The sequence below is a fragment of the Myodes glareolus genome, chromosome 5 (genome assembly GCF_982192425.1).
Source record: "Myodes glareolus chromosome 5, mMyoGla1.1, whole genome shotgun sequence".
Classification (NCBI taxonomy): Eukaryota; Metazoa; Chordata; class Mammalia; order Rodentia; family Cricetidae; genus Myodes; species Myodes glareolus.
Window position 1 is genome coordinate 27,476,228 of NC_142030.1, and position 1,153,433 is coordinate 28,629,660.

Below are 1,153,433 nucleotides of genomic sequence, written 5' to 3' on the forward strand. Positions count from 1 at the left end.
TTCTGAGGCTCTAACTTGGGCTGTCAGGCTTGCACAGTGAGTGCCTTTCCCCACTAAGCCATCTTACTGGTCCTCCCATGACGTTTTATAGACCCCCAATCTGGGGCTGGAGAGATGGCTGCTCTTCCAGAGGTCCTGAGTTAAACACAACCATCTAGAATAGGATCTGATGTCTGCATGCAGGCACACATGCTGATCACTCATACACATAAATTATAAATAACTTTTTTAAATTTAAAAATAATCACCAATTTCTTTATGTCCTTGTAGTCCCATGCTTATACTTCTGGCTTCAAACTACTTCTGATATTTAACATAGCTAACCGTATTTTGTATGAGAGCCAGGACCATGGTCTATAAACACCACATTCCATAGCTCCAAGTGGACTTCTCATCTTCTAGAAGGTAATCAAAGGAGGGAATGAATGAATGAATGAATGAATAGCATTCTGGCATGGGGACTTTAAAAATGGCATTAAGAAAATTCTCTCTTTGTGCCATCGGTAAGTTTTTTAAAAAAATCATAGTTTAGCCCATGTAATCCACATTGTGTATATTTTAGCATTTTCTATAATGAAAGTGAAACCCATATGCCTAGCCCTGGAACACAGCCTTTCTGTGCAAAATGAGGATGGCATTCGGAAAACAAAGGCAACCCCTGTGATCCAGGTCTGCAGGCCTTGCACAGCTGTGGGCCAGGCCCTGGGAGATCCGAGTGTGAGGTGTATCTAGACTACATGGCCCCTGCCTGCAGTCGGAGGCTTCCTAGGAGCTTTTCCAGCTTGCATTTCCTGCAAACACACTGGGCTGCTCCAATTTTGTTAGTGTGATTGCTGAAAATGGAGTGGTCTATTAAAAAGTAATGGTCACCGGCTGATGGCTTTGCTTCTTGCGGCGTTAGTGTCACGGTGATGGATTAGCAGGCACTCCAAAGAGGAAAGGCATGCTCCCACAAATATTTTGTGTGAACATAAATTTGCTTGCAAACGTTACTCATTTTCCTTTTATTCTTTTATTTATTATCTTTCAACAATTGCTATGCATTTTTCAGGACACATGTGTCTTTCCCTGGAAGCTGGCTCCAAGTGATTCAGGCCCTCCGCGTTGGCGTCTACCCTGCTTACAGAATTTGACTTCTGCTTCTGAGCAGGTTGTCTGAGGGGAATACAAGGCAGGAGCCACACACAGGGTGGAGCACCCTCACTGGGCTAAGGATCCCTTCTTTTGATACAGAGGTGGAGGAGGGGTGGTGTGATGAGGATGGGATATGTACCCATATTATGCACCCTGGGGAAGTGTTCTACCACAGAACCACATCCCAGCGGGGATCTCTTCTTAGCTGAAAGTCAAGTCAGCTAAGTGATTTGAAAACTACCTTTCTCCATTTCTTCTTTCATTAAAAAAATTCAATAACTGCTTCTTATGTTGCCACCTGGCGTCTAAAAGCACCAAACCAAGCCATAATTTTCTCCGTTTTGGCTAGACTCCACCACCATAGTTGTTAAACTATGACATGATTCTAGAGGGTGGGACCTGAAAATCTTTTTACTAGTGTCATTCCATGAACCACTTTAACAATGTATCTAATGGAGGTGTGCTTTTCTGGGTGGGAGGGAGGTTACAGCAGGACCATTATCCAATAGGCCTGCAGACTTGAAAGACGCAGTTTTGAGAGGGTGGGATGCTCCCCGAAAAGGAGTCAAGAGGAGCTATCCAGAAACTCTTTGGAGTCCAGACATTGATGTAAGGAAGAGATTCACATTGGTGACCACCCTTCCCTCCATGTGTGGACCCCTGATTCCACTAAGGCCCTGTTCTAGGGGTACTCAGCTGTTGGTTTTGCTGCACCTGGTATTCTGTTGACAGCTGCTCTCTGATTTTCCTTGGGGAATGGTCTGCTCATTGTTCTTAGATTTAGGCCTGGATGACATTGACTTGACGTCCAACCTCAGGAATGAGTGGCACAGGCCTAGCAAGAAAAGTGCCATCCTTTCCCAAAACCGAGACCAGTTTAGAAAAGTGTCAACAGATGGCTCTGCCACAAGATGCTTGGCTATGTGGCATTATGAATTTCTTCTTCTTTAAACAGCATATTTTCTTGCTTGCACCTTGTAAAAGTCTCCCCCATTCATTATACTTAATATGTGTCTCTTTTTGTGGTTGTCCTTCAATGTTAGAGATTTTTTTTTTTGAGTTAACATACACATATCAGAAGCCTGGGGGAGGCATAAAGATAGTTAATTTAGCTGGGTAAAGAATTCATGGTCTTAACGTAATTCTCAGGGAAACATAAAGGCAAGTCTTCTAGTTTAGATAGGAAATGTCCCCATGTGGTGATATGTTCAGTGCTTGGTCCCCAGCTGGCAGTGTTACTTCGGGAGGTTCTGGAAACTTCAAGAGGTAGGATCTAGTTAGAATAAGTAAGTTGTTGGGGCCTTTGAAGGTTATAGCGGGTCCCTAGTTACTTCTCCACTGTCTCCTTCTCTTCCTCCTTCCCTGTCTCCTTCTCTTCCTCCTCCTCTTTATCCTCCTTTTCCTCTCCTCCTCCTCACCCACTCCACTGTTTCCCATCTACCATGAAGTAAACAACCTCCTCCACCCCACTCTCCCACCACCCACTGCTGTGATGATGACGAAATCCTCCAAATCTATGAACCAAAGTAGATTTTTCTTCCCTTCAATGCTGTCTTATACTCGGGGTTGCTACCCTGACCATAAACAACCTGGGGAGGAACGGGTTTATTTCAGCTGATGACTCTCAAGTCACTCTCTATTAGAGGAGCCTGGAGGCCGGAACTGATGCAGAGGCCTTGTAGGGTTGCTGCTTACAGCACTGCTCCCTCTGACTTTCTTAGATTACGTTGTTATAGCACCCAGGACCACCATCTCAGGGATGGCACTGTCCACAGTGGGCTGGACTTTCCAATGTCAATCATCAGTCAAGAAAATGCCCCACAGGCTTGCCCACAGGCTACTCTAGTGGGGTTATTTTCTCAACTGCAGGCCTCTTCTAAAGGACTCTCCAGCTTGTTCCAGGTTAACATAAACCTAGCTGTTTCCTCAGGCATTTGGTCACATCAAGGAGTAACTAATATAGCTGGGTACTTCTGGTGGTTGAGTATTCTGATAGAAATTAATATAAGATCTAAATTAATAGAAGAAATATATAATATATGCATTTATATAAGAAATATGAATTAATATAAGAAGTGAGACTTGGAAACTAGAGTCCAATGAAGTGTTTCCCCCAGGTCTGGTTAGCCCAAAGTGCCAGTAGCTAGACACGTTTTCTGTTACCTCTTGTTTGTGATCATGGGCCTCCCGCCAAGGGAGCGCTGTCTTTCACATTGTAACTTCTGGTGTGATAAAGCTCACTGAAGTTAGGCTTCTCAGGAGCTACATTAAGCTTGTATTCCTTCAGGCCAGAGAGGTGATGGTGATGTCAGCTCCAGGTTGAGAGCATCGAAAGACAAGGCGATTTTCTTGAATCAGGACTTTGAAAGCAAAAGTAAGGAGATCCAGATCAGTCCACCATGGGCTATTCACCTGTGTATGTGAGCCTCCCCGTCGGTCGGCACCCATCCTTGCTGTGGCTCTGATATCTGCGTGTGACCATTTGATGTTAAAATACGAGTCTGTTGCTCTGTTTAGAGGAGCTGGCTTATTGCAGCGAGCTTTTGTATTGTTTGTGAATAGTTCTTTTAATTTTTAGGAAACACTATGAAAAGGCTAACAGTTTAAGTCTGAATCTTAAGTCAGGTGGACAATGATTGGGAGAGGAGGAGGAGGGTGGGGCTGTCAGTGAATGTTACAGAGTGTAAGAGAAAAGACTTGTCAAAATGAAAGATCACTTGAACCTGACAGAGATTCTTCTTTAAACAAAGAACGACAAAAATGCATTTTGGAAGTAGTTGGGAGAAGTTTGAATGTGGTTTAGGCATTAGTTAATATTGAGAAATTATTCTTACTTTCTCCCCCACCAGGTGTAAAATACAGATTGATGGGTCTATAATATGCCGTTATCTTTTAGGATGTATGTTGAAGTACTTATAACAAAGTGTCACAATGTTGAATTTGATATTTGTATATTTAACGTTTGTTTGCTGTTTGCTTGTTGTCTTGGTTTTTGAGACAGCGTCACTCTATAACCCAGGTGAGTCTCAAACTTGGGATCCACTTGCCTCAGAATCCTGAAGACTGGGATTATAGGCAGTAGCTAATTTTATTTCTGCTTTGAAGATATGAAATGTAGAGGGCTAAAGAGATGGCCCAGTAGTTACGAACACCGTTGCTTTTCCTGAGCACCAGGGTTTGGGTCTCAGCATCCACATGCGAGTTCACAACTGTCAGTAATACCAGTTCTAGGAAATCTGACCTTTATAGGCATTAGGGATTTTTTGTTTTTTGGGTTTTTTTTTTTGACACAAGCTAGAGCTATTTGAGAGGAGGAATTATAATTGAGAAAATGCTGGCATTTGATTGGCTTGTAGGTAAGCCGGTGGAACATTTTCTGTCTTCCTTTCTTTCTCTTCCCTCTCTCTCCTCCCCTTCCTTTCTTCCTTCCTTCCTTCCTTCCTTCCTTCCTTCCTTCCTTCCTTCCTTCCTCCCTCCCTCCCTTCCTTCCTTCCTTCCTTCCTTTCTGTTAATGGAATTATTAAAATTTACAAAAATATTTTAAGTTACATGTGCTCATTGGAAAATAAATGATACTGGCCTTGCACAGTTATCAATCCCTCCCCTGCTCTGTAATTCACCTTGTAATCCCACTGATCTGAAGCAGCAAGTAGTTTTTACATATTCATTTTTATTTAAAACTTTATTCTGGTACCGCTTATTTTTACGGAAAATAGACTCTTACTTAGTGATTGATGTGGGAGGGTCTAGCCCGTCGTGGGAGGCTCTAGCCCCTTGTGGGAGGTGTCACCCCTGGACAGTAGGTTCCGGGCTGTATAAGAAAGCAAACTAAGAGATCTTTGAGAAGAAAGCCAGCAAGCAGCACCCTCCATTTTCTCTGCTTCCGTTCCTGCCTCCAGGTTCCTGCCTGACTCCTCAGATGGCCAACTGTGATGTGGAGTTTTGAGATGAAATAAACCCTTCCCCCCCACCCCAGCTTGTTTTCAGTCATGGTGTTTTATCACAGTCATAGAAGACAAACTAAGAGGGGATGTAAGTGGTACACAGACAAACACGCAGGCAAAACACAACAAATGTGCAGTCTGGCAACACCTTTAAGTCCGGGTGGTGGTTAAGCACAATTCAGCAAACAAGTCTTTCTATTTGTGTTTGAAGCATTTTACAATACAGAGAAATTTTCTAAGGACAGATAAATTGGCAGTAAATACCTTCTCTCCATCATCTATTTTTAGGAACCATCACAGGCCCCATCTTTAATGAATATTATAGAAGAAAACTCCAAATATAACTTAGGTAGATTTAAATGAGCTTTCAAAATATTCCCTGCTATTGAAATATGAAATTATGCAACATTTATAACTAAAAAGCTCACAAGGCTCCCTTAATTCATCCCTGTTCTGTGGGTGGGACAAAGGAATAATAAAACTGTTGCCTGGTGAAGGAATAAAATTTTGACTCATAACTTGAGTTCCATGAAAATTATTTAAAGTACTTTGTAAGTGTAATAGGCGCTCCAGAAACAGTTCTCATTTACATTAAAGAACTTCCTATGCATGAGAAGCAAGTGATATATGTTCGCCCTGGAAAACAGACGTCTGTTAAAGCGGCTCTCACTGCGCCACTCGCATCATTGATATGTTGGTATTTTTGGTTCATACTTTCTTTGAGCAAAAGGATATATCTGGCCCACATCTTCTTCGCTTTCTTAGGCCACCAATGCATATGAATATGAAGCCAGAAATAGGTAAAGTCACCACACCTATGCGTGGGATCCACTTATGCCAAAACAAGTTTACTCCAGTAGTAAAGCTTTATGTATTTGTTAATGTATTGTATTTTTTTGTTGTTGTTATTTTTTGAGACCGGGTTTTTCTATGTAACATCTCTAGCTGTCCTGGAACTAGCTCTTGCAGTCCAGGCTGTCCTCAAACTCACAGAGATCCACCTGCCTCTGCCTCCTGAGTGCTAGGGTTTAAAGGAGTGTGCCACCACCGCCCAGCTGTTAATTTATTGTATTTTAAAAATAAGCTTGTAGTAATTATTTTTAAAATTATGTATCTATTCAAATTTTATTTGTATGTGTGTGGACTTGCATGAGTTTATGGGAATTATAAAGCGTTGTGAGCTGCCTTGGTGTGGTGGGAACTGAACCCCATCCTCTACAAGAACAGTAAGTACCCCTCACTGTGGAGTCATCTGCCTGAGCTCCCGCTTTTATTGAAATGGGGTTTTACTATATAGTCTAGGCTGGCCTGGAATCTTCTAAGTAGAATAGGTTGGCCTGGACCTCACAGATCCATCCACTTCTGCCCACAGAGTGCTGAGATTAAAGGTGTGCACCACCATGCCCAGAAGGCATTCTAAGGTGGAGAGGTCATTAGCCCTTTGTCTGAGAGATGAGTCGACCAGTTGTCATTTTAGGAGGCTTTGCGACTTTACTACTATAATTGTCTGCATCTATGAATACTTTATAGAGCTGCACATTATTATGTTGTAAAATGGTAATTTTCACAAAGCATGACAGTCCATTTATTGATATTTCTTAAAGATAATATTAATATTACTGGGCAGAGTTATTGTAGAAAGAAATCAAAAAGTTCTAAATGTTTGGAAATTGAGGCATGTATTAGTTAAGGGTATCTAGAAGAGCAGAACCAATGGGATCTGTGTGTATGTGGTACGTGTGTGTAGTGCACACGTGTGTGTGTGTGTGTGTGTGTGTGAGAGAGAGAGAGAGAGAGAGAGAGAGAGAGAGAGAGAGAGAGAGGTTTTTTAAAATTCAACTTACATTAAATAGTAGCCACAGCTGATTCACATCTGAGAGGCTGAGAATCAGTCCACAAGTCTTGTTACCTCTGCAGTCCCAATCTGGTGTCCAAAACCTGGAATGTTTTTGTGGAGTACTTGGTCCTCGGTTCAAGATGGAAGCCTAGAAACATAGGTTCTGATAGCAGAGAAGCTAAGAGCAACATGGCAAATGAGTTCAAAGTCAAGAAGGAAGACCAGGAGGGCAAAAGGCAAACCTTTGTCCTTGGGCCTGTAGACCGAGGTTTCTGTCCTGCCCAGTCCTGCAGACGTTCAGTCCCAAAGAAACACACAGAGGCATATATTAATTATAAACTGTTTGACCTGTTAGCTCAGGCTTACTATTAACTAGCCCTATGAACTTAAATTAGCCCATAATTCTCACCTATGTTTAGCCATGTGGCTTGGGATCTTTTCCCAGTGAGGCATTCTCATCTTGCTTCCTCTGTGTCTGGCTATGGACTGCATCCCTGCCTTTCCTCTTCCCAGAATTCTCCTAAGCTGGCTGCTCCACCTGTACTTCCTGCCTGGATACTGGCCAGTCCACATTTTATTAAACCAATATGTGTGACAAATCTTTACAGATTTGTCTTTTTCTTATGTACAAGAAAATTCTCCCCGAGCATCTGCCATGCCCTTTTTGTCTGGATTGCTGGCAGATGCAGTTTTCCCGTAGCAGTTAAGGTCGTCATGACAATTCTAAAAGAGCTCCCTTCTCAGGTGACCTTAATTTGTGGCAGGTCACCATTAAACCCAACATAATAAGGCACCATTTGCAAATAATATAATGCTTAAATGGTTATGTTCTTTTCTGAGGTTTGACCATGTGTTTAAACATCACCTAAAACAAACTCGAGAGGGCTTCTATGAGCCAGACAGTGTCCTTGCTATAGTCAGCCACCCACCATCCCTGACTGGGAAGGCATTGTCTGCGGCCACAGACTAGTTTTTGAACTTGACATATCTGGTGATTTATAGGATATATTTTTCTGCTCTACCTTGGTATTTTCATGCTGTTTAACTCTTTAGTGGGGAGTTAGGTTTTGTTATACAACTACAACGCTGTTTGTTTATTCAAAGGCTTGCTAATGGATGCTTGGGTGGTTCTCTATTAGAGAGAAGGAATTTTTATGGGTCTGGGTATATAGTCCAGGCTGCCCCTGAACTTCTGAGTGCTGGAATGTTAGGCATGTACCAAGTGGTGCCCTCCTTCTCTCCTCCCCATATATTTATATGTACATTATCTATGAAACAATGCACATATACAGTTTTGTATATTCTATAGGCTTCTCTGTGTACACAACCATGTAATTTACAAATAACGCTGTCCTTCTTCCTTCCAAGTCTAACCACATTGAATGAAATCGCTAGTATAGTTTTAAATTGAAGTGGTAGGAATCAGCCTCCATGTTATTCCCAGTAACAGGGAAAACATTAGCTATTTTATCTTTACTACACTGATCTCTGCAAGGGTTGGGATAGGTGATTTCCACCACACTGAAGAGGTTTCCTTTTATTATTAGTTTTTAAATTATTTTTTAAAACTATTGAATTTGTATTAAAATTTGTCAGTTTTATTTTGCAGGTGTTAAAAGGATCATACTTTCCTTCTCTTCTTTCTCCTTGGCAATGTGATAAATTTTGTCTTAATTTTTAAAATGATAAAATTGTGTTCTTATTATTTTCAAAAGATAAAATCATTCTTTCTCATTGTAATTTCCATTTGCACAAATGGATGATTTCGACTTTCTGGCATTTTGTTAGGAATTTTTTAATTCAGGTTCACAAGGGATAGTGATGTGTAGTCTCCCTTCCTGTAATGGTTCTATCAAATGAGTTAATACTTCTCTGTTTTCTCAAAGTATATTTGGAATTATTTTTTCTTGTCTTTGAAAAAATATCATGTAAAACTATGTAACTATATGCTGTGGAATAATCCTTCTGTACACTGTGAAGATGGGTTGTTCTCATTGTAAATAAAATGCTTATTGACTGATGGCTAGGCAGGATTTTGGGGCAGAGATAATTCTGGGGAGAAGGGTGGAGTCAGAGGAGACACCATGAGATGCAGAGCGAGCAGGATGGGAAGAATATCCATGAGGTAAACAAGCAACAGGGCAGCACATAGAATAATAGAAATAGTAATTAAGTTATAAGAGGTAACCAAAAATGAGCCTAGGCTATTGGCTAAGCATTTATAATCAACGTTAATTCTCTGTGTGGTGATTTAAGGAGAAGCTTGTGGAACAGAAGTGATCAGCCATCTAGATGAAAAAGTCCACCTACAACTACATAAATATGTAAAGCTAGCTTCTTATTTTTATTAAAAATTCAATTTGTTATATCGATATTGGGATTTTTATATTTTCTCTTTCTTCTTGTGTCAGCTTTATATGAGACTGATTTTCAGGAAATTTGTTCATTTAATTTAGGTGGTTGACTTTTCTAGCATGAAAAATCATTTTCTCTTCACTGTCAAAAATGCTGTGAGCTCCATAGATGTTATCTCATTTCCCTCATCCCTCCGTTGACCTCACTCTAGACCTAGGAGTAGTTCTCTTGGAGACATCAGATGGTCAGTTACTTTTCCTCTGTCCCCATCTATGATGCAGGTTTCTTCCCTGCCTGCTCCTCTGTCAGAGTTTTAGAGGCAATTCAACTTGTCTTTGTGTGTGAGGTGATGTCAGTCATGAATAGCTTTCTATGAATGAACAGAAGTGGAGGGCGATTGTCACTAGACCTGTCACTCTCTGTTAGCCACACTCTGTATAATTTAAGCTTCCCTGTGAAGTGTAATTTTTAAGTGGCAGTGAGACAGATCTTTCCCATTCCAACTTTTAGTTTTTCCATTCAAAACAATTTATTTAAAATAGTACTTATCAATATGTGTGGGGTACAGTGTGATATGATGATTCAATTCATGCATACCATATGTAATGATTAAATTAGGGTAATTAGCAAGTCTATCCTCTCCAACATCTATTACTTTTTTTTGTGCTAGGGAGCTTTCCTTTCCTAGTTCTTTAAAAACCAAAATATATAGAGCTAGGGAGTGGGCCCAGTGGATAATGTCCTTACCGTGCAATTGTAAGGATTGAATCCATGAAAGCTGGGTGTGCTAACACATATCTATAGCCCCATTCATTCTATGTGGAGATGGGTGACAGAGCATGGAGAAGCTTGCAGACTATCCTGGTGCATGCAGTAATAACAACAGGAACTCTTTGTCTCAAAGGAGGTCAAAGGAGAGATTTGACAGGCAAGGCTGTCCTCTAACTTACAGGCACATGTTGTGGGAACTCCTTCAGCCAATAGCCTTTAAGATAGCATTCCACTTTGGGCGTGGTCTCATGTACTACAAATGTAGATGAAAAGGATGTTATGGCTTCTTGGCTGCTAGATTCAGTTCCAGTTCCCACTGTACACAGAAGACTGCAGATCTTTCTGTGAGTTTATCCCCAGACAAATAAAGCTTAGTTATACTCCATTCCAGGCTATTGTAGTACTCTTGAACTCTTTTGTACACACACACCACCACCACCACCACCACCAAACATACATGTGTATACTTACATACAAGAGCACATACTCATGCATACACATCCAAAGCATTTAATCTTCTTTCTTTTGTTTCTGGGGTATTTCCAGTCTATCTATCTATCTATCTATCTATCTATCTATCTATCTATCTATCTATCTATCTATCTATCTATCTATCTACTTAATTATTACTGTGTGTTGGTGCCCATAGAGACCAGCAGAGGGAGCCAGATCCCTAGGAGCTAAAGTTATAGCAGGATGTGATCTGTCTGATGTGGATGCTGGGATCCGAACTTGGGTCCCTTGGAAAAGTGTCATCCCCTGCCTATCCCACACCTGCCATCTCAGCCCAGCCTTTATTTTAATTAATGACATTTGCAGCGATTTAAGCTGCTCTTTTTCTAATTTGGAGCCATATGTCTGTTCACTGACTGAGATTCAGCCATTTTTACTGATTCTGAACATTTAAGGTCATAATTTCCCTCTAACCCCCTTAGCCTTAACTGCACTCTAGCCTTCTAGTCTAGCTCCAAAATACTTCAATTTCCCCCCAAACCTGTAATTTATGCTTGGGTTTCTTCTTCTTTCTTAAGTTTCTTTATTGTTTTTCATTGAGCTATACATTTCTCCATTCCCCTTCCTTCCTCCCTTCTCCCCTTCCACCCTCCCCTTGCCCACCCATGCTCCCAATTTACTCAGGAGATCTTGGCTTTTTCTCTTTCCTAGGCAGATCCATGTATTTCTCTCTTAGCGTCCTCTTTGTTGTGTGTTTTCGCTGGGGTTGTGAACTGTAGACTGGTTATTCTTTGATTTATGTCTAAATGCCACTTGTGAGTACTTATGATATCTGTCTTTCTGAGTCTGAGTTACCTCACTCAGTATGATTTTGTCTAGTTTCATCTATTTGCCTGAAAATTTCAAGATGCCATTAATTTTTACTGCTGTATAATACTCCATTGTGTAAATGTACCACATTTTTCTTATCCATTCTTCAGTTGAGGGGCATCTAGGCTGTTTCCAGGTTCCGGCTATAACAAACAATGCTGCTATGAACATAGAAGAGCGAAAGTCCTTACAGAATGATTGAGCATCCTTTGGGAATATGTCTAAGAGTGGTATTGCTGGATCTTGAGGTAGATTGATTTCTAATTTTCTAAGAAATTGCCATATTGATTTCCAAAGTGGCTATGCAAGTTGGCACTCCTACCAGCAATGGAGGGGTGTTCCCCTTACTCCAGATCCTCTCCAGCATAAGCTGTCATCAGTGTTTTTAATTTTGGCTATTCTGAACTGTGTAAGATGGTATCTTAGAGGTTTTTTTTTATTTTATTGACCTATACATTTTTCTTTTCTCCCCTCCCTGCATCTCCCTCTCCCCTTTAGCCCTTTCCCATGGTCCCCATGCTCCCAATTAACGTAGGAAATCTTGTCTTTTGCTACTTCCCATGTATATTAGATCTATGTATTTCTCTCTTAGGGTCTTCATTGTTGTCTAGGTTCTTTGGAATTGTGATTTGTAGGTTGGTTTTCTTTGCTTTATGTTTAAAAACCACTTATGAGTGAGTAGATATGATAATTGTCTTTCTGGGTCTGGGTTACTTCACTCAATGTGATATTTTCTAGATCCATCCATTTGCCTGCAAATTTCAAGATGTCATTATTTTTTTCTGCTGTGTAGTACTCCATTGTGTAAATGTACATTTTCCTTATCCATTCTTCAGTTGAGGGGCATTAGGTTGTTTCTGGGTTATGGTTATGTCAAACAACGCTGTTCTGAACATAGTTGAGCACATATCCTTGTGGCACGATTGACCATCCTTTGGATATATACACAAAAGTGGTATTGCTGGGTCTTGAGGAAGGTTGCTTCCTAATTTTCTGAGAAATCGCCACACTGACATCCAAAGGGCTGTACCAGCTTGCATTCCCACCAGCAATGCAGGAGTGTTCCCTTTACCCTACAACCTCTCCAGCATAAGTTGTCATCAGTGTTTTTGATCTTGGTCATTTTTAGAGGTGTAAGATGGAATCTCAGAGTTGTCTTGATTTGCATTTTTCTGATGGCTAAAGATGTTGAGCATTTCCTTAAGTGTCTTTTGGTCACCTTAGATTCCTCTGTTGAGAGTTCTCTGTTTAGATTTGTACCCCAATTTTTTTTATTGGATTATTTGCTCTTTTGATGATTAGTTTCTTGAGTTCTTTGTATGTTTTGGAGATCAGTCCTCTGTCAGATGTGGGGTTGGTGAAGATCTTTTCCCTTTTCAAAGACTGCCATGTTGTCTTGTTGATCATGTTCTTTGCCTTATAGAAGCTTCTCAGTTTCAGGAGGTCCCATTTAGTAATTGTTGCTCTCAGTGTGTGTGCTATGGGTTTCTTCTTTTACCAAAGAGTTAGTCAAGAGTCTTACATTTTTAGGGAGAAGAACATCTTATATTTCTTAATTTTTTATGATCATGGAATGTTTGTTCATTCATTGTGTATGCACATGCGAGTGTGTGCATGTATGCACGAGTGTGTATGCATGTGTATGTGCATATATGTGTGTGTAGATCAGAGGACAACTTGAGGGGTCAGTTCTCTCCTTCCTCAGTATAGATCCCATGCATGGATCTCAGGTCATCAAGCTAGTGGTAAAGTGCTGACTCATTTCCATGGTTCTACTATTTATTCTTTGGTTAATTCATACAAACATAAGAAATGAATATATGTTCTGGATTTGGGAAATAGAATGCTAAAAGTATATCAATCATCGCTGTCTATTAATTTTTCTATCTGGAACTTGTTTGTTCTTTCATTTCTGGTGCACCAGTCTGTCACTGTAACATTGTATGCCTGTTTCTCCTAATTTCTGTTTATGTCAATTAATTTTTAGTATTTTATAAATATATAGTTACATTCTTATTGTAGCTGATTCATTTAATTTTAATTTTTATTTTATTTTTTGTTTTTTGAGACAGGGTTTCTCTGTGTAACAGTCCTGGTTCTCCTGGAATTCACTCTGTAGAACAGGCTGGTCTTGAACTCACAGAGATCCACCTGCATCCAGCTCCTGAGTGATGGGATTAAAGGCATGTGCCACCACCTCCTGGCTCCATTTTAGTTTTTAAGTACTTTTTCTTGCTTTAAAAAATACTTTTTTGTTAAAAATGTATTATAAATTTTAAAAATTACTTTTCTTTGTTCTTGTTTTCATTTACTTGGCTTTCTTCTATCTCTTCTTTACCAAAAAGGAAAAAATAAAAACTGAATGACTTTGTTTAAAGTACGCCGCTGCAATAGAAAGTAAATTAGGCTTACTTTTTGGTATCTAAATTGAAATTCTTGAAACTCAGCAAACTTAAATTTTGTTTTGTCTTTTGATATTTTAAAAGACTAAGCCCATGTGGTATATATTCAATATAAATATTTATGTCCTCTATGCACTCCATTTTTTTAGATTTATTTATTTTGTATATATAAATGTTTTGCCTGAATGTATGTATGTGCACCATATGGGTGCTTGGTGCCCACAGAGGTCAGAAGAGGGCATCAGACCCCCTGACTGTGAGGGTCTGTGTGGATGTGGGCATAGAACCTGGTCCTCCACAACTGCAATAAGTGTTCTAAAGTGATGAGCCACTTCTCTAACCCCATGCACATTATTTAGGTATTTTTCTGTTAACTACTCAAGCCTTTATTTCCCTGAGTATATCTACATAATCATATTTGATAAAAGATCATTTTTTCCTGCTCTTTTTTTCTCTTCTGTTTTCCATCTCTTACATAACTCGGAGTAATAATGTTATCTTATTTCTTAGCCATTAGTGATACTGTTAAATATGTCTATAGATGTATGATTTATAAGCTTCCAAACTTTTCTTTTTCCTGAAACACGTTCACTCTTGCTGGCTAGCCTTGAACTTGCTACCTCAGGTTGTTCTCAGACCCTTATTCTTTCTGTCTCAGGCGCCCATGCTAGGATTACAGGTGGGCTCTCCCTCACCTGGCCAAGACTGATTACCTTAAAGTGTTGTATTTTGGTTTCCTGTTTTGCAGGTGAAAGTCAACCCCTTGCTTCTACATTCCTTTTTCTTGGCCTTTTCATACTCCGGGTGCCTTCCTACTAAACTGTCAGGAAAAACAATATTGACATTCTGCTGTATTTTCATCATCCATGTTGTGTAGACTTCGTTGCACAGTTACATATATTCAGCATTTACCTCCTGTTATTTTACCATGGTTTCTCCAGGTCTCAGCTGTTGATAGCTTCCCTCAAGATCTCACGTAGAAGACTGTTCTCTGAGACTTTCACTAGCCACTAGTCTTGTATGAAACTTTTACACCAGAAAGCTTTGTTGGATCTGAAATAGTTGCCCACACATTGCCCCTTAAGGATCCCATGGGAACTACTTTATAATTTGGCCTTCAAGATACTTGATGCCATCCTGATCTGCCCCATTTGATAAACAACCTCACATTTTTGCTCAATTTGTTCCAGGATACGTCTCAGAGCTAACCAACCATTTGGGACAGCCCTTTCCTAAGGTATAAGGTATCATTTCTATATGTCCATCTGAGTTTCATGTTCCCATGAACTTTTCTTCAATTATATCTTAAATATTTTCTCTGCTCATTTCCTTGGTTTTCTTCTTTGAAGAGCATAGCTGTGGATATTTGGGTCACCTTGACCTGTCATCAGTATCTAGCTAGTACTTTAACCCTTTCTTTCTTTCCATCTTTTCATAATTTCTATTCTTTGCCTCTTAACTTTACTTTCTCCAGATCCTTTCCTCTCCTGTCTCTTTTAACTTTATTTCTTTAGACGTTTGATTTTATAAAAACTAAAACATTTTCTCCTAATTCTTTCTTAAAATCTGAAAGCTATGTTTCAACCCCCTCCCCCATCATTTAATTATGCTTAACCTGAGTTTCTTGAATTTTTACACTGTGATCTTCCATTGCTGAGGTACCTGCTTTTTATGTGAGCATTGGTGCTGTAGATCATCATGGAGTGTGCTGGTAGTCTTCTGTCAGCGTGACACAGAAACTAGAGTCAGCAAAACAGAGGGAGCCTCAACTGAGAAAATGCCTCTATAAGATCTGACTGTAGGCAAGCCTGTAGGGCATTTTCTTAATTAATGATGGGTGGGGGAGGGCCCAGCCCATTGTGGCCCTGGGCTGGTGGTGGTTCTAGTTGTCTAAGGAAGCAGGCTAAGCAGGTCATGAGAAGCAAGCCAGTAAGCATCACCACTCCGTGGCCTCTGTATTGGTTCCTGCCTCTGGGTTCCTGTCCTGTTTGAGTTCCTGTCCTGGCTCCCTTGGATAATGAACAGTGATGTGGAAATACAAGCTAAATAAACTTTTTCTTCTCGATTTTCTTTTGGGCATGGTGTTTCATTACAGCAATAGCAATGCTAAGACACCGTTTTTAACTCCTTGAAAGCAAAATTTATGTGTTTCTGTCTGTCTCTGGTGTTCTTTCTTTAGGAATATTCTGTACACTTGGATAAGTTTTACTTTTCTTTTTACATTTTTAAATAAACTCTTCTTACTCATCCTCTAACTCCTTATTCTCCTTCCTTTTCTTTTTCCCTTTCCTTCTCCTTGCTTCTTCTTGCTGGATTTCTAAATCACCATTTGAAGGAAGTCTGGGTATAAAGGTAGATTCCTTTCTAGTCCACTTCCCAAGCCATACATTTTCTTCTTTTCTGTTGTCAGGACATCATATCACTAAGTTTTGTCCATTATGGCCTCTTACACAGTAGCATTTTCTTTCTCTAGGGGCTCACTTAGTGCTGTAGGGCTCCTGGCTGCAACCTTATTGGACTTTGCCCTGGATACACAGTGACCACAGCAGGTGGGGCATCAGCTGTGGGGAGAGGCCTTGCATTCAGGGCAGCAGTGATTTCTGGAGAGCACCCCACCCTCCATCTTCTCATCATTCTGCAGTTTTTGCATCATGTACCCTTCCGGCAGCCTTTACCTGGATTTGTAGTCTGGAGATTATGGCTACTTTCAACAAAAATAGACTTTGTGCATCTTTAAACTCATGGTGTTTTGAAGAAAGGGGGAAGGCTGACTTGAAAGAGCTGTGTTCGTTTGTTTGAAAAGTCTGTGTTCTCTGTGGATACTCAGCCTCCTTAGAGTCAGACATTCTGACAATAGCAAATGCAGAACAGTTTGTTATCATGAGTACAGCTTTGGGCTCTCAGGTTTCATCATAAATATGTATATAAAGCTTGGGAAATTAAGTTATAAACACATATACAATAAACCTTGATAATTTAAAAAAATGAAAATGAATGTTATAGATTTGCCAAGTATTCGTACTTGAACTAGAATATAGGGGGAGGTAAGTAGCAAATCTGAAAGTCCTCCTTCATGGTGACAAGTCCAAAGAGACCAGCAACCAGAGCATGAGAGAATGAAGCTACTGAGCCCACTGCCTCCAGGATAGCTCTCTGGGCACCCTACACATGCCACACAGAGGGCATTATACAATGATCTAGGTTCTCTGGCCTGTAGCTCCATGGAAAGAGGCTTGCCCATCCTACCTAAAGCTCTGAGTTCAATCCCTACCACCGCAATACAAATACAGCAAACCGAAGCAAAATGCTCAAGTTGGTTGATTAAATAATAAAATGTTGAAGTATAAAAGCCATAATGTAGTCACACACATACACACACACACACACACACACACACACACACACACACACACACACAAAATCCAACAACAACACCTGAAAGCAAAAACTGTTAACAGTCTTTCTGTTTGAATGTCAGGGAAATTTCCTCTCCTCTTTTACTTCTCCGAAGTGGTTGATGCCTTAAAAGTGACGTGCACATGCTGCTTCTACAATATAAAAGAAATGGTTTCATAAAACAGAGAGAACCTGTAGTAACTCCTTTAACAATAAAGACGTTTGAGGCATTTTCTCGTTTCTGTGCCTATACTGGGGAATGTAATTTTGAAGCATTGCCTTGCTAGTGTATAACTATATGATATATTTAAGTGTTTTGTTAATGTGAGCTTCGGTAGTTAAGGTAGTATCCTAGTTGGCTCTGTGGCTGTGGTAAAACACTGGTCAGAAGCAGCTGACGAAGGAAACAGTTTCTTTCATCTTACAACTCATAGTCCATCATTGAGGGAAGTCAGAACAGGAACTTGGGGCAAGAGTTTGAAGCAGAAGCTGAAGGAGAGGTCATGGGGGGATCAGCACTGTTTATCTTGACTTGCTGTCCATGGCTTTCCTATACAGCCCAGGACCACCGCCCAGGAGTGGGACTGTTGACGGTGGAATGAACCCTCCTACATCAATCATGAAGCAAGAAAATGTCCTCACAGAATTACCCACAGGCCAGTATCATGGAGAAAATGTCCTCAATTGAGGTTCCCCCTTTTCAGGTGACTCTAGATTGTACCAAGTTGACAAACACTAACCTGGACATGTAGCTTTAGCATGAGCTAAGATGTTCTTTCCTTTTTCTTTCTGGTGCTGGGGAGGGAAACCCAGGTCCTTGTGCACGGCAGGCAAGTGCTCCATCGCTGAGTCGCATCCCTAGCTCTAATATCAAGTTTAATGGCAGCATAATTTTACACGAATCAACCGTAATTAGTCTAACCGACAACCCATTTTCAGACAGTTCCATGGTGTCTTATTCGAGCACAGACAATATTGTGATGAATGTTCTCACAGCAGAATGTTGTTGTCTTCACAATTACTTCACTAAGTTCTTAAAAGGATTTACAAAATTTCTATTAAATGAGATTGCTGCTTTAATTCATGCAATAAAGCACACATCTGTCCAACGTTTTCTAATTAGTTCAGGTGAGTCTGGATAAGAAGCCTTACTCTTTAACTCCAAGTCATACCCCTCAACTACATAACTACTCAAGACCTCTGTAGACGAAATGGCTGTGCTTATTTGCTCGCTAAGAAGATTTGAATAATTAGGCTATGACAGGGGTCCACTCCAAACTAGCTCTTATAACAGGAAGTGCACTGATACCAAATCGTCAGAATTTAACGGCCACACGATGAGGCCTCTATACTTCTTGATGACCTCCTCTCTGCACCACAGAGGTTCTGTTCAGTTTTCTTTGCCAGTTCTACTCTCTGCCAGACTAGTGATAGCGGGAACTTAGACAACAGCTAGCTTGGGCCGATGAGATGGCTCAGTCGGTTAAGGTGCTTGCTGCCAAGCCTGACCCCCTGAGTTTGATTCCTGGGGTCCACATGGCACAAGCACCTGCAAGTTGTCCTCTGACCTTCATATTTAGGCTGTGGCACACGCATGGCTCCTCATCACCACCCTCCTCTGAACAAATCAACAAATTATGAAATAAGTAAATGTCATGAAAAGGGACTACGTCTCTTTTGGAACCTGTGTATGTTTTAATAGATCATTTATCAATGTCAGAGTATCTTCCAAAGGGTCCCCCATTGAATGTGTGAAGGCTTCTAGAAGGTATTGGAGAATCTGACCCAACATAGGGAGCTGAAGGTGGATAATTCCAAAATGGATTTCAAACAGACATATATATATATATATATATATATATATATATATATATATATATATATGCATGTGTGTGTATGTGTGTGTATAGTATTTGAACTTATTGATTTTCTTATAGATTCAATTATTTCATGCACAATTTTAAATACTTTGCTTATCTTTATTGTACAAGTAATGTAGCAGAGACATTCACTTTTTCAATTATTGATATTCTTGGATTTTTAAGTCCTTAATCTTTCCTTTCAAAAACTATCTTTGCAAAATGTTTTCATGAGTCGCCAATTGGAAAGCAGCATCGCCATGAAATTCAGTGTTAAAAACGGTTGTTATCAGTGAAAACACCACAATTCATGCATTCTAGGGGCTCCAGGGGGGCTCCCTGGCAGCACTGCCCAACCTATGGGAGCTCAGCTGTTTCACAGGTGTCTAACCCTAGACATGGCACCGGCTCTACGTGCTCCTTGTTATGATTCAAACAATTCCTATGGAATAGAAGCAAAAAGTTAAAAAAAAATTTCCTTTGTTTTGTACCTGTTTTTGTCAGGAGAAATCTCTGTTACCGATGTATGTAACTTCCTGGCCTGCCCAGTGTCCCCAGTTCCTTTCCTAGTGGCTGTGACCAAGTAGTAACAGAAGGGATGGAAGGTTTATTCAGGGGACACAGTCTTTCTTGGCGGAGGAGCCACAGTGATCAGCTCAGTCCCTGGTGGCAGAAACATGGGACCAGTGCTTGTTCTGTGGCAAGAAAGCAGGCAGCTGAGCTGTAAGCCAAGAGTAGACATAGCCCTCTAAAGATGTCCCCCCTTCCTACTGTCTCAGAGTTCCACAACATTCCAAGACAGCATCACCAGCTGAGGACCAAGCATGCAAACTCATGACCTACAAACTCCAGCAAATTCAGAAGATATGAAGAAAAATGTTTACCCACGTCTCCACGGCTTTAATACGACACAGACAGGTACACGGTGCACGCACTGTGTTGTGACCTGCTTTTCTCCCGGCATGTTCATTATTTGCAGCTTGCCACATAGGTGTATCAGTACATAGGATTTGCTTTACCTTTTCTTTAAAAAGTATGAGTTAGTTGTTCATATCAGTGAGGTGTGGAGACCGAATCCAGAGCCTCGTGTATTCTAGCAAGTGCTTTATCAATAAAGTGTACTGCTTTATTTTATTTTGAGGCAGAGTCACATTAAATTGCTCCAGTCTGGTCTTGACCCTCCTGCCTCCATCTCTGGAGGAATAGATCCATGTGTGTGCCCTATGCCTGACTGACCTTCCCTTTTCTAAGTGACTATATGAAATTCCATTACGTGATAAACTGTGATTTTTTTTTAAACCAATTCCTATTTGATTGATAGACATTTGGAAACCTTGCAGTTTCTCAAAAATATTTTAAAGGAAACAGGTCTTACCCCAGAAAGATACTCCTGCTCCCAAGAGGCAGCTTGTCCTCTATGGAAATAAGTGACTTTCTAGTCACACAATTGGAAGATGTGTGATGCGTGAATGCTCCCTCCTCTTCTCCCCTCAGCCTGGTGAGAACCAGAACAGCAGAATCAGCACGTGTTCCACAGTTCACGTAGGGCTTCCTGTTTCACAGGAGAATCTCCTGACTGGCCTCACTGCGCAAGCCAATGTGTCTGGATGAAGGTGAGGCACCTGAGCCCCAGCGACAAAGGGGCAGTTGAAGTCAGTTTGCTGGGAGTCCCTCAACTGAGTGCTAGTCCTGCCCTACTCTAGGACACATTGCCTTTTACAGACTAGAAAAAATACAATGCCATGGTTTCCATACATACACATACAAAGCCACACACATGCAAGCAACATCGTATTAGATGCTATTATACACAATCGTGTACACGCACAGGCACAGACTCCCACACAGAATCATTTTGTTAATAAAGATTAAAGGCTCACTAGGTGCTTGTTTTCATGCTGGGAGAGGGGCTAAGGTGGGTAGGGAAAGGATCAGAGGACCACATAGCCCTTAAGCTCAGTCCCTAGCCAGCTGGCTCCACTCTCAGTGGCTGGCATCCATTGGCTTGGGAGAGCTGCTCCATGCCAAATGATTCCTCCAGCTTCCTCCACCAAGGATGGCCCTTTGCTCTTTCCCATGATAATCTTCTCAGAGTTGGGACAGCTGCTAAATAGAAGGGCCACATCTGGCATAGAGCAAGCTCCCCGGCCCCTCGTGGCCATTTCCTGTGCTGGGGGCTCAAGGGCCTGCTTCTTCCAGGTCAGTGGAAGGCTTAACATTGGAAAGGATCATTTCATCCAGTTGAATTCAGCTCAAGGTTGCCTAAATATCTGCTTCATGTAGGAGCTTCGACACAGTGGACTCAGGCTGTTTCTGGGGATGTGCTTTCCTGGGGCTGTATTTCAGACACAGGCCAACTGCTCCTGAAAGCAGAGTACTTTCTGGCTCATTGAGGTCTCCTCAGCATGTCTGCACATCAGGCTAGAAACAGCACATGGAGGAAGGCTCCAAAGGTGGCCAACAGCTTTCTTCCCATAGCTTAAAAGTCAGTGTTTGATGCGTGTTTTTTTTTTTTTGAGACATCCTTGGCTCCTTCTTATACATCTCCCTCCAGAATTGGGACTGAGGACCAGTTCAGGAAAACAGTTTCCCTACTCCTCTCCATCTGGGCAAGCCTAGTGCTGTTTGCTAGGCACTGGGTCTTGGTGATGAAGATGCTGCAGTCTAGGGAGCATAGGTAAGCCTTTAGGAGAACGGGATTCCAGCCACATAGCAAATGTGTGTTGTATCTCATAATGCTGAACATCCTACATAGCCACTTGCAGTCATAAATGGGAGAAGGTAACACACAGGGGGTGTCAATCAATCAACCAATCACTGAGTAGTGATAACTGTTAGGAAGAGAAACAAAGGAAGGTAAAGTCTCCAAGATGTGCATACTGTTTTTATGGAGACTTTTGAAGCCGCTCTCCACAATGGCTTTTTAACAGAGACTCAGGTTAGTGAGAAGCAACCTCGGGCCAATCTGGAGGAAGAGGAATCTGGCAGATGACATCATATATGCAAAGGCCTCAGAAGAAAATAAACTTGCTTTTCATTGGAACTCCAGATGGACTGGTTGGATCACATCGAGCAAGGGACAAATGGCTGGAGAGGAAGTACGGTGAGGAGCCAAGGACCATGGGTACATTTTGATTTCATGTGGAAGTCATATCAGGAATTTGAACTTGTGATCTGATTTTTCTTTTCCAAAGACGTAGTGTTTGTAGGTGCAAAAGGATAAGAGATTAAGAAATAGTTGCAGGCGTTTAAAGCTCAATGGTGCTTAATCTTATAATATTGAAAAAGTTAATTAAAACAATGTTATTATAGTAAAAATAAGAGTCATTTTAGTGTGTAAATCTTGGGCAAGATTGGATGCAAGATATAATGGCCATTCCACGTTTGTGCCTGTGTGCACTAACCAGAAATAGCAAATGCAAACCTGCACCAGTGGGCTGTAATAGTGCTTCAGAATGAGGACACTTGGTTGCTGCTGAGGAAGTGAGGTTCTTTTGTTGTTGTTGGTTTTTATGAAAACAAACAAACAAACAGAAATCCACTCACCAAACAAAAATCTCTTGGTATGGATTAGAAGCACGTTCTTTCATTTACACAGCTGTGGCATTCAGTTCTTAAAAACCATGCATAGCTCCTCTACACAAAATAGATTTAAGTTCTGCATTCTGGTAGGTCTAAGAATAATTATTCCCTCCTTGAGTGTCCAGTGGGACATTTGAAAACCTTTATGGGACAAGAAAACTTTTGTGTGTCTGTTCTGTTACTTACTAAATGCCCCCACAACCTCATAGGACAAACAAAGGAGCCTTATTTGCTCAAAGCTCTTGGGTGGGGTGGGGTGGTGCAAGGGCTCCTCTTAGGACAAGTGCTTCTGCAGGATCTTCCTGGATCTTGTCTTACACTAGCAACACGGGAGCCTTTTAAAGCATCCCCTTCTGGCTCAGTGTTTACTGCCCTGCCCAGCTCACCAGTAGCTCATTGGTTCAGGACAAAGCCCACACTCCTCCCCAGCAGGACTGCTGTTCTGGTCAGCAAGCGACAGTCTCATTTGGTGGGACTCTGCTACAGCTGAGAGCTGGGTGTTGAAGAGTCTGCTTCTGACTGTGAATAGCAGGATCCAAACCCGCAATCTTACATTTGACACAGCAGAAGGTGCTGTGGCTGTTCAGAGCACCCTGGGCTGAAAGCAGGTGATTCTTGCTTAATTGGCTGTGGTCGTTGGGCCAGTCACTAAGCCCTTCTTGGCCTTATCATGCCCCTCTGTTAAATAAGAGCACACACTTAGGCCTTTCTTGCAATGATGAAAAGGAACAAAATACTTGAGTGTCAGGTTCACAAATTCTTACAACACTTTGAGCTCTGGGCATAGTAATGTCAGCTACTTTAAATCGTTTTTGAGCTAGTAGGAAATAGTATATCCATCTTCAGGGTAAGTGAACCTATTCTGCCTACGATTGTTCCGTTTAATAGTTACTAATTCTCAATATCCTTTCCCTGGGTTAAGACACTCTCATTGCTGTAAAACAACCGTGGAGTCCACCAGTTCCAGGTGGAAGTGCACCATGACTTAATCACCAAACATGATTTTGGTGCCCTTAGGTAACTACAGTTAATGGCACACGATAACCAGGGCATAACATGTACTTTTCCATCATATATACTATTGTGGATCTTCTGTCAAAGTGTCTAGTTACATATTTCTTAGTATTGCTTTTGGAGAAAGGTCTGGTCCTCCTGGGTGTATACATCCCAGGAGGGCAGGTTGCCTGAATGGCTCACCGCCCCCAACCCCAGCATGTCCTACTGTGCTCATCTTGTCCAAGATGTTTGACCACTACTGACTGGATAAATGAGAGTAGGAAAGGCTTTTTAGCATACAGCCACCATAGAGGGGGCAATGACACCTCATGAATCAGGGCTAGTATGTGCCCACGCATTCATTAATTCAAGCATCCATTTAGAAAACTATCGCATTCTGGCAAGAAAATTAATTTTATCTCAGCCCCCCAATCTGAGTGTCAAAACCCATACAGACCACTTGCCCTGGGGTCAGGCTGCGCTTGGTTCTGTTTGGGAAAGGCTGACACGTTTTCATAGGCGGGAGGTGTGCACAGAAGCGGAGAACTCATTATAACCAGTTAGTCATCCGTAGAGACACTGCCCGTGGGCGGGGTGCACTTGGCGCTCTCCTGGTGGGCCTGTTCCTGATGCTGTTTCCCTGGATAGGTGTATGACTGACCTTTCGCCCAGAGCTGGGGTCTGCCGGTACCCAGAAAAAGGCCCGGTAAAAGTCTCTCACAGTCAGCTCAGTAATCCAAACATCCACTGCCAAGATAACTTTTCCGGAGACTTGCCTGATACCACCCAGTGGAAGCCAGAGTCCACCTTCTCTCAGTTCCCTGCTACCCAGGGGTGCGGGAAGACAGGGGAAAATGTATAAAGTCCCGGTGGCAGAAAAACATGCACATAAGTAGAACCCAGGCAGCGGGAGCACTAGGAGACAAGGCGAGGTCAGGAGCTTAGAGCTGGCCACGGCCACCCGAGTTGCGCTCCGCCAGGCGAAGATGACTCAGCCTCACTCTGGTCTTTACCGCCAGCCCGCGCGAGGGCTCCACAAAGTTCCCAGCCACACCCTAGAGCTTGTAGGAGGATGAGGGACAAGGCTTTTCCAAGGGTTGGGGCCGCGGCGAAAGGGGAGACCTGAGGTTTCCCCTGTGGGCATCCAGAATGCGCTTTGCCTGAGCTCAGCTGCCTCCTCCCTGGCTGGGGCTGGTGTTGGGAGACTCCGGGCTCAGAACAGTCTTTCCCACCCCCACCAGCCCCAGAATGAAGGATATTTGCCGGTTAGGATAGACTCGGCGTGTGTTTCCTCCCTCTCCCGCCCCGACATCTCTATCCCCGGGTGCACAGCGTAGCGCTGCGCACCCCGGGCCTGCCTCAGTATGCTCTAAGCACCCGGGCTCGTGGTCCCGAGCGCCAGAGGTGGCTGTGTGGCCACCCGATGCCCAAGCCCAGCACTCACGCGCCCGCCCCGAGACTGCAGCGCCACCCTCCGCTCTTTCCACTAGTCACCGCGGCCCTGGAGTACTGACGGGCGGCCACGCCGCGGTGCACTCCCCAAACCCCGACCCCGGTGTCCCATCCCCAGCCCGCTCTCCACCGCAGTCCGAGTGGGTCCGCCGCCGACGCCTGCGGTCCGCTTCCTGACTTCTGCCCCTTCCTCGGGAAGCGCGAAGGGCGTGGGGAGGGGGTCGTGCCACCTCTAGGCTCCGCAGTCCTCCACCCCACCGCCCCGACCCTCCCGGGGGACTCCCGACCACAGCAACCACTGGCAAAGTGTGGAGCATCAGGGCCCTCGGGCTCGCTCCCGAGCCCCCACCCTCACTCCGCTCCAGTCGCCGAGGCCTGGGGACCGTCCGGGGCCACCCCAGAGTCGCACCGGTGGCGGCTGACTGCGGAGTTGTAAAGAACTCAGCGGCCGCAGTGGGCCGGGCCGGGCTAGGCACGAGCCGCGGCGGCCAAGGACACTGGAGTTTGCCAGTCACCGCCCGCGAGGTGCCTCCCGCCCTCCCGCCGCGGCTGGCCGGACTCCCCGGGGCCGCCGAGGCGGGGCCGGGCAGCCGCCGCGGCAAGAGGCGCGTCTCGCTCCCTCCTCCCGCGCCCGCCTCCTCCCCAGCGCTCCCTCCCGCCTCCTCCCCGCCTTCTTTCCCTCCCTCACCCCCCTGCTCCTTTTTTCCCTGCTCCCCAAGTGAGCCCGGCGCGCGAGAAGCAGGCGGGGCGGCGCGCGGCGAGGCAGGCAGCCCAGCGCGCTCGCCCACCGCCCGCCCGGCGCAGCTCTTCGCTGCCGCTCTTGTCACCGCCGCCGCCGCCGCTGCCGCCGGCGTGTCGGAAGGAGCCCAGGATGGCCCGGCTGGGCTCACAGCGCTGCGCGTCCCGGGGGGCCTCGGCGCTCCTAGCCGCGGCGCTTTTCTACGCGGTGCTGGGGGATGTGGTGCGCTCGGAGCAGCAGATCCCGCTCTCCGTGTAAGTGCCTGGTGCTGGGACTCCCAGGGAGGGGCTGCCGGCGCCCGAGAGACCCGGGGCGCCCAAGTTTGGGTGCCTGCAGGTGCCGCTAGGCAGAACCCGCGGCGGGTGCGGGCCTCGCCTCTTGCACCTGCCTCCCAACATAGGCACCAAACCGCGAGACTGGGGTGGGACCTTCTCGCCCCTTCCCTGGGGTTGTAGAGTAAGACCTGAAGAGGTTCACCTAAAGTGACAGCGCCAAGTTTAGAGCCTGTTTACCCACTGCAACTTCGACGGGCTGTTTAATGGTCCCCCTTTCTGTTACCTTGCCATTCCACTTTTCCGGGAAGCGGGGGATGGGTGGATTTCTTCAAAGTAGTATTTGCTAGGTGATGCTCGTTTTAGGTGTTTGAACAACCGGGCAATTGTTTCCATGAAAGCCCGTGGTCTTTTTTGGAGAGCCAGGGAGACTTTACACATTCTGAACTCCAACGACCCCCGACCTCCTCCCGCACTGTGCTCTGCAGTTTGGTGCTGGTAGTTTGTAAGAAAGTGCTTTTTCTCTCTTTATTTCCGTTTTTCTTTAATGTTCTGTCGTCCTGCTCCTTCAGCCACAGTCCGGGGTGTGCGTGTGTGGCGGTGACATGGTGTTACATTTCTTCCCCTGCCCTTTCTCCCTGTAGGGTGAAGCTGTGGGCCTCCGCTTTTGGTGGGGAGATAAAATCCATCGCTGCCAAGTACTCGGGTTCCCAGCTTCTGCAAAAGGTAAGGTTTCTGTGGTGACAGACAGCGATGATTTTTCTAGCACAGAAAATGGAGGCATATTTAGTTTTTTTTTTTTTTCCAAACAAACGTGAGCCCAGGGCTGCTTCAGTCATTAAGTAGTGTCTGATCTCCAGGTCTTGGCATTGTACTGTGCAGTGACTTCTCCCTACCAACCGGTTATTTTTAGATGACACTTGATTCTAAACACAAAGAAAAGCAGGATATTCACTCGCACTGTCCTGGCTGCGGCTGGGAAACTGTGTTTTCATGGCTCTCTTCTCAGTTGTCGGGATTGCTGTCTCAGTGCGAGAGCAGATGCTTCCCTGGCCCAAAGATGCTAACTTCTTGCAAGGGGCAGAATCGGTGCCTGTTTTCCGAGCCTCCTCTTTGCACAGGAGTCGTGGGGTTCCGTGTATCAGAGAGATACCAGCAGCATTGTTTGTCATCCCCGCGGTTGTACAATCCCATTATTCCCCAATCATCTAGACCCGGGGCTGGGGTGCATTACATCATTACAGATAAGGAGAATGAATGTGGTTATCTTTCCACTCAGCCGCACTGCCGGGTAATAAGCCAGGAGAGCGGTCCACAAACTTAAGACATTGGTTTGCGTCCATATCATTCTGTGGCGTAATGAGAATGGAGAATTGATTATTAGGCTTTATCAGAAGCGGCATCAATTTTAATTCAAATAGGCAGCCTGATGCTCAAAATTACACTGCGAGATATATGGCCCTCTTTTCTCCCCTTTAAGATAAAGAATGAATGAATGGGTGGGTGGGTTTGTGGGGGGTGGAGATCAGAGTGGGTGAAGAGAATTCCAAGTTAGCAAATTAAGCAAATAAATCCAGATATCCTCTTGACAATAGAAAATAAGATTGGCCTTTAGGGGACTATTCTCTGAGAATGGGTATAAACAGCTTACACTGTTAAGTTAACTTTTAAAGCATTTTAAAATGTGTTTTTTGGGCCAATGTACCATATGTGTTGAGCATGCTGCCTGGTAACCAAGTCCATATTTTATTTATGGCATTCCATTTCAGAGAGTAGCATCTCGGGGCATTAAATGAAACCGTTTGTCACATGAAATTCAAATATTGTAATAAAGCATCACCCAACAATGGATGGCAAGGTATACCAGCTGGGAAAAAAAATGCCAGGCACTAGGTTCCTTGAAACCGTGGGGAAGACTGTTCACCTTAAGATTGGGAAGAAGTTCGCTGGATTTTAATCAGTTGATAAAACTTGCTGCATTCATCTGCCTATATAGAAGACAGTGGCCCTCTGTGTTTAGGAATGGCCTTTTCCCCTGATCTTCTTTTAACTTGGTTCAGCTTTGCCCGTACTCTGGCTTTTTGCCTGCTTGTCAGATGTTTTATGTGACAAGCCCCGGACTGTGACATAGCCTGTGTATTTTGTCTTTGCCTTGAAAGGAGCGAGCATATTGTGTAACTTTAAGGATCTATTTCCCATCTGCATGTCATCGTCGATGTAGCAACTCCAAAAGACCCCCCCTTTTGGGGTCTTGGCTGTACTTATATAGCTTCTAGCTCACATTTCAGGGAGCACATGAAATACATTTTTTCCTTCTCTTGAAAGTTAGAAAGCGCACACACTGCACAGAAGTCTATCAGCCCTATTACTGACCATCGCATAATAGCAAATCGGAAATGACTGAGATTCTTCTCTCACCTTTTCATCAGCATAGTTTCTGATCCTGAATTCGCCAGCCTTGGCCTGCCTTCCTCAAGTCCACAGCTTGACAATTGTGTGATTACTTCCAGCTGTTTAAGGCTTTGTTGCCTTTCCTTGGTGCAGCCTGGCGTTTGGTAACCACCTTGAGCGGAAGGTGAAGTCAGGCTTTCCCTTAGGGTCCAGGGTGGGGTATCTGCTCTAGAACTGGGGTTTGTAATCTTTCATGACAGGGTGGTGAAATACCCCAGCTTTGGGTTGCTGGGTAAAGACTTTTATGAATGTTTAGAAGGATGTGTTAGATGATTTGGGGGAGCATTTGGCAGAAATCTTTGCGCCATATTGATCTCCCAAATATGACTGCTTTCTTTAAAATGGTGAAGAACATTGGTTTAGAGAGTTGAGCGTGAATGGGAAGAGAATCTGAGAGGCTCTGAGTGTGGGGGACGGAACACCCCTGGAAAAGCAAGGATGCTGTCATCCTCTTGGTTATTTTCAAGTTTCTTGCCATTTACATTAGGAATTATTTCTCTAAATCAAAACAGCATGCATCTGTCCATCACTTTGCTGTATTTTAACAATTGAGGTACCTGGAAAATGAGTTAGAAAACTCAATTGGAAAATGCATTAATGCTGCCTTAAGGGAAATCACAGGTGACAAAACTGGATTGCATAATAGACTATAATTTTCCTTGTGAGGTTTGGACACTTATAGTTTATTCTCAGTTTAGAGAAATTACTGTATGCCATAATATGATTTTTTTTTGTATTTGTGTAGTTTTCTAACTGGCATCTCATGTTCTGAATCAAAGTCGCATGTTCATTTTCCTTTTATTTTTTGGTCTAGGGCTTAAACTTTCCAAAGTAATTATGGTGAATATAAATTAAATAAGAATTGGCCATCCACTTTGAGGTGTTTGGAGACTGGGAGATCTGCCATTTTGGCAACATGCTTTGTTAGGTAATGTGACCTGCAGTGGACTCTAAACACTGCCATGCAATGCTGCCCTTCAACTCCACCTAACATGGTTCCTGGGGTTGGTGCCCTGGCTTTCCTTGCCACAGGTTAAGATACTACAGCGGGTGACTTATGTAGACTTGCCCCCTTGGCTTCTTCTTTTGGTCTTTGTTAGACATGGGAATGACACACTGTTCATTTCACTTGCAGAGAACGATCATTTTTGATCTTATAATGCATGGCGAACCGGATATTTCTTTAAGGTTGTGTGTTTTCACTGTGGAGTGGAAGCTGGTGAGGGGGCAGTGGCTCCCCAGCAGTTCAGTGGTTGTTAGAGGGCTTCTGAAGGCAGGCTCTGGTGTGCTCTCCCGTCTACCTGTCAGCGGCCTCCTCCACTGGCAGATACTGCAGGCGTTTCCATTCTCTTCAGCTTTTAATTAACTTCCTATTTGACATATTCATGCCAGCGTTCAGCTGCCCCATCCTGCTTCATTTTCCCCAAAGTACGTGCTTTGTTTGGGTTCTTTGGGGGAGGTATTGTTTCGTCACCTCTCTATTCTGGGATTCAGTGAGAAGTGTTCACATGGGGGTCTGAGGACCTGCCTGTTAAACCCAAAGACACAACACCTTTAACATTTGCAATAAAAGTCATTAAACCCTCATGATTTTCATCCCCCATCTCCTCAGGGAGATCTCCACTGAAGCCGAATTTCTCATTCTGTTTAGACCTGCATTCCGGGGATGGATGTCCCTGGGAATAATGGGTTCTGGTGATGTTTTCCAGACTTGTGATGATAAGCACAGCTTATATGTGCTTTGGCCATTAACATCAACAAAGAGGCCACAGTTACCTAGGACACCTCCTGCAGGGCTTGCCACGCCATTCAGTTCTTGAAATGTGCAAGCAGGCTTTTGTGTTATCAACTATTTATTGAGATGGGCTTTAATACATAAACTTGATGTCTCTCTCCACAGGACAGAGTCAGCAAAGTCAAAAGGCCGATTCCTTTAGCCATTTTCACAATTAGGACTTTTCATCACTGTGGAAATCAATGGACTTTTAAATAATTAACAAAGAACATTGTGGATTACAAACCGGGGAGGGGGGTGGTTTGTTCGAACTGGGGGTGTCTGTGCTGTCCTGTCCCCTGGGGAATCACAGCCCTCCAAATCATGAAGGGGCTCTGGCTTTAGAATAAAGAGGAGATGCACATTTAGCCTGCGTTGCTGGTGGCTCATTCCCAGCATTACTGCGGATGCGTCGACTCTCTTCTCTTAGATTACCTGTTAAAGTCTCGGCACATCTGAAATGACAGTTCCGGTCCTTCTGGTTAACGGCTGGTCTCATTAGCCCTGCCACCAAGATACACATTTGATAGGCGTTGGTGCTCAGTGCCCACATGGTCACTTGCTAAGTTTTTGTATAGACCTCTTCGGTTTAATGTTTTTCTTTATTTCTGCTCCTAAAGATTTCTCCTCTGTCAGAAATGCTCTGCTTTCTTTCTTTGACTAGGAACCGCTGCGGCCTGCGTTACTAAGATTTGCATATGGTTATTAAAATTAAGGGGCTGAAAATATGAATGAAATTCTCATTGGAGGCGAACTTCAGGTTTCCATTCTGCTGCAGTTATGAGTTTTGATCCATGAGTATGATGATTTCTTTCTGGTATTAAAAAATAACTACATTTATTTGAATGCCAGTTTGATTTTAGGCAGACGCGTGAATGTCAAACTGTCTACCAGTTACGAAACGACTCGGGCATGGGACAGCACAGTTAGTGATTCCAGTTTGTGATGAAGACCTCACCGTGCTGTAGGATCAACAGAAACATAAGACCCGCGAACTCATCTTCCCTGTGCACTTAAGGCCATTGCTATTGTGTTCATTTTCTTTCCTCGGTTTGAAGCTCATATCCATGGGAGAACAAATTTGGGAATCTCAGACTTTGGTTTTGATTGATCTCCATTGGTGTGTGGGGCTCCCACATAAGGCAGCCGATAAATGACTGGGTGTGCTGAGCTTGCTAAAATGAGTGCACATCTCCTGTGAACAGTCCTTTGTCTCAGGCCTGTCATTAATCCAGATTAGCCATCATCGAAGCCAACAAACAGGCCTTTTTTTTATCCACACACACAGGGTCTGTCAGGGTCACCCACCTTCTCTAACAGCAGCACCAGAGGAAACGGCTCTGGAGTTGAGACTGTAGGGTCTCCGAGGCGTGGAATGTTAATGGTGTAAGATGCTTAAGATGCTGGGATCTGACAGACAGGTTTCGTTGTGGCTGAGACCATGGGAGAAATTAAGTGTTTGCTATAAAGCGTCAGTCTATGAATTACTATATGAGACTTTACCTTCTTTTAATGCCATTTTTATAGATGAAGACTTAATGGCCCATATTTCATCTCAAATGACGGCAGTGAACTCTTGAGTACTGTCCACAGAGAGAGATGTTCCTGAACCCTGGTAGACATGGTGACCCTAGTAGAACCTTCTCTGTTCTCCCCAGTCCGTTAAACAGACTGTACCCTTTCCTTCAAAGAAAGGAGAGAGGCAGCGAGGAAGAGGAGCAGCTGCATCGCGGGACTTCCCCTGCATGGTTAGCCATGAGCAGTCTGGAATAGACTCACACCATCCTTTCTGCCCTCAGTGCCTTGGGTTCTTGTGAAGCTGATGCGTGGTGGGGCAGTCTGCATGCCGAGCCAGCAGAAAACGATTGTACAAATCAACTCTGAAGAACACAGAGTGTTTCTGAACCATGACAGGTTTTTGTTTGCTTTGAGCAGCACTTACGGGGTAGTTGTTGGCCATTGAAACACAGTATTGCGTTCGTAATTTGTATTAAATGTGTATCTTACATAGCGTCTCAGTTGCCTCAGATCAGGAGAATGAAAACAACTCAGAAACTAAATTGTGTGTTTCAAGGCCACATTGGAAAGGAAAACATTACCTCTTGACAAGGAATGGATGGCCGTGGCTTTCCTTTGTCTACCTCAAAGCATTTATCATGACACCTGTTATTGGAAGATGGTACCCTCTCAAGGTTAGAAGAGCTGTTATGTATGTAAATGACCCGGACTGGGAAGTTAAGCAGAGCTGTAAATGCTGCAAGTTCATGGTTATGCATTTTAGGGTGAGCAGCTGCTAGTCAGTGTAGGGGGTTGCAACCGTCATTACCATAGCACTTACTAAGCTCCTGCCCGCATCTGCATCTGTGCCAGTGAGGTAGATGCTGCTCACCACAGAGTGTACCTGATGCCGCCTGCAGGTGGAGAGGACCTCAGCATCTTGGGTTGCTAGAATGGCTCACCGAACAGAAAACTAGGGTGCTGGTATAGTAACCATGGTTCTTCAGCCATGGAATTGGCTAGCATGTAGAATGGTGTATGCATCTGGAATGTGAGGAACTGCAAAGAACAGGAACAGCTGCATAATCTTCAGGGCCTGTTGGTTGGTAGCAAAATGCAGAAAGCAGAATGTTAAACCAAGTCTGAGGTCCTCTGATCCTTGGCTAAGCCCTCTGTGGGACAAGATGTCTTCATTTCAGCTTGCTGGTTTTCCTCCCAGGCTTCTCATCCTTGCTCATCCTTTGTTATGGAGACCCTGGAGTATTTGCAGAGATACAGGGCCTTAGAGATGTGCTGTTAAAAGAAAGGCCGCCAGTCTAGGGGTTTTGTCTGCTTATCTTCTCTGTCATTTCTTGAGTAGCCTTGGGCAGCTCACTTAATCTACTAGGAGAAGCAGGGAGCAGGGAACATTCACTTAGCAGTCTCTCTCTTCCAGGTGTTGTGATAATCACTTTAGGGCCATTCCATTAAACCCTTCCAACCAGTACAGCACTGGGGAGACAGAGGCAGGAGAATTGTGAGTTTGAGGCCAGTCTGGCATATATAACAAAGCCCTGTCACAAAAACACCAAGGACAGACCTCTTATTAAGCTAATAGGGCAGGGGTTACTGTTCAGCCCATTCCCAGATCACCAGCTGAAACTTGCGAAAAGTTAAGCAGCCCCTCCAAGTGGCTGAGGTAGGCATCTGGAGTCTGCACATCTAGTCACATATTTGATGTGATCTTTTAAAACCCAAGTTGCTCTTTGGGGGAAAAAAAGTTAATAATACCTGAATTTCTCGAGCACGGGGTGCTTGGGAGATGAAATGAGGTAACATCTGGGAAATTACTTCAAAAATAATTAAAGCCAGGATAACAGCTTGGAGGACAGTCTTGGAGTCATAAGAACTTAGATCTGAGTTCCTTATCTCCCTTTCCTATGTGGGTCACCTTGTGTTACAGCACTTTTAAACCTATACCTTAAAGGGGATAAACGGGAAAGGAGGCCAGTACTGCCCATGGAATCAAATATGCAGAGTGTTTAGCCCAATGCCTGGCGCATCAAAAGATCCTGGCAATGACTCCTTGTGGCATTATGGGTTACATCATGCATATGCAAGCTCTTCAGGTCATCTTTGCTAGACCCCTGTGGGGCCCCTTCCTTTAAATACCTGTAGGTATTTAATATTCTGTAGTGAATAGGTGCATGGGCTAGTAACTGAGGCCCTTGTAAGAAGGCAGTCCACGTGGTAGCTGACCGGGAACCAAGTGCTATAGAGCAGATGTAGCTGCTACAGTACAGTTCCTGTCAGGGTGGATGTCACGTCAATGTACCGAGCTAGCTTTCTTCTTCCTAGACAGAGAACCTGTCGTCCATGTTTGCCTTCTGCCTCCCTCACCTTCCTTCCTGGGCAGTGGGTCAGGCTGAAAAAGTGGCTGCTTGTACCCCCACAGCATCCCCACAGGAGAGGCTCCTAAGCCACAGGAAGACCCCATTGCATGAGCAATTTACCTTGCTACAGTATGTGTGCAAGCAGCCATAGTGGATACCACTTAACTCTAGTGTCCTCTTGGACAGCCTGCCAGGCACTTCCTCCTGGGACAATGCTTCCTGCTGGTCTTTGGAAAGTTCAGACTTCTCCCAGGGGCTTCCTACAGATTGTACTGGACACCAACAGTGGGCAAGGAGGGGTGTAGAGAGACGAAACAGTGTGTGTGGGGATAGCCATCTGTCACCCCCACAGGAGGCAAGGGCACCTGGTGTTCCTTGGCTCTTCCCGCTGGCCCTGTCCTCTCCAGAACTTGCTTGGCAGCCCGGCTGTTGTGTTTTGGCCTTGAGCATCTGCAGTTCTGTGCTGTGTCCTTAAAGAGGTTGAACGAGTACATCTCGCCACCCCAGCGCTTACAGTGCCTCGAAGTCTTGGAGGTGGGACTTGCTCTAGTAACTGAGTATCATTTTAAACAGTTGATGCATAGAGCTATTGGAAGCAGTGGCAGGGTTAGCAAAGAGTCAGCAATGAAAGAAAATCTTCATTTGGGCCAGTTGGCAGAAAGTGCTCAAGAACCATTTGTTTCCGTGAATGTCACAGAGTTGTAGAGTCTGACTGGTCCCCGGACTTCTGGAAATCCCCCAAGGTTCTAATCAGCCCAGGTATACAAGAATATGCTCACTGGGGTAGGGAAGAAGAAAACGGACTCTTTTGTTGTCTTTGAGTGTTTGGTGTGAGCCGAGAACTTCCTGCTGGTGTCCTTTTGTGTCTCCCCACCACACTGAGGTGACCCATGTTATCTGCCTCCCTCAGGTCTCTGCCTCCCATGTTGCCCATCCCGCCTGAGCACAGCTGGAGTCAAATCTGTGGGGTCCTGAGGACAGGGAGAGCTTGTGGACTGGAACTGTTCTGGCTGTTTAGGCCATTCATCTCTGCTCAACCCTCTACGATTGTCTAGTGTGTGTGATTTATTTTCCTAAAACTTGGGGTCATGGGTTCAAAAGGAATGAAGGGAACAATTGACTTGTGGAACCACCAAATCTGGATCCAAATCTTCCAAATCTGGACCCACCCATGCCCACAGCATGACTTTGAATTTCCTTTATAGTGTCCCTAATGTCCCCCTTTCTGCCTTCCTTCCCTTTCCCCTCCCTTTCTCCCCCTTCTCCCTGTCTTCTTCACCACTCTTCCCTTTCAATTTTTTTTTTTTTGGATTTTGAGACATGGTCTCACAGCAGCCCAGGACAGACTGGATTTTCTCTTTCCCCAGTATCCTGAGCGCTGGAACTCCAGGTGTGCCACCATACTGGGATAATTTTCTGACAGCTACTAATTCTTGACTCTCAGGAGGGGACGGATAACTGTATCTGGATTTAGCGAGCTCAGGACAACCGAGAAGCTTTTTGTTTGTCTGTTTGCTTTTGTACTTGTTTTAGGGGTGAATTGTGCCTTGCTAACAGGAACTTACCCATCCTAGGTCTTGATTTGCATACCATAAAACAGTACAGATAGGGATGGAGGATTTTGCTCAGAGACTAAGAGTGCTTGCAGAGGGCTGGAGTTGCTTCCCCAACACCCATGTCTGGTATCTTAAAGCAGTTTCAGGTTGGGGGCTCTGTGTCGGATTCTTGCCTCCTGGGGCACCCACACACAGGTGCTCATACTCACCCCCCCATTTAAAAAGTGGCACAAATAATGCAAGTGTCTGTGACATTGGCCTCTGAGGATGATGGGATTGTGTGACCCCTATCAAGTGTGAAGATGAACATGTGACCCTGGAAAGCCTTTGTGTTCTTGCTACTCTATCATGTTTACGGTCCTGCTTCATTGTTAGTGAAGAACAAAATACAGGCCTGAGATTATTGATAACCTTAAGTCAATATGTATCATGCACATTAATGGGCAAAGGCATGGTTACAAAGAGAGGCGTTTATTATATATGCTCAGGCAGTGATATTTTTGTTTTCTTGCCTAAACTCTCCCAGTCTTGTCCCTTGCATGGTAAAGGTGGGCAGCTGTGGAGTTAAAAGTTGGTTCTTGCTGTGACATTGTGCAGTAATTCTCGAAGCAAAGGTGCAAGTTAAACATAGAAGGCAAGCGTATTGCTCTTTGCGCCTGGACCATCTACAGTCCCTTTCCCATTGTATTTTGTTGAGGCAGAGGTGGAAAAGCATATAAAGAACAAGAGATGTGGATGCAGGTAGCTTTCGACCACAAGTCATAACAAATGGCTTTGCACTCTGTCTCCCATGGCTTCTTATTATTGGTGGGCTTTCTTTTAGAGCAGTATGAATGTGCCATATGCAAACAGTCCAAGGGGCGTAGACTTTTTGTCTCTCCAGAAATAAGTGCAACTCTTTTGGCTTCTAGGACAGTGATGCTAAAGTTTTAATATTCTTTCTTAGCTTTAGTCCAGGCCTTGGGTGGGGATGCTGCCGACTTTTGGTTTCACAGAGTTGCACACTGATTCAGATGGCATAGTTCAAGCCAGTCAGTAAAAGTCAACAGATGCAGGACTTCTGTGTTTGTGTGTAGCTGTCTTTGATAGTTATGTAGCCTTCCTTCCTTCCCTCCCTTTCTCCCTCCCTCCCTCCCTTCCTCCCTTCCTCCTCTTTCTTTCTCTCTCTCTTTCTTCTCTCTCCCCCTTTTCCTTCCTTCCTCCCTCCCTTCCTCTTCTCTTTCTTTCTCTCTCTCTCTCTCTCTCTCTCTCTCTCTCTCTCTCTCTCTCTCCTCTCCCCCCTCTCTCTTCTCTCTCCCCTCTCTCTTCCTTTCCTTTCCTTTCCTTTCCTTTCCTTTCCTTTCCTTTCCTTCCCTTCCCTTCCCTTCCCTTCCCTTCCCTTCCCTTCCCTTCCCTTCCCTTCCCTTCCCTTCCCTTCCCTTCCCTTCCCTTCCCTTCCCTTTCCTTTCCTTTCTGTAATACTGGTAATTTAAAAACCCAAAGTTTTGTTCCCACATTTAAATTCTGCCGGCTATCAAGAGTCCCGTCACCCTGAAAGATGTAATCCTCTCCACAGATTGTCCACAGCTCACAGATCTTTTGAAAACTACAGAGAGTAAACATTACCCAGAACAGGAATGTCAGAGTTATGGAGCCATAGCTGGATTTTCTACTTGAGTAGCAAAGCTTTGCATTTTTTTCTCTTTCTAGAAATAAATGCCTTAAGACTGGTAGGAAATATAGAGAGACTTAGAAAGAAATCAGAGGATTGACTTACAAATCTGCTCTTAGGGGAAGTGCTTGGTCTTGGGAACAGACATCTGTGCAGAGCCGAAAGTCTCTGTCACCCAGTCAGGTTGAGGCCTAGACTGTAGGTAGGTGCTTCAGAGATTCAGGGCCCTTTAGTAAGCTGCTGAACCCCACTGTTCCTATCTAGCAAATAATCTTAGAGGTACCAGCTTCTAGGGTAGAGTCTAGGTGGAGGGCCAAGTGCAAAGATGCACACAGGATGCTCAGAAATAAGTATTTCTGAAGAAGTGTTCACAAATGGTGGGCCGTTGTAATGCTGTTTCCACCATTATTACAATTCCTGGGGCATACTATTCCACACACTGGGAAGCGCTGTCTGTGCAGAGGCCAGCTGATGTCCAAGTGTCAGGGGCATTGTTTGCAGACCTTCTGCAAGCTGCTTGTCTTTGATCCCTACCAGGGAGTCTTGGGAGGCAGTGATAATGATAAGATTGGCACCTCGTTTGTAGTTTGGGCTTTGTGTTTTATCTATTAAAACAGAATTACTCTTGAGGTCTAACATATCGCTGCTAAAGATGTGGAAACAGAGACAGACCATGTAGCTGTGCTTAATAGCTAGGCTGTGGCCCTTGGTGACAGATTCTCAACTCCAGCTCCTAGAGTAGGGTGGGGGGACAAGAGGCTCTGGGTGTTTCCTAGGGCCAGCCATTGGTCCCTTGCTTAGGTCTTTGTATATACTTGGTTCAGAAAGGAATTTGTTCCAGCTTCTTCCCATGCGCCATCCATGGGCCTCTACCTTTCTGTGGTTCCTCTTTTTGCTGTGACAGAAAGATGCCGTTTGTCTTTTGGTTTCCTCTGAGGGGTCAGCCCTCCCCTCATTAGGTTTGATGTCTGAAAATCTCATTGGATTTGGTGAACTTCCCCTTTGTGCATTATCCCAAGGGGATGTTGGGTGGTAACATAGAATAGCCAGTGTGGGCTCTGGGGCCCTGGGACCAGACAGATCTGGCTTTGAAATCCAGCCTGGCCTTTCTTAGTTTTGCACTGAGGACATAGGTTCCTTTTCTATGAAATGAAGTCATGGTAGGCTTAAATACAGAGTCACACAATAGTGGTCACATAGAGCTGGGTGCCTGGGAAGTATCTAGTCAATTTTTGATCCTTGGTTAATGGGTTAGTATTATTCTGGTCTCATTATTTGTCTTTATTTCCTGGATGTTTGTTGTGTTGGTGCCTATTTTGGTTTCTTTTCTCTCTTTTCTCTCTGTGAAATGATTGTTTATTTTATTTTTCCCACAACTAGCAGCTACCTCGAAGGCCATGGCCCTTTGACCCCCAGGGTCAGTCTCATTTTGTGTGGGATGAGTCTAACAAATTCTTCCATGCCTCTGGCAGGTCTGGGGATGAGTGATATCAGGAGTCCCTTGTCTGCCGTGTGGCAGTAGGTACGGTACAGTGAGCAGGAATTTGATTCCTCCAGGACAACCTTGTTCTTTCTGGCCTGGAAAGGGTCTGCCTTTGGCACCTGGCATAGAACTGCCTTTGGAGCGGGACTCAGCATTTTTCCTATGGCATTCACCAGTGTTCAGATGAACAAAAGAAGTAATACTTGCCCAGCCTCTTTCTTGTCCTTGCAGGCTAATGATGCATTGAATGCTGCTGGCCACAGGCAAAGGATGAAGGACTCGGCCCCTTTCTCTGTTTACTGCCCAATGCCCAGTTTCTGAGCACCAGTGTCAGGCTGTTAGATGTCCCAAAATTTGGGGATCGATCTGGAGACAGTCTCTGGCTCTGAAGCCCTGTGGGCAGGTCCTTCACCCCTTAGCCCTCTGAGTGCCCGCAGGCACTGACGGCTAGAGAGCAGAGTTCACCATCTCCATTTGTCCCAGCCACATGAACCCCTCCTTGCCTCTGGGGAGCATCTCTGCCCATCTGCATCAGTATCCGCAGCTCAAGGAGTCTCTTTTGGACGCATCCAGCCGTGCTGAGGGGTCCCAGCGCCTCTGCAGTGCAGGGTCTGGCAGCTGCAGCAGGAGCACCGCAGTGCCGGGCGGGTGCACGAGGAGCACCAAGCGAGACTGATGGGGCCGCAACAGCCGCCACCATCAACCTGGGGGAGGCGACTTGGGCAAAGGCAATTAGGAAGCCGCTGCAGCTAATTCCATAAAGTGCTCGGATGCCACATTCCCAGTGACATTAGGGAGAAATGTGAATTTTAATTCCTTTCCCCATTCACCTTCACAGGGCAGCAAACTTCGCCTTTTTATTTATTTATTTTTCTGAAGGTCCTTCTATCTTCAACTTGTGTGCAGAACACGACCTGGACTTATTAGGGAGGGGTTCCCTTTAATCTCTATGTTGTCTGTTGTTTACATTATGACACTGGATTCCTTAGTTGTGTGTTGCAGGATGTCTGGAGGTACACTCTGCAGCTTCTGACACATGCAGACTAAACAGAGCCCAGCTTCCAGGTTCACAGTGGATTGCATGCAGTTAGCAAGGGCTGGTCCTAGCGCCTTTATGCAAAGAGAGAACCTTGGGAGGAAGAGCCCTGGAGCCACCTTTGGCTATTTTTATTGGCATGTATGTCCTGCAGGTTGTATTGTCTGTGCGCCCAACTCATTTGAGAACCCTCACTGAGTGCAGACCGTCTGAAGCACTGCAAGCATTAGCCCTGAAAGACACAGGCATTTCTCTGGGGCGTGGGAATGAGATGACATGTATTTGGTGGGAAGCAAATTTTCTAAAAACAAATTTCTCTCCAGCCTCCACTTCCCAGATATCAGACCTGACCGGGTGTTGTGTTCAGAGACTTTGGGAAGGGCTCTTCTATCCAGATTCTCTCAGACACGGGACTTCTCTGTGGAGACCTTGGTCTCTGAGCACTCCCGTGTCAGTGGCCAGGAGGATCAGATGCCCACATTTTACCTTCCAGCTGAGCCTTGCCTCTTCACTGAGAAGGAAGGGAGGAGACTTTGGAGTGGCGACATGTGTCAGGAGCTAGCCCTTCTAGCCGTAAGTGCGTAGGAGTCAGGAAAAGACCCTGAGCCTCACCGGAAACCAGGAATGGCCCCCACACAGAAGCTGGGTCCTGACTGCCAAGCCGGTACCTTTGCCCAGATGTCAGGACACCCAGGCTATGAAGGGAAGAAGGGACGGACTCTTTGGCTCGTCCATAGACTTTGTGGGTGACATGGAGAGGTAGTCCTGTCCTATAGTCCTGAGCCCTGACAGGCCCTTCCAACCACCCTGGACTGCCTTTACTGGAAACTTCATTTGCTTTTGCAAAAGGAGATACTTGCAACCTATGCTCAAGTAAGGTATATATATTTTAAGACAGGGCTTCTCTTTGTATCTCTGGCTGTCCTGAAACTCACTCTGTAGACCAGGCTGGCCTCTGCCTAGGGAGTGCTGGGATTAAAGGCGTGCTCCACCACCGCCCAGCTTAGTGAAGTCACATTTATTTTTTATACCAGCGTTTCACCTGGAAAGATTGTTCCCTAGTGAATCTCTAGCAGCCAATTTTGCCTCACTGGGTCACCAGGAGAATTTTCAGTAATAAGTGAGGATGGGAGGAGACAGCATTTTCCCCAAATGTTGACTCAGCATGCAAAACCCATCCTGAGAGCCAAGGCCTCCACCTTCTCCTTGCTTTCAAGCCAAGTCCAGATGGGCTAGACTGCCATGACTTGAGCAGACCTGTAGCTGTCTTCACAGGCTCTCACACACATTTGCTCTTGGTGAAAAGCTGGGCATGGTTTCTTCCTTCCTGCATCCACACACATCCACTGAGTAGCCAATGAGACTTGCAGAGCTGGGGCAGGCTTCTAGGATCTCTCTACTTCTGGGGCCGCCTTTCAGGTCCTCACCCCGAATGCTTTGGTGACAGTGCACTGCTCGCATTTCCCAAATGCATCTGGCCGTGTCACACCTCCGTGACTCTGACTGTGCCACGCCCCACTCCACGGCTGACCTTGTTGCCCCCGTCTGGCTGCTCAGCCCCATCTCGCTGGATCTGGTGTTGGATGCAGTGCACCACGTGGGATCTTGTTAAAATGCATTGTTTCAAGGTCTTACACTAAGATATTCTGACACAGTAAACACAGCCAGGACCCAGAAATCTGCACACAGGACTGCCTCAGGGATTTGGTAGACCTTGGACCATGATTTGAGAAATGGGGTGTACATTTGATTCTGGGAAGGCTCTGGCTTCTCCTAAGAGAACTCCTTCCCTTCTTTACGGCCTGTGCCACGTTTGTTTGCTGAGTTACCTCTGTGTGGAGTCTGCCCTGGGCTAGAGGCTATGGCCACTCTATTCCAGAGTGGGAGGAACTCTAGGCTGGCATGGGGATTTGTCCTTTCTCAGAATGGACGGCACAAATAGAGGTATTCCTCTGCAGTAGAAATGCAGACTTTGAAACAAGCCATTTCATCTCGTAAGTCTGAAGGCAGCCAGGTGAATAACTGATTGTTGAAGCGGTTTATTTCGAAATCACTGAGTGCGGTTGAAGTAGCCACTCTCCAATTTGTGGGATGGAGAGAAATTTGTTGACCTATCACTGATGGCATTTCTGCTTCCCTAATAGGTTACAGGGACCTGTGGTTTCCAGCCCTTTAACAGAAAATTGTTTGGTGAGCATCGGCAGGAAAGGTGCCGTCTGCTTTCAATAAAAGGTCTCTCCTCATCCTTGTGCAAGGATTGCTCCCTCAGGGGCCTGATGGGTACAGACTGCAGTTTCCCCAAGACAGTGCCTTTCAGGCTCCTAAAACGAGCCACGTGCCCAGCTAGTGAGGCACAGCACCTTGCTCCTCCCACAGCCTCAGAAGTGAAACTCATTCGCCAACTGTCGTTTAGTCTTATTCTCTGGAATATAGTTTGCTATCGTCACTGTTATTGTTATTATTGTTACTGAGATAGGACCTCCCTCTATAGGCCGAAACTTGCCCTGAACTCTCGGTCCACAGCCTTCTGGGTTCTGTGATTGTCAATACTCACAACCGTGACTGATGAGTCTAGCATCGTGTTTTCTGTTCTGTTCTGTTTTATTCTATTCAACTTGGCTCTGTTCTGATGTGTTACATTGCTCTACCCCTATTCTGCTCTGACCACCCTGAAAGGCCAATTGTGCCCAATAAATTGATTCTGTGACTCAGTGTATACGAAACATTTAGAGATTACACTTAGAGCATGTGTAAATGATAGGCGAGTTCAGTGCGATTCTCGGACCAAAGCTGAGCATTGTTCGACAACGGCAGCAGCAATGATGGGTACGCTGACAGTCACAATGTTTGCACTTGTTTACTGTCCTGATAGTTCCGTGAGTTGGTCCTCTCAGAACTGTCTAGATGGATGTGAGTTCAGAGTGATCCCGTGCCGTTGACAGAGCGGTAAAGCTGGCCAGCGATAACACTGATTGCTGCAGGACTGTGTGGATGCTGAGGCCTCCTCCTAACTTTGCAGTCTTAGGATGGTGTTTCCTATTCAGCAGAAGCTGCACGGAAGTTTTAGTTCTCTTCTTATGTGCAGTATGGCACTCTCGATGCTCCCAGACAGACTTGTGACCATGCGGGCACACAGTTGGCACTCTACACTGGGACAGCTTCTTAAGCCCCGGGCTGCAGCCTCACAGGAGGGGGTGTAACTGAATATGGGGGCTGGGAAAAATCTGGCAACAGCAAAAGGTTTGTGACCAAAAATACGTTCAAAGCCAAGACTTAGTAAATGCGAGTTGATTCTGATGGTCCTCTCTTGGGCTGCATGTGTGGCTTTATTTCATCCTTGGTTCCTTGGTTCCTGACACACAGTGTACATTTTGCAGTGTACCTGGTACCACACCGATGGTCCCAGTGAATGCTGTGTGAAACACCTTGGCTCAGACTGGGGTCGTTCCATGTCACCACTGCCGTGTTTTTAGTGTACATACCAAGTCTTCTGTTCCTACAGAAACCTAACGGTTTAATTAGGGAAAACATGACCTTTAATGTTTTCTGACCATAACCCCCTGATCATAGCCTTACATAATCTGATACTTACATAATCTGATATGTAAGTATCAGAATAGTATTTCTGCCTCCTTGAACTTTGAATTATATTGTGTTAGAGTGCTTGACTTCAAAAATAGCTGTTTGAGTTGTGGATGAGTTTCGTAAGAGAAACAAATGATTCTATGACTTTTTGGTTTAGGATTAGGGAAAAATTTCTAAAATGGTTGTAAACACAACGTCTATAATTTTAAATTGTATATTTGTATGATGTAGAGTTCTCAGTAATCGTAATTATAAAATGAAAATATTGATCAGTGCTGGGAAATGAGCAAGATGCTGTGTGTCCTGTGTTATCAGATATTCAACCAAGATTTAATTTTTCTGTAAAAATAAATAAGCATGTCTATCTTAAGTAAATGGCAAAATTGTATGTGTAGCAAATAATTGTTTTAAAAATAAATTTCCTTATGATTTGTTCCCAGTGACTGATTTGTATACCTGTTTTATATCGCTGGGGTGCCTTGCTCTGGAGTGGACTGTGTTAATGAGTTAGTTGTACTCTGCCATAGTGTTAGGTATACTAAATACTTGCAACTTACAGCATGTCTCTTGGGTACCACCCTATTGGAAGTGGAGAAGAACCTATATTTTTAACCATGCTGGCATTTGCTTTCCCTCACTGCTGTTAGTCACCTTAGTGGGTGCCAACCTCTGTAATGTGGTAGGCCCAGTCAGGGGCAATATGGAGACTAGAATGTTTCCAAATCGTTTCCAATGACCGGAAACAACGGGGAAGAGTTGTTAGAAGATGGGAGGAAAAGTGGAAGAGCGGACTTTGGGAGGCTCAGACTGGGCAGTGGTCTTAGGAACGTGTAGAATGTTGCTTTGAGCTTACATAATCTACACAGTGATTTGGCCCCGGTATCGTCCTGCCTGTGGCCTCCTCACAGCATCCACCACACTCGGGCTTTTTATTTTACTCCTGGGGCAGTTACTGGTTTGCTCACCTTCGGTATCAGCTGTCTTTCTGAAGTCAGGAGCCATGCCTTGCTTTCCTCGGTGCACCCGGACATGGTAGTGCCTCCCAACAGGTGATTAGGTGTGCACAGGATTCTTCCAGTAGCCTTACAGGAAGCCCCTGAATTGTGTTCCATCCTTATGCTGTGTGTCAGAAGCCAAGATCTTGAAATTAGGAGGGAAGGGACCTCTTAGAGAGCTGTACCCCGGATGCAAATGTGATAGTTATGGTCACATTTAATTTGCTTGTCTAAAGATTAACTTTATCGTCTACCCTTTCCTGGGACTCTCTTCTTGTCCCTCAGATACTGTTTTCTCCTTCTTTTAGTTGTTTGGCCTGGGGCTGCTAGGTGAAATCTCTGTACAGGGGAGTGCAGATCCCTGGTCTACGGCTCTGAGATCGAGGACTTGGGCCACCTTGATGCTTTCCTTGGGTCTGCACATGACAGAGCTTGCTGAGAGCTCTGGGCTCCAGAGGGCAGGAGGTCAGACCTTTCTGTTTAGAGGTCATCGAGAGGTCAGTGGTCCATCCCTTATTCCACTCCTCCAAGCGTCCACCCTCCCCGCTAATGTCTTTTGCCTCTCCCCGCTCCACACCTGGCATCGGCAGAAGGAGAAGATGTGGAGTTGCCTCTGGCTCTACCTAGCTTTGTCGTCTGGCAGCAGACTCGCCAGGGAGGACTTAGCTGAATGGCCAAGCGAGTGTTCGAGCAGTCCCAGCAGGAAGGGAGGCAGAAGTGTTATTCAATTTTAGTAAAGAATTCTCCATTTCTGCTAACACCCTCCCCCAGGAATCCTTGTACCACAGCCTCGTTCTGTGTATGAGAATGGAATCATCCCTGAGTGTAAAAGGCAGGAATAAAGGGACTGGGATATTTGACATATGATGAAGTTCTGTGATATTTTAGACAGTGAGTAAATTGGTATTTATATAACCTGGTATATTCATTTCTCCTGATCCACCCTTCCTTGAATGTTGACTTAATAACATGCTTGACTAAATGACGTTAATTGCTTTAAGCTGCCAAATTAAAAAAAAAAATCCAGTCTAGATTCAACAAGTATGCTGTAGTTACAGCCCAGCTAGAGCTGGGAACGGAGGGCCGTGCTCTGTGTGGCTCGGGAGAGGGGAGATGTGCATCTCAGAAGCCATGTCTCAGTGGGCCCTTCACCAGCAATGGAGCAGAAGCAGCAGGTTCCTGAGGCTAGAAGCTAGCCATGGGTTCAAATCCTGTCTGTGCCGTAGGCAGGACGTGGTCCAGCATCATTTCTTAGCTCTCTTTTTAACTCCTCTTGAAATGACCTCTAAGTCATTGCACTGTTGTGAATGCAAATTAGATCATGAGGGCCAAGATTTCGCTCAGGGTCTGGAAGTCCCAGGAATTCAGCAATGGGCAGCGACCGTTATTCTAGTTTTTGTTCTCTCTGAGTCAGTCACATACCTACTCTCCACGGTCACGTGCATTGTTTCGTCCCCAGACTATCTCAAGAATGTCTGGTTTCCAGACAGGACCTTTGTCTAGCTTGGTTATTGCTCTACCAGTTTTGGCTTTGACAGCCGTCACTGTCCATAAATATTTGTGGGGAACAAATGAACTTTATAGGCTGAGATCAATAAGATCATAAGGGAAAGATAGATTCTCACTGGGTCCACCCTGTCCTCAACTGTGACTGCTGGCTAGTGGGGGTTCATTAGCTGAACATCTAAGAGAAGCGTCCTCTGTTCATAGTGTTGCACAGGTGAATTCGTGTGTGTGTGTGTGTGTGTGTGTGTGTGAGGTGTGTGTATGTGTGGGGCATGTGTGTATGTGGGGTGTGTATGTGGTATGTGGTGTGTGTGTGTGCATGTTTGTGTGTGTGTGTGTGTGTGTAGGATGTGTGTATGGGGTGTATGTGTGTGCGTGTGTGCGCGTGTGCACCAAAAGAAGATGTGTCATATTAGTTACGACTTCACGGTTGTTTAGAAACTAATTTGATCGCTTCTTTTCCTTGGGTGAAATGTTATGCTGGTATCCACTCCTTTTTATTTTCTTTTGAGACAGGGTTTCTTTGTAGTTTTGGAGCCTGTCCTGGAACTAGCTCTTGTAGACCAGGCTGGCCTCGAACTCACAGAGATCCGCCTGTCTCTGCCTCCCAAGTGCTAGGAGTCAAAGCATGCGCCACCACCGCCCAGCCGGTAACCACTCTTTCTTTGGGGAAGGGCTCCCGTATTTGTGATATGACTGTGAAGTTGAAGTAATCCATAACTACCAAAGCTCCATATGAGTTTTTTTTTTTTCTGGGACGGGCGATGGGGAAACCATTTCCATGTGTGTGCTCCCTGTACACAGTGGTGAGTTCAGCTGCCTTAGCTATTCCTGAGACCACTGCATCCTCATTGCTGTGGCTCGTGACCCTGCACTGTTTGTCCTCTTTCTCAGATCCCATTGGCGGGCCGAAGGAGGGGGAGGGGCAGGATTGGAGTATGAAGAGAAGCCTGTCCCGTGCACTGTAGAACATCCTCGGATCCAGCCCCCAAACAGTGCAGTATCAGTCTGAGAGCTGATGGCTGTTAGTACGTTCCTGCTTATGGAGCAGCTTTTGGTCCAGGATGTCAAAATACACCAATAACACATTCTCTCTCTAGTTCTCATTTTCATTTATAGGTAGAAGGCGGAGGGCACCTCCAGGGGGACTTTGTTGCCTTGGATCACGATTGGTCCTTGGACAGAGCATGGGAAAACAGTCTGCACTTGATGGTCCATCCATCATTCCACAAGCAGTTTTCTTCTTTTTCTTTTTCTTTTTTTTTCCTTTTCTTTTTCTTTTTCTTTTTCTTTTTTTACATCCTGGTCCTCTGTCTCTGGAATCATGTGTTGTAAGGACAAACAGTGGAAGACAGAGCTCGCTCACCCTCATGACTGTTGCAGCCTAGTGCCGGAATCAGGAGTTTCTCAAATGGTTAGACTAGTGTGTGTAGGTGCCTCTCGATGCGGGAGAGAATTCGGACAGCGTGTGACCTGAAGACCTGCTCTAGTCTGGAGTCAAAGGAGGCTTTCCTAACAAGATGGCATTTCCTGGAGACTGGAGGGGAAGGTAGGAAGTAACATGGGAGAGAGGTGGGCCAGGAGGCCATGTACTGTTTGTGATGCTTCCTCGCCCGTGATGGTCCAGCCTTGCCTTCAGAGATGTTCTTGGCCTTTGTGTCAGCTGCCCTTGAGCCCCAGGGACTCACCCTGTACAGTTTCTCCTTCGACGTCTCTTCTCCCTACAGTCCCAATCTCTTGCCCTGGTCCCTGTCAGCCTGCTGACTTCTGCATCCTCAGCACAGTTCTTGAGTTTGGTATGTGAGTTCCCACTCTGCAAGGGCGCTGTGCTGGATTCCCAGTTGCTTCTGCCGTTCTCCATCTGTCTCACCCTCTGTGCCTTTCACCCTTACTCAGGTCGTTATAGTTGACCTGGCATTTAGTTCACGGGTGGGTGGCACATGGGTGACATGTAGTGGGTGATTCTCTGATCTCCACAGACTCTTTGAGGCCTTTTCTTGTTCTCATCCTCCTTGTGGCTCCCTAGTACAAGACTTGATGGTGATGATGAAGATAATGGTGACGAAGATGATGGCGATGGTTCTCCTGACAACACACTGCTGTTCACTGGATATTCACCCAGATCTGGATGGACAGCATCTAAAATACTCAGTGTGCAGTCACTCTGCCTTCAGAACAGCTCTGTAATTGAAAACAAAGATAGCCAATATGGCACTTAGAGACAGGTCCTGGAACCATCTAGGTTCAAGCACTCACTTGTCTGCTCACAGACTGTGCAGACTTAAGCAGGCTGTTCAACTTTGCCGTAGTTTACTTTGATAAGGGAAAAATAAAATCTACTCATTGGCACTGTTATTAGTATTAAACGAAGTCATAGATATCATGTTTAGTGTAGAATTAAATAGCGAAGGCTCAGTAATGGCAAGTGCTATTTGAAATTATTTTCACTATTTATTCCCAGCCTTTAGACAGTAGGGCGATAGGGATTTGGATGATTTTGAGACGCTACTCTTCATTCAAATTATGCTTTAAAAATTCTACAAATGGGTCGTATCAGTTTTAGCTACCTTTTATCTGTTTCAGAAAAAAGATCTTAGCCCATCCTTCTTCGTTGTTCTTATCCGCGTGTAAGATCTTCATAGTTAGAGCTTTTCATACCGGGCTTGTACTGTTTTTTGAGATTGGCTTTAAAAAGATAAACGATGATGTAATAGTTTGCTAGGAGAGAGCAAGCTGCCTGCTTCAGCTCCCCAGTGCCCTCATTGCAGCAGTCAAATAAATTAGGGGTAACAGTAATAACAGGAATTAACAGCAGCTAATTAAAATAAGGTAATTATGCCATGATGCCGAGACTCTGGAGGAAATGCAGATCTTTACCGATGTAAGCTTGAGCTATTCACATTGGGGCTGGGCTGTTGCCTTCGCTCTTGGAAACACTCTGACCGCCCGTTCTTGGACGTTTGGGACCTAGTGGCTCTCAAGGTGCAAGCTGCTTAGTGGTGGCTTGAAAACAGGAGGGGTGGACACCGTGAAGGATTGCCTCTTTCCTTTAAGGCCATGTAATACTATGGAAACATTTAAGAAAGAAGTGGAGTGACTCCCAGCTCTCTGCCAGTGAGTTAGTCGCAAGCCGCAAAGCCTGACTTTGCCTTGTATGTCCCCATTTCCTTAGGGATCAAGGCTTGGGGCTTGGGTTCCAAGTTGAGGCTTCTCTAAATAGGATCTTACTTTGTCCATCTATATTCTTCAGGACCAGGGCAAGGCACAGCGCTGAGGGAGTGTCGAGGTGCTCACGGTCAAATGTTGACAGGCTGCTGTGGATGGGAAGACCCCTGCTTTGCACTGTGGAAGAGCTTCTCAGTTTTCCCTGGAGGTGGAGGTTAGGGCTTTTCAGTTCTCTTCAGCTTGGTCTAATCCCGCTAGCTTGTTCCCACTTTTAAAAATCTCTATTATTCTATATATCTGGAGTTTCTATTGTTACTATTTAAATTGACACATTTTCTTGATCTTTGGTAGGGATGGGATAGTCTTCCCAGCCAGCCCACAGCCCTGCAGTCTGGATGCCTGCTCTTGCTTGACTGGGAGCCGGCCATAAAACACACCCAGTACTACTTCTACCCTTGTGACTTCTTTGACAGTGCTGGTCCTGAATATAAATAAGTTATGAATTTGTTAGTTTGCTTTTTATTGGTTTGTGTCCTCCACTGTACTGTAGGTGACCTTGGCCTCTAGTTCTTGAGCTTGAGGCCTGGGGCAAAGCCCAGCCTGGTGCCTCCCGAGATGATGGATGAAGCCAAGGCTCCCTGGAATGACTCCTCTACCTTTCCCACCGCCGTGAGAACTGTAGGTGAGTGGTTAGCTCACCATCCACACAGGACCAGAGGCAAGGCTGCAGCTTCTATGACCACACCCTTCCCTCTACCCTTCCTCCCTCCCCTCTCTCTTTGAGATGGTCAAGGCCGCTGGAGAATGTGGTCTTTAATAATCATTCCCATCCTGTGTTCTGACTCAGGAGCTTAAGGGACCAGAGTCCCTTTCATGAGTGACAGCAACATCACAGTACCCTTCATGCATCCAGGGACTCCATGGCAGTGACCGTGGAATGTGGGAGTCTGTCTTTAGGCAAGTTACAGAAACCGGGTCGGGAGATGCTGTTTGCCTCCGCTTGGGAGATGCTGTTTGCCTCCGCTTGGAACGGAGGTCGAAGAGATCTTGAAATGTAAGGAGGGCTCTTTGTAAGCTGTGTGTGGGGACCAAGACATCCAGACTCTATAGGTCCACTGTCTTCTAAGGTCTCATGTGACCATTGCTGTGGTGGCAGCCTTCAGAAACCTCAGATATGCCCCGTATCCTTGCCTTCTCTGCAAGCCGAGTGGAGCAGGTCCCATCACTTGGATGGCTTTCATATCCCGCCCTGGGTCAAGCAGCTGGGATCCAGAGAGCAGGTGATCAACTGTGCAAGTGCCTAACAGGACCCACTCTTGAGTCTCACCCCTTGGTTACCCTTAGGTGACTCATGCCCAAGACTGGCAGGCTCACTTTGGCCTCGTTTCTCTCTCCAGGCCTGCTACTATTCTGTTATGTAAATCTCTTCTAATTGAAGGAAACATTCAGTGGAAGCAGTTTTTAGCCTGGCAAGGAGACTTCCCCTTTGTCCTGCTGAGGAGGAATTAAGGATCCCACTGTCTATTTGCAGGGAGTCCCTGTGGAGTAGCCCTGGAGACTGAGCCCGGTTTCTCTGCAGAGAATTTACAAGTCCCTAGGAAGCCTGGCCTCACCTCTCCTTTGACCATCCTGGGGTCGCTGTGACTTGTATCTTCCCTTCTGAGTTGAGTCTGGAGCTTAGATTATATCATTCAAGCCTTACTACACCCTTCCAAGTGTGATTTCATTATTCCTGCCCTACACCTGTGGTGCAGTCTGGGTCCCATAGTCTTGTCAGTGAGCCCTGGAGAGGAGGTGGCAGCGGAAGAAGGCATTTAATTAGCTTGAACCTGAAGAGAGAGACATCGTACTCATGACAACAGCATAGGACGGCTGAGCCCATAATTACTCAGCACAGCGTGGACTCACATGCGTTTTATGTAATTCTTCCAAGGAGAGGACCATAGGCTGGTTGTTGGAGGTACTGGGCTTTTCCTTCTGGCTCCCAAAGGAATGAAGGCAGATTCATCTCTACTTCAGACTCTGTTTGGGAAAGGGCATAGTACTAGAGTCAAGTGACCTGCAGGAGGGCATCCTCTGTGGTGTGCTTCTGCTGGGGAGATAGGCCCATTGCTCAGCCCTGCAGAGAACCTACCAGAAGGGATGTGGTTGGTTCTGGAAGCGGTGGGGCAGCTGGTATCACCAAGGGCTCTGTTGGTTTCTAAATAAGCAATCAAGTGCTTGTTTGGGAGCCTTGGGACACGCCATTAAGAGGGAATACAAACTCAAGTGCCTCTCCAAAGAAGGCCAGTTGTCCTTGGGCCCCTTAAGGCACCCCATTTCTGCTGCCACCCTCTCGCTTTCCTTGGTACCAATACTCAGTGACTGGCATGCGCTGCTCTGGGGACCAGGAACATGTCCAACCCGCAGGGTCTTGCTGAAGTACCCATGCTTAAAGACAGTCAGGAGGGGATGCTGAGGGATTCATTTGGGGGAGTCCCAGTGACAGGGCCCCCCTTTCCCAGCCTTGCTTTAGCCCAGTGTTTTCCTGCTTGCCATTGCCACCGTTCGTCACAGGGTGGCAGCAAGAGTCAGATACGGAACCCACAGTTTACTCTACCACAGCTGTGGACAGAGCCAGGCTGGATGTCCTGGCCCCTCCTGGAGCTGGCGTGGACATCCCAAGCGATGCCACCATCAAAGCTTAGGGTCACATGTAGTCCTTTTTTGTCTGCATTGTCGGTTCAGAGAAGAGGGAGATTTCCCAGTCATGAATAATGCTAATTACAGGCCTTGACTTCTAATTAGCCTTTTCTGCTAAACCCATACTTCTGCAAAAGTACTCAAAGAGATAGAAAGCAAATAGCCGAGGAAGGGCTGGGGAGGCTTCAGTCCCAAGTTCCCAGCGCATACTCTACTGACTTTGGCACTCAGGCATGTGGCTCTGTTCTTCAGGGCTTTGGTGTCCCCATCTGTAAAATGGGAAGATCATTACCATCCTTGGCATGGGCTGTTGTCAGAGGTGTGTGGCACATGCATTTAAAGCCATCAAGTTAGCATGAAGAGGAGCCTTTAGCTTTGCTCCACCACAGCTGTGGACAGAGCCAGCCTGAGTGCTGCAGCCCGTCCTGGAACTGGAGTGCACATTCCCAGCGAGGCAACTGACAAAGCTCGGGGTTATATGGAGCCTTTTCTCCTCTGCATTGCAGGGGTTTGAAGAGGGAACTTTCTCATTAGCGCTCCCGATTCTCTCCAAGTCAGTGTTCAGTGTGCCTGAAATTAGCAGAAGAAAGAAATCAGAAGAGCCCTTGCTTGGAGCATTTCCCATATAGCTCTTGGAAAGGAGGGACAGAAGCAATTCCCTTCCCCATCCTTCTCTGCTATTGGCAGCACTCTCTTCTAGGAGACGAGGGCACGGCCCTGCTGTGTCTGACTTCCCATACCTGTGATGGGATTTCTCTGGGTCTTTTCTCCTCCTTTGTAAAATGGGGACTATCATGTGAGTTTTTTATTAGTATGGGCTGGGTCTTCCTTATCTAAAACTCTTGGGAACAAAAGTGTTTCAGATTTTGGGAAATTTTCATAGTTTTTGCATATGAAATATGCATAGTAAATATGAAAGACATTTAAATCTGAACTTTCCGATCATCATCATTGTGTTTACAAAGGTTCAGAATTTGGAGCGTTTCCGATTGGGGAGTTTTGTCTTGGAAATGCCCAACCGGTCAAGGTTAAGCCGGGGAGCAGGGTGAATGCTCTCTCTGTGTTTGCTTGTCCTGTCTTGTTTGATCTTGAGAGTCCATGGGGTCTTTTCCCATGTGTTCAGAACTCATCACGATCAAATTACGTCTGACTTTGCTGGCTTCCATCATGGCCCAGAGGTGTTCACTGGGCAACATCGTCTCAGATGTTGCTTTCATTCTTGATGTCCTCATGTGTGTCTCACATGGTACTGGTACAAAGAGAGCAAGTGGTAGTTCTTCTATGGAGGGCTCATGGTACAGAGGAATGGGTGGACTTCAGGAGGGAAGAGAGAAAGGCACTTGGTTAATTCTTCCTGAGAGACCTTGGAGTGCATGAGACCCCCCCCCGCCCCCCACCCCCCCGCCACACCATCAAAGGGAAGAACCTTGAATATGGCAGGAGCTTGAAATGGCTCATTAGAAGCAGGATGCTGCCAGGCCTGGGGTACTCTATACATTTTACAGGGGCAAGGTGGGAAGGTGGGGAGGCTGGAGTGGACAGAGGTAGCAGATCACAGGGAGATCTGATGCCATGCTAAGGGGTAAACTTTCACCCTAGGGTGGATGGAGATGAGAACAGGATCTGACCAGTTTTTGTTTTAAGAAGACAACTGGAGCAACAGCCAATGTAGGTCATGGAAAGAATGGGGAGAGCCCATGGGGGTGGGGAGTCCTGAGGAAAGGTTTCACAATGGGACAATGAAAATGGGCACCCATATGATTCTGGGAATCTGAAGGAACAAAGACGGACTTATTATTTCTGTAGTAACAGGTTGGTTCTCTTTGTTTTGTCCTCCCGGCTGGTATGGCAAGGGAATCCTTGTGCACACACATGTATATGTAAGGAACTTGTGCACACACATGTGTAACTAGGGAACTTGTGCTCACATGTGTCTCTAGGGAGCTTGTGCACACACATGTGTAACTAGGGAACTTGTGCACACACATGTGTATGTAGGAAACTTGTGCACACACATGTGTAACTAGGGAACTTGTGCACACACATGTGTCTCTAGGGAGCTTGTGCACACACATGTGTAACTAGGGAACTTGTGCACACACATGTGTATGTAGGAAACTTGTGCACACACATGTTTAACTAGGGAAGTTGTGCACACACATGTATGTTGGGAACTCGTGCACACACATGTGTATGTAGAGAACTCGTAAACAAACATGTGTATCTCCACTTGCATTTCTGTGTTGTGTCCACCATGAGCCATCTCTTGACTATCTTTGACCACGAGGCTATACACAATAACAGTGCCATCTACTTTCTGGAAGGCCACTAGGAAGGGTCATCCAGGTTCTGGAAGAAGACTTAGTGTGTTTGGACAGGGAGTTTGAGGATCAGGGGTAACAGTGTGAGGTGTGTGAAGGGAGGAGACACATCTCTTGGGCCCACATGACCTCCTAATCCCCTTAGGGAAGTCATGGCTAGAGGATAGCTGGAGGAGACCTCCCAGCACTTGGGACCCAAGCGGGATCCCAACAAAGACCCCAGGAAGGGGGGCAGCTGGTCAACTTGCCCCATTTGCACACCTCATAGACCCATTGGGGCTCTGGGGTTGGCAGGAACTGCAGTTTTAGGGATAGGCTGTGTCTGGACCTGGAATCGGTGCTGAATTTCATCTTAGAGTAGCCAAGAAGGTGCTCCCAAAGGAATCTGCCCGTGCGTCTCTCTCAGATGGAGAAACACGCAACTACCCAGGGATGGAAGCAGATTTAACCTTCTCTGGGGAAGTGTAAGTATCTGCTTCCTTTCTCAGAGGTGAGCGAAGGAAACCGTGCTTCTAGTGATGTACAGGAAGAAAAACCAAAGCCAAGAGCCAGGAGAACCCTGTAGAAGGAGCTGGCCCCCTGGGGGTCAAATTTGTAACTTTGCAGCTTTGTTCTTTCAGCTTCTGTTTTATGTGTTCATGGGATAAGCTTCAGGGAAATCCTTTGACGATTCTGAAGGAGAAATATAATGATTGTGAAAAGCAGACAAGGATCATTTCATTCCGGCGACGGGAGGAAATTAGGAGTGCATAAAAACCCAAACGTCCTTCCTTAGCCCTCTCCTGTTTCCGAGAATGCAGGCTGGTGCTGGACAGGCCGGGGCACCCTTGCGCCTTCCTGCTGTAGCACAGGGTGCCCATGACGTCTAAGCTGAGAGCCTTCTGAGGACTCGCCTAATAACCAGGGGCACAATAAGTTCTCAATAAATGGTAACATAATGATCATTTCAATCACTGTCTTTAGTTCAGTTTAATTCCGTTATGTGGTAGAGCCATAGACAAGCTATTTGTAAGGATAAGTCATATATTCAAACAAAAATACTACAGAAGGATAAGCAAAGTGATAATTATAATTCAGTTAGGACAATTGGGAAGTATTATATAAGGAGAGGACCCTTAAAGTGGATATGGATCTGATGCTTAATACACAATAGGTGCATGAATGGACAGATGGGTGAATAACTACATAGGTGGATAGATTTAACAGATGGATGAACAGAAGGACGGATAGACAGATAGTTGAGTGAATGGATGGATGGATGAATGTGTGGCTAGCTGAGAAGGCGTGTGCTGGATAAGTGAATGATTAGGATGGAAGAGTGGCTGGGTCGTTGGCTAATAGATGGGTAGATGGGTGGGTACATAAATGAGTAGGACTGTGGGTGGTGGAAGGAGGGAGACAAAGGAGAAGAGAAAGTAATCATATTTTCTGAACACTAATATATGCTTTTAAAACTTTATGTTCTGGTCTCAGGTACCTTGGGACTCTTGGCTATTTCTCTGCTCTCTTGGCCACATTATAGACTTCTTGCTTCATCAGTACTGTGGCATTGAGAGAGGTCACCAGGGGAAACGTGGCCCCATTACAAGGAGTTCTTTCTTGGATCAGTTCTTAGACAATGGGCCACCAGTGGATGAGCTAGAATTTGCTTTCCTCTCACACCTGAAAGCTTGTTCTTCTGTTGCCTATGGCATATTCCTCTCCTTCCACCACTGGGCAGCCAGGGTGCTGTGCAGCCTATGATGCTCGCCTTCTGCCTGTACCTAACTCCTGCCTTAAAAGAAACCTTCCTCCCCTGAGGATTATGCACAGTTTCCTCCTGGGACTGCTAGTGTATTCTCTGGTCAAGCTTCTCTGAGCTGTAGCTGTTAGCGACCAGGTTTCCATGCTGCCTTCTCTCGAGTTTCCGCTGCAACTCTGAGTGGTTGAATTAGAGACGTGTCTGTGCCACACTGTGACCCTGCATGACTCATCTGCACCTCCCTCAGGTTCCTCAGGATATGACACATGTTTGACTATGTCCTCAGGCCTCTCTCAATGATGAGAATCCTCATGCGTTCATATCCCTTAAGATGCTATTCAATTTGGAGAAGGTAAAATAGGACAGTCACATTCTGAGGTCTCATCCTGCCATGACTAGCCACTTCTCTGGGGCTTTAAAGGGACATATGTCTTGATTGCTTTGTCCCCTGAGAAGGAACTTTGTCTAAGTGAGACCTGGTGTTATGTAAACTTGACACGAGCTGGAGTCATCAGAGAGGAGGGAGCCTCAGTTGAGAAAATGCCTTCATAAGATCCCTTATTTTCTTAAATAATGATTGATGGGGGAAGGCCCAGCCCATGGTGGGTGGAGCCATCCCTGGGCTGGTGGTCGTGAGTTCTATAAGAAAGCAGGATGAATAAGTCATGGAGAGAAAGCCAGTAAGCATCATGCCTTCATGGCTCCGGCATCAGTTTCTGCCTCCTGGTTCCAGCCCTTATTGAGTTCCTGCCCTTACTGCTTTTATGAATTGTTATGTGGATCTGTGAGCGAAGTAAACCCTTTCCTCCCCAAGTTGTTTGTGGTGGTGTCTCATCACAGCAGTAGTAACCCTGATTAGGACACTTGGATAGGTAACACTAGTGATGTAGGCAGGAATAGGACCTTGTAATGACGGTATCTTACTCTTTTGCTACATGAGTTCTTTGTATCATGTACATGGGTCGCAGGTCCACTTAGACCAAAGTTTCTGGTTGGGGGAGAATGCAGATGTGTTCTTTTGTGTGATTTACCCATAGACCGGGCAGGGCAAGTGCTATCAGGTCACAGAGGTACTGGCAAATACATGATCATGGGGCTGAGTGTCCACATCTGTATGCAGAGGATGCTGGTCCTTTTTGAGGAGTTGTGTAAGATGTTATTAGGAAGCTCTGACCAAAAGAGCAGGTCAACATCCAGGACTTGAATGAGTCCTATAATTGAAGACAGAGAAAGGAGAAATGTGTGCATGTTTATTCTGTAATCCAGCATGTTATTTGGGAAGTGGATGGCCTCTGGGTTATGGAGTTATAATTCAGTTATTTAATCGATCAGCATTTAGTGGGTGTCCACTGTGTGTGGGGACTATGCCCATGCTGGTGCTGCTTCCAAATGGTAAACAAAGCAAACATTTCCTCAATGGATTCAGTTGGGACAGGGTCCTAGAAAGGCAGGTGCTGAGGAAACAATAGTCAATGAAGAGAAGCTGTGGGAGTTTGAAAGAAAATATCCCCCAAGGGGAATGGCGCTTTTAGGAGGTGTGGACTTGTTGAAGTAGGTGTAGTCTTGTGGAGGAAACTCACGGTGGAGTGGGGCTTTAAGGTCTCTTAGATGCTCAAGTCGTGCACAGTGAAACAGTTCATTTCCTGCTGCCTTTGGATCAAGACGTAGGATTCTCAGCTCCAGCACCATGTCTGCCTGCATGCGACTGTAATCATAGCTGTCAAGCTCCCCGCCATGTTGATAATGGACTAAACCTCTGAAACTGTAAGCTGCCGCCTTAGTTAAATGTTTTCCTTTATACGAGTTGCAAGAGTCAAGGTGTCTTTTCATAGCAATGGAAACCCTAACGGAGACAGAAAACTTAAAGGGATGGGCATGGAGCCCATGTCTGGAACTTTTTAAAGTGACCCACAGAAAGAAATCGATTTGTCCAGCAAACCCAGAAGTGTGCACAGCTGTCGTTTGCTCCAATATATACACTGCACTGAGAAATTTTAATTCTTCTTATTTTGTTGTAAAGAAGTTCCAGGCCACTGAATTAATTTTATTGTTTACTGTCGGTTTGCCACTGCCGCCTGAAAAACTTCTGCTCAACCACACTTAACCTTTCCTTCTGGGACTTGACTGGTGCACGTCTCCCAATAAAGTGCAAAGCAATAGAAAAATCTCTTAAAGCCTCCCTTTGGGCTGCATGGGCATTCAGCCAGTGTTGAATGAGAGGCTAAGGAATCAAATCCTGAATTCTAGACCCAGTCCTGGCTTTAAAAGTATAAAATATGGGTATTTGTACTAGTACATACATGGGCACACATATGAACACATACCTACATATGTATGTTCTTTTTTAATACTGTGCTGTAAATGAATAGAATTCACTTAATCTGACCAGCTGCTTTTGAATGCTATGTCTCAGTCTAATTATTATTTTCTTATATTCAAATTCAGTGTTTGCTAAGCAACTGAGACATCTGTCATATGAAGGGCATTAATTTAAACATTTAGACATAGCAATTCATTTAATGTCCACAGTAGCCTTATTAGGGATGTCCTACTACCTCCACCTTACAGACAAGAAGCAAGGCTTGTGGAGGTCGGATAATATGCCCAAGATTAAATGGCAGGCTCATATTTGAACCCAAGGCTCCAAGATATGAGGACCATGTTTTAAAATGGTGTAATTTCCTAGTCCTGGTGGCTCCGGGAGGGAAGAGAGTAAGGATTCATCCTGGCCCCATTGCCTTGCAATACTTTCTGTGCCAGGGAAGTTGGGAAATAAAGGGGAACTTGTGGGTATTTGTTTGGTCAAAGATAGCCCCAAATACAACATAGGAGGTCTTTCTTTTCTCTCCCAAGAATTGAAACAAGTTGTAAGGAGGTTAGCCGGGCCTAACGGTCTGAGTCTATGACTGGGTGTTGGGTCTGTTCGCATCATCTCTCATTCCCAGCCTCTAGGAAACTCTGCTTCAGTGGGTTTCAGCACCCTAGCGGTGACTATGAGGCCACTAAAGATTTGCTTATTCCAGAGCAGAGAGATTTCCTAGAGCAAATCTCCAGTCTGAGCACATTTAGTTGTGGGACAGAACTTCCAAACTTGCCCTTATTTTACTTTTAGAACACAAAGACTCTCGCTTTCATCGTTAAACAAAGAATCTTCACTTTTTTTTCAAGATTTTTATTTATTATGTATACAATACAGTGTTCTGCCTCCATATATGACTTCATGCCAGAAGAGGGCACCAGATCTCATTGTAGATGGTTGTGAGCCACCGTGTGGTTGCTGGGAATTGAACTCAGGACCTTTGGAAGAGCAGTCAGCATCCTTAACCTCTGAGCCATTTAATGTGGTCTTGACCTTGCCAGCTGAGGGATTGCCAAACACGGGATTCTGTGAAAGCATATGCTGATATTAGTTTATATCCTTTTAAAGAGATGTGGAGTGCTTGATATGTGCGTTTATGTTGCAGTGGCTGGAAAAAGTGCTATGAATACGGGAAACGCAGTCCCTGAATCACCTTCATCGGGTTCCCAGGGGCAGATTCTGAGTTGTGACCGGAGGACAATGACGATCTTTCAAACTGGGGAAGTGGAGATGTAAATCAAAGACGGGAAGACAAAGGTGCAGCACCAACTCTTGGCTACTGTGGCCAGCTAGAGTGTAATCTTCTGGGGAGCTCTGGGAGCCAGTATAGTACACACAGCATGGGATTATCCTGCCCAAGGGGCAGAAGATTGGGGAAGTGATGCCTCTTAGTCTCTAGCTGAGGGCTATCCCTCAGAAGGCCTGGATGACTGTAAGATATCCACTATATCAAATGACTGGGCTCTTTGACTCCATCAGCGTAGACTACCCAACTCCATTGCTTCCTCTCATACTGGGGTCTCTCATTCTGCACCAGAGCTGACCTTCCTGGCAGAAGAGATTATGTTTGACTTCTGAGACTTGATTTCCATCTAGTGTCATGGCTCTTTTGCTGTGGGGAATTCACTCTCCACATCATGAGGAGCACACGTGGAGGAGAGCTGAAGGCTCTGAACAACAACCAGTACTGACTTGCTAGCTGCACGAGTGAGACCCTTTGGAAGCTAATCTTCCAACCTTGGTTAGTCCATACAGGTTGCACCCCAGCAGAGATCTGAGACCAGCTACATGGGAGACTCCAGATGAGAAGAGCCTGGCAGAGCCTTTCCCCAGCTCTTCTTCCACTGAATCCACATGAGATAATCATTACTGAATCCACATGAGATAATCATTACTGGTTAAGCTACTAGAAACACATGACTCAGACGCTCACTGTTAATAACTGCCACCTTAAATATCATAGCTAGGATGGCTTCAGTATTAGAATCTTTTATTCTTCAAGTGGTCAAAGCTAGAAGTCCAGGTTCAGGCAGTTCTTGTAATGTTTCTGATGAGGGGATTCTCTGTGGTTTGTAGAAAGCCCCCATCCTTGTTCTGTGTTCTCACCTGCCCCCACTCTGTGCCCGTGTGTGTGTGTGTGATCTGTGTATCTACAAATGGGGGGAGAGGAGAGATAGATTGTCATAGTTGCCTCTTACTCTTCTTTAAAGCCACCAATACTATTGGAGGAGGGTCTATCCTTGTGACCCTATTAAACCTAATGCTCTTGCTAACCTTGGTCATACTATTGTATCGGGGGATGGAACGTCAACCTGTGAGCTCAGAGAGAAGACAGTTCCCTCCGTAGCATTCACAACAATCTATCACAACAATCTATGACTTTGCAAGCCAACATCTGTCCCTAGCGCCTGTCTTCAAGTGAGGCTGACATCCCAAACAAAGGTGAGACTTTGCTAGGCACACAAAGGAAGGTGTGGGGAGAAACTGGCAGTGCAGGGCTTCTTTTCAGCTAGCAGCTCTCTTGTAATCATCGCGTTCAGGAGTTCTTAGGGAGGGGAAGAAGCAACATACAATTTTAAAAGGAGCCTCACTATTTCAGAAGGAAATTGCAACCCGGGGTGGGAGGCACAGCAGCTTCCTGGTGCTAGAAACATTGAAGATTGCTCTCCGCCGTGTTGCCAGTAATATCTGGCCTCTGCTCCTCTGTGATTCTCTGGCAGGTGCCGTGGTGGTATTAGGAACCCCCTGGTTCTATGTTTTGGGGGCCCTTTATCTGGACTCTGTAAGGGTGCATTTTCCAGCAGCAGCAGTGAAGTCACCCTGGGTGCAGCCAGATCCCCATACCTGTTAATTTTCTTCCTTTTGTGAGCTCTTTCATTTCAGATGCCTTCTGTAGAAATGTCCCAGACTGACGCGGAAATGTTTCCACTATTGATTCTCTTTGAACAATATATAAGAGTTCCACACTTGTCAGAAAATAGGTGGATGAAGGAGCCCACCAGGAGCGTCGGAGTGGCCTGCTCTGTGTGTGTGTGTGTGTGTGTGTGTGTGTGTGTGTGTGTGTGTGCTGTCTGCTTCCACCCTGGGCCCCAGCCACAGTAGCACACACTCTTCCCCATGAAATAAATAGATTTCCCTTTTTATTAAAAACTCATCTCTCCATTACCATGAATATTCTAAATGCTGATGGGGCTCTTAGAAGTAGATGTGTCCCACCACCCCACAGGCACTGGGTCTCCAGAGTTGACTTTGCTTTATCTGTGACTAGCTTCCCAAGTGACCTCAACCCATACCTGTTCCTGTGTTGTCCACGTTAGAGTCAGGCAGCATTTCCTTAAGGAGATGGTTTTCATGGGTTTTGCCCAGCAACTGCTTCTCGTTCCCATGTGGCTTGGCACTCCTGTCAGACACTTCCTTTCGCACGTATGGGTGCACCAATAGTGGCGTTTGCAGATACCTCATTTGTCTTATTTCTGGGTCCACTGACACTTCAGCCTTCTCCTGCTGAAGTGACCACATGACTTCCTCTGTCTAGTAGAATATGGGTGAAGGGGACATGTGTCACCACTGGGAAGCAGTTTGCTGTGTGTCGTGGGTCAGACACACTGTGTCGTAGTTGCCATATTTTTAGGTGCCATATCACCTGACCCTCTTCAGGTTCCCCATGTTTCCCATATCATTTATCTCCTGTTGGGATCCTGATTGATTCAGCCATCACAAAAGTGGTTCATAATCATTTAAGATAATTTGTAAAATGGGAAATGTAGAAAGAAAACAGAAACCGCACAAACGAAATGTTGTTGTGGGCCCTTTCGAAATTCAGTTGCAATCAGTTTTTATGCACAATGCTAAATTTTGTCCCCCGAATGCTCTGCCATTTATGGTTGGGTGATGTTGTCTTTATGAGTGGGCTTTTCAGGGACTTGTAGTATGGATGGATTTTAACTTTAAATTTTGACTTTTTAAAAAAAAATTTAACTGTTTTTGTGAATGTCACAATACTTCCATTCTGCAGTACTGGAGTATATCTTGTAGTTGGAGGAAGGGGTAAGGAAAATGAAATGCACAGGGGGTTCCATTTGGTGCCTGCAGTCCTGGGCTTGCTCTGGGGTTGGCATAAAAACAAATGCAGCAGGGCGGTTCGAGTCCCATGGACTCAGTGCAGATCAGCGTTCAGTCCTTGTCAATCCTCTTGAAACCAAGTTGGTTCTGGTGCCACAAATCGGCTCCTCCCACATCGTATTTGACTAATAGAATCTACCTGTTTGATAAAACAGTTTTCACATGGCCTGGGGAGTTGGCTGAGTATGCATCGTGTGAAAGTGTAAAGACCTGGGTTTAGACACTCGGAACCTATACCAGGCAGGGAGCAGTAGAGCTTGCTTGTAATCCCAGCTCTTCTGTGGTGAACTTGCAGGGGGAGGCCTGAGACCCTCCAGAAGCTTGCAGCCCAGGTAGCCTGGTATATGCAGCAGCAGGTAAAAAAGAGACCTGGTCTCCGTCAAGAATGAAAGTGAAGATTGACCTCATGACCTCTATACATCCTCCATGGCGCATATGTCTACACACACACACACACACACACACACACACACACACACACATACACACTGTTCTTTGGAGAAGACATTAGCTTCTACAGTGTAGGGGAGAAAATACTTCGTGGCAAAGAACACAGAATTAGCAGTAGAAAAGAAATCACGGTGCATTATTTAATCTGAAAGTTTAAAGGACCAGTTACATAACAAACATGCCAAAAGAATATAAAATTCAGGCAGTAAACATGAAATGATTATTGTTTTAATTAGCTGCCTAGCACACTCTGTAATCTCATTCCTTTCTCTGATTTTGGCGGAGTGCTTGTTGACCGGCTCTCCTAGGATGGCGATTTTGTAGTATCATTTTCTGCAGAAAGAATAAAGAGATGAATCATTTCTTCCTGGCAGTGATTCCCACAGGACTTCCACAGGGGTGCACACTGGGGGCCTTTAGAATTCTGGTGCTTGGTGTGCCCTCCCCCCACTGCACACTGTCAGTCAGGGTGGCTGGAACCCTGGCATCAGTACTTTGTGAAGGCGTTGGCGAGAACTACAGCATCAGAACAGATGCTGGGAGCTAGACTACATAATGTCAGAACGGATGCTAGAGCTAGACTGACATAGTGTCAGAATGGATGCTGGACATAGTGTCAGAACGACTGACATAGTGCCAGAATGGATGCTGGAGATAGACTGACATAGTGTCAGAACGGATGCTGGAGCTAGACTGACATAGTGTCAGAATGGATGCTGGAGCTAGACTGACATAGTGTCAGAACGACTGACATAGTGTCAGAACGGATGCTGGAGCTAGACTGACATTGTTCTTCTCATTCACCACTTGTTACCAGGATCATCTTTCAGGTTCATTGTCAAATCTGGGGAAATTAAATTCATCAGATTTCTGTCATGCCTGAACCATAAGACTTGAGGGCACTGTATGTTTCCTGTCCAGTTACTACTCTTAAATTTTCTTTGAAGACACTTACTAGCCCATTCATAACTGGTATCCCCCTTTATTTGGGCATTTTGTGAGTTTTATGCTGTTTTTCACTGAGATCAGTGTTATGTGTCAAAGAAATCAGAAATTAAATGGTCTGAAGTAATGAGATGGAGAGAGGCCCTGCTGCCAGAGGAGGGTGAGGCAAAGGTCGGTTCAACAGCTAAGTCCTGTGTAGATATCTGTGCTGGGGGATTGCTGTGGGAAGTGTCACTAGAAAAGGAGGCTAGCAGAGGGGACAAATGCTGGAGGGTGGGCGCTCTGCCCTTAAGATAAAAGATGGCACCGTGCAGCCTTAAGGCTGTTCCCTCCAGCTCTGCACGTATTGATAACCAGCAATGGCCGTAGATGACTTCCTGCCCATTTGTAGCTCTCTACATTCGTGCTGTCCAATGTAACTAACTACCTCTCCATCAGATCCTCGCAATGGTCCCAAATGGCCACATGAGTGCCACCTGCTGGGAGGAAGGAGGTAAAAGGAGACAAATGGGGTAAGAACGCTGTCCTCATGATGAAGTTAACATAGCACATGCTCTCTTACTTTGTGAATCATTCAAAATCAGATGCATGTGAACACATACCATGTTCTCTTGGGTGTAGCTCTAGGAGTATGGAGGCAAGAATCTTGAGTCTCTTTAGTCTCAGAGTTAACCTACCTTTACTTCTGTATATGAATTGAGTATGTTTGCCAGCAACATGAAAGTTTTAGAGGAAATAAATGAGATAAAGCTTCAGCCTGTCTTTGCTAGGGTTTCTATTGCTGTGAAGAGACACCATAACCATGGCAACTCTTATAAAGAGATAAAACATTTGATTGGGGTGGCTTACATTTTAAGAGGTTTAGTCTGTTATCATCATGGTGTGGCATGGTGCAGGCTGACATACTGCTGGAAAAGTAGATGAGAGGCCTACACCTTGACTTGTAAACAACAAGAAGTGGTCTGAGATACGGCACCTTGAGCATATATGAGACTTCAAAGCCCACCTCCACAGTGACATATTTCCTCCAACAAGACCACACCTCCTAATAGTGCCACTCCCTTTGGGGGCCATTTTGTTTCAAACCACCACACAGCCCAAGAACCTTAGAAAATTCTTTCAGATTTTATGCCTTTGCTTCCGTTTCACCCTAATGGAATGACTGTTCCTTTTTGACATAGCAGCTTCACAGACTGTCCTGAATCATGATGTACAAAAAAGGCCTTTTAGTTTCTACTGCATACTTGACAAGCGACTCCTTTAGGGATTGCAGCAGGGGTTGAGCTGAAGCCAGCTCGGAGAGGTTGTCAGTGTCTCCTCGTTTCCTAATCATAAGGTAGTGGCAAGCCTTCCTTGGAGAGTGACCACTGATCTTTACACCTCTCCAGCTAGAAATATAGAGAGTCTTCATCTCACAGTCTGGTTCACATTCATTTTATGGTCACTCAAGAGTTATTTGGAGCCCCCAGAAATCAGGTCATGGGCAGTGCTCATCTTAAGAATTGTTGGAGTCGAGGTAACATGAGGAATGCAGCCTGGGCCTGGAGGTGAGGGCTATGGGTGAGAGCCAGTGTCTCCCTCAATGATATTCACTGAGGTTCTGCTAAGCGCCAGGTTTGGGTCACATGGCGGAGATAGAATTGTTATAGTTACTATGTCCTAGTAGCAACACCTTCTCCCAAACTCCCTGGCAACTCAGGGATCCTGGAGTGAGGGATTTGGACATGGATAGGTGGCCTCTGTACATCAGGAAAGATGGACACTTGGGATAACTGATGCTTGGGGTTGGAATTTTTGGGAAGCAGATTGACTTCCATGAATGTGGGGATCTTAGCTGGACCGTTGGGTGAAACCCCACAGGTGACCGATCATGTGGTCTTTCTGTTTGGGCTTGTTTGTAATGGGGCAGTTGAGTTTCAAGAACAAAGACTCATGGAGACAAAGATAGAGTCCATGGCACTTGAGGACCTGACTTCATTCGTCATCACTTACAACATATTGGTTGGTCTGTCCATAGGGAAGAAGAGAGAGTGGTGAGATTTTCAAAAGGATTTGTAGCTGGGAAGCACCACTGCAGCCAGATTGAGAAGTTTCTCAAAGGGTTCCATGCTGTGCCTTCATAGACTTTGTAGTCTAGTAGGGAATACAACCATGCCTTTAATTAATCAGCAAATATCTATTGAACACGTGATAGATGATATGCCAAGTTCTGTCTTAAAGATTTGGAGATAACAAAAGGTAGGAATTTTCCCTAACTCTGAGGCTTACCCATTGGTGGCAAAAATGATGAAAAAGTACAATAAATAATGACATACAATGCAGTGTTAGGGGCTCATTAAGTGATGTTATGAAAAATACATGAGGTAAAGAAGTAGAGAATGTTATTTATGATAGGCATGTTGGAGAACATCTCACTGGATACAGTCTAGGCAAAGGCGAGGACAAATGGAAGGCCCAGAGACAAATGTTCCTTGCATGATTGAGAAGTGATCAGAAAACCGGGGTAAGCAGAGGACAATGAAGAGAGTGCGGAAATGAAGCTGGAGGAGCAGCAAGGAGCAGAAGGATTGATACAGGGCTACGTAGGTGCTGGTGATGATGATGTATTTGATGTGATGCGTGACGGGGGCTGGTAATAGTTGCTAGGTGTGATCTTCACCCTGCACAGGCAACCTGATGGAATCTTAAATCCCTTAGGAGACAAACCTCTGAGTCTATATGAAGAGATTTCCAGAGAAATTTAACTGGGGTAGGAAGCTCTAGCCTGGATGTAGATTATGGCATCTGTGGCCTGGGGTCTGGACTTCATTTAAGAGACAGGAGAACTGAACAGGGGTGTTCACTTGTTCTGGTTCTTGACTGGGGATGTAGTATGTCCAGCTACCTCGTTCCTAGGACCTTGCCTTCCCTGCCACAAGAGACTGTGAAACTGGCCCCCAACAAACCCTTCTTTCCTTAAGTTACTTTTCAGGTATTTTGACACAGCAAGAAGAAAGGAATCTCCACAGATAGAGACCCAGTCTCCGTGGCCTGCAACACTGGTCACGGGGAGTCCTGTGATGAAAGCCTCGTAGGAACCTTAGGGAGTGGCTGCAGCCTACTCCAAAGGTAATGATCTAACTCACAAGATAATGGCCTCCGTGAGTCGGTGGTGACTCCGCTCCATATCCCCTCAGGATTTGAGCCAAAGTCTTCCTTCTTCCTTGAGAAATTGCTGTCTAGGTGAGAAGAGAGAGAGGCAAGAGTGGAGTCTGTGGTCACTCATGGAGAGCACATGTGTGCGCTTAAAGGATCTAGCCAAAGCTCTTGTCACTGGGCTGGAAGAGATAATCCCAGCAAACCCCTATGACTGTGTATGTGTGCGAGAGAGACAGAAACAGAGACAGAGACAGACAGACAGAGAGAGAGACAGAGAGAGAGACAGAGACAGAGAGAGAGAGAGACAGAGAGAGAGAGAGAGAGAGAGAGAGAGAGAGCGAGAGCGCACATACCTACAAGCCATAGGAAACTTCTGAGTGTGGAATGGCATGATATAATTTGCTCTTTCTCCCGACATTGCAGCTTCAGGGGCAGTTGGGAGGCAAGGGCTATGGTGTCTTTTGCGCGACGGTCAAGCAGGTACTTTCAGGGTGAGGGGGTGTCAGTATTCTAAGCCTCTAGCATGTCAGGCACAGAGTCAGCTACTGCAATATGAGAAAATGCGCCTAGAGTTGCGCCTAGCAGAAAGAGGTTGTCTAACCCAGTAGACAGGCCAGACTGGGTGTCAGGCAGGATTTCACTAGGTGAAGGGGGACGGGAAGGGGAGAGGACACTCAAGACAGAGTGGTTTACACTTGCGATGGATCTCAGTGGGAAATAGATAACAAACTGTTTTTTTTCTGGGCTTTGGGAAGAGGAGCACTTTGTGTTTGGAGATGGAGTCTCCATTGCTCAGGCTGGCTTCCAGTGAAGTTCCTGCCTTAGTCTTCCAAATAGCTGGGTCTCTCCAGGTACCAGTTTACAACTATGGGGAGGGGAAATCACCTGCTCCCTACTGTCCACCATCCCTCTGGGGGGGATGCACAGTACTCCTGAATGACATTGATCCTCCTGAGGGCTAACTTCAGGCGTGCCACCCCCAAGCCTTTCTGACAGAATTATATCTTGTTTCGTGTGTTGTTTGGTGCAATATAAAATGCAAAGACTCAGCTCATGACTTAAGCATCTTAGGGGCTCAAGATTCTGTATTACCCACTTCTCATCTCGCTCTTTCCCCCATCCTTGTGGAACAGAAAAGGACAGTCAGAAAATCTAGGCCTCATTCCCAACTTTGTTTCCTTGGCTGAGCAACCTTGGGCAAGATGCTAAACTTCTCTGAATTCTTTTTTCTTTTCTGTCAAGACAAATGAATGAGATCAGCCTCTCTCTCTCTCTCTCTCTCTCTCTCTCTCTCTCTCTCTCTCTCTCTCTCTCTCTCTCCGTGTATGTGTGTGTGTGGTCACGTGTCTGCATCTATGGCTCTCCATCTTTCTTTTGGAGACAAGGTTTCCCATCAAACCCCGAGCTCACTCCGAGCTAGGCTGGGCAGCAAGATTGAAGAACCACCTGTTTCACCCCTTCTTCCTGGTGCTAGGGTTAGAGATAGGCACCACTGCCCTGGGTGTTGGGGTTCTGAACTCAGGTTCACATTGCAAACATTATTGACTCAACCGTTTACCTAGTCTGAGATTTCTCTGTTAAAACAGACTTTCATGGGCTCTGGGGAAGGGAAAATTCCCTATGTGAATCTGTCCACACTAAATACCACCCTGGCCCAGGTGTCACAACTCAAAAAAAAAAATACTCCCGTGTCCATGAGAGTTGGTGATGGCAAGACCTGGCAGGGTACCGCGGAACAGCTCAGCTTGCCCTCTACTCACAGTGTGGAGATCTGTGTCAGGCCCAGAGTGGGAAGAGCTCTGCAGAACTGAGCAAGGAGCGGGACTCGGAGACCGTGCACCTGCACTTCTCCTCCCTAGGGCATTTCTTGGCTCTGCCTATGGAGGGGGAAAGGGCTCAAACACACAAAGAAATAAAGATGATTCTGGGCCCAGATTCTTTTTTGTCCCCTGATCATGTTCTTGGCACTGATAGATAAACCCCCTTGGGGTGGCAAAAAGAAATGTGACCACGTGGTCATTAAAAATACATCTGACCTCCAGTAGTGTGACTTGAGGTGGGTGACCCAGAAAAAGGAGTCATGGAGGAGGGCCCTTGAGCATTCAAGGGAGCTCAGACCTGGGCTGATAGCCGGCAAGCTACTGAAATCCATATTGCCTTGTATGCTGAGAAGGCAAGAGATGGGCAGGGACCTAGTTCTCCTCTGACATGTGCTCTGCCTCCCTGGGGAGCTGGCCACCTTTCCTTCAGCATGGCGCAACATTTAGAGAGGAGACCCCAGGCTGCCAGGCTGGGAATTGGAATGTTGGCCGCCCTTGCTTCTCCAGGCGATGTTGTGGTCCTGAGGACCCACGCAGCTTTAATCCATCATGTCCCCGCTCGCTTAGTCTCCCAAGGTCAGCGGCTCTAAATTATAACGCTGCTTGCTCCACACCGCTAGTCTTAAGCAAGCCTCATATTGCAGGTTATTAGCTGTTCACCTTGGCGCCCGGTGAGCAGGCACAAAAATCACTCCACAGTCCAGGCCCTGTATTCGCTGAGCATGTGGGAGGATAATAGAGTGCCATTCGCCTCAAGATATGGGAGTTCATTGTCCCTTTAATTTTATCTCTCAATATTCCAATTAAATTATTTAAATTTAGTAGTTGGGGGAAGGCCCTTTTTCCTTCATTCTTTTATTGCCAGCGTCTTAGTTAAAAATCTGTTAGTGGTGTCACCATCTTGGTGGTGCTTAATTTATAGAAATGACCTTTTTGGTGTGTGTAGGCGGTATGTGTGCATGTTTGTTTGTAGATTGATAAGTGCGCATGTGTGTGTTTGTGTGTGGTGTGTCATGCACGTAGATGTATGCCTGGGGTTGACATCCAGTACCTTCCTTGGTGACTTTTCACTTTATTTATTGAGGCCTTTTTTTTTCTGGTTATAGAAGTCAGATTATAGTGGATCTATATAGTTGGTTTGCCCTGGTGATCGCCCCTGTCTGCCTCCCCAGTGCTGGGACTAAAAGTGGTTGCCATGCCTGCATAGCTTTTTGTGTACGCACTAGAGGTCCGAACCCCATACTTCATGCTTACACACTAAGCACTTTGTTTATTCGTTCCCATTCAGCATGCCCCTTCAGCGGTCTGATTTTACAACTAAGCATCCCATTCGCGGAGGCCTTCCTGGAAACTCTGTTTCACTACAGCTGTTAGTTTCTAACATGTTGATTTCATGCATGCAGACAATGGCTTCTGGTCATATTCACCACCATTCCTCCTGCTAATCCTTCTCTGATTGACCCCCCCAGCTTGCTTTGTTCCCCACTTTAATAACTCCCTGAGTTCAGTTTGTGCTGCTTGTGTGTGTATGGGTGTAGGCCTGCTCTCGCCTTCCCCCGGTCAACTGTCACTTGCTCCTCATGAGCCCCTCCTTACTCCATGCTGGATGTTGACTGACCCAATCTTCTGAAGGTCTTGTGTGGACAAGGACTGCTACAGCAAGCATGTTACCCCCGAACCAACTTCCTGCCCCTAGAAGATCAATTTTGATGTATTTGCTGCACAATTTTCTGAACCTCTGGGTCATTTCCAGAGTTTTATGTGACTTTCCGCTATGGCATCCTGCCGCGTTTGTATCTCGAGTGCAGATATGGAAATGGCTGACTTAATGGTATGAAGAAGGATGGCATCTTTATTTATATTTGACTGACAGTTGACTTTTGGATAATTTCTCCTAACAAAAATACCCTGATTAAACTTAGTATTTTAGGGGAATTTTTTTATGAGCTTTGATATTACCTGAATTAAAATTTAATTGAGTTTTTTTTTTTTTAAAAAAACCCAGTAGCATTGTTTTGGGGAAAGGGATTCTGATGTAGTCTTCAGATGTTGGAGACAGTTTCATTCCTTAAGCAGAGTGAGAATTTCTGCTGCTTCCGTGGGCTGGTTCCCATTTAATCGCCCCTGCCTTGCATTCTTTGGTTCTATTTTAACTTGCTTACGGAGTGAGCGGCGGGTGCCCTTAGAGTATTTTCGCTCATTCTTGGTTTTGGTTGGTCCTTCTCCCACACCTTCCTTTATCACCGTTTCCTCTCATCCTCACTTAGATCTTTCTATCCTCAGTATTTACCCCCTCCTTTCCTATCACATGTGTTCTGTTACCCTCCCGTGTAGCACAAATTCTAATTGGTCTTAATAAATAAAACCTGGAGTCTGATATTAGGGGGTGAAAGCCGAGAGATCAGAGAAGCAGTGTGGCCAGCCACTAGAGAGCCCTTTTACCTCTACCAATGTCAGACTGAAGGGGTGATCTCCTGTGGGCCAAATGGGCTCCAACAATCTCCTCAGACTGCATCCTTAGACTGCAGGAGAGGCGATCAAACTGCACCTGTCTTCACCAAACCTCCACTGAGCTCCTGTCTCCTCCGGCCTTATATTCCTCTCTCCGCCCAGCCATATCACTCCTGTCTTCACCTCCTTAGTGCTGGGATTAAAGGTGTGTGCACCCAAGTGCTGGGATCACCTCTGTGTGAGCTCTGTTTCTCTTTTAGACAGATTCAATCTCATGTAGCCCAAGGGGCCTTGAACTAACAGAGATCCCTCTGCCTCTGTCTCCTGAGTCCTGGGATTAAAGGTGTGTACCACCATTGTCTGTCTGGTCTGCTCTGCACTCTGATCTTCAGGCAAGCTTTATTTGTTAAAACACAAACAAAATTTCACTCCACTCCCATTGCTCCCTCTTAAGTCCTCGTTTTCCTCTCTCCTGCATCTTCTATATGCACTCACTCCACAGAAATACACACGTTCAGAAATGAGAAGCCGGGATCTACATGGGAGATAGAACACGGCATGCTTGGCTTTATTTTAGTTGAGTTATTCCAGCATGCGGTCATGTCTTACACTAGGTCGTAAGCCCTTCCCAGATGTTTAGAGATCCCCAGACCCAGCACAACACATTGCACAAAAGGCTCATTAAGTAGAGCAATGCATGCTTTCCCTGGTCTGTCATGGCCAGATGACCACCAAACTGGTTAATATAGTCCAAGCCTTCTACTGTCTTCTTTCGAGACCCCATCTCTCGGTGGGCTCTTTAGAATCTGCCATCTTTGTCACTACTGCACTGCCTGTGGAAGTGTGCGACAATGGAGCTCAAACCTGGGGGCAGTGTGTTCAAGTTGGCTGGCTCCAGGGCATGTTGGTGAGGTCAGGAATGATCTCATTTGGATCAGAGGGCTCTTGATGTAGTGTGGAGCCAACTTTTTGATGGCCTAGAGGTCACGTTGTTGAGCTTCTCTGTTCACTCGGGGTTGGAGGAATGGGCAAGAGCTGCCTTGTGTGGGTGAGTTCCTCATCCCTAGAGAAGCTCACTTGCTGTGATTGTTGCAGGAAGCCTCATCTCAATGCAGTCTTTGGCACAGAGGCTCCTAAAGGGCCCCTTAGCTAGTGAATGCCTCCTACAAATCTTGCCTGACTGTGGAATGGGCTGGGCTTGGGCTCACAGTGTATTCTTTGGTTAAACTTTTCTTTCCCCATAAATGGTAGGCCCTACTTTTCGTAGGTTCCTGTTCTTCTATGTGTTTTGTGTTTTCTCATTTTTGTTACAAGATCTTTCCTATTCTGTTTCTCACTTCCTTTTCTTTCTTATGTTTTGCTTGTTAGCGAGTCCTTCAGTTAAACAAATTTTCAACTGTTATAATTCACTCATATGTCGGTCCTTGCCTTCCATCTTATTTGAGGCAGGATCTCTTTGTGTGTTTGTTTTTCTGCTGTGCGCCCAGGTTAGCTGGTCCACAAGCTCCCAGGGATTCTCCTGTTCTACTGCCCATCTCTCCATAGGGATTACAGATATATGCATTATTTGCTTTATGTGGGTCGGGAGGATTTGAACTTAGGTCCTCATGCTTGCTCAGCGAGCACTGTATATACCAAACCACCTTCCCAGTCCCTATGGGCGACTCATGGGATAGAAGGACAAGCAAGTTCATGAAAAAGAAATGAGCAATGAGGTCAGTGGAGGCTTCTGCACAGAATCTGGGACTCTGACGCTTCTCCATCAACACTGAGGAAGGAGCAAGCCTGTAGTTTCCATTTGCTTGTGCTAACGTTATTTCGTATCTGTGTCATGTGATAGTAGGCAGTGTTTTGTTAATTCATGCAAACATATCCTTTAGATTTTCTCCTAGACTGGGTGCAGCCAGTCTAGCAATGATGTTGAGTAGGTTGATGTGCTTTGGGGTGAGGGCTGTTGCAGTTTTAAGTGGAGTGCCCCGTTTTGTGGTACAAGGATGCTTACCTCCCACAATGCTGAAGTGTTGAAGAGCCCTATTAGAAAACTTGACTTAATTCTGTTTTCTGTCTAGGAGAGGCTCCAGGAACACTTGTCAGGGTCCACAGTCTGCTCAACACAGTGCAGCCTGTACAACTCTGGCTGGCCCAGGAGCCTGTGAAAAGGAAGGCTCTACTTTTAGAACAGGTTTGCTGATCTTCTGGAGTTTGTTTATGCAAATGAATTCACAGATTGTTCCAAGTGAAAAATGGCTGGAAGAATTTTATTTTTTTCAGGTGGCCTGGGCTAGCCCTGTGCTCCCTGAATCCAGATCTCAATGGGAGCAGAATTGCAAGGCCTTATTGCTTTTAATGTTCAGTGTCGGGACAGTGGATGTCATAGTGCACCCAAGGGTGATTCCCTATTTTGGCCTGAGATCCCCTAAGCTTCCCTGTTTCGCCCTTTTTAGTTTAGTATCTATGACTTGGGGCCAAGATGTGACTCACTTCATAGTTCAGTCTGTGTTACGTGGCTTCCAATACTGTGACACCGCAATGTTTCTGGTTGGTTCGGGTAGGAAACATCAAAACTGGGTGCAGTGGCGCTGCTTTTCACAGGTGACCCTAGTTGCAGGCTGTCAGCCCCGAGAGGCATTCGTCTCATACAAAACCAGAGACTCAAAAATCAAAGGAAAACAGCTCTCTGAGCCTCCATGAAAGTATGGAGGCTGAAAGAGATTCAGCATCTGCCCCAGAGCCTGCAAATAAAAGCCTGTGAGGCTTGGGACAGTTTTTAGGACTCCAAGCCTAAAACCAAAAGGTTTTGATTATTTCGGGTATAGAATTTGTTGTTGGGCTTTAAAACAACATATTGTCTCAAGGTTCACGGAGACATATGAGGAACGACTCGGATCATATGAGGAACGACTCAGTCCATATGAGACATGGACTCTCATGTCTGGTCCAGTTTTACGTGTTTTCCAATTTTTTATTGCTCTGGTACTCTGGATCCAGACCCTTGCCCAAATGGATCTTATAGTTTAATGGGAAAAATAGAAAATAAACCTCTTTTTAAAAACTAGTGACAGAGCCAGCGCAGTCTGTGAAAAGTGTCTGCTGTGCAGCATGGGGACCTGAATTTGAACATCCGCCACTCACGTCAAAGCCAGTGTGGCAGCTTGGCCTGGGGTTCGCTCTACAGCCAGCCAATCGATGAGTTGAGCTCTGGGCGCAGTGAGATGTCCTGCCTCACAAAGTAAGATGACACGCAGTAGGGGGAGACACGTGATGTTGACACACACCTCTGCGTACACATGTGCAGGTGTACCTTCCCATGGCGACAAAGGGATGGGGAATCGTGGGGCAGGGGTGACAAGTGGGGGGAATTTATTATGTCACTGAGAAAGGGGGAGAAATGTCTGAGCAGAAGTCATTTGCATCAAGGCCTGAAGGATGAGGCGGTCTTTTCCAGTAAAGGATGGAGGGCCGTGGACGCTGTGGTGAGAGGCCAGTTCAAAGGCCTGGTTAGGGAAACCAGGAACATTTCCCCGGATCCATCAGCTTTGAGGTAAGAGATTTCTATTTCTGACCAAGCAGGGGTAGGAAGCTGCCCATTTCTACTGAAAAGTCAGCCTTTGCATCAAATTCAAACAGTTAAAGGTAAAAGTATTTGGACAAATCTTCATGGGTATGTTTTAAACCCCCTAAGATATAGTTTTGGAGGCACAGGTATCTCTGCTTCGAACCTCTTCTGTGATCATGATTTGACGAGAGAAGGCTTAGAGACCTCCCTCCTCTCTACTTCCCCCTCCCCTTTCCCTTTCTCTTTCTTCCCTCTCTCCCCCCTCCCATTTCATCAGTATCAGTCAAGGTTGAACCAGTTAGTTAATCTTCCTCCTATTGGAATCAGTTCCATTCAGTAGAAGCTTTCTGTATGAAGTCTAACAAACATGTATCTTTTAAAACTTCTACTCTGAGCTGAGCGGTGGTGCACGCCTTTAATCCCAGCACTCGGGAGGCAGAGGCAGGCAAATCTCTGTGAGTTCGAGGCCAGCCTGGTCTATGAGAGCTAGTTTCAGGACAGGTTCCAAAGCCACAGAGAAACCCTGTCTCGAAAAACCAAAAAAAAAAAATTTTTTTTTTTTTTTGTTGGAGAATCCAAATTTTCATAATACTTGAACTCAACTGGGAAGATGAGTAGATTTTCTCATTTGTTGTATCAATAGATTCTAGGCTTTCTCTAGTCCTGCGTCATACAGAACAGGTATATATATTCATTATTATGAGCACATTAGGTTGAGTATCTGGAGCTATTCTGTATTGATAGAAAGAAGCAAGACTGTGAATTGTTGGCATTGTGACCAGGGGAAGGGTGTCCCTGTGAATCTCATAAACCTGTAATCCCGAGGAGTTTCCATTTTAGGACATTTATGGAGTAGTTTTTTCCAAGTCTTTGTTTTCATTCAGTTTAATAAATGTTTAATAATATAAATATGTTTTTTTGGTCTGGTATATGTATGTGTGTGTGCCAGTAAACATACATATGTATACAAGTGCATGGAAAATCCAGAGGTCAATATTGGATGTCTTTTATGATTGATCTCCACCTTATTTTATGAGGCAGGGTCTCTCTTGAGCCTAGAGCTCATTGATTCAGCTAGGTTGGCTGATAAACAAATTTCAGGGATATGCTGTCTCTACCCTATCCTAGTGCTGTGGTTGTAGATGGGCACCACCATTCCTGGATTTTACATGGGTACTGCAGATCCAAACGCATGAAATTATGTTTGCATGACAGACACTTTACCTACTGATCCATCTCTCCAGCCTTTTTTGTTTCAATGTGAAGATGACAACCATCCCCTAGGGACAGCTGGCAGGTCAGCAGAGTTATTTAGTCAGGATGTGGCTAGAATCTCTGATTTTTGTCACAGGCCTTCATTACCTGGCTTAACCAGTGCCATGCTGTTAAGTGCTCCAGAGAAGCCACAGAGGGACATTAGCTAATCTGTTTGGAAGCTCTGTGGTTCTAGGTATGCCTCACATATTGTGGCTGGTTTCTTGGGTGGCAGGACTGACTCCAGAAGTGGCAAGATTCAATTCAGGATGCATTCAGAGATGTGAGAGCCATGATCAGAAAGCTCTTTACAGTGATGGAGGAAGGGGAGTTATTCACAAAGTTCTGCATTCCAGTTAGGAAATATTTTCTGTTAGCCATGGAAGAAATGCAATTAAGAAATATAATTTAATTGGAGAAGTACAGATATTCTGGAGACTTAGAAGCACAAATGGCAAGATCAGGTGGTATTTGAGAATTCCCTCTAGACTTTCTAGAATCCCTTCTAGGAGAGCCACAAGCCACCAGGCATAACTGAGGAGCAGAGTCCCCCTTCACTCCCAAATGCTGTCCTATGACAGGCGGTATGCTTCCTCCATGGCCTGGCTTCCTACAGAACTTCCAAATTGTTTGAGTGTAAGATCCTTCACCCCCTCCCCCGCCTGTGTTCTCTTTATCCCCTCTACCCATCTTACTACCTCTTTAGTCTTTTTGCCTTCTTCACTTCTGGCTTTGGCATCTTTCCTCCCTTACCAGGGCTTGAGGAAACTACTCACTACCCATTTCCTTGCTGTCTGCCATCTGACCTCTGGCCGTCTCCTGTAAGTGGCCAGCCAATAAGAAAGTCCTGATATGTTTGGTGAAAGCTGGCCTATCCGGCATTCTGTTTGCCAAGCTCACTTACACAGTCCACAGTCGGTCTTCCAAGTGCCTCTCTTCAGGCATCTACAGCCGCCATTCTCACCTTCCGAGAGCAGCGACGCTCTTGACTCCAAGTTGCCAGTGTAAACGCTAAGAGAAAGTGTTTATTTGATTTGGCAGAAAATGTATTATTCCTTCTAGACACATGTGCTTGTTTTCTGTTGAGCCTCAGACTTAGAAGCTTTGGCAAATTCTGGTCACTATGCATAGCATTGCTGCAAGCTACATGTGACATAAGTCGGGGCCTCCCCACCCCTGGAAACAGAAAATCTCTCTTTCTAGCCTTTGTACACTTAAGGGTAGGCTCCCCTTCTGAATGGCTTATTCCATGCTGGGGTGTTGATGAAAACTAAATCGGACAAAGTTTTGACTCACAAGAGAGCGTGGTATCTGATACTGATTTGCTACTGAGAAAAATGAGGTTTCTGTTGGGTTCTCATTAATAACATCGTTTTTTAAATGGACTCAGAAAGAAGCTTGAGGACCGTTATTTGAGAGAAATACAACAGGACAGGCAAGAAGGGAAGTCATGTCCTTCCAGGAAGAAGGTGGGGAAAAGCTCGTGTCTTTAACTTTGCCGTGGGGGTTAGAGAAACAGGGAGAAAGTTCAATGTGAGGGAAGGAGTGTGGGGCCATAGAGCCAAGTTAAGAGGGTACCCACCCCATTCTGGGTTCTTATGTCCCAAGGAAAGGATTGCACTAGGGATGGGTGCAAGTTTAGGTTTAGGAATAGAGCTTGCTAAGAAAGGAAAGGAGCTCCCAAGAATGAGAGTGCGCTGGGGGCAGAGCCACAGAGAGCTGGCCCATGTGGCCCATGAGCCTTCTAGGACATTGACATCATGCCTGCCTCCCCCAAGTTTGTATACCACAGGGTTAGACTCGCATCCACATCTGCACACCAGAATAAATTCAAGTCTTCCTTCGTTTCTCTTCATGTTAATCTTGATGTTTCAGTTCAGTTCCTGCTCTTCTGCCACAGGGATATGGCAGCTGACCATCCAATCCATGTATTTTGTCGTTCTGGAATAAAAATATGTGAATTAAGGTAGACACTTGAAATGGTTACTTTGATCATTTCAGCGTAGATGAAGGTCAGTTTCATATACTTGGACCTAGTAATAGTGAGCAAATAGGAGAAGAAGTGGACTTTGTCTGAAATGCTCCTCCACCTTCATCAGCCACATGTTTTCATTCCCTAAAGATGCACTTGCTGAGCATCCTGTGCTGGCATTTTGGTAGACAATAGGGTAACAAGAGAAATAGAGGGTGGTTCCTGTCCCCTCACCAAGAAGAACAGCCTTCTACCAACTCCAGCGTCAGTGTCAGGGTCTCTGAGGAAGCCTCTTGTGGTGCTGAGGGCAGGGTGGGGAGAGCAGCTCTTCCAGATTGTCTAGGCCTGCTCTAGTTCCAACACTGAAAGTCCTGGGTCAAACGGGACTGGTTCAACCTCGGACACAGGGACAAGAAAGGTGACGCCGTGGGTCAGGGCTATGGAAGAAGCCCTCTCCTCCCGCTGCCTTGGAAGAGGTGGGAAACCATTATCCAGAGGAAAGCGTGGCAGTCTCAGAACCCAGAAAGCAGTTCAATCTGTTTAACTAGAATTTCTTCAACTCTTTTGACTTTGGAAGTCTTTCTATGAGTACATCTTTGGGTCCTCTCTTCTTTGCCCTTTGGCAAAAAAAAAATTGCATCCTTCTCTATCCCAAAGTGCACATTATTACCTTACATTATTAGTCAGATCCATAATTCAGGCAACAATTAGTATTAAAATAGCCCCTTGCAAGTAAGTTTAATAATAATGCAGTTGGGGGATCAAAAGGTTTCTAGAAGGGTTGCTAATGTTCTGCGGGGAGTCATGAGTTACTCCGAGCCCATCTTTCTCAGACGGACGCGCAAGCAGGCTGGATGCTCACCTCTTTCTGAAAGCGCAGATTCTTACTGAAGTCTGAACCAAGTTGTTATGGAAACAGACATGGTCTGCCCCATCTTAGAACTGCAACTCTCTTATAATTACAGAGCATGGCTGAACGAACTTGAGTGGAAACGGAGCATCTGTGCAAAGCTCCTGTACGCTAGAAGACTAAAGAGGGGGTGTTTGACCTTTGCCCTTTCCTACCCAGAAACGATTCATCTGTAAAGAACCCGGGAAGCTCAAGTTGTATATCTTCCTTTATTATTATTGTTTAGAAAGTTCATCTTTAAATATTATGGCAATTAGCTAGCTCAAACTTTTCTCCTGATATGGGATCATCAGAACCATAACATGATGAACTTAAATCTTTTTCGAAGACCCCCAGTTTTCCTTGGGTGTGGAGGTGGGTAGTAGTGATTGGTTGGTGACTGCCAAGTTGCTGTTCTGTTTCTCTTCAGTCCCACTCACTGGCTGAGTTCTGCACTACGTCTCAGACTTCACCAGAGAGAGAGGTCTCACCTATGGGTCGCGACCCATCTGGAAGTCAAATAACCCTTCACAGTGTCACCTAAGACCTTCAGAAAACACAGATATTCACATTACAATTCATAACAGCAGCAAAATTACAGTCATGAAGTAGCAACAAAAATAGTTTTATGGTTGGGTCACCACACCATGAGGAACTATGTGAAAGGGTAACAGCGTTCGGAAGAGCAGGAACCACTGCCCTAGAGGTCAGATTCGAAACTCTTCCAGGTGCAAATAAGTTCAGCAACGTGGTTTCCCTTGCCTTCCTCAAGTGCCAGCATAGCATACTGTTAATTTCTCATAGCTAAGTTTTCAGTGCTTTGACGATGCTTTGGATATGGAAGGATCAGGTTGGATATGGAAGGATCATGGTAAGCATCAGAGAGTGGGCTGTTATATACCTTCCGACACACCGAGTGTGGTCCCTTTGTCCTGACTCTGTACTTCCAGCCCACGGTAAGCTTTTCTGCTACCCTCGTTCTGAGTGGTCTGTGTAGTTTCAGAGTTTCTTTTTATGTGTTTAAGGGAGACAGTTCACTGGCCCACTGCCATGCCTGTCCTGATGAATGCTGCCATCAGCACCTGTCTCTGCTCATGTCCTTGAAGCTTTTCTCTCTGTCACAGCGATTCCTTGCTATTACCTTATTTTCTGATTTCTTTTGTAGAGCAATGATGGTGGCCGATTTGTGCATTTCATTTTATAATGTTTTAATTCAGCCATGTTCCTGCTGCAGCATGTGCTGGGAGCACAGCAGCGTGCTCCTGCTTGCTTCCTCTGGGTCCGCCTTCTCACCTTGCTTCCCCAATGAGTTGGGCCTGTCTGTTGCGGTCATCATCTTGGGCAGCCTGTGAAGTTGCAGTCACAGCACTGCTAACAAACATGAGAACGCTTCCGTGTGACGTGTCTGTGTTTACTTCCCAGACTTCTTCTGTTCCTTCATTACTGAGCAATTTAAGGCTTCCCCTTGTTAAGGGGCCTTTAGAATTATTTTTGTTAGAACAACCTGAATTTTCTGTTTCTTAAACATGAAGATTTGTGCTTTGTTTTTCACATGTATTATTTTGCCTTCTTCTTTTTAAAGAACTTGCTTCTTTTAAAAAGATTCACTTTGTAATGTCTGTGTTTCTGTGTGTGCTTGAGTGTATAGATGCACACATGCTTGTGGGTACCTGTGGGTGTGGGAACCAAAAGAGGGTGTCAAATTTCCCATCCCGAAGTTACAGGTGATTTTGAGGACTGAACATGGTGCTGGGGGCTGAATTCAGATCCTCTGCAAGAGTAGTAGCAAGTGATCCGCCAACCATTAAGTGAGAACTTGCTTTTTAAATATAATCTTAATCTTCAGCCAAAAAGCATTTGCCCATGTTTTCGGCAGATGGCATGAGTCATTCTATAGTAGACTTCTCCTCAACGTTCTCTTAAAAGGCCTTGCTGTTTCCTTGGGTGGGGCAGAATACTCTGGAGGTGTTTGTGGTGCTGTTTCAACCAGCCAAGTAGAGCCATGTAGAGGACGCGGCTGGGTGACTTGGAGCCACTAGTGTCTTCTCTGTCACTCGGGATGTGGACTTGGTTGCATGAGATACATGTGATGTGTTGAGTACAGGCCTCCCAAAGAGTGAGTCTCCCACGCGGCAGCTATTACTACCACATTACTGAGAAACAGATGGGTAATCCATTTCTATGTGTTCCACAGTGGGATTCTCTTCCCAAATGCTCCACCTCTTTCACTTATGTAAACAGGAATTCCATCTATCTGAATATAGCAGTTCTCTTGAACCCAGTCTGGTTTTGACTCGAAGTGTAATGAGTTCATATCATTTCAGCCTGCAAATCCAGGGTCTTTACCTGTGGTCCTCTATTTTGGGTCTCAGACCAATACTAGGTCACCTCTGGGTTGCTAAGTCACACCGTGCTCCTGGAAGCAGCAGGCAGGGCCAGGTTGCTGCCCTTAAGTTTAGGTGTCAATCCTGCTGAACGTTCAGGCTGCCTAGTATTTTGGTGTGGGGTAGATGGCGTTAGAAAACTTCCGGCTCTAGAGAATTATTCTAGCCCTACACTTGACTCTCCTATTGCAAAGTTTTATGTGTATTTTAGCAAGCATCTTTGCTTTTTAAAGTGTGTGTGTGTGTGTGTGTGTGTGTGCATTTGCGTGTGCAAATGTGTGAATGAATATGTGTGTCTGGCAGCCAGAAAGACAGTCATGGGTGTCAGTCCCCAGGAAACCCCTACCTCTTACTAGAGACAGTGTCTCTAATGATGTGACTGGTCTAGCTGGCCAGCAAGACCCACTGTTTCTTTATCTCTGACCCTTCAGTATGAGGATTACAGACCCACACTGCCACATTTGAATTTTTAATGTGCATTTTATGGATCCAAACTCAGGTTCTTGTGTTGGTGAAGTGAGCAGTTGGCCAGCTGAGCCATCCCCCAGCCCTATCTTTGTTTTCTATGATGGAAGCTATACGATGTGGTAGAAATTCTGTTTTAAAAGTCAAAGTGCTAAAGAGCACGCTTGTGGTAGTTATGGAATATTCTATTTGTGGTCCGTAAGATGCTGTTGAGACCATGTTTTCTTAATTTTGCGGGTTTACTGCGTTGTCTCATTCTTACTTCTCTCTCTTCAATTCACCTTTAGCTTCAAAAAAAATGTTGTCGCATGTATACTTTCGGAGCAGTCCATACCCTCAAATTCAAGTTTCCCCCTCCAAAAACGGTAGAAAATTAGGTGATGGAGTTTTTTCCTTTCTTCTTCTTCTTTTTTTTTTTAAAGGATTACCTCACTTAAAATTATTACCTTATTTCCACTGATCTGTCATCTGTTTCCATGGAAATAGAATTAGAAGATGGTTTCTGATGATCATTTTCAAGGCTGGCTCCTGACTCCCACTCCAGTTACCATAGAGATAGAAGCAAAATTGGGGAAGGTAAGGTAAAACGGAGGCCATGGAGTAGTAAGCAGGGAATCTGCCCTGCCCGGGCTATATCTGCTCCCTTCTCTGGGGTTGCTCTGTGGCCAGGCTAGTCATAGATTCTTGGAGGCACTGACGTTGAGAGGCTCAGCACTTCCCACGCATCCTTGTCTTCTAGAATCAGCCTCAGTGCTTCTGGATCCCTACCCTGGCCTCTTTTGTGAATTCTCTCCGAAACCATGGAGACAATCAGGTATTGATTACTTGGCGATTGTGGTATCTCTGCTTCAGGGGCGGGCAGGAGAGAAGGCATCGTTCGTCTGCCAGGAGCTCAGCCTTCCTGTGGCTTCACACTGGCAAGAGCGTTCAGATTTCCTGTGTCTTTAGTGAGAACACACACACACACACACACACACACACACACACACACACACAAAGAGGCCAGGTTGAGTGGCACTATCAACAGCTACACTGCACTTTGCCATTTCTGAGGGATGTCTTGTTGTTTGCCTGGAAAGCACACATTTCGCCTTACGCTTTTTCTAAAACCCAGTCAGTCTGCATCTTCCATGGAACAGTTGGTCAGAAGTCAGCTAGTTGATGCCATTACCAGAAATAATCTGTCAAAATAATAAAAAATGTGTTTTGAGGAAAGTGCTTGGAAATAAATAAGAATAAAATGGGGTGTTGGAGTGGGGTTTTCTTCTTCTGGACCCAGATCTTTTGGACAAGCAGAGCTCTGGACCCTCCCCAATGAGGCCCCAGTCAACTGGTTGTTTCCAGATTCTCTACATGGCCTCTGTGTGGAGGATGCTTGACCGGAAGGGTCTGAAGCTTCATTTGCAAAATTCACGTTCTTGAGACTTCATCCAATTACTGGTTGGTTGATGGAACCAGGCACCTCCAGTGACCACTCCGTTGACCCTTTGGGGAGAGAAGGATGTCTGTCCTTAAAACTCTGCCTTGAAAGACTATTCGGAGTTGACCCTAAGGAGATCTTCTGACCCTCTTCAGAGGATTGACATCTTTTACATTTTGCAAAAATCACAAACTAGGGTTGAGACCCAGTCATACTGCTGTGAGGGTTTACCTGTTTCAGCCAAAGTAGAAATGTCGCTGCTTTGCCTGTGAGTTCCTGACATGCAGAAAGATCTGGAACGCTGAGGCTTCCAGAAGTCTTGCTTTCATTTTACGCTTTGGAAGAGTCCCTTCTGTAGAATCCTGCCACGACTCTTAGACGCCTGTCCTTTGTGCTTCTCCTCTGACCCAGGCAGACTCTTGGGTCTTCAAGGTGCCTGGCTGTGACATTCTGCAATAGTTGTTTATTCCTTTCTCAACCTCTTGCCTGGGGATGAAGAAACCCACATCAGAGGAATTTTACTGGTATCCTCTGTCGTGTATTGTATCCTAGTGTCCCCTGCTACCACCCGTACTTTAAAGACTGGTACCCAGGGGTGATGCTATTTTGAGGTGGGCTCTTTGGGAGAGGATGAGGTCATGAGGAGAGAGGCATCCAGATTAGCATCCTTCTCAGGAGAGGGATCTCGAAGACACGGCGAGAACGGCTGCATTCCAGGGAAAAAGCATGTAAGCAATGGAATCCCTTGGCACCGTGACCATGGACTTCCAGTCTTCAGGTCTGACAGAAGCAAATGCTGCTGTTAGCACATCGGTCTAAGGTGTTTTGCTTTAGTGGCAGGAGCAGACACTTTGCTGGTGTTTGTTCTTCAGCACAGTCTCTGAACCTCTGCAGAACTGGGCCCCCTGTATCTGTGCCTTGGAATCTCTTAAGTCATGTTCCCACCAGCCCACAACTCCTAGTTTGGTATTTTTTTTTATTTTTATACCTTTTGCCTTTTTTTTTCCTTCGAGAAGGAGAGAGAGGGAGGGGGAGAGAGACAGACAGGCACAGAGAATGAGTGTGTGTGTTTGTGGGTGTGCACGCATGTGCACAAACGCACATCTACACACATGCATGTGTATGTTGAGGCCAGAGGTGAATGTCAGAAATCTTTCCTCAATTACTATCCACCTTATATTTTGAGATATGTTCTCTCATTTAAACTGGAGCTCAGGCATAAGGCTAGGTTGACTGGCCATGAAGCTCCAGGGATCCACCTGTCTCTGCACGCCCCCTTCCTAGCACTGGGTTTGCAGGCATGTCTTAGGGATCTGAATTCAGGTCTTCATGTTTATGTAGCAAGCACTTTATCAATGAGACATGTTTGACAGGAATTGCCTGACCAAGGCAATGAACATGTCGACATTCCTGTTGCTTTTCACAGAAGGGAAACCGAGAGATAAATGAGCATACTACTGAAGTCTGGGTCCCACCAGCTTTCCCACAGTTCACTGAGGCCATACCTGCCAGGCTGGGATCAGAGCGTGAGTCTTCCTGCTGCCAGCTGCCTTGGTCATTGCCCATAGCTCCTCTTATGGTGTAGTTGTTTTTGCAAGCCAGGTGCCTCCTCCTTAATTGAAGTCTTTCAAGAACCATACCTGCTGTTCAGGCTGCTCCCTGGCTATTCTAGACTCCGCTTGGTCAGTGGCTCTGGAGCAGGATCATTCCATGCTTCCCTCACCCAGCCAGGACGACCAGGAAAGCCAAGACTGAACTTCCCACTTCATGTCCAGAAGGAGCCCTGTAAATGCGTGTGGACGGAGAGCATCTCATGGATGCTCTTTGTTAGGCACCAGCCAAATAAGGCATGGCCCAGACACGTAGCACACGCAGCAGGAGCCTGCCAGGCCAGGCCTGTCCTGTGTTCTGTCCCAGTGCAAACGGCTGACATGTACAGCTTCCACCCTTCACTTACTGAAGAAACAGGTTTTGCTTGTAGGACTGTAAATCAAGCTGTCAGGTGGAGCACGGCGGTTTTATTTATTACATAAGGAGGTACTTTATAATGAAATTGAACTGTGTTGATAAATAGATATCGGACACCAATTATGTTGCTGCTATTAATCAAGATATTCATATTTAGCAGTCATTGCAACCACAAAGGGTTGTGAAAGTAAATAAACTTCCTTCAAGACAAATTCTCCTATTCAGTGATTGCCTTCCCATTAGGAACCATGGCTATTTACAAACGAGACTTTAAAAGTTAGCAATAAGCTTACATTTAGGTAATGGTTCTGGTTAGGCATAACCAGAAAGGTTATGAAAAGAGGCATTTCTATTACTTCCAGTTAGTTCCAAATCACTTCTTAGTTTTAAGATGTATGCACCTCTTGAAGTCTACCCTGACCTAATCCTCCACTAAATAATTTAAAGAAGCCTCTCTGTCATAAGCTCAGAGAGTGGCAAGACCTCTATGATTCTTCATGCAGAGACTGCGTTAGGATCGGAACCTATCACTGACACCCTCCAAAGGAGATTTGTCATCAACTTGCTTTGAAACAGTTCTGTGAACTAGCCTGAGTCACACGTCCATTTTACTGGGACCTGTTAACACAGAGTTCAGAACTGAATCCTGTTTTGTCCAGTGTTCAAGTGCTAGGAGTCCCCATGGCCTGATCCTGAGCGAGAAACGAAAGCATGGACAACCTGGAAACTGAGTCTGGCTTGTGTTTAGGCCATCAGAACTTGCTTTTCTTTAAAACACATACTTTTCAGACCATATTATATGGAATTATGTTCTCTAAAAATAAAGTAAATAGAATGAAATATTTAAAATTGTATTGCAATGATTCAAAGCAAATACTTAAATTTGGAGGCTGATTTTAATGCTTTTTATTATCTGGTGTGCTTGAAATGTCAATAATCACACTCTCCTGGGGATGTAGTTGCAGGGAACGGTATTTATCAAAGTTAGGCTTCAGATTGCCTCAGACTGGAGTAGTAAAGTGATGGTAATGCAAATGCTCGTGTTTTCCAAGCTAAGACTGATGGAAAATGAGGGCGTTTTGGGTAAGCACCCAGCGGTACAACCTCGTTCAGAGCCACTGGGAGCTCATCAGCATTCAGCGCCCCTATCAGAATGGAAGCATCTATTTGCTTTAAATGAGATTTTGCTTGATTGCTATTTTTATTTTGGAAATCCAATTTTAGCTTTTTGTCTCACATAATAATGAGTTTTTTGATAAATATTGTCACCCTTTATTATAAGTGTAAAGGAGAGGTAACAAATGGCATTCTGTGATGAGATAGTGTAATAAATAAAAATCAAATGTTAGGAGCCCACTCGTCATTGGTGTGAATAAATGCATCCCTCCAGCTGCACAGCGGGGAGGGAAGGGGGATTGTACGTTTGAGGACATTTCAGGCTCTCTTTGAAAATCTAGAGAGTGACTTTATATTCCTTCTGGTAATTCACTTGTGAAGACAAAACTGAGGTCTCGAACAATGTTCCTACATTATTTGATTTAGAGGAACTGTGTAGTTAACTTTTAAAATCATGTATGTGGGGTTTTTGTGTGTGTGTGTCTGTGCATGTGTGTGTGTGTTCTCATAGGTGCATGCACACCTGTGTACTCATGTGTGTGCAAGTGAGAAATTGACATCAAGTGCCTTCTTCCATTGCATTAATTTATCCACTAAGCCTCCTCTCTAACTAGAGCTCTCCAGACTTGACTGGTCTAGCTAGTCAGCTTGCTCTGAGAAGGCTCTGTCTCTGCCTCCTGTGTGCTGGGATTATAGGACAGCTATCATGCTCACTTGCCCCCCCTTTTAATGTGGGTGTTAGGGATCCAAATGCTGGTTTTCATTCCTTCATATAAATGCTTTGTTCACAGGGCCATCTTCCCAGCCCTGCAGAGATAACTTTACTAGTTAATTCTGGTTGCGCTTTCCGAGGTAGTGAGGGTTTTCCCCATGCTGCAGTGGGCACTGTGGAAGTGGGCCCTTGACAGTTAATTCCTTGCATGGATTTCCACTGAGCTGGGAGAATAGCCTTTCCTGGCATGGAACAGAAAGTAAGTCCTAGAAGGGCCGTATAACTCAAGTAACAGTTTGAAAATAATCAGAGCAGGGAATGGAAGCTGAGACTGAAGCTCAGCTAATGAGCCCAGGAAAGAATCTGTGAAACACTGGGTGGGAATCTTCTTTGTGTGTTCATTTCACAGCACTCTGACATATCTCCCCAAATTACAACTTCATCTCCGTTTAAAAGATGTAATCCACATATTATCAAGGGAAATTACCAAAGTTCCATGTTTTGCCTCTGAGGTTGACCTTGTCCCCCCCAAAATACTTTTTTTTAATACCAGAGATACAATTTATGTAACCCCAACAAGATTGAAATTAAAAACTATCACAGGTACTAGTATGTAAGAAGGTAGCATTGCGTTGGGAGAACCAGGGATTTAAAAACATTTTTTGGTTATTCAGAAAACATATTGAAAAAGAACCAAGGGGAACATGTGATGGCTTAGTGTTAGCGCTGAGGACAACAGGCAGCTTAGGGGCCACAGTGGCTCTTCTCTTATTATTTGGGAGGAGAATATAGGAAGTGAGTCACCTGCTTTGTCCCTTGACTGGATCTGTGCGTAGATCCCGTCCTTGGACCCATGAACAAGCACTCTGTGCTACACACAGGCTCTTACTAGGCTTGATGGCATTGAGTCCATCTTGGCAAACAGAATCCTGGAGTTAACACATTTTTATGGTTCACATTTCTTCCCATTTCAGAGTAGCAACTGAGCAAAGGAGGAGGGCTTTCTCTGGGACTGGGGTTCTAGGGCTTCATGGAGCACGTAGCTGAACACCGCAGAGTTTGTCTCTGTCAGCAACATTCTGAGGCGAGACACCCAATCACCTCTAGTCCTGCTGAGGGTTGCGGAGTTGCTGATGTCAGCTTAGGTAGAGAACAGAGAATGGAGAGGCCTCATCCCCCAAGGTGCCAGGGCTGAGTCCCAGGGTACTGAAGCAGAGAGTGTGCATGCTTCCGGTAGATGCTGTTGTTTAACATGGCACATTTCCATTAGCTGGAAGTACTGAGACTGCCAGTTTGGAAGGTGCAATCATGGGACAACCTACTTTAGAACCACAAGGTCACACCTGCCGTATTTTCCAGATTTTAGTTCTTTGTGGCACAGATTCCAGACATTTCCATGCTGGGTCTTATCCTAAAGTATAAGCTCTATGAAGCACAGAAGCACATACATTGGAGTCAAATGACCTTTTCACAGTAGGGCTTCCCACTCCCTCACATGTACAAAAAGGGGTTTTTGAAGGAGCCACACTAGAGAATTCCTACCTTTTAGATAACTCCCTGCCATGAAAGTTGTGGTTTCACATACTAACAGCTCTGAGAAGTCTGAAAAAGCAATCTATTAAATTTTACCCTGGCATTTCCCAAACTTCTGCAACACCCCAAAATTTAATTTGTCCGTAACATACTTCTAGAAATGGAGCTTTGGAACTGTAAAGGTCAATGACATGTCCTAAAATGGCAAGTCTGTCTTTATTCATGAGTATGCTTTTCTCTACATCTGCCTAAACCAGGGATTAGCAAACATTTTCTGTGAAGGACCAGGAAATAAATATTTTGGGTTTTATGAGTCAAAGGGTCTTGGCTCCAATTACTCAATTCTGTAGTGAGATAACAACTATGGAAAATACAGACACATGGACATGGCTGTGTTCTGATAAAACTTTATTTACAAACACAAATGTTAAAAGAGCAGGTTTGTTTCGCAGTTCAGAGTTTGAGAATCCCTTGTTGGATGCCTGATCTTCTGGTTAATCTGTTGCATTTTCCATGATGTTCCTTCTTCCTCTAATCCCCCTGCACAAACTCAGTAGCTCCTGATACTCTGTCTGTGGCTCAAGTATCCCTTCTCTCCCGGCTGTATTAGGTTGCCAGGAGCACTTAGAATGCTGCTGGCTCTTTTCAGATCTCTGTGGCATCTTCTGTCATAATACAAACTAACTGGATTTCTATCACTCATTTCCTTCCCTTGCTCAGCCTGTCTTTGAGCTGTGTCTCAAGACCATGAGGGCACTGTACCTGGCATGAGGCAGTGCTCATTGGGAGCTGGTTGAATGAATGTGCCTTCTTGATGCCTTGCTACTGTAGCATCTCGTTTTGTTTGGGTAAACTCTCAGCGTTAACAGTGAGTACAGCAGGAGGATGCGCTCTTTGCACATTGCAATTTCAAGCGTCCCCAAGGACACAGGTAATTTGGATGAATCTGGTTGTGAATTCCTCACCCTCCCAAGACATGCTTCTCTGGTGAAGAAAGGAAGGAAGCAGGCTGCTGTGCACTGCTTTAAATTAGTCTGTGGAGCAGAAAGGCTGAGTGGGGATCATAATTTAGGGGGCAATGGGGAGGTATTTGAAAGATCTGAAGGCATATTTTTTCTTTTTTCTATATGTGTTAAAGAATGAGTAATGTGGTCTTTTTTCTCTTTTTATCCAGGCCTTAAAATATTTTTCTAGTAATTTCTCTTCATATTACATGACTGCTGTAATTACATCTCCAGTTTTAAGATAATAGAACTGCATTTTTAATGTGTTCTCTCCCGTGTCTGGATTTATGATCTCTCTCCTTCCCTCTGCCTTCGGAGGGAAGAAAGTTAACTAAGTCAATATTAAAATAAAGTAGTGGAATTAAAAGGGAATGGGCCTTTAAAATTGAAGATCCAACCCAAATGCTCACTTTCAGCTGCCCTCATTTTTCAGGCCCAGAGGTGCCTGTGCCTACCTGCCTCCTTGGAGAAGGGTCCTGGCCACCAAATATGATGAGAGTCCTGCCCTGAGCCTAGTGAGGAGGGAAAAGAAGACAAAGGCTGGCTCAGTGCTCTGTAACGCCTGCCCTGCTTTTCTCTAGCAAGGGCACTGTGGTCACCCTTTCTACACCCTGCTAGGAGTAACTTGTCAGCAAGCAGATGCTCTTCTCCTGCAGTCCCAGGAGAACTTCAGGGTGCAATGGCTCTCCAAGGTCTGGTTTAGAGAGTATATTCCATCTCCACAGCACTGCTTATGGGGGAGGTGACCTTGGGCAAGTGACTTGACATCTTAGACTCCCACCTCCAATGACTCCACCTATTTCTGGAGATGATCAGAGCTGACCCAGTTGGCTCTCTAAGTTGTCTTCGAGATTGGGAAAGCAAACATCACTCTGTCCGTTGAATATCGAATGCCACCCTGCCTACCTCTTGCGTTGCTTTTGTAAGAGCTGGATAGAAGGGACGTCAGACATTTTAAAGCTTCGGCAATGGAAATTATTGAGCAGTACGTTTGTGTTCTTAATTTTGGTTTCCATAGAATTAAGCTCCTTTCCTGAAGGAGGTCCTATCAGGATCAAGAAAGCGGACACACACAAGCCCTCCACTTAAAGGCTGGAGTGTGTGGGGGCAGTGGGAGAAGGCATAGCTAGTTGTCTGTCTAGAACGAAGATGAGACAGCCAGGAAGGGCTTCTTAGGAGAGGCAATGTTTAAGGATGCCCTGATATTCACCACATAGGGCTCCAGACACCCAAACAGACATACTTGAAGTCCCCCAAAGACACAGCATTAGACATGTGCTCCCCCAACTAGTCATTCAGAAGAAAACTCAAAGGGGTGCCTATATTGGTGCGATAGAGTCTCTTGTATATAGAAGTCCTTGTTGTAGGTTGTTAAGCACCCGGTCATGGTGGTGCTGGTTTTATCTCCCTTATCACTGCATGCATATACTTGATCAAACTGCAAAAGACGAAATGAGCTGAACAGCAGGAGACGATGTGCAAGAATGACCTCGGAGGAACACCAGGGCGGAGAACAGCTGTTGTTCAGCACCAAGGACAGCAGCAAGGCCATGTCCAGGTCTGCTGAATCCTTTGATGGTTAGAGAGATTCAAACTGCGCAGAAAGGCATCTTAGGGTAGAGGCTCTCTGTACCATTCCTCAGGAATGTCACTGACCAGGCGACAGTAGCCTATGATGTTAGTGTCAACACTCCTTGGAGTTGAGATCAGACTACAGGAGTTTTACTGCCGTTTGAGGCAAATGGGAGGTCATGCTTGCTGGGCTTCCTGTTAGATAGTTGGTTCAGTGTTATGATTTTTCTCCCTGTTCTGTTGTGAGGATGGTTTATGACTTTTCTGGGTCACTGATAATGGCATAAGGCCCTTTCTGTAAATACCCACAGACCCCAGACTTTCAAAATAGCTGGTTAATTATTTCTCAATAAACTCTCATTAGTGATGGTATTAGCAGCCAAATTTTGTAGAATGTCACTTATTTTGTACTTGGCAGGCCACTCTGACACAATTTGTAGTGTTTGTATCCCCGCTTCCAGCAACTCAGTTGGATTCAGTCTTTGACCAACTCTAATAAGCAAGCAGAATGTTGTCCACCCTTCCCACAATGCTTCAGCCCAAGTCAGAAGTGAAGTACTGGTGTTTGAACCTTGGATGAGATTCTTTGTGAGTGTATGTATGTGTGTGTGTGTGTCTGTATATACTTATTTATATGTATATATAATTTTTATAAGCTTAACTTCTGTTACAAATGAAATAAGGGCTTACATTTATGGAAGGAATTCTTAGAATTATGGATCATAAATCCTGACCTTTCTGTCTCTACTTAGTCAGAGTACTGACTGGTTCACCTCTGTGTTGGACTCAATTTCCCAAGGGGACCTAATGGTAAGTTCTGTTTGTTTTGTGTAGTCACAGCCAGGAGATTAAGGAAGTTCTTTACATGAGACCAGATCTCTGGTGAGGTGTGTCTTGGGTTTTGACATGTTTTGTGCATTAAAATATGGATATTCTAAAACAAATTAACAAGGTTAGAAGATCCTGCTCTGAGACCTTTGTGAGTTGCAATGCTGACACAACCAAGACAAGCTTCCTGGGAGTGTGGTCTGCGTAGTCACACAGGATCCATCCTCAGAAGGACCTGATTTGCATCCATTTAAAGTTATCAATCCTTTTAGAATTGGCTTAGAATTGTCACATTGCCCTTACTTCTGCAAATCATGTAGCCATCCTTGGGGAAAGACCTAGCATGTGAAGACAATAGCAAGCAGAGTGTAAGGCCTTTGTAGGGATTTAAGGGATTCTGAGTCCACTGAAGTACTGAGGAAGTGCACATTTTCTGCTCACTAATCAAGGTTGCATAATTTCCCCCTCTATTTGTTTATTTGAGCATCCAGTTAGAGATAGTGGTGATCTTCTGGATCCTTCAGCAATCTTATTCCTTGTGTGTCCCAGATGTTCAACCCGTCCTTTATCTGGATCCCAGGTTGGCAAAGAGGGTCTCAGCTCTCAACTAGGTGAGTGTCCTGTGTGAGGTAGCTTGTATACCACAGACTGTATTTGTCATAGGTTTGGAGGCCTGGGGTCTGGCTGTGGTATCGTGTTGTAGAAGGGTCAAGCCAATGCTCTGCAGCCTTTTTTATAAGGGCAATATTTAATTCCTGAGGGCTCTGCCATCATGGCAGACTAAACTTTCAATGGCTCCACCTATTATTATGCATCACCTTGGGGATAAGGATTTCACTATATCAATTATGGGGAGATAATGGGGCATAGCAATTCAGACCATAGCCCCGGGTTTCTTTACAGGTAAAGTTATCTTCAAGGTGACAGGAAGGTAAAATGTTGAGAAAGAGTAATATTTCTTCAACTTTGTGTCCTACCCAGAAGGGAAAGAGGTAGAGGGAGGATAGAAGCTTTGGATTTACTGGTGATAGTTAATGAGGAATGCTTAGGTTATTGGCATGTCCTTCTGTCACCCACACAAATGTAACTTTCTTCTTTCCCCAAATCTATGGACTTAAAACCTCACATCACTGTGACCTTTGATTTTTAGCAGGGACAGTTTCAGGATACATTGCAACCTTTGGTATCTTCCTGTGACGAGAGATGTCATTAAATTAATGATTTTAAAATGAGTATTGTTTGTCTTCTAGATACACTTAATGACCTCATGTTCTTTTCCAATATCATCAGCCCCATTGCCATCATCATAATACTCAGTGTTTCCACTTATAACCACGATGAGCCATCCGAACTGTTAAGTGGACCTTGTAGTCTGCTATCCTGGGAATGCCTTGGAAGGTGAGAACTGTTCCTTGTATTCTCACCTTGGATTGACCCAGCATGTGGAGCTAGGCAATACTTTTTCATAGTGTCAGGCAAGGCAAGTAGCAGATGCAGCTTGCATGAGCATCCTGGCCTGAGATCATTCAGTTTGGGAGTGGGCAGAGCTGGGCTTAAGTGCCCCAGCCCATTTGAGTTGGGGCCAGTTACATAACTGCTCCAAACCTTTGCTTCCTAGTGAAACTCATTGTTGTAAAGATTAGAAGGGGGCGTCACTGGAGCCCAGCCCCGTCTTGGAGAGAGTAGTTCCCCGAGAGTTAGCTCTGTGATGACACCACAGTGGACTTGGAAGTGGGACACTCAAGGATGCATCAGCTTAGGGTGGAGTTGTAGAGGTCTGGATCCTTCTGGGATCTACCTGGAGCCTTCTAGCACATCCGTATCCTCTCGCAAGGTTTTCTTTAGTATGCCTGTGGCATGATGATGATAAACCTGGGGCACAGTGATTTTCCTTTTCTTCTCCCAAATCCTGTCAGTTAGAAGCATCAAGTAATTCAAGAGTGGGTGGCCCCTCTTCTTCCCACTTCCAGAAAGTTCCTTTAAAGACTTCTTGTGGGTGCAGGGGGAAGACTTTCTTTTTAACACAACTGATATGTTTTGACAATCATGCATCTCCCTGGTGGTGAATATGCCAGGAGGAAACACTCAGTTACTGGTGGTGTTCATTGCTTCTTCTGCCGGTGTCGACACTAGGAATCCTGTATGTTGCACGCGGCCAATGACTTGAGATTGAGGCAGAGAAGAGTATGAACTAGACTTTGTTCTTTGGTGGTTTGTGGAAACCACAGTGATGTCTGGACAGATTCCACAGTGTTTAATAGCTAGAAACATAAATGCAGCACCCGTAGGGAGCAATGATTTTGAGTACTGGAGCTTCAGGTCTCACCGGTGACCAGGATCTTAGGTAAATGATTTCTCTAAGTCTGTCACCCATCCCAGTGTGATGTTTAAGGTTGATTGTCAACTTGACAGAATATAGCATCCTCTATGAAACATACCTCTGGGTATGTCTGTGAGGGATTATTTGGACTAGGCTGACTGCGGCAAGACCCATCCTAACTGCAGTGGGAACCAGAAGGAGAAGTGGAGCTGGACCCTAGGATTCAGTGCTCTCTGTTCGTGACCAGCTGCCCAGGACCCTAGCATTCATTGCTCTCTACTTATGATTCAGTGTGGCCAGCTGCCTCAAGATCCTATTTCTGTGAGTTTCCTAACTGACAGATTGTCCCTTAGACCTGCGAGCTGAAGACCTTTCCTTTTCTTCCTTCTCTCTTGTTGGGCATTTTGTTACAGCAGCAAAGACAAGTAATGAATACCCTCGGTGAATGAGGAATGAACAGAAACGATGGGAGGCAGCCTCAATTCGCTTATGCTTTCTCTGTGCATGTGTGTGCATGCATGTGTGTGTGTGTGTGTGTGTGTGTGTGTGTGTGTGTGTGTGTACCTGCATGCCTAGTGTTCTGTCACATGCCTTGGCACTGCCATAGCTGGTACAAACAACGACGCCTTTAACTGAGTAGCTGCTGTGGAGTTGGCACCACTGCTCAGCTCTCAGAGAGTCAGGTTGTCACAGGTGACCCACCATAGGGAGTAGGAGTGTATGAATGTCAGGCAATGACGCAGAGATTTGTCAGAGCCTTTTAACTCCACAGCTATTCCTCACTGCCTCTCCCAGTTTTGGGAATGAGCTAGTGTTTCTTCAGCATGGAGCACTGGCCAGATCCTCTGTTATACACGTCAATCTGAGTTCCCATGCCAGTCCTCTGGAGAGGGCCTTGAAAGTTTATGGTTATTGATCTCCATTTTGCCAGTAATGGTACAAATCTCCAATCAGTGAAATTATACTCCACAGTCCTGCGGTGAGGCAGAGCTTGCTTTCACTCTAGGCCAGGATCCTGCTCGTCTCGTCCTCAGTCTCCATGGTCACAGCCCTGGCTGTCAGGTGAAGGGGTCCCTGCTGCTGGTTTGTGTGGTCAGAAGCTGTGCAGCCCCCCAGTGAGAGGCAATAAGCTGCACAGGCTTTGCTTACCTTCCCAGGAATCGCCTGTTGTAGCCAATACCTTTTCCATGGGCTCTACTTTCTCTGGGATTAACAAGACCTTCTCCATGTCCTCGTTAGGAGCATGAGACAATCTAGCCATGCAATACTTGCCAGGCACTCACCTGAAATATTTTCTAAGAGTATTTAATTTCAACTGCACAACGGCTCTAAGTAAGTATAGCTCCAGATGAGGAGCCTGAATCCCTAGCCTGATGTGTGACCCCTACTAGACTACTGGGTAGTTATTTAACTTGAACTACTTGCCTCCGAGCTCCCCTGAGGACCACTAGACAATGCAACTCTCAGGAAGGTCCCTGACATGAGCAGACATGTTGCAGAACCTGTTCTGTTCAAGGCTGAATCAGAGTTTAGTGTTGCGCCCTGGCACTTAGCACCCCAGCTGGGCTCTAATTCGATGCCCCACTTAGGGACTAGGTGTCAATGGGATGTAGGGGATGACTTCTCTATGTCTTAGTTCCCCACATTATTAGGATGCTGGGTATTTCCAAGGTAGCTCCCAGTCTGTAGATTTGCATTTGAGGAGACCTGAGGGTGGGACCCAATTCTAATAACTCAAGCCAAACCCACACCATTTCCATCCCACTCCTTTCTCACCTTCACCTCTGTCCCTTTCTCTCCTTATAGCCACTATGTGGGCGGGCCTGTATCTGTCCATTTGTGCTGCCACAACAAAATACAAGATTGATGTGGGGTTCCCCTCTGAATGCTGTGAATATCATTGGTTAATAAAGAAACTGCCTTGGCCTGATAGGGTAGAACTTAGGTAGGCGGGGAAAACTAAACTGAATGCTGGGAAAAAGAAGGGTGGAGTCAGAGAGAAGCCATGGAGTTGCCAGAGTCAAACATGCCCAAATTTTGCTGGTGAGCCACTGTCATGTGGCGATACACAGATGAATAGAAATGGGTTAAATTAATATGTAAGAGATTAGCCAATAAGAAGCTAGAGCTAATGGGCCAAGCAGTGATTTAATTAATATAGTTTCTGTGTGATTATTTTGGGTGTAAGCTAGCCTGTTGTCCAGGAACCAACAAGTGGCCATCCTCCAACACAAGGTGCTGAGTAACTTGTAGAGAATTGTATTGCTCACTGTTCTGGGGACCAAGAAGCCAGTGCCTTAATCCTATCATCAGGGCTTCACCATCATGACTTACCTCTTAAAGACCCCACTCCTCAGAGTCATCTACCACCTTGGCCATTATGTTTTAGCACCTAGACTTTCAGGGATACATTCTGACCATAGGCATCCTCTTCTCACTTGGACATTTGACGAGCAAGGCTACTGAATCAATTTCCTAAAAGACCTGCATTTTCCTGGCTGTACCATCTCTGATCCATTTCTTATATGGCTATCAGGTTGATGATCTAACAAAGTACATCTGATCAGGTTACCCCTTGTTCCAATGAGGATGCCTTGCCACTGACTGAAGGCTACTCTTCAACCTTAGTTGGCATTAGAGTCAGTTAGGAAAGGTTACCTAGTATGCACATGCTAGTGTCCCAACAGAACACCGTACAGATTCAGCTCTGGTTCTATAGCATGCCTCCTGAGTCCTGCTGATTTCTGCCTCTGGTGTTCCGAGTCCAATGACTGTTCTGATCTCTTCTTCCCACTCTATGTGCTCCTTTCTTTTTGACTTCTTTGTACTAAGTTTTAGCTCTGACAGACAGGCACAGGGATGTTATTGTAGACACAACCATTGTATAGTCCGGGCTTCAGTGCTTGTGGTTAGACTTTTAGAAACATGACGGTATTTGCTGCTTACAGCTCTGTGAAGTTGCTCTGCCCATTGTCCCCACATTTGTGGACAGTGAGGGTAAGGAGTTCAGAGCCACTTTCCCAAGGGACTAGAGTTAGTGAGTAGAGAGCTCCTCTGGGATGACCTCTATCGGTCCTGGTGTCAGGAGGAAAGGGGTTGGTGGTGATGCCCCTCACATCTGTGTGGACCTGACTTGACTTGTCATGGTTGGGGACACCGATGGCATTGGGGATACAGGTGTTCTTCAGTATTCCCATGGGTCCTGCTTCTGGGGAGTCCTACCCATGCTGTGAACATCAGATGCCATACTGGAACTCTAGGCAGGTGAAAAATCTGCGGATCGTCACCTAAGCCTAGATTCTAATTTAAACATGCATTTGTGTTTCGTGATTTTAGTAAGCACGGGGTTTTCCAGGAGCAGATTTGCCATAAATCAAGTTATTTAGTGTTGTGTAGGAGTGACGACATCACTGAAGGCAGCATTCATAACCGTGAGGACACACTATATGCTTTTGTACGTACTTCTTTTGTGGAAATAAAAGTTGTATTTCACTGTGAAGTATTTTCAACTTTTCAAAACTTTATTATGGCACACGCATGCTGATGTGTATGCATGCACGTGTTTGGGTACAGACCAGAAGTTGCTCTCAGATGTCTTCTTCCTTTGCTTTCTTCCAAATTTTCATATTTCTTCGAAATATAAATTTTGAGACATGGTCTCTTGCCGTTCAGGTTTGGCTAGGCTAACTGGCTAGAGAGTTGTGGGAATTCACCTGTCTCTGTCTGCCTCAACGGTAGGATTACATGGGAAAACCTCCCTGCAGAGAGAGATTGGGGATTCAGTCTTAGGTCCTTATGTTTTCACAGCAAGTGCCCTGACCTAGTGAGCCCCTGGCCAGCCCTCACTATGTTTTTGGTGTAGTCATGCTTATGCATCGGCTTGCTGAAATACATATGGCTTCATTATAAACCGTTTGCCTTCAGCTCCCTTTTACATTATAGGCTGGGTCTACTATATTTTTTTCCCATGTGGATTTATCTGACTTTCATTTCAGAATAGGAAGGAAGACATTATTAAACGGCAATTTAAAAGGTGGTCTCAATTCTGACTTGGATTAAGAACAAGGCTGTAGAAAATTCTTCAGGGCTGGGAGGGTACTGAGCTCTTGAGAGGGACATCTGAAGGGTGAGTGTTCCCAGGAAACTTGTGAAATGAAACGTGAGTGTGAACTGCCTCTGCTAGACCCCAGCTTGCCTCCTGCCCACACGCCTCAGCCTTCCCAGTTCTCTTTGAGATGTTAATTTGTTGCTATGAAAATTATCTTGTCACTGACGAACGGAATCTGGAGGAATCAGCTCCTCTTATGAAGTGGTTCCTATGGTATCTGCAGGGCTTTGTCAGTTTGCAAGTTATGAATATTTATGTCTGGAGAAAAATTCTCATCTAAATTGCATTTTCTATAATTTCCCACTTAATTTCACCTAGAAAATAATGACATTTCCATCCTTTGCCTAGGTGAACGTCTTTGGAGATGGCAATTTTTGCGCATAGGTTCAAGGGGCAGTGGAATTTACTGAATCCCAACACAGATGCTCTCACGCTGCCCTGCAATTGCATCTATATAAAATGATGCATGTGCCCGATACATTATCGACTAGAGATAAATGTCATATGTGATTATGGTAAATTAGACCTTTTGCATTATTTATGAGGCTCCAATGTAAAATGTGTTTCCCCTTTCCCAGTGAATGTTTGTATGAAAGCCATAATAGGACCTGTTAGTAAACAGTTTCAGCATCTATTACGTGATGGGTTTCCTTTTCAAATGTGTTCTAGTCTGTGCTTACTTTTATCCATCTGTGAGTTTTATAGATAGAAAAGTTGATCTGCCAAAGACATTATGGGAAGTGGGTGAGGGCCTGTGAAGAGCCTGGGGAAGTTGAGGCTGGTTGGGTCTGGAGTCTGCCGATCCCTGCCATATTTACGTATTGTCTGTAGGAAAAGACACCAGCTCCAGGACACCCTCATCTTCTCTGTCCCTGGAAGCTATGGAAGGCCTGGCTGCAGTGTCCCTCACCTGCCACACTTTCTCCATATTGAGAATTTCCAGGAATTTTTACTTGTATTTCCCTGGTGCTGTGCTCCAACTCTGCTTGTATTGACCTCTCAGAGGGAATCAGGGGTTTGATGAATTTGTTCCCTGAGCCACATCCTTGATTTTTCATAGAGACAGCCTCTCGTATCTTCTTTAGAATTGCTCCCATGTGCGAGGCTCTATTCCACAAGGTGCCTGCCATAAGCCACTGTCCCAGGGGCTGTTATAGGCCACTGGGGACCTAATGGGACATAGATGTGTCCATACCCCTTCTGCCATTCTTGTTGCCCTGAGCATTCTTTGATCAGCTATCTCCTAAATTCCTCCTTTCTCCTTTCCTATCTCCAACCTCAAGCTGAAAGTTTATAGCCTTTGGGGTTCAAGGGTAGCCTTGGTCCCAGTTTTCCCCATGTGGTAGCAGCTTTAAGCGTGGCTGTGCTTAGGGAAGCAGTAGTATGTGGCTCTGAATACAGGCCTGATGGAGGCTGGAATAGCATGCGTGCAGTTCCAGGGCAAGAGTCATAGGCCAAGCGGCTCTGCTTTCTTGATACATTTTTTTTTTAACCTAAAATATCTAAAAGCCTATGTCTCTTCGTTCCCTGTGTATGACAAGATAGAACAAGTGACCCACTGTGTCTGTGCGCTCTGTCTTTGTCAGACCTAAAAGTCCCTGTCTCCACAGACTCCTTGTGACTCTGCTAATACAAAGACAAGAAAGAAGCCCGATGCAGCCAACCGCTGACCCAGAAGGCCTGGCCCAGTTGCCAGCTTCGTCTTCCTGGGGCACTTTAGTGCCCTGACCCTTTTTCATAATAGTCTACTAGGGACAATGACTTGAACCTCTGCCTTCCTGTGGTCCTTGGTATTTCGGAAAACTGGCTGAAAGCTCTGGCCAGGCTATCTCAATGGCAGACTGGAGGCCAGCCTCACAGTGGGGTTCACTTTGTTAATTTATGTCATTCGCTACTTTTTTTCTGCTTCAGTTCCAGTATGTTTAGACAATGAAATTAAACTGACCCATTTCTAGCACATCGAACAGCTTTGTTCTTCGGCTTTGGCTCTGAGCCTCCTGCAGAATTGTTTAAAGGGAAGACGTGCAGCTCCGGAACGCAGTGGAATTCAAGGTTGCCTGCCTGTCAGCTCCAGGCAGCTCTGCTGCCTGTCAGGCCACGGGTGGTGTCAGCTCTCGGGGTGTACCTTGTGGCTTTGTGCACAGCCTCAGGCTTTGGCCTGGGCCTTCCTGCAGCTCGACCCTGGGTGCAAAAGTCTGGCTGGCAGGGCTGTGCACTAAAGCCTTTGTTCCTTGGCTGACTTTCCTGTGATGAGTGGAGGTGGCTGCCAAGAATCGTGAAGTGTCTTGTGGGATGGAAAGCTATTGAGTTTGCTTTCCCTACTCTTCTGGCTTTGTTTCTCATCTTTCCCCTTGACTCCTCTCATCCTAAAGCCATTGGCGCTATGCTTTGATGTAAGCATCTTTAGTTAGCTTTAAACACATGCTAGCATGCCTACATTCTGTAATGGTCAGCCCCCAGACACCTCTGCTTCCATCAGTGACCCCATCACTACCCCATACCAGCACCATTTTGCTTGCTAGGTTTTCTGGAAGTAATTTCCAGGTACTATTTTGTGTCATCTCTCAATATTTCAGGGTACATCACTAAAAGAGGATGGGTCTTTGTTGTGTTCTCTGTTCTTTTGGGAAGGAATCTTAGGGGAGAACATCCTAGAATCTTGGATCTTTAGAGACTCCTGTGGGTCACTAAAAATGGCATTTCTCAAAAGTGCTATTATATGGGGGTGGTAAAGGTGGTATGTAATATTTAAAAATATTATTTTATATTTGTTTTTCTGAATGAATTCTATTTTATGGCAACTAATATTTATTTCTATTAAAATATCAACATCAGCTAAGAAAGTGAACCAATTTAAAAACATTATGCAAAAATAAAATAGAAAGGGGTCAGGAAACCATGATCTGAGGGTCAGATATTGACACTGTCTCTTTTATTGTCAATAAAGTTTTGTTAGAACACAGCCTTTCATTTGTTTATATGTTGTCCATGGCTGATTTGAGAACAAAGAGTGTCTGCTGTACATAGCTGGAGTGGTTTACTTTCTGGACTTTGGAAGGAAAATGCTTGGCCACTCAGGGCGAAAGGATGTGGAGCAAGTTTCGTGACCTTGGTACATTGATGGCTGCTGTTTGGAAAATCCAGTGAGACCTACTTCCTGCTTTGTAGCTGATGTCGCTAAGAGATGGGGAAAGGGGACAAGATGGAATAGGGACATTTCCAGAGCCCCCAACCCTGGATTTTTTTTTCCACCCTAATTCCCTACCCTATGCCTTGTGTTGATATCTTTACATAATTCAGATGGAGTTTACACCTCATATGTGACAGTTTTCCTCCCAGAGCAGAAGTAATTTGTAATTTTCACACAAAAATGTTTTGTATGATGGCCAGCCCCATAAATGATTATGCTGACTAATAGAAGCACCGTTCAAGAGAAATAAGAAAGAAACGTGTAAAGCTGAGTAATTTACCTCCAGATGAGAACGACTGAGTGTCTTGTAGCGGAATGCTGGGCTGACTTTACTCTGTGATAGCATCGGTGGGTATCCAGCTGGGAGGAAGGCACTGGAGAAAAATAAAATGCAAACCATTTCTCCCATAGACTAGTGATTTTCTCATTTCAGTATCTACCCCTGATGTAATTGTTAGAGTGCGAGCCGCGGCTCACAGAGGACTCTCACCGAATGTTCTGGTCTCTCACACTGTCACTTGATTACTTAGTATTGGAGAGCTAAGAGAGTCTAGTGACCCATAGGCTTTTCCAGCTTCCCCCATTTCCCTTGCATCCGAGGCAGGCATTTGTTGAAATAGAATGCTTTTGGGTGAGGTTGAGAATTTAAGATGAAAATTTCTTGTGGCCGTGGAATTTTAGGTTTGGTGTAACACTTTGTGGAAGCTGCTCCTGGGGCTTCTTGGCCCTGCACCAGCTTGTCCAATAGCCCCTGGGTCACATGCAGCAATGGAATATTTGACGTGTGGCTGCTGTGGGCGGAGGTGCCTTGCAAACATGAAGGGGAGGGGAGGGTTTGAATTCATGGCACAATTAAAAGAATTTGGAATATTTCTTAATGTAAAAATGTTGATTGCATGTTGAGCTATTTTTAGGTATGTTGGATTAAATGAAATAAACCATTGAAATTATTTACATCTATTTACTTTTTACTCTTCTTGGTGGTTACCAGCAAGGTTAAGATTTATATGTGGCATTAGTGTTGTTATATTTGACAAGTATTGAATGTTAAGAAGAGAATAGGAATTTTTTTATTATTGGGGCAGGGGCGGAGAATCTTGACTCATTGTGTATTGAAGAATGACGGTGTCATATTTAAAGCTACAATGACCAAAGGCAGTCGACACCAAGAGTGACAGAAGAGGGGAAGGGGCAGTCAGTGTGACCCCGCAGCGTTTGTGTAGATATGAAAATGACGGAAGTCACTTTGCGTGAAATGGCAGGTTGTTCAGTAAATAGCCTACACCTCACTAACTGCCAAGAGGGTCAGATTTGAGGCTCATTTTAAACCAAGTTCCAGATAGGCTAAGAAATATGGGGAATGAAGCCACTGAAAGAAATGATAGCCTCATCTAGGTGAGGATGCATTTGATCTGCAAAACAAAACAGCTGGAAGAAACTAAAGGGGGAGAGACTGAGTTGGCAACAGAAAAATCAAACCATTCCTTAAAAGGAACTTGATGGAATTAAATGTTGACCAAGTCAGGCATAAAAAACAGAGAGCCCACCTCAGCAATTCCTGACACCTAGACGGAATAAGATAAATGACGTTTAATGTACTTCAGATGTCTGTAAAGGCATATGGCCTTGTGCCTGCCGATCTCCTGTTCATTAATAGCTTTGTCAGATTTAACAAATTGAACTATGGGTACCCAGTTAAAATTTGAGCTTCATTTAAACAACAAATTGTATTTAGTATAAATGTATACCATGTAATACTTTTACTAAAGAGTAATTTATTTGAGATTAATGAGATGCTTTGTTATCCTTGGCCACCCTGGGCCTGGAAACCCCAGTCCCCTTAATACAGGAGAAAGGGGCTGAGTGGTCATGCACACAGCATGCTTGAGAAGCGTGGGTCCGGTTGCCCTGAAAACAGGATGTTAATTACTTGTCCCCACTGAGGTGTGCACTTCATGTGGCTTCTGGATCATGGGCTCTGTGCGTCACACCCTAGGATTCTACAACATCTGCTGGGTCTCAAATGTTGCAGTCACTCAGCAGACTGGAAGGTAGCTCCAATTCCAGTTAGCGGCCCTTCCTGCTACTTTCGAGCATGCACGACCCGTTTGTGGTGGCTCCTCTTCCCTGTTCCTGATAGATGATTCACTGACGGGGAGAGCTAGAGGTCATATCGTTATAGTTACGGTATTTTCCACTGATTGCTCTCCAATGAGTCTCCAGTTGGGTGAGAAATTTCCTGGTCCAATAGATGTAGGCGTGCTGGGCTCCATGCACAGTGTGCTTAGGTAGAAGTTGGGGAGTCTCCTTAGGGGAAAACCCAGCAGATTCCAGGCAGATTCCCAGGGGTCACTGATATGATTTTTGAGGCCTGTCAGTGCAGCTCAGCAGAACACGGAGCAGAGGAGAGCCACAGTGGGAACATCTTAGTAATCCTCAAAGCATGGCCTCGGTATGATTGTGTACGGTAATGTCAGAATAACCTTGAACTCAGCTGATGATGTTCCCCTAATTAAACCCTCCTGAGATGACCACCTAACACACAGAGAAAATGGCTACACCACACACCTCTGCACCCTCAGTACCTGAATCAGCAAGGCCTAGAGTCTTGACTGTTTCTTTTTTCTTTTTTGTCCTTTTCTTTGTGTGTGTGTGTTCATATATGTGTGTTTATGTGTTCATGTGTATGTGTTTATGTGTGTGTGTTTGTGTGCATGTATATATGTTTCTCTCTCTCTCTCTCTCTCTCTCTCTCTTTCTCTCTCTCTCTCTCTCTCTCTGTGTGTATGTGTTTATGCATGTGTGTTCCCATTTGTGCCAGGGCCAAACCACGCAGCTTGGCCTGGTCTCACATCTGCAGTCTCTCTGCCTCACTGATGTTCTGCACACCCAACCCAGCTCTTCTCCACAAATGAATGTGGACTTGTGAGTATTCAGACGAGCAGAACAGTGCAAAAGCAGAACTTGTAAGAGGCAAAACTAAAATCTCATCCCCCACAGGCACCCACAGCTAAATTAGCCGCATCAACTTTGAACCTTCCACTGCATAATTGATTATGGGTTTTGTTTGTTTCTTATGAAAGTAATACAACAAGACATTAGGCAACAAAGCTTGGAATTCAGTTATTCTTCAATTTCAGACAAACAACAAAAATTATTTATCTGTTTCGTGTGGGGGACGGAAGTCCACATAGCTATGACAGGATGTGAATGCTGGAGGACAGCTTGTGGGAGTTGATTCTTTTCCTCCACTGTGTGGACTCCATTGTCTGACAAGCCTATCATGGCTCCGCTCTATAGAAGCCCTCTGTGTTGGGCCCTGCTGTGTTTGCGGGTTGGGCTGTTTCTCATAGACACACATCTGTGAAGTAGCCAAGTCTGTTGGGGAGAAACCTTTGTGGCTGAAATAAACAGACCCCAAGTTTTGAGGATTCACCATAACACAGGTTTTTTTCTTAGTTGAGATTACCTGAAGGGATTTTCTTGCAAAGGGTGGCTGACTTGAGGAACTAGGCGTTTCTCCCGGAAGTCCAATGGTCTTCTCAGGAATCCTGCAGCCTCTGGCAGTTCTTATCCTCTAGTCAGCCATGAAAATACTGTCCAGAAAAGTGCATTAGAGGAGCCAGGCCTGCATATTCTTCTACTTCTGCTTCTATCCACTGGCAAGGACCTGGTCACGTGGACCTAACTTCACCTTCAGGAATGCTGGGAAATGGAGTCTTCTTGGGATTCCAGGAAGAAGATTGAATGTGGTTTTAGAATAATAAGCCTCTAGGCAGTAACTTTCACAAGTACTGATGTCTGTTTATTGCTCACTATATGGATATCAACAAACTGTTTACACACAGCCCCTGCAATCCTAGGAAACCCATCATCTTCTTATGGCAGTTTGCAAACCTCTCTTGTTCAGTTTGCAAACCTTTCTGTCCGCACAGTGTTTCCTGTTTACACAGTGTTTCCTGTTTGCGCAGTGTTTCTTGTTCACACAGTGTTTCCTGCTCACGCAGTGTTTCCTGTTCACGCAGTGTTTCCTGCTCACACAGTGTTTCCTGTTCACACAGTGTTTCCTGTTTGCGCAGTGTTTCCTGTTCACGCAGTGTTTTCCTGTACTATGTCTGAGGTTTGGAGCAGTGCATTCCCGTCCACTTCTGCTGGAGATGTTTGTGAGATGGGGCACCTTCACCAGAATGGCATGGGGGCTGAAGTCGTGGAGGGGAATGGAGGACCTCCCATTGCTGTAACTTCATCCCAGGAGTTGAAAGTGGCTGCCCCTTAACAGAGAGTGTTTAGACGGAATGACTTTGGATTAGCTGCCCCAGCACGTCTATTCTAAGTGATCTTCAGCCTAGCTGCCTGAGTGACTGTGAATCTTACCTCTTTCATTCCTGTCACTTGAGCCCATTCACAGTCTGTGTGGATGTCGGAACTGCTCAGTGCTGATGATCTGATTCATGATACCACTATTCTGAAGGTTTTATTATTTTTTTTCTGAACATTTTGGGTAGTGAGTGGGCCCTGGTCCTTCTTTGGTCATTTACCAACTGTCCTTGAAACTGTGGGACTTCTTCAAACTCTCATTAGGAAAGCTGCTTCCCTAATAAGCCCTGGATGAGTGACTCTGGAGAGCCTGCAATTCTGACCAAGCACCTCCCCACCTTCTCTCTACAGGTAGTGAGTTTCTAGAGCTAGTCCCATCATGGTCTTGCTGGTGATGGCCCCCTGCCACTTACGGGTATCTCTGTTCCTGGCTTTCTCTTACTTCCTCCGTTTTGGATGAGTATATTCAGTGCTGATCTCTCTTTCTATATATATATGTTATCTTAGAGCACCCCTGGCTTAATGCAATTATTGTGCCTAATTATCTCAGTTTATTTGCCATGGGAAATGCGATAAGGAGAGGGGTTTCAATGTCTGTTTGTTCTTGCATGGAGGACTCACATAGTTTTTTAAAGAATTTCACAGCCATCAAAAATAATTGGAGCTAAAGAGATGTCTCAGTGGCTAAGAATACTGTCTGCTCTTCCAGAGGACCCAGGTTTGATTCCCAGCACCTACATGGCTGCTTACAACTCTCTAACTCCAGTGCCAGGGGTACACAGAAACATACACGGCAAAATACCCATGCACATAAACTAACTAACTAATTAGAGAAAAGGAGATAATTGAAGTGTCTTGAGACTGTAGAAGGCCGAGATTGGCAGATATACATATTGAGAAGTCATAGAAATGACTTGTATTTTCTGAGACAGGATCTGCTTATTTAGCTGAGATGGTGTGCAGCCCAGGAACTTAGGCTGACCTTGAACGCCTGCCTCATCTTCCCAAGTGCTAGGATTATAGGCGTGCACCATCATGTCTTGCTTAAAAGAGTCTCGGAGCAAGTTCATGTGTCCATGCCTTGTCCCCCTTCAGCTTCTTGGACTTGCCCCTAGTGACCTTGGGGGGTGGTGAAGTTCTGACTAGGGCTGAGTCTTTGGGGTCTGAGACAACTTTCCACAGAAAGTTTCCATTTGAATGTAATTATTCCCGAAGCTTTTCTGCACCGAGTAAGGCTGAAAGGAGTTCACCCATTAAATTACATTTTCAGAGCGCCATTCCAACATATGCTCCTGTACAACTTTATTTAAAGACAGCAGGATGTGAACAGCTTTTAACTGGTGCAAAAAAGACAGGGCCCTCAGTGGTGATGTAGACTCTCTCATCTTGCTGTCTGCGCCAAGAACAAAGGTTTTTCTTTTTCTTTTAAAACCCTGATTCGGGCTGTTCCCTTGGATTGTATTAATGGAACATAACCTTAATTGACTCTTCCAGATACTTCTCCAAAGCTCTTACTAAATATTTTCCATCTTAAGCTTGTGCAAAAAAAAAAAAAGAGTATCTCTGTTTTTTTTCTGTACAACTTTTCTGTGCTTGTTTTTCCTGTCACATAATCAAATATTTAAGCAATTTTTTTAAAATCAAAATGCCTCTTAGGGAGAACGTCACATGTGGGTCTCTTTTACTTTATGAAGATTTCTGAAGACCAGATTGAGATGGGTTTAGCAGGTTTTGCTGAGCATCTACTATATGTGATGTGCTTTAGGTCCCCGGGGAGGCCTCAGTGAGAAAGAGATCCATGTGCAAGTGAAGCGTGTGTGCTAGTGGGAAAGAGGCAGCCGGATGCAGATGTGCATTATAAATGAGAAAATTAAGAATGGTTTTCCAAGGGGAGAGAGATAGAGACAAGTTGTATATGTAGGTACCTGGGATGGATTAGCCCAGAGGCGGCACCTGTTTCCAGACTGTCAGCCATCTGCTTGAAGAAAAAATCTTAATTTTTAAATTAAAAGTGTGTGTGTGTGTGTGTGTGTGTGTGTGTGCATGCATGTGTGCGTGTGTGTGCATATACACACAACTATTACTTCTCGTGTTTTCTTAAGGGTAGAGTCCTACATGAGAATGAAGGCTGTACATGTGGATAATTTTGATTAGGTCCACTAAAGTGACCCTCAGGGGCTGCACCAAGTTTCACTCCCAGGCGTGAGCAATGCCAACCATCTCCACTTTTGTCAGCATGGGATGAGAGAGCAAACATATCCTCCGGGCTGCCAGCCTCTCCGTGTCCTTCCAGAGGAGCAGGTTCAGATTTCTCGGGACTTTACCCTTCCTGATACTCCTCTCTGCCCTACCTACATGTATTTCTCTCACTTGTCCATAGAACTCAGTTTTTTTTTTTTTAAGAGTCCACATCACACAAGTCTCAGGCTTGCTGCATGGCCTGGGCTGGCCTAGAACTTGGGATTCTCCTGCAGCATCTCCCTGAGAGTTACAGACATGCAGCCTATGCAGCCAGCTGAGGCCCATTCATTTTAAGTAGACTGAATAGTTCCCTCCTTCTCTCTACTTGTTTTGTAATTGCTGTCTCAGTTAACACTGACTCTGTAGTTTCAGTTTCTTCTGCTGTTAGCTTCTTTATCAAAGTAGAGAGTCATCTATGAATTAATGCCTACTTAGTAAGAGGGAGACTTATCTAAGGATATGTAGGAATTACCTTATTAAAAACATACTTACAAAGCACAGTTCATTTTATTCTTCCTTTGGATTCCAATGTTTTAGATGTGCAGGTATTAGATGTTGTAAAGCACGGAGGGCAAGTTGTACAATGGAACAAAGATACACTCAAAATCAGACCCATTCATCTGGCAGGTAAGACATGGAGACGTCTCTCAAAGCTCCGACTTTTCTTCTGCTCTCTCTCACCAAGAAGCCTCCAGAGCCCTTGAGGAATCTCACCTTACAGGTTTAGGAAATGGGGTAAAATCTCTTCCAGTAGAGAAGAGATAGAGAAATCCAGCTGAGTCTGTCTTGTACTAGATGGTTACAGAAGGTAAGGAGGACCAATGCTGGGCTCCAGACTTTCCCCAGGATGAAGATACTGACATCCCTCCGCCTTTTAGGATGCTCCAGAGGGATGCTATAAACGGGGCCTGCCAGACTCAGTAGGCCTCCGGATTAGCCTTTGTTGTCTTTGTTAGGTGTTAGCACTCATGTATCCACAGCTTTTTACAAATAGCCTCTAATCTGTGCACACGATGTGGGCTTCTGAGTTGATGATCCAAGGTCAGAATATACACTGTCAGTTGTTTATTCTGCTTCAGTGCTTGGGAACAGTGCCCAGAGCTAACAAATGTTTCCACACATGGTGCTTGGTCACCGAAACTGGGTCAGACTTGCTTCCTTTAGGAAATGTCCAGGTCTAACTTCCTGGAAACCTGATTTTTCACCCCTTTGAAAGGTTGTTAATGGGATAATTTAAGTAGAAATAATAAAATCGCTCCTCTTCAGGCTCGCTATGTTTTTATTAATTAGGGCATTTTTATAATGTTAATGCAGCTATTTCCTAGCACAGGTTTGGGCCATTAAAGACCTCCTTTTCTCTGCCAGTCCTCCAGATGGGCAGGAACAGAGCTCTCTTCCCTGATCCCCTGGCACAGGGCATTGTCCCCGTTAATGGACATCTTCCTCAGAGTCTGTCTGAAGCAGCACCAGAACCCCCTCTTTCTTCCCTTGCCTGCATTCCTTTCTCTGCACCACTTGAAGATGTTGACTGAGAGGTTGACTTCTTCATGGCCTTCTGACTTCAATTTGCTCACGGCAGGGATGGGATGTGAAGCCCCTAGTCTTCAGGTATGTCACATGTGATATACTAAAGCAGCGTACAGTTGCCACATTTCCTGCTGATAATGGGAAAAAAAACTAGGTTTGAGGGCTGATGGTATTGGCATATTGACATCAGGATAGACAAAAAACTGACAGTTAATAGGTTTGTTTATCATAGTATCAGCTTGCCTTTCTAGGATGGTGGAGTAAAGCACATATATGCACACACATGTGCAGATACCCAACCACACACTGTACACACATGTATGAACATATGCATACTCAGAACACACACACACACACATACACACTCCATGAACACACACACACACACACACACACACACACACACACACACACACACACAAGATCACCAGCAGCAATCAGGCTTGTATATGATAATTCTCATGAGAAAATGACCTTGTTCTAGAAGACATTAGCTGATACAATTAGTGTATTACAGGGATCACTTCTCATGTCTCAAACACCCAGCATTTCCATTCTGTCAGCTGCAAGTATTTCTGTATATCACATTATTAATATTTTCTAGAATTTTCTCTTAATTTGTAAACATACAGAGGAGCCTCCAAAAATGACCTTTGCCCCAAGTCATCACAGGGGACAGGCAGGGGCTCCTCTTCCTGGTCTCAAGAGCTGGTGAAGGCTCAGCAGGTTATCACCAGAAGCCCTCAGGAGAACGGGGTGGGTCTTACCTCCTGTGGCCTCATCATGAATGAGCCAGTTCCCCACATGACTCCTGCATTAGAGATGAACTGAGAGTGTGGCTGTGTTTCTGCTAATTCCTACAGCTCCCAACATGGTGCTGATGTTGCATGCCATTGTGCAAACAGCTGCTCTGGGGCAGCTGTGAAGCAGCCGAGTGTGCTCTATGTCACTGTCTGGAGGTGACACCACCACCTACTAAAAAAGTGGCAATGCTTGTGTACTTTCTCTCTTCCTTTCTATTTCTTTTTTGAAATAGACTTTTAAAAGATACAATACGTTCTGATTATGGATCCCCTCCCCCAACTCTTCCCAGACCTTCTCCATCTCCCCTTGCACTTAAACTCAAGTTCTTTTTTTCTCGATCTCATTAGAAAATAGGCATCTAAAAATAGTAACAAAATAAAAATAAGATAATAACAAACAATCCAGAATAGGATAAAACAAACAGAAAAGGAAAGAGCCAAAGAAAAAAGCACAAGAAACACACGACCAAGACACACGTTTGTGCATACAGAATCTCACAAAACACAACATCAGAAATTATAATATACACAAAAGACCTGTAAGGGGAAAAGAGGCCCTTCACAAATGCCACTGAGTTTGATTTGTGTTGGTTCTCTATGCTGGGCAGGGTTTGTATACCCAGTGAGACTCCAATGGAGAAAACCAATGTTTCTTTTGTGAGTGGTTATCAATTAGAGGTAGCGTGTGGATGAGGGTTTGTATTCACTTCCCTCAGTGCTGGGACCCCATCTGGCCCAGACCTGTGCATGCTGCCACAGTCTGTGTGAGTTCATTTGTGCATTGGTCCTGCTGTATTTATAAGGCCTTGTTTCCTTGGTGTCCTCCATCCTTTCTGGCTCTTATACTCTCTCCACCTTCTCTTCCGCAAGGTTCCCTGGAGTCATTTGGAGATGTTCCACGGGACTGGGTGTTCCAAGATCTCTCACTCTGCACGTTGTCCAGTCGTGGGTCTCCGTGTTTGTTCCCATGTACTGAAGGATGGAAGTTTCTGTGATGATGACTGAGAAGACATCAATCTATGGATATAGCAGGATGTCACTAGGAGTCACTTTATGACTAGGTTCCCTTAGCAGAACAGTAGCATTTGGTTTATCTCTCATGATCCTGAACCAATGGTGTGTTAGCGACTGACCGAGAAACTGTCACCATGTTTCTCATCATTTAGTCCTTAGAGATGAAAGCCAACAAGGGCCAGAGTTCCACTCCCAGGTGTCAGTCATCTTTAGGCTGGAGTTCCCACCATGTGCTAGAAGAAGTATTGCATAAGACAGACTCAAACATGACCCAAGTTGAGCATCCCCAAACTGAGAATTCAAAGCTTCATGCATCAAAATTTGAAAATATTAGAGAACCATATCATGAAAAGGTTTCATCTGTGAAATAAGTAAAGGCATCATGAATGGTTAGCTGCCGTCATGTGGATGTGGTGCACGTGAAACAAAATTAAGTTGAGTCCTATCCCCGGTGTGTCTCTGTATGTCTGCAGACATTACCACATTTGAAACTATCCTGAACTCAAAACACTTCTGATCTCAGGCATTCGAGAGTAAGGACCATGTAACTTGTCCTCTAGAGGAGGAGAGAGGCAGATGTGACCTCTGCTCAGTCACCAGCCTTGTTGCTCTTGCCCAAGTGCCTGGCTACATCATCCATTCCTTTTCCCTGACTACCCACACTGCATTTTCCATCCATCCTCTCTGACTGTCTGTGCTGCTTCCTCCATCCCTCACCAATGGTCCACACTGCACCTCCTCCACCTGTCTATTCTGTATCCTCCATCCCCCACCAATAGTCCACACTGCACCTTCTCCACCTGTCTATTCTGTATCCTCCATCCCCCACCAATGGTCCACACTGCACCTCCTCCACCTGTCTATTCTGTATCCTCCATCCCCCACCAATGGTCCACACTGCACCTCCTCCACCTGTCTATTCTGTATCCTCCATCCCCCACCAGTGGTCCACACTGCACCTCCTCCAACTGTCCATGCTTCTTCCTCCATCCCCCAGCTGCTTACACTGTATCCTCTAACCTACACACTGACCCACTGACTACCTACTCTGCCTCTCCCCTGACTCCATGTCCTCTCCCTTCCCTGACTGCCCACATAGACTCATCCATCTCTGTACTCTCTCTACTAATGTCTGTTCTTTAGAAGAACAGTCACACGAGCCCAAAACCACCTACTCCTTACTTCAGTGTTCGCTCCCCAGCCTCAGTGAGGGATAATTGGGAGAAACGGCATGTATTTATGGTATACTATGTGGTGCTTTGATTGCTGTATGCATACGTCGTGAAATTGTTAAATCAGGCTAATTAGCATACCCAGCACCTCACACACTTAACATTCTTTGTGGTGAGAACATTTGGGTCTCCTTACAGCAGCTGTCAAGTGTACGATATGGCGTTATTAACTACAGTCACTATGCCTATGCCATTCCTGGTTTTTAACATAGGGTTTTACTGTGTAGCCTTGGAACTTACTACAAAGATCAGGCTTTCCACCAACTCATGGATAGCTGCCTGCCTCTGACACCACACCTAGCCCATACCGGAATGTATTGATCCCAATTGAAACCTATGCTCTTGAGCAACAACTCCATGAAAACATCTTTGGCTGGGCATGGTGGCACATGCCTTTAATCCGGCACCCACAGGATACATCATGAGACTCCGCCTTAACCAAACAGTGCATATGCAGCCTTGATCTTAGGATTCTGGAAGCCAGAACTTATCTCCTGTTATCTGGGTTTGCTAGGCATTGCCTAGAAGACAGGCTAGGAGCAATATACATCCTTCTCTTTTTCTTGTGTTACTCAGTCTCAATGCTTAGACCAGAGCTCCCACATGTAATTTCTGAACCCACTGACTCATAAACTCACTCGAGGATCTAAGGCTGAAAATTCTATTTCCTCAGGTCTCAGCTGACCGAAGAGAAATAAGGAAAAGCAGGGAGGCGCTCACACATGCAAGTCTATCCCATTCAGCAGAGAAGCTTTTATCATGAGCTTGCTCTTCTTTTCTTACTTTAAGGATCCTTTACTTTAAGAAATGGGCATGGAGCTGGCTCAGTGAGCAAAGTACTTACTGAACAAACACAAGAATCTGAATTCAGATCTCCAGCATCCACAGAAAAGTTGGGTGTGCCTGTAAAATCAACCCTTCAAGAGAGAGGCAGGCAGTTGTTGGGGACTTGTTGCCAACCAGTCTAACTGAAATGGTGTACTCTGGACTCATGGATACTGTCTCAGAAAAGGCAGAGAGCAATAAAGGAAGACACTGGCAACTGATGTTCACCTCTGCATGTGCACAGCTGAGCACCCAAACCAGCAAGCATACACAGACACACACACACACACACACACACACACACACACACACACACACACACATCAGTCATGGCACTAAACAATATATGTGTGTACTTACAAAAAAATATTCCCTTTTTAATATCCTTGATTAAACGAAAACCCAGCATTCAGAGTCCTCCCCCTTCTGCCCTGGTTTTCGTAAGTTGTTAGTGCCTTTGAGAAATGAGCCCTCTGTTCTTTCATGTCCACCTGTGCCCACACACCTGTGCTGTCAGGTGCATGGGCAGGTGGATAAGAGAATGAGTCATTCATTGTGAAGGCTATCTTGTGTATGGAGGAAGTGGGTGCTTTGACAAATGATGTTCATCTATATATTGGGAATGGGCATTTTTAATGTCACTCTTGTTGCAGTAATACACTTGTTGTCATAGTATCACATTTCAATGATTATTAAAAAATCCATGCCTGGATGGATATTCTAAGTATATGTATGCTTAATAGAACAGTAGACAAAATTAATATTCGTATGATTGCTTTGCTTTAAAGTTTGTGTGGCTGGAGTACCAAACAGTCGTTCCTCCAAGTGCACGTGGGCTGTGCGAACACTGAGGCGCTAAGCCTGCAATAGAACTTCTGGATTAATATCAACATTTTAAACTAATTAGATGAAGCAAAAGCATTTCAAAGAAAGCATAATGGCTTCTCACACTCCAGCTGGAAGGTGGCACAGCATAATTGTCTGGTTAGAAAAGCTTTTTAACAGTTGCGATTTTAACTGAACACATTTGAAGGAAACCCAAGAATAATGCATTAACTATTTTGCTTTTGTCAATAAAGTAAGACCAGGTGGAAGGCAGTGGTACCCAGCCAGGCCTTAAAATCATCGTAGTGAGGCGTCAAGACATCATCCATTTAGTTAGCATCCTTCTGTGCACCTGCTGTACTCTTTTGTGTGTCACAGAGGATAAGTCCGAGGAGGGTCTCTAGTTTTCCAGAATTCTCTATGGTGGAGGGAGACACATATGAAGTACATCGCAGCAGGGAGTTTTAGGTAGAGACCAGAGGTACGGGAAGGAGGGAGAAGACAGGAAATGTTCCTGCATGTGGTTTTACAGGCTGGGGGGAACATTCTGAAGGGGTAAAGAAAGAGGAGCCAGTCTCTTTTGGAGGAGTAAGGCCTGGCCAGGAGCCACCGGAGGGCTTCTCAGGGGGGTTCAGAGCAGAGGGCCTCCATGTCTCTCTTGGCAGACATCAGTCTCTCCAGAACTGCCTGCTCCTGGCTCTGGGTTGGGGAATGAAATGAACACTGGAATAGGCTAGCTTAGTGGTTCTCAACCTATCAAATTCTGTGACTCTTTAACACAGTTCCTCATGTGGTGACCCAACCATACAATTATTTCATTGCTGCTTCATAACTATGGTCTTTCTACTTCTCCGAATCGCAATGTAAATATCTGGTATTTCTCCTAGTCCCAGGCTACCCCAGTAAAAGGGTTATTTGACCCCCGAAGTGGTCATGACCCCCAGGTTGAGAACCATTGGGCTACCTCCTTCTTGCCTTTGTTCTGTTTCTGTTGCAGTGATAAAACGTCCTGGCAGAAGCTCCTTAGAGGACAGATGTTAATTTGGTTCATGATTCCAGGCTGTCATCTGTCACTGCAGGGATCAAGGTAGCCGGAGTGTAAAATAGCCAGGCCCAGAGTCAAGAGCAGAGAGAGGATGGGTGCCTCCATGTAAAAGGAACGGCAGGCTGCATCCTGCCACTTGCCCAGCTAGCTTTACCCGAAATAATTACATGGAAACTGTATTCATTTAAACACTGCCTGGCCCATTATCTGTAGCCTCTTTCACATCTTGATTAACCCATTTCTATTAATGTGTGTAGCACCACGAGGTGGTGGCTTACCAGGAAGGATCTTAACCTGCATCCATCTTGGAGAGGAGAGCTATAGCATCTGCCTCACTGCCTTCTTCCTCCCAGCATTCTGTTCTGTCTACTCCACCCACCTATGTTCTGACCTATCAGGCCAAGCAGTTTCTTTATTAATTAACCAATGAAAGCAACAGAAATACAGAAGACCCACCTACATCACCTCCATGTTTGTGCTCACCTCACTTTCCCCGTGGTCATGTGTACAGGACCCAAACCCAGGAGCTCTTGTCTCCACTTTCAGGGTGGGTCTTCCCACATCACTTCACCAACTAATACATTCAAGTCAGTTCCCTACAGACACAACCGTGAGTTAATCTGATCTAGAAAAACCACCCAGTGAGCCTTTCTTCCCATGTGAGTCTAGACTGGGTCTAGTTGGCAATTAAAGCTGACTGTCCCAGGGCCTTCAGGGATCAATAGTTAAGGTTTCAGAGACAAAATGGTGGTCCTGGATGACCGACACAGGACTCTCAATGTTAGAAGCAAAGCGGCACAGGGATGGAGAAGAGGATGTCAATCAGAAGGACGGGTCAGGGTGACCTGACTCCCAACCCAAGGCTGGGAAAGAGATTGGGGTATCCTTTGTAGGTAGCTTCTGGCTGGAGAGTGGCCCTTGACATGTTAGACTTGTGGCTTCTACTATGGATCAACATTTATGGTTTATGATGCTGAGCTACTTGTTTGTGCCATTTGTGAGAGCAGCCACAGGAAACTAATCCAGCTAATGCCTAGAGAGGAGAGGATAGAGTGATGTGCTTCAGTTCCTCCCAAGCCTGGGTGTGGTGATGGAGACACCCATCTTATTTCCTGGGACAGTCTGTGCATGGCCTCTATTTTAATGGTTGAGCCAAGCTCAGCCGACATCAGAGCCGTCCCTCCTACTGCTCCATGGTCATCCCTTGTAGGAAGGTGGCCATGGACAGCTAGAACTGGTTGATACAAACCCCAGCTCTCACCTCAAAGGGTGTAACAGTTTATTCTAGAGCCACTATTACTTCAGACTCCAATAGCCAAGAACCACAAATTCATGTGACCCCCAAATGCTTTATTCCAACATGGAAAATGGTCTCATGAAGTTTGTAGCTACAGAACACAAGAAAGTAATCAAGCAAGGCATTTTTTAAAATACGTAGACAGAAACCTCAGGTGTGGGGGGTTGTTGCAGCAGAGGACCTCTGGTGTGGGTTTCAAATGCTGTCTGACGATATTCTTGGCTTTTGGGTCCTGGAAGCTAGGAATCTGTTTCCACCTCCCAGGAAGGTCCTCACGACCGTCACGAGGATGGTAGAGCAAGCCAATGAATGGATGTTGGAGTCTGAAGATGGTCCAAGATAATTTGCCTTGGAACCTGCAATATTTATACAATCACCAAGTTTCAGGCACCCTTGTGACTTGTAATGTCTTTAGCATGGGTCTCTTTCCTGGGAACTTCAGTTTATGTTATCATCTTGGACTGGCACATATTTTGTGTGGTTGTGTTTTTCCTTAGCTTATATTTCCCATCCATCGAGGGCCGGGTGGGGAGTAACCGATAGAGTCAAAATATCTGATTTTTTCAGATAAACATGAAAAGTGATTATTACTATTTTTTAAAGAGTCTTGCTATGCAGCCCAGCTTTCCTTGAACTTAAGATTCTTCTGTCTTAGCCACAGAGATTACAGATGAGCACCGCACCAGGTTGATGGTTCCCCCCCCCCACACACATGAAACTTTCTGATATTGAAAGGAGGTTCAAGTTCTTTAATATCCAGGTTTTATTTGACCTAGGGTGAGGTAAAGGGCTCTGCTTTATAATTTTGTATTTCTTGTATTTTCTTCAGGGTCTAGTTATCTTGGTGTTAGCATAGTAATTTCCGCATCCATTTTAATGTAGTCGGTGCATTCATTTTCTATTGTCAATTAAACAAATACCACAAACCCATGGCTTAAAGCATCACATATTTAATTATTTTATATTTCAAGAAGTAAGCTAAAAGCAATTTTAAGAAATTGTCTTTTTGTGTATACGCTGTGTATATGTGCGTGTGTGCCTAGACATTCAGAAGCCAGAAGTTGATGTGGGGTGTCCTTTCTTGTAATGCCTGCTCTATGGGATGGTACGCAAGTTGGGAACCAGGCTGGAGACTTAAAAACACAGGCACACAGACAGACAGAGACGCGGGGACACGGGCCATCCTTGATACAAGAATGCCAAGAATGCCCACTTTATTGTGTTCAGGGGCAGCTTATATAGTGCTCTGGCCACGCCCCAGCTCTCGGGATTTTTCAGCTGCAGCCACCAGAACCCACTCCCCTGTCTCGTGCTCAGGGCAGCTGCAAACACAGGAAAACAAGTTGTTTTGCCCAGAGCAGCTACAAGTAAGTTGTTTACAGGAAATCCAGGGTCTGGGGGTCCACAGCCCCCAACACTTCCTCTCTGATTCTTCACCTAATTTTGTGAGGCCACTGGCTGTACTGGCTGGCCAATGAGACACAAGGAACCTTCCTGTTTGTATCACCAGCACTAGGGTTACAGATATGTGTCACTGTGCATGCCATACCCGCTGGCACGATCCCTAATTAGCCATCTCCCCGTGCCATCACCAAAATTGTGGATAAAGACTAAAATCTAGGTCTCCACAGAGCTGCATAGCTTCTGAGGGCTTCAGGGGGACCTTCCCTGCCCCCACTCTAGCCTCTGGAGGCTGACCTTTGCTCATGGCCGTTCCCCCACAGCACCTCCTTACCTGCTTTTTTGTTTTTTTTTTTTTAATTTTTGTTGTTATTTGTTTGTCTTGTAATTCACATCTCTTTCTTTCTTTTTTCTTCCCCATCTCCCTTATGAGACCTTTGTGACTCTAGAAATCTGACCCAGATAATCAAAGACAGCCTCCTACCTCAGGGTCCTTATGCTGAGTTAATGAAGCCTGTTCATTTTGTTTGGGAGGAAGCTCCACCCCAAGGCCCCTCCCTGGAATTGCCCAGGTTGCCTCAGTCCAGACTCTGCCCCTGAAAAGCTCACCATAGGTGGCTCCACCCCCAGAGGGCATTAAAACGCTCCCGCCTCATGGCTTTCCCTCCTGGTCTTCTCAACTTTCCTGGGGCCGCCCAGGAGTGCTTTGCTCAGAATAAACCTGGATTTATTCATTTGGTTTGATTGGCTTATTACATCAGTGACGGCAGATTCCTAATAACCAGGGATTCAACTTAACATGTTTTTGTTTTCGTTTGCATGTTGATAAGTTTTGAGTCCCCAGTTATTGGATATCCACTGCTGCTGATGTAATAAGCCAATCAAACCAAATTAATAAATCAGGTTTAATGAGCAGAGCAAAGCACTCCAGAGTGACTCTCACGAGGGCGGGAGAGGAATCACATGACAAATATGGCTACCTGGTCTTAAGTAGCCTATAGGCATCGTCTTGAGCAGCCTGAAGCAGGGCCTGATTTTGGCGGGCTTTCTCAGGGGAGGCGTTTGAAGAGGGCAACTCCAGGGAAGCGGCCACTGCTTGGTGCACTGATGGCGGGGTTTGGAGTGGGAGGAGTGAGACCTGAGTGTATAATGGGACCCCAAGCCGGAGATTCCAAACATTCCAACCTTTTTGGGTACATATGGACCTAAACACATGTGAGGTGATATATTCATGGTTCCGGGCAGTAGGACAGGCATTTTTGGGGGTGGAGGAGAGGGGTCATGCTTACTGTAGTCACGGGGTCTTATCCACCTATTGGTTTCCTTGTCCTTCTTTGTCTTCTTCCTACACATTCTGGTCTGTGCTGGAGGTGGCTCTTGCCGTCCCAAGAACTGCCCATGGATATGTTTTCCCTCTGCCATGTTTGGTAACTACCCCTCTGGAGTTTGCCATTGGTCAGAATGAGTGCTTTTACAGTGAATGTAAGCAAGTGCCCACTTCAGGGCGCCTTAAACAGTGCCTTTCCTAGAGATAGGATATTAACTCCCAGCATGCCTTTGACTTCCATTTGGATATCCTCTCCATTAGCCCAGGGACTGTCATGTCACCTTTAGGGACTTGGATAGAGATGCCTCAGAAGCATTGTGGGGTCTTGGTATGGAGATGGCAACTAACAGCCACCTAAACTCCGTTGGCTTGGGTAATGAGTCACATGCTCTTGTCTCTCCTGTCCTTCCGAGGAAGCCGGATTTTTGTCTCATCTTTCCAGACATACATCACATTATTCCCTTTTATGAGTAAAGGAAACGGCAAGTCAGCTTTGAAATGACAACCTCTGACCTCTGTAAGTGTCTGCACTTATTTCTTATGCATCATACTGTTATGTGACCCTCAGAATTTCCCTTGGTATTCTCACACTGACGAGCATGCATTGTAGATTTGTCTGACAGCTGTGGTTTTATTGAAAACTTGGCAATGGCGGTCATTAATAATCCCCAGAGCCTGGGAAAATTGAGCATATTTTGAGGCCCACTAAGAAGGTGTCAGTAATTAATAATTCTTCTTAATAAAGGGCTATCTTTTCCTGGCTGCCTGAAAGTTTCTGATAGAATAAACGCGCTGTTCAAACTTTCAAGACCCTTTCTGTGCTCGAAGTTGCATTGTATTAGCAGCGCCTCCCGAATCTCTGTGAGCCTTCCTTCTCTTCCCGGAGTTGCAAGGACTCTTGATTAGGAACTCCTCCATACGGCAGGCTGTCTACAGTATGGGGAGGACTGTGGTTTTCGTTACCCTCTACGTCAACATCTGGTTAATTGTCTCTGGGGACTGCTGTGACTTGTCTTCTGGCTCCATTCCATCAGTCTGCTCTGAAAGAACCCGTATTTGCAGTACACAGATATGGAGGGCTTTAGAGACATAATTACGCTTATCAGGCAAATGTTCAATCAAGCTTTCTTAATTAGGTGTGTGATTGTTATCTAATATCCCCTGCATAGAGAAAGCCTATAAAAATTATCCTTAGAAAAAAAAAGACAACGATTAACCAAAATATGTCTAAATTTACAAAGAATATTTGTGTAAGATTTCAAGAATAGCAGCTTGTAGCATGAAGCCATGTTTGGATGTGGCATTGGGGATTGGAAGGGTTGTCATGTAAGAGGACAGGGCTCAGGGTGGTAGCATGTGCATGCCGGTTTCAGAGCCCTTCCACTTTCCTGCAGCCGCTTCCAGGCTGAGCTGCTGGAGGCTCTGCAATCTCCACATGCCACCTGCTCTGTGCAAGGCACCTGCTCCAGCCTCAGGTCGCAGCCTCCCAAGGGTCCTGTCCTAGGGAGTTTGGCTGCCCACGCAGCTCAGCTGGCTTCTGTGTCTCTGTGTCTAACTGTAGCCTCAGCTGCCACCTCTCCTGTGTTCTCCCCCAAGGTCAGAGACTGAGATCGTTCTCTTCGGTAATAATGTTGGGTCCAGCACAGTGCTCCAGCAATAGCGGTGCCTTGCGGAGAGCTTATGGGGTGAATGGCAGAGTGTGCCTGTGTGCTAGTGATCAGAGTGAGTGGACTGGGCACAGAGGGAGCAGAGAAGGGAGGTGAGCAAGGGTTTGTGTAAGGTCAGCTAACGGGTCTCACATCTGCTCCCTGTCAAGCGCCAGGTGAAGCACATTCTAGTGCATCCCCTCATTGCGTTTTCACACCCACCCTGGTCAAGTCTGAGAAGATAATGAAATTCTCTTCAGCTCGGGCGCTGGTGATATCAGCACTGGCCACGTTACAGGTATTTTACTGAAAGCTAGAGAGGTGGGCATCAAGACCACAGTGCGGAACCTAAAATGTGCAGATGATGGGGGCGACAGGCGGAACGGAGACTGACCAGCCACAGCTGAAAGCTGTCTTCTGTTTCAGGCGCTCAGCGTGGTTTATGGCTGTCGTGTATCCCCTAGATCTTTCAAGTTGGCCAACTCCCTCTTTCCCATAATGTTTCCTCTGAACTGGGGGAATTTGCCTAAAGTCAGAACTGCTTGGGTTCATTTGAAAATTGAAAATTCACATGTTAAATGAAAGCTAATTTAAATTGAAATATATATAATTATGTCAGTTGTTGGGTTAGCATCGTACACTGGGGCTCTTATATTTGTGGGTTTGACTGGAGAGGTGGTTTGAAGGCTGTGCTGTTGACATATCCAGCAATGGATGGTTCTGGAAGAAACATTTTGTCCTACGAATTGATTCACTTACACCCCTCGAGTTTCACTTAATCTTTCACAGCTTACTCAGAATAAATACTGTGCCATGTCTTGTAAAATGGAGAAAACTGGCGATCACACAAATCACATTCCTTCTTTTTTTTTTTTTTGAAATTTTAATTGCATCATTTTCCTCCTTCAATTTCTGCCTTCTAGTCTCTTCCATGTACCCTCCTTGCTTGCCTTCAAATTTATGGCTTCTTTTTCTTGTTGTTTTGCTGATGTGCACACATATACACACAGAGACACAGACAGTCACAGACATATACATAGAGACACAGATACATACATATCACACGGACATACACATAGAGACACAGATACATACATATCACACAGACATACACAGACACACACATACAGGCACACATGCACACATATTGCACTTACAGACATATACCACACACAGACATATACCACGCAAAGGCACACACCACACATACACACACACACATATAACACACACACCACACACACGGACACAGGCAGACACACAGACACAGACATACTACACCGACATACACAGACCCTCAGACACAGACATGACACCCAGACATACAGACATACATACACAGGCACATGTACACCACAGACACACACTCAGACCTTTGTGTTACAGTTATCTGAGAGTTGCATTGAGAACCCCAACAGACAACCTCGCCATTCTGATTTTCACCAGTTACACACTGTGGAGTACTTAGGCTTTAAAAAACAATCTTCATGCCAGGCCTTGGTGGTGTTTGCCTTTAATCCCAGCACTTGGGAGGCAGAGGCAGGTGGGTCTTTGTGAGTTCAAGGCCAGCCTGTTCTACAGAGCAAGTTCCAGGACAGCTAGGGCTACACAGAGAAATTGTCTCAAAAAAAAAAAAAAAACCAAAACCAAAACCCAAAACAGGCTCTTTGCTACATTTCTAATTATGTAGTTTCCCTGGCCTTCTCTGCTTGAAGGTCTCAGTGTCCCTTTGTTAACCCTTGCATTTGGTAGAGAGTTTGTTCTCTAGAGGTTCTTGGAAAGACACTAGCAGATTCCTAGTTATCTTTCAGCTGTGGACAGCTTACCTGCCAGCTGAGGACTGCAGATGTACCTATTTTGTTGACATTTTCAACAAGTCCTGTGGTCTTTTGCTCTTCATTGTTTAAATCTGTGCTCCTTCAAATTATCATATCCCTAGATAAATCTTAGAGGTTTTTGTTTTTCTATATTGAGGTTTTAGACAATCAGTTATGAATTGTCTGGGTCTGGTTTTCTTTGGATTTACCCAGTTTCTGAGCTCCTAAGTTCTTGAATCTGTAGACTATGTCCCTCATCACATGGCACAACCATTGTTTCTTGTGTTAGCTTTTAGTCACTGATCAATTCAACATGAGAAACAGAGTCTTTGGGCTCACAGTTTTAAAGGTTGCAGTCCATAGTTGCTAAACTTCATTGCATCGGGCAAGCCGGTTCATCATGGCAGGCATTCAGGGTGGAGCAAAACCACTTGCCTTACTGTGTGGGGCATGTGCCATGCTTTGTGCAACCCCATGGGAGGCCTGCCCCCTTCTGAATGGAGATGGGGGAGAGGTTAATGGGGAGGAGGGTAGATGCCAGTTGGGGACAGAACCAGAGGAGAGGAGGGAGGGGAAGTTATGGTCAGAATGTAAAATAAATGAAAAACGCTAATAAAACGAAATAAAATAAAAATGTTTGCCTCATGGCCAGGAGCCAAGGAGAAAGAGACGATATAGGGAGGTTCACAATCCCCTCAAGGCATGCCTTAGTGACCAAAAGATCTCACGAGGGCCCACTTTTTAAGGCTTCTGCCATCAAGTCTAATACACAGGGCTTTGGGTGACTTTCAAGATCCAAACTATAGCACCCCATTCCAGGTCCCCAAAGGTTCATAGCCATTTGACAGAGCAAAATGCATCCAGTCCATTTCCAAATTTTCTCAATGTCTTAACTCTTTCTGCTTGTGCTTACGTGTAGAGTATCCTCCAGAACTCACGACAAAGTCTTAAATGCAAGCCTCTATAATATTCAAAAGGATAAATTACATGTTTCCAGGGTACATGGTTATGTTACTAGAGGGAAGAATAGAAGAAGTAGGGGGGATTAGAGGAAAGCCAGACTAATACACCGAAGGGGAAATATTATAGCTGTGTGTCCAGCATCTGGGGCACATTGTGTGGGTATGAACTCCCAGTGATTTGGGTAGACCAATCATAAAGATTTACTGTTGAGTCCCATACTGGCGTTCCCTTTGGCTGGATTCTCATACTGTCTTCAGTTTGCATGTGTAGATCCTTGCCTTGTTGACCTCTATATATTCCTAGTGTAGTGGTTTTCATCTTGACTTTGGGGGTCACATATCATATATCCTGCATATCAGATAGCTACATCATGATTCATAACAATAGCAAAATTACAGTTATGCAGTGGAAACCAAAAAGTTTTATAGTTGGGGGTCATCACAAGATGAGGAACTGTACTAGAGGGTCAGGTCACAGCATTAGGAAGGTTGAGAACCAGTGCTCTAGGGTTTCTGTTTAAACCTTTGCTTTGCTCTCGTAACTCTGCACATTGCCTCACCAGGGATTACTTTCAGGAATTCTGAACCCATAACAGATTGACTGACCTTTCAGGCTTTCTTTTTGAAAGCTTGGCAGAAGCCTCCTGTAACATTTGCATCCAACATGTGTTCATAACAGCATTGTGTTGATGAGGCAAAGGGAAGCTGTGAGCACGCACTGTACCTGGACCAGGTGAACCACAGCTGCAGCAGCCTCTGGATGTCCTGTGGGCTGAATGGGGGTAAGCAAATACCTAGACATTTTCAGGTACACAGGACACCCTAAATACCTTTCTTGAAAATATTCACACAAATTTAGATCTCTAGACTTTTTGAATCTGTGATCGGTGGGGTGGCCTCCCAGATTCCTCAAATGACCTTGAGATGTCTTTATTGCTGGCCCAATGCTTGGCTCTTTTAATTCTTACTAATCAGTATTTCTCTCTCAGCTATATCTGTACACATATTCCTTTTCTCACCAACCTGTGAGGTTTTAAAATCTGTCCTGATTGTCTTTGTAAATTTGGCTAAACGCAGCTTGTAATTCCCCTGTCACAGTCTGAGCACTTCAGTGCCTCGAAATCTCCTCTTCCAGATAAATTAGTCTATCATGTTTAAGTTTAGCTTCCTACAAAGAACCAGAGCATGAAAGAGCACAAATAGGATCCATGAGGTAGCTCAGGTGGCAACTGCCAAGTCTCATGATCTGAGTTCAATCCTTGTGACCATGTGGTGGAGGGAGAGAACACACATGCATACATACATAAGTAAGTGCATGTAATGAAAGGGAAGGAAAATATATCCAGGTTCATTGCTGTGGTCTGATGTGATAGCTTTAGTCTAATTCACTAATTCATTTTCATTGGAAGCAACAGCAGGTCCTTCCCTGTTTGTCTCTTTTCTAGATTTATTGTGTCCTGAGCTCTCTCCAGAACTGAATTGTTCTTCAAACTACTCTTACGGTATGCTTGGCCTTTTGTAGTTTATCCCTTAAACATTTCCAAACTCCTCCTTGAAACCAATCCCAAACTTCCTGCATACTACAAGTGTGTGATAGCAGCGAGGGCTGCCCCGTTCTTGACAGCCACTCCGTGTTCCAGCTCCATCATTTGAACAGATACCCCGTGTGGTATCTGTTAGTTTTAAAGGTTTCAGCCTGTGTTTGGCTGGCACTGTTGCTCTGAGGAAAGTAACACATTATGGTGGGGAAGCACAGTGGAGTAAGCCTGCTCATCCCATGCCTGGGAGCAAAGGAACAGGGAAGAGATTGACATCCCACAGTGTCCTTTGGGGCATTACCTTAAGGGCTGAAACCCTTTAGAGTGTTACTTTTAATGCTTCCCCCAGCTACCAGCTGTGACTGAGGACCAGGAAACATTTATACAACAGATCTATCTACCTACTCTCTGTCTGTCTGTCTGTCTGTCTGTCTGTCTGTCTATCTATCTATCTATCCATCTATCTATCTCTATTTATTAGTTTTTTTGAGACAAGGTTCTCTGTCTGTCCTGGAACTTACTCTGTAGACCAGGCTGGCTTCGAACTCATGGAGATCCACCTCTGCATCCAGAGTGCTGGGATTATTAAAGGTGTGTACTACCATTGGCAGGCTTTTTAAAAAATTTATTGACAGGGTCTTGCTGTATAGCAAAGACTGGCTCAAACACATTATTCTCCAATCTCAGGCTCAGGGGTACTTTTCGGGTGTGTACCACCACACCCTGCTGACTAGATTTTTCAGTCTGCCAATACATGGTACTTTTGTGTAATTTTCCATGTTTGGTTTATTAATAGCCTTTAAAAGCATATATAATCTGTAAATAAACACATCTGTTATTTTGTAAACATCACTATTTGTTTCTCGATTCTAGAACATCCGGTTGGCTTCTAATAGAGAACAACCAAGACACTGGTAAAATTTCTTGGATATGTTATTTATGTGATGACTTCTGAACTGCCTCATTTTTTCCTCTCTACTTATTTTTTTAAACTTTTAAACGTTCTTTTTATTTATTCTTTGTGTCTTTCACATCATTCATCTCCATCCCATCCATTTTCCATCTCTCTGGATCAACCTTCTGCCCTTGCATTGTTCCCCCCTCCCCCCGCCAGATAAAATTTAAGAGAAAAAAGAAAATAGAAAAGAAAAATGGGGGGAGATCTTGTCATGGAAGCTGCAATGTGACCCAGTGAGCCATGCAGTAAACCCTTTTGTCCATGTGTCTTTACTTGCAAGTGTTCATTGCAAAGTCATTGGTCTGGTTTGAGGCCTCTGATTTCTGCTACATTATTGCTGCTGGGCCCTCACTGGGACTCCTTTTGATTACCTGCTATTGCCCTGTGTTGTGGAAATCCTGCAGCCTCTTCATGTGCTACTGCAGGTCACAGATGGGATGGACATTGGAGTGGGCCAAGCCATAACCTGATTCTGGACCTGGGTAGTCGCAGGGTTGGCCGACCCACCAGCTCTCCCTTGTCCTCGCCACCAGGGTGAGCTCTTCTGCATTTTCTTGGTGAGTTCACACTTTGCAGCAATGAGCAAGGGGAGGGGCCAGTTCTCCTGTTTTGGCGTCCTCAGGCTCAGCTCTCCTTAGGCTACATCTTCAGGGCCAGCTCTACTGTGCTGCCCAGGCATGGTGTAGGGACCTCTCTCCCAAGTGCTGCAACAGATGAGAGCCAGGGCTAGCTCTCCAGCTCGTGGGACCTCAGGGCCAGCTCTCATGCCGGCTTTAGGCATTGGTGGGTGTGGAGGGACCACACATGGCTCTCCCACCCATATCACCATGTAACAGATGAGTAATGGGGACAGCTCTCTCATGTCTGCAACTTCAGGGCTGACTCACCCACGCCTCCACCAATATGATTGACTCTACTGTGCTGCCCAGGTGAGATGTAGGGCCTGCTCTCCTGAGCGTTGCAGCTGGTGGCAGGCAGGGGCAGCGCTCCTGCCCTTCTGACCCCGGGGCCAGCTCTTCCACCTGCCTCAAGTGTTGATGGGAGGTATTTTTTCTATTGACCCAATGTTATGTATTATTGATCATGGGTTGTGTGAATATGGACATTTGGATTGTGTTTCCCCCCACCCCCCACCCCTTTGGTTATGTGCAGATATCCTTGTCAATGTCAGACTGAGTAGCAGACATTGGATATTTTGGATATGAAAATGTGCAAAGGCTCCGATGCAGCTCTCCAGGGACAGCCTTTAGCTTCTTTCTAGACGTCTACCCTCAAGGGTCAGAGAGCAAATGGATGGTGACATGGCCAGTTTCTGGATAGCTGGTCCATATCTGGTTTTCCTTACTCCTGGAGGAGGCCTGGAATCTTCACTAGGGCTTATCTCACCAGTCAACAGTAGACCTAGCTTTTCTTCTTCCTTCTTTCCCTTCTTCCCTCATTCCTGCCCTCTTTATCTTCTTCTCTGCCTCCTCCCCTCTTCCTTCTACCTTTCTCCCTTTCCCCTCCTTACCTTCTCCTCTTCTTCCTCTTCTTTCTCCCCCCCATTCCCTTTGCCATCCACATGCAAGGTAAGCATGATTCTGTCAAGGCAAACCTGGAGCCTGTTTTGTTTTTTATTTCTCCTCTTGAGGACCACTTTCGGTGGCCCTTGGCTCTTCTCTGCCCAGAATTCTTATCAAGGAATTTTCAAACCAGAATGACACAGAGGACTCAGGCTGTCAACTCCCTGGTCTGTGGTTCGTTCTTTGTAGGCTAGAGTCTTGGCTCTGGCTCCTGGTTGCCACGATCCTGGCTGCCATGATAGTTTTGAAGTCTAATTTCCACAGATTCAAGCCCCTACACCTTTATCCATACTGAGAGTTGTGTTTAGCTGCTGAGTTACCTAGAGCCATGATAGAGAGGTCAATGGCTGTTGCATTTGCCTCAGTTTGTATTCTTTCTAGAAATTTGTCCCTTACCTTTGGCTGTTTTGATAGATGTATGTTTTTCTAATAAATGCTGTTTATACTCTATCTAGCTTTCCTAACTGTTCTTAGCAAGGGTGAGTATCTGCTGTGGCTACTCCCCTATGGCAGGAATCACAATTCAGGAGTGACTTTTCTCCTTTGTTGGAGGAAGCCTAATCTGCTAGGGAGCTCCGAAGTCAAGTTGAAGATGCAGCTCATTCCCTGTATGCTGACACACCTGCAGGACCGTTGTGGAGACTTTAGAGCATGGTGTTGTATGGAATCAGAGAGTAGCTCAAGGAGGGGGTGCACAGATGGGACTCATTTCACTGGACCAGCCATGTGCCGCTGTGCATTTCATGGGACCAGCCATGTGCTGTTGTGCATTTTACAGGACTAGCCATGTGCTGCTGTGCATTTTACAGGACTAGCCATGTGCTGCTGTGCATTTTACAGGACTAGCCATGTGCTGCTGTGCATTTTACAGGACCAGCCATGTGCTGCTGTGCATTTTACAGGACCAGCCATGTGCTGCTGTGCATTTTACAGGACCAGCCATGTGTTGCTGTGCATTTTACAGGACCAGCCATGTGCTGCTGTGCATTTTACAGGACCAGCCATGTGCTGCTGTGCATTTTACAGGACTAGCCATGTGCTGCTGTGCATTTTACAGGACCAGCCATGTGCTGCTGTGCATTTTACAGGACTAGCCATGTGCTGCTGTGCATTTTACAGGACCAGCCATGTGCTGCTGTGCATTTTACAGGACCAGCCATGTGCTGCTGTGCATTTTACAGGACCAGCCATGTGCTGCTGTGCATTTTACAGGACCAGCCATGTGCTGCTGTGCATTTTACAGGACCAGCCATGTGCTGCTGTGCATTTTACAGGACCAGCCATGTGCTGCTGTGCATTTTACAGGACCAGCCATGTGCTGCTGTGCATTTTACAGGACCAGCCATGTGCTGCTGTGCATTTTACAGGACCAGCCATGTGCTGCTGTGCATTTTACAGGACCAGCCATGTGCTGCTGTGCATTTTACAGGACCAGCCATGTGTTGCTGTGCATTTTACAGGACCAGCCATGTGCTGCTGTGCATTTTACAGGACCAGCCATGTGCTGCTGTGCATTTTACAGGACCAGCCATGTGCTGCTGTGCATTTTACAGGACCAGCCATGTGCTGCTGTGCATTTTACAGGACCAGCCATGTGCTGCTGTGCATTTTACAGGACCAGTCATGTGCTGCTGTGCATTTTACAGGACCAGCCATGTGCTGCTGTGCATTTTACAGGACCAGCCATGTGCTGCTGTGCAGCAGCAGCTTTGCTCTTTCTTGTCTCTAGGGTTCCATGGTGTTTGCTGTTGGGTTCTTTTTTTGTGCTCTTCCTGGAAATTGATTGTCACAGACCCCTGTGAGTTCCTCTTGTGTTCTCAGCTTGCATCATTTGACAATCCAATGACCTGGGGACAGGTTTGCAATTGTTTAAAGGAGCAGACCGTCAGAGCCAGAGGCAATGCATATCTGCAGTGAAACTGTATCTACTGGGCATGACAGTGCTGCTGCACACATGTGAGCTCACAGTGCATTTGCAACACCTGCATAAGACCAAGCCAGCCCAAATCCCAAATCCCAGCATGGATGGGAGGGGATCATGAAGTCCCAACTGAGAAACTCTTAGCGACTGATGGCTTCTGGGGTATGGACAGTAAGTTTTCTTCAGGGATGTGGCCCCTGAAAAGTTACCTGTGCTCCAATAGATGGTTCTATATCCATGCACACACAGGCAGCACTAAGTGGACTCAGTGTGTTTTAAAAGAAGAGCACTTGAAATTGGGAGGGAAATGTGATAATAGGTGGGCGGGGGGGGAGGAGGGTGCTGGTGGAGAAATGGGAGCGGTGGTGGGAAATAGGGATACATTTGACCAAATGATTATAAGCATGTATGGAATTCTCAATAAAAAAATAGTTCCAAGAGAAATGAAAAGGTAAAACTATTTTTATTGATCTTCAGGAGACTGCAGAGTGGAGGACTTTTGTAAGGGAACAAAGCAAAGCCAAGCTCTTGGGCACCTACACAGGGACCTTGAGTATTGCTTCCCAGCAAGCTCTGCAGCGTTCTGCTGGGCCACCTGAGCTCAGATGGGACAGGACTGGCTCTTGGTTTGATTTTGTCGCAGGAAATCCGTATATTATAATTTACATGCTGATTGTGACCCTGGCATAGTGTATTCAGCAAACTTGAGGCCTCCAACTCTGAAAAATAGACAGACAAGCAGGGTTAATGTGGCTAGGTGACACCAGGTGGCCTTTTTAAAGGCTACTTGTCTGCCTCCTCTCCCAGATCCATGGTTAGAAATTGGGGCTCTCAAAGCTGCCAGGGTGCAAACAGGTCTGATTAGAGATCAGGAAACTTAGGCTGCCTGTTCAAAGATCTATGTCCTCAACCTGAGTAGTCCCCTGCCTCCCACACTCTGCCCCAGTTTGGATTCCTCAGCTGGGTGGTGGAGCAGAGACCTGGGTCCGATCTTGGCTCTGCTTCTTTACTGGGTGTGTCCTCATGGGAGGATCTAACATCTCAGATTGGATTTCATTGTTTACTGGGTGTGTCCTTGTGGGAGGATCTAACATTTCAGATTGGATTTCATCGTTTACTGGGTGTGTCCTTGTGGGAGGATCTAACGTCTTAGATTGGATTTCATCGTTTTGTGAAGGGAATCACACCTGCCCGACACTGAGAAATGCGTTTAAGGAGAATGAATAAGCAAGTTATGTATTTACTCTGGCCTGGCCCAGTGGAGGGAACAGGGAGGTGGCCACAGAGCCATAGTCTTTTAGTGACTCCTTTAGGAAGTTCACAGGGTTCTAGTCACCTTTATTTTGTACAGGAAATTCAGACATTGGCAGGAGAATCATGAAGGCAAAGGCTTGCGACCTTTGCCTGCAGCTTCCCCAGGCTTCCCATCACTGCACTTTGCAGGGGATGCTTTCGGCCAGGGTGCCTGCGGTGGTAGATGGGTAATGTCCTCCCAAGTAGACCCAGAGCTGGCAGCATCACCTTGTCCCTTGGGAGCACACAGACGAGGCTGTCCTGTGTGCAGGTTGGGATTTCCCAGGTGACTTTGAACTTGTGCTCCGTGTTAATGTGAACCCAGCTTTCTGACTATGTCTATCCACTGAGGGCTTACATTGGTCTTCGTGAAAGACTTGGGGGCTTCCAGAGGTGATTTGGACCAGCAGCTGTGCATGCCTTGAAAGTCTCCTGGGCCTGGGTGCCTCCGCTCTGTGTGAGCATCTTTCTGTGATGTTGGATGAAGTACTGAGGATGAAGGCAAGCCTTCTCAACACCAGTGGTGGCACTGGCTCCAGTCTGGGGAGACTTGACTCTTTCCTGTTTGGGGCATTTATTCTATGACAGAAATCGTCTTTCCAAGACTGAAGGACTTATAGTTAGTTTCCTTGCAGAATTTGAAAGATTTTGATCAGTTAAGGATATCTGAAACCTCATAGAGTTTACTGTGTAACCTCATAGTCTTCTGTTTGTCTGTGTATATTATATATACACATGTGTGCACTTAATAGATTCGTGTGTATGAAGGACAGAGTCTGATGCCACCTTTTGTTTTAAGAAATTGTCTCTTAGCAGTTCAGTTTCACTGACTAACCACCTCCAGCTCCCTGGCACTGAGAATATAGTTTCGTACTTGGTGCCATAGCTGATTTTGTATTGTGGGTGCTGGGGATTCGAACTTAGGACCTCGTGCCTGCACAGCAAGTACTTTAACCACTGAGGCACCCCCATTACTATTTTTATACTGCTTTGCTCGTACAGTAATTATTCCGTTTTGGAGATACCAGCTCCCCGTTGTGTATTTGTGACTCTGAGCAACTTTTAACGTAACAATCCACATTTACTGTGCTGGGGCACACACACACACACACACACACACACACACACACACACACTATCTTGTTTAATGTAACAATCCACATTTACTGTGCTGGGACACACACATACACACTATCTTGTTTAATGTAACAATCCACATTTACTGTGCTGGGACACACACACACACACACACACACACACACACACACACACACTATCTTGTTTAGAACAGAAAGTGAAGTTTTAGTGATTTGGATGTAGATTAAAGTGGCTTCCCTTTCCTATCATCTTGACTCTAACTTACGATGCTGCTAAGTGATGCAGAGGGATGGCTTAGTCCCAGCAAGAAAGAGGATGGGATGCTTGTAAAGGTATGTTTAATTTTAAGTAAAAAGGAAAGATAAAAGGTATTCAACTCCTTCAGAGTGCTGATTATAATTCTGCTTTTTTTCCTTTCCTTTTTATCCTATACCGTGGTTTAAGTCTCTTAAAATGGTTAGTCTCTGGTGCTAAAAACAGGCATGAACTGAGAAGGCCATACAGCTTTATCATAGGGAAAATTGCTAGATTTTATTTTCTTTCCTTCAGTCTTATTGGTGGGGTATTTATTTCCTGGCGTCTCGGGGCTTCTTAAAAGATTAAGATCTGAGAGTGTGAAATTCTCTTTCCTGGTTTGCCTACACTACACTTATCCAAGAAAACGTTTCCCAAATCTCATCTGAATTATTTAAAGCAATATATATTTAAATCTGTAAATTTTGAGGGTTATTAATTTCTGAAAGGACATAATCATTTTTGCAGATCATTTTGAAGAGTGTCAACTATGACTTTTGCACGAGAGGCTCATGTTAGCAAAGAAATTCCAAGGCAGAGCCGTGCACAGGGGCTTCTGAGGGCAAACTGGACTCTGGGAGACAGCTTGCCAGTGTTGAGCTTCATTGAGCATGTTATAATCATAGCTCAAGAGACGCAACCCGGATGTACGAGAAACTGTGTAGGCCACATGTCCCTCCACAGGCTTGCAAAATTCCTTCTTTCTTGCCAAAGAAACCTAGATCAGACATTTTTATTCCAACAGGTATTTTATATAGGAATGCACAGATAAATCCCTTTGCCAAAGTAAAGTGCTGTCAATGCCAATGTATTTTGCTGAGCTGCAATCTTTCTCTCCCGCTTAACAAGACCAAATGCATGGAGACTCATGAAAATAAATCCCACATTTTCAAGCTTATTTTTAGTCACAGAAGGTGAAATCTGTTGCCAGAAGAGACCCAGATCTGGTAAATGTGATAGATGGTGATGGGCACGTGTGGTGACTTGGATGAACTTCATTACCCGGTTCTGCTTGGATGTGCCAGCTACAGCCTATAGTTTACAAACACACACACACACACACACACACACACACACACACACACATTTATATTTGTGTATTTGTATGTATGTGTATGCATACACACATGTATGTATGAATGAATCCACCAGGCCAAGGCTCAGTGGTCAGCAGTTTGACATGATGCCTTACTGTTCATCATAGTGACAGGACGGGAGCAATACCTGAGGGCTGGATTGAGGGTCCCTAGGAAATGAGCAGCTCCAGTGTCTTAGCTGTCAAGTATGGGGTGTGTGTAAGCATGTCTGTTTGATGAGCTCTGATGCTATCCTAAGAATAATTTACATAGGAGTCAGACAACCTGCCCATAGTCCTCACTGCCAGTTAACCAGAGGGAAACATGGGTTCTCCATGTTGCTATCCAACTTATAGGGTAAATATGGCGAGCCTTTTCGATTTATAAGTGTTTAACTTCTTGGTAGTGTCATAGTGATATGTATTCAATAGAAACTGTACTTAAATTTTTGAATCCTTAACTGATTTTGGACTGGCAGTATGTGGCATAAAACTCTGTTCTTAGCAGCAGTGGGCACAACTCCTAGTCTGCCCCATGGTCACCAGGGAAACAGCGGATGCTCAATAAGGAACCATGGGGCTAAGCTGGACTGTTTGGAAAGCACTTTCTCAGTTGATAGGTTTATCTTGATGTGGCCCCTTGAAGTCAAAGAGCATCCGTATAGGTAACTGGTGACGAATTATTCTCTAAGACGACTTCTGGACATCACTAGACTGCTGTGTTGGTCAATATCCCACAGCACTACTGTTTTACACTCAAGATACTTTCACCCAGCACAGTCGTGTGTGTATTTCTAGTGTTCACTTATAAAGCTTGTTGAATGACTAAAATGACTTTTTATAGACAGTACACTGAGTGACATCTGATCTTCTCAAGGCCTTGGTCATACGTTTCGTGTGTGTGTAGTTGTATTGGTCATATTCTGTTCCACCAAGGCAGGCAAATTTTCAGCATCTAGCAGATGTGGTAAGAAGATGACGTGATCCAAGGCCAGGAGGGAAGATCACATAAACTCAGGCAGTAGTACCAAGGCTCTTGCATCAGATGGGACTCCTTATTCTTGTGCCATCTGAGGCCTCTTTCTTGTGGTTTGGCTCAGCCTCCAATGCTTGGGTCCACTGGTTCACTATCAAGTATAGGTATATTTCACCTGCATGATCTTCTTGGTGGCCCCGGGGGGGGGGTGGCTTCAGCTATAAGCACAGGTGATCCTTTATTTATTACTTACATATAGTACATATGTCGGTGTTGTGTGTCCCAGGAAGGAAGAGCTCATCTACAGTAGTTAGTAGGTGAAGTGGGTGGATTCTAGTCTCCTGTCAGGACAGTCACTGGGTCTCTGAGAACTTGAGCATTTCAGACTCTGGCAGGGTGTTAACCCACGTGACTTGGTTCACAGGACTATCAGGAACATTGAATGTGCTAGCGAGGAGCCAGGCATGGTGGTGTATGCCTTTAATCCTAGTACTCGGGAGGCAGAGGCAGGCCAGCCTGGTCTACAGAGTGAGTTCCAGGAGAGCCAAGACTACACAGAAAATCCCTGTCTTGAAAAATCAACCAACTAACCAACCAAACAAATAAATACAAAAGAGTTAGTAGCTGTGATAATGTGACTGCTAGTTTCTCACAAATTAACCCACTTACTAAGAGGCATTAGGAGCCAGGCCCTAAGAATGTGTACATAATCTTACTTATAAATAATACATTGTGAGGTTTTTTTACATTGTGTATTTGCATATATGTGTTTGAATGCACATGTCTGTGTATGGGCAGAGGAGGAAGACATCAGGTATGATGTACCACTCTGCCTTTTTCCCTTATGACAGGGGAACTCACTGAACCTTGTAGCTGAAGGTTTCTCGCCTGTCTGCCAGTTCCCAAATAACCACTCTGAGCCATAATATTAGTTACTAACTGTTTTGCCTGTTAGCTCAGGTTTATTATTAACTAACTCTTACAACTTAAATTAACCCATTTCTATTATTTTATATTTTATCACAGGGTTCATGGCTTGTTACATCACATCTTGCTTCTCTGGCAGCTGCTTGCATCTCCCTATCTCTGCCTTCTTTTCCCTCTATCTCTGTTTGGATTTCCCACCTATATTATGCCCTGCCAATAGGCCAAAGCAAATTATTTATTAACCATTGAATAAGACATATTCACAGCATACAGAGGGTCATCCCACATTAGGACCTAGAGCTAGGATGGTAGCCAGTAAACCCCAGTGACCTCCTCTCTCTTTTTCCCCATTGAATTGGGGTTAGAGGCACACATGCAAGAACACTTGCTCTTTTTAATAATGTGGGTGCTGGGATTCATCCTTACTGCCATGCTCACTTAGACCACATTTCTCAATCCCAGCACACTCTGGGGTCCATTCTTTTCCATCATTCATGTGTTTTTTGTAAGCTCTTTTGTGGCACTGGAGAACTTGGGCTGCGAACCTGCTGATGTAGAATATAGGTATTTTTGTTTATGATAGCAGAGAGGCAGTAACAAAGTGACAGGCTTCAAATGATATGATTCAGACACAAAGTCATTGTGGTTTGAAGGAGAATGTTGTCCTCTCAGGACCCCGTAGGTCCAGATGTTTTAATACTTGGTTTCTAGTTTGTGGTTCTGTTAGGGTAGGTTGAAGATTGTGTGGCCTTGCTGGAGGAAGCTTGTCATGGGGTGTGCTTTGAATTTTAAAAGCCATGCACCATTTCACGTTTTCTCTCCTGCTTTTGGTTTAAGATATGATGAGATCTCAGTTTGCTTCTCTGACCACAATGGCTGCCTTCTGCTATACTTCCCAGCCCTGATGATTATAGATTCTTATCCCTCTGGAACCCTAAGTCTAAATAAACCCTGTCTTCTGTAAGTTGTTTTGGTCATGATGTTTTATCGAAGCATAGAAATGTAACTAATATAGCCATGTTGTAAACGACGCACCTATTTTTTGCAGACATTCACACCTTTACCTGACTTGGAATCTGATCCTCATAATAAAACGTTATACTGTTAAGATAAGTCTACCCCACTCCTGCTCCTGAGGAATTCTGTCTACCAAAGAGACAGACAGATAAATAGCTATATTCAACATTGTGCCTGTTGGCACATTGCTGGAAAGTGAATTCAGTCTGAGGAAATGGAGGGTGGCAGAGAAAATGGAGGCATGTGCAGAGTTGGCCCCTCTGATAGGGGGCATCTGACTGATACCCCCTCTTCTTAACCTCTCTTCTCTCCTCAGTACTTATTACCACCTAATATTCTTCTGTCTTTTCCATTATCAACTATGAAAGAAGAAATTTACCCTGTTAGTGTTTAGCCTTGCATCCCTAGGGAGTGGTCCAGCCTAGTGCAGAACAAACTGAATGAGTGATAGATGGTGATATTATGTGAGAGGCACATGCATGTGAAGTGATTGGCCAGACAATGGTGAGCATCACATATTTTGATGTCTGTAGCTCTGTCTACTTATGGAAACCGATCCAATGATATCACACTGGCAAAGCAACATCGTGACTCTTAGATCCATTTTCTGGAGCAATGTAGGAATAGTTATTCTTCGGTAGAGAAAAATTTGGAGGTGGGTGTTGGGCATTTCTGTGCTGTCCGGGCTATCATTGAACTGGTTTCAGTTTTCCAAGTGACTATGTCTTGTGTTGGCACACATTTATATAGCATGGGGAAAATTAACAGTATGGACATGGCCGGCTACCTGATCATCTCATCCAAGATTGATTAGATTGGGAGCAGGAGATCCTGAATTTCTTTCAAAAAGAAGTTAGAGATCACTAAATATAAATAATTGAAGGTCTGCTGACTCATCATATAGCTTTTGTTTAGCCCGTTTGTAGAACTGCACCAGACAAGAATTGAATCTATCTAGAAGGCAACGGATGGTCTGGCTATTGGCAAATAAAACTAAGCAGGGTTTCAGGAGCATTTAAAAAATACTAACTCTCCCTGGTTCTGGTTTCTAATACCATTTCTCAATAATAAAAAAAGGGACCAGGGTTATATGGAGAAATTGTTGATCCTAGGCCTGGAGTAGGGAATTTATTAGTTGAGCTTTGAGCGTTTGTAGTACCATAAAGTCAGGAAGTGCTCAGCAAACAAACAATAAAAACATAACCCTGGGTATATGCCAGAGAGATACAGGAATCAGTCCTAGAAGCTCCCAGTGGCCGAAGCTCGAACAATCCAAGCAGCATATTTCTTTAATGTAGCATTAGATTGTAACCCAAAGCATAAAACAAACAGTGATGGCTTGTGGTAGTCAGAGAGAGGAGACAGAGCTCCCCATAGCAGGACTCTAAAGAATTCATACAGCTCTTCCGTCCTTCCATGAGGGAATGTAGCTCTACTCAGGTGTGGGCTGCACATGTGACTTCCCTGCAAAGTCCACACATGGGGTGGCAGGGAAAAAGTGGGCAGGCCTGCTTTTTGTCCTGCCTGGCTCCAGCATGGCTAGCTTAGCCCCGGAAATAATAAAATACAAATTGTATTCATTTAAACACTGCCTGACCCATTATCTCTAGAGAGTTAGTTACTGGCTAACTCTCACATCTTGATTAACCCATTTCTAATAATCTGTGTAGCACCATGAGGTGGTGGCTTACCAGGAAAGATTCAGCATGTCTGACCTGGTGGCTGGCTCCATGGCGTCTGCCTCATTGCCCTCTTCCCAGCATTCTATTCTGTTTACTCCGCCTACCTAATTTTCTGTCCTATCAAAGGACCAAGGCAGTCTCTTTATTAACCAATGAAAATAACACATAGACAGAAGGCCCACCTACATCAGAAAACCAACAGCCATATGGCAAGGGAGCTGAAGATCAGCATCTCAGGTGACCTGGTCAGTTTCCACAGGGATGTCATGTTAGCACTATACACCCTTGAGAAGGTGTGGTGAAATTGGCTCTTTGCCTATGTGGTCTTTCTCTCCCAAACCCAGCGCCCCAGTGTAATCACAAGAAGAGCCCCAAACCAAACCCCAGCTGAGAATAGCCTCTAGTATACTTCTGCAGCACCTCTAAACTGTACTCATCAGAAGGAAAAACATGCCACAGGACTCATTGATGTAGGAATTCCTATTGCCTGCCAGTAGCCTTTAAGTTACCTGTCACTCGGGTGTGGTCTCTAGTTATACTATATGCCAATGTAAAGCGCGGGTCTGGCCTCTTTTCCACTTGTGGGATTCAGTTGTTGTTCCCCGTTCCAGCAGAGGACAGTGATCTGAGTCAACCCCTAAAGAAATAACCCTCTGTTATTCTCAATTCTGAGCTAGTGTAGGGTTTCTTTTAAGAGTCCTTCTTCACTCATGATAGACAAGAGGAGCCTAAGGCCATATTATGGTCACACACAGTGTCATATCCTAGATGGAGCCTTGGTGCAGGGAAAGGACATGGGAAAGACTGCCGTCATCTGAATGACTGATTCTGAGTGCTGACTATGAGCGTAACCATCTTAGTTCACTTTCTATGACAAATGACCAAGCTAACGTAAGAGCATGGCAAGAGGGGAAACTGGGCACAGGTGGGAATTGTGTTCTTCTCAGCAATAGTTCTAAAGCCTGTCTGGGAGAGGAATCACGCTAAATACCTACTGGGTTATTGCCCCTCTGGAGGGGACAACAGGATGCCAAGACAACGTGCTAATATGTATCCCCCTCATTTAAGCGCTAACCAGACCTGACCCTGTTTAGCTTTTGCTAAATGCATTTGGTATGCTATGATGCCAGACTTTGGCGACATATGTTGTTGTGGATGGAGGTTGAAAGGTGGTTTAAAGAGGTAGTTCAATCAAAACCCTTTGCATGTGTGACATTGAGAATTTTCTTGCCAAGATCACTGATAACTTTTTAAATAATGCAAAAACTCATTCAAAATACCAAAATCCCACACATAAAAATACATGGACCAAACCAAACGCAGTGGTTACAGCATTGTCTCGGTTCAAGTCCAGTCCTGGGACATCCAAGCCATGGAGATTTTATACATGTGGCTATACTCGGCCTCTTAGCTTCCCATCTATAAAGTGAACGTCATGGTATGCTGTGCTACTGACATCCTGAAGGATAAGCAGGACGTGACACTAGATGCAAGGCACTGAGCACAGGACTTGGTACTCGGTAGCTCTGCCCTAGACGGTGGCATTGGTTGCTGATGAGAACCTTCCTGTTTTAACGTGTGAAGTCCTCCTGTGGACACAGGCCTCAGGTTCTGCTTTTAGTGAGTAGGCAATGCCGTAGCTGTTTGATTTCAAGGCTGAGAGGACATTCTTCTAGGTCATACGTGTTCTTGACACTGCCAGGGTCACATGGAAAGATGAAATGTGTTAAGGAACTGTGTTTCATGTGACCATCTCTCTCAAGCTGCTCATTTCCCCAGGAGAAGAAGCGTGGTGTGGAGGAGTTTTTAGGGTTTGTTCTAGAGCAGGGCAGGGGCTTAGAGAGCAGAAAGGAGTTCAAAGAGGATGGAGACAAGGTGTTCACATCCCTAAGCCCCCGGGATATACCCCAGGATGGACGCCCACGTGGCTTACGTAAGAAGACTTCATCTTTTGACTCCTGCTTATCTAAGTTGCCATGCATTTTGGATTTACTTGAACAAATATGAGTCAAAAGCATTTTTTTTAGAGATTTACATGATAAAGATTGATCCTTACTCAAGCAGCTAGATCTTTGGAACCTGACTTTTATGAGGTAGGATACCAGAAGACCTGCAGAGACCTCCTTATAGTGCTCAACGTTTTAATTGCCCTTTTCCTGCCTCCAGTAATTGCTGCTTGGCATTATTTATCCTACTAAAAAAATCTAAGCGTTTCTGCTTTCAGCCTGTGCTTCAGCTAAGTCAACACCTGGCCTTATTCCGTTCCCATCTACGTTTCCCAGTTCTTTCTCTTTTCAATCGCAGGATCTCCCCACCAGCTACTGGAGTCCAAGTTTTTATTTTTAATTTTTGAGATATTCATTTATTGTTTGTGCTGTGTGTGTGTGTGTGTGTGTGTGCGTGTGTGTGTGTGTGTGTGTGTGTGTGTGTGTGTGCATATGCACGTGTGGGTGTGCTTTCTGAAGTCAGTGACATGCAGAGGGGCCTGTCTCTCGGGTGAATGGCGTTATGTGCCCATTTCTCTCATTTCTTGCCTGTGTTCACTCTGTGGCTTCTAGCAGGGAGGGACTGTGGACTGTCTGTCCCCTGCTGGGTCCCCAGGGCCCAGAAGTATCTCAGCACCAATGTGTACAGTCAACACAGGGATGGCCCTCATTGGTGTCCAGCATGCCCTTACTCTCTGGCTGTGCTTCAGAACTTTCTTCCCATCTTCTGAGATCCACAAAGACATAACCTGAGAGAGGACAGTGACAAGGAGCATCAGGGCAGACTTGGGAAACCCGTCTCTCAACCTCCAGGACCCAGACACCCCCTACAGCCCAGCAGCTTCAGACCATGGGGCTGACTGTGTAAATGAAGACCTGGATCCCAGGAGTGAAAGCCTGGCCTTCCTGTCCGTGCCAGCCCCACCCTGTTCCTGAACATTCTCTAGAGAAATGTTGGTGGAGGCAATGCTGTGACTAAGTTCAGCAGAGTCAGGGCCACCTCCACAGCCTCTGTTCCTGGAGCCCAGAAGCAGGCCTGGAATCTTTCTTGAGGGGGAGCCTGACCCTGTGAAGGAGCAGAGCAGGACCACCCTTTCCCTAGAATCGTTAAGTCATGTACCCAATGTTACGTGGCATGTCAGGTGTCCATTCTATAAGTCCCCTGTCTTGAGACAGGGTCTCTTAATGAGCCTGGAGCTGGGCTGGCAACAAGCAAACCCAGTGATCCCCCCGCCTCTGCCCCACTCCAATGCCTGGGTTAGAAGCATACTTGGCTTTTTATAAGGGCTCTAGGGATATGAATTTAGTTTCTCATGCTTATATAGTAAGTGTCCTTACCTCGAGAGCCATCTCCTCAGTTTTGAGCATAAGTGATAAGAATAAGTAGGAACCAGACTGTGTGTAAGTAGATAGATTTAAAAGCACACCGAAGTAAGACGAGCTCGCCACTGCAGGGCTTTCCCAATCCCTGGCTTTGCTGCCCTGCATCAGATCTTCAACAGTGGCAGTGGTGTGGCTCATCTCCAAGCTCCTGTGACCCTCTCTGGAGCCTGGTGCACAGGGATTAGTGTGCCAGGCATCATGTCGGCTACTTTTCTACTCGCTGTGACAGAATACCTGGCAGACAGAACCCAAGGGGGGAAGGGTTTCTGGTTGTGGCTTCTGTAGGATTTCAGGCTCATCCTAACGGGAAGGCACACGGAGAAGCTCCATGTTGATGGGAGCGCCAGGCTTCAGCTTGTTCACTTTGTGGCAGATCAGAATGCAAAGTACACAGGCTGGATCCAGGGGTGGGTAGCCTTTAAAGGCCAGCTCCTAATGCCTGTCTCCTGCCTGCCAAGCCCCACTTCCTAAAGGCTCCCTAAGCTGCACAAGCTGCAAAGCAAGCTGGCTGGGAGCACCCAGGAGACAGGCCATAAAGGGAACATCCTTGAAAAGCCCTGTTCTCTTTGGCTTTCCAGTCTCTTTACATGTACCGTAGTACTTTTCCTGTGTTTGCAGGAAAATCAACACTTTATTAAAATGTCCTTCCATATAGCTCCTCATGCCTGTAAATATGTATATATTTAAAAAGCAGAAAGGCTAAAACTCGGTAGAACTCTGCATTTTATTTCATCCTGTAATCTTCTGTATTGGCAGCAAGTTATTAGTGAGTTGTCAATCACCTTTGCAAATTAAAAAAGGCAGAAGTAAATTGCAACTGAACCCGGAGGTGGAGTAAATCACATCAAATGATTATGCAGAAAAACAAAATCCAATTTGGACTCTGTAATTGCTTTCTTTCCGCAGGCCCACTGTGTGGGCCTGTTTTCGTAGGAAGACTCCGGAGGTGAATGCACTTGCTAGGATGTTTTCCCTCCCAGCATCACAGCATCACAGCATCACAGCATTGAGGATTAGGAAGCCGGTCTCGTTCTGGTATCATCAGTTTTCGTACAGGCCGGTAATGTGAAAAGTGGGTACAGGTAAGCAAAGGCGTCCTGGTTTTCCTGAGAAGACACAGCAACATAGAAGGTCATTTGTAATTCCAGTCTAAATAGTGCAGGGACTTCACAAATGCTGCTGAAAAGGTGACTGACTTGAGGCGGGTACCCCCGTGAAGCAGGTACCCCCGTGAGGCAGGCACCCCCTGCGAGGAAGACACCCCCGTGAAACAGGCACCCTCGTGAGGTAGGTACCCCCGTGAGGCAGGCACTCCTGTGGCACATTTGCCTCTTTGACATAGTTAGGCTGCCACTGTTGTGCAGTTAAGTCACCCCCTATGGTGCAGTTAGCCCCATGGCCCAGTTACCTAGGTAGTGAAGTTGCCCTGGTGGCCTAGTTTCCTCTGTGGCCCAGTTTCTTCTGTGGAACCTTTTAGCTCTGGAGACGGTCACTCACATCAACTCTCCACCCTGTCATTTGAGGACATCGGTTTGCACTGATGTGGTATTCACCAAAACCATAAACCATAGCACTAATAAACTCATCTGAAGCATTCAGATCACTTCCCATTATATTATTACCTTCAAATAAAGCAGCAGATGTGTTTATTGTCATAAAATGAAAACAGTCTGTGCACGTGATACCCATAAACCATCAGTTAGCTGTCATCTTTTTCCACTGCTTGTCAGAATATTGCTATCGTGTGCATAAGAAGGTGTGAGCATTTAGTCCTGTGACTAGGCTGTAGGACACCAACCGGCATTGTCTAACAATGACAAGGGCAGCGAAACCAAGACTCTGAGGTAGCCCTTGACTTGGAGTCTAGTTAAGACCTCCCATGGGTTCTTGAATAGCAAGAGAAATTTGGAGGTATGACTTTTAAGATTCTTTGCATTGGCTATCACAGATAACGAAAGAGAAAAATCAGTTTTTCTGTTGTAACCAACGTGCCAAAGAAACGGTGGTGAGCAGTGAGCCTACCTCTGCCTGCTGCTGGTTGTATGGTTCCTGTACCAGGTGCGAGATAGGCTGTGGCCAACTTCAGTGCCAAGGCACTTCCTCTGTCTAGTGAAGTTCACACACCAGAGTTGCTCCTCAGAAGAACGAAGGGCCAACTTGAATTTGGGGCAAATTTAATGGTTTCTCATATTAGCCATCACTGAAGTGGATGGGCTACAATAGAGGAAGACTACAGTATCTACCATGAGATCTCTGACAGTAAGCTCTGACATCTCTTCTAGGTGCTGGTCTGGAAACCTGGTAAAGTGTCAGTAAATACTAGCTCCTGCGGGCATCCCCACAAACAATGTCTGTGAGATTGAAGTTTGCAGAGTAGAGAATGGGTTCTTATAAATAATTTAACTTGGGCCAGCAAGATGATGCAGTGGGTAAGGGTACTTGCTGCCAAGACTGGATGACCTGAGTTCAATTCCCAGACCTACCTGATGGACTGTGAGAACTGGCTTCCAGGGGCTATTGCTGCCTGATACGGATGTACTCTGGGGCCGGTGCAAAACTGCCTCTCCTACAGCGCACAAATAAATGGAATAAAAATTAAATAAAGAAGAATTTAACTTCTAATTTAAAAATATAAACCATCCTTCGCTTTACCATTTATGCCAACATTCCCTGGGTGGTCTAAGATGTTAAAAGGGGCTTTTTAGAGAACAGAATTTGCAGTATTTAATCCTTATGTTTAAATAAGGATAGGAGAAAATAATTGGCTGCTGGGTTTCCTTCTTTCTAAGTGAAAATAAAACTCAGGCAGGAGCCACAGAATGGTTTGGCAGGTCCTGTTGGTTGGTTGTTGGGAGATGGGGCGGGAGAGGGGGCAGTGACCCAGAAATTTGGGGTGAAAGATCAATGGTGCTGAGTCAGCTTGTTTTGTTCCAACCTGCCCAAGAGAGCAGTAATTACCAGGTATATTAATACTTGTCAGGGAAGGTTACTAGAACCCTCTGCGACTTCAGCGCAGTCAAAACGGAAGGAATCACGGTGGAGGGTTTGCCTTGGGAGAGGTGCCGCTCAAAACACTTGGCTGGCATAGAGGGAGACAGACTCAGCACCTGGCCACCCTTCCCACCTGGAAACAGTGAGTAGGTGGGGAGTTGGAGGACTCACCTGTCTCACAATTCATGGTGGGACCCTCTGAATTGATTTCAGGCTCTCTTTGTACAACCACTACGGTTGTACAAAGAGGTGAATCCTGAGAAAGGTGGGAGGTGAAAACCCAGAGGACAAGGGAGTAGATACCTTAGGAGCCTGTGCCAGTGAATTCACATAAGGTTAAACTATATACGTCCCTGGGTGGGCACTTGAGCTTTTATTCTTTCTAAAAGGTTGTATATTTATGTGTGTATGTATGTGGGCGTGCACATGCCATGACTTGTGGTGGCAGTCAGTGGGCATCTTGTGGGAGTCAGTTTTCTCCCTCGGATTTGTTGGTCATGGGGCTCGAGCTCAGGCTGACAGATCTGGCAGCACGTACCTTTCCTGGCTGAGCCATCTTTCCAAATGGACTCTATAGTTAAGGGATGGACATCTTTGGGCTACTCTGTGTCTTTGCTTTTGTTCGCCGCCACACGGTGTCTGAGAGAAAGGTAGACATTCCTATGTGATGTCTCAGTGACTTGCTCGGGGTTGTTGGTGAGGTCATTGTGCCTGATGGCTGCTGCTTGCTAGGTATCACTGAGAACACTTCCCTTACGAATGTGTCAGTGAAGAGGGCAGCTGGCATGCTGGGGCTGGACACTCTGTTCGGGTGGAGCCTTCATTTGCTTCTAGAGTCCGCCATTCACCACTCCCAGGACAAAGGCCTTTGGAGACCTGTGACAGGAAGAAGTGTCCTGCTATGCGTGTCTCAGCAGATAGGCTTTCAGAAGACCAGGGTGGACGACCTTGACTTGGGACATACATGCTTGCTCCCATGGCTAGTGTCACACATGGAACACGGGGGAAGGTGACTGGTTATTGCAGGGAATGCCTATCACAGTGAGTTACCAGAGTGGAATGCTAAGAGCTTGTGTTTGGGGTCATAATGCCCTGAGCTTCAAATGCCAAGTAGATGGTGGTGACAGCAGATGGACAATTTCACTGTCTGTTTCCTGTGCGAACATGGACACGTTATTTCAATGTCCTCCGCCCTGTTCTGTCATGTGGCATTTGATAAGAGTATCACACAGTGGGTTGCTGTGAGGCTTAGGTAAGGGAATTCAGGATGTTAAAACTCCAATCTGCTCCGCATTTCGTAAGCGTAGCTGCATATAGGTCTCCCTGTCATTATACTGTGCCTTGAACGATGATGTATGATGTAAGAACATGGTAAGCATGCAACATGCTTCCAAATTATTTTCAGGTTTTTTTTTTTTGCCAAAGTTATCAACTCCTTTCCACATGGAGACTGGAGGAAAACTGTAGTGGAAATTCTAATTGGTCTTAGTAATAAAAACCTGGAGTCAGATATTATGGTAAACACTGAAAGGTCAGAGAAGTAAAAGAGCCAGCCACTAGAGAGACCTTTTTACCTTTACCAAATCCTCAAACCAAAGTGGGCAAGATCCTGTCTCCATGAATCCTCAGACTCAGTGCTCTGAGCTCTTTTCTCCTCCCGCCTTATATCCCTCTCCCTGCTCAGGTATCACTCCTGTCTCTGCCTCTCTAATGCTGGGATTAAAGATGTGAGCTCTGTTTCTCTTTTAGACTGATTCAGTCTCATGTAGCCCAAGGTGGCCTTGAACTCACAGAGATCCTTCTGCCTCTGTCTCCTGATTAAAAGTGTGTGCCACCACAGCCTGGCCTCTATGACTAATTAGTGTGTCTAACTCTGCACTCCAATCTTCAGGTAAGCTTTATTTGTTAGAGCACAAAGGCAATATCACCATGGGAAACATGCAGGCTTGTATTTTATTCATGTTGCTTTTCATTGTAGCTCAAATGGAGACATTTTCTTTGGTGTACTTTTTATTATTTTTTTGTTTTTCAGCATGGGGTGTATGCATATGCCCATATGTGTGGTCACACAGGCGTGTTTGCATGAATGTGTGCTCATGCATGTGGAGGTCTGAAATGAAATTTTGGAGTCTTTCTTGATCCTTCTTACCTCATGCTTTGAGGTTGGGTCTCTCAAAGACCTTGTGAGTATGACTCGCTAAGCTAGATTTAGACCTAGAATGGATGCTTTGCCTTCTGTCACATGTAAGTTTATGGTATGCATGTGTGTTGGTGCAGATGTGTGTGGTATGTGTGTGAGAGAGGGTGGAGTGGGAGGGCCCAAGGTTAGACATAAAGAGTTTGCTTTGATTGCGTTCTACCTTATCCATTTAGGCCGGATCCCTCAGCTGAACTCAGAGCTCACAGATATGGCTAGCTAGCCAGCTTACTCTGACACCCTTGCCTCTGTCTTTTCAGTATAGGAATTAATCAAGGGGAGTTGCAACACCCACGTGGCATATACACAGGTTGTGGGGATCTGAACTCCTGGCTTCAAGCTTGTATGGCAGATATTTTAAGCCCCGGACCATTTTTCCAGCTCCAAGAACGGACATTTTAAACTAAGGTTACTGTGTGACAACTCATGACAGGAAATCTTTATCAATAAGCCTGATTGCTTTGGAACACAAATTTTATTTTTGGTTTAAATTTATTTGTATCTGCCTCCCTGCCCACTAGACCATCAGCATAATGCAGGGATATCTTCTCTTGCCTGTTTAATTGATTGCTTGCTATTACGGCTTGAATATGAAGCGCCCCTCCAAAGGCATCGCATGCTGAGGGCTTGATCTCTGCTCAGAGTGCTGTCAGTAAGTGACTGGACCATGAGGACCCTCCCCTGCACTCTGGACTCATAGCTGCCTGCACTATTAGGACAGTCAGGTCCCAGAAGTTAGGACTCTGAAGGGTGTTTCTTTGACAGACACGCCACCCCTCCCTAGTCTTTGTTTTCTGGCTGCTGTGGGATGGGCAGCTTTGCCCTCCCATGCCTTCATCACGGTGCTCTGTCTCTGCACATTGAGCTGTCTGTTCCTTCAAGTGTTTGTCCCTCCGTACTTTGTCACAGTGCGAGATGGCTGATACAGGTGGCCTTGTACGTTTCCTTGCAGTGTATGCTCCATGTGCTTCCCCAGACGCTGTACTTCACGTTGCTTCTTTCCTTTTCCTGTGATAAGTTGTCTTTAATCCATAGTTTCCTTTTTATCCTTATGTTCCCTCCCTCAACTTCTAATCTTTCTGCTAGAAAGCAGGCTATCTCTCATATAGAGTTCCCTGTAGCTTGTGTCTTGTTCGCTCACGGCAGTGCCCACCCGCTCTCTGACCCAAGAATGTTTCTGTGTGTCTGCAGTGATGACCCAGAGGCTTGGCTAAGTTCAGGTTGAATCCCTGGTATCTCTCTGGCACTGGCATCGCGTTCTTCTACGTGAGGCTCACGGGACCCATGGTTCTCCCTCTCTGTTCCCTTGGTGCTTGGCTGTTCAGTGTGTAGGCGTGTTAATTTGCTGCAGTGACCAAGTGCTGATTTCCTGACCATATCATTGAGCTTGTGGCGGACTTTTCAAAAGAGATGTTGCCTTCATTTCTTCTTGGGGTTTTTAATTCAGTTTGGTTCATAAATTATGGACAAGATAAGTCTCTGATTTAAAAGACAATTTTATGGTGTAATTTATTTACTTGTGTGTGGTATGGAGTTTGTGTGGTATGGAGTGTGTGTGTGTGTAGAATATGTGCATGTCATGCCACACACATGGGGTCAGAGGACAACGCAGGCATTGGTTCTCTCCTTCACAGTGTGCTCCTTGGTTATCAGGCTTGGTGGCAAGTGCTTTCACCCAGAGCCACCTCCCTGCCCCTGTCACTATTTGTTGTTGTTGTTGTTCCTGTTTTGCCTTTTTTCAATGGATTCAAGGTAGTGAATCTTTCCCTTACATCTTTTGGAAGACATGATGGAGACCGTTTATTTCCTGTACTCTGATAAACAAATAGATTTACCCATGGTTTGCAGGTCACATTTAATTGGCATTATCTTCTTCGTTGATGCTTACATCTTGAGCCTTCAAGTTGGTGCCATGTGACCTGGTGTCTCTGATAGCTTGCCTGCTGCATGATGTGGCAATATTGCTCAGGTTTGTTTTGCATACTTACTGTCTTAGACCTAGAAGCAGCCACTTCACTACAGCACTGCGATTTTTTTTTAGTGGGCTGTCTATCTGTGAGATGCACCCCCCAACACACACCCCAGACCACAGTCTGGGAGCTAAGGGTGTCCCATGTTCCTCCTTAGCAATTGTTTCTAGTATTCCTTAGGAAAAACTATTAGAAGCCGGTTAGACTGTCCTCATATGTTCATTCTCTCACTCTGCATTTGAATAATGCTTTAGGGTTTCCACTTATCATTTAACACACACACACACACACACACACAAACACAATCATACCTTCTTTTGCACCAACCTCTCATATAACCCCAGTGGGGGGAAACTTGGTTCTAAGTGTACATGTATGATAGAAATCACATACTAATTATTTGTCTGAACAGATTTTGTATAGAATACATCCCAGGATGGTGCAGTCACCACGAAGATGATTATATAGAACCCTTTTGTGTTTGTCTTTCCTGTTCACACCATGTCTACATTTTTGAGAACATTTAACCTCTTCCCCACTCATAATTTTCCTCCATCTTAATTTTGAAATATCTATATTTGTGTTACTCACCACCAGTCTGAGCCTGTGCTCTTTGGTGTTCTGACAGCCTGAGGCTTCTGCCCTAGTAAGTTTCTCAGAAATGACTCAAGGGCACAAACAGTATTCTCTGATGGCTTACGTGTTGCTGTGTCCTTTATGCTTGAAGGTAATTAAAACCCTCAACCCATCATATCTTCTTACTTTGTTTCCTTTCCTCTTTCTCCCCTCCTCTCCTGCTATCATAGATTATTGTATTTTTCATGTCTTCTTCTTTAATGGTGGTTATAATGTGTTTCCTGTGTTCTCACTTTGTCTTTTATGGTCAGAATCTCAGAGAATGTGTTCATTCTCTTTAAGAGCTAGAAGTAGATATTTGTGTAGAAGGAGTGCTGCAACCTTTGCAGAAGCAGGGGCCGTGTTTCTTTGATGCTACATGGATACTGCAGGAAGGGGAGCTCCGAATTTAGAAATAGTGCTTGAACCCACACAGCCTGCTGAAAGTTCTGGAAAATTAATTTTATGTGAAAATGAGCCACAGAAAGATGATGGAAATAAAATCCCAGGGAAAGACAAAATGTACTACTGAGAATAAACCTGAACAATATATCTACAGAGAGCACACCAGAAACATGCACTCAATATATGACAGGTACACCTACCTAATGGACAAGGACCAAGAATCCATTAGGAAACAAATCCAGGATTGGAGTGAGTGTATGACATACACCTAAAGAAAAATCTTGGCAATCGGGAACCGAGAGCTTAAAAATATAAAAAAGAAATTTAGCGATGATGATTGAGCTAGAAAGGACATGCATAACAAACACAAAAGATAACTTCTTAAATGAGGCAGTAGATGAAAATTAAGAACATTTTAGATAGAAAAAAATGCAACAACATATTGTAGACAGGAAAAAGAGATTCAGCACATGACTAATAGCAGCTCCTGTTTAAAGAACACCAAACCAAGGACCAAAGCTTTATGTTTCTCTATAATTCAAGAAAAAGTTCTTGGCATGAAAATGACTTGAATCTCTATGTTGGGAACCCACAATGAGAAAGTGGCCATGACACCAACATCCGAGACAAACTGATGACATGTTAGCTGTCCACTGTCCATGTCTGACATGTTTAGTGCATAGCAGGTACTCAATTGCTGTCTGCAGGTATTAAAGCTTGATGAGTAAATAAAAGATCCCCAAGAAAGTTTAGAAATTGTAATGATTTTATTTTCCTTATTTATAACTTTTTATACATTACCCATAACTGTTATAAAGCTGCTGCCGAATGAATGTCCCTCCACACAATCCACAGCCTGAAGTCTGCAGTGGTTTGTGAACCATCTCCCCACATGCTCATGCAGGGAACATTTGGTGTTCAGCTAGTAGGGGCTCTTTCGGGAGCTGGTAGAGACTGTAGGTGGTTAAGACCTAGTTGGAAGATGTTGGCCACTGGGGAACAGTCTTTGAGGTTGTCATTGTTCCCTTTCTACCTCTGGTTCTGTTTCCTGTCTCCTATGAGCCTATCAGGTCTTCTCATGGACTCCAGGTGCCATGGTATTCTACCCAAGCTTCGGAGGCCGAGCAACTGTTGCCTGAAGTCCCTGAAATCCTGGGTCCAAACCAGTCTTTCTTCCCTTAAGTTATTTTTGTCATAATGAAAAAAAATCACTCCTGTAAAACTGTAGTCACCAGTGTATCTGTATTCAGAGATGAGACCTTTAAGAAGGAAACAAACTCATAGTAGTGGGATCCTAATTCTCTAGGACTGGTGTCCTATATAAGTTGAACAGACATCAAGGATGTGTCATAGGTACACACAGGAAAGTGCATGGGAGGACACCGGGAGAAGGGGACCCTCTATCAGCATGTAAGAGAGGCCTTAGTAGGTATCAGCTCTGAGAGTACCTGACAGTGAACTTCCAGGAGGTGTGACAATCAGAGCAGACAGTCTCTAGGAAGACATGGTGATGGTGGAGGTGGCATAAGGGCCTGAAAGCAGCAGTAGTTGGCAGGTTTCACATACAGATCTTCTGAGCCATGGGCTGGGCGGGGAGAGACCTAGAGCACTCTGGGTAAAGGATGCAGGTCAGAGTAGACAGGGAGAAAGGAAACTCAGCCTCCGAAGGAGTCCATTGACTTTCGGTGCCTACATGGCACTAACCATGTCCAGTATTTTGGGAGGGGGGATCTGGTGGATTTGGGGTACAGGAGGACAGTAAGAAGGCAGCAAAGAGTCTTGTGCAGGAGTTCAGGAAGGGGACCTAGACTCAGCTGCACTGCCTGAGGCAGGAGAAGCAGAGTCAGTGTGGTTTTAGGTGCAGGGCTTCTTTAACTCTCTGTCATCAGTCAGCATGCTTGTATTTAAGCTAAATGATCGCACAGTCAGCTGCACAGTTGTGTTACCACAAAGCCACAGGCTGTTTAGAATGGAGTAAAGCAATCAATCCAGAGTTCTCTGGAATAAAACAATAATCCACGTTCTTTGCAGAAACATGCTTCTTGTTAATGGCATCTGTTTTTTCCCCCCAGAATCTGCAATGTAGGTATCAAGAATGAGTGGGACTGTTCTGAACCCAGATGTAGCACAAATAATAAAAACCCAGAGATAGAAAAGCAAAGCAGCCAAGCCACTAGGGAGCTCTTACCTCTATGAAATCTTCAGACTGAAAGAGAGAGAGTTCCTGTCTCATCCCATTTTATATTCTTCTCTAGTGCTGGGATTAAAGGCGTGAACCATCACCCCCTGGCCTCTGTGGCTAACTAGTGTGGCTGCTTGGATTAAAGGTGTGTGCCACCACTGCCTGGTCTGTGTGACTGACTCTTGTGGCTTCTTTGTGTTCTGGTCTTCAGGCAAGCTTTATTTATTAAAATACAAATGAAATATCACTAAATTTCCCCTTTTTGTCTAAAATAAAAAAGGTTATAACTAATATAACAAAAACTGTATACAATAGTACAATAACTATATATAATATATACAGGCATTAAATACATCAACAATGTCTAGTCTATTTGCATTTGACAAATTTAGATAAAATATTCCATATCTACCCTATCTTGGTGAGTCCAGAGTCTTGTACCTAATTTACTTTCTATCATAACTTGCTTTCTGTCAGATAAACAAGTAAAACTATAACTATTACTATCTAGTCTTCAACTCCCTCAGAGACTCAAGAAGGAAATGATATTAACTGAATAAACAGGAAGTGCAAGCAAGTGACTCCCAAACAATGTGAGTAATGACAGAAACAGCTGACTTCCTGGGCAGTCACCCAAAGTTTCTCTGCAACATTGGAACAGCCATCTTCGACCTACAAACCTAGCATATCTGACAGACTTTTATGTGAAGCAGGATATTCTAAAAGGCTGTCCCTCCTTGTCTTGACAATGTTTGGCAGTCACTTTCTTTTGTGTCCATAATTGGATCTGTTTCTGCACCAATCTTGTGTGGCCCAGGGTGGCCTTGAACTCACAGAGATCCACCTGCCTCCATCTCCTGAGTCCTGGGATTAAAGGTGAGTGCCACCACTCCTTGGTCGCTAGTGGCTTAGGTTAGTACTTTAACCCTCAGGTAAGCTTTGTTTATTAAAATGCAATTAAAGACAATGTCCAATTAAGACAGCATACTGTCAGCAGTCAAGGCAAGGACATTTTCTTGCCCAGTGGCTTACTTTTGCCACATAGAAATTAAACTCCATGTGGAGTTTCCTTAATGCCCATTATCTTCTCTGAAGTAGATTGGTGCTGCCAGGAGCAGACATGTCTCATTGTCACAAAAAGGAAGAACCTAGGATATTAAAACATGTTAAATGCCATATTCTCGTTTTTTCATAGATCTCTGAAGTGTTTGAAGATGACCTGTCTAAAATATATCTTTGTTTGACCTTGAAAACAAACCTAATATGACTACAGGTTTGATTACAATAGGTGATTAACTACTAATCTGCGTTTCCTTATTATCCTAAGCAGTTGATAATAATAATGTTGAAGGACTAGAGATTTACATTACACTGTTAAATGAGCTGTATAGGTACAATACCTCGAAGAAGAATAGAAATGTATATACAGTATGTTCTAATAAAATTAATCTCAAATTTGTATCAATATATACAATTTATATACAATATAAAAATCCAATCCAATGTAGAACATTTAAAACAAGTAGTTGCTTTTTAAAATAGAGTCAATAGCTTTTATCTTATCATATCTATATCCTCCCTTTTTCCTTTTCAAAGTAGATTCAATAATCTACCCTTTTATACAAGCAGATCTCACAGAGGTCTTTGTCTTTCCCTCTGTAGAGAGGTTCCATCTTGCCTGGCTCTTAGGGTCATTTCAGAAATGGAGTCTTGCCTTCCTTCCTCTACAAAGTTTGTTCAACATGCACTCCAATCTGTGAAACATGAAATCCAACCTGTGTCTTTTCTTTCAATAGTAAATAAATACTCTGATTAGGGTAACTGAGTATAAACCTGAAAGGGGACAGAAGCAGCATTAAAGTGACCTGCTTCCAAGGTACTAGTTAGTGAAATGTCACAATGATATTGTAATATAATGGCATTACAAGACAGAGCCATGGTGAGACACTCAAAGACCTGCTGAGTTCTAGTGGGCCTGGTGTTTTACTGTCCCAGCCCTCCTGCTGATACCGCTCCATTCTCCTATTTATGCATTTATGTAATTTTTATTCATATGGTAATCTCTTTAGAAATCCTCCTTAATTGGGCTTCTAAGATACTATTGTATAAAGTACCAGGATCCTAGAGTCTTCCTCTTCCATCCACTACCCATTCTATTTATATATCTTTTTTTTATACCCTTAAAGGGAAATCTTTGTTTTCTTGTAGGATGGTCTGATGATAGCTTTAGATTTTTATTTGTTTGTTTGGGTGTTGGTATATGCAACTGCATGTTTGTGTATGAATAGATACATATGTACATGTGCGTGCATTTGTGTAGGGGTTGCAGTGGGTGTCATTCCTTTTTCTATTTTGAGGCAGGGTCCCTTGCTGGGCCTTGGAGCTTGCTGATAAAACAGGCTGGCTTTCTACTGAGCCCTGGGAACCTGTCTGTCTCTGCTGCCCCTGAACTGGGGTTACACTGCCGTGCCTGTGGAATATAGAGATCTGACTCATCTCTTCATTCTCATAAGGCAAGCACTTTACCGATAGTAATCTCTACACCCCAGATTCACGCCAAGTTTCTTGAGCCTCAGTTCACACCAACTTATTTAGACTACAAGAACAACTTACATTCCCGTGGGTATGCAACAGACAATTCGCCGATGCTGTCACCTGTGCTCATTACAGAAACGGGCTACAAGTCAGGAGGTAGCCTGTGTCTCGTGTCTTTGGTCAGGGACAGCTAGCTCATGTCTCAGATCTCTCATTTCTCTCCCCACTCCACTGTCATCTCCCTTCATTTCAGAACTACTGTTTGAGCTTCTGTAAAGACTTTAACTGACAAGTCACTATGCCACTAGGATTTTGTCGTAATTCCTTGAAGCTGGACTTGGCATACTTCCCGTTGTCTGTCCTGTGGTTGGCCCCTCCCTGCAGTGTGCTCTCTGCAGTGTTATCACTGGGAACCTGCAGTCAACTGTCACTCCCCGCTTCTTCTCTAATCTCACCCCAACTCATCCCTGTATCAGTGCCTAGTGATAGCGTGCTTTCTTTGTGCCCTGCATCCTTGACTTGCTCTTGATGAAGGGTGTCGTGAGACAGGCGTTGAAGTGGAGAAGTGTGGTGGTACCAGGACTGGAAGAGGAAAAGAGGACTTGGTTGCCAGGAAGCCTAGACACCTCCCTCTTGGTCTTTTTCCTCATCCCCACATGCAGATATACTTTTTAGTCTTTTAAGATCGGGATTTGATCTACAGTGTCACCACAGTTTTCTGTGCCCATATTATCAACGCAAGACTCTGGAATACGACCTGTAATATTTAAAGTTCAAACTCATCCCAGGTTTGGCTAGCTCATCCAGGCACTGTCAGCTACGCATCTTCATGTTGAAGGATGGTAATAACACTGTGTTTCTAATGTGTTTGTTTGCTCGCTCAATGAGCCTTTGGGTGTTAAATTCTTTGGAGAGCAAGAGGTTGTGACTGGGTTTCTTCCTGTTATGTATGTTTTAATTTGGAGGAAGTGTTTGTGGGGTTGTATGGCCTGGATATATTTGGACGATGCACTGGGCAGCAAAATGAGATTAGATGGGGACTGAATAAAGACAGAAGGCCAAACTGTCTAATCCAGAGAGTCAGCATAAAAATTACATAAAAATCTCACTTAAAGCCTTACTCCAGGTAGTAACTTTTCACTGAGCTCCTGGATTAGGTCTAAGATGGACCCAGAAGTGTGGATTTTTCCATTTCCTTAGACTAGACGGGAGACTCTCCCCTAAGAAAGAATCCTGTCCACAGTGCGTGGATTGCTTGCTCCCTGTGCCTGCTCCCTGGAGGTCATTTTCTATCTTCCGAGAGTTTATTGTCTCACAATTCACAATCTCTTGCCTCTGCTCCACTCTTTTCCATTTCTTCTTCTTGGGGGAAATGACCCAGAGAACAGTGTGGACCCAGATTCCAACGAACTATTACCATTATATTTTGTAACAATGAAAATGTATTCGATAGGACTGCAGTGATGTATCTATAAAATTACAGTGTCTGGGAGCCTATCTGTGATTGTATGCGTGATCTAAGTGCATTGATCTGCAAAGTTAGGGCCTCATTCAGATTGATCGTTCTGAGCTTCGGTTTGCCTATATCAAACTGAAGTTGATAGCAGTATGTTTATGACGTTGTTAAGATTGAGTGCTAAATAACTGAAAACAACATTTCGAATGTGTTACGTGAGAACAAGCATTGCTATATCGTATGGCTGTTACTGTTGTTGTAGACATATTTGAATTAAGGTAGGTTCTTTGCAGCTTCCTCATCAGAAATGCTCCTTCTCTGGAATTCATAGAAATCAACGAGGAAAACCAGAAATGTGGTGTTCAAAAGCAGTTTGTGTGTGTGTGTGTGTGTGTGTGTGTGTGTGTGTGTGTAAAGGGATTGATCTGAGTTCTGCAGTAAAGATCCCTATCTACCGTGGAGAACTTGTCTTTGGGATCTCTCTTGAAGGGTATTAGCAGGATTATCTCTCTGCCCTCTGGGTCCAGCTCAAAGGCACCGCTGAATGGAAGCACCAAAACCCTCTCAGTCGAGTGTGGTCAGCCTCCCTGATTTCACCATCAGTGGAGAGAATATTTGGTTTCAGAGGGAGGAGGGGCAGCTGGAGCTTTCCCATGCTTAATGACCATGTACAGCCTATTGCATGTGTTTTCTCTTGTGTTAAAACTCTCTCAGCCCAGATTCTTCCCTTTAAAAATAGAGCCATGTTTGATTTAATGGTAAAGTTTATAGAGCTGAGGAGAGTTAAGAGTCATTCTGGCATTAAAACCCACTAAGCCTTTACATAAATATATTGTTGTCATCTTGAAATTTTCCAAACCAAACACAGCCTTCACTTGGGCATCTGGCAGAGCTTTGACATATAAAAGGAGGGGAACTATGGGTCCTTTAAGTTCCTCCTAATGCTGTGACCACTCTTTAAATTCACAAGAAGCTCAGAAAGCTGCAACATCAGGACACACACTGGCAGAAGGCCACGTGAGCATTAATTACCTTGCTACTTGAAATAACGTACCAGTAACAGGCGAGTCACATTGAAACCTGGCATTTTAATGCCTCCTCTCCTCGAGGCTTACAGGACCCTCCCGGGTGGACCATCTTTTGCAACAATTCCTAGGCCACCTTTCCCGAGGCAGCGTTTCTGGCAGGTGCCTCTTTGGAAGCCTCTCACCACTTTTTCATTACCTGTAGTGAAGTATAGTTCTTGGGGTTCCATATTCTAGTCTCTTATCAGGCTGCTCTAGCAAGCTCTTCCCTAGCCTTTTCATACTGGGTGCTCCCATAGGCTGTGTCCCCTGCTCTGAGACTCTTTCCCCATCAACAGAGCCAAGTATTTTGGATTTCTCTTAAGTCATCCTTCATGTATCCCATGAAAGCCTTTTCTAAACACATTGCCCTAAGAATTAATTGTTTTGCCCTCATATGTTGAAGTAGAAATGGATACATAGAGTTTACAAGATCCGTTAAATGTCTCAGTATAAATGATTCATGAAATAACGAAAAAAATCAAAGGCTTTGAGAAGACTCACCATTGGACCACATCCTGAAAGAAGATTCAATGGATGAAATCTTAGAAATGGAAGACCCTCAGATTTGAGATTGCCAGCGTCTCCTCTGATGGGCCCGCAATTGTGCCACTAGCGAAGTCTGGTTGAAATTGTTAAGTCAATTCTTGTTACAAGCCAGGATACCACAGCCAGCTAAGGAAAGGGGCACCTGCTGAACAATGGGGCAGCTTTTGGGGTCCTCCTGTGCCCTATGGCAGCTTCCCTGGACGCAACAATGTTTGAGTATAAATCAGAAGACACTGAAGACAAGGAAAGGCTTACTTCTCAGAGCACCCAGAATGCTCTGGATGTGCTAGAATGTGGGTAATAACAACAGGAACATGCATGTGTGCACGCACACACACACACACACTCACACAAATTTCTCTTTGATGATGTTGTGTTCTCTCTTGATGCTGTCAACATTGAAAATGTTTTTTTTTTCCTGTCAGGAACCTTTGTTAAGAGCAACCTACACAAAATCTGCTCTCTTTGTCCCAATCCCTGTTTCTCTGTGTAGGAAAATGCTACTGAGAAACTCATAATAATAGAAAATTATGGAAGGCAATTTGTAGTTTTCCATATCATCCTTTCCATTCTGGAGGGCTCATTCTGGCATTTTGTCAATTTGTGTGTGCCCCTCTCTTCCTCCCGTTGGACTGACTTTCAGGCTAGAGTAAGCAGGGTCTAGTTATGACTACTGAAGCAGAAATGCAGATCCAATGAGTGATTATTAAGAACTTTCTGGAATATTAGCTGTTTCACTTGCTGCAGTGACGAGTGATGGAATAGTCCATTAGACATTTCTGTTCCCAGCAACTCCTGAGAATTGATTCCAATCTGAAGCAGCCAACCACTTTGATCAATACCATAATTACTCTTATTGATGGATTGTTTTACAATGGTAGCCATCAAGGCAGCCCGTCAGCTCAGGAGGCACCAGAACTGTCCCCTGCAAGCTGTAATGTACCGCAAATATCTGATTCAAATCAACTTACTATTGAGGCCAGGATGACAAGCGTGAAATTAATTGTTCCACTCCATGTAAGACCTGCATTCTTCTTTTGAGAGAGTAATTGGTTGCTGTATGTAGCATGGGAGCTGGGGGAGCGTTGCCTCTCTGTGATGTTTGTGGACTTATTTTCCCTCTCCTCTTTGAGGTATCAGCAATGTTGTTTGGCTGCAGTTTCTGCTGTTGATTTTGACTCTGTCTTGTCGTCGCAGAAAGAATAGTTGCCTTATAGAAAGGTTGACTGCAGTTGCTGCAAACTTCTTTTTCTAAAGCTTATTCATAAAAGAAGGGAGGTTGTAATTTCATAAAGCAAACTCCTCTAGATGTAAAGACACAAATTAATCGTAACACATTAAGAGTGTGTGACTTCACAATAGAAAAGTCATCATTAAAAACCCATGAAGATAGGCATCTGAGTTAAGTGACATCATAGATACAATGCATTTAATGGACATGTACAAAATATTCCATTTAAACTATTCAGAATACACAATAAAAGTCATAAAATCATTGGGACACATCTAGAAAACTTACATTCTACTAAATTGGAAAATATGGAATTAGTAGATGAATTTCTAGACACACATGGCCCAGCAAAGCTCAAATAAATTCATATAAATTGGTTAAAAAGGTCTATGACAAGTTTGAAGTTAAAGGAATAATAAAAAAAATCCAAGCTAAAAAATATTTAGGCACAGATTGATTCATTGATGAATCCCATGTGACCTTTAAAGAAAAAGCACCAAATTCTTCTCAAAGTTTATATAGAATGAAGAAGGGCATACTAAAAAGCTCTCCCTTGAAACCCTTTTACTCTGATACCAAAACTAGATAGAGGCCCATAAACAAAATTTACAAATTATAGATCAATCTCCCTGATAAACATATAGATGTTTATTTGTATGTTAAAAAAATCCAACAAAATACTTACAAAGAGAGTTCAGAAACGCATCAAAAAGGTCATCCACCATGGTCAAGTTGACTTCCTTTCAGCAGTTCATGAGTTATTCTGCAAATGCAAATCAATAAATGCAATACATCACACAGATGAACTACTGGGCAGAAATCACATTATCTCAACAGATGCAAAAAAGGCTTCCAGCAACTTTTGACATGATTTCATAATAAAAATCCCTGGATAAAATAGAACATGTTTTCAGAGTATTATATTCCATGACCATCATGGTGGGAACATGGCAGCAGGCGAGTAGGGATGGTACTGGAGCAGTATCTTACAGCTCAGATCTTGATCCACAAGTGGTAGGCAGAGAGCTATGTTGGGAAGACACGTCTTTTGAAATCTAAAAGTCCTCTCCTAGTGATACACCTCCAAAAACTCACATCTCCCAATTCTTCCCAAATGGTTCCACTGATTGGGGAATAAGTGTTCAAATATATGAGCCTCTGGGGACCATCCTTATTCAGGCCACCACAGGTGGCCACTCTTTCTCCTCTCATTCATGGTAGTGTTTGAAGTCTTAGATAGAGGAATCAAGTGAAGGAAATAAAAGGGATATAATTAGAAAAGAAAAGTCAAAGTATTCTTAGTTGCAGATAACACGGTTCTATACATAAGAGACCTGAAAGACTCTGTTGGAAACTCTTAGATCTGATAAGTACTTCCAGCAAAGTGGCAGGATACAAAATTAACATGCAAAAATCAGAAGCATTTATATATCTAAACAATAAACATCCTGAGGAAAGAAAATCAGTAAAACATTCCCCATTGCAGCTGCCAAAAGAGAAAGAAAGAAAACCTAATCAAGAAAATGGAAAACCTCTGTAATGAAAACTCCAAGTAAAGAAATTAAAGATATAAAAGATGGAAGGACAACCCATGTTCATGGATTGGAAGAATTAATACTGTAAAAATGACTGTACTACCAAAAGCAAACAAAAGATTCAATGAAATCCCCATCACAATTTTCAATAACGTTCTTCCAAGAAATAGAAAAAAAATCTTAATTTTACATTTAAGCCACAAAGACCCTGGGTAGTCAAATCAATCCTTAGTTAAAAAGAATGATCTGGAAGGTATGATCATATTTGATTACAGAGCCACGGCCACAAAGCTAGCATGTAATGTTGACACTAAACCAGACATATATATCAATGGAAAAGAGTAGGAAACCAAGATAAAACCCCCATAATTGTAGCCACCTGTTTTTTTTTTCAAAGATGCCAAATATACCCAATGGAAAGAAGATAGCGTCTTCAACAAATGGTACTCAGAACCTGAATATCCATATGCAGAAGAATGAAAATAGATAATTATCTCTCACTGTGTACAAGAATCAACTCCAAATGTATTGAAGACCTTAATGTAAGACCTGGACCTTAAATTATTAAAGAAAGAGCAGGAAAAACATTACAAGATGTCTCTCTCTCTCTCTCTCTCTGTGTGTGTGTGTATATATATATATATATATATATATATATATATATATATATATAGGCAAAGACTTCTTGACTCTGCTTGCTTAGGAAGTATTGTCAGCAATTGGCAAGGGGTATCTTGTGAAATTAAAAGAAAATAACCAGAGAAGACAATTATTGGATGAATAAACAGCCCACAGAATGGTAGAAAGTCTTTGCCAGCTAAATATCTTATAGAGAAATCATTTATAGAATATATCAAGAACTAAAAAATAATCTAAACAATTGAAACTCAAATAGTCTAATCAATAATAACAAAATGAATATGATTCTGAAAAGATATGTAAATGGTCTATAAACATTTGGCCAAATATTCCATTCCACTACCTGTGAGAGAAAAAAAACATTAAAACTGCGTTAAAATTTTGTCTCATCTCAGTCAAAAGGAAGGTCACTCAGACGACAAATAACGATGAATTCTGGTGAGGATGTGTGCAAAGTGAACCATTATACCCTGATGGTGGGAATGTAAGCTTGCCTAGCCCTTCTGGAAATCAGCATGACCTTTCTCAAAGAATAAACACTCTGTATGATTCAACTATAACACTCACGGACAGTAAAGGACTCCAGGTAAACACATCATTTGCATATTAGCATTTTCTTCTGCAGTGGTCTTAATAATTATGCTATGATATAAGTCTATGTGTTTACCAACAGAGGACTGGATGAAGAAAATATGTATACACAGACAAACACACACACGGACACACGGACACACGGACACACAGACACACACACACACACACACACACACACACACACACACACACGGTCTTAGTTTGCCTTCAATTTCCATGGTAAAACACCATGACCAAAAACCACTTGGAGAGAAAAGGGTTTAATTCAGTTTATAACTTGTAGCCCATCTTGGAGGGAAGTCAGGGGAGGGACCTAAGGCAACAACTGAAGCAGAGCCATGGAGAATGCTGCTTACTAGCTTGTTCTCTGTGGCTTACTCAGCCTGATTTCTTATTCAACCCATGCCCACCAGCCCAGGGTAGCATCACCCACTGTGGACTGGGCCCTCTCACCTCAGTTCATCAAGAAAATGCCCACAGACTTGCCTGCAGGCCAATCTGATGGAGGCATTTTCTGAACTGATGTTCCTTCTTCCCAGATAGGCGTGTGGCAAGTTGACCAAAACCAAGCAGTATATAGAGAGAATGAATTTTTAGGCCGTAAAGAATCTAAGTTATGTTGTTTCCAGAAAATAAATGAAATAGGAGATAATCAGATAATACCAATTAAGCCAGCTTCGGAAAGACAAATATTACATGCTTTCTGTAATTATTGGTTCCTAGATGTTGTATAACCACTTCTATATGACGTGACTAAAGGGTCTTGTTAGAAAAATGAAAGCCAGTATCCCTCAAAACTGTCTCAGTGAATATAAAATCAGTGAAGAAAACTCAGACAGTGGCGGTGGGTTGTGCTTCACTAGCTGCTGTTAGCTAACACACACCTGAGATCCTCTGAGGGTCCTCTAAACCCAGTGGCACTCAGAAGCCTGTTAAGGGGAAACTCCTGGTGTAGCCAAAGGGAAAATCAAGAAAGACTCCTGAGATAGTTGTGGGGTGGTGGTGGTCCCAGCTGTTGATTGCTGGCCAGTCCACCCTCAGGAACCTCTTGTGCACGGTGCTGTAGGACATCAACAAATTGGCCATACGTGGGAGAGGTGCTGCAGAGTATTGCTGTTGGGAAATTAGTCACACAAGTGTACAGCTGGGGCCAGGAGTCCAGAGGCTGTAGAGACAGAGGTCATCAAATACTGTAACTGCCATACCCCGAAGGCCTTCTGAAGTCCTTGTTGGATGGAGATTCTCCTATGGGTGGGGATAAGTTGGAAGTTAGCAAGGGGGCTCTTTTAGGCATGACGCTATATTTAACTGAATCCTGTCCCACTTATTTTGTGTCATTGTGACTGAATGTTTGACATACAATGCTTAGCAGGAGGAATTATTTTGGCTCATGGTTTCAGCGCACTCAGTCATGATTTCTTGATCATGTGTGCTTTGGCAGAACAGCATGGTCTCAGGAGTATGCAGTAGAGACACTTTTTAGAATAGAGGAGGCAGGAAGTGAAAGGGAATACAGGAAGAGTCTATGTCAAGTTATATTCCTCACAGACCCCACCTTAGTGACCTACATCTTCCAACTTGGCTCCACTCTCTGCCTCTTTACCATTCCCCAGTAATGCCATCATATTAATGATCTCATAAAAGTATATAATCCACTCATTAGGTCAGAGCTCTCGTGATATAATAGTCTCTGGAAATTCCACCATAGATACCCCCCCCACATACAAAGGAATCTGTTTTCCTAATCCATGTGTTTCTCAGTCCAACCAAATCAAAAGGAAAACGAGCTGTCACGGCTGCTATGAGAACTGATTCTGGAAAGGGGGATTCTGTAGACTGAGCACTTGCTGTGTGTGAGCAGTTTAGGCCCTATTGTACCCCAAGTACATGAGATGCTAGGTCTCGAAGGTTACATTCTTGTGCAAAGCTTGGGAAGACAGACAGCAACTGTATCCCCAAATATATGAGATAATGTCAGATAATACTGGGAAGGAGGCAGAGAGCAACATTCTTGGCTGACACTAGACAATAAAAGGCAAGAGAAAATTAAGCTAGGTGTCCTGGTTGGCCTTAATCGTCACCTTGACACAGTCTAGAATCATCTGAGGGAAGAAGCCTCAACTGAGGAATTGCTTCAACCGCATTGGTCTGTAGTCATGTTCATGGGTGTTGTTTTGATTATTAGTTGATGTGGGAGGTCAGGCCCACTGTGGAAGGCACTGTTCTTAGGTAGGTTGTCCTGGGCTGTAAAAGAAAGCTATATAAGCATGCTAAGCAGTGCAACTCCATGATTTCTGCCTCTGAGTCTCTCCCTTGAAGGCCCTCAATAACAGACTATGACCTGGAAGTAAAAAATCGAACAGAACTTTCCTTTCCATAAGTTTCTTTTGGCCAGAGTATTTTATCAGAGCAAGGGAGAGGACTTTTGACTCCACCATAGCTCACAGAGCTGAAGCTGCCTGAAACCTTGAACATAGTTTGTCTCTGAGATATTTAAGCAGCAGAATTTTCCTTTTGCACTCTGGATGAGGGGGTGGTTTCCCTGCGATCAGCGTTCACAGCAGGGTAGGAGCCAGACCGAAGGGTTCCTATTTTCACTCAGTCGTGTAAATGTTTGAAAGTATTGACCATACACTTTATAACTCCTGGGGAGATCAGAAGTGATAAATAATAAATAACATACAATTCAAGATCAGGGGAGCTGGGGGAAGCCCTGGACGATGCTGGCTGGCATGGGAGACTCTACATTGCTCATCAGACATGATTAGATACAGCAAGGAGCTTCATTCTCACACAGATATAACAGTAGCCTGATGGCTGGCCATGCTTTCCCACTTCTTCTCCTCAGGTTTGATGCTGGGACTATTTGAGCTCCCCCTTTCATAGACCATCCTGGCTCGAATCTGGACTTGACCACTGAAGGTCTCACCTCCCTGTGGACACATAGTTGCGCCCCCCCCCCATTGTAGGCCAACTAGAAACTTCCCTTCAGGGGCTGGAGAGAAAGATACACTTCCTATCAGGATGCCTTTGCAACATGCATATATCTGGTCCCTGCAAAGGCTTGCTTGTGGCTTTTAAAGGGCAGAACAGAGCTGGGATGAGATGAGAGAGGCTGTCAGAGCAAGTACAGATCCGGTCCACAGCTGGAAGGTCCTGGTCCTCTTGAGTGCCTGTCTAAACAAGAAAATAGTGATATTCAGAAAGTACCCTTTCGAAAGAAAAACCTGAAGCATCTTTCTTTTCATGAAAAGAAAGTCTTTTCACTAGTGAGACTTCATGTCTGTTGTCTGGTAACACAGAGCAATGGGAAATTTCGTCATCAGCTATAGCGAAAGCGATTTTCCTAAGGTGACATGATGAGGTGGGGCCCATACACCTAGCCTCTGAACTGGTGTGGCCCTGCTGTGCAGCCACGTGACCAAAAGAGTCCCCTCAAGCAACTTTTATGATGACAGCATCATAAATATACATCACAAAGGCTTTATGTGAAGGAAACACACACAATTAAAAGTCCATCCGGGGAAAACAGAAGCGTGCCGGTGCATTTGTGTAAATGCAGAATCGGGACTTCTCAGACATCCACAGCTGCTGCCGCCAAACCAGGCTTTCCAGCCACTCCGCTTTTGCAGCGCTCAGGGATTTTCGCTTGGTTGCGAGACCAGCTGCTCTGTTCCTCTCGGTAATGTATGGGTAGAGACGTCTTGATTAAGCATGCCTCCTCGTTCTCCTCCTTGGAAATGTGGAATCTTCAGCTTCGCAACTTCTAAGAACCGAACCAAGTCCTGTTTGGGGTGTGTTAACGTTGAGTCAGCTTTTCCCTCAGTCATTCGAGGAAGGACGTGACAAACCTGTCTTCTTGGTGAGCAGACTCCACTTTCCTGTTCAGTGCAGCAGTGCGTCTCCTTGCAACCCTTATCTCTGAGGTTTTTTTTCTCTTTCTGGGAACAGGCCCCTGGATTGAGCACCTCAAATCCTTGACATCCTTGGGATGTGTCTTGGGGTTCACACATCCTCTCTTTCTCTTTGGCTTGGAGCAAGGCTGCAGTCATGTGGGTTCACCTTTTCTCTCTTGAACATGCCGCCTCTTGCCTCAGGACCCAGACTGCCATGCTGCTTCTGCATTCCGTGCTCATCCTTAACTTCGTCATACACCTGGCTCAGCAGTAAAACCTCAGCGAGAGTCATCGCGAGAGCTAGCCCCAGCTAGGCTGTCCCAGTCAGTCCTCTCGCGAGAGCTAGCCCCAGCCAGGCTGTCCCAGTCAGTCCTCTGCTCACCGAGATCAGGTCATGTACTCTTGCTTTGTTTCTATACAGTTATAAGTTCCCGAAATTGGAACTCATTGATTGCTGTCTCCTGCTTTGTCCTATAGGCTGTGGCATCAAAAAAGTGACAGTGTTGCCTGTCATTTTCCCTGTTGTGTCCTTGATGCTTCCAGCCTGGCACATAGTAGGTCTCAGTAGGAGTTCCAAAGAACAAATGGCTCCATGCCTACCCATTGATTCACACAGGGACCTCACCTAAGAGAGCTCAGCACTTGATCTCAGCATCTCCCCTCAGCTTCTGTTAGCCAGGAAGGAAAGGTAGAATAGGATACTCAAATTTATGTGGACCTTTTGATTCTCTAATTTGCCCACTTAAATGTGCATGTGTGTGAATGCATGTTCTCGTGTGTGTGTGTGTGTGTGTGTGTGTGTATGTTGTGTACTTTTAGCTGCCAGTAATACTCAAGCCCATATTCCTTTGGATCTGGAGTGGGGTTTTATTCAGGGACAACTTGATTCCTTCCTGTTACATGTACCACGAGACCTAGCTGGATTGTAGCGGTGTCTGCATATCTTATCTTCTTCTTCTGCTGCTAGGCTTGTCTCTTGGTCCCACAATTGCTTCATTTATGCACATTTTCCCAGCCTGTGAATGCTTCCTGAGCGGTGGGTGCCCAAGTCCTGAGTGCTCACCATGAGAATCATGAAGTAGGAGATGCTGGCTAAAGTTCCTTATTCTGTCTGAATTGGACACCGGACTTGGCAACTTCAGCAGCTCCTTGAATGGATGAAATTGTTTTGTCATGGATGGAAGGACATTATGATGCCTGTTTCGGGTGCTGTTCTAAGGAGGATGAAGAAATGTAAAGGCTGGTTTCCCTTCACACAGGCAGCCAAGGGGAGAAAGACGTCAGCTTCTAGTGTCAGAGACACCATGTCTCACATTCCGCCCTACTCTACATGAGATGTGGGAAGGGGGGGTTTAGTGCTTTAACCTGAAATGTTAAATCCTGGATCATGGAGGATGCACCGTTCTTAGGTTTCCTCCATAGGCACTGCAGGAAATCCCTCCACGGAACTTGTTAAGGTGGCTCTGCAGCAGCCCTGTGAAGCCCCTGTGGCTATCCTGGGGAAGGGGGTGTGTGGAAGCAAGTGGCACTGGGGATCTTGGGGGGAAGCATGAGTTTCAATTATTTGCTACTGCTCTCTAAGGAACTCTTCATATTTCACTCTATGTGTTCCCAGAACCCATGACAGGCTGCATAATTGCTGGACCGACATAAATCTATAGCGAGGATGGATAGATTTTGCTGACGTGTTTGCTTCGGCTGCAAGACTTGGTAGAACACGTTGGCATATCATCTCACAGGCTCAGGCTCTGGTGGGGAGCAGGGGAGCAAAGCTGTTGTGACTTCAAGGTCACGATGTAAGATGGGGTGTCATAGTAAATGAAGCACTATTTACAGACTGTTACCTAAAATGGTGAAAGTTGGGAGGATGTGAGAAATGGCCCCATTATAGACACAGCAAGTGCCCTCTGCTTGGGAGTACATCTGTGGCATGAACACCCTGGCCAAAACCCTGACTAGCAAGAGGTCGAGAGGTAACTGTATCCAGGCTTTTAGGAGAGATAATGAAAGAATAAAAGGAGAATCTTTATTGAACTGCTTCAAAGGTTTTAGTCTTAGAACATCCACCCATTCAGTTTACAGGCAGCTGTGTGCATGCTAATTAACATGGTGCTGGAATAGGGACACCAGGGGAGGGAAAGGCAGGCAGTTTTCTTGCCAGCAGGACCTGTGCCCCATTGGAAAAGTTACTGTGCAATCGCACAATTGCAGATGCTTCTTAACTTGTGCTGGGATGTGTCCTGATGCCACACCACTGTATGCTGAAAATGCGGGTTGGATTTTTTTGGCTATACCTAACCTCTGGGGCACCCCATCTTAGCAACACAACTTTCTGCACCTCACGGTTTGCCTGACCGATGCAACTTCAGCTCGCTGCTGTTGTCTAGCACTGGGTGGAAGTATCATATCTCATATGGCTGACCTAAGAAAAGACCCGAGTTCACAGTTAGAGAAGCATGCTTTCCAATGAATGCATGTGGCTTTTTCACAGTTTAAAGTAGAAACTTTGAAAGATGAAGGCCATGTGCAATGATAGTTCCCTGCCTCAGCAGCTCCAAGATAAATCACCCATTCCTCTGGCACTAAAGACAATGACCATTTTTCCTGTGTGCCTGAGATATGCACATGTGTACATGATGGGAGGAAGGAATTCCATGTGTGTGCATGAAGGCCAGAGGAGAACATCAGATGTCCTCCTTGATCACCCGCCACCTTATTCCTTTGAGGCAGGGTCTCTCACTTAACCTGGAACTGGGTTGTTAGCCAGCAAATCCCAGTGGTCTCCCTGGTTTTGTGCCTTACAGTACTGGGATTATATATGCACAAAAGGCCAGTAGTGGCTTTTTGCTTGGTTGCTAGAGATTTAAATTCAGATCCTGTATGGCTATTACTTGCTGAGCCAGCTCTCCATCCAAGATTTTTTTTTCTCATTTCATATTTGATTTCCAGTAGACATTGTAAAGATTTGCTAAATTTTAGTTGTAATTAAACGGCTCAGTAATCAACTTGCTTCATAATTAAAACATTACAGATAAAACCTAAGTTTTCCCAGCCCTCTATCCAGGTTATAGATAGATTTATACTTTCCCAGGGAAATTTTGCTATACTCATGTGTGTGTATGTGTGTGTGTGTGTGTGTGTGTGTGTGTACTTGTGCGAGAAAAGTGCCTACTGTAGTTCTAACACATGCGGTACATGCTGGGCAAATGCCTTTTGTGGCTTTCTTATTTTACCCAGGAGTCCACTTGTATTAATTCATTTTCACACCCGTGAAGGTGGCTGGCAGTATTAACCACTGATAAAAGTTCTGCTTATCCATAACATTGTCTGGACTCTTAGAAGGTAGCGTCTTTCTTACCGACTAAGTAAGCATAGTTGATGAAACTAGCTCAAATTTGCTGAGTGCCTGCTGTTTGCCAGGCTTTGGTTCTGAGTCTTTCATGTGGATTTTTCCATTTGATCCTAAGAATGTCTCAGGTGGGTGGGTTCACATTTAAGCATAATTTTACAGATGAGACCAATTGAGGCACGGAGAGGTAAAGGGATCTACTCCAGGTCACACAGGGAGGAGTCATATGAGATCTGAAGCCCAGTAGTGCCATATACAGCCCAGGATTGACTGGCTCTCCTGACCGCCTGTGATTTCTCGAATATCAGATGTCAAATTCATCCTATAGGTCTGAGGGCGACTGGATGGGGCCTGAATCTGTGCATTTATTATTAGTTCCTTGATACCCATTGTACAGCCTGGGTGTGCTATGGTCTTCCTAGTCCCCAGCAGTGAGTAGTGAGGTAGATACAGACCACAGAGGGCAGTTCTGAGTGATCCCCTACAGAAGGCATGCATGTCCGTACCTGGCAGAGCGGGAATCTTGTGTTTTATTGCTTGGCACGTAGTGTTTGTTAAACTGCATGAATAATGTGTCCCTTGGCAGAGTTATAGGAGGCTCCATGTTCTGTTGTGGCACTGTGGTCTGCGGTCTGTGTTGTGTCTGCACAGAAGGAAACCACCCCATGGCATGTCCTGAATGCTGGAGTATTATGCCTACTTGCTGCCCAGTCACAATATGGCAGATTTGCTATTCATCCGGTTCAATCAGCATTAGCATAATAGGCTGCGGTGCCCACCCAGATGTAGTGGGTGGTGTCCCTGGTTGATTGCAACGATTGCAGCCTAGTGTTTGAGGAAGCCGTTCTCTCTCACTTCCTGTCCTGGGATTACTTCTATGGATTGATTTTTTTTTCCTGTTCTTGTGTTTAAAATAAAATGAAGTACTAGAAAGGTTCTCTTATATTTAATGTGTGTGTGATGATGAAAGATAATCACAGCGCCTGTGATTTTGTTCTTTGAAAATCAGGAGAACAGTTAAGGACAGAGGAAGTGAAAGTCAGATGGCTTTAAACTAGAGGATTCCTTAGTTGTCCCGAATGCTCAGATGAAGGCGTGGGTTCAGCTTTTCTTCTCGTCTTTCATCTTAGAACTGGAAAAGGCTTAATATCTCATCTTTTCCTTTTCTGTGCCTGTTGTACGTATGGTGCTTGTATGTCGTTGTATGGGCACATGTCTTGTGTGTATTTGGGTATTTGTATGCTCATGTATGTGCATATGTGGAAGTCAGAGGTCCATGTCAAGTATCTATCTTGATTGGTCTCCACCTAACTTTCTGAGGCGTGTCTCCCTCATGGGAGCTCATGGATTGACTAGAAGGGCTGGCCAGCGAGGTGCAGGGTCTGCTTGCCTCTAATTCTGGGGGTTCTGAAGAGGTTCTCATGCATGAGCCATTGAGCCATCTCCCCAGCCCCTTTCATCTTTTTTGTTCCTTTTTTTTTTTTTAAAAAAATGAATACCAGCTATTAAATGAAAGGGAAACCCATGGAGGTAATTTGATCAAAGTTCTTGTTCCAGTTTTCTATTTCCAGTGGACTCCTAGCTGAGCTCAGACTTAAATTCATGGACACAGCTCTGCTTTTCAGGCGTAGGGTAGATTCTTCCTTAGTCTCTGGGAGGAGACCTTGCGAAGTTTCAGATTCATGGGTAGTGTGTATAGATACAATCTTTTATTTTCATTGTTACTATTTTAAAATGTTATCTTTTTAATTGTTTATGAGGGTGCAGTATGTGTACATGAATACAGTCCCTTTTGAGACCCAGGAGGCTCTCAGATTCCTTGGAGCTGGAGGACAGGTAGTCGCGATTCTCCCGTCATCAGCCCAGAACCAAACTCAAGCTTTCTGCAAAAGCAGTGTGTTTTTAACCTCCACGCCACCTCTCCATCTCTTATTGCTTGGGAATCATGCATGCCTATAATGTGTGTCTGTCAAATCCACCTCCCATTGACCCTTCCCAACCTGCCCTGTCCTCTCCACCATCTCTCCCCCTCCCATCTTCATGTGTTCTTTTTCTGAAGCTTACTGAATCCACCTAGTGCTGCCTTTATCTGCATGGGAATGAGACATTGGCCACAGTATGGGTAGCCTCTCAAGGGCCACATCTCCGAAGAAAACTAACTTTCCACCTCTACCAGCAACCAGTTAGCAATAGCTCCTCAGGAGTGGAACATCCTAAACCCCTTCCATCCATGCTGGGAGTTTCCCTGCCTTGCTCTTGTGCATGAAATCAGATCCACTGTGAGTTTATCTAACGGCCTTGTCATGTCCAGCAAATACCGCTCCATTGTAGATGCCCACCGGTTTTGGCTCTTACAGTTTTCTGTTTCCTCGTCTGTGATCTCTCACCCTAGTGGGAGGAGATGTGCTGTAGATCTCCCATTTAGAGCTGAGTCGTCCATAGTCACTTGTTCTCTCTATGTTGACCAGTTTGGGTTCTCTGTATTAATTACCGTCTACCTCAGAAAGAAGTTTCTCTAATGAGGGTTGAGATATGCATCCATCAGTGAATCTAAAGATGAGAATTCGAGGGCAGTTGATTGATGCATCCACTTAGAGGATAGTAGTATTAGATTCTCTTCTAGGAGCCATGACCTAGCCAGACAGGGGCGGTTGAACCAGGTAGTAGTACCAGGCCTGATTTCTATCTTTTGAAGCAGGCTTTAAATCCAACCAGACTCACGCCACTATTGTGACTAGTCGAAACACCTTACTAGCTCAGTTGTCACTGTAGCTCTCAGGGTTCATACCTGAGTTGTGATTACTTTTCTCCCTCCATAGCATGCATAGAGCATTCCAGAACTTCCAGGTCAGTATCTGATTGCTTGTTCCTTGTTCTCCAACTCAAGTGTGTGGTGATTTCAGCAATAGGGTCTTAGCATCAAGTTCTGGAGTCTCACCAAAAGTAGTGGCAATGTTCTGTCAAGTTTAGAGGAGGGCATAAGTCCTATGTACCCCACTAATCAGCAGCTTGGAAAGCATACCTAGAGCTGAGCCTCTTATTGAGAGCCTATAGTGTCTTGCAGAGACATTGTCTTCCTATTATAGGGCAACTTCATTCAAGCTCCACCCGTATAAAATGTAGGGAGCTTTTCAATAGTACTTTCCTGTATGGTGTTTTCAAAGGTTTTTGTGGTTTGTTATCTCTCCCCATACTCCTTCCTCTAGTCTGTCCCCATTTAACCCTTTCTATTCCATTATTCCTCATCATACCTCCTGAGTACTCTCTCCCTTGCTTTGAATTCTCTCATTCGGATCCAGGTCCCTTCCTAGTCTCTTGAGTTCTATGGATACTCCAATATCGTCCTTCGGCATCAGAGAAACTCAAAGGAATACAACTTTGAGAGTCATCTTACTCCACTCAGAATCGCTAAAATTTAAAGAAGTAATGACAGCAAATGCTGGCAGGGGTGTTGGGATGCCAACTGGCGCAGCCGCTTTGGAAATCAGTGTGGTTGTTGCTTGCAGAGCTAGAAGTAGCTTTATCATACAAGCCAACTGTGTTCCCAAAAGACTCGATGTCCTCCACAGACACACGGCTCCTCCGTGTTCACTGCTGCTCTATTCATCACAGCCAGGAAATAGAAAGAGCCCAAAGGTCCATCAGCTGGTCCACGAGTACTGAAGATGTGGTATGTACACATGGAGGCACATTATTCAGCCTTAAAGAAAAATTAAAATGTGAAACTCATTGGTAGATGAGCGGAGGTGGGAACACTCATTCTGAATGAGATAACCCAGACCCAGAAAGACAAGTTTGCTTTCTCTCATGCATAGGTGCCAGCTTTATTGCTCTTAAAATAGAATGAATGATGTCCGTTTTGAATCAGAAAGAATTTAGTCACTATTTTAACCACTGCTCCTTGGGTACCCAAAATTGGATATGAATCCAAGACCATTACTAAAGGCCAAGTCTATGGTGGAAGGGTAGCTATTCCCTGGCTGTTTCAAGCTTGTCTTGTGCCATGTTTTTGAGAGTGAAACATGGAAAATGAAGTACCTATAATGTCTTGGTGTCAGTGGGACAGTATATTCTAAATGGTTTTTTTTCCAGAACTCAGTGCTCTGAGTTATGTTTTTCATCCTAAACACATAATTTTCAGAGGTTTTCAACCCATCTATATAACGATTTTTGGGCTTAAGCTAATGGCACAAAAAGATTGCAGCCTGGGAGCAAGTAATGTTTGGGGGATGTTTTTATAATGGTTAAAATATAAATCCCCACTGCTGCTCCGGGTTAGAAATGATAAAATAAAAGGAAGGGAAAGGCAAGAAGTTAATGGTCTGAAACCTAGGGCTGGTATGTGCTCATGTTCAGAATCAGATCCGTGTGTTGACTTTGGCAGCAGGGAAATAATATTCTGAGCCATGGCACAGAACCTTGAAAAAGAGACTTTAAGAAAATGCTCGTTTGCTCAATTTTTAGTGGAAAAGAACCCCCTACCCCTGTGTAAGGACCCCTTGTCTGGCTTGGCTGTGCGATCTACACATAGTGGCTGTGCAGGGCCATTGTAGCTGTGCTGTTGAAGTGGCTGGTGACTGCCTCTGGTGAGCTGTCCTCGCCTGCTGGGCATTGCACTGAGCAAGTGTCAACTGACCCAGTGAATCAAGGGTATCTATGTGTGTATTCATTTCCCATCTTTGTCATGGCATTCCTGAGGAAAGCAATGCAAAGAGAAAGGATTGCTTGGGTTTCTGAGGTTGCGCTCTGAGGCTGACTCCAATGCTTTGGGCTCATGGAGAGGCAGAATATTATGTTGGAAGGGCTAGGTGGGGCGGAGCTACTCACCTCAAAGCTGGGGTTGTGGGAACATAGACAGATGGTGGGAGGGTAGGTATCAATTAAGGAAGGGGCTCTGCAAAAGATACAACCTGCAAGAACACCTTTGCTGGTGGTCTAACCAGGCCTCATCTTCTAGTAGACTATCTAGCTATGAACTTATCAATGGGATAATCCACTTATGAAATTAATACTTCATGATCTAGTAACCTCTCAATGACACTACCAGTTTGTGGCCAAGCTGTCAACATGAGCCTTCAGGGAGCATGTGAGATAGAGTAGAACATTCTTCCCCTCTGCCCTCTTGTTCCTCCCCTAGTATCACATGTCCATCTCCAAACATAAAACATATGTCAGCCCCCTCCAAAGAATCTCCAGTATCGTAACAACCTCAGCCTTTGTCAAAAGTCCATGTCCAAAATCTCCCCTGAGACCCTGAGAATATACCCCTCTAAGCGAAACCCACTTCATACTCTGAGCATATGATGATGGGACAGAATGTGTATTTCCTATCCCAAAGCAAGGATGGGGCATGCTAAGGAGAAATGAGATCAAAGCCAATGAAGAGCCCTAACTGTCTGATGTTCAGTGCCCCTCCCAGGCACACAGTGGTGGAATATGAATTTCCAGAAGGTTTGGATAGTCCTGTGCAAAGACTTCGTTCCTTGTATCTCCTGAGAGTTCTCTCCAGGGCTCACTCTGGAAGCCTGAGATTCTCCTCAGCAGATAGCCGTGTTCTTGGATTGTCTCCCTTCCCAGGTTCTCAACGATTCTCTGATTTCACACTCATGATTTTGGGTAGCACCCTCTGAGGGGCACCCTGCATGCAATCCAAACCGGTTCCTGCATGCTACCTGTCTTCCTAGACTTTCAACCTTGGATGGAGCCTCCACAACCCTGAAAGTCTTCTATTCTGCATGTGTACAAAACCAAAACGACAGGGACAATGACGAGGTCTGCCAAGGGCACCAGCTCCCCCACCCCTCTAACACACAAGCCTCCAAGGATCATTTAAGATACAAACCATACTAGGCATGGTGGCATATTTTTTTGATATCAGCACTTGGGAGGCAGAGGCCAGCGGGTCTCTGTAGGTTCCAGACCACCCTGGTCTACATAGTAAGTTCCAGGTCAGCAAGGACCACAGAGAGGGACCCTGTCTCAAATATCAATAAACAAACAAATAAATTGATAATAAAGTACAAGCCATAGTATTTATTGTTACTATTTTAGTAAGGTGACTGAGGTCTGAAGAAGCTAGAGGACTTCTCCAAGGTCACCAAGCTGCTGAGTGGCATTGCAGGGACTTGGCTCCAAGTCTTCTTTCTATAGCCTGACTATGCGAAACACGTTGAAAGAGTCATTCTGAAGGCAGTGGTTTGAAACCATCATGGCATTGCAGCTTCGTTAAGGACCCAGCAGACACAGAGGCCTGTACAGTGGGTGTAGCCCTTTAGTAATTTTGGGTGTAGAAGACCCTGATGTGGAGATGCCGGTTTCTAAGCTTAGGTTGATTCTTAAGCTTTGGTTCCTCTGAACAAGGACAACCGTAGCGCTTTGTGCAGCTAGAGCAGAGTCTGGGGTTCAGATGAGGGCTGGGAGTGCAGGATCAGAAAGAGAGGCACCAAGTAGAGTTAAATTCCATACTGGAGCCTCCTTAGTCTCAGGGCACGCTTCGCCTTCTAGCGTAGGCTAGAAAGTAGCAGAAATTAGCGTACAACCATTTAGCAGAAACCCAGCGACTTAAAACAGCACCTCTTATCTCATAACTCTGTACATCAGAAGTCCAGGCTGTCACAACCCCACTCCGATCTCATTGTCTCACGAGATGACCGGGCCTGTTTCTTCACCGGTCCCAGAAGCTACTTGCTTTCCCTTGTCACTCAGCTCTCTCGTCTTCAAAGCCAGACCGTGTCCCTTGTGAGTCTTTCCCATCTGCACATCTCTGGCTTTCCCTACTTGTCTCAGGTGAGAGAAAGTTCTATGCTGTTTTTTTCTTTTTCTTTTCAGACAGGGTTTCTCTGTATAGCCCTGGCTGTCCTAGAACTTGCTCTGTAGACCAGGCTGGCCTTGAACTCAGAGATCCATCTGCCTCTGCCTCCTGAGTGCTGGGACCATCTGGCAGAAATGATCTGCTTTTAAGTTCCGTATATTGCTTTATATAAAGTCAGGGACAGGAAGAGACTGAGAGACACTTGAGGGCAGCATCTCATTTGCATTTGTAGAAGTAATTATTTCCAGGTGACAGCTGGTGGCGACAGAATGACAGAATGACCATGAGCTGAAGGAGAGCAATGGGGGTTCAAGTCTGGGCTTTGGGAGCCATGTCTTGGGATCTTTAGGCGTGTTTTTCTGTAATTTGATTTCATCACCTGTAAAATGAACCTTCTGTATTCTTTGGGTCATATTGCCTCCCTTTCTCCCTGCTTGCATGTTGTTATTCAGACTTCTCCTGGCAAGCTTTGCTAATCAACCATCCACTCTTCCCCACTGTGCCTGGATGACATCCTAGAATTCTTTTGACATGGCCCTCCTGGAAGTCACTACCAGTCCAGTGGAGTTGGCACTGGAGGTGAAGTTCGGGTCTCATCTCAGCACTTGGAGGTTTCATTCCATCCCCAGATGCCACAATTCTCTCAAATGAGAAATTAGCACCTCCCCTGGCCGCGTTGCTGACAGCGGAGAAGAGCCAGTTGGTCTTTGCTTGGCTTGTCATGCAGACATCTGGGGAGCAGACTCAGTTTTCAAGCCACAAATTGAGGTGTGTGGACAAAGTCACTCTCTTTTCCTCTGATTGAACTTAATTCCCAGTTTGAGCCCTTGGCCCATATAAGTTGAAACAGAATGTAGCAGGGTGTGATGCTCCCAATGCCCCTCCTTGGGTTAATCTATACTCCAGAGCCCCAAGCTGAGTGGAGGCTTGCTGTTAAGAGGCCCCTGATGCTCGCTATGACCTGTCTATGAAGTCACCTTTGGCGAGAGCCACGTTTGCAGTTGTCTCTGGATTCATTAAAGAAAAGACAGGCTGTGCCCATTATACATTTGCCTGCCCTAACGCTCACTAGCACACGGTTACTGTCTTGTGTAGGTCTGGGCTTGGTCACTCTTCAGGCCATCTTCCACCGACACAGTAATCAGGGCCTGTGTGTCCTTCTTGTAGAAGCTTCTAGTCACACAGTCAGGAAGAAAAGAAATGGATGGCTGTGGAAAAACCTGAGTGTGTGTTTGGGATAAGACTCCTGCCTTCCCATACGACCAGTCACAGCTGGCCATGGTGCTGCACCCGCCCCTGGGGAGGCTGAAACTGTTTGTGTACCGAGTGACGCCCCAGTGCTCTCTCTGCAAGCGCTGCCGTTTGCTGTTATGGTTGTTGATTTGTTTTTAGCTGTGTTGCATTTGCTTATCCTTCTGGGCAAGACAGGAGCCAGTTACTCGTCCTCTGTGCTCTGCTCATGCTGCCCTAGACAGGGAGAAAAAAAAATCTTGCCTTCCAGTTTAGGATCTGGCAAGCCACAAGGTTGTCTGGGGACTCTTGAATGTATCCACACCAACAGAGCAATTTTATCCTTTTCTCTTTATCTTTTATGTAACTATTAAAAATGCCATACACTGCTAACTTACAAGGAACAGAAATTAAATTATTGTGCTTGCGGAAGCTGGGAAATTCCACATCCAGGTTTCAGCCCTGTTATCTGATGAGGGCTGCTTTCTGATCTAAAGTGGTACCTCACACAGTAGGAGGCAGGGAGGTAAGGAAGCCTTCCCTTTAAAGTCCAGACCTTTTATGAGGATGCTGTTGCCATTTCTAAAACAGAGTCCTCACCACCTGAGCCCTTCTCAGAGTCCCCCATCTTAAAAATGTCGCTACACTGGGAATCGTGTTTCTACATGAGCTTTGGGAGGGTTGTATTTGAAGTTTAGCTCCTTCTAGAAGCTGGTATGGAAGATTGTCTATTCTGGCTTCCTACTAACTTTGGGAATGAATGGGATGTCTGCCTGCTTTCTGTCTGTTAGTCTGTTTGTTGTTGCTCTCCAAAGCTTGTTGTTCTTTTTCTATCTCTGGATTTGGCCGGGGAAGAGTGACAAAGGGTTAGAGTGTTTCTTTCCAATGCCACCTTTTAGGGACTCTGTGGATCTGTGAATTAACTGACATCATCCCTGTGAAGTCATTGCTGTGACCAATCACCTGACACCCTGACACAAATGACTTCATGGTGAAAGTTTTATTTGGGCTGAACATTCTAGAGGGTTCAGATCATGTCATTTTGGACAGTGTGTTTGGGCAGATCACCATGGTGGCAGGGGCATGAGGCAGAAGAGAGACTCCTTGTGGCATATAGGACACAGAGAGACAGTATACCCCCCAAAGACCCATTCCTAGCAATGTACTTCTAGCTAGGTCCCAGAACCTTCCAAAACAGTGCCACTCACTAGGCACCAAGCTTCCAACCCATCTTAATAATCTGGTTTTTCCTTTCCCCCTGCGTTCTCTTCAGCCTTTTTGTTTTGAGTAGGCTGAGTCTAATCACAGAGGCTGGTGTGCAGGGTGCATGGGAAGTCGTTCTGATTCTCTGGCCTCACTTGTTCCAGGCTAGATTTATCCCCTGAACACTACGCTAGAGGGACTTAAAAGCCAAGCTGTGAGCTTCCTTATTTTGCGTCCTACTATCATCAATGAGAACTGTCAGCTGCTTCTCCCGGGGAGCAGATTAGAAAGTCACTTGGCTTCATCTCCGTGTTGAGTGCTTATCCCGACACATCGCGACAAGCGTGGCAGAAAGGGAGCAGACTGTGTGGTTCTGCAGGTCTGATCCAAGCATACCCTCTGGTAAGAAGGCCTGTGGGGTGTGTGCCAGCCTCAGACAATTCTCTCCTTTGACCCAGCTGTTCTTGGTGACTGGAAGGAAGCGTTTGGTTTCATCTCCTTACTCTTGGCTGCTCAGGCTGTCTTCTGCTTTTGATTGTTCAGAGTGGGGAGGAGACATTGTCTTCTCTTCTGCTTTCTCTGTCTCATCAATCATCCAGATAAACAACAACATTTTCTGTTTCTTTGGTGCCCTGCTGTATTTGTGGTTCTCAGAGAGTCCCGGCTGCCTCGTCTCCCAATCACCTTTCCCTTGGAGTCCGATTCATGCTCTCACACCGGTATCTAGCCTGAATCAGTTGCCAGGTATTTCTTCCACTAAAGGATTTGAAGCCATTGTGATCAGGGTTATCTTTGTTGTAAAGCCCAGGAGCACTGCATCTGTGCTGAGCTGGATTTGCCTGTAGATTATCCAGAGCATTTAAGTTTTACGGTCTAAAATGCCTGTAGTTCTCATCCCAAGGCTAGGAATTCTCAGGCTAGTGCGTGCTATGGCTGAGAGTGTTAGTTACGATTCTACTACTGCAGCAAATACCTGATGTGATCAACTACAAAGAGTAAAGATTTAATTTGGTGCACAGTATCAGAGATGATTAGGCATCGTGGGATAGCCATGGCGCTTTGGGACCCGTGGAAAGAGGACAGACAGTATGGTGGGAGCCCCTGTCAGAAGAGAATTCACTTTCTGCCTGGGAAGGAAGAAGAGGGGACAGGAAACCACCAGGGTTCCACAGTCCCCTTCAAGGGCTTCTCAATGACCTGAAGACCTCCCCCAAGGCCATACCTCCAACAATTTCACCAACTCCCATGACACCACACTGAATTCCAAACCTTTACCACTTGGGCCATTGGAATATACTTAAGATCCAAATGAAAACATTCTGTGCCAGACAGACCCCCACAGTTCTAGCTCATCTCTGATAAGACTTGAGGTGGACTCAAACATGAGCCTTGGAAAAACTTCAAATGACAAGTTATACGCTTCCAAGATATAATGGTGTACATTCAAGGTGACACTTCCTGCTGCAGAGGAAGTAATGGAGTGATATTACGATTAGCAAGGGAAGGTTGTGACCCAGAAGATCAGTGGGTAACGGCATTCACCACCAAGTTTGATCCCAAAGACCCACATTATAGAAAGACCCGACTTCCATGGGTTTTCCTTTGTACACACACATTATATACACATGCATGGTGACATCCATACACTATAATATGCATTATAAAGATGTGCAGCACTCTACACACAAAAATTAGGAAATCTCAATGGTATCACTATGAATCTAAACCCTTAAGGTTTATGCGCCTGCAGAAACAGAGCGCGTGGACACTGCTGAAGTCTGTGACCAATGCCAGCTGAACTCAGGCCCCTTTGAAAGGCTGCATTGACTGCTCGGTCCATGACTACAGTGATATCCCCAGGGAGTCCCGAGTGAGTAGGGACCCTAGGGTTCTCTTCAAAAGACTATTCCACAGGAAGACTTTGAAATAAATTTGTACTCATACCTGTGAGCTTGTGATGGAGAGGAAAGGTAGCCCTTGACACATCATTCCTTTGTTACAAGGCCCTTGGCTTCATCTTAAGGGTGCCAACCACAGTGTCCTCCTTGGTTGGAGTCTTTTGGGAAGACCTTTACGCATGCTCCTTTTCTAGTTAAATTACACACCCCTAAATCTTTCCACTCTGCTACTTTTTATCTCCAGTTCTCACTGTAAATTTGGCTGAAGCAGCAAGTAATAACCATGCTGCAGAGAGGGCACTGTTACCGTGAAGCTGTCTCCACCATGTAAAGTCGTCCATCACTGTTAAGCTCAGCCTCCCACAGTCTCAGAATGTGGAGAACATACATCCAGATTCTTTGTTATGGTGGCCCCTGTTCAGTTCCAATAGAGTCTTCTTCACTATCCTTTTCCTATCAACACTCTGATGTCTTCTGCAACTCAACTATGACTCTGCACTACGCTCTGCTTTCAGAATTCTTTCTAGGTGCGCCCTAGATAGTTTCCCCGAATTCACCCTGTAAACCCATTCAAGCGGCCTCTCCACCTCCCCTCAGGCATAAGAATTGCTCTGCTTCTCAGCACTCATTTTCTGTTAGATGGCTTCTGTTGCTGTATCAAGCATCCTGGATATCCAAATTATAAAAAGGAAAAGTTTATTTTGGCTCACCATTTTGGAAGTTTTAGTCCATAGTCACTTGGCTTTGGAGCCTTTGTCAAGCTAATACATAATGGCAGGAATGTGTGATGGACCCAAAGCACTCAGCTCATAGCTAGGACACAAGGGAGGAGGAGTTGGGATTCTGAAACATCCTTCAAAGACGTATTCATTGACCAGAAGGCCTCCCTAGAGGTCTCAGGTTTTAAGGTTACCAGTATCTCTAAATAGTGCCAGTTGGGGAAACTGAGCTTTTATTACATGGACCCTTGAGTTTAGCTCTGATCCGGAGTTCCAGCCCTGCAAGCCATAGAAAGTGTCTCCTGGGCAAGCATGGAGATGCAGCTCTCTTCCTGGGTGCAGCTCTCCAACTCCTGCCCCTGAAACTTCACTTGATAAATCTACTGAGCTTTAAGGTCACGGCAATGGACCCTATCCAGGCAGACAGTTAGCAGATTATAACTTATGGGGAAAGACACATTCAAGTATTTGAAATGAGTTAGAAGTATTTGAAAACTAGCTATAATTAAGTGCAGTTATCAATATGTTAAAACACCTCAATTTTATGTATGTGTGTATATACAAATATATCATAAATAGCTAGAACAGCAGAATTTCATTTCAAAATTGCCATGAAAATAACTGTTATTTAGAATGAAGGCGGCAACCAAATACAGTAGTAAGAGATGATTTCTGTTTGTGTGAGCCGTACAGGGTCTTTTCATGCTACTTGAATTGGTTTACTTGTAACATGCTGGACATTGTGGTGATTGCCATGTAATCCCAGCACATGAAGGACTGAGGCAGGGCAGGAAGATTGCCAAAAGTTCAAGGCCAGCTTGATCCATGTAGTGGGTTTCAAGCTGGTCAGGATTATATATAGAGACCCTGTCTTAAAATACCAAATAAGCAAACAAACGAAAGAAAGACATTCAAAAACAAACAAACAAAAACAAAAAAAAGAAAGAAAGACACTCAAAGAAGCAAAAATAAAATTCAATGAAATCATGAAATTCACATATAATTTAGTGGAAATCAAGACTTGATTGTTTTCACTTGTCCTGAAGCCCTGTTTAAGACTGCTTACCTGAATAGGTAGACCAGCTGTCCTTCGTTTCTCCTTGTTCTCCCATGTAAGCCACAGCTTAATGGCTCCTTAGCTGATGTCTGGTCAAGGGGTGCAATGACCACAAGACCCTTCCTGAGAAGGTAGGCATGATGTTAAGGAAGAGGAAGAGTTGGTGGTGAAAAATCACAGAGGATGAGCCACAGACAGCCCTGGTGATTATTGTAGATTGTTGTTTTGAGGGAAAAGGAAGTATTAGGACAATTAAAACAAAGCCACAGGACTTATGGGTGAAAAAAAATGGGGAGGCAGGATGTTGAAAATTTTTTTCTTTGTGTATTTCTGACAGTGATTGACATAAAGCTATAATTTGCTGATTTTCTTTTGAGCACACTGGTCTTTAAGCCTGTCTCTAGACTAGGGTCAGAACAACATGGCCACACTTGACAGGCTTGCTCTCTGATGCTTACGTTGTGATATTTTTAATACACAATATTTTAACTCCCCAGTTTCAAGTTGGGGATTTAACTTTTTTATTGATGCTAAATTACCTGTGACTCTTGTCGCAGAGACATCAGATAAAGATGAAGACCTGGTTACAGCCCTGCCTTGGCACTGTGGCCTGAAGGTCCTGGTCTAGGGAGGGATCCCCATGCTGTCCTCAAGACTCTGATGCTGCTGTTTTGAAAACCTTCTCTTTCCTGTTTAAAAACCCACTGTTATCAACAGCCCAGCCATCCCAATTGATGAGAATCAGTTTAGCATTCCTCCTTGTACATGGATCCTGGGAAGGGATCTAATTCTGTGCTATAAATGGACTTGTTTCCTCCTTCCCCAAAGCTCTAGCCCTCCTCTGGGAGCCTTCAGCGATGAGGAGATTGGCTGTGTCACTTTGACGACTCACTTAATTTCCAGTCTGTGCACAAGTGGAATGCACAGGTCTGAGGTGAGGTGAAGTCCTCAGTAGCTGAAACACCCGGTCATTTCACTGATACCTCTTGGCTGTCAGTGGCAGGCAGGTGGGTACAGTGGCCTTCCCTGTGTGTGCAGGGGTGTGGACCACACTGCAGGTGGTTGCCATGGCCTTGCCTGTGTGTGCAGGGGTGTGATGGCCTTCTCTGTATGTGCATGAGTGTGGCCCATACTGGAAGATCTTCCTACTCTGCATACCTAATAGTGCTGGATGATTTCCCCAGGGACCTGGGATTTATTAAGCCTTGGAATTGGGAAAAGCTCTAACTGCTCTGCGCCCTGTCCAGCCATGACCTTGGCTGTGCTGAGACTGCAATTTGTGAGTGGAGCTCTCGCATAGCAATTGGGTTCTCCACAACTTTCTCCTCTGCCCCCTGACTGCAGTAGGAGAGCACTGGGTAGCATAGAAGGCCTCCCTCACCACAGAAGAAACTTCACTCAGTTCTAACAACTTGAACTCTTTTGGGTTCTAGCGTCTTGAAGCTGTCTGGGTCTTCCTTTCTCATTCTGAGGCATGAGGGTTAATGCTTTGAGTGGATGCTTTTATCTAGTGACCAGTGGGCTGTGGTGGTGGCCTGGGTGTGTGGGGGGACATCGTTAGTTGTGGCTTTGGCCCAGCCCCCACAGCATGATTTTTATATGAAGCAAAGGTTCATATAAACATTTGGACCTACATTTTAGGTCCAAATGAGGTGGAGTTTTTGTATGTTTGTTTTGAGAGAATATCCTGATTTTTAAATTTTTTTTGAGGGGGGACTCTTGATATGTAGCTCTGACTGGCCTGGAATTAGCTGTATGAACACATCAGGCCTCAGGCTTGTGGTGATGCTCTTGCCTCCGCCTCTCAAGTGCTGAAGCAACAGGCGTGTACTCCTGTGTCCAACATGCACATTAAAGTAACTCTTTGTTATATATTTATTTAAAGACTGTTTTGTATTTTAAAAATCCATATACAAAGCATTAGATATCATATGTCATTTTCAAACAGTGTATTTTAGTAGAGACTTCTTCCTTGACGACTCCACGACTCCTTCTGCTACCGTCTGCTACCTGTAAGGTCCCGCCACGCCACCCTTGTAAACTACCCTACAGCCTCTGTCTCTTTCGTGTCCCATGGGCTAGTAGTACTCGCTGCATAGTGTTTCTGGGAAGATTTCTTATTGCAAAGGCAGTCACAGGCTTGTCCAACCTTTTGATACTGAGAAAAGACGCCATCACTTATCATGCCTGGGCCTGAGAGACATGTTGTTGATCTCAAAAATGCAAAAACAGAAAGAGTTTGCAGCATTTTTAAGTAATTGATGATGTTGTGTTCGGTAGGCTGCACCTATAGCTACCCCCAGCACACTGCCGATTGGACATGTCTGGGTGGAACCAGTGAGGAGAATTGTTAATCAGTCAATACATAATTTATCGAACACTTGAGTGGTGTTCATCGGAGATAAACATTCGAGAATTCTTGTGTTCATGACTGAGTCTGGTGAATAAACGAAGGGTTGCAGGGGGGGACATTCTGGTGAGCACCACACTGAGGGAATTGGGGTAATGGGGTAGGCCCCACACAGGAGGTAACCTCAGAGCTAAGTGAATGCCCTGTAGCGATATGGCCCTGCCTTCCAGGCAGCTGCTCATGGGTCTCAGCCTTAACAACTGACTCCTTCCTCTGTCTCTGTCTTTCCTTCTCCTGCCCCTGCCGGCACCCTGAGCCTCATTCTCTCCCTGCTGCTCACCCTCGTCTGTCTTTGCTGGCTGCTCTGCAGCCCTTGTGTCTCAGCCCGAGCCCCTTTCTCTGGAAAGACCCTGAGACCCTCACACTGAGATGAATATCATTCTCTGAAACTAGCCTCACGGCCCCACCCCTTTTCTTAAGACGTGCCTGAGCATCCATTTCTTGACTTCTTCCTTCTTAAGACTTGAAAGACCAAAGGTCAGGGCCAAGGTTGTCATGCTCAGTCCTCTGTCTTCTGCATGCACTACGATGACGGGTTCAGTAGGTTTTAACTGAGTGGGAGCTTATGGAGATGAACATTGAATGAGTCTGGCTCCTACACTACATGGAACTGAGGTTCCGTTGGCTACCTGAAGCTTGATGGTGTGCGAAGGTCATTCATTCGCCCTGTTGGCTGTGTGGTGATATAAATGAAAACACTGCAAAGAACCCTAATCCTGCCCCTGCTTGGTTGAAACAAGAAGACATTGTATTATAGGTCGAGTGACACACATTCTTCCCACTTACATCCAGGCAGCCAGACCCCACGAGACTTCCTGCCTGCCTGGATTGGAGCAGGTGAGCGATGTGTGTGAGAAGCGTGGTACTCTTGCCTTCCGTCTCCCAGTGCCACCGTGGTCCATGAACGTGGGGAGAGCAGGCTCTCAGGAGAGGAGGCTGATCCCAGAGCCTGCTCAGATGTGGCAGCGCTGTAATGAGGCAATCCTTCATTCTTCAAACTGCTGAGCAAGAGCAGCTCACATAGACGTGTGCCTGTGGCGGTCACGTGGGAGCCTTGCACACCTCAGAGGACTCGTGGCAGGTCCAGTCCATGCACCAATGTTTTATTGATGGCTGCACCGCTGCACAGATTGTCAGTGAGGAGAAATGAGGGATATGGTGTCGTGTAGATGGGGAAGGGGGACACCACGCCCAAATCCACCGTGATTCCTAGAGAGTGGCTGGTCAGTCCCGGAATTCTTATGAGACCCTTTGATGGGAGCTGTATGCCACTGCTCCGAAGTGAGTTACATATAGCCAGCAGCATGGCGGGGAGGCTCCCTTCTCCGTGTTATGTGCATTAGTCGTTGCTGACTGTCTTTTAGTTTTACAATATTCAAAAGAAAAGGATTACCAGAGTGGCCTCAGAGCATCAAAGCACGACTAATAAAAGCCTGGGTGACAGAAGCTACTTAATGACACATGAAGCCTTTTATTGCATACGAAAAAGCGTGACATAAAATGGCCTACACAAAATAATTCTGATTTTTTAAAAATGTGATGTTCAATTTAGTACAAAGAAATGCCAACTACACACCCAGATCTTACACTCAGGCTTTTTGTTGCTATTAGGAGTGGTGATGTGCTGGAATTACTAGTGCATTTGTCATTTCCAATATCTGCAATGCTTTTGTGATGGATATTAGCTTTTTGCACTAAATAATAGGAGAGTTAGGCTTTGGAGTTGTGTAAATACAAACTGTTGCTCTCACTATATTTTTAAAGATTCAGTTGGTATAGCCCTCTGGATAGTAGACACTGGGAAAGGGGCAAGGCATGAAGTGGGCACAGCAGTGGTACCAGCATAGACCGGGAGAATAGTGTGGGGATCGTTCCAGGCCTCTGAGGCCCTCACAGCAGCTGTGGAGTCAAAGAATGGAAGTCTAGAGACTTCATGTTGATGTCATGGACATTTCTAGAAATCTGGAATGGGCCAGGTGGTGGATCTGGTGAGCCTTGCTTCTCTGTGGTTTTACAGTAACCAGTCCTTGTGTTCTGCCCTGGGTGTGCGGCTTTCACTCCCAGTGTAATGAGACACGGGGCATTTACTATGGAGTGTGTTATAAATGGTGCTAAGTGTTATAATACAGCGGAGTGAAAGTAAAAGACACCACCTGTCTAGGAATGAGCTCTCCGAAGACGAGAGGAGTGCAGACTTCAAGTTTTAGAGGTTTTCAGTCATTCACCGTGGTTGTTGTTGCCTGGATTGCAAACCTCAGCCAGGTATAATAGCCAACATTGTTTGTGCTTGTTCCCAAAGGCCGTTATCAAACAGATCACAGGAAGCAACATGCTTGAGAAACAGGCCTTTATTTCTGAAAGTAAATTTACTTTTTGATGAAGCAGTTTTGTGTCAAAAATTGTGGCTTAAATGACAGTAAAGTCGTCTTTACTTTAAAAGGGGTGGGAGGAAAGAAAGAAGCTGATTTGGGCTTGGAGCTGGTATGACTTAGGAATGTGATTATAATTATAGCCTGTGCATTCTGTAATTTGAGGGAGATGCAGTCCTGTCCAAAAGGACCTAATAGGGAAGGTGGAGAGGTTTCAAAAGAAATGCCTGACCATAATCCTGGCTGGAGCGCTCACTGTTCCAGGGTCGAGCATCCCTCTTCTCTAGAGACAGAATTCTTTGTTTACACAACAAGGGCTAGGCTGTGAGGGTGCTCACCCCACAGCTGACTGATTTTGGTGCTGGTCAGTATTTTTCATCACAGAATAGTAACTGAAAAGTAGTGCGATTTGGGACTCTTTACTCTGATCATTGAACAGGAGAAAGAGACACTTGACAGGTAAATGTTTTGAGATTCATTATGAACAACAAAAATAGATTCAGTTCCTTGGGTGCATATGGTGAAAGAAAGAGATGTCTTTTGTGGCTTCTGTGTAGCTAACCACATGGCTTTATGGGTAAGGGATGGCCAGAGTCACCAGAGAGCAAGTGTGTGTGGGTTGATTCCTCCAGAGGGAACTTGCCTCTGATGACTTATTCCCATCGTCCCATCCTACCCTGCGCAAGCTGAATGTGACAGCGCTGCTTTGATTTCGTGACCTGAGGAGTCTGTCTATATATGTTTATATCCGACTGTATTACCAGAGGAAGGGATGTTTGAAAAATTTTGGTTTTGTTTTCCATATAATACATTTTGATCATATTCTTTCCACTCCCTAACTACTCCCTGATCCCCTCTACCATCTACCCACACAACTTCATATTATCTTTGTATGTAAAAAATAATTTAAAAGAACAACAAAAATACAATCAGGCAAACTAAAAACAAAAGAAAATCAATAAGACAAAAAAGTAATAAAAAGTATGCATGTGCGTGGACACACACAGAAAACAAAATACCCTCCTCCCCCCATGTAAAAGGAGCTGCGGGCTGCATTCCTGCCTGATTCCCGGCTAGCTTACCCCCAAAATAATTACATGGAAACTGTATTCTTTTAAACGCTGCTTGGCCCATTAGTTTCAGCCTCTTATTGGCTAACTCTCACATCTTGATTAAGCCATTTCTAATAATCTGTGTAGCACCACTAGGTGGTGGCTTACTGGGAGGATTCTAACCTGCAGCTGTCTGGGACAGGAGAGTCATGGTGACTGCCTCATTGCCTTCTTCCCAGCATTCTGTTCTGTCTACTCCACCCACCTAAGCTGCTGTCCTATCAAAAGCCAAGGCAGTTTCTTTATTAACCAATGAAAGTAACACATAGACAGTTAACCCAGATGTCTGAGTTCTACATCTAGAACAGGTTCAAGACTGCTGCCTGAGATGATCAGGACTCACAGGATACTCCAGTCAGGACTTGATTATAGCTCTAAATTTTCTTTAGGTCCCCATAAGATCATCAGCGCCCCCAACCAGCAGGAAGTAGCCTGAAATACTATGCCCACATTCCCAACAAATGGACTATGGGTATTTTCCTTTGTTTTTCTCTTTTAAAAAAAGAGGGAAATGGTGCAGGAGAATTGTCTGTATTCTGTCAATCATGTATTTTAATAAAATGCTGATTGGCCTGGCAGGAAGTATAGGCGGGTCAAACAGACAGGAAGTAGAGGTGGGGCAATGACAATAGGAGAAGGCTAGGGGTGAGGAAGTTTCCTCTGCCATTCCTGCCCAGACCAGCAAAGAAGCAACATGTGAGCTGACAGCTGATAAAGGTACCAAGCCATATGGCTAATGTAGATAAGGATAATGGGGTAACATAAGTTATAAGAGCTAATAAGTAGCCTGACCTAATGGGCCAATCAGTTTATAACCTAATGTAGACTATGTGTGATTTTCTTTGTTGCTTGCCAGCTGTGGGGTACTGGGAGGGACAGATACCCCAAGCAAGCCGGCCCTCATGTTACACCCCCCCACAAAACCTCAAAACAAAAATCAAACAAAAAAGATACCCATGGAGTTTGTTTTGTGCTGGCCAGCTACTCCTGAGCATGCAGCCTGGCCTGGGCTGTGGTGGCTATCTGTGGAAACATTCCTTTGGAGAGCACTGGCTGTCCTTTCCCTAGCAAGTATCAATTGTGAATAGCATCTTGGTTAGGGTGGGATTTTGTGCTCACTTGTTCTTCTCTGTGCTGGGATTTGCCCAGTTTGAACCTGGGCAGATCTTGTTTGTGCTGTCACAGGCTCTGTGAGTTAACCTGTGTATCAGTTCTGTTGTGTTGGGAACTCCTGGAGTCATGAGGTTTATGTTCACGCTGATGCCTGCTATAGGAGAGTCTCTTTTAAACTGTTAGCATCTCTGTGATTACCCACACCAGTGTTAGGGTTTTGTTTTTGTTTTTTGTTTTCATGTTTGTTGGTGGATATATACAATATATGTGAGCTTCTCTACAGGGAAAGTTGGATGAGGGGTGTGGGGGAAACCCTATTTGTTTTGTAACTTTTATATAAACATACAATTATTTCTCAATGGATCAATTGAAATGATAGTTTTCTTAAGATTCCTTCATTTTAAAGATGGTATATGACGTATTCTGAGCAGTAGACATCAATATCTTGGTAGACAAAGTGAAATGTAATAATAACATGTAAAAAATAAGATGTGAAATGAGTTTGGTCAGAAGAGAGCACTTTCAGTCTTAGTGCTTCCCACAGAATCAGTCATCACATGGCTGCTAGCCTTGATTTTTCTGAAATAAGAGCCAGAGGAGGATTTTCTCTGTGGCCCTGTGTGTAAGAGAGGGCGATGTTCTGACAACACAACAGCAGTTGTGTTGTTAGGATACAGTGTATCGGCCACCATCGTCATTGTTTTCAATTGTTTCCTTGTTAGGTAGCCAACACTGTCCTAGCGCTGACTGCCTGCCCTCCTGGGGTCCAGTCTCTTGAGTGATGGATTATAGCAGTTACTACTAGTATTCTTGAAAATACTAGATCATAAAGGGAAAAACAGATCATAAAGGAGTATATGGGGAAAATGTGATAAGATCTAGTGAGACCTATCTGAAAAAGTAAACTGAAATAAAACAATGTATTAGCCTATATGCTTAAAGAAAAATTCTAATTGGTTTGAGATCTGTAAATGATCTTTGCTTATATTTTATTTCTGCCAATCTCCTGCTTTACTAGCAACTAGTATTGCTTGTTTAAAAAGGAAAAAATGCCATTGTCCTCGCCAATACCACACAAATCTAAAAGCAGCTACAGGTGTGTTTAATGTCCTGTTTCTCAGATTGGGAAGGAAGATGATGGATCCACATGGAAGCCCTGTCTCAATGCTGCTCCTAAAGTTCACTGTTGTGGTTCTTCTCTCTAGAAACACACTATCCATTTGTCTGCTCCTTTCATTTCCGTTCTTCTAAAACTCAAATCACAGTTCAGAACTTCGGATCACTTTTTTTTTTTTTGCCATTGATGCTTTATGGCTTGGCATTATTTGGGTGTGTAATTTCAAAGCCATGGCAAACAGTAATTCCTGTACCCGTGTAAGTGTGCCATTGCCCACTGCACAGACAGATCTATGGGGTAGCAGTCGATTTGCTCATCCCTGTGTCTCCCTGTGTATATTGCCTACTTGATATGGCTTAGTGCTCGGTTTCTAAAATTTCCAAAATCACAAGCTGTGCACTGTTCCTAAAGCATAGGTGGACTGGTGGAGATAGTCACTCAAGGGAAGGAGACTGAAGGACGTACTTACAAAATAGTGTTCTAGGAAGGAACTATGCAATCTCTCTTTCATGCCTTTGTCCGTCCATCCATCCGTCCGTCTATCCATCCATCCACCCATCCATCCATCCATCCATCCATCCATCCATCCATCCATCATCACTGTGAAGCTCCTGTTAGGAACAGAATATTGTGCTAGAAGCAGAGCAACATGAGACATCGAACAAAGACTGAACACTCAGGTAATTAGTGAAGCAAAGTAACTGTATGTCTTGAAATGAAAGCTTTTAAAAAAAGAACTGATTTAAAGGGGAAACCATGAATAGACCTTATATACATAGTCAGTTTAGTAGGAGAAGGAATGGTCTTTTGACAGTTACTGGTTTAGCTGGAAAGCCACATGGAGGAAAATCCGAGCCTCACACAGTGTGCAAAAATGAACTCTCAACCCTAAATGTTACTTCTAAGGCTACATGCACCAGTTAACAGCAGAAAGCTCATAGAAAAAATGCATGGATTTGAATCTTTCTGGCCTTAACCATGGCAATAGAGTCTTAGACATGAGAACAAAAGCATGAAAAAGAAAGCAGGAAAGAGTTAATCTATTTGTCGTCACCAATATTAAAACCTTTCATTGCTGTAAAAACTGCTATCAAAAGAAAAAGGAAAGAGGTCTAGAGAGATGCTCAATGGGTAAGGGCACTAGTTGCTCTTGCAGAGGACATGGGTTGAGTACCAGCACCCACATGGTGGTTCACAATTGTCTGTGACTCCAGTTCTAGAGAATCTGGTGCCCTCCTCTGGACTCCATAGGCACCAGGCTTTCATTGAGTGCACAGACACACAGGCAGGCAAAAAACAAACTAACAAACAAAACAAAACAAAAATCCCCCCCAAAAAAACCAACACACACACACACAATCAAACTAATAAAATAATAGCAAAAAGAAGCCTTATAAGACAGGAAAAGGTAAAAATCACATTTATATACATAAATACAATAAATGGCTTATATCTAGACTATATGCAAATTCTTTCAACCAAATAATAAAAAGACAAAATTAAAATTGGGTGAAGGATCAGAATGAACATTTTCCCAAAGAATATAAATGGCTAGTAAACACATAAAAGGATTCTTCGGTTCATTTGATCTCAAGAAAATATAAATCAAAATCACATTGAGAACTGCAAGATTGCTCAGTGCGTAAAGGTGCTTGCTGCCAAGGCTGACAACATCCATGAGTCCCACATGATTGAAAGAGCAAACCAACCTAACCCTTTTCCCTCTGCCCTCCACTTCTCTTTGTGTACACAGTCTCTCCCCTTCCCTCTTTTCCTCCTTTCCTCCCTCCCCCACTCCACACCCTTAAATAAATGTAGTTTTCAAAATCATACGGAGATATGCCACCTCACACTCAAAGAATAATTATAAACAAAAAGCTAGATAACAAATGTTGAGAAAGAGAGGAGAAATTAGAAGCCTCATACTTTACTAGCACGAATATAAATGCTAAATTGCTAAGGTAAACAGTTGGGTAAAACACCAGTCAGGGCAGCAGAGCTGTGTATCGACTACGTAAAGAAACATTAAAACCCAGGAACGAGAAGACAAGCAACCCAGGTTGCTTCTTCATCACTGCTGGGTTGACTACTGAGAGTGACGACCAAAGAGAGAGAGAGGTTTGTGCTTCTTTGTTGTCTTGTGTTTTTGATTGTGATCCCAGAGGATTGGAGTCCATCACAGTGGAGGGGGACCTTATAACAGGCAGGGACTGCAGTATGGCTGGAACAGGAGTCTGGCTGATGACAGTGTATGGCACTCAGGAAATAGATAGAGACCAGTGCATGGGATCAGGCTATAAACCCTCAGGTCCCATCCCCAGTGATACACTTCCTTTAAGAAGACTCCACCTCCTAAAGGTTCCATCACTTCCATCAAACACTTGGGCGTATGGGGAACATTTCACATTCAAACCCAGCAGTTAAGTTGGATGACCTATGAACAGACATCTTAGCAGAAATGTATAAATGTATAAATATTCAAGAAAATGTGCTAAACACCATTACTCATCAAGAAAACACATGACAGTAACACAGGGGATATTACTATAAATCTATGAAAATGTCAAATATTCAGAACCCCAGATATTGGATGTTGAGGGAGTCTGCAGAGGAAACAGGACAATCGAGTGTTGCTGTGAAATTATGTTACCACTTTGAGAAATAGTCTGACAGTATCTTTGAAGTTGAATGCATATCCAAGCATTTCTAGCCATTCCCGTTCTAAGCATGTATTCAAAACAAAGGCAAGTTCCGAGCACTGAACTGTCTGTGTCTGAGTCATTGTATTAGTTGATTTTAACAGTCTAAAACTAAGAGCAGCTCAACTCCCTCTCAATAGGTCAAACAATGGTACACCCATGTATTGAACTGCTACTTAGCAATATAAAGGAACATGTTATTGGCATGTGCAGAAACATGGCTGATTCACATGCACCACACCAAGGAAAATGAGCCGGACTTAAAATTTCATGCATTATGTTTTATGTATATGGCATCGTGGAGTGGGTAATCACTAGAGTCTGTGGACAGATTGCCTGTACAAATGTATGCCCTGTGATGTATGCCCTGGGTTAGGGAGGAGAAGGTGCATTTAAAGAGTACTTATGAAACCATTCAAGGGTCCAAGGGCTCTGATGGGAACCATGGTAACCTTAGGGGAGCATGATGGTCAGGGTTACTCTTCTCCAGGCTAGGGAGGTCATCAGGACGTGTGGAAAAGCAGAGTAGATCTCACTTGCAGGGGACAGCTCCGTGAGGGGGACCTTGGGGTGGGAAGCTTTCACCTGCAGAGGCTGCAGTATCCCTCCTAGAACTCAAGAAATGACTGGGCTTTGATCTTGATGGTTGGGGCTCAGCAGAACGAGAGCGTGAGAGCAGGGTGGGTATTGACGGCACAGTGGAGGAAATGTGGGTCTGTGGTTGAGGAGGTCTCCTGGACTGGCCTCAGTAAGGCGAGCACTTTAGGGTAGCTTTGCCAGTGAGCACCCAGGCAGGCGGCGCTGAGATGTTTAGCTGTTGGGTTGAGGGTGTGAACTGGACTTGTGGGTCAGAATGGACAGACGTCAACAGATCGCGGTGAATTCCGGAGAAGCTACTCTGGTCTGCTCCAGTTTCCTTGGCTTTCTGCCTCTCGCATCTCTTTGTTATTCACTGTCACCGATGCCCCCGTGCAGGGTTTCCGTGGGGAGATACAGTTAGGTGGGCTGCTGTCTCGTTTCTTGCCGTTGGTCCCCCATACAAACCCTCATTCTCTTGGGGAGGGCATTTTACTGCCATAAGATGGATGGCTTTGGCCACGAGCAGTTCTGCATCTCCCAGGGTAACATTTGTCTTTATTTTAAACCACGAGCACAGCCTTTAAGTGAGGACAGGGATCTGTGCACACTCTTCTCCAACGTGTTTTCCAATTGCTCGCATTATCCTCTAATGATGGGATGTGTGCACGAGATGATGCAGAGGCCTCTGGACTGCACAGCAGTCATTAGCTCCCCTCAAAAATGAAAAGAGAGGCTGCCATTTGAATAATGATCCCTGGCTGTTTTCTTTGTTCACGGGCCATTTCCTTAATTAGGTTTCAAGCTTCATCTCTCTTGTTTTTAACTAAAAAGCCAACACACACATACACACACACACACACACACACACACACACACACACACACACACAGAGAGAGAGAGAGAGAGAGAGAGAGAGAGAGAGAGAGAGAGAGAGAGAACTGTATTGTGGAGGAAAAGTGAAGAGGAATGTATTCCTTGTAAAGTAAGGGGCACACAAGTAGAATGGGAACGTAGTGGATACCCTAGAGGTGTCTTGGATGGATCTGACGTTTTTGGAGGGACCTTTCTACAGACTGGGGAGGGATACCTCCTCCATTTCCCAAATAGAATTTGTTTTATTTGTATGTATGTGTGGGTACGCTGTGTATGCACATTCTTACTTGTGTGTAGGTGCTTGTACAAGCGTGTGAATGTTATTGCACATAACTGTGCAGGCCCGAGACCGACACTGGGAGACTCTGGCGCACTTTCTGCACTATTGATTATGGCAGGGTCTCCCAGTTAAGCCCAGAGCTCACCTCTTTGGCTAACCTGGCCAGCTTGCTTTGACAATTCTGTTCCCACCTATCCATAGTTGGGATTACAGACAAGCCACCACGGGTTGGCTTTTATGTGGGTGCTGGGAGTCCACTCTCTGCTTCTCATGCTTGCGTGGGAAGTGCTTTGTCCACTCCCCCGAGGTGTCTCTCCATCTCCAATTTCCCCCATTGCAGATTTGTTGTTTTAAATTATTATTGAGGTGCCAGAATCCGTCTCTAGGGCCAATCTTTCCTCCAACCCACCTTGAATGGCCGTGGTCGCTTGTCTTTCACACATGCATCATTATGATTTGGACAGCCTGTGTTTGAATTTTGCTCCCTTACGGCCCACTGTGGATTTGGGATTCTATGTGACCATGCTGGCCTATGATAAACTGAAGGTGACAATAGTGCCTCCTTCCCCGGATTGTGGGGTTAAACCACTTTGTTTTACGAGGAGCCCTTGGATCAGTGCTCAGGCAGGGCGGATGCTCAGTGAGCTCAAGGCTCTGCCGAGCTGCCATTACCGCTTGTGTTATTGGTCCCTGCGGGGAAGGCTAAGGCTGTGCAGTATTGTGATTTCATAACCCAGGCTGAGGTGAAGGGAAGCCAGTAGGCCTATTGGAGCCATAAATTTCTGAGAACGCTGACAGCCTCATTTATTTTCCCCAGAATATCATGTTTTCTCACCTGTTGTTTTTAACGTGGGAGCAATCTGAGATGCTGAGGATGGTGTCAGAGTGGGAGTCAGCCAAGGGTGGCGAGAATCAACTCCGAGTACAGACTAAGGCCTTGGTTCACAGGCAGCCACTTTTTCAAATGGGGTGTTCTGTATAATACTCAATGTTGGATTTATTTTTTATTTTTTGAGACAGGGTCTTATAATACAGTCTTGCCTGACTTGGAATTTGCTGTATAGACCAAGATGACTTCAAACTTGCAGTAATTCTCCTGCCTCCCAAATACTGGTATTACTGACACGAATCATTCTGTTTGTCTTCTGAAGCCAGATGTTAATAATTTTTTAAAAAGTAGACAAGTCACAGCACTGCTCACCACCTAGGCAGCAACCAGTGTTTATTTCTTCAATAAATTGTGCTTTCCCCCACATGTCCAGATGCCCCTGTAGTACAGATACAGAGATGAGACCCACCGACCTCTCTCTTTAAATCAAGTTGTGGTTTATGGATCAATAGCCTTGATATCACTTAGGAGCTAGAGGTACCAAGTCTTTAGCCTCAGCCAGGACTGACCAGAACCTGCTCCAGAGCAGTGCTCCTCATTCCTCTGCAGACCATGCCAGGCTCTGTGATGATTCACTGCCAGTGCTGGACCAGTATCACTAAGAGTGAGGACCAGTGAGGTTGGTCCAAGACTCATCCCACGGAATTGAGAGGATTTCCTATAGTCGGTGGTCCTTGGCATGTTATTAATTAGCAATGGAGAGCTGGCTAGGGAGAGGGAGGCAGACACAAACTTCTAAGAGAAAAGATTTGGTGAAAAAAAAAAGATCAAGTCCCAAACAAAACAAATCAAACAGAAACAAAAAACAAAGTAGCAAAATCATTTGACCTGCCCTGACTTCTGTCCCTGGGTATTGAGGTGTCCTGATTTCAACATTCACGCCTGTGCGGGAATTCTGGCAGACATCAACCACCTTTTCAATGGGTTTACTCAACTTTAGGTTTGTTTCTTGGGTATAATAATAATGGGTTTGGCGTCTGAGCCTGACTGGATGCTATGCCACTTCTAAGAGCCCCTGCGGTCTGTAGCAGCCTCGGTGGGTCTTCCTGTTAGTCTGTGACAGGGGATTTTGCTTCTTCTCTAGCTGGTTGGGGAAGTTTGGTTTGTCTGTAGAATCGTGGGATTCATACTTGCTCTCCTTCAAATATGTGGCCACATCCTTAATAAAAATCAGTGCCTTACAACTAAGCTAAAATGTGAGCACAGGCTCACACCTGCTTCTGAATTAGGACTGGGCAGTAGCCTTGAGACCTGGGAGAACTCCAGTGTCCCTCTGTGATCCCTGCCCTCTTAGGTTTACAAGGATGGTGTTTGCTTATTATGTAGTTAAGGATAACTTAGAACTTCTGATCCTCCTGTCCCCACCTTGGAAGTGCTGGGGTTATTTATGTGTGCCGCCACACCAGCTTTATCTGATGCTTGGGTCTAACCCAGGGTCTTGTGTGTGCTAGGTGAGCCCTCTGCCAACAGAGCTCTGTCCTTTCCACTTTCTGCTTCTGTGCTTTCAGGTTTCTTTTTTCTATTGCTCGCCCCCCCCCCTATTTTTCCAGTTAATCCTTTGTAGTCCACCACGGTGTTTAAGGAAAGGGAGATTGATGACAGGAAGCACCATGGTAAGAAGGAAATGGGAAGGCTAGGGAAGCACCCGAACCAGAACCTGCAGAGCATAACGCAAATGCAGTCAAAAGCAGATGAATGCAGGGCTTGTTTATTAAGGGCAATTCACCTTGAATTCAGAAAAAGGAACTTTTTCAAAAAACGGATTAGTGACAAGATTTGCAACGAGTCCCCCAGGGACAGAGGATTAACAAAAGGAGACATTATAGAATGAGATTGAAGTGAATTAACTAATCGATTTTCTGTGAGGGTTAGAAGACATGGGATTTATTTGGAAGATAAATATTTGGTAATTGAAACCTGCAAGTGTTTTGCTGCTTCTTTCCTGATGCTGTTTTTCCATCACGGGGAGGATCTTAGGGCTGATGAACGTGGTGTGGAGTAGACCCCACACAAAGGCTCCTATCCCCTCCCTTTTCCCTTTCAATGCAGTTCTTTATACTGTAGTAATTTGAAATATCTCTCTCTAATCAAAGGTGTTAGTTTAAAACTTAAGAAAAATAATTTGCAGCCAGTGCTCAGATTCTTTTTTTTTTTTTTTTTTTTTTTTGTTCAACAGGGAAGTTCTTTCTTTCAATAGAAGCCTTGGCTAGTTCTTTGCTTCACCCTTACTCTCCTGCACTTCCTCTGGGTCCCTGAGATGCGTCTTGGGACCTTGTTCGTTGACAGTGGAACATGGCAGATTACCTGATGGATGTGTTATAGGATGTGATGCCCTGTCCGTGGCAGAGCCCTCGAAGTGGGATAGCTTCTCTAAAATGGCCTTGCCTGCATTTCCAGATCTGACCCTTCTCAAGGATGTTGGGTTGGGTTGTTTGACTCATTAACTTACAGAGGTTTAATGCTTTTCCTGACGATCTCTATGATTTCTTTGCCTTTGGGATATAAGAGTGCTGCTTAAAGGAGAAGGGTGGGGTTGTCAGTCCCTGGTGTGACTCTCGACTCTCTCTTATTCAAGCCTCCTCCCCCTACTTTCCCTTCTTTCCTTCCATTCGTATCGTAAATGAATGTCTAATTATATTTGGTTTTCAATTGTTCTGCTTTCAGGAATAAATAAGGCCTAAAATATCATTGTTACCAGTTCCTCCTTTTCTTCTTCCTCTTCCTCCTCCTCCTCTTCCTTGTCCTCCTTCTCTCTTTCTCTCTCTCTCTCTCTCCCTCTCTCTGCACGCACATGTGCATGTGTGTGTTTGTAGGCACAGACATAACCACATATGGTGGTCAGAAGACAACCACAGATACTGATCCTCGGCCTTCTTCTTCCTTTTATTTCAGATAGGATCTTTCATTGGCCTAGAATTTTGTCACATAGGCCTAGCTAACCCTCCCACCAGCTTCCAGAGATCTGCCCATCTTCTCTCCCATCTCACAGGTGTTTACTGGCCCAGCTGTGTATTCCAGCCTAACTCAACTCCTCACAGTTGGAAGGGAAGTTTTACCTGTTGAGTCAAACCCCTAGACCCCAACTCCTATTTTTGAATCTGATGGTTGAATGGGTTCCTTTAAAATGAGTTAAACTGGGCTTTTAGGAGCTAGCTTGCTTACTTAGGCTATGGACTGAGTTCAAGGTCAGCCTGGGTTACTTAGCAAGACTTTATCTCAAAATAAAAACTGGATAGGGGATATAGTAATAGTTTAAGCGGTATAGTACCTGCTTAGGGTGCGTAACGCTCTAGATTTTTCTCTTTTTACGTTGCAATCATTTAGTAAAATGTTAGAAAATGAAAAATTTTTTTTAATATAAGAAGTTAGTATTATTAAAATTGCAAAGGTTATTTGTATTTATTATCAGTTATTATTATTACCAATAGTAGTATTATTATCATTATTATTATTTCCAAATCAAATTTTGTCTATTTATGCATTAAAATAGTCCTTCTAGTTTTCTTTGTTGCCAGGATTCAGTTCATCTTGCTCTATGATACAGAACATGCACACATGGAAACACATACATGTGCACGCGCGCGCGCACACACACACACTCAATTCTTTGTGGGCTACAGGGGAAATAGAGTTGATGTCACTTGGTGATGTATTGCTTTTATATCAACACGTATCTGGACAAGATGAATCATGGCTTGCATAGGCATATGTCTCCCACCTGGACCATTGTTCAAGCATCATCACATCAATTTGAGGTACGGTGCAGAATATGCAGTGTAGCGGAAGAAAGCTCTTCTCTGAATAGAACCGCAAGAGCCATTAAAGAAAGACAGAGACAGCACCAAATGGTCCTTAGTTCTCTGTGTGGCTTCCTGATTTAGCCCCAACTAGTTTGCATGATTTTTTTTTAAATACCAAGCCTAGATTTACTGAAATCCTTACTCTTGTATTAAACTTCCTAAGAAAGCTGAACATTTGAGCAATACATTTTTCCTCTTCCTGGTAACTCCTTGCAGTTGAGGCTTCTATAGCCTTGTGATCTTTCTGCTGGGTATAATTCTTTCAACTCTCAGGTGCAGTAAAATTGAGACGTGGCCTCAGGGGCTGCCACTTCTCTGGGGGAGCACAGGAGAGGGAGGTTTGGAAATGATTCGGATGGTCTAGCAACCTGCTTTAAAACCATCTTTTTTTCTGTGGTGTGGACTTTCCACTTTGTTTTTTTTGAGTATTTGCAGGTGACGTTTTAGCTGAATGAATTTCTTAGTACATGACTTGGTGCCCACAGAATCACTCAGGAAGGCCTCAGAAGAAAACGGAGGCACGTACGGTGGATCATGTGTGGGTATCTGTGTATGATTGTGCCTGCCGTGGTACACATATGGAGGTCAGAGAATGTTTTGACAGTTGGTTTTCTCGTTCTGCCATCTGGGTCTTAGGGATCAAACGCAGGCGGTTGGCCTTGGCAGCAAGCGCTTCACTCCTGAGCCATCTTGCCCTTCCTCTAATTATTGATCTGCTTATATTTTCTGCAGCATTCACTGGGGGTCTCCCCCCAGCTGAGTACATTTTTTCAGCATGTCCACACGTATCTCCACACAGCCTGCGACCTACTGGAATGCTCAAAACAGGACTACTTCTCCCAAATTCCAACTGAATATGGGGAGCCTTGAACAAACCTCCATTCCCACCAGCTAGGGGATGAGTGGCAGACCAAAGAAACAATTGTATCCAAGTGGCTTGGTGAGCCAGGGTTAACTGGATCGGTTCCTCACCCATGGGAGCTTGGGCGACCCAATGGCAAGTTCCTCACAGAAAAACAGGGAACGCCCTGGGCGATAACTCCTGGAAGTTGGTGTCCCAGAGATCCCTGTGCAGCTTACAGGTGCCTGTGCTGGAGAGCCCCTCTTCCCCAGCCAGTCTCTGCCCTTGATATTACTTTAGGGCTGGACCTGGTGGATCTGATAACTTTCTGAACTGCTTGAGGATTATGTTTTTGGCTTCTTCAATCTTATGAGTCATGCCCCTCTTAAAGTCGGTAGTAGATCCGTACCAGGGGGAGACTATGCTCAGGCCCAGTAACGGATGGATTATGACATCAGCCTCTCCCAATGGCCTGTCCCTTTTGGCCTCCTCTCCCTCCCTTTTCTCCTCCATCCAGCTATGCAGTCCGTTCCCTGGGCTGTGGCATCCCTTCTGCGGTCCTCCCGCCTTGCTCCCTGCTCTGTTATGGTTGCTTTTGTCTGTTTCTGTTTTCTCTGTGATCCTCCCGGTGCGTAGCACAGACACACGGACTGCTGCTCCTTGCAGGATTTCCCTGCCCTTTCCTCCTCTGCCTCTTGACCCACCCTGGAGTCTCTGCAGTGACAGCAGTGCCTCCGAGAAAGCCCTGGTCTCCCCTGTCAATGTCACAGCTAGGGCAATTTGACAGTAGATACCATGACATGTGTGTTCTATACTTTTAGATTGATGTGTGCCATCCGGCCCTTACTAGGTATTTAGTAGATGTTTGTTGAGTAGGAAGATAGGAGGCGTCTGCCCAGTGGCTCTACTGACCTTGCAAATGTGTGGTTTAAAGAGACGATTCTCTTTGACTTCAGGTGAAAGTGTTGCTTGGCTTTGTTCATTGGGAAGGAACTAAGTCAGAAGAGTTCCTTGTTCTACCAAATGAGTGCACGCTGGAAACTGGGACCATTTTGAAAGTGCAGATTCCACAGCAGAACGTGTTCCCATCTAAGTGTGGACCGTACAGCTAGCCTTAGGAAATTTCAAAGCATGCCTCTGAAACCCAACCCAGGATGTTCACCCAGAGAGGCCTGGTCTTCTCACCTGTCATGAGTGCTGTCAGTCTAGAGCTGTCCAGAGAAGGCAGCGGTGTGAGTCCTGGCTCACAGGCTATGCATGGCTATTGTTGGCTGCTATCATGGTAGATTGCGGGATTACTTGGGTGTGCATGCTGTGACTTCCCAGTCTCAGTCCTAGGAATCCTCCTCCTCTCCCCCTGTTAATCAGCCCTCATTGTTACAACCCATCTGAAGGGCAGTTTAGGCTACAAATCCCAGACCTATACAGCCTGCTTGTTTCTGGGGGTCCCCTGTGTCCTTTCCCCAGCAGTTTGCACCTGCTCTGTGCTGGCCGCCTTCTGACTGTAAAGAGAGAGATGGCAGCTGCCTCTGTGGTGGGGTCTACTGCTTCCCTGAAGCCAAGTGCCGCAGCAGAGGCCAATGGCAGGCGTAGGCTGTCGAGGGCTGAGGGGATGGTGGCTGCCTCAGTTCCTGTAGTAATCAGTGCACACTGGAGATGGATCATTGGCAGTCTGAGGCTCCAGGTTTGAAGATGACCAGTGACAAGTCAAGGTGGGAAGGATTCTAGAATACATGTCACGTGGATATCTATGGGGTGAAAAACTGGACATATTTTTAGCCTGAGAAAAAGATGACCCAAGTGGCAAATGTTACCGAGTACCTGTTCAACCTTTTGACGCATAGAAATTCACAGAATGTCCTCAGCAATCCTGTCTATGATGATGGTTATAATTATCATTCCCACTTTACAGATGGAGGAGCTGACTCAGAGGCTGCCTGGGTCACTGTCTCCAAGAACCCACTGAGAGCCGCTGAGACAACTGAGGTCCCGTGCAGAACCTCTGTGCCCTAGGTCCCGATGGAGGAGGCCTTCACCTTCCTCGTGAACTACTTACTCCAAGGCAGAATGAGAGCTGTGATGAGTGGGTCTGCACCACAGCAGTAGATAGGCAGCGAATGCAGCAGGACTCAGAAAGTCCATGCTTCCATGCTAGGACTGCCCAGCAAGGGAGAGTGTCTTCAATAGGTGGCAAAAACACCTCTCCGTGCAAGAGCTCAGAGCCTCACTTCCTTAATCAATGTACTTTGGGCAGAGCTTTGGTTTTGTGGGGGACAGTGCTGCCTTGTGAACAAACTTTGCATTCTTTGCATTTCTTATGGAAATTCATCCTCTGTCCTGGGGTCTTTCCTGTTCTTGGTTTATCTGAATAGATGAGTCTATGCTGTAGGTAACTGCCCTGCATCATGGAGAATGTTTAGTGGCACCTCTGACCCCTACCTCTAGATGGGCAAGTGTTTCCTCAGCTCCTCACTTCTGAAAACCCAACATGTCCCTTGCAGCATGATGTGATCTCTGGCTGAGAACAGTAGCTTTTAATGTCTCTTCCCTCTTTCTTAGGAAGCCTGCAGTGTGTTGCCTTGACCATTCTTGTTCCTAGAGTCTCAGTGGTTTGGGGTGAGGGATCTTGGGCTGTCAGGACTCAGACATTCTCCATCTTCATTTTGGTGGGTAAGAGGGTGAAGATTTTTGTTCCTTAACTTCCGTAGGGTGCTCTCTCTCTCTCTCTCTCTCTCTCTCTCTCTCTCTCCTCTCTCTCCTCTCTCTCTCTCTCTCTCTCTCTCTCTCTCTCTCTCTCTCACACACACACACCATTTACATATATGTAAACTTATAGTTAAAAATAACATTTTAAAGTGTTACAAACTAAGGGATAGGGTTTGGGAAACAGGAATAAAGCTTTTTCTTTCCTTTCTCCTCTGTTTGCTTTTTTTCCCCCCCACGTCTTTATTCTCCCTATAATGAGAATGGTTTTTCTATATAATATAAGGGGAAATGCCCTCATTTTACCTTCAAAGATCTTAGGAAGATTCTTAGGGGAGGTCAAGATGGGTCCCCTGAGCCAGTTTGTCTGCATGTAATGCCTTCCCACACCTTCTATTTATCTCTCTCTCTCTCAGACTTTACTTTTCCCAGTTTAAAAACGATGCTCACACAATGAATTTAGAAAACAACAAAAAAAAGTGTCAAAATTCTGCTGTATCCCCAGCCTCACCACAAACAGAACTTCACTGTGTCCTCAAGTTTTATCTTTTTACATGGCTTTAATTTTTAGCACAATCTGCTTGTGAAATGCGTATTTTAGTGCAATTTTATATCACCACTTCTGTGATAGCACATGCTGTATAGACATTGGTTGAGGCACTTTTTTTTTCTGTTTTGATGCAGTAAGTGGTAATCTGGGACAAAGGCCAGGGTTGTTTGATGAGCTGTTAAATTAACGTCTCCTGCATACACCTGAGTCTGTCATACTCCTCTTAGTGCATTTATTACATTTTATATCAGTTATTAGTACATTTCTTTGAATTTTACACTTTATGTATTTTTAATCACACAAATAATGAATGAATGTGTGCTTTTCATGAAGAATTTGAATAACCCAGTGTTATGTAGAGAAAAATTATAGTTCTATTAATTCTACCCTATGCCTCTGGACCGAGATAAAATATTTCCAGCTTAATGTTTTCTGTTCTCTGATTAGAGAAATCATTGTTTATTGTCCGAACAGCCAGGAAAAATCATATGTTCCAATAGGCACTTTCGCTGTTGGCAAAAGCACCTGGAAACAGAATTACATATTTTAGGAAATGGCTTGAGACTAGTACATATGTTTACTGCACGGAAACCTAAGATCACGCTGTGAATACATGTTAGTGTTCAGACATTGTGAGCTGTGGACATAGCTCAGTTGATAGGGGCTTGCCTAGCATGCACAAGTCCTGGCCTCAATCCCCAGAAGCACATAGACTCAGTGGGGCGGTACAGCTCCATAATCTTAGCACTTGGAAGATGGAGACAGCAGTAAAGCGGGAAATCTGGGGACTGTTTTACCTTTTATTAAATCAAATCTATGCACAACGATTATAAGACAGAAGGAGAAATCCTGGTCACATCTCCAACTGCTCCACCATCCTACCATGGAACCAGCTCCTTACTGCTGTGAGGTTACCTCTTTTCCCAAAGGACCAAAGGGAACTCTGAGTCATATAGCTCTGCCTGTTTCACACAGTCCCAGAGAAAGCATGCTGCCCTCCATTCTCCGTTCCTGTCTAGAGAAGATGGTGCCCATAGAGTTTAGTCACCCAATACCATTGGCTTATCAGAACAAATTTCCACAATACGGGAGGAGTTCAATATTATTGGCAGCTATTTAGTGAATGTGAGAATAGCTGTCACAAAAAAGACATTGCGTATGACCTAGTGACAAGGACTGGCAGAGGCAAAGTGGCATTGTGTGTCCCCTGCTGCATGTTTTAGTGCAATTATCTTCCTGTGTGTTTGGTCCTGAGTTTATTGACTACATTAGCCATTGGCATTTGTCTCCTCAAAGCTGCCCATCTTGAAGGCAGAACACAACATAATGATAAGGACTATATGAATGATTTGACTACTCTGTGTTGCCGAATATTTGTTTAACCCTGTAAGGATGTGCTGCATCTGTTTAATTATGTAAAGATGTGTTGCTGTTTTCCCTTGCCTGCCTAAGACATCGAATTGCTCTAATAAAAAGCTGAATGGCCAATTACAAAGAAGGAGGTAAGGGCCGGACTTTGGAGCAGGAATACTAAGTAGAAGGAGGCATTTGGGTTCAAGGGAGAAAGAAAAAGAGATGCCAGGGACCCAGCCAGAGACAGAGGAAGCAGGAAAGTAGGACATGCAGAATGAAAGGAAGGTAAAAAGCCTTTGGCAAAGCTTAGATGAACAGGAACAGGTTAAAATAAAGGAGCCTGTGTGAGAAGCCTAAGCTAAGGCCGGGCATTCATAATAGAAGTCTCTGTGTCTTTATTTGGGAGCTGGTTGTCAGGCCATAGAAAATGCCAACCACAGGTCTGCTCACAGTTTCCTGAAAAACTCGGCAGCACAGTGACTTTATGTGTGAGCACGAGAAAAGGGGAGAAAAAGGTGAGTTTGCCTGCATCCTTCAAACTGCTGCAGAAATCTATATCTTAAGAGCAGTGTGGTGGGTGAAGAGTGGCAGCTTGTAAACCCAGCACTAGGGAGATGGAGGCATGAGGCTCAAGGTTTAGGAATTCCAGGCTAGCCTGAGCTACAATACCAAGTTCTATCAAAAACGAAAAAGGAAAAAGAAAGAATAATGTAAAAGAATAATGTGTGGGCACCTCTTAATTTATTCACCTCTTCGTCTTTTAGGCCTTGATTCCATAACTAACAGCCTCAAGTATGAGGAGTCAAGACCTTGTGCCATACCCGAGGGTCTGAATTTCCTTACATTGTGATGAATAAGGAGGAAGATCTGTAGAGAGATTCACATTTGACCATTTTGTACATTTTTTTCCTCTGAGGAGACATATAAAAAAATTAACCCCAGGAGAAATGTAGCAAGAGACCAAAAAGGATTTTACCCATGTCCAGCTTGGTAAACTCTTGAGTTTATTGTGATTACTTACAAGAGCATAGATGACTGGAGACAGCTGAACCAGCGGAGAGTCCCTTGGGTGATATCTGGTTAATTATACCATGGGAGAGGAGAGTCCAAATGAAGGTCCATGAAGACTTTCTGATTCTCATAACCCCCTCCCTTTCTCCATGAAGAAAAATGAGTAGGCTAGATAGCATGAAAGTTTCATGCAGGCCATCAAAGCTGCAGTGTTTCAAGATGGCCTTGATCATGTCCAACCTGGAGGACACAGCTACACTACAGAATCCTCAAGTATTTAAAGAGCTAAATTATGTGTTTTTACATAAATATACAAGTCTAGAAGAATGGATCACTGTGGCATGTCTCTCTCTTACCCAAAAACACAAAGGTCTCAAGAGACGGAGAACTTTCCAGTATCAAGATGTGGTGGAATCTTTTGTTTGTTACCAACCCCAGACTTGTTAGTTTCTCGTTTGTCAATATATGGTTAGTCTGGTCTCCCTGATAGCGATTACTCTGAAAATTTCAAAGCTATCAGGAAAAACTTCTGTGGGCTGGATTTAGTTAGCTAAATCTACCAGAAAATCTATTGGTTCTGAACTTGATGTTATTTTTAGAGGGCTCATATGATTTTGCATCTTAGCAGAGGGGAGGCTTTGATATAGTGACCTCATTTGGAGGCTCTGATATAGTGACCTAATTTAGAGGCTATTTCTATGGGCAAAATCAGAGGGTCTTGGAAGACCAGTAGACTCCTATAGGCAATGGAAGGTAAGATGTTTACTTTTTTGTGTGATTTTCTTTTTATTTGTGTGTGTGTGTGTGTGTGTGTGTGTGTGAGAGAGAGAGAGAGAGAGAGAGAGAGAGAGAGAGAAAGAGAGAGAGAGACAGAGACAGAGAGAGAGAGAAAGAGACAGAGAGAGAGACTGTGTGAGTTGTGAGTATGTGTGTAAGTTGTATATGTGTGGCTGTCAGATCTTCTGCAAGAGCAACAAGCTCTAACTGCTGAGTCATCCAGCCTGGGAAGAGATATTTTACACTTAATAGAAGACAAAAGACTGAGAAGTGATGCAAGGTGTTTTAATGAAGAAGGCTGGACCATTTTTCCTGGCCTCTGGTATCAGCCATAGGGAATTGCATCTCAGAATGTCCCCATTGTTTGTACAGAGGATGCTTTCCCCATGAGACAGGAAGCTCAGGCATCAACGTTTCCCTCCAGCAGGAGGGAGGTAAGGAAGTCAGTTTGTTAAGCATGATGGCTCTCCATAGTCATGGTAGAACCCGATGATCCAGCTGTGCTCTACGCTGTTTGTTTCTTAGACTGGGTTCGGAAGCGACAGAGTTAAAGGCTCTTTCAGATGCAAGGTCTTGCCATCCATTCTGGGTTTTGGCTCTGTAACTACAGAAACCACTGGAGCAGCTGCAAGCAGCGTTAGCTCTCTGCTCGTTACAGATCTTGCAGGCTCATTCATTGATTGCCTTCGATTGCCAGCACATCTTGGATATAGAATTAAAAAGACTTTAGTTAAGCCAATTAACTTTTGTGGCTCCTGAGCAGCTAATATGGTGTGTGAGAGAAGGTCAGTGATGTTACTCAAATAGCAGTTTTATTTGTGCTGGGATTAAGGAAACCAGGCAAAAGGTCCAAGAATATTTTATAATGTGTTTCTTCTGGGTTGTAGTCACTTGGCCTTTCCATCCGAGTATGACCTTAATTACACATACAAGTGATTGGGTCACATTTTCCTTTCTGGAGACTGAGACTTGATTGCGTCCCCTCTCAAGTGTCTAGCGGGCAAATTGTCCCCCGCGAAGTTTTAGCATGCGATTTCATCTCGCTGTCGGTTACCAAGCTTTAAACTTGGAGTGTGAGGGTAAAGGCCTGGGCTTTGGCGCCTCACTGCCCACCCTCAAATCCGGGATTGCCCTGTGCTTTTAATGCCCATTGCTCTCCTCAGACCCTGCAACCGCTCCAAGCTGGGGCTTCCATGACTAAGGCCTTGATGTGTCTGTCCAGTTGAGTTGTGTGGCTGCTCTGTTGCCCATGGAAGGTAAGCAGAATTGAAGTATTGCTTCCAGGCTCAGCAGTTCAAGAAGTAGGTGTGTCTTCCTTGACCCCCTTCCTCATACCTACTGACTGAATTCAGAAGAATGCAAGCCAGAGAGAGATGAGTGGAGCTTTGAGTGGGCCGGAGGTGGGGGGTCAGGGACCCCTGAATCACCACATGGAAAACGGTCTGCTCATCAAGAAATGGCTCTGTGAGTAAGAAATAGCCCACTATTGTGTTAGGTCTTTGAGATTTTGGGCATATTGATGTAGCTTATGACCCCTTAATAAAGCAGTTGATAAGAGGCCTTGCCGTCTCGGGCAGGGGTCTTGACCATCGTATGCCTCAGGTCCCTAACCTGTGAAACGAGGGAATTCCCTGATAATACAAACACTCAGTAAGCACAGGCTGTTCTTACCAATAAGGAATTGTCTCTGTTGGTCACTCTGGGTTTCGGGGAGTGAGAAGGATGCATGGCTTTCTACTGGGACATCAGAAAACATGTAACCGAGGAACGTAGTCTGCAGACAGAATTCACAACAAGCAGTGCAGGCTGAGTCAAGAGGTGTTTGATATTCTTGCCTTGGCTGTAGTTAATTGTGGATGGGCATAGAGAAGTTTGTTTGCTGACATACGCAGGCCTGCAGTCATTTGGTTTGCGGGGTTGTGGGGAGTCTGTGTCTCGAAGACTCTCCTTTGAGACAATCTTTGGGTACCCATGCGGTAGTTTAGAAAATCCTCAGGAATCACGGATTAAAAATCAAGCAGCAAGTGTGTTGGAGAGAAGGTTCAGGGGTCAAAAGTGCTTGCTGCTCCTGTGCAGGACTCAAGGTCAGTTCCTGGGTTCTAGGTCAGGTCGCTCATAACTGCCTGTAACTCCAGCTCCAGGAGATATGGTGCCTTCTTCTGGATTTCAGGGGCACTCACATGTGTGTGTATGTGTTCACATATATGCATACATATTTACTGAGGGCATCTTTATGGCCTTGTAGGTGGCTACCCCCCATCATAGTGAGCACCGTATTATATTAGCACACCAGGCAGTAATGGTTCACTCTAGCCATTTGCCTCTGAGTTAGTGTCCTTGTATAAAATAATGTCACATACTCACCCAATTTTATCATCACTGAGCTCGAATTTATCACTGGCAATTGTCCAGTTGACTATGTTGAACAGTAAAACCTTATGTGACTTTCAGGATGGAAATATATGGGACAGTAGGCAGGCTGAGGAGAGATAGCCATCTTTTAATTCAGGAGCTGTCAATCTGAATGCACTAGGTATCTGTCAGAGACCACCCAGTGTGGAGTGTGCTGCCCAGGGGCTCCTTGATTTAGTAGTCTCTCCAAGCAGCTAGCTGGGACTATGTACTCCAGAGACTCTGGGTTGGGACCTGCAGGATTCTTGGGGTTGTTCCTCCCTGCTCTAAGGCACAGTGATTTTTGGTACAGTTGTTCTGACTGAGGAAATTGCACCCTTCCGGGATTTACCTCAAACTTCACACATTTAGAAAAAGACAACACAAATAGTATTTTGACCTTGGTAACAATATCTTTGGTCAGACTCGTATAAAGCACGATGATTTATGCAACATGACACTCTCCACGTTCAGAAGAAAAGTGTTGTTCTGTGACTGAGAACTCCGTGAAGCCTGTTAGTTCTGTTGTGCTCAGAGTTAAGAACTGTTCCTAACGTCAGCTTAAAAGATTTGCAAGTGTATTTACTTGGATACATAATAGCTCTGAAGTGTCGTGTGTTGAAGTGACACTCTGTATGCAATAATTGAGTTGAGAGGAATGCTAAGTGCATTTATGTCATAATAAGAAAATAAAACTTCCTATAAGCAGAGACCTAAAAATTGTAGATGATTAGTTTTTATTGCAACACCGCTAGTGACAAATCTGGAACTGTCACCTACATTCCAAACATATAGACTGCTAGCAACCTGTTTCCATCAGAAGTGCTGGATCCACAAAGACAGGCTGGGAGCACTCAAGGGTTTGGGAATGTACTTGAAAAAGGCCACTGTCGGGAGTCACATTAGGGGTTAGTTGGTCTGATGGGTTGAAGGTTACTTCTTGTTAAGATGAGAGGAGAGAATGACCTCTTATTTAGAAGTTAGGACAATTGTTGGGAGGCTGGCAGAGAGCAGGAAGCTTGTCACATAGATAGAAGATTGTGCTGTCCAGACCTGAACTGTATACACCTGTCTGGAGAGTCCCTGGTCTCAGCCCCTGACAGACTAGGCAGTTGGTGCACAATGGTGGTCCTCCTCATTTGATCCCTAACCACCCGCAGCGGGCTTGCACCCTTTGAATCAGCTGGAAGTTTTGCCACACAGTTGACAGAGACTCTTGTCTTCCTGACCTGTCATGGTTGGCTGTCTTCACTCGGAGTCACACAGTGGACAAAGCAGGAAGTAACTGCATCACTTTGTCCTAATGGAGGGACATAAATCTGCTTACATGCCACCGAAGATACCACCTCTTTCATTCCCTTCCTCTTGTTCCCTTGTCCATTAAACCTTTGTTAAAGATGTCCTTCTATTTCTCAATTATCTTATGGTGTCTTATTACATTAGTAGGGTCCTTCATAGACTGCTTCTCCCTAGTGGTAGGGATCTACACACTATGTCATCAGCCCCTTTTCTAGGAACTCTGTCTCATCTGTCATTTTCCAGTCTTCCCAGAGACCCTCTTTTCTACCTGATAACTGTGAAGACCAGTCATTGCTGCTTAGGGCTAGAACACTTCTCCACATCTGGAAGAGTACATCTCTGTACTGTGAGAAGGAGTGTCCTCAGGAGGGGCCACATAGAGAATGACTGTGTCAGATGTGGGGTGCATAACTATATTTTAACTTATGCTTATCACTGAATCCCAAACAATCCTTGTATCCCAGAGTAACTACATGTATTTATCCTTCTATATCTTCTGTAGGCCTGGATTTGTGGATAGATATTATTTAAATTTGACTTTTTCATGGAATATTTTGTTTTCTCCACGTGTGATGGTTGACAGTCTTGCTGGGTATAATAGTCTGGGCTGGCATCTGTGGTCTTTTAGAGTCTGCAGGACATCTGTGTAGGCCTTTCTGGCTTTTAGAGTCTCCATTTAGAGGTGGGATGTAATTCTTATAGGTCTGCCTTTATATGTTGGCCGTTTTCCTTTGTGGCTTTTAATATTTTTTCTTTGTTCTGTATGTTTAGTATGTGTTGTGCTTTGATTATTATGTGGTGAGGGGACTTCCTTTTCTGTTCCAGACTGTTTGGTACCTGTAAGCTTCTTGTACCTTTATAGGCATCGGCCTTCTTTGGGTTAAGGAAATTTTCTTCTATGGTTTTGTAAAAAAAAAAAATATTTTCCATGCTTTTGAGCTGGGATTCTTCTCCTTTTACTATTCCTATTATTCTCCAGTTTGTTTGTTTGTTTTTTTCATAGTGTCTTAGATTTCCTGGATGTTTTGTGTTAGGAACTTTTTAGAATTAATATTTTCTTTGACTGATAGATCAGTGTCCTCTGTTGTGTCTTCAACACCTAAGGTTCTCTCCTCTATCTCTTGTATTCTGTTGGTGATGTTTGTGTCTGTAGCTCCTGTGTGCTTACCTAAATTTTACATCTCCAGGATTTCATCAGTTTATGTTCTCTTTATTGCTTCTATTTCTGTCTTCAGTTCTTGAACAGTTTTATTCATTTCCTTCTCTTGTTTGTTTTTTCTTGACTTTCTTTATGGAATTTATTCATTTCTTCCAATTTTTTGTCTTTTCCTCAATTTATTTATGGGATTTATTTATTTCCTCCAATTGCTTGTTTGTGTTTTTCTTAATTTATTTAAGGAATTTATTTGTTTTCCCGTTAAGGACCTGTATCATCTTCATAAACTTGGTTTTAAGGTTATTTTCTTGTGTTCTTTCAGCTATGTTGGACAATTCAGGACTTTCTGTAGTAGAAGAACTGGGCTCTGATGGCGATAATTTGCCATGGCTTTTGTTAACTGCGTTCTTTTGTATTTTTTTTTTTATTGAGCTCTACATTTTTCTCTGTTCCCATCCCTGCCTTTTCCCTCGTTGACTGTGTTCTTACACTGGAGTCTTGGCATCTGGGTTTGGGATAATTATTGATTTAGGTACAGATTTCTGAGTTTGTCTTTGTTGGATGGGTGTTTTCTTTTTTCCTGTAGCATGATTAATAAAAACTCAGAGACAGATACTGGGGTTCAACCTGAAGACCAGAAAAACAAAGCACCAGTCACTGGCTCTTACCTCGACCTCAGTCCAAAAATGGTGATCCTGCCTCCAGGAATCTTAGAATAGGACTGAGCCTGAGAGCTGTCTCTTCCTGTCTTATAATACTCTCTAGTTCTTAGATTAAGGACGCGCACCACTACTGTCTGGTTTCTGTGGCAAGCTAATGTGGCTACTAGGATTAAAGTTGTATGTCGTTGCTGCCTGGTCTGTAAGGCTGGCCAGTGTGGCTGTTTTACTTTTCTGATCTTCAGAAAACCTTTATTTATTAAAATACAAATGAAATGCCACTACATTTTCCCTTGGCTTCTGTTTTTTTTCTGGGTCATCTAGCCTGAGTGGCCTGTGTTTTAGGAGGCTGCTTGTTTGTTCCTGGCCACCCAGATTCCCAAAATAATCACACAGAAACCATATTATTTGCAATACTGATTAACCAATAGCTTAAACGTATTTCTGGCTAACTTATACCTTAAATTAACCCATCTCCATTAATCTGTATATCACCATGAGGCTGTGGCTTACTAGATAAAGTTCTGGCATCTGTCTCAGGCAGAGCTACATGGCTTCTCCTTGACTCCACCTTCTTTCTCCCAACATTCAGTTTAGTTTTCCCTGCCTAGCTCTGTTCTTCTAAACCACTGGCCAAAACAGCTTATTTATTAACCAATGATATTTACAGCATACAGAGGGTACTCCTACATCAGGCCTGCAGTTTTGGTGACCGTGAGCAGGGTCCAGCAGGGTGCCTTTGCTGGGGTCCTGGCAGCCTGTGTGACCTCTGGGGTTCTGGGTACCAGTGTGGCCTCTGGTAAATCAGGAATTTCTGCTGGAATTTTGGGCAAGGATATGATGTTGAGAAGCGGGTTGTTTCAGGAAAGCTTGGAGGGCTCCAAAGAAGTGCTGGCAGTCTACAGGCAAAAGTGTGGGAATTACCTGGGATTCTGGATACCAGTATGGCCTCTGGTAAAACAGGGGCCAACTGTAACATGACGGCCGGCTTGTTGGGGTATTTGTCCCGCCCAGTACCCCACAGCCGGCAAGTCACAAGAAAATTACACACAAGACTTCATAATATTATAAACTGATTGGCCCATTAGGTCAGGCTTCTTATTAGTTCTTCCAGCCAACTAAATGCATTTGTCAATAAGCTCTCTCTGTCCCAAACCTGCATTCTGGTCTATGGTGAGAATTTGTGAATATTTGTGTGATGAGCAAAAATAGCAATAACTTCAGTTTAAGTGCCTTGTGTCTGGTGATTGTTAGTATAGTGATGACGTAAAAGATGGGTTTAATGAAGTTCTGTCTTGCATTCTATTTGTTTTTGTAACTCAATAGAATGAAAATAACATAAAAAGTTGAACCCAAATGTAGGGTTGCGATACTCTTTCAACGTGAATAATTTGAAAGGTTCAGGGCTTAGACTTTTTCTATATCATTGTAGTATGTATTTTTCTAGTCACTATGACAAAGTGACCAAAGAGCCACTCAAGGGAAGTAACAGTTACTTTTGGCTCATGATTTTAATGGATATCTACCATTTTGGTGGGAAGGTGTGATGGAGTGTACGGCTGGTGGGAGCTTACAGTGTGCTTGTTTACACATGGAGAACCAGAAAACAGAGAGGACCGGGTACAAGGTACTAGGATGATCCCACTTCAGTGTCCTTCATTCTCCAGCTAAGCCTCTTGGTCCCAAAGGTTCCACAAGCTCTCAAAACAGTGCCATGAGCTGGAGACCAAGAGTTCAAACACGTGACCATGTGGCCAGGGTTGGGGGTGGGAGCCTCTTACACATTCAGTCCATAGCAGTTGCTTTCTCAGAGACAGGAATTATCAGGGCGTCTGGGTTTGGGGTGTCTAAGAAGCAGGAGAACTGCTCTTGAGTTCCATATTTGGTGACAAGCTCCTCATGTCTCTCTTTGGGGTGGGGCAATGTCTTATGGTTCCATCTTCTCCCCTGAACCTTCTGTCAATCCTTGTGCGGTGATTTTCAGGAAGCCTGCTGCATATAGACAACTTTAGCTTTGAGGAGAAAATTCAGCTAGTGTTCTGTGTTCTAATGCAGCTCTTCTTTGACCATTGCCACTCTCGACATCTCCCACCTCTTCATTGGTTTCTGATTTTGAACACACTTAGAGCCCTCCTTTATGATCAGCATTTTTCCTAATCATCTGTGATTGGTCAGAAGTCTCCTGACTTGAGTCCCACTCCCTCTGGGGCAGCTCAGGGTCTGGGGGAGGCAGTTCCAGGTGATTCACTTCTAGATATGCAGTTATCATGTAGGGGGCAAAATGACCCAAATGTATGAGCAGCATTAAGTGTCCTGACAGTGAAATAGTGCTTTTCTTTTGCTGGTGTTTGTGTGAAATGAGCTGGCAAAATGGATGCTGCAGAAATAATGCATTTCTATGTCTTCCTTCTCAAGTGATAAATGTTCTCAGCTCACCAAGGGATTTCTTGCCAAGTGCTGATTCTGCTAACAGAAGGAGTGAGAAAACTCATACGTTCTCATGTGACAGAGGAAGGCAAAGTTTCTTGGGTTTGCCTTTCTTCTGTGACACAAATGCTCCGAGACAATCTTTGTAGGTCTGTGTTCTACTTAGACTCTTGGCTAAAGGCACATGTAGGCTGTGGTGCTGGCATCTCAGCTCCAGTGGAGAGACAGGAACAGCAGAAAGGGGATTGTGAGCATCATCAAATACCCTGCTGGAATATGACTGTTACAACAGGGACTTTGTTTTGGAACCAGGCTTGAAACTAAGCACTAGAGTATGCTGGAAAAGCTGTACTAAGGAGGAAGAACAAGGGACCACTGGGAGTTGAGGTGATTCTTTGTGAGTGGACATCATACTGGGGACCTTTGCAGCTGCTCTCCCAGTGAGTCTACAGGGCAGCAGCTCCCGCAGTGAGTCTGCAGCACAGCTGCTCCCACAGTGAGTCTACAGGGCAGATGCTCTCCCTGTGAGTCTACAGGACAGGTGCTCTCTCAGTGAGTCTACAAAACAGTACTGTAGGTTTGGCATCATTATCCTTGGTGTTCTGAATAAAGAAACTGGGGCTTGGGTGGTTAACTGGCTTGAAACAACATGGCCTCCATTCCTAACTTCTTCTGTCAGCCTCCTTGATGTACCTGGGGAAACCATCTCTGGATTCTGCACTTTAGCCAGGATTTTATTCTCCACCCTATTTTATTCACTGAGGTTTTGTTTTCCCCCACTTCTGATCACTTCTGTCCTTTCCCCAAGACCTTTGGGGGCCCCGGATGTCCTGACTACAATGTCCCCAGCTGTCATCATGTCATTATGCATTCCTCTTTAGGATGTTGCCCAGCTGTGACATGAAACAAGGAGAGTTTGTTGAGCCACATGCAACCTCGTATTCTAGACCTCCCTAGGCTGTGCTTTCATACACTCTACCCTGACTGTCTCCCCACTTTCTTAGTCTAATCACCATTCAAGGGTCTTACAAGATGGGGGTCACTACTTTCGGTTCTTTTCACCCCATTGCTCCTTTACCCATGAACCCCACAGCATGTGCCGACCCCGAACTGAGGCTTCCTCAGGGTTTGCTCCACTCACCATCGTGGCTATGGTGTCTGGGGTCCAGCCTGGCTTCCCAGAGACACAGAGCATAGCCTGTGGATCAAATAAATGGAGCATTAGAGACAGGAGCAGAATCATGATGGCTCCAGTCAGGTTATGGGAGAGCAGCTGTGCCTTTCATGTGTGTCATTCTTTCGTGTCTTCCTGTTGTGTGACCACGGGAGCATTCTCATACCTTCCTACTGATTCCTTCCTACAGCGGGAGGATGACTGATAGACCTGAAGCGGATGTCATCGTGTGCTGTCCCTGACGCCATGCTTGCACAGCTGGGTGGGAGATTGCTGGGGAGGGGTCGAAGCTTTTACTAAAATTGCTCTTGCAGAACAGGAGGGGGGCTATAGCCACAAGTGACAACAATAGACAAAGTCTCTCATAAAGGCTCCAGCACACTTTGCAAGGTGGTTTCTCCTCTCCCTCCAGGTATTTGGACTAGCAAGAGCTGTGTGTGCTACTGTGTTCCCCTTTGTAGGCCCCGAGAAGGGTGGCTGCCACTGATGGCACCTCCTTTGTGCCTATCACATGGTGCTGCTTTGGGGTGGCTAGCACTATTGCCGAACAGCTGTCCCCAGTTCTTGATATTTGACTCTTCTTAGAGTCTAAGCTGCTGTTGGCACCAAAATCAACGAGACAGGTGATGATGGGTTTGCAATGACTTCAAAAGAAGTCAGAAGATATTCGGCCTGTCAATCTGTTGTCTCTCTATCCTGGAAAAGTTCAAAAGTCTGAGCAATTAGATGTCAGGCCTTTTTAGGTTTAAAGCCTCTCTCCAAACCTGTGGCTTTCACCAGCTAAGTAAGGCCCTCCTTGCCCCAGCTCCCTAGTGCAGCACACCGAACCTCAGAAGAGTCATGAAGATAACCCAGGGAGATACAGGAACCATGTTCAATGCAGGCTTGAACTGACTGAGTAGATTCTATTGTTATGGGTTACCTTTAGGGATTCTGATTGGGGCTCAGATTCCCCCTTTATTAAACTTGCTCATGAAAATCTTTTAGGCTGTTTGGATCATGGAAAGGTATTTTTCCCCCTTCAACTTCAGTAAATAGTTTTGCTGGGTATAGTAGTCTAGATTGACAACCATGGTCTTTTTGTACTTGCAATGTATTGGTGCTGGCTCTTCTAGTTTCAGAGTTTCCATTTAAAGATTGGGTGCAATTCTGATAGGATTTCCTTTATATGTGACTTTCCTTTTGCAGCTTTCAATACTTTTTCTTTTTGTACATTTAGTGTTTGACTATGATATCAACTTGAGAGTGGAGGACCATGAGAGGGATTTTAGGGAGGTCAGCTGGGAGGCTCTGTAGTGGAGGAGAGGGATGGGGAAGTGGTGTTTTGTTTCAATTAGAAACATTTAAAATAAATAAAACAAGTTCTAAATAGAACTATACATTTCATGTTTAATTTATGAAATTGTAAACTCACCATAAAATTTAGAAAAATGTAGGTTAAAAAAGGGAATAGAGAAAAAGCATTGTTTGTGGTTGCATAGGCTGCTTTGAACACAGTAGATGTTTGGTTTTTTTTTTTAGCTGTGTAATGCACATTGCTGGTCAGTGGTTGTGTTATATTGCAACACACTATATGCATTTTTCCTTCATTCCTTGATACAGTTTGGCGTGGATATGTAGGATTCATGAAGTTACTAGGGTCAGACTGATCTCCTCTGTAGGTTCCTTCCTAAGGCTTTTGTTGTATGCTACTGCTGTAGGTCACTACAGGATTGTTGCTGATTCTAGACAATCCCTGGATTCCATTCCCTTTCCTTCCAAATCTTCTGATTCCAGTAACATGAAACATTTCCTGGCAAGACCAAAGCTTTCACCTGCCCTGATTCCAGTAGGCACTGTCATCCCAAGATGGCAGGATGGCTTCCTCAGGGTGGCAAGAGAGTAGTGTCCATTTGGTCCATTAACAAAGAGCATCTGATGATAAGTGTCTGCAGAGAGGGCAGGCAGGGAGGGAGGAAGGAAACAGTGAACTGATGGATGTATCTGAGATCTGGATCTTGGCTTACACATGTTGCGTTGAGATTAGGGACTGTAACGGGTACAGGTTGTGCTAGGAGGTCAGCAGTTCAGCAGCTCCTGCTCACTGGGAAGGTTCAGGGGAGAGATGCTGGGCGACCTTACTGGAAAGTTAAGAGTTAAGTCACTTCTCTTCCTGATCATGCTAAGACCAGAATACTAGGGCCAGGTCAGATGAGGATTCACTGAAGGCAGAAATACATTTCGCCCTTTCTATGAACACAAGGGTGATGTCGGTCTTGTTAAATTTTTGTATTTTCAGTACTTAATTAGCCTCAGGCATAAAACCTGGCCCCTGCTGTGAATTTTGGAGCACATCTGGCAAGCAGAGGAAAACCCCTGGATCGCTTTTGAACTTGGTAGAAGTTTCCAGTGATTGTCACTGGAGTTTTATTGAGATAGCAGAGGATACTGGTACCCAGGGTTGGGTTCACCTGGGCTCCATATTCCAGAAGAGGGCATCTCACTTGCCACAGGTGGGAAATATCACCATTAGAGAGCCGAAGGACAGCACGCCTACCTCTCTGCCTGCATCTCATTTTCCATCACCTTGCAGTATAGCATCACCATTGTCGTCATCATCTTCATCATCATCGCCATCACCATGACTACCATTATCATCTCCTGTCTATTCGGCATCAACCTTTATTCCGAGAATCTCTATGTGTATGAGTTGTGGGTGGATCAGTAACATTAGAGCCTGGCCCTGCCTTCTGGGCTACCTCAGCTACAGTACTGGGGGAGATATGTCTAGCCACTTCTGACTGGGTTGTGAGTGCTGGGATGTCAGTGCAGCATTGTGGGGGACCATAATAGCTTTGATAGGAAGGAGGAACAGGACACTAGGAGGAGAAGGAATAATGGTTTCCTGATTCGAGAGAGAGGACCCCAAGAGTGCCCAATGAAATCTTTAAGTATGCTCTCGGGTGGCAGGGAGAAGGATGAACCTCTAACTCTTGGGACATCACAGACGCTTGCATACCCAGCAGCTCAATGTGTCCAGTGACTATCATAGCAGACCTTTATCTTTCTTTTACGTTCAGGTGACTAGAAAAAGCGTTTATATCTCAGGATCAACATTTTTCCCGCTGATCCTGGTGTTTGGGTCAGAGGTTCCAATGTCCTCTGATGACTGATAACTTGTTATCTGTGTCTCCTTTTACCCTCATCTTCTGCTAGTATCTGGTAGTGGGCATTGCTGTTGGACTAAGAGTGGAATTTGCTGCTTTTAGAACCTGAGGTCAGATGTTGCTGCCTCACTGCGGCCTATTAGGGGTTTCCATTAAGTCTTTGGAGTCTGGAAAAATCCTTCCCTACCCTCACTCCTCTCCTTGGGCTCTCTGCCTTTGTTCTCAAGCCAGAAGTGTTTTTCTTTTTGGATTTTTTGCCAGGGGTTCAACCTGCACATCTGAGGCCAGAGCCCTACCACTGGAGTGACACTCCCATCCTCCCAAGTTTTCCTTTGAGAGCCCTATTGTATTGCCTCAGAGAGCTTACAAATCAGAGCTGGAAATGGTTGTGTTTGGAGTGACACATGGCCACATACTATATCTCTAGCTGAACCTTGGGTGGAAGGCTGGCCTCTGCTGGCCAGGGCGAACGATGCCTCTTCCCAGCTCCCGCATTTGAAGGCAGAGGTGGAGGAATGCGAGGGAATGGATATTTATACCTTGGGAATTATCCTGCTGTGTCCTCACACTTCTTCCTTAAAATAACTCCTGTGACACCCCAGAGCCAAGCTGCGGCAGGAACCCCTGTTTTCCTCAGTCAAAGCTTGAGGCGCGCTTCAAGTAAAGCAAGATAAAGTCCCCACACCTTCCGTGCCTCAGCCTTTTTATAAGGACATACGCATCATGACGTTGTTTTCACAGTGACGTAAAACTCTTGTGAGCTTGTGCTGGCAGTCTCAGTAAGAAACATTTCCATTCAGTCGGAACAAAACTGAGTCCTTATTCAAACCAGCTTTATTTTAGGATCCCTTTCTGTTCCTGCAAACCACTAACGGTCCACCAGAGCTTCTGATCATGTGGATTGTATCAACTGATACTTTTCATATTAGATTTGATGACTAAGAAATTTAAAGAGAAACTAATTTAAAAGATAAAGATGTGTTATGTAAGTAATTTGTTTCATGAACTATAGCTGGTATGCACTTTTTCCTTTATTTGGCAAATTTCTTCAATGTTCGACGTAAGCAGAGGCAGCGGATGCTTACCCAGGTGTCTGCACCAGTCTGTTGCAGTTTGTTGATATCCACAACTTAAGCCAGCTTAGTTTAGATAAGCTGTAGGAAAAAGGACTCCATGGACCCCTGTGAGTGACTGAGGAGCATTCAGCAGTCTCTGCACCACTTTTAGAATTGCTGCTTTAAACAAATTAGTTATTGCAGTATTGAATTATTTCCTAAATTAGTGAGTGGTCAGTGCATAAAATTATAGATTTCATCGTGACATTTTCTGGTATGTGTGTACTCATATGTGTGCCCATGTTTTTAATATACTTTATTGTTTTAAGTTGAACTATACATTTTCCCCACTCTTCTTCCTGCCACCCTTCTCCCCTTCCACCCTTCCCCTGCCCCTCACGCTTCCAATTTACTCAGGAGATCTTGTCTTTTTCTCCTTCCTAGGTGGTTCCATGTATTTCTCTCTTAGGGTCTTCTTTGTTGTCTAGGTTCTCTTGGGTTGTGGACTGTAGACTGGTTATTCTTTATGTCTAAAAGCCACTTATGTGTGAGTACATATAATATTTGTCTTTCTGGGTCTGAACGACATCACTCAGTATGTTTTTTCTAGTTCTGTCCACTTGCATGCAAATTTAAAAATGTCATTAATTTTTTTTTACCACTGTGTAGTGCTCCATTGTGTTAATGTACTATATTTTTTTATCCATTCATCAGATGAGGAACATCTAGGTTGTTTCCAGGTTCTGGCTATTACGAATAATGCTGCTGTCCTTGTCGTATGATTGAACATCCTTTGGGTATATGCCCAAGAATGGTATTGCTGAGTCTTGAAGTCTTGAGGTAGATTGTTTCCTGAGAAACAATTTCTGAGAAATCGCCATACTGATTTCCAAAGCAGCTGTACAAGTTTGCACTCCCACCTGCAATGGGGAAATGTTCCCCTTGCTCCACATCTTCTCCAACATAAGTTGTCATCAGTGTTTGTGATCTTGGCCTTTCTGACTGGTGTAAGATGGTAGCTCAGAGTAGTTTTGATTAGCATTTCTCTGATGGCTAAGGATATTGTGCATGTCCTTAAGTATCTTCCGGACATTTGAGATTCTTCTGTTGAGAATTCTCTATTTAGTTCTTTACCCCATTTTTTTTATTGAATTATTTGTTCTTATGATGTCTAGTTTCCTGAGTTCTTTGTATATTTTGGAGATCAGTCCACTATTCTTTTCCATTCAGGAAACCGTAGCCACCTTCTACCTTGGTTTCTTTTCCTACTTTTCCTTTCCTTCTTCTTTAAGGCAAGGTCTCTCACTGACCCGGGGCTTGCATGATAGTTTAGCCTAGCTGACCAGTCAGCCTCAGGCATTCGTCTGTCTTCCTCTCCCAAATGGTGAGATTACAAGTGCGTGCCACCCTGCCTGGTAGTAGTGGTGGGATTAAAGTGTGTGCCACCCTGACTGGTGGTAGTGGTGGAATTACAAGTGTGTGCCACCCTGTCTGATAATAGTGGTGGCAATGGGGGTAGCTGTTGCTGCTGCTCTTCTTCCTCTTCCTTTCCTTCCTTCTTCCCTCTTCCTCTCTCTTCTTTATCATTATTATTCATCTGAGTTCTGGAGAGGGAACTCAAATTCTTGTGCTTGCATAGCAAGTACTTTTCTGACTGAGCTATCTCCTTAGCTGCATTGTGATATTTTCTTGTGATATTATAGTTTGATGGTATTCATCCTACCGCTCTCTATTGTTCCCCTCTCCCTCCTGTTAATCTCTCTCCTCTTGCCACATGTCTCTTTCTGCTTTCATGTTCCAAAAGAAAGAAATAAAACAAAACAAACTACAGGCTCCACATTGAGAGAAAATATGTATTAGTGCATGGACCCAGGGCCATGCATATGCTAAGCAGGCATCCAGTCACTGAGCTCCACCCCAGGCCAGTACCAGGCTTTCTGAGCTCCACCCCAGGCCAGTACCAGGCTTTCTGAGCTCCAAAGCAGGCCAGCACCAGGCTTTCTGAGCTCCTCCCTAGGCCAGCAGGCCAGCACTAAGCTGAGCACATCTTATTTTGCTTAACACGATGGTCTGGTCTCCCGTGTATAATGAATTCTTATAGAAAAGACCGTCTTCAATTGAGAAGATGATGAAATCGAGTCCAATCAGCACCCTAGGGCATTCCTTAGATGTGACCAAATCTGATTAGCCAAAGTTGATTAGTTTCTTTCCTGGGTGCTGCTTCAGTTTCCAGTCAGAGCCAATGTACTGAGATTTCTAATTGGTCTTAATAATAAAAACCCATAGTCAGATATTAGAGGGTAAAAGCTGCAAGATCAGAGAGGCAGAGCAGACAGCCACTAGTTATGTCTATGAAATTCTCCGACTAAATGGGGTATCCTGTCTTTTGGGCTTCTGTCTCCTCCCACTTCTTATTCTTCTCCTCCCAGCCATATCCTTTCCTGTCTCCACCTCCCTAGAGCCAGGATTAAAGATACTTGATTCCCAAGTACTGTGATTAAAGGTGTGAGCCACCACTGCCTGGCTGTTTCTCTTTGAGACTGGATCAATCTCCTGTAGCCCAGGGTAGCCTTGAACTCATAGAAATCCATCTGCCTCTGCCTCCCTGATGCTGGGGATAAACGGTGTATGCCACCACTGAATGGCCTCTATGGCTAAGTAGTGGCTAGTCTGCCCTCTGATCTTCAGGCAAACTTTGTTATGGCACAAACAAAATATCACCACAGCCGGATTCAATTTTCATGTTTCTCTCTGCTTGATTTAGTAGTTGTGAAATGTATCCTACCGTCTCCAACCCCAACAGACATGGTGTTGATAAAGTTTTATTTCTGTATCCATCAGGGGAAATCATGCGCGTAGTCCCTTAGAGTCAATTATCTCTAATGCTGCCCCTCTTGTTGCAGAAATACAAGGAGTATGAGAAGGATGTTGCCATTGAAGAAATTGATGGTCTCCAACTGGTGAAAAAGCTGGCTAAGAACATGGAGGAAATGTTTCACAAGAAGTCAGAGGCAGTGAGGGTAAGTCTTCCAGGGTCTGCACTATGTTGTCCAAAGACCACAGACAGACAGCCTTTGAGGACTGTTACTGATGAACCGAAACTTGCAAAGTTTGCCCATTGCGTGGATGCTCTTATTTGCTCTCATTTCTTCATTCTGGTGACCACGAAAAGCAGTTCTGTATTGCACTCTTCAATACTCTGAGACCCGTCTTTATCTTTGGATGTGAGACCTTCAGCACAGGGGCCGCAAAGGATGGGTTCCCAACTCTGATGTGCTCACTAACTTCTCAGGGTTACCCAGGGGTACACTGTGGGTCACTGGACAGAGAGAGATAAAGCAGTGTTAGAAAAATGATTGCCACGGTGTGAAGCTGAATGAATACCTTGGTGGGCCAGATGAAGTCTGGAAGAAGTTGGATATTCTCCGGGCTTTATTGGACCCTTACTGAGATTACAATGTTTATATTGATCCAAGTAGCTCACTGAAATTTAATATCAGCCATATGAAGGGAATTGCAGCATATATGGTTTTTGTTGTTGTTTTTATTGCTAAGTTAACTTCCTACTTTATTTTTCACTGTTGACCAATCAGGGCATCTTAGGTTCATTTTTGGGGTGTGTGACTAATGTGGTATTCTATATTAAAGCCATATTGATATAAGGTTGCAAGGAAAGCTGCTACCCAATGGGTCTTTCATTCCTGTGTCTACTTTGCTTGATTTTTCAGTTTTAATGATCTCCAGTAGCATTTTGTTAGAAACGATCACTCCTTACTTTTGCTTTCCTCATGCTGCATTACCAAACCACATTTTCCCAAAGTATTTCTGCCCAAAGTGGATAATCTCACATTTCTGTCTATTAACAATTTTATTTGTTTTGGGTCTTTGTATGAACATGAGTGAGCTTGGCCTGGGTATAAAACCTTCCTTGTCACTTACTAGGCTCTGCTCTTTGGCCAGGAAGTCATTATGAGCCTTAATGTCTCATCTGCAGAATAGGCCACCCTCACGCCTGAGGAGGAACATGACAAAGCTTGCTCTTGGTGCAGACCCTGTGGGGAGAGGTGCTTAGGAAATGGAAACCAGTGCTGTGAGCCAGCTCATTGATAAAGCCTCGACGGGAGATTCTTTTATATGCAACAAACATGGTGTACCAGTAGTACCATGGAAGCTGCATGGTGGCCTTTGACCTGTCTTATGTCCCCGCATTGAAACATCTGAGAGGAGTCTTACAATGAAGAGTGGGCCCAAGGTCATGCTTGCTAAGCATGCCACGCACCACTGAGTTACATCCCCAGGCCAGTTTTCGTCTTTCTGAGTATGGCTCATTTTTTCCCTAATGGGTATGGCAGCTTGGTAGCCATTCAGACGTCAGAAGCAGAACCCTGAAGTAAGAATACTAATTAAGGGCTGGAGAGATGGCTTGGGAGTTAAGAGTATTTGCTCCTCTTGTGGAGGACCTGGGTGTGGTTCTGAACATCCAGAAGATAGCTCAAAACAGCCTGTACCTTCATTTCCAGAGGATCCCACACTTTCTTCTGAACTTTGCAGGCGTTGTATAGGCATGGTGCACACACATACATGTAAGTAAAACACAAAAACACACAAACACAATTAATATTTTAAAAGATTAATAATTTTAAACCATTATGATGAGTTCTTGTTTAGAAAATGGATGTTTCTTGGGTAGAACTTTTAGAATGTGTTGGAAAAAAAGAACAAAGCAGGGTCTATCAGATGCTTTTGTCGTTGCTCTGATCAAGTAGCAAATGAATCTTGAAGGAAGGGCTTGCTTTGACTCCCAGTTTGGAGGGCCCAGTCCAGTATAGTGGAGAGATCTGGTAGCAGTTGTGTGGGGTAGCTAGTCAATGGGCACCTGCAGTCAGGAAGGAGAGAACGGGTCGGGGAGGGGATTGCTGGTGCTCAATTTGCTGCTTTGTTTTTATTCAGTCTAGGACTGTAGCCCAGACAATGGTGTCACCTAGACGTGGAGGGGGCCCAGAGAATGGTGTCACCTAGACGTGGAGGGGACCCAGAGAATGGTGTCACCTAGACGTGGAGGGTACCATCCCACTTCAGTAAATCAGTCCTGAAATCTCGTCCCCAACAAGCCCAGATGTTTGTCATTTAGATGATTCTAGATTCTGTCAAGCTGAGAACCAAGATTGTCTGTCACGCATAGAGAAAGTGTCATCTGGAATTGTGACCATACGACAGAAAACTATGATTTTGCCTTCTGTGCTTTCCCTATAGTCTACTTCCTTTGTCTATTCTGTTTATGTGCTTGTATTTTCTTTTCTAATTTGAAAATTAAGGCACCTGTTCTCCTTATAATCCAGCTTCTTTTATCCTTTCTTTCAACTGTTCCTTGGTAATTTCTCATGTAATTGTGTTTTGTGATTTCCTTAGGTAACTGACATGTTTATTAATTGATTCCGCTGCTTCTGCTTCTACCTATTTGTACATTTAAGTTGTTTGCAAGTTTTGAAATCAATATTACTCCAGTGAATTTTCATGCATATCAATAATAAATCAAGCAGTCTAGTGGTGGGCATCCCTTTAAGGATTTTGGCAATACTCACGTGTCTTGTCTTTACCATAGCCCGTGATGGAGGTTTTCTTGCCATCTGCAGTTCACAAAGGGGAGATGAAGAGGTAGATGCTACGTGTTCTCTACAGTTACATTGAGTTTGGGGCTCCAGATCAACAGAGCCCACATTCCTCATCACCTCCATATACCTGGTGTCCTAGACAACACACTGTATTCGTAATAGGAAGCTCCAAACCCGAAGGCATCTAAAATGTTCTGAACCTACTTTAAAGTTATTTGTGCTTAAGTTTTTTTTCTTTTTTTTTTTAAGGTTATGTTAGTTCACAACTCCTCCAAGCGGTGTATGAGTACTGTTTTCCTGAGTCATCCTTGCATACATTCATATAAATACTCATAATATATTTTCATTATATATGTTATTGTTTTTATTTTATCATTTTACTTTTTAATATTCCAGTTTTATAGTCTATGTATGTGTGTATGTATGTTTGTGGGGGAACACATGTGGCACCGCGTTCACGTGGAGGTTAGAGGTCAACTTGCAGCACTCAGCTCTTTCTTGGGTCCTAGGGATCAAATTCAATGGCCAGGCCTGACAACAAGTGCCTTTATCTGCTGAGCTATCTTTCCCAAAGGTTGTTTCTGTTTTTGTCATTTGGTTATGATTATATTTTTGAGGCTAGGTCTCTCTGTGCAGTCCAGACTCCCCCCCAAGGCCTTGAACTCAAGTGATGCCCTGCCCCAGGCTCCCAAGTTCCGGGATCACAAGTGTGTTGGGAGCTATTGTTTTCAGACGTGTTACTTTTGTTTATGCTGCATTTGTTAAGCTCTGTGGAGCTGTGTTACTGTGCGTATCTAAAACACCTGATGTCCTAGTAAAGAACTGAACAGCCAATAGCAAGGCAGGAACAAGGATAGGCGGGGCTGTCAGACAAAGAGTATAATTCGTAGACATGTCTGGGAGGAAAGAGAACAAGGTGCAAGAGAACAAGGAGAAGAGGGCATCGGGGCCAGCGACCCAGCCCTACAACCAGTCACGGAGTAAGAAGAAAAGAAAGGTATACAGAAATAGAAAGATAAAAGCCCCGAGGCAAAAGGTAGCCAGGATAATTTAAGTTAAGAAAATCTGGCAAGAAACAAGCCAAGCTAAGGCTGGTTATTCATAACTAAGAATAAGCCTCCATGTGTGTTTTACTGGGGAGCTGGGTAATAGGGCCCCCCTAAATAGCCAGAACAGTAAAACAATGCAACACAGGCGTGTAACCACACCCGGCTCTGTTTTCAACTCTAGTCACAGCGTTATCAGTCCAAGTGAGGAAAAAACTGTTTTCTCTTGCATCTCTAGGCACATCACAGAGTTTTAGGGAAGAAAAGAATATAAATAGCCATTCTTTCTGTTTGTGCCCTTGATAGACAGGAGAGGCCTAGTGTTCGTTGGGGTACTTGAGGGCCTGCACACGTAGGGTGCTCCCTGGTGGAAGCACCATATCCAGGACTTTACCCTTTGCAGTGCATGCGGCCTGGGCTGTAGATATACTAACTGGGATTTCTGTCCTGCTCCAAGGTGGGAAGCTGGGGAGGACAGCTGAGCAGTCCCCATGGATAGCTTTTCCTCGCATACCTCCCTGGAGCCATGCAGAGTATATGCTTATGGGTTAACTGAGCGCAGGATGCACCTGGCCAGGTGCCAGGAGGTGATGTCGTTTAGGTATGATAACCAGGAGTTATCATTGTCCTAGAAATGAGCAAGAGAGGGAACTGTGTAAGGTCACTTGCCTAGGTCACACTTCAGGGAGCAGAGAGTTTAGGTTTTGCATCTTCAAAGAAAGAGTACAGCTGTGTTGCACGTCCCTGCCTAATCTAATAGCTGACAAACAGCACTGTGTGTATGCACACACCTCTGGGTAAGGCTCCTCCGTCCTCTGAGCATGTGACAGAAGGAGTTCTGGTGCTGCCGGAAGCACCAGGGTGGGGACAGGAAGAAGCAGGAACTTTTTTCAGCCTCTCGGCATTGTCTATTTTGAAACAATTTTGCCTTAAATTAGTGACATAAAAAATATTTGATATGGCTGATGCTGTTTCTTTGAGAAGAAAAAAGAAATTACCCTGATTGAATAGAAGTATTCTCAGGATGCGGTCAGCCAGCACACTCTGAAATGTGCATTTCTGTATTTTAAAATACACATGCAGACCCAGTGTGAACAGACTGGATGTTGCTGCATCTTGGGAATCGCACCCAACCTTCTGCGGTTCTTCTCACCCCTAGGCCTTTTATTTTTATTGTGCTACTGACCCAGGACAGCTTGCCGCCCAGGAAGTGGTTTCCCACTAACTTTTAGCTTCCTGTGGTTTTATCTGGAGATTGGTCCAGACCCCCTTGTGATCCATGCACCCCGGTTGGCAGAAGTTACAAGTCAAGGAAATCATGACTGGGATTCTTCATATTGTAATGACACCTTGCGTCCCCAGCAGGAAGCTTCCTCTTGGGGTCTAAGCATTGGAGGAGCCAAAGACCTCGTATTGGAGGCACCCTTTCCAGTACATCACTGGTGTGATCGAATCTGAAAGGAGTATGTCCCTTTCCTAGGAATCTCACCAGGTGGCACAAATCGAATTGGTCTTATAAAAAAAAAATACCCAGAGTCAGGTATTAGGGGGTGAAAGCTAAAAGATCAGAGAACCAGAGCAGCCAGCCACTAGAGTTCTTACCTCTATCAACCCTTCAGAGTGAAAGGGGCAAGATCCTGTCTCCACAAACCCTCAGACTGAACGTTCTCTGTTCCTGCTTCCTCCTGCCTTATATTCCTCTCTCCTCCGAGCCATATCAGTACTGTCTCCACCTCCCTAGTGATGGAATTAAAGGCTTGGACCTAAGTGTTGGGATCACCTTTGTGTGAGCTCTGTTTCTCTTTTAGACCGAGTCAATCTCGTGTAGTCTTGGGTAGCCTTGAAATCACAGAGACCCATCTGCCACTGCCTCCTTTGTGCAGGGATGCAAGGTGTGTGCCATCACGGCCTGGCTCTATGGCTAACTAGTGTAACTAGGTTGGCACTGTGTTCTTCAGGCAAGCTTTGTTACAGCACAAACAAAATGGAACCAGAGACAGTGGGCCAGTAACAGAACAGGTGTTAGGATTGTCATTTACCCCAATGCCCCTGCCACACTTCTAGTAATTTGCATCAACTCAGAGTCCTGGGGTCCTCCATTCATGCTTCATGTTGCCCTATGCTAATTGTTCCCATGCCATTCGTCATTATGATTTAAGAGCACATACAAGGAAAACCTTGCTTGCAAACAATGCGGAATATTAAAACTACCACTGACACGTGGAGTACCTTAAACTGTCTGTAGCGGTAGACTGCCTTTGGCCTTTGTAGGTAGATTCCATGAGCCCTGGGGAGACTGGACTCCAGTAACCCAGTCCTTTAACACACACACCGCCTGTCATCTCCGGGCTGTTGAACAATGTTGTTCTTTTTCTATGTTTCCCTGGCTTGATTTCATCAATCCCCTCCATCACTTTGCCCAGTGATTAGCTGAATCAGAGTGATTTTATCATGCTCGGGCCCGATTTGAATTCTTTTCCACTGTGCAATTATCCTATCATAGAAAGTCCTATTTTTCTGCCAGTCAGATGTCTGAGGTAAATGTGAAACCTAAAGTGGCCTGCCCATTAAATAACCTCTGTCATACGGCTGGTAATGGACTACACGCAACTTTGTTTTTTTTGGACTGGCAAATTATAAATAACCTTAGCCTCCATAATTGCCATTAACATAATGGTGCCATCACCATGACAGCTTTTCTTAACTCTATTTTCTAGCACATTTTAATGCCATGGGTAGTTTGAATAATTTTTGTAAATCCACTCAAAGGTTAGCTCCGGGTTGTTTGAAGGAACAAGGCTGCCTCTTGCTTTTGTGCATAGAAGTTACATGCAAGTTGTTATTTCTTCATTTTTCTATTCAGATATGTATATATACACTCCCCAGCCCTCAGTGGATGCTGCTGAGTGGCTTATATCAAGTTTCTGCTTCCTTTAAATGGTCAAGAAGTGGAATCAATTTGCTTTTAGTTCATCAGCATCTCAAGGAGTCTTTCCAAATGCTGGGTTTAGCAGAAATAAATGCACCTGTCTCCAGCAAGTGACACACTCCCACTGGGCCATTCTAAGTGACACCTGTACTGCTTGTCTATGACAGAAGTCAGAACTTATTTGAGATATTTACAGAAGGCAAATTTGGCATGGCTCTTCTAGCTGCTGAGCAGCTCATGGGGAAAAAGTACCCTGTTTTGAGGGGAGGAAGAAAGCAATGGATAAGCTTTCATCTGCTCTTGGTTATGTGGGCAGGTAACCCCCAGCCTTCGTCTTTCAGATCCTGCCCTTCACTGGGAGCAACCAAAACTGTCAATCACCTAGAGGCATCTGTTCTAGCTCCAGGGAACTCTGAGTAGGCAGAGCCACTGTGGATCATTTGTGATTCTTAGGCACACCCTCATTTCTGAAATGAGGCATCTGCAGAGCGGCTTTTCCCCTGGGTCATGCGGAGACACTCTGCCTTCACCTTCTAGATCTGGGCTGACTTGCAGCCCTCTCCCCACATTTTCTCAGAGGTTCTGGTTTCTACAAATGGTGGGGTTGACTTTATTATTCTTCCTATAGAGTTTAGACACCCAGAAACTTAACCACATCCCTGGGAGAGGGTGTGGATGTGGGAAAATGTAGTGCCCGTTTGGTAGACCGTAGAATCAGAACCTAAGGATTTTACTTATTATTGAGATAATCTGAAACACCTGACAGTGAATGCCAATGAAGACTGACAAGAGACATAGAAAGCAAGTTTCAACTATACTCGTGGCATGAAGAGTTTGTTGTTTTCAAACCTTTGGAGGGGATATTTAATAAATTCCCCAAACCACTCAGTAGTTCTTTGCCGCAAATAAACCTAATCCTCTTGCTTTCTGATTTCCATTGGTAAAATGAGAAATTGGACACTTGAAAGGTGTTTTGCTTAAAAACATACACGCTCTTCTTGGAAGAACTAAAGGAGACTAGACTTTGTGTTCAGGTCTCCTTCCTCCAGCTTCCCGCTGTTCATTGCGGAACTGACTCCTATTATAGCTGTGCGGTGGAAAGTAATTGCTCTTGTACAGTAATTCAATTTCAATGCATTCACGCGTCAGTTCCCTGATAGGAGCTTATCCGGAGAAGCCTCGGACCTGAAAGCTTTTTATCTAGAAATTCCACATGCCATGAGTCGCCTTTCCTAGGTAACAGATATCAGTATTTTCATTTAATAAACATTTACCTTCTCAGAAAAATAGATTTCTTTCCCTTCCAGAAGAGATTTGCACCAGTCTTCCAAGAAGCCAGAGGGTACTATTAAAGGAACTTTCTTTAGCCATTTCCTGACTGACGTGTGACTACATAGGTATGATTTTAAAACGCATCTACACTGCTATGTAAATATACACACCGCAGCACACAGGAGGCTGAAGATAGCTAAGGCAGACTCTAACAGCAGCAGGAGCCAGGAGTGGTTCATTTCTATGGGCTAGAATGAATACTTCTGACTTCAGAGCTCATCCTTGTAGATGCTGAGAACTGTGGATAAGATACGGGTTCCAAAAGCTATCCATTAAGTTAGGAATGAAATGTACAAGTTTGTTGATAATTTCTAAATTGTTTCAGTAGAAGGTCATACATTTTAAAATACATGAGTAGTACAGACTGGACTCATTTGGTAAAAGGGAGGGAGGGAAAGAAGGAAGGAAAGAAAGGAAGGAGGGAAGAAGGGAAGGAGGGAAGAAGGGAAGGAGGGAAGGAGAGATGGAGAGGAGAGAAGGAGGGAAGGTAACACAAAGTTGGGTGCCTGGGGAAATAAGTTGTGTCTAGGATCAGTTGGGGCAGGGAATGAATGTAATCAAAGCACATACAAAATTCTCAAACTGGTAATAAAAGTTAAATTTTGAAATTAGTAAATTGAAAAGCACAGGAAGGGAAATGTTGATAAACATTCCTGATTCCCCATTGTAGATGCCGAGTCCCCAGAATCAGGACTCGTCAGATACCACTGCAGCACTGTCAGGCCCCACCAATGGATGTAGCTGAACTTTCGCTAATATTATGTGAGCACTGTTTGTTTGTTTATTTATTTATTTATTTAAGACCAGGTTTCTCTGTAGTTTTGGAGCCTATCCTGGAACTAGCTCTAGTAAACCAGGCTGGCCTCAAACTCACAAATATCTGCCTTCCTCTGCCTCCCAAGTGCTGGGATTAAAGGTGTGCACCACCACTGCCCAGTCACTCTTGTTTATTTTATTTTATTTTTTTATTGATATTTATTGAGCTCTACATTTTCCTCTTCTCCCCTCCCTGCCTTTCCCCTTCCCCCTTTAATGCTCCCCCAAAGTTCCCATGCTCCCAATTTACTTAGGAGATCTTGTCTTTTTATACTTTCTACTTCCCATGTAGATTAGATCTATGTAAGTCTCTCTTAGTGTCTGCATTGTTGTCTAAGTTCTCTGGGATTGTGGATTGTAGGCTGGCTTTCTTTGCTTTATCTTTTAAAACCACTTATGAGTGAGTACATGTGATAATTGTCTTTCTGTGTCTGGGTTACCTCACTCAAAATAATGTTTTCTAGCTCCATCCATTTTCCTGCAAAATTCAAGCTGTCATTGTTTTTTTCTGCTGTGTAGTAGTCCATTGTGTAAATGTACCACATTTTCCTTATCCATTCTTCAATAGAGAGGTATTTAGGGTATGTCCAGGCTCTGGCTATGACAGACAATGCTGCTATGAACATATATGCTTAGCTCATATGCTAAGGACATATGAGCACATGTCCTTCTGGCACGATTGAGCATCCTTTGGATATATACCCAAAAGTAGTATTACTGGGACTTGAGAAAGGTTGTTTCCTAATTTTCTGAGAATTTGCCACACTGACATCCAAAGGGATTGTACCAGCTTGCATTCTCATCAGCAGTGCTGAAGTGTTCCCCTTTCCCCACAACCTCTCCAGCATAAGTTGTCATCAGTGTTTTTGATCTTGACCATTCTTACAGGTGTAAGATGGAATCTCAGAGTTGTTTTGATTTGCATTTCTCTGATGACTAAGGATGTTGAACATTTCCTTAAGTGTCTTTTAGCCATTTTAGATTCCTCTGTTGAGAGTTCTCGGTTTAGGTCTTTATTCCATTTTTTTAATTGGATTATGTGTTCTTTTGGTGTCCAATTTCTTGAGTTTTTGTATGTTTTGGAGATCATACCTCTGTCTGATGTGGGGTTAGTGAAGGTCTTTTCCCATTCTATAAGCTGTCGTTTTGTCTTGTTGACTGTGTCCTTTGCTTTACAGAAGCCTTTCAGATTCAGGAGATCCCATTTATTAATTGTTTCTCTCAGTGTCTGTGCTACTGGGATTATATTTAGGAAGTAGTCTCCTGTGCCAATGCATTCATGTGTACTTCCCACTTTCTCTTCTATAAGGTTCAGTGTGGCTGGCTTTATGTTGAGGTCTTTGATCCATTTGGACTTGAATTTTGTGCATGGTAATGGATATGAGTCTATTTTCATTCTTTTACATGTTGATATCCAGTTATGCCAGCACCACTTGTTAAATATGCTTTCTTTTTTCCATTTAATGTTCTTTGCTTCCTTGTCAAAAATCAGTTGTTCGAAGATGTGTGGATTAATATCCGGGTCTTCTATTCGGTTCCATTGATCCTCCTGTCTGTTCTTATGCCAGTATGAGCTGTCAGTACTTCCGCTCTGTAGTAGAGTTTGAAGTCAGGGATTGTGATGCCTCCAGAAGTTCTTTTATTGCCCTAGATTGTTTTGGCTATTCTTCTTCTTCTTCTTCTTCTTCTTCTTCTTCTTCTTCTTCTTCTTCTTCTTCTTCTTCTTCTTCTTCTTCTTTTTTTTTTTGCTTTTCTTTGCTTTTCCATATGAAGCTGAGTACCATTCTTTCAAGGTCTTTGAAGAATTTTGATGGGCATTGCGTTGAATCTGTCCATTGCTTTTGGTGAGATTGCCATTTTTACTATGTTAATTCTGCCTACCCAAGAGCATGGGAGATCTTTCCACTTTCTGGTGTCTTCTTCAATTTCTTTCTTCAAAGATTTAAAGTTTTTATCATACACGTCTTCCATGTGTTTGGTTAGAGTTACTCTGAGATATTTTATGCTGTTTGTGGCTATTATGAAGGGTGATGTTTCTCTGATTTCTTTCCCAGCCCTTTTATCATCTGTGTACAGGAGGGATACTGATTTTTTTTTGAGTTAATCTTGTATCCTGCTACATTGCTAAAAGTGTTTATGAGTTGTAAAACTTTCTTGATAGAATTTTTGGGACCACTTCTGTAAACTACATCATCGGCAAACAGTGAGAGTTTGACTTCTTTTCCAATTTGTATCCCCTTGATCTCCCTTTGGTGTCTTATTGCTCTAGCTAGGACCTCAAGAACTATGTTGAATAGATATGGAAAGAATGGACAACCTTGTCTTATTCCTAATTTCAGTGGAATCACTGGGAGTTTCTATTTAGTTTGATGTTGGCTATTGGCTTGCTGTATATTGCCTTAATTATGTTTAGGTATGTTCCTTGTATCCCTGCTCTCTCCAAGACCTTTGTCATGAAGGGATGTTGTATTTATTCAAAAGCTTTTTCGGCATCTAATGAGATGATCATGTGGTTTTTATTTTTCAGCTTGTTTATATGGTGGATTATGTTGACAGATTTTCATATGGTGAACTATCCCTGCTTCTCTGGGATGAAGCTTACTTGATCATGGTGGATGATGGTTCTGATGTGTTCTTGGATTCAATTTGCCAGTATTTTACTTGGTATTTTTGCATCAATGTTCATGAGTGAGATTGATCTGTAACTTCTTTCTTAGTAATGTCTTTCTGTGGTTTGGGTATTAGGGTAATTGTAGCATCATAAAAAGAGTTTGGCAATGTTCCTTCTGTTTTTATTGTGTGGAATAATTTAGGAGTATTGGTAGTAGTTGTTCTTTGAAAGTCCTGTAGAATTCTGAGCTGAAATCATCTCGTCCTGGACTTTTTTTTGTTGAGAGACTTTTGATGACTGTTTCTATTTCTTTAGCAGTTATAGGTCTGTTTAATTTGCTTATCTGGTCTTGATTTAATTTTGGTAAGTGATATTTATCCAGAATGTTGTCCATTTCCTTTAAGTTTTCCAATTTTGTGGAGTACATGCTTTCAAATATGGCCTGATGATTTTCTATATTTCCTCCATGTCTCTTGTTATGTCCCCCTTTTCATTTCTGATTGTGTTAATTTGGATATTCTCTCTCTGCCTTTTTGTTAGTTTGGATAAAGGTTTGTCTATTTTGTTGATTTTTCTCAAAGAACCAACTCTTTGTCTCATTGATTCTTTGTATTGTTTCCTTTGTTTCTATTTTGTTCATTTCAGCTCTCACTTTGATCATTTCCTGCCCACTAGTTTTCTTAGGTGAGTTTGCTTCTTTTTGTTCTAAAGTTTTCAAATGTTCTATTAATTCGCTAGTGTGGGATTTATCCAGCTTCTTTATGTAGGCCCTTAGTGCTGTGAACTAGTCTCTTAACACTGCTTTCATTGTGCTCCATAAATTTGGGTATGTTGTGTGATCATTTTCATTGAATTTTAGAAATTCTTTAATTTTTGAGAAGGTTCCATGAGGTGCTGAGAAGAAGGTATATTCTTTTCTGTTTGGATGGAATATTCTATAGATGTCTGTTAAGTCCATTTAAATCATGACATCTGTTAATTCTCTTATTTCTCTGTTCATTTTTTTATCTGATTGACCTGTCCAGTGGTGAGAGGAGAGTGTTGAAGTCTCCCACTATTAGTGTGCGGGGTTTAATGTATGATTTAAGCTTTAGAAGTATTTCTTTTAATATGAGGGTGCCCTTGTATTTGGGGCATAGATGTTCAGTATTGAAATTTCCTCTTGATGGGTTTTTCCTGTGACTAATATAAAATGACTTCCTTTGTCTCTTTTGACTGATTTTAGCTTGAAGTCTATTTTGTTAGATATTAGGGTAGCTACACCTGCTTGTTTCTTAAGTCCATTTGATTGGTATATTTTTTTCCCAACCTTTTACTCTGAGACAATGTCTGTTTTTGAGGTTGAGATATATTTCTTGTATTCAGAAGAAGGATGGATTCTGTTTTTGTATCCAATCTGTTAGCCTGTGCCTTTTTATAGGTGAGTTGAGTCCATTTACACTAAGGGATATTAATGACCAGTGGTTGCTATTTCCTGTTAATTTAGTTTTCAGTGTTGGTGATTTTAATTTGTGCGGTTTTTTTTCTTCTTTGGGATTTGCAGTAATGAGATCATCAATTGTCTGTGTTTTTGTTGATGTAACCATCTTCCTCAGGTTGGAGTTTTCCTTCTAGTATTTTGTGTAGAGCTGGGTTTGTGTATAGGTATTGATGAAATCTAGATTTGTCATGGAATATCTTATTTTGTCCTTCTATGGTGATTGACAGTTTTCCTGGGCATAGTAGTCTGTCCTGGCATCCGTGGCCTCTTAATGTCTGCATAACACTTGACCATGACCTTCTAACTTTTATTGTCTCCACTGAGAAGTCAGGTGTAATTCTGATAGGTCTACCTTTATATATTACTTGGCCTTTTTTCTTTGTAGCTCTTAATATTCTTTCTTTACTCTGTATATTTAGTGTTTTGATTATTATGTGGTGAGAGGACTTTTTTTGGATCTAATCTATTTGGTGTTCTGTATCTTCGTAGGCATATTTTTCTTTAGGTAGGGAAAACTTTCTTCTATGATTTGTTAAATAAATTTTCCGTGCCTTTGAGTTGAACTTCTTTTCCTTCTTCTATGCCTATTATTGTAACATTTGGCCTTTTAATGGTGTCCCATATTTCCTGGATATTTTGGGTTAAGCTTTTGTTAGATTTAATGTTTTCTTTAATTGATGAGTCTATTTCCTCTATTGTATCTTTAGTGCTTGAGATTCTCTTTTCCATCTCTTGTATTCTGCTGTTCATTGTTGCATTGTGGTTCCTGATCTTTTTCTCATGATTTATGTTTCTATAATTCCTTTGGCTTGTGTTTTCTTTATTGTTCCTATTTCAGTTTTCAAGTCCTGAATAGTTCCTTTTATATATTTGATTTCTTTTTCTTGGTTTTCTTTAAGTGATTTGCTGATATCTTCCAATTTTTTGTTTGTCTTTTCTTAGATTTATTTAAGGGAATTTCTCATTTCATCTTTAAGAATTTCAAACATTTTCTTGAAGTTATTTTTTAGGTCATTTTCTTCTGGTTTATCCATATTTTGTTGCTCAGGTCTTGCTGTTGTAGAGTCTTTAGATTTTACTGGTATTGTGTTGCACTTTGTGGTGTATCATATGATCTTACCTTTTCTATTCTTCTTTTCCTCTACTAGGTGTGGTTGGGGCTGTCTGAGATTCTGATGAATAATCTTCTAGGTGCCAGTGAATCCAAAGCTCAGATGGTTGTTTCTTGTGGTATAGTCAGTGTCACAGTTCTAGTTACCCCTTGGTTACTCAGTGTTCCTGGAGATAGCTCAGCGCTCCTGTGCCTTGCTCTGCTCACTTGCACTTTGCTGTTTCAAGCCTACTTTGGCCTAGGTTGCTGACTTTGCCCTGTTTCTGTAAATCCTGGTCTGGATCTCCTCCTGCAGAAGTCCCTGTCTTGGAGTTGAACCTGTTCTGGTGGAGAGCGCTGACTCTGGATCTAGTCGCTGGCTCAATCCTGATCCACCAGTGTCCCTGACTGGGTTGGCTCCCAGGACTGGATTTGCTCCTGGCTTCTGCTCCTGGTGGAGCTTGTTTGCTCTCTGTCCAAGGTAGCTGGTTCTGTTCCACTCCAGTTCTGGTGGATATAGTTGACCCTGGGTCAGGTCGTTGGCTCAATCCTGGCCCGTCAGTGTCCTGGGACTGAGTTGGTTTCTGAGACTGGATTTTTTCCTGGTTTCTGCTCCTGGTGGAGCTTGTTTCCTCAGGTCCTCTCTGTCCTAGGTAGCTCCACTTGTTTATTTTATAAGACAACTGTAAGCCAATTTTAATTGAATCCTTCCAGGGCAGATTTTATAATGTGGACATTCCACATAATATATGCATAAGTGTAATGTACAGAAACATATACACCGATAAGCCGATTTGCTATGAATTTCATGTTAAAGCTTAGTCATAACACACGGCAAAATTTAAATGAGTGTATATTTAAATTAGTAACAGTGTAAAATAGATTAAGACCACTAGTCTGTCTGATTAAACTCTAAAACCTTTTATTGTTGCTGTTGACATTTTTACTTAGATTTTTAAAATGTGTCTTGTTGCTGTACATGGTGGCACATGCCTTTACTCTCAGCACTTGGGAGGCAGATTTCTGTGAAGAGCAGAGAAAGTCCCAAGTGAATGGGTTAGCAGTTTTAACAGGTCTGTTTTAGACTGACAGCTCCTGAATAGTGACACAGAAACTTTTTATTAATTATGAAAGCTTGGCCTCAGCTTAGGCGTGCGCCCAACTAGCTCTTAAAACTTAAATTAACCCATTTATAATAGTCTACATTCGGCCATGTTACTCATTACCCCTCCTTAGTGCTGTATGCCCAACTTCCTCTGAGTTTGGGCTCAGAATTCCTATCTCTCCCTGGAAGTCCCGCCTACCCTCTTCTGCCTAGCTATTTGCTGCTCAGCTCTTTATTAAGCCAATCAGAAGGTGCCTAAGGCAGGTAAAGAAGGACAGAGACACATCTTCACACAATCTACAAAAAAATATTATCCCAACAGGCAGTGGTGACATCCTGAGTGAAGACCTATTATTGATAATGACCAGTGCTTCAGATCCATGGGAATTAGGAAAGTCTTCCTGCGGCCCATGTGCTGGTGTTGACAGAGTGCACAGGAAATATCTACCACACCTTCTTCTCTTGGATATCAAAGGCCTGAGTCTGCTCTTCAACAGACATCTATTTAAAAAGTGAATTGCCTCTCCCAGCTGTGCTGCTACTCTAGGATGTGAGTAGTGAATGCCCATCTGCCAAACCAAGAGCAGCCTTCCCCATCCCAACTTTGCTGTATGTGCCTCTGCAATTCCTTCATCTTCTTCTCATTTCAGTCCGGTTTCCAGGACCAAGCCCTTCCTAGATGCAGTAGGTCTCTGTGAGTTCTGGGCAAGCCTGGTATACACAGTGTTTTTCAGGCCAGGCAGGGCTGTATAATGAGACTCTGTATCAAAATAGATAGGTAAATAAATGAGCAAGTAAATAAATAAATTTTTCTTGATAATTAGCTTGTAAGATTGTCTTTTAGACAAAATGGGCTTGAGATAACAACTTTACTGATTTTCTTACATGAAACGGGGAAAGCAAATCTAAACCCAGACAACTAGTTGAAAGAAAGAAGTCTGAATATTGTAGTCTCAAACAAGAATGTTAGATCAGACACAGATGAAAAGACCAGCATATTTATAGTATATAAATGTAGTATATAGTATATAATTTATAAGAAAGCAGACTGCTGTCAGTAAAAACAAGGCAAACAATTTGCATATCTTTGTCTTTGAGATGTAAAGAGTGACCCAGTGAATGACAAAAAGATCCAAAGGTAAAACTACTTATTCAGATTAGATTAAATTCTTCCCTAATTTTAAAAGCAAGGCTGCATGAGAGAGGGACACCTTTAGAACTTAAAGTTTCTAATAAAAGCCAGAAAATCTTGTTAGTAGAGTCCTCTGACATTCCTTAGAAAATCCCAGGGAGGGAACTTCAAACACAGCTTTCTGCTCAGTTTCTGCCCAGTGAGTTTAGATAGTACCAGGATTATGTCTCCCACTAGGGCCTGTCTTAAAAGAGGCAATAGCCATTGTTTCTTTGGAAACAATTTACTTCACTTGGGGTTTCTGGAAAAGAGAGTAGATGGAAAGAATGATAGACAAGGAGGAAGAAGCCAGGTCAGAGGATAGGAGAGACTAAGAGGTGAGGACATTTGTTTAAGTTTAGTAAAAATTCCCGTGCTTGGGAGGCAGAAAAGGAAGGATCACTGGCGCTCACCGACCAGCTGGTCTAACCTAATTGCTGAGGTCTAGGTCAACAAGAGGCTCTATCCCAAAGAAAATGAATGCTGTTCTTGAGGGCCACTCCTGAGATTGTCTCTAGCCTACACACACACACACACACACACACACACACACACACACACACACACATCCATTCATAAAAGGAAACAAAGAATTTGAGAATGTCAAATAGTCCTTATTTTAAAAGCACTAGAATGTTCTGTTAATATAACTATCAAATATAAAAATAGCTGAAATACTAAACGGTACTTTTCCCCATATTATATCCCTCTATTTTGAATTTCTCTCTCCCGTTTTCACATTTCTTTTTATTCTCTGAGAATGCCAACCTTCTGTGCTAACTGACAGGAATGGTGTTTTGTGTCAGGTTTATCTACTGCTGTGGGTACAGGTTCCTTGACCCCACCACAAGGTTAGTTCCTCCCATTGTATCTTGGGATTTGAGACATAGAGTGACTATTTTATGTCTGTCTTTGTGGCTGAGTCAGAAGTTTCCATGTAACCCAAGAACAGTCTTTGTTGTCTTGAAGCTCTCTGTGAGACAGTTGAACTCTCCAGAGGCTTTTCTTTGTCTCCTCTCCTATCTTGAGCTGGAGGGACAAAGGCACCTTTTTGTCGGTGTTTGGATGATCAGGTACTTGTTCAATTTTTACACTAAAAATGAGCAAGATGTAACATGGAAGACACAGAAAACATGATTATCTATTTGAGGAAAGGCAAGAGAAATGACTCGGTGTTCTAAGACACATACTCTGACTGGGTATTCCAAAACCACTACCATTCTCTGGGGAAAAAAATCAGAAAATAACCAACAGCCATCCCAGAATAAAACAACTGACCATGGTACAATGCAAATGGGCCCCAGAAAGAGCTCATCAAAACCCACACAAGGAAGCAGGGGTGCTTAAGGCACAGAAGCCTGGCTGGTCCTTGTCACTACTCTTACTCTTGCTTTTCTCTATTGTATTGTCCAAGGCTTGTCCTTGGATCTCCATGTTGAATGCAAAAGTCTTGACATAAAGAACAGTTATTAACTCAGAAGGAATAAGAGCTCATTTATGAATGATGTTGAGTGATGGTGGTCCAGGAACATGGATTTAGGTTGCTCCAAATAATATACTCAAGCACAGAAGCGGTTACGTGACTGCTTATTGTCACAGAAGAAAGAAAGTTACTAAATAATGAATTTACCTGGTGCATTTATGGTAGCATCAGGCAGGTGGGCCCTGTCCGGGCGATGGAGCTCTACCGTAAGGCTCAAATACTCTTGTCTGCCGGCATTCCTAGCTTTGGGCTTGACGGAAGGTAGAGATCAGTTAAGTTGCACCTTCCAAAGGGTTTACCTGCTAGTTGAAAGGCTGTGGAGACAGACAGTAGGTAGGTGACGTAGCTTTTAAGGGGATTAGAGATAGTCTAAGGGGATTGTGGCTCTGGATCTGGGTTGTTTCACAAACACGAAGTCATCTTCACAGTCCCGAAGCTTGAAGCTGTCAGTCTCGTAGAAACTTTATCGTATGTGTAGGCTTTTTTGCCCACCTGGGATTTTCTGTTTCCAATGTGTTTAACGCCAAGTGGTTGGAAGCCAGCACTTAAGAACAATATATATTGTAAACATTTTTACATGATGATAAATGTAGGTTTCTCTTAGCTTTCATAACTGTAGAGTAATGCACTTCCTGGTGTTATAGCCAAGCAGTTCTCTAGATGAAGACTGAGGTCAAGTGTAGTCATTTTACTCGTATTAGTAATAACATAGTATCTGCTCCTGTAAAGAAATTTGGCCATGGACTTGATGCAAAGTCAAAGCTTTGGGCCTGTGTTGTGGGGTTGCTGCTGTAAGGTTCGTGAGACAGTTTTTGCTCTATCCTCCATCAGTGGCAATTAGTAGTCTTTTGGCCTTTGTCATCCTATAGGCAAGAAGTGATGATTCATGCCCTCTGTGTCTTTTCCTAAGTGTTGGTAGGATCTCTTCTGGCTTCCTATTGGGGTGTGAAACAAATTACATCAAATCAGAGAGTACTGGCTTGAGTGTGTCCCGGGCTCAGGCATAGCCTCACCCTCTAACAGGGAGGTCTGATTGGTATGTTTGGGGATCCTCCCCTTCTTTTTGTCTTCCTAGGTTTTGTTGTACTAGGTTTCCTGTGTGTGGGGTGCCAGCTGTTTGCATGAGTTCTGGGAACCCCAGCTTCTGAGTACTGTCATAATCCCAGTGTTTCAGACCCGTGTCCTGGAGGAGGAAGCTCCTGTCCCAGCAGCCCCTTCCTGTGAAAAACTCCCCTCTCTGTTCTGTGTCTTTGGGGCATGTAGACTGAACCCCCGGCTCACCTTGGCCCACTCTTCCTGAAGGTGTGGTAGATGGTCATTAACAATCTTTATGCCTGCTTATTGGCTGCTTTTTTCTTCACCATTTTTTGCTGATTACCTGTTACTCATGTTAATGCTGCTGTGTCTTTCCTCAATGCAAGCTTACCTGGTGCTGAGCGCTTCGTCAGGACCTACAGAGTGCTCACCAAAGTTTTGCTAATTGACTCCCAGATTCTCTCTGGGGTCAAGATTAACTATAACCTGAGTGATAGCTCTCTCTTTTGGCCAGAAAAATCTGGAGTAAAGAGAAATACTTTAGCTGGACTGCAGAAAAGCCTTGGGACCTTCATGACCCTTTGCTTCGTGAACGAGCCACCTGCACACCACCCATACCAAACTGTGACCTGCTTAAACTAGCTAGGAACATGGCCCAGGCTCCCCCAATTGGGCCTCTCCTGAAGTAGGTGAGTGGAAGGGGCAGAGGTCAGGAAAGGTCTACCGCTCTGATGTTAAAGATTTCCATAGAGAGAGCTGAGGAAAATAGCTTTTCTCTTTCTCTCTCTCTCTCCTTCTCTCCCTCCCTCCTTCCTTTCTCCCTTTCTTTCCTCTCTCCCTTCCTCCTTCCCTCCCTTCCTTACTTCCCTCTTCCTTCCTTTTACCCTCTTTCCTTCTTTCTTTCCCTCTTTTTTTCCTACACCCTCCCTCTCACACATACACGAGAAGAGAGAGAGAGAGAGAGAGAGAGAGAGAGAGAGAGAGAGAGAGACCAAGAGCTGTAGGAGGAAGTCTTGGGAGGACTTCACTCAACAGAGGAGCTCACGTGTGCCTCCAGATGCGTCCCCAGATGTTCCTCCCTGTGCCTATCCAGGGCCATGGGCTGGATGGTGGAATCTGGCTGGATACCCATGAGTTTGTGGTCACTTCTTCACATGCAGCAGGTGCTGGACATGGATGGCTCACTATCTGTGAAGTACAACAAGCTGGCCTCTAAGCCTGTGGAAGAGGTTTTCTTAAACTTGGTGGCTGCTCCTGAGAGGTCAGAGAGGGGACTTTTATTTTTTTTTATTTTTTTTATAATTTTTTTTATTAAATTATAAAAGTTTCCATTTCAGCCCCTCCTCCCAACACCCTCCCACTCCCCCCACTCCCTCTCCTCCTCCCTCTCCATCCCCTAAAGCAGTCAGGGTTTCCTGCCCTATGGGAAGTTCAAGTTCCTCCCCCCTCCCTCCAGGTCCACGGAAGGTGAGAGTCCAAACAGACTGGAGCGCCAAAATCCAGTATATGCAGAGGAAGCAAGTCCCAGTGTCATTGTCAATGGCTTTTCAAAAAGGCTCCAGGCCAGCCACATTTAGAGAATCTGGTTGGATCACGTCCTCGTTCAGTCCCAGTCCAACAGGCCTTGGTGAACTCTCATTATATCAGTCCCCTTGTATCAGTGGGTGCTCGCATCCCTCGCAGTCCTGATTACTTTTTTTATTTTCTTCATCCTTCTGTTCCTCATTTGGACCGTGGAGTACTCAGTTCGGTGTTCCAATATGGGTCTCCATCTGTATCGCCATCCAACGTCGGATGAAGGTTTCCTCTGCCCTTGCCTTCTTTGCTCACGACTTTTAGAGCAGTTGCACCAGTTCCTGCAAACATTCCCGTCTGGTCCCGGCAGTGGAGTAGCTGAATCGGAGCAACATCTAAAGTCCCTGCTCTAAGTCACTTCCATGCCATGGTCGCCATCATCGCCATCGTCAGGCTGTGTGGAGAGTTCCAAGTGTTCCAAGTGTTCTGCTCCAGCACTAATTGTTCAGTCCCCTACAGGAACCAAGAGGTTGTCGGGGAAGCAACCACGACACCATGTTCCCTTTGTACCCATGACCTTGAGACAGGAGTTTCCTGAGTGTCCAAATTGGCCATGCTGATGGGGTGAGCACCCCGTGCTGGAGAAACCTTTGCTCCACGAGTGAGTGAGGGTGAAGAGCTACAGCATTTCCCTTGAGTCCTTAGCCATTCTCTCTGCCCTGGAGGATCTGCTGCTCCTGGGTACCACCTGTGGAGTTTACATTTGGTTTCTGTTCTGGAAAAAAGGAAAGGGGGAAAGAAAAAAAGTTAAAATCTGAGTTCATAGCAAAATGCCATTTAAAGTCCTACTTCCCACATTTTTGTTTCGTGTTTTCTCCATTCACAATATCTGTTGTGAAAGCTTCCCAGTGACGTTGCTTGAGACCAAGTGGTCCAAGGAGAGAAAAATCCCAGAATAGAAGATTGTGGCCATGGATTGCCAACGCCATATGAAATTACGACAGTGTTTTCTGCCTTTAGCCAAAGAGCACTTCCTCCAGCAAGTTTCGAGAGAGACTGTGTAATAACCCTATGCATGCTCCTGGGCCATCTGGTTCCTTGTGTTTAGGACCTCGGGGCTGTTCTGAGGGTGGAGTGTGTGCTTAGGGCTTCAACTCAACCTGCGCAGGTGGGCTGGGCTGGCAGGGGAAGGCAGGGCCACACAAAGAGGCCCGCTCCCATTTGCTGTTCTCAAAGGATAATGTTGTTCCAACACACTGGGCTAGGTAGGAAATAATGTCACTTAATTTATACCCAGCCGCAGCGAAAGAAATCTTAAAAGGTTTGTGGGTGGTAGGAAATTACAGTGAATTACTGACATGTCACCATCAAAAGATTCAAATGACAAAATAAAACCATAATAATTGTGGTAATAATAATAACAATAATAAAAGACCACTGGTTCTGACTGTATAAATTACTAACAACAAATCACAGTTTCCAGCCACATTTCGAGTGTGTATCCACTTTGTGCAGCTGGGGATTGTTGGTGGCATTGGTAGCAGCTTTTTGGTCGTTACTCAGTTTCCCCTACGGAGAACAGGAACAGCTGAGCCGGCAAACAGTGAAATTATTTACGCTTTCTAAATTAGGTTAGGAGGGGAAAATGAAAAGGTAGTTAGGGATTCATTGGTGTTTCATTTACGCGGCATTCAGCAGGCAGATGACAGCCCTCGCTAGCAATCAGAGTCTTTGTTCACAATCAGCTAGGAGGTCGTTCGCTGCACATCCCTGGTTCGCTAGCTGCTTGAATAGAAGACGTGTACTGCTTTGTACCGTCAGGAACAAGTGTGGAGAGATTTCTTTATATGCTTCTTAATTGATTTTTTTCTTTCTGCATCAGTTGGTGCGGATCATCAACTCCTGGGTGTACTCTGCACACAGTGACTCTCCGTCACTGTATCAGGTTCAAAAGGGACAGGTCCGAGAGCCTTCCGGAAGCCTAGTGTGGAGGTGAGATGAGGATCTAGGTCATCATGGGAGTTGCTCGTGACCTCCCACACCAGCCAATGAGATGTCTTCTCACCCACGAGCAGGGGCTGAAGTGTGTCCCTCGTGATTGTGCAGATAGTGATCTCAGCATATCTGCCCAGAAGTGAGTGGACGCAGGGCTCCTGCAGAAGGCTGGGAAGCTTTAAAAAAAAAGCAGGGCATGCAAGGATCCTTGTGGCCTCCCTTAGACTGCTGTTGCACCCTAGTCTCCTTAGTCATGGTCTAGGGAGGGGACACACAACTTGTGCTTCAGAGAGGGAAATCAGCATCGGCCTCTTGTTCGGTTGTGATCGGGATAACTCTGGGCTAGGAGAGACCCAGCCTTTGCTTGGCAAAGGTGAATTTGCGGTGGAGAGTAGATTTGGTGGCCATTGCCCTGGATCTACTCTTGTGTGTGTGAGTGTCTGTATGTACAAAGTCATGTGATGGTGAGCCAGTTCATACTCATGGGAATGCTTTAGCAGAGAGGGATAGAGAAAGGTGAAACTTTGTCAGAATTCTATGCCTGTGATCTGGCTTGTACAGGCTTTAGGGTAAGAAGGAATTATATATAAAACTAGAAAAGAGAGGTTATTTTTATGTAGCTATTGAAGTAGTGATATAGATCTGTTTTTATTGTTACAGGAAGCTACTTCATATGATAAAAAAGATCTTGTCAAAAAAGCAAAGTGCCTAGTGGCCTAAAAAATTTTGTATTTATATAAAGAAATTTGAAAGAATAAATTCCTAAAGTGTACAGTTGCTCAAAAGAAAAACATGAAGTAATATAAAAGTCCTCAGATTTAAAGCTTGAGCAATGGAGAGGTGTGGTCATCCGGGGCTCTGTTAACATAGATAGGGCTGCAGTCGGAATGGACTTCCTAGTCTATCGATGTGCGCTCAGCTCCCAGGCACAGCAATCCCTACATCAGTCAGAAATGGCTCCAACCTCATCCAGGGAGCACAGACTCTTAAGCAGATGAAGTCTGAACACGTCTCTGCAGGACACGTGACAGCGCTGGTAATTAGCACGCGTGCTGTGTGGAAGCTAGCTGGAGGCTTCCTTCCGGTTGTCGTGGTAGATACCAACATTGGTGATATCCTGCTAGTGCTTCTGTGGCTGCATCCGCATGAAATGTCCCCATCGGCTCTTGTGTCCAAACACTTGACCCCCAACTGTTCAGGACCATTGTGGAACCATTAGGAAGTGGAGCCGTGCTGGAGGAAATAGGTGACATTGCACTAGTTCTGAGGTTTTACTTCCTCTCCCCACTTCCTGTGTACTTTTTACATCTCGACTGTAGACACAATGTGGCCAGGCAGCCGCTGGCTCTGCCACCATGCCCTCCCTGCTGTGACAGACTGTGTCTCCTGGAACCCTATTCCAGAAGAAAGGCCCTCTTGCCTTGAAGTGCAGATTTTGTCACAGCGGTGAGGAGACAAAAGACTAGCACCCCTTCTCATTTGCTAAGCTGTGTGCTGTGCCGCACACACACCATGCCGCTTAAGTGATGCACCTCTGTGACATGAGATTAACTGGGACCCGGGGAGGACGATGCCAGGATCTCAGGCAGTACCGTAGTTGAAGGCGATACGGGGTTTCTCTTGCTCCATCACCCCAGCTCAGACTTGTCTCCAGATTTTCTTCACCTTGAATAGTTCAGCCATCCAGCCCTTGTTGAGGCTCTCAGCTGCCGAAAGTCTCCCAGTCTCCAAGAAGTCCTGATCTAATGAAAATCATTACCAGTCTGATCTCATTGGTAGAATCAGAAGCAAAATAAAACAAGCAATAACCAAAGCGTGAGATCGACACTGTCCTGCCCTGCTGGCGCAGGAGAATGATCACTGAGGCCATATCTCTAGGTGGAGGAGGAGAGAAACAATGCTCAGGGGGCTGCATTTGAATATGCAGCACTTATCTTGCTGTGCAGGCAACTTATAGAACAAAATAATTAATCAAACTTCGTTCTCGGAAAAGAGCATTAAGGCTTCATCAACAACAACACAGAAACCTTGCCGTGACAGGAACGCAACAATAAAGGAGTTATTTTAGCAGAATTAACAGGAAGAAATTAGACCCACATATCCTTCCTTTTTATCCCAGCGTGGTGCATTTACATATTTTGAAATTTCACATTTGCATAGTCAATGACTTTAAATTAGACTCTCACATCTCCTCCCTGATGTTTGTCATGTGTATAACTTGTCTTAATAACTGAGTAGTTAGAATTTAAAATAACAGTTATTTAATCATTGCCCCCACCCTCCCCCCAACACAGTACCTTGTTATTCTTGCGTTCTTTTAAGCAGCTTCGCTGAGATGTGCTTCACATATGATTGAGACCCATGTGTACCTACTTAGGCTGCTCTGAAACAGATTGGATACATGTGTGAGGCAAGCTCAGGCACTCTGATTTATCTGCCAGCTGCAGCTGTGAATGGAACGGTTGCGGAACCCTTTGAGCTAATGCCCATCGCGAGTCGGATGAAGTGTACATTTCTTTAAGAATGCTTGTCATCTCAAGAAGAAGGAATGCAAACTCAAGAATGGAGATGAAGCTTATCATTTGTCCCCTCGTTCTGGTCTATGCTGCCTTTCATCTGTCCATCCCCTGCATGGAGGTGCGCAGTGCTCACCCACCTGGGACCACCTTTCCTGGTCCACATCACCCACTGGGCAGGCTGTGTGATATGCCATCCTGGAGCTCAGGTTACCCACTGTTAGGTCCTTTGGGGAGTTAGAGGAGGAGAGACTTATCTTTCCAGCTGGTGCCTAAGTAGAGTGAGTTGGAGAGCAAAGATGACCGAACACCTTCTAGACTGGCATTATGGCTCAGGGCAGAAGATGCGGCAGGAGAGGGATGGAGAGTGGAGGATAGTAAGAAGTTGAGAAACGAAGTAGTTGGTGGTGAGGTTGGCATCTAGCAAAACTAGGGCTCCTTGTTGTGAAGTTTGCAAGGGAGAACTCATGAGGACAGAAGTGGCTCATTGCTATATTTATTTGAATGCTCCCTCAAACACCCTTTCCCATGCCCAGTACACCACAACCCTAACTTGGTGGACAGCATGTGTTCTTGGACAGGTCTCGGCTCCCTTGTGGTTGGCCATCTCTCCTTCCCACCTCACTGATGTACTCTTAGGGCAGAGAACAGAGCTGTGTACCATCCGTCAGGTGTGGAGCTCTCCCCGTGCTTGGAAGCAATGCTTGTGGCATGCAGCTCAGTTAGCAGATGTGCCGGTGCAAGACTGTCCTATTTTGGGAACTCTGCCACCCAACAAGGGCAATCGGTGGGTGGAAGGAACATAGTAGGGGGTCACCCCAAGAGGGACAGTCACCTGTTAATCCTGCAGCCCCATATTGCACTGGGCCGCAATGCTGAAAGCAATTATGAAGAGAAAGCCTGTAATTTGCTGACTTTCAGTAATAGCTTCTTAAAGCAGGTACTCTCAGTGCATCTCAGCAATTCTAGCAATTTAAAGTCTGGTCTTCAGAAGGACGTTCTCTGATGGAAGCAGGACCACAGAGCATTTGCCTACAGTGTATGTTCTGCATCTTGGACTTTAAACTGGACAGATAGCCAGGAAGCCCCTGGCACACTGACTCATTGCTTCTTTGGGGAACAGTGTGTGTGACGGCTTGGTAACTTGGGGGGCTGAGGATAGCTGCCATTCTTGTGAAACCTGTAAAAATGGACATCCTGGCATGTGACCAGGTCCCATTAAAGATAGTGGAAGCAGTAGGTCAGTGTTTGAGTCCAGGCTATGTCCTTTCTGTTTGAGATAGAAACAGCCACGCAGGTGACCTCAGGACCAATGTGGGAGCCAATAAAGAAGCATGGTGCAGCCTGAGCTTGACATCTTGGCTGTGAGAAGACGTGGTGAGTGTGAGAGTCATCAGCAATGTGAACGCGGAGCATCACAGGCCAGAGGGGCCTGGCTCTGGTCCCATCTCACTCGTTTAATAGAGAAAACGTCTAGTCTGACCCACTTGAACTTCCTACCCTCCAGTATTGTCAACTGTGATGCAGGTTACAATGCCTAGCCAGTACGAGAACCCTTCTATATGAAGCTCTTTAGCTCAGTGTCTGTATTGTGTGGTGCTCCAAGCAAAACAGCTGCCCTTTCGCCAAGTCAGCTCTGCTTGCTTGCAAAGGGCATCATTCTGGGCTCTCTGGGTACGGACATTCCCATAGAGAAGGAAGGACTGGGAGGGGAGGGCCAGTGAACTCTCGCCTAAGTATCCAGCCCCATCTGGCAGCCATTTGTATGCAATCTATCCTAATTGCATATGGCCTCAGTAGTTGCTGGGAGACATGGCAGTGGTTCTCAGTCTGTGGGCTGACCCCTTTGATATACCTCTATCTCCAAAAATATCTACGTTACAATTCACAACAGTAGCAAAATTACACTTACAAAGTAGCCACAAAAATAGCTATGGTTGGGGGTCACTACAACATAGGGAACTGTATTAAAGTGTCTCAGCATTAGGAAGGTTGAGAACCACTGGTCTAGAGTAAGAAGCCTGGGAAAGTTCGTGGAAATGAATTTTGTCTATGGGGCTTTGGGAAGGCCATCATGCGCTCTGGGTAAAGACTTTCCAGTGTGTCTACTCTCTGGTCACCCATGCCCTGTAAGTAAGCCTAATCACCACATTTGTTCTAAGAGTGAGCACTGGTGGACTTCAGCGTTGGTTTGTTATTGGGATCTTATGCGAGAGGGATTGTTTGTGTGTCTTCCAGGGAAGGAAATTCTATTTTATTTTTTTAATGTGTGTGGTTGACTACAGTCTATAACAACATGGAACATGAAGACCTAGAAGAGAGAAATTTGAAGACTGCAAATCAAGGTAGGAGAGGGAAATGGTGACTATCCTTTTGTGACCAGTGAGTAGGGCTGCATAGATGTTTCTTCTTGTTGGACATGACCATTGCTGGCTTGAAGCTGAGAAACTCTGATCACCCATAGGAAAACCTAATGAGAATGGGCACATTAGCATTCATCTCCCTGGTCAAGTTGAACTCATCAAAATGTTTCCATGAGCTCCTCAGTGCAGACTCCTTCCTTCTCTGACATCCAGTTTAGGATAGGAGGGAAACAGTAGACTAGGGGAGGACCATTCATCATTTAGATGCCAGGAAGTTGTTCTGTAGTCATCCCAATAGCATAGCTGTCTATGACTCACACATGCTCTTGTAAGGAGCCTCCTCAACACTCATTCGTTTACCAGGTTTCATTTGAATGAAATCCTTTCTTGGATCTATCAGTGCCCTGCCTGTATGGAATGAACCTCTTTACATCTCCCGAGAAGGTCATTACAGTTACACTGTGTGTATGTGTATGTTGAATTATCACTGTACCCCATTCATATGTTCAGTTCCATGGCATATATTATTTTAGGGAGGTCCCTTAAAGGAAACTTTCATCTCCTCAAGATCCCAGGTGGAGAGACCCCACGTACCGTCTTCTACTTACAAGGAAGCCTCCTGCTTGGCACAAGTTGGCTTCCCCAGCAGCCTGTCAGCAAGCATTGTTCCCAGGAAGAATGGTGGGCCAGTAGTCCAAGTGGAACATGTCTTTGTTTTCTGATGCCTGGCATTGCCAGATCTCTCATTGTCGTTGTCGTTGCTTGTCTGAGGAAGGTGGGAACAGGAAATCCAACACAGGGTTTAAATAAGGAAGTTCACCTGAACTCAGTAGCCTGGCCTTTCAGCTCAGCAAAAGATTGACAGAGTGGACAGGCAGTAGGCCAGGCTTTAGTGTACTGAAGCTTGCGTGGATCCCAGGGCTGGCTTCCTGCCCAGTGATTTTAACAGTTACAGATCCATTGTAAACTGCACTCAGTCCTAAGTAATTATCCATGTTCTTTAGAGCAACTTCCCAAAAGTTATGTGAGGTACTTTTAAGAACTGCAGCGAATGAGCAGGAGCAAGGAGGCTGCTTGCACTGACATGACTCGGGACGGTGATCGGAGATTCTTTAGAACCTGCCCTGGGGGAATATGATGGATTTGACCATGGGAAGTGGTGAATGACCCATGTCGATCTTCAATAAAATGATACAACAAAATGAAAAGCATTTAAAACATCCATGCATTTTGTCCATGCCTAGTTAGGGACATCTGTCAAGTCCGTCTGTTAGGCTACATGACAGGAAGAGAGGAGAAAGGAGTTTGTGAGGGGCAGGTCTGCAGGGGGAAATGCCTTGCAACAGAGGGGCCCAGGGTGATTATATGTTTTGAATATGAGTTAAATCATCTTTCTGTGTAAGCAGACAGAGTGAGAGACAGATGACAGACAGATGGCTACCCCAGGCGGGCTGCTGTGGTGCAAGATGCTGATGATACAGCACCATTGAAACCTTGTCCTTGGAACAGAGGAAGACTATCGCTTATAATTAGTGTTCTTGCTTTCTTTGTACTTGGCTTTTTCTTGTGCTCTATTCTCACTGAGCACACTCTTAGCTTTTGTCAACCCTTAGGAGGTTAGTAGTTGTTCTTGCTTGCTTTGTGTTGCTAGAACTTAATGCATGAGGCTGCATAGTTTGTACAAGACAGACATTTGTTCTTTCGTAGGTCTGAAGATCAGGAGTTCCAAAATCGAGGTCCTGGCAGATGGCAAGGGTCTCTTTTACTGTCCCTTCTTTGCAGAACTTGAAAGTCCCCTTATTAAGTGCCTTCCTAAGAACACCAATTCCATGTGCCAGGGAGGAGCCCACAGCACCTAGATGCCTGTTAAGACCCCACAACTCAATGTGATTTATGTTGATAGTACTCTATTGCAGAGGGGGCACATCAGTCTGTTGCAGCTGTTGTATTACTTCTCTTCACGGCAGAAGAAGGATGTTCAGGATCATGGAGGGAGAGCATGGTAGCACAGATGCATACAGTCTGATCCAAAAGCCCGCATCTGCTCTGTACTTGCCCTTTTATCTTAAGGATGTATTTAAAATGGGTGCACTTGCAGCAACACCCAGGCTAAAGTTTGAATTGCTTGAGTCCTATTCTCCCTATTGGAGCTGAAAATGGAGTTGTTCTGCAACAGTTGAAGGTCCTATTGGGACACCAAGTTGTTGGGAAAAGGAGCGGCAGGCTGTGTTCCTGCCAGGCTCCCGCACAGCTAACTTTACACCCGAAATAACAACACACAAATTGTATTCTTTTAAACACTGCCTGACCCTTATCTCCAGCCTCTTATTGGCTAACTCTCACATCTTGGTTAGCCCATTTCTAATAATGTGTGTAACACCACGAGGTGGTGGCCTACCGGGAAAGATTCAGCATGTCTGACCTGGCGGCTGCCTGCATGGCGTCTGCCTCACTGCCTTCTTCCCAGCATTCTGTTCTGTCTACTCCACCCACCTATGTTCTGACCTATCAAGCAAAGGCAGTTTCTTTATTAACCAATGAAAGTAACACATAGACAGATGACCCTCCTACATCACCAAGTCGGCTCTTTCTTAGCAAAGGATAGTTTCTTAATGCAGCCATTAGCCAGTCCTGTACTTGAGTTAATGCCCCCAAAGTGAATGGTTTAGTATTCTTTGCTGCTTGGGTCTTTGGTCGTGTTATCTCAGTCATATTATCTTCTTCTGTTCCTTAATACACTGACTGTTCAAATGGCCTCTTATACATAGCATCTGGATGATGAGCTGCTCTCATACTCAGGAGCCTACAGGAAGACCCCAGGCTAGGCAAGATGGCCAAATCACTAGGGTGCTCTATGTTGATTTAATTGTCCACACTAAATCAAGATATGGACTCCTTCCTTCTTTAAGATCTGGGGTTGGAGGGCATGGCTCAGTGGGCCGAGTGCTTGCTGTGCAAATATGAGGACCTGAGTTCAAAACCCCAGTCTCCCGGGAAAACTAAGCATGATAACATGGGTCTGTAACCTGAGTGCTGACAAGCAGATCCTGGGGAATCCTGGCTGGATGCTCATCTAGTCAAAACAATGAGGTCCAGGTTCAGTGGGAGGCACTGACTCAAAAGCTAAGCTAGAGAGGCAGTGAAGGATGATGTCATCCAGTGTCCACACATAGCAACACAAGTGTGTACACACACACACACACACACACACACGACATATCTGCCCCCTTTCCTTGAAAATGTCTGGGTACCTTTCATGTCTTTTCCGGCCGAGTGGCTGCTGCCGGAGCTGTGCCGGTGCTCCCAGTAAATAGTAACGACAACAGAAAGTGATGGGAGAAGTGACCAGCTCAGAACCCGCGCTGTAACTCGGCATTCAGTCATGAGTCTGCTTTATTCTGGAGGCTAAATTACAGCAATCACAGGTGCATAAAGGCGCCGTGGCAAGAAAACACTCAGGAACAGTGTTTTTCTCCTGCAGCTCGGGTGATGGGTCCCAGGAATAAAACTGACTTGTTTGCTTTGGACCAGAAAGAAAGACAAGACCTCTAACCTGCTGGTGGTGTGTGTGTGCCTTTTCATTTATGAACTAAGCATGTTGTGAGCATGTGGCTATTGACATAGAAAAGACAGCAAACTTGAACATGTCCAGCCATGTTCTTTCTTTATCTTCTCTCCTCTTCATAGTATCAGCCCGATGTATGTGTGTATATATATGTGTGTGTTTGTATATGTATGTACATATGTGTGTGTTTGTATATGCATGTATATATGTGTGTGTTTGTATATGCATGCATATATGTGTGTGTACTTGTGCTTTGGTGAACTATGAGAATAAGGATATCTAGCTTATTTTTTACCAATTTATAGACAACGTCTTTTTCTTTTTTCTTTTTTTACAGTTGTTTCCTGTCAGGGTGTGCCTGTGCATGCATGTACATACTTTAGCACATGAGTGAAAGTCAGAGGAAAACTTTCAGGAGTTGATTCTCTCTTTCCATGTGGATTTGGCACATTGAGCTTGGCTCTTTAGGCTTGGAGCTGGCACCTGTACAAGCTGAGCCATCATGCGGCCGCTAGCCTGTGTCTCTGACATTCCCCAACATGGCAGCCGGCATCTCTGACAATCCCCAACATGCAAGCCGGCATGCCATATCAAGAGTTTATGTATTGCAGTCACCTGAATTAAGTGAGGAAGACAGATCTAGGACTCCCCTGGATCCAGGTTCAAGTTCTGACTCATGTGACTAAAGGAAGGCCAACCATAAAAACGAACTCTTTGCCTGACCTTTTCTTGGGGGCATGTGGGATGTATGACCTCTAATGTGTGTCCTAGTTCTGGATACATACAAGATATTTATTAATTGTTGTTTCTAGTGATCACTCAGTACCACAGCCGTTGTGATCTTCATCTCCACAGACATACCAGTTTCTCCACAGCCCTGTTACTCTCACTGACTTTGGCATCTTTCAGTCTTTGGAGTTTCTTTGTAGCAGTAAATGGTATGGACTCAGGAAGCTATTTTTAATTACAGGTGCCTCATCACTCCCATCATTTCTCATTTTCTTTAATGAAATCAAAAGTCATTGGTAGATCCCCTGTGTGATTCTGGCCCTTCCTGACTATCCAGCTCTGCCCCTGGGAGTCCCCACAGGGACCTCAACTGGACTACCATCCAGTTCCTTAGACATTTTTACTCCATGTCTATACTTATAGAGCACTCTCTGAATAGAATCCTGTTGGCCAGATTCTGATGATTCTACTTATGCACAATTTACCCAGACTCTCCTTTGGACAGTCTTGTCTGTCTTGCCTAAGAGGGAAACCCTCCTACCTTACCTCAAGATGCTACCTCTACCCCCCCCCCTTATCGCCCACACCCTTGACTGTTATTTTCTCTCATGTTGTCCTGTTTATATGTTTTCTTCATGAAATTCATCTGTGTATGTCTCAGTATTCTTTTGCTATGGAGAGACACCATTACCAAGGCAATTCTTACAATGGAAAGCATTTAGTTGGAAGCTTGGTTATAGTGACAGAGGCTTAGTCCATTATCAGTGGAGAGCATGGTAGCATAGGGGTAGGCATGGTGCTGGAGAAGGACCCTCAGGCAAACAGGCAGAGAGGTGGGTGGACACTGGGCCTGGCATGGGCTTTTGAAACCTCAAAGCCCACCCACAGTGACACAACTCCTCCAACAAGGCCACACCTCTTAATCCTTCCCTAATAGTTCAGCAGTTGGGGACTGAGCATGTAAATATATGAGCCTATGCAAACCACTTTGATGCAAACCACTGTGTGTGACATCACCCCTTTTTCCTGATAGTCACCTTTTTTTGCTACAGCAAATTAAGCAGGGTGAATGAACTTATAAACATAAAAGGGTTGCTTTGGCTCATAGTTTTGGCATTTTCAGTTCATGGTTGACTGACGCTTTGCACTTGGGAGGCTTGTAGCAAAGAAAGGCCATTCACCTCATGACTGGGATAGAAGAGAAGAAGAAAAATGACATTCAACAGAGTCTTCAATGGCACACTCAGAAAGATCTAAAGATTGAGTCTTTTAACACTGTGCCTTTGGGGGATGTTCAATAGGGGAACAGAACTTAGAGAGTGAATATATATTATAATTTATTATATCATTACATAGAAATATATATATATATATATATATGTGGACATATATGGATTTATTAGAATGGCTCACAGACTGTGGTCCTGCTAGTCCGAGAGTAGCTGTTTACTAGTGACAATCCAAGAATCCAGTAGTTGTTCAGTCCATGAAGCTGGATGTCTCAGTTGGTCTTGAAGAGATACCAGAGTCATGAAGTAGTCGTCTCTACTGTCAGCAAAGGAGTTTGACACGATAGAGCAAGAGCAGGGGACAGAGAGCAAGCTTTCTTCCATGTCAGGTGTGACCCAGGTGAGACGTGGATCTTCCCACCTCCAAAGATCCAAGTTAAAAGTGAATCTTCCCACTTTAGATGATTTAATTGTGGGAAAAAAAATCCCTCATAGGTGTGCCACCTGCTTGGTTTTTAGTTACTCCTAGATGCAGTCACGTCGGCAACCCAGAATAACCATCATGAGTGGCCTCACAGTGCTTGGTTACAGCACCTTCTATGCATCCGGCCTTCATTTTCTCTCTCATTATGAACTGAGTCCCGAGAAGACAAAGACTGTCCTGTATGTCTTGATCACCAAGGACAGCGCCTCACACAGGATAAGTGCTCAGTAAGACAGACTTCTAGTGAGCCCGAGGGTCGCTCAGAAGAGTTCACTTACAGAAAGATTGGAAACCTACGTAATTTAAATCATTCTTGCCAGTTCTAAGAATTTTAAAATCCAAGTCCATGGCATAGTTCTTTGCAAGTTGGCTGTGGAATATACTCTACAAGTTAGAGTTAACCCCCCACCCCCAATATAACAGTAGTGTGTTTTCAGTTTCAGGGTGGCAAGTGACAAGTCATAAAATTCCTCCGAATCCTAATTGTCTTGTGGCTTTAAGGGGTATCATTTTGTGTCATAATGTGTGACTACTTAGGGGGTAATCTTGATTTTTATACTCATTTATTTAGTGATGGCAGACAGTTGTTTGAGAAAAAAAGACTTCTCCAAAGATTACGAGTTGGAGCGGTCAGCTCATTTGTGATGTTGACAAGGGAGAAAGGAAGGCATCTATGCAGGGGAGAAATCTTCCAGGAAACCTGCTGTAGGCATGTTAGCACCGTGTTTTTAAAAGATATTTACAGCGTTGCTTCTAATGTTATTCAGGTATGTATAATATTAAAATTTTTCTCTACCAATACTTTATTATAAAAATGTTCAAATGTACATATAGCAAAGTTAAGACAAACATGCCTCTTCATGTGCTTTTCTGAAATCTGTCTTTCGCTCTAGCCGTCCATGAATACATCTTACTTTTGGTGTATTTATGAGTAGATTTCCGACTTGTCAATAGCATTTTGAGGGGAGACAGGATCTTGCTATGTTACCTAGGTTGTCCCCAAAGTACTGGCTTTAAGAAATCCATTTCACCAGTCTCCCAAGTATCTTGGATTATAGGTATGCCCTACCATACCTGTCTGCTGAGAGTACTTGTGACAATTTATTTGGCTTTGAAAAAGAAACAAATTATTTTTAAAATATTAGGTCATATTTGAAAACAATCAGTCTGAAGTAGGGCAAATAGCACTCTTACTCAGAAGACGATTGCAAAAGAATTGGAAGAAAGCCCCCTGAGATGCTTTAGTGCTGCATAGAATTCCATTGCCTAGGCGTGCCGTAGTTTGTCTGCCAATCAGCTGATGAACCCTCAGTCATAAAGGGTTCCATGGGGAAACATGATGTTCTCTAAGCAGAGTCTTGTTTGAATCTCTGTTCCCCCCATCTACACAGCAACTGTTCCTTCACTTCCTGATTCTTTTCCTAAAGATCTGTCCCTTTATGACTTCTTATCTCCAAAATGTGGGCAGTCTGCAAAATAGGTCACCACACTCTTTGCCATAGGGAAGAAGGCCCAAGTGTCTCTGGCTCCATCATCTCCCTGACCTTGCCCCTGGCCTCCTCTGCCCTACCAATTCTTCTCTGTCCTCCCTCTGACTGTTTGTGCCTTCTGTCCTCTCCTGGACCACGTGTTTCCTAGATAGACATGCAATATGCCCTGGACTTGGTTTTCATTTCTGCTTAAATGTCAGTTCTCAGAGACTTTTTTTCTGTGACCTAAGTGTCACCTGTGGTCATTTGGGCCATGTGATTTATCACATTCCTCTTATTGCATAAGCATCTGAGTCATGCCTCTGTTTGTTACTACTAAAGAAATGCAGAAGAAGGTGTGGTGGTCCTTGAAGCTGCCAGCTCCAGAGCTCATTCACTCCATTGCCCACACTTCCTAAGCAGTCAGATTCCATCCATGGCTGACCAGCTTCACAACAGAGTCCCCCTGGGAAGATTTCCTGATATGGTGGTCCCCAGGTTCTGCACTGTAGTGCTCATCCATTCTCAGCTTGATGGAGATGTCACTGGAGGCCATGCACAGATACAATACAGTCTGGTGGTGTAGTGTAGACATGTAGAGGGGGCCTGGAAGGTTGCCTCTCCTTGACACCAGATACCCACAGATAGAGGGATTTGTATATGGAAAGGAAAGCCTAGGGAGATCTTGGCATTTACTTGTCTGAGTGCCAAAGTCTCTTTACTCAAAGTCCCGAGTGGCTGGTAAGAATTAGTAGTATCTTCTCCCATTAATCCTGCTCAGAACTTAGAACCTGCTCTATCCAGCCGCTGTCCGCGAACTCACAATCCTTTATCATGTTTTAGCAGCTGGGGGATGCTTACACAGCTCATGTAATTAACAATATTTTCAAACTTGACTCTCTTGCCAGCGTGGCACTTTTTACTTTTTACTTTATTTTCTTTGATGTTCTAAGTACCATAGGGGTCAATAGGGAGAGTCAATCATTGTCATGATAACAGAATAATAAATGGCAAATTTAGGAATTTCCAATGACCAGGCATGGTTCTAATCTCATTATACATATGAGTTTATTTAATCTTCACAGTGATATTAAGGGACAGATAGTGCTATTTCCCTGCTTTGCTGAAGAGAAAACTAACACCCAGAACTAAGTTACTTGCCAAAGACCACACAGCTGGCAAAGAGGCTAGCCTGGAATGCGGCCCATCAACATAGAGATAATATTTACTTTAATAATATGTAAAAATAATACAGATGTGGTATAATGTGATAGAGTCATCTTTATACATATGAGAATGCTTATGCTGGAGTGTCCTAACTGGAATTTCCCAAGCTGCTAATCTCTGAGCCATCACTGAATGATGCTCTGTATGTGGCAGGCATTTAAAGATGGGTAAGACAGCTGCAGAATTAGAGGTTATTGTCTTGAACGAATGATGAAATCCACACACATGGCTGCCTTAGGAGGGGACAGGACCAACTATTGTTATCCAGATATTAAATTCTATTCGAGTTGGTGGGAATGGTGGTCTCTGTGCAGGGAGGTTCAGAAGGCAGCTGATTGGCACTTCGGCAAGCTGGAGGCGTCGGGTGGGTACCACTCCAGGCACAGTATGATCAGGGCTCCTTTCTGAGCTCAGTTGATGCTTCAGACCTTGGAGCCTCATGTTTCCTCCAGTACTTAGATTACAAATCAGTGATAAGAATGGTGCTGGACACATGACTGACTAGATGAATGTCTGCAGACACTCCCTGGACACTCACAGTCAAGGAGACAATGCAGAAGGTGAGCCAGGGCTGATCTGATGTCAAAGTGAAGATGGGCCTGCGAGGACAGTGGCCCTGTTAGAGTCTCAGCAGGTGCCTTTCTCAAGCAGGAGCCATGCTCAACAGAGGCTCTGTGTGTGACCCTACAGAGCAGCCACAGCTGGGCTGGGCCCTTCCTTTCCATCTCAACCTTCCAGCCTTCACAAAAATGCCACGCAGTGTAGCACACTCCCTGCCCAGAGGGTCCCCCTTGGGTGCTGCAGTGGAAGCCCTAATTTAGTGTGTGAAAAAATTTTACCCCCAGCCCCTGGAAAATGTGTCTAGCCTAGAAAGGAGTTCCCCTGAAGGAGGTCCGAAGAGCTGTATAAGAAGTCTGGAACCAGCCTACTGATTGGTGAAGCACGGTAGAAGACCACAGGAAGGTTCTGTGCAGTGTAGGGAAAGCACCTTGGGGCACATGGCAAATGTAAGGGCAGGAAGCGTGGGAGATTTGGTTATCTCACTCTGCCAGGGCTCATCTAAAATGTTGTTAGTACACAACAGCTGCACAACCTCCTGTGTGCTTTTAGTCGTCTCTAGATTACTTGTAACCCATAAGAAAATCTAAACAAATCTCAACCTGTGGGTTATAACCCCTTTGGGGGAGGTCAGATGGCTGTTTTACTGGGGGTCACATATCAGATATCCTGCATATGTGATATTAACATTGCAATTTATAATAGTAGCAAAATTACAGTTATGACGTAGCAATGAACTAATTTAATGGTTGGGGAATCATCACAAAATGAAACCGTATGGAAGGGCTCCAGCATTAGGAAGGTTGTTAGGGTCACTGTTATATTTACATGATTGAAAAGAAAAACTACGCTGGGGTCCTGCAGGTAAGTACTTGCCACAGGAGCATGAGGTACTGCGTTTGAGTCTCTGGAACCAGTGTTGAGCCAAGAATAGTAGTATGCACCTATAATCCCAGTGCTTTTGCAGGGAGAGTGGAGGTAGAGAAGTTTCCTGGGAGCTCACTGGCCAGGCAGTGTGGCGAACACAGCAGTGGATTACAACGAGATGCTGTCTCAAGCAAGGTGGAAGATGAGAACCCAAACCCAAAGTTGTCCTTGTTTTCTGATCTCTGTGTGCATTTCACCCATCACATCATTCGGGGGTGGGGGGAGAAGATGGAGGAAGGGAGGGAGGGAGGAGAGATCTGACTAAGTGCTATGATATATACCTAGAATCCCAGAATTTGGAAAGGAAAGAAGATCATTGACTTAGTCAGGGTTTCTGTTGCTTCAATGAAACACCATGACCGACAAGCAAGTTGGATAGGAAAAGGTATATTTGGCTCACACTTCCACACTGTCATGGAAAGAAGTCAGCACAGGATCTCACACAGGGCAGGAACGCAGAGGCAGGAGCTGATGCAGAGTCCATGGAAGGAGCTGCTTACTGGTTTTCTTCACATGACTTGCTCAGCCTGTTTTCTTTCTTTTCCTTTTTTTTTTTTGTTGTTGTTTTTTTTTGTTTTGTTTTTGAGACAGGGTTTCTCTGTAGCTTTGGAGCCTGTCCTGGAACTAGCTTTTGTAGACCAGGCTAGCGTCAAACTCACAGAGAGCCTCCTGCCTCTGCCTCCCAAGTGCTGGGATTAAAGGCATGCACTACCACCCATTTTAGCCCACTTTCTTATAAAATCCAGGACCACCAGGCTAGGGGTGACACCCCCACAATGGGCTAGGTGCTCCCCCATTGATCACTAATTAAGAAAATGCCTCCCAGGCCTGCATATAACCTGATCTCATGGAGAAATTTTCTTAGTTGAGGTTCCCTCCTCTCAGATGAGTCTAGCCTGTGTCAAGTGGACATAACTACCCAGCACATACGTGTACACACACACACACACACACACACACACACACACACATTCACACATAGACGTAGACATACATATAACTAGACACAATTAAGGATGCGCACATTTTCTCCAAATATTTTTTGGTCTACAGTTGTTTGAATTCATGGGTCTGTAATCCATGAATACCATGGCTATGGGGTAGTATCTGTATTGATGCCATTTAGTGGGATTCTTTTGTCTGAAAGACCCATGACCCGGGGTTCACTCTAACATTTTAACTGTGAGATAAAATATTTTTAATTGACAGAATCTCCCTACTGAAGTAAAAATGAGTAATTTCCTAGTAATTTTCTTGCTGATACTCTGATATCTACATATTATGTTTCAGTTAGAGAATACTTGATACTGTGAACTCTTAGAGACATCTCCTTCTTTTTAAATGGAAATTCAAGGCACATCATCAGGCAGTCTCTTGTTTGCAGAGGAAATGCCTCTATTTCTTTGCCCATAATTCAAGAGTTTCTCATTGTGAGGATTATTGTGAATTGCACTAAACTTATATGCTCTTCTTTTTCTGCTGAGGATAGACTCTCGGGCAGGAAACACCTGCCTGCAAAGGCTGCTTCTTCTCTCAGCATCCTGTAGTAGAACTGAGAAACTCCTGATCTGCCCAGGGACAGGGAGGAAGTGGGTGCCCGTGACAGGCAAGCTGGCAGAGCATCCCCCAAGAGAAGTGTTCCTAGGACAGACATGCCGAGTTTCTGAGCTGCTCTAGTCTTTGCACCACTGGGCTCTTTGGTCACCCTGCAGGGTTCCCGAGGAGGAACTGGAGAGGAGGGCATAGAACAAAGCAATAGGCTCCCTCAATCCTCCCCACAGCCCAGCCTGCTGGGACTGGGGCCGGAATCTATCTGCCTGGCCTGCACCCATTCGTTCTGAATGTTGAGCTTTCTCATTAGGAAGCTCTCATTAGGAGACCTTCCTAAGAGGCAGCTCCTTTTAGGAATTCAGAAGCAAAGACAACACGGAGCCCATTTGCAGCGCCAGCCCCATCTGTCGCTCCTTCTTGCCTTGGCCCTCAATGTCTCCCCAGACTCAGCACTAAGCTGTTTGTACATCATCTTCCCAGCTTTGCTCCATATATCACTTCAGTCCTTGATTTCCTTGTTATTCTCCTCGTTATCCATGCAATCACCAATGAGATACCTCTTTCCATTTTAATTAGGTTTAAGTTCCTAAGTCCACAAACCTTCCAGCAAAACCACACGACCCAAGCATCCTGAAAATCTGCTGTTCCTATTGGGTTTTGGTATGTTAGGGGATGTCCTGTCCTTCCCTCACCCTGTCCAGCTGTGACTTCTTCAGATTCTCACCTTAGAGTCCAAGCTCGGTGATCTTACCATTGTCAACATCAAAGGCTTCTGTATTAACTTCTGTCTAGAGCAGTTGCCTGCTTTTTGCCAGGCAGACATAGACTATTTAATACATTCATTCTTTGGACAAAGAACCTGTGATTTAGGCATTGACTGTGCAGCCACTATTTCATGTGTTGGTGGTTGGATCCATCCAAGATTTGTGTCCCCATTCTTTTCCAATCACATGCTGATCCTTTCTTGAGCTTCTATTGTGAGGACATAAAAAGAAACACCTTTGACAGGGAAGTGAGGTTCTCTGCATTTTAAATCAAAGGTTGATAAGTTCATTGAAATCTCTTTCTGGAGGCTCTAACCGTGTCTAGCTTCACAATGAGACTCTGATTCTTGATGGCATTTGTTTAAGCAGATGCTTACATAAGTCAGTGTTCTCTTATTTGAGGATCATCATTTATTCATCTACTTTTTATTACTCAACCCTTTATTAAGCACCCACTGTAGTTTGGTTCTGTAGGAGGCTGCTCATGAGATAGAGGTTCATGGAAAAAACATAGCCTTTCTCTCAGTGAGCTGAATGTGTGGGTGCCAGCAGCTCAGGAAGATCACAGGTACCTTAAAACAGCCGTCACAGGCTCTACTGTAGAGGTAGACACTGCTTTGGATTCTTCTCAGCTAACTACAACCTCATCCGTGGCCTCACACTTTATGCGTGCTCTATAGAAATGCTTAGACGTTCTAGAGTGATTGGCCCACCAATTCTGTTACCATCCCCAGTGTTTGGCATTTTCTTAGTCACATTCCAGGCAAAGGTTCCACAGGAGTGAGATTTTCAGATAGTCAAAAGCATCAGCCTGTTAAAATGTTTGATTTTATAGGACACATGTCTTCCATGTATTTTCTACCTATCTGCCTACATGGTTAGTATTCTAGTTTAGTACTTCCTTCGAGGCCTGTCTTATGGCATTTAATATGGCATTTGTGATACAGTTATGTCAATAGTGCAATGCAGAAGTTGTTTGCTACTGGGTCAAACATTTCCAGACAGTTGTGGATTTTGAACCCCTGGTCTTTAAATTTTCTGTCTCTATTTTTCTTGTCACACTTGCTTTGTCATTATTTAAAAGTTCCCCACTTTGGAATACCTCAGGATGTGGGGAACATACACATAGGATTGTCAGAATTGTGTTTCAGTCTTAGCTTCAGCTGCATGTTCGAAGGTTCTAGATAACTACTGATGGTTATGATTTAATCACTTTAGAAGGTGATCTATCTTCACAGTTTGCAGGGCTCCATGTTCCGTGCCATAGGAAGAGACTTATGGAGCTTGCTAAGACAACCCTCTTTAGACTCACTGCCCTCAGCAAGCATGTTGCAGTTCTTTGCCAAGATAGTTTGTAGAACTTCTGCGTAGCTCCTTGGCAACTATTCTGTTCAAGGTCCTGCCTGCTGTCTGATAACTTCACTAAAGCATACACCAAGTTCAGGCCTGTCATCCCTCACTCTGCTATCTGAGGGTAATCTCTACTCAGAGATCTCCAGAGTGGGTCCAGGTTCCTCATGCGGTTGAGCCATCTTGAATCCTTCCTTTGCTGTTTCTTTCCCCGATGACTTCTCACTCTGAATTTCAGCTAAGTCTCCTTCCTGGACATCCCAGCCTGTGGTACTCTGCATTGCTGATCCTCATGCTTGTCTCGATTTCTCCAGTTGATGACAGTCCTTTGTGACCCAGACATTCCTGTTTGTCCTTGTAACCCAGCAGTGGTGCATCGCAGTTCCAGCTCTACCTGTGCCTTCATCACACGTGAGACTTTATTCCCATGAACCGTGACCGAGTCATTTGTAGTTCATTGTAAGAAGTAGCACCTGTTTCATGGGATTCTTCTGAGGATGGAATCCTGATCCGGCCAGAATTGAAGACAATGGTTTCATGTTTGCAGTTGCATTACCATTACTGCATTACCATTACTATGTGTGCTCTGAGACATCCAATACTCATGAAAGTCAACTGAATCTGAGCTAGTTGGCCTGAGCCAACCACACAAAGCTGAGTAAGCTGAGGCAAACTTACAGAACTGCCTGTAAATAAGCCTGTATGTAGAAATGTCACAAACAGAAAAGCAATGGCTACTATGGCTTTTAAACCCTCTTCCCAGCTAAACATGACAATTTCAGGTCATTAAGGTAGCAGTGGCACCCGTACTGGATGTCATGTGACTCTAATAGCTTGGTAAGAAGCTATTAGAAATAGCTGTTTAGAAATCCCCGTATGTCCTTAGTATGCCATCTAGTTAGAAGACAATGTGCTTATTTTCATGCAAATGCCAGAAGCAGTCTCATAGAAATTTTGAATATTGACCTTGGTAGTAATTCTGACTGGATTCTGGTCACTATATTTGGTGGTTTTCTAGGAACCTAAGATAAGCTGGGTAGTGAACATTCATGCAGAGTGTTTCTTCCAAGTCAGAAATAATTGGGATGTAGAGAGAAGAGTTTTTCTATACCGCAGAAGATTGAAAGAAACACAACGATGAAATGAGAAATTTCTGGAAGGGTTGGTGACTCCTCTTGCTCTGGGACCAGTGACTGAGTGAAAATTCTTTGTACCAGAGTGGCAGATATTTGGATTTCAGTCTGTCCTCTGACTTCCAGCTTTGACTATGAGAATAGCTTCTCATTCCTCAGGTGGGCTGCTTCTGAGCTATGCATGGGAGCCTTGGCTCTGGAGCGAGGTTATGGGATGATGTGCAAGGCATGTTGGCATGGCATGATGTGCATGGCATGTTAGTGTGGGATGATGTGGTATGACATGTGGGTGTGAGATGATGTGCATAGCATGTTGGTGTAGGATGATGTGCATGGCATGTTGGTGTGGGATGATGTGGTAAAGCATGTTGGTATGGCATGATGTGCATGGCATGTTGGTGTGGGACGATGTGCATGGCATGTTAATGTGAGATGATGTGCATAGCATGTTGATATGGCATGGTATGCATGGCATGATGTGCATGGCATGTTGGCAAGAATCTGGCCCTCTTCTCCCTTCCCCTCCCAGTCCTCCTCTGATGTGCTGGAGCCCAGAGTCATGGATGTCAACACTAGCCTCAACTCCAACTCTAGATCCTGAGATGACCTTGTGCAAACATCGTCTGTCTTTGCCAGTAGACTGCAGGGAGGGCAGAAGATCGTGGGGATGAGATTCCAGGGATCTTGGCCAAGCTGCCTCCCCACCGGCTTCGGCTTCTTGCCATCCTGTTCTGGTATGGAAGTTGGGCCAAGTGCTCTTGCTGCAGGAGAGGTGGGGAGCCCCAGGAAAGGCCCCCAGGGTAGTAACGAGTCCTGGACCAAAGCAAGCCATTCTTCCATCCAGAGTCCTCCTGCCAGGACGGCTTTTTATCCTGTTTGCCCAAGATTCTCATTACCTTCTAATTGCCTTCCTTGTGTAGCTTTGGCTGCTATTTTCTTTCCCCTTTGGTGTTTACCCTGTCAAATATTTAAGGGCAGTTATCATGTCTCCTTAGCCAAGCTACACACATTCAAGGCCTTTTCATCTTTCCTCATAAATCTCGGCCTCACAGCCCTCAACACCTACCCATACATGCTGTGCACTGTTTGCTTTGGATCCGGTCTTGGAAGCACAAGAATTTTTCTCTTTAAAATTATTGGCACCAGTGTGCACTCTGTAAGTCTGCTGCAGACATACTCGCAGGGGGAGTTAGGGAGACATGATTCAGCTCACTATGGTTTTAAGTACAGCCCAGGGCCTTTTAGCCCCCCCCCCCCCCGATGATATCTCTTTAAAATTGAATTTGAGGCATGGGCAAAAGTCAACAATGACTAGTGTTTCCATTACTTTAAAGCTTATAAAGTATGAAGGGTGTTTTTGAAGGCTTAAAAAAAGCAAGTATAATAATAAAAGAGAAAAGACAAATGGTACTGCGGTGAACTGCAAGGCACACGGAGTTCGAGTGGTTTCCGTCCCCCGTCCCCTTGTGAATGTCCTTGAGTCTCATTATTGTGATCCTGAGGATTTTCCAGAAATGCTTTGATTCTTTAGCTGAATCCATTTCACTATTGAGAATTCAACCAGAAGAAAATAAATAGATAAAAGTATTTAAATATTACCTTGACTCCTACTTGTTATTCTACTTGGTGGCTAAGTGCTCAAGCTAAGGATTGACTTTGTTGGAATGTGTGGACTACCACGGTCTCAGGTGTCTCTCCTGGAGTTTGAATAGGGTTCTAGCACTCACTGAAGTATATCTTTTGTGCAATACCATTTCTGAAACTGGGCCAATGACTGCATTTTTTTCTCAACAGGAAGAAAAATTAAAAGTCACTTGTAACACCAGAGGGGGAAATGAGTGTCAGATTTACTGAGTGATGTTATTTTAGATTTTATGCCTTCAACAATATACTCATTGAGAGCCTTTTGTGCCGTTTACCCATCCATTCTTCCTTCTGGGCACTGGAGGTAGCTTAGTGAACATGGTTCATAGGTATGTATATAAGTGAGTGCAGATGTTCATGTATGTGTGTGCAAGTGTAAGTGAGTGTGTGTGAGAGTACATGTTTGTGTGAGTGCAGGTGTGTGTATGCATGTGTGTGAGTGCGAATGTGCATGTGTGTGTGTGTGTGTGTGAGTATGTGTGTATGTGAGTGCATGCTTGTGTGAGTGCTGGTGTGATGTGTGTGTGAGTGTATGTGTGTGTGTGTGTGTGTGTGTGAATGCATGCTTGTGTGAGTGCAGGTGTGCATATGCATGTGTTTGAGTGCCGATGTGCATGTGTGTATGTGTGTATGAGTGCATGCCTGTGTGAGTGCAGGTGTATATATGCATGTGTTTGAGTGCAGATGTGCATGTGTGTATGTGTGTGTGTGAGTACATGCTTGTGTGAGTGCAGGTGCGTGTGCACGTGTGTGAGTGCAGATGTGCATGTATGTGAGTGCATGTGTGTGTATGTGTGTATGATGTGTGTGTGTGTGTGTGTGTGTGTGTGTGTGTGTTTATGTCTAGAAGGACAGTAAGTACACTTCAGAAAATAAGATATGAGAGAATGATTGGGTGGTAGCTTCTTGCATGGGTAAGCTGTGACTGTCTCTTTAAAGGTGTGATCATTTGACACTGTTTATGCCAGGTGGGGTTGAGGAAGTGGACAGGGCTCAGTATTTATAGTTTTGAGGATGATAGTGAGGATTCAGGTAAGTAGAGGCCTTTGATTATTCTAAGAAATAAAAGATGTGAACCAATTTTGCTAGGGTCACAATGGCTGCTCTTTGGAGACTGGACTGATGGGTCTAGCAGTAGGGCTCTCGTATCCATCCTTGAGGACACCCTGGAATGGACTTTTATCAATGGAGTTGGAGATGGGTAGGGGGGTAGAGTTGGGGTACGTTTGAAGTTAGATTCCTCAGGAATCGCTTCTAGATTGGCTATGAAAGAGTGTGTATGGAAAGTTGAGGGAAAGACCGAAGTAAATATTAATCTCTAGGTCTCCCCCGTAGCCTCTATTTCTTCTCAGAAATATTTATATTTAAGATGCCTATGACAAGTGCAAGTGAATACAAGATTCCCTTGGCTCTGCGGGGCTAAGCACAGAGCACACATGAGATAAGAGATAGAGATTTGGGCGAGTCGCCATGCTGTTAGGAACAGTCTAGAGACAGCAGAGAGGGCCCAGGTGAACAAAATATCCTGTTTGTCTCATGTCCTTCCATTAGCCTGGAGTGCACAGATAGCTAGACTGCACCGCCCCATCCTCCTTGTCTGCTCTGAAGACTGGGGGCAGGAGCCATGAGGTTGCTAAGTGTTTAGATGTTGGGACATTTAAGAGTCTCCAAAGGCTGCTTAGATGAAACACAACCTAGTTTGAGTTCCTTACCAGTCTCAGAGGCCCCTGCTACCATGCTCAGGGATGAGGCTCCCTGGTGCCTAGATCTGGAAGCCAGCTTCAACAGCCCAGGGAAGTTTCCACACCCAGAGAGAGAGCCTGTGGGAGGTACCTGAGCAGAGCTGAGGACTGCTGTTCTTCAAGCTCGTCTCCTTTTCCTTTTGGTCACCCCTGCTTGTGTGAGCTGCCCCTCTCCATCTCTGCACTGCTGCCAGTAAATCAGAAACTGTTCAGCCTCCCTGCTGAGAAATTCCCAAGCCCCATGCCAACACAAGGGTTCGGGTCACTGCAAAGACACTGCTGAGTCAGGTGTTTGTACCTAATGAATCTTTATTGGCTCCGAGGTCTAACCTTGACACAACATTCTGAGTTACACCTTGGCAGTGGCTCTCAGGTGCTGCGCTCCTGTCCCCATAAAGCCCTTTGTAGCTAATGGGAGTTGGCTTGGAGGGAGGCAAGGAGCAGGAAACCTATGAGCAGGAAGAAACAGAGGGTGGGAGGGCAGCTTTAAATCTGAGTGTTTAGTGTTAAATATTAGTAAATATCCCGTAAGAAATTGTGAACACATTTGTTAGTGCAATCTATTGAAAATGGGCCATTATAGCTCTATGTAGTCTATACAGAAGTATTCATTTCAAAAGCCTGAATTCCCACATCATATGTGCTTGTTAAAATCCCTTTCAGGGGCGAGCAACATTCTTATTCTGAAACCTCAACCAGAGCTCCCATGCGTTAGTTCCCATGTCACTTCCCTCCTTGGGCTTCTGGCAGGGCAGATTCTTCCTGGCAGCTTTGCAAGACCACATTTGAAGAACGATGTGGGTCTTTGTTTTATTATGCTAGCTCTAAATACAGGACATTTTCTCTGTAAGTTGCTATGAGGATCTTTGGTTCTTCTTGATACGAGGAGACCTGAATGTCAGCATCCAGAGTCAGGTTGCTCTGTCAGCCCCACAGTGCTGGGACCATGTGTTTTATTCACCACTCTGCCTTTGGTACCAAGTTGCTGCCTCCTGTAGAGATGCCTCTTAGTGAGCATTTATTAGGTGAGCGAGTCAGTGAGCACCCTGAGCCCTGCAGAAACTTAGAGGAAAGTAACTGTCATCATGTGTATGTAGGCGTGTTAGAGTCAGATGTTGCCACAATAACTGTCATACATTGGAGTAATAATCAATTGTCAGCTTTTACTAACCAGATGTTGGTGATGTCACAAAATGGTACAGGCATTACAGGAGACAAATGGCCATTTTTAACCAAGTGACACCTATTCTTACCCTGTAGCTCAGCAATTGAGCTCCTTGCTGTGTATATAATGAAATTAGAAACTTATATTCTAAACATGGATGCAGTTGTTTATAGTGTTCATCTTCTCAAAAGCCAAACTATCTTGGAGCAACCAAGAGGAATAGATGCATGAATGGAATATGACCCAGTTACAGATAGAAGCAAGCTGTCAAACCTGGAAGACACAAAGGAAACTTAAGTGCCTACCACAACTAAAAGAAGCAAATTTGAAAGGGCGATGTGCTGTAAGAGTTCAGCCATATGCCCTTATGGAAAAGACAGTCATGGAGACAGTAAGAAAGATTGCTTCTCCTAAGAGTTTGAGGGGGGGTGAATGGCAATGCTGAAGGGCCCTTGCAGCTTCTGTTTAATACTGTAATACTTGCCATCATACATCCCCAAATCCAGAGGGCACGTACCACCAGAGTGACCCTATGGAGACTGATAACATATGTCCCACTAACTAACACACGGATCATGCCAACACAGCATGTTAGTAAGAGGGGGTTGTGGGGAAGAGGTAGAGGTGAGGCAATATAACAGGTTTTTTTTGTTCTCTTTTTTCTATTCCTCTTCAGATTTCCTGTTAAAACTGCTTCAAGAGATAAGAGACAACAAAGACTAAGTAATTCCTGAAATAACATAAGGACATGGTTACAAGGAAGGGAGTGTATGTGCCTTTGTGCTATTAGATTTACTTTAAAAAGTATCATTTTGATCCCAATGCAGGATTCACTGGGTTTCTTTGTGAAGCCAAATGTGTGGTCTCATTTAAGTAAAGGAAACATCCCCCCCCCCCGCCCACTGCATGGAAGACTAGCTGCGACATTCATTTGGCATTAGCATTCAGAGTTAGAGTGAGTCTCTTGGGCAGGCCACTCAATATCTCCATGTCCTAGGTTCATCATCTGCAAAATTAGGATGATAATGCCTGAGGATGCTTACAATCAGAAGCCTGTGGAAGGATGAGAGGGGCGTCTCATGGCCCTTGAACAATCTGCCTGAAATGAGAGCGGAGCCGCTGGCTCTCATGCCCTATCTGAAAATCATCATGCTGTTCCTTCCAGCTCCCTCCTTCTGTGAGTCCTACTCTGGTACTTGGCATGGGAAATTGTCTATGGATCAACAGCATGGCAAATTGCATATCAACAAAAAGTAAGCTAGAAAAACAAGATCGGGCTATTAAAGGTCAAACGAACAGGAATAAGTCTGGAGAATAAGACAGTACATTTGGATAGTAGTCATACTTAGTTTCTACCGAATGTGTGCTGTCATGGGTTTCTTCTTTATGGTTCTTTCTTTCCATTTGTATTCTCCCCCACATACTTGTCAGAGGCTGCTCGCTCGTTTCCCGGCCGCCCAAAATAATCACACAGAAAGTATATTATTTGTAAATACTGTTTGGCCAATAGCCTAAGCATATTTCTAGCTAACTCTAACATCTTAAATTAACCCATTTCTATTATTTTGTATTTTACCATGAGACTTGTGGCTTACCAGCAAGATGGCTAGATGGTGTCTCGGTGTCTCTGCCTTCTTTCTCCCAGCATTCAGTTTAGTTTTCCCACCTAGTTCTAGTCTGCTAAGCCACTGGCCGAAACAGCTTTATTCCTTAACCAATAAAAGCAACACATATACAGAAGGACTTCCCACACCAGGATCCCTAGTAAATAATCTGCTGGAGAGATGAAGCAGCAGCTAACTTGAGCATTATAGGAAAAATCACCTCTTAGGACTGTACTCATCTGCCTTTGTAAGAAGTGGGGTCAGGGTCTGTTATTCTGTCCAAGATTAAGATTTCAAATGGGAAGGATTTTGTTGCTCACTATTAGGTTAGGATTAATCAAACTTGTATGGGATGTTTGTTACAGGGAGCCCACCAGGGATGACCACTCACAGTTTATAGCCAATGAGAAGTCTTTATTCCAGCCGGCTGGGCTGCACTCAGGGCTTTAGTACTGAAGTGTAGCTGTGAGTGCTCAGAACCTGTGATTTTCTTCCTTGGCAGCTGCAGGAGGCCTTTACAGAGTGGGCAGTTTCAACAGAAGCGAAGATGAGTTAGCTGGAACATCTTGACCTCAGGCTCCTCGACCAGAGCTTGGTAATTTCTTGTGGGATTCTCCGTCAAGGAGATCAGATTGGTTAAACCTGAAATGATCTCAGCAGGAATGCAGGGTGGAGGAACCGCTGGACTGCTTTGCTCTGTCTCACACCTACTTGCATTACCATGTCTAAACACACAGGCCTGAAAGCTCCGCTCTCAGGAGACGCTGACGCATTAATTGTTGATCCACCCCAGCAGTGCGACTTTGAGAGCAGCATGTGTTCTGTTGAAGAGGCGACATCCCTGATATGCTGGTGGCATTGTGTCCTTTGAGGAAGTGAGACGGTCTGTGTACTAGGAGGAAGAAGGAAGTGGGAGTCTTGGAGACCTTGTCTCTAGCTCCAGAGGGTAGTTTGTGTATGTTAAGGAGGGGATCCTGTGGCAGAATTCTTCAAGGTGTTTCTCCCAAAAACATAGCTTCTGAGTGATTCTCTGTGGACACATGTGTGTCATAGTCAGGCATGTTTGACAGTGATTCTTGCATCTCCTTCGTGGTTGCTTTTTTGCTTTGACAATCCATGCAGTCATCAATGCTGGGCAGTATGCTATGCAGCTGCTCTTTGTCAACTTTGGATTGGGCATTTCCCAAAAACACATTCTCTGTAGACAATGGAGTCTTGTATATGAAAATTGTTATCTGAGCTGGAACATCTCCTTGAAGTGGATTTGGAGGTGCCCCTTCCAGACCAGCGGGGTTATCTCCACTTAGACAGGGAAGTCATGTGCTCAGTGTACTCTCATGGAGATGCAGTGCACAGAGAGGAGGATGCACACAGTTAAGGGATGCGAAGCCATCATATGTACCAAGGGTTGTGTCAACACATGGTTGGGCCTCTGCCATCATGTTTTCAGAGACAAAGAACAACATACATGAGCCACACGTGAATTTAAGTACCACCAACTACAGCATGAGCAAGAAAACATAGCAAAACACACCTCTGTCCATTTATTTACATGCTTTTGTTGAAATAACACTACAGGGTTGTGCTGTGTCAATAACCAGGAAGGTATGGCTCACAAGGCCAAAAATATTTCCCATTTGCCCAGTCCTTAGGGGAAAATTGCCTGGTTCTTAGTCTAGTTAGTTGGTTAGATTGGCTTCAATCGGGATAAGATATACGATTGCTCTGTGTTTTTCTGTTACAGCTTTATTTATTTATTTATTGCAAGCCAATAAATAAAAAGATACACATAGAAAAATCTCATATACCAATTGTTAGAAGTAGCACTGGCTTGAATATTTTTAATAAATATGACCGAGACTGGGATTGGCATCTGCTCTTTCAGGTCTCAACCCCTAGAAAAGAAAAAACAAAAAACTTGCCTTCATTCCTGGGGATGGGGGGAAGCTTACCCCATGGTGAGACCCAGCCTGTAAGGGAATCTGGGAATCACTTGCATATTGAAAGTCCTGCAAGCTCTCAGTCATTGCCTTTGGCATGGCCGTGGGCTGTGTCACAACCCCATGGAGGCCAGGCTGCTGTTCCTGGTTTGGATTTGATTTCCTCTGCACACTGTTGATATTGGCAGGCATTTTCGGTTCCCTGCCCTGGAAAGTAACTTTGTACACATATTTCTCAGGGTGCATGTATTTACACACCGTCTATAATACAGGATCTTGTGAGAGAGTATGTGATTGCCTCACAGCATAGACTGGAGCCCGTTCGGCTCCATCATTCCCAGAAGATGGATTTGTACATTCCATTGAAGACTCATGCTGTCTTGCTCCAGCAGGTGCTTTATTTGGTTTTTCTCTCTCTTATCCACATGGGCCCTAAACATTAAAAAATGTATTTTTCAGGTGAAGGGTGTCAATATATTTTAAAATCTAAGAAATTTAGTAAAAATAGTTTAAAGAAGATATGAACAGATTACCAGTATTTGATTTATCTGTCATATCAGGTAATTTTTTAAATCCATATTTTCAAATAATTGCATGACCATGTCATGTTTGTTAGCTGTGAGACATACATAGGACAAATTTGATCAGACTTTTGAATATTTGTCTTTAATGTGTCAAGCCTGAAAATAGTTATAACCAAGTGCCCCAAGGCCTGTGTGTACCTGACAAATCAAGACCTTCACGAGCCCCAGTAGATGTCACCTTGTCCTTTTTAGAGCTTATGGAGAATCTGTCTTCCAGGCCTGGCAGGTTGGCAAGTTTCTTTTGGGGGTGTGTCACCAACCCCACTGGGACCATCAATGGCGGTGCAGCTCCCAGTCCTAAGGAAAGGGCCTGTGGCTTCTCACCTTCTGCTTCTTTAACTCTGGGATTCCTCTCAGCACTCTGGTGTCTCTGTGCCATTGTGGATTTGACTGCCGTCCCTCACCCGGGATCACAAGTCCTTACTTAAAATAACCCACAAGACTGACCAATGTGTGCCAGCTCCGATTCTCAATCCTCGGATGTGAGCGTGTGCCTCAGGATCCAGGTCTACCAGACATCTCTTCTGAAGGATATTACTGTTAGGACAATATGGAACCTGGGAGCTCCCCATGGCTTTTAGAGAGGAGGCCATGTGGGCTGGACTGATGGGGTTGGATATGTTTTAAACTATTCTATGTGTAGATCTCAAGAGGAAACATTAACATTCTCTACATGGATGGTGTGTTGATTAGCTTCCTAAAAAAAAAAAATAATTAGCGAAGGCCCTTTTGACACTCTGCAGTTCAATCACTGCCTGGAACTTGGGCTTGTTTTCATTAAGAAGAATATATCAAAACAACAGGACACACAATTTTATCTTCCGAAAAGAATCTCTTCCTTCAGAATAGAAAGACCTCAAGCAGTATCTAATTATTTCTGTGCCTTTTAATTTGATAGCTTGAGGAATGTTTTGTGGTCTTTAAGAACGTCTATGGAAATTTCCTGTCCCTGCCACAGATCAAATTGTTTAAATGATGGACGGTGATTTTATATTGAGCCGGGATAATAGCGTCTCATTTACTGCTCCTTAAGTGGTTTTTACCCTCCTTTTAACACATGTAGGTCAAGTTACTCCTTCAGACAAAAGAAAAGCATGAATAAGAAGGGATTGCAAGTGGAAGGAAGCCAGCTATGCAGCAGCTTTAGACTCTGAAAGTGAGACTGTTGCCGTTCTCAATACTGACTGTTTCCCCTTGGTGGTGGTGACTCCGCAGCTGTTTAGCACAATCTCGATCACAACATATGGACCAACTTGTTCTAAACTAAGTGTGAGGCAGTGGAATGAGAGAGGGGGTGAATGAAAAGTAGCATTTTTGACATCAATGAATCACCAGCCAGCAAGCAAATAATCCCAGTGAGCCATTTGAAGCATTGTCTTGGGCCAATATTGAGCCTCTGCAAGACAGACTCAGGTTTCCTTCTGTCTACTATGCCATGCATAGCCCTCCTTTTTTGTAATCAGTTGAAGATGAATTTTATGCTCTTTCTGTCAAGTAGGAGAAAATTGAGAAAAAAAAGTACCTAGGCTGGCAGCAGTTGCTGAATTTTGTGATCTCAAATTGAGAATTCCATGTTTCACCAGGCTGTTTAATCACCAACTCATGCTGGTCCTCTGATGAGTCCATAGGTGGGTCCCTTCTCCCTTGAGGGAAATGAGCGCCACCTCCATGGCCCCCAAGACCATGTGTCATTTTTGCTGAATATTCAGTCAACAGACACCTGGACTCAAAGGCAATCGAGCAAGTTGCACACCTCATAAGGCTTCTGTGATAAATCGACTTCATTGTCAACGTGACACCATCTAGAATCGCCTTGCAGGGTAGCAGCTATGAGGGGCTGCTTAGAAGAGGTTGACCTGTGTCTGCTGTGTCTGAGGCGTGTCTGCCGTGGGGTGGTGCTCTTGATTGTACTGGTAGATGTCAAAAGGCCCAGCCTGAGAGCAGGTGGTGCCATGGCCTGAGTTGGTGTCCTGGACTGTAAAAGAGGAGAAAGGTGATAAGCTGAACCCTGGCAGGTGTGAATACTGCTGTCTCTCCTCTTGCCTGTGGGTGCGACATTGGCTTCCCCGCTCCAATGCACTGGAACCTGGACTCGTAAGTGGAATAAACCCTTTCTTCCTTGAAATGGCTCTTGTCAGACGCTTACTTCGCAGCAGCAAGAAATGAAACTCTGACAGCGTCCGCCCAATAGATGTGCCTGTGACTCTCTAAACCACCAGACAGAAGGTGTGGAGAAGAACGAGGAATGAGCAGATAAAGAAAGTTCAACAAGTGCGTGGAATGCATGGGGGAGACGGGAATCAGTGTTCCTTTGTAAAACATTCTCCATTTTCTTCTTTCCTCTCCCTTTCTCTCACCACCCCTCACCACCCCAGAACAAAGGTAATCCAGGGAAAGCTGGGAAGGGAGGTTTACTGTTAAACATGTAGCAATAAGCATGGAGTTCTCACTTAAGCCTAAGGCCTTCTGGGATAGAATCAAGGAAGGTTCTGATGTTTGTTTATATCCAACACAGATGAAGCAAGTCAATGCATATTGATGCAGAATTGTCAAATTTTCAATGACTGACATCTGGGACCTCCAAATAGGGGTCTTTGAGGGTGATCATAGAGAATTGCACAAGATAGTAACTGTTTTTGATATCGAAAGAAGAGAAGGCGCTTTCTATTTAGGATAGACCGAGTCTAGACCTGTCTCAACCTGTGAGTCATGACCCCTTTGGGGGTTGAATGACCCTTTCACAGGGGTCTCATATCAGATATTTATGTCATGATTCATAACAGTAGCAAAAGTACAGTTATGAAGTAGCAATGAAAATTTGGTGGTTGGGGGTCACTACAACACGAGGATCCGTATTAAAGGGTCACAATGTTAGCAAGTTTGAGAAACATTATTTTAGACCGAATCCCCATTTGCAGAAGAAATGTTTGCTTGTTGGGTTGACAATGGTCATTCAATGATGATGGCCTAGGACTGGCTTTTCTCATTTGTACTTTATGTAGAAAACCTCTTGGAGTGAAGGATGAGTTCAGGCTTCCTATTGAGAATGAACAGTCCTAGGGCCAGAAAATAATTTACTCGGAAAATTTGAAAGCAAAGATAAAATACATTGCTCATTCCGGTTGCAACATGCTTAAAACCATCTGAATGTAAAGACTGGGGGTTTACATTGGGTTCACGGGGGGCCAGCCCCACATATGTGCCAGATTGTCGTTTTGAAATGGCATCAGTGCTTTGTGCCTAGACTTTACACTACTAAAAAACTGGGGTGGGGGGAGCAAGGGACAGAGGGTGGGGGTGGGGGAGAAGGGAGCAGAACACTTTGAGAAAGGCTCGTGAGTTTCACATGAAAATCCATCATCAGCTTGTGTTCTGCCAGTAAGATTCCTGGATCTTGGCAGCAGGTTTTTCTTTTTCTTTTAAGATTCCTGGATCTTGGCAGCAGGTTTTTCTTTTTCTTTTTTTTTTAAACTTTTTTTTCTCTTTTCCCTTCCCCCCCTAGATGCCTCTTGCGGCGAATGTGTGCATGGTCTAGGTGCGCTCATGTCATCTCTCAGGATCCTGTAGTTGGGTTTGGGATTTTTCCTAAGAGGCTAGGGCTACCGTTAGAGACCCACACCCTCACACGAGAAGGATGTTGTATATCCAGAGCAGGGAAGCAGGAGGCAGGCGAGCACACTTTGCAAGCAAATGCTGTGGCTTGCATCCAGGCACCTGCCAGGTGGAAGTTGTTAGGAATGATAAAATGGCTATGAACTTAAGACTCCATCCATCCCCAACTGCTCGCATTTGGTAATCTGCCATGTCTAATTATCTTAGTATCACCTTACCCTTTCCGGCAATTTTCTGTGCCAACAGCTGTCCGCTCACATTGCCTAAAGGTTTTTTATTTTTTTTTTGAATTTTAATGTTAGGGTTAACCAGTGTTTCTACACTAGCATCTACAATTTCTTCAGTGTATGTATTTGCTTATTCCCCCACCAAGGGAGACATTTCTTTAAAACTGATCAAGTCCCCAAAAGGCAGACCATTCCTATGAATGCCCCTATTAGATACTCAGACTGCTCTGGGCTTCTATACTCAAATTCTCTCATCTCACTGTCTCTGGGGATGCTGTTGGATTCCCTTTGTGGCCTCCCTGGGAACCAACATGCAGAGAGAAGTGGGCAAAAGAGTATTGTTTTGATCCTCCAGCATTTAATCAGAATCAGCAGCCACCAAATGTCTCCATGTTGTAATAAGTGTGGGACTACAGGAACTGTGTGTTGGGAAAACGCATCAGGGATTAAGGTGTGAGGAGCATAGGCCTTGGGGACCTGGCAGAGCTCTGGCCTCCAGCTAAACCACGAACCTCACCTGGTGCCCATCAGAGAACATCTCACGTTTGGGTATTCATTTTCTAAGCCTTGTTGAATGGCCTTGGCACATTAATGTATCTTAATTGGGTAAGAAAGTAGCCTCAACTTCTTCTGTTTCCAGAGTTCCTGCACTGGTTCCCGTCAGCCACCTTGAACTTTCCGATACTCCTTTGCTCTATCCTGGGCTCTGACTTCCTAAAAGCTTACATATCCTTTCCTGACTTAAGAGTTTTGGATCCGTCCACTTATATTGCTCAGCATCTACCTAGTGAGCTATATTGCAGGTGTTGTTCACTAAATTCACACAGAGACCTGGTGAAGCGCATAGACAAAGTAGGTTGCCTTCGTGAGACCCTTGAAATGAGGATTATTATACAAGAAGCAAGATTTTTTCTTTTGGCTTTGTTTATTAATAGTTATTGCTTTAATGTTCACCGTTATGACATCTGAGTGAGGTAGGGTGTGCATTACTTCGAGTAGTGGTACAGTCTTCAAAGCGAGGAACTCCAACTCCTTAGTTAATGCTCAATTATTCTATTGAGAGAAAGAATTGAATAAATCAGAAAACACAGAGACCAAGAGGGAGAAAAGCCCCAGTTATATCACTGTTCTCTGATCCATATAAACTTTAATTTTCAGCATAGAATCACCATAGATTTTGTAATTGGTAAATTGTATGTGTCCTATAGAGGCAAGTACTTGGGTTCCTAATAACTTCCTTCTTGCTGTGTTAACTGTGTAACTTATAATTCCTCCAAAGACTGACAGCGTAGTTAAGATATATACAAGTACATACAGTCTGTCACTCTCTCGTTTCTGAGCTTTGCATTGTTCTGCTATAAAACATATAATTTAATACGTTTTAATACGTTTAATAACCTAATTTAATAACACAAAACTTTCCATTTTGTTAGTCCTAAAGAATTGGGCTAACCTCATTCTCCTAGGTGGATGTGATCAGAGCTGAAGGGGATACTCAGAAAATACATGACATTTAGTAGTGTATACACCACTGTAGGTGACACGGGGCTGAGGAAGTAAGCAAGTTGAACACCAGTTAAGCAAGAAACACATGAACACACACAAAAACACACACAGACACACATACACAGACACATAAAGACACACAGATATACTGACACACAGTCAGACACACACACAGATATACACACAAACACATTGACACACACTCTGACACACACAGACACACAGACACACACACACACACACACACACACACACTCACAGGTTAATGCCTTTCTCCACCCTGGATTAGTTTCCCTCTAGTAGTTTTTTTAACTTAAGTTATTGTTCAGCTTGTCACTGATAGTCTAACCTCCTGCCCCAAGCTGTCCCCAGTCCTCCTCTTTGGTCTTGTTCTTCTTCCCACCATGGTGAACCTCATTCCCAAAGTACACCAAGGCCTCTCCATGCCTGGATATTGCCCTTTCTTTGCACCTGCCTAAGTTCTGGGCGACTTTGGAAAGTCAGTTCCAACCCTATCTCCTATGTGAACTTTTTCCTGGCCCCAGGAGTTGAAATCCCCTGTCATTCCACTCTTGAACCCGTTAATAGAGCCTCTTCCCTGAAATCTGCCTAGGAGAATCAGGCACGGTTGTCTATTGTGGTTACATATGACCGTCAGTTTCTTGAGGGAGGCAATTGTTATCTTTATCCTAGCTCCTTTGGAGCCTGACCACCTTTTTTTTTTAAATTTTTTTACATAGTAGATGCTTAGTAAATATGTGATGGACGATCAGTTTCATTCCTCTATGACCAGCTGTTCTTAATTGTAGACTTTTTCCTTGACATAACACATATGCAAGGGAAAACCTTAGGGAATAAAAGTAGGGCATAAATAAATAATAACGGTTTTTGGAAGCTTTCTAAAATGCTATTGTAAATCTTGTATACCTCCGTCCATCTGCTGTGTACTTACCCATGAAGTGGGAACATTTTCAATTAGTGCTGCCTTAGGTTTGACCTAGAATTCTGCCAGGTACTCTCGTTCTTGGAGTCTGGGAATTACATATTCACAACCTAACACGTTTGTTCTCATTTCACATGTGTGTGCATGTTTGCATGTGTGTGGGCACATGTATAGGGATTTGCATGCACATGAGTACATGTGCATGTAGAGGCCCAATACTGAGATCAGAACTCCTTCTTGATCACTTTTCCTCCTTATTTTGTGAGGCAGGGTCTCTCAATCAAACCCAGAGCTCAGTTTCAATGTGACTAGCCTTGTTAGTCAGATTTTTCTAGGGAATCCAACTTCTTAGACTGTATTAATTGGCAGGCTACCCACCACACCCACCTATTGTGTAATCACAGTGAGGTCAATAAAACCGATATATTAAGGGTTTGCAATGGAAAGGGATGAACTCACAAATGCAGAGAAAGGGCAGAAGCCGTAGCTGATCCCGCACTGTCTCTCTGCCGCCCTGGGTCTCCGCTCATGCTAAGTGAGAGCCAAAGCACGGGAGTGAGCACTCTTTCCCTTGCAGCTTATCAGTGGGCATGGAGCACCTTAGACCACACCCAAAAGCTAATTGGCTGAATGGATTCCTACAACGAGTCCCCCTTTAATCTAAATAAAAGAGATCTTTTAAAAAAAAAACCTTATTGTTTTTAATTGAGCTATACATTTTCCCACTCCCCTTCCTTCTAAATCTTTTACAAAGGTTTAGAATATACCATATACAATAAGAGTACATATCAATGGACGCACAGTACCTCAGATCACACACACAGGGCTGGTCCCCCAAAAGCTAACTGATTGATTGGACTCCCCCAACACCATCCAATGTTTATGTGGGTTCTGGAGATTTGAACTCTGACCTTCATGCTTGTGTGGCAGGCACTAAACCACACAGTCCTCTCTCCAGCCATAATAACATTCCTAGGGGCCATTTAAAAATATCTAACTTACTTGTTTCCTAATAATATTGGTTACTGTTCCTTGTCGGTTACTGAAAAGGACAGTATTTTGGCTACTTCATCTAAAATAGGCTATGGATATAAAGATGCATAAAAATACTAGTTAGAAACCAGGTTGATTTGTATGTCTTTTAAAGGAGATTTGAATCACTCCATAGGCTTGCCCAGCCTCACGGTGGATGGAGACCACTCCCTCATAGATGGTGATCAGCACCATAGTGGGTGCATTATGAAGGTCAAGGGTACTTGTTTGATTGTCAGCCACCATGGGGTCTTTGAGGAACAGCAAACACAAAAACATAACAAATGGCTTCCATGTCCTTACAACCAGACTTCCATATCTGTGGCTTCTATCAACTACAGGTTAGAATAATCTCAAAATTTTGGTCTCTCGTTCAGTGTGTACATGCTTTCTTGCCATTGTTTCACAAGCAATACAGTGCAGCAATTAAATGCATAGCATTTACAATGTATTAGGTTTCACATGCAATCTTGAGATGATTTGTGTATGCAGGAATGAGTGTATGCTGGATGCAAAACTTGTAGCAATTTATATAAGATATGAACAGCTGCAGTGTGGATTTTACTTGGAGGCGAGTTTCTTGAGCCAGTCATCCTCGGATACTTTTAAAAAATGATTGTGTGTATGCGTGTATGCAGGTGTGTCTCCCTGTGTGTCCATGTGTCTGTGGACATGAGAGCAGGTGCCATCAGAGGCCTGAAGAGAGTATCAGATCCCCTGTGTGCGGGAGTTCTGGGTAGTTATGAGTCAGCTGATGTGGGTGCTGGGGATTAACGTGGGTCCTTAGGGAAGAGTCGTATGCACTGTTGACCACTGAGCCACCTCTCCATCTTTTTCCTGCCCAGAAACTTTGCATTAGCAATTTTATTGAACTAGAATTCAGTACTGTACACTTCTTTAGATTATGTAGTTCAGAGTTTTCTAGTATATTCACAGTTTGGCAAACCTTACCTCAGTCAGTGGTTGAACACTTCTCATCAGCCCCCGAAGAAAACCAGTACCCCTAAACACCTTCAATCGAACCATTGCCGTTAGCAGTGGGCGTCTCCAAACCCACTGCTATCCTGTGTATTTCCTTTTGTATTTGTGATTCATGGTTTTTGAGCAAGGCTCTTTTGCTTGACATACTATTCCCAAGGTTCAGAAAGGTTGACTTACCCCTTTACTGCTGTGCCTTGCTTTTTTAAATTGCTAAATAACTGTCCATTGTATGGATATACCACATTGTATTACCCCTCATCAGTCCACCGACATTTAGGCTACTTATTTCCTCCCATTTTGCTATAATGACTAATCATGCTGCAACATCAATACTGTCTTCCGGGTGTGACGCCAGTTACTCTCTTGAACTCTTAGCAATGTCAGTTCTCTCAAGAGATTCAGACAAGACTGGGTCTATCATGTTCTGTCATGCAGGGGCAGGAGGATCTCACAGGAGAACATATGAGGCACAAGAGCACCCTCCAGGGACATATAAGGGGGAGCAGTTGCTGAGAGTGTGGGGGGTATTTTCTTTGGTGGTGTAGGTGTACTTAAGTTGCTTGTACCCTTATCAGTAACCCCAGCTAACCGCATCAACACATCAGGTTAGCCTTGGGTAGAATCATTTCTTTGGCCTATTGTTGGTGCCTGGGATGAAAAAATATTTGTTCACGAGTCCTCAGAAGAAAGCTTCCACAGTAGCCCCTGTGAATACTTTTGTCCACATTTTAGCATAAATAAGGATTTTCATTGTTCTTGAGTATATACTTAGGAGTGGAATTGTCAGGTCATGTGTTTAACTTTCTGGGGTCTTCCCAAAGCCATTGCAGCATTTTAAATTGCTAGAAACATGTTCCCTGTGAGAAGACTGTATTGCATTTTATATAAATGACCCCTATTTGAAAACTACTGCATTCATTAATATTTTCAGCATTTTCCCATTGATCCTGCAGTGGCTTGACTATGATATCATCAACACACGATTCTCCCTTTGTGAGCACAGAACCCAGGGATTTAGCAGATTGTACCTGTGCCACTGTTACGTGGCAATGGGTGGATGTGTATCTGCACCTTTCTGGGAACCCTAGTCCACACACCATCACCATTCATTCCCTCTGTCATTGCTCACTTAATTGTGATGTATTATTCCAAACTGAAGCTGCGCCAGTGTGGTAGGAAAACTTTGTGCCCAGCAAATGCAGAGTTGAGAAACATTTTAGTTTATTTATTTATTTGAAGTGTGGGAAGCTTCACAGCTCTGTTGTCCTCAGCACTGAAATCTAAAACACTCCAAAAACTGAGTTTTTTTTTTCCTGAACTGTATTTAGTGGAAAAACCTGGCCTGAGTTGATGTATGAATACATTTACCATTCTATCTTGTTAGTGTAAACAAGCGTATCTGCTGTCGAGATATTACTATGTAGACCAGTAAGATGACTTAGTAGATAAAGGCCCTTGGCTGCCAAGTCTGATGGTCTGAGTTCAGTCCTCAAGACTCTCATGGTAGAAGAAAAAATGGACTTGAGAAAGTTGTTGTCTGAGCATTCCACGTACACTATGGCATATGCACGTGTGCTGACGTACTAGCAAATGAATGTAAGTCACATATGCATAAATAAGTAAACAGAAAAGAAATAATAGCTGGGGAAAATGGCGGAGTCGGGTTTGACAGCAGTTCCGTCCTGTGAAAGCCTCCCTGGGATGAGCAGTGATGACCATGTTGTGTAAGAACTCCCTTCAGCTTTCTAAACATCAACAGTCCTGAGCTGGGGTTGCACGTCCAGCTCCAAGAGAGGTGACCCAAAGTCTAGTTGGAGTAGGCAGTACCTCAGAACCTCTGTGCCAGTTGTTCCCCTTCTAGAAAACTCTGTGTGGGTGTCTGCTGAGTCCCTCCATGTTGTTCTGGTGTTGGCTTTTCAGGGACCCCTTCCCAGCCACTCAGAATATCCGGGTCCCCTGCCACTCTCTGCTGTGTCACCCAGCTCGATCTCCTCCGTGGTGCTCACATCACCTGCTGCGACGTGAGGAATCTGCTTTCCTCTTTGCATCTGTGACTCTTTCAGCTGGAGAGCCTGGAGTGCTCCTCCACTCCCCAGATACATAGCGGCTGTGTGGGGGCCGTGAATCCTGCCCCTGCCCTGGCTTCCTGATGTGTGCAGCTGACCCTACTTGGCTCCCACTTGACGTCCTGACTGCTGAGGGGCCATCTCTATCAGGTTTCTTCCAGCACATCAGAAACAAGGCGTGTGGTCTTGCCTCTTGTGTCAGCCTCCTATCCCAGGAGACAGAAAGCTCTTCCAGTTGTCTGTAGGCCCAGAGAGGGTGGGGCATTTGGCCCCATGAGATATCAACAGTCAGGGCTGTTGATTGCCTTCTGCCTCTGCAAAGATTAATTTTTATCCGTGTTCTTCAGTGAGGAAGAAAGCTGACAGAACACCAGGCCCATGCGCCTACTTGTTGCAGATAGAGGAGTGTTATTTTCCTACAATCTGGCTCTTTGTCCCTCGGCTCACAGTAGCTTCGGATGACTAATGTTTATGATAGCAGGACTCCAATCAAGCTTTCCTGGCTTCAGATGAGTTGGTGTATAAGTGGATACGTCTTTGTGTATGGGCCAGCTGACGCAACAGCCAGTAGCGCTGCCTTCGTAGTCTTCCATCCAAGCAGAGGACAACCATATGGGTGCAGGCAAGTTTCCCAGCAGTTTAAGCAAGGGAGAACTCCCCAGTTCCATTCTTGGTCCCACAGCTCCCTTGCAGCATAGGGTAGAATCTGGTTTTCATCTGTGCTTGGGAACATGGTAGCTCACCAGGGGTTCATGGGAAGGTTGAATTTCTCCAAGGTGTCAGGCATAGACGAGGCCTGGCTTTTGCTCATCCCAGCTTCTAGGTCTCCTCCGGTAACTTTACACTCCTCTATAATGTTGTAAGGAGACCACTTGTTTCCTGGCCACCTGACAGGTCAGACCCAAAATAATCACACAGAAGCTATATTATTTAAATCACTGCTTGGCTCATTAGCTCTAGCTTCTTATTGGCTAACTCTTATATCTTAATTTAACCCATTTCTAGTAGTAATCTGTGTATCACCACAAGGCTGTGGCTTACTGGATAAAGTTCCAGCATCTCTGTCCAGCAGAGTTACATGGCTTCTCCCTGACTTTGCCTCCTTTCTCCCAGCATTCAGTTTAGTTTTCCCCGCCTTCCTAAGTTCTGCCCTATCAACAGGTCCAGGCAGTGTCTTTATTCACCAAAGGTATTCACATCATACAGAGGGACTCTCACATCACTATAATGTTTAAGAACCATGGAAGTCTGAATATATTACATATATTTAACTCAAACTAGGTGAATTACTAATTAATAGTTCTAATTAATAATACTAATTAATAATTAATAATATTCACCTGTTTTGGGCTCACTAAGTGAGGGTTTTGGACTTAGCATTTCTATTTCCTACAGAAATTGCACCATGATGCAATTTGCTGTGCCAAAATTCAGATTCCCTTTTCCATGATCACAGGAAGTTGCAGAATTGGAAGCTGCAGAGTGTGATCAAGACGGAAGAAATGTCAGAAGCATGCGTAGTATGCAAATGAAGTCTCTGTAGGCAATCGGGGAATTTAAGTTTGTAGTTTTGGTTTACATTGGTATAAACTAGACTTCATTTTTCTTCATTAGTTCTGTCTTTTCTTCATTAAAAAAATCTTCAAATCTTTTATTATTACTATATTTTCAAATATCTGCTTATTTCTTTGTCATTATGGAATAAAGTTTAATTAATAGTTGACACAGGAGAAAGAAGTTAAGCTGAGAAAGTGAAGTCTAAGAATAACTTTCTGTAAAAGTTCCAGCCTGGCATGTAATTCCAGTTCATTACCTGTGCGTTAACAGAGGGAGAGACAGCTCTTCCCGTAAGCTGCCTTCTTATCCTTGGAAATTTAAAAATGCAAAATTTGCTTCCCGAGGGTAAAGATGTCATTTCTTGACTACAAAAGGAGCGTGGGAGAATTAAAAGGGGAAAATAACAAAAGGTGAATTTAGGAACATGCACTTCATTGAGCCAGGCCCTTGCTTGGCACAACTCCCCAAGGGCAGGTGCACCAATTACACATGACTGCTGTGCCGTTCACACTGGCTTCCTGGCTACCAACGGTGTCGAGCTAGACAGTGTTGGGTGGGGTCGAGACGCTTGGCCTCAGGATTTCATTCCTGCTATGGGGGGAGAATGACTTTCTACCGAGGTTCCCAAACTTACCAGTATGCTATTAAATGAAACAAGCAATAATGGAAATTATTCAGGCACCATGGTCCTGAAGATAAACTCTTTTTCTTTATTCCTTCTTGATTTCACTTGTAGTGAGTTCACCTTTATGTGTGTGTGGCTAGCTTTATCTTTGGAGGATAAAAGCCAACTTGGTACAGCACCCTACAGGAGAGAAGGGGCTCCAGTCATCTCTCAAGGTCCTTGACTTTCATAAGATGAAGAAACGATCAAGCTAGGTGCAAAATTGTGCTTTTAAAAATACATTCTTAACTAGCAAGTTTGTAATTTAAAAAAATAATGCCTACACAATAATGTTGAACTCTTCACAAGAAAATAAAGGCTACCGTGAAAAGAAATTGTGTGCATGCATGTGTAACAATAATAAGAAAAGAAAAAGAGGCCATGATTTGAGAGGGAGAGGGTACATAAAGAAGCAGTATGGGAGGAGTTGGAGGAAGGGGGAAATGATGTAATTATATTTCAATTTTTTAAAATTTCAAAAAATATCACATATACACTCAGACACTGACATTCACGCACACACTCACATTCATGTACACATACATGCATACACACATACATGCATACACACAAACAAGCACACGCACACACACACACACACACACACACACACACACACACACACACACACACACATTTCTGGTGTCCTGTGGCTGGGAAGCCCAGAAATGGGAGGGTGCATTAAGTCTTTTCCTTGCTGTGCTGTGGCATTGCTGTGAGAGCCATCATCTTTTGGGAGTGATGTGGAAAGGTAACCTTAAGGCTCTCTGAGTGGAAGCCTGAGCCCAATAGCTTTGTGATCCCAGGGAAAAATCTGAAGTTACCTGGGCTGGGTCTTCATGGAGCATTCCAGGGTATCTTTGCCCCACCTAGAACCCTCCCTGCCATCCCTTCCTCCCATGGGCCCTGGTTTGTTCCTCTCCTCCTTTCTCATATGCATTTCATTTTTCCCTTTCATTCCTTCATTTTTCCCTTCTACCTCTTTCTTTCTCTCTTTTTTTTCTACTTCCTTCTCTCTTCTCTCTGTCCACTCTACCCTCCCTTGTTCTACAATGTTGTATTAATGACTTTCCTCATCACTGGACAAAATGCTGTTTGAAAGCAAGGAAGGAAGGTGGGTCTTTTCGGCTCACAGTTTCGGGGTGTGGTCCCCCACAATGCAATTTTGGCGGCGGCAGCAGGAGGCCCCTGGCCACTTTCATCTGCAGTCGGGACAAAGATGGTGACAGTGCAGCTCGCTGCTAGCCTTCTCTTTTCCGTGCGGCCTAGGACCTAAACCCATAGTGTTAAGTTGGGGTCTTCCTACCCTAGTTGACATAATATAGTGACTCCCTTATAGAGCTGTGCAGATGTTTGTTTTCCATGGTGATTATAAATCCAAGCAAGTTGGCTAGCGTGATTCATCATCACAAGTGTGGATTTCGTCACCTCACTGCCACCGCTTTGTCCTCAGTAGCGTCATACTTCCCCACTGCCTTCGCCCGTCTTCTGAACTCATTGACTCCTGCTCTATTCCCTGCCAGTGGGTGATTGGAAGAGAAACCTTTCCTCTATTTCAGCCGGCAGGGATTTCACACATGAAGAAGTCTCTGATATAGTTGGTGGAACTGAGGGAGCAAAGACCAGGGACGTGGCTGCCTCATTTAGGGGCTCAGGAAGTACTGGTACTAGAATCACAGAGAGCCATTGCCCATGGTCTCAGCTGTCTGCAGAAGGACACCTAGATGGGTGACATTGACAAAAGATGTCCTCCTTCTGCCATTGTAGGGTATTTAACAGGCCCTCTCCAGGAGAAGCTGACTTTTCTTTTTTCCAGTATCCAAATCTGTCAGGAACCTAAGCTGGAGCTCTGCTGGCCAGGGAGGGGTGTGGCTTGTGTTTAGGTCATGGTGAAAGCCAAGGGCCATGACCAGGTCACAGAGTGGAGCAAATGTAACGGACTTTATGTCAAAACGACCCCTTTTTCTTTGTTTCACTACTGATCCCTTTGAGTTTCTATCCCAGCATTGCTACCATGTGAGTTTAAAAGAGTAATTCAAGTTTGGATCTTATCGTTTGGGTTTAAGCCCAGTGTACCTCCTACTGTACAGAGCTGTGGCGGTCTACGTGACTGAATTCAGGGTCCCCTGGAAGACTTACCTTCAGGTATGTCTGTGAGGACATTTCTAAAGATGCTCCCTAGGGGAGACCTAGGGTGTGTGGTTGGCACCAGGTCATGTGCTGAACTCCACGAACAAATAAGAATGGGAAAAAGGAGGAAGCCAGCTGAGCATCCGCGTTCATCTTTCCCCGTTTTCCTGTCTGCAGGGGCCTCATGTTTCTCCTGCCATGCCTCTGAAACCACGATGAACTGTCCGCCTGTGCCCCCAACTCAGAGCCAAGACAAACCCGTCCTTCTTTAAAGTCTTTTGTCATGGGCACTACCCAGGCACCTTCAGCATCTTCAGCCCCATTCTCTGCCCTTGCTCCTTGCTCCTCTCTTGCTGTCTTGGTGCCTTGCTCCTTTCCTGCCTGCTCCCCCTCCAGGACCCCTCCCCACAGCTCAGCAGTTAGGGATCCTCGGCCACTGCCCATCACTTGTCCTGGTCCTTTCATGTTGGCTCACCATCACATCTTTGAAGACACATCCTGTACCATGAGCCATGCCCTGCAGAGTTGCCTGCTTTCCGCTGTGGATCTCTTAGAAAGGTAACCTTTTTGCACTTGGTTTTCCCTGTGTGTGAACTTGAGATGATCTATGTGTTTTCCTTCAGGGGACAGTGAACAGACGTACCTGGAGCACTTGACTGGGGTTCTGAGGGCAGTTTGGTGCATATGTCAGGAAATGTGGAGCTCTGTGTTGGTCAACTGTTGGCACGCTGTGTGGCCCTCCTGTTCACACCGCACTGGCTATGCTTTTTTTTCCTGTTGTCACTGTGAATGCGCCATCACCATCAGTCACCACCGCCATCACTACCATCATTTTCTTGGTCGTTAACAGTATCAACAACAGCAGAAAAAGCTAGCATAAGTGGGCATTTACTATCTGATAATAACCTTGGCCCAGAATACTGTCACAGCCTAGATTCAAATTCCCGTTTTGTGACCCCAGAGCCAGCTTTTGAGGTCAAGACAACATGCTTCTCTCCACAAACTGAAATTGTTCTTGTAAACATTTGGAAGGAGAAAGCAAAGGGGGAATTTTGAACAGCTTTTCCCCCATCCCAGACTGAATTCAATCCGCCTTGAGAAGGCGAAGTCTTCTGAGTCATTGTGGATGTTGTTGCGGCGAAAGGACCCATTGACTTCCTAACCTTAGGTGGTTCTAGTGGCTCAGGGCTGCCTGCCACACATGCTGGGCATCCATCAAAGGAACTTGCTTTGTCCAACAGCTTAATCCCCATGTTCCTGTCACGGGGAGGATATCAGTCAGACCTTTCAATCTATTCCATTTTCAGCCTCACTGGTCACAGATTTTCCCAGTGGAGCTGAAAAAGGGAGTGGAGGGCTCTTAAACGCAGCATAGAAGGAGCAGGTGCACAGCCTTGTGTTTCTGAGTATGAACTTTGGAGTCCTTTCCCTGGCAATAGGATTAGCTTTCATGTAACCTCAAAGTAACTGTGAACTTGAGGCCCTCCTCCAAGTTCTGTCTGAGAGCCAGCCGTGGGAGGCGCCGACACGCCATCGAGCTGTTTGCTGCCGGGAAATCTTGTTTCTTCTGAACCCTGTCTTCTCGTGCCTGTGTGGAATCCTTGAAGCATATTCTGTTCATATTTCCCTCATGTGTACACACCCGCACTGCTGTGCAGCATGAACATGGTCTCGTGCCAGCTTATCAGAGAAACGCAAAGCCATGCGGATTCATCCAGTGCCAAACAGCACATGAGCAGGAAGCCTGGATTCAGACCCTTGTCCTTGGATTTCGAGGCCAGTTTTTAAAAATGGTCCAGAAGCTGCCAAGATCTGTTTCTTGAGGTCCCACGCAGTGATTGATGAGGTTCTGGTTATCTGATGGGTTCTTAAGAAATACTTGTTTATGAACTGTACTTGCCCCTTGTTACCTTGGCTGTGATTCATCTGATCGTGGGAGAGATGCTCCCTTCTCCCTTGTTGGTTGGGCACTAGCTTCAGTGCTCTGCTGTTGGGGTTCTAATCATCACCCCAAGGAAGCCTAGGGAGGGTTGTAATGAAGAGTAGAACGGGATTTTATCCACCAATGTCAGGTCACAGGAAAAAACCCTTTCTTCTCGTTGTGGAAACAAATGGCTGTTCATCAGACCATGTTCTCATCTACCCTTGCCTACCCTCGTGGGAAGGTCCAGATAGTTCTGGTGTATTGGATGTGGTGCATGTATACCTGAACCCCAGATCTTTGGCAGTGGGAGACAGAAGGATCATTGGAGTTTACAGGCCACTAGCCTGACTCCACGTTCACTGTGAGATTCAATCTCAACAGAATGAGATGGAAAAGTAATCCAAAAGGATGACCCCACCTAGGACCCTGGGCGATAGAGGAGAGGGGGGCGCTCTTGACTTGCCCTGTAATCAGACTTATGATTATCTTAAATATCACCATAGATAGAGCTTTCATCCAGCAACTGATAGAGGCAGAGGCAGATACCCTCACTGGAGCACTGGACTGAGCTCCCAAAGTCCAGTTGAACAGTGGGAGAAGTGAGAATATGAGAAAAGATGTTAAGATCATGATGGGTTCATCTACTAAAACAGTTGCCTGAGCTAATGGGAACTCACCAACTCCAGCCGGACTGAGAAGGAACAAACATACGACCAAACTAGTTCCTCTGAATGTGGTTGACAGTTGCATGGCTGGGACAGACTGAGGGGCCACTACAGTGGCACCAGGAATTATCCCTACTGCATGTACTGGCTTTTTAGGATCCTATTCTTTTTGGATGTATACCTTGCTCAGCCTAGATATAGTAGGGAGGGCCTTGCACCTTCCACAAGGCAATGTGCCTTACCCTCTCTGAGGATTAGAGGGGGGTGGGGTGGGAAGGTATGTAGAGGGTATGGGAAGAGGGGAGGGAGTGGGAACTTGGACTGGTATTTTTTTTAAAAAAAATCTAATAAATTAAAAAAAGGAATGAGCTGGAAAGTGATGAGGCAGAGCACCCAGCATTCTCCTCTGGCCTCTGAACATACATATGCAGGCTCATATTTCTTCATATACATGTACGCATATGCCACACACATGTACCATGCTCACATACATACACACAGAGTTTGTTATCCACAAAGAAAATGCCCCAGTCATCTCAGCCAAAGGGCCCAGAGTGGACTTGTCTAGTTTTCCATCTAAATAGCCTTAATGTTGATGGGCAAGCCTAAGACACATCCAGGGGCCCAGTAGAAAGTCATTCTTTAAATACTGAATCCTTTGGGAAAAGGGTCTTGGGCTAGTGCTTAATACTGTCTTTCCTTCCCACCTTCCCCAGGCCCCTTGGTTCTTTGAGCACAGCTGGGCTGTCCCCATCTTTCAGAGCTTAGCAAATGCCACACTTGAGCAAATGCAGCCTGGCATGTTGAATGAAATGGTCTTAGTTTAGAAATTGACCATGTTGATAACAGGTTATTAATTTAATCAGCCTCAAGTTGATAACAGGTACCTCCTGTGGAAACAAAGATAATTTGCTATTGATTGTGATCCTGTCTCCTGATGGAAACCCTGGGCTTATTGTGTCCTGTAAAAAGCCCTTCCACAGCCTTCCACAGTGGGAAGCAGGCAGGAAGTGGGAGGTATGATGGCAGGGAGGATCACTGCACGGGACACACTGGAGAGGTGTGTCTGGCCCATTGTTCTGGTACCCGCTTCCTCTGGAAACCTTATAGATGAGCCTTTTAAATCCACTTTGAAATGTTTGCCGTTTGTGGAGCAGAAGCGAGCTCTGTGGCTTTCAGGCAGAAGGTCATTTTATACAAAACGTTCATTCGTGTGCAACAAAGCTTATTCCTTCTACAGGAACAAAGGAGATAATGAAGCCTTCTTCCAAGCTGTTTTTCTCCGAAGAGCAATCTTCCTGACAGTTAGTGATTTCTCCTTGCCTCTTCTATTGGAATTGAAAAGTAAAAACATTTGTATCAATAAAGATTACAGAATATGATTAGGCCCCCAGATATGATTTTAACTGTAGCCACAGCATAGTGGTGGGAAGCATGAAGCCCTGACTGGCGTCTGCTTCTTGCCTTTGTCAATCTTTCTAGATTCATCCCTTTGTTGTTTAGCCAAATACGCAGTCTTTGTTTGGATTTTGACTAATATATGTTTCCAAAATACTGACTTACCCTCAAAGTCCTGTCATCTTAGACATTGCCTTGGTATCTATCTTTCTTCTGAATGCTTCCAGTTCTTAAGAGCTTGGATCTTGCTGTTTCTGGCACATGTCCTTGCCTTCCTGGTAACATTCTTCACCCTTTATCTGTAAAGAGCCATTTCCCCTTGTGCCCCTTCTGTGAACCTAGAGTGCTAAGAAGTGCCTTTCAAGACCTGTGGGCAAGGATTTCAGCATCAGCAGGAATGAAAATGTAAATTTTCATTGAAAAATTAGCATTTTTCAATGTAATGGTCTCTCTCTCTCTCTCTCTCTCTCTCTCTCTCTCTCTCTCTCTCTGTGTGTGTTTGTGTGGTATGTTGTGTGTCATATATGTTGTTTGTGTTTGGTACACGCACATGAGTGTTCAGGTATGGACACCAGTTCATGCTTATTCAGAAGCCAGAGCAGGGCCATCGCGTGTCTTTCTGTAGCAGGCTCTGCCTGATTTCCTTGAGTAAGGTCTCTCCCTGAACTAGAAGCCCACTGTTTAGGCTTCGCTGGTCAGACAATGAGCTCCTACAATCTGCCTGTCTCTGCTTTCTAGTGCTGGGGCTATATATATGCACAGATATGCCTGGATTTTTATGTGCGTGCTGGGGATTTCAACTCAGGGCCTCAGGCTTGCTGAGCAAGTGATCTTCCCATCTGAGCTGTCTCCTCAACTTGTGATTCTTAAATGGATTATGACTCTTGATGTAAGATAGAAGTGTTTCGTACATCTCAGGATAAATCAATCTCATTGTGTTTGGGTTCCCAAAAATGACTTCTGATGTACTTACAACCCTTAAGGAAGATAGAGAAATGTCATTTTATTTCTGGGATCTATTGGCTTTGAAGTACATGACTGTGAGAAACCTGGATCTCCACAGTCCTCAAACTAGGAGCCATTCCCACGTCGCGTTCAAAACCCTCCCTTTTCCCACATTGCTGGCAGTCTTGGTTCTGAGTGCACAGTGAGAACCACGGCTGTAATTCTTCAAACCCTAGCACCTAACACAAGATTCACAGGATCTAGGGGAAGAAGAAAATGAACCGTGCCATTCTAGATACAGCGGTGCCTGGGATTGCTGCCTTGATGACTCCATGTTTTCCCCCTGTAAATCGAGCTTGTGTTGCTCCGACAGAATCGACACCTGGCCTCAGTGTTAATGACAGCTCCCGGGCTGTGTCTGCACCAGTCATCTCTGAACCCAAATCCAGGCTAACTGTTATAGGTTTTTCTTCTGAGTCACTGTAGTTGAATTCCAACCTTATTTGAGGAAGGATTCATTTTTTATATGGAATTAGAGCCTTCATATAAGTATGAAATGTATCATTGTGAAATGTTAAACAAAACCCACTAAATATATGAACTGTTTTGAAATCTTTGTTAAAATCAAGCATCACATTATAGCAGCTTTTACAGCACAGGGCTTTTAGCTTTAACAGGGGGAATAAAAATAGTTCTTTGCCGTTCCATATGGTTTTTATATGACTGTTTTGCTTTAAGGGTTTTCATCTGTAATTGTCTCTCCCCAACTCTGGGGATTTTCAGGAACGTTTATTTTTTTTTCATTTGTACACAATTTGTTCCTGCTGGTCCCATCAGCGGGAGTCCGTAGGAAAGTCCTTTGGAGTTAGCAGCAAGGTTCCATCACCTTTCCTATCTCTCCCGGGACATCCTGTACTTTCTTTTCATCCCTTCTTAAGTCAAAATAACCAGGAACAAAAGAAAAAAAATAGAACAACAAACAGCAAAAACCCATTTTCTTCTTATCCGATTTCCCCTGTGACTTGTCTGCCCTGCCTTCTGGACCGTCGTGGAAAGGTTGGGCTCTGTGAGGTCGTTACCTCTGGCCTTGATGTAAGTGGTTGGGTAGGAAATGGGAGCTGGTGCTTTCTGTGGTGTTGTAGAGATGCACACACACGTGGTCCTTGTCACAAGAAGTGAGATGTGATGTCCAATGAAATGCTTTAAAAATGCTTTAATGTCCCCATTGTCCCCTTGGCAGCTTTGCCTTCATTGCAGCTATAAATACTGTCCACGGCCCATGGCCTCTGGTGTTTCTTATTTATAAAGATGGCTCTTGTTTGTATTTGTTCCACTAAAATGAAAGAGTTATGTAGAAATATAAAAAGAGTGCAAGGTGGCTTGCCTCAGGAATTACCGCCTTTCAGCCGGCAGGTGCTTTGTCTGGGAACTAGGGTGCACACCCGGCTACATTGTTGCCGGTTTTTTTAGAGAGCAGAGAGCTGCTTTGTCTTCGAGGAGGGAAAGGGAAAGTTGTGGCCGCCACTTCTGTTTTCTTTACCTCAAAGCTCAGGCTGGAGTCTTCAAAGCCTTTTTAAAACTTCCAGCATTCAATTTTAATTAAAAACCACATTCAATTCTATAATCCTATCTGCCAATTCAAAGGGGAAATTCACATAAGAGAAAATTAACTTATTATTATTAAAAGTACACTGCCTTTCTAATGGATATAATAGAGAAGCTGCTCTCCCCAGGCTCTGTGGCCATTCCTTATTTAAGAATATTAGCAAATTTAATAGATTTTTTTTTTCTTCCCTGTAAGTGATAATCAAACTTACTTTTTAAACTCATCTCATTTGACTTGGGTGATAAGGATATTTGCTCAGGAGAGAGATGCTATAGGCTGTTGCCCTCCGTGGCTACATACCAGAACTTGAAGTCAAATGGTCTCAACTGTGTTAGGTAAAGATTAATTTCTTTTTATTTTATTAACAATAAGAACTTCTTTACCTCGGGCTCAATTTCCATAAACTATTGGCACACAATACCCTCCGTGAATGCCATTTTATACTGGAAGGGTCGCATGCCCTCTCTTCTTCCTCCAAGTTTTCAGGATGCTGGTTCTCATGACTCTTGGGAGCAGCATTGGAGTCTGTTCTTGCGGTCTGGTTCCTCTATATTCCCCCAGAAAATGTAAGTCTGCTTTCGTTAGCCCCAGCAGGCAGGCGGGATAGTCCTGCATCTGGCGTGGGGCAGGAGCATCCTTCAGTTCTGCCTTGTCCTAAGTCACTTGCCATGAGGTGAGTGACAGGCAGCTACTGTTTGACCCTCTTCTCTCGAGTAGTATTCCCTAAACTCCTTCCGAGACAATGATGGGAAAATACCTCTGAGGATTAAGTTTTGTAGAGGCACATGACAATTTAACTTGAAAATGAATGGGAAAGCTTTGATCAGAAGAATTAGATTCTCAACACCTCTCTGCTGTCAGCACTGAATGCATGTTCTTGCTCTTTTCAGCAGTAATACAGCAGGGTCCAGTTGTTTCTCTGGGGTGTTGCCTGCTGTGTCGGAGCCTTGAATGGCAGTGTTTCTCGCTGAAATACATTTTATGTTATGCTCTACATGAACACTAAAAACTATGGATACATATGTATCATATACATGCCATGCATGTATACATGGACAGATTATGTTAGACATGAAATATATACAGTCTATGTTATGTAACATAGGAATTAATGTTATATGGGATGCATATGCATGATCCACTTATGCATACTGGTACATTCATGCTATATGTGAAATATTCTTCATGTAGTCTTTCAGTTTATACATTTCCATCTTGTTTTCTTATTTGTCCATCATAAACTACTTTATTGTTTTATTCTGTTCCAATTCATTGCTTGTTTCAGTATTACCTTACAGTTATTGTGAAGTTTTATTTTGTCAGGTTTTTTTTTTTTTGATCATTTAGATGTTCCAATGATTTCTCCCCTGGGCTCTCCGTGCGCTTAGATGCCATTAAACATCTCTTAAAGGTGTTTAAGTAAACAAGTGCTCAAAATGCGTGAGTGGTTTTGTTAATGTAAGTGTAAAGTCCTGCATGATATCTACATGTGAATCTCTTCATGGAACTGATTCCCTGCTACATGCTTAGCAATTCCAAGTCTGTTACAAAGATGAAAAGAATAAGCTCTCCTAGGCATAGCCCTCTTCTCTTATTCCTGCCGCTCATCTGTCACAGTGCATGAAGATACATTTACAGATTGCACACTGTGATCCCAGGAGCTGGCAAGCTACTCCGACTGGGACACTTCTGGGAAGATTACCATCCAGCCAAACCTCAGGGCAGTGTGCCCAGGCGCTGCTCATTCTTCCTTCCATCCTATGTCTCTCTTCTCTAAAGATGTTCATGTCTTACAGTGAAAATACACATGTACCCAGAGAGATGAATGAGACCTGAGAAATCTTTCGGGTTTCTCGAGACCCCCAGGGTGAGGCAGAATGTGAAATGGGTGCTGTTTTCAGTCTGTGGTGCCCAGATTCCAGCAACAGCAGTGGCACCTGGAGAGGGCTCCTGTTCAACACATGACTGCCCACTCAGAGCATCTGTTTGGGTGGGTCCTGGGTAGGATCTTGAATTTTTCAATTCTAACAAGTTCCCTTGTGAGACCAAAGTGGGCTCTCTACATGGCTGTGGTTTTCTGGGGTTTGAGTATTAATTTAGTCTCAGTGAGTGCCTTATTGAGTTGCTTATTATCAAAAGAGCATTGGAATATTATAAAATGGAAATAACTATCTCCTGGTAATGATGTATCAGAACTGAAGCAGAAAGAATTGGAATTCAATGATTAAAGGTAATTAAAATAAGAATTCTTTCCCAAACCCATGAGAATTGGGTCCATAAAAACTCAATAAATCTTGATGAAGGACCCTTGCTACCTAAGTTATACAATTTCTAGATAAATTTTGGATCCTCATTGGGAATCAAGTGCCAGGGTCTGTATGCATGTGTGTTTATTTTAGGAGACATAATTAGATAATGGAGGCAGAAACTAAACTTTGACTGTGATGGAATGTCCTTCTATTTCCTGGAGGCAGTAATGTCTACCAATGAGGTGAGCCATCCTTTTCAGATGGGAAATTGCCCTAGTCTTCCCATACTGTGTGTGGAGTCTAGGCCATTCTCCTGATTCTGATTATTGCTTTATGTTTTCCAGCGGCTTGTGGAGGCTGCAGAAGAGGCACACCTGAAACATGAATTTGATGCTGACTTGCAGGTAACTGACTTTTACTTTGAGTTAAATTGTTGGTGTGTTTCAGTGACTAGAGAGGAATGCTTTGGGAGGATGGTACCAGGTCGGCACAGATTGCTTCCTTCTTGTTGGGCAAGGGTAGCAATCATCGATTTTGTTCTCCCGGTGGCAATTATAGCAGATGATGTCACACACATGTATACCAGATTTCGGTAAAATTTTCCTGATGTGGGGGATGAGTTATATTAGTAAATTAATGGTAATTGTTAGGGTTCACAATGGTAAAGTGATAGAATGGTGGATATCCAAAGCCATATTTCCCAGCTGGAGTTTGGGTTATGAGTGACTGGAAGCCATGTCATGATGGATTTGTCCTTGAATCGGTTGTTAAAGATAAGAATCTTATGCTATGACATTAAGTCATTCATATTTATTGTAGTAGAACTTGCACTCGTGGCAGACTGATTGGAAAGGATTTAGGTCTTCATAAAATAAATATATTAGCAAAGACAAAAAGTGAGCAGAAAGAAAAATCCATCTTTTGTGTCTCTTGAAGGTACTTACCTGAACTGGTTTTGTACCTTTACTTCACTACAAAAAAAAAAAAAAAACAGAAGGAGAAGTCTTACTTTTTACATCTGCTCTTTGCTAAAAAACAAATCTCTCTGAGTGGTGTGTGTCCCCAATCAGGAATTTAGTGTTTATTTTGCAGTATTTTCATTTATATGGAAAATATAAAGAGAAACACAAATCTTAAAGTCCTAAAAATGGTATCTCTAAAGTAGCGTTGGTTTGTGTCTCTTTCTCCAGGCTGCGCTAAAATGGGGGAAATCCGTGCATGGGTAACAAAGGGATTATTTGCAAGTGACCATCAAGGGTTAAGATGCACTTGTGCCATGAACTTCAGGCCTGTGGAAGCTGCAGGAAGAAGAGAGTTCCAGACCCCAGAGGGAATGCCTACAGGGAGATGGCATCTGCTCGAACAGTACAGTTAGTCACAGCGAGCAGACAAAGGTGAACTCCGGGGGCAAACAAACCCCTACGGGTTTACTGCGCTTTCTTCTTGTCCCATGTTGAAGACTGTAGGTTAGTGTTCAGATTCCCGAGTCATTAACCTGGTAGGAGAAGGTTGAAGATGGGTCCAGAGGGGCTAGCAGAAAATATCTAGGGCGTGAGCCGGTCGTCACTGTTAGCTACACACAGAACCTAAAAAAGCAGGCAGAAATGTAGACAAGTGTAGGGAACTCCAGGGGGTGGTGTGGAGAAGCAGCAGGAACAGTTGCCAACACTGGGGAAAGAATGGGAAGTTGGCACCTTTTTCTGTACAAAATTGCAAGAGAAAGGGCAGAGTCTAGCAAAAGGACTTTGCGTATAGCAATGAGCACCTTACATGGTAGATTTATGAAGATCTAGGGCCACCCACCGGTTACTCCTGTCTGCAGCAACCCTGACTTCAGAGGAATAGAGGTCCTAAAGTAGGCTGGAGGGATTAATGACAGCACCAGGAGGCACATTCCTGAGTGTGAAGATGCCAGCAAGAGCCTGTGGACTGCATGGCCCGTGGAGGGCTGCTGCCTTCCTGTTGGAGTCCTGGTGCCTTTTCAGAGAGTTTCAGTTGGAAATAACAGAACCTTGGGTCAACTTAAATCTGTGTATAGCGATTTAGGGAAGCATCTGGGGCTGCTGTGATGGTTCCGTGGGTAAAGGTGATGCCACCAAGTCTGATCGCTTGAGCTTTATCTCCAGATCCCAGGTGACAGAAAGAGGGAATCAGTTCCTTCAGGTTGTCCTCTGAGCTCCACGTACACCCTATGGCATTTATGTGACTCCAACCCTACCCTCAAAATAAAGAACGAAATCTAATACATTTCTTTCCAAAAGAAAGTAAAATAACCCAGTGGTATGCTCAAATAAATGCACAGGTGTGTAATTAGATACATCTTTAAGAATGGAGTAAAGTCTCTCACAGTAAAAGTTAACTAATACATAAGGATGTAGCACAAATTCTAATTGGTCTTAAAAACAAAAACCCAGAGTCAGTATTAGGGGGTGAAAGCAGAAAGATCAGAGCAGCCAGCCCTTAGCTCTGAAAGTCTTCCGACTGAATGGGGTATCCTGTCTCTCTACAAGTCCTCAGACTGGATGTTTAGAGTTCCTTTCTCCTCCTGCCTATTGTTCTCCCTCTACCCAGCCATATCCCTTCCTGACTCCACCTCTCTGGTGCTGGGATTAAAGGTATGTGACTCCCAAATACTGGAATTAAAGGTGTGTGCCCCCACTGCCTGGCCTCTATGCTAACTAGTGGCTAGCTCCACACTCTGGTCTTCGGGCAAGCTTTATTGTTTCAGCACAAACAAAACATCGCCACATAGAGAGGAAATAATGGAGATAAAGAACAATTGCTTAAGACAGGGGTCTTCAATGGCTGCTAAACTGGTGGGCAAGCCTTGAGGAAGAGCAAGGCATTAACAGTGGTGGTATTTAATGATGCTGGGGAATACGGCACCTGTACTATATAGAAGCCTGCTCCAGATGTGGCGACCCAGAAAGAGTCCATTATCAGGCATGTGATGACTCTCTAGTGATTCGGGTCACATGTTTTCCAGATGTTATCCAGAACAAAAGCCTTAGCACCAGGTAACTATAGACTGTGGGGCACGGTGCAGATTTACTCTCTGGACTTCTCTTTAAAAAGTGACAAGTTCAAAAAAGAAAACTTTGAGGGTTTTTTTTTTCCAAGTTAGTAGAGATTGAGGATCCGGGACAATAGATTGGATGTGTGATTCAGAACTGAGTGCTGCGCTAGAGAGATTTGAATGCAGGCTGTGTATTGGCTAGTAATAATATGTTACTGTTGACTGGTCTGGGCTTTGTGTGACCCCTTTGCCATAGCTCTGCTTTTTCCTGGAGTGAGATTTGGACTCACGAGTAGGGGTGTGTTTGCAGTTGGAAATCAGAGCTGTTTGGGAAAATCTGGCATGCTCGTCTCTGATGTTTACATTCAGAGTTTTATTCTGAAGTCTGTTCTCAATGAAGCTGAGGTGGGCGGGTGCTGTGGAGAGGTCAGCAGGATTGCTTGCAGGGTTTGTAGATTCTTCAGCAGCAGCGCTTAGGGTGTTCAGGGAGATGCTGAGTGAGGGGTGCTCTTTTGTAGTGTTTGAAGCTATTGTTACCTTCCCAGACTTTTCTGGGTTCCTATGGCAGCTGTAAAATGACATTCTGCAGAGGGACAGCTGACTCTTCTGGTCAAGTGTCGTACCCCCTGAACACAAATGAAGCATGGGGATCTCTCAACAAACAACCAAAAGACACCACGAAAACCAGCCCCTCCTTTCTGTTCTGTGAGATGTCCTGCGTGGCCTCTTCCTTCACCTTTTCTTTGTGTGAGGGGAGAAACTAGGAGAGGGCACCACTGTCACCTGAACATGAGAAGATGTTGCAATAATCTTCTGGTATTATGGAATGCCATTTGCTATCCAGACCTCAGACCTTGTTGAAATCTCAGGGGCAGAGCAAACCAGGTGCTCTTTGATTGAAGCCTGTAAAACAGAAGCCTTTGATAGCTGGGATGCTCCGGAGCATCTGTCTGCTCAGAAGAAAGCTTCAAAGCTGCTGAAAATCTGATGCTATTGAGTGAGAGTCTGTTAACAGCTGGGTGTCAGCCGGTGGCTATTGCGAGGTAGCAGGCTTGAGCACCGGCTTAGAGTTTATTGCTCTGATGGTCCATTAGAGCTGAGCAATTGTTAATCTGGGCACTGCTGACCTTTCTGTGACCCTGCCAGAGGATTGTTTTTATAACAAACAAAAACAAAAAAAACATTTTTTTATTTTTATTTATTTTTGTTTTTACAAAAAATCAAAAATAAAACACTCAAACCTCTGCTACCATCTGCTCACCGTGTTGTACCACCAGGAAGGACCTTGTACCTCTAGTGCCAGAGAGAAGTCCATTTTCATTTAGGAAGAAATAATAACTGGTTTTGTGACATTTCCTAAACCGCAAAGTTTCACATTTCAGAGTTCTTAGCTTCCTTATTCCCCTGTAGGAAAAGAGGTGATATTTATGCCCCGGACTCATTGTAGATAGCAGCTTTGTGACTGTGCTCATTCCAAACTGTAAAAGTGAAAAGAATATTATTTGCTGGTAGACTCATTAGGAGCTAGCCCTGCCCGAATATCTTTATTATGAGGGTTCTGTGGGCCCTCTGTAAGGGGCCCAGCTGAGAAGCTCTATTGTTAGCATTTAAAAACTATGTTGAGGTTTGAAACAAAAATACAGACTCTATTGTATGTGTGAACCACCTAACGTACACAGCTCTCTTGAGGATGTATATCTGCCTGGCCTTTGTGGAATGGGTAACCTTTCTATGGCCACAAATTTTGCCCTTTGGCTTGTTCCTGTGTATGGATGCCTGTGGGTTCTAGATTTCTCTCTTCTTTGTCTAGTTTTTATTCCTCCAAGTCTCCATGAGTAACAATTGGTAATAACTGATGTGCAGAGGCTCTTCAGCCATGACATCTTCTTTTTACAATTTTTATTTCAGTTTTGTTTTCTTTTAACTTTCTTTTTATTTATTCTAGGTGTCTTTCACATCATGCGTCTTGATCCCATTCATTTCCTATCCCTGCATATCTGCCCTCTGTCCTTGCAGACCCCGCCCCCTCCCCTGGGATAAAATTTAAGAGAAAGAAGAAAACAGAAAGGAAAAGAGGGGTGTGTCTGTGAAATCTCTTCATGGAAGCTGTAGTGTGGCATAGTGAGCCATGCAGTAAACCCTTTTGTCCATGTGTCTTTACTTGCAAGTGTTCATTGCGAAGAGTCATTGGTCTGGTTCCAGGCCACTGGTTTCTACTCTACTACTGATGCTGGGACTTCTCTTGGTTATTTGCTGTTGTTCTGTGCCGTGGAGATCCTGCAGCTCTGGGTCTGCAGGATCCATCCCTTGACATGGTCCAGCAGACCTACAGATGGGGTGGATGTTGGGGTGGGCCAACCTACAGCCTGGTTTTGGGTATGGGTAGTTTCAGGGTTGGTAGGCCTGCCAGCTCTCCCTTGTCTTCATCTCTAGCGTTGCCTTGGTGAGTTCAATCTTTGCAGCAATGAGCAAGGGGAGGGGCCAGCTGACCTGCTTTCATGACCTCAGGGTTGGATCTCCCACATCTGTACCATCAGGGCCAGCTCTCCAGTGTTGCCCAGGCATGGCATAGGGGCCATTCTGCCGAGTGCCACAGCAGATGTGGGGCAGGGCCAGCTTTCCTGCTCTTAGAATCACAGGGCCAGCTCTCCCACCTGCCTCCAATGTTGACGGGCAGGGGAGGGGGCATCTCTTTCCTACCCATGTTGCCACATGAGAGGTGAGTAATGGGGACAGCTCTCCCATGCTCACAACTTTGGGGCTAACTCACCCATACCTCTGCCAACAGGATTAGCTCTGTCGTGCTGCCCAGGTGAGAGGCAAGGCCTGTTTTCCCAAGTATTGCGGCTGGTAACAGGCAGGAGGGGCAGCTCTTCTGCCTTGATAGGTGGTGGTGGTGGGTTTACAAAATTTTGTGTTGTGATTAATATAGGATTTTTGTCAAAAGATTGGTAATTATGGTGAAAACAGAGATTTTTCACAAACCAAGTTGAATGCCAATTATCACACATGTTTTACTATGATCATTCTCACAATTTTGATGTCAAAACTTCCTTATGTGTAGAGGAAGGGTAGAAGGCCCTAGCCTCAGCCACTCAGCCTACTGAAACACTGATAATTTCTCAGAAAAATTGATCCACATACCTAATAAACTCAGACAGAATGTTTCCTCCCTTCCTCTCTTTCTTATTACCTCTCTCTCTGTCTCTCTGCCCTCTGCTCTCCGCTCAATTCTTCTAGAAGTTTTTCCCTTGGTGGTGAAGGAGAAGGGGAAAAAAAAGCTTTTTGATGGTTTACTCAAAACCTGCTTATCTTTGAACCACAAACATATTTTCTCTGAAAGCTGTCTCAAATAAGTGCCAATTGCACAGAAATGGTGCATGGAGGAGAGAAATGTGATTTTGAATTGTGAATCTTGCAGCAGCTTTTTCTATTACAAAGTTTCCTATAATAAGTTTTCTTTGTTGTTTTGTAAGTAATAAGGAGAAAATGCCCTGTGACATCCAGAGGGCTTACAGGCGTGAGGATGGACAGAGACAAAGCCGGGATGCTGTAGCATGTCTGCAATGTGCCCTGCTCCTGCTCACTCTACTGCAAGTACCCGTCTTGTGAACACACTGGCCTGATTTCAAAATGGGGGCCAATAGTCTGTGATGTGTAGGAATCACTGAGGTCAGATGATTGTTGGTAGCACTTAGATCTGCTTCCTCAACCTGCTCACTACTGCTGTTCCCATGGGAGCTGTGTGTAACCATGGGGAGAGGCAGCATGGGAGCCCAGCAGTTGTTTGAGACACGCTACCACCACCCACTGAGGAAAGTCTGAGTAGCAGGACTTTCCCACATCCCTACCAAGATAGCAAATTCCTGCTGGACCTTGAGGCTCCTGCCCTGAGAAAAACTGTGAGTCGCGAAGGAGAGCTAAGGAAGGGGTTAGCAGCAGTACAACTCGAATGGAGGAAGTAGCTACCCTCTTGCCAACATGAGCTCATTCTTCCCCCTTTCCGACTGTGTACGCTGCGGCGCTCATGGTAGTGGGAGGAGGTACACAACTGGAAGAGCAAGGACGATCCAAGGGCAGAAAGGAAGGGCCTTTCTCATAGAGGTAACCAGTTGCTTTCTATGAAGAAAACAGGAAAAAGAGAGGTAAAAACTGTAGAACGTAGAGAAAAAAATTTCACACTCTGCATTAAAATAAATCTGTTATTTCCTTATCGAACCTATTGTCGGGCTTTTGTTTTTTTATTTCGATCGGCTTGGCAGAGGATCATGGGTAGGTGTCAGCCTTCTGGGACTGTGCATTTGGCATTCCATGGCCAGGACTCACCGGTGTCATTCATCATAGGAGTGTTATGTACATAATTTCCAAGGAATCTCTAAGTATGAGCACTTTATTCAACATAGCCATTTCTCAGTGGTTTCCCATGCCCCTTATGCAATGGCACACTCTTGATTTTGTGCCTTCTCACCTGGGACGAGGCCAATCCCGTGACACTGAACTTTGTGTTAATCAGTTCTTTCGCAGTCATGGTATTGGCTCCTGCCACCAACTGCTGGCCATCTGTGAGTGAGAGAAGCCACAGTGGTTGGCACTTCTGCTTGTTCCCATGGAGATAGCCTGGGCTAGCAGCCTGGAGGTTTGGTGGCCCTAATCCCGGCCGGACTGGGATGCATTAGATGGCTTGCTCCTTTGTAAAGGATGTAGTTAATGTCCCATTGCTGTGTCTAAGTGCTCCTCCCTCTCACAGGTGCCAGCCTCCACCATGTGGCCAGGGGTTGCATCGTGCTGTGGGGCGTGGCCATAAACTAGGCTGACGGTTGCTGTCTTTGTTCCTATGGAACGCACCACCTGTGAGAAAGACAACTGCCAAGACATGGCAGCATAAACAATCATTAGATTTTAATCATGGTACATGACAGGAGGGAACTATAAGGTGTTGTGACGGTGTCTGACAAGGCAGCCTCCCGTGATGTGCAAAGACCTCGGGACAAATCACCTGAGGTGGTGCATTTGTAGGAAGCAGAGATTCTGGGCTGGACACACAGCTAGAAGCATCTGTCTAAACACAATGAATGAAACCCGTGACTCTCTAGATGCAAAACCAGATTTACTTTATCTCCATTCTAGAAAGTAATCTTTTCCACCTCCGAGTTCTTTTTAGCAACACTTACAGGAAACCAGTGATTTGGACTAAGCCCCTACCACAGACTCAAAATTGAGCAGGCCAAACCAAAATTGACTTACTCAAGCTAAAGCCGCACAGTTAAAGTGAGGCTTTAAGGACAGATACAACCTAAGCAGACCAGTTTGTCCCTGAAAATGGGAGATTCTGGTCTATTTAGGGAGCACAGTAAATGCCGACTGCTTTAATCTTTACAGGAAAGACCCTGGTTTAGGTTAAGGGAGTTTTACAAACTAAGAGGTGATGTTCACACTCCAGGAAAGTCTGTATTAGTCAAGACTTTCAAGAGTCATTTTGACTAGTGGCCAGTGTAGTGTGGGCAGGAGCTGTCCGGCTTACACACAATGAGAGCTTACTTAGAGGTTTGGTTGTTCTCTGGATTTATTCGTTCCTTTATCCTCACTCACCATGGTTCACTGAGCACCTCTTATAGTCCAGACTTTGTGCTAAGTTCAGATGGAAGGATCCTAGCATAGCAGGCGACAGAGCCAGTATTTCAGCCTTGACCGACAGCAGATTACGTAAACTATCAGACTACAACTGGACAAATACTATTTAAAAAAATATTTGTAACTCCTTCGTTAGTCTCTCGGTACAGTTCACGCACACTACTGTACCGTAAGTGAGCCAGGCAAGGGCCTGGAGATTAAAAGAACACAGAAGAGACCTGGGTCATTCAAGAGGAGATCAGCGAATGCCGAATGCCGTTTGTTCAAACTTGGGAGAAACTTTTAATACCTAGCTGCTGCACAATGGAATACCCCCCAGGCAGGTTGGAAATTACCATGCCCAAGTAGAATCAACAATGCCCTATAGCTAATCACCAGGCGGGGCAGAGGGAGCACAGGAACAAACAAGATGTTTTAGCTGGCTGACCAGAAACTGTCCTCAAGATGAAACCCGGGAGCAGGGGTAGACCCATGGGCCTTACATATGTTGTATGTGCTTGTGTGTGTATGTGTTTTAACATGTGTGAAGGCAGGTGTGTGAGCCACAGTGTGCGTGAGGTCAGGAGATACCCTTGGGTGTTGGTTCAGAGCTACCTTGTTTGAGAGAGCGTCTATCTGTTGCTTTTCTCTGCTTCGTACTGCAGGCTAGCTGACTGGTGAGGTTGTGGGATCTCTTTGTCTGCACTTTCCATCTGGAAGTGGGTGGATTGGGGTTACAGACAAGCACTCTGTGCCCAGCTTTCCATGGGCTTCTTGTAGTCAGGCTCATATCTTCCCCAAAATGAGACAAGTGCCGAATCCTCAGAACCTGCTCCACAGCCCAGAATGCTGCTTTGGGTCATGTGAAATCTGGATGTTGAGCAAGGAAAAGGTCCTAAAACCTGGTAAGGTAGACTTAATCAGCAGTTTCTTCTGCCTTCTTTCCCTTCTCCCTCCATGGGAAACCATTGTTCCAAGTTATGACATCATAGATTAATTTGGGGTTTCCTTAAGCTTTATAAAAGGTGAAAAATAAACCTGGCAGTGGTGGCACACACCTTTAATCCCAGCACTCAGGAGGCAGAGGCAGGCGGATCTCTGTGAGTTAGAGGCCAGCCTGATCTACAAGAGCTAGTTCCAGGACAGGCTCCAAAGAAAGATACAGAGAAAAACACTATCTTGAACCAAAACAACAACAACAACAAAAAACGGTGAAAAATGATACACTTTGAGGTCTAGCTTTCTTCTTTAAACACAAGTCTATGATTTATCCAGTGTGACTTTAATTTCTTCTTTCCTAATAGAAATATTGCCTAATAATATTTATGATGATGATGATGAGAGAAATAAATTTTCTCTTGAATGGAACCACACTGCATTCCCTGTTTCCATTTTCATGTATTTATTTTCATTAGTTTTCAGTTTGAACTGTTTTCTAATGTTAGCATCCTTTGACTTGTGCTGTTGCATGCTCAGGTGTGACATGTTCAGGCATGACTGTAGATTGGCATGTTTCTCCTTCAGTGCTGGTGGACTCCTGTTCGTTAATCTGGACACTCTCTTATTACACATTTAAGAACTGTCATGTCATCTTGGGTGTTGAGTCTTTTGCTATTATTAAATATCCTTACTTCTTTCAGTGTTCTGGGTCATAGTACATATCCAATCCTTCCTGTACTATAACCCATGTGTTACATTCCACAAGGATCCCTGTATCATGGGGTAGAGTGTAACATGAGGGCTGGCTTGTTGGGGTTTCTGTCCTGCCCCGTACCCCACAGCCAACAAGCCCCTAAGAAAATCACACAGAGATATCCGTAAGTTATAAAACTGATTGGCCCATTAGCCCAGTCTTTTTATTAGCTCTTGTAGCTTATATTAACCCATTATTCTTACATATGTTAGCCACATGGCTCAGTACCTTTCTAAGCCAGACAGGTTACATCTTGCTTCTTGGTGGTCTGGGCAGAACTGGCAAAGGAGCTTCCTTCTTCCCAGAATACTCCTGTTATCATCACCCCGCCTCTACTTCCTGTCTGATTGACCTACCTATACTCCCTGCCTGGCCAATCAACATTTATTTAAAACATGATTGACAGAATACAGGCAAATTTCCCACACCAGTAGAGTCTTGCTTTCTTTTCCATCTGTGATACTTTGGATTATAGTCAGGTAATTTAGTTCAATGGTATCTGATAAAAATATTTTGGTGTAATTTTACTTGCTTCTGCTGGTTTTTTTTTCTCCCCCACTTTTTCTTGTCTTTATTGAATATATGTTAGTGTACGATTTAATTTATGTTTTGGTTTTTAATCATCCTTAATAAAACTTTCAGTTGTTGCCTTGGGGATTACAGTGCACTCCTTATGTGGAGCGTGTGTCTACAGTTGATTTGGAATGCAAAGCCCCACTGCCCCTGAGATGACAGCCTCTCTAACAACTTGCTCTTCCCCACCACTCTTTGCTGTGGAACCATCAGTCTACTTTATTTCCATGTATTGCGAATCCATAAGAAATGTGTTTTGTGTTTGTTGTACTTTGCTTTATAGATTGGTCAAGTCCAGAGTGGACCGTGTATCTTAGATTGACTCTCAACTCACGACTTCCACCTCCTGAGTGCCAGGGTTTTAGGTGCTTGCCACCACATACAACAATAAGGGGTTTTGTTTGTTGATTTTTCAAACTGCTGTCTGCTTAAGAACTTAACATAAGTTCTTAAGTTAGGGTTAGGGTAACATAAGAAGTGAAGATAACCATCCATTTTGGTTTGTTTATGTTTATGCTTTTATATCCTAACCAAAGTTTAGGATATAAACTCCTCCCTCCCTTCCCCTTGCACTCCCACCCCCATTCACTCCTTCTCTTCTGATAGCCCATGAGTATCAGCTAGCCATGGTATATCAAGCTGCAGTGAGACTACACACCTCCTCTTCTATTAAATCTGGATGGGGCAAACTGGTAGAAGGAATGGGTTCCAAAAAGCAGTTAACAGAGTCAGAGACAGCCCCTGCTCCCACTGATACGAGTCTCACAAGGAGACCAAGCTACGCAACTGTAACATATACAGAGGGCCTATGCCAGTCCCATGCAGGCTCCCTGGTTGGTGGTTTAGTCTCTGTGAGCTCCTTTGAGCCCAGGACAGTTGGTTGGTTCTGTAGGTTTTCTTGTGGTGTCCTTGACCCCACTAGGTCCTACAATCCTTCCTCCTCCTCTTCCTCAGGATTCTCTGAGCTCCATCTACGTTTGGTTGTGGGTCTGCATCTGTTCTATCAGCTGCTGGGTGAAGCATCTCTGATGACACCTGGGCTAGGTGTCATATAGGTGTCATATAGGTGTCATATAGGTCTATGAGTATATTAGAATATTGTTGGAAATCATTTCATTAATTTTTTGTAGTTCATTTTAACACACTTAATTGCTGTCCCTTCCATTTTTTATTTCTTCTTCTACATTTTGTTTCCACTTCTTTTACTTGAAAACCTCTTTATGTTTTTTTTTCAATGTAGATCTGTCTGCCAGTGATGACTTAATTTTTGTTAATCTCATGGTACCTTCTTTTACTTGCATTTTGAAGGGTTATCTTAGTGGGTGTGAGCCACATTGACAGCTCCAGCTTTCCTGGAGCTCTTTAAAAGAGAATTCTGTTCTCTGGTGGGTGACACTGATGCTGACAGGACACTGGTTAGCATCTGTATCTTGTTCCTTTGTATGCACTATGTCATCTTTTACTACTGCTTTTAATTTCCAGTGTATGACACAGTGTGATTGACAGGTCAAGTGTGATTTCCAGGGTATGACACAGTGTGATTGACAGGTCAAGGGTGATTTCCAAGATATGACACAGTGTGATTGACAGGTCAAGGGTGATTTCCAAGATAAGACACAGTGTGATTGACAGGTCAAGGGTGATTTCCAGTGTAAGACACAGTGTGATCGACAGGACAAGGGTGATTCCCAGTGTATGACACAATGTGATTGACAGGTCAAGGGTGTTTTCCAGTGTATGACACAGTGTAATTGACTGGTCAAGGATGCTCTTAGTTATATATTTTCTTCACCTGTATATTTTAGATGTTTGCTAAGATTCTTTATATTATGACAGATTTTAACGTATGTTTCCTTATAATTTTACCTGGTCCATTCTCATTTTGTTTTCTTCTAGAACTTAAAAGAAATTGCTTGATATTATTCCCATGGCTTTTTGACTTTTTGAGGTTGATTTCCACCTGTATTTTATTCACGTTTGTTAACTCTCTGTCCTCTTCATTCTTCCATTAAAGTTGTCAAAGGTGTATTTTGTTCCAAGTATTTTTCATTCCAAGAATTTTATAAAATGCTTTTTTTGTTTCATTTTCACTTCTTTGCTGAACTCCCCCATCTATGTCTTTGTATCATCATTTTCTTTTAAATCTTTGTATATATCACCTGTAGACGCTTTAAATCCCACATTTGCTAATTACACCATCTGGGTCATTCATTTTGAGTGATTTTTCCCCCTTATTCACATTTCCCCTATTTGCACATTTAGTGTCTTTGCTGCTTACTAGACGTTGTGGTAGCATCACTGTTTGACTTTTATGTTTTCTTATTGTAACTTAGGATAATTTCAGTCATGGAGTATGTGTCCCCCCAAAAGCCCCAAATGAATTGAATCAGTTACATTTGAATCAGTTACATTTGTGGTAGGAGAGTCACTAAAGAGATGAGGCAGGAATGGTAAGCCCTGCACATCAGGGCGGCCTTCCCGTGACCAGTCTTCTGCACCCCATGTGGCTATGTAACCGGTTTGAGAAAACCGACTTCTTTGTTCCATAAGAATTACAAAGACTGTCTTCCATCCAAAGGAAAGACAAAATGTCTTTTTGCTACAGGCTCAAGATGTAAACATTGTCTATGACAAGCTTATAATTTCTGCAGTTCTATGGTACTAGCACTAGCCTCTATTTCCATCTTGATGGAAGTGTTAATATGAACAAATTTAAGAACATGTGCAGTTTTCATGGAATGACCTCTGACCTAGTGTTGTTCAAAGAGCCGTTTGATTTTGTAGTCTAGGGGAAAGGAGAAGGAATTGTTTGTCCATTCCAGGATTATTTTTTATTTAAATCTGTGTACTGATTCCTTGTTAGTGACCCTCTTAGGTTTTCCTTTGCTGCTATTACTTCACAAGCATTGGCTCTTATGTCGCTGAAGCATCGAGAATGAGCAACCCAGCAGATGCACTGCTCACTTCTGTCCTGTTACACCACTTTTTTAGCACCATGGGCCTGCGTCCTTTGGTTCATGGATAACGGGGTTAAGTCTGAGTCATTTCTGTAGGAAGTGCTGCCTCTTACTAACGTCATCACTTCTTTTGAAATCCTATACCCCATGGTTTTTTTCTCAGTTCGCCTCCTCGATCTCGTGATATTTATTTTAAAGAAATGTTGGTTTAAGACACACTTGTCTTAAGTATGTTTTAAACAAACGAATATCACCAATGTAAAGTTTATTAAATGTCCAAATAAGCAAATGTGTTTTTCCAACTGTGGTTTTCTTTTATGGTGTATTTATCATGCTTTAGATATCAGCCAGTTCAGGAAGGGAATAATTGGGTCTTTGTCTAATCATGTGAGAAAAATAGGCTGTGATTCTGCTAATCACAAGCCAGAGTCTCATAGCAGGTTTCCAGAAGCATCACTGTCTTATTAGGAGGATTGAGAGTAGAAGGCCCTGGCAGCCCCCAGGCACTGTTTCCATGTTGTTCACCAGAGAAGCCTTTGGAGGCTGTGCGAGTGCCGCCCAGTCGCTCCTTGGTGGTCTAGAGATTTGCCAGTAATTTGCCAATGTCTGTGGACTTTTCTAAGTAAGAGTGAAAGCTATTTGTTTTATGATTGTAGGGTTGGGAGTGTGAGGGTAGGCTGGGCTGCAGCATGTGTGGAGAAGTCGGATGGCAGATTGTATGAGTCCATTTTCCTTTTCCACGATGGATTCTGAGGGTCCAACTCAGGGGGTCAGGTTTGCACAGAAAATGCTTTTGCCCTCCAGGCCATCCCACCTGCCCTAAAGGAAATCTTAGCTCTGCTACTCATCCGGAAAGTAGACAGTTCAGAAAGTGTCCGGCCTCTGTAGAGTCTCTTGGTATGGCAAGAGCCTCTACATAGCTGGACAAGTTCACACCTCATCCCCACTTGGTTCATAAGGCAGAGTACCATCTTCTATGTGATTCAGAGCGTGGTAGATAACCCTGCTTTACTCAAATTAAAAATTCTTTGAATGACTATCAATTTTAGAATGTGTCCCTTTGCTGGCTAGTACTCACGTAGTCCAGCAGTCGTGCTGAGTATGAAGGACAACGGCAGCAGAAACCTCAAGTACAGGCGGAGTCATTCCTGCTCCACAGACTTCATTTCTCTGCTTCGTTTCTCTGCAGTTCTATGAGGTAGGTGCTGTTAGGAGCCCTACTTCACACAGGGAAAAACTGCTGATTGACAGGACCAAGATTATGCAAGATCGGTGGGAGGAGCCAGAATTCACAACACGTATCAAACTCTAAAGACTAATAAGCTATGTTGCTTCATAGAACTAGTGTTATAACATGGATCTTAATTTTCATAAGACATATCTTACAAGGAAATAAATTTAAGATGACACTTTCCATGGGTTGTGTGAAAGAGCTTTCAAATGATCCAAAAAGACTTTTCTAGAATGGTCCTGTCTCATTTCATCTCATAGAGCTGAAGATAGTATTTTTGTTGTTCCTTTCCAGTCTCCTCCAACAAAAGCATCAGCTCTAACAGAGTGGGCCCTGCAGGCTAATCACATACCCACATGCACTAGCATCAGTTGCACCCTGCAGTGGAACACAAGTCATGTCTGTCTCAGAGCTGTGAACTGTTACGTAGTTGATGAAGCTGTCGTCCTTTTCCATTAGACAAGGTTGATTCTTCCTTGAAATGAATACTATTTATTAGAGACTGTGAGGTTCAAACACATCCCTGTACTCTTATGTTTTAGTGGCAACCTTTTAATGAAGCCATTGGCCTTTATTTTTACTTGTGAAAAATACATGAATTTATTCATTTTTCTCACGCAAATGCTATTTACCTATCACTTAATATAGTTACAAATAGGTGACTATAATTATGAGCAAGGTAAATGTATTGAATGGGTATTATAGTTAATGTGTGTTTCTCAGGTTACTGCAGTAACTGGCTTGCATTGAATGGCTATTGCAGCTAATGTGTGTTTTTAGGTTACTGTGGTAAAGAGTTATGTGCTTCTAGAGAGAACACCTTAAAACTGGAAAGGAAAATAATTGCAGGATAAATGTGCTGCCGCGACTCAGGCTTCTGATGCCATGTAGGAGCCCACTGCCATGCTCAGCACTGAACCTGTGGTCTGCGGTCTCTTCCACACGAATACCCAGAGGGAGACAGCCAGTTTCATTGGATGGGTTTTTCACAGCTAAACATCCATAGTTTGAGGTCCTGTCTGCATCTCTGTGTGGTCTACAAAGTGTACTTCTAGTCCAAGTATCCCCTGAGAGTTCTTTTCAAAGCTGCCCATTACAGAAAGTTCTCTGACATGTTTCTTGTCCCTGACAAAATAAAACCACAAACACTGAAGGTGTAGCCTATAGCAGTCTTTTTTATTCTGTAGCCATTAATGAAAGAGAAAAGCAATTGTGTGACTTGGGGTCTTTGCATTACCAGCCAAAGGCTGTGATGTGATGTTTTGTTTATCAACCATGTGATTTTACACAAGCCCTATGTCCCTTTACACTTCATGTTGTCCTTAATAGAGAAGGGTTGGTACTAGTTTAATTTTCTTTTCTGATCTAGAATTAAATATTTAAGGTTGTAACTGTGTGTGTGTGTAGAAAAGATAGCAATTATTTTTCTTTAAGGTCTGTGTTCATTCCATTAGGGCTTCTAGTAACTTCTTTAGACACAGCATTATGCTCGAGGAAAACAACATTTGAGAATATACTGTTTTCAGCACTATCACAAGAAGACACAAGCTTCCTACTTTACAATCCCAAATGGGAAAATTCCAGGAAAAATTACTTGATTAGATCATACACATATCCTTATAAATACATTTGTTTTAGGATTAATGATTCTTTTGTGCAACATAAAAAAATATTTTGGGGGTAATTTCAAGAACTTCACTGTGTAACTAAATGGTGTGTTTGACTGAAACCTTAATTTTCTGTATGGCTAAAGACATTCAAAATCAAATTAACCTTTGTTTCGACTTGTGTGAAAGTGATTATGTCATGAATACCAATGTATTCATAATATGTCTCTGCTCTGCAAAGGTTTCAGGTGGCTGGGATTATCCAATCACCGTGAAATTTTAATTTTATTCTATTGTTGTAGAATTTAAAGCCCTTTGTCATCTCGCTCCAGTAGAGAGCAGGAATAGTTAGGAGGCCATGACAGCTTCAGAGCAGCATTTTCTGAAAGACGCCTAAAGGAACAAGGACTTGGAAACAGCTTGTTAGAATGCTTCTTAGTTATGAGGAAGTAAAAAGGAAGCTTCCTAACTGCTGCATGCCTGTCAGCATGCTGGGTGTGGTGGACAGCTGTAGTCGGGAAGTCTTTTAAGGACAGAAAATCCTGGCTTATATCTCTTCAACAATAAGGGCCGGGTCTTGGGTCTTGGGCTCTTGAACTCCTGGTGTCTCAAACTCTGGGAGTAGTGTCACAGTACTCTCTGCAACTTCTGAAGTTCTGTGAGGCAACTGGTCCTTAAGAAAGCATCTAGCGCATCCTGTGCTACAGCACATAATCCTAGAGTGATGAACATGGAGCATCCCCAGCTACATCACATAGTCCTAGAGTGATGACCATGGAGCATCCTATGTTATAGCTCATAGTCCTAGAGGAATGACCATGGCTATCGTGATGATGCTTTTGACCAGTACCCTTGAAATGCAAAGATGTGGATTAAAGTTTAATTTCATATTTGTCTTTAGACAGCCATGTCTGTTAGAGGAGGACCACATTCGTTTTGGTTTCATCTTCAGAATTTAGGCATTCAGCTGGTACTCAATAACTATTTGAAGAAGAACCAAATGATTGAAGAACTATAGGACGGTTCTGAGTGACATACTTGCTCGGAAAAGAGTTAAAGGCACTGATCACCAATTAGACAGAATGGTAATAGTGGAGTAGAATTGGCTGTGACTTTCCCAGCAGAAGGACAATTTAAGCTTAGAACCTGAGTCCTATTTAAGCCCTTTGAGTCCCTGGTGGGCCACACGAATGGGTCCTTATATCCGCAGAAGGGCTGTGGACTCTTCTGGGTATTCAAGAAGCTCCTATCTTAGAGAATACAGAGAGAAAAAGGCATGGAACTATTTGCCCCCACAGTAACCATCTGGTTTGGGAGCATAAGGCTAGCAAGTTGTTTGAGTTTGTTTGCTTGTTTTAAACAAAAAAAAATCCTCCTTCCCTCTCTCCCTCCCTCCCTCCCTCCCTCCCTCTCTCTCTCCCTCCCTCCCTCCCTCCCTCTCTCCCTCCCTCCCTCCCTCCCTCTCTCTCTCCCTCCCTCCCTCTCTCTCTCTCCCTCCCTCCCTCCCTTCTTCCCTTCCTCCCTTCCTTAGCTTGTGATCCCTTAGCTACATCTCACAAATGCTAGGGATACAGGCGTGCATCACTAAGCATGTACAGTTTTGAGGATTGAACCTAGGGCTCTACTCATGTCAAATGAGAACTCTGCCAGCTGGGCTGTCCTCCCAGCTACTATGTAGACTTTACTACTAAAATTTTTTTCTAATGTTTATTGGTGTTTTGCCTGCATCTACATCCTTGTACCACATGCATGCCATAGCTGTGGAGGCCAGGAGAGGGTCCTGGATCTCCTGGCACTGTAGTTACTGGCAGTGGTTAACTGTGATGTAGGTGCTGGGAATAGAACCTGGGTCCTCTAGAAGAGCAACTAGTGCTGTTAACTACTGAGTTATCTTTCCAGCTCCAAGGATCCATAGTACATATCAGGGGGAAAATACACCAAGAGAACTCACCTAAGACACATTTTATAACACTTTTCTAGTTTCATTACTGCCTTTAAGAGAAAAAAAATCTCTTGAAACCTCCTAGAGTATTTTGTCTTCATTATTAAATACCAGTCATTGATTATATTCTACACTTCCAAAATTTTCAGGGACCTTTTGAATTCCGAGTGACATTTAGCCACAGGGCAGGCAGTCTGGAAACATGCTGTCCAGCTGAAATTTCCAGGAGTGCCTTTAAGCCCTTAGAATCATCATAGCAGGCATAGATGTCTGGGCCTGGGGCTGTATTTATCCTGTCTTCAAAAGTAGCATCATCTGTCTGCTTAGCATCAGACACAGTCTCCTTGGTATGGATCCTCCTACAGGACTTGCCAGTCTTAGCAGCCCTAGCCTAACTGTGTTGTGACCCTGAAGCTCAGCCACAACCCCAGCAGATTTACATCCAGTTCCCAAAGATGACTCAGATTCTAATTGGGGTAGCTATAGTTCATATTGTCAGATGAATGGTGTTTGTGGGGTTGGGCGAATTTAATCCTCATGGGAATGGGGTAGTAGGTACTGTCATGGCCACTACATCGTGAATGGTGAAACTATCACCTAGAGAAACTAAGTTCCCTAAATCCCTCAGGAGGAAGTAGCAGAGAACAATCAGAAATGCTGATCCTTTTTATCCCAGGAAAGGTATTTGATCAAGGCCTTCTAGTAAGCAGCCTTGGCTCATGAGTATTACTTGCCAGGCCAGCCTCTTGTCTGACGGTAGTGGGTGACTGGACAGTGCAATCAATTCAGAAGACAGAGGTATCTAAGGCAGAGGTCATGAGAGGTGGAGGAATGGTGGGGGTTTTGTCTTCTTGTTCTATTTGACTTTGGCAGTGTCCCCTGTCGTGCTTGACGCTTTTGCTCCATGGTCCCTGAAGTCAGTCTTTGCAGTACACAGCACACTCCTTTCTGAAGGCTCTACTGTCAGTTCAGACAAGCGGCACTCCAGTGCAAATAAGGGTGCAAATACTTGGTCTTAGGTTAAGGACAGCATAAGTGTGGTTGATGGTGTATTTGTTTCAAAGGCATTAAGTTTGTCTTGCTCTGGAGGGTCATTGCTTTGTAAGTGAATATCTTTATCGGTGCAGTGGTTTTTTTTTCTTTTTTCTTTTTTTTTTCTTTTTTTTTTTTTTTTACTTTGGCTTGAGGGAGAAAAAAACCCTCTACAATATTGCCTGAGACTCCTGACCTCCTGACAGCAGACAGAAACAAATAACAAAACACCCTGTTCTTTTTGCTTCTTCCATCTGCCCTTTGACTAAAGACTGGAGAGGCAAAGCAGGGCAGGTGACATTAGCTGACCTAGAAGGCCTGGTGGGGGGCAGCTAAGAGTGTTTGCTAATGGGATTTGTGCTGTTGACGCATCTACATTCTAGGTGACAGAAACCAGATTGGATATTGGAAAAGTCCACTTGGATTACATGATGAGGGGTCAACGGATGGGGAGGCATTTGGTGTAGACTGGGCTGATTTTCTTCCCTGGGAGAAGGAACCCATTCTTCTTGCTTCAGTGTTATCTTGTGGAGGGTTGGGAACCAGAGCATGAGGGTGATAAGGATTTCATGGATACATACAAGAGGAGAATCAAGCCACTAAACAGCATAGTGCCTTCAGCCACTTCCAAGCCCAGAATGGTGAGATATTTACGAAGAATAAATACTAGACCTTGTGGAGAGTAATATGTGCAGAAAACAGCGAGGAAGAGCACTGTCCTTACCTGGATTTCTCACAATGGACTGGTGGCCCATTTGTGCCACCGGGGCCCTTGAGGGTGGCACCTCTTAGTTTGTCCATTCTCTTGGTTTTATAATTCACTTATCACTTTAAAAGATTAGAATGCCTTGTGCTCACTATTTCATATGGCAGAGAAGACACGCTTTTAATTTATTCTTTGCTTCTAATTATATGTGTGCATGTCAGGGTTCACTGACTGTAGAGAGAGACAGCCCTGCTTTTGTAAGGCAGTTAATGAACCTGGTAGCGGTTATTGTCAGCAATCCCTCAGGGCTCTGCTGGGCTTCATACATCATCCTCTTGGTGGTTTCAGGACCTATTGTGCTGGGACAATGTCAGATTTCCAAAGGGAAACAGGAGACAGGAGCACGGGAGCTTAGTCTCTGTAGCATCCAGATGAGCGATGTTACTAACTGGTTCTGAGTTTGTCTAGGTCCTTGGCACAAGAGACTTCTGGACAGAGTGTTTATGTTTTGGAGATATTGAATTCTTTTAGCAATATAGGCACCAAAATCCTAGAATTGATGGTGCACAAGGACTTTGCTCTCCATATTGTCACAGTAGAATTGGAGGTCTACTATAGGAAAGCTGTTTCCATCTGATAAAAAAAATGAAATTCACCTCTGGATGGAGACTTGCCAGTATCTCCTCCCTTCAGATTTAAACCAGTTGAGCTGGTCAATCAACAGGTGAAAGGGACATCCCCTACAACAGGCCAATTTGCCATCAACCATGCTAAAGGGACGAGTGGAATGATTGTTCCTTAAATGAAATAATGTACTTTTCCTTCCTCAAAGCCCTGCTTTCTGTGCCGTCCCTATGGATGGAGCCAAATCAGAAAGACAGAACTCGCTCTTTCCCTCTCTTCTGTCTTACTCGGATGTTGACCAGCACCTAAAGGAGATTTCTCGGGTTCTTTGGGCTTCTTAAACCCCTTCTTTGAAGCTCTCTTCCCACGTGGCTGCCTGTCTGCTGGATGGCTGCTTACACGTGACCTGAATGTCTCGCTCTCCTCTTTATTTCCCTTCTTCTGGCAGCTTCGGGGGGAGGGGACCATAGCTTGACTACCCAGTGTCGTAAATTCTAGTGAAAATATCCTGGAATTTTCTTCTGAGTTTTTCCTTAAATTCTTTTATTAAGAAGACTGTGAACTCCATGAGGGTCTCTGATTTCTTTAGGAACAATACCATTAAAAACAGCAAACTATGGATTTTAAAGAATTAGCCAACTGCATTGGAGCAGCAGCAAATGGCTAATGGCAGCAATCAGTTGACAAAACTGGGATTGTGTGGACAAAGATTTGCCCTAAGCCACATTGAGAAAAATCAGTGGTCTCTCTAGTAATCAGGAAACGGTCCATGAAGGCAGAAAAGTGCCATTTGGTAATCAGTTGAGAAAATGGTGATGAAGGTGTTGGTGATGATTGTAATGATGGCTGTTGATATCTGATGCCAGCAAGGGACCAGGGAGGCAGCAGACATGTTGGAGTAAGGCAGCCCACTCACATGAACACTGTCATGGATACACCAGGATGCAGTATTGCTAGATTTAGCAAAAGTCAAACACGACAGGTCTGCATGTGTGGGAATCTCTAAGGAGAAGAAGCTTAATATAATGCAAGTTAAGAAGGAGAATGATTCTCTATGCTTGCTGTGAATATTTTTATAACTGTCTATTATTATTGAAGGACAAAGAATGTTGGCAACATCTGGAGATGGCCTGGGGTTAGCAGGGGGGTCAAAGGGGGTAGGTGTTTCATCTGGGGTGTCTAGATGTTCTAGATGGAAATTACTTTGGGTAATCGAATTGAAGGATAAAAAGTCTTTTAAGAGCAGAAGGAAGGCATGCATTAGGGGTAATTATTCAGTAGCATCTGCAGATTGCAGTGGCCTTGGACAGAAGCTGGAGATCAGGGAGATGACAGCTGGGCCTGCAACTCCTCCTTTCTTCAGCCTCAGGGTTCTGGAGAAGATCAAGGGAGGCCCTGTGGATCCTCAGCCCGAGCACCATGCCTGAAATCAAGCTGACATCGGCCGTGTGCTGCCTTGGCATCGTGTGTGGAGACTGCGGGTGCGCCTTGCGCCCGTAGGCTACAGATGTCCAGAATAAAACTTCCTCAGCTCCTTTCTGCTCAGAGGCGCCTCCCGCCATGTGTGGAGGCACACCTAGGTGCTGGCTTTAAATTGGCCCTGCTCGATTTCCTATACCGGGGCTCCCTTAGTCAGCATAGAGCAAGGCTTCCGGGATGTCTCTGCTACAGCTTTTGTCTGTGCACAGAAACACTAGGCCCCTCTCTCTCGTGTTAGTGACCGTGTGGTCGCACACACCCTATATTTAGAGGGGCCCATGTTTGGTTTGATGTTTTGTCTTTGCCATCTTGAAACTCTTTGTGATATCTGAACAAGGGACCATAACGTTGATATAATTAACATAGGGTAGAAAGACCCTTGGGGCTGCCCTTGGCCTAGCACCAAGGTGAGTCTAGAATCATTTCCTCATTCTGACAGGAGGGAAATATTTGGCTCAGGCTTTTAGAAAACACAGAGCGCTTTGATGCTGAAATGACAAGAACATTCCCAACCTGACTGACTTCCTAGTGGCTCAGAAGGACCAAAATGCCCGCGTTTTGTCCTGAGGGCAGCGACTGTTGTCTCTGGTGTTGAACTGAGCTTCTCCTAGCGCTTACCCTGCCGGACTCACCTGTCTGGAGGAGGCTTTATGATGGGGCTGCTGGTTGGCTTCTCCCTGAACCCTGGAGGCCACCCTTCAGCACCCTGGAGATGGAGCTAGTGCTGGGGAGGTAGTTTCTATTCCACTGTGGTCCACATTTCCCCACATGCCTGTTCTTGCTGTTCCTTCTCCACATCTCTGTATCCGACACCCTAGTGTCCCGCATCCCTCATTTCATAGTGTCCTTGCATCCGTGAACTTCACTCTTCTTATCTGCAGGTTAAGGGAACTTCAAACACTGCCTTTAGCATGGTTTAAGCACTTTGTCAACCCTGCTCTGGAGTTTTCCATTGGCTTCCTATTATCTCCCCACTCAGTTTGACCTGACCTGAACAGATCAGAAGGTGCCAGAAAGGGACTGCTTTGTCTTGACTCTTGGGGGAGTCTCAGCACACTCCCACTGTAGCTCCAAGCACCTCTGAGGCATGAGGCCCAGAGAGAAACCCGTCTGCGAGCCGCTCTGGCAACGTTATTAGCCAGAATTATGAAGCCGTGGGGAGACCTGCTCCAGAGCGTCACTATGACTCTGGTTCATTGCTATAAGCTCACATGGCTCAAGAACAGATGGGTCCCTTGGTACCCAGATTTCTTCAGGACGGTTCTCAGCTCTGGAACACCTACCTTACAGGTACACTAGAAGTTGGTAGGTTTAGATGCAGTGTTATATCTCTGGGTCTGTGTGTGTATCTTCCCTAACTTGGCAGGGAAGTGCTGATCTGTGACGTGTATGAAAGAGAAGAGGTGAGAAGGCCTTTTGCTGGGTCAGCTCGCTACCTGGGGGAAGCTAGTGGATCATGATTTATTCACACATACAGTCACAGGATGTCTGCAACATTTGCTCCAGGTGTCAACTTCATGTTTAACACACATCTGTTTCTTTTAGAATGGCCTACAGTCGCAAGCGTTTTTCATAGCTTCAAGCCATTTTGGAGTGCCCATCTTCTCATATGCAGTACAAACTGCTTTTGAGAGCTGCTACAATATTAGCTTTTTCATGCCTTTCGGTGGGTTGGAATATTTGGGGATTAATGACACAGCGCTTTTGTTTCTCACACTAAATGCAACATTTACTCCCTTAAATATTTTGAATATTGAAAATAATTTCTTTAGTGACATTAATTATGAGGCACTTCCCCACTGAGCCATCCTTGCCTGGTGATAGTAATGATAGCGTTTGGGTGTTGCTGACTGACTCTGTCATTAACCCATCATAAACCCAGCCCCGCTTAGCATGCAGGAGCTACCCCAGTTGAGGAGGAAATCTGTGTGTTCCACCAATAGAGGAGAGAGGCTGTGCCTCTCCTGGAGGAGCGGGTGAATTTGTCAGCTGTCAAATCTGACTCTTAATAGATCTCTGTGTAAAATGCCTCCTTTGATTTTTTTTCTTTCCATTTTACAAAATAATTTGTAACCACGGTTGGTGGTGATATCTGTTTGCAAATTTTATTCTTTGATTTCTCCCCATTCTGTTAAGTCAGAAAACCCTTTCAAGACTGCAGGGCGGACCACTCTGCAGCTTCTGATTCATGTACTTGCTTGTTCTCATCTCCTTTTCCTTGGCTTTTGGCTTTTCTTTTGCCTTGTCCTTTCTCCCCCTGGCCCTTCTTCTCACCTTATCTTTCTTTCCTTTTCATTCTGCGTCCTCTTTGCCACATGTTTTTGGAATGTGGAGAGAATGCCGACCTCAGTGCCTGTTGCACTGGGCAAAGATGGCATGAGAGTAGTTCCTACTTGGTCAGCTGGCATGGGGAGTGCTAGAAAGCCCTGTGTGTGCCTGTGCCAGCACATGCCTGCTGCCTAACAAACTTGTTCAGAAATGAGAGGACAGCTTTTAAACTGGCAAACATTTTGGATATGCCTCTTTGAGTCCCCCATGCAGAAAACAGCTATGCACTTGGTGAAGAGGAACAAAGGGGCTCCGAGATTATTTTAGGATACTATTAAAAGTAAAAGAGAGGACTGGAGAGATGCACTTTCTGCTCTTGACGAGGTTCTGGGTTCCCAGCACTCACGTGATGGCTCAGGACCATTTGTAACCCCAGCTCCAGGCACACATGGGGTTCACATACATACATGAGGGCAAAACAGTCATACACATAGAGGCAAATAAATAAAACAAAAAATACGATGATATGGAATTCTTTTTCAAACAGTAAAGGAGGTGGCCTTTATGGTGGCCTTTGGTCACAACCAGTTTTCTTAGTTAGCAAAGAGGGCCACCAGGTAAAACAGAGAACAAATCATTGCATTTGAAATGTAAATCTTAAATAATTTTTAATAGTCATTTATTATGTATCTATTGTATTATTTATATGGGGGATATATGCATGCCAGTAGCACGTATGTGTTTGTCACAGGACACCTTTTAAGAGTTGGTTCAGTCATTCCACCATGTGCATCCTGGGATTCAACTCAAGTTATCAGGCTTGATGGTGAGCGCTCTTATCCACTGAGCCATTTTATAGTCCTGAAATTTAAATTCAACGTGCATGCTATGCCTTTATTTCCTGAATCCGGCAACCCCATTTGTGTGTATAGTCAGGTATATGGGATGCATTGCCTTGCTATCAGGAAGCTCAGCCACCAGAAAAGACTCAAGGTTACTGACTTCAGGAGCTAGTCTGGTTATTCAATAGGTCTCAACCGCCCAAGGGGTGTGTGTGGGAGACGTGGCTTCAGCACTCAACAGTGGAAGACATTCACCAGTTTAGCCATACCGCCATGGTCAGACAGCTAAGATTTGTGGGGGACCTCAAGCCGTCAGTCTGCAAAGCCCTTGTTCACCTTCCCATGCTCTCTGGCCTCCTGCGTGGCACTGTGGCCCCGTATGGCTTCTCCTGAAGGTCTGCAGAGCACAAGCAGCCAGCCATGCTAAGAGTCCTCGGCCGCACTTCCCGCCTGCTGGATGGTCCAGACGGCAGGAGGCAACCAGCTGTTTTTACTGTATCCAGCCCAAAACATGTCACGCAGAAAAAATGTCAAGTCGTTTTGAAAAATGTCTGAGGTATAATGTGCTTGACAGGAGTGAAATAGCATTGGCCATAGTCACGTAATTTACTACCTCAGTGTTTGTTTACTGTGCAGCCCTTTCTTCTTGCGCTGGAATTAAATCAACCCAAGCAACAATGCGGCTTTATATAACCCAGGTCTCAGTGCCGACAACACTTCTGCTTTCCCAGGTCCCTCCTGAGGGTGATCTTTGCCAGGTTGACTAAGCAACTTAACGGTTTCTTTCATATCCGCATCTTCAGACTAAACTCGAGCAGACTTATTAAATTAAACTAAATGGAGGTCACCTAGTTTTCTTCTGCAAGCAATAAATGTTAAGATAGGGTGAGACACTGAGGTCGGGGATCTAATTTGAGTTTCAGCTGCAACCTGACACCATACCCCTGAGTTCCACTAGATGGCGCTGATGATTCACACCAGTGTAGTTGAGGGTTTTTTTTTTTTTCTTTTTTTCTTTTTTTCTTTTTTCTTTTTTTTTTTCTTTTTTTAACTACTAAAAAAATTTAGGCTATTACTACATACTCCTTCCTTTTACCATCTAATTTTTAATATCTTTTTTTGTTATTCAAATGAACATTATTTCACTTCCCCAAGACCTTTGTGCCTTTGTTAAATTTGTAAACATAAATAAATAAAACAAGGAGGATAATGAAGTCTGTCTTATTTTAACCATGGGTCTCTTTGTTGTTTTGTTCCTTGACTTTTTTAGGGTGAAACTCCTTGGGCTTTGTTTCCTTGATGCAGTTGGTTAGTCTGTCTTCACGAAATGTCTGTAATTACTAAAGGTACTTTAGATTTCCTTCATCTAGTGTAGCTGATTTGCCTCTCCCAAATTTACGCCCCGTTTTCTTTGAGAAAGGAAAAATCTGTCCTTAACATTTGAGTTTTGAGGGTTTTCCCCCCAACAGTGGGGATCGGATGCCTGCTAGGATCCTAGCCATCCTGACTTAGACTCCCACTGGCGGGATGTTCTTGGGTACGAGGGGTGGTTCCGTGTGGGTTTGCGGGATATGTCTTCTTTCGTATACAGAATAAATTCTGGGCCAGGCACAAAGACTGGCAGCTGTTCCAGATTTCCACCCCTAATGAGCTACATTTTCCCCTAGAGCACGGCTAATATGGGATGGGACCCTCCGATGTTAAAAGGAATGTTAAAAGGGAGTAAGGTTAGCTTTAATCAAGTTTAAAAAAATCCTGAAACTAATTTCCAGCCAAGCTTAAGACCCATGGAAAGTTCTCTTGTAAATATTACAATGGCAACAGTTTCCTTCCTCTCTTTCTTTCTTTCTTTCTTTCTTTCTTTCTTTCTTTCTTTCTTTCTTTCTTTCTTTCTTTTTTATGACTTTTGGTTCTCAAAGAGCATACTACCTGATTGTCTGGGAGTGTGAGCCTGTGGAGGCAGAACCTGTGTGCTAGGCCTGGAATTTACAGTAGATTGTGTCTCCGTGGGAGAGCCCTGCATGGAAGTGCCTCTGTGAAAGAGGCGTTCGAAGCTGCCCCGCTGCAATGAGATTTAACTGAGAAGAGAAGAGACACGGTTTCCCGGGGGGCTTCTAACCACATTGGTGCTGTATCACCAACTGGATACCAAATGGCAGTTTGCCAAACCCCATTCCCCCATTACATTGGCACCCTGAAATACGAACTCCTTAAGATGGGAAATAGTCTTAAGCAATGCACCTGGATATTTCTATAGCACTCCTTTGAGATAATGGTTAAGTAGTCATTGGTGGATTTCAGTGCATTGCAAAAACAGTCAACAGCCATGAAATAAAGTGTAATCATGAGAAGATTAGATTCTGCCATTGTTAAAAAGATAAGGCCCAAGATCCCTGATTACATCCTGTCATTCTGCCTAGAGTATCGCAGTCTGAATGATCCCCAGGGGTCTGCTTGACAGTTCTGAGGGTGGAGACATTAGAGTAGGAAAACACAAAACTCTTCCTGATTGTCTCCACTGTATGAATTAATCATATTTAATACTAAATATACCGCAGCTGGGCAACAACTTCCTGTGTCAATCGCGGGGAAATGTGAAGATTTCCAAGTCTCAAGCAAATTTGACCAGGAACTTATATATTCAAGTTTGTGACAATTTGCTGGTTATCTCTGGTGATATAGAGTATTCTCTGTAGATTTACCCAGATGCACTGTATGTACATATGTACATATGTACGTGTGCATGTGTGTGTGTGTGTGTGTGGTAATGTTCAGAAAAATGACCAGTACTTTATTTCCCTTTCAATAGGAGGGTTGGAAGTATTGGTGTTTGTCAGGAATGCAACTTTGGGATTGTTTGGAGTTCTCTGCAGAGATTGGGCAGTCGAGAGGGTTCAGCAGATAGAGACGCTTGCTGCCTCGCCTGACTAGACCTCTGGGACCCACGCGGTAGAAGCAGGGACCTGATTCCTGCGAGCTGTCTTTTGACCTGAACACGTGTGCCCCAGCACTAGTTCCACGAGACACACACATGCACACACGACAGTAAATGAATAAGTGTAATGGAATTAAGCTAAGAACGAGAGAGCCACAGTGGGTTATTTGGCTTTTGTGATTTGGGATTCTTTGTCGTCAGAGCTGACATTTGAAATGTAAAAGAAACTGCCTTTGATTAGCATTCACAGAAGAACACAGCCAGGACTTGGTTTAGTTCTAGATAGGGTTTGGTTTCTTAGGGGAATTGAATATCCTGAGTCCCTCAGCTATATGCAAGTCTGCTCTGTAGTTAGCCTCCAAACCAGTTTCGCTTGTGTTAGCTGCAGACCTGTGCTGATATTGGCTAGGCCTGCACTGGCAGCCTTATGTTTATGGAGATATGTCAGTGCAAGTTCCTGGTCTTTATTTGATTATCAGTATGCAAATTGGCTTGATGACTACTTCGTTAATCTGATAAGTAATATATTTCTTTAAAACTTAGAGAGCTCTGAAAATACAGCTTAATGTGTATAGCTATATCAAAATACAAATTTATAGCATTGTCAGAATAGGAACTTGGAAAACATATTGATAAAGTTGCTTGTTTAAACCTATTAACTCCCTATAGGGGCTTCTTAGATAAAACATCTGTAAGAATCTGTCTGTGTTTGTTAACATGGGAAGTGGCCCCAAACAAAATGATGATGGGAGAATGTCCCCTTTTCATACATGTGTATGTTCATGTATGTATTTCTAAATATTAAATCATCAGCCCTGCAGGACCAGGACTGTTGAGAACCTTATTCTTCTCTGTACTATCTAATCTTTATGGAGAAATTAGATTGTGTCTGTTACCAGGGAAAACGAGGAAGCGCGTTGCCATTTCAGCCAGGAAAGGCCGTGTTATTTCATCTCTCCATTCGTTCGTGTTTTCAGAGTTCTCATCAGACTACAACCAGCCCGGGAATGGATTTCTCAGAGGAGATACCATTTTACAAAATATTATAATTAGTTTTCAAGAAGAAAACTATGAGCTGGAGTCTGGCTTGGAGATTAAGAGCGCTTGCTGCATGTATACGCAAGGACCTGAGTTCAAATGTCAGCACCCATGATAAAAACACGGCTGTGCACGAACCTGTAATTTTATCACAAAGTGATCAGGACTGCTGGGGCTCACTGACTGGCAATATCTTCAGGTTTAGTGGGAGACCTTGTCTTGAAGAAATAAGGCAGAGGGGTAGAGCAAGATACACTAGGATCTCCTCTGATATCCAGGTATGCGCGTGACACACACACGCACGCACGCGCGCTCACGCACGCACACAAACCATGCTCTTTCTCTGAACACGCATTTTCTCTGTAAACAAAAGCGCCCCACTGTAGGTGATGTCCTTCCCACCAGCAGACCTCATGGATGTGCTGCTCCCTACTCAGCTTGCTTCCCAGTCCAAGGCTTTCCTGAACAGTCCAACTGTGTGGGGGAACGGAGAGTGCAGAAACCGCCTTCCGCTGCTGCTGTTTATAAATGCTTTCGCTCTTCTAAATCACTTCAGGCATTATTTTAAGAAAAGTTGCCTGGATTCAATTTATTTTAATTAAAATACAAAGTAAGAAGAAAGGGAAGAGTAACACTTCGGGGAGGCGGCCTCCCCGCCACGTCTACATCGTGTTGCCTGACACTGTTCCTTACTTGAGTGAAAACTGAGATTACCAGAGCTTACTTGATGACATGGCCTTTTGGATCATGCCTTTTGCCTGGGTTAAAATGATTAAGTCGTGGAATTTCATTTTTTATGTAATGTCTTAAATTTGAGTAAACTTACATATTTTAATCAGAAGATTATGATGCTGATTTTTTTTTTTTGGCACAAAACAGAAGAACAAAACATGAAGCTACCTGTGAACTGGATGACAAAGTGACCCCCATCAGGCTCCCCTTGAGACTGGGGGTTGAGGAGAACCCATGCAGCATAATAATAATGGGACCGTATTATTGTTTATTGCTGGTAACGTTGAGGCTCAATGTCCTCGCTCGGAGTCAGCAATCTTTCCAGGAATCCAGAGGTCATCTGTTACCTTCTCTGTTGCTTTAACTCTGGGTCTAGGTTGTACTTGCAACTAAATGGACACTCATTAAATATTGGTAAATGGGAATGTTCTGAAAATGGTAAAATCGTCCTTACCAGATAGTTCCATTGGGAGTCAAGTTTAATTGTTTTTGTTTGTTTTGTTTTGTTTTGCCAAAATTCCTTTGGTGTTTATAAGATTAAAGTTTTGGTTGGACAACATAATGTCCCCTCTTTGAGATACACCAGGATACTCCTGGTGTTTCTAATTCTCAACAGGTCCTCCCTTTTCTAGTGACAGCACCTTAAACACCATACACAGATGAGTCAGGACAAGTTTGAATGATAGAAAGAAGACACATGGCCCAGAGACCACTGGACGGGAAAAACAACATGGCTACCGGTTCCTGGGTTTTCTCATTACTTCTCATTCATCACAAAGTTCAGAAGTCTCCCTGCTGGTGCTCCAGCAGACACAGATTGCTAGAAAAGCCTGTTACCCCTAGAGAAAGGACTATGAAGAGGTTGCCTAATTAGAGAAAACTTTTTCAGCCTTGTGTACCCTCCAGCATTAATGAAAAACTAATCTCCCAGCCTGTCGTGGATTCAGGGAGCTAAGCACAGACTAGATCTGTGGGGGAATATTATTTTAAGGTGTGTGACTTTTGTTTATGCTGCATTTGTTTAACTCTGTGAAGCTGTGATTCTTTGCCTGTCTAAAACACCTGATGGTCTAATAAAGAGCTGAACAGCCAATAGTGAGACAGGGGCAAGGACAGGCGGGGCTGGCAGGCAGGGAGGATAAATAGAAGGAAAAATCTTGATGAGGAGAAGGAGCAAGAAACAAGAGAACAGGGGAGGAGGGTGGCAGGGGCCAGCCATGGAGTGAGAGTGAAAATAAAAGATACAGAAGTGAGAAAAGGAAAAAGCTCAGACGCAACAAGAATCAAGCCAAACTAAGGTCAGGCATTAAGAAGTAAGAATAAGTCTCGGTGTGTGATTTATTTGGGAGTTGAGTAGTGGACTCCCCCCAAAGCCAAAAAGAGTAAAATCCAACAACCAACAACACAGATCTTCTGCCCCACAACTTTGATTTCCCCCAATCAGTGGCATCACAACAGAACTGTGCCCAAAGCTAATCTTGCATTGCCTGCCTCCCTGAACCAGGTGCATTCTCATCCTCCCTTCAGGCAGTATTAGTATGGGCCAAGGGGATTCCACCTTCCACCTCCTGCTTGGTGGGATCAGGCAGCACTCCTTTCTTTGTGCTTTGTCTCTTCACAGTACAGTCAGTGGGACTCTGCAGTGAAGTGAGCCTCCACCCTGCCAGCATCACCATCACCATCACCATCACCATCACCAGCAGCAGCAGCAGCAGCAGGAGCAGCGAGACAGAACAAGACTGTACCAGTTGAGAGTGTTTTCTCCTACCGTAGTGCCAGGCTGAGCTCTTGAATTTAACTGCCATCCATAGGTTGAGCAGAGGCATGCAGGGGTGAGGGACTGGCAACATCCTCACTAGACCTTCAATCTATCCAGTGGTAATGAGGCTAAAGGATATACCACATGAAGCATAAGCATGATGTTTGCCTCTCGCCTCATGCCCCTACCCTGGTGTCAGTGCCATCTTAGCAGGTTTCACTGACACTGGTTAGTGCTGTCAAGTTTGGGGATTTAAGATATTTCTAGTGGAGCACATTGCCCAGGGGCAATTTTTCCTCTTTGTCCTGATTTATGCAAAATTGAATCCTGCTGGTCATACAGCTCTTGCCCCTACCCCCAAATTTATTCTCCATCTTAAATTAGTTCACAGAAGTTGTGAACATGTATTCCTGCACAAACGTGCACAGGCAGGTACACACAGCACCACACTTGTATAGAGTTATATACTACATACATGTGAACATATACTACATACATGTGGACATGTATGCCTACACAAACATGCACAGGCAGGTACACACAACGCCACACTTGTATAGAGTTATATATTACATACATGTGAACATATACTACATACATGTGGACATGTATGCCTACACAAACATGCACAGGCAGGTACACAAGACACCACACTCATATAAAGTTATATACTACTTGATTGACTGACTAGACATTTCCTGAGACATCCTTAAGTAATGAAGGGATAGAAAAGGTATGTCTTGGTCTCAGGAAATTTATTCCGACAGAATTCTCATAAATCAGACAGCAGGAATAGGTCGATGCCATTAGCCAGTTACCACTTCCATATAATTGGCTACCCGAGTGGAAGGCCTTCAAGTGAGACTCTTCTCAAACAGGGGTGGGAGGATCTAGGGGTGAGAGGATGAGGGTAGAAGGATGGGAGTGGGGAGCAGGATGGGGAGGTGGGAGATTGAGGTAGATTTTTCTCTCCTATGAATGGATGCCATCCGGGTTGGTATCAGGCATTTGTTTCAGAGAGGGCGTGTTTTAAATTCCATGAATGCTGTACATGTTGCCTCCTCACCTCCTCTCTAAAGCAATTAGAGATTTTAGGTCCCATCATGCTAGTGACTCAGTAACCCCAGACCCACAGTAGGAAACCCCCAAGTCAGGTTGTATAATACTGCTGAGTGACTTATAGTGTTGATCGTGTGACACATTTGAGTGGGTCTCCTGCCTGTCATGGTTAATTTTCATTATCCATGTGATTGATTTGTAATCACCTAGGAGACACGGTGACAAGTACAGTGATTCCTTCAGGGCTGAATGAAGGGAAAACAAAGACATTTTCTGATTATGAGGACTTGCTGCTACCTGATCTACCTTCGAAAGAGATTAAGTGAGCAGAAAGTTCATCTCTGAGCAGAAAGGAAATAACAGCAAAGAAAGGCTTGGAAAGCCATAAAAGCGAGAACAAACAGAATGGATATGAATAAGAGTTCTCTTCCTGCAGCAGGCAGGAGCTGGTACAGAGGGGCACCGTCAAACATTAGGCAGAGTGAGAGTCTAAATAGAAGGTCTCCATTGGGTTCCCCCTCCCACCAGATCAGGGAACCCTGCAGAAGAGAGGGTGGAAAGATCGTAGGAGTTAGAGGGGATGGAGGGCACTGGGAGAATGTGACCCACCAAATCAACTAAACAGAGCTTGTATGGGCTCACAGAGACTGAAGCAGAAGCCCTGGGCCTTCATGGGGCTACACCAGGTCCTCTGCTTGTATGTTAGCTTGGTGTTTCTGTGGAAGCCTATATGAAAGACATGGAAGAAGGAAGCTTGCTATCTGCCTGCTTTTATCACTCTTGCAACAAATCCACCCCTCAACTGGCCCTAAAGCCTACTTCTTTGAGATTCTGAGCTCTACTGAAGATCAGCTAGACATCTAGTCACAGGAACCGAACTATGCAAAAACTACTGAACAGCGTGGACCTTTTGTTGCAGAACAGCTGCAGTTGGACAATTAGGACAACAGCCAGAAAGCCATTCTAATAAATTATATATATATATATATATATATATATAGAGAGAGAGAGAGAGAGAGAGAGACAGAGAGAGAGAGAATTTATAGAATATATATATTCTATAAATTCTGTTACCCTAGAGAACCCTGATGAATACACATACGCATTTAACTTGCTGATTATATTTCATACTGGATTATTGATACCATTGATAGTGTTTGAGATTTGAATCATGGTTAATACATTTTCCTAAATTTTGTGACATTCAACTCGTGTAAGTTTTGTTAAAGGAATTATAAGAACATAACTCAAGCGTTAATGACTTCATAAAATATGATTTAGTAAATCATGTTACTATTTTGATATAAACCTACATATATAAATATATATACATATATGCATCCAAATATATAGACATATATATGTATTTCCCAGAAGTAATAAGATAAATGTTAATCTGTAGAAAATTTAAAGCCAAAGGCATCAGACATGTATTTTCAGGCCCGAAGAAATATTGTCAAACATGAATTACAACTTTATGACATTACTTGTGTACTTTTGCCTATGAAGAACTATCCTATTTTTTAAATGTTCCCTTTATGTGTGATCTGAGGAGGTGATTCTCTCATTCAGGGCACCCCAATTATCGTTTTAGATTTCTGATCTTTAGAAAATACTTGTTATTAATGTGGATAGTGGTCCTTCAGTAAGTCTGGGAGCTGTCTTACTTTCTTTTTAGAAAATGAGTTAGTTGGGGCTGGCAATACAACTTAGCAGCTAAGTGTACTTGTTGCTCTCGTAGAGGACCCATGTTCTATTCCAGCACGCTTAAGGTTCTCATAACTATATGTACTTCCAGCTCGAGGAAGTCTGATGTCCTCTTCTGTCCTCACTGGGCAACAGGCACACATGTAGTACACATACACACATTCAGTTAAACATTCATACACATAAAATAAAAAATAAAAAAATTTCAAATTATGAGTTGTTCCCACCAAAATCTTTTCTGACTTTTTAAAGTAAGTGGATTCTTCATAAAGAACAGATAATTGACTTGGGTTCAAATGTTCTAACAGGTTTCATTCTTCATAAATATGTAACTGCAAGCTAACAACTAACACGTTCATGTGATCAGAGCTGGAGACAGTCACAAAATTACTCTGTCTGTGTTCACATGGTTCTGGAAAGACACCTTTTCAGATCAAATTTAGTGGATACATACCACGTTTTCATTATCTCTTCATCTACTATGACCATCTAGGCTGAATCAATTTCCTTCCTTCTGTGAACAGAGCAACAATAAACATGGCTGTACAATATCTTTGTGGTAGGACGAGAGTCTTCTGTATATATGAATAAGGTCTTATACCAAGACTTCAAGGTATGGCAATGATATGGGGAAACCTGTTTAATTAAAAATGACCCTTTCTATAGCTAATTCAGACTAATCTACACTTCTAGCTAATGTTTTGGAGTTGTTATATAACAGTAAAAATACATTGGCATTGTAGTCACTAACAGTCCATCAACACTTGTTCACCAAAATCTCACAACTAACCAAGCTGACAAACAGATATCCAGAGCATGAAAAATATTAAACTAAAATATTTCAAGTAAAAATTTGGATACTAATTAAAATAAATTAATTAATAAATGAAATTAGCATAATGTGTGTCCCCCCATAATGATTTCCTAGAAAAACGATTGTCTTTTCCTTGATTTTCAAGTACATTATTGGTAAAATTGCTAGATCCTAATGCCCCATTTTCTGTTCTCTTCCTGATAGTCATTTTTCTAGACTTTAGCAATTATAAAATATGCATAATGAATATACTTGCTGGAGGCGCCTTAAGTATTTGTGTATTTGTTTCTTAATTTTTCTAATTAAAACAAGCCCCCTTGGGTATTTTACCCTACATTGTTTTCTTGGCTTGTTCCGGCCCATCTGTTAAGTCAAATTCTTGCAAACTTCAACAGTGGAGATAGGTTTTCTCAACAGCAGACTCCGGGTGAGTCAGGGTTCTTTTTTTCTCTCCCTCACAATAGGCTGCTGTCTGAAGGGTTCAGACCCCACCAGTCATTCCTCCCTGCCCACATGATGTTCCCGACATCATGCCCTGATTTCTAAGTGTCCCTGGTTACCTAAGAATCCCTTTCCTTAAGGATGTCTAGGGTGGTAAGCCGTCACTCCTGGCTGGGGGAGGACAGACAGTAGAGGTACAGTCAGCTCTCAGTGGGGTGGGAGACGGCACGGACACAGAAGTGTACGTACGCAGTGTTCATGTGACCCCGTGTAGAGTTGTTTCACAGAAAAATATTAATGGTAAACGGAATCTGTCTGTTTTAAATAGTAGTGGTTGAATAACTACAAAATATGTCAGAGGAAGAGGAAAATACTGTTGGTTACCTAGGAAGGACTTCAGAGAGGTGACGTCACCTGTCTCCACAGCTGGAGTCTGTGCCTGAGCAGCCATCGCTGCATCTGGGTACCTCCTCCCATGTTTTTTTTTTTTTCTTTTTAAATTCAACTTCCTTGTGGGTTACTTTCTAAGCACATAGAGCATCACTTATAAGGAATATGTAAAATAATTTGGAAGGGGTTGTAAATTCTAGTCTGTGTCACAGTTTGTCTTACAGTGGACGACTTTCCTTTCCTCCATACACATAAAAGCCAGCGTGATTTCTACAGACAGTCATCTGTTTGAAAGCCCCCACCCCAGAAGACACTGCCCTGGATGACCCTTGCAGCATTTCCAGAGCAACTCTCCCAAGAGATGGAAAAGCTCTTTGAGAAATCAAAGTATAATTAATGCACATTTCTTTGCTTAAAAGAAAGACAGAATTGGATTATTATTAAATGCATGGAAGGTGACCCGTCTTTTGTAGCAAGGGCGCTTAGATGGCTAAATTATGATAAAGGGACCATTGTGTTTGTCAGTCATTATCACTCTAAATTTGCATAAAAGTAATCATAGCAGTGAGAGACATTAAGTGCATTAATTATCCATTAAAGGGGTAATTTAACAATCATTAAGTGAGCACTAATAGATTGGTGATCATCTTTGCAAATGATGTATTTGATCTAAGCTTTATATAACAACAGAAAGATTAATCTGCCATCTTTACTTTAGCACATTCTATGTTTTGCTTCCATTTCCTAGCAGCTTCTGCTAAGAATTGAATAGTGGGGTGGCTAGCCTGCATTGCGTGCCTGTCCTGTGACTGGACTCTGCTGTGTGCTCCATCCTGATTTTACATAGCATGCCTGTCTGTCCTGTGACCGGACTCTGTCCCGTGTGCCCCGCCCTGATTCTACAGCACCGGGTACAACAATCTAGTCTGGTCTCCTCTTGTTTGGGTTTGAAATGTCTTTGTTTCTTTTGCGATTATCCAGAGCTGCTTTTGTGAAAGTACCCCAAGCGAGCTTGTAGGAGGGCTCTTGACTTTTCCCATTAGGCTAGAGCTTGACCTTGCTGGAAGCCAAGGTCAGAACAATGAAGCCTCGGTGTGGGGTGGGGAGCGAGGAGTTGTTAGCAGTCTCTCTCCTTCCCTTTAGCATCTGCCGCTTCCCTTCCAGCTTCTGTGCTGCAGAGCAGCTTTCTCTGCTTTCCTGGGAATGCGGCCCCTTCTGGAAGGCCTCAAATGCCAATGCCACATTCCCCAGAAAGGGAAAGGTGGCTGTGATTTCACTGTGCACCACTCTCATTGACCAGGCCAAGGCTTGTGTGCCCTGCAATGAGGCAGTGACACAGAAGGTCAGGGGCTGGTAATTACCTAAGGTTCAATCCTGGGCTGTGCATTATTATATGTCAGGCTGGACACGCAAACTCAGGTCCTTGTGCTTGCATGGCGAGTGCTCTAACTACGAGACCATCCTGCTGAATTCCCTATGCTCACCCTCTGCTTGCCTCTGTTAGTAGAGTACTGCGAAGATCTGTTTCCTTTGCTTGAATAAACTGAGGTTGTTGATATGGACTTAGGTAATGAGGTGAGGATGGCTGGCTCTGGAGCAAAGCTCAGGTGCCCATGCTAGCTTCCCTACCCTTGCTCCCTTCTCGTGACTTCTCTTCTTTCCTTGCCTCTCCAAATATCCCTGTGGTTGTTCTGATCAATGCGGCACTAGCAGAAGCTCCTGGAGAAGGCTTTTCTGCACCGAATATAGATACTACACTTGGGGATACAGCAGCCACTATGTTATCATGAAGATATTTAGATCAAGCATAGAAAACTAGGAAGTTGGGAGAAGACCGTATTGTACCTCTATGAGATATGAGGTACTTCATTATTGCACTTAGCCCTTGAGTGGCCTTTGAATGATGTCCACATGTGGATATTGTGTGTGTGTGTGTGTGTGTGTGTGTGTATCAGAGTGATATGATATGATGTGTGTATAGTGTATGTGCACATTTGTGGATGTAGGTATGCACCTGTGACCATGCTTGCATGTCCTGCTCTATCATTTTCTGTGTTACTCCCTTGACATGTGGTTCCTTATTGAACCCAGAACTAGGCTGGCAGCCAGCAAGTCCTAGCGATTCTCAGAACTGTGGCTACGGCTGCACATTTAGCCATGCTCGGTTTTCTGTGTGAGTGCTGAGCTATGAACTCAGGTCTTCACGCTTGCTCCCGAATACTCTTACTCTCTGAACAAGTTCTGGGGCCACCTTTCTATCATTATTTGTGAAGAAGAATGAAACTCTTGGCTGTTTAAAGAATATCAGAATGCCCTTTCTGCCCCTTGCACTTGCGTGCACTATTAGTGGGCTGTCACCCACACCCTTCATCTGCAGATTGACGTCCACACTGCTTGCTTCATGGCACTGAGTGGATAAAACCCGTTTACTCATCCCCTTATCCATCTTTCACGAATCCCTTCAACCATCCTATTTACCCATTCAGTGTTATGAAGGGGGAAGCATTGATCTAGGTCCTCTGAGAAATGGGTTCCTACTTCTCTGTTTCCAGTCAGTTCATGAGCTTCTCTCCGACGGGTAGCTGTTTGGAGGCTGTGAAGCCTGTTCCATTTGATAGCTTCTTGAGAATTTGGGTGGAGTCCATCTCTCCTTATCCAGTCTTGCCTAGAGAAACAGGTATTAATCCCTACCACCAGGAAAAGATCTTGCGAGCTAGATCCTAATAGTACGCCATGTATCAAGTGCCTGGTGCACAGGAGATGCTCAACTAAAGTAGAGAAGGTGGCAAAGGAGATGTTTTAGTTACCTTTTGTTGCTGTGATGGACAAAAGGCCACTTTTAGGAGAAATAGTTTAATTTGGCTCGTGGTTCCAGAGGAGATCCACTCCATTGTGGCACGCAAGATACAGCAACAGGAGTGTGAGTCTGTCAGTTGCCTTTCCTTTACACTGAGGAAGAAGGGGGGGTGAGGGAGAGAGAGAGACGGAGAGAAGAGAGAGAGGATAAGAAGTGGTTCAGGTTTTAAACCTCAAAACCTGCATCCCATGAGGCTGCATCAGTGAGACTCTGTCCTGGACGTTAACCTTCCTAAGCAGCACCACTAACTGGAGATGTTCATATTCAGAAGCCTATGGGGGGCACTTCTCAGTCAGACCACAACAGGAGACCAAGACTGCAGGATTGCCTTCCGTAAAGCTCTCTACACTGGGAGAGGAGCTAAATACAGACTGAATGTCACAAGACCGCACGGTCCACCGGAAACATCTGGGGAAATCGGACAAGGCTAGTTCCTCAAGACGGTCAGTTTCCCGCCTTCTGCACCTGTTCAGTGTTGTCGCTCAGGACATCTTTATCTGTGTATGATGGGACAATGATGGGGTCAGGTGCAACAGAGAGTCACTGTCCACTTTGGGAATCATCTTATATTGCAGTGAATTTGTTTTGAAGCTCATGATTGACAGGCTAGAGTCGGTATATTAGGTTTCCATGTAAAGTAAGCACATCCTATCACTACCTGTTAAATCTGCTTTTAAATGTGTGTGTGTGTGTGTGTGTGTGTGTGTGTGTGTGTGTGTGCATTTGCATGTCTATGGAGGTCAAAGGACAACCTTGAGTATTGTTTCTTGGGTGCCACCCGCTTTCTGAGCAGGATCTCCTACTGGTCTGGAAATCACCATGTAAACTACTCTGACTTTGAGCCCCAGGGATCCACCTGTCTCTGTCTCCTCCTCGGTGCACTACTGTCTGGCTTGGTGTTGGGGATCAAACATAGGTCCTCATGTTTTCATGCAAGCACTTTAACCCCTAACTTCCCAGCCCATAGCTGTTAATTATCTAAAGCTTTTTTGATAAGGAGAGTAAGGAAATGAGAAATGGGAAGGGTTGCCTGCCCCCACCCCACACCTGACACGTCTGCCCAGCATCTCTCTGGAGGAGCAGAGCTGGCTTCTTGGCCAGGTATTCTGTTTCCCATTTGCAGACATGCTGGCAGGGTTTTGGGTGTCCTTCCTGCATAGGTCAGCTACGCATTGTGTTGAGCCTTCATGAGCATCTCCTACCATGTCTTGTCTTTAGTACAGGCACATAGAGAATGTTGGGAAGGGAAAAGGCTTTCTTGTTTCCTCCTTTCATCTTGTTCGTGAGTCACAGATCAAAGTGACCACGAAGTCATCTTTGCTTCCTGGAGCCCCTTTGAAAACAAACTAGCAGAGGAGCAGGATAAAGTTTTGGTTTGATTGACTGCAATTCTCTTTACTTCCGGATCTTCTTGTCTTGACATCCATCATTCCCAGTGCACTGGGTGATTCCTAGTTGATCCCAGCAAGTCAAGTACAGAGTGGCCATCTGGGCCACATTCATTACAAGGTAATGAACAGGGTAATTCTCTTCCCTTACCCATTCCCTTCTTATCTTGAACACTAGCAAATGGGCTTCCTGGGCTGAAAATACCACCCAAGGTTCCCAACTTTCTCTTGGCTCCAGGGATGCTGATCCAAACCTGGCCCATCAGACTTTTCCCTGACTTTTCTTGGGGCAGAATGCCAGACACTGCTTCTCTGGTGCATTCCTCACTGCGCCATTGAACAACTCCTGCCCCTTAGAAAGCCATAGGGACTATAGGCTCCTTCTCTCTGCAGTTTGGACCCCTAGCCTTGTTGCTGATACAGAGAGTTCGTTAGCATTTGCTTTTTAAATCCCCTGTTGGTTTAAGTTGCTACAATCATTGCCTTTGCTTTCTACCAAAGGAAACCCAGTGAGCCATTTTATAGACGGGCCAATTCCTTTGTGTACATTTTTGTCTCATTTTGTACATGGAAGTCTTCTTTCTGATCTGGTGAACAAGCCAAGGAGCCCAAGTGATGCCAATCAGGCGTTTACAGCAGCAAACCCTTTCTCTCCAGGAGATGTCAGCTGCCTAGAGTGCCAGCTCTGGTAGGCTTTCAACTCATGATGGTTCCGTCTGACTTTTGAAACGTTCAGAACTGTTTCTGAATGAAGTATCGTACCTACGATCCACTCGTTACTCAGTGCAACTGAGATTGGGGTTTTCGTATGATCAACTCTCATGTTCCTTTTACAAGTGCTTTGGAAATGAGTGGTTTCCTGCATGAAGAGTCCACCCCTCTGCATGTCGATTGCATCCAGGTCATCCTCTTCCCAGCCTGTGAACAGAGCCCAAGGCTCCTCTAAAGGCACCAGGGTTAGCGGATGTTAGTGTCAAACTGTGCCTGGCAGCTAGCAGACACAACTCAGCTTGGTCCTAGAGATAAGTGGTAGTGATTCTAAGATACAGGTCACGGTATAATGATAGGGAATAGGACTGAAACCAACATGTCCCCTCCAGTGTGGGTCCTCGCTGTCCTGTTCTTTCACTGCTGGGTGGGCAATGGTAGGTTCACTAGTGTTAGAGCCAATGGCCTTGATTTTGATGTGAACGTTCCTATTAAAAAAATGTTGGCAGCTGATTAAAATTCAAAGCACTGTGAAGGCAGATCTTACTACACTCTACCTAATACACCAAATAAAACTTGCTGGCAGCTTGAACTCAGCCTGGTCACGAGAAGTCTTGAGTGCCGTGTGCCCAGGAGACCATGTCTGAGTTCTATAATTTATTATGATGATGATGGTCTTTTCAAGGCAAAAATCTCACTCTTCAACCTGTGCTAGCCTAAAGTTCATTGGGTCGTACCATACTGATTTCAAACTCATGGTAATCTTCCTGCTTCCACATCTTCTTGGATTAGTCACAAGCCACCGTACTGGCTTAAGTTGAACACGTTCATGAGAGGAAAGCAACTGGCAGCAACACCACATGAACTAAACATTATTTGTGTGTATATTTAGCTAATTCATGCACACGTGCATTTATACACGCCCATCTGCTATGCATAGGAAGTAACAATCCGCATTGTTACTGCCCACAACTACAGTTTGGAAAGGAAGACGTAAGGAATTTCTAGGTGGTTCCAACTTGTGCATCTCCTTTCTGTAGTGCATTAAGATTTTAGGCAGAGCCATTTCTCACTTAGGAGCTAGGGAATAACAAATGGGAGACCCCCGAAATGGGATAAGGGAAGGGGACAGTGGTGGTGTCTATTTGTGTGAATCCCACCATCTGCCCCTTGCTCCATGGTGGTGTTTTCCGGGCCCCTCATCTGTGCCCTTAGAGCTCCCATTATCAGACTCCGTCATATTCTGTGTTATTCAGTCCCATACCCCCCAAAAAACTAAGGACAAATATAACAAACAAGATCACTACCCTAAACTTAATGATGTCACTTTTACCTCCAAGTAGGTATGTGATGTTTAATATTCGTGTGTCTGTACATGTCTGTGTCCATACCTGAATGTGCAGGAGCTGGATGCTGATGTTGGAGAGATGTCTTTGGTTACTTTTCCAAATTAGTTTTTGACATAGGGTCTCTCATTGAAATTGAAGTTTACCAGTTTGTTAGCTTGGCAGGCCAACTAACTCCAGGGTTTCTCCTGTTTCTGCCTCTCTAGCGCTGGGCTTACAAGCAAATGCTGGCTTGTCTGGCTTTTTGTGTGAGTGTTGAGGTCTGAACTCAGGTCCTCAGACCTGTAGGACATCACTTTACTGTCTAATCCATCTTCCCAGCACCTTACTTTGCCTTCTCAGTGCACACCTCTGCAGTGTCTCCTTAAAAAAAGTCTACCCCTTTTCCAGATTGTATTGTAGTCCCCACGACAAGACTCTGTACTGTTGATACTGAAAGATGTGTTAAGCCCCCTCAGGAGTCACTTTATGACTTGCTTGCCCTCCCCATAGTACTGATTGCTTGGACTGAGGTACCCTCACGGCCCCTCCAAAGGGACAGGGCTGCTGAGTCTCAGATTCTCTGACCCTCCACGAGAGGATTTCCACAGTCAGAATCCCTCCAGGTCAGCTCTGGGAAGAAGACAGGAGGAATGCTTGTGAAGCCAGTCGTTGACATCTCAGCTATTTCCCCACGAGCCAGCAAGACCGTCCTTATTTTGAAATGCCTTTAGAGCGCCGTCAGTCCCCTTTGATCTGTGTTACACAACTGTTCTGCGCGCTAATCTGTTCCAATTGAAAGTAGATGAAAACCACCACATGAATGGCATCTGCTGGGGTTTGCTTTTCTAAAACAATACATTTTAAGGAAAGTCAATCCAAGAAATTGTATGGTGATGGGTGAATGTATTAATGATGATTATTTTACTCAGGTGATTAAAATGGGAAAAGTATGAAAAAGCAAAAAAAGAAAGAAAGAAAGAAAGGAAGGAAGAAAGAAAGGAAGAAAGAAAGAAAGAAAGAGAGAGAGAAAGAGAAATCTTGGAGCAGCAAGTTATCTGAAGAGAATGTCAATAATTTTAAGGCTATTTTGGGTCTTGTTCAAATCAAAGAACCTCAAATGGCTGTGAGAAGAAGTTTCCAGAAAATGAACTATTTCTAGTGTTTTGGTTTTTTTGTCAGTCAAATGTCATATACACAAGTATTGGGAGCCAGACCGCAGGGTTTGGTCTCATGTGGTGTAAAGGGGCCTCTGTGGCCTGGGAGCCATACAGACTTTTTGCTTATTTAGCTTCTTGTTGGCCCTGAGTGAAGGCAGGAGGACACCCATCTGTTGTTGGTGCAGATGTGTAGCAAAGACAAACGAAGCCACAGTTCCAAGTTACACGTCAGGGCAAGTGTAGGCCAGAAAGGCTGACCTCCTTGATCTTTAGAAAGTGATGCTTTGAGGTAATGGGAGAATGATCTATGCACTCATTGTCCTATAATGACCCACACTGCAATATGGACACAGCTTTCCCATAATGACCCACCCTACTGAGAATCAATCCTTGGCTCCTTCAGATGGCACTTTCGATCATTCCAGAATGGTTACTTACCATCTTGGTCTTGGTAATAGAGCCCAGGCCTATTCTCCTGGGAGAAGATTCAAGAAGTAATCAGTCTTCACTGAATTTAAGAATGGAAAAGACCTTGTAGATATTAATATTAGTGTTGGCTCTATGTGACAGAAAATTCAATACAAAGTGACTTAGTTCCAAGGGAGCATGGGGAAGGGTGCTCAGGAAGAAGCCTGGCTTCAGCAGAGGATGAACATGGGGCTCAGAGGAAGCCATGAGAACACCAGGACCTCACGGTGCTTCTCAATGTGGACCAAAGATAATGGCTCTCCAGGGAACTTCCTGGCTGCCAGCACCATATTGGGATAGCTGAGGCTTCCAGCCTCGTGGACTAAGGAGCTACTGTCCTCAGCCTGTCTGGTCTAAAGACACTATTGTTGGACCATCAAGACTGTATTGTGTATTGCCAATCTAATATGTCTCCTTATTATTTATTTATTAATATTTTCATCTTATTGGTTCTAACCTTCTAGAGAACCTGATGGAAGGCTTGGATCAGAAGCCTCCTCTGGAGCTGCAGAGCTCCCACAGGGTTGTATTCTGGACGAGTTGGTCTAGATCATTTGAACAAGGATATCATGGTAGGGGTACCCGTACTTCCTCTCACTTTTCTTCTATCTTGTCCACCCACTACATCTCCAAATAAAAGTAGGAGATTGCTGAAAGGGCCATGCCTACACTTGTTACTTTTAGAGATGGACCCCAGGCCTGCCATGTGGAATGAAGAGTCCACAGTCCACCTGTGTTTTTTGTGGAACTCCTCAATCATCTACGACCAACAGCTCAGCCTGACACCTCTGGCTTGTTTGGGAATTTGGCAAATTCAGTTGTTCATACTGTCCGGAGCCTGGGGCTTTGCTAGGAATGTCACTTCTGCATGTCTCCTCGTTCCTGTGAGCTTATTGTTCTTGCTATGCTGCTGGTTGCGGCAGGACATAGTTTACCCTGTGGTCAGTCCACCTCAGTTGTTTTGTGAGTTCTTACCTCTCAGTCTGCCTTAAGATGATGCAGATGGTGAGTACAGCAGCCATATGAGCTTTATTGTTCGTTTCTTTAGAGTGCTCAGGTAGCAATGCGTACCCTCCTGAATTAGCTTTGCTGGTCTCTGAAGCTGTAGCTCTGCCCTCATTATACCTTCATATTATCCTGCCTCTGTCCTCTTTATTTGGGGTAAGTGAGTCAGCTGATAAATTAGTAAGAAAAAAAAATCTTACTAATCTTCCAGGAATGTCCAGGGGACCCAGACAGTTAGATGTAAAAGGTGTTCATAGATTTCTCTATTGTTAGTGTCTCCTTGGATGATTGGATAGTTTCCTGGGTCATGTGCCAGACCTCTTCACTTGACTTTTCACACTGCTGTACTCTGGATATTTGTCCACAGGACATTTGATTTCTCTATCCTTCCCTCCCCGCCTTTCCCTCCCTTCCTCCCCATCTTTCTCTTCCTCCCTTCTTCTATATATGTGACCTAAAGTTTCCCCAAGTGCTAGCTCATTTGCTCTTTAATGAATCTAGTCTCTATTCATCGATCATCCCATCTATCTTCCTTCTTTTCTTTTTCCCTTTACTTCCCCTCTCTCCTGCCCCCTCCATTCCTTCCATTTTATTATGAGTAACGAGAAAAAAGGAAGATGTAATGTCTGAACATTGCTTTGGCATCGTCTTTAATAGTTGTTGCTGGCCCTGCTCCTTTCACGCCTCCTAGGATTTCCCCATGCCTAGTCTCCAAAACTTTCCCTTTCTGTTCCTCCACCTCAAGGCACTGATACATTGTAAAACCTTTGCTCCAACAGCGCTTCCTCCAACAGCGTGTCCCTTCCTGCTGCAAAATCACTCGGTAGCAAGGGCCCTTGATACAAAGTACCATGCACTGGTGGTTTAAAACAACAGAAATTTGTTATTTCATGGTTTTGCACAGCATCCCAGGCTGCAATTGAGATGTCATCAAGGCCGTATTCCCTGTGACCCCCTACAGAAGAGCAGTCTTCCTGCTTCTGATTTCTGCTTGGTTGTTGGCAGTTCCTGCTGGATCCTGGTTTATAGCTGCATAACATTTACTTTCTGCCTCTGCACGTGGTCCTCTTCCTTCTGTTTCTATGTGTCCACATCTTCTTTACTTGTAAGAACAACATTCTTGTTGGACTTAGGGTTTGTTATACTCCAGTGTGACTGTATAGTAATTATAGTTGTAAAAAACAATATCTAAAGTTTTAAAATTAGAATTTTAAAATAAAGGGTGATGGTGGCACATACCTTTAATCCCATCACTCAGGAAGCAGAGACAAGCTGATCTCTGTGAGATCGAGGCCAGCCTGGCTTACAAAGTGAGTTTCAGGACAACCAGAGCCGTAACAGAGAAACTCAATCTTGAAAAATCAACAATAAATAAATAATCCAAAATGTCTAAAAATGGTAAAAAATTATATAATTCAACATATTTTTGAGGAGTATGCATTTTAGTCTGTAACATATCCCTTTCAAAGTTTTTAGTTTCCATATTACAGGTGACAAGAAGCATAGTTAAAATTAACTCAAGATTAATGAGTACATTCATGACATGGTCAAAGGGTGGTAGCGATTGTAGACTTAGCCTAGAAGTGCCTGGCTCTTGTTTTCTGTCTCCTATTTGCCCCATTTCTTTCATGCTCTGTATTATCTAGTTAATTATGTAAGTAATTCATATACACCTAGCAGTCTGAACCAGTTCCTCACCTATGCATCTTATATAGAAAGCATATCTGTTGTCATAGTATTAGGCTCAAGTCCTGGGCCTTACTGATTCTATTTCAGCACTCCGGGAGTACCTGTTCCAGATAGTTCCAGCAGTTCCAGTCACTACCAGTCTCCACTGTTGGGAAGATGGCTTTATGTGTGGTTCCCATGTGAGTGGTATGCTCACGGTTGGATCCACATGTGCAAGGGTTACCCAACTATATGCTTAGTCATTATAGAAATTAGATTCTTTCAGGAAGGCCAGGGGAAGCTCTACTATACAGGCCAGCATGCACAGAGGGCCATGGGGTATGAACATGGAGGGAAGGGATTAATAGTGAGTACCGGGATTTGCCGTGAATCTGGATAAGCAGTTATGTGAGACACCCTTAGTTTCTTCTTCCGTAAATTGTTGTTTTGTAAGGTATGCTACTGAAACATGTTTTGGAAGTCTTGGTGAGCTGTGTTTCATACAAGTAATATCCACCAATTTTAAGTGCGATTTGATGGGTTTTGACAGAGGCATTTGGTTCCGCAACCACCAACAGGATTATTGTCCAGAACATTTCCTTTGCCTCCCAAAGTACTTTTGCGTCCCTTTGTGGCCAGTTTCCTCATGCCAAGCCCTCACTCCTGGCAGCCACTGACTTGCTTTGTATTTTTGTAGCTTTATACAAACTATTGTTTGCGAAACTCTATTATAATATTTGTGATTAAAGTTTTGGGGATAGTGTCAATGACTCACAACATGTTCTGAGTAAATAGTAGGCTTTCTTATGACTATGATGGCCTTGGGAAAGCTTGTGCCTTGGCAGCTGTCTCTTATATGTGGCCCCTTCCCCCTTCAAAGTCATCATTAGGATTGGGTCGCTTGACTTACCCTTTTCCACTGTCCTGGGAAAATACTCTGTTTTCAGAGGTCCCTTCATTGAGTCAGACCCTCACCTCTGTCTTTTTTGTATTGTTTTGTTTTATTTGTTTGTTTGTTTGGTTGGTTGGTTGGTTGGTTTGTCGAGATAGGGTTTCTCTGTAGCTTTGGAGCCTGTCCTAGAACTAACTTTTGCAGACCAGACTGGCCTTACACTCACAGAGATCTGCCTGCCTTTGCCTCCCGAGTGCTAGGATTAAAGGCATGTGCCACCACTTCCCAGCTTTGAGGCAGGGTTTCTCTGTAGCTTTTTGGAGCCTGTCCTGGAACTCGATCTGTAGACCAAGGTGGCCTCAGACTCACAGAGATCCACCTGCCTCTGCCTCTACCTCCTGAGTGCTGGCTTTAAATGGCATGAACCACCACCACTCAGCCACACCTCAGTCGTTTAGTCAACCAAGTTAAGACTTTACCTCTATCTACAAACGTTATAAAAATTGAAGCAAGGAGAAAATTGAAGATACAATATATTGAAAAGAAATCCCAAATTGATTGATTTTTTAAAATAGCATTAATATCAGGATTGTTTCTTTTTTTTTCTCAAAGTTTATTAAAATACAAACGTCTCCATTTCCGCCCCTCCTCCCAACACCCTCCCACTCTGAATGACATCATTGTTATGCTGGTTACACCATTCACTGTTATGAAGGAGACTATAGACTAACAGAGGAAAGAAAAATAAAACAGTAATTATGATGATTACTTGTTGCTTTAAAATTGTTGCTTTAAAAAATTTTTTTTGGAAGAAAAGAAAATTTACCAATCCAAGCCAGCTTTTTTTCTCTTGATGGCTGGCGCTGTTCAGTAACATTACAAATGTTATTCATATATAATGTTTATTTCTTTGGTGGACCTAGGCAACAAATCTATTTTTTAAAGAAAAAATTATGTGGCCATGTGGAAAAGTTTAAAAGAAGAAGGTTAGTATGACTGATATAGAATCACTGTGAAGCAGTGGCCCATCTCATTGTAATGTGATTTCTGGGCTGTGTTGAGTTTCATTAGTTGCCCATCATAATCGTAATTATAGCTAGAAAAGTGGGTGTTCTTTAAACACTAGAGACAGCTGGTGGGAATTCTGTAGGCAATCCAGGGCTGAAAGGCTCGCTCCATCACCATCGTGTGGTGTTATCTTTGGTTGAGAAGCAAGGGTCATTTCTAAAGGAAAGTTCATGCATGAGTCCTGCTGTACTCTGCTCAACTGTGGCTTGTAGCCCATTTGCTGCAAATATCACGGAGTCCTTGGTACTGAAGAGCAACTGTAATTAACTTCTAAATTTAAAAGCAAATATTTTTCATGCATGGCCTTTGAGTGGCAGAATGAGGGCAGGATTTTCTGTGTGCTAGATGAGCAGCCGTAAGGCCCTTCCCAAGCCAAAGGCTGCCATTGTTGATCTGCCTCCAGAAAATGAAATTCAAAGCAGAGAAGTGAATGGTGTCTGAATAAGGCTCTAACCCATCAGGGTTGGCAGGAGGCTCCAACAGTGCGGGGCTTTTGACAACCCCTGAGGGCTCCTTTTGTGCGAAGTGTGTGTCCCTGGCTGTGGAAAGACTTGCTTAACTATCAGCACCGCCTGAGAACATGCAGCCTGTTTAAAGGGACCAGGAGAGGCTCAGTGACCGAGGAGGTGTTGTTTGGAGTCAGCTTTCCTGGATCTCCATTGAGTCTTTGCTAGAATGAGACGCAGGCGGGTGTGGTGAGACTGAGCAATTTCCCTGACTCCCTGGCCCACTGTTTTCATCTGCAGAACTGGGGATCAGAGTGATAGTACCCCTGAGGTCTTTGGATGTAGGTGAGAAGTAATGCATACAAGTGCTTCAGTGGGGAAACCTGTCATGGAAGGACTTAGCCACATGCCAACTAAAGTTACAACTGATGGAGGAAGAAGGAAAGGCTAAGACATATGAAGGAGAGAGGAGGAGCAGGGCCTTGACAAAGACCAATAATCCCAGCTAACTGGAAGATCAAGTCAGGATTATCCAAAGTTCAGGTGTATTTGGGCTGCAGAATGGGTTCAGAGTCAGCCTGGTCAACGTAGTCAACATATTAACTACAAAAGTTTAGAGATATGGCTCAGTGATAGAGCACTTGCTTAGCGTGAGTAAGACCCTGGATTCAGTTCCCATTTGTACATATACCACCACCACCACCACCACCACCACCACCACCACCACCACCACCACCATCACCCCACTTCCTCCCCACCACCACCAAAGGGGGATATCTGGGTAGAAGCTGGATAGTCTAATCCATAGAATTCTATTCATTAGAAGATTAATTTAAGTCTAAATTGAATTTCTTCATTGAGTGAGAGAGAGAGAGAGAGAGAGAGAGAGAGAAGTTATGTGTATCCACATGGGTGCCTATGATGTATTTATGTGTGTACAGGTGTGTGAATGTGCTGAGTCATACATGTAGAGGTCAGAAGGACAGCCAGGTGTTCTCACTGTATACTTGGTCTCAGGCAGGGCCTCTGACATTTGCTCCTGTGCTCTGTGTCAGGCTAGCTGGCTCCTGGCCTCGCAGGAATCTCTGGCTCTGACCCCCCTCTTACAGTAGGATTACAGATGCATGCTTGCTCCACACTTGGCTTTAAAAGAGTTCCAGGATTTGAACGAAGTCCTCTGAGTCCTCATTGCTTCATTCTTCCATATGGGGTTGGGCTTCTGAATGAATACTCTACTTCATCCATTCCTTTGAGATGCTGAGTTTCCCTATCTTGTGGTTGAAGATGTGGGGGAGGAGCAAGGGAAGCTTCCAGACTGTCCTGCAATACCATGGCAGTCCTAGCAGATCCCAAGGAGTCCTTTCTAGCCATCCGTCTTTTTATTGGCAGATTTAATCCAAACTGATGAAGTTGGTGTATGTACTTTTAGGAAAATGTGTGTGATGGAGCAAGTTGAGGGTAGCTGCAGTCCTCCCAGGTGGAGACTGTCTTGAAGGAGCCTGAGATGAAGACCAGGAAGGTGCATTTCTCCCCACATGAGCTCTGCTGCTGAATCTTAGACTGTTGCAGTCATCTCCTCTCTCCAGAGAAACAAACTTCTCAACTTCTCACTGTTTGGCAAGGAGTCCCCATTTAATCTAGGACAGAAACCCTCCAGGGTTTGCTAGTGATCTGCTTTTTGGGCAGGAAAATAATCGACTTACCTTCCCAAGCACCACTGCAATGGCGTGGAACATCTCTCTTGCAATGAGGGGAGAATGAGAATAAAGGTTTATTTTAATAGCTTTCAGTTTGTGGTACTGAAGCTCATTCACTTAGAACAAATAAAGAAATTCTTTCAATTGAATAGATGATGCCAATATGCTTGTGTTTTCTTTGGACTCTGTGCAGTGTCGCGGGAGAGCTGTTAGTCCCCCAACATCGACTACTACTCTCTACCTGTCACTTGTCTCCTGGCCAGTCTTGCTGAGAATCAAACCAATGAGAAAGGACTTCTTTGTTTATATAAATAAACTCTTTTCTTAGATTTGTTTTTGCCACCAGATTTACTGAAGCATGATTGACACATGAAAATTGTAGATATTTAAAGTGTACAGTATAATATTTTGACATACATAAGCACTGTGAAATGATTATCACAATTACACCACTCAATGTGTCCATCAGTTCACGGTTCCTGCTCGTATGTGTGTCACAAAGACACTTGTTATCTTTTCTCTCTGCTGGCTTCAAGTGAATAATATCTGTTATTTTGACCGAACCCCTGCTACACAAATAGGTCTCTGTCAGTTACTCGTTTTGTAACTGCAAGTCAATTACTTTTGATCAACCTCTGCCCTTTTCTCTTAGCCCAGCTTCTGGAAACCACAATTCTATCTCTGTTCCTCTTTGTGAGACCCTGTGTTCAATTCCACATACAAATGAGATCATGTAGCATCTGGTTTATTTCAATCAGCACAATGCCCTCCAGGTTCGCTTTCCTTAAGTGATAGGATTTCCCTCTTCTGAGAGTTGAGTTATTTCACTGAAAAAAATTACTTCATTATCTATTCACCTGGTCAAAAAAAAAAGCCACACTATTTCCACACGCTGGCTATTGTGAGCAATGCTACAGTGATCATGCTGGCATGGATATGCCATTTAGATGTCTGTCCAGAGGAGTGAGATTCCTGGGTGACATGGCAGTTCCCATTTTAATTGTTGAGCCATTGCCACATGGCTTTCAATTGTGTCTGTCCTGATTCAGCTTCCTACCAACTGTGCGCAGGGCTTCTCGCTGTATAACTTCGCTTCTATTGATGCTCCTTGTGAGGTCCTATGTCAGTTTGGTTTTAATTTGCAGTGCCCTTGCCATTACTGATGCTGAACACACTTTCATATACTTGCTGTTTGTTTGAACATCTTTAGTTCCTTTTCCCATTTTTATGGCGTGGGAGAATTGTCTGTATTCTGTCAATCATGTTTTAAATAAACACTAATTGGCCAGGCAGGAAGTATAGGTAGGTCAACCAGACAGGAAGTAGAGGTGGGGTGATGAGAACAGACGTATTCTGGGAAGCAGGAAACTCCCTCTTCACTCCTGCACAGACCACTGATGAGGCAGGATGTAATCTGCCTGGCTGTGAAAGGTATGGAGCCATGTGGCTAACATAGATGAGAATAATGGGTTAATATAAGCTACAAGAGATAATAAGAAGATTGAGCTAATGGGCCAATCAGTTTATAACCTAATGCAGACTCTGTGTGATTTTCTTTGGGGATTGCCAGCTGTGGGGTATCAGGCGGAACAGATACTCCAACAAGCCGGCCCTTCATGTTACATTTTTACATCAGGTTGTTGTCTTGCTATTGAGTTACGGATTCTTTGTGTATTTTGGACGTTAACCACTTACTGAATAGATGGCAAACAGGGAGCTTAGTGGTGAAGGGGGTCACAAACATTTAGAATTTTAGGGATTTTTTTTATTCTCTTAAAACTGTAAGTAGGTGTTTTTGTGGCAACATGGATATCTCATTCAGCACTGCTTACGAAGAGGCTGTATACAGCATGGTGGCCCAGCATCCAGACATCCTCTTCAGTAGCAGAGAGGGAAGGTAAGGTCTATGGCGATGGTCTACAGCTACCAGCCTAGGGCTTTGCTCTTATTAGTTATTATGGGGACATTTGTTGACCAGAAAATATTTTGAAGATAAATTTGACTTTCATAAAGGACACCGATATCTACCACTCATGAGATGTTAGCTCTCATGTAGTAGGCGCCCAGCAGACTACGTACATCTTACAGGAAAAGAGCTAGCCTGAAATTTTAAGATGAGAACCATTACATGAGTCAGTGCTGAACAAGTCTGTTGAGATACATTAGCCTGCAGCAGAGCAGGAATTTCAAGCCAGACTCCAGCGCCTATGTGACTTTGCACTACACCAGACTACCTCCCTTACAATGTATTTAAGATGTATTAAGACTAGGGTGAGATGGCTCAGGTGTTAAGCCTGAAGACCTGCGTTTGGACTCCGGTACCGTCATGGTAGCATGAGAGAAGCAGCTCCCCCGGGTTGTCTTATGACACACAGATACACACACTAAATTAATTAAATGTAATCATATAAAAACAACAGAAGGCATAGTCTCTTTTTCACTTCTTTCTTTCCCATGTTTCTCCTTACTGAGAAGCACCCTCTGTTACACAACACAGAAGGCTGTGGCTCCTCCCTGGCCTGACCCATCCTGTGGTCCCCCCACCGGTGGGTACAGGGCTGGAGCAGCTCATCTCACAGTTGCCCTTCTCATGTGCCATCTCTTCAGGGGTGGCACATTCCAGGTGGCACATTCCACGGGATATTAAACAAGCTGGCATGGAGCTATTCTTCCTTCAAGCAACCATCCTGACAACCTCAGAGAGGAAGTCTATAGTCAGTATTGAAATGCCTCCACTGGATTTGGACTTCATGCTCAACTCCTTTTAAACTCAGGGCAAGCAGCTGTGATTATCTATAAGTTAATACTATGGTTCACTTCTACTATATTTTAATGATTTCTTTCTATTTTATAGCCTGGGATATAGGTCTGCCCATTTCCCATTTCTGATACAAAGTTCTCTTTTTCTTAAAAAAAAATGCATTTAAATCTTAAAGTTACATCATAATGGAAAAATTAATGAGCAGAGCAGGTACTCTAATGAGCAGAACTTGTCCATAGTACAAGAAAGACTCGCATTTGGGAAACCCTAACTGTAGGTCTTTCTGGAACTTTTAATTGTGTTTTAATTTGCTTTTTAAAAACCAATAACTTACTGAACAATGCCATAGCTCTCAGTTTCCTTCTCCTCAAGACGTCAGAACCCCAAAGGCAAAGGAACGAGTATTAATCTATATGCCGGCAGGGCCAATGGGGCTGTCACTGAGAGACTCTGTTAAAGAACAAGTTCCAGAGAAAGCAAAGACCTCAGGACCACTGTTACTAGCATGGTCAAGCGCACAGTAGCAAACTATTGAATGTGTTTAAAGGTCTTATAGTCATCTGTGCTCAACAGGCTGCTGTTAGCCACGCCCAGGCCCAGCGCGCAAGGGAGCAGCTCTGGGGAGATCTTGTGGCCCCAGGGGGAAGGGGGGAAGAGAGGAAGGTGTACCTGGATGAAGGCTGGGATGGGATTCAGGGAGAGCTCCGCAGGGTGGAGCCACCACTGCAGGGTGACCAGAAAGTCGAGGGGCTGTGTGTGTATTCTTGAAGGAAAATATGAACTCGTACTTATGCATACCACAATGATACAGATGGTATTCAATGTCTGAAAAGCCTGGGGACACACTCCTGAGTCTGAAATCTATAGACAGGTGAGGAAGCCCATAAGGTCTGGTGGAGACAGTTTGCTTCAAGCTTGAGAAATCTGGGTGTAGAATGTTGAAGACTCACTCAGGTAATAGAAAATAATCATTAGAAGAAATCAAGCATCCTGACTCATGATGCTAAGACATGTGTCTCTGTGATGACCCCAGATGTTTTTGAGCCAGGACTCAACAGGTTCTGGGCAAGATGATGTTTCCATTGGGAGGTTGAGCAAGGTGTATAGATGCTTACTTCTGGGTGGTCTCCAAGACTCGATTGCCTGTAGGTGGACAGTAAAACTTCCATGTTTCCTGGAAGGGAACCTAGAGACCAAACCTGAAAGAGTGGTCTTCAGCTCACCCGCCTTTGGATAATGAAAACTTATCCAAAATGAATGAGACGTCACACCAGCATTTTATTTCCAAAGCATTGGGGGACCTACCAGCTTCATCCCAAATCTTCCCTCCTTTCTGATGTTTCCTTTACACAACCAAAGTAGAATTGTGTTTCTAGCTCGCTCCTGGGATGCGTGCAGAATTTGTTGGAAACCTCAAGCAGATGGAGAAGTTGTGTGATCTCCATTACCACCCTCTGGAAAGCCTGTGGCTAATATTCCACCATGGCCCTGGAACCTCGGGTGGCTTCTTGGTGACCTGTCTTCTGTGGCTTCCTGGGGAGAGATCAAAGACTTGGAAACAGCCCAAGCATGTCAGAAGCTTGGTTGGTCCTGTGCTTGGCGCCTCTGCAGTGATGTGTTCTTGCAAGCCCAGCCTTTATATCTTTTTCCAGAAATTGTACATGGCACATCCGTGCTCCAGCGTGGTTGAAAAGCTGAGTTATTCTCAGTTTATTCCGCCCCTGACTACAGGCAACTCTATCTCTAGATGAGCTTTTGGAATTCCATTTGCTTAGGCCTTATGAAGTGAATAAATTTGAATTAATGTGTAGCTTTTTGGGAGGAGGCAGTTATCCTTTGAGGGGTAAAGCCATGTCTCTGTTAATTTATAATGCATTCAAACATCTTCAACACCATGTTGCTGTCTTGGCTCTTTCAGTTTATAAAAAATTTTTATTAAGTGATGCATATCATATATATATATATATATATATATTTCTAAAGTTAGTTTCTTTTCTTGAACAGCTCTCCCTCTCTCTCTCTCTCTCTCTCTCTCTCTCTCTCTCCCCCCCTTTCTCTCTCTCTCTCTCTCTCTCTCTCTCTCTCTCTCTCTCTCTCTCTCTGTGTGTGTGTGTGTGTGTGTGTGTGTGTGTGCACATGTATTCCTTTGGGTTGAGCTTAGAAGATAAACAGTTTCTCTTTGTGAGGTAACTCTTGGAAGAAATACGTATCAATAACAGTGTAGAGAAGAACTCGAAACCCACAAACTGCATCTGCTGTATCGACAACTCTCTAGTGGTGTTTCTTCCTCACAATTAGAGCAGAATCAAGATGTCATGAGTGAGACCGATACTGTAGACGCAATTCTCACTTGGGAAGAAGGAGTGAGAACTGTGAAATTCTCGGTACATTAAAAATTTTATTATTGGATTTTTATCTCTAAATAATGTTGAATGGAGCTGTGTCTAAACTCATGAATGTTAATATGGTAGAGCTTCCACTTCCGTGACACTTAGCTATTCTGCTCTTTATTACCCCTATAGGCACTGATGCTTTGACAATTGGAGCTTTTAAACTAATGGAGGGCTTTTCACCAACTAGAAAGCCGTCATTACTAGCAAGCAGGGAGTGCTGAATGGGAACTGGGAGGGTTTGAACCAATCTCAGAACACATCCTTTTACAAAGACTAATACCCGTAATTTCTGTTTACTTTCAATTTTCTCAGATTTGAATAAATTAGGGCAGATATTTATACCATTCGTCTTCTTTCATGTTTTTAGCCGGCTCCCAGAGCATTGCTCAAGCTAACTCTGTACCCTCCAAAGATGAACACACACACACACACACATATCGCACACACACCCCACAACACCCTCCACACAACACACACATATCACACTCCCCACAACACCCACACACACACATATCACACACACACACACCACAACACCCCACACACACCACACACACACACACATATCACACACATATATCACACACCCCACAACACCCATATACACACCACACACATCACACACACACATATAACACACACACACCACAACACCCCCCACACCACACACACATCCCACAACACCACCCACACCACACACACATACACACACACACACACACACAGACTCATGCGTGTGTGCACACAAATTGTCTTCCTGGTAATGTACTGTGGTCCTGTAATACTGTAGTACTTCATAATAGTTCCCTGCCTATGCATGACTGAGAGACTCAGGTGCCTTTCATATTATAAATATTGCATCAGGGATGGAGAAAAGCCAGTATGGGGACTCATACCTCTCAAGAAGGAATGATACACACGGTATTTGTACTCACAATTCATTGGTCAAGCCATTCACTTGGCCCTTATCAGCTGCAAGGAATGCTGGGAAATGTAGTTGAATTTATAGAAACCCAAGCAAGCTCTCCCCTTCCCACCATCTTGACATAACACAGGTAGCACACACTGACAGAGATAGAGTGGATGACTGGTGGGTCCTTCTAAACAACCTTGGATTCAGAGAATACCATAGCTATTTGAAATGTATAAAGGAGAGGTTGAAAACAGTATAGGAAATATTAATGCTGAGGGGCTTTTGTGTGTATCTGCACCATTATCCAAGCTTTAAGAGCCTGCTGTGCATCTGCATCTGTATCACACACACACACACACACACACACACACACACACACACACACACACACGAGTCCTGGTGTACATAGCCTGGTATATTCTGTCTTGTGTGTCTTAAGACATGTAAAGCAAACAGCACTGCTTCAGATTGGGTGGATACACTTCTGAGCCTCCCAGAGTACTCTGCAAGAACAGATCTTGTTAAGGCCTCCACGTTTTCTCTCCCAGGCAGAGCAGTTGCCTGGGTCATACCGTTCCCTTCCTTCTGAGATTCCTCTCAAAGCAGTGTTCTGGCACTTGGCGAGGGTGGGGGAGGTGGGGGCTAACCTTCTTATATTCGCTCTTGTTATAGCGGTTACTTTTTAAAAAGTAGGTAGGCTAACATATGAATTTAAAACAATAACCAGAAAAATAAATAGTGCAGGCTAAGAGAAGACATCAGCTTGAGTGATCTACTACCTTATTTTTGAGAAGTATTGCCAAATTCTCTCAGTGAATCTGAATCTTATCAATTAACCCAGATTGTCTGGCCAGTGAGCTCTGGGAATCTGCTTGGGTCTGTCCCTGTATTAGATTCCGGACCTGCATCGCTGTATTCGGGTTTTAGGTGAGTAGGTCGAGGGTCTGAGCTCAGATCCTCATACTTGTAGCAGGCACTTTGCTCTCTGAGCCATTTGCCTCAGCCCCTTTAGCATAACTTTAAATACTCTCAACATTGTTGGGACGACACAGAACTTATTATGTGCGGAAAATGAAGTAATGCTCTTCTAGGTTTGGGGAATTTCGGGATAGTCTTTGCCAGTTAGTTTTCTGCTACTGTAATGAAATACCCAAGCACATGAATTGAAAAGCGGAAAGATTGATTTTGGTTCTCAGTTTGAAGGTTCCACTCCATGGTTGATGAGTCTCACTGCTTTTGAGCCCATGGTGAAGCAGAATATGATGGTAGGAACATGTGCAGAAGCTTCTGATGTCATGGTAACAGGAAAGAAAGAGAAAGAACCACCCACTATCCCTCTCAAGTGCGTGTCCCAGCCAACCAGTTTCCTCCTGTGATAGTGCCATGGTTTGGAGACCTAGCCTTTAACATTCCAGTCTTTGGGGTGCAATTCCCTAAACCGTAGCATCTGGTATGTCTAGAACGCTTGTTTGATTACCCCCACGTCCATCACCCCTTTCGTAACCAGTGATGCCCACTGATAGTGTGGTGCCTCACTGTAAGTATTAGTGGGCATCACATCTGCTGAACTTCTGCTTGTTTTTTAAATCCAAGAGGAAGTTCTGTGTTTAATACAGTAATTAGTGATTTTTTTTTAAAAAAAGACATTGGTATAATTTGTTACCTTAGCAACTGCAGACAGCACCATATCCTTCTGTGATGTGTGTCCTGTGGCCTTGATTGTCTCTTTCTCTAATTAACATCTTGTGAGAAACATAAAGTAAATCACCAGAGCAACTGGACCACAAGGATATTAGGCACTAGAATACTCTAAATTGCAGTAATCATCTTGATAATGAGGCCACATATTCCGTGTCTATCTTTTAATTGCTTCTTAACTCTTCTGAGGGGGAATAACAAAGTTAGCGTGATACGGGAACAAGGGCTGATTTATTTCTTAAATTACATTTTGTGAAGAAATATTTTTTTAATATATTGGAAATTGTGTGAACACTTTGAAGAACAACTTCACTAGATAATTTTAAGTACAGGTCGATATTATTAACATGCAACACTGAAGTCACAGATTTGTTTTATAGTTAGGGCTCTCAATTATGCATAGCACCTTATTGCCAAAGCCCAGGAACCCTTGCTCTTCCACAACTTGCTACTCATTATAGATTCAAATCTATAGAGACACCAAGGAAGTCTATTTTCGGGACACCACAGCGGCCCATTGTAGGATAATTAGTTGTGTGTACTGGTTTACTGACTCGTGCCCAGAGGCTGTGTGCTGACACACAGATGTTCATGTTCTGGAACACAGGTCATGCAGCAGTGAGTTTTTTTCCTATTGATGATTTTATGTTAGAAGACCCTTAGTATGGGCCAGTGAGAGGGCTCACAGACTGACCACTTGAGTTCAGTCCCAGAGAGCCAAACGGAAATAACTGGCTCCCACAATTTGTTCCCTAACCTCCACATGGTAGTGAGTATACTCTTGAGCTCACTCACTTGTGAGCTCTCTCTTGCACACACACACACACATCACACACATATGTTTTACAAACATATGTAATAAAAATGCAGTCTTTATAATACAGTTAGTAGACATCTTTTGGGCCTGTAGCCAGCTGAACTATGATATAACACTCCCACAGGAGCCCCTTCTATTAGATTGTGGGCTCCAAGGTCATCTAAGTATAACTTGACTCTGTCATCCAACCCTCTCCATCTAACCCCTACCCTCTTAGGTTTACAGAATTGAGTAAAAATGTGGTAATAAGAAGACAGTCTCATTACGGAGAGGTATAAACTTAGGACCATCCTGGGCCTTTTTCCCCCTTTTCTCTATGATGGTTCTGAAAAGGGGGAAGTCCTCTTGCGTTAAAGGCCCAAAACAGCAGTGGGGCGTCTTGGCCTTTGAGTAATGAATGTGGGGAAGCCAGTCTCCTATTATTCAGAGCGTTCCCTGGAAAAGGATTTCATAGGTCAGTCTGAGTCATATGCTCCTCCTTCAAGTATGGCTGACAGGTACCCTTGATTAAAACCTAGAGGGTATTAGGTGCCTCTTACTGAAACCAGGGCAGAGAAATGTTGTGCAGACCAAAGCAACAGTCTCACATCGGCCTGAGCAGGATTTTCTTGGTTAATGTCAATTATTTTATTTCCCCTAAATCTTGATATAGATAATTAGGTATGGATTTGCTTTTCAGATCAGAAGAAAAATTATTCGCTTACAAACACAGGTGCAGCATATCTCATAGTTGCATCTGTGTGGAGCCCTTCATGGATCCTTCTGCTGAGATAGGTGCTGTAAAGATGGATGGGCCAAAACTGTATGTGTGTGTATGTGTGTGTGTGTTAACTGTCTGCCCATTGCCCTTCATGTTCATGTGCTCACTCACATGTGAGCCTGTGAAAGACAAAGGTCGCTGTTTTGTGACCGCAGAGCAGAAGAAGCCCCCGGAGGATTGTATACAGAGCTAGCCACTTACTCAGTCTTCTTTGATGTCAGTTTGCTAAGATGAGAAAGGGAGACCCAGATGGGTGCTGAGGGTTCAGATGAGAGAGATGGTGCTGACCTAGGACTTGTCTTGCAGGATAGTGAATCTATATGGTCACTCTGACTGGGTGTAGGATTATGTAAGTGATAACTGAGACACATCTCAGGAAGCATTAATGACAAGACATGGGAATTTGTTTCAAATATGGTTATGACTTTCTTCAAATGTGGCTAGCACCATTCCATGAGCAAGGCAACCCAGTCATAAAAGTGGGGGAAAGAGAAAGCCAGTGTGACTCTGGCATCCCCTCTCCCTGCTTCCTGCCTGCCATGAAGAAGCACTTCTGCCAAGCCTTTGCCAAGTGCCTAGGGCTGATCCACCAAGAACTGAACTATCTAAAACCATGAAACAGAATAAGTCTTCCTTAATTGTCAGGCCCCCCCTTTTTTTTTCACTGCGATGCAAAGGCCCTGATATCTACCTTGCCTTTTCAAACCTCCCTTTTCCCTCTGCCCATCTCTCAGTTCTTCTGCCATAATGATTATGTTACCTGTGTAAGCCAGAGTAGTTAGAAGCCTAGGAAACTTGCAGTATGCGACCACACTTAAGCCACACTAAAGGCATCTATATTTTATATATCTATGTATTTGAACCCTATACCATGATCTAGGTATAGGATGTGTACCTTTTATTCCCCCTCCATTGACTCTTCAAGTCAACTCCACCGTAACAGGGGTGGTTGGGAACTCATTTGAGAGACAGGGTAGAAGAGGTTCCGGCATAGCAACAGAGCTGGGATTTGAATCCAGCGCATTGGAGTAAAACCCTCCACCCCGAGGCTGTCAAGATTGAGTGCTAAGTGGCTGGCAGATGGCATCCGCACAGGGTCTGTCTAAGCAGCTCGGTCATTAATAGACGCAAGTGGCTCTCGGGCTGCAGATCCCAGATAGCAGAAGAGGGATATTCATTATCTCCTTCCTAAAGGAACTCTGACACTAGGGGAAATGTAAGTGAGTTAATGTAATGTTAATACTCAGAAATATCCTGGAACAGATCATTTACAAATCAATTTTCACCCATGAAGAGAAAATGAGATTATTGAGCAGCAACCAAATGGCTCTAGACGTCTGAGAGGGGCTGGAGTGAGTAGTGGGCTCTGTCACTTATGCACAGGGGACGCATGCCTGGAGAGCTGGATGTTTGCTCGCCTCATTTGGGACTAATCTTCCTATTAATTTTTATTTTCTAATCTAAGTTGTAAAAGGCTGGCTATCATCCCAGAGCAAGAAAGGGTTGGAAAACAAGCTTGAGAGGGGAGAACCCAAACACATGGAGAGCTTGTTGTTGGCACGGTGCCCACTGCTCCTGTACGTTTTATCCCTTCCTAGTGTGTCTTTAGAAAGATCTGAAGGAATGCCACCCCCTCAACTCAATAGAAAATAAAACTGAGTTCGAGTATCTCAGGATGACTTAGGAAGCCAGCATGGTACTGCCCTGTACACTCAGCTTTCAAGCTCTGGTTCTTATGGCCTGATAGGCTGGGTCTAGCATCTTAAATGTTTTGCAGTGTGAAATCCACATTCAAGGAAGCTCTACATGGGAATCAGACAGCTCAAGGGTTTCTCCCTATTCCGCTGGAAATACTAAAATGTCGTCCTTCTGGACTGTCTGTTGGTCATGTCTGCTAAGGCCTTTGGGTAATGGGTTTTGTAGTAGAGATATCGAAGGAGGACTTTGGGGAAGGGCAGATGCCTCAGACATCCAGGGATCTACAATGTCAACAGGTCCTAATGAGATCAGCTTTCATAGTACATCCTTCAGGGATGTCCAGTATTGGCAATACCATAAAAGAAAGAAAAAAATACAGATTGTCCCTTGAGGGGTAGGGCTTCAAGAAGAATAGGAGAGTCTGTACCTTGCAGGTGGGGTGGAACTTGTTACCATGGATATCTTTTTGTTGACTTGTTACCTGTCCTAGTTCAGCTTGGCACACAGAAATGGAGGCATTCACAGTTCTCCATCTTACAGATGGGAAAACTGAAGCAAACACAGGCAAGGCATAAACTAAATTATTCTATACATTAATACCCTATTATTGCATGTGTCTGTCTGTCTCTGTACTTTCCCTGAAGATAGCTGGCTCACAGTCACTTACTGAAAGCATTCTTGACTGTGTCCAGGGTCTCTCCTACAGGCTAAGTTTCATGAGTTGCACAAATCAGGTTCAGGGGTGAGTCAGTGTGGAGTGATGTACAGGCCTGCTCTCTGGGAGGTTCCAGGGGATTGTGTCTGTGGCATGCCCACTTAGGAAGCAACCAAAGGCAGAATGGAATCACCAGGGGAAACTGTGTCCAGCACACACTTGCCACCTACAAAGCAAGTCCTTGAGTGGTGTCTTGAGGCTCTTCTGTTTTGTGACTTATCCAGCAGGAAGAAGCAGAACCACCCCTCCCGCCCCAAAGCACCATGGCTCAGCCTGTGCTGCATACTGGGTTGCATGGGAGGATGGAACGAATCCCCGCGCTTGGGCCCTGTCCAGGGACGCAGTTTAATTGCACTCGGTTCTACCAGTGTGGAGCTGTACTGCCTTGGGATATCTTGCTGGGGGAGAGTAGGTTCCTGTTACGCAGAAAGAACAAAGGAAGAATCTAGAAAGGCTGTAAGAAAATGAAGGCTTTCAGGCTGTCTTCTGCCAGCTGCCTACTTCTGTGAATAAAGTTTTATCGGAACCCACTCACATCCCATTGTTTATACCTTGCACTTGACTGCCTTCACTAAAATAGCCAAATTGTATGTTGCAATGTAGACTGTCTGGTCTGCAAAACCTAAAATATTTACACTCTAGATTGCCAGTCCCTAAACTAGGGTTCAAGGCTGTGGGTGGCAGGAAAGGGCTGGGCCGTATTTCAGAGGAGGGACTGAGTTTCTTTGGTGGAGATGCTGTCTCAAAAGCTTCGGTTGGCCACAGCCTTCCCATCAGGCAGGGCACACAAACAGAGCCTAATGCTCCACTATTGAGACGTGTAGCACCCCTAACTGGGCCTGGACAACACCCAGTGAGAACCGAAAGCAGCTATGGTCTGTGTCAACAACAGAGAAGAGGACCTCTATAGGTCAGTGGGATGGGTAACAGAACCTCAGTGTTCTTCACCGATGGTGACAGTGCACAGCATTGGTCCTGGTCACTTCTGCAGTCACCTCGTCCCTCTTCTCTGATAACCACTCCAGTGTCCACAATAGTGGCAGATGCCATGAAGTGAGATAAATTGGCCACCATGCTTTCCCCATCTTCAGCCCACACGGGTCCATTGGAAGCTTCCCTGGCATCAGGGAGATGCACAAAACTGACCACAGAGCAATGTTCGTGGACTCCAGGAGAGGCCTGCTACCGACGTGGATGCTGAGACTGTTATCTGGTCTATCAGCCACCAAGTTAGCAGTGATGTCACCATGCTGGGAATGGGAATGCCATTGTATATGACACAGATACAACTCTTGCAGTGTAGAACTGTTCCCATGAGGATTTGCATACCAATTAAAAGATAGTATTTACACGCACACACACACACACACACACACACACACACATACATTCTGTCAGACAAATTTGGAGAATGTTCCACATGACATCCCACCCAATTCCAACCCACTTTAATGTATGCATTGTTCATTCTCAAAGTGAGTTGAAGTGAGAAACCTTGTAATGAATGGCCCTGGCTAAGCTCAGTGAGGGGCCAGAGAAATGGCTCCCTGAGTAAATGTGTCTGCCACCACTGGTGATGACCTGACACAAACAGTGGTTTTCAACCTTCAACTGCTGTGACACTTGAATATGACATTTATCATAATTGTGGTGACCCCAACCATACAATTATTTTTGTTGCTACTTCATAACTGTAATTTTGCTACTGTTATGAATCATAATGTAAGAAGTTTTGGAGACAGAGGTTTGTCAAAGGTGTTGCAACCCACAGGTTGAGAACCACTGTGCTAGCAGGAGAGAACAGATTCTTGCAAGCTGACCTCTGACCTCCACACTTATAGTGTGGCACATGTGCATTCATGTCCATATGCAAATAAATATAATAAAAATTAAATTTAGTGAGCTACAAAGCAAAACCAAAAACACTTGTAAATGGACTAGAAATTAGAAAGAAGGAGGGGCTTTTAAAAGGGTGGGAGGGCTTTGTGAAGAGAATGCATTGTATGTGTATATGAAATGGTCAAAGAAAAATCTTCATAAAAATAAAATTAAAAATTAAGAAAAATCTACACCATTTTAATTTTATTTCTCATTGTATATATGATAGCTACATGCAGGTGGATATACCACAGCATGCATGCAGAGGTCAGAGGGCAACTCTATTAAATTGGGTCTTTCCTTTATTTACATATTTTCCAGGGATTGAACTCAGGTCTGCAGCTTGCATGGCAAGCACCTTTTCTCTCCTAAGCCGTCTCACCAGCTCTCTTTGCGATGTTACTTAACCTTGGCTTTCCATGTATTTTCCAGACTTTGTTCATTAGACTAAAGGTCCCTCGTCAGTACTCTGCAGCGTGGTTCACAGGTTTCAGATCCACCTTGGAAAATACCAGGATGCAGCCTTTAAGTCTTGTCCCTGAGATGAGCAAGATGAGCCCCCAGGACATCCTTTGAGGCCTCTTATTTCTAGTCACTTTGAGTATCATTTTCTGTTTGTTGCTTGGTTGATTGGTTAGGTGTACAAGGAATTGAACACAGAACCTCACACATGCTCCATGCTCTGTCACTGAGCTACATCCCCAGACCTTTCTTTGTTCCTCATTTTGAGACAAAGTTATCTGACTTTGAATTTGCTCTGTAACCCAACGAGGCCTTGGTTTTGTAATCCCCCTGCATTAGTCTTCATCCACCACAAGGCCCTGCTTGTATATAAATTTTTGAGGTGTTTTATGATGTGTGCACGTTAGCATAATATTTAGATAGTAGCACAAATTGACTTCAAAACCAATATATATGTTGGAGATGCTGCTCAAAACCCTCCAAAAGGAAAGGATGTTTTCATATCAAAAATAAAATCTAGAAAATGAGGGATGGAGAGATGGCTTAGCCAATAAAGATTAGGCTCACAATCAAAAATGTCCAGGTTCTTCATCTAACATCTGGGATTCTCTGCCCTGGCCTCTTCAACCTTCTCTGAGCTCTCACCTCTCTGCCCACACATCAGCTAGCCTGAGAGACTGTGTGTCTACATCCCTCCATATGGGTTTCCAAGCCTAATCATTTCTGTCTCTCCTCCACATAGCCCAGGCCTCCAGTTTCTTAAACCCTGTTCCCAGACACCTTTGAAGATCTCCATTACCCAAGGATTCTGTGCTATTTTATTTATGTCTCTCCCAAGCCTCACAGTACTCCAGCGTTGGACTGGCCAACTACACAATGAAGCTCACATCTTCTGCTCCATTATGTAAACTAGAGCTAAATCAGGTTTTAATGGATCAATTTGTTGTGTATGAAGTACTGAAGGAAAACCTCCGAAGCCCGAGATGTTTGCTGCCTAACTGTTGCCAGAAAAGCCTGGCTGTCCTGCCCTATAGAAGAACTTAAGATACTCCCTTAGAGGGGCACCTTGGTTGTTTCCATGTTCTGGCTATTACAAATAGTGCAGCTATGAACATAGTTGAATAAATACTTTTGTAGTATGATAGGGCATCTCTTGTGTATATTCCCAAGAGTGGAATTGCAGGGTCCGGAGGGAGGTTGACTCCCAGTTTCCTGAGAAACCGCCACACTGATTTCCACAGTGGCTGCACAAGTTTGCATTCCCACCAACAATGGATGAGTGTTCCCCTCACTCCACATCCTCTCCAGCATAGGCTATTGTTGGTGTTTTTGACTTTAGCTATTCTGACAGGTGTAAGATGGTACCTCAAAGTGATTTTGATTTGCATTTCCCTGATCGCTAAGGAGGTTGAGCATGACCTTAAGTGTCGTCTGGCCATTCGAAGTTCATCTGTTGTGAATTCTCTGTTCAGTTCAGTACCCCATTTTTTAATTGGGTTAATTAGAGTTTTAGTGTCTAGTTTCTTGAGTTCTTTGTATATTTTGGAGATCAGACCTTTGTCTGATGAGGGGTTGGTGAAGATCTTCTCCCAGTCAGAAGGCAGCCTTTTTGTCTTACTGACAGTCCAAACGAGAAGCAGAAGGAAAGAGAACGTGAGCAAGGAAGGCAAGATCAGAGGGAACCTTCATCCGACGATGGATGGCGATACAGACGGGAGACCCACATTGGAGTACCGGACTGAGTCCCCCAAGATCCAAATGAGGAGCAGAAGGAGGAAGAACATGAAAAAGGCAATCAGGACCGCGAGGGGTGCGATCACCCACTGATACAAGGGGACTGATCTAATGAGAGTTCACCAAGGCCAGTTGACTGGGACTGAGCGAGCACGTGATCCAGCCAGATTCTCTGAATGTTGCCGGATTCTCTGAATGTGGCTGGCCCGGAGTCTTTCTGAAAAGCCATTGACAATGACACTGGGACTTGTTTCCTCTGCATATACTGGATTTTGGGGATCCAGTCTGTTTGGATGCTCACCTTTCTGGACCTGGAGGGAGGGGGGAGGAGCTTGAACTACTCACAGGGCAGGAGACCCTGACTGCTCTTGGGGATGGAGAGGGGGGAGGGGAGGGAGTGGGGGGAGTGGGAGGAGGTTTGGAGGAGGGGCGGAAATGGAGACTTTTGTATTTTAATAAACTTTGAGGAAAAAAAAAAAGATACTCCCTTAGAGAACCACCACATCCTTCATCCTCTGACCAGGGCAAGCTCTCAGAGCAATACTCTTGTCACTTTAGGTCTTGTATTTTGCATGCTACATTTGGTCTCCTGTATCCATAGCCTTTGGGCTCCTGCCACATCTAGTAGGTCATCCAGCATACTCACTAAAGACACTAGGTGTGGGAGGAAAAGTTAACAGTGTTAAGGTAATGTGGACTAAGCATGTGATTTTCTCAATCACATGATAAGAGTTGAGCCTGGTGATGGCAGCAATGTCTTCTGAAGCCCGAGGAATTGTAATTTTATGATTGTTATTGTTTTATATGTGTTTATGTGCATGAGCATAGAGGTCAGAAGACAGCTTGCAGAAGCTGGTTCTCTCCTTCTACCACGTAGGTCCTAAGGGTTGAAATCAGTCCATCAGGCTTGACTGCACGTGGTGTCCCACCTCCCTGAGGAATATTGCTCCTTGCTTATGATAAGGCAGACTTTTCCAGATCGGTACAGATGGACACATGGACTCAGGCAGGACAAACCGAACACAATTGTCCTTGATAAAAGATGGGTCCACCCTGAGGAGAATGTTGCTCCGTTTCCATCCTTACTTCATTTGTGTCCTGAGTCCTAACCAGTTGCATGGACGTTTAGAAGCTGCCTACATGATATGTGAGCCACAGCTGCGCTGTGATTTGGGGAGCCGGCCACGGTTTTGTTTTGTGAGTGGAGCTCTCAGTCCCATGGGAGCAGGGAGATGAAAGTTTGAGCTTGAGAAAGTCTGGCAGTCTGTGCTGCCCTTGGGAGATGCTTACAAAACAGAGTCCTCCCTCATAAGCAGCCCTCGTGATCCTGGTGATCAAGGTTTTTGTTTCAGGGGAAAGATTCAGCTACTTTTGTTTATGGTGCTTATCAAGAAAATGATGCTTTTATAAAACAGAGTGGGGGGGTTGTTCATTTAAATTCTGAATCTATAACATTCATGAACTGGGGTCTAGGAAGGGGCTCATTGGATAAAATGCTTGCCATGTGCTTACATGAGGACCAGGATTCAAGTTCCCAGCATGCATGGAAAAGTCAGGCAGATGGGAAGCATGCCTGTAATCCTAGCACTCTCGAGACCGAGAAAGGGAGGGAGGGTTCTTCGGGCAGTCCAGCTTGCTAGACTAAAAGGCACGAGCTTTGGTTAATTGACAGATCTAGCTTTAGTAAATAAGGTAGACAAAGATCAAGGAATACACTAGATGACTGGCCTCCAACTAAATGTATAAGCATGTGCACTCACACCATGTATGCCCACACATGTGATTATGCATACGTACACCATACATATACATGTAAAAATAGGTAAAAGTAAAGTTCATGAATTGGTAATATTAAAAATAACTAAAATATTTAATGGCTATATTTTTGAGACATAAATTCCTATTTAGTAAAACAGTTGTTTTATTTTATTTTAAATATTCAAGTCAGTGAATACTGAGAAATGAATACATCTGTGTGGCCCACACTACACTACACGGGAAGTTTCTCAATACCCCAACCCTGCCTCAAAATTGTAGAGTCACCTTGCCCTCTCCATAACTCACAATAAATGGAATCTCACATGTGTGCCCACAATGCACCCGACCTTCTTTTCATGTTTTCAGTGGATCAGTAATTTGCTCTCAAATGGTAACCCATTGTATGAAGATATCAAAGACTCATTTATCCCAGCATCTCTTGGGATATTTGGGTTATTTCTATTTTGGGGCTGCTATGAAAGGGACTTTTGTGAGCATTCACATAAGTATTTTCTTGTGGGCGTAGGTATGTTCTCATTTCCCTAACGGCAGGGACTGCTGGGTCGTAGGGTGGGATATGTTTTACTTTGTGAGAAAGCACAAAATATTTTTCTAAAATATTCATGGCATTTTATATTTTCCCAAGCAACTGTATGAGATTTCTGGTTACTGAGTATCAGAGCAACCTTTAATGTCAGAGTTTTATTTTAGCTTTCCCTTGGGTGTGAAACGGTGTGTGTTCGAGGTTTTATTTCTCACTTCCCCAATGGCTAATGATGTCGAACATATTTTAGTCTGCACAGTGGCTGTTTATACACCTTCTTTTGGAACATGTGACCATATTGTGAGTGGAATTTAAGTGAGTCACTTGCGTTCAGATTGTTGGGGAAAGCCACTGGCAGGCTTTCTGCACATGATTGCTTTTCCTTAGCAGTGACTTCCCTGTTTATTTCATCATGAGGAATTCAATTTTGAGAAATGTTTGAATTTTTATAAAATCCCCCAAACTGTTTTTTGATTAGTACTTCTATATCCAAGAAACTAATACCTAACAAAAGACATAGATTTACAATTAAGTCTATTTATTTTTTTGTATTTTTTTTAAAAGAAAGCAAACTATCTTTTTTTCATTGTGCATACAAATCCAGTTTCCACTCCTTCTTCTCCTCCCATTCCCTTCACCTTTCCTCCAATCCCAACCCCCATCCACTTCTCAGAGAAGGTAAAGCACGTTGTATGGGGGAAGGACGAAGGCCCTCCCTTCTGTTTATAGGCTGAGCAAGGTATCCCTCCAAAGTGATGCTCTAAAGAGGGCTCCAAAAGTTCAGTACAAGCAGTAGGGATAAATGCTGCTGCCACTGCCAGTCGCCCTGCAGTCTGCCCCAGCCATACAACTGTCACCCACATTCAAAGGGTCTAGCTTTGTCTTATGCTGGTTGCTTCCTTGTCCAGCTGTAAATGGTGAGCTCCCCTTAGCTCAGGTAAACTATTTCAGTGCGTGTCCCCATCTTGGTCTTAACCTCTTTGCTCATATTCTCACTCCTCCCACTCTTCAACTGGACTTTGAGAGGTCCTGCTGCTGGTCTCTACCTCTGTTTCCATCAGTTGGTGGATAAAAGTTCTGTGGTGATATTTAAGATATTCACCAATCTGACTACAGGACAAGACCAGTTCTGGCACCCTCTCCACTATTGCTTAGGGTCTTAGCTAGGGTCATCTTTGTGGAGTCCTGGGAATTTCTCTAGTACCAGGTTTCTTACTAGTCCTATAATGGTTTCCTCAATCAATTAATCTCTTCCCTTGCTCTTCATCTCTGTCCTTTCTCCGTCTCGAATATCCTATTCCCTCAAGTTCTCCTCCCTCATCCCCTCTCCTTCTCTTCTACACTCCCTTCTCCATCCATCCCCATGCTCCCAATTTTGTCAGGAGATCTTGTCTATTTCCCTTTTCAAGGGGGATCTATATATGTTTTTCTTAGGGTTCGCCTTGTTACTAAGCTTCTCTAGGGCCATATTATCCTTTGCTTTACAGCTAGTATCCACTCATGAGTGAGTACATACCATGTTCATCCTTCTGGGTCTGAGTTACCTTTCTCAGGATGTTTTTTCTAGTGCCATCCATTAGTCATCAGGGAAATGCAAATCAAAATGACTCTGAGATACCACCTCACACCAGTAAGAATGGCTAAGATAAAAATACCAATAATAGTTTATTCTGGAGAGAATATGGAACACTCATCCATTGTTGGTGAGAATGCAAACTTGTACAGCCACTCTGGAAATCAGTATGGTAATTTCTCAGAAAATTGCGACTATACACGTTCCTATTCCTTGTTTGTTTTTTTAAACCACATTCAACTTAAATTTGTAAGCTACTTTAGGACATGTTTTATCTTCAACTTACAAAGACTAAAATGTTTTATAGCAATTTTCTCTGTGCTCAGATAAAGGTTTTTTTCAAGTCTATTGAATAACTTTGGCAAATATTTCGTTAACACTATGACACCCATGCAAATGCAGCAAAGACTTTGAACTCTTTTCTTGAGCAGGGGGGCGTCACAAAAGCAGGAGGCAGCACACTATGAGTGCGCAGGTCTGCCTGGAGGTTCTAACCCTCATGTCTGAGTCACTGACCTCTAATACCGTCTGACTTTCTCTTCCAGTATGAATACTTCAATGCCGTGCTGATCAACGAAAGGGACAAAGATGGGAACTTCTTGGAATTGGGGAAAGAATTCATCCTAGCCCCCAATGACCACTTTAATAATTTGCCTGTGAACATCAGTCTGAGTGATGTCCAGGTGCCAACGAACATGTACAACAAAGGTAAGACTCCTTGCTACTGCTCCTATTAGAGGGCAGAGAGGAACACACACTGAGTATACCAACTATTGCGGGCATCCTCTGGGTGGGGCAAACATGAAACTGTCTACCTGGATGCTCTCTTCTTCATATTAATGTGCAGTGCAGCTACCAGCAAGGCCTTTTCTGTAAGTTTCTTTGGCTCCGCCTGCCTTGCAGTCTCTGTTACAACTGGTTAACTTCTGTGTTAGTTGGAAGCTTGCCTGCTTCATTTATCACTTTTATCTGAGAGATTACCCCACCTTATTAGGCATGATTACTATCCCAGTTTGTCCCTTCATTTTCCTGCTGTCCTTCCTTGATGGTATTTAAGGATTGGGGAGCTTCTGTGGTGGCTGAGGGGTAAGCTGTGTGCTGTCCTCCTCCCTTCCAACATAGAGAAGTATGGACATAACAAAGCTCCATGTGTCCAGGTCCAGGCTTGACTCCCTCAAATGCATTCTTCATGTGGACACTGAGGTTATTTTCCCAACATCCCTGTCTGCTCACCTGAGTTGGAAATCCAGTGGCCAAGGATTGAGCACTGGCATCCAATGGCACTGGCTAATCTCCTCATTATACCTGCTTCCAGTGATGACTCCTCCCCTTGAGATCACAGTTCCTCCCCTCTCTGATGGAAATAATGATTGTGTACGAGTTGTATATGAGTTGACACACATATACAACTCCAGCACTTTGGAGGGAAAAGAAGCATGAATATTTATTTCCTCGTCTAAGTCAACCTGGGCTACATAGTCAGAGGGTATAGGATGATATAGGTGTAGCTCTAAGCACTAAACTGTCAATATGGGGGAAATCACAAGCATATTAGCTTCTGAATTGCTCTGAATCACCAGTTAAAGTACATTTTTCTTGTGACTGGACATTTACTGGTTCCCTTTCATGGTTTGCCTATTACTTGCCCTTCAGAGTCTGGGGAAGCAGTTTCCCTTGCATTAATTATTCTGACAGTTATTAGGGATCCCATAGTGAGCCAAACATAGCCACCTTCTTCAGAGAAATTGTCGTCTGCTAGTGAGATAACTGGAAGACTGGGCACCAACACTATAACCGTATCTCTGCAAAGTCATAGGACAGCAAAGACCAGGGAATAGCTTTTCTTTCTCAATCCCCCTTTGAAAAGCGATAGCAATCTATACTGGCTTCAAAGAACTTGGGGTTGGGCCATCTCTGGGATCCTTAGGGCCCAAATGGAGGGCTTGGCATTCAGCATTGCCCAATGGAAGTTAGACCAGGATAGTAGTAATAGCTGATGAAGACTTAAATTAAACTGCCTTTTTGTGTAGTGTAGCTAGCAGGAAAAGCCATTTCTAGCGTTAAATGTGTTCTGAACAGAAGATGAAAAATGAACATGATTTTATAGAGTAATTTCAGACATGAAACAATCCCAAATGGTCTTTTAAAACATGACAGTGACTTCAAGGTTGCTTGAACCCTTAGCACCATGATAGAGATTTAATTGCATCCTAGGATTTAAAGGCCTAATTGTACCTTCTGATGGTAGTAGTGCAGAAGGGCTCACATTGTCATCGGTCACACAGACTTTACAATAGCCTCATGAAGACTGCTAGGCAGAATCCTAACAGTCTGAGAGTTTGCGCTACAGGAGTTAAATAATTAGATTTAAGTCATCCTCGGCAGTTCTCATGGGATCTGCCTGTCATCTCCTACCCAGGTTCATCTGTCACCCCGCCAGGCTGTGGAAAGTGAACCAGGGTCAGTTAGGGGCTATATCTTGTCTCAGCCAGGCAGGGAGTAACTGTCCATAGGAGAGAGAGAGGGACTTAAAGAAAATTCTTGACTCTACTCTAACTCAAACCAGCCTCCCAAAGTCTCTTTCAAGCTGCAGAAATATATTTCATGTTTAGAAGGCCTCCCGCTTAGATCTGGTTACTGATGGCATGTACTCAGAACACAGGCTCTGAGCTTGGTCACTGGCTCTCACGTCCCTGGGGTGGAATCTTGCCTTTGGCAAAGGGAACCAGCACATGGTTCTTCTCGTCCAGCAGGCTGGACCTGTGAGCACACAGCACTGTTTGTTTGATGCTCCCTAGTTGCTGCTGTGTGCTTGCTTCACTGCTGGGCAGAATTTCCTGCTATAGATGAAAGTGGTGGATAACTCCAAAATGTCTCCCTTCTGCTTTCTGCTTCCTTAGCAACCAGGCCAGTGATTCTCCCTGTGGTTGCCACTCTGTGGTTGCCATTCTCTGAGGTATAGAAGACACTACACTTTCACCAGTGGTGACGGGTGTGCAAGTCCCACAGAGACTCAAAAGAGCTGGATTTTCTGGGCTCTTAAGACAAGCCTTTGAGTATTCTTAGGCTTCAGATATGGTAGAGTCATTACTAACTATTCTTAGCAGATCACTAGGGGTAGTGAGTCTGATTCTTGGAGACAGGAACATCTAGTCCCTTAGAGCTGTGTCTTCCAGAAGTGAAGCACAGGATAGAAGCTTCTGCGCAGCTGCCAGCGATCTGGCAGGGGATTGGAAAACCCTGCACTCTTTGTTGAGTACCCTATAGGCAGGTCCAACCTTTGACATTACAACACCATGTAATTTACAAAACTCACATCCAAGAAATCCACAGGTGAGTTATAAAAACAAACACAAATTAATTTCATAGGGTTTCACTAAGGTTTTGATTTTGCATTGAGCTACATTCATAGGTATCTTGAAGTGCATGAGGACCAAGGGATCATCAGTAGGGCACACTTTAAGAAGGTGAAAGCATACAAGATTTATAAGCACATGCCACATATAGATGGAGACATACCTGTACATATTAGACATTATGTGAGGGGCGCTATATACATATGTGCTTGCTCCAGTATGTGTGTGGAAGAAGATGCCCTGTTCTCCAGATTAACTCCATGGTTTCCATTTATCTCCTCTGTTTGCCCAGTGATAGCTCCTCCACCTCTTCCTCGTGCCTTTCTCTTCCTTTCAGTGCTCACCATTAATTCCTACAACCCTTCCCTTTCCTATCTCTGCTTCTTCAGTGCCCCATCCTTTAAAATCAGCTCCAGCATAGACTTCTTCGTTCCTCCAGACCTTGGTAGTGTGCATGCCTCTCTGAGCTTGCCTATGTCCTGGGCCTGTGTTTCTTCTGTGCCTTCATTCTTTCTTTGGACTCCTCTGAGGGCAGGGAAGAGTCACCTAGTGCCCCTTTGTCTTGACCCCCCCATGCAGGTTATTTACTGATGTCTGCTATCCTAGTCAGCCAGAATTATGACATTCCATGTTTTTTGTAAGCAAGAGAGACATACTCTGGCTGATTCAAGAAGAAAAGATATTGGGTGGTTTACAAACTTTCTGCAAAAGAAAGAAGGCTTAGAATAAGGTTGTGTGGAGTGGGGGCTGCAAGGGGCTGGAGCTAGCTTCAGAACTGCCTGCTGAGAATCTCATGTCTCCATGACTAACCCCACCACCACATCCATGACTGTATACAAGTGTGTGTCCCATTTTCTTCGACCATGAGTTTGAGTGGATAATGAATGCCATGCCTGAGAAGGCTTTGTTAAAAAAAGCATAGGTAATGCTGTCTGGCACATGGTGCCCATGTAGTATAAAGACTGTTATTTAAATGTACATGTCCTTTAAAGTTCATAGTTAACACACATGGTGAGTGGCATTAGGAAGTGCGTCTTTTGGGAGGTACTGAGGAGCTAAACTCTGACAATGGGGTGTAGTCCAAAGCTTTTCTGTTGTTCCACCCAATCCTGCTGCCACTTATAAAATAATCATGCAGAGACTTAATATTATAATTGTTTGGCTGATGGCTCAGGCTTATTACTGGCTAGCTCTTACATTTAAATTAACCCATTTCTATTCATCTATGTATCACCATGTGGCCCATAGTTCACCATAGATGCTATGACATCTTTCTCCTCTGGAAGTTGCTGGTATCTCCCTTGACCCTGCCTTCTTTTTCCCTGTAACTCTGCTTTGATTTCCCACCTAGCCGTAGTCTGCCCTACCATAGGCCAAAGCAGCTTTATTCATCAACCAACAAAAGCAGCACGTATTTGCAGCATGCGTAAGGACACCCCACATCACTGAAGGAGTTTTGGTTAGTGGGGCTGGGGTGCTGAGCATGAGGGGTTGGACTCTTACAGATTCTGGTATAGTTCAAGACCTGAACCGTGGAGTCTCAGAAGTCTAGTCAGGCATGGGAGGATGGGAGAGCCATCAGACGCTCATGGAAGCCAGAAGGCTAGTTGACAACTTGGCCAGGAATAATTATATCATGTACCCTGGGATATATTCACCCTGAAGAAGACTGAGAAGGAAGAAGAGTCTGGGCCTTGCTTGGAGAAAATCAAGGGAAAGGGATATGCATGGTCCAGGACTAGAAGGCAATGGTGGGAAACCTAGGGCCTGGAGTCCCAGAGTTGCAAGTGCTATCTAGAACTTGTAAAAGAAGGAGCCTGATACATTGCCCTGGATATGGTACACAGACGACAGATTCCTGCTGCAAGGAACAAATGAGTGAAGGCTACAACCGAAAACACAGTTGCACTTAATCTATGCCTGGAAGAAGCGAAGGCTCAGGAACTGCCTGGTTTTGCTTCTTCCTCTCATTGCTCAGTCATGGAGGGGGATGGCAGGATATACTACCCCAGCTGAGTTGATGGGAAGGTGTGAATTGCAGAATGTAGCCTAGGATAGTCCTTTATGTGCTAGACTTTCCAGAATAATACCAGTTGACCAAGTGTGGGCCATCAGACTATGCTGTGCTTGGAGGCCCTGCAAAATGAAAAAAGAAGCTTCCCGAAGACCCAGCACCGATGTTGCAGAGTCAGAGGAACTGGCTTGTTTGCTACAGTGCAGCAGGTTCTTCTAGACAGCGCAGAGGCAGAACCAAGATCTAATGAGGCAGACTCCGTTCTTCTGCTCAGAAGACAAGTGTGAGCTGTAGGACAGGCTGCGTCTCTGGTTTTACATCTGTCAGATGTCTCAACCTATTTTTCAAATGTTGAGTTTGATAAAATGCAAAATGCATTTTGCCAAGCACTTTCCCCCTTAATTACATGTGTATATCTTGAAGAAAATTTAATCCATATGTTTCTGATTTGTTTACACAGAAATCATTAAAATGTTGTTTACGAAGAACCATTTGATGTGCAAGAAGCCTTCACAAACCCTTTAAAAAGCTGTTTAAAGTTCCTTGCTCTTTTTGCATGGGTGGGGGCAACATAGGAGGAAAGGGGGTTGCGGAACACCAGGGCTGACCTGGTAACATTAGAAATGAATTCCAACTCTAATGGTTTGTTTTCTCCTTGGGATTCTGAACCAAAGCCAGTGGAGGCTTGGCTCCTGCGTTCCTGCCTGTCTACTGGCCCCTCTAGTATGTAAGTGAGGTCTATTGAATAGAATCCAGGGTCCAGATCAGAGAACAAAGCAGAGCAAAGCTTCAGTTCCAGAGAAAAACACCCAAGATGCCCATCTCCCCAGCCTGGTAGCTGCTTGATTACTGCAGTCCTCACCAAAGCCCCAGAACTACCTCTGACAAACCCTGTGGCATGACCGGAGGGGTCAAAGTCAATTGACAATTCCTTTATACTTCCCAATGAATATGCATCAACACAGACATTGGCCAGCATGTGTGCACACATGCACATTCACGTTTATATTTTCTTGGAAGTGGTATTAATGGAAGAAGGGTTTCATAGGGCCTTTTGTGCCTCTCAACACTACAGGTTTGTATTTGGCATAGAGATTGTTGTGCATGAGTCAATAGAAGGATGAATGGATGGGTAGATGGATGGATGGATGGATGGATGGATGTCATGTAACTTCCCTCAGAGGTACATGGTCCCTACTGCTTCTTGCTATCCATGTGTGGTCAGTCTATGAACATGACCCCTCCCAGTGTCCCAGTGACAGCAATTCCTTAGGTTATAAAAGCTGCAGTGGGGATTGCCATCCTCCAAGGAAATCTCTCCATCTCCTCTGTCTAGCACTGAGTTCAAGGAACTGCATGAGGCAAAAATCGATGGGTTTACTCTAGCTGGCAGTTACTACAGGTAGAGAAGAGTTTATGTCCTTATCCAAGTCTTCTGTGACACCGTTCCTATGTCCCTGGGATACTTCTGCTCCAGCCACTGCCCTCTGGTGCTGTAGGAGGCTTGGGATAATGGTGGAACTGGATAAGTACTATTCATGAGCAGTAAGCAGCTTGGAGGACTGAGGAAAAGCTCTCAGCCTCTGAGGCTCTGTTTCCTCCGCTAGAAGGCTGAAGTTATTTGTAGTATTAAAGTAGGTGGGATTATAGCATCCAGCAAGTGTCTGGCACAGACGTGCCTGCTGCTTCGTTTGTCTGTCTTAGATTTATTCTTTTTGCCTTCTATGAATAGTAACTTCATTTCATTTTTAATTAGCTTTTTTATACAATATGTTTTGAACATGTTTCCCCTTCCCAAATCATATACATCTTCCTACTGACCCAACTTTATGTTCTCTTTCTTCTCTTTTGAAACAGAACAAAAACCAAGAAACAAAAATAAAAATCAAAACAGATAAAGCCCAGTAAGACCTAAAAGAAAAAAGCCAAAATTACAAAATAAATCAAAAGGTTCACAAAAATCCTGTTGAGTACATTTTGTGCTGGCCAACTCCTTCTGGACATGGGGCCTGCCTCCAGTGTGGTTCATACAGCCGGTGACACTCCATTGGAGAAAACTGATTTTCCCTTTGTGAGTGGAAATCAATTACAGATAATGTCTAGGTTAGAGGTAGGGCCAAATGTCTTCTCCCTCCTCTCAGTGCTGAAATCCTGTATAGCTTGAACCAGTGCTTGTGTGTGCTTCCATGGACTCTGTGAGTTCATACGTGCACTAGTCCTGTTGTATGTGGGATGTATGTTACATGACCTTGGAGCCATCCATCATATTTGGCTCTTACAACCTTTCCACCTCTCCTTCCCTGTAGATCCCTGAGCACTGGTGGTGGTGATGGAGGACAGGGTAGTGAAGACATCCCATTTAGGAATGAATGTTCAAAATATCCCGATCTCTGTGTATTGTCCAGTTGTGGGTCTCTGTGTTTGTTCCCATCTACTGCAAGACGTTTTTCTAATGTGAGTTGAGTCGGCACTGATCTATGGTTATAGCGGTGTGTTTTTAGGAGTCAATTTATTGTGATATTCCTTTAGCAGAATAGTAGTATTAGGTGTTCCCCCAGTGCCAAGGCTTATCCAGTCCCAGGTTCTTGGCCTCTTTAGCAGTGTCAGGGATTGGGTTCCATCTCATTGGTTGGGCCTTAAATTCAATAAAAAAAAATGATTGGTTGTTCCATGACATTTGTGCAACTATTGTGCCAGTTTATCTTGCAGGCAGGTCACTGCTGTAGGTCAAAGGGTTTGTAAGAGGTGGATATATCGATGATTACAATCAAGTACCATGAATGCTAGTCAGTGGAAAGAATTCTCTTCAACTTTACTTTTCAACCTAGGCTGCAGACAGCTGCCGATGGCAATGCTCCCATATTGCCCTGTGCAAACCTGAAGAGAATGCTCACCTCCAGCACAGATGTCCCTTCCTAGCATCACTGCTGAAAGGCTAAAGCACAGTAGTAATTGTGAATCCAGATCGCTGCCGTTTTTAACAGGGTACCTTGCCTACTTTTGTCTTGGTTATGCTAGACTCCAGGACTCCAGTTTTCCTGCCTTCAGGTCTGAATTGTCTCGGTTGCTTTCCTCCTCCTCTATCTTCTGGACAGAACTATTCTTTCCTAAGAGCCCAACTTCAGAGTTGCTTCTTTGGCTATGACTCTCGCCTCCTCCCCAGAGCTATTCTCTGGACCCTCTTGTATGTCTCTCAAGAGTTCTGATTCTTTTACCTTTTCTGTTCATTATATAATTTTCAGCTTTTTTTTTTCTACTTGAGTATCATTTCTTGAACTTGAACTTGGAGCTGTCCCTCCATCTCTTTGGGGATGTGTCAGAGGACCCAGATGACTGGTACTTGCCACAGAAATCACTGAATCCTCCAGGGAGCAGTCCTCTGGCCCCTTTGCCTGCTTGTTGGTCCTTTGTGATGTCTGTGTGAGAGTTTTACTTTTCTTTGTTTTGGAAGCTAGTGGTCTGAAAGTGTGGTCCTCGTGCGGTACTGTTCTCTGGGTTGTTTAATTCTTCGTTTTTAATCTCCCCACTTTGAGCAATATGGAAATCAAATGGAGTCTTGCTGCTGGATGGAAGCCAGGCCTAGGCTGGAGAAACTCTATAAGAGGAAGGTTAGGGCAGGAAAGAATCTTGGCCACACAGCGATTGACAAAGTTTTCTTCCAGTTCCCCTGTCCTGGTTCTGACATTTATGAAACATGACAATAACTGTAGAGAGTCCAAGTGCGTAATTGATTTATTTCACTTCTTAAAAATTGACTTAAAATGTGAGTCATTCCTAGACAGCCTCACTTGCCATTTGGACTGTTTTGAATGACAGAGGAGAAGAGGAAGCGCCTTTAACATCCTAGAAATGACCACAGTGGGTGCTGCCGCTGGGGTGACAGGCGGGAAAGCAGATTCAGGATGCTCTCCCTGGTTCAGTTTAACTTGTTACCCACGTTATTCATGTGCCTGTAAAAGAGGAACTGCCTTGCTGAGGAAACACAGGTTGGCCTCTGAGATTTAACAAGCAATATGGAGACTCCAGGCTATCTGGGTATCGGTGTCCTGAGTGTTTAACCCTGGGGCTTGCTCACAGCCTGTGAACTGTGTGTTATGCCCTTCCCTGGGACTCAGTGTGCCATTCTCACAGAGGTGAAGACCTGACTCTTCTTGCCTGTGCATGCAGTAGGCATTGCAATTGCACCCAGCTCTGGGAGTGGCTGTGAGGGTGAAATGAAGCAGCGTGTCTCCGTTGTGTTTCATGGCACTCAGTGAGCAGAAAGCAGTGTGAGGACAGCCTTGCAGGTGTTAGAGGCTGAGCTGCCCCTTCCTCAGGTGGCCTTGTCCCCATCTGCACATGTGCCCTGCACTCACGCATTGTCCTTGGACTCAGAGAGGCTCTTTGTGTGGGAGTTGACATGGCATTCATTGATGTCATTGTCAATTGCACGGTGCATGGCTTGACATAGTAATGATCATTATTTTCTTGTTTGGGGCTCAGGGCTCTCTCGCAGGGGCCTGGGGATCCGAACTGTTGTGTGGCACTGGCCTTGGCAGAGACACGAAGGAAGTCTTTTCTAATATTCTGCTGGTCTTCACAACCAAAATGCAGTGTTTACCAACAAGAATGTCCTAGTAGACATGGTCACTGTTAATTTTCTTCCTCTAGGTAGCACATGGTGTTTATTGTGTGCCAGACAAATGATTTAATGCACTGTCATCTTACACATAACTCAGGGATGTTGGAACTATAGTCTTGGTTTCCAGGTGAGAAAACTGAGGTTAAGAGGCTGGCTTAGAGTCACTCAGTAAAGTGGACAAGTCATATGAACCCAGCATGGTGATTCCAGACTCCCCTAGGCACACAGCTTCTCTGTCCTGTGCCCTGTCTGCCACCATTTCTATTACCTTAAAACTCTGCCTGAGTGTTCAGCAAGCTGTGTCCTGTGTGTTTTCATGCACACTTCATATGTGCAGAAAATTTAAGTCTCTGTTTTGTCAAATTGTGCTATTTTCTTCCCAGCATGTGAAAATCCATCCGGAATGAAAAGTTCCCTTATTTTACATAAACACTTCTAATCTCCTCCCTTCATCAAATCCTGTTACAGCAGAAAATGTTCTAAAAAAAGTCAAACAAATTCTGCATCCCAGTACCTATAAGTACCAACTATTCATACATGCTGGAGACGAGACACCTCCACATTTAGTCCTGCAAATCTCCACATCCAAATCTCCACACAGGAGATGAGTGAGGAAGGAAGGAATGGTTTACAATGCAGAAAAGGCACTTTGCATAGCCAGAACACACACTGCCCTGTGCTTAGGAGGTGCTGCAGTTTGAATGTGAAATGCCCTGCATAGGAGTATGTGTTTGAGCATTTGGTGCCCAGTTATTGGAGCTGTTTGGGGAGACTGTGGAGCCACTGGGTGTGAATGTTAGTGGTCATCCACAGAGCTGAAAGAATAGGGATAGAAGGTTATATAGGTCGGCTGTACTTATGGCCCAGAATCTCTGTCTCCTGCTACAACAAGAGGTAAAGATTCTTAGCTGAACACCCCTTGTCTCTGTGTCTGCCATGACTTTTCCTCCAGGATGAACTGCGCTCTCCTTCACATAGCCTGGTTCTCTCCCTTCGATTGCTTTATCCAGATATCTTACCATAGCAACAACGTATCTACTACAGAAAACTTATCCTGAAAAGTGGAGTCATTATTGTGATGAACCTGATCATGTGATTCAGAGGCCTTCAGAATTGGCTTGCAAGAGGAATGTGGAAGAGTTTGGCGGTATAAGCTAGAGAATCCCTAGAATACTGTAGGCAGAACATAATGGACCATTCTGGTAGGATTCTGTGAAACCAGAATACTAATAGAAATACAGACAAAAGGATTTTAGGAAGAAAGGAAGGGTGTGTCATTATAAAGGTAAAAGTCATTCATGCTACATTCTGGCAAAGTATATGGCTATGTTCTATCTGTGTCCTGTGTCCTGAAAATTAGGAGTATAATTTTTTTTTTAAAAAAAAGTGACTGATTTGTTTAGCAAAGTAAGTTTTAAGGAAGAATAACATTTAGGCTGTGGCATGGTTACTGTTTACTGGCTTCAAGCTGATTTATACCAAGTATAAATGAAACATTAAAATGTACAAAGTAGGCAATTTGTCAGGAAAGGAAAACGAGTGAGTTTACTTTTGCAACAAAGTATCTGAAGACAACATGTCTGGGGACAAAGTTGAACAGTCAGGCAATAAACACAACCAAAGGGACTCTATGGACTTTGCCCGCCACAGCAACAGCAGTAGAGAAGGTACTGAGAACTCACTCACCATGAGCTTCCAAGAACAACAGTGAAGACTCGTCTGAAAATAAAAAGTCTTTTCAAAGGATACTGCTTAAAAAATGAGTACCTGACTGGGCAGTGGCTGTGCTGTGCGCACCTTTAATCCCAGCACTCAGGAGGCAGAGGCAGGCAGATAAATGTGAGTTCAAGGCCAGCCTGGTCTACAGAGTGAGTTCTAGGACTGCTAAGGTTGTACTGAGAAACCCTATCTCAGAAAAACCTAAACAAACAAACAAACAAACAAACAAATGAGTGCCTGATGAGGAACTGCCACAGCAGAGGTAGCTTGCCTCAATGGTATTTCCTAAGGGCATGTTCTCCAAGGATCAGCCCTTCAGGAAGGTGAAGGACTCTGTCACTTCAGTGAAAGGGGGCAGCAGAACTGGATGTCATCATCCATATAGTGCTGGTTTTACTAGCAGATAGAATGCAAGAGTCACAGTACAGTGGGGGCTTGTACCAAGGCTGAATCTGGGCAATGTGTAGTAGGATTGGTTGTCTGCATGGATCTTCTGAATAGACGTGTATAAGTATTTCCCAGGTTGCTTTAGCTAGGTCGTCTATCAAAAGGATGAATAGAAGATGTTGACGGGAACACACAGAAGCAGCAGCACAGTAAGATCCTTATCAGCACATGTGAACATGAATGACCGAAGCGGTTGTCTTTGTAGAGCATTTCTGAGGAAAATTAACAATGCTCACTTGCTATTTTTTGTCCTTCTGTTCCTTTTCTACGAACAAGTATTGATTTTTAGTAGCTGAGAGGAAAAGAGCAAATGATCTTTTAAGTATAGTCATTTTGAAGAAACATGTCTACATAAAAATCAAATACTCGTGTGGTGTACTGTGGTCAGTCTTCGAATGGAAGTTCTTCCTGCATCCGGTGAGAATGACAGGGGATGGATCCGTTTGAACCCATCTGTCCAGTAAAGCGCTGATGGCAGAGCCGGGATGGATGCAACCTTTGCAGACTGTATGATGTGTCATGTTGCGGTGGCGACAGTCATTTAGGACAAACCATGCTGACCTGGAAACAGGACACGTTTCTCTAAATGACTATGGTATGTCTGCTGAGAGCGTCATGAGCATTGCTGTCTTTCCTCAACGTTGAAGGATATTTTATATTTGCAATATAAATAATAGGTCAAGAATTCCAAGGTCAGACTGGAAACCCAAACAGGTCTCTGGGCTGTGGTTTCCTGTCCTTAGTCTTGTCTGTGTATCTCTGCACACTGAGTCAGAAGACTTACTAGTAGACCTTTTAAATGCAGCTCCTAGGCTTTCATGAATCTTTGAAAGTAAGAGAGGCCCAGGTGGAGACCGATGACTAGTGTGGCCAGTGATGTGCACAGGCCAGTCCTTCTGTCTTACTTCACCATCTTGGGCACCATCCTGGAGCCTATGATGCATCAAAGACATGCGTTACAGAAAGTCTGGGTCAGAGCTCCCTGTAGACTGGGGAGTTCCTGGCAGCATCACAGGGAGGTCTTGAGAGCAGGATACCCAGTCTCGCCATATCTTCAACACGGTATTTGAATATTTATGCCTTCGATTGCTAATGTAGCAGCCCCAGTGGTCTGACCCAGTTCTCCTGCTATCTCTTGCCACAGGATGTAGACATCCCTGTTTTCGAATAACTAAAGGGCTGTTGTCTTTGGTCTTTATTCTGAAGTTGAAATTTATTTTTTATATATCTGATCTTGGTCCTTTTTCCTCCCCTTCATTTCATGGCTATAAGACAGCTCCTGATGGGTCCTGCCTCGACAGCTCTGCTTTGCTGCTTCACGTTTAGAAAATCGTGTGTGCGAAGACGCCGCAGACTGTCATTTTAACCTTCAGCAACGGATTAACCACATCTTCAGAGAGCAAGAAAGTGCTGGAGAATAACTGAAGACACATAATGTCTTCTACCATGGTGAAATCCAGACTAGAACAGTCCTGGCTTATATCTGGCCTCTCCCATTAGTGCCTTGGAGCTGTTGACCCCCAGGACATTTTTTTCTCTTGTGTCAACTTTATCTAAGCATGTGAGCTAGCTCTAAGGACCTCCAGCCAGATCTAACCTTCAGCAGACTTCCTGGGGCACACTCTAGGGGAAGTAGTAGATCAAAGTGCCTCAGGAACCTGAATCAAGAGCCAATGAGGAAAGTTATTTGGAGCCTCAAGCCAATGACTTACTGGGGTTCCTGTGATGTGCCAGCCTTAGTGAGACAGTGAGAGGCCCCTTCCACCAGAGTGGGAATCTGGAGAAGGCTAGGCCAGGCTAGACCCAGCTTCTCCATGTTCTTACAGAAGTAGTAGTGACAACTTGCTTTGTTACAAACCAGGCTGCACAGAATGGTCACAAGCTGTTGTTCCTGCACCATTTTGCCTGGTTCCCTTAGATATCAAGAAAAAAAATTCACCGTGCTCTTCATCCTTTCTAGAAAAACCATAATTGCTTAAGTTGATAAACAAAGTAATGGGTTTCCTTATGATGTATTCACATATCCATGTCATTTACTTTGCTCACTTTCCCCTAACTCTAACCCACTCCTGCTCCTACTCGCTCCCCTTCCTCCTGCTGGTCCCTTTCCTTCCACCAAGCCATCTCCCTTACGCACTCCTTGATACGGATATAAATAGTTAAATATGGACTCTTCACATGAGAGGTACCATGATAGTTTGGATTTTTCACCTTCTTAACTCTCTCTTGTTCCTCACTCTCCCTTTTCCTTAAGCCCCACCCTCCCCCCAACATTGTTTCCTTCTACTTGGTGTCACATGTATTTCTAAAAATATAGATTTTTGCATATGAGAGACAGCATGCAACATTTGTCTCTGAGTCTGGGTCACTTAGCTTACCAGGACTGCCTTCACTTCCCTCCATCTTACCTTGTAAATTTCCCTTTGCCCATCTGCCTTAGGATCACTTCCACCCGTTACTCACTGGGAGTATGTCCCCTTCATGACATCTCTGTGGGTAACAAAGGGATTAGCTTTATGAGGTTTAATCTCTTATTTGCTAGTTTGTTTCTGTTATGGATTAAGGTATAACTGCCCCAGAGATGCATGTGTTGAATCTGAGTCTCAGCATATAACCATAGGCAGAGGCAAGATCTTTAAAAGTGTGATTAAAATGAGGCCCTTTAATATGGGACTGTAATCCAATATGGCCAACTTTTATGAAACAGGGGCAAGGTACTGAAAGGAAGAACACTTAAACACAGACTCAGTTCTACAGAGCAACCAGAAACCAGCCCTGCCAGAACCTGGGCTTTCTGTCTCCATAACAATGAAAAAAACCATTTCTTTAGTTTAAGCCATCTGGTGCTTGGTGTTTTGTTATGACAACCCAAGTTTCTTCTTCCAAAGAGGATGTGAGGCAGGTCTTCCTATGGTCCATAGCTGTCATACTCTGAGTGTGAATCCAGAACCTTCACCTGTTAACATGGCTGCTTTCAGTGACCAGCAGGTGCTACAGCCAGGGCTGGCCTCTGTTAGGAAGTGTCAGTGGGGCATCAAGAGACCTCTGCAGTGCCCTGTATCAATCCTGGCCCATTCCACGATAAGGCCTTTAAGGATACCACCACGCCCACTGTAAACCTTGACTGTTGCTTAGGTGTTATACCGTAGGTTTCCTTCAGCTGCCGGTGAATGTAGCTAACAGCATCCTCAGTAGTGGCTAAGCATGCGTCTCCTTCCATAACGGATTCTGGCCCTCCCGGAGTTTCACAGTGGGTTCAGGCCTTGGCTTTAATCCTTTGTCATATCAAAGAAGCATGACCTCATATTCCTGCAGATTCCGGCGCAGCTAAGTCCATGTACCTCCAGATCTGATAGGGGAGCCATCCAGTCCTGCTCCCCCCACCTTAGATAGCCCAGTCTTTCCAATTCCAGTTGCTCCTTTTCCTGATAAATAATTTGGTTGTAGTAAGCCAAAAGCACACCTTTGGTTTGTGCCAAGGAGAGTCTTATCTTCTGTTTCCAGGCCAGTGGCATACATTTCTGTATCATGGCTGACTAACTTAGTAAGAATCGTTTCTGAGATGCTGTCTCTGGAGGGATATGGCTGACATCAGTATGAACATTAGAAATCCAAGTCAAATGTCCTGGTGGCCATGAATGGAGCCTGAGGTTGGATTTCAAACGGGTAGTAACTGTTACCTTGGCTGATGAGAAGTCCAGTTTTTTGCCAGCCCTGAATGGCTTAAGCCAAGGCTACCTAGGCCAGTGCAGTATCATCCAAGAAGTGTGACAGAGAGTGCCCAAGAGCATTTAGCATGGTTTGTGTGTCTGCATTAAAAATGCAAGCGCAGAGGCCGATTGCAGCCCTCTGAAAACAGAAATAACTTCCTGCAAGGAGGATGCTTTGTTGGCGATGTTTCTCATATCCTAATACACAGACCTTTAGGGGACTGAAATTCATTACTTGGGCAACAACTGACATCCCCTGCCGTGTGTGTGTGTGTGTGTGTGTGTGTGTGTGTGTGTGTGTGTGTGTGCCATAGCATTTCTGTAGATGTCAGAGAACAACCTTGTGCGTTGGTCTGAGGCCAGGTCCCTTCTTTGTTGCTTGCTGCTGCTTATGTCTGGCAAACTGGCCTGAGAGCTTCTGGGGTTTCTTCTGTTTCTGCCTCACATTCTCATAGGCATGCATGGAGTGAAGTTGGGTGCTATCATGCCTAGACTTTGGTGGGTTCCAGGGACTTAAACCCGGGTCCTCACGCTTGTTCAGCATGTACCTTACCCATGGAGCCATCACTCCAGCCCAAGATCTGACTCTTGCATGTGCTTTTACCAGTCTCTTTTATATCATACCATATAAGGAGAGGCAGAGGAGCTGCACTGGCCTATCTCATCCTGACATCCACAGGTCCAGCGTCGGGTCTAGCAGTGGGAAGCTTTCTTAAGAGTTCAGTCTTAGAAACTGAGTCAGATCCTTGGCAGGGAGAGCCCAGCACCCTGTGCTTCCATCTTGCAGGTACGCCTGATACATTGTAGTGTCTGAAAAACCATACTTTAAAGCCGTGCCTTCTAAAAGGTGACTTCCAAGAAGCATTTAGATGAACAATCAGGTGGTATCTCCCGTGGTCTCTCACCCATTTGGTGTTGCTATCTTACTTCTGGTGTCCTGAAAGTTCCATTCTGTAGAAACAGGGGGTTTTCATTATAACAATATTCATGTTTAACCTTTGGACCTTGTGGAACTTTATGGCTAAAATATGACTTCTCTATTTCTCTGCCCTGCCACCTCTTTTATTTTCTGTGGGCTCCTAAGCTATTACATTCTTCCTTAGTTTTTATTTCCAATAATGTCTATTATTGGGCCAAAAGAATATTTATAAATTATAAAAAATATATGGTTATTATTTGGATCACTGAATGTCTACTGGAAAAATGTATATAGCATGACAGGCTGTGTCCTGAGCTGCTGATGTGACCTGAGCCAGGTTTCCCATCAGCCCACTGATACGCTAAAGGCAGAAGCCACATGGTAGACAGGTCACCTGTCAGGATGCTAAATAATGTCCCGTGTGCCCAGGGTCTCTGCTGGCCAATTTGTCAGTGTCAGCCCTGATCCGTTCTCATCTGGAGAACAGATGAAATGGCCACCGGGTCTCAAAATAAAAGGGGCTAAAAGGTTACTGGATGGAAAATGAGAACCTTTGCGTCCTAAGGGACCTTCTGCTGCTTTCTTGGTTCCTCTGCTGAAAGCTATTCACACCTGAGTGTTTGTGGCCATCATGCATGCTGTCGAGAACTGCAGGCTTCCTTGCAAGTCACTCTGGTGCAAACAGCATACGCTGTAAAACACCCATCATGGGGCTGGGGGCTCAGGAGTTAAGAGAATGTACTAGTCTTGCAGGGAATGCAAGTTTGGGTCTTAGCAGCCTTGCTGAGAAGTGCACAGGCTCCCGTAACTCCAGCTCACCTCTGCTTCCACTGACAGCTGCACTCACACGTCCCCCACCGCATGCCATGCACTCACATACATACTAATTTCAAATCATTTTAAGACTCTTTTTTAAAAAAGAAAATGAAGCATTTGCCTCTGCCACTGACCCCATGTGACTAATGAGTGTGACTGTGACCTGGGTGTGGACATGCTGCACACACCAAGGGCGTCACAGTTGTGGTGAGTGGGCTGGCACCCTGGCGGGACATCTGCTCTTTTCACACCTGGCTCTTTCTGTGATCTGTGTTCTCTATTGTGAATCTTTTTTTTTCTTAAAATATACTCTTATGGGTGTATTTGGTATATCCATGATCTATTGAGCCACTTTCTGTATGTTTATACGCAGAGAGGTACCCACAGGCATAGTCACAGGCATGACAACTGGGAGCCACCTCAGGGGCTTATCTATGTTCTTCTGATGGAAACCCTGTCAGAAAGCATCTATGCCAGACCTAGAGAGAGGGAAGGTTCCATCAATCCCAAGGTCACTCACTCTGGCGCTTGCTTTTTTGCCGCTTGGTGAGCCAGTTTTTGGTGGATGACTGGTGCGCAGGTTGCACCTAAACCAAGGCTAGCTAGCCCTAAAACATTGAACGTGAATGGGCCAGCAAAGAACCCTTGGGAGCAAGGTGAGATGCAGATCCTGGGCATTGTGTTTCCTCTGTCTCTTTTAGTCTCTTCTCACCAACAGACGGGCTGAAGGTTTTTTGGTTATTTCTGTCATTGTCACTGTTACTAGAACTATGGCTGTACATAAGTCTTCACAGGTGCCCAGAACTCCTGAGAACCCATCTCTTTCCTATGGCCTGTGAAGGCCGCTCACTGCAGTGGGTGGGGCAGCAATGCAGGTGCCCAGAAGACAGAGCTGTAGAAACAAATGCTCAACAGGCTCCCAGGACTCCCTCAGTGCCAGTGACCCTCCCCTAATCTGTCAGCTGCGTTGTTATTAACATTTGGATGTGAAGAGGCTGCAGGGAGAGATGAAGAGAAAGAGGGAGGAAGGGAGCCAAGCAGAGACAGACACAGAGACACTGAAAGCAGAACCCTGTGGCATGTTGTGTTAGCTTACGGCAAAGCAGCTGGAGAGAGATGAAAGGCAGAAAGAAAGCAAGGCTTAGTCTGACCTTAGATGGGAGCATGTTTATTTATCGTGAGGAGCGTTTGCTACTCACATGTGTGAATGACCAATGCCTACAGAAGAAGCTAGGATGCAAGCCCCTCGGGGGGCAGTGATGACATTGTACCATAGTCACTGTCTTTTCCCACCTACGTGGTTTTGTGACAGTCCTTTGCCCCCCTGAGAGTTGAACCCTGGGCACAATCTAGCCTCTGGTCTCAGACTTGCTGTATAACCTGCCTGGGCCTTTCCCATTCTTAAAGAACCTGCCAGTCTTGTGACAGTTCACCTGGTGAGCCGTTCCCTGGCACCTTGGGTTGTCTTGTGACAGTTCACCTGGTGAGCCGTTCCCTGGCACCTTGGGTTGCCTGTTTGAAGGCAATAGTTGTCATCTTAAATGGCATAGACACTAATCCTATCTCGCTAATGCATTTTAAACAACTCTAGGTACACATATGTTCGGGGGACCCTGAGCAGGCCATTGTGTTCCATGAGTTTGCTTTGCTCAACTGAACTCTTGTTCCTCCAGGATGCCCTTCTGGCCTTCTTTCACCTTGAAAGCTCACTAGCATGTGCTCTGAGGCTAAGGAAGAGAGCCCTTGGCCCTGTCCCTGCCTCTTCCACTGTGCTTCCTGATGGCCAAGGGGAGGAAGGAGAGGCCATGCAGAGTTCCCTGCTGTCCATCCTCTGCAACGAGAAAGTCTCCTTTCACCTCCTTGGACTTCACCATTTCTCTGAGGAATCCCGTCCTCTTCTTAAATAAAAAAGTGTCTATTGCCTTCGACTAATATTCAAAAAAGCATAGAATTATTGGTGTGTTCCAACTGGTTCCTTCCAAAGCACATTGTGTGTGTGTGTGTGTGTATGTGTGTGTGTATGAATTATGGCAAGGTGTCTCTGGTCAAGTCAGAAAATTTACAATGTGTTGGGCTTCTAGTTTAGAGAGCACTTTCCTGGTCTAGCAGAGAAGAGCAGGACATCTGAGGACCAGCACTGCACACCTCTGGTGAATGGCTCTACAGCCATGCTGAATGAAGGGATTACCACACATTTTACCTGGAAGGAGAAAAAGGGCCGAACCTTGTTTGCCTGGGTGGCAGCAAATGACTGGCAGCCTTGCCTGTAGCTGGTGTTTCTCCCCCAGTCAGTGTTTGGTATGAGCAGGCACTTCTAAGAGACCCGCATCTCCTCCTCTGATCAGGTGACAGCAGGCGGTGGAGGATGGTGCTATCCAGGTCATCTTTTGCCCTTGTCCTGTGAGGCAGAGCTAGGGTCTTGGCAGTACCCTATTCTCAAAACATCATATTCAGAAGCAGCTCTCATGCTCTGGTCAGTTGACTGATTACTGCTAAGTTTTCAAATGGAATACAAAGAAAGCACAGCGGCTGTGGAGCTGCTGCTGAGTGGCTATGTTTTCATTACACAAGCCCCTAATGTGAAACCAGCTTTACTTCACCACCGTCTTCCCGGACGCGCTGTGGCAGTTTTGAGTTTGAGGCTATTTTCACATTTACAATGGCCATTCCTCATCTGTTTGTGCTATGCTGCATTAAGGGAATGTGAAGAATTGTCTAACGTAGTCATTTTGAAACGATGGAACTGGAGGGCATTTGTAGTGGGCTGAGTAATGTTCCCTACGAGGTCCCTCTGTGTTCAGGATCTCAGGCTGTTAGTGCTTTTGCCTACTCAGACTGACAAAAGATACCAGAGACAGGGTGGCTTAAATATCAGAAGTCTGTTCTCAGAGTTCTAGAATCTGGAAGTTCAGGGTCAGTATGATAGCAGGGCAGGTTCTGGGGAGGGTTATCACTGTGACGGGTGACTGTTTCTGTTTTATTTATTTTTTGCCATGATTACAGGTAACAGGAAACACAAAGGAACCAAATTTTCAGGTATTTTCTTATGAGGCCACTAATCCCATAATAATCTGATCACATCTCAGCTCCAAATACATTGGTATTTAGGATGTTAGCATATGGATCTGGGATGTACAAACATACATCCCATAAGTGACCTAACTCTGCAATAGGGTTTTACAGATGGAGCCATTTAAAAAGTTTGAAAGGACATCTTAATTGGATTGTGGCTAGCCCCTAAATCAAATGACAAGTGTTGTTTTAAGATAAAAGAAAGATACATAGGGACAGAAGATAACCATATGATGGTGGAGGTCTCTAGAAACTCAAGAACACCAAGAGTTCAAGCAACCATGAGAGACAAGAAGAAAGGCTTGCCAAGCCTTCTGGCTCAGAGACTTCAGGACAAACAGCGGTTCTGGTTTTGTGGGTTTAAGTGTCAACTGGAGACACCCTAGAATAAACTGGGAAGAAAGCCTTAATGAGGAATTGCTTAGATCAGGATGGCTTGAAGGCATGTCTGTGGAAGACTTTCCAGTTTATTAAGTGATGCTGGGAGACCCCACCTCTTTTAGGAAGCACCATTCCTTAGACAGGGGATCCTACATAATGCAAGAAGAAAAGGCAAGCAAGGAAGGAAAATGCCGGCTTGCATGTATTTATGTTTCTCTGCTCTTGACTCTGTGTGATGTGACTAACTGCTGGAGTTCCTGCCTTGATTTCCCTTTAGTGATGAGTGGTAGCCTGGAATTATAAATCAAATGAACCCTTTCCCCACTACGTTGCTTTTTATTATTGTTTAAGAATAGTATACATTCACATAATGCATTTTGATCAAATTGACTCCCAACTCTTTCCCTTCAATTCATCCCCTATCTTCCCTCCCAAGACAAGAATACTACTAATTTCCTCATCCTTCCCCCTCCCTGCTCTCTTCCCTATGACTCTACTTATTGCAGTACCATCTTCTGGAGTAGGGCTAGCTCCAGATTCCTGAGGAAAACTAAATCTTCTTCACCCGCATTGGGCATTAACTGCCAATAGCCCTTCAGCTAGTGGTGGAACTTAATGAGCCTCCACTCCATCCATGCTGGTTTTGTTGTTGTTGTTTGTTTTTGTTTTTGTCTGACTTGATGCGACCGGTTTTGTGTAAACAATCACAGCCACCACAAGGTTGATGTGGGATTCCCCTCTGTATGCTGTGTATACCATTGGTTAATAAAGAAACTGTCTTGGCCTGTGATAGGGCAAAAGAATAGAGCTAGGTGGGGGAAACTAAACTGAATGCTGGGAGAAGGAAGGTGGAGTTTAGAGAAGCCGTGTAACTCTGCAAGAGACAGATGTTGGAACCTTGCCGGTAGGCCACGAACCTTGTGACAAAATATAAAATAATGGAGATGGGTTAATACTAGATGTAAGAGCTAGCTAGCAATATACTTAAGTAATGGGCCAAGCAGTGATTTAATTAATACAGTTTCTGTGTGGTTATTTGGGGGCTGAGCTGCCGGGAAGCAAACAAGCAGCCTTCTACAGCACAAGGTCCCATATGCAGCAGCAGTGTCGTGTCCAGGATGCCTTACTACAGTAACAGGAGGCCACATTGGAAACAAGAATGGACACAGGGGTCTCAAATCTACCTTCAAGATCCTGACGCGAGGTTTCTGTTTAGAGAGTGAGAGGTGTGCATAGCCAAACTGTCCTGGTGGAGCCATGGTGTCAGTCTCTCCCACAAGGTGATATGATAAGTTACCAGACTGTGTCTAATATGTACCTGGGAGACAAGCTCCCCTCTACTGGTTCCAGGCTCCTGCCTTTCCTATCTCCTCATATGAGACTCTAGGAGAAGTCTTAGTTTCTTGGGGTCCATTGTCTCAATAGTCTGTTAGCCAGCAGAGGACAGGGAGGGGCACCAGCATTCCTTCAGAATGCCTTCCTGCTCGCCAGGACAGTTCTAACACTTGTCAATTCCATTAGCGTGATTTAAATTTCTTTTCCAATCTTTTTATTTCTCTAAGATAAGGAGACTATTTTTGCTAATTAAAATAAGTCGTTGTGAGGGAAAGATTGAAACTTATTTTCGAGGTCACTCCTGCCCCCTGTTCTCCGCCAGTTGAGCTTAGTTGTGGCTGAGCTGAAGGAAACTGACTGCAGACATCTCCCATTTCACTCCTCCTCAGAAGGCTCACGGTTTGGCCTCAGTCGGTGCTCTTGAAGGTGGCTGGTGAGACAGTGTAGCGCGTGTTTTGGTGGTCTCGTCAGTTTGAAGTCACAAGCTCAGGATTAGTGCTTGACTCAAGACTTCAAAAAGGCTTCTTTTTGAAACGCTGTCTACATTTTGTTTATCAAAAGATCCTTGGCACAATTAAGTGGATCGGATCATTTGTATTTGTGGGCCTTAACATAGTCATCCCAAGATGCCTCTGGGCAGCTGCCATCTATTTCTGTATCGTTTTTTTCCCTAATAGTTTTGGAGATATTTTCAACATTTGGACTTTTTTTTAGCTTTAATGACAATATCTGGAGAAAGCTCAGGATTTGTGAAGCTCCTAACTTCTACGCTGCTCACCTCTAATCACCCGCTGTTTTCAAGGCACAAAGGGTCCTTTCCCATCCTTCCGGTTCCCTTTCTTCTTTAACAAGCTTGAGTTACTCAAGATTAGATGGTGCCTCTGGTATGATTTTTACTGATCCCGTATGTTAATTAACTGTGTCCTATGCATAATTCGGTTAAAAGAAATAAGATCTCTCCGTACATGTGGTAAATGAATAATAGTACATTTCAGAGAAGAAGTATCTATTATGAAGATGTTTAGTCTTAAGTAGTTTTCCCTTTGTGAAGGGCTGCTTTCAAGCGGCATTGTTCTCCTGTCTTTTACCCTCTGTCCTGTAGCTCTCTCTTCCTCCTGCTTATTGACATTACAGGACCAAGTTACTCTCTTTTATTTTGTCCTTTATTCCTTAACCTGATGTCATCACGGATGGTTCTTACTTTAGGATGTCCTTTGAGTAACATAGCTCCATTTCTTATGTAAAGTCAGTATGTTCTTTTGAAAAAACAAAACACCCCCCGAAAAAGAAGAAATCAACCCAAGATGTATTTACTATTTTCATTTTATATGTGTGAGTGTGGTGTTTCTATGTATCTGTATGTATGTCAAGTGCTATGTGTGTGCCTGGTGACCTCAGAAGACAGAAGAAGGAGTCAGATCCCCTAGCATTGGAGTTGCCCCAGTTGTGAACGGTCAGTTGGGTGCTGGGAATCATGCCTGGGGGTCCTGGGGTGAGCAGCCAGCGTCATTCATCACCGAGGCATCTGTCTAGCCCCCTTGATCCTTTTTAAGGATGTTAAGCACATTTAGTCTACAAATAAGCTTCAACCTCAGCAAGTCTATTATTTTCCAATACGGGGAAATACACTGAAATAGCAACAAGTATAAATCTGCCCCTTAAGTGGCATGCAAAAATAAAGCGATACTATTCAAAAATAACCATATCAAAGAGCAAAATCCTAGAGGGGTAAATTAAAAGGCTGCATTGGTTTCTAGATGCATCCATGGTGTCTCTTATTTCTAGTTAGTGTTTATGATAAAATTATCCATCACATCTGTCGGGGCTCGAAAATACTGGCCTGGGTTTCATTTACATTGTATTTCCAGCAGTTTGAATAATGTTCCAAACTAATCACATTGATTAAATAGACCAACAATGTGACTTAAATGTTTTCACATCTGTATTGCTCAAAAATCTTTCTGAATTAGTACATTTCTACAGATTCAAAAATAAAAAAGCTTGCCCCAAATTTTAGGAATGTATTGGGAAGCCTTGACTAGAGAGCACACTCTTGTGGAAACGGTGCCAGCTAGAATGCACAAATAGCTCTACCCTTGAAGAATTGGGGAACTTGACTGCCATTTTAGAAGGTCCTGCTTTTTTTGAAGCTGGCTTCTTCCTGTCTTGGAGCTGTCCTGTTAAATATGTATGGCCTGATGAGTTTTATTTTCACAGAAATATTATCTTCTTCTTTTCCTTGTTACTTGGAACATATAATCTGCTAGACCGCAGCATTATAGCCCACCAGGTGCTTCTTCCTTTCCTCTTTGATTTGTTTTGTTCTGCATCACAAGAGAGAGCTATATTTTGCATTAAATTTTTCTGATGACTGTTATAAAAGTCTTTCTGTCTACCATATATTTTGATAATGTTTCATCCTTCCTTCCTCCCTCCCTCTCTCCCTTCCTTCCATTCCTATTTTCCTTTTTTTCCGTGTTTTCAATGGTTCTGGGGGTGGAACCCAAGGCCTTGGACATTGCAGCTAAATTTTTTACCTCTGCACTGTAGAGCCAACCCTTTCTCCCACTGCTGGCACAGTAATAAGGTGTGAGCTCCTCCCTTCAGTGATGCTGATATTTGCCCCTTCTTAAACTAAATTAGTGGTAAGGTGAAGTCTTGGGTAACCTGGATTTTCTGACATCTGAGATTATTCTTTGGTGGGTGTTAGTGACCAATATCAGAATCTTGGAGGTGCTTATAGCTCCTTCTTCCTGCAAGAAGCATTCTGAATTGCTATAGGAAATCATCCTTCATATCTGCTGGGCTTGTGTTAGGTTTGAGTTCAGATTTAAGCTGATTAGCACACCTCATCAAGTCCTTTCTAACTGGTTTGGGACTGGGTAGATGATAACAAAAGTCAAAGGCAGGGAGGAGGCATCTGCAGATCCCATATTTTGCCTCTGTGTAGGACGAGGCAAAAAATGCAAGGTTTGCGAGTCCTGCAGTAATGCTGTGGCCCTGTAGGAGTAAAGATTGGAGATGGGAGCCAAGGGCTATGGGGTGTGAGGGAGGACCCAAGTATGAAGTCAGCTTATAGAATAAAGAATAGAAAGATAGAAAGCAGTGTGTGTGTGTGTGTGTGTGTGTGTGTGTGTGAAGCAATAGGCAATCTTTTTAGTTGTTTGAACCAATAATTTTTGAACATGTCTTAAGAAGTTTATTAAATTGGAAAGAATCCCAATTTGAAGAAATGGTGAATACATTATGAATTAACATAATCACAAGAGACACTAACTTGAGCATTATCTGCTTTAGCAACTTGGTAAGTTAATTAATGTTGCCTTTCTTTTCTTATGAGCAAAGTGACCTGGCTGATATCTGGGGCATGCTTAAGACCCAGAGCTGGTAAAATAGCTTGGACAGTTTCAAAAGGCCATGGTCTTAGTTGTGAAGATTAGTCAAGTGTTAAAAAGATCTCTCTCTCTCTCTCTCTCTCTCTCTCTCTCTCTCTCTCTCACACACACACACACACACACACACCCCTTTTACTTTAATCCTTCCTGATTAGGTAGCTGAGTGCACATCATAATCACACTGGAGGTGCTGCACACACACCCGTCCACATGTGCACATTTCCATTGTCCATAGAACAGAGAAGGTCATAAAAGAGTACCTGTCGTCTGGGTTTGCCCCGGAAAGGTGGGTTACATTTACACTAGCTTTTGTGTTATTAATAATTAGCATCCTTATTATGATTTGAATGTGAAGTACCCTCCTAAAAGACTCACATGTTGTTCAGTGATGAAGTGTCTGTGAGATGGGTGAGCCATAAGGGTTCTCCTGTCATTGATGGCTGAATCCTGATGAGGTCACTTTTGAATGACACTGGCAATTGCTAGGACTACTGGAGGTGAGGGCTGAAGGGGATGGGTCATCAGTGAAGCACTTTGAATTGCTTATCTCTGGGTTCTTCTTTTGAGCTTCCTGGCTACCCTGCTGTGAGCAGCCTTTCTCTGCTCTGTATTCACACTGCTGTGATGTTCTGCTTCATTTCAAGCCCAACGCAATGGATATAGTCAGAATCCAGGAGCGAAAATACATAATTCCTTTTTATTCAGGTTTTTTCCCCCTCCGTTATGTTTCCATTACCTCCAAAACTTTGAGTAGCATACCCTGTTTTCTTCCCAGTGACCTGTTTTGGATGAAAAGTTACGCAGTCCTCCTGATTGTAAATCCATTAATGGAATTAAACTTGTGAGTGAACATCTTTATGTCAAGAGAAGCTGACTGTCAGGTCTCTGTCACTCAGGAGTTAGGTGTTAGTTGTATATGCCCTAGGGAGAGTCTATAAATACAATCACTTGGTTTCATTTAATTTTGCTCAATGCCATTGTTCTGCAAGCTAAAACTACTGCTGATAAAAGCACGTGTAGGGTTGCTGAGGTCCAGGGAAAGACAGCTGGAGTCTGCTTGTTAATAGTCCTTGGCCGCATTACTGGAAGTTGGCATCACTCCTGGCATACATCATGGCCCTTGGCAGTGTTCACACTTCCAGTGGTACAGTTCAAAAGGTTTATGGCCTGTAGATCCTCACGTGAAATCGAGTACCAGAAACAAGCACTTACAATGCTCTACTCATGTGCACCCAGACCCCTGCTGCCAGGTCCATAAAACCTCCTTGGCACGAAGTTGGCTGCCTTCCCAGGGCTTCAAGGAGCATGTATTTCCTGGGATGCACTCACAGAAGACCCCATCTACTCAGAACTCTTTCTGGGTGTTTCCAAGCCTACCCCTTTCCCAGCTTACCCACACCCACAGGGACAGAGCTGGAAATGCCCACTGTAGTGGATGGTCTGCTCATCACCTTATTCTTCAATGGCTTGTCACTTTCAGACCAGGAAGACAGAGAGGCTGGACTTACAGTTTGTAAAAGAAAAGACTACATCTTCCTTGTTCAAATAATCTGTTTGTGTGTCTTCTGCTGTCCCACGTATTGGTCTGGATGCTGGCGGGGCTTATCAAGGAGGGATGCTTGGAGAAGTCAGAAATATGGAAATTACATTTTTCCAGCTCCATCTATTTTTGAAGCACTGGTGACTTCATGCCCCATAGCCTGGTCTTGTGATCACCTGAGGGCTGTCTGAGTGTTTAGGCTATTGCTATTGAGACAGCTGGGAAGACAGCGCTACAGAATCCGATTTTCTCTATGCAGGAGTTAAACAACCAGCATGTACTCCTTTTTTCCTGTCCACGAGTCTTAGGGTTGCTGTTGTTGTGATGAAACACCATGACCAACAGCAAACTGGGAAGGGGAGGGTTTATTAGACTTACATACCCCGAGTCACAGTCCATTGAGGGAAAACAAGACAGGAACCTAGGGCCCAATGCAGAGACTATAGAAGAATTCTGCTTACTGACCTGCTCTTCATGGCTTTCTCAGCCTAATTTCTCAGAGAACAAAGGACCACCAGGCCAGTGAGGGCCCCACCTACAACGGGCTGGACCCTCCAGCGTCAATCACTGATTAAGAAAATTCACTGCAGACTTGTCTGCCTACAGCCTCATGGTATGGAGGCACTTTCTCAGCTGGAGTTCCCCTCCCCTCAGATGACTCCAGCTTGTGTCAAGTTGACAGTGCTAGCCAACATAACCTCGTTCTCTATCCCTACAAAAGTCAGAATCAGAGCATGTGTTTTCCCCACAGTATACAGTCTCATGTCAGGGGAGGCAGAGTCAGTTTTAGGTCTCCGGGTGTTGAACTCAAACACCAGACTTAAATTTGGTCCAATTTCCTTTTGAAATGTCCACAGTGCACCCACGTCCTGCCTGTGATGTCTGGGTCCCCAGGAGCCGTCAGGATGTTGTGCAGTTCAGTTGCTCGGTTCCCGCTGCTGTTGTCTGCTCCCTGATTCTGCAGCTCAGTACCACCTGCATTTGGCCAGCCTGCAGCGCTATGTCTTTGCACCAGCAATATCCCTGACAGCTCCTTAATTGCTACACGCATTTGTGCAGCTCCCTGGCAATTATGTTTCAGACCCTGTCAGGGTACCTGCTAGCCTCAGGGCTGTGTTTATAGTAAATATCAATAAAGAGCTGATAACATCAGTTTGGATGGCAGGCTCTCAGAAACACATTTTCCTGGGAGCCAGGACGGTCTGGAAGGTGGAAGGAAGGTTTGAGTTTCATTCTTTCTTCTAAAGGTTAAATGAAACAAGAGCAGAATTTCTGGACAGATATCATGAATTGGTTCTTCCTAAACGATTACAGCCATGTAAACGGGACGTTGTCCTAAACAGCACGTGATCTGCCAGAGCAGCTGTTCTTCCCGCAGTAGCTTCTTTTATGTGTCTTCTCCCCCATATGGAGCATAGGGTGGATGAGCTTTCAGATACCACGGTTTTATGTGCTTGTTGATGGGACAGTCACAAAAGAGGAGGGCAGAGGTTGAGGACTAGGTGTTCTTGAGGCTTCACTCTGTGCTGTATGTCACACACCCTGCATGGTTCTCTCCAAATCAGAATCCATGTCCCACAGGATGATTTGATCCTACTAGGAACTGTGATGTAATGGAGATCATGCATGTAGGGCAGTTGGTACCATGTGAGCATTGTGCAGTATTCACCCAGAGAGCCTCCATGAATGCGCTCAGCACCCAGACTTTGCATTCTGGGACTCCCTTAACTAATCATTCCTGTTTCTAGGTACCAGAAAAATGGAATTCTGTCCTCTGGAAGTCCCCAGAAGAGTGGCCTGGGTGCAGTCCTAGGACAGTGACAAGGGAAGAGTCATGTTTACTGTTCACATCAATGACTGAGTAAATTGGGAGCTTGGATGTAGTGAGGAGCTGCGGGCAGGCCTGCTTTTCATCCTGCCCAGCTCCCGCACGACTAGCTTAGCCCCAGAAATAATAACACATAAGTTGTATTCATTTAAATACTGCCTGGCCCATTATGTCTAGAGAGTTAGTTACTGGCTAACTCTCACATCTTGATTAACCCATTTCTAATAATCTGTATAGCACCATGAGGTGTGGCTTACCGGGAAAGATTCAGCATGTCTGACCTGGTGGCTGACTCCATGGCTTCTGCCTCATAGCCCTCTTCCCAGCATTCTGTTCTGTTTTCTCCGCCTACCTAATTTTCTGTCCTATCAAGGGGCCAAGGCAGTCTCTTTATTGACCGATGAAAATAACACAATAGACAGATAACCCTCCTCCATCACTTGGGGACCATGGGAAAGGGCTGAAGAGGAGGGGAGAGGAAAGGAGGGGAGCAGAGAAAAATGTACAGCTCAGTAAAATCAATAAAAAAGGCTGCAGGAGCCTGATACTCCCCTCAACGCCTTCTACTACCCACTTGACCATTGCCTGACGGCAGCCTAGAATGTCTGCCCAATATTGTAGGAGTCTCTAGTACTATTAAGATAAGACCTGACTGCAGATCCCAAGCTCCAAGACCCTGCTTCAGTCCCTGCTTCCCCATTTCCCATTCTGGCTTCCTTTTGATTCCTGAATTCCAAACTTATCAATGTGCTTTGGCTCTGAGAGTCCACACCACACCCTTTCTTCTACTCTAGGCCCTCACCATGCAGATCCCAATCTCCCCGCTTGACTATGTAATTCATTGAATTCAAGACCACATCTGGTTTTCTCTCATCACTTTATCCCCAAGACCTGGTACATGGTGACACACAATGGATCTCCAGAAAAAATATTTTCTGAGTTAATAAACAAATGTGTATTCTATTTAGTACAGTCATTAAAGGTTTGTCAGAATATAGCAAACTATGATTTGTGCCCTTCTGGTAAGGTTACCAAAGTAATGTGTTAGCTTCTTGTAACTGTGTCAAAAGCCTTAGACCAACAATTTACAAACAGCAAAGAGTTGTTTTGATTGGGTTTATGAGGTTTAGTCCATGCCCAGCTGTGCTCCATAGCTTTCAGACCCGTGGCAAGGCAGAGCATCAAGGGAGAAGAGCGTGGCAAAGGAAAGAGCCTGTTGCCTCATGCAGCCAAGAAGCAGAGAGAAACAAGAAGGGGCTGGTGGCAAGAAATGCTTTCCCACACAAACATGACACTGGTGGCCCACTCCATCCATCAAGGTCGCTTATCTAAAAGTTCCACGCATTTCCTGAAAGTGCACCAAGTCTCAAGTTCTTCTGAGACAAAAGAATAGCTATTAACTGTAAGTCACTGGGGGAAAAAGTTATCTGAGACTCAAGAAAGACTGTTAATTGTAAGCCACTTAAAAACAAACAAACAAAATCTAGGTTGTCAACTATATATAAATATATATATATATGTATATATACACACACACACACACACACACACACACACATATATATATATATATATATATATATATATATATTAGCCAAGAGCAAACATTTTCATTCTAAGTGGGATGGACAAGGACTTAGATAGAAGAGGGGGGACCCCAGTAACACTGAAACCCAGCAGAACCATCATTTAATCCTGTAATCCTGTTGCTCCATGTCTGGCATCCTGGACATGTGGTAGCGTGCTAAGAGCAGCCAAGGGAAGGCACAGCTCTGCCGATGGCTTTCCTGGCTACAGATCGTATGGCCTCTCCCCTGGGATACCTCTGCTAACTGATTGTGGCTTTGCTTGGCAGGCATTTTACATTCCTGGCATCTTCAACTTCCTGGATTTGTCATTGCCTCTTTGACTTCATCTCCACAGCTCCTTCTCTTGGGTATTGCTTGGAAGGTCCATGAGCTTGTAGCACATTTCCTAGCTTCCCGGACTTTCCTTTGAAAACCAGATAGAAACATCTATGACCCCGTAAATCTCGCCTTCTGCTTGTCTGTCTACAAAACCAACATCACACAGGTGGTGTCAAGGTGTGCTGCCAGCTCATAAAGTGGCCAGCCTCCCCCAGGCCACAGAATCCTCTGTGTACCTAAATGACTGACTTCTGGGAGCACGTCTGTGTATGTCCCTCAAGTGGTACAAAAAAGAGAACTCTTTCCATAATAATCTTTTCCCATGAAAAATAATCTTAATGCAAGTTTACATGTTGCAATGGAACCTCTAATGGATGATTTCTGAGGTGATGTCAAGGCATTTCAGTACAAAGAATTTTGCTTCTTTTCAGTGGTACTATCTCTTTAACAATCACACCTTCGTAATTTTAAATGCTTTTTTTTTCTGCCAAATTTCATGAGTTTTTTTTTAAAGCTCTATCATTTACTCTTTGTGCTAAATACGCACTGGAAGTATGTCTAAAAGCATCCAGAAATAACCATGCCGTAGACTGCTTTGGAATTGTTTCTGTGAGATTAATTTTACCTCAGTTTTTAAATTCATCTTCTTGAAAAGTCTCAAGACATTGACAGTATATATAGAGATTCTTTGTACGAAATAAGGCATAAGGCCCTGGTCCTTCCTATTCCCTGTAGAATCCTAATTGCCATCTGAAAGACAGCTTTTTCGTGATAGGGTCTCCTGCAGCCCATACTGGGGTCTAACTGGATATATAGCTGAGGATGGCTTCAAATACTCAACCCCTTGCTCTCATTTGCCAAATATTTGAATTCCAGACAATTTCATTGTGTCTGGCCATGAGTACATTCTTTATTGTCCTATTTCTATAAACATTCTAGCCTCCTGAACTCCACAATACTTATCCATTAAGTCATCCAAGATTTCTCTACCTTCCTTCTCCAAACTTTTCCCAAGTCCCACAATTCAGAACTTCTGTACCACATGGTTATCTAGTTACAGTGAAGGTTCAGCTTCTCCAGTGCCAGTTTTCTGTGTTATTTAGATGTCATATTGTTGCAGCAAAATAGTTGATATAAGTACCTTCTTGGAACAATTACTCTGTAGAGGTCTGATCCCATGGCCAACTGGACACATTGTTCTGGGTCCCAGGTGGGGCTGCACACTGTGACGAGAATCATGGTGGGATAAACAATATTTCCATCATGGCATACAGAAAAAAAACAGAGAGGTAAGAAAAACCAACCAATGAAATAGGTTTCATACTTCTGGCAGTCTATTATATGTAGCTAGTCTCTGAGCAAACATTGAGAGAAGAAATTAGCATCTTTTCGTTTTGCTAGAGGTTCAAAGTAACTTATTAGGAACATGTCCCACACAACATGCTGAATTTTTACTTAGTGAATACCAACCTGACTACAATGTATCAAATACCACTTTAAAATTCAAAAACATTTAAAATGTGCTCATCTGGTGAACATGTCCAACCTTTGGATATGGGGACATGAAATCGTCATCCATAAAGTTCCCACTACAGTGTGTGTGTGTGTGTGTGTGTGTGTGTGTGTGTGTGTGTGTGTGTGTGTGTGTGCGCGCGCACACACACACGCGGGTGTGTTTCTTAGTTAGGGATTCTATTGCTGTGAAGAGACACCATGACCACAGCAACTCTTATAAAGGAAAACATTTAATTGGGACTGACTAACAGTTTCAGAGGTTTAGTCCACTATTATCTTGGTGTGACATGGCAGCAAACTGGCAGACATGGTGCTGGAGAAGCTGAGAGTTCTGTATCTTGATCCACGGGCATCAGAAGGAGACTATGCCACGCTGGGCATAGCTTGAGTATATGAGACCTAAAAGCATGCTCTCATCGTGACACAGTTTCTCCAACAAGGCTATGCCTCCTAATAGTGTCATTCATTATGGGCCAAGCATTCAAACACAAGAATCTATGGGAGGTATTCCTGTTCAAACCACCACAGTCTCTCTCTCTCCTTCTCCCCCATCTATATATAGTGATATATAGATTGTAATTCTGTTGTCTGAGGTTTCTGTCCTGCCCAAATCCCACAGTTAAGTCCCAAAGAAATCACACAGAGGTCTACATTATAAACTGACTGGCCTAGTAGCTCAGACTTCTTATTAACTCTTATAACTTACATTAGCCCATTATTCTTGTCTATGTTATCCACATGGCGGTACAGTCACATCTTGCTTCTTCTATGACTATGTCACAACTGTGGACTAAGCTTCTCTCTTTCTGGAATTCTTGTTGCCCTGCCTATACTTCCTACCTGGTCATCCTGCCTGTATTTCCTACCTGGTCATCCTGCCTAAACTTCCTGCCTGGCTACTGGCCAATCAGTTTATAACTAATGTAGACCTCTGTGTGATTTCTTTGGTACTTAATGACTGTGGGAACTGGGCAGGACAGAGACCGCAGACAACATATATTGTATATGTTGTAATATATATTTTAATGTTTGAAGTATGTTTACAATTTTGTGTTGGGTGCATTGATAGCTATCCTTGGCTATTTGTAAACCACTGGTAACGGTTGGACATAGCTGTATTTCTAGGGCTCTTTAGCTGAGGTTTTATTGCAATGTTCTGTAGGCAGACTCCAACTCTTGAATGCTGAGGTGATGAACTGGCCTTACATCCCATACTGTACAAGAAACTGAGCTGGACATACTGGGGGACTCTTGAAGAGAAGCTTGGTATTGGTCCCCAGCCCCGTCTACTTTGTCTGGCCAGTAGACTTCAACTAATCTATGTTTTTCCCCAATAATAAGTACAAAGATTCCATGTCAGAGTCCCAGGGAAGACTGACTGGTTATCTTCATAGGGATTACCTGCTTCAATTATCTGTTGACAGCCGAGGCTGAGAAACCTGTTCCAAACAACATGTTACCTGGTCTGTGAGATACACACATTAAGTCATAGGTCATATAAGTGCCATAGGTCATATAAATGGAGGCCATGATCATTAATGGTATCTTCCATTATCTAGCCATTTGTACAAGGAGCTAACGTTGCTAACCTCTGCCTTTAGTGATGGAATACTTTAAGACAGTGACCTTTATGGCCATGGAAGCCATTTTCTTCCAAAATAGGGTTGGGAGAGGAGTCTGTCAGTGTGTAAAGGGCTGCACTGTTTGTGGTATGTTGTAATTGTGCCATAAATATTATTATCATGACCATTTCATCATTTTGATTACTAGCATTCTTTTCTCCCACAAAGACTTAGGAGTATCTTATTCTCAGAACATATGAAGAGGAAAATGTATGTAAGGTTTTACACACATCTTAAAATGAGTTACAGGAGTGTTGTACATGACTATCCTCCAAGACAAATACTTACCAACCAGCTTGGCGAGATCAACTATGTGAGGTTGCAGGATATCAACCAAGCTGGGCATGTTGACTGTTGACTTCCCCTCAAAGAACAGACATGGTCAGGAGACTCTTACCTGAGTGTCTGGCTACCTGGCACCACCTGTTGTTAGTGACTTGACCCTAATGGCTGTGTTTTTAGGGCGGGGATGGAGTATAGAGGCCAGGGATACTCAGGAGCCATCTATGTGGCTGTGGGAAGGCCATCATCTCTGATGGATAGAGACTTTCTAGGGTAGCCTTTAAAGGGCTACACCTATACCCCACAAATAACCTCTCACCTAGGTTCTGTAAAGAAGGCCAATAACCCCATTGGTTTCCCAGAATGAACTTTGGTGGAATCAGGCCTCTTCCTCCCATCTGCCCCTGGGAAGGAATCTTAGCAGCAGGAGAAAGGCATAAGGCTAATGGATAAAATGTAAATGCATTGGGGAATTCATCCCCCAAACTTACGCTGAGACCACATACAAAGAGACTCTAGAGCGTCCTTGGGAATTTGCCAAGTTATTGCTTCACAACGTCATTCAACATGGGATCATGGATCCTTCTTATTCTTCTGGCCCCAGGACCACCAGAAGTTGACTCCATCTTTGTGAAAAGTAACCTATATTTAGTGAGATGACAAATAAGCCTGCTTTGTAGCTCAGGCCACATGCAATAGTATGCTCTGTGGCCTCGGTGTGATGGGTAACTAGCATCAGACTCACTCTTATTTAGTCCAGGATCTAGTGAGGATGATTAAGGGAGATGCCACTTATTTGCTCAAACAGAGGCATGAAAATCTCCATCCATTCTAAAGGTGGTCCAGCCCCGACCCTGGAGAGCAGCTCCATAGGCTCAGTTCCCTGCCTCCTCATTCTGCTGTAATTGCATATCTAGGAGGTACAGAATTTTTAAGAATTTTATTTATGCAAGTATGAGATACTATCTGTCACCAAGTCCAAGGTGCACTACACCTCCCTGAAAAGCAGCCCTGCACCAACCTTGCAGGTTCTATGTACAGACTCTTCTTCCAACGATGGTTTTGGAAAAGAACAATTTCTTTGTAATTCTGTATCCATCTATGTTCACTCAGATTCCCTAGGAATGGACCCAGATTTTGTGGTAGGAAATGACAAGTTAAAATAATTCAGTTCTGCTAATTTCTAGTAGAATGAAGGGGTATTGAGAGGAGAAAATCAAGCGTGTGCCAGACGACGGCAGCCTGGAGTGGAAATTCAGGCACTGAGATAGCCATGAAGATTCTGATTGCTCATTCTGGGAAGAGGAAGCAGCTATGCTCGCTATGGATTTCAGAAATAAATCTGATTTGGGACCATGAATCTAGGCAGGATGAGCCTTGGCTCGGTGCAGGCAGGGGCATTATCGGTTAGAGAATGTGTACTTGGCTGGGAACGTCACAGTTCTGCTAAAATCTTTTGCTGAGCCTGCCCATCCCCCAGCCTCAGCTAATCCTCCCCTCACAGACCCCAGAAGCTCCCTTTTCCCTGCTATACCTGGTTTTTTTTCAGATCACTGTTTTAGAACTCTTTCTGTCTACTGCCCTCTTGCTGAAGGGATGCTTAGTAGCCTCCTTGGTTTGCAGGCGTCACCTCCCTGAGGTCCCCCTCCTTCCTTCCCATCCAGAGTAACTTTACAAGGCCCATTTCTCTTTTAAGTTCCCTTTGTTGCCTCCTCATGAGACAGAACTGTCTGGATTCCTGTCACTACTAGCCAAATCCTGGATGGCACCTCCAGGGAAGGAATGTTTGCTTTGGCTTGTGTTCAAGAGGTTCCCGTCTATGCTTGATGGCTCTGTTGTTGTGAGGCTATGGCTAAGCAGAGTGTCATGGCCAGGGAGGCAAAAGGGGATGAAGCTGCCCACGTCATAGCAGTCAGAGAGCAATGAAGGAGTCAAGCAGGAGCTTGGGCAAGGCACAGCCCTCGGCGATAAGCCCCCACTACTTACTTCCTCCACCTGGACCCCATGTCCCCAAGTCTTCAAAACCACTCAGAGAATGCCATCAGATGGGAACTCGGTGTTCAGCAAATGGACCTGTGTGGGATACTTCATATCCAAACCATTATAAAATCCCTATAATGTAAGTGATTGAGAAATACATGTCGTATAAATAAAAAAGAATAATCCAAGTGCTTTGCCTTGAGAATTTAAGGAAGAGACTGATCCAGCCTTACCCACCTATGTAGTTTGTGGATAGCTGAACTGAAGTGTAGGGTTGCAGAGTCACCACAGTCCTGGGATAGTTAGTGCAGCAGCGAAGGATGCACCGTTCGCTCTGCTCCTGAGATCAATGCATTCAGAAAGAGCTGCTCCCTTCTCTCTTCCCGAAATGAAGGTACCTGCCCCTGCCACTTAGGGATGTGAAGTCACAAGGCCCAGGCTCTTAGCTAGCACACGTCAAGTGTGAGCTCAGTGTTGGAACTCCACTCCAGAGCCCGAGCATCGGGTTGTTGGGCTGCTTTACAGCGGTGTTGCCCAGCAACTTAGACAAAGAGAAAGGAAGAATGCTCATCCTCGGGATGTGTTCATGTGTTTCCTAATGGACAAGATGAGAGGCAGCCTCTGTTTATGATGTGTTCATAGCCCATCTGCTGCACTAAGTACTTGGTTAGACTTGGAACTGAAAGGCCTTTTGTTGTTGGGATGTCTGATGTGTTATAAATACAAGCCAAGGGTATGGAAGATTCTCTTTAGAAGCTAAGCCTAGATGTACCACAAAGGTGGAAGCATTCTCTCCAGACATTGCCTAGTGTCTGTTCTGGTAAAAGCTGAACATTCTTGACATTTTAGGGGTGACTGTATCTCAGCAGAGAGGCAGAACTGGTGCTATTTCTGGACTGTATAAGGAGAGTCATGCACAAAAAGGCTGTGGAGAGTGGACAGCAACAGTGGCAAGAATGACCTTGCCATATGGAAACGTTACATTACATGGAAAATACTGGTTTTGGTGCGTGTGCTTGACATTTAAGAAAATGACTTTCGGACTAAGGAGATGGCTTAGCTGGTTAATCACTTACCATGAATGCGTGAGGACTAGAGTTCAAATCCCCAGTGCCCAGGCAAATGTTGAGTGGGCATATGGGCCTGCCTGTAATTCTAGCACTCAGCCAGGATTCTCAGAACAGGGTGGCCAGTGGAGCTGGTCAAGTTGGTGAGCTCTGCTTTCAACCGAAATAGGCTGCCTCCATGAATACAAAAGAGAGTGATCAAGAAAAACACCCAACATCAACCTCTTGCTCCCACATGCATGAATACATATGTGCACAGCAGCACATAAATGTGTACCCACAATCATATATGCACATGCATACCACACACAGACACATGTCAAAGGTATTTTTTTAAAGATACATGTTAGTGCAATGTGGGCAGGACTCATCAACTTTGTTCATACAAATAACTTGACCTGAAAATTAGAATTGTTGCTGCAGAAGCACAGAGCGGGGCCTTTAAAGGGGCTCTATTACAAAAAGTCCTGTGCTTCCTCAACTCAGACCTTAAAAATAATATACACAGGTGCTGGAGAGATGGTTCAGTGGTTAAGAGCACTGACTGCTCTTCCACAGGATCTGGGTTCAATTCCCCAAATCCACATCGTAGCTCACAATCATCAGTAATTCCAATTTCAGGGGATCCAACACCCTTTTCTGACTGTGTCAAATACATATTTGATGCAAGACCTACCTGGAAACAAATACTCATACATATAAAAATATATGCAAAACATGAAATAGGAGTATATTTTAGAGAATATTTCAGAGTATGGATACCATGTGAATAGTGGCCTCCAAATCGTCTGAGCCTTAGCTTCCCATTTCTGTAGATATGACCATATAAGGTCTGGACTTGATGTCCACATATGTCCTTATGAGCGAAAGAATCGGGTATTTGGTACAAAGACTCAGAAGGGTGGTCCATATCATGCGGAGTCTGCAAGCCAAGGAATGCCAAGTTATCACAGAGCACAAGGAGGTTAGGAGAAAGACAAGGAGAGTCTTCCTCACAGGCTCCCAAAGATGTCAGCCCTGACACACCTTGGCTTTGGATTTTGGCTTCCAGAATCCTAAAAGAATAAATTCTATTGTTAGGGCCACCAGGCCTAGAGTCATTCATTAGAGCAGGTGGCAGGTATGGTGTCTAAGACCCCTAAGATGACGAGAGGGGAAGGTCCTAAATGAGGCAAAGGGACTGTAGAAACATCTGGAAACCAAACCCAAACAAGGAAATGCTTAGCTTATTGCATGAGAGAATGGTGAGAATTTTACAAATGATCACAAGACAGTCAAGACCTCAGCTCCCAGAGAAGGACTAAGCGGATAGAGTACTAGTACAATGTAACATGAGGGCTGGCTTGCTTGTTGGGGTTTCTGTCCTGCCTGGGTACCCCACAGACAGCAAGCCCCAAATAAAATCACACAGAGTCTACATTAGGTTATAAACTGATTGGCCCATTAGGTCAGGCTACTTATTAGTTCTTATGACTTATCTTAACCCATTATTCTGATCTATGTTAGCCATATGGCTTGGTACCTTTTTCAGCTGTCAGCTCACATGTTGCTTCTTCGGTGATCTGGGCAGGAATGGCGGAGGGAGCTTCCTCCTCCCTAGCCTTCTCCTATTCTCATTGCCCCACCTCTACTTCCTGTCTGGTTGACCCTCCTCTACTTTCTGCCTGTCCAATCAGTGTTTTATTAAAATACAGGATTGACAGAATACAGATAGTTCTCCTGCACCAGTACAAACCCAGAATGACAGCGGCTTCTTCCTCAGTGGCTAATGGAAGGGCCCCCCTGAGGAAGGGTGGTTGGGCAACCTTGACTTATTCTTGAGTTGTTGACTTATGCCGTAGGCCACTGATGATGAGAAACCGTCTTTAACCAAGGTGTGTGTGTGTGTGTGTGTGTGTGTGTGTGTGTGTGTGTGTGTTCTGTCTTAGATATTTGAATACCTTATTCAAATGCCATGTCTGTCTCTTTGCTGACTATAGTGATAGACAGCTCTTCAAGGCTTTCCCATCTATTAAGATTGCTCATGACAGAAGCCTCTGGATTCCATACATTCAGTATAATGGTTTCATATCCCAAGGGATCACACGGATGCATATTAATCCAGCCCCTGTTTTGAGCAGGTCCTATTTACTAGTTCCACTTTACTATGCCCTTGGAAGTCAAATCTCCCTCTTCTTACAGAACCACTTCAGAGCAAGATTTTGTGTCCAAATTTAGTGTCCAGGAGATTACCTTGGTATTGCTGACAGTGCTCATTGGTGGACATCCTGGAATTCCAGGACCACCTAGAAGGATGGGAGACCCTTCTCTGTCCACAAAGGAATCATAATTATACAATCAAGCCAGTCCCAAAGCACACATGGTCCAACTGAAAATCACTGAGTTCTGCAACATGTTGAGACGATGAGTTAGTAAAATAGATTGTCTTTTTTTTTTTTTTTTTTTTTTGCTTCTGACTGTGGTAAGGTTTTTTCATGATTCTGATATAATTAAGTCCATCGATGGAGGTGAAAGCCGTGGGTTTTTTGGAGTTGTTATTGTATTTGCATATTTGTGGGCTCACATAAGTGGCTTTTGCAGCCAAGAGTGAGTCACAGTAATTACTATCAAGCTTGGGCAGGAATAATAAATGGGTTTGTTCTCCAGGATTGCAAGGATAAAACCTTTCTCCAAAGTATTCTGTGGTATAAGATTGAATCAGTCATGTTCACACTCCCAGACTGTGATGTGGTTGATACAGTGGCAGGGGTCACAACATGTCCTTTTGAGACAAAAGTCCGAGTCCCAATGGTCTACATGATCTGAAAGATGGCAAGGTGGAGGTGAAGCAGTCAGGCCAGACCCAGGCCCACCAGCTCATAAGCTGCCAATTGCAGCCTCTGTCTGTCTAGGAAACACATGAAGGGTGGCCAACTGAGGAAGGACAGCCAGCTGTGGGCAGGCATGGAAGGAGCTCGGGTAGTGTTCTAGTTTGATAAAATACCCTGATAAAAATTTATGGGAAAGATTTCTTTCAGCTCAAAATTTCAGGTAACATTCCTTCTTAGCAGGGAGCTCAAGGGGGTAGAACTTAAAGCAATCAGCCATTTCATAGTAACACACAGAGAGAGAAAATGAATTCATGCAAGCCTATAACTCAGCATACTTTATCTGCTCTTAAAAAGCATAGGACTCAAACCCAAGGGTTGGTTCCACCCAATGTTGGCTGGGTCTTCCCATATCAATGAATTTAACCAGACAGCCCCCCAGGCCAATCTGAACTATCCAGTCCCTCACTGAGACTCTTTTCAGGATATTCTAGTGTATCAACTTGGCGATTAAAAATAAACATCTTATGTCCCATGGGCCAATAATCATCTTCCTTTCCAGTGTAGTTCATTGGTAGTTGTATTTTTAGAATGATTTATTTTTCACTGGCATACTAAGCAACTTAAGGCCAGTATAACAAAACCTGTCTTTATCATCCCCACCTGTAGAGTACCAGGAGGCATTGGAATAGGCACACTACTATGTGGTTGCTGTGACTCAGCGGTCCAGAGGAGACCCTAGGTCAGTGGAATAGCTCTGCGGGTGCTTTCTACTGTTGTATTCCACATCCAGGCTACAACATCAGCCCGTCCCACCCGGCTTATCTATCTGTGCTTGGAGGGAAGCATGAGGAGGAAGGAATGGCAGGAGAGAGTCTGGAGGGCACCACGATGAATCCAGAATCTGCCCTGCTTTTGTTTCTCATAGGCTTTGTATAGCCCAATCCAAAGGACAGGGAAGACAAAAGACTTCTTTACTGTGATACAAGGAACAGAGTAATCACCTTCTCCATACCCAAAGCATCAAGTAACCACACCTAGATCAAAGCATCCTTTTAGTTGTAGCACCTGGGTCAAACCTCTAGCCAATAACCTGTAAGAAGCAAGAGTAGGCCTGAACTCTCTGACTCCACATTTGTGGCCTCCCACGTTCTACCATTAGCTGTTTCCTGAAGGTTTGTTGAGCTTTTCAAGTGGGCCACTAGCGTGGGCCTTATTATTACTGTTCACCTATAATGCAAGCACAGGCTAGAGGTTTGCCTCTCGGCAGCCCATGCAGTTTTAGAAAAGGCCCCTCTTCCTGCCCTAGTTCCAGTCTCTGTGTGGCTTGGTGTCATTTGCGTTCCTGCCTGGAGGGCTGTTGCAGGGGACAGAAAAAAGTGACCCCATGCTATCCCATGGAAGGGAGCAGGGAGTGAGCTCTTCTCTATTTCTCCCAGTCTATAAGTTCATCATGTTGCTACTTTACCTCCTCATATCCAGGCTAAATAGTAGTTCCTTTTAGAACTGGTTGTGTGAGTGTTGTCTCATCCCGAAACATTGTCTTCAGGGGAAAAGAGAAATGGGGAAAAAGTAGGCAGTCACAAAGCACCTCCGTGATCCACCTTCTTTAGTCAGTAGGTAAAAATTTCCTGATTTTTCTTTCTTTTCCTCTCTTGTCATCCTTTAAATATATAAAGAAAATACAAAGAATTAATATGGACTTTCAATGGGAGGAAAAGCAATTGATTTGCTAATGGAACGCTAGGACAGAAAAGTAATAGTCTATTTTAGAAAGAGTCTTACTATGGAGCTCAGTCTGTTTGGATCACCAAGAATGGCCTTGAACTTTGACCTTCTTGCTCCTGCCTCCTAAATTTCATGGATGCCACAGTGTCCAGATCGTGTAGTTTCTGTAGAACAGCCTTTGTTTTATCCCTCATTTGTCCGCCCATCCACTTGGCAAGCCATCTCTCCACCCATTTGTCAGTGCAGATTTCTATCCAGTCACGTGAATATCCACAGGGCAGAGGGTAAATGACAAGATCTTCCTGCACAGGGCTCACTCTCTGCTTAGTGGAAGGGGAGAGCTTGTGAGGTAATCCCAGCTGGAGCAGGGCCCTGTTGGCTGAGGGGATTAGTAAGAGAAAGCATATCTTCCTTACAAATGCTAGATTCCAGAAATCAGGAAGCAGATGCTAAGAGAACTGTGTTCTCTGTCAAATTAAGTATTACTAATGCCATGCCGTTTGAGTAAGATACACTAATGGAGGCTCCTGGGCGGCACAGGGAGCCGACAGGAACACCATCCCGAGTGTCTGGAATCTCTGCCTCTCAGCATCTCAGACTCACTGATGTGAGTGAGCCCGGAAGTGTGCTACCTGTGATCGGGCTCCCTCTGCTTCCTAATGTTGCTCTGTTCTGTTGGTTTTCAGATCCTGCGATTGTCAATGGAGTTTATTGGTCTGAATCCCTAAACAAAGTTTTTGTAGATAACTTTGACCGGGACCCATCTCTGATCTGGCAGTACTTTGGAAGTGCAAAGGGATTTTTCAGGCAATACCCAGGTAAGTGTGCCTAAGTTCACTACCCTGATTTCCGTGAATGATCTGATGATTCCCTTTAGTTTCCCAATTAATAGTTTTCTCCCTTCCCTTGGAAGAAAGTGAAGAATTAGATCCTGTTATTAGCATACAGAATAGGAGCAAAAAGGAGAAACCTGTGTGTATGTACACACGCACTCGCGCGCAGACACACACACACACACACACACACACACACACCGCATTGATAACAGAAACTGTGTGGCTTTAGCATCTTTCTCTATAAATTAATTCGTAGAGCAAACAAAGCACTGGGCCATGAGTCGTACCATATTTCATCATCTCAGACAAGAGCTTGGTTTCTTATTATTCCACTGTTGTTGATTATTGTATGATCATTATTGTCAGAGGAAATAGATCAAGTCATGGGGGCAAAAGTAAATTTTGACTAAAAGGCGTAAGAAATATAGAACGTGAACTTAGGTTCTCTGACTCCAAAGGTGGCTCATCTTGGAGTCAGAGGTTGAAAAAGTCAAAGCATGGCAGATGGTGACACCCCTCTAGAGAGGCCCCCCAACAACTCCCCCAGGTCAGCATGTTTCTGCCATTTGTTCATCATTCCCATGGAACAGGTGTTCCATCTGGAGCCTTCCTGAGCCTCTGCCTTGCAATAGGGTTTTAATTCTAGCTTGGCTTAAATTTTAATTAAAAAGGGAAGTTTTAATTTTGCTTACAAGTTGTGAAAACAGGACTTGAGGCTGCAATTGTTCCAGTGTCACAGCTGTAGAAATTAACTAGCTCAACCTAAAAGGAGGGGGAACATGCATGCTCACGTGCGCGCACACAAACACACTGCACAGTCTTGGAGCAATTAAGCGGAGGCTTTCATTAAGTAAGGCTAGGCACCTGATGTCTTTAGACGTTACCACACCAACACCATCAGCTTCCACCTCCAGGAGTGTTTGCCCTGCACACAGCATCTGTGGCCTGAGACTTTCCTGACAGGGCATCTGCCTTACCAGATTATTCAATGGTTCCCAAGGGTCCTGTTCCGCAGGGTACACATGCTTCCTCATGGAGCTCACAGCCATTTAAGCAATAATGTATCCTATTACAGATAATGTTATAATAAACAGTGGACCATTAAAGTTTGTAATGTCACCAAATTGCAGTCTGTGTTGATGTGCTCAGCGGAGCAACTTCGATGCACATTGTTAAGGCTGGAACATGTGGGGCAAGCCAGCCCGCCTAGCAGTCACCTGGATAGCTGGCCTTCTGACCATGTGGCATTGGGATGTGGGTGGAAAAGTTAAGCAGGAGCCACAATCATCGGGTGTCTTCACCAACAAGAGATCCTTAAAGTAGAGTTGCAAAGATGTTGGAAAGCAAGGGGAGTCACCATAAAGGGCTCATGAGATTGGGAGATTTATTAGTAGATGAAGTCAGTTTAGTCAAAATGCTAGCACTTCTCTTGTGGTAGTTTTGGCACAATTTTAACCCCATAGAATATCTGTATCTCTTCTGCCTTAGTTAATGGATACAGTCTTCTGAAGACATTTGGTTGCCCTGAATGATGTCATGTGGCCACTTGACTCTGGAATTGGTTCCAGACAGAGCTCATCTCTTGCCTCCTGCTCACACAGTAAGGAGAAGCATGAAATGGGCATTTTACCATGGATTTTGTCATATTAGGATACTTCTGTCTGCTTTCACTGTATTGTAAAAGCGCCAGTTGGTACCAATATACCTGACCTTAGGTGGATAACTCTTCTTCATCCTCACAAGTGTATCCAAAGTCCTAGGTTTATCATAAACCGTGAGTGAGGACTTGCAAATCAGAAGGCAGGCTAGCTAGCAGAGGTCAAATTTCCCAGTTTGACTTTGAGAAGCTCTCTCTTGTGAAGAAAACCTTGATCAGAAGTTTGGGTTACAAATGGCATAGACCCAGCAAAGCCAAGCTCCAGCAACGAAGTCATGTTTAAGCTCCTAACACCTGAAGTCACGTGTGCTGTTCTAGAGAACTGGTGAGTTCCATCCAGCACTTAGTCAGATCCTTGTTTCTCTGGCACGTGATCGGCTTTAAACCGAGGATCATTGTCTTCCATCTTGCAGGATTTTTCTCAGTGAGGATCGTGGGGGTGTAGTGGGCATGCACTCCAGTAGTTTGGATAAAAGTGCCTCGAACTGTGCGTGTCTGGAACGCAGGACTGCTAAGCCTCTCTCGGGTAGTACTTGGTTAAAGCAGCCTTGAGTCAAGCAGCATCTCAAGCTTAGTGCATCTTTTACCTGTTGGCCACCACCGGGCATCTGCCTGCCCTGGCACCTGTAATTTCTTTCTGAGTGTCTGTCCCTCCATAGAGACTCCTTGGGTGATTCTAGTTTGGGTCAAGTTGACCTGCACAGGTCAACCTATTCTGTATGTACTTCTGTGCTGGTATTGTATTTTCCTGCTAGTTTCCCAGCAGGCTGATCTGATAGGGACTTATAGAAAAACACCGCTGTCAAGGGCGCCTGTGGGGATGCAGAAGTTACAGCCCACCTGCAGTGCTCCCATTTCACATCCACCCCGTCCCTTCTTAGAAGTTTTGTGACAGCGCACCACAGTAAGGGTGTCATTAGAAGAAGCCTGACAGAGCCTTAGAGTTCTGGTGGATGACACATGGTGTCTATAAATACACATGGGCACTAACGACACACGTGATGAATGCAGGGAGCATGCACTGGGTCAGCACATTTATATATATGCTAAGTTATATATATGATAAGTTTGGATAATTATGGCCCCTTATTGTGCCCTTTAGAGTAGGCCCCAGTGCTGGTACCAGGAGGGCAGAACACAGTATCACTGTGGGACACACGGTGCCCTCTCCAGGCTATCTGTGTGGTGCTTTGTGCACATTCTCTGATCCCAGTCAGTTATTACCATGGCAGGACCAAGAATGCTGGCTGTCGTGAGTTGAGAAAGAAAAAGAAGCAGTCAGTTCTGTGCTCCAAATCAGGAAATTCAGTCGTGAAAATAACTTTTCTGTCTTTTTTTTTTTCTTTTTCAAAATCTGTTTGAAGTCCTCTAGCTGTGAGCAGGACTGCTGGCCAAGAATGGCGAGGCCCTAACTTGTTTTAAAGCAATCATTCTTTTATTTTTAAATGAATGAGGAGTAATACATTTATTTGTTTATTACATGTGTGTGTGTGTGAATGTGGCTTTGTATGCATGAATACATGTGTGGACATGTCACCGTGTGTGTAAGTCAGAGGACAGCTGCTTTTTTCCTGCTATCATGTGGGCTTGGGGATTAAACACACATTGTCAAGCTTTGCAGGAAATACTTTTGCCTGCTGAGCCATCTTATTGGCCCTGAAACAAAATACCATTCTTAAACTAATCAGATGTACAAGGAGAATGCCACCCTTGGTTCTCAAACTATGAGAATGGGAATGACTATGGGGAAAAAACTGCTTTGGCTTCCAGGCCTAGATTCAAACTTTATTTTGCAGAATAATTAGGGTCGTTTTATTTGAGCACGGAAAGGCATGCCAAACGTCTGAGTTTTAAGACAGGAGCTGGGAGGAAACAACTGTGAGGTGGGACCATCAGATCACATGGTTTCTTCCCAGCCCAGGCGATAGACATGACCTCACTGGGGTCTGGGGATGAGGCCAGATACTGCCTAGAGACCTTTGAATGATGCCAGCAGCTTCAGCACCTTGCTGGGCTGTGAGAAATGGTCTCTGCTGTCTTTATCCAAAGCTGTGAATAGAGCTAGAGTCATATCCCATCTCCATGGGCAGCATGTTGCTGAGTCTGTCTCCATTCACTGTCTGAGCAGGAAGGGCTAAGGCCCTGCTTGCTGTAAGGTTAGCACCTGAGGGAGCTTTACAGAGCTGGGTGAATGGCTGATGAGGAGCTCCCGGGCTGTGATTTTTTTTCACCCCATCTATTTGGTCAGCAAAGCAGAGCAGCCTTAAAGTACTGCAGATAACCATTTGAAGTCTCAGGGTTTCTCAACACCCCCATTTTTCTTCTAGGGATTAAATGGGAACCAGATGAGAATGGCGTCATTGCCTTTGACTGCAGGAACAGGAAATGGTAGGCAGCGCTTCAACCTCTTAGTCAATTTTGAGAGAAAATTTCGAGAGGCCACAATTCATGTTTACTTAATTTTCCGTCCACTTAGGTATATCCAGGCAGCAACTTCTCCCAAAGATGTTGTCATTTTAGTGGATGTCAGTGGCAGCATGAAGGGACTCCGCCTGACCATCGCCAAGCAAACAGTCTCCTCGATCCTGGACACTCTGGGCGACGATGACTTCTTCAACATCATCACCGTGAGTCTGCCTGTTCTGCGCTGTCTTTGCGCTTTGGGTCATTTGCACTGTTGCTGTTGGATGTGCACGGGCTGGGGACCCGAGGATGAAGGTTGGTTATGGCCACATGCAATTCACTGAATCAGGGACAGTAGAGGGTATCCTAGGGAGACTGAGAATGCTATGGAGTTCATTGCTTCTTTGAGGTTAGCGAACAGCATCTCCAGCCCTTTTGGGGGATCTCTGGGGAAGAGATGTAGAAAGGATGTTCCAAGGGCTGCCAGAATTTTTCATGTGGTATTGAACTTGAAGCCAGGTCAATCCCCGGTCCATGATGGTAACATCAGGAAGATGAGATACTGAAAGATGGGGAGTAGTGTGCCCTTCATAGATACAACATCTTTCCTCCCCAACACTCCGGGAGGTAGGCCAGCTTGGGCATATTCTCCAAGGGAAGAGCCGAGGAAAAGCATCAGTGAAATGTCTGGGGTCCCAAGACATGGCAGGCCAGAGTCAGCCATGGCTGGGCAGTGGCACAGACACAAAGAGAGATGTATTCCTCTGTAGTTGTAGTTATTCTTGTTCTTCACCGTTCTTTGATATGATTGTCATCATGTACCTTATGCCCCTTCCCTTTCAAAGACCTCCCTCTCTTTTCCAAGATTTCAGTCACCAGGGACTTCGCCCCTCTGTCATGATCAGCTAGGCATTTGGATGTGGTGCACAGGTGTGCTTTGCCATATTCATCTGTTTGGGACATCCTATGTTCTGTGTCGCAGGTGACAGGGGAGGTAGTGTGGCAAGAAACGTGGAGTTTGGGCATTGGCGTTTGAATGCAGCCCTGGGGTGTGTGCCTTCCCATACCTGTGGATGGACTGTGATGTCATCAAGTCCTGTGTTAGGGCAGCCGTCTGAAGACGCAGATCACCAACTTCTGCTCTCTAGGTCAAGGTGCAAGTGCTTCAGTAGCAAGGGTGTTGCTTGGGTCCTCTTCTGACATTTTCTGATGAGACCTCCAGATGCAAAGGCTGAACCACAAAGCGAAGGAAGCGACAGTAAAGCTGCAGGCCTTGAAAAGCCATTGAGCTGTGCCAGCAAGGTGTTTCAGAAAGAAAAGGTGCTTGCTTCCCAGCCACGAGTCAATCCCCAGGACTCATAAACTAACAACACAACACCACCTGTTCTTTTCCATGACACAAGCATGTGTGTGTGTGCATACTCACGTGTGTGTATGCATACCCATGTACACACACATGCATATGCCTAATAAGTGTAGTAAAATTTTAAAGCTCGGAAGAGCAATTGGAAAAGAAGGAAACTATTACCTTACTGGGGTGCAGAAAGTGATGTATGCCCAGTCCCTTGGTTAATGCCTGACAAACAGCAGGAGTTTAAGGGATGAATAATACAGCCTACATCAGTGCTTCTCAACCTGTGGGTCTTGATGCCTTTGGGAATTCAAAGATCCTTTCACAGGGGTTGCCCAAACCACCAGAAAACACAGATATCTGCACTAGGATTTATACCAATCGCAAAATTACCGTTATGAAGTAGCAGCGAAAGTAATTCTATGGTTGGGGGTCACCACAGCATGAGGAACTGTATCAAAGGGTCGCAGCATTAGGAAGGATGAGAACCACTAGTCTCTAGAGTACCCACTGTGTGAAGCCCACACACACAGAACCTCAGTAACTCACTGTGTTGGCCTTTCATCTCAGCCTTGTGCACATGGCGTGAAGGCAGAGGCAGAGAGCAGCATACATCACTGCCTCAAACTGACAGGTGGAAGGAGGCCCACAGCGAAACCTTGCTGACTTGCCTGCTCTAGCTCTCTTGTGCAGAAGCGGAGAGAATATGACTCCTCCCTTCGGCTATCTCACCATGTAGACATTGAATTCAGGGCCTTGCGCTTTGCAGTGAGGTTTCAGATCAAGAGTACATTGGCTTTCTAATCAGGATTTCCCCTAGTTGCCAGCCTCCATGTGACTATGTAAATGTGGTCGGAGGCTCACATATCCTGGAGCATTTACAGATAAGTCGCAGCAAATTCGAGACTATCTCTCCTATTAATCTTTAATTATGTCTCGCAGAAGTATCAGAAATCCACAGAAGAAGAGGAGCTAACTAATTACATCCTACATCCTTTATCTGTCAGAATTTATTGTTCGGTTAACACGACCCATCACGTGGAATAATCTGTGTAAGTTCATTAAGATATCCAGCGTCAACGCAATAATGAGGAGAGGGTGATTAAGTTAATTAAAAGGAGACAGCCAGCTATTATGGAATAGATGAGGGAAAATATTTTTTCTTTACCCTGAATCATCTCCTTATAGAATAAATCCCATTGGCAGTTAATATTAACTATCGCCTTGCATCTGTCCCTTAGTTTCCAACATGAATTCAGACTATGTGCAGTTATTGTGACGATGAAGATCTCTGGATAGCTTTACTTGACCCCTTATGATCGTGATCTCCTTGTGTGTGTAAGTGAATGGATGGGATTTAGTAGTGAATTCACATAGGAAGGCAATGAATTAATCCTAACTTTCTATGGTGATTGCCTTTGAATGAATAAAACCTGTAAATTTCTTTGAACAATTCAGATGGTTCATTCTTCTTCCATCTGATACAATTATTTCAATTTTGTCTATATATCCATTCACATTCTTCAAAATTACATTACATTTTAGTATGTGTGTATCTCTGGATGTCAGAGGGAAGCCTTCAGGAATCTGTGCTTTCCTTTTAGTCTCTGGGTCCTGGGGACTGAACTCAGTCTGTAAGCTCCGCAGTAAGTGCCTTTACACACTGAGCTGTCCAACTGACCTAAACCTATATAATTTTTTCACAAATAGAATCATATTCTACAGAATACCTACTAATTTGTCTCTATGTCTGATTTTAATTAAATGTATTTGTCACATATAGTTGACATTAGAAGTTTACCCAAGCCTCTTGATGGCTGTAGATGTATGTTACTATTGTACTGTGAGGCCCTCTCATCTATTTGAGAGTGTTCCAGCAGATGAGCTAGCTCTCAATGACCTGGGAACACACTGAAGATACTGTGTGCACGCATGTGAGGTGGGGCGTGCATTTGATTGAGAATATATAGATGAAATTGCTACACCAGCAAGTATTGCATTAGTCCTACCACAGTATCCACCAAGTAGTATGTAAGTTCGCATCTTCTGGATGGCTGGAGGCCAGAGCTGCAGATTCAGAGGGAGTCAGCTGTCACTTGCATTCCCTTGAGTTGTGTCTTCTGGTACTCAGTGCATCACACGCTAGTTTTGCTTTAGGAACTCTTATTTCCCTGCAGCATTTCCTCCCGCTCCCACCTTGCATAGTGTCTCCATAGTATGGTATGGCTTTTCCCCAAGTCTTTTGAGAATGGCTACTGGCTTGAACTAGTGGTGACAGGTGCATACATGAAGGTGGTTGCTTGTCTATGCACAATGCCCTGCCTGTATGAGTGCATGGTTCTTGCAGAATTGCGCTGCCTGAGAGGACATTCCTGTGGCGGCCTTTGCTGTATGGCCAGCCTTCTTTTCCTCACCAGGTAGATGTTTGAGGAAGCATCTTAGAGAGGGAAAGTCAAGAATCCATGCCTTACTTTCAGTCCTGGAAGTCTTCCTGCACTGTAGGGTTTTGTTTAGGCAAATCTAATTTATCCTTGTCTTTGATTTCAATGTCATGATGCAGGAAGGCAGGGGACATTCAAATAGTAGGAAAGATATTTCATGGCCATTTGAATGATTGCATTTCATTAAATTCATTGTCAAGTATATCCTATGAATTATATCAAAAAACTCACGATCTGGGTCTTTCCAGAGAATAAATATGAATGGATGAATACTGTTTTATCTTTGATGGGCAGGATATTGAAAAATATATCCAGAGATAATGAATTAGCTGCTGGAATTTGTAAAGAACAGGGGGAATAGAGGGGTTTGTGCAGTTGGAGTTAGAATTTGAGGCTAAATTGTGACTTGAAGAGCATATTTTTCCTCATTGACTTGGAAGTCTCTCTCCAAGCCATGCATTGAATGAACAGCATTATCATAAAAATGAGGGTGTTAATTCCATCTGCTACTGGAAGTTGAGAAATGGATTTTACAGAAGCCTAGGTCAGGCATTAAGTGAACACCACATTAACTGGGCTGACATTGTGAAATCAATTTAAAGGCCTCCTGCAGTCAGGACTGTGCAAATGGTGTGGAGGAGAGGCTCATTTGTGAGTTCACCCTAGACAATTCTGGTGCTCTGCTTGTGATTCACCGTTGTTGTTGTTTTTCTGAGAACTAACTCTTCCAAACTCTTGTGCCATGGCTCCCCTGTACAAAGCAATCATCACTGTCATGAGGCATGGGTTGCTGTTCACTTTCTTTGCTGGTTAGTGCTGGACTGCTAATTTCAGCCAGTTTTTCTAATTTCAGAAGATACTTTGGTAAGCTGGAAGATACCTTGCCTTGGTGAAAATATTGTGGTTTCCTCTGCTTCCTTCCATACTTGCTACATTGTCATCTTAAAGGTCATTTAATTAAAGATACAGCTGCGAGACTATTAACTTATTTAATTGAGTCTCCTTTGTATCAGCCTCCTAAAATGGAGCAATGGGGCTTCCTCCATTGCTTCCATGAGCAAGCCAGCTTATGGACTTTTAATATTATGGGCTGTTGATAGAACTCCAGAGTCTCTAGGACATGCCTATTTATTCCTTTATTGCTTGCTTATCAATGTGTTGTTTGGAAATGGATAAAGATTCTATGTTTTAGTTTTAAACTTTAGTTTTTCCTTATGTCATTGGTGAGTTTCTCTGCACTTTTGCTTTTTTGCCCTTTTATTATTGTGGTCAGCAGGTCTAATAAACATAGCTGTGTGCTCGGTGTTAAGTGCTAGGCTGTTGTAGAAGACAGTCATCTGCCTCATGACCCCCAAGATTCTGTGTATGACTGTCTGGTGGGGAAGCCCAGGAATAGACACTCATGGTACAATGAGGCCAGCACCTTGTGGGAGAGAGCCTGGCAAGGACAGGGCTAGAGCATACAAACCATGGGAGATTTTGTGACAGTGTCTTAGAAGGTGATGGCTAGGCCAGTATCTGAAGGATATAGACTGTAGGCCTAAGTCATGAGTTGGTTCAGGGATGGTAGGGGGAAGGAGTTTACTGAGAAGGCAAGCGCCGTTTTTAGGTTGTGAGTCTCTCTCCTCTCTCTCTCTCTCTCTCTCTCTCTCTCTCTCTCTCTCTCACACACACACACACACACACACACACACACACGCACACACACACTTCAGGAGAGAATTGATTGTGTATGGAACTGATTGGGATGGGGGAGGACATGGGGGAAACTGGAGAAAGTATCGGACTGCATTGAGAGCATCAGAGCATATCGTACAAGTCCAGTCAGCTATGTACATGACATCAGATGGAGTCTCAGTTTCCAGGGTGATATGGGGTGACCTACCTGGAAGCCTCTCCCCTCTTACTGGGTCTTCTCTCATCCCAGTGTCTAGGCAACTGATAGTCTGTCCCATCAAATCTTAAGGATGTAGTGTTCTCTTCCATCAAGATGGGCTTCTGATATGAAGCCCAGGTATATTAGTGTCATCTTAGAACCTCATCATCATCAGGTACCTGTCTGAGCATCATCTAGAATCTCATCATCATTAGGTACCTCAGCATCATCTAGAATCTCATTATCATTAGGTACCTGAGCATCATCTAGAACCCAAAGACAAGGTGGGCACTGACCAGCCCTCAGGCTGTGCTGTGCACAAGCAGACAGACGTTATGATTCCTACTACATGGCCATCTCCTTATTCTCAGCTTCTCCCCAAGAGTATTCCGGTCCTTCAAGGATTGAGGTTCAAGCTTGACTTTCCTAATAGCCTTCTTTCTGAAAATTGTGCTGTGCCCATGGATGAGGAGAGATGGGAAATGCTTACAGAGACTGAACAGCAGGACGGAGAAGACACATGGTGATATGCTTGTTGTTACTTGCCCTCACATTTGATGGTTGATTGAGAGAGGGACATAGTCCTTCAACAAGAGATTGGAGTGTTAAGACATAATCTTCTGAAGATCACGGCAGCCCGGTTTGGGTTCAGAGGAACCCATTCATTGTGAGAGATAAGCACTTTTCATCATGAAAAAGAAAAGCAGAGATATGAATATGTTCATTTATAATGGAAAGGCAAGAAAAGTTGTTTGTGGTCCCTCGGTGCTGATGGCCATGAACACACTGAGCCAGTGCTCACATGTCTGGCACGGAGTAGACTAAGAGCTAACATTCAGTGAGCAAACGGGGAATGAAGAGTTCTGTGGTAGACACCTCCTGGGAAGGATCTGGAAATGTCTCATCTTCTAGAGACCTGGGTCCCTGTGAGAGCTCAGAGCATGGTGTGGAGTGTGAAGTAGAACCCCAGGTTTCTGTCTCTGGCATTTAGTTGGTCATTTGTGCCCAGTGAAGCAGCACTTTGTCTCCCACAAATGTATATACAATGTTCTTCAGAGGAAACCAAGAGGTCGTGGCCCCTGCTCCCAAGAGCAGTCCTGTCCTACTACCAGCTCCTCTCCATTTGTCTATGCCATCTGTCAGTCTGTCACTGTGTCTACTGTGTACATGTTACATTCCCATACCTCCCTCCTTCCTCTCTTCTACACTAGCGTGCATATTTGGTGGCCTGCCTCTTCTTCCTTCATGCCAGGACCTTGAGCATGCTCATTCGTCATCACAGTGAGTCTCTGGCAGGGACAGTGACTCCAGATTTCTCCAAACCCTGTGGCTGATGGAGCTGCAAAGGCTTGGCCAAGTGACCCTGCTTGTATGTAGCAAAACCGGGGACTATTTGTGTGAACTCCAAAAGGAAGATGACCACATCTTCAGTATAAACTGATGTGACCATCTAGCACTATTGATTCAAAAAGCAGAAATCCAGGGAATACTGGAGTTGGGAAAGCAGCTCAGTCAGTAGAGCACTTGCCATTCAAGTATAAAGCTCTGATTTTAGGTCCCCAAGATGTGATACCTAGGCACATAGCTTCCAAGTGTCTGTAATGTTGGTGCTACTAGAGGGAGGGAGAGAGACAGGCAGATCCCTAGAGTTCATTGGCCAGTCAGTCTATCCAATCAATGATCTCCAAGTTCAGTAAGAGACTCTGCCTCAATAAATAAGGTGAATAGGGATAGAGAAAGATACCTAATTTTGACTTCTGGCCTCTGCATGCATGCACACACTTGTGCCCACATACACACATGTACACCTCCACAAGAACATATCCTTATACATTCCTTACATGTACACGCATACAGAATACAAACAGCAAAGACATCCAGGGAGCATCTATAAACATGTACCAGCTGAAAGGTGTCCAAATGGGGAGCCACTGGAGCTTAAGAAATGCATTCATGTGCAGGACACCCTTTGCAGTCAGTCCCTTGGGAGTTTGAGGAGCTTGTGTGGCCAGTGAGCTTTCTTGATTGAGCTGCTAGACTTGTACCACGTCTCTCCTCACATGGCCACCTCCGCTCCTCACAGTGATACAGACCAGATTGCTGGGTCAGCTCAGTCCTGATATTGTCAGGGGAAATTAAGAAACTGCAGGCTTGGATGCTGCCACTAACAAGCTGGCTGGGATTCAGAAGAGCAGATTCCTCTACTCTGGGTGTGCAGCGACAGTGAGCCTGGTTCTCATTACTGCGCATGTACCTCCATGATGAGGACAAAGTTTCCCATCTTCTTTGCTTTACAGCCCCTCCTGAGCCCCTCCCTCAGCATGTCCTAGATGCTGTATTAGCAAAGAACATTCACTGTGATATGTCACCTCCCTACATGTCCACAGGTCCACTTCAGTGGTTACCATACTCTGGGTAGGTATGAGAACATGGGGTCAGTGAGGCTTAGCCCCGTGGTGTACATAGCAGCACAGGACTTGGTGCCAGCTGTCCTAGTGATAATTTTGGACTCTACAACCAGAGGAGTTCGCCTTTGAAAGTGTGTGTTAGGAAGAGTATTGGTGAAACTTTTTTTAAAAATCACCTGGCAAATGCAGGAATAAGAGCAAGAACAAGAGTAGGGAGATGTCTCAATGGGTAACATGCTTGTCCTGCAAGCCCCAGGACCTAAGTGCAGATTCTGGGAATCTATGTAAAGCCAGGCATGGCAGCACACATCTGTTTTTCCAGTGCTCCATGGAAAGATGGATGATACCAGAGAATCTCCACAAACTCCTGGGCCAGCTAACATGACATGTGCAGTGGTGAATGACAGGATCTCAGTCTCCATAAAAAAGTAAAGACCAACATGTAAGGTTGTTGTCTGATATCTACATATGACTATGACATGCATGTACACCTGTACCATCACACACACACACACACACACACACACACACACACACACACACACGTTATATATACATTATTTTAAAAAGCAAAAATCAAACTGGGACCTGAAGAGGTTCTGAGTTGCAGAATAGCTGAATTGAGGTTCAAAGGTTGGCTTGATGTGTATGCAGCTAATAACATGATGGAAGGGCCCAGCGGGAGAGCAGATGAAGTCTTGGTCCTGTGGTCCAGAGGGCATCAGTGGTAGACCCATGCTAGCCCCATATTTTTGTTTTCTCTTCCTTTGCCTGTGCTTTTTGTGTCACCTCATGATTGTGAAGTTGCCCCTGGACAATGGCACCCCAAGGAAGAAGGAAGAGATAGGTAAACACAGGTGAATTTTCTTTCAAGAACAGGAGAAAGGTTGAAGAAAATACACTAGAAACTTCCTTTTTGTCCCATTGGCGGCTCATGGTTCACTAACCCTGGCAGCAAAGAGGCTCTGGAAGCAAGCATCTAGTAGAGTAGAGCATCTAGTAGACCATAGCATCTAGTAGAGCAGAGCATCTAGTAGATCAGAGCATCTAGTAGAGCATCTAGTAGAGCAGAGCATCTACTAGAGCAGAGCATCTAGTAGAGCAGAGCATCTAGTAGAGCATCATCTAGTAGAGTAAAGCATCTAGTAGACCATAGCATCTAGTAGAGCAGAGCATCTAGTAGAGCATCTAGTAGAGTAGAGCATCTAGTAGAGCAGAGCATCTAGTAGAGCAGAGCATCTAGTAGAGCATCACTGCTACCTGTGATTATCTAAGACCACTTACACAGCAAGGATATTGCTGCGCTGAACCAAGCTGATCATCAGCAAGGGAGGTAAGGGAGAAGGGAATGGCTGCCTCTCCAGCAGCCACTTTCTCCAAAGTGCAGGAGAATCCTGAAGACACCCTTATGTGGACCTGTGTAGGTCTTTCCTGAATTCAGAGGTGACTTCCCATCTGGGAATGAAATGTCACACCCTGTTCCTCAGCAACTAACTTCAGCATAGCAAACATCTATTTTTTAAAATTTCTATTTAACATAACAAAACTATGCACAATCTACATGCAGCTCTAAGAATCATTTCAAAATGAACACATTTGTTTATTATAGCTGACCATTTCCAGAAATAGAACATTACCACAAACCCCCTGAAATCTAGCAGAACCGGTCCCTCTCACTACCCGCTTTAACAAAAACATCCACCACCCTGAGAAGAGCTGTCCGGCAAAGAAAAATAGGTCCTCGGTTAGATCCCCACACTTGGTGGTAGGGAGTGGGGATGAGACAGACCCACATTTTCTCAGTACTTCAGAGGACAAATGAAAATTTCCAGATGCATTTGCAAGACCAGAAGCAGAGGCCTAAGGGGGCAAAGGTGAGCCTGAAGGAAAGTGAAGGGGCCTTAGGGTGCAGAGGATGTTGAATTCTGAAACAACGTGGCTGAGAGGTCAGACATCTGGACGGGAGCCTGGGCGCTGCTCCCTACTTAGACACTGAGGTCACTGATGTCTTTGGCAGTTTGATTTCCCCAGGCTCCCTGTCTATGAGGATGATCACAGAAGTACTTGAGGCTGAGTCAAACTACAAGTGAAGCTTATCTTGAATGTGAATGAAGGGAGGGCTCTTGAACAATTAACTGTCTGGAGCAGCACCACCCTGCCCCACCCCTGAGGCAGCTTCTCTGTGTACTGTGCTGATGCATCCACCCTCTGGTATAGCAGCTGCAGGTACAGCCCTGCAGATATCCAGAGGGAGTGTCCCATGCTAGCCGGTTTTTCACTCTATGATTTGCTTGGTCTTCCCATGGTGCTCGCTGATCACAGTCTTAAAAGTCACATCCTCAGCCAGATTGTGTTCTAGAGCGCATGTGAGAGATGTGTCTAGTCTCTTCCCTCGGAAGCTCTGGTTTTATTTGGCTGTTAAATTGGAAAGGCTATAGGGCTTTTACTGTTGAAATGGATTGGGGCGCCTACTGTGGATTTAGTTCAGGGCAACAATACGTGTGCTGTACAGTTGGTCTTGGCCAATCACAGTATCAGGTGATCAGGGGCACAGCTAAATATGGGGTTTCCCAGTGAGCTGGGGGCTCCTGCAGAAGGAAACGAGACATTGTATAGAGTATGCAGAAAAGAGCATTGGCTGAGTTCTTCTCCTGCACCCGAGGCTCCTTCCCAGTGGGTATGGGACTGAACCAACCCAGAGGATGAGTCTGGGTGTCAGCCAGGGAAAGCAGCAGCCAGGCGGAGGAGCTCTTGGTACGGTTCTCAGTGGCGGAGGTCAAAAGAGAGGATGAGACCTGGGAGGAATGAACAGAGAAGGATGGCTGACAGAGCATGCCTTCGCTGTGGACTGATGAAGACATTTGAGGGGTCAGCCAGTCTAAACGTCCAGAGCATCACAGCCCTTGGAAGGGTCATATGCAGAGGACAAAAATATAGGGCCACACATTCTGGATTGCTGGGGACCCAAAGTGTTGAGGAAGACAGGTATTGAAAAAGTCATATAGATGGTATCACTATATAACAGGAGTATCACCAACACCCCCCTACATACAAGCACCCCTTTCCAGGGTTACTGAGACTCTCAAAACCACTTCTGTCCTCCGTTATGTCCCCTCCTGTGTGTGGCCAACACAGGTATCTCTTAGTTCTGTGAGGCTGAGGCTGGAGCTGAATCTGTACCACGTGATCTATCTGCTCCATCATGCCTGTACGACTGCTGTCTGCCCAGTCACTGTTGAAGCATGAATGGTTAGCAGTAGGAGTCATGCCAGGCTCTAGCATGGACTCTTCAGATTTCTCTCAACAAGTTTATCTTTAGCACTTGGTTTTCTGAGTGACTGGAGTCTGTTGTGATGCTGACGACTTCCTGTGTGACCAGGAAAGAAAAATAGGTCCTTTGACTGTTGACTAGTCCCCTTTGACTGTTGACTAGTCCCCTTTGACTGTTGACTAGTCCCCTTTGACTGTTGACTAGTACCCTTTGACTGTTGACTAGTACCTTTTGGGCTCTTCATTCATTGTTTTTTTTCTGGTTGTTTCTACCCTTTGCAGTATAACGAGGAGCTTCACTACGTGGAACCTTGTCTGAATGGAACCCTGGTGCAAGCAGACAGGACCAACAAGGAGGTAGGAGCAACCACTGGGCAGGAACACCAGGATCTGGGCATACCACTGCTCTGTTATTGGGATTATTCATAGCTGTTCTATCTAATTTATTGTTAAAATCTCATTGAATACAATATGTATTCACTGTGGCCATTGAAGTGCACTTCAGGTTGTGGACTGTTTACTAAGAAGCACATATAAAATCTTGACAGTAAAATAATTATACTTTAATCAGCTACCTGCTACTTTTGAATCTATTAGATTGGCTTTGTTTTCCTCTCACCAGAAGCAGATCTTGTATGTGCTCAATGTCTCTGTTGGTACCACAGGGAGTATATGGTTTTTAAGGAGATCTCAAGAAAAATTGAATCCACTTCTTATTTCTCTTTTCTTACTTGGTATGATGTATCGAAGCATCATTGTGGTATCCTTTGAAATAATGTGTAAGCTTCACAAGAGAGGGCTGGGCTGTGGACTGTCATATCCTAAATGTCCCAAGAGTGGCTCCTCCCATAAGTACTGTGGAATACAATAAGAATGTGTTGAAGGAAACCCTTGGGAAATGTGATGGAGGTTCTACACAATTTTAAGTTCTCTAGAAAATTTCCTATAGCAGAATTCTATGATGCTCTACCATTTTCCCTTGTGCAACTTTTTGATTTGCCAATCCAGCAACCACACCTCCACCATTCCTCTAGCAAACAAGTCAGGATGAACCTGAAGGAAGTTCAGGAGAAGGGGAACTGACCAGAGACTTTCAGACTTGACAATATAGAGGTGATTTTCATCTGGTTTCCTTATTGAGCATTATTATTCCAAAATCGAACATTCCAGGCTCTCATTCAGATCAGCAATAGGGGTAGGGCAGAAAACAGCACAAACAAGGAAAAATAAAAATAGTAGCAGCTACCAAACTTTCTAGAAACTCCAGTCCCTTCTGGTGACAAGACCACCAAGAGCTTTGTCACAGCACACCTGCCCTACTCCAGCCAAGCTGAAAGTCATTCCTTCTCTTAAAGACAAAAAAGATTAACAGGATCTAGAGACACATAAAAAATACATAATGTCCAGAATACAAAAAAAAAAACCCAATCTACAACAGACAAACAAAAATCCCAGCAAATTCCTATGTCATCTCAAGAACCAAAAAGCCACAACATGGATAAGAGACGATGATCAGCAGAAGCATGTGGTGGCACAATTCAGATGTTGGAATTGCAAAGACGCTTCTACTAACAGTTGGGACTTTTCCTGGAAGAAGTTAGAATATCTACGCAAAGAAGGAGAACTATGACATAGAACCCCCTGGGTCTGGGGAGAGAAATGTGTAATCACAGGCCAAAGATGAGAAGATAATAGCTTTGTATTTGACTGGAAAAAAACATTTGACAAAAACCAAGACCCATTCAAGTTTTTTTTTTAAATAATGTCTTAGTAAAGTGAGATGAACTATAATTTTGTCATGTTTAAAAGGCTGTTCATAAAAAACTCAGCTAACAATGACCTTGGTAAAAGTTTGACAGTTTGACTTTGTTTAAAACTGTATTTGGTATGTAGAATTGTTTTGTCTGCATGTATTTCTGCACACCACACAAGTGTCTTGAGGTCCACAGAGGCCAGATGAGGATATCAAATCTCCTGGAGCAAGAGTTATAGATGGCTTTGAGTATCTGAACTGAATCCAGGTCCTCTAGAAAAGCAGCCAGTGCACACAATTCCCAGAACTGAAGTTAGAGTTGAAAAGCCGTTGTGTACTTTATAATGTCAGTACTGGGGTACCAGAAACAGGCAGAGCCCTGGGACTCACTGATCACACAACCTAACTTACTTGGTAAGTTTCAGACCAAGAAATCACTCAGTCTCCCCCACCACACTCTCTCTCTCAAAAGAAAAAAAAAGAGAGAGGAAGGAAGGAAGAAAGAAAGGAAGGAAGGAAGGAAGGAAGGAAGGAAGGAAGGAAGGAAGGAAGAAGTAAGAAGGAGAGAAAGAAAAAAGTGAACAGTACTTGAGAAATGACAACTAAGACAGTACTCTGGTCTCTGCATGCATGTATATATATAATACATACATACATATATATATATATATATATATATATATATATATATATATATATGCAAACACCTGTGCAACTACATGTACACAAATATGCAAATACAAATATAAACCAAAAAAGGTTTAGGGAGAATAAATTAGGATCAAACAAGCTACCCCATATAAGGACACTATTTAAGAGAAGCAAGAGTTGGCATTGGTGGGAAGAAGCATAGACACAGAAATGCATGGAACAGATGAGGGAATGACTTATGAGGGAACAGGCCTGAGTCAGCAACCTCTGCAGGAGCAGATTCAGGACAGAGACCTCCTGGGAGCAGACCCGAACCAGGGACATCTGCAGGAGCTGGCTCGAACCAGTGACCTCTATGGGAGCAGGTCTGAGGCAGCAACCTCTGTGAGACCAGGCCCCAGCCAGGGGCATTCATGGAAGCAGGTAAGAGTGACCTCCAAGGGAGCAGGCCTGAGCTAATGTCAAGTCAGTGACTTCCAAGGGAACATACCGGAGCAAGGAACATCTGCAGGAGCAGGCCTAAGCCAGCAACCTCTGAAGGAGCAGGTACAAGGGAGTGCCCTCTGAGGGAATAGACCAGAACCAGCGACCTCCATGGAATCAGGCCTGAACAACCTCTGGGATTCCAGAGTGGCCTCTGAGAGTACAGAGCAACCTTCCTGAATGCTGAATGACCTCTGTGGTAACAGGAACTCTGGTCCTGACTACACCACGAGGATCAATCATCTGAGTCTTGGATACACTACCACCTGGAAGAGTAATTACCAGCCCCAACTACACCAGTCAGAGGAAAAGATGGATAGACAAGGTAAGAACACACTCAACACCACAAAGAGCAAGACAACACCAACGAAATCCAGTGACTCTACAACATCAAGACTTGAACACTCCAATACAGATAAAGCAGAAGAAAATGACATTAAAAATAACTTTAGAAGAATGATTGAGGCATTTAAAGAGGTAATGAAAAATTCTCTCAAAGAAATGGAAGAAAAGACAAACAAAAATTGGAAGAAATCAACAATTTCCTTGAAGGATCCAAGGAAAAACATCAAAGACCAAACCTAAGACTAATAGGAATAGAAGAAGGAAAACTCCAACTCAAAGCACAGAAAATATATTCAACAAAGCCATAGAAGAAAACTTTCCCAATCTAAAAAAGGACATGCCTTTGAAGATACAAGATGCTCACAGAATACCAAATAGACTGGGTCAAAAAAATTACTCACTCCACATAGTAATCAAAACACAAAACATACAGAATAAGGAAAGAATATTAAGAGCTGCAACAGAAAAGGGCCAAGTGACATATAAAGGTAGACCTATCAAAATTATACCTGACTCTCAGTGGAAACAATGAAAGTCAGAAGGTCCTGGTCAAGCTTTATACAGTCATTAAGAAACCATGGGTGCCAGCCCAGACTACTATACCCAGCAAAACTTGCAATCACTATAAATGGACAAAACAAGATATTCCATGATAGAATTAGACTTAACCAATACCTAGCCACAAACCCATCCCTACACAAAGTACTGGAAAGAAAACTGCAACCCAAGGAAGTTGGTTATATCCACAAAGACACAGACAATAGATGATCTCACAGCAGCAAATCCCAAAGAAGAAAAAAAACACATACAATAACATCACCAACAATGAAAACTAAAATAACAGGAAGTAGCAATCACTGGTCATTAATATCCCTTAATATAAATGGACTCAACTCACCTATAAAAAGACATAGGCTACACAAAAACAGAATCTATCCTTCTGTCACATGCAAGAAACACACCTCAACCCCAAAGACAGACATCACCTCAGAGTAAAGGATTGAGAAAAAATTTTCCAATAAAATGATCCTAAGAAACAAACTGTTGTAGCTATCCTAATATCTAACAAAAGAGACTTCAAACTAAAATCAGTCAAAAGAGACAACGAAGGACATTTCATATTTGTCACAGGAAAAATCTATCAAGAAGAAATCTCAATACTGAACATTTATGCCCCAAATACCAGGGAACCCTCATATGAAAAGAAACACCACTAAGGTTTAAATCACACATTAAACCCCCCACACTAATAGTGGGAGATTTCAGCACCCCACTCTCACCACTGGACAGGTCTGCCTGACAGAAACTTAACAGAGAAATAAGGGAACTAACAGATGTTATGACTCAAATGGACTTAACAGACATCCATAGAATATTCCATCCAAACATAAAAGAATATACCTTCCTCTCAGAACTCATGAAACCATCTCAAAAATTGACCACATACTAGGTAATAAAGCAAACCTCAACAGATACAAAAAATTGGAATAACTCCCTTATGGAATCACCAAGGCTTAAAATTAGAATTCAACAGTGACACTAAATTCAGAAAGCCCACAAACACATAGAAATTAAACAATGTTTACCTGAATTATCAATAGGTCAAGGAAGAAACTAAGGATTTCATAATATTCAATGAAAATGACCACACAACATGTACAATTTATGGGACACAATGAAGGCAGTGTTAAGTGTGTTAAGTATTTTTTTCAACCAACAAACCTCTCTGCTGATGCAATAATCCTAGTCAGACCAAAGGTTTAATGGATGCCAACACCCCTGGGTGGCTCCCTGGGAAAACACAGAGAGGGGAAAAGGAGAATGGAAATGACCATGGGAAACTGGGAGACCACATGTTCATTCTCGGGGGGGGGCAGTTTAAATAGCCTGTGGGAGTGATCTTTACCCTCCCTGGGGAGGGGTCATCATTTGGCGGGCTTTCTCGGAGGTGGAGTCTGGACTGAGACAACTCCCAGGGAAAGGAGCTTATGCCAGGAACTGGGGTGAAGCCCCCAGCTAAACATTCCAGACATTTTTTGGAAGGATGTTAGGGGCTGAGGTGACACTTTTAACTAAACATTTTTTAGAATCCTTGTATGCCAGAGGGCTGGGGTGAAGTTGCCAACCAAACAAAGAGGAAAGTTCATAGCACTAAATGCTTACATAAAGAAGCTAGAAAAATTCCACACTAGTGAGTTAACACAACACCTGAAAACTCTAGAATAAAAAGAAGCAAACTCACAGAGAAGGACTACACCACAGGGAATAACCTAATTGAAAGCTAAAGTCAACAAAATAGAAACAAAACAACACAAAGAATCAATGAGACAAAGAGATGGTTCTTCGAGAAAATCAACAAAATAGACAAGCCTTTATCCAAACTAACCAAAAGGCAGAGAGAATATCCAAATTAACAAAATCAGAAATGAAAAGGTGGACATGACAACAGACATGGAGGAAATCCAGAGAATCATCAGGTCATACTTTGAAAACCTATACTCCACAAAATTGGAAAACTTAAAGAAAATGGACAACTTTCTGGATAAATATTACTTACCAAAATTAAATCAAGATCAGATAAGCAAATTAAATAGACATATATCTGCCAAAGAAATAGAAACAGTAATCAAAAGTCTCCCAGCCAAAAATATTCTGGGACCAGTTGGTTTCAGCACAGAATTTTACAAGATTCTCAAAGAAGAACTAACACTGATACTCCTCAAATTGTTCCACACAATAGAAACAGAGGGAACATTGACAAACTCTTTTTATGAGGCTACAATTTTACCCTGATACCCAAACCACACAAAGATATTACTAAGAAAGAGAATTAAAGACCAATGCCTCTCATGAACATTGATACAAAAATGCTCAATAAAATTCTGGCAAACCCAATCCAAGAACACATCAGAAAAATTATCTACCATTACCAAGTATGCTTCATCCTAGAGTTCAACATATGAAAATCTGTCAATGTAATCCACTAAATAAACAAATTGAATAAATAGACCACATAATCATCTCATTAGATGTCAAAAACTTCGAAAAAATAAAACATCCCTTCATGATAAAGATCATGGAGAGAGCAGGGATTTAAGAAACATACATAAACATAATAAAGGCAATATATAGCAAGCCAACAGCCAACATCAAACTAAGTGGAGAGAAACTCAAAGCGATCCCACTAAAATTAGGAACAAGAGAAGATTGTTCACTCTCTCCATATCTATATATAGTTCTTGGGGTTCTTGCTAGAGCAATAAGACAGCAAAAGGAGATCAAGGGGTACAAACTGGAAAAAAAACAAGTCAAATTCTCACTATTTGCTGATATGATAGTTTACATAAGTGACTGCAAAAATTCTACCAAGGAACTTCTACAACTCATAAACACCTTCAGTAATATAGCAAGATACAAGATTAACTCAACAATCAGTAGCCCTCTTTTATACATATGAGAAAGAAATTAGAGAAACATCACCCTTTTCAATAGCCACAAATAACAAAGTATCTTGGAGTAAGTCCAACCAAACAAGTGGAAGACCTGTATGACAAGAACTTTAAAACTCCGAAGAAGTAAATTGAAGAAGACAATAGAAAATGGAAAGATCTCTCATGTTCTTGGGTAGGTAGAATTAACATATTTAAAATGCAATCTTGACAAAAACAGTCTACAGATTTAAGTCAATACCCATCAAAATTCCAGCAAAATTCTTCACAGACCTCCAAAGAACAATACTCAACTTCACATGGAATACTAGACCCTCACTCTCATACCTGATGGCTGGAGTCAGATTCTCTTCCTGGCTGTGTCCCGGTGTGGTGCTTCTTATGTGACCCTATCGTGAGGGATGGAAACAGAGTGACCAGACAGCAGACAATCCAGCTATGATTGAGAGATAGGTCTGTGTTTGGCAGATTTGCCCATTTCCATAGGGAAAACACTATGCCCCAAGGTTAGGACTAAGGGGTACGTGGTTCCTAGAAGTGGGAATGCGCCACCAAATGCACAAGGCTTGTTAAAGGATTCTGTCTAGGATTTTTGTTTGTTGTTTGTTCTTGTTATTTCAATAGAAGATCTGAAAAGCTTTGACAATAAAAGCTTTGGATTCTTGATGGTCTTACCCTGTTTATTATCATATATTATACAAAATCGTGAAAATATAGAACATTGAAATATAATCAAGGTAAGCAAAATATGACGCGGTGAAACTGGTTGGTTTCAATTGGCATTTCTCTATCGTTATTTTTGCTCCAATGTTTTTATGGTAGCTTTGAACTTCTCCACATTCTTCTCAGAATGGGAATGGAGCATTGTAACCTGCCATGTCACTGTGTAAAACTGGCAACGTAAGCATCAGAGGCAGTTAATTGATGTGGACCAGCATGGTCGGATGCTTTGGAGAACACGTGCTCTAGGGACAGAATGACATCCGAGACTACTCCCCTACCTCCCCTCACTTTTCATCATAGAACTTTTCTTTGTGGGCATGAAGAGCTTCCCCGAGGTCACATTTGGGATTCTGATGCCCTGTATCCTCAATCCAGGGGCCTGGAAAGCCGAGCACAATCATTTAAATCAAAACAGCATTCGATAAAATTACTTTTAAAAAATGAGAAAAAGAATGTGGTGATCTTAGTGTGTCTTAAAACAAGCAAGATGAGAATGGAAATGTTGGTTGGCTTTGATCAAAACTGGCTTCCCATGATTTTTGCATAAAATAAATAGACGACAGCTCAACATCCCTGGACAGGGGTCTGGAGGTTCTCTTAAGTGGTCGGGTTTGTCTTCTGAAGGTGTGGTTTTCTGTCTGGAGAACATTTGGCTTTGCTGTTTTATATTCTAAATAACTGACTGGTGTTTCCTTTAAAGAAAAAGAAACCATGACAAATTGGGTGAGTCTGGCGTTCAAATATAGAATTCAAACAAGGAAATTCACATTGTAATCTGCTTCAGACCTTCTGAACCATTCATCAGACCTTGAAATGAACCTCCCGTGGTCTCTGCGGGGAGCAGAGGGAGGACAGGAGGGAGGAAGGAGGGTGATATGGTTTTTCTCTGGTTTTATAATGAAGATGTCCTGAAATCCACAAAATTTCATGGTTCTGTTTAAGATTCATTTGTGAATTGGCTGTTGCAGAATCAGCTGATCTTAGAGACCCATGTGACTCCCATCTTCTTTGGCAGCTCGTCTCTTTCCTGACATCAGGAGACACCAGAGCTCCTTGAACTAATAAAAGGACCCAACAGAGTTCCACTGGGCTGTTTCTTTCAGTCCAAGCTTGGTTGAAGGGGACAGCCAGCATGGTAAAATTCCCAACCTCCCATGGCCTTAGGAATAAGCAGTATGTAGTCTATCAGTGTTGTGAGGGTGAGGGGCTTATGCATAAGTAGCTTTTCTGCATATACATAATAATTATATATATATATATACATATAATATAAATATAATATTCTGCACAAATACAAAAGGAGGCAAAGTTTGTTTAGGGAACAAACGATAATTCACTTTTATTAAATTAAAAACCAGTAAAAAGAATAGGAATTACATTACTTTTAAACATTGTAAGTACCTAGAGATAAATAATAGAAAAAATTAGGAACAATTTTATACAATTGTCTAGAAATTCTACATCTGATCACTTAGTATTCTATGTATATAATTTAATAAAAGTAGCTGCAAACAAGAATGAAGTACACATACATACAATACACATACACACAGAGAGAGGGGGTTAGGGGAGGAAGGACATAAGTGAGAATGACAGTATATAGCTAACAGCTGACTACTGTTCTGACATGGGCGTTCCCGTTTTGTTTGCTTTAAACTGCAAGGAAGGGAGGGACAGAAGGAAGAGAGGGAAGGAAGAGAAAGCATTATCAGAGCATCTTTCCACTGAGGACAGTATGATTTTGAAATTGGAAGTAAAGTATTTTAAAAGTACTTTCACAGCACTGAACGTCATAAAAGATTTAAAATAAACTGTTTTGTGGAATGGCAAATATTAGCCCATTCATTGCCTTGCAGTTCAAAGGGCAATTTCTAATTTCTAGATGGACTTGTTCTACTGGGGCAGTTTTTGCTTGCCAAGGTCAAATGTTGTAGCCACATAGTGTTAAATCCACATTATCCTGTTACCTGAAATTACTTAAGAACTGTGGAACAAATGATACACAGTCCATAAGTCCTAGGTCCAATGAGGCCCCCTTCAGAGTAGCTACAGAAGCTTCTCTGGGGAATGTTTCTGTGAGAGATTATCCTGGAAGGTCTTCAAATATTACCTGTTATTTTTAATATATAATTATCTGTTTATATGCATTTAATACATTCACTCATTTAGAATTACTTGAATTGCTTTTGGGAGACAACCTATGTTAGGCTGTGTGTCAGCTTCTAGTATATGACAGTTTGTGTCATTTCTACTTCAATGTACTAGAATGAATGTTTATTCTTGGTATGAGTCTAGACCAGATGCCAAAAAATTTGCTAAAGGCTGCATGGTAAATATTTTAGTCGGGGGGTGGGGGGTGATAGAGTCTCTGCTACAATGACTGGAATTTATGATCATAGCACAACAACAGTAGACATAGATAGTATATAATGGTCCCGGCTGTGTTTCAATAAAACTTTATTTACAAGGATGGTCCATAGGCAAACATGGCCCATGGATGATAGTTCTCCCATCAATGGAGTGAACTGTAAATGATACTAGAAGAAGATGGGTATTACTAAATGCAGATTTTGCATAACTCACAGTCGACCCTTTCTGCATGGAGTTCATGGAAGCCAGTAGCTTTCTTTGAATTCAAGCCCTAGCAGTGAGGGCTTAGGGAGGATATCCACCTTAGATGGACTTTCTACCTTAAATAAACCCACCAGTTAATTGATTTCTTAATTTTGCTGTTCATCTGTATTTAGCTGGAAGTAAAAAAACATAAGGATATGCTTTGCACATAGAAATAGGTATATTAAATAATAGTATTTGGAACAATATGGATACAGTGCTTTAGGGGTTAGAAAACATGTGTGATTCTCGTGATTGCCATCACTGTTATTACCAACATATCTGGGCAACTCACCAGAGAGGTGATGGAAACATGAAGATGCTGGATGACGTGTGCAGCTACACACAGTGTAAATACAGAACCACACCAGTTGCATCCATCGTAAGAAGCCTGACATTATCTACCCATTGCCTTGCTGAGCAGGTACAGTTAACTTTCCTACACGATTCAATATTATTTTATTCTGCTAAAGTCTTGCCTTACAGAGAAGTAAAGCCCAGTTCTGAATTATGGGTAAACAATATGACATGTTTAGACATGGTTGATGAGTGGTGTTAAGTAAGATATTCTTATAACTCTACGGCATCCACTTTTGTAAACAGGGGCTGCACGTTGGTTTCACAGCCGCCCAGACCCAAATAATCACACAGAAACTATATTAATTACAACACCGTTTGGCTAACAGCTTAGACACATTCCTAACTAGTTCTTACATCTTAAATTAACCCATTTCTATTAATCTGTGTATCACCACAAGTCTGTGACCTACTGGCAAGGTTCCAGTGTCCTACTCTTTCTGCCACTACATGGCATTCCCTTGTCTCTGCCTACTCTCTATATCTCCGTTCAGATTTCCCACCTGGCTTTGCTCTGCTAAGCCATTGGCCAAAACAGCTTTATTTATTAATCAATAAAAGCCACATGTATACAGAAAAAGCATCCCACATCTCACCTTAGTAAGAAAGGGCACAACTGTGTGAGCATGAAGAAGGATGTGACATTTGCTCATTACTTCCACCCGTGTGGGGTTTTCTAAAAGAATCTCAATCTCTCTCTCTCTCTCTCTCTCTCTCTCTCTCTCTCTCTCTCTCTCTCTCTCTCTCTCTCTCCCTCTCTCCTATGTGTGTGTGTGGTCTCTTTGTCTATCTGTATGTCTTATTGCTACCTGGCTGTGAACTGCCAGAATTTCTAGCCAAGAAGAGACTATGACACTGTGGGTCCTACTCTTCATAAACAGTTTTGTCTGGTCTCCATACTTCCAGGGATGATGATCTGATTTGAACTGTGGCGGCCGCTTTCCTGGGTTCTACCTTGACACCCTATCAAACAAACAAGCTGCATGTCACTGTTTCAAATTCTCCAGAGCTTTGAGGGAGAATTCATGAAACTGATTAGACCCTGAGGCCCTAGTGAGCAATTCCGATCAGCGCGCACGTGCTGAGGAAGAGTCCCAAAGTCCTCTGCCGTTCTCCACATTGTTCCCTGGAGACAGGGTCTCGTTGACCCTGGAGCTCCCAATGCTTTCTGGCTAGGCTGGCATCCCATCCAGCAAGCTCCAGAAATCCTTTGCTTCCACTTCTTATGCCAACACTGGAGTTGCTGACTCACATGGCCATGCCCAGCTTTTATGTGTGAACTAAAGATCCACACGCAGGACCTCACACTTCACAGTTACAGTCTTAGTCACAGAGTCGTCCTACAGCAGTCTTTGGATAGTCTGTGTGTGTCTGTGCATGTGAATTGTGGATGCCCACAGCAGGCAAAAGAATGCCTGGAATCTCTGAGAGCTAGAATGATAGGCAGTTGCTAGCAGCCTAATGTGGGTGCTGGGAACGGAACTCTGTTCTTAGGGAAGAACAGCATGTTTTCCTAAACCTTGGGTATTTTTAATGGGATCATCCATCTACTGGGCTGGAAGGAGCTGTAATTTCACAAGTATTTACCTAATACTATCAGGGATTTGGCTTTAGAATGAAGCCCAGTCTCACGTGGATGTCCTTGGCCAACAGTAAACAAAGCATTCTCCAGGTAAACACACACACATTGTATGCTGCACGTAGCCCTGGCTGAGGATCATACTGGAGACGTGTTCACTAAATGCTGTTACTGTAGAGGAAAGCTCTGGGACTCACAGTCAGTATCTACGATCTGAAGAAACATGTCTCACGTCAAAACTCAGGTTAGTTTTATGGCAAGTATTACTGATGGGAAGGCATGAAAGCACAGCAACCAGAGCATCTGACCACATATCTTAAAATCCATGCTGTGGGTTAAATCAACACCCCAAATTAGTACAGCTCTACCTGCCCCGACTGTTGTATCGGAAACTGACAGGGGAACTGGAGTACGCTAAAATAAAGCAATACAGGCCTCCCACCCGCTCAGCCTAGGGGTGCGACTTCACCCTTTTCAAAGCCTTCCTGTTTCTCCCCTACCCATTTGCTCATCACATCCTGTAAGGCTGGAGGCCAAGCTCCAGGCCTCACTTTGTATTAGACAAACTGAATCCAGGGTGCCGTGCTCAGGATAAAAAATGAAAACCAACAACAAAAACAACCATTAGAAGGACACACATGAACTTAACACCTCTGCAGATCACAGAGTGGTCAGCCATTCCACGCAGGTGCAGCCTGAGTGTTGCGCATTCACAATCTGCGGTCGACTGTGCTGCGTCTTCTGTTAAGAGAGCTGCAGGTGTTCCCGGCCTCCGCTTTCCTTCCTGCATGCTTCACGTGAACAAGTTAATGAGTTAATAATGAGAAGCTTAACAATTTGGCAGGCAGACCAGCGCGTCTTCTTCCATGCTCGGATTCCCCCATCAACACTGCAAAGCAGCCCTGTGGCCTGTCTTCTAGCTTTAATTATTCTACGGGATTAAACCTGTTGGCGAATCTGGTTGAAATGAGCTATGAAAATCACTGAAGGTCTTAGGCAGGCGTGATTTCGCTCTCTGCTTTTCTGCAGGCCCGAGTCTAGGTGCCAACTCATAGGAACCTTAGTCGCCTCCCCCATCACATGGCAGAGTTGAAGTGGTGGGTGGGAGAGCTGCCGTGTCTCTGCCTAGGCTGGGATCACTGAGCCTGGGGAGGACCCACATGCCAGACCCAGATCCTGTGCTCTGCAGGCCAGCATCCCTGGCAGCCTCAGTCAGCTGGCCTTGGCACAGCCCCCAGATGGTCAGTGATTTAGTCTCTTCAAACTTGTTAGGATTGGCAGTTTATGCCTAAGGCATTTCCTAGAGTGGGGCCTGTTGCCTTGGCACAGAGAGGCCAATGTGTTGTGTAGGCTATCATGTCTGGGGGATGGGACAGTGAGACAAATTTCTCACTCGGGTAGAAGTCTGGAAATAATAGAAACAGCTCTAAAGGCATCTGTGCATGGTACAGAGGATCTTTCCTATCTTTCCAGAGGGAAGATGTTCTTTTGTTGTGAATCTGTAAACTATTTGCCTGGAGTTGAGCAGCTTTCTTGGTTATTTGCTTCCAAATCTCACTGGGTTGAGCTGGATTAACCTCATTTAACAGCCAGCTGGGTCTTGAAGGGAACATCCAGCCTGGATCAGCATGTAATATTTGGAGCTGAGTTCTCATTAGCATTCCACTAAGGGGGCAGAAGCCTGTAGCCTGGCTTTTCCTCAAGGACCAGTGTGGGATCTCTACACTGCCGAGTGAAGAAGATAACGTGGCACGCTGTGATGTGCCCAGGGAGCCTCTGACTGTTCTTGCTTTTGCATTTTCTTTCTCAGCAGTGTCCCAAGCCTCTTGCTCTCTGCTTCCTTATGTGTGTCTGTAAGGAGCTGCAGGTCAAAGCAGCGGCTCTTACATGGAGCATTTTGCACCGGGAAGCTCCGAGTGACATCTAGAGCATCTCAGACATTGCTCCTTCTGAGCCTGTACTTGATCACCATGTCCAGAGAATTCATTTTCACGTTGCATACTTGTTGCCAATGAAATCAAGTGCTTTGTTGGACTGTGTTTTATTTGATGTCCATATCACGTGATTGGATTTTTACAAGGTGTCCTTGGCAGCTGAGATCTCAAGCCTCACGTTTTCCTTGCAGGCGTATCATGAGGGGTGCAGCATGCTCTCATTTGACTGTTTGTGTAATGGCTTTTGGCATAAATTTTGGTTTTCAGACTCCCATTCTCATCATCACAGTCTAGGATGGTGATGGCGAGACTGCAGTAGCAGCCAGACAGACACAGCGGTAGCTCAGAGGGCTTCAAAGGGAGGCAGCAAAGCCAAAGGGGGCCTGTGCATTGTTTCTCGGCTCCTACCTAAGTGAGCTGTTTTGTTTCACTGTCCCACTTCCAGGACGTGATAGGTGCCTCTCACACTGAGGTCTCAGTGCCAGACAGTGGTCCATACTTAGGAAACATCTTCACCATCATCTACCAACGAAGCCCAAATGGTCCAGGGCCTGAGATTCCCACTGTAAAATGAACAACATCTTATAAACTAGGGAACCTTTAAGCTTGGAGCCACTGGGCACTTTTAGCAAGCTTCCCAGGGATTCAGTGGCAGTCTGCTCCCAGCATTCCATTTGACATCACCACTCACAGTCCCAGCATCCTTCAGTTCTGGCAGCTCCATTTGCATCTGACTGAACATAGACACCATATGAGCGTGCTGCCCTGGCCTTTTAGGACCACTCTCCATCAAAGTCCCAAGAACTAGAATCAGGTGACTGACTCCTTTGAGAGTTTGAAGTAATGCTTTTATGGTCAGGAGTTGTCTTCTAAATGTGTTCCCTTACCCTGATCTCTCACACAAGCTAATTTTAAAATTACTACGTCAAGTGAACTGTGGATGACTCTTTTGCCAGGTGCTGGTTGAAAAGAAATTCTGCTCTCTGATGTCATGACCCTGGAAACCAAAGCCAGGCATCCATAAACACCGGTGAACATTTGAGTAGAGACAGAGACCAAAACTCTGACTGGAGACCGCCCTTTTCTTACCACGCCTGTCCTTAGGTCGCCTAACTTAAGCCTCTGCACCCGTCAGGGTGGTTTTCAGTACTGCCACAGTCTGGTTATAGTTAATCCCTACCAAGGCTCATGCCGAGGCCGAAGTCCCACTGTGGAGGCTGGGACGGAAGAGGACTTAATGTCTTTCCAGCAGTTCTGGGTGGACATACAAGAACAGTTTACTTTTGTGAGCCAGTTTGACACACTGAGCTGCCCACCTTTCGCCTGTCTGCTTGCTTTTGTTTCTTGCTGCTTCACATAGATAAATCTGGATCCTCTGATGCCAGGAACTGAGCAGACAGCATCCATACTCTAGGACTTCAAGAACCGTGAGACAAAATAAGCCTCTTTCCTTTATAAATTACACATGAATGAGTGTTTTACTCGCGCAACAGAACATGGTCTAGGTATTAAACAGAGCAGCGGGGCTTCTGGTTTATTGAGTTTAAAGATGTTGAAGATGTCAGGAGAGCATTAGTTAAGAGTAGGACTCTTCAGAGCACGGGACAAAGGTGACCACACAGGTTCCATGACCAAGAAAGCTGACTCCATATTCACAGTCAGTTTTTATTAGCTCCAATAATAAATATTCCCCTTTCCACCTATCTAGTGGGAGCCTTCTAAAAGTATTGAACTGATCCCACTAAGGGCAAGAGCCCTCACTACAACAGGACATTTTCCAGTGACATGGGCTGAGTTTTTGGTTTTAGGGTGCCTCCTCTGCTTCTTTTTAAAGGCAATTCTTGTTTTCTTCCCATGTTGTGAAAGTTTTTCTTGCTACAAGTGGAGGCTGCTCCTTCTTAGCTCAGAGACCTGGATTGGAAACTCAGACACACCTTCCTCACAGGCTGGGAGTTCAAACTGCCCTTGCAGAAGCACATGTCTGCTGGTATCTGGGCGTTTCCTCTGAAGGTAGAGGCTTTGGTGGCTCTGGTGTCATGATCGATGAGTGTGTGGAAAGAAGTGGTAGGGGTGGGGCTGTGAGCTTCCACCTGCTCTACTGTAATTGCTCAGTCAGTTTCATTTGAAATGCATGCAAACACAATGAGGGAGATAGCCTGGAAGGTGGCCTGTCTGCCTGCCTAGCTCTTAGGGCTCCTTTTGGGTGGCTCTAAGGGAGAAAAAGTATTGTATTTGCCTCCTTCTGGGTGGAACTGGTGAACTCTCCCAAGTATTTCCTCTCCAATAAACTGTTCTTTGTTCTATTCACCACCATTGCCAGGCTGTTTCCACCCCACCTATCTGATCCTTTACTTTGTTTTTTTAATGGCTAGCTCCTCTCAATTTCCCTTTGAGGTCTTTTTAGTTCCCAGAAAATATCCAGAATCTTCATTCCTCTATGCTGATCCTCGGCATCAGCCTCAGCTTATATAGACAAGTGTATCTCTTCTTCCCTTTGTGGTGGTCGTCAGCATCAGCATCAGCCTCAGCTTATATAGACAAGTGTATCTCTTCTTCCCTTTGTGGTGGTCGTCAGCATCAGCATCAGCACCAGCTTATATAGACAAGTGTATCTCTTCTTCCCTTTATGGTGGTCGTCAGCATCAGCATCAGCACCAACCTCTAGAAGACAAGTGTGCCTCTTCTTACCTCTGTGCTGATCATCAGCATCCACATCAGCTTCTGACTACAAGTGCATCTCTTCTTTCTTCTGTGCTGCTGTCATAATCCGCATCGGCATCAGCTTCTGGAAGACAAGTGCATCTCTTTCTCCCTCTCTGCTGATCCTCAGCATCGTCCTCAGCTTATGAAGACAAACACGTCTCTTCTTCCCTCTATGCTGGTTCTCAGCATCAGCCTCAGATTATGAAGAAAAGTATGCCTCTTCTCCCACCGTCCCACTGCCCAAAGCCCAGGGGACAGGTATCTAATAATGACTTTGGGGCTAAGATTCCAAAATATGAAACCCTACCAGAAATAAGGACATCTTGGTAGCAAGGCTTCACCACAGCAGTGATGATTTTTTTTTTTTTTGAGACAGAGTTTACTCTGTGCAACAGCCCTAGCTGTCCTGGAACTAACTTTAGTAGACAAGACTGGCCTCAAACTCACAGAGATCCGCCTGCCTCTGCCTCCTGGGTGCTGGGATTAAAGGTGTGCACCACCACCACCCGACTGTGATGATTTTTTAATGATACTTTTACATTAAGAAAAATCTCATTCAAAATATGAATAAACAAAGGAAGAGAATTACAAGTTGCGTGTATCGCTGCTATCAAAAATAGGCAAAAGCATGTTTTTGTGTTATTCCAGAAGGCTATCAAATGTTTTTTCTTAAAGCACATTTTATTTAAGTATCTCTTAAAACCAAGAGTAAGTTGAAATCACCTTTATAGGCATATGTAAGTTCTTCTGCTATATTTAATACGACTACATAACATTCCATCCTTCTTATTGTTCAATATATAGCCTGCTTTTTATTTTTGTTAACATTATAAATAGTGTTATGGTAGACGTGGTTCATATAAACATTTGGATATTTGCGTGACTGATTCTTGGGGGGTAAAACCATGCAATTGAAATTGGGCCAAATAATATTTAACTTTTGCACACATGTAAGCCTTTATATGCTCACTAATTTTAAAAACCTAGTTTAAGAGGTATTTATCTGCCTCAGGCTGGGCACTATTGGGGTTTTGAGAGTATGAATGTCAGCAAGGCTGACAAAGGCCTTTTTGTATGTGTGTGATGGCATCATGCTGGGTGACAAAGGCCAGTCTCAAAAGGTGGCACTTGCATGGTTCCAGTCATATTATATGCTCAAAATTAGATGCCAGTGATGAAGGTCGGACAGATGGCTTAGGAGCTAAGAGCACTTGCAGGACTAAATTTAATTCCTAGCAGTCACACTGGGTAGCTCACAACCACCTGTAACTACAGCTCAGGGGATATCATGCCCTCTTCTGGCTTCTGTGTGTGCCGCACACATTTGTGCATACACTGCCACACACACATAAATAAATCTTAAAAGAATATTTCAGCGATAGAGGAGGATCAGTGGTCTCCAGAGCTTAACTGTGGAGCGCAGCTGTGGTACAGATGGTCAACAAGAGGGCTTTAGTCCTTCAGTTAGGAAACGGTTTCCTAACAGTGATTTCATGGGTCTGTTCATATAATAACATTTTATAAAATCATATGCATGCACAAAACGATTATGAAAGCTGATGGAATTCAGTGAGGGCTGCAGTCTACTTCTCAGTGCTGTGCCTTTGTCAGTTTCCTGGCTTAAATCGTTGTTCTTTGGTGAAGATATTATCACTGGGGGAAGTTAGGGTGAGAGCTCTGTATCCTCTTGTCATCTTCCCCTCAGTGCAGCCTTACTTTACAAGAATGACGTTCAAGAAAGTACCACCATGAACCCATTGCCCATGCCAGTCAGGCTGGGAATCACAGTGGGTTTTGATTGCTCTGCCTGGGAGCTTCCTTCTCCCTCCTCTGTTTTCTTCTTAGGGACTGAAGTAGGAGGATTACCCCTGAAAACCTGCAGACCTATAAGGTGTGTTCCCGACAGCTCCCTCGGGAGGAGGATTACTTTTCTCTAGATGAGCCAGTGTTTCTTGGTCTAATGCCTCTGTGCTAGTCACATACGGGGCCTTTTCCTCCAAGGATGAGTGGCCACACCTTCCCGTGGACTCTCATTCCTTTGGCCCTCACTTTACTGGTTGAGAGATACTCATCATCCTAGTCCAGGTAGAACCAGCAGCTCCAGGACCCTGAAGCACAGGGGAACTGTCGAGCCAGGGGAGAGGGGCAGGGAATGAGTGACTTCCACATTAAAGGACCTACCTTAGCATTCTCATTTATTATCTCTGTGAAAGGTACCACCCATGTCAGGGAGTGAGCGCATGTCATGAGGCTTCTCTGAAAGATGAAAATAATGAAAGGAACTTTTTCTTTTTAAAGTTCCTTTAGCTTCAGTTAAGAAGCAATGAGGAAGGAGTTAATTCTGCTCTCCCTGAATTTCTTCCCCTCTTCTCTGGGGAAGAGGCAGAGGTGTGACTTGCCAGCTGATTGGATCCCTCCTCCACACCTGTGTGTTGCTGGGGTAGCCACTCTGTGTTCAGAGGAAGGACCCGACTATCCAGGGTAGCTGGTATCACAAGGATAGGTATTGGTGAATTTCTGGGAATGGACCATCTTCTGTCTAGATGCAGAAAGATCTACATGGGCAACTCCCAAGAGGGATAAAGAAAAGGGCACAAGTTTGCCTCTAGCGTGGAAACCCAAACTACAGACTCAGTACAGTGAAGACTGAAGGACCACGACGAGGCCCTAAGAGAACACAGCATGTGATAGTTTTACATTCCCGCTGGCCAGGTCGACTGAAGAATTGCAAGGAGACATTTTACTTCAGAAAAAATACTGGAATATTTAGAAGATTGTATCTTTAACTATCCATTGGGGAGCCTGAAAAAGAAAACGTTATTGATGAGTCTCATTGTAGTTCTGTCTTAGAGTGGTTTTTTTTTTTTCAGTTTCATCTTCTTGCTAGTGATTGAATCTTTATTTTCTCAGTGGGAGCATGCAAGTTGTCTTCAGAGTTCCTGATGCCTGTGCCTTCATATCCTGGGGTGGAAAAATCTATCCTTCTAGTACCTTTGGATCGAAGCTGACTTCTCTTTGATGGAGCCAGCCTTGGGTCTCTGCTACCCTCTTCCTTGATGTTTTGTGTTTCTGTTTGTTCCTGTGGCTCACCTGCTGAGACCTCCGTGACCAGAAGGTCACCAGCCCCTAAACCTGCCATTCCTTCTCAGCTCTGAGGTTTGAGATCTTTTAATCTTCACACAGCCATTCTTACTAGCCATCTGCTGAATGACAGCTCCAAGTGCCTAAACATTCCTACTTAAAGGGCTGCCTTTCTCCCACACCCATGGCACACAGTGTCCTCCCTTTCTGGAGTCTGCAATCAAATTCACTTCTATATGCCATTCTCTCCTAACCTGGGGTTTTGGTATGTCTATTTCTCTACCTACAATACTCATGGTCTGACTAGTAGCATTCTTGCTTCCAGAATCACATTTGCATCAAATCAAGGCCCTTATAAGGTTGATGAAGGATGAGCTTGAACCTTCCGAGATGTCAGGCAGACATGAAGGGCAAGGCCTGCTGCTTCACACACCCACTGCCATCCTATATTGGCACACAAAGCAGGTGCCCTGTCAAGAAGCATCTGGGCTGTGGCTTTCTATAGTGTTATTTTGTTTGTAATGTAACAATAAGGCTTGCCTGAACATCAGAGTGTGGAGCTAGCCACTAGTTAGCCATAGAGGTTAGGCAGTGATGGTATACACCTTTAATCCTAGCACTTGGGAGACAGCTGCAGATGGATCTCTGTGAGTTCAAGACTACCCTGGGCTGCACAGGATTGAATCTGTCTAAAAAAAACAGAGCTCACACAAAGCTGATCCCAGCACTTGGGATCCCATGCCTTTTATCCCAGCAATAAGGAGGCAGAGACAGGAGTGATGGCGGGGAGGAGAGAGGAATGTAAGGCAGGAGGGGACAGGAGCTCAGGGGCAGTCTGAGAATGCAGTCTGGGGATTTGTAGAGACAGGATCAGTCCTTCAGTCTGAGCACTCTCTAGTGACTGATCTGCTTCTCTGATCTTTCAGTTTTCATTCCCAATATCTGTCTCCACATTTTTATTATTAAGACAATTAGAATTCATGCTACCACTTTCCTCTCAGCATCTGGACCCTGCTGTGGCCTTCCATGAAGCATGGCAGCAGGTCTTCTCAGACTCTGTGGTGGGCTGTGTGAGGTGACTAATGTGTCTTCTCTGGGACAGCAGGGACTGAAGCCACGGTGGGAGCGCTGGTTCACCTGAGAGCTTCCCAGCTGAGGCACTCCTGTACTGAGCTGATGGTCACCCATCTTCTTACTGAAATAATTAGCGTTTCCGCAATAGTAACAGAGCTGTAGCTCATGTGAGGAGCCTGTTTTGAAATGGCACATGTTGTTCATGTCCAAGAGATCCATCTCGTGTCTAATTTGGCACTGGCTTTAAACAGCTGCTGCCTTTAGACACTTCAATCTGTTATCCACAATAGGAAGGAGACCCGGGAAGTGTCCAGGGCAGATCCATCAGAATTCGTGCCGCCCCTAACTTACAAACAGCTGAGCTACCTCCCTCCTGCCAGCTTTCTCAGACCATTCCATTTTCATTTTTAGAAACACCTTGTCTCCACTTTCCCCAGAGGAATCAATGGTAGCCTGAGTTACTAAAGTCCGGGTTTGGAGGTGGCCATGCCACAGATGTGTGCCTTTCTACTGTAAACTCTACTGACTATTCCTGGCCCTGTATCCCTGAGCCATGTGGCCAAATATCTACAGAATTCAGCCAAGAAATTTCTCAAGCTAAATGGGTGCCTAAGAGAATCAGCCTGGGGTTGATGTTGGGGCAGGTGTGCATATGGCAGGACAGAGAGCCCCCTTTTACAGTAAATAGCCTAGTCATAACTACATCCAACTAGAAGATAGCTGTGGGAATCTGGTAGATGGGCTTCATTTGGACTATGGAGCCCTGTGAGAGCTTACATGGAAATTTCACAGTGAGACAGCCGTGATGGCTGGTCTAGACCAATTGCCTATTGGCAGGACTGTCAAAAGCCACCTTCCTGCTAGAAGGAAAATTGGGTCACACCTGTTACTGGGACTAAAGCTTGGAAGGCCTCTACAGGACTCTTATAATGGCTATTGTTGATTGATGACTTCATGACGTCTGGAATGAACTAAAATCCAGGCAGCTGGGAACACCCATGAGGTATTATTTTTCTTAATTAAATAATTTGAAATGGGAAAATCCACTTTGACTGCAGAACTTTCGAGGTGGGAGGATCTGCCTTCAATCTAGACCATACCTTCTGCTGGCAGCCAATATGAAGGACATGGTGAAGGAAGCTTTCGCTATTTGCTTGCTCTCGCTCTTGCTATAAGTCCCTTCCCTAACTGGCAGTGGAGTCTACTTCTTTGGGATTCCAGCACACACTGAAGAACAGCTGAGACATCCAGCCTATTGGACGGCACAGCTACTGGATTCCTGAACCTTCTGATGGTAGACAGCCATTGTTGGGATAGACTATAAGCCATTCTAATGAATCTCCTTTGTATGTACACACACACACACACACACACACACACACACACACAGAGTACATGGTGTTTTTCTAGAGACCTAAGCTCACATAGCACTCTCAGAACATCTGGATTCTATTCTGTCAAAACATATATCTGTCACTTGTATCAGCAGTGGGGGATAGAGACGTATCTCCACACTGCTTCATTCAGTTGCCTGACAAGGTCTCCTGCTCTTTTAGGGACTTCAGCTTGGGCTAGACTTGAAATTTCTGGCATTAAAGCATAAATGAATTTCAGGACTAGCCCATATGAAGCAGAGTTGGAGTTTTATTAAAGATATTCTAATATAAACTTTAAGTATGGGGGTGCTCAGAAAGATATACACAAGTGCAGGTAGAGGCTTCCCAAGGGAGAATAGCAGTTTTCTTATGAGGCATGTCTACCTCCCTGGTGTGGCCAAAGCACATCTTAAAGGTTGCTAAGAAACCTTTCACCTGATTTCTTCTCTCTCTGTTTAAGTGAGATGATAGAGCAGCTTCAAAGGTACCATGGATGGGATTATAATCTGTTAAGAAATAAATAGAAACAAGGGTTTCTAGGATCACACAGAAGTATAACACATCTTTTCCCTGGTAATCGGGTTTCCTGCTAAAACTCCTAGAAGATTGTGTGTCCGTAGCCTGGATGGGAGGAAGGCTGTACACACTTAAGATTGTTCTCTCACCCTTGCTGCAGAGAACCTGAGGATACACTCTGTACGTCCTTATGCTTACTCTGCTTTTATTCTCTACCTCACCTTGAGCCACCCAGCTGTCACTGTGTGTGGTCACTACTAGAGCCAAACACACTGAGGGACAGTTGTGTCTATGTCAACTTGACACACAAGCTAGAGTCATCTGAAAGGAGGAAACCTTCATTGAGAAAATGCCTGCGTAAGATGGGGAGGGCCTAGCCCATTGTGGGTGTGGCCACTTCTGGGCTGGTGGTTGTGAGTTCTATAAGAAAGCAGACTGAGCAAGTCATAGGGAACAAGTCTGTAAGCAGCACTCCTCCATGGCCTTTCTGTCAAGTCCTGTCTCCAGGATCCTTCCCGTGTTTGAGTTCCTGTTCTGATTTCCTTCAATAATGAACAATATTGTGGAAGTGTAAGTCAAATAAACCCTTTCTTCCCCAGCTTGCATTTTGATCATGGTATTTCATCACAACAATAGCAACCTTAACTAAAACAAGTTGATACCGGCATAGTGGGGTATGGCTGTGACAGACCTGACCATGTTTTGGGGAGGAATGTGGAAAGACGTTGGAACTTTGAGTTAGAAGAACCACTGAGTGTTGAGAGCTCAGCTGAATGTTCTGTCAGAGCTTGGATGATAAGAATGTTGAGCACAATGGAGAAGATGAAGGCCTGGCCTTTGAAGTTTCAGAGGGAAGTTTAAATATCAGGGCCATTTACTATTTTCAATTAACAGTCTGTCATTCTAGTCACCTGAGGAGTAAGTCACAATTAACAAGAGACCACAAAAGACACGTCAGCACCACTGAAGTGAAAACTTGCATTACTAGGGCAATGAATCCTGGTCAGCTGAAGCTAAGAAATTAGCAGCGACTAAGACAAGACCAGTATCATTGAGGCAGAACTTTCTAGGAAGTGTTTTCTCAGGGTCAGTACACACAAGCTGCGTTCCAGCAGGGGTCAAGGTTGTACCTCGTGCTGGCATCTGAACTCACCCAGGTGGAGCTGGTTTTGAAGACATGAAGGGGTCATGCAGGATGGCCGAGGCTTGACATTGTGAGAGGCCAGGAGAGGCCAGTGGTAAAAGGGCAGCCTAGTGGTAGTTGAAGACCCAGGACTGAGGGCTCATGCCGAGAAGCTGAGGCTTGGCACCATGAGGAGAGCCTATGAGAGGTTAGTGGTGAAACTTTGGCCTAAATGTAGCAAGGGACCCCATGGATGACCACCAAGCCCAGCAGCAGCCGTGGAGCGGAGCCAACCAGAGCCTAGAAGACCAGCAGTGTGTGCTGTCGTGAGCAAGCTCTCAAACGACCAAGGCCCTTTTGGAGGAAGCAAGAAGCCTGTGAATGAATGCCAGATATTTGGACTTTGAGTTATTTATACTGTTGGAGTTGGATTTTGCTTGGTTGAGATTGTGATTATGCCTTGGTTCTTCCCTCTGGACGAAGGTATTTAATGTAACTTTGATTTACAGGAGCCCATGGCTGAAATACTTGGAACTTAAAAAAGAAATTGTAGGTTTAGAGAGATTGGATATTTTAAAGAGATTGAAATTTTAATGTGTTTGAATTTGTAAAGACTGTGGGACTTTTAAAGTTATTTATGTTTTTAATGTTAAGATCCTGGAGATGAATCAGAAAGAAAACGTGGGGCTTAATAGTGCTGTGTTTGTCGAGTTCACAAGGGATCAGTTTGCTGGCTAGTCTTAGGTCAGCTTGACACTTAAACGAGTCATTTGAAAGGAGGGAACCTTAACTGAGAAAATGCCTCCATAAGAACCATCTGTAAGGCATTTTATTAATTACTTATTGATGGGGAGGGCCCAGTCCATTATGGGTGTGGCCACTTCTGGGTTGGTGGCTCTGGGTTGTCTACAAAAGCAGGCCGAGCAAGCCAGTAACCATGGCCACTGCATCAGCATCTGCCTCTAGGTTCCTGCCCTGTCTGAGTTCCTGGCCTGACTTCAGGGATGATCAGCAGTGTGGAAGCACAAGCCAAACAAAGCCTTTCTCTCAGCAGCTTGCTCTTTGGTCATGGTGTTTCATTGCAGCAATGGAAACCCTAACTAAAGAAGACACTTCCCAAATTACTTCTGGTCATGGATCTAGCAATAGAAGCCCTAAGTAAGACACATGGACAGGGAAGCGTAGGCATCCTGGTTCCACAGAGAGATTTATCAATATGATTCTACCAAATGAAACACAGGTAGAGGGAGAGCCCACTGCACCAGGGACCTCCATGGGCCGGGCTGTGGTGGCTGTGTGAAGGAGATAAGCAGACTCCCTGGTTCCTGCTGGCACTGAGCAGGAGGAGCGGTGGCAGGTTTATCTCCCCAGGCAGTAAGCTGCACTAATTGCTTTGGAAGCAAGGCCTTTTCCTGGGCAGCAGCATATGCCACATGAATTGCCTGAAGCAAAGATAAAAAGCCACCTTATTCTTCCTTTATTGAAGTTTAATAATACGGGAGGGCTGTCACTACTTCCCACAAACTGTTTAATTTAGAAAAGGCATAGGGACTGGCTACCTTCTGGCCACATCTGTTGCTCAGTTCCCAGCCCAGCAATTTGGAACCTTCTATTCTTCTGTAGCTAGGCTCCCAAGGACCCTTGGGGATTAATGGATCAGTGAAATTAGCCATGTTTGTATTCATCTAAACCAGCCTGGCCCTTGAAGGGCAAGATGTTATTTTCCAAGGTGTGTTGGATGACAGAGCTGCAAAGGAGACAGTTGGTATGGAAAGCATCTGAAGTATAAAGTTTCCGGGGGATGGGTGAGGATGTGCACATGTGTGCATTTGTGTGTGTGTGAGTGTGTGCATGCATGCATATGTGTGTGTTTATTTGCTTGCCACCTTATTTTTAAGATAGGGTCTCTCACTAAACCAGTAGCTCACCAAGTGACTAGACTAGCTGGCCAATGAGCTCCCGAAAGCCTCCTGTTTCCACGTATCTGTATTCCAGCTGAACTCAAGTCCTCTTGCTTAAGATGTAGTTCGTTTAACAACTAAGCCACCTCCATAGCCACCAGCTTTCTGATTTTCTTTTTAAATTTAAATATTGATAATAGTCCTCCCCATGCCATCCATTCTTCCTCCATTTGTGCAAGAGTTGAAAGATTTTAAAGAAGCCCACAATCCACTCCCTCAGAAGAGCTTGTGTGTGGAAGAAAGCCTGTGGCTGTGATGTGGTGGTGAGATCAGCTGGAGGACATGAAAATTGGCGTGCAGTGTCCTTAGGAGGAAAGTGGTCCCTGGGCCTGGGCAGAACTCCCCTCTCCCGGACCCCAGCTCCCTCGCCTCTTCTTTGTTTGAACATCTCAGCACGGGCACTGAATGGGCTCCTAGGACTGTCATTCTGGTGCTCATGGATGAGCACCCTCTCTCAGTGACTGCAGACCTGTTGTCCTGTGATGTGACTGTTATTTCCTGTCACAAGCTATGAAACAGGAAGGGACTCTGAAATGAAGAGGGTTTCACATTGTTTTCTTGGCCCACAATTCTCTTCAGGTGCGTCTCTCAACAGCCCATACCTCTGAGTGCAAAGAGGAAAAAGAAGGCTAAGAAAAGAAAGATGTCTTAAAGGAGAGGCAAAATGGGGACAGGAGGGGACAGACATGTCTTCCTGTATTCCTGAATCCTGGTGGACTCTGTTCTATCCACCATCCAGGCAGTTACCATGACCATTCCACAGATGGCAAGATTGAGGCTTCATGGTCCCTGTTACAGCAAGAACAAGAGTATTCATTGTGTTTCTGTTTGTCAATATTCAGGGGCTGAACCTCAGTTATGTTAGTACGTAAGATGGCATTTAATATAGCCATGGTACCAAAACAGTGTTAAGTCACTGGTAAACACTAAAGATCCGCTGGGCATAGAGTGCTTTGATGTGTTCTGTCTGGCACAGACACTTGGTAAGTAGCAAGTTCAGGGACAGTGATTAAGAAGAAGGGTGGGCCTGGGCAGTGCTGGCATTAATTCCAGCAGTCAGGAGGCAGAAGCTAGTGATCCTCTGTGAGTCTGAGGCCAGCCTGGTCTACAGTGTGAGTACCAGGACAGCCAGGGCTGTAGTGCAGAGAAACTCTGTCATGAAAAACCAAAAGAGAGAAGGGGAGGCTAGGGGATAACTCCATAATGTGCTTTCTTGCAAGCATGAGAACCTAAGTTCAGTTACCCCAAAAATCCATGTCAAAAAGGCTGGCGCGTAGGTACATGGTTGGAGTCCTAGTGTTGAGGAGGTAGGGATCGGTGAAACCCTGCACAGGTCAGCGAGCCTTGCCTTCTTAGCAGGTTCCAGGCTAGTTCCATGATGTCTGAGAAGCCAAGGAGAAACAGCACCTGAGGAGTGAGAGCTGGAATTGTCCTCTGACTCCATGTGGATGTGCACACATGCACACTGATGCTCATGTGTGCATGCATGCACGCACATACTTAAAGGAAGGGGAAGCACGAGAGGACAGCTGTGGTACACAGAGATCCTCTCACTTCAGATGCCCAAACCCAACTCAAACTGGATGAGCACAGAAGCAAGTACGCTGGCTTACTCATGGGGAAAGACCGTGCGTGTCTGTGTTGCGTGGTCTAGCCCTGCTGGCACGACCCAGTCTCACTGCCCTTGTCTTAGTTAGGATTTCTATTGTTAAGATTTTATCGCAGCAACAGAAATGAAACTAGGTATTCTTCAAATCATGTGTATTTTGTTAGTATAAGAGAGTCAGAAGAAAGAAAAAGGGTCTTGGGTCCCTGCGGTGGTTTGAAAGAAAATGCCCCCCACCCATAGGTTCAGGAAATGGCACATTAGGAGCTGTGGTCTTGTTGGAGTGGGTGTGGCCTTTGGAGGAAGTGTGTCACTGTGGAGGTGGGCTTTGGGGTCTCATATGCTCAAGTCATGCCCAGTGTGCAGTCTCCTTAATGCCACCTGAGGTATCAAGATGTAGAACTCTCAGTTCCTTCTCCAGCACCAGGTCTGCCTGTGTGCTGCCGTGATGATAATGGACTAAAGCTCTGAAACTGTAAGCCATCCCAGTTAAAGGTTTTCCTTTATAAGAGTTGTCGTGGTCATGGTGTCTCCTCACAGCAATGGAAACCCTAACTAAGACAGTCTCTATCTGTATCTTCTAGAGGTCTCTTGATTTACTAAATTGACTTACAGGATAGAGTTTGAGCGATTTAACAATAGCTGTTTTCATACTGCAGAGGCTGAGCACCAGGGAGATACTCATCCCATGAGTCTAAGTAGCTGGACAGTCGCAGTCTATCACTGAAGGCTTAGAGGAGCCTTATAGAACCACTGGGCTTCAGTATGTTGGAAGCCCGGGAACTTGGTGTACTGGGAAAGGCCCTAAGAAGGTAAGCAGGCAGGAAGCAAGGCTTTCCCTTCAGATCTCCTTTCATTACCTGAGCTGCCCCCAGAAGTTGCCACCCACCACTTGGGATGGGTCCTCCCATTTCAAATAACTAGATCAAGAGAGTCACTCCCAAGTATGCCCAGTGGCCTGTCTCTTAGTTGATTCCACATCCGCTCAACTTGACAACCAAGATTATCCATCACACCACATTAGGCCTCAGGTTCCCCATTTGTCATTGGTATGATGAGCCGGAATGGTCGCTCTGACTCTTGTGTCGTCAGCTTGGCACTGTTGGGTGGCACCCTCTGTAGTGATGGCAGCGTTCTTACATGCACACTGACAATGAGGTAGTAGTCACACAGGGGCTAATGGGCACCTAAACATGGCTGGAGCTGTAGAGGAGCATGGCTTTTAAGGGAGGGTAAGTTTATTTCTGCTTAAACATCAGTATCTAGAGGTCAGCCATGGCTACCAAACTGGCTAGAGCAGTGATTAGTGGACATTACAAGCTGGGAAATAGTATCCTGGAAAACTTCTCTGTATGGAGATAGAGCTGGACTGAGAGGAAAATGCAGCTCTGAGACCAGGGGGTTGTTTACCTTATCAGTAGGAAAGAAGGGTACACTTTGGAATGAGGAAGGAGAGAAGAAAGAGAAACCAAGGACTCCTCTAGCTATGACACTATTTGGAAGTGCTCTCTTTGGGGAATTATTTTTTTACCTGATGTATGAATTATAATTGGAACAGGAAAAACAAAGCAAAATCAACTGACCTTGTCACAAAGAGCAGTGAGCCAATCCGGCACGTTTTGTTCCATTTGATTCTCCATGTCCAACAATCAAAGGAACCCTTGCCCAAAGCAGCAGGTGACACCTAGCCACACATGGATTAAAAGAACGGTAGCTAAGCAGTACAAACCTGAGAGCCACAGAGCGTGGGACAAGGTTATGATACCAGATGGGCTTGTAATGCAGAACCCAGCTTACAGTGATTCTGCCCTGGGGCCAGTTAGGGACTAAGTTCTTTGTAAAGAATGAAGGGGTGTAGCACAATGGGTGAGTGCTGGCCTAGCATGTGCAAGGATCCATCTTTAGTACCAACCACTAAGACAAACAAAATCCAAGTCCAGACTCGAGCACGCTGTGTGATCCATGAGCCATGTCCTCGTGCGTCATACTTCTTTACAGGGCTTCATAGCTACTGTCTTATGAGGCTGAGGTTAGATTTCTACAGAATCATAAGAAACAGAGGAGAGTTCGGGTTGCTACCAGGGAGGCCCAACTTGCTACACATTAGAGATACTGGAAAGAGGGAACCCCGCCTGAGAAAATGGTTGTTAGACTGGCCTGTAGACAAGTCTGTGGGGAGTTAATGATTGATGTGGGAGAGCCCTGCCCACTATGCGTGGTTCTGCCCCTAGGTGGTCCTGAAACAAGAAAGTGGTTGAACAATCCATAGGAACAATACACTAAGCGCCTTTCTTCTGGGATCTCTGCCTCAGTTCCTGCCTCTAGGACCCCGCTTTGAGCCTCCGTCCTTCCTTCTCTCAGTGATGGAGTTTGACCTGGGGGTTTTAGGATGAAATTAAGCCCTTTCTCTCTGGAGTTGTTTTTGGTGTGTCCTTTATCATTGTCACAGAGAGGCCAACTAGGGCACAAAGGAATCCCTGTGGACTGGTCTGAGAAGCAAATGGCCTGAGAAAGCCTCTTAAGATACAAAGAGGGTGACATCCATACTGAGCCTCCCGAAGCAGTGCGGAGAGTGGTGGCAGAGCTGGGGATGAGCTGGTAGCAGGTTCCATGATGCGGGGAGGCATGCAGAGTCCTAACGGATTTTATGCTTTGTCCTTTCAGCACTTCAGGGAGCATTTGGACAAGCTTTTCGCCAAAGGAATCGGAATGCTGGACATCGCTCTGAACGAAGCCTTCAACATACTCAGTGATGTAAGGACCTCTTTGACCTACCTTGCTCAGGCTTAGGACAATAGATGGGGTTTGTAGAAAATCTCGGTCAGGGTTATTTTCAATCCTGAGGTGCTCTGAGAGCAACAGGAGCAAACCAGAATGGCACCTACGTCTGGATCAGGGTGTCAGCTCTGCAGGGCAGGCTATTGTCATTCTGCACATGAGCAAATGAAGGGTCTGGGTGATGAGTCGCTTGGTAATGCACAGCATGTGGGTGGTAGATAATTAGTCTGGATTCTAGGCCTGGGCTTTGCTTGATTTTACTTTGCCACTCAGTAAAATCCCAGTCTAGATTTGGGGTTTTTATACCCCCAAAGGTACACTGACTCTTGGGTCAAAGGTTGGAATAACACCTAGAGATTCTTTCATCAATGACATTTCGCACAAAGAAAGCCACTGTGGTTTCAATCCTGAGCCAGTGTCTTTTCCTCTTGCCGTGGTACAAAAATATGGAACGAAGTGGCTAGCCATTTTCTCCAGTATAAACCCAAAGCCAGCCTCTCTTGCCTCATTTTCAGAATCTGTAAGCTACAGGTGATTAACATATATACAAGAGTTCATGCATTCAGTAAAGTGTTGGTCTAGCACACACAAAGTCCTGGGTTTACACGCTAGCAATATGTAAAAGTAATATGTAAATTGTGTATGGTGGCATACACCCATAATCTTAGCAGTTGGGAGATGGAGGCAGTTGGGATCAGAAGTTCAAAATCATCTTCAGCTACACAGTGAGCTCCTGGAGTCAGTCTCCTTCCTCCCCACCCCCCTCTCCTTCCCTCTCTTTCCTTCCTCCCCTCCCCCACCTCTCTCCTTGCCCCCTTCTCTCTTACACAGACACACAGGCACACACAGACACACACACACACACACACACACACACACACACACACACACAGTTCATGGGTTAGAGAGTACACCTTAGTTAATTGCATATTAATAGCTTAGAAACCCCCTGACCTGGGCAGAGGGTCAGCTGCTTCTTCACATTGGTTTGGACCCAGGCAGGTGACTTTTCAAACCCCAGAGCTGTCAGTCCCAGCAGTCCCGAGTTATCAGTCTCTAAGAAGTGATGCTGAAAGACTTGTCCTAATTTGGAAGCTCCGTCTTTTTATCTCAAGAACTACTCTGAGCTCAGCCTCTTGTTGGAAGTCTTCCCCACGGCTCATCCTTGCTTCCCTGCTCTTGGTGGTAGAGGAGCGAGTTAGGGGACTAATTGCTTTGTGGTCCTCTGGAGTCAGGCTGACTGAGCAGGGAGAACCTCTGTGTGGTACTGAATAAGGGTTTCTCAGCTCCGCTCTTCTTATCTATGAAGGCAAACATGTGACTTTTCCTGGAGACACATAAGGAAATGGCTGTTTACCCTAAATAGGGTGTGCACAGACCAGAGAAAGGATTCTATCCAGGTCCAACATGGTAAACAATTTCCTGCTGGAGTTATTTCCAGCTGCACATGCAATTCCAAGGGCAGTTTCCTACCAAGGAGCCCCATCCCCACCTGGGTGACAGCTCTCGAGAACTATGCCTCCAGTGAGATCCCATTACCTTTACCAGACTTGGCCATCCCTGCATTGTCCTGCTTCTTTCATGGCTAGGACTCCAGGTCAAGATACGCTATGGGTTACTGCAGCGGCTTCCCCATGGCAGATGGGAGAGTCACACTGGGAGGAAGAGAGGCACTCTAGGAAAGAGTGAGACATATACGGCTAAGAATCCAAATGAGATCCCTTTTTAACGCCAGAGATGCACCTGAGATGATTGCAGTTGATAAAACAAAAACATAAGAGAAGTTAGGGTGTTTATGCTGTAAACAAACGCTTATAGAATTGTTTGTGGAATTTCCAGAAAGTGTCCTGGATAGGAATAAGGTCATACTGCACTTGCCTATAAGCCTAGGCATTGTTCGTTGCTGTTTTAGTTTCCTTATTAGAAAATATTTTCATATAAAATACATAATGCCTCCCTACCAGCACCTTTATAGCAAGTCTTACCAACCATGCTGGAATTCCTGATCCTCAGCAGGTGAAGGCTTTGACTAAACTTTAGTCTCGGGGATCCCTTCTTCCACACCCCTGTCGGGTCTGGTGCTAACCCAGACCCTCAATTATTTCTCTAAACCAGACCCCAATATAAACTATCTCTCTCTGAACCAGCGTGGAGGAGATGGGAATAAAGACATGACTCACATGGTTTCATCGGGAGGGAGATTCCCAGAGATCCCTCATGATATCTTGAGTTCACATCCTAAAGAATTCCCTCCGCTTATTCTCTAAACAGTCTTTATACCAAAACTTAACTGAGGGTGAAATACATTAGCATTCTGTCTCCTAGGTAACCATTAAGTGGCCTTTTGTCATGTCCACAACTACCTGTCTGCTCTGTATGCTATTACAAAGAAAGGGACAAAATATCTTGACCTTTTGTTAGGTTAGGGACAGCCTGCCTGGCAGGATACGTGACCCATCTCAGGTGTGGCCTATGGCTTGGTGGCTTGCCATGCCATATAGAATATGGGCCTACACACCCTGAACTCCAAGTCTTTCTATCCTGCCTCAAAACAGCTCTAGCTTTTTCTCAGAGACAGCCTCGCCCCTCGCATGGCCTCCCATCCATCCCCTCTCCCGTTTCTTTCCCTGGAACATTTGTTTTAATTGTTTTCCCTACTTGTCCCCTTCATTCATCAGTTTTGGCTTCAAACGTTCCTGAGCCAGTGATACAGCCAGATAAATGCTGAGCTACCAAAATCTTCAACAGAGGGTGGTGTGCCAGCTGGGGAGCTACCCTCATCCTGGATATTGGCAATGTACTCACACATATTTGTTCTTCACTTCAAAACTTAAATATATTTTTGCAAGAAGGGCCACTGCATTTATATATTTTAAATGCTAGAAGAAGTCTGTAGGGTAGAGAAATGTGTTGCTTATTTTGGTACTTAGATGTCTGGGCTCACATAATACTTTATATCATATCATAAACTTAATATTAACATCTTGTAGTCGAGGTCCACTAAACATATGTTTGGGCATAACACCTTTTATATTCTCCAAAATATTGTGTGCACGGTGCCAGAGACCACTAACATCCAGATGAAATGCCAATATGTGTGCCTTTAACCCTGCTCAAATCTTTGTTAGTAATTCTTTTATCACAAGTATGTGAGTATGAATGTATGTGTGTGTAATTGTGGAGGCCAGCGTAAGCTTGTCTGTTCCCTCTTTCACCATGTGAATTTGGGAGATTGAACTAAGGTGATCAGACTTGGTGACAAGTAAGTACCTTTTACCCACTGAGCCATCCTATTGGCTCCCCTTATCTTAAACAGTGAAACCTTCTACCGATCCATATGCCTATAGAAACCCTATAGAGTCTGGCCAGTCAGACTCCAAATGGATTGCTCATCAATCCTGGAGAGTGGGAAACAGCTCCAGTGGAGGCTGCCAAATGCCCATGCTGGACCTTGGCTAGCAGCTGGCACCGTATTTGTCTGAGTACACATTCATCTAATAGAGAAACATTTCTCCCCATCTCTCTCCTTTGGGCTTTTCAACAGCTAAATTCTTATACAAACACAGAGATGGTTAATCTTCCATGAAAATGAGGCTTTATCTATTTTCCACTTCATCCATGTGGCCTTTAAGTGATAGAATTCTCTTCCTATGTGTTATGTCTGACTTTGCAAGCGTCTCTAAAATTAAAAAGCTTTTACACACACACACACACACACACACACACAGAGAGAGAGAGAGAGAGAGAGAGAGAGAGAGAGAGAGAGAGAGAGGAGAGAGACTTATCCACATACACATTAAGACTGACTGGGTGGAGCTTAGAATGGCTCAGAGGTTGCAATAATTAAATGGAATTTATTCTGTCGTGCAATTACCAACATTTCAGTTTTGGTATTTTCTCAGATAACTTAAAGGCTTGTGATCATTGATACTCATGGCTTTGAAAAGAGCATTGAAATAAACTTCTAAGCCCTCTCCAGTTTTTGATCTCTCCTCCATTCATTAGACTCCATAAAGAACACAGAACCGGTTTGCCACAGTAGTTAGCATCTACCTTGTCATGTGACAACTGCAATTATCTTTTTTGGCAATGAATGTGATCTTTGCAGTGATTACCTTTTAAAAATTTTTCTTAGCCAATTAAATAAAATTCAGTGACATTTCAAAGACTGTTAATCACAACCAAATGCTCGAAATGTCAGGATGCATTGAAAGTTTCGCTGCTAACTGATGAATCAGGGAGCTAATTGTGGTTCATCACCAGGCCCTTGTCAGTGCTATTATTGTGGAAAACACTTTCCTCAGGCTCCCTAGTCAATGAAAAAAAATGTTCTAGACAAATATGAAGAGAAGAGATATTACTCATCAAAGCATTTGAATTCAAATGCAGTCCTCAAAATCCTCCAACTCTGCATTGCTTCAGATGATATGCAAGGGTGCCCTGCCTGAGAGGAAAGGGTTGGCTTTATAATGAATAGCTCCTGGGGGGTCCTGACTTCCAAGCCACAGTACTCAGAAACCTTCTTTTCCCTCCCTTTCTTTCTTTTTATTGGGAATGTTTCTTCCAGAATGCTTTTGAATGAGTCTCATGATTAGTCCCAGTCCCTGGTCCCTGAAGTCTCTATGACCTGAAGCAGGAATGGCTTTTATTTGGAGACTTGCTATGGGCTTTTTAAAGACTGGAAGGACTGTGTAGAATATGGCCTCCTTACCCATTTCCCCAGCAACCTGTCCAGGAGACCATGATAGGAGGTTTTGTTTTCTTACTGAAGTAAGGAAGAAAGACAATACCCTGAAAGAATCTTAGTGGTGTCTCAGTTACTTCCTCACAGACTGGGAGGTTGTAAGGAGCCCCACTGGTTGACCAATGGTGAGAGCCTGGTGCAGATAATGGCATCATAGCAGGAGTGTATGTAAGAATGAGAGGTCTTTGTCTTGGATCAGGAAGCCAGAGATACTGAAGGCCATGCTCACTCTTATTACTTGCTTTCTCAAGAACTGTCTTGGTCTCTTTGGAGGGCAGGTATCTCAGGGATAAAGGGACCTTCCACTTGGCAATGCCTCTCACATATCTGTACCACTTGTCCACATAGCTACATAAGAGGTTACACCCCCAAAACAAGGACAATTGGAGGACATTCTGAGATCATGACAGTCACTAGCTGCTCAGGAACTTCCCTATCCTTACTGAAAACCTAGAGTATAGACTGAAAACGGAGACTGCTTGTTCATTTCTCAGCTGCCCAGACCAAAATAATGACCCAGAAACTGTATTAATTACAACACTGTTCAGCCAGTGATTCTAGCATATTCCCAGCTACCTCTCACATCTTAAATTAACCCATTTCTAATAATCTGTCAATTACCATGAGAATGTGGCCTATCGGTAAGGTTCTGGCTGGTGGCTAGTGTCTTTCTCCTTTGGCAGCTGCATGGTCTCTCTCTGACTCCACTTTCTTTCTCCCAGCATTCAGTTTAGTGTTCCCATCTAGCTCTATTCTCCCCTGTTATAGGTCCAAGCAGCTTCTTTATTCATTACCCAATAAAAGCAACACATATACAGAAGGACTTCCCATATAACAAATTGTGCCAGTGCAGATGGTAGCTGGGGCTGGCCTGCCTGTGGTCAGGTATCAGCTGTTGGACCGTAGTCATTTCTCCTTTGGCTAATGTCTCTGAGCCTCAACCTTCCTGTCTATGAAAGGAAGGAAGGAAGATAAGCATAGTTTCAACCTCCAAGACCAATAAAGATTTGGTAGGTTTAAGCTTCTATCCTAGCACACAATAAACATTTAACCTCTGTTATAACAACCATGTAAGGATGTTATTCCCATGTTACAAATGTAGAAATGGATGCTCTGGAAAAGGAACATCTCAGGCATGCATCTGGATCTAGATTAGAATTGAGGACTTTACAGTGTATCATGACTTTCCATGTGTGGTGATTGGCTTGCTCTATCCTAAAAAAGTCTCAGAGTAATTCCATCGATTGATCAATCCATCCATCCATACATCCATACATACATCTATTCAATTATTTATGGCAAACATATCAGACTTTTAATTACATAAAGACTAGGAATTAATATCTTCAATTTGAATGTCTTATTTGTTCCCTTGGCCACAATGGAGCAACCAGCAAGGCTAAGAGTATCCTTCAATCTCTCCCAGTGCTGTGGCCAATACATTTAACACACTCTTTTCTGAGGTGCCCTTCTTCCTCTAGGGAAAGGCTAACAAAGTGCTTTTCCACTGAGCCTCAATTCAGTCTCTATCCCTTCACACACCCACTCACCCCCAAGATGGGTTTTGTCGTTGCTATAAAGATAGGATCTTAACAAAGAAAGAAAAAGAAAGGGAAAAAAATCACATTCTTTGTGAAGTCTTCCTTGAGAACAGTTCATAAAACTCACTTCCTGACTCCCTTCTCTGCTTCCTCCTTTTTAGAATCATCATCATCAGGCATATGGCATAGTTTTTCTATGTCTTTTCAAAGAGAATACAAAATTAAGGGAAGGAAGTGATCTGGGCATATTTCATCCCCAGCAACACTCACTCATGTTAGCAAGTGAATAAAGAGTGGATTATAGTAGAGGGAGCATTTTCTTCTGAAGGTTAAAAACCTGTTCTGTATGTCAGTGCCTCAGCAGTGTTATATAATTATGGGGTGTTTAAAGACTTGGCGCTATTTTGACTTGCATCATTAATAACGTTCGTTACAGATTTTTTTTCTTTGCCTCCTCTTCGTAGTAAGGGTACACAACTCTGGTAATTATGACTGCTCACTTGCAGCTACTACCCAGAAAAGCGTGGAGTTGTGTGTGTGTGTGTGTGTGTGTGTGTGTGTGTGAGAGAGAGAGAGAGAGAGAGAGAGAGAGAGAGAGAGAGAGAAAGAGAGAGAGAGAGAGAGAGAGCCTGTGTGTGGTGTGGCCTGACACATTTACAACAAGAAGTGCTCTACCACCAAGCCAGGCACCCAAACCCCAGCCCCCGTTATTTGATTTTTGTTTTGTTTTATTTGTTTGTTTTGGGAATGGAGACTTAACCCAGGCTTGCCTGGAAACACAGACCGGGATGACCTTAAACTTGCAGCAATCCTGCTGCCCTTCAGTTTCCCTAGTGCTGGAATTTCAAGCATATTCCCCATCCCTAGCTAAGAGTAGAAGCTGCAGTTGGCATCTGCCCACTTACAAGTGCAATCTGGGGTTTTCGCCATGCCACACATGCTAGCAAGCGATTACAAATCCTTTACACTAAAACATGCATTTTAAGTTCAGTGTTCAAAATGAGTACTTAACCTTGGGGTGTGACTTATCATTTTCCTAGCATCTGTCTTGTCTGAAACTTGTTTTGATTTTAACATATAAATGTTCTGTACCTACTCGACTCCCTCAGATCAGCCTCATTAAGATTTTGACAGCTATGTTGCCTCTCTCAGAGCTCTCTGCCCTTACAGTGTACTCTGTGAGCGCCTTTGCCAACTCCCCAGTGCCTTGTGTTCAGCGATGAAGGTAGAACTTGCAGGTAGGAAAACTTAGGTAGCTTGCAGGCATGTGTTTTAGAACCCCCTCCAAACACAAACACATGCGCACACACAAGCGTGTGCGTACACACACACACACACACACACACACAAATAAATAAATAAAACATACTGCCTTGGTCTACAGTAGTTCCAACTTCTGCAGTTAGTTGCTGTTAGTTTGAACCCATGCACAGAGCTTCTCCTGTGGGTTGTATTGGTAGCATGCAATGAGCTCTTGGATTTCGAGGACCACATGCCATGGAGGTCTTGTGCATACACAGACTCTCTGACATGTGTCTTATTTTAAACATTTCTTTCCACAGTTCAACCACACAGGACAAGGAAGCATCTGCAGTCAGGCCATCATGCTCATAACTGATGGGGCCGTGGACACCTACGATACCATCTTTGCAAAATACAACTGGCCAGACCGAAAGGTGAGTTGGTGATTATGCCGTCTGTGTAGTGGTAGCCATGATCAGTCTTTATTGCAACCGCCAATCATCCTCAGATAAGTGTCCCGTGTAGATTTTAATGACCTATGGCTTCCCAGTCTATGTTTGTGGGTTATCCAGAATCAAATACCATGACTTTGGTAGTCGTGAAATGGAAGTGTTTTTGAGAGAAGGAAGGCACCTGTGAAGATGTGTTTACTGTGTTGTGTGAAAGAATTCCTTGTGGCGTACCTCCTGTTGTTATGCGGCTTTTCTCTTTAATTTGTTTTCCTTGAAGCCAGAGCTACCTGGTAGGTCCTGAATTTGTAAAATGTTAAGATTCAGAGACCTTGAAGCCATCTCTTCAATTATGCATGCTTCTGTAGGACTTCCTTGGGCCAGCTCTACCTAGAATCTTCTCTCTATTCTTGGACCCAGTTCTGTGTGCTCATCAGTTTGTCTGTCCTCTGTTCTAATTATTTCTTAGTCCCAGGTGAAATCAATACAATGCTTTTTAACCTTTGAACCATACACTAGAGCATCAATGACTGACATTAATATTTTTGAGGAACCTAATCCAGAGGTTCCTGAAAGCTGGTAGCTAGTCTGAGTTCTCAGAAAAAAAAATTGGGGGACCCTATCCTGCACTCAGATCTCTGGAAATATGTCTTCATAACCTGCATATTTAAACAAGGTCCACTAGCAGGCTCGTGTCAATGAAGTGGCGGGTGGGAACCACTGTGTCACTTTACAGGATAGGATTTTAGCCGAGGACAAAGTCGTGTAGAGCAGGCCTCACTGGGTGTCTTCTTGTTCCGTGCATGATCTTGACTGTATAGAAGCATGAGACCATCCAGACCATGTCAATCTTCCTTTCTCTGTTTTGTCTCTTTGATTTATGAGACATGAATGAACTGAACACACTGTCAAAAAGAAACAGAAGGTAGCCATTGCCAACTGCCCTATCCAGGGTGCATGTACATTACAGGACTATGACGGGGAAAGTCATTCCATGTCACGTTTGTCATTCATGACCTGTATAGGTCTCTGATACACACAGGATCTTACCTTAGCAATAAATCTGGTGATTAAAGCTGCACGTGTTCTGTACAATATAGTTCCCGAAGGGACCAACTGGTGCCTAACCTTGGGAATAACCACCACCTCTGAAGGGAGAGAGACACTGACTGTGCTTGGTTTACTGAGAATATCTAGAACTCTGCACCATGAGTCTGAGTGTGACCAGTGAGAGACACTGGGCTTAGAACTTAACCCTCAAATGAGAGGGAAGGTTCCCTCTTGGACTTAACACAAGATTTTAGATGCTAGAATCTAAGATTTAATTGGGGCGATGGTTTTCAGGCAGAGGCCATGTTCATTCCTAATGAGTATGTAGACTGTGAAGGAGAAGGGTGATGACATTCTGAGCTTCTGCAGTACACAGTACAGTATGTGTCTGAATTAACAGCTTTGTTCATGTCTCATAAACTAACAGGGCTCAGTGACAGAGAGTGCCAGGTGAGAGACCTGTTATGAGATAATCATTTTATACACTGGGATGATGTGTTGCTGTTTTATCTTGCCTGCCTAGGACCATTCTAGGTTTAATGATTGGTTTAATAAAAAGCTGAATGGCCAATAGCTAGGCAGAAGAGGCTAGGTGGGGCTTCCAAAATAGATAGGAACTCTGGAAAGAAGAGAGGTGGACTTCAGCAGGCAGAGTCCGGGAAAGTGGGATGTACTATGCTGAAGAGAGGTAATGAGTCACATGGCAGACATAGATGAATACAAACTGCTTCATTTACGTTATAAGAGCTAGTTGGGAACAATCCTAAGCTAAGGTCAAGCTTTCGTAATTAATAATAAGTTCCCATGTCATGGCTTGGTAGCTGACAGTCCAAAGAAAAGTCTGATTACGGAGGCCAGCACTAGAAAGGGAGACTAGGGCCCTGGATATTTTACAAGAGAAACAAAGTTCACAAGTGGCCTGACATCACACAGCATACTGAAGGAAAAGAAGAAAGTGATGGGCCCTTGAGAGGCATTTATGGATTCTATCCATTGTGTGTGGCATGTGCTGTGCTCTATAAATCTCTTCCATTGGAGGTTGTGAAGTGAAAGCAGCTACCCAGAATTATTGGTACTGAGACATTCTGACCTTGCTCATAGGGAGAGACAGTGGCAAAGCCCTAAGTCTTTGGATGAAGTACAGATTTTAGCGTGCCTTCCTTTCCCCCATGAGCAGTGCTGACTGTTGGGCTGGCATATTCCTGATGCTCTGGAGCAAGGGTCCTGTAAATGAATGTCAAGCAGAAGCAGAAAGGACTTCTGTAGTCAGAGGGTCTTTTATTATTAGAAATTACTAGTGTACCCCTCCCTGCCCTTCAAGCCCGTTGTGGAGTTTCACGACATTCACATCTTCATGCATTCTCTGTTTTTATGAACTTCCTCATGAGGGTAGAGGTGATAAATTTGCCTAGCTCCCTGGCACGATTTAGCACCTCAGTAAAGTGAGATGGCACGGAAGGTCTAAGCAGTCATCTTTCTCCATTATTCTGAACACTAGCGATTTAGTGAAGGGTTGTGTCTGACACGCAGTAATTGGCAATCTTCAAGACTATTAAAACAGAAAGCGCCATCAAGAGAGAGAAAAAAATGGTTCACAGAATGGAACACAATTCCTATAAAACAGTGGTTTTCAGAAGTAAGCAAGACTCAGCGCTGCAGTGAGGGCTGGTTCCCACACAGGGCCTGTGTGGGGCTTCTGAACTCACTATGGGGGTGGAATCTGAGAGTAAGCACTCCTAGTATTTCTCTGCCTGAAGTTGATGCTCTTGACGGGAGCCTCACACAGAAGAAATAGTTGAAGGAGTTGGGTCTTCACCATTCCTGTTCTCCTCTTTACCTACGCAAGGGCCTGATTCCTTGGTCCAGTCCAATATACAGAGTGTTTCTTGCCCTAGACCCTGGAAAACTGTCCATCACTGACCAACACATACAAGGCTGAGCTCTAAACTCCATACTCCCTAGGACTTAAGGGCATAGAAGTCCAGTCTTAAGTTGCTTCTGTTGGTGTCTTTAACCATTATTTTTTGGTGAGTATATAAAGACAGGTTCCCTATTTTGAACAATCCTGCCAGCTTGCATCATATTGCAGCCTGGCAAAAGGTCTGACAAAGAGAACCTTAGGTAACTTTCTGTCTCCCACCTCTTTAGGGCTTATGTGCCGTGTGATCACTTCACCTTCCAGTGGGTAGTGTCGGTGACCTGTTTCTAACCAGTAGAATTTCCTAGTGGTGAGGGGTGTTTTTGTCCCATTCCAATTAATTGAGCTGATCAAATGAGACTTTATCCTGGATGGGGCTTGTTTAATCGAAAACCCTCGAAGAAGGGCAGAGACCAGAGATTCTCGTTGCTGGTGTGATGAAGTAGATGGCTACTTGAGAATCCCAAGCAGATGGATCAATTGATACCTTTTAGACACAAGGGGCCTCCAACTAACCCCCCAAAGAAAGCTGGGCTCTCAGTTTTTCAGACACAGGAAAAGGAATCTCCTTCAATAGTGTGAGTAACCTTGGCAGTGAACTCTTAGCAGGCCAGGCGTTGGGATGAAAAGTCAGTCCATTCTCCACCTCACCTACAGCCTTCGAAAACAGTGCCAGCAAGCACTCTGATTTTAGTAATTTGTTATACAGCAATAGAAAAACCAATATATAGGAAGCAAGGAGAAGGGGGAAAGGAAGGAAAAACACTTACCAGAGCTATGCTGCAAAACAACCCATATCTATTGTCATAAAATAGCAATTCATTATTTCATGTAATTCTATGGGTTTCCTAACTTACAATGCTTGTCCTACACATGGTGTCAGGGAGGTCAATAGCAAAGCCGCACTTGACCGGAGCTTGGCAGGTGTCCTCCAAGGCCTCCCTATATGGTATCTAATCTTTGAGGGTAGCTCTGGGTCCACTCCTCAGTACATCACCTGTACTTCTGGGTTTCAAGAAAGAGAAGGCAGAAGAAATGGGGGAAAAGACTGGGGGAGCACTTGTGATGGTCACATCTAAACACTGTTTAGTATCTACCTAGGCCCTCCTTGCTTAAGACAGCTGCGTAATGAAACATCTCTGAGGACATTGCTAGAGAGAATGCGTTCTTGGAGACTGACCAGGAAGCTCTGAAGGCAGCCTTGTTATTGCCTATGCAATGTGTCCCCTGCCAGCACTTATTTCCGAGAGTGGAAGTGAGGAGCTCTTTAGTCATTCATGAGACACCATTTACTTTTGCTTAATACTCTCTGGTTAGTGGCTTAACACCAGCTCCAACGGATTTGGAATAAAACATGAACTCTGTAACATCAGAGGTGCTTGTTCCAGGGTCTGCTCTAAATCAATGCTGTGTACATTAAAGTAGGAAAATGCCTGGCTCTTCCACCATTGCATGGCTGCTTGTCTAACTTAAAGTTATAGAATTATTTATTGTCACTTGTTAGTCCCCTGAAGTATAAAACATGGAGGGATCCTGCTTGGACCAGTAGAAAGTGATTAATTAAATGACACGCAGAAGGGATTGGCAGCCTCTCCCCCGCAAGCTTCGTTTGGCTTAATATCTGCTCTGGCAGGCTATAGTCTATGGATAACTTGCGTTTTTTTTTTAATTAAAATAAACAAGCAAAAAGGACAAGTAGCAACAATGGGTTGAGGAGATGGCTCAGCAGAAAAAGAGTTTTTGCTCTATGAGCATGAGGTCCTGAGTTCAAATCTCTAGCACCTGCTTTGAAAACAAAACAAAAACCAGGCAGGCTGCATCAGCTGGTCATGCCAGCAAAGATTGGAGAATCTCTGAGGAATAAGGCAGGATGCCTGATCTCTTCCTTTGGTTTCCATGTGCAAATGCACACATGTATGCACAATACAAAACTCACAAACACACACTCACACACATAGATATACACAGAAAGGAATAAAACTTAAGTAAAAGCAAAAATACTCCATGATGAAAGGCATAGGAAGGCCAAGTTTTGCAGTCAGTAGGCAGGGATATTTTAGTGTGTGCACGCCCAGTGCTTTCATAGTGCTTAAGGCTGATGCCCTGGTTTGCTTGTGACAGAGACTGACTGGCCCACGGAACCTGAAATAGCTATTCCATGGTGCCTTAGGACTGTGTGCCCATGCCTGCTTTAAACAGTCTTTGGGGAAATTAGAGAAGTGTTGTGTAGTTGTGCACCATTGAGATGCCTCTGCATGGTGTGTTACCCTGGATACTGCTGAGAATGGCAGTGGAGGTCTGCCCTCTCCCAGGCTGCTTCTTGAATGATCTATACAGCCGCAGTATGCTTTTCTGTGCTGGAGACCTTGCCCGAGAATGCTCAGGGCCTTCCTGCTTTTTAGCGGTGAGATGGGTCCCCATCCTCATGATTCCTTCAGTGCTGCTTCATACCCAGGCTACCATGCTTGGGATAGGAATGTGGGGTGGGGGGGAGTCTGCAGGCCTTGAGCTAGAACCAGGACCTGAAAGGTTGAGACTTATAACCATTACACATGATGGTCTTGGAGTTTGACGGGTGGATACATGGCAGGAGACCATGGCTCTCAGGTCAGTGGAGTGATGGAAAGAATAGGTTATAAAGAATCAGATTCCCTCTTTGGCAAGATTCAGAAGACTAGGTATTCCCTTGTTGATTTGGATTGCATTAAAATGCCATGGTCCGAGTGTTTTATTGACAGTGACTTATAGCTCACAATCTAGGAGCCTGGAAGTTCACGACCCGGGGCCAGCATGTGTGGGAAGAACTGGGTTCCAGTCTGGAAGGCTGCCATCTTGAATCCTCACATGGCAGAGGGCAGCATGAGGAGAATAATGAGCTCTCTCACGGCTGTGCCTGGGCATTCCGCCCTTCATTCATGGCTGTGCCTGGGCGTTCCGCCCTACACTCATGTGCTGTGCCCAGGCATTCCACCCTACACTTGGGCGTTCAGCCCTACACTCATGGATGTGCCTGGATGTTCTGCCCTACACTTGTGGATGTGCCTAGGCATTCCACCCTACACTCATGGCTGTGCCTGGGTATTCCGTCCTACACTCATGACTGTGTCTGGGCATTTTACACTATACTCACGGCTGTGCCTAGGCATTCTGCCCTACATTCATGGCTATGCCTGGGCATTCTACCCTACACTCACGGCTGTGCCTAGGTGTTCTGCCCTACACTCACGACTGTGTCTGGGCATTCTACCCTACACTCACGGCTGTGCCTGGGTATTCCACCCTACACCCATGGCTGTGCCCGGGCGTTCTGCCCTACACTCACGGCTGTGTCTGGGCATTCTACCCTACACTCACGGCTGTGCCTGGGCTTTCCACCCTACACATTTCCCATCCTACCCATCTCCTCACGCGCCTCATGCTGTAGACGGGGATTGCTCTTTCATTTCCCAGCTGCCCCTCCTGGTTGCCCAGACCTGAATAATCACACAGAAACTATATTAATTACAACACTATTTGACCATGGTTCAGGTGTATTTCTAGATAGTTCTTACATCTTAAATTAACCCACTTCCATTAATCAATATATTGCCACAAGGCTGTTACTTACCAGTCATGTTCCGGCATCTTTTCCCTTCTGCAGCTACATGATGTCTCCTTGACTCTGCCTACTCTTGCTCTCTATCTCTGTTTGGATCTCCCACCTGGCTTAACTCTGCTAAGTCATTGGCCGAAACAACTTTATTCATCAACCAATAAAAGCAACACATATTCAGAAGGACATCCCCCATCATCATATCATGAGACCATTAGTTTGGATTTCAGTACAGGGACTGAAGACATTCAAAAAGCTTTTAGCTCTCCCTGGACTTCAATAGAACAACATTGCTCTAAATCCAGCAGTTTTCAACCTGAGGGCTGTGACTCCCTTGGGGGCTGCATGTCAGATATCCTGTGTATAAGATATTTACATCACAATTTATAACAGTGGCAAAACTATAGCTATGAAGTGGCAACAAAATAATTTTGCATTTGGGGGTCACCAAAACATGGGGAACTGTATTAAAGGGTCACAACATTAGGAAGGTTGAGAACCACTGCTTAATCCATGTTACCAGGGAAGGACCAGTCTACCCAGAAGCCGACAAACTTCATGGTGCCCTTTAGGGGGTTAATATTTTACTTGGAACAGTTAAATAACGGATTACCTATTAACTTACTCTTGGTGTGGACAGAAGAACAACACAGTGCCTGTGGTGGTGTGGATAATGAAGCTAGCTGTAAAGCATGAACTGACTTGTGGAACCTATTCTCTATGGAGAGACACCTTGCTCAGCCTAGACACGGGGTGGGAGGGCTTGGTCCTGCCTCAGTGAGGTGATAGGTCAGACTCAGTCGACTTCCCAGGGGAGGCCTTAGAAAAGCAGGAGGAGAAGAGGGAGAGGAAACATCTAACACACAGGCACTGTGTTCCTCTTCTACCCACACCAAGAATAGGTTAATAGGTAATCTTTTATTTAACTTTAGGAGTATAATATTAACCCCTAAAGGGCAACATGAAGTTTGCGAGTGTGTGTGTGTGTGTGTGTGTGTGTGTGTGTGTGTGTGTGTGTAATGTGGATAATGACCCATCTTTTTCTCTTGGATGTCACTAAGAGGTCCATCTTCACAGGGCTCTATGTGAAGCAACAGAAGTTGTTCTTGAATTCTCTATTTACTTCCTCTCCATCCATCCCCCTGAACTCGAGTTTCCTTCAATAAATAATGAGCTTTAAATTGATCTCTTGTGTTCTTAAATCATAAGATGACACTGATACCTGAGGCAAATTTTTATTGAGTGTCAAGTGTCAGTTAGTGTTCTAAGCCTTTCGCGTGCCATGCTGTGAGATGGGGACTCTACTATTATGTCCCCCCCCTTTGCAGTGAAAACTTAGGCACCAATAGCAGTTGATGGAGTTAGTTAGTATCCTGGGGCTTAGGGTCCTTGGATGGTCCTCAGTGACCTGGTGGAGTCCACAGGGCAGAAGCCAAAACCAGTTTTAGATGGGGTAAAGGGAAAGCTGTGATCCGAGGAGCACCCCAGGGCATGCCGTCCAAGCACTGTAGACGTGCCGTGCCCTTGAAGGCACCAAGATTAAAACTGATCCTCCTAGATCTCTAAAGAACTGCATGGGGCCTTGTCCAGGCAGGCCTTCCTTTGCTTTAGTCTGCCTTGTCCTTACGGTGTTCAGGTGTTCAGGATGGTCAGAGGCTTAGGTCTGCCTCCGTGCCCCTGAGGAGTTTTGTAGAAGCTCAGCGTCCCTGCACCTCATCTTTCAATGAAGCCTGCATCGCTGAAGGGGGGTGGGGCTTAGCTTCTGAGTGAAGACAGAGTTGGTTTTTTATTTTTATTATTTTTTTTTGAGATTATAATATAATTACATCATTTCCTTCTTCCATGTGCTCTATTTAAACCCTCCCATATGCCCTCTTTGCTCTTTTGCAGAAAATCATGGACTCTTTTTGTCATTAGTTATTAACGTGTGTTCCTACACACACAAGCGCAATCTCCCTGTCTATGTAATGTTACTATACACATAAGTGCAACCTGTCCTGTCTGTGTGATGTTACTATACACATAGTGTAAACTGCCCCGTCTGTGTGATGTTACTACACACATAAGTGCAACCTGTCTGTCTATGTAATGTTACTACACACATAAGCACACCCTGCCCTGTCTGTGTAATGTTACTATACATAATAAGCACACCCTGTCCCGTCTGTGTGATGCTATTGTCTGATGTGCAGGGCTGACCATTTATAGTGGTTAACCAATTGTTGTGTTCCCCTCTGGGACAGACTTTGTCTTCCGCTCTCAGCATTCCTTAGTTGCCTGGAGTTCTTGTTAGGATTGACACCTTCATCATCATTAGCGTGTCTATTGTTATTCTTTTTTAAACATGAGAATATTTATTTATTATGTATACAGTGTTCCTCCCACATGTGTGCCTGCAGGCCAGAAGAGGGCACCAGATCTCAGTACAGATGGTTGTGAACCACCATGCAGTTGCTAGGAATTGAGCTCAGGACCTCTGGGAGAGCCGTCTCTCCAGCCCCATCTGTTGCTGTTCTTGTTCAGATTATTTTTATGAAGTCTTGTTGGTGAGACTTTATGGGAGTAACCTCTGATATTCTTCAGAGACACAAATCGCACAAGAAACTTTGTGTTCCTTTGGAACTTACAATCTTGTGGAGTGTGTGTGTGTGTGTGTATGTGTGTGTGTGTGTAGTATCTGTTTTGAGACACAGGTTTCTCTGTGTAGCTCTGCCTGTCCTGGAACCAGCTCTGTAAATCAGGCTGGTCTTGAACTCACAGAGATCCTCCTGCCTCTTCCTCCCAAGTTTGGAATTAAAGGTGTGCGCCACCACCGGGTGGCCTTAAACTCTTTTGCCTCCTCTTCCTCAATGAACCCTGAGCACTGGGTGTGGGAAATGTTGCAGATGTATCTATTGGGACTGGGTTCCACAACTCCACATGGCTTGTGATTTTCTGTATTTGTCTTCATCTGTTGCGAAGCTTCTTTGATGCGGGTGAAGACTACACTTATCTGTGGGTATACGGACAAGTATTTAGAAGGTAGTTAGGGGTGATACTGGTTTAGTGAAGTGACAATTGTAGGTTCTTCTTCAAGATCCACTTTACTAGCCAAGAAGTTGGTTAGGTTTCTGTTACCAGGCATGATCCCCTCTGTGGAGTGGATATTAAGTCCAATTAGAGAGCTGTTGGTTTCCTCCAAAGGGCTAATTCTTTTAGGAACTCAGTTTTCCAATAATTGAGAGCCACTTGGAAAGAATTTTTTTATTCTATCTTTTTCTTCCTAAATTCCAGTATTCTAGTACTCCCATGTATGGCTTTTCACCTTCCTTTGAGCAGGTGGAAAGGAGACAGGCTTTTTCCAAGATCATGAGCAACCCAGTGATAAGTACATCCATATGTGTGTGTGTGTGTGTGTGTGTGTGTGTGTATGTGAAAATAGTCCTCATGACCACCCCTACACTGTCTGTATCTGTTTCCATAGAACCAGATTGCTATGTGACATAGGGGAGTTGGGGACTGCTGCAGAAGCAATATTTGAAAGAAAGTATCAGGCAGTTCATCATGGGGTAACTGTTTACAGGGTATTCTAAGAGAGCTCAGAAGTATGGGGTTGCTATAAACCTACAAAGGAATCACAGAAAACTGAAGCAGATCACAAATAACACTTGAAATACGATACACTGAGGCTGGAGAGATGGCTCAGCGGTTAAGAGCCCGGACTTCTCTTCCAAAGGTCCTGAGTTCACCTCCCAGCAACCACATGGTGGCTCACAACCATCCAAGGTGAGATCTGGTGCCCTCTTCCAGCCTGCAGGCATATAGAATACTGTACACATAATTAATTAACCTTTAAAAAAAGAAAATAATTTTTAAAAAAGAAATATGATATATTTTCTGAATGAGACAAACATCGCTCCGAGATGAAGAACAGCATGGTGGTCATTCTTGTAGATGGGCCAGGAAGGGAAGCCTCTAGATAACTTAAAGCAACCATGGAGTTGGGCATGTGAGAGAATTCACCAAGGGATGCATGGCTGGGGCTGGGAAGCACAGGGACTGGGTCATGTGACAGGCTGGCAGGGCTGCAGAGCTTGGCACCTCTGCGCTTGATGGGCACAAGAAGCTGGGATCCTTCCTTGATACAAGATTGACAGGGGCTCTGGAGGGTTTTGTGTATGGAATGTACATGAGCTTATTGTTTTGAGCAACTAAGACAAAGACTAGGCTAACATGCAGTGTAGGAGTTGATCTTCATGGCCAGGGTTCATCAACTTTAGTGGATGGCAGGAGTCTAGGGGATAGACCCTGTTCCCCACAAGTGCTTCAGAAGACTGCTATTTCTCACTGGTGTGTTGTGGCAGGGCTTTGTTGAGAGGATCCTTTCTTTACCCCTCCCCCCACGCTCTTCCACTCATTCCTGGACTGCAGGCACCCTGTAGCCTAGGAGTTTAGGGTGAGTGCGTGTCTCTGCTGTATTCTTTCAAAGGTGATAAATCCTACCGCTGTCTTGAAAAGGTCGTAAGGACATTCATTACTCGCGGTCAGTCAGCCGAGTAACAGGGAAGGCGTTTGTCGCCACCATAGTGAGAGCGCACGTCGTCCTTCCTCAGAGCTGAAGGCAGGCCGGGGTGCTTCATTGTCTCCCAGGTTAATTTTGATTCCTTCTGCTGGCATCAGACATCTTGTGGCTCCAGCAAGAAGAACATGACAAGTCGTGTTAGGAAGGACACACACTGAGGAGTGTCTGTGTCCAGTTGTTGAAAGAATCCCGGGCTCCCGGCAACTGTGTGCCCCTTTTCAGCGGCCTCAGCTGCTGCATCCCTTCCAGGGCTTGTTGGCCTTGGCTTTCAGCCAGGTGCGCTGTCTTCAGAAAGCATATGAGGGATGGTGTATATTCCCACCAGGTGACTCCACCGTCTTGCAGTGAGGGACTATCTGAGAGCCTTCACCCACTGTGCTAGGCAAGCCTTAACTCTTCTGCTTACTGTAGCTTATTGTGCAATGTTCTGCCCTGCCCTGTGGGAAGCTCTCTTATTGCAAGTCCTTATTATTTTTTTAATTTTTTTTTAAATAAGGTCTCACTATGTAGTTCTATCCAGCCTGGAACTCAGATTGAAAGTGTTGTTTAATAGGTGAAAAAAATTGCGCCAGATCCCAGAGTATGGACTGATTGTCGTAGGATTTTACCCTCTCATATTAGACAGTAACCCATGACCTTCGCCCTGTCACTGGGGATCAATGCTTGGAGTCACCAAGGCATTGATCAATGGGGAGCTTGTGAGAATGGTTGCTGGCCTCCCCTGCCTGCAGGCAGAGCCCAACAATCTGATTGCTATTTATCTGTGTGTTAGCCATAAATTGAGAGGGAAGAGAATATTAGTGATGCTGCCATGACTCAAGGAAGAGCCTCTGTCCAGTCTGGAAACATGAGAAACATCACCTGGACCAGTTGTATCTGCTGCAGAAAGAACCTAGGGGACAGGGTCTCCGAGCTCTGGCGAGGGCTCAGAGGAAGGACGTGTGAGGCTAGGTTGCAGTGTTTCGGGAGTGAGTGAGTGAAGTGTTTGGGGTTGATTGTGCCAGTGTTGGGAAATCCACTAACTATTGCTGGGGTAATAATTGTCCCCAGCCAGGGGATGCAGTGTTGCTGGGGAGGAAGGCATTGGGAGCAAGAGCCAGTGTTGTTTCCTTTCTCTTGCTGTGATAAACACAGGGACCAAAACAGCTTAGGAGAGGAAAAGATTTAATTGTCTTAGACATCCAGGTTATAGTCCATCATTGAGAGAAATTGTCTTACCAAGGGTTTCTATTGATGTGAAAAAACACCATGACCACAACAACTATTATAAGGAAAACATTTAACTGGGGTGGCTCACTTATACTTTAGAGGTCCAGTCCTTTATCATCATGGCAGGGGGCATGGCAGCACACAGGCAGACCTGGCTGTAGGCTGAGAGTCCCACATCTTGCAGGCAACAGGAAGTTGACAGAGACTCTGAGTGGTATCCTGAACATAGGAAACCTCAAAGCCTACCCCTGCAGTGACACACTTCCTCCAATAAAGCCATATCCACTCCAACAAAGTCACACCTCCTAATATTGTCACTCCCTATGAGAAATTATGGGAACCAATTGCATTCAAACTACCACAAATATCAGGGAAGGCCTCTTGCTGTTCGGTACAGTGCTCTTTCAGATTCACCTCAATGCCAAGAAGTACAACAGGAGCCATGGAGGAGGATGCTTGCTATCTGACTTGCAGATTGGCTTATGTTCAGCTAGTTTTTATATCCAGCCCTTGACCACCTGCCTGAGGATGGTGCCATCTATGTAGGCTGGACCTTCCTGTGTTAACTGACATCCAAGACAATACCCCACAGACCTGCCAACAGGCCACTGCCGTCTGGACAATCTCTCAGTTTAGGTTTTCTTCTCAAGTGACTCTAAACTGTGCCCAATTAGCAGTTAAGGCTGGCTGGGACCGCCAGAAAGAAGCGGACAGAAGGATAACTCCCTCTCCTTCCTGCCCTGGTCTAGCCTGCCTTTGCTGCCTGGCCTGGAATAGCAGACAAAGTAAACATCTGGTCTGTAGAGAGCTAACCCCAGCCTTTAAAGTCCTGCCTCTTTGGTACTGAGATACTTTCCTTTATTAGCCTGTATACCCAATGATAATCAAAATATGCCAAGTAAGTTCTGCATTCTTTGCGTACCAATGGCATCTTCTTATTTCCAAGGTATTTTTTCTCTTTATTTCGGTTGGACTATAGAGTGAGGGACTTGGGTGGAATGGGGACAGGGAAATACTACCTATTGGAATAAGGTGGTGTCTGGGTGCTCACATTTTCTACACCTGGAAATCGACCCGTACTGTGCAGTTCTGTCAATAGTGAGAGCGCGTGGACTCTGGACTGACAGTTAGGGAGCCTGCATGATACTGACCTAGACCCTCTGCTTGTGTGTGACAGTGTGTCGCTCGAGCTTGTAAGGTTCCTAGAGGGAGATCAGGTCATGTACCTGGCACCTAGCTGACTTTTGGGAACTTGTTCTCCTGCCTTTCTGTTGTGGGGGAAGAGCTTGGACCCACCTCAACTTGATATGCTATAGGAACTGGTCCCTGGACCAATGAGATGGAGGAGGAGTGGATAGGGAGGGGAGTAGATGGGAGGGGGAGGAGAGATGGGAGGAGAGGTGGGAGAGAAAACTGTGGTCAGTATGTAGAATAAATGAAAAAAGTTAATTAAATAAAATAAAATTGTTAAAAAAGAATTAAACAGGATAGTGTGCAAAAACCTAGAAAGGGGGGTTTCTACTAACCTATGTCTCCTTCAGCTAGGTAGCTGGAAACTGCCAAAGCTCCCAAGGTGTGTTGACAAAGCACTACCTTGTGTGTTCATTGTCTCAGTCATGAGCAATTATCACCTTCCTCATAGAACCAGGTGAGGAGGAACAGGACCGAAGGGAGGGTGAAGTCCTCATCCACCATCCTGCTGGTGGTGATATACCTGGTGTGAGGAAGGAATGGCCATACGCCCAGTGCCTAGTTAATCAGATCTCCCTCCACTTGCCGTTCATACCTGCACTAAGTTACAACCAAATTCCCATCCCCTCTGGGTTTCCGGTCCATGTACTTTGCTGGGGGAAGCATTCCTTATGACCTGTTCTCTATGGATTAGCCAGAGAGACATTTTCTTTTAAAAATGTCCAGTTTTAGGTAAAATTGGTGTACACAGCACATAGCTAGTATGTACAATTGGCATATCTGGAGATTTTTATCTACTCACCTTGACCACAGTCTAGGCAAAACCCAAACATACATGTCACTCCGGAACTTTCATGGCACATCCCATGTCACCAGATGTGTACAATACCAGTGTCCAGCAGCTCTCTGGAACTCAGCCAGTGTGTGTGTGTGTGTGTGTGTGTGTATGTGTGTATGTGTGTGTGTGTATGTGTGTGTGTATGTGTGTGTATGTGTGTGTGTATGTGTGTATGTGTGTGTGTATGTGTGTGTGTATGTGTGTGTGTATGTGTGTGTTTGTATGTGTGTGTATGTGTGTGTATGTGTGTATGTGTGTATGTGTGTATGTGTGTGTATGTGTGTGTGTATATGTGTATGTGTGTGTATGTGTGTGTGTATGTGTGTGTATGTGTGTATGTGTGTATGTGTGTGTGTATGTGTGTGTATATGTGTGTGTGTATGTGTGTGTATGTGTGTGTATGTGTGTGTGTATGTGTGTGTATGTGTGTGTATGTGTATATGTGTATGTGTGTGTATGTGTGTGTATGTGTGTGTATGTGTGTGTATGTGTGTGTATGTGTGTGTGTATGTGTGTGTATGTGTGTGTATGTGTGTGTATGTGTGTGTATGTGTTTGTATGTGTGTGTGTATGTGTGTGTGTATGTGTGTGTGTATGTGTGTGTGTATCTGTGTGTGTATTTGTATATGTGTGTGTGTATGTGTGTGTGTATATGTGTGTGTGTATGTGTGTGTGTGTGTGTATGTGTGTGTGTATGTGTGGAGGTAAAATGACAACTATTGGGAGTTGGTTCTCTCTTTCCGATTTGTGGGTTCTGAGGATTGAACTTGGGTCATCAGCTTTGGTAGTAAGCCCTCTTACCGGCTAAGCCACCTTGCCAGCCTGGAGTACTACCTCATAGGATTCTTCCAACAGCTCCTCCATCCCCCTCAACTCACATCTTCCCAGGAGTATGTCCTGTTCTGCAGCCTCTGAGACCCCTGATACCTTGACTCTTGTAGTCGGACCATGTGAGCGGAAATATGTAGTGTTTGTACTTCTGTGATTGGTTTAATTAGCCTGGTTTCTCCAGGGTCCATCTGTATTGTAGAAAATGAGGTAGACTCCTCTTTACATGCATGCTACATCCTCTTTCCCCATCCCTTTCCACGTGAGTGTTGGTTGTTCTCATATTCTAGTCACTGCGAATGGAGCAGTGATGTACATGGGAGGACGTCAATCATTTAGAAATCCCGATCTCCGTTCTGTTGCTTCTATTCCCAGAAATGGGATTGTGGTCCATGGGTGGTTTTGTTTTAATTTTTAAATAACCTCCATACTATTTTCCTTAAGGAATATCCCAGTTTACAGCCCATCACTGTATAGAGCTTCCCTTTCTTGCCAGATTTTATTATGTTTCCCCATAACAAGGATGATGGGGATTTCCTTAATTCCCATTTCCCCTGAAGCCTGCAGCATTGAGCATGGTTTCAGACACCTGCTGGCTGTTCGTATGTCTCCTCTGGGAAAATGGCTATACAAGTCCTTTGTTCCTTTTTTTAATCAGGTTGTTTTTGTGCTTTTATTTTACTATTGAGTTTATAGCGTTCCTTATTATTTTGGGAATTAACCCTTTATCCGATGTGGAGTCTGGATGTGATTTTTATATGATTTGAATTTGTCTTGGACACGATGACAAAGTATGACCAGCAAAACAACAACAACAAAACTAGAGAAGAGGGACTCCACCAAACTAAACAGTGTCTGCGCAGGAAATGATCAGTATGATGAAAAGTCAGCCCACAGGATGGGGAGAGCTTTTGGAAACTAGAAACAGATGATCTTGATCTTTCCTCGGACTTCCATTGCTGCCTCACTCTGGTCCATGAAGACCTGATTCCAGTCCCCATGGATGCTGCCCCTCATGCCTCGTACTCTCTGGTCCCCTCTGCTGCTGGCTACGTTGGGACATTTGTACCCCGTTCCCCCTGCTGGGCCTTGGCCTCCAGCTTCTGCGCTGACTGGCACTTCAAGTTTTCATGGTTTGTCTGAGATGTCTTCTACATCTCAATGTTCATATTGACTGCCTGCCTGAGGTTACTCTAGCCTTCATTGTGGCTTTTCCTTTTATGGGTCCCGCTTTTCATTTTGTAACTGTTAGGTAAGGCCTTAGGAGGTGACTCGTGTTTGTCATTCCCATGAGAAGCAGAATGCTATGAAAGCAGAGCATGTCTGTTTTGTTCACCATGTGAACAGCATGTTGCTTGACAGGCTCCGTCTGTCCAGGAGCATCCCTGAATGCTGGTCAACCACGTGCAGTGCCCCGTGCAAGCATTACTTTGTTGCTCCTGGAAGGATTTTTAAGATATAGACACTGAAAATGCACTGCTTTGTAGCTAAAGGAACAAAGTTATGCAAGAACCAACAACCGGGCAAATGTCAGAACTGGCCTGCAAAGCCCACATCTGTAGCCTAATCCCCAGCACCTCCCGCTGTCCTGAGACTCCTGGGTGGACAAAGAGCATAGCCTGCCTAGAACTTTGCTTTTGAGCTCTCTTGTGAGGTAGGGGTGGGGGACTTAGAAAGTATCCAGGGACTCAATAAGAGTCTCAAACTGTCTTTAGTTCCAGATGGCAGTGAACCAACTTTTGAGGAAGACTGCTGTGGTCAGAGAGCATGACCTTCCGTAGGAACATCTTTCTTCAGCACCTTCAACTTCTCCATTGCACTAACTGCAGTGGTGACTACTGACCAGCACCGTTATCTCTGATGTACTTATTTTCTCCAGGAGACACAACAGTTTCTGGTTTTTTGGTTTTTATTTGTTTGCTTTTGTTGTTGTTGTTTTTGTTTTTTTTCTTCTAAGCTTAGAACCTGGTAGAATGCCCAATACACAGTAGGTGCTTGATAAACATTTGTGGATGGAAGGAAGAGTAGGTGGATTTAGGTCAAGGCAAGTTTTCCACCTCTCCCTATGTGCTGCTTATTAATGCTGTGTACACCAGAGGGATGATTTACTTTTAAAACTTGATCCCAGCAGCCCAATAGGAAGGATTCTGAGTCCCTAAACCTGGCATAAGCCTTTCACAGTACAGGGTTTTAATCCCAGACGAGGCATTATTTGCTTACTTAGCTTCTCTCTCTGTCTCTGTCTCTGTCTCTCTCTGTCTCTCTGTCTCTGTCTCTGTCTGTCTGTCTCTCTCTCTCTCTCTCTCTCTGTTTTTTTTTTGGGGGGGCGAGGGGGTAGACAGATCACTTTTCTTTTCTCATAAATGAAGCTCGTTTTTGCAGTAGATTTTTCGGAAGTCTGATAACCTCTATAAGCCAAACCATGCATTCTGTCTTCCTACACCCAAGCATTAACCATAAGCCTTCTGATGCCAGATGATTTTGGCCACCAACTTCTTGTCCACCCAAATACCCTTGTGTTGTCTATGAACAGTGGGAAGAAAATACACTTCTGTGAGTGTGTGGGATACTACAGCCCAGCACTTCAAGCCTGATCCCTCTCAGACCCTCCTTGGAGCCCAGAGCCTCTCACAAGAGCCTCCCCACCCCTTCCCAGGATCTTCAATTTGAGTTTGGTGCATTATTCTCTCTTCTACAAAGTGAAAAAAGGGTTTGTTCTAGTCTCTTTGTTCCTCAGGGATTCCTCTGGAGGAGAGGAAACAGCTGAGGGTGGTGGCTAACAGGGCCTCTTTGGGGGACTTGCATGAGCTGTATGCTAACTATCAGGCATGAATTCTGTGGCCTGACATGCCTTGTTGGAAGGCAGAGAGGCCCATGTGGAAATCGGTACTGGAATGTGAACTGAAAGTGAGATGTAGAGAGGGGATTAGTTCAATGGCCAGGAAGCCTCCTGGGGCCCCTGCAGAGCTCTGGAGCAGATTTCCCAAGTGCCCTCTGCTGTGGGGAAGGAGGACCAGGCTGGGGGCAGGCATGTGGAGCCAGTGGCTTCAGAAGCCTGGATTTGAGGGACTTTCAACTCTTGCCTCTATGAATTTGACCCCCACAACCCATGGAAATTCTGCAGCTTTTAAGATTTGGATTACTTCAGTTTTGCTTTCATGTGACTTATTCTGTACCTCAGTGGGATAGGATAAGATGTGATGGTTTTCGAATTTCAAAGGAGGCCGGTCCAGTTCAGGACTCCAAAGGGGAGGATGTGAGCAGGAGCCAAGCAGCACTTACTGAAATGTGTTTCCTCTGCACAGTCATTATCTTCGCCTTCCAAAGCGCCACTCCTTCCTCTCCTCTCAGTGTAGGAAGCAGCCCTTTTTGGAACTCTTCTTATTAGATGAAAGTTCAGTCTCCCTTGAAAAATAATTTTAAAAAAGTACATGGAACATTTAACAGCTCACTTCCGGACATGAGGAAAGCACCGGTCTGTGTTGCTTCCCTCTTAAAGACAGCACCCCTGAAGATGCTGTCACTGCCTCAGATGGGCCAGTGGAGGCCAAGAGCCAATACTCCCAGTACTGGTGTAGTCGGGATGCTGATGTGGTGTCAAGACAGTCCCAGGACAAAGGCCGTTCAGCTTCCATCCATGTTTTATAGATCAAAGTTCTGAACTGTGTGTTTTCAGAGGCTTGCTTATCTCCATCTTCATTTTCAGTAAAGCTCTCCCTGAGCACACCTTCTCCTTTTAGCATATGCTTTCATCATATCTGCCGCCTTCCCTGGGGACAATTAGGAGCTGGTGTCCTTGGTGGAATGTACAAATGTACTCCAAAGACCCAGGAAAGAGTACTGATTTCTCAGTCTTGCTGTAAAATAGGAAACTTCATAGAAGAACCAAGAACTAGAAAGGCTTATATTTGAAAGCGCAGAAAAGCCGAGCTTGTTGATAAATGTCACCTTATACTGTGTAATCTCAAACCAGTTGCTCAAGCTTTCTGACTTTGGAATCTTCAAAACAGCTTCGCTAATGCCTTATCCCTCTTTGGTGCAAGGATCGACACCAGCATATGCGGGACACACCTTTAATTCCCATACACAGGAGGCAGAGGAAGGCAGATCCCTGTAAGTTTGAGGCCAGCCTGATCTATAGAGAGAGTTCTAGGATAGACAACAAAGAAACAAAAGCAACAACAACAAAACTGTGCAGACTTTAGCACTTGGAACCAGGAGGGAGAATAGGAGAGGAATTGTGAGGAAAGCGATGAATGAGGCAGGACCCCCGAAGACCTCCACGGAATCTGAGGGTGGAGAAAGTAGAAGTGTTTAAGAGAAGCTCTTGAGAACTTTCTGGAAGAATCCTTTTCTTCCCTTGCTGTGGTTTAGTCTAAATTTAAAAATTTGCAGCCAAGCAGTCTCTGTTCTTCCATGGCATTTGGGACCTCCCCCTGAGCAAGAATCTCTGCAGGCCTTGGCAGCTGTAAGCCACAGGGTGTGTATGGGATGGGGGAGAGTTCTGTCTTAGAGACAGAGTGGAACTTGTTAGCATCTTCAGTCTCCTCTGGGATGTGAGGGAACTGTGTGAGCCAAGGTGTCTACCTCTTGCATCCCTGGACCTCTCCGAGCTATCTACTATGGCACTGGGGCTTGGCCTTCAAGGCACCAAGACTTTGATCAACCTGTGATGGAAGGTTTGTATGAAACCCTTCCCCGGCTTTCCTTTTTAAACCCAAATGGGATCTGGAATTGATCCCAGATAAGACATCTGCCTCTTAATTTCACTTCAGAGGGGCAGGATGACAGGAGAGGCGATGAAGACAACTAAATGCATTTATGATTTATGCCCCCTGTGATAAATCAATGGGTGATTTCTCCCCAAAATGTGGTCACTGTTGGATAACTCATACCAGCTGACACATGTGTGAGATGCATGAGGTGCAGAGACTGAGCCCCTTCCTCCCCATGTGCACACCAGCCCTGGGACCAACACCCCAAGGATGGAGTCCGGTGTGTGAGGGGGGAAGGCATTTGTCTATAACTGGGAGGATGGCCACGTCACCACCACTCTCCCCTCATTGCATCTGTTTTGTGGTTGATGATATCAGCCGAAGAAGCTTGTCTTTGCTTGTCCCCAGCTTGCGTTGACCTTTTTGTCTGTGCAGATGTTAATCTTTCCATTCGTTGGAAATGACTTGAGATGGTTCAGTTATCATCACAATCCTTCTGAACAATCAAGGAGAAGAAAGTTCGCTTCTCTTTTTCATGAATACTGGCTGGCTCTCCAGGATGGAATCCTGCATAGAAAAAAGATTTCACCCCAGGGGCCAACTGAAGGCCTGAGAAGAGAAGTTCTGGAGTGCTTCCTGGTAAAGGTCCTGAAGAGGGGCCAGGGAGGAGAGTCCACCCCTCTCCCCATCAAGAAGCCCTGGGGCCACAAGTAGGCCCATCCTTTCCCCCAGGACTTTTTCACAACCCAAGAGCTCCAATCAAGGTGTGGTTGAAGAACTTTCACAACTCGGAAGGTCAGATCTACATGTCCAACATAGTCTCCCTGACATTTGAAGTCTCCAAAACTCTGGTGGTTTGTGCTGTTTGTTCCCCCCTCAAGTATGGAACCCTAAATTAAAAGGAGTTTGATAGATTCCCCTTAAAAGGCAAACATGTATGCTCACATAATTTGCTGGTGTCTTAAGAAAGTCTCGTTGCGCCTCTGGAATATTTGGGGTGATTGGCGTGCCTATGTCATCTGGATTCCTTGCTTCCTTGCCTCAGGAGTAAATTTTCTCTTGCAAGTTTCCAGCACTCACAGCTGCCTACTTGTGCCTTGCATTCTCCTCTCTGGTTGACAGATACCTTTGCTCTGTAATGATAGTCTGTCTTGACACAGTGAGAAGTTCTTGAAAAGCCCAAAAGCTAGTTCCTGGGTCCAGAGTGGGAGGGGAGGCTTCTTGGTGACAGAAAAGTCAGAAAGCAATGAGGTGGAGGAAACTTCTAGACCAGCTGTTAGGAGGCAGAAGGAGTCTTGGACAATTGGTAGGCAGGGGTAGGAGTGGTGGCGTGGCTTAGGACTCCAGGAGCTTCTACCATAAGCTCTGTTGCTGGGCCAGGTAGCCCTGTTCCATCCAGGCAACCTAGAGGGAGGTTAGGGATGTCTCTTCTGGTCCCCCACACTACCAATATTTCTGTGAGAAATAATGTACCCAAGGCTACACTACTCTAGGACAACAGGGGCATCTAATAATATGCCAGGGTGATCTAAGATGCCTTTTCTCTAGAGATGCCTCAAGGGGAAGATGTGTCCTCCACTGTTAGATGAGCTGCTGGTGCTAACCGGAAAGCATCACCGTGGAAACGACCTAGCCTGTTTGTTCCCCTTCAAGTATGGAATTGTAGATTAAAAGGGAGTTTGGTAGATGCTGCTTAATGCCAAAATGAAATGCTCACATACTTTGCTGTATATTACATAATTAGGTGACTTTTCAGAGGAGTTCTAATTATGCCTGTAGAGTAAGTTCAAGGTAATGAAATGCATTCAACTCTCCGGTGCTCCGTCTGTCCTTTAGCACTGAGCTCCAAGTCAGTCCTTTGGGGCTTGCCTCCTCACTCAACAAGAAAAGTTTTCTTTGCAGTTACAGACCTTGGGAATGAAACACCAAGTTATTTTTATGAGGCACTTTCCTTTAATTCCAAGAAATTCCATTTTCCTTAGCTTCAGATATTTTTTAAATGGCCAGGCATAAAGTAGCTCTACTAATCCCAGCATGCAATGATTTCCCCCAAAGGACTTATACTTATACTACCGCAAGGACAGCCAGGAATGGGAGTAGATGACAGAAGCCAGGGGGCACTAGTCCACTGGACTTGGACTGCTAAGCTTAAGCAGTAGTCATCGGTGGGGTTGGATAGGTGGCTGGGTGAATGGGTTTCCGGGAAAGTCAGGGCACAGTTGCAGGGAGAAGACCATGGACATTTGGATGGAAGGGTGAATAAGGAGAGAGAGCAGCATGCATATGGAATGTTAAATCTATCCCATGGAAATCTGCCTCTGGGTACAGAACTGTAGTTCACCACTAGGTAAAAAGGTTTCCTTATTTTATGTTTAATCTTGAGGCAAACTCAAGATCTTTTAAATTCTCAATAGACAGCGTCAGTGGATTGCATTAATAATGCAGGAGAAGCTGACATTGAGGAAATCAGAGATAATGTACGTAAAAACTAGGTAAGCGAGCAGAAAAATAAAAAGCATTCTTTATAAGTAAGTCCTTGGTAACCAGACAAAGTTAGAACAAAATTGTGCTTAAACGTTCCTTTGAAGTAGATTTTTCCATAATGCATTAGTGAGTGGAAACTGGGCCAAGAAGATGCCATTTGGAGAAAGATTCAAGGGGTGTTTCTGACTTGGTTTCTACATGTACCTTTGCAGAGGCTGTGTGTGGAACTGCTCCATCACGTGGTGACATCGCAGGGAAGAATGCTCAGGTGTCTTCTCACCTTCCTCCCTTCACATGCGGGTCCCTGTGTCTGTTCTGACGGCCGCAGATAGTAATGTCAGTTTTGTTCTGAGGTCCCTTCTGTCCAGACGTGTGCCACCAGACAAATACAGAAAGGACTTGGAGGATGGGAAACTAAATTTTCCTAGAATAGAAAGAAGGTCAGTCTTATTTTTGAATCATGTGATTCAGGGATTACCTAGCAGTGTGAGGGAAACCCAGAACTGTGTTATCCCCAACAGTGTCTGAACACCTAGTGTCATTAGACACCTCTATCTGGCTCCGAGTCAGCCGAATCTGCCCATGTGGTTTGAGGTGAAGGCTACAACCAGGAGCAGACCTAGAACCAGATTTTATTCCCATCAGAAAAGCTATTCCTGGGACTAGCGAGATGGCTCACCGGCTAAAGAATTTGCTGTTGGAGAACGAGGGTCGTAGTTGGATGGCACATACTTGTAAAACACTGAGCGTTGTGGTGTGCACTTGCAACCTCAGCATGAGGTGTGGCTGTGGGTGGAGACAGGTGGATTTCTGGAAACCACTGGCCAGTCAATCTAGAAAAATCAGTGAGCTTCAGGTTCCATGAGAGGCCCAGCCTCACACCATAAGGTTGAGGAATACCCGATGTTGAATTCCAGACGCCATGCATGGTATACACACCTGCATACACATGCCCACATGTGAATACATACACATAGACCACATGGTCCACATGCACAGAGAACTGCTTGTGAACTGTGTTACTCCAGAGGCTAATTCACTCCTGGTTTTAGTAGAGGCTGCTCTAGCTAAATCCACAGGTCTGGGTCCAGTAGAGCTTAGCTCTTCCTCTACTTTCTGACTACTATAACATATATGATGCATGGACACAGCTTTAGACAGCCTTATAACATTCATTCATAAGTTATTCACATAAAAGACCCTTCTTTAAATGAATTCTTTTCAAACATGAAGGTCGAACCCTTGAATCGTAGGATTTGATATTTCTATAAAAAAGCGAAAGATAGGGATTGGATTCTTAAGACTGGATTATGACATCTGCCAGTCAGTTTTGATCTTAGCTAGTTGGAAGCATCAGTAATGCTCACCCATAGTAGAAGGTAGGAGGGATCAGTAAGAGGGGTCAGTGCCAGTGGCACCTGCAGGGACTTTCTACTTGACATTTTAACTGAGCCTGTTTCATTTTTTGTGACTCCTTCCTCTACCTTCATACCTAATGGGACATCGGATCACCTCATGGATCATTTTACTTGGTTTAAACATAGATACAACAGTCCGGTTTGGTAAAAACAATATATGTATTTGAACCACAGATTTAAAGAGAAAATAAAGCAGATTTGCTATAAAGAAACCATTTCCTTACTCAAAATCTCAGAGGATTCTTTAATTTGGTTGTGTTTAAGGAACACTTTGATTTTAAGATCAAATATCAATAGACCTCATGAAATATTGATGATTTAAAAAGTCAAGTCCTCTAAACACAGGAGAGAATAGCTGAAATATCAATAACAAATCAGATCTGATAGGAGAGGCAAAGGGAACAGTACATCAAAGTCCCTTTCTGCTTTCCATATGGACCTGTGTATGTGTGGCCAAGGCCAAATGACCCTGACCTTCATTCTTCTTCTGTAGTTTCTCAAGTGCATGCACCCTGGAAGATTCTAGGCTCTGCCACCAGGAACCCTGCTAGGATGTTGGGTCTGATGCTCTGAGAATCCAAGACCGGCATAGTTAATGTGAGCAGAGGCTCCACCGTTGGGCGTGGAGACATCCTTGGCCTTTCTCTGTGTTTAATTACAGTGACAGTGTTTTAGGCAGTATTGACACAGGCTTATTGCTCAGGTGTGGAATGCACCCTGAGCTCAGTCTTGACATTTGCTTTGCAGCGAATGGGGGGTTCTCAGTCTCTTAAACTAAAAACAAATTCTTTCTTCTGGTGTTTGCAATGTAAGTCTCTTGGCTAGCCTGCCAAGAGGGCTGTAGTGGTGAAAATGGGTTTATCGTTTATCGTTTCAGCCCTTAGCACAAGGAGTGAGAACCTTAGAAGAAGACTCAGGCAACTATCTGGGGAGACAAGAGGACTTTAGGCATAGAAACAGTAGATGTGAGTCAGGGGTGCAGGGAATAGAAGCCAAGCTCACAGGTTAGGAAGCAGAAGGTTGCCACCACTGACAGCTGCCTGACGGTGAGACCAGGTTCTGATCAGAAGGAAAAATACACTTTCATTTTGCGAAGCTGGGCTAAAAGGTGGTCATGGTATTGTCTAAAACATTCAGATGCCCACACCACAGCAGCTGCCCAAAGAGCACAAGAGCAGCTGACTGGCTTCACTGGGCAATTTGCATGTCTGCATGAAAGTTGAATGGAATTTAGCCTGAAGATTAAGGTGACAAAGAGGAAAACGGTTACCCTCCCTTTTCACTGGGTTCCAGTGCCCATTAAACATCTACAGGCCCAAGTGAACCAGGAGGATTTATTTATGTTTCTCTTGGCAACACAGCAGATGAGAAAGCCCTCAGTCCTGAGCTCTTCCCAGTAGTTCCAGAGAGCCGGCAAGGCACTGTAAGGTGCATGCAGCCTCTGGCAGAGAAGACACTTCCGCTACTTTGTTAAACCAGATTCTTTCCCAATCACAGGCTCTCTCCTTGAAGCATTTGCTTAAGCCTCTCTGTCTCTTGCAAGGAGACAAGCACAGGAACAATTTCCGGTATCAACACAGGCATTCCCTGCCCTCAGCGCAGCCTAACTCGCATGCCTTGGTCAGGCTTCGCATGGCACACTGCTGCTTCCTCCTGAGCACTGAGTCTGAATGTTTGGCCTTGGTTAAGCCACACGCTCCTCAAGGATTGGAACAGAATGAGTTCTGGAGGATGTCACTAGGCACAGGCACCCGGGGCTCCATGCTCAGAAAATCCCCGAGTCTGTCTGAATGTCCTGCCTTTTCATTGCGAAATCGTTCCTTTCACTATTCTGCTTTGCACCAGACTCTGCACACCACCACTCCGTGAGTCCTTGGCTGTGCTGCGCCTGCTCCTGCTAGTTCTCTAACACATGCTACGCCTGGGAGAGAGTGTGGAAATGAATACAAGGATGTCAGAAGCTGATCTCATGGGTGCTAATGCCTAATCTCACGTCAGGATGCTGTGTATTCTCCTGGTCACTCACTCCTTCATCTCATTTCTTTCGTGACGTTTGACAAATGAAGCCAAAACCGAATTAAAGTGATACACATACTTTAAGGAAAGGAAATGACTGCAAACTACGGGAAATATAAAAGAGCATGGACCAGTCTGCTCTTCATTTTTTTAATCTATATTTAGAATCAAAAGGGCAAAGAGAGCACAAATATGATAATTGTTTTGAAGCCCCTAGGCTGGGGAAAACACTCTTCCAGGAGGAGTTGAAGCCAGTAACAGGGGATCTGAATGAAATCTAAGCATACTCTTTCCCATGTTCATTCAGGACCAAGAGACACTGGGGCAGCAAAACATTCACTTAGATTTGTCTGTCTCACAGCTGGGGAGTCCTTGCCCCCACCTGCACCTGTACCCCAGAAAGCATGGTCGTGAGACTATGATGTACTTCACAAGCCTTGGAGGTTGTATGCAGTGTGCCAATACATTTTCTGTCACTTGTCTGAGTTGGACATCTCCTCCTGCGGTTCTTCCATGCCTACCGCAAAGGTGACTGCCAGGGATTCTGAAGATGGCAGGATTTTCCAGGCTATGTTGGCATAAGCTGTTAATAAATGAGGTGCACAGAAGTGTGATGGTGAGACATTTCCTCCTGGAGTTCATAGGCCTTCCAGAACATTCATGTCTCATTACAGCTTGTACAGCAGTTTATGCCCTAATAAATCAGAGAAGCTTTGCAGAGATGGGATGGATTACCATGAATCTTCCTGTTGGCATTTTCCCTTTGCAGGCACAAATGATGGAGCAAAGCCGCCCCATCTGGCTGCTCTGTAAGAGAACTCACAGCGGTAAGCTGTTTTCTCAGCCATCCCAGGGGTCACTGGAGGTAGCAGGAGTGAGGGCACAGCGAGGGCTGTGAGTGACAGTGTGGAATGAAGCCATTTACAGACCTTTATCGCTGTGATTATAGACATTAGCTGGGTTGTCAGGGTCCTGTTCTCCCTTCCTGGGATGGGTCAGTCTTCCCTGATCTCTCACATTTAATTTGCAGACCTGTTGGCTGTCTTGCAAGCTGTGCAGGCAGACACACCTTGATCCTCCCTCTACATGCTGTTCTGCGGGCTGGCGAGGCTTGCTCTAAGCTGAGCGCAGTGGCCAGGAGAGTAAGGGGGAATGCACATATGCAGCCCTGGGGGAGCACGTGGGCGAGCATCCTCCCTCATGCTGTTCTTCACCTGTGCAAAGGGAACTGTGATAAATAAAAGACGGTAAATATGGAAATTATTCACGAGACGATGTTGGCCAGAAATGGATTACTTTGGCCAGGAAGTCAACCCTTCCCTAGTAGAAGCTTGGTGGTCTTTAAAATAAAATAAAATAAAATAAAGATTGAAGAAAGACACGAATCACATAAAATATAGCACCTAGAGATAAATTGGGAAATTGTGTCTTGATGGTTACATAGTTTCACAGGAGGGCCCATCCCCCATTCTAGAAGCAAACATCTTGTTTTTGTTGTTGTTATCGTTTTGTTTCGTTTTAATGGAGTAGCTGGGGTCTTCATTGGAGAAAACGTTGTATCCAGTCAAGTCTAAGATGTTGTCTTTGACTTTCCCCCTTTTCCCCACTTACTGGTCCATGCTCTTGGCCTTGTGAGTGCTCTGGGGAGCTCTGGAGGCTTCTGGGATGCTATGTCACAGTCACAGGCACAGAGAGACTTTGGGGGCTCTGGGGCAGTGGAGCGCATCTGCCTGAGACCATTTCTTTTCTGTAAGGTTTTGTCTGGCGCTTCCTCAATAATCACTTTGCCACAACGAAGGCGAGGAGAGAGCAATTGAGGGAGGGTGTGATTTATCAAAAGTGACAAGGAAAACCTTCCCCAGCCCTCAGCTCCCTTCCTATTTCCATAATGCCTTTCCTTTCCCCTTGTCCCCAGTAGATGGCCAGCTGAGGTCAGGACGCTATAGGAGTACAGCTGCCCCTGCAGGCAGGCATAGGAGACCCTTCGGCTTTCTCCCAGCATCAGGAGCCAAAATCTGCAGGGGAGGGGCTGAAGTCACCTCATGATTGAAGCAATCATGGAAATGGAGCCAAGTGCTGCTTGCAGAATGGGAGTTGCCAAGATCCAGTACCCCAAGACTCAGAGAGACAATAAAATCCAGAAGGACTTAGTCATGGGGCACCATTGGATCTGCCTCGCTTGCCCCTGCTGTAATGGGAAAGTCAGTGAGACTTGATGGGGTCGCCAAGGGACAGGAACATGTTCACCAGGTGATTGTGCTCTGCCAAGGGAAATTTGAGCCTGGCGCTCTTGCCTTGTCCTAAATGATGGGAATCCCCCGCGGGGTCCTTTGGTTGTAGGGCAGAGTGTTTGAGTATCAGGAGACCTCATTTGGTACAGGATGTTGAGCACATGGCTGCTTTTCTAAGGTTTCCATGGAAGCTGGCTGAGCCAATGAAGGTAATTAGTACCTGGGAGGAGCCATGGGAGCCAGTCAATGCTGCCTTTATTGGTTGGAGTGACTTAATTAAGCTGGCTGCTCTGCAGTTCTTGGGAAGAGTGTGTACAGAGAAGCAGAGATGCTGTGTCCCTGGGGCAAGGGCCAAATGAGAAAGCAACCCATGGTTCAGGGCCCTGTGTGTGTGTTCTCACTCTACAATGCAAGTTCTAGCCCCACTTAAGCCTTTTCTTTCAGCAGTCCCGGGTAGACCTCAGACCTCCCTGATATCCAGGTAGACCTCAGACCTCCCTGATATCTGGGTAAACCTCAGACCTCTGTGATACCCGGATAGAACTCACCCTCCTTGATACCCAGAGGGACTTCAGACCTCCCTGATTGCCAAGTAGACCTCATATTTCCGTGATATCCAAGTAGACCTCAGACCTCCCTGATATCCAAGTAGACCTCAGACCTTCCTTGTGGCCATATGGCTCTTTCCCTAAACAGCACTGCTTGGCTCTCCAGCTTCATCTTTTAAGAGTAGTTTCCAGAATAAATCTACAGACCAAATGAGTTGATTGGGACTAGCCTATGTTATCTAATGTTGGGCATGGCAATTGTTTAACTCAGTATAAAATTTATGGTCTTGTCAGTACTGAGGCTGTGTCTTTGTGGCAACTTGCTTGGCAATAGCATGCTATCTGTTAAGGCGTTTTCATGCTGGGAGACCTTGAGCACAATGAAGTGGGCTTTAGGGTATGTGGAGTAGTTGGTTCCTCTGGCAGTTTCAGGAATGAGAACAGAATGTATAGACACTTGGGCACAACAACTGACACAAGCTAAATACTTGGTAGACGACAGCTGATGACAGTTGTTAATGATGATGATGATGATGGCAACCACCTCTGTATTTTACAAATCCATAGTTCAAAGGCTTACAAGCTAGTTTAGGGATGATACTCAAAGGTAACTTTGCATTCTACTTTCTTTGGAGTAGGAGATATATATATATATATATATTATATAATATAATATATATTAGTTGTATTTCTGTGACAAAATACCTGGCCAGAAACAACCTAAGGAAGGAAGGGTCTATGTGGCTAACAGTTCCAGAGTATAGTTCATCATGCCTGGGGTGTTATGGTTACAGCAGCAGGAGCTTGAGATGGCTGGTTGTTGTACATCCATAGTCCAGAAGCACGTGGAGTTGAATGCTAGTGCTCAGCTCACCCTTTCCCTTTCAATTGGTCTGGTGGTTATAGTAGGTCATCCTTCCTCTTGCAGACATGCCCAGAGGCAATATGAACCATCACTGACTGACTGTGTTGAGCAACATTGTGAGGTTATACTTGAATACAGCTCGACCACTCTACTCAGTAAGGAGGTTCCTTACCTTTGCAATCGCGTACACGCCAGAGGTCTGTCCTCAATAGCTACAATATTAATGATAATTATGCATGTTTTAGAATCTATATCATAAATACTAACAACTGGCCAGATCTGTATTTGTGAAAAAGTTGAATGTGTCAGTATTTTACAAGTGGATGTAGAAGGGGTTGGGTAGGTCTGGGAGTGCTATGTGCAGCCTAATGAGTTAAGACATGGTCATCTATTGTAAGGCCTCTCTGAGTATCTCAAACATGTTTGCCAAAGCAAATAGGTTATGCCAGTCTTCCTGAACTTAACCTGATCATTTGTTTTTCAGAGAGCAACTTGTGAACTTAGTCAAAGCATAGGATGGTCTCTGAGAGATTCATTCTCACAGCACATTTTACTTTTTCTATTCAAATTCTCAATATGTCTAAGTCTCAAAAATTCCAATATTATTAAATCATGAGTGTCATGTCCCACCATGAACTTTTTATCATGAAACTTCTTAAGGATCATATTTAAGTGATGATTCTTCTTTGGAAATACATTCAAAACTATTACAATGTTTTCTTAAACTCCAAGCCTTACCATTGGAGATAATTATTCAGAACTTAAGCTTCTGTGGTAAATCACGATTTGGTCCATTGTCCACTTAAAGAGTTCCTTCCTCTTGTCTGTCTCCTTGGACTAGTCTGCACAGAGGATCTCTAGGGAGAAGGGACTCTGTTCTTTTCACCCATCTTGGCCTCCAGTCCCTTGGCTGCCTCAGAGGCAAAGAAAACAACTCCAGAAGTTCACACATGTCCCCTGTGACTGTAAACAAGAGCAGGGGGAGTAGCGGGGAAGGCACGAGAAATCCAAAACTTTTGTTGGCTTCTCCATTGTGATTAATAAATAACTCTATATGCATCGATGTTTGTCAGGTGTCACCCTGAAGACTGTTAAAACTAGTTGTCCCCCCCCCGTAGTTATGTACCATGTTAAAAACAAAACAATACAGCAACAACAGCCACAAAATAACAACAACACATAACTGGTCTCGCCCAAACAGCAGTAACTCAGAGCAGGGATTGGGTCCTCAGTGTCTTCTGCTTGGCTGAGTGGTAAGGGAATGTTCTTCCTAAGAGGGCACACAGAGTGATGACTTCATGCATTCTTTCTTTTAAGTCACTGAGTTAAAAGAGAGAGAAGGGGATCTTGAAGGTTAATGGGAAGAAAAGAAGATGGAGGTTCAAAGAAAAGAATGGGTACAGTTTTTTTCCCCCAGGATGGTCAAGCAGTTGATTGACTAAAGGAAAGTTAAAGGGTACCGAGCAGTAGGAGACACTTGAGATGTTTTATTATACATCTAAAGGGAAACTGGCTAATACAACTGTATTTTCCTCTAGCCATACTTAGCTCTTTGGGAGTGGAAAGTTGAGCTTACTTAGAATTGAGTCTTCAATTAGATGGAAGAAGAACTAATAAATGGAACTTGGTGTAGATTCAAAGGAAAGGAGTGTCAGAATCTGCAGTTAGTTAGAAAGTTCTAGAAGAATGAGGGGGGTTGTATTAGTCAGGGATCTCTAGAGGAGCAGAACTGCACAGTGAATATATACTGCACAGAGGTTATTAGATTGGCTCATATGATTCAGGCTGAGTAGTTCAACAGTCACCATCCACACACCAAATGGGCTGAGAACCTGGTAGCTGCCCGGCCAGTGAGACTGGATGCCTCAGCAGTCTAGAGCTGGTGCTGAAGCCCTGGAAAGCTTCTGGTCTTTAGTCTAAATTAGAAGGTCAAAGAAACTGGATTCCAGTTCCACAAGGAATGACAGCATCAGTGGTAGAAGCGAGGAGGAAGGTGAGCAGGCAAACATGAACCTTCTCTCCTTCCGACCTCTTTCTATCTGGGCTACCATGCAAGGGGCCACCCGCTTTGGAGAAGGGTCTTCCACCCTCTGCTAATCCTTCCAGGAAACGCCCTCATAGACCCACCCGTATGTGTGTTGATCCCAGATCTGATCAAGTTGTTAACAAAGATTAGCCTTCACAGAGGTGACAGGACCGAGGAGAACAGCTACTTAAGGACTTAATTGATGGGGGGAAAGCAACCTAAGGTCTGACTGCTGAGTTCAGAAAAATCAAAATCCTGTAGGGACTCTGGTACCAACACTGACAAAGTCTCAGTTAAGGCCCTGGGAGTAGGCGGGTCAGGTAGGTAGGATTGCCAGGGGAAGTGGTGATGTAGAACCAGGATCAGCACTGTCTCCAAAACCATCACTAGGAAGATGATACAGGAAGGCAGTGAGCTCAGTGTTGAAGCATACTTGGGTGGGCGATCAGCAGGTTAGGAGATAGCAGTAATAAAAGGGAACTGAGTAGTATAGCCTGGTAGAGGCTACAGACAATTGACTTTTTATAAGAAGCCGTATTTGGATTTCTCCAGGAATATGTTCTACTGAATGAAACAGATCCATGATAGTGGGAAACACAGAGCCATCACTAGATAGATGTGGAAGAGGCAGAGATCTCCAGGGACAGGTAGAGCATAAAAGTAAATGTCATCTTGAGACAATGAGGATGAGGTAGATTTTGTGAGACTGGACCAGGAATTGCAAAAGGCACAGACAAGCAACTTTCAAGCAACTGGGAAGGGTGGACTTGTCTAGGATAAGGGATTGTCAAAAGAAGGCATGTGAGATTAAGTGGCTGGGTGTTAAGGAATAACTTGGGGAGGACTTGGCTTTTCCTGGCAATGGAGAACAATGCTTGAAGGCTCTCTTGGCCTCAGGGGAGGGTTGTTCCTGAGTACCAGAAGTATCTCTTCCTTGAGGTTCATGGCATAGACAGAGGGTAAGGGTGAATCTGTGCAGTACAAGGAGGAGCCAAAGTAGTGGAATTCCAAGGGATCAAGGTTATTGAATTGCACATTCTTGGGTACACTATTCCCATGTCAGCCCTAGTGTGCCCCCTGTAGGTTTCACAGTTCTGCATGTGCCCTGATGGAGAGCAGCTGTGAATGAACTATCTCAGTGGTCACAGACATTTGGGAGGAGTCCTCTGTAGGCTGGACACGTGATGAGGTGACAAGATAGAGCCTTGAGTCCTGTGTCATCATAGCAATGCGGATTTGTTTCCTTTTATGTTTCCCAAACCTTAACAGTTTCTTTCCTAAAGATGCTCTCTGCCCCACCTCAGCCACATGCCCCATGGTCATAGCCTAGAAAGTTAACATCTTTTATGGAACCCTCTGATAATCTTCAGAGATTGCTTTTCTGGAACATGCTCCCACAAGTGCTATGTTTCAGTTCCAGTGTAACTACCAGGTGCCCTTCCTTTTTATTCCTGACATGACATTCCCTCACTTCTAGTAGTAGCTGCCTTGAAGATACTATTTATTGCCTTGTAGATGGTGGGCATTGGGTGCTAACATGAGGAATACCTGACAGGATTCCTGGCTCAAAGGGGGCCCTTGAGAAACATTAGCACCCTTCTCCTTCCATAGCTAGGTCTTTGGAAGTGTAGACATTGGAACTAAAATGGCACACTCAACTGTGGGAGGTTTACATTTATGGGAAATAATACTTGGAATGTGGAGGCGCTGGAGTTATTGCCACTTTATACTTACACAGGATTTCACACTCTCCAACACCCAAGACCATTCTTAAATCTTGAGAGCTCCCAGACAGGCCCTGAAGCTTGTAGTTACAATGGTATTGTGTGGTGGAGAGCAGGTGTCGGGGAGAAGGATGTGCTGAGCTGTTTGCAGGACAAGGGGGCCAAAATTTCCCTTCTGCTGTATCTGGTGACTTACACTGTCTAAGCCAACCTTCCTATAGGATGGGCAAAGATATCCCAGTAAGCAGAGGGCAAACCCACTTCTTCAAAGAAAAAACCCTTTAGATGTCATGAGCCAAGGATAGTCAGTAGACTGTGTTCTATTTTGCATTTAAAAATAAGCTTCAGGGGGAATGGCTCTTATAGGCAGGAAGACAGATTGGCCAGGGATGATAGTTTGGGGACCATCTTTCTTGGATTTAACTTTGATGCCCAAAATGATTGAGGTCAAACAGTTATTTTGACAACAAGTAAGGCAAGATGTGGCATTATTTAATTGCAGTTCAGCCTGTCTTGGAAGTTCGTAACTAGTCGGAACATTTCTCCTCTTTTCAAACTCAAAGGGTGTGTGGCACTCTAGGAACAGAAGGGACTCAGTACAGCCGTGCCTATGAGTGCAGTGCCCCAAATAAGCAAGTTGTTGTCTGGTGAACAAAACTTAACCAATTTACAGTTCCCTCCATCCTGCTCTCCCCACCTTCCTGCTGTCTGTCCCTTTCTCCTTGCCTCCTCCTCTCTATGGCACCTTCTTGAGATCTGGCTCCCATTTAAGGACAGTTGAGGTGCTCATTGGAGAAGTTTGGATCTTAGTAGACTTTCAAGGTTGGTGAGGTAGCCATGGTACTGAGTAACTAGATGAGAATTCAATTGCTTAAAATCGTCACAATGTTGGAAGAGTTGGTTTGTTGAGGCCAAAGTTGTTACTTTAACTCTTCTGTTCCTTCACTAAATATTACTGCATTTACCTCTGTTCATTCATTGTTCCAGTGGGTGTGTTAGTCAGGATTCTCTAGAGTTCACAGAGTTTATGGAATATATATATTTTTGGAATGACTACAAGCTACAGTTCAGCTAATTCAACAGTGGCTGTGAAGAGAAAGTCCAAGAATCTAGTAGATACTCAATCCACAAGGCTGTGTGACTCAGCTAGTCTTGCTGGAAACTCTAGGAAGTAGGCTCCAATGCCTGCAAAGTAATGAATGTGCTAGCAAGGTTAGAGCAAGCAGACAAAGATGAAAAGTTTCCTTCTTCTACATTCTTACATAGATTTCCAGCAAAGATATAGCACGTATTAGGGTGTGTCTTCTGCATCAAGATTTGGATTGAAGGCCTGTGTCTTCCAACCTCAAGACCCTGTGTCTTTGTACCTCAAAGATCTGGCCTAGAAGTGACTTCACCCACTTCAAACCAAGCAGAAAAACTCTCACAAGTATGCCCTCCATTTCTGGATTGTAGTTCCTTCCAGATATAGTCAAGTTGACAACCAAGAATTGGCATCACAGTAGGAGAAAATAACCAGTTTTTGAACCAAAGAGAATATTGGAATAGTGTAGTGACCCCAGGAACATGTCTTGATTTATGAAGCCATGAGAGGTGGAAGAAGAAGAGGAGGGAGAGTGAGACATTTTAATATTAGCAGGTGTATAGCTATCTACAATCCAGAAATGGAGGACATGCTTGTGATGCAGATCTTGAGGCAGCAGGATACCTACACTTGAGCTATGTCCAGTGATACAGTCCACTCTCTGTAGCCTTCTTCAGGTTGTAGAACTCTCCGCTCCTTCTCAAGCACCATGTCTGCCTGCATGCCACTGTGTCCTGCCATGATGACAATGGGCTAAACTTCTGAAACTGTAAGCCCCCCAATTAAATGTTTTTCTCTGTAAGGGTTGCCATGGTCACGGTGTCTCTTCATAGCAATAGAAAGAAACCCTATCTAAGACAGCAGGGTAAGTTGGATTACTTTTAGAGTCTTTGGTTTATTATGAGAGAGAAAGTTAGAAATGAAAACTTCAGGAAACAAATGATACTGATTTCACATGCATACAGAATGGTTGGAGATAGCTGTGAGTGGATGTTATTTTTGAAGGCTTCCGTTGAATGTGAGACTCTGCATCTGAGGACTCTAAAGAGAGTTCTAGGGATATAGTCGCTGGACGGTGAGACCTTGGAATTCTAAGACTATCTGCTTTACACAGACCTTTCTAATGTACCTAGTCCCTTTCAGTTTATCTTGAAGGATTCTATCTACAGGAGTAGTGTGATTGTGACCAGTTCTGTGATCAGATGAGAGTGAGATCCTGCATCTACTGTCTATATGGGGAAAACAAGAAGAGAAAGTGCATTCACACATATTTGCACATATACCCACATACATCTGTGCACCTGCTTGCATATGCACATATGTACACACACACACATGGAGTCATACAAAAGGAAGAAAATTTAATTGTCAAAAAGAAACATTTGGGCTCAGTCCTGGAATTCTGATAAATCCTAGGATCTAATGGCAAAGGTTTTCTAGAAAAGAGCATAATAAAAGTAGACAACTGGCCAAGTTTATTATGTAATAAGCACTTCCTTGATTACTGTATTTTGCTATTATATTAGGTTTCAGATGTTTGCAGTCCTCTAAAGAGAACAGTCTAGCTGGGGAGACTCTGCCCTGTGTTGGAATCTCAAGATAATTTGTTATTTAAAGCATAAATATTGAGAGGGTAGGAGATAGTTCAATGAGTAATGAACCTGCCGTGCAAACCTGAGGACCTGGGTTCAGTCCCTAGAACCTGAATTTAAAAAGCTGAGCATGGTAGCATTTGCTTGTAATCTCAGTGCTGGGGAGGTAGAGCAAGCAGATCCCTGGGTGTCCAGCCAGTCAAGTCTACTTGTCAATGAGACATCCTCTCTTGAGAACCAAGGTCGATGTGACCTTAGGAACAATACTTAAGGTTCACCTCTGGCCTCTATATACAGACACACATACATATACATCCATACTCACATATACCCAAACATGCGTGCGCATGCGCGCGCGCACACACACACACACACACACACACACACACAAATAGTCAACATTGGAGGGAAAGTCTATTTTTAGTGGACAGTGTTGGAGTAATAACTAAAGATTATGTATTTAGCCAACGAAGAAGTGAGCCCAGAGACAGAGAATGCCACACCTCTTGCCTAGGATGATACTTTATTTTCGTACCCCATGCTGATGTGTATGTGCCTTTGCCTCTCTCAGTTGATACCCTGGGAAGTAGATTCAGTGGGCCAGCATACCACTTTTGGAAGATATGCTTCCAAGTGTTTTCAAGCTCAAAAAGATATGAAAACCGATCACCATTGTGCTGGTGAATAGAGTTCAATGGAAAGAACATTTCTCACTTTAAATAAAGTGTCAGGCCCACTGTAAATAGTTCCTAAAGCAAAAATAAAAGTTGAACAAAAAGCCCACCTTTGTGTCAGTGCCACATTTGCAAGTTAATTAAAAAATATTGAAGCTTTTAAAACCCAAATTCAATCTCTTACTGTGGTCTCTCTGAAACTGAACCTATATAATAGAACTGAGTGAATATATTTATTGCCATAAAAGCCCATGACAGTCTACAGACACTCTTCAGCTCACGTTGATGAACAAAAGCTTATCTCTTCGTGCAGGGAATGTTTGCAAGAATGGCTTCTAGAGGGTAGCTGCCAGAAGTTGGAATTTAAAAGTGACTCTGAATTCATTTAGAAGCTAAAAATTGTTTGCTGGGGGAAAAATCAACTATGACCCTGGACTAAATGTATTGATATTTTCAAAGATCTGCACTCCCATAATTGCAGGAAAGGACGAGTTGGTAACTGCCCGGCTCAATGATTCCTCCTCATTGTAAGACTTTGTGCTGTTGGCTACACAGATGTTTCTCATTGTTCAGGGTGTGTTTATATGTTTGCAAATTTCCAAGGCTGCGTTGATCAATGGAGTTTTTATTGAGTTTCTATGTAGCTTTCAGATCGTAAAAATGTGTGTAAACTCCTTAGCTTGCCCTCACCCCAAGCCTGGGTCCTGTCTAAAGGAAACTTACTCTTCCATGTTAGTAGCCTCAGGTTTCTCTGACCTGTGCCTCTGCATTCTACTGAAATTAAGACACTTCAAAACAAAATTGACATCTATGGACCTAGTTCTAAGACCATAAAGAGCTGATTTGGAGTTGATGATTGGTGGCTTCCATGGCAAGAACTGGCCTAAGATTGACAACTTGGTCCCACAGGTAAAGGCATTTGCTGCCAAGCCTGATGACCCAAACATCCCTACGATCCCCTCAGGGGAGGGAATGTACTAACTCTTTTGACCTACATACATGTTGTGGTAGGTATACATGTGTGCACACATACACAAATGAGAGAGAGAAAGAGAAAGAGGAGAGGAAATAAACATGTAATTTTATAAAATATGAAATAAAGAACTATTCCAATAGAAGTGGTCTTCATGTTCCATCATCTGGGAAGAGGAATGGACATTGTTCTTGGGGCATCTGGATGCTGAGGGGAATGTTTGGCATTCCACTGACCTCGTTACATTATGGGGCAGGAGGCCTTGTCCATACTCCACATGTATTCCCTGGACAGCATCTCTAGTTTGTTTGTTAGCTAATGGCTTCCATTTCTGAAACCATACAGCTATATAGAGTTCCTAATTTAAAATGTCTTTTTTTCTATTTTAATACAAAATACTGCCTAGGGTGAGAGTCAAAGACATGAACTTATACTGTGCCATCACAGTCTGCAAGAAAGGAAGGTTAAAATGCTACTAAGAGGTAACCTTGGTGATACGCAGAAGAGCATAGAGGTGTTTTGTTTTAATTAAACACTTTGACAAAATGTCTGACAGAAACAATTTTAAAAGAGACAAGATTTATTGTAATGTTTTGGTTTATAGTTTCAGAAGTTTTGGTCCATGGACACTTTCAATTTCTCCTGGGTCCAAGGTAAGGTAGAAAATCAATAGCAGGATAGCCCGATATTGTAAACGGAAGTTTCTGTCTCGCCACGTCCTGCAGCCATTCAGTCCCAAAAAAAGATACAGAGGCTTATATTAATTATAAACTGTTTGGCCTATTAGCTCAGACTTATTATTAACTAGCTCTTACAACTTAAATTAACCCATAATTCTTATCTATGTTTAGCCATGTGGCTTGGACCTTTTCTCAGTAAGGCATTCTCATTTTGCTTCCTTTGTGTCTGGCTGGTGACTGCATCTCTGCCTTTCCTCTTCCCAGAATTCTTCTAGTCTTGTCACCCAGCCTATACTTCCTGTATTTTATTGAAACAATAGGAGTGACAGATCTTTACAGTGTACAAGAGCATTATCCCTTAGGACAATGTAGTGATGGAAATGGATGGCAGAGGAGAGTTCTTCCCCTCATGGCAACTGGAAAGCAGAGAGATAGGGAGGAATGCCCAGAGGGTTTCACTGTTCCTCGCCTGACTCTGTTTCCAGGGCTGCACTGTTCCTCGCCTGACTCTGTTTCCAGGTCTGCACTGTTCCTAGCCTGACTCTGTTTCCAAGTCTGCACTGTTCCTAGCCTGACTCTGTTTCCAGGTCTGCACTGTTCCTAGCCTGACTGTTTTCCAGGTCTGCACTGTTCCTCACCTGACTCTGTTTCCGGGTCTGCACTGTTCCTAGCCTGACTCTGTTTCCAGGTCTGTACTGTTCCTCGCCTGACTCTGTTTCCGGGTCTGTACTGTTCCTAGCCTGACTTTGTTTCCAGGTCTGCACTGTTCCTAGCCTGACTTTGTTTCCAGGTCTGCACTGTTCCTAGCCTGACTTTGTTTTCCAGGGCTGCACTGTTCCTAGCCTGACTCTGTTTCCAGGTCTGTACTGTTCCTAGCCTGACTCTGTTTCCGGGTCTGCACTGTTCCTAGCCTGACTCTGTTTCCAGGTCTGTACTGTTCCTCGCCTGACTCTGTTTCCGGGTCTGTACTGTTCCTAGCCTGACTTTGTTTCCAGGTCTGCACTGTTCCTAGCCTGACTTTGTTTTCCAGGGCTGCACTGTTCCTAGCCTGACTCTGTTTCCAGGTCTGTACTGTTCCTAGCCTGACTCTGTTTCCAGGTCTGTACTGTTCCTCGCCTGACTCTGTTTCCGGGTCTGTACTGTTCCTAGCCTGACTCTGTTTCCAGGTCTGCACTGTTCCTCACCTGACTCTGTTTCCGGGTCTGCACTGTTCCTAGCCTGACTCTGTTTCCAGGTCTGTACTGTTCCTCGCCTGACTCTGTTTCCGGGTCTGTACTGTTCCTAGCCTGACTTTGTTTCCAGGTCTGCACTGTTCCTAGCCTGACTTTGTTTTCCAGGGCTGCACTGTTCCTAGCCTGACTCTGTTTCCAGGTCTGTACTGTTCCTAGCCTGACTCTGTTTCCAGGTCTGTACTGTTCCTAGCCTGACTCTGTTTCCAGGTCTGCACTGTTCCTCGCCTGACTCTGTTTCCAGGGCTGCACTGTTCCTAGCCTGACTTTGTTTTCCAAGGCCCCGCTTCCTAAAGTTCCCACCAACTGGAGATGAAAACTTCAACACAGGAATCCTTGAGGATGTGTCAGGGCCAGACACTAACAGATAGGGAGAGTGAAGTGGCTCTGATTGAGTTTGGATTTGTAAACTCAGGTTCAGATAAAGAGAGCAACTCACCAGAGAACCCCAGCAGTCAGAGACTTGGGATTTGCATCTACACTGACTTGCTGGCCAAATGTGTTTTTGTTGCTCCATGGTACCTTCTGTTGGATTTGTTTTATAGAAAAATAAAATGCTACACACTCCACAATACCCTGATAATGTTATGACCACAAAGAAAAGCAACGTGAGTATAAATACGAGAAGGACATGGAAAATAGCTATTGGTGAGCAAGACATATATTATTAGAGCATTAGTGATGAAATCAATATTGGAAAAAGCAATTACATTTAAAGAATTAAATATCCTAGGTACTCTCATAATGGCCTTTCAAAATAACCTTCATTCATTAATAAGCCTGACAAATATAAAAATACACTTAATTATCTTTCTGCAAGGTCATCTGTGGGCTTACAAGGGTTGGGGGCCTGTGCTCCATTTAGGGAGAGAGAGTTAAAGCAAACTGTGTGCTTACCACACCAAGACCCCACTGCCTTCTCTTGAGTCCTGATGGCATCATTGAAGCTGAGCTATTAGTTTTAGTTTCTGAGTTGATTAAATCCTATGACAAAACAGGCCATGAAGTAATGAACAACAGACATTGAATCCTGGTTATCTTGTGCCGATGGTTAGACAAAGGATCACATAAAAAAAAAAAGTGTCATAGACTGTATCCTCTTCCTCTTCGTTCGCAAACTGTCCCTTGCAGTCAGTTTCTGACAGGAGGGGGGGGGGAAAGAAAAGGGGAAACTTGTGTCTGATAATGAATACAGAGTCCTAAGACTAATGAATCTTTTCCAGGCTGCTTGACATGCCTAGATTCAAGTTGTTGGGAGGGAGTTAGTATGAATTGCCCATCTGTAGCTATGTATAATACCAATCCTTTAGTTCCCTTGGCCAGGGGCTCCAGGAACCAGCCTATCTCGATGGACCAGCTGGCTAGGTGATGAAATAAAGACACAGAATAGATAGAAAGGAGATGTCTCAGCATGTCTTAAGCAGGTTGAAGTAGTAGTCACATACATAAGTTAAGAGTCAGTGTATTATAATAGCAAGACAATCAGAATTCCAACATGAATGGAGAAGGGGTCTGAGGTGCAAATCTCAGTGGAGGTGTTATTTGAACATGATTGCTGAATGAGGGAGACTTATTCTCCATTGTAAACATGGCTACAGGTAGGTTCGTCATTCTTTGATGACCCAACCCCATGTGCATATGGACAGCACTTGCCTCATAAGTGTGTGTCACCCATCAGTGTGGCTTTAGCTTGATGTGATCAGGTGAAAATAAGAACATGCTTGATGGGGGACTTAAGCCCGTGGTCAGTGCCATTTTAACTCATGACAAAAAAAAATAGAGGGCATGAAGTTGGGATGGAAATGGGTGGGGTGGGTTTAGGAGGGGCCTGCGGGTGAGAAGGATAAATATAACCAAAATACACTATGTAAATATATGGAATTTTCAAAGAGTATGTGAAAATATTTTTGAAAATGAGTCATTTCGCCAACCTTGGATTGCTGCTGTTGCTCCTGATAGCCCCTTACTGCAGACAGGTTTTCTTGGCAAGACCAGTTCCATAACTGATTGACCAAAAGTTCGATCAACAAAGGTGAGCACCAGAATGTTGTACATACCACTGTATGTTCTAGGGCATGGAAAGATGTCCCTCTACTCTGTTTTTTTTTTCTTCACCTTAGCGTGGGACCACATCTGATGTTATTCATTTCCCAGGGTAGCCAGTCCGGGAATCTAGAACAACAGACATGCACCCTTTCTCTGCTGTGCAAGTTAGAAGTCTGAAGGCGAAGTCAGCAGAGCTCAGGTGTGTTCTGCAGGCCCAGTGCATGCAGTTTCTGTGAGTGCAGGCCACCTATGGTTCTTGCAGCACAGTCCCAGCCTCTGCCTCTTTTTGATGCCTGCAAATGCATCGAGACATGGAGGTCACATAGCTCTAGGGACATTGGTCATTGTCTGAAAACTCCTCTGATCCAGTATGTCCTCATCTTACCTTGACTGGATTCAGCTAAGCCACACTCACAGTTCCTGGGGGTTAGGACTTCAATATATACTGGGAATTTGATACATAATTCAACTCATAAGAAAAAAACATGTTCATTTATTATTTTTTAAACACACACACACACACACACACACACACAATTTTGATCTCATTCTCCCCCAGTATCCTCTCATCTCCTGCCCCCTCCACAGAACCATTTCTTCTTCCCAGAAAGGCCTCTCCACTTTGTGTCTCTGTGTATGTGTGCAGCTATCTGCATTCAATTAAGGGTGCTTCTCTGTGGTAGTTTGAATGTAATTGGCCCCCAAAGTCTCATAGGGAGTGGCACTATTAGAAAGTATTGCTTTGTTGAAGTGGGCATGGCCTTGTTGGAGGAAGTGTGTCACTGTGGAGGCGGTTTCGAGCTGTCCTATGCTCAGGATACCACCCAGTGAGTGAGCTGACTTCCTGTTGCCTACAAGGACTTTCAGCTGCTCCTCCAGGACCATGGCTGTCTGCTTGCCAAATGATCTCCACCGTGATTATAATGGACCAAACCTCTGAAACTGTAAGCCACCACCTCAATTAAATGTTTTGCTTTATAAGAGTTGATATGGTCATGTGATCTCTTCACAGCAATAGAAACTCTAAGAAAAAAGGGGTATCAGGGACTTGGGGTATTACTAGGATAGGCCTAACCATGTTTTTGTTTGAAGGAATTGGACTTTTTACTTTGGGTTAGGAAAGCAGTGGAATGCTTTAAGCACTGTTTAATGGGCTATACTAGTAGGATCATGGGAGATAGCCGTGCTAAGAGTTACTTGCACTGTTGGGCATTCACTCAAGAGGTTTCAGAGAATTTTAGTACATTGCTTAGTGATTGTTCTTATGATATTTTGGTGAAGAAAGTGGCTGCCTTTTGCCTTTGTCCAAGGAGTCTGCCTGAGGCTGAAGTGAAAAGTTGTATATTAATTCCACTGACAGAGGAAATCTCAAAACAGCCTAGTATAGTCGCTGTTATGTGGTTACTAGTGTTCATGCTTATAAAGATTTATAATGAAAAGAATTAAGCTGAGCAAGAAAAAAATTTGAGGAGAAAAAGAATACTAGAAAGTGGACCAGAGCTATGTTCTGTGTTTAAGGAGATAAACAGATTAAGAAATGGAATAAAGGGAGCAGTGACCTCAGGGCAAGATTCCACTCAGCTAAGTTCCCAACTTGTGAAAACAAACTAAAGAAAATCTCAACATTGTTAATAGTGGTGCACACCTTTAATCCAGCACTGGTAAGGCAAAGGCTGGTGAATCTGTGAGATGGAGGCCAGCCTGGTCTAAAGATCCAGTTTTAAGACAGTCAAACTTAGGCAGTGCAGTACAGAAAGTTGGTGAAGATGTAATTGAACAAGGGGGCTGTGTTCCAGTCCTAGTAAGCAGCAGAACTAGGCAGCTTCAGCCATATGGTTCTGCAGTTAAGGATATAAGAAGTGGATTATGGAATTTGCCTCTATGCCCAAAGAAAGCCATTGAGGACTGGTGTGTGTCAGACATGTCCCTGAATGGAGGCCTAGTAGAGAGGGCATTTTGTGAAGCTGTGATGTTAAAGCCCGAATTGCCTTGGCGAACCCAAGATGTTAGAGATGCCAGAGTCGTGGGATACTTGCTACTAACAGCAAGTAGGACCAGGCCAAGAAAAAGAAGTATTGTGGTAAACAGAGCAGAATGGAGTTGGAGATCTGAAGAAAGCTTTGGCATCAGACATGGAGATGCAAGTTTTGAGTTTGTCTGTCTGTTTTTTTTTTGGTCTTGGTTTAGTTCAAAATTTCTTTTCTATGCTTCCTTCTCTGCAATTTGGAATGATAATGTATATCCTGTGCCATGATATGCTGGGAATATGTGTTTTGCTTTTTAATTTTGATTGTATGGGTGATTACGTTTAAGATATTGTATAAATATCAGAAGAGACTTTAAAGTTTAGACTTTAAGATATCGTGGAGACCATTATAGACTATGGGGATGTTTGAAGTTGGACTGTGTGCATTTTTCATTATGATATTGTTACAAGCTTAGGGGGCCCATGGAGTGAATTGCGGTAGTTTGAAAGTAACTGGGCCTCATAACCTCAAAGGGAGTGACACTATTAGGAAGTGTGGCTTTGCTTTGTTGGAGGATGTGTGTCACTGTGGGAGTGGCTTTGAGGTTTTCTATGCTCAGGATACTGCCAAGTATGTCATTTAACTTCCTATTACCTGCAAGATGTAGGACTCTCAGCTTCTCCTCCAGCACCAGGCCTGTCTTTATGCTACCATACTCCCTGCCATGTTGATAATGGACTAAACCTCTGAAACTGTAAGCTGCCACCTCAATTCAATGTTTTCCTTTATAAGAGTTGATGTGGTCATGGTGTCTCTTTACAGCAATAGGAACCCTAAATAAGACATTACCTTAATATGCATGGGGGCTATTTGTTAAAACAAGGGCAACTTACTAGTGACTATGCCCAGGAATGTCTCTTCACCCCAGCAACCATTAATGGCCTATAGTTCTTCAGGGCAGAATGTAGCTCGTAAGATTTCCACAGTTCATGAAGGAAAGTTGATGATCCCACCCTCTTCCAGCTCTTATGCAGGGAAGTACAACTGTCAACTGCTGTGGGTTCATGGGTACAGCAACTGTTCCCTGTCCAGAAGAAATAGCAGCATAATCTTAAGCCAAATATGTCTTTGTCTCATTCTACAATAGATACATTCTGAAGTGGCCTGTTTCAATAGCTTCTGTATCTCCTATCCAGCCCTGCATAGACACTGTAAATTAGATTAACCTTTAGTTCGTGAACCTTTAGTTCGGCTACCCTGTTTTCCCATGGTACATTTTGTGGTTTAAGTAGATAGTGTTATATGTCTGTGGTCGTGCCTTCCTCATTTTCTATAAAGCCAAGAAGAAGCCTGAAAAATTGAAGACCATTATTAAATGTTTGTCATGTTCCCGAAAGTCTACACTAATGTGGAGAAAGAAGCTCATGACTCATGGAATCCATGAGGGCATCTTGGGGGTCCAATGTGATTGAAGTGGGAAGGGCGCTAGTAGGATGCTATAGATCTCAGCCATGGAATAAAGAAGGCTGCAAACCTACCCATAATTCCATCCCTACTGCCTGCTTGAAGCAAGCATGCCACCACATGGAGTGCAAGGATCTACAGATGTCTGTTTACCAACACATTCAGTAAAACTTGAAGACTCTTGACTTTCATTAAATGTCAACTTACAAACTATCAATGCCTAGGTTTAGGGGGGATGCAGAAAACAGCTACACTCCAGAGAACAAAAGTTTGTACAGGTGTCACAGGGGACCAATGAGCAGCTACAAGTGCAGAAGGATGACCCTTGTAAGACCAAGAGGTCATTGTCAAGCTTTGAAAAAAGAGAAAGAACAAACATAACCACAAATGTCAAATTTTAAAGGAAAAAAAAAGAAAAACCTATGTAGTGAATGAGTGAATGAAGATTCAAGTTCTTGTTCAGACCACCAGATAGTGTTTTAGACTTTACAGGCCAATTTCAGCCTCCATCTCAATTATTACAGCAACACAGCAGCTGCAAACAATGTGTAAATAGACATGCAGGACATGACACTGTTCCAATAAAATTCTATTTGCAAAAACGTAGTGAGGGCCAGCTTCAGCCCCTGGGCCACAGTGCAATAACTCAGGGACCGCATAAAGCAGTGAGGGTCAGCTTCACCCTCTGGGCCATGGTGCAATTGCAAGGATTGCATGGATTTATCTAACTGATTTTTTCAGATGGCCTTTCTCTTAACGTTGAATCTGGAGACAGGACGGCAGGCTGCAAATGCTGCTGCTGCCATTGACCAGCAAGGCAGGCTTATCTTCTAGTTTCTTAAATCAGAAAATCAAGCAATTTGAGCACAACATAATAATTGGTAGTGGTTTGCTGTTATTGTAGACAATTGCAGAAAGGCTTCTGGCTCCTTAGCGTCATCTCTGGTCAGCGTTTTGAGGTTTTTTTGTTTGCTTCGTTCTTTTTCCATTTCTGTCACCGCATTGTTTCCTTCCTTGTCTGGCTAAAACTATTTCTCTCTGTCCTGTGCTTTCAGACTGTTGTGTAGGAGTTCTACATGCTCGTCCTTGAGCCGTCAATCACCAGCCCTCCAATGAGGACAGGAGCCACCCTGCATCTCTTTACCCTTCTCCACACTTGCCCCATAGCCACCAGCAAGTGCTGACAGATTACATAGTGCATTTGTTGCCATGACAAAATACCTGAGAAGAATTTGCTTAAGGAGAAAGTTTCTCTTTTTGGCTCAGTTTCTGAAAGACTATGTTCTGGGAAAGGGATGAAGGCAGGGGTATGAGGTGGCTGATCACATGGTGTCTGCAGTCAAGAATCAGAACACTCAGGCAGCTTCCTCCTCTCCTCTTTATACCTTAGTCCATGGATGATACCACCTACATTCAGGGTAGGACTTCTCTCTCCAACCTCTCCAAGAAAGCCCTCATAGGCATGCTCAGAGTCATGCCCTTATGATTACACATCCAGTGAAGATTAACTGTCATGCCTGCCTATCACAAAAATGCTTTTTACTTCAGGAGACAGCACCAACATGGCCCCTAGGGGGCAGCACAGCCCACAGCCATACTCCCACTGTGAGCTATATTGTTTTCCTAGGCCTGTGCTGCTGCCAAGGGCCATGATGGTGTCCATGGTCCATGCTGCTGCTGGAGGTCATGTGGGTGTCTATGGTCCATGCTGTCCTCAGAAACCATGTGGAAGTCCATGATCCACTCTACTACTGACTGTAAAGGGAAAGGAACCTATCCATGACTGCAGACTCAACAGTTGAGAATAAAAGACATAGAAGGCTTCTATGGCTACTCCCCCCAATGCCAGAGAGAGAGAGACAGAGAGAGAGAGGAACAATCTATACAGGAAGAGAACTCCTAAAAATTGTGGTAGGGATGATGAAGTGTAGCTTTTCACAGTTGATGACTTCTGGTGGGGATGGGAATGGAGAAGGGTCATAAGGGGCTTTGTTTAAGGGGCTGGCCACTGTGCATTTGACCATGCTCCAGTGTGCATATGGACAAGAAAAACTTGGTCTATTTTTCTTTTCTTTTTTTTCTTTTTTCTTTTTTTTTTCTTTTTTTTTTTTTTTTTTTTTTGGAGGTTGGGTACACGGGTTTGGAATATACCAGGGAGGATTGGGAACTGAGTGTGATTGGAGTGGACTGTGTGAAATTCCCTAGTAATCAATAAAAATTGCTAAACTTCCTTAGTCTCCTTATTCCCCAGGGAAAGGTGAGTGTTCTGTCTGCCACAATGCAGGACAATCAGACATGGTAGGGAGTCACTTCAAAGCAGGAACTCAGTTTATTACTGTGAGTGGCAGGTTATATAGGTTAAGTGATATTGTGTGATGTGGGGGTACCTCCAGCCAATGAGAGACAGCTACGCCCTCCCTTTGGGTAGAGGGATGTCTACCTAGAGTTTTCTGTCTAATTCTCACTCGGTTCCCTCAAACTCGAGCCAGGCTTTTCTACAGTCCTCGAGGTACAGGCCATGAGATAATTTTGGCCCAACAAAAAGTATTATGTTGGAACAATGCTTTTTACTGTGGTGTTTTGAACTGTTCCGCTTCTCATATTAACCTGTGTTTATCCCAATAATGCAGTTGGGCAGTCTGCCTGCTTAGCTGTATCAGAGTTTAGCAGAATGCCTCTTCAGGTCAAATCAGGCCTAATGTCCGATCTTATAAATAACGTTTTAATGGAACACAGCGATTCTCATTTGCCCGCCTGTTGTCTGTGGCTTGCTGTTCACCCAGTGGTTGAGTTAAGGTGCTCTGACAGAGATCACATGGCCCACAGAGACTGAAGTATTTACAGAGAAGGTTTGTTGATCTCTGTGCTAAATTCTGCAATGATATTCTGACGAACACTTGCCATTAAACCAGTGATGGCTGACACTGCACAGGGCAGATTCACAGCTGTCAACTTACATCAAGATTTATGGTCAAGTGTTAGCATAATATCAAGATTAAATCAACAAGCCAGGAAGGAATAGAGGAAATCTTCAATCACTTAGTTGAATTTTAAATGTTTTCCCAATTTACATTGCATCAGATTTCAGGCACTGTGATGTCAGACTAGTTCATGACTTTGCTTCCCAAACCTTATGCCCAGGCACCCTGGGGTACAGCTGCAGTCAGAGTGCTGTTGCAAGGGTGCAGGCAGAGTCAGAGATTGCACCCTGTTTGACATTGCATGAGTTGGTAGCATAGGGAGAAAGCTCTTTCAGCATGTGGTCTCTTTGTCCAGAGGGACTTCTGGCGGTTATGTGATTTTTACAAATGAATATATTGTACAAAGCAGTGTGGAACAGGAAATGGGGGGTTGCTATGAAGTCTGATCTCTAAGCTTTGAAGACTTTGTATCTAATCTACTGACTGTATATATGGTTATTTGAGAATAATATAGTAAAACAGGAATGGGGAAATGGCTCAGGGAGTAAAAGTGCTTTCTATGAAAGCCCAGTAACTGGGTTCTTTACCTGGAACTTTAACTTTTTAAAAAAACTCCATGTGGTTAAACCCATCATCCATCTATTTCCTAGCATGGCTAAGGCTAGAAGGTGACTGGCTACCTACCTGGAATACAGACACAGCAGCATGCACAGCATGGTAGAAACAACAGGAGAGACTGCATCGGTGAGGAAAGGGTTATGGTCTCCTGAAAGCTGTCCTCCGACTTCTACAGGCATGAGCTGGCACATACACATGAGCACACACATGCATGCACACACACAGTCTCTCTGTGTGTGCATTTGAACACTTTCTCTTTTACAAGTACACACAATGAATAAAATTTTAAAACAGAATGTTATAAAATACTATTTTAAAATATTTCCCACATTGTTGAAACACAACAACTTAATAAAAGACACTCTATTAAATATTTCTTTTGGCCTTGAGTCATTGGGGGTTGTGAAGAATCTGGAATCCCTGGGAAGTGATCTTGACATATCTGAATGACAAAAAATAAAGAATTAAAACTTAAAAAAATCCCTCAATGCATTCTGACATCCATAGGAAACTTTTCTTTTGCTTAGGAAAAACTTCCAAGTTTTGTTAAAGAAACAAAAATCATGAAGGACAGGAAGTTGATTATCTTAGTCCTAAGTGGTTGATTTGCTGAGAGTTTTTGGGATGCAGTATCCAAACTAACAGGAGTCTCTTGACTTTGGCTGCTGTAGTAAATACTAGCTGAATGTTTGTTGCTTGTTAGAGATACAACACTGGCCAAAGAGGAAGCGTGTGTTTAAAAAAACTCCAGATAGCAGTTTAGCAAAGAAAGTTGTTCATAATCCCATGTAGTTGCCCATATCTGGATGAATTTGACTTTGAAGTTGTATGTGCATTTGTATGTGATGTACAAATGTGTGTTCCTCAATCACTTCCCACTTAAAAAATACATTTATTTATGGTGTGTGTGTGTGTGTGTGTGTGTGTGTGTGTGTGTGGTGTGTGTGTGTGTGTGTGTGTGTGTGTGTGAGAGAGGGAGAGAGAGAGAGAGAGAGAGAGAGAGAGAGAGAGAGAGAGTTTTTGTCTTCCATCATGTGGTCCTGGTGCTCAAACTCAGGTCGTAACTCTTGGTGGTAAATGCCTTTACCCTCTGAGCTATCTCATGGATAGGCTTTTCAATGAACCAGAAACTCACTGATTTGGCTAAACTGGAAGGCCAGCCAGTCCGGGTGTCCTCCTGCTCTGCCTCTCCAGTTCTGGGATCACAAGCAAGTGAGGCTGCACCCAGTACTTTATTTGGATGCTGGAGACCCAAACCTAGATCTTCATGCTTGTCCCACAAACACTTTTCAACTGAGCTGTCTCAAGTGACAACTATTTTGAAATTTTACTTAGTACTCTGGAAGTGGCTTTTCCTGTGAATAGGTATGGAGAGAGTGGACAGCCTTGTCTTGTTCCTGATTTCAGTGGAATCACTTTGAGTTTCTCTCCATTTAGTTTTATGTTGGCTGCTGACTTGTTGTATATTTCCTTTATTATGTTTAGGTATGTTTCTTGTATCCCTACTCTCTCCAAGACCTTTATCGTGAAGGGATATTGTATTTTGTCAATTTCTTTTTCAGCATCTAATGAGATAATTATGTGGTTTCTTTTTTTTTCAGTTTGTTTAAATGGTAAGTTACATTGACAGATTTCCATATGTTGAGCCATGCCTGTATCTAAGGGATGAAGCCGACTTGATCATAGTGGATGATTTTTCTGAAGGACATGTGCTCAACTATTTTCATAGCAGCGTTATTTATCATAGCCAGAACCTGGAAATAACCTAAATGCCCTTTGACCAAAGAATGGATAAGGAAAATGTGGTACATTTACACAATGGAGTACTACACAGCAGAAAAAATTGATATCTTGAATTTTACAGGCAAATGGATGGAGCCAGAAAACATCATATTGAGTGAGGTAACCCAGACCCAGAAAGACAAATACCATATGGACTCACTGATAAGTGGCTTTTAGACATAAGGCAAAGAAAAACCAGCCTACAATTCACAATCCCAACAATTCACAATAGACAACAAAGAGGACCCTAAGAGAGACATACATGGATCTAATCTGCATAAGAAGTAGAAAAAGACAAGATCTTCTGGGTAAATTGGGAGCATGGGGACCTTGGAAGAGGGCAGAAGGGGAGGGGGAGGAAGGGAGGAAAGTAGAAAAATATATAGCTCAATAAAAACAATTTAAAAATAAAGAATAATAAAATAAAATGAAAATATCCAAAAAGAAAAAAACAAGAAACAATAGAAATGTGAACATTGCAATTTGTATGAATAAAAAAAATTCTTAAATTGTTTTTTTTTTCATAAAAAAAAGTCACTTAATTTTTATGGTTCTCCAATGAGTTTTTAAAAGTTAATTTATTTTACATCGCTGTTGAAGTTTTCCATCCCTTCTCTCCTCCCAGTCCCTTCATGGCTCTGCCCCCACCATACACTCTTCCTCCATTTCTGCTTAGGAAAGGGCAGGTCTTCCATGAGTATCAACAAAACATGACCTATCAGTTGCAGTAAGACTAAGCACCTCTCCATGTATTAAGCCTGGGCAAGGTGACCCAGTATGAGGGGTAAGGTCCTCAAAGCTAATAAACAAGTCAGAAACAGCATCTGTTGCCATTGTTAGAAGTCCCACATGAGGATCAAGCTAAACAGCTGTCATATATATGCAGAGGGCCTAGGCTAGTACCATGCAGGCTCCCTGATTGGCTAAAAGCTATAATAGGGAAGCCTGGCTTGTTTTCTTTTCTCCCTCTTCTGAGTACTCATTTTTTTAAATTAACTTCCTTTTTCTCATTTTTGGTTCCTCTGTCTGTTCACTGCAAGTGTCAGGAATGGCCAGAAGGAAGCAGGGATAGAAGGAGAACAGGACAGCAATTGTGTGCTATCAAGGGCACGTGCGCATCTGCTTCCTCACAGCTGGCCGAGCACCCTGTACTTCTCCAAAGCTCCGCTCCACGGTGATAGTAAAACAGTCTCCAGGGCCGGCTGTAAGAATTGAATGAGGTCAGATGCATCAACAACAATCCGGATGGAGTTCCAAACACAGAGAAGAGAAGCGCCACCCCACCTCCCAGCCCAGCACAACCACAGCGTTCATTACTGGTCCTGTCATTGGCAGTGATTCTGCCCTGTCTTTCTTTTGTACCTCTTCTCCCAGCTTCTTCACATGACTTCCGGATGTGCATCTCTCCCTTCTGTCTCCCAGAAGCCTCTTTCCAGTTTCTTATTTTTTTCTTTGACCTCAAAGGCTACACTGCTGGGTGCTCCTGGTCCCCCATTTGTTGTCTTCCCTGGAATGGATACCTGGTTCAGTCTGTCTCTAAGTTCCATTCCTTTCTCCTACAGTTCATGCTGACCTTTTCTGAGCAGGTGTCTAACTGTGCCTCAGAATTCCATGCCCCACTCTGCTCCTCACTTACCTTCCCAGCACACTCCACCATCCTTATTGTGGCTGCTGATCCTTCTAGTTACGGACACCTAAACTCGAGGCCATGCTTTCATATTGCTCTGCATCTCATAATCTTCATCAAGATTCTTGTTAATGCTGAAGGTTCTGACTTCAGGTATACCATCTGTGGCACACACTCAAACACACACACGTTCACACACATACATACTCGTTCTCACACATACACAGTCATATACAAGTCACATACACACTTACATAGTCACACACACACACACTCACACCCATACACATACTCTCTCTCTCTTCACACACACATATACATGCATACACACACATGCGCATATGCATGCATGCAAACATGCATGGACACACACCACCTCTAGTGCTCCTATTTTCTGTGACATCCCTTCCCTTATGATCAACATAATAGCTAGATCATAATAGCTAGAGTAATTTTGTTTGCTTGTTTAATGAGTAGCAATTCATAACTCTCCTCCCATATGATCTTCTGGTGGCCTCAAATCAAATTCCTATAAAGAACTCTTTTCTCTTCTTGTCCTGCCCCACACATCTACCTGTTACAACTCTACTATCTTCTTTACAATCCACCTTTCCATTCATGTGTCTGCAGACCCTCCAACTTCCTTCCCAATCCATAGACATAGAGCACCTTCCTGGGCCTTTGGACTGCTTTTACCTTCTTCAAGACACTCTTACAACCAATTTTTCTCACCATCAGTCAGTTTTTGCCTAAATATCAGTTTCTCCATGAGGACCACTGTGGTGGTTTGAATAGGTATGGCCCCCATAGATTCATGTATTTGAATTTGCTTGGCCCATCGGAAGTGCCCCTGTTAGGAGGTGTGGCCTTGATGGAGGACATGTGGGGGTGGTCTGTGAGGTCTCATATGCTCAAGCTACCTCCTGTGTGGTAGGCAGTTTCTCCTGCTGCCTGTGGTTCAAGATGTAGAGTACTCAGCTTCTTCTCCAGCATCATGTCTGCCTGCTGCCATGCTTCTCACCATGACAATAATGGACTAAATTGCTGAAAATGTAAGCTACCCAATTAAACGTTTTCCTTAAGAGTTGCCATGGTTATGGTGTCTCTTTACAGCAATAGAAACACCAACTAAGACAGCTACCGTGAACTTCTGAACTGACACTAGTGCCCCTCAGTTTGCCCTAATCCTTCTGTGATGCTAATCTTAGTTGGTGGCTTGTCTGGAGACATCCCCTATGGTATTTATTATCAGCTCCCATACCAGATGCTTTCTTTATTCATGGTGTTCATTGTCTGGTCTTCTCTCCTAGAATTTTAGCACCACAAGGATGACAATTTTTCTCTGCCATTTATTTGCAGATGGATGCTAATCATTTAGCAAGGCCCGATGAATATTCAGTAGACACCCAATAAACAAACCAACAGCTGTAAAGGTTCTATTATCTCAGTTATGTGACCAAGTCATGGAGGCCCACATTCCGCAGAGCATGCAATGTTGGCAGTGATTGCTTCATGCAAGTTGGGAAAGCGTAATATTCTTGGCAAACTATGGTGAATAGGTTTTGTCTTTTGTTTTCCTTTTTAATTAGACTAAGAAGACTAATGATATTTTTATTTTTTCAGAATTTATTATCATGCATTTTGATCAAAGTCAGCCCATGATGGGGAAAGAAAATCTTAACTTAGCCAACATGGAGTTGAGACAGTTACTTCTCAGGGATAGTGCAGTGTAACCCATTCAAGTCCATTGTTTGTCTCTTATCCTGTGGTTTCTTGCTATCTTTTATGGTGGTTTGTGACCTACAAATGTCAAGAAAGTATAAACTGTATCTGTTGTATTCTTCTCTCTCTTCTTTCTATGACCTCCTACCTTCTGCCACTGTCATGAAATCCCCTGATGTTGTTAGTTTATCAAGAGAAAGGGTGAGTTCAGCTTATAGCTTTTGAGGTCCCTGTCCAACCTTAGGAAAACCCAGTGCTCTGGGCAACTGCTGAGATGACAAAGGCAAGAAGGATGCAGCAAAGCAACCTGCTCACTTCATGGCCAAGTGTGGAAAAGAGAAAGGAAGATGCTGATCACACAGTCTCCTAAGGGCATCTGCCAGTCACCCAAGGACTTCCCACCTGGCCTTACCTGCTAGCCATTCTCCTACTTCTAAATGTTGGCACTTGAGGACCAAGCCATCATCAATAGTCATTGGGGGAACATTTAGCACCCAGACTTTAGCCCACCTGCCTGCAAGAAAATATTGAATCCTCCAGATTCCTGAGGCTGTGGAGCAGCTCTAGGGTTTCAGTGCTGGGGAATAGATTGCTTCTTCCTGGGGATAGAATTTTAAATTTCACATTTGTGGGCAGTTTTTTTTTCTGCCATCAGATCTGACCCAGGGTGAAAACCCAATGGGCATTCTCCATTTATCTTCCTTTGTTTTTAATTTGATTCTGTAAGTGGCCCGCACCTTACAAAGATGTGCCTGAATTAGCTAAAGCAACCAGTAATGTCCACTTCTACCCATCCTGTGGTCAGCTGTTTTTTCCTTTCCCTCTTTGGAGAATTCCTTCTAAATATGCCCTTAATAGTGAAGAGGGATTGGGGTAGATGCCACAGATGAATCTTGTCCTGCCACATGGTTAGGCACTTGGCTCTGAGGGGGAACGCGGAAGCCTGAGGCACTGGTGCCAAACACAGGCCCTTCATGTCCAACCTCAGTGCGAACGACCCTTGCCACCTTCTTCCCTTATTCTAGTTAGATGCCCTTCTACAGAGAGCTAGAGCTGACTTCTCTGTTGAGCTCTGGATCCTGTCAACATTCTCTAGAAGCTCCAGGTTATGAGGTAACTCAGCAAACTGGTGCATTCCCGCTTATTGTGGGTTTCAACTCAACAGCACTGGCGTAGGCTTCAGTTCGGGAACTGCTTTCCTTCCCACTCTGTAAAGGTTTGCACAAAACCCAGCAGCTTTGGGGGGAAGAATACTCTCACCCTACAGATGCCTCATCTCTGGCAAAGCTGCTCAACCGGAGCCAGTTGTCTATCATTTCATCTTGGTCTGAGAATTTACCTAGCAGGGGCCTGAAGGAAAAAGTCGTTTCCTTTTTGCTTCGTTTCATGAAATGGCTAACTTTCATTTAAGCTGAAGTGGTAGAGATTCAGCTATCAGATATCTGGATTTCATAGACCAGTAAGCTATCAGAAGAGAGGGGGTAGGGTATGTGCTATGATATGGGGCTGGCATATTTTCATTGAGCTCGATCAGTGTTAGAGAGAAAAGAGCAGAACAACCGTGATTTGCCACATTATGATCTCGGAGAAGAATGGAAGTCTCAACACTGAGATGCAGATTGAGTCCTAATGGAAGATGCTCCTAGGACCCAAGTACATGGAACTTCATGCGAAACTCTCAGTCACTTACTGAAGAAAGGCTTGCTTTCCTGTGGGCTGCTCTTCCTGAGGGCATTTTTTCCAGACTCACTGTTGGTTAAGAGGATTCACACTGCCTAGGCTGCTGCTCAGATCTGGTCACCAGACAGCCCAGATACCCCAATTCAAATATAATAGTACCCCCTCATTTTAGAACAGATGTTCTAACATTCCTGGCAGATGCCAGGAACCACCAAGCCCACTCCACCCCCCCACTCCCCATACATACACTGTGATCAAGTTTATAAATTAGTCTCAATAAAAGATTAACAATAATAATGCTTAATGAAATATATTCACAAAACAATGTCATAATAAAACTTAGGTGAATGTAATGATATTTCATTTGTATTTTAATGAATAAAACTTGCCTAAATTTCAGAGAGTTAAACAGCCACACTGACCAGCCTTAAAGACCAGGCAGTGGTGACACACACTTTTAATCCCAGGAGGCCGCATTAGCTTGCCATAAAAACTGGCAAACTTTAATCCTAGACCTAGAGAGGAGTCTAAGACGGGAGGAGACAGCTCTCAGACAGAATCTCATTCATGGAGACAGGATTGCTCTTCCATACTAAGGTAGAGGTAAAGCCAGTAGCTGGCTGTTTTGTTTTTCTGACCTTCAGGATGAACCCCAATTTCTGTCTCTAGGTCTTTATTAGTCGTGCTACAGGCGAATGGTCCCGCTACCCAAAATATCTTTTTGTGTTGTATTTACCCCTCTTTAGGGACAAAAGTAATTAGCTCCTCAAATACAGAGCTGGGGATAAGGCCCTGTTGCTGTGTTCAAAGGTTTTCTTTGAGCAAAGGCTGTAGACTCTGCTGTCTGGGTTTGGCTCCCTTCGAATGGGTCTGTGCTGCCTCCCTGCTTCTCTGATTTCCCTTTCCCTCTCCCTATCTGCCCTTCTCCTCCCTCCCCTCCCCTCCCCTCCCCTCTATTCCTTTTCTCTTTCCTCACCTCTCATCTCTTCCTCATGTCACCTCCCCTCTCTCTTCTTCTCTCTCCTCTCCCCTCTCCTTCTTTTTTTTTTTAATTATTATTTTGACTTCTAAAACCTTTGGTATATTTCTTTGAGAAATAGTTGGTAAATATATTTTTAAAAATTGTTTTATAAATATATGTCTTGGGAAGTTTCATCTTGGTGTTTAGGTTCTTAGCCTTTTGTTTTAAGTACATGCTTTCAAATGTTGGATGTATGCTTTTAAAATACTTAAAGATTTACACTTTATTTTTATTTATGTGTTTATGTCTATGTATGTTTGTACCACGATGTGTGTCTCTATCTATACAGTCTGTCTATAGGTACCTGGGAAGGCAAGAAGATGGTATTAGAACCCCTGGAGCTGGAGTTGTATGCAGTTACGAGCCACCCAGTGTGGGTGCTGGGGAACTGAACTAAGGTTCTCTGGAAAACCTATCAGAGAGTCAGTAACTCTTAATCCCTGAACCATCATTCCAGGCCTCTAAAAATACATTTAACCCCTGAGTCATAGTCAAGTTCTGGGCTTTCTCTTTCTTTTTTTAGTTTACCTTTAAAGAACGTTTCAAGTTGTTTCATACACACACACACACACACACACACACACACACACACACGTATGCACACACGCACAACTGGATCCAACCAGAGCCAAGAGCATGCCTTAGCTGGGAATACCTGTCTCCAAATGGCTCTCAAGCAAGTTTCACCCACGAGACCTATCATTCTGTTTCTAGCTGTTGCTGGAGATGTCCCGTGTCAAACCTCAGTCATTCTGGTTGCTGATGGCGCAAACACGCCCTCTCTCCATCCACAGTTCTCTCATTGGTCCTCTGTTCTTCTTTCTAAAAGACTCTTAAGCTCTTCATTTCCTCTTGTTTTAGATCAAGAAATCCATATAACTTTTGTCATTGTTCACAGATGTTTTTCTCAACTTTCTGTCTGCCTTCTGATTTTTATGGTGGCTTTGGCCACGTCAAAATTTAGAAATTTTGTGAAGTCGGATGATCTGTTATTTCCTCTCTGGCTTTTGTATTGAATACTGTTCCTCAGAAGGCTGCTTTGTGTTCTCATTTCTGAGTCTCGTTGTCTTTGTTCTCTTTTACTTCTCTCTTTTCTGTGGTCCTTGTGACCAAGGAGAGAGGTGGGTGGCATAGCCAAGGTCAAATAACAAGATGTGTCCTGTTTGACTTCTTGTAGCTCCAGCCTTATAACTAGATTTAAAAAAAAAACCCCAGCTTCAGTTGTAGCTGCTGACAGCTGTAACCTCACAAACAATTCTTGGTGTATCTGTGCTTTGGGCCAGTGCTTCCCCTGGTCACCAGTTTGGGAGGGCTCCCACAGCCTTCACGTTTCAGCTAGAATGGCCGGGCAAGCCAATGCCTTCTAGCAGGGAGACATTCCACAGTTCAGGGAGGAGACTGCTTCATGTTGTACTGGCATCAGGAAAGTTTTCAGATGCCCCAGGGAGCTGATGCTGTGTGGGATGTGTAGAACCAGTGCTGATATCCTCCATCTCCTGATTCTCTGGTCCATGTTGTTTGTTTCTCTGGACCTTGGCACATGCCTTAGTGAAGCTGTTGCTTCCTGGGTAGACCACAAATAGTGGTCAATTATGCAGAATCTCATCACTAGAAAGGCACTGATCACTGGGTCGGGAGTATCCCTAGGAAAACTGGGCTCAGTTCCATTGCCCTGTATATCCTTCTTCTTGCCAGTGGATGCGTCTGTGTCCCTTATCCCTCTACATTTCTTAGCAAGTTTGGTTTTGTTTCAGGGTTTTAGTTTCTGCTCCAGGTCATTAAAGACCCTGTCAACATCCCAATCTAAATTTTCTAGATTATATTTTTTAAAAATTATTTTATTTTATGTGTATGAATGTTTGCCTGCATGTATGTATATCCACAATGTGCATGCAGTCCCTGTGGAGGCCAGAATAAGGCATATGCTCCCTTAGAACTCTAGTTATAGACAGTTGTGAGCCATCATGTAGATTTAGCCATCCTGTTCAGGTCCTCTTCGGGAACAATAAATGCTTTTAACCACTGAGCCATCTCTGCAGCCTCTCAGAGGACACTTTTAAAAGATTTAAACAAGACAGCCCCCGAAATTAATCAGCATTATGATGATAAAGGCTGACATAGTGTTCCCAGGCTCTGGAAGCCCAGGGCAGGTGAGAATGACTTGAGGCCTCTGGCTTCTGAAACACTGAGAGTCCACTGACTTTGCTGTGTGTCTGTGCCTCTGGGGTCACTTTCCGGTATCTACATAATCGGCCTAGACACGCACAGGTCCCCAAGGTGATTCTCACCTAGAGCAGAGCTCGAGACCCACTGCAGTGGAGAACCGTTAGAGTAGGCTAGCTCGAAAGGGTGGTGTCATCACTCACCCGCAGTTGAGGGGTGGGAGGGTGAAAATGGAGTCTTCTTTCCAGTCCCCAGTGTTTCTCCCATACCCCTCAGACTCAGGACTGTCTCCTCTGAAGTGTGGGACTCTTCTGCCTCCTGCTTAGACAGAAAGGATGGGAGCGTCTGGAGGAGTAATGACTCGGTAGGCAGAGCTCGCCAGGATCCTTTTGAGGTTGGCAGTTCCCCCTTCTTTGTCTCAGCAGCATTTATGGCGCCCAGTGTGAGGTGCAGCCTCACACTGAAATGTGTGAGAAATGAACAGTGTCATTTCTTTCTCATCTACTCAACCTGGCCTGGGCTTTGCCTCGGGAAGCCAGACTAGAGGTAAAAATGGCTTTAGCAAATGAGGTACCTCATGTGGGGGTTTCATCTGTGTCTTCTACCGAGATTCCAGGAGCAATAAGAAACCCACTTTCTGGGGTTGAGAGAAACCTCTTGCGGTGTAAGGACCAGAGTTCAGGTCCCCAGAACCTGCCTGCCTGTAATCCCAGTATATAGAGGCCAAGATGTGAAATTGCCAGTGCAAACTGGCTAGCCATACTATCTATTCCTTCCTTCCTTCCTTCCTTCCTTCCTTCCTTCCTTCCTTCCTTCCTTCCTTCCTTCCTTCCTTCCTTCCTTTTAAAACAATCTTTTCTCCTTTTACATACCTATCTCAGTTCCGACTCCCTCCCCTCCTCCCACTCCCCCCACCTTCTTCCCACCCTATATCCCATCCACTCCTCAGGATAAGGCATCCCATGGGAAGTCAACAAAGTCAGATGCATCACTTTGAGGCAAGACCAAGCCCCCCCCCAACACCCCATATCTCAGTTGAGCAAGGTATCCCTCCAAAAATAATTGGCTCCAAAAAGCTATTTCACACACTAAGAATAAATCCTGGTCCCATTGCTAGTGACCCCACAGGATACCCAAGCCACACAATTGTCATCCACATTAAGAGGGCAATGTGCCAGTGAGCTCCCACTAGCTCAGGTCAGCTGTTTCTGTGGGTATCTCCATCCTGATCTTGACCCCTTTGCTCATATTATCACTCCTGTCTCTCTTTGACTGGTCTCTAGAAGCTTGATCCAGTGCTTAGCTGTGGATCTCTGCATCTGCTTCCATCAGTTGCTGGATGAAGGTTCAAAGATAATGATTAAGGTACTCATCAGTCTGACTACAGGGCAAGGACAGTTCAGACACCCTCTCCACAATAGCTTTGTGTAGCTGGGGTCATCCTGGTGAATTCCTGGGAATTTTCCTGGTGCCAGATTTCTTTCAAGCCCCGTAATGGCTCCCTCAATCAAGATATCTCTTTCCTTGCTTTCCCTCTCTGTCCTTCCCCATTTCGACCCTCTTGTTCTCTCATGTTCTCTTTCCTTCCCTTCTCCCCTCCTTCTCCCCTTCTCCCCTCCCTTGACCTTGCCCTGCTCCCAATTTTCTCAGAGATCTTGTCTATTTCACCTTCCCAGGGAAAATCCATATATGTCTCTCTTAAAGTTCTTTTTGTTACCTAGCTTCGCTGGGATCGTGGACTATAGGCTGGTTATCCTTTGCATTACGTCTAATATCCATTTTTGAGTGAGTACATACCATGTTGTCTTTCTGGGTCTGGGTTACTTCACTTAGGATGTTTTTTTTTCTAGTTCCATCCATTTGCATACAAATTTCAAGATGTCATTATTTTTTACTGCTGAATAGTACTCCATTGTGTAAATGTACCACATTTTTTTAATCCATTCTTTGAGAGCATCTAGGTTGTTTCCAGGTTCTGGCTATTATGAATAATGTTGCTATAAACATGGTTAAGCAAATGTACTGTGGTATGAGTGTGCATCCTTTGGGTATGTACCCAAGAGTGGTATTGCTGGGTTTTGAGGTAAGTTGGTTTCCAATTTTGAGTAGCTGCCATATGGTTTTCCAAAGTGGTTGTACAAGTTTGCACTCCCACCAGCAATGGATGTGTGTTCCCCTTACTCCAATCCTTTCCAGTATAAGCTATCATTGATGTTTTTGATCTCAGTCATTCTGACTGGTGTAAGATGGTATCTCAGAGTTGTGTTGATTTGCATTTCCTTGATGACTAAGGATGTTGAGCAGTTTCTTAAGTGTCTTTCATCCATATGAAGTTCTTCTGTTGAGAATTCTCTGTTTAGATCTACATCCCCTGTTTAAAATTAGATTATTTGGTATTTTGATGTCTAGTTTCTTGAGTACTTTGTATGTTTTGGAGATCAGACCTCTTTCTGATGTGGGGTTAGTGAAGATCTTTTCCCATTCTGTAGGCTGTTGTTTTGTCTTGTTGACTGTGTCCTTTGCTTTACAGAAGCTTCTCAGTTTCACGAGGTCCTATTTATTTATTGTTTCTCTCAGTGTCTGTGCTGCTGGGGTTATATTTAGGAAGTGGTCTCCTATGCCCATGCATTCAGGCTACTTCCTACTTTCTCTTCTATGAGGTTCAGTGTGGCTGGATTTATGTTGAGGTCTTTGATCCATTTGGATTTGAGTTTTGTACTTGGGGATAGATATGGATATATTTGAATTCTTCTACATGTTGACATCCAATTATGCCAGCACCATTTGTTGAAGATGCTTTCTTTTTTTTTCCATTGTATAATTTTTAACTTCTTTGTCAAAAATCAGGTGTTCTTAGGTATGTGGAATTAATATCCGGGTTTTTTATTTGATTCCAATAAAAATTGGAATCAAAAGATTGGTCCACCTATCTGTTTTTATGCCAATAGTAAGCTGTTCTCATTGCTGTAGTTCTCTAATAAAGCTTGAAGTCAGGGATGATGATGCCTCCAGAAGTTTCTTTCTTATACATGTTGTTTTGTATCCACAGTACTTCAAACAGCAAGTTCCAAGATTATGAAAAGGCACTGCTTCAATACTCTTCAAAGACACTCCACAACAGGTAGAGAGCAATAGAGGAACCACACAGGCTTTCACACACACACACACACACACACACACACACACACGTAACCATACACACATGTGCATGCACACACATACACATATGCATGCCTAGCAGGCATGCACACACACACACCCCACACTCCACATATGCCAAACCAGAGTATCTGCTTTCCATGTGGTAAGACCAGCTAGAAGATTTTTATGTGCCCAAGGTCTTAGGGAATGGTGGCTTTTGTCCCTCCCAACCTACAGATTCCAGTGGGCAGGAGCACTGACCTGGCCATTCTGGGAGACTGAGAAGTCCAGCACTGTGACCCATGCTCCTGGCCCCTTGGAAGACCTCTTCTGTCCTGCCCCTCACTGCTGTGGTCTGGAAGGGAGTATGCACACTTAACTTATTCTTCATGCATTCCACGGAGAAGGAGTCAGAATAGAAAACACTGTAGGCAAGAGACTGCCAGTCTTCCTCGCTTCCTTCCCAGCATTCAAATCAGCCATTAATAAACACCAAAGCCATTTCTGGGAAGTTGTGTGTATGTGTTATGGCAGGAGATGGGGTGGTACACAGCTTTTCTAAATATCTTTAAGATGGAGCAGTTAATTCCAGTTTTCTATTGGGCAGATAGTTTTTCCACCTTTCTTCAGAGTCTTTTTTTGGCCAGTGGGCATAATGCTCAGCTCTATTGGCATGTCTTTCATTAGTGTTGAAATGATACTCAATATGTTATCCTAGCAACACTTTACACAAACAAAAAAATCAAGTTTATTGTCCCTTTCTGGAGCCCTCTGTCACCATCTTTTCTGCTCTCTCTCTCTCCTTACTTGCATTTAAAGCAATCAACTGCACACAATCCAAATAACAATATTTTCAAGCCGTTGTCAGATCCTAGCGACAATCGATTACTCATGGTTGCTTCACAGGAAGCTGCCTGTGGATACTGAATGACATAGCATCCACAGCAGATTTGTAGCTGGGGAGGAGCCTCAGGAATGTGAATAGCAAAGTGCAGGGAGTGAGGTGGGCCATCAGAAGCTGGGAGGCAGCGGGGAGACTTACTGACATGTAGGGACAGTCTTGTTTGCTTAGAAGACAAGCCACAATTTTTTCTCTGCTTTGAACTCTTTCAAAAGAACTGGCTTCCAGACAAAGGGAAATGCAATACAGCTAGAGTTGTCTGTTTTCATAAACTTTCAACTTGCTTTTGTTGCCAGTCCTGTTTTGAAAACCCGCCTTAGAAAAACAGAAAGCATGTTTAATATTCTGCACTGAACAATCTGATATTCATTGTGATATGTCTTGGGTCCCTATTGATTTTGAAAATGCTGAACACAAATGCTTGGCATTTGGGAGGGCAAGTAAAGGATTAAAACGGGATGCCTCCTGCCTGCAGTCGTCTTTGAAGAGAGGAGAATGTTCAAGTAAGCAGAATTTGTAGAGTCAGAATAAAACATGATGAGAACATTTGCGGGCAGAGATGAGATGTGACTGGGGAAACGTGAACAACATAGAAATAACAGCATTTGCCTGGCACTTTTCATCTTTTGTGAAACATTTTATAAATTGATGCATGGGCAGTGGGCTTCATATCTTATTTTCTCCCACCCTGTGTGTGTGTTTCCTCTCAAATGTGGCCATGTATAGAGTTATAGGGTGTCCAGAAATGTGGGTAAAAACTTGTACAAATTACCAGTGACTGTGCAAATGTAGGCAGCTCAGTGAGGGTCTTAACTGGACGAGAAGGGTGTTGAAAACTTAGTGGCATTTAGAGAAGGACGGTCTAATTCCTGTGTTCTTCAGTGATCACTGAGTGTTGACAGTATGCCCCACTGGAAACACTGAAGACTTGAACCTGCCTTGAGCACTTAAGATTAAAGAAGACAAAAACGTCCAGGCAGGGCAAAACTCAAGGATGTAAATACAACAGCAGTGTAAGGATGCTGTAGGTGGTAGCCCTCTGCTGCCAGTTTAAATACTTTTTCTTCTTTGACCCCGTGCTTTCCCATCTGAGAATGGGATGCTGGGAACAGAGAGAAGGAGAGACTGGGCAGGAGCCTGGAGGAATGAGGGGAAAGGCCTTGGGGCACCACTTCTCCCTAACCTTAACAAAGGGCAGGATGGGCAAGCTCCTTCTCTAATAGTGTAGATAGGTACCCACTGCTGTTATCTTTATTGTATTATTTTCTAAAGATTTATTTCTATTATATTAAATCTATATTTGCATGTATATCTTTTTCAAGGGAATGCAGTAGCCTGTGACGTCCAGAAGGTGTCAGATCCCCCAGAGCTGGAGTTGTAGGCGATTATGAGTCACTGGGAACTGAACTTGGTCCTCTGCAAGAGCAACACATGCTTTTAGCCCAGTGAACTACCTCTCTGGCCCCTTAATTTTATTATTTTGAGATCAGCTCTTATTATGTTATCCAGACTGGCCTCAATCTCCTGCAGTCATGTGTTCCTCCTTCCTCAGCTTCCACCTACTGTTGTCCGAGACTGTAGTCTGATATCTCAGGCTTGTTTTCAACGTTACCATCCAAATCCTTCTCATCTGTGGAAAATAACATGTATGTCCCCATGGGTCCCTCATGGTCCATTCTTCCTTTTACTGTGACCATGTTTAGCCTGTGTCGTGTTGCCCAATGTTTGAGTCTTACCTTCCTGGTTCGATCCATGGCATTTTTATTCATTCATTCATTCATTCATTCATTCATTCACTGGTTTTTCGAGGTAGGGTTTCTCTGTAGCTTTAGAGCCGGTCCTGGAACTAGCTCTTGTAGACGAGGCTGGCGTTGAACTCACAGAGATCCACCTGCCTCTGCCTCCCGAGTGCTGGGATTAAAGACGTGCACCCCCACTGCCAACTTCATGGCATTTCTTTTTTTAAAGTTTAAAACTCTAATGACTGTTACAGTGCTTAGCCATGGCCTTCTGTTTTGTGACTTCATCAGACTAAATACCTGTCTCCTGTTCCAATGCTTTCTTTGGGTGAGATGTTTAGCTATGTTAAAGATTCATAAACATAAACACAGCCTACAGAAAATGATAGCAATATCGATTGTGCCCTGAGCTTCCAAGTAAGTGGATGGTAGAAAACACTGAGTATGCTCTAAATTATGTGAATTTAGCTTTTCCTCCAACTCCTGTATGTTCCACCACATAGCAAGACACTCACTCTTAACAGTTCATATGCTTGCCAAATACATAAACAAGATAAACAAAGTTAGTCTCCAGATGGACCACCAGTTTAAATCATGTTTGTGTGTGTGCACACAGAGTTAACACCAATGACTTCCTTGGGGAGCTGACCCACCCCAACTCCTACTAAGGACCAGTGTTACCTGTTCAGAGCCAAGGGCATATCCTTACTGCTCCTAGGATTCAGCAGCTTCTTCCAAGCCTACACTTTGTAAGAGGGCATCTTTGAACTCAGGAAAGCCTGACCCCTACTCAGTCCCACTTACACAGTCACAAATGCCATCATCAGTGTTTGCTGGGTGGTGGCTGAGAGGTTGGTTTGCTTTATTAACGAATCAATCCCACACCAGTTATGTTTTAAGGGGTTATTTATTTGGCGGGGGGTAAAACTTACATACACCATAAACCGTCAGGAAGGGAGCCTAGTCGCTGGAGCAGGAGCCGGGAGCAGCAGCTAAAACCGAGCACCGGAACCAAGAGCCGGAACCAAGAGGGCCTATTCCGGATATGCTTCTCTTTTTAAAAGAGAAATATACCACGCCCCAGTGGGCTGGTATTTCAGCAGCTATTGGCTGACGGAGCGGAAGTCGCTCCCCGCTGCACTGTGGGCTCGTATTTCAGCGACTATTGGTTGAGGCAGCGGAAGTTACTCCCACAACATTGCTTGGAGCTTTCCTCACTGGTATTCATCCCTTCATTTACTTTTATACAAACATGTTATGTTGGTTCATTTTCCTATCATTCCCAGGGTTACTGATTCCAGATATGATGACCACAAGTTATGTGTGGTCATCTGAATTCATGCTGAACTTACTTCAAATTAAGACAAATTTTAAAAGTTCAGTTCCTTGCTTGTACTGGGCATATTTCTGGTATTCCATTTTTTGTCCGGGTAGGCAATCCTACAGAGAATGCTGTTCTAGAGCATTCAAGAGAGTGTCCGTCAGGATCCTGGGTCTTCAATGGATGTAACATTGAATATGGAGCCATTTGGTAAGAAATGATGAAAGATTCTATGAAAGGTTTAAATGTTTATTTAGCTGACTTCATCCTCTATGTTATGTTCCATGCCCAATGCTTTTTAGGAGTTGTCTTGTTCATTTTAGGGTTTGTGTATGTGTAAATACATGAGTGTATGTGGATGTACATGAGTATAGTCACCTGTGGAGGCTACAGGTCAACTCTGGGTATCTTCCACTCTTCTACCTTATTTCTTGAGACAAGGTCTCAAGTTTAGATCCCAGGGATTTTGCTAGATCTGCTGGCCTACAGGGCAAGCTCCTGGAATCCACCTGTCTGCCTCCTTATGCTAGGGTTACAGGCTTTTGTCACTATATCTGGCTTTTATGTGGATTCTAGGGATCTGAACTCAGGGCTTCTTGCTTACGCAGAAAGCATATTGCCTCCTGGGAAATCTCACCAGCCCATGTAAATGAATTAATTTAGTGACCCAGGGAGGCTAGGGTACCACTAAATTAATTAATTTATTGGGTTACAAAGCCACTGGTCTTAGTCTCAAAACTGTTCACTGACAAACCAAAGGCTTAACCTTGATATGTTAGGCTCCATATTGTAGCCTTTAGCCATTTACCCATCTCTCAAAATCGGAGCATGTGTTCCCAAAGGGTGAGCTATTGGTGATTAGTCCAGAAGCATAGACAGCAGGATGCAACTGGGCCACACTGACGAAGCAAATTGGGTTCAGTTGATGGCTTCTATTGGATGCTTGTGGTTCCTAAGAGAAACCAATTTGTCTATTCATTGAAATAACAAAAACTAAAATAACATAAAATTGTTATTATAAATTTATGGACTTTGAAAATCATCACTGGTCCTACATATTATCTTAATCACTACCAACTGAACTGTATGGAACCCACTGAAAGAGTACATTTGATGTCTGAAAATGGACCAGAAACAAATTCTATTAGAAGCTGTTTTGTGTCATTGTGGTTTTGAAACCAGTGACCTGTATGTGTGCAGGAGTCATGAGAGACAACGTTTAGGAATTCTACCAAGAGTTCCTCCTATTCTCTCTCTACCAGGCACTGCTACCTGCTGTTCGCAAAGATGTATTGACACTATGTAAATACGTTATGAATAGGCACCACTTATGAAAGGTTTTGTAAAACTTTTTGGTTTTACTGACCGTGGTTGCATGGACCTGGAATTCCAGGACTCTGGAGGGACAGACAGGAAGGTCGTGTGTTTGAAAACAGTCTGGCCTGCTAGTAAAACTCCATCTCAAAAAATAAAGCCCACTATACCTTACGTTGGTCAAATTACCAAGACGTGTGTACATTATTTACCTACATGATATTCACTGTACTTTTTGGGACTTGACCATACTGTAAAGACTTTCATAGCTCAGTTAACTGCAGTGGGGTACAGAGCTGTGGTCCCAGCTACTGTACAGGCTTGTTTGAGTTCATAAGTTCAGGGCTGTCCTAGACAATGTAATGAAACCCATCTCAAAAACAAAGTAGATGATTTTATAGATTCAGTCTTATCCCAACAAAAAAACTAGTCTCTAGAACTTGAGATGTTTTAAATTGTCTTCAGAATAGCTGCTGTATCTACAAGTGGAATGGTATCTGGGTTTTGTTATATAAAGGTTCTGTTTAGTATTCCACAAAGCATATTAGTCAGTTGAGCCACAAAAAGAAGCTTAATAATATCCATCCTCCAACCAGGTTTTCAGATCCATTCATAGTCCTTCTGCTTCTGCCATGTCTTTCTTTCCCATTAGATTTTTTGGGAGAAGTTGTGTGGAAGGATATTTGTGCACTTTGTGAAGATGCGTTGCTGTGATTGGTGTAACATAAAGATGAATGTCCAATAGCTAGGCAGGAGAGTATAGGCAGGACTTCCAGGCAGAGAGAGCTCTAGGAAGAAGAAAGCTGAAAGGTAGGAGATGCCAATGCCATGTGAAACAAGTCGGACACAGAGTACAGAGGAGAGTTAGCTGAGCCAAGAGGCAGAATGTCGGTTAATAGAAGCAGGTTTATTTGAGTTACAAGAGCTAGTTAGGAAAAAGTCTAAGTTAAGGTCAAGCTTTAATAATTAATAATACATCCCTATGTCATTCTTTGGGAGCTGGTGGCCAACAAGAAAGAATAACTACAAAGTTGCTTCATAAAGACTGATAGAATTTCTATACATCTTTCTCTGCATGGACATTCTGTTTGTAAACATCACCAACATAACAATGTTGGAAAACAGAGCCAGCTCACTCACAGTGGAGCTGCAAGGACAGTAACTAATGATTAGATAAGGAAACAGGAGACACGGGATGTGGACAGACCCTTCACAGAGAGCCATGTTTGTTTGCAGTGATTTTTAACCAGTCCTGGAGTCCTGGAGTGACTTAATTCTCAGTGCAAGCCCCTACCTCAAGCCCCAGGTAATCACAGTGGGGATCAAAACCCTACAAGCTCTCTTTCTTTTCCTAAGCTCTTTTTAATCTCATCTTTGAAAGGCAAGTGGTTTTCCTTGTGCAAACAGCCTCATCGAAATGTCAAATCTGGCACCCACAGTCTGTGCTGAAGGGGGAGAGTTGGTACAAAAGGCTCAGTGCTTGGGGACTGGGCTTTGAAACGACTCCAGCTGTATTGCCAATGCAAATGTATGAGGGGGAAAAATTACTGGAACAAATTGAAAGGTTATTCAGACTGGAATTTAGAATCTCAATAAAAAAGGCTTTTATAAGCCAAAGCCCTCGGAGTAACCGGATCATTTAAAAATACATCTTTTCTGTATTAAATGTAGTGTGACAGCCACATTAGAAATGCTGTAGTCCAAGTATGTTCCTTAAACATTTTAAAGTGACTTTTATAAGGATAGCTAAGATCTCATACTAGGGAGATATCACATCCCAACCCATGCATAGTTTGCATTTCTTTGTTTTGTTTTTTGATACCTGCTAAGTAGGTCTTTGCCTTCGGGTCACCGCAGGCTGAGGGACCTCCGTGAGCTATGGAGTCACTATAACATCTGTTGTACTAGTGATGTTCTTTTTTGACGTGTTGGAGAATGGTCTTCACCACTCACTTGGTAGAGATCAAAAATTGCATACGGTCACTCTAGGAAGGAATGCCTTTCAACAAGCAGTGCTTTAGCCAAGAGACACAAACCAAACCCACCTAACTGAAGGCCATGGCCCGAACATGTGACTCCCTCGCTGTCTTGTAAAGGCTCTTATTTCAGTCCTTTGCTGGGGATGGAACTCAGAGCTTCATTACCATCTGAGAGAGACAGTGCAACCTCAGCTGTGGATACGCCTGGCAGATTCCTTGCTCTACTCCCCAACCCCACAGAATTTGCTCCTGGACCCAAGTGGGAAGCTTTCCCAAGTGAATTGAGCTGAAAACAAGCACGAACATTTCTTGCAGAGCCCCAGAAATGTAGACATGCAGGCACATACCTGCAGTGTCCTCTGCCCAGGGCTTCCTTCCTCATTGTTCCCTAGGTAACTCAGTCTTTAAAGAGTCCGTGCTTCGCTGACAAGGGTTGAAAATTTCTACATGTACTGAGCGCACATTACCCAGAGTGCAGGAAATTCATGTTAGCTATATTTATTTCAGTTCTTTGACCCTGGTTTAGGTCCTCACTTCTTTTCCCTTCTCCAGGGGCTCGTGTGGCTTCCTTTCCCAGGTGGACTGGCTGTTGGCAAGACACTGATGCTGAATATCTTAGGAGTGATGTCACTGAACTAAAACCATGGGCTACTTATCTGTTGCTCCCATGAGAGGCCTCACTCTGTAAGAACTCCAGCTTGGCTTCTCCCCCAATGTTTGTCCCTAGCCCCTTGTCAGGTAGGGTTTCTACTGCTGTGAAGAGAGACCATGGCCCTCACAATTCTTATCAACATTTAATAAAGGTGGTAACTTACAGTTTCAAAGGTTCAGTCTATTGTCATCATGACGGGAAGCAGGGAAGCTAGAAGCATGGCAGTGTGCAAGGTAGACATGGTACTGAAGAAGTAGTTGAGAGTCCAACATCTTACAGGTAACCGGAAGTGGTCTCCTTGTCACACTGAGTGAAAAGGAGACATTAAAGCCTGCTGCTCCCATAGTGACACATTTCCTCCAACAAGGCCACACCTATTCCAACAAAGCCATACCTTCTAATAGTGCCACTCCCTTGGGGGGGTCATTTTTTTCCAACCACCACACCCTCTGTGACAAGTTTATTGTTAGGATTTGTTTTGAGTGAGTATATGACATCATATTGGAAAAAAAATCAGTGGTCAAGAGTTTTCAATGATAACTAGAAAATCTCTTTTCTCATCGATGTCTAATGCTTTTAAATTATTTTATTACTTTATTGCTTTAATCATGTATGTATTTATTTGTATACACGCATACATGCACAAATGCTTGCCATGTTGCAAATGTAGAAGACAGATTACAGCTTTTTGGAGAGACTTAGGTCTCTCCTTCAAACACATGGGTCCCTATTCGCAAATTCAGTTCATCAGTTGGCAGCAGGTGCCTTTACCTATCAAGTCATCTTGCTGGCCCTCATGTCTAATATATATTATCTAATGTATTTGTAATTATTATTTTATTGGTTTATTTGCTGTGATAGGGAGTGAGCATGTGCCCCACACTTGTGCATGTGGAAGTCAAAAGACAATATGGGAGTTTGGTTATCCCCTGCTAACATGTGGGGCTCCACAATCACACTCAGGCCATAACACTTAGCAGTATGCACCTTTACCTACTGAGTTGTCTCACTATCCCTGATAGCCAATATTTTTAAGCCATATCTCAATAGGATTGAGTCATTTAATTCAAATGTTTGAGTCTCCCAAGCAATCTTTCACAAAAACTTAAAGTTTGCTGTTTGTATTAACTGATGCAATTATAGAACAATGGAACATTGTCTTGGTTATCAGAAAATAAGTTGCTTCTAATACTGTGTATTTGACTGTAACAAAGGAGTTTTGACCTGGGGTGAGGCTGTGTGTGAAGCCTCCTGTCTTGTTCATACCTGCAAATGGACTTTGTGTCCAGTAAGTACCTGAGTGATACTGAGCGGTGTGGATAAGAAGTGTCTTCACTGGCTCACTTATTTGCACACGTGGTGGCCAGCTGGTGGTACTGTTTGGAAAGTTTGTGATACCTTGAGGAGATCTAACTTTGGAGGGGGAAGAATGCCACTGGGAGTGAGCTTTGAAGATTTATAGCCTCACCCAACTTCCTCTTCATCCTCTTTGCAACCTGTGTATGGATAAAATGTGATTGACTAGCCTCCTACGGCTTGTTACTGTGCCTTTCCCACTACAATGGGTCCATAAACCAAAACAAACACACTATTCATTAAGTTACTTTTTGTCATAGTATTTTTATCACAGCAGCAGGAAAGTGACTAATGCCAATCAATGCACAACTTCTCTTCTGTACATCAGTACCGGGGATGATGCTCGGCTTCTCTCCCGTACATCAGTTCTGGGGATGATGCTCGGCTTCTCTTCTGTACATCAGTACCGGGGATGATGCTCAGCTTCTCTTCTGTACATCAGTACTGGGGATGATGCTCAGCTGAGCTTCCATACATCAGTACAGAGATGCTCAGTTTCTCTTCTGTATATCAGTACTGGGGATGATGCTCAGCTTCTCTTCCATACATTAGTAATGAGATGCTCTCTTTTGTACATCTGAACTGGGGATGACGGTCTCAGCCTATCTTCTTATCACATAAACTCGCCTGTCCCAGTTTTGCTGTCTTCTTTGAGGCAGCATCCTATGCGCACAATGAGAGACAAAAATCCAATGGACCTCATCCCCATATCTGAATCTTGTTTCTCCAGTAGTCCAGCATTCTTTTGGTTTGAATAATGCCCAAGGAGACACAGCAATGAACTGATTTCTTGTATCCAAATAGAGCTTCCTTTTAGTATCAGGAGGATGCCTCTCTGAATTTTTAAATGTACCCTACCCATTAAGTCCATCCCAGCACTGAAATTTCAACCTGAGTTTAATACAGGTATAGGGTACCTTGCTGTCAACAGGAGCCTGTTCCCCTCAAAGTGATAGCTCTAAGCTAGCACCCACCATAAAGAATCAATATGTACAGGCATTGAGCCAGTGCTGGCCAAGAGGTGAGTGTCAGTCATCCGTGCTCTTTCTTTCATGAAAAACCCCTTGAGATGTGTATGGGCAAGTAAAGTTATTGGTAGTATAGTTAAAACTCTTTTGTTATTTTAAAATGGTTTCAATTTTCAGGATTTTGTGCTTGGACTCTTAGTAACATGTTGCCAGTCAGACTAGCTGCCCTAGAGTGTCAATACCGCTGTAGCCTGTATATTTTACTTTTCTTTTACTGCGTGTTCAGTTCCCTTTCAAAATGGTCTTCTAACTGATTGTTGGGGCCACTGTGGGAATTGACACTCCCCTGCTTCAGGTCCTCACTCTCAGTGTGAAGAGCAGTGGGAGGCTGTTTGATAGCTTCTAAAGCTCACTGAGAGAAACATTTTTTTTTCCACCAACTCCGCCAGAATCCCATGCTCTGTGGGCAACATAATGGATTTCATTCGGAGCCCTACATAGGCCAACTGTCATGATATGGTTGGGAAACTTTCCATCAGCTACTGTGAACTCCACCGCTCTACTCCCTACCTCTGTTTTTGGCTTCTATGTCCCTGGATGAATTTTACAACACAGCCAACCATCCAGATTGGGATTTCACGCCCTGCTGCACTGCTGCCCAAGTTATTTCTCTTACAAAGGTCTCCTTCACAAAGTCCTTAATCTAAGTAATGCATAGAAGGTGCATTGGAGGTTGCAAAACGAAAGATGGCAAGAACCAGCCACTTCCTGAGAATTATTGTCATTATAGCACTTCCATGAAGGCTGAACAATTCATTAGCATGAATGCAAGCTAAACCCTACCCTTAAAACATATGTAATGAATTCAGAACTCATTGGCCATGGTCCAGTCCAGTTTAGAGGGGAGCATTCTTGGCATTTTCAAGGTCAGAGGAGAGGGTTGATTTGAAGTTTGTCATGTGTGTTTCCTGCATGTTATATTGGAGTTCGTTCCTCACATTCATAGGATGCGTACATTGCCTTTTAATTTCTAGACAAAGGACAGACACACCGATGAGGTGGCTTATCACACCATCAGCCCACTTCCTCAGTGAAAAGGATATCTATATCCTTGTGCTGATATATGTCGTGGGATCAAAGAACAACCAAGGATATGAACAAAAATAAGATGCTGGCCTCGGTTTTGTCGCATGGCAGAGGCCTCTGATCCCGTCCTTCCCCTGTGAGATTTTCTTTGCAGCTTTTTCATTTGTGTGTGGCTGATGTTTCCAAGGTTCACCCCAACGCCAACAAAAGAAGTCTTTGAGAGTTCAAAGCCATTCCCAGATAACATAGTGAGTTGGATGACATGACACCCTAGCTCAGCAACATGTGGGTGCATGTGTATGTGTGTGCACACACATACACACCAAAATTATTGTAAGCCCGTAAGAAGTTGGAGATAGAGCTTAGTTGGCAAAGTGTTTGCTCTCCAAGAACAGGCCTGCTCTCCAGTTCCTATGTAAAGAGCTGGCTATGATGGCGCCTGCTCAGAAGTAACAGCTAGAGAGGCAGAGACAGGTTTTCTTGGACTTCCTAACCATCTGGTACTGGGACATCTTGCTAGATTTATGTTTTGGGGATATCATCAGGGAAGAGGAAACTGTGAGAGGTCTGTTGTCTGGCAGAGGACCTGTTCGCTCAAGGTAGAGCTCCTTCTGGATGATTTCAGCAGCATTTGCCTTTTGAAGTCAGACCACTGCGATCATTAGGACTGAGGCATGTGACACCAGGTCTATCCGTATCCACAGAGACTCTGGAAATGCCTTGTTTGAACATTTGTGGTGCTGTTCACAATGAACAATAGACAAAAGTAGAGCCTACCAGGGTAATTTTTCCCGTAAACCCCAAACTCAGAGCTATGGAAAACACATAGTTTAAGAAGCCTGGGGGCCTTATACTTCTGGCCTTGAGTCAACTAAAGAACACACAAAACTAACCAATGAAATTTCTGGATTTATGACTTACTGACTATTCCATTCCAGGTCGCAGGTCTCTAATCTCAAAGAGAAGAGCCTGGTATGAGGTTTCTCATAGGGAAAGAGAAACCTAGATGAATGCCAGGCTGTCGCTTTTCCGTATGCGTAATCTAATTGAACAGTTTCATTCTTTGAAATGGTTTAGGGTTTAGATTGTTTACTGTTTGGTCTGGTCTATAGAAATACCAAACCCAGCAATAGAAAAGACAAGCCACATACACACCTCTTCCATTTATTCATGTGTTAAACAAGTATTTATGGAACAAATATCATTAACCGGTCAATGAACTGGTACCAGCGGGTAGCATCGGTAAATAAATAGTGGTTACTGAAGACTCAGGAAATTGACAAGCTAAATGCAAGGAGATTTTAATAGTGAATTGTCTAAGTGCTATGAAGAAAAGACTGGTCTGTGTTTGAGTAACAATAGCTACAGTAAACGCCATTTAAATGACCTTTGAAAAGTTTATTTACTAAAATTTGCAGCATGGTGCAGGTTGAGCAGTCCTCTTAGGAAGTGAGGGTCCACCAGATTGTGCCATTCTTGTCACCAGCCTCAACATGTAGACTTCATAACTGTGGCAGGAGACAGGCTGATGCTTGTCACACAAATGTTTTCTTGGCCTGCCAGTAAGTGAATGTATCATTCTGTTCTTTCCATGGGTCAGGCCCTAGCTACATACGTGCACGGTAACTGCGAGGGACAGGGGAAACCAGTCTCCTCCTGAGTGTTTACCAGGCAACAGCTTGATGTTAATAGACGACCTCATTTAGATCCAAGGCCCCAGTGGGTTCTCTGTACCGAAGTCATTTTTAACCAGTAATTAGAATATTAATTGCTAGCTACATTAAGAGTGTAATGAACATTGTAAGTATGTTCAGGGAACTTAGAGTCATTACTCCACATTGACTACCATTGGGGAGGCAGATACTGAGAATATGTAGTTAAATCTCCTTACCTGCAATTGAACATGTTTAAAAGTCAGAGGCACATCTGAAGAGCTTAATTTAATTGCAATCTGGGCAAACTGAATAACTGCTTAACTGTTTACCATCTTTATGCAGCTATGTAAAATGTTTTCGTTCAAGGTAACTGAATTCTTCGCCATAGAATAACGAATACAGACAGGTCTGGTGGAAGGAGCCCAGGCTGTCAAGTCACAAGGGGGAGAATACTAATAGGAGCTCTGTCGTTCAGTAACAGGATTTTTTCTCAAGCTATCTTACCCCTTGTGGACAGAATGCTCTTGAGTGAAAAAATGAAAGCAGCTTGCTTGTTGCTGACCACCAGTACCGTGAGTGAAAGAATGCCCGAGCACTTCCTGTTGTCTTAATAGGCACAGCGAATGAAGAGTGTGATGGATTGAATGGAATTGCCCCGTAAGCTCATCGGGAGTGGCACTACTATGAGGTATGGCCTTGCGGGAGGACATGTGTCACTATGGAGGTGGGTTTTAAGGTCTCATATATGCTCAAACCACAGCCAATGTTCACTTCCTGTTGCCTGCACAAGACAGAATTTTCAGCTGCCTCTCCGGTACCACATCTGCCTACATGCCACCGTGACCCGCCATGATGACAATGGCCTGAACCTCTCTGAACTGTTGGCCATCCAATGAAATGTTTTCCTTTATGAGAGTCGCTATTGTCACACTCATAGAGACCCTAACAGTAAAAAAACCTATCACTTCAGTTAGGATGAGCCAACTTTTTTATGTTTGTCGTCTGTAGACAGAACAATTCTGGAGCACTCCTCAGCTCGAAGTGTTTTTACAGTAGAGTCTCCAGCCTTCTCGCCACATAAAGCGTGATAGCATCATGTTCCAAGATGGGGTCCACAGTTCGAGGACCTAGCAGTAGGCACTTCTATATATTTCTAGCTTGTTGAGGACAAAATCCCTTTCTCCCCACAAGCAAACAACACTATGCCCCATACTAACCAGGAATGGATCACATGATCATGGCAGAATCATCTGCTGGTGAAGGAAATAGATTTGCTTAAGTTGACTTAATCCAATCATGATCAATCATGATTCCTGACTGGGGCTGTGAGGAATTCAAGGTGGAAGAAGAGTTGGCATCTAGTTAGAAGCCCAGCAGCCAAAAAAGGACAGAGAGAGGTCAAGTGGGTCCTTGGCTATTTGCCCCCAATAACCTATACCTGTGTGCCACAAATTAGATGCCCATGACAGGTCTGTCACTTGGAAGGACTCTTTGTGGGTTCGGGCAGGAGACTAAAGCACTGAACATAGAGGTCAGCCATTTTTGTCTCCCAGCATCCATTTCTATGCTACACAGTCAGTGTTAAGTTTAGGAAGCCAAGCCTTTGTGTTTCCTTGTTTGTTTGTTTCTATTTGCTATCATCATGGGTGTGGTGGATGTGTGTGGTGACACTCATATCACACTTCATGCACAAAGGTTCAGAGGGTGACTTTGTGAAGCTGGTTTCGTGGATAGTTCTCAAAACCCCAGGCTTGTGAGGGGAAGTGCTTTACCCCGTGAGCCATCTTGTCAACCTCAAACCTTTGTTTCAATGAAAGGAATGATGAGCACAGCTTTTAGAAGAAAAGGAAGATGGCATATCCACTAGGAACAGTGTCTTTGGATACCCTGGCTCAAGCTGTCAATCTGTCACTTACTTGTTAGCTGACCTCAGGCAAAATTCCAGAACACTGATGCCTCCATTTCTTCTTTTGTAGAATGGACATTGTTATGAGTTTCTCATTTCTGTTGTGACAGACTGACTTCAGTGTGGTGCTTTAAAACAACTCCGGTTTATTGTTTTCTAGATCTGCATTGGAGACCCAAGGGGCCAATCTGGCTTCGGGTCATGAGCAGAGCCTGCCGGAGCCTCTTAGGGAGAATTGCTTTGCCTGCCTTTTCTAGCTCTAGCCCTTGCCTATGGCTTTTGCTCTTGACTAATGGCTTCTCCCTCTTGCAGAGGCAGCAGGGGTGTGGATCTCTCTTGCATGCCACAACTCTGTCCCTCACATTCTCTTCTGTTTTGCCTCTGCTCTGTAGCTATGTTGTCCGGGCAGGATCGTTGGACCTGTTTTAAAGTCTCTGGTTAGTAATCTCAATTCTGTCTGTACCATCAGTCCCTCTTTGTCATGTACCATATAATCATAAACTCCTCGACATTGCAGGCACCTATAGGGTTGGGGATGCTGCTGGTAACATAATAAGATGCTCACTAACTAACTGTTCGTTTTGACCCCCATAATGTCCTGTGACTTGACAAATCTTTTTCATGTAGTTGGGTTTGGCTGTTGGCGATTCTGTCCTGAGGGATGCTATGTTGCCCAGTGCTGGGAGGTATGATAAAAGGATTCAGAAAAATCAGGTATAATTCCATCTTGCTTTTAGAAGCTGAAGTTTAAGGTCTGAGATGTCTTTGAAAGTATAGAATTCTCCACAGAAAATGTGCTGTTAGCACAAAGCCAGTTTTATAAGTGACAAGAAGGAAGCAGATTCGTCACAGAAATGTGACCGATAGAAGAGCTTGCAAGCCACCCTTCCTTTGATCACCTTTGATTGACCTGGGTGAGGAAAGAAGTAGAGCATGTGACCAAGGCAACAAGCTGAATTAGAATTTCTTCTGCTCTTCTTGGATAGGTGACTTCATGGTTTTGTTTCTCCATTTGTCAGATGTGGATAAAAGTCACACATATCTCATGGTTAGTCAGGAGCTGGGTGAGTAGTTGCTGCAGAAACAGAACTTGGCACGTAGTGAGAGCTGGGCTATCCATGTGGGTCAGGAACAGCTGTGAGATGCTTTGTACACACGGAAGACCTTGTTGGGAGTACTCCCAGATGAGGGTACCATTCGCCTGCTGGTCAGGTGCTCAGAAGTGTGGGCTCTGACTGTTATTTTGAAGATCCTACTGTCATGCAGGTCCGTCTTAAGGTGGATGTTTATTCCATAAAACGTTCTTCCAGATTACATCATGTATAACCACGAGATGAACATGTCTGGAGGATGTAGCCAGTGGTCAATCTCACATAGAGTGACAATGGTTTCTGAATCATTGTGGTAAGAAGGCTGGATTTAATGTTGAAGTGGAGTTGACAAGTGGGCCAAGGGACAGATAGACGAAAGCTGTGGTTTCTTGATTGAAAAGAAGTATGTTGTGGGCCCTAGAGACAGCAGGAGAAATATCTTCCCGTGGACAGTTAGTTTTTAATCTCACAGTGGGAAGAACTGCAGATAAAGACAACAATGATGAAAAACAAGATCATGCTGAAATATCGCCAGGCCTGGAAACAAGTGTGCGATTGTCTAAAGGCAGCCCTAGTTCGTCTGTGTGAGACTGTGACAACATGGATTTATTCAAGGCAGTTTATAGGGAGAGGCAGGAAAGCCCAAATGCTTTCCACTCTAAATAGAAGAAGTAGAGCTATGCTCTGGAGCTCTATATCCTTCAGAGCTTGCGAATTTAATGGTGCAGTTTGCACAGAGAATATTACACCTTGGGTAGCCTCACATATACCTTCCGAATTCCTTCATGGACTCAGTAAAAAAATAAAAAGAGAAGTCTTTAACTCTCACTGGTGACAGCAAGGGTCATGCTTAGAACACACAAATTGGTGAGGTCACTAGTTTTCATCCAGAGAATTCCATCTGTAATAAAAATTGATGAATCTTTTGGGTGTGGAGGTTATTGACTTTGTTCAGTGACCAGAGACACCAGTGACATTTCACCAAGGCCACTCTTTGAAGCCTTGATCACATTTATCATCATGGGTTTTCCGCACCCATGTATCATCATACTTAGTCATGGGTTAGGAGATCACCAGGTTAGCAAGGGTAAAATCACCAGCTTGACATCATATCAGGATTTTAAGTTACATTGCAGTCAAGGCCTGGAAACCATCTAAGTGAACATCACTGAATAAATGATGAATAAAAGAAGGTGTGTGTGTGTGTGTGTGTGTGTGTGTGTGTGTGTGTGTGTGTGTGATATGTGTGGACCAAAAGCACAAAATATCCAAGAGACAGAAAGAAAGTTACAAGCACTAGTCCATTGTTATCATCAAAGTACAAACTAAAATTTCACAATTTCATACATACAACACCCCACTGCCTTTGTTCCCCCAAAATCTGGTGGTATGGTCTTACTAATTTATGGTGGTTCTTTATTTGCTGTATAAATCAGTCATTTATTGGATATATAGATTTGAAAATATTTTCTTCCTTTATGCAGCTGGCTTTTGTTTTTCCTTTAAATAGTATGTTGATGAACACAAGATTTTTAATTGTGCTAAAGTTCATGGTATTCATGTTTTCTTTATTAATAGTCTTCTCTTATGTGCATTTCAAAATATACATTCCTACACCTCTAGGGTGGATAATATTTCCCAAGATTGTCTTTTTTATTATATTTTCTTTTTTATTTTGAGTTTCTCATGCAGTGTATTCTGATAAGTTCCCCTCCCCCCAACTCCTCCAAGATCCCCCATCTTCCCACCCATTCAACTCCACACTTCTCTCTCTCTTTCTCACTCTTTAGAAAACAAGCAGGCATGCAAGCAAAACCACAAACAAACCAGAATTATTTTAAAGAAAAAAATCACAAAAAATACACACAGATGCATAGGGATAGAGAGAGAGAGAGAGAGAGAGAGAGAGAGAGAGAGAGAGAGAGAGAGAGAGAAAGGAAACATAACCCATATGCATACAAAATGGAAACCATAATATATGAACAAAAGATCAGTAAACAAAAAATGTCCAAGCAAAGCAATATGAGACAAATAATCTACAAAACTACCACTGAGTTTATTTTGTGTGAGCCACTGACAGCTGGCCATGGGGCCTATGAGACTCCATTGGAGAAAGCTAATTTTCCTTTGCAAGTAGATGTCAATAGTGGATATCCTCTTGGTATGGGATGGGACCCCATGTCTATTACCTCACCTCAGCCTTAGAACCCTGTCTAGCTTGAACCTGTGAAGGCTCTGTGCATTTTGCCACAATCTCTGTCAGTTCCTATGTGATTGTGTCCTGTTGTGTCTGGAAGATGCTGTTTCCTTGGAGTCATACATCACCGTTAATTGGCACAGCTTTTCTGCCTCCTCCTCTGCAGAGCGCCCTGAGCCCCAGGGGGTTGTTGGATGAAGACATCCCACTTTTTGGACACTGAAGATTCCAAAAGCTCCCACTTTCTATTTATTTACATTCAAGAATAAGCTTTTTGGTTTCTAAAAAGTCATCTTTGGGGACCTTAACTTGGAATGAAAGCAAAGATCGTCTGGAAGAAAACTAAAATATATTTACAATGTTGAGTCTTCCAGCCCACAAACTATGTCTCTGTGCTTTCTTTCTCTTGTATCTTACAGTTTATATTAGAGGTCTTACATATCACATATTTGAAGGGGCTTGTGGAAATTATGGTAATTCTTAAATGTTTCTTGCTAGTGTATGGAAACAATAGACTTTTTATGTTTGTCTTTATAATAAACTTGTAAAGTTCACTTAATGACTTTATTGTGTAGACACCGTTTGTCTTAAGTCTACAGACATAGTGTCTCCAGTCTCTATTCCAATCTATACACCTTTTTTTTTTGCTTGCCTGTATCTACCAGCAACAGGACCACCCAGACAAGATTGTCCTTACCTCCTGTTTGACCTAAGGAGAGACATCTTTGTGTCACTTCCTTTGTCTTTGTTTTGAAGCAGGAGTCATTTTAAAGTTCAGGAGGTGCAATTTTGTCTCCAGGTTAGAAAACGTTCTGTTGTTTGTGAGGGGGATCTCGTCAAGGGTTTCTGAATCTACTAGGATGATTCTGTGTTTTTGGTGTATATATATGCAGATTCGTGTGTTTGCACACTTATGTGTATACAGGTCTATGTGCGTACTTGTGGAAGTCAGAGGACAACCTCAAGTTCTGTTGGCCAGGCAGCATCTATTCTGTTTTTTCATTTGCTTGTTTTGTTTTTTTTATATTGAGACAGTATTGATCATTGGCCCAAGACTGTCCAAATAGTCCAGTTGGTTGGCCAGTGAGCCTCAGAGACCTGCTTGTCTCTGCCTCCACAGCTCTGGGAATTCTGCCTTCTATGCTTGTAAAACAAGCATTTGTCTGTTGAACTCTCCTCCTCCATCTTTTAATACAAGTGATTACATTGTTTGGGTTCATGGCATGAATCCCATTTTTTTCATAACATGTTAAGCTTTGATGTCTCACTGCATTTAATTTGCTTCAGTTTCAGATCTGTGTGTTTATGTCAGAGTGAAATCATGTGAAACATACTGGTTTATGATGTTTTGTTGATTTTGTGTTTGCCTTAGAGGCAGAACTTCGCTGGATGGGCCAGACTGGAATAGATCGCACCCTCTGCTGTCTCAGTCTCAGATTTTTGGAGTTGTCTGTGTGAAATGATACACCCAGCATCTTTTCCATTTTGGGTTAGGATGTGCTGACCTTAAAACTTTTTCTTTTTTATAGTCTCTGGAAAGACTTATGCAAAATTGTTATTTATTTCCTTAATCATGCAGGGGAAACCCAATGGTAAGGTCACAAGGGACTGCAATTACTTTCACAGATTATTTTTTATCATGGATTCAATAAATTTAATAGAAGTAAGACTATTCTGGTTTTAAACTTGGATCTCAAACTGGTTTGAGAATATTGTACTCATTGAGGAGTGTGTCCTTTCCAACGACGTCTCATATTCATTGGTCTAGAGTTGCTCTTAGACCTTCGAGTCATTTTTCTGTCTAGAACTCTTTACAACTGTTCACTCCTTCATCTCTAACCTTTCTAAATCCATATCGCTGGAAATTAATTTCGTGATTCTTCAAGAAGAAAACATTTGGCATTTTATAATTACTGTGTCATAAGTTTATATATTATTTTATTTTCTTCCTTCCATTTCCTATAGGTTAAGTTTGATATTTTCCAGCTCATATAAAACAAAAAAACAAAGAATCCCAAACAAACAAGCAAACATCATGAAACCCCAGAGAGTGGATTTTCATTCTTCTTTTTTTCCAGCAGATTATTTTTCTATTACTTTATAAATAATACCCATCAAAATTTCCACTTCTTCTCCTCCCCCCACTTCCTTCCTGCTTCTGACTCTCCCTCCCCCTCCCACTCCAGTTCTAAGAGAGGGCAGGGTACCCTGTTTTGTGGGAAATCCCAGGCCCTCCCCTCTCCATCCAGGCTTAGGAAGGTATGCATCCAAATAGAATAGAATTCCAAAAAGCTAATATAATATATGCAATAGAGACAGATCCCAGTGCCATTATCATTGACTTCTCAGTCTGTCCCCATTGTCAGCCACAATCAGAGGGTCCAGTTTGATCCCATGCTTGTTCAGTCCCAGTCCAGCTGGATTTGGTGAGCTCCCATTAGCTCAGGCACACTGTCTCAGTGGGTGAACCAACCCCTCTTGGTTCTGACTTCCTTGCTCATTTTCTCCCTCCTTCTGCTCTTCAACTGGACCTTGGGAGCTCAGTCCAGTGCTCCGATGTGGGTCTCTGTCTCTATCTCCAGCCATCACTGGATGAAGGTTCTATGGTGATATTCAAGTATTCAAAATAGTCATCAGTCTAAATATGGGACAAGGTCAGTTCAGGTACCCTCTCCTCCACTGCCCAGGGTCCTCCAGCGGTGCAACTGGTTAGCACGCGGGTACTTATATCACTCTTCTTTTTGACCATTTTCCCTTGAGTTTCTTTAGTGTGCTTCAGTTTTAGAGATCCTAGTCTCATTATCATTGCATTCAAACTATTGTCTAATTTTCAGCGCAAACATTTTGTCCCAGGAATTATTTAAAGAACTGGAGCAGGCAGTTCCAGCTCCAGGTTTCCTAGTCCGCTTCTATGACTTGTAGCTTATTCAACTGCGACAGTGAATTCCCTTTTTTATGGTAATCATCCCTGCAGATACATTTAGGCTTGTTTTATGACAAGCATATGGTGGGTTCTGGTTGGTGACCCTTGAGCACTAGTAAACAAAAGCATTTCGCAGCTGGTGACTAGGGTGTTCTGCTTATGCCAGCGAGGTGGAATTGACTGTGATCGTCAGATCTGTGTCCTTACTGATGGCTTTGCTTGCTCAGTTCATCCATGGACGTTAAATGTTTATGTTTACATGCACACATCATTATATTTTGCTCATATTTGCCCCTTTTGTTACCTTCTCTTATCTCTCAACTCTTGTTGGTCCATTTATTGTCCCCCAGAAGTTCCCTTTGCTTTCATGTCCTATGAATAAATAAATATATACATATCTGTAAATATGAGGCACATATATAAATCTGCAGTAACACATGTGAAGAACATTTGATAGTTGCTTCATTTCCCCATACTGTTTATTGTTGTCTCTATTCCTTTTGGATGCTTTATTACTCCCTCCCCTCACCTAGCTCCTCTTCTACTTTCCAGTCCTACACCACACACACACACACACACACACACACACACACATACATATATATATATCAAATATACATATATTTTAAATTATATATTTTAATAATATTTTATTAATTTATTAATAATATTTTAAATATATATTAAACATATATAATACAATATATACATTATATATTATATAATTACATATTATATAATATATTTTATTATATAATATATATAATTATTATATATATAATTTTTATATATATATATATATATATCAGATCTAGAGTCCACACTTGATAGAAAAAATGCAGCGTTTGTCCAAGACTGGCTTATTTTACTTGACATGACAATCTCTAGTCTGGTAGATTTTCCTAAGAATGATGTCATTTCATTTTTTTTTCTTATAGATAAATGAAAATCCATTGTGTATAGATCTCATATTTTCTTTATCCATTCATCTGGTGATGGACATCTAACCTGGTTCCATATTTTGGCTATTATGAATGATGCTGAGTTAAACCTGGATCTGCAAGAATCAATGGAATAGGATTACTTAGAGTTTTGTTGGTCTAAATATCTGAGTGGTACAGCTAAATCACAGTCACTTTGTTTTTAGATTGTTTTAGTGACTTCCAAGCTGATTTCTGTAGTAGCTGCCCAGTTTCTGTCCCTATCGACAGTGTAGAAGGAGTTCCTCCCTCATGTCCTCCAGCATTTGCAGTTTTCTTGATGATTGGCATTCTGACTGGATGAATAGAATTTCAGTAAATTTCTATTTCATTTCCCTGATGGCTAAGTATGTTGAACATTTTCTTCCTATATTTACTGATCATTTGTATTTTGTTTTTGGGAATTGACAGTTCAATTTACTTGCCCATTCATCAGTTGGATGGCCTTTCTGTGTTGAATTTTTAAAGCTATTTACATATTCTAAGTGTTTGTTTCCTGTTGTGGGGGCTTGTTTGCCTTGGGCTCAAAGCTGTCAGATATCACAATGTGGTTCTCAGGTGAAAGACTCCGCTCCTAGCCAAAGGTGGGGCCGTAGTTCCCTGGACCTTGTCTCCAAGGTCCTTTCTCCTGAGCTTATAGTGTGTTGGTGCCTGGGCTTTCAATGTCTGCCTTGCATCTGCATCTTGAGATTATGCTAGGCTGTCCTCGGGCTACCTGACTTGATATTGTCTGATTTGGGAACCTTCATTGTTTCTTAGACTTTAAAAACAGGTTCCATCTCAAGGTGATGCTTCATCACAACCCTTAACTATTTGGGGAATGAAAAAAAAAACTTTTCTACCTCTGTTCCGTCACGCTAGAAGAGCTGCTGTTTCTCCAAAACCCTGAGTGGACTCAAGGCTCGTGGGAACTGTGAGCTTGTCCTATGGGTGAGACTGCCAGGCTTTTAATTATTCATTTTACAATATTTTTTTTCCATTCTACAGTTCAATCTGGATATTGTCTACTGACTTCTCCAGAAAATTCTGTGTTCTCTTCTGTATTGTTTAATCTTCTATTAAAGCTGTTAAATCGTTAAAATTTCATAGATTCAGCCTCCATGCTCTATGTAGAAGACACAGTCTCTGCAGACATTTTGGTCCTCTAGCTCTCCAACATCTTTCTGTCCTCTCGTCTGTGTCACTCCCTGAGCCTGAGGCATAGAGGTTGCATTGCAGACATATCAGCTCAGGATGGCAGTGCCATGATCAAGTGTTTACTGCATTTTGAGCAGTTGCAACTTTCTATGATGGTCTCTGCCTGCAGCAAAAAAGAAGAATCTTTGATGGGAAATAAGAGCTCTGCTTGCCTTTGGGTTTCACAGGAAGATCTGGGATGCATTTAAGTACTAAACCAGTAGATCTGGGAGAGTTCCAGCCCTTGGTTCTATCCCGGAGGCCTGGGCTTCATGATCACTGCACTCACGGATAGGTGGCTAGCTCCGTAGAACCAGACATGAGTTCCCTCCTATTGCACGGATCCATCCACCAGCTTTTGTTACTCCAAGATCTAAGTGCCACTGTTACAGATCTGGGGATAGCTTGCTGCGTTGGTCATTGTTGTGTTTGATGAACAACACAGAGGGGCCGGGCTATGGACTGCTTTTCTACCCTGGCAGTTTCCCCCACCACCTTCCAAAAGTCATTTGGTTGTTTAAAACAATTCGTCGGTCTTTCTTCTCTAATATTTCTCTAGTAGCTAGAGTCCATGCACGATTACTACAGTATCTGGATCACCTCTACATTTTTACTCTTGTTTTTCAGTTATCTGACTCTTCTTGGTATGTTTGGTAATTCTTGGTTCCTGCATTGACAATGTGTATAATAAAGTGTTGAGACTTTGGAAGTTCTATCTCCCTCTTGAATTAAATAAATTGCACATTAGGCAGATAGAGTTCAGGTAGTGTCTTGAACTAATATATTAACTTTTGTTTATAATTAAACAAAATTGTAAAGACAACTGCTAGGACATAGCCTTGTCATAGGTTTCTACTCTCCTTGAGGAGACTCTAATGTCGGGTTTTGATTTCCGAGTATTTCGTGTCTGGCAGATTCTTGGTTTTGCACAACCTTTCTTAGCATCTACTTTCTGCTTGACCATGGAGTGCTTCAGAATTTGTATGCTACTTGGACATTTCCAGGAGCTTAAGGAGAGAACGGCTCATGACTTTATTTGCTGTGTTTGCTTCCCTTTCCCTTGAGAAACCAGAGTCCCAGGCTCAGTTCTTCCTCTCCTGCTAACTCTAGATTGCAGTCCAGCTTCTTCTTGCTCCCTCCAATGGCAAATGCTGTGATTGAGTAAATGGCAGTGGGAGCTGGGACCTCTCCCTGTCATCCTCTTCTTTCTGAAATTCGATGCCTGAAGTCATAGTTATTCATCTGTCCGCCTGATTGTCTGTGCTAAAGAGATGTTCCCAGTGGTTCGAAATAATATGACAATGGCTGATTCATCCTGCCTTGAAATGATATTTTCCCAGTTCATCTTTTTAGTTGAAAAGTCATCTTGCTCTGAAAACTGGACTCTGAAAGCCACTGCAGTTTGTGCAGAGTCCTTGGCTGAGAGGTTTCCAGGCACAACTGTGGTCATGAGGTACATGACGCAGGAATGGTTTGTCCGCAATTTCCCCCGTGTAAGCGATGTTAGTAAGAACATTGCCCCTTTCTCAGGGTTGCCGTACAGTTGGTCTCCAAAGTACATGAAGTTCTATAAATACAGATTTGTAGAGGTAATTTCTGCTTAAAAAAATAAATGTTCATAGAGGCGTTCTATTTATTTACTTACTAAATATGTCTAAGAAGCTTAGAAGTCTTAGTGACGCCCTGGAAATCAGTGTGCACAGCTCATTTCCGGTATGTCAAAGGCAGAGCAGTATGTCCATCACTTCTGTGTGCAACTTGGCTCTTCTCAGTCCTGAGGACATAGTAATTAGCAAGTTAGGAAGCATCTCTTGAAGCCACCAAGGGTTCCCATGGAATCCACGGCAGTAGCAGCCATGACCATGTTCAGAAAATGTATTTGTGAAATACCAAGTTAGCCCTGCCCTGTGGAGCCTCCCTGTGCTTTTCTGTGTTCCCCAGAAGGTCAGTCAGAGCATGTAGATGTGAGAGCATGCCTAATTGGAGTGGTCACCCTGGAGAGTTCCCCCCCTGGGGGAATAAATTAGATTAAAAGAGAATATTTAATGTAGTACAGTGAGGGCTGTCTCTTGACTATGCAGTGTCAAACCTTTTGACAAGTGTTGCTGCATTACTGAATCAAAATTAATTGAAATCCTCTATAAACACATCCTTTGGTTTGGTTTTCTAAATTCAAATTGTCAAGAGATCAAGAGACAGCATCATTAAAATGCCTTAAAGATCGTCTGACCATCTGATCCTAGCCTACAGAATAGGTTGGTAATTATTCTGAAAAAAAAAGCAAAGAACAAAGTTAGGAGTCAGTTGCATGATTTTGTGTGGCTACATATTTAAGTGACTGCCTATGCTTGCATGCATGTATATGTATATACATATATATGTAATATGCACACACAGAGGCTAATACAGCCTCTAAATAATCAGAAAGAAATGCCTCCATGTAAATTCAGATTGCCTTCTGAAATGGACAGAGCCCTTGGTGTCCACTCACCTACCATATGACCATTCCTGATCATCAGTGTTTGAATCTATATCATTCTCCTTAAACAAGTTGTCCTGACCTCATATCTCTGAGTTAATTCTGAAGACTCTATGTCCCCACAGGCTGTTGAGGTCACTAGTGCTCCTTTCTCTCTTGATTTGTCCCTGGCAAGATAAAATGTCGGCATGTTTTTCCAGGTCAGTCACTCCTACCCTCCGCTCTTCCTTTAAGGTCACACTGGGCTAGCTTTATATTTAACCCAGAACTTCTCAAAGGCTCCCTGTAACCTTAAAAGCATCAGAAAGACCCTTGACAAAAGAGGCAGGGAAGCATTTAGAAGACTCTTATCTCTGCTGGGAGCTTTACATTCACCCTACAAAAATACCCAGGGGTGCCACCCCTTCAATTTTGGGCGTTTGTAGCTGGACAGACCCAGGATTGGAGGACCATGTGTTAAAATCTCTCTCTGTCTCTCTCTGTGTCTCTGTGTGTGTGTGTGTGTCTGTCTCTCTGTCTCTGTCTCTGTCTCTGTCTCTCTCTCTCTCTCTCTCTCTCTCTCGGTCCTCAGACTCTAATTGAGGCAGCTGTTCAAAGGCAAGGATTGTCTCCTTTGGAAAGGAAATACTCAGGCATTTCGACAAACACTTGCATATAAGCAGAAATGTGCAAGCAATGGCAGCGATCAACCACCAGAGCGTGTAATTGAAACTGACTGTATGTTGGGTCTCTTCAGTGTTAAGGCTCCTTTTCTCTCCGTTCTCAAAGCAATGTTTCCCGTTTTCCCTCTTATCTTTATTTGTGTCTGTGCCTCCTTAATCATCTTCAAATGTTTGTGGGTGATGTTCCCATGTTCCCGTTCTGTTTTTAAATTCTCATTTGTTGCCATCTCTTATAGAGAGGGGAAGTATTCTGTTTAGGCTACATGTTTGAGGGTGAAAAGTGTTTATAGAATTGTCATCTGTTTCTCCTGATCCGAATCTATTTGATGACGTCATTCTGTAATTTCACACGATTTGGACAATTGGAAGCACCCAAGGCAGAATGTTCGCGAAGGGGGGGTGCGGGGGGCAAACAAAACAGGTTTTTGTAATTAGCTGGAGAGCTGGGCTAAAACTAGTAGGTTTTTTTGTTTGTTTTAAACCACCTATAAACCTAACAAGAGAAGCTGGTCTTCACTGGCATATTCTGACTTTGAGAGATACTTGCTTCTCCTAAAGCAGTACATTGTCAACGTATGGGTCTGAATGAGAGTTCAACTTTTGGAATTTTGAATTAAATTTGCTCCAGACCAGGGATTTCAGAGGGATATGATTAGTCTCACTTAGTATCTGGAATTTGGGAGTGGACAACAATGTCAGTGATGCGAAGGTATTCCTGGGTTTGAGCAAGCCCTGTGTGCCTGAGCCGCTTCCCCGTCCCTTGTCCCATTGTCCCCACTTCTATTGTACTGCTCCATTTCTCCTCCTCACTGCTTCACTCAGAGGCCTCCCTAAGCTCCACGGAATGGCTGAGTGCCTCTCTCTCAGATACCATTCACTGACTGCTGACCTTTGGGGCATCCCTTCACATCTTAGGTCAGAGTTTTATGTGGCCCCTTGGAAAGGTCAGCCCCCAGAATAGAAAATCCTGCGGAAGGTGCACAGGACGGACGCCACACTCTGGTCTCACTCTCTGTCTAATCTCCCTAAGAATGAGAGCTTTGACTGACACCTCCTAATACAGCAGTGGGAGCCACAGCCCTCAGTGCTTCCCACAGTGGGAACTCCCCGGGGACCTTCGCTTTCCCATCATGATGCTTATGTATCCATCCCAGGGAGGAAAGCCATTTGGCTAAAAACCTCGTGTTTCTGGCTTACTGTGTGGGACACTCACACCTTAAGGGCCTTGGAATAATAAAAGAGTTAACCCAAGTGTTGAGCGCTGCTTAACTACCTTGGGACATTTGTTCTGTGTTCATGGATTTAGTAATTTTAATGCAAATAGGCACCTCGGCAGCTGTGTCCCCTTAAGCGGGTTTTATTTAGCGGCCGAGTTTCCCACATCACTTGGCAGTTGTAGATTTTCAATTTTTCCCCATGCCAACAGGGCAGCTGGAATAATTTGCGTACTCATTAATTTGTGAGAAATAAGAGCTGTGTTAGGCAGACAACGTGTGTCTTCTGTATGGTGCTGTACCAGGATAAGCGGCTCAGGGTAGAAGCAATTTACCCTATCCCAAAGGGGCCCTCGGATTTTAATAAGCTGGTTATGAAAATTCTATTTCTTTGCAATTTGAAGCATCTAATTAGAGCCTGTAATTTCTCTCTTATAACGAGAGTGGATGAAGGTTAACGTTGGGTCTCCTGGGTCCTTTCAAATTCATTTACAGAGAAAAATCAGGTAACAGTTGTAGCTAATTAGAATAGGGCATTAAATATTTAGTCCATCTTGATTTAACTTGAAGAACTCAGGCATGTATACATGTTGTTGGAATTTGGAGGGTGATAAAGGGAAGTTAAATTTAATTTTTAATCAAAGATAAACTTGAAGGCTGTGTGATAAATATCAAACTATGGTACCCCAACAGACACAGCAGTCATGGCCTCCAGTCCTCTGAACTGTCAAGATAAAGGAGGATGATGTCGATTTAATTTCATCAGTGAACATGTTGCCCAAGTTCAAACAGCTGGAACTTATGGTATATTCATAAAGTACAAAGAACCCAATGATTTTATCCTAAGAGTTGCATGAAAACCTGCCCTCTTGTTTCAGAGTTTGGAGTATGACTTTGGATGATACGAGAATATTTTTTGAAAACTATCTTAAGGAAATAATCTCATTTGTCATCTTATTTTTCTTTCTGTTCATCTGTGTTTTATTTGTATGAGTATTTTACCTAGTGTGTTTAAGTGTATATCACATGCTTGCAGTGCCCATAGAGGCCAGGAGAGGGCATTAAATCCTCCAGGACTGAAAGATACAGGCAGTTGTAACAAGTCTCTGTGCAGTGTCGGGAACTGAACCAGGGCCCTCTGCAAGAGCATCAAGTGCTCCTAACTACTGAGCTGCCTCTCCAACCCTAGCAAGTCTTCTGTTTTATTTTGCTTTGCTTTGCTTTGCTTTGCTTTCTTTGCTTTGCTTTGCTTTGCTTAAGGAGAAGATTTCTGTCTAACAAATTTTGCCGGAAAATAACCTTCCCCTTACAAGGCTGGGCCAACTTGGTAAGGGGTAGAATGGAGTTTGACATTGTCATAGCTAACACCCAGATGGCTTTACACCAAGGATAGTCCATTGATGTCTGCTTTTCAAGCTCAAATCTGCTTATCTTCCTAAAGCAGGGTTTAGATTGTCAGATTTATTTAGATTATTAGAGTCCTCAGTCAGTCTCATGACAGCCCTTCCCCCTGAGGTATCCCACAAGGGAACAAGTGAAGAGCATCCTTCAGTGATACCTGGATGCAGTATTGCCCCCAGGACCACTGTAACATCCCCAAACTTGGTGCTTAGGGGACAGAATAACTTGAAAGTGCAAAGATGGGTAAAATGATAAAATCAGTTCTTATGGGCCCAGAAAGGCTATTGGGGTCAGGGGTGACTCTGACGCAGGCATCCCACACACAACCTTCCTGGCCCCCAAAACCCATGTCATCACTGGGCTTCTGATCCTATTGCTGCTCTGGTGGCTTCATTTCAGTGTCCTGAAGCATCTTTTTAGATGTGTATGAAAGAAAGGGCACCTCTCAGGTGACCACCTTCATCTGCTAAATAGGCTTCTAATCGTCAGTTATTACAGAGTGGTTTTTAACTCAAGTAATCCTCTGAAAATGTGTGTTATGGGAGACAATGGCTGGCTGTCGGAACATCCCTGGATTGCATTCGGGGGCTCTTACATGTCAAGGGAGAGAACAGATAGTGAGTGTACCAAATGTTTTAAACTATATTGCCCATCTTAAAAGTTCTGTGGTTAGGGATTAACATACAGAAAAGACTATAGACTACCAAACTCACTATCCATGTATGCAGAAAGGTGGGCATGCTCACCTCAGTTGGGTCCTCTTAGCCTGTCCGTCATCCCCTATCTACCTTAGCATGGTGGGCAGCAGTGTTCTTTTTCCTTTATTCAACATCTAAAGAAGAGAACAGCAATACCGCAGGGATTCAAACCAGCCTCAGAGATGTCACATTGTGGGGCTGATCCCTTTCTGGATTTCTCAGTGATGGATTTGCCTCTTAGCGGGCTTCTACAGCCAGAGAATCTGGAAAATCCTCCTAATGTATGTTGTGGGCCTGCATTTCGTGTTCTGGTTTCCTTAGGACGGGAAGGCTGGACGATGGGTCTTTGGGAAGCTCTCACGCAGGGCCAAACCCTCAGACTCGCTCAGCGATGCATGCTGGGCTCAAGACATCCGTTGAGTCTGGACATTTTCTAAAGGAGAAAATTGTAAATGGAAGAAAGATTTGAAATGATGTAGAAGTTTTTAGTTGTAAAATTATGTGTGGGTAATGATGTGGTTGTTTTCGAATGGCCCAGAGTCATCCTTCAATGAGCTGTTGGCCTCATTCACATTGATGAGCACTGTTGAATGGCACTGCTTCACTTAATTTTCTAGAACATCTTTGTGAGACTTGTTTACGGATGATTGTCACCTTCAGCTGACCTTCTGTTCCTGTGTACCTGGAATATAAACCCTCCATGCTGGTTCCAACATGAGCATTGGCTGGAGAAATCATTGGAGAAGCCCTTGTAACTTCTGAGGGAAACTATAGCTTATGTGGGAAATACTCTTTGACTCTTTGTTGAATGGGACTGAGTGAAATTTTCTGCCTTTTTCTTTAAAATATGTTTCTTATACAAAGCTTTATATGACCAATGTAGAAAATATGGTTATGATAAAAATTAGCAGATCCTGAGGAGTGAGAAGAGCTGACACTTCAACTCTTATCGAGAGATTACAGCATCAGATGCTGCCATTAATCTTCATGCATATGTATGAAGTCTATATATGCACATACATGAAAAATGTATATTCAGAATGCATGAGAATTTAGAGCCTCTTTGTTTATTTGGTAAAGTTTTCAGAAGTGAGTTACTTACTTAACCTTGCCATTATTTGCGATGGTTTCAGGAAACCTTATGGGTGAGAATCCTAATGCCTTCTCCCTCGGTGATGCGTTCTGATATTTTTTAGTCACTTTTCTCCAATATGAACAATGCCGCCACTTCTGTTCTTTATGTCAAACCTGGTTTCACAGTGTGTTTCCCTGGGTGGATTTCATGAAACAGAATTCTGCGACGGTGTTTATGACCACCGTGATTAATTGTCAGGTCTGGACAGGCTCTGCTCAGGGAGTTCATCTTGTGTCTTATTCCTGGAACAGAAAGGCATTTCCTAATACCCTCATCATTAACACACGATTTCCAGTTTGACAATGACAATAGTAACAACTATTATTATTAGAAAAATAATAACCCAAACCCTGGCTTATGTTTGCAGTTCAGAGTGTTGGATATTTCATTCTGTCTCCTGTTTGTTTGTGTTTGTTTCTATGTGCTTCTTCTGTAAGCTCCTGGTGCCCAGTATGACATTCTTTTGTCCATAACAATGGTGAATATGCTTTTAAAGTCTCCTATATGTAAATATGTAATTTATCTGTGTGTGTGTGTATGTGTGTGTGTGTGCACGCGCGCATGTGTGAAAATATTCATGGAGCAGCAGAAAATGTTGGATCCCTTGGAGCTAAAGTTACAGGGAGTGAGAGCCAGTTTATGTGGGTGAAGGGAACTGAACTTCCGTCCTTGGCAAGAACGGCAAGTATTTAGAACTTCTGAACATCCCTTCAGCTTGAAAATCCCATCGATTTTAACAGAGGCCACTAGCCCTCACCTACTGTGTGACCTGGGATAGGGCCCCACTCCCGCCTCTCTAAACCTCAGTCCCTGCTCACCGCGAACCAGTCATACATTCTACGTTCATGGGCGTGCGAGCAGATCCTAGAAATCGTCCTTTTAAGATTCAGTGCTCATTTAATCTCTCTCTCTCTTTCTCTTTCTCTCTCTGTCTCTCTGTCTCTGTGTGTGTGTGTGTCTGTCTCTGTCTCTCTCTCCCTTCCTCTCCTCTCAGATTAAAGGCTTTTATTTTTCACATACTTAATAGTTTTTAATTTTTTGAGGCCATCATACCCAAGTGCTGTATTTCCATGATCTCCACCCCTCCCTTATCCCTCCAGTTATTCTCGTGTCCCTTCCACTTCCTCTCAAATTCATGACCTCTGCTTTAGTTATTACCACACTCACACCACACACACACACACACACACACACACACACACACACACAAACACAAACAAAAAATTCAGCCTGCGGCTTTAATTTATGGAGGCCTTTTATGTGTTCAAGACCAATCATTTGGGATTAGAGAATCTGCCAGGGAGTTTGTTCCTGGAGAAGACAGTTTTTCTCTCTCCCTTTCTCTCCCTCAACAGCCACTAATTGCCTGTGGCTCTTCATCTAGGGGGCAGAGCCTGTGAGATTTCCCCCATGTTCACTCTCATGTCAACTGATGCTCGCATTGTGGAGGTCTTGTTTGGGTGACCATATTTTTGAGATTTCATGGGATCAGCTTCCCTGTCTTATATAGAAGACACTATTTCACAGCAGATGTCCTGTTCCTTTGTCTCTTGAAATTTTCTTCCCCCTCTTCTGCCATGTCCCCAAGCTTTAGGTTTGAGGGTCACATTGTAAACTTATGAGTTGGGGTTGGGCACATTGTCGTTTTTGATCAATGTGGCTTTCCACAATGGTCTTTTTATGCTACAAAAGGAAACTTCTTTAATGAGGGGGAGCTACATTTATCTGTGGGTATGGGACAGGTTTTTAAAATCCTGTATCTCCTTCAGCTTGTTGGCACTACACATCTTATTGCCTGTATTTTGCATATAATCACATGAATTCATTTACCTAGCAAATATTTGGGAGTATCTGCTAGGGGCTAGATACTTGATTAGGAGTCAGAGAAACACTGAATAAAACTGATACTGAATCAACAACATGAAGTTTCATTCTATCAAATATTTGTACATGAGCATGTGGGGAACAAAATCACCAGATGTCAACACAGTGAGGAAAACTGATAGACGCTAAGATGGAGAACATCCGGGGAATTCAGGGCTGGAAGATCAGTTGTTCTGGCAGAGGACCTAACTCTTAGTTAGGGGGTTCACAATGCCCTGTAACTCAAGCTGAGGATCGTACACCCCTCCTGACCTTCCTGGGCACCTGCACTCATGTGCACGTATATCCATGTATATACACAAGACATACACATACTTACTAAACAATAAAACCCAGATCTTTCAAAGGATGTGGAAAGTGTACTGCTGAGATCTAGTGGGCAGCAAGGAGAGAGCTGGGCTAACATGTTTAGGGTGAGCAGTATGTACAAAGGCCTCATGGAAAGAAAGAGCTTCAGGATGAACAGAAATTAGGAAAAAAGTTCAGTTGAGGAAGAAAGTGGCTGAGAATTTGATATTTTGGGTGGGGGAGCATACGAGATGGGAATGCAAATACACCAAGGGTCAGGGTGTAGCAGAGCCTCATCTTTATTCTAAATGAAAGGAAGGAAGTTCCATAGAGCCGTGGGTGGATGCTGTGTGACCAGAGATCAAGGATCGGGCAGTTTTGGAAGGGACCAGGTGGTACTCACAGTTAGTCATCCAGAGAAGGGCATCATGGCTTGGACTAGGATATGGGTGGAATGCCTGCAGATCACCAGTGTTGGACTTAATAAAAAACTTCCATATATACTATATATTTGTATTGTAAAATTATAATTATATATATATATATATATTAACATAATTCTTTCTTGACTCTTGGGAATTTCATATCATGTCCCCTAATACCACTCACCTTCTTGTCCCTCTGTATCTGCCCCTCACCCCTGCAACATGTCCCCAAAAGAATCACCCCAGAAAATTAATTAAAAGCAAAAGAAAACCAAAACAAATCCACCTCGCTCCTTCATCTTTTCAACACCTCTTTTTTCATCTCAGTGGCACTGGCAGATGTGGGGTGTCACATAAAACCCCTTTGTCCGATCAGTGCCACCCTCAAAATGTTCCTTGCAGTGAGTCATTGGTCTGGTTCAAGGCCTCTGGAACACCATCACTGGCCCTCTCTGAAACTCCTCTCGGATCCCCTGCTGTTTCCCAGAGTCATGGATCCAGATTATTGCTCCACCAAATATATATATTTTTTATTTCATCCCATTTTCTCTCTGAGTGTCATTGGAAGTCACCAGTGTTCCGGGGGAGTGGGTTTCTAGGCTGTGTTAGATTCCCTGGACCACCCCTCTGTTTATGTGGGATACTGGAGACATATCTTCCTTAGTCTCCTAGAATATAAGTAAATAAGTATGCTGTGTATTAGGGTTCTCTAGAGGAACAGAACTTAAAGAATGAATCTATCTATCTATCTATCTATCTATCTATCTATCTATCTATCTATCTATCTATCATATGTATGGAATGGGGATTTATTAGAATGTCTTATAGACTGTGGTCCCAGAACTCCAACAATGGCTAGCGGGAGAATTGTCTGTATTCTGTCAATCATGTTTTAAACAAACGCTGATTGGCCAGGCAGGAGGTGTAGGCAGGAAAACCAGACAGGCAGTGGAAATGATGCAAGAAGAGCAGGAGAATTGTGGGAAAGAGGAAGCTGATTCCTCCCACTCCTGCCCAGATCACCAAAGCAGCAGGATGTGAGCTGCCCCACTGAAAAAGGTACTGAGTCACCTGGCTAACGTAGATCAGAAAAATGAGTTAATCAAGATGTGAGAGTTAGCCAGTAAGAAGCCTGACCTAATGGGCCAATCAGCTTTATAACTTATAGAGATCTTTGTGTGATTTTTCTCTGGGACTAAACAGCTGGGGGAACTGGGCAGGACAAAAACCCCAACAAACAAGCAGCTCCCCCCATGTTACAGTCTACCAAAGGACAAGAATCCAGTAGTTTTCCAGTCCACAGACTTGATGTTGCAGCTAGTCTCCAGTATTTGCTGGAATCCAAAAAGTAGGCTCTAATGCCAGTGAAGGAGTGAACTTCCTATTCAGAACAACAGCAAGCAGGCAAAGAGAGATAGCAAGCTTCCTCCTTCCCTGTTCTTTATATAGGCTACCAGCAGAAGGTGTGGCCTAGATTAACGGTGGATCTTCCCATCTCAAAGATCCAAATTAGAAGTGGCTCTTCCCATTTCAAGTGATTCAATTATCTACCCCCACCACTGTGTCCAGCCATTTGGGTTTTAGTTAATTTCATTTGTAATGAAGTTGGCAACTAAAAATAGCCATCACAGGTAGGGAACTGCAAACTTGCTGGAGCCACCGAGCCTTCTCCTTTGGCCATTCTCTGGGCTCCCAGCAGAGGGAAACATTTTGGGAAGTGAACTCAATTACAGAACAGAGTATCTGTTACCCCATCTCTTGACTCCAGACTCCAGAAAAGTTACAAACACGTGTGCTAAACCATGAAGGTGCAGAGACAGACTGGTGGAGACTGGTTCTCCTTTGTCTTCTCCAGCTACAAGGTGGCTCTTCTCTGTGTTCTCTGGGGTCTCTCTGTCTCTCTGTCTCTCTCTGTCTCTCTCTGTGTCTGTCTGTCTGTCTGTCTGTCTGTCTGTCTGTCTCTCTCTCTCTCTCTCTCTCTCTCTCTCACACACACACACACACACACACACACACACACACACTTTGTTTTCCATATTGCTTGGAAAACATATTTCTTAATTCTCTGAAAAGTATTTCAACAATTTACAAATTCTATAGTGGTGATGACCATGCGGGCCTTTTAATTTCAGTGTGTCTCCAGTGCCCCTGAAGCCATACAGAACTTGGATCTAGTGAATACTTAATGAAGATGGGAGAGTGGTAAGGCAGAAAATCAAATGGAATTGATCATTTGTACTGAGGTCCCTGGGATGGAAAATGGGAGACCATAGCAAGACCACCACATCCCTCACGTGTCTAAACCAGTGTCTGCCAATAACAAGGAACCCTGGGTAACTAAAAAATTCACACTTGCAAGATTAAAGTCTAACTGATAGCTTAGGACAAAATACAACATGTACTGACTGAGGATGAGGTGTGAAATTCCCACTGGAATTTCCCCAAGATGAGACATTAGTCGCCCAAATCCTCAGGAACTCCAAGCTCCTTCTTGCCTTGCCTACCTGGGGTCTGTAATTCTGTCATCAGAGTAGTGTCTCTCTTTACTACAGCATAGCAGGACCATCGTTCTGGGGAGCTGGGAATTGGGGGGGGGGGGGGCATGTCTTTGGAGACCGCCAGGGCCCGTTGCTATATAGATACTTAGCATATTGCCTAGTGATCTGGCAGAGAACTCTCTCTCCCTGCAGTCCTGCCTGCTTTTCTGGGTGTCAGAGGTAAAATGGAGCAAAGCTGTCTTCAGCAATATCTTCTACGTTGTTTGACAAGCCTTTCGCTCTCCTCATGACAATAAGCCCCAGAAGGCAGCAGGTGAGGGGACAGCAGAAGCTGCTGTTTTGAACTAATTCTTAGTGACAGAGAGGGATGGTAGGGAAAATAGAAATGACAAGAACCTTGGGAGGAAACTATGCTAGCTTAGAATTCCCAACTATTGCTCCTCTTAATGAGGCCAAGAATGATTCAGGAAAATCTCGAGTTCCTAAATCCTCAACCAATAACCCATGGCTATGCTGATAATCGGCATGGCACACGGAGGGGCCACCATCCCAAATGTGTGCTGCTACTGTGGGTTTTGTCCCAGGTCACAAAGGAAAATCATGAAGATTTTATTTGGTATTACACTGTGATCTAGGAGGGGAAAGGGAACCCACTGTTCAGAAGAAAGCCATTAAAGAAAGAGGTTCTTCTACCTGAGGTCCAGTGAGCTACCCAAGCCTCTTCCTCAAGCTCCCTGCTCACAGGATGCTGTACATCTCCCTCTTAAGTGTGGCAGCTGTGATGCTCTGCCTTCTGTGGGCTCAGTCCATCGCCCTCTGATATTTCACTCTGCTCTCTTCACTCACCAGCGCTTGCAGGTGAATTCTGGGGTACTAACCACAAGTTAGGACAATGAGGGTGAGCATTCAACTCCTTACCCAAGGCCCAGGTTCTGAACGTATGTGTATGTCATGCTCAATCAAGAGCATAACCCTGTATTCTGTTAGCCCATGCGCCCAGTTGTTATACTATGCTACTTGTTTCATTCCCGGCTGCTCAGCTCCAAACTAGTCACACAGAAACTATATTATTGACATCACTGCTTGGCCCATTAGCTCTAACTTCTTATTGGCTAACCCTTACATATTAATTTAACCTATTTCTAGTAATCTGTGTATCACCACGAGGTTGTGGCTCACCTGGTAAAGTTCCCGTGTCTGTGTCCAGCAGCTACATGGCTTCTCCCTGACTCTGTCTTCTTTCTCCCAGCATTCAGTTTAGTTTTCCTTGACTACCTAAGTTCTGCCCTACCAAAAGGTCAAGGCAGTTTCTTTAATCACCAATGGTATTCACAGCAGACAGAGGGGAATCCCACATCACCCATTCACCTGTTCTCCTTGTTATCTCGAAGTAATTTGGTATGCCCAGTGTTCCCAAGTGAATAATACCTTCCACTGGCATCCCCTCTCCGACCAAGTGCTTTAACACCTAAGATCAGTTCTTGTCTCTAAGGATAATCTCTGAATCAGACACTTCTTCAAGACACCCTTTGACTTCAAGTCTTTGCAGAACTTCTGCCTAGATTCAGGGACCAATGCTCAGAAGAACCAAATATCCACCCTTGGGAGAAGGTACTGTTTTTATGAGTCTTGGATGGGAGACAGTAATAACTATGAGAGCAGAGCAGAGGGTTTTTTTTCTTTTAGGATTTCTGTTTTTTTATATTTTATCACTGACCGTCAATGTTAAAAATAAAAGCCTAAGGGAGTTGAGCATGGGAAAGATAAAACTAGCTGTTTAATAACAGATCTGATTTGGAAAACAGTTTTGAAAATGTCAGCAGTGAAAGAAAGTTCTGCTGCTAATAAATTCAGATGTGTCCCCTACTGAGTTATTTGTCCAACCTAAATTTCTGGGAAGCGGAGAAAACAGGAGCATCTGATGTCTATCTAGTGGATTGTCTGTGGGCACCGAGGTAGACAGAGTTGTCTCTTTCTGCCTTCAGACACAACTCAGACAATTGGACAAGTCATTGACAGTACAAAGTAAGTGCCCCAAGTATCCCGAAAGACACAAAGGAAGGGGGTGAGGGAGAGTGGAATAAGGTAAAATAAAGATGGAAATATAGACCTGCAGATGTGGAATATTCCGGGTAATGGGAGGGGTAAATGGCGAGGGCGTGAAGTCTGGAAGTTTATGTGTTTCCCGGGTTATCATAACAGTGCCTAGGGGTTCTGATACAGAGCACCTCATGTGATGGGAAGGCATTGGCACATCCTTGCAAAGACATCACAACCCTATGGCTTCTCATTAGTAAAACTGTCTATATCTGAACGTGTGGAGCAAGTCTCTATTCTGTAAGAGGGTTTTTTTCTGGTCTGTTTGGATTAATTTGATGGCTTTTTGGTTTATGTGTTTACTTTGCCATTGTTTGTAGAAGAGAGTCCTTGCTTTGGTATCAGCATGATCGAGATTCCCAACAAAGGTTGTTCAAAGGATGCAAGGTTCATTTTGGCTCACAGCCTCATAGGGATTTCAGTCCATCATGGGGGAGGGTAGGCACAGTAGTGAGAGTGGCTCAGTCTTGATGACTCTTCCCTTGGTCATAGGCCAGAGAACAGAGAAAGTAGGCCAGAAGCTGAAGTGGGTATAAAGTTTGGCTATGTTGGCTAGTTTTTCTGTCCGTTTGGCATAGGTTAGAGTCATTTTGGAAGAGGAAACCTCAGTTGAGCAAATGTCTGTACCAGATTGGACTGTGGGCAATTTCAGGCACATTTTCTAGATTGGCGGTTGATGTGGAAGGCCCCATCTCACTGTGGGAGGTCCCATCCCCGAGCAGGTGGCCTTGGGTGCTATAAGACAGCAGGCTGAGCAAGCCCTAAGGAGAAAGAAGGTGAGCATCCTCTGTGTTCTGTTTCCAGCTTCCTGCCCTGTTGAATTCCTGTCGTGACTTCCTCAATGATGGGAAGTCTAAGATGAGATGACCCCTTTTCTCCGCAAGTTACTTTTGATCATGGGTTTTAGCAATATAAACCCTAACTAAGACACTAACCCTAGTAACCGTCTTCACCTGCTTCATACATCCTACCTACTAAAGGCTGCAGCTTTCAAAATTGTGTCATAAGCTAAGGATTAAACCTTTGGACTACAAGCCTCTGGGAGGATGTTTCAGATTTAAACTATGACAGGTACATACCTGGTAGCCAAAATCTATCACCACTTGATATTTGGAAGTTTGGGGGGTGAGGGAAGCAGAGAAAGGCTGGCCCACCTTACAAATACTATGTTGCGGCTATGGGTAGAAGTTTGGGATCCAGTATGTGATTCAGAAGCCTTAGAGGCAACAGATGGTTTACTGACTGATCAACACACATTTGAGTATTATGTCTAAGAGATACAGTGTGCTAGAGTCTCTGGATTCAAAACTGAATGTGATAGAAATCCATTCAATACCAACCAGCTTTTTAAAATGTCTTCTTACAAAGTTTCCAACATGTGACATGCATCAAAAACCCCAGCATCTACTGCAGTGCTATTCTGTCTCAGTTCCTGGAATCTCATTTTGTCCCTTCCACGTGAAGGCCTCATTTGCAGTAATTTTTCTAGATGGACAGACATCTGGTACTCTTCCTTCTAGGAATAGGCAGGTGGGCCAATGAACTTCTCCCTCACCTTGGGGGGCATCTCAGAATGAGATTCCATATTAATTATCCAAAGAATACTCTTTGTTTGGGAGGAATTTGTAGCACAGAATATAAGATTGTATAAGCAAGAGTCCTCAACCTGGGATCTAGAGAAAAGTCCTTAGAGAAAGTGACTTTGAGATTTGGGGGACTGGACTTCTGAACCTCATAGGTCCTAGCTGGAATTGTGGAAGTGCTTTAGAGGAGGTCTGTAGCTTGTGCCTTGGTCTCTGTGGGTTGGTAGATGTGGTGGCTACCTTGCTAGTGGTGGGAAATGTTCCACTGTCTTCAGGAATGGCACACTCTAGTGCTGGCAACTTGAAAAGCTCCTCCTTGGGAAATCCTCTTCTTCAGCCTGAGTCAGTTTCCTCTTGACCTGACCTCTGGAGCCAGGTGGAAGGGTGGCTTTGTTCAGCTTTGCCAAGTCTGACACACCAGTGGGCTGCGGCAGTGGGAAGGTGGGCATGAGGGGCGTTAGTAGAGGGCACGGCCCTCACCTCTCCTGTCTCTTATTCTGTTCTCTTGCCTGTTATTCATCAGAGGCAGGAGTGGGTGGTAAGTCACTCCTTACACACAGCGGGCTTCAATACCTTGCTCAAGATCTCAAAGCTTGTAAGCGCTCCATGTACCTATGTGGAACCAGGGTCTCCTGGTTTCTGGTTGTTTTAAGGATCACCAAAAGTTCGTTTAGTCAGGGACAGTAAGATACACAGATATCATAAAGATTGTTATAAAGAAAAAAGTTTATTACATTCATGCTTCACAAGATGTCCTGAGGCATGCCTTGTGATGAAGAGCCACACAGAGATGTTCAGAGGCAAGATCATGTGAGTGGGCTGAAGAGAGCAATGCAGAGCATGGGAGCCTCTCCTGCAATTCTTACTGGGGAAAGAGGCAAGTGGAAGTAAGTTTAGGATTAGATGATGCAGAAATTTCCCTGGGCCCTGGGACACGGGCTGTCCCAAGTAGTGTCATAGTTGGATCCTGGGAGGTTGGGGCAGCTGGGCAATGGACCAGAGAATGTTGTAAACCTGATGAAAGATGGCTGGAGAGATGACTCTGTGGTTAAGAGCACTGGCTGCTCTCCCAGAGATCCTGAGTTCAATTCCCAGCAACCACATGGTGGCTCATTACCATTTGTAGTGAGGTCCAGCACCCCCTTCTGGCCAGCAGGCATACATGCAGACAGAACACTGCATACATAATAAAAATAAATAAATAAATCTTTGGCCCTGCAGTGGTGGCTCAGACTTTAATCCCAGCACTAGGGAGGCAAAATCAGGCAGATCTTTGCGTTCAAGGCCAGTATAGTCTACAAGACCTGGTTCCAGGGCAGCCAGGGCAGAAACACTGTCTCAAAAATTAAAATAAAAGCAAAACACCCTGCTGAAAGTACAGGTGTTGCCCTTCATCAGGATGGGCTGGGTTTTGCTTAGAAATAATACTGCCGCTGCCAGTGTCATTTCTTGTCTCCAAAGTGGACACAACGTGGCAGTTGATGGGCAAAGCTTTCTGGAAATGACTATGACATATTTTTAAGTCCCAGGCCTTATCCCTTCACTCAGGGCCTACCAGTAATCCCATGACTCTAGAGGCTGAGATGGAATCTCCAGGACAAGCTGGCTCACTAGACTAGCCAATGAGGTTCATCAAGAGATCCTGCCTCAGGAACTAAACAGGAAAGACATCATGGCAGATATCAGTAGTCAACTTCTGGCTTCTGTATGTATACCCACACATATGCATGCACACATGTATGCCCACACACACATTTGAACTTATATACACATGCACACCTACATATAAATGAAAGGGTTAAACTCTCCCACTTTTTAAAACTGGATCTATGTTTCAGTTCTCTGAGAAGGACACACAGGTGTCTCTCCTAACGAAGAGCCAATTATCTACTGTACCCCTCCATTCAGGGTTAAGGGAGAGGAAAAAAAAAGGGGGCCTAAGCCAGCCTCACAGTGTCCCGTGGACAAACCCAGCAGCCCCCTTCTGAGTCTCATCCAAGTATGTGCAGATGTGACCAAAGATGATGAGACTAAACCTCAGTCAATTAGAAACACACTAATGTAACTGCTGCCTGCTTAGCCAATTATGTTCTAGACGACCTAATTGTTCCTAAAACTCCCTTAGATGCGCTTAAAAGGAGCCCCCATGTCCCGCTCGAGGTCTTTGCCACCTTGCCTTTGTGTGGGATAGCAGGCCCCGGCATGCTGGAATAAAAACACTCTTGCTGATTGCATACATGGATCGTGATCTTTTGTAGTACTTCTTCAGGACCCTAAAAATATATAAAATAATATTTTGAACAAAGAGAATAGAATATTGGAGTTAACACACTTTACTCTGGTCCCTTAATGAGGTCCCTGCAGCTACCGTCTAATAAATTGTGTTGCCCTCCTTTGAAGATGCCATAGCTAGACTCCTTCCCCTCCCACTGTACCAGGCTCACTAGTGGGCCTGAGTATACCCTTCACCTTGACAAAATACGTGGCTAGGGAGCTCAGCTTACACTATCTGCCCCCTGCACAGGAGGAGACTAGAAATGACACTTCTTTCTGAATGGAAATATATTCATTACCACACATGAGGTGTCAGACATTTGTGTTTGGGAGAAAAGAAATTAGAAAAATATTGTGCAGACCCTTGGAGCATCCCTAAAGTGACAGTCCATTTTTCATAATGATCTATGATATTCATTTGTTGAGAGTTTATTACTTTTGTAATCTAATTCAGTTTATCCCATTTTATTGCCATTCGGGACAACATTTACCTTAGTTGTCTCTCTCGTCCTCTAGATGATCGTGTTGCCTTCAAGATTAAAAGGCATTCTGTTCAATATAACTGTTTCCTGTAGAGTCACTCTTCTCCGGGCCTCTCTCTCCTCTCATAGCATTTTTGTGACGATAACATCGGCAGTGATTTATGAATCCTTTGTGTGTGTGAGAGTGTGTGTGTGTGTGTACACTATTGAGTTTCATCCCTCACCATCTTCTTAGAGATGAAATGTTTTATTCAGAAATGCTTTGAGGTATCATAACTGATAGAAATGGACAAATAGCAATAGAAGTTATCAAGGAATTTTTTTTGTGATGGTACCAATTAAGAACACGCACGATAACATCACATTGACTTTAAGATAGAAAGATATCACTGGGTGGTGGCTAACACCTTTAATCCCAGCAATCAGGAGGCAGAGGCAGGTGGATCTCTGTGAGTTCAAGGCCACCCTGGTCTACAGAGTGTGTTACAGGACAGCTATAGCTATAAGGAGAAGCCCTGTCTCAAAAAAATCAATACACCAACAAAACAAATAAACAAAAATGAAGAGAGAAAGACATCAGTTTTACTAAAATCCACAGTCGCTCATCATTTTGAGCAACTGAAAGAGTTGAGCACAAAACCCATCTCCTTATGGAGGCTGCCACCCCCTAGTTACAGTTTAGGACCCACCAATGTGGACATGCACAATCCCTGGCCTAGTCTTGTAGCAAATGTTAACACTCTTCTGCCTTTTTCCCAGAGTGGTATAGTCTGACTGTCCCCCACCATCTCCACTGCATCTCGGGGCAAGAGAGAATTGGTATGCTCTCACGGAGCAGCTGTGTGTGGGGAACACACAGCACAAGTGTCTCCACACTGCTGCTCCCACACCCACCCTTCTTGGGAGAGGAGCAAGTGTCGTCGGCTTGTTGCGCTGGTCATTTGCCACGTCTCACTGGTGTCTGCTGTTCCTGCCTTTTACACCGACACAATGTTAGAATGTCATCTCGGGCCACCATCCACTGGATTGTAAAGCCCTTGGAGTTTAGATGGACACAACCTGGCAGTCAATAGACACAGCTTTCTAGAAATGACTCTAGCGTTTTCTTAGTTCCCAGGTCCCGCATCTCTTCACTCTGGCCACATGTTCTTGGTAGATTTCTTCCATGTTAGACCTACAGTAGGAAGTTCAGGAAAAGTGGGGGCACACTTAACCTGGGCTTCAGGTGGCCAGCCACCAGCTCAGCTTTCAATACATGTTTCTGGTGGTTTCTATACTCAGTGTTGCCCAACAACTCTGGCCAGAGCCATTGTCCTTTTCATCTGGAACCTCTCAGTGGCCTGCTTTTAGTGTCTGTCTCTCACTAGGACTGTGCTTCTCAATTGTGAGAGAACCCCACAGGAGTGCAGCCAGAGAGATCCAAACCGGCACACGTGTCCAGTTTCTAACTGTGTTGCTCTTGTGTGAAATGTGGATAGAGTTGTAACAGCATTAAGAAACACTTAAATAAGTAGCCAGGTTGAACCCAAGTATCCATGACCAATGCCCTATTCTACATACCAAAGGAACCTCTCACACTGTGCTAACCTGTACCAGGCCTCTATTGAGTACCTTGTTGAAACAAACAAACAAAAAGCATTCTCTAACAGTGAGCCGTGGGATTAATGGGGCCTAGAGCCACTGCCTCTCCAAGTTCAGCCCTTGGCAGGCCCTCCTGATGACGACTCCTGCCACACTGGCGCATTCAGTATCCCTTCAAGCATCTTTGTCCCTGTGGCTGTGTACCATTTTCCATCTCACGGTAGCATCCTTTCTCCTAGCCCTGTGTCTTACTCCTCCCTCCCTTTCCCTCCCCTCTGTCCAGACCCTTGCCTAGGTGTCACCTTACAGGGACAGCTTTACCGGCCTCCCTTCCTAAGCCACCAACTCCCCTCATCCTCCATCATCTTCCCTGCTCCGTTTTCTCCATAACCTGTAGGCCAGCAAACACATGGGCATTATTATGGATTTCATTTTACTCTCAAGACAGTGTAGACTCCATGAAGTGTTTTCTGTATTCTCAGAGTGGTCCCTGACGCAGAGCAGGGACTCAGAAGACTGATAAGCTGTCCCTTTTATTTGTGCTGTGCAGGGTGGCAGCTTCCTCTCTGGATGTGCTGTGGACATATTGGAATCCTATTGCAACCCCTTCCCTTCCCCTCTTTCAAAAATAAGAATTTTAGATTCATTAATGTAGAGGGAATAGGAGCATCCATGTTTCCCCTCTTCTTTCGCCCCTTCCTCCTTCCCTTTCTTGTCTTCACAGTGCTGTCTTTGAACTTGCCGTCCTACTGTTCCAGCCCCTAGAACTGTAAGATCGTGGTCCTGATCATTGTGCTCAGCACCCTTCAGAGCTTCTCATGTGCTTCATCTGTGTCTGTCAAACATAAGTATAACTTTTAGTGTTGAAAAAGAATGGATTGATATTGTCTGTTTTCCTTTGGATGAAATGAGGTGAAGGTGACTTTGAAAGGCTACATTCAAACACTTTATTAAGCTAACTTGGGTTTGTAGAAAACAACTTAAATGAGAGATCAAAATTAACTAGTGGGGTGGCTCAGCCACTGGTGTGCCCTATGTTTGAGCTGTGATAATGAGAGGAGTCTTCTGTGCCTGTGGCTGAGGCCTGGCCCCTAGGAGTGGCACAGTGGATCCTGATGGGCTCGCCTGACCTGTGCCAGGGCTCCTGTTCATGACCTTCTATGTCCACTTGGCTCTCAGCATTACGCCGAACCGGACTCTGCTAAAATTCCTTCCTACATCAAGAAAACAGTGGAGCTCACAGCAAATCAGTGAAAGTTGGTTTGGGAGCACTTCGTCAGAAAGGTAGAAATCAAACACCTCAGACTCCAGAATCTGTCAGGGAGGAAATGAAGAGTGTTTGACCATGTCACTTAGAGGTTTGGCACTCAGTTAAAAAAAAAAAAAACAGTAGAGGAAAGCAGCCCGCATTTCGACACATTAACATTTTCTGTTTGGCTTTCATTCCAATTTTATCCTTATTACCCTCACCCAGAACTTTCAGACCATTACAGTTTCATTACTTTTTTCTCCTTGAAAATGCACTTTAATTATTAAAGCAATAGTTACTTATTTTTAACTCATTCACTCATTCTAATGATACAATTTATGAAGTAAAAATTTGAGCTTCTCTTAGAAAAACAAAATCTCAATGCATGATTATTAGCCGATCAGTTCTCGGGAAACACTTAAGGGTTTAAGCTTTGACCAGAATGCAGCGACGGTGAGCATGCCCATACTCTGTACTATGTGTTTGCGAAGCACGCACCCGCCAGTCTTCTCCCACTTCCTGTCAACTGTATTGACTCTTCGTCTCCATGGGCATTTTGCCTACAATCTTGACTGTAAGATAAATGCTTAGAGGTATAATTACTTAGCCAAAAGAATTACAAATACAAAATGTTCTTGATGTTGTTAAATTGCTCTCCGAAATACTTTACACTTTGAAGTAAAATGTCTTTTCCTTTTGTGCTCAGTTGAAAGGCAGTACTGTGAGCAAATTCAGGGCAGAGGCCCAATATCATCTGATTATGTTTATTTTCTAGGCAGAGACGTAGCAAGTCTTGTCCATGCTGCTTCTACTCAGATAAGGAGTCAGCCCACTGGGAGCCAAACATTGTACATAAATGGAAATACTGAACGTGATTCTGATTTTCTTTCATAAGCAATACAATAAAACAGAGAACAGCAAAACAAACAGAAAGCCTGTAATCTCTCAGCAGAGTACCTGATCCGTGATGGCACTGACTGCAGAGGTGGGACCCACGGTGCTGGCTCTCAGTACTGAGTACTTGTTAGCACAATTCTTGAGCAATCATGACTGAGGCAAAGCTTGGCACGATCCTACTGGCTTTCCAAGTAGGTTGCCACATTTGAAATCAGGAACCATACAAGTTTGCCAGCAACTTCAAGTCTTTCCCGGGGTTTGAACCATACCTCCGAGAGAAAAGGGTTTCTGCTTAGCCTCTTCCTCCAGACAGCACAGAGGTTGGCACCGCTGGCTTCCTTTGCAGCTTTCCCCGGAAGTGCTTGATTGCAAAGATGAAATGCTTGACTTCACAGCCTAAGAGTCACTTCTTATTCTTCATTGCCAGCCTAAGACATTGTTAAGATGTGAGTTTTTGCCAGTCTAGTCTTTACCCTTTAAAGAACTACAACTTGAAATCAAAGCAAAGGATGCAGAAAGATCCCTGAGTCCTATCTCAGGGAACTGGAGTCTGGCTTTGGTCCTGTGGGTGATTTCTCTCATGAACTCTCAGTTGCTTGGGAATTCTGTCCTGATAGACCAAGCAACTCAGGGCAGTGGCAGAAAACACCCATACTGAGACCAGCCCTTAACAAAACTAAGGTAGTCATTGTACTTAATTGGGCCTTAATTTCCCCTAAATCAGAGAGATTCAGCTAAGTATGCACACTGACCAATAAGGAAAAGCGAACAGTGGGGGCTGCTTGTTGGCAGAGGGCGGCGCTTACCATTATTTTATGTTATAAAGTTAGGATTTTGCTTGTAATTTTTTCCCCAGGAGATTAAAATCCTCTAGTGTTTTCCCTTCCTTCTTTCCTCCTTTCTTCCTTCTTTCCTTCCTTCCTTCCTTCTTTCCTTCCTTCCTTCCTCTCTTTTCATCTATCCACCTCCTTCCCTCCCTCCTTCCTTCCTCTCTTTCTCTTTCTTTTCATCTGTCCACCTACCTTCCTTCTTTCCTCCCTTCCTTTCTTCTTCCCTTCCTTCTTTTCTTTCTTTCCACCTGTCCCCATCTGTCCATCTTTTTCTTTCTCTCTTTCTTTCTTTCTTTCTTTCTTTCTTTCTTTCTTTCTTTCTTTCTTTCTTTCTTTCTTTCTTTCTTTTGGAGGGCATATCTCCACTTCTGAATTTTCTGAGCAGGGTGATGTGGAAATGAGCCGCAGGGAGAAGTGACGACAAGATCTGGCTGTAGGAGGAGTGCCTGAGGGGACTCCCATATCATCTGGTGGTAGCTCATCACCCCCCTCCCCAAAGACCTTGTGCACAAGCTGTGGAGAGTGTAAAGTGTCTTTCCAACACACGGGGACAAACCAGGGATTTGTTGACGTAATATGCATTTAAGGCACTCTTTCAGTTAGAATCAGAACGTGAGCAAAAGCTAGCCTCTGTGTTATATGCCCTGACTGGAAGAGGTTCAGAATGACCCTGGAACCCCCGTATTCCTAGCTGTGAGCTTTTACAAGCTTCCATTCATTCAGGCACTGGATAATAATGTTCCAAGTTTTGCTTTCCATGGTGGCACAGTTTGGTGACACAGTCCCTTCTCTCTCCCCATGAAAGTGGACTCTAATGGAATAGGCGTGTCTGCTAGTTCAGACTACAAAAGTTACTAGTTAACCACAACTCTAGGCAAGGCCCGGGAGGAGCAGCAGTCCTGTGACCCACCAGGCTGCCTGAGCTGAGGGGACCCTGGCTTGTAAAGCCTTTGATGCCATGTTCCTTCATATAATGCCACACCATGATCTTCAGAGGACACACTTGGCCTACCAGGAGAGGTTGTCCAGGATTGTGGAGTGTTGTCCTCCTCCCCCGTCATTCCAAACTGTGTCAAGGGTGCTTCAGCCTCTTCTTCTTCATCTTCCCTCCATCTGATCATCTAGCACCACTTGGTGGGTGGGGGGAACCCTGCTTTGTTTCAAGGAGCTGTGGCTGAGGCAGGGCTGGGGAGGGGAGGGAGAAAGGGAAAGGGAAAGGGAGTAGAAGGAAGCAATGCAAACTGTGATAGCTTTTTAAAAATGTAAGTTCTCTGCTCTTTGGGAGCAAACATCTTAGGATAACTAGAGAAGGACTCCATAGGTCTCCTGGCCACAGGCAGTACCTCTCATCTCAGTCAATGACCTAAGCCCTACCAGCTCCCGTAGAGAGTTACATAGCTCTCACAGCCTATGCTTTCTGCTGGGGAGAAATATTGAAACTCTCACAGTGGTATTTTCATTCTCTGGAACAGCACTGTCTGGGTTTTCTGCGGGAATGAGGAAAACAGTTGTGGATTTGGTCTAGACCAGGGTGATCCTCTTCCACTCATGGAACCAAGCCAGCTCTCCCACTTCTGGCTTTTCCTCTCTGCCCTACATTGCCTGTCGAAAAACAACTACCATTTATGCCATATGGCTACAAAGATCAAAGGCCCCCTGAATATATTTCTAGCTGACTGTACTTCAAATGTCGAAAATATGTTTCTACAGATGGGGAGTGTGGAGCAGGAAGGAGGTAGAGCACATGTGTGTGAGGCATGCATGTGGTCTGCACAGGATGGCGCAAGCTCGGTACAGCTCACCATATGTCCATCTTCTCTTTAGGTTCGAATCTTCACATACCTCATTGGACGGGAAGCTGCTTTTGCAGACAATCTCAAGTGGATGGCCTGTGCTAACAAAGGTAAGTCTCCCAAACATGCTGCACTCTGAATTGCTGCTCTCTGGGATGTAGAATTCGTGGCACACATATGGGGAAAAGAGGGAGCCCTAAGAGAAGGTGAGTTTATTGCCATGTTCTGTAGGTCTTTGAAGACCATCTATCTAAATAAATTTTCTTAACCTTGAAAACATATTTAATATGACTTCATGTTTGATTATTATAGATGACTAACTACTAACCTGCATTTCTTAATTATACATTACATTTTTAAATGAGCTTCATAAACATAATACCCCAAACAAGGGTAGAAATGTACATAGAGTATAACAAAAATAACTTTAAACTTATATCAATATTCCAAAATCCATACCAACATAAAATATTTGAGGTTAATAGTTGTTATTTTTCCTATATTCCTATAGCCCCACTAAATGACGACAAACACACATTACCCACTGAAAAACCAAAAACCCCACCTGTTGAGAACGTAGGTATTGTGTTTTCTAGATTGTTTCCTGTTGTCTGGGGATAGAGGCATCTTTAGGGAGCCTGAGAAAATTGAGATAATGGTCAAGTCTTGGGGAAATTAGGCACACAGTCTCTGTGCAAAGGGAAAGCACAACATGTGTGAGACTGGACCAACTCAGGTATCAGCCTTGAAGCTGTTCTGGATGCAGAACTTGGAAGAAGTGGCAACAGAAGCACTCTAAGAGGCAGACCACCTGGGCTACCTGTTCTGACTATTGTCTGGTCCCCTTGCTCTGAAAACACACAAACTTTCAAAGGTAACATACATATCTATGTTAACACCATTATGAACTGTGTGCTATACACAAGTTAGTCAAAGATATTTTTTTTTGTTTTATGATCGAGCATGTAAAATATACATCACCTGTCCTGTAGTTTTACTTAATTTGTTTTTTTTTATATCTGTAGCCAGGATTTTTCAGGGGTCCTCTCCCAGTTAAACTGATTACTGTTAACCTTGAATGAATCCTGTGGAAACCAAAGCATAACCTCTTCCTCAAAGCAATACATTTTCTGACTTTAATTTTAAAATTGAGGCATCCCTGAAGTATCTAGGTGGCTTTATTTCAGTCATCCCACTTACAATTCAAGTCTCTAAGCAGCTGTTGTTCACTTATCAGCATTTAAAAAATTTAAAATTAACATGGGTGTTATGGAACATTATTTTAAATGATGCCCGTCACCTTAAACACTTTCCTTGTGTTGGGCAAATTCAAAATCCCCTTGCCTGATTATTTCTAAATACACAAAAATTTAGTGTAGTCACCCTGCTGTGCTGTAAAAATACTAGACTACCTATTTGATAATATATAAATAAATATATCCTATTTAACTCTATCTTTTATCCCTTTAGCTTCTGTATATGACTTAGAGCAGACAAGGAGGCTATAACTGTAAGATAAAATCTATTTCTAAATTATCTTTCAGGGATGTAAAACAGCTCTTCCCAAAATATGTTTCTATAGTTTGAGGTCCCAGTCAAGTGACTACACCCCTTTTCTAGTTTTAGTAGCTGGGTAATCATGGAGAAAGGAGTGTGCAGAGACACTTACTGTGCTCCAGATATCCACGCATCCACGGCCATTCCCAGTTTTCCAGCATACCTTCATGACAAGTTCTTGTAGTAAGAAGGAATTCAACCTGGTTAAATCTGAGCTAAAGCATCCAGGAGCTTGTTTGGGCATCCACACTCTTCCTTTAGCTTCCGTGAACTCTGAAGCTTCATGGTCTAGATTGAACTGAGATGGCATTCAGCAGGCTTACCACACTCAGGTCCCTGAGTGAGTGGACAGATGGCCCTGTTCCACACTAGATGTGTGTCAAGACTCTATGTGAAGCCGTTGGGATTTCTAGGTTGGTATTTTCAATGACAAAGCTTTGGCTACAGGACTAGTGAAATTAACCTTAATTTGCATTAGTAGTTTAATATTCAGCATGGGAGTAGTAATCATTCTTCCTTTGAATTTTTAATTGACAAATACAAACAATAAATGGTATAGAGCTTGATGTTATGATGATATAAATACATTGTGAAATGGCCAAATCAAGACAATTAATTTGAATTCCATTACCTGCCTACCATGTTCTTATACTGAAAGCATTCAACACAGATTCTGGGTGATGTTCAGAAATACAGACATTGTCATTAACTGTAGTCGATACACTCTGCACTGGCGCTTGTGTGTTTATTCTTCCCATAGAATCATAATTTTGCATCCCATTCCTCAGTCGGTTCTTATTAAACAGAAGGATTAGTGAAATGGTGCATGCTAGGTTCAGTAGTTCAATACTAGTTCGTAGGTACTTAATCATTTATGGATTTTTATATTTATGAAATCAATTTATTACCAATCCCAGCAGTGTATCAGAAACAATGCTTGGGGCAGAGATCAGGAAGGGAAGTGACAGTGCCTTCTAGTTTAGTGAGGACTTCTTCCATTTTTCTATATGGTCAAGAAAGATTTGACTTTAAATCCAGCCTCTTGGATTTTAAATCCAGCCTTCTTCATGTACCTACTTACTAGGTACTGGGCTTCTTCACCTGCCCAAGGTGGGTGGTATAATACCTGCCCAATACAAATGCTGTAGGTAGGAAGTTAGGTCTTGTGAGCCATACCCTGTTCCTAGAACATGAATGTTCTCATGATTCCCCATAGCCAGTGACCTCTAGGTCTGGCTTACGTCCTCTCTGAGACCACAGACTTTGTAAGAGTGGCCTTGGACCCCTACTTCATCTTGGCTACCCGACAGAATCCAGTCTCAGACTTCACTCCGAGCAGGTGCTTCTGTGATGACTTACAACAGAGTTAGTTATTCATATTCATTAAAAGGGTGTCTTGTTGTCCACCAGTTGGGACTGATGGGCTTAGGTGGCCCATTCTTTTGCTGGTCTTCCTAGCTGTAATTCATCAACATGGTAGTGTCTGGGAAGTAACTGGGACGAGAGCTTTACAGGTCTTTGCTACAGTTCTTAAGTGGGAAGGAAGGTCAAGTCTCAGGAAAGAGCAGGGAAGATGTATTTTTTTTTGCCCTTTTTTTTGTAGATTTTCTTTACATATCTACATCATTCTTCTCTGGAGATAGGTCTTCCCTGCTGTGTAGATGTGTGTGGTTTGAGATGTGCTTCCCAGACTGCTCCTGTCTCTTGTACAACATGTCCTATGCTGGAGACATAGTAGATTTGATAGTTTCTCCCCTGGACACGGGCCAGCAAACCTGAACTCCTAACTTCCAATCCTTCTTCCCAGAAAAGATTCTGTCACCAGCCTTAGTCACTTCATCAGGCATGTGTAGAGGTAAGCTCACAGAGGGAAAGTTCGGGCCAGTGGGGATAGAAGAGCTTCGTAGAGCCAGACAAGCAGGCTGCTTACATGGTGCTGTGGCTTGGATTTGCCTTTCATTTCCTGTTTCTATTTGGAGTGGTCTTTAGGCACATCTCAGTTTCCTCACCTCAGAGAATGAAGGGTATCACTGGAGAGCATTCATGTTCCCTTGACTCTCTGAAGTAGTAGTGTAGTTCTTTTGTGTGTTGCTTGGCTTGCCTCATGAAAGTGTCCGTCTTCCTGCTATCCCAGGTCGCATGTTTGGCTTCCTTTCCAGAGCAGGTGCAGCAGGAATGGAGGAGGCATGGGATGAGGGAATTGAGTAGACCTAGACTCCTGTTGACAACAGAAGTCCCTCTGTACATCTTAGAACTTTCTTGACATTTAAATAGAGAGTGAGTTATGCTTCCCAGTTCTTTTCTTTCTGTGGTCATGGCAAACAAATATTCCTTTCCTTTTTTGTTTGGAAAAACATTTTTATTTTTGTCCCCGCCACACCAGACTGCAATTTTCCCCATCAGCTAGTAGGCCCTTAGTCGTGGGTGATTGCTTTTACTGTCTGTGTCCAGCTGAGGAAAATCCTCCAAATTGGAACTTTGTCTTAATCAACTAATCCTGTATCTTTGCTTCATTTTTGTTGTCATTTACAAGATTCTTTGAAATATCCTTGAAAGATAATTTACTCAAGCCAGGACCTAGCTTTGGAATTGAGCCCATAAAGTTTATAGGTTCAGAAAATCCACAGAAAGAAGGCTAGCTGTTATCTGGAGAGGCCTTGTGAGCCCCCTGAAGAAAGCCCTTGTTCCTGCTGGAATGCTGTCGCATGACAACCAATGACTCCCAACAATTTTACTTTTGTGATTTGGAGTCTCCCTCACCATGACAGTGTTAGGTTCCGCTCATCTGAGCCCGTGTAAACACTGGCTTCATGTTGCGTCAGTCATGAGGTTTTTATCCACGTAAGTTCAGTGAGGAAGAATTCATCTATGGTCATTAATTAAATCTTTGTTTATGGTCTAGGATTGTTACATGATGGAGCCAGCATAGCATTTTCTTCTCATGTGACATGGGGTCTGAATCCCCACCCACCCGTGTTGCGTGTTTTTGCACTGACTCAACCAAGATCTTCAGTGAAATGAACTGTCAGCATCCTGGAGTTGAACAGACCAGGGAAAGGCCAAAGTGAAGCCTGCTGACAGGTTGATCTGCCTGACCACAGAGTGACCCCAAAGGAGGGGAGGGGAGTGGTGGCCATTATGCCATCCCTGGATTTCTAGTGTTCAAAGACCTACTGTCTGGGCAGAAAAATCCTTCTTAGAAGTCTGATAGCCATGGAAACCGCTCATAGCCAGTAGGCCTCAGGTAATTTTCACTGGAAACGCATGCCTGGGGCGGGGGGACATTCATGCCCCTTAGTTCTCTGCCATCTTCACCAGGCTATTTCATTTTATGCCTAAGTAGGACCTGCCCTAAGGGGACTAGTTCTAATGAAGCAAAGAAGCATGCCATTTTAAAGATGTTAAAACAATCCCTGCCACTGAAGACAGGCTGGGCGCTTGAAATGCTGAATTCACACCATTGCATAAACAAGCGAATTGGGACAACAGTAAAGATGGTCGGCAAGTTCAGATAGCCCATAAAGAGGCGATAACCTTCTCTGGTGTGCAGGGCGCCAGCATTTGAAATGAGCCTGCTGATCCCCCTTCGAAAGCCGGAGTTAATGGAGTGTTTCCCAGCTGTGCAAACAAAGGCTTTGCTCAGTCCTGAGTTCTCAGCCTTTCAGTCATCATGTGCTGCAAACGAAACGCCTTGTGCGTCTCCCCCAGTTGTGTGTTTAGCTTATCCCCTTTGGAGAGGTTAGAGGTTGTTCTCCTCTTGTTTGAAATAGAACTGGTAGCCTAAGCCCTCCTTGGAGGTCCAGCCCCCAAACTTTTCCAAGAAATAATTCTTAATCTCATTATCCCTTTCCAACTGTTTCATAACCCCAAAGACGCTTCATACTTCTGAGGCCATCGGAATGGCTGTGGGCAGGAGAAAAGGCATAGCTAAACCATTTTAGTTTTTCAGCACAGGCAAGAGCATCATCTAGGCTGATAGCTGCACACAGTCGTTCCTGTAAGCACCCAAGGATGTGAGGATTTGCATGTGATTCAGACAGCGATCACCGTATTGCTGTTGTTCATAGCAGTTAAGAGCAACTGACTGCTTTCTGCACCAGGTGAAACCCACAACACTTAGATGACATGCCTCTGTAAACCCTCACAGAACCACTATGGGGTATAGATTATAATCATCTGTATTTATCAAGAGAGAACCCCTAGACATAGGCTGTCTGTTCTTCAGCCTATTATACTTAAGAGGCTGGAGAATCTTTGGAAATATGTGAAGAAGCTGTACCCATGTTGTATGACTTCCAGGGGAGGTACAAAGAGAAGTCTGTTCATCTGAAATAGCGAGATAGTAACGACCAAAGAAATTAGTTTACCCATTTAATGACCCAAAAAGCATATTGGGGTTACTTAAAGGAACATTCTAACTCAGAGAATTGCATCATTGAAAACTACTCCCCACTTGAGCTCTCAACACAAACACACACACACTCACACACACACACACACACACACACACACACACACACACACCATGGATTTTGTGAAAATTGCACCAAAGGAGTCCTAACACACAGTCAACCTTACACTCCTTGTGTATTCTAGCACTCTCCAAGACCACAGACATGTTGGGGACAAGAGGGAGCCATGAGGGTCTAAGGCCCTCCCCACTCCTTCAAGGAGGAAATGACAACAGACTTACCACCATTAGCATTGCTCTGGCTATGACTATATTGTTCTTCTGATCTCATGGCCGTGACTGAGAGTCCAGGTGTTGTGTTTATCACCATAGGAATTCTGCTTCACGGTGGTAATGATCTTGTGACACACAGAGAATTGTCCCCGTCGCAACAACAGACCACAGGAATGGTAGAACCAGAACCTGGCTATGTGAGGTAGGCAGTAGGGTCTGCTCCCGTAGGCACACTCTAGGGGCTCTGGTGTCAGATGCCATTGTAAAGTGCAATATGGAATTCTTTGTCTATGGCAAGGCAGCTCTGAGCAAAAGATTTTAGAAACATGTAGACGTTAGGTAAAATCCTAGGAATACAAAGTACTGGGCTGCCTATGGCTTATCACACAGAGCAGCTGTAGCCCAGGGTTCACAGAAGGAATGCTGCAAGGGAACAAGGCAAATAAATGGATGTTACAGAGAAAAATGAGCAGACCATTTGTAATAGGTGGCTAATTTCAGCATTAATTACTCAGTAATTACTGGATGATTGCTGATTCTGTTCTCTTACATGATATATGAAGTTCAAAAAGGCACATTAAAGACAAGAATAAACATTCAAAGAGCTAGAATTTCCTAGGAAGAAAAAAGAAAGAGGCAGTAAGGAAGGTAGCCAGCTCGGAGAATACAGAAGGGAACCAAGGGAAACCTGCGTCTATGGTTTCAGCCAAAGAACTCAGCCCTTGGCTACTTCCTACTATCCATCATTTGTTAGCCCTACCATACATTTGCTAGCTGAAACTTACAGGAAAACATCTCAAAGCAAGAAAAGACTCTTTCAGAAAGGTTTCATGTTCTAATGGACTGGGACCAAATTTGTGTAAGCTTTACAGCATGCATACATGGATATATGGGTGTGTGCATATATAGATGTATGTGTGCATATATATAGATGTGTATTCACACACACGCACACACACACACATATATAATTTCAGCTTTTCTTGCCTTTTATAGACTTGTATCTCTACTTATCATAATGAAATATAAGTTGGAACCGTGACCTAGGCTTGTATGATGGTACTAATTATTGCCAGGAGCCTGGAAGGGCAGCCCTGTGCTTGTCCATTTCTATCCTCAGCCTCTCCCAGCTATAATATATAGATAGACTACTAGAGGTACCCTGGGGGCAGAGTTATGAGGAGCCCGTGGTCCTTTTCTATTTTGGTAAGAGAGAATGCCTTCTAGGCTGAGAATAAAGGCTTTGGAGTCCAATTAGCCTGGATTGAAGCTGTTGTAGGCCAAGCTCTTGCTCCTCACTTTGTCCCTTCTCTAATGAGAACCTGAGGTGGGCTGTCATGGGTCCCAAGGCAGAGAGCAACATGAGTCCCAGGAAGACTCCAGCGAAGGTTTCTGCGTGGGTCCCTATCTGGGAAGGTGTCTCCAAACCAGAAACGCACCGTCTCTCAATATGGGTCACTTCATTGCCATCCCAGTGACAGCAGACACAGGAAGCAGGCAAGTCAGAGTCTGGCTCTGTGAGAAAACATGTTAAGTGTTCTCAAGACGCTGGAGTGAGATGCAGAGAGAGAAAGTGAGGGCAGATGACTCAGTCGGGGAGAGACTCCCCCAACCGATTCATTGATGATAAAATGGATCCATGTTGGAAAACTAGGGAAGAGTGTCCAAGGAGAATGAGCAGAGCATGGGAAGGCTCTAGGCAGGCTAGGGTGGAAGGATCAGGACCAGGTCAGCATAGGAGAGCAGGAGACAGGCTCAGTAAAGTTCAGCAATAATGTGCGAGGCTTTCCATGTAGTTGGAGGCCAGTGGAGGAAGGTTCTTGGAGGTCAGAATAAGACATTCAGATTTTGTTCTGACTTTATGTGGAAACTATTACAGTGATTTTGTCAGATGGATGGAAGTACACTTTATACTTTCAGATGATCCTTACACCTAAATGAGTGGGTGGAGTCATGGAAGGCTGGAGATGGATTTACTTATGGTCCATGGAATCTTGGAATGGGGTTAAAGTGCTGAAGGAAAGAACAGTCATGTTAAGTGTGTTTTAGAGACTGGACCAGAAAACATGCTGGTGAATTAGATATGGGACCAGAAGAGGAGCAGAGAGTGATGAGGGGGTCTTCTAGGGTCTTCCTTCTGCTTTGGGTCTAACCAGACTGGGTGCTACTGGGTGCTATTGCCAAGATGGGGAAGGCTAACAGCGGTTGGAGGCAGGGAGTTGTAAAGGAAATCTGAGAGTGGGCTTTCTGAATTTTATGCTGGGTACCCGATTTCATCCACAAGAGCTATCAAGTAAATGGCTGGCTGCAGGCGTGGAGCGCCGGGAAATGAGCTGGTTGTAGCATTCGGGCTTTGACTGTGATAAACAAGGCTGAGCGAGGGTCATTTCTCAACTCAATCCTTTACAAACGTATGGTTGACACCTTTCCAGTCTCACTCTCTAAGCTGATGAGCTGTGTCCTTCATCCTCCCTCACATGTCCATCTCCTTTCTTCTCTTGGCTCTGTTTTGGAAACCCTAAATCAGAGAGCTTCAAATGCTGGCATTGAAGATTGGGCCTGAAAATAGAGGCAATCAAGGGCCTGAGACAGACTATCTTCCCGGGAATAGGGCCACACTGAAAGTGCTCATCAAGTTATTGTCATCCAGATCCAAAACTACCAGACTGACCAACAGCAGTACCCTCCTTAGCTGGTACTATGTGCCAAGGTTCTTTACTTAGAACCCAAGGTTTAGCTACTAGAAGAGATATTAAATATTTTCTTTCTGATTACAAAGTAGATTATAGTTTCCTGGCATGGAGAAATGACTCCTCTTGGGAAAGGCATGCCGCTTGTCCTCTAGTAGTCCCTCATAAAGTATTTCTTGCCAGTCATGCCTCTCAGCTGGACCACCTAGGAGACATATACCAATGGATCTCCTTAAGCAGGGGCCAGACCTCCAAGAGAACTCACAGGTCCTGTTCTGGGATCTCATGCTATAACGGGGCATCCCCATTCCTCCTTTGGGGCTCTGCTTCCCTGATGTAGTCTTAACCACAAGGGTGGGGCAGGTAGGAGTGATAATGCATGCTAATTAGCCCTGGGCAGAGCTGTCATCAGGAACCCAGAAGCCACATGGTCCCAACCTGTTGGGAACTGGCACACTAAATTCAAACCAGCTGGCCTTTGTTTGGAAATGTTCTGGGAGGGTCCAGCCCATCCCAGACAGTGGAAGGGCTGGTGTTTCCCTACCGTGTGCTTGGTTCAGACACAAGGAATGTCTGTAACTGCTGAGCAAGTGTTGCAGCGGATCTGATTTTAGAGTTTCCTTTAAGCCATCTCTGACTTACTTGATGAGTAGGAATGGATCCTTACTTGGAGACAAGAAGAAGCTACATGAATCTGTGCCTATACTGTGTCCAGCTTTAAGTCCTTCTGTAACCTCCTGCCTTAGGACAAGAGCTCAACTCCTTCCTATGCTTTGCTGGGCCTATCCCTTTGGGTCATTTCTGCTCTCTGTTAAACTCTTAAATTGGGGGACCATTCTGAGCTATTTTTTTCCTTCCAGAAGGGGCCCGATTCTCTGTAATCTAGATGCTTCCCTTGTGTTCTTTGCTTTGCCAGATCCACTCCTCAGTTGCCTGGCCCACCCCACTAGTTTCCTCCTTTATCCCTCAATGTTCGGCTCCAAAGATCCTGGTTTAGTGTAGCCAGACTTTATTGGCTACCCCTATTATATTTTAATGGTGGCTGTACTATTTTGTGGATCTTTTCTCCTATCCTCATGACCCAAGCCAGTGCCTTGCCCATTCTGTTCATTCTGCTAAGAAAGCTGTCCACCCACACTTGAACAAATGGCTTCCTCTAGGCAAGCCAGACTCTGCCCAGTATTCTATTCCCTTCCAAACCTCCTAGCTCGCAGCAAAGCCCACAAGACCCCCAAGTTGAAGTGCCCTGGACTCAAGATCAAGCAGACAACATCATCTGTAAAACTATTGCATGCTTAGAACATTTTCTGTTGCATAAAAACCAGGCGTGTCAGTCTGACAGTCATGTTAAAGTAGGATCTGGAATCCGTGCCTCAAGCATACACAGGTTAAAACCCTGTAGAAGTAATGGACACAAACCAGAGGCATGGAAGGAACAAGTAAAACCAAGAAACCCACGATCTGTGCTTTTGTCCTGTAATTTCTGCTCAATGCTGGTGGAACCTGGGTGAAACACAAGTCCTTAGCCCACTGCAGACATGTCATCGTTACACAATAATAATCCTCCCATATACATTATCAAGAATAAATGAAAGCCATCCCAGCTCAACATTCAGGAAGCTGAAGCAGGAAAATTGCTGCAAGTTCAAAGCCAGTCAGAGTGACATGGCCATTCCAAACTTGCCTCAAAAACAAAACAAAACGAAGAAAAATAAATAAATAATACTATATGTCAAAGAAATAGCAAACTTTGTTTTATTACATTAATCATTACTATTTTTAAAATAACAATAATGGGATCCTTTTAATCTTGGAATTTATAGTTTTCTCCTTGGAAATATGGTCACTAGTGTGGGAAGAACAGGATTGCCTAGAGTGAGTTCTTTGTCCCTAGCAAAGCCTGGGGGTGGGGGAGCTCTCAACACTCAACAACTGTTTCTGTGTGGGTTAAGTTCGTTCCTTTCGGTGACTAGCCTCTCTGTCAGGGAAGATACAGCTCACTTCAGATGGTGGGCCAAGATCCAACACTTAATAATGATGAAGAAGGGAATTTGGGCTCTGGCCAGTGTGTCTTCCTTGAGGCATGCTCTGCTGTGTGTTCCTAAGCCCTGTCCTTCTTTCGCAGGGTTTTTCACCCAGATCTCCACCTTGGCTGATGTGCAGGAGAATGTCATGGAATACCTCCATGTGCTCAGCCGACCCAAAGTCATCGACCAGGAGCATGACGTGGTGTGGACCGAAGCGTACATCGATAGCACTGTAAGCCTACAGGGCCCTGGGGAGAGGCTGGGTTTGCCCTATGCTTCCGCGCAAGGGCTTTCTTGTGTTCATTCCAGGGACAGGACATCATATCATTCTCCATTAGTTATGGCCTTTAGTACCATTGTCCCAGACTGTAGGTACAATAGACATCGTTGGCCCCAGCAAACAAAGTCATGCTGGAAAATGGCCATAAAGATGACCTGCACCTCTGAGAGGAGTATCAAGCATGCGCTCTTTTTGTTTGTGACTTCCCCATGTCCCACGCGTGTTCACATTCCTGCTTGAGAAAGCGGTGAGAAGCACAGTGATGAACTCTGCCCTGCCACGTGTGAGGCCCAGTCTCAGTCGACGATGCGACTGACGCTCGCCGTGATAACAAATGGGGGCCACCACCGAGGATGCAATTACATCCTCCTCCCATAGACAGGCAAAAATGCGATGGTGTGGGATTCTGTAAGCGAAGTGATGTGAACTCTGACCATGGGCTCCTGAAAAGTTGGATTTCCAGTGTGTGCTTAAAGGAGAGGCTTTGCCAGTCATCCAGTCATCATCCCACAGCCGTGTTTGTGTGTAATTTCAGGGCGATCTTTCATAGTGATACCGAGTCTGATGGGAGGGGCGCGTTTCATTTATTGATTGTAAATGTTCTCACGGGAGTGTTCCGCTGTCAGTTTTGTTGGGATTCACATAACATTAATCACGGCAACACAGGCACAGCTGTGTTCTGGAGCGGTCTCCGTGGCTGCCTTAGGTATACTTTCTTCTCTCTGGGCGCTCCTCTTCTTGTTGTTGCTGTATTTCTGGCAGCTGCAGGCAGACATGGGACAATAGCAACGCATGAAAACCAAACTGGCGACACCCTGACACATCCAGGCCACAACAGCTCACCCCACCCCACCCACAGTGGGACCTTCAAGACACAGATAGGAGTGTAACTGCTGGTTCAGGAGAGTGTTCGTGAAGTCACCTGACGATGAGAGGTGGGGGCTGGGAAACACTTTCTGGTTGCGGGTGACAATGATCTTTTGTCAGTTTGGGAGTCAGATTCCAGTTCGGTCCTTACTATAAAAACAAAGTAGCTAGACTGCTATTTAATCTGACACCATGTTTAAATCAATGACAGTGAGCACAACAGCCATAGTGCCATCTCTTTTTACCTGTGGCTAAGTGAGGCTGAAACTCCAGGGATGAAGAAGAAGAATGGGTCTAGCTGGTGCTGAAGTTCAAACCACTCTGTAGTTTGTCAGGCAAACTCTAGACATCTAGGTTGCTCGGTTGTTTTAACTTCTCAGTATAAAAATGCAGTAACAGAATCTAAAGTTAAAGCATATGATGCTTGAATTTGAACAGATTAATAGAGCAGAGAGGCCAATAAAAGCCCGATGACATATGGGAACTTAGTGTATGATCTCATCTTAGCAGAGCTAGGCCATAATTTTAAAAGGCAAAGAGCATTTTAAAAGTTGAGTAACTGACAAGAGAGCTTGGCAGGTAAAGGCTCTTGCCACCAATCCTGATGACCTGAGTTTGATCCCCAGGACCTAGAAGGTAAAAGGAGAACTAATTATCATGGGTTATCCCCCTCTACCCTCCACGCTTGAAACCATGGCACGTGACCCCACCCTCACTCACAAACATAAACAAATAATGTAATAAAACATTTTGAAAAATTGAGGAGACCCTTCCAAAAATTTCTATAGAAAAAGAAATCAACAGAAGACATAGGCAGATCACAAAAATAACATAATGGCTTTTGATATGGAAAAATATATATACTTTTAACCATAATAAGAAAAAAATGCAAACTAAACCATGATGAGATACCATTTCACAACAGCAGAGTGATAAAAGTGAGAAACTTAGCCAGGTCCTCTGCCGGTGAGAATACCAGCAAGGGAGAACCTCCATAGGTCACAATGGGAATGCGCAGTGGGACGGTCTTTATGGGGAAGGGAGTAGCATTAGTTTGCCCTTTGACCCAGCAGTCATACTTGGAACCATGAAGGTAACTCCCCATCAAGACAAACTTATGTAAGATGTTTGTTCACTAGAAGTATGTGTATTTAATTTCCAAAGGCTGGAAATTGTCTGACTCCCAAGCGTTAAAGATTGTTCGTGTGAGCCATAGATTATTGGCAATAAGAACTGGGTGGCCTCTGCCTCTCAGCATCGAGGGTTTATATCAGAGCAGGGCATGCTGCTAGCGAAAGTGGGAAAATGCAAGAGTGACCACGTTGTGCAAGCAGAAATGCGAAGTTAGAGAAACAAAGTGTCCATGGAATTGCTCACATCTAAGACATGAGAAGATAGAGGCCGGGGAGGCAATGGGACATCCCTTTTTACATAGTTTTGATTTCTGTTGGACTTTTGCATGTGTGTATGTCGTGTGTGTGTGTGTGTGTGTGTGTGTGTGTGTGTATGAGTGTAGGTACATGTATACAGTAACATATATGTGGAGGTGAGGGAACAATCTTCAATCTCAAGTGCAGTCGTGACCTTTCACCTTTTTTGAGTCTGAGTCATTTGTAATTGCCACTGCATACTCAGGGTGGCAAGCCTGTAAGAGTCCAGGGACTTTCCTGCTTCTGCCCATCTTATTGTGGAAGTGCCTGGGTTGCAAATATGCATGACTGAGTCTAGCTTCTGCGGTTTCTAGGAAACTGAACTCGGGTCTCTGGGCTTACATACTAAGCTCTGTACCCATTACTTATTATTTTTTTTATTATTAAAAAATTTCTGCCTCCTCTCTAACTCCCATTTCCCTCCCTCTCCCCCCACAACCCTCCCCTTCCTTCTCCAGTCCAAAGAGCAGTCAGGGTTCCCTGCCCTGTGGGAAGTCCAAGGTCCTCCCCGCTCCATCCAGGTCCAGGAAGGTGCGCAACCAAACAGACTAGGCTCCCTCAAAGCCATTACATGCAGTAGGATCAAAACCCAGTGTCATTGTCCTTGGCTTCTCAGTCAGCCCTCATTGTCTGCCACATTCAGAGAGTCCGGTTTGATCACGTGCTCCATCAGTCCCATTCCAACTGGCCTTGGTGATCTCCCATTAAATCTGTCACACCGTCTCAGTGGGTGAACACACCCCTCACGGGCCTGACTTCCTTGCTCATGTTCTCCCTCCTTCTGCTCCTCATTAAGACCTTGGGAGCTCAGTCCAGTGCTCCAATATGGGTCTCTGTCTCTATCTCCATCCATCACCAGATGAAGGTTCTATGGTAATATGCAAGATATTCATTAGTGTGGCTATAGGACAAGGCCAGTTCAGGCACCCTCTCCTCTGCTGCTCAAGGAACAAGTTGGGGACATCCTCTTGGACACCTGGGAACCCCTCTAGAGTCAAGTCTCTTGCCAACCCTAAAATGGCTCCCTTAATTAAGATATATACTTCCCTGCTCCCACATCCATCCCTCCTTCATCCCAACCATCCCATTCCCTCAAGCTCTCCCCATCCTCCCCTTCTCCCTTCTCTCCCCCCATCTCCCCTTATCCCCACCTCACCCCTACCCAGGACTGGGGTTCTGAATAAAGAAAACATGAAATATCTAATATCAAAAAATAAGGAAACACTAAATACAATAGCATGATCATATCAAAAATCTGCAGTTTACATTACAGGTCTCTTGTTGATCAAACCTGGGACAGGTTGAACTCAGAACAACATATAACAGCGATAGACGACGGCTTGCTGAGTAAAACAGCAATGCATGTTTTCTTAATGATAATAAACAAACACCAAACAGATTAACTCCGTGGGGAAGCAAAAATAACCCAGAGTGCTGTGCCACGTGGTAAGTGGCAGGGTAATGGGACTGGAGAGTCACCATTCTGCAGGCATGGTAGCTTAGGACCACCAAACTCACATCAAGGGATTGGAAATCTTGGAGGAAAGTTGGATGACGAGAGAGAAGGCATTTTTATTGTCTCAAAGTGCTTCTCCAGAGATTATTTTTAATTAATCATGAGGGGGAAAGTACTACCTGAACAGTAGTGTGCTGTATCTGCTCTCTAGGACACTGGGTAGTGGGACAAGTCCAATACCATCTTGAGTAGGTTCAGTAACATTAGCATCACCAATGAGAAGCAGATGGAGTCTTTGTAGCTAAGAAGGAGGATGTGGTGCTTATGTCGGTTATTATGGCTAGAAACGTAACCTGAAGCTCATGGAGATAACTCGAGGCCTTTCCACATAAATAACCCATGACAGCAGAAGAAGAGTTGGCCTAAGGCTAACCGGGAAAGCAGTTGCATCAGGATTACCTCTTAAGTTTTATGCTATGTATGGAATTAACACTCTGTGTCTCAACCACCATGGCTCATTACAGAGTAAACTCCATATGTCAAGATAACGGAGCCAACACGTCCTGTCACCCCACAAACCCTCTGCTTCATACAGAAGGTGGGATTCAGTGTTTGATCAGGCTGAAATAACAGCCTAGCAAGGTTTCATGGCTTCCCTCTTGCCTGCTGTCAAATAGGTGCAAATCCACTAGATAAATAAGCTCCCGAGTAGAAAGTGTTGAGGAACCGTCTCACTTTGGAGATGTAGAGAGACCTCTTGGGCTATTGCTTATGTGACTGTGTGTTTCCAGCTCTGTGGGCCAGAGTCACCCTGTCAAGTGCCTTTGACTGAGAAACCGCAGTCTTTTCAAACAAGTCATTGAGACCTAGACCCTGCAGCTCAAGCAGAAACACAAACCAAGACCCAAACCAAAAAAATCCCATCATTTATACATTGGGGTCAGTATAAGATTTACATTCTGGATTCATCTGTGGAATCTGAGTGCTAAGATGATCCCCCTGATTTTTGGAATCCCCTGAAAGTACTCTTGGAGTTTAGCGTGCATTGAACTCCTAAACATCAGAAATGATTGACCCTTACTGACTTGAGAAGCGTAGGAGATCAGTGAAGCCTACCTCTGACTGTGCCTGGGAGGGAACACCCATAGCTGATTAGTATTATTAAGTATGCTAATGGCTTCAAAATTGCCTGGCATTCTATTTTCTATCCTAACCCATTCATCTAGGACAGTCCAGGGTCAGCACTGGTCTTATATAACTCAGTTTGTGATGATGAGCAGTTGCCTCTGTGACAGGTAACCAACACGTTCTTCATGTGTATTAACTCTCGTGGGGTTTGGCATAAAACTCTTTAATGCATTTACATATTGTAAAATCTATCTTAGGTCTTGAGCTAAGAACTCTGAATGTGGAAAAACAGTAGCCTGGGTCTCTCTCTCTCTCTCTCTCTCTCTCTCTCTCTCTCTCTCTCTCTCTCACACACACACACACACACACACACACACACATACATATACACATACACAGCCTACATTAGCTCTGCCTCCTAGCCAGTTGCCCTTATAAGATGGAAATGAAACCTGCCTTCCAGGGTTGGCTCTAAGGGCTGTCTTTGCAGGGAGTAAGAGTTACCTATTCTCTCCCGTTCCGTCTTCCCTCACTTCCTGTCTTCTCTTCATTCATCCTTCCTTCTTCTGCAGCTCAGCATCACCCACAGAACTGTGTTAGTTCCCCACGGTCAGGTAACAAACAGCCATGCATTTAACTGCTTAAAATGATGCAGAACATGGTCTTGGGGCTCCTATGGGTGTCCCTCCACTCTGGAGCACACAAGGTCATGGGTAACTGGGAGTTGTGCAAGAGCCCTCATCTACAGCTCAGAGCTCTTTCCCAGGAGGAGTCGGATGGTCAGGATTCTTGGCAGAGTTCCATTGCTTGCAGTAGTTTTAGGACCGAGGGTCCATTTTCTTGCCACCTGGAGACCGCACTCAGAGGCTACCTGCAATCCATACCACATCGGTGCTATCGTCACACAAACTTCCCTGCTTCTAGACCAACAGAGTTTATCTCTCTGCGCTCAAACTCCCCTTAATGGCTCCCCCCATTATGTTAGGTTCACTAGGCTATCTTCCCTTACATTAATTTGAAATCAATGCTTTTCAGTAATTTGATTATGGGAATGACATCTTTTCCTGCCCATTCTCAAGGGCAAGGGGTTTTACGGAAATGTACTTGTTGGGAGCTTGAGTCCTAGGTACCAGTTTGGAATATTGCCTGTCATAGCAGCTCCTCTGCCTCTGCACTCTGGTTTGAGAATGGCTGATATACCAGGAGTAAATCCAGCCATGCCTTATGCTACAAACTCTCAGACCAGGGAGGCTGCGTCCATTCTTCTACAGCATTTCTGGTCTCCATGGCCACTATTTTCATTATGCTGTGATGTGGAGAGGGTTTTTTCCTCCTTTGGAAGCAGAGAACCCATGACTCTATTGACTTTATATCATTTTCACCAAGTCCACAGGAAGGTGGCATTTTTAATTGTCTAGTAAATCTGAATATTGCTTAAGTTTGCTTACTATGACCTTAGATCTTCTTTCTCCTTAATTACCTGAGTTGGCTGTTTAGGTGAAGGGGATTCCTGCCTGCTTGACCCACTAGGTGTTGTGACCGAGCAGCCAGCATCAACAGACAGAGTTGTATAATCAACAACAGTTGACAGAATGGTTCAGATCAACCTGGGAGTCTAACGCTTTGCTTTTTTATCCGTTACACATTGGCTCATGATGTTCTATGTGGGGACAAGTTCAGGGAGGTGCCGAACCATGAACACAGCCTGGGTTTGGATTCTTGCACTTGGGGTCACAGGTTGCATTTACCAAGCCTGACTCTAGTATCAGAGACAGAGTTCTCTTCATGACTCAAGCTCCTGGCTTCTTGCTACCCCAGTCTGATTAAATATTCTATGTCTGCCATAGCTGCTCTATTCAATTTGCTTCCCTGGTGAAGACCAAATAAATGAATGAATGTTAACAACATTAATTATGTTTAATTTAATAAGATCTCATGTATTAATTGGCAAAACAGCAAACACCAGAATTCTGGAATTTATAGGCTTCTCATCTGAACACGAGTCATGCACAGGCATTATCTTGGAGGTGCAGAGCGAGAAATCATTATGAGTGAAATTTGTTCCATTTTGTAAGCAAATCACTTGCACTTTGCAGTTGGGTCTTAATCAGCTCGGTAAAGCTACCCAATCGCCATGTAGGGCAGAGGTAGCATCAAACCTTGGAGGCATCCACACACTGATAAACCCCTCCAGGGGAGTTTGCACAGATCTTGGTGATACACAGAAGGGAAGCAAGGAAATCTTTCAAAAACAGTGGGAATGTGACCATTTAAAATAATGAGAATTCATTACCCAGCCTTCCCGTCCCTTCCATTTGCTGGCAATGCAATTCAGCAGGCAATCTGCAGGAACTTCAAACCTATTTACTTGCATTGGCAAATTGGACCTGCATCCTTCCTCCTGGCCCCCCACTAAGTCCGACTTGGAGGAAAGGCTTTGGGTTTGATAAATTGCACATTTGTTTCAGCTTCCCATCTAGGAACGGCACCTCAGCCATTGAGGAGTCAGCTGGGTGATTGCTTTAAGCTACAACTTCTTACTGCCCAGAAGCAATTATTCAGGGGTGTCAGAGCCATCGTAAGGAAGTTGTACGGGGCTGGAAATGGAATTTACAGTATTTTCCCAAGACACCACTGCATATCAAAGACGTTGCAATCATCAGGACAGAGAGATGCGGAAGGAGAAACAGAAACCTTCCTGCTGGGTTGTGGAACAGAGTCTGCCATCTGCATTACTTGGCATGGAGGAAGCTGATTACGTTGGGACCTCTATTTCATAGCAGATGGGTTCATTAAATTTAATAGCCTCCAGAGCCTTTAGAGACCGTGTTAAAAACATGTGGAGCATGCTGTGACACTTCACTTCTGGCCCCGCAGTCATTATAACTCTGGCACAGACGATAAATATTGCAGTACTTTATTTCCATCAAAACAGATTACTATTATAATTATTATATTTTTTTGCAGTAGATGCTGATGTGTGTTCCTGATTTAGGGAACCATTGATAGACACCCAGATATTTTTTCTTCTACTTGGTACTAGATTTATCTTTTAAACACTTTTTATTTTTATTGTTGTGATTTTATTTCCTCTAAAGAGTCTAGTTTGTTTTCTCTTTGGAGTTGATGTTTTAAGTCAGCAGTGTAGATTTGAGTCAACAGTATAAATTTAACTTCCGAAAAGATATAAGCTCTTGTATAGATAACAGTCAATACCAGAGAAGCTTAGAGCTGAAAATGAAGGAGCCTTTTGGATTTCAGGTGTTTATTGTTGTTTATGAGGTTGAGGTTCCATGATATACACCTGTTGATGGTGACAGGCCAGCCTCTGTCCTCCACCATACAGGAACTGATGAGACTGTTAAGCCCTGGTTGCCCTGTGTCTTGGTTAGGGTTTCAATTGCTGTGAAAAAGTACTGTGATCATGGCAACTCTTATTAAGGAAAACATCCCATTGGGGTGGTTGGCTTACCATTTAGAGGTTCCATCCACTATCATCATGGTGGCACACAGCAGCATGCAGGCAGACGTGGTGCTGGAGGAGGAGCTGAGAGTTCTACATCTTGCAGGCAACAGGAAGCCTGAGTAAAAGAGACCTCAAAGCCCTGACCCACAGTATCACACTTCCTCCAACAAGGTCACACGTCCTAATAGTGCCACTCCCTGTGAGTTTATAGGGGCCAATTACATTCAAACTGGCATACTCTGGAACACGGAATGTTTGACAATTTGACGACACAGGTAATTTCTAACTTGAAGTAGCATTGGAAATGTGGGTTCTTAGAACAGTGTAGTCTTTGTAGGTCTCTCCTGAAGTATGACTAGATTCAGGGGCCAGTCTTGTTATTATTTTGATTTATTTTTTTACTCCTTTTGCCTTAATTTCTATACTAACTCCTAACTGACAGTGATGGCTTCTACTAGCCACTGACTTTCATTGTCACCATAACCCTTTCTCTTCCAGCATCTTCATCAACCCCTATTTGATTCACAGCTCTGCCTAAGGGTGGTGTTAGGTTTTTTTTCTTCCTCTTTTCCTCTTTAGGGGCCCCACCACTCAGCTCCCAAATAAATAACAGGGAGGTTTATTCTTTCTTATTAATGCCAGACCTTAGCTTGGCTTATTCCTAGCCAACTTTTCTTGACTTAAATTATCCTACCTTTTGCCTCTGGGTTTTTATCTTTCTTTATTTTATATACTTTTCTTTACTTCTTACTCTGTGACTTGCTCTGTATCTGGGTGACTGACCCCTGATGTCCTCCTCTCTACCTTTTCTCATTCTTTGATACCCCCCAGATTTCTCCCATTTGTTCTCTCTGCCTACCAGCCCCACCTATCCTTTCTCCTGCCTTGCTGTTGACTGGTCAGCTCTTTATTAGACCAATCAAGTGTTTTAGACAGGCAAAGTAACACAGCTTCACAGAGTTAAACAAATGCAACATAAAAGAATACAACACATCTTTGCATCATTAAACAAATGCTCTACAGCATAAACAAATATAACACATTTTGAAATAATATTCCACAGCATAAGGGTGAGGTGGCAATACTAACAGATGAGCTGAATCTCACAGAGTAGGAAGAAATCAGTCTCCAAAGAAATTTGGTGCAGGAAGAACAGCTGAGAAGCCTGAAAGTCAGGCAAAAGAATTTAGCTCTAGAAGCCCAAAATAATCATTATTATATTAGTGAGTTCTTCATCATGGGACCACATTTTAAAGCTGTGGAAGTGAAGACGCAGTGCAATCGATGATTAAAGATCCGCCAGACTAGCTTACAAAAGATACAGCTTTAATAAAACAAAAGGAAAAACTTTCACCAGAATCCCAATCGTCCTGAATGCTGGAGCCAGGCCAGAGAGAGGGAGGGGAAGTGCACCACCAGGTTTATAGGTAAACTTTTGCCTTAGGGCAACACGCCCTACGGACAGAATGTGATTGGCTGAACTCCCCTATCATCTCCCCCTTTTTTCTAAAATAAGACAGAACAAAACTAAATACCACTATATACAATAGAAACAAATAATAAATATAAAATTACAAACAACAAACAATATTAAGCAAGAAACATATAACAAAAGTTTTACTAAACATTCTATTTCAAGGAGTCTAAATAATGTAGAGGGTAACTACAACTATCTAATCTTCAACTCCATCAAAGATCTGAGAAGGGAAATAATTTTACTCAAGCAGCCTGGAAGTACAAGCGGGAAACTTCCAAAATGTGCAACAAATGGAAGAGACAGCTGAATACCTGGGCAATCACCCAAAGTCTCGTTTGCAATGTTGAGTCAACCAACTTTGGCTAAGGCCTGATGTAACTGACGTGCCATTTTTCAAAGGCAAGAAACCTTTTAGGACTCTCTCACCCTGTCTTGGCAAGATAAGACAATTCTGCTTTTATCCATTTACGGATATTTTGTAATTCTGTCAGTGTTTGAAGTATGGGCCTTTTCTTTGTCCAAAGGCCAGAATGTGATTGGCTGAACTTCCCCATCATGGAAGCCATAATCTAATAACATGTTTCTGTGAACCCTTTATTTACAGAACATATGAGTGAAGAAATATTGTGGTTGATTTTGGGGTATTGAGAACAGGGAGACCCTGCTTCTAAGCTATCTTCAGAATGACAAGAGAGACTAGGCTTGGGAGAACTGTCTTGCCTGTCTTGCCTGCCTTGGTGCTGTAGAGCCTAAGCAGTGTTGTAAGTGATTGTGTGTTCACCTTTGTATTTACAATAAGGTTTTAGATGGGTTCCATTAGGAAATATGACTATGGAAATGATATCTGTCTCTACCAAAAAACCAAATAGGTAATGTTATTAAATATTTTTCTCAGTTACTATAGACAACCAAAAGTTAGCTCTCTGTTTGTGTCAGCTCTCAGAAGCATTGACTATCGGTTCCAGGATCCACAGGATGTGAGATTTATTAGGAGCATTGCCTTAGGATCAGACACACCAAGGGTCTATCAAGAGCAACAGCCTCTCTATTGGCTGTGTCTGGAGCTGTTCTGCCCTGCCTCTGTATTTTTTTTTCTCAAATCTTTGCTGTAGTTCTCTTTCCTGAACAATTCTCCATCTCTCCCGATCAATCTGGTAAAACCTGGTCTCCAAGCCCTGACTTTATATGTTATCCTGGTTCAAAAACTGTAGACATGAATTTGGTGTTTACGTAGCTGGGTTTACATCTTCGACCAAATCTCTATAGCCCATGTATATATGTGGAGTTCATTCTGTCAGGCTAATGAAAGACCCTGTTGTAGAAACAGATCAGCCAGGGCTGTGGGTAAAGAGCCTTTCACAGAGAGATGTGAATGGGAGCAAATGCCTGGGATCCGGATGCCTTGGCATTTCCAAACCCCAGTTCTCCCTTCTAAACTCCAGCAAATCACAGCCCAACTAGGCTCTGATTCCAACCCACACGAGCATGGCTGCTTTCTGTGGAGTGCACTGGGGTCAGGTGTGAGAGTGGACAGCAGACTCCAGGGGGAAAGGGCTGGTCCAGGCCAGGGACTGAAAGTGGGATGGAGACAGGAAAGGTAGATCATGGCACAGTCCACACAGGCCCATAGGAGGACAGACTGGCAGTTGAGAAGTCATTGTCAAAGGGAGGCCAGTCTATGCTGGGGAGTCCCGTGTTCTTGAGGTACATGTCGGATATCAGATGTGGAATGGAGCCATCCCAGCATCAGGTGTCCATCATTCTATGAAGGAATTACACGCAGTTAGTTACTGAACTAGTGTGTTCAGTAAGTCCTTGTGTCTAGTTTTCCTGACATGAGTTTAAGACTTCCATATGTCCCCGTGTTTATAGTGTGACCCCCTTTCTATTCCTGGGGATAATTTATCTATCAGTCTATACTATTACTACCTCACAGATAGTGTAGTTTCTTGGTCCACTCCAGGGCTGGACTTCTCCCTCTCCCTAGAATGCCTAATAAGCTGCGGGTAAAACAGTGTCCTGGGGCAACGCACAGCCAGAAAAACCGCTCTTTCATACAATATAAAATAACTTACAGTAGGGGGTAGTTTGATCTACTATCGCTTTGCCTAGAAGATGTTCCCCAGTCCTCTCCCTGCTTCCAGATGTCCTGGCCATTCCCTTCCACTACATACTATCCCTGTTGTATGGGTGGTAGGAGACCCCCACTCTTGCACCTTCTGAGGACTTTGGGAAATAGTTTTGGAAACCACAGCCAAAGCTATATTGCTAGTCCCCCATCATGGCTCAGAAATGTGGGTGAATTATCTTCTCAGAACAGATTCTCATGCTTTGACATGGTTTAGACTAAAATGAACACATTCCTCCTGTTACCAGCATGAAGAACAATTAAAATAATCCAGAGAATCAGCCTGCGGTTTGATATCAGCTGCCAGCTTCATGTCTCTTGTGGTCTCTAGGATTTTCTCCATGTGAATAATTTAATTCTCTTATTCTTAGTCTGTAAGAATTGATGTAGCCATGATAAATACGATGCCCGTGAGACTGTGGCTCAGAGATGCCACAGATAAGAATTTGTCACCTCCCTTGGGCTCATAACCTATTTACAATCAGTGAGAACCCCTGCTTTGTGTTTTCTTGCCCTCATGGTCTTTCAGATGCAACATATGAACACTATGGCGACCAGAGGCGCCGTCTAGCCCTACTCTGTTCTGCTGGCGATGTGTACTCCTGTCTGCTGTCCTAGCCAAACACGATGCTCAATGCCAGCTCCTTGGGGGAAAATTCTTTAGAGCAAAGAAAAGATGAGCAGCAGCGGTAGTTAATTCAGATAAACAGGAACATGTTTTCAAATCAATTTCTATTATTTGTAATCAAGGCTGCTGGAACAACAGCATCTTTTCAGGGCATTGGGCACAACTACTAAACACACTGGCCATTGATTGCGGCTCTGAAGTTATCAAACCCAAGCTGGTCCAACCGGGGTGAAGCCAGCAGGGAGAACCCACCACACGGTTTGGTTCTCTCGCGGGTGGCCAGTTGGGAAGCAGTACTTGCCTTGTACCTTCCTTTGGGAAAGGCAGGTTCATAGGTACCTCCTGCTGGTGGATTTCCCCTAGCATTCCTAGTGAGGTACTCGTGGATAGCACTGCCCTTGCACCTTATAGGGTGGAGCCATCAAGAAACCCAATTAGAGAAATTTTGTTTGGAAAGATCCCGCCAAGCTACACCGATCTGTTTTTGATTCCAAGTAATAAATTGGAGAATTTAAAATATAGTAGGCTCAGATTTTAGGGGAGCCTAAAGCCTATGTTTCAGGTGTATGTGGTAGCTCACGCTAACCTGATCTTTAGCACAACCCTTCTCCATTGGGCCCTACTTTCCATCCCTGTCCTGCTCACAGTCATAGCGATCTTCATAGCCAACCCCAGCGCTCTCTCTAACCCAGACCATTGTACATGCTGTTCTTTTCTCGGGAAACAGTCTTCCTCTCACCTTCCTGGAACCTGTGTACATGTCCCATGTTTTCAGTTTCATGATCCTCTGCTCCCATGATCTCCTCTCCCAGACCCTAGTCTACAGTGCAATGATCCGCATTTCCTTCTGTGCACCTGGAAACTCTGAAGAACTCCTACTGCCCCGGAACGTCTGCATGTGTTTAGGCTTCCTGAGGAGAAAGACGGTGTCTGACTCTTTGCAGTACACTCAGTGAAGTGCTGGGAGCCATAGGTGTGTGTGCATTCTCCGGGGGCGGTAGGAATTTCATGGACTGGAGCTTTTCCAGCTGAGACACATCTGGAAACATCCTGTTAGTTAGAATAGCATCGTTCTCAGCACCACCTTGAGCATGCCACTCATTGCTCAAGGCCATCTTTGTAATAGATGTGAGCAATAGGTTCATCTTCCCATCCCATTGGACACGACTATGTGTCCAATACACCAATTCAACAAGAAGTCACATCCTCTCCTGAGTGACCAAGCTAGGCTTCTCTCAGACATGTCATTGTTGCGGGAAAATTGACCATACTTCTGTCCACTGATAAAATGGAAGGAAATTTTTAATAACAGTTGCACTTTTAGAATCATTTATGGATGCTAGGCATGTAACGGGCATCTAGGGAATCCTTAGATATAATTCCTAACGTTGATTTTATATTTCCTGGCCTCCCATCTGCTGTTTTATCAATTGTCTTGATGTACCTTACTATGGTGAGCAGAAGTGCACTATTGATATTAGACTTCACTCAAAGAATATCAGCTTTACTGATCCCTCATCTCTTGCTTAACACTCCCACGCCTGGGCTTTTGGACATGCTTTTTTCTCATCTGGAAAGCTACCTTACATAGCTCCCCTCCTGGGGAGAAGCATTTATGAAGGTTCCATGCTTCTATTGAAATGTCATCCCATCCATCTTTGAGTTTCCATCTTAGGGCTTTGATGATCGATTATAATTGAGTACTTGAATTTTCCCATTCTTTAAAAAAATCTTTCTTGTCTTTGTTACCCAACAACATGAGGACTGTGGACAAAGACTGTGTTTTATCTGAAGAGTTCAAGCCTGATACATGGCCAATGCCCTGGATTAACTCTTTAGACCCAGGACAGCTCGTTGTCACCTGTCTCTGCTTAGTACTAATTGCACTGTCTCATGGGCTGTGCACACCACTTGCCTTCGCTCTGTGCAATTTTCCAGGGAGTCCACAGATGCCAGAGCAGCAACACTAGGGTGATGGCAGCACCAAGAGCACTGGGCAATATGGCCGGGCTTGACTTCCTTGCGGAAAACCTTGCCTTCTGATAAATTCTCCCTGCAGAAACTGGTTAGTATGCATGGCATCTTCAGCTGCCAAGGAGCAGTCCCTGGTTTCAAGTGAAAGGACTGGGGAAATCAGGGGTGACACAGATGTGTTGAGAAGATATGATTGCTTAAGTCATATTGTTTATGCTAAAGTGCTTGAGTCTGATGGAAAAGTTCCTAACAGTGGTTTTCTTGCTATAGATATGGTTTACGGATGAAGTGGGGAATGTGCCTTTTTTTTCTTTTTTTTTCTTTTTTTTTTATCTTGGTAGAGCATCATCCTAATTTAGGTGGACTCCCAAGAAACTTGATATTAGGGGAGGCTGGGAAAAATATTTAGGTACATAAAACCTCTTTAGCATTAGCACTCGTTTCTCCATCAAAATATAAATGCTATCTGCTTTTAATTACTGGCCTCATCCAGGCCAAGTTAATTACTGTGGGCTAGGCTGAACAGAAAAGTTCCCAGAAAGCCTGCTATCATGATGGAAGGGTAGAGCATTTCCTGCAGGAGAGGCTAAGGAAATCCTTAATGAATTAGCGTCTTGACTTTTGCAACAGAATACTCAGGGCCTGGATGGGTGAAATCATAGGCTTTTGGCAGCTGTCTGCCTTCACAACACTTGGCAATCTGCTTCTTATTATTTTGCTGTTATGCAAAAGCATTGAATTCTCAAGTTAAGAAATATCGATCACTGCGTGACAATGGACACAAAACAAAAAATGTATCATCTTCAAAAACTCCTTTAAAAATGAAAGGCTTGCTTATTTTATTTTGAAAATGTGCGGGTCATTTTTCTACTTAGAAAGTGCTGCGGTTTTGTTAAACATACATTATTTAGAGGTTAAAATAATCTTAATCTTAACTATTAATATTTTTGAGAACAGATTTTTTTTTTTCAACCAGACAACCGAATGCAAACAAGAAGGAACTTGGATAAGAACACTGATGGCTGAAATGTGGGAGAGTGAGGAGGGAGGGCAGCTGCCTGGCCACAAGACCTGCATTCACGGCAGCCTATGCTGTCCTGGCAGAGCCGTGCATTTTTATAAGGTCTAGTGATTTCCCCAGACTTCATGGAATCTAGATCAAACGTGTCCGGTTCCCATTCCTCTTGTTATGATAATCAACACAGGGCTGAGTGAGGAGGGCTCAGGATGTGTATGCTTTGTGGTCTTTCTGTGAGCCCAAATGCCCTTTCTCCGTCTGCAGCTGGTCAGCAAATGGGAGGGGCCATGGTTAGCTCACTGTTAGCACAGCACCATTATAGAGTCTCTTGTGTGACCAGATATAGGGTGACCTCATTCATTTCTAGGCGCCTATCAGGCCAGGAGCCAGTCTCCACATTGGACACAAAGATTTCATAGGTTTCATTTCTAAATTAAGTTCTTACAGTGAACAAGAAGAACCAATTCTCTGACTGATAGCTGTCAATCATTTTGGTATTCCTTGGTACCCATCAGTGTGGAGCAATGAGGCTGTAGGTCCTTGTTCACAATATAACCAGGTTATCTTGAAGGCAAGCCTCTGGAGAATTCTGACACCCGTACAAACACCTATTTGCTCATACATGCTAAAGTCACCTGTTGTGGAAGCTCAAGGAAGTCCAGGTTCTCGGTCCTTTTAAGAATTCTGATGGTGTATTTCACAGGAACAAAGGAATCTCCTGCAGAAATCAGATCATTCTCTGTTCTGATTCAGGTGACTGGGGTCCCAACTTGCAACTGAATTCAAGACTCTTTAGAGCACTTGTCTGGAGCACTAGTCTAACAGACAGATCTCCCAGAATCCTTTTGTGGGTTTATATGGAGAAAACCAATGCCTCTGAACTCTATTGAACCAATCCAGAGCAGACACCTTCCATCATACTTATAATGATCATTTCTAATGTCTGCAGTAGTCATTGACAAGCCCTCTGGGCTTGGTCAGAGATAATAGTTTAAACACTATGCACAATGCCTGTTCTTATTTTTCCTTAGATTAATATATTCTTATTTTATGAGTATGTTTCCCATGCGTGCATAGAAGTATACCGTGTGCAGGCAGTTCTCATGGATGCCAGAAGGAGGCATCAGATCTCCCGAAACTAGAGCTACAGACAGTTGTGAGCTGCCATCTAGGTGCTGAGAACTGAGCCCAGTCCTGTGCAAACGCAGCAAGGGCTCTTAACCACCGAGCCATCTCTCCAGCCAACAGGGCATCTGCTAATGATGAAAGCAGTTGAGAACCCCTATAGATCCCAGTTATCATTCACACTGACATCAAACTGTCGACTTCCATCCTATCGAATACTGCTGTGTTGTGTTCTTTTCTATGAAATGGGGGTAGTGGTGCTGACCTTCTGTACTTGGTAAACTTAAAAAAGAAGAACACTGCTCAGCTCTATGCCGAACATGGCTAGTACTTGATAAATCGGTAACTAGCAGTTCCAAATACTTACTCTCTAGCCTCCATATGTAGTACTATGGAATAATTTTTTTCTTTCACTTGAGATTATCCAATTCTGACCATCAACCAACAGCCAAATCACCAACAACCAAATAAATAAATACAGAGGTTAGGTGAGATGGGGCATGAATGCCCTTTCCTTCCAGAATTGCCTTAGCTCAAAGAACCTGCTCTGAATGGTGGAAGCTCTGTGCCATGCTTGGGTTGAAAGAGATCAAGTGACATTCTACCACGACCATTGTCCTTTGTTGCCTTGGAAGTCATTATGGCTGTAGCTTTTGGAAGTAGCTAGAGCAAGAATGAAGCGTGACGCTGGGATAGGCCGTGCTTTTCCGTCTGATGGCAGCCTCGTGTGTCAAGGAGCCAGCAGGGAATGGTTAGTCGGCTGTGATGGGTGATGCTCAGACACATCCTTCCTTCCAGTGCAGGCCTTACCTGAGCCACACAATGAGGACTACCAGAATGCCTAGAGTCTCAATAATGGGGCGTGACTTCAAGCCTTTATCACTGTCTCAGCTTTCATTAGGTGCATTTTATTAACTCTGTTTTCTAGATGGTAGATACCACACTAAGAGAAATTCCACAGTTTTTCTGAGAAAATGGGATAACTAAACAGACAAGTGAAACTCAGCTCCCATAATCTGTGTGGATAGGAGACTCTTAGGATGCTACACAGTCTGAGATGTCCTCATCCCTGTATGTGCTCTGATAGGGGACACAGCCCCACAGGTTGCTTCCTAAAGGTGCTAGAGTCTTGAGAATGCCTGCTGGAAAGTTAGAGATATCACTTCTGTCCTGCAGGCCTGAGTTAGTCTATGTACAAAAGTTTGGAAGCTCCACTGTGTCTGCTTTGGGAGATAAAAACACTGAAGCCCAGCTTGACCTGGGTTGTGCTACCAGAACCTTGGCAGCACAATCTTTGAATTTTGCAATGTGTAGCACCCCTGTGGGCCTTTCTCTGTGCTATGGTAGAGGACAGAATGGAAACTCCCAACTCGTCACACTTGAGGAAGAAGTGCAGCATTCTTGGTGTTAAGTCACTATTCACATCCACAGTGCTTGATAGATTTTAAATGTCCTGGGATGTACAGATTAGATGTGCCCAACATTAGGAAAGAATGAGGTGGGGGTTACCCTCGCAGCACACATCACATCCTGTGTCTTCTGTAACTCCAGCCGTTGTCACTGTGTCAGAAATCTCACATTATTCCTAACACACAGTTTTCCTGGGGAAACAGGGTCTGAACCAAGCTCCTCCTGGCATTGTAAATTACTCTGCATGGCAAGTGTGCCTACCTCAGTGAATAGTCCAGCAAGTTTCTAAGTGTGCTAGTAAATGCATCAAAGACTCAGTCGGACAAACCAGTGTGACCTTAGACAGCCAGGACAGAGAGGGTGAATTGTGAGAAAATTTCTCTCCTTCCACCCTGAAGATCCCAAGAACCAGGCTAAGTGCCAGGCTCTTTTACCCACCAAGCAAACTTGCCTGCCCTGATTTCAACTATTTTTTTCCAAGTATCCCCTTACTCTTAAGTTGTACATGACAATGGCCCTGAGTTCTTATTTATTTATTTTCTGTGGCTGCCTATTCCCCCAATATGATGCCCCACAAATAAAAGAATGTATGACTCAATGGTGAAATGGTGTCCACGCAGAACATTTTATTCCCATTATAGTTGGATCTGTCCTCCTAATTCTTACATACTTGGTCAATGATGGGTGTAAGCCCTGCCTCCCCTGCGGACCCTACCCACTGGTTCCATTGTCCTCACAGTATAGCCGTCTTTCCATCTGTATCTCTCCAGTCTTCAGGACAGTCACACCCACATCTCTACCCTCTACCACTGTCACCTGCCCCAGAGGCTGATCCTTTATAGATATTTAGTAGGTAAATAGATAAGGAATAACTGTGTGGGAGTTTCGATAGGCTTAAACTAAGAAAGTTCTGAACACTGTGAGGTCATCACCCAGTTGCTAGACAGTACGTAATTCTGTATCTATCTGATCTATCCATGATTTAAAAGAAATCACAGTGTGAACTTTTACATATGAAATATTGAAGCTGGGAACACATGCAGTAACACCTCACGGGGCCTGTGTCTTATTTATCCTTGCATGTGGCCTGCATACCCAAGACACATTCTCTCTGTGAGTAGGCGGGCTCACTCATGAATGTGTGACTTCAATTTGCTGTCTCTCGTTATGTTAGGTTTTCATATTTTCCATCATGGAGATATGGAAGACATTGTTTTTTGAAAGAGCTCTGTGGTTGGTACTCATTAATTTCTGTTAGCAACAAAAGAAAGATGAAAACAACCCAAAGTTGCCATCCTCACAAGTTTCAAAACTTGTCTCCTTCCGTGGGTGTTTCTCTGTGCACACATTTTTTAGCATGCCCCTCTCACTGCACACGTAATGACAGTTGCTTTGAGTTTCAAGGCGATTGAACTCTGAAACAGTTGCTTTAAGTTAGTTTTGGGTAACAAGCCAACAAGGTAATAATACAGTCTGCCTCTGGTGAGCTCACTCACCTTATCCGATCAAGTCATCTATTTACAAATTCGTTTTTTCATGCATTAATCTAAGTCACTATGAAGGATTTTCTTAAAGTTTTACTTAATTATTACTTTGGGTGTATGCGTGGTTTTTTTTCCTGTATAAATGTCAGTACCCCATTTGTATACCTGGCCCTGGTGGGGACCAGAACAGGTTATGGTCATCTCCTGGAGGTGGAGTCAGATGCTATGAGCTGCCATGTGGGTGCTGGGACCTGGGCCGTCTGGAAGAGGACCTCTCTCCAGCCCCAAGCTTTTAGTTTTTGAAATCAGCCTATGATGTTAGATAGTATTAAGACATATTGAGCAAAGTGGATTTTTTTGTGGTTCGCCTTTACCCTGTCCTTAAGAACAATATATCTCACTACAGGATTTTAATTTTTCTCTTAAAAATTTAGGCCATAAACATAGTTTATTTCTATGTATGAAACTGGTTTATATCAGAGAAAGGTTAGAAAAGAACCCTTCCATATGTTCCATAATCTCTTTATACTCACTAAGGCATATGAGTTAGATGTATAAGAGTAATAGAGAATTCTTTTATAGGTATATAAATGTTTCATGGGTAATAACTGAAGCATTCCCTCCCCTCAATCTTTTGGCTTGGAGACCTATATACTGTTTTAACAAAGGACAATTCAACATGGAGAAGTAACAATATTTAAAAAAAACAAGTGATCTGGGCTTTTGGGGGTGATTCATACTTAGAGCTGAGCACGGAGGACACTGGTGTCAGGGTTTCTGTGTGGACACAAGTTTGTACTCTCTCCTTTGTAAGGACTGTCCTGCTGTAGAAGTGGCGGGAAGAAGTCTGCACAGCATGAAGCTTATGCTCTGATTTCAGGCAGGAGTGGGAGGGCACGGGATTCCTTCTTCACCTACTGCTTCTCAGCCGTCTTCAGTTCAAAATAGTTCTCATGCCAAAGAGGCATATTTGAGGATCATGGTTACTGGATTTACATAAATTTCCTTATTAATGAGCAGGGATGTCTTCCAAATCATTTTTAAGTTCCCCAAAGTGGGAATCTTGATGATGCAGAGAACTGACCTTTCTCCACAGTGCTTCTCGGGAGGACAGAGGAGCCGCACAGCTGGATGGACACTGGGGAACAGAGTTTTCCTTTACTTTATTCAGCTTGGGCCCTCAGTAAATCAGCTCTTCTTTCTGGGCCCTACTTTCCGTCTATAACTTGATCTGGTCCTCTATGGATAAGCATATGCAGGGAAAGTGAAATTGTGGGTACTATTAATAGCCAGAAAGCCACGTCATCGTAGTAACGACCCAGGGCAGAAGGACTAAATGTTCTCACAGACAGCAGTCACAGCCAGTTAGCTCTGAGGGGCTTCTCAAATTCTCAACATCTAGTTGAGATTAACAAGAGTTAAATTATTAAATAAGAAAAAAGCCTATTCCTGCATTTATGTATTGCTGCTTGAGCAACAAAAACGAGAGTAAACATTGCAGCTACATATATCAGATACTTACTCTTGTCCAGACATGGGTCCAAGAGATATATCAAAAATATATTTATAAATAAATATAAAAATTAAATTCTATTTAGTTACCAGACATGGCAATGCACCCTGTAATCCCGCCACTGGTGAGGCTGAGACAAGAGGGGCAAAAATTCCAGGTCTATGTAGACATCAGGGCCACCCTGTGATACATAATAAGACCCTGTGTCAAAAATCAAAACACACAAAAATTATATTTAAATATAAAATTAAATCTATCATTTGCTGTGGGACAATGGTCTTGTATCCTATAAAGATTTGTCACTTGTACTGGTTTAATAAAATGCTGATTAGCCAGTAGTCAGGCAGGAAGTATAGGCAAGGCAACCAGAATAGGGAAATTGTGGGAAGAGGAAAGGCTCAGTCTGCAGTTATCACCAAACACAGAAGAAGCAAGATGCCTCACTGATAAAAGGTACTAAGCCACATGGCTAACACAAACAAGAATTATGGGTTAAAATAAGAGATAAGGGTTAATAAGAAGGCTGAGCTAATAAGCCAACCAGTTTATAATTAATGTATGCCTCTGTGTGTTTCTTTGGAACTGAATGGCTGCAGGACTGGAAGGGACAGAAACCTCTGTCAACAATCATTAGGTATAAATAAATAGCATTTATAAGATAGGTGCTATTGCTGCTGGTGTTTGCTGACAATAAAGCCGAACTATTGAATAGAGTTGAATACTTGCCCAACTGTCCATTCAAATCATTTACTTAAAACAAATAAAAATGATCTTTTGCATCTTAGAACATAAACATTGTTTAAAAATAGAACCAGAGAGCTATTTCATATTCTCCAAGGAAGCTAGGAAAATCTGGGCAGTTTGGGCCCAGATCGCACTATTTTGCTGAGTTTTCTCCCTGCTGTCATCATGGAGCCCATAGCTGTTTGGGATTGAATCTGTGCCTCGGATTCACTTCATGTTACTCCTTCAACTGCCTGCACTGCCAAAGCCTCCTCCAAAGCCCCTCGAAAGCCGACATGGATTATGGTCGTATCAGGGAGGCAGCATGACTCATCCGAGCAGGGCTTACGTATAAGCATCCAGGTTGGCAGTCCAGGCTGACTCAGGGGCTAAAGCCATTCTTCTCTGTCCTGAGACCAGACTCTGTCCTCAGAAGAGTTACAAAATGGAGGTGTTGGAGATCCAAGTAGATGTCCCACACAATGAGAGGTGTGGCTTTTCTTTTTGGCCTGCTCTGGTGTCTGTGTCTCTTAGGGAGATGGCACAGATGGTCTGTGCTAGTTAAGAACACAGGACAGGATGTGTGGGGTTTAAATGTTCACTGTATGACTTGGGATAGCTTCCTTAATGCATCTGTGCTTCCATTTAGTCATATATGAAAGAGGGATCTTGGGAGACCATGTCTGTCCAGACTGTATTCAGGATAACGGATGTATCAGTGTCTTCTCTCAGGGACCCACCTTCTTCCATGTTACCTGTTGCCTCTGTGGCAGTCATAGGTGCCTGTTGTTACTGTAGGTGATGGTTCAGCATCTGTTGGTTGTTCATCATCCATGTCAGATGGAAAGCTGGCAGGACCCATGTTGGTTCTGTCAGTGCTTGAGAAGGTTGGTATAAGGTAAGGGTAGAGGAAGACCATAGCTCTGTTCACAGCATGCTGCACCATCTGAGGTGCTCACTGTCAGGCTAGATTTACTTTTTTGTAATTAGCATATGAAGTATTAAGTTCCCTTATGATATTCTCAAACAAAATTGACTTCTGTTGGTTCCCATCCGACCTTATCCCCCATCTCCTTGCCCTGACACCCGGCCCCACTCCGTAGCCTTTCTGTTTTGACATGACTGGGTGTGTCCTATTGCCCTCCCCAACCTTCAGACCCATGTCCCACTTCTCATGGTCTCCTTTCTAGTTCCTGTAGTATGAGGGGCCGGCTTGTTGGGGTATCTATTCCTGCCCGGTACCCCACAGCTGGCAAGTCCCAAGGAAAAATCACACACAGGACTCCATAAGGTTATAAACTGATTGGCCCATTAGGTCAGGCTTCTTGTTAACTCTTATAACATATATTACCCCATTATCCTTATCTATGTTAACCACATGGGCTCAGTACCTTTCTCAGTGTGACAGCTTACATGTTGCCTCTTCGGTGGTCTGCGCAGGAGTGGCAGAGGAACCTCTCTGCTTCCCAGAATTCTCCTGTTCTCATTGCATCACCTCTACTTCCTGTCTGGTTTTCCCGCCTATACTGCCTGCCTGGCCAATCAGCATTTTATTAAAATATGATTGACAGAATACAGACAATTCTCCCACAGCAAGTTCCCATTCATAAACAGGCTAGTGAAATGCACAGACACTTCTCAAAAATAGAGATACAGTTGAACAATAAACACTTTGAAAACTGTTCAATATTCCAAGCCACCAGGGAAAAGCAAATGTAAACAACTTTAAGATTGGATCTTAGCCCAGTGAGAATGGGCTTCACCATGAAGAAAATAAAAAGAAATGTTGGTGAGGATGTAGGCAAGAAGAGCCCTGAAAGTACTCAGCTTTAAGGTACTTTGATACCTTATAATAACCTTATAATAACCTTATAATAACCTTATAATAACCTTATGGGTGCCTCCAAGCAGTGTCTGTTTAAGCTGGGGACATTTGGGGATTTTGACATTTTTTCCTCTGCCCTCTTCACCTGCTACCCTCCCTAATAGAATTTTGATCTCCCCCAAATTTTGGTCAGCCTGAGCACCTCTCCTCTGAGGCTCAGGATCCCCAGCATTTAAAGAGAAGCAGACAATTCTCAATTGCTCTCCCTCAAATCTACTGGTGCTCACACCGTGAGCCCCACCTCTGGGGGCCACAGTGAACTGAGCTGGCACTTGCCTCTGCCTTCTGAAGACTTCCAACCCCAGCCCATTGTCTAAAGGGGCTTTTTTCCCATGCTATGTTAAGTGTATGTCTCTTGTTAGGTGTTAAGTGTGTGAGCGTGGGTGAAAGATTGTGGAATCGATGGCTGAGTCAACCCCCAAATAGCCACCATCCCTCAATCAAAAATACTTGGCTTTGTGGTGTCTCCCAACACTGTTAATCAGTCACCCAGCCTAGGGCTACCCAAAGAGTGCCTGACCTTTCCTTGTATTTCCACTGAACTTTCTGCTGTGGGTAGGATATGGGTAACCCTTACTTTGGGAATGTGCCATGATCAATCAATTCTGCAGCTCCCTCAGCATCAAGAGTCTCTTAGCTGCATGCACATGTCACTGTCTGAAAATGGAGGGTGAGCAGTCATCACCTAGGCCACATTCTTTCTCCCCGCTCAGAGGTCAGAGGTTGTATCTTCAGTTGGCAGGTTTACCTCCCTAGCTCAGAGCATGCTCAGTGGTTAGCTGTGCCTTTCACTCAGGGCCCAGCAGAGAAAGAACTGTGGAGACGGAGGAGCAAGGGCGAGAAATATAAGCTTAGTTCACGTGTGGTGAGCTGCTTTCTACTTTTGGCTTCATAGTTTAAATTTGCATAATTCTTTTAAAAATGAAAAATTAATTATTTATGACTGTAGCTTTTAACCAAACTGTGCATTTAAAGTAATCGCTCTGGATAATTTAAATAAAATCTTTTCTGCAAACACTTTTGGTTCATTAGAATGAGAAAGCTATTGGTTTATTTAATTAAAAGGACATTATCTGCTGCTTGAATTTTCTTTTTTTCTGTTTGACAATAGAGGGAAATCACATTGAGACAGACTAGAGTTAATTAACTTGTCTCAAAAGTAGCCATATTTGGCCTTCACTCTTTAATTTTAAAGAGATATATGTTAATAAAGCAATCCATTATTTCTGAAGAGTGGAAGGTAACCCTTAGCCCTCATGCTCACAATGGTGATGGTGGCACTTCTGTAGGTGGTGTGGCCATCTTGCTACAGAGGCTTTTTTCCAGAAGCCCACGTGCACAAAGTGGACATATTTGTGACATACTCTGGTGTTTTCCCAGATCGTGACAGGCACACAGTTTTGCCCTGAGGGGCCATGTGCTGGTTAATTTTAAATGTTAACTGGATAGAATAGATTACAGTCCAGGAAAAGAGTTTCAGTCTAGGACTTGCCTAGATCAAGTTGACCTTTGTGCATGTCTGGGAGGGTTTGTCTTGCTTTCTAATTGATCTACCCATGGATGTCAGGCACCGTTATCTGGGCCTAGAGTTTAGGCTTGTCTAAGAGTGGAGGGGGCTTGCTGAATGCAAGCAAGCAGGTATCGTGGTTGCATTTGTTTATCTCTGCTCTGGACTCCAGATGTGGTATTGCCTTTCCCAGGAATAATGGTCCTGAGATTATAAACCAGATAAACCTGTTTTCTTCTCTCTTTTTCTTTTTTAAACAGAGTAGTTGTCAAAGAAATGGCAATGAAATCAGACCAAGCCAGCATATGAGAGGGCTCTGTCTTAGCCTCTCATATGCAGTGATCTATGGGTTCAGACCCAAGGACACATATAGTTTCTTCAGTTGACCGAGGGCACATAAAATTCTTTGACTTCACAGAGCAGTCAGGAGCTGCCGGAATAGATAGCTCAGCATTGCTTGCCTTAGTATCTTAGCTGTCCTTGGTGATGAAAGGAGTTCAGCTATAGCAGATGTACGTGGTTAAGAATATGCTGATTCATCCCACTGGGACATCAGAATATCAGTTTATCTTCAGGTGTGGCTGGATCAAAGCACCCAAAGGATGTCAGAATTCTGCCCTTCATCTTCTCTTCCCTGTTTTCCTCTGTGTGACTCTAATCTTAGCTAAGAAATGCTTCTCCTTCGGTGTCACAACTGTCACCAACAGCCACAAATGTCTGCTCATCTTTTTTCATGCCTTATGGTTCTAGCTAACAACTGGATGCAGGCACTCAGACCTCCTTACCCTTCTCATCTCCTCCTGAACTAGTTTTGTCATCAGCAGGATGGAGAATGCAGGTTTGGGGAGACATGTATTTATCTTTTGATTAAAGAGGAGATGGATTCATCCTACGTCCAGCTAAAATGTCTGAGAGAAAGTCATGGCATTAGCCTTGGCGAGCAATCACGGGTCCATTGCTGAAAGAAGTCTATTCAAGTAAAATACAGCTATTCTATGCTAGTCTCTCCAGACAGAGCAACCAGTGAATCCGAGCAAGCCCTGTCGCTTTCCTCTTGTGGATATTCCATAATCTGGTGCTAGAAGACATGTCCTCCTTCAGAAAATGAACTGATTGGTGTTTACAAAGGGTCGGGCAAGCCTGGAGTCTGCGTGTGGAGGGGAACGTAGACAATAGGAAAAGCCAACCCATCTCAGCCATCCTGAGTCACCAAGGTTTCTAGGGAGGAAATAAAAGACACAGTGTACCGTCTGAGATCGCTCTTGAAGTGAAGGTGGAAGCAGAGATGAGTGGTTTTACGCCACTGCTTTCTGTGTCCTTGTAGCTGTTTGACGAGCAGTCTTTAAGGCTGCTTCAATCAGCTTTGTGTAAGTGCCCTAAATTTATGAACTACTTGAGCTTTATAAATGAAGGTACTCTTTAGGATACCCTGACCACGGCATGTTAAACCTTGACTTCAAGAGTCTTCTAAAAACAACCGAGTAACCAAAGGTCAGTTAAGAACCATGATCACTCTTGGTAATGATGTGACCAACTCGTCCTAGAGCTCTAAGCTGTAACTCTGGTGAGAACTGCCACTTTTGGGACTGTGCTGTGCCGTGACTTTGCAGAGAGAGCTGCTTCTTGTCGCCCCACCACATTCATAAGTCGGCCTCACGGGTTATATTGTCATCCATGATGACATATGCTTTTGACTGCTGGTACTGCTTGGTACTCACTGTCACGACAAAACTCAGTGGTGTGAAATGCCCATTTTAGTGCCTGTTCCAAAGCTGCTGTGGGCATTCAGAGTGGGCAGAGCTTGCCTGTAGTCTGTAATTGTGGCCTTTGTTGGAAACACTCAAAGGCTTGGATGACTTGGTGTTTGGGTACTAGTATCACCTAGAAACATCTTTACTTCCACGACTGGTGTTTGGTCCTGACTGTTGACTAGGACCTCATATGACATGTGAAGGAAGCCCCTATCCTGGCCACACCTTTTTCGTCCTTCCATGTGGTCACTTCATGGGTTCTGACAGCTTCCTCACAAGAAAGCTCCTGGTGTTATGAATGAAGCAGAGTGTGTGACATTTTACTCCTTTGTCCTGGGAATCCATATGGCGCCACTTTAGTCATGCTGTCTAGATTGAGGCGTTCACCAAAGTCTTCCCAGTTTTAAGGCCAGAGAATCAAAACCCCCTGTGCTATGTGTCTAACAGTCCTCACTGAACCACTAAAGGGGCACTGCCATCTGCACAGCCAGCATGCATGGCAAATTATAACAACTGATGCCAACCACAAGACTACAGTAACCCCACATTCCTGCAATTAACAGGGTTGAGCATCACATTTTTTTTTTCTTTTACTACACCACTGGATTTGGTTTGGTTACGTTTTTACTAAGGATTTTTGCTTGTATTCTTAAAAAGGATGTAAGTCTGTGTCTTACTTCTTATATATGGTCAGATTTTTGTATATCAGTCTAAGAAAATAAGTATCTTTTAAAAACAAGTTTTTGTGAGATTGCTGTACTTTGGGAATATTTGTTAGAATTTACTAATGAAACGATTTGAGCCTGGAGTTTTCTTTGTGGGAAATTTATTTCTTTTAGAGGTATAGGCTATTTAGATTTTATGTTTCTTGTGTCAACTTTGCTGATTTGCATCTTAAAGAACTTTCCCATTTCTTCTAAGTTGCTGAATGTATTGGCATGAAGATGTTCATAATAGCCTTTCGTTAGTCTCTTGAATATTTTAAAATTTATAGTGATGACTTCTCTCATTCCTGATATGGGAAATTTGTGGAATCAATTCTATGTTTCAATTTTATTGATATTTTCAAAGAACTAGCGTTTGGTGCTTCTAGGTTTTACTCCATTGTTTGGCCGTTTCCAATGGCATTCATTTTTTTCTTCTTGTCCTTTCTCACTCTCTGCTCATTTTGTATTCACCTTGGTGTCTTTTCTAGCCCTACTGAGATACACAGACTGTTGTGATGGAGACTTCTGTGCTGTTGTGGACCACACCCGCCACGCCACACCCCTGCCCCACTGTCACACCCCAACCCCAGCTCTGCTTTCTTTCTGAACACTGCTCCAGCTAGCGTGTCTTACAGCTATTAAGTTCTTTAGGCATTTGTCACTTTTCAGGTGTATTTGGGCATTACTGGGTTTGTGATCATCACTGATTCTATCTTGCCCCGTGTTCAAAGAATACATGGTGTGTGACTTCAGTCATTATTAATTTATTTATTATGATGTATTGTGCCACATATGGAATTACCTGGGGACAATTTCCTATGTACTTAGAATGTACATTTTATAATTAGCCTGTATTTTGTTTTGTAAATCCCAATTAGATAAATATTGGTTCATAGTATTCAGGTCGTTTATGACTCCACTGGTTCTCTGAATGGCTGTTTTCCCTAGTTACTGAGAGGAGTTGGACGACATCATTAAAGGTCCAGATGTTTACATTCTGACAATTTTTATATTTTACATAATACATGTACATATAGATGTCATGTTAGGAGCATACATAAGGATTAACAATTATTATGTCCTCTTGAATAATAAACCCTCTGTCATTATGAAATAGTTCTGCTTATCTCTGGCAATATTCTTTGTCATAAAGTTTCCACTGTGATTTATTCTAGTATGTAATCATTCCAATTTTGTTATTGATTATTCTACTGTGGGAAGCATTTTCTATGTTTTTACCTTTAGCCTCTACATCTTTTTATTCAAAAGACCTTTTTATTAACTAATATATTTGAATCTCCCTTTTCTTTTTATTCAGTCTAATATCTCTACTACAATATTATTTTATAATCATTCTATATTTAGTGCTATTATATTATTTAGGGTTAAGTTATGATGTGGTATGAGTTTTTAAATATTACATATATTCTTTTGTTTTTCTTATATTCATTATGGTGTTCAAGATCTATGTTCAAATATGAATAAATATTACAAAAGTTTGTTGCTACTTATATGTAACATATAAATATATGATGAATTTTTAACTATTTAAAATTATATAATAGAACAAATATATACATAAATTATCATATATAAACATATGCATATTATATAATATGCTGTTATATTTAACCTTATTGTGTTATAACTCTGCATGCATTACTTATAACTAGAAATAACTTATATATAAAAAGAAGGCATGTAGAAATACAAAGAGCAACACATAAGCATATATTTGTACACTTAGGTGTTCTGCTCTTTTCTTTCTGCCTTTGTTATTCTTCCTTTTTATTGATGTGTTCCAAGTGAGGTCACGGGTGGTCCAGCTGGCCTTAAACTTCAGATTCTTGGAGTGCTGGGTTTACAGGCACTGCTCACCATGCCAGCTTCTGTCCTCTCTGGAAGTGAGTTTTATTCAGCTTAGCTCCTTCTGTGCCGTATTCTCTGAGTGGTTTCTCCGTTGTTGGTTATTTGTGTATCTAAGCCCTCACGGTGTACTTTCTTACAGTCAATGCAGATGACAGCAGGTCACCTGCCACCCGCTTGTGTCACCTGCCTCATTATCTTGCCGTTTGCTCCCACATAAATCCTACAATGCATTGTTTTAATTTTTCTTAAAGCAGTTAACTTAAACGGAGACAAAACCCTATTTACACAAACCTTTTCCCTTCTAGTGCCATTCACTCCTTGTAGAGATTTAACATTCTATTTGGAACTGTTTTTTTTTTTTTTTTTTCCAGCGAGATATTTTACTTTACCCTACAGAACAGGTTGACTGGCAGTGACTTTTCTCACAAATTTTTTTTTTTTTGGTCTGGAAACATTTTAAATTTGCCTTTCTGTGGAGGGATATTTTCACTGTAGACTTCTAGGTTTCTGTATTTTTTAAAGTATTTAAAGAAATTATTCTATTTTTATTTGGCCTCCATTACTTTTGGTGAAAAGTCAGCCATCATTCTTAACCTTGATCCTGTAAGTTGGCTTTTTGTGTTGTTGTTCTTGTGTTCACTGCTTGTAAGATTCTGTAGTTAGTATTTGCTTTCAGCAATGTTATTATACCTTGGTATTATTTTGTTTCTTTTGCTTGAGGTTAATTGAGGTTTTGGTATTGGTTTAGTATTGGTGTATTAACCATCTAGAGATCTATTATTTACTAAGGCATTTCATCCATACCACCCTTGCTCGAAGCTGTTTGGACAATTCACCTGCCCATCTGGCTCACATTACCCTTCTGGTTATCATAGGTCGTGTTCGGTGAACCTTCTTTTCTCTTGGCTTCAGTGGGTACTGCTTCTGCTCCTGCGTATGCAAGTTAATCACAGATTTATTATTATTCCTTATGCAGTATGTGATCTTTCACATCCATACACTGACTTTCAAAAGGGTAAGGACTGGGGAGGTAGCTCAATAAAATGCTTCTTATGCAAGCATGAAGATCCAAGTTTAAATCCCCAAGCATCATATAAGAGCTGGGCACAGTAGCACACATCTGTAATTCCAGCACTCTATGGTAGATGGAAAGTGGAGACAGGAGAACACCTGGAATCTCACCATCCAGCAAAACTTGTGTGCTTAGTTGCAAAAACAAGCTCCCCTGCCCTAGACGAGGTAAATGACAAGGACCGAAGTAGTCTTCCAGGCGGAGGTGTGTGAATGCCTGCACTCACATACATGAACAACCCTCCCACATGCACATACATGCATACATTCACACATGCATCATATACACATATACAAAATCAAACTAAATAAGTAAAATTTTTAAGTCATGTATCTCTTAATTTTAGAGGTCTCATTTCCCTTAGAATTTTATTGTGTCTTAATTTATTTCCTTATTCATTGTACTCATGTTTTCCTTTAAATTTTTGATAGTTTGCATTGCTATTTTCAATCCTATGTTTGATAGTTCCATCATTTTTTACTTTACTCCTAAATATTAATCAGATTATTTATTCCCTGAAGAGTCATAGTTTCCTGTCTCTAGACCCAGTAATATTTAGCAGCTACAGATAAAATGAAAGTGTATTATGCTTTTGAAAACATTAATTTTGACTTTCCTTAAGAAGTGCTAAGGTGTTTTTTTTTTAATCTGACAGTCACTTAATGTAGCAAAGTATCATTGATTGGGTAAATAGGGTGACTCAGTCACTCTAGAACTAATTTAGCTACAGAACAAACCACATAGTTTCCTAGGTTCCTAGTGTTAATCTCAGGCAAATAAGCAAGTTTTATGCTCTTGTAGGTTGAAACTCAAGAATCCAGAGCTTTACTGAAAGTCCAGTGGTGCTGATTTCTTTCCAGCCTGTGCCTCCTCCCTGACCCTCAGCCCCATGCTTTGTCCAGCGGAGCCCATGTTAGACCTGCTCATCTTGTTTTGTTAAGTCAACGATGAAGCCCTCTTTCTAGATTGCTGCATAGCTCTCTTCTTCGCTGCCCTCCATTGCAAACCTAGTCTTACAGCTCCAGTGACCTCTGAGCCAGGGATGCTCAGCCAGCCGAGCTCTGCTTTTGAGGCTCCATCCTCTAACTCTTGTCAGTAGTTCCTGTAAAAACAAAACTAAGCAGAAGACTAGAGATTGTCTCGCCTCGTCTTAGAAGTGGAGCCTGTGTTCTTGATTAACATCTGTGTCTTGTGCTCCGTTCAGCTTTGTAGTTGTATCAAGCTTGGTTTATCTACTGTTACGTGCTCTGCTGTGACCCTAACCAGAAACCTAGAGACAAAAGATTATTAAAGTAGCTGGTTTATCCAGATTCAGGATAGGAAACTTCATTGAGTTTAGGTAGCTCGGTCAAACGATGATGCCTGCATTGTACCTAATGCACACATACGTATGTTTTTAATGAGAGCAGTTGCTGTTCAGGTTTTTGCCTTTGGATCCCTGTAGTTCTCAGGTGGAAACTCAGAAGCATATCTGCCTCTTTGAGGTTTGTGCCCAAGTGCCACTGATAAGGCGTTACCTTCTCAAGTAAGACGACCTCCTGCAGAATGGTAAGAGGGCATTAGGAGACCCAGACATTTGATAAAAGTTATTCTGATTCACGATTTAATTGTAAATTAATCAAGACCATCAGAAGAAAATTCCACTGAAAAGACACACAGATTTCAAATTATAGGAACATGTGTTTGGCAAAGCGTGCTTTGAGGACTGCCAAACCCCAGGCTTACAGGGTGGGGGAAATGCAGCGTGAGAGTCTCAGCAGTCCCAGCATGTTAACAGGCTTCCCTGCCCAGACATGACCCAAATCAACCTGCGGTAGTGGAGTCTCCTGTCGGCAGGCTGGTGCGGAGCACACAGGTCTCTTCCAGTCCTTGGGCAAGCAGATGATTTCAGAATCATCTGCACACCGAGTTCCCTTCCTTGTCTGTTAATAGGTGACTAAAGTTATTTTGAGGGAAAACTGGTTAGATTTTTTTTTTTTAAACTTGATTGTGCTACCAGGTCAAAATAATGTGTTGGGGTCACTCCGTCTTACCACTTGTAGACTGCAGATGGCAACACTGTCACCCTCCAGCCATCTGGGGAATTTCAGGACTGATTCAGAGCCAGAAGCGACTGGCCTGCCTTAGGGTACAGAGACTGCGTTTGAAAGTTTTGCTATTAGTCAACACAAGCCAGTCTTTTTACCAGAGACTTTCTACAGGCCCAAGGAAAGCTGGTGCTGGGAAAAACATGACTTTAGTATAAAATATAGTCACTGATAGGCCAAGGCAAAAACAATATAAAAAAGTTTCTGTAATATGCAGAAAAGAGCTTGTGTGAGCATGTGTAGGTGTGCATGTGTGCGCTACTCATGTGTGTGGGGTTCAGATGGTGACTCTTGAATGAGTTCTCACTTGTCACCTGTGGGACCTGGGCTTTAATCTGAAGCCATCAGCTCAGCATGGGCAAGTGCCTCTTCCCACTGAGCCATCTCACTAGCCCAGTCATATAAAGCTTAAATCGGGAGTTTAACGTGTATTTTCAATTATGTTGACATATTATTAAGGTCATTATGGGTCTTGAGTAGTGTTGGAAAGTTGCTTAGGAGTTATCCATTAAGAACCTATTTTTCCTGTAAGTCTTGCATTTTCGTGTGTGGATTTTATGGAAAGTGAGATTGCTTTCTGCTACTTTTATGTTTTATGTGCATGGCTGTTTTGTTTGCATATGTGTCTGTGCACCACATACGTGAAGTGCCCTGGGAGGCCTGAAGAACGTGCCAGATAATTTGGGACTGGAGTTTACAGATGGTTGTGAGCCAGCATGTGGGTCCTGGAAATGAGTCTGGGTCCTCTGGGAGAACATCCACTGTTCTTAACTGTAGAGCCATCTCTCTCCATCCAAAGATGAGATTTCTAAAAGGGGTCACATCATAGTGGAAATGCCAGCAATTGAACTTGATTCTATTAGCTTGTTTTTGTGTATGAGATCTATAGTACTATGTTTTTGCTTAAATATATAGCCTTGATTTTTGACCCATTCTTTCTTGTATATAGCTTGATTTTACTTCTTCTTGGCTGTTCCCTTTCATTTTTGTTTTCTATGGCAAATGGTGCCTGTTCTCATTGCACGTGGGGAAGGTGACTCGAGACCCTGGTCATCTTTCTTCAGGGTTCACTGTTTCTAGTTGAGTTATGCTATGGATTTCTCTGAGGTCCAACAGTTTGTCAGGTCTCTGCAGAATCCCCTCTGAAGACATCTATTGGACAGAGTAATCATGTCATAACAGAATCTTGAGTTTTCATTAATTTTCTTCTGAGAAGATTTTGTATGCCTCATTTTCTAGGGAGGTCGGGGACTCACTCATCTACTCTGGAGGGTTTTAAGTTCATTGTCACCTCACTTCCTTGTGAGATTTTCCTTTTAGGGTCATTCGAGCCATCGCTGACCCCGCTGGCTCTTCAGAGCCATGACTTGCCAAATAAGCTCTTGGCTCTCGGGCAGCAAAGCCCCTGTCCCCCCAAGTGGCTCCAGATATCGGTGACAGGAGGCTGAAAGAAATTGTCAATGCCTTTCTCTGCCCCACCGCTCTTGGTGCTTCTCTTCCTATACTCCGTCCCTCCCCTCACCGCCTTGCAACTGTCTCCTTATATGGCTCTGAGTTGGCTCCACGTTCATCTTCTCAGAGGAATTACATGACATGCATAAATTATGAAACATTTTTGCAAATTAAGTTTTAATTAAAACCAGCAGAGCCCCGGACTGGATGCCGTCACAATGTTGAAAAGCGACACCGGGAGGGTGGGAGTTCAGGGGGAGGTCCGGGTGGGTTCACATCCTCTGCAGATCTTTCTAGAAGAAAAGTTGCAGAAGAGCACTCCCCTGCCTTAATCAGTCCTGCTACCTCGTGTTTGCATGCCGCCAAGCCACGGCTGGCCACGTGGATTAGAGAAAACACCAGCCCATCTCAGCGGAAGTTTTATCTGGAGTTTGCCACATTCCTAGTTGGTTTTGCCAACCTGTGTCCCCGTGAGAACCAGCAGACCTGCTGCTCCCCCACGTTGTCAGAACTGCAATTCAGATGGCTTTCAGCAGGATGACCACCCAAAGAAGGCTGAAGAATGGCGGTTTTAATTGGAACCTTACTTTTCCAATACAATGCAGAGTTCAAGCTTGCCGAGAAGTGACTTCTTCTTGTGAGAAATATTAGAATGTTATAACGAGCAAACTGTCTAGGGCTTTCCCCCTGCTGATAGTCTAAGCTATATGTAATGTGAGAATTGTTCTGCTCTGCCCATTAATAATCCACATTTTCCAGCATCCCCAAAAATGTCTTCCATCAAGTGGATAATTTATGCAGGCTTGTCTTTCGTCTAGGCAGGGTTTCATGACCAGAGCAGAACCCCAGATCATTTCATCTGAGACTTGTTTGACAAATCTGACCTTTTGTCATCAGTCTCCTCCCTTCCACGACTCCCCTGCTGCTGCTCTGGGATGGGGAGAGCAGGGCTGTATTCTCTGCAGGCCTGCGCAGAGCTAGCCAGCCCCTCAACAACGCCCAAGGTTCCATTCCCTGTCTTTAACTCCTTTAACACAAGGAAGGCCCATTCAGCTAATCCGTATTTCGATGTGACTGGAAGATGTCTTTTTTAAAAAGATGATACATTGCTGGCTTGGGAGCAGTGAAGCAAACATCAAAGAGAGGGGATTTTAGTGGTACAGTTTACCTGAGAGCATTTGGACTAAAACACACAGTGCCTTTTAGCCAATAATTCAAGTTCTTGAGAGATGGAGCCTATATATAACAACTTAAGGGAAGGGTTATTACAGTGTCCTTCATGTTAGTGACAGGACAGAACCAGCCTAGGTAACCAACATTAGGAGTTCAGTAAGTAAATTTTTATGTGTTGAAATAACTTAAACATCATGATATTATTTCTCGTGTTAATTAAGATCAACCATGGATATTAGCAACATAGATGGTTTTAAATATGGTTTCTCTCTTTTCCTTCAATCTGCTTTATGTGTGTGTGTGTGTGTGGTGGTGGTGGTGGTGTGTGTGAGTGTGTGTGTTTGATTGTTGCTGTTGTTGTTATTGGTGGTGGTGGTGGTGGTGGTGTGTGTGTGTGTGTGTATGTTTGATTGTTGCTGTTGTTGGTGTGTGTGTGGTGGTGGTGGTGTGTGTGTGGGTGATGATAGTGGGGTGTGTGTGTGATGATGTGTCTATGTGTGTGGTGGTGGTAGTGTGTGTGTGTCTGTGTATGTATAGTGGTGATGGTGGTGATAGTGTGTGTGTGTGTGTGTGTGTGTGTGTGTGTGTGTGTGTGTGTTTGAGTGTTTTCTTCAGTTGCTCTCTACCTTAGTTTTTGAGAAGGGTCTCTCACTGAGGCTAGAGTTTAGGGACTTGGCTAGACTAGCCAGCCAGCAAACTCTAGGGCTACTTGTGCCCTTTGTTCCCTAGTGCTAGGAGCCCAAGAATGCACCACTGTGCTCTGCTCTGCATGTAGGATGCCATGACCTGAAACGCTGTGCAGCAAGCACTTCACCAGTGGAGCCACCCCACTGGCGTTGTATCTGCTCTTCTACAGTGAACATGCAGTACTTGTCTGATTCTTAAAGCCACTCTTAATATGTGTGTGTGTGTGCATATGTACATATGCAAACGTGTATATTATATTACAGTGGTCTTTCTGTCCATTTTGTATTTAAACATACTGTTAGAAAAACTAATTACCATCTGTACCATAAACTTGATGTTGAGAAATTAGTAAATTATATTTGGTTTGGTAATGTAATACCTGAGCTAAAAAAGGCAAAAAAATATTTGGAATAGAGACCATTTTCCCCTTTAGTCTTTCCAGCAGAGGTTGATGAAAGTATTAGGAATCAGGATGGAAATTGAGTAATGTTAAAATAAAATAGTTAGCCATAGCTGTGCGCTTGTTTAATCCTGTTTCTGTTTTCACTTCCCCCTCTGCGGTGCTATCTGTTCCACTGCTTGCATTTTCTTCTTCTTCCTTCATCGCTACTGAAGGACAAGGGCTGATGTGAAACTGTGAGGCCGAAAAATGCCAGTTCAAGTAGGGACTCTAGAATGAGCAACAGGATACCAACCGCGTGAATCTGGAGAGGAGATCTGGGGTGGAGAGAGTAGACCACTACTAGAGAAGCTCCTTCTATCTCTGACTTAGCCAGCATCACATTAAGGCAGGTATACCTTCCAGGCATTAGGGTGATGAAATATCCTGTGTATTTGAAAGGAAATTACATGCATAGTATGGGAATCTTTTAAGGAAATCACCCTTGTGTATATTTGGGGCTGAACAGTTAGTGAAAATATTTAGATTTGTAAGTGATTTGCACTTTGATTTTCCAGCCACTTGAATCCAGAAAATCACACAAAAATTATATTAATTATAACAATGTTTGGCCAATGACTTAGGCATAATTCCTAGCTAGCGCTTATATCTTAAATTAACCAATTTCTATTAATCCATGCATCACCACAAGACTGTGACCTTCTAGTAAGGATCTGGTGTCTTTCTCCTTCATCAGTACATGGCATCTGCCTGACTCTGCCTTCTTTCTCCCTGCATTCATTTAATTTTCCCACCTACCTATATTCTGCCCTGACACAGGCCAAAGCAACTTTTTTATTAACCAGTGGTAGTATACAGTATACAGAGGGGAACCCCACATCCGGAAGGATCCACTCTATGAGTTCAAGGAAGATCTAGTCACAGTTTGCTATGGTCTGCACCTAGATGGCCAACTACAAGGTCCCAGTGATGAAAACCCAGCTTTCTCAGCACTGCCAAGGGGAGGGGTGTGGGGCTCACTGACCCTGCAGTTCTAGATTTTTCCTGTAGTAGACCTGCCTGCCTGCCCAGTTTTGGTTTTTCTTTCAGTCCTGTTTGGTACTCTCTCTTTCTCCCTAGCTGTTCATATTTTCAGACTCGAGTTCAGAGAAGAAAGGGATCCCAAGAGGACAGAAGGAGCTCTTTTCCTATAGAATGCTGGATGGGCCGAGGTTAGATCACATTTTCATCAGAACCAAGCGCCTGAGGGAAGTTCCAGGATAACCAGTGGAAGTCTGGTCCCTGTCCACTGGGCGCTGGCTCAGGGATGGAAACAATGTGATTGAAAGGAACCGGATGCTGAGCACAAAGAAGGATGTTCACTGTCAGAGTCACTCTCTAGCTGGTCAAGTGCTACTGCTTCATTAACTGCTCACATCTGATAATGAAGTGATGGTCTCTGGTGCCATGGATACCAAGCCTGTAAATTTATCTGACACAATGCCTCGATGGTTGTGACCTCTCAAGGTGTAAAAGGAGCAACTCTTATGGGCTATTAGCCTTCGTAGAGACTGAATAGGTATTATTCCATGGAGTCCTCATGTGAGGCCCACAAATAGTGTAATTGCTGTAGTCTTAAATATGAGAGATCTGAGTGCAGAGGTGACTTTATTTCCCAGGTCCTCATGGCTAGGAAGTGGTAGAGGTCGTTGTTTGGTAACTTGGTATATCAAATTCTAAGGCTGTCTTCCCTCCTAGCTCTGTCCCTCCCTCCCTCCCTCTCTCTGTCCCTCCCTCCCTCCCTCCCCCTCTCCCTCTCTCCTACCTTCCTCTTTCTCTTCTCTTTCTTTCTCTTCTCCCTTTCCCCTCCTCTTTAATTTATTCTCCCTTCCTCTTTTCTTCTCTTTCTCCCTCCCTCCCTTCCTTCTTTCCTGAAGTCTCTTGTCTATCTTCCTTTGTCCTTACCATCTTCCTTCATCTATTCTTTTTTGGTGTGTTCTGTTTTCTATTTTCTTTCTTTCCTTTCCAGTCTCTGCCCTTCAATGACTGTACCAAATTCTTGGCCAGACACAGGTCTACCCCCCTTAGAGATACACTCATGAATAGGGTAGCCCTGGACTGAATTCTTATGTGGAGAACTAATAGGCAAGTTGATGAAGGAACAGGAGACTTGAAGAATACACTGCGTGCTTGACATTTTGATTCAAGCTGGTGACATAGAAAGAGGAGACACTTTTCAGAACAGGCGCCATCACAGATTAGCTATGAATGGTAACGGTGAGTGTGGTTCAATGAGGGCTTCGGAGAATTGCCATGGGGTGGGGGAGCAGCAGCCAGTCAGGGAAAAGGGCCACATGGTGATTTGGGATAATACTGCTAAAGCCTGGACAAAGTCGACAGGTATCAAGCTTATACTTTTAGATTATTCTGGATGCAAAGTAAAGAATTAAGGAGACCAGTATTTGGGGAGGTCAGATAAGCAGCAATGGAGAGCTGGCAAAGGGTGGCAGAATTGGATGTAGGTGGGCAGAACAAACAGTATCAAGTCTCAACTCCATAGAGAGCTCCCCCTCCTTGGTGCTGGGTAGATGGCCAAAGCAATCCACAGAGCTTCCTCAGATGTGCAGAGTCGCTCAGCGCTTTATCCACGTTGCTTGATGCAGAGGGCTGGATGGCTGTAAATGCAAGCAAGCATCCACGCAGGAGAAACGCACACACTGAACCTTTGCAGCAAGCAGGGAGTTACCGCTCATTCATTAGACCTTAGGTAGTGGCCCAGTTTCACAAATGAAGTCAGCTTATGTAGACCAGGCTTTTTAAAAGACAATCGGCAAGAAAATGCTTTGTTTCCCGCTTCATCTTCACATATTGCCTAGTGACATGTGTTGTTTTGATCAATAGATCTTTACTGGGGCTTTGCTTTTGAAAAAGGAGACGACTCAGCTCTGGAACCTCATTGAGCTAGAGCCATGGATGTCTCTGACGTCACCCTCAAGGGCTCTGTGTGAAATTCAGAGATAGAGATGCAATAAAGGAGAAGCGCTGGAAGAGAAGCGTGCTACCTCCTCAGGACAGGAAGTCTCAGCACAAGCAGCTGATTTATCATAGCATCAGCACTTGGCCTTTATGGGCGCCTCCCTGTCTCACCTCTTCCTCCTCCGTTCAGATTCTGCTTCAGTGAACAAATCTCCGGGGCAGTCTCCAAAGTCCAGAACTCCTCTGCCAAGACTTGTCTCTCAGGGTCTAAAGCCGTTCCTGAATTGGAGCGTCTTCTACCCAGCTGCCTACCCTCCTGAGCCTCCTACAAGCCAAAGGGATCCTAAATTCATGTCATTGTTAGATAAAACCAAGCTCCAGGACCTGGTGGTGGAGCACACCTTAAGTCCAGCACTCAGGAGGCAGAGGCAGGTGGATCTCTGTGCTTTGAGGTCAGCCTGATCTAAATAGTGAGTTCCAAGACAGCTAGTGCTACATAGGGAAACCTTGTCTCAAAAGAAAATTTAAAAACCGGAAACTTGAGGTATTTTCCCTCAAATATGATTTTCTTATCTCATAGTCATCAACTTTCCAGTAAACAATAATGCCATATTTTTTTAAAAAAAATTGTTGTGGGATAACCTTTCTGTACATTGTAAATATAAGTTGCTCTCACCGGTTGATAATAAAAGCTACTTTTGCCCATAGCAAAGCAGAACATAGAAGGCCAAACTAAATACAGGGAGAAAGAAGGGCAGAGTTGAGGGGACATGAGCCAGCTGCCCAAGAAACAACATGCCAGCAGATCAGTAAAAGCCATGGGCATGTTGTGATACATAGATGAATAGAAATGGGTTAATTTGAATGCAAGAGCTAGTTAGTAATAAGCCTGAACTATAGGCCAAGCAGTTTGTAATTAATATTAAGCTCTGAGTGATTATTTAGAATCAGCTAAGAAATGGGACGGGACACAGAAACCTCTGCTTACAAGTATCTATTCCAAAAGCTTCAGGGGCATTCCTAACATCCTTCCTTTCATATTAATGTCTATCCCATTTTCTTTTTTAACTTTCCCTTTATTTATTCATTGTGTCTTTCACATCATGTTCCTTAATCCCACTCATTTCTCTGTCCCTGTATATCTGCCCCCACAACCGCCCCCAAAATAAAATAAAATTTAAGAGAAAAAAGTAGAAAAGGGAAAGTCTCGTCATGGAAGCTGTAGTGTGGCACAGTGAGCCACACAGTAAACCCCTTTGGCTATGTATCCTTCCTTACAACCATTCATTACAAAACAGAGTCATTGGTCTGGTTCGAGGCCTCTGGTTTCTGCTACACTATGGATGCTGGACCCTCACTGGTTTATTCTGTTGTTCAAGCGATTGGCTTGGTGATCGTTCTGTTTAATCTTCATGTGAAACTGCTGTGAGCCTGGCGGCTGTATCAAAGTCTGGGAGACAGAGAGACAGAGTTCTGAAGTTAGCCCTTTTTTGACTGGGTGACTGCCCTACTTAACTTCAGTTATCAACTTAGTACAGCCTCGAGTCATCTGAGAAGGGAGTCTTGTTTGAGGGGTTTCTCATATCAGATTGGCCTGTGGGAATGTCTGTAGGGGTTTCCTTGATTGTTAATTGGCAAAAGATAGGAGAGTTAAGTCCACTGTGGGTGGTGCCATTCCCCGGGCAGGCAGTCCTTGGCTGACTAAGAGAACTAGCTAAGCTGGACCCTGAGTGAGTCAGCCAGTAACATTGGCTTCTGCTTCAAGTTTCTGCTTGGGTTCCTTTCCTGGCTTCTGTCAGTGATGGGCTCTAACTTGTAAGGTGAAATAAGCCCTTCCCTCCTTTAAGTTGCTTTTTGGTTAGGGCATTTTATCAGAGCAACAGAGTAGACACCAGATCAGTGACCTTGGGGAGGCACTTGATTATTCTAAAAAACAGTATCATTCCCGATCTGTGAATGGAAACAGATAGTAATGTCTGTCCCACGTGAAAAGGAAGAGAGATTCAGTAGGCGATTAGCCAAGCACCTGGTCCCTGGAGAATGTCATTTATTTACTGTCACCTCCTCTTCCTCATCTTCATTTCCTTCATTCTTTCCTGATAGATACAATCTGAGTCTCTATGTGTTCCAGTGTCCTTTCTGCACCCAGAGTCCCCTGGTGTGTGCAGACCCTCAGGAAGCCATGCTCAGTAAGGTGGCTTTGTGGAAAGAATTCCTCCAGAGTGTAGAAAGAGAGTCAAGTCTCCCCAGGGCCCTATGAAAAAAAAAGATACTTCCAGATTTGTCTTATGCATATCTGCAGGCAGGAAAACTACAGCACATGCACAGAAGTGTGTACATGCCCGACAAGCATCCAGGAGCTTTCTGTCTGTGCTAGAAGAAAATGGTTTTCTTCTCTTGAAAGGCATCAGCTTGGGTCATTAACACACAGTGGTGGGAAGTGAAGATTATAGGTAGCTCAGATTATCTTAACCCTGGGCATATGTAGTGACGAGGCTTCTGATTTTACAAGGAGCTACCGGTCACAGAGGCAAGGATGCCAAATGTATGCAGAGGCTAGGTTGCGTCTCTACTCCCTGAAGGGTACTGCACAAGGGAGAGAAGTGTAACACAGACAACCTGGCTGGCAATTATTAATTGCTCAGAACTAAACAGAAAAAATAAAATTAGACCTTAAGAAGACATCGTGAAAGGGGAACCCACAGAGACAGCTGCCCTGAGCTCATGTGAGCTCATGGACTCTGGCCTGACAGTTAGGGAGCTTGCATGGGACTGACCTAAGCCTTCTTCTTGTGTGTGACAGTTTTGTAGCTTGGTCTGCTTGTAGGCTCCTAGCAGTGAGAGCAGGACCGCTCCCTGGTGCTTAGCTGGCTTTTGGGAACCTGTTCCCATGCTGGATTAACTTGCCTAGTCTTGATGCCCAGGGAGGAGCTCAGTCCTGTCTCAGTGTGATGTGCCATAATTTGTTCAAGCCCATGGGAGGCCTGCCCTTTTCTGTATGGAGACTAAGGAGGAGTGGTTGGGGAAGAGGGATAGAAGGGAGGAGAGGGAGGGAATGGGAGGAGAGGAGGGAGGGCAAAACTGTGGTCAGGATATAAAATAAATGGAAAAATATTAATTAAATAAAATTTAAAAAGACAGAGTTGTCTTGTGTAGGACCATTTCCCTGACCTTAGACTATAGTGTGGGTTGCTATTGCAGGATAATGTTCTTTCCAGTGGACCTCAGACATCAGAGCCTTCTCCACAATGCCTGCAGACAGCTGCTAGCTAGGCAATCAGAGTTGTTCTTGAGTTAAATCTACTTGCCAGCCAAAATCGAGCCCATCCTCCAACTATCTTCTGCCCGCTCCCATTTTCTTTAATCTATGAACCCAGTAACCACATAGCATTGACCTTGGATGTCCACTAAGAAACTAAGGTAACGCCGGGTGGTGGTGGCACACACTTTAACCCCAGCACTCAGGAGAGTTCAAGGCCAGCCTGGTTCTACAGAGTGAGTTCCAGGACAGGCTCTAAAGCTATACAGAGAAACCCTGTCCTGAAAAACATGCAAATAAACAAGCAAAACCTAAGGTGGACCCCGTGTTCCCCTGCTTGGGCTCCCTGTTCTTGGCTCGGCACGTTACTCATGAACACGGGCTGAGTGATGGGTGAGAGTACCCATTCCCGGAGCATCTGTGGCTACAGATGAGTTGATCTAAATCTGTCATGTTCTATTCTAAAGCTCCTTCGTGGGGGCCAACCTGCTTAGGGCATGAGAAGCTGTAATTTCTGCTAGCCGATGCATCCCTCCAATGGGAAAGCGGCTCTTTGCTCTCGTGGGGCATTTCTTGAGGAAATTCTGTGTTTGGTGCAGAGTTTGAGGCTAGTGTTAAACTGAGGCTATTGCCACAAAGGCCTAGTCTCTCATTTTCCTTCCCAACATTTCTTTTCATATGCTTGTAGTGGGTGACTCTTTTGGGGTTTTATTTCCTGTCTAACCCAAATGAAACTCCCTGAAGGAAGGAAGAGCAGCTCCTGTCAGTGGCCACACAACGCTGAAGTCCCTGAGACACTGTGAGGATCTTTATTTGTTATTTTCCCTCAGGTCTCTACATTTCATGGCAAAACAAAAATGCAAAGGATTTTTCACCCTGCATTGTTTGTATCCCAGATTTAAGTGGGCCATGGTGCATGTCTATAAGTAAGAAGGCAACTCATGGGAGTAGTTTTAGCCTTCTGCCAAGTGGGTCCTGGGGATCAACTTGGCAGCTGGCACTTTACCTGCTGAGCCATCTGGCTAGGCCCTCTGGATGCACCTTTTACCCTGGGCTCTTGTGAACTTCCTTTTCTGGTAGCCATAGCCCTACCATGAAGGAAGGAATCATAATCACACGTGTTTACTCTTCTCTTCTTAAACAGGGACACAATTTGAGGCAAGAGTTGGAAATGGAGCAGTGAGGGTTTCCTCAGGTGCTTTCTGTCAACGTTCTCATTTGCACTGGGCTGATACGTCTCAGATCCAAGTCATCTGGTTTTATCCTTTCTACCTCTGTCTGGCCTCCATCTAAAGATGGAGCAGCTAGGGCCTGGGAGTCAGGAGACTTTGATGGGAACTCTGATCTCAATGTACACGGAGGACAGTCTCCTTCTGAAGGTGTAAAGATGCAGAAAGGTAGAACGCTGAGTAAGGACCTTAGCTGGTAGGCGTCACTGCATCTTTTACAACATCTGGATTTACTCTAGAGAGAGGGTACGATTCAAAAGTCAGTCGTAAGGGTCTTTATTCATTGCGGGTTGAGAGAGTGCAGCCCGCAGCTCCAGTTCCTGAACCGTGGGTCCCTTCCAGTCACCACTTTATTTTCGCCTGGAAATTGGAAGTACTTGGCCTTTGCTCGCCGAGATTTAACAGGATGACGTAGATAAAGGACTTAACTGTAGTGCCTGGTGGCAATTTCACACTCAAAAACTGTTAGTCTACGCGATGAAAGCTCGAGTCTTCCAACGATGTAATTCCTAGATAGAGGATTGGTTACGGGGATGATGTTCATCCTTTCCCAGGTGTGGAGCATCCTTTTCAAAACACTGCGCATGAAACGGCAGCCACAGTGTAGTGACACAAAGCCAGAGTTCTGACATGGGGCAGTAGACAGATACAGCTCAGACACTGGTTCATCTTTTTCTGCGTACCTATTAACTTCGGTTCCTCACTTGCACCACTGGCAAAGCTGTCGTGTCTTATTTTATGGAGTGACTGGTGATTTTTTTTCATTGTTTTGCACACATAAATTTTATTTACATGCAAAAATTTGTTTTATGCGTCTTTAACCACCAATACAGGATATAGTCAATATACAGAAAAGCAAGGAAAATGGCCTTGAGAAAGAAAATTCTTTTGACAATCTAACCCTTTGGATAGCAGTTCTCTGTTTGGTTCTGTTGAGCTATGGGCTGGGTGCGTCCCTGGAGTGGTTTCTCATGTCTTATCCTCTGCACGGGGTTATCCTGCAGTTGAGAGTTTCCCAGCATGCCGAGCCGCTACCCACTTGCGGGCACCAGTTCATCCTTGTTTTCTACTCCTTGAAGCTGTTACATTACCTCCCCAAAGCCCTTCCCCTGGTGAAAACTCCCAGCCTGTGGGGCCTGTAGCCTGTGTGGAGAAGCAGTTGGACATGGCGCTGGGTCCTTGGCTATCTTGGACAGAAGCTCTTGGGGTCCAGCTTCTCAGGAGGCTACCACACCGCTTTGGTTGTGGAGATGACAGAACACACATGCTGCAAAGCTCCCCGAGTGTCCGTCAGTGCCACAGCGGGCAGTCCACCGATTGCTCAGTGCGAGGTCACGCACCTGGAAAGTAACCTGAGATGGATTTTATTTCCTTCATTTTCCTCCTTGCTTTGTTTTTTGCAGTTGCCAGTGGCAACACAATGATGCTGTACAGTTACCTTCATATATAACACTTTGTTTTCTTTCTGTTTGTCTTTCTCCCCACGTGTTCAGCTCCCTCAGGCTCAAAAGGTAATCTCTTTTCTGTCCCATCGAGTCATTCCCACAACTCGCCGCCGTGCATGTCCGTGGTGCTGCGCATTTGACTCTGTTCATGGCCAGTGAAAGGGTCCCCTCCTATGACTTCACAAGTCACAGTTGGGCAGGATCAGAGTGTCTCAGCCAGTGTTCATCCCCCACCCCCAACCCATTAGTCCTGCTGAAGAACACTCTCATGGCCAGGGCTTAAAGAGGGAATCCATATGTAAGAATTTTCTTTAAAAAAAACAATTATTAAATAATGTAGGTCAAGAGTAAGTTGGGTTCAAAGACAGCACCCCAGGGTTCCCTGGGATGGTCTCACTAGGAGAAAGATAATGCCAATTCATTTGTGCGCCTAGTGACCAAGTTTAAATTCTGGACCATTGACTCTACTCTGAAATATGAGTGGGCTTCATTAATTACAAAATTAGTTCCTGGGCTGGAGAAATCGCTCAGAGGTTAAAAGTACTAGTTGCTCTTCCGGAGGACCCAGTTTCAATTCCCAGAACCTACATGGAGACAGATAGCCATCTGTAACTCCAGTTCTAGGGGATATGATGCCCTCTTCTGGCTTCCTCTGGCACTGCATGCATTTGGCACACAAAACATTGATGTAGGCAAAACACCCATATACATAACATAAAAATAATAAATAAAAAGTCAAAAGTAGTTCCTTTTCTTGTCTATGGCCCATAATATCCAGAGAGCATCAGATCAGAGCCCACGCCAATGGCTAGACCCTTTCACTGGCCTTTTCATCGTGACTATGAGATAATCTCCATCCACCATCTAGACTGTCCTCTGTCCAGAAAGACTCCATGTGGTTTCAGTGATGGCTTTGCCTTGTTCCCTTGGCATGCTGTTGTATCCTAAGGACAGTTATGGTATTTGAAAAAAAAAATGTCACACCATGCCTGCTGCATTATCCTCATGTATTTCACAAATGTAATCTAGCCTTCCAGAAGACACAGCAGTTTCTGGTTACCAGATGTCGGTTAGTTTTGAGTCAAGAGTTAAGGTGTGGTGCCCGCATGAAACTGAGGCGACATCTTGAGACTTCCACATCAGAGCCCGGTACTTTGGGTCCTCCTCATGGAGATAGTACGCGCTGTTGTAGAAAAGACTGTCTGTTCAGACCATATGGACAGCTGAAGGTCTAGAACTCATACACAATTGCGCAGATATGTTTGAGGTATTTAAACAAGGCGAGGCAGGCTGGTGTGTGACTTGGCTTGTGGAAATGTTTGATTACACTTCAGTGCTATCACACAAGGACTGCACACTTCGTTAAACGTTTAAGTCATCCAGGATAGCAGCAGTTTCCAGAGTAAATATATGGTCGGAATCCAGACAGTTTACAAAGCTTGTTGTCGTTGACAGGACATACTTTCTTAATTGCCCACATTTTGAAAAAAAAAAATCTCATTTTCGAAAGAGACTTAACAAATAGAAAATGGAGCTGTTTTACCTACTGGCATTTAGTCAGTTCTACTGGTCCATATACAAAAGCGTTCCTGTAGGAGAATCCTCCAGAACTGGAATTGAAAAAGGCCAAGCAAACCAAGGCAGACTGAGGGAAGGGAGCAGCATTGCCAGGCTGTGGGATCTGTGATTCTCTGTGACGCTCACTTCTTGTCTCCATTTCTCCTGGTGTCGTTATCGACTCTGATCACGAGTTCTCCTAGAGGGACCTGCTTCTGTGCTCCTAGAACCCGAGTCAAGGAAGCTTCCTGCGTTGCTTGTTCAGTTCTTCCCCTATCTCCAGCAGATGGCAGACAGTCCAAAGGCCTTCTTTTGTAGCGCTGTCTAGCTACCAGAGAAGGGTTCTGCCTCCTAGTCCATGCGTGTTGTCTTTTTTTCCCTGCCAAAAAGGAGAAGGCACTTAGAGGTTTAGTATGGTGAGGTTCAAGGGGGAACACTGAGATGCAACTTTGTCACGTGAGGAGTTGATTAGAAATGTTAATGAACACTCACAAACAATGAGGTAGCATCTTGATGGGGGCTCTGAAGGGAGCTTGGGCACCGGCACCAGAGACAGAACAGCATGGTAAGGTCTCTGGAGAGAGGGATCAAAGTTCATGTGGCAGAAGGAAGTTTTTTCTTATAACTTTCTGGGCATGGGAGTGGTATCACGGCAAGAGCCTACAGCCAGGCTCTCTGATTCCTGGGCAGGAGGTAGGGAAGGGGTTTGGGAGCTTGGAATCTGGCCATCAGTATCTCTTTGGTGTAAATTCACTCCCCCAGGAAAGAGCCCGTGGCCTAGGGAGGTTTGCAGAAGAGAGTCAGTAGGGTGCCTGGGCGTCTGTAACATGGGAGCGGTGCTGAAAGGACCCATGGCCTGTGCAGCAGTTGGAGCCTAGCATGGCATTCTTGCAATACATACCGTAGGAACCACATGAAGAGTTAAAGTCTATTTCAAATGGTTTCATAATCCTGGGGACAGATTCTGTGGGGGGGGGGGGTGGAAATGGAAAGGAAAAAGAAAAAGAAAGAAAAGAAAAAGAAAAAAACCTCAGCTCCGGAGAAACCCTTTGTGTATAAACCTCAGCGATCTGGGCTGCAGCGTTTAGAAGGGAATATCCCCTTAACTGGGGCGTCCTCTATGTCTAGGCTTGCGTTACCCTCCCCTTCCCATTCATTTCCCTCCCTTTCCCTAGAGTTACATCACTGACACCTTTGCTAGAAGAAAGAGGCTCTTGTAAGCCTCTGCTTCCTTCAGATGTCCAGGCTTGCAGATGGACCAGTGGAGGATGCACTGGTTTTCTTCCGAGGCTCCATCCATCTATGACAGTGGGCAAGTTACCAAAGCTCTCGAGGCTCCGAGGGCTCATCACTACTTAATGAGAATATCAGACTGCTTCTCCAGTTTGGCTACACACGTCATTTCTCTATCTCTGTCTGGCACGGGGATAGCCTATGCAAGACACTTAAGGCATGCAGAGTTCCAGCAACTATTTCATGTTGTTGCTGACACGCCAGAGCTGATCCAGGGAGCATTTATGTGCAAGGTGGTGATCTGGGACCCTGCATGTTGTCTGTTGCCCCAACGCAAACCTAAGGGACAGGGAGAACTGACAGAAGAGCCCAGCAGACCTGCAGCGCTCCCAGCCCCTCCTTAGCCACTCTGTGTGTCTGGGCTCCACCTGTTCCAAAACAGTTAGACATGGAGTCTGAAAGACCCAAAGCAAAGGTGCCTGCAGGGGTCTTTTTTTCTTTTTTGTTTTTTGTCAAGTACTATCGACATTACCCATTGGTCTTGCCACCGCGGACATGGTTAAAAAGAGTTCTTTGCAAACCCAGAAGTTTGTTATGCTGTGGGTGAAGGGAAGCAGGCCAGCCTCTGTGCCTTTGGCCCTCTTGTCTGATGCGGTCATGAGCACAGGCATTGGACCTTATGGCACCGACATTTGTACTGTTTCTGTTAGAAGATGCCTTGGTATCATCTACAACTGTTTTCTCTATGCGTAGTCACTTCTCTGTTAACATGCCTATCTTAATCTCTTGACTTGTCTACAACTAAATATGTCCCACACGGGAGTCCTTCTTGTGTTTGGTGTAGCAGGCATTAATGATGGTAGCTCCTAAGTTATGGTTTCAAAACTGAGGGTGTTCCAATATGCCTCTTTTAAACTACCATAGCAGTTTTGTCGAACAGGAATTGGGATTTTTTTTTTTTTTTGCCTGTAACTGTTAAGCATTGCCAAGCTAATTTTTGGCTCGATAAATTTCAATTCTTGATATAGCATTGGGGTGACAACAGCTGTTGATAAACCCAGAGAATGTTGACCATTTCTACCAAATATGTAACTCCTGGATTTATGAAGCTATGTGCATCTTACACAGTCTACCCCATGGGTCTTTTCTCATTGGCCAAAGCTGAACCTGTTTTCCCAGTGAAACTCTGGGGAGAGAGCTCCACACACACAAGGTTTGCCTTTGAGAACTTTCGTTTCCTTCAACACAGTTACTTCTTCTGGAAAAGATAGATGAGAGCTTGCATTTTATAATGATCACTTAAAAAAAAATACAAAGCTGTTTCTAAGTGCCCGGTCAGGCTGTTGGACTGATTGCCCTTTGATTCCACGAGGTTCTGGCTCCAGGCACTGCACAGACGTGCTCACTCACGGTTAATTGAACATATGTGACCTTGAGCATCTAGTCAGATGGACCTAAACTTGGACATTTGGGTGGGTTACCTTGTCCAGACACTAATACCTGTGACCTTTTATTTATACAGCCTTTTGCCCCAAACTATTTCTTGGCGGTTTCCTGGGTGCGCTGTCTTGCCTAGGGGTGTTTTAGTTAATATCAGCCTGAGAAGTTGGAGAAGGCATACACATTTTTCTTCCAACCATAGTGAAAGCAGATCCCATCTCTAATCCTGTTTGGAACAGCAATTGATGCATTCAGGACTTCACAGTATGGCAAAATGCTCCCAGTTTAATGGCCTGGCCGTGGGTTTTGTTCCCTGTTAGGAACAGCTTAACTTGCCTTCCTGAACAAACACAGCAGGGGTCAGGATCTGTTGTTCTGTGCCTGCTGTGATATTCTGTGCTGCTTAACTTGAATGAGGGACTGCATAAATTAACTTCTTAAATGGAGGTCCAGTTTGGCTCTTTCTCTCTGAATAAACTGTTTCATTAATCTCCCCACACCCCGAGGTAAATGGAACCCTGAATCCGTTTGCACTTCCTTCTATGTACATATATTTGGGGGTGGGAGGGGATAAATGGAAGCACTCATCTGAAGGCTTTCTTACAATGTTTCGGGGGGCTACATGGCAGTGTTCAGTTATCTAAAGTAAGCCTGTTTATCTTCCTCCTTCCCGCTCTTCCTCCTTTCTTTTTTCCCTTCCCTCCCCTTTCTCTTCCCTTCCCTTCCCTATTTCCTTCCTCCCTCTTCTTTATTCTTCTATTCATCTTGTTTTTTAGGCACAAACTTGGGGGGAGGTAAGAATATGGCCGGCCTCCTACCTTGGTGTAATTGGCTTTCAGTGATTGAAGGACATTGCTTGTCCTTCTGCAACACTTTTACATTCTGTCCATTGAACTGCTGAATTAATTGCTATAGAATATAGAAAATAGAAAGTTCACAAAGTAGCTCTTTGGTAGAACTGCGTGCAGGTCTGGTGAATTCCATGCCTGTTGCAGCTGCTTGCAAGCCTTGCGAATGTAGTAAGGGGCGCCTTGGTGATGCAGTAACTACTTACCTTTGTTCCTGCCTTCTTCCTCTGCTTGCCTTTTATGTAAAAGTTTATTGGTTTTGACAACCCTGTTCCTGTCCAAATCATTTACTATTTTAGAGGGATATAGCACCGAAGAGGAGGAGAGCTTCCCAAACCTCACATTCAAGTGCATCTGTATGACATCTTCCCTGTGGCCATGTCCTGGTGTGTGTGTTACAGCAGACTATTAAAGACATGGTTTCCTACCAGGCGCAGCCACTTATTGCTGCAGCCTGAACACCCAGATGAATCAGAAGGGTGGTTGCAAGTTCTAGGCTTCCCAACCTAGAGAACTCTTCCAAAACCCCAACAAACAAGATAGAAACCAAAAAACAAAATTAAACCCCACAAAAACCCAGAGCAGCCTTACCTTCTCCCCCACCCCCACCCACGGTCCTAGAGAAGTTGGGCAAGTCTCTTACCATTGAGCTTACTGCAGCCCCAGGCCTCTTTTAAACATCTTTTCCTTTGAGACTGGATCTTCTCTCTAGCTTAGGTTGGCCTTGATCATGGCCTAGGCAGAATTATGTTCCTGTGCTTCCACACCCAGCTGCTACCTGCATTTCTTACTGAAAGTAAATTATCCGTCAATGTTAGACACCTTATACCATGTGTCTCCTTGTGACTTTACCCCATTTTCATATTTTTGTGAGCATCTGGGTGTTTATGCACTACTTTAGAATCAAAATAGAAAATGCAGGGTTTTAATAAAGGTAAGCATTAAAAGGCACTTTAGCATTGTACATTCAAATATTGTCGATGTGTGTCAAAATACTTTATACTTGCTTGCAGTGATCTAATAATCTATTTTTTCAGATTCTAACTTAAACTCGCCCATGACTTGCAATTTTATTTATAAGAAGGAAAATAAGAGCCAAAGCATTTTTTAAAAAATAGGAAAATAGCTATAGGGTCATTAAAATTCCCAAAAGATGGTATAGTAAGAACATTGAAAATTAGGTTAAAAGGTTAATAGTGGCTATTTCCTGGTGGCAGAAAAACAAGGATTTATTTGCTTTACCAGTAATATATTTGTATGCTTTTAATCTTATACAATAAACACTATTTTCATGGCGTACTAATTATATTCATACTAATACACTAGCTGTCTTACTTTTTGGTGTGAGCATGTGATGTGTATGTATGTGTGTGAGATAGATAGATAGATAGATAGGCAGATTAATAGATGATAGATAAATAGATGATAGATAGATAGATAGATAGATGGTAGATAGTTGACAGAGAGATAGGTAGATGTCAGATAGATAGATAGAAAGATAGACAGACAAGTAGGTAGATAGATGATAGATAGATAGATGATGGATACAGAGAGAGAGAGAGAGAGAGAGAGAGAGAGAGAGAGAGAGAGAGAGAGAGAGAGGAGACAGAGAGAGGATATGTAGAACATGCAGAGGCCAGAGGCAGATGCTGGTTGTCTTCTTCTTGCCCTAACTGCTTACTCTGTTGAGACAGAGTTGCTAATCGACCTGGACTGATTGACTCCCAAATTCTCCTGTTTCTGTGCACCAAACGCAGGGGTTACGGGCACATGCACGTGCTGGAGATTTGAACTCTCATCTTCCTGCTTGCAGAACAAGTTCTCTTACCCACAAAGGCAGCTCGCCATCCCCTGCATTGCTCATAATACTTTATAATAAGACTGACAAAGTTTAACATAGTATTTGTTGAGTTTAGCTTTCTTCAGAAAAAAAGGGAACAATGGGAATCCCAAGCTGAAGATACAGTGTTTCACGGTAGAGATAGCTAGACTCGGAAGGGTCATGAACAGGGGTTGTCTGGTTGCCTCCTATGGGAAAATTCTCGCTGTAACTGTATTTGTTAGTAATCTTTACCTCTTGCTGGAAAGAGTAACTATTTAGGAAGACAGTCAGTCTAAGGCCTGGTCCCCAAGGGATGCTTAGGGGAAGACTGAGCTGGGCCTAGGATGCTTCACAATGATTACACTCAGCAGGTCACTTCCCCCTCCCCCTCCTCTGTTTCCCACACACCTGGCTTATGCTTCTTGGATTTGGAGAAGAGCTACTTGGCTGAGAGGTGTGCAAATAAAGTTGAGTTTGCTTGGAAAACGAACTGATATTGTAATTCTTCTTTTTGCGCTCCCCATGAGACAAGTGCATTCTTGCTGCAGAGGTGGACGCCCTGCCTTGTGCTTCAAGAGGCAAGTTCCCAGACTGAGGGAGGTACAGTTAAGGCCTGAAACATCTTTCCCAGGCCACAGTATCTTTCTCATTGTCAGACTAGGATAGGACAAGGTAATAACCCTCTATAGGGCTTTCTGCAGTGTATGCATAGCCCTTGCCCAGGGCCCAGCTCCCTAAGGGCTCCATTAGATGTTAAGCCAATAGTTTACCTCTGCAGGACTTGTAGCATTGCAGATAACTCCAGTTACACCCTACCTTGTTCAGTGGATCTTCGTGATGTTTTTGAAGATACGCACTAGAACTCGGTAAGTAGGCACCTGAAAAACCAAGAATTGATCTCGAAATCTGTAATATCTCAAGACGTTTTGATCCCCAGCTTGGTTTTTGAAAGTTTTGGAAGTGTCTAAAGAAGTCAAAGTCTAGTTTCAAGAATTTCCATTTCTTTAAGAAGTGTGAATGTTTAATGCATTATTTGCATCAAGCCTATGATGAACTATGACCCCCTAGAAGTGAAGAGAAAAGCACCCTGAGCCGCCTCTATTCAGCAAGACAAACTGCTTTTCCCTCTGAAAGTCAAGGAGCATCCGAGTAGGCACAATGCCATTCTGCAAAGCTGTTTCATTTGACTTGTGCTTACATCCGTGCAGAAATGCGACCACCCCTTCCTTCTGTATAGAAAGGAAAACAGAGTGGGAAGAAAAACTGACTTTGTGACTTGGGACATCACAGCAATGTCATGCCATCACCAACCAACAGGGCAAGTTTGATGGGACATCTCTAGATGACTAGGATTCTGGCTTCCTTGCTTCCAGATGCAATTCTGAGAGTTGCTTCTATTGTTTCAAGTGAAATTTGAACTCAAATAACTGGATTACTGTTTGAAGTCCCTTCTGTGCGCTGGTAGACTCAGAATCACATGATATCCCAGTTGCATTTGCTGGAAAAGTGGTTTATGAATCTCAACTTTTTGGTTGATCAAGTCTTGGAAGATGTGCCCTTTAAAAGATTGCTACATGGACTGCCTTAATGAAACAACTAAACCTTGAAAATACATGGACTTGGGTAAGGAGTATATTTCTTTGCTGCATCATAAAGAGAATATAAAAAGACCATTCTTATATGGAGGTAAATCAAGAGCAATACCATTCAATGGTTGCTTTGATGTAAACTTTCAAATATGATCTATTATTAACCTACTTTCACTAGTCCTCACAGGAGGATATTTCTTTTTGTTTTGTTTTGTTTTTCGAAACAGTGTTTCTCTGTGTAGCATTGGAGCCTGGCCTGACACTAGCTCTGTAGACCAGGCTGGCCCGAAACTCACAAAGATCCACCTGCCTCTGCCTCCCAAGTGTTGGGATTATGGATGTGTGCTCTCACCACCTAGCTAGGAGGGTATTTCTTCTTTGACATATAAACCTAATAACGCCACAGTCACTGCGGAGAAAGCGCCAACTACTCACCCATTGGCATAGCCTACCCACTTCTTTTGGCATAATTTTTATATAAAATAAATCCAGTTTTCATTGTCATGATTCATCATGTTTTATTACAAACCGAGAGTCCACCTGTCAATCAAGTCTGCTCATAGTTCAGCTGCCCAATCATTTTCCTGGTCATTTTATTCATTTCTCAGGCCCCTAGGGAGTGGATCTATGTAGTCTTGTCCCCCATGAGAAACAAATGTGGCTATGGGTGAGTTGCAGACACCGAGCCTAGGGATTCGACTGAAATGACCCTGGTGGGGGGGAAGGAACTGGAGCAATTGTGCAATTCTTTAAAGTCCTGCTGTGATGTTCAAAAACAAAAGCTAGATGTTTATCCCATCCCAATTAACTCAGAGGATTTGGAGACAGCTCAACCAAGTTTCATGAGGTAGAATAATGTCGGGCAAAGATTAATGCCATGCTATGGATTTTCTTTTTTCCAGAAATGACTCAAAGACTTGAACCACTTGCTGACTCGTGGGCTTTTTGCTTGCATTGCACCCACCCCTATCTGCCCAGGCCTGGAATGCATTTGGTGATTTGGAGGCTGGGTATCACTGCAACAGCTCTCCTTTCTTCCCAGCTCCCTGCCTCCATAGCAACCGCCTCCCTATTGCCCATCACCCCAACCTCCTCTAATAGGCATAAGTTATCCTTAACCACACCAGTTATTTCCTGAGCCATGGTTAGCTCTGGGACCCATCATGCTCTCTTATGAGACAAAGGAAAACTATTCTTTTTTTTTTTTTAATGTGACTCAAATGGAGAGACCAAGTTCAAATTCACCGGAGCAATAAATGAGTTTGGAAGAGACCTGTAAGCATCTCTCCATAACCTGGGATGGTCCTCATGGGGTTAGCTGCACATGACAGGGGTACTACACCCTATGCTAGGTGACTGGTTGGTAATTCTGCTTTATATTTCAAGAACTCTTAAGGGCTCTTTCTGTTTTAAGAATGATTTATTAGTTGTCTCTTTCGTTGTGTTCTAAGCTCCTGAAGGCAAAACATGACATTTTACACCCTTAACAAAAGGATTCTGGGGGTAGAATGATTTGTGCTTGATCTCCAGAAACTAAATCTGTGTCTTTACCCTCCACTCTGCTGCCTTCTGATTATTTTAGCTTTGATTGTTTTCATGTGCGGAATGGGTGCAGACAATGTTGAAGGTTCGTGTGAGGGTTAGATCTAGAACCACATGGATATAAAGCATGGCAGTGGGCATGCCCAGAGAGTGGGATGGATTGATAGGGGCGGGGGGAGCAGGGGTGAAAGGAAGGAGAAATAACAAACACATTGATTCAAAAGCCTGAAACCCAGTTTGGATGTTGATTTGGGTCTGTTTGTTTGAAGTCGCAGTTTTCAACCCAGTTGGTTTTAAAAGTGAAGTCATTTTCCTTATTACTGTGGCATGGGCTGGGCAGCATGCAGTGTTTGCTTCCAGCAGCAGCGACTTCATAGGTGCCAGCTCATCAGAGAGTCCTGTACTGTCAGGCTAAGCACACTGACTGGAGACACGATGCACGCAGGCATGAAGCAACGGAGCCAGCATCTTGTCCGAGTTCTGCTTCTACCTCTGCATGGTTGCTTTCCTCTCTGAGCCCCCTGTACAAAATAAACAAAAGGATGATGCTAGGATAGATTCCCGCAAGGACTGTTTGCGGAGCGTTTTTGTGTGTTAGGCTCTCTGCTGAAAGCGTCGAGGAAAACTAGGCTCTTTTCCTTCTGCTCTGAGTTCACAGGCACTACGCAATTTCCGTGTCTCTTCCAGCCATCGTGTTCAGAGACTTAGCTGTATTAACAGTTTGCACAGATTTGGGCCTAGATGGTATCTTTGGTTGTAGAGTAAATATGATTATCTTTGTAGTGGAGTTAAGGACATCTGGTTCCCATTTCCACTTAGTTAGGGAAGGTTTTATGGAGGAAGCCACGTTTCAGGGGGTCTTTAAACAAGGGGAAGGTTTTGTCCCAGGGCCCCACAGCTCCGACTGTTGGCTGTGTTTTCAGGCATCTATTTGGGAGGTGTCTTAACCACGTTTGTGAAATTATGAATGTTTGGCCACACCAGGGGGTCGGTTGTGTGTCAGGCTCACCATGAGCATTGGCCCAAATCCAATGCTCCGTGGTCATTCCTATTGTCATTCCCGGGCACTCTGGAAATAAGCAGGTCACTCCTAATTAACAAACAAAGCAGTCTCCAAGACAGCTTTCAGATATGTTAATCAGATGCTAATCAGTAGTTTTCTCTTGACCATGGATTTATTTATAGATGTGTTCCTGGTCAAAGACAGCATGCTGATGCTATTGAAATGTTTGCTTATAAACTATATTCCCTGCTTAATGGCTTTTATCTTAGAATCACTGGGAAAGAGAAACAGCATCGACATTTTCCTAAATAATAGCTATTTTCTTACCAGAGTGATTCTAGATTTTTCTTAAAGCTGTTCCAACTCTCATTCAGCATTATCATTCACAAAGTTGTCTTTAGGTTGTTAAAAAGAGAAAGAAAACAAATAACTTCAGCCATCCAGTTTATACACGATGCAGCTCAAGTTCAAAGAGAGTCCTGTGCTTCCTTTTGTATTTAGACAATGTAGTATAAAGCAAAGTCTCATCGCAATTCAGCATCTCCCATGCAAGCAACAGTGACTCATTTCAAAGAAATAAACCAGAAACTGTCTTAGACAAAAGCAAATTAACATTTAAGTATCACTCTTATGGGTTGAAAGGCTATAATTTACCAAGACAATCAAGGGCAGAGTAAGAGGAAATTTTGCTTAAAGTTTATTTATTTCGTATTTACTTTTTATTCTTCCACTTTCATTTTGCAAGAGCCTTGTGTTATTTAGGATTCAGGCATCTTGCAACAGCGTTGGAAAATGCCCTGTACAGCCGGAATCTAAACAGTGTTGGGTCTTCATAATCTGCCTAGATTTTTAAGGGGAAGGTGCTATTCTGGAGGGCGTCATAAATGGATGCTTTGTGTCGCCTGCGCAGAATCAGCTCCTTTTCAAGAAAGGAAAGATTTGCCTCTCTTCACTTCTCACTGTAAATACTCATGAAGACCACAGTGTGTTTACCCTAGGCTATGAAAACTGTGTTCTGGTGGCATTTTCAGTATCAGTGTGTTCCCAAGATTGCTATAGCAGGTTATTTTTTATCTTTGTATAGAAAGGGATTTAAATGCATGACTTAGGACTTAAAAGTGTTTTAAATAATGCATTTTTAGTTTGGCAGCATTAATCTTCACCACAGGTGTGTGCTGCTAAGGGGTGTACTTATGCAGTGTTCTTTCTAGAGGAGGCTTTAGGGAAAGCCTACTTGCTGTTCAAACTTTCAGTCACACAGAAAGGAAATCAAAAAAAATATATATACTCACCATTCAGATTCAAGATTAGAAATTGTTATAATATCCACTTAAAAGTTTTATTTTTTTTTATTTGAAGAGCCATTTTGATGGTATGAAATGTCATCAAAATTGAAGGGTGTGCCACGGCTGACTGTTCTTCTGTGGAACACGATGGCGCTCATTGGCAGCTCTGCCGTGAATATCTTCCTGTGGGGAATCCTGGCTCTTAGTCGTAGACCTCAGAGTACAGCCCTTCTGCCTCAGTTTTCACAACTGCCCCCTGAACCTCTCTTTCTGGTGCAGGAGTGCCCCCCTTATTCCTAGCACCTGCTCCCTGGACCTGTGCTGATCCTCCGGGGAAGCCATGCATTGCATCTGCACCGTGGCAAAAACTCCTTTGCTAGATAAATTTCTGCAGATACTACTTGGATTGTAGTCTCTGATTTCTGCTGACATTTGTGTTCTTCTTGTCTATGCAAATGTTGCTTTATGAGTGCCTGTATCTGCACAACATGGAGGCATCACTGCTGTGTGCGTTTAAAAATCTAGATACATAGTTTCCTGCTCCGTGTATGCTTCTGCTGGTTGATTTTCTGAATGTCTGGATTTATCTAGACTCTCTGTGAGATGGTCATTTAGGCTTTGAAAGAGCTTACACATGGACTTGGGTTCTGGAATTAGAACACAAATGCCCAGAAAAATATTTTTAATTATCTATAAATATATATTTGTAGTCTACTTCCATACCACCCTAAATGCCCCCCATGTCATCAGACTATGTGTGTATCTATACATTACCATCCTCCACCATGGAAAGAGAGTCTTTGTGATCTACTAGTAAGACCAGCCATTCCTTCCCTTTCCCATTTCCAAGGGGGCTTTTTAGATCCTAAGTAGAATGTTAATTAATCAATATTTAGGTATTCACATTCACAGAAAGCATGTCCAAGCTGACCTCTATTAAACAATCAGAAAGAGGAAATCAAAGATTATGAGAGTAAAGCCTACAGCCTGAGCCAGTGTTGGTATCAGACAAACAAGCTGTCTGACCCTGTCTCTTTTGTCACCCGTGAAAGGACTTTGAGAGCCTTGGCCAACTGAAGGCTGTCCCCGTCCTCACCAGGGTCGTTTCTGCACTAAACACAGCCTACGAAACTAGTGTGTCCCTGCTACATTCCTCTCCTAGATCCCAATTTGATAGTAAAGATAGTTGTGCTAACAGAAGGTAGTAGGACATATTTGGTGGCAGTGGCAGGCGACAGACATACAGAGCACTTGCTGAAGGCTAGAGATGGATAGGTCCAGATGTTTCACCATGAAGTGTCAGCTGCACCACCTGCTCCTGTCCACCTTTGCTGAGCCTGCTTCTCTGTTCTCCCAGTGCTGTGACTTGTCCAGAAACCATTTTAGTGACTCTCGGGGACTTTCTGTGTAGGGTAAAATGGAGACTATGGGTGACACGCGTTTTGGCCCTGTTCACAAGTCCCATCATTTTGTACCACCCAGAACGTGGCCTCCTGGAACTCCCAAGTACTCAAAGACTTCCTGGGCCTTCAAAAAGAATGGAAAACAGATAGCTTCCCCCTGTTCAAGCTGCACTTGAGAAAGTGAGTCTAAGGGACTTGACTTTTTCTGGGATTCCTGGTTGCATTCCCCACCTCCACACCAGTAAATAGGCAGTTATTTTCCATTCAAAATGCCTCACTTGGTATTCAGAGATGCACACAGCTGTGTTTTCCTACCTCTAAGTACTATTCCCTTCCTGTCAAGGCAGAAGTTTTTTGACAGAACTAATAGTTAACGCAGCTTGTGCTTCATCTAGGTAGGTATTAAATAACAGCGGCTGCCTTTGAAATCTGTTTTTACTGGAAAAGCTCATACTTTGCAAATGGCTTTTTAATCTCCCCGGGCAGTGTGCCTGCAATTCACATAGACTACCGCTAGATGGCAACAGTGTCCTTTGACAGAGTGTTAAGGGCTATCAATTGTGGATGCTGAAAGAAACGGCAGAAAAGTGGCTTTGTTCTTAAGCATTATACTTGTGTATAAAATATCTATGTATGGTAGTATTATGAATTTATACCATACTCTCCGCTAATTTAGTCAGTGTGTTGATCAACTTCAGTAAGCAAAGCAGAGGAACGGAGGAGTGAAATATAGAAGAAATACTATATTGGAAGAGAGTAAGTGAATTAGCCTTTCCCTTGGCAGAGAGCCAGTCTTCCCTGCAGAGTTTGCCATTGTGCACAACCTCCCGGTTCAGTCTCAGCCTCCAGGGCTGAGCAGATCTGCCAGGAGACTCTGCTACACCCACCTGGCAGTCCTCGAATGCGCTGCCAAGCATACTGCCCTTAACTCACTTGAGTGCCCAGCTCACCTCCTCCCTGGGGCTTGGCACCATCCCCAGGGCATCAGGCTGCAGGAGAAACAGTATCCTGTCACTGGCCCCTTCAGTTCCTTCTGAATGGAGATGTAAAAAGGGCAAGGCAGACAGATGTCCTTCCAAAGCAGCCGCTGCTCAGTAGCCACCACTGTTCTAAGTCCCCTTGGGCCACCACACTCACCAACACCCACTCCAGGCCTGCTCTCTTCCCCTGCAGATTTTTGCCTCTCTGCGCTGTTTAGCCAGAGGAGACTCCCAAGATTGCTTCTACTTACTGGAGATCTCAAAGCAGCCAAGCTCCAAGCTCTTGTTCGTTATGAAGCTGTTTTCATAAAAGTCCTAATGACAACATCCCATTGTAGAGCAGTCGCCAGGGACGAAGCCATCTAGAGGACAGGGTTCTTCCTCTTCCCTTCCCACTTAATCTCTTGAGCACTCCCTCCCTGTCTCCCACTCCCCCTCCTCTCCTCTCCTCTCCTCTCCTCTCCTCTCCTCTCCTCTCCTCTCCTCTCCTCTCCTCTCCTCTCCTCTCCTCTCCTCTCTGCTCCTCTCCTCTCCTCTCCTCTCCTTTTCTCTCCTCTCTTCTCCTCTCCTCTTTTTCTCCCTCCTGTCCTTCCTCTCTTCCATGTTCCTCTCCTTCTCTCTGGGTGGTATTTTTTTTTTTGGTCTAATTTTCTATCTAGGATGAGGAGACATGAGTGCCAAACTTGGGTTCTTAAAACCACCCACCAGAAAGATCATCTTGAGATATCCCAGAGAATCCAGATCAAATCTTGTGCCTAATTATAAGTTAACCTTATGGCTTACACGGCATATGCACACACACAAGAAACTGTCTGATTGGCTACCTAGCCATAGGAGCAGGGTGAGAGGCATCAGCTGCCAGGAAACCTTGTGGCTCGAGGGCAAAAGGATTTATCTGAGGAAGGAGCAGGGGTGAGGTCTGTGGGAAAGAAGGAAAGTGCCCAGAAGTTTCTCAACTTCTTCCCTGGTACTGTTTCATGTATCAGTAATTTACTACGGAAGGAAGAATTGGAGCATGGCAGGGCACTGACTGCTCTCTGCTTGTTAAGCCGGCTTTCAGGAGGCATTCTGAATATTCCCTTTTCATCTGATGGTATCAATAAATACAAGGTGCCCACTCAAACCCAGGCTAGAGCAGAAGAAGATGGCTGGCCTCTTTGTTCACTCCAGGAGACCCAGCATGCCAGCCCCTACTAGACCTTCTCCCTCTGCCTCATTAGTTTTCCTGTCTGCCTAAGTGCACCAGGGGTTCCTGGAGGGGAGACACCCCAGTCTTGTCCCTAGTTCTCTTCCTAGCACAAGACAGAGAACTTGGCATACAGCTGAGGCTGAGAGAAATTCTGAAGGAAAACAGTGACTGGCGGTGAGAAGGCCAGCAGTGAGCTGGGGATCTGTTTGTCTCATGCTATTGGGGCCACACCCTGGGGACAGACCACATTCCTGCCCTGTGCTCCCCACGGAAGCTCACAAAGCACTAGGAATAGAGGCCTGGCACAGCGGCACAGACCTCACACATGACTCTGAGAGCGCACTCAGAGAGATACATGCATGGCTAAGTCGGGAGCTGACAGGAAGCAGTCAATCTGTTGAGCAAGTTTGTGTTTTATAAACCAGATGTTCGGCATTACTAGCCATCATTTCCTTTGATACCAGAACGGTCCCCATTATGTAGCATAGGAAATGAAGGATATGGAATAATATACACTTACTACACAAGAGAACACCATAAGCAAGCCGTTCAGGGGCTGTTCAAAGCCTGGACAAGTGTAACTGAACAGCAGTTCACTTTAGGATTCCTGCTTGGACTTAATGGGATTTTGCCCAGATGGACCATGGTGACCCCCATCTTCTACTTCTATGCTTTGGGAAATGAATGTTGATTCTGTGTCTGCGTTTTTCTTGGAAGCCTTGAGTATGAATCTTAGGCGCTGTTGTTGCCTCAGCAGCAGCTACAGGTTGGAGGCCGCAGAAAAGCCAGCAACCCCTAGTGAGTCGGAGACAGACGCTTCTGACCGTGGTTGGCTGCATAATTCCTGCTTGGAGGTCTGGATGAAAACCTCTTGCCCCCGGCGGCTGTTTCCTGCGGCAGGCGCACAGATTGCCTTTTGGTCATAAAGTACGTGTGGTGCAAACAAACCTTCCGATTGATTTGCTCCTCCGTGGAATGTTTCGGAGGCACGGAGGCCAAACTGGGGAGACAGGACTGACGGAGGGCAGGTGAGGGTCACAATATTGTACACGTGTTGTTTCTGGGTTCCTGCTCGTTCTCGTGGCCATAAGAGGATCTGGGTTCCACCGGAAGCCTGCAGGTTGGAACTCTGGCCACAACCCTTAGCAGAAGAGTACACAAGATTATAGTCCCACATGTGAACCCTGGCCTGCTGGACTTACTGCATTTCTTTTGTTTACCTGAGGCTGGTTACAAATGAGTGGCTTTAGTACAAATGCGGTAGGATAAGGATTTTTTTTTTCCCCTGGGTGAAGCTGACACTACATTCTGGCTTAACATTTGGAAGGACATTTCCCCTGGTCTTGCACTTGTGCCAGGACAATCACCAGCGATTTATAACTGACTCTTACTGGTTGCAGGGGGAAAGCTTCATTTCTCATGACTGTCAGTGGTGCTGTGTTTTGGTTTCATCGTGATCCATGTTGGCATGGCTTGAAATTTGGATTTGAGTTGCAAAGTGGAAATTACCCAGGGTTATGGATCAGCTCAAATTAGTTTTTCTGTATAGCAGCAAGGATTAATCAAGGAGCTGGGAAATGGGATTTCTGATGCTAAGAGAGCTCTTTACTGTGGACTGGGTCTGCCTTTGAGTCTCCACTAGCCACCATGGTATACTTCAAGTATTTTTAGTAGAAGTTGAAACTATGTTTCTATAAACAATTACAACACTGCATACACCGACTGACTTGATTCTTGGCACAACAAGAGCTGTCAACATTGTCTCGAGCTAGTACAATTTGCTTATAAATATTAAAGGATAATTTTTTTTTTACTTATTTTAATGCCCAGCAAGTTAATTGAGTAACAGTAACATGACGATTAGTCAGAAGTCTTGGAAAAGACAGGACAGTAAGAAAGTCTATATAGAGAAAGTGTGTGTATATGTATATAAGCATATAAAGACAGCCTATGTGTGTGTTCATGTGAGCATATAAATATATATGTATACATAGTCTTATATTTGGAGATGTTTTATATTAAAGAATATAAATTCTAATAATTCCGAACCTGTGAGGCAGATTGACGAACTGGAAATTCCAGGAAGGGTTAATGTTTCAATGCTGAGTTCAAAGTCAAATTGAAAAGAGAATTCCTTCTTCCGTGCACAGTGTGTCTATTCTCTTAAAACCTGACTGTATGAAGTCCACCAAATTGTACCTGCTGTATTCATAGTCTGCCTGTTGAATCTGAGTTACAGATTTTCTCATCCGTCATCCAGAACAGTGGTTGAGCAAACAAGCAGACAGACACACCGTTAGCCAGGAAGACACCACAGGGTTTCTGATCCTTAAAGACCACGGCACTTTTGTCGTGGATCACAGGCTCACTTCTAAATAGATGCAAGATTAGCATGTTCCCTGCATTTCTGCTGGGTATTTTCTACTGCTCTGGAGATTGTTAACGGGCTGAGGTGGGAAAGATGCCCCTATAACAATATTCCTGGACTTCATGCACACTAATCATCAAAATAAGGATTCCTATCTAGAAGCTCTAGAATGGTGCCTGAAGTTTTGCATTTATGACAAGCTCTGGAGCGCTGTTGACTTGGGCATCACGCTGGAAGCAGCGAGGTCACAGAAACCTCAACAATAGGCATGATGCATATGTAACTTGCTGAGTACTAAGTTAAGTGTGAAAGCGTGGGGGGGGGTGTGTGGTAAAAACAATGCCAGTAATGTCAGTACTTGGTAAGTAAAGGCAAAAGGATCGGATCAGGAGTTTAAGTACAGCCCAGGCTACAGAAAGCCCTATCTCAAACAAACAAAAACAACAGTAGAAAAGATGAACTGAGTTCAAGGCTGAGTTCAATGACTTCTGCCTCAAAGACTAAAACACTGTGTCGCTGTCAATCACTTCGGTTCTAGAATTGTCTCCTTAGGTGGCCTCTTTCTAAGAAAGAAACAAGATGGAAGATACTAATTAATTACTCCATGGCTAAAGCCATGGACAAGTGAGGAAAGCACCAACAGCGGCTGTGGACTCAGGATGGTGGAGCCCAGGCCTCGGAGTGCTCCCCAGTGCGTGCTCAAGGAAGATACGAAAGACAGAAAGGATCTGTCCCGTCCGACTTGCACAAGCAACCGTGACGCATGTCAGCTGTGCCAAATAAGTCTTTACTCTCTTTTAATTTTGTGTAATCCTGCCACGTACTTGTTGTATGACCCTTGGGCAGAGAAAGGAATCCAGCGCCCCTGGAGTGTCTCTGTGCCAGAGGTCCCAAGCTGGGTCCTGTTCCATCTTATCCTCATGGTGATGTTAATGAGTGTGATTTCACAGGACACCAGCACGGCCTGACTGTGCTGCTAAGAAACTCAAAGCTGAGAGTCAGAGCTAGGTTTGTTTTGACCCAAAGCCTGCTGCTGGGCTCTGAGACTCTCTTTCCTCCCTTGTTACTGGGACAGGAGAGCTGTCCCTGCCTGTGTCCTCCCAGCTCGGTATGAGAAGCAGATGTACCCAGAGCTCTCAAAGTGTCCGATGCAGCTGAAAGCACACAGGCTTGCATCCCGTTTCAGGAGCGGTTCCTTCAGAAGCAGCAATTAGCTTCCTCGTGGCGATTTCCAGAGTCGTACGCTAAAGCTATCTTCTAATTCCTTTGCTTTTCATTTGGGACCAGCATTCAGGGATCTGAAGAGGCGAAGGGGTTTGAGTGACCTGCCTGCCTTGGGGGGAGTAAGAGCTTCTGGGTTCTGTTTCCCCACGCCCTAAGGACACTTTATGAGGCCACTGATGTCTGCTGTTTCTGATCCCGCATTATTGGAAGTGTCATTAGAACACACACTGGACCTAAATGCCTGGGGAGTCAAACAGTGAAGTTGCCATGTTGTAATAAAACAAACCACTGAAATCCAAATGAGGTTCATCTGAGGCAAAATAGCTAAACAGGAGCGTATCAGCTGGAATGACTGACAGGTGGGTTCCAGCTGGGGCTTGGGACTGTCAGTCTGCAGAGAAGGTAGAGAGATTGTGTGCTCTCTCCCCGCCAAAGGGTCCCAAGGGCTCTTTCCCAGTAGCCTTTGGCTAGAGGGATGAAAGTCAACAGGAGGCCTCTGCACGGAGACGTCCATGGCACACCCAGTAACCGCCTTCCCTCTCTCCTCCAGCTGGCTGATGACCAAGGCCTCGTGCTGATGACCACAGTGGCCATGCCTGTGTTTAGTAAGCAGAATGAAACAGTGAGTATCTGCCATGCCGACCTGGTTCTGGGAGGGCTATTCCTTGGATATTCTGCATCTGCGCTCTGTAAGTTCCGGTGGCTTCTTTGTCTGCCCAAGGGCACTGTACGTGCGTTTCTTCCTCTTATTTCACCTTACTGTGAGGGCTAGTGAGCTGAATGTAGAGAGGGATGGGCAGAATTCTTAGCATCTGTAGTCCCTCTCTAAAATACCCAGTGATCAGAGGAGGAAACTTTGCAGACAGCTCTTGATTCCGATGGCTACACCTCTCCTCAGCGATCTTCATTTAACTTCTTGGAGCAAGGCACAAAAGCACTACAAAGTGGGACACTTTCCCAAACAGTTCGAATCTTGAGAGTGTGAAATCAAGATGTTGACAGAGCCAGGGTGCCTCCAAAGAAACAAGGGAAAAATATGTCCTTGTTATTTCTGACTGTGGAGCCCAACATCCCTTCACCCATGGCAGCGTCAGTCGACGGTCCACCGTTTGTAGCTGTCCCCTCTGCACTGCCGTCTTCTCTCTTTCTAAAGAGACCGGTCACTGTGCTAGAGTGTCACTCTGAATCCTCAGGAGGTCTTGAGCTACGGCATCTGCCAAGACCCAGTGTTCCGAATGCATTGGATTCTGAAGTTACGAGTGAATGGGGGTTTGCCGTAACCCTATTCACACTGCAAACAAGACCACAAAGCAACAGACTTTCATACACTCTTCCCGATGGCCTTTCTGTTACTGAAAGTTCCAGCAATTCACAGTGGTCATCTGCCCTGGAAATGGGGACCCTGGTCCCACAAAACCGCTGAATGAAAATGTGTCTCTCTTTGGCCTTTAGGCGTCTCCTTGGTGGGTGCCAGACGGTGGTACATGTGGCAGAAAAGAGTCACCACTGTATCTCTCCTACAGAAAGGTTTACTCGAACCTGGTTCATAAGCAGAGTCCTTGGCCATGAAACGTCCAGGCTCCTGTCTCAGTTTTCAGGAGGAAGGGACACACGAGAAGAGAGCACGGTGTGTTGCTATCAGAACAGAGATGCTCCTTTGTTGACTAGCTATAATCTGAGTGGAAGGTGAAATAAACAAGAAGCCTGTGGTGATCTGAGCTTGTGGTCTCAGAGAGAGCATCAGACAGTAATCTATTGTATTCTTCTCAATGTCTGTTTTCTACAGAGGTCAAAGGGCATTCTTCTGGGTGTGGTTGGCACAGATGTCCCAGTGAAAGAACTTCTGAAGACCATCCCCAAATACAAGGTAAGGCACTAGTTCACTGTGGCCAGTGCCACATGGGGACACGAAGGCTTGATTCCACAGTGGCCTGGCTGGAGACTCTGCCAGCTCTTTAGGCAGAGTTCTCCTGACCACCACCGTAGTCTATTGTCTGTACTACTCCTTGATGGGTTTTTCTTACTTTAAACAGATCGTTCCCTTATGCCTCCTCTAACCTCAGTATAAAGACCTCCTGAGAAACCATGGCTTTTGAATAGGTCCCTGTGTTTTCCTTCCAGTGTTGACATGATCGTCTGGCCTTTCAAAAGAGGGTTCTGAGGCTCCTTGAATTCCCATAAAGAAAACACCCTCCTTTTCTAGTGGATAGGAGAACAAATCAATAAATGGGGAGGGGCATAGCTCTCTCAAGACCCAGTCTATTTAGGCACATAGAATTGTCCCAGGGGCCCCTGAGTGAGGAAAACCTGGGGTACACTGAAGGTTTTGGTGACCCACTGGGCATAGAGCTCTACCCACTGCCCAGAGCTTCATCCTTTCTCTTCTCCCCAGTCCCAGGTAGACTAGCTGACCCACTCAACTAGCTTTGAGCTCACTCTGGTTGGCAAAGGCTCCCGCTGATTTTATTAAGAAGGAGGCCAGGCCTGGAATCTACTGGTACTGACTGTGGGACTTTTTGCATAGCTTCCTTATCTGGATGGCTGATGCTGCCTCAGGCCTTGATTGGCCTTGCTGAACCTCTGGTGAAACAAGAAAGTAGGAAGAACTCCATGGCTGTTGGAAGGAGACAGCCACCTTTTCCCACCCAGACTCCCAGATCTTGGGCTATGTTTCCAGAGCCAGAACAATGATCTAGCCCCCATATAATCAAGTAGTATAAATGATAGAACCTCAGAAAATGAAAGCTAAGAATGGGAAAAGAAAGGCTTCCGAGCCTGAAGAGAGTCAGCTTTTGTTGAAATCCCCTGGCATTTATAACCAGGGCCCACTGTTTAAGGAAGGCATCCACTTGTAGTGTTTCAAATCAATTTCAAGTTCTGGCTTCAGTGAGGATGTGTAGAGACCTGAGCACTGGTTACTACTTGATATGCACCAAATGAATCAAGGAAGAATGAGTTGGCTATAGAATGTCAACCATTACCTTCAATGTCAGTTTCTCAGATTTTCTTCTACTGGGAATTAGGCTAAGATGTGTTAATAGGTAGGCACCTCTCTCCCCAACCTTATAACAAAAGAAATTAGTCCACCAAAAGCGTCAACAGTTTGCCATGTTTTTTTTTTAATATTTATTCATTATGTATACAGTATTCTGTCTGTGTGTATGTCTGCAGGCCAGAAGAGGGCACCAGACCTCACTACAGATGGCTGTGAGCCACCATGTGGTTGCCGGGAATTGAACTCAGGACCTTTGGAAGAGCAGGCAATGCTCTTAACCGCTGAGCCATCTCTCCAGCCCCCAGTTTGCCATGTTTTGTAGCTGGCAAGTGGAAAAGCCATGGTGTTAGCCTCTAGGATCCCAATGTCAGTAGGAATGGTGAGAACAAGTATCATGATAGCCAAGACAGAGTTAAAAATCATAAAATCATAGAAATAATGAAAAATAGTATTATTTATTGTTCTTGCCGTGTGTTTGGTGCCATCCAAAATACTCTACATGCATTGTTACCTTTTTAACCTCACTCGCAGAGTAAGAGATCAACAGAACTCAGTGAGACCAGAGAGTAGAGGAAGGTCAGTAGTGGGGAGCGAACCAGCATCTCTGGAGGATGTGTTCCGTTCCCTCCCTGAGCCTGCTGGGAGAACTGGAGACAGAGTGACCTAAGACATCTGCCCCACCTCCATTCCCACAAAGAGCTTTGAGGTGCTTGTCAGTCACGTGGAGTTAGGGGCAGCGGGAAAGGAGAAACTTTAGGGAGCAGGATCCAGGGCCCAGTGGCCCACCTGGGTAACACTGTGTGAGGAGGATCCGTGGTCCAGTGGCCCTCCTGAGTAACACTGTGTAAAGGTGTGTCAGCTCTTAACTCTGGGACTGTTCCCAGGGACCCAGGGTCCAGTGTCCATCCTAGGTAACACTGTGTGAGGAGAATCCGGGGCCCAGTGGCCCTCCTGAGTAACACTGTGTAAGGATGCATCAGCTCTTAGCTCTGGGGATTTTCCCAAGGATTGCTCTTTCTCTCTAAGCTTCATACATTCCCCCCCAAGCCATCAGACTTCCTATAATTTTTATTAAGAATCCCAGACACCCCAGCAATAATTTCCAGACACCATGGCCTCTGTTACCATAACGAGCCATTTATAATTGGGTTCACTTCATTAGCCTGAAGGCTCTCGGCTTGGAAGGGACTCACTCCTCTCCCAGGGACAGGGGTCTGCACAGCTCCTGGCCTCCAGAAGAGCAGGGGAGTGAGCTGTGGAGCCAGGGCCTGTTTGGCAGCTCCTTGTGCTGGAAGGTTCTGGGTCCAATCTGTTCCCTGGTCCTCCACGGAATTGAGCATGCAAATGGACAGGGATACTGGCTGTGTTTCAGATGAAACGAGAGTTAGGGATTTCGTCAGCATATTGATTTTCGGCCAAAAGCAAACATTGTCCATTGTCATTTTATGAAGTTTTGATTCTCAGAGAGATCCATCTACAGACTGCTTCTGGAGACTCCACAGCCTCTCTTCTTGTAGCTGTATCAGATGGTCCCTGAGAATCACCAACTAGCACATAGAAAATTCAAATGCAGTTTTCTCGGGGTGTTCTCCTGGGAAGGAGTTTAACCCAGTAGTTTCCGACTGTCAGGAAAAGTTAGGCACAGGGTTGAGAAGGGCTGGCTGTGTATGCTGAAGCCCATTAGCTTCTTTTTGGCTCATTTTTTACTGTTTACTTTGGTTCTGTTTTTCAAGATCATCAAGATAGTGTTTGAATAACGTGGTAAGTGCCTGAGGCGAAGACAGATTTAACCGAGGGCCCGTCGCATGCCGGACACGGCGCTGAGGGCTGCAGAAGCCCAGGATTTGTGCGGGAGCCCTTTCCAACAAAGAGGCTCCGCTCCAGGAAGAGGTTCAGGCCTGGGTGCTTTCTAAAGCAAGAGAGAGGCAGGAAGGAGCCCTAGGGAGGGTTGGAGAAGCCAGAAGGTACAGATGGACTTTTTATTTATTTGAAGGTAGGAATAAAAATATTTTTTTTTTGTGGTTTATAAAAATGGAATGGAAAGGAGGAAAGCAAGAACAGAGTCAGAAAATACACAGAAGATGGTTGGGAGGCCAGAGCGTCACAGGTGAAGAGTTTTCCTAAAGGGGCTGTGCAAGGCTGGCACCTGCGGAAAGGTCTGAGCAGAAAGGAGTACTGCCGGGGATTGCTGCTGTGCCAGGTCTATCGACGGGCAGCAGGTGACAGAGGCAGTGCAGATACTTAGGTCCGGCCAGCCCCAGGGAGACCTGACAGACTCAGGAAGCCCCTTTCGCACACAAAAGGGATTCTCCTAATCCTCCACTGGACATGGTCAGATTGCCTTTCACACTGGTCTTTGAGGCCTTGAGGTTGGCTAGGACTGTTTTTTGGAAATTGAAGCCATATAGCGATGACAGTACGAAGAGGCAGGCTTGCATCTGAGGAATGCCATAGAGAAAACAAGTCATGATTATCTGGTTTGGAGGATTGTGGATAAAGGGAACGTGCTAAGGAGATGCTTCCAGATCTAACTGAAGGAGAGGGGAGTCTGGGAGGTCCTAGTGCCACCTACCCAGAGAAGCAAGAAAGGAAAGAACTTAAAGAGCCATCATTGGTTATGTGGACCGTCTCCAGTGCAAGAGCTCAGGGAAGCAGAGCACTTAAGGTCCAAAAACATGGTTGCTGAAGTTTATGCATGGAAAGAAGAGTGAAAGTGGGCAGGAACCCCTGGTGACAGGGTCTGAAGGAGAGCCAGGGCCTGCCTGAGAAATAACAAAGGAATAAGGAAAAGAAGGGTGGGGCCTGGCAACTGAGGAGACCCAAAAGTGAGACTCCCATTAGATTCAGGCTGTTGGGAGGCTGCCAGGCAGCGTGGAGAATGGAGGTGTCATCTAATGGTTGGCCAGAGGGGAGCATTAGCATCTGGAGGGTTGAGGCAGAAGTGGGCAATAGGCAACAGAGAGAGAAGGTGGTCAGTAAGAGGATGCTGTTCTGGAAAGGCCAGGTCCCTTGTTTTCCCAGGGAGGAAATACGAAGGAGGCTTAGCTTATGCCGATTTCTCTTCCTCCTCTACTTCCTCCTTCTCTTCCTCCTCCGCCTCCTCTTTTCCTCATATTCCTTCTTTCCCCGTGTTCCCTGCCAGCTCCCCATCCCATCCATCCCTCTGGCCATTTTAACCATATGCTCTGGCTTTTGCCCTCATGGCTCTTGTATCTGGTGGAGAGAGGCAGACTTTTAATAATCGATGTCGTGGCTATGAATCATACCCTCATAGATGATGACTTTTAGTTACAAAGATCTATGCCAGGGTGGAGCAGAGCAGGGAGACCGACCTTCTCTCAAGACCCACAGCAGAGGGAGAGGCAAAGTCAGCTGTGTTGGAAGACACTGGCTGCATTAGCTGACTATAAAATACCATTTGTTTGGTCTGATGCTGAGTTTGAATTTCCAGGCAAACCCCACTCTTGCCTTTAATGGAAGAAGTCAATCTCCCAGAGTCCTTCCTGACCCTTCCAGCCCATATTAAACCAGGACTTAATAACGATAATTAATGCAGTGTTGACTGTCTGACATTCTTCCAGGAGGCAAGATGAAAGAGACGATAGACATCTCAAAGGATAGGAAATCTTGGGTTTATCTTTCCCGGCATAATGAAATATACTTTTATCATTAGAGTCAAGTAGAATGTTATTAAGGCTTGCTGTGCAAGGTAAGACTGGGAGAAACGTCTGTTGCCCTTGACAACCACAGGCGTATTTGCTTTATGTAATGCAACGGAAACTTTTAATTGCTGGTGGTAATTCTCTGAAGTTCATTTCACATCACCTTGACGTTAAGCTAACAAGCAGACAGGGTCACTCCTGGTTTGTAAACCCCGTTGTCTGGATCATTTAATAGTATCATATTCAAGACTGTGAGTGGCAGCGAATTTGAAGCAGGAATAAGTAAGGGTTCAGAACTGTGAAGTGATCCCTCAGACAGAAAATAAAGAATTTTTTTTCTTCTATCTCTCTCTCTCTTCACTGTTCTGGCAAAGTGGATTACAATATCTTTCTTTAGAGAGAGAGAAAGAGAGAGAGAGAGAGAGAGAGAGAAGGAGGGAGGGAGAGAGATCAGTATGCGTTTTATGCCAGAGGCCATTTTAATACATGAATGATTTGTAGGTAAATTTATTGTAGCCAATGGGTGCAGTCAAGTGTGTAATAGAAATATTGTCAAAAAGCTGGGATTATTATTTAAATAAGTGCAGTGTTAAATTTGATTACATACTTTTTAAAGCTAATAAAACATTTCATTGCTCTCAAACTATTTCCCATAGTCCCGTGTAGTCAGAAAACACAACTTAGCTGAGGCTCCGCATAGCGGATGGTCCAGGTTTTGTGTGGATGGAAGGATGTGTGGAAAAACTTGGCAGCCACCATCAAAATGATAGGCTACAGAGGGACTGGCTGCCCCACATAGGACTGCTAGGGACACTTCCACTTCAAGGACTATGGAGGAGACAGAACAGGAGAGCTGAGTTAGAAATGGCTCCTGTGGGTGAGACACAATAGGAAACCAGGGAGTGAGGTGGGATGGGGGTCATTTCCTTATCTAGATAAGGGAGAAAACACCCCAGCCGCAAATGTTCTGCTTGCTTGGACAGGCTCCTCTGTCTAGAAATAGCCACACCTTTGTTAGTTTTTCTAAAAAGTAATTGTTTTGTTTTAAATAAATGAAAATAATGCCATAGGATGCCAGTATGGGGCTATGACATTTCAGATTGTGCTGTGTGCCGAGCTCCCGTGTGACAGGTCTGCCTTTCAACCAAATGTCAAGGATCAGCACCTCGCATTCATTTTAATGAAATATTGTGCTGATAAGGGTTATGAATGCCAAGTTTAAGCTGTGAATTACTCAGGTCGGGCTGCTTTGTGCTTTGTGACTCCACCGGGGAGTGAGCTAATGAAGGTTTCTTTTGGTTCCCTCTTACAGCTAGGAATTCACGGTTATGCCTTCGCCATCACCAATAACGGATACATCTTGACGCACCCAGAGCTCAGGCCGCTGGTAAGAGGGACATCCTTTCCTCCATTTCTTCAGCTCTATAGCGACGACGCTTTGCGGCAGTTTTCATTAGAAAACCACTCAGTTTACAGTGTTAAGGAGGCTGTTTGCATAGCTGCAAGACAGTATCTTGATGCAGAGTGAATCAATGATAAAGAAGAAATCACATTGTGTGTGTGTATATATATATATATATATATATATATATGCATTCATTCATTTAAATAGAAGTCTATCAGTATTTTGGAAGATTTTCTTTAACTCCACACAGTTTGAAATCCATTATAATGAGAATTCACACTCTAGATCCACTTACTGGAAATCTGTTTTGATGGAGCAAATCAGATGCAAGATTTCTGAAAATTCACTTCATTAGGATTTACCTCCCAGCTACGCTGCCAAAATGCAGTATTCAGAAAAGCTAGTCAACACCTTTCTGCCTAAATGGAAACAGCTAAGATTTTTCTCCATTTTTTAGCATCTGAGTCATACCTAATAGCATTGTTTTGACTTTCTTCAAGAGTGGCCCAAGGCCAACCCAAGATTGTTCATGGTCTGTGTTGTGCAAACAGGTCCTCATAAGGAGGTTGCCTAGTGTACCCTCCAGAAAATAATGAGGACCGGCTCCCAGAGGACAGCCAGGCTCTACAGGAGAAGCCTTGGCTGAGCTCTGCAAGAAGTTAAGGCCAATGCAGGCAACTTAGTGAGACCCTGTCTCGGGATAGAAAGATAATGTGTGCAAAGGGATGACTTGCCTTGAGTAGACTAGATCCACCATGATGCAAAAAGGAAGAAAAATGTAAAGGGAAGAAGAAAGGGGCTCCAATCCATTGATGGTATCTCTTGTGGATTCTAGAGAGGTGTTGAGAGAAAAGGTGACATTGCTTGTCATTCTGGGCTACTTAGAATGTGCTGCAAGAATGACAGCCACTTAGATTTATGAGTCTTTAGTTCATTTTAAAGAAGATATGGGTATTAAGAGGAACACAGCCTTCTGGGTTGAGAATGCATAGGCCATTCTCTTGGCAGCACACTTGAACGTGTACGGAAATGTACAGTGCCGCTCACAGCAGTAATCTCTGTCCCTTTCCTCAGAGTTAGAACATAGCATCAGAGACCTCTGCAAATGTGGGTTAGCCCAGCGCTGTGGAAATCATCCTCTTCTCACTTGCGTCATTGTTTAGAAACTGGCCATGTGAGAGCCCGTCATCATCCAGCTTCACTCTAATCACCATGGTATTAATGGAGTCATGACCACATCATGAATCCCATATGCTTGCTTTTAGATGGGACTTAGTGTGATGTTTGATTGCAACTCTCTCTCTCTCTCCATATATATATATATATATATATATATATATATATATGTATATATATGTATATATATACATATACACATATATGTATATATGCACATCATATTATTATTATTCCTATATATGTGAATGAGTGCGCGCACATGTGTGTGTGTGTGTGTGTGTGTGTGTGTGTGTGTGTGTGTGTGTGTGTGTGAAGGAGAGAATTAACTGGTTAGCTGATTGCAATTATGACTCTGAATTTTTAGGATGTCTGATTTAAAAAGCCACAGGTATCTTAAGAATATCTAAGTCTAAAGATATATCTGAGTCTAAGAAGCTCACTATATTAGCCACCCCAAACTGTCAAGGGGGGGTTTTGAGGGCAGATTGGGTACATGTGGGTTTGGTGTGGTGGAGCATGGGCTCCTGGTACTTATATGTTCCAAACCAGAGCAGGTCAGAGACAATGATATGATCAAACCTGACTCTTCTGCCAGGGAATGAAGTAGCTTCCTATTGTCCGGCTTTTGAAGTCAGATGTCAGAAGTTGCCATGGTGGTCTCCTTTTCTGTATAGCACTGGGAATGGCTGTCCTCTACAAATGTCTCCAGTGTCTCTCTAACCATTTGTGTCTCCTGGCAACACAGCCAGTAGCCTCTTGTTGGAACTGTGTCTACCGGGAGGGCAGCTGAAAGCCTGGAGGAGCAGTTTTACTCCTCACAGCCCTGACTCTGGTCATGTGACTCTGCAAGCACTCAAGTCATTGCTATGCATCTCATTATTCAAATGCTGGGATGAGTGGATTTCCTGAAAGCAACAGCCAGGGTCAGCTTTCCATACAGGAGGTAATCTAAGGGAACGCTCTACAGCTCACTTGTCCAAACACAAACCAGATGCGTCTGTTGCAACTGACTCATGACAAAGACATTGGCCAGACCAATGGGCCGTCTGTCCCACTCAACTGTTCCTGACTCTGAGGCCATCAGATGTTTAGGAGAGGTTAGGAGAAGGGATGTCGCTGTTGGAGATGACATGCATTAGCTTATCTAAATATGGTCACTGAATATAGGCTGACCCTGCTAAGGGGAGGACACACCATCTTACCCAGGCTATCCTTAAACTCTAGTCCTACCTCATCCCAGCTCTATGAACCGTGATGTCAACAGCACCTTTCTGAGAATTGCCCTCCCCTTGATGATGCTGCTTTGATAATATGCATACCACAGCTTTGTTGTCGGGTGTGAACGGAGAATGTTAAGTGAGAAATCCCATAGTGCATCAGGTTCCAGGACGTCATAGGGCGGTGGGAGGTTTCTAAGCACCCCCTCTGTCCTGACTCTGCTGATCTGTCCTGATCTGGGCTTGGCCACGTGAAAGACCCTGAGGCATGGATAGTGCCAGTGAGTCCTGCATCTGAAAAACACATCTGGACTGTTCAGGAAGTGCTCCTGACAGGCATCTGCAATGTCCCATGTGTGTTCATGCTCACACATGACTTTTGTTTATTTGCTTGTTTTTGAGGGGTTTTGTTGTTGTTGTCGAACAATAGTTTTGGCCGACTCTAATCCAGAGTACAGACAAAAAACTGTGTTAAGTAGCTCTGTGTGGGCCTTCTATAAGAAAAGGATCTCAGTTAACATTGAGACAAAGACTAGAAATCACACAGTAAGGTGTCTGTCGCTACCCTTAGCTTCAGGTGCCCTGGTTCCTTTTCTTCGTTCTTTATGTTTTTTATCCCTCTTCCTGACAGCCTTCCCAGCATGTAGTCAGTCCTCAGAGAATCAATGAAGGGTTCCTTCAAGTCACTGTTTTCAGTGTCCCTTTTGAGGCTTCTAAGTGGATCCTATGCTGTACGAGTTGTCAGGTGTCTGTCATGCGTAGATCTGCCTGGACTGGACTTTGGAGTGCAGCTGGCTGCAGACAGCTCCTAGCAGCTTCTTTAACTGACTCAAGCCCCAGTCGCCTCCTCTCAAGCCCAGACTTAGAATGATGCTGTTATAAATGGACCTTCCCCTGTGTTCTGGCCAAGGCTGGAGATTAGCATGGTGAATGTGAGCATGGGCTGTGGCCAGCATGGGGAGGGCGGAGAGCGTGCTCTTCACACAACTCGGGTTCCCTTCTTTCTGCCTCTGAGGTTGTTCCTGCCCTCGCAGCCAGATGAAAGCAGTGGCTTTTGCTAAAGCACAGTACCGATATTTTTCTAATTTGTCCAATAAAAATCTTTCCCCCAAACTTCATGTTTGGCTTGGTTTTACCCAGTATTTTCTTTCATCTTGTATGATTTGGGTGTGAATCCTGAAAAGTCTCCAAAAGCAGCTCACTCTAGGGACCACACTCGAGCTCCCTCAGAAGTCGGGCTTCCCTGTGATAACCAGACATCTCCCTGTCCTGTCAAGTGCTCCCTACCTTCTTGCCACCAAGTTGTCATTTCCTAATAGCTCCCCTGATGTCAAAATAACAGGTTCTTGCTGGGTTTCTGATGGGACTTGTCCTGTACTGTCCTGAGGGCTGAAGTAGCTAGCTGCCTTCCAGTAGACTAGAAGGCCTTTCATGACAGAGGCAGTGCCTATTCCTGGGTGGGGGAGGGGGGGGACTGTAGAACAATTGGGGATTAAGTTAGTCCTGAGAACTGTCCCCCGTGGAGCTGGAGGCCAGTGCGGCTGCTGTGGCCATCACCATTCTTACGTCCTTACCTTTCTTACTTTTTTAGTTTTCCTTCTCGCTAAAGATGTATCTTAGAATGTCAAGCCCTGAAAATGTAGCTTTTTCTTTTGCCTGCCAAGGAATGGAGGGACAAACAGCCTATAACAGGCTGTCTTTAACATGACCATTAGTTTTGTTAGGATTTTGGTGATCCGTTTGCCTCTGTATTGTAGAAGATAAGGGTATTTACTGACCACCCACTCAGGAAGACTGGACTATGGACCTGGTCAAATCTTCAAGGGAATACAAAGTAGGTTCCTCCTAGTGGCCACAGCAATGACAGATTCCACAGGGAGCCTTGGGGTAACAAAATCTGGGACTCGGCTCCACAAAGCTCATGCTGAAATCAGTCAAAAGCTAACTGTTCTATATCTGCAGGCCCAGGAGGTGGGGGAAGATGAAGATGCTGGGATCATAGGTCTGTGTTAACATGCCTGTTTCACATGCTACTGAGATGAAACCCAAACTTTGTACATGCTAGACAAGTTCTCTACCAACCGAACGACACCCCCAGCTTCAGGTTCTATCCTAAGTGCAAATTTGTAAATAATCAGTCATAGCGATCACTGTTGAAGACATGGGAAGTAGACTCCTGAGGCCGGAAAATTGATAATCTTGCTGGTGTCGTTGGAGGTCTGCTAGATTCTAGGCCTGCGCAAGGTTATTGATACGCACTCTGCTTCAAGGAAGTGAAGGTCTGATGGGAAGGGATTCGATGTAAATACAGAGACCCAAGGACCCTGGGGCAGAGCAGCTTTGATCCATTTGCTTTTGTGACTGCTACTCTTAGTATGCATGCCTGATGTGTGCTGACTCCTCCCTTTGGGAAGGACACCATTCCAGGTGCTTTTCACAGGTCATTGCTTTCATCTGACAGCTACAATAGTGAGTCTAGTGCGCCTTAAAAGAATCCAGAGATGCTAGAAGGTTGAAAGGGTTAAGGATAGGTAAGGTGTATTTTTATAAGTTATCCTGGGCAACTTTGAGCAATGGATTAATAATCTGGAGGACCCTATGAATAAAGGAGCCATCGATGGAAAGCCAAGGCACCAAGGGATGATGTGGCCTTCCCCCAACCCGTATAGCCAGAAAGTGCCAGAGCCAGAAGCCTTGACCTGGATCCCCTAGATGGGCTAGTTCACGGTGCTATGTTGGCTCCTCAGGGATCGGGCAGCAGAGTGGCTGAAGAGTGGGTGTGGCTGAGAGGCCTGGTCTCTGCAGTCCTGCAGGTGGCTTCCAGGGCAGTCACGGTACAGTTACAGTGAGAATCTGTCCAGCAGGAACTCAACATGTGCCACAGAATGAGTTGCCTATGTTGTTAAAAATTTCCCAGAAGCTGTATTTAAAGAGTAATGGAGGCCACAGGTGAAATTAAGTTTAAGGATAGTACTGTAGCTCATGTATTCAAATCACTGGTGCTTCAACATATATTCAACTTGGAAATAATTAATATAGCATCTTGCATTGTTTCTGTAGTAGTCTGTACAATCTGATACAGATTTGACAATTAGAACATGTCTCTCTTAAGACCAATATTTCAAGTTCTCAAGAGCCGTGTCTAGCTGTGACAACCACAGGGATTCTATGGGCCTACGATGTAAACAGGCATCTGGGAAATTTCTGGAGAACATGGATGAGATTGTGGATGAAACGAGTGGTCAGTTATGGCTACCCACCCCCCTCCCAAACTGCGGCTTGTCTGGTCTTTGACGGGGAAGTGGGATGTCTAGAATTCACAAGAGCCTGGCTGGAAGCCAGAGCAGATGGACTCTCTTCTTTGGCTGGGAAGCCCTGACTGTGTGAGCCATGTGGGTTTATTCCTAAACCGTGTGGACTGCCTACACCAAATTGTGCTGCAGGGGTGCAAGGCACTATCCACACTGGGAGAAGCTAGGGTGTCAGGTTATCCCAGTCAGGCTATTTGGAGGCAAAAATATCTGTGCTTTTCCAGAAAATTCAGGCTAACTTTCAGACAAATTCTACCAGTAGTAGTGCCATCGTCCTTAACTCCTTCTAACCCCCCACCTTATGGCAATGCCAGTGCAGCTGGTCCAGCCACTGGCGCTCTCCAGCCTCAGTCCAAGATGGCACCCCTGTTTTGCCCCTTGCCCACTCTATCTTGTCATTCTGTTTCTTTGTCTTAGGGGTGTATGGGTTTTATGGGTTCACTTTTACAAACCTTGCTTGCTGTTGTGCATTGGGTAGAGATGGGCCCCTGCAGAAAGTTATTCAGTACGTGCAGTGAGAGCTGGACATGACAATAAATATGTTGTTTGTTCCTCTCTGTGGAACTGACTGGATACTCTCACAGTCCGTGTAAAAGTATGTTACACTACTTAGAGGGGGGCTCTAACAGCAGGTGAAGCAGAAGTTAGGTACAGGCGACATCAGAGCTTTTCCCCTCAATCTAGCAACCTTCTGAAGTTCTATTAATGGGTTGTGTGAACAAATGCCCTAGAACTAGAAAAAGTTTACATTTTGTGGTGTTGAAGTGGTGTGGGAGAATTGTCTGTATTCTGTCAATCATATACTTTAATAAAACGCTGATTGGCCAGACAGGAAGTATAGGTGGGTCAACCAGACAGGAAGCAGAGGCGGGGCGATGAGAACAGGAATATTCTGGGAAGCAGGAAGCTCACTCTGCCATTCCTACGCAGACCACCGAAGAGGCATCATGTAACTTGCCCAGCTGAGAAAGGTACTGAGCCATGTGACTAATGTAGATAAGGATAATGGGGTAACATAAGTTATAAGAGCTAATAAATAGCCTGACCTAATGGGCCAATCAGTTTATAATCTTATGGAGTCTTGTGTGTGATTTTCTTTGGGACTTGCTGGTTGTGGGGTACTGGACAGGACAGAAACCCCAACAAGCCAGCCCTCATGTTACATTGAAGCAGGATCCTTATAGAATTGAGCCTCGCCTCAAGCTTATACCTGTTCCTTAGAAGCACCAGGTTCCTCCCTGTTCAACTACATTTGTGCCTGGAATCTGATCTGGTGTGCATATGACCAGCTCTCTTTCCAGCTCTAAACTCAGTGATCAACCGGAGAAGCCCCGCTCTTCCTCATACGCCTCCAGCAGGCACCTGCTTGTTTGTTTTGGTCACTTATTGCTAGGACATGCCTATGTTTTTGACCTCTCTGTCGCCCTTTGCTGGGCTTTGCACAAAGTAGGTGCAGTGGGATGAGCGATTGCAGATGATGCAAATCTGGGTGCCACATTCCTACACTAGATGAGAAATGGGGGTGCTGCATGTGCTTTCATCAAACATTCACGTGTTATTGTGTCTGGGAACGTGTGGGTTGTTGGGCCCTTCTACCCCGGTCATCCCTCTGCCCTCTGACCTTCTGTTTGCTGACATCCTACAGATGCTGCTGACGTCAAGCATGGTACTGGAGAAAGAGTCTTGGGCAGTTAGAGGGATGTTTCTGCTTAGGAAATGCTCATTCTATCATAAAAGTGCTCTCCAACAGCAACAGCATGAAAGGCCGAGAAGACCTCTAGGTATACAGATAACGCATCTTTTTTTCTCAGGGATGGGTGCCCTGAAGTGCAAGGAGGCTTCCCAGTGGAGAGATGGAGAAGGCCTGGGGAGACCTCATTGTCTCCCGGGGACTGCTGACCTCAGGCAGCTCAGGGACAACTTCTCTCTGGTCCAAGGAAGATACATCCTGCTGGCAAAGTCTATCAGAGAGTATATGGTAGACCATCATAAACCTTGAAGCATATATGCCGATCTTTTTGTTTTTTCTAATTTTTTATTTTCAGCCACTGTCAGGCTGCTGAGGAACTGAAGGAGACTGCCCAGTAGGTGGCGCGCAGGCATCACCGTGTGCTGAGACCCAAGCACACAGCCCCAGACTAGGGATAAGGAGAGACTGCTTAGGCTTGCTCTGAATCCACTCCAGTTTAAGAGAAAGAATTAAGGGATGCCTAGAAAGTATCTCTGCTGAAAGGATTGTGTTCACCAAGGTGGGGTGGGGCGACTGTACAACCCCTACAGAGAGAACGGCCTCATTTTGAAATATATAATTTGGCTGGGAGAACATAAGAGTCTTGCATTTCTGCTTGCTTGCTTCTTGTTGAAATGCCACAGGCACTGTGGGAACTGCCTGGGCTGGGCACTTGAGCAGGAATGTTGCAGCTTAGATTCTGATCTAAGGAATAAGGGGCCTAACTGTGAGAGCCTGCATTTTGCCAGGTGGAGCTGAGCTTAGCGCTTCAACTTCCAACACTCTAGCCCACAGCCTCTTGGTCTTGGGACCAAGTGTGCGCTTGAATACTCATGGAGTCAAAGAGCTGTAGGAGTCAGTTTCATGTTCTGAATATGTAATGTGCCTTCATATTACTCTTGGATGCTGGAAGTGGCAAGCAAATGGGACTGGCAATGACTGTGCCCCGCCACTCAGGATGTCAGAGGCCGGACTCTCAATGGGCACCCTGCCCAGGTTGTCTCGTGAAGTTCCAGCAGTGTGCTGCCTGCTAGCATGTATCAGAGAGGTCACCTGAGTGTAAGGATCCATCACGTGTGGTTGTAGTTTTAAGAGAAATTAATTAAATATTTACAAAAGAAAAGAATATGATACTTGAACCAAGGGATGTGTCTGTCAGAAAATAGATTTCAGGCAGTTTTCAAAAAAGTCAAAAATGGCTACGGACATAATCTGTCATAGCTTGCTCCTTTGGTTCTGAAGCTGTGTGCGCCTCCGTTTCCCTCTTCCAGTGTTTTCTTTGTCCCTGGATGATGATCTGCTGGGAACAAAGAGGTTGTTCTTCATTCTAGTGTAGATGTGGTTGGGGCCATGCTGGCTGTGCACAAGTTAAAACTATGGACTCTTTCTCTGTTGCCTTCTTGCTCCCATCTCCCGTAGCTGTTCCTCCCTCTGTTCTTGCCTGCAGAGTGGGAGCAAGGTCGCCCAACATTTCCAGCCTCAGGGAACCACACTGCCATTGTAGTGTGATTCATCCAACCCAGAACTTTTTACAGAGGGGGGTGTTTTGCGATACCCCCACCTCCTATCAGCTAGCTTACACTGTCATTGCTCCCTGCTGGGGCCACAAGTGGCCCAGAAGAGTAACCAGCTAGGTTATTTCTCTTAAGGTATTACTCTTCCAGAAGAGAAAAGAAAGAAAGAAAGAAAGAAAGAAAGAAAGAAAGAAAGAAAGAAAGGAAGGAAGGAAGGAAGGAAGGAAGGAAGGAAGGAAGGAAGGAAGAAAGAAAGAAGAAGAAGAAAAAGAAGAAGAAAATGGAAGAAGAAAGGAAAGAAGGGAGGGAGGAGAGATGGGCCATTTATCCATTTCCTTATTCATTTACTGTTGATTTCATTCTTTTTTTTATATTTCATGACAGGAGAAGTATAAAATTTATTTTGCCGTTGTCTTCCAATGAGTTCCCCCTTTTGTGCAAACAGTTAAGAATCCATACCTGCTGCTTGCAACCAAAGCAGCCCAACTTGTGTGTTCATTAATCCAAGTACTGGAACCATGGTTAGCAATGGCTCTGATATCTGTGCTCAGGGAGTTCAAAGTCTGGTGCCCCACCCATGTTAGCTGGACTGCAGTATTGCCCATCTTTGTAGGCTTCTTATTTTTTGTAGGACTATATAGTACGGGTTCCCCACTGCACAGCAGATGTCTGGACACTTAAAGTAACAAGAGGAGACCCATCAGATTGTGTCCCATTCACCTTTACGCGTGATGAGGTACCTGCTGGAAGAGATGGAATGAAACACAAATGTGGCGAGAAGACATGGGCACAAGAGATTGAGCTTGGGAAAGCTGAATACCACAGACTCCAGAAGTGGCAGTACCAACAGGTGCTGAAAATGCTTGGGGCTAGCTGTGGGTCACATAGCTGCGGAAGCATGCAGCTGCGGAAGTATGCAGGGAACTGGTCCGCAGTCTTCAAACTCTCAGCCATGATAGTGAATGGCAGCAGTTAGGGATAGCACAGGGTCATGGGATACCCACACGGGGGACTTATACTGGATAATTCCCTCTCCTCTCTTTGTTTCCTCCCCTTGCCAATCCATCCCTTCTCTATTTCTCTCGTGAGAGACATCTGTTCATTAAAAAAACCTATCATTGTGCACCCTCCTCTATAAGCCAGGATAGCAGATCCTCCCCCGCCAATATTTGGTGCTTGCACTTTTATGGAGGAGATTTGTTTTGTTTTTGAGTTAATAAATAAAAGGATAAACAAAATGCAGTACAGATTCGGAATGTGCTCTGCAAAAAAACAAACTGACAACAACAACAACAACGAAATAGGTCTGAGAGAAGACATGGAAGGGAGGAGAAGCTGCCTGCCTGGGTCTTCAGAGACCATGTGCTTAGGTCCCTACTCACTGTAAACTGAGATCTGGAGGGTGAGAGTGAAATCTCCATGCAGACCTTGAAGCTGGGGCCTTGCCAAGGAAACAGCGTGTGCGAAGACCTGCGGCCTGGACATACACAATGTGCCTGGAATCGATCCATGGATTTAGGACAGACAGCTAAAGCAGTTTGATGAACACATTCGTGCTGGTACTGCCAGCTCCTGATGATGCGGTCATCAACGATGTCTACCCCACCCCCTGCCATTCTGTGCATGTTGAATGCATCACAGCTGCCTGTACCTGAGTGAGGATGTGCTCTACTTCTGGAGCCTACTGTCCCCAGGCACACAGAAGGCCAGTACGCTGAGTAGCACCCCTTCGGAGCACAGCCCGACAGCAGATACTCTCTCCCAGGTGTGTGCTCTTCGCTGGGTCCCATAGCTCCCCAGGGAAAGGAATCTCCTTCCCAGACACTAGCTGTTGCCTGCTAGTGTCCTGCTGTGTCTCTGAAGGTATCTCTCCAACTCTGGGAGGAAAACCCTACACTGAGCTTGTCTTGAAGTCTGCCTCTAACAGAAGTGTGCCGACCACTTTTTCCAAGCACTCTGCTCTGGACTAGCGAACCATGACACACTGAGTGCGTCCACACCTTAGGTCTGTGACACACAGTGGGGCGACACTTGTTTCCTTCTAGTCTGGGCCCCCTGCACCTGTGTTTCCATCATACTTTGCTTTTGCCCCTTTGCCCTGTACATCCAAGTTTGCATTTAAGTCTATTAGGCAGCATTAAAAGTCATGAGTAGGCCCCAGAAAGAAATCTGGTTTAGAGATGGAAATTTCTGCTGCTTTATTTTTTAGGTGGAATAATTTGATGAGAAAAAGACTCTTCTTTTCACTAGGCACACTTTGACCTCTGTTTTACTAGATTAATTTTATATCTAGAATGCCCCATCTTGGATGATAAATTAGCAATAAAAAGCTCATCAAAATGTAATTACAGGCAATGTGTTGAATAATGATCTCTTAAAAATTCCTATAGATTTGTCTGCACCTCCTTTCCCTAGTGAGGGAAATGAGCCTCAGCTGCTAGCTACTAGCCTGGGCCAGGAATGCAAACCCTAGCCATGCTTCCGGGCTGAGACATGCGTGCTGGTTTCTATCACCGCCAATGTCATCTCCCTGATCAATCATACTGCCCCGTGGGCTGCACATCTTTATACAATTTAAAGGACCATAGTCATAGGGAGACAGGGAAGTGGAAACTCAAGGCAGAATGAAGCCTTCCCCTCCTCTGCCTGTGGCAGTCTGCTGGGGAGATACTCATTGGTGGTAACTAGGAAGACAACAGCAAGCAACCCAGCGCAGAGAAACCAGACAGCAATATGACAGCTCTCAGAACTGCAGATTGCAAATTCTAAGGATGTTTGCTTCTCCAAAAAGAGGGAGCAGCAGCCCCCTACCTCTGAGAGAAGAGGGAGGAGTCTAAATGAGACCAGGGGTCCTGTCTGCCTTCTCCAAAGAGCTGAGTGGAGGTCCCCCGGTCCCACCCTACTAATACTGAAGGGTTCTGTAAAGCCTATAGCTGAGTTTGAGGGCAGAATATTCAAATGATCTCACTGTGTGAATGTGCACACTTATTTGAATAACTGAAGAATTCAATCATGTGAATGCCAACAATTATTCCTCTGCGTTTACATTTTAGGAAGACCTTGCATCTGAATCCCCATGAGAGCATTAAATTGCTATCTAATTAGCAGTTCCAAATTATATATATTTAAAAGATAATGAAGGGTTTGAAGGCTGTTGGAATAACTGGTTATACATTTAAATGAATCGCTAGAAATTTGTTAGTAATGTGTGGAGTTGTCTTTTATTTCTTGATTTCCTCTTTGAAGTTCAGTGGACCCAACCTCGCAGGGTTAAGTCTGGTAGCAGAAAGATAAAGGCAGATGTTTCTAATTATTGCAACACAAAACTCCCAAATAATTATAAGCAGCTGTCATTTTTATATAATCCTGAATGATAAGACCCAAGGAATGCAAATAAAAGTGTTGAGAGCATGGCTTTGGGGACACAATAATTTAATCCCATCACACCGCTGAAATCGTGACTGCACTTGGTTGGGGAGCCCGCTCTTAATATTTTTCTTAGGTTTCCCTGATCACGTGGAAAGCAAATATATTTCCAAATATACAACCCAGGTGCCATTTCTAATTCCTTGGGAATGTTTCCTGGATGAACGCAAACACCCAAACATTTAGATTACCGAGGCAAGAAAATTCACTGAGCTGGGCAGAGTTTGCGTTAGAGCGCTCAATTCTGGCTGCTCCTTTCAATCTGAGATGGATCTATAGCTGTCCTTGACCAGTCACTTCCTCCCTCCATTGGCTGGCAGAACAGGATGGTGCCTGGTAGCAGCTCTTTGTCTTCCAGCTGAAGTTTTCACTGGATTAAACTGCACCTGAGTAGCATCTACCTAGAGGCAAAAGGGTGGGTGATCTGGTCTGTCAGCTCCCAGGGTGACTTATTGGGTTAGGAGCTTAGTTTTGTTGTTTCTTATGCCCAGCTCTTTCTGGAAGGCTGAGAGGCTCCTAAGAGCAAATGCAAGGGGCATTTAACATAGCCACAGTGTCTTCCCATTACTGATTGTTAGCTTTGCATCACTGTGACAAAAGATTTCTGTGGAAAAGGCCTGAAGGGAGGATGTGTTTTTGGCTCATGGTTTCAGAGGCTCTTGTTGCTGGTCAGCTGGCTTTGATCTGGGTAAGGCTGAGGATGGTGGTAGGATGTGGAGGAACAAAACTGTACCTCATGGTGGCCAGGAAACAGAAGGAAAATGAGGGAAGGGTTAGGGACAATATGTGGTCACCAAGAACATGCCCTTAGTGGCCTTCTTCCTTTAGTGTCTTCAGAACCTCCCAAAATAGTACGATAAGCTTGGACACAAGTCTATGGAGGCGTTTCCCATCCAGATCACGACGTGGACCCAGAGGTGACGAAACCAAAGTCTAATTGGTCAGGTGTACAGTTTGTAGTAGGCGTAGCTAAGCCATCAACTCTAAGAACCATATATACACAGAGCACACGGAGACATACATACATACAGAGACATACACACACAGAAGCACACAGATACCCACATACACATATAGGCACATAGGCACACAAGCACATTCTGAGATGCACCAAAATTCCTAAGACCCCTCTGCTAGATTATTCTCAGACCATTTTATCTTGAGGCAGGACCTGACTTGGTAGACAGTGCCAAGCAGAGAGGATTTCCCAAAGAAGGGCGCTTAACTCCCCACCCCCAGGAGCAAGAAGTACAAACAGATAAGAGAGGAGCCAAATTAGGCCGAAGGATTCATTTGAAATATTCATAAGTATAAAGTGGGGCATTCTTAAATGTTATTATCACTTCCCAGAAATGTGGGGGTTCAGAGTACTGTGTGTCCTGAGTATCAGAGACAGTGAAGTGATACATTTCTCTTGGAACCTCCAGGTTTCCAGCCGCACTACACAAAGGCTTTGAGGAGGTGCAGAGAGGGGCTTTGGCATTGAATCATAGTTCTGTAGCAGGTTCGGTATTAATACGGTTTAGATATGATCATCCTAAACTCAGCTCTCTCCTCCATTGCTCCCTGATCCCCTTCCTGAACCATCACGCCTCATCTCAGTCAGACACTGGGCAACAACCTCAGTTTCAGAACATAGCTTTTCCCTAGCAGAAGTCTCTCCATAGAGCAGAGCCATAACTGATACCTTTGAAGTGTCAGCTCTGCCTCTGCCAGCCGTGTGACCTTGGGTGTGTTGTTACTTAACCCTCAGACCTCAATTTTCTCTGCTGAAAGATGAGAACAGAAACAATGCCTCCTGCAAGGATTATAATGAAGAATAAATGAGTACTTTCTCCCGGATGCCCACAGCAAGCCAGGTGTGTTGTCACTGTTAGGCAGGTATTGGTGGAGTGAATTCTACACCAACGTGTTCACTCTTCTGTTACCTACTGTTTCCAGAAGAGCCTGCTCTTGGCCAGGCAGTTCCCAGGCACGGCACACCCAACAGCACATGAATAGTACCTGCCTTCTCTGTGATGCTTAGGAGCCAATGTAGAAAGCAAACACATAAGCTGGACTCCTGTAGCATATAGTGGGGGCCACCATGAGAGGCTGAGAGAATAGGGAAGTTTTTAAACTGACCCTGTCTAGACCCAGTTCACACAGGAGTACATCTCAGCTGAGCCCATAGGGGCCAGAGAGACGGACCCCTTGACTCAGAGTCAAGGGTACGAGGAGCAGATGGAGTGTGCCCACGACCAGAAGATAAACGTGATGGTGCCCTTTTCGGCAGCTAGCTCTGTCTAGTTGGAGAGTACAAAGAGAGGGAGGAAATGGTAAAAATTGCAAGAAGAGCAGAGACCAAGTGATAGGATTTGCACAATGCTGTAATATTAAGTGTCATCCTACAGAGCATCAATCCCACAGGGCTCAATACCAGGCACTGGCATGCTCTGATTTTGGCTGTAGAAGAGTCCTTCAGTCTGAACCCAGGGAGTGGGTTAGAGGTAAAGAATTCTGGCAAGGAGACTGCTTTGGGGTCACTCATCCGCGGGGGACATTTCCTTGGTGGTTGACAGTCAGTGGATGGCCTGCCTGATGTGACTCACTTTCAAAGCACTCAGAAGCCAGTAACAATCCATGGATCTGGCAGCTTGCTTCATGGCCCACTGGTCCATTCTTTCATTCTCCCTCACCAACTCTGCCTGCATTTCCATGGCCACAAGCAGTGAGAGACTGTGAGAACTCAGCCAACCTTGCAGGGGACCTCGGCTTTTCTGTGCGTCATAAATCACATCAGAAATCTCCTGGGTTTATTTGGACCACCGTGTATCCAAAAACATTTATAAAAAGATACATCACTCTAATTGGCACTGGCACACACACCACGCACACGCGCACGCACACACACACACACACACACACACACTCACACACACACACAACAAAAGATAAATATTTTGCTTGGTCACCAGGCTAGTGGGACTGGAAGAGGTACTGATGAATGAAAACCTGTCCAGGGTGGAGGTCAGAAGGTGACGAGGGCAGAGAACATATGTTAGACAAGGTGCCACATGCTCATTCATGCTGTGTGTTCTCAGGGAGGTCTGAAACAAGGGCCACCCAGGCGAAGAAGGAGAGAGACACTAGCTGGAAGGATCTAGAAGAACCTCATGGAAAGGGTGCCCACAGGTGTGGATCCTTCTGTGCAACCCTTCCTTTGCAGGTATTGGTAGGGATTTTAGCAGGAAACGAAAACGAAAGGAAGCTGCCATCCAGTATTCCCAAACACCCGAGATAAGAGTCTCTCTCACACACAGACACAGGCATGTCGGGTGAAGCTGGGTATTTTGACAAGCCTGTTACCACACTGTATCAGTGAGGCGATGGTGCTTGGCTTGGAAGGATCCCCTCTATTGCGTCACCATAGAACCATCTTGTTAGTGTCTCTGTATTTATCCAACTCTGCTGGACAGTGAGAGTGCTCCCTCCAGGTTCTGACTCTGGACCCCACAAGTAGCGATGTGAGAGGAGAGTACTCGTCCAAGGAGCACTCTGGGAGAAGCATCAGGAAGGTGGGTATCCAGGACTGATCACAGGGAGAAGTTAGCCACAGTCTGAACATTCTCTCCCCAGCAAATGGCAGCCCCCTAAAGGAAAGCCAGTTTAGCTGTAGAGCACATTGCTACTAGCGTGGGATCTCACTTGTGTGAATAAGGAAATTTGTTTTCATTGCCATTGCAACTCTAGAATCCATTTTCTGTGCCTGATTAGACCCCCTTTAAAATAGCGTGACAGCTGAACGTACCCTGGGGTCTTCTGATATCATTAATGCAGTCATGGAATATATCAAATAAAATTCCGTAAATTGGGGGGAAAAGTTACTTGCCAGATATCACAGATAAGCTTCCAAATTGCAGGGGTTGTCTTGGCCTAGATAGGATCTCCTAATGGTAAGGTGGGTGGTATGTGAAACTTGCCTGAAATAGGATTTGGAAGAAGCAGGAGCCCAGTACAACTCTCCTGAACTCTGAATTCCTTTCAAGGACCTTTAGACAGGCTTTTGTCTCAAAGTCTTCTGACTTCTTGGAGAAAATATTCCCCAGGTGCTAGCTGCACCCCGAATTCGCAAGCCCTTCTGTCATTTCGTGTCTCTTAGTGGCTGCCTGTCCTCACTGACACCTCTACTTTCTTCCCCAGGCCTGGCATTGGCCCTCTCCTCCAAGCATTGACTCCCTGTCCCTTGTCCCTTTTGCTGGCACACGGTTTCCTTCCTGTCAAGCTACGGAGCACATTTTCATGTATCTGACTAGCTTGTGGTAACCAGACAGACTGGCTTCTTGAGAATTAAGTTTAATCCAGCCACGGTACAGTAAGCCACGTTTGACCTACAAAAGCATGGTAGGGCCAGGCCACCCTCCCCACACACAGCGTGTGACTCATGACTTCTAGGAGGACACTGATTAAGATAAAGGTCATTTGGGTTTTCAAAGAAGCCTCTTAATTGTTGCTTTTTTTTTTTTAACATCCAAGCCATTTTAGCGTTACAGCCATCAAAAGGAGGATTTTGTAATCAAACTACAGGAGAGCACACGGAACTTTTCATCTTCTAAACACTTAAAAACATTAATTAGCAAGGGCAGTGTGCCTCTGAGGAAGAGGAAAAGACTCTGTCTGGACATGCCCCACAGCCCCTCTCCATGCCCTGCTGCGACGGGACACACCCTCATTGCCCTGGGTCTAGGCTTCTCATCTTCCCAGGGCTTGTAAGATTCCATCTCCAATACAGCCCCAGGGGAATTTATGGCGGGGCATTGTGATGCGTGCGTCATGCAGGCATGTGTGTCTTGTTGAGGGGAATATAGGTTACTGGAGAGTGACATACCATGGGGGCAGCATGATCTTGGTGGAAATTCCAGCTCAAATGCTGTCTTCTTGTAGTCTTGTAGCTATTGTCTGACTGAGGTCCTGAGAGGAACCATGGTGACGTTAAATAGGAACTATAAACTGGGCCCAGCTCTGACTTCTTGAAGACCCCATTGTGTAGACTTCTTAATCTAAAACTGTCATTGGATACTAGGGCTAGTTTCAAAGCCAGTCACTCTGCCAGAGGTCTACGTAAGTCTTCACTTCAGCATGGAGAGGAATGAGACTGCTGGATTTACCTTCCAGGTGGCTTTCCCACCATGGTGGAGTGCTTATCATCTGTGCCGGTAGAGATGGTCACCTGCACAGAGGGCCAAGTTAGTGAGGCGAGAGCCATTCCAGTAGGGAACGCAGACATCGGGTGTTGCTGATCTGCTTCTCAGTTCCACTAGAATGTCACCAAGGGATCTGGCTCTGATTTTCCTTCATTGACAAGATTCAGACGGTAGTTAGCACAGTGCCTAGCCTGGGATATGTTCTGAGGAGAATAGTGGGGGATAAAGAGTGGGGGTGGGCAGTCGTGTGGACAGAGCAGACTGGCTGTGTGTTTTATGAGTTCCTGGTTGGGGAGGTAATGGATGTTGCCTTTGAGTACTCTTTGGAGAAGATGGCAGTGTGGCCTCCAAGTAGAAGTGGAGACAACAGTAGTTCTAATTTCTGCACTATTTCCATTCAGAATTTTTCTACAAACAGTTATTACACAAAGGATTAGGGGAAATGGTTAGAAAAACAGAAAGTACTCAAGCAATTTAGATGATGACATTTTTTTTTTTGTGGCCCTGTTGCTCATCCCTGGGACAGCTGGGGCAGACTCCTGTCATGGAATCCACCTCTTCTAGATTGTCCCTATGGAAACCTTGCTTTGCCACTGGCAGAATGGAATCAATAATAGCAGTGTAGGGGAAGGGGCATTGCTCTGCCGCAGGCCCATATTTCCGCCCCTTGACCTCGAGAAAAGACTGCCAGTTTAGACTGGCATTTCCCTTTAAGTGGCTTATGTATTAAAAATCAGTTTGTCCTGTGAGCACACTCATTAGGGATGAACACCGTGAGACACACATGCTATACTCTGGACACCAGTCAAAGCATCAGTGGCCATTAACACTAGCCAAAGGAGCAAATTTTTAGGCTGCATCTGTTTAAACCTGTGATGTTCTGGGCTCAATGCTCAGCCATGTTTATTTTCGGTGCTTCTCAAGGCATCTCTGGGAATCGAGGGCTGGGACTTCTAGCTAGTGAGGAGAGCAATGACAGCTAACCCTGGATCATGAGCATGTAAGCTTGACAGGGATCTGGGACTGTCTCCCAGGCCCTTGCTTTTAGCTGCCTTCCAACAGCCTTCCTTGAGAGAGTTTGAGCCGTTAATAATAGTGAGCTGTCACCAGGAATCTGAAGATAGGCTGATCCTCCTGGGGCAGGTTTTCCCCAGGACTTACTGAGATTCACTGTGCCTGGCACAGAGGCAGGAAGTGCTTGACATCCATTAGGATGTGAGGATATGTAGGTCAACAGGAAATGAATAGACAATTGAGTGTTCACAGGAGAGAAGGATGCCCATGTCCCTTCTGAAATAGTCTCTTCGGGCTTAGATAGGAGAGGAGAGAATAGAGGTTTTTATCAGAGGAAGTTCATGCCTGCCTGGACATAGAAATATCCTTCAGGATGACTGGATCTATGTTGACCTTATCGTCATCCAGATGGCACTGTCCTAGGCAAGGAGTCTTCCTCCCCATCTCCGTCCTTCCTTCCTTCCTCTGGGCAGTCTGTAGAGCATGTGCTTTTGATCAGTTAGTCCATACTATATTTGTTTCATGGAGGCCACAGGTATATGTGCGGATGATGCCCTTGGGCCTTTCCCAAAGGAGCACTGGAGAAGCAAAGCCGTTATCCTTTTCTTTGAATCAGAATGGCCGTAGCGTGGCTCACCTCGGTGTGTTTCCAGAGCCAGTTTGTGGGTAACACAGGAGGAGTTTATATTCAGACCCTTAAATACTATGCTTCAAGTCACTCCCTGGGTAGTTCTAGCTTACTCCCAAGATCGGTGTCTTCTGGTCCCATCATCCTAGGCCTGGCTTGTTCGTCTGTTCACCACATCTGGCCTTTATTTGAAACTCCACCTCAAAGTGGAGTTTCATAGCACACAATAGCTTCCCTTATTAAATTCTCCTGGACATACTTTTTTTTTTTTTTTTTTCCGTAAAACAGGCACCAAAAGCTGCAGGCCTACCTGCGCCTCTGAAAGACTGTTTATAACCCTTTGGAAACTGTTTGCAATTCGTTAATCACATTTTCAAAGGAAGTTACAGATTATAGATATACTAACAATTGCCATACACAATGCCTGGCACCATAACAGGCTCCTTATGAACAAGGAGAGGGAGTCGGGGAGCCAGGCCTGGGATTTATCCCACACAGGGCTCCGTGGGGGAGGGGAGCCGGTTGCAGTGTGGGAGAGCTCTGAGCTTAACCCATTTGGCTGTTGCTTGGAAGAAGCATGGAGGGAGAGTGCTGAGCTCTGTCCAGACACTGTGGTGCATCTGGGTAGGTGGCAAGGTACTTTCTAAATCAAATGTTTCTAAAGAATTATTAAAGCAACAAAGTCTGTAAATATTTCACATAAAATATAGTTTTAAAAATATTGTGTTGGCTGAAGAGATGGCTCAGTGGTTAAAAGTGCCTATTGCTGTTGTAGCCACCCATGTGTGGTTGGCAATGCCCACATTAGGCAGCTACACCAGCTTTTAACTCTAGCTTCAGGAGATCCCTCACTCTCTTCTAACCTCTGTGAGCTCTTATACATATGCACTACACATAAACTCAGACAGGCATGCACATACATATAAAAATAATACGTAAATAATCTTTAATGGTAGTTCATCCTAGAGAAAAAGGAGGCATTAAATATGTACAGCCTGCCACCTGATGGGCAAAACCCCAGGCAGGATTATTTTTAGGAGAGTGTGATGCTGGCTGATGTGATGGTATACCACCTTTAATGCAAACCCTTGTGAGGTGAGCAGGTAGATCTGTGTGAGCCTGAAGATAATCGTTGGGCAAAGATTTCAGGTCCAGGTCCAGGCATGGTTTCAGGACTATCATCTTCAGTTTTCCCTGCTTTCTCTGCACTGACTTCATTCCCAGGATAACTCAGAGTAGTGGTCAAGGTGGCTATGAGGTGCTCCAAGCGCACATCCCACAACCTTAGCAATGCTGGTACACGGGCAACCCCTTTCCTGGACCAATCCAGGAGAATATCCCAGATGGAATCTTTTGAGTCTCTTTGGGTTGTTGTGGGTTATGTCCCCATCTCTGAACTAATTCCTGTGTCCTGGGATGATGTGAGCCCTTCCCATCTTGTCAGGTCCTTTCCTAGTCTCTGATCCAGCAATGGTACCATCACTAGATCCACGTTTCTAGGAGTTTCCCTGCAAGGAAACCTAGACACTTACCCTCAATAATATGCAAAATTGGTAAAGGAGCTTCCTTTCGGGCCTGTTGAGCTTTCTTAATGAGGAAAAGATACTGGCAGGTTTGGAGTCCATGTGTTCCTGTTTAATTATTACCCTTGGCTTCTTCCAGCTATGCAATAGCCTGCTTAGTTTTCGTTTTCTAACCTGAAGGAATCCTTGAGCTTCATTGATGTTGAAGCTGTAATGTTTGCATTTAAGAAGAAAGTGTCTCAGGCCCATTGCACATACTTAGTTAAGCAGACTTTATGGAGGAACCTTCATCAAAGGCTTTTCTGAGGGAGTAGCTTCTGCTCCAGTTCCCTTCAGCAATGTTGACTTAAAAGGTCTTGCACAATGTAGCAACTGGTGGACCAGCCTGCAGCGAGGCCTTTAACTCTCACTCTCTGGTGTCTCTTAGTCTCTCTTTGCTTGTGAGACAGGGTATCGCTCTCTAGCTCAGTCTGGTCGGGAACTCACTAAGTAGCTCAATTTAGGTTTGAAATCATAGAAGCCTCTGTACCTTGGTATCTGAGTGCTAGGGTCATAATGAACCACTGTGTCCTGAATAGACTTTTGGTGCCTTGGACTGAGTTTCTCGAGTGGTGATAAATGAAAATGAAGGGCTGGAGATGTAACTCATGAGGTCGAATGATTGCCCAGGATGTGCAAATCCCTGAATTCCATCCCCAGCCCCTCATGAACTGGTACCAGTATGTATATTCAACATGTGGAAGGCAGAGTCAGGGAATCAGAAGTTCAAAGTCATCCTCAACTACATAGCCAACTCAAGATCATCTGGGATTACATGAAATCCCATCTCCCCCCCCCCCAAAAAAAAGTCTGTTGACATTTACGGATAGTAAAATTTCCAGGAATTTCAACTGATTCACTCTTGTATATGTCACCCAGAAGACCGCTTGTTCATTCCTGGCTGCCCAGACCCAAAATAATCACATAGAAACTATATTAATTAAAACACATCTTGGCCTATTAGCTTATGCATATTTCTAGCTAGCTTTTACATCTTAAATTAACCCGTCTCTATTAATCTGTGCATAACCCTGAGGTCGTGGCCTACCAGCAAAGTTCTGGCAGACTCCAGCAGGCGTCTTTCTCCTTTGGCAGTTACATGGCATTTCTCTGACTACACCTATTCTCTTCTCCTCTATCTGCTTGGAATTTCTGCCTTGCCCTATTCTGTGCTGCAATAGACCCAAAGCAGATTCTTTATTATTAATCAATGATATTTACTGCATACAGAGGGGAATCCCACATCACCTCCCCTTTTCTATCTAAGCAAGAATTATAGTTACTATCTTTGTATCTCTTTATCTTTGATCATAACTAAATAAAACTATAACTATCTATTCTTCAACTTCATCAGAGACTCCAGAAGGATATAATATTATCTAAGTAAACAGGAAGTGCTTTAAGCAACTTCCAAAACTCTAGAATTGACAGAGACATCTTGCTGCCTGGACAGTCACCCAAAGTTCTTCTGTAACTTTGGGGCACCCATCTTTAGCCTACAGGTCTGTAGTTTGTGACAGACTTTTTCAAGAAGCAAGAAATTTCAAAGACAGTTCCACTTAGATTGGCAGTTTTCAGTCACTTTCTTCTGTGCCCTGCAGAATGTCTAGCAAACTCTTTCATGAAGCAGAAACCCCAAAGGACTGTCTAACCTTTAGGCAAATTCAGCAGTCATTTTTCTGTGGGTCCTACATGTCTAGTTCATACAGTATACCATCAAGAAGTCCAGAAGAGCAGTTTCTTGCCCAAATGACTAACCAGCACCATATGGAGCCTCTTCAATACCCATCTTCCTCTTGAAGTAATTGTTGCTGCCAGGAACAGATGTGTCTCACTGTCATGAAAAATCCTAAGTTTTTAAAACATTTTAAATGTCATGTTCTGTAAGTTTTTGAAAGGTTTGAAGAATACCTATCCATCTGAAAGATATATCTACATCTAGAAAACCTAACTAACATGACTACAAGCTTGACTATTATAAATGATTATCTATTGACCTGTATTTCTTAATTATACATTGCATTTTTAAAATGAGCTTCACAAGCACAATTTCTTAATCAAACAAAATTGACCTTAAATTTGTATCAATAAATCAAAATCCAAACCAATGTAAAATATTGATATCTATATCATATACCCCTTTAAATGTAAACAAACATTTATAAGCAATCATTTAGAAAATCTGGGCATAGTTCTCTCCAAATTGCTTCCTGCTGTTTATTGGGCAAAGTAATTTTTTGAGGGTGTTCAAGGTGACCTTTCAGGAGGTCTTTGTCTCATCAAACCACATTAGTCTGGAAGGAATCCACAGGTTCTCATTCTCTGTGGAAATAAAGCAGAACCTCTTTTCCAAAGCAACATATCCTTAGACCCAAATTTTGAAGTCAAGATACTTTAAATATATATGTTGTTTTAGCTGAAAGTCTGTACAATGAATGTCTCTCTGTACTTAGCTCATTCACAGCCAAAAAAGTTCAAAGAAAACATACTAATATCCATAATACAGACTCTCTGTGTATATTCCATCTTTATGCAGTTTATTTTTTTACTCCTTTAATCTATGACTGTCTGTACTCTGTCTCTTTAGAGACTTTATTTTTTTTTAAAACCATTTACTTCTTTTTATAACTGTCTATATTATTTTTCTTCTCTCTCCCAAGCCTCCTCTGTGGCCCATTTAGAGGTCTTTTTCACCTCAGTCTGTCTCTATTGTGTATCTGCAATCCTTTTCTGACAAGGACCACTTCTTAAAATGCTAAGCATGACTAAACCTAAGGCTGTTTTGCCTTTTGGCTCCACACAGCCCAACATGGTGGATATTTATTCACTGCCTCTGAGACTGCCAGAAGAGAGCCTTCCTCACCACCTCAACTCTGGGTAGCACCGTGTAGCATAGAAACCCTTTTTATCTGAGTAAAAGCTAAATCTGCCATGCAGAACAGTGCAAAGCCTAGAAATATATCTGTGTATGGCAGAAGGAATCCACCAGGCTCTCTTGCCTGTGCACTCCCAGCAGACCCGATCCCACAGCCTGCTCAGGCAGAGGGCACTGAGTCGCAGGCATGGTCTCAGCTATTTTCCTCCCAACCCCGAGTGGGTACACAAACATCCCAACCTTGCATGGGCACACACGCCTCCAAACCTAAAGTGGGTGGCGGGCAATAGCCCCAAATGTTTGGGCACCACTCTGTAGGTGGAGACTGCTTGCTTATTCCCAGCTACCCAGACCTGAAATACACAAAGGAACTATATTAATTAAAACACTGCTTGGCCTATTAGTGTATGCATTTGTCTAGCTAGCTCTTACACCTTAAATTAAACCGTCTCTATTAATTTGTGCATCACCACGAGGTTGTGGCCTACCAGCAACATTCTGGCAGACTCCAGCAGGCGTCTTTCTCCTTCAGCAGCTACATGGCATTTCTCTGACTCCACCTACTCTCTCTTTGTCTATCTGCTTGGAATTCCTGTCCTGCCCTATTCTGTGCAGCAATGGACCCCCATCAAATTCTTTATTAACCAATGGTATTTATAGCATACATAGGGGAATCCCACATCAGCACCAGTGTACCTTAGCATACATTCAAATATCTCTGTCAGGAGAGTCTGGAGTCCCTGCTTGTAATGTCCATTCCAGAAGGAGACAGTTGATGATGCTGTATGATGCCTGCATCTTCAGTGAATACCTTCTGCCTCTTGCTTGTAGCACAGTGACAGAATTACTGGAGTATCCTTCCTTTGGTGCTACCTGGGATGAACTGCCAAAGAGAAAAAACATTTAGCCCATCTCTGCTGACAAATTATTATCCCTATTTTGCAGATCACTGAGAAAACCTGGTACAGCACAGTGGTTTACTGAGCATCACAGATTCAGTGTGTTGTGGGTGATGGCGGTTCTTCTGTACTCTTCTGGCAAAAACTTGTGCATATTTTGGAGATAAAGATGCATTTGTTATTTGGGACCTCAGAGACAGTTTAGATTTGAGAAAGACGGAAATAGCATGAGGCTTATACCGCGACATTAAGGCAGAGGTTAGCAGCTGGTGAGGTGTCCTTCCCCAATACTGGCTGTACAATCTTATTTGACTTGTTTCCTCTGTAGCTTAGCTTGTCAGAGCTCATTTTCCTAGCTGTGGGAGGGGCAATAATGGAAGCACAGTTGAGGGAGGGATCCTCCAAGTAAGTCTGTGGGAAGAGAAGGCTAAGGCTTACCAAACATCCTATTCTTGCTGCATGAGACTTTGCGTGTGTGGTACCATGGGTATGTGCCTGTGTAGATGCAGATATGAGTGCATGTGTGCATCCTGGAGGCAGAGGGCTACATCAAGAGCCTTCCTCAATCATTCTTGACTTCTTTTTTTTATAGGCAGGAATTTTTACATATTCTGGAGCTCAGTAGTGACAAGCTCCAATGATCTGCCTGTCTCTTTCCCCACACCTTGCACCAGGGTCACAGATGTCCTGCATCTGCCCTTTACATGAGTTCTGAGGATCTGAACTCAAGTTCTTATGCTTGCATGGCCGGCACCTTACCATCTCCATAGCCCCCAGTGCTTTATATTGTCCAGGGATTCAATGTGTGTCTTCTGAGTAAATGACAAAAGGAACAGTTTTTAGTGACCAATGTAAGAATTCCTTCTACTAAATCAAAACAAAAGAATGGTTCAGAGCCATCAGCAGGCAGCCCAAGCATCTGTGGAAGTTTGCTTTTGAAGTTAAAGTTCTGGGCTATGTGAGTTTTTTTAATGGTTCTTGCTGGAATGGGATTAGAAGTCAGGGGGCTCTGTAGCTGAGGTTCATGATGGGAGTCAGACTCTGTCTTCCCATAGGGAATGTCCCAAGCCCTAGCACCCTGTGGACCTGCCCATGACTTGGATCCATGCCCCTCCCTCGTTCTTTCTTCCTCTCAGTTACTGCGACCTTTTAGCAACACTGGCTTGCCCAGCTCCAGGCATGCAGGAACTTTCCTAACAGGATCCACATGCTAATCTGCTATCATGGCTTCCGAGGGGACCACTTCCCTTCCTCTTCATCTGGATCTGATGTCACAAAAGTGGTTGTGAATGGTGACAGTCTTGCCAATTGGAAACCTCAAAGAAGCAAGTGAAGGTGCTTTGACAGGGCTGTGTAGCCTTCTTGGGTGGTGGTGGAGGGAGGGAATTTTCTAGAGATGGTGCAGGATCCCTACAATGCAGTAGGCAAGGAATAAAGAATGCTGGAACAACGTTTGAGTCTGACATTCTTTGGTACCATAGTAATATGACAATCACCCCTTCTGGACACTGTCCCTTTGATTGCACTGAGGTCTGCTTTAAACTTGGTTGGTTTTCAACAGGCAGAGGTTTCTCCTTGTGTCAGGGATACTGTTAGGGACTGCATCTGTAACCACCGGAAAGTCAAGGGGGAGTCTTAAAGCATGTAGACTGACACTGTGTCTCATGTAGCTTTATTATTTAATCAAAACAAGGCTGAGACAATGAGCAGAAAGAAAACAGGTGCATTTCTATGTATGTATTTTGTATATATACACAACTTCGTTAGGGTACTTTGAATGTTACCTTCTAAACTTGTAAAGTACTTTCTTATCCTTAGCCTGCAGCAGAGGGCAGACTTTCCTACCTAATAAACACCCCAATAACCAACTGTAAGGGCCTCAAGACACACAAACTTCCAGACACAGAAATGTCCGGTCGATAAAATGGTACACTTGCCGGGTGACTAACACCAGTGATTTAGGGAAACAAGTGAAATCCTTCCCCTGTTATTAATGTGTTCATCAGCTTTCCCAGAGAAAGGCCCTCATGGCCATTAAATCTGGCAGCGATTCCCAGTACTCACATCTGCTCCAGGTGAAGGAGCCGTGCTTAGCCTTGCACTACCGTGGCCAGTAGCAAATAGGTCTACAAGCTGACAAAGTGTTCTCAGGATGCTTAGCCCAAGTCCAACCATGAAAATCAAAGTTTTCTTTCTCAGGGGATCCTGGAGGAGTTTTGAGACAGGAAGGGTATGAAGCTTAGGGCAAAGGACAAGATTTTTATAAATGTTTTGTAGGAAACACTTTTCTCTGTCTTTTTAATAGAGTTGGGTCTCCCCACCCTTCCCACATTTATTGCATACAAGGGTAAGATAAATATTCTTTGCACCTGGCATTTTAGAGCCAAGGAATTCTCTAGGCAAATTCATGCAAAGCAAAGACTTGACCTTTAGATTCTCCAACTTAGAGGGAAATGTTTACAAGCAATGCCTGTCATTAGAATTCTAATATTGCCATCCACAGGGTTGATTACTCACAGTAACCGGAAACAGGTCCAGGAGGAGAAAGATGCCCTGGTTGATGATTTTGTGACCGTTTGTTTGCCTTTTCTCTTCTTCCCTACGCTAGTATGAAGAAGGCAAAAAACGAAGGAAACCTGACTACAGCAGTGTGGACCTCTCTGAAGTAGAGTGGGAGGACCGGGATGATGTGGTAAGTCTGCCTTTTCAAGCCTCGTGGATGAGGGCTCTGTTGACCAGACAGGATACCCCAGAAGCTTCTGCACAGGGCTGTGAGACAACAGACCTTTCTCCTGTAGTTGGAGTAGGATAACTCTCCCTCTAGTCAATCGGGCCAGTTGTGCAGTCTGCTGAGCCTATGCCCAGCGGGCACTGGTTTCCTATGCAGCTGATTAATCCCACCTTGGACAGAAGACAATTGTAAAGACTTGCCTTACCATCTTCAGAGAATTCTGGCTGGGCAACAGGAGGCAGTGGGAACTAAAAGGTCAGGGCATCTTATAGGCCAATAAGACAGCCTCCCGGAGAGACAGAATCAACTTGTCAGGTGTACATGGACACAACTCTTGTTTCTAAAGAGCAGCAGAGAGGTTTGCACGCCCACTTTCTCTATGTGTGGCCAGCCTCACATCCCCACCTGTACCCCCATTTCCTGTGTCTCTACCCTTCCCAGGGGATGTGGAGGGCAGCTGTTTGACATCCCAGACTATCTCTCATGCTTTATAGAAGCAGGGCTGGCATCACAGGTCCCTTGTTGCTGCTTCCCTTGTTTTCCCGTCCTCTGCTTCCTGAATGCTCTCAACCTGACTAAGTCCAATCTCAGACAGAATAGAGTTGCCATCCATTAAAAACTACTGCCTCATCCACTCTTTCAGTCCTACCTGTCGCTGTTCTGACATCACGTGGGGTCAACGACCTGGAAGAGTTTGACGTCTTCTATTCCTCAAACATTGTGACCAGGATCCTGGTGGATCCTTGGGCTTAAACTCATGTATTTGGTGCATCCTAGCACCCGTGTGACAGCTACACTGCCAGGATGCAAATCTCACCTGTGTGGAGTCTCTTTGGCTCTGGTGTGCGACCATTCCTGCTACATCTCATGGTCTTCCCAGATGCTTTGAAGATTGGACATATTGATAGATTGAAAGATAAGCAAGTGCTTACTCTGTTGTGTGACTATGTGAGGATTCTGTGAACGGGCCTCTGGGTTTACGGCTGTGGCCTCCCATTATGGTTGGAGGGTCAGTATCAGATTCCCAGCGTGCCCTTCACTGTCGTCTGACTCAAGCAGCTGGGGTCTGGGTTTCCACTCTCAGAGTTACCATTTCTCAAGCCAGGCCAGTATTCTTCTTATGTACAAGCTGGCTGTTTGCATCCTCGACAGCAAGCAGTCCAAGGGAGTTGAATGTGAGTTCTTTCAATATCCGTGTGTTTGACATAGGAAACCCAAACTGCCATCTCTCCTATGCTCCAGTGATCGGGGAGTTTTGGAATCAGTTGAAAACCATCCTTATGTGGTGTGCCTACATATAGAGCTGGGTCTCATAGAGGCATGCAATAACCTATGCTTCTGGGGAAACTTGAAATACGTAGCAAAGTACAGGTTTCAGGTCAAAATGGATGAAGGCTCAAGGAAGCAGAACTCCTCGGCAGAGGCAGCGAAGTCGACCTGGCTGCAGAGCGCCTGAATGGAGAATCCTGCTTCTGAGGGACAGCAAGACTCTTGTACAATGTAACAAGCACATTTAGAGTACAGACACTGAATACTTCCAAAAATGATGTAATATCAAATATATTTTTAAAAAATTTGCAAAACTAGTCTGGCCAAAATTAAAATAAAGGGGGCAGGAAGGACGGTTTAGTTTATAATGTTCTTGCTGTGCAAATAAGAGGATCTGAGGTTGAACCCAGCCCCCATGTACAAAGTGGGGCACGGATGCTGTAATTCTCAGCGTAATCTCAGTACTGGAGACAGGGAGCTTGGGCTAGCCCCAGGGTTTGTACCCCAGTCGCAGCAAAAGATCTGTCCAAAAATCAATGTGGATAATTTCCGAGGAACAAAACCCACTTTTAAACTCTGACCTCCCATACTCATGCATACCCACTCACATACATATACCTACATATATGTGTGCCTACATAAACATACATACATACACATAAGAGAAAAGTAGACCACACAGAGTAATGTGCATGGGACTTCTGTTGTCACTATAGGATAAGTTAGGTGTCGTTTCAATTACTATAAAAAGGCATCTTTAGGAGACCCATGTGTCAGCAATGGACCTTGAAACACACACGATCCTATCTGAGTCACCAGTGAGGAAAAAATTGGAAAGTAAAATTATATTAATTAAAAAAAAATTGTATTGTCCCTTCTCCTTTCCTTCCTCCAGTCCCTTCTAGTCATCCTCCTCCCAACCCCTCCCATATTCCCCCCAACTCTCAAGTTGATTGTCTGTTGTGTGTGTGAATATATGTGTGTGTGTAAGCATGTGCATGCTTACACACACACACACACGCACACGACTTGATGAGTCTTTTTTTGTTGTTTGTGTGAATATGCTTTCAGGACTGAAACTCCTAGAGATGGCTGAAAGAATTAATGATGATTTTCCGTTTGGTCTTGCTATGTTTTAATCATTGTTGAACTTTTCCACAGTGAACATGATTATTTCTAATTATAGAAATAATGAGAGAAGGCTCATATAAGTAACAATAGCTTATAAAAAAAGGAACTTCTTTTATACAAGGTACTTAATACCATCAGTGTTATAAAGGATGAACTCATTCATTTCTTATTGCAGTCTTGTCAAGGATCTGTCCCCGTTTTCCAGTTAAGGAAACTGAGGCAGAGAAATTATGTCACAGTTCTAAGGCAGGCATTAGACCATCTGACCCCTGTGCTGTGTCCTTGACACACCCACTTTGTGTGTCTATGGAAAAAGCCTCAGAGTGTCAGAGTCCTTGAGACTTCATTTGGTACCTCAGAAACGTGGTGAGCTCTTCCAAAGTAAGTGTTCATCCCTATGGGGCTATTGTGGGCTCTTTGAGCATAGAAGAGGAGCCTTTCTTGGCTCTTAGTGGGAAAATCATGGGGGGCTAAAATGCTATACCTCCGTGTTCAACAGGCACACATTCACCTAAGCCATGGGTCTCGAGTTCCTGCTTCAGAGTCATGAAGAATGGCGACCAAGGAAGATTAGCAGAAGGGCGAGCAAGGGAAGTTTTACTGAGAAATAAAGTGATGGGATTCTCCCCAACCCCCACCACCTCTGCGACAGGGAGAGGTCTTGCAAATGAGCTTCCAAGTCCTACTTTAGAAACGGGCCACATATAAATCATACATTCAATTAGGGCAAATCTTGTTATTTTGAGTGTATGTGGAGACTCTGGCTAGTTGATTGGTCAAGTGAATGTAGGCAGTCTCAGGGAAATGTCCACCCATGGTTGAAAGACCCAAAAGAGCTGAGATTGTGTAGAGTTCCTTGTGTAATATTAGAGTCCTTGGAGCTGACTATGGCTCACCCAGGATATGTAGGTCCTTTATTTTCCTACACCCTCACTAACTAAGAATGTCTACCTTGCTCTGAAATCTTATCAATGCTGTAGCCACAGCACTATGAATTCTGTCTCTAACCCAACTGGCACCCATTCTGTTGCAATGCAAGCCTTCCCCTGCTGGGCTGAGGAATCCCACACTTCTTCCCATGTAAGCCTCATGGAACACGTCTCCAGAGCCCTTTCTTCCCAGAGCCCTATGAGCATCTCACACTGGGACATATTCTGAGCTTTGATTGCATTTTTTTTCTTCTTTACATCATTTTCTATTTTCCTAAATCTTATGCCTGATCCCTTGAGCCCTGATACCTAGAAAACCCAAGCTTTCATTTAAGGGAAGATTGGTGGCTGGGGCTCTCTGTACATGCTATCTTCATGTACTGATTAAATGGGTTTTTTTGCTAAGAAAACAACTATTTATCTGGCCTGTCTCATATACCTTCCATCTGTAGGCTTGGCTAGGTAGCTTATAAGACAGTAAGGGCTTGGAAGAACAAGCTGCCTGGGACTCTGGAAGTTAAAAACCCCATTCTAACATAGATAAAACTCCACCACAGCATAATGAACTTTCATTGTAGAAGACACAACCTACTGTCCCCTATTATACCTTCTGGGGAAGCTTTCCCCAGTGGGCTCTGCTTAAGAGGGAAGAATAACTGACCTCCAGTGGAATGAGCATCCACTGGAATATTGTACTAGAGAAGTAGGTGCTTTGTTGAGTCGCCCTAGCTACTGATCCCCCAGGATTACAGGGAACACATGTGAATGAGGTACCAGGGTATACCCCAGAGGCTGGGTAGGCTGAGAAGTGACTAGATGGCTATGTCTCCTAAAGGAGGGTTTGCCTTTTACGTTATTCATCTGATTGTGTTGAGAACTGCCTCTCTGGTCACTGTGTCTCACACCTCCAGATGCCTGGCATCTGGTAGGGACCACTGACATCTGACTTGCTTTTCTTTGGGTGTGTTTAGTCAAGCATCTATGTATGTGATTTTTAATGATAGTATAATCAGCTCACATCTGGACACACCAAAAATTATTTTAACGTTTTCCTCTGCCAAGTCATTTTCATTTTTCCAGCTGTTGATGATTACAAACCCAGGCAGGGGCTAGTTCAAAGGCTGCGCAGAGCAGCACTATGGCCAAGCTTTTTCCCGCCTTCAGTGGGGAAGACAGGTTTGTTATTGCTCATCGCTCTGACCTGCGTTCTGTGAACCTCCCTCGGTATGGGGCCCACTGACTCCTAGCATGATTATACGTAAGGGATTCTGATGGAGGAGGGTTATCTTAGCAATATGCAGCCCATTAAGATAGGAAAGTGACTTTTCTAGAATGTTCAAGTCTCACAAAGTGCATTCCAGCTATTAGTCTCTTGCCTTCTCTGATAGTAAGAGTAGAATATCTCAGTGATCAAGTGTATGGAAGAGCTACTGGGAAGGTAAACCCATAGGCCATGCCACAGTCAATTTCTAAAACCTGTTCTTTAAGAAATCAAGAAATAACAATATATAATTTATACTAATGATAAAATAGTTAATTTTATCTTCTGATTTAGGCAGCAGAGGTTTGGAACTTGTGGGGTATGTGTGCATGTGGGCACATGTGTGTGCATGTGTGTGTGTGTGTGTGTGTGTGTGTGTGTGTGTATGTGTGTGTGCACCACAAGCATGAAAAAATCCTTTGAAGCCAGAAGAGGATATCACAACGTCTGGACTGTAGTTATAGGTAGTTATGAGCTGCCCAATGGTGGTGCTCAGAGCCAAACCCAGGGCTACTTCAAGAGCTGAAGGTACTCTTAATCACTCAACCATCTTTCCTGCACCAAGAACTTGGGCTTAAGAGATAGAGATCCTGTGTTTCCTTGGACAAGCTTCTTAGCCTGAGGTGTCAGTCTCCCTTCTTGTCAAATAGGTATGGAAATAGAAATACAGAAGACAGTTCTTAGAATTTTCAAATTAATACCTCATCTACAGGAAGAACTCAGTCAACAGTATCTATCAGCAATGGGAGCTTGCCAATAATCTGATATCTACAGTTTAGAAAGCACCCGACAGGAGTTTTGGATCTGGGTGGCTTCACTCAGGTCCATTTTTGATTGAACAAATAACAGAAGAAGACACTGAAGCCCAACAAAATCAAAGAATAGCTCATATGATTCAGTGAGGAGAGCCTTGCTAGCTTGGGAGCCCTGACACCCCATGTTGTCTCCTCTGGAGTCTGTCTAACTCATGGAGAGTTAGGGACAGTAACTTGAAATCTGCAAAGATAAGGGAGATATCACAAAAACCCACCCAGTGTGCTCTGACCGGTGAAGAAAAGGAATGGGAGCTATGGAGACAAGAAATGCAAAGGCATCTCATCACAAGCTGCATTTTTCTTATAGCGCATTGTCCAAGCAGCTAGAGAGACGCTGGGAAGAGATTGGATGCTGGTGCTCAGTCATCTGGAGCTTGAGTTCTGATTCCTTTAGCAGGCAGGAGGTACCTGACACCCCACCAGGTGAGGGAGATGGCAATGCCGCTGATGACAGCCATGACAAGGATGGCGGAGGACAACTGAGGCACAGAACAGTCGGCCTGTGCCTGGCCCTCGTCTTCTTATTCCCCTGTGGTCCTTACTACTACTGTATGTGATAGGGGGCCTGTGCTCAGTTCTGTTTGGGCAGCCGAGGAAACTGAAGCACGGAGAAAGGAATGGTTTGCCTGCGATCATGAAGTCCTGTCCCCAGAGTCTGTTTCTAAGTGACAGCATTCTATCATCCCGCACAAGGAGGAGCTTGGGAAGAAGAGCTTGTCCTCCTTACAAGACTAGAATAACTGTCTAAACGTTTGCCTTCAGAATGCATCAGTGACCCCGGTCTTGGCCCCTCCCTAGCCCCATGCTAATTTTTCTCTGCTACCGGGGGTTAGGGGGGTAGCTTGGCAACGAGAAGCTGACATAATCTCTGACTTGCCTGGGGAACTTGAGAGGGGAAGGTCCCAAATGGCTTTAGGCAGGCACCAGAAAGAGGAAAAATGAAAACCATGTTAAAGATAAATTGAGCCCGTTCTTAAAAGTTAGAAAGTAGACTTAATTAGGACCAGCTCTCTCCATCCAAAACCACAAAAGTTAAAATGGGAAAATATTTCCAGAAATGCCCATTATGTGTTGTTAAAAAATATCTAAAGTAAAATATATGTTTTATTTTATACATGCCTCCAGCTAAAAATCATGCTTTTACTTCTCTCTCACAGAAGACGGGAATGTGAACCCAAATCTAGACAGCCCTGAATCAAATTTGAGGTGCTGCAAGGCCTGCAGTTTCCTATCAGCCTGATCTCACTAAAGCTCCCCCAAAGGAGGAAAGAACAAAACACCAAAACAACATGCACACACACACACACACACACACACACACACACACACACACACACACACACACACATCCTGAAGCGCAGACAGAGAAAGAACAGTTCCCAATGGGCTGGCTTGTCAGCCTTTGTTCCTATCCCATTAAATGGCCTTTCCTGTCATAGCCTCTTGCTGCCCATGCAGGCACATCCTTCATCACCCAGCCTGTTGTCCTCCTCTGAACTCGTGGAAGACCACAGGTAATTAGATGAGGTCAGCCAGGGGGAGGGGAGGCCAGCCAGGCTCACTGCTTCAAGATGGGACCTCCAAAACTCAGAGGCAGGGGTCAGTACTGTTCACTGTCTTGTCAGTGAGGCTGTTAATTGGGTGACCATCTGAAGCTGATTCATGCTGTGGAAAACGAGTTACTGTCTCCCCAATGCCCCCCAATCTTTTCAACTACTGTTTAGAAAAACATCTTTAACTTGATTATCTTTTGAAAAATGATCTCTTTGTGACAAATCGGTACCCTTTCTGAAAACCAACTTGTCCCCCAGAGACATTCTCGCTTGTTGATAGTTTTAGCAGATTGTCTAGAGTTCATTCTCTGACCTCTGGACTCATCAACATCCTGAGGCCTCTCTTGTGGCTACCTCTAAGGGGTTCACCTGGGCACCCCAAATCACAGTTGAAAATAATTTGTCCTTGTCCACCCCCCCCCCATTATCCAGTAGCTAAAGAGGTTCTGGGGTTCACTTGTGCACCCCAAACCACAGTTGAAAATTATTTGTCCTTGTTCACCCCCCGCATTGTTCAGGGGCTGGAGAGATGATGGGGTTCACTTGTGCACCCCAAATCAGAGTTGAAAGTCATTTGTCCTTGTTCACACCCTCCCATTGCCCAGGAGCAGGAAAGGTCCTGGTAGCTTCCCTGGAGAACTATTTTAGAGTTCTGAATGCCGTGTGCAGCCTTACCCTCAGAAGCGTGAAGAGTTGGTAGGAATCCTGCCTAGACTTTGTACAGGGAACTTCTGAGCCTGGCACCCAGTGACGTAGAAACCCAGGGAGGTACTAATTCCCAATTTCATTTTCTTATTCTAGTTACGAAATGCCATGGTGAATCGGAAGACAGGGAAGTTTTCTATGGAGGTGAAGAAGACCGTGGACAAAGGGGTACCTTTTTCTCAAACATTCTTGCACTTCATTAAAACAAACCAGTGTGAAAAATTAGCTTTGAAGGTTCTCTGTGGAATAAATATCTTTCGCCGAGCTCATTTCTCTCTTGTCTTTACTTATCTCCAACAAGATTCATGTAGTACTATTATTAACCAGACCACAGTGTGTCCATTTATTTTTATTGATTTCTGAAAAATGTCATCTAGCAGACTAACCATGTTTTCTTTTCTCTATGACTTTCCCCCCGATCTAGAAACGGGTTTTGGCGATGACAAATGACTACTATTACACAGACATCAAGGGTACTCCTTTCAGGTAGAGCTGACCATAACCATGGACATTTCATCAGACCTATCAGTGTGTTTGTCCCCAACCTGCTGGCCTCTCAGGGCTCACCATCTGAGGATAACAAACACCCTCCCAAAGGCCGGAAAGAGTGAGGAAGGGGCTTTTCCCAGGCTGCTCTCTGTCTTTGTCCTAGAATGGGGAAGACAATTCAGGCCCACCCCAAACGGCTTATTCATTTGACACAACTACTCATAGCGTTCCCAACACAAAATCTCCAGGGCTCCCATCAAGGGTGGAGGAGACCAGTTCCGAGGGTCACCAGGTTCTTTGCCATCTCACTTGCCTCCTAAGACCCTTGTCTCACCTTTAGTTTTCATGACCCAGTAATCCTGCAGGTGGCATTTCATCCCCACCTTGTGCTTCCATCTCAACTTTTCTGAATGTCCTTCTGTGTTGTCTCTCCGTAACAGTCCTAAAAGTACGACTTTGCTTAATGGTCTCCTTTCCGATGTGTACGGAGTATTCGAACGTTGCCTGCTCCTGTTAGCTCAATGTTGCTATGTGATTTGTAGAAAAAAAGGAAACTTATTTTAGTAGGCTTGCTTCATGCTCCTGAGCTGGTAACTTTCAGAGTGAAGGGAAAGTTAGCCAGGATAGATTAATCTGAAAAGTAAATTCTAACATCATTGTCACCCACTGCTCAGGATTGTGACCAGATGCAGTTTGGAACCAGGAAGAACCAAGGAACATATGAGCCACTAAGTGGCTTTGCCAAACAAAGGGACTGATTTTTGCAAACAGTCTCTAACTTTAGACCAAAACAGAAAGGCATTTAAATCAAGCCAATAAGAGTGTGGGGAAGCTGTTAGACTGGGGAGGGGACCAGGCTGACAAGCCAGCCGTGTGGCTGTGTTTCTCGTTCGACTGTCACTGGTCTTAGGGTTGCCCTTGAGAAGAGATCAGCTTTTCTGGGGTCTGGGAGTCCCTGTCTAAGTTCAGAACAGAGGTGTGTAAGGTGGTAGCCAGGAGCAGGGTGTGTGGCCTTGGGAGGACATCCAGTGGAGGGCTTTCTGGAGGGGTAAGCTGTTGGCCACAAATCTTGCAAACACAACAGCAGCCAATTGCCGCTGGCATTTCCAATCAGAAATGACTTTGAAGCAGCTGCTTGGGCCTAAGAAAAACCAACACCCACTATAATCAGTGAGGTTTCTGAACGTAAACTGTTGGGAAAATTGTTTACAGAACATGAAATGAAAATGTGAAAATGGAAAATAAAATAAAAAAGAAAGGTTAGCCCGCAAGTCTATGCCAGTGACTGCCCTGGACTTCAAGGTCTGCTCTGTCTCTCTGCACAGTTTAGGTGTGGCGCTCTCCAGGGGCCATGGGAAATACTTCTTCCGAGGGAATGTAACCATTGAAGAAGGTAAGGCACAAACTTGGGTTGGCTTCTCCATGGGTATGGGGAGGAAGGCCCAGAGCCAGCTCTGGGAGAACTGGAGATTGTGTGTGACTTTCAAGCCTCTGGCTAGTGATTTGGGCACCTGACTCAAATCACTGCCCTCTGAGTGCTTCTTTTCTTGCCAGTTTTGTGTGGGTTTCTGAATGACGGGAACCCCAGCTGGCTTTATTATATTGTTGTACGCATAAAGTAGTGGAGGCAAATTGTAGGAATCTCATACCACCATTATTCTTGTCATGCATTCAGTGCTAGGGGAAGAATTAAATTAATGTAGAAGTCAAGTCTAAGGAGAAGCAATTCCAAGAAGGATCTGGAAGCCTTTGCTTTGAGCATAGTCGAGCCACCCATCTCAAGGGCTTTGTGTTATCCTTTACCCGAGGAAAATGTGACCGTTGAAGAGATTGGCAGGAGTTGGGAAGCAGAAGTAGGATCTGGTCACTCTAAGATCTTCCACTTTCGTAAAGTGCAGGTGCACAGCGACTCCCATAAACGTGAGCCGTCCCAATCTGTAAGGGCGAAGCTGCTGCCACAGCAATGGTTCCTTATGTCACCAACAGCCCGTTGATCCTAAGCAGTTGCCGTTTCCAACAGTAAACATTTGGAAGTAGGAGTGTGCTGTTTAATAGGCTCTTATTTTAGGAATGACTTTGAGTAAGGCACTTTCGCTTAGCCTGGACTTTGGGTCAGGTCCATCTGCTGATTGGCCCTGAAGTGTTCCACAGCCACTGGGTTTTATCTGACAAGGAACCACGATGTCTAATGAAACAGAAGGGAGAGAGGAGGGGGTCCACTCAGCACTGGGCAGAAGCAAGGATGTACCCATCCAAGAGCCAAACATATGGTCTCTCTTCTCAAAGGCACATAAGAGGACTTGAGCCAACCTTGTGGCCTGGACATGATATACACTAAAGGATGTATTCTTAGAAGCTATGTTTCAGTTTCTAGAATTTTCTAGGTCTGTGGGTTATGTATAGCTTTGAGGGCATCCGTGCCCCTGAAGCAATACAATTCATGCCTAAGTCATTTGATATGAGATGGAGAAAGTGACTCATGGTCAGAGCAGGAGAGGTCTTTAGTGGACCCTTTGCCCCTCTCCTGTCAGCCCCCCTTGGTCTGTCTCTCCATTGCTTTTCCTCTCATGTCTCTCTGTCTCTGTCTGTCTGTCTGTCTCCCTTCCTCTCACTCTCTGTCTCCCTTCCTCTCTCTCTCTGTCTCCCTCCTCTCTCCTCCCATCCCTTCCTCCCTCTATTATTAATTTTTTCCTCTCCATCTCTTCTCTCTGGCTTTCTTCCTGCACCAATGTCTTTGCAGTCTTTTGGACCAGTTTTTTCTGGTTACTGTCTCCTCCTGTGTGTTCTACAGCTGTTAGGCTGAGCCATTGCTTGAGATAATTTCAGAACTAAGCAAGAAATTAGTTTGAATGCTTAGCAAGGGGGCGAGTGTCTGATTATCCCCACAAATGAGATCAGACCTTCTTTCCTTGGGCCATCTGTAAATAAAAGGCCTCAGCCCTGCCAGCTCCCTGAGGAGAAGAGCCCGAGAAACCTGCTTTCCCTGAGACTGCCAGTCAGAACTCTCATCTGGAAGAGCCTTGGCCTGACCATAGCTCTCTTCTCTTCTGGGAGTGGAAAGTGATTTACTCAGAATTGTAAGAGGTCAGGGCTGAGGGTTTAGCCCAGTGGTAGAGCATTGGCTTTGCAGGCACCGCACCCTGGGTTCAGTTCTCAGCACCCCTAAAACAGTGTTGAAAGTCAAAGCCTGAGCTAGTCTTCCTGCTAGTATTGTGTCTCTTCAAGATCTCCTCTGACGCACTGCATCTTTTATATAGTTATATACAATGATTGCTGAATAAATTGGGTGCATGTCATTAGTCTCAGCTTCCCTGAGTATGGTTTTATCAGGAGGGGAAAGGACTGGAGAAAAATTAGATTTGTTTGGTATTCAAGAACTCAGATCTAAGAAATGATAGTGGGTCTCATCTCTGGGGTCGCAGCTGTGAGTACCACGATGCTGAGCCAGGGAGGGCTTCGAAGATGAAGGCATAATAAATTGCAGTGGGAGAAGGAAGCAGAATGGACATCTTCAGCTTGCATCCTGGGAAGGTGCAGCCCCCAGCCAGGCCTTGGCTCTTATCACTCCTGTAGTGAACGCTCTCCCTGTCACAAGCATGGCTCACATGCGTCTTTGCTTTCTCCTTGGTGTAAAAGTTACTTTTTCAGTGATTCTTTCCCTGACCACCAAAGCAGAGCTCGGTCTGAAGCATTCTCACCCCAGCTGCTCCCTGCCCCTCCCCATGAGTTCTTCTCTGCCACTACCAATAGATCAACTGTTATACAAGTTCCAACTTCATTTCTGCTTCTCCTGTCACTAGAAATTACATCCCACGGAGGCAGGCTGTTTGGTTCTTGGGGTTATTCCTAGCATATAGCACCGACTTATTCCTGCCTCAGGGAAAATATTGAAGGAAGTGGGGGAGAAAAAGAAGCAGGAAAAAGAAGGAAAGAGAGGGAGAAAAGGAGAGAAGGAGGGAGGAAACAAAGAAAGAAGTGAGTGAGAGGGTTAAGAGAATGTGTGTGCATATATACATCATATACATGTACAAATGTATATCTCAAGATTGTCCTAGGAACTAATCACCGTCATACTTTAACATCTTGTAGAGTTCTTGAGAATATTTCTTGGATAGGAAAACTGATGTAACTCAAGGACTGACAAAATATTTCCAAGGTAAATAATCCAGTGTTAACAGCTTACTCCCTATAGAACTAAGCAGTATTATGCCGGACATCTAGTATTTTAGACATCTGCATTTGACAAGGATTAAAGTATAGTGAGTCATTGGAGAAACTGTCTTCCTGAAACATTACAAACATTATCAGAGTACCTTAGCATGCCTAAAACTGCTTGTCTGCAGATGACCCGTTGGAATTAGAGAGAAAGGGTGGTTCTCCAGAATGCCTTACCTCATTGGCGCTGCTATATCAAAACCCATGAGGCTATAAGTGCCCTATAAAAGTTTACTTAGCTACAGTTTTAGAGGCTTAAAGCTCAAGATTGGATGGCCCTATTTGGTTGACTTTCCGGAAGCAGCACAGCATAGCAAAGTTGGGAAGGAATATTACTGTATATAATAGGGCCACTCATACAAGTGAGGAAGCACGAGACTCATTATTGTGACCACTGCATTAATCTCTTCATAGTAGTAAGCCAATCGCCTAATGTAATGGAAATCAAATCTCATTCTTAAAAGTTCCTACTTTCCTTGGGAGGTGGGGGTGAGAAGGGTGGAGTGGGATGAGGGGAGGGAATGAGAACGGTGATAGCTTTGTAAAATAATAAAAAAAAAGATTGTATTAAAAAGATTCTTATATCAAAAAAAGAAAAGTTTGCCACAAGGACCCAAAAAAAAAAAGTTTCTACCCTCTTAATGCTGCCTTCAAGTTCTCAACACTCACGCACGCACGCACGCACCTCTTTGAAAGACAAACCATATCAAAACAAGAGCATATATCAGGAAGTCTGTAGTATTCTATGGATCTCCTCACTTCCGTGCCAGCCTCAGCTCTACTAACTACTTTTCTAGACCAACGGCTCAATTTCACTTGGAATCCTTTAACATCTACTAGCCTTCTTTGCTAGCAGAACATAAATGAGTATTGACAATCTCATCTAATCTACGCTATAATATCACTCTCACAATTATGTGGCGTTCCTGTTTTGTGCACGAGGAAAACATGGAGAAGTAAATCTGTTAGCATCACACGGGAGTTCAGTGGCCTGGCCCGGTTTTCAGCCCAGACGTCATGGAGCTCCCGAATTTAGCTTCATAGCCATTCTACTAGAAACATCCTTCTTTTTCCTGAAGTTGAGATTTCTCTGGGATGAGCACAAGGGGATATGGTGGGTGCTGGCCACAGCAGAATGAGAAAGTAGTCTGGCTGTCTTTTTACATGCATCCAGAGTCCTTGATCCGCAGCGTATCCCTGTAGGGTTGATATCTACTGTGAACGCACTCCCTCGTAAGTGCCACACTAGAGTATTTGAGGCCTGTGGGAAGAGGAGAAAGACAGATGCTTAATAATGCTTTGCCCTTGACTTCCAGGCCTGCATGACCTAGAACATCCCGACGTGTCCTTGGCAGATGAATGGTAAGATTCCCTTAGTTGTTCATCAGCTTCAGGATTCCCTGCCCTCTTCCCCAGTTTTTCTGGTCCAAACACAAAGTGGGAAGATGCTCTGAATATTTATATGTTCTCCTTTGGGACCCTGTCACATCCTAGGTCCTACTGCAACACCGACCTGCACCCAGAGCACCGCCATCTGTCTCAACTGGAAGCTATTAAGCTCTACCTCAAAGGCAAAGAGCCTCTGCTTCAATGTGAGTGCGCTCTCAAAGCATGCCTCTGGGTGGGGGGGGGGGGGCGGGGGACGGGAGCTGCAAGCCACAAAGGGGCCTTAGGTTTCAAGAGCAGCTTCGCCTTCGTACAGACTGTCAATCATACCCAGCCAAGTCTCTACCTGTAGGAAGACATGAGAAATGATGGAGGTTATGACCACAGTATTCTTAATCACATTGGCCCTACACTCGCAGGCCGTCTAGTTAGGCAGCTGGGTAAGATGGAGACGATAAAGATGGAGGAGGACAGAGACTGCACATCTCTGCTATTCCAGGCCTTCTTCTATGGATAAGGACGTAAGGCTGGCCAAAGAATGACCTCAGGCGAGATCATAACCTAGGTCTCGTGGTTCTCCAAGAGTGGGGGTACCATGGCACCTGTTGCCTTTTGTTCTGTTCTAACCATTTCCCTTGGATATGCTCTGTGAGAACTAAATGGCTAGTGATCATAGCCTAGGTGTAGGAGGGAGACCCCACACACACACAGACACACAAACACTGAAGGGCAGGAGCTCTGGATGCTCCCCTGAGGCCTGAGCAGACTCTCCCCATGACAAGCTAGTTCCAGGAGCCACAACTTGAACAGAGGGAGTCACCGAAAGGCAAGGCACCTGCTCCCCCTTCCATGAGCATCACTTATCAATAGTGGAAAGTCTGCTCGACATGTGGTGTCTTTCAGAACAACCAGAGCAATCCTGGCAGAGGTGTGTGGAGACTCTCCAGCTGCACACTGACAGCTTCATGGGCTGGATTTGCTTTGGGGGTTATCCTCTGGTAGGAAAAGGATCAGGTGGGCAACAGATGAGCCCAATTTTTCATTTCTTTGAACTTGTTAATTACTATATCAAAAAATATCTTAAGCATAGCAATACTATGAAAATGCATTTTTAAATCGAGATTTTTTTAATGCGTTTTTTTTTAATGTGTATGGATGTTTTGCCTATATGCACCACCTGAATTTCTGGTGCCCACAGAGGCCAGAAGAGAGCATTGGATCCCCTAAACTGGAGTTACAGATGGTTGTGAGTCACTGCGTGGGTGCTCAGAATCAAGCCTAGAGCCTTGTGAGAGCCAGAGCGGTCTTCACTGATAGCCACATCGCCAGCTCTGAGTTCATCTTCCTTTAGTCACCCCTGAATTTCCTAATATGTTGTTATGGCTGCTTCAGGCACTTTTTAAGAAAGAAATATCAGAGTTAGTACTGAGGTCTTTGTGTTTCCCTGCCTTGTACCCTCTCCTTCCCCCCAAAGAATGACTTTTCCAGTATCCATTCATCATTTCTCATGTGTCTCACTCATGCTCTTACTGTTTAAGTAGGTTTCCATGAGCTGAGTTTGGCATTCTTTTTGTTATCTTACATATTAAACTGTATTTACAGAATTTACCAACCCAAACTCCAAAATCCCAAATCTGAAAATTGTCTTAAGTAACAATAATGACATTATAACAGTCAGAAAATTCATTTGTTTTATGGACAAAATCACCTTAAAATGTTATTTATAGTTACGTGCAGATTTTATATTTGAGGTATATATGAAAAAAATGAATTTTGTGTTTATATCCATGTCCTAGCCCCACATCTCAGTGTGTATGCCAAATATTATAAAATTCCCAAAGTCTGAAATATAAGCTATTTTGGTATCAAAGATTTCCGTTATGAGACCGTCAGGATGTAGACATACCGATATATTATACAAGTCACTGCATACAATAGTATAATGTGCAGATTATGTACAGCTCACTTTTACTCTTCATCCTTTTGAAGTTTGTATGGGTCATTTCTCTCCATTGGGTTTGTTCACCTTATCCACAGGATTCCACTATATAATCGCATCTCAATCTCATCACTATCACTCTGACAATATGCGAAATTGTTTCTAGTGCTTAGCTCATCCTGCTCTCGGGCAAACTGAATCCTGGCCCACCTCTGAAAAGCCTCTCCTAGACTCATGATCTCCTTTCACTTGGCCTCTGCAGATAGTGCTCTGCCCAGCAGCCTTTTGGATAGGGACAGCCATCCCCCCATTAAAACGGGGGAAAGTCTGAAATGGAAGAAATCTCATACTACGAGTCCCCATAATTGTCCGTTGTGGTATCCCGTCCTCACACCCTACTGAATGCAGAGAGCTGAACTGATGGCTGTAGGGAGGACCAGAGGCAGCTTTTCCACGAGTACTCAGTATGCTGGCTGTGGTATGAGCTGGGAGCTAGGAGCAGACAGGAGAACGCCATCGTGTGCACACCCAGGCCTCACTGCTTGCTACTGTCTAGTCCAATTGCTTGGGGCCCAGGGGTATTAAGAGTGTATCAGGTATCAGGCTGTTTCATATTTGCAACCAGTGGGAAGTTAACTCATAAAGCAACACCCTATCGAAGAACATAGCCTGCTGACCCCACAAACCAGCCCCATGAACCGCTATGGTGTCCCTCTTTGGAGTCTAGCCAGAGCCTTCTTGTCTTCTGTCCTTCCCAATAGGTGACAAAGAATTGATCCAAGAAGTCCTTTTTGATGCTGTGGTGAGCGCTCCTATTGAAGCCTATTGGACCAGCCTGGCCCTCAACAAGTCTGAGTAAGTGGCTGCCTGCATCCCCCTTCGTGGACATTTCCGCACAAGCTCCCCCCAAACAAAGTTATGGTTTAAGGAACTAAACTGTTTCAGAAGCCTGGTGTTGAAGTTTTCTAATTTCCCCCTGAGCTCCAAACCACAGAGTTAGAATGGAGTAGTGGCATGGGCTTGGATGGCAGGCAGGCTCCGGGGCTTGACGTGGAGTTTCTCTGAGTTTTAACATGACATGAAATTCAGTCTGTGGAGGTAGGGTGACACTTCCGACAGAGGGGTCGGGAGAAGGAGCTTCCTGCCTTGCCACAGTCCCTCCCCCGTCACAGGCTGGAGGGGACTTGGGAGGAGGCCAGGGGAGGCCAGGGGAAAGGGATAACGCTCTTTCAGGGGGTGTCAGTTACTGCTCTGTGGTTTTGTATATGAAGTGGAAGAGGAGGTGCGGGTGGGGGAAATCAAGAGTAGTTGATGTCAAAAACAAGGGCTAGGAATGTGTTAGCGGCTTATTATTGCTTTCCTATTGGCTCTCCCGAGACCCTCAAGCAGCAAGCGTTCAGTTCTCTCGGTCCATGTTCTCCGTTAGTTTCTTCTTTTGCCTTTCTGTCTGGAGTATTTGTTGTTCATTCTTTCCCTGCCACCCCTCATCCGAGTGTGTGCGTCCTCTGTGCACTAGCCGGGCAATGGGGAAGCAGGGGTAATCCAGACGGAAGACAGATAGTGACCACCATCAAGGCTTCTGCGGTATGTGGAGCCATTAGCACTTGGGATCCCCACAGTGAACAGACAAGTAGACTGTGACAAGACCTGGAGTGGACGGGGAGATAGCACCAGTCGAGGGCAAGGGGAACTTCGGAAAGGGAACTAGCGAGACCTAAAACCACTAGATGAGAAAATACTTGGCACAGTTGAAAAGTGAGGGGTTACTGCAGAAATGTGGCGGGCAGGGAGGGGTGGTGTCAGGTGCCGACAGGGTGCTGCAGCAGGCTGCGTAGCTCTGGACCTTGAGGGTCCGAATAGAGAGTTTGGAATTTCTTTTTTAATTTACTATGATGATGATGGTGGTGGTGGTGGTGGTAGCTGTAGTAAGGATTGAATCCAGTGTGTGCCACATATGGGGTGAATGTTCTACCCCTGAACTGTATCCCTTTCCTTGAGATTTTAAATTTTATATTCAGAATATTAGGAAATCATTGAAGGCTTTTAAGGAAGGAATAGGACAAACAAATTTGCTTTGTTTCTAAATAAAAAAAAAAACCCTCTCTATTGATGTATATAAAATAGAGTGTAATGGGGGAAGAACAGCAGCCCGGGCTCCGAGATACCCAGGTCTCTGCCATAAATGTCAGGACATAGACATGCACAGACGAAGCCCACATATGGCTTCCTTCAGCTGTTGAGATCCTCCACTGCCACACCAAGCCTTTCTGGTGGTTTGTGGTGTGAGCCAAGAGAGGCTGAGGCTCCCACTTGCATTCCCAGTTTGGACAATGAACACTGGGAAGCTAGTGCTGGTTTTTCGGGATAGAAGATACGGAGGAAGGAGCAGGCACTGGCTAGACATGGCCAAAGCCTCTCCAGACACTGGCGCTGGAGTCTCACCAGAGAAAACTTCAGGTGGGCAGTCTAGCCTGAGCCTAGGGCTCCATGGAGACACTGCCATGCCCATCATTCTAGGGGCTACCCTCTCACCTGTATAGATCATATACCCTACAAGCCTGGGAAAGAGTCAAAGCTCACCCTAGGGCTTCTTTCTCTCACAAATACATGAGTGTCTCTTTTAGGGTCTTATGAAACTCTAAATTTGGAGCAAGGATTGCTGACTCATTCCTCACACATGCTACGGATTTCTTAAATGGTAGCTTGTCCTGCTGTCCACATCTGTAACTGATTGGATAGCCTTCCAGTTTGGTATAGGCTATAAACAGAGCCAAATGCATCATGTTGGTTTTTATTCAACCCTCACCCCCACCCCCCAACACACACATTACTTAAAGGTAGTACTGGCCACCTTGTCTACGGTCAAAGACTAAGAAATCAAGAACCTTTTATTGAAAGTGGCACAGACAGTGCTTTGGAACATGTTGCTACTTGCATCTAAGACAGAGAAAGAGCCCAAGAATTACCATTGTTTTCATAATTTACTTGTTGGGAAAGCTGTGTTTATGGAAAAGGACTTTTCCTTTTCTAAAATAAGAATGACATGCTGAAATCTCCCAAAGACCATGTTCAGACACTAGGTATGCTCTGGAAGATGAAGCACCATTATGCTGAGAGTCCTTTACAAAGGCGGTTGCTGCAGTTTCTACAAATGACACCCTAGGGGTATGGAAGGAGCCGTTGTATTGCTTGCTGCCTTTGTGGCTTTAACTGCATGCATGACGGAAGCACACAAAGTGAGGAAGAAGTTATCTTGGCTCATAGTCTCAGAAGAGCTCAGTTCGTGGTCACCCAGCGCCCTGTGCCCATGCACAGCATCCCGGTGGCAAGAGCATAAGGCGGGGGCGGGGGGAGCTCTTCACTTCACCATAAATAGGAGAAATGGGGGAGGAACCAGGAACAAGATTCCCCCTAAAGCTCTGCCTTCGGCAATTTCCTTTAACCAGCTACAGACATCCTCCTGAAGTTTCCAGAACTTCCCAAAGAGCATCACCTCCTGAGGACCAAGTCCCCAGCTTGTGAGCATTCTGGGGAATATTTCATAAACATTATTTGGCTTATCTCTTTGGGAATGGTTTTGAGAATAAATTCTGTGCTCGAATCAAAGCTATAAATTCTTTTCCATCTATCAGCCTTCCAGGCTGTAGACTATTACAAAGCCAGTCCAACAGCTCCGCTCCTTTCCTTCCACAGGGAAGACCTTATTGACATTCTTCAGACCAAAAATACACTTAGTAGCCTTACAGTAAAAACACATGTCACTCCAAAATGGCCCTGGATGCACTGTATAGTCAAGGATGTTCTTGAACTCCTGATCCTCCTGTCTCCACCCCCGTGGTTTTGGTACCATAGGTGTGCAACTGCCTGCCTAATATCCAATGTGGTGTTAGGGTTAAAATCAAGTTTTGTATGTATTGAGCCTGCACTGTATCAATTGAGCACCATCTGCAACTAAAAAAAAAAAAAAAAATCTTTACCATATTTTAAATAGTTTAAAACTTTGTTGATTGTATGTTTCAAAACAATAAAACTCTAACAAGCCTTTAAAAAAAAACAAAAACAAAAACAAAAAAAAACCACACACACACATCCTGCGGACATCTTCCTCTCTCTCCTCTGAGTCTCAGGCTGCTTTCTCCAGGCTTCTACCAAGAACCTTGAGAGGAGCAGTGTTTATGGCTACAAGTACATTTCCCCCTCATTCTGTATTTGTCGGCAGGGGCTTGCTACATCTTTCCTGAACGTCTCTGTTCCTGGAGGTTGTGTCAGGGGTAGGAGTAGTCTGTCCTTGGCGCATGCGTGTATGTGTACATGTGCGCCTGTGTGAGTTCTCCTGGTGACTTTTAAAGTTCAGATTTCAAAGCAGCCGTTTGTCAAACATTCTGTGAGTCTTGAAATGTAAAAGCCATTATCTGCTTACTGTCTAGAAGCACTCCCTGACGTCTGCTGTTCTGTTTCAGGAATTCTGACAAGGGTGTCGAGGTCGCCTTCCTCGGCACTCGTACAGGCCTCTCAAGAATCAACCTGTTCGTGGGGGCCGAACAGCTCACCAATCAGTAAGTAGGAGGGTCCCTCTACAGGGCCCAATGAACCCCTCAAAGCAGAGATTCAAAGGGAGCTTATTTCATTTCTTGAGGTTCAGGCCACCCAAGGCCTGTTGAGAGCCTTCCCCTCTCTCCTACTGTGGGGGCCCCAGTGCACACGTTCACCTGTCAGTTGGCCCTTCCACAACCCTTTGTTCCTCCGAGTCACTGTCTGCTAAGTCATTTAGGACTTAACTTGGGAGACAGTGCAGCTGCTGAGGAGCAGCTGGAGGCAGGGATGTGCTGGGCTCCTGACTCACGGTTAGGGCACTCGGATATCCTGAAGCTCTTCCCAGGAATTACTGCCAGGGTCTCAGGTCTGCTCCTGATTTGTTTATGTTTCAATAAACCTCTGAGCCTCCATGCACAGCCAGAGAGGACACAGAGCCTCTCACCCAGAGGTGGGCTCTCTGGGGGTGATAGGATTGACATTTTCTCCACATAGTTCCTTCCCATGAGTCACGGAACAGGAACCAACAGTTGCTGAATCTAGCCCCCAGCTTCTTATTCGGTCATGCTTAGTCCCCATACATCAGGAGCTCCCAGCCCTTAGACATCAGATGGGTGTTTTACCTGCATAGGTCCATGGTCTGAATCTTTCCTAAGTTCATTAACACTTTTTCTTCATCTCTCTTCTCTGATACGAGGTCATTGTTAGGTCAGGAACAAATGGAACCTAAGATTCAGCAAAGTTGGATGTGTTTAACAATTAGCTGAGTTCAGAGGTTCCCGGCAAACCTTAGACACCAGACCTCTAGGGACAGTGGTGAATCCACATAGTGGTCCTGAGTTTGGGAGGAGCTGACCCTTGGGGTCTCAAAAGGGAGATGCCCCTTGAGGTCCGGTTCTGCAGTGTTTCTTCCTGTTGGTTGGTACCCTGGTACCAGTCAAGCCTGGCACATAGTAGATGGGTCAGTTTTTATATGTTTGGTGAGATTGGCTTTGAATTCCTTTTCAATGTCTTTCTCTTTTCTGGAAGTTCACATCTATAGTTTTGGAAGTAAGCTTTCATTGAAGCTTGACGTTTTAAAGCTCTCCTTAGCTGTTTATCCTCAAACAATGCCTTTTCTAGAAAATAGGTAACCAGAAAGGATGAGAAGTATGGAGCTTCACATTGCTTTCTCTAGGGAGGATCCAGAGAATGAGAAAAAGACTGTAATTTTTTCTAGCGCTGACATTAAAACAAGGGAGCAATAATAGTAACAGGTTTTCCCCTGGGCCTATGGCCTACTTAGTCTCAGGTTCTTGGCTTCACTAACTGTGCTGGGTATAGGTTCTATCCCAAGGAATAGACCATAGAGCCAAGAAAAAGTGGTTGCTCACTCCCCTAACATTCATGCCATTATTGCACCAGTGGGCATATCTTATAGACAGGCCTTAATTATAGCTTGCAGGATTCATAGCTGTGTGAGATTAATGATTGCCTTTCCTTCTGGTAGTGTTTGTAGCACTTTCTAGCACCATGAATTCTAGCCAATAGGAGTGAAACTTCCACTTGAGTACCAGCCAGATTTCTTCATGTTCTATGCCATAAAAGCTATATGGTGTCTTTAAAATTAGGGTCTTATTGTCAGCTGTGGAGAATAACCAATAGCACTGGCAATATTTAGTCATGTTGAACAGAGTCTATAGAGACCCTCTAATCAATGACTCAAAAAAGATATGGTGTAGAAGTGGGCACAAAGACCTACCCCTTACCAACAAGCTTTTCATTCATGATAGCGACTGAGAGAGAGAATCAGTTTTCTTCAGTGGCATGGCATCAGCCATGTCAGCCACACTACAGGACAGACTGTGTGCTCAGGAGTAACTGGTCAAGATAAACCAGACTCATGATTTTAGTGCCATTTTTCTCTTCTTTTTTCTTTTTAAGAGAGAAAGAACATGAAGTTGTGTGCAAAGGAGAGGGTAGGATCTGGAAGAAGTTGGGGGGCAAGAAAGGATATGATAAAAATCTCATGTATGAAATTATCAAAGAATAAATAAATTTTTCCATACAAACAAATAAGCAAACAAGCAAATAACAACAATAAAATGCAACACCTTGCAAATATGGTAGCCTCATTAGGTGGACATGTTAGACAGCAGACCCCCACTTGAGAGTGACAGGCTGCATTTACTCATGGGCCTCTTTTCTGCTCACCTAGACAGCACGAGTTATAGTCACCTTTGGTCATTGTGACGATCAGATCCCTGCAACCTAAATAGTCACCCCTGCCTCAGTGAGTGCATTACTGAGACTTACAATGGATGCCCATTGGCAGACTGGGTATTCTGAGTGAGATGAGGGAAATTTTATCATTTTTCAAAAAAAAATAGTTCATGGGTAAATTTCTGGAAAGGAGTGTTGTTAGTGAGGGCTAGTAAGCAGATGTGAGCAGCTCTACCAAAGTTATAGAGAGTTGGCTGTGGCAAGTCCTAGGGGCACCACAATTTTGGGGCAATATTAGCACAATGGGTCATTTATTTACAAAGAAAGATAGTCACACCTATCCCTGAGGGAATTGGGGAAATGCTTTAAAGAAAGAAAACTGTTTCAAATACTTGCTGAGCTTTTATCTCTACGTGGGATAATATTTATCCTCTGTATTAAACATGTGTGAAGCGCCTGCTGAGTGCTGAGGCCTGAGGATGCTGAGGGGAACAATGTTTCTGCCTTTACAGAAAACTGAGACTGGTAATGTGGTTGCAGGATACCGGTTTCAGAATTGGGAACTAGAAGGTGGCCTCTTGTGTCAAGGGTTTTCTTTTAACAGAGTGGTATATACTTCTTCAGTGAGAATAAAAAAAAAAAAATCTTGACCAGTCACATCCTAAAACTAAAGATTGAGTTTATGAATTGAATGCTAAAGTTCATGAAACCCCGAAGTCAGAACCTAGTAAGGACATAATTTTCTCCTTGATCCATGGACTAAAAATGAAGCCATTACAGATCCAAGTGATGGCCATTTCCATACTTTTTTGCTGAATGATCGCTTTTCCTGAAAGATACTTGCAGACAGTACAAATATCTCCCTATCAGCAGAAAGTACCCAGAGGCTGTAGAGTAACAGTGGTCTCTGGAGGAAAGTCAGGTCAACAGATACTCATTTGGACTTCAGAACAGGAGTTTCCTTCTCCTTGGAGAAAGGCCCCAAGACTCTTACTGGGAATCTGAAACTAGATAGTTCCAAACTCTGTATACTGTCTTTCCTCTACATTCACACTTATGAAAAAATTAATTTTAGACCAAGAACATAGTAGGCAATTATAACAGTATAGTATAATAAAAGTTATATGAATGTTGGTTATTTGTCTTAAAATATCTTACATTTTTTGCTCTCTTTAGGATGTTCTGAGATAAGATGATTTACTGTTGTGTGCTGAGAGGATGTGGGTTGAATAGTTTAGGCCTTGTAACATAGGTTGTGGCCACTTTAACATAAGCACTATCGTCACAATCTCCCTGAATCACAGGTAAATGTCAAATGACTAAAAGGTTGGTAATATACGCAGCATAGGTATGTTAGGCCAAAGAGTGCTCATGTCCTTGGTGGGATGAAATGACACTCCAAGAATTTTCATCAAAGAGGCACATAATTTAAAACTCACGAGTTAACTTTTTAAAATTCCCACATATATTTTTCAAGCATAGTTGACTGCTGTAGCGGGCATGGTCGATTGATAAAATAACCAGACCAATTTTATACAAAAGATTTAGCTTTTAATCAAAGGGGGAAAACTTACAAGACCCAAGATCCCACAAACACCAACAGAAAGAAGAGAGGAAGTGGCAAGGCACTTCGATCTTTTTATTTGTTTTGTATAGCCTGAAGGGGCCACACCTTAAGCAGAATGTGATTGGCTGAGATTCCCCATCAGACTGCCAGTTTCTAATACACAGAAAGCAAAGCTGTAGGTAAAGAGGAATATCTTGATTTCCTTTCCAACTGCTATGGGAAAAACAGCTAAAGCAAGAAATGAGTTATTTGTCTTACAGTTCCGGGTTATAGTTGATCATGGCAGGGAAGTCATGGTAAGAACTTGGGAGAATGTTCACATTACTTCACAGCCAAGAGCAGAGAGAACACCAGATTAATGAATCCACACAAGTGCTATGCTTACCTTCCTCATTTTATGGAGTCTAGGATTCTCACACCCAGTGAGTGGTTCCTCCTACAATTAAGATGACTCTTCCCATATCAGCTGACATAGTCAAGACAGTTCCTCACAGATATTCTCGGAGGCTAACCTTCGTCTCGACAGTCACTCACAGTTCTGCCCAAAGCTTGCCTCCTAGGCATTGAGTTGACAAGGAACACTAGCTATCATGATAGCTATATATATAAGGCTCTTCAGAGAGATGTAAAACACTGAGCAAAATACTGTCCACAGGGGTTTGGGGAAAGAGATGTGACAATGTGTAAATTAGGGATAAAGAAGGCTAAGTGACCAAGAGGCTCAGAGACTTGAGTGAGACAAGAGCTTATGCGTGTCATGTGTTTAGATTCACGTGGGATGGAGACAATTTCTGAAGTATATTTTGTGGTGCATTTGGAACTTTGTAAAGAACATAATGTACAAACACAGACACACACACACACACACACACACACACACACACACACACACACACTGCTAAGTTGAGGAAGTGACAGATACAGCCATTACAAATTGACTCTTTCTGTAAATAGATGCACAGATTTTTTAAAAATTAACTTGTATTCCCTACACATAAGGCATCTACTATAAAAATCCTTAATAAGAAAAGTGATTTTGACTTTGAGAGGATGCAGTGGGAAAGAGAATGTGCATCATTTGTGTTCTCCATAGAAAGAAATGCCTTGGGCAAGGGACAGGGAGGGGCCATGAGGTCCTGGGAGCCATTCTGTGTGCCAAGAGAGAAGGAACATAGACAAAGAAGAACCTGCAGGTCCTAAAGGGGCCTCTTTTGCCTCCCTTACACCTGCCCCAGTCGTTTCCCTAATGTAGTGGAAATACATTCTCAGGATCTGACTGCCAGACTCTACAAAGAAGTTTTTGGGTGGAGTGTTGACTGGGACCTCCACTGGACTGAGGAGGGCAGGTTGGACTTCTCAGAACCAACCCTGGTCCCTCCTGACAAAGGCTCTTGGATCTACTGTGTGCATCTTGACCTGGAGTGGTACCATCCTCTTCTCGTTCATTTTCAGAGACTTCTTGAAGGCTGGAGACAAAGAAAACATCTTCAATGCAGATCACTTCCCTCTCTGGTACCGACGAGCTGCTGAGCAGCTTCCGGGGAGCTTCGTCTACTCCATCCCTTTCAGCACAGGTGGGACAGGTCTTTCTGTTTCAGTCTGCTGGCCTGGTCATTGTGGGGGTTTGCCTGAACCCTAAGAGGAGCCAATTTCAGTCTTCAGAGCTACTGCAGAACATTGGGTCAAGTCTGAGCAAGTTACTTGTTCCACTCAAGTGACAGCCTCCAGTGTAGTGGAGGTGTGTCTTAACCAAATGGTGCACAGCGAATTTTAAGAAACAAGGTTGACATTTTGCATCCTATAGAATTTGAGGGCAAACTTCTCAGCCAATTTGTTTTCAATATCCATGTAAAAGAAGGTTTGGGAGTCCTTTGCTAGAAACTTCTGTGATTTATAAAATCTCAGACATATACAATCAATCTCTCTCTCTCTCTTTCTCTCTCTCTCTCTCTCTCTCTCTCTCTCTCTCTCTCTCTCTCTCTTCCTCTCTCTCTCTGACTTGGTCCTCACAGTGTAGCCTAGGATAGCTGAAACTTAATGGTCATCAGTTCTCCAGCCTCGGCCTCCCCAGAGCTAGGATTACTTACAGCTGTGTACTCATACACTCAGTAGGACCAAGGTTTTATATACTCTTCACTCACTGACTGAGGGCTGATGCAACCAATGAGATCCATAGAACAAAGAATTTTTATAGTTTTAAATGGTGAAAAAATTAAAGTTACCCAACCCTTACATACACTGAAATCCAAGTGTTGACTTAACCATACTTAGATGGAAGACACATTGGGCACTTTAGTTGCTCCTGGATTTTTGTCATCTCAGGCTTTTTAACTTTCAATATGCTTTCTGTAGAAGGCTCTAGAACATTCTAGAAGCTTCAGTGAATGAGCCCAGTCTCGTTGGCCTGCTCTGGAAAGTTTCTCAGTGGTTGCACTTTATGTTAGGACCTGTTGTGTGTCAACCCCTTGCAAACTTCCTAGCTCAACCTTGACAGAAGAAAGTTCCACAGTGCTTGGTGTCACCTGCCGCCATCACTCATTCCCGTGAATGTCAGTGTCTGCAGACAGAGTGCCTCTGACACTTACAGAAGACATGGTGGCAGAGGTCTGACGTAGATGGGCAGAGTAAGCAGTACCCACAAGAAGTCACTTACCTTGTTCTGCAGCAAAGTGCCCCAGTCAAAGCACTCTGAGGAATGGCACGCTTATTGGGCTCACAGTTGAGGGGACCCATTACATCATGACAGCAAAAGCAAAGCAGTGGGCGCTGGAGTTCAGAAGGACAAGTTACACTCCGAGCCAGAAAGCAGCAATCAATAGAAAGTGGGTCCAGACCATCAACTGAAACCCGTTTCCCCAAGTGACTCCCTTCCTCCACCAGAGTTTTACCTCTTCAGGGTTCCGAAATTCTCAAACAGTACCCTCACATGGGAACCTAGTGACAATCATAAGCCTCATGAGGGACATATTGTGTATAAGAGTCCTTCATTAACGGAGAGTCTCAAGGAAAGGTGGCTTATCAGTGATAAGATTCTCAAAAGGGGTAGAGTTTGCAGGAGCATAGCTAGTAAGCTCTTTTCTAGTGCGAGGATTTTAAGCACACTCTGTTCCTTGAGCTTGGATACTTGTACATGTGTAGTTTCTCATGTGTGCATCTCAGGTTCCACAGCCCCATAGTCAGACCTCTCCACACAGAACTTTCTTGCCGGGTGTGCCAACCAGGATATCGTTAGCGCTTTGGTTCTACCCCAGACCTGTGAACAATAGCATTTAAATCTCATTTACCTTCCTTTATCTTAGTCCCTTAAAGCAGAAAACAATACTTCGCTTGCTGACCTTCTGAGTCTGCAGGAGCCACCCAGACCACGACTTGGGGACTTGCACTGTGGCTCTAGGATCCCCAAAGTGCTTCCCATGTATGCTCACATGGCAATGATGATCCCTGCTGCCACGTTACATTACCATTTTCTGTGTTCTTCTAGAATAATTATGCTTGAAGGAAAAAAATCAATTCTGATTAATTATTAAAACTGTCTTTGTATTAGGTTTAGAAACAGATTTTTACTGAACATTTAATCTGATTGCATAATTTTAAAAAAGTAGCTTCATTCATGGTAAAACTGTGAATAATATACAATCTTAGAAAGTTTTCGGGCTACTTTTCACTTGGGTTTCTTTGAGAGTCAAGGGAAAATCTATAAAACCACCAGGTACCTGCCACTGTGGTAAAGCTGCTTGTATTGACTGCTCAAGGATGACCTGGTTATCTGGACTTGGTCCGAGAGAAATTCTTAATTCCTTTGGTCATGATTTTATTCCAGTTTTGGTTTGCCTTTCCCAGTTCTCAATGTTTCTGTTTGAACAAGAAAACAAGAGAAAAACAAGAAGAAAACCTCTTCTACCCCCAAACTAGCACACACAGCTAAAGACCATGAACATATCAGGTCAGGCTGTACAAGGGACAGCCTCTCAAGGGGTTCTCAGCTCGATGGGTTTCATTCAACTCACTTCATGGAGCTCCTTTGTCTGAGGCAGGCACCAGATGAACTGGGAGTTCAGAATTTATGCTCATGATTTGTAGTTAGTGGATATTAAAACTGATTTTACTAATACAAACCCAATAGTTGGACTCTATTGTTATCTATTCTAGTTATCTCCCTATGCAGAGTGCTTTTGTTTAGAAAAATTGGTTTTAAAATTTGAAGTTTGCAAACCAGTTAAAATCTGTACAGCAAATCAGTTATTGTGATCAGCTTCCTTTAGCTTCAGTTAGTTAGCAAAGCCTGTGACGGCTTCACCATGAAGAGCTGGATTCTCCCCAGAGAAGGTGGCAACAACTCATCCATGGCAAAGTGTCCACATCCTAGAGTGTTCTGGGCTCTGGAGACAGAGTCCCAGCATGTTTTGCAGATGAATGGCCACAGGCCAGTATGGTTGTTCTCTATCCATGGCCCTCAGAGCTCTTCATTATTTTACTGTGGTGAGGTTTTGTTTTTTTTTTTTTCCTATAGGAACAGTCAACAAAAGCAACGTGGTAACAGCAAGTACTTCCATCCAGCTCCTGGATGAACGGAAATCTCCTGTGGTGGCAGGTAACCAGTGATTTTGGCCATCAAGTGTTTTATAAGCAGGGCTTCTGTTTGGTCTTGCACGCTCACACCCCGAAAGGTAGGTTTCAAAAAGAGAAAAACAACATCTCTCCATCAGCTCTGTGCCAACTCTTTCACACTGAGGTGCTAGCATGGTGTTTCTCAACTTGTGGGTTGCGACCCTTTTGGGGATTGACCAACCCTTTCACGGGGGTCACCTGAGAACATCCTGTATATCAGTATTTACGTTACAAATCGTAACGGTAGCAAAACTACAGTTATGAAGTACAGATGAAATAATTTTATGGTTGGGAATCACCACAACATGAAGGACTGTATTAAAGGGTCGCGGCATTAGAAAGGTTGAGAACCACTTTTCTAAAGGCTCATGGGGTTGTATGCAGAAGAAGGAATCCTTCCCAGTGTTCCTGTTGAATCTGAGCCCCGGGGAAATAGTTGGAGAATATAGTGAGAATTTCCTGACAGCAGATAAAGCTTGAGGAATACTGTGAGGATCGTGATAGACATGCAAAGAAATTATATTATTTTTTCATATATTAGCACACATAACCTGAAATACGGCTTTCTCCTCAGAGACCAAGAAGGATGCACAGGTGCTGGGTTTGTGAGCAGGGGAAAGTTAAAACATTTTACAATTAAGACTTGGGTTGTCAAGGAAGCCTTTTTCCTGCTCTCATTCTATAGGAGCCCCAGCAACCGCCTATGGCTGGCTGGCGTTTGTACCGAAGGGCTGGAATCTGCCACAGTTCTCCTATAAAGGCTGAAGACCATGCCTGGCACATAGTCCATTCTTAATCTGCCATTTCTGGATCCATCGATTGATGGATGCATGAGATGTGCCGAGCACTCTCCTGATCTAAACTATGTTTCCCAAAGGGAGTCATTTGTTTTGGGGCAGCCTCCCTCATGAAGCTGGACTTGAGAGTGACTTTGAACACCCACGCCTATGTCTGCGTGCTGTGGTGATTTGTAGAAAGGGGGCCAAAGGGAGCAGAGCTGACTGAAGCACTTGCTCTTTGGCTGGGAATCACTGCTTTTCTCTCCACTTCCTTTCTGACAGGACCTGTGCATCATAATTATATTAGCAGGGGGCTGAACGATCAGAGGACAGCCACTCTGGTTATCCTTGGGTTATTGGATATGACAAGGAAGATAGTCTTATGTGTTTGACCTGCAGCTTATCTTGAACTAGGCAGACCTACAATTAATCAGCCTGCAGATATGGGCCCTGAGGATTCATGGCCGCTGTCTCCAAATACTGTCACTTAATGCCTCATGTGCCTTGAGGAAAGTAGGAGATAGGGTCATTTCGCTCAGCAAGATTTATTTTTGCTTCAAGGAGGTCAGACTTGCTTACCTCTGGACTGTTCCAGCCAGCTAATTCTGGAGGCATGTTATCTTCTGGGGGTTAAAGTCATAGACAACAGCTGTCTGTCCAAGGCAAGGTCAGGCAAAAGTAAGTAGCCCATCTGGTTCAGAATTTCTCTTAAAAATTCTTCCTGTGGGTCTTTTCTTCAGTGACCATAATGGTGTTCCGAGTCGCTTCTAAAGTCACCTCTCCCAGCCACCTCTGTCCCAGTTAAAAAGGGATGGTCAAGCATGAGCAAATGTTTACTTGTTTAAAAGTGTTTATGCCCTGGCCTGGAAGCAGTGCATCTAAGCTAACAGGGAGTACATAATTTGTAAATGGTTTGCTGCTCTATTATTGAGTTACACAGCTGGCCAGAGAATGCGGGCAGGTGACCGTTTGGCTCACCTTGGCATCTTTGACTTGTTGTTTCTAAGTGTGTACCAACTGGTGCTCATATTCGACAGATAATTACAGAGCAAAGCCAAGAAACAAGGTTGCCCAGGGAACTGTATTTAGTTTGGACCTTTTAAAGTGGGTGACTACTGACCTTCTTTTCCCAACTGTGTTTGGGAGACATGAAATAAAACAGCCTCACTTGGCTTTGATCTTGAAGACTGCTGTGGACGCAGCCCCATGAGGGCAGTGACCTCAGGGGGACCTTTCTCTCTCCCAGAGTAGAACAGCCTCTTCAATTCAGGCCCTGCTTCCAAGGACTTTGTCCCAACTCTCATGTCAATCACCAGGGGAGGAGAGTCTGTAACAATCCACTCCGTGTTTTTCTCCAATTACTCAGATACTGTTTACCTTTATGAAATTAAAGGGGCCTTTTTAGTTGGAGAGGCAGCCTTGTTTCGGCAGATGAAGATGAACTTGTGAGCAGGCCTGGTCCCCTTTCACAGGCCTCTGGCAGCAGATGGGACACAGCCGACCAGCAGGACTGTAGGGTCCCAGTGAAATCCTTGTATGCAGTTGAGACTTAACTGGAAGAAAAGGTGTGCAACCTTGCAAATGGTTCCTAAACCACCCCTTCCCCTGCATTGAGAGGCTGTCCCTTTGCACAGCCTGACCTCATATGTTCGTGTTCATTAGCTATGTGTGCTAGTTTGGGGGTAGAAAGAGGTTTTCTCCTTGCTTTTTCTTGTTTTCTTTTTCAAACAAAAACATTGAGATACTCATCTGTCAATGCCACCTTTGAAGAAAGGCCAGTTGGAGTGGGCAAGATTCCATTTGTGCATCAGCCTCGGTGTATAGCAGGCTCCATCCATCTTCTGGGCCTCTGACAGTACTTCCCAGCCTCCTCTCGAGGACTCTGCCAACTTTCCAGCTGCCAGCAGTGTGCCTTGCTTACTTAATTGCTTTCTCAGGGCAATAGGAGACATGACAGGGCCTACTCAGTCTCTCTAGAGCTTCGGAAACTCCTGTGTATGTGTCAAGATGCTAATCCATTTTGCTGTTATGATGAGACATACAAACCTTGGAATGTAAGGTCTGCTTGAATTTGCCACTCGTCTTGTACCTTGCTCAGTTCATTGTCCCAGGTCAGTAGCAGTCTAAGTCAGGGTTGAGATTATTATTGTCCTCGGTCAGTAGCAGTCTAAGTCAGGATTGAGATTGTTAGTTCCTGCCTTATTCTCACTTGGGAGATGGCATAAGAGAACAAAGAGGAAAATACATGTATATGAAGAGATGCAAAAAACCAGGACGTATAGGAGTGGTGCGTTTTCACCTTCTGTTTCATTCGGTTACTCACTTACTCATTCATTCATTCCATAAGACAGAACTCCTGCTTTTGCCAGGCATTCGACTTATCAATGAATAATAACCGGTTCTGTGTTGACAACCTTTTCCTCCTCACCACGTGCATAAAATAGCAGCAAATTTTAATTTTAATAGCAATATGGAGGTCAAGAGAGATGGGTCAGCAGGTAGGAGCACACCATCCTTATGGCCTGTGTTCAACCCCTGGAACACACGCACACACACACACACACACACACACACACACACACGCACGCACGCACACACATATTATAGTAATAATAAATAGAAAAATGAAAAGCCATGACTTCATAGGACTAGTGAATTAAAGAGCTGTGTTGTCTTCTGGGGGTTCTAGAGGCCAAGGATTGTGCTTGTCTTTCTTTCTCCCACCAAACCATGGCCAGCTGAGGGTTTAGACTGTGGTGGACAGACCTCAGAGAAAAATTACAGACAAATTGAGATCACAGAAACCCGCTTGCCCCAACTTACTAATTTGCCAGCTCGGGATCCGTAAGTTATCTAGAGCATGTTGCTATAGTTCTCCACTGGGCTCTCAGTAGGGGAGGCCCACCTTTCTCTATAGTACTGCCTCTGCCATACAAAGGTGAATAATAGCATGCGTGGTGTGGGGGGGATAATGGGGGAACCAGGAGACATTAGATGGTGAAAGGGATGGCCCTGCTGGGTTTTCCATGTGTACATGCTTGGCTGGGGCATGTGCAGAGAAGCATGTGTGTACCCGTGGGGAGGCCTGGGGTTGGTGTAAGATACTGTTTTCGTTAGGGTTTCTCTTGTTGTGAAGAGACATCATGACCACTCTCTCTTATAAAGGAAAACATTTAATTGTGTGGCTTACAGTTGCAGGTTCAGTCTGTTGTCATCATGGCAGGACATGGTGGCTTGCAGGCAGACATGCTGCTAGAGAAGGAGCTGGGAGCCCTGCATCTTGACTCTGTAGCAACAGGAAGTTATCTGTGTCACTAGGCATAGCTTGAGCATAGGAAACCTGAAAGCCCGCCCCCACAGTGACACACTCCCTCCAACAAGGCCATACCTACTCCAACAAAGCCACATCTTCAAATATTGCCTCTCACTAGGAGCTTGTGGGGCCAGCTACATTCAAACTACCCCAGATACTTTCTTTGGCCACTCTCCATTGTGTGTATTGAGGTCGACTCTTGTTGAGTGTGGACCTGGTGTTTTACTTTGTTAAGCCAATTAGCTTGCTTCGGGAATCCTCGTGTCCACGATCACCATACAGCTTCCACGGAGGGAGATGCTGAAGACCAGATGCTGGTGCTCACACTTGCAGAGCAATTAGCTTGCCTGGTGGTCAATCACTCCAGCTCAGACTTCTGCATTTTTAAATATTATTAAAACTTTAAAATAATTAAATAATACTTAAACATTTTTTAAATAAGTAATTCAGAATAATTAGCAGATTGTTATTATTATTATTGCTCTGAAATGTACATTTTAACCCATCAAAATCTAAAGTTGGTGCAGCTGTATTCCATTTGACCTCTTCCACACTTGCGGTACATATGTGGGAGACGTGACCTGAATAAGTTACTCAAGGCCTATGGGCTCTGTTGTCCCTTGCTTTACAGGAGTACAGGATCTGCAGGCCAGATAAAAGAGCCACGGTATGCAACTACAAGTCAGAGATGCTCCCTGGCAACATTTGAGTTCACGCCACAATCACACCATCCCATGACGTGACTATTTTAAGGATAGAGAAATTATTTGCTGCCCCATTCAAATGACATCGATAAACCAAAAGTTATCTTTTCACTGAAGTCCTAGTAGTTGATGTAAGTGTTAGACTAGCGGCTAATTGTAATCTTCACAAAAACCTAGACATTAAAGCCTTCATTTATTTTACTACAACTCTTTAAATAATAATTTCACTGAGGTGTGACATCCCAAATTCACTGCCTTTAAGCTGTGAAGCACAATGATTTTAGCAGATTGGAAGATGGCCCTGACCCTCCAGCTCTCTCCTGAACGAAGAACATGGATTGCATTAGATCCTCTCACAAGGAAAATTTCAAACTGTGGGTTATGTGGTCTCATCTGCATAATTCAAGGCAGTGTAATGAAGGGGAAGATTTCATTTTAAACAGATAATTAGGAAAGTGATTGATTAGCGCCCTTAGCCATTAGCTATTGTCAGGTAAGTGCTATTTAAACGAAGTGTAGTGTGTAAGAAGGGCCCTCGTTAGTATTGTGTGAGTAATCTTCCCAAAAACCTTCCCAGCAAACGTCCTCCTTGTCCTCCTTCCTTTGGTGGAATCTCACAGTGAGCTAACTACATCTCAGGAATTCAGGGTCAAGCTTGCCATGGGTCAACCTCTGGCTTGTGAAATCCTAGCAAAGGAAGTGTTTTTATCATTTGAAAAAATGCATATTGGGAGTAGGGAGCTAGCTCAGTCAGTATAGTGTGAGGAAATGAATTTGATCTCTAGAACCCATATAAAAATGCCAGATGTGCTTAGCATAAGCAAGGAATCCCAGCTTCTGGGAAAGCAAGAACAGGAGGAGCCCTAGGGCTCCCTGGCCAGCCATACCAACCTGATAAATAGATTCAGACCGCGGGAAGGCCTTGTCACAAAAGAACAAGGTGGATGGTTTCTGAGGAATGATATCCAAATTTGGCCTTAGGCCCTCACAGGCAAGCATATACACATGCACATGCATCTGCCATCCAAATGTACATACAGGCATGTGTGCATGTGTGTTCACACACACAATCAGAGAGAGAGAGAGAGAGAGAGAGAGAGAGAGAGAGAGAATTGTTACTACTGGTTAGAATGTACTACTGGCATTTACTAGGTGAAGGGCAAAAATGGTGCCAAGCATCCAAAAGAACAATTTGCCCACTGATCCAAAACAAAGAATGATCTGGTTCAAAGTGTCAAGAGTAGTGAGCTAGAAACTGGCTTAAAGTGAGCACCATCATTAAACCTCTCAGTAGATATACATTTCATTCCTGGTGGTCCGTAGAGCTGAACATGCGCTTGTGAGCAGTCCTACAAAAGACAGTGTGGAATAAATGAGGAGAGTGCTAGTTGAGCTATCAACAAGGGCACATCTGTCCAGGGCAGAACCCTTCCACTCGATCGCTCTCCTAAGGGTAACACTGCCAAGGGAGAGCTTCCCTTTGTGCTGGAGATGGAGAAGAACTAAGTCTTCCAGGGATGAGAAGGAGGCAAGTGAAGGAAGGAAAGATGTAAGAAGGGGGAGGGAAAGAAGAAAATTTCTTTGAGAAAATTGAAGAAAACTCTTGAGAAATCGGAGCCAGACAAAGATTAAGTGTGGTTGTCAGTGGCAAAGAGAATGCAGTTGCCTTCCCAAACGTGTACGGGTATGTGGTGAGGGCGATGCCTCTTAGTTTCGAGGTGGCCAGGGAGAGACTTGAGTGGAAACCTGATGGATGAGATATATCCAGCATGCAAATCTCTGTGGGGAGAGCTCTCGGGAAGAACCAACCCCATTCTCCAAGGATGTAAATGGGTTTGGGATGAGATCCCTTATACATATACACATCTCTGGTTGGCATTCGAAGACCTGAATGATGCGGTTTGAGGGTAATTAGCAGACTCTTAAGGGAGGGCTCACAGGCAGGTGAGGAGGGAGCCCAGGAGGAGACGGAAATCCACATCCTGTCTTCGCTTTCAATTATTACAACAGCAAATCTCATGGCAATGGATTTGAGATTAGTTGGAGCTTGCGCTCTGTTTCGTATCTGCAGCAGAATTTCCGAGTTAGGACTGTCCTTCAGAACAGCTGCCCTGCCCTGCGAGGTGCAGGAGTCTGTAAAGAGCGCCTTCAGGGTCACCACTCTAGAAGTAAAAATAGCCCAAGTCCCGCGGAGCCGGAGCTGCTGGGTTAGCTCCCTAGGGCACGGCTCCCAAGGGCCACAGAGCTTCAGAAACTTTACCAGAGATAGAACACACACCATCCACTCAAAACTCAGCAGCAGCAGAGTACCCATGGTGACAGGTTCTCGTGGCACCCAGCTCGGAATAAGCAAGTTAGGCACTTCTCTCTGAATTCCTGGTAGAGCTGCATATTAAAGTTAGTGTTAATTAAATATTTGGAAGTCAGCACAGGGCTGCCCCCTTTCTCACTCCGATAGGGGCCTTTCTTCTCATGCATATATTTTTTTCACATGTACATCAAAGTATATCAAAGTATAGGGTGCTTTGCTTAGATTTCTTAAGGAGTCACCCGACCCCTACCTCCCTCCGCCCCGCAGGTGGTGTTCTCTTTGAAATCTTGCCTGGGGCATCTTCTTGTGATATAGTTATATTTATTATTACTGTCTTTTTAAAACATGGCTTTGAATGCTTGTGTACAGGTATGTGTGTACACTGCGTGCATGCTCCGGACCCTTAGAGCCCAAAGAGGGCGTCCTTTGGAACTGTAGTTACAGACAACTGTGAGCCATTCTCCTACTGACCAATGCTGAACGTCCATCTGATCGTGAGCTTTTTTGGCCCTTGGTGCCTCTTTTCTAGAGAGATGTCTGTTTAAAGCTTTTGCCTGTATTTAAATGACAATGGTTTGTCATTTTGCTGTGTTGTATACGCTCTTTACATTTTCTAGATAGAAGAGCGTTGTGGCTTATCTGCTCTCTGTTTTTATAAGTAAAGTTGTCTTGAAATGTAGCCACACCTCTTTCATCTGAAGACACTTTCTTACCAAAATGAAAAAGCTGGGTAGTTGGATAGAAACTGTATGGACCACAACACAAAAAATGTTGACTGCTTAGCTCTTTCTAAAAAACACAAAAAACCAAAACAAACAAACAAACAAACAAAAACCTCACTAACACTTTTATAAGATGAAAATGTCACACAATCTGTTTAAAACAAAACCACACAAAGGTCACCTCCTCTTCACCCACCTCTTTCATCATGTTCTAATAGAAATGAGGTGCTATTGGAATCAGGTCCTGTAAACAAATGTTGACATAGAGTTTCACACATCAGAATTTGTCCATCAGTTGTACCTGGTTGTATGTCGTTATTCAGAAATCCTAACCAAAGGTCCTAAGGTTCCTAAAAGTACATATTCTCCTGTCAGTCTCGGCAGCAACTTACTTAATCTTCACTCTGATTCGTAAACCTTGGGAAAGTGCTCTCTTTATGATGCAGAGGATTAAGCCTTACACAGCCTGTGATTAGAAAGAGACAGCATGGTCACAACCTTTTGTCCCCAAAGGTCACACTCACTGCCAATTCTTGGAGTCTCTTTTGGGTAAGAATCTCCAGTTGGCTGGGTGGTGGCGTATGCCTTTAATCCTGGCACTCAGGAGGCAGAGGCAGGCAGATCTCTGTGAGTTCAAGACCAGCCTGGTCTACAAGAGCTAGTTCCAGAACAGGCTCCCAAACTACAGAGAAAGCCTGCCTTGAAAAATCAATTAAAAAACAAACAAACAAAAAAAACAAAACAGAAGCTCCAGTTGATGGCAGGATCAATGTCTGACTGTCATCTACACTTCAAGTCAAAGTATAGGATTACATATGGCCCCACTCATGGGTGATGGGAGTATATAATCTTTTTTAACAATCAGGAGAGATTTCAGAGTGGAAGCATAGGCAATGAGTATTTAAATATTTTTCTTCATAAAGCCTTCCTCCACCTTCCTGAACTCAGCTGAGCTAGTCAGACTTAAGCCAAAATGAGTTTGCAGTTGTACGTATTCATTTATGATGTAGTATCACTAATGCTTGTATGCTCTAGAGTCCTCTCTCGTGCTTTTTCCAGTTCTTTCTACAACCCACAGCAGTCAGGTTCTGTGCTGACACCAAGCCGTTTCCACATTAGACAAGCCCAAATCGACCCTCTGAGAGCCCCTCTTCTTGTTCTATGCCAGCTGCCTACTTGGTGCTTCCCCTCCCTGGCCCTTCAATGTTCTGGTCCCTCCTAGGCTGACTCATTCATCTCTCTAGCTTACAAACGTCAGGGACTGCAGAGCTCCCCCTCTGCATCCTCCCCATCACCAAGGTTCTGAGCATCATGCAGACACTGGTGATGATCCCAGCCAGACATTCCTTGGTTGGCTCCCTTCCCTCATTCCCGCCACAACCTCCATCCCCTACTGTACTCCAGCCCCTAGTTTACTTTAAACCAAATTGTGGTCATATCATAATTTTCCCATACGATTTTAGTATACATCTGTAAATGATAGAGACCTCCTTGTATCCTCAGATGACATGGTATTGCACCTAAAAATAAGAAGTCCTAATGTATCTAATTTCTAGTTGCCTCAAATGTGCCATCTTATTCATTTTCACAGTTGATTTGAATCAGGATCTTGAAGCTGTTCCTTATTTATGTTTTATTTATTTGTTTATATTTATTTATGTATGGGTCCATGTGTGTGCTACACCTTTCATATAGAGGTCAGAGGACAACTTCTTTCACTGTGTGAGCCCCAGGGATCCAAACCAGGTCATCAGACTCAGCCGCAGGCATGAGCCATCTCACTTGTCCCTGAAATCATATTTAATCCTCTTTTCTTCCTACCCAACTTATGATCCAGTGCATTATTTTTAAATGATGGCTAGCATCTCCTCACTTGCACAGGCTACCCTTAGCTCTGCCCACATGATCTTTTTTCTGGTTCTCCTGTCTTCTCGGAACCCTCATCATCTTAGTCGAGGCTAATTGGGAGCAATCATGTCACAAGACAGATAATATCACGTCTCCTTCATTCAAAACTCCGTTGACTTCCCAATTTACTCAGAGGCAAAAGCCTGAATCTTTAGTATAGTTATGTATTAGAGGGGAAAAAAAGAAGGGAACAAGAGAGGATAATGGGAGAAGGCAAATAGCACATTTCTTTCATGTGAAAAATCTAGGATCAGCATACATGCAGGCATGCATTTATACATATGAACCATAAAAGCAGAAAGGGAATTTTCTGAGGGAGGAATGGAACCAATAGGAGTGGGGAGGGAGGTCAGGAGAGGGCACAGGGAATGAGCGTGAGTAAAGCACAGTGAAACACGTGTGTACAAACATCGAACCACAGAGATACACGTGTGTAAAGATGTCGTAACAAAACCATTGTGTTGTATGCTAGCCAAAGCTGTTAGTTTTAAAAACTGAACCAGGCGGTGGTGGCACACGCCTTTAATTCCAGCATTTGGGAGACAGAGATGGGCAGGTCTCTCTGAGTTCAAGGCCAGCCTGTTCTACAGAGTGATTTCTAGGACAGGCTCCAAAGCTACAGAGAAAATCTGTCTCAAAAAACAAAATGAGAACAAACAAGATTAAAAATAGATAGATAAAACTAAATAAATAAATGGATATGATAGATAGACAGACAGACAGACAGATAACTGAAAACTTGCCAGGTGGTGGTAATGCACACCTTTAATCCCAGCCATCAGGAGGCAGTGGCAGGAGGATCTCTTTGAGTTTAAGGCCAGTCTGGTCTAGAGAAGGAGTTCCAGGACAGCCAAAGGTACCCAGAGAAATCCTGTCTCAAAAAACAAGCAAACAAACAAGCAAAACTCAAAACAAACAACAAAAAGGAACATGTTTACTCTTGAAAAGCACCTAGGTTTGGGGGAAAAAAAAAACTTGTGATTTAGGGTTTCTACTGCTGTGATGAAGCTCCATGACCAAAAAGCAAGTGGGTGAAGAAAGGGTTTATTTGGCTCACACTCCACACTGTAGGCCATCAATGAAGGAAGCCAGGGCAGGAACACAAGAAGGGCAGGAACCTGAAGACAGAACTGATGCAGAGGCCATGAAGGGTGCTGCTTACTGGCTTGCTCCCCATGGCTTGCTCAGCCTGCTTTCTTATAGAACCCAGGTCCACCAGCCCAGGGATGGCCCCACCCACAATGGTCTGGGACCTCCCCATTCATCACTAATTAAGAAAATGCCCTATTGCCAGATATTATGGAGGCATTTTCCCAATTGAGATTCCTTCCTCTCAGATAAATCTAGCATCTGTTAAGTTGACATAATACTGGGCAACAATTTGTATTGGAATTTCTATTCCATGATTTACTGGTGGGATCACCTTAGCAAATGTTCTTTCTAGGCTCATGTGCTATGTAGCAGTAAGTAGGGTCTTCATTATAAGATAGATAATTGACTAATATGCTTAGAAAATACTTGGCTCAAATTGGATGTTTGTCTTCTGTTTCTAATATTGGTATAAAACACCGACACCAAAAGCAACCTGGGAAGGCAAGTGTTAATTTCAGCTTACAGTCCCACATCATAGTTGTCATCAAAGGGTGTCAGGGCAGAAATTCAAGGCAGGAACCTGTAGGCAGGGCCTGAAGCAGAAGCCATGGAAGAACACTTCTTATTGACTTCTTTCCCAATGGCTTTCTCTTATAACATCTAAGGCCACCTACCCAAGGGTGGTGCCACCCACTGTGAGCTGGGCCTGACCACATTAGCCAGCAATTAAGGAAAATGCCTATAGGCCAATCCTAATTGGGACAGTTTCTCAATTGAAGTCTCCTCTTCCCAAGTGACTGTAGCTTGTGACAAACTGTTGTAAAGCCAGCCAGCACCACATCAGTAGATGTTGATGATGGCGCTATTAGTGATTTTATCTAAATGAGGAGTACAATGATGTCATAGTCTAGATTGTGTGGCTGACTGTACAATGAACAGAAGTTAATGGGAGATTAGTTTGTATTATTCATGCTAATTACGTGCTTTTGCATCTAGGTTTATTGGACACACAGAGAACTGTGTGTGACTTTTGGAAAGTTTTTTTTTTCCTTTTCCATACTTCTAGCGCCTATCTGTAAAATAAAGGCACTGAACTATATCAAAGTAGCACATAGCTTTATTCCCCTATGTCAGTGCTAGTTGATCTGTCGTGAGCACACGGGAAGCAGATTTAACTGGATTCTGAGTCTGGTCAGGAACCAGCTGATGAGTTTTCTGTGCTCTGTAGCAAGGCCCGCAATGAACAAGGAGGTCAATGAAACTGTTCTGGAATTTTCCAGGCCTAGACATATTGTTCTTCAGGGCCTTTCCTAGCTCCTTTGATTCATTTTCTGGGTCTTCTTAATGGCTCTGGGAGACTGCATGGCTGCTTACCTGTCCACAGGATTTGGAACACTCAGTGTCTTTGGTGTGGGAAGAGATGTCTGCTGTCTTGTCAAGATCCTGAAAGCAGGCCAGTAAGACATAAAATCGAGTCTCTGAGTGAGACAAAGACCTCTCTGAGATCTCATTGCAATTTCAGTGTTAAAATATGAAGAATTTCTATCAAGAGGGAAAAAAGGATGGTTCCCTGAAGTTCTCTAGATAATCCAGCTTGGGCACACCTTGCAGGTTGGTGTGTTTGTAGGTTTCTGATAGTAGAATATATAGTAGATCTACTGATTTTAGCTACACTGGACACAGTGGTGATCTGCATGGGAAGTTACAGGTTCCAAAAGACTGCTATATGTGGCATGAACCTAATTGGTCTTAATAATAAAAACCCAGAGTCAGATGTCAAGGGTGAAAGCTGAAAGATCAGAGAAGCAGAGCAGCCACCACTAGATAGACTTCTTACATCTACAGAGTCCTCAAACCAAAGGGGACAAGACCCTGTCACCATGAATCTTCAGACTGAATGCCTGAGCTCCTATCTCCTCCTGCATTATATTCCTCTCTCTGCCCAGCTGTATCCCTTCCTGTCTCCACCTTCCTGGTGCTGGTTTAAAGGCCCATGATTCCCAAGTACTGGGTTTAAAGGTGTGAGCCATCACTGCCTGGCTTTGTTTCTCTTTTAGAGTAAATCAATCTCACATAGCCCAACGTGGCCTTGAACCCACAGAGATCCATCTGCCTTTGTCTCCTGAGTGCTGGGATTAAAGCTGTGTGCCACCACTGTCTGGCCTCTACAGCTAATTAGCGGCTTAGCTCCACACTCTGATCTTCAAGACAGCTTTATTTGTTTGTTAGATCACAAACAAAATATCACCACAGCTATATACCTATGAATATGGGGTACAGACAGTTACTTTGAAAACCAATTTAGCCGCTTCTTTCAATATTGAGAACAATGGTTTCCAGCCTTCCTAATGCTATGACCCTTTAATACAGTTCCTCATGCTGCAGTGACCCCGGAACTAAAATTACTTCATTCCTACTTCATGACTGTAATTTTGCTACTGTTGTGAATCATAAGGTAAATATCTGATGTGACCCATGTGAAAGGGTCATTTGACTCCAAAGAGGTTGTAATGCACAGGTTGAGAAACACTGGTTTTAGAGTGTGAGACCAAGGGGTTTTCAGTAGTAGTTCTTAGCATCGGCACTGGGATTTGATTTCCAGGAACCTGCGGCAGGAAGCCCAGGTGTGGGTCTCTCTTTAGCTTTATATTTTTGTATGGCAAAATAAGATCACACCTTCCTCCGCTGGCATTTTCTCATCTTGAGGACACGATTCTTTTCGGCAGAGGCTGAGGTCCTGCTGTAACTGTGAGCTCTTCTGCTCTGCTCACAGATCCTTCTTCTCGCAAACCCTGGTGTGTTTTCCATGCCTTTCGTACAGACTTCTCTGTAAAAAGCTGCGGCGTCTGTGAACTTGGTACCCTGCTTAAGCAAAGACCACCTTCCTCTCACCACAATGTTACACTACCTCTATTGAAAATGGAACATTTCAGATGACTTTCTCAGAAACAACCGACACTAAGCATGAATTTTGGCCTTCGCATCTCCTCCCGCCTGGCACGGAGCTGGACAGACATTCTTGCAGGGGAATCTATGAATAAGACAGCAGTAATACACAGCTGAATATAATCTGGGTGGCGTTTGTAAATTGCCCCTCGTGAGCTGCAGCGCTTGTGAAAGATAATTTGTGGTTCTTGCAGAATTCCCTGAAAACTGGGTCTTTCATCTGCAGAGCATTTTGCAATTAAACCATTTCATTTCTCGTATTAACAAATGATAACTCCACGTTTGTTCATCTAAACAACTTGATTTATATTTTTCTGTGCTGAGAAGCTGTTGACATTTCAGAGTAAGTAATTATTTTCATTGCCAACTGCTGTGTGTGGTGACTGCAGGCAAGTGATGGAAATTTGAGTGTACATATGTATCACGTAAATCCTTTGCTTAAAGGCTACCTCCAAAACTACAGCCGTCTGCCTGTGTTGTCATCTGTACTTCGATATCTTATAGGATTAGAATGTTGACAAGCGTGGGTTCAGGCCACATTCATGGTTTGTGCTGGGTACTGGAAAGGCTTTGATGTAATCTCTGAGGTCCAGGCTAACCTACAGCATCTCCGAAGCATTGGCAGGGCACAGGAGACAGGCAGTCTTAAATCACTCATTAGAGGAGGCATGTGCTGTTGGCCCTGGGCGTTGCTGGGCATGTGGTAGCTCAGGCATCCCTCATGTGAGTGTCAGAATTCCATGTGGAATGCTCATGGAAACAGTTTGCGCCATGCCCGCTAACAGCGTGAGCTTGAATAACATTCGGTCAAATGGAAATGCAAAATAACGAACCTTCTCAGTTTCCTCTCGCATTCCATTCTGGGCCAACAACAACAACAACAAAGGCACAGTTCTGACAATGGAGAGACATGCTTTCGTGGCTTGAAACTAGCTGCTATATCCTTGGAGTAGGAACTCAGTCACCACACAGTTAAATCGGCCACCTTGGCACAATACAGAGGAGGTATCATAGTAAGTGACAGCCCGTGCAGCCATGGGTCTTTCTTAGGAACTCTTTCTGTTCTGGTCTTTTTAACATTGTAACCACTAATACGTATTAATTGCGCATACTAATGTGACTTTCCATTCATATATACATTGTGCTTTTAAACTTAGGATTTTATGGATCTAGTTTTATTTTGATATTTAGAGTGTTGGCTATTCACACTTCAGCTTCTTCTCCCAAGGAAACCTTAGCTGAATTGATACTCCAAAAAGACACTCAACCCTTAGCCCACTCAGCAGTGTGCAAGGTTCACACCATTTATAGCCCGCTAGGTGTCTGTCCATCCTGACATGTGCGTGTCCTATTTGTGTTCTCGTTTGGGAATAGACTACTGACTGGAGATCCAAACCAATTTTTACATGGCCTGGAGGGCTGAGTAGAGCCAGTACCCTGAATGGCAAATGTGCTTTATCCTTTGAACCAACTCCAACTGATTAGTTCTAGTTGCCTATAGTGCTGTCTTAAGAGACCATCTGTGGTGTATTTGAGGCTCAGCTGCAAAGTGTGCTGGGATTGATTAACAATGTCTGTCATGGGCTCCAGAGGAAAGCTTGCCCCATATTTGTCATTTTCTGCTTTTAGCATGTCTTTAACTCCTCTGTGCTCTCTTCCAGCGTGAAGCAGTTATAATCTAAAAAAGTGCCTGTTGTATAAGCAGAAAGAGTAGGTATAGGTATATTCCACTTTAAGAAACCCTAGCATAGAAATGCAAATTTGAAAAATGCATCAATCTGGAGCCAATTATTTCCATTACAGAAAAGATTCCATGAAAGGTCCCTTTAAATAGCAAGCTCCCCTGCTGCATTAAAACGATGATTCAATTTACAAAAATTCACTTTGCATGCAACTCTCTGGGACAGAGTCTGTGGGTCTTAGCAAGCTGTACCTGAACTCTTTAAAGCCATGCGTCGACATTAGCCAGGATGTCTGCACCAAGTACCTTGAGTGCCTCAGTAACTCCCCTACCCCTCAATCTTCCTTCTTCCTTCCTATCCCAGAGTGGTGAGCATACCATCTGGGTGATGACCAACAGCTACTGGCTCCCACCCGACATGGCTGTGTTTCATTAGTGGGTAAGCTGATTGCTCTGAGGGTGTTTATGTGTGGGTGTAGCTGTACAAACCATGCCCTCTGTGCATTGTGTGTGCCGATGCAGAAACACACGCACCATTCAGACTAATCTAAATTCATCCCTGCTGTGAGTGCTGGGGTAAGGTTCCAGCTGGTTGGTCCCTGCTGTGAGTGCTAGTAAGGTTCCAGCTGGTTGGTGGATGTGGCCTTCTGGTGATATCTGCCCTGTATCCTGGTTCATCCATTCTCTCTGTGTGCCTTCACATCAAAAAACCTTACCCAGGCACCAGGCCTGAGTCCCATTAACCAGACATGGAACTCTTGTCTTCTCCTGCAGCTTAGAAAGCCCCAAATGGCTTTCTGATTTAGAAAATTAAATATAATCTGACTCTTGTGGCCAGCTATGAAATTCCCAACCAACAGACATTTCCACTAAATATGTAACATGCACAACATCTAAAAGTCCCACCGATCTAGCATGAACTTGAATTATAGAGGCATCCAGTACCCCTCGGGTAAAATCACCAGCCTCTTCCCAGGCACTCCAACTGGTGGCCCCTAAAGCTCCCAAGAATGCCTATTGGCACACATGTCAGCATTCCTGTTGCTCTGAAGAACAAGTTAATCCAGGGAAATGTACCTAAAAGAGATGGCCTCTCCCTTTTTTGTGTTCCTGTGCATAGACTCATTGTCTTAACTCCTCAATTGCAAGGTATGCCTATTTTATCTATGATTCTTGAAAACTACACCATAAATTTCTTCCATAAATTTGGGTACTTTAAAAAAAACTGACACATGTTTTCTCTTAGTTGTTTTTGGAGACAAAACACGGGACGACCGCGGTGAAGCACATGAGGGCCACTCAGACATTTCTCTAGGTCCTTGGTGATCAAGGAGGACTTTGACATGGCGGCTCTCGGGCTGCTGAACGATCCATTGACTCCTTGCTTCCCATCTTCTCAGACTCACGGGTTGATGCTAAGAGTCTCCCATGGTACTGGGCTGTGATAGCTGCGTAGGTACAGCCATAGATAGCAGCCGCCAACATCATGAGACAAACGATCCCACATACCACTCCCGTGATAACCACAGTAGCCACAGCATGGCGCAGGTTGGCTGGCTTTGTTTTGGGTTTGGTCTCACACTCCAGGGAATCTTGCTGTCCAGAGTTATTCTCAGAAGGCTTGTGGACCTCTTGAAGGGCAGAACCAGGCTGCTGACCTAGTGAGGGCGCCAGATGTGGAGAAGGCAGAGGACAGGGTTGGTAGAGTTCATGGGGAATGGCGAGGAGATCTCTTCCCTTCCAGGGCTCAGGCAGCCTGCAGATGGCATTGTCTGTTACTCCCCCTTCAAGACACAAAGCAAAGGGCAATGATAGAGCTTTGATATGACAACATTCCAAAGACTTCAGCCTGCCACAGACTACAGAATTGCTATGAATTTATTAGAAACCAAGTTTCTGTACTATTATATAAAGGCTGTGGGGACCACTGGGCACATGCTGACAGGAACCATGAGGGCCAAACAGCCAAAGACATTGTGACTTCCACTAACCCTCCCACCCATTCCCCACCTTTCCTGCCAGATTCTTGGTGGAAATCCAAGAAAGCACAAAGCGAATAGCCATTCTTGTGTTTGTGTGTTAATTGCGAAGACCCTATGTCTCTATCAACACTTTTTCCCTGAGTTGTTGGTCTCTGAGCATCTGACAATACCTTATGTTTAGTTCATGGGATTTAAGAGGCTCGTTTTCTCGGGCTTCCTGACAGTTACTACTTTGAGTTCCAAGTGTCTCAAGGAGTTATTCACTGTGAATCTTGGTCTCTGTAAGGTGACTGAGTCCCTTGAGCATGTGCGATAGCTATCCTTCCCTGCGGTACTGCTGCAGGATACATCGGTCCACTATTCAGTTTCACATGCATAAACTTCTTCAAGTTTTCTGCTATCGGGACATCCTAGTTGTGTCTGACCTGACAGCTTAAAGTCCTCCCATTCTCTCTTATAAGGAATTCTTTTTTAATTCACACAGGGTATGAGTGAATAAATCAACACCCAAATCCAGCCCCTCCCCCCAACCAGTACACTTCCCTCTTTCTGCTTCTTCCTTTCTGGCATGTTCTGGGACCATGGCAGTGGCAGAAAAGCCTACTTGACTGGACAGGAACCATAGGAGCTGTGGCTTGTTTCTCTCAGGCTGTCCTACAAACCTCACCCAGGGAAGGGTGACAGTCTCCCTTTGCAAACACAGATTGCAGATTCTCATTATACATCATAGGGAAATTTTGTAATTAATGCCAAAAAGGCACACATGGTGGTTGTCACTTCAGCGTTATTGGCACGTGCCATTACATAGTAGTTCAGGCTTTGGGAGTTGCACGCCCATCCGTGTTATCTAATCATCGTAAGATGAGTCATAAGTGATCTACAAATAGATAGAGCCACCTCATAATACAAGATCTGCCACATGGCTCGGAAACTCTGGGGTTGACGACAGTGTCAAAATCCAACACATGTTCTTTTTGCTGCTATTGCTTAAAGTTGAACGACACACACCAGACTCCCTCCCCCACCAACCCCAGCTTCTGCATTAATCCCTTGAGGTATAGATCCTGGTTTTAAAGAAAAAAGACCAAAGAGGAATTTCCTGAGCCACTGGTGTTCGTGAAGCTAGAGGGACAATGTATTCATCCCAGCTGAGCCCAGCGCCCCTCCCAAGGGCTGAGATGATGGGGGCTCTGCCTCTGTGGATCTTACCTTCCTTTGCACCTGGCTATGGCAGCCCTTACTAGGAGCTGTGTGTCAAGGCAGGAAGTTAGAGAGACAGAAACCCAAGGGGAGAAAAGGCGTTTAATCCAACCACAGCACAGCATGGCTTCCACAAGGAGAACCCCGACTGCTAGGCCAGGCAGCTTCACTGGCCGATGTTCACCCAGGTTATGGTACATTGTATATTCTCTCCAGATTTCAGGTTTCTCTAGATCCGCTTTCCACTCTAGAATTGCACTAAAATCCATAGCTTTGAGACTCAGAGCAAAGGAAAGGCCTAATGTGAATGCCTGGACATGGCGGGAAGGCAGAGCCTATGGCTGGCACAGCCTCAGTAGCCTGGTGTACAACTTCTCCCAACTCCACTGCCATCTTAGGGACTATAACCCCAGAGGCAAATCTGCTGATTTCAGCATGAGGGTCTCTCTCTTAGAAAAGTTGAGAGAACAAGAAGCTCCAACTCCCAATCTCCATTGTCCCCCACCCGACACTGATAGTGTTTCACCTCTGTCTGTCTCGGAGGAAACTGAGTTCAAATCTTAGGTCTGTAGATAAGCTAACCGTTCTATTCTGTAAAGTTACAGCCTCACTCTGAGCCTCTGCTTGCATTCCTGGAAGTTGGGGAGAAAGGAATAATCATGAAATTCTCTTTTCAAGACTGTTCTGGGAACTCCTCCGATGGATACATTGTGTCAACTGTTCAGCATGTCACTACCGTACCCTGCAGTCAGCCATGAACATAAAAGGATAGGTTCACGCGTGAATAAAAGATGATCATTTACCTTCCTGTGTGTATGCTTGGGTCAAGGGAAGGTGGTTCTACATGGACCAAAGCAAATCTTTTTGCCCTTAGGCAGACAGGATACTACATTTTCCAAATCTTTTGGGTGTCACTTTAGGGACACAAGACTGAGCAAGAATGCTACTTCCAGGGCAAGATGGTCCTCTGTGTGATGTGTTGGTTGGTGACCTTAGATGTAATGAGATAAAGTTAGTGGCATTACAATCCAAGGAAGCTTAGATTCCCCAAATGATTGCATTGAATGAAGACCTTACTCCCACTCTGTTTGGACTCTGGCACAAGTAGGCAATAGACTTAAGCATACATGTCTGAAGGCGGGGGGGGGGGTCTGTGATCTTACTCTGCTTTGGCTAATACCTTCAGTGTTTGCCTTTGTCTGTAACAGTTCAGACTAGCATCTGCCCATTAGCTTAGTTTTAGACATGAATGCAGAAGCAGACTGTCTCCTATGTTTTGCACCTAGTTCACACTTTCCCGTTCTTTATGCTGGAACACTGGGTCATGGCACCATGATCTGATTTTGCCTTTCCCTGAAAAGGGCCACTCTCCTGACTTGATAAGCATCACCTTAGAGCATTGCTGGATCAAGGGACCAGAATGAGCTTTAGCACGGTCAGCTTGGTAGCCCTGGTCCAGCTTTATGACTGAAGAGGAGGATGCCAGTCCTGCCTGCGCTGCTGTAGATGTCCTAGGTCTAGAAACTACATGCTTCTTTTTAACATTGACAAATGTTCTTCCTTGATGAAACTCCGTTTTGGGGGGATGGTTTGTTTTATGCCTGTGATTTGGTTATGAAAGCAATGGCTCTAGCCACCTCACCTCCAGATGTGCTTGCTTTTGTTTTTGACCTTTCAGAATGATGGTACTAAGTTATGCAGTTGCCGTTGTGAATTAACTTCAGCATTGGTTGGTTGGCAATGTATTGATTGCTCTTAGACTATTGAGAAACTTCTGAATTTGATGTTGCAAGTTTGAGTTCTTACTGTATATAGATTGTGCCCTCAAATGCTGGCTTTTCCCCCCTCTAATTCATATCTGCAGCTCTTAGAGCTTCCTGTGCAATGGGCTCAAGCTCACAGTCACCATCATAGCTCCCCCCTGAAGTGTGTGACAAGTATTTTAAATATGCTCCCTTCCTGAATCTTCCACTGAGCATTTCCCCAAACTCTCCCACTGCCCCATTCCCTATCTGCTAAAAGCATCATGATTTATGTAGTTACAAAGCAGAATAAAATACAAAAGAATCGCTCGTAATTGCTTTCTCCTTTTCCCAGTCCATCACCTTCTCTAACCCCTCAGTAGTTTCTACCACTGCACTGTTGCAAATGTCAATCACTTGTTACAGCTTGGTTTGGGCCACTGTCATCTTTTCTCTGATCCACCAAGGTCACACTGGCTTCAACATCCTTTTCTCTGCCCTCTGAGAGTCAACAGAGCGGCGTTTTACACAGTGGTCAGATCATACTGTTCCCTAGATGAGAACCCCTTAGGATTTCCCACCTCCCTTAGGATCAAGTCCAGGCAGGGCACCTGCTCTGCACATGCACGGGGACTGGGCCAGCACCCACAATGTCCTGGGCATTATCTCCACCCAGACTCCCTTGGTTGTCTCTCACTAAGCCATGTTACCTAGTCACCAGCCCCTTCGCACATGTTGTGCCCCACCCCCACAGTTACCGTCCCTCCTTCCTTCCCTGCTTCTGGTTCTTACCCATGTTAGTTTCTTGGGAGTCTTTTTTCCCCATCCTATCTAAACTGGAGCACATTCTCTCCCAACTTCACATTTTCCCTGCCTGACTGTCTTAGCACTGCCGTCTGAACCCATCCATACCTTTATCTATTATTTTAAATAATATCTGTTTTTACCCTTTCAACGTCACCTTCATAACGATAAGCTGTCCCCATTGGCTACCTTTTTCTCTGGGTCTAGAGTAGTGCCTGGCACATCAAGGACATTGAAGGAGAGGAGCGCAGGAGTAGAGCTCAGAGAAGCCATAGGGGGCTCAGGAAAGAGTGTAAGGCCACGGCCCAAAAGTCACGCTGCCTTCTCACTCTTGTGCTTCTCCCGTGCAGCCTCAGGCCAGTCACTGAACTTCTCTGGGTTCCGTTTCCCAGTGACAACAGAGGCTGCCAAGTTTTCCTCTCTAGTCTCAGATAGCAAGGACTGTAGGGTGTACTATATGGTTTCTGTCACAACTGCTCCACCACAGCCTCTTGTATAAGATACCTGTTCAGTATATAATGAAATGGTATGGCTGTGTTCAAATCAAGCTTTATTTATAAACAGAAAAAAACAGGCAAGATTTGGCCCTTAGTCTATAGGTTATAGAGTGATTTCCAAAATTTACTCCCTCTAATATTCTGGGCTCTTTTACTTAGATTTCAGCTTCTGTTTAAAAAAATAGTAACTTTAGACGGGATTGGGGGCTTTCTGTACCCAGTTTCAGTATTTGGTAAGATTTACAGCCATCATTAGGTAGAAATGGAAAGAGAGGGAAGCTGTCTTAAGGAGGGAGAGCCTCAGCCTCGATCAGATCATGCTTGGAAATTAAAGCTGAGAATCTTCTGGTGCTTGATTCCTGGATAGAAGCCCATGTCATCTGCACACACACTGTGATAAGCATAAATACCCACATGGAAACTTCCTCCAAACTCCAACAGACTCTCATTCCTTTGCCACACTCTGAAGTAGGCAGGGCATCCATATTAAAATGAGCAAAAGCCTACATCTCAATCCCCTTGAGATGCGAAGGATGGAAGAGGTCCACCTTAGACTGGTGATGCCCACAACAGCATCCCTAAGACCCAATACTAACCTGCAAAGGTGAATCTCTCCAGCCAGAGTTTCAGACCCACCAAGTGGCAGTCACATTTCCAGGGGTTGTTCTTTAGAAGTACCAGCCTCACCTTGGGCATGGCCTCCAGAAGTGTACGCTCCAGATGTTGGAGACTATTCCGCTGCACGGCGAACACAGTCAGGTTCTCCCAAGGCTTGCCCAGGGACGTGGGCAGGAGATTGAGGCTGTTGGATGACAGATCCAGCTGCCTGAGCCCAGGTAGGGCATGGGCAAGGCTGGTTTCCAGGGAAAGCAGGGAATTTTGGGTTAGGTTTAAAACCTCCAAGTGCCGCAGTCCGTAGAAAGCCTCTGACGCCAGATTCGAAAGAGAGTTGTTGGATAAATTTAGGGTGCTGAGCAGTGGCACGGACCTAAATGCAAGAGCAGGAAGCCAGTGGATCTGGTTATCTTGTAAGAGCAGGGTCAGCGTCCATGGGGGTAGATCAGCAGGAATCTTGGACAGCCCCTGGCCACTGCAGTCCACAGAGTTCGAAGGTCGGTGGCACAGACATTTCTTGGGGCAGCTGCCCACACCTGGAAGCAGGATGCTCACACTGGAAAGCAGCAGCAGCACGCCTGAAACAGAGGGGAGAGCCGACCACTGTATGAGCAGCGGTCGCTACCAGCCAGGGAATTCACAGGTAGTGTGGTCCTGAGCCGGCAGTGTCTTCCGGCTACCTAGAAAGGGAGTTCTAGTCCTCACTTTCTTAGCAGAACGGAACTGAGCACACCCAGCCCGTCACTTAACCTCTTATCGCGGCCTTGGAGAAGAGGCTGGAAGGCTGGCCTGACACGGGGAGGAGAAAGTCATTCTGGAGCACATGTCCTTTGGGGTTCAGACAGCAGAGGTTTCTGACAGTCACACTTCTGAAGGGAGCTCTGCCGAGGGCAGGCCAATTGAGCTTTGTATGGCTGTGGAAATGTTCTGTGTCTGTCCTCCAACACGGGTGTCGCTAGCCACCTTCAGTAACGACAGTTACTGAACTCACAAAATGTGACTGCTGCAACCCAAGAGCTGACTTTGAATTCTGACTTGGTTTTAATTCATTTAGTCTTAAAGGATCAGACAGGACTTCAGGTGACTGTACTGGTTAAGGCATACCCTACAAACAGCTGTAGCAGGGACAGCCCCATCTGTGACGATTGTCTCTGCTCCGTTTCTTTACATAAAGTTTTTAAACTTACCCCTAAATTATTAGAAATAACACGATAAGCATCCTTATTTTGGTAACCTGTGGCAGCCACTCAGGCTGTTGGACTTGCCTCAGCTTGCTTTCATTGGGAAGCATAGTGCTTGCATGGGCAGACAACCCTTCTCTGATCAGCCCAGCATTTTCTCATAGAAACCCATGCACAGACTTACTGGGTTGACGTCTTTAGATATTTTCAAAATCACAGTGACTTTCTGGGATGACAGGTATGTGTCATCACATCCAGGTTTTATGGCACAATGATAGCAGAGCTGAAATGCTCGCAGTACTTCCAGCCGGGGATGAAATGGGGGCAGAACCTATCACCTGAACGCTCTCATTAGACCTTTGGAGTTATCTAAGGATTTCTCCCCCTGAAGCTGAGGACTAAACCCAGGGTCTTGCACTTGCCTTGCAAGTGCTCTACCACTGAGTCAAGCCCACAGGTTGTAAAGGTGCTATCATGTGCTCAAATTCTCTTCACTTGCTCCAGGACCCAGCATTTCCAGACTTGCGAAGTATTAGAAACTTGTCTTGAAGGAGACGGTTAGATATTCCTTCTGATTTTTATTCCCACAATTGCTGGAGATGCTCTCCAAGATATAAAAATATTATTATGAGCTTTGTAAAATGCAGAGGTTAATAAGAATAATAGCAGATGACCAGACAGCATGCACTTCTGGGCAAGGATCACTCTTATTGTTTTATAGCTACAGATTCACCCTAATGACCTTGTCAGCATGGTTTTTTGCCTTCAGCATTTATAAGGAAGAAAGAGAGGTACAGAGAGGCAAAGTCATTTCCCAGAGTCACAGAAATAGCAGACAATAGAAAATGGTTTGAACCCACCCTGTCCACAGAATCTGTGAGAATTCTTATCTGCCATACTTCTCTACCAAATACTCGAGAGCAATGTGTGGCAGCAGTCGGGGAGGGATTTGTATGGTGCTGAACTGGTTTTAAAATAAATAATTTAATATATAAATAAATATATAAATAATTTATTATATAAATAAATATATAAATATATAGATAAATAAATTTAATATAAATGTAATCATAAGTGTATCCTATCTGCAATCTGTTCTATTTAGTCAAAACTGTCTATCCACATGGGTATTTAAAAGTTTCTTCGTTTCTTTTAACTAATATGGCGTGTTCTGTATGTGACCATGTCAAATGCAGTATCCACTTCTCTCATCAAGAAAGGGGCATTTGAGGTGCCGGGGTTCCCTTCTCTCTTTATCACAAATGATGCTGTAAAAGCTCCCTGATCCAGCACTCCACGGTTATATAGAGATGTGGGGGAGGACTCCCCAGAATCCAGAGTGGGGTTCATTGTAAGGACTGATATTTTCTTAAAAGACTGCTTAATCATTTTTCAAAGTTCGGTCTCCCTCCCTTTTCCTCTCCTGGGATTTGAATTTCTAAGTATGGCAAACATCTGTCAAGGGCACTTGTTTGAACCGTAGAGGCATTTACAGTGCCACTGAATGCTATTCAAAACCGAGAATGCTTATCAGCACGAAGGCTTTCAAGGGAAGGTTATGTGTTTGTTGGTGGTTTGGGCTTCACCTAGGGGGAAACATAGCATGACTGTCAAATGTACTACGTCTTGATTTCCCTGCTTTGAACTCTGCTCCTGGCTTTAGTGCCCAGGCCTGTGAGGCAAGCAAATGAGAAGCTTTCCAAGGGGTGTTGCTTGCTTTGATTTAGTTCAAGAGACGTGGAAAATCACAGTCCTTCCTCAACAAAAGGCTACAGCCCTTGTTTTTCTTTCTGTAATTTTTCAGATATCCAAATGCCTTCTTTCAAAGCCCAAATGTCTTTCCATTAGAAATCACCGACATCATCACTGTTGTCTGAGACAGAAGTGTTAATTAGTTGCAGGGGACCAATTTTCAAAGTCTAGAGTATGTTTCTTCACCCAGTCCACTTATAAAAACAAAAACTTACCTTCCTGAGATGGGGGCCAGTTTGTTCCTCTTTTCTTGACCTCCCACTTCCCCAAAGGGAATAATAAATGAGCTCCAACGCAAGGTACCACATTGTCTATGAAATGGCCCATGGCAACCCAAGTGCGTGTCTACACCACAGCAACACACATTTGTCTCCAGCAACCCCCCACCTCCGCCCCCCCACTCAGCACGATGAAACATTCATCTTCCCACTGAGAAGTGTTTTTTGCATCTGTCCAATGTTTTAAGAAAGACAGGTTGAAATTGATTTCTCAGAGCCACTTCTCCGAGGGGACCCCTTCCTTCTCTCCGTGGGTGACTTGTGGGGTAGGGGCAGTGGAATTCATTACCGCTCACCTTTCATGGCTCAGTCTCTGCAGTGCGAGCCCTCCGCCAACAGGAACCCGCTTTGTGTGCTTAACAGATCAACACACCCAGGCCATGGCAAGCCTGACGTCCAGCTTTCTATTCACTTTTCCGGGATCCAGCATGGGCTTTCTCTGCTGCAGAAAACAGTCACTGCGTGCAGGAGGTCACTGCTTTAAGCAGCCCACCCCCTTGTCCCCGTCTGCTGTGGTCCTTTTCCATAAGAGGATCTTTTGATTGTGTCCCGTCTTTTTTCTCACAGTGTCAGCCTCCCTGGGATCTCCTCTGCCTCCCCCATTCAGACAGCGAGCCACATAAAGAATGTTGGTCAGACCTTACTGAACAGCTGTAGCATTCAAACATGACCCCGGTGGCCCGGCCTTTTTGATTATTTAATCTGCTTGAAGTCCAGGGCACCAAAATAAAACAGCCTTCTTAATCCGGCTGTGGCTTCTGCATTCTGTTGACTTATCAACCATGCTGTGTCAACCCTCACTGGGCGGGGGTGCCTGAAACAGATCCCCAACTCAAGGGTCTCGCAACACAGCCAGCCAAGTGTGTAATATGAGAACAAATTGGCCTGCTGGAGGCTAACACCGTTTCTACGCTGCACTTCTTTGGCTATCAAGGGTGCATTCTGCCCACATCCTTGGAGAATAGCCATATTGACAGGTCTCCATGCCCTGAAACACACAGCCATGGTCCTTTCGAAGACATTCCCAAGCCCTCATCCCCAGTGCCACAAATATGTCTCAGCTACTTTGCTGTTTGATCCATGCCCGCTTCCCCCTCCCTCATTGAATTGACCTCTGGAGCTTCTGACCTTCTGAAAGCACGAAATACTCGATTTTCTCCACTCCCTAATGCCGAGGTTCCCAAATGCTGAGGTTCCCGGCCCTTTCTCAATCCTCTTCACATAGGAAACAAGAACTGACCCTGTAGGAGCTGGCCAGCAATGAACTTCCTTGCTTACCAGTAGCCAGTGCTGCTAACTTCCCTAATGGGGATAGAACCATCTCTTTGAATGTACAAATGCCTGGCCATTGACCAAAGTGGGCTTCCGGTACCTGAAGTGAGCCTGTTGTTACACTCCAGAATGCTCCGCAGACCTTCTGTGACTGGTCAGGTGACAAAGTCACTTTTTATTGAGGTTGCATAAAGTAAACCTCTGGCCCCAAGTATAGTTGGGCAATTGAGTGTGAACTCTGGGGTCAGATAGGTCTGAATTAAGCTTGCCCATATAAACCTTCATCTCGTATGGGGCTAATGGTACTTAGTGCTTTACAAGATTGTGTCCAGGATTAAGTTTAGCCCAGAGTGACTTCATGAGGGTTACCTAAGGGTGCAATGACCCTTGAGAATACCCCCAGGACTTCTGAGCTGCTCTCAATAGAAGAAGTCTGGGGGTAGCTTGACTTCTCATACCATTCTGAGGTAGTCGGTTACTGAGGGAGGCAAGGAATCCCCTGTATGTGAGACCTGATACTGTATGCTGTTCTTCTGAATAGTTCCTTGGGGGATATTTTTCTCCTGTGGACAACCTGCTTCCCACCCCATAGACTCTAACATGCCCACCCTGTCATTTCTGGAAATAACTCTTGATTCAGCCCGTGCCTGTTGTCCCTTCTCTTCGGCACCTTTTGCGTCCAAGGCAATGGAGACAATTAGGAGACTGTGTCCTGTTAATTCTGTTAATCTGGAGATTAACAGGAAAGGGCTAATTGTGAAGAGCCACATCCATTTCAGGATAGAGTAAATGTTTTCTTCCTCCTCCATTCCTTCTTCCCCATGTTTCTTCCTCATTTTCATGTACCTGCAATGTAATGATAATTGTTAGGATTTTCTTAAAACAAGCCTCTCCACCGACACAAAGAATTCCAATCAGACCGAATTAACCCGAATAAAAGATGTCCATGTTTAATGCAATGCTCCTTGGTGGCACCCAGAAAGCATGGAGAAGGGAAGAGAGAGAGAAGGAGAGACCATGCAATACCCAGAGACCACGTGTTTGTTCATTCTCTGGGGCGCAGTTTAAGTAGCCTGTGGGAGTGGTCCTGACCCTCCCTGGGGAAGTGTCACCATTTGGTGGGCTTTCTCAGAGATGGAGTTTGGACTAAGGCAACTCCCAAGGGAAGAGATTTGAAATGGAGTTCTTGCCCAGTATTCCAAAGATGGGTGCCAGGAGCTGGGTTGAGGCCCCGACTAATATTTCAGACTCTCTGTATAAAGGGGTGTTAGGGAGCTAGGGTGATGCTTTTGACCAAATAATAATTATTGCTCCATGGCATATTACCATGACTGGTGTGCCTGTAACATGCCCACATCAGAACATAATGGACACCTGTAAGCTTCACAACTGTTCGTGAACTCTGAAGTCACATATCTGCCTGCATGCCTCTGTCTTTCCCAGGGATCAGAAAACATTGTGGTGTGTGTGTGTGTGTGTGTGTGTGTGTGTGTGTGTGTGTGTGTGTGTAGACTATATAGTTTCCCAGTGTAGAGTAAAATCAGCCAGGGACAGCCCTGAGCGTTCTGGCATGGTACATGTTCATTTATAAAAAAACTGGCCAAAGCTGCCTTGATCCAGGGGCTGTGATTTGCCAAACCTGTTCGATTTCACCCTTGTGTTCTTGCTGTCACTACTCCACCATGCCACCCTGTCACTCACTCCAAACTCTTACCACCCACCTACAAAGTCACATCCACCATCCGCTCTCCTTATGCGTAAAATGAGAGGTCTGGGCAAGCCTCGGAGCCTGGTCATTCTGGCCAGAAGCACAGACAAATTTGAAAGATACTTTGCTTACCAACCTAGCAGGGTGTGGACAGACTGAGGTCTGGAGTGTTTCTTTGAGTTTTTGTGGCTCTAGTTAGCTTTGTCATGCACAACCCAACTTGGGTCTTGGATTTGGAGGCCTGAACAGGGTATATTAACAGCACAGTAGGAGCTGGAGGCTAGGACAGCTACAGGGAAGTTCAGGGGCTCAAAGACATGACTGTTAGATCAGACTGGATAATGGAAGAAACCCACCTTTGTGCTGTGTTAATGCCCATACAGGACAATCATGGACTCTCTGCGATCAGTGTCCTGTTTGTAGAATTCAGGGAGCTGGAGTTCGGTGTGATAAGCATATAACATGGTTCTGGAAGGGCGAGCGATTCCAAGTGCATGTTCTTACATCTCCAAGAGTCTGAACAGGCTGCTCCCACCTAAAACACAAATGCCCTGGGAACAGAGAGAACCTCCTGAGTAGATGGGGTCCTGGGAGCAGCTGCTTGCCCCAGGGAGCTGTTTGGGTCTGTTTGTTCCTGTAGACTCTCACAGGCAACTCAAAGCTGGGCCAGAGCACACATGGCCTGGAAGGCTCCAGGACACTTTGAAGGACTTTGGATGCGAAGGCTGATTGATTTATTCCATCTGACCTCAGCCAAGAGAACAAAGTGAGGCTGCGTGACCTGCATGCTAATGCCTGCAGCTTTTTCCCCACCCCTTCCTGAGCTGGACCCAAGAGGTAGCAAGACAACTGTGTATGCAAAGAGCAGCCCAGGAGAGAGGCCTGATGCCAGTGCCGGCCCAGTCCACCCCTCAGGAGGAAGCCTACACTGGAGAGGCTTCTGCACCAACACCTAGCAGGGCCTTAGTTTCCCCGGTATGAACTTTATATCCACCTCAAAGCAACACATTTCTTCTCACACTGGCGTTTCGAGACGCCCTACCCTCAAAGACACTTTCTTTTCCTTGCGGGAAGTCGCATGTTTCCTTACATGAATTGGTGTAGTTAACATTTCACTTCCCTCCAAAAATAAATCAACAACCGTTATTAACTCTCAAAATTGATGATGTTTGGAGATCCAGCATGCACCAGCTCTTTCTTCCAGGCAATATTAGACAGCTATTTAAAGAGACTAAGTTAGAACTAATTATATCCATCTGGAAGGAGACTTATAATAAATTATTAAGGGAAGGAAAGCAATTTGTAATGAGAATATGTATTGTATGATCCCATTTATGTAACAAAAAAATTAAAAGTCTAAAATGATCCCAACCGGGGCGGGGGGGGGGGGGGGAGGTGAGGTTTCTGAAGATGGGGAATAGTCCCACCCAGCTGGCAGTGCTGTTAATTAGGTGACCCTGGTGATTTAAGAGAAGAAGAAAAAGGACATTTTGGTTTTTGTATTTATCCTTCTCTATATCCTGAACTCTATGTCCACAACAAGCCTTGTTTAAGTCTGTCATTTAAGAGCTAGGAAGGAAAAGGGCTTCTTTTGCTAAATACTTTTTACCTACTGGGAAATTTAGATGACCCATCCACGGGTGGCTGGTGAGTTCCAAGTGTACATGAGAGATGCCTATTGGTATCTGTGTCCGACCTATCCCAGAGGGGGCATCTCTTTTCTTTGCTGTCCTGCCATTAGGCCATAGGATACACCTGAGCCTTTCTCCCAGTTTTAGTGTTTGCTTAGGTAAAATCACGGCAGAATGTTCCCACACCTCTGTCAGAGGACCCCCATCCAGAGAGAATGCTGTAGCGACCCAATGCCAGGGCCAGGGGGCCAGACCCAAAGACAGCTACAGTCCAGCAGAGTAGGGAGGAGGCCCTAGACTCCCGGGGAGCTGCAATTTCATTTGTCTCTGGAGGCTGTTTGGCATTTGAAAAGATGGGGATTAAGAGTGAAACCGGTCCCTTAGGAATTCTGGGTGACCAGATACACTAGGTGTAAAATTCACACCAGCTGATAGAAGGGTTCAATGTCATTGACTTCCTTTCTCACGCCCTCCTTCTCTCCCTCTCCTTCCCTCTCCCTGCCTCCTTCCTCTCTCCTCCCTCCAAAGTTTCTCTCTCTCTGATGTTTTTCTCTCTCTTGAAGTTATTTCTCTATAGAGGTGTCTCTCTTTGGGTTTCTTTCTCTCTCCAGGTCTCTCTTTCTCTCTCTCTCTCTCTCTCTCTCTCTCTCTCTCTCTCTCTCTCTGGTGCTGAAACTAGAGTTGGCTTCCTCTCTGTCCCTGGGGCTTCCTCTCTCTCCTTGGACTTATTCTATGTGACACACCGCAGAAGAACTGAAAATATCGTTTGAATTTCAGTCCTCTCAATCACTTATTTTTTTTGCACACAACAGGTCAAATGTTGCTACAGATTAGTCTTAGTTAAAATCCTTTTGGTGATTGTACAGAATACTCCTCAAATCTCAGTGGCTTAAAGCAACAGCATTGTACCTCTTGCTCTGTCACGCTCTACTTCACACGGGCAGGGTAACAGGCTCCATGCAGTCTCATCCGGGGTCCAGCCTTCTTCATATTTACCTGGACTCTCTTTCTCTCCTTGCTTGGCTGATGGGAGAAGACAGTGAAGACATGGTGTAGGCTAGGCCTGGCACGGGTACTTAACACAGAAAGGAGTCACGTGGACCATAGCTAGCAGTGAGGAGAAATGTGACCTGGACCAGAAGTGGAAATACGGCTTTTGGAGATAGTTCACAACCTGTACTCCAAACTGTCTTTGCATTATCTCACTACAAGATGGCAGCTTTCAAGTCTATGTGCTTACATGGCATTTCCTTCCCCCCATAGCCTCTATAGCAGTCTCAGTGGGCTCGCTGTTTAAATGCTGAATGAATACATGGTGGTTATTGTGGTTTGAGGATGAAATGCCCTTGTGGACTCATGTTTGGAGCCAGTGAGAAAGGACATCAGCAGGGTGGGCTGTGGTGGTGTTGCTCAGGTGGACTTTCCCATCCACTCTTAGCTTCATGACTGTGGACACAAGACGACCCATGGCCTCCGATTCCTGCTCCTGTGCTTTCTCAGCCATGATGGCTGTCCCCTCTTGGACTGTAAGCTGAAATAAAACCTTCCTCCCCTGAGTTGCTTACTGTTATGTCAGGATCTGGTCAGTGATGAGAAAAGGAACTAATATATGGTTTTACTCTTACCATCACTTTTTAAAAGCAGATGACAAGACACAGAGGAGTTACGTCATTGCTCTAGCTCTCCAGCTTGCTTACGGCTGACATGGATGATGAGAACATGTATGATACAACAGTCCCAGAACCTTTAGTGATGCTTCTTTGTTGTGTTTTGAGACAGGACCTTCACTCAGGCCAGTCTGGATTCAAATTCAGAGACAGTCTATGCACCCATTCTTTGGACAGTAAGTTACAGATTGAGTTATGTGCTAATGCTACAGCAGGAGATAAGCGAAGGACCCAGGCTCCTTTCTAGGCTGTCCAGTGTAGAATTAAGGCTGCCGTATAGTTTCTCTGGGAGAAAGTGGGAGTTTGTGTTCCGCATTGTGTTTTCTCTTGCTCCTGGGGTGAGGTGAAGGTTGGATATCTCCCTTCTTTAGTAGGTCTCTCATTACCTGATGACAGAAAGGATTAGGGGCCGGGAGTTTCCAGGTGAGATTGACAGTGGCTTTGAAAGACTGTCCAGTTCTCCCTACAGCTAGTGCAGGCTCTGCCGTTTGCAACAGTATTGGTAAGCACTCTTCTGCACTCGTTTTTCTCAGGACTGAGAGAGACATTGTGGGATAGGCAGAACACAGCATGCTGGCCCTTGGCAAGCAGGAGGGGGTGCTGTCTTGCAGTCCTTATCAATTGCATCTGAATTCATACACTTTGAACCTGCTGCCTGCGGGGCTTTTTTGGTCATTGATATTGCTGCTGCTGCTGCTGCTGCTGCTGGTGGTGGTGGCAGTGGCGGTGTGTGTGAAATAGGGCTTCTTTGATGCAGCCCAATTCTCCAGAGAGGGAACAGACTCTTGGGAGTAACCACTGGGAATCTCAGGAGCAGAAAATGCTGAACTAGAAGTGCTGCTTGGGGGCGCATTCTCTGTGTACTGTCAGGCGTAGAGAAAACACAGACTCCCCAGCCCAATGTCTCGCCAACTGTGGTCTCCCAGCACTTTTCCTGCATGCAAGATGTCTGCGAAGGTAAAGATGGGATTCGGATAAGTATGATTAAAGGTAATTAGTGAGCTCATGTGGCTCACCAGTAAACACAGGCAGATGCTGGTGGACACAGCACTAATTAAAGAAACAAAAAGATCAAGACACAAGGCAGTTTAGGAAGCCTGGCCAAGGCCTCACACCGACTCGTTTTACTTAGATCTTTTGATTGGCTACTTTTGTCCCTGCCCCAAAAATATAAATTGGAATTAAATTCATGTTTGTGTTTGATTGCTTACTCATGTTACACATAAAAGTGAAGGTTTTATGTAGTTTCCTTTTGGTGGGTTTTTATTGGCTTTTGTACCTTTATTACGGTGATAGTTGGATTTTGGTGACATTGCATGTTTCATTGTATGTTTCAACTATAGCTCAGGGTATGTATTGTTGCCATGCGATCGTGAACCATGTCTTGGACTTTCCCCTTTAAACTTTACTCCCCATTTGCCCTTGCAAGCACATTATTGAAAAATATGTCTTGGGAGAAACAGTTGTCTTGAGAAAGATTGACATTTGAATGCACCAATTATACATCTTGAGCTTGAGGAGTCCTTCTTGTTACCCCGGATTATCTACTTGCCATTTAATATCCTAACAGTGTTCAGAGCCAGGCATGGTAGCAGACACATAGAATCCTAGCACTTGGGAGGCTGAGGCAGGAGCACCAAGACCTCAGTGCCTCTGGTTTCAGATTGAAAACAAAACAAGGTCTGAAAAGATGGCCCTGCAGTTCAGAATGCTTTTTGCTCTTTCCGATGGCCCAGTTCTGTTCACACCCACATCCGGCCACTTACGACTGCCTGGAACTCCAGTCCCTGGGCATCTGTTTCTCTCTTCTGGCCTTTACAAGTATTTTTACACAAAGAAACATGTTCAGGTACACATCGGTATACATAAATAATAACCAAGTAATTAAAATAAAACAAAAATTTAAATTAAAAATCAAAAACAACGTCAAACAACAACCAATTAAAGCCATAAACTTTGGATGAAACCCCCTGAGCTTAGATGTTGCTTCCAACAGTGGCATGAGTTTGGATGAATTATTTAACCTCTTTGGACTCCAGGCTCGGCATCTAAAGCTAGCCACAGATTTGTGAGCAGGGTTAAGTGAAGTTTTTAAAATGCTATTCAATTCTTAGTAAAACATATTGGCAGGTAGCGATACAAGTTACTTAGCATCACCTCTATTGTCTCCATGTGACACATATCAGCTCGGTACTTGGGTTCCAAATACTTCAGGACTACACTTAGAGCTAAGGCGAGTTCAGGTCCTAGGACAGTTTGCCCATGAGTGGAGTTCACTATCTTTGGGGATTATAAAGCAGGGGTATAGATATGTTTGCTTAGAATCCATTGCACTCTTTGTGCTCTAATACAGCTCACCTGGCCGGCAGAGTAGCGCCACTCACGCGAGCTGTTGGTAGCAGCATGCATACATAACCTTCTAGAGCTGCCACTGCTAACAGAGTGAGGATTCTGCCTCCTCCTGGCTCCAGACCATTCTGATGCACTTGCAGTGACCCATGTCCCTTCATCCACTTCAGGAATACCATACTGAGCAACCTATTGTGTGTGTCAGCTCCAGTCTGTTCAGGGTTTCCGCCAGACCCCCTCCCCAGTCATTCTCTCTCCCGCTCAGGCCCAGTCCCTAGGAGGCCCTCTTACCAATCCCCGCATAATTAGAAAGAGCATGTAGTCATCCCCCTCGGGCTGTTTAGCTTTCATCATGCAGCATGACTATCAGAGTCTGGAGGCTGATAGGAGTGGAAACATTTGCGCTCAACAAGCAGGCTCCTTCATGTGTTGTCAACATTTCATTTGTGATTCTAATGAGGCCAAGGAGAAAATCAACCGAGTGTGCTTCACCCCTCCCCACCCCACCCCCACCCCCACCCCCAGACAGCTTGTGTTTATAGTTTCTATCCTTTGCTTCTACCATGAGGGCATTGGAAGTACAGCTTGGGGCAGGGGCTGCTGAATAGGTCAGATCTACCAAGCCATCCTGAGAAAGCAGTGTGGGTTTATTACTTAGAAACTGACTTGGTGATGCTTTGAGTTTCTTGGAAAAGTAAAAACATCCTCCTATGAAAGGGAAAGGGACCTTTTCCCTGGCTCCTCAGTTGTCTATGGTTCCTTTGTTAGAAGAGCAGTTCTGTAGGGTTCCTGCCCGCCTAAGCTTTCTGTTTGGAGACCTACAGCCTTCCAGACACATGACAGCTAATTCAATGCAGCAGAATCCACATGGATCCTTCCATCATACAGATGCCTGGAGTCTGTAGCCACATCGCCCTGACAGTGCCTGCTCTCACCTGATCACAGAAGCTAAGCATGGGCAGCCTTGGCTAGTGCTCAGATGGGAACAGTACTAGCGAACCATGCAAAGAGGAAGAGATCCATGGCGCCCATAATCAAGGGATGTGATGTGGGAGGCTGGGGCAGGTATACCTACAGATTCCAGCCAGACTAAATTCACCCCAAGGAGGTTAGGGTCAAGAGTCCATACAGACGCAGGCATGATGGGCTGAGAGATCAGATAGAGGGCTCAGTACTGCCAGGGACTTCAGGAAACCACTGTGCTTATGATGCTGTAATGGGGGAGGGGGGCATGCAGCACACAGACCCTGGAAAGAGGGACTTTTGCTGCTTGTGAGCCCAGACCTCATCTTCCACTCTGTCATTTACTTATTGCATAGAAAGGGTTTTCTTTCTCTCATGCACACATTACGCGAATGCTGTCGTCTGGGGTTTGGATCAGAACTGGAGCCCTGCAGGGCTTCACTATTGCCTTCACTATTGGCAACACTGAGTGACTATAACTTAACTAGCAAGATGCATTTGTTGTCCTCTGAATGCCGGGGAGGAAGGAGGGAAGATGGGGACTTCGTGGGCACGACAGAGTGTCAGCACACGTGTTCCACATGCCAAGCTCCCCATCCAGCTTGTAATAGAGAAGTGTCCCTGCTTAGTCCAGATGTCCTGGAGTCCAGTGTGGAAGAACAGACTCTTCTGGAACCTTCAACTTCTCTGCTGGAGCAGAACTTGCCCTCCTGTGAGATGACGCAGATGTTACCGTGGACACAGAAGTCAGCAGAGGAGGAGGCATGCAAGTTTGAATGTCAACAACCATCGCTTTGTAGGCTCATCAGGGCCTCATTCAGTAGCCTCCGGGTTCCAGACATGACCCAGGCAGAGACAGGCGCCATCACTCAGCCCCTGGTACCCTGCTAAGTCCCAGCACTGTCTCTGAGTTCTATCTTTAGCTTTTGCAAAGCAGGCTGGCCTTAATGTCCCTAAAATCTGTACTACAAAGCCAAGTGCCAGATATCTGAAGCTTAGAAGTAGCTGACCAAAGTTACCTGGCCCTTCCCTAACCTCTGAGGCTTGATGTCAAAACTTTATGTCCTTGCTCTTGTGAAAAACATTACTATATTTTTTTGGCAACTATGGAAGTGAGTCAAGAGTTCTTTTTGAAAATAGCCTTCAAGTGAGAGGCACCGTTTGTTGGCATGTTGCCAAAGAAGGCAAGCTGGGGTCTGTTTTGCACAGGAAACCAAAGGGTTGCCTCAGAAACAGGATTCCAGAAAAGCCTTGGTACAACCTGACCAGCCTGTGCTTTTAAATGTGGACAAGTGGATCATCCCCGTGATTGCCAGGGGAGGCTATATAGGTGCAGGGAGTCTCCTGGGTACCCTCTTCCTGAAAGTCACCCAGCACGCCACTCTTTCAGCCTGAGAAATGAAGTGGCCACAGTGTGTGGCGATCAGATAGGATTAAGAACGTCAGAAAGTGAAGGGGCACCAAGAAGCGAGGGAGTCAGACTCTGCTTTTGGTGATGGGGCACTGCCCAGAGCAGCTGCAAACGGCCAACTCTGGCATTGTAGGGGGAGGTCTTCCTGACAATCCTCAGTCACACCTGGGAAGGATTATTATCTCTTTCTCCTTGTAGGAGAAATGTCAAGGCTTCACAGACTGGCTTTCTCCACAGCTTTGACCCAGCTGTGCTCTGTCATCTTGCCTTGTTCCTCCAATCCCTTCCTTTATATTTAAGCAAAAGAAAGACCCTAAAGAAAACTTAGATCCAAACGAAGCCAACTTGGTGGAGATATTCCATTTCTACCAGGAGCAGACCACCATTGCCGGCTTCCAGCAGCCGTTGCTGTGGTGCCAACAGCCGTAAAGACAAGAGAAGAATTACTGTCTCGTTTCTGTAGCCTTCAGGAGATCTTTGCAGGAGCAGAGGTGAGGAAAGGGGCTCCTGGTTCAGGGAATTAGAGCCAACGTGGTCCATTCCTCTGTGGTGTTATCAATCACATCTTGGACACATTGGTTATGGCAGCTCCCCTGTTCAGAAGCTGCCCTGCAGGCTCATGTGACCTCTTTCGGTGACTGGGCAGGAAGGAGAGAGCTCCCTTTGATCTGTGGACAGTAGCAAGAAAGGCAAGGCATTTCCAGCCTTCCTGCCTTCCTTGCCCAGCTGATTGTTTGGACAGCCCTAAGGAAAAGGCCCTCTGTCTACCTTGGACATCCAGACCCCTCCATGGAGCATAGTTTAGAAAGGAAAAGAGGTAGAGACTGTGCCATCACATGGAGGACTGTGAGGTCTTCCTGCAGAGGAACATATGCGGGGCTGAGATCTGAGCAGATGGTTTTCTCAAAGAGAGGGATGGAAGACAGAGAGGCCAGAGTTCATCCTAAAGTCATCCCACTGGGTGACAGACATCTGTGGACAGGAAGGAGCCACACTCACTGTGGAGATTTCCAGTCCCATTTACCTCAGAATGCTTGAGCGAACATACACACGTGCATTTTGAAAATCAAGAGGCGGCCTTGGAAGACTAGCTGTTTTCTACTAATTCTTCAGAAAAGAGGAACTAAGGAAGTTTGAATGGAGCAGGCAATGTCTCTTTAAGTCATATTCCGCTTCCCTGTAGTGCAATATACTTTGATGGGTTAAAATACAGCTCAAACAAAGCTCTGCCTTGGTGCTGAATGCTGTAAAATTCAGCTATTCCTCCCTGGTATTTAGTTATGTGCTACAGCATTTTGGGGTGTAGACATCTCACAGACATTGGGCTATGTGTTTTATGCACTGTCAGGGTGATCTTTGATATACATGAGTGTGTAAGGCCTTCTTCTGGTCTTTGTATATTATCATATTTTTAAAAACTTGGCTGCCTCCTTGCTCCCAAGCTCAATTTTATTAGAAATAAATATTAAAGCTATATAAGTATGAATACCTAAAATGATCCCAAACAAACAAACATTGTCTTATGAGACTTGGGAGATGACCCAGTGGGCAAGAACTTTGCTACACAATCATGAGGACCTAATTTCAGAACTCTACACACCCAGGTACAAGCCTATAACACACCAGCAGTGTTGAAAGTGAGCTGTGTGTATGCAAAAACAAAAAACAAACAAACAAACAAAAACAGAGGGTCTGCAGCTTTCTGGCCAACCAGTCTAGCTGAGTTCTATACTGAGCCCTGGGTTCGGTGAAAGATCTTGATCCAGTGATAAATTTGAGAGTGAGATACACACACACACACACACACACACACACACACACACAAACATACACATACATGCATGCATATATACACACATATATAATACATACAACACACACGAGACATAAAATAAACACAATACATACATACACACACACACACAAACATATACACACATACATACACACACCACAAAAAATAAAATTGTTTTATGAAAAGCCCTTGTTGCCTTCATGTTACCATTACATTTCTTCTGGTATATTCTATTATTGTCAGTTCTTCTGGTATATTCTATAATTGAAGATATTTGTTGAGGGGAGTTTGTTTTCATTTGGAAACCCACATGCAAAAGAGACGCCCTCATTTATACACAATGCATTCACCTCTCTAACAGCAGCCAAGGGCTCTTGTGTGTTTGCATCTTGAAAAATAAATGCGTATAGCTACAAATGCCGATCTTCTTAACAAGACTAACTTTGTCATTTAATAAGGGAGATTATTCCGTAGATTTAAAACCAGTTAACACATTTAAAACATGATAAGACAAGGCAATCCTCCTATGTTTCCTGTTCTCCAGTGATTAAAGCAAGTCGAAGGCTGGACTAGGGGAGCTTTTCCATGGTACAGAGTAATGCCGTGAATGTTTCTTCTGGTAATGCAATTAGGAAATATTGGCCCCAGTTAATGTAACTTAAACAAAACATGTTGTCCTCCTCAAACTTGTTCAAGTTGTTAAACAGGCAAAGCCTTGTCCAAAAAAGTTAAAAAACAGGGGCATATAGTGTTTCCATGGAAACTCTGTTAAAATACTGATTTGTGGATATGATCATAATCAGGCCCATAATCTAATATGACTGAATTAAATGAAAAAGAATCTCAGTTATGAAGTAAGCCCCCTGTGTAAGAGCATTCTTACACATACAGAAACACATGGGTCCTCACAGAGACTCTCTGCAGACTCCTCTGGGCGGCGGCGAGCAGCAAGATTGCAGTGCTGGCTGGCTGGCGTTTCTTCTCCCGCCTCCATTCATTATTTCTCATTTTTATAGAGCGGGGATTATGTGGGGGAGCAGTAAATAAAGTCTTGATGACATTTGGGGTTTTCAATATCTAGCATTGCTCCACACACAATGCCCCATATTGTTCTCATTGTCTTTTGTGACAAGAGCAGATAGCCCATAATATTTAACGGCTTGCGGGACAGTACAAGGTCAAATTTTATGAAGGCTATAACTTCTTCCTGCTAATGGAATCTTGGTGGAACACTATGAGGTATCAGATGCTTGCCTTTGACCTCTATAGGAATGGATGCTGGGCCAAAGACAGGGGTTAAGACAGAGGCTTCAAGGTCATACATTTGACCCTTCCTTGCCTTAGAGTTCTGCAACTCTGTTTGAGCCTGTCAAGGTGTCAAGGCTGCAGTGAGAATGGAACCTGTTCCCATCTGAGACAGACTTCAGCTTGGTGAAGCATCAAAGGTAGGCATCTCTCAGCATCTCACTAGATGGCTTCGGAAATTGTCCCAGTCAGCTACAATCGCAGGTGGTACTCATGGGATTCGTTTCTTTGTCAAAAATGCATCTTTGGTCAAGTGCAAGCCTTAGGTAAAGTGTGCCAAGGAACTGTTCTCCACAGCAAGACAATTGTTTATAGCTTAGTCCTGGCTTTCCAGAACATGTATTGGAAGACTTCACACTAGCTGAGAACCATCTTCTGGGCAGGTAAAGTCAGAGGAAGCTCAGAATTGTAGACTCTGACACAGGGGACAGTGACCAGTGTTCCCATGGAGTCGTCTATTAGCCTTCCACTGTAGCTACAGTGCTCAGTGGTGCACACACCTGCAGATTCGGGCACAAAGACACAAATCGCAAAGAAGGACACAAGCTTTTACCTCTCAATGCTCCTCTTTCTGACTTCCTCTCATTGCCAATCTGTGAGCATGATTTTCAAAGCTTAATTAAGCGTACATAGCTTACAGAGAAAGCAGGCAGGCCTTGGACCCTCCACTTCTACCGTGAGGCTCTTCCTAAAGGCAACTGCTTTCAGCTTTCTCTGCTGTGCTTTTCTCGCTGTCCAGTGGACATTGCTGCACTCTAGTTAATTTTAGATGCTGGTTATTATTTGCTTTAATTTATAGTGGCTTAAAGGTCTCTTCACACCAGCTCTCCTTGCCATCTCCCTAGTGCATGAGCAGTTCATTAGCTTTCTTCTTCCTTCCACTTATCAGACTGTGCTTATAGTATAGAATAGTCTTAGGTATGTATATTCCTTGTGTGAAATAATGGCTATTGTGTGTTTCTTTTATATTTGTCCCCTGCTATGAAAAATCGCCTTGCCCCTTTACTTGCTTAGTTTTTCTCCCACCTATTAGCCTGTGTTTTGCCAACTACCACAAAAGCCTATTTTTACTTTCTGCTGTTTTTGAAATAGAGGCTAGGGCTGGAGAGATGGCTCAGAGGTTAAGAGCACTGACTGCTCTTCCAGAGGTCCTGAATTCAATTCCCAGCACCCACATGGTGGCTCATAACCATCTGTAATGAGATCTGGCACTGTCTCCTGGAAAGTGTATATATAATAACTAAACAGGATGTCCTGGAACTAACTCTCTATGTCGATCAGGCTGTCCCTAAACTTTAGGCAGTCCTCCTTCCTCTGTTTCTCAGACAATAGAATTAGTGCTTCATACCGTTACTTCTGGGTCTGTTAGTGTATTGTGCCCACTTGATAGTTCTGCCTGTCTCCCATGCCATGAAGACCATTTCCCCATCACACCCTCTCTTGTCCTTGTGGTTTTCTAGGCCTGCTGGGCTGCTGGCTTCCTGAGACCGCTCCTCGCTAATTTCCTCTATCACATCCCCTCTGTCCTAAACCCATGTCTTTCTTCCTCCCGATATCATCGCTCACTTCACTAACAAATATTCTCAGCATTTTCTAAGACCGGGGAGACTGTTTTTCTCGGTGCTTTCAGCTTTGAACGTGCCTTGCTTCTATTGATTTCTTTGATAATCATTTGACTAGGGGTACACTTCTGAGTTCGAAATGTTGTCTCAAAATCTGTAGGCATTGTTTCACTTCCTTGTGATTCTGGGCGGTGTGTAAAATATGAGGTCAGTCTATTTTTCAGATCCTTTGATATGACCAGGTTTTTATACTTTAAATGTATACCTGGATGTACCCATGAGTGGTGTTTAGAATACCTCCTAATTTGTAATACCGAGTTTCTTGCTAGCTTTTTGAATAAGAAATGTATAACCTCCATTCACAAGTATTTCTTTCATTTATTTTTTAGCTCTTTTTGTTTTCCTTTATGGGAGTTTTTCTTTCTTCCCAGATACATCTTCCTACTCTTAAATTAATTTGCATTTTGATTCTTTTATCTTAAATTTATAAGATTTCTGGGGGGCTGGAGAAATGGCTCAGTGGTTAAGAGCACTAACTGCTCTTCCAGAGGACGTGGGTTCAACTCCCAGCACCCACATGGCAGCTCACAACTGTCTAAAGATCCAGTTGCAGGGGATCTGACACCTTCACACCAATGCACATAAGATAAAGTTAAATAAAACATAAAAAAATATTAAAAAAAATTATAAGATTTCTTTTCTTTTGTTCTTTTTTTTTTAAATAGTAGCTTGTTCTCGTTTCTGGGACAGGATGCCTCTCTAAGCATATTGACTCTAGTTAGAGGGTTTGTTTTGTTCTTGCTGTCTGCACTATTAATTCCAGCTCATTTCCTTTTATGTTAGTTTTATCTTTGTCATAACGAAGGTCTCAACATACATGTGCCGCTGTGCTGCCTCATTCTATTTAAAACTGGAACACTCAAATGCTGACTGAGAGGTTATGCTGGGTGCCCCGGAGCCTGGGGTGGCTCATCCTCGTCTCTAATTCTAGGGCTTACTTGGGGAATATAAGGCTAGGAATTCTCATCCATTAGGATGCCAGAATTTGTTTTCCAGTCTGGACCTTTACTCGTGCCTCTTCTGGACAGGCACACTCTTCAGGACCATCTACCCTGGCATTTGTGGTATGGGAAACAGGACTGCTAAGGTTCCCTCTCCACTACATCTATCTACATCAGGAACTTGAATTCTCAATGGATCTGAGTCTGGAAGCCATGACTGTGCACCTCCGGTCTCATTCTCTCTCCCGCCTAAGTTGAAGCTGTGAGGAGCCTCCCTATTGTTCCTCTGGAGCCCCTCTCCTTTCTCCTATGTACCAGTGTGACATGGTGGGATCACACAGGAACAAAAAGGAGCTCACAGCAAATGGAAGAACTACTTTACGGACAAGCCAGTAGGCAACAAGGCAAAGCTGGAGAAATCTTGGCGGCATGACGGGGGAGAGACAGCAGCTAGAATTTGGGGACCTGGCTCTTTCCCCACCCACACTCCGTACATTTTCCTTTACCCACCCATTGCAACCCTTTTCCAACACCAAGAAAACATGTTCCCTGTCCATTCTAAGTTCCCTCGATTCTAAGATAAAGAGAAGGCACTTCATGTTTAAGTGCGTCTCCTAAAAGCTTCTGGTTCTACACCCGTCCTCCTGAGAGGCATAGCCCTCATGTGGATGGGAAGGCGTTGCCCGTTAAGGCTTACCCTGCAGTCCGTGCTTCAGATTAAAAGCCACTGCCCTGTGATCCTCAGGAGTTTGAGGCTCCCTTTTCGTGCTCACATATTATGTAGTATGTGCATGTCTTTTCAACCACTCACAGACATCATTGGCTGCTTAGTGTCTGAGCCTCTTAATAGAATTGAAGCCCCAGGAGCACGTAAGCTGTCACACCTTCCCTGGGTCCCCAGCTCAGAAGGTCCTCATTTGCAAGAGAGTAATAGAGGCAGGAGAGCAACGGGTAGATGTGACGTGTTAACCACCAAGAACTGAAAACGGGGCCTCTTAGGCATCGTTCTTCTGTAGGTTTGGGAAACTGAAAAGAAGATGTGACAAGAAGGTAAAGGAGTCTTATCCGCGTAGATGTCACATGATGGGGATGGCGCATCTTTGTGGGAGTGGCAGGGAGCATGTCTTTTTACCCTCGTTGCAAAAGTGCCCTGCTTGCGCTCCTCCCCGCTAGATGAAGAGTAACTCTTCCTTCTTTCCATAAACACTTGAAACACAGGAAGACATAAAAAACAAGAAACACAGTGTGGGAAGTAGTGGTTGTTTACTGTTTGGTCTCTGGCTGAGATCTTTCTGGGGGCACAGAGTTCCCCAGCTAGAGATCTTTATCTCCAGCTCCAGGACTCTGGAGACAGACGTGGATAAGCAACATGAAAAACGAGCTGCCTGTGACCAGAGTCCATCTCTCAGGACTAGTTACCTGGACAGCCTGAGGGAGAGAACTATGTGGAGCTCTTGGCGGCTGTGCGATGTAACCATTTAAGGAGGATTGAAGTGGCCTGTTATTGGAGCAGCTGGTGAGAGACAGTGGGATGAGCCAATGAGATAGAGTTCTTAGAGCCCTTCGTGGATCTGGGAACATGCACTGGGTTTGGGAGAGGAGATTACTGACTCTGGCAGACTGAAGGGTCCTCATTATTCTTTTCTGGAACCCCCGAAGGAAAGTGATCTTGCATTCTGAGAAAATGCTATAATACCAAAGATAACCATTCCTGGGCTTTTACTGTGTGCCAGACACTCGGCTTGATCTCACTTTATCATCTCAGCTTTAAAACTGAGCCGAGGGATATTAAATAACTTGCCCAAATTCCTTCCGTGGCCGGTAAGTGGGAATGCTGGACTCTGATCCTGAGCCCACAATAGCTCTGTGCTGCCTCTTGGCTTTCTCAGTAGACTCTGAAACAGGAAGGGGTGGATTCATCTTTCAAGGGCTCATGCAACCCTAAGAGAAATCAAGAGGTCCCAGAGACTGTAGCCAGACAGGGAGGAAGAAGGTCCGGGATATGGCTGGGATCCTGCTGCTGGGGACACCTATAGGACAGTAGCACAGACCCACAACATTCTGAATATGGGGGTCTCCACGATGGCCTGGCACTGGAATCGGTTGAATTACAGTGTGGAGATAGCTGAGACTTGGCAGCATATGAAGGACTCTTTGGTGTGGTGTTACCCAACGAAAGCAAGTCCAAACTCTGTCACTCAGGCTCTGGGCCTGGACCAGATGCTCTCGCCTGTGTTTCAAGCATGCTAATTCTGAACAGGGAATGGGGAGCTTTCACAGACCCTGAATGATGAGGGAGGTGGCTTCGGAAGAATCGGTACAGGTAGTTCTCAGGAATGTACGTGAGAGCTCCTTTAAGCCTTCAGATCACGCATCAGCCAACACATCCGCCTGCACTGCCCCCAGAGCAGCATGGTCTCAATCTCTTTGATGCCTTCTAAAGTTTGCACTAAGCTCGCGTTGGCAAGCTCTAATCGGGAGCCACGCATGGGATGGTTCTGGGAAAAAAGCCTGGCCTCTCTCTTCTTCGATGCAGGCAGACCACCTGTGGAGAAGAAGGTGGTAAGGTCCACTTGAATACCACCCACTAAGTGTTCTAGACCTTCCTGTGACCGCCAGTTACAAAAGCGTTTATTCTTGCTCCTCCACTACCCAACCCTCATGCCCTTGACTTTCTTGCCTAGGAAAAGAAATAGGACCCTTTGAATCTGGAAAAACCTAGGTGTGTATTGGATTGAGGGGTGATTTGTGAAAGTCATGAAAGCAAGAGGTCCCTTAATGTGCCACCTCATTATCTACCATTTGAAAAAGTGGTACATTTATGGCCATTTCTGGCATTTTCCCCTGCATGTATATTTGCGTGAGGGTGTCAGATCCTCTGGAAATGGAGTTACAAACAGTTGTGATCTGACATGTGAGTGCTGGGAACTGAACCTGGGTTCTCTTAAATGCTGAGCCATATCTCCAGCCTATTTACATCTTTATTTTTTTTAAGATTTATTTGCTTTTATTTTATGAAGATAGGTGCCTTGCCTGCATGTGTGTCTTTGCACCACATGAGTGCCTGGTTCCCCTGGAGGCCAAAAGAGGGCTTTAGAGCTCATGGAACTGGAGGGACAGATGGCTGTGAGCCACTGTGTTAGTGTTGCGAATCAAACCTGGTCCTCTGATATAGCAACAAGTGCTCTTAACTACTGAGCCATCGATCTGGTCAAATGGTAGCCATCTTCACTAAGTTACTTAGAGAAGAGAAAGAGTCCGTGCGTATCATGCTGGTGGGCGCAAAGGCACCATGTTCCTGGAAAGGGTTTTGCCGTCTGAACCACTGTGTGCACAGCCAACTTGGTCCACTGATGGTGCTCTGCACGTGGAGGGTACTGAGGCTGCCTGGGAAGGGGCTCCAGCATGCACAGATGATATTTGCCATGAAGTAGGAAAGGCAGCATGCATGGCATAAACCCACCTCCCATACCACCCTTGTCATCAGCTGTACATCTGCCCTTCTCCTGTGAGGAGAAGCCACCGTCTAGACCACAGCCGAGTGTTTCAGAATGCTCTCCACTGAAGACAACAGAAACCAAGTTCAAATTAGCCTAAGCACATATCAGTACATTAAAGGCAGTAATTATTTGGTATCTAAAGTAGGTGGACGCTGTTTCACATAACTAAAACAAAACCCCAAAGCTTTATCTAGTTTCCAGTACATTTGGATCTAGAACACAGCCGAAGTCACCAAGGTTCCCTGTCTCTTGTTTCCCTTCCCCGTGTGTCGGTCCTGTTCTCATCAGACCCTCATTATCCAGTGCTTCCCTTGGACCAACTCGTCAAAAGTCAGTTTCAACTGAGAATCCAAGAGCTGATTCTCATCAGCATAGCTCAGGCCAGTAGGAGGGATGCAGAAGGAAGGATGAATCCCTGTGCCTTGAGAATGAAGAATCGAGTCTACAATAGAGCTCGTGAACTGAAACTATAGGCGTATCATTTCCCAAAGGAAATGGTGGGTTGTCCATAAGAATGAAGGGGCTCTCTGCCCCTCAAATAAAAGATGATATGTTCCCAGACAGCAATGTGCTATATGTTCTTCCTGTCCAGCTAGAGTTGGGGCTATCGCTGGAGTCTTTCCGGCAAGTTGCTGACCTCTGCATACCACTAGCGGGCTGGCTTATGAAATCAGTAGTCTGGGATCAATGGCGCATCCCAGCTTTCGGGTTTACTCATGGCCCATCTATTCCGCAGCTACACGGACTGCCCTAGAGTTAATGTCCTTCATCACCATCCTCACTATGCACGTTGGTCGTTTCCAACCTGATTATGCTGCCCACTGACAAACAGCCATTCTACAAACCTCCCAGTGTGGTTTAACCAAGACCTCAGAAAATTCCGGCACTAGTTTGGAGGGCCACACTCCAAAGCAAGGAAGATGATCCGTGCTGTAGATGACTCTGCCCTGTGGACAGCCTCCTGCGTGGAGGATTCCATTTGCTCAGTGGAGACGGCCCCCACCAAGCTCCTCTGGCGTGTGTACTCTGGGTAGAAGTAATTAATTTTATGAGGCATTATTCATGTCTAGTCTACCCGAGGGCCACCCCAAATTGTGTTTCTCTAGCTATTAAAGGCTTTATCAGGCACGCAGAGTCTCCAGCGGCTTCCTCTAGGGGAAAGAGCAGAATTCCTCTTGAAGTCTACCAACCTCCGAGGGCAATTTGCTGCCCGTTTCTGGGCTATGCTGAGAGGTTGGCACCTGAAAAAAGGACAGAATCTTTCTCTTTCAAGAGAAGCTGGAAGATGGGAGTCAGGAGTGCGAATGAGGCACCAGGGGTGTTTCTACGCGGCGGCTGGACTCCCTTTCTTGTCTTGTTGTGAGCTGGCAGACTTTAACATGCTGAAGCAATGTTTGTCAGATTTCTCAAATTTTGAATGTGGCTCTGACCCAAATGAATGTAGATGTTGTTTTAGCACTAGGAGAGATTCATTTTAATGTACAGATGTAACCACTACAAAGGCCCCTTTTAATCTGCTGGAGGTTCTGGTCCTTGCTAGCTCCTTTGCTCTCAGTCCCCCTCCTTATTTTAGGGAACTGCTGGGTGCCACAAAACTGCAAAGCATGCCCCATCTCCTAATGGAATGACCAAGACACTGACAATAATAATAAAAAAGACACTTTATGAAAGAAAGAGTTAGCAAGGCTCTGTACCCGTCCCCAGCCTGCCAGTCATTCAGAGGCAAAGCTGTCTGATATGGTCAAATGTGCCACAGCAGGACTGAACTCTTCAGCTCTCTATTGGGATGTGGCCCCTATGGAAGGGGGTGTCCTCACTATTCTGGTGTTCTTTAAGCATAGAAGGCCCCTCTGTACTCCCGTTCAGCTCTTCGATGAGACAGTTATCATCACCTGAGCTCTGCCCCAGGCACCAACGTCTTAGACCTTGATGAGAATCAAGAGAAATGAAAGAGAAGCACGGAGGAAACATGCAAGCATGCGAGGTTTGCTGAAGCCAACTTTAAACTTCAAACCAGGATCAGCAGAGGTGAGCCACAGGCAAGGAGCGGGGGGCAGAGAATAAGGAGGCACACTGGGTGCAGTGGGAGAGAGGATGCTGAAGTCAGAGCAGTTCCCAATCCTGTCCAATTCAATATCCTGCCCTTCTTTTAATAATATGGACTATGTTGGGTATATTTCAAGATGAAATTAATATAAAATATAACGACTTTCCAATATGCCACCAAATAATAATCTACAAAATGTCCCAACTGTATTATCTTTGTACGACATAAAGATGACAACTTATAGTGGATGTCTTAATATGTCTTAATATCTTAGACTCTATAACAGGAGAAGACGGAACAGAGTAAGCAGAAGCCACTCCTCCACTCTGAGGTTGAAGCTCTATACCACAACGACTGCTCTGTGTCCATCACACCCTTGAGAATAAACCTGTATGTAGATAAAGAAAAGTAGACCTGGTTCTTGCTCACACACAGGGCCATGGCTAACCTTCTAAAGATACCTTGTTCCTGTTTTTGAATCAGAGCTGATTCAAGTCTCAGATGTGGATCCTGTTTCCAAGTACTTTCGCTCCAAGCAGTGCGCTTGAGGCCACCAGGCCCATAGAATCATTTATTATGAGGGATTGACCCGTGGATTGTGGGACATTTAGACACTAACAATCAGAACATCACCACAGAGTTCCAAAACAGCTTCCTAGGACATGATGCAAACCCTGCTGTGGACCAGAGGAATTGGAGAAAATGAGTAGCTAACTTAAGAATCAGGTTCATGGCTAGGTTCCTAGTTCTACCAAGTCCAAGGACCTTCAGGGCTCTGATTAAGTCAATCAGCGATCTTCAACCTTTTGTGTGTGTGTGTGTGTGTGTGTGTGTGTGTGTGTGTGTGTATGTCTGTGCATGTGTATGCCTAATGTGTATATGTTCATGTGGGTATGTGCACATGTATGACATCAAGTCTTCTCCCTTTACTTGCTTTTTGTCTTGTGATAGAATCTTTCATTAAACCTGAAGCTCACTGTTGGGCTAGATTTGCTAGCCAGTGAACTCTAGATTCTTGTTTCCACTATCCAGCAGTAGGGGTTGCAGACATGGCTTCTGTGCCCAGCTAGGGACTCAGGTCTTCACGCGTTATCAAATGAGATATCGCCCAAGCCCTCAACCTTTCTTTAACATGAAGAAACTATTTACTTCCTTGAAGATTGCCAAACAGTTAAGTATGATGATCCAGTCTGTCCTGACTTGCCCCTGGTGGATGCTTGGTAAAGACTCTTTCCTGTGTCATGGGGACCAGTGCTTTCTTAGCTCTTGTACCTGTGTGTCCAGGTCCACGTCTCTCTAAGAAGCCTTCTAGATGGGAAACATCAAGCATCTACCTGCAAGTTCAACCCTTAAGAGACTTGCATGTTCTCAATTGAAAAAAGTGCTAAGATCAGTGTCTACCCATGGAGACTCTAGGGCAGTGGTTCTCAATCTTCCTAATGCTGCGACCCTTTAACATATTCCTCATGGTGTGGTGACCCCAACCATAAAGTTATTTTTGTTGCTACTCCCTAACTGTAATTTTGCTACTGTTATGAATCATAATGTAAATATCCGATATGCAACCCCTGGAAAATGGTTATTCAACTCCAAGGTGGGTCACAACCACAGGTTGAGAAACACTGCTTTAGGTCGTACAAACTCTCAGTACAGTCTACTAATGTACTACCATAAGGGAACAAATAAAGATGGGAACCAGGAAAGTAGCAATGGGAAGGGAATATAATCAAGGCACATGATATGCTGTGTACATGAAATTCCCAGAGAATTGATAAGAAAAATGTTATTTAAAAGAAGAAAGGGCTAAAGGTGCAGAGCATAGGAACTTTGTAAGAGAGTTCTATTCCCCCTCTCCTGGGACATTCCGGGCTGGCTGGAAAGCACTGGATACAGCTGAGGCTCTCTTCCACAGTGGTAGAGAAACAGTACCAGTCATTACAAAGGTCTCTGAGAAAACTCCATTCTCTCAAGACCACCTCTTCGCACAGTTGGATAACTTTAATTCTTTCTCTTTGGAAGGTTTGTTGGGCCCAGGAAAAGGTCTAGTTTCCATGGAAACAGCAGCAAACGTGTGCATGGTTTAAGCTGTTGGGTCTGTTGTTTCCTTAGCATGTCTGTGGACATGTGGTCCAGCAGTCGGAATGGGCCTATACTTCCTCTGCAGCCTACTGATGTCACAGTATGTTAGAACTGGAAGCTCCAAGCAGCAGCCCTTAGGACTCTTTCAGGAGATAGAAAGGACATGGGAAAGGGCCTAGGATTTGTCTGTTTCCTCCTCTGAGGTCACCCACTGTAGTTAAGAACTCCATTGCTTATACTTTTCTGTCACGAGCAAGTAATGACCATGAATTTTAGTGCCTATCTTTCAAGTGTATGCTCAATGCAACTCTGCCTGAACTCTGTTTACCTTCCATCTGAAGCATCTGGATGGGTATGAACTCTCGGTGAATTCAGTCTCTCTCTTCCCTTTCCTCCAAGGCTTACCCAAAGCTCTAGGGGGAGAGGGCTCTGTAATTACCTAATCATGTAATCATGAGGACATTTCCCAAGTCACCCAGGTCCATCTCGTGTTCTGTCATCAGTCAGGGCCATTGCCTCCTCCTTCCAGGGACAGTCACCTTGGAGATGGTTGACAGTTCTGGGGCCTTGTCGTGACACGCCTGCTGGGGAGGGGCCCTCGTCCTGCTGAGTTGTCTGTGTGGGCACTCTGGGATACTGTCTCCTTGCAATAGCAAGGACGGTGGAGAGGAAGCCCAGGAATTCTGTTGCCTTCCAGCACTAATAAATGAGTATGAGTTAAGAGCGCTCGCCTCTACTCTGGAAGCACCATCTAGAGGTAAGAAAAAGACACAGCATGGCACACATCTGTGCTTCAAGTCCTCAGAGTTCTTCCTTTTCAGTCCAAGTTAGGGTTCTTGCCCCGCAGTCTCAGCAGGTTGGGTGGGGAACACCCGAGATCCCAATAGCTTCTCCATTTTCTCTCCTGTCCTGAGGTTGCTTAGGGCCTCAGCTTTAAAAATTCAAAACCCCAGATTTTGTTCCTAGCCTCTGAGTTTCTCTGTGTCTTCCCTTCCTGGAGGCCAGAGGCCTGGAATGCTTTAGTTGAGGGAATGGAGAAGAGCCAGGGGGTGCCAGGAAAGTCTGTGAGGAAGAATGCTGGTAACAACTGTGTTTCCAGCTCTTAGCCCCGAAAAAAGCGTGAAAGGAAGCCGATTAACTGCCTCATGGCTGGATTGCCCTATGTTTGAGTATTCCTTCATCGATTCTGTTTTTATTTAAAATCTTCTGAGCCCCCCTTAAAAAAATGGGAGTCCTTTTTGGAATGGAAAAAAGATTGGAGTTGAGGGACACAGATCTCCTAGGTGTAGCCCTTGCTTACAAGTATTCAAACTTCTCTGTCAATCAAAAGTGAAGGCCCATCATTGCCCCACCGCCCACCTCAAGAGGCCTTCCCAAATACAGACTGTTGAAGGAACCCTGAAGAAAGTCCTTCAAACTTCCAAGTGTGTGCTTGGGAGCAACCTCTTACTAACAGGAGATGGCTTTTTCAGCCACTGCATCTGTCTGATTAAACTAAGGGACAAAGCTAGTTTCCATCACTCCAGGACTGGTTCCCAAACATCTCAAGGTCCTGAGATTCCAGGAAGTTTGGGAAAGGATGCTTGATTACTCCAGAGTCCTGCCTGCCCTTCTTGTTAATGTATCTGGGTTCCCTCCTCCCTCCTGACTCGGGTGCCTTGTGTACAGCTGATCTGGGAGGGCCTGTGGTAGCTGGACACATCTGCCACCCAGGTGTTTGACTTTGGAGAATCGAGATGGCCAGAGGGAAGCAGACCCAGCTCAGACATACATGCTGTTCCTTTGGCTAAATGCAGTGGAGTCATCCTTTCCATGGTAAAATGAACTGGTGATTCTGGATAAAGATAGAAAAGGACGGTCTTGTTGACCCACCACCAAGAAGGCAATTCTGCTGATGACAGGCCAGCTCCAGAATGATCACCAGCTTTGTTTGCACTTCCTTATTAAATCCTGTTCGTGTCTTGTAAAAATTAGGGACATTCAACTTCATCACTTGCGTCAACACACAGATGGATAGCTCTCCAAAGCCCCATTCCCTTTGACAGCTTAGGATTTTGCATCTGACCTAAAATGCTCTCTCCATCTCTCTTCTTCCTGCTAACTGGGTTATTGTGAATTTCCACTCTTGACAGCAACCCTGTCCCTTCAGGGAAGAGTTACATAAACTTTCATGTACCATTGGTAGCTCTTAGAGTAATGTCAAGATCATGGCTAAATCATGGAAGCCTTCATCAAGACCTGAACAAGTCCAATTCAACTTGAATTTGATAAGTGCCATGAAAATTCTTAAGTCTTAAATGGATAACGGCAAGTGACTTTTGCTGAGACCTCCAATCTGCATCTTATGTGACATATTCAGAAAGTACTGAGAGCATGTCAAAAATCAAAAGTCCTTATCTTTGACTTTGTTGGATGAGGGAATCAAGAATGAAGATTACATTCTTATCTACGAATTCCACCACATGACTTCCCTCTCTGATTCTTGGTCTTCTGAGAGTCTTGTATGGCTGGGAATGATAAACACTACAGGCCTCTTGTTGTTTGCCAGTGAAGTCTCTAATGCCTCTGACTGACACCCCATACTTAGTAGAATGTCTAATGACAATATTAATTACTGTATTAGTTGGAGAAGGGTATACACAACTGAAATCTCAGCACTCAGGGCACTGAGACAAAAGGTTAGAAGTTCAAGGCCAGTCAGTGTTGCATAACAAAACCTTGTCTCAAAAATAAAATTCTAGTAATACTACTATTATTGTGTGCTATCAACTTCTTAAAAGATTTATTAATTATGCGAATATGTGTGTACATGATTTTTATGCGCATCCCATGTGTGCAGGAACCTGTGGAAACCAGAAGAGGGTGTTGGGTTCCCTAGAACTACTAGACTTACAGATGGTTGTGAACAACCCAATGAGGGTATTGGAACCAAACTCAGGTCCCCTGAAAGCACAGAGTGTGTCCGTAGCTGCTAAACCATCTCCTTAGCCCCTGTGTTTTCATAACCAGATTTATAAACCAATTTTCATTATGGAATGTCTTACAGAATGCAAAGATACTGTGAACAGTGAAAAATGCTGCATGCATTAATTTATTTGCAAGTAGATGCATGCTGGAATTTACCATACTAAGTTTCTTGAGCTTTCAAGTTCATTGCGTGTGTTAGAGAGGACAGGAGATGGCATAGTATTTTGCCCAGCGTCAATGCCTCTGATGTTTGATAGAAAAATACAGGTGTTTCCATATGGACCACATTGGAAAGCTTAGAAACAACAGCTGAACCTTGCATCCTCTTGTGTTTACCTTGCTAAAGTTCTGGCCTCCCTGACTCAGATTTTCTCCAACCACAACTTCAAGCCTCAACCAGCTGGTGAAGGGAATCCAAACAATAAATGGTGTATATGCTGTAACTTAATGCTAGATCTTGACGAATGCTATGAAGAGAATTTAACCTGGTAGAACCATTGACCATAACATCCAACTATTCTGTGGCTCCAAGAGTCCAGTTGTTCCTTACTAGTAGTGGCAGGAGTGTCACGGCTCACTTCCACAGTAGAAGCAACGCTAATGCCCTTGTATCTGGAAGAAGAAGCAGACATTAAAGGGCTTGAGAATCTGATCAGGATCCCTACCAGTGCGATATTTCAAGACAAGTCAGACTTTTTAGAATCTTGGTAAAGTGATAGTTCTTTAAAAATAAGCAATTTCCTCGTCAAACCATATTATCCTAATAAGAAGTGCTGTTATATGAATCTGCTGTTTGGATATTGCAATTTGGGATATATTTTGTAAAAAAAAAATATTTTTACTAAACTTATCTTTCTGGATAAGAATTTCATTTTGTGGAACCACGATTTACATCATGGGTGTCACGTTGATAGAGGTGTCCTTGGCTCTCAACCCTGAATTAGGCTGCAGATGCAAACCATCTCAGCCTTCCCAGGGCTAAGATTGCCATGGAGGCCACTGAAGGCCACCTACAGTTATGCCATGTGACTCTCGGGTGGGTTCTGGTTACCAGATTTAGCAAGTCAAAAATATTTTACCTGGCAATTCTATACATTAGTCATGGCGCGATTTCTTTTCTAAGAAGTGTAGATCCGCATATTCTGCTGCTGCTGCAGCATCAATAACATCGAACATCTACATAGCGTCCTCACAAGGTGCTGAGCTGAGCCGAACCCTAGGACCCCCTTTCTACCCACTGCACATGGGGTGGACCCCAAGTTACCATCGTTCCCACACATCCCTACAGGGAACCAGAGCTTGGCAGCTTTGCAATGGATGCAGAGTTTCCCCACGGGAGCTGAGTGTCTGGTCAATTCTCCTTTCCTTCTACATGTCCTGTAATATGAGCTTCACAATTGGAGGACTGAGCCATACCCCCGGCCTTGTTGGCTGCCCAGGAGAATATTTTTACTGTTGCTTTGTATTAAACACAGTAACAAACGTTCAGCTCAGAGGTGTTTGGCAAATGTATATGGCCGTTCTATTATGGGTTTTGAAATGTTTAGAAATTTGACCCCTGATTTTGTTATAATGTCTTTGGTGAATGTTATTAGGTGGCGACCTAATAAGAATTATTGACTAGGGACCTATAATATGGAGCTTATAATTTTCTTAATAGGCAATGATTTGTGTAGTCCCGATTAAAATATAATGAAACCCGAGGCTTAAGTGTTTTGCTCTGAAAGGGCAAAGGGATGAGAATCAACCCTTTATGCATTGCCTTGAAATCTCTGTTGAAATTATATTATTTGAAGAGTTTTGTGAGCATAAAATGATCTGACAAAAAACTCTCAATGTCAGGTCCAGCAGCCTTGGAAAGCTGGGGGAATATAGGTTTCTGCAAATGAAGTCTGGAAAATGCTTCCTGATTACCTCCAGGGTAAAGAAAAAATTATTATTCCATTCCACAAGTCCTGTTAATTCTTTTCAACATTGATTCAGTGAAGTAATTAGAACCCAAATGGAGGAAGCATGTATAATTGTCATTTATTAGATTTCTCTAACAGTGACTGTTCCCAAGAAACTCTGACCGGAATGAGAAGTGGCCATCAAAGAGGTGTGGGAGCCGAGACACCTGGCCTTCTTCCACATATCCCCAAGAAGTCAGGCTCACACAGTAGGTTGAGAAAATTCTAGATTAAAACGGACTTCCACAGCTATGTGTCTTCAAAGAAAATCCTCCACCACCGTTTTGTCAATCGAGAGATAACATGAACCCCATCTCTCCTCCCTCCCTTTCAGCACAGACATCACACATCTCTTCATTATTTAAAAGCATTACTGCACAGTATGAGAACCTTTACCTCTCCCACACCGCAGGGAATGCTTCTGAAGTGAACTATGCTTTTGGTAAGGGGGCTAATATTCCAAGTACCTCCTCCCCTTTTATCCTTCTGTTTCTTCATTTGGTATCAGCTCAAATATGCGGCGTGTCTGCCGCTATGAGATTTCTCCCCTTGTTTCTGCAATAACGCCTCCCTTTAAAGATGCGTTTCCAGCCCTTCCCAAGATTCTGATGAACACATACTGCTTCGACCTGTATTTCTCTAAAGGTTGTGGCTACGTGGCCTCGCTCCCTGACGGTGTTTTAAGAAAACTGTGGGTCCTTCATCCTGACACCCAGGGGACAGCAGAGAGGCTGCCCTCCAGACTTTGCAAGGATGTTCTGTTCTCAGTTTCACCCAAATTAGTCCCAGGGTTTCAGTTGTCTTCTTCTGCCCAACATTCCATCATGTGATTCATTAAAGCCTTCACATGAAATACTTTGCAGATGAGCTATGTCATAATTCCCATTAAAGTTTTCAGTTGTTATTCCTGTGGGAAGTTCTCTCTCTGGACATCCTCGGGCCTCTGGAATAGACTTGCAACTGGTGTGGTGAAGGTCAGAGTTCTCTCCTTCAACACTCCAATGCCACTAGTGGCCTTATTCCAAAACCTGGGTTTATTGTGAAATACTCTGAAGCAGTGACATTCCAATTCCTTGTTAGTTCTACTTGCAATTAACTGTTTTGAAAACAAACAAAAGAAAACATTTAAACAAATGTGGCTTGGCTAACAACTATTTCAGTGGACTGTTAATTAAGGCAAGTTGGAACCCCAGTATGCCTGGTCTGTTTTTTTTTTTTTTTCTTTTCTCCTGTCACATAGAGCAGTCTTTGCCATTGTGTACAAAGGGAGAACAATTCAGGGATACTGTCGAAGTGTGGGCTGGAACTGGATAGACGATTTAAAAAAAAAACATTTATTTATTGTGTATACACTGTTAGAAAAAGGCATCAGATCTCACTTATAGATGGTTGTGAGCCATCATGTGGTTGCTGGGAACTGAACTCAGGACCTCTGGAAGAGCAGTCAATACTCTTAACCTCTGAGCCATCTCTTCAGTCCTGGATTTTAACCCAGAATTCACACTAACCATCACTTTGCTTGAAAAGTCTGTCCAGAAGAGGCCTGGTTTTTCTAGAGAAGAAAACCTGGGTGGACATTTGGTTCCAGAAATCAAAGTTCTACTCTCAAGGGAGGAGTGGTGTGGGAAACACTCCTCACCTGTTGCATTTATTGTTTTACTACATTTTCGTTCTCTATAACAAAGAGATAACTTCCAATCACAGGTTCAACTCATGGGTCAAAATCTTTGAGAATTTTTCCATCTGTGGTCAAGTGAGCGCCGGGAAGCTGCAGGATATGACTCCACTTGTGAGCCAGAAAGAAATGCTTGTTGTTCTCAATTGTCAGCAAGTCCCAAGTCTTTAAAACTCTCAATGGCTACATGACCAGGGAGCACACAGAGCTGTGTGGTGGCCTCCTGTGCCCTGACTCCCCTGGCCTTGTACCATCCCAGAGGCACCGCCGACACGAGCTGCACGGTGGAGCATTCCTCTTGGTCATCCTGAAGAGCTTGCTTGCCGTGGTTTTGTGAACCCTATAGAACATTTCAGTTTACAGACAGTTCGCGTTTATCATATATGTGTTTTGTGTTTACTCTCAACATATGGTTATTAAAGGTGCATCAGCCCTGAAATAGAAGAGAATCAAAGAACCGGAAACACATTTTGCCAATAACATAACCAACACTGTGATCCCATGAGAACATTCTAACACACATCGTGTTTTATAGTCTTATCCTTGCCCCACATTTTTTCTTCCAGAAATGAGGCAGTGAGACTCTCCTTATGGAGGAACGAAGTAAAGTGATGTCCTTGAGGCTCAGAGCAGTAGTCTTAGAAACTGGACTCACCAACAATTCCCCGGCACCACACTTCAGTTATAATTCATCGGTGGTGCTGGGATTGAGCCTTCCAAGTGCATGTGGACCTATTTTATGGCTGGAGGTACAGAGCGTGTTTAGAAATGGGGGTGTTTGTTGAAGCTTTCATGCCAGGCCTGGTGAATGCTATTTTATAAACTGGATTTGTGCTCCTAGGGGTAGATTGCAAGTTGAGGCCAAGCCTGCAGAAAATGATTTCTAAATGAATACAATATGAAAATGTTATTTTATTTCTAATTTTACATGTGACATTGTTACTTGGTGAGTTTCAGATTACCCTTGAATTCATGTCTATTAACGTGATATGAGATGCAGGCATGATTTCATCTTGAGTGCATTTGAATATAATAGCACTGGAAATGTAATTTGTATTCTCAAATTTTATAAAGCAAAATAAATCAGTCTTGGGGGTGGTAGCCATATTGAGCATATTGCATTAATTTCTTTGGGGGTTTTCTCAAGATAATTAACAATTTCCCCTTGCAGAAGCAAGTTGAATCATGATGGAAGACGTATCTCATCTGAACTCTCGGAGCCCTCCGTCCATATGCCATCCTCATTCCTTTCATCTCTAGGAAGGGATAATATGGGCAGGCCTTCAGAGAACTTTACCTTCCATCCCTCTTGTGATTGCTGGTTACTGTCTAATAGAACTGTTGGCAAAGGTGAAAATGTTCTAGATTAGTACAGTGATCACAGCAGCTTTTGGGGTCACAAAGCTATCGCCCTCTGAAAATGTGACTCATGTGACTAAGGAGCCCAGTGATGAATGATATTCACTTTTAATTTAAATAACCTCATCATCAATAGCCATAGATTTTGATAGCAAAGAATCAGAGCTCCAGAGGTAGCTGCCTGCACCTATATTCAAATGAATGGATCAAGGGCATTCTAATAGCTTAATAGTCATGAGTGATGCTCAGTGATGACCTCTGTCAGTTCAAGGTTGGTTCTCTTCAGTGGTTAGATAGCCCTCCACGGTCTACCAACCCTTGCTATTGTATCTTGCATCGTTATGACAACCAGCCCCCTGCCTAGCACTGATTGGGCTTCTGATAGATACAGAAACAAGAAATAGAGGATGGAATTAGGTAAAGGGGGTAAAATGTTACAAGACAGGGAAAAGAGAAAAGTCTAGAAGGAAGACATTCAAGGAAGGTCTGAGTTGTATGATGTTGAGCTGGTTTGTACCCATGTCTTATTATCACAATGACAAGAGTTGGAGAAACCATCATCTGTATAGTTCAGATTCAAAGAGATGCTTAGGTCTGAGATATCTGAGTATTTCAGGGGAATGGGCTTGGAGGTCTTGAAGACTTCTTAATAAGTCTGATGGCTTGCTGAATTCTGAAGTCTACCCGCAAATTTTCAGCTCATCTTGGGAGGCACATTGAAAAGGATCCTGTGGAATACTGTTTGTGGTTATGTTCAGCGTTGTATGCAAAAGCAACCTGCGTTCTTATAATGGGGGTTATGAGCTAGGAGCCCTGAAACATTCTAATTACATGGAAGTAGGGAGTACCGCGGACTCCAGGAAAATATGTTCATGATTTTCTGGACTGTCTAAAAAATTTCAAACCCATGGAATAGTGTTTTTATTTTCTGAGCTCTCCTTGGGATTTGAGTTTCACCAAAGCATTTTCTGCCCTTGTTTTCCTTATTAAATTAGCAAGATCGACTTGAAGCAGAATATACTGTTAGGGCTTGAAATGTTGTTGAAAGAACCAAACAGATGGGCATGAGAAAGACCTCAGGTTCCACTTAGGTTGTGGCGGATGGTGTAAGGAGTGGGCTCGCTGAGGTAAAAACGCTTTCTCTGATAAGAGTTGAAAAGGAAAAACATATGGAACAAAACAAAGGAAACCGAGTCATGCTTGGCCCTGTGTTTTACCCCTATTTTTTATTGTTTGGTTGTACTCGAAATCATTTCCATGCTTAAGAAATAGTAAACCCTATGCACCTTTGGCCACAGTTTGTGCACAGTCCTGTCGCCCACTGTTTGGGCCCTTTGCCTGGCATTTGTTCCGCAAGCTTTTGAGTGGGTGTTCAAAACTCCGAAGCTGGTCCTGCTGCTTCTGTCCGTACTTTAGACATACCTACAGCAAATGTCAGCAGTGGTTTTGCTGTAAAGGGGCAGACAGCAAATGCTTAGGCTCTGTGGGCCATTCTGTCTCTGCTGTAATTCCTCAGCTTTAGCATGATAGGCCCAGACAGTATGTAAACAAATGACTGTTCCAATAAAACTTTATTTACAAAACAGGGCTAGATTGGGCGCTGAGCTAATCCCCAGTCTGCGGGGAAGTCTTCATATGCCTTGGACTGACACCGAGGTCTCTGTGCCTTCTCTTTTCAATCCTCAAAGCCCTGTGGTTTTAAAGACTCCCTGCCTTTGTTCGTGCTGTTTCCTCCATTTAGATTCCTGTTTCCTCTTGATTCCTATTTTGCCTTGAGTCAGATCTCCTTGCCATAACACACACAGATTCCCTTAGCCCACTTCATATCCCAGAATTCTTTGCTTCTGCCTATAGTGCAGTCCTTACCATGGAGCTATTTCTCAGCAGGATGCTGACAGGGTTAGTGATCCCATTTCAAGTAGCACCCAACACAGAGCTTAGCTCAGGGAAGGTCAGAGGGGGAAAAAAACGTCTCCGAATCATAGAGAAGTATTCAAAAGTCTAGATGAAAACCCTGTACATCCAAATGTGATATAGGAGCCAAAGCTATGCTGCTGGAGTTGGCATGGGGGTAGCCAACAGGAACATAACCATGTGCAACTGGGCAGACAAGTTACCCTCAGAATCCTAGGATCTCTGGACAGTAGCCTCTTGGCGCAGAGGAAAATGAGCCAGAGGAGCGGTGTCTTGGTTAGGGCATCAGGCCTAGGGCAAGGATGCAGATCATTGGAGAGAGATCAGAGAAAGTCGGCCTGCCTGTATGATTAATGGGGCAGAGGAACTGACTCATGAGGAAAGATTAAATTGCCTTGAGGAGATGGGGTGCAGGACCAATAGAGGCAGATGATGGCAGACTCCAAGTATGTGGGATGGATAAACACCCTGGAGGGAGCAGCTAGATTCATTAGGGAGATGAATAAGGGGTCCTGCTAGAAGATGGGAGGGTGCTCCGAAAGGGCACGGCTGGGGAAACACAGGAGGTGGCAGGCGGTAAGACAACTCTGAACGGTTGGAAGGAGAAACACTATGGGGAGGTTGCTGTGCGCTGACTGTTCAGGAAGTCTTGTATTCTCATCCTATAGGATGGGGATTCTCATTGTAGCTTGTCACGCTCTTGACATTAGAGTTTCTCAGAGCCAGGGAGGGCAGCTGGTGAGCTATAAAGAAGAAGACAGAAAGTCTTTTTGCTCCTTCTAGATACCAGTTGCCAGCTCGAGCAGCAACATTGAAGCCCTCTTCTCAGTTGCTGTTGGCTCCTACCTGACTTTGGCAAAACCACAAGTGCTTGTCCCAAGCTTTTCTGTAGTAAAGGATACAGCCCTTGGCTCTTGGTACACCTGAGAAAATCCCAGATGCATGCTAGTATGCACCCTGCTTTAGTCTGGTAGGCATTTTGAAAGACATGTTGTATCTGAGATGCTACAAATGTCCCCCCAGACTCCAAGATCATTTTCCCGGGATGGGAAGCTCAACCAGGCGCCCAACTCTACTATTAGGTCTGTAGAGTCAGGGTGCTAAAGACTCCAGAGAAAAACTATGCCTCAATTTACATCCCCATTAAGTCTGAGCTACGTGAACCTAACAGGGAGAGGAAGATACCCTGGCATAGGTGCTTTTGTTTAGAGCTCCCAGGGGCTTCCATTCTGTTGGGAACCAACCGTGAACAATGATTTGCTTAGAGTCCTCATCTTTCTCTGTAATTCCAACTATACTATCACCCATGAGGTTCTATTTTTTCTAACTACTTGCATTTTCTCTTGATGTTGTTATTATTTAGTTTGGCGTTATCATCGGTGTTGAAGGAAAGATAAATAACACACAGGCAATGTACAACATCATGGCAAACCCTGGGAAGGCCATGCACACCAGGCCAGTATACAGTACTGCACTGGGGTACATGCTACACCAGCCTCCCCACTCCACCCCCGCCATTCCTGCTGAATCATTCTTTGAGCTCCTGTGAAGTGTTATTACCATCTGATGAGATTTGGGCCCTGACTGTTTCGCTTTCTAAGTTATGCTGACGTGGCTTTCTGGGCAGACATATGACAAGCCTGTTCATGGGCTGGTTGTGAGCTTCCACCAACTGCCACCGCCAACAGTTCCTTTCCTCTGAGTGTCTGGTGTGTGAGAAAGGCAGAAAGGTTTCTAGAGACACACAGAGCTGGATATTCTCTCCACCTCCTGGGCAAGATGCGCACCGGGCCGTGGGCCTACGGGGCCAGTGAAGCCAAGTCACATTCCTAGAAAGTGGCTCCCTTGCAGAGACCAGCTTCATGACTGCTGCCTTTCAGATGGTGTGTCTCTAAACAAACAGACAAAAAAAGAAAAAACAAAAACAAAAACAAACACCATGCAGAATATATTGGGTCCCGAAGGTAATAGCCAAGAAAGGAACTAAAGAGATATTTAGCTTCTGGGTATCTTTTTTAATGACAAATGTCAGTCAGCTTTTGGTGGTGCCCCAAATAGACAAAATTTAGGAATGCATACTGAAGTAACACCGCTATAAAGAACATCTACACCGAGTTCAGTGTGTGACTGAGTTCCGAGTGCAGGGACTCTTGGACTCCTTGACCTGTAAGAAGAAAGGTCGGTGCTATAAAGTCGTTGGTGTATGGTTCACTGTAAGTTTGTTCTGGTATGTTTACGCCAGCCCACACCATGACAGATAATTTCCAATGACAAACTGAAATAGTTGTGTAAAGGGATCTCTGATGTTTTGTTTTATTTACGATCTATCCCAGCTGTAGGCATTCAGATGAAACTCGAATTCTTCCAGAGGAAGTTCTGGACTGCCAGCAGACAGGTGAGTGCTCCTCGGCATCCCAAGCATTAGCTGTGCTGTTGGTGCACAGGTGTCTCTGTGTGGGGAGCTGGGTCCGGCAGCGCCAGATTTCTGGTGAATATTGGTGAAATGGATTGCCGGCTCCTCAGAGTACCATTCATTTCCAGTTAGATGCCACAGGCCGGGCAGAGCAGATTTGCTCCCAGGGACCGTTGGGATGAATGAAGGAGGAGAGTGGCTTTATAGAAAGAGTTTCTCTCTTAACATCGGGGTCTTTTGTTATTCCAGGGCAGGTTTATTCTAATCACATGTGATGTCCAGCTTGTAATTTGTGCTTCTCCTGATCACATCAGGAGAAGGCCATCATATGACCTGCTTTGTTGAATCTGCCTTTCTGGCCCAAAGACTTCAAGGGGCTATTGCCCCTTGGGAAATCTTCCAAGGGCATTCTTCCCCTTTGCTGTATTGTTAGAACCAAGACTTCCCAGGAGCGTCTGCCTAGTATTCAACAGAAATGGAGAAATGGCAACCACTGAGTTGCTTCTACCTGCACAGTTATAAATGGTAGAAGTATATTTCCTGCGAAAATGGGATCAGCACACAAAAAGCAAGTGAGCAATTCTGTATTTAATGTGCAATATTCACAGTATGGAATCAACCTAAAGACCCACCAAAGGATGGATGCATAAGGAGCTTATCATTTCTTAAATTATGATATGATAGGAAACTACAAACTAAGAACATAAACAAGAGTTTCCTTTTAAAGTCATTGAGAAATAGTTTTAAATTAAATAATGACATAATTATATCTTTTGTTACCAAAAGATCTGAGATCTTTAGGAGATATCATCAGTGTTGAATGACAACATAATTTAGAGGTGTGGAAAAGAGCCAGCCCTCCCCACATTGTGTCTTTGATACTATGATTCTGAATTGTGCACACTCCAGAGAGTACAGCCAAGTCTCATCTAGAAACATTCCCTTAGGATGAAACCTGGTACTTACATCACAGGCCATGACCTCCATAGCTAGGCAGCAGCCACATCAAATGCTGGGATGACCCAGTAATATGGCTCCTTGCTTCCTCCCCCACAGTGTGCCTCCCTGGATGGCAGATGCTCCATAAGCTGCGATGATGAGGTAAGGTGGCCTCCTGGCCATGGTCCTAACCAAAGGGGAGTGTTAAACGGTGCATTGTGACAGAAGGAATGCTGTGGTGAATAGAGCCAGGTCTGACACATCATTCTGGGCCAGCCTCCAGACACACACACACACACACACACACACACACACACACACACACAGAGAGAGAGAGAGAGAGAGAGAGAGAGAGAGAAGGAGGACATTTGTTTCATCCTCCATCCCCAATTAAATTAAACATAGTTTGGTTCTGAAAGCCAGAGAAATATGTTTTAGATATTTCCTGGACTGTGGTAGTGGAATGCTGGTGTTCTATTTACAGGAAGTAATATACATTACTCCCACTTAAAGATCGCATGAGAGTCTACAGTTTTGTCTCCATGCCTCATCTTCTTTCCACCATCAGAATACTAGGTGAACTAGGTAGAGCTATTGGCTCTTTTTACAGGTAAGAAATCAAAGATGGAGCAGGCCAAGGTGGTGTATGACTGTAATCCCAGAACCCATCTGGGAGGTGGTGGCAGGAGGGGCATACTAAGTTCAACACCAGCCTAGTGTAGTAATAAGACCACTAGTTAGCTCCCTGCTTAGCCCCAAACTAATCACACAGAAACTGTATTATTTAAATAACTGCTTGGCCCATTAGCTCTAGCTTCTTACTGGCTAACTCTTACTTATTAATTCAACCCATTTCTATTAATCTGTATATCGCCACATGGCTGTGGCTTACTGGCTAAAGTTCAGGTGTCTGTCTCTGGTGGGGCTCCATGGCTTCTCTCTGACTCTGCCTCCTTTCTCCCAGCATTCAGTTTAGTTTTCCTCATTCCTACCTAGCTCTGTTCCCCTATAGCTCTAATATAGGCCCAAAACAGTTCCTTTATTAACCAATGATATTCACAGCCTACAGAGGGGAAACCCACATCAGCCTGGTCTATGGGGAAAGTTCCTGGCCAGTTGGGACCTTGTCATGAGACCCTGGCAGAAAGAAAGGGCTTGGCCATGGGAATAAAGGAAGTGGAAGGAAAGAAAATGAGCAGGAAGCCAATGAGATAAATGAGTGGTTTGGTTCATTTTGTGTAATCAGTGAGCTGTAAATCTAGAGCTGAAAACTCTGGACTCACAGTTTTTCACTCAAACATGCCATTTCTACCTAAGATTATTCTATCTTTCCCCCTTCCCCTCCTTCCTTTGGAGGTAGGAATTTGAATCACTTGGATCAGCAATGGAAGAAATTAATGTGTCACAGTCTTAAACCTTCCCGTTGGACTGAATCGCAGTGGCCTTTCGCCTTTCTGCTCCTACTTGGGTTGCCTCTCCTTCTCTCTGCTTCAGCTAGACATCAGTCAACCCATCAACTAAACTTTATAATCAAATGTTTACAGGTCCCTCTTGTTACCCCAAGGGTTTCAGGAACGTTTACCAAACATAATTTCAACCCCAAAAATATAGGCTAGGAGTAGAGTTTTACAAAGTAGGCAAATGGAAAACAAGAGCATCATTATAAAAGGGAGTCCAGGAAGGAGTTAGAACAACAACAACAAAAGGTTTGATTCCCAGAAGTCTAGCGGCCCAGCTGCAGCTTAAAAGAAAAACTGTTACCAAACACTGTCATTGTATGAGCCACCATATCTGCAGAGCAAAAGTCAATCTGCCATGTTCCCAGCAGAAACCTGACTTTTTCTGACCTTCAGATAAAAATTAATTTCCCCCGAGGAATGATCAACACCATTTTCAGTAAGATTGGGGATAACTTTCACATGGTAGGCATGGGGGCTTAGAGTTCCCCTCTAACTTTAAGACACCTCACCATGTTAGGACCAGTTGTTGGGTTGAACTCTATCCCCTGCCTCCCTGGAGTGCTCAGATGGCACTAAAGGGTGTGTCACAGACTACAGGGGGATTGCTGCAAATCCAAGCTGCAGTAAGAGAAAAGAAAACAGTTGGTTCACTAACTGGATGGAAGGATGGATGCTCGTTTGGAAACTTGGTCAGATGAAAGGGTGTTTGGCTGCACATTGGCAGAGTTGTTTAAACGGGTTATGAACACAAGAGGTGGTATTTTTTTCCTTATAGCTCAGACCGCTTAGGTGTATTCCCCACATAAAGACAAGTGAAGGCAGAGCTCCACCTGAGCGTGGAAACATCCACTGTGCTGGTTGTCTCCTGACTGCTAGTGTGGGTGGTAGGTGGTGTAGCATGGTCTTTAAAGCTACAAACCACGGAGATAAACTGTCGCCATTCTAACTAGGGCTGGGAAAGTACGCAGCAATGTGACCTTGAGCAATTTTCCAAGCGTTTCTTTGCCCCTGCTTCTTCAACCAGATGGTGGGTGCAGAAATATTCAGAGCTGCAGTGAAGGATGCGTGGGAAAGTAGGAAAGACTCTGCTGTATCTCCTAGGAGAGGCACACACTCACTGCTGCTAGCCGTCAACCAGAAACATGCCCCAAGCTCTTCTTCCCGTATAGTGGTGGCTCACCTGGGCCTGGAGTCCCAGGTGACAATGGCACCCACACGAAGGCACAACAAACACGGGCTACAACGCCCTTATTAGTACCATGCTCATTCTCTCATGTCTACGAGAGATACCTATGTCCTGAAGGGTCACATACTTTGTAAAGTAAGCCTTAAATTGCCCTCCCTGCCCTGTATTAGGTATATTGGATCTGATGCTCATGTCCCACTCTATACTCTGAGCTTTTCTTTCATTTTGCTTTTGGCTGTTAAGTTTTGGCTCTAGGCAACTAATTCACATGAAAGCTAGCCCTGACTTCCCACTTCGACCTAGTACCATTTTTTCCACAAAAAAAAAAAACCCTGCCATGTAATGCTCTTTTTGTGACTTTTAATTTGACCAATGGGGGCTATCTTATGTCCTTTCTTTTCCGCAGCTGGCCTTAAATCATCAAATCCCACATTAAAATCAACTTCTTCAAGGCTCACTCTGAAGCCCTGATTCTGTCTGTGCCACCACACTGAGAATGGTCCACTTTCTTAGACTGTTCAGACACACAGTGACTAAGGGACCCTGTATCTTCTTTGTCTCCCCATCAGCACGCTCTGGGCCCCAGCAACTGTGTGCTGTCAGGGTGGCTGGGGTATGTGGACAGACATATTTCTACCTTCTAGGAGGGCATCTTTAGGTTGCTAGGAAGTGCTGTAAGCAGGTGATTGGCAGGGCCCAGTCATGGGAATGAGGAAGAGTTCTAAGGAGCTCCAGTCCATAGAGGGTGGATGTCCACTTCAGAGCCTTTGAAAGAACTCTTCTGACATGCACGCATTCCCTCGTGAGATGTTGACTAGGTCCTTCTTAGGAGGAAGTACCTGGCTGACCTCAAAGGAAGGAGAAGAAAGACTACTTCCATGGTACTTCCTGGGTAGGAGGAGAGATACACATATGCTTTTTACCAACCAAGACATATGCTGTCGAGAGCTTGACACAGCAGTTGGAGTGATGTAGTGAGGAGCTGCAGGCAAGCCTGCTTTTCATCCCGCCCGGCTCCTGCATGGCTAGCTTAGCCCCGGAAACAACAACACACAAATTGTATTCATTTAAACACTGCCTGGCCCATTATCTCTAGAGAGTTAGTTCCTGGCTAACTCTCACATCTTGATTAACCCATTTCTAATAATCTTTGTAGCACCACGAGGTGGTGGCTTACCAGGAAGGATTCAGCATGTCTGACCTGGTGGCTGGCTCCACGGCGTCTGCCTCATAGCCCTCTTCCCAGCATTCTGTTCTGTTTACTCCGCCTACCTAATTTTCTGTCCTATCAAGGGGCCAAGGCAGCCTCTTTATTGACCAATGAAAATAACACAATAGACAGATAACCCTCCTCCATCAGAGTGACATTCAAATCAATAGAAGATGGAGAAGGGAAGGACATTTGGAAATGATGCCCAATGCATGAGAAAGGATGTACAGGCAGATAATACTCCTGCGAGGGCACCAGGCTTACAAAGAAGGCATGGTTGACACCGAGGACAGAAAGGCCATGCTTACCTCCTGTTTCTATACTGACTCCTATGTGTGACCCAGCAGTACAGCGACTTTTTGCCCACTCACCTGTCCATCATCCCCATCATTTATGGACAACACTAGTACTCTGCAGAGACAGAGGGGGGTTAATGGCTGCGCTGTGAGAAGTCAAAATCTTCATGATCAATGTAGCTCTATGCTTCTTCCAAAGAGACAGAGATTGGTGCAGGCTATGCACCACTGAGATTTTCTGAGTATTGGTAGGAATGTCCTCTGGTATATAAAAAATGTCTTGAATGAAGACAGAGCTGAACAGGGCTACAACCAAGCAACCAGATCCCTCCATATCTGGAGACAACCAAGATGCTGTGTTCATAGGTCAGAAGATCATTCAATAGCTAGTATGAGAAGGGTCATAGATGAACCCTACCAGACATGACTTTTGGGGGTTACCCCTTTGCAAGTGGTGATTTTTAAATGATTGTTTCTCCTTCTCTTTCTGTCTCTATATGTCTGTCTATCCTGTGTGTGTGTGTGTGTGTGTGTGTGTGTGTGTGTGTGTGTGTGTGTACACTGAAGGCCCTGGTTGATGTCAGAATCATAAATCATCTTGACTTGATCCTCTACATCCTCTACTTAATTCACTGAGGCATGGCCTCTCAACCAAACGTAGGGCTCATTGATATAGACGGTATCCCAAGCCTGCTCTATCTGTAGCTCCCCCGCTGTCTCTGCCTTCTGAGGCTGGAATTATAGAAGAGCTTCCATGCCTACCCAGCATTTACTTGGCTTCTGGGGAGTCTGAGCTCCTCTCCTCATCCATGTAAAGGAAGCACTTTAACCACCGTGCCTTCTCCACAGCCCAGAATTTGGTCTCTTGGTTTGATAGTTGGTTTTTAATGAGAAGACACAACAAGTAATGAGGAAGGCAAGGGTAGCCAGCTTTTCAGGGACACCATGGGAGTCTGACTGAGGGACCTGGAGAAAAAAGTCCTGAGGAGTGATACTTCCCTGTGCGGGAGACTCAGGAATCCAGACCTCCCCCTCAGTTACAAGATCTCTCTCATTCTCTGTCTCTCTCTGTCTTTGTCTGTTTCTCTCTCTCTCTCTCTCTCTCTCTCTCTCTCTCTCTCTCTCTCTGTCTCTCTCTCACACACACACACACACACACACACAATCAAAATTGCAATGCTACACAGTGCTGAGCTCTTAAGTGAATTCCACCAGTCAAAACAAACAGAAGGCATCTTCCAAAACAAACAGCACGAAGCCGAAGCCCCACCCCAACCCCGGGACCTCCTGTTAAGAACTGTGCCAGGCTTCTCTTTCTGATAAACTGTAACACTGTGGCACGTGGATACTCAGAAAGGAGGACTGGTAGGTCTTCACTGCTGTGTGGATATTATACATTCTGTAACTGAAGGTCTTGCTAGTCACCAGCCAAGGTACTTAGCCTTCATTCACATGGGCATCCTGTCCCACACGGGCCTTCTCTCTCCTGCATGGAATTGCAGTAGCTGCCTTTCCACTTCCTAGAACCCCCAGGTATTGTTCAAGGTCACACCGATAGCAACGGTGAGAGCCTCTACTTCCAAAGCTGGTATCTCAGCCAGGCTTGCTAGTGCCTTTCAGTGAGCACTGAAATTGGCGCTATGCCTTCTCATTCCCCATCAGCCTTTCCTTCCAACCTGCAGTTTCTGAGTTCCCACACCAGGATTTTCTGGTGTATAAGCTGGGTGTGTGCCTCAGTCAACTTGAATCAAATTCTCGGAGCAACACTGAATCAGCAAATCATTGCAGAAAGGTTAAAATAAACAAACCAACAAAGCCTTCTTTCTGTCTCTCACTCTCCCTTTTTCTGTCTCCACATTTGAAGACCAACCTCATCCTGCCATGTCCAACATGCCTGGGGGGGGAACATATTACCCCGCATCTCAGAACCTGAAACTTTGCTTCTCCCCAAGCCTTCATCCTGTTAGTAGACCCGTGGGGACATGGTGACTTGCAGATAGCTCCCAAGATACCAGGGTTCATTTAGGAGGAGTGGCATGAAGAGATTAAGCTAGGGAAATACTCCTTGTTCTTTTTGCTGGAAAGGCAATTGAGCCATATTTACCATAAAACGACTGATCAGACCTGATGGTGGATAATTTCATCCCAGCCATTTCCCACACCTAGCATTGGACCCTCGCCTTCCAAGTGTGGACTCCAGGCTACTGTACTCATTAGCCATAATTTAACTCACGGCTGTTTAGAGAGGTTTTCTAGGGGGCCATATGGTCACTAAAATTGCCTTTCAGCATTTACAGGTAGACAGCATAGCACTCAGAACGCAATAAGACCTTCCAGATCCAATGGCCTAGGTCTCCATCAATGAGCAATGCCACTGAGCAACTCAGCATTCTGCTTCTGCTCTGTGACTTCCTTGGTGATTGGTCAGCCCCACTGTTGGCAGTACTTGCTTCTTGCCTAATGAGGTGGCCAGACGTTTTTATACTCAGCAGAACTTTGAAATTCAAACTTGACCATGAACCAGTCCAACAAGGCATGTCCTCTGCTGCCAGCTCCTATCCTGGCATCCTCACAGAACCGGGAAAGGGTGCACCTAAAAATGGTAACAGAATACGTGGTCCAAGGAGGAAACATTCATGTCCTCCTGGAGCCCTTGTTCTCAGTACAGAGGAAACGGATGTGCCCAGCAGTACACGCTGGAGTGTAGCAAGCAGTAAGTGATGTTTTCTGGAGACCTGTTAGCTGGGACCTCCTGGTTCTCCTTTCTGTCCCTATCTGGTAGGATGTAGACTAAATCTGACCTTGGTCAGAGCATCAGCTAGTGCTTTTGAGAATTGTAGCCTGCCTTTGGCTTTTCTGTGTTAAGCGGGATGATTAAGCAGGACCTGAGGCCCTAACTCTGTCTTCCCAAAGGGAGACAAGCCAGCCAGTAGTAGGAAGCAAAGGTCTGAGGTCACAGAGCCCTGGGTTCACATCCCACATGCTTGTTTGTGTGACTCTGAGCCTTAGCTTTCTTTTCTGTCCAAGGGGACCTTTCTTTTCCTGGCCACCATCTAAATGTCATCTTATCTGAGTAGAGCTTGCCTTTCCTCTTCTTTCTCTTCTTCCCCTGCCACTTCTGCAATTTTCCTCCTTGTCTTTACAACCATAATTTGTGTGTGTGTGTGTGTGTGTATCATAATCTCTTCACCAAGGCTTGCCATTCCTCACTTTGTGACTTGTTCATTTTTAGAAAATAAAAATTTTAAAGTGGCCAGGCAATGGGGACACACACACCTGTAGTCCCAGCAGTCGGGAGGTAGAAGCAGGTAGCTCTCTGTGTGTTCGAAGCCAGCCTGGTCTACAGAGTGAGTTCCAGGACAGTCAAAGCTGTACAGGGAAACCATGTCTCAAAAAAACCAAAAGGGGAAAAAAATTAAAGTGGAGATATCTGGGGAAGTGACTCAGTGGGTAAGAAAGCTTGCTGGGCAATTATGAAGATCTGAGTTCAAATCCCAGCACCCATGTCAGAAGTGAAGCAGGGGTCATGACAGAGACAGGCTGGAGCTTCCTAGCCTACCAGCCTAGACAGCACAGTGTGAGACCTGTCTCAAGGCAGAGAGTAGTGCCGTCTGCTGGCTTCAGTACACGTGCGCATGCCCCATACAAATATGCCACATACCACAGACACTAAATGTCTCTCTCCTCAGATGTAGAGCTTGCACTCTGTTTTTTCTGCCTCAGAAGAGAGTAGGGCTTTGGAGGAACATGTAACCTGCCTAAGATGCTAGTGTCCCCGTGTCACACCTCTTCCCAGCCAACACTGGCCACTGTGAGGACAACAGAGAGAAAGCCAGATTGGCCAGAGCAGATGTGTTGATATGACAACAAGTTTTAGTGAGGACTTGTTCTGAGGAAGAATTATGGAAATATGTTTATTTTTAAAAATTGGGTATAGCTGCAACTCTATTTTCCAAAGAAACAAAGTAGGGAATGGGGCCAGTGTGGTAACAGGGTCTCTGTTGGTCCCATTCTGTGGAAACCAGAGTCTTTGGAAGCATTTCCATGCCTCCTCTCCAGTGATAGTTTTCTTTCTGACCCATCACGGAGTTCACAGGAAACTAAGGCAGAGACTGTGGGAGCGTCAAACTGTCTGTGTACCTGGGGGGAGATGCCTGATGAATATGGAATTCACTTCTGGATTGGTATACATTACCTAACTGAATGGCATGGGCTAAGTGCTTTGGGGATGTGTGCATCTGCAAAACAAGCATCATGATGTTGAAATCAGTTAGGACGTGGACCCAATGTTAGTGGAGCTGTCTGTCACTCACAGTCAATAATCCCAGGGGCGTTCAGAATAACGTTCTACCACACTGGGCACGGGAAAGCACAGACAATAGCCACAGTGTGTCCAGAGCATTGATTTATAACTCAGGTGATCTGCAAACACAAACTATAACTCGGGTGATCTGCAAACAAATTTCAGCTACATTTAATAATAAACCTTCATAAAGCTTGTGGCTACCGTCTCAGAAGTACAACTTCAGGAGACTGCTTCCTTTATGATGTCTGCTGAGCAGGCCTAGAGTTACTTTGATCCTTGGCAAGACGGAGGTAGTGTTCCTAAAGCCAAGAGCTTCTGCCGACAGCAAGCATCTGAAGAGGCAGGAAACCACCTTCTGACCCCTTGCAGAAATGAAGGCAAACTCTGCCGTTCATCTAAACATCTAACCTGGTTTTAATCCCAGAAGTCTGGAGGCAGAGACAGGCGGATCTCTGTGAGTTTGAGGCCAGCCTGGTCTGCAAAGCAAGTTCTAATACATTCAGGGCTTCACAAAGAAATCCTGTCCCAAAACAACAACCACAGCACAGAAACAAACTCAACAAAACAGAGATCTCACTGTGCTTTCGCGTCCTGTGCCCATGCCAGGACTGAGCAGCCCAGAGAAGAAGGATAAGCCAGGTCACTCTGACTTCTTCACTGCTGTCCTTTCATGTCTGACAAAACCAACCCTGTGCCTAGGCCAATGTCCCACCACATACCAGTCTGGTGGTGGCCTGGAGCTAAGTGGAATTTAGCTCAGGGTAAAGATATGTTACAAATTAAATGTTGCTATCGGTGTGTAAAGCTGCAATAAATAGAAACTGAGTTACATCAAGGATGGAATTAAGCCTTAAGTTTGAACTCCACAGCACTGTAATTAAATCTTTGCCTGTAGCAAGCCATTCAGGGGAGATTAAAGGAGCATGGGGGAAGTAGGGGTTTGTTTGCCTTACCTTGCTCCCCACAATTTATAAGTCTGAGCTACCAAAAGCTGGCGACCCTGCCTCCTCATCCAGCTCCCAATTAAAAACACAGTTTGAAAACTTTTAGGAGGCCTGAGGGGCCCGTTTTACAGAAAGCTGCCCCTTCCCCCATGCCTCAGCCCATGAACAAATTAAAAAGTATTACCTGGTCCCCCGATGGTCCCGGAGCTGACACGGTGTTTTCATTAATACATCATTAGAGTAACGACATTGTGCTGGCATTTGGACTTCCAAATGGCCGGCACTGCCACCGCTACAAATAAAGGCCTGAGGGTCTCTGAACACTTCCTTCCCGGGAAATAGTCAGGTCTTCTAGAGGGAACACAAAAGACAAACTTCATCGATTTCTGTGGGTATCCATTGTATTTCAAACCCAGTCTTCTGAGGTCGTTTCTCTTAGTTTATTTCATTGTCTCAACTTCCTTAGTTTTGTAAAGTCAACCCTGGGGTTACTTTAACCATGATCTTAACTCCCAGAGCCAGCAAGTATTTTAAATTCCCTGAATTCAACTCCCCTCCTCCCTCACAAAAGGTGGGGGGGTCGTTTCTCCGAGTCTGGAAATACGTCATTTTGTGTAAAAGCCCGTCTGAAGCCTGAAGGTGAAATGTGCTTTTTGATTTTCTAGACTGTGAACTGTTACCTCATAGACAATAATGGATTCATTCTGGTGTCTGAAGACTACACGCAGGTGAGTGAGGAAACCCTCCCCAGCTCCATGAAAGGGGACCAGATGGTTCTTGGGCTGGGGTGGGGACAAACTATGGAGTTAAGATGGGAGATGATGGTCTATATGTAAGAGGCAATAACAGATTATAAACCTCGTTTCTCTCTGTCACAGCCTACTTTCTCAGGCACTCGCAGAGTGTACTTTTACCTCCTGGTGGGGAGCGGGTGGGGAAGCAGAGCCCAGCTCTGCTCCGGTTCTCATAAATGCTAAACTTACTGACTTCTCTGCCTTGGAGTTGTCTGAGCTACAAAAGAAATTTTGCCAGGGGCTGGGGTGACAGCTCAGTGGGGTAAAGCCCTTGCTTGAGTTCAGATCCCGAGAATCTGTGTAAAGCTGGGCGCCACTGTGTGCATCTGAAGTCAAAGTGCTTCTTTGGTAAGATGGGTAGCAGAGACAGGAAAGTCCTGGAAATTTAGACATGTGACCAACAAAAAAGGACAGTTTGGACAAGGTAAAAGGCAGTCATCAATACCCAAGGTTGTCCTCTGTTTTCAATACTTATGCTATGGCACATGCAGGCGCCCGTATTATATTATGTATGGATAGATAGATAGATAGATAGATAGAGAAATATATACTTACAAACATGTGCATACATGTGTTTATGAACACATATTCATGCAATATTCACACATGTGCATGTACATACACACATACAGAGGCATTCACACACAACATAGATTTTTAAGACAAATTTTTGCCCGAAGAGTAGAGGTGCTTTTGAGAGTTGAGGCAGCTTTGAGGCAATGGTTTTCTTCCTTCTAATATTAAACCTTCATGCACACACCCATATACGCAGGAGTCAACTATGTGATAGGTCCATTTGCGCTTAATGAACTAGTTCATTGTTTTTCAACATGGCTCTGTAAGATCTGAGCGCTCTGTTCATTTAGAAACAGTGACTTCGGAAAATGGGGAATTGGATTCCTTTTCTGCCCTTCTCTCTGAGTGTTTAAATGTACGCTAGATTCCTAATGCTACAGTCTCAGTAGTGACTATCAGGGGCCACTGGACCATTAGTGGACACGAGAAAGGGAAAATGAGCCTGTGAAACAAGGCCTGTGTCTGAGACAATTGGCAAGTCTGTCAGCCTAAAGTAGTGACATGCCTATTTGACTCAGAGGAACATGGGGATAGTGACCAACCTATGGGGCAAGAGCGCAGAGTCCTTGCTTGAGAGGGGTTTTGTCCTTGTCCCAAGCCACCCACACAGGACTGAGGTAAGACTTGGTTATGGACTCAGGAGGGATGGAACGCCTTCTTCCCACAGTAAACCTGGCCTGGCCAGAAACCCTCTCAGAAAGCTATGGCTCCTGCAGGAAGAGGGAGGCTGCCAGCCTGCTCAGTTCAGGTTTGTTCGATGTTGTCTGGCTTCCTGCACCCCAGTTAGGATAATTCTTCTCCATCTGACAATCAGTTCCATGGACACTGGTGTATTTAAATACATAAAATAAAATGCCCTTATTGCTCATAGTGGGGACCCGTGCCTACAGAACATGTGAGCTTTTCCAAAGTCTCTTGAGTGGAAAAGGAAGTGCTTGATATTCATTAAGAGAAATGTTTCCTTCCTCCTTTCCTTTCTGAGTATTTGTACCAAAGTTTGGACACACATACACACACCCCTCTTGCTGCCTATAAACCCCAGAAAGTCTAATGAAGGTCACTAAGCTAAATGCAATGGAACTGCGGCTTGACTAAGACCTTGTCCAGGGAACAGATATGATTCCACTCTTACTGCATTGCCACCTCCCTCCCCTCACAAGCGATAGACCCAGAATAGAGATGGGGGTTCTCAACTGTCCTACGCCCACTCATTCCAGGATGCTGGCAGAAGAAAGGCTGCAAGCCTTTGTGCTGTATAAGGCTTGTGCCCTCACCCATGGGACACTTCTCTCTTAGTGATTCCAGAGGCTGGAGAGCATGCAGGAGGATATAAACCATTCGTTCTACCATGCAAAGTTGGTAAATCTCATCACAGCTAAAATTAGACATGCCAAAGCTTTAGTTTAGCAATGGCCTGAAGACAGCCCCCAGGTATAGGGCTAGGCCTTTCGAGGTACGGTTAGATGTACTGCCCCCCGGGAGGCAGGCAGGCTTATTCCTAGTAGCTAGGTTAACAACCTACAGGCAAAATGAGAACATTCTCCAGAAAATGATTTTGAGAAGAGATGGATTGTGAAAACCTTATAGATCTTAGGAAGGGGACTCCTCTATTTCCCTAAGCAGATCATCCCGGCATTACAAATCATTGTTTCTAGCCCAGCTCAGCGAGCACTTCCAGGCCCTCATTTTGTCTATATGCACTAGCATTTTAATCAGAAGAGATTATGTCCAGATTAATGCTTACCCTGCCCAAGGGTGTGTGTGGGGGGCAGGTGTACACGTGTTTTAATTTCTGCATTGAGCACATGTTATGTAACATCCCCCATGTATCATGGAGACTTCCCATCTGCTCACTTTTTTTGTCACCACACAGATACTCGGACTGTTACAGCCGTTCCCATTTTTCTGCGACTGAAGTCCCAAAAGCCTGCCTCGGATTTGTCAGTTCCTACACATGTGGAACTCACGTGCAGGCACGCACACGCACACACACGTGTCTGCCTGCCTGCCTTTCTTCTCTGCTATTTGGGTATGCGCTGTCTCTTTCTTTCCTCACGTGTCTCCTTGTCTTCCTGCAGACTGGAGACTTTTTTGGTGAGGTGGAAGGAGCCGTGATGAACAAATTGTTAGCCATGGGCTCCTTTAAAAGGTAAGGACTGGGTGGTGCTCTCAGTTTACCTGAGCCAATCAAACAAAGGCCAGAGAGAGTGGCGCAGGGTTGATCCTAGAGCCGACCCTGCTTGTTTTCACGGTTCGGAACTTGGCACTGAGATTTCACACTTTGCACGGGTGCTGGTCTTTCGGATGCAGCTCATCACAAGTTTTCCGTCTGTTCGGCAAGGAGGTCATCGGAGGCCAGTACTGAAATGGGAGTCAGCAGAGCCAGTTGGCTCCGTCATCAGTAAAGAAAGCAAAGCTCCTGCCTGAGTCAGAAAGGCGGGGTGGGTTTATCTCACAAGCCAGGGCCACTCCCTAGAAGTTGAGGGTTCAGGAATGGAGGGTAATATTTTCAGGACTTACTGATAACAATCTTAGAAACTCAAGGAAAGTTTTCTCAACCTTCTCCTGACTAAGGGCCACTGAAGGGCACTGGTGGAGACATGGATGTTGCTGAGTTTCATAGGGAGTGAGTCCCATTAATTAGACTGTCATCCTGGGTAGAGGTTGGGCAGGGCAGCTTCCCCTTAGCCCCGTGAACCTCAAGGCTATACCAGTCATGTTTCTGGGAAGACCAAGGCCTGTGAGGAATGCTTTGGATGGTATCAGGAACTCTCCCTAGGAGTTGCTCCTGGCCTTAGCCTCCCAGACAGAACAAGGCACTTTGAAGTCAAGCTTTCATGGATATATTTGAGGCTCTAAGTATGTAATAGCTGGAAGTGCCCGGATGCTGCTGCAGGTCTCCTGAGAGATCCATGGCTCCTCCTTGAGTGCAGCTCTCTTGAGGGATCCATGCCTCCTTCTTGAGTTCTCCTGTGTCTGAGTGGTAAGGAAGCGCTAGATCAGGAAACCATGAGCCCGTGCTAAGATCAGGGAATTAAAGGGTGAAGCAGCATTTGAAACTCCATGGCTTATTTGCGCCAGAGAGGGTGTGGGAAGAAGAGGAAATATGCTGTACAGAGTGGAGGAGGCCAGCATTTCTGCCCTCTCTGATGCTCACAGCTTGGGGCCTGACTGAAGCTGAGATGCACTCATGTCTAACTCCAGCTCAGCGACTCAAGGTTGCTTGCCTTCGGCAGGAGTCCTTCTCACCTGGGTCTGGCTTTGAGCTATTTAGCACTTTTCTGTAACTTTAGCAAGTTTCCTAAAGCAGCTCCTGGATGGTCAGCCTTTGAGGTCCAGCGTTTCCTGCCTGCCTTTCTATCACTGTGTACATTTGTTTGTGTAAGGCCAACCTGTGTTTCAACTCTGGGGGGCAGGAGACACAAGATGAAGAATAATCACGCATGTGTTTCTCATTTAAAAGTATGTTTTTCAACTTTTTTAACAACTACCCCCCTCCTTTCTTGGATGCTTGTTTTAAATTGGTAGGAGAAAGAGAAAAGTTATAATAGAATTTGAGGGGTTTGGTCTTCTCCTTGATGTGGGCTAAGTATGGCTGGCATGAGTCTACAGCTTGCTTTTATTGTCACACTAGCCGACATCTTTGAGAAAAAGGAAGGGCTACAAGCCTGGCTGAGTTAGGACAGCAAATGCTGCCCTCTAGATGCTGTGTGACATGTCCCATGTGCCTCTTCAGAGGGCCCCTCCCTGGGGCCAGCTAAACAATGAGGAGATGGGTTTTGGAATCACACAGACTAAGGTCAAAGGCAGATTCCAACATTTACTCCCTATGTCAACTCCTTTCGCCAAGCTTGAGTTCTTGGTATGGAACATGAAGATGATTAGTTATTCCTTCCAAGGGTGGCCGGCGGAAGTGGTGAGATAAACACAAAGTTCTCAACCCAGGCCTAGTATCTACTAAGGGCTCAGTAGCGGCTAGCTGCTGCTGGGGTGATGGTTATTCACCTTGGCTCAGCCATGGCTTTGCTGGCCATGTGGCTCCAGTTGCTGTCCCCTTTCTGGCACCTGTCAATGGCTCTCGGGCACTGTAGTCCTTGCAGCCAGGTGCAGGGGCCATGCTCTTCCCTCACTCCGTCTTTTCTGAAGGAAATAAGACTGACAGCTCTTCCATTCTGGAAGCTGGGTCGAACCATCATCTACCTCTTCTCTCTCTCTCTCTCTCTCTCTCTCTCTCTCCTTCCTTCCTTCCTTTCGTCTACCTTTCTTCTCTCTACCCACCCATTCATTTATCTACCCACCCACCTATCCATCCGCTCATTTATCCACCCTCCCACCCATCCATCCATCTGTCTGTCCATCCACCCTCCCACCCATCCATCTGCCCGTCTGTGTGTCCATCATCCATCTATCCACCCACCCACTCATCCTTCCTCCTTTCTTCTTGCCCTCATTCCTCTCCTCTCCTGTTCTTCCTCCTGCCTCCCTTCTTCCCTTTCCCCTCTGTCATTTCACAGTGTAGCCCAGGCTGGCCTTGAAGCCCCAGCCTCCAAAGTGCTGAGATTATCCGTATGTATCACTCTGTCCCACACAGATCACTGCTCTTTAAACCTTCCAACAACTTCATGAAACAGGGCCAGTTCCCCAGTAACAGAGTCAAGCGTGACCTAGAGATGTGGGACTTTTGTTCATGGCTTTGTAGACCTTAGTCAGCAGTGACTTTAAACAAGTGTGAGCCTTCATAAGGGTAGGACTCTTCAGTGATTCAGTCTCCAGGCCCATAGGGCCAGTGTCAGGGATAAACATACCACAAACTTATTCTACAGATGGAGATGATAAGGCTTGGAGAGACCAAGAACTCAGTCCAAGTCTTTGTGGCAGAGCTGGATTCCAACATCCTGTAGTGTGGACAAAGCAAGACTTCTCTGCCCTCTGCCCTTGACCTGTCTCCAGTGGCGCTGTGCTATGTGCAAGGCTAGTGTGTGTGGAGGGGAAGGAAGGTGTTGACTCAGCGATGTCTTATCTGGAGAGCAAAAGTTGCAGGTTGGGAGCTCAGGTGAAGGATGAGATCAATCAGCTGAGATTTTCAAATCCTCAGACCCATCATGCCCACAGGCTGCACTTTTTTTTTCTTATCTGACACTCTATGCCAGGTCAGCTTTCTATGTTCCAGAGAACTTCAAATACTTCTTTGTTCTTTTCACTGATAATACAGGGGCTCCCTGACTGGTAACTCAGAGGATTTCTTGCGCTGAGTGTTTTCTTTTCTGCTCATGATCCTGTCTAATCAAAAGCCATGAACTTGCATTTCTCAGAATGCATACTCTGTCTCTCTTTGTCATCAGCTGTGACCGTATCCATTTTTGCAACTACACTAGAATTCATGGCTCTCCTCCCCATTTCCTACCTGTAGAATTCATGGCTCTCCTCCCCGTTTCCTACTTGTAGATATTCTAATCCAAATGATCAAATATTCATGAAGAAATAGATAATAGTCAGGTGTAGGAAAAGGTTGAAGGTTCTTTGTTGTTTGTTTGTTTGTCCTTCCTTAGTGCTGAGATTATAGGCAGGATGTACTGTAGCTAGACATATTCTCCATCCTGCTCGTCCCCCTGGACTGGTTTTTCTCAACCTGCCTGTTCCAGAAGCCGCTTAAAGAAATTGTTCTATCATCTGTCTTAACTTTGTGGGTCTAAAGTTCATATTTATCTTTTATTACAACTAAGGAAACTATATCTATAACTATCTGTCTTCAACTCCACCAAAGACCCAGAAGGATATAATACTACTTAAGTAAACAGGAAGTATATTGTAAGCAACTTCCAAAGTTCTAGAAATGACAGAGACATCTTGTTGCCTGGACAGTCACCTAGAGTTCTTTTGTAATGTTGGGGCATCCATCTTCAGCCTGCAGGCCCATAGTATCTGGCAGACTTTTTAGTGAAGCAGGAAATTTGAAGATCTCTTCTGCCTTGTACTTGCAAAGTTCATCAGTTGCTTTCGTCTGTGTCCTGCAGAACGTCTGGCAGTTTCTTCTGTGAAGCAGGAACTTTGAAGGACTATCCTGTCTTTGGAAAAATTAGCAGTCACTTTTCTGTGGGTCTTGCATGTCCAGTTCATACAGCAAACCACAAAGCAGTCCAGGCAAGACCAGTTTCTTTCCCAAATGACTAGTCTTGTCACATTGAAGACAAATTCCATAACAAGTTTCTTCAATGCCCATCAACCTCTCTGAAGTAATTGGTGCTGCCAGAGCAGATATGTCTCACTGTTGAGAAAAGTCTAAGTTCTTAAAACCTTTTAAATGCCATGTTACCTAGGTCTTTGAAGTGTTAAAGATTATGTATCTAACTGAAATATATCTTTGTATATCTAGAAAACCTAATTAGCATGACTAAAAGTTTGATTATTATCGATGACTGTTTTTTAATCTTATTTCTTAATTATATATTATATTTTTGTTGTTTTTACTGAGCTATATATTTCTCTCCACTCCCCTCCCTATCTCTCCCCTCCCCTTTCTACTTTCTCCCATGGCTCCCAATTTACTTAGGAGATTTTGTCTTTTTCTACTTCCCATGTATATCAGATCCATGTATGTCTTTCTTAGAGTCCTATATTTTTTTTTTTTGCTTTATGTCTAAAAGCCACTTATGAGTGAGTACATGTGGTAATTGTCTTTCTGGGTCTGGGTTACCTCACTCAAAATATCATATAAATATCATATTGATGTATACTAGATCCACCTATTTGACCAAAAATTTCAAGATGTTATTATTTTTTCTACTGTGTAGTACACTATTGTGTACTTATCCATATTTTCCTTATCCATTCTTCAGTAGAGGGGCATTTAGGTTTTGTCCAGGATCAGGCTATGACAAACAATGTGGCTATGAATATATTTGAGAACATGCCCTTGTGGTACAATTGAGCATTCTTTGGGTATATACCCAAAAGTGGTATTGTTGGGTCTTGAGGAAGGTTGTTTTCTAATTTTCTGAGAAATTGCCATACATATATCTAAAGGGGCTGTACCAGCTTGCACTCCCACCAGCAATGCAGGAGTGTTCCCTTTATCTCACATCCTGTCCATCATAAGTTGTCATCAGGGTTTTTTATCTCGGTCATTCTTACAGGTGTAAGATGAAATCTCAAAGTTGTTTTGATTTGCATTTCTCTGATGGCTAAGGAGGACTCTTACAGAAATTATATATTATATTTTTAAATGAGCTGCACAAACATAATGCCTTAATCAAGACTATATATATATATATATATATATAGTCTTATATATATATATATATAGAGAGAGAGAGAGAGAAGCAAAATAAATTGACCTTAAATTTGTATCAATAGGCCAAAATCCATACCAGTGTAAAGTATTAATTTCTATATCATTTTCTCCCCTTTGGTTTAGAAAGAGATTGACTATGACCATTAACCATTTATATCAAACCCATTTTAAGTGAAAGCAAACATTTATAAACAATTATTTTGGGAATTTAGACATAGTTTTCTCCAAACTAATTCCTATTGTTTGTTGGGTTAATTATATTTTGGATTCATGGAGTTCTTTCACGGGGTCTTGTTCCGTCAAGCCTCATTAGCCTGAAAGGAATCCCCAGGTTCCCATCCTCTGTGGATACAAAAGCAGAGCCTCTTTTCCAAAGTAACATAGTCATAGACTTAAATTTTGAAGTCAAGATACCTTTAAAATATATATGCTGGTTTAGCTTGGCAGGCCCCAGAATCAAATGTTTCTCTGCAATCAAAAAATTTAAAAAAAAAATCACAATAATATACATAATCTAGACTCCTTGTGTATTTTTCATCTTTTTATGGCCCATTATGATTTTATTCTATTTTTTCTTAATCTATGACCATATCTATCTTTTATTCTCTCTGTCTTAAGCTCATGTAAATTTATCAAACATATCAGAGGCCTTTTTTGTTTGAATCTGTCCTTACTGTGTATCTGTAATTCTTTTCTGACCAGAAACGCTTTTTAAAATGCTAAGCAGCATGGCCATGACTAATGGTCTGGCTTTGCCTTTGACTCTGCCCTGTCCAACATGGTGGAGGTGTGTTCACTGCCAGCTCTGTGAGACATACTTACCGCCCTAGCTCCAGGGTCACAGCAGGTCTGTGCTGCCATTAAACAACTTATAGCACTCTGCTCATTAACCCCATTTAAGTGCTCTGTAGCAGGACCTCCCAAAAGATCACAAACCAGGTGTAACATGAGGGCCAGCTTGTTGGGGTATCTGTTCCTGCCCAGTACCCCACAGCCAGCAATTCCCAAGGAAACATCACACACAGGACTCCATAAGATTATATACTGATTGGCCCATTAGCTCAGGCATCTTGTTAACCCTTGTAACTTATATTAACCCATTATTATTATCTATGGTAGCCATATGGCTCAGTACCTTTCTCAGTGTGACAGCTTACATGTTGCCTCTTCGGTGGTCTGCGCAGGAATGGCAGAGGAACCTCCCTGCTTCCCAGAATTCTCCTGTTCTCATTGCATCACCTCTACTTCCTGTCTGGTTTTCCCGCCTATACTGCCTGCCTGGCCAATCAGCGTTTTATTAAAATATGATTGACAGAATACAGACAATTCTCCCGCATCAACCAGGAAGCCATTTTTTCTAAAGAAGCTGTGCCTCTGCTTGCAGCCAGCAAACAAAGCCTATCTGAAAAAAATGTGACTACCAATAAGCTCCAATTAACTTCTCATTTTGTGTGGCTCTAGAAGTCCCCCCTTTTTATTTTTTGTAAATTTTCTTTTTTCTTAAGCTTTCTTAGGCTTTATGTGGATGTGGATGTATTTTTTAAATGTTGGGTATCAGATGTAGCTAGAAGTATTCTTGACCCCATTGGTCGCCTGGACTGGCTTTTTCCACCGACCTGTTTCTGAAGCCACTTATGAAACAGCCACTCTGAGGCTTATTATCAGTTACAATTATTTGGTCAGTGTCTTAGGCTACTTACTGGCTAGTGCTAATGATTAAATTAGCCCATTTCTATTAATCTGTGTATTGCCACAGGACTATGGCTTACCAGTAAGTACAGCATGTTACTCCTTCAGTAGCTACCTGGCATCTCCTCGACCCTACCTATTCTCTCTCTCTATCTCTGTTCGGATTTTTCTGCCTGGCTTTACTCTGCTAAGACATTGGCCAAAGCAGCTTTATTCATTTACCAACATATATACAAAACGACATCCCGTTTCAAGGTACCATTCCTGGCAGGTTTCAAGTTCTGGATGGTACCTCTGTGATGCTCTGGTGTTAAAGGGAGACTTCATTCTGAGCAATAGATTTGGAACCATGTGGCTAGGCACAGGTCTCAGTCTTTCTGAGTCTCACGTGCTTCATCAACAGAGACCTTGGTGCATTGCCTAAGAAGATAACATCCAGCCCTTCAGGAAGGGATTAAACCACTGGTTTCTTACTGGTCACTTAACAAAAGGTTCAAGACTCTACTCTATAGCGTGGAGGCTGATTGAGGGGTCTGGACTCCTGTACGTCAGTGTCTCGCAGGGGTGAAGCAAATCTAAAACACACCTATGTTCAGGGTACATCCCAAGAGATTCATCTTACATTGATGTGGGCAAGGAGCCCAGCATGAATATGTTGTAAGTTCCTCTATATACTTCTCATGTGTAGCCAAGGTCAAAGTCAGTGTCTAGGGACACTAAGTGACAAGCACTCATGCCCCATTCTCCTTGTTACTGCATGCATAAGCATTGCCTGAGTTTTTATAGCTTTCAATAGTTATCATTATTATTTTCTTTAGCAAAATGGTCTAAAATCTGTACTCTAAACAGAGTTCTCACATAGCCATAAACAAGAGCTGAACGGGATAAGGTAAGGTATGTCCCCAGCTTGAAGAATACTTGTGCTATAGCCTGTGCTCCCAAGTTTGGATACTCTGATTGTCTCTATAGGACCAACCCCTTGCAGGATACACACACACACACACACACACACACACACACACACATGCTTGCACAACACAGGCACGCATCCTAATTGGCCTGGTGGGTCACGTTACCAAGTCAAGATGGGGGTTAGCGCATAACCAGTTGCCTCAGTCCCTGCCTTCTGTCCCTTCTCTTTTCAAGTAAAGCTGTTTATGTTGGTTTCCTCCTGCATAGAAGGGCCTTTAGCCTTCTTATCTTCCCGTACTGAACCTCCATCCTTTCTTGAGTGAGTTGTCATCACCGTGACAGAATGCCTGGCACAGGGGAAGACTGGATGGTGGCTCCAGGTCACATGACAGGGGAAGCACTGTGGCTGCAAATTTGGTCAAGGCAGCTCACAGTGCATCCTGTTCATGTCTTGCTGGATCAGGAAACAAGGCAGGGCTATAACCCTCATGGCCTACCCCTAGGGTGGTCTATGCCTCCCACCTAGGCCTTATGTCCCAACTAGACCAGGATTCCCAAACAATGTCACCAGCTGCAGATGGAATGTTCAAATGCACGAACCTGTGGGAGACATTTCACATTCACACCAGACAAGGTATGCCGAGATCCATCTTTCATTCAAGTAGCGATTTCCCTCCCAGACGCCTAAATGGTGTGGGTCTCCACCTTCCTAACGCTGCAGCCTTTAATACAGTTCCTCACAATGTGGTGACCCCAACCATAAAATTATTTTGCTGCTACTTCACAGCTGTAATGTTATTGTAATGTAAATATCTGTGTTATCTGATGGTTTTAGGCAATCCCTGTGAAAGTTCGTTTGATGCCCAAAGGGGTCCTGACCCACAGGTTGAGAACCAGTGTTCTAGGATCTGCCATGCTAACTAAAGCAAAACACCAGGTATACAGACAGAAAGAAGGGAACCTGGGCTTTGTCTCAGGAAGGGCATCTAGCCACAGCAGAATATTCACTAGATTATCAAAGAAAGGTGGGTCTCCCTTCTTCCCACCGCATTGTCCCTCTGCTCCCGAAAAGGGCAGAACACAGTTCACCTGAGTCCCACTGGGTCAGACTACACCTTGGATACAGCATGCCCATTGTGAGAAGACAAACGTAGCTGCAGTTTTCTGTCCCTTCCGGTCTGCAGTACCAGTTTCTCTCCCTCCCAGTGTTCCCTGCAGCAGCTTATACACAATAATCACTCAGAGGCTACTGCTAATATAATCGCTTGGCCAATGGCTTAGGCTTCTTACTGGCTAGCTCTTAGAAATTAAGCCATTTCTAATAATTTATATATTGTCACGTGACCATGGCTTTCACCAGCCTGCTGGTATCATGTTTCTTGGGTGACTGGATGGCGTGTCTCAGACCCTGTCTTCTTTCTCTCTCTATCTCTGCTTGGATTTCCCACCTGGCTCTATTCTGCTTGGCTATTGGTCAAACCATCTTCTTTATTAACCAATGGTAATAAAAACATATTCAAAGCATACAGAGGGGCATCCCACATCAGACACATATGATTTTGAAGATATTTAAATCAGGGAAATGGAAGGGGGAACTTCCCATGTGGAACTTAAGGAATTCATAGCAGTTAGCAACCAGGTAGAAAATGAGAGTGATGTTTCTTACCAAGCACCAGGGACTTGAGGGGTTTTCCCTGGGGGTTTGCTCTTGTCAAATATTCCTGTATTTTCAGGGAAGACCAAGGCTCATATTCCTTTTTTCTTCACAAATCTAATTCTGCTTGAAGCCTGAAAGAATCATGGTGGACACCCTTGGCCTAGAGCTTGCAGGGAAATGGGCCGGCCGTGGTCAAATAATTTTGGTGCTTTGAAGCTGTCAATGGAACCTACCTGTCTGTCAGCTTTCGTCCCACCCCATCCCCCATCTCTCACCCTCACTTTCTGTGCTGGATGCAGTATGGCTTGTCATCCCCCACCCCAGAAAAAAAAAAAGCCGTAAATATGTTTACCAAGAATGCTTTGTAATTGAAATCACCTTTTTAGGTGGTGCCACATCCAGGTAGAATGAGGCCCTTCTTCCTTCTTGCTATGGGAGAGCTAGGATTTTCCAAATCTTCAGTGAGCCCATTACCTTTCAACCTACGACCCAGCCTTGAATAGAGCAAGTGACAGAGAATTATGTTACGGTTGAATGGCTGTTCTCCTTCTGTGCCGACTGTCCCACCAAAGCCTCTAGCTCCTGTAATGAACATAATGGCTTCGTGGCTTCCTGTTGACCTGTCCACTTCCACAGAAGTAGGCTTTGTCAAGGGTAGCATTGGCTGGAACAAGGAGACCAATCAGCCTGAAACAAGTGTGTTTCAGGGTCAAACTTTCTGGAATGCAGAAGCGTGAAGATTCCAACAGGCCACTCTGTCGTAGTGTGAGGCAGTAGCGTGATGTTAAGCTGTTTGGTCTCTTTTGAGAGGGCACCGCCCAACTCCCAGATGAAATCACACACAGAATCTTAGTCTTAGTTATAAATGTCCAGCCTTATCTTGGCTTATTTCTTAACCACTTTTCTTAACTTAAATTATCCCACTTACCCTTTGTCTTTAGGCTTTCCCATTCTCTTCTGTAAATCTTACTCCATGGTAAGTGTAGCTGTGTAGCTACATGCCTGGCCCCTTATGTCCTTCTCCTTCTTTGACTACTTTTCCTCCTAACCCCTCCTCTCAGTTTTCTCCTATTTATTCTCTCTGCCTGCCACTCCAGCCTCTCCTTTCTCCTGCCTCGCTATTGGCCACTCCAGCCTCTCCTTTCTCCTGCTTCACTATTGGCCACTTCAGCCTATCCTTTCTCCTGCTTCGCTATTGGCCGCTCAGCTCTTTATTAGACTTTCAGGTATTCTAGACAGGCAAAGCATCACAGCTTCACAGAGTTAAACAAATGCAACATAAACAAAAGTAACACACCTTAACATAATACTCCCAACACCTCTCTGCAAACTTCACAAGCTGCTGCAAGAATGGCTGCCTTGGTCTTTCTCAGTTGGGTAACCTGCCTTATCCTCTAGGAAGGGATATCACATGACTGTCCTTGCTTAATCCCCATAACACTCCCAAGAGGGAGAGACTTGCACTTCATTTGGCAAAAGCAGAGCTAAAGGGGAGGCTCTAGATTTTAGTATCTTGTAAGTTTACCCATAGGAATGGGTGGGACTAATGGAATTTGAGCTCAGAATAGGTTCTTCTGGTCTCTGCTGATCTTTTGTCATGGATTTTTTTCCCAGAAATTATTTTTGTTGATATTGTTGATATTGTTTATGCATACTCTGTCTCAAGAGCTAGAGGATATTTACAGTATTCCTTTGAGGACCTTGTGTTAGTCAGCGGAAGCCCAGGACGACAGCTGTATTTCCTTCGTTGGCTTTGAAACACAATGTCCATGCCAGCCTCCGTCTCTGCAGTCCTGGTTGGCAGAAAGAGATTCATCAGGTGCACAAAAGTTCAAAAGATCAAGTTTGTTGTTTCTTCCCTAAAATTTGCTTTAGTAAATTACCCGTTTTTTTAAGCAGCCTCCCTTGCAATACCTCTGCCCAAATGGATGGTTTCGTCATGCTTCCAAAGTATCTGAACAAAGTAAACAAAGAAAAACCTGGGCACTGCTCATCAATGGGGTAGGTCCTGGGAGACTAACTCTGCCTCCTCCACACCTGCTGTAATCCATGTGGCTCCTCTGAAGAGTGGACCCAACTTCCAAAGATCTCTGCTTCGTAAAATCTTCAAGTTGTCAACGGCTTTGTCCGCTACTGGACTCAGTATTTCGAGAGACTCTTGGGGGGCAATGGGACTATAGAAGGTGAGGCCTGGATGGAGGAAGTGAGCTATCTGAATCATGCCTTAGGAAGATAGATCTTAGCCCCGCCCTTTCCTGCTGTTCTCAGCCTCTTGGATGTCCTGATGTGGGCAGCTTTCCCCCATGATACCCTTGTATCTTGCCATGGGTCCAAAAGCAAGAGCACCAGCGCACCATATACAGAAGCCTCTGAAACTGTAATCTGAGATAAACATTTCCTCCTGTGGTGATATTTTGCTTGTGCTCTAACAAATAAAGCTTGCCTGGAGATCAGAGTGAGGACCTAGTCATTAGTTAACCATCGAGGCTGGGCCGTGGTGGCACACAGCTTTAATCCCAGCACTTGGGACCTCATGCCTTTGATCCGAGTACTTAGAGGGCACTTGCTTTTAATCCCAGCACTAGGGAAGTGGAGACAGGAAGAGATATGGCTGAGCAGAGAGGAATATAAGGCAGAGGAGACAGGAGCTCATTACATTCAGTCTGAGGATTCCTGGAGACAGGATCACCCATTCATCCTGAGGATTTGGTAGAGGTAAAAACTAGTGGTTGGCTGCTCTGCTTCTCTGATTTCTCAGCATTAATCTCCTATATCTGACTCAGAGTTTTTATTAAGACCAATTAGAATTCACACTACATCCTCCTTTTTGTTGTGCCCAGTCCATGGGGACTCCAAAAGATCACCATGGAGACTGGCTCACTGAAATGCAAAAGCAAGGTTTATTATTGTAATTGCATGCCAGCCTGGACCTTGTCAGAGGTACTGGTGCAGGAGAATTGTCTGTATTATGTCAATCATGTTTTAAATAAATGCTGATTGGCCAGGCAGGAAGTCTAGGTGAGTCAACCAGACAGGAAGTAGAGGCGGACAGATGAGAACAGGAGTATTCTGGGAAACAGGAAGCTCCCTCCACAGTCCTGCCCAAACCACGGAAGAAGCAAGGTGCAATACAGAGCCATGTGGCTACCGTAGATTAGAACAATGGGTTAATATAAACTATAAGAACTAATAAGTAGCCTGAGCTAATGAGCCAATCAGTTTATAATCTTATGTAGTCCTCTGTGTGATTTGCTTTGGGGCTTGCTGGCTCTGGGGTACCAGGTGGGACAGAAACCCCAACAAGCAGGACCCTTCATGTTACAAGGTACCCCACCCTTCTAGAGAGCATTATTTAAAGGCAGAAACCAGGAAAGTTATATCAGCAGGGTTTGGGGTAACGGGTTGAATTCTGATTGGCTTGTGACTAGAGACTTTTCACAAATTTTTATTTTCGAACCTTACCCTCACCTGTTGCTTGTCAAGGTTTCTTATTGGCTGACCTTGTGGCGGGGTCGTTTTACAGTAATCTGTACTTTCCAGACTGCTACCCTGTTACTTTTGCCCCTAGCCATTTCTGAGGACTGGAATGGTTTATGGAAAACAGCTTACACAAGACACAAGATGGAGGCAGAGGACAAAATGGGGGAATTTGGCTCTTCACTTCTAACTGATCCCCTCCATTACTTGTCTCTATGATGAAAATTCTGCTTAATGTACATGGGAAGAATCTTATGCCTGGCTTGGCCTTCCTTCCTTAGTCTTAGCTTCCTACTCTAGTTAATGCTCTGTGCCTCTGACATTGGGGGAATGCCAATATTCCTGGGAGAAAAATCAGAGCTTTGGTGGTTTGGATACCCTAAGCACCTGACAATGGAAGGTATTGCCTTCCTGCATCCCTAGCAAAGGCAATCTGCCATGTCCACGCTGCTGCCTCCTGGGCAAGGCAGCAGCACATGGCTTACAAAGTGCACTCCACAACTAAAGCTGCTGCTGAGTGATCTGTGGTTAGCCAACTGGAAGGCAGCAGGGCCTGGGTGAGGTAGATGCCTGGCTCCCCTGTGAGTGTGCCTTGTGGAAATTACAGTGTCCTTCCTGGGAGATGCTTCAGTGGAATGACCTGATGATGGACCTTGGGGGTGGGGAGACGACCCCTCCCTTCTTTAGATATCCCCTGTGTGCATGCTTCTCCAGTGCCCTTGCCCAGGAGAGCGATCCCAGGGGAGTGTGTTTTCAAGCTCAACAGAAAAAAGCATTTGTATTTGTTGTTTCAGGTCAGTGTTGCTTCTTAGAAGTTCAAATTCGAAATTGCTGAATTACACCCCCAGATGGGCCTCATGGCAAAGGCTTCTCGCTCGCTCCCGCTTCTCTGTCTCTGTTTATAAATGCTAAGCTGTTTCAAGGTTGGGTTTTAGGCTAATAATTTAGCCTTGGCGTCGTGGCGGGGGGGGCACTGCCGTGATTAGGCATGATCATAGTCAAGTTTCCCAAACTTGTGGCACTTAGTAGATGTTTAATAAATGTTTGTCCCACAGTTGCTAAGCAGACTAAATGAGCTCAGTTTACCGATTTAAAAGTCAACCGGCTAAGTCTTAGAAAAAAAAATATTACTTGGTTGGGATTTTTTTTTTCCCCTGGTGGATAAAAAGGACAGGAACAGCAGAATAAGTGTTAAAACGCCCAGGTAAACCACCCGGTTCAGGGTACACAGCGGGCTCTGTGCTGGCAGCTTGGGCCGCTGCGTGGGATGCAGTGCTTGCCTCCATCCGAGTTTCAAAGAGCCCCATCCAGGGGGCGGGTTATCGCTAATGACAAGGTCTCAGGCTGTGGACAACCATGCCGGAGTGGTCTGGTGATGAAGTCATGGGAATTAAGGCATGTTATCTGTCATGAGGTTAAATTCCCAGCGCTGAGCTCCATGGGGCTAGGCACCGTTCTAGGGGCTTATTTTAGAGCTGAAGGAAAGCAGGCAATTATCTTGTTTCTCGACTATAATCAGCAGAACAGGATGCAGGTAGCCGCAAAGTGGAGTTATTTAAAACAGGAGAAAAGAAAAGAAAAGAAAAGAAAAGAAAAACTCAATTGCAAAAGAGCAATAATCTGAAAGTCTCTCTCTCTCTCTCTCTCTCTATTTTTTTTTCAACATCTGGTTAAGGATGTCAATGTGTGGAGACGTGGAGACACCTGGGAGGGTTGACTCTCTGACCTCTGTCGGAACAGTAGTATCAGGCACCACCCTCCCCGATCCTTTTGCGATGAGCGGCAGGTGCTCAGGCCCGGAAGCTTCCCCACAGTGATTCATTTCACCCTCAGAGTGTCAGCTGGGGTCCTTGGAAAAGTTCCAGGGAGAATCCCCAGCTTCCAGCCATCTGTCAGTCAGGGGGTTGCCATGGTTACCACTAGCCAGCTGGCCTTGTGAGCCAGCTGGTTTATTCTGGCTAGGGGTGGGGCGGGACTGCTCAATTGCCCCTCAGCTGGAAGCACGAAATGATCCCAGACTTCGGTTCTGAGAACCTGTCTTGGGCAGCATTTGTTAGGAGAGTCCAGAGTGAGCCTGCCAATGGATACAGGTGTGGCGCTGTGCATTTCCGAGACTCAGAACCTACTTCTGAGAAGCAGGCAGAGGGAAGTGGATTCAGACCGGCCCTCAGCTCTTCCTAGCTCTCTCACTGGGGAGCTGTGTGGACTTGGACATGTTGCTTTGCGCTTCTGGCAAATGGGACGATCTGCTTGGAAGATTATGGTCACTACCTAGAATCCACCCAACGGTGGCCACAGTCCTCATCTCAGAGTGCAGGGTCGGAAGTTACTTAAGCATGTTCCCCTCACCCCAGCTTCAGAGGGTGCCCTGAACTGCAGTAACAAATATGGTTACTAGCCAGTGAACTGTCCACCTCTGCCCAGCTGATTGAAGTCTGGGCATAGACTTCACCAAGGGTAGTGTGGGGCTGATTCAAGGTCTTTGTTTCTATTTCCATAAACAAAGCTGCTTGTTTGCAAGAGAAAAAGAAAGGGTCAGCATAGGGGAGACAGTTTCTGATGCAAAGAGGCACCCAGGACTGTATGGGCTATTGTGTCTCTGCTACTTTGTGCTTATTGTACCACACCTATGTGCCACTTGTAGGAGCTGACCTCAATTATGGTTTGGTCAGAGGTGGCCAATTTTGTTTTGGGCACCCATATGTGGATCTGTTCTGTCTCCCATGAGTTGTTCCAAGAAGGTCTGTACATGATGTCTTGGGGTTCACTTAGCCATCAAGCAGTAATTCACGCATTTGCCTTGGAAAGAATTTATTTTTCATGATCCATCCTGTGCCAGGGGCTAGGGGCTAGGGTCGTGAGGGAGTTGAGAGATGGGTACCACGACCTATTGGCCACACAGAATGGTAGTATTGAATCCTCTCTAAGCATAGCAGTAAGTGCACCCAGTGTTAAGTAATGGCCCTTCTAGAAAGGAATTCCTGTAAGGAGAATTCTTCACTGACATGTTGGGTTGGATGTACTAAGGTCTTTGAAATTTTTCTGTTTCAGGCAGGACTTTGGTCACCTCTTCTTTGGAATTGTGTAAGGGGGGGGGGGTGGGAACACTGAAGGTCAGATAGGGACCCATGTCTCTGACCACTGCTTCTGAGAATGAGATAAAATACATGCTCATTTAAAAAAATTAATTTTTTTTAAGAATTGTCAACTGGGGAACAAATCACCTCAGACAAACTATGTAGTGTTTCTGGGGCTGACAGCAACACTCTTCTCAACAATGGAAACAAAATATCCACATTCCTGCCTCATAAACTATGCTGCTTCAGACAAGGATGCCTGAACTCCTGGAGCTGTAACACTGAGGGAACTGTAGCCAGTGAGACGCCGGGTCCCCCTCCCACGACTTCAGGTTTTGACTCAATCCTGTTCTGTTTCCTAGTGCATGGGAACAGGCAGATGGTCCTGCCATTTTGTAACCTAAAATGGCACTTGCTGGGTCTCATCTAAAAAACAAATATATCCAGGGACCTGGTTTCAATCAGCATAACCTAGGGAGTACAGTGGGTCCGGCAAACTGTCCTTGTTTAGAACTAAAACGGAGAACTCATCGTGAGGTCTTTTTTTAATCTCCCTGTATTTTCCGAACACCTTCATTCACTCCCTTTGTTAAGCTCCTGGTGATGAGACCTGACAGCTCACAGTTTCTTCACTGCTCTGCCCTAACCCTGTGACTGTCAGGCTTCTTTCTGTTTGTGACAGTCACACACAGCACTAGTGACGACTCACCTCCCTGGCCCTAAGCATTATGTGGTACCCATGGGTTTTCATTTCCTGAAGCCTCTTTCTGTTCCCCTGTAGAATCACCCTGTACGACTACCAGGCCATGTGTCGGGCTAACAAGGAGAGCAGTGACAGTGCCCACGGACTGCTGGATGTAAGTACAAAGCTGCTACCCAGGTAGTACCTGGGGACTTCTGCTGCCTTGGGGGAATGTGGCTCAGACTGCAGGGTAATCAAATGTGACGGGTTCAAAACCAAGCATGTTTAAAGGTATTTCCTGACTTCACTCACTAAGAACTGCTTCTGTTTAAACCCAGATCCAGGGATTATATAAGTGAAAATCAGGTCAAGGTCTTAGGTAGATTAATGAACAGTCCCCCCTTTTCATAGACAAGAAGGGAAGTTTCACTGTGTGTTACAAATGAGAATTAAAAGAATTTTATTTTGATGAACAGAAACTGCTCTTCTGGGGAAGTTGAGACAGCTCAGTCACTAAAGTTCTTTCCACATAAGCATGAGGATCTGAGTCCCCAGTGAGGTGCCCACACGAAAGCCAAACGTGGGAGTGCATGTGTGTAACTGAGGTTTAGCTCCTGCACATTAGTTCCCAAATAACCACTCTGAGTCTTAATAGTAATTGCAAACTGTTTGGCTGGTGGCTCAGGCTTCTTACTGGCTAGCTCTGTATATACATTAGCCCATTTCTAATAGTTTATATTTTACCACAAGGCTTGTGGATGATTACCTCACATCTTGCTTCTCTGGTATCTGCTGGCATCTTCTCCATTCCGTTATTTTTTCCTCCCTGTCTCTCTGCTTGGATTTCCTGCCTAGCTATATTCTGCCCTGCCATAGGCCAAAGAAGCTTTATCAACCAGTAAAAGCAGCACATATTCGCAGCATGAAGAAAGGCATCCCACCTCACCCATCTGTAACCCAGAACAGAGCAGATGTCTGTCCAGCCAGAATCTCTGAACTTGAAGGTGTTTGAGAAACTTCAACACAAAAGCCAAAGTGGCCTGCAGCTGGGGGAGCTATCTACAATCCGCCTCTGGCCTCCACACACACACAGGCACACACACAACCAAGCACTTTCACAAACATGTGCACATGCATGTCCCTTGAGGATATCATAGCCTAGGAGCAGGACACACGCTGCTGTGTCCCAAAAAATTGCCTCCAGACTGTCAGAAATTGACTATTCCTGTCTTAAAGATATAATTTGCAATGTACAGAAAATAATTACCTGAAATCTCAGATGGTTTATTTTTCTTCCTTAAAGGAAGAAATCTCACCTTTTGATTTTTCTTCCTATTCCTCAAGATAGGCCACAAAGGTCTACAAATATAACCCTTGACATGTCATTTGGGAAATACTAAAATCCAACCAAAACTTTCCCTTAAATTGCAAAACTATCTTGGTACACCGTATTGGCCCCTGTTAGATGTGAGACAGACTTTACAAGGGCATTATCTAAAAGCCAACTGCTTCTTGAAGTGATTCTTCTCCACTGAGTGACCTAGAAAGTTTCAGAGAGGCGGCTGAGCAGTGGGCTTTACAAAAACACCCCTTAAAGGGAACTTTGGAGGAGAAGGCCACTTCTAATGGAGGCTTTCTTTAGAATACTATTTGCAGATTTGAAATGTTTCAAGATTAGTTTTCTTCCTCATTACTGTCAAAAACCTCAATGGCCTTCTCCTGCTCATTGATCTTTTGCATTTAAAACCTTAATCCCAATTAGCATAATCCTTTTGTTTGCCCAGATATCCAGTTTGGGCTGGGTCTAACAAGTTCTTCTGGAGAGAGTTCTTTCCCCCTGGCCTCTGGCGAGCCACTGCCAAGCTACACAGCCTGTCCTCTCTCTCAAAGCCACTTGCACTACTATCCCGGGGGAACAAAGACCCAGAATTACCCCATGATCTGACTCCCCTGGGTCTTTCTGGGCCTGGGGAAAGTGATAGCTTCAATGCCATAATACCTAATAGCAAAACTGTGGAACTTGGTGACACATTTGGTTCTCTGACCCTAGACCTAGAGGCCCAGAGTCTTCTGGTTCAGGGACTTATGTTGAAGATCTCCCTGAGATCAGAGAAAGAATGACACAGCCTGCAAAGCAGAATGGGCTGTGACGAAGTCCAATAGGTTTACTTTTGTTGTTGTTGTTGTTGTTGTTGTTGATGCTGTTCTCTGCTGCCTTCTGAGTCTAGACAGGAGCCTTTCAGCAACTGTTAGGGGACTACAAATTCACTCTTGTTTTATTTACTGGCTAATTCCTCCATTCCCAGCTCTGGTTCTTGTAATTAAAATGCTCACAGAGGAGGATTAGGCAGCCTTGCCTCAGAAACCAGGATTTGGCACGCACTTCCCTAAATGGCAGCCTCCAAAGGTGCTGAGGGTTTTCTGGACCTGCTGTCTGGAGCCCAGCTCTGCCAATGCCATCGTCTGCCTCGCAAGTCTATACACCACTTACATATCTGGCATACCTAGGTACAAAGAACCAACTGAGGGGGACATGGTATTTTCCAGAATTCAGGAAATTGAATTATCCACATAGGAAATATCACAGAGTAAACAATCCGACTGCTTTTTTTAATTAAAATATTCTGAAATAAAGATTAGGCTGTCAATGCCTTCTTTTATAGCGTGCAGGGGACTTTCTGCAGGGATAAAATCACATGTTCATATGGTTATCATTTTTTCAAGTCCAAATATGTAAGTGCGAGAAAGGGCAGTCCAAATCCTACATAATTCATGGAAGGCATTAAAATCAAGTGTGTTCAATTTGTGCTTCTCTCCATGAATGACACACAGTGATGGAGAACCGTGAGCCACCTTTCCAAAGGGGGGTGCTGTGAATTACCATTGGAAATTAGTTACATGATTCCAGCCCCTTAGCATCAGGCTGTGAAATATTAGCCCCGAGAGGGTAAAGGTTTAAGCATCGTTTGTTGAACTTCCTCCCCCACCCCCAGTGATAACCCTTGTATTAGATCATGTTTATTTTACTTGTAAATCACATCTTACTACAGGGGAGTTCAAAGTTTTAAAATGTTAGTGTTGGGATACAGTATCCAAGCATTTTCTTCCTCAAGCTAGACCTTCCCTGGTTTTTAACATGATATCCATCTCTCCAGAAGAATAACATTGTCTCTATGTAAAGCCTTAAGTCAAACTACAAACTTCTTATGTAATCCGTTGTTTTAACGGGGTGAATTCTTCCCTTCAGCCCTATAAGGCCTTCCTCTCAGCAGCCAAGTGGATAATGACTGAACTTGTCTTGTGAGTACCATCTGCTATATTCTTTCCCACAAGCACCCTTGTTGCTCTGTTTCTCCGATATGGTGAAGGGGGAGATGACGCTCCCTGCTCTCGCTCACCTCGGATCCATTGAGCACCTCCAAGGACTGACCTCTGAGAGCACAGCGCTGTCTTTTTAAATGTTAGCTACTCACAACCACTCTCTGTGCCTCTGTGTCATTGTTGAGCAGACTAACAGCTTATGATACACAAGCCAAATCTATTTATTGTGGTTACTGTTAAATTTAACACGAATGCCTGGCTGTCTTAATGCTGCCTGGGTGGGCTGTGGTCAGGAGAACACACAGCCAAGCTGTCCACTGTTTCTGGGATGTATTGGCTTGGTCGGGAGCCAGGTTTACATGGGCCACAGAAGGGGCTAGGGGCTCTACCTAGGTATGGGTTAATAAATTAACCTTATCAAATTGTGGTCCTCTTTTGAGAATGTTGGGTGACTTTATGACTGAAGTCAGACTTGAATTGCACAGAGAGGAAAACTCTGGCTTACAGATGAAGTAATGGACACTTTGCAGCACAGTGTAGCCCATGAATAGAATGTTGACCAGACTGAGCAATTTGTATCAAACTATCGCTCTTCCTCTCTCCCAGCCAGGATTTAGTGCTGTAGGTTTAAGGCAAATCCCTTACCATCTGGCAAATTGACATTGTCTATTTTTTTTTCTTTAATGCAATCTATATTAATTGAACAATGTTTATAAATCCCCAAGGCAAACAAGTGTGCTGTATATAGAAGAGATGGAAGAAGGATTAAAGCTACTGGTAGGATTTTGATGGAGAGGTAGTTGTTAAGGATAGTAGCCTTGAGTATGATAAAAAAATGAAAATTATTTTTTGATCTGTCACCATTCATTTAGGTGATTCATATTGTCTTTGAATCCTTAGCTATAAATTGAGATATTTGGATTTTTCTGAAGTTGGGTTATGGCATAATTTCATTAAAAGTTTGACCTCCTCTTTGCCCTCATGCACATGTTTAAACACATTTGCTGAACCAACCCATCCTATATTGCTGCAGACCATGGTTCTGACACAGAAGAATGCTCTATTTTTAAGTTATGAAATAAGGCAAAGGGTCCTTTAGAAATTGGCTATTTATTATAGAATAAAATCAGGTGATATTATGAGTAAATTACCAGAGGCTGACTTCTGATCAAACAGCAGACATTTCTCAACTAAAAATTCCTCTCAACCAGGAGACCATAATCTCAGGGCTATGTTGCCACTGATGGTAAAATAGCTTTTTAAAAGTGAACTGAAACTGAGCGGTAATTCAATGGGAACTCAGTCAGCCACAGCAATGTTTCCAAAGTGCAGCGTTATTCTTTCAAATAGAGTGGGGACAGCACCAAATGACATATAATCGTACTCTTCGAGCTGGGGCTTAGATGACCGTATAACCCTGGACTTCCATTGTTTAGGTTCCTGGTGGAATTTAACCTCTGCAGTTGGTGGCACTCGGATGTGACAGCTAAAGGTGAGCAGCAGCTGGGGTTTCTGTTTCTTAGTGTGAGTGATGAACCTGGACACTGATACTTTTCATCAGAGATCCACTGGCTTGGTTAAACCACACAGAACACTGTGACGGTCCTTCAGTTCTGTGGGCAGTAAGCCACTCTGCTGAAGCCTAGGCCATGCAGTCCGACACAGAATTCTACAGACTCTTTCCTCCCATGTTCACTTGGACCTGCTTCCCCAACACAAGTAGAAAAGTCATACTTTGGAAGGGTCTGAAATCTTCAGAAAGCTAATAGGCAACATGAAAAGCTAAGCGAAGCAGACAAGTCATCCATGTTCTGACTGGCTGGATGGATAAACACTCTAGTTGTGTCTGCACAACTGCAGAAACCTAGATTGATATTTTGAGTGGTAGTTAGTGGACATTCTCAGAGACCCAAGTTAGTCTATAGTGTGGTTTAACTCAGGCTTCAAATCTTACATTTGACAAACCAGTTGATCTTACCAAGTCCTAATTTCTCCATCAGAAGAACAGTGAGAAGAATATTTATCTGTGTGTGTGTGTTGTGTGTAAGTTTGTGTGTGTGTGTTGTATGTGTGTTGTGTCTGTGTGTAATAAGAGAGATAAATCATGTTACCTGATGACCAGAGTGAATGGAGCCTAAGATGCTACTGTAATTAATCTCTGATAATGAAGATGACAGTGCTGACATTAGCAGTGACGATGTTGCCTTCAAAGCCTTCACTCCAGGGTGAGCTGTCCCCAGCCGTCTCCCCCAGGTCTTCTCACCAATGCAAGTTCTCAGATACTCTCTGTTTTTGTTTGGCTTTGTGTGTGTGTGTGTTTTGTTTTGTTTTGTTTTCTGAATTCTTTAAACGTGGATGTTAAAGCCTGGTAGGCTACAAGCATGAATTTTATTTATATTTTTTTTTCATTTTAATGGTGAGATCATAAAGTGGTACAACTTAGGTATTGGATATTAGCCTTGTGGTTCATGCCTTAGGAGCCCTCTGTGGATTTTCTGAATCCCCAAACACTTGCTTCTGCTTCCCCCTCAGTCCTTTAACACTCACTCCCTGCCCTTCTCTACCATGGTCACCTTTCTTTGTTTCGTTTACATGACACTAGGTTTCCTTGGTGATATAACTGTCTATTTATTCCCAACAGCACCCAACTGAGGCTGAGGGCACAGCAAGGCCTTGGCTTATTAAATACCTTATTGGGTCATTCTTCTGCCAGGCATCACCCCATCAAGGTTACTGGGTGGGCACTAGTATTGAATTGCAGCATACATTCCTATTATCCCAGTCTAGACAGTGAACATAAGGCCATAACTGAGACTGTTAGGAAGGGTTTCCATAGTTGACAGGGCACTTACAATACCAAGCGATGGTGGCTTGTTCAGTGTCCCTAAGGAGGTCATTTCAGGATTCTCATTCACCCACAGAAAGGTCCTTATACTGGCCCTGCAAAAGTTTGAATGAGAATTGTAAAATATTGGTATGCTTATGTAGCCAGATGCAAGACCCACACGCTTATCAGGAAGCGGAGACAAGAGAATTGTTGTGAGTTTAGGAAGTGAAAACCAGTCTGAGTCACATAGCAAGAGCCATATCCTTTTCAAAAAAAATCATAAAAATATGTAAAATGATAAACAAAACTCCAGACCTAAGACTTGAAGTCCAGTAGTGGGGGGCTGTGGAGTTAATATGGTCAGAAATCAACGTGAAGAACAGGAAGTTAGTAGACAGGGTACAAACCATGACTCAGGGTAGCTGGAAAAAAGACTATTATAGCCCCTAAACCTGTGACCTGTGGTCTAAATTCGTTTTCATTGATATTTATAAATTTTATTTTAAAAAAAAAAGATGAGGTGGGGCCGAATAAATCCGTAGATTTGGAGGGCGTGAGGTGCAGCTTGGCTAAGACCATCTTCCTATGACACCAATAGCCGAGAACAAAGGCTGACTCCCTAAAGGAGGCTGTGATGGCTCTGAAGGGGTTGTCTAGCCCGAAAGTTAGACCCTGTCTCTGCAGGAAGCTCTAGGAGTCTCTGGTTTCCTCGATGGCTAATAAAGATTAGTCAGGTACAGTACAAGCTTGAAGTGGGCACTGGCGCGCATGGGCAGGAGTCCAGTGGGAAGGGGAGTATTCTTGCTTTTTAAGGGTGGCTCACTCTTAGGAGTGAGCTTTGTGCAGAGAGGTGGTGGGCGAGTCATGTTTGGCACTTCATGTTTGTATGTTTGGTGCTTAATTTCTTGGCATTTTCCCTCACAGATGAGGAAGGAACTCTTTTTTGTTGTTGTTGTTGATTCTCTGTGTACCCGAGAATGATCCTGAACTTTTGACTTTTGATCCTCCTACTTCTATCTGTCCGATGCTGGGATGTTGCCTTCTTTACACAGTGTGGAGGACTAGATCTTCCTGAATGCCAGAAAAATGCACTCCCCACTGAACCGTATCCTCAGTCCCCAAGAGAGACCTTCTTTGTGTCAGTTTCTACACCCAGACAGACCCCCAATTCTCACCTTGACCTTTCATCTCAAAAGCCACCCTCACTTTTGGTTCCAAAGGTTTAACAATTTTTTTGAGAGCCCGTCATTGTGGTCTTTGCTGAGAACAGTATCATTTAACTGAGGGACAATTCTGTCCCCCACCAGTCACTGCACTCTCCGGAGGCGTTTCTGATTGTGACTGTCACAGTTTGCTACTGGCATCTAGTGGGTAGAGGCCAGGATACTGCTATTCCTTAAGGACAGCCCCACAACAGAGCAGCAGCTGACTCAGAAAGTCAACATCGAGAAGTTCTGGTCTTGATGGAGGGACATCAGTCAGGGCAGAGTGATTAATAAAGACATGGTTACTGCCTGGACTCTGTAGATACTCAAGAAGGTTCCCACTCCGAGTTCTATATCCCTGTTCCTCCACAACTGTCCCAGCGCAGGTCAAAATGATGGTGTGATGCTTTAGTTCTCAGTGTTCTGTCGGGAGAATTTTCCTACATTTCTTCCTAAAAGATAATGTCAAAATGTCCACTTATTCTAGACCTGTGGTTCTTAATCTTCCTAATGCTGTGACCCTTTAACACAGCTCCTCATATTGGGGTGACCCCCAACCATAAAATTATTCCATAATTCTTGCTATGTCATATGCAAGACCTCTGATATGTGACCCCCAAGGTGATCATGACCCACAAGTTGAGAGCCCCTCTCAACTCTAGACTGTGACACCTTCATCCCAAAGATTATTAGAAGAGGGGTCAGACATTCACACTGCAACTTTGGTATGCTAACACAGAATGCTCCAGCACTTCAGAGTGTTCGGAAACTTTTCCAGGCCCCCTTCCAGTCTCCCCTCCTCTGCAGCTGAGAGGTAGTCCCTGCAAGTACTTGTCACCAGGTTTCTCCCAGGACCCCTTCAGGCAGATAGGGAGAATGATAGGAGCATTGGAGGGAGCACGCACACACACAGACCTAAGCCAAGGCTTTCTACCTGCATGAAAGTTCCAGCTGCCTTCTGTCATGGTGTAGAGCTGGATCCCACATCTGAGCTGTCTCACTCAGGCCCACGGCCATCTATTTTACTAGGGAAAGGGGAAATACGATTTTTGCCGTGTTGTAAATGAAGACACTGGAACAGAGGGAGGTGTGTGGATTCCTCCATGGGGTGCCGTAGCTGGAATTTTGTGTTAAAAGTCTGTGTAAATCCTGAATTCAGTGTTGGGAAGGAATGGCCTCGGCACCATCTCGACTTGCAATTCATTCTAAATTTACTATTCTCTCACTAGATAAAGACCCTGAGCTGAGACATACATCTTTGTTTTAGCTAAAAATAGAATCCATAATTATACTGTTTATCTGCCTCATTTCCTTGATGAAGGGACTGTGGAAACCCACTTCTGCTTGATTAGCCCAAAGGTCTCATTTGGGTGAAGTTTCACAAAGAGAATGGAGCTTGCTGGCTCCCGGTTATGAATGGGGCTGCATTCACAGAGACAAAGGGAGAGAGAGGCTTTTCAAATGGCAAATCTATCCATTCCCAATTGCCTGCACATAATTACGGTGAACCCACCAAGTCAGTTATTCTCATTAGGGACATTTGTTGCTAAGGGGAAATTCAAGCAATCTGATTGTTTAGATGTCCTATTGATGCTCTTTGAGGAGCGAGTGGAAGGTCATGGTGACATCAGCTTCAGGTACCCATGCGACTGGAGTGAGAGGCAGATCCGTTATTATTAGCAAGTGTGACTTCCAGCTGAGACTGCCCAGGTGCACACCTGGTCCCTGCCACTCCCCGCCATGTGGCTTTGAACAGGCATCTTAATTTCACAGAGTTTTTGTTGCTTCGTCCACCAAATTATGTAGTAGCAGCGCCTTGCTGATTATGCAGTGATGAAGGCTCCATTCAGAGATGCCCAGTGACTCCTGCCCCGAAGCTCCTCCTGAGTGGGGATTGCTAAGAGGCTCTAGTTGTTTTCCACTTAAGTAGATGGTGATGGTAGAAGGGGTGTCACTCGGTGTAGACCACTTCCCTAGTCTAGGTGATGCCCTGGATGCCACCCCCAGCACTGCTGTCAATCAATATGTAAGATTATGACAAACTGCTCTATTCAGCCCTTGGTGCAGCTTGTTTCCTGCTTCGGAGCCACAGCTGTCCCTTTGAAGAGAAAAAAGAACCGACCTCGGCTAGGAGCAGCATCTTTTAGTGCCTCCAGCTTTGCTAGATCACAAGTTTTGAGCACCCGGACTTAAAGCAGAACTCACTAAGTAGATCGCTGGCAGTCTCGGTGACTGGTTTGAAATTCCAAAGATAAGCAGTAGTGGCTGGCAAATCTGGATGGTGTTTTCCACAGTGCTCTAGACAAAGAAAGGCCCAGGCTAGGTAGAGCAAGTGTGGCCGTGGCTTCCTGGGGTAATTTTGTATGTCTCTCTAAAGCACACGGCTAGTCTACCTCGTGCTGTAAACCATGTTTATCCTACATCAGCACGAGCACCCTGCAATTGTCAAAGGAGAAAGAATTTCATCTCCAGTAAGGATGAGGGCCAAATGAGCTTCGCCATGGACATTTTGAACTCATTCCATCATAACAGAGCCCAGACAATTAGAATTAGAGATGCCGAAATTGTCGGGCTTATTTAAATCATGTGTGTGTGCGCTACCGCCCTGAGCTCTCCTCGAAGACCTCTTGCTTTCTTTCATTGGCCCGACTTCACAAAGCTGGGAAGTCATTATTGGCTCTGCCACCTACTTCCTGGGGGAATCTGAACTATTTCCTTCCACCTTTTCTCACTCCAACCTACTCCACCTAGCAGAGCCTTCTTTAATAGTGAAGCACTTCTTCACTTCTTTAAAAGAAAAAGAAGTTCCCACTTCCTACTTTATTTTTAAATCTTGGCATATTTTGTTGTGAAATGAATGTGTACCAAGCAGAAGAGCGTCGGGTACACAGCGGTTCTTTAGTGAACATAGTTTGCTGGCACATTTTTATATGCTGGTTGCACGTGTGTGCCATGCTCACTTCTAACCTGCACTACTGTGCGTTTAATCTTTATTCCGTTTAGAAGTGAGCTTTTTGAAATTTGGATACTTAAAATGTAAATTGGACATAAGAATCACTTGCTGAACAGAGAAAAATCAATTGTGAAAATAAGAAATTGTGTTGCCAAACTGTTGCCAGGTAACTTCTTCCATTTTCTTTATCTACTATATTTGCTTGGAAAAAAAAACAACAACAACACTATCCAAGGCCCTGGAGACATGGTTCGGTGTGTGTGTGTGTGTGTGTGTGTGTGTGTGTGTGTGTGTGTGTGTGTAAGAGAGAGAGAGAGAGAGAGAGAGAGAGAGAGAATTTGCCTGTGAAAAGCAGTGTGTATATTAATGCTTGCTCTTGAACTAAGCCTTGGGTGGTCACCAGTGACATTCGCATGCCCTTAAGATCCGCAACTGGTCAGTGAGGTCACATGTTCTAATTTTCTAGCTAAAAATAAATAAATAAAAATAAGAAGCTGAACTATTTTGTTTTAAATTAAAAAAATAAATATACCAGTGTACTATGACTTGAAGCAGTTTCCTTGAAATAAGGAAACCTCAGGGGGAAAACACATATGCTCGAAACAGTTGTGTTAGAATGTAAAAGCGTAGGGCACAGCTCACTGATGTCGAACAATTATCCAACTGTGAGCAGCTAAGCATTTTACAGTGCTGCTTCCGTGGACCCGCTTAGATCCCACAGCATCCCAGGAAGGCAATTCGCCATGGTTCTGTCATGCATCCACCTGCACCTGGAGTCTAACTCGACATGTTATATTCTACACATCACATTTTGGAATTGCAAATGAAATTTTATATACAAGCTTGATCCCATACATGCATCACCAAAATCAAACCAAAACAGAAAACTGTGTATAGGGTCGCTGGGAATATGTGGAACTGGGAAGCTCCAGGTACTCAACGGTGAAGCTGTGAATGAGTAGAACTACCTGAGTACCTGAGCCATGCGGAGTACCTGAGCCACCAGCATCCCCATTGTGTAGACGAGAATGCTGAGCGCAAGCTAGAAGTAGCATCCCCATTGTGTAGACAAGAATGCTGAGCGCAAGCTAGAAGTAGCAGAGTGGGGAATTTGTTTTCCAAATTTCTCTCTTGTGGAAGCTTTTGCCCTTAACCGTGAGCTATGGTATGGCATCATCCCTGGCATTGTTTAATGCTACAAACCAAGAATGCGTATTCTTTTGTTAATGTTACAATTAATCCAACCTTAGCACTATCTCCGAAGCACCGTCGTCAGCACTCCTCAGTGCTCACTTCTCCCACTGATCTCTGAAAGCAGAACTTGATGCAAATAAGAAATCTGGGACTTACAAACATGGGTCCCGCCCACTGGGTGTGAGTTAGCTGAACTATTTGCTCACCAGCCACTCATTCCTATGCCCACACTATTTAGTTATTAGTCTTATTGAATGAGAAACTTCATAATCAGAGAGTTTGGAGTGTGCTATACTTCAAAGAATGTATGTCTTTGACTATTTTGTATTTCAATTTTCTTTCAATAATAGCACGGTGCAGTTGTATCATGACGTGTATCTTGCCCTCCATAATAGCGTAATGTGGTATAGCTGACGTTTTTCGGTGTGTGTTCAGATTCCCAGATGTGTTGGGGTTAAGTCACTGTGAGTCTGAGGTCAGAGACCCCGTGGTTGCTGTTGACCCAGAAAGAATTCTTGCGATGCATGAATGATAGCCGATCAAGCCAACACAACTGCTTTAGGAATTATAGCTTACAGAGTTGCTTGGCAGATGAAATCACTGGACTAATTAGAAAATAATGCATTGTACTGTGCCTAGAAAAATCACAGAGCTTCCTAAGTAGAACTGCACTTGAGCTGTTCTGGGTTGCCAGGCACGGCGTTGAGCCTGAACACCGAGATTTCATTTTTTTTTTGCTCCCTTTTCCCCCACAGCACAGAAACTGAAACAGACCCTGGAGCCTTGTGATACTGAATACCCTGCCTTTGTTTCCGAACGCACCATCAAGGAGACCACAGGGAACATTGCTTGTGAAGACTGCTCCAAGTAAGCTCCCCCAGCCCCCGCAGCCCCACTGGACACACCTTTCTGTTGGACGTGGAGCTTTCCCCGTGGGCCAATAGACTGGACACACATACATGTACACTGGGGGCAAGGAAACATGGCTGCCCTCTGGTACGAGAATGTAAATCTGTTGGCTGGGGAGAAACAGTCCTCAGGTTTTGGTAGATTGGTTTAAGGTTGGGAAACACCCAGAATGCGTGACAAGACATCTTGAAACATAGAAGAGTTTAGTTTGTTGGTGTTTTCCCAGCTGACAGTCCTCAGCTTCAGCAAATGTCCTGAGCTGTGTTTAGCCAGGACAGTGTGCCCTCAGGTGTAGCTGAATCCCACCACCAGGCATGTCTTCTCTGTGTTCTGAGGTTGAACATTTTTGATCTGAAGATGAACATATTTTAATAGTTTTATTGGTCATTTAGAGACTCTTGTCTTTGATCCTCTTGGGTATGTGCCTACTGGGTAATCGGATCCCTTCTTAGTGATTTAGGTACTGTGCTATATTGTTAGGAGCTACAGACACTCTCTATGTGCCATCCTGTGCTTTGGTCTTTTCACTATTGATGGATGACCCTTGATGAATATATGTTTTCTTTTGCCTTTATTTCAGTATAGTTTGTTTTGTTCTTCTCTGGTTTATGCATCGCGTGCCACTCTTAAGGGAATCTTTGCCTCTCCTAATATAGAGATGCTTCATTTTCACATGAATGAGTGTGGTTTGCATTTAGAGCTTTAACCCCTTGCAGCTTAAATGGGCCACCCAGCACAAATGCGGCTCTGACTAGCCCTTTGTCATATGTAAGTATAAATCTGCACCAAGTTTTCAATGCGTGGGTGGTGGGGCATACCAACAGATTGCTCTATGTGTTTTATATCTAGTAGTTCTTATGTGGATTCCCTGGACTTTCTGCATAGAAAGTGATATTATTTCTGAAAAGTATCTGACATCCATCCTAATTATTGTTTCATAATTTGTGACACTAGATACTATTGATAAGAAGTTTCTATTAATCATGTTTAATAATATCACATTAAATGCGAATTTGTTAGATTTTTTTATAGAAGGTAAATAATGTGAAATTTTCATATTAGCCATTTTTTCCATACCATGTTTTAGTTATGTTTAAAGGAATGATGGTGTGAACATTCCCTGCTATAAAGAATGATTCTAGAGTATGCTGATATCTCTCAGTGAATGCCATAATATCTTTGAGGAATAGAAAAATGTCTGAAGTTCAAATTTATATTACTTAAAAATTCTTTGATAGTTTCATACATGTGTGCAATGCATTCTGGTAACATTCATCTCCCTCCCCCCTCTTACCTGCCTTCTGCCCCCATCATCATTCCTTGAACATGGTAAATGCTTACCTATATGTATATAGTGCAGGAACACATGAGTAGCCATGGTTACCACTGTCGCTTAGAATTACCGTTGGTTAAATATTTCCTAGATTAAGAAAAACATCAAGAGTTTCTGTTGGTATCATTTGATACCTGAATGGATACTGAATTTTATTTATATTTATTGGTTGCTTATTTGCTTGGTTGGTTTTTTGATATAGGATTTCTCTCTGTAGCCCTGGCTGTCCTGGAACTCACTTTGGAGACCAGGCTGGCCTTGAACTCACAGAGCTCTACCTGCTTCTTCCTCCTGAATGCTGGGATTAAAGGCATGTGCCATCACTACACGGCACTGAATTTTATTAAAAAATTTTATACTATTAAAGTAATTTAATCCTATGTTGTTTTGCTGATTTCTGTAATTTTTCACTATGTAATGAAAATATGTATATATTTCAAAATTAATATATATGTTGCAGGCACATGGATGTGTGTATAATCATGTGTTCAGGTGACATTTTGCCTGATGATGCCCACCTTATGCTCTAGTGAACCCATGAGACATATTGCATGGTGACCTCATAGCATCCTCGTTTGCTTGTGCTTAGTGATATTTAGACAGTGACGGCATCATCAAAGGACACAGCCCTTACACAGTTCCCCAGAAAGTACAGGGTTCTGTGTACAAAGCTGGATGGCTATGCCTTTCATAGCAGAAATCTTAGTTGAAGTGAAAATTAGACCTGCTTCCTCCAAATAAAAATGCCATTGTTATTTACCACAAAAAAATAAAAGCAAAAACATATTGCTAAATTCATTAGACTTTTTTGGCAAATATTGTGCTCAAAAGTGAAAGCAACTAAACTTTTCGTTCCTGTGTTATCATTTGACTTTCCTGTTAAGTTGCTTGCCACAAAATTACATAGTGGATTTTCCTGTTTTCTACTATGTGTGACATTTCTTATAAAACAGATTATGTATTTCTCCTGAATTTCATAGAAATTCACAAAGCTCCCAGTGGCAGATGGGAAGTGTGGGGTGAGCATTTACAGTTATTTAGTAGACAGATCTCTCTGGATTTTCTATTTCTCTTTTCTAAATTTTTCATTTTAATATTTTTTTAATTTAGCATGTAGAATTATGGGTTTCATTATGTTATTTTCATACGTACATATCCTTTTCATTTCACCCTTTTTATTTTTAACCAAGTTATTATAATTCTTTTAACATTGTGTATTTCATCTCATTTTCAAGTTTATTGAATTTATTTATAAATGGTGTTTGATTTAAAATGCTCCGACCTCTCTGTTTCTGCCTCTTTCTGCATCCTGTTAGCTCACCGGTCATCTTGCCTCTCTCACTCCCTACCTCTTCAGACTGTTGGGTTGTGCTTGCCTCATCCTCCCTCTGTGCTTTGCGTTTCCTCTGTTTTTAATCTTGGAATATCTAGTGTTTAGTGCTCGGCTCTTCTGTGTGTGTTCTGTATCTCTCCATTCCACAGTGCCTCGTTATCAACTTAATATCCAGGTTTGCAACATTAACTATAAAGCTTTTCTAACTTGAAGCCATTTGTAGCTGTACATTTTTTTTTAAAAAAAAAATGGTGGTTGAAGTTTCTTAGTAAATGGGTTTTGAGTCTCTTTTTGTTTATTGTTGAAATCTTTTAAATGGTTTCGTAACCCACATTGCATGCTTTTTGGTATATGTATGAAGTCGGTTTGCTCTGTAATATTTGTTCATGTGTTTTGAAACCAAGTTGCATTTTCAAATAGCTTTGGTGAGAGATTTGTATTTATCCATTGAACCAAATTAATCAATGTATTTAAATCCTTACCCATTTTTTCTTTTGCTTATATGGGTTTCTATTACAGATGTCATGCAATCTCATCCAGGGTTAGGGGTTTTTCAGTTCCTTCCTATCATTCAGTTCATGTTACAATTCAGATTTTGAAGTTACATTACCATGGAGATCCTGTATGGGTCAGTTTTGCTTCCTGACCAGTCATTCTTTTCCCCCCTAAGTAAGAACTGTCTTTATCCATAAAGTACCTCATACCTTGACACCTACGTGGCTCGCTTACCACATAGGTGAAGTTGCTCATTTTGGGAGTGTTGCATTTTCAATTTCATTGCTGTCCTTTCTGACATTGAGATTTTGCTCTGTAACTAGCTGGACTTGAAGTTTTTATTGCCTCTATCATCTGCCAGACTGATTCCTTGAAGATACATTTTTGTGAGCTTTCTGACAAGTCGAGTCTTGTTCCTGCCATCACTTCAGGTGCTTTTCTCTCCCAGACTCTGTCTTTATTTCTTTACTTTCTTAGATTTCTCAATTTTCTGTCCTCCTGTTTCTCCTTCTGAGAGCACAGGTGTGTCCTTCGTCTTTGCAGTGACCACCTTTGCTCTGTGGACATGTTCCCGTTGGCTAGAACCTCTCTCTTTTCTCATGAACAAACAAAAAGATGTGTGCCTTCTCACAGGTTTACCTCCTAGCTCACATGTGTAGTTCCCACACTCTGTATTTTTAACCTAGTTACTATCTCATTCCTCTTACCACTGAATGTAGTTTATTGCTGGTTACCTCTGCCACCATGTTTTTTTCTGTCGCTGTTGTTTTGGGGTGTTATTTTTGGTTTGTTTCTGTAGGAATGGTGTAGGAATGACACATTCTTTCATGCTTTCTTTAAAGCCTCTCCTGTACTGTAGCGTGCATACTATCATGACGACCAAAGCCCCTCGTGTGTTGTAGCATGTACACTATCATGTTGACCAAAGCCCCTCCTGTGCTGAAGCGTGCACACTATCATGATGACAAAAGCCCCTCTTATTCTGTTGTGTGTACACTATCATCAATCATAAAGACCAAGGCCACAGACTCTTAAGTAGAAATATTTTCTCTGTCTTTCACATCTCAGCTCTGTACGTTAGTAATTGGTCTGGTCGGTCTTTCCCCCTTGTAGACGACTTCCACAGAGTTCCTTCTCTAATGTGTTTTCATAATTCGTTCAGGTGATTTTCAACATCAATGTGTTCCTTTTTGCTTATTGGCTTTATTTTGTGCGTTTTTTTTAACTCAATTTCTTTTAGGTCTGCTGATTAGGATGTCCATTTAGTTCTTAATATGCAAGACTTTCTAGAAGATTAATTTGCTTCTCTTAAAGGTAGATTTCTTCCCTACAGTCCTTGTTAGATTTTCTGTACTAAATAGGGACCGTTTAAGAATATTCTAGTAGTGAATGTTGGAGAGCTACTGATCATCTTGTGTCTGTTTTTTTGGCTGGTAGATTCTTGTATAATCTGTTACATTTTTTAGCTCAGAACTTGTCTCATGTACTAATTCTTATTCTTTGGCATTAGCACAGGGCTCAGATTTCTATGGTAGCTGTGCCTTTGGATCTCTCTGTTGTATTAGTATTGACTGCCTGGAAATAATCGTTATGTAAGTCTTCATATTTAGGGTTTCATCACCATATAATTATGGTAAATATTTTCCCTAAGCAGAATTCATTTTCAGATGCAAGTTGATTTCTCATGGGCATTGCTGTTTTTCTTGTTCAGAGCCTCTGAGTGGGTCAGATTAGCAGCTCCTTATACTTAGCTGTAACTGTGCAGCTTGGCTGTCCCTCCCCCGTAAGCACTCTTGTAGTTAACTGTGTTTTGTCTTCCCATCTCATCCCACATGCCTGAGTGTTTATGGCAGGATGGTTTTCATGTTTGCCCAGTCTGTCATGTCATAGATTATTCTTCTGATCAGATATTCTAGGGTCACCACAAGGAAGTGGTGAGTCTATGTAGGGGGCCTTGGAAGTACAAAGTTCAGAGGGTGATCCCTGTCTTCTTAATTTCTTTGTGATGATGGGTAATTAATAATAATAACAGTAATATCAGTAAGCATATCATAGACTCACTGAAAGAATCAAGTGAAAAAAATTATGTTATAAATTTAACACAATGCTTGGGACAAATTAGTACCCAGTAAATGACCACATTTCACGCATGTCCTATGCACTAGAATACTAATATAAATGTCCCCTGCCCCAAAGTCGTATGTCAGAACCTCTTTTCCACTGTGATAATATCAATAGGTGGTGTCCTTTAAGAGATGAGTAGGGCCTGGAGGCTCTGCACGCCCTGCGAATGAAATGGATGCCCTTATAAAAGAAGCTTGAGGAAACCTGTCTGAGTCGTGTGTCCCCCGTCCCCAACGTGCCCCCCCCCGAGTCCTCCATGCAGGATGTTGGGTGCTGGGTGCTGAGTCTTACGTGCAGGATGCTGGGTGCTGGGTGCTGAGTCCTCTGTGCTGAGTGCTGATTCCTCTGCAGCATGCTGGGTGCTGGATGTAGAGTCCTCACGCAGTCTGGGTAGTCTCTTTTGCCAAATCTGCGGCTCGCCTTCGCCCATAAGTGCCAGGAACGCAGTATTTGCTCCAAGCAGCTTGAGCCACGTCTCAGTGGCTAGGAGCGCCTAATGCTCTGCCCTAGTGCCAGGGGACTCCCACCCCCACCCTGCTGCCAGTGCCTTGGAAGCTTCCCCATCTCTGAAGCAGCGGGTGAGCCCTCTCTACAAGGTCGGTCTGCTGGCAACAATCTGCAGTCACAATGTAAGCCTAATCTTTTGTTTTTCATAAGTTACTTTTTAAGGTATTCTGTTAAGTGCCACAAATGGCTAAGATGTATCATACCTCACACTCACAAAGTTTGAACCCTGAAAAATATTCTGGAGCAATGTGAGTATTCCCGTCTTTGGTCTGACACCGTTCTCGTCCCCACAGAAACAGAAACTACATGTCAGATTTTAATAGGCCATGCACATCTTAGACATTGACAGACCATGACTTTGTGCTTTAGGGAAGTGCGCACCACCACCTTGTGATGGAGAACCTTACAGAGAAATGACCTTTACACCCCCAGGTTCTGAGGCTGCAACTCCACAAGGTCACCCTTATGTCTTGGCAATCATGCATTATGATTATTCTGTTCATTGTACAGAAAACATAAGAAAATCTAAGGAGAGAAACTGCTAAAGAAAGCAGTATTTTCTTCTTACAAACTCAAAGCTAGAAACAAAGGTGCAGTTTGATTAAAATTACCTAATGGTCTCGAAACTAAGAAATGCTCACCTGGAACCGTGGCACACATGGGGATCACGGCATTCGCCTGTGGTCCAGAATCTAGGCTGCTGGTATGGAGAACACAGGGCGGGCGGCATGGACACGGTGAGGCTCACTCTTTATAGTGTTACGGCTGCTTGGTTTCAGATCTTGAAGCCTTGCTGAGCAGGAGGAGGAAGGAGGTAAGATGGACCACATGAGACTGGGAGCTGATAAAGGCCTTCCCAAGTTTGCTGGCATAAGGGAGAGGCTGTAGGCTTTGGGTCTTTCTTTTCAACATTTCATTAAGAACACCACCTACCGCTCTGTAGTATGGAGTTGCGTACTACAAAGGCAAAGCCGTCAACACTCAGGAGTATAGATGGAAAAGATTTGTGCTCTTTCTTCATTCTTTGAGTAAGCTTTTGATTGAAGGATGGTGCATTAAGAAATATGTACAAATACTGAAATTTCGGGTTGATTTATGTTTTTGACACGTGAACCCATCCATACAGCCAATGTTGAGGCCAAGACTTCAGAGAGCAGCACCAGCTCCCCAGTAGCACCCCTAGTGTGTCCCCTGCTTGGCAGAATCTCCACTCCCCATTGGATTGGCACTGTCTGGATTTCTGTCTTTATAGACTGCTTTTGAACCTATATCCTGCGAGGTGATGGTGGAGCTGGTAAGATAGAGAGCTTCAGGCAGTAGTGGTCCCGAAGTTTGTTCCTAATGAATTGGCTCTAAAAGAAAGTGAACTGTAGGAAGAAAACTGAAGCTAGCCCGTGAATTTAGTAACTATTGTTTGGCTGTCCGTTACATCCTCCACACTGGATTGTTCATGAGGTAGCAATGATGAAGGGAACATCCTTGGCTCTTGTCCTTGTTGCCTTTGTAGTCACAAGACTGGGAATCAAGTGGTAAGAAAGGAAGAGCACCCAGCATCACAAGAGTGGGAAGAAGGTGGAGAGGAAGTCACTGCCTACTAAAGAGCAGGCGGGGTGTGGGGGGGGGAGTGGCAGATGGAAGGGGCAGTAGAATCTGTTCATCCAAGTTCAACTTCAGTGAAACTGTAGAGAACTGGGAGTGAGGAGAGACGAGAGAAGCAACGGGTATCAAGGGCATGGCTGCCCTGTCCTTCAGATCTCAAAGGAAGCTCGGACTTGAGATGCTTCCCTGACACCAGGATTGAACAGAAGGAAGGTTTGAGGGAGGAGAAGGGAGTGATCAGGTTCTTGCTGATGGCTGAAACAGCAGAGGCCACAGCGATGAAAGCGGGCTCTTGAAACAGAATCCACCATTCAGGAGGCTGTTTGTCAGTCCCCTTCCCCATAACACATATACACACACACAATATACACACATACACACACACATACACACACATATATACACACATACCAATAAAACACAAAATTCATGTGCTTTTTCTCCTGTGTGTGTGTGTGTGTGTGTGTGTGTGTGTGTAGCAGTGTATCACACGTGTGTACATACATGTGTGTCTCCATGAGTGTATGAGGGCAGAGGATAGCATGTCTTTCTCACAGGCTCCCCTGCCCCAGTGTTTGAGTTTGGAAGGTCCCTGGCTGAATCAGGAACTCACTAATAGGCTAGACTGGCTGGCCAAGGGAGCTTGTGTCTATGCGTCTCAACCAACCCTTATACTGGAGTTACAAGTAGACAGTCACACTTAGCAATTAAAAAAAGCATAGATTCTCGTGCCTCTGTGGCGGGCACTCTCTTGACTGCACCATCATCCCCTCAGTGACCTGCCCTTCTTTTTATGGCTAGAAATCAACAAATTTCCAAGTAGCTAGTTGGATGAAAAATCAATTCATGTCTGTTAAATCTAACCCTTAACTCATGAAGCTTTGTAGTGGAACAGTGCTTCTGTATCACAGTGGCAGCCTCAGAGGTGGGGGAGGGGAGCTTTTAAGCAGCGTTTCTCAACCTGTGGGGTGCGATCCCTTTGGTAAACCTCTGTCACCCAAAATATTTGCTTTACTATTCATGACAGTAGCAAAATTATATTTATAAAGTGGAAACGAAATAGTCTTATGGTTGGGGGTCAACCACAACCTGAGCGACTATACTAAAGGGTCACAGCGCTAGGAAGGTTCAGAACCACTGGCGTTGAGGACCTGAGCTCTTTTATTCCGTACATCGACCCCTTTCTGTCATTTCTCGCCCCATTCTATAAAATACAGTTTATTAGAACATGTACATTATCTCCATGGAAATATTTATAAAGATGTTATTTATTCCTCCATGCGAGCAATATATTTCCGGGATGCAGGATGTGAAGGAGGAAAGTCATGTCACTTAATTTTGTCACCTACTCTTTCTTCATGGCCCACAGATCGCTCAGTGCAGCGGCAATAGGAAAGCTGGCCTCTGTCATTAGCAGAGAAGCCTGTCAACTTTTTGTCTGCAATGGAATATTTTTCAGATAAAGTTATCAAGGAAAATTACTAAATTTCAATCAGCTTCACAGGTAACTTCAGGTCAGGAGTAATCCCATTCAAAAATAACACAACTGTAGCATTTGGCCAGCAGCGAGCTGGAAACAGAGTTTGGCTGAAATTATAGTACTTCAGAAATTACGCACTAAGATCTTTTTCATAGAAAAACATCTCGCCTTCCACAGTGGAACATAGAAAACTGCGTCCATCACCAACTGGTCTCAAGGCAGCGATTACTTCCCTCCACAAGCAATGGCCACATATGGCCACCGAGCCACAGTCCCAAGGAACCCTGCTCCTCCCATGGGAACAGGCAGGAGCCACCCGTTTGCTTCTGGTGTGTCATTAACGATCCTCCATCCTTTAAAAGAGATCAGATGACCTTGGGCTTGAGATATGTGCTAGAACTCAGAACGCCATGTCAGTTGGCTATAGCCATAGTGCAAGTTTGGTTTTCATCTTCGTGGGGCGGAGGATAGTTCTTATGACTCCATTTCTGTGTCCATGTTTCAGCATCACAAGATGTTCTTATGTGGAAAATCTATCCAGGGATGATTCATTTTCTCTGAATAGAAACCTTCAAATCGGCAACTCCAAAAGTAGACATTTATCTGTCTTTAACAGAGACAGATATATTATATATTATAACCGGAGAACAGTATGCGATATTTTAAAGAGGAGTCATAAAAGTATAGGGTTTATTAAGAATGCAGGAGCCTAAAAGAAAATATGAATTTACATAAGAATGTCATTAGGGTTGGTGGTTTGGATGCTGCAACCAATAATTTTCGTCATTCAATATCCCAGTGATTATTAAATTAATCTGCAACTCAAGCAGCAATCGAAAACAACTCAGCCCATATTTTCTGGGCATTTGTGACTGTCAACAAGTTTACAAAAGTCACTGTCTAAGAGGGGTGTGAAGTTTTATGATTTTTCCAGGACGTTTCTTTACCTCTTGATAACCTCACCCCCTTGGGTAAGGAAGTGAGCCGATCCACAGGGTTTTCCTTGGAAGAAGAATCGGTTGTAAAGTGCAATACCTGGAGGCTGCTGAAAGTAATTAATCAAAAATAGAACTTTAAGTACGTGTCACGGTTTGAAGGCGAGAGCCTCCAATGCCTTGTTATATTTCAACACTGGTAAGCTACCAATTCCTAAGGTAAAGTGGGTTCCTTTCTTCTTGTGTTTTAGCATGTGATTTTCCTTCTGGTAACATCACTCATCGCTTTTCATAAAAATTCCACTGCCATCAGTTTCACTCCGGGATGTGTGCACAGATTTGCTCATCTTCCTGCGAGCGCCCAGAGCCTTGGCTCCAGTCTCCTCTCTCACCACTCCGCACACGCCTTGCACTTATCCCCTAAACTCAAGGAAAGTAATTGCTCTCGAAGCTGTGTTGACATGCTCCGTGGGCTACAGTTCAGAAGACCGTAGTTCAGAGATTCTATGTTCTTAGGGAGGACTCCAATTTCCTGTTGAGGTCTCACGCTGGGTGGGCAATTTACCCGGTGTGCTCAGGCTCCCGGGGCAGAGCTGCAGGTGTGTTCCTTCCCTGGCTGCCTTCTGTGAACCACCTGTAAAATGGACATGTTGCAAAATGTGAGTGGAACCAGTACTGAGAAGGGTGAGCATGAGAGGCCGGGCCACCACACCTAGCAGCACATAGACCCGAACCAGTTGTTTAAATGCTCTGAGTTTCCTGTTTGCTCACCTCAACATAGACAATGCTAATTTTTGTTTGTTTGATTTTTTAAGAGGTACAGGGTCTTAGGATTTGTTTAGTTGGTAAATCACTTGCCCTGTAAGTACAAGAACCTGAGTTCCACCCCAAGAAGCCCCATTCAAAGGAGGGGGCTGGATGTATTGGCAAACGCAATGATACCAGCACTGGGAAGGTAGAGACAAGAGGATCCCTGGGCCTTGCTAGCCAGCCAGTCTATCTCAATTGGTAAACACCGGGTCAGTGAAGAGCCCCATCTCAGGGGTCTGGACAACATTACCTGGGATGACACCTAAGGCTGTCCTTCAGCCCCCACACATATGTGCATCCCCATGTATATATCCTCCACAACACACTTTTTGAAACTATGTGTAGTGAAGCACAGTTAATAAAAACTCCGAGACAGAAATTGGGGTTCAACCTGAAGGTCAGAAAAGGAAAACAGCCAGCCACGGGCTCTTACCCAAAAATGGTAATCCTGCCTTCAGGAATCTCGAAATGAACCTGAGTCTGAGAGCTGCCTCCTCCCATTTTATAATCCTCTCTAGTTCTGGGATTAAAGGCATGCACCACTACTGCCTGGTTTCTATGGCAAGCTACTGTGGCTACTGGGATTAAAGGTGTGTATCATTACTGCCTGGTCTGTAAGGCTGGATAGTGTGGCTGTTTTACTCTCTGATCTTCAGGCAAGCTTTATTTATTAAAATACAAATGTAATGCCACTACAATGTTGTCCTCATACTTAGTGCTTTAGCAAACAGCAAACGTTTTTGTCAATTGGAAGGTTTTTGGTTTTTGTTTTTTTTTTTAAAAGAGCACAGTCTACCCTCTCTGTGCTAACAAGGATACAGGAAAACCACAGGATTCTAGGCAGCCTCCTCTTCCAGATCTCTCAGATTGAAGGTCAAATTCAGTTTCTGTCAGGAAGAATAGACAGTGGGGACTTTGCTCCAGTGAGCCTTCACCAGATAGAGCAGCTCTTGGGTTTTTGTTGTTGTTTGTTTGTTTGCTTGGCCCTTTTTTGTGTCTACTTGACAGCTCTTTAGAAAAATTTGGAATTCTTAACTTGAAGCTACACATAGCCAATGATGTTCAAATACTTCATTAACCAAATTAGATCCAGACTTTGCCAGTGGGAGAACACTGGTGTCATGAATAATGTAATTGTAGGTGTTAAAATGTAACAGTTTTAACCGCTTCATTGGAAGCCTACACTAATGGGGCTGAAATACTTTGTATCTTTTGCTCTAAAGAGTCTTAAGAGCCAAATATCTGTCCCCAATTTTGTTTGAAACTAGCAACTGCTTGTGATTTGTTTTCCCACCGCATAGGCAATGGCCTTCTCAAACCAACCCTTAATTTTAAAATAAACCAGCTTTCTTCTCTACAGGGACAGTGGCACCAGTGACCCCTCTGTGGTGACAGTGGGCTGGATTCCCAGCTTTCGCCATCACTGGGACAAAATACCTGGCCAAAGTAGCTCAGGGAAGGAAGACTTGATTTTGGCTCGGTGAGGAGGGGGCGGCACAGCCACAGGAGTGAGGGGCATCTGGTCACGCTCCATCCACAGCTAGGGAGCAGGGAGAGATGGTGTTGGTGCTCAGTTGGCCTTCTCCTTTTTGTAGTCTGGTATTCCAGCCCAAAGTATGGTGCTCCCTACAGTGTAGGTCCTCCCCCACAAATGAACTAATTGAAAACCTCACAGTGATGTCAGAGATGGAGATCTATCTTCTAAGCATTTCTAGATTCTGTTTCTAAGTTGACAGTGTGAGCAGCACAGGGCCCCGGCATCCGTCTTCCCTCCTATTGCCCCTTAGCATTCTTTGTGACTTGAAATTGAAGATCCGAAGATATTTCACGCTTTGAATTTTCCACTGCCACATACAAGTAGCATTAGAAGAACGGCACTCTCCTCTACCCCTGCAGTGTCTTCTGCTTCCTCCCTCTTCTGCCTCTCACAAAGTAAGTGGTAGTAACTTCTAGATCCTAAAAGTGGTGTCAGTCTATCACAAAAGATTAAAACCATGGCTCTGTAAAACCCAACTCTTTCCCAACAACTCGCCATATATCAAGGCTCTGCCCCATCATAAAAGCCTGTTTTCCTTTTTGTTTTACTGCAGGAGTGGGGCCAAGCTGGAGGAAGTCAATGCTTGCTCTTCCGACCAGCAGCCTAATTAGGGCTTTGTGTGTGTGTGTGGCTGCTAAAACTGCCTCGGCTTGATGCATTCACAGGGGAGAGGAGGGACCAATGCTTGTCTTGAGAGTTTTGATGTTGAAAATATCATAAGATGGATATACATGACCAAAAAGTATGATAAATCAAGATTAAAACCTAGGAACATGAATTGAGCTCACCTGCAATCCCAGAATTTGGGAGGATTGCTGTAAGTTCAAAGCCCAGCCTGGGCTACATAGTAAGTTTCAGGACAGCCTAGAATACAATGTGAGACCCTAGCTCAAATAAATAAATAAATAAAATTTAAAAAGCAAAAGCAAACCACTCTGATGGACTTTTTCCCAGTCACACTCAGCTCAACGCTGCTCTTTTCTGGGACAGAAGCATCACTGATTCCCTTCCTCAGATGCTCGAAGGATAAAAGAGCACCCAACTTCCAGGTGATTACAACTTTGAGAAGCCGGATGGTGTGGACGCTGTTATGTAGGTGTTGCTATCTTGGCTTGCTCTTTGATAAGCCACGTTTGGAGGGGTTTAATACAGGAAGCGTTGGGAATTACTGTTTTCTCTCCTGAGTCCACTGTGGAAAATAAAAGGGTTCACGTCTGTAATGATGGGGCAGGTCTCTACCTGATAGGAATTAGTCGTGCGAACAGTTTCCCATTTGTACGTTTCTTAACGTGTGGGAAAGCGGGGTGGGAACATATGTACACCTGGCCAGGCTTACTACACAGGGAGGCTTTCCCCTTCCATGCCGGAGGGTAGGAGACCAGCAGAGCCAGGGAATATTTTTAGAATGTTTATTTGCATGTGGGATGGAGAGCACAGAGCTGTCTCCACACAACTGAGGTTTGCAAGTTGCTTTTCTGCGGTGCATTGTCTGCATCCGGGTGGTGGTGTATGCCGTGACCCCCGCCATTGCTCCCTCAAAGAGCCGTCTGTCTTCCCTCCCTGCTCTGCCCAGTACTGCACCTGAAGTGGCTTAGTGAGTCGCCAGAACCCTATAGATGTGTGTTTATTACCTCTCCAGCTTGCCCCCATTTGTTTAACTTGGAAAGAGTTGATATATTCCTATGGGTATTAAGACCCATCTGATGTGTTAAAGGAACTCAGAGGATCAAAGCCGCAATGCTACTTCAAATGCAGCGCGCCGAATAGAGAAGCAATTTCGAGGCACAAACCACTTTTTACAAGGGACATTCTGTGTACTCAGAAGGAAATTCATTTCAAAAAATTTGTTTTGAGACAGAGTCCCAAAGTGTAGCTAAGACTGGCCTTCAATTCATACTCCTCTTGCCTCAGCCTCTGAAATTTGGGGTCTTAAGTATGTACCACCATGCTCTACAGGAATTCATTTAACTTGGAAGCAGATGCTGCAGTGTTTGCTACCTCAGGCAACCTCCACGTCCGTCTTCTGGAGAAACTCTTTTGACTCTGACAAGAAAACTCTTTGACTACTGAGACTGGATGAAGCCAATGGTTTCTAGACATGGTTTGTGTCTAGAAAGATGCTGTCCAGGTACCTTCCCAAGCACACTGGGCCCTCATAGAGGAGGGAAAATGGGCAAAGAGGTCCCGGATGGAGAGGAACTAGAGAGAAGGATGGTCAGAGGAAGAAGAGAGCAAGGAGTTTAAGATCGTAAGAAAACCAAGTGTGTTTCTCCTTAATGGTTCCATCTGGGAAGGAGGTCTGCCCTGTGATCTTGACCACTTCAGGAGCTCTGAGCCTCTGTCAGTTTTGAGAGGTGAACTTTCCAGAATGCCTATCTTTTTCTTTTGTTAAGAGGATTACATTTATCTTGCTTCTTTTCCTTCCGCTACTTCTTTTGAATTCTTTTAGAAATAATTCCCTACATGTGTGCTCTAATCACATTACTTTTCTTCTCTCTCGACTCAAACTCTCCCACATCTCCCCTACTCACCCTCAAATTCATGATCATTTCTAGTTATTGTTCTCTCTTTTCCAGAATGCCTATCTTTTTCTTTTGTTAAGAGGATTACATTTATCTTGCTTCTTTTCCTTCCGCTACTTCTTTTGAATTCTTTTAGAAATAATTCCCTACATGTGTGCTCTAATCACATTACTTTTCTTCTCTCTCGACTCAAACTCTCCCACATCTCCCCCCTACTCACCCTCAAATTCATGATCATTTCTAGTTATTGTTCTCTCTCTCTCTCTCTCTCTCTCTCTCTCTCTCTCTCTCTCTCTCCCTCTCTCTGAGTCCATTTAGTGTTACTGTATGTGTATGTTTTAGAGACAGGTTTTGGAGACTCAGATAACTTAGCAGGATGCTCACCCCCAGAGGAGACGGATTCTCCCACTCTCGGTAGCCAGTGGGTGCTTGGAGCTCTTCCTGTTCTTGTACTTTATCTACGTTTTACCGTGGAGAGAGCTGAGGCTCAGGCTCACAGCAGTGAAGTACCCTGCCCCATGGAGAGCTCAGAAAGGTACAAAAGGTTTGCTCTGTTGTCCCTGGATGGTGGAACATCTCAGTGGGCATCTGTTCAGACCCTTTTCAGTCATGGTCCATGTAGCTACATCTCAACATAATATCTACCCTGGTTTTAATTCTTCCTCATGGCAAGCAAATGTCTCTATATCCCAGATGGCCACCATTGACAGGCCAAAGTACAATTTTACCCAAGTCTAGCTTGGTGAGACAGTGGATTTACTGCTTATTTCTCCATTATAGTGATTGGTTACTTATAGCAATGTGGACAGCCCTAGTTAGCTGGGATATATTAGCCCGTCATGGAAGCAACCTCATGGCAGTTGTGCTGTGGACTAGGGCTCCTCCCCTCCTCTTCTCCCTGGGAAGTGTCAGTCCTCCATTGCCATCGACCTGGTTAGCTCTATGTTCTTCTGCTCTTGTTGCCATGACTGCCAGGGGCAAAGCCCATGATGATATCACATTAGGTCCAAAGGACATTCTGTCTTACAACACCCTTGACCACTAAAAAGAGTATAGCTTAGTTTCTGTGAAGAATTTCACAATATGGATATCATTGGCAAGAACTACATGCTGTTTAAGAGGAAAATCTCCACAGTGCATCCCTGGGTAGTTCTTTCCCAGCAATGGCCACTCTGTTTAATAATCATCTCATGCTTCTTCCTTCACAGCAGGTGAGGTTGCTTGAACTAGAAGTAGAAATTACTCGCCTGGTACTGTGAAAACTGCGTCAGAGTTTTTATTGTCACCATCTTCTCCTCGGTGACCATTGCTAGTCAGTGACTTCACCCTTCACTGTGGTGTACTGGCCTATAAAACCAAAATGCTAAGGTGTTCGGAGGTTTTCTGTGGCTACAACAGGATATAATTATACAAGAGCCTTCATCTGGCCTTGCATTTAGTGGGTGCTTGATAGTTGGGAGTTCTTCTAGATTTACTATACGAAGGGTGTGCGTTAATGTCTGTACCTCTGGTGCTGAGAATTTCCTTTGGAAGGATGAGTTGAGGGGGTGGGGTATGGTGGGGTTGGTGTGTGCTCCTAGCACTGAGTGGGGGTGGGGGGTTTGATGTGCGTTCCTAGCATTGAGTGGGAGTGTGAGGGGCTTGGTGTGTGCTCCTAGCAGTTGAGACACCTGCTATTTTGTATGGTATCCAAAAACAAGCATCTGTTTTTAACAACAATGGGATTTCGGATTCCTAAGAGCTGATAAGAACTTTATGAACGTTGCTCAAGGATAAAGGAGGTTCACAGAGGACTGGAATTATCTGCAGTCCCAAAGGAAGAGTCCCAATGCTGACTCTGATGTCCAGTTCACACACTGCTTCTACACAGGTGGTCACTTTAATGTAACTTAACAAAATAAATAGACATTTACAAAACAGGATTCACAAGCAAGATACATTCTAGAACTCTCATTAGGAAGCTGGCTGTGCTATGTGTGGCCCCACAGCCGGCCCTGATTTATGGTCCTAATATGGTTCCTCCCAGCTCTTTGCCATGCTGCTGGGTTGGACTAAATCACTTGATGTTAGACTTTCCACCAGCTCTAAAGGTCAGATCTTCCCTTTGTTCTGCGGATTTGATCTAGAGAGACCCCTTAGTGGATTTGCTCGGGATGATGTTCTGAAAGTTGCTCTCTGAAGAGACCCCTCTGCCTCCCCACTCTCTCGTGGCTCTCTCAGCCCTCTCTCTTGCTCTTAAGGAAGTTCTTCCCCAGACTCTAAAGCAGTGGTTCTCAACTTTCCTAATGCTGCAACCCTTTAACACAGTGCCTCATGTTGTGCTGACCCACAACCATACAATTATTTTATTGCTATCTCCTAACTGTAATTTTGCGGCCGTTATGGGTCAGAGTGTTAATGTCTGAGATGCAACCCCCAAAGGTTGAAAACTGCCACTGTAGAGGGAAGCTGCTCCCTCCTTTTAAGGGACCATCATGTTTAGGTCTGCTTGTATTCTATGCTTCTGTCTCATGCTCTCCTTGCTACCTTAGGGTCCCATCTTGGCCTTCAGGGCCTCTCATTCTGATACACCCCACTGAAGGAAGTTTTCCATCAGTTTCCCTTCTGAACGACCGGTCGCTGCTGTTGCCTTCTTTTGAGAGTGCCCATTCTCATCCTACTGCATCTCTCTCTGCTGCTGAAGTCCTCATTTTCCTATGGCAGTTCCCTTTCTTCTCCTCGTCTTTGCTTGGACTTTCTTTTGTGTCACAAATACCCTTTTGCTCTCTTTCCCTGCTCCCTCAGCACCTCTGCTCCTTTCCTGGTCTCCTAGCTAGTTTTTTTGTTTGTTTGTTTTTCTGTGTTGACTCTCATAGCACCTTATTTACATATATACAAATACTAAACTTAGGATCCATATAGGAAGGGGAACATGAAATTATCTTTCTGAGTTTTGTGTACCTCACTGCTTGCCTTGCACGCATACACACACACACACACACACACACACACACACACACACATGAGAAAAATGTACAGAAAACAAAGTAAAAACCATATGCTATAGTACCACTCAGAGTAAAGAGACAGATCAGTACATATTCAGGTTCCACAAGCACATGGCCTGGGTCTGAAGCCTGGTCCCACTTACTGCTTCAGTAGTTTGGGACGAATTTCTCATTTCCCGTGCATAACATGGGGGTAGTAGACTTCATGCTGCTGCATGCTACAGCATGCTTCTGTAATTCTAACCCTCTTTTTGTGTGCAAACTGGCTTCTTTCTTATCCAACTGGTTTCTTTGTACTTAACACAGTCTATAGGAAAATAACGTCTTCTTTATGTCATGCATGGTGGTCAGCTTTCCAAAAGCAATTATTGATAATCAGAATCTATACTTCTGGGCATTAGTTGGACTTCCTGGCAGTTCTGTCTGGTGCTTTCCTATTTAAGCACATAAACTTAATTCATACAGAGCCTGCAGAGGCTGGTGACAAGCTAAAGAGTAGATCAGGACTGTGATTGCTCCCTCAATGGAACACAGTAATCCCAGTTCGTTTCTGGTCATTGCAGAATTGTCAGGTTACAAGCAGGGACTCTCTCGAGCCCACACCATGACTCTGACACCTATTAGCCATGCCATCTAAGCCAAGGGTACCTCTTTTGTAATTTGTAAGTAATGTTACCCTTTTCGTTGAAGTTCGTACCAAACTGAACAATCAGTGCATAAATATTGGATTCATGTTCACCGTGGTTTAAAAAAGTGTGCTGGGGGCTGGGCTCACTAGCATCACCCCCAATATGGTCAGATATCAGTCGTGTTCAGGCTATTGCAAGAAAACCTGGTGGGAGAGCCAACAACTACTGCTTTCTGGTAAAAACACTGTTGGAAATAACTTGTTTTGGAAACCTTCATGGGAAGATCGGGGTCCTGCTTGCCTGCAGAGTTTGTTTGAGGTCAGAGGTCTTCCTGTGGTGGTGGCATGGCAAAAGTGCCCAGTGAGCAGTAGCTGATGGTAGCTGTGGTGGTCATGGCCACCTTAGTGGTGGGTGTTTGGGCTTGACGTCCAGCAGGCCGGTTTGGAGAAGTGTTAATGGTTGCTGCTCTGTCCTTTGCAAGATCTTCAGAAGTCGTTCAGGTTCCTTCTGTTGATGAGTCCTCATCTATTAATCATACAGATAATAGCGTGTGTGTGTGTGTGTGTGTGTGTGTGTGTGTGTGTGTGTGTGTGAAGGTTAAAAGGGAATTGCTCTTGAAAACACTTGGCACTAAGTAAACGCTCCATAAATGCAGCTATTACTGTCATTATTTACAAGAAAAGACTCTAATAGTTCCAGGGAAAGTATTTAACGAATTCCTGACTCTTCTTAAGGGATTAAAAGAAAATTATTCATGTCATAATTAACGTGATTTACTGACAACCCTAGGAGGAAAAGAAAAGAATAAACTTTGAAAAGCTCAAATAATAGCCAAATTTCAAAAATATCTTTTCTTCTCGGCCCTTTTACCATCCACTTTTTCCTTCAATTGAAAGGACACCTATTTCCCTGCCATTTTGTTTGTGGGATTTTCCCCCTCTTCCAGTGTCTCAAACAGGAAAAACTATCCCCTGCCACCTACCTTGGGCTGACAGCGCCAAAGAACCTCCTGCCCAAGTTGTGTTCAAGGTGTGGGACAGCACCATCAGTGCCAGCAAAACCCCGGAGGGTGACAGGAAGGCACAGTGACGTCAATTACTGATGCATTTTTGTCTCTGGTAATAAATACCCTTGTATTCTGCAGACAAAGTTTGTTCCGACTTTTTGAGTGCTCTTCCTTATGAGCCAGCCAAAAATGCAGAGCCATTATATGTTCATTGTAAGTATTTTAAAATAAATACCTGTGATAATGAAAATACTGGTGCTGCCTCTTCTTGGTACCTAACGGAGACAATGAAGACCCATTTCCCATATTAGTAAAATGAAGCAAAGGAGGTTTTGGCCAGTCTGGGTCTTGAACTGTCCCAGGTAGACCTGTCAAAAGCCAGGCTTATGGTTTCTAAGACCGAGCTGCTTAAGAGCAACGTTTTCCAACCACAAAATGCCCAACTGGGTGATGGCCTTCATGTGGAATTTAACAAGCAGATTGCTTAATAGCCTTTCATTTACAATGACAGAAAGCTCAGCTCAAGAAAGCTAAGTAAAAAGAAACATCGAGATGTTGGCTTCAGGTAAGGCTTATTATAGTTTTCCAGAGGTCTGGACTAAGACCCAGGTTTTCTCTAGGATAGTGGTTCACATTCTTCTTAATGCTGTGACCTTTAAATACAGTCCCTCATGTTGTGGTAACACCCCCCCAACCATAAAATTATTTTTGTTGCTAACTGTAATTTTGTTCATAACTGTGATTCTGCTACTGTTATGTATGCATGTAATGTAAGTGTTTTTGGAGATAGAGGTTTGTCAAAGGGGTCGTGACCCACAGGTTGAGAACCACTGCTCTAGGTATTTCCCAGTAGGAATTTCCAACACTGGACACAGGGTAGCTGCCAGTAACTCCCGAGACTGATGCTCTCCTGATATCCAGCCAGGCTGCTCGGACGTCTGTGCTTCCGTTTGCGTGAAGTCACAAAGGTGCAGTAGCCATCTCTGAGCCCATTGTTTCTCTGAGAAGAGGAATGGTACCCATTTGCTAGTGCCGAGGTGACTTGCCTGGACTTGGGTCCATCACAATATGGGGACTGCCTGGAGGACGGCTGGGTTCCTGAACAAAGAGAAGGATGTGTGTTTCCAAAAACAGGAGGGAAGCGGGTGAGTTCGCAGCAGGGCTTCTGTGGATGGCGGGCAGGAAGGCAGGGGTCTCTTAACCCGAAGTCTGCAGCAGAAAGGTTTGGAGTCTAGGAGAACCCTGAGACTAATGAAAGGGTGGACTACCCATGCCTGCTGCATCTTCTGTGGAATTTACTTGTTAAGAAGCTTACGATAGTTGGACTTTCTTCCTTTCCCCCAGATTTTCTGTTGTTCACTGTCAGGAGGCTTCCACCCTGTGCTGATACACATAACAAACAAAAAGGAAGGATGTCTGCTAGTGCTCTCAGAATCCAGAAGACAAAGTTGTCTAAATTAAACCAGGTGATTATCTACTTGCTTATCTATTCAGATAGGAAGAGGGAGGAGAGAGTAAGGACGCTCCCCTGATTAGGACACCCCTGGAGTTGGGAATATCTGCTCGTGGCTGTTAGTCTGCCTGCTCCTAGCTTGTTGTTTGGTTGAAGGCATCCTTCTGCGTGTGTCTGTGCCACAGAACCTGTGTGTGTGTCACAGCCAAGGAGCCTCTTGTTGAAGACACACTTAGCTGTGCTTCCTGTGTGTGCCAGTGGATTAGCAATAGGGCATGTTTTTTAAAAAAATGTCCCAAACCTTCATTTCCAGGGCAACTTTCCACCCTAAAATGCTGGTATCTCTTCCTCCATAGCGTCCAGTTCAGTGATACAGGAGAAAACATCGCTATCAACATTGGTGTGCACACTATATGGAGGGAGCTGAGTTTTATGTTAGTGATGCTGGTACCCAGGCTATAGCTTAGGAGAAAGAGGCCAGACTTACTGTCCTGGGGAGAGCTTTGTGGAGGCAGGGACATCTAGTGACTTAGAACTGACTTACAGATAAATGAGAGGAGGAAGTTACAAACCTCAGAGTCAGCAGCATTAGATGGGAACAGAGCAGCAAGGCAAATTCACCCCACTGCCAGGTTTCCTGGCCTAAGGCAGCAAACCAGCCAGATGCTCAGTTCGCATGGAAGTGGGATAACCTTGAGAAACACGTGTCTAGACAGGGGGCAGGGCAGCATGTTGGAAGTTCTCAGCGATTGTTATAAAGTCTCAATGCTTGGGTCCCTCCCAGAGATTATAATGTAATTTGTTTTAGGTGTGGCCCAGGTATCTGTTGGGGCAAACAACTCAGAACAAAACCATACAATATCCAAGTTCTACTTTGTATTTCAATTACCATCTAATGTCCCCTACTGTAGATCAGGATTAAGCCTTCTGGTGTGTTCTGGGGACCAGGGATAGGGCAGGGTATCTTCTAATTTTCAGGAAGATCAAGGTCCCCTTGCAAAGTCAGCCTAACTAGAGATGTGTGCACAGTGGATAAAGACCAATCCCCAACCCCGAGTTTTTATGACTGCAACTTCTGCTTTGCCCAACTTTTTTTTTTGGTATACATATGTGTGTGTATGGCATGTATATGATTATTTGCATGTATGTAGTTACATGAGTGTTTACATACATGTGCGTGAATGTTTGTGGAGACCTGAAGTTGATGTTGGAAGTCTTCATCAATATACTTTATTAATTCATGCAGGGTCTTGGCTGAATCTGGACCCCCCCCCCCCATTTCTAGATACCGTATCTTGCCAGTTTGCCCCTAAGATCCTATTTCTGTCTCCCAAGTGCTAGGATTCAGATGGTAGCCATACTGCCCAGCTTTTCATGGGCATGGGGCATGGGGATCTGAACTCTGGTCGTCACGCTGGTTGTCATGCTTCCATGGTAAGCACTTTACACGCTGAGCCATCTCCCAGTCCCCATTTTACCCGGAGAAAGAATGAAAGATAATCTGTAGAGGGTTAATAGCTACAAAGGTGAAGACTTCAGTCTGGGCCGAAAGCATTCAAGACTTTGATCCTGCACGAATTTTTCAGATCCCAGTTCTGTACCTGTATAGTGAAAGGCGAGGCACCCCAGTTCTCAGGCTGTGTGATTGTGCTCTCTCTATCTTTGGCTGTCTTATCTCCGAGTCCCTCTTCGTGTTTGCTGGGGTAAGCCCGGCAGAAGCTTCAGAATCCATTTTGACATGTGCTCAGCTCTCAGAAGATAGCGTGCATCTGCACTCCAGGGAGAAGTGGCTGTCTGGAGAGTGTATCATCCTTCCCTTCCAGCTCCAGCTCCATCTGCCATCGAGGGAAGAGAAGGGCTGGGTTATTTCACATCCAGTAATGAACACATCAAATTGCTTCTTCCTTCCCAACTCCCTTTCCCATGGCGACCTCATTTATTTCACGCATTTTGACCCATCCCTGCTTCTTGGCCACCACTGTGTTTCTCTCTTGAAGTGTTTCCCTCCTCAGGCTTTTTGGCCCCAGGCAATCCCACCAGCCCCAGCAACTCTACCCTGTGATGTCAGCTTGTGTGGGGCCCAGCAGGATGGAGGTGTTCTTAATGAAGTTCAGTCATGCACCCTGGGCCATAAATACACGCTCAACGCAGAAATGTACAGCTAACATTACCCAGGTCCTTCCAATGCACCGTATTAATAAGCAGACAGTAAGTCTTTAAAATATGGAAAAGCAGTTCATCTTTCCACTGGCAAATTCTTTGTGTGTGGGGGTGGGGTGGGGGATTCTCAGGGCAGCTATGTGCAGGATGCCTAGGATTTAGAAACAAAATGGGGACATTTGCTATGGAGTGTCATGGCATGTATTAAAAAACCGTTGTCTGTCTTTAAGCCTTTGTACCCAGTGAGCTTGTGTGACCCTCTGAAAGTTCTCCATCTCTAATAGTTCAATGCACGGCAGCCAGTTTGCTGCCAACAGCCATGGAGTCACCATGTGAGCCTGGCCGCTTTGTACCTCTGGTCTGATCAAGCTTCAACCTGGTTACACTAGTAAGTGACTCAACCTCTCCCTTCCCTTTTTGCAATATAGGGGGTATTGACTTATTTCTGCAGTGGCTGTGAGGGTTTGCTTGTCCTCTGAGTTCAGTTTTTTTCTTTTGTAAAATGAGAATGTCTGCATACCTTGCTCTTGGCAGGGCACTTCTCCTCGTAAGTGCCTTAAGAACGCATATGTACCCTCTGCTTTTAAAGACATTCAGTGGTTCAGATGAAGTCACCATCGACAGTTACTATGCCTCAGTAATCCTTCTTTATCTTTTACCAAAAGATTGCCACGGTTTCCGGTCCATGGTAATTTATCATGTTTCATCCTCTATATTAGCTTTAGAATTGAAGCTTCTAGACATGTGTCTTGGTCAGCACCTACTTTATACACAAAAGCTGAGTATTTGCTGAGAAAGTTATCTAAGAAGCCACAGAACAGTAAGGCGCACCAAACAACTAAGACACCCAGAACTGCAGACCGTATTGAATTCACTGAAAGTAGCCACAAGCAGAAGGAGAAGGATGGGGACCTCCTTACTATCATTGCCAAGTTGCAAAGTTCTCATAACCTCTTCTCTCTTGCATCTTCCCCTCCCTTGTCTTTGGGTCAGCTCCTCTCTCCCTGGCTGATGGGATGGCGAGGAGAACCAGAGTTCAGGGTTGGGGAAGGAGGCATTATGAAGAAAGCCTCAGAACCAACTTCCAACTCTTTTTCTTGGAGGTAGACGCAAGGGCGAGGTGGCCTGCTGGTAACCTGCAAAGTGGCGGTGGTGCTCACTTGCCAGTGTCAGGGAGAGAAGGAGCGTTGTCTGTGGGTTGATTGAAGGATGACACAGATCAACCCAGAGGTGATGGCACTTGTGCCCTGTGAATATTTAATTCCTCTTGATCCTCCCATCCTTGCCATTCATCAAAGGACACTTCATATATCCATCCTTTATTTATTTTGTTGCTCCATGTGCTCTGTTTTCAAGTCATTTTTGACCCAATGATTTGCTATAGATACCGAGTACACGTGCTGGATTTGTTCATGGCCTTCATTATTTCTGTTCTCCACAGCAGAATTAAATATTGTTAAGTGTTCTATCTCATGAATAGTCGAACATTAGCTTCCCACTCATGATGTTTAAATGTTTGTTTATAACAGTAAACAAATTTCCCCTGTGTAGGCAACAGAAAGAATACCTTGGTGCCTACCCACTAGTCCCCTGTTGGTGGACATTCATGTAGGTTCCTATCAAGAGACAGTGCTACCAAAGACTTCTGTACACAAAATGGTTAGGGTTTGAGAAGAAGAGCTTTTTCAGGAGGAAACAAAAACACAGGCAGTGTCTAAAAGGTTTCCACTTCTGTTTCATGCTGGTTTGAAGTTCATGCCCCAGACCTGCAAGGATGTCTCAGCCATTAAAAGTTCCCTTTCCAGACCTGGAGAGATGACACAGCAATTAAAAGCAGGGTCTGCACTTCCAGAGGACCTGGGCTCAATTCCTACTACTTACTTGGTGGCTATTAACCGTCTATTCCTGAGGGATTTGATACCTTCTTCTAGCTTCCGAGGACACCATGTGTGTACATGGTACAAACACACACACACAGGCAAAGCACTCAGACATGCAAAAATAATGTGAAGGTTCACTTTCCCAGCAGTGGTCTGGAACAATGTACAGACCTACAGCCTTTCTTGCTTTTGTATTCCTGTAGATTTTGGGTCACCCAAAGAAAGATGAATTTCATTGTCTTCACTTCCTTTAAAGTTAGATTTCCCCGGCCTTTAGTAAACTTACAGCTCTCCCCACATCATCCCTACATCTATCTGCTCTTCTCCGCTACTCCCTGGACATGTTACTGGACAGGGCAAATATCTCCCCTTCTCTTTTTATAAAACCCATTTCCCTTCATTTTTTTCAAGTGACTTCCTATTTTAAAATTACCTCTGGCTTGTCACCTCCGCCTCTGTGTAAAGTCCTTTTGGAGTTTGGGTTGAGATTATTTTGAACAGAAAAGTTAATTTGGGAGCAGGGATGATGTATTTAAAGCATCCGTGCGCCTTTCCACAGCAGTGTGCCTCCCTCCGGTTTTAGGTTGCGCAGCTCATCCTTTTCCTCATGAAGGCCTGGGCTCTCGCAGTGATGGTCAGCAATATCAATGGGTCCTATTTCTGAAATGCTTCTCATTGAGTGTGAGGTTCAGGTTTTCTATGCTGATGATGCAATCAGTCAACTTGCTGAGTTCTTTTATTAGTTCCAGTGACTGGTCAAAGGGTTCTTGTGGGTCCTCTAAGAACACAGCTGATCTGTTCTGTAGGTGATGTGGCAACATGCCCTTGGAGGTCGATTCCCAAGCAACATTTCTGTTTTCTCACTGCAACTGGTCTGCTCGTGGGTTTCATACCTTGGCCAGATGTAGGTGATTTGCGCTGATCTGTTTGTGTGTTTCGTAGCTTGGCCGGCCGGGTGCAGATGATTTGCGCTGGACTCCCCAAGGTGTGTTTTCTCTATGTTCTCCCATGGTTTGTAGGAACACTCAGTGTAGTCCCTGAAGATGTTTAGCAGCCTCTGTATCCTTCCAACTTCTGTGTTACCCTGTGACTTCACCTGGGTTCAGGAATGCTGAAAGCTGAGGTACATTAAGGTTGCTTTAACCTATAGTCTGGTTCTGCAGTTTGCCCTCATTACTCCGTTTGCTCTCCAGTTTTCTGCTTCTGGGAATGGCTCAGTTCCAGACTCAACTCTAGAACCTGGAGATAAGGAAGGATGCAGACATTCAGATGTAGCCTGGTTTCCATGGAAACTACACTTGGTTGCCAAGAAGGAAGAAGCTGGGAGGAAGAGAAATCAAGGAAAAGTACCAAAGTCAATGATCCTTGGCGACCACTAACACATTTGGGGTGGTAAAGAGTACAGTCCATGTAGTATGAATTTGTACCAAAAAAACAAGGGAGGGTATAGGAGAAAGGGGTGGGAGCGAAGGGGAAGGCGCAGGCTCACACTGTAGCCAGTAAGGGCATCACCACCAGCTGAAGGTACAAGTTGAAGGAGAGGCCGTCGCTTTTGCAGTGGAGCTGTGATGACTCGCCTGTGGCTGAAGGGGGTGGGGGACTGAGAGATACATGAAATGATTAATTCAGGGCTTTTCTGCCCCCTCTGCTCACAAGTTATATCCGTGCCGCAGCCTAAGCGGTAGGTAGTGGAGAAGGGAAGAGAAGCTCAATTCAGCACAGAAACAGGAAAGCAGGATAGGCGCCCAGCCCTGAATGTGAGCTTTTCCTTTGCCTTCGTCCAGCTTCTTGGTTTGAAAAGACAGTTCAATAATTTTAACCTTTTTAAAAATGTTTTTTCCCCAAATCAAAGTATTTAAAAACATACAACACGGGTTGGGGGGGAAGAGAGGGAAGAAGGAGAAGAGGAGGGGAGAAGGAGAGGGGGGAGGAGAACTTGAGGGAACGAATAGTCGAGACAGAGGAAGGACAGATATAAGAGCAAGGAAGGAGATATTTTGATTGACAGAGCCATTAGAGGACTAGCAAGAAACCTGGCACTGGAGAAATTCCCAGGAATCCACAAGGATGACTCCTAAGCAATAGAGGAGAGGGTGGCAGAACTGGTCTTACCCTGTAGTCAGACTGAATATTTTAATATCACCATAGAACCTTCATTGAGCCATGGATGGAAACAGAGGCAGAGACCTGCAGTGAGGCACTGGGCTGAGCTCCCAAAATCCAGCTGAGGCCATAACGGGGACACCCACAGAAACGGTCTCCCTGAGCTGGTGGGAGCTCACCAACTCCACTGGACAGGGAAGGAACCAGCATAGGACCAAAGTGGTTGCTCTGTGGATGAAAGTTGCATGGCTGGGGCAGACTACAGGGTCACCTGTGGTGGCACCAGGATTTATCCATACTGCTTGTACTGGCTTTTTGTGAACCTATTCTCTTTGGATGGATACCTTGCTCAGCCTTGAACCTTTCCTCAAAGCAATGCGCCTTACCCTCTCTATGGAGTAGATTGGCGGTAGGGTGGGGGGTAGGTGGAAAGAGTGGGAGCGGGGATGGAGTGGGAACTGGGATTGGTATGTAAAATGAAAAAGATGGTTTTCTTTAAAAAAAAAATAAAAGAAAATAAATTTTAAAAAAACATACAACACAAATTTAAGCCCATCTCAAATTCTGGAGAGTTGACAAACTCTGTTGGCTTACTTCTGTTCTGTTGTTCTGTTGTTTTGTTTTTGCTTCCTTTTGCAATTCATTGTTGGTCATACTCTACAGTTGAGAAACAGAACCGATGCTGTCTGCTTGGAGACGTGTGTTGCTGTTACCATGTGTGACAATCTTCTGTTGGATGCGGTAGTGGCCTGAAGAGTTTCTGCTCCCATGTATTGGTTAGTTCATGCCCTCATCGATCACTCTTGCTGTTTGTGTCCCCTTATTTTCTCTCATTGCACACTGTTAGTGGCTTATACTGGTTTCCAGAGAGGACAGTTTAGTGCATTGCATTTTAGTGATGGTTTGCCCTGAGTAATTATAGCAGTATCACTAACTGTTCCTCTCTTAATCTTTGTTATTTCTTTGTTGTTGTTGTTGTTTCAATTTTGTTTTCCTTACTGGTACTTTTGCAAGACTGATTTAGAAGTCACTGCCTTTTAATATGTGAGCCTAACAAGCTCACGTTCAATGCGGCTCTAGCAGTTTTAGACACACAGTAACAGACATGTGCGTGTTATTCTAATGCTCTCTTGGAATGACCAGGTTTGTAGTTCACATGTCTTTTCAGTTATTACTGTTTGAAGTTTTAAACTTAAAAATCTAGTGACTCTCATTGTCTCTGGATTTAGATATACTTTAACTCCTGCTGTGCGTTCACTAAATCTTTCTTTATCCTGTCTACTGGGCAGCTGGTTCAGTTCTCACCCAGTCAAAAGCTTCTGGTCTACAGCAGCGGTTCTCAACCTGTGGGTCTCGACCTCTTCGGGACTGAATGACCCTTTTACAGGAGTTGCATATCAGACATCCTGACTATCAGATATTTATATTGATATTGACAGTTACAGTTATGAAGCAACAACACAAATAATTTTATGGCCGGGAGGGGTCACCACAGCACGGGTCACGGCATCAGGAATGCTCTAGAACATCTTTTTAAAACTGCTTTTGTTTGTTTGGTTTTGTCTGTTTGTTTTTGAGGCAGGATTTCCCTGTGTAGCTCTAGCTGTCCTGGAACTTGCTCTGTAGACCAGCTGGCCTCAAACTTATAGATCTCTGCCTGTCTCTGCCTCCAAGTGCTGGGAGTAAAGGTGTGCACCACCACCTCCCAGCTTTTGATTGTTTGAGAATTTCACACCTGTGTATCATATTCTCTCTCTTTGTTAAAAACCCCACTGAGTCCATATACTGCTACCTCTGTGTTTTGCAGGACCATCTAATGGCAGAAGGATAGCTTCTCACAGGCCACATCCTTAAATAAAACTGATGACCCCAGGGGCTGTCACTTGCCGATGGCTCCTCAGATAGGAGTGGGACTTTATGAGCCCCTCCCCCAGTCATTCTGGAATTTGAGCAGACTGGGTTTGCAAAGGACTTAAGCATGCAGTCATGGTGGCTTTGTAAGATAGTAACTTGCTTTAAAGTCCGGATTCCGTTCACATTTTCAGTCATTTGCATGGGGTTTCCTCTTGTATCCATGCTCTTCTAGACTTCCCAGCAGCCCCTCTTTAAATTTCTCCTGCTTTTCTTTTTTGGACAAACGGACTGCATGATTATGACCCTGTGTGTGTGCCTCATTCTAACTGGGAGAAGGGCTATTCTTTAGTTCAATTTGTGAGGTGCTTACTTGTTGCTAATAATTTTATCCATACTATTATTTTGGAGTTTGGGGAAAGAAACAGGTATTTGTGGTACAGAAGAATTCCAGTGATAGACCTGTGCTGTTTGGAGTTTCTTCTCTACAAAGTGATTTCTTCCCTTTCACATTTGCCAAAAATGACAAGTGCTGGGGAGAGACAAGTGGTCAGATGTGGAGAAGTCAGGATTTCGCTGAGATTTTAGGCTCAAGTCTTAGCTTTTAATCACACCAGGGAACTGGGAATTCTAGTGTCAGTTTTCAGTGCTGCCTATTCACTGGGCAGAACATGGGCACGCCTGCAGCGTTCCATTGCTCTGTACTCTTGGTGTCCTGAAGTCCTGCCCATTATCTGTAACAGGTCACTATCCCTAGTCTTTGCACTAACAAGTGTTGGCTGTTGTCGTCTCTAGCCGCATTGTCAGGAACTCTGGTGCATCGAAGTGAAGGGTGAAGGCTCTTTTTTCACCTGTGAGTTCAGAAACAACTTGCCCAGACTTTTTTTTTATATTTATGCAATATATAATTTTCTATTTATAGGGTTTATCTTTCTTAACTTCTTTTTGAAATGATATTTCTTCTCTCTTCTAAATAATATGTTTCTTGGGTTATAGGAAATTTGGCCTTTCCTAAAATCCCCCAAACAGTGCCAACCCTTCCAGAAATGTGTCTTCTGGTTTTAATATTTGATCAGATTTGATAAGCCCACCATGAATATGGTTGTCATTGGAGACTAAATGCTTTGTGCAATTTGGATAAAAAGAATGACCCTAAAGTCTTGGATACCAAATACAAGAGTCAGAGGAGTAGAAGCGCTTCCTCAGGAATTAGAAGTCTGAATTCACTATGATACTTCTGGCTTCACGGTAGTGTTGATATGATCTAGAACTTGTAATCCATTAGGTTACGCTTATAAACTGGAGCTCACGTGGTATAGTTAAGTCCTATACTGTGGGCCTGACCATAACAAAGTAACCGACAGGCAGGGCAGGTTAGATGTGTTAGGAAATGGAAGTAATTGCAGTAGAATGATCCCCAGGCGTTGGCTGTGTCCAGTAGTTGCCAATGTCTATAGCCATAAGTTGTGAGAAGTTGATCTGAAATAAAGATGTCCCCTGCAAAGAAGTACATTTTGGTAGACTTAAAATAGTGATTTGATGAAGAATTTTTCTTTAAATTATATCAACATATAATGAAAGAATTATTTTCTGGGGACTATACATTGTGAAGTGTATTAAGATGGTTGGAGTCTTGTGAAGCGTGTGTCTAAACCAGAAGTCTCACAGAGACAAGATACATGAACAGGTGTGATGCCATCACCTCTAAGACCAAGTTCAGTATTTTTATTCTCTGGAAGAATACTGTACGAATTCCTCATCTTACACAGCCTCTAAATGATCTAACAGTGTATTCAGGGTGGTGGTGGTGGTGGTGTGTGCCTTTAATCCCAGCACTTGGTTGACAGAGGCAGGTGAATTTCCATGACTTTGAGGCTAGCCTGGTCTACAGAGTGAGTTTCAGGACAGCCAGAGCTATGAGAGAAACCCTGCCTTGGAAAACCACGAAGAAAGAGAGAGGGGGATTTGGAGGGAGGGACAGAAGGAGAGAGAGAGATAGAGATAGAGATAGAGAGAGAGAGAGAGAGAGAGAGAGAGAGAGAGTCAGTAGGAATTATTCGAGGCATGCAGCATTTCATTTTCTTGGGTCTCTTAATTGTCAACATCGTAGGACATGAGTGACACCCAGTTTTCCCAAGCCCATGTGGACACACCATCAGAAGGAGCTGATGCGCTTACTGCAGAGCCCAGAGTTTTGCCGTTGAAGTTTTATTGGGCAGAAGCTAGTCAAAAGTACCTGACAGGGGTTTTTCCAGGGAGGCTGAGGGAATTTGGCATGTGGTGTCTCTTTCAATAGAGGAAGTCCCCTGCTTCCCCCCACCACACACACACACTTGTTGACTCCGGTGTTTCTTGGGAGCTGGCTATGGAAAGAACCCAAAGCCCCAATGTTAAGGACATTTTGATCCGTTCCGCAAAGCAGTGCATGTCACAAGGCATGGGCTAGGGTTGCTATTCTGTAGAACTGTGAGAAGTGATTGTCGGAGTCCCAAAAGGGAAAAAACAAGATAAATGCCTGCCCAGTTTTCTAATCGTTTAGAACCAAGACACACATTTTTTTGTTGTTATAGTAATGCCAATCTTTACCAAACAGACTTTCTGGTAAAGTGAGTTCGGTTGTCAGAAAATTCTAGTAAGAATAGAAGATTGGGTGACCCCCCAAATAAGAATATCATTGGCTAAAGACTAATCAAAATTGACAAAAAGATCTGTTCTTTTTCTATTTTGCATTTAATAGTAAGAATATAGCCAAGAGCATATAATAACACCATCAGGTGTCTGAGACTTTCATATAACTTCAGAACATATTTAATAACACACTTAACGAGACATAGATCGAATACATGTCTTTTGAATTCCAAGGTTGTGTGGAAATCCAAAAAGATTAATTTTGGAATTTTTTAAAGCACATAAAGAGTTTAAAATATATAGCTGAGTAAGATCATTATAAAATTAAACCAAGGTGATAAAAATGCAAAATTCACTCAAAAACGGGTTTACTGCACTATAATTGATAGGCATTTAAAGTGTGCTATGTGATCATTCTGACATAGTTATATATGCAGGGGACCTTAGCCACAATAAGCACAATAAGCCTGCCCATCAATCTGAGAATGTCACATGCCTCTTTATACCCTTTTCAGACCCATCTCCCTGCTCCTGGAAACCACTGCTGTGACTGACTGTCTCTGGAGATTCAGTTGTATTTTATAGACTTTGTCATTAAGACAACATACAATCGCTATTTTAATATTCCATTGTCTCATTTCTATCACTCTCCATAATTACTTTTAGATTCATCTATGTCAGAGTGTGTAATGAGGAATGCCCCATTGTGTAAATACTTCACAACTGACTTTTTACACTTCTCTTTTGTGTATTTTTAGTAAGACATATTATTTGTACATCTTTGTGGGGGTATATTATGGTAATTCAACACATGTATACAATATATAATAATCAAATCAGGGCCCAAGCATCTCCCTCTCTCCAGCCATTAATCATGTCTGTGTGCTGGAAATGCACTATTCCCATTTTGAAGCACGTAGATTGTTCCATCATTTAGCTGCATGCTGTGAACACCTCTTTCCTTCCCCCATAACCTTACACATCCCAGACTTTTTTCCCTTTTTTTATTGATTTTATTGAGCTCTACATTTTTATTTGCTCCCCCTCCCTTTCCCTCTCCTTTCCTCAACCCTCTCCCATCTTCCCCATGCTCCCAATTTACTCAGGAGATCTTGCCTTTTTCTACTTCCCTTATAGATTAGATCCATGTATGTCTCTCTTAGGATTTTCTTTGTTGTTTAGTTTCTCTGGGATTGTGATTTGTGGGCTGGTTTTCTTTGCTTCATGTTTAAAAACCACTTATAGTGAGTACATATGATAATTGTCTTTCTGGGTCTGGGTTACCTCACTCAATATGATATTTTCTATCTCCATTTATTTGCCAGCAAATTTCAAGTTTTTTTTTTCTGCTGTGTAGTACTCCATTGTGTAAAAGTACCACATTTTTCTTATCCATTCTTTGGTCGAGGGGCATTTAGGTTGTTTCCAGGTTCTGGCTATAACGAACAATGCTGCTATGGACATAGTTGAGCACATGTCCTTGTGCATGATTGAACATCCTTTGGATATACACCTAAAAGTGGTATTTGCTGGGTCTTGAGGAAGGTTGTTTCCTAATTTTCTGAGAAATCGCCACACTGACATGCAAAGGGGCTATACCAGCTTGCATTCCCACCAACAATGCAGGAGTGTCCCTTTATCCCACAACCTCTCCAGCATAAGTTGTCATCAGTGTTTATGATCTTGGCCATTCTTAAAGGTGTAAGATGGGATCTCAGAGTTGTTTTGATTTGCATTTCTCTGATGACTAAGGAGCACATCCCAGTCTTTAGTGACCACTACCCATTCATTCTTCTATAAAACTGACTTACTGGTTTCAACAAATGGAGACCAACATGTGGTCTTATTCTTTCTCTGACACATTTTACTTGTTCTAACAGCCTCCAGTTCTATCTGTGCTGCTACAAATAACCCTATTCATTCTTTCTATTGCTGACGGATAGCCTGTGGGTTCTTTCCTATGTGTGTGTGGTGTGTATTCATGTGTGTGAAGATCTTTGTACTCATATATATGTGCAGGCTGGAGATGGAAGTTGAATGCCTTCCACTATTGCTTCTGACTTTATTTGTTGAAACAGTTTTCTTACTGAATCTAGAGATCACTGTATCAGATAGACTGACCATGCAAGGAGGCACTGTGGCTGGCTTCTGCCTCCGTCCCCACCTAAGATTGGGCTCCACACTATTATGCCTATTTAGTTGATTAACTCTCTGATAGTTGGATTTCATTTTATTGTTTTAATCATGTGTGCGTGTGGCAGGGAAGCATTATGCACATGAGTGAAAGTACCCTTGGGAGCCAGAAGAGGGTGTGAAATCCCCTGGCACTGGAGCTACTAATCCCCTGGCTGTGAGTCACTCAGCTGATGCTGATAGGGGAACCTGAATCTCCTGAGAGAGCAGCAAATGCTTTTAATTGATGAATATGTAATCTGTTTACTATCTTTTCCTGGTCAGATATTATGATGCCTCAAGCTTGTGTGTGTGAGGAGTGCTTTGTTCTCCCCCCTCTCAGGATCATTGAATTTTTAAAGAACATTTTTATATTTTGAGAATTTCATCCATGTATACAATGTGTTCTGACCATGGCCAACCTTCATTTCTTTCCCCCAGCTCTCCCAGACACCTCCACAGGGCACCTGCTCCCACCTCCACAGCCCCTTTTGTTTTGAACCCTACCACACCTTATTTAGTGCTCTTTGCACGCACATAGCTACATGGGTGTGGGGTCATTCTCGGGAGCATGGAAAACCTACCAGTGGCCCCAACCCTACAGAAAGCTGACTCGCAATCTCTCAGCCACAGTATAGTCTTCATGTGAGAGTAAGAGCTCGTGAGCCGCTCCCTCTGTGCTGAGATTTTGAGTGGCTCGATCGCGTGCTGTTGAGCACAGCTGCTGTAAATTCACGAGCACAGCAACCGCATCATGTCCCAGCGGCACACAGCGCTCCTCCGCCACGCCTGGTGTCCGCTCTCTGTCCACTCCCTCTTGTGTAAGGTTCTCTGCGTCTTGCACGTTGATATCAATGTTCCCTTAGAGCTGTGCACTCAATTTTCAGAATTTTGACCAGTAGGAAGTCTCTCCATTAACCCCTGCTCACTACAAAAAGAGCCTTTCTACCAGGGTTGAGAGTGGCTATGTATGGGAAGACACAAATGTTTAGGAGGAAGTTTGCCAAGTAACAGCAGTGGTTTCTTCCTAGGGCCTCCGTGGCCACGGACTTGCAGCCAGGTTTAGAGCTGGTATTAATTCTCTCCTGTGGAGCAGGCCTCAAATCCAATCAAAGGATGCCACAATACTCATGCCAGTAGTGTGCCAGGAGGCCCAGTGTGCTCAAGATGAGTCTGGTTATTCTAGTGTGTGTGTGTGTGTGTATGTGTGTGTGTGTATGTGTGTGTGTGTGTGTGTGTGTGTGTAAAAGGGAGAGAGAGAGAGAGAGCCAGAGATCCAGAGACACACAGAGGCAGGCAGAGAGACAGAGGCAGAAACAAAGACAGAAAGAGAGCCAGAGAGACACACACAGAAAGACCATATGAAATTGGATTTTTTCTATTTCTGAGAATTAAGTCAATATTTTGGTGACTCCATGGAGTAGTACATTTGGAATAACACTGACTCTTTAATTTGTATACAGGGCACAGGTTTCCATTTGTTATGTTCTCTGCAATTTCTTTCAACAATATTTTATATAGAAATCTTTTACTTCTCTGCTTGAATTTATAATTAAATAGTTTGAGTTTCCAGGTCTTTTGAACATAATTGCTTTCTTAATTTCCTTTTCAGCAAACTCCCTGCTTTAGGTAAAACTGCTACTGTTTGCCCTGCATTCATTTTGTGTGCTGCAGCTTTACTGAGTTTGCTTGTCAGTTTTCACAGCTGGCCACGAAGCGTCTCATTTTTATATGTATATTTTATCTGCAAACATGGATAATTTGACATCTCCATTTCTTCCTCTACAGTTTTTGCTCTTTGTACCTGGCTTCCCTGGATTAGGCTTCCAGTGTTACATAAATAGCAGTGGTGAGAGTGGATATTCTGGTCTTGCCCACATATTACAGGGAAGGAACAGTATCCACTTTCCCCATTTAAGTATGAAGTAGACAGACAGACAGCAAGACAGAGAGAGTAGTTTCCACGCAAAATCTTAATATTTTGAGGTATGTTCTTGTGCTTAATATTGAGTCTTTAGTATCTTTTTATGATTTAATATATTTATTGATTTTTATGTATTTATTATTATGATCATATGTTTTTTTCTTCTCATGCCTTATACAATATTTATTAATTTACATATTTTCAACCATCCTTAAATCCCTAGGAATTTTTCTGAACCATAGTGTTTGAAGTTTTGCTGTGCTGGGGAATTTGGTTTGCTGGTCTTTTATTGAGAATTTTTACATTTATGTTCATTAATGATATCATTCTATTTTGTATTTTTTTCTCTTTTGGAGTATAAGTGAATGTTGATCTAAAGTCTATGACAGATTTCCTTCCATCTCAACTTTTGAAATAGTTTCAGAAGAACTGAAATTAGCCCTTCTTTAGGTATTCCTGCTTGGGATCATCCGTGTAGCCATCAGGGCCTGAGCTACCTGTTACAATATAGTAGATTTTTAGTCTCATTGCTTACTATTGGCCGGTTCCTTAATGACTCAGTTTTGGTAGGTGGTATGTACTCACAGGTATGCGGTTAGGGTTAGGGTTAAGGTAGAGATATGACAGATGTAAGTTGTCATGACTCTGTTTTATGTCTATTCATTTGGGTATTTATGTTATTAATTCATCCGTCTAAAGAATTGTCAACTAACCTTTATAAAATCAGCAGTTATAAAATCATTTGTTAATTTTTGAGATTCTGGTTCATTTAGTGCTCTGACTTTCAGCTTACTTCTGTCTTGACTGTTTTGAGTTTGCATTTGTTTGTCTGGGTTTTCCTCTCAGGACCAATGCCTCCGCTGCATCCCGCAGATTCCGTGGGTGACACTGGCATTTGCTTTTGTTTTTCTGTTTTCCCCACTTGCCTATTGGCCACTCAGGAACATCCTCAGTTTCTGGTCTTTCCATTCACTTTGGCCACTCAGGAAATACTCAGTTCCTAGTCTTTCCATTCGCTTCATGATTTGTGGTTTTATTCCATTCGGGACTGAGAAAATACATAATATGATTTCAATTTTGAGAACAATACTGAGATTTTGTTTGTTACCTAACATGACACCTACCCTGAGACTGTATGGTGTACATACCAGAGAGCTGCACACGGCGATACTGTCTGATGAGCAAATCAGTGGCCTCTGGACTTAGACCATGACTCAGTCCAGATATCTCTTTGTTGATTTTCTGTTGGGATAATATGCCCATTGGGAAAAGTGCAGTCACAAGCCCACCCAACTATTAATTTATTAGTGTCTCTCATTTCATTAACAATAGTATTGGCCTTACTCTTTGGCCAGCAGGTTATTAGGTATATGCACATTTGAAATTGTTGAATCTTCCTTCAGAATTGATACTTTAATCTCAAAATTTTTAAATTTTTAATTTAAAGTCTGCCTTTCTTTTTACATATATGCTACCTCTGCTCACTTTTGGTTTCCATCTGTGCAATGTCTTTTTTCAACTGTTCATTTTTAAGCTATGTGATTTTTTTTAGGACAGCACATAGCTAGTCATTATTTTTTTTTAACTTTTATTGATACTTTGTACATTTCACATCATACATCCTACCTATCTCCCCTTCCTTCCATCTGCCCTTCATCCGGCACTTCACTTTGGCCAACATAGCTGACGTGTGAATTTGCCCTGTTCTTTGCATTGCTTGTTTAGTTCTCCATAAGCTTTAGGTCTACATCTCTTCTTTGCTAATATGCAAATATTCTTTCTTTTGCTACACTATGGTAGACTAGAGCTCAAGGCATCTCTCTGTAGCCATTTTGTTCTGTGTAAAAGAGAGATGTACCTCAAAAGAGACTCCACCTTCACCGTCTCCAATTGACAGCAGAACACTGCTTTAGGAAGATGGCCACCTAACACTGGTAAATCATTGGACGGACACCACTGTGCCTTGGGCATCAGCCAGTTCCCAGAAAATCCTATAAATAAAAGCTCCCACAAGGCCCATGATTTTGAAAAAACCCCTTTACCCTCTCAGTTACGTCTCAGCTCCCACACCCTTGTCTACACCCTGTGTACTACACCCCCTTTCTAGCTTTGGAAACAGACATTCTTTAAAAATAAATCTTCCCTTTGTGTTTTCTGATGTTCTGCTAGGCTTTTACAAAATGTCTCATTTTCCTCTCAAAGTCAATTTTTTCCCTTTTCTACTTTTAGTTATTATTCCTCAATGATGTTTGAATTCTTATAATGCAATTTTCAAGTATGGAGACATATCAAAAATATAATTGTAACATTTTCATATTTTATAAAACAAAAAAGAATGTCAGGGTATTTAGACTGCAGAGCCTACTTAGTTGATGATTTCTTAGAAATTTACTTGAATAAATATTACCCAATTTGATATACTATAAACTTAAGATTATACATTTTATTGCAAAAGATTTGTATAGATCTACTTCTGTCACTTCATGCAGGGAAAATCCCACCATTTGTAAACAAACCCCAAAGTCTTTTGTGTGTCAGCACCGTTGAGCTCTGAACCCTTTTTGCACTGGCCGGCTTTCTCTCTTGGAACTGTATCCTTTCTTACTGGATTCTCTTGCCTCACTTGCTATTATCTGCCTATCTGTCCAGGTCTCTTTTCCATGACAGAAGAACCTGGGGCTACTACCAAGGTACACACAATTCTCCAATATCGGTACTATATGAGCAAAACCATCTTTTTATTCATATAGACGAAAGTTATTCAGGTTTAGAGATAAAATCCAGTAGGATGTATGTGAGGATGGGAACCACATTTACCCATGAGTCAAAGCTTGGACCTATTTTAAGGATGCTATAGCTAGAACCAGATCTCAGGGCCTTCACAAAGAAACTCAAGCAAGGCCAGGTATTTTCTCCCCTGTTTCTCCTCTACTAAAGCCTTCTAGTTTGGTAAGCAAAGAATCTAATTTAGTTTTATGAAGTTGCTTCCCAATAATGTAAACATGGCGCCGATCATCCTTTAATTTCCCCATTTTCCTGTATATCTGCAAGTTAAAGTGCCATCAGCATTAGATCTAAAGGCATTTGGAGTAACAAACTGTCATTATTTCCCAAATATTTCTCCTTCCATGAATTTCTGTTTCCACAAAGGCTTCCCCTATGTAAAACCGCCGATGGGCTGGGAGTCTTGACAATTTATGCTCTGCTGCGGGAATTCTTTCCCTTCCTCTGATTTTACACAGAAATTAGTTCTTCCCTTTGTGGCTTGGGTTTATCCTCCATGTCTATAGAAGGTGGCAGAGTTCAAGAACCTTTATGTGTGTCTTCCTGCATGATCCAATAGCATTCCCTCTGACCCAGGCATAAAGTTATTTGTGAAACTGAATATCATAGTGTAGACTAAGGAGCATTCGCAGTATCTTAACCACACCCTTTCAAGCCGGGGGGGGGGGGTACAAGTACTACCTCATCCTGGCATCTTCAGAATTAGGTACTCATAATAATTCTATACTAAAAACAGGAAATTTGAATGATTGGGAGAAAGACAAATTAAACTTCAGATAATGGACGAGCTATATTTTTTAAAAAGCCAACTGATAATAAACTGAAGTTCAAACAAATGTTTTGTAAGAGGACACCCAAACATAGCAATGAACTCAGAATAAAGCTAAGGACTTATCAACCAAAAGCAGGATACTGGCCTCACCATATCTTCTTGAAAAGGCATTGTGTGCCGGGGTTGGGGACATTGACAGGACAAACTGGTGCATGGCAGCTATCCAAATGACTCTCCTGGCAAAAGTAGATACTCTCTGGGGATCCATGTAGGCACTAAAACTGTTGACATTAAATAACGTGCATGCTTTAATAGAAATGAGAAGATAATTTATTCTAAGCCAACTATGAATGACCATGGCCCCAGAACACATATTCAAGTCACCCTGAATGACATATTCCACCATGGAGGAAGTTACATCAACTTTTGTGGTCACTTAGCTAAACAAAATATTAAGTAAATCCATTTTCCAAATACCTTAGTGGGGACCTTAGGGAGGTAGGCTGTTTAACAAAGCAAGCTTTCTGGTGTGATTTTAGCATTCTTGGCTTTGGTGTTGGTGGAGGTAAGGGCTCTCATGAGATTATTCCCAAAGAGTGTCTCTAATACAAGGATGTTAAGATCGACACTCCCAAGGATGTTAAGATCCATACAAAGTTAAGGTTATTAAAGGGACTAAGATGGACCAAGAACATTTTAGCTCAGCCGCTACAGCATCCCAGATCTTTGTACACTCACTCCAGTGCTCTAGCCGTCCGAGATAAGTAGTCAGCACAGTCTTTAATACAAGCAGCTTCTTCAGATTACACCAGTTCCACGATGGTGACACCGTCAAGCTCACTACAACTGGACTGGCTGGACTGGTGGAGCTCAAAGGCCAGAGTTACTATCTAGTCTTAGATCTGGAATTAGCATGGATTGTAGACCTCTTCTGTGTCTAGAATCAGTTTCACCGAAAATACCGTCCTCTCTACTGGTCAGATAGAGGACAACGTGGTACAGGAATGGGACTTCTCAGCACGGCACACAGCGGTCAGAGGAAAGGAGAAAAGCTCTGCCAGAAGAAAATCATAGTATGAGATGATACTTTGGGCCCTGGACATTTTCTTAGCAAACCAGACGCCCTTGACAGGGAAACAGGAGATAGCTTCTGTGAGTTCCATTGTGAGGATCGTCCTGAGACCTAATTCTATAGAATGAAGTCAGAGATAAACTGACATGACTTACCCAGTTCTGACTGATTTCTCTACTTAAAACCTCAGTTTCTCCAGAGGAATGATACTAACTTCAAGAGAATACAGCTGTTGCTTTCTTATTCCAGCTTAGCACTTTTGGTTAAAGCATCTCAATTGAGGGGAGCAACTTCCTAGAAAGGTTGTCTCTGGATCTGGTTCCATAAAATATTACAGCTGTTTCCACAGGGGAGAAGTATTCCTATATATCTTTTCGTTTGAGAGGTGGTGTGGTGGTTAATTTTCATTGTTGCGTGAACACAATCTAGGCTCACCTGGGAAGAGAATCTCAATGCATGGTTGTCTTTATCAAGTTGGCCAACTCATTTTGTTGATGTGAATTGAGGAGAATGAGCTACCCACTGTGGAAGACAGTATTCCCCAGGCAAGGGATCTTAAATGATACAAGGGTGGAGAAAATGAGCCGAGCATGAGACTGCCTGGATTCCCTGTATCGTGTTCCTAGTCGTGGATGCCCTGTGACCAGCTGTGCCAAGCTCCTGAGCTGTGACTTCCCCGCAATGATGAACTATAACCTGAAACTGGGAACTGAAATAAACCCTTTCTTCCTAAGTTCTGCTGTCAGCGGATTTTATCAAAGCAACAGAAATGAAATGAAGACAGATGGTAAGTGACCTCTCACTGTCTTGTTACTTGTTCCCACAGGTCCTTTGTAATCCAACAAATCCCAAGCAGCAATCTGTTCATGGTGGTGGTGGACAGCAGCTGTCTCTGTGAGTCTGTGGCTCCCATCACCATGGCGCCCATTGAAATCAGGTATATCCTTTTTTTGTGTGGGTCCAGCCGCTGCAGCTGCAACTGGTAAAGGGGAAACAACAGGAAGGAAACTCGAGGGAGACGGGCCAAAGAGGGAGGGGTTACATCCTTTACCTATGTATGGAGAAAAGTGCTTAAGCTACTTAGTGCCAAGTTTTGACCCCTGAAGTTCAGAGTGAGAGAAGCGGCCGTCGGAAACACACCTTAACTACAGTCAACATAATGAATCCCTTAAGTGCGAACGTTTAAAGGCTCAGAAGATCAGACGGCGTCCGGAATCCTGCCACGGCTTCCATCCTGAGGCAAGTCTGAGAACCATTTCAATTCTTTTTCCCATCAGATTCACAATGAGTACCTCATGATGACCAGGAACTACAGCTGAAACTTGACTCATGAGAAAATATTTCCTTTCTGAAAGCTAAAAGAGGAATACATGACAGCTAATAGATCGAGGTATCCGGGCCATCTCTACTTGGTGACTTCTTCCTTTGCTGTCTATATTCTAAGATCTTTTTCTAGCTCTCTATGAGTGATGATTTTTATCATGTGCAAGGTGGCTCTGACCATCATGGTTTATTTATTTTAAATGGAAGGTAATTTTACTTCCATGGATTACTTCAGATAGCTTTTTGTTTATAAGATATTTACTTAAAGAAAAGTAGCGATTTAGTATCAGATCGTTTTCACTGATGGAGGGGAAAGCTAAGTGGTAACCAGGGTTGTCCAGCTTCACTATGATATTGTCCTCTACAAACCTGTTGGCCTGCATTCATTGCTCTCCTGGGAGTATGTGAACAGCAGGTTAGACACACCTGCATCCAAACCCCTAAATTGCCACACCTCTGTCAGTGAGTGTAGAATTAAGCCCACTCCTGACGAAGGTGAATCTGCATACATTCTGCAGTTGTATCGGTGACAACATTTTAAAACAAGAAGAATAAGCTCCTAAATGAACCCCACTTCTACCCTACCCAAAGCAGAAAGCTTGCCCAGATCTATAACTAGAGAGAGATTGAACACCTACTGTTGAAAATGTCACCTCAGCCTTCTTCCTGTCTGTGTACTTTCAAATAACACATAATTTTTGATGTACTGTAGGCTATTCAGTTCTTAAGGTGTTAAAAGTCAGTATACTACCTATTTTAAGTACTGTCAGTATTTTGATTATATTAAATTAGAGTTTATGGAGAATATTTGCATCTATAGTCAAAATGGAAATTAAAGCAACATTTTGTACATACTATATATATATATATATATATATATGATGAAAACCTTTTTAATATTTCAGTAATCCTAGTCACATGCAACTCTGAACATATAAACAATTTGAGTTAAAACCAGGGATTGGGCTGGGTATGTTAGTCTCACCTATAAGGCAGCATTTGAGCGTCCAAGGTGTGAAGAAAGCAAGTTCAAGACCAGACTTAGGTACAAAGTAAGAATCTGTCTCTGAGTAATTAAAGTAAAAATGACTAGAGTCAACTAGAAAATCTTCTTTGGTAGCTGAATATAAGATAAACATAAAATTATGTAGTTTCTTCTTTCTAGTATGCTGAAGTTGGGGTCAGTATAACCTAGAAAGTAGTTGTATAAAGAGTTAATTCAAAAAGAATATGTGGATTAGTCTTACATGGCGAAGTAGTAGTCTCGTGGATAACGTTCTAGGAATTAATGAGATGCTTCATTATATAAGACTAGAAGCCTTGGAACAAAAACAGACCCATTTAACTCTTCAAGTAGCTTGACCTACCTAGGAAAACTCTGACAACATCAGGAGCATTGTTACAGAAGTTCAAATGATGCTGATAATTAGTAATAGCCCAAGGTTGTTAAAGTAATACAAAGTGAAGCAACAGATAGGTCTAATTCAGAGGCACAGCAGTCTCAAGTTTTACAGCCTTCCTCTTGAGTACCTTTCCCACAGGCAGAAGCAAATCGCACTGGATGGTAGAGTCTTAACATCTGGTGGCTTTTGGAAAAGTATAGAATAGATGATAAAGTGAACACCCATTAGTAAGAAAAGAGCCAAACAGAATAGGAGAATAATGGAGTTGGCAGCATTTCTGCATGTGTTTAAGAGAAAGAAACACATAAAGTGATTTTTCTGAAACAGGGTCTCTCTCCCCGAAATAAAAAAGAAAAATGACCCGAGAAGCAGTTTCTGAGCTGGCTGTATCCCTCAGCACTAGTGTTTCACCCTCTCATGCTTTTTTAAGACTGCAAAAGAAGCCTGCAGTGGCGATGCCTGCAGCGGTGGATGCCTGCAGCAGTAGCCCTTTACCTCTTGAATGCACTACATCAGTAGGTCTCAACTTGTGGGTCACAACACCTCATCAAACCTTTTTCCAAAAAGATTTATTACATTATGATTCACAACAGTGGCAAAATTACATTATAAAGTAGCAATGAAAAGAATTTAACAATTGGGGCCAGCACAACATGAGGAATTGTGTTAAAGGGTTGCAGCATTAGCAAGGTTGAGAGCCACCTTCAGTGGGTCTACATAATTTTCAAAGCAGGCCTTGGAGATGTAGCTCAGCGGTTAAGAGCACATACTACTCTTGCGGAGGACCCCAGTTAGGTTCCAAGCACCTACTTCAAGTTGCTCACAATTGCTTGAGAGTTCAGCTGATCTGATGCCCTCTTCTGGATTCGTCAGGCCCAGCACTCGACAGTCACAGCCCCTAACCTACACATAAGAAAAAAAATAAACCTTTAAGAAAGTAGAATAATTTCCAAAGAGTAGTTCAGAATGTATGCACGTTGACAACTGCAGTTAGGGATTTGGAACTCTAGCTTGGTGGGATTTAGACAAATCTGTATCCTTCCATCACTGAGTCCGAAGATTCCAGAGTCCTCATCAGTATGAAAATGGCAAAGCCTAATGTCCTGGAACCCATCTCTGCTCTAACCAGCCCCTGCTTTCCCCGCAGGAGAACGCAAGAGAGTGTGGGGGTGCATCGAGTCTCCAGGCCCAGGCGGTCCTGCTGCTGCTCCCCCTGGTTTCGAGTCTCTCCTTGAGGTGACACTGACTACCGAGATGTTCTTTTGGCATGCTATAAATCATGGATAAACTGTGAACCCAAATATGGTGCGACATAGAGACATAAGCATAGGCCAGCCATCAGCATCTCATGATTTCAAACTGTGCGTGATAGGAACTCTTGCAGATACATTGACAAAAAGTTATCTTTTTACTTTGCCAGTCATGCCAATGTGAGTTTGCCACGTGATCACCCTTCCTCAGACATGGGGCTGTACTGGATAGGCAGTGTCCCTTCTGCTCGAAAACTATGGAAACCAATTTAAAACTGTGTACTTTTTAAATAAAGTATATTAAAATCATAATCACCTTGTTTGGAATTTGTCATTTTATGAGCTGAGAACACAGATTAAAAAAGAAAAAAAAATCACGGTTGGAAAAATGTCACCTATTCCAGGAACCAATAAGGATGCCATTGGCAGAGAATGTGCCCCAAAGCAGACTCAAGACAAATAGTTAACAATAGTTTAGATGTTCCACTCAAATCCCAAAAATATTTACAGAAGTAAATCAAACTATCGTCTACATTGGGGAGATTTCATTACATAGAACCCTGGGTTTGTTGAATTCGGCTTCAATAGAAATCATACTTTGGAGGAGAACACACTCTCTCATAATAGTCTAGCGCTGAACTATTTAAGGGCAGAAATAAAGAACTCATAAATCCCAGGAAATTCTTCCGAAAAGGCTCAGAGGACATAAAGAATGACCATGAAAGACGCCGAAGCTCATTTCTTCCGCATTTGGCTTCTGGCTTTGCCCGTAAATAAGAGGCGAAACCAGATCTTAGATATTTCAGGACATGAAACTACCCAGACCCATAACCGTTCCTGAAATGCTGGCTCTCAAACAGAAAAACAGATCCACTGGATCGTGGTAACCAAATAAGGTGGAATAATTTCCTCTCCTAGGTAAAAATGTCTTGCTCTATGGGATGGCTATCTCAAAGCCATCTGGAGCCTGCTTAAACTTTCAAAACAACAACAACACAATCCCAGTGTACGCTCATCTCTTTCTGAAAGAGTGCCATGGTTGAAGGGAATAGCAGCACCACACTGATATGCTCCTTAAGGTGATTGTGCCTCCAGCTCTGGTCTCAATAGAGCAATACCTGCAGAAAAAGTGCCCACCATGGAGTCATACAATCGTGGTCATCTCTACTGTTCACTTCTGTGCACTAATCAGTGAATAATGCAGTTGTCATTCATACAAATAAAAACTCATTATATTGAATACTAGGCAATGGCTATGTAACTTTCTTTTTGAGACAGGATTTCTCTGTAGCTTTGGAACCTGCCCTGGAACTAGCTCTAGTAGACCAGGCTGACCTAGGACTCAAAGACGTCTACCTGCCTCTGCCTCCTGAGTGCTGGGATTAAAGGCGTGTGCCCAGCAGTGATATAGCTTTCAACAAAACTAGTGCCCTATGACCCATGATACTCCACTATAATTCTGAGAAATGGCAAAAATGTCACTGTGTATGTAATTTAGTACTGACGGTACAGAATACATGTTTATAAATACACCCCAATACAGCTCTGAATAGCAGAATGGAACTGCCCTTAGCTGTGACATAAAGGTAATAGGGTTGAGTCATACTATGCCTTGTGGCATTGCGGGTCATCACAGTCCTGTGAATGGCCCAGGAGGTCCCTTGTGTTGTCTGTTCCAAAACTATTGCCAACCAAGTGGGCATTATTCTTATCAAATTTGCCAGTAAATAACTTTCTCCAATCCACCATGTCCCAAGGACGAGTCTCAATCCATTTTACCAAATGTGTTCTTAACACTGACTGCACAGTGTCTGTTAATGCTGTGTCCCTAACACTTACCCTTTCCTTGCACTTAAGCAGGTGTCCTCCCTGCTCTTCAAACATGCAGGGCAGGTTTAACCTCGTCAGGGCCTTTGCAATTGTCACCTCTGTCCAAGGCACTGTTTCACCCCAGATACCTGTGCGTGCCACTTCCTCGCACACTTCCAGTCTTACCCGTGGTAGGTGGCCTTTCCTGACCTACATTTATAAGGGCATTTTTATCTTCTCTGCTTCACTTTTTTCCGTGGCAGTTATTTCAGGATTACTCTCGCCAGTTTGTCTCTCCCTAAGCGAACACAGGCAGAGAAAGTTCAGCAGGAGGGTTGTCTGAATTTCACTGCTGCATTCTCACTCCAGAGAAGAGCGTTGGGAGAGGAGCAGACCCTCAATCCAACAAGGCAATCGGCAAGCAGAAAGATCAAGAAGAGGCATCTGTATGATGTGAGCTGTGGGATAGTATTGCCACACTTGCAGAAGGTCGGGAATTGGGCATCAACATCAACTCTGAGAAGGTGTGTGCTGCAGACGATGGGCGTACAGCTGGAGATAGAGTCAGACAGGCTGTGGTGGACAAAGCCAGAAGCTCAGCCGGAAGAGTAGGCCCAAGAGCTTTTGTTCATTTACACTTGCCACCAGGCCAGCCCTTGCCGTGATACTCTCCCCATACCCTGTGTTGTCATGACTCAGGCAAGCGCGCTTCCACTCAACAAATGCTCCACTGTGCTGCCTGAACTGCTGGCACCAGCTTCTGGTTTCCATGCTGTGTTTTCACAGAGAGATCTGTATCGCTGCTACTCCACAATGTGGAACATCAACCCCACACTCAAGGGCCTCGGAAACAGGAGGATTACCATACTTTGTGTAAGTTTCCTGACAATCACTTTACCAGAGCCTCGATCCAAGAGAACGCTGTGTCTCCTATGCTAAGGGCACCTGTGATCGAAGCAGTGACAGTAGAAGCATGAATCCAACTGAGCAGTGGTGGCACATGCCTTCAATCCCAGTACTCGGGAGGCAGAGGCAGGTGGATCTTTGTGAGTTCAAGGCTGGCCTGGTCTACAAGAGTTAGTTCCAGAACAGCCAAGACTGTTTTACAGAGAAACCCTATCTTGGAAGCCATCTCTCTCCCCCAAAAAAGAAGTGTGGATCCAGACTTCACCAGTCTATACTGGTCATACCCTCAGCGTGGCTGGCAGGGTTTCCCAAAAGCAGAACCATGAGCTGCAACACAGTTAATTCACCATTATGTCAATAAACCTTGAAAATCATACACAGGAGTAATCTGGGCTCTTTCCTATCTCTGATGCTGAGAGAAATTCCTGTGCTGTAAGAAATCTTTTCCATCAAGTATTAACCATTCAATGATGTACTGATTGCACCACAGTGCTGAACATAGTAATAAAATGATATGCTAAATAATCGCATGTACTTTAAGTCTCAATATTCCTAGTTTACAGATTTATATAGCCTGATTATGTAGTATGATACCGACACTGAATACAAGTGTTTGTCATTAGGTTTTAGTCTTTGTTGTAGTGAATAAGGGTACATAAATGGGTGTGCTCCAGGCGGACACTGAGCACAGGTGTGGGAGAGTGTGTTTGGTGTACTATGCTGGCATCTCCATTGTTTCCGTTCTACCAGGAATATTCCAGTACCCACTGTAATATACTGTCAACAGTTCCAAGGTAAATCACAACATGTATTATGTTTTAGTTCTATAATTCTAGAAGCAGAGATAAGATGAATCACTCCGGAAATGGTTAGATGCAATTGTATTAGATGGAGAAATTACTCCATCAATTTACGCCAACAATTACTTTTATCAATGTACTGCTCGGCAACATATGCTAAAACAGAACATATATTTTTTCCTTAACTCACCCACCTAACACCAAGTCACCCATCCGCGCTGCTGGAATAATGCTCGTTCGCCTTCGTATTAGTTTTAATTGAGCATCACCGTGCTGCATCTGCACCGTGTCACACTTAGCATGCGATTCTGGCATCAAAATCGAAGGACTCATTAGATGCCTGGGTTTGAGTCGGGACTCCACAATATGCTCCTTGTGTGTCCTGCCGAAGCACCTGCTCATTTCCGGCTTCAGCTTTGCCATCTTTGTGAGGGGAGTTCATGACAAACACCTCCCAGTGCTGCCCTGCTTCCGAGGGTACAGCCGTTCTTCATCAGGTAACCGCTCTAGGTGCACAGGATGTACGGAGCAGTGAACTCAGTAATTTGAGGGCAGTGCTGTAATTACTTTGCTGTTATGTTAATACCTCATGTTCATCCTCAAAAGCCTATTAGACACATCAAATTGCTTAGATAAAATATAGCCCTTTAATACACTGTCAGGTGTGTGTGTGCGCGCGTGTGCACGCATATGTGGACACAATCCTTTGGCAGCCGGTAGCCACCCTTAGATGCTTTTCCTAGAATAACTTTCCCCTTTATTTTCTTTTCTTTATTAGTGTCTATAGGCGTGTGCATGTGTGTGTGTATGTGTGTGTGTCATATATGTGATGATATGTGTGTATGCTGGGGCATTCTCATGCCATAGTGATCATAAATAGGTCAGAGGACCCCCATGAGGATTTTATTTTCTCATTTCCTGTCAGTCCTGGGGCTCAAACTCAGATCATCAGTCTTGAGCAGCAAGCACTTTCTCCTGAGAAGGCCTTTCACTAGCATATCCATCTAAGGTTTGGAGGCAAGGTCTCTCACTGAATTTGGAGCTCATTTATCGGCCTGGGCTGGCTTGTCACTGAACTCAAAGATCTACTTGTCGCTGACCCAAGAAATGCTGAGGTTACAGATGCGTACTACTCCACCCCGCTTTTACAAGGTGCTGGGGACCCAAACTCAGGTCCTCGTGCTCACGGGCAGGTACTTCACCAACGGAAGTCCTCTCTCTCCCCAGCCCATATGCTGTCAACTATTTAAGATGATTTCGTAGAAAGTAAATGACTCTATCACCCCACAACACACTCAATTCTACAACTCCTTCTGTCTCTGCTATAAACTCAGTAGTTTTTAGGAAGGGTGCTTAATTCTTTGGAGGTCCTAGGGAAATCTTGTAAAAGCAATAGCTCACCAGAAACAGAGACTACAGTTTTACAGATGGCAAAAACATTGGAGCAACCTTCTATGAATACACATTTCAAAGCCTCAGCCTAAACCTTTTAGGTTTACTAAATGGAAGCTGTCCCATGGTGTAGCCACAGTGTCTGGAGCACAGACCTTTGATAGGAAAGAGGTGGAAGGGACATGACAGACGTGAGGTAAGCTGAGAAGGCAAAGAAGTCAAACTTGACTACAGAGTTCTGAGTAATTCATTATCCTGGGTACCAGATTTACCCTCTTTTACTTCTTATGACCTACTGAGCTCTTTAAAATATCTGTTTTCTTTTCTTCCTCCTTTATCTGAGTATGGCATATAATTTGAACTATGCCATATTTTCTAGATTCCTTCCGTGATGGATGAATGGATCAGATTAGTGTCTATATGTGAGATGAATGGATAAAACAGCATTCTTAGGAACCAGGGCGATCTCTGCTTCCCACATGGGTAGGTATTTTCTCAGGACCACACAAAAGCACTCACAGGTGCTGGCTAGTAGAGTCTATAGTCAAAAGATCTCAGAGGGATCTTACAATGCTGGCAAGCATGAAGCTTGGGAGGATTAAGGAGTATTAGGAGGATTAACAGCTACAGAGTGTAAAGCAAAGATCGCAGCATCTCTGACCGTCTATGCCTGACACCTCTGAGGACCTGACTGCAGTTACCTTGTGGCCATACCCAGCATCTGTGATGGAAAACCTATTCCTTAAGTTCACAGCAGGTCTGGAGAATGGCAAAGAGTTGGCAAGGAAGTCAGAGGGGACAGACGAAGGCTGGCACATAATGTTAAATATTAGAAGCTGGAGAGACGGCTTGGTAGGTAAGAATGTTTGCTGTACAAGCCCGAGGACCATTTGGATCCTCAGCAGTCACATAGGATGCCAGGTCACACATTCCTGTAACCCTAGCTCTAGGGAGGCGGGAAGGAAGACGGCTGTGACCTGATTTCTGGCTAGCCTAGCTGGAAAATGGAGAGCTCCAGCTTTAGTAAGAGGTCCTGTCACAATGGAATGGGGCAGAAAGCTATCGAAGTCACTGGATGTTCTCCTCTGGTCTTTGCATGTGTCCATGGGTGCCCACCTATGTTGGTATATGTGTGTGTGTGTGAGTGTGTGTGCGTGTACATACACATATATATCATATATACACTTTTTAAAAAACATACATTTGAGTTTTAGGTCAAAAGCCTTAAGAATAAAAGTGAGTACCAGTTATTAACAAATAAAGCCATGAAGTATAGGGCCACATAGAACTTTAGGATCTACCTAGAAATACTGAAGGGGGAAGAAACACATTTTTAGTCCATAGCATCTTTTACCATTGGTTTTTCTCTTGCAGATAACTTCCCTGACCCCGTTTCACAAGACTAGATCTGGCAGTATATTCCTAGCATAATTCTGTGTGCATGTGTGACAGTGTGCTTTTATCAGCGTAAAGGTGACATCAACGTGCTCATCACTCAGTGACCATCCCAGCTCCAATGACGATGACAAGAGAGAGGAAGTAGAGTGTTAGTCATGAAATGCCCGAGAAACATAGATTACTGGAGGGAATGATGACCTTGGCTCATGGTTTCAGAAATATCAACCCATGATCTGTTGGTCCTATAGCTTTGTCAGAATTGTCAGCCAGGGCTGGCGGTACCCCACAAGTAAAAGAAAATTAGACCTACTGCACATGTCCCAAATCAGTAACCATTGTGTGCCCATGTGTGCTTACAGTCACATAAGCACATTGTCATAACAGGTAGAGGTGGATCTCTTTGTCCCTCTTGCCAATGTAACTACATAAAATAAATCTCTTTCTTCCATTTTCACTTTTAAAAATTCGAGTCATTCAAATGATCCCACCAAACGCTGTCCCTCTCACCAACATCTCAGAACCCATAAAAATGGAGGTCCCCAAGTATTCCCAATGTGACCTTCACTGGCAAGAAGCGTGAGGGTATTTCCTTTCTCAAATCTGTCTTCTTCTAAAGAACTCTTTTGCTTGCTATTTTGTTTGCTGTCCCTTTTTGTCTAGCTATACATTCTTTCATTGGCAAGAACAAGTCCAGAGAGGTCTAGCCTCCAGTTTGATTCCCTCTACCTTGTTGTCTTTATAAAGCTACACCACTTGTGAGGTCCAGTCTTCCCTACTGGCTCCTTTCCATCTGTTCTGCCTATAGAAGCGAAGGGTCTTCTGGACACAGCTACTTAGACACTGTGGTTTGGGTTGCTCGTGGATTCTAGCAATCATTCCCGTGCCAAGGAATGCTCTGGAAGAGATAAGCTGGGTTAAGCCTCCTATATGGATTCCCAGCAAAGTTCCAACTGCATAAGGAAACGGTCCCTCCCTCTATGTGCTTATTGCATTTTTGCTCGTGACCAGTTGCCTGTGGGGATCACACAGTAGCACACCACCTATCGTTCATCCATGGAGTATTAAAAATCGCACACAAATTCCCTTTCCACCCGCAGTCGTGCCTACCCAATAGGCTTGTATTTCTGGCTAAACATGGTGCTCTTCATCTCCCCAAGCAGCATGATTGGAGGAAAACATCACCAGTTCAGCAATCACCCACTGAATTCATGATAGCATGATTTAAACAGGCATTGCCCGTAACAAAGCAATTTCACTATATTCCCACAAACTTGGTTTTCCCCGTGTCCCAACACCCATATTGCCTACTTCTCCTAGATGAAGAATGGAAGTGTCAAAGGGGGATGCTGCCATTGCCCCCAAATCTACAAGCCTGTCTCATCTACATTCTCTCCATCCCCTCTTTGTCCGTCATTGAGAAGCATCACCGTACTATCAGAAGCAATCCTATAGGTGCCTGTTTTCTACCCTTTCCTGTTTCCTCGGGGCTAGGCTCCTCCGCTTTCACCTGCCTCTCCTGCAGCAGTAGTTCCTGTCTCTGCAAGATCATCCCGTATGCAGCCAGACCTAATGCTCCCATTGTGTCTCCCTTGGAGAGTTAAGAGATTTCTCTTGCTATGCAAGGTCCTGATTTTTGGATTTTCAGGCTTTATGTAAAAGTCAGGTGAGGTAACACTTTTCTGCAACCCCAGCATGGGAGCAGGCAGGAGGACAAGTGGATCTCAGGATCTTGCTGCCTAGACAGTCTAGTCAAAACAGTAAACCCCAAGTTCAGTGGGAAACCATCTCCAAAAATGATGTGTGCATAGAATGAGACATCTGATGTTGACCTCTGCCTTCCATGTGCACATAGTATCCTTGGGTACTACACACACACACACACACACACACCTTATTAATACCACACCATACACACAAATATCACACACACATGTGCACCCACACACTGTGCACACATTCATACCACACACATTACACACACACACACACACACACACACACACACACACACACACACACACCCCTCCTCCTTGAAGCCCATCTGCTTGCACCATTCCCTACTTCTATTTTCTCAGGTCACATGTCAGGACTCCCTGTCTCTTGTCTGACGATGGTCTTCCCCCACAGATGTCAGGATGGGTTCCTCTACCCTTGTATGAGGACTCTTTGTGAAGCACCTAGAGGCTCCAGAGCCAGGTCTATTATCTGTTTTCCTACCCCTTTCTTACTGATCTTCTTGGCTAAGAGCTGTTCATTTTTCCTTCCTTTGCTCTCCTGACTCCCCATCTCCTGTCTGTCCTGCTTACCAGCTGACCGTTCTTCCTCCATGTGCCTAGAAAATAGGTCCAGTATATCCCAGTGCCCACCACATAGGTCCAGTATATCCCAGTGCCCACAACGAATGATGTGCAGTATATCTCAGGGTCCACCACGAATGATGTCCAGTATATCCCAGTGACCACCATGAATGATGTCCAGTATATCTCAGTGCCCACCACATAGAACTAGTACATCCCAGTGCCTATCACATACGATATCTAGTATATCCCAAGGCCCACCATTTATGTCCAGTACATCCCAGTGCCCACAACATGATATCCAGTATAGTCCAGTGTCCACCATGTATGATGGCCAGTATATCTCAGGGTCCACCACATATGATGTCCAGTATATCCCAGGGCCTACTCACTATGCCCAGTATAACTCTGTGCCCACCACATGATGTCCAGTATGTTCCTGTGCCTACCATATATGATGTCCAATATATTCCAGGGCCCACTGCATAGGTCCAGTATATCTCAGTGCCCACCACATATAATGTCCAGTATATCCCAGGGCCTACCCCATATGACCAGTATACCTCAGTGACTGGTACTCAGACCCTTCCAGTTCTATCTGTCCTTCCTTCCTAGAATTTCCCATTCTAAGCCACACTCCTAATCACCTATGTGCTGATGCCCCCAAGTATGCCCACCCCCCCCCTCCAAACTTCCTGGGCTATGCATATACAGAGCCAGATGGTTTACGCCTGCCCTGTTGAATGGAGTCAGGGTATCTCAACTGTAGCATTGCCCAGACATACCTCTGTATTTTCTTCTGCTAACTTGTTTCCCCATCTGTTCTCAGCTCAGCAAGGAATGTTGCCAGTCCCAGTCAAACCCAAAAGCCTCTAAGTCCTCTCTTGCCCTCCCTACAGCAAGCTCCCAGAAAACTTGAATGATTATTTTTACAAAGTACAATCAGAGTTTTTGTCTTGTTTTGGTTTTTTCCTGCTCTAGTTCAAAACTATGCTATCTCCATTCTTGCCTCTTCACAAACCATGGAAACACTTCACCAAACAGCTACAAAAACCCATCGCAGGGTTTTTTGCTGCTCCTCACTGCCACCGGTGTCCCTGCATCCACTTCCATCATACAAGACAGGTCACCCTTTGTCACCTGCTGACCTTGTACTGGAGACACACAAAGGTGTGAAACTAGCTCACCCTGAAAGTGTAAAGTCTACACTGTGGACCAGTGAATGGGGAGGTGGACAGACAAATGGGTACATGGGGAGATGGACAAATGACAAAGAAAAATTAGTGAACCCAGGTGAGAGATATATGGGGTCTCCACTGAAAAATTATATAACTTCCTTAGTGTGCTTGAACACATTCATAATAAAATTCCAATATTAAAAACTTTAAAGCCAATGTTGTTTTTCTCCTTAAAGAAATAAAAGCTGAATTCTTTCCCTGGCCTCTCAAAACCCACAATTCTTCCGCTGTCTTCCTGCATCCCTTTTCTCCTCCTACCCAAAGCCATTACATCCTCCCTCACACTAACCTTGCTCCTGCCCCAAGGCCTTGCTGACACTGGCTACTCTCCTGACTAGAATTTGCTCTCCCAGGTCTTCTCCTACTTGGCACCTGTGTGCTGTGTGGGTGTCGGCCTCGAAGTCGGTGGCTCTCAATCTGCGAGTCGCAAGCCCTTTGGGGAGTCGCATATCAGACATCCTGCATAGCAGATCTTTACATTATGATTCATAACAGTAGCAAAATCACAGTTCTGAAGTGGCAAAGAAGTAATTTTATGGCTGAGGGTCAGCACAGCATGAGGAACTGTATTCAAAGGTCACAGCATTAAGGTTGTGGACCCCTGTTCTAAGTGACTGTACAAGGGGGACCTTTGGGGGGCCACACAGCTAAGTGACTTCTTATCACCTGCTCCTATGTCATTTCCACGGTACCCTAGCCATGGTCTGTTTTGTCTTCACCGGAGAGACCAGTTTTGATGAAGCAGGAGTTCAGTTTGCTTATTCACTGTCTGTCACTGGTTCAATGACCACGAGTGAATGACTGTCACCAGCAGCACCACTAGGAAATGAGTCACGAGAAGGTTGGCAGCCACGGTCTCCATGTCCCTGTTTGTATAGCAAGTCATGCACTTCATGACTCCACAGTCTCTTAACCTTGCCTTCCAAATAGTTCCTAGTTTCCATTTGTTGCATGCTGGTCATGCTCTGGGCACCATGCCAGCACAGTTTGTCCTCAAAGGCCCCAGTGAGCTTAGTTTTATTTCCTGTTTCCTGAGGGACATGGAACCCCAGTGTGGGACTAATGTTCTTAGAGCCTTCACCAGGGTTAGTTCGTGGTGGAGACCAGCTTTCTGCCCTTCCTACACTGTGTGAGCCACCACTCCACTAGTTCAAAGCAGGCCATAAGCTGCACTATGTACCATCACCTCCAACCCCTGGCCTCACCGCAGTCTGTGAAGCTCCTTGATGTCCCTCAATATTTCTCCCATCCCGTGTCCAGTTCTTGCACATCTTTTTAATCCACACCATCCTGACATAACACAGAAACACCCTGAACATCTTCCCTAGGTTGACAAAATTACATTAGAAATGGAGTCTCCTTAGCACTGTTCATGATAAGGTGAACCTGAGTTTGGAGTAACGGTTCTACATTCAAATACAGGAAACACAAACTTGCTGGAATGTCAAGAGGCAAAACAACAGGGCTGGTGGCACAGGCCTGGAATCTCAGCTACTCAAGAGGCTGAGGTAGGAGGATTGCAGCTTCAAGGCCTACTTGTACTACAGAGAGTTAAAACCTAACTGGATAAGGTTGATACTCTACCTCATAAGGCGAAAACATGAAAAAAAAATCAATAACAATTAAAAAATGGAGTCAGGGCTAGGACGACAGCTTGGTGGTTGAGGCTCATCTGGCACCCACGAAGCCCGCAGTCAATCTCCAGTACTGGGAAGGGAAGACTCATGGGAAACGTCACCTGTTGTTCTTTTTTTGAACAATATTTTTAATTTTACACACTAATCTCAATTCCCTCTCCCTGCCCTCCTCCCGCTCCCCCTACCTTTCCCCCACCACACTTCCCCATCCACTCCTTAGAGAGAGTGAGGCCTCCCATGGGGAGTCATTGAAGTCTGACTTCAATGAGGTCTTCCCCCTGTATCTAGGCTGAACAAGAGCTCCATAGGGAATGGGGGCCTCCAAAAAGCCAGTTCATGCACTAGGGATAAATACTCGTTCCACTGCTAGGGGTTGCACAAACTGCCCCTGCCACACAACTGTCACCACATTCAGAGGGCCAAGCTCCGTCTTATGTTTGTTCCCCAGTTATCAGTCTGGAATCAGCTGCTTCCGTGGGGCTCCCCTTTGCTCATATTCTTGTTCTTCCTTCTCTTCGTCTGGACTCCAGGAACTCAGCCCTGTGCTTTTCTGTGGGTCTCTGCATCTGCTTCCATCACAAAGGGAGGCAGGGAGAGAACATGAGGGATCAGGAAAGTTGAGTCGGGGGAAGGTCAGAGAGGGAGAGCAAGGGAAGAGATATCTTGATAGAGGGAGCCATTATGGGGTTAGCGAGAAACCTGGTACTAGGAAAATTCCCAGGAATCCCAGGATGGCCCCAGCTAGGAATCTAAGCAGTAGTGGAGAGGGTTCCTGAACTGCCCTTCCCCTGTATCAGATTGATGACTGCCTTAGCTGTCATTATAGGAATTGTCATTTGTATGTGCTGATCATACACTCAAAATGTCACCAACACGTGGCAGCTGTAATGGTGGTGTGTGTCCACACCTGTGTGTATATAAATGTGTGTGTGTGTGTGTGTGTGTGTGTGTGTGTGTGTAGCACCCTTCAAATCCCATCTGCTTCCCTAGCTCCTTTTTTGACTTCCAGAGAATTAATTCTGCCCTCCTTTCCTGCTAGCTTCACCTCTCCAGCTACATAGGACTGTAGATGACATGGTGTCCTGGCCATTCCGTAGAGGAAGGCTCTCAGGAGGGAAAGAACATCATAAACTTTCTTACAGAGGAAGTTTCAAAAGCCCTTTCTGCCAATCACCCACCCTCACCCCTGCTTTGCCTGCCCTTTCTGTCCCATGTGCCATTTCGTCCTCTTTGCCCTTCTTCATCTTCAGCAAGACATCCCTGAAGGGACAGCCTGCAGCTCGGTTCAAACCCCTATCCTTTGTGTCAGATAGAGGGTAGAAGCATTCTTTGTCAGAAACTTGAGCCCTGACTTTTAGGTTCATTTAGGGGGTAGGCTGGGGGCAATTCCTTAAACCCGCCTGGAATGTTGATATATTGGTCACTTTGAGGATATCTATGACCCAAATGTGTGTCAAAAGGAACTTTACTGAAAGACCTCTTTAGGCTCATGGTTTAGTAGGTTGGTTTGTAATCCTTGTCGCTGCTGTTTCTGGGCAGCAGTGAGGTCAGAATATTGCGGTGGCGGAAGTACATGAAGAAAGAGGTGGGCAGGAAACAGAGAAAGGACCGGAGGTCAAGTTCGACTCTTAAAGGCTGCTTCCCGTGGCCTGCTTCCTTCCTCCAGGAACTCCAGAGACACATGCATCTGTACGTGGTCACGTCACATTTAGAGTGAAAACCCAACACTGACTTCTCCTTCATGACCATGGATACTACAAGGTCTCCTTATGGGACAGTCACAGGGAGTAAGTGAGATCTTAGGGTTAAAGGTCACCATGATGCCAGGCACCGAGCAAGCACTCACGAATGTCGCCCACTATTTAATGTTACCGTGTAAATTCTGTGCGATAGAAACATTTGTCCTTTCACATAACTCCATCCTTCTGTTCCAAATGTCCCGATCCAGCACCTTCTGTGTCCAGTAAAGGGTGCCCCAAGACCTCAGCTGGCGCTCTGCTTTGGTTCTTCTTGCTCTCTCAGGGCTTCCCTAGTGCAAGCTCACAGCTCCCAGACCCTGCCACCCGCACGCTGTGTGCCAGCAGAGAGATGTTCTACAGAACCCCAAGCTGCTCCTTCAAAAGCTCAATAAAAGTTTCCAACCACCCAGTTGGCATCTAAAGCGGAGGCGGGCCCCGGGCCCATGGATGCATATGAAATCCATTTGGGGGCAAGCATGTGGCGTGAGGCTGACAAAAAACACCTCAGAGTATGCCTAATGAATTGCAGTGTGGGCCGTTTTGGTTTTAGAGAGAATGAAATTATGCTCAGATCTGGTGATAGGATGTCAGCTGGTCCGTGCCATAATTTCTTAAGGGACCAGGCCTTCGGAAGTAAGGTCCCCAACCCGCCAGAATTAAAAGACTAATCTTTATTTGTAAACTCACAAGATGATGGGGTTTGAGTTGAGTCTCTTCCAGCCACCAGTAACCTAACCCTTGGGACTATTATGTAATTGTGACTCAATCAGTCCTTTCGAACACGCCTTCCAAACATGCTGGGGCTTAAAGCACAGGTTTCCTACGTATTTGAAATTGCAAGTTTAACATTAATTGAACTCATTTGCTAGTTTGTCAGCAGTTCCTTATTGGAGCTGATGATTTTGCTGTAAAACTTTATTTGGGAAAACCACAGGGAGGAACTCTATCACGCAAGTGCATGTGTGCGTGCGTGCGTGTGTGTGTGTGTGTTTTGTGTGTGTGTGTGTGTGTGTGTGTGTGTACCATGTCACAGCCTGGGTAAAGAATAACTTTCAGGAGTTGGCTCTCTCCTTTCACCATGTGGGTTCCAGGAACTGAAATCAAGTCATCAGACTTATCAATAAACACCATTACCCCTGAGCCATCTCACGGGCCTCTACCTGGCTGAGATTTATAAAGAGCACTGTTGAGACGTAATTCATACATCGTGTAATTCAGTTGCTTGAATAAGATATTTTAGTATTTTTTGTATATCCTTGGCATTAGGCAGTTGTCGCCACAATATAGACTATTTTCATCACCCTCCAAAGAAACCCAGATTCATCAACAATCACTTCCATCTCCTCTTTCTCCCATCTCTGACTCCTGGCAGCCACTAATCTATAGAAAGGCTTGCCGATTACCAACACCCCAGGTGAATGGAACCCTGTCTTATGCTTGGCATCTTGTCCTAAGCACAATGTCTCCAATTTCCGTGGTGCTGGAGGCTCTATCAACTCTTTGTTTCTTTCTACTTCTAGATAAAAATAGTCATTGCAGCCTTCACCAATGCCAGTTCACAGTCACCTAAAGTAGCGTCGCCTTTAGGCTGCTAAAGTTACAGTGCTAACAGTACTCCTCCAGAGACATGTCTCATTTTTCAGGAAGATACCTGGACCTGAAATTGCCAAGTTTTACAGTGACACCATAGTTAACCTTTTCAGAAACCAGTACCAATATGTTTTTATAAGTGTTAGCATTATTTATATTGAATGAAACTAAATATCTTTAATGAAAAAAAAAGCTAAAAAAAAATCGGGATCAGGATGTAACTCAAGCATGAAGACCCAAGTTTAAATTCCCAGTACCCACAGAAAACTCTGGACATATCCACACACTTTAACCCCAGTTCTGTGGAGAGCAAACTCAGAGGTACTGCTGCAGTCTTCTGACCACTAACATAGCTTCAGGTTCAACGACAGAGTCCGTCTCAAGGGAATGAGACACAGAGATAGAACTGGACAGCTGGTATTCTGCTTTAGCATATGAGCCCTGTCTCTACAGACAGATCTGTGCATATACACTCACATGCAGTACACACACACACACACACACACACACACACACACACACACACCCTGAAATAAAATAAAATGAAAGGAACACACTCTTTTGCTTGCTCCCTAAAGTTCCTGGAAACCATCTGCTTTAAAAATTACTTTCATATTTCTCTGAAGGTTTCTAAGACCTCCAGACCCAGTATCTGTAACTCACCTTCTGTTTCCAGATCTGCCTCTCTGTAATCCTTTCTCTGCAGCCAACTGACAAACAACAGCAAAAATGAACTCTCATATGTCTGCCTTTGAATGGCCTCCAGCCCAAGAGACCATTCACTTCTCCCATGGTTAATCCGTGAGTCTGAACTAATGTCATCCTGGTGCCTGGAGCACAGAAGCCTTGCTCTTGTCCACATCATTCCTGCAAACTCTTTTAGCAACCTTATCAACACCTTTTCTCTGTTTGGATTCTTCTGGATACAAGTACAACAAAGACCTTTTCGTCTGCAAGATCCTGCGGAAAATGGACACAACCCAGGTTCTGGAGCCTTCTTACAGTGTATGTTAGTTCTGCCATTTAACTTCCTGTCCTCCACATTACAGGCTAAAACAGAAGATGGCAGTAGCTCTTGCCTCTTGGGATTGAGGGAGGGTTAAAGAAAGTATCTGACAAAGTCCTACAACAAAGCCTCATGTAAAGAAGCCTTTAGGGCTGGGCAGATGAGTCAGCCCACTGTGCAAATGTGAGATTCTGAGTTCAAATCCCTAGAATACGTGTAAATCTTACAGCTTGTAATTCCAATGCTCCTATAGTGAGGTGGGTGGTAGAGACAGCAGAATCCCTGGAGGATTTGGGGCAAGCAAAGGGCAAAAAACAGGGTTGTCTTCTGACCACCACACAAGTGCTGTGGAACCCATGCACCACTTATACGCATGAATGCACACACACACACACACTCACACATACACACACAGAGAATTTAAAAATACATTTGTTAAATGTTACTAATAAAATAATTATTAGTATTTTGTCGTTAAAACTTTCCTAAGACATTTAAAAAATGTATGGAATAAAAAATAATCTATAGAATAAAGTTGAAATGTGTTGTTTGATACATATGATGATCCCAAAAGCAACTCTGGCCACAAACCCTTACAGAAGACATATGTATGTGTGTGTGTATGGGGGCAGTGCATGTATATGATTCAGAATATGACCCAGACTTCAGAACTGTAAGCTGTCCCTTCTTTCTAGGTGGCACTGCACTCCTGTCTCCTACAGACATTCATGGGCTTCCTGTCCCTGGCAGAAGGCTGAGTACCTTCTATGCACGGCCAACATTTGTTCTCACAATGGCCTTAGAAGGAGCATAGAATTGCTATGCCCAGCTTCATAGGGGAGCTCACTGAGAGCAGGAGTGGGTCTACTGTCTAACGTCACACCACCAGGCAGTGGGGAGACCTGGACATAGTCCCAAGTCTTTTGGACACCACGTCCTAATCTCTTGGCTCTGTCTCTGGAAGTTTCTGAAGAGGTGTGCACCCAGACAGACATTCTCAAAGTCAGTCTGGGAAGGAATTTCAAGTGCTCATTTCATGTTTATAATTCCTAAGCGGAATACATCTTCCATCTGGGAAGTCTTCACAATGTTGTCCAAACATCTGACAATCCCTGGGACTGGGACATTTTAAACACAGTCCCTGGAAGCTCATGCTCAGCAGAAATGATTCTCCCCGAGGGTGTCTTCCACTGTTAGTGGGACTAAGGCTGATTCATCCACTTAGTTGAAGCGGTGGGGTCCTAGCCACAACTTTCTTCCTTTCCCAGATAACCCTTCATGAGCCAAAGGGACCAGTAGAAACAACACGAGGGACCGGAGAAATGACTCAGCACATAAGAGCATTTGCTGCCCTTACAGAAGACCTGGGCTCAGTTCCCGGTACCCATATGGTGGCTCACAACTCACAGTAAGTCCAGTTTTGGATGATCTGATGTCTTCCTCAGATCTGTAGTGGAACTGCTCATACACACACTAAGGCACACAAACACACGCAAAATAAGTACATTCTTAAAAGGAAAGAAAAAGAACATGGGAAGAGTCACCTTCTCTAAGGTATATGGCACCAGTAAGGGAAAGGTTGCCATCTTGATTTGCAAGGCAACACATCCCTTGCTGTGCGCACAGCAGGTCTTCATTACCCACAGATAATTGATGCTGGAAAAATGCTGCTTCACATAACTCCATCAGAAAGAGAGACTGCATTTTCAAAAGAATCTGCAAAACCCCAGTTATTTGGGGCTTTAACTTGAAAAACAAAGCGGGTGATTAGGAAAACAAGTTTATTTTATTTACTAATTTAACAAAATACAGGAATTAAAACTTTTGCCCCTTATAAAATATACAACACAAATTGAGTGTTTTAGTTGTAATAGCTGAATTCAGTTTGTCTTATACTTCAGTAGCTGTCAGAAATCTCTCTCTCTCTCTCTCTCTCTCTCTCTCTCTCTCTCTCTCTCTCTCCCTCTCTCTCTCACATCTTTCTCTCTCAAGAAGTCCATCAGTATTCAGTACCTCCATTAATCTTTGTCATTCTCTTCCAAGTTCTAACTGCATCTTTAGTCTGGTTAGTTGTCTGATGTTTGTCAACTTCCTCTCCAAGGAACCAAAGATATCCTGAGTGAGCTGTTTCTGCTATTTTCCCAGAGGCTAGGTAAACCTGGGAATATCATGACAGAAGGTTTTACACCAATTCATGAACACGAGAGGATCCGGTATTGGGTTCTGACTGGTACCCCAAAGAGAGTGACCCTAGGTTTCTGGAACGAAAGAATGGTTAAACTAGCCAGCATACTGGAAGATCAGGAACCCATGTTTTCCATTGCTGAGACCTCAGAAACCCATAAAAGCAGTTGTTTTATGGGAAAACTTAGCAAAGTACTGCCCAAGTCCCGTTTAAAGGCTTGAAATGCTTTGACATGTGGCAATCATTATGTGTTCTGGGCTGCCTATCTTGCACAAGCCTTTCTTCTTCCCTCCCCCAAGGAAAACATTTCAGAGGCCTGCATTGACCATATTTCACAGAGAGTACTTCACAGAGAGTCAGGCCTAGCCGCCTTCTCAAGACCAAAGTACCCGGGATCCTGTCTCAGGCTAGACACCTGGATGGGAAGTTCTTTCAGATTAGACAGGCCATGTGCTCCTCATTGAAGCTTGCTTTAGAGAAAGTTTTGGTGGCTTGAATGATCTGGTAAAGGAGAACACATTGAACCCTTCAGATAGGAGGCTGTGTGGGCTTCATGGCCCAGGAGGAATGTATCGGGCTTTCCTAGAGGTGGAGTGAGAGAATGCAATTTCTTGGATTCCCCTGTGGTTGCCTTCATTTCAAAGACATGCCATGTTTCTCAGGAGCACCAGTATGCTCCTGATCAGGTGCCTCTGAGATCTGGGGATACAGGTGAACTCTCCACTGCTCCCCTCCCTGTCCTGACCATGGGAGCAGATGGTAGATCATAGCCACACCACATTCTTGAAAAACTCTTCCCCAATGTGACTTTGATGTGGTTCCTCTCAGAAAAAAAAATCATCCAAAATGTCCCAAGGAAATAAAACCTAGTTGAATCCAACTGTGTGAGAAGGTGGAGCCCAGACTCAACTCCACAACAGAGGCCATAGTGTGTTCTGCACATTCCTTCTTGATCTTGGCCAAGTCAGGATAGGCGAGACCCACAAGAAACATATGATGCCTTACGTTAGAACTTGCCATCTGCCAATAAAATACATTCTCCGTACCAAAATCCCTGGGAAGAAATTTATGTGGACATTTGTTTCCTCAAAACATTAAGGGCTTCTATTAAAATAACACACTCAGCGTCTTCCGTTCTCTGCTGGTGGAAGTGTCGATTTCCACATGCGTTCTGGGTGTCACAATAGCTTTCTGCTCAAGAGCATACTTTTGGACTCAATAATTCTTACCCTACTTCTTCTGGTTCCATTTTCCAAGCATGTCCAGCTGGAGTGGGGAGGGGGGAATTCATCTCCTGTCAAATCTGTACTTCTACAAGCAAAATAAACCAAACTCCAAACAATGCTGAATTATAAAATGCTACTTGTTTGGTGTTCTTGTAGAGATGGCAGAGGGGGCTGTGGCATCCCCTATTCTGCAAAGCTGAAAACACATCTCTTTGGAGATGTGTCTTACCCGCCCCCTAGATGACTCTCACACAAATCTGTGTAAAGAAAAAGCCCGTGTTTGTCTTTGGAGTAGTTGCTTGGTGCATGCATGTGTGTGTACCTGCATATGTGATGTCTGTATGTGTTTATGGAGGCCAAAGGACGATATCAGATATTGGTTCTCACATGCTACCCACCTTGCTTTTGGAGGCAGAGTCTGTCACTTGGCCTAGAGCTCCTAGATTAGATGAGGCTGACTGTCTAGTGAACCCCAAGAATCTACTTATTTCTACACCATGTCTGGCTTTTTCACATAGATGCTGGGAACTGAACTCAGGACCTCAGGCTTGTGTGGCAAGCACTTGACTGACTAAGCTGTATCTTCAACCGTGCTTTCTTAAAGTTCAATTCTTTTTCTACTGACTGTTCCTTCAATGCATTTTACTACAAAAAAAATGCCTAAATGGCAAATATTTGAGTGCCAGATGGACTAGAAGGTTGTGCATGCTCCCACCAACAGACACCTGTCACCTACGGTATTTTAAAAGACACACAGGAGACTCAGGAGGCAAGTGTCCTTATAACATTGTGTATGATAGTGAAAAATTAGCAACAAATTAAAAGTCTCTTCAGCAAGGATTGTTTGAATAAATTATGCCGAGTCCTCATAACTAACGTTACTCTGGTTCTTACATTGTGTTTTCAAGTGATTTCCATTACTTGAGAAATGTAATGGTATATTAAATAGAAAAATAAAAGCTAAATTAAATCCAAATAAACATTGTATTTTCCAATTACGAATAACTATGTGCATCTGCATAGGAGGGAAAAAAGGAGGCGTGATTATTTTTAGATGCTGAGATTATAAACACATTTAGCTGTATTAATTTCCTTTTGTGCTTCGTCCTAGTTTTCTAAATGTTCTAACTTTTTCACGAAAAGCCTTCAGCACACACTCTAAGTGCCGCAGGCCTAGCCAGAGGCAGCCGGACATGGTCTGTGCCCTTCCGAGGAAACGGTCACTAAATGCAGGGGAGAATTGAGAGGAGTCATATACACCTGTGTTTATCTTTTTACTCAGCATCCTATCATTCCTCTCATAAAGCAACATTCTAATTTCTTATTGAGAAACAGAAACCACTTCCTTCTCATTGCCAGCTGTGTAGTTTTTTGGCGCGGGGTGGGGAGGAGGGAGCTCACCCTGACTCTAAATTCCAGCTGTGTCTATGATCTGAGTGTCTGTGCCCTCCCCAAAGCTTCACGTTAAAGCCAAATCCCCAGTGTGATGGTGGTAAGCAGTAGGGCGTTTAGGAGGGAATGGAGACCTGGACACCTTGCCACTCTCCGAGGACAGAGGAAAAAGGCATCTGTGCCACAGAGGTGATAGCTTCATGGCTGCTGTGCTAAAACCTTGACCTTAACTTCCCAGCTTCTAGAACCTCTGTGGAGTAAGTGACTATTGTTTAAAGATATCTTAGTCTGGTATACTTAACCACTTTAGCCCAAAGAGAGTTCACAGAAAGAACAGTCCTGGCTGGTTGGGGCCATCAGTGTTTCCTACTCAGAATATCGCGAATGGCCAGCTTGTGCCGGATGTGTGACTACATCTGACAGTTAAGAGGATGATTTCCAAGATGTACCAGGCAAATGCTAAGAGACAAGGCCTGGTCCTGCACTCAGCACTGTAAGGACAAAAGGTCAGGAATGTTTGCAGCTCTACGGGGACTTCCTAGAGCGGCTGGGAGGGCCACTGGGGCTAGTAAAAACATAAAGGAAGTCGGATTCTACGTAATGGCATTCTTTGGCACCTGGATTAAGCCTTGCTTGAAGCTATACTTTGGACTTTTCCATTACCTGAGCCAATAAATTCCCTTTATTTTTTTTAATCCAATTTGAGAGCTTTCGGTTGATTGTAGCCTAAGGAAATCTAATTGATAGGTCTCTCCAAAGCCAGCTGCTAGCTGTAGTAATAGGTACTGTGATTTAGAACTGGCAGATCTGAAAGCCTTCTCTTAAGAGGTAGCATTTTTTAGGGTGAGACCTTTCCCAGTCTGACCAAGCATCTACAAGGGAAATGTCTGGACAAATTGAATCTTTACTGTCAAGTAGGCTACATTACCCAGAGAATATGTGTTCAGCAGGCCTCAAGTTTGAAAGAACTTATTATAGGTCTTTATAACATTGAGGGTTTATCTTGTCATGTTCTTTCTTTCCAGACAGGGTCTTATGTAAATAGCCCTAATTGGCCTCCAATTCACAAGGTGGCAGACGATGACCTTGAACCCCCTGGTCCTCTTGCCCTCACCACCCAATTGCTAGGATCGTAGGCATGTACCAGCATGTCCGGTTTCATTGGAGTTGGAATCAGATCCAGGGTCCCCCTGCATGCTAGGCAAGCTACTGAGCTACATTCTCAGTCTTTTCTGGTTCCTGTCAGCATAAACTGTTGAATTGTTTTCCATCCATGATATCACAGATCCAGGGCCCAAGATCTAAATACACACACTGGCTAAGTATTTCTAACCCTAAAGACCAAATTCCTTGATTGCGCTGATCTGCCTTCCTCGTTAGGGGCAGACAACTCCTGAACACTGTCAATATCTTTTCTTTATGATATTTTTAAAATCCACACTTATCAAAAGACCCATCCCCTAATTCTCATTTATCTAGTTGTCTCAAGACAATAGTTATTTTCTTTCACGGAAGAGTCCCTTCACATGTCTACAAAGTTGGAATCTGTGCCAATGGGGTCTCTTCGTCTGCACTCCTGGAGTGAGTTGTGATTGGCTTAGAAAACCACACCTCTTTCTTTATTTTCTCCACTAGATAATTGTTTGGATGGTAGCAATATGCTGTTCTGTTCTTCCCATGGTATGCAGTTCCTGTTCGAACTTCAGATGGAATTTCTTTGAGGGGGTTTATGATACTTTGTAGAAAAAAAAATTAATTTCATTTTATACACAAAGAAGTTAAACATCATAGAAATCTGGCAAATTCTTCTGAAGGGGAGGCCACTCTAAAATCAAACCAGAGATGGCAGGTGTTGTCTGTAATTCCAGTACTCAGAGAGCTGAGGCAGGAAGGTGGCTAGGAGTCTGTTACCACACAGCTGGCTCTGGGCTTTACAGTTGGTTCCAGGTCTCCTGGGCTGCAGAGGAGGAGTCCCTTTCAGGCACACACATCACAGCAACCTACGGCTGAGGGCAAAGGCTACTACCACTGATATTCTATACTCTATGGGGTCCAGCCTTCAGCTTCATTCTAGATCAGAGGAAATGAGGATTTCTTTGTTTAAATTTGGCCTTGTTTTGTTGTTCTTAATTCTGAAATAGCTACAAGTAACACAAAAGTTGCTAATTGAGTCTAAAGGATTTCTTCTCCTGAGCCACCGAAGAGTCGAAGTGTCCCTATTGGTAGCATCTTCCCAGCCATGTTGTGACAAGTGCAGAATCCAGGCCAGACTTGTTGTCAGGCTTGCCAAGTGAGGAAAAGCTGCCCATCTTCTCACTTTCATGATCACTCCAAGGACTCTTGAAGATGATTGGAGTATTATATTGCTGGATGTGTGAACATCGGGTATGGGTCTTGCATACCTGTCAGGAGCGGCAGAGAAGGATACCATGCTATTCTCCCATGAGGTGGTAAATCATTTCACTCTATCCTATTATCAATGATGTTCATTTTGATAACCTTATTAAGGCATGCTTTGCCCATTACAAAACAGCCTTTACACATTTTTCATAAATATTTCGGAACTAGATGCACTGGAACTATATAAACATGGAATAAAAGTTTCCTATTCAGTACAAGGGGTTATAAGTTACTACTTATTTTGATATTCGAAATGCCTTTAAGTTAGCCAGAGCAAATGACCTCTGGTGACCTGCTGAAACTAAGAAAGTGAGCTGCTTTCTTTTACTTTTTGGTGAAAGATGTCTCATTTACAGCTTAGCTTTATTGGATCTGTTGTGATTGGTCCTTTCTCCAAGGAGCCCTATTCTTTATAAATGACAGTATTCAGAAGCTACAATCTAAGTGCTAGGGGTGCCTTTGGGTCTTGCTGTCCTCGGGTCTTCTCAGGGCTAAGAACCAAGTGCGGACATATAAATACAGGTGCATGTAGAAAGATACAGATCATACTACACACATGCATTTACATATACATAGCATATATGTGTGTTTGCACATGCATATGCAAATGTACATGTGTTTATTACTCCTCTACATATCCTTTTATTGTTAAGTGTATGGGTTCACTCTATCTTCAATCCCACCTGCCCTCTCAGGGTCCATGGTTCTTGACAGCCACAGTTCCACCCTCTTCTCTTTGTAGTTTTTACCTTTTTTGTTTTTGGTTTTTTTTTCCCTCTTTGTAGTTTTTAGTAACAGAGAGAATCCTTTGACAGAAACCACCCTTACTTGTTGTAGTCAAATAATCTCTTGCCTGTGTGTGAAAGAGCTTCTCAGGGCCAACAGAAACCCCTGCATTCAGGACTTAATGCTTCTATCAACCCAGCAAGAGCTGAAATCACAGCATACAAGGAAAGAGTAGAGGAAAGAAAAGGCAACCCCAAAGCTGGCCTCTCTCCTGGCTACCAGGCGATTTTGTCTGCTGGCATACTGCCTAGATGAGACCCCCAGCTAGCTGAATGTCAAGCCCAAGGCATGGATGATGATCTCAGTGGAAAACAGAATAGTGGCCAGCCCTCTCCCGGCTTGTAGAAATATGTACTCTGGACAAAGGGTGCAGGCTCAGCTCAGCTCTGTTACTGATGATGATGGCATAAGCCCAATGAATTGCCTAGGTTTTTTTTTCTATGATAATAGATGCAGATGCAGTCAGGAAAAAGGAAGGAGATGAGGGTGGTTGGTGGCCAAGATGCCTACAAAAGTCCCCATAAGCCAACAGATTCTGCAATCATTTCTCTGTCCCGGCATTTTGTAAACTTGAGCAAGAGTCACCACACAAAACTCTGAGTTACAAAGCCAGGCACACAGTTCTGGAAGCTCAATGCTTCTGAAAGTGATGTGTGGCTCCAAAAAGGAGGGGCTTCCAAGTATAAGACACACAGAACTTGTTTCCCAGGGGTTTCGAGACACGGCCTGGTACTCACTGTGTAGTCCAAACCGCCTCTAAACTGGTAGCAATCTTCTTACCTCAGTTTCCCAGTACTATGATACAAGTGAGAGCCTTGAGGCCTGTCTTTAAAGACACTTCTCTGTTCGCCCTCAGGCTTCGTTCTAGCATCTGACTCATCCCCTGCTGCTCTTCCAGTATCACACTTGAGACCTGACTAAGGAGCCACCAGGAGATGGAACTTGGTGTTATCATCATGGTACCTGGGTTTTTATAAACCAGAGTGAGTCTTATTCCAGACTTCATTTGTCCCCACTCTGGGAGGGACACCTCCCTTTCCTCAAAGATTAGGAATCAGCCTCAGGGAGACTGGTTGTTCTGTGTGTTGGCTAGTAGTTGGTATGTTCACAGCACCTTACTGAAAACCTTAAGAGAAGAAAGAATTTTTGCTACTCACAGTTTTGAGGGGCTTCAATCAGTTTAAGTGTAGACTTAAGTGGCAGGGACAGATGACAGAATGCATTCACATTACACAGACCAGGAGACAGAGAGAGCAGAGAGGTGAGGAAAAGAGACAGGGAGGGAGATGGAGAGAAAGAGGACAGGGAGAGAGAGAGGACCAGGAGTCCAATGTAAAGCTCAGAACTCTACTCCTAGAGGCCTACTCCCTCTAGCTGTACCCCACCTCCCAAGGTTTTAGACCCTCCCCAAAGAGCACTACCATTAGCTGGTGACCAAGTGTTCAAACTACGAGATGGAGGAACATGGGAGATGCAAACCCAGGAACAAAGCGAGCTAGAATTCAAAACCCATGGCCCACTTCAACTATACCATACTGGTCTGCATGTTGGCCAGGTACATGGCATCAAATTGACTTTGAAATAATCAAATTCCTTTGGCCATCTGAGATCTTAGATGTGGCTGAAAACAATTCCGAGCATCACGACTGAGGAAGTCGTGTTACAGTAATTAACACAGCTACAGTTTGGCTTCTGCCTAAAATTCGAGAAGGGACAGGGAAGGTAGCTATGAGGAGACACCTCAAGGGAGTACTCATCTCCTTCTTTGCTGGAACTAAAGACTCCCCCCAAATGAAACCCATGGTCTAAAGGCAAGGACACCCCCCCGCAAGGCATTCCATTCAACAAGTTTGCTATCACATGGGAAAGAGGGCATTTATGTGAAAAGCCAGGTCCTTTAACGGCTATGGCTCTTACAACTTCCTAAAGCCCCCCAGGCTCTTTGCTGTGCTGAAGAACCAAATTAGGCTTAATATGATCTAATGTACAGGTCTGAGCTATGCCCAGAGGATACTTTCTAGGAGATGAAAGGACCAATATGCTTATAAAGTTCTATGACTCTTTAAAAGGGACTTTTAAAATGTTGGAAGTACCTCCTGGCTAAGGAAAGGATTAGATGGCGGCTCTCAGTTCCTTACTCCTAATGTAAACACCGGGTACTCCCAGTGTTCAGCATCAGCTGACTGTCTTTACACAAAGCAAACAGATGCAAGGCCTTGGGCCTTTGTCTCTGAAGTCAGTTTAATGACTAGGGCAAAGTGAGATGTTTAGTCTGATTAGAGGCTCTGCTCTTCAAAGCTGTACCTTCGTCCATGTGGGAAATGACAGTGTTTATAGTGCCTGGGCTCAGCTGGTGGATAGATGGAGTGTGGGCAGTAAGCAAATCTCCCTCTAGACGGGCAAACGAAAATGCCGGGCTTCGCATTTTAAAAGAAAGGAAGGGTGCCCAAGCACTCGCTACACTGGGAAGATCACACATGACTTCACGGGACGAGAGCCTGATGCCATGCAAGTCACAATGAATGCAACACATGAGGGGTGGACACAAAATGAAAGGATACTGATTACAATGTTCTTGAAATTCGTCACAATTTTTAGTAAATAATGCTTTTAATGATAGAAATTTAGAAATCAGAGAAAAGCAAAGCTGTGATCTTACGATCTAGAAACACACACATTATCACCTCAGTATAAATACTTTCATATTCTCCAAGCCCTTGCTAGAAGCACTTTCTACAAAGCTATAGTCACAGAGGTCTGTGGTCTGCCTTTTCTCCCTTGTCACACCTTTCTGAATGTTGAATATTGTTCTTAATACTTGAAGACCCATCACAGGCACATGCCTTTTATCTACTTTAATTGATGCACAATTATTGGATGCAGAAGTTATTTCCAGTTCCTTCACATTGTGAAGGACTGGGGTTACAAAAATAATAGGAGTCTCTTCTGAGTGAGTGCTTTTCTATGGCCAGACAGTAGCACTGGGGAACTATAGGCTTCAAGCATGGCACTCAGGGAAAGGAGCATCCTCTAGAGAGTGGAATGAATGGGGGAAGACGCAGAACATCGTCATGAGGCCATGAGGCAAAGCTGTTGAAGATATCCCCAGAGAAGAGGACCCAAAGTTGGAAGTGAATTTATCCAGGGAGGAAGATGGTGGGGACAGATGAAGTCTAGAAGCCAGAGTAAAATAGATTAGAAAAGAAAAAGGGAGAGAAGGGGTGAGAGTGGAGAGGGAAGGGATGAGGAAGGAGAGGACAGAGAGTTGGGAAAGGAGGGAGCTTAGGAAAAAAGATGGAAGACCCGAGGGGAGGTTGGAAGGGGAGAGAAGAAAGCCTGGCCACGACTAACTTCTTAACAGCCTTCCACGTCATTAAGTATTTAGGTAAATGTTAGTATTTGTCTCTGAGCCTCAGTTTCCCTCATCTGCAAACTGGGGGTCCCATAGAAAGAGTTTCCTTTAAGATTAACTGAAGGGGACCAGCAGTTGTTGGTTTAACTAGTAGAACATTCTACTGATATTGCTCAACAGTGACTTGAGGAAGGAACTTAAACAATGGACGTGGTGCAGCTTGTCTCCAGGGTCTCTGCATGTCGGCTAGCTACCTCACCTCCAGGATTCACTCCAAATATATTCCTATGAATGTCTGTCTACAAGCCAGTCACTGTCAACTCTGACATATTGACAGAATATACTGACTAGCCAGGCTTGGGTCACAAGTTCTATCCCGGAATCCGTGAAAGGAAGTCAAGCTGAAACTACAGACTGAGCATCAAATGACAGTCCTTTCCAAAAGCCATGTGGAGTACTGTGCCTGGGGACAAGCAGGCCAACATGGGTAAAGCTAACAGTGCTGCTTCACACAACGGCCTTTAAACTGTTGATTCTGTAAAGTAACCCTATCCCATGAATGAAGTCGGCACCGCTCCTCCCTGCTTCGTGGGAGTGAGTGTGTGTGTGTCCCCTAATGTGCATGTGTGTATGGGTGTGAACATGAATTTGTAGGTGTATGTGTAGGTCATAAATCAACCCCTGGTGCTATTCCATAGGTGCCTATACACCTTTAGGACATGACAGACTCTCTCACTTGCTTGGGACTTACCAATCCACTGGTGTGCAGGGGAAAATTCTAAACGCAAACAGTCATCTGCCACATGCAATCAATCATTCAGAGCCAGAAGCAAGAAGGTTACGATACATGGGCCAAGTTCTGCCCTGTCCCACAGATGACCAAGTAGGCAAGCCTGTCCAAGCGGGGAACTCAGGACCCTTCTGTCTCTACCTAATCAATGCTAAGATGAAAGCAAGCAAGTGCCACCCTTCCTTTTGTTTTCAATGTGGGTTCTGTGGTTAGAACTCAGGTTCTTATTCTTGCAAGGCAAGCCCTTTACCGACTGTTTCTTTACCCACCTTCCCCTACACTCTTTACTGATGGAAAATGGGGCTTAGAAGGATTACTTACTTCCCACGTCTTTGAACTGCTAAGAAGCAGAACTAATGGTCTTGATGATTCTTTTAACATGAAATGCAGACTTCAATGCAAAACTGTTTGGGTCAAGGTTACCTTCCATAGCCGACCTCTTTAGGATCAAGCCTGGGCTAGCCAGGTGCTTCATTGTTTCCTGACTAGCGGACCGGGTCACTTAGTGACTGGACCTCTTCTCTCTGTTCCTAGTGACTTTCTCCTGGAGACAGACTAACAGAGCAGCCAGCTGTGTCTGCTGGGGATCTGTGGGGATTACCTATCCCTCAGAAGCTGGTCCCCAGGTGTGCAAGGGGAAAGTCTAAATGTGAACAGTTGTTTGCCACTTACAATCATCCAGAGCCAGGAGCAAAAAAAAAGTTATGATACATGGGTCATGATCTGCCCTGCCCCACAAATGACATGAGCCAGCTCATCTCTTGGCCAGTATTACTGAAAGCAAAGCCACACATTGCCATGATTCGTGGTGTAAAACCAGAAGGGGTTCGAATCTCTTACACCCTATCAACATCCACTTCACAAGTGACCCCAGTACGAAATGCTGTGGTAGATAGCAGGATCTTATCAGCATCAAATGAAGTGGCTTTCACAGCCCTAGTTCAGCTGCAGAACGCAGTGGACGAGGGCTCAGTTTCATGATCAGATGTGAGAGCTGCTACCCACCAGCTCCGTGATCTCCACAAGCTATAGTTTTTCGCATCTGTAAGATGGAAATATGCAACTTATATTACTGGCTGTGTGCCTGGCCCTGGTTTGACTCCAATGGGTTGCTCTTTAGTGTGCAATCAGTGCATGCCAGGCACTGATCTAGGAGAGGTCTGGGGAGCAGATAATATAGTCCAGTCTGTTTCCTTAACCCTGCAGCATACTAGGGATGCTGGTGAAGCTGGCAGACGTTGTGGAGGACATGCAGTGGATGCACAGTGATTAGGGAGTCACTCATTCGGATCTAAAATGTCTAGGAATGAGAAGCAGTGTGGAGATGTAACAGTAAAATGAGAGCAAGTAATTGGGACATGTGACTCTGTCAAATGATGAGGCTTGGCTAGAGAAAGGGAGGGATCAAATGTCATTTTCTGAGCCTTTGTCTCATTCCTGTCCAGCAGGTTGACCCGGTCCTACATGCACCAATCTCTACTGGGCCTGTGACGTTTCCTAGATCCCCCTTTTCAGGCAAAGACAATGGGATCAAAACCCAAGGGACATGGTGGGTGGCAGAGTAGACCCCGCGGGAAGCAAAGATGTTATCAGACATTGGATTTGGCTAAAAAGATAATACTGAAATGTTTAACAGGTAACAGGAAATTGCAGGACAATTGAATGAGATCTCCAAAGGGGCAACTCAGTTCTGAAATGAACATCTCATCAGTACACTGGGAGTAGAAAGTGAGGAAGAGGGCCCTATCTGACTCTTGGAGATGCAGAAAAGCAGAACAGAAGCTCTAACAGCGAATGCAGAGAGAGAATGCTTTCTAACTCATCAGCTAAGAAAATAATGATTTTAATATGAACAGGTAACAAGAACATCACAGAAAAGAAAATAACAGGCCATATTGCTAATAAGTACAGAGACAAAAGCCCTACATAGATTCTGAGTAAAACAGATGCATAGATTTATGGACAGCGAATGACTGAACAGCCTGAGAAGGGAGACAATATTACTTGAGCAGGCAGAAAATACAATCAAGTAGCTTCCAAAGTGAGCAAAATATGATGGAAACAATTAGCTACATGAGCAATCACCCAAAGTCTCATTTACAACATTGAAACAACCAACTTTGGCTAAGGCCTAGCATAACAGACCATTTTCAGAGGCAGGAAATTTTCCAGAACTGTCATATCCTGTCTTGGCAAGATTTGATAGTCTTTTTCCTTGTGTTTTGCTTATCCATTTCTGGATACCATGTACTTTGTCAGTGGTTGAGGTATGGGCAGTTCCTTGCTCACCCAAAGGCCAATTGTGCCAAGAAGAAAACAAACTCTGAGTGGAGTGTCTTGGTACTCAACATTCTCTTGGGAATAGATTGGTGCTGTCAGGAGAAATCATGTCTCATGTCAGCAGAACCCTAAGTTATTTAAATACCATGTTCTACAGATCCTTGAAGTGGTTGAAGATTACCTATCTAGACAGAATACAATCTCTATGTATCTAAAGAGTCTAATTGATCTGTCTATATGTACAACAAACACGACCAATTATTGACCTAAAATATTTAATACCTGTATAACTTAAAGACTAAACCTTTATGTCAGAATATTAAATAATCTGTAAACAAATGTGCAACAAATGAGAACAATGACCTCAAAATGTAAACAATCTTTAAGTACCTTGATCAGAGGTAGTAGTAATATATAATGCAATATGAAAATATATCCTAAAAGTTGTATCAATATATAAAATGTCCTAAAGAGAGGTAGAAACATGCATATATACAATCTGACAGAATAACTTTGCATAGGTGTACAAATAATGCAAACAAAAATAACAAATATAATTTGAACTTGTATCAATATACAAAAACTATACCAATGTAAATTATCCATAAATAATAGCTCACAAGTATTCACTCTATTACCCACTATTATATCTTTTTTTCTTTTTTAGAATAAACATAGTTTTCACCCCAACCCTCTATCTAGTACAAGTAATAATCAGTAACCCCTAGATGGTGTTCCTAACCCTAAGGACAAACTTTTTTGGGATGGGGTATCATCCTCTAGAATTGCTTCCTGCTGTCATGGGGGTGATGTTCTCTTAATGGGATCCTGCAAAAGTAAAGTGATGGTTAAGCTTCAAAATTACTGTCTAGTATAGTTGCAAACAACTTCTGAGCAGTTGATAGGGTTTTTTTCAAAGTTCTAATTTGGAGTTCTGGCCAGAACATCATGAGAAGGTGCACCATTTGAGCTACTGGTACCCCAAATACCAGTCTTATAGCAGTGTTATCAGCATCCTGATGACATCTCAACCAGGTGGAATTGTTGTTATGGGGCCCCATCTTCTTCCTGGAAACTTCAAAGATTACTGCAGGAAAAGGATTTGTAGAAAAATCTATTGTTCATCATGGAAAACTTAAAAATCATTCATATAAACATATATTCAATGAAGAATATGATATAGACAAAATAGACATGGAGAAAGTAAAATTTTTCCTACAGTCTTTCTACTGTCCCATACTAAATGGTTCCTGACATGAGACAGAAACTCTGAATGTACCCTTAGCAACAAGCTTGAATTTAGAAAGTACAGAGCCATTGTCCAAAGTCCAACTCCAAAGCAGCTTTCTCTCTCTCTCTCTCTCTCTCTCTCCCCCTCTCTCTCTCTCTCTATATATATATATATATTAATATATATTAATATATTATAATATATATATATATAATTACAATATATATTAATATATCTATAAATATATATATATTTAAATGCATGTGTGTCTAGTACCTCGCCTCATAATCCATATTCTTTTTTCTAGATGATTCTTAGTTGATAGTTATTTTTCCTTCTGTCAGCATTCAAACATCCAGGGTCTCTTGAATTTTTGATGATGTGTTTTCCTGTAAAGGTAAGAGCAGAACCCTCCCCCAAACTTATATGCTTTCCTTACTACCTATATGGTTGTCACCATTGTGGATGAGCTGTCATTTCATTTCTCTTTTTCAAGAGGTTTCTCCTTTTCAAAGCAGTTCTTTATTACTTTTGATGGTATCCATAGTTTTTCTTCTTCTGTGGAAACAAGAGCAAAACTCCTTCCCTAATGTAACACAGTCAGGCTTTATGTGGATGCCCACATGGACAACTGCATCCACATGAAGCCTGACAGAGCTTGGGAAGTAATTATAGAGAGAAAAGAATAGAGTTCAGAATGGCTTATTGATAGCAGCATTTCCTCAGGTGGGCTCTGCTTGCTAGAGGCAAGTGCTCTCATAAGAGTGGCTTTCTGACTCAGCTTTAGCTGCAAAACCTTGTAGCTCTTTTAAGGGGTCCTGCCATGAGACACTTAATTGGTATTGATGAAAAACTGACCGCATGCTTTCTGGTGGTGGCAGGGACCTTGAAACAACATATTGTGGCAATAAACATGGCTCTGGCCAGTACCTCTGCTATGAGGCTAGACTCTCAGAAAAAAGTTAAGGAACGGACTGGATCCAGCCGTCAAAGCCACGGCTTTAATCCTAGCCATATCGTTTAGCAAATTAAAGACTCAGGTAGTCATAAAAAAAGAGATAAACAGTAAAGATAGATTCAAAGATGAAGAAGACTTCTAAACAGTTTGCTTTGTATTTAAAAATATGTGTAGACTTGGAAAAAATGAATAAAGTCCTTAAAATATAAATAAAAGAGAGTTGTTGGGTATGGTGGCACACACCTTTAATCCCAACACTTGGGAGGCAGAGGCAGGTAGATCTCTGTGAGTTCACTGACAACCTGGTTTACAAAGTGGGTTCCAGAACAAAGATATACAGAGAAACCCTTTCTCAAAAAGCCAAAAATTAAAAATAAAATAAAAGAAATAGAGTTTAAAATAAAGTCACATAAAGATGGAAAACAGTTTCCAGGCAGGAAGTATAGGCAGGGCAACCAGGCAGGAAGCAGAGGCAGGACAAAGAAAATTTTGGAAAGAAGGAAATTTCAGTCCACAGTCATGACACAGAGGAAGGAAGATGTGACTGCCTCACCAAATAAGGTACTGAGCCACATGGCTAACTCAGATAAGAATTATGGGCTAATGTAAGTTATCAGAATTAGTTAATAAGAAGCCTAAGCTATTGGGCCAATCAGTTTATAACTAATGTAGACCTCTGTGTGATTTCTTTGGAACTTAATGACTGCGGGAACCAGGCAGGACAGAAAACTCAGTCAACAGTCATATATACAGAACAGGTTATTAGTTAGCCAGCAAAAGAGTGGAATTTTGTCATCTCCAGCAATGTGGATGGGGACAGAGGTCATTATATTTGGTGAAATAAGCCAGGCACAGAAAGAGAAGATTCATATGTTCTTGTTTATTGGGGAAATTAAAATGTCAGCTCAAGACAGGTCACAAGTATCTAGGGAAGGAAAGGATGGGGGTCAGGAGGAGGGTTCATATGAGCGCTAAAATACAGTTGGAAACTAGAAACTTAGTTCTGATTTTATTTAACACTTGATGGCTAAGTGCTGGCTTCAACAATGTATGATACATTTTAAAATTACCAGAGAGGAAGAACACAGGATCGTTAGCATAAAAGTGGTTAATATTTGAAGAAATGGGGATACCTACTGCCTTGGTCTGTTTATTATCCACTGTGTACCTGCACAAATTACCATGATGTACTGTACTAAAGCTATACAAGTATTTTGCCTCAATAAAAAATAATAAATAACTTTGAAAGTAATTAAATTTCAAACAACTAAAAGGAGGAAAAGTTATTTCATCTCTGCAGGACCCAGGGGGACCAGATAAATAAATATCATTATTTTGTAATTTTAGTTTTTGCAGTCAAATGTTCTACCACTGAGTTGTACCCCCGACTAGTAATACCAGTTTTTATGAATATAGACATGGGTTCAGAGGACTCTGGTTCCAGAGACGTGTCCCTCTACCAGGGACATTCAGGTGGTGGGGAACTGTGGGGTGTCCTCATGAACCACCATCTATAGCCTACTCTAATGCTAGCCTCAGTGATTTTAACCCATTTACATAGCTCTATCTACATTACTGGTACAGGTAGTTGATAAACACGTACTCAGCTAAAGTGACATACACAACCAGGCAATTGATTTTAACAACATCCATTCCTCAAAATTACTCATTTTCACAACTCATTCTCAAGGTAAAAAATCCATCATAAAGTAATAGACGTGACAGTAATTTACCCAATTCAAGAGAAAAGTTGTTTTGTGGAAGACAGCAGAAGACTAAACTGTCAACGGACCAAGAGCTGAAAGACAATGAATTAAGTCATATAATACAGAGAAGAGTAAGTGATGAATTAATTCATAAAATATGAAAGATAAATACCAACACTGGGGCTGGTGAGATGCTCAGCATGTAAAGGCACTTGCTTGCCACTGGGCCTAACAACTTGAGTTGGATCCCCTGGGATCCACACGGAGGAGGGGGGAGTCATTGCAGCAAGTTGTCCTCTGACTTCTACATGCATTCTGTCACCCCTGCACACCCATAAACACACAAAATAAAGTAAAATACAGAATAAAGAATGTTTGAAAAGTCTACAAAGGAAGTCCAGTGACTTTTCAGCAGACTGAGAGGAATGAAGAGGTGAAATAATTTGCTCATAAACCCATAGTCAGAAGGGTAAACCTGGGTCACAAAGCAACTATAAGTGAAACTAATGTCCCAAAGGCATCATGGGAAGGGAAGCCTCTCCCCCTACCCACCCCCATGTTCTCTCAGCTCCCGGCTAGAAGTGGCCACTCCTAGTTCCTCACTTTGAACATCATTGAACATGGTCTTCTGACCTTCCCACGGGCTTCAGATCTCCAGCCTGCAATAAGAGAGGCTTCTCAGGGGTAAAAGGCATTTCTGGTCTAAGGACCACCATTCTGACCTGCAGCTGCTGGCTTACCATTTAATTTATGCCTGCTCATGGCCAGACCCATCGTTGGGACGGAGCTTGGGTGGAGGCAGCCTATGTGAAAGTCACACAGGAGACTTTAATTAAGTGCTCCTGGGATGCAGAGTCTCAGAGCCGGTGAGAGGAATGGGCCCCACCAAGCTGTTTTCTTTTCTAGGTACCTGCAGCCTCCATGGATGCTTTTAAGTCAAAGCAAAATAAAGAAGCTGAGTTAATCTATGTCCACATCCTACATTCTGTTTAATACATTAACTGTTCCTTTAACTTATTGGGTGATTTTGAAGACTGGCCAAAGAGTATTTTGTCTGGATGACACTACAGCTCTTTATTACCAGTTTTACATTAAAAAAATGGAAGAGAAAAATTACAGTGTTAAACTAATCAAAGATAAAATGACTTCTTGATGGAAAGGGATTAAAGAAGCCCACGTGGCATCTCTGTGACGTTGTTGCACCTATAGGTTGGCTGGTTCACATGAAAATTGCATCTGAATGGTGAGGTCAAAGAGGCTTTAAAAAGACCTTGGCACTTAACATCTTCTATGATATTTTGAGTTTCAAGAAACTACAGTCCATACATTCTTTGGTCAGTGCAGTAGGCAAAATTTTAAGTACAGATGCCTGGCAGTTAGTTGGTTTTGTACCTGAGCTGAGAAGGTTGATGCCCATCAGTACTGAAAGGGACGCAGTCCTAAGGGTCTCTGAAAGGAGGAGGCAGGATTATGAGACAGTATGAGCACCTTAATTCTACAGGTTCATGCATGGAAGAGTCAGGTTCTGTTGTGAACAACTTGCGGATCCCATTGTTTCAATACATAGTTTTCAATAAATAATGCTGCTTTGGTGTTTTAGAGTAAATAAATCATGTTGCTTCAGCATTACAGCTTCTCCATCTGCAAAATGAATACAGAACAGTACCACACTCTCCCAGGTGTGTTGCAAGGCACACATGATACATACATGCAAGATACATGTCTAAGGGGCAATTACAAGTCCTTCCTTCCTTCCTCCATAGCTCGTTAGGATTGACCTAAAAGTTCTGTAACTTAAGCTGCATGTGAATATGTCACAAACTCTAATTCAAATCCACATGTGATCACCATGCCCCAGTTCCATTCAGTATGTTTCATTACTTCATCCCTAAAGCATGCATTTTCTATAATCACATAGCAAAAGGAGGTGCCTATGAAACAAATTATTCTGACTGGACTCTGGCCCCAACAGATGGCTGAGGGTAACGTGTCAGAGAAGAGTGTGCAATCCCACCAGGCAGTGATGATTGATCTATTCCATGGAAACAGGCAAGCTGAGTCCAACGATGCTGCACAATGCAGAAGTTCAGTTGATTAATGATCCACCAAGGACCATGAAGGGACCAATGATTAATATTTATTGTTTTCATTGACGATAAGAACATTGCCAATTCAGTTGGAAATGACTACTGCAAAGTGGTGTGAAGCCTTGGAACAGAGACAAATGGGGCAAGACCAGAAGCCAGCTTTAAGCTGAAGGGAGATATTTATCATAGGATTACCATCACTCAGAGAGAAAGCCTCCCAAATAAAGCTTAAGAGCAAACTAGGTTTCTCGCAAGCTTATAAAGCCATGCCCAAAGAAACAATAGAAGTAACCCCATTCTGTTAAAAAAAAAAAAAAGAAGTAGAAGAAGAAGACGAAGAAGAACCAGGAAATAATGAGAGACTCGACTAGAGCCAAAGGGTCAAAAATGACATAGGGGACCCTGGCTGTTAGTTGACAGTCACAATGCATGAAGAAGCAGCCTAGAATTGTCATGAAGCAGCCACGGGGAAACCTGCTGCAGAAAGCAGAACTGGAGTCCACATCCGGGAACGCTGTGGAAACTGGAGCATCTGAGAGAAACACAAGGTCTTCCTTTGTGCTGAGGACAGGATTCAGTGATGATCGAGCGTCAACTCTGGAAAATGCTCATGACAGAAGAGCAAGCAGGTGAGCCAACTGCCTAGAGAAAGGCCAGATACAGGGATACTCACTGATTCCCGGCTGAAGACATTCAGAGCTGCCAGTCACTTGCTCAAGACCAACTACATTCCCAGTGTGAAATCGAATTATAGCATGGGAGAATTACATGTTCATCGGTGAAATACGTATTTCCCAGGTCATTCCTTGCATTTATATAAAGTTTGATTCAAGGAACAATGAAATATGAGGTATACGACCAACCATTGGCAGTCCATTTATTTCAGTTTTTATTACCCTTACCCACTCAGTACCATAGTGTTCTGAGCTCGGTGTGGCTGCAGCACTCAGGAAACAAACAAATTGGCCTGTGTAAGGTCTTCATTCTCTTTATCACTGAGATATGAAGCACTCCCATCTGATCTTGATACTTACTCATCTGAAGGGAAATAAAGACTATAGATCATTTCAATTATTTCAAAATCGTTTAGCTTTCTTTCTGAGACCTTTGTTTGGTTAACAGCAATAAGATACCTAAGTTTTAAAAGTGGACAGATATCATGAATCAATGCTTTTCAAAAGAAGAAAAGAAAATGGCCAACAAACATACAAAAAATCTCAGTATTATTAGCTTTGGAAGGCACACATCAAAGTCACAGCCAGCTATTGTCTTACTCAGTAAAAATGGCAGTTAAAGAGTTCGAGGCCAGCCTGGTCTACAGAGTGAGTTCCAGGAGAGTCAAGACCGTTTCCTAGAGAAGCCCTGACTCGAAAAACAAACCAAATGTCAACTATAAAAATATAGCAAAGGCTGGTGAAGACATAGAGAAAAAGGAATTTTAATACATTAATGATGAAAATATAAGTTAGTTTAGCTGTTATAGAGAAGAACAGTAAAGAAGAGAAAGAAAAAGTGGTACAACGAAGTATTATTCACTTACCAGGAGAATGAAATCCACACTTACAGAAACATGGACGGAAGTAGAGCCATTATGCTAAGTGCATTGAGTCAGACTCAGGAAGACATGGACGGAGAAGCCTAAATAAGTCAAAGCAAACTTAGAATACTGATAACTAGAAGTTGTGAAGGATGTGTAAACATTAGGTGGATGAAGAAAGACTGGATTTTGTCATCGGACATGTGTACAATTGTTGAAATATAGTGGGGATTCCCATTAATATGTGTAAGTAATATATATTATGTGAAATTAAGACTTTTGCTAAAGAAAGTGGTCAAAAAAGAATTCGAAGCCATTGAAACAATCAGCTAGATGCTTTAGGTGCCCTGGTGGGACAGTTCAAGGCATTAATACTGTTCTAACATAATCAGCTTACAGAAATAGCCTGGCCGATTATGTAAGAACTTCAGGTTAAATATCCCCAGCATCAACTAGCTAAACAATCAAGCAGCCAATCAACGAAGTGGGCAAACAAAAATCGCAAAGGACACTTGTGACCACTTTCCTGTCTAACGAAGTACTTACCTGTCTAATGAAGAGTCTGAGGACATCGATGGCCCTCCCTCCAGAACACTCAGGTTAATTTGGCCTATTCAGATATAGGCAGATAAAGGCAAACATTTCTTCAAAATTTTAGCAATACAAATTATTTTGTCAAAGATCTAGGCAAATTAGATCACCAGTGACAAATACTAAGTTGAGTAAACATATACACATGATTCAAATAATTTAAGTATCTTTTCCTTGTCCTTCACTATTATCTATTTTTTAATACTTGATACATTATATATGTATTATATATATTAAATTTGATACATTTTGAAATCTATTCAGAGGCTGACCTTGGGCTCCTGCTTCTCCTGCTCTGTCTCTTGAGTGCTGGGCTTGCAGGTGTACAACACCATGGTAGATTTACGAGGTACATTAAGATGCTAAACCATCACACACATCAGACATCATGGGGAAGGGATCTGGTAAATTTACTGTATGTATATAGGGAAATCACATGCATCTATGTCCAAAACTTCATTTGAAAAATCTGGGGAACTTAAAAGCATCCATGATACTTCCTCACTAGTTATAGCATGCTCCATTTCAAAGGAATTATAGGAAACATTGCTGGCTTCATTGTAAAGGCTTTGTAACGGGGTGTGGGGATATGGCTCAGGTGGTGGGGTGCTTGCCTACCATGCAAGAAGCCCTGGGTTTCATTTCTGCCCTGCATTGCACAGTGTTGTGGTCAGCTCTTTCCATCCCAGCCCCGGGGAACTACAGGCAGGAAATCACAAGTTCAAGATCATCCTCTTTAAACCGTTCTAGGTCAATGCAGGCTACATAAGTCTCCATCTCAAAAAATAAAAAAGGGATATATCCCAGGCTGAAAGTAGAAGATTAATAACCAAATGTCCAGGGAAGCTTCCATGTGGAAGAATCATCTGGAAAGGGCTAGAATGGATGATTCGTCCACAGTTTATATTTATTACCAGAACAGTTCACTTCTTTCCAAATTCATATCTATTAGAGTTCTCTGGCAACATTTCTGACATTGTTTCAAGGACAGTTCCTGGATCCATGGGGAAATAAACTTCAACGAGCATCATTCCCTTTAAGGATGAAGGTTAGTCAGGAATGCATAGAAAGTAGCCCGTATACTCTGTGCATGCTTTTCTGCAGCAAGCTGTTCACAGAGAAGGAAGACAGAGCACACTGGGGTCAGGGGCTCATCAGAGTCTCCGGCCAGAGGCATCACAACTTATTAACAGAATCAAACCAGTGTATTGTGATACTGGCCAAGCAATGTGCTATCAAAACTCCCAGACCCTGAGGTGAATCTTAACTTTCTTAGTCCCCCATAGCTACAGTCAGAATAGCCTAGTACTGAGGGAGTGTCCCCATAGGTCCTCTGAGACACCTTGGAAGAAGTCTCAAGCAATTGGTAGTCTGGCAGAATTCTAAACAAAAAGAAAACAAAACAAGTTCGAACTTCCCTGTGAACTGCTCTGAAAGGACAGCTGACATCTTTTATATCCAGACTTTTATTAGAAGTCCTACAAAGATGTTGGCATCATTCTGTGCCATTTATTTCACCAACAGGAGTTTTAAGAGGGGAAAATGGAAGGCATTCGATGTCTATTACGCTCTGAGCTTGGAACTGCTCTGCACCAAGTGACTGATGCTCCAAGGGAGCGGTGATCAAGGCTCAGTGTAAATGGGAGTGTGTCCTGGCTAGTCTTATGTCATCTTGACACAAGCTAGAGTCGTCTTCGAGGAAAGAACCACAACTGAAGATTTGCCTCCATAAGATTGGGCTTGTAGGCAAGGAGGTAGGGCTTTTTCTTAATTAGTGATTAATGTGGGAGGGACCAATCCATTGTGGGGGGGGAAACCCTAGACTGGTAGTCCTGGGTTCTATTTAAAAAAATCAGACTGAGCAAGCCATGAAGAGCAAGCCTATAAGCAGCACGCTTCCTTGGTCTCTGCATTATCTCCTGCCTCCAGGTTCCTGCCCTGTTTGAGTTTCTGCCTTGACTTCTTTTGATGATAAACAATGATGGTGAAATGTAAGCAAATCAAACCCTTATCTCCCCAAGTTGCTTTTGGTCATGGGGTTTCCTCATAGCAACAAAAACCCTAGCTAAACAGATGGAGAGACTGGCAAGATAGCTCCGTGGTTAAAAACACTTACTGCTCTTGCAGAGAACTAAGTTTGGTTCTCAGTAATGCATACAACGTGGTTCCCAACCTACTGGAACTCTAGCTTCAGAAGATCAACAGCCTCTGACTTCTTAGGGCTCAAGCACAAATATGTACATAACTATACAAAGACACACATATTGTGTAATTAAAATAAAATACAATGTTTGAAAATAGAAAGAAAAGAGGATAGTGTAAATACGGTAGATTCTCCCTGACCCCTTGGGCTTTCCTTATAAATTGATCAGCATTGTTCAATAGACATAGACTGGAAGCTGTAAGTATTATTTGTCATTCTGAATATCTACCTATTATATATCTTCTATTTGTCTATTTGTCTATCTATCTATCTATCTATCTATCTATCTAAGACAAGGCATTGTGTATCCTAGACTAGCCTTTTAAATTCACTATTTTGAAGACACAGACACAGTAAAGACTTCTAATTGATGTACGACAATACTGAGGTCTCATCTAATGTTCTTTTCTCCCTTATGAGGCCCAGGCTCCCCCATAGCTTCATTCCATCTTCTTCAGGTATCCTTCCAACCACTGTTTTCACTGAAGGCATGGGCTTGGGCAACTGCCCCTTCGTTCCTATTCCTTTCTAGGACAATGCGCTAACTCTCGGGTAAGGGAAATGGTAGACCCCAAATGGGAAGTGTCATAACAAAATACACAATGTCCTATCAGCTTGCCTACAAGCCAAGTCTTATTGAGGAAAATTTTCAGTTGTGGCTCCTTTCTCTCAGATGACTCTAGCTTGAGTCAAGTTGACATAAAACTAGCCAGGGCACCCATCCCATTTATACCAATTCTTGATCATCTCATTCCTTACACACTTGGTGCATAGCAGTTCCAAGCTCAAAGCCTAAGAGACATTGAATGTCTTCCATCTGTGCCTGTCAAAAATCCTGTTGGTAAAGTAACTGAAACACAATGATGCCAACAGCTTTGTAGGATTTCTCATAAAAGTCGAAATAGGAGAAGGGGAGGATTGGGGATAGCTTGGGGGAATGGGATGTGGGGGAGGGAGGAAGGATGGATATGGGAGCAGGGAAGTATATATCTCAACTAACTGAGCCATTTTAGGGTTTGCAAGAGACTTGATTCTAGAGGGGTTCCCAGGTCCAAGGAGAGGTCTCCAGATTGTTCCCTGGGCAGCAGAGGAGAGGGTGCCTGAACTGGCCTTGGCCCATAACCATATGATGAATATTTTGCATATCACCATAGAACCTTCATCTGGTGATGGATGGAGATAGAGACAGAGACACACATTGGAGCACTGGACTGAGCCCCCAAGGTCCAAATGAGGAGCAGAAGGAGGGAGAACATGAACAAGGAAGTCAGGACCGCGAGGGGTGCGTTCACCCACTGATATAAGGTGACTGATCTAATGAGAGCTCACCAAGGTCAGCTGGACTGGGACTGAACGAGCATGTGATCAAACTGGATTCTCTGAATGTGGCTGACATGGGGTCTGACTGAGAAGCCATTGACAATGGCACTGGGTCTTGTTTCGTCTGCATGTACTGGCTTTTTGGGATCCTATTCTGTTTGGATGTTCACCTTCCTAGACCTGGAGGGAGGGGGGAGGAACTTGAACTTCCCACAGGGCAGGAAACCTGGAGAGGGAGGAGGAGAGGGAGTGGGGGAAGTTGGAGGGTATTGGGAGGAGGGGAGGAAGTGGAAATTTTTATAAATAAATAAATAAGTAAATTTAAAAAAAAAAGAAAAAAAGGGTGTCAAGGCCTAAGGATGACCTTGAATTGCTGATCCTCCCGCCTCCATCTTCAGAATACTAGGATTATAACTGTGCACAATCATTGCCTAGTTAATGTGGTGCTTGAAACTGAACCCAGGCATTCACTCATGCTAGACAAGCCCTCTGCCAGTTGAACCACATTCTTGTCCCCAGATGAAACTTTAAAAAAAAAAAGGAACAGATGGCATTTATCTTAACAGTGTCTTTTAGTGAATCTCAAATATTTAAAATATTATGATGTTAGTATGCAATCAATATAAAAATTTTTGATGTGCTGTAACAGTAGTTTTTTTTTTATTAACACTAAAAATCTGTTGTGCATTTTGTTATTGCACTTCCCATTTTGGACCTACCATTTCCCCTACCTGGGAGTTATAACAGTGTCCTAGAAGAAATAGGAATGAAAGAGCAGTTGCCAAAACACATGCCTTCAGTGAGACATGCCTCTGTTGAAAACTGAAGATGTGGGGAGCCTGGGAGAAAAGAACTGTTGGTCTGAGACTCGGGTGTGCTTGGACATCAGTTAGAAGTCTTACCTGTGTCTATGTCCTCTAATACTTCTCTCTGAGTATCAAGGGAAGTAAACATCACTACGGGCACAGGAGATCCAGTCCAGAACTATGCAGACAGTTCACAGTGATCATTTTTCCAAGCTTCTGCAAAGGCATCCCCCATTGGCACAGTCAAGCAAGAGCGCAAAGCATGGTGTTCCTGGAGCTTCTGAGATGCAGGGAGAGCTCGGTGTGGAAGGCACAGACTTTTTCAGCATCTTCTTCAGGCTCACAGGAGCTCTGAAAGGCATTTTGTCACCGAGTCATGAAGAGTAGCCCCAGCTGGTCTCAGGAGACAGGAGATGTCAGAGCAATTCAAGGCGCAGCAAGAGCCAGTGCTGAGGGAAGCAGCTCTCTTTCCTCATCTTTACCCCTAGCCTATTTCTTACGTTTACCAGAGACCAGTTCATTTACTCTTATGAATATCAAGGAAAAGGAAACACATGATGCGGAAATGGATTGCTAGCCCCTCCCCCAACCTCCTTTATTCATGGAGCAGGATAAAACTCTGGGGTGAGACGTATCATCTGTTCCCTGGAAGATCTCACGCTAGAACACAAAGTTTCAATAGAACCAGGCAGTCATCCCCAGAATTCTAATGAAGCCCAGGGCTCCACTGCCTTCCAGTACTAAGCTCCTTCAGACAAAATAAAAGAACACAGCATGTGCTCGGGGAAGGCAGGAACTCAGAGTCAGAGTCATTTGTTTGTGTATTGAATTAGTTTTTCCTTTCTGTTACCATTATGTTCCTTCTTGGCAAAATGTTAAGTATGAAATACAAGGACTGAGACAGACTCAGTCAGTCAGCCTGGATAGATGTTTCTATGGCCCTCCCTGAGGCTTCTGAGAGATACAAAAGGTGAAAACGTATTTTGACAAGCCTATTTTAATCACATTGTAACTTGTTGAGATGCTAAACAATTATACTTACATTTAGGAAATTTAGCAAGTATCCCAAGGTTTACTGTCCTTCCGCTCAGCCTTCTGCGTGCTAGGATTAAAGGTTTATACAGTGGTGATGCATAGGTGACATTTTTAAGGCTGGAAAAAGAGGAGACTTTTAAAGAATCGATGTTTACACTGGTGAAAAAAGAACCCAAGGCCTGACAGAGAAGCACTCTGCCACTGAGTTAGACACCCAACCCAGTGCAGTACCTTCAGTGGTCTCCAGGTGATGCTCACATGCAGCCAGAGCCAACCTGGACACTTCAGGAAAGCTGATCTCTTACAGCACAGGGACCGGATTAGACATCACCTCTTCTACATCCAGTGCACTTAAAACAAGGAACAATCATGAACTTCAGCTTCTCACACCGACGTGATGTTCATGTGTTCTCAGTCACTCAACCACAAAGCTGTTCTCCTCACCCTCATCAGCAGCTCAAAGGCTCACACATACATGAGATTGATGTAGGTCAAAGGAGAGGGATCCAAAGCCCTAGCAGCAGGTTGCCAATGGTTACACATCAGTCACTATTAACACAGCTCAGGATAGCACGCCTCCACCTTGGACCCTTAGTTGAAAATGTATCAGTCACCATGTTCACAGCTAATATTCTCACCAAAGTACTATGAGGGAATATCTGGGGCCATGTGGAATCAGTTAAGCCCACAACACTGGGAACTACTGTATTTCTGAGCTCTGTGAGCTGTTCTCCCCCTAATGAACCGTATCATTAATTACAGACACCTCAAATAAAAATGCCTACGCACACAGCAGGCATGATATACACAATAAATAAAAAGATCGTGATTTACGAAAGGACCAGCTCATTCTGAATTAATTGTCTTTTGTTTTCTTGGGATATGACTGGAGCCGTTAATTTGATTGACCACACCTGGCTGGGAAAGACCTGGCTCTCTGCAGAGTTAGAGAGTTGTGAAGTCTGTGAGATTCCACCAAATGCAGATGAAGCATTTCATAAAAGTCTGCTATTTAAGCTATTTGCAAAGAGAATGCTACAGAGGATGATGTGCAAAATTCTCTTAAAACTATTTTTCAAGTGACATTCCTCATCTTAAAGGTTCAAACAAGGCTCAATTAAACAGCCCAGCTTCCCAACACTGTGATAAAATTAGAACCTATTTTTTATTATTTAAAACAATTTTTAATCTTCCCGTAACCCAAACCCTTCCAGATCCCCTCCTCCTCCCTGGCCACCCAACTTTAAGTTCGTTCTCAAATAACAAAAAAACGATACAACAATAAAACTCCCCAAAGCAAGAAAACAAAATAAAACCATGCCCCCAAACAAAACAAAACACCAAACTATAAGCAAAAGAAGCGTGGCAAAAACCCGTGGAGTCCATAATATGCTGGTCAACGACTCTTGAACATGAGGCCTATCCCAGAGTGGTTGGGAGACTCAGGGTCACTCTACTGGAGAAAACAGATTTTCCTTCTCTCAGCAGATGTGAGTGACAGTTCAGTTGTTGACCTCCATCCTAATGGAATGGTTCTCAACCTGTGGGTCACAACCCCTCCATGGGGATTGCCTAAGACAATCAGAAAGCACAGGTATTTATATTACAAGTCATAGTAGTAGTATAATTACAGTTATGGAGTAGCATTGAAAATAATTTTCTGTTTGGGGGTCACCCCCCCAACTGTATTAAAGGGTCTCAACATTAGGAAAGATGAGAAACACTGGGTGCTGTTGTCTTCTTTCCCATCTGGCTCCTACACTCTTTCTTTTTTCTCTTCCATAGGTTCTGTCTCTGAGGGGAAGGCTTTAATGGACTCATCCTATTTAGGGCTAAGAGAAATATTTCTCTTTTCCTTTTTTTTTTTTAATACAGAGATCCTTTATTAAGCAGGGAAGTAAAGTTAAATATTTCCACTATAGTTTACACTTAATTCAAATTATTGCTTTTGAAAATGAAATTTTTTATCCTTAGTTAGTATTCATTATAATAATGAGTAGTTTTTATGTAAATGCTTATTGTACTTTCCTTAGTGAAATATGAACACTTCTTTTTTTTTAATTTTAACATTGTTTGGCCAATGGCTCAGCCATATTTCTACCTAACTCTTACATTTTAAATTAACCCATTTCTATTATTTTATATTTTAACCAAGGCTCATGGTTTGTTACTGTACATCTTGCTTCTTAGTCAGCTCCATGGCATCTGCCTGACTCTGCCTTCTTTCTCCCTGTGTTTATTTTAGTTTTCCCACCTAGTTATGTGAAGCTTCTTTATTAACCAATGGTAATAAAACATATTCATAGCACACAGAGTGAGAATTTCACATCATATTCCCTTTTCTATCTAAATAAAAAGAAAGATTTTAAGTTTAACTTAGAAAAATACATAAAACAAAACAGGTGTCAAGTAGAATTATGGTTACAATATTTAGTCCATTTGTGTGTGGCAAAATTAAAGAAAATATTTTATAATCTATTTTATCTTTAACATATAGGAGCTAGCTAGGAATATGCCTGAGCTGTTGGTCAGTGTTGTAATTAATCTAGTTTCTGTGTGGTTTTTCGGGTTTGGGAGACCAGGAAACAAAAGTGTCATCTCTGCTTGCATAATGGCGCCCAAAGCTCTGCAATGTACATTGATGTAAAGTCTAGGAAAGCTTCAAAAGAACGAACTTCCATGCTCACAATAATGGGAGTCAATTAGAGCGTCTTGGTAGCTGCATTTTTGGACTGCAGAGCGACATTTGATGCTGGGGGGCTGCTAAGCTAAGCCAATATAGATGTTTTAAAGATTTTAAAGGTATCTTGACTTCAAAATTTGAGTCTAAGGATATGTTATTTTGGAAAAGAGGTTCTGCTTTTGTTTCCAGAGAAGATGAGAATATGTCTGAGCCATTGGTCAAACAGTGTTGTAATTAATATAGTTTCTGCATGATTATTTGGGTCTAGGTGGCCGAGAAACAAAAGCACAGTCTCTGTTAACAGCCTTTCCCCTGGAACCTCCCAAAGGTTGAGGGGACTGTTGGGAATATTATGTTAGGGTGTGTTACTTTTGTTTATGCTGTATTTGTTTAATTCTGTGAAGCTGTGATTCTTTGCCTGTCTAAAACACCTGATGGTCTAATAAATATCTGAACGGCCAATAGCAAGGCAGGAGAAAGGATAGGCGGGGATGGCAGACAGAATATATAGAAGGGGAAACTTGGGAGAAGGGTTGGGAGAAGAAGTAGCCAGGGAAGAAGGAGAACTTCGGGGGCCAGCCATCCAGCTACATAGCAATCCATGGAGTAAGAAAAGATTTACAAATGTAAGAGAATGGGAAAATACAGAGGCAAAAGGCAAAGGGGATAAAATAAATTAAGAAAAACCGGCAAGAAACAAGCCAAGCTAAGGCTGGACATTTATAGCTAAGAATAAGACTCCGTGTGTAATTCATTTGGGACTGGGTGGTGGGCACCCCAAAAGAGTTCAAAGAGCTTAACAATATACTACTACAGGGGACCTTGATTATTCTTACATTTTCAGAATTCCTGTGGAGCTTGAAATAAAATAAAAAAATGTGTTATGGTACCTCAGAGAATTTCATCAGTTCTCTCGTATTCCGTCCCCCCCTTCCAAGGTTATATTTGGGTATAGCACCAACATCTAAATATATTTTAAATGTTTATATATTTTAAATATATTGTAAATATAAATATATTACCTTTCATTGAATTAGACTCGAGCCTAAGTCATCTCTGTCCCATGCTTACTTACTGCCACATGATATATTCAAGAATAGTGATTTGAACCCCTTTCCAGGAATTTTCAGATCAGGGCATCATGTGGAGAAATCTTCCCAGATATCTGCCCCTGATTCCAACTCCGGACCTTATTTTTGCAGGAGGTTTTTAAATTTTACAGGCTGATCATCTGAAGCAGTACAAACATGCCTTGGGACAGTCTTAGCACAAAAGATGCAGTCTGTGTGTAGCTGTACGTCCCAGTGGACAGATAAAGTGAGACACCCACAGTCTGTAGACAGGAGGAGGAACCAGGCTATAGATGTGGAGATGATACAAGGGGGACCTTTTGGAGAGTAAAAGTGGACCTTACTCATCACAGCAAGACAGCAGGCTAAGCCAGGGCTCGCATCTGAGAAGGTCAGATCGCCAGGTTTATTTTCTTCTTTTTTTCCTTTCCTTTTAATGTGCCTTGCTCTGCCTTCCTGAGCACTGAGAATTGCATTAGAATGTTATCTCTAAGTCTGCAGTAAAAGCCATGACTCCCCAGGAAAATGCATAAGAGAAAGACCCAGAAAACAGGACTTATGATGTCAGGGGCTTGTGTACCACCAGACCTCCATCCATGGCTCTGAAATCAAAGACCCCATGAACCTTAGCATGTCTTTAATGACTTTCAAAACAGCCCTGTTCACACCATATTTGGGGCATTCCATCCCTGCTTCCTTCACTAAGCCACAATGTTACCTTTGCAGACAGAAAATGAGACTAACATGCTGAGCTCTGGGTTGCCAAGCCAGCGGTTTGCCAGAGAGAAGAGCCACATGCAAACAGAACAGTATCCTCTGTGTTTGGTGACTGTTTAGTGGTTGGCAGATTGGAGAAAATAACAGCCAACAGGTAGCCAATCTAAATTTACATAAAGGATGAAAACAACCAAAATGATAAAACTCGTGGCTATGAACAAACACTTTTAATCCACCAGGAGTCTCAATTATTTTCATTTTTGTTTTATGAAAAGACTGTATAGTTTCCAAAATGTACAAAGAAAGTTAAAAAAAAATAGAAGCAAACCCAGATTAGGGGAAGTTTACCATGTCAGGGAATTCTGTGAACTTCCACCGAGCTGAACCAGAATCAATAATTGCCCAGCAATCATCTCTGTGAAGTCCGGTAGGACTCATTAACAGAGCCCCATTCACAGGAGAAGCAGGAGACAGCTGAGCAAGGAACCTCCATCGTGGAGGAGGAGAAGCAACATGGCCCAGGTGCAAGACACTTATTCTAAGAATTCTCAGCTTCCCTTCCTTGCCTGTCACTGGGAATGTTTTCAGTTGCCATGAGAAGTCTCCAGAAGCCCAACTCGAACGTTTTGCCTTGCTCATAAACCCAGGGCCACAAGAATACTGGCTCATCACTGTTCTTTGGCTGTGTGACCCCCGTAAAAACAGACGGAAGATCGGTAATTGACTGTCTTATGACAGGGACATGCATGCGAAAAGAGACGCTGTGGGGCCACTTGCTTTCTGCCAACTTGAACCCTTTTGGCTCTCTGAAGCAGCTGGCAATGGGGCTATAACTCTGCCAGTAAGTGAAGTACAAGTTCAGATGTTGTCTAGGTGTGTGCCTGTCACTGTGGTCTGCAGGGAAGGACACGGAGCCTAGCAACCTTGATCATCAGTGAAAGAATTTGATCACTTTGGGGAATTAAAAAGGTGCTTATTTTGCACCACTTATGAAATAATTCAACCCAAATAAAAACTAAAAATGTTCATAAAATTAACCAGACAAGCCACCAGTCTAACCCAATAGACACACGGTACCACTGTACTGACACAAAGGTTCTGTAGCGGAATCTGTCATGGTTATTGTCATGCATAGATTGATCTTGACATGCATCGTGGTGGGGGATGCCTCTGAGAGGAAGAACCTAGCATCCCCGACAACACAGCCAGACCGACACACAGAAGGGACACACATACAGCCTTTAGCTTCCTGGCTCTGTATGCAGAAAACAAGAGCAAAAGCTCAAAGAAACACTTACTAACTGCATGGGAAATCCATTAAACATATTCAGAAGGTATGGCTATCTTTAACAGGTACCGGTCTCTTTAACAAGCTTAAATGTTGCGGGTAAACAAAGTACAGATGGTAAAGAGATCCTGTGCTATTAAAAATAACTCAAATGAAACAGTCATGAGATAAAACACGTGGTTTTGAGTGATTCTAAAACAGTGGCTCCCAACCTTCCTAAGGCTGTGACCCTGTATAGTTCCTCATGTCATGGTGACTCCCAGCCGTAGAACTATTTCCTTGCTACCTCGTAAGTGCAATTTTGCTACCGTCATGCAATGTAAATATCTGTGTTTTCGGATGATCTTAGGTGACCCCTGGGAAAGGGTCATGCCACCCCTAAAGGGGCTGTGACCCACAACTTGAGAACCACTGAGCTAAATCCAAGCAAGACAATCATCAAAGACTTTTGAAGATGTCCGGGCAAGGAGGATTGCAGCTAGGCTTAACATCATGTTGGCAATGACGCTAACCTGTCTTCATGTCTGCAGTGTATGGCAACTTCCGGAGAAAAAGAAATGATTCAAGCATGGCCAATGTCTATGATTGTTAATTATGGGACGAGCATGTGAACCTTCTTTACATCCTATCCCACTTTTTTATTTGCCCCAAATATTTTTTTAAAAGTGTAAACAAAGCTTGGAGAGGTAGCTGAGACGGTAAAATGGAAGGATCCAAACTCAGTCTCCAGCATTCATATAAGAATTGACCTAGGTGTGGTGACTCATGCTTGCAATGCCAGCGTTGGGGGTGGGAGGCAGGTAGAAACAAGTGCCACCCTGGAGTTTCTTGGCTAGCCAACCTGTCATAATCAGTTCAAGTCTATAAGAAACACTTATCAAAGATGAGCAGTGGCTGGAGAAGAATAATTGCCCGAATTTAACCAAAACTAGAAGAGCCACATAATGAGTTATTGAATAAAATCATGTGTAGAACATACATGTGTTAAATATATTACACATAAACTCTTTCAAAGAGATTTCCAAGATATGCTTTTAAAAGAATTAAGAGGAACAACAACTTTGTACTGTATGCAATCTTCTTTAATATACACAGAAATACAAATATATAGGTAGGGATGCCTACATGCAGATTAAAATTTTATTTATTGTGTTGTAGGTACCTATGTGCAGTCACAAATACATATAGAGATTTTTAAATTTCTAAATTAAGTCACGTGAAAAACATTTATTTTCTTTTAATTTTTAAAGAAGCGTTTCATAAACTGGGCATAGGGATGAACACCTTTAATTCCAGCACTTGGGAGGCAGAGGCAGGCAGATCTCTGAGTTTGAGGCCAGCCTGGTCTACAGAGTGAGTTCCAGGACAGCCAGGGCTACACAGAAAAATTCTGTCTCAGAGAGGGGGTAGGGAGATAAGGATTTGGCAGGTGTGATAAACAATCCTTCACTTTTTACTTTTTGGTTCGTATTTTCCTGCAATATTTAGAACAAGTACACAACAATTATATTTAAAAATTTAGAGAATGTTTTCAATGCAGAAAACTTATGTATTCTTTTCTTGCACTATTTACTCATTTCTCTGTGTTTGAAAACCAAGATTTTCTGATGTAAAAGCCATTTAATACAGGTCTGGGGGATGGCTCAACCCCTAAGAGCTCTTGGCACTCCTCTAGAGCCCCAGAGTTGAGCTCTCTGTACCATATAACAGAGCTTGTCGCTTGCTGTAGCTCCGGGCTCCTCAGACACCCACACTCATGAGCACAGACCTACATGCACACATACACATAATTAAAACCAAAATAAGCTTTTAAAGACATACTAAGATGATGGAATAAAGAAGAATAGAAGAGATAAAACTCATTTTAAAACATTATATTGGGAAGAGTAATAATGGATAATTCCTTATCAAGAATATCTTAAAAACCAAGAGAGGGGAAATTGACAGGGAAGAGATTATCGTTCTAAGTCCAAAAGCTACAAAGCAGGCAATATTACATGGCCTCAGACCAATAGATTAGGAAATCTTAAAGATGCAGAAGCATGCCCTGCTTTGGTAGGAATGGGAAATGTCCCCATTAACTCTGTGTTTGAACAGTTGTTCCCCGGTGGGTGTCACTGTTTGGGAAAGTTGTGGGCTCTTTAGGATACGGAGCCTCACTGAAGGAAATGTGTCTCTGGGGGCCTTGAGGTTTCATACTGTCCTAGTCAGGTTCTTTCTCTGCTCCTGACTGCAGGTGCCCCAAGTGTGTTGGGTGCCCCAGGTGTGTCAGATGCCCCAGGTGTGTCCAATACCCCGGGCATGTCGGGCACCCCAGGTGTTGGATTCCCCAGGTGTGCCAGGTGCCCCAGGTATGTCCAAGGTTGTTGGATGCCCCAGGTGTGTTGGGTGCCCCATGTGTGTTGGGTGCCCCAGGTGTGTCAGGTATCCCAGATGTGTCAGGTATCCCAGATGTGTCCAATGCCCCAGGTGTGTCAGATGCTCCAGGTGTGTTAGGTGCCCCAGGTGTGTCAGGTATGTCAGGTGTACCAGATGTGTCATGTGCCCCAGGTTTTTCAGGTATTACAGGTGTTCCAGGTGCATCGGGTACCCCAGGTGTGTCAGATGTTCCAGGTGTGTCAGGTATTCCAGGTGTGTCAGGCATGTCAGGTGTTCCAGGTGTGTCATGTGCCTCACGTGTGTCAGATGCAGCAAGTGTGTCAGGCACCCCAGGTGTGTCACATGCCCCAGATGTGTCTCTAGGTGCTTAGAGTGCTTGAGGAGGAGATGGTCTCTGGCACCTGTCGCCGTCCCTTCCCCACCATGAAAGAACACAGCGCCTTGAACTGTGAATCAGAATAAACTCCTTCCTAAAATCGCTTTTGTCACAGTAGTGAGACAATGAATACATTTATCTTACGACATAAAAATCATAGATATGGACAAAGAAGAATTGCAAATATGGTGATTTGCTATAGACCAAAGAAAGTGAACTCATCATTAAAACCTCGCTCCCTAACAAATTCTAGGCCTGGATGATTCACTGGTGAGTTTCTCCACAATCTCCGGAAAAGATAAACTAGTGTTATAGAGACGCTTCTAGATAGTAGTAAAGTGGACCTAATTCATTTTATGAGACTTCTATAAACTGATTCCAAAAGTCTGTGCACTTAGAAGAAAGAAAATTGCACAAAAACTTGTGTGCATAAATGCTAAAATGCTATAAAATACTAACAAATGGAATCCAGTAGTCTATGCAGGGGATAGTGCATCCTGACCAAGCAGAGTTTATTCTATGCATGCTAGAGTGCATCAGTATTTGAAAATAAATCAGTGTAATTCAGTATATAAACAGAAAGCAAAGAGCTCATTTCATCATCTTAAGAGATGCATGAAGACCCTTTTGACAAAGCTTGAGGTCTGTTCAGGGTAGAAGCGTTACAAACTAAAACTGTTATGAGATTCCTTTAATTGGGTTTTTCAAAAGCCTACCAAAAGAAAATGCTATAGGAGGCATCCTATTAATTAGTCAGAAATTGGAAACATTTTGAAATAGTGGGAAAGACACACACGAGAGGCAGGGGAGGAGGAGGGGAGAAGGGAAGGGAGAGGGAAAAGAGAACTTAAGGGAACTGGGTGGTCGAGATGGGGCAAGGGCAGAGAGGGAGAGCAGGGAAAGAGATATCTTGATTGAAAGAGCTATTATTGCGCTAGCAAGAAACCTGGCACTAGAGAAATTCCCAGGAATCCACAAGGATGACCCCCAATAAGACCCTAAGCAACAGTGGAAAGGATGCTTGAACAGGCCTTGCCCTGTAGTCAGATTGATAACTATCTTAAATGTCATCATAGAACCTTCATCCAGCAACTGATAGAAGAAGATACAGAGATCCACAGCAGAGCACTGGACTGAGCGCCCCAAGTCCAGTTGAAGAGAGGGCGAAGTGATAAAATGAGCAAAGGGGTCAAGACCATGATGGGGACACCCTCTGAAAGAGCTTACCTGAGCCAATGGGAGCTCATCGGCTCTGGCTTGACAGTGGGGTGGGGGGAAGGGAGGGGAAGCATGGAACCAAACCAGGCCCTCTGAATGTGGGTGACAGTTGTATGACTGGGGCAGACTGTAGGCCACTGGCAGCGAGACCAGGATTTACTGGCTTTTTGGAACCCATTCTCTTTGTGGGGATACCTTGCTCAGTCTGGATATAGTGGGAAGGGCCTTGGTCCTGCCTCAAAGCAATGTGCTAGACTTCGCTGACTTCCCATGGGGAGCCTTTATACTCTCTGAGTAGTGGATGAGGGAGTGGGTTGGGGGGGGGGAAGGTGGAGGGAGTGGGAGGAGGGGAGGGAGTGGGAACTGGGATTGGTATGTAAAATGAGAAAATACAGTTTTTTAAAAAATAAATTTAAAAAAAGAAAAAAAGGAAAAGGACTAAAATTTATATTTGCTAATGTGGAAAAGAATCCCCAAATTCATTTATAAAGCTAATGTGATATGTATATATAAACTAAAACTATACAAAACAGAAAAACAAAACCATAGCTATTTATTTTCACTGAAAACAGTCTGGAAAGCCATGTTCCAAACTGCTAACAGTGGTTACTTCTTGAAAAGAAAGGGAATTTGGTGGGATTTGCATATGTTGAAAACAGTAGAATTTGAAGGGAATTTTTTCTATGCATATTACATGAGGCTGTATCATCTGAATCTAATGCTATTGTGACAAAACAGTGTCATGCAGGGCTTCAAAAGGAATGTGATATCTAGTGGAGGGGTAGGGGGTTTCAAGGCACTTCTTAGTTTTATAATCAGCTAGGATGCTTTCTTATGGGTATTAGCATTGGCAGAGGGAGCTGAGGAAACAGCTACTTCTTTATGTGAATCGCACCCACAAAATGGTTGCATTCTGATAATGGGTGCCTCCAGTCTTCTGCGAAACTGGAATGCACAAATAAACAGATCAGTATTTGTCATCACTCTGGAATTATTCTATTAGAGCATCGAGTATCTTGAATCCCGATGGTGGCAAAGAGACTATAAAAATCAGAGTATGTACACACCATGTAAGGCGTTTGGAATGATTTAGAAAAACAACCTCGCTCTTTGGCTTCATTCATGATAATCCAAGAAGTCCAGGGACGAAGGTCTTTCTCCTCCTTGTAGTGAAGCTGTCCAAACAGAAGAGGCAAAGAGGCTGCAGGTTTGTTTCATAACCTAGCACACAGACACAAGCTTCTATAATGCATTTCCAGGCACAGAAATCCCTAGGTTCTAATCCTGGAACCCTAGGAGCCAAGGGATAAAGGATGCTGCCTATGCATGTACATTCAGAGGCCACGTGTGTGCCTCTCTTCCCAGACAGAAGCAGGTAGTGTCTTATTCAAAGAGCCATGATATATATAGTCCCTTTTTCTCCTTCAACTTCCAATAGAGCTCTATGTCTTATTGAAACTCTAACCACAATCAAGGGATTAACAGAGTGGGGGAGTCAAAGAGAAGGACATACTTGCAGTTTGCCCAGGGTGAGTGAGCATTTCACATTGTTTAGCTGTGCCTCAGGGTTTCTTCTAGATGGCATGACTAGAGGAGAGGAGAGGCTTCTTAGGATCCAGAGCAGGCCATGGGAGCAGTCTGTCCCCTAGATGGATTCTGCCAAGAGGACAAGGTTGAAGCAAAATCCCCCACAATGTGTTTGAATCATGTTTGCCTCATGGACACCAACCTCAATGATAGGAAAAAATAATGCGGATAATCTAGTGTGAAGTTGTTTTTACCCCTCACGGCTTGTGCAGATGTGGGGATGGTTCTAACTCTTCCCGGTCTAACCTAAAACACCAGAGTCCCCGCTTTAGCTGAGGGAGGTTTGAAGTCAGGAGAGTGACAGTAACAACAAAATTCTCATTTCCAAGGTCAGAAGCCACCTGCACAGGCACAATGCACCTCGGACTAGATATAGGACCTCAGAGCATCGCTGCAGCTCGTGCAGGACTGGAATAAACCTGCCCTGTCATGGGCAGAGGTTTTGGCAGAAGCATGGAGTGAAACGTACATGTAAACTCATTCCCAAGGTTAAGAGCTTAAACAATAAGGAAAAGTAGAGGAAACCGGGGTTGATCTTCCCGGGCACAGGCTGGCTTTGTGGTGATCTAATTGGTGTTCTTTGGCCTAGGAGGCCGCCTGACAAAATTGATCCCGACAGCCTTTTCCCACTGGCAAGAGCACAAAACCTAGATGACATAATTCACAGTATAGGAAATTGGGAGCAGATAGGGAGGCGCAGAGGCTGCTGAGTCTCTTCCAGAGGGAGCGCACATATTGAACAGATTACAAGGAAGATCCTCAAATTTGGCAAAATCAATTCGTTCAAGAGATAGCGGCAGAGAACCAGAGAGGATGGAGGCCAGAGCAGAAAGGCGGGAGCTTAATGTGGAATATGGCAAGGACTTGTTGGGTCATTTTATCCCCTGAACTGTTGTTCCTTCCTGTGCATTCAAGTTCAGCAGTACTGACATGTAGCCTAATGGGACTTGGCTGTCTGAACATCCGACACTGGGCTAATGTCTTAATTACTTTCCATTGCCTACAACAGACATATTTTTCCATACATTTGAATGAAAGAAATTAAGTTGAGGCAAATTATTTATAACCACTCAGAAATCTGAGCTTCTGGAAACAGCTTAGGGTTAAACAGGAAGGGTAGGTTTTGTCCCTTCTTGTCAAGTCCAGGACTCATTCAATGGATAGACTACTAGCGTTATTCCCTTCCCCCGTGAACAAGGGAAGTGTGTGTGTGTGTGTGTGTGTGTGTGTGTGTGTGTGTTTCACGACTATCAAACCAGCCAGAATCTCTCATTAAGTGTCCACAGGCAGCTAGGTCTTTCAACACATCTTGGTTTTGCCTTCTTAGAAGGAAACTATCGGCAGTCCTGTAATGGAGACATCTTTGAAAGTGAGGATGACAGACGGAACATTTCCCCAGTTGTCCCACACGAAAGGAAGACAAGGCAGCAATGGCTGCCGTTGCACAGCTGTGCTTTCCCACAAGGACTCAAGCATTGCTTGGTAATGGGAAAGCTGATACCAGACAAGCAAGGCAGAAATACCCAGTGTCCTTGAGACTAGATCGAGTGTCCATATCATGGGAGTTTCTCTCATGTGTGGGGCAAAATGGAGACCCATTTTCTCCCATGCAGGGACTCCCTGAGGTGCACCTGACCATGGAAGAGGGGGAAACAGGTCGTTGGTGTCTTTCCAGGACATGGATGAAACTAGGATGACTGCCTGCTTCCCTTCTCCACTAACCCCCTTGTTCCTCCTGAAAGGTTCCCCGAACATGGCTGTGAGCTGTGAGCTGTGGCTCAGATCTAATGTGTAGGATACCAAGATGTCATGATGACAGCCACATCTTAGAGATTTGTGAGAGACAGGCAGGAAACCCTGCCACTGGCTGAAGCCAGAGGGCTTCGCAAAAGGAGAAAAGTGCCAGAAAGGGGATGCTACATCGGATCTCCACAGCTTTAGACACTAGCTTTGCTCAGTGGCTAAACTGAGCTAGAATCGAGTCTATTAGCATTCTCCTATCCTAGAAAAAGTAGGAGAAATGCTTAATTCTAAGACTGTTTTCCCATCCATTCATAAAACGAGGCTATCACTCACAGGGTTGCTCTTAACAATTAAAGCATCATTGCACTTTCTTTTTCCTCCTTCATCTGTTTTTTTTTTTTTTTTGGTTTGTTTTGCTGTATATCTCAGACTGAGCTCGAGTCATCCTCCTGCCTCACTTTTCAAAGCCTAGAAATTGTAGATACCATGACACCCAGGTAAAAGAGTTAACTCTTAAATGTCCAATCTACTACTTGGAACATGGCTGTCTCTCAAAAATTCTCTTGGAGAATTTCTTCACTTGGAGAAGCAATTGAACAAACCCTTCCATTGTTCATACCTCTAGGGAGAAAACCTTTTAAACCCATGAAGGAAATTCATGTTCTGATAATGGGAGGGGGTCAGAGGGCTTCCGACACTATGGATTTCATCAATGGATTCTACTCATTGGAGGAATGATGTCTAGTCACAGACATGTTTTTCAATGGATCAGCAGTATAGACTGGGGTGCAATTTGTAGCTTGTCAGCTGCAGGAAGCTACACGGCCTCCAGAGTGGAGGCTCTGATAAGAGAGGGTAGCTGTAGGCTCGTGACCATGATTAAGCACCTTCCACTTGCTCTCAGCAGAGGCTTTAATAAAGGGTGTGTTTCCTCATTAACCTTTGCCAAAGCTGCAATGATCTTGAGTTATTACGAAAAGTACTAACAAGTATGAATGAGTCTAGGAAGTCTAACTTAGGAAGTATGAAAGGAAAACAAGGTCTGGGACTGTAGCTCAGTGGTAGGTTACTTATGAATCCCTTGGTGCAATCCTTGGTACTGCTAGAAATAGTGTGTGTGCCATTGATCTGTAGTTATCTTGATGACACCAAACCAAAAGGTCATAATGGGACCCATTTTATATTCATTATATTAATATTAATTTATATTAATAATAATTATATATCAATATTGCGTATTAATATATAATTAACCAATAATAATATACTAAGAAAAGAAAATATAGCATGGACTATATTTGGTCTCCCCTATTTCTAAGCTGGAGTGTGTGTGTGTGTGTGTGTGCGCGCGCGCATGCAGATGTCATTCCTTAGGAACTGTCTACCTTGTTTACTGAGAGCACACATCTCGTTGTCTTGGAGGTCATTAGGCAGGTAGGCTGGCCAGCAAGCTCCAGGGATCTCCCGGCTCCATCTCCACAGCGCTGGATCATAAGCATCTTCCAGGAGACCTCATTTTTTCTGTTTTTCTTTTTGAATGTGGGTGCAAGGACTTACTCTCAGTGCTTAGTCTAGCAAGGCAAGCTCTTTCCAGATTAGTTAGCTCCCTGGGCCCTAATCTTCAACTGCTTACTGCTGTATTAGATGCTGTAACACAAAGGAGGTGTTTTCATAATAGTGCTGCACCGTTGGGAGGATGGGCAGCAGCAGGCCGAGGTTCAAGTAGCTGTTCCTCCCCTCTTCGTTGACTTCAATTATTCTAAAATGAATAGATCTCAACTGTGTTGGCAGAGAGGAGAATTTCTGCATCCCCTTCACAAAAAAAAAAAAGTATGGTATAAAACTTGACTGTGCTACTTTTTATTCCTGAACAATTGAGTCTCAGATTCCGCATCTGTACAATGGAGAAAATGGCATGCCTACCCAGTGTGGCTGGAAAGAGGCTATGAAGTTACAGTAAGGGCTTGCCCAACAATGCTTGCTACATTGGAAAGTGCCCAGTACATGGTAGATACTATTGTATATGTGGTTTATTGGCATTGTTATTATTTACTTGAAGAAGCAAAACCAAATGCAGAAAGGTAAGAGCCTAAATGCTCTTTAAAATGTCAGAATAAGAATGGGTTAGGATGCAAAAGGGAGTGACTTCTTATTCCTTGAAAGGTAAATGAGGCCCATTTTGTTTAATCCAGAGAGTTTCATTCCTGGATAATAATGGGCAATTAACCTAGCCTTTTAACCACCCCATCCTCCCCATGGGAGCAGAGCTGACTCGGCTGTGAATTTGCACTTTGCAGGGGAGGTGAGGTTTGATTTCAAAATTAGAACGGAGCTTGCAATTCAATGCTCCCAGCCCAAGACCCCAGGCTCTTATACAGAATGCTGCTAAGCAGGCAAGGTCAGCTAGGAAATTCACACTCCTGAGATGGCAAGGGGAGACTGAAGCCCAGCGCCCCTGGGGGGAAGCTGGAAGCTGTGTTTCCACGGAGGCACAGGTAGCCTCCCAGATTACAAGGCGCATGTTCAAAGTGTTACATCCACCCAGAGGGGGCGCTTTTGACCAGTTCAAACTGAGGATAGCCCTTGCCTAGCTGGGCACCCAGCCAGGCTATGCCCCTCACCCACACTTCATTTCTACGCTTTTCTTGGGAAGGAGGAATGGAATTTTTTTTTTTTTGCTTTATTCGAAATACCACTTTTCTTCCTGTTTGCTTTTCCTCTTTGTCCCCAGGGCCCAGAATGGTAGCGCGGGTCTTGTGATTCTGTAAGCATACAGATATATAATTTTTACATCCTGTCTCTAAGTTGTTTTATTGGGCTTTATCGAATACAAAATGCTTTTTCTATCAATTAGACAGAGTATTTAAAGGATTTCTTTCTTCGTCCACATGGTCCTTTATTACTTACAGTTCTCTGTGACTCGGGTTTATTTGGAGTCTTGTATATCTCACTTCCCAGACCAACATCCAAGCTGCTTCTATAAATAAAAAGCCTGGAGCCACTTAACTTAATTTCAAAGACTCCTCTCCATGAAGTTAAATGGAATAGTCTGGAGGTTTTTTGTATTAATCTATCATTTTCTTTTAAATAGTAGTATTATGTTGCCATCTTCTTTTATTGTGAGTTTTTAAATGTCCCAGGATCTCTCTGGAAATGAGCAAGGTTATAATAATAAATAATAACTCCTAAGAATGTGAAAGCCTCTCTCCTTTCTGCTTATTCCTGTGAATTCTCAGGACAATGTTGTTTGGTTTTCCACCCTTGTCATTTTAGATGGACTGAAGCCCCACGAGGCTATTCTAGATCCCTAGGAATGCAGCCATTCATCTTGGAACCCGGTGGATCTTGACTTGGCCAGAAACATGCCATCAAGCCACACCGAGCTTCTCCCTGGATGAAGAACACTAATGAAACTTAGGCTCTGTTCAGACAAGGCCACGTCCCTCCCATCCCCGAGTCCCGACTCTGCAGATGGCCTTCTCCTTTCAAGGCGGTCTGAGTCTGGTGGAAATGCTCAAGAGAATTAACATCCATTTCACACAAAGGCTTTGCGAATGCTGCAAGGGCCCAAGCTGGGTCCTTACTCATCGCTGTGTTTAGAGGCAGATTTCACATCTGTCAGAACTTGGTTGATTCATTTTGAATTTAGTCGCAAATGCTCCTAAATGCCAGTAGAATATTATAATAACAAAATGCTGGAGAGAGAACGAGGGGTGGAGCAGAGCCCTGACAGGCTTACATTATTAGTCCATCTGCCCCTGTACTCTGACGCTTCCTGCTTTGAATCTGAAAGACTTCAAGGTAATGATATAGGAAGACTTGAAGGAGGCAGCAGCTAAATTGAGATCCACAGAACAGTACAATTCGAGGTCCAGAGCTAAAGAAGAAGTAATATCTGCATAAGCCATACGAGGATAGGGTACTGAAGGTTTGTCTAGGGCGGTGGTCTCTGCCTGGAGCTCAGGGGCATGGACGAAAACAACTGGACGGAATCTGGACGTGGAGCCTGAAGCCCAGCCACAGTGCCCGCTGTTCACAGCTCCATCCAAAGAGATAAGGAGCAAGAGGTGACGCAATGGCTCATGGGGAGAGCCAGCCCACAGGCGGCCAGTCCAAGTGTAGAGAGCAGTTTCGGAGACATCACCTTCTATTTCAGACCTCTGAACATTAACGAAGGCCAACAACTGAGAGAGCTGCATGGTTCAAGCAGCCTCACAGACATGCCCACTAACAGATGCTCCACTAGGGCAGGGTTTTCTCCTTCACAAACCCTAAGCAACCATGTACATTCTGGATGTTTCTGAACAAAGTACAAGTTAAGTGGAAAAAAACATATTTCATATAAACTGTTACATGGCAAAATATCTGATTTATTTTTAACCAAGCACGTGTAGTCAGTCATTCTGGAAAGATTCTGTGTGTTTGTTGGTTAGTGCTACCCACAGCACTCCTCAGTCAGCATAACGTTCCAATTCCATAGCGCTCCCCAGCCCCAAGTCAAGTCACCACTGGGGTCCCACATCATGCTCCCCCCAGTCATGACAATGGTTTTCCACAGCACAACATGCCTGAAATAAACAACTTGTAAGTTTAATATTGTTCACTGTTCTGAGTACTATGTTGAAATCTTGTACTTTCTTGCTGCTCCCCACCAGGGACATAAACCATAAACATTGTCTAGTGTATCCATATGTCAGCCACCATTGGTCACTTAGTAACTATTAAGGTAACCACAGAGACTACTGTGGTATCATGCCGTTTGCATCCAAGTAATCCATACTTAGTGACCTAAAGCTAACTCATAGCCCCATTCCACTCTCCTGACTTCACCTTGCGATGGCAGGGAGCATTGTATCATCTCAGGCATCACAAAAGGAGAGGTGAGTACAGTCCAGAATACTGAGAGTCAAGAGACATTGAAATAGTCACATAACTGTTGTTAGAGTATCTGCTATCATTACTCCACACCTTATCAGTTACTCTTGCTAACATCCTACTGCAAATAATCTACCAACTAAATTTCATTATAAATAAGTGTAGGAAAAGAGCAGAATTGATGTAGGATGTAAGTATCTAGGAAAGCCTCTCCCATGGAAAGCTGGATTACTACAAATTGTTTTCTCACTTATAAAGCCATCCATGTAACAACTGCAAAGTAAGAGGTGCATTAATGAGGTTTTCTTTTCTTCACCTAGTTATATCCTAATTCACTTAATAAATAGTTATTACTTCTATTATTTCTAGGCAACATACTAGGTACTGAAGAGAAAACAGAGGGGAAACATTTTCTGGAGCTCAGTGTCCACAGAAACCAGAAGGTAAAACCCAGGCCGGGAGGGCACTGCTTCAAAGGAACAGCACAGGACGGCGGGATCGGATGGTTAGCAAGCTGTGTGGTAGCCAAGATGAGAAGCAGGAACTCGTGGATCCAGAAGGTCCTGCTTTAGCTGACTCTTAAGATGAATTAGCTAGAAAAAAGATGTAGGCAAGGAGGGGTAGAGGCTGTGGGAACACCTTCTTGAGAAATGCCCTTTGAAGTCCCGAGCCTGGGTTATTCATACATTTGAAAATAAAGCTGGCTAGAGTCCTGACCAAATATTTGATGGTGACTGATGAATGCCAGAGCTGAACATTCCTGGGAACTCTGAGATGCTCCACAGGCAGCTGGGAAGCCCCTCTTCTATAACTCAGCCCTCATTTCTGCAGTAAATAGACCATGTTGCACCCCCATGTTTCCTTATGAAGTACGGACTTCACTTTGGAACACAGGATCCTTTTGAACTGTCCTAGACTACTTGTCTGGTCTTAACTCTCACCCCATAAATATGGTTATCTGCTACGTAATGGCATTTCAGGTCATGCTGGACCATACATCAGAGGTCCCATAGGTTTCTACCACTTAGTGGGATGGTAGCCATTGTCTTTGTATCTGTAATATTTATTCAACAGCCAAGTTGCCTAACAAGGCACTCTTAAAATATACCCCCATTGCTAAATGATGCATGAATGTACTGCCTGACCACACTGACTGTCTAATGTCTAATGTTGTCTAGTGTCCCGTGTGTGGATGACTTCAAGTTGAAGATACGGTTTTCCCTATATTTGCAATGTTTCTCCCCACCCCCTTCAAATCCTTACTCATTCTGCAGACCAAGACCAATGTGAACTCATCTGTAAGGTTTTCCCAGCAATGACAATAAAGTCCCCACAATTAGGATTCCTGTCCATATGAAAACCCAAGATGTTCTTTCTCTCTTCTCTCCTACGAGGATGGAAGGGAAGGGGCCATCTAGGAACAGAAAAGAAGTAGACCCTCTCTAGACCATGCATTGTCTACTTTCTGTTGCTATGGTAAAACACTGGCAAAAACAGCTCGGGAAGGAAAGAGCTCATTTGGTTTACAGGTAAGATAACTCTAGCAGTGTATCATCTAAGGAAGCCAGGACAGGAACTAAAGTTGGTAACCTTGATATGGGAACTGCATCAAAGACCATGGATGAAGGCTGTTTTCTAGCTGGTTTCCTCTGGTTACTTAGCTACTTTACTTATATAGTCCAGACTCCTATGCCTAGGGATAGCAGCACCCCAGTGGGTTGGGCTCTTCTACATCAATTAGCAATTAGGAAAATGCCACATAGTCATGCCCATGGGCCAGTTTCTGACAGAGCCGACTCCTCAGTTGAGGTACCCTCTTCCCAGGTAACTGTACAAAGCCCCATCCATCAACACAACAGCTTGATCATGGACCTCACAGGCTTTAGAGACTGGGAGAGAAATGTTTCTTGCTTTAAAGCTACCCAATTTATGTTATTTTTTTCTAATAGCCAGAGATGGTTTTGAAAGCAAGTTACTGAAAGGTTTCTGTACCCTAATATTAAGCCTCTCCACCAGCAGAGCCAGCCTATCAAACCAAGACAAATTAAGAATTAATGAGCCCAGGTTTAATTTGAGCAAAGCAATCCTGGGAGATCCCAGGGGAGAAGAGAAATCCACAAGGGAGAACCACATGGCAGGTTGGGGCGCCTCATTTAAATAACCTGTAGGCGTGGTCTCGGGCATTTCCAGAGAAGGAGCCACCTATGGCAGACTTTCTCAGGGTTGGAATCTGGAAGGGCAGCTCCAGGGAGCTGGGGCTTGGGGTGTTGAGGACAGTGTCTGGAAGAGGACCCCGAACTGGAGATTCCAAACAGTTACTATGAAAATATTTAACATTTGGACAGCTGGTTGTGCTTGCTCGGGAAAGAAGTTAACAGTGTCTTAGGGTTTCCATGTCCAAAGAATCCACTTCATTGATTTCTTGCCCTTTGGGGTTTCTGATGAAATGCCAAGAGTGGAGTTTACGCTCCCTGAAAGCTATGCCGTTTACCCCATGATAGTAAATAAGGCCTAAGCAAGTCTCTGCTGTCAAAGCTCAGGAAAGACACTGGCATGGTAACATCCAGTGCTCAGGTGGGAAAAATGAGGAGAAGGAGAAAAGAGAGGGGAAGAAAAAGGAAGAGGGGAGTAGGAAGATAAAAAGGAAGAGGGGGAGAGGAGGAGAAATCAAAAGCCACCATTACTACCCTGAAAATGTGCAGCACACGCCTGGCACTTCCTCACCTCGCCCTCGGGGTGCTAACTTCCATGATGTCAAAGGGAAATTCATCAGAGGACTAATTATGAACATATTTGAAGGCTTCAAATTCATCTTCCTTAACGTAGATCTCTGTAAGGGACCACGACTAAAGAGTGGAGCTGTACTTCCTCCAAACTGAACCTTTCCCATCCCTGTCCTTACAGACTTGAAGTCTTTGCCCAGCATTCTCAGAAGCATCAAGAGGAGGAAAGGGCAATCTAATGCCAGGACCAGAGCTGTGGCAGGCTGTAATTCTTTGTGAAGGACTGGCTTGCCAGGAGAGTGGCCAGATGGTCACATTTTACCAGTCCCCCCACCCTCCACAGCAGCCTTTTGTGACACAGAAAGTTCCTATCTCTAACTGGGTTTTTTTTTTTTTTTTTTTTTTTTTTTAGACAAATGTGGTATTGCCTTTCATGTTCTCAAAGGCAGGAGTGGTTTGCCAAGGCAGGCTGGGGCTGTGCAAATGGCATTTTAACAGACAGGCTGCAGGGTGTTTGAGACTGAGACTGAGCCTGGTGGCCAGGCGGGATGAGGTGGGTTAAGTGGCTCTGGTCAGCCCATAGTGCTAAGGCCACAGGAACTCTGAGATGGAGAGTCCTGCATATTTGGATTCTAAGAGGATATGTATTCTTACCCACTCATTCAACAAGATTTGCTGAGAACCTACAATGGGAGTCAGGTTTCCAAATGAGAGAGAGAGAGAGAGAGAGAGAGAGAGAGAGAGAGAGAGAGAGAGAGAGAGAACCCTAACATACCTTGCATTATACAAAGTAGGAAAAGGGCAGCCTAACAGTAGAATTATAAGTAACTTAACAAGGCAGGTTGGGTGTTAAGAACTATGGAGAACGTCAAGTGGAGGGAGCAGAAGAGAGCATCAGACAGTGTGCACACAGAGGCATGGTGGTTGGGCTAACCTCACTGAGACATGGAGGGGACAAAGAGTCAGGTCAGTAGTATCAGCAAGAAGAACATGCAGGCAGCAAGGTCTGCTAGAGCAAAGCCCAGAAGAGGGGAGCCTGCCTGGTGTTTGTGCTCAGAGCAGCAATAAGGCAATGGGGGAAGCATCAGGACTTGAGGCCAGACAGTAAGGGAACCACAAGTCAAGTTGGGAATTGGGACAACGCTGGCATTCTTCTTAATAAACCTGTGAGTCACTATGGGATCAAGGTACATATTTTCTGTTCTTTGGAGGACAGTGCCCTAGGGCATGACATGGAACCCCATTATGAGAGTACAGGTATATTCTAGGGAAGAGATGAGCATGGCTAGGCCTGGACTGGAAGAAAGGGAGATGGTGAGAAATGGCTGGGTTTGGGAGGATAGAGTCAGCAGAATGGCCTAGGATTGAAGGTGGAATACACCAGAGGGAAAGTTAGAGAACTCCACACTGCCAACATGCAGATTGAAAGGCAGTAGCTAGGAAAAGCAGCATGGAAGGGAGCTTGGAAGTGTGTTCAGAGTAGGAGAATGTCAATGAAGGAAATAAAGGCCAAAGATGGAGCCGGGTTTGCCTCACGTGAACAGATGGATGGGCTGTGTGGTGTAGCAAGCGCTGCGTATGTGTGCACACAGCAACAGTGACTGCCACCTAGGAATGCACTGACTTTTAAACTTATGTTTTATATTTATCACATCCATAGTGCCTGGTTGGTTTTGTATGAATCTAAATTAAGATGCCACAACCTCATCTACATTTTTCAGTGACAGCCCAACGCCCAAACGTCTTCGGTGCGGTATAAGGGATGCTTGTAAAAAGGAGAAGGAAGTTTACAGGAGTTGTGATGATAACTAATTACCCAGTGCACTTTTCAAATGTAGCCAAGTCTGTGCGTTCCTCAAGAAGGGTATGACAACGGCTGGGGTCACAGAGTTTCTGTCCTTGGGGAGAGCATGGTCTGACTGAAATGACACACAATGCTAAAGTCTCATGGGTGATACAAAGTGCTTTTAGATTGAAAGAAAAAGTCCTGAGCTCATGATCCGGACTCCAGTTGAGGTTGGTTGGTATGTGGGTGAAATGGGACACTTATTTGCAATATAGATCAGTACACATTGCATGTGCGTGGCCTTTGGTATGTGTACGTTCCTGCAGAACGTGGACATGAGGTGACTGAATTAACGGGCTGCAAAACAGGTGTTCAGGTGTTATAGAGACCTGAGTGGGAGCAGGGACAAGTTCAATGATGTGTCAGTCCAGAAATATTTGGATTCTTTTGTGGAAAAGAATTCAGAGAAAGGATTCCAGACCCACCCAACCCAATCACACTCTGATGCTCTGCCAGCTTCAGAACCTGGACCTCATTCTCCTTGCCCTCAACCCCTGGCTCTCCCCACACCAGGGAAACACATTGATCTGTGTAAAAATAGTCTTGGAAGGGTGATGGGGTTCCAGGGGCTTCCTAGTGGATGTCCTTGGCAGGCTGCTAACCTCAAAGGCATGTGCTAGAGACTTTGGATGCAACACCTCCAGTTCTTATCTGGAGGATTCATGCAGTATTCTTCCACTCGGAGTCAAAGGATAACCTGAGGTCAGGGTGGGGTGTGGGGGAAGGATGAACCACGAAATCCTAAGGTCACAGTAAAAACTGTCCCTCTTCACAGATGAGTTCCCCATTGGAGAGCTTAAATTCCAATCATTGAGACAAAAAAAAAAGAGGAAAAAAAAGAAATAAAGGAAGAAATAAAGGAGGGAGGGAGGGAGGGGGAGGGGAGAGGAAGAGAAAGAGGAAAGGAGCAAAGGAAGGAAGGAAGGAGGGAGGGAAGGAAGGAAGGAAGGAGGGAGGGAGGGAGGGAGGGAGGGAAGGAAGGAAGGAAGGAAGGAAGGAAGGAAGGAAGGAAGGAAGGAAGGGAATGCTGCTGGACTGTCTCAGGAAATGCCGTGATGGAGAAATCCAGGAAATGTCAAAAATGTGTAACAAGGGAAGAGGCAAGAGCCCTGTTGTCCAAGTCACTCAAAACCACGTTGGAACTGTCCCTGGCAAACTGCAGGGAGAAGGGCATGCGCTAGTGGGAAGCTCAAGGACGCTCCCCTCCAGTGCTATAGGGGCGCATTTCTGACCACTTGGCAGTAGCTGTCTTCCAGACACTCTGTGTTCCCCTCTGCTGCATTCACCGTCTGTTTATGACCTGAGTGTGGGTTAGCACAAACTTTATTTTCTGTACACATCCCAAGCATTATTCTTTCTTGAAGCCATGGCAGATTCCAAAGCCAGCTTCAAGAACTGATCAATTTTTATAAACCTCTAGGCAGGTAGAGAACGCATTTACAAAGCCAGAGCTGTCTCCCTCTCACCTGAGCCCAGGTCTGTCCTCGGAGTAGGCATTTCTCTTTGATGTGAGCTGATGCTGGCTTGTCTGGCCTGGGTTCCTGAGTTCCTGAGTTCCTGCTCTCTCCCGTGTTTCACCCTGCTTTGCACGCAGCTTCTCAAGAGGGGAAAGGAAAAGGAATAAAAATCCCCCTTTCTGCTTTTCAAACACCTTGAAAGTGAACTTTCTAATGAAGCACCTTGTTTATCAGAAAGCAGTGGTGATCCAAATGGAACCCCATCGACTACTCAATTACTTTAAGGTGAAAACCAAGTTGGAGTTCCTGGCTTTGGGGTCCATTTATGCCATGATCCTTGTCTACTCTGAACAGATGCCCCTCCCCCCACATACTTTCCTGGGCTCTGAGACTGATGAACGACTTTTCCCTCCTGCCCACCTTTCCCTTTTTCTCAGGTGAAGCTCTTCAGCACTTAAACCAGATCAAACTCCTTTCTCCTCAAGCTCACCCTTTGTAACACGAGGGGCCGGCTTATTGGGGTTTCTGTCCCGCCCGGTACCCAACAGCCGGCAACTCCCAAGGAAAATCACACACAGGACTCCATAAGGTTATAAACTGATTGGCCCATTAGGTCAGGCTTCTTATTAGTCCTTGTAACTTATATTAATCCATTATCATTATCTATGTTAGCCACACGGCTCAGTACCTTTCTCAGCGTGGCAGCTCCCATGTTGCCTCTTAGGTGGTCTGCGCAGGAATGGCGGAGGGAGCTTCCTGCTTCCCAGAATACTCCCAGTTTCTTTGCTCCACCCCTACTTTCTGTCTGGCTTTCCCACCTATACTGCCTGTCTGGCCAATCAGCGTTTTATTAAAATATGATGGACAGAATACAGACAATTCTCCCACACCAACCCTTGCTGTGTGCTATTTGTCCATCTTCTCTCAGTCTTTGCATTTCTGAATGTGTGTGTGCATACCCATATGTATGGATATATGTGTGCCGTGCAGGTGCCTGCAGAGGTCAGAAGTCAATAGTCTATCTTCCCTCAACTGTTCTCCATCTTAGTTTCTGAGCGTTTTCCATTGAACTTGGAGCTCACTGCTTGAACTAGATTGGCTGGCCAGCAAGCTTGAGGAATTCCCCTGTCTGCTCTTCTCCATAGCTGAGATTGCATGCATACCCGTGGTCTTTTTTCTTCCTTCCTTCCTTCCTTCCTTCCTTCCTTCCTTCCTTCCTTCCTTCCTTCCTTCCTTTCTTTCTTTCTCTCTCTCTTTCTCTCTCTCTCTTTCTCTCTCTCTCTTTCTTTCTCTCTTTCTCTCCTCCTCCTCCTCCTCCTCCTCCTCCTCCTCCTCCTCCTCCTCTTCTTCTTCTTCTTCTTCTTCTTCTTCTTCTTCTTCTTCTTCTTCTTTGACATAGTACTGGGAATCTGACAACAGGTTCTCATCTTGTACACCAAATACTTCCTCAACTGAGCTGTTGTCTCAAACCCTGATTTCAGAATGTCTTGACAAAAGCAGCAGTGGTTCCTGGGTTGTTTCTGCTTGTTATTATGTCTCTTTCCTCTGCATTCTTTGGAGTTGCTCACTGAAGACGTCATTGACTACAGTCTCATCTGTTTCCTGGGCTGACCATGGCCTGTTTGAAGTGTCTGCCATGTGGCTTCTGTAACAGAGCAATTGCCTGCTTCTTCAAGCTTCCAGGGTGCTGAATCCAGGGCACTATGTAAGCTGGGAAAATGCTGGATATTTGAGTGACAAACTTAAACCTATCTACAAGCTTAATTTTAGAGACAAAGGCTCATTACATGGCCCAGCCAGTCTGGCCTTGAACTTGTAATTCTCCTGCCTCGGCCTCCCAAGGAGCCAGGATTACAGGTCTGTACTACTAGGGCTGACTATGCACGTGCTTTTAAATGCCTTTCAGGATCATCTTATTGTAAATGGAGACTGCTTGTTCATTTCTCAGTCACCCAGAACCAAATTATCACACAGAAACCATATTGATTACAACACTGTTTGGCTGATGACTCAGGCGTATTTCTAGCTACCTCTTACATCTTGAATTAACCCATTTCTATTATTTCTATTAACCTATGTATCACCATGAGGCTGTGGCTTACCAGTAAAGTTCTGTGTCTGTCTTATTTAGCAGCTACATGGAGTCTGTCTGACTCTGCTTACTCTTTCTCTCTATCTCTGTTCAGATTTTCTGCCTGACTTTTTTCTGCCCTGAGATAAGCCAAAGCAGCTTCTTTACTAACCAATAGTAATAAAACATATTCACAGCACACAGAGGGGAATCCTACATCATCTTATCAATTCAGATAGTTGACTTTAACCTGTGCACTAAGGGTTATGTAAGTCTCTTTACCCAAAAATTCTACTGACTTTGAATTTGAGAGTCCTATTAAAAAGACCAACTTCAAGGATTTACCAGCAACATTCGATCTGGGATAGGAACAAATGAGATCATGAAACCTCTTTTCCAACTCCTGATCTATCAAGCCTGAATCCCGAAGCCACCACTAGTGTCCCCTTTCACGCTTTGCCCACCTGTCAGCCTGGCTGCTAACTTGCCCAGGTGTTCTCAGAAAGACACATACAGTCTCTGTGTGTTCTCCATGGTTGTAATCCAGACATTCCTTACTCCTTTCTACACCTCTGTGAGGCCTTCTGGATTGCTGACAATGACAACATTAACTAATGTCTGAGGACCCCACCGTTTGGGGTACGTTACTGAACAGCCTATGCGAATGTTAGTCCATAGAGGCAGCTACTTCGTATTCTGTGTTTTTCTGTGTGAAGTCCAGAAGGCATTTGTCCAAGGTCATACAATGTGCAGAGAGAGCCGTGACTCAAATCCATTTCAACACCCATGCCTGAGCTGATCCTCCCCAGGCATAAATAACAGAATCCAGATCTTTCAGTGTGAAGGTCAAAGCCATCAAACACTGCCATCTCTCACCTTCTTAGCTTTCGATCCCAGCTTATCTCCTCCTTCTAGCCTAAGCTACTACTTCTTACCAAAGACAACCCCTTTATCTGGCCAGTTCACTCCTTTTCACAATAACATTTAAGGGTCGTTGTTAAATTTACACTTCCCAAGAGCAATCTACAGATGTCTGCTCTCAGGGCTGGTCAATTCCCGCATGCCTCACCTGTCTGCCTCTCTGCTGCCCCTGAGCAGCAACCTGCTTGCCTTATTTTAGTGTAAAGTACCTACGTCTCTCACTACACCTTGGAGAGAGGAGATATAGTTTGTTCCCTGCCCTCCACACTGGCACTTGGTACACACCCTATATCTAAGGAGCATCCAATAAGTTTGGTGGAGCTGTACCACAGGCTTCTGTGTACCTGAGACTTGGGTTACTAGTGTTGGCAACGGGTGAGAGGCATCATGGCCACTCTTGGTAATCAGCTTCCAAGAGGCACATAGACCTCAGGCATCTTTATACTCAATGTTGCCTGAATGAGCATCAAGATTTCCCTGTGGCTTAAAACTGGAGCCCAGTATGTAACATGCAGAAGTACTTACTCTGTAGCAGGTATACGTTCTCTCTGAGGTAATTGTCTCTCTTCTTTGGCTAGTACCAACTAACCTCAAGTATCAATGGTAGCAAAATAATAATTATACAAGCTAACATTTCGTTAGACTTCACATTTTAACTTCTCATTGATCCTCAGAACCCATGAAGAGGGTAGATACAGATATCATCCTTTTTCTGGAAAAGAATCTTTAGGTTCCGAAAGTCCAGGTAAAGCCACAAGATTACCCAGCTAGCAAGTGGCTGACCAGATGCAACCTGACACCCCCATTCCTGCCACACTACCAGTCCAACTTTTTCCAAACCAAGGTTAATAAACGTCCGTTTCCTCTCCCCTTTCTCATCTGCTAGCAGAGTTAGGCACGGCGACCAGAACTTGGAGCAGCTGACAACTTCTGATTACTGGCTTTGGGTTTGCATGCTGGTATACAGAAGACTTTTACAGGCTGATGGGCCATACAAAGAGGTCCACTCACATCTGGGTCATCCTTAATCCTCTCATTAAACTTCTCAAAAGGAGAAAGTAGTGGAAATGGTGGTGACTGTGTACAGGTTGGGCTCAATCACAGATGGGACGTAAAGTCTGGCACGCCACGGACCATGAGTCATCGGAAGCCCAAGCTGTGTGGAGGACAGCAGGAAACCACAAGACCTGGTGTCACTCTTGCGGTGACAATCTGTTGGGAGGCTGGAAGACTGTGGTGGTTCAGCTGTTCCCTGATGGCTGCTTCCCCACCAGTTCCAGACTCTGTTTGTCTTGGCCAGTCAGGATGTGGAACGCTTACGGGCTCCGACAGTGTACCAAGGGAGACACATCCACTTCCTGTTCCTTCACCCCCGCTTCCTGTCTCTCCTTTCCCTGGAATGACTGCGACACCATTTTGTACAGTTCCTTCTTGCTGAGCGGAGGCAGGTTTATGGATGGTGGGAGCACATGGACTCTTCACCTTGCCAGCAGCAGCTCACCACACAGAATAATGGTCTTTGAAGTGGTCTTGGCTCCTGAGTGAACACGGAATATAACCTCTAGCAACAAATACTTTGTTTGGCTCCTGGGGTCACAGCCTCTTTGATATAAGATGGTACTTTGAACCTCAAGTCCAACAAGGAGCCTCTAATCCTGCCATTCTCCTCTCTTGATTTGTTTCTATTCCACTTAGTGAAAGATCATACTCATCTTCTGGAAAATTCAGCATCTGTCTTTTTTATTAAAACAAACAAACCAACAAACCTCCAAAACAAAAAAATATGAATGTTTTATAAACTTAGTTAGCTATTGGTATATGCCTGAGGCTGTATCATGTCCACAGGAGGTTAAAGAAGCCCCTTTTAATCAAGCATCTAGGGAAACATTTAATCCACACTAGAAGAGCTGGGACAATTATTTGGGCTAAGAGTGAGTTTGGTTATGTTTTGTTTTGTTTTATTTTGTTTTTCAAGACAGGGTTTCTCTGTGTAGCTTTGGTACCTGTCCTGAAACTAGTTCTTGTAGACCAGGCTGGCTGCAAACTCACAGAGATCCACCTGCCTCTGCCTCCCGGGCACTGGGATTAAAGGCATGTGCCACCACTACCTGGTTAAGAGTGAGATTTTTTTTTTATAAAGGAAGTGTAGAATTTGGTTTTAAAGGAAGGGTTAAAAACAACCATTGTCTCTGAGGTAGAATAACTAGCTAGTCTATTTATTCTTGTTCATAAAATAGATAAGCAAGCACCTCTCGAGAGTTGCTCATAAGCATTAAAGAAACAATGTAGTATCAATCACTCAACATAATTTCTTGCATAATAAGTGGCCTATAACTAGAAACAATGATGCTTGATCATATTAGAACACAGAAACAAACACAGGACATTAAACTACGTTTTCAGTTTCCTTTTCCAATAAAACTGGATAAAAATCAAGGAGAAAATAGCTTTAGGCATTTACCCAAAGCAAGGCTACATGTTTAGAACTATGGAGAGGTCTTTGTTGAGATAGCTTTAAGGGTTACTAAACTGAGATCACACAGATGGCCGGAAGCTTCTACTTAATCCAGCTTCCAAACCTTTTCAACTATCTCCCACATAGCAAGGATCAGCCTTTCCACACTACGCATACAAAGACAGATCCCTGAGTTCCTGTTACAGATAACATCTGGACCCATTTCATAGATAGACAAGGTTGACCCACCGGAGTTCTAAATGCATGCTGGTTCAAAGCGTTTGGACACTGTGGACCATTCAATAATATTTTAGCATGCCATCCATAGGTCTTGTTCTTTCTTTGTCTATTCTTGTCTGGAAATCTGCGCACTTGCTTCTGAGGTTGCTGTCTCCAACAGCAGAACCTCACGAAACAGCAATTCCTGTTGCTCACTTGCTCTAAGAGGAGGTTGGTACCCTTATGAACTCTGAGCCCTATGCACTAACTTCCAAACCTTCCTAAATATGCCTGTTTAATGTCTTATATATTTTTTTTGCCCAAAGCTAAGATCTGTTCTCATTTTTCTCAAGATATTTTTGTGCATCTTTAATAAGCAAGCTGTTGGAGAAAACAAGCTGCTGTAGTCTAAACATTTGAATTCTCTGCAGCTGCAGGCTTATCTATTTGAAGTCTGTGAATAGAACGTCTTCCAGGGAGGATGTGTCAAAAGGCAAGCACTTGCATCACGAAAAAATCATAAAGGTGGTTGTTTCTCATTTTGTTTGCAATAAAAAAATTAAACTCAAAGAGCACAGCATCTTCATTCTTTAAGAAGCCCAGATGTTTTCTGATCTTTCCAACATTCTTAGGCTCTTCTTTGGCCATCAGAATATGGACTTGATTTTCCTTTTAATTTTGTGCCGTTGGTAAGACCCAGGGCCAGTTTAAAACATGTATTGAATATCTAGTTACATTTTCCAAAGAGCACAAAAGTCCTTCCTTATAGAGCATGATTCCTGGTAAACTTGGAAGAGGTCAACTAGCTTAATAATACACACACTCAAGGAAGGCAAGCGTCTCTCCACGCTCCTTCCACTCATGTAGCTCTCCCGTGGACACATCTTTTTCTCCCCTGAGGACATTGGTTTGCATTTATGTTAATCAGCTCGCATGGAGCAAGCAATATGCTAAATATCAGACATTGTGACTTTTAATCTAAGTGGGTGAGAGTCACGGGAGTTTAAACTGGGAATGTGATGGATCCAAAGCACAAGGAAGGTTCACTAGGAGAGTTATGGTCCCATTGGGGAAGAACTTGCTTCTAGCATGAGACTGGCTAGGCTGGAAATGGCCCCTTCCATTAATGGGGCAAGTTTCTAAACTCTGACCAGTCTTGTTCTCTCAAAACAGGGATCCCAATCATGTTTGTCACACTGTCATAGAAAGCATTAAACAAATGAAATGGGATCCCCACGGACCACTGTCAGCAAAAAGCCCAACTTTTCTCTTTAAAAGGAAGAGATAGTGTCTAGGAACACTATATAAGGTAACTTTGTTTTTGGTCTTGGAGATGAGTAGGCATTTATAAAGGGACAAGAGATGTTGCAAGGGGGATGGAAGAACATTTCTAAACCTGGAATCATACATGTGCACAGCATTAGGAAGCACATGGCGGTCAGTGTGGTCAGACAGCATACTCAGGCATCACTTTAGCAGTGAGGAGATGTTTTGGGAAAGGCATCATTAAGCAATCTGGTCATTGTGCAAACATCAAAACCCATATTATACAAATGAAGATGGCTATAGCATCACTAAGTGATGTAGTCATATGGAAAAGCTGATACATGCTTAGGGCCAACATGAACTTCAAAGCAATTACGTGGCAGATGACCATATCCATGGGGTGAAAACTGAGACTGGACAAGCAGTGTAGGATAGTTTTCAAGGCCCTGTATTCCAAGGTGGAGTCCATGTTTTATACAGGAAACACTATTCACTACAGAAGCAAGGGCTCAGTCCTGGAGAAGGAGGAATAAGGAGAGTCTCTCAGATGCCAGCAGACCTCCTGAGAGTTCACATAGAAATGTTACCTCTGTGTTCATCGGCTAGTCCTCCAGTATTTTCCACGTAAACAGTTAGGAGTCACAAGACCCTTGCCATCCTCTTCCTCTTCAACTGCTGATGTCCTTATGCTCTTCTTGGATGGAAACAGTGGCGGTGGAGAACTGGGAATTCCAGAGTTTCGGCACTGAATCGTCATGGGCAAGTCAAATTGGATAGTGGTTGGCCAAGATGCTTTCTAAGGTTATCTCCAGTTTTAATTCATTATTCCACCTTACCAGAATTTGTCGGTTTTAAGTAATTGGGCCGAGAGCTCATAGTGAATGGATAGGTAGAGCAGGATTTGGCCTTAAGTGCCCTTGCAATAGTCTGTTCCTGTCAGCGTTATTCTGTGCTGGGTCTACATCGTGCCTAACTGTTCTGCCCCGGCCAATCAAGGAAGTTTCCTTTGTTGTCATTTGTATTTTAAGAGCTGCAGTTATTCTCAAATTCAGATTTAGAATTCAACTTGGAGCTAGCGGGTTTTGTGGTCTGTTTAATTAAAATTCTAGAACACAGAGTCCTCCGCAGATGCCTTACTCTGGAGAGCATCCTGGGAGTTCAACCCTACTCAAAGTATTGTAGTGTTTATAGCAAAATTTTCCCTGTACTGTGGGCTGGCCTATAGACAGGACCTCTTCTCCTGCTCTCAGGAGGCAATTCATTAGGCTGATTGCTCTTATTACAACACTCTGGGTGGCCAGATTTTGTTGTTTTGAAACATAGGTGGTGGTGGTGGTGGTGGTGGTGTGTGTGTGTGTCCATCCTTTGTTGGGTGGGATGAGCTGTCTATAATAAAGTCCATCAACCTCAAGCAAGGACTGTTTTTTTTCTTTTTAGAGATTCAAAGTATGGAGATAACATCCTGCTTTAAACTGTGGATGACATTTTCAAAAACTTTTAAACCATGTTTGTTATCCAAGGACAAGGAGATTCACTTAAAGGTTTAAACACCCACCGTATGGATTTCAAGTCATGTTGTTGACTTTCAAATGCTTTCTCGGGATAGTGTATGTTACTGGCTTTGAATTCATCCCTAAATTAGGTCAAGTGTTTGTTCCTCTCTTAACTGTTAGGAGTCTCCCTTAGCAGGCTCTCTGGAAGACCACACTTTTAGAGATTCTACTAAGGATATGCAAGTGGACAGCCAGAGTGAGGGAATCCAACCTTGTTTCTTGGGGTTAACCCATGATGATTAACCCAAGTTAATAACCAAGTAGGGTAAATCAGTAATAATGATGATAATAATACAATCCTGTATTAATAATTGAATATTATAATATATATCCCAAGTTATAATAACCAATAACTCAAATTAGGTAGCTCCACGACAGCTGTAGCTTGCTTTTGTGTGTCCATATGTCTCTAGGCTGGGGGAGATCCAGGTGTGTGTATACATTTGTGTAAATGCCACAGTCATGGAAAATTCTGTAGCACAATGCAGTCTTCACTCTCTTCTAAGAGGAGAACTTGATTCCTGGTCAGCTGTTCGGAACCTACTCATTTCTGAAACCTTAGAACTGACTCCACAAATAACTTCCTGGTGTCAAGCACATCTCTTTCTGTCAAATGCTGAGCTCACGTTCTCCAAGCTCTCTGGTCTCTGGCTTACAGCAAATAATTGTCCACAGCTGCTGAGAGCTGCTTTACCCTCCAGCAAAGGTCAGGATGGCTGACTAAACATCAGAAGGAAAACTTCTGAAATTTGGTGTTTAGACTAGGTTACATCTATGTTTACCTCGTTGGTTTTTGTTGTAACTAAATAGGCAAGTGTGGCTGTGGTAAAGGCATGGCAGGGAACCTGGATATCGTGCTGGTTTTTCTGGATCTTTAATACCAATGCCTGGAGCCCTTTTCTGCTTTCTGGGCCTCAGTTTCCTGTGTCTTGGCACGCAGATGTGTATACAAGGATCTCTCTAACTTCTGGCCAGTGTGGAGTAGCAAGTGTAGATGTCAATAGCCCTATTCATGACAACAAATATTGTTCTTTTCATAAACCTAGAAGGGGGGCTGGCAACTATCACCGGAAGTAAACATCTTCCCATCATAAGGTCCTCTGGAGCATTTGGTGAAGAGGAAGACATCCTTCAGCACCAAGAAGGGAAATCAGCCAAAGGCTCTAGCTCTCTCTGGAGAGGAGAGCATCAGGGCCTGCTGGTGCGTGTCCATTTCTCAGGGGAGCTCAGAGGACAGGGTACACCTCGGTCATGCACATCTCCACATGACATTTCTAGGCTTGACTTACAGCGTAGCCCACACAAAGTCTCTCCAGCTATGCCTTGGGACTTCAAGGAGGAGGCCTACTAATGGTTGAGGTGGGAAGGCATCCTTCCAAGGATAAAAATTTATTGGGTTAAAATCTAATGCAAACATGGTTTTCTTTGGAAACAGCAACACAAGGGGAAAAAGAATAAGCACGGATGAGTCCAAAGAAAATGAAGGCAACTTCCATGAGTGGCCCGAGGGGAAGGGGAGAAGAGGGAGAGACACAAGCTAAGAATACAGAACAAGAGCACCTGGTGCCTCATTCACAGGAAATCCATGACCTGCCAACTTACACCATGATCATTTCACACCTACAAGGCTTCCCAAGGTGTCAAATGGGGCTCTCTGACCTCAGTCTCTGGGTTAGCAAGTACTTCTTTCCCATTATCACGTTAAGTCAGGCAGAGAGTAGAAGCGCGATTGTCAAAAGAAACCTTCTGAATCTGACTTGGAGCTGTAGGAGATGGTCCTTATTAGGCATCCATTTCTTTTATGCATTTTAAGACTCTGAAGACATCTTCAGCTATACCTTAGCATACCACCTGGTGCACAAGAACCCTTCAAAGATTATTATTATTATCATTGCTTTTTCTATCACTTCTCCGTCTCCTGCACGGCGTATCATCTCTCACTGGTCTTTCTTTTCTACTACAGGTCTAAGGCCAAGACTGAGCAACTTTATACAAATCTACCCACAGCTCCTTTTGTAGACTATCGCTGTCCAACAGAACTCTCTGGACCCATCAATATGGAGACATTGTCTACACTTGCAACGTGGTACGATGCCTAAAAAGTAAAATTTCTATTTCATTTAAATTCACTTAAATTTAATAACCATGTGTGGTTAGTGGCTACTCACTTAGAGAATACAGGCCTTATGATTTTTTTATTTCCCTCTAAAGATATCTATTCTACTTAAGTTTTTTCATTCTTTGCTATTTTGCCTCTGGAATCTAAAGCTTCATTCCTACAGGTTTGTGGACTGCAAACATGGCCAAGTTGCAGGCTGAAATGAGAGCTGAAATTGACCCTCATATCCTGGCATGGAGATGTACTGATACAGGAAAGGAGAGACTTATTTTTTTTCTAGCTCCCTACCTTGCTCACAGGTGCATGAATGTCAGCCTGGCCCCTGGCCCCTGTGCTCTTTCTCTAGACAAAGCTCCTTGCTTTCTGAGCTTGATTCAGACAGGGCTTCTCTGTCTTCAAAATTCCCAATATTTTCCTTAATCTGGGAAACCTGGCAGGGGTCTGGAGTTAGGTGCTCAGAATTTGAAGCCATGTGCCTTGTTAGAATTCCTGCTCTGCCAGGTCCCTGGGATGGAACCTTGGACACATGCTGTCTCTCTGATCCTTAAGGTATTCAATTATAAAATGATGCAGTAACAATGGGATCTCTCTTACAGAGAGTGACTATTCTTATGAGTTAGCAAAGTGGCAGTAAAGTTGGGTTCATAGCCTGGGGTCTGGCTCAAAAGTGGTGTGGTGTGCTTGTCTGCTTATGCATTCCCATTTTCAGTAAATATTTATTAAGTTTACCATGTACTAGACATGTTCCAAGCCCAGGGAGATGCAACACAATGGTACCTAAGCACAGATAAAATCCCTGGCCACAGTGAGGAGTGGGGGGATGAATGCAGGTAATAACCCAAGGAACGATAAATATGTGAGCAAAACAAAAGTAAATCTCCTGGTACTATGACGAGAGAGAGAGAGAGAGAGAGAGAGAGAGAGAGAGAGAGAGAGAGAAGATAAGTAGATAGGTGGATTATAGGTAGATAGAAGATATATAGATTATGGATAGATAAAAGGTAGATAGATAGACGATAGGTAGATAGATGATAGATAGGTAGATGATAGGTAATAATAAATAGACAGATAATAGGTAGATAGATAAATGATAGGTAGATACAAACAGACAGATCAGAAAAGGCTTTTTTTGAGGATGCTGGGAGCCGAGGTCAGGAGTATGAGTAAGTGCTGGCTTAATGAGGAGGAAAGGGAACAGTGTTCTAGGAAAAGGAAAAGCACATGCAAAGGCTATGACTACACGGAATTAAAAATCTCCCAGAGGGGATACAGGAATAGGACACAGTTGGTAGACCAGGCGAGGCAGAAGCTTACAGACACTGACAGGAGAGTAGAGGAGGGACAGGACCCGCTTACTTCCCCCAAGAAACCCTCAGCCTTCAGCTCATAAAATCGACTGAACTGAAGCTACTCAAGGATAGTTCTGGAATGTTTTTTCAAATTGTTCAGAAGGATTCGAGGGGTACTCGGAAGCTCCTTTTACCTGGTAACAAGGACATGCTGCTAAGCTTTGACAGCGTAGTCTGCCTCCCTATTTGAGGGCCTACCGCTGTCTGATATGCATTTTTCTAACATTCAGAATCAGTCTCTTTGTTCCAAACTTTCTTGTATAAATTGGTGATGCCCTCCTTACAGAAAACTTGAAAGGAGAGTGCACTATGTTTTCTAGGTTGTATGCACAGCTTAAGAAAGAGCATTCTGACGTTTGCCTGCGAAAAGATCATGGTGCCAACTGGAGAAACCCATTTCTCTGGGTTGCCACCAAAACCAAACAGACACCAGGAAGGAAAGAAAAAGCCCCCATCTAGGCTCCTTTTCCCAATGGCAAGGCTTGCATGAAAGTAATAAGTGAAATCAGCTTAGGGGGTGCAACCACTTGTCCCCCAGGCGTGTGGGGACTCCATATGATAGACAGGATCTAAGAGCAACCTTCTTGCATGCTCTCTATGCAGAGGTCAGCGTTATTATCATGTTGATAAAAACACAAACCTTCACTTTCTTATTCTTTAAGCTTCCCTCTGATACAGTTCAAACCTGTACAGATTTTTGTTTTCAGGGGAAGGTCATAGAAACCTTAGCTTCAGGTGATTTGTTGGAGGAGGGGTTGCTTGTTCATTCCTGGCAGCCAGACCTGAAATAATCACACAGAAAACTATATTATTTAAAACACTGCTTGGCTCATTAGCTCTAGCTTCTTACTGGCTAACTCTTACATCTTAATTTAACCCAATTTCTATTAATCTATATATCTCCATGTGGCTGTGGCTTACCAGGTAAAGTTCCGTCTGACTCCCGTGTGGCTACATGGCTTCTCTCTGACTCCACCCTTTTTTCCTCCCAGCATTCAGTCCAGTCTTCCCTGCCTAACTCTGCTCCAGCCCACCTTGCTCTGCTATAGGCTCAAAGCAGTTTCTTTTTTAACCAGTGGTATTATTTACAGCATACAGAGGGGAATTCCACATCAGTGGTTCACTCTAGAAGGCTCACTTACCACCAGGAGAGGAATCTGGCCTAGGACTTGAGCTATGCCAGCAAGGGTAAACTCTTTCTGCTGTGTTTGAAACCTCAGCCTCAGATAAAAGTGTTCAGCTCAACATCATACCATAAGGGCTGTTGTGTACCAAGTGATGTCAACTGTTCCTTGTCTACCCGCATAGGAGGAAAATAGAAAATGGCTCCTCACTCATGTCCTAAAACCCATCTCCTTCACTCTGACTGGGTCAAAAGAAGTCACATGCCTCCTCCCAGACCAATAATAGTCTCCTTGAAAAAAATCATATTCTGATTGGCTTAAGCTAAATAAGATTTGCCCCACGGGGCTAGCATGGTTTCCGGAATAGAATTGAGCATGCATTCAAAAGAAGAAAAAGGAGGGGGGCATAGGGAAGGCAAATGGACCACATCCTCCAAGCAGCGAGCTCCATTCCAGAAAAATAAGATGACTTTATAAGTCTCTGAAGCTCCACTTCCTTCATCCACGCAGTCACTCGCTCACTCAGTGGCTATTTATTGGGTGTTTACTCTGTGTGGGGAGCTAGAGAAACTTACTGAGGCACCTCAAGAATTTTTCAAATACCTCTGCACATATTTTTCATTCATTTGGCACATGTGGAGGCCAGTATCCACAGAAAGGGGAAGATGCATTCATGTGGTACATTAAAAAAAAAAAGACCATGTGCCTAACACTCAGGTCTCACATTTAGATCTTCATAAATCTGGATTCCATGGGGACCAGGTCATGGTATCATTTCTGGCCACTGTCGAGAAAGATTTACGATGGTTGTTTGCATGACCCAACCATATGCTCCGGCTGGGGAAATCGTCTGGTTAGCCTGCTTTGACGTATGTATTAATGACAAAGAAAGTTACACCACACCACAGGAAAAAGACAACATAAAAACATCCCACAATTTATCAGGGACATGCCTGCAGAAATAATGACTTTGGTAAAAAATCAAGAGCTGATTAAAAAGAATTAATGGATACTTCATGAAAAAGATGTCAGGGTGGGAGGGTCTGGAAGCCAGCTGTCTTAACATTTCTGGGACCCAAGGTGCATTTTATTGGCTCCACCAAGTGCATGCTGTTAGCCCCACAGCAGAAGAGCGTGAGGGCAGATCTGACAGCCAGTGCCCTCTTTCTGGTCTTACATCCTATCAAATCATAGCTCCAGTCTCAGGAGCAGCAGGATTTTCAAGGAGACGAGATCATTTCCTGCGTATGGTCTGAATGATCAGAATGCCTCAAGTGGTGTCCAGAGAATGGGCCCTTTAGGCTCACGGGGTTAAGCAATCCAGGAGATTCCAGAATAAAGGCAGAGAATGAAGGAAGCAAACCCATCCATCCCTGCTGCCTGCTTTGCAGAGATACCACTATCTGTTTGCTGAAGGTTAAATAGGGCACCAGATTGACTAGCTCGGCAGCAAGCAGAGATAGGGGTTGATTACAAAACAACATCAAAAGGAAATGTTGTTGTGTGTAGAATGCACAGGAATGTGTGTGTTGGGATAGGTGGGCATGAATGCCCGTGCCTTTAGAAGGCCAGAGGAAGATGCCAGATGCTTTGTTCTGTCACTAAGTCTTTGTCATTTGAAACAGGGTTTCTTTCTGACTCCAAAGCAAAACAGCCATCCCCAGTGATCCTCGTGTCTCTGCCTCTACAGCAGGGATAGAGACACATGTGCACAGCTATGCCTACCTTGTCTTATTACTTTTTTAATGCATGAGAGCTAGGAGTCAGACTTAGGTCTTCATATGTCTGCAGCAAACATTCTTACCTACTGAGCCATTTCTGTAGCCCAAGGGAATTTGAAAACTGAAACCTTCTATACTCTGGTGGAGACAGGCAACAACACATCTCCCTACCCAGTCAGAAGCCATATCCTTGAACACTGGAAAGTATGACTTTTAATTCATATAAATAAAAAAACAAATGAAATGTCCAAGTTCACACTTTTTCATTTTATATCCCTAAATGCTAAGGCAGGTATTTGTAATAAAAATTTTTTTAGTCTCTGGCATCAAATGGGTAGACAGGATTGACAAATGACAGGACCATTATAAAACTCCACCCTTTGACTCCCAGACTGGTCATGATTCTTCCTGTGCCTGCCTGGCTGGACCTGCTAATTCCCTTTGCACTTGCCACTCACAGAGCAGCCACCATCTTCTCCCTTCACTTTTAGTTGCTTAGTTTCTGTTCATGCTGTGTGCGTCAGCTGGCCACTTCCTCCAGGAAAGCCTCTTCCAGGTACTGGACACCTGCTCCTTCTCTGTGCTCCCCAAAACCGTCCCTGCTACTCTGCCCACACACCTGGAATTGCCATAGACCATGAAGTGGGGTGCACGGCAACCCTGGATCTTGATGTTTGCTGTATCCAAACACCCAGGGCAACACTAGAAATACAGAAGTATTTGAAGTGGCTGATATTAAGGCAGATGGATTCAGATTGGAAAGCGTACAAGAGAAGAACAAATCAGGCTTATTTTAACTTCTCAAGTGTCAGGGTTACCTCACTTTGGCAAGGAACAGTATGCTCAAGCAAGATAAAGGCTTCAGCGACAGGCTATGGTAGACAACACAGTGCAAAAATCACTGGGTTCCCCAAGAGACCGGGTAGTCATTGGAAACCCAGGTAAATTTTTTTTCCTGTGTCTAATTTCCATTGTTTTTCTGCAGAGAGCCTTATTTCTTCCTCCTCTTCTAATTTAATTTCCTAGGGTTCATGTCCACATGTTGGAAAATGGTCACTCAATGGTTTGTTTTCCTCCCTTCCTGGAAAGGAACTGGGCCAACTAGCTTGTTGCTTGTTGAGTCTCAGTGCAATGGGAGGAAGAATCTGACTGCTTAGGGATGGGATCTCCCTGCACTGCAGTCAACTGGCCATGGTGTGGGTCTCCCAACATACACAACTGCCAGGGCTAAGCCCATGCTTAGAGAAAATGGGCCGCCTTCTGGTTGAGTAGAAACTCAAATTAGTAGCTGTTGCTTTGGCAGAGAAACTTGGAAAGGAGCCCCCATAATCTTTATCTCCAGCTGCTCAGGGTCTTGAATAGGGGCAGGATTCACAACTTGCTTTTAACTACCAGAACGTGGCAAAAAGAATAAGGTGCGTGTGATCGTTGGCTCATGACCACACAGGTGAGGCTGTAGCATCCATCTTTCTGGAGTCTCTCTTTTCCTAGCCTGCTTTGTGACTGCAGATGGTGATAGGGAATGACGAACAGAAGAGCCGAGGCTGGCCTGTGTCCCATGACTGTCAGGGAACTGAAGTTTTGTCCTGTGGTTTCAAGAAACTAAGTTTTGTTAAACAACCCAAATAAGACAGCAATAGACTCTCCTCCAGTCAAGATCCTAGGCAGAGGAGTAAGCTGAGTCATGCCTGGACTTGTGACTCATAAAATAGGAGTTGTTTGGAATCGCTAAGTTTGTGGGTGATACTACACACGTCAATGGGGAACTACCAAAACCACAGGCCGGGCTTCCGCTAAAGCTGCAGGAAGGAAGTTCACAGGTTCTCAGCACGTACCTGAAGGTGAACCCCAATCCAAGGTCACCCCATTCCAGGTGGTCCAGCAATGACATAGTTGAAGGACTGTCTTGAGCCCTCAGCAGGGAGTCCTTTCCCACATGGTGTATGAGTTTAGCTTTGATAACCAGCTAGGGTACTGATGAGGAATGATGGGAAACTTCTGTTTCTAGATCTGGTAGTGAATTGACCAAGGGTCTTGGGGAGATCATGCTGAAGATTTCCATCCTCACAGGTTCAAAAGAATAACAAGTCCACCAGGTGAGGCGGGTGGCTCAGTAAAGAACTTGAGAAATAGATGCGATGAAGAGAAGGTGGACTGCCTAGAAACTTCTGTCCCGAGGCATGTCTGTGGGATGTCTTTTCCGTCTCTGAACTACCTAAAGATACCAATACTGATGCCTCTAAATTGGAAGTGGAGAAGGAACACTCCCCATCTGTTCCCTGGAAGACATCCTCTCCCATCCCTAACTTTAGTTAACACCAAAGTTGCCCGCTACACCATCTCTGAAGGTACCTGGTTTCTCCATCACAGATCAGGGAGATACTGAGTTTTGATAATATCTTCAACATTATCCAGGCTTTGATATGCATCATTAACAGGGGCTGTGTATTCTGTGAGATGCAGTTTAGGGGTACTCATCCCACTAGAAGTGGGTATTGACCAGCAAAACATCATCTCGTGGCATACAACTAACTGTTTAACAAGCTGCTTAGAGACAGAATACTCTTATCTCCTAAAATCTATAAAACCAAAATGACCCCACCCACTGTGAACTCCTGGCCAGAGCCCTATGACATGTGCTCAGCATACCTCCCACATACAGATTAGGCATCTCACATGAAACCAAGAACAAGAAGGAAATATACATACATACAAGTATATTAATGATTAATATAAAATATAATAAAATAATATAGAATTATTATTAATAATAATACATTAATCATTGCCTTAATCAGTGCCTCAGAAAAATGAGTTCAAATGCAACAGTTCAAATATCTAGCTAGCTCTCAGCAATCACTGGGTTTCGTAGCAAGCGTTAGCTCAGTTAATACTTGCAGAACTACTCTGAGACAGATCCCATGGTGGGCACTAAAATCACTGAGGCGCTCTCAAGTTCAGTAAGGTTGTAGTCTGAAAGGGATAGAGCCCTGGCAGGGACCAGTCTGGCCCACATCCTTGTCCATAGCTAGCCCTTGCCTGCTTCCCATGACATTGTGAAATAGAGCCTGTCCTTTGCAGCTGGACATTCTGCTCTGAATTTTACTCTCAGCTTCTAGTCACCAAGATGATTTTAAATTCAGAAACTGCAATGAGGACTGAGTTAACAGACCTTTAAGAATGAAACCTGGATGTAGCTTTTATTATTGTCATTATTATTATTATTATTATTATTATTATTATTATTATTATTATATTTTGCGATGGAGAAAGCAGAGCATCAGAGAGGCTAGGCTATATGTCCTAGGTCACACAGTCATCAGTGGTAGATGTGATAGGGAAAGTTGGGTTGGTTTCTCTGTCTTCCTGTGGCTGGGAGGTGGTCTAGTGAATCTTGAAGTACATTTTCCTGAGCCCCAGAGGGTGGAAGAACAGCAAACTGTTTTCACAGTCTATTTCTTCTAAGTGAGCACTCTTCCGCCACTGGGTAGAGCCAGCCACCAATGGCACTGGACATGCTGGGAAGCGCACTCCCGGATCTGCAAGCTATCAATAGAGCTAAATTTAAATGTCAGATCACATCCTGCCTGACACTCAGCCTTCCCCATGCGGACATAAAATGAAAACCTCCATGCACACTGCTTAGCCATTTTCTAAAGCGTTTTCCAGACTCTTCTTTCCGCTCTGCCTTTCAAGGTCCTCTTTAGCCCTGCCCTGTGAAGAGCAGCTTCATGTGGGAGGTGGTCAGGGTGTGTATTTTCAACCCACCTTTACATGTTAGAGACTCTTGGTATTCTCCATAGTACAGGAGCCTATGAGGGCTTGAAACTCAAGTTAGGGAAGCCAGGGGCCTGGGAGATGAGTACAAATCATAAAGTAGAAGTGGTGTGAACACAGGCATGTCCCTGCATTAGGTGGCATGTCCCTACAATACACTGCAAAAAACAGTCAGAAGAGGGGTGCTGCAGAAATGAGAAGCAGCCTTACTCTGCATGCCCAGGAGTAAATTCTAACTCTTGCCTCCAATCTTAAAGTGATACAGATTAAACACAGTTACTCAGATCAATCTAAATTCTGAATAATGCCGTCCATTTCACAGGAAGCAGGAGGGGCAAAAATTTAAAACTGGCATCTTTATCGAACTTGGACTTTTTAGTTAACATGTAAGGATTAATTATACTTCCTAACACATTTACCTGACATCATTTTTCGGTAAAATCTTTTACTCAGAGAATTGTTTCCGTATCAAGTGATCTTCTCTATGTGTGACGTGTCGACAGACAGCATCTGTGTGTAAATTGGAGTGTAAAGCCTATTGTTAATAAACTGAAGCGTGCGAGTTCCTGAAGACGCTAGATTCGCCCCTGGAGACGGAGACTGTATCCACACGGCATCTGCACTCAGGCAGGATTGCCTTGGCAAGCTTCGTAACACAGTTTTCGTATGTATTTCCCCTGTTTCTGGGTCAGAAGGAAGCAAATCAAGGGCCTGAATCTCACATTGCTTGCTTCAGAGAAGTCTAAACGGAAACAGGAGAACAAAAATGAACCTTTTTCTCAGAAACAGAGTCTACCTTCTTTTCATTAGTTGGTTCAAGTGGTATATTTATTCTCTTTTATTTCTTATGTATAAATGTTTGGCTGCATGTGTATTGTACCAGGTGCCTGCCTGGTGCCAGGACGGAGGTGACGGATGGCGATGAGCCACCAAGTGGATGCTGGGGATTGAACCACAGTCCTCTGCAGGTCCAGCAAGTGCTCTTCATTGATGAGTCATCTCCCCAGCTCCATGATCCATGATGTATATGTATATAGTATGCATGAAACACACACACATGCATACATGCATACATGCATACACACACACACACACACACACACACACACACACACACTTAATCCAGGATTCTGTATTATCGATACCACATTAGGTGAGAAAGTTTAGGTGTATCTACATAACTCATTAGAAATTTTCTGCAATATCAGTAATCAGATCCTAATGCCTTCTATGCTTGAAAACTAATCCTTGCTCCTAAAGCCAGTTCCTGGGGTCCAGGACTGCTGGACCATCTCTCAGTGCGTCAGGCTCCCTCCTTGCTCCTAAAGCCAGCTCCCATGGTCCAGGACTGCTGGACCGTCTCTCAGTGCAGCAGGCTCCCTCCTTGTACCTAAAGCCAGCTCCCGGGGTCCAGGACTGCTGGACCATCTCTCAGTGCAGCAGGCTCCCTTCTTGCCCCTAAAGCCAGCTCCCAGGGTCCAGGACTGCTGGACCGTCTCTCAGTGCAGCAGGCTCCCTCCTTGCCCCTAAAGCCAGCTCCCAGGGTCCAGGACTGCTGGACCATCTCTCAGTGCAGCAGGCTCCCTCCTTGCTCACTGACCATGTATTGTGCTCTAACCAAACCAATTCAAAAGATCCCCCGCACGATAATTTTAATGGCTCCTATCAGAAGGCAAAACCCCACCAGAATATGAATATGAATATATTTTGGCATGGGAAAGTGGGAAATCTGCCTGACAGGAAGAAGCAGAAGCAGCACGCAGAGGCTCCCCTTGGGATGCTTACGTGGTGGCCCTGTTTAGTCTGTGTCTTCTGAGACCAGGCTCAGAACTGAGCAGATGCACACTTGCCTGGACTTGGGAGAAACCTCCTATCCATAACAGGCATTTCCACAAATCCGTATCAGCCTCTCTGTGAGGAACTGCTAACCTGGCCGAGCCTTTCATTTAGAAACATAGGAAGTCTCTTCCTGGCTTTAGTCCTGGAGAATGTAAGACAGAAATACAAAAGAGAGAAACAGCAGCAACAGCCTGGGGCTCTCAGTCAACACCCGTGCCTTTTCTGTGCGTGCGCCTTCCCCTGGGTGTTCCTGTTCCCTGAGACTCAGAGTTCCACCTGCAGCGGAGAAGGATCCGCTGGTAGACGATGGGCAGATGTGACTTCCTGATTCTCCTTCCAGCTTCTGGGTCTTCACAGTGAGGCTGTCAGCGATCCCCTCTTTAAGGCAGAATGGGTACTTTAAAGTGGAAAGACCTTTTTCAAACCTTAAAGTCAGAGAGGGTGAAAGACCTGGCAGGCCTAGGTCTTCTGACCTAGTTTCTCCTTTTAGGGTGGGAAATACCTGCATCCTTTACTGGTCTAATGTGTCAGGCAAAACAGCAGGGCTTCTAAATACTCTTCTAATATTCTGGCTGGACTTGGAATAATGTCTTTTGGTCCCTTAATGGTTTCCCACCTTAAGAGCTGTACCTACCCAAACAGGAAGAAGGATTGCATGTTTTAAGCACAGGGTCATTTTTTCCAGGCCACAGATCTCTATATCCACAGAGAAACTCAGAGAGAACTTGAGGAAAGTAAATAACTCAATAATTTAGACTGGAACTCTAGTTATGTTCTCTAGAAGAGAAAAAAAGGGGTTGGTGGGATATGGTCAATGTACATTAGATATTTATCTGACAACTGCCTCACCTGGGATTGGAGAGAAGGCTCAGTGATTTAAAAGGGCACATCCTGTTCTTGGAGAAAACCCATGTGCAGTCCCCAGAACCCACACAGTGCTTAGCTCCACTAATTCCAGTTCTAGAGAATCCAAGGCCCTCACTCAGGGTACCAGGAACACACATGGTATACCTACCTACATCTAGGCAAACAACCATACATCATCCAATAAAATTAACAAATTGGAAAAAAAAGAGAAAATGGCCTTATATAACCCTTACAATTAGAGAGAAAGGGGAGGGTGAGGAGAAAGCCCTGCACTGTTTGTTTCTAGAATTATCTACGTAATGGATTAGGAAATCAGTAAGGAAAATAAACAGATAAATCAAAGTTGCACAGTCCAAGGGAGCAACGAGGAAACATAAAACACTGCGAAGGAGACGAGAGCTCCGTGGGAGAGGACATGTGGGCAGTGTTTCTAAAATCTGTTTCTCTGACAGCCGTGTTGGAAGCATGTGTAAGCTGCAGGATCGGCCCAATGATGGGCAAAGGCAGAAGCCCAGGCCTCTGGAAGCGCTGCCTATCTTACAGTCAAATCTTAGTTAACACCGTTGGAGACAGAGGTCTATAGATGGTTCTTTACACTTTCATGGACGTCACAGACTCCCTTTTTGTGAAGAACAGATGTGTTAAAAGAGATATTGGGTTCTAAGAGAAAACCCAATAAAACTTTAAACGTGGTGCTAGTGGTTTGGTGGGGATTTGAAAATTACCTGGAAATTTAAATCTCCATATTAGTGTACAATAGGACATTTATATAGAGAAATTTTATCTTGGATGAAATTGTTCCCTACCCTAGCAACATTCTTTTCCTCTTCTTCAGTTCTCTAAAGTTAGTATTATTTTAATGAAATACCGTCTCCTGAAGAATATCAGAAAGCTCAGAAAGCAGAAAGAAGTGTAAGCATTCACAATACATGCAGGGTGTGTGTGTGTATGCCCATGTTAGACTGGAACTCACAATACATGTGGGGGATTGGGGGTGTACCCATGTTAGACAGGAGCTCACAACGCACGTGGCTGGGGGGAGGACCCGTGTTAGACTGGAGCTCACAATGCACGCAGGGGTACCCATGTTGGACTAGAACTTTGCCAAACTCTCTTATGTAAATACATGCACATATTACCCAGGCTGATGCTATTTTGTAAAAACATTTCAAACTTAATGCAGTAGAATATTTTTTATGCTAATAAATTGCTATTTGAAAGCCTCCGTCCTCAACCTGTGGGGTCAAACTTCACAGAAAAAAGCGTTATTTTTTTTTCAGTGAGAAATAATTTCTGAATGTCCTTCTATAAAACATTTGAAAGTTTGTCATCTCGCTGACTTTTGAGGAAGCAAGGAGAAAGGAAGATGGGAGAATAAACTGCGTAACTCCGAGGTTAACATTCCCTTCAGAGAGTGTCCCCCCTCAGGGGTTCCAAAGGTCATGCTTTAAACAGGGACCAAAGAAAAGATCTCACTCCTGGATCTTGGATGCTAACCCTGACCCCACCTACAGGACTGCTGGTGGCCTCCTCCCTGCAGAGTTCAGTACTCTGTCCAGACCAGGACTCCTCAGAACCATCTGGCAGGTAGCATCCAGCACCCAGCGCACTGAGCCCCTGTCAGTTCTATCGTTCTTGTCTCTTGGGACTGCTGTGCCAGGTAGGAGCTCAGCCAAAGTTTGCAGCTGCCATCAGAGATTGCCCGTTTCAAACGTATGAATTAATATTGTTTCTCTTCGAAACTCATCTCTATACTCAGGGAAATGCAGGCACGGCTCAGACAGTTGTCAGAGCCCTCGATGCATTGCTGCAAGAAGTACTGGGACTCTTCCAAGCACATCCAAGGCACTGCCAAATTCAATGAGAGTTCTTATTTCTGTCTCTAGGGAAAATCAATAAAGCAAGATAAGAGTGCTCTAAAGTGTAAATAAAACAGTATCTGAGCTAAAGATTATTCCCGTGAAGTATAGTATTCACAAAATGAATAAATGCAAATTAAAAACCCAGCAAATAAAAAAGAGAGACCAATTAGCTGGTTCATATTGTTGAGTGATTGTTCAATATGTGATGTAGTTTGGTCAGCCCCTAACCACTTATTTCCATGTTTGTGATGGAAAACATTGGGGTTCAGCTGTGCAGTTTATTATTAATTAATTACACTGTCATTTTTCAGAATGGATCAACAGGAAGGCCCCCTAGTGGCAGTCACGAATGCCACTCTTTTCCAAGGACACATTAAAAACTCTTAAGGCAAAATCAGGCTTAAACCCTGTTAGTCAAAAACACCAACACAAAAGCTCTTCTCACACACATCCAATAATCCTAAATTTGAATGATTTACTCTCTTTGAAGAATCTTGTCTGCCTTGTTTCCTATAGAAAGTAAATTGTGTGATTACTCTGCCTAATGTAAGGCTGTTCTTGCCCACCGCATTATCCTTCCTCCTTGCCTCACCCTCTTCTCTGCCTTCTTTACCTGCTCTCCCCGACTTCTCCCCCCATTTTTGGAGGTAGGCCTTTGCTGGGTATCCCAGGCTAACCTTGAACTCAAAATCCTCCTGTCTCAGCCTCCTGAGAATCGGCGTGAGATGCATGTACAACTGAATCCAACCTATTTTCTTTTTTCCTCTATGCTTAGGCTTATTTCAGGAGCGTGAGTATTTGTCTGCATAGTGTGTGCACATGGCATGCCTGGTGCCTGAGGAGGCCGGAAGAGGGCATCAGATCGCCTGGAACTGGAGTTACAGGCAGTCATGAGGCACCATGTGTGCACTGAGAATTGAACCCCAGGCCTTTGCAAGTGATCATCTTAACCACTGAGTAACCTCTCCTGTCCCTAACCATCTTCCCCATCTACACTCTCTCCAATAGCCTGCCATTATTATTAGCCCATTTCCTGCTCTTAGCTTTCCTCCAACTTGGATTTGCCTCACTGGTGCCGTAGCATAGCTTTATGTTGTTATGTTTAGAATATGTTGCTTATGTTAATAATATGTCAATATTATGGATTTGTTAAAAGGATTATTGATTTCGTTTTCAAAATTATCAAAATCTTCTCTGAATAGCATTGGGGTGAATAGACTACTGCCAAGAATTACACGGAAGGAGGTTATTTCTACAGGCTTACAAACAAAGTAACAATAGCTTAATGTGTTTTTGAGAATATAGAACATTGGACCTTTAAATCTAGGGAAATGATGTCGATTTTAAGCATCTTTAATATTAATTCTTCTAAAACCTATTTTCTTAAAAAATGTGATGGGTAACAAGTTTTCTGAAATAATGGGAACATTTTAGTGATGGTGTGTCTGTGTGTACATGTCCATACATGTGGAGGCCACAGGAAATCTTCAGGTCTCCCTCTACCTCTCCACGTCTTTCTCCCTTGAGACAGGTTCTCTCTCTGAACCCCGACCCAGGCTGGCAGCCAGTAGGCTCCTCCTGGCTTTCCTCATCACAGTGCATGGGTTCTAATTCTAGAATTACACAGCCACACACAACGGTTTTTTACGTGGGTGCAAGGAATTTCGGACAAGGTCCTCATGTCGGTACAGCAAGTGCTCCGACCCCCTGAGCACCTTTAGCGACTCCTTTAAAGGTAGCAACGGTCATCCACAGCCCTCCGCTGATGGTACCGCTGTGTAAAGCCACTCTTTCAAGATTTACATTTCATCTACGGACTAATACAAGCCCAGAGCACGGCGGCAAATGTAAACACAGATGAAAGAGCGGTGTCCGCGCAGTGCCTGGCAGGCTTAGCGGGGTGATCCCCGCGCCCTGCCGCTGCTCTAAAGTTTATTTCCACTAATCCTTGTTATCTCCTTTCATTGTATTCCTCCCAATAGATGAGAGACTTTGATCATTTTTCAAAAATGAAAACATATATAAGCCATATGGACTCAGGCTTTCCCGAGGCCTTTTGCATGAAGCTATGGAAAACGGAAGAGGATACATCTTGCTGTTTCTGTAACACAGCTTGTACTTCACTGCTGACGTTCTCTGTATTATAATTTCTGGAATGGTCTTCTTTCATCAGCATGAATACTAAGTCATTTTGGAGATGGATACTATTGTTGGGAAGATTATTTTTTTTCACACAAAAAGTAGGAAAAATTTCCCATTTGGGAATTTCCATGATTTTCCAATATGGGTGATATTATACACTTTAAATGATAGTTTGTGGCCAAACTATCTCTTTAAGTTCCTTGAACTCAATCTCACAGTGCACCCCACTTTTGCCATGCCCTCTCCCACATTCGTCTGCAATACCATATTACTGTGAAATATTGCTGGCTGACTTTGACAACTTTAATTTTGGCTCTAGCTGTAGAGGAAGTGGAAAGTTTTAAACACTTTAAACCAAACAGATTAAAGAGATCACCTCTGCTCTTGCTTTGTGTGGACTAAAAGTTCAACTCTCCCACACCCATTTCCTCCCTTCCCCGGCCGACAGCAGTCACCGTGGGGCACACGCATGTGACAGGCCTCAGTCTTTTTAGTTAAAACATGTAATTACCCAGAATTCAAAGTGGAAAATGGAAGCCACCAAAGGCAATTTCTGCGTTGGAGTGGTGGGCAGAGCAAATATAGAAAGGATTTATTGTGACGCTCTGCAGTGATTGGCACCAGCAGCCGCTGGCTAGGCAGCAGTCTATCATTGGAATGAGGACCTCGACGTTCTCAGTGGCAGTAATGAGAGCAGCTTTGCAAATGACCAGTGTGGCCACAGAAAACACGCACTGGCATGTTTGAGGACATAAATAGTAGATGTGCACTGGAAATTTATAATTACTTAATCAAACCCAGACTGTAGAACCTGGAGGGCCATTGTGTGTCTCCCCAAATCTTTTTAAGAGTGGAACTTAAGTATCGACAGACTGTGGGACAAGACGCCTGGGGCGTATGCTTTCCCTGGCCAGCAAAGGTTCACTCCAGACTTAGTGAGTGGGCACATCCTCTGGGCTGTGTATACCTCTAATGGAAGGCTCTCGGAAATGAGCTCTGAACATTCTCTTACTGTGTGGATGGAAGAGGAAGCATAAGACGAAACTTAGGTCGTCCTCTGAATTGAAAACTAGTCACTTGATTCAAGCCCTTATCCATCACACAGGCATGCACAAGTACATGCACACATTCACACGCACACACTCTCATGTGCACACGTATGCATTTACATGCGCACGCACACACACATGCCATGCGTTGGCACACAGGACTTGTGCTCGCATCTTGCCTTACGTCAGTAGTTTTAAGTCCTAGAAGGGTGAAAAGCTGTCCTGCATACTACCCTCCAGGTCCCACATTCGATGAATAAACAGATGGTCAGGTCACCCATGACACAGTTCCACTGTCCTGGGCAACTGGAGGTCAGGGTCTTACATACAAAGTAGGCCTTGCTCTTCTGGTCAGCATTTAATTCCATTCCAATCTGATAGAACAAAGGCTAGGAATGAGATGAGGCTGGAACTTTCACAAGATGTTGTTAGATGTTAAGACTTTCAAAAAGAGAACGATTGAGTTAAGTTAGCACTACACTGATTCCTAGTCCCCAAGCAGATGGGGATCTCAAGGTGTTCTCTTGAATGTACTTAGTATGTATATGAATTCTGTTTCTTGGTTAAAGTTCCAAGGAACGATGCAGGCACCAATGATGGCTGTGATCATAGTGTTTTCAACAAGGGAATCCCACAAAAGCAGGCAGGTATTAGGGCAAATGACCTAACGTCATCTTGATATGCTCATTTTTCAAAGCTCTTCTCATTCCTTATATTATGTTCTTTATTTTGCAATTTCCCCTTTGTCCTTTGACTCGCTTCATCCATGCAGAGATGTTTCAGGGAGTGGATACCAACATTAGAACTGTGATTGACAGCCAGCCCGCCCCCCCCCCCTTGCCATTCCCTGTGCAGTGTCTGGACATGAGATGCCAGATAACTTTTCGAGTCACCCAGATTCAGGCCAGGGTGATGATGGCTTCAGAGGTGGAAACACTGGCCGTACAAGCCTGAAGACCTGAGTTTGGTCCCTAGAACCAAGTAAGAAGGTGCAGACAGTGGCAGGCATATGTAACCTCAGTAATCCTATAAGGAGGTGGGAGATAGACAGGAGGAGTAGATGGTGGCTGCTGAAATAGCTAACCTAGAATATGCAGCACAGAGACAGAGAGAAGAGAGACCTGGCTCCCAGAGAGTTGTCTTCTGGCATGCACATGTGCTCTCCCGCCCCAGCACAAAATAATGGAGTTTTTAAGATAAAGTTGTTCGAATAGATACATATTTTTTAATATACCATATCTTCTTTGTCAAGTAGCTATGAAGATTGTCGACGTGGCACGTGAGGATGCACTGTCAGCGGACTGGGGTGAGCTATGTGACCCTCTCGCTGTCCCGTTCCAATGTCTGACATGCTAACCCCGGGTCACCATCAACAGTAATAGGCTGGGGGTGGAAATTTCTTTCCCCATATGCTTGCTCTTTGCAAGGAACAAATTTCAGAAACAAAGTATGGAAAATATTTAACCTTCTGCCATGATTATTAGGTTTTGATGTTTAAGAGGGAAAAATGCCCAAATGCATAAAAGTGGAAAATCCCCCGAACAATTTGGTAAGATATGCATTGTAGGTTTCTTCCATCTGAAACATCTTCCAGAGGTTTGACAGACATATACTTTCGAACATATGTAAGGACATTTCCACTTTCAAAAAATAAACTTAAAAAAAAAATGAGGTCAGTTAAAAAAATAGCACAAAGGCTTTTATTGGTTTCCAAAAGGGGGAGAAGTCAGAAAGAAAAATACTAAAGTCTGTTTAAACCGCTTATGTCTTTTCTTGGGGTACTATTAGCAGGAAGCTTTGTAAACAGGGGAAGGTTGAACCCAGTTTTTGCTGGGATACAAATGTTCCTTTAAAGTTTGTTTCTAGTTGCCATTTTAACAAGACAATAATCTTTTTATTCCTCATTTTTATACCTCCAGTAATATGAAAAATAGCTTATATAGAATCTATAATTAAACAAAGATGTGAACTATTTTTACAGGTTGCCATTGGTACTAATTTTTCTTTATAAGTGAATTAAGAGGAATTCAAGGTAGCAGGAGAGGTAGGGAAGACAATGCTGAACAATCTGCTTACGCAAAATATGAGCAGCAAAGTGAACACAGAGACTGCCCAGGGGCCAGGAGCTGCCCAGAGCTCCCCAGCCTTCCTTTCACGCCCCATGAAAGTCCTGAGAGTTTCCATGCTCTCCTTACAAGCAGATTCACACATGAATAACTAACTGTTTACAGTTGCTAGCTCAGGTTGAATTCTCTCAGGGTAATAATTATCGAAGATGCCACTTTCTACTGGGTCTGAGTAAGCTCAGAAACAGGGGACACTTTACACCTTCAGGCTATGCTCTGTCTTCACATGATGCTGAATTGGGAGAACAAAAGACAACTCAAGTTGTAAAACCACCAAGCCGTTGGCATCAAGCAGACAATGGACCGAGACATGCAGAATTGACTACTCAGCTTTATTTGCTTTTTTAACTATGGTCCTTGCTCTGCAGCAAGGATTCATGCGGTCATTCACCAGGAGAGGGTACTGTGCAGGGAATGAGTTGCCTTTCCGGCTGCTAGCCCTGGTACAGAGGACTAGACATACTTCCTAAGATTAAAAACTGAATTCCGACCCAGGGCGACAGAATCAGATCTCCCTGGAAAAGCTTTAAAGAGCATAGTGTGACACAGAGTCTCTACGTCATTTTGTTTCCAGATTAAAAAAAAAAAAGGAATAATGATGATCTTTGACTTGTTTTTCCTGGTCCCTAAGTAAGACTCTTCCTAAGTAGCTTTATTCAGTTCATTTATCCACCAGCTACCAAACACAGCTGTGTCCCCGTGAGCCCTTGTCGATGCAGTGGCAATGGTCCTTAGGTGCTTTAGGAAAACAGGGCACAGGAGGAGTCTGGGAACAGCGGAAGTGCAGAAAGAAAGGGGATCACTCCCCTAAATTGGGAGCTGGCGTGTGTTAGAGGTGATTCAGATATGGTGATATGTACAGTAACTCACAGAGAGACAGGAGCCGTGAAGGGGGTTTAGCCTTAACATGTGACAGAAAGTTCAAGTTCACATTGGCAGTGAACAGCTATTGCTTTACCCCTTTGCCCAGCATGAACCATGTATCTCTATAATTTCCTGGCAATTTCCAGTGTGAGCATCACCTCAAGCATACATTCATGTAGTAGATAATAGATTAGTAGATGCTAGCCCTCCGGGGACGAAGAGGCGTTATGTAGTAGGTATTAGTACACATTAGTCCTCCGAAGACAGAGATTCATCATGGGGTAGATAACAGTTCTCCAAAAACTAAAATGCAGCTGAGGGGTTGTCAACAAGCATCAAACGTCAAATTTTAGCCAGACCTCAGTCAAAATAGAATTCTTTCTACTTTGTCTTTATTGTTGGTGGTGATCTTGTCAAAGCAACAACCATAAAAAAAAATCAAAACCATTTTCTAGATGATTCTATCTTTGGACTAGCAAGTGTTTGAAATCTCCCGCTTATGGGACTGTCTCCAGGTACTCCTTTCTTTGTTTGAAACCTAATGCTCTCATATTGAAGGGAAACCTTCTCTGCTGCTTCTCCCCAGTGTTGACAGTTAACTTGGTACACATGGGTTCTCATAGTTTAGTCTGAGCCTTTAGCTCAGAAGATCACCAATGGCTGGACTCTGGGCAGAGTTTTGTTTGAGTTTAAGGAGAGCCGAGCAGACTGTCTCGGGAGAATAATACCTCAGAGTTCTCAGATTCACCCTCCCTCAACACTACTTACTTCAGAAAAGACTGAAAGCAACACGGACCCCGTCCAGAGGTTCTGAACCCACTCATGAGGAAGGGGACATGGAAGAAGGCATAGAACAAAGACAACCTAATGGTTAGTGTTGCTGCCTGGGTTGAAAAGCTGCCCCCGTAGTGTTGTTTCCCTGTGGCCGCGACAAGTAAACCCACATAGGAGTTTACTAGGGAAGGGCAGTGATGGGGGGCGTGTAGTCAACCAGCAGTTGCCGAGGTGGTCATCCTCACTGGCCACTGTGCTGTTGGCAGCCACTGGTGTGTGTCTGTTGTGCCCCTGTTGTGCCCCCTTGCTGCTGTGCTACCTGTGGCCATTGGAAAAATGTCAGCGACTCTGTGCCACAGCGGCCCAATGCATAGCCGCAACAGTGCACAAGGAGGCTCAGAGGAGGTGACAGGGGAGGGGACATGTGGTGGGGACGCTGCTGCTGCGGAGGCTGCAGTTCCAATGCACAGAGACTGCAGGGTTAGGGGTGGGGGCGGAGGCAGGGGTCAGCCCAAGTGGAACTGGGTCAGTCCAGTGCAGGAATCCTCACACAGTCCTTGGGAAAAGCCCCATGATCAGTAACTGTTGCTGCTTGGCAGCAGTTTTATTTGAATATAACAAAATCTTAAGTATATAAAGAGAATAAAGTCTATGTGCTAACAAAATTATACAGCCTGCTCAGGGTTCTTTCTTCAGGACTCCAGGTCCACTTGCAGATACTGGATATGCAGACAACTAAACAAAACAGACATGGTGTCAATCCCCAGGAGAAACTGGTTCCAGTGAGCGACCTAGAAAGACTCTAGAATGGTGAGAACACTCTAGAAAGGGGGGATTCTGAACTTGGAACTGAAGGTTGAAAGGAGGCCCAACAGAGCATTCCTGGTGGCAGGAAGCAAAATGAGTCAATGTCCTGAGGCCCAGGGGCTCATGGGACAACTGAAGCTCTCTACACTGATAAACGCAGAAGAAAATAGAGGATTTGCAGGAGAGAGAAGTGGAGGAATGAGCTTGAGTTTTGCAGAGATCTTAAGGACTACAAAGACCTGTGTTTTCTCCGTAGACAACAGAGAACTCTAGAAGGTCCTAGAGCGAGCACAGGAGTGTCTTCTTTGGCACTACGTTAGTAAATGGTTATCACGCAGCAGGCTGCAAGCCGGACCAGAAGGAGAAACTTCAGAAGCAAAGAAGCTCAAGAGGAAAGCTACTGCAGAGTTGATGAGGATTTGTTGACAGTCAGCCCCAGGGTTCTAGACGGAAGAGACATACACAAGTTGAGGTCAGCGGTAGTGAATATGTAGTTGGCCCTGTTCAAGGGCAGTGAGACCTTTTTCTGCCTCCGTTTCAGACTCTCGTGGATCTGGAGCAAGAGAGTTAGGGGACCTTGCTGGGTGGCACAGCTCAGTGAGTTTCTGTTCTGGGAAAAATACTGACCTCAAGCATTTTCCTAGGGGTTTGACATCAGTGTGACCCTAGTTGGCATGTCCCTTCTCACCATCGTACTTTTCCACTTAAGGAAGAGACAAATTCATTTATACAGGGATTCCAGGAAGCGTGGGAAGCTCTTCTCCTTTGAGGTAGCAGACATATTTTGATCTGGTCGTGATCCTTGAATCTGGGAGCTGGGGGGAGCCTTAAACATACCACCCAGCTCTCATGGGCTAAGACAAAAACATTCTGCAGAGACTGTTGTCAACCAGGCTGAGGGCCTTTCATGGTGAGGCAGATAGGGGTGTTTAACTAGGAATCTAACAGGGGACAAGAGGAGAGGAGGCTAAGACTTTAAACTACCCTTACACCATTGCCAGAATCAAGACACCTGTATTTACCAGGATGGATTTGGTGAAGGAAGCAAACTGACATTGTGCCATCTTACAGTAAGAAACTATTCCATTGCTATAGAGATAATACCCCACCCTGAAAGGGGTCCCCTGAGCTAATTTTTCCCTATTGGATCAGGCTAATAATACTCTGCTAGGTTAATAGGATGCAACACCAACCCAGAAATTGATTGAATTCAGACGTGCACATTATTACTTAGTCGGATCGATAGAGGCAGAAGCTGGAAACCCTAGAAGCCATGACCACCATGCCTTTAGGTGGCTGTTATTGGTTACAAACGTCCTCTCCTAGTCATGGTTTCTGCTGACTTCTTAGTGCCTTGGTTCCTTGGGTCTTTGTACTGTTGACTTAAGCAAACATTTTACCTATTTTCAGAACGAAAGCCAAGCATGTGCTCTGATTCCTCCACGTTCCCCCACCCCCAGAATGCTGCTCCAAGACAGCTGAGGTGTACTGTACACGTGGTACACCCTTTCATGCCCTATCTAAATGCTCCCTCGGAAGGCAATTTCTTCTTCTACAGCTCCCCATCATGATGGAGTGGTTCAGTCTGTGGAAAGAGTCTAAATGGCCACTTTCAGGGATCTGTAGCTCCCAAAAGACAAGCAAAAGCATCGTGACGAGAGGCACGGTGCCAGAGCCTTCCTCTCCTCCCTCACAGCTGTGAAATACACCCAGGCTTTCCTTTCTAAGCCCTCCATAATCTGGCCTGGGGAAGGGGCATTTGCAGAACAAGAACGTTATGCTGAAATCTGTCAGTCTTTGTGTTAAATAGATTCCTACATGTTCGCGCCTGTGCCTATTTTGAAGCGAATTTATGTGTGGTCATAAGAGCTTCTGAGACAGGGATATTAATCATAGAGTCACCACACTCATTGAGGATGAATGGAATGGGGGGAAGTCTGGGCTTCATTGTTTCTGGATGAGAGCGCTCCATGGGGGTAGGGAGCTGGTTACAATAGTTCTAGTGCCTGTGATCACGCACCATGGTCACCTACAACAAACTATCCCGAATGTGGGCTGTGAGCCAGCAGCCTTGGAACTGGCTGAAAATATACTTTCTCTGACAGAGTCTCAAATCCACCGACACAGAGCCCTCAGAGGCTGGACCCGGGAATCAACATCTCACAAAAGCTCAGGATGAAGGATAGGCTATGCCTTCATTTATACTTAAAATCGAACTTGACTTGATCTTATGGTATCTCTTGTATTTTGGAAAATCTGTTATGAATGGCCCATATTTACATCCTTTCTCAAATCCCAGCTCTTTCACAAGTTGCTGGGATACTTTGAAGGAATTAGCTTAAATATAGGACTGGAAAAAAGGAGTTAAACATGAATGTCTCATGTTCAAAGACCAACGACAACCACATGTTGATGCAGGAGAATTGTCCGTATTCTGTCAATCATATTTTAATAAAATGCTGATTGGCCAGGCAGGCAGTATAGGCAGGAAAATCAGACAGGAAGTAGAGGTGATGCAATGAGAACAGGAGAATTCTGGGAAGCAGGGAGGATCCTCTGCCATTCCTGCGCAGACCACCGAAGAGGCAACATATAAGCTGTCACACTGAGAAAGGTACTGAGCCCATGTGGCTAACATAGATAAGGATAATGGGGTAATATATGTTATAAGAGTTAACAAGAAGCCTGACCTAATGGGCCAATCAGTTTATAATCTTATAGAGATCTCTGTGTGGTTGATTTTCTTTGTGGTTTGCCGGCTGTGGAGTACGGGGCGGGACAGAAACCCCAACAAGCCGGCCCCCTCATGTTACAACATGTACTGAAGAAAAACAATACTATTATTTAACCAATACTCTTTTTCATTTTGATAAGGTACTTAAAATACTTATTCAAGGCCCATTATAAGACATCATCCCCTGACCTTTCCCCCCCTCTCAAGTACTTGGTAAAGAGAGACCTTCACTGCCCCCTCCACAGATATGATAAACTGAGGCCCAGTAGAATCTGCTCTGGGAACACCAGTACTGTAGAAACCTCCCCTTGCTTTGTCATGGTTGGAAACATCTCTGATGGCACGTATTGCCAGAGGGAGCTCCCCGTGTTGAGTCAGCCTGCTCCTTTTTTTCTAGCATTCTGTTTGTGGGAACATGCCGCTCACAGGAAGTGGGGTCTGATTCCCATGATGGGTGCACATCCCAGTTACTGGAATTTCGCCAGGTCAAGATCTATCCATCTATGGGCAGATGGCCACAGGGGAAACCCAGCAGGTTTCTGATTTTAATGACTCTTAAGCCAGAGATGTTCTACTTAACCAAGGCTGGGCAGCACTTAGCAACTTCCTAATACTTAGACTGGTTAGTCATTTGAAGCAATACAGTTATGAATGAATCATAGCTAAGTAACAGAAAGAAAGTCAAATTAATGGGTGGCAGCAATCCCTTTGGTCTGGGAGACTAATTTATAGCCTCCGTCCTAGAAGTATCAGGATACATAGACTGTGATGTCCCTTTCTCTCAGCCGGAGTCCACAGACAGTTGTTCTGGGGGATAATCAACTACTTTCTAAGCGAATGTGAGGCCCATTCCACAGGAGAGAATACATGGCTGGCACTCTAAACCTGTCCAAAAGCCTGTGGTTATGGAGATCATAGTCACTGGGTGGAGTATACTAATTTTGGTTCACTAAATGGACATACAGTCAAGTTGCTTTTATTTATCCAAGGTTGTGCTGTTTGAGACACAGATATGAATGGGGTCTGTCTTTAGGAAATAGTCAGCCTCTCTCCAAGAGAGAGAAAAGCCACATTCCTTATCTGAAAAGGAAACTATACTCCCTACCATAGTCCTATGCAATAGAAGTATTGTGTAGACCACATGAGTAATTTTAAATTTCTCAGCAGTGATATTTTAAATAATAAAAGGAAATAGTTTTAATAATATATACCACTTAATACAGTGTAACTAAAACCTACTGTCACTTTGACATGAAATCAATATCAAAATATATGATATGTATTGCATCCCCGAGTCCAAGCGGTAGCGTGTCCTCACAGAACATCTCAATGCAGGATGTTAAGTTTTCACCAGACGTATTTGATTTGAATTTAGATTTTATGAAACTGCAAAGAGTAGATACTCATGTGTATTCTAAATATGTGTATGGCTTGTCAGTCTCCAATATGAGTGACTATTTTAACTAAAAATAATTTAAACTGAAATCTAACGTTAACCAGTTGGAGAAGCCATAGAACCATGTTAAAGGACCCGGTGGTCACTCTAGCTCATCTGAACCTGAGCTTCTAAGTGTTAAGAGGCTTGGCTGCTGCCTCCTATCGGCAGGTGAAGTAAAGATGGCAGCAAAGGAGGCCTGTGGCTTGCCTGGCAAGACTACAGTTCCTGGAGAACTGGCACAGGTTACCAAGCTTTTGTCTGGGCAAACCGGGCTGTGACTTAACCTGCCTGGGCTCTAGTGAGCTCACAGAGGAATGCGGATGATGGAGCACCCTTCGCAGCTATTGGAAGGGGGGATCTTGATGGGGGAACACAAAGTACAGGCTCAGAAGAAAGTGGAGCCTGGGAGCCTCTGACCAGGTGGCTTTCCATGGATGAGTGTCTCCATTTCATGGAAAAAAAACCTCAGCGGAACTTGTCTTTGATGGAGGAAAGCTTCAACTGACTAATAACCACCTCGGCCCTGGGACTTTGACAAAGGTTTCCCTGATGTCCCTGCCCTTGGTAGTAGTAGACCCTAACTATGCTGCAAGGCATAGGCTCTTCCTTAACTTTTGTTTATGCTGTCCTTCACCCAGGTGTTGTGGGAGAATAGTTTCTTTACATTGTGAAGATATGCCTTTGCCAAGGTACCTTCTGATTGGTTTGATAAAGAGCTGAATGGCCAATAACTAGGCAGGGCAGAAAAGGTGGGACTTCCTTGGGGAGAGAGGAACTCAGTGTTAGAATCTGACACAGTAGAGATGCTCATGAGACAGGGAGAGAGGGAGCTGGGCATAAAGAATTGAGTAGGGGTAAAGAATCGTGTGGCAGAACGTAGATCAATAGACACTGGTTAATTTAAGTTATTAGAGCTAGCTGGGAACAAGCCTAAGCTAAAGGCCAAACTTTGATAATTAATAATAAGTCTCCATGTCATTATTTGGGGTCTGGTGACCCAGAAGAAAGTCCAGTTATGCCCAGGTACCCTTTCTTATGCCCTTTTACCCACTTTTCAGAACCCACCTCCTAGTTCCTATAGATGGGATTCCTTCAAATAGAGTTATTCAAATCCTTTCCATGTTCTGGATAGTTCCTATAGGAAAGCTATGGTGATAAAGGAGCTAGGGATTCAGTATTGTCTTTTTCTTAGGCAAGGTCACAAGTGGCTCTGTCTGAATCAATTTATACCAAAAGAGAAAAAAACAAAGTTTCTGGGGAAAGAGATAATAACAGCAGTAAGTAATAATGCTGTCCAGCAATGCCCAACCCTTGGATTAGATTATTTAATTATATGACAACTTCAGAAATTAAGGTGCCCCACTAAGTCAATTAAGTGTAAGAGTCCAACTCTCAACCAACATGCAACAGAAGGATAATACTTTGGAGAATACAGCAGATACTGCTATTTCTTTCACCCACATAAAGAACCACAGATTTGTTTGGTGTGAGTTTGATCACGACCTCATTCCCAGACTACCTTGCAGCTAAGAAGAGCCATGCAATTAGCAAAATGGAGATACAAACCTTCTTGCATCAGACTCCTTGGACAGATACCTCTAACAGCTTTTCTCCCCATTTTCTAACCTGCCTAGAGACAAAGCAGCCATCTTGTCACTAGGAGGACAAGAGCTGCTTCAAGGCCACAGAGTAAGATGCTCGGAGGAGTCAAGGTCTTTGTAATATTCATCTGCTTCCATGGCTACCGAACTGCTACACTCAGACTCCCACTAAGCTGCCAATATGACACCTATATTTGATTCAACTCCTGTGCTTAAACTTTGGCAGCCAATTGAATCCTAGTTAATAGAATTTAGAACTAGTCAAGGCATGTCCCAGGCTTTGTTTCTTCTTCTTCATAACCTTCTGCTTGTTTTAACAGTCTCTGATGTAGAATTTGCTGTGAGAGTCATCTTATCTCTTCAATAGCTGATGCAAATTTTTCATTGCCTTTCCTAAAACTGATTTTGTCACCACCAAAGTAATTACCAAAAAGGCTTTTTTTTTTCTTGCTTGACTAGAATGATTCTTCCCACACTACCTGCAAGGTTTCCCACAAATGGCCCAGAGATTCATCTGGCAAAACTAAAACCCACATAATCACAGTGGCAACGATCCCTGACTCCCTTCAGTCTAAAATTCAAGTAACATAAAGGCAGGCACATAGAGCTTCCACACTAGTCAGTCAATTCAAATAAAGTCCTACACAATACTTGACATATACAACCTATAAGCCAAAGTCAGCCCCAGTCTGCTGCTGGGGATAATTTTGTTTGAAACACAGACATGCAATCTGTTTATGCATTTCTGGTGGGTGTCTTTGTACTGTTAGCCACATGAAGTAATTCTAAGAGAGACAATGTGACTTTTACTCCCCTGATCACCACAGAAAAAGCCTTCAGAACTAACCTGACCTTTACTGCAAGGTATGAACAAGTACCTCTGACAGTACATGACAGACTAAGTCATATGGCAATGACTCTAGCCTCCTCTTATCCCATGTAGCACCAGCTTACACAGTTGTTACAACCCCAAGAGGTACATCAGATGGATTTCCTTGCTTCTGAGGATCCTGCCTCTCTAAAGGAGGATAAACTATCTGAGTGTAGATTAAATCATTGATGAAGCCTGGATTAATATTCAATTCTGTCTGCATCTAAATACCATGGTTTCGATCATTAATTTGTATACTATAATTTCACATCATACTTATTTTAATCTGGATGGAAAACTCTGGAGGTGAATACAGAGACCATTTTAAATAAAAACAACAATAATAATGTCTATGTGAGAGAAAATCTGCTTAGCTCAGAGAAGGCCCAGAACATAGATGCAGGGAAGGAAAGGAGGCAGCAGGTCCAAAATCAGTGGAATAAGGTACCATAGATGGAATGAAGCACCAGTGAGATGAAGGCTCATAGTTCTAGGTACCATTGATGGGATGAAGCGCTGGTGAGATGTGGGCTGTTAGTTCTGGGTACCACAGATGGGATGAAGCACTGGTGAGATGGGGGCTGTTAATTCTGGGTACCACAGATGGGATGAAGCACTGGTGAGATGGGGGCTGTTAATTCTGGGTACCACAGATGGGATGCAGCATTGGTGAGATGGGGGCTGTTAGTTCTTTACTCAGTCTGTACTCAGGCTACATAGGAACTGAGAAATGAGTCCATTACATCTCTTGTTCTCAGGTAACACAAGACTTGAGCCCTCAGGAGTGTCAGTCAATAGTGCCAATCCAGTAGGAAGCTACTGAGATCTACATCCTAAGACTTCTTTCCCCTCTTGCCATAACTCAATGCCAACATCTGCAAGTTGACAGGAGGGGAGCATAGTATCATGCTTGGGAAAAGAGAAGCATATGACACTGTTGAGGTAGAGCATCTATGTCAAGGCCAGCACGTAGCCTGTGAGAGCTCAGGAGGACATAGTCTGTGAGAACATGTATGTCAGGAGCCTCACCCATTTGGGGAGCACTGCTGGGGAAACTGATGCCTTGCTTCAAGGGTGTACTCTGCCACATGATGTTCTGTGTGGGGCATCACTGAATCATGTATTTTTCTTCTGTGACCACAATGCGATTACTTTCGAAAGGTCCACCAATGGAGATCATAATATACACATATCACATAAGTGTGGACTTACATCTTCTAGGACTGACTGGCTGAGTGATTTTAGTAATCTCCATAACTGATAAGAAAATCAAAGTGTCTGTTGCTTTACTTGTAAAATAAGGGAATAAAAAATATGAATACCAGTACCAAAAGGTTTCAGGGGCGATTAGATAAAGTACCACACATAAGTAAGTTCTTAAAACTTGGGTGCATTTGATCAGTGAAGAATAGCCCCCAAAATTTTATGACCCAAGAGAGGAGGCCACTGGATCTCAGACTTCAGCGTCACTCTAAGCACCCAGGCATGGTCAGCACAGGCAGCTCAGTCTGACTCCAGAGCCTCTGATTTAGGATACCTGAGGTGATGTTGGTGAAATGCATTTCCAGGAAATCACAGATGATGTCCACGCTACTGGTCCAGGGGCCACGTGTCAGGAACTGCTGAACTAAACTGATGTTCAAAGTCATGGTCTGTTTTTCTTTTTCTGTGCCTTGACCAACAGAAGCAGACTTACTTTAAAGGCTAGTAAGACAACGAACTGAAATTATTTTATTCTTATAATTTCCTTTGGGGTCCTGGTGTATGAGTAGGGGTGGGAGAGGCAAGGTGGCACGTGTTTCAGGTGGGAAGACCACACCACATTCCATCTCAAGACCTTTGGTGTGGATGCTCCATATCTCCTTGCGGCATTTCAGACCCAGGGGGCTTGGCCCTAGAGAAGCAGTTAAATTAAACTTCACTTCCATTTGGGTCCGTTTGTTTTAACCCAGAGAGGGCACTTGGGGGGGATTTTCCCCCTCCCTGGAAGTTCCTAAGTCAAGTTCACTTTCTCAGCTTTGGGTAGTTTGCATGACTCTCAGAGGGATATGCCTTAATATTTCATAACACCCATACTTTACTCCCCGATACCATGTTGAAGATATAGGCTAAACAGAAAAGGCTTTAAAGGAAGACACTATTTATGAACTTTGATATTTTATAAACACCTGGCATTCATATAAACAAGGGGACCAGAGGTTTTAATAAAGTAGACACTCCAAGTTTGGCATGCAAGTAGAAAATATGCTTATTGCATTTTCCTATGTGCAGGGAATCTCACTGGAAATCGCTGGCACCCAGACAGTACTTTCGTAAACAGCGATTTTGGTCTCCAGTGGATTCTAAATTAGACAAAACATATGTGATACCATAATATTTAATAATTTCCTGCAGCTTGCTTCCATTTAAGAAGTGATAGATGGGAATGCCATGTTTATATCAAGTCACCTTGAAGGATTTTGCTGATACAGTTGTAATGCTGGGCATGGAAAGGTGGAGGAGTGATGGGCAGGGACAAGACAAGCAGAAGGCTTCTGGTGAGCACCTCACTGTGGGCATGTTGTTCACTGCTCGGCTGGTTTTCCTCATTTGCAGCAACCTCCAACAGCATGATTGCATTTGTTTTCTGGAAGGTCTTATGTAGAAGCAAAACAAACCAAGGTCATTGGTATGGCTAATTACATACCAATATGAGCTATAACTCAACCAAGTTGTTGGGACTCTGCGTTAGTGTCCTCATTTGCAGAGTGGGTAGAATTTGAGGCGCTTAAAGCAAACACCTTCTTTTGGGGTGATTTGAGAAGATGAAATGCGCGGAATGGCACTGAGGGCACACTCAGGACACCGCTGGAGCTTAAAGGCGAAAAATAAGAATGACTGCTGGCCTCGAGTTTTATTTGGGTCACACGCCTTGCTCACCGTTCTCGCAGGCACTCCTAAACCTCTGCAAGAGTTTTCATGAATGGTTTTGCCCTCTCTTCCTTGGGAACGGTTTCCCTTCCAAGTTCTGTTGTTCCCAGGAGACACACAATCCTTTAGCCAAGTTCACTCGCTGAGACTCATCCATGTGAGTCATGTTTGCTTCCCCCTCTACGACCTGTGCATGCTGAGTTCATTTCAACATCTACCTAATCCCACATCACTAGCAGCAGCAGACTCCGTGGAACCCACGTGTGGTGGGAGACCACAGATCTATTTACCTGTTGGAATCAGGCAAGCACCTCCCTTGTTGGTGCTCTCATTAAACTTCTGGGAAAATACTTCCCACACCTGGAAATGTGAACTGGAAATCTCATCATGAAAGATTTTTTTTTTCCTGATAAATCCCAGGTTTCCACTGCATTATGATTCTCGGGAAAGTTGAGCCTCACTTTGTTTGGGTCTGGACCAGAGTCAAAAGCATCTCTTAAATGAAAAATCATTTTCAGAAGGGCGAAAAATGTAAGGCCATTCGTTCCAGTTGCCACTGGGTCCTTTTCTGTCGGCTAGTCTCTTTATCTGGAGCGCTAATGTGTGTGTGTGTGCACGCACACACACACACACACACACACACACACACACACCATCATCATTTCATTGACTTGAGGCCAAGTTGCTTGACTACAGGGGGGAGGAGAGAAGTGGATGAAATAAGAGGTTATAGACATGGGGAGCTTAAGGAGAACGTAAGAGTTGAAAAGGGAAAGCTGCCTGGAAATTACACTTGTCTATTTTGTAAGACAAGGTGGAATGTGTTTTCCAGACTCTTGAGTTTAATTATTAAAGTCAAAGGACACCTCAAAGGCAAGTGAAAAAAAACAGAGCAGGCAAGACTATGGGGTGGTGGCAGGGACGAGAGAGTAGAGCGTGGGTATAGCATGAACAAAGGAAAGAAAGAAGAGGCGAGGGGTGTGTGTGTGAGAGAGAAGTGAGAAGCAAAGGAAGCAGATAGGGGAGAGAAAGCAGTAGGGAAGGGAAGCGGAGATGTCTGGGAAAGAACTTGTTTCCTACCAGCAAGACCCACAGCGCTTCCTGGAGGCACTTGCATGCTTCCAGTGCCCCTGAAGCTGGAGACCACATCTGCCTCATCTAAGGACACTTCCTGGCAGATGGCAGAGACCAAATGGTACCAACCCTATCTGATCCCATAGCCCATGTCCTTGCCAGTGTGCCCCTCTGACTTGGCTTGCCATTTACAGAACTCACTTGTGGGGTGTAGGAAAAGGAGTCAAAATTAGCTCTTTTTCTTTTTTCCTATAAGGGCAAGGCATGTTCACTTGAGAGAGAGCAGAGCATGCAAAATCCGCTCAGATAATAGTAAGACCTCACACAGGCTGCTTGTTCTCTGCAGTGCATTCTAGATCACTCACCCTGAGCCCTTTGTGTCTCTACGTCTTTCCTGCTTCAAGGAGTAGGGGTTCTCTTACCCCTAGGGACATGAGGCCTGCTGGCCTCTACGGCATCCCAAAGCTAGATGCAAGACTCCTCCTCTCCCTCCGTCACTGTCTCATCTCAGGCAGCCCTGGCTGGAAGCCACTAGGAGACTATTCTGAGACTATCTAATGGCTACTTCATCCATCAATATTGGTGAGCCATCATGCGACTTCACATTGGTCTTTGGTGTTGGTTTTATGTTCATTCTCCACAGAAATACTGTGGAGTTGTGGGTTTTACATGCCAGTTCTAGGGCACACCAAGTTGACACGTTAAAGGAAATTCAAAGCAATAGAATATACATTTTAAAGGTTCATCTGTGGACTAGGTAAACCCAATCTCATGCTCTTTCAATAGTAAGAGTAACTCCTTCATTGCCACTCAGAAAGATAATGTCTGCATTTGATAGATGTTAATGAGGTAGAAAGAGGTGTGATCATACCCTGTACTTCTGAATATGGTGGCAAGAGGCAAGACTAGCCTCTCTGGATTTAGACCTCCCACCCATGATGGCTCATGCCACCTGTACCCCATTCCTCCTGTGTTCCCTAGAATCCCAGGGATGTGTTACAAAAAGTTCAACAGGTTTCAACACACAGCTTATCTGTCTTGGCTTAAAAGGTTGACATTTTGTTCATTGTGGAATGTTTTATCTGCTTACTCCCTGTGTAAACAGTGAGTTTGAATCTTAGTATTGATCCCTGAGTTGGTTCATATATAATACTAATGTATATGTCTTCATACCAATGTGTTGCAAAATGTGTTTTGATATTCTAATAACTACAGGGCGTACAAATATCGTATTGTTTCTTTATTTCAGTGGATTCTTTTCCTGCTTCAGTTCAATCCACTCCATCTTCTTTCTCAGGACCAGGAGGCCCCAAACTGGTAGCAGGCCGCCAGCCCTGCAGCAGTTAGAGCCCACAACCTTCCAACTGAACAACTTGATCGCATTTTAAAAGCTTTACCTTGGCACACAATGTTGCTGAGAAATTCCATAATGTTTTTTAATCACTTTACTAACTTAGTAACTTAGGCTTTTAACCCATCTTGGAAAACTTTTCTCGTTGGGGTACTTTAGCCTCCAACCTTTTATCCCTGATAAATTAACCATTATAATCAAACTATTTTGCCTAAGAATTTGAGGTTGCTGTTTTATTTTTTTTAAGGGGAGGGGCACCAACCAACAAACCAGATGTGGCTATCTCAAGTTTCAGCTCTTAACATACAATAAGTTGCAGGTTTCTTACATTTCCTGGGGGTGGGAGGGCACAGAGGAGAATTAGCACATCACCAGCCCGACTTCCTCCTCCCGGCATGTCTGGTTAAAGTTAAAGCGAACGCCAGACTCAAATATCAAAGGCGCATTGCTCCTAAATAAGCCAATGTGCTCTGAGTTCAGTTCGAAACAAGAGCAGGGGATAATGCTTTTCAATCAGAGGACAACCCTTTGAAAGTTTCACTGTGACTGGTAACTGTTTATTTCAATCTAAATTAATTGTGCCACTTCCATGGAGGTGGTGTATACCCCTGTCACCCAGCCTTGTCTCTGATCCTCCCGGTTTATAAGCGTGCATGGAATTTAAACAGGTGTCCAATCTCTCTTTCCTGTTATTACATCATTCTTTTCAAGGGAAGGAAGGAAAAATTCTTACCAAATCATTATTTAGGAAATCAATTGGCTGAGCAACTCTTTTAAAAGAAGTGGGTCTGACTTAATTGGATAAGACAAATAGGGAGGGATGTTGCTGGGATTGGCAATCTTGTCATTCATCCAAGAAACCTGTTTTCCGGATCGGAGGATGGGAAGCTTGGGAGTTTGGAGTAGATCTCATGTGTCAGGTCCGGGGAGGAACAAGTTCCTTATCGTTTTCTGTCAAGAAGATGATGACCTGAACCTCTGGAGTTCTGCCTCTGGCAATGATTGCAGTGAATTAATGGGGAGACTTGTTCCCGGAAGCCTCTGCTAAAGAGTCTTACTAGCTTCTTGCGTCATTTATCACCCCAGAAAGTACTTCTCTCCTGCTGGGGAAATGTAGTAGACAGGTATGACCTTTTCTGACCCTGGGACAGACACCTTTAAGAAACTGCTGCTCCCAAGTGACCTTCCCCTTCTCCCTGCATGGCCAGATTGATCTGTAGAATTCTATGTTCTTAAAATTTAAGCCCAAGATTGAAAATCTGGGTGTGTACCTCGTGAAGAAATAGAGTGCAACCTTTAAGGACACACACACACACACACACACACACACACACACGGGCCATTTGGTCAGCTGGCTGATGTTGTGTGAACTGCTTAATCACTCAGAGACTTGCTAATTCCATCTGCAAAAAGGAACAATATCTACCTTGCAAAGTAGGGTGTATAAGGACATCCTAAGGACTGAAGGTATTGGAACACTGGAAGTAGTGTAGCTACTAAAAGATAATAAAGTGGATGTAACCATGTCCTAAATTAGCAAGTTGGGGATAATAAAAATAGGTCAGAATTGTGTTTAAACACGATGGCTACCAAACAGCCTTGATACTAATTCTGAGAGATCTGGCCTTTGGGTCATTCAACTGTGCCCATCAATAGGTAGGGTATTCAACAAGATGGATATTTAATTTTTACTAACAAAATGCTGTTAATAAGAAGGAGCCTATTAATGTTGAAACTTCTAAATTGGCCTTTTGAGCGCTTCAACATTTTTTTCAAACTCTGATCTATTTGTTACTTGAGACAAGTTCTCATGTACCCCAAGTTAGTCTGGAACTCACCATATATAACTAAGAACAGCCTTGGACTACTGATCCTCCTGCCTCTGCCTCCCAAATGATGGGGAACAATCATACCACCATGCCTACCTGTAACCACAAAGTCCACTTTTACTTACAAATACTCAAAATGTCCTACTGTAGTTTTGAGAAAATGTTCCTATCACCCACAACAACCAGTTGCTTTCAAGGGTCCTGTAGTCATGTAGGTTAAGGCAGGACACTGATCCATTGACCCTCAAATAGACACTTGTGTAGGAGCAGAATTTGATCAAAACTCAACATTGAAAGGGCCTCACACTTCCAGCAGAGTGAGTTTGAAATGAGAGAGGTGTCAGGTCCATGACACTGAGTCAAGAAGGCTGGTGAGAAAAAAGAGGGGCCATGTTTGTTTGGCCTCTTCTTTCAGGAACAAATAGACATTCTGTGTAAATATTCCCCAAGATTCTTCACTTCAATGGTGTGTGCAGACACCAGTGTCTCACTGATGTTTTTACCGAGTTATTACTATCTTTGGATCCTATTTCTCTTGCTAGTGTTCACTTTCTTGACATACATTATTAAGTTAATATTTTCTCCATTTATTGTATTTTGTGTCTACTAAGGATGGTATGGGATACCACTCTAAATAAAAGAAAGTAGTTTGTGTCTGTCTCCTTAGTTCTCTTTAGGGGAAAAACTGAATTATGTTGGAGACAGCAGGTCGTACCAATTATACCCCAGTTCTGAATGGCTCAGGAAAAGTGTTCTAATAGCTGAATCAGGAAATGAGAGCAGGCCTCCTGCTAAGAGGATGGAAATGCATGGGTAACTCCTCTGAGAGGGAGAAACTCAGTAAATCTAGGTGTGAATCTAGGTATGAGCAGTGTATGTAGGGGGGCATGTACATATACATAGTTGGCCAGTGAAGGATGTCCAGTGTTCTGGTACATACAGAGTTTCTCACTCAAACTAGAGATAGACTAGCAATTAGTAAGTGATCCCTGCCTTTACCCCATAAGGCTATGGGATAACGCTCTTGTACACGCTAAAGATTTGTCACTAATATTGGTTTAATAAAATGCTGGTTGGCCAGTAGCCAGACAAGAAGTATAGGTGGGGTAACTTGCTGTGGGATAATGCTCTTGTACACTACAAAGATCTGTTGCTCATATTGGTTTAATAAAATGATGATTGGCTAGTAGCCAGGCAGGAAGTATAGGCAGGGCAATCTGACTAGGAGAATTCTGGGAAGAGGAAAGGCAAAGACACAGTCCCCATCTAGAGGCAGTAGAAACAAGATGAGAATGTCTCACTAAGAAAAAGTAACAAGCCACGTGGCTAAACACAGATAAGAATTATGGGTTAATTTAAGTTGTAAGAGCTAGTTAATAATATTCCTGAGCTAATAGGCAGAATGGTTTATAATTAATATAAGCCTCTGTGTGTTTCTTTTGGACTGAACAGCTGTGGAACTGGGCAGGACAGAAACTTCCATTTAAAAGTGGTACCCAAATATTTGGCAAAAAATTTCCACATAAAGCCTGAGAATTTTTTTTAAAAAGGATTCTAGACAGACAAGAACAGAGTCAAGTGTATCTTTACTCAGGTAGGCTCTATTTGATGGAGTCAAACAGACGTGAGGCTTCTTTAAGAACAGCTTCCTGACTCAGCATTAGCATCAAAAACTGTATGGTGGCCCTGCCACCAAACACATAAATGGTGTTTATGAGAAGCCAGTGGCATGCTTTTTGGTGGTGGCATAGACCAAGAAACTCCACAGAGTTGTGGTAATAAACATGGGTCCCGCCAATACTTCAGCCATGAAGCTGGACTCTCAGGAAGCCAAGGAATAGGCAGTCAGTTTCCAAAGCTGCTGCTTCAATCCTAGCCATTCTGCTTATCAGATTAAAGATTCATGTGGTCAGAAAAAGATAGAGATATACAGTAAAGACAGATTCTGACAAAAAAACCTCTAAATGGTTTACATTGTGTTTAAAAATATATGTAAGCTTGGGAGAAAAAAGAAAAGGGATAAAGGCCTTTAAAAAGAAATAGAGTAAGGAAAAAAAGTCATGTAAAGTTATAAAATACACATAGAGTCTGGATATTGTAGGTTATTGTGTTGTCTTTGAATTGATTGACTGCTGAAAAAGGAGCAACAGCTAGCTGCTAAAAGACATTTGATTATAAATGCTGCTGGATTAATCCAACCTATATATTTTGAAAATTCCTTGACTTCAAAATTTAGGTCAAAAGATATGTTACTTTGAAGAAGAGGTTTTGCTATTGTTTCCACAGGAAATAAGTGGTTGTGGATTCATTTGGGGTTAAGATAAATAATATTTGATCAAAGAAGACCTCCTGAAAAATTTTCAATGGGAATGGATAACCCAGATGTGCCAACATTTCAGAGCACCTCTGTTACAGTTTCCTCTGAGTTCTATATTCAGAACAACTTCAAGACTGCTGGCTGAGATGATCCAGCCTCACAAAATATTCAAGTCAGTATTTGACCATAATCCTAAATTTTCTTTGTTTCCTCATAAGATTACAGTGACCCCAATCAGCAGAAAGTATCCTAGAAAACTATGCCCATGTTCCCCAAAAATGGATTATTGATATTTGTTTTTATTTAGCATGTTGGTTGCAGATTATTGTGGATAATGGTCAGGGAAAAAAAACTAAACAAAGAAAATTAGATTCAGGGTTCTTGTTTTGAAAAATGCTGGTTAGCCAGTAGCCAGGCAGGAAGTATAGGTGGGACGATCATACTAGGAGAATTCTGGGAATAGGAAATGCGGAGATTCAGTCACTATCCAGATGCAGAGGAATCAAGATGAGACTGTCAAACTAAAAAAAAAGCAACAAACTACATGTTTAAACATAGTCAATAATTATGGTTAATTTAAGTTGTAAGGGCTAGTTAATACTAAGCCTGAACTAATAGTCTAAACAGTTTATAATTAATATAAGCCTCTGTGTATTTCTTTGGGACTGACCAGCTGTGGAAACAGGTAGGACAGAAGCTTGCATTTACAGCAACCAGACTAGGAGAATTCTAGGAAGCGGAAAGACAGAGATGCAGTCAACAGCAAGACACAGAGAAAGCAAGAAGAGAATGCCTCACTAAGAAAAGGTACCAAGTCACATGACTAAGCATAGATAAGAATTATGAGTTAATTTAAATCATAAGAACTAGTTAGCAATAGCCCTAACAGTTTATAATTATTATAAGCCTCTATTTATTTGGGACTGAATGGCTGTGGGACTAGGTAGAACAGAAACTTCTGCCTACAAATGATGCCCAATGTTTGGCAACTACATCCACATAAAACTTGAGAGATCTTGGGAAGGGATTCTACACACACACACACACACACACACACACACACACACACACAGAGAGAGAGAGAGAGAGAGAGAGAGAGAGAGAGAGAGAGAGTTAAGCACAGCTTCTTGGTAGCAGCACTTTCTCAGGTGGGTTCTGTTTACTAGAGGCAAGCAGAAGATCTGCTCCTTTAAGAGAGACTTCCTGACTCAGTATTAGTGACAAATATCCAAATATCATGTGGCTCAATTAAGAGACACTGCTACCAAATGCTTAAATACTATTTATAAGCAGTCAATGGCATGCTTCTTGGTGGTAGCATGGGTCTACAAACTCTTCAGAGTTGTGGCAATAAAGGCGGCTCCCACCAGTACCTCTACCATGAAGTTAGACTTTCAGGAAGTCAAAAAATGGGATGGAAACAGCTACCAAAGCTGCTGCTTTAATCCTAGCTATGCCAATTAGCAGATAATAGACTCATGTGGTCAGAAAGAGATAGAGATGTAAAGGAAAGACAGATTCAGAGGGAAACACTCTAAATGGTTTACAGTGTATTTAAAAATATATGAAGACTTGGAAGAGAAAAGAAAAAGGATAGAGAAAGTCCTTATACAATAAAAAGAGTAAGGGGAAAAAGCCAGGTAAAGATGAAAAATACATAGAGAGTCTGGATATTGTATGTTATTATGTTGTTTTTTAATTCTTTGACTGCTGGGGAAGGAGCAACAGGTCCTAAAAGACATTTAATTATAAATGCTGCTAGATTAATACAACCTATATATTTTAAAAACACCTTGACTTCAAAATTTAAGTCAAGCCAGGTATGATGGCACATGCCTTTAACCCCAGCACTTGGAGCATGGAGGCAGGTATATTTTCGTGAGTTTGAGGCTAGTCTTGTCTATAGAGTGAGTTCCAGGACTGCCAAAGATACACAGAAACCCTGTCTTGAAAAACCAAGAAAAAATTAAGTCAAAAGTTATGCTACTTTGGGAAAGAAGTTCTGCTTTTACTTCCACAGGAAATGAGAGGCTGTATATGAACATTCTTAGTTAAGAAAAATCAGGTTTGATCAAGAAAGACCACCTGAAAAATCTCTGATAGAAACAGATGGCCCAGCTGACCCAACACCTCAGAGTTCTTATGTTTCAGTTTTCTTTGAGTTCTACGTCCAAAAGAGCTTCAAAGTGACCGGTTATGGTGATCTGGTCTCACAGAATACTCCAGTAAGGACTTGACCATAATCTTAAATTTTCTTTGAGTCCCCATAGGATTTCCAGTGCCCCAATCATCAGGAAGTAACCTAGAAAACTATGCCCACATTCCCCCACCACCAAAAAAAATGGATTAGAGATGTTTGTCTTTGTTTAGCATGTTGGTTACACATTGTTATATATAATATGTAGGAAAAAAGCTAAACAAAAGAGATTAGCTTCAGGGTTCTTGTTTTGAAAAGAAAAAAGGGGAAATGCTGTGAGATAATGCTCTTATATACAGTATTGGGTAAATAAAATGCTGATTGACCAGTATCCAAGTAGGAAGTATAGATGGGGTGATCATACTTGAAGAATTCTCAGAAGAGGAAAGGCAGATATAGTAGTTATCCAGATACAGAGAAAGCAAGATGAGACTGCCTTACTAAGAAAAAGTACCAAACCATGTGGCTAAACATAGATAAGAATTATTAGTCAATTTAAGTTGTAAAAGCAATAGGCCAAACAGTTTATAATTAATATAAGCCCTATTTGTTTATTTTTGACTTAATGGCTGTGGGGACAGGCAGCCAGGGCAGAAACTTCCATCTACACCATAGCACTGAGGTTACTGGTACTTTTAGAACTTCATGCTTGTCTAGAATCACTCTTATTTGTTCAGTCACCTCTGCAGTCCCAGATTTCTTAATCAATCAATTTAAATTTAGCACATTATTTAGTAATAGTAGTCTAATAGAACAAAGGAGAAAAATGAAACCCTTAAGTAGTATTTTGATGAAAATGTGGTTATGACATTTGTTGTGGTTTTAAAATTAAATTTTTAATAATTGTACTAAAACTGAAATTGAAATAACTGTAGATTCTCTTATAATTTAAGGATCCTTTGCCTCTAGGAATTATATGTAGCAAAGTAAGAGTGTTGTAACCGCCACTGACACCCAGCTGTTCAACTGATAGCCATTTGACAAAAGCCAAGTACTTTCTAGTCAACTGAAGGCGTAAGTCACAAACAATCCCACACCAGTTTGGAATTATGACTAATAGAATGGTTATTTATTCAAAGGGGAAAAAACTTACAGATTATCGTCCCAGACAACAGCCCCTCTGTGCGAACAGGAAAGGAGTCTAGGAACCGGAAGCGGAGCTGGAAGCCAGAGAGATAGTGGAGGACAGCCGCTGCTTTTTTAAAGAGAAAGAGACCACGCCTCAATGGACTGGTATCTCAGTGGCTATTGGCTGAAGGAGCAGAAGGAGCTCCCGCAGCAATCAACCACAGCTTATCTATGTCTCTTGATATTGGAACCCCTACTCCTTCCTGGGCCACTAGAATCCTTCCACCTCACTGGCACCTTGGAACCCAAGTGCACCCATGTGCCCAAGACTGTACTCTGGGAAATCCTGGGTCTCTCTGATCCTTTCTTGGCTCTTCTGTCCCTTTATGGCTAGTTCATATTCTCCCCAGGATGAGAGCTTCCTATTCACTTTTATCTATTTATTTTTGAGGCAAGATCTCACTGTGTTTCCTGTGTTTCCAAACTCTCCTCCAACTCTCAAATCTACCTCAGACTCTTAGGTAGTTGGGGCTGCAGGTATGCACCACCATGCCAGGCTTTCATATTGCAAGGAAACTGCACTTTGTGAATTTTCTACCAAATGGTAGTATCTTAGTCAACTCAAGAATGGTATCACCACCAGGAGACTGACAAGAGTATCTTAGGGTACATAATGCTACGTAAATATAATTTGAGTACAAAAACAAAAGCAGATATTCCATGACAAAACCAGATTTAACTAATACCTAGCCACAAACTCAGCCCTACACAAAATACTAGAAGGAAAATTCCAACCCAAGGAAGTGGCTACATCAACAAAAACAGAGACAATTAATGGTCTCATAGCAGCAAATCCCCAAAAAGGGGAAAACACACAAATTAACATCACCAACAATAAAAACTAAATTAAAAAAGGTAGCAATCATGGGTCATTAATATCTCTTAATATAAATGGACTCAACTCACCTATAAAAAGGCACAGACTAACAGATTAGACATGAAAACAGAATCCATCCTTCTGCTGCATACAAGAAACACACCTCAACCTCAAAGACAGACATCATGTCAGAGTAAAGGGTTGGGAAAAAATATTCCAGTCAAATGTACCTAAAAAACAAGCTGGTGTAGCTATCCTAATATCTAACAAAATAGACTTCAAACTAAAATCAATCAAAAGAGACAAGGAAGGACATTTCATATTAGTTACAGAAAAAATTCATCAAGAGGAAAACTCAATACTGAACATCTATGGCCCAAACACAAGGATACCCTCATATGTAAAAGAAATACTTCTAAAGCTTAAATCATACATTAAACCCCACACACTAATAGTGGGAGACTTCAACATTCCACTCTCACCACTGGACAGGTCAGTCAGACAAAAAATTAACAGAGAAATAAGGGAACTAACATATGTTATGAGTCAAAGGGACTTAACAGACATCTATAGAATACTCCATCCAAACATAAAAGAATATACCTTCTTCTCAGCATCTCACAGAGCCTTCTCAAAAATTGACCACATACTCAGTAACAAAACAAAACACAACAAATGCAAAAAAATTGGAATAACCCCATGTATCTTATTAGATCACCATGGCTTACAACTATAATTCAACAGCAATAATAATTCCAGAAAGCCCACAAACACATGGAAATTAAACAATGCTCACCTGAATCATCAAGGGGTCAAGAGAGAAATAAAGGGATAAATTAAAGACTTCCTAAAGTTCAATGAAAATGATAAAGCTATATACCCAAATTTATGGGACACAATGAAAGCAGTGTTAAGATGAAAGTTCATAGCACTAAATGCCTACATAAAGAAGCTGGAAAAATCCCACACTAGCAAATTAACAGACCATTTAAAAACTTTAAAAAAAAGAAGCAAACTCACCCAAGAGAACTACATGGCAGGAAATAATCAAATTGAGAGCTAAAATCAACAAAATAGAAACAAAGAAAAAAATACAAAGAATCTGTGAGACAAAGAGTTGGTTCTTTGAGAAAATCAACAAAATAGACAAACTTTTATCCAATATAACCAAAAGGTAAAGAGAGAATATCCAAATTAGCAAAATCAGAAATGAAGAAGGGGACATTACAAAAGACACAGAGGAAATACAGAGAATCATCAGATCATATTTCAAAAACCTGTACTCGAAAAAAATTGGAAAACTTAAAGAAAATGAACAAGTTTCTGGATAAATATCACTTACCAAATGAAATCAAAACCAGATAAGCAAATTAAACAGACCTATAACTGCTGAAGAAATAGAAGCAGTCATCAAAAGTCTCCCAACCAAAAAAGCCCAGGACCAGATGGTTTCAGCTCAGAATTCTACAAGATTTTCAAAGAACTGATACTAATACTCCTCGAATTATTCCACACAATAGAAACTGAAGGAACATTGTCAAACTCTTTTTATGAAGCTACAATTACCCTGAAACGCAAACAACAAAAAGACATTGCTAACAAAGACAATTACAGACCAATCTCACTCATAAATATTGATGCAAAAATACTAAATAAAATACTGGCAAATCAAATCCAAGAACACATCAGAACCATCACCCACCATGATCAAGTCAGCTTTATCCAAGAGATGCAGGGATGGTTCAACATATGAAAATCTGCCAACGTAATTCACCATATAAACAAACTGAAAAATAAAAACCACATGATCATCTCATTAGATTCCAAAAAATCTTTCGACAAAATACAACATCATTCATAATAGAGGTCTTGGAGAGAGCAGGGATACAAGTAACATACCTAAACATAATAAAGGCAATATACAGCAAGCCAACAGCCAACATCAAACTAAATAGAGAGAAACTCAGAGCAATCCTACTGAAATAAGGAACAAGACAAGGTTGTCCACTCTCTCCATATCTATTAAATATGGTTCTTAAAGTCCTAGCTAGAGCAATAAGGCACCAAAAGGAGATCAAGGGGATACAAATCAGAAAAGAAGAAGTCAAACCCTCACTATTTGCTGATGATATGATAGTTTACATAGGTGACCCCAAAAATTATACCAAGGAACTTCTACAACTCATAAACACTTTTAGTAATGTATCAGGATATAAGATTAACTAAAAAAAATCAGTAGCCCTCCTGTACACAGATGTTAAAGGGCTGAGAAAGATAACAGAGAGACATCACCCTTCACAATAGCCACAAATAGCATAAAATATCTTAGAGTAACACTAAGCAAACAAGTGGAAGATTTGTATGACAAGAACTTTAAATCTTTGAAGTAATAAATTCAAGAAGGCACCAGAAAGTAGAAAGATCTACAATGCTCTTGGGTAGGTAGAATTAACATAGTAAAAATGGCAATCTTTACCAAAAACATCTACCGATTCAATGCAATGCCCATCAAAATCCCAGCAAAATTCTTCACAGACCTCAAAAGAACAATACTCAACTTTATATGGAAAAGACCCAGGTTTGCAAAAAACAATCCTGTACAATAAAAGAACTTTTGGAGGCATCACAATCCCTGACTTCAAGCTCCACTACAGAGCTACAGTACTGAAAACAGCCTGGTATTGGCATACAAACAGACAGGAGGAAAAATGGAACCTAATTGAAGACCCTGATAATAATCCACACACCTTCAAACACCTAATTTTTGTCAAAGAAGGAAGAAATATCAAATGGAAAAAAAGAAAGCATATTTAACAAATGGTGCTGGCATAACTGGATATCACCATGCAGAAGAATGAAAATAGATCCGTATCTATCACCATGAACAAAACTCAAGTCCAAATAGATCAAAGACGTCAACAAAAAGTCAGCCACACTGAACCTCATAGAAGAGAAAGTGGGAAATACACTTGAATGTATTGGCTCAGGAGACCACTTCCTAAATATAACCCCAGTAGCACAGACACTGAAACAATTAATAAAGGCGCCTCCTGAAATTGAAAAGCTTCTGTAAAGCAATGGAAATGGTCAACAGGAAAAAACAACAGCCTACAAATGGGAAAAGATCTTCACTAACCCCACATCAGACAGAGGACTGGTCTCCAAAATATACAAAGAACTCAAGAAATTGGTTATCAAAAGAACAAATAATCCAATTAAAAAAATGGAGTACAGACTTAAACCAAATAACCTGTTTTTAAAAAATGATCATCAAAGATTTATTATCTTACATGATAAGGTAAAATTGAAGAAAGCTACCAATTAAAAAGAAAAAGTAAAAGAAATAGAACTTCTATTCTTTGTAAATGATTCAGATCCAAGAAATGTAACAAAAGACTCATGGCACAAAGCAAACCTAGACAAATACAGGAATATGTAATTACACCCTATATCTAAGTGTCATGGAACAGAGCCTGGTATTAGCAGCAAGAGAAACCACAGGAATAACACTAACTCATAGAGGATCAAGCAACATCCTGTTGAATGATAAGAGCCCCTGAAGAAATTAAGAAAGAAGTAAAACATTTCCTGTAACTGAATGAAGATAAATACAATACAACACAACAAAGTTTATGGCATGTACACTATGAAGACCATCCTAAGAGGAAAATGTGGTGGTTTGAATAGGCATGGCCCCCATCAATTCATGTGTTTGCATGCTTGGCTAAAGGAGTGACACTATCAGGAGGTATGGCCTAGTTGGAAGAAGTGTGTCACTGTGGAGATGAACTTTGAGGTCTCATATGCTCAAGCTACACACAGTGTGGGACCCAGTTCACTTCCTGTTGTCTGTGGTTCAAGATGTAGAACTCTCAGTACTATGTCTTCCTGCATGCTGCCTTGCTTTCCATTGTGAAAGATAATAGATTGAACCTCTGGAACTGTAAGCTAGCCCCTAGTAAATATTTTGTTTTAGAAGTGTTGCTATGAGCATGGTTTTTCTTCACAGCAATAGAATCCCTAACAGATACAGAAAGTCTAAAACTCTAAATGATTATAGTTTAAAACTGAGATTTCTCAACTTCAGAGATTAATGGTATACCTTAAGTACAGTACGTAGGAATACAAGAACAAACCAAATCCTAAACCAGCAAACAGGAATAAATAATTAAGATCAGAGCAGAAAGTAGTGAAATAGAAACAACAACAAAATTAATGCTCATAATCAATGAAACAGCACAGAATGGACAGGGTTTTAAATCAAACGTAAATTATCAAGGAGAGAACCCAATAGTTCAACCATCAAAATCACACATCAGCCGTCAAAAGTGTACTAAGGTATTAAACTGGAGAAGACTTCTACTGGGCCACTATATACTAGACTATCAACACAGTGTCAGGCAATAGAGTCCCAAGTTGTCACCCTTCATTGCCACCCCTAGGTAGGTGCCACTGTTACCTTACTGCACAATTGAAGACCCTGAAGTTACCTAACTTGCCTAGTTATAGTCTAAAAAGTAGAGCTGGCATTGAATGTCTGCCACCATGGCTGAGTTTAGCCTTTTTCTCTTCAAGATTTATCTAGCTGATGCCACGAAAAGAGAGTATGCCAGAAAAGGGATCATGATAGGAAATTCTGCAAAGACGGCAAGGAGGGAATTTAGTACCCCAATGACTTCTGAGAACACGATTTTACAAAAAAGGTGAAGATGATGCCCTGGTTGGTTTTTATCATTGATCATTTTGATGCAACCTAGAGACTCCAGGGAAGAGAGAATCTCAATAGACAAATGGGCAGTGCTGTGTCTGTGAGAGATTGTCTTGACTGACAGCTGACGTGGGAAGCCCAGCCCACTGTGGGAAGCACTTTTCTTAGGCAGGTAGACCTGGACTAGGTAAGCGTTAGCTGAACATGAACGACTGTACGAGCCAGAGAAAATCAGTAAGCAGCTTTTCCCTATGGTCCCAGCCTTCCTTCAGTGATGGACTATGACCTGAAAGGGAAAGTTTAAATAAACTCTTTCTCCTCAACATTGCTCTTAGTCACTGTATTTGTCAAAGCAACAAAAAAACATACTGGAACAGACGAGGACTTGTAGAGAAGTGACCACCTAGCCATCTCTTCTTGACCTTTTGGCTAAGTGAAGAAAGAATGCTTAATGTTGGTTGGTGGTGCTGGCGGCATAGCAGTAGTAACGTGCATGTGCCAAAGTGCATACATGGAGGTCAAAGGACAACTTCAGGGGTCATTCCTAGCGTTCAACTTGGTTTGGGACAGGGTCCCTAATTGTTCATTACTTAGGATTCCAGGCTGCCTAGCCCCGCCAATCTCACCATAGGAGTACTGAGACAGCAGACATGTGCTACCATGTCTGGCTTTATATGTTCTCTGGAGATCTGAACTCACCTCCTCACACTTGCCAGCAGGCACTGAACCTACCCTGCCTCTACAGTCTGAATGCTATTATTAAAGGATAGCTTCAGAAATTTTGTGGATGTGTTCTTCTGAAGACTAGCCACCTCAGTGATTTGCTGCTTGTACTTTAAGAACATATTTTTAAAGTTCTTTGGGTAATGTTGCTGATTAGGAATGTGACAGCTATAAAATTCATGGTCCTTCCTTTTCAGAACAGACGCTCCACAATTTTTGGGTGTCTGGCGAGTTCAGAGCAAAGCCATCCTAAACAAATTAGTTTTCAAATCAGCCTCTCCAGCTAATAATTTCAACCACACGGAATCCTGTTTTCATTTACCGCCCAGTACCATGAAGAACTTATACTCTGTTTTCCAGTTCACACTGTGACCTGCTATAAAAAGAATTAATATTCATAAATCTCTTTTACTGCCTCGATTTTAATGCTTTTAAGTTGGTGATTAACCACCTTACTATGGGGGCAGGCAAAAGAGTGAAGGAATCTCCAGATACCGTAAGATCCTGTGGCCACAGGGATGTTTCAAGAGGAAAAGTCCAGGAGAAGTTTCGCATGCCAAATTTGGACTTGAACATCAGTCCTCCAGACACAGTGGGATAAGAAGGTCCTGAAATGCAGCTTTTCAGTGTCTGGGAACATGAGCGGGAGTGTTAGCATGGGTTATGTCATATGGAACACACCACATGGCCAACCTTTCTGAGATTTTCCAGATGGAACCTACAGTTTGAAAAGCTTAGAAACATCTCCCATGGCGTCTATGCTTTCTATAATTGAAGTCCCCCCAGGCTCTGACAGCTGAGCCGTGTGTTGGCTCCAACTGTCCATATCCGCAGCTACTGAGAAGTCATCCAGCTACCTGAGGAGAAGTGAAAGCTTGACACTGTCCAACAGGAAATAGAACATACTAGAAACTCAGAATGCTACAGAACCTCTAACCAACAAGGAACTTCAGAGCCAGGGAAGAACATGCCCTTCCAGATGGTTCTACCAGAGTTGCAAGGGAGCTGAAGTAACTAAACATCCACTTCCCTCATCGACCAGCAAGTCAATGCTGCTGGAATATGTTAATTCCCACTAAGGAAAAGCACCAGAGAGCTCAGACAGGTGCTGGCAGAGGGAAGTCGGATCCCTGTGTCTTTGTCTTGAGTGATGAGGACGGGAATGACTATAGAGTTAAACATTCAGCCATTTCTCTCCTGCCCTTTCAACACAACGTCTTGAGTGCTCCCTCCAGGGAGTGTTTAGACTGATGAAAGCCACCAGAGGAGTGGCAAGGAGAGCAAGTTGCACTCCCCCGTCAAGGTCTCTTTTCCATACACTCATCCTTCGCTGCCTATTCAGTGGGCCAGATGGGACCGTGCACTTGCCTCTCATGATGCTAGGCCCTACCTCAGCTTCTGGAAAGCAGGACACCAGCCTGTGACCTAAGCCAGCTGCCTTTCCCACGCTGTACTCAGAGCCAGCTCCATCGTTGACTGTTGACTCACACCTTCCAGACAGAAACGATCCCATGTTGGGTTTTCTCTCAGCCTTTACCTACTGCTATGCTTTCCTCCATCCTAACTATGGACCTGGTGGGCTCATTTGCTTCTGAGGAAAGGGCTCGCTGCTTCCCACTACCTCACCTTTCTCTTCACCACCTTCTCTTAAATCACTTTCACACTGGCCATTTTGATGCTTCCGAGACTCACTCCCTCCAGTGCCAAACTGATCCCCCTGTAAACCCCTACCCCACTTTCTTCCAGTCCAGTCCATGGGATGGTGAGGAAGTCTTTCAACCACTGTCTAAAAATGCCCAAGGCCCATGGCATGAGATGGTATGCTAGTTTCCAGAGGAGAGGCCGACAACACGTGATACTTAATAAGAACAGATGCAGGGCGGAAGGGGCCAGGGAAGTTGGACAGATGGGTGCCCTGAATATCCTAAATCCAGCCCTTTTGCTCTTTCCAAAGGTTTTAGAATTATGTGGCACTAATGCAGCATGATTAATAAAAACTCAGAGTCAGATATTGGGGTTCAACCCGCAGGTCAGAAAAGCAAAATAGGCAGTCACTGGTTCTTACCTCTACCTCAGCCCGAAATGGTGAACTTGTCTCCAGGAATCCTCAGAATGATGAGAACTGTGTCCTCCCATCTTATATTCCTCTCTAGTTCTGGGATTAAAGACAGGCACCACTACTACCCAGTTTCTGTGGCAAACTAGTTTGGATACTGGGATTAAAGGTGTGTGTCACCACTGCCTGATCTCCGTAAGACTGGCCAGAGGGGTTTTCCTCTCTGATCTTCAAGCAAGCTTTAATTTTAAAGTACAAATGAAATATCACTGCACTCTAACCTACTACAGCTGCCATGGCCAGTGCCCTGTGTGCTGTTCCTGGTTCCTGTCTCCTCCAGTCATTGTTTCCCAACGCAGCTCCTAGTATGCGCTCCCTCCTATCAGCAGGCGCCTGTTCCTCGAGTACAGAGACCTCTGCCTCCTGTAGCCTAGAGGACCTGAGTGTAGTGGGACCAAAAGATCTTGGAATTTAGGCCCCATGCCCCAGGCATAGCCTTCAAATAGCTGTCTCTTGTCTCCATCTGTCTGAACTATTTCCAGGCTTCTGGGGGTATTTATCCAGAGACACTGAACATAAGCTGAGCTTCCTTGCTTTCCATTAACCAATGCCCTGTTAGGCCCAAGATCACCCTCTGGAAACATAAATTACCTCACAGTCTCCAATTCTGTTTCTAGAGACTCTCCCACCTATCTGACAGGCTAAGTATCATTTCCTGCAGCCTTCCAAGCAACTGTGTGATGCTCACACCAGCAAGGATTTGCATTGTGTTGATGGGGAAACATGAGCTTAGGCACACTTAGTAACATTTCCACCACACAGCCAGTAACCAGGAAAGCTCCATCTCAACCTCAAACTCTTGACGAGGATGCTACTACACGGCTTCGTCATGAAAACCCCTCCTCTATCTTTACTGCATGCCTATCAAAGCTTGAGTCAATGCTTCATTCTGGAGATGAGTCCTAGGAGAGAGGAAGGTACACAAAGAACAAGAGCACAGTCAGACTGCATTTTCTCTCATCTAGTCTGGTCTGAGGAACCATGTTGAATGTACCTCAGAGTTACCTTCCTGCAGAAAGTATACTCCTGTGTGCTTTTCCAGCAGCTTGGTTCCTGGGCTCATCCACTTTTTAAACCTATTTCTCCTATTTCTTCTCCATGGTTATTCATAGTTATTTACACCCTCTCACTCCCAAATTCATGAAAACTTATTATAGAAGCCTGTGTATCTCTCTCTCTCTCTCTCTCTCTCTCTCTCTCTCTCTCTCTCTCTCTCACACACACACACACACACACACACACACACAGACATCAGGTATGCCTGTGTTGTGAACTTGGTACATCAAAAGACACGTAAGGGAAAGTGAAGCAGGATACCCAGGGCCTGCAGAACACATCTTCCTTTCTCTGCCTCAGTCAATGACTCCCAGTATGAACCCGCATTTGTTAATCTTATTTCACTCCCAGTAAACCACTAAGATGTACTAAGCCTTGGCAAGTCCCCATGAGTTCACATTGCATAGCTATGGAAACTGAGCTTCAGAGGGGATGGGACTCACTGGTAGCGCATGGCACAGACTCAACTCATTCATTCCCAGACCCTTGACGTGCCCATTACTCCCTGTTGCTTTGCACAGGGGCCAGCCAGCCGGTCTCAGAAACTATGGCAAGCTTCCACAGTTTGGGCAGCCGCCGGCACCAGGCCTGATTCTTACACAAGGGACTCCCACCAGAAGCCCAGCCATGGACTGCATGGCGTCTTATAATTTTTCTCTATTCCCCAACATGCCTAGCACTAAATAAATACTTGCTGACTACTTATTCCAACCTTGCTTCCAAGTTTCTCTGGCTTCTTATCTAGGCAGCCTGGTCCCCACCCTGGTCTTTAGACTCCCCCATTTCCCACAACTCCCAGTGTCTGCATTTGGCAATGGAAGAAATGTGTTTCTGAGGACACAAGCTGGTACAAAAAGACCAAGTACTGTGGTCAGGGCCAGTTGAGCAAGCAGAGGAATTTTGGCACTTTTTATATCAAAGACATAATACCAAGAAATGCACACTGGTCTCTGAAGAATTATTTTTGGGATACCACATAAAAATATTATATAATAGGGCCATATAATAAATAAAGACGTAATCTCCAGGCTTGGTTTCCTGGATCCTTATGCCTCTATTCTATGTCTTAGAATCTTTCCCTATAAACTAGGTCATAACTGCCACCTGCAGGACTCTTCCCTGACTGGTAGTAGTAGCTCCCATAGTGATGGTCATGTACTATGCATGTATATCAGTGTTTTAACTCCATGAGGTCAGAATGCCATTGCTATTCTATTGTGCAGAGGCAAGACTCAGCAAAGGCAAATGTGGCACCTGATTTCTCGAGTTGGCATTTCGAGGCAAGCAGGGCTGATTCATCAAGTCCTGTGTACATCTGTTTATGTAGCACAAACAATAAAAACCCAGAGACAGATATTGGAGTTCAAGTTGAAGGTCAGAAAAGCGGAGCAGCCAAACCATTAGAGAGTTCTTACCTCTACCAAGGCTCAGACAAAGGAGCAATCCTGTGCTCAATGTGACTGCAGACTGCAGTGTTCTCCACTGAACCTCAGACTGCAATGAGCTCTTGTCATTATATACCTCTGCCTTATATTCCTCTCTCTGTTCAGTCATACCACTCCTGTCTCCACCTCCCTAGTGCTGGGATTAAAGGCATGTGACTCCTGAGTGCTGGGAGCATCTTTGTATGAACTCTATTTCTCTTTCTAAACAGATTCAATCTTATGTAGTCCAGGTCACCTTGAGTACTGGAGTTAAAGTTGTGTGCCATCACTCCCTGGCCTCTAGTAGCTTACTTAGTTCTGTATTTGGATCTTCAGGAAAGTTTTATTTATTAAAACACAAATAATATATCACTACATTTCCCCTGTTTCATCTAAAATAAAAAAGAAGTCTATAGCTAATATAAAAACTATATACAATAAATATGATAACTTATATAATAAATAATATATAGACAATAAGTACATCAACAATGTCTAGTCCACTTGCATTTGACAAATTCAGAGAAAACACTCCATTATCTCTCCAATCTTAGTGAGTCTAAGCACTTGTTTATTTTCTATCATAACTTGCATTACCATCCAAAGCTATCTTTTGATATCTCTCAAATTTATATACTTTATACTTCTTTAGTGAATTTCTTTTCTGAGTCTCATAAGCAAGGTAAACTATAACTATCTAGTCTTCAACTACCTCAGAGACCAGAGAAGCAAATGATATTATCTGAGTAAGCAGGAAGTATAAGCAAGTGACTTCTGAAAAATGTGAGAAAAGACAGAAACAGCTGACTGCCTGGACAGTCTCCCAAGGTTCCTCTGCAATGTTGGGGCATCCATCTTCCACCTAAAGGCCTAGAATATTTGACAGACTTTCCTATGAATCAGGGGTTTTGAAGGACTGTTCTATCTTGTCTTGACAAGGTTGTCAGTCACTCTCTTTTGTGTCCTACTGGAGTGGGAGAATTGTCTATAATCTGTCAATAATATTTTAATAAAACGCTGATTGGCCAGGCAGGCAGTATAGGCGGGAAAGCCAGACAGGAAGTAGGGGTAGAGCAAAGAGACTGGGAATATTTTGGGAAGCAGGAAGCTCCCTTCACCACTCCTGCCCAGGCCACCAGAGAGGAAAGATGTGAGCTGCCACACTGAGAAAGGTACTGAGCCGTGTGGCTAACATAGATCAGAATAATGGGTTAAGATAAGTCATAAGAACTAATAAGTAGCCTGACCTAATGGGCCGATCAGTTTATAATCTTATGGAGTCCTGTGTGTAATTTTCTTTGGGGCTTGTGGGCTGTGGGGTACCTGGCGGGACAGAAACCCCAACAAGCCAGCCCTTCATGTTACATCCTACTTGTCCAATTAGGACAGCATACTGTCAGCAGTAAAGGCAAGGGCACTTTTTTTGTCCAGTGGCCTACTTTTGCCACAAAGAAAGTAAACTCCACGTGGAGTTCTTCAATGCTCATCATCTTCTCTGAAGTAGATGGGTGCTGCCAGCAACATAACTCATTGTCATAAAAAAGGTCCTATGAATGCCATATTCTGTAGACACTGAAGTGTTTGAAGACGACCTTTCAATCTAAAATATATCTTTGTTTGACCTTCAAAACATATGTAATGTGACTACAAGTTCAAATGTAATAGGTGATTAACTACTAACCTTCATTTCCTTATTATCCTAAACAGTTGGTAATAGTAATTTTCAAAGACTAGAAATTTACACTATATTATTAAATAATCTTGAACAAGAGTAGAAATGTATGTACAGTATGATGTAACAAAATTATCACAAATTTGTATCAATATACAAAATTTGTATACATATACAAAAGTCCAACTCAATGTAAAATATTTAAAACAAGTAGATTTTTTAAAATTAGATTTAATAATTTACCTTTTTATCTTATCATATCTATATGCTCCCTTTTTTCAGAGTAGATTTAGTAATCTACCCTTTTATCTTATCATATCTGTATCCCTCTTTTTCTTTTCAAAACAAGAACTCTAATCTCCTTTGTTTAGCTTTTTTCCTGACCATTACCAATTGCTATTTGTAATCAATCCTCCTAAACTATTACAAATATCCATAACCCATTGAATGACCAAAAACATCCACCCCACCTCTTGTCAAAGTGGATATCATGTTCTTAAATTTACTTCCTACTCTCTGGGAGTGATGGCATCTTTAAGAAATCCTGAAAAGGAAAAAATGGGTTAATTGTGAAGTCCTGGGAGAAGTAGCTTGATCCTTTGCTGTCCAGTCTTTGCATAATGAAAAAAATGCAGGACTTGTCTCCAATCCTGGCTAGAGTAGTTTGTAAGGCTGGATCATCTCAGCTAGCCATCGCAAAATTGTTCTGAAAAGTTTGTATTGCAAAGCTCTGATCTCTAGGTGGTGTTTTTTATCTTAGTCCTGGGGAAATCAATGTTGTGGGGCACCATCCTCCTTTTGGAGGCTTCAAAGGTTGCTGTTAGGTATGCTCATGGTTCACTGCAGAAGACTGATAGAGACTCAAACCTGAAATAGTGTAAAGGAAGGTACATGAAACCTTTTTCTAGAATCAGTTAATAATTTACGTGAACACTAATATCATGGCAAAAGTTATATATATATGATTTTTATTTATACATGTAAGATATATACATAGATATATAGATATATAAATCTTACACATCTTATATCTTAAAAAAGCTGTTAAAGAGTCAATATAAAACTGAAAGATTATAAGACTAGTGGCAATAAAAATAGTCCTTAAATATTTGTTTTTCTTCTGTCCCATATCAGGTGGTTCTTCTGATAAAGGCAGAGATTTTCAATTTTACTTTAACAAGTATGCTTGAGTTTAGAGAAGGAGAGAGCCACTCTCAAACTCCAAAGCCAGCTTTAATCTTTAACTGGACTAGGACTACAAAAAGACCATTTGCATTATATGTCTGTAGAGAATAGCAGAAACAAACATTTGGGAAGATTTAAGAAATTTTATTCTGTTGGAGATGTGATATAACAATAGGCTAATTTCCTCATTTTCTTGGAACATTTTTTTCTGGATGATTTGTCCAGTGGTCTTTGGAATCCTCAGCTGAATGTCTTCATTCTCCAGAAAAGACAGACACAAAACTGTTCCCCAGCCCTAATTTTAGGGAGGTTCTCTTTTGGCAAGTTTTTTTCTGATGAAATGAAAAGCATTTATTAATTTTATAGATTAGATTTGATTAAACAGCCTTGCTGCTTGATGAACTATCATTTCTTCCAATTACACGGTCTCTCTTTTTCAAACAGAATCTTTATCAATTTTGATGTTATCCATAGCTTTTCTTCTTCTGTGGAAACAAAACAAAACTCCTTCCCCAACGTAACACATGCTCAGGTTTCCATTCTGAGGTCAATACATCTTTATAGTATATCAGTTGATTTAATTCCATAGTTTTTTCTAATACCCAATGTCTCTACATGCTGTTGTTCCTTTCTCATTTGCATTTATAAAATTCAAAGTTATTATAGAATCATGCGATCTATTTCTGGGAGTATTTATCATTCTTTTCTGCTCATTTAAGATATCCTTTAGAGTTTGATTTGATCTTTCTGTAACTGCCTGCCCTGTAGAATTGTGTGGTATACCTGCAATATGCTTTATATTATAATAAACAAAAACTGTTTCATTTTCTTAGAGACATACACTGGAACACTGTTTGTCTTTATTTGTATGAATATACCCATGATGACCATAACTTCTAGCAAATGTGTGATTACTGAATCTGCCTTTTCCAAACTCAAAGCAGTTGCCCATTGAAAACTTGAATAGGTATCAATGGTGTGGTATATATATTTTAGTTTTCTAAATTCTATAAAATGGAACATAGCTATCTGTCAGATTTAATTCCTTTGAGTACCCTTTGAGCAATGGCCTACAGGTAGTGGGGTTTGGTTGTATAAAGAACAGGTAGAACATTTCCTTATAATTTTCTTGGCTTGTTGTCACTTGATAGAAAACTCTTTTTGTAAACTTTTGCTATTGGCATGATGTATTTTTATGAAATTCTGAGGCCTCCATCATATTTCCAATCAATAATCGATTGATTTCTGCATTATCTTATGTTAGAGGACCTGGTAGGCCCATATGGGATTGGATGAATGTTATGCTTATGGGATGATTCCTATTCCTGATGATATCTTGTAACTGAAAAATGGTGAAGTCAATTCTGTAACACCTGGTATAAATTCAGCAGTTTCAATATGCAAAACAACTTTTTCTGCATATTACAAATTGGCAACTATGTTTAAAGGTTTTTTTTAAAGATTCATTAGTGCCATGAGTATAGCATATAATTCTGATTTTGTACAGAATCATAAGGGTTTAGATGCAGTTTGTTTACATTTTCTGATTTGTAATCTGCCTTACCTGATTTATTTGCTTTAGTATAAAATGTAGGGGCTCCAGATATTAGTGTTTCCTGTACAATGAGATGAAGGTTCCAGTTAGTTCTCTTTATAAGTTGAGTTCTCTTGTTTGGTGATATTTGCTGTTAGTCCTTCCCAAAAGAATTATTGCAAGCACTTTGTAAGGGTTCATTTATTGCCCATAATTAGTCAATTTCATCATTATTAAAAGGTACTATAATTTCTGCTGGATCTATTCCTGCTAATTGATGAAATCTCAGTTTTACATTTGATATTAACTCAGAGACCTTTTCCACATAAGTTTTTAATTTTTTATTTAATTTATGTGGTAAAAAAGAGTTATTCTATGATAATATCTTTCCTCTGCATTAAAATTTCTGTGAGGAAATGCTTGGAGGGTAATATGACCAGAATGCAGTTAAGATTTGGATTCACAGAATCCACATGTGCCTTCTGTAATTTCTCTTCTACAAAAGCCAATTCTCTTTCAGCTTCATCTGATAATTCCCTGAGACTATTTAAGTCCTTGTCACCATCTATGGTTTTGCTTAAATTAATTAGTTCATCAGATTCTATCCCAATAGTGGACCATAGATGGGAAATGTCTCCTTGCAATCTTTGGAAGTCATTAAGAGTCTGCAATCAGTCTCTCCTAATTAGCACCTTTTAGGTTCTATTTTTTTGTAAACCTATTTTATAGCTTAAACAATATAATCTTCTCTTTGTATTTTTTTCAGGAGCAATTTGTAATCCTCATCAAGACAAAATTTTTCTTTACTTCTTCAAATATTCTTTTAAAGTATCTATAGTTGAATCAGATAGTAAAATATCATCCATGTAATAGTAAACTATATTGTTTATTCAGAAAATTGCTTGTGTATCATTTTCAATGACTGCCATGCAAAATATAGGCACAGGGTGAGACTATCATTCCCTGTGGGAGAATCTTCCATTGATATCTCTTAGCAGGCTGAGAACTATTATAAGTAGGCAATATGAAAGCCAACTTTGCTCTGTCTTTTTATTGTAAAGATATAGTGAAGAAACAGTCTTTTAAATCAATAATTATAAGAGGCCATTCTTTAGGCAATAGAGAAGACAAAGTAATGTGAGACTGTAGAGAGCCCATTGACTGAATCACCTTATTAACAGCTCTTAAATTGGTTACTATTCTCCATTTTCCAGATTTGTTTTTAACAACAAATACAGTAGTATTCTAAGGACTGGTTGATTCTTCAATATGATGAGAGAAGAAAGGCAATCCAATCTGGAAGGGCAGTGACTCCAACCTTGTGTAACTCTGGCCTATACCGATGGCTGCAAAGCCAAAAATGACTTTTTTTGGTCTGAATTTGTAGCCCAAAAGTTGAGTGCCAGATGTAGCATTAATAACAAAAACCCAGAGACAGATATTGGAGTTCAAGCTGAAGATCAGAAAAGCAAAGCAGCCAAGCCACTAGAGAGTTCTTACCTCTACCAAGGCTCAGACAAAGGAGCGATCCTGTCCTCAGTGTGACTGTAGACTGCAATGTTCTCCACCGAACCTCAGACTGTAATGAGCTCTTGTCATTATATATCTCTGCCTTATATTCCTCTCTCTGTCCTGTCAAACCACTCCTGTCTCCACCTCCCTAGTGCTGGGATTAAAGGCCTGTGATTACCACGTGCTGGGGATCAACTTTGTGTGTGTTCTATTTCTCTTTTTAGACAGATTCAATTTCATTCATGTAGCCCAGGGTGGCCTTGAGCCCTGAAGTTTGTGGTGAGTGCCACCACTCCCTGGCTTCTAATGGCTTAGCTCTACGTTCTGATCTTCAGGCAAGCTTTATTTATTAAAACACAAATAAAAAAATTACTACATTTTTACAAATTCAATCATTTATTTGTTTTCTTTATTCTTCTAATCTGAAGAACCAATTATTGTTACTCCTCATTATACTTTCAAAGCATCCATTAGGCAAAAGTTCCTTGAAGGAAAACACTAGGCAATAAAGACTCCCTAATCATCTCTGATGGAGGAGCAAAACTCTTGAGTATGGTAGTTCAAGTTGTCTCACATGTACTTTGATTAAATATAAGATAGTTTATAGTCTGACTGGATATTCCTATTAGGTCGTTTTGTAAAGTCATGGGATTTGGTAATGTTTGCATCTCATTCACAATGGTAAAATTGTAGTGAAAATCTCTCAAACATTTTTTAATTCCTGCTTGAGAAGTGAATGAGGAGTATGTGGTGCCTAGCTCAAGTGTGGTCTGATTGCGGCAGATGGTTCCAGTTTGATAGCTTCACAAAGGAATGAGTCTGAGAAATCCACCTGCAGGACCTACCCTTGCCCTTCCCCCATCCCTGGCCCTTTGCATTCAGTCAGCAGCTCAATCCATCTTTAAATCATCCCGTGAAGTAAAGGTTTCTACCTATTTTACAAACCAGCTGCTGAGTGGTGATCATCCCCACTAAATCTGTGTCCTTCCCAATAACCTTTCACCTGAGTACTCAGCTTAAAAATGGCCTCCCCTGTCTTCTCCACTGGCTCAGGATTGTACACTGGGAAAGTGGTCTGTGGTGGAATTTATAAAACTCAAGTCAGGAAGAGAAGATGCTTAAAAGAAAATAGTGAATTTAACCCTCTTTCTGGCACACAACTGGGTGTCTCAAACATGCTAGCCTGCATGACTTTTACCAGAATCAAGTAAGATGGCAAATGTCCAGGTAATCAAAACAAGACTAGCAAGACTGAAAGGTCTGGTGGAGCCCTTTGGTTAGGTACGTAATGGTCAGAACCGAGTTCCTTAGTCTCCAATCCCAAGTTAACTTCATTCTATCCAGTGGCTTTGAGATTTTGAAGAAATGTATATTCATTCCATGTATTTTGAAAATTAACTTACCTCATGCATTTTTTATTTTGTATGTGGTACATGCATGTGCGCTACGGCACATGTGTGGAGGTGCTTCTCTCATGCCACTGTGTAGGTTCCAGAGAGATCAAACTCAGGCCATCAGGCGTGGGGGCAAGTGTCTTTGCCCACTGACCCATCATGACAGCTCCATACTAGACCCATATTTAAACGTAGGTTCTGATACTGTTGGTATGCTGAGACCAGCCTATCAGGAGTGAACTGCCATTGAAAAGATGGTTTGTTCTTTGTTAACAGAGGGGCCATGCGAGGCCATATGAAGCCACATGGCAGGGCGCCAATCAGCCAGTAGTCAGAGAGAATGGGAGGAAAATGAGGGCAGGAGCGTTCATTGTGGTTTTCCTTTGGAAGGAAGAAGTAAAGCAGAACAAGCAGGCTCAGCAGGTTAAAAACAGACTGGTTTGACTCATTTCAGTAGGCTCTGGGACATAGCAGCCAGCCCTATATCCTTTAGATACCTATACCCTGTCCCAGCAGTGAGGAGGGTGAGGGGATAATACCCAACCGTGGGAAGCCAGTGAGCAGCCAGGCAGGCTGAGCATGGCTTCTCATGCCATAGAGGAGAAGCTTGCTACCTGGGAATTAGCTAAGACGGAGGGGTGGGGGCTGGGGGCGGGGTGGGGAGTTCTTTCTTGTTTCAACCAAAGCTCCAAAGCAAAACAGATGATCCACGCAGCAGCCTGCAAGCAACAAAGCTACGTGTTTTAATAGTAAGACTCAAACCAAATGTTACCCAATCAGAATGGGTGTGTGGGGGTAGACAGATCAATGAACCAACTGATATGAAGGTTTACTCTCCCAGGTATCTATAATGCAACTCTAACATTCCTGGTTGGTAGGGTCAAAGCTTCTCAATTTCAAGGCCAAGGGAAAAAACAGAATCACAAAGCAGCATTCACAGGACCGTGGGCAGATATTTTTTCCATTGCTTCAAAACAAGGCTCCTGACATCCAGGAAAAGTTGCTGGCAAGCAGTCGGCCATGTGGGATTTCCCATTGGTTGTTACTCTCTCCTAACTCCACTGCTCAGACACCAGAGGGTGTGCTCAGACAGCACAGAGTCAGTTCCTTTCCAACATCAATATGATGCTTTCGACGAGGTTATCCGCATCAACTCTGGAGAAGAAGGAGGATGCAAACTGAGCTAGAGAATCAAGTCTCTGAATGGCTGTCTTCAGGGCTTTGTTGACAAGAAGCAAATTCAAGGAAACCAAGTTGGTTCTCAATTCCCTTTTAAATAAATTATAATTGGCCACTTCTGATACCTAGACACGTGGGTCCCAAATGGCCAGGTAATTCATTAACTTGGGTGAAGAATGCACATTTTTCCATCAGTAAAATTGGCCTCATTCTGATGCAACCACCAGGCTCGTTCCTACCCAAGAAAGAGTGCTGTGCTGAAACCCAGCTCTGCTCAACTCAGAATTTACTCTCTGAACCCCTGTAGGTGGAACTTTCCCTTGTTGGGTATTTCTATAGAAACTCATCCCTAAGACAAGCTAGTAATTGAAGGAGTTTATTTGTCCTATAGGTTTGATAATCAATCATCGGATTTCAGCACTTGCTTTGTGGGGTCCCATCTCATCACTTGTTACAGTATATATTATTATTCATTATGTAAGTTTGTTAACGGTGTATTTATTTGAGCGAGTCTCCCTTTAAATAAAGGGGCCTTATAAAGATTTTTTTAAAAAATAAAGGGTTTATTTTTACACCAGCTATTTGCTTTTCTATGCTAAACCTCTGTTGATGGCTCCGAGGTGGTGTGCAAACCAAACTCCCATGTCTCAGGCCAGGATGGGGCTGCTGGGAGGGTGCTAAAAACAGCTGAAAGTCTCTTCAGCAGATTGGGGATTGTGCGATCCTCTCAGTCACTCTCTTGTGGAGTTGGGACAGAGTGGCTGGGGAGACAGGAATTGGAATGGCTGACTTTCTACCTACTGCACACAATTCTTTTAAATTAATGCAAGCATTAAATTGTCCCTGATTTTTCGGACATAAAGCAGATATTAAACCATGCATGCCCCTCGGTGTTGGTGCAAAGCTTTGTCAACATTTTTGGCACACAGAGTCTAAGCCTTAAGGTAAAAAATGTTTTTGAGCAAATTTTGTTGTTTCAGTTGCTTTTTTTACCCCCTCCACCCGTGTGTTATAACTTAAGTGTGGATTCTTTCCCCCCAAAAAATGAATTTTGGCAGACCAATAGTCTGTAATGTGGTCTAATGCCTTTGGGTATTTTTTAAGCATGTAAATGGCCAAGATATTTAGTTTTTTTGAGGTTGAGAAACCGTGCATGCACCTTTAACAACTTTTTCGGCTAAATTTGGTATGCGTATTTACTGCACATGTGTATTATATGATAGGGGACTGATTAGAGTCCAAATGAGTTGGGGAAATACCAAATATGTGTTCCCAGCGGGGAATGCCACATGAAATCTGAGCTAATGTCTTCCCCTGTTTCGCTGGAGAGGAAGGGCTTGGGCTAAGGGCTAAGGTGTCTCGGACTCGTTTCCACTCCTCCTTGGTACCACAAACACCAGCCATGACAGCCATGGCAATCCCGCTCCCCAGCCCATAGCCACATGGGAACCACAGGGAGGCTGAACATCACAGGCCTTGTCTTTCTACCTCTGTCTCCTCTGTCACCAGTGTCCCCATCCTAGCCTGTACCTTGTTCACGTGAATCTTGGCTCCTCCCAACACTGACGTTGCCCACAGACAGAACCAGCACCCTGAGCAAATATTCCCAAAATAATGAAAACGCATTATGGCCTAATCCTCTGTCCACATCGCTGAAAACTAACAGTTATTACCTCATTTGAATGTAATTTTTAACAATTAGCTTAGGAAAGTATTTTATGATTTTTTTCTTTGCAAGCCTTACACAAACTAAAACTTTTTCATGTAATCAATTAAATTTGGCAGCGTAGCATCAGGCACTCATTAGGTCAGGCTGCTTGAAATTCAGCTACAATCTCTTCCTTCTGGGGGTGTCTGCTGGAGCTCTTACAATTATGCTGGGATGCTGGCAACATCCCCCAAACATCTCAGACACATTGTCTCTCTGAACCTGAATTTTTTTTTAATGGTGGTTAAACATGTTGTCTGCTCTAGTTTCCTGTCTATCTTCATCATGAGCCAGCACCTGTTTCCAATAAATTATACACAAAACCGTATCAGCAACACCTTGGCAACAGCTGCCACCTTTAAAAGCGGAGTGCCCTTGAGGACAATACACCTGTGAACACATAGCGTGTTTATTTAGCTGAAAGCCAAAACTCCACGTTACATAAAGCAATTATCTAAAGCCTAATGTATGCCCATTATTAACACAATAACCCTGTTCTTAAAAACCAATAAAAATCTATTTAAAGGATTTTTCCAAATCCCACTGAAATCTGTACTCAGCTAGAGACTGGGTCTCAACCTAGGATTTAAAATTCTAATAGTGGGCAAGGCAGAGGTTTGTGTGTGTGTTCTAATGTTCTGAGCTCACACTTAGAATGCGGGGCCTGAACCTGCATGGTGGCGTGGCCAAAAGCTTCAGACTCTGCACAAAGACATGTGTATTTAAAATCATTTTTGTTACAAGTCACTTAAAAAAATGCTTCACTGTGGTCTGCAGGTTTTAAAAAAAGGACTAGATTGTTTCCGTTTGTATTGAAATTTAGGAGCAGTTCATCTGGATACCTTTCTTTATTTATTCAACCCTCCTTAAACTCATGGTTCATTACCTAATAGCCCTGCCCTTCGGGAATCGGGTTAGACGTACACAAATGGAAACAGGCCTGGCATTGGGTCCAAACCTTCAGATGGTCATCCTGCTGCATGAAATACATCACACGGCAAAATCTCTAGCCAAGGACAGTATCTACTGCACGCAGTTCAATTTGAAGATGTTTAATTTGTGGCTTCTTCAAGAAATCAGACTGCATATAATATATAGATGGATGAAAAGATAAAAACAGGGTATGGGCGTTTCTCAACTTACAACCAGATTGCATCCTGAGGAAGCCATTTTTAGTTGACAATCTAAGCTAAAAATGCATGCACCAAATATACGCAAACAACCTGAACATCACTGCTTGCCCATAAACATGCTCAAAGTGTCTACATTAGCCAGCATTTGGCAAAATCATCTGACTCAGAGACTACTTATTACACAAGTTAAGTCTTGGATAAGGAGGGGATACTATACTAAATGCAGAATTCAGAGCTGTTCTATGGGCAAGCTCGGGTGCCACTATACAGTCGAAAGAAATATATATATATTATACCAACCAGACAATCGCAAGACAGAAACTATCTAGAGTGTTACGGTCTCGCCTCTCTACAGTTCTCATGAAATATGAACTTTTTATGGTTATATTTCCTAATACCTCAATCATGTCTGATATTTCCAGTTGACATCAAACTGATGGACCCAACATCACTCAGGGGCAAAGGTGTGTAAGCACTCCCTGTTTCAAATGCTGGAAAACACATGATGGCTCCGTGGCAGTGTTGATGCATGCAGGGCATACGCTGAGGTAAGACGCCACCTGAAACCCGAGAAGAAAGGAACCGCAGGCCTGAGGCTCATGATGAAGGTTACATCAAAGCCTATTCTGCTTTCCTGAACCTGGCCATGTGATGGAAGAAGGGCAGACTGCTGGAGATGAAGACAAGAACTCAGCGTATGGTCACATGGCCATGAGCAGATGGCCGGCTCCTCTGCTACGGATCATGACTGCTGAACCATCTCTACACCTCACGCTTTCACTCCCTAGCAACTGTATCTGAAGACCCAGCGGGGCACAATAGCCACAGCTCCCAAGAGGAGTTAAGAGGGTGGTGGCTTCTTCCTGCCAGACTCCCAGGAGAACTTGTGTGTGTTCATAAGCATCTGTGACAAGAAATCAAGGTCTTCACTATGATTGTGTCATAGCTGAGTATAACTGGCCTGGATGGAGTCACAGCGCAACCCCTCCCACTTCAGTCAGTTGGAGCACAATTCCTGGGGCATAATCAACAGAGAACTGACCGGAAGCTCAAATAGACTTCGAATGGGAATACACGTTGCAGATTTCAAATGGATTCACCTCCTGAACCGTGGCTAGGGAGCCTCTCTAGTACTAGAAGCTTGCTTGCTTGTTTACTTATTTACTTACTTATTTATTTGTTTTGAGGTTACTAGGATTGTTGTAAGTTTGCACACCCAACATGAAATGCAAAATGCAGCCCTAGCAGCGGCTTCGTTGTGGAAACCCCAGCAAGCATTCCAGCCTGCCTAATTCCCCTCAGGCCTCACTTAAAGGGTAAGTTGATCCTGCAGCCAGACCTGGCTGTGGTTGTGGAGAAGAGGGGGCGGTGGGGGCGGGGGGAGAAGGTGTAAGACTTCCTTCTTTGATTTATTTTTTTGGTTATGCCTGTAAATGTGAGAGGCATCCAGTTTGGATTCCAGGTCAGTAGAAATCATCCAGAAACAGGTTTAGAAAGGAGAGTAGGTTTCCATCTTCCTAGAGAGTTTGTCTTTATTGAAGGTCAGCAAATTTACAGCCCCCTCTGCTAACCCACTGTGTGTATGGGGAATAAATAAGTAGGGAGTTCTCACAGGAGACAAGATCGGCTATGTTTTGGAGACATTGGCTTCTGAATATTGAAAGAGTAATGTGAAAAGCATTTTGAAATCCTATTGGCTTTTGTGCTTGCTTGTCAGAGTTCCCACTGGTGATGAAACCGTGCCAAGTATAGATTTAGTGCCCGTCATGAAACGAGACCTGGGCTTGTGACTGCTTGATAACCGTGATAATAAATTCATCCATTAATTTCTTTCCTGTTTTCCTACATGAGTAACATTAGACCAAAATGCTATACTGGTGGATGAAGAGGTTTTTTCATTTTTCCCTCATACCTAACTCACTCTCTGCATGCACGTACGTGTGAGTGTGTGTGTTTACTCACATCCTGTCTGGGAACTCTGTTATGCTGCCACTTCCCCCAAAAATGTGTGTGCTAAATATAAAGGTTAGAAATGAGTTCACTGGGATCACCAAAGGATGTTGGGGAGAAAAGCAGGCTACATGATCAAGGGCAAAAATGCACTGAAACTCTGGGGACAAATGCATCGATACTTTATGGACAAATGCATTGAGACTTGTGGGTTTTATTAATAAAATCAGCAAAGTAGCCAAATGCAAAATGAGCATCAGAGATCAGTAGCCTTACTAACATATGGCTAACAAACAGGCTGAAAGGAGAAATAGAAAGGCAATCCCATTCACAACCACAATTGCCAAAGCAAACAAAAAGAAACCTGAAATAACTGGAAATAAACACCTGAGTGAGGACATAAAGGGCCTCTGCAATGAAAAGTTCAAACACCGAAGAAAGCAAGTATGGAAGACACTAGACCATGGGGAGACCTCCATGCTCATGATCCAGAAGGATTCATGTAACAAAAATGTTTATCTTACTAAAAACAATCCCCGGATTCAATTAAATTCCTATCAAAACTTTAATGACATCCTTCACAGAAAAAAAATCTTAAAATTCATATAGAAGCACAAGAGACTAGATATCAAGCCACGCATGAGCCAAAAAAAAAATTCTGAAAGTATCATCATATTGGATTTTAAGCTATACTACAGAGTCATAGTAACATAACCAGCATGGTCCTGCACCAAAATGGACACATAGATGCAGGAAATAAAATAAAGGACTTAGATACAAATCTACGCAGCTTGAGCCACGTGATTTTTGACAAGACCCTAAAGTACATATTGAAGAAAGCAAACAAAGATTCCCTTGAACAAACAGTGCTGGCTATCGGCCTTTAGAAGAATGGCATTATATCCTCATCTCTCACCTCGCGCATAAAGAAGGTTCAACCTCACTAGCTGTGCTACTTGTCTTTGTCAATTTGACACAAACCTAGGCATATTTGGTGGGGAGGAACTCTTAAATGAGAAAATTCCTTCATAAGATTGCCCTATAGGCAAGTCTTGGGGTATTTTCTTGGTGAATGATTGCTCTAGAGGGGCCCAGGCCACTGCGGGTGGTGTCACCCTGGTCAGGGGGTCCTGGTGTCTATGTGAAAGCAAAAGGGGCAGGCCAGGGAGAGAAAAGCAGGTATCAGCATTCCTCCAAGGTCTCTGCCTCAGTTCTTGCTCCTGAATTTCTATCCTGGTTTTCCTCAATGCTATATGAGTTGGCTATGCAAGCCAAATAAACCCTTCTACTCCATGTTGCTTTTGGTCTTGGTATTCATCTGAGGAATGCAAATTAAATATACATTGAAATTCCATCCTTCTCCAGTTGGAACAGCAATAATTGAAAAGCCATAACAACAAATGTTGGTGTATTTGTCAACGAAAGGGAACCTTTACACTTGGGAATGTAGTCTAGTCCAGGGACGATGGAAACCAACATGGAGATGCCCTCAAAAGACCTCAGCATAGATCTTCCAAATGACTCCACGGTACCACTCCTGAGAATCATGCCCTTGAGGTACTTGCACATCAACGTTTATTACAGCACTACTCATAATGGCTAAGTTATGGACCTCACTTAGGCACTGGGAAGCAGAGGAGTCAACCAAGAAAATGTAACATATGTACCTAGTGGTGCTTTTTCATTCATAAAGAACAAAAATATAACATTTTCAGAAACTGATGCAACTGGAGATATAGTAAGTAATTTAAGGTAATCTCAGAATACAAATATCTTATGTTTTCTCTAATTTTAGGGCTCCTAGATTTTATGTGAATATGTAAAAGCATGCATGCATATATATCACGAAAATAGAAACAAAACCATGTAGGGAAAAGGGGAACCAGCTGGAGTGGGAATGAGGAGATGCAGAGGGTTACTGGGGGAAACAAACTCACCACAAACTCCAATGTCTGTCTGTCCAAAGGTCCTTGACGTCTTCACAGTGGGTATTTTTATTCTCCCCTAAAGACAAAAACAAAACCCTACCCTGACCCTAATTTGATGACTTTTTCCTTTTGACACGTTAAATCACCACCTCAGTTCACGAGCTGTCACTTATCCTGATCAAGAGGCCTCTCCTGTTTGTATTGAATCTTTGTTAATTTTGATGATATCCTTAACAAATATAGGGGTATATGTGGGGCAATCATTTTACCCTGTAAAGATTTGTTTCTTGTACTTGTTTAATAAAATGCTGATTGGCCAGTAGCCAGGAAGGAAGTAGAAGCAGGGTGACAAGAACAGGAGAATTCTGGGAAGAGGAAAGGTCATTCTGCACTTGTCATCCAGCCACAGAGGAAGCAAAATGTGACTGCCTCGCCAAAAAAGGTACCAAGCCACGTGGCCAACACAGACAAGAATTATGGGCTAATATAAGTTATAAGAATAAATAAGAAGCCTGAGTTAATAGGCCAATCAGTTTATAATTAATGTAGACCTCTGCATATTTCTTTGGGGCTGAATGACTGTGGGACCAGGTAGGACAGAAACCTCAGTCAACAAAATGGAACCAACGTGGAGAGCTAAATCCACTTAAAACCTGGGAGTTTGGGAAATGATTCTAGACAGAAAAGAACGGAGTGAAGCACAGCTTCTTGGTAGCAGCATTTTCTCAGGTGGGCTCTGTTTGCTAGAGGCAAGTGCACCTCATTTAAGAGAGGCTTCTTGACTCAGCTGAACTCACAGAGATATGCCTGCCTCTGCCTCCTAAGTGTTGGGATTAAAGGTGTGTGCCAGCACAGTAGACCGGGTAGGACTGAAAACTCAGTCAACAGAGGTATTATGTTTACTTGTGGTCAGTCCTATGTGCCCCACTAATAGCTGTTCTCCAATGAATTCCTTTAGGATTGACAGTTTGGATTCAATTATAAGCCATTGTTCTACCCAGTCATCCTGACTCAGGAGCCATGTCCATGGAATGGGGCTAGGAGGCTCGACCACGGTGGATTCCTGAGGAGCAGTGGCAGTGAAGAAGGAAATATAGCGTGTATATTCTGGATGAAGTTGTACTGGAGACTGATGACAAGGGGCTGTTTTCTCGGTTTTGGGTGTGGCCATAAAAATGGACTTAAACACTAGAGAAGCACAAGCTGGGCCAGGGGTGGCAAGGGAGGAGGAGTTGGCAGGTGGGCTCAGCATCCCAAACAGCATGCTGGACTTTGGTGTAGGGGAGGGAGCCATGGAGGCTGGAGTGCTGACAGGCTGCTCAGCCTGAGGCACTCCAGGGGATTTGGAGTCAGTGAGTGGTGTTGTAGATGAAGCAGGAGTCAGTCCGGGAAGGCAGCTGTAGGTTCGGAGTCTGAGGAGGTGCTGGCCCTGTCAGCAATGACAGCGTCACCAGCCAACATCACACCTCTCTGGATTTCTCCTGGATTAGCCCCTTTGCTGATCTTCTCAAACCCTCTTTGGCAATAGAAGGTGCCAGAACAGTAGCAGTGGTAGTGCCACCCCAACCTCTTTGTTTGTGTTATTGGCAATGTCTTGAATAAGTTTAGCTCTGATATCTTTTTGTATTTATTCTTAAATCAATTGACTTTGCAAGTGCAGTCCCATCTTTTGTTACATTGGGACTTCCCCAACTCTGTTCACTCTTCTTCCCTTCGGTCCCACTGCTGGGCTGGGTTTGCCCAGGTAGCTGTCCATGAGTAGGAGCTCAGGGGTGTCTGGGCCTCCAAGTGGGCTGCGCTGTACACAGAGGCTGCTGTCGACAGCTGACTTGGCCAGAGGCAGCAAAGCAGTGAGCAGGGGCTGAAGGGGGTGGTGCACGAAGGATGACAGGATCTGCAGGCTCTGGGGTTTGCCACTGGGGCCCCACCGGGTCACACTTGCCCCCATGGCCACCCAGACTAGCAGGACCACCATCAGCATGAGACTGAGCAGTGCCAAGCCAAGAGCCGCAGTGCCCGCTCTTCCTTCACAGCCCTGGGCCAAGCTCTCTCCTACACCCAATGGGGGCTGCTCCAGGTGGACTTCATCAGCCACTCCAAGAGTGCGATGGCAGCACTGGAGCTGACGGAAGCAACACATGCAGGCTTAACTGTGGTTGCACACTCCATAGCAGCCCTCGGGGCCTGAATTGTCTGTCTCCCCTTCATCGGACAGAGAGACAGACATGGAAGCAGGGAGATGAAGAAGGAGTTACCTATGTTGTGCCTTCCTAACCAGACGGGCAGGCAAACCTAACAGACAACACACAAAAAGAAAGGATGGGGATCCCAAAGCGTCCCTGCTGAAGGGACTGAGGAGCCTTCTTACTGAAGCACACCATCTTGGGATACTTCCCAGCACTGTGACTGAGAAAAGGACTAGAGCCTGTTCTGGGCAAAACTCAAAAATTACAGCCACAATTATAAAAAGGACTCTGACCAGGCGAGCTCAAGGCCCAGGTTACAAGTCCCTGTAACAGGTGCCAGTTGTTGCTAGGGCCTAACGTTTTTGATGGGGGGGGGGGTGGTAATAAGGTGTGACGTAATAGATGCCGGGGGGGGGGGGGTGGCGCAATCTGGTGAAAGGGATAGAGCAGACTCGCTTATTTAACAACAGGGGAAAAAAAACTTATAAACCCTCCCAGGAGATTCATTGACAGTTGACATGGCAGGGTCGCCCCTCATTGGCTAGGTTCGATCAGGACCTCTGACAGCACCTGTTGGTAGGCCCTCAGGCAACATCGCTTGGTTGTTCCTCATTGGCTACTCATGATCAGGACCTCTGACAGTGCCAGGCAGACCCCAGGTTGGCTGCTTTTGACTTGGTAGGGCCTTAACTTTTTGCCTTTAATCACTTATGGCCACAGGCACAGACTGGAGGCAGATTTTCTGGTACCCATTATTGATCTTGCTGCTTCCCACCTGTATAGCTTGGGCAAGCCATGTAACGTTCTGTGTTTCAGTTTCTGCTTATTAATAAGGATGATGGCTATAGCTACTCCAAGGGACTGAAGTGAGAATTAAATGACATAAAGAATGTTAAGCAGATAGGACATTGGCCAAGGTGTCTGAATGATTGCAAGTATCCAGCAAGGAGATTTTATAAACTTTATATCTGATATACGAATCTTTACAATAGCAGTGGCAATATAAATGACAACAGAATGAGAGAGAGCAGTTAGAGAGGAAGGTGCTACATGGATAAAGGCCACACGCAATGTCAGAACCCATGTGCCATTCCGAGGTATTAAAGTCTGGGCGGGGGGTGGGGGGTGAGGCAGAGATGAAAACAGTGAACAGAGACAACATCACCCCATCATCCCTCTACTTCCTTTGCCATGGGTGGCATGCCACAGAGAGCTACAGGTTGCTCTCCAGAAGGAACAGTCTATCCACATGCAGGAGTGCAAGGAGAGGAAGTGGAAGTAAGAAGAACAAAGAAACAAAGGAAGGGAGGGTGCAGTGGTAATAACCAGGGTGCCCCTTATTTCTTGTTCACCTCCTCTCATACCCTCCATGACCCAAACACCTCTCACACTTTCACGGGTTTACAAAGACATACGACTTTGCTGAACTTGTTGTGGTGAACATACTTCTTGGTTCTTTGTGTGTGGTAAGCCCTCTGAAAGCCAGCATCCTTCCTTCTCGACATGTCTGCCTAGAGCCTGTCAACGCAGCACCTTCGATGCACTCCATAGGAAGTCCAGTTTTGAACTTCTGTGAGTTGTGAAACATTTAGCAGACAGGTAAACAAATCAGCTGTGATCACCCAATGGTTATCACCATGTACCACAAGATTTCATAAAAATGTACTGGAAAATGGCATGGGCAAAGACATTATGGAACAGAGTGGTTCTTCTGAATCATGAGTCCTGATTCTGCTTTGAAGATATGCAGTAGGAGTCCCCCCTGCATGCTGTGAATACCATTGGTGAATAAAGAAACTGCTTTGGCCTGTTGATAGGGTAGGTAGGTGAGGAAAACTAAACTGAATGCTGGGAGAAAGAAGGAGGAATCAATGAGAAGTCATGTAGCACCATTAGAGACAGACATTGGAACTTTACCCTACCCAGTAAGCCACAGCAGAGTGGCGATACACAGATTAATGGAGTCAGGTTAATTTAAGATATGAGTTAGCCAGAAATACACTTAAGCTATTGGTCAAATAGTATTTGCAAATAATATGGTTTCTGTGTGATTATTTCAGGGCCAAGCAACTGGGAACAAACAAGTGGCCTCCTACAAAGACAATAGTCCGGTAAAGAGAGCACAAAGGTGCCCAGAATGTGCAAGATGAGGTGTTCTTGAATGGACTTGCCCAGGTTCTCTTTTGAGAAGGGACTGTGAGCGATTCTCAGTTGACTACAGTGATGCTCTTGATTTCTATATGGAGACCTGGGTCTGGTACAGCTCCTTGCATCCTTCAGCGATAGCTATGATGTAGATATAAGCTACATATCAGAACCAACATGTTAATTCCATTATGGCTGAATACTGACCACTAACTAAAGGAAGGGGATATTCTCTTATTAACAAGCTTTCTAGCCAATATGCTAAATATATTCTATTTAATCCTTCAAGAACACTGACAAATAGATGTCATTCTAATTTTTTTCATATATAAAACAAGTTTTGAGAAGATCTTGATGCTGGGGAGTGCTGGAGCTGGGATTTTTCTTGATGGTTTTGCCTGCAAAGTTCACTACAGGAGCAAAACCAACAACTTGCTGGGGAAGGGTATTCAAAATAATGTTGTCAATATTTTAAGAGGTGAGTGTGGAGTGGAGAGATAGCTCAGCCACTAAGAGGCTTGTTCTTTCAAAGGATCGGAGCTAAGTTTCTAGCATCCATGCCAGGCAGCACACAACCACCTGTATCTCCAGCTCCATATGATCCAACCTTCTTTGCTGGACTCTAAAAGTACATGTGTACACTCAGGTATGCACATGGATGTAGGTTCGCATGTGCACATGCACACATAGGTGCACACACATGCACACACACACACAACTTGGATTGATTATTAAGAAGGGCACAAATTCAGTGCTGGATGTATATATATATATATATATTGTGATTGAGTAGTGAAAAAAGCACTATTATATCAAGACATCTCTGCATATTAGAATCTTGTGTCTTCCTTCCTACTCCCATTTTTTTCTTCCTCTCCATCCCTTCCTTCCCCTTTCATTTTGGTTCAACCTTTTCTTCTCTCCTCATCCTCTTCTTTCTCATCTCTTTGGGCTATCCATACCAAGGCCTGTGTGTGTTGTGGCAGTTATTTACATTTCAGTATGTACTGTATGGTGTTTATCATAGAGAATAATCTATAAATGAGGACCACTAACTATACCCAAAAATGTCCATTGCGGCAGAGAGCAAAACAGATCTGAACCAAGTTAAATCCCCAAAGTGGCACCCTCAAATTCCTGTTGGCAAGAGGTGTGAGGGACAAGCATTCCAAAGTTATAATAAGAAATCTTTTTTACCTTTCTAGATGAAATTTCCAGACTGATAGGGAAACTGACTATCCAGCAAAATGAATACAAAGTTACCTACAACCAAAAACAGTGTCATGAAGTTTAAGAATAGCATAAAAAAGAAAACATCCCAAAAGCTGAGAGGAAAATGGGTTTTGATAAAGTATCAAAAATCAAATAGCATAGCTCTTCTAAAGGGGGCACCAGTGCTGAACCCTGCTGATGTGTGGGGCTTTATAAATTGGATATGTATGTGTGTGTGTGTGTCCCATATAGATGTACACACACACACACTCACACACACACAAACACAGTTCTTTAGAGAGCCCTGAATAATGCAGTCTACCTAGAAAGGTTCTGACTCAAAAGCAGATAAAGATAAAACTAGTCAAATAAAAAAGATAAAGGGAACTGACAAGAACATTTTAAAAATTGTAAAGTTTTATAATAGAGTTTTACTTTTAAAACTATACATCTATTACCTTGATTTGAAACGTTAGACCAAATTTGATTTATTGCATATATATTGAAAGTATTTAGAGAATAAATTGTAAAGACGATAAAAATTACTACTAATCCTATCAAATGCACTACTCATATATGACCGTCTTTCTATTTACATACTTAATGAGATAACAAAGTATTAAACTTTTATAGTCCCCATCAATATCTGACAATATTTGACAATGTATTATAGAAATGCACCCACATCCTACAGCAAATTTTGTAGCTACCAGTTTTAATAGCTTTACAATACTCCAGTTTAGCTATTGTGTTACTCTTTAGTGATCAATCAGTTTTAGGATGTTAGCCATGCTCTAGTCTTTCATCAGAGCAAACTACGCTCTGAAAATTATCTTTGATGGAGGAGGGTTAACTGTCTATGTGTTACTTTCATTGGTTAATAAAGAAACTGCCTTGGCTTTTGATAGGACAGCAGCTTAGATAGGTGGAGTAGACAGAACAGAATGCTGGGAGGAAGAAGGCAGTGAGGCAGTTGCCATGACTCTCCTCTCCGAGACAGTTGCAGGTTAGAATCCTCCTGGTAAGCCACCATCTCGTGGTGCTACACAGATTATTAGAAATGGGTTAGATCAATATGTAAGAGTTAGCTAATAAAAGGCTACAGATAATGGGCCAAGCAGTGTTTAAAAGAATACAGTTTCCGTGTAATTATTTCAGGGGTAAAGCTAGCTGGGAGGCGGGCGGCGGGAAGCAGCCCACCGCTCCTTCTACATATCTTCATACATAAACTGTGTTCCCTTCATGATTGTCTCCTTGGGATAGACCAACTAGAAGTCTACACGGGTCCTTAAATGAATATCTGAATAATTGTCAAAATATGCTACATTAGCATAAATATATCACGAATCTAAGGGCTAATTAGTTCAATGGACCAATTCAGCTTTTTACCATAGAAGGGAAAGAAACTACCCAGTGATGACAATTACTTCTTGAGCATTTTTAGAACTATTTTTGATTACATTTAAAGTAATCCATAAAGAAGTGTACATTTTCACAGGTTAAAATTCACAATTTAGTTTTGGGATCTATTCCCTGTAGTGGGATGCCTCACTCAGCTGTGATGATGCGAGCGGGATGGGGGAGAGCTTGGTCCTGCCTCAACTTGATATCATGCTTTGTTGACTCCCATGGGAGGCTTTACCATTTCTGGGGAGTGAATGGAGATGTAGAAAGAAAGGAGGTGGAGGGAGAGAATGGAAGGAGAACAGGGAGGGGCAACTGTGGTTATTTCATAAAATAGATTTAAAATTTTAATAAAAACCCCACAACTCCTTCACCACAGTACTTACTTCTGCAGAACGTGAGGATTGGAGACAAGAGAATTCTCACTTTCCTAAAGCATGTGCATCTTCGTCACAGCGCACTTGTATCGGTATGTGTGTACACAGCTAAAAACCTGTCTTAGTCTCCATAGAAGTCTTTAGCGGAAAATTACCCACTTGAATCCCTGTGGTCTCTGGGCACAGAAATAAATACATTGCTTATAATTCTTAAGGTGATTTACATGGCTTATGGAAAACTTTCAGCTATCTTGCTAAGCTATTTATCAAAAAACCATATAAACTTTTCCTTTGAATCTATAAACTGGTGTATACCTTAGACAATATACTTTGGATGGTGTAGACCAAACCCCTACTGTTCCTCTCACATCAAGCGTGATAGGCAGAAAATGGCACCATGTTTGTTTCTCAAATCCCTCCTCTGCAAGAACTTCTCTCTCTCTCTCTCTCTCTCTCTCTCTCTCTCTCTCTCTCTCTCTCTCATTTCCAATTACCCTTTCTTCCACTCAAATCACCACTGTTCTTTAATTTTTCCACAGTGTTTCCTCTGAAGACAAGCCCACATGGATCTCTTACCCCTTACTCAGGCCTTTACATCTTTCTGAGACTTGTATCGTGCCTTTCTTATCCTTAGAAATGAAAACGCTTTGTGTTCCCATCAAACAGTCTCCTTGCTCTCATATGGCATGTATCCTAATTAGAACCAATCTCTGAAACAAAATGAGGAAGCAGAGTCAAGGATAGGCACTGGAGTGGTTTCCTCTGGGGTGGCTGTTGCGTGGGGGTGCGACTTCAAACAGACCTTCAAGGAGAGTCTATGGAAGAATGGCCCTGTGAACAGACTGAAGGATAAGGAAGTAACAGCGCTGAGAATATTAGTGATAGGTGAATGCCATACTGAGCTAGGGAACACGAAGACCATAATGCCGAAAAGAGATTAGGGGTTCAACTGACCAGGAAAAAGCAGAAGTGATGGCTGTGCACAGTTCAGATGAAGATGAATGATATGTTGCCCTGCTAACCATTTAAGATTTTTTTGTTTGAAGTTTTCTGGAGATTGAGGACAATCTCCAGAAATAGAGAGTTTAAAATAAAAAATTAAAAAAAAATAAATTTCTTCAGGGCAGGCAAGTTATAAATATATGTCACTGTCCAAAGGAGGAGATGGAGGGGAGAGGTAAAAGAGCCACGTTTAAGTGAAGCTGAAGCTGGCATGGAGGTCAGGAATATGGTATCAGACAGACATGGGACAGCCAGGGGACGCTTTGTGAGAGAGTAAGGAAGCCAACGGCATGAGAATGAGCAGAAATGGAGTAACTCAGGAGAGCAGGCAGACCACAAAGCTACGGGTCAGTCCCTCTGTCGGAGGCTACACTACAAGAGGAATCAAGTAACCCAGGAGAGCAGGCGTACCCACAGAGCCACAGTCTGTCTGTCTGTGTGGGGTACACTGCAGAAGGGGGCATAGGGATGGGAAAGGAGAGTGCTTCCTTAAAGGGATGCTAATTCTGCCTGTCTTTTTACCATGGCTTAAGAGGGGTCCTGCTCTCATAGGGTAGTCCTTCATACAGGTCACTGACCTGATGTTCCAAGATCTCCAGCCACTCCAGAGATTTTATCCTCTTGACCAGAAGTTTCACATTAATGGAACGTTAATGCCACAGTGTCCTTTTCATCTCTGGAATATAGCCCTTGAATTATCTAGAAGATGGGCTGGAGTTATATAACCCTCTTCCATCATGAAAACCTAGAGACCCACTTCCTATGCTGTCTGCCAGAGGGGACCCAAGTCTGGACTGGAGTTCAGTCCCCACACCCTCATGTCACCTCTAGGCAAGGGTGCTCAGTGAAGAGGAGATAGAAAACCAGAGCCCCCTCCCGGCAACTGTTGCTTTTGGGGCCATAATCTGCCTGCCCAGTTTCTAGCCTCTGTTCTCATCATTCCCTGCTCTGAAGAGATGACAACCGTAAATGCCATTAGGGAATTGGGGAAATGACTGCTCTTTCTTTCCAGAACTCAGTGGGGTGGGGGTGGGAGTTGGGGTAGCCCTCTAGTGGTCCCAAAGACCCTACTATGCTTCAGTTATTTCATATTTTTAACAGCTAGGCACAGGGAGGAAAGGAGGTTTCTGACTGGTGCCTGGGAAGAGATGTGAGGGGCGGCAATGTAGGAGTTAGCATTAAAAGTCCCGGGCGGGGAACTCGGGAAACCACAACAGAAGAGATGTTTTAGGGTTGAAATCAAAGTTCATTAGATCATCTTGATGTGCTCACAAGAGCATCCATCTACTGATCTCCTCCTTCTCATTTTTCCCTTGGCTTCCAAAGCTTAACTCTAGAGTGAGGACCCAGGATCTGCTTTCAGGCACTTTGATATCTGTTGGAGTGGCTAGAATCACAGTGTGAGGTCCTTCCCAGGTGGCTTTGAGAAAGGGAGAGAGAGAGAAGAAATTTAACCGTCATTTGACTTTTTAGATTAAAATAAGAGTGGGGCTGTTTTTCTTGGCTTGAAGATAGGCGCTGCAGTGTTGTGTTGAGCCAAAGTCATGACGTCCTATGTCTGGATAGCATTTTTCTTATCAAGAAGAAAATCGTTAGTGAAAATAGTTGTCTAAATAACATCTCATGTGGATTTAAGTCTAATGTTCAGGGAGTGTGATCCCTTGAACTATTCAAAAAACATACCAATCATTCTAGTCTTTAGTTATACTTTCTTGATGGGCGTTTAAGACCATTCAGGTATTCAAAATGGCCTTGGCAGTTACAAAGGCAAATGGTGAATTTTAGATATTTACATGGGAGTTTTAACAGCAGAAGAATGTAGGAATGTTTATAAACAATACCTTCCTGTAGCGCATCCCAGGGGATACCACTCACATGGCAGAAGAAGGAGGTTCTCTGCTACTTGGCTCCAGGTGGGGGTGGCCCAGCCCTCTGATAAGCCCTTCTTTTGGATCACCTCATATATTTCTCATAGCAATCCAGGGTGGAGGTAATACCATTGCCCAGATTTGAAGTGAGACTGAGAATTTGGTGAGATCAGGTTACTTGGCCAAGGTTCTAGAATCATCCTGCAGCAGTTCTGCAGTAGAACCACACTCTATCCCAGATGGTCTGACAGTAGAGTCTACCATGCTTTCTACCCCTACACTGCCCCTGTTTCTCATTAGACTCACATAACCTCTGGAAAAGCAACAAGGATGCATCATACTTTTGGAAACTAGCTCTAGTGTATTCAATAAAGTGCACATTGTGTTGCTTATTCACTACATGGAAAAAATTAAGTATCACATCACTCAACGATGTGAAAATACTCAATAGAATACTGGCAAACCAAATTCAAGAACACATCAGAAAAATCATCCACCATGACCAAGTAGGCTTCATCCCAGAGATGCAGGGGTAGTTCAACATACAAAAATCTATCAATGTAATCCACCATATAAACAAACTGGAAAAAAAAGCATGATCATCTCATTAGATGCTGAAAAAGCCTTTGTCAAAACACAGCATCCCTTCGTGATAAAGGTCTTAGAGAGAGTAGGGATAAAAGGAACATACCTAAACATAATAAAGGCAATATACAGCAAGCCAACATCAAACTAAATGGAGAGAAACTCAAAATGATCCCACCAAAATCAGGAACAAAACAAGGTTGTCCACTCTCTCCACATTTTTCAATATAGTACTTGAGGTTCTAGCTAGAGCAATAAAACAAAAAATCAAGGGATACAATTAGGAAAAGGAGAAGTCAAATTCTCCCTGCTTGCTGATAAAAAATTCTTCAGCAACCCCACACCGGACAGAGGATTGATCTCTATAATGTACAAAGAACTCAAGAAATTGATCATAAAAAGAACAAATAATCCAATAAAAATGGGGTACAGACCTGAATAGAGAATTCTCAACAGATGAATCTAAAATGGCTGAAAGGTACTTAAGGAAATTCTCAACAACCTTAGCCACCAGAGAAATGCAAATAAAAACAAATCTGAAATTCCATCTTACACCTGTAAGAATGGCCAAGTTCAAAAACACTGATGACAACTTATGCTGGAGAGCATGAGGGGTAAAGGGAACACTCCTCCACTGCTGATGGGAGTACAAACTTGTATAGCCACTTTGGAAATCAGTATGGAGATTTATCAGAAAATTAGGAAACAACTTACCTCAATACCTATCAATACCACCAAAGGATGCTCAATCATACCACAATGACATATGCTCAACTATGTTCATAGCAGCATTGTTTGTCATAGCCACAACCTGGAAACAACCTAAATGCCCCTTGACTGAAGAATGAATAGAGAAGATGTGGTCCATTTACACAATGAAGTACTACACTTTAGGGAAAATAAGCACATCTTGAAGTCTGCAGACAAATGGATGGATCTAGAAAACATCATATTGAATGAGGTAACCCAGACCCAGAAAGACAAATAAAATATTTCCTCACTCATAAATGGCTTTTAGACAGAAAGTAAAGAAAAACCAGCCTACAAATCACAATCTCAGAGAACATAGACAACAAAGAAGACCCTAAAAGGGATATACATGGATCTAATCTACATGGGAAGTTGAAAACAACAAGATCTCTTGAGTAAATTGGGAGCATGGGAACCATGGGAGAAAATAAAAGGGGAGGGATAGAAAAGGAGGGGAGTGAAGAAAAATATATATCTTAATAAAAACAATAAAAAGAGAAAAATGCCAGACAACATAGAATATAAATTTAAAATTTTATAAGAAACAAAAAAGCTACTATATATTAGTAATAGATTTACTATGATAAGAAAACAAAATAATGCAAACATTTGAAACTTAAGAGACTTGAAAATACATAAAGCAAAAGCTGACAATATTGGAGAAGAAGAAAGATAAATTTCTACAAAAATAAAGGCTTCAATACCTCCCTCTCAAAAATGTCTAGAACAGTTGTATAAAAAGATGAACAAGAAAATAGGGTATCTGAATGTAGTCATTTTGAAATGTCTGTATATGTATATGTGTCTTTGTTTGTGTGTGCTACATGTAAAATTACCCATGGAAGCCAGAAGAAGGCATTTGGTCATTGGAGCTGGAATTTCAGGCAGATGAAAGCCATCTGACATGGGTGCAGGGAACTGAACTGGTGTCCTCTGAAAAGGCAGCAAGCACTCCTGATTCCTGAGCCATCTCTCCAGCCCATTAATGCAGACATTTTAAAGGTAATATGTTCACAGAGAGGCAAAGTTTTGCAACAGTACCTAATAATCTCACTAGCATACTATTGTGAAGTCAGCTGAGACCCCATGATCACCAGGTCCCAGCCTAAAGAAAAGCTCTGGGTCTGAAAATCCATCATCTTACAGTACCCTGAACACCCAGAATGAAAATAATATCTAGATCATATACACAAATATAAAAATGCCAATGTCTACATTTTGCTAGGAGAAGGATTTTCTGCATCACATTTACAGGGCAAAGGGGTTGACTGGATCTAATGCTTCACCAAAGTTTTTGGGGTGAGCTAGACATGGTGGGGGCTGTCTTTAGACTTTAGTGCCAGTACTCATGAGTTAAAACAAAGAGAGAAGCATCACAAGTTCTAGGCAGTCTGGACTACACAGACAGGACAAAGCAATATAGGCTACCTTGTGATATATTGTCTCAAGAAGAAGAAAGAGGAGTCAGGGAGGAGTGAAAGGAGAGGAGGGGAAATAGGAGAGGAAGGAAAGGGAAGGGGGAGGGGAAAGGAAGGGAAGTGATGCTTTGATTACACTTAGGAAAGTTCAATCAGAAAGTGAACTTCTGCCCCTTCTCTTTTTAATCAAGGATCACATGACTCTAAGCAAGAAACATGTGCATTCCTGTGGCAAGGAGATGTTAAAGTGTAATCTCCTATCATCTATGCCTACTGATAGCCACATCCTGTGTGGTTCCATCACCCTAATTGTGAGAAAAACATGTCAGTTGCTTCTAACCTACAGAACGTGGCAAAGACAAGAGGCTGTGATTAACTCTACCTAATTAGGTGGCTATGTACCATTAGAATTTCCAATTTGGTTTTCCCTGTTTCTTCTTCTCACCCCTCCCTTCTATCCAACAGGTAATGTTGAAGGATATAGCCTGGCAAGGGACAGTGACATAGCCCATAGAGTTGATGATGCCCTTGGCAGATAGCCATCAGGAACTCTCCAATCTTATTGCATCTAAGTGACTTTAGAAGTGGAGTCTCACACAGTGAACTCTTAGGTGAGACCACAGACTCCATTTAACCTTCAAGCCAGAACCTTGGTCTTGTGGGATTAAAACAGAGGGACCAAAAAAGGCATGTCTGAATTCCTGCGCACACAGAAACTGAAATATTCTAAGTGTGTGTGGTTTTAAAGTCATGACATTTGTGGTAACGTCACTGCCTACTAGAAAACTCATACATTGTTCCCTTGGGGGACTGCAAAGTTGACTCATATATTGGGAAGACACTTCCTATGGGAAGGTTAAGATTAGAGAGTACTTGCCAGATTATGGCTCATGCTGGAGCTTCAGGGCCAGGTAAGGCTCCTGTAATCCAGAGTCAGGCATACTGGCCTTTGAGAGCTAGGGTCCTCTTGCTTTTGCTCTCCAAGTGCTGAAATGTCTGTTGTTTTCACATGTGTGAAGGATCTTACACAGAGGGTTCATGTCTCAGAACATGCACATGATGTTTTTACAGCAAAAATAATGTTGGTTTGCAAGGTCTACGTAAATAAGATTTTACTAGAGCAGAGAGGCCTTGGAAAAACCTCCAACCCAGCAAGCATATTTTCCTTTCTGGGAAACACCAACTGAGCTTATTTTAAATCAATTGAGAAGGCAAAGGTGAAAAGACGGGAGAAAGTTGACTGTAAGCACCAGATAGGAAAGAGAAAAGTGGCTAACAGCATTTTTATGAGAACATCTTTAAAGAACCATTCAGATAGCATTTCAGGGAAGCTACTCATTACTCCCATATATGCTACCCTTTCACAGATTCATCTGAAGGTGACCCTTCCTGGGCACCTGCCACTGAGAGCACAGCACATCCCACGCACAGGCCAGGCACTTCCTGACGAGGCGTCATGCTTCCTTTTCCTAGTAGCTATGTCAAGAACTGCAATGTCCCCTTTGTCTCCTGAGTCCTGGGAAGACCAGCTAGCCCTGTTGCCCTGCTGAGCAGTTCTTCCCAGAGAGGTGAGTGGGTGCTCACCACTGCCCAGGAAGAGAGCACAGCCCCCCCCCCCAGCATCTGCAGCAGGGTCTTTGGTGTTCCAAGGGACCCCTCCCCTCCCCCCACTGCTGTGGGCCCTTTGTCTCCTGAGTCCTTGGAAGACCAGCTAGCCCTGTTGCCCTGCTGAGCAGTTCTTCCCAGAGAGGGCTGAGGAGCTCTATCCAGAGAGTGCTGTGAAGTCCTACCCAGAGAGTGCTGAGGAGTTCTATCCAGAAAGTGCTGAGGAGTTTCATCCAGAGTGGAGGAGATGGGCAGGCGCCAATGCAAGAATTCCTCCAACAACCTGAAAGGCAACATGACATCGCCAGAATCCAGGGAGCTCGAAACTAGAAGAATTGAACACCCTACGCCAGAAGAAATAGAAGAAATTGACTCTAAGCGCTTCTTTATGAAAATAATAGAGGAACTTAAACAGGAGGTGAAAATCTGCCGTAAAGAAATGGAAGATAAGTATAACAAAAAAATTGAGGAAATGAGTAAAGAAATGGAAGAGAAATATACCAAAAAGTTTGAAGAAATGAGTAAATCCGTAAATGAAATTCTGGAAAACCAAGAAAAAACAATCAAACAGGTAATAGAAACAGTTCAAGATTTGAAAACTGAAATGGAGTCAATGAAGAAATCACAAACCGAGGGCCGGCTGGCTATGGAAAATCTGGGTAAACGAACAGAGACTTCAGAAACAAGCTTAACCAATAGAATACAAGAGATAGAAGAAAGAATCTCAGACTCTGAGGACACCATAGAGAAATTAAACACTCTGTCCAAAGAAAACAGCAAATCCAACAAATTCTCATCACAAAACATTCAGGAACTGTGGGACACAATAAAAAAACCAAATCTAAGAATAATAGGAGTAGAAGAAGGAGAAGAATTGCATTTCAAAGGTCCAGAAAATATACTCAACAAAATTATAGAAGAAAACTTTCCCATCCTAAAGAACGATATTCCTATGAAGGTTCAAGAAGCATACAGAACACCGAATAGACTGGATCAGAAAAAAACATCCCCTCGTCATATAATAATCAAAACACAAAGCATTCAGACTAAAGAAAGGATATTGAAAGCTGCAAAGGAAAAAGGTCAAGTAACTTATAAAGGTAAACCTATCAGACTTACACCAGACTTCTCTATGGAAACCATGAAAGCCAGAAGGTCCTGGATAGAGGTACTGCAGAAACTAAGAGACAATGGGTGCAAACCCAGACTACTTTACCCAGCCAAGCTATTGTTCACTATCAACGGAGAAAACAAAATATTCCAGGATAAAAACAAATTTAAACAATACGTAACTACTAATCCAGCCTTACAGAGAATACTAGAAGGAAAATCACAACCCAAGGAATCCAACATTCCCAACACTGCCTACATTAACTCAGACATCTAGCGACCCTCCACAAGCACAACTCAAAGAAGGAAAACACATACACGCTACTACCCAAAAAAATGACCGGAGTCATCGATCACTGGTCATTAATATCACTTAATATCAATGGTCTCAACTCACCTATAAAGAGGCACAGACTTAGAGATTGGATACGAAAACAGGATCCAACATTCTGCTGTCTACAAGAAACACACCACAACCACAAAGACAGACACCTACTCAGAGTAAAGGGTTGGGAAAAGGTTTTCCAAGCAAATGGACCTAAGAAACAAGCGGGTGTGGCCATTCTAATATCTAACAAAATCGACTTCAAACTAAAATCAATCAGAAGAGATGGAGATGGACATTTCATACTCATAACAGGAACAATTCATCAGGAAGAAGTCTCAATCTTGAATATCTATGCCCCTAATATAAAGGCACCCACATATGTAAAAGAAACTCTTCTAGAACTCAAGGCAGTCATCAAACCACACACACTAATAGTAGGAGACTTCAACACTCCTCTCTCACCAATGGACAGGTCAATCAGACAGAAACCTAACAGAGAAATAAGAGATTTACTGGAGGTACTGAATCAAATGGACTTAACAGACATCTATAGAACACTCCACCCAAATAGGAAAGAGTATACCTTCTTCTCTGCAGCTCATGGAACCTTCTCGAAAATTGACCACATACTTGGTAACAAAGCAAACTTCCACAGATACAAAAAAATATTAGTGACCACCTGTGTCTTGTCAGATCACCATGGATTAAAATTAGAATTCAACAACAATGGTACCCCCATGAAGCCAACAAACTCATGGAAGTTGAACAGTCAACTACTAAATCACCCCTGGGTCAAGGAAGAAATAAAGAAAGAAATTAAAGTCTTCCTTGAATATAATGAAAACAAAGACACAACGTATTCAAACCTATGGGACACAATGAAAGCAGTGCTAAGAGGAAAGTTCATAGCACTAAGTGCCCACCTAAAGAAAACAGAGAAAGCACACATTGGAGACTTAACAACACACTTGAAAGCTCTAGAAAAAAAAGAAGCTGATTTACCCAGGAGGAGTAGAAGACTGGAAATAATCAAACTGAGGGCTGAAATCAACAAAATAGAAACACAGAAAACAATTCAAAGAATCAATGAAGCAAAAAGCTGGTTCTTGGAGAAAATTAACAAGATTGACAAACCCCTATCCAAACTACTCAAACGGCAGAGAGAGAACTTGCAAATTAAAAGGATCAGAAATGAAAAGGGGGACATAATCACAGACACAGAGGAAATACAGAGAATCATTAGATCTTACTACGAAAGTTTATATGCCACAAAGTTGGAAAATGTAAAAGAAATGGACATTTTTTTAGATAAGTACCATATACCAAAGTTGAACCAAGACCAGGTGAACAATCTAAATAGACCTGTTAGTCGTGAAGAACTAGAAGCTGTTATCAAAAATCTCCCTACCAAAAAAAGCCCAGGACCAGATGGTTTCAATGCAGAATTCTACCAGAGCTTCCAGGAAGAGCTAATACCTATACTCCTTAATGTATTCCACAATATAGAAAAAGAAAAGTCACTGCCAAACTCCTTTTATGAAGCTACAGTCACCCTAATACCAAAACCACACAAAGACACAACCAAGAAAGAGAATTACAGGCCAATCTCACTCATGAACATCGATGCGAAAATTCTCAATAAAATACTGGCAAACCGAATCCAAGAACACATTAGAAAAATCATCCATTATGATCAAGTAGGCTTCATCCCAGAGATGCAGGGATGGTTCAACATACGCAAATCTATCAATGTAATCCATCATATAAATAAACGGAAAGAAAAAAATCATATGATCATTTCATTGGATGCTGAAAAAGCGTTTGACAAAATTCAACACCCTTTTATGATAAAGGTGTTGGAGAGACTGGGGATACTAGGATCATACCTAAATATAATAAAAGCAATATACAGCAAGCTGACAGCTAACATCAAATTGAATGGAGAGAAACTCAAAGCCTTTCCACTAAAATCAGGAACACGACAAGGCTGTCCACTCTCTCCATACCTCTTCAATATAGTGCTTGAAGTTCTAGCAATAGCAATAAGACAACATAAGGGGATCAAGGGGATTCGAATTGGAAAGGATGAAGTGAAACTTTCGTTATTTGCAGACGATATGATAGTGTACATAAGCGACCCCAAAAACTCTACCAAAGAACTCCTACAGCTGATAAACACCTTTAGTAACGTGGCAGGATACAAGATCAACTCCAAAAAATCAGTGGCCCTCCTATACACAAAGGATAAAGAAACGGAGAGGGAAATCAGAGAAACATCACCTTTCACGATAGCCACAAACACCGTAAAATATCTTGGGGTTACTCTAACCAAGGATGTGAAAGACCTATTTGACAAGAACTTTAAGCCTTTGAAAAGAGAAATTGAGGAGGATACCAGAAAATGGAAAGACCTCCCCTGCTCTTGGATTGGGAGAATCAACATAGTAAAAATGGCAATTCTACCAAAAGCAATCTACAGATTCAATGCAATCCCCATCAAAATCCCATCAAACTTCTTCACAGACCTTGAGAAAACAATAATCAAGTTTATATGGCAAAACAAAAAACCCAGGATAGCCAAAACAATCTTATACAATAAAGGAACTTCTGGAGGCATTACTATCCCTGACTTCAAACTCTATTACAGAGCTACAGTATTGAAAACAGCTTGGTATTGGCATAAGAACAGAGAAGTTGACCTATGGAATCGAATAGAAGACCCAGATACTAACCCTCAAACCTACGAACACCTAATTTTTGACAAGGGAGCTAAAGGTATACAATGGAAGAAGGAAAGCGTCTTTAACAAATGGTGCTGGCATAACTGGATGTCAACCTGTAGAAGAATGAAAATAGATCCATATCTATCACCATGCACAAAACTCAAGTCCAAATGGATTAAAGACATCAACATCAATCTGTCCACTTTGAACCTGATAGAAGAGAAAGTGGGAAGTAGTCTACAAGATATAGGCACAGGAGGCCACTTCCTAAGTAGGACCCCAGCAGCACAGACAATAAGAGAAACAATGAATAAATGGGACCTGCTGAAACTGAGAAGCTTCTGTAAAGCAAAGGACACTGTCAGTAAGACAAAAAGGCTGCCTTCTGACTGGGAGAAGATCTTCACCAACCCCTCATCAGACAAAGGTCTGATCTCCAGAATATACAAAGAACTCAAGAAACTAGACACTAAAACTCTAATTAACCCAATTAAAAAATGGGGTACTGATCTGAACAGAGAATTCACAACAGATGAACTTCGAATGGCCAGAAGACACTTAAGGTCATGCTCAACCTCCTTAGCGATCAGGGAAATGCAAATCAAAACCACTTTGAGATACCATCTTACACCTGTCAGAATAGCTAAAGTTAAAAACACCAATGATAACCTATGCTGGAGGGGATGTGGAATGAGGGGAACACTCATCCATTGTTGGTGGGAATGCAAACTTGTGCAGCCACTTTGGAAATCAGTGTGGCGGTTTCTCAGGAAACTGGGAGTCAACCTCCCTCAGGACCCAGCAATTCCTCTCTTGGGAATATACCCTAGAGATGCCCAAACATACTACAAAAGCGTTTGTTCAACTATGGTCATAGCAGCACTATTTGTAATAGCCAGAACCTGGAAACAGCCTAAGTGCCCCTCAATAGAAGAATGGTTAAAAAAGGTGTGGAACATATACACATTAGAGTTTTACTCAGCGGTAAAAAATAATGACATCTTGAATTTTGCATGCAAATGGATGGACATAGAAAACGCTTTACTGAGTGAGGTAAGCCAGACCCAAAAAGAGGAACACGGTATGTATTCACTCATAAGTGGATTCTAACCATAATTAAAGGTCTTTGAGCCTATTATTCGTGATCCTAGAGAAGCTAAATAAGAAGACGAACCTGATGAAGATTATTTACCTATCCGCCAGGAGGTAGGAAATAGTCAAGAGTCCCAGGTAACCTTGGGTGCATGGGGGGAGTGGGAGGGTTGTTGGAAGGGGAGAGGGTTAGAGAGAAGGGAGTAGGGGAGGAATGGAGAAAGCTCGGTTGACCGGGATGGGGGGAAGGGAGGAAGGATGAATGTGGGATCAGGGAAGAATATATTTCAACTAAGGGAGTCATATTAGAGTTTACAGGAAACTTGATTATATATGGGATCCCAGGTCCAAGGAGAGATCCCCAGATTGTTCTCTGGACAGAGGAGGGGGTGCCTGAACCGGCCTTGGCCCGTGACCATACTGATGAATATTTTGCTTATCACCATAGATCCCTCATCTGGCGTTGGATGACGATACAGATGGAGGCCCGCGTTGGAGCACCGAACTGAGCCCCCCAAGATCCAAACGAGGAGCAAAAGGAGGAAGAAAATGACGAAGGACTGCGAGGGATACTATCACCCACTGATACAAGGGGTCGGATCTAATGAGAGTTTACCAAGGCCAGATGAACCGTGACTGAACGAGCATGTGATCCAACCAGATTCTCTGAATGTGGCCGGATTTTCTGAATGTGGCTGGCCTGCAGTCTTTCTGAGAAGCCATTGACAATGACACTGGGACTGGTTTCCTCTGCATATACTGGATTTTTGGGATCCAGTCTGTTTGGATGCTCACCTTCCTGGACCTGGAGTGAGGGGGGAGGAACTTGGACTTCCCACAGGGCAGGAGACCCTGACTTCCCTTGGGGACAAAGAGGGAGGAGAAGAGGGAGGGGGGGAGTGGGAGGGCGTTGGGAGGAGGGGTGTAAATGAAAACTTTTTATAATTTAATAAAATTACTAAAAAAAAAAACAAAACAACAACAAAAAAAACTGCAATGTCCTGGGCAACAGAGAAAAAAAAAACAGAAATATTAGAGAAATAAGTGATCAGATAAAATGGGACTAACTTGCCAGGATCCAAAGAGAGACATGAAGTAGAGGAAACCTGAAGCAAGTGAAACAGTCTTGTCTGGGAAGAAAAGAGGGGTGCTTCCCAGAAAGGTGACTCAAAGGAAAGTACACACACAGCAAAGTTGTCTTAACACCCACCGAATTAGGTAAGAATGTAAAGACAATTAACACAGGGTTTCTTTCGCTGTGTTAGACCTCCAATTGTCCAATAGATCAGGGAACCCATTAACTTACATACTGCTCCATAATGCCAGGAAGCAGAGAGCATTATAATAGATCCTCCCTTGATAGATAAGGCCACTGAAGGAGAAGGCAAGGCTTGCAGGGTGCAGAAAGAACACTCCTGCTTTCTCATGTTTAGTCCACAAAATGACAGCTACAATGGAGCAAGAACATGGGAATACGGGGCACAATTTCTGGAAGTTAACACCCACTTAAAGGTAGAGGCCAAGCAAGGAGTCAGAGCAAGGGCAAATCCAAGACCTCGATGAAGTAGAACAAAGGCACCAAGATATGTGTGAGGAAGGCTCTAGAGCAGAAAACAATGGTGGAAAAAGGATTCCCTGATCGTTGATTTAAAAGATACTTTCTACACCACCATGCTGGGAGTTTCTAGAATATACAAGAAATTGCCTATATCAGAATCACACCGGGGTCTTGTTAAAGATAAGACCCAGTAGCCCTTCTTCAGACCATTGGGGAAAGGGTGGCATCAGTTCAGAAGTACAGAGATGCAAGGGAAAGCCTGCACCAGTACCTGGGAAGGATCTGCTGGCCCAGAACAAAGGCTGTAACAAGGTCATTTGGGGAGGCTGAGCTCAAGGAACCCAAGAACAGACTGTGCTTGCCAAACCTAGATCCATGAGACAGTTAGGACAAGGAGGAAGAGGAAAAGATGGATGAGGGTGTAGAGAAGAGGAAAGGGAGGAGAAGGAAAAGGGGGGAACTCCAGAAGATGGGAGGAGAAAAAGGAGAAGGAGGGAGACTAGGAAGGCAAAGAAGGAGAGGAGAAAGAGGAGACAGGGGAGGAGGGCAGGAGGAGCAGAGCCCAGGAGGATAAGGGGAGCAGAGTGAGACATCTACCCCTCCACACCTGTCCTAGAGAATGAATGAAGAAGGTATGCTAAAAGCTGATAAGAGGGGCTTGGTTGGGGTACCCTGATAAAGCTGAAGTGAGTATGTGTGTACAAGCTAGGCAAGTCCCAAACTAAGGGACAACCAAATGGACTATCAGAGAAGCACTGGTAAGGATCCTGAGAGTCTAACAGCTGTAGAACATGACACATTAGGTACCACTCACCTGTGCATGCTAGGAGAGCATTCTGGAGCATCGTCCTACAGAGCTAAGGCTTCTACTGCACTGTCAGAGACAGGAGACAGGCTGCTCTGGAAGTTAGAGCCCATCTCTGCCTCTGCCAGCAGAGCTGGGAACCATTAGCTCTCCCCTTTACTTGTGTATTTCCTCATAAAATAGTACAAAGCACACTGAAGGTGACCCAACTGGTAACTTTCCACAGACTCTAACGGGACATTTCCTTCTTAATGTCTCTGAGGACAGAGAGCATTCCAATCCCTGGGATCAACCCTATATGTCTAAATACACTGTTACTGCTATCACCAACAGAGGAGATGGAGATGTTACTGCTTAAAACAGAATGGTGCCAAGCCTGTATCATGTGTCTCAGAACCACCAAACGGGTAAGAGATGCCACTTGCCTAGATTCCCTAGCTGCCAGGAGGCTAGCTTCCAAAGCACTGGGTCAGTCAAATCCGAGGCATCCAGCAAACCCACTTTGCAGAATCCATTAAAACAGTATGATAGAAAGGCAGCCACGGACAAGCCCGTCAACTTTGGTTTTTATGCTGGCTTCAGAAAGAAAGAGAAGTTAAGAGGCACCAAGAGGGAGCACAGGCAGATCTTTGATCGGCTGGAGACAAATGTGTCTGCTAATAGGGACGCAGATACTAGGGCTTCCCAGGCAGTAGGTGGCCTGTAGGCCAAGGGGCATCAGGAAACTTACACAGTTAGGGTAGGAACTTAGGCACTCATGTTTAAATTTTTGCGGGTTTGTTGTTGTTTTGTTTTGTTTTGCTTGTGTCTGAGACAGGATCTCTTACTCTGTAGCCCAGGTTGACCTTTAATTTATAATCTCACTGACTTGGCCTTCTGAGTGCCAGGGTTACCCCCAGACCACAGCAACTGGCTAACTTTTAATATAAGTGAACTGTTTATAGAAATCTATGGTAGAACTACCTTTGCACCTGCCTGTCTACTACAGGGCCAGGAAGAGCACACCACTCTTTGACATCTTGTCTACCTCTACATTCCTACCCTATGTTGTCAGATCAAGGAAACAGGCTCCAGATGAGCGCTTGGTACCAGACTAGAAGCTTTTCAGGGATACCATGGAAGTTAGGTCTAGCAGCCTAATACTGCAATGGTTTCCATTAAGCCATGAATCTTGCCCTGTAGGGATGGAGCTAAAAATGTATAATTTATTGAATGTGAAAGCTTTGCTGATGACTGATAAAATCATATTAGCTGCTTTGGGCTAAGGATGAATTTGAACGAGAATTCCCTCCTTTGAAGGGACAGTGACAAATCTAGTTGATAGGTCTGCATGGCAAGGTTTCAGTAGAAAATTAACAGAACCTTTGTTAGGCAAAGTGAATGAGACTGTCTTGGGTTAAGAAGGGAAGTGGTTTTACAAAATTTCCCTTACAATGATTATTTTTATCTCATTATTAAAGCCATACCAGCGATCCATACCAATTTTATTTTAAAAGCCAAGAAAAAAATCCATAATTCTCTTCTACAGTAAAATCTAACATTTGAGCACGGCTTTCCAGGTTTTTGTCTGTGTGAGTAGGCATAATGTTCCAAAACTTAAGTGATACACACATACATATATAGTATTTACATGTGCATTTATACATTATGCATATATATATGAATATTTTCTTTCCTTGCATATTCATCTTTAGGAGCTGGAGACATCGCTGAGCAGTTAAGGGCACTTGTTCCTGCAGAGGACTCGGGTTCAGTTCTCAGCATCCATGTGGTACTTCACAACCATCTGTAACACTAGTTTTAGGCAACCCAATACTTTGTTCTGACCTCCGGGGGCACCAGGAACACATGCAGTACAAATACATATGTGTGGGCAAAACGTTCAAATACATAAAATAAAATAGACCAAAAAGATGAGTAAAATCCCTGGTTTTAATGGGTATATAAAATCTTCCGCATTGTATCCCTTTTGGGTTGTTGCTTTGGGACAGAGGCTCCAGCAAGGGACGCGAGCACATGGACATCAAAACCTTAGAACAGAATTTACTTCATATGTGTCGACCATCTCCAGCAATTTGATGATTTGTTAATTTCAAATAAGGTCTCTTTGCCTTTGGACTGACCAATGAAATGCTTTGCTCCCAGACTTCCAGTAGATGACTTTCTATTTTGTAAGTCCAAGTGAGGGAGGAGGCCGGCCTCTGCCACACTTCTCTCCAAATCTATGCTTTCCTAATTCGCTAAGTGCGTAGTCACAACTGCTCTAACCAAGACTGTGTGTTGGAAGTAAAAATGTATCACTTGTAACCTGAATAATTTCTTGCACACATACAATCTGGTACTACTGTGTTTCTCATTCAAATGAGCATGCTAGAGAAGCCACACTTAATAATAGTTTTAATAGCAGACATTTAATTTTATACTCTCTCATAAAGTTCCAGTTTGTAACCCACTTGTTACTATTTTCAACTCCTTGTCTTCTTTGGATGACAGTTTGCTGTTGTTTGTTTGTTGTCTGTAGGGTGTTTTTAGATAGGGTCTTTGTGACTAAGCTGACTCTGAACCCAGGATCCTCCTGCCCCCTCCTTCTGTGTGTGGGACTACAGGCACATGCCTTCATATCTCTCCTTCTCTTCTCTTTCATTTTCTGGAAATCTTGTTTCTCCCTCTACTCTGCAAGAATTATATTCTCAGTCCATGAGGCTTTGCATTGAAAGCCACAGCTACTGTCCTTCCAAACCCCCATTCTTAACTTTCCTCACCTCATAATGCAAATTTGGAATCACAGACATCTACAACTATGTGTAAAAAATTACTTCTGCTCAATAGGAAAGCAACACACACACACACACACACACACATACACACACACACACCACATACATTTTTTTCTTCATAGGTACATTTATGAGCCTCAATGCCCTCAATGTGAAGGAGGTACATCATGGTACAGGGTGGTCACAACTTAAATGGAATTAGCACTGTGGCTGTGAAGATAATACCAAAGAGCAACACTAAGAGCCTATGGTTGAGAGGACATGGATTCAGGTGATAAAGCAAAAGACACAGGAAGAATGAGAAGCACCTGTTCCCCACTGCCTCCTCCCACTCCTTCCTCCCTGCTCCCGTCTCCGTCCTTCCTGTTCCCTGCCTGTCTTAAGCTGAAAGAAAAAAACCATAGACACAGAGAGATAAACGCTCCCTAACGAAACAAAGTGTAATAATGACTCAATTCAAGGAGAAATCCTGGGGTGAGGGTGAAAGCACATTCCGGTAATGCGAGTATTTAGGAGCCTGAGGCAGGAAGACCCTGAGTTCAAAGCTGGCCTGAGCTATATAGTGAGTTCTAGGCTAACCTGGGCTATGCAGTATGCTGACAAGTTTTAGGTCAACTTGGCACAAGTTAGAGTCATTTTGGAAGAAGGAATCTCAACTAGAAAATGCCCCCACCCATCTTGGCTGTGGTTTATGTTCATAATAAGTAATTGATGTGGGAGGGTCCAGCTGACTGAGGGCAGAGCCATCTCTGGGCTGGTGGTCCTGGGTGCTATAAGAAGGCAGGCCGAGAAAGCCAGTGAGAGCGTTACTCCATGGCCTCTGCATCAGCTCCAGCCTCCAGGTTCCTACTCTGACTTCTTTGGAAGATGGACACAAACCATAAGATGAAATAAACCCTTTCCTCCCCAAGTTACTTTTGGCTATGGCATTATCCCAGCAACAGAAACCATAGGACACAGAGTGAGATCCGTTGTGGGTGTTTTAAGGAACGGATAGTTGTTTGACTGTAGCAATGTAGCTGCCGTGCCTGCTCCATCATCTTCCTTCAGGCAGACACACCCTCAGAGTGAAAGAAATGGCCCACAGTCTCCAGATTTTAACTCTTCATTCTGCCCTGGGTCACACAACGTGGCCTAAAATTTCAGAGTTTTTGAAGTTGTATTTGGTGACGTTAAAAGGATTGCCACAAAGTCTAATGTGTAAGACTCTCACATGCCACCCTTTCTTTACTGGGTTACATCCTGTACATTGACATAGACCATCTTACTGGATGCGCACAGAGGAAAAGTCCCTTGTTGTCAGAAGATACCAGGGGGTATATTTGTCATGCTTTTGACTTCAGATGTCTGTATTTTCCCTCTTCCAAACCATTCTTACCACTAAGACTTTTTCATGTTTCTTTGTAAAATGCCATAAATTCCAGACAGAAAACTCGAAGTAAACAAAAGACGGCTCCTATCTAATAATGCGCCAGTATGTCGTGTCTTGCTCTTGATTAGCTACTTGAAGATGGGGTTCTGTCTGGTTCATTGCAACGTGGTATTTATCTCTGAGCTTGCTGCAATACTCAGCATGGGATGTGGTACGGTTCTCAATAAATATTTGTAGATAGAAATTTGTCCCACGAAAATAGTTTCTATGGGCTCCACCCTTCATGAAAACAACACTTCGGGAATCACTCAGGCTAGAGGTGGTGAAACGTCCAAAATAAAGTATTTTCTTTGGAAATATTACATTACCAAAAGCTGCGGGATGGTGACTAGATAAAGAGGTGTCTGAGCCAGAAAATTCGATTGTCCAGGGCTGGGAAGTATTGGTCAGCAACTCATTATAGACATAGAAAACTGAGATGGAAATGATCTCATTTAGTGAAAGCCATGCATGGCCTCCAGTGGACACTGAGAATCAAGAAGAAGCAAGGGCTCTTGTAGAAGCAATGGCGTGGATATAGCATCCCCAGATTCCATCTGACCCTGCAAAGGAAGGAAGTGAGAAATGACAAGATTTGGTTTCTTTGGAAATGATCCTCCCTGGTGGAACACTGTTGGGTACCCCTGTTTAATGAAACGATGCCCAGTTAATAACACAAGCAACTGATGATGACTTGATCCATATCCATGCAGTTAGAGTTAATGAGTTCCATAGACTCCTGTCCTAATGCTTGGCCTCCAAGTAGAACATGTGCTGCAGGGGGTTCTAGAACCCTAGATAGTGGTACACACCTGGAGGAGGTAGTTTCCTGGAAAGGGGGTCTTCTGGGGGTCTTGGTTCTGGTGCTTTCTAGGTAGTATCCTGCGTCTTATCCAGAAGAAAGGAAGAACAGCCCTCATCACATTCTTCCACTACCATGCTGTTCCACCTAATGACATGGGCACAGAAGCCATTGACCAAACCATTAGAAACCAGGAGCCCAAACAAACCTGTACTCTCTCAAGCTGTTCCTGTGAACTGTTGGACTGAAGCGGTGTGAGAACGAGCACACCTGCTCTGCATAGGACGAGCCTAAGTCAGGAGGAAATTTGAGAAAGCAGAAATTCTGTTGCAGAAAGTAGAGGAGGCAAAAGTGAAAAGCAAACAAAAGGAAGAATTCTGGGTCCAAGATGAAGCAGTAATGCACAGAAGAAGCCTTAAGTGGTGAGTGAGCCTGAGAGGGAGGCAAAACGGAAGGATGAACATTATTCTAGAAAGTAGAATCTATGGGCAAGGCAGGGAAACGGGAAGTGCGCTGTCATAGATGACCATGAATCTGTAAAAGACCTATAGTGCCAAAATATTTGGAGATATGTGGGTGACTGAACTTGCTGCCTTGGTTCCACACAGATGTTTAGAGTCCTCACAGGCAGATCTCGGCCAAGCAGTTGTATCTCCTACCCTGATTGAAGTTCTTGGGGAAGTAACACACATGCTTACCCTCACCTTGTCTACCCCTTCCAGCTAAGCCAAGTTTGTTTCCACACACCTTCTGGAAATGGAAGAATGAGTGCTGCTCTCTCATTAATGTGTACTGGTGGCTCTTACGATATAGCCAATGCTATCCTGACATTTCTACAGAAAATCCAGGAGGAATGAACAGGAAAACAGCCAGCATGGGAGGAAGTAGAATCTGCATGCTCCTTTTCAGTGAGAGCAGAGTGACTCTGACTTGCTTTGTATATTCATACTCAGCCAAAGATTTCCTTTGTTTTTTTTTTTAAAAAACTTACACAACACTAAAAAAACAAGAAAACATTTTTTTAATAACTGACTATTTTGAAAACTACCTTATAAGGTTTAAAAGAAGACTTAACACAGCTGCCAATGCAGGAAGGAAGATGGGGGAAGGAAAAACTGCCATTATAGTTACTTCAATTAAACACTGAGAGAGGATTTGAATTTTCATAAGAAATGACCTCCAAGTCTAGAACTAAGCATGACTTCTACTTTTAATGCTTTGACCTCTTTGAAAGAAACAAAGGTGACCACTGTGTGGAGATAAGGGAGACAGGGATCCACTTCCCTTGGGCAGACATAAGCAAATGTCAAAAACAATACCCATACTCAATACATCTATTTTTTTAAATATAGAAACACGTCTCAGAAAGCTAAGTAAGATTTCCCAAATCTCACAGTTAATTAACAGAGGTGATTCATAAACATGGGGCAATAGATTATGTAATACTTTTGCAGTGCTGGCTTTGGGATCTAGGATCATTTGGTTGTACTGGAAAATTCCACAGGAAGAACTTTGTCTGTCTACCATAGCTACCACAATTGTCAGGGTTTTGTTTTGTAATTTATCTTCTCATGGACAATAAGATAGACTATAAACAATTCCAAGGCAATTTAGTATGCAATGAGATGGATAAGATATACCAAGCTTTGACTTTTGAAGTATGTTGTGCATGGATGTGTGATTTATCTTCATTATTTTCTAAGTTTTCTTTCTCTTTGGCACTTGGCCTTCAATGTTTCAGATAAATATGTCAAAATACTTATTCTTCAAGCCATCTTTGTTACTAATTCTGACATTCCCAAGGTCAGCCTCTTACCTCTTCAGTGTCTATTAGCCCCAGTTACTTCTGGCTAGAACAGACATATCTGGCCCCAGCAAGAGTAGTAGGCGACTTACCGACCTCTGTGAAATGGCTCCGGCATGTCCTGTCATCAACACCTAGTGTTTCAATTACTGACAATAACATTAGCGCACTAATATTTTTCCACTCTATAATTGCTCGTAGAACTATTGTTTCACTGAGTTAATCCTTTTGAACAGACTGAAGTTGTCATTTGACAGGTCCCACCTTTGGGTCCATACAGTTTCATGGTTAAGACTGAAAGGCGAAGACAGACAGCCTGCTGGGGCCAGAATCAGTGGCCAACAGGCAGAAAGATGGGAAAGTAGAAGAAAGTCATGGAAAACAAGAGCCTAGGAGAGGCAGACAAGGGCTTTCCACTGCTCATAGCCAATGATAAAATGGCTCTCACGCTGTTATGTGTTGTGGAATATTACTTTAATATGCATTGTATTAATTTGTGCTGTGGGATATTTGTTTAATGATGCAAAGATTGTAGCATCCTTTTATATTTTATTGGGCTAACTCTGTGAAGGTGTGTTGCTTTGCCTGTCTAAAACATCCGGTTGGTCTAATAAACAGCTGGAAGCCCAATAGCTAGGCAGGAGAGGGATAGGTGAGGCTGCTGGGCAGAGAAAATAAGTAGGGAGGAGAAGTGAGAGAGGAGTGAGGAACAAGAGACGGAGCAAGAGAAAAAAAAGAGGAGGATGCTGGCAGGGGGAGGGGGTGCAACCACAGCCACACAGTCACAGAATAAGAAGGAAAGAAAAGATATACAGAAATAGAGAAAAGTCAAGGTCCAAATGCAAAAGATAGAGAGGAAAATTTTTTAAAAAGCTAGCTAGAAATAGGCCAAGCTAAAGCCAATCATCCATAAGTAAGAATAAGCCTCCATGTATTTATCTGGGAGCTGGATGGCAGGCCCCTCCAAGAGCCAAATAGTTAACAAAACAAAACAAAACAAAACAAAACAAACAAACAAAAACTACAGTTATAGTTTCATGTGAAATGACCTTAATAGGCTAATGTGTCAGAACGTTTGGTCCCCTAGCTGGCGGCACTGTTCTCGGAGCTGTAGAACCTTTTGGACATGGATTTAGCTAGCATAAGTGAATCATTGGGGGCCAGAGCTTTGAGGGTTTTAACCAGGCTCCTCATACAGCCAGATCTCTCTGCTTCCTGGGCAGTAGCAGCCTGTTAGAAGCAACCACTGGCCAAACACTCTAGCTGTCCTGCCTTTCCCTCCATGATGTTATCCATTCCCTAACCATCAGCCAAAAATAAGGCTCTCTTTTCAGAAGCTGTTTCTGCCAGGTATTTGTCCATAGCGAAGAGCAAGGGCACACACAAGCAGTTCCTGTGCTTTGTGTTGTGCGAAGCCCCCCGACCCGCCTCTGCACACACCTCTAGTTTCCAGGCAGCTCTTTGTGCATGGCTCTTCTCCAGCTTCATGCCGCTTCGTGAACTGCATTCTCCTCCTGTGCATTTCTTAGGGCTACACTCACTTCCCCCTTAGGGCTGTAATGAACCGTTGCCATGTGAGTAGGGGCCCTGACAGTGTCTAGTAAAAGATTTTGTGGGGAGGGTGGAAGATTTAGCCACCTCCTGGGGATGGCTTTGCAACAACAGCGTGTTTCTGAAATGTATCCCTGTGGCATCTTTTCTATGGTTTCAAGCCACCAGCCACCGTAGCCAGGCGCTATGTAGCAATTCAGTCCGAGCAGAAGCCTGCACCTGGAAGCTAGCTATGGAGCGTGTCAGCTCACTTGGGGGAAAATCACTCCTGTGGCCTGACAGCAGAATGTTGTCAACAGCAGAAATGCTGACTGGCCATGGCACAGGGCGAGGCAGTGAGGAGGGTGGGCAGAGGAGCGGAGCTGCATTTGCGGCTCAGCATTTGCCCTCCAGGAAAGGGAGTCCTTTGTCTTAGGGTCACTCGTCTCAGTGTGAGGGCTGTCAGCACACTGTGCCATCCTGTGCGGCCCTACATGTTCTGCACTGTGATAGTTTTTGAGGTTTGACCATATTTAGACACAGTAGTTTGGGTCAGGGAACATGAAGAACTGTGTTGGGGAAGGGCTCATGATGCCTTGCAAAGTGACAACCACTGCAACTGGGTTGTGTCTAGAAAGACACCCGGGTAACCCCTTGAGTAACTTCCCTTGAAGTTGCCCTCTGATTTAGGGCATCCTTCGAGAGCAGGGTTTCTACAACTTGGCACTGCTGGTATTTGTGCTGGATGCCTTGTTGTTGGGACAGTCTTCTGCCTTCCAGGCTTCTGGTCAGCAATCCCAGACTCTCCCACCTAGCTGCTAGAAACTTTAGAAAGAAAGAGGTGGCTAGAAAAACAGGCTCCAAGCAGCCTTTGGAGATAATAGTCTGTCTCCTGGTTCTAGCTACGCTGTGTCTCCTGGTCTACCAACAGGCAAAGAGCCTGCAAGGCAAGCTCTCCCTGCCAAAGACTAAGCCATACCAGCTCTGCCTCCCCTCCTTCTGCGGGCTGTAAAGATCCGAAAGCTGTGGGTCAAAATAAGACCTGCCTCCCTTCAGCTGCTAATGCGACACGTTTTGGTAGCAGCAAGGCAAAAATGGCCAATACAGCCAACGAGGCAGGCCATGAAGTTCTTACTATTTGCTGCTCCTGGGATGGTATGACCCCAGTGAGCTCCCGTCAGAGCAGGAGCCTCTGTTGACGTGCCTGGGAGCCAGAAGAGCCCCCACAGGGCCTCGAAGAAGGATGAGAAATAAAGTGACAGACAGAAGACAGAAGGATCACACCTGGCTCAGGCCCTGGTCCGGTTAATATCCTGCCTTGTCTTTCACACCACGCTTCAGACTCCCAATAGAGACGTGAAACCACATGTGAAGGAAGCGGCCCAGCTCACGTCCAACACCACGCATAGAAAGGCCTCGTGTGTGCGGACTTCCTTCTTTCTGGGCCTTGGCTTCAAATCCAAATCAGAGCAGCTGTGTTCGTCCTCTGCAAAAGGAAGCTGTGAGGGTCAAGGATAAACTTGGGAGTCTTGACCTCGGAAGGTACTTGCTACTTAGCGTATTATTCTGTTCCTCATGTGGTCACCATCAGTTATTCATCAGGGACAGTGTTAGCGGAGTGTAATGCTAGGCACTGTGTAGCATAGAGGCAGGCACTGTGCATGACACACTGGAGAACACAATTGCGACAATGCCCTTGGGGGCTCAGAGAAGCACCCCTCAAAGGTGCTTTGTAGGTGCTTTGTAGAAGCCATCTGGTCCGTGGGTTCATCCCATCCACAGTACATGAATATATGAGCTTGGGAGTAATTATTTTACATTCATATGGCAAAGAATGTGATGCTTGTTGATCTAAGAAACAAAAGTCAGCTTTTCATTGTGTATCTAATTCAGACTTCATTCTCTACAAATTCAAGATACAGCATGCTTTAAAAAGATACGGGGGATGTGTTGTGAATTAAAAGCACAGGCCTTTGGAGCAGTGCAAGGTTAGTACACACAACCATAATATAAGGCAAGTAAAGAGGAAAACCATGAAATGTTGAGCGGTTAGTGCTGCAGGGGGACAAGAATCAGAGATTGTCAAAGGCTAAGGTCAACCTGCCAGGAAACCACAGAACATCCCCTTCCAGACTATAGCAAGTTCACCCAAAGAAGTAAAATTAACAAAGAAGTGACAGAAATGGTTGAATGTGATGGTGAAATATGCAGACATATTATTTAGGTATGAAACGTTTATAATAAACTATAAAGAAGGTACTTTGAGGCCAAAGAACCCCCATGAATGTCTCATAGGAGAGTGGGGCTAGACAGGGGACAAGAGAAGCGTCAGTACTCAACGACCCTCTAGAGCCCCTTCTCTTCACCCTGCAAATGAACTTCTGAGTCCCAGAGGTGAAACTTCAAAGAAAAGAGTCTGTGCTGATCAGATGTGTATCAGTCAGGTGGTGACAGGTGAGTATGTAATACCACAGCGGAGGAGGTTTCCAAACCTGGTGGCGAAGGCCATGGGAGAAGACAAGGAGCTAGGCTCTGCCAAAAGTCTATGGGTTTTCAAGTTCTTCAGAGGCTCAGACTCCATGAAAGAGACCCTCCCACCTCAAAAGGGAGGACCTGAAAAGGAAGGAGAGCCATGACCAAGGTGGAATTGCCTCCGTCCTCAGGGCAGTGGTTTCCACAGACTGGAGGTTGGCATGGAGTTTTGGTCGACCACAGCCACGACTGTGAAGCTGCGGGATGGCGGACATCCACTCTAAACCTTGCGTCATAAGAGAAATGCTCTCTGTTCAAGGGAACAATTCTTTTCTGGCAAAGAGAAAAACAGACTACCTGCTTTTGAAAATATGGATAAGAAAAAAAAGAGAAAAGAAGAAGCAGAAAAGGGGAAAGGAGAAATGGTTCCATTTCCTCCATAGAAATTTTGTCTCTTAGAGCGTCTTCCCCACACCCACCAGAACGAAATATACCATATAAGGAGCATGAAGAGGAGCTAAGAGCACATCTCTAGCTTTAGATCCCAGTGCTTGGAAGGCTGAGCAGGAAGGATTCAGAGTTCTAGGCCCATCTGAGCTTTATAGCAATATAGAAGGAGAGGGGAAGGAGAGAAAAATACAGTTGTTAGAAAAGGCTATAAAAAATCATATTCTTTTTTTATTTACCCCAAATTACATTGCACACACACACACACACACACACACACACACACACACGTGCGCACGCACACACAATTTAAATGGAGTTATGAGACTAGAGCTGATAAGTCTCTCCACCAAGAGTCATAGACCATCCAACAAAAACTCCAATACCAGCTAAGAGAAACTTTGCTTCAAGTCATCCGAGAGATTCCCAAAAGAATATGTACTATTGCCATTACCCTCTATTTCCTCCTAGCTGTCGAAAGTAAGCCCTTATTACTGAAGATATCATACACTTTGGATATAGAAATTAGAAGATTCAATCTGTACCTGACTTGGAAACCTCCTCCCAAAGAGCAGAAGATGCTATGTAAGCTGCCAAAAATTGGAATCAACTAAGTCCTACCCAACTGTGATACAGATGAACCCCAGCAGTGACCAGCATGGCAAAATATCCCTAAGGGTGAAATAGTGGCACCCATACATTGCCAGTAGCCAACAGGTGACTCACTGAACTGAAGAGCTTCTCAAAAGGTGGAAATCTTGCCTACTGCTGGAAACCTAGCTAACATCCTGGAGCAACTGAGATATAGATCTTAGACAAGAACCTACCGCTCCCACTTTATTGATTCAGCATGGGCCCTAAATAGTTCTAAATAGTTATTCTTACAGCCAGAGACAAGCATAGCTTTAACCCCTCATCAAAGAGCCGAGGGAGACCATCACAGAAAATCACAGTGGTCAAAATGCAAAAACAGCAATTGTGAATGTTTTCTTTTATAGATTGCCTTGGTTGTGAGTCTCTTACAAGAATAGAAGAGTAGCAACCCCAAAAACTCTACCAAAGAACTCCTACAGCTGATAAACACCTTTAGTAATGTGGCAGGATACAAGATCAACTCCAAAAAATCAGTTGCCCTCCTATACACAAAGGATAAAGAAGCAGAGAGGGAAATCAGAGAAGCATCACCATTCACGATAGCCACAAATAGCATAAAGTATCTTGGGGTAACTCTAACCAAGGAAGTGAAAGATCTATTTGACAAGAACTTTAAGTCTTTGAAGAAAGAAATTGAAGAGGATACGAGGATACAAGGATACGAGAAAATGTCCATCTTCTGAATCTAGGAGATGCCCTGAAATGCTACACACTCAATTGTACCTGTATTTGTAATGTAAGAAAAACTCTGCATATGTAATAAAATATGTCATGTTAAAATGGTACAGATGTATACATATATGCATGTAACAACAACTAATGAGAAAAGAGGCCATGAATTCAAAGGAGGACAAAGAGGGGTCTATGGGAGCATCTGAAAGATGGACAGGGAAGGAGGAAATGATATAATTATATTATATTCTGAAACAAAAAATAAAAATGAAAAATAAATAGGAAATATGAGATTGTAAATCTGAAAATAAATATTTCAAAATGTATGTCACAGGCGTCCATCCAGATCCTGGAGGGAGTGGCTATGAGTAAGACTGTGGAAGCTCCTGGCTGCACGGAATTTAGGGCGGAAATATAAACCAGCACTGTCTGAGAGCACACTCCTGGGGAGAGTGGGGCCCCCGTGAAGTGGCCACAGGTAACTCCTACTTTCTTTCCCCCGCCTCCTTTCACTGTGTGTAAGAGCTCATGTTAACTGTACCTGTTAGATTGTTTCTATTAGGAAAAAGCTTTTTCTGAAAGTCCCAGATGCCACTGTTGGGGGAGGGAATAGAGGAGGTGTCAGAGGGGAATTAGAAACATGAGAGACACTGTGCTTATGCAGAGCAGAGCATTTCTTGTTATGAACAACATCCTTTATGGTTATGGTATTTGATATTAGCATGAATTAAATTTAAAGTAAGAGTAATGAGACTCTTCATTCAAATATAAGAAATCACACACACACAAACACAGACACACACACCATGCCTAGGTGTAGAAATTCTATAAGATTTCTAGAGTATAAGAAGATGAACACCAAAATCAGTTACGATTATTTGTCTGAGGCCTTAGTCCATCAGTGTCCCCAAGTGATGTGAAAGGACAACTGTGGGTCCTCAGGCCAGCTCCGTCCACAGCACTGGTGGAGTTTTATAGACTTCCCCTCCTGCTGTTTGGGAAAGCAGCTAAGTGTGTGTCAAAGGAAACACTGTGTGTTTTAGCTTAGTGTATTTTTCATGTTCCACTCTCATTTGGGGAATACACACTGAGCATTTTCATAACAGCACCTGTTTTATGCTACGATTATTCCTCAATGTGTGCATCAATTGATGTGAAACTCTCAACTTTTGAGGGAGCTCTGCCATTCCAGCCACAAAACTGAGGTTTCCCCAGAAGCCCAGCACGGGAATAACGGGGTTCTGTACCTAAGGATGATGCAAGTGTTGACATGTTCTGCCTGCCGCTGGCCTGTGGAAGCCACTGGAGTCTCGGAAGCCTGAGCCAGAAGTTCAAGCTCAGCACACAAGTTGCCATGGGCCTGCATCTCATCAGAGCCTCCTGGAGCAGAGAGCAAGAATTTAACACCCTGTCTATTCAGGCTCAAGATGGATCCTTCCCTATCAAAGTTTATAAATTAAAAGGGATGCATCTCACGTGTGCTTTATATAAGAACTGGGAAATAATGAACTTTGAAAGTAAACGAATTGCCTCCATGATTATAGCTAAGCCCAAGTCTGAAGAGCTTAAATTATATAGAAGTTTTATTTTCAAACAAATATAAAACTGGAAATAGTCAATCTGAGCTATCTGGCAAAGTAACTAAACATTCTGTTTTTGGCTGGGGAGGGTAAGATGGTTCTAAAGTTCTAGCTATCTTCTTAGCATCCTGGGAAGAGGACAGAAGGAAAGATTTCTAAGTTCTGTACAAGACTGTGTCTAGATCTCATCTGTTACCTGTCAGTGTCTAGTTACAAGATAGCCTAGGTAGCCTGTGGAGAGGTAAGTGTGTAGACCGCCATACAAGTCCGGTTAGGGAACACACAATATTCCCGCCATCCTTATCTCCCTGGCTACTCCAAAGGGGCAGCTTCCCCCAGCTAATCCCTCTCTCCTGCTACGCCATCCCAGCTTTCTGCCTGGAACCCCTCCCCTCCCCTCTCCCTTTTTCGGGGCTTAAATTCCTCCATCTCAGCCGGGGTGGGCACTGCGGGTCGGGACAGGTGGTGAGTGCAAAGGGAAGGAAGTCCCTTTGTTCTAATAGCCTGCCTGCAGCAAGCTAAGGCTGCAGGCAAAGTGATTCCTGGATAGCAAGGGGCACTAATCCAGTAGAAGAAGACCCAGCAGAGGGAAGAGCCATTGGAGAGCATCTAAAGGAAGAGATGGGCAGGCGCCAAGGCAAGAATTCCTCCAACAATCTGAAAAACAACATGAAAACACCAGATCCCAGCGATCTTACGAGAGAAGGACTTGAACGCCCTATTCCGGAAGAAGTGGAAAACAGTGTCATTATGAAAGCAATAGAGTCTCTTAAACAGGGTATGAATAACTCACTTACAGAAATAGAAGAGAAATATAACAAAAAGATGGAAGAAATGAGTAAAGAAAAAAAATCCCCTCGCCATATAATAATCAAAACACAAAGCAGTCAGATTAAAGAAAGGATATTAAGAGCTGCAAAGGAAAAAGGTCAAGTAACCTATAAAGGTAAACCTATCAGACTTACATCAGACTTCTCTATAGAAACCATGAAAGCCAGAAGGTCCTGGATAGAGGTACTGCAGAAATTAAGGGACCATGGATGCAAGCCCAGACTACTTTACCCAGCCAAGTTTTTGTTCACTATCAACGGAGAAAACAAAATATTCCAGGATAAAAACAAATTTAAACAATACGTAACTACTAATCCAGCCTTACAGAGAATATTAGAAGGAAAATTACATCCCAAGGAATCCAACATTGCCAACACTGACTACAATAATTCAGACATCTAGCGACCCTTCACTAGCACAATTCAAAGAAGGAAAACACATACACTCTATTACCCCCCCCCCAAAAAAAATGACTGGAGTCAACAACCAATAGTCATTAATATCTCTTAATATCAATGGACTCAATTCACCTATAAAGAAGCACAGACTTAGAGATTGGATAAGAAAACAGGATCCAACATTCTGCTGTTTACAAGAAACACACCTCAACCACAAAGACAGACACCTACTCAGAGTAAAGGGTTGGGAAAAGGTTTTCCAAGCAAATGGACCTAAGAAACAAGTGGGTGTGGCCATTCTAATATCTAACAAAATCGACTTCAAACTAAAATCAATCAGAAGAGATGGAGATGGACATTTCATACTCATAACAGGAACAACTCATCAGGAGGAAGTCTCAATCCTGAATATCTATGCCCCTAATGCAAAGGCACCCACATATGTAAAAGAAACTCTTCTAGAACTCAAGGCAGTCATCAAACCACACATGCTAATAGTAGGAGACTTCAACACTCCTCTCTCACCAATGGACAGGTCAATCAGACAGAAACCAAATAGAGAATTAAGAGATTTATTGGAGGTATTGAATCAAATGGACTTAACAGACATCTATAGAACACTCCACCCAAATAGGAAAGAATATACCTTCTTCTCTGCAGTTCATGGAACCTTCTCAACGATTGACCACATACTCGGTAACAAAGCAAACTCCCACAGATACAAAAAAATATTAGTAACCACCTGTGTCTTGTCAGATCACCATGGATTAAAATTAGAATTCAACAACAATGCTACCCCCAGGAAGTCAACAAACTCATGGAAGTTGAACAGTCAACAACTAAATCACCCCTGGGTCAAGGACGAAATTAAGAAAGAAATTAAAGTCTTCCTTGAATTTAATGAAAACAAAGACACAACATACTCAAACCTATGGGACACTATGAAAGCAGTGCTAAGAGGAAAGTTCATAGCAATAGGTGCCCAAATAAAGAAAACGGAGAAAGCACACATTGGAGACCTAACAGCACACTTGAAAGCTCTAAAAAAAAAAAGAAGCTGATTCACCCAGGAGGAGTAGAAGACTGGAAATAATCAAACTGAGGGCTGAAATCAACAAAATAGAAGCAGAGAAAACAATCCAAAGAATCAATGAATCAAAAAGCTGGTTCTTGGAGAAAATCAACAAGATTGACAAACCCCTATCCAAACTAATCAAACGGCAGAGAGAGCACATGCAAATTAATAGGATCAGAAATGAAAAGGGGGATATAACCACAGACACAGAGGAAATTCAGACAATCATTAGATCTTACTACGAAAGTTTATATGCCACAAAGTTGGAAAATGTAAAAGAAATGGACATTTTTTTAGATAAGTACCATATACCAAAGTTTAACCAAGAACAGGTGAACAATCTAAATAGACCTGTTAGTCATGAAGAACTAGAAGCTGTTATCAAAAATCTCCCTACCAAAAAAAGCCCAGGACCAGATGGTTTCAATGCAGAATTCTACCAGAACTTCCAGGAAGAGCTAATACCTATACTCCTTAATGTATTCCATAATATAGAAACAGAAGAGTCATTGCCAAACTCCTTTTATGAAGCTACAGTTACCTTAATACCAAAACCACACAAAGACACAACCAAGAAAGAGAATTACAGGCCAATCTCACTCATGAACATCGACGCGAAAATTCTCAATAAAATCCTGGCAAACCGAATTCAAGAACACATTAGAAAAATTATCCATTATGACCAAGTAGGCTTCATCCCAGAGATGCAGGGCTGGTTCAACATACACAAATCTATCAATGTAATCCATAATATAAATAAACTGAAAGAAAAAAAACCATATGATCATTTCATTGGATGCTGAAAAAGCATTTGACAAAATTCAACACCCATTTACGATAAAGGTGTTGGAGAGACTGGGGATACTAGGATCATACCTAAATATAATAAAAGCAATATACAGCAAGCTGACAGCTAACATCAAATTGAATGGAGAGAAACTCAAAGCCTTTCCACTAAAATCAGGAACACGACAAGGCTGTCCACTCTCTCCATACCTCTTCAATATAGTGCTTGAAGTTCTAGCAATAGCAATAAGACAACATAAGGAGATCAAGGGGATTCGAATTGGAAAGGATGAAGTTAAACTTTCGTTATTTGCTGACGATATGATAGTGTACATAGTGACCCCAAAAACTCTACCAAAGAACTCCTACAGCTGATAAACACCTTTAGTAACGTGGCAGGATACAAGATCAACTCCAGAAAATCAGTGGCCCTCCTATACACAAAGGATAAAGAAGCAGAGAGGGAAATCAGAGAAACATCACCTTTCACGATAGCCACAAATAGCATAAAATATCTTGGGGTTACTCTAACCAAGAAAGTGAAAGACCTATTTGACAAGAACTTTAAGTCTTTGAAGAAAGAAATTGAGGAGGATACCAGAAAATGGAAAGATCTCCCTTGTTCTTGGATTGGGAGGATCAACATAGTAAAAATGGCAATTCTACCAAAAGCAATCTATAGATTCAATGCAATCCCCATCAAAATCCCATCAAACTTCTTCACAGACCTTGAGAAAACAATAATCAAGTTTATATGGCAAAACAAAAAACCCAGGATAGCCAAAACAATCTTATACAATAAAGGAACTTCAGGAGGCATTACCATCCCTGACTTCAAACTCTATTACAGAGCTACAGTATTGAAAACAGCTTGGTATTGCTATAAGAACAGAGAAATCGACCTTTGGAATCGAATAGAAGACCCGGATATTAACCCACAAACCTATGAGCACCTAATTTTTGACAAGGGAGCTAAAGGTATACAATGGAAGAAGGAAAGCATCTTTAACAAATGGTGCTGGCATAATTGGATGTCAACCTGTAGAAGGATGAAAGTAGATCCATACCTATCACCATGCACAAAACTCAGGTCCAAATGGATTAAAGACATCAACATTAATCCGTCCACTTTGAACCTGATAGAAGAGAAAGTGAGAAGTAGTCTACAAGATATAGGCACAGGAGGCCTCTTCCTAAGTAGGACCCCAGCAGCACAGACAATAAGAGAAACAATGAATAAATGGGATCTACTGAAACTGAGAAGCTTCTGTAAAGCAAAAGACACTGTCAGTAAGACAAAAAGGCTGCCTTCTGACTGGGAGAAGATCTTCACCAACCCCTCATCAGACAAAGGTCTGATCTCCAGAATATACAAAGAACTCAAGAAACTAGGCACTAAAACTTTAATTAACCCAATTGAAAAATGGGGTACTGAACTGAACAGAGAATTCACAACAGATGAACTTCGAATGGCCATAAGACACTTAAGGTCATGCTCAACCTCCTTAGCGATCAGGGAAATGCAAATCAAAACCACTTTGAGATACCATCTTACACCTGTCAGAATAGCTAAAGTCAAAAACACCAATGATAGCCTATGCTGGAGAGGATGTGGGGTGAGGGGAACACTCATCCATTGTTGGTGGGAATGCAAACTCGTGCAGCCACTGTGGAAATCAGTGTGGCGGTTTCTCAGAAAACTGGGAGTCAACCTCCCTCAGGACCCAGCAATTCCACTCTTGGGAATATACCCTAGAGATTCCCTAGCATACTACAAAAGCATTTGTTCAACTATGGTCATAGCAGCACTATTTGTAATAGCCAGAACCTGGAAACAGCCTAGGTGCCCCTCAATAGAAGAATGGTTAAAAAAGGTGTGGAACATATACACATTAGAGTTTTACTCAGCGGTAAAAAATAATGACATCTTGAATTTTGCATGCAAATGGATGGACATAGAAAACGCTTTACTGAGTGAGGTAAGCCAGACCCAAAAAGAGGAACACGGTATGTATTCACTCATAAGTGGATTCTAACCATAATTAAAGGTCTTTGAGCCTATTATTCGTGATCCTAGAGAATTTAAATAAGAAGACGAACCTGATGAAGATTATTTAGCTATCCGCCAGGAGGTAGGAAATAGTCAAGAGTCCCAGGTAACCTTGGGTGCATGGGGGGGGTGGGAGGGTTGTTGGAAGGGGAGAGGGTTAGAGAGAAGGGAGTAGGGGAGGAATGGAGAAAGCTCGGTTGACCAGGATGGGGGGAAGGGAGGAAGGATGAATATGGGATCAGGGAAGAATATATTTCAACTAAGGGAGTCATTTTAGGGTTTATAGGAAACTTGATTATATATGGGATCCCAGGTCCAAGGAGAGATCCCCAGATTGTTCTCTGGACAGAGTTGAGGGTGCCTGAACTGGCCTTGGCCCATAACCAAACTGATGAATATTTTGCTTATCACCATAGATCCTTCATCTGGCGATGGATGGCGATACAGACGGCGACCCACATTGGAGCACAGGACTGAGCCCCCCAAGGTCCAAATGAGGAGCAGAAGGACGAAGAAAATGACGAAGGACTGCGAGGGATGCTATCATCCACTGAGACAAGGGGTCGGATCTAATGAGAGTTTACCAAGGGCAGTTGGACTGCGACTGAACGAGCACGTGATCCAACCAGATTCTCTGAATGTGGCCGGATTCTCTGAATGTGGCTGGCCCCGAGTCTTTCTGAGAAGCCATTGACAATGACACTGGGACTAGTTTCCTCTGCATATACTGGATTTTTGGGATCCAGTCTCTTTGGATACTCACCTTCCTGGACCTGGAGGGAGGGGGGAGGAACTTGAACTTCCCACAGGGCTGGAAACCCTGACTGCCCTTAGGGACAAAGAGGGAGGAGGAGAGGGAGAGGGGGAGTGGGAGGGTGTTGGAAAGAGGGGCGTAAATGGAAACTTTTATAATTTAATAAAATTACTTTCAAAAAAAAGATAGCCTAGGTAAAGTCATTATCTCTTTATAAGATTAGATTTGGTTTGATTTTATCTGTATAAGTGGTTTGCCTGCATGTGTATTGCCCCAGGTGGCATCCCAGACTCCCAGCGTTAGCATGGTCTTTGATGGTCTTAGGAGTTCCAGGCATCAACACAGGCAATGTGTGTGTGTGTGTGTGTGTGTGTGTGTGTTTTAAGGAGGATAGAAGGGAGCAAGGGAGAGAGGGAAAAGAGATTTGACTGAAGAATAAGAAGTGATAAAGAGAGAACACTTGGATAAGGGTTAACAGACTCCAGTACGAAAATGGCAGCTGGGCAAATCTACTTCCATCTACCCATACTTAAGCACTTTATGAAAACCAGAAGAAGGAGTGTGTGATGAGGAGGGCAAAAGTAAATTTGAAACAATAGGCTAAGGACTCATAGCCAGGTCAGGACATCCAAAAGGGTACAACACTATGTTAAGCAGACACAGTGACGTGACAATCCAAACCTGGGATGCTTTGAGAAACCAAAAAACTTCCAGTGCCCCAAAGAATAGATCCATCATTAGTCCTGAGAACTTTGGTCCAATTCTCTCTATATCCTAAAGGGCGCCTTTATGATAGACAATAGTTGATATTAAACTTCAACTCTCCTATCTCCCAATGTGTGTAAAAAGGAAAGCAGAGGAATGTTGGAGCTTTAATAAGCTTTAAATGAATCCCTTCATCAGTCCACAGGTGAGTGTCTTGTGGCCTGTGTCCGTTGGGAAGGATCTAGTGCCATGATCTGAACAGCCAGGACATCAGGGAACGCTGAGCTCACCTGCAAACAGTCTGGGTTTGGTAGAAAAGTTGTTTAGTGATGTCTGCACTGTGCTGTGGAGGTGGGTGCAACTGACATGCTGGGCTGATGTCCTGTTTAGAAAGGATGGCTTTCAGGTTACTGAGATCCACAGCAACGCCATCACAGGTATCATGGGCTCTGGACCATTTTCACATGTACTTCCGATGTCAGAGAAGAGGTATCCTTCCTCATGACACTAGCTCTTCAGTGCTCTCCAGACACACACCAGGTACTCAACAGCTTTGGAGCCCTCCGTGTGACTAGAATGGTACACGTCACTTGCAGTTGGTCATCTCTTACAACTGGTACATTTGCCTCATAAGCAGTCAGGCCAAGGAGTGTCGCAGAGCAAGGTATGGGTGTGGAGGGGATGGCACTTTCCCTCTAGAGGTTCACAAACCTTGAAGTCCTCACTGAGGCTCACCACCCCCAAGGTGGTCTGAACCTCACCATTCAGGTGGTTTTATGGAAAATCACCTTCGTCCACTAAGGATGTAACCTTAGTTTAGCCTAGCCTTGCCCTAGGACACATTTCCAGATACAGGGGAGAGGAAACAAGGGTGTAGTTCAGAGTGCTTGCCCACTTAGTACAGGACCATGAGTTTAGTTTCAAATTGAAAACAAAAAACAAAACAAAACAAAACAAAGCAAAACAAAACAAAAAACAGAAAGAGAACTGAAGAGGCCTGCAGAAACATTCGTTACAGGAGTTTTTAGGAAAGCACATTTGGCGCCTAGGTACAGGTGAGAGCTCGCTCCTATTTCTACCATGAGCTTGTCTTTTAGTGTCTGTTGCTTTGTTTTGCTTTGTTATATTTGGATCAGGAAAGAACAACTGTATTTTTCTGTCATCAGTTTATTCTTCCATTCTGTGGCTGGTTGGAAAGGCAGGGGCAGGGCTCTCACCTGTACCTGGGCGCTGATGTGCATGCAGTCGGAGGACTCTCAGAAAGGACAGGCTTTGGTGCCCCATGCCCTTTGAGCACCCACCTCCTCTTTTGTTCGCTCAATCCATCCTCACTTTCTTCCGCAGACTGGCCTGATGATCATCGCCAGGCTGAGGCGAGAGAATCCAGTAGAAAGTTTCAACCCTCCAATCGCATGGGTTGGTTGTTTAGGCAATTCATCCCCACTCTGCAGTACTCTATGGGTCCATACCACTTGTCACCCCGACAGCATAGAAAAGACAACCCGTCCACTAGGAGCCTCAAGGGAGTTAGGAGATAGATGGCAGGACACAGGAACTAGTGCAAATCCTTTGAAAATTATTATACAACAGGTCACGATTGTTCAGATATGCTAAGAAAAGGAATTTAAACTACATTTCAGTAAACCCAGGAGAAAATACAGATATATGAAATGAATGCACCCTGGTTGATCTAGTCCAACTTGAGATACTGTACTTCAGTCTTTCCTACGACATTCTATGAAAATTTATTCTCAGTATTTCCTAGGGAGCTAGGCTAATAATAAACACAGCAATGGGAAATGGTATGAACAAAGCTACTACTATGTACTCACATCATGCTAAACTGCTGCCTTATCTCATCAACCCTGGCAGAGCACACCACCATGAGGCATATTTGCTGGATGCTAGTCCTGATAACAGAGAATGAGAGCTATACCCTGAAGCATGCAGCCAATCAGTGTTAGGAACGAGACTGCAGATAAGTGACCTCTGGCATGAACTGTGCTGGCTTTTCACTTGTCATTGTCTTTGGGGATCAGGGCAAGGCCAAGCAGAGACCTCCCACTCATAGGGAGAGGAAAGTTTGATTCTATATCAGCCCTTTCCCAGGGATTGATGGGTACCAGGGCAGATTGACATCTTTCAAGCCCATGAGAATGAAGTGGCATTATCATTTTCAGACATCTCACTGGGGTGTTTCCTAGTGAGGGAAAAATCTAGAACAATTTTTAAATATAATTTTGAAGTTATGAACCCCCACCTTCCACTGACAGCTCTTCTTCATTTCAGTTTTCCCAGATTGTGGAGTTGGACTGTGGGGTCACCCTGAGGGGTGAATTGGGGAGCAACTGATGTTTTCCCCATCAGTGGCACATTACCTGCAGATTACATTCAGAGAAAACAAGGGTGGCAGATCCATTGACCCAAGTCAATTCCAAAGGACGGTGTCAAAGCTCAGCCAAGAGGAGACATAGTCTCACAACCTGTTTTTCTTTCTTCTAGGCAGTGTGGCAGAACTCACTTGCCCATCTCTATCTTCCTCTCTAATACCCAGTTTGCATGTTAGGTTCATAGGCCTGTTTTAGACAATTGTGAGAAAGTCATCATATCCAAGGCAGTTCCTCTGCCCTCAGTGAGTTTGTAGGCCCTTTGGGGGCACACATACTACACATGATGATCAGAAAATCAAAAATAACGCTAGTAGTAAAATGTCAGTTGTGGTAGTTTGAATGTAATTGGCCCCCAGAATCTCATAGGGAGTGGCACTATTAGAAGGTGTGGCTGTGTTGGAGTGGGTATGGCCTTGTTGGAGGAAGTGTGTCACGGTGGGGGCAGGCTTTGAGGTTTCCTATGTTCAGGAAACTGCCTAGTGTCTCAGCTGATTTTCTGCTGTCTGAAAGATGTAGGACTCTTGTCTGCTCCAGCACCACCTCTGCCTGCATGCCGCCACGTTCCCTGCCATGATGATAACAGATTGAACCTCTGAAACTGTAAACAAGCAACCCCAGCTAAATGGTTTCCTTAGAGGAGTTGCCGTGGTCAAGGTGTCTCTTCACAGCAATACTTAAGTAAGACAGAAGTTGGTACCAGGAACGGGGGTATTTTTGTGATAGGCCTGATCATGTGTTTGTTTGGAGGAATTTGGATTTTGATACTTTGGGTTATGGAAACAGTGGGTCACACTGCTTAGTGAGCCACACTTGTAGGAGCCTGGAATAAAGAGGTACCAAGAGTTTTTTGAACTAGTTGGAATCTCACAAAAGAGGTTTTTGAAGGGAAGAATTTTAGTATGTTACCTAGGGATCATTTTTGTGATGTTTTGGTGAATAAAGTGGCTGCCTTTTGCCCTTGTCTGAAGTCTGCCTGAGGCTAAATTGGAAAATTTTGGATTAATTCCATTGGCGGAAGAAATCTTAAAACAGCCTAGTATAGACTGTCAAGTGAATATTAGTGGTAACTCCAAATTTTGAAGATTTATAGTGAAAAGGAACAGGGTAAATTACAAAAAGTAAAATTTGAGGAGAGAAAAGATCACCAGGAAGTGGAACAGAACTAAATCCTGTGTTCAGAGGAGATAAATGGAATACAGGGAGAGGTCAACTCAGGACAAGAACCCACCCAAATAAGTTTCCAACTTGTAAAAAGAAACTAAAGAAAATTTAGAGCTGGATATGGTAGGGCACATCTTTAATCCCTGTAGAAGCTAACTCAACTCAGGAAATAACCAAGCTAGCTAAAAGATAAACAATTATATTTTTATTTATTATAAGAGGAAAGCTCATGAAACCAGAATAAGAAGTCCAAGCTCAGCTGTGCAGCAAGGGAACCACAGAGAAAGAGAGAGACAGAGCACCTGGACTGTACTTTCATTTTTCTCTGGGTCCCAGAAAGCTGCACCATAACTTGGTCCCACCTCTTAAAGATAATTGGTTAACAAGGCTTCCCCATCACCTCCCCTTTTTGTCTAACAAAGAGCAATCCAAAACTAATACCAAACTATATATAATAGGAACAGATATCAAGTATAAAATTATAAACAACATAAACAATATTAAGCAAGGAACACATGACAAATGTTTTAATAAACATTCTATTCCAAAGAGTCTAAGTCTTGCATAGAAAACAAGCTTGGCTAAATCATAAGAGAAAGGTAACTATGATTATCTAATCTTCATCCCCATTGAAGGCCTGAGAAGGGAGATAATATTACTTGAGTAGGCAGAAAGGGCAATCAAGCAGCTTCCAAAGTGAGCAGTATATAACAGAGACAACTGGCTACCTGAGTAATAGCCCAAAGTCTCATTGGTAACGTTGAAGCAACCAACTTTGGCTAAGGCCTAGAGTAACTGACAGACTATTTTCAGAGGCAGGGGATTTTTCAGAACCGTCTTACCCTGTCTTGACAAGGTTTGGCAGTCCTTTTTCTTGAGTCCTTCTTATCCAGTCCAGATACCATGTACTTTGCTAGTGGTTGAGGCATGGGCAGTTCCTTGCCCAAAGGCCAATTGTGCCAAAAAGAAAACAAACTCAGAATGGAGTGTCTTCAGTGTTCAACATTCTCTCAGGAATAGATTGGTGCTGTCAAGAACAATTAGGTCTCATGTCAACAGAACCCTAAGTTATTTAAATGCATGTTCTACAGACTCTTGAAGTAGTTGAAGATTACCTATTTAGGCAGAATATAATCTCTATGTATATAAAGAACCTAATTAATCTGATTATATGTATAACAAACATGGACAACTATTATCTATATATAACATTTAATACCTGTATAACTTAAAGACTTTATGTCAGAACATAAAATGATCTGTAAACAAATGTGCAGCAAATGAGGACAATGACCACAAAATGTAAACAATGTATAAGTATCTTGATCAGAGGTAAAAATAATATGTAATGCAATATGAAAATATATTCTAAAATTTGTATCAATATACAAAATGTCCTAAACAGAGGTAGAAACATGCATGTATACAATCTGACAGAATAACTTTGCATAGGTGTACAAATATTGTAAACAGAAATAACAAATATAATTTGAACTTGTATCAATATGCAAAAAACTATACTAACGTAAATTATCCATCAATAATAGCTTACAAGTATTCACTTTATTATCCATTATTATGATCCCTTTTTTTGAACCTATATAGTTGCCACCCCAACCCTCTACCAGATACAAGTAATAATCAACAACACCTAAATGGTGTTCCCATCCCTGAGGACAAACTTTTTTGAGAGAGGGGACATCATCCTCTGGAATTGCTTGCCATTGTCATGGGGGTGAGGTTCTCTTTATGGGATCCTGCAAAAGTAAAGTGATGGTTAAGTTTCAATATTACTGTCTAGCATAGTTGCAAATGATTTTCAAGCAGTCAATAGGGTTTTTTTTCAAAATTCTTATTTGGAGTTCTGGTCAGAACATTATGAGAAGGTGCACCATGTCAGCAACTGGTACCCAAAAACTGGTCTTATAACAACACTATCAGCATCATGATGTCATCGCAACCAGGTGGAATTGTTGCTGTGGGGCCCCATCGTCTTCCTGGAAACTTCAAAGATTACTACAGGAAAAGGATCTGTAGGAAATTATATTGTTCATTATAGAAAACTTAAACATTATTCATATAGACATACATTCAATGAAGAATACAATATAGACAAAATAGACATGGAAAAAAGTAAAATTTTTCCTAAAGCATTCCTTCTGCCCTATACCAGATGGCTCCCTACATGAGACAGAAACTCTGAATGTTCCTTTTAACAACATGCTTGGATTTAGAGCCATTTTCCAACTCCAAATCCAGCTCTATGTATTCATAAATATACTGTATATGTATACAAACACCTGTCCTCATAAGTCATATTTCTTTTTCTCAATGATCTTTATTGGATAGTTATTTTTCCTTCTGTCAGCATCCAAACATCCAGGGTCTCTTGAATTTTTGAAGATATATATTTTCCTGTAAAGACAAGAGCAGAACCCTGCCCCAACGCTATATGGTTTCCACCATTGTAGATGAACTGTCATTTCTCTTTCTCAAGAGGTTTCTCTTTCTCAAAGCAAATCTTTATTATTTTTTATGGTATCCATAGTTTTTCTTCCCCTGTGGAAACAAGAGCAAAACCCCTTCCCCAAAGTAGCACATCTCCTGGTTTCCATTGTGAAGTCAACACATCATTGAAATACACTGGTTGATTTAATCAAGAAGTTTTTTCCATTGCCCAATGTTTCTCTGTTGCCATTGTTCCTGTCTCATCAGTGTTAAGAAAATTCAAGGTTAATAAAACATTACGCAATCTATTTCTGGGGGGGTATTTTTTATCCCTTTGTGTTTGTTTGGCATATCCTTTATAGTTTGATTTGACCTTTCTATAACTGCCTGACCTGTAGGATTATTTGGTATACCTGTAATATGCTTTATATTATAATAAACAAAAAACCATTTCATTTTCTTAGATACATATGCTTGACAATTGTCTATCTTTATTTCTGCATGAATACCCATGATGGCCATAACTACTAATAAATGCATGATTACTGAGTCAAACTTTTCTGAGCTCATGGCAATTGTGCAATGAAAACCTGAATATGTGTCTATGGTGTGGTGCACATATTTAAATTTTCCAAATTCCATAAAGTAGAACGCATCCATCTGCCAGATCTTATTCCTTTGAGTACCCCTTAGGTTACTCCCTGCAGGCAATGGTGTTTGGTTATAGAAAGAACTAGTAGGACATCTCTATATAATCTCCTTAGCTTGTTGCCATGTAATAGAAAACTCTTTCTTCCAACCTTTGCCACTGACATGATGTTTTTATGAAATTCTCAGACCTGCAATACACTTTCAATCAGCAATTGATCAATTTCTGCATTACCTTGTGCTAGAGGACCTGGTAGACCCGTATAGGATCAAATGTTATATAGGACAAATCCTATTCCGGATTATTTCTTGCACCTGAATGAATAATGAAGTCAATTCTGTATCATCTGATATAAATTTAGTGGTTTCAATATGCAAGACAACTCTATTGGCATATTGTGAATCAGTAACTATATTGAGAGGTTCTTTAAAATCCCTTAGTGCCATAAGAATAGCATGTAATTATGCTTTCTGTACAGAATTATAAGGGCTTTATTTCACCTTTCTTAATTCTTCTGATTTGTAGCTTTCCTTCCCTGATTTATTGGCATCAATATAAAATGTATAGACTCCAGTTATTGGTGCATCATGTACAATTTAGGGAAGAATCCAAGAAGTTCTCTTTATAAGGTTAAACTTATTGTTTTTGATGTAATTGCTATTAATTTCTCTCAAATAATTAGCACAAGTTCTTTGCCATGGTTCATTGTCTTCCCATAACTATTTTTATTTCATCAGTAGTAAATGGTATAATAATCTCTGCTGAGTCTATACTTGTTAATTGACGAATTCTCAATTTACCTTTTATAATTAATTCAGACTTTTTCCACAACCACATAAGTTTTTAATTTTTTTACTTGGTTTATGTGGTAAAAAGACCAATTCTAAGATAATATCATCCCTCTGCATTAAAATTCCTGTGAGATAAATTCTGGAAGGCAATATGACTAGAATACAATTAAGATTTGGGTTTCCCCTACCCACATGTGCCTCCAGTAATTTCTCCTTAACAATTGTCGACTCCTTTTCTGCTTCAGCTGTTAATTCTCTGGGACTATTAAAGTCTTTATCACATATAAGGTTTTGTTTAAATGAATTATTAGTTCAGGTGTTATCCCAACAGCTGGTTGTAGACTGGAAATGTCTCCTAACAATTCTTAAAAGTCATAAAGAGTCCATAATCAGATTCTCCTAATTTGTCTTTTGTGTTCTAATTTTCTGTCAACCAATTCTGTAACCTAGGTAATGAATAGAATCTTCTCTTTGAATCTTTTTGGGAGCAATTTGTAATCCCCATTTAGGCAAAACTTTCTTTACTTCTTCAAATATTCTTTCTAAAGTATCTGTATTTGAATCAGATAACAAAATGTCATCCATGTAATGGTAGATTATAGACTTAGAAAACTGCTTACATATTATTTTCAGTGACTGACTGACAAAGTATTGGCAAGAGGGTGGGGCTATTGAGCATTCTCTGTGGGAGGACAGTCCATTGATATCACCTAACAGGCTGAGAATTATTAAAGTAGGTACTATGAAGACAATTTTTCCTCTATCCTTTTCTTGTAAAGGTATATTGAAGAAACAATCTTTTATATCAATAACTATGAGAGACCATCCCTTTGGTAACAGAGAGGGCAGAGGAATTCCAGATTGCAGAGGGCCCATAGGTTGAATAGCCTTGTTGACAGCTCTAAGATCTGTCACCATTCTTCATTTACCAGATTTCTTTTTAACAACAAATATGGGAGAATTCCAAGGGCTGGTAGATTCTTCAATACGGTGAGCATCTAGTTGCTCTTATACCAGATGTTCTAAAGCCTGCAGCTTTACTCCCATTAGAAGCCACTGTTTGACCCATATTGGTTTCTCAGTTAACCATTTTAAAAGCAGGGCCATTAATACCCCTGAAGATTTGTCAATTGCTTTGTGTTCTTGTACAGCCGAAATGGCTGGTGACCTTTGTCTATAATATCTTCCCCTAAAACATAAGTTTTGGGGGCTGCAGGAATGTTAATCTGGGTATTCCATTGCTGCAATATGTCATGACCCCACAAATTCACAGCAATATAATATGCATATGGCCTCAGTCTCCCTCTCTCTCCTTCTAACCCTCTGCATTAGACTCATCTCATGCTTTGTTTCACTTGAGATAGGGTTCCAATTCCTAAGAGCTGAACATCTACCTCTTGAAAAGGCCAATTCAGATGCCAGGATTCTGGGATGATAATACTTGCATCCACACTGGTGTCAAGTAAAAATGCCATTTATACACACTCTCAGCTTTGGTCTTTAACATTTATAGAAATCTGCCAGAATATACTTCCTACTGAAGTGTTTGATTCATTCTCCACATCTACTCCAATATCCAGACCAGTATGTTGGGTTTTTTTTTAACAGTAAGCAAAGGATTTTTTTTATTTTCCTGGTGAGACACGTTCTCCACAATAACTAGAAATGATTGGACCATGTTCATCATGGGGGCCAATGAGAGGCCCCCGAAAGAGTTTCCCAGTGGTACTGGGTTTCCTTGTCTGTCTTTTTTGATCTACATTCATTGGTCCAATGTCAGTCTTTGCCACACCTCCTACATATACTGGAAGGCTCCTATTCTTGCCATTCCCAAATGAGACATTATTCCTAGGAATTCCTTGTCTATAATCCCTCTTCAGATGTCCTATTCTACCACAATTAAAACATTTGGTATTTTGATGTCTTCTCATACCACTGGAAATTGCTTCCCCTACCCAAGCTTCAATACTATAGTCAAGTGTCTTGACATTCATTGTAAGCAAGATCTATCCATCTATTGGTGCTGATCTGACCTTTAAAGGCCCAAGGATCTTTTTGCATTCTAAGTTGGCATTCTCAAAGCCAAAGATTCAATTAGTGCACATCTAGCTTCTGGGTATGTTTTCCCTATTTGTATAACCTTAGTTAATTTTTGTAAAAAGTCACTAAAGGGTTCCCTCCAACCCTGCTTAACACTGATATATGATCTATTTTCTGGTTTCTGAATCCTGTCCCAAGCATCTAAAGCTGCTGTGCTACATAGAGACAAGGTGTGTTCATCATAAGGAGCCTGATCCTGAAGATCAGAGTAAAGTTTCTCACCCAGAATTTGATCTTGGGAAATCTCAAGTCCTTTTGCCTTTTCCTGTTGCTCTAAAATTTTCACTTCTTCTCTCTAGTAACACTTCCAAAGCAACTGTGGTCCATTTTCTAGGACCTATGAGATTAACTGAATGCAGCCTTGTGGCATTGCTTTGTTGCTTGAAGCCCACATTTTGACCACAAAAACCAGATTGAGAAACTCAAGCTCAGCTGTGCACCTGGGCCATGCACCCATTTTGCTCCTGGTCCAAGAAAGCCACACCCTAACTTGATCCTATATCTTAAAGATAACTGGTTAACAAGTTTCCCCATCAAATTCCAATACTGGAAGTTAGAGATTGTCAGATTTTTTGAGTCTGAGGTTAGCCTTATCAGCAAAGCAAGCTTCAGGACAGTCAAGATTAGACTTGAAAGACAGAAAACTAGTGAAGATATAATTGAAGAGGGGACCATGTTATAGCCCCATTAAGCAGCAGAACTTGGCTGCTTCAGCCACATGGTTCTGGCTTTAGAGTTAAAGATAGAAGAATTACAGAAGAAAAGCCACTGAGGCCAGGGATGTAGCAGTGGTTTCCCTGAGTAGAGGCCTAGTAGAGAAGCCACTGCATGAATCTGTGAAACTGAAGTTTGGATTACCTTGGAGATCCCAAGATGTTGAGATACTAGAGTCAGGAGGTATCTGTTGAGAGTTGCTAACAGGAAATGGAACTAGCCCAAGAGAAAGAATTGTGTTCCAGTCAACAAAGCTGAAAGGATTTGGAGATCTGACGAACACTTGACTTCAGATATGGGATACACAGTTTGGAGTTTGCCCAGCTGGTTTTTGCTCTTGCTTTGGTCCAGTATTTCCTTACTATGCTCCCTTATCTGTGTTTTGAAATGGTAATGTATATCCCGTGCCATTATATGTTGGAAGTATGTGATCTGCTTTTAGATTTTGATTTTGACAGGTGATATAGTTAACAGATTAAATGAATCTCGGAAGAGACTTTGAACTTGGGACTTTTAAATATTGTTGAGAGGATGACAGACAATGGGGACTTTCGAAGTTGGGCTAAATGCATTTTGCATTATGATATTGTTACAAGACAGAGAGTGGGATGTAGCAATTTGGATGTATTTGGCCCCATAATCTCATAGGAAGTGACAGTATTAGGAGATGCGGCTTTATTGGAGTGGGTGTGTCCTTGCTGGGGGAAGTGTGTCACTGTGAGGGGATACTGCCAAGTGTCACAGTCTGTTTCCTGTTGTCTGAAAGATGTAGGACTCTCAGCTTCTCCCGCACCACATCTTCCTACATTTCACCATGCTCTCTGCCATGGTGATAGAGGATTGGAACTCTGAAACTGTAAATAAGCCACTGCAATGAAATGTTTTTCTTATAAGAGTTGCCATGATCAGGGTGTCTCTTCACAGCCAAAGAAACCTAACTCAGGCACCAGTGGATGCGTGAGAAATGACTCTCTGTTAAATTCGGAGGCTCTAATGAAATACTTATCCACAACTACAGCATATCTTAGACTAAACCCCCTTGGTGCCATATCAAGTTCATGAGCAGAAAAGAAGCATAATTGTTTCTGTTAGCAACCTTTCTCTGTATGACAAAGTACCTCACACGAAGCAACTTCATGGAGGAAGGGTTTGTTTTGGCTCTTAATTAAAGGGAATAGGGTCCACTATGGCAGGAAGGGCACAGCGAGGAAGAGATGATGGCGGAATCATAAGTCAGTTTGGACATATTACATAAGCAGTCAAGAAGAAAAATGAAAAGTAGACTATAGTGATAGAGGCTATAAAACCTAAGTCCCAGCCCCATGACACATTCTTTTCAGGGAATCCCCATCTTCAAAAAGTTCCATAATTTTTTCAAACAATGGCACCAAATACAGGCCAAGTGTTCAAGTGTGTAATATTATGGGGACATTTCACATTCCAGCTAGAACACTATCCTTTCTCTTCAAAGCGGTTTGGGAGATAGAGATACAGTTCAATGATTGAGCACATATTAGAATGCATGAGGCTCTGGGTTCCATACTTGGAGCAACAATAAACTAGCAAACTAACTAACTAGCTAGCTAGCTAACTAATGAGATAACTGACTAACTAGCTAGCTAACTAACAAATTCAAATAGTTTTCCATGGGCTGTACATTTAGACATTCATTATTTTTAAATATATAATTTTTTAAGTGATTCTATGCAAATTTCATAAGATCTATTCTCATCCTTTCCTCCCTCCCTTAAGCTCTCAAAGGTCCATTCCCACCTGCTTCCCATTCCAAAATTTCATGTCCTTCCTTTTGGCTTGTAATAACACGTTGAGTATAATTTTTACTTTTCCTAACTCATGGGTATGGATTATCCAATGGAGTATGGCCAACCAGCAGATCCACATTTTCAAAGAGAAAAGATGGCTGCCCCCACAGGAGCCAACAACAGTCTATATATCCTCAGTTGGGGACAGGGGCTAGAGTATCAAATGGCTTTATCTTGTGTGGGTAACCATCGTTGCTGTGACTTCATGAGTTCAAGAGCCTTGTCATGTCCCAAAGACACTGCTTTGCCTTAGTCCTCCCAATCTATGGCTTGTAGACTCTTTCTGTTCCTTCTTCCATGATGGTCTCTGGGCCTTAGGGAGAGATGATGGAAGTGTCTCGTGTGTGGCTGAATATTCCACTGACACGTATTCTCTGTCCTCTGACTGGTTGTGAGTTTCTGTACTAACCACTGTCTGCTGCCCAGAGGACCGTTCATGGTTTTCTATGGTTTCTTTGATGATTCTGAAGGAAAAAAGCAACCCGATACCTTTGAAGAATGATGCAGTTGTGAAGAAAGAGAAGACAAAAAATAATAACAATAATAATAAACTCCAGATCTTCCCTGAGGATGAAGCCCTACCAACGGGATGTGTCATAAATATGTTAGCCAAGAAAGATGTTCCCAGATTTGTCCTTTGTCCTTTGTTAGCCAGACAGATAATGAGCTCCCAAAGGGGATTTTTCTTTCTCTTTCAAACACGAACTACATATAACTTCCATACTTCTGTGGAAAGGAAGCCCATAAATCACACATAATTATTTCCTAGAAACTGGAACTGTGCAAGGGAGAACCCAACAGAATCCTTTGTTTCAGGAGCCTGCAACTTTTTAATTAAATACCACTTTAAAGTCACACGTACTTGAGCCAAATGTTCTTGGCCCATTCAATCCTGGAACACAGTGCTGAACCCCCTTGCCCCGGCTGCTGTGAAAGAGACACAATCCTTGCTTTTTATTTCTTGCTCTAAAGTTTTGTTCTTTTGTCAATTTATGTAGAAATAAAGCAGATCACAGGACAGAAACTAGTCCTAAAGAACTTTGGGTAGACATCATGTCCAAAGAGCAGGCTATACCAGTCAACCACAAACAGATTCAAAGGGAAGGAAAGAAAATGGGGGTGGGGGTTGAGAAGTGAGGGAAGAGGAAGTTAGGAATTGAAGGCAAGGAGGGATGGCTGGGAAGGGAGAGTGCTTAACCAAGGGAGGTGGGAAAATCTAAAGCATGTGACCTGATCACAGGTCTAGATGAGGGGAGCAGGACCTTCTGAGAGTTTCAGTAGTCTTTGTATGAGATCATATAACTGCTTCGTCCTTCCAGAATATGGACAGAGGCAGTCAAATAACTATCCCTAAAGTATATCGCTTTGTTCCCCATGCATGCTCCTCTCTTATTAGTTGGTGAGCTGGAAAGAATCCACGAGTAATCCCTAAGACCATTGGAAGATGGTAGCAGCATGCCATGAAGGAGCTTAAGCCCTGAATGATTATATGGAACACGGTTTTACCACTCAAAATAGCCTGGGACAGAAGAAAGGAGTAAAAGGCCAAGAAATGGAGGCTATTTCTCCATTACCAGACCTGAATCACCTACTATTATCCTGTGCCTGTCACAGGTGCCCACGAAGGAGGCTTCGTGCTTAAGCTCTCGTCTCTGGTCTTCACCACCAGTATTTCATGTCTCAAAAATGACAGCTGCACATTCAGAAAAATGTCTGCACCTACTAACTTACATTTCTAGTCAGTGTTCAGTCTGGCTTTACTTCAATGCTTGTGTTTTGTGTTTTGGTTTGATCTGGAACAGGGCCTGTCTATATCGTTCAGGCTGGCCTTCAACTCTACCTCAGCTTCTCAGGTACCGGAACCACAGGTGCATTACAACACTTAGCTCGCGAGTCCGTTTTTTAAACACCTTCAAGAATGGGTCAATGATTCAAGATGAGAAAATCAGTTCCAAATAAGGGTCACAACTTTTTCTTCTAAAGGTCCAGGTAGGAAAAAGAAACGCGTTCTGGATATCCTAGTATCGATATCAAATGGTCACTCTTGCATCGGAGCCTAAGAGCAGAGGTAAACTGAGATGTGTGGCCAGGGCCAAGGAGGCTGGGTTTGACAGAGCGGGCAGCAGACAGGCTTGGCTTGGCTTGGCCATGGGTTGTTGATCCCACCTCTTATGATGGAGGCCATGTGCAGATTTCAGCATCAGTATCAATTGTCATCCCCACAAATAAGGCTTGTGTTTTTCTATCTGTTTATTTTAAGCCAAGTTATAACAAACAAGGCTGTCAACAATACTTGAGTCTTTCTGCCCCACAGCTTCACTGTGTGGCATAAGGTAAAGTGTGGTGGTCTCCTCCACTTCCGCTGATGCTTCCTGTTGAAGGTGGTGATAGAGGTCAGGCTTGAATGCACGGCCTTTTATTAATCGGTGATTCTGGTAAGTTAACTTCTCTCTTGTTTCCAAATCTGTAAACTGAGGAGAATACAGAACTCACAGACTTTCAGGGGCAGAGATCCACACTGAATAATGTATATACATTTTGAGAAATGTAAATCCCAGTACAGAGACAAGGAACTATTATTACAAGCTACCTCTCCCTTCCTGGATTCTGAATTTACTTTCTTCCCACTGGAAATGTGATCTTTCTCTCTGACAAATCCCAAAGAGGTCCACTAAAGCCCCATTTAGCCTAGGCCAAGAGGCCACAGGGTTCCCCCAGCCAGCTGCCTCCACCTGTGTTCTGATAGCTGGCCAGAAACCTGAGCTTCCTTTGCAACCACTAACCGGATCCAGCAAAGGCAGCAGCACAGCCAAAGGATGCTGCTGTGTGAAGGATATGAAGCACAGAGAGATGCACTTCCAATGTCCATTCTCTCTATGGCTTGGCCGGCCAATGACACAAGGCTTTTGGTGCCCAACCCAATACTGTTCGCGAGCTCCAGAGCTGAGATCCCAATACCATCAAAAAGGTGGCTTTTACCCTTAGTAGCCCATAACAAAAGCCTTCATCATTCAAAACTCTTTTTAGTAAAGTATTAACATACTGAAAAAGATTCCTGCATAGACAATACACCCTTTGGCTATATACATTTCTAGCAGTCCTATTCTGTTGAAAACCAGACTCCAAAGTGAGCCTGCTGCCCCTCTGGACAGCCGCACCACCATCTACAATTGTCTACTTAGATCAAAGGATATAAGAGGCTTTGAGCTTCATTAATGATATTTTAAGTGACAGGTGACTTTCTTCTCCTTGGGTGTACTGGAGGGAGCCCTACCTTCCATGTGGCATCTCCATATGCACCTCTTCCCTGGCTACCTGACATCCAGACTTCACAATGTGATCAGGACTCACATTCTCAATGAAAAAGGAGCACAGGCCAGAGGGAAGATGCAAACACCAGCCAGAGTTCAGAGTGAAGAAGGCTCTTTGCATCTGTTTAGAGGCCTGATGTTCCTTCCCATGTTATTGGGTGAGGGGGACTCTAAGATGCTCAGAAATGGGAAGGAAGGGCTATAAAGTGTCCATGAGAGAAGCCAAAGATACAGCCAGAAAGACTAAGCTTTGGGACAGAAATGCTTATATCTACTTCTTCCAGTTAGGAAAAAGCCTATACAGCCATACAGCCCACATCAAAGCTGGAACCTGAGTGTTAACCCACTGGAAAAAGTCTTTACAGGCATGCCCAATTTAAACAATGTTGAGATGAAATTCACTAGATAATTCCCTTTGCTTAAAGTCAATGTCAAGTGTCCCTTATGAGTGTCAGACAGAAGAAGAATTGAGACATATAGGGGAGACCATGGGTGAACAGCGGAAGAAAATGAAGTGATTCAGCCATGAATCTTTGGCAACTCAGAGGCAGGAGAGTCCCCTTAGGGTCTTTGTCTCTGAATCCACATGCTAGAAATGACAACCTGCCACAGTGCTGGGAGGTAGGGCCCGGGGAGACAGGTAGGGCATGAGGACTGAACCCTGGAGAGGAGATGCTCTTCTGTTTCCCAGTCTGCTGAGGCTTCTGTGTTTGCTTCATTCTCAAACTAGTTTCTCCTGAGATCTTAGTCTCTGGAGGGATCCGTACACCTCTCCCTCTGGGTCCTTAAACCAAAAATCTAACACCATTCTTGACTAACCCTCCAACCACCCTGTTAACTTTAACACTCCAAATAAACCTTGAATTGTTTCCTTCAGCTCTACCACATGGCCTAGGCATCTTTGCTCACAATGATCTCAACATTCTGCTTCTAGGTCAAACCTCTTAAGCCCTGCTCGCTATGCTTCTGCTGAAGGCTGCTACTGACATGGATACTAGTGGATACTAGCGGATACATGGATACTAGTGGATACTAGTAGATACATGTGGATACATGAATACTAGTGGATACTAGTGGATACATGGATAGAGTGGATACATAAATACTAGTGGATACTAGTGAATACTAGTGGATACATGTGGATACATGGATACTAGTGGATACATGGATACTAGCGCCATTCCTTTCCAAAACCATTGTGGCTAACTCTCCTCTGCAATGCACCACTACCAAGCACCTGCACAGACCTTCCCACTGGTCTCAAAAACATGCAGGTCCTGGCCCAACCAGGGGTCTTTGTATATTTTTAAAATTATTTTTCTGTGTGGTTCTTTTCTGTGACCTCCTAGGTTAAATTCAGAGTCTCTCAGTATTAAAACACCACCTCCTCAAAGACAGCTCATTGTCTGACTCAGCCAATCATTGTCTCCATCCCTGATGCCTTGACTTCTAACCTTCCTACAGAGTTCCAGGCTTCCTCAGGGGTTCATATCCATGGAAGCTACAACATTTAGAAGAGAAAGTATCTATGAAAAGAGTGCCAGAGTCATCTATAAGTATTTACTCGATGTGGGATTCCCCTCTGTATGCTATGAATACCATTGGTAAATAAAGAAATTGTTTTGGCCTATAGTAAGGCCTAACTTAGCTAGGTAGGGAAAACTAAATTGAATGCTGGGAGAAGGAAGACAGAGTCAGGAGAAGACATGTAGCCCCGCCAGAGACAAACACTGGGGATGGAATTTTACCTGGTAAGCCACAGCCTCGTGGCAATACACAGATTAATGGGAATGGGTTAATTTAAGATGTGAGTTAACCAGAAATATACTTAAGCTATTGGTCAAATAGTATTGCAAATAATATGGTTTCTGTGTGATTATTTCAGGAGTCTGGATGGCCGGGACACAAACAAACGGACTCCTACTACATCTACCACATCAAGAAATGTTACATTGTTCCCTTTATGTTTGGGGCATTGTTGTATGCCTTTTAAATATTCTTTAATAAAATTTCTTTAGCATGGAAATACTAATCTCTCTACTGTGGAAAAGTAAGTAAATAAATAAATAATTCCGCATGGAAAAAAATTCCAAATGGTAGTCAAGAACTACTTTTTTCCGGGAATCTTTAAAAAAATATTCAGAATGAACATTTATACACAAAAGTAGAGTAGATATTCAGGAACTATGGGACACTACCTATCTTTTTAAAATCTGTTTGCTATCAATTGTGTTACCCAGGATACCTCAAGAGCAAGATACTGTAAGGTCTGCCCATTTCTAGCAGCAGAAACAGATTGCTGCTCCATAACCATATTTTGAATCTGTGAAAAGACGAAGTGAAGAATCCAGGACTTGTTTGTTGGGTGGCCTGGCTTGGTCTGGGCCACAGTCATCTCATGAAAGGACACCCAGAAAGATGAAACCGTATCCCTAAGTTCATATTCATCCCATGCTCTCATAATAATTTCTAACAGAATCAGAAACAAAAGGCAATTGTGAAGAATCTTTTTCTTCTCCCTTCTTCAGAGCCTGCAGGAGTAGTTTTCATTGCCTAGGTTGAGGTTTGGCTCGTGTGAATCCCATTGTTTGTGCTTCCATTGGGGGAGGCCATCTCCTTCCCTGGACCTCCTTGAAAATGACACTCACTAGCGGGTGTTTCTTACAGAATAAATTTTCTCTTAGGGAAAGTTCCAGATGACAGATCATAAATTTAGAAGGCTCTGGTCTCAGAAGGCATCCTGAGTGATGTCAGTAAAGTACAGAAGGGAAGTGTGGCTTTAAAACAATGATGGAGGGGGATGAGAGGGAAGACACTCTAAGTATGAGGGAGGCTGGTTTATTTACTAAAACACCAGGGTCTTTTGAGCAAGCCACATGCTCCTTTACATCAATAAAGAAGTTCTTCCTTACCTACCCACTCAAGCCGTGGAAAGGCTTACTCGGGGCTCACGGAGTACAATGGCAGTAGACTACCTATAGATAGGAAGCCCATAGATCTATCTATCCCAATCTCCTTTCTCTTTGTCTTCACACTTGCTCTAGAAATTGACATAGCTAATGTCCAGCCTGACCCATGGAACCCTTCTGTCTTGGATAAAGTAAATGCATTGAGGGCAAGAACAGATTGTTAAGGCCACCAGAACAGGGTTTAGGAAGAGGGGAGTCAGAGAGTTTGGGTAACTGGTAGAAACCTTGCTCCAGATGACATCTGTATCTATCAACTCATTATTGAAGGCCAAGAACTGATGTGACTTCCTTTGAATAGTAGTGGAGAGCACGGGAATAATGCAGTTCCTCTTATTTGGTAGCCTTCTTCCTGTTTGTTCTCGGGGCTCCACTCTCTACTCACATCCTATTTGAGATATTCAGGATAGTTCTTGACTTAGAGTAAACACTCAGAAATATTTGCTAAGCTGTTATTAATAGGTATACTTTACTCACCATCTCGCCTTGGCCTCAGACTCCCTTTCTAGGAATAAAATCACTCTTTTTTTAAGAGTCTTTTTATTTTGCATAGGCAATATATAGACTATAAAGAACACATTCTGAGACCACCTGTGGCCACAGACTGAAGGTGTCCCTTGGTCTCTCGGAAATGTATACCATAGTGATGGAATATCTTGAATCTCCCTATCCAGCTCTCAAAGATGAAGCTCAAACAGCTGAGTATACAATCCCTGGACCAGAGCCCAGTGAAGTCACTACCTTGGGGGCCTGGGACTGTCATCACTGTCCTCACAAGTCCATGCTTCTGGACTCTCTGAGTAGACTCCACACACCTGCAACATCTGGCTTGTGGTGGAGCACTTTGACCACAATAGACCGGAACCAAATTCAGCTTGTCACAGGACCCTCCCTGAGCCTCCCTGGAGTTCCAAGTCTTTTGACTCTAAAATGGGAGGAACCACAACTAGCTCCCAGCAGGTCAGATGACAAACTTGATACACATACACTCTGCCTGGTATGTTACCAGGATCCAGGCTCAGACACATAGGTCTGAGATGGTACAGAGACCATGTAGCTCTGACAAACATTAGGTGATCTAAAGACCACCCTAGGAGCAGCAAGGGGAATAAAAGTAGATTATCATTAATAAGCAAAGCAAATTATTAGTAATTATTTTTTAGTAGAATCACTGTATTTGAAACTCATAAAGTTATCAGCAATGGGATTCAAATTCAAATGTTTCTAATTCCGGTAGGCAAGCTATGCCACCCTGTCTGAAGCCTCCTTCAGCCCTTCCCATGAGCCCTTGTGTAACTACAGAAGTCAAGGGCACAGCGAGGAGATATTTTATTACCCATGTATTTATGTATGGGTTTTGGGGTTTTTAAACTGGCAATTAAAACCTTGTAAATTTGTATTATCAACAAAATAAATGTAGACGGGTTAGTTACTCATTGCTAATAAATTTGATCATTCATTTATAAAACGAATGTTCACCCAAGAATCACAGAGCACTCTATAAATATCGCTTCACTAAGCCGCAAACCACCTTGACGAGGAAGGCACACAGCACCCCTGAGGGGTTAAACAAACCCTCCTGGCTGGGGAGCGGGTGCCTGAATCCCAGCCCCCTTGTCTCCTCCCTAGTCGAGTTCAGCTTCAGCAACAGGGGCCAAGGCTTGGAAGCATGATATCCGTTTGGAAGCATTTCAAATCAGCCTGCCTGGAGGCCCAGTCCCCATAGCGCCCCAGGAACCTGTCTGCAGGAGCTTGGGAAACCATCTTTCTCTCCTTGTGAGGTGGCCGAGGCTGCCCCCCCTTCCTCTCTTCTGACCAGCAGCTCAGCTACTGCTGAAGAGCTGACTTCAGACCTGATTGGCCAGCAGTGAAGGGAAGGGAGGAGGAAAGACTGTATGGTCTGAGGTGCCATTTGTTTCCCAGGTGTCAGCTTCAGGCCTTTCCCTGCTTCCTTGCCCCCTCTCTTCCCTCTAGTAAATGGCATCCAGGAAAGCATTTTATCTTGAGTCCTGGTGCCTCTCAAGAGCAGAGAATTCATTGGTGGCTGTGGAGAGCACTGGCCTCCTGTCAGTATGAGGTGAGCTGGCTTTACTGTATCTAAGGGCATCTTGGGCTGTGAGGGTGTTCAGATAAGGTGAATGAGAAGCCCCTTCCAGGGGTGGTCACTGAAGTAGTGGTGGTGCTAAGCCCAAGATGAGTCTCAGATGGCAGCATCAGCTCAGTGTCTGACCCAGTCATGGCCTCTAGAAACAATAAAAGCAATAAAAGTAGAAGGGGCTTCCGTGACCCCACACATACACACCACAGCCTATGACGTGCACACGTACACCTGACAGCATCTATATACATGCCAACATGCATGTACCCATATACAACTTTGTACCCACATCCCAGCCATCACATCCACAGATGTACAAGTGCAAACACGCTCACACACTCAGATGCATCCATGTATCCTACCACTCATGGTCACAGTTACCCACATATCAGTGAGTACACTTTGTATGTAGGCTTCTCTGTGCATTGTCCAAAAGAAACCCATAGTACTTCTCAGCTTATGTTAAAACTTAGATAACAATAACTCGGGGAATAAAGGGTTTATTTCACTTATAGTTGTGTCTAATAGTTTATCATCAAAATCAGTGGGAGCAGAAACTCAAGCAGGGCAGGAACCTGGAGGCAAGAGCTGATGTGGAGATCATGGAGGGGTACTGCTTTCTGGCTTGTTCCCCTTGGATTGCTCAGCCTGCTTTCTTACAGAATCCAGGACTATCAGGCCAAAGCATAGTCCCACCCACAGTGGGCTGGGCCCTCCCGCATCAATTACTAATTAAGAAAATGCCGTACAGGTTTGCCTGCAGCCTGAGCCTGTGAAGACACTTTCTCAGTTGTGGCTCCCGTCTTTCTGATGACTCTAGCTTACATCAAGATGACATAAAACTAACCAGCACACTTGGCCATCCTACTAACCCGCAGTTATTAAGCCTGCCCTTGCTGGGAAGAAGAACTAAAATTTCCACTCCTATAAGTGCCAACAGAAAGGTGACTGCATCATCTCTAGCTAATGAACTAACGAGCAGCCACACACTAGCGACCCTAGCTTTGTCCAGATTCCAGGAACATCCATGTGTATCTGTTTGCCACAGGCCTGTGGAGTGTAAATTAAAAGTGTATCATCTTTTACTCTTGGTTATGTACCGGCTTCCCTTAAACTGATGGCTACATCTGTTTTCTATCCTGTTCAGCGTCAGAAAGGGCAGGACTCCTCTACCCTTACACACTTACTGCATTCCCAGTGAAGGAGAGAGTATAATGCTGCCTTGAGGTGAGCTGCTCCATTCTGCACACTGCACATGGTTGATCAACATGGAATCACAGAATTTCTTACAGAGAATCAAAAACACAAAACGTACAGAATGTTCAGCTTTCTAAGATATTTACGAAGATGAAGGGACCTGTAAGTTCTTAGTATCTTTCTAAAATAGAACTTCTGGTCTTGTATAGTCTTAGAGCTGCCTCATCTCTGCAGAAAGCAACAATGCAGTCAGAGTCTTAGCTACCTGCTGCAGGAGGGTTCTTTCCCTGGAGGACGTGTATCTACTGTAAGAAATGCCACATCCTGTATTATGGATCTAAATATGGTCATTCTCCCTTTTCCTGATCCCTTTGTCTTCCTCATGCTGTGGATTGAGCCCAGTGCCTCGCTCATTTTAAGCAAACCCTCTACCACTGAGTTATCTCCCACTTCTACACCTCATTTTAATTTAATCGAACCCCTGATATAATCTGACTGAAAGAATAAAGATTGCAATAGCATCATTTTCATACGGTAAGTATCTGGCCATTTCTTGGTATTTTTCCTTTGATCTTCAAAAAAGTATAAAGTTGTCCAGAAGATATTCGCTGCTACTATTAGTTAAGAATGATTTAAAACTCATTGTCTTCTCTGTATGAATCAATGAATGCTGGGAGTTGAGGGTGGCTGGTCAATATTTTCTGCGCATGCCTTTCTGCCTGTGAAATTACGCCCCAAGGCCCCTTCCATCTAGAGAATCCATCTACACACCTGAAACTCTCATTTGAAGGCATCTTCAAAAGTTCTCAGTCTTACTGTCCCTCCTTGTTGCCTCCCTTGCTATCACTGATATCCCACAGAGGCCGTCTCTTCGAGTCCTGCACATATTCCCATCGGGCATGGGAAATTCCAGGTTCTCTTTAATTTGGTTTTCAAATACAGGGCATCTTGGTAAGTCAGACTCACAGTCTTTTAAAAATAACTTTTAAAAATAACACATGTCACGAGTTTCCCCAAAATGAACAATCCAAGAGTGGAATGTTTAGTATGTTCCTAATTACACCACTATCACCATAATCTAATTCTAGAACAATTCCATAGTGAAACCTCAATACTGAACACACATTACCACTCTCTCCATCTCACCCACTTCTAAACCTTATGCAACCAGTTTCTAAGGTCCATCTCTACAGGCTTTATTCTGGACATTTCTTATGAACAGAATGACATAATAAACTTCTTTCTGAGTCTGGCTTTTTTTTACATTGTGTTGTTTGTCAGGTTCATTAGTTCCATGATATGGATCAGCTCTTCATTCCTATTTACCTATTTTATGGATTAGCATCTGTTGCCTATGCATTTATCCATTGGCATGCCTTTGACTTGTGTGCACATTTCGGCTGTCCTCACCTCTGTGAGCATTTGTACATGTCTGCATGTTTCTGGGCCACATAGTGATTGTGTTTGCTTGAAATTTGGAAGCCATCAAGCCATTTCCAAAGCAGCTCCACCATTTTCCTATTCTCAGCAAGCAGCAAGGCAATCATGTTTCAATCTGACACATACCCACAATGCTTATCACGGTCTGCTTTTTCATGACCAGGGTTTTAAGAAAAGACATATTTATTTTATACATGTGTCTATGGAGTGTGCATAGGTGTGCTGGTGATCGCTAAGGCTGGAAGCGGTGGATTCCCCTTAAGTTGGAATCACAGGTGATTGTGAGTCACGCAACATGGTGCTGGGATCGGAACTTGGCTCTTCTGCGATAACAGCACATACTCTTATAACTGCTGAGCCATTTCTTCAGCCTCAATAGTCAGGTTTGAATTCTTAGTCTAAGCCTTTGTTTCAGGAAAGAAACGTGAGATGAGGAAGGGTGTTCAGCAAACTTTAAAGTGCTTTCTTCCCTCTCTGGACCTACATGGACCCTGACTGCTGGTTCACAGGACCAGGAGGCTTGGGATTTCCCTCTCTGGTCTGGGCTGAGCAAACTCCACCACTTTTCTGCATTGCTATCCGACTCTTGGGGGACACAAAGGGAAAACCAAAATGCCGTTTCCATTATGCATCCCAATTAAATGGGACAAGATCTATGAACCCAGTTAGCAGCTCCTGTGGACTACAAAGGGCAATTGAGAGTTCTCCTGCACACCTACAGCTCTGAGTGTGCCACCAAACGGAAAGGATGTCTTGCTTGAGTACAGTTACGTACACACACACACGTCAACCATGTGAAGTGTGTAACTCAAATCATATGTGTCTTCTTTTATCTCCTTGATGAGTTGGTCTTCAAGGAAGTCATGAGAAGTTTTCCTGTTACCACTCAATAACTCATCCTTCTGTTCACATTTCTGTGGTAACTTCTCAGCAGCATCTGAGACAACTCAGTTCTCCAAAGTGTTCTTGTCTCTTCCCAAGATCCATAATGCCTCATGGCAATTTCTCAAAATTCCAAGAGCAAATGATGTGGGTGTGTCTCGAATGAGCTGAGTCAAAAACATGACTGGACACACTTGTGTCTTTCTAAACCATCAAAATGTGTTGAATAAACCATATGGTCAGCAGATTCATCAGTTTCATTGGCTTGAATTTATCAAGCACTCTTGGGTATCTGTGGCCACTGACAAACACAGGTTCTTTGATACCAGTCTTAATAACTAATATAAACCCTCAAATTACATGTGATACTTCACTCAATAATATGTAGGTTACAGAACGACTAAGAAAGAGTTCTATTGAAGCTACAGGCAGACAGCAGGCCAAGACCTAAGCAGTGTCTCTGCAAGGGTACTAGATGGGAGTTCATCCTTGTCAACTGTAGGTCTAGATAGCAGTGAAGTGGGCTATGTCTTGGGCTGGAGAAACTGAACTGGAAGCCTTGGGGCAGAGATCTTTCACTGTGACCCATTTTCTGGACAAGGTTTATGACAAACACTCAGAGGATGGGTCATTGTGCTCACCACATCTCAATATTTGAATGCTCCTTTTTGTCTAGTCCCAGGCGAGAGGGTCCTATCTACTGTGAATGACAGAGATGAGCCTAGTGGTTTGGGTAAGATTTAAATTAACCTCTGTGTCCACATGCTCCTGTCCTCACCTGACAAGCTCCTATGTGAGAATATTTTATCTGAGTGAATAGAATGCTTACCATTCTGTACCTCCTGGTTTATAAGAAGCAGGCAGCAATGATTTTACTGGCACAAACAAGACACAGCCTATGCTGTCTCTTCAATCTCAGTCTGGAGACTACTATTCTATATAGTAGAAGTAACTTCAAGCAGAGCATGGCCAGATTCCCAGAAGAACTGAGGACTTGGGAGCTACAGACCTTCTGTGAGTTGAAACTTCAGAGATGAACAGACATAAATCTAAATCTCAGCACCATTGCTTCCCAGTTCATGAACTTGGAGAGGGGATTGAACCACAAGCCTCAGCGGTCCTATCCACAAACAGAAAGGCTCAATTCAGCTACCTCCCTGGTAGGTTTCAGGGCTTCAATGAGTCCAGGCATGCCAGGGAGGAGGAGCTGGGATCAACAGCCTGGACAGTCAGTTATTCTGGATCCCAGTAGACAACCCCAGCACCAGCCCTGTGGGTCTCCCTCACGTCTTCTTAATCTCTGGGGAGCAGGTGTATTGACTCTCTAAACCCTCACAGCATGTTCCCCAGAAGTCACTGGAGGCTGGTAGCTCTCCAAATATGCCTCCACCATGAGCATCTGGGCTCACAGTCTGATGACAAAGTATGTCACAAAACAAAGAGACATGTCACAATAGGGTCCATTTGTCCCACATCCTTTTCAGTGGCCTCCCACCCAGAAGTGCCCCACAGCACCTCACTCTGGGTGGCTACTGTGGTTCTTTTATGTCTGGAAAGAAGGGTGTTCGATAGGATCCAGCTGCTAGATCCCTGCAGCCCTGCTCTGGCAGCTTCTCGGTCTGTGACAACACAGCCTTTACTGCTGTCCTTGTCCCAGTACCAGTTAGAAATACCTGTGGTGCCTCTAGGACAGCAGGCCAATTAGACCTTAGGAACTTGCACAGCGAATCTATGCTGTTGGCACTCGTTTATGAACAGCATGTGACAGTTTGGAAAATCATCACTGGTTTATTGGTGTCCCACCGTCTTGGTTTTTTGAACGGTTCTGTTTGTTTGTTTTTTTTTTTAAAAAAAAAACAGCATAGTACACAGATAGGTTCTTCTATTTAAATAAAAGCAAATACCAAAGTAATAATCAAGAAGAATCAGAGATGCCTATTATTGCCACACCTCAACTCTGAGCCCATGCGCCCTTCCTTCTAGGCAAGCTTTTCCTAAGCTTTCTCTTTTGTGTTTAAATGCATATGTGATTAAGAATGGATAATTCTTAATTAAAAAAATTTTCACACAAATGGTTTTAAAATGTGTCTGTTGCTGCTAAACCATTTGTTTGCTGAATCCGCTTATCAGGATCCCATCCAAGGCCAGGCACATGCACGGGCAATGCTCCTTAGCCGTCGGCATGCTTGCCGGGCTGGGGAGCAACCATCATTCATGTGACCTCGCTCCTTTGATGGACATTCAGTTCGTCTGGAGGTAAATTCTAAAATGGCCATTAATGATTCCACCTCCTGGCATTTGTGTTCTGTGTCCCCCTCCATGTGGGCTAGCTTAGGGACTCACTTCTAATCATTCAAATAAAGCAAAAGAATAAATCCCCATTTCTGAGCTAGTAATGGAGTTCAGTGAGCATTTACCTAGCATGGGCTTAGGCCCTGGATCCTATCATGATGAAAGAAAAGAAAGGGCTGGCAAGATGGCTCAGTAGATAAAGGTGCTTGCCACCAAGGCTGACAACCTGAGTTTGTTCCCTGGAGCCCCCAGAGAGGAAAAAAAGAACCAGTTCCCACAAGTTATCTTCTGGGCTCCACACATCCATGCAGGTACATAATACATACATACATACATACATACATACATACATAGAATAAAAGAAAGGATAAAAGGAGGAAGAAAACTCCTAATGGAAAGCTAGAGACAACCTATATCTGACAGTTGACAATAACCATAGGCTGCCTACAACCCTGTAAGCTTGGGAGTGCGTCCTCCACTATCCCTGTCTCAGGCAAGTCCCCAGCCAGTACAACACGGCCACTTATGAGAAGAAAAGCTATGCCTGGATTCCCAACTGCAAAAATTGAGAATCAGAAATTGAGTTCTTTTAGGCTGTTAAACATGTATAAATTTTATATGTAAATTTCAGGGCACTGAGACAGATGGTTATTACTTTGGACCAGAGCACTAGGACAAGATTGCTTGTGCAAGATTGCTGGTGCTGTGTTCTAGAATCCATTCCGAGACCCGAGACTGCCATGTATGCAGCACAGCGGGATTTACCAATGGCACTCTAGGAGTCTTCAACACGCTAATCATGCAGTAGAGTATGATGGATCCTGCTTCTATCTTGGAGCAAAGGAAATTAATATTTTAAATAATATCAGAAGAAGAAAAACCAACAACACCCTGAATTGGCTAAATTTGCCAATTAAATTACCCTAGTTTTAAATTTGCCAATTCAATTGCCCTAGTTTTAAAAAATTAATTCATTGGCCATTTTCCCCTCTTCGTGTGAGGCTTTCTTCTTTCTGTTCTTCGTTTTAATGTCTTCTCAAGTCAAAGACTAGAGGGATGGATGAATGAATGTTACTCCTGGGGCATTGGACAGCATCTGCCCCCTTGCTGATGACAGCATTGATCACCCAAGTATCACCTAATTTCTCAACCGTGAAGTCCACTCCTTTCACACTTATGATTATTCTTTGAAATACGTCAATCATCCCGCTACTCATTAGAATACCCTCCTGTATTTAGTAACAGGGAATATCTAAGCTTTCTTGTGGGGACGATACTTCCTAGATGCTCTCTAGTCTGTGTCATCTTTCTGTAGGTAAAACCTCTTCTTTCCCTCATCTATTTATTAACTATATGGACTTGGATTTTTGGTTTTCAAGATGGTTCATAATCCATCTCTGTCCTTCATTTATAGTGGTGCCCAATTTTTCTCATTTTAGACAGTTGAGTCTCTCCAAGTTGACCATTATCTCCTTATCTCTGCCTTTATCTCTCTTCTTCCCTTTCTGTTTCACTCCTTTCCTTTATTGCTTATTTACTTTCTGGAACAACGACAAAAGTATTCTGGGATGGGATGTTGTGGGATATTTGATCGCACTGTGAAACCAGAGACTGTTAATAAAATCAACCTTGGATCTGGGGGCACAGTCAGGAACTACTTGACAGGAATTAGCCTTAGAGTGCAGAGCAGTCAGGAAGATGGATAGAGAGATGCATGGGAAGGATTAGGGAGGGACATGGAGTTTAACAGGGTTTTGTTCGTTTGTTTTTGTCTTGTTTTGGGAGGGCTGGAGAGATGCTCTCTTGTTGGGTCTCCGGCAGAAAAGGAAAGTCAGCTGGTTGCTTCTGGGCCTCGCCGATCTAGCAGTTTTCACCAAAAATCTGACTGCCATCTTTATTGGTAAATAGAACAACAGAAACTCAGATTTGGTGGCAGTGGCAGAACTGGTAATAGCAGGACCAAAATTCCCACCAGTTAATGGCCAGAGTGTTGGGGCACTGACTGTGAACTGCAAACAGTAGTTAGTATCAGCAGATTCAGAAGGGCTGGGGAGATGGTTCAGTTAGTAAAGTTCTTGCTGAGCAAACGCAGACCTAATCTTCCATCCCCTGTCCCAGTACCTTGTAAAAAGCTGAGTGCAGCAGGGTATGGCTGGGAGGGAGGTGAAGACAGAGGAGCATCCCTGGGGCTCCTTGGCCCCAGTCTAGCAGAACCAGGGACCTCAGGTTCAGGAAAAGGCCCTTCTCTCAAAACTTAAGGTGGAGAAACTATTGAGGAAGACACTCATTCACATACATGTGCATCCACATACACATATACTATCACACAGGAACATATACATACATACACACTCGACATATTCCAGGGCCAGCTAACATTCACATTCTTCCCATTTTCTTAGGGATGTTGGGTCTCTTTAGTAGGCAAAGGTATTTGAGACCAAGATCTTGGGTCAGATATGTTCGTTAAAATGGATCATTATAAGTGTGTGTTAGGTGAGTAGTTATCACAACAAAACACAGTCTTTCCTTCACCTCTGAAGTCCCATTATTGAATTTGGGTGAGCTTGTCCCCTGCGCCTGACACACATTGTCTTAGTTAAGGTTTCTATTGCTGTGAAGACACCATGACCATGGCAACTCTTATAAGGAAAACATTTCATTGGGGCTGGCTTACAGTTTCAGGTTTAGTTCATTATCATCACGGTGGACACGGTGACATGAGACAGACATGGTGCTGGAGAAGAAGCTGGGAGTCCTACACCTTGACCCACAGGCAACAGGAAGTAAACTCTCTCATTGGGCATGGCTTGAGCATATATGAGATCTCAAAGTCCACCTCCATGGTGAGATACTTTCTCCAGCAGGGCCACGTGCGCCACTCTCTCTGGGTAAAGCATTCAAACATATGAGTCTGGGGCTCATACCTGTTCAAAGCTCACACACACACACACTGCAAGACGCTGGGCTTGCTTCACGTTAGAACTTTGTGTAGTTTTCTCGGCCAAGGCTCATGGTTTCATCTCCTCTTTATTTTTCACTGATAGAGTATAAGTGCTCACTCAGATAACGACAGCTGCATATTCTGGAGAGAATTAATCAGGCTCCCTTGGACCATTGATTTCCCATCCTCACCTTCACATGATGCTTATTAGTTTAAATGACTTAAGCATCTTTCGGCTCCCTGCACTTCAGGACACCTGCGTGGCCCACCCTTTGGAGCTCTGCCCTAGAGACTTCCCCATCTCCTGGCTTCTCCCTCTATAGAGGGCCATTATAACATTCTCCTCAATATCACCAAAGTCCTCAGAAGAAAGTGCAAGGTTGCCAGAGTCTGCACTCGGTGGCTCTTGCTTGCCTCTCTACCTGGCTTTTAAAAAGTCCTTCTGGGCCTGGCAGCCTCCTGATCACACCACAGTGTTCCCCCAGCTTGGTGTTAGGGGCACACATCATTCTCACCCACTGGCCTGTTCTTGGAAAGCTTTCCTCTCACCCGGTGTTCGAGGATAACCTCAAAGCCTCCAACAACTTCCAGGATGAATTCTAAACTGCTGTGAAGCACTTTTTGAGCTCCTCTGTGCTGAGATTTTGGGTGTGCTGTAACAAATAAAACTCGTCTGAAGATCAGAGTGTGGAGCGAGCCACTGGTCAGCCATAGAGGCCAAGCAGTGGTGGCGCACACTTTTAATCCCAGCACTCAGGAAACAGAGGTAGAGGGATCTTTGTTCATTCAAGGCCTATGTGAAACTGATCCACTCTAAAAGAGAAACAGAGCCAAGCAATGGTGACTGACATCTTTAATTCCAGCACCAGGGTGATAGAGATCGGAAGAGATATGACTGGGCAGAGAGAGAAATGAATATAATACAGGAAGAGATAGGAGCTCATTGCATTCTGTCTGAAGATTCATGGAGGCAGGATTGCCTATTCAGTCTGAGGATTTGATAGAGGTAAGAACAGGTGGCTGGCTTCTCTGTGTCTCTTATCTTTCAGCATTAAACCTTAAATCTGACTCAGGGTTTTTATTCTTAAAACCAATTGGAATTCACTCCGTGTCACTTTTTCTGGTAGTATTTATCATAACTTTGACCTCCTTGGTATTTTGTGATATTTGAATCTTGGTCTCCATGATTAGAATTGGCTCTTGTAACCACAGGTGTGGCATGTCTAGTAAGATGGAACTCAGCGGCCAGCAACTCAAGGTGTAAATGCCCACATTGAGTAGGTGTCAGAGAGACATATAGTGGTGCATGGCCTGACCATAGTATAGCACAGCACATAGTAAAAGTCCTGCGCCAAGACGTCTATGGATGTCTCAAGCGAAAAATGAAATTGAGCATGTTTCTTCATATACGTACCTACCCCAAAACAGCTCAGTGTAGAAACCAGTAGAACAATGGCAGTAAGGAAGTAGTCCAATAGCACCAGACTACTTTGCCAAAGGCTATGTGACTGTATGGTCTCTCTCAATGTTATTTTGCACATCACGTTTATGAATCCAGCAACCTTAGCATATACCTTTTTCTCTAAGTGGAGAACATTCACCTTTGTCTTTTAATGACTCTCTTTGATGCTTCTCATTGGCACATCAGAACTGCCAGTATCATTCTGTTACTGTCTGATCATTAGATATCAACACATTCCTGAAAGACTGTGATGGTCAATGCTGCAATCAGGATGGCAGCCGCGCGACTAACAGGCAGTGAGCATATCCTTCCTGTGTGTATACTCTGGACAAAGGGTCGGGTCACATCCCTGGTAGAAGTTTCATTGTGCTCTCAGTATAATACACTATCTCAAAATTTGTAGACTGCTTACTTCTGGAAGTTTTCATTTGATGTTTTCAGACTGCAGGTGATTGTGGGTAATTGAAAGCAAGCGAAGAGAAGCTGCGGAGAGAGAGAGGTGACCGTAAGGGAGGAAGTTGCTCTCTCTGTTCCTCAATTTACCATTTCCTATTGTGAGGTTTTCTTTATATGCCTGAATTTTCTACCACTCACAAAAAAGTATCTCAAAGATGAAGACCAAGTCAAACTTGTGTCTCTCCTACATCTAGTACAGCATCTGCATCTTACTACGGGATCACTGGTCCAGAGCATCACTATTAGGCTATGTTAGCTGACCAGTGAGTCACAAGTTCCACCTGTCTACAACACTTACCGCTGAGACCGCAGCTCGAAAGCAACACAATCAGAATTTGGTTTTCATATGAATTCTCGGGATAGAATTCTGGTGTCTATGCTTGCAAGGCAAACACTTATTCCCTGAGCCTGTCTTCCAAAGGTTTTTCAAAGCTAATTGTTAGCTGTGGGCTAGAAAAAGCATTTTCTTCCGCTGTTTTCCACCAGTCGTTCAAGACACAACTCTTCATTCTCAGTCACTTAATCAAAGCGCAATTAGATTGCGCAGTAATCTGAAATTTTCCCCAGTTAGATTGCTTTCTTAAAGATGTCTTCAAAGACCAAGTCAAGCACTTTCTCAGAACTTCAATAACCATGAAAACAAAACTGTTGCTTCTTTGGATTCTTAGAAAAATCTGACCAAAGTCACGCTTTCTAGCATGAATAATAAAAACCCAGGGACAGATATAGTGGCCAAAGCTGATGATCAGAGAAGCGGAGTGGTCAGTCATTAGAGTGACTTTTTACCTCTACCAACGCTCAGACCCAAGGGGGATCTTCAGACTGCCTAGACTGCACTGTGTCTCCATCAAACCTCAGACAGCACACTCCACTGAGTTCCTGTCTCTTCCTCTTTATATTCCTTTCTCTACCCAGCCATATCACTCCTGTCTCCACCTCCCTGGTGCTGGGATTAAAGGTGTGTGACTCCCCAAAATGGAAATTAATGGTGTGAGCCATCACCACCTGGATCTGTTTCTGGAATGATCTTGTTTAATCAAGGGTGGCCTTGAACTCACACAGATCCGTCAGCCTCTGTCTCTCAGTCCTAGGATTAAAGGTGAGTGCCATCAGTCCCTGGCCTCTAGTGGCTTGGCTTTGCACTCTGATCTTCAGGAAAACTTTATTAAAATACAAATAAAATACCAGTACAACCCTTGGCCAACATAACCTATCATTGGCATTGGGGCCACTAAGTCAGTCTGATCAGTAAGCGCTGTGGCAAGCAGAGCTGCTGAGTTCCTTGTATTCCGGTGGAGTCGCCTTACGTATAAAGGGGCGGTGCTCTTTAAGGAGCCAGGGACCCACAGGGTGCTTTCCACTGGTTATTTTCTCCCAAGGGAGATTCCCATGGCTCTGAATGAGAAAAATCAAAGACGCCAGTCATCTGTCTATAATTCAGCTTTCAGTTAGGACATCTTTGGCATTATTTCCCATTTCAGTTTTATTGGTGTGAATCTTATCTGGGAAACTGAGTCAGGCTTTCAACCCCTTACATCCCAGAACAGAATCCTTTTTCTTCAAAAGCAAATGTGGCGGTGCCCAGGGCTTTCTCTGAACGCCTCCCTGAAGCCAAACGACCTTTCCTTTAGAGCCAGAATTCAGCATTTGCACTTGTCTCTGACACTGAGTGAAAAGAAAATGATCCAGCCTTCCTACTGGCTATTCTCTGATTGCCTTAATTCATGGGAAGCCAAGGAGGAAAAATTGGTAGGTTCAACACTGTTGGACAGGGGTAAACAGAATCATATCACATTAACTGTAATTTATAGCATTTCAACACATTGCTGCCTGTGCCAACGCCAGCAACAATCCGCCACCATTGGAAAAGGGGGAGAACAGGGCAAGCTGGGGGCTCGAGGAGAGAACCCAAACTTCTACTTTCCAAGCCAGAGTTTGAAAGCTGGAGCCCCATCAACACTTTCTTGAATGTTTTGCTCATTCATACTGTAAAAATAAATATCACAAAATATTTTCTGGGCTCGGCTTAGTATGTTGCTAAAACCAGAGCCAGCCAGCTTCCAAACAGACTCACTGAGGCTCGCTTCACAAGCACGGACGTTTTCAGGCTGGCAGGCAGCCACCAGAGGGGTTATTGAAATTCAATTCAAAATGATGGACTCTGCATGAAAATGCCCATTTATGAACACTCCAAAGGGCCTGGCGTTTTACGGAAAGATGACAGCAATGACAGCTCCTAGGTCTATCCAGGGTTGCCTGGAGATGATTATCCCCTCTAAGCACACTCTGAGAGCTTTGCTGGAGCGTCTTCTAAAGACTCAGACTGTTTGAATGTGGACAGAAACTCCTTCACGGATGAGGCTGCTTATTACAGGCCGAGGAAACAAATACACACAAGGCTGCTGGGAGCCGTGGAATTTGGAGCTAAAATACCCATAGCGGGGTCTACATCATGGACCCCAACCAACAGACTAAGATCAGAGTCTGGGCTGGATACCGCTTCCTAGCTTGGGGTTACCTTCCCACACCCAAGGGCAGGACACTGGGAAATTATGTTCTCCCTGGAGAATCCCCACAAACACTGATATATAATATTTTCCTCATATACGGCCTCAGCACAACTTTTATGACTAAAATTATACTTCCATGATGAATATGTAAATCACAGCTCCAAAAGCATTGCTCTTCCTTCAAAGCTATCTTTACTCTCATGACAATGAATTGATACCGACGAGGGCAGGAAGTTGATCACATTCATTGCTGCCTTTCCCACGATTGAATGAATACCTTCTGAAGCAACTGGAGGTCAAAATACACATGTTCAATTATTTTTGAGTCCTTCTAGAAAATGCTTACCATTGACTCTGTTCTTGAGGCAAACAGTGCCAGAAGGTTGTCAAAAGGAAATCGAGGGCCAGAGGACCGCTGAGAACTTAAGTCCATCCCGCACTGTGGTCACCTTGGACTCTGGGAGAAGAACACCATTATATGATTTCAGAGCTGGTGACTGTTTCTCTATGTCTCAGGGCCGCTTACATTAGATACCATCAGGGATGGAAGTGACATTTGTGGATTATTGACTTCACCCATCATGACGCTGCTTAGGATGTATGCTTTGGATCCTAGTCAAAGAAGAGGGCCTGGTTCTCAGTATTGACCAAGCTAGCTACAGATTAATAACCATAGAATAAAAGTATTTCAGGAAGTGATTTTTACCATATATAATGTTCCAAAAGCAAGGATGTCCAACTGCTACTTCCACATGGGAGCCAAAGTATCCTTGGATCTGGAGGTGAAGGCACCCATCACTCATTTGATGAACAGCCAGTGCCAGGAACTCGTCTGCACTCTGGTGAATAAAATCAAGTCCTTCTTCCTATCGAGATTACTTCATTTCTCTACAATAAGATGGTATCTATTTAAAATAAAAGTCAATCGGTGATAACTAGGGAAGAAAATCAAATGAGGTGAAGATTTAGAGGAAAGTCGCCAAGGAGAGGATCTTCTGGGAGGCTTCTGTGGGGACGAATATTTGAACAAAGGCTCAAGTAAGTGAGAGCTTAGCCTGTGCTAATGGGGCCATCAGCATCTGACAAGGCCCTGAAGAATGTTCTGGTTTGAAACTGCATCACACAATGACATAAAAACCAGCAGACAAGAGCAATTTCTTGCACAACAATACTTGAATGCTGAAAATTGGAAACATGTTGTCTCTCCAACCAGGCTGGCAAACACTTAGTGAGGGACACGGAAAAAGAGGAAGCATGGGACTTGGAAGTAGGGCACAGCCTGACGAGTCTATGTGAAACTGAATAAGCTTGCATTTTCAAGAGCTCTTTCCCTTTCCTGGTGTGCTTTAGCCCAGTAGGGCTGCTGTAACAGAAACAGCATAGGGGGAAACCAGTTAGAGACAGCAGCAGAAAGGCGTTTCTCAAAATCCTGGCAGTTGGGAAGGCTAGGATCAAGCAAAGCTTTTGTAGATTTTGGTTTCTGAAGGAGCTATTTTTAGGCTCACAGACTGCCCAGGAGAGAGACATCCATGCAATCTCTTTCATGGCCTTTTCATGAGGAATAACTAACCACTGCCCTGACCCCCACCTGTAAAATTCCATTGCAACGGGAACTGAACTGGGTTTCGGCCTGATTAGGGGTGGGCCATGAACATCAGTTTACGGAAACTCCCAGATATTATTTGTCGGGCTATGCTCCATGACCAGCATGAGAAGAGCAACTGTACAGATTTGAGCAGAGAGAGGTTAACTTTGGAGTCAGATATGATATTCATAAATCTTGATTCTGCAGCGCTCACACCATTTATCTGCAGCGCTCACACCGTTCATCTGCAGCGCCTGTGTGTTACCTTTCACACCTGGAGAGGGAAATGGCCGTATCTAGTTCTGTGATTGTGCTGAGAATCACTGCACAAGTCCCTCTTGAGCCCAGCCTAGCAGTGATGGGATGCAGTAGCATAGACAATTTGAGATTAGAAATCAGAAAGAAACACATCATTTACTGGAAACACTCAACCCTAAGGCTGCTTCTCCTCCATCTTCCTCAGAATAGCTTGTTCTATATCCCAGCCCCCCAGTGCCAGCGCCCGCTGTGCAGCTAGCTCAGACCACTCATATTTGTTAAATCTCTTTCTAATAGTACATATTAAATAAATGGCTATTTCAAAAATGAGTACTCTGGATGTGTGGCTTGAGTTTTGGTACAGAAAGCCAACTCAAACTAATTGGGAGCAACTCTAGCCTGAATTAGTCATGTTATTACGCACAAAATATTTGAAGAAGTCTAGGCTTCTCTGTGTAAGCATTAGAACAAAGTTACCTACAGGAAGAGATTCATTGGTAGCTCCAAATGGATGTGAAATAACTATTTTTTAAAAATCTGAACATTTCTTCGCCACGGATCAATCTGTGTATACATCCACTCAACCATAGAAATTGACGGAGTTCCTGGCACTCACTGTTGTGTTTGGGATTCAACCAAAACCCATCATCACACTGAGTGATCAGATGGAGTACACATTCTAGTTCAGAAGATGATCTGCTCTCTCATGGTGAATTTATTTCTTGCAGATGTGACATGACCATCTCCCTAATGATGCAGGACTCTGTGGTTTCCAAAAGAGGACTTTGTCCCTCAGTCGTGGCAATGACACAAACAGAAGAATACAATGACATCAAGGTCAGTTGTCATGGTGATAAGTCTGTTATCCTTACCTTCTAGAAGGAGGGAGATTCCAGTCACCATTTCCTCCTGCCTCCCTGCAGGGAATCCTGTGTCTATTGTACATACATAGTCTTGAAGAGTGCAAGAGTCTATATAGGACAGGGAAAGGTGCAAAGGGATTGGGATGACTTGGTGGCTCAGCTTTTTGTACATCATCTTCCATGATGAGAGAGGGGGGCACTGTTACTGATGTTGCCTTCAAGTCAGCCAAAGTTCTTATACCCCCAATAAACCCATTGCTTTCTCGTGTTAGACTTTGGTGGTATCCTTTGTCTGTCAGCATTTCATGTAAACACCTATGTATTCATAGGAAGAAAAGTCATACAACAACACAAATAAACAAATTAATTCAGAAATAATTTGAGGTACTGGTAAATACTATTGTTACCAAGATCTCCCTTGGGCCTTCTCTGGCTGCTCAGTTCTCTGCTGAATGAATTCAGATGAGATATATAGAGTATAAATTAGAAAACAGACTAATAAGGGCACTGTTCTAACCTATTTGAGTAAATATGCTTTGTATTATTTTCTAGTGTTTCTGGATTTTAGAGGAATGAATGTGATTGATGACTCATTTAGATTAACTCATAAGGGAAAAGATAATAATATTTCTCTGTTCTTTACTAGAGAACCTCTGCTACATGATACAGGGCAAGAAGAATGATCCAGATCCATTGAGAATTAAAGAAAGAAAATAATTCTTTTAAATCTATAAAAATAAAGCCATGCTTAGGCCTGGAGGTTAAGAACACCAGCTGTTCTTCCAGAGTTCAATTCCCAGCAACCACATGGTGGCTTACAACCATCTACAATGAGATCTGGTGCTCCCTTCTGGCCTGCAGACACATATTCAGGCAGAACACTATATACAAAAATAAATAAAAATAAAGGCAAGCTTGGGCTGGGGAAAAAAACTCAGTGAATAAAAGTGCTTGTTATACAAGCATAAACTGGAGTTCTAATCCCTAGAACCCACATAGCCAAACAGGCATGATGGTCACCTAAATTTCCAGAGCTTGAGAGGCAGAGGCTGCTCCCCAAGGCAAAGAAGATATCCAGAATAGCCAGAACTGGTGAGATCCAGGATCCAGAAGAGATCCTGGCTCTATAAATAAAGTAGAGGTCCCTAATACAAGTTCAGGCTTACACACACATGTGTACACATGTGCACATGCATTTGTACCCATGCATATGAGAACAGGCATACACATATGAATGCACACAGTACAAAACAGTAGAGAAAACCACTTTTCCTCTCTTGAGTTTTCAGTTACCTCCAGCATTCTCTTCCGTGTGTCACTTAAATCTCAAGGTCTGAGGTAATTGTGACTCCACCCATCTTCTACACCCCCATCTTCTACATGGTATTTCAGATTCCAAGGAAGAACAATTATAAAACTTTCCCCTTCCTGAAAATCAGTGTCTTAGGGAATTCAGAAGTTGAAGACCAAGGATGGCTTTGAAAAAGGTCATCCTTAATGACGTCCAAATCTTCTGTCTTCTAATGAGCTACTTAGCACTAGGAGAAGTTTTTTCCAGGGTCTGTGGAGAACAAGGCAGGGTTCAAGGGAGGTAGGGTGGGGCCACTATTAATGTTTTTTAAAAAGTTATTAAAGCAGTAAGAGGTACGGAAAGTCATAGACACAGTGAAAGAAGGGATGGAGGGAAGATGGGGAGTAAAGGCACCTGGGACAGGGAGAACGACAGGCCCAGGACTCTGCGGTGGGAGGGAGAGGGATATGTTCCAAACAAGATAAGAAGGTCATAGTGGAAAAGGGAGAGAGTTGTAAAGACCAAACAAGAAACCATGAGACAGAAGAATCTTTTCAGCGAAACTACAGCAAAGTATTTCCCTAATCTAGAGAAAGAAACAGATGTTTAGAACCCCAAGAACCTCTCCGTGATTTAGTATGTCAAAAATAAAAAGCAAAAGAACAACACAAAGGGTGTAAGGGGAAACAACAACTTGTTAACAAAGGAACACACCTGAGTACAGTATCAGCTCTGACGTCAGCAACCACAAAGCCAGAAAAGCACAGAATGACGCCTTCCTAAACCTGAAAGCCAATAACCGAGAACCGAGTTTGCTGTCTCCATCAACCAAAGTTGTATTTTTAAACTAACATTAAAAGAATATTTCAGAATAAAAGCACACTACGGCAGCTCATGAGTACTCAAATGAAAACTACACATGAAGGAGGAAGAAAGTCTCAGTGATTACAGCTCAGGACAGAGTAAAGTTTATGAGAAGAATAAAAACAGAGGGCGAGGGCTGGAGAGATGGCTCAGTGGTTAAGAGCATTGCCTGATCTTCCAAAGGTCCTGAGTTCAATTCTCAGCAACCATATGGTGGCTCACAACCATCTGTAATGAGGTCTGGTGCCCTCTTCTGGCCTGCAGGCATACATGTAGACAGAATACTGTATACATAATAAATAAATAAATAAATATTAAAAAAAAACAGAGGGCGACTGGAAAAAAAAAATCTATCATGTCCAATGCAGCATGTTCAAAAAGCCTACAGGACTAACAGAAGAGACAGAAATAACAAAGACAATTTTACCAACCAGAAAAACAATCTAAAAATTATAGAAATTGGCAAACATCTTCTAATAATAACCTTAAATATGAACAACCTCAATTTACCAATAAGGAGACAGAGACTAGGTGAGTGGACTGCAAATAAGACCCACTCTCTCTGGTCTCTAAGAACATACCTCACTGGCAAATAGAAACAGAGACAAAGAGAAAAAATATATGTTAGATGTTCAACCAAATGGAAGTCCCAAACACCAACATAGTCATCTAAACAAGACTTTGAGAAGCATGACACCAGGAAACATGCTAACATATTAGGACAGGTCTTGAGACCTCAAACCTAGACAAAGAGGTACAGGCAACTAAGGACTGTTGAGAGTGGGAGAAAGTCTTCCCCAGGGAAGAACATACCAATTGGTTAGCCAATACCAAGTGGTCGGCCCTGAAAACATATACATAAAATAACATTACCCAGACTGATTAGGTTGTATTTATATATTTAACCTAGTTACACATACACACACACACACACACACACACACACACACACACACACACACACACACGGCACACAACAACAATAAAAGAAAAGAGGACATGAATTTGAGAGAGAATGGGAGTACATGGTAAAGGCTGTAGGGATGAGATGATGAAATTACATTGTAATCTCAAAAATTGCAAACAAATATTTAGTAAAAATCAACAAAGAAACTTCAGAACTAAGTTGCATGTAGACTAAATGGACTTAGCAGATGTCTTTGCAATATGTGCTTTAAGAGATTAAAAAATACTTATTATTCTCAGAAACTGACAAGACTTTTTCAAAAATAAACCATATTCTAGACTACAGAGAAAATCTTAAAATGACAAAGGAACCAGAATAATTTATTTGATGTTATTAGATCATAGTAAAATTAAATTAATAGGAAGAAAAACTACATAGTTTCTTAGAAACTGACCAATATACTTTTGAATGAACAACAAGTCAGTGAAGAAATCAAGAAAGAAATTTAAATTTTCTTTTTTAAAAATATTTATTTATTTATTACATGTCCAATATTCTGTCTGTGTGTATGCCCGCAGGCCAGAAGAGGGCACCAGACCCCATTACAGATGGTTGTGAGCCACCATGTGGTTGCTGGGAATTGAACTCAGGACCTTTGGAAGAGCAGGCAATGCTTTTAAGCTCTGAGCCATCTCTCCAGCCCTAAGAAATTTAAATTTTCTTAAAGAAAATGAAATGAAAACATAATTAAGTGGAACTGTGGGATACAGCTAATGCATTTCTACGAGAAAAGTTTATAGTGCTTATGTGAAAAATTAATGAGTATTTCAAATAACCCAATGAAGCACCCGAGAGTCTTGAATAATAGGAACTATCCAACCCCCAAAAGCAGCAGATGGCAAGAAATAAGAAAGTCAGGGCAGAAGCCATGAATGGTTCAAGGGTGATTCTTTGGAAAGATTAGTAAGGTCCACAGAGCCTTAACCAAGCTAACAAAAACAGGAAGGGGAGAGGCCCATATGAGCAAAATCAGAGACAGAAACAAAGATACTGACATGCTTCAATGAAATCCAGAGGCTGACTGAAGAATACTTTGAAATACTGCATTCCAATCTAGACAAAATGATAAATTTCTAGACATATATGACCTACCAAATTAAATCAAGAAGATATGAATAACTAAAACAGGTATATAGCAAGCAATAAGATTGAGTAATAATATCTCTCCTCACAAACAACAAAAAAAAAAACTGGTCTTAAACAGAATCACTGTTAAATTCTAACAAATCTTTGAAGAAAAGCTAAAATACTTCTCAAATTTTTCCACAAAATAGGATAGGAAACACACTATTAAACTTATTCCATGAGACCCGGATTATTATAATATCAAAATCAAGACAATGAAAACAGCTGTAGACCACTTATCCTGATAAACATGGACACAAAAATGTCAATAACGTGCTGGCAAATAAAATTCCAAAACACACAAAGAAGATGATAAACCATGACCAAACTGGTTCTACTCCATGGATACAAGATAGGTTCAATATATGCGACACAATATACATGTTACAACATAAAAACGGGCCTGTTTCCTCTGCATATACTGGATTTTGGCGCTCCAGTCTGTTTGGACTCTCACCTTTCCTGGACCTGGAGGGAGGGGGGAGGAACTTGAACTTCCCACAGGGCAGGAAACCCTGACTGCTCTAGGGGATAGAGAGGGAGGAGGAGAGGGAGTGGGGGGAGTGGAAGGGTGTTGGGAGGAGGGGCTGAAATGGAAACTTTTATAATTTAATAAAAAAAAAGAAAAAAAAAAAGAACAGGAATCACATGATCATCTCAATAGACACAAAAAAGACCAGTAGCAGAGTCCAACATTCTTTCATTATAAAGGCCCTGAAAAAATTCGGAATAAAAGTAAAGTATCTTTAGAATAACTTTCTGTAATGTATTTATTATTGTTGTCTTGTGTTCATGTTGTGTGTGAATGGGGGAGCATGTCAGAACATGCACGCGGAAATCAGAGGATAACCTGGCGGAGTCAGTTCTCTTCTTCAACATTTCTGTGGATTTCAAAGATTGAACTCAGGTTTCTTTTTTTTTTAAAGTAAATTTTATTAAATTATAAAATTATAAAAGTTTAAATTATTAAATTATAAAAGTTTCCATTTATTAAATTATAAAAGTTTCCAGTTCCTTCCTCCTCCCTCCAGGTCCAGGAAGGTGAGTGTCCAAACAGACTGGATCCCCAAAATCTAGTATATGCAGAGGAAACAGGTCCTAGTATCATAGTCAATGGCTTTTCAGAAAGACTTCGGGCCAGCCACAGTCAGAGAATCCGGCCAAATTCCAAGAATCTGGTTAGATCACCTCCTCGTTCAGTCCCAGTCCAACTGGCCTTGGTAAACTCTCATTAGATCCGTTCCCTTGTATCAGTGGGTGATAGCATCCCTCGCAGTACTGATTTCGTTTTTCATGTTCTTCCTCCTTCTGCTCCTCATTTGGACCTCGGGGGGCTCAATCCGGTGCTCCAGTGTGGGTCTCCGACTGTATCGCCGTCCTTCGCCAGATGAAGGATCTACGGTGATAAGCAAAATATACATCAGTATGGTTATGGGCCACGGCCGATTCAAGCACCCTCTCCTCTGTCCAGAGAACAATCTGGGGGATCTCTCCTTGGACCTGGGATCCCATATATAATCAAGTCTCCTGTAAACCCTAAAATGACTCCCTTAGTTGAAATATATTCTTCCCTGATCCCATATTCATCCTTCCTCCCTCCCCCCCCATCCCAGGCCACCGAGCTTTCCCCATTCCTCCCCTACTCACTTCTCTCTAACCCTCTCCCCTTCCATCGACCCTCCCACCCCCCCATGCACCCGAGGTTACCTGGGACTCTTGTCTATTTCCTACCTCCTGGTGGATAGCTAAATAATCTTCATCAGGTTCATCTTCTTATTTAGCTTCTCTAGGATCACGAATAATAGGCTCAAAGACCTTTAATTATGGTTAGAATCCACTTATGAGTGAATACATACCGTGTTCCCCTTTTTGGGTCTGGCTTACCTCACTCAGTAAAGTGTTTTCTATTTCCATCCATTTGCATTTCTAAGCTCAGGCATCAAGCGCTTTACCAACTAGACCCTCTTATTCGTCTAGGAGGAAATATGTCCTAACATAGTAAAGTTTACCTAGGACAAACCCATCACCAATATTAAACTAAATGGAGGAAAACTTGGCAATGTTTTCTCTAAAATCTGAAACAATACGGGACGCCAACTCTCTTACTTTTATTCAACAAAGTGCTTTCTGTCTCAGAACAATAACACAAAAGAAAGACTGAAGGGGGTACAAGTAGGAAATGAATAAGTCAATGGATCTTGATTTGCAGGTAGTGTGTTTCTATACTCAAAAGACCCTAGAAAATCAACCAGATCTCTTAGACTTGATGCATGTTCAGTCAAGTAGTAGGATACATGACAGACATGCAAAACTCAGTAATCCTTTTCTACTTGTTGAGAATGAAATCAGGAGAAAACATCACCTTCACAACAGCTTCAGAAAAAAAACCAACTTGAAATTCAACATGGAGATAACAGCTTCTTCAACAAGAAGTTAAAGACATCGAAGAGATAACTGTAAGCACTGGAAGACAGAAAGGCCTCCCATGCTCATGGACTGACAGCATTAAACCTATAGAAATTGTCATATTATCAAAAGCAACTTTCATATTTAATACAATGCCTATTAAAAATCTCAACCACTTCCTCAAAGAACTAGAAAAATTAAGCTAATATTTACATGTAAAGTAAAACAGCCTTGAGTAGTCAAAGCAATCCTTAGCAGGAAGAAATATGCTAGAGACATCACCATACTTGACTATAAATTATACTTCAAGCCATAGCAACAAATACTGTGTGGAGCTATGAAGGTGTGAGCCAGAAATAAAGTCGCATGGGTGCAACCAATAATTCTCCACAAAGGTATCAAAAAATACACAGTGCTAAAAAGACAGCCTTTTCAACAAATAATACCAGGGAAGAGGATGTCCTTATGAAGAATAAAACTGTGTGTAGATTGGTTACAGTGAACATTCCTTAGAAAGTCAATTCAAGATGGAATTTCACGGAAGATCTAAAACTTAGAAACTGCCAAAATAAAACTTGGGTAAAATTCTCCAAGATATAAGCATGATAAAGGACTGAAATTAATAAAATTACAGATGAAAAGAGGAGCTACCACTTTTTCCAGGAAACCCAAGGGAGCAAGCATGAAGTAATTTAACCTTATAAAGAACTGGAAATTCTACAAGAAATAGAAACATCCCTAGACAATACACTCAACAAAAAATGGAATCAAGAAACTGAAATTTATTAAGAATAAATTTTCAATAAATTTCACAGAAAATAACTCCAAAAACTGACAAATGAGATTACATAAAGTAAAAAAGTATCTGAAAAAAGCAAAGGAAACAATCAGCAGAGGGAAGCTACAGTCTACATAACTGGAGAAAAGGTGTAATCAGCAGTGAAGATACACTCCACAAACTGGAGGAAACCTGTGTTGACTGCACATCAGTGAAGGAATGTTATCAACAGTAGATAAAGAAGGGCAAAAATTAGATCCCAAACCCCCAAACTCAATCATCCAAAATCAAGGGGACAAATGAACTAAATGGACATTTTTAAAAGTGAAAAATACAAGTGCCCAATGGTTTTAAAAGAGTGTACCATCTTTAAGCCACAGGGAAATGGCATTAACTTTCCTGAGATCTGTCTCACCCTGGTCAGAATGGCTAGGAGCAAGAAACTGAAAGGAGAAATTAGGAAGCACATGTGGGAGAGGAATGTTTCTATACTGCTGGGAGTGATGTAACTGCAATCAGTATGGAAGGCAAAGTAGAGGCTCCTCAGAAAACTAAGTGTTGAAGTCCCATACAAACCCAGCCTGGGTGAACATGCAAAGAACCACAGTGGCACACACACATTCATGTTTATTATCGCACTATCTGCCAAATGGGAGAAGTCTAGCTGTGTACCAACAGATGAATGGAAAACAATGGAGTTGTATTGGGATCTAAAGAAAAAGCAAGTCATGATATAGGCAGAAAATGGATGGGTGAGAAATGATTATGCAAGTGATTTATCACAAACTTAGAAAGAAAAATACCATATGTTTTCCTTTCTGTTTGAAGCTTATATATTAATTTGCATGTCTGTTTACACATGTGTGGAGGGTTTGGAGATGATGAAAGTAATAAAGGGACCATGAGAACGGAAAAAACTATCTTAAGGGAGAATATGGAATTAGAATACACATGTCATAAAGGAGAAGGGTGTAGCCAGAGACTACTCATTCATTTCCCAGTCACCCAGACCTGAATGATCACACAGACACTATATTAACACTGTTTGGCTTATTAGCTCAGGCTTCTTATTAACTAACTCTTACATCTTAAATTAACCCATTTCTACTAATCTGTGTATTGCCACAAGGCTGTGGCTTGTTGGGTAAGCTTCTGTTCTGGCATCTTTCTCCTTCAGCAGCACATGGCATCTCTTTGACTCCACCTACTCTCTCTATATATATCTGTTCAGATTTCCTGCCTGGCTTTATTCTGCCCTGCCATAGGCCGAAGCAACTTCTTTATTAACCAATGGAAATAAAACATATTCACAGCATACAGAGGGGGAAATCCGACATCACTTCCCCTTTTCTGTCTAAATAAAAAGGAAGGTTTTAACGTTAACATAGTAACATTACATGAAACAAAAGTTAGCAAATAAGAATTACAGTTACAATATTTATATCTAGTTTATCTTTTATTATAACTAAGGAAAACTATAAATATAACAATCTGTCTTCATCTCTTCAAACACCCCAGAATGATATAATATTACCTAAGCAAACAAGAAGTACATTGTAAGCAACTTCCAAAGTTCTATAATTGGCAAAGACATCTTATTACCTGGACAGTCACCCAAAGTTCTTCTGTAACATTGGGGCATCCATCTTCAGGCTACAAGCCCATAATATCTAGCAGACTTTTCCATGAAACAAGATATTTGAAGCTCTGTTCTGCCTTATAATGGCAAAATTCACCAGTTACTTTCTTCTATGTTCCACAGAATGTCTGAAAGTTTTTTTTTTCTGTGAAGCAGGAACCCTGAAGGTTTGTCTCACCTTCTTTAGGCAAGTTTGGCAGGCATTTTGCTGTGGGTCCTACATGTCCTATTCAAACAGCATAACATCAAGTAATCCAAGCAAGAGCAGTTTCTTGCCCAAATGGCTGGCAAACACCATAAGAAGCCTCTTTGATGCCCACCATCCTCTTGAAGTAGATTGGTGCTTCCAGAAGATGTGTCTCATTGTTATGAAAAGTCTAAGCTCTTAAAACGTTTTAAATGCCATATCCCATAGTCTTTGAAGTGTTATAGATAAACTATCTAACTGAAATATCTAACTGAAATATCTTCATGTCTAGAAAATCTAACTCACATGATTACTAGTTTGACTATTTTAAATGATTATTAATCTGTAATTTTAATTACATATTACATTTTAAATGAGCTGTATAAACATAGTACCTTAAACAAGAGCATAATTACATATACACAGTGTATCAAATTGACCTTAAATTTGTACCAATAGTTCAAAGCCCATACCACTGAAAGGCTATATAATAGTCCCCTTTAAATGAAAACAAATATTTATAAACAATCATTTTGGGAATTTAGATAAAGTTTCTCCAAACTGTTTCATGTTGTGTGTTGGGTGAAATATTTTTAGGATTCAAGGAGACCTTTTTGGGGTATCTTGTTCCATCAAATCACATTAGCCTAGAAGGAATCCACAGGTTCCCATGCTCTGTGGAAACAAAAGCAGAATCTCTTTTCCAAAGCAATAATCCTTAGACCCAAATTTTGAAGTCAAGATACCTTTATGTTGGTTTAGCTTAGCAACCCCCAGAATCAAATATCTCTCTGCAGTCAAAAAATTTAAAAAAATTACAATAATATGCATAATCCAGACTCTCTTTGTATATTTCATTTTAAATGGCTTAATTTTCTGTACTCCTTTAATCTATGACTGTCTGTACTCTTTTATGTTACTTTTACCATCTCTTTAAATATTTTCCTTTATTTTTTAAATTTGTTTCTTTTTATAACTATCTATACTCTTTTTCTTCTCTCTCCCAATTCTACATACATTTATCCAACACTGTGACCAATTCAGAGGGGTTTTTTTGTTGTTTTTTTTTATCTGAATCAGTCTTTATTGTGTACTTATAAACATTTTGTGGTCTGGAGCACTTATTTTTTTTTAAGTGTTAAGTGGTCATGGCTAAGACCAACTCCATGATCCTACCAGTTTGCTCTACCCAGTCTAACATGATGGAGGCATGTTCACCACATCTGCGAGCCATGATTACCACCACAGCTCCAGTGACATAGCTGGTCTATGTCACCATTAAGCAATTTATAACATGCCATTCACAGATCCCATTTCAGTGCTTAAGTGTTCCTTAACTGCACTAGCATGACCAGGAAACCAGCTATTTTGCTTGTTTGTTTTGTTTTGCTTTTTCCCTTCTTTCTTAAATTGATTTTTATTGAGCTCTACATTTTTCTCTGCTCCCCTCTCTATTTCTTCCCTCCCCTTCAACCCTCCACCAAAGTCCCCATGCTCCCAATTTACTCAGGAGATCTTGTCTTTTTTTACTTCTCATGTAGACTAGATTCATGCATGTCTCTCTTAGGGTCCTCATTGTTATCTAGGTTCTCTGGAATTGTGAATTGTGAGCTGGTTTTCTTTATCTTTAAAAGCCACTTATGAGTGAGTACATGTGATAATTGTCTTTCTGTGTCTAAATTATCTCACTCAAAATGATGTTTTCTAGCTCCATTCATTTTCCTGCAAAATTCAAGATGTTATTTTTTCTGCTGTGTAGTACTCCATTGTGTAAATGTACCACATTTTCCTTATCCATTCTTCAGTCAAGGGGAATTTAGGTTGTGTCCAGGTTCTGGCTATGACAAACAATGTTCTTGTGGTATGATTGGGCATCCTTTGGATATATACCCAAAAGTGGTATTACTGAGTCTTGAGGAAGGTTGTTTCCTAATTTTTTTGAGAAATGATCACACTGACATCCAAAGATGCTGTACCAGCTTGCATTCCCACCAGCAATACAAAAGTGTTCCCTTTTAGCCCACAGCCTCTCCAGCATAAGTTATCAACAATGTTTTTGATCTTGGCCATTCTTTCAGGTATAAGGTGGAATCTCAGTGTTGTTTTGATTTGCATTTCTCTTATGACAAAGGATGTTGAACATTTCCTTAAGTGTCTTTCAGCCATTTTAGATTCTTCGGTTGAAATTTCTCTGTTAAGGTCTGTACCCCATTTATTTATTGAATTATTTGTTCTTTTGATGACCAATTTCTTAAGTTCTTTGTATATTTTTTAGATCAGACCACTGTCTGATATAGGGTTAGTGAAGATCTTTTCCCATTCTGTAGGCTGTCGTTTCATTTTATTGACCGTGTCCTTTGCTTTACAGAAGTTTTTCAATTTCAGGAGGTACCATTTATTAATTGTTTCTCTCAGTGTCTGTGCTGCTGGGGTTATATTTAGGAAGTGGTCTCCTGTGCCAGTGCATTCAAGTGTACTTTCTCTTCTATAAGGTTCAGTGTGGCTGGCTTTATGTTTTGGACTCAAGTTTAGGGCATGGTGATAGATATGGGTCTATCCTCATTTTTCTACATGTTGATATCCAGTTATGCCAGCACCATTTGTTAAATATGCTTTGTTTTTTCCATTTTATATTTCTTGCTTCTTTCTCAAAAAGAAAGGTGTTTGAAGGTATGTGGATTAATATCCGGGTCTTCTATTTGGTTCCATTGGTCCTGAAGGTATGTGGATTAATATCCGGGTCTTCTATTTGGTTCCATTGGTCCTCCTGTCTGGTCGAGTTATACAAATACCAGGCCGTCCTGATCAAGTTATGCCAATACCAGGCTGTTTTCAGTACTGTAGCTCTGTAGTAGAGTTTGAAGTCAGAGATTGTGATGCCTCTAGAAGTTCTTTTATTGTACAGGATTGTTTTGGCTATTCTGGGTTTTTTGCTTTTCCATATGAAGTTGAGTTCTGCTCTTTTGCAGTCTGTGAAGAATTTTGCTGGGATTTTGATGGACATTACATTGAATCTGTAGATTGCTTTTGGTAAGATTGCCATTTTGACTATGTTAATTCTGCCCACCCAAGAGCATGGGAGATCTTTCCACTTTCTGGTGTCTTCTTCAATTGTTTTTCTTCAAAGATTTAAAGTTCACAAGTCTTCCACTTGTTTGGTTAGAGTTACTCCGAGATATTTTATGCTATTTGTGGCTATTGTGAAGGGTGTTGTTTCTCTGATTTCCCAGCCCTTTTATCATCTGTGTACAGGAGGGCTACTGATTTTTTTGAGTTAATCTTGCATCCTGCTACATTACTGAAAGAGTTTATGAGTCATAGAAGTTCCTTGGTAGTATTTTGGGGATCACTTATGTAAACTATCATATCATCAGCAAACAGTGACAGTTTGACTTCTTCTTTTCCAATTTGTTTCCCCTTGATCTCCTTTTGGTGTCTTATTGCTCTAGCTAGGACCTCAAGAATTATGCTGAATAGAATGGAGAGAGTTGGAAACCTTGTCTTGTTCCTTATTTCAGTGCAATTGCTGGGAGTTTCTCTCCATTTAGTTTGATGTTGGCTGTTGACTTGGTGTATATTGCCTTCCTTATGTTTAGGTATCTTCCTTGTATCCTTGCTCTCTCCAAGACCTCAACAAAAGGAAAAGATAGAATAATGCACCAGCTAGAATAGACACAAAGGAAACAGCAATGCTTGAAGAAAAGTCTAATGAAATCCACCGCTGATTCTTCTTAAAGGATGCATAAGTTGTAAACTACAAGCAAAAGTGAGAAAGAAAGAAAGAAAGAAAGGAAGGAAAAAAGAAAGAAAGGAAAAAAAGAAAGAAAGAAAGAAAGAAAGAAAGAAAGAAAGAAAGAAAGAAGGAGGGAGTGAGGGGGAAGGGAGGGAGGAAGGGGAAGACAGGGCTGGAGCAAAGGGCAAAGCCTGTTGGGCAAGGGGAGAGAGTCACCAGTGTCAGGATATAAAAGGTTTACACCATGGCAGCTCACACAGACATTAAAAAATATTACAATAGGCTGTTTTGAATAACTTTTGACCAATAAATTCAACAACTTAGATGAAATGGATAAGTCCCTTGTAAAATACAAGTTATCCAAACTATCACTAGAATAAATAAGAAATCTGTTAAAGAGACTCAGTTTTTAATAAAAAAAATCTCACAAAGAAAACTCAGGCCCAGATGGTTTCATGAGTGCTGTGTTCTAAACATTCAAGAAGAAATAACAGCGGTCTTATATAACATAAACTGGGGGTTTTTAAAGCAAAGAAAACTTTTTTAGCTCACTTTATGAGGTCACAATAACCCCAGCACCAAAACATCACAAAACCATTACAAGAAAAGAAAACTGCGGGCTGAGTTCTCTCATAAACACAAAGATAATAGTATTGGCCATCAAGCATGTTTATCCAAGCTAGACATTTGTTTCAGTCTGTTTTGCTGAATCCATCTAATTTGTAGGTGCCCTGAGACACCTTCGACGACTCAAAGGATTCAAGAGTGTTAGGTGTTCTTCAAACTTGTGCATTGAGGATGCCTATACTGTTTCTGACGCCTCCAAGAACTCTATCTGCATCCCAGAATAAAAGCCATTAGAACTATTTTCTTGGATGAAACCCATCTTTTGGTCCCAAATTAAGAGAATAAAATGATCTCAGCCCAACTTGCTTTACACCATCTGTCTGCATGACGATTATCTGTTGACACAACTGAGAGCAATGAAGAGCATTCCTTATGGTAGGGGGATGAAAATTCACAATCACACATTAGGACACATTTGTATACAAGATATGTGTGTAACCACTTGGCACCACATCTTAATGACAAACTAACTTTATTAGAAAATCCACAGCAATGTACCATCTCAAGTTATTCTCATATAGTGAAATATTGGATCAAGAGATAGCAGTTCAATATTGCCTTTCATGTTTACCTTTTCAAATATTTTCATGTGCTATTTTATTAGTCTCAATACTCCTTAAATATGTCTACCTGGTGTGGTTCTGTTGGCAGATGCACCAGTCAGGCAAAACTACCAGTTACATACCTAGAGTATCAAGACACCCTGGTTATTTTCCTAAGGTGACCAAACATTTTAGATGAGTTTATGGATGGTTGGCTGTAGTTGCCACAGATTAAAGATTCTCAGAGCAGGATGCCTCAACCAGCAACATAAACTTTACATAAGAACTGGATAGAAACGTGAATGCTCTCGACCAGATCCATTACATTAGACTATGAGCAATTGGACCTTTAGCCTGTTCTGGGTGGTACAGTGTCCCCTAAAAGGTAAGAACCACTGAGGGTCAGTGTTATCTCCCTACCCTAACTGGGTGTCTTACAGCATGTATGCCACATGTGTGCCCCATATGTAATCCCTCCCTAAGACATAAGTGACAAAGAAACAAAGAAAAGCTATGGGAAACTCAAATGTTTCCATAATTTGACATCTTTAATGATAGAAAGTCGATTACAGTTGTTGAGTTTTGGCTGTGACATAGATAAAATCAAATGGGCTTAGATCTGATTTGTGGGTACCTCAGTGATAATACCCCCACCCCTGTTCACCGAAGGACCTTCTTGCCACACACGTGGGTTAGAGTGATGGACCATGCCTGACTATGCGTGCTCAGGACCAGCAGGAAGTCTGTTAAAAAAAAAAGACAGGCTCTAAAGTCTGTATTTGAAGCCTTCCACCTTCTTATTAGCAATGAGGCCTTGGATAAGTATCAATCTTATTGTTCTTTGATTTCCTCATATCTTTTTATTTAAGGAGCTGGGAGGATTAAGTGGAAGGGTATATGTATATATATCATGTAAAGTACATGAATGAATGGGTTGACTGAAACATATACTTATGCATAATATTCTTGGGCTAGAGCTTGGCATATAGTAAACAACCAATAAGTGTTAGCAATTGTTATTATAAGTTTTTATACTATTGAACCAGCAAATGTGGCCTATTCATAAGTTTCATCACTGAAATCTCAAATTGAACCCTTTTAAGAGCAAGAGGTAGAAATCTAAAACTAGATTAGGCAAAGGGGAGATTTATTAGTTTGTTTAACTGAATTATAGAAATGGTAGCCTAAGTCAATGATAAGGCCAGCGGAGGATCCTAACATGCACAGACCCTCTCTGGCTCTCCTTCTCCTTTCACTTTTTATAAAACCATTTTTCTTTTTAATTGAGCTATGTACAATTAAATGTCATCATATTCAATCCCATTTCCCTCCCCAGGCACGTATCCACCTAACATGTGCTCCCTCCTCCAGGCACCTGTCCACCTAACATGTGTTTCCTCCTACAGGCACCTGTCCACCTAACATGTGCTCCCTCCTCCAGGCACGTGTCCACCTAACATGTGCTTCCTCCTCCAGGCACGTGTCCACCTAACATGTGCTCCCTCCTCCAGGCACGTGTCCACCTAACATGTGCTCCCTCCTCCAGGCACGTGTCCACCTAACATGTGCTCCCTCCTCCAGGCACATTTTCACCTAACAAGTGCTCCCTCCTCCAGGCATGTGTCCACCGAACATGTACTCCCTCCTCCAGGCACCTGTCCACCTAACATGTGCTCCCTCCTCCAGGCACGTGTCCACCTAACATGTGCTCCCTCCTCCTCCTCTTTGTTGCCATTGCAGTCATCACTCTGTACCATCCACTAAGTCCCAATGTGTGCCTGGGTGCAGAGCATCCGATAGAGTAGAGAAACCCATTTCTCTCTCTCTCTCTCTCTCTCTCTCTCTCTCTCTCTCTCTCTCTCTCTGTGTGTGTGTGTGTGTGTGTTCTGGTTAGCCTTAATTGTCAGCTTGACACAGCCTAGACTTGTCTAAAAAAGAAAGCCTTGCTTGAGGAGTTGCCTGGATCAGACTGGCATGTGGACATACCTTGGAGGATTATCTTGATATTACTAGACACAGGAGGGCCCACTCTAACACGGGTGGTCCCACCCCTGTGCAGACAGAACTAAGCTATATAAGAGAGCTGGCTGAGCATGAGCCTGTGAGTGAGCCAGCAAGCACCGGCCCTCTATGGTTTCTGCTTCAAGTTACTGCATAAGTTCCTGTCCTGAGTTCCCTTACCGATAACCTGGATGTGTTAGGGAAATAAATCCTTTCCTTCCCTGAGCTGCTTTCTGTTAAAATGTTTATCACAGCAGCAGAAAGGGAACCAGCACACTCCCCAACAGAGAGCAGCTGCCAGTAGCTCCTCAGTAAGGGCTGGGTCCTAGAGGGAATCCCCCAGTCTATGCCTGAATTTTTATTGGCTTGACCGTCTTCAGGTCTCTGAGAAATAACCAGAGCTACTATGAATCTACCTTCATTCTGTTGGACAATGGGAGCACCTTCTTTCCTGGGGTGTGGGGCACAGTCACCATGCACTTCCATGTTTACAGCTTCATGCCTTTTGACTAGAGATGTTCCAATTAAAACATTCAAAGGGAAGTGCTGGACTATGTGAGCCATTGCCTCCCTTGGGACAGATTTAGATGACAGGTAAGCGCTCCTGTCTACCCATTCACTATCCAAGCCGGCTGCATTCTCTACCTGGACCGTCGCTGAGAAATTATACCCTTGATGGTAACCCTGACAAATCTTCCCAAGCTGTCTGCTTCAAGTGATGTCACCAACCACACCAGTCCCCTCCTGCTGCTCGTCACACTGGCCGCTCCACATTCTGCTTCTTATTGAGGGTTCCATCTTTCACGGCGTTGGCTGAGTTTGACCTCAGGCTAAAAACAGGATATGTGTTTATTTTATCTGACAAAGTAGCCATGGCTGAAAGGCTTAGGGCTCTTGAGTATGTACTTTCTCCACGGCCCCCCAGATGGGACTGTAATTATAACTTAACTGTCTGGGTCTACCGTAAGGTGAGGAAAAGACACGTTAAGTCTGCACACGTTATTTGGCTGCCACTACCCACATCCCCTACTCCTTCCACATCTCATGTGCAACTGCCTTCTGTGGAAGGTGTGTGTGTGTGTGTGTGCGTGCGCGTGTGTGCGTGTGTGTGTGTGTGTGTGTGCGCGCGCGCATGCATGTGTGCGTGTGTGTGTGTGTGTGTGTGTGTGCACGCACGCACATTTCACAACGTTTATACAAAAACCAAACACCTGGGTTAAGATTTTCCTAAAGGAGTCATCTGAAGTAGGTACTTCATGCCAAAATGTCACAAAGATTTATGTGCTTTCATTTGTGCATTAAATTGAGGACAGGTGGAGAACGTTCTAGCCTGAGAAAAACTGATCGCTCCTTTCTCCCTTAGAAGAGAGGTGGCTGTTATGACTACTGCTGCTTTCGATAAAAAAAGAAAGAAAGAAAAAAGAAAAAAAAACAAGAGAGAGGGCTCATGCTTGAAAAGTAGTGTTACAATAGCCCTCTAATTATTTCTGCGATCAAATTTCTCAGAAATGGGAACCCCATACTGGCATCTCACGGTGAGTCCTTGCTCAGGCACAGCAGGTAATCCTGGACCCACAGAGCCAATAAAAAGCTAGACCTTTTTTCAGGCCCATGGGTAAGGCCTCCGGGACCTCCACACAGTCTACTGAAAGTCTTGCAAAGGAGTCAGTTACACATATGTAACCACTCGCTTTTTAATTTGGTTCTTGTTTCAGACACCTTTCTAGGACCCAATATGTCTAAGAATTGTCATCACTTGGTGGGTCGCTACTCTACGCCCGTTTGGCATGAAACCGGCCTTTCCACGTGCTGAATCTTCGCCCGCAGGAAGAGTGTGAATGCGCATGTCAGAAAGGGAGGCCTGGTCAGAAGTCCAGAGAGTGCCAGGCTTTTAACAAAGGAAAAGGAAAGCTAACTGTGGAAAGCTGGGTGGGCACACTCCCTTGCTTGTCAGAGATATGTTGCAAACATTGAAATCGTTCTGTACATTTTATCCCGCTAAGGCGCAAGCAGAGCTTCTGAATCAGATATTTACAAACCAATGGCCGTGTTATGAAAGCTAGAATCTGATGCACTGAAAGCAGAGCCATGTTGACACGGAGGAGTCAAGAATGTCCAGTTGGTTCTTGCTACTGTATGATATCACTCAATTCTAAGCTCAAGAAGGAAATGTGAAATCTCCTTATGACTCCTGGTCTTTTTTTGTGTTAGGCAGTTAAAACAGTTGACATTATACTATCTCCCTCACAATGGTTTTTAAAAGGATGCTTCGAATGAGAGCCCTAACATACAGTCACCCATCTCCGTTGTTTCTATTTATTGGGGGTATAGCTGATGTCAACATACAAACAATTGCTTCAAAAAGTCAGCGGATGGATGGGCAATGCGGTACCCTCTCATGGGCACTAAATAAGTAGGGCGCCTAGTGGAGGGGTCAGCTCCATTCACGCTTGACTCTCTCACCAGCAGCATCTCCCTGGATGCACACACAGGTCTCTCCATGGAGGTTTCTTCCCCTCGGATGACTCTGGCTTGTGTCAGGTTGTTAACCAGCACAAAGAAATTGTCAAGTGTTCCTGAGTATCTCCACCCACAGCTCCACAATGGCCAGTAGGTCCCAAACACCTACCACCATCAGAATATTTGAATGACAGAAAATTCTATGGCTTTGGAGGGCATTTTCCTTTCTATGGTAGTACCAGAAATACCCTGGCCCCAATCTCTGGAGCATTGAGCGAGCCTCATTCCCTGTCGTTGGCAACAAACCCTACAATGACTTCAGGTAATTAAAACAAGAACTGAGCTAGCACTGGCTCTGACTCCCACACACAGCAACCCCTCCAGTCTGCTCTCATCAGTAAGGTATTGGGATATAGAGACATGGTTTATGTTGATGCTGTTGTCAGTGGTGGTGGTAGTGATGATGACGGTGAGGTAGGTGTCTGTTTATGATCATAGAACAGTAAAGAGCGGAACTAGAACTCAAATGACACCACTTAGCCATGAGACAATCTACACCTCATAAATAGCCATGTGTACATGTTACCTTGGAGACCTTGAGCAGTGTTTCCGTTTCTCCTACCGATATGAATCTGTACCCAGAAACACTGGAAATGCTTCCACACAGTTGATGGAACCCAAGTTTGAGAAGGAAGCTGAAGGGCTGAGAGGTTCGGGTAGGCAGTCATTGAAGGCACTTTCTTCTTCATCCACCATCAACATAACATGGGACCGAGAGACTGCATGAGTAGGGTCTACCTAGGATACACAGATGGGAAGAAAGTTCAAGAAGGCATTCAGCTATAACTGGAGGATCTAGAATGGTACAGTCAATGGTTGCTGCCCACATAGGCATGCAATAGTTGTTCCTGGTGGGAACTCAATGTTTCTGTCTAGTCCACCTTCACACCAGTATCTGACAGTGGGCATTAAAGTTTGCCAACCAGGCAAACCTGTTCCTGCAAATCCCTGACCCCGTCCATATAGAACAGAGTCAAACCTCCACCAGCAGGTGCAGCACTATAAATCCTTCCTCCTGGGAAGAAGGTATTCTCTGTTTGTGCACAGAGCACTAGGCATAAACTGCTTGACTATAAGGGGCATATTTTTCAAACAAGAGCATTTTCAGGTAGCATAAAGGCCTTCAACGTAGGTAGACACTTATACAAACAAATTCACCAGGAACAAGGCTAGAAAATGAATCATAGGATTTCCATGTCCCATCTCATGCCAAGGTGTCCAGAATAAAAGGGGCTGACCTGGGTGGGTGTGGTTCCACTTGGCCAAGAGAAGCATCTATAGAAAAGGATTCCTCTCTTCTGCACTCGAGCTGGGCTGGTGTTTATTAGACATTTTGGGATGCTGCACCAGCCAGGAAGATGTCTAATTGGTCAGAGACCAAGTTCTTTTTCTCCCAGATACAAAAGTTATCACAGTCTTATGGAGCTACACACACACACACACACACACACACACACACACACACACAAACATTCACCTACACCTCCATCATTACAGCACAGGCATTGTTTGGGGCTCCCTAGAGAGAATGGAGCATTTATTTATCCTCTGAAGCCTGGCTCAAGTCCCGTCTCCTCTGGGCAGACTCTGATTTTCTTCAAACAGACACCCCCCCACCCCCGCTTCACCTTCTGTCTTCCCTTTCCTTACACTCTGCCTTTTATTACTGTTGATTGAAGACCCGATGTCCCAGCTGGGAGAGCAGAGCAGGGTGGGGAAGCTGGGAAGCTCATAGATCTTAATGGTTCCAGCTTTACAAAGTATCAGAGTATAGCCTTTCACGAGGTCAATACCCATCAAATGTTTCCCTAGAAAATAACCCATAAATGAATGAGGCCATGAAGTCGCACATTCGGGATAAAGGCATGTAAGATGCTTTACTCTGAGGAGTTCGTGTGCTCAACCCACTGCTATCTGTAGCCTCTAGGCTCTCCTTCCAGCCCCTTACCCCCACCCTTCACGGTTTGAAAAGCAGGAACGTCACTAAATGGGAAGAAATGATGAAACTTAGAACTTGAAATTTACTGCCCTCAAGATGGGAGGCCTTGAGTCAAAAGCCTACAGATGCAGTTTTGTTTTCTCTTTACAGAATAAGCAATACAAATGCTGTCTTACGCTCCCCTACCCCCGACACAGCTTGAATATGGTTAGTGTACCCAGAGGGTCCACTGTGCCTGATAGCTTGGTCCACAAGGAATAGGACTGGTGACGCCATTATGAGGTGTGGCCTCATAGGAAGGCTCTGCCATAAAGGATATAACTTCTTTATGTGACCATTTGGGTTCTCTCATAAGACCCAGAATGGAAGTCATCCTGACTACACCTAACCTTTATCAAGGATGTGACCTTGAATGTAACTACTTGTGAAGTCACAAAGTCAAGTCATTCTGTCTCCCTTCTTCCTGCTTCCTGTCCCTCTCCCGCTTGCTCAGCATCCCTTCCTTCTTTCCTTTCTGATTGTAGAGACACAGGATCAAGCTGGTCACCAACTCGCTAAGTAGCCATGGGTGACCTTGAACTTCTGATCCTTCTGTCACTACCTGTCAAGTGCCAGAATTACAGGTGTGCAGAACTGTATTCAGTTTTGCGGTGGTTATGATCAAGTCCAGGACCCCACGACTGCTTAGTCGAACCCTCCAAGAAAACTACATTCTCGGCCCTTCATCATAATTTTATTACAACTTTCTAAGCTCCCCAATTACCTAATTTTTATAACAGAAAACAGCCTCTTCTCTGTTGATGCTTTCCAGGGAATAGAATTTCTTTACTACTTCCTCTAGGGAAGGCCAAGCGCTAGGGGTAACCCAGCCTTTAGTGGATGTAGCCTAGACAGAGCAGTCCTGGGACCTTGAGAGTCAGTCTCAGTTTAAGGTCAAGAGGTCTCTAGATCAGCCTTGCATACTAGCCCCTGCTGCTCATACCTTCCCAGCCCACTGTTATCCTTCCATGATCTTTCCGGCTTCCCCTTTCTCCCTCTCTGACCTCCCCATCCTCTCTTTCCCCCTCTATGACCTTTCCAGCCTGCTTATTTCCCTCTCTATGCATCCCCCATAGACACTTAATGAATCCCCCAACCACTCAGCTTACCAAGATCTAGTCCACCGCTAGCAGCTGACTCTGTAACCAGGAAGTGTTTGCAGAGGAAATGTTCTGTGACACTCTGGTGGCACACACCTGACATGCTTTCAACCACGGCAAGAAAGAGTATGACAATAAGTGGAAACCCCACATCTTCCAGCGCACAGCCGTGCCTTCCGGAGAAGACGTTTTCTGCCAGTCTGAACGTAGTTACTCGTTAGGCTACCTGCCTAACTTGGTAGGTGTTTCCTTCTAACAGCTTAAGAGCTGGCTCCAGAGAAAACACTTCTCGCGGCTCAAGAGCTACTTCTGCTGTTTTCTCAAGGACAAGAAGCTTCCACATCGTGTGGCCATGCTCCAGTCCATTCACTGAAGATAATTGTTTTGTTTCCTAATGAGCCATACTTTCTCACTCGGTCCTCTGGGGAAAGCTCGATTACTATGACTTAACTACCTTTTGGGGGATATTGAAAATGACTCCATTCAGTTGGCTCTCACTGGGTAAAGTAGCCAAATCCAAGCTTCAGAGCTCCAACCCAAATATCTCTCTCTCTCTCTCTCTCTCTCTCTCTCTCTCTCTCTCTCTCTCTCTCTCGGTTCTTATTATACACATAATTACATGTGATTTACGGTGACGCACAAAATTTCCGGAAATAAAAACAGAAATCTTTGCTCAATATTTTATTCAATCCAGAAAAAATATACACAGGCAACAGACAGATGTCACCAACATGGGATGGGTGAGGTTGGAAAATGTTTGCTAAATAAGGACATCTTCTCTGTCTCCCAAATTTCATAAAGGATGGGGACTCAGGTTAGGCCTCGGCCATGGCCAGGAATGAAAAGGAAGCTCACAGCGGCCCCAGGGTCTTTTCTGTTGCTATTCTAGTGATTCTGTGGCTCAAACCTCCTGCAGTCAGAGCTCCACTGAAGAGCAAGCTGGAGGTTATGAGCCAGATGGGGACCAAATCATGGAGGATCTTACAGAAAAATGCAAGATAAGCAACACAGTAAAAATTTCGGCAGGTATTCAGTGTCCTAGGGCCGAAGGATCCACACCTCAGCACTGGGCCTCTGGGGAAGGTAGAGGTGGGCCTCTGGGGATGGTAGGGTATGTGTACCTTCTATCTGTGGGAGCTAAGTGTTTTAGATCCCCTTGACTTGATTGTAGGTAGTAATGAGCTTTCTCTAAAGCAGGTACTGGGGAGCAAACTTAGGCCCTCTTTAATAACAGTGTATGTTTTTAGCCACTAAGCCATCTTTCCAGTCTCATTATTTTTGATTTCTTAAGGCCATTTATGCAGAATGGTTTGGTGAGTCTGTCTCTACACTGGAATGTAAGGATCAAGAAGCCAGCAGCCATCTTCCTATCTTCTTCAATATGATGTCATTAGCATCCAAACAGTGCCTGACACAGGTGTGAATGAGCTAATGGGCGAATGGATACCCATCTCCCATGACAGTAGCTTCTGAGACTGCCCAGGGCTACACTCTGGCATACACCCTACCATAAGGAACCAGCATACACCTGCATCTCAAAACAACATAGCCATGCGCCATCACCACAGAGTCCTCTGGCCTGTGGTAATCCTGTACTTTTGCCCTCTGGGAACCTATTCTACTGAAATAATAATAATAATAATAATAATAATAATAATAATAATAAGGCTTCACCTATGTACCTGTGATCAGTGAACTTGTTTGGTGGGAGTTTCTCTTGAGCTACATCAGCCTATTTTCCCTTTACAGGTAAGATGAGGAGGGAAAAAAAACAATGATGAAGGAAAACGTTAGAAAATATCGTGACTCACCCCCTCAGGCTGGAAGCTACATTCAGTTCCACTGTGCCCACGCAACACATGAAAACACAAAGATCAACCTTCCAAGACTGTTTCCAAGGCTTGTTTGGGTGTCTGTCCTACCCGGTTCCCCAATGCCACAAGTCCCAGACAAAATCAACCACACAGATCTCTATAAGTTATAATGCTGACTGGCCCATTAGATCAGGCTTCTTACTGGCTAACTCTCACATCTTCATTAACCAATTTTTCTGATCTATTTTAGCCATGTGGCTCAGTGCCTTTTTCAGTGGGGCAGCTCACATCCTGCTGCATCGGTGATCTGGGCAGGAGTGGGGGAATCAGCTTCCTCCTCCCCAGAATTCTCTTGCAATCCTTGCATCATTTCCACTTCCTGTCTGGTTTTCCCGCCTACACCTCCTGCCTGGCCAATCAGCATTTATTTAAAACATGATTGACAGATTACAGTCAATTCTCCCATACCAAGCATCAAGTAGCCATCATAGTGTCTAGAATAATCGTAGTTAACGAAGGAGTTTGAAATATCTAATTGCAAATCACAGTTCTGTCACTGGCCAGCTGTCTCGTCACAGGTAAATGGTTCCTGTCCTTGCTGCTGTCATTGTAGCTAATGGTTTCCATCCTCAAAAAACTCCAGGAAAATTTTTCTTCAAATTGCATATCTGGAAAGTGAGGCATGGCTTGGAATAAGAGATGGATGGAACTCCTAATAAATACCTTAGCACCCACTCTCTGAATCAACTTCAAGTGAGGACCCTAACACACCTGGCAGAAACAACACATTCCAACAATGGCTAGGATTATAAACACTAATAATAATTTTATATAATATATATATTATTATTAATAATATATAAATCAAAAGGCAAAATGAGCTCGAAATATCAGCAGTTATCCCAACTGATGCGAAGAGAAGAAAATCAGAGACTGGAGTTTCTAGTAAAATAGGAATGGCCTCACCAATCAATGGCAGTCAATTAACCCCAGTAGACCGGTCTACTGTCCCGCTCACTACACTGGAAGTTATGATTGGGTGGAGCCTCCTGTGGGAAGGAAGGATGGAGTGCACCCAAACATGGCCCTCCTCTAGTGAATCCCTTTCCTTCCACTGGAAGAGGAAGTCACAGCCATGAAGGAAGCTGTCTGACATCACAAGCCTGCTCTTCTTACCCAAGATTCTTTTTATCCTTGGAAAAACTCCTGTATTTTTAGTGTTCTCTTGTCCTGATCAATCTCATCACGAAAATTGTGGATGTAGTGGTTGGCATTAGCACTTTTTTCTCCTTTTTCGGGGTCCACGTAAGTCTCTCTGGCTGTGGTGACACCTCTGGCTAGTGTTCACAAGTGGGGCAAAGGAAAACTATGCCCGGGTCACACGCCTAATCGGCCTGTGTTTCTCATTCACTCTGCCATAAGCCGGTTTTATTAATACATTTAGTCAGCGTGAGGATTATGATTAGATACTCCTGCATCTAAAACTTCATCCTGAGGATAAGGCAAGCAGGAATTTGCTTCCCAAGCAACTTACTGTTGTTACTTTTAATAATTGAAGGTTTTAGTGCAGTTGTGGAGATTTCTCTTTAAGCTTCCTGATAATCCCGGCAAAGACCACGTCAGAAAAGAAAGGGTAACCCTCCTGCCTCACACCATGTTCCTGCCACAAGGGTGCTGGCTGGGTCCCGCTTGCCTGAAGACTGGCTCACAAAAAGAGGGCGAACTGTAGCTGAACCAGGGATCCCACATAGATCCTCCGGTGGAACCAGGAAGTGAGCAGCCTGCCGTTCTGCCTCCTTGCCCTTTCCGAGCATCTTAATGTTAGGTTGGGCTGAAGCCATTCGTAACCAAAGCAGGGAAAGGAACCACAAACTGTAGGATGCGAAAGCGCTTCGCTGAGGGCACCGAGAGACGGGGGGTATCTCGTCAAGGCAGTGCATAACACTGTTTGGGCCACCAACCCCTCACTCACAGCCTGACAAATATGGGGAGGGGTGGGAATTCCAAAAGCAAACACAAACCTCTCTGGGGTGTAAACTTAGCAGCACCAAGAAGTACTTTTCAAGGTTCCGACCCTGGACAGGCCAGGAGTCAGTGCACATTTTCTGAAGGGGCGCTGCTCCCACAGGCAGTCAGAACGGAGTTGTCTGTTGCCAGAAACCATTCATCAGACTCCAGAAGAGGCTGTCAGCTCAGCCTCCAGGCCTCCAGCCAGCCTGTCAGGATCCAGGCAAGCGGCCAGAGTGTCAGGGGCTGCGGCTGGTAGGCAACCAGGACTTTGATGTCTAAGGGTTGGCCAGCTGGTATGTGAGGGTGGCCCAAAGGCTCTGAAACCATATACCCAGTTTAGAGGGCAGAGCTTGTGAAACAAGCTGGCCCTGAGAATATCTTTAACAAAGATGGAGGTAAGCATCTTATATTGTTAAAGAATTGTTCGAATTATTTCAGTATTTGTTTTTATTTAAATTTCCATTACACATGCTTTTCATTATGCAACCCAATTAGTATATAGAAGAGTTTTTTCTCCTTAAAATGTTTAAATGAACGTAATTGTTCAATTTGGAAAGATTACAATGCTTTTATTTAATTAACACTGCAATAAATACATCTCTCTGTAATGAACCCCATACTTTTAGGCCATTAACCATTCAATAAATTTGCAATATGGAAGGTTCTATATGCAGAAGATAAATAAAGCTATTTCCCTGAATGTATGAGCGTGATGACGCTGAGCAGCAAATTATAGCATTTTGCTTCTCATCCCTGAGAGCTACACCTTAACTACAAACAGATGCTCCCGCAACAGACACCATCATTTCCATTGCTGTTTCGAACAGGAGGTACACTGGACAGTAAAGAAAACTTCTATAGCGTTGAGGTTGGGTGTTCTCCTTGACCCCTTCCAACATTTGTTTAAAAGGCTCATCTGTCATGTGCCTTAGCAAACCTGGCCTCGGTCTTCTGTTCAAAACATACATACATACATATATACATACATACATACATACATACATACACACATACATACACACATACCATCCAACAGCCAGCCTCCCCAAGCCAGAGCTTTCTCCTAGGAGAGTGGTTCTTCACCTTCCTAATGGTGTGATCCTTTAATACAGTCCTCATGTTGTGATGACCTCAACCATAGAATTTTGTCGCTACTTCATAGCTGTAATTTTGCTACTGTTATGCAATAGCAATGTAAATATCTGATATGCAGGATATCTGATATGTGACCTCGGTTGTGTTGGTTGAGAACTGACATCACATAGAAGCATAAAATTAAAGCCATGCTCTTTATTAGATGCCCTGTAATGTAGGACCATCCGCAGACCTCACAGCAAGCAAGAACATGTCTCCCGTGAAAACGAACTACCAGCCCTGTGTCCACTACTTCTCCCAGCATATCAGTTCCAGCTGAAAAGATTAACCACCTTCTTCACTTTCCGTGTTCACTTCCCATATTCACTTCCCACACTCAACTCTACCTAGCATGGAGCCCTGAAAAGCTGGTGCCTGCCTTTAAATGAAGCTCAGAAAAAGCTAATTAGAGCATAAAGAACCCAAGAGTTCAGATGAGAATGAAATTTTCTTTCATGCTTCCTGCACCTTATTTATATTTAGCCACTCTCAGAAGGCAAAGGAATCTGGAAACCTTGGTCCTCAAACACAATACAATTTTACACGAATTTGTCTGAGCTTGGAAATAGACCTTCCTTAGAGTGGAACTCATCTGAAGGGCATAGTCCTTTCACTAGAAAGACTAACCCTTATTAAGAAGGTTGGCATTTCTCTGTAAGGAAAGAAAAAATACAAGCACTAACAGCAAAAGGGAAGGAACTAGGAGGGAAACGTATGGACATACATCGCTGTCACATGCATGCAAGGTATGAAAAGTAGAAGATGCTTTCAACTACCTTAAGGTCAGGACACCAGCGCCACCCGCAGCAGTTCTGGAAGCCCGTGTGTTGGACAAGTCAAAGGTCCATTCATGGAATCAAGCAGCTGGTGGGAGGGCACTACAATGAGGAAAGGGTTATTCAACATCTCACTAATAGAGTATAAAGAAGCTATAAATAAAGCAATTATTTATATTTTCATATAGTTACTATGAGATATATGCCAGATAGTCAAACTTACCTAAATGGCTGCATCACATCGACAATTAGGAAGTAGAGCAAACAGACAGAAAGTTGGGCAGGCTCCCAAGCCTCCAGGTCAATCCCCAGAGACCCATTTTGTACAGCAACACGTTACCTTCTTAATAGTTCACAATCTTCCATAGCAATACCACCAGCTGGGGTCCAAGGGTTCCATCACATGAGACTGAGGGCGTATTTTACATTCCGATTTCAAATAGCACATAATGTGACCTGGACTCTACTCTGAGCACTTGGAATAGAGAGGTGAAGTTTTTATCCTGATCCTATACTGTTTTAGACTAAGGGGTAGATCATGGGGGTGGTCAGTCTAAAATAAATAAGTAGGCTAAAATACATTTATATCTGTGAAAGGGGGAGGGAAAGCCTAAGAGCTGAGTGCAGAGTGAGGGCCAGTCAGAGGCAGCATTGGAACTGAGGTCTGGACTTAGGAGAGGGTCACTTCCCGCAATAGCTATGACATAGCAGAAGGTCAACAAACAACAATGAAGTTGGCTTGTCCAGCTCACCCTCCAAGAGTCCAGTGTGGACCTGGATTTATTTGTTCATTTATACATTTAGACATTTGCAGTGACCTTCCGGCCCCAGAGGAGACAGTGACATTAGTTTAGGGTCAAAGTAGCTTGCCTTCTTCCTGAACTATAGAGCCTCTGTTAAAGGATCAGCTGGTGACCTTTTCTAGACTTCAGAGTACTTCAGTCATCAGACCTCTCTTCACAGAAGATAAAGATTGAGTTAAAAATGTGAAAGAATGGCAGGATTGGTGCCAGGTGACAGAAATGGGGAAGAACCACTCGACATGGGCAGAAACCAGGTAGGTCCATCGAGACAGAGGCAATCCAGCCTTTGGCGAAGGGTGTTGTAGATGAGGAAGTTCAAAATCCTAACTTAAGGCTCTCTTCTGTAACTTTTGGCAGTGTGATCTCCTTACTGGGTGTTCACAAGCCACATGTAAAGTAAGGCTAATAATTCCTATCTTCCAATGACCTGCTGAGATAGCTTTACATGCCGTTATGACATACACAGGAAGGGTGAACATCGTCATTCACTGGGTAGTCTCTCTAGCTTACAATAAATGATAATGCTGTGTTGCTTTCAGTCTCACTACAGAGTGAAATGTTTCCCTAGACATAAAAGTACAGAAACAATCTGAAGAAAAATTATGCATATACGTGAGACAGAGCAAGTCTAGTAGACAGAGCTAGGTAGTAGGTAATTGTCGTTATTTTTGCTTGTCTTGGTCTGGAGTAGAAATTCATTCTGAATCCTCACATTGCACCAAGTTCTACCAGGCGTGGAGATGAAAGGGAGCCTCCTGTCTCTGAGGACCGCCTCTTAGCACTGCCTTTCTAGTGTTCTTTGACTTGATCATTTTTTTTTCTTACATGTCTTTACATCCTCAGCCACAGATAATTTTAGGAACAATCCAGGATGTAACTAAATAGCTGCTTTGAGAAATAGAAGGATGAGAAGGTCATCCAAGAGAAACCCAAGAATCTTCCAGAAACATAAACTCTTGGCCAATTAAAAACCAAAGCTGAATAATCTGGCGTTTTCATAGCTGGACTGACCTTCTCTTTCCTTTGCAAACCTGCCCTCCCCGTCGTCTCAGACTCCATTTCTTTATGAGCAATGACGGGCTCTCGTGAGCTGGGATAGAATTTCCTCTGGGAGGTCGGCTGTGAAAGCCCGCTTTCCCCCATAACAAACCAGACTCTTCACATTTGCATCGTTTCTAAAGGGCATTCCTGTCTCTTAAATCAGAACAGCATGACAAACAAGATGGCTATCCCAGTGCTTATTACAGAGTTGAGGAAACTAATAGAAAGACTGGTGAGAATTCTTCAATAGACCCCGACAAGGAAATCCAGAAGACGGGACAACAAATACCACGTTGAGCAATTGGGAAGACACTCTCCAGACTTCACCTCTCTCTTCTTTCTTATCAGCTTTCTATTTGACTGTTTTCCCTTATCTCTCATTCTCTGAACATGGCTTGTCTATTACACTTTCCCTCTTGTTTTCCTTTGTGTTGGCCTGAGCACAAATCTACTACTTTGCACAGACCATGAAACTTCTTGCAGATCATACCTGCTCTCAGCTCACTCATTCCCTCTGTGTGTATCTCTGTGTGTGTCTCTTTCTATCTCTCTCTCTCTCATTTATAATGTCTGACCATAGAACGAACACACACACACACACTTTACCACATCCACCTGCAGTGGGCAGCAATCATTTCTCTTCCTGGTACCTATCATCTCTTCTCAGGAAATTTCAGGCCAGTTTTCCTGGAGAGGATCAGCTCTCTTGTCTCCTTTTACCTCATTTCTTAGGTTTGATGGATCTGTACAGAAAGATCCTTTTTGGTCCTACAGGCTGTAGGAATTGTCTTTCAGATGAACACATGAACCAAAATAGGCAATGAAAGAACCTCGGAGCTTTTCTGCTGGATTCCAAAGCTAGCAGGGTGCATCTATATCTTTCTGGGGCTGTCTTTCCCATCTCATGGGAGCACTTTGGGAAAAACTAGCAGACTGGTCAGCAGAGATAAGGACTTGGGATAAACCTCTAAGAGTTCTATTTGAGCACCCGGATCCGGTCATGGCTGAAATGAGACTATTTATTGTAGGAGGGGGCTGCTTGTTGGTTCCCAGCTGCCCGGCAATTCAGACCCAAATAATAACACAGAAACTGTATTAATAAAAACACTGCTTGGCCCATTAGCTCTAGCTTCTTATTGGCTAACTCTTACATATTAATTTAATCAATTTCTATTAATCTGTGTATCGCCATGAGACTATGGCTAACTGGGAAAAGTTCTAGCTGGCTCCAGCAGGGCTACATGGCTTCTCTCTGACTCTAACTCCTTTCTCCCAACATTCTGTTTAGTTTTTCCAGCTGAGCTCTGTTCCCCTATAGCTCTGCTGTAGGCCCAAAGCAGTTCCTTTATTAACCAATGCTATTCACAGCATACAGAGGGAAATCCCACATCACCTCCCCTTTTATGTTTAAATAAAAAGAAGGTATTAACTTTAATATAGCAAAATTACATATAACAAAACAATTATCAAGCAATAATTACAGTTACAATATTTATATCTACTTTATCTTTTGTCATAACTAAGGAAAACTATATTATTACTATCTACTCTTCAACTCCATCAAAGACTCCAGAAGGATATAAAGTTACCTAAGAAAACAGAAAGTGCATTGTAAGCAACTTCCAAAACTCTAAAAATGACAAAGACATCTTGATGCCTGGACAGTCACCCAAAGTTCTTCTGTACTGTTGGGGCACCCATCTTCAGCCTACAGGCCCATAGTATCCAGCAGACTTTTCCATGAAGCAGGAAATTTCTAAGACAGTTCTGCCAATATTGGCAGTTTGTCAGTTACTTTCTTCTGTGTCTGCAGAATGTCTAGCAGACTCTTTCATGAAGCAGAAACTCCGAAGGATCATCTCACAATTAGGAAAGTTTATCAGTATTTGAGGGTCTTTCATGTCCTATTCACATAGCATGCCATCAAGCAGTCCATGCAAGAACAATTTCTTGCCCAAATGGCTAACAAACTCCATGAGGAGCCTCTTCGATGTCCATCTTCCTCTTCAAGTAGCTTGGTGCTGTAGAGAGAAAATGTGTCTCACTGCCATGAAGTGTCCTAAATTCTTAAAACACTTTAAATGCCATATTCTGAAGGTCTCTGAAAGATTTGGAGAATCCCTATCCATCTGAAACATCTAGAAAACCTAACCAACATGACTACAAGCCTGGTTATTATAGATGACTATCTATTAACCTATATTTCTTAATTATACTTTATACTTTCAAATGAGCTGCACAAACACAATACCTCAATCAAGAGCAAAAAATATACATAAAGCAAAATTGATCTTAAATTTGTATCAATAATCCAAGACCCATACCAATGAAAATCTCTATAGCAATTTGTAGCCTTTCAAAAACCATAAATGACCTGAGAAAAGAGTCCAGTTGGAGTTGTTGCTAGATTAGTGCACTGCTCTCCTTACATTCTCCTTCTATTATTATTACTATTCTTCGACAATTATATCCATGTATATAGTCACTCTTCTATATGTGCCTTTGTTTCGTTGTTTTACGGTTTCATGAATCATTGCAATGGTTTAAACTGCCTTAGTGATCAGGTGTTAGGAGGGGAAAAAAACTAGACTTGAGATGTGTGTTTACTACAGAGCTTCTTAATTCTCAGACTTCCTTTCCTGAAGGTGGAATGAGACAGATAACCTGCTGGAGGAGATACATCGAGCTCAGTTGCCAAGACAACCACAGCACATGTTAATGAACATAGTCAAGCCCATTATAAATTTCTAACCCCAGACTTATAAACTAAGTAAAAGTGATAAACCACAGGGATTAAGAGTGATGGTTAAGCAGCATGACTGTGTCAGTAGATAACTGGTCACGGGGAGGCCACTTGGATGGGGAAGCAAAGATGAAGGTTAGTTTCCAAGATGGGGCTTTTTATCTCACTAGCCACCAAAGGTCATGTGGCCAAAACTAACCCCTAATCTGGGCTAATCTGAAGAGAGGAAATGTTCTGATATACTGAGAGCCTACCTTTTGTTTTTTAAAGTAGAAGTCGCTATTTTAGAAACAAATACAAGTCCATTGCTGTTAATCCTGAGTCAAGGGTCCTTGGATGACTATTGGTTAAAGAACAATATTCAAAGAGAATCTTTGACAGCTATACACCTAACAGAGGGTTAATGTCTAGAATATACAAAGAATAAAAAAAATTACTTCCACCTGTTTGGATGGAAGCTTACCCCAGCTCCTGGCATCATTATATCCAAAGACGCTAGAATGTTCAGGTGGAAGCTCCACCCAAAGGCCCTCCCCATCCTGAGTTGCCTCAGTCCAGACTTCACCCCTGAGAAATCCCACCAAATGATGAACCCTCTGGGGAGATGCTCAAGACCACTCCCACAGGATATTTAAACTGCCCCCAGAGATCAAACACATGGATATCCGGCTTTTCTTTCCTGTGTTCTCTCTGTGTGGGGGGAGGGGGACTGGAAAACCATCTGGGAGCATGGTATCCATTAAACCTGGGCTTCTTCTAACTCAACTTGATTGGATGTGATTTGGATTATTGTGTCTGTGGAGAGGTTTATTGGGGTGCAGAAACTTTTCAGAGCCCAAGCCCAAAATAACCCAATCATTAAATTAAAAAAGGGTTAAAAAGATAGTTCTTAAGCAAAGTAAAAATGGCTAATATGTGTGAAAAATACTTTAACAGTATTTACCAATGAAAAAATGCAAATCAAAACTCTATGGTATTCCAACTGACGCCAGTCAAGATGGCTATCACCAAGGAAAACAACAAAAACAGAAAGAAAAACGTGCTGGAAAGGATGTCCCCAAAAAGGGACCTATACACAGCTGGTGGGAATGTAAACTAGTACAATCACCATGAAAATCTTTCTGGAGGTTCTTCATAAAACTAAACCCATAATTACTGTATGATCTAACTTTACCATTCCTTAGTATATGCCTAAAGAGGCCCAAATCACCATGCCATAAAGATATCTGCACACCCAAGTTTACCACAGCACCATTCACTGTAGCCAATGGTAGTCAGCCTAGATGCCCATCTACAGATAAAAGAATAAAGACAATTCAACATATGCCTACACAACAGTTACTTAGCTGAACAGTAGAATGTAATTATAGCATTACAAAAAGTTAGTGGAACTGGAGATAGCAATGTCAACCTAATAAGACTCAGAGGTAGCAGAAGATCCATCAGAGGAGTAAGTGTGCTCCTGACCCACTACAGAAGCCCGGAAATGGAGCATAGACATTCCCCGACCCCCTTAACTCCCTGGTCATTCTGCAGAGGCTGCTCCACCCTGCTACAACCTCTCTCCTCCTATCCCACCCCAGCTTTCACCCAGGAACCACTTCCCTTCTTCCTCCCTTCCTCGGGGCCATAAAATCCCCCAGCTCAGCCCCTTTGGGCACTGGGACAGGGTGGTGAGTACAACCGGGCAGGCAGGAGTTCCTTTGTTTCAATAGCCTGCCAGCAGCAAGGTAGACCTTTTATCAGCAAGATCCCTGACCAGCAAGGGGCACTGATCCTGTGGCAGAAAATCCATCAGAGGGGTGAGGGTGCCTCTGACCCACGGCAGAAGCCCAGAAACGGAGCATAGACATTCCCTGACCCCCTTACCTCCCTGGTCATTCTGCAGGGGCTGCTCCACCCTGCTACACCCTCTCTCCTCTGGCAGCAAGGTAGGCCTTTTGTCAGTGAGGTCCCTGGCCAACAAGGGAACCTGACCCTGTACCAGAAGATCCATTGGAGAGCATTTGAAGGAAGAGATGGGCAGGCACCAAGGCAAGAATTCCTCCAACAATCTGAAAAACAACATGAAAACACCAGCGATCTTACAACAAAGGGACTTGAATACCCTAATCCAGAAGAAGTGGAAAAAAGTGACATTACAAAAGCAATAACTTAAACAGGATATGAATAGCTCCCTTAAAGAAATGGAGGAGTATAACAAAAGTTTGAAGAAATGAGTAAATCCGTAAATGATACCCTGGGAAACCAAGAAAAAAAAATCAAACAGTTAATAGAAACAGTTCAAGAATTGAAAACTAAAATGGAGGCAATGAAAAAAACACAAACCAAAAGCTGGCTGGATATGGAAAATCTAGGTAAACGAACAGAGACCACAGAATCAAGCATAACCAATAGAATACAAGAGATAGAAGAATGAATCTCAGATTCTGAAGACACCATGGAGAAAATAAATGCTCTGATCAAAGAAAACAGCAAATTCAACAAATTCTCATCACAAAACATTCAGGAAATCTGGGACACAATAAAAAGACCAAATCTAAGAATAATAGGGGTAGAAGAAGGAGAAGAATTGCAGATCAAAGAACCAGAAAATATATTCAACAAAATTATAGAAGAAAACTTTCCCAACCTAAAGAACGATATTCCTATGAAGGCTCAAGAAGCATACAGAACACCAAATAGACTGGATCAAAAGAAAAACATCCCCTCGCCATATAATAATCAAAACACAAAACATACAGATTAAAGAAAGAATATTAAGAGCTGCAAAGGAAAAAGATCAAGTAACTTATAAAGGTAAACCTATTAGACTTACATCAGACTTCTCTATGGAAACCATGAAAGCCAAAAGGTCTTGGATAGAGGTACTTCAGAAACTAAGAGACCATGGATGCAAGCCCAGATTACTGTACTCAAACAAGCTATCATTCACTATCAATGGAGAAAACAAAATATTCCAGGATAAAAGTAAATTTAAACAATTCGTAGCCACAAATCCAGCCTTACAGAAAGTAATAGAAGGAAAATCACAACCCAAGGAATCCAACATAGCCAACACTGCCTACAATAACTCAGACATATAGCAACCCTTCACAAGCACAACTAAAAGAAGGGAAACACACAAACTCTACTACCCAAAAAATAAAGAATAAAAAAAAATAACCGGAGTCAACAATCATTGGTCATTAATGTCACTTAATATCAATGGACTCAATTCACTTATAAAAAGGCACAGACAAAGAGATTGGATACGAAAATAGGATCCAACATTCTGCTGTTTACAAGAAACACACCTCAACCACAAAGACAGACATCTACTCAGAGTAAAGGGTTGGGAAAAGGTTTTTCAAACAAATGGACCTAATAAACAAGTGGGTATGGCCATTCTAATTTCTAACAAAATTGACTTCAAACTAAAATCAATCAGAAGAGATGAAGATGGACATTTTATACTCATAACAGGAACAATTCATCAGGAGGAAGTCTCAATCCTAAATATCTATGCCCCTAATATAAAAGCACCCACTTATGTAAAAGAAACACTTCTAGAACTCAAGGCAGTCATCAAACCACACACACTAATAGTAGGAGACTTCAACACTCCTCTCTCACCAATGGACAGGTCAATCAGACAGAAACTTAAGAGAGAAATAAGAGAATTAATGGAGGTAATGATTCAAATGGACTTAACAGATATCTATAGAACATTACACCCAAATAGGAAAGAATATACCTTCTTCTCTGCAGTTCAGAGAACCTTCTCAAAAATTGACCACATACTCTGTAACAAAGCAAACTTCCACAGATACAAAAAAAATTAGTAACCACCTGTGTCTTGTCGGATCACCATGGACTAAAGTTAGAATTCAACAACAATGCTACCCCCAGAAAGCCTACAAACTCATGGAAGCTGAACAGTCAACTACTGAATCATCCCTGGGTCAAGGAAGAAAGAAAGAAAGAAATTAAAGTCTTCCTTAAATTTAATGAAAATAAAGACACAACATATTCAAACCTAAGGGACACTATGAAAGCAGTGATAAGAGGAAAGTTCATAGCACTAAGTGTCCAATTAAACAAAACGGAGAAAGCACACATTGGAGACTTAACTGCACACCTGAAAGCTCTAGAAAAAAAAGAAGCAGACTCACCCACGAGGAGTAGAAGACTGGAAATAATCAAACTGAGGGCCGAAATCAACAAAATAGAAACACAGAAAACAATCCAAAGAATCAATGAAAGAAAAAGCTGGTTTTTAGAGAAAATCAACAAGATTAACAAACCGCTATCCAAACTAATCAAATGGCAGAGAGAGAACATGCAAATTAATAAGATCAGAAATGAAAAGGGGGACATAACCACAGACAGAGAGGAAATTCAGACAATCATTAGATCTTACTACAAAAGACTGTATGCCACAAAGTTGAAAAATGTAAAAGAAATGGACATCTTTTTAGATAAGTACCACATACCAAAGTTGAACCAAGACCAGGTGAACAATCTAAATAGACCTGTTAGTCACGAAGAATTAGAATCTGTTATCAAAAACCTCCCTACCAAGAAAAGCCCAGGACCAGATGGTTTCAATGCAGAATTCTACCAGAACTTCCAAGAAGAGGTAATACCTATACTCCTTAATGTATTTCACGATTTAGAAACAGAAGAGTCATTGTCAAACTCCTTTTATGAAGCTACAGTTACTCTGATACGAAAACCACACAAAGACACAACCAAGAAAGAGAATTACAGGCCAATCTCTCTCATGAACATCGACGCGAAAATTCTCAATAAAATACTGGCAAACCGAATCCAAGAACACATTAGAAAAATTATTCATTATGATCAAGTAGGCTTCATCCCAGAGATGCAGGACTGGTTCAACATATGCAAATCTATCAAAGTAATCCATCATATAAATAAACTGAAAGAAAAAAACCATATGATCATTTCATTAGATGCTGAAAAAGCATTTAACAAAATTCAACACCCCTTTATGATAAAGGTGTTGAAGAGATTGGGCATACAAGGATCATACCTAAATATAATAAAAGCTATTTACAGCAAGCCGACAGCTAACATCAAATAAAATGGAGAGAAACTCAAAGCCATTCCACTAAAATCAGGAACATGACAAGGCTGTCCACTCTCCCCATACCTCTTCAATATAGTGCTTGAAGTTCTAGCAATAGCAATAAGACAACATAAGGGGATCAAGAGGATTCGAATTGGAAAGGAAGAAGTTAAACTTTCGTTATTTGCAGATGATATGATAGTGTACATAAGCGACCCCAAAAACTCTACCAAAGAACTCCTACAGCTGAGAAACACTTTTAGTAATGTGGCAGGATACAAGATCAACTCCAAAATATCAGTTGCCCTCCTATACACAAAGGATAAAGAAGCAGAGAGGGAAATCAGAGAAGCATCACCTTTCACGATAGCCACAAATAGCATAAAATATCTTGGGGTAACTCTAACCAAGGAAGTGAAAGACCTATTTGACAAGAACTTTAAGTCTTTGAAGAAAGAAATTGAAGAGAATAAAAGAAAATAGAAGGATCTCTCTTGCTCTTAGATTGGGAGGATCAACACAATAAAAATGGCAATTCTACCAAAAGCAATCTATAGATTCAATGCAATCCCCATCAAAATCCCATCAAAATTCTTCACAGACCTTGAGAGAGCAATAATCAACTTAATATGGAAAAAACAAAAAACCCAGGATGGCCAAAACAATCTTATACAATAAAGGACCGTCTGGAGGCATTACCATCCCTGACTTCAAACTCTATTACAGAGATACAGTATTGAAACAGCTTGGTATTGGCATAAGAACAGAGAATTCAACCTATGGAATCGAATAGAAGACCTGGATATTAAACCTATGAACACCTGATTTTCGACAAGGGATCTAAAAGTATACAATGGAAGAAAGAAAGCATCTTTAACAAATGGTGCTGGCATAACTGGATGTCAACCTATAGAAGAATGAAAGTAGATCCATATCTATCACCATGCACAAAACTCAAATCCAAATGGATTAAAGACCTCAACATTAATCTGACCACTTTGAACCTGATAGAAGAGAAAGTGGGAAGTAGTCTACAAGACAAGGGCACAGGAGATCACTTCCTAGGTAGAACCCTAGTAGCACAACAATAAGAGCAGCAATGAATAAATGGGGCCTCCTGAAACTGAGAAGCTTCTGTAAAGCAAAGGACACTGTCATTAAGACAAAAAGGCTACCTTCTGACTGGGAGAAGATCTTCACCAACTCCTCATCAGAAAAAGGTCTGATCTCCAAAATATACAAAGAACTCAAGAAACTAGACACTAAAACTCTAATTAACTCAATTAAAAAATGGGGTACTGAACTGAACAGAGAGTTCTCAACAGAAGAACTTCGAATGTTCAAAAGGTCATGCTCAACCTCCTTAGTGATCAGGGAAATGCAAATCAAAACAACTTTGAGATACCATCTTACACCTGTCAGAATAGCTAAACTCAAAAACACCAATGATAGCCTATGCTGGAGAGTATGTGAATAAGGGGAACACTCATCCATTGTTGGTGGGAATGCAAACTTGTGCAGCCACTGTGGAAATCAGTGTAGTGGTTTCTCAGGAAACTGGGAGTCAACCTCCCTCAGGACCCAGAAATTCCACTCTTGGGAATATACCCAAGAGGTGCCCTATCATACTACAAAAGCATTTGTTCAACTATGTTCATAGCAGCACTATTTGTAATAGCCAGAACCCGGAAACAACCTAGGTGCCCCTCAATAGAAGAATGGTTAAAGAAGGTGTAGAACACATTGGAGTTTTACTCAGTGGTAAAAAACAATGACATCTTGAATTTTGCAAGCAAATGGATGGAAATGGAAAACGCTTTACTGAGTGAGGTAACCCAGACCCAAAAAGAGAAATATGCTATGTATTCACTCATAAGTGGATTCTAGCCATAATTAAAGGACATTGAGCCTATAATTCATGATCCTAGAGAAGCTAAATAAGAAGGTGAACCTAAAGAAAATCATATAGTTATCCTCCTGGATATTGGAAGTAGACAAGATTGCCAGGCAAAACTTGGGTGCACGGGGGTGGGGGTGGGGGTGGATGCAAGGGGAGATGGGTAGAGAGAAGGGAGAAGGGGAAGATTCGGGAAAGCTTGGGGGAATGGGATGGGTGGGATGGAGGAAGAGTGGGCATGGGAGCAGGGAAGTAAATATCTTAATTAACTGAGCCATTTTAGGGTTTGCAAGAGACTTGATTCTAGAGGGGTTCCCAGGTCCAAGGAGAGATCCCTAGATTGTTCCTTGGGCAGCAGAGGAGAGGGTGCCTGAACTGGCCTTGTCCCATAGCCACACTGATGAATATCTTGCATATCAGCATAGAATCTTCACTGGTGATGGATGGAGATAGAGACTGAGGCTCACACTGGAGCACTGGACTGAGCTCCCAAGGTCCAAATGAGGAGCAGAAGGAGGGAGAACATGAGCAAGGAAGTCAGGACCACGAGGGGTGCATCTACCCACTGAGACGGTGGGACTGTTCTAATGGGAGCTCACCAAGGCCAGCTGGATTGGGAGTGATGGAGCATGGGATCAAACTGGACACTCTGAATGTGGCTGGCAATGAAGGCTGACTGAGAAGCCAAGGACAAAGGTACTGGGTTGTGATTCTACTGCATGGACTGACTTTGTGGGAGCCTGGTTTGTTTGGATGCTCACCTTTGTAGACCTGGATGGAGGGTGGAGGACCTTGGACTTCCCACGGGGCAGGGAACCCTGACTGCTCTTAGGACTAGAGAGGGAGGGGATGGTGGGGAGGGGGATGGAAAGGGAGGCCAGAAGGAGGTGGAAATTTTTAATAAATGAATGAATTAATTAATTTAAAAAAGACTCAGAAAGACAAATGCACATTTCCTGTTATGTGCACAGTCTAGTTTGAGAAAAGGGAGTGCTGATGGTTCAATGAGATGGGATGCATGTGAGCAATAATATTCCATAGATGCACGAAAATGTTACAATATCAATAAAGAAGAAATAAACTGCCTAGTGGCCGGGGAAAGCAAGAAAATAGAAGGGGATGAAGGAAACACACTCACATATGGTACACTTATATGAGCATGCTCTTATGAAACTCAGCACAGTATATAAGAATACACAAATAAAAAGTAAAATAAAATACTGTTTTTTATATTTTTAAAAATGTCAAATGACACCATTTTTATATAATAAAGATATGACTATGATGAAAAATAAATAATGCCCAGCATGCAATGGATGCCTAGTAAATATTTGAATCATAACTTGAAAATGATCACTATTCTTCTCAAGTACCAGCGATAGATACTGGGCATCTCTCAAGAAGACAGATAAGAGGTTGATTTGATTTCTTTATTTGTTTGTTTGGAGACAGGGCCAGGACTTCACTGTGTAGACCAGAGAACCTTTGAACTCACAGAGATCAGCCTGATTCTGCCTCCTCTTTGCTGGAATTAAAAGTATACACCACTACACCTGAATGAATGCTTTTAAAATTAGTGTGAACTGGTGCTGGAGAGATGGTTCAACAGGGAGGAGAGCATCCTTCTATGACAGAGACCTGAGTTCAATTCCTAGCATCTTCAAGTTTCAACTGAGTCAGTGTCTCACTGCAACTAGCCCCAGGGGAATTTTGATGTCTCTAGCTTCTAGCATCTGTACTTTCTCTCTCTCTCTCTCTCTCTCTCTCTCTCTCTCTCTCTCTCTCTCTCTCTCTCTCTCTCTCTCTCTCTGTCATCATTCAAAGTCAACGAAGACCATGGATAAATACTGAGTCTTTAAGATCTCCAAAAAATTTCTGGGTGGGGCTAATTCGGTTCAGAAAGTATTCTGTGGTTAAAACTTTTATAATATGGCTTAGGTAGTGCTTTCAGATTTATATGGAAGAAATGATGATAGAACGCTTGATAACATTTTTAAAATTTAAAAGGAGTTATTTTTATTAATTTTGAAATTAAGGTGTGTGTGTGTGTGTGTGTGTGTGTGTGTGCGTGCGTGTGTGTGTTTGAGAGAGAGAGAGAGAGAGAGAGAGAGAGAGAGAGGGAGGGAGGGAGAGAGAGAGAGAGAGAGAGAGAGAGAGAGAGAGAGAGAGAATGTTCTAGTCTATAGGGATAAAAGCCGAACAGAGAAGTTAGGCAAAACAAAAAATGACTACTTCCTACAAAAACTTGACAAGAGATAAGGATGCTGAAATTTCTTCCCAAATAATAGCATTCACACAGCACCCAGCACAGCTCCTCGGCTAAGAACTTACTGCTTACATACATCCAGCCATAATAAGCATTTTACAAGCGCTTTCCCTGTGACAATAGAGCCACAGGCAGGAGTATTCTGTCCCATTAAAAATGGAGAATCTTAGAATCAGAAACCTGTCCAAGGTCACTACCCTAGAAAGTGACAAGGTCAAAACTGAAAGCCCAGCCCTTGGACCCTAAGACCCCTGATGTAACCACCCTTGAGTCTGAAGAGCAGGGTTTGGTGACTGCCTGGAAGCCTCGCAAAGTCAAATACTTCGATGATGTGCAGCTCTGGGAATCTTCCTCAGTGTTTTCTCGACAATCCCGACTGCACCTGAAAACAAGTAAACACTGAAAACTGAGTCCTATTTTTTTTAACACACCAGGAAGTCTAGACACCTGTTTTCGTATATTTTCTGGTGGGGGAAAAATAGACTCATTGTATGAGATTTATTTCAACCATTTGAAGGGGCTTCAGTCAAGATGGGTTATGTTTGCAGTTCAGCAATGAGACGTAAATGTTTAACACGGGGTCTTCCTCCTCACCCACTCCTCTTCCAAGGATACTTTGAATAAGGCAAAGCCTGTTTTAAACTCTGCTGATTTACTTGAGAAAAAAAAAGTATCAGACTGCTTTGAAATATTGTTCCTACGGTCTGGAGGACAGAGTGTTAAAACACTGAGTAAAGTCAACAAGCCACTTCCTGTCAGCTGCTTCTCAAGCCTTCGTGGTCTCCAGCAGTCAATTAAACACACGCACGCGCACATGCTGTAAATAATCCTTGATTTTAACTGCATTTCCATCACACAAATGAGACATTTGGCAGTCTTCTTAGTTCATGCTGGTGAAAACACACATCCTTGGTGCCTAGACTATTCATTTCCTGCTCCTTCGCTAAGGACCTACTAGGTGCCAGGCATTTTACTGTTGTCTTGAATCCCATAAAATGAATGATATCCAGATATCTTTGACCTACAAAAAAAGTGCATTGTCATGGAGTTGAACTGAACAGGCATTTCACGTGTCTTAGCTTGTATGCCTGTACTATCCGGTAGGGTAAGTTAGTTTAAAATTCCAAGGTCATGAGGTAGTCCGCTCAAAAAGACAGAAGTATGTGTTTTATCACCTCAAAGTCCCCAATCTAAAACAGGGGCTAGTCCAGAAGAGCTGTTTGTTAATTGTTGGATAGATGGATGGACAGATGGATGGTTGGATGGATGGATGGATGGATGGATGGATGGATGGATGGATGGATGATGGGGAAGGCCATGAACAGATAAACTGACAATTGTAGGGGGCTAGGTGGGTAAGTAGGTATGGATGGATGGGTAGGTGGTGGGTAAATGATAAAGGCTTATGTAGGTCATTCAGCCAGCAAGAACGGAGCCATGCCAGGCTTTAAACCCAGGTTTCTATGTTCCTGGGACTACTGAACAACCAGCATTAAAGAGAGAATCCACACCGGTCCACTTTCCCGGCCCTTGAATGGATCCTTTCTCTAAAAGCTCTGTGTCTGTGGACAGAGCAAGCACTCAAGACACCCCATGACAACCGATTGCCTTCTTTGACTTTTAGGATGAAGAGATAGCCTTGCGGAAGAGTTTCATGATATCTCAATCCTGAAACTCTAAGGTCACACAGAAAAATAAGGCCACAACTGTCTCAGGAAGCCAAGGAGGTAGAGGGGTGTCCAAGGATCATGCTATGACATGGAGATTTGTGTCAGCCACGATGTTGGCTTAAGTGGGTCCCTAAGGGTTAACAGGAAGGTGGAAGGGCAGAACAGAGCTGAGGAAAATAAACCTCGAGGAGGAGGAAGAAGGGGAAGGCAACTCAGGCTGGAATCGTTTTGTTTTATGAATAGTTTATGGGCCGTATCAGGAGTCACACTAACGGGCAGGGGCTGGAATGTTTTCTGACTTTAAAGTGAAAGCCGCCCACCAGGCTGCAAGTGTGGGAGAGTACAGATATGAAAAACATGGGGCCCCTCTCAGAACGGCCCAGATAGCTTGTAAAACCTGGGTCTTGGGGCTGTAGACACTAGCAAATGCGTCTCAGTGGAGACACTGAAACCACCTTCCAGTTTTACATGACCACTGTGCTGCGCTAAATGTTTCAGGCCGTGTCTTCCATTGCCTGGAAGAGTGTCACGGGAGAACCTGGGGACTGAAATTTGGAGGGAGGACCACAGAGCCCACAGAGTGCGCTCCTCCACACCAAGTGCTTTCCAGTGCCCGGAACTACACTGGCCACATGGAGCGAGGAGGAGGTTCAGTCAGGGGTAGGTGGTCTTGCCAGGAGAGAAGAACACACAAGGAGCCTCAAAAAGAAATCTTTATTTGTCCAGATCAGCTCCATGCCTTTAACAACCCCCTCTCTATTCACAGGCAAAGCCATGGGTGCCCCATAAACTGACTGCCCATCTGAGGCCTCAGGGACCAATTCCTTCCTCCCTGCCAGACTCCGGGGCTCTATTTCTTAATCCAAAGCCTGACACCTTCGGGGACTGACTCTCCGTCCGTGTGTGGTGCGTGCCCGAAACCTCATTTGTCCCTAGGAATCCCCTGAGACACAGCCCTTTTGCTCTTTAGACCCATGTCCATGACTTCCCATTATACTATTTCTCAGGCAGGTTCTGGGCCCACACCAGTCTCTGGATTCAAGCCAGCATCTGATTCAGGGCCCCTTGCTTGCATGGAATGTGAATTCAGATGTCAGTCAGCAGGTTAGTGCAAGGGGCATTCCTATCACACAGGCTGACTGTCAGGTGCTGAGGTCTCCCATGACCGGGTACACATTCCTACCTCTGCCTGCTAACCCACTCTTCTCCCCTGGAGCATCATGAATTTGAAACTCAGCTTCCTTGGTCAAACCTGCACCACCATCATCCTTTGTATCTTCTTAGAAGTCCAAGTCAGCATATCTCCCTGATAACGTTTGCTTTTCTTACTCTGAGTTGAAAGGTTTTACGGTTTTGTTTGCTTTCCAGAAGTTTTCTGAGGCAATGGATGTGTTCTCTCAAGTTCTTAAAAATCACACTGCTACAATTCTGAACACATCGTTGTTGCCCCTGGGAAACATCTTATGAACTGATTTGTGAACACTGGTAATCTCGTGGCTTTTAGGCTGTTGGCATAAAATCCTAGAAGGACAAGGACATTGAAAATACTATTGCAGATATTAAATAAGCCTGCGGTCCTGGAAATACGCCTAGATTTCTGCCTTATTTGTTCATTCAAGTCGGTACTTTTCATGTCTTCAGCTGAGTTCTGAACAAGGAAACAACAACAACAAAAGACAGAAGAGACGTTCCTGGGGAAGAAAGGGACACAAATAAACGAGTGTGGTCATTTTCGATGGCAATGAAAGCATGAAGACAGCGCCAGAGACATGGAGAGGCCAAGAAAGAGGGATGGGGCAATGCCAGGTGCACTCTGGGCGACATCATAGACAGTGAAGCAACATAATCGTGCTTAAGGCCGCCCTCGGAAACACCCGCCCTCTGAACTGGGTTGGTCTGAAGCAACAGCAGCATTGGAGCAGAGCAGCTGTCACTTCGGCATAAGGAAAGTCGGTGCAGAGGTGCCAGAGGCAACGACAGAGGCCTCTCCGGAAGTGGGGGTCATTTGCGCCTATCAGTAATCTAGCCAGTAGAATCTGCTGACCACTTAGCTGGGATCCCTACGGGCCCACTAGAGCAAAGTCTCCCAACTCCATCCCAACCTGCCGAATAACATTCTCCATGTGGAGTTTAGAGACTTGCATTTCAAATCTCTTGGGTGATTTTTTTTCAATACAAACACCTTCAGAACCAGTCAGTTTAGATGAGTGGTCAGATCCATATATCAGAAAGGGGTGGCTTCTAGGTTCCCAGGAGCTTGAGAGGAGCAGGACCATTGGAAAAAGAAAGCATGTACTTCTAGAGGTGAGAGGCCAGAGCGACACTTGGACACCAAAGCCAATGACTGTTTATCTGGGCTGGCCATGAACACAGTAAACAAGCCTTGTCTCTCCTCCTGCCCTCCCCAGAGACTTGGCTGAGTATAGGAGATCAAGGGAAAATTGCTCATAAAGAACAGAGAAGAGCACACCCACCCCAAACTTCTCTGAACTCAGGTCCTGGAAGCCCATTGGTTTAGCTGCAAGGCACAGGAAGTAGGCCAGGGGGCCTGAGACCCAGGACGGACTCCACAACTGGCTGCTGTCAAATCCCCATTTTCCTAAGGACCGCATGAATTGTGGGCATTGGTGGCATCAGCAGTGACGAAACAGTGTCTGGTACCTGGACGAGAGGCTGGAAGGTTCCCATGGCGTGGAACACAGCTTATGAAATGCAAGGACCAAGCTAGATTCCTGGAGTTTGTTTTTCCCAGGATCTCTATTACAGGACTTTGACCCTGACACTGCTTTAAGAGTCCTATACAATGTGCTTTGTGCCTCTGGTTCTATCAAAGAGACCGGTGTAGTGCGGGGCCTTGTAATCTGTAGGCAGGAGATGCCTTTGGGTTGACGAGGGGGCCTTTCATCCTCCTACATAGGGGCTGCCTGTGCCCTGCTCCCTCTTGCCTCTCTATTGGGCTTTAGGGGGAACAGTGGGCCTTTGTGGAGGGAGGGTCTGTCTCTCTCCACATGAAGCCAGGGTAGCTAGGTTTTTGCAAACCGTTACATGGGACTAGTGAACAGGTCTCCCATGGCAGCCCTTGGAAAACCCGGTATGAGAGGCTAGGAACTGAAGACCCCAGGGTAGGCCTCCTCTATGGGGCAGGGCATGCCAGGGCCCCAAGACCCTCATCTCTGTTGGGAAACATTTCAACTCCTTTTCTGTTCTCGCCACATTGGGAAGAAACAGCCAGTTTGAAAGAGTCATTTTGTAGACTTGGCCAAGGGCAAAATTTTACACCTGGCTGAATAAAACAGGCCATATGGCGGGATTGTTCCAGCCAGAGCACTTCAGTTACATGCCGACACACGGACTCACATACACACTTGGCAAACTAAAGCACACTCTCCTCCAGGAGCGTGCCACATGACCCAAACTAGCTATGCACAAAACCAGAAGGCTAGAGAAGCAAACTCAGACATGAGACTGGATAGGTATGGGTGGAATGAATGTGTGTATGTGTGTGTGTGATGGGGGGAGGAGAATGTGTGTATGTGTCTGTGTCTGTGTGTGTGTGGTGTGTGTGAGAGAGAGAGAGGGGGAGGGGAGAGTGTGAGTGTGTATTTATATGTGATATGTGTTTGTGGTGTGTGTGTATGTGTGTGATGTGTGTTTGTGGTGTGTGTGAGTGGTGTGTTTATGGTGTGTGTGTGGTGTGTGTGAGAGAGAAAAGAATAGAGAGTTTGGGTTGTGTATGTGTGTGTGTATGATGTGTGTATGAGAGAGCAGAGAGGGAGTGTGTGTGTGTGAGAGAGAGAGAGGGGAGAATGTGTGTGGGTGTGTGGGTGTGAGAGAGGGGGGAGAATGTGTGTGTGTGTGTGTGTGTGGTGTGTAAGAGAGAGAGGGAGGGAGTGTGTGTATGTGTGTGGTGTGTGTGTGTGTATGTGTGTGATGTGTGTTTGTGGTGTGCGTGTGTGTGTGGTATGTGTGTGAGAGTGTGTATGTGTGTGTATGAGAGAGGAAGAGAAAGTGTGTGTTTCTAGCATGTGTAAGTGTGCATGTGTGTAGTCACTCTGAAGGAAGCAGGTACTAAGACTCAATACAGCCATGGATTTGTGCAGTATTGAAGAGGGGTATACAGACATGGCAGGTCATGCTGTGTCTATAACACACCAAGGCAAGCAAGCTTCCCCATGGATAGGATTTGAAGATGGCCTGCAGGAGCATTCCTTCTTGATAACAATGATGCCGCCTGGCAAGAAGAGCAAGGGAGCCCTGGAGGTAGGCTATGGGGGATATGGACACGCAGTTGGCAGAGTCAATGTGGGGGCAGACACTAGAAAACAAGGAGTCAAGCAAAACTTTCCACCAGCTGAATCGGGGTGGGGGGGGAGTTTGACATGGAAAATTACCGGCCCAACAATAATCAGTGGGGCCTCCATGAAGATGCCCTAGAGGACAGCTGGGCGCCTCTCTAAAGTACACTGTTTGTCATCATTGGCCCCCAAGGGTGTGAGGACACATGATCGATAAGGCAGATACATACTCTCTCTCCTTTTGAAGGGATGAGAATGAGAAAGCTTCACTGAAGTATGCATACACTCAGAGGATGGGGGTGGGGTAGACAAATTACATCCCAGGATCTAAAATTACGCTTTGCAATGCAACATATATCTGCATTAAACAACCTTTTACACAGTTCTTCCCTTCAGTCCACAGAGAAAGTAAGAGCCAACAGAGCGTGTCCTCCATGTGGTGGCCTTACTGGAAAGTCAACTGGCCAGTGGTCTTAGAGGAAAGACTTCTTCTCAGGAAGACTCTTGTAAAAATAAAATCGAAAGAATAAAAGGGTCAGAGACTATCAGAAAAGGCTCAATACTTAAACCATGTAATAATCAAAAGAAAAGAGGAATTGAGATCTGTAGCTCCAGCTTTTGGCACGGGTACTTGAGATGGTGGTAGGGCATGCGGGCTTCCCAGGGGAGGGAGCAGCAGCAAGTCCTGGGGATGAACGGGATCCATCAATAAGGGAAGAGAGTCAGTTTTTCACACAGCAAGGACGTGGTCCAGGAAGATGGGATTTATTCAATTAAAGGCTCGGAGGCTTTGGAAAGCAGGATGTATGGACAGAAGGCAAGGAAGTTCAAGCAAGGGAGGGAAGTTTATGAGGTGTCAGCAATGCTGAGGGATGGACAAAGATGGGTGACACATGAAGGGTGCTGTCAGCTCCCCCAAACTGCCCAGACCAGGCCTTCAGAGCAGGAAGTAACTTTTCCAACAACTCTGGTTACATCGGCAGTTGAAGGCACACCAATTGTACTGCAAGACCAGCTTGCCAGAGAGAGTTTCAAGGTTAGAGGGGAATTGGAAGTCTGTAAAGGTGTAGTCCCTTCACCAGGCCTCCTCAGAATCAGGGCTGGGGTAACTGGGCATTCACAGGTAGGAGAATGAAACCGTGCTCCTCTTCCTCACCAGTTATAAAGATCAATTGAAAATGGACTGGAGTCTTCAATGTAAGACCTGAAATTTTAAAACATGGGGCAGACACTTAAAATGAGTGAGGGTTTGGACAAGGTCCTCCACAAACAGAAGCAAAACCAAACAATAAATAGAATTATGGCAAACTCAGAAACTGTACAGTAATAATCAGAGAGAAGAGACAACCTCCATTCGAAATAGGAGAGAATATGCACCTCACAGTATGCAGACTACATAAGGAACACCAAACATTTTTCAATGTTTATTTTTAATTATCTTTGTGCATGTGGGACTCTGTTGGAGTATGTGCACATGAGTGCAGGTGCCCATGGAGGGCAGAGGTGTCAGATTTCCAGGGGCTAGAAATACATCCTGTTCTAAGATGCCCAGTGAGGATGCTGGAAACTAAACCCATGTCCTCCACAAGAGCAGTATTGTTGTGCTCTTAGCTTCTGAGCCTTCTCTCCAGCTCACTTCTGCCTAAAATTTCAAAGTCAACGGCTTAAAATGGTCACTAAACTTGTCTTATGTGTTCGTGTGTGTATGGTGTGTGTTGTGCATGTATGCACATAGGGTGGCACACCATGAGAAGAGAGAGATGGGTAAAGGTTGTTCAGTGGGTGCCAAGTCATGGTTAAACAGGAGAGAGAGCATCTGGAGTTTTGTGGTGACTGTAGATGCCCATCAAGCACTCTCCATTTTAGATGGCTAGAAGAATGAATTCTGAATATGTAATATGAAGTTACTAGATATAAAGAAATGATACACACTTTTCTTAGGAAGCTGATAAATCTTGACTTAAACATTGTACAGCATATATCAAAACATCACCTGGCACTCAACTGATGTCTGCTTTTATGTTTTGTGTAGCAGCTGAAGAAAAATTAAATATATCAAACCAAAATTTTAATCTCTTCTTTTCACCCTGGTTCTTAAGAGATAGAAACTTTAAGTCAAAGAAAAATTGACAAGCGAAGGTCTTCAGTTTGCCCATATCTTCCATTCTGCCTCCTTTCTTTGGCAGCATGTAGAACAGTGGAAGGGACCATGTTGGAAGCAGAGGACGGGCTCCTAGGGTGTTTATTAGAAGGTACCCCATGAAGTAATGCAGTCACTTGGTGGTTTGGCTGAAGACAGTCTGGTGCGTTACTAGATTGGAGCCAGAGCTGATGGGCCACCAGTATGATCCTTCTGAGCTTGCTTCGTCTCATCTCAGGAAGTAGCAGAGGACACAGCGCTGGGTTTGTTTCTGCTTTGATGGTAGGTCTTTGCTGGTAGATTTCTTGATCTCTTCTCTCCCGCTCTCTCTGTTGACTAGATCGGGCTGTCAGAGACAAATGGAAGATCAGGCCATGAGTGAGGGTTTCTTTAAAATACTTTCCTCCTTATGAACAAGCCCCGGGGAAAGAGTGAGAAATTCAAGTTCAAAGTGTCAAGCCTGTGATGGCTGCACTGTTGCAAGCTGAATGTCAGCCATTCTAACACAGTGGCCATGAGGTATTTACTTATGCCCAGCTATTAATGTAAATGTTCATCCACTTCCTGTGCACAGTCTCATCTGAGAAGTTCAGTTCATCCTTAGACCCCATCAGGGGAGCATAGATGCTGACAGTTGAGGCTGACACAACCATGAAATGCTATTGACCACCCATGAAATGCTAAGCATGGTTCACTGTGGGCTCAGCATGCAGTGCTCGAGTCTCTATTATTACCAGAGGAGGCATGTATACGATGTATGTATATGAGCCATACATGCATGCTCATTTGTGGAAGTCAGAGGACACATGTGTGAAGTAGGTTTTTTCCATCCACCTCTGTGTAGGTTCCAGGGATTGCCTCAGGTCGCCATGCTTACTGGCAAGCCCCTTTACCAGGCGTTCTTCCCCAGCCATCTGACTGACCCTTCTACTAATTTTACTGTGGCAACTATTACCCTTGGCAATAGTAGTGTGCTCATTCAAACCTTCACATTTTCTTAAGGCTAGGAAGATGCCTATCTGCTAATAAATAGATATATCCGTACACAAGCAAAGCCTGTGTGCTACCAAGCCACTACAAAGCCACTGTAAAACCACATGCCAGTCACACAGCGATGAGTACCTTCGGGAAGGAGTGAGACTGCCAAGACCTGCAGTAGCTTTCACTTTCAAACTGGTGGAGGTGGTGGTAGTATCAGGGTGCTGTGCAGAAGTGGTGGTATCAGGGTGCCATGTGGAGGTGGTGGTGGTATCAGGGTGCCGTGTGGAGGTGGTGGTGGTATCGGGGTGCTGTGTGGAGGTGGTGGTGGTATCGAGGTGCTGTGTGGAGGTGGTGGTGGTATCGGGGTGCCATGTGGAGGTGGTGGTGGTATCGGGGTGCTGTGTGGAGGTGGTGGTGGTATCGGGGTGCTGTGTGGAGGTGGTGGTGGTATCAGGGTGCCATATGGAGGTGGTGGTGGTATCAGGGTGCCATGTGGAGGTGGTGGTGGTATCAGGGTGCCATATGGAGGTTGTGGTGGTATCAGGGTACCGTGTGAGACAGAGCATGTGAAGCCTGTGAGAGCACAGGATGTATTTTGCCAATCCCAAGCAACCACACAGGGCAGTGAATGGCAGAACAACAAAGAGTGTGGCGGTTGGCGTCGCAGACCCATCTACTTAAGCTGCACATTGCAGCACCTGGTGAGACCTTCATGGCGCTGGGAATTGCAAATTGCTGTGTGTCAAGACACAAGAGTAAAGACTGGGCTTTTATAGGCTTCGGTTTCCTGCGTCTTTATGGTGCTCTGTAGCGAGAGCTGCTGTGAAGTCAACACAACAAAGCAGCCTACCTCTGTGAGCATCTGAGCCTGGGACTGGAGCCGAGGGTTCAACCAGAGTGCCACAGAGGAAACATGGTACACACAACCCTTTATGGAGAAGGGCACCTGCAGCTTCTATGTGTGGCCTTCCCTAGCCTGGTGTACCACGAACACTCCCACTCCAGGGCCTTGGTTTTTTGCATTTATAAATGCATTTTGCATAGCGTGATGCTGACTTGACCTCCTGCCTGCACTGAGTGATATCTCGCTGCTGGCAAAACATCAACCAGTTCCAAATTTGTCCATTTATTCTTTCCAGGTGAGATTTGCATCTGAATCAGTGCCTGGAGGAGAGATGGCTCTCAGCAGTTTGAGTGAGCATCCTACTAGCTACACCAACCACAACAGCATAAAAAAGCAAGTGAGAACCCACTTCTTCTAGGTGAGTTGAGACGTCTATCTTCTGCCTCACACGGAATCCACACTCCAGAGTCTCAGGCCTTTTGGCTTAGATATCAGGCTTTGGACTTTCATAGCTCCCCAGATTTCAGTTGGCAGGTTGGGGTTGGGGGTGGGCTGGCTTCCATAATTTCATGAACCAATCCCCCCTATATACAAATATATACATCCATAAAATAATTGGTTTTATATCTGTAGGTAGAAATTATCCATTTTTGGAGTTGTTCTGGTTTGCCTCTCTTTTGTGATTACATTAACCAAAAGCAACGTGGGAAAGAAGGGCTTCATCACCTCTGACACATAGTTCATCACCGAGGGAAGTCAAGAAAGGAAGCCCAAGTCAGGAGCTAAAGCAGAGATCATGGAGGAGTGCTGTTTACTTGCTCACTCTGATTGTTTTCTTATGTAGTCCCAGATGACCCGTCTAGAGATTGAACTACCCACAGTGGGCTAGACCCTGTCATATCAGTCATCAAACTAAAAGAAAAATAAAAACAGCCTCACAGACATGTTCATAGACAAATTTGATGGAAGCAATTTCTCAAATGAGGCTCTCTCTTCCTAGGTGACTACAGTTTGGGTTAGGTTGACAAAACCTGACCACCATAGATGCTATATGAAGTTCGACCATATGATACAAACTATCTCTTGCATAAATTCAAACCATTTCCTACTCTTCAGCCAAAATAAGAATAAGTTAGGATATAGTAACACCCCCAAACTCTAGTGCTTTGAAACAACCCAGGGAACGCATTTACTAACCCATGTCCTCCAAAGTAACTCTACCAAATCCTTACACCAACAGGGACCCAAGAATCCAGCCATTTCACCATCACAAAAGTGGGTCAACGAAAACATGCCTGTGGCCAAGCCATTTGGGTGGTACAGCTCCTTTCCCCCTGCCTCGTGTCTCATCTTCTTCCTGCCCACAGCACCCTGAACATTCTTTAGAGAAAGGGTGTCTGCAAACACCAATCTGCTCGCTAATTACACTATGCCATGTTGGTTCCAGACCCTGGGGCTCAAGAAGTTTGTCTCCCAGGAAGGCCAGCCTGCTAGCACAAGGAAGACTCTCCAGCTCCATCCTCCCCACGACGCAAGTATGTGCCTCTCCCAGCCAGCAAGACTTTTATTTTCATAACTTTGTCATTATCTCCGGGCAGAATTGTGAGCAGAGAAGATGAAGAGGAAGAGGAGGAAGGAAAGCATGACACAGAGAACATTCTTCAGAAATCACCTCCTTTCATTCTGAAGTTTTAATTACCACAGATGACTTTTATCTCCTAGGACACAGCCCCAGTTCCCAGAACACATGCTCCCAGCCTCGTTTGACCCGCACATGGCCGTGGGATAAAACGAAAGGCGGGACCGCAGCTACTGGAGAGTCATGAGGAAATCATTTCTCCAGCAGATAGTATCTGTCCACACGAGTGCTCGGGATGCCCCAGCCACAGTGACAGTTTCCAGGAACCAAGCAGAGATGGCTTGCATTTCCCAGTGAAGTGGCTGCAGATGGTCCTCCGGCAGCGAGCATGCTGCCCACCACTTCCCACCACTCCTGCTCGTGGTGGTCTTCATGGCCACCCCCACCTTAGGAGGTGGAGGCTTGAACCCCTATGCACCGGAGAGGCCAAGGAGAACAGACCAGAAGAGTGGAGACTCGGCCTCAACTAGTCTGCTTCCCAGCGCTAAGTTTAGCATGTTATCCTCTCTGAATCACTCTGAGAGACATGGACAATGGCAGCTCTCCTCCTGAGATTATGACAGAAAGCTCACCCAAAACAAGGCACAAGAAAGTACCCAGCACACAACACCACCCTGAATGATGAAATCATAACTAATCTATGGTTGCAGTTCAAGGTCTGTTCTCCCCATTGTGACCTTAATACTATTACCTCACCCCAACTAGTATAATCAGCTCCTACTCCCTGCTGCATTTCCTTTACTACTCCTGATTCACAGTTGGTGGAAACATGTCACTTACTCACTCAATCAGTTCTAGGCCCTCAAAGTTCAGTTTGTTGATTAGTTTTGGCATGTGGTGCACCTAACATGCATCTCTGGGTCCATGTGTTACTAAACCGTATGACTTTGAAGACTTTTATTAAGATTTACCAGCTTCATTTTTCTCTGCAAAACCTACCTCATCAGGACATTATTTTAAAAACAGAGTTTGTATAAAAAGCATCCAAAAGTCTTGTTCAAACCATGATTCCCAAGATCTGTGTGTTTAGCAAGTTCTGAAGCACAGCTTAGGGAGACAAAAGCAACCTTCTGTGAGACTCCGACATCCAAATTCCAAGAGCTGAGGTGGGGATGGGATTCACCCCATTTTTCAGGCACCATGGATATTCTTACAGTTAGTTAGCATATCCAAAAGACCACTGGACCATTCAGAACATGTATGAACTCTACCATGTGATGGACCACACGGAAGGTATCAGTTAGCTAGTTAGCATCTGCCACTGGCCCGTGTAGATGAGTCCTGCCATGTTCCTATGAGGACAGGCAGACACATATTTCAAGTGTTGGGAAACAGTGTGCTCACGATTCCTGGAAATATGGTTCTGATACTTTCTCCCACAAGGTTCCAATACCCTTCACTCCCAGCCATCCAAGATCCACTTTCTGAACCCACACAAGCAGTGGTGTGCTGGCGGGGGTGGGGCAACAACTAGGGAGAGGCAACTGTTAAATGTTCTTAGCTTTTGCGAGCCTCCTGACTTCTTATGGTAGCCTCCGCTTGGCCCTTGCTGGACATATTTGTACCAGAGAAGGCCACAGGGCAGCAGACCCAGTCTCCCCTCAGTCCCAAGAGCTGGTTGTTAAATGTTTACTAGCACACCATAGCAGAGGTTAACTAGCCCCTCCCCTGTTTCCCTTTTTCCCACAGAACTTGTACTGACTTGACCCTTACCCCTCAGCTCCACATCCAACTGACTATCTCAGAACCACCCAGATGAAACTTCACGCCATGTTTAGCTGTTTTCTCTGGGAGAGCGGTTGAATGCCAGGTTACCAACCCCACTGGCAAAGATGCTCATCTGTAATAAGTTCCGCCTGCTGGGCACACCCTGCGCCTTTGGTGGATTTAAGGAAGGACTTCCCCCTCCAGCAACAACAACAGCTGAGGAACACAGACAGCTCCCCCTTCCCTCCCTCCCTCCCCTCCACCTCATTCTCCAAGTTAAACAAGCATCTAACACAGAACTATATTCCCAGTCCCCTCTTTCCAGTGCGTATCTATATAGAGTGTATGAGCATATATGTGTTCGTGTTTACATGAGCGTGGGTGCGCATGTGTGTGCAAGTGTCCATGCAAGCCTATGTTCACATATGTGGAGCCAAAGGTTGACATGTGTCATTGATCACTCTCCACATTTTATATTGAGGCAGGGTGAGTCATCTGAACTCGTAGCTCAATAATTTGCCTACTCTGGCTAGCCAGCTTGTCCTGGGGATCCCCCTTCCTACCTCCTGAGGCTGGGATTACTGAGGAGCCACCAAGTCTAGGAGCATTTCTATGCATTCTAGGGATCTGAACTCAGGTTGCCATGCTTACATGGCTAGTGCTTTGTCGCCTGAGCTGTCTCTCTAGTCTCTGGTAAGCTTTTTTCTCATCTCCCCCCCCCCCCCCCGTATGGCTGCTCACCAGCCCTCCACATTGGGCCATGCTATCAAAGCAGGCTGTTTCTGAGAGTCCCTTCCCTCAGATAAGCATCTTCAGGGACCACAGGAAGGAGGAGGAGGAGCGCCCATCCAGTGGGCCCTGCAGGAGATCTTCTGAGCAGATCAGGGATTGGCCCTACCATTGGAGATCCTTTTCTCTTCCACAGGTCTTTCCCACTCCTGAGAGTCCTGTGACGGAACCGCAAAGGGAGGACTGGGCCAGGAGAGCCATAGACAGTCGCCTCACACTTAAGCGACTTTGCAGTTCATGATCGTAGCCTCACTTATTTACTTGTCCTGTTTCTGTTACAGTAAACTCATTCAGAGTCACCACATAAAAGGGCTTTGTTTGCAAGGCCTCTGCTTTCAGTTTAGATTCCTGGTTTCATCTAGTAAAATGAGCCCAGTTTTATTCTCCCAAAGAATAAGAAAACTCTAAATAAAGCCCTAAGCCTTCCAGACATGGATAACAAGCAGGCCCAAAACTCTGTACAAAAGGCTTAAAACAGGGCTGGAGAAGAGAGAGAGGTGGCGAGGGGGGTAGGAGAGGGGGCGGCTGGCTGGCAAGGGGGGAATTTGGGAGAGGGCTGGGACTCAGGCCTTTGCAAATCAGGCTTGCCTGGGTTCTGGAGCTTAGAACTCGGGCTTTTCCCAAGCTTTCTAGCCTAGAAATCATGACAGGGTTCATTTTGGGTGTAGCAAAGACTTTGACATTTATGCCGGTTTAATGGTGATACAATGAGGGCGCTAGAGTAGAAGATTCACTTCTTCCTGGCTCCTCCCACTGGGCTCTCCTACAGCCAATACCCTTCAGGGGCAGTTTGTAGGATACCTGAGTATTCCTCTGTCACTCAGGAGATGGAACTAGTGTTTAAAAGGCAAAAAAAAGCTGCTGCTGGCATTGTATCACTGGTTCCTGCATTGAATGCTCTCTCTCTGTCTCTGTCTCTCTCTCTCTCTCTGCCTGTCTCTCTCTCTCTCTCTCTCTCTCTCTCTCTCTCTCTCTCTCTCTCTCTGTGTGTGTGTGTGTGTGTGTGTGTGTGTGTGTGTGTGTGTGGTGTGTGTGTGTGTGTGTGGTACATCTTTCTGGAGCATTGAGGAAGCCCTTATTGACATTAGTAGTCAACTAAGATAGTCAACTTGATAGAATCTAGAATCACCTAGGAAATGGGTCTCTGGGCTTACCTTTGATTCCAGTGAGGTAGGAAGATCACTGTGGGTGGCGTCATTCCCTGCCTGAGATGCTGGACTGTAGAGTAGAGAAGGAGAGCCAGGCAGCAGCATGCATCACACTTCTCTGCTTCCTGAATTTGGATGCTTCAGGCCCTTGTCACCCTAATGGACTGTGAGAAAAAAAAGTCAGACCTTTTCCTTTGAGTTGCCGTTCTCAGTGTATTTTAACACGGCCGTAGTAAAGTAAGTCAGTGGCTGTAAAGGGCTTGTTTATTTTTATCCCTTTCCTAGAGCTTCATTCCTCTTTCCAGGTGACAAAAATGACAAGTGACCCCCAACCATACAAACTAATCTTAAGTCCTTGGTGTGACACACTTCATGGTTTGATATTCTTGCTGGGGACTCTTAGGGACACTCCTGGTGAGCTTTCTTCTGCTTTCCAGGTCTGGCTGACAACATCTTTGGATGCTCTCTGGGCACAGGGCTGGAGACTGTAAGCAAGTCTTTAAATGGAGAGAACAGAACTTATTAGCAATAGGGCCTCATGGACATATACTAACTCTTCTAGTCCATAGAGTGTTACGTGAGAGTTAAGAAGACACGGGCATACCTGATTACCCTGAAGGTGAGCAGTCTCTGGGACATGTGTGTAAGCAGTGTGTGTGTAACACTGCATCATTCGTGGTTTATAAAAGATTTACTTTCAAGGGCGATTGCACTGGAAGAAATAAAAAGGCAACACTGAGGTCTTGATGCCATCTGACCTCATAACTACATCACAGAGGAGGAAACAGAGACCCAGAACTTTTGAACAGACCAATGGTTGACTAAGATTAGAGAGAAGTGGAGATCGTGGGATGAGAGGAAGATTATGGAGGGATAGGTGATGGCATAATTAGAACAACTTGTGGACATAATTATTCTGCATCTTGATTGTGGTGGTAGCAATACATATCTGTGTGCAGAATACATTCTAAAACTATACACATCGCTTATGTCCTTCTGTGGTTTTGATGTTGTTGTGCAATTATGTAAGATGTTACTGCTGGGAACATCTGGGAAAGAATACAAGGGGCTTCACCATATTGTTTGCAAACATCTTATGGATCAATGATTGCTTCAAAAGTTTAAGTCTCAAAATGATACCATGTACATTTATCAATACATTTGTAAGTAAGTAAGAAGTAAAGGCGACACACCTACCCATGGCTGTAGCTCTTACCCTCACAGAACTTGTGGGATGGGGCTCTTTGGAAGACACTCTTCCGTATCTGTAATGTTGGAATATTTTTCCAACAGAATGCATTTGTGTATTTTTTGTGTGGAGAGTTTAGAAAAGCATTATAAACTTTGTAGAATCAGCCAGAGTCAACAAGTATTGATTGAACATGCACTGTTTGCCAAACACTGGACCTGGGGGAGTTGCCAGACAAAACCCCTGTCCTCATGGAGGGTCAGCCCAGCTATGCAAACAGCCATTAAGCAGATGGTTACTTGTGTGATGTCTGCCAGGACCAAAAAGCATCATGGGTTGCAGCAACCTGGATCAGGGAGCCCAGAGTTTGTGACTTCAGCCATCCTATACCCAGGGGTATAACCATACACAAAGCCATGTTCTGGGCTAGGACCCCTATCTGAGTTAGCTGATGACCCAACAGTTTGCAGCCCAGAATGGTCCACACGTACTTATAACTTTGTCTGAGGTGTACCATGAGTTCTCTCCTTTGCCCAGCTCCTCTGCTTCCCTTAAAACTCTGAGGCCTGCTTCTGACATCCAAGGCAGGCTCTTTGGCCACTGCTTGGATTTCACTTCCCAAGGTACTCACATCTGTCATTTATCTCATTTAGGGGATATAATATTTTTCAAATTTTAATTAAAATCTCCACATAAACAAGAAACAAGCTACTTAATTCATGGAAATGAGATTGAGCAAGTTGTCGGGTTCAGCACTATGCCATGTGTCATGTGAGCTGGGGAATGAGGGAGTTGGTGTTTGGTTGGTTGCTCAGTTTTGATGGGGGTTAGTTAGCACTGGGATTTGACCCTAGAACCTTTTAAATGTGGGTAACCACTCCACCAATGAGTAAATACCTTCAGTTTTCTTCTTTTATTTAGAGAAAGTGTCTCACTGTGTGGCCCAGGAGAAACTAGAGTTTGAAATTCTCTTGTCTCAGCATCTGGGCTAGGTAGAATGCAGAACTACACAAAAAAGATCGCATTTGGGGTTCTGAATAGAGAATCTAGATCCACGGAGTCCTTTCTATTCATCTTCTACACTCCACCCCTGTCTTTTTCCCTTTTCTAAAGAGCTCAATGTGAGGGAACAACTTTTCTATTCTGACTGCTTGTTACCTACCCTTCTCTAATCTCCACGATTAAGTACTTTGTTTGGGGGAAAAACAGTTTCCTTTCTCATCAAGTTTTATGTCATTTAACATGGTCCAACTCCAAGCAAAGATTTAGGAGCTAGATGTCAAAACCAATGAGAGTTAACCCCAAACCTCTTTGTGACGGTTGTTGAAAAGAGGCATCATTTTCACAGATGTAAACAGAGTTGTAAGCCTAGCATGAATGGACATCCTGTCTGAGAATGGAATCAACTCAGAAAAGCAGAGCTCAACATTTGAAGAATCCGTCACAGCATCTTTAGAGTTCCTAGAATCAGCCGTGCCTGGAGACCCAAAAACTGCTTAGTTCTGTATTCTTAATTATGTGATCCACAGAAGTCTGTTGGGTTTTATCTTATTTGGAGTAACTTTGGGCAGGTTTCCTCTACAGTTTGAAAGCTGCTGGGGAGTCAAGGACCCTGAACTCACAGAAAGTTGGTACAGGTGGCTTCAAGAAGCAGTTTCATTCTACCGTCGTGACTCCTTCATGGAGTTCACCCTATTGTTACCTTGCTTTTAATAGATGATATTCACCACAAAATTCTGCATTGCTAATCAGGAGACATGGTATTGCTCAATTTACCTGAACGCAATGACAAAATACTGTTCTCTCTGGGGTTCTGTGCTAAATTTGGTAATGCATAGGGGTTAAAATGATGACTTCTGACAAGGCTAGGCTTGGCTAAAAGGTCTCTGTGCCTCTTCTAACTCACAGCAACTAATCCCACTTTCCTGAGAGGTGTCTTTCTCATCTATATGATTGATGTAATGGATTCCACGCTGTCTTAGTCACCATTCCGTTGCTGTGAAGAGACACCATGACCAAGGCAGCTCATAAAAGAAATCATTTAATTTGGGGCTGGCTTACAGTTTCAGAGGGTGAGTCCATTATCATCAGGGCAGGGAGCATGGGAGCCTCCAGGCTGGTGCTACAGCAATGACTAAGAGCTAATCTTAGTAGGCAGGCAAGCAGGCAGAGAGAGACAGAGAGAGACAGAGATGGAGACGGAGACAGTGACAGGCAGAGAAGAGACTGAGAAAGATTGAGACTGGGCATGGTATGGACTTTTGAAACCTCACAGCCTGCTCCCAGCAGCATACCTCCTCTAACAAAGACACGCCCACTCCAACAAGGCCACACTTCCTAATCCTTCCAAACAGTTCTTTAAGTGGAGACCAAGCATGCAACTATATGAACTTATGGGGACTTTTTATTTTCAAACCACCACACCCACTTCAGAGAGCTATTATGTAAAATAATCAAGAAAAATAAAAACTTGGTGCAGAATCGAATCTGAGGATAGATTGCTGTCACCTGATACTAAGGCCACCAGTGTATTCGTCTTCTCAGCGATTCTACAGGCTGACCTTACTACTCCCACCCTCCAGAAGAGAACATGTAGCACCAGGGGGCTGCAGGGTTTGCTTTGCCTCAGAGTCAGTTTTCAAAGGTATCCCTCCTATTAACAAGAAAACCTATAGAGATGGCTCACCGTGCAAAGGTGTGTGCCACCAAGTCTGATGACCTGAGGCCAATTCTTGGGACCTAGATGATGGAAGAAATGAATGACTTCTGGAGAGTTGCCCTCTGACCTCTGTGTGTGTGCTATGGTATATGTGTGCAGAGGCACAAACACATAAAGTAAAACAAATGAATGTAACTTTTTAAGAAAAATACCCTTACCCCTGCACTAGAGCCCTGAAGCAATCTACCCTATGAGAGCTTCCCAAGATGCCTATATAAAAGCAGAACAGTTCACAAGTCTCCTCCCTGCTGGACTTGGGAGATTAGCCTCTAGAATGTTCATTTCTGTCCTCCCTTAGAGGACAGCAGACATTGCTGTCTCTAGAGGCAGCAGACATTGGACAGGACCTGGGTAAAGACAGAGTTGTGTGATCTTGCCCCATTCCCCAGACATCTCAGCTGCCCGCGTCCCGTAGAGAGGGTTATGGGGAAGGTCAATTGAGGCTGCTCAGAGCATGTATGGACACAGAGAGGTTCTCAGCTGAGGTGAAGAACCACCCACTCCTTTCCCTTAAACCACCGTTTGCCCCCTCAGGAATCCCCAGATCAGTTGGTGCAGGCCCAATCCCGCTGTCAATAATACCAATACTACTCTGTATAAAAATAATATAGATCTCCACATGGATGGCCTTCTGCTGGCCCCTTGCTCCCCCATTCCACCTTTACACCTACAGTTTTCATCCACAGAACACAGATCAGACCTGATTGACTCAGGCTGAGGAGACACCGATTCCGTTTCTAATTAGTACCCCATTCCATACCTCTTGACATCCTTCAGCTCATCCACATGGAGCTCTTCTCTACTTACAACACCTACGTACTCTCCACTCTGCACCTTGACTTAGCTGTTTCTTGTGCCTAGGGGACCTTTTCCTCCTGTCTGTCCCTCAAGCCCACTCTGCCACCTATGCTTGCAATGTTCAACCATCAATGCCTGCAGAAGTCAGACTTGAAATGAACTACTTCCATCTGTCTCCAAGGAGACCAGCAGAGAAGAGAGGACACAGAGCATTTTACCATGAAAACCTCACGACACTCTCCAGAGTCACCATATTAACCCAGGGAACAAAGGATGGATTTGTACTATTTCATTTAGGATAGCAAACTCCTCGGTACTCTCAAGCATGTCTGTGTCTTTGCTTCAAAGGCTCCGTGTTCATCCATCAAAGTCAGCGGAGGATGATGGTCTGCTAGACAAGCGCACATCACATTTGAGTCACACCATCCCGTGCTAGATAAAGCTTCATGATTATGATTATTTACTTCTTTACAGTGGGTGGGAAGCAAAGTCGTGAGCCCATCAAAAAGCTGGAGCACTAACCGGCAAGTGAGGGTGAACTATTAGGGCAGTGAGGTCCGAACACAGTGTGGTTTCTTCCAACTAGTTGGAGTGCACACTTGCATGCTGTTTTTCCCCTAACCAACTTCTCTTAACCCTGCTTGTTCCCATTTTCCCAACTGTACAGAAAGAAGTACAGATGGCCTGACCTGACCCATGAATGAATCAGTAACAGTTTTTAAATCTTCTGTTACATCTTTTTAAAGAGAGCCATCACCAATCTCTCTGCCAAATAAGAAAATCCCTAGTTCATGGAAAGGAATTATAACTTAATCTCAAGACAAAGAAGCATCAGGAAGGCCCAGTAGAGATAAACGTCGGAAGACACAAAGCGAAAGGAAATGAGTGGCCACCTCATCCTTATCACTAGTTAGGTGATGTGTGTGTGCATGCACATTGGGCACTCCTGAAGAGACATTCTCCCACCTTCTGTGCACAAACACTGATTCTCCATATTTTACTTTGGCTTGGCCATAAAAGGTCTTTAGAGAGTGTGGTTTCCTTTTCCAAGTGACATACTGAGGATAAGACAGAATCTTTTATAGAAAGGCCCTGCCGCTCACAATGTGTCTTGATCTTAAATGTTGAGGAGAGATCTGGCATTCATGAAAGCTTTGCTGAGGAGCTCCCTCCAACCCCAGCTCTACTCACACATGGCCGGCGAGGCTTCTATTCCTTCTGTCAGTATGCTGAAGCAATCATATGTCTGAGCTCTCAGAGTTTACCTAGGAAACCAGAGGTTCCATCGCTGCCCAGGAGGGGCTGCCTCATCCCTTCCAAAGCAGACTGGCACTAACTGAACAGATGTTTCCAGGCTTCTCGGCCTCCCAAGGACTTTTCTGGGAAGAAACCAAGGATCTGTGCTGGGGATAACCGGGAGGGGTCTTTCTGCTGCCGGGGAAGTTGGGCTCATGCAGAAACTATGTGTATATGGACTGATGTAGCTCTGGCTGATGAAAGAAGTGTCTCTTCATGTGTGTTGACACACACTGAGAATTGTGGCCAGATGGAGAATTGCCCACGCTAATGTTCTAATGAGAAGATGCTGCCACCAAACCAAGTTCAGAAACAAATAGAACAAAGAGAGTTAGATATGCCCCAACCCTAGATTTTGACCAGACAGCCAGCCTGACTTCCACATCCGCTGTCATATTTAAACATGCAACCCTTGTTTGCACCTGGACCTGCCTACATTCCTCCAAACTCTCTTCACGAGCACCTCCGAGCACTTGGCGAGCATCAGTTCCAAGGCTATCTTTTGCTGACCAGCTGAGTATGACAAAGATGTGCATAAGCCCCCTCGGTTCAGCATACACACACACACACACACACACACACACACACACACACACACACGACACAGTCATTGGAGGCAGCAGTGTCAAGGCAGAAGAGTGGAAATTACCGGTGGCCCCCTTTCCAAGTCAAGAACTCCAGCCCCATCAAAGCAAGTGGAAATACCACAGCCTCATCATACACATCACTGGCCTCACACTTCAGCAGCAGCAGAGTCATTTAGAAAGGAGATCTTTGAATACACATCATCAACCTCTCCTGAGAGTTTTCAGTAGAGCTCGTGGAGATGCTGACAAAAGCATGCTTGTTGAAGGAACCGACTGAGGGATCCATGAATGTGGCTCTGCAAGGTGATGCTTGGAGCCAGCAGCAGCCAGCAGTGGGTCCCATGTATTACAAATGAAGTAGAGTATCAGTCCCATAGGTCCATGGTGATGTCATAGGTTCATGGGCAGTATTCATCAAAACTGTGACCAAACCCTATGTAGGCAGAGGCTACTTGTTCATTTCCTATTGCCCAAACCCAAAGTAATCACACCAAAACTATATTAATTGCAATACTGTTTGGCCAACAGTTTGAGGCTTATTATTAAGTAATACATCTTAAATTGACTCATTTCTATTCATCTGTTTATTGCCAGTAAGTTTCTGTCCGGCATCTCTCTCCTTTGGCAGCTACATGATGTCTACCTGACTCTGCCTTCTTTCCTTCTTTGTCTCTGCTTGGAATTCCCACCTTGCTCTATTCTGCTCTGTCATAGGCCCAAGAAGCTTCTTTATTCATTAGCCATTAAAAGCAACATATATACAGAAGTACTTCCCACACCATTTCCCCTTTTCTGTTCAAATAAAAAGGAAAGTTTTAACTTTAACATAGTAAAATTACGTATAAAAAAATATCAAGAAAGAATTACAGTTATAATATTTATATTTACTTTATCTTTTATCATAACTAAGAAAACTGTAAATATAACTATCTATTTTTCAGCTCAATCAAAGACCCCTGAAGGTAAGTTAACTGGAAGTACATTGTAAGCAACTTCCAAAACTCTAGAATTGTCAGAGACATCTCACTGCCTGGACAGTCACCAAAAGCTTTTTTGTAACACCCATCTTCAGCCTATAGGCTCGTAGTATCTTGGTGTGAGAGAATTATCTGTAATCTGTCAATCTTGTATTTTAATAAAACGCTGATTGGCCAGGCAGGAAGTATAGGTGGGTCAACCAGACAGGAAATAGAGGCAGGGCGATGAGAACAGGAATATTCTGGGAAGCAGAAAGCTCCCTCAGGCATTTCCTGCCCAGACCACCGAAGAGGCAACATGTGAGCTGTCACACTGAGAAAGGTACTGAGCCATGTGGCTAACATAGATAATGATAATGGATTAATATAAGTTATAAGGACTAATAAGAAGCCTGACCTAATGGGCCAATCAGTTTATAATCTTATGGAGTCCTGTGTGTAATTTTCTTTGGGGCTTGCGGGTTGTGGGGTACCTGGCGGGACAGAAACCCCAACAAGCTGGCCCGTCATGTTACAGTATCTGGCAGACTTCTCAATGAAGCAGGAAATTTCAAAGACAATTCCACCTATATTGGCAGTTTGTCAGTCACTTTCTTTTGTGTCCACAGAATGTCTGGCAGACTCTTTCATGAATCAGGAACTCTGAAGGACTGTCTTGCCATTTTTAGGCAACTTAGCAGTTATTTTTCTGTGGGTCCTACATGTCTGTCCAGTTCATACAGTACACCATCAAGCAGTCCAGACAAGAGCAGTTTCTTGTCAGATGGCTAACAAACACCATGAGGCACCTCTGACAGGGCAGAATAGAGCAAGGTGGAAATTCCAAGCAGAGATAGAGAAGAAAAGAAGGCAGAGTCAGAGAGACGCCATGTAACTGCCAAAGGAGACAGACACCCCGAAATCTTACTCATAAACCATGATCCTTGTGGTAAAATACAAAATAATAGGAATGGGTTAATTTAAAATGTAAGAGTTAGTTAGTAAGAAGCCTGAGCTAATAGCATAAACAGTGTTTTAATTAATATAATTTCTGTGTGATTATTGGCATCTGGGCAGCTGGGAACCCTATCCAGTCAAAGAAGATTCTACTTCATTCAGTGCCACTCTGCCCTGCCTCACTTCTCTGTCACCAAACTGGGTGTTTATTTATATCCAGTAAGATAAATCCCTGTTATGTTGTGATTTAACTGCCATAGTTAGATAGTAAATACCATATCCTAGGTGCTTTTCTTCATCACTCTCTATAATTACTACAACCGTGCTGTCAAACAGTAACGTAATATCTGACATGTACATATGGCTTCTTCTGAGAAAGGAACTGTTCAGAATACTGTAGTTGAATGATCAGAAACCCACTACCAAGGAGCAAATCCTACCCACCACCATCACAGTTAACTGCAATCAACAACTTGAAAGACAACTGGGGAAAAAGGGAACCTCAGCTGAGAAACTCCCTCCATCAGATTGGCTGGTAGGCAAATCTGTGATGAATTTTTTGATGGCTAATTAATGTTGGAGAGTCCAGCCAATTGTGGTCAATAGCATCTCTAGGCAGGTAGGCCTGCGCTGCATAAGGAAAGTGATCCAGGGAATGCAAGCCCATAAGGAGCATCCTTCTAAGGTCTCCTTCAGGTCTGGCCTCCAGGTGCCTGCCTTGGCTTCCGTCCATCATGAACTATCACCTCTGGCCTGCATGCTGAAATAAACCCTTTCCTCCCCGGGTTGCTTTTGGTCATTGTTTTAAAAACAGCATCAGAAAGCACACTAGGGCAGTTACCTCTTCTGACATCTAAGCATCAAGGCAACACAGCCACACTCAGTCACCGACTCAGAGCCCATAGAGTTTTTCTACTAAAATTGCAAGACTGAATACTGTACACCCCATAAAGTGCCAAATATTTACTTTACGGTCCTCCTCCACAGGGCCATTTTCCTCATCATTGTTTAGACCAACCTTCTTAGGCCTCACCAGTCTACAAGCGAGCACTGTGGGAGGAGCTGGAGAGGGCTACAGAGTACCATTTGATCTGTCTACTATTTTTAGTGTGCAGTTTAATGATATTAAGGACAGGATTGACATGTAATGACCACTCATCGCAGATAGTTTCTGTCCTTCCAAACTTACTCCCAAGCCACTGGTAACCACTGACCTCTGCACCTGTGCGTCTCCGTGAGTACATGTCAGTGTCAGTGTAGTAGAATAGTATTTGACCTTTTGTGTAGAGTTATTTCACTTAGCATAATGTCTTCAGGTTCGTTTACACTATAGCATTCATCAAAATTTCATTTTTTAAAGCTGAATAATATTCTATCACTTACATATATGTGTTTATTTGTGCATATATATGCATATTTTTAATTAATGTCTTTTTAGTGGCATTGAACATTGTTACATTATCTTACTGGCCATGAAAGTATTTGGAGCAATCTCTATGCAAATTGTGAATCTATTTTTTGAATCAGAGTGCTGGAGTTTGGGATTTGTTTCTGATTTTACTGTTATGCTGCAGGGGTTTCTTTGCATATTCTGAACACTAACCCCATTATCATGCATGTGATTTGTAGATAGTTTCTCTCCCATTCTATGATTGCCTTTTCTCTCTTCTGATAATGATCTTTGTTACTCAGAAGCTTTTGATTCAATGAAACCTGATTTCTTCCTTTTTTTTCTTTTGTTTCTTCTGTTTTGTCTTCTCATATCCAAGAACTCATTACCAAATATAATGTCATATAGCTTCTCTTCTGTGTTCTTTGAAGAGTTTTATAGTGTTAGCTCTTTCACCTAGTCTCTGGTACATCTTTTTACATAACGGACAAAATGGTCCCAGCTTTTTTATATTGCCTGTGGACACCTAGGTTTTGC

The 1,153,433-nt window shown here is 43.8% G+C and overlaps 2 protein-coding genes and 1 long non-coding RNA gene across 4 annotated transcripts; 1 reads left to right on the top strand and 2 right to left on the bottom strand.

Moving 5' to 3' along the window:
- The first annotated feature begins 25,811 nt into the window (after positions 1–25,811).
- Positions 25,812–863,478, top strand: Cacna2d3 (calcium voltage-gated channel auxiliary subunit alpha2delta 3). Of its 2 annotated transcripts, XM_048421249.3 has the most exons (38): positions 25,812–26,044; positions 26,707–26,788; positions 222,254–222,370; positions 296,964–297,023; positions 368,006–368,168; positions 410,208–410,339; positions 414,342–414,402; positions 414,491–414,641; positions 426,046–426,120; positions 455,755–455,844; positions 463,716–463,829; positions 574,188–574,266; positions 585,213–585,346; positions 630,748–630,765; positions 650,734–650,805; positions 651,970–652,050; positions 658,153–658,227; positions 685,391–685,474; positions 693,273–693,344; positions 693,601–693,662; positions 694,991–695,058; positions 699,197–699,242; positions 699,375–699,472; positions 701,967–702,060; positions 705,666–705,761; positions 710,960–711,081; positions 714,018–714,098; positions 776,110–776,171; positions 777,246–777,290; positions 787,196–787,258; positions 789,979–790,049; positions 806,785–806,860; positions 809,933–809,985; positions 811,443–811,498; positions 818,941–819,052; positions 860,017–860,129; positions 860,347–860,429; positions 863,064–863,478. In XM_048421249.3, the coding sequence occupies exons 1-38, from the start codon at positions 25,923–25,925 to the stop codon at positions 863,154–863,156; spliced, it is 3,276 nt and encodes a 1,091-aa protein (XP_048277206.1). In that variant the 5' UTR covers positions 25,812–25,922; the 3' UTR covers positions 863,157–863,478. The 2 variants fall into 2 exon arrangements, with proteins under 2 accessions (XP_048277206.1, XP_048277207.1); XM_048421250.3 differs by lacking the exon at positions 630,748–630,765.
- On the bottom strand, positions 730,807–740,208 carry Lrtm1 (leucine rich repeat transmembrane protein 1). Its single transcript, XM_048421252.3, has 3 exons — positions 739,919–740,208; positions 736,393–736,989; positions 730,807–731,355 (listed from the first exon to the last, which is right to left on the bottom strand). The coding sequence occupies exons 1-3, from the start codon at positions 739,923–739,925 to the stop codon at positions 730,898–730,900; spliced, it is 1,062 nt and encodes a 353-aa protein (XP_048277209.2). The 5' UTR covers positions 739,926–740,208; the 3' UTR covers positions 730,807–730,897.
- A 216,742-nt stretch (positions 863,479–1,080,220) lies between the features above and the next one.
- LOC125391948 (uncharacterized) lies at positions 1,080,221–1,084,645 on the bottom strand. The gene is made up of 3 exons (XR_007229330.3): positions 1,084,476–1,084,645; positions 1,084,116–1,084,226; positions 1,080,221–1,081,286 (listed from the first exon to the last, which is right to left on the bottom strand). It is a non-coding gene; the product is annotated as an uncharacterized LOC125391948 (long non-coding RNA).
- Between the last annotated feature and the right edge of the window lie 68,788 nt (positions 1,084,646–1,153,433).

Bases quoted from the DNA above. Each gene is read 5' to 3' on its own strand.
- Cacna2d3 (XM_048421249.3), top strand. From the start codon at position 25,923: ATGGCCCGGCTGGGCTCACAGCGCTGCGCGTCCCGGGGGGCCTCGGCG. The intron at 414,642-426,045 runs GTGAGTCTGCCT...TACCCTTTGCAG, and splicing joins ACTTCTTCAACATCATCACC to TATAACGAGGAGCTTCACTA. The intron at 711,082-714,017 runs GTGGGACAGGTC...TTTTTCCTATAG, and splicing joins CTCCATCCCTTTCAGCACAG to GAACAGTCAACAAAAGCAAC.
- Lrtm1 (XM_048421252.3), bottom strand. The intron at 731,356-736,392 runs GTTAGTATTGGG...TGTGTCTTGAAG, and splicing joins GGAGAGATTCACCTTTGCAG to GGGGAGTAACAGACAATGCC.